General features: G+C 38.3%; 22 protein-coding genes, 11 long non-coding RNA genes and 8 pseudogenes across 68 annotated transcripts in view; 20 read left to right on the forward strand and 21 right to left on the reverse strand.

The window, feature by feature from the left end:
* The window catches only part of LOC309496482 (dynein axonemal intermediate chain 7-like), a 9,773-nt pseudogene extending 7,340 nt beyond the window's left edge, over positions 1-2,433 (reverse strand). Inside the window, exons 1-4 of the transcript XR_014211782.1 lie at positions 2,373-2,433; positions 1,530-1,621; positions 1,279-1,383; positions 1,055-1,192 (exon numbers count right to left, since the gene is read on the reverse strand). The product of XR_014211782.1 is annotated as a dynein axonemal intermediate chain 7-like (transcript). The remainder of the gene's footprint in view (positions 1-1,054; positions 1,193-1,278; positions 1,384-1,529; positions 1,622-2,372) is intronic.
* Positions 2,434-28,170: 25,737 nt separating this feature from the next.
* On the reverse strand, positions 28,171-32,306 carry LOC309496483 (dynein axonemal intermediate chain 7-like; annotated as a pseudogene). Its single transcript has 9 exons — positions 32,246-32,306; positions 31,403-31,494; positions 31,152-31,280; positions 30,928-31,065; positions 29,615-29,749; positions 29,425-29,528; positions 29,069-29,350; positions 28,871-28,979; positions 28,171-28,427 (listed from the first exon to the last, which is right to left on the reverse strand). The product of its transcript is annotated as a dynein axonemal intermediate chain 7-like (transcript).
* Positions 32,307-37,656: 5,350 nt separating this feature from the next.
* LOC309496484 lies at positions 37,657-61,687 on the reverse strand (annotated as a pseudogene). The gene is made up of 21 exons: positions 61,681-61,687; positions 58,646-58,737; positions 58,395-58,499; positions 58,171-58,308; positions 55,388-55,451; positions 52,026-52,117; positions 51,775-51,879; positions 51,551-51,688; positions 46,632-46,719; positions 46,460-46,551; positions 46,209-46,313; positions 45,985-46,122; positions 41,061-41,148; positions 40,889-40,980; positions 40,638-40,766; positions 40,414-40,551; positions 39,101-39,235; positions 38,911-39,014; positions 38,555-38,836; positions 38,357-38,465; positions 37,657-37,913 (listed from the first exon to the last, which is right to left on the reverse strand). The product of its transcript is annotated as an uncharacterized misc_RNA (transcript).
* A 3,258-nt stretch (positions 61,688-64,945) lies between these two features.
* On the reverse strand, positions 64,946-77,843 carry LOC309496485 (dynein axonemal intermediate chain 7-like; annotated as a pseudogene). The gene is made up of 13 exons: positions 77,837-77,843; positions 74,802-74,893; positions 74,551-74,655; positions 74,327-74,464; positions 71,544-71,607; positions 68,178-68,269; positions 67,927-68,055; positions 67,703-67,840; positions 66,390-66,524; positions 66,200-66,303; positions 65,844-66,125; positions 65,646-65,754; positions 64,946-65,202 (listed from the first exon to the last, which is right to left on the reverse strand). The product of its transcript is annotated as a dynein axonemal intermediate chain 7-like (transcript).
* Positions 77,844-81,101: 3,258 nt separating this feature from the next.
* Positions 81,102-85,237, reverse strand: LOC309496486 (dynein axonemal intermediate chain 7-like; annotated as a pseudogene). Its single transcript has 9 exons — positions 85,177-85,237; positions 84,334-84,425; positions 84,083-84,211; positions 83,859-83,996; positions 82,546-82,680; positions 82,356-82,459; positions 82,000-82,281; positions 81,802-81,910; positions 81,102-81,358 (listed from the first exon to the last, which is right to left on the reverse strand). The product of its transcript is annotated as a dynein axonemal intermediate chain 7-like (transcript).
* A 3,100-nt stretch (positions 85,238-88,337) lies between these two features.
* Positions 88,338-90,504, reverse strand: LOC309496204 (putative inhibitor of apoptosis; annotated as a pseudogene). The gene has a single exon. The product of its transcript is annotated as a putative inhibitor of apoptosis (transcript).
* Positions 90,505-94,809: 4,305 nt separating this feature from the next.
* Positions 94,810-96,981, forward strand: LOC309496952 (putative inhibitor of apoptosis; annotated as a pseudogene). Its single transcript has one exon. The product of its transcript is annotated as a putative inhibitor of apoptosis (transcript).
* A 13,549-nt stretch (positions 96,982-110,530) lies between these two features.
* Positions 110,531-122,503, reverse strand: LOC309496487 (dynein axonemal intermediate chain 7-like; annotated as a pseudogene). The gene is made up of 13 exons: positions 122,497-122,503; positions 119,514-119,605; positions 119,263-119,367; positions 119,039-119,176; positions 113,948-114,035; positions 113,776-113,867; positions 113,525-113,653; positions 113,301-113,438; positions 111,988-112,122; positions 111,798-111,901; positions 111,442-111,723; positions 111,244-111,352; positions 110,531-110,787 (listed from the first exon to the last, which is right to left on the reverse strand). The product of its transcript is annotated as a dynein axonemal intermediate chain 7-like (transcript).
* Positions 122,504-135,473: 12,970 nt separating this feature from the next.
* On the reverse strand, positions 135,474-138,526 carry LOC309496488 (dynein axonemal intermediate chain 7-like; the record flags this gene model as incomplete). Its single annotated transcript, XM_082166471.1, has 6 exons — positions 135,474-136,330; positions 136,420-136,701; positions 136,776-136,879; positions 136,966-137,100; positions 138,279-138,384; positions 138,471-138,526. 5 exons carry the CDS (start codon positions 138,524-138,526, stop codon positions 136,500-136,502), a joined length of 603 nt encoding a protein of 200 aa, XP_082022597.1. The 3' UTR covers positions 135,474-136,330; positions 136,420-136,499.
* A 373-nt stretch (positions 138,527-138,899) lies between these two features.
* On the reverse strand, positions 138,900-153,474 carry LOC309496947 (dynein axonemal intermediate chain 7-like). 5 transcript variants are annotated; one of them, XM_082167147.1, is made up of 6 exons: positions 153,320-153,474; positions 152,551-152,620; positions 152,025-152,101; positions 148,162-148,325; positions 147,899-148,074; positions 147,204-147,802 (listed from the first exon to the last, which is right to left on the reverse strand). In XM_082167147.1, exons 2-6 carry the CDS (start codon positions 152,595-152,597, stop codon positions 147,772-147,774), a joined length of 495 nt encoding a protein of 164 aa, XP_082023273.1. In that variant the 5' UTR covers positions 152,598-152,620; positions 153,320-153,474; the 3' UTR covers positions 147,204-147,771. The 5 variants fall into 5 exon arrangements, 1 of the variants encoding a protein (XP_082023273.1); XR_014205285.1 differs by lacking the exons at positions 147,204-147,802; positions 147,899-148,074; positions 148,162-148,325 and adding an exon at positions 138,900-138,981 and having other exon boundaries at positions 152,024-152,101; positions 153,320-153,473; XR_014205286.1 differs by lacking the exons at positions 147,204-147,802; positions 147,899-148,074; positions 148,162-148,325 and adding an exon at positions 138,900-138,981 and having other exon boundaries at positions 151,610-152,101; positions 153,320-153,473.
* Positions 153,475-155,458: 1,984 nt separating this feature from the next.
* rassf8b (Ras association domain family member 8b) lies at positions 155,459-168,566 on the forward strand. Of its 3 annotated transcripts, XM_082168284.1 has the most exons (6): positions 155,460-155,718; positions 160,279-160,435; positions 162,775-162,961; positions 163,779-164,677; positions 165,807-165,936; positions 166,015-168,566. In XM_082168284.1, the coding sequence occupies exons 3-6, from the start codon at positions 162,850-162,852 to the stop codon at positions 166,134-166,136; spliced, it is 1,263 nt and encodes a 420-aa protein (XP_082024410.1). In that variant the 5' UTR covers positions 155,460-155,718; positions 160,279-160,435; positions 162,775-162,849; the 3' UTR covers positions 166,137-168,566. The 3 variants fall into 3 exon arrangements, with proteins under 3 accessions (XP_082024411.1, XP_082024410.1, XP_082024409.1); XM_082168285.1 differs by lacking the exon at positions 160,279-160,435 and having other exon boundaries at positions 155,459-155,718; positions 165,807-165,915; XM_082168283.1 differs by lacking the exon at positions 160,279-160,435.
* A 2,212-nt stretch (positions 168,567-170,778) lies between these two features.
* On the reverse strand, positions 170,779-180,341 carry ints13 (integrator complex subunit 13). The gene is made up of 17 exons (XM_082168220.1): positions 180,077-180,341; positions 179,132-179,377; positions 178,846-178,920; positions 178,539-178,741; positions 177,395-177,475; positions 177,216-177,306; positions 176,716-176,844; positions 174,811-174,895; positions 174,126-174,218; positions 173,962-174,051; positions 173,621-173,799; positions 173,121-173,285; positions 172,640-172,794; positions 172,139-172,369; positions 171,848-171,987; positions 171,121-171,256; positions 170,779-171,030 (listed from the first exon to the last, which is right to left on the reverse strand). The coding sequence occupies exons 2-17, from the start codon at positions 179,354-179,356 to the stop codon at positions 170,994-170,996; spliced, it is 2,115 nt and encodes a 704-aa protein (XP_082024346.1). The 5' UTR covers positions 179,357-179,377; positions 180,077-180,341; the 3' UTR covers positions 170,779-170,993.
* Positions 180,342-189,742: 9,401 nt separating this feature from the next.
* LOC309497888 (sialic acid-binding Ig-like lectin 13) lies at positions 189,743-196,200 on the forward strand. Of its 2 annotated transcripts, XM_082168299.1 has the most exons (7): positions 189,744-190,204; positions 191,222-191,572; positions 191,669-191,974; positions 192,981-193,271; positions 193,475-193,556; positions 193,661-193,715; positions 193,864-196,200. In XM_082168299.1, exons 1-7 carry the CDS (start codon positions 190,159-190,161, stop codon positions 193,948-193,950), a joined length of 1,218 nt encoding a protein of 405 aa, XP_082024425.1. In that variant the 5' UTR covers positions 189,744-190,158; the 3' UTR covers positions 193,951-196,200. The 2 variants fall into 2 exon arrangements, with proteins under 2 accessions (XP_082024424.1, XP_082024425.1); XM_082168298.1 differs by having other exon boundaries at positions 189,743-190,204; positions 193,661-196,200.
* Positions 196,201-197,762: 1,562 nt separating this feature from the next.
* On the forward strand, positions 197,763-218,912 carry LOC309496489 (hemicentin-1-like). The gene is made up of 16 exons (XM_082166472.1): positions 197,763-197,916; positions 201,224-201,293; positions 202,419-202,784; positions 202,890-203,195; positions 203,281-203,547; positions 205,958-206,224; positions 207,179-207,463; positions 207,638-207,722; positions 209,600-209,651; positions 209,806-210,130; positions 216,266-216,631; positions 216,750-217,055; positions 217,146-217,439; positions 217,527-217,611; positions 217,992-218,058; positions 218,411-218,912. Exons 2-16 carry the CDS (start codon positions 201,248-201,250, stop codon positions 218,645-218,647), a joined length of 3,354 nt encoding a protein of 1,117 aa, XP_082022598.1. The 5' UTR covers positions 197,763-197,916; positions 201,224-201,247; the 3' UTR covers positions 218,648-218,912.
* Positions 218,913-226,125: 7,213 nt separating this feature from the next.
* LOC309497890 (sialic acid-binding Ig-like lectin 7) lies at positions 226,126-246,252 on the forward strand. 2 transcript variants are annotated; one of them, XM_082168305.1, is made up of 7 exons: positions 226,126-226,355; positions 226,780-227,142; positions 227,260-227,565; positions 227,656-227,934; positions 228,504-228,591; positions 245,643-245,661; positions 245,753-246,252. In XM_082168305.1, exons 1-7 carry the CDS (start codon positions 226,310-226,312, stop codon positions 245,849-245,851), a joined length of 1,200 nt encoding a protein of 399 aa, XP_082024431.1. In that variant the 5' UTR covers positions 226,126-226,309; the 3' UTR covers positions 245,852-246,252. The 2 variants fall into 2 exon arrangements, with proteins under 2 accessions (XP_082024431.1, XP_082024432.1); XM_082168306.1 differs by lacking the exons at positions 245,643-245,661; positions 245,753-246,252 and adding an exon at positions 230,632-231,099 and having other exon boundaries at positions 228,504-228,595.
* Positions 230,209-231,099, forward strand: LOC309497930. The gene is made up of 2 exons (XR_014205763.1): positions 230,209-230,555; positions 230,647-231,099. It is a non-coding gene; the product is annotated as an uncharacterized lncRNA (long non-coding RNA).
* Positions 243,537-244,229, forward strand: LOC309497939. The gene is made up of 2 exons (XR_014205772.1): positions 243,537-243,950; positions 244,142-244,229. It is a non-coding gene; the product is annotated as an uncharacterized lncRNA (long non-coding RNA).
* A 2,274-nt stretch (positions 246,253-248,526) lies between the features above and the next one.
* On the forward strand, positions 248,527-254,486 carry LOC309497877 (sialic acid-binding Ig-like lectin 14). Of its 2 annotated transcripts, none has more exons than XM_082168264.1 (7): positions 248,527-248,804; positions 249,229-249,588; positions 249,702-250,007; positions 250,098-250,328; positions 250,953-251,040; positions 252,439-252,505; positions 252,671-254,486. In XM_082168264.1, exons 1-7 carry the CDS (start codon positions 248,759-248,761, stop codon positions 253,028-253,030), a joined length of 1,458 nt encoding a protein of 485 aa, XP_082024390.1. In that variant the 5' UTR covers positions 248,527-248,758; the 3' UTR covers positions 253,031-254,486. The 2 variants fall into 2 exon arrangements, with proteins under 2 accessions (XP_082024390.1, XP_082024389.1); XM_082168263.1 differs by having other exon boundaries at positions 248,529-248,804; positions 250,098-250,376.
* Positions 254,487-262,258: 7,772 nt separating this feature from the next.
* On the reverse strand, positions 262,259-264,008 carry LOC309497898 (fish-egg lectin-like). Its single transcript, XM_082168325.1, has 6 exons — positions 263,813-264,008; positions 263,615-263,676; positions 263,291-263,518; positions 262,968-263,176; positions 262,748-262,875; positions 262,259-262,623 (listed from the first exon to the last, which is right to left on the reverse strand). Exons 2-6 carry the CDS (start codon positions 263,670-263,672, stop codon positions 262,482-262,484), a joined length of 765 nt encoding a protein of 254 aa, XP_082024451.1. The 5' UTR covers positions 263,673-263,676; positions 263,813-264,008; the 3' UTR covers positions 262,259-262,481.
* Positions 264,009-274,058: 10,050 nt separating this feature from the next.
* Positions 274,059-275,685, forward strand: LOC309497832 (fish-egg lectin-like). The gene is made up of 6 exons (XM_082168157.1): positions 274,059-274,151; positions 274,287-274,348; positions 274,445-274,672; positions 274,788-275,008; positions 275,110-275,237; positions 275,352-275,685. Exons 2-6 carry the CDS (start codon positions 274,291-274,293, stop codon positions 275,491-275,493), a joined length of 777 nt encoding a protein of 258 aa, XP_082024283.1. The 5' UTR covers positions 274,059-274,151; positions 274,287-274,290; the 3' UTR covers positions 275,494-275,685.
* Positions 275,686-284,419: 8,734 nt separating this feature from the next.
* Positions 284,420-341,175, forward strand: LOC309497889 (sialic acid-binding Ig-like lectin 7). 5 transcript variants are annotated; one of them, XM_082168300.1, is made up of 8 exons: positions 284,420-284,583; positions 336,431-336,526; positions 336,869-337,225; positions 337,334-337,639; positions 337,730-338,005; positions 338,744-338,888; positions 339,917-339,935; positions 340,024-341,175. In XM_082168300.1, the coding sequence occupies exons 2-8, from the start codon at positions 336,481-336,483 to the stop codon at positions 340,120-340,122; spliced, it is 1,248 nt and encodes a 415-aa protein (XP_082024426.1). In that variant the 5' UTR covers positions 284,420-284,583; positions 336,431-336,480; the 3' UTR covers positions 340,123-341,175. The 5 variants fall into 5 exon arrangements, with proteins under 5 accessions (XP_082024426.1, XP_082024428.1, XP_082024429.1 ...); XM_082168302.1 differs by lacking the exon at positions 284,420-284,583 and having other exon boundaries at positions 336,279-336,526; positions 338,744-338,763; positions 338,800-338,888; XM_082168303.1 differs by lacking the exon at positions 284,420-284,583 and having other exon boundaries at positions 336,279-336,526; positions 338,744-338,758; positions 338,813-338,888.
* Positions 301,390-305,751, reverse strand: LOC309497874 (uncharacterized protein). Its single transcript, XM_082168256.1, has 2 exons — positions 302,986-305,751; positions 301,390-302,677 (listed from the first exon to the last, which is right to left on the reverse strand). The coding sequence occupies exon 1, from the start codon at positions 305,632-305,634 to the stop codon at positions 304,036-304,038; it is 1,599 nt and encodes a 532-aa protein (XP_082024382.1). The 5' UTR covers positions 305,635-305,751; the 3' UTR covers positions 301,390-302,677; positions 302,986-304,035.
* On the reverse strand, positions 309,692-311,665 carry LOC309497914. Its single transcript, XR_014205747.1, has 2 exons — positions 310,818-311,665; positions 309,692-310,739 (listed from the first exon to the last, which is right to left on the reverse strand). It is a non-coding gene; the product is annotated as an uncharacterized lncRNA (long non-coding RNA).
* Positions 323,477-328,292, forward strand: LOC309497895 (uncharacterized protein). The gene is made up of 7 exons (XM_082168321.1): positions 323,477-323,792; positions 324,134-324,494; positions 324,609-324,914; positions 325,005-325,283; positions 325,856-325,943; positions 326,985-327,003; positions 327,157-328,292. The coding sequence occupies exons 2-7, from the start codon at positions 324,371-324,373 to the stop codon at positions 327,256-327,258; spliced, it is 918 nt and encodes a 305-aa protein (XP_082024447.1). The 5' UTR covers positions 323,477-323,792; positions 324,134-324,370; the 3' UTR covers positions 327,259-328,292.
* Positions 331,425-333,093, forward strand: LOC309496357 (uncharacterized protein; the record flags this gene model as incomplete). Its single annotated transcript, XM_082166351.1, has 2 exons — positions 331,425-332,188; positions 332,286-333,093. The coding sequence occupies 2 exons, from the start codon at positions 331,425-331,427 to the stop codon at positions 332,731-332,733; spliced, it is 1,212 nt and encodes a 403-aa protein (XP_082022477.1). The 3' UTR covers positions 332,734-333,093.
* Positions 341,176-343,086: 1,911 nt separating the features above from the next.
* LOC309497876 (uncharacterized protein) lies at positions 343,087-349,722 on the forward strand. 5 transcript variants are annotated; one of them, XM_082168260.1, is made up of 9 exons: positions 343,089-343,356; positions 343,549-343,644; positions 343,986-344,342; positions 344,451-344,756; positions 344,847-345,122; positions 345,886-345,900; positions 345,937-346,012; positions 347,652-347,718; positions 347,885-349,722. In XM_082168260.1, the coding sequence occupies exons 2-9, from the start codon at positions 343,599-343,601 to the stop codon at positions 348,242-348,244; spliced, it is 1,503 nt and encodes a 500-aa protein (XP_082024386.1). In that variant the 5' UTR covers positions 343,089-343,356; positions 343,549-343,598; the 3' UTR covers positions 348,245-349,722. The 5 variants fall into 5 exon arrangements, with proteins under 5 accessions (XP_082024388.1, XP_082024386.1, XP_082024384.1 ...); XM_082168258.1 differs by having other exon boundaries at positions 343,092-343,356; positions 345,886-346,012; XM_082168262.1 differs by lacking the exon at positions 343,986-344,342 and having other exon boundaries at positions 343,087-343,356; positions 345,886-346,012.
* A 5,014-nt stretch (positions 349,723-354,736) lies between these two features.
* Positions 354,737-387,990, reverse strand: LOC309497938. The gene is made up of 2 exons (XR_014205771.1): positions 387,688-387,990; positions 354,737-355,979 (listed from the first exon to the last, which is right to left on the reverse strand). It is a non-coding gene; the product is annotated as an uncharacterized lncRNA (long non-coding RNA).
* Positions 361,644-363,469, reverse strand: LOC309496358 (uncharacterized protein; the record flags this gene model as incomplete). The annotated part of the gene is made up of 3 exons (XM_082166352.1): positions 361,644-362,245; positions 362,642-363,382; positions 363,448-363,469. 3 exons carry the CDS (start codon positions 363,467-363,469, stop codon positions 361,644-361,646), a joined length of 1,365 nt encoding a protein of 454 aa, XP_082022478.1.
* On the reverse strand, positions 364,918-371,662 carry LOC309497319. The gene is made up of 4 exons (XR_014205491.1): positions 371,251-371,662; positions 367,745-367,829; positions 365,540-365,598; positions 364,918-365,286 (listed from the first exon to the last, which is right to left on the reverse strand). It is a non-coding gene; the product is annotated as an uncharacterized lncRNA (long non-coding RNA).
* Positions 375,945-377,861, reverse strand: LOC309497794. Its single transcript, XR_014205714.1, has 3 exons — positions 377,355-377,861; positions 376,436-376,469; positions 375,945-376,187 (listed from the first exon to the last, which is right to left on the reverse strand). It is a non-coding gene; the product is annotated as an uncharacterized lncRNA (long non-coding RNA).
* A 35,994-nt stretch (positions 387,991-423,984) lies between the features above and the next one.
* LOC309498031 (fish-egg lectin-like) lies at positions 423,985-425,620 on the reverse strand. The gene is made up of 6 exons (XM_082168510.1): positions 425,512-425,620; positions 425,314-425,375; positions 424,990-425,217; positions 424,665-424,873; positions 424,445-424,572; positions 423,985-424,320 (listed from the first exon to the last, which is right to left on the reverse strand). Exons 2-6 carry the CDS (start codon positions 425,369-425,371, stop codon positions 424,179-424,181), a joined length of 765 nt encoding a protein of 254 aa, XP_082024636.1. The 5' UTR covers positions 425,372-425,375; positions 425,512-425,620; the 3' UTR covers positions 423,985-424,178.
* Positions 425,621-434,216: 8,596 nt separating this feature from the next.
* On the forward strand, positions 434,217-435,849 carry LOC309497941 (fish-egg lectin-like). The gene is made up of 6 exons (XM_082168338.1): positions 434,217-434,314; positions 434,445-434,506; positions 434,603-434,830; positions 434,944-435,164; positions 435,266-435,393; positions 435,508-435,849. Exons 2-6 carry the CDS (start codon positions 434,449-434,451, stop codon positions 435,647-435,649), a joined length of 777 nt encoding a protein of 258 aa, XP_082024464.1. The 5' UTR covers positions 434,217-434,314; positions 434,445-434,448; the 3' UTR covers positions 435,650-435,849.
* Positions 435,850-437,687: 1,838 nt separating this feature from the next.
* Positions 437,688-752,984, forward strand: nav3 (neuron navigator 3). 6 transcript variants are annotated; one of them, XM_082168169.1, is made up of 42 exons: positions 437,688-437,911; positions 507,185-507,619; positions 647,186-647,303; positions 647,912-647,964; positions 659,052-659,124; positions 665,110-665,293; positions 672,878-672,946; positions 676,920-677,068; positions 682,468-683,491; positions 686,903-687,015; positions 695,644-695,752; positions 704,256-704,624; positions 706,104-706,235; positions 720,628-720,748; positions 720,974-721,250; positions 721,845-722,574; positions 725,149-725,583; positions 725,764-725,805; positions 726,949-727,100; positions 727,234-727,422; positions 727,614-727,666; positions 729,129-729,149; positions 729,520-729,543; positions 730,100-730,123; positions 730,337-730,414; positions 734,872-734,955; positions 735,825-735,936; positions 736,675-736,796; positions 739,195-739,218; positions 739,663-739,838; positions 741,477-741,630; positions 742,606-742,792; positions 744,166-744,263; positions 744,374-744,469; positions 744,546-744,714; positions 744,814-745,049; positions 745,664-745,818; positions 746,349-746,420; positions 746,611-746,807; positions 746,888-747,006; positions 747,093-747,296; positions 749,905-752,984. In XM_082168169.1, the coding sequence occupies exons 2-42, from the start codon at positions 507,548-507,550 to the stop codon at positions 750,022-750,024; spliced, it is 6,936 nt and encodes a 2,311-aa protein (XP_082024295.1). In that variant the 5' UTR covers positions 437,688-437,911; positions 507,185-507,547; the 3' UTR covers positions 750,025-752,984. The 6 variants fall into 6 exon arrangements, with proteins under 6 accessions (XP_082024295.1, XP_082024293.1, XP_082024292.1 ...); XM_082168165.1 differs by lacking the exons at positions 437,688-437,911; positions 507,185-507,619 and adding an exon at positions 597,926-598,515; XM_082168170.1 differs by lacking the exons at positions 437,688-437,911; positions 507,185-507,619 and adding an exon at positions 605,384-607,743.
* Positions 472,394-631,029, forward strand: LOC309496359 (uncharacterized protein; the record flags this gene model as incomplete). Its single annotated transcript, XM_082166353.1, has 2 exons — positions 472,394-472,526; positions 624,070-631,029. The coding sequence occupies exon 2, from the start codon at positions 625,012-625,014 to the stop codon at positions 631,027-631,029; it is 6,018 nt and encodes a 2,005-aa protein (XP_082022479.1). The 5' UTR covers positions 472,394-472,526; positions 624,070-625,011.
* LOC309497912 lies at positions 677,075-682,371 on the forward strand. Its single transcript, XR_014205745.1, has 2 exons — positions 677,075-680,605; positions 680,640-682,371. It is a non-coding gene; the product is annotated as an uncharacterized lncRNA (long non-coding RNA).
* Positions 747,306-749,740, forward strand: LOC309497936. Its single transcript, XR_014205769.1, has 2 exons — positions 747,306-748,415; positions 748,550-749,740. It is a non-coding gene; the product is annotated as an uncharacterized lncRNA (long non-coding RNA).
* A 28,769-nt stretch (positions 752,985-781,753) lies between the features above and the next one.
* On the forward strand, positions 781,754-974,751 carry syt1a (synaptotagmin Ia). Of its 5 annotated transcripts, none has more exons than XM_082168286.1 (11): positions 781,754-782,020; positions 852,845-852,900; positions 883,816-883,902; positions 937,512-937,700; positions 953,872-954,044; positions 957,843-957,968; positions 961,594-961,761; positions 962,598-962,765; positions 964,511-964,628; positions 970,538-970,671; positions 972,014-974,751. In XM_082168286.1, exons 4-11 carry the CDS (start codon positions 937,538-937,540, stop codon positions 972,221-972,223), a joined length of 1,260 nt encoding a protein of 419 aa, XP_082024412.1. In that variant the 5' UTR covers positions 781,754-782,020; positions 852,845-852,900; positions 883,816-883,902; positions 937,512-937,537; the 3' UTR covers positions 972,224-974,751. The 5 variants fall into 5 exon arrangements, with proteins under 5 accessions (XP_082024412.1, XP_082024413.1, XP_082024414.1 ...); XM_082168287.1 differs by having other exon boundaries at positions 852,845-852,896; XM_082168290.1 differs by having other exon boundaries at positions 781,757-782,020; positions 957,852-957,968.
* An 8,576-nt stretch (positions 974,752-983,327) lies between these two features.
* Positions 983,328-1,047,945, reverse strand: pawr (PRKC, apoptosis, WT1, regulator). Of its 2 annotated transcripts, none has more exons than XM_082168319.1 (6): positions 1,047,183-1,047,943; positions 1,005,535-1,005,663; positions 998,465-998,493; positions 993,609-993,699; positions 991,086-991,190; positions 983,328-984,460 (listed from the first exon to the last, which is right to left on the reverse strand). In XM_082168319.1, exons 1-6 carry the CDS (start codon positions 1,047,663-1,047,665, stop codon positions 984,374-984,376), a joined length of 924 nt encoding a protein of 307 aa, XP_082024445.1. In that variant the 5' UTR covers positions 1,047,666-1,047,943; the 3' UTR covers positions 983,328-984,373. The 2 variants fall into 2 exon arrangements, with proteins under 2 accessions (XP_082024445.1, XP_082024446.1); XM_082168320.1 differs by lacking the exon at positions 983,328-984,460 and adding an exon at positions 984,467-986,385 and having other exon boundaries at positions 1,047,183-1,047,945.
* LOC309497917 lies at positions 994,568-994,959 on the reverse strand. The gene is made up of 2 exons (XR_014205750.1): positions 994,843-994,959; positions 994,568-994,772 (listed from the first exon to the last, which is right to left on the reverse strand). It is a non-coding gene; the product is annotated as an uncharacterized lncRNA (long non-coding RNA).
* A 5,435-nt stretch (positions 1,047,946-1,053,380) lies between the features above and the next one.
* Positions 1,053,381-1,059,367, forward strand: LOC309497937. The gene is made up of 2 exons (XR_014205770.1): positions 1,053,381-1,054,250; positions 1,054,330-1,059,367. It is a non-coding gene; the product is annotated as an uncharacterized lncRNA (long non-coding RNA).
* On the reverse strand, positions 1,058,937-1,063,563 carry LOC309497933. The gene is made up of 2 exons (XR_014205766.1): positions 1,062,686-1,063,563; positions 1,058,937-1,060,660 (listed from the first exon to the last, which is right to left on the reverse strand). It is a non-coding gene; the product is annotated as an uncharacterized lncRNA (long non-coding RNA).
* Between the last annotated feature and the right edge of the window lie 2,009 nt (positions 1,063,564-1,065,572).

Consider the following 1,065,572-nt stretch of genomic DNA (forward strand, 5'->3'; position numbering starts at 1 on the left):
CCAAGGTTACTGTTGGTAATACACTAAGACGTCATGGTTTGAAATCATGCATGGCACGGAAGGTTCCCCTGCTTAAACCAGCACATGTCAAGGCCCGTCTTAAGTTTGCCAATGACCATTTGGATGATCCAGAGGAGTCATGGGAGAAAGTCATGTGGTCAGATGAGACCAAAATAGAACTTTTTGGTCATAATTCCACTAAACGTGTTTGGAGGAAGAAGAATGATGAGTACCATCCCAAGAACACCATCCCTACTGTGAAGCATGGAGGTGGTAGCATCATGCTTTGGGGGTGTTTTTCTGCACATGGGACAGGGCGACTGCACTGTATTAAGGAGAGGATGACCGGGGCCATGTATTGCGAGATTTTGGGGAACAACCTCCTTCCCTCAGTTAGAGCATTGAAGATGGGTCGAGGCTGGGTCTTCCAACATGACAATGACCCGCAGCACACAGCCAGGATAACCAAGGAGTGGCTCTGTAAGAAGCATATCAAGGTTCTGGCGTGGCCTAGCCAGTCTCCAGACCTAAACCCAATAGAGAATCTTTGGAGGGAGCTTTTTCAGCGACAGCCCAGAAACCTGACTGATCTAGAGAAGATCTGTGTGGAGGAGTGGGCCAAAATCCCTCCTGCAGTGTGTGCAAACCTGGTGAAAAACTACAGGAAACGTTTGACCTCTGTAATTGCAAACAAAGGCTACTGTACCAAATATTAACATTGATTTTCTCAGGTGTTCAAATACTTATTTGCAGCTGTATCATACAAATAAATAGTTAAAAAATAATACATTGTGATTTCTGGATTTTTTTTTTTAGATTATGTCTCTCACAGTGGACATGAACCTACGATGACAATTTCAGACCCCTCCATGATTTCTAAGTGGGAGAACTTGCAAAATAGCAGGGTATTCAAATACTTATTTTCCTCACTGTATGTGTCAAATGTAATACTAAAATGATCAATAATAGTGATCTTTGACTTACCAGGATCACCTTAGTCATCAATAATGGACTTGAAAACATGAAAACAACAGATCCAGAGAGCTGGTCTCACCTGAAGAGCCAGAGCACAGTTTTTCATGACCTGCTGGATTTGGGTTTCAGAGTCTTCTCTCCACAAACTGATGAAGGAGTTGATTTCCGGCTGCACAGCTGGATCCGGACTGCCGTCGCAACGCATGTAACGCTCCCACTGGAAAAGACCAGAGAACAAATCATCCTGTAACACACTTATAGTGGCCTCAGAATTACCCTGAGATAAAGCTACACGAGTCTTACCTTAGCTTTGTTCCTGCATTCTGATTCCCACGTGGTGACTGCAGAGTGATTCTCATCTAGAATGTGCCGCAGTTCATTCAGCTCGTCCTCTCTGCGCTCTCTGTCCTGTGGACATTGACAGGCGTCAATCAATCATTACATCCAAACTTGTCACACACAATCCATCAGTACAGACAGCTGCATATGCACTAAAGCCTGCAGGTAAATGTATGCAACACAACTGTGAATGTTCAAATGAAAGTTCATCAAACCTTTAACTCAAGTAGCTGTTGTTTCTCTTGTTCTATTCGCTCCCTCTCCAGCCTTTCATTCTCCTCACGTTCAGCAATGAGACGAGCTTCTTCTACAGGACAAAACGCAGTATACAGATTTGTTATCAAAAAACTCATTTAAAATTAAATTACTTTAATACTGCAGATATACCTTCCTCTCTCAATCTTTGTTCATCTGCCTCTCTCTGCAATCTCTCCCTCTCAGCCTTGCTGATGTTTCCTTTTTTCTTTTTTGCAGACTGGATGCAAAAGATGCAAGTTATTTATGCTGTCTAAAATGAGCAAATTATTTCTTTCCTTTTTAATGAAACATTTTTTGAGCTTAAAGTTTATAGCTGCAATTATAGTTCTACAAAACTCTACAATTTCTAATAAAACTAAATTGTAAGTGAAGAGATGTTTTTATACAGACTTTATATTACTGACAAAATTGGTATTTTATTTTTAAGAATAAACCTACAAGCCTACCTGAAGAAAAAAAAAAAAGTAAATTAAATAAAACTAATTTGAGGTTGAAAGCTGTTATAATTTTTTTTTATTATTATTTTAAAAAACCACATACTTTTCCATCCTTTGGTGGATAAATGGATTAAGGGGAAAACATCACAGACAAAAATTCAAAGGTAAGTATAAAATCAGACAGGCATTGCTAACATATATCAAGATGCTAAGTTTACATTTTGTCTCGGGACTTTCGCTTTTTATGTTTCCATAAGCAGCCATTATTAATTTACTGAACATAGACTTTATAACACATATGTGCTTATGTTTTGTTGCTTTAACATTTTTCTTTCTTAGAAACATCGGGAAACCTTGACTCACCATGTTGAAAAGCTCTCGGGTAGCAGGCAGGAAGGCAGGCTGGCGGGCGTCTGGTCACCATGACAACGGCGCACGCGCGATAGAAAACAATCACTATTAAAAAAAAAAAAAAATTGGTCAAGAACTTATAAACAGCCCAAATTTCCATCTTGTTTGGTAAAACTTTAAGTAGAGACAGTAAACAAAAAGAAATGCATATTGTAAAGGAAATCAATAGTATTTACAATAAACATCTGATAAATGAAGATGATAAGCAAAAATTAACGACGCTGCATTCCTCACTGGACAGCATTCATGTTAATAAAGCTAAAGGGGCTTATATCCGTTCTCGGGCAAAATGGATGGAGGAAGGAGAAAAGAGCACAGCATATTTCTGTCGTCTAGAGAGGAGAAGGCAGGAACGAAATGCTGTAAAAACGCTGATAATTGACAACCAAGAATGTACCGACCTTGATAAGATCTCCAGAGCAGTTTTTCAGTTTTATAGTAATTTATATTCCTCTTCTTATTCGCAGGTCGATGCTGAAGCTTTCTTTAATAAAATCTCTGAACAGATCCCTAAAATTGATGATTGTTTTAAGAATATCTGTGATGCTGAAATTAAAATGGAAGAGGTGGAAAAAGCCCTTAACTGTCTAAAACTGGATAAATCTCCAGGCTCAGACGGTTTAACAAGCAACTTTTACAAGCATTTCTGGGATAACCTAAAAGATCTCTTATTAAATATGCTAAAAGAAATATGTAATAGGCTACATTCATTTTACCAACAACAATGAAGCAAGGAATTATCACCCTAATTCCAAAACCTGGCAAAAACTCAAAGATAATTGACAATCTACGTCCCATAACTCTTCTTAATAACGATTACAAACTCTTGACTCATATTTTTGCAAACAGACTTAGAGTGGGGATCGAGGACATCGTGTCAGACACACAATCAGGCTTCATCAGAGGACGTTCAATACATCATAATATACGACTTATACTTGACTTACTTGACTATAATTACCTAATAGAAGACAAGAGCCTAATTCTTTTTCTGGACTTTTTTAAAGCTTTTGACTCGATTGAACACAGATTTATGTTTCGGACATTAGAGCTCTTAGGATTTGGTGAACAGATTAATTTACAAAGATACAAATAGCACAGTCCTTCTGCCGCAAGGAACTTCCCCAAGATTCCCGATTCAAAAAGGTATTAAACAGGGATGTCCTATATCCCCACTGTCATTTATTATTGCAGCCGAGATGTTATCCATTCTTATTAAAAATTCAGAATTTAAAAAACGAACAATATTTGATCAACATCTGACAATAAGCCAGCTTGCTGATGATACAGCCATATTTATGGAAAATAGCGACCAACTCCCAAAAATCCTTGAAACAATAGGTTTCTTTTCAAAAGCGTCTGGGCTAAAATTGAATCTCAATAAATGTGAACTTCTACCTATTCATGATTGTAATCTCTCAGTTATTCATTCCATCCCTGTGAAAACAACAGTTAAGTATCTAGGCATACAAATTACAAAGGACGTGAATCAATTAACCAAACTTAATATCTGGGGGAACTTGGAAAAATGTAAAGCTCATTACTTACAAAAACTGAAACCATCTCTCGTTTCATCTACCCAGCCCAATCATTGTCAGTTCCCAAGGAAGCAATCAAAGCGATAAACCAAGCAAACTTTAACTACATCTGGAAAGGTAAAACGCATTATATAAAAAAGAGTACAATGATTAGAAACTATGAAGAAGGCGGGGTTAGGGCAATTGATTTTGAATGTATTGATGGTAGCCTACAATCAAAACCAACTGGTTAAAACAATTTCTAAATAAAAAAACACAAATTTGGTTTCACATTCCCAACAATATCTTTATGAAACTTGGTGGCATCAAATTTCTCCTTAGTTGTGATTATGACCTCAAGAAACTTCCCTATAAAATCTCTTCATTTCATTAATTTCACATTTTCTTTCGTTGATATCATGCATGGGAGTGCAAAATTAAGGGTGTTTGCATCTAGGGCAAATAAAAACCTCACTGTATAATATAGTATAAGACCTCATCTAAAAGTAGTATGTTTTGATCATGAAGAGACAGAGAAATCACTAAGTGTTACTTAACTCACCTCTCATTGTGAAGGTCTGTGCCCTTCTAAGGACATTTTTTTCTTTTTTGAAACACCATGAGGAACCTTTCCAGATTCTTTAAATTCATACAAGGTTTTAAACATTTCCTTATCTATAGATTGACAGCCAAAATGACAAATTCAACAAAGATGGGTAGGTTTATTTACATGAATTGTGGTTAAGACTCGTTATTCTAAAACATCACCATAACTAATTGGATGATGAATGCTTCGCAAACTATATGTAATGAACCAATTATTTATTGGCCAAAGCTGTACAATATAGTAAATTGCACCGAAATAGAGATCAGAAAAGAAGTTTCTCAGGTGTGGTGGGATATATAATTAAAAAGTATTCTCATTTAAAGAATATAATACATATCATTTTTATAATATAAAACATTATGCATAAAGTTATCTACCTATCCTAAATACATATACATACATAAAATTGATCAACAAAAACATTTGCCTCAACATATTTCTGTGTAAAAATTATTGAGTTTTTTAAAGCATTCACTCATTAACTCGAAATTACTTTTATAGTAAGATACAGTGTCTTAAAATGACATATTTTATTCATATTCAGCTGTAAAAACAAGAATGTTAGACAAGAGAAAAACATGGGATCAATGACAAAATTAATACAGCAGGACTAAAAAAGATTTACTATATTATTCAAATATGTATTTATGAATATACCTTTCCTTAATATTTCGGTATGCCTTCTACACCAGTGTGTTTTTGTGTTCACTTGTTTACACAAAGATTAAGAATGATAACATTACTAAACTGATAAGATGTAGGCCTAATTTTTATGATTAGCCTAATGGTTAGTCATTATTATCAATTAATTTGACCAACGTTCTAAAGCATTGCTAGAGAAAACAACTGTTAATGCATCTGAAGCTTAACATTTATGATAACCTTTGATAAAGTAAAGGTTGTGTATCAAAAATATTTCCAGTTGAGTGTAAAGCAACATCCAAAGCATGCAACATGCAACTCCAAGTTCGTATGTTGCCTTGAGCTATATCAGCCTATAATTTAAAGGCTATTTTAATAATATGCAGACAACTTTGGGAGACAGAATAAAGACACAAGAATATATTTGTAAATATTTATTTGAACAGCAATCACACACCTTTTAAAATCCCAATCTCAGTCATTCATGAGAAACGAACAGTTCTATCAAATGTAAGCGACAACTAATCTGGGAAAACTTGGAGAAATATACCTTTATTGTAGGTCTTGCAACGCTTACAGGATCAGGTAATAGTTCAGGTAAACTCAGAGTACTGAAACACATGCTACAAAACGATGTATTATTTATAAAATATATACGAGTAGTTTAAGATTATCTTCGTTCAATTTTATTACCTGTTTGAAATAAATAATCCATAAAACAAAACGCGTTCTGAGGTGTTCACGCTAATCATTTCTGTTCCACTCGCTTGTATTTGTCGCCCCGCCCACGCTATGGTCTCGTGAATATTCATGATAGCTCCACCCATTGGAACCAAATATTTCAGGAACTGAATATAATTGTAACACCGGGACAAGTGGATTTTTTGAAGGGACAAGTAAAAAAGAATTTTACTTGCCTGACCGGACAAGTAGCCTGATTAAACGTCAGTAACAAAACAAAAAAATAACTAGGGAATCACTAAAATGAGAGAATGATTCTGATTGTATTATATTTATTGTAAGTTGCGATCGATAGTGGATGAGTATTACTGACGGTGGTTGCGCTGTTGAGGCTCGCGCAGCCTCTCGAGGAGAAATCCAAACAAATGAAAACTCAGTTTAAACTCAGTTAACAACATAGCCTACTGCCAGTGCCAAAATTCAAAATGTTTTTTAATTGTTTTAACAGATATGATACAGTTTAGCAACCTCACACGACGAGTGCTGTTTTCTTGAGTAGGCTACCATCACGACTGAAAATGTGACATTGCTTTTGATACAACAGATCAATAAACAGTTCAAATTAAGTCACTTACATTTTAGACACAATATTGACTGTTTTTGTTCTGTTTCAGCAGCAAAAATAGTTCCAAACAAAGATCACAGCAGAACCGTAACGCATCTCACAGCAACACTTGACCGTGTTTTATTACTGAATGATTCAGCGTTGTGTATGAATTGGCCAGTCAAAGATTCAATGACCCATTCATAAACATCGGTCTCATTCTTGAATGAATCAGTTGTTTGAACGAATCGTTTGAATGAATGACTCAATGACTCGCTCATTAAGACAGTCGCCTGCCGCCTCCTACTGGCGGTTTACTTTCATGTTTAAAAGTATCATTCTTTCCAAAATTTCTTATTTGTATATTCAAAAATATTTAAAACGATATCATATTCATAACAATATGTAATGCAGTTGTACATTTTCAGTGTAAATTATTTAATTTCATCAGCCCTACCTAGGGTAACAACAGCCCTATATTATCTTATTAGGCTATTCTAATTTAATCTATTGATCAAATTTAAAACTAAATATGAAGCATACATTTAAAAAGATTTTAATAAGACCCTTTATAGGTGCAGATATGACAATATGCAGATTTAAATACATCAGAGTTGATTGAACACAGATGAGGATGTTTCTTCAGAATAAATTATATTTACAGCACACACACACACACACCAAAAAAATTCCGGACAAGCAACTTTTTTACTCGGACAAGTGAATGACAGATTTGCTTGTCCAGAGGACAAGCACATGAAAAGGCTTAATGTCGAGCCCTGTGAGTCGGAGTTGATAGCAATGACAAAGTGCCAAGGTTATTATTCACCTTATTAGGGCTAAGGGCTATGGTTAGGATAACTCAAGGGCTAGGGTTAAGATAAGGACAACTGAAACTCAACTCGACACTACAAAAAAAAAACATAACAATGACAATACTTAATGATCACAATTAAACATTAGTGTACCTAATATGTATGATGGGTGTGACAGTGTCACACTTATACCTTATAGTAAGTAGTAAGTGGTCCTTTGCATTAAATTTAATTGTCATGTCTGATAATATTAAATGCATTGCATTTGGCCCATTAATATGTTATTATTATAATTCTGATGTGCATATTTTTTATATTATACAGGAGCTTTAAAAAAAAAAAAAAATCAAATATGGAACAATCCAATTTATAGTTTAAAGCATTGGTGGTATTTTACAAATGATCATAGTTAACTAAAACAAATTATACATTTTGTTTTTGTTATAATGAGAGATAGAGGACCAAAAAGCGAGATTCACAATAATTCAGTCTTTAATGGAAATGAGAAGCGAATCACTGAATCAAACATAAATCTTCTCAGGTAAAAACAGAAAACTTCGCTTTGTAGAAATCAACGTAAACTGCAGGCAGCAGATAATACTGGAACTCAGGATGCGCATCAGGGCGTCAGGCGAAGTTGGACTCCGAGTGGAGACTGTAGTGAGAGGCGAAGTCCGCCGAGAGAGAAGGTACCGTAGACTGGATACCGCGTCTGTTCAGGAACTCAGCGTCTGAATTGGCAGGGCAGAGTTCAGTGAGCCAGCAAGAGAATGGATGAGTTCTTCCAACATGACAATGACCCGCAGCACACAGCCAGGATAACCAAGGAGTGGCTCTGTAAGAAGCATATCAAGGTTCTGGCGTGGCCTAGCCAGTCTCCAGACCTAAACCCAATAGAGAATCTTTGGAGGGAGCTTTTTCAGCGACAGCCCAGAAACCTGACTGATCTAGAGAAGATCTGTGTGGAGGAGTGGGCCAAAATCCCTCCTGCAGTGTGTGCAAACCTGGTGAAAAACTACAGGAAACGTTTGACCTCTGTAATTGCAAACAAAGGCTACTGTACCAAATATTAACATTGATTTTCTCAGGTGTTCAAATACTTATTTGCAGCTGTATCATACAAATAAATAGTTAAAAAATAATACATTGTGATTTCTGGATTTTTTTTTTTAGATTATGTCTCTCACAGTGGACATGAACCTACGATGACAATTTCAGACCCCTCCATGATTTCTAAGTGGGAGAACTTGCAAAATAGCAGGGTATTCAAATACTTATTTTCCTCACTGTATGTGTCAAATGTAATACTAAAATGATCAATAATAGTGATCTTTGACTTACCAGGATCACCTTAGTCATCAATAATGGACTTGAAAACATGAAAACAACAGATCCAGAGAGCTGGTCTCACCTGAAGAGCCAGAGCACAGTTTTTCATGACCTGCTGGATTTGGGTTTCAGAGTCTTCTCTCCACAAACTGATGAAGGAGTTGATTTCCGGCTGCACAGCTGGATCCGGACTGCCGTCGCAACGCATGTAACGCTCCCACTGGAAAAGACCAGAGAACAAATCATCCTGTAACACACTTATAGTGGCCTCAGAATTACCCTGAGATAAAGCTACACGAGTCTTACCTTAGCTTTGTTCCTGCATTCTGATTCCCACGTGGTGACTGCAGAGTGATTCTCATCTAGAATGTGCCGCAGTTCATTCAGCTCGTCCTCTCTGCGCTCTCTGTCCTGTGGACATTGACAGGCGTCAATCAATCATTACATCCAAACTTGTCACACACAATCCATCAGTACAGACAGCTGCATATGCACTAAAGCCTGCAGGTAAATGTATGCAACACAACTGTGAATGTTCAAATGAAAGTTCATCAAACCTTTAACTCAAGTAGCTGTTGTTTCTCTTGTTCTATTCGCTCCCTCTCCAGCCTTTCATTCTCCTCACGTTCAGCAATGAGACGAGCTTCTTCTACAGGACAAAACGCAGTATACAGATTTGTTATCAAAAAACTCATTTAAAATTAAATTACTTTAATACTGCAGATATACCTTCCTCTCTCAATCTTTGTTCATCTGCCTCTCTCTGCAATCTCTCCCTCTCAGCCTTGCTGATGTTTCCTTTTTTCTTTTTTGCAGACTGGATGCAAAAGATGCAAGTTATTTATGCTGTCTAAAATGAGCAAATTATTTCTTTCCTTTTTAATGAAACATTTTTTGAGCTTAAAGTTTATAGCTGCAATTATAGTTCTACAAAACTCTACAATTTCTAATAAAACTAAATTGTAAGTGAAGAGATGTTTTTATACAGACTTTATATTACTGACAAAATTGGTATTTTATTTTTAAGAATAAACCTACAAGCCTACCTGAAAAAAAAAAAAAAAAGTAAATTAAATAAAACTAATTTGAGGTTGAAAGCTGTTATAATTTTTTTTTATTATTATTTTAAAAAAACACATACTTTTCCATTCTTTGGTGGATAAATGGATTAAGGGGAAAACATCACAGACAAAAATTCAAAGGTAAGTATAAAATCAGACAGGCATTGCTAACATATATCAAGATGCTAAGTTTACATTTTGTCTCGGGACTTTCGCTTTTTATGTTTCCATAAGCAGCCATTATTAATTTACTGAACATAGACTTTATAACACATATGTGCTTATGTTTTGTTGCTTTAACATTTTTCTTTCTTAGAAACATCGGGAAACCTTGACTCACCATGTTGAAAAGCTCTCGGGTAGCAGGCAGGAAGGCAGGCTGGCGGGCGTCTGGTCACCATGACAACGGCGCACGCGCGATAGAAAACAATCACTATTAAAAAAAAAAAAAAATTGGTCAAGAACTTATAAACAGCCCAAATTTCCATCTTGTTTGGTAAAACTTTAAGTAGAGACAGTAAACAAAAAGAAATGCATATTGTAAAGGAAATCAATAGTATTTACAATAAACATCTGATAAATGAAGATGATAAGCAAAAATTAACGACGCTGCATTCCTCACTGGACAGCATTCATGTTAATAAAGCTAAAGGGGCTTATATCCGTTCTCGGGCAAAATGGATGGAGGAAGGAGAAAAGAGCACAGCATATTTCTGTCGTCTAGAGAGGAGAAGGCAGGAACGAAATGCTGTAAAAACGCTGATAATTGACAACCAAGAATGTACCGACCTTGATAAGATCTCCAGAGCAGTTTTTCAGTTTTATAGTAATTTATATTCCTCTTCTTATTCGCAGGTCGATGCTGAAGCTTTCTTTAATAAAATCTCTGAACAGATCCCTAAAATTGATGATTGTTTTAAGAATATCTGTGATGCTGAAATTAAAATGGAAGAGGTGGAAAAAGCCCTTAACTGTCTAAAACTGGATAAATCTCCAGGCTCAGACGGTTTAACAAGCAACTTTTACAAGCATTTCTGGGATAACCTAAAAGATCTCTTATTAAATATGCTAAAAGAAATATGTAATAGGCTACATTCATTTTACCAACAACAATGAAGCAAGGAATTATCACCCTAATTCCAAAACCTGGCAAAAACTCAAAGATAATTGACAATCTACGTCCCATAACTCTTCTTAATAACGATTACAAACTCTTGACTCATATTTTTGCAAACAGACTTAGAGTGGGGATCGAGGACATGGTGTCAGACACACAATCAGGCTTCATCAGAGGACGTTCAATACATCATAATATACGACTTATACTTGACTTACTGGACTATAATTACCTAATAGAAGACAAGAGCCTAATTCTTTTTCTGGACTTTTTTAAAGCTTTTGACTCGATTGAACACAGATTTATGTTTCGGACATTAGAGCTCTTAGGATTTGGTGAACAATTTATAAACATAGTCAGATTAATTTACAAAGATACAAATAGCACAGTCCTTCTGCCGCAAGGAACTTCCCCAAGATTCCCGATTCAAAAAGGTATTAAACAGGGATGTCCTATATCCCCACTGTCATTTATTATTGCAGCCGAGATGTTATCCATTCTTATTAAAAATTCAGAATTTAAAAAACGAACAATATTTGATCAACATCTGACAATAAGCCAGCTTGCTGATGATACAGCCATATTTATGGAAAATAGCGACCAACTCCCAAAAATCCTTGAAACAATAGGTTTCTTTTCAAAAGCGTCTGGGCTAAAATTGAATCTCAATAAATGTGAACTTCTACCTATTCATGATTGTAATCTCTCAGTTATTCATTCCATCCCTGTGAAAACAACAGTTAAGTATCTAGGCATACAAATTACAAAGGACGTGAATCAATTAACCAAACTTAATATCTGGGGGAACTTGGAAAAATGTAAAGCTCATTACTTACAAAAACTGAAACCATCTCTCGTTTCATCTACCCAGCCCAATCATTGTCAGTTCCCAAGGAAGCAATCAAAGCGATAAACCAAGCAAACTTTAACTACATCTGGAAAGGTAAAACGCATTATATAAAAAAGAGTACAATGATTAGAAACTATGAAGAAGGCGGGGTTAGGGCAATTGATTTTGAATGTATTGATGGTAGCCTACAATCAAAACCAACTGGTTAAAACAATTTCTAAATAAAAAAACACAAATTTGGTTTCACATTCCCAACAATATCTTTATGAAACTTGGTGGCATCAAATTTCTCCTTAGTTGTGATTATGACCTCAAGAAACTTCCCTATAAAATCTCTTCATTTCATTAATTTCACATTTTCTTTCGTTGATATCATGCATGGGAGTGCAAAATTAAGGGTGTTTGCATCTAGGGCAAATAAAAACCTCACTGTATAATATAGTATAAGACCTCATCTAAAAGTAGTATGTTTTGATCATGAAGAGACAGAGAAATCACTAAGTGTTACTTAACTCACCTCTCATTGTGAAGGTCTGTGCCCTTCTAAGGACATTTTTTTTCTTTTTTCTTTTTTGAAACACCATGAGGAACCTTTCCAGATTCTTTAAATTCATACAAGGTTTTAAACATTTCCTTATCTATAGATTGACAGCCAAAATGACAAATTCAACAAAGATGGGTAGGTTTATTTACATGAATTGTGGTTAAGACTCGTTATTCTAAAACATCACCATAACTAATTGGATGATGAATGCTTCGCAAACTATATGTAATGAACCAATTATTTATTGGCCAAAGCTGTACAATATAGTAAATTGCACCGAAATAGAGATCAGAAAAGAAGTTTCTCAGGTGTGGTGGGATATGGACATATAATTAAAAAGTATTCTCATTTAAAGAATATAATACATATCATTTTTATAATATAAAACATTATGCATAAAGTTATCTACCTATCCTAAATACATATACATGGAGGGGTCTGAAATTGTCATCGTAGGTGCATGTCCACTGTGAGAGACATAATCAAAAAAAAATAATCCAGAAATCACAATATATGATTTTTTTACTATTTATTTGTATGATACAGCTGAAAATAAGTATTTGAACACCTGTCTATCAGCTAGAATTCTGACCCTCAAAGACCTGTTAGTCTGCCTTTAAAATGTCCACCTCCAATCCATTTATTATCCTAAATTAGATGCACCTGTTTGAGGTCGTTAGCTGCATAAAGACACCTGTCCACCCCATACAATCAGTAAGAATCCAACTACTAACATGGCCAAGACCAAAGAGCTGTCCAAAGACACTAGAGACAAAATTGTACACCTCCACAAGGCTGGAAAGGGCTACGGGGAAATTGCCAAGCAGCTTGGTGACAAAAGGTCCACTGTTGGAGCAATCATTAGAAAATGGAAGAAGCTAAACATGACTGTCAATCTCCCTCGGACTGGGGCTCCATGCAAGATCTCACCTCGTGGGGTCTCAATGATCCTAAGAAAGGTGAGAAATCAGCCCAGAACTACACGGGAGGAGCTGGTCAATGACCTGAAAAGAGCAGGGACCACCGTTTCCAAGGTTACTGTTGGTAATACACTAAGACGTCATGGTTTGAAATCATGCATGGCACGGAAGGTTCCCCTGCTTAAACCAGCACATGTCAAGGCCCGTCTTAAGTTTGCCAATGACCATTTGGATGATCCAGAGGAGTCATGGGAGAAAGTCATGTGGTCAGATGAGACCAAAATAGAACTTTTTGGTCATAATTCCACTAAACGTGTTTGGAGGAAGAAGAATGATGAGTACCATCCCAAGAACACCATCCCTACTGTGAAGCATGGAGGTGGTAGCATCATGCTTTGGGGGTGTTTTTCTGCACATGGGACAGGGCGACTGCACTGTATTAAGGAGAGGATGACCGGGGCCATGTATTGCGAGATTTTGGGGAACAACCTCCTTCCCTCAGTTAGAGCATTGAAGATGGGTCGAGGCTGGGTCTTCCAACATGACAATGACCCGCAGCACACAGCCAGGATAACCAAGGAGTGGCTCTGTAAGAAGCATATCAAGGTTCTGGCGTGGCCTAGCCAGTCTCCAGACCTAAACCCAATAGAGAATCTTTGGAGGGAGCTTTTTCAGCGACAGCCCAGAAACCTGACTGATCTAGAGAAGATCTGTGTGGAGGAGTGGGCCAAAATCCCTCCTGCAGTGTGTGCAAACCTGGTGAAAAACTACAGGAAACGTTTGACCTCTGTAATTGCAAACAAAGGCTACTGTACCAAATATTAACATTGATTTTCTCAGGTGTTCAAATACTTATTTGCAGCTGTATCATACAAATAAATAGTTAAAAAATAATACATTGTGATTTCTGGATTTTTTTTTTTAGATTATGTCTCTCACAGTGGACATGAACCTACGATGACAATTTCAGACCCCTCCATGATTTCTAAGTGGGAGAACTTGCAAAATAGCAGGGTATTCAAATACTTATTTTCCTCACTGTATGTGTCAAATGTAATACTAAAATGATCAATAATAGTGATCTTTGACTTACCAGGATCACCTTAGTCATCAATAATGGACTTGAAAACATGAAAACAACAGATCCAGAGAGCTGGTCTCACCTGAAGAGCCAGAGCACAGTTTTTCATGACCTGCTGGATTTGGGTTTCAGAGTCTTCTCTCCACAAACTGATGAAGGAGTTGATTTCCGGCTGCACAGCTGGATCCGGACTGCCGTCGCAACGCATGTAACGCTCCCACTGGAAAAGACCAGAGAACAAATCACCCTGTAACACACTTATAGTGGCCTCAGAATTACCCTGAGATAAAGCTACACGAGTCTTACCTTAGCTTTGTTCCTGCATTCTGATTCCCACGTGGTGACTGCAGAGTGATTCTCATCTAGAATGTGCCGCAGTTCATTCAGCTCGTCCTCTCTGCGCTCTCTGTCCTGTGGACATTGACAGGCGTCAATCAATCATTACATCCAAACTTGTCACACACAATCCATCAGTACAGACAGCTGCATATGCACTAAAGCCTGCAGGTAAATGTATGCAACACAACTGTGAATGTTCAAATGAAAGTTCATCAAACCTTTAACTCAAGTAGCTGTTGTTTCTCTTGTTCTATTCGCTCCCTCTCCAGCCTTTCATTCTCCTCACGTTCAGCAATGAGACGAGCTTCTTCTACAGGACAAAACGCAGTATACAGATTTGTTATCAAAAAACTCATTTAAAATTAAATTACTTTAATACTGCAGATATACCTTCCTCTCTCAATCTTTGTTCATCTGCCTCTCTCTGCAATCTCTCCCTCTCAGCCTTGCTGATGTTTCCTTTTTTCTTTTTTGCAGACTGGATGCAAAAGATGCAAGTTATTTATGCTGTCTAAAATGAGCAAATTATTTCTTTCCTTTTTAATGAAACATTTTTTGAGCTTAAAGTTTATAGCTGCAATTATAGTTCTACAAAACTCTACAATTTCTAATAAAACTAAATTGTAAGTGAAGAGATGTTTTTATACAGACTTTATATTACTGACAAAATTGGTATTTTATTTTTAAGAATAAACCTACAAGCCTACCTGAAGAAAAAAAAAAAGTAAATTAAATAAAACTAATTTGAGGTTGAAAGCTGTTATAATTTTTTTTTTATTATTATTTTAAAAAACCACATACTTTTCCATCCTTTGGTGGATAAATGGATTAAGGGGAAAACATCACAGACAAAAATTCAAAGGTAAGTATAAAATCAGACAGGCATTGCTAACATATATCAAGATGCTAAGTTTACATTTTGTCTCGGGACTTTCGCTTTTTATGTTTCCATAAGCAGCCATTATTAATTTACTGAACATAGACTTTATAACACATATGTGCTTATGTTTTGTTGCTTTAACATTTTTCTTTCTTAGAAACATCGGGAAACCTTGACTCACCATGTTGAAAAGCTCTCGGGTAGCAGGCAGGAAGGCAGGCTGGCGGGCGTCTGGTCACCATGACAACGGCGCACGCGCGATAGAAAACAATCACTATTAAAAAAAAAAAAAAATTGGTCAAGAACTTATAAACAGCCCAAATTTCCATCTTGTTTGGTAAAACTTTAAGTAGAGACAGTAAACAAAAAGAAATGCATATTGTAAAGGAAATCAATAGTATTTACAATAAACATCTGATAAATGAAGATGATAAGCAAAAATTAACGACGCTGCATTCCTCACTGGACAGCATTCATGTTAATAAAGCTAAAGGGGCTTATATCCGTTCTCGGGCAAAATGGATGGAGGAAGGAGAAAAGAGCACAGCATATTTCTGTCGTCTAGAGAGGAGAAGGCAGGAACGAAATGCTGTAAAAACGCTGATAATTGACAACCAAGAATGTACCGACCTTGATAAGATCTCCAGAGCAGTTTTTCAGTTTTATAGTAATTTATATTCCTCTTCTTATTCGCAGGTCGATGCTGAAGCTTTCTTTAATAAAATCTCTGAACAGATCCCTAAAATTGATGATTGTTTTAAGAATATCTGTGATGCTGAAATTAAAATGGAAGAGGTGGAAAAAGCCCTTAACTGTCTAAAACTGGATAAATCTCCAGGCTCAGACGGTTTAACAAGCAACTTTTACAAGCATTTCTGGGATAACCTAAAAGATCTCTTATTAAATATGCTAAAAGAAATATGTAATAGGCTACATTCATTTTACCAACAACAATGAAGCAAGGAATTATCACCCTAATTCCAAAACCTGGCAAAAACTCAAAGATAATTGACAATCTACGTCCCATAACTCTTCTTAATAACGATTACAAACTCTTGACTCATATTTTTGCAAACAGACTTAGAGTGGGGATCGAGGACATCGTGTCAGACACACAATCAGGCGTCATCAGAGGACGTTCAATACATCATAATATACGACTTATACTTGACTTACTTGACTATAATTACCTAATAGAAGACAAGAGCCTAATTCTTTTTCTGGACCTTTTTAAAGCTTTTGACTCGATTGAACACAGATTTATGTTTCGGACATTAGAGCTCTTAGGATTTGGTGAACAATTTATAAACATAGTCAGATTAATTTACAAAGATACAAATAGCACAGTCCTTCTGCCGCAAGGAACTTCCCCAAGATTCCCGATTCAAAAAGGTATTAAACAGGGATGTCCTATATCCCCACTGTCATTTATTATTGCAGCCGAGATGTTATCCATTCTTATTAAAAATTCAGAATTTAAAAAACGAACAATATTTGATCAACATCTGACAATAAGCCAGCTTGCTGATGATACAGCCATATTTATGGAAAATAGCGACCAACTCCCAAAAATCCTTGAAACAATAGGTTTCTTTTCAAAAGCGTCTGGGCTAAAATTGAATCTCAATAAATGTGAACTTATACCTATTCATGATTGTAATCTCTCAGTTATTCATTCCATCCCTGTGAAAACAACAGTTAAGTATCTAGGCATACAAATTACAAAGGACGTGAATCAATTAACCAAACTTAATATCTGGGGGAACTTGGAAAAATGTAAAGCTCATTACTTACAAAAACTGAAACCATCTCTCGTTTCATCTACCCAGCCCAATCATTGTCAGTTCCCAAGGAAGCAATCAAAGCGATAAACCAAGCAAACTTTAACTACATCTGGAAAGGTAAAACGCATTATATAAAAAAGAGTAGGCTACAATGATTAGAAACTATGAAGAAGGCGGGGTTAGGGCAATTGATTTTGAATGTATTGATGGTTTTTTGAAGGAGTAACACCGCACTCACGAACAACAAGGTGCCAGACAAACAAAACTGAAGATCTCAAAAATAAATAAAACTGTCTGCACACTTGAATCCTTTCAGCAAATTGAATAGCCAAGCTTTCGGTCAAACGACCATCCTCAGGGCATGTATTGATGGTAGCCTACATAGCAAGGTCCAACTAAAGTAATGTTATACTCAGTTTGTGCAGTTTGTCGTTTTGAATGTACCATTCCAGAGGTAAGTGCACCTAATTGTAATAAAACAGAGACAAAACTCTAGCAAATTGATTCATTTAATTTTGTTTTTTATTTGACACTGCCAAATTTCACATTTTCTTTCGTTGATATCATGCAAGGGAGTGCAAAATTAAGGGTGTTTGCATCTAGGGCAAATAAAAACCTCACTGTATAATATAGTATAAGACCTCATCTAAAAGTAGTATGTTTTGATCATGAAGAGACAGAGAAATCACTAAGTGTTACTTAACTCACCTCTCATTGTGAAGGTCTGTGCCCTTCTAAGGACATTTTTTTTCTTTTTTCTTTTTTGAAACACCATGAGGAACCTTTCCAGATTCTTTAAATTCATACAAGGTTTTAAACATTTCCTTATCTATAGATTGACAGCCAAAATGACAAATTCAACAAAGATGGGTAGGTTTATTTACATGAATTGTGGTTAAGACTCGTTATTCTAAAACATCACCATAACTAATTGGATGATGAATGCTTCGCAAACTATATGTAATGAACCAATTATTTATTGGCCAAAGCTGTACAATATAGTAAATTGCACCGAAATAGAGATCAGAAAAGAAGTTTCTCAGGTGTGGTGGGATATGGACATATAATTAAAAAGTATTCTCATTTAAAGAATATAATACATATCATTTTTATAATATAAAACATTATGCATAAAGTTATCTACCTATCCTAAATACATATACATGGAGGGGTCTGAAATTGTCATCGTAGGTGCATGTCCACTGTGAGAGACATAATCAAAAAAAAAAATCCAGAAATCACAATATATGATTTTTTTACTATTTATTTGTATGATACAGCTGAAAATAAGTATTTGAACACCTGTCTATCAGCTAGAATTCTGACCCTCAAAGACCTGTTAGTCTGCCTTTAAAATGTCCACCTCCAATCCATTTATTATCCTAAATTAGATGCACCTGTTTGAGGTCGTTAGCTGCATAAAGACACCTGTCCACCCCATACAATCAGTAAGAATCCAACTACTAACATGGCCAAGACCAAAGAGCTGTCCAAAGACACTAGAGACAAAATTGTACACCTCCACAAGGCTGGAAAGGGCTACGGGGAAATTGCCAAGCAGCTTGGTGACAAAAGGTCCACTGTTGGAGCAATCATTAGAAAATGGAAGAAGCTAAACATGACTGTCAATCTCCCTCGGACTGGGGCTCCATGCAAGATCTCACCTCGTGGGGTCTCAATGATCCTAAGAAAGGTGAGAAATCAGCCCAGAACTACACGGGAGGAGCTGGTCAATGACCTGAAAAGAGCAGGGACCACCGTTTCCAAGGTTACTGTTGGTAATACACTAAGACGTCATGGTTTGAAATCATGCATGGCACGGAAGGTTCCCCTGCTTAAACCAGCACATGTCAAGGCCCGTCTTAAGTTTGCCAATGACCATTTGGATGATCCAGAGGAGTCATGGGAGAAAGTCATGTGGTCAGATGAGACCAAAATAGAACTTTTTGGTCATAATTCCACTAAACGTGTTTGGAGGAAGAAGAATGATGAGTACCATCCCAAGAACACCATCCCTACTGTGAAGCATGGAGGTGGTAGCATCATGCTTTGGGGGTGTTTTTCTGCACATGGGACAGGGCGACTGCACTGTATTAAGGAGAGGATGACCGGGGCCATGTATTGCGAGATTTTGGGGAACAACCTCCTTCCCTCAGTTAGAGCATTGAAGATGGGTCGAGGCTGGGTCTTCCAACATGACAATGACCCGCAGCACACAGCCAGGATAACCAAGGAGTGGCTCTGTAAGAAGCATATCAAGGTTCTGGCGTGGCCTAGCCAGTCTCCAGACCTAAACCCAATAGAGAATCTTTGGAGGGAGCTTTTTCAGCGACAGCCCAGAAACCTGACTGATCTAGAGAAGATCTGTGTGGAGGAGTGGGCCAAAATCCCTCCTGCAGTGTGTGCAAACCTGGTGAAAAACTACAGGAAACGTTTGACCTCTGTAATTGCAAACAAAGGCTACTGTACCAAATATTAACATTGATTTTCTCAGGTGTTCAAATACTTATTTGCAGCTGTATCATACAAATAAATAGTTAAAAAATAATACATTGTGATTTCTGGATTTTTTTTTTAGATTATGTCTCTCACAGTGGACATGAACCTACGATGACAATTTCAGACCCCTCCATGATTTCTAAGTGGGAGAACTTGCAAAATAGCAGGGTATTCAAATACTTATTTTCCTCACTGTATGTGTCAAATGTAATACTAAAATGATCAATAATAGTGATCTTTGACTTACCAGGATCACCTTAGTCATCAATAATGGACTTGAAAACATGAAAACAACAGATCCAGAGAGCTGGTCTCACCTGAAGAGCCAGAGCACAGTTTTTCATGACCTGCTGGATTTGGGTTTCAGAGTCTTCTCTCCACAAACTGATGAAGGAGTTGATTTCCGGCTGCACAGCTGGATCCGGACTGCCGTCGCAACGCATGTAACGCTCCCACTGGAAAAGACCAGAGAACAAATCACCCTGTAACACACTTATAGTGGCCTCAGAATTACCCTGAGATAAAGCTACACGAGTCTTACCTTAGCTTTGTTCCTGCATTCTGATTCCCACGTGGTGACTGCAGAGTGATTCTCATCTAGAATGTGCCGCAGTTCATTCAGCTCGTCCTCTCTGCGCTCTCTGTCCTGTGGACATTGACAGGCGTCAATCAATCATTACATCCAAACTTGTCACACACAATCCATCAGTACAGACAGCTGCATATGCACTAAAGCCTGCAGGTAAATGTATGCAACACAACTGTGAATGTTCAAATGAAAGTTCATCAAACCTTTAACTCAAGTAGCTGTTGTTTCTCTTGTTCTATTCGCTCCCTCTCCAGCCTTTCATTCTCCTCACGTTCAGCAATGAGACGAGCTTCTTCTACAGGACAAAACGCAGTATACAGATTTGTTATCAAAAAACTCATTTAAAATTAAATTACTTTAATACTGCAGATATACCTTCCTCTCTCAATCTTTGTTCATCTGCCTCTCTCTGCAATCTCTCCCTCTCAGCCTTGCTGATGTTTCCTTTTTTCTTTTTTGCAGACTGGATGCAAAAGATGCAAGTTATTTATGCTGTCTAAAATGAGCAAATTATTTCTTTCCTTTTTAATGAAACATTTTTTGAGCTTAAAGTTTATAGCTGCAATTATAGTTCTACAAAACTCTACAATTTCTAATAAAACTAAATTGTAAGTGAAGAGATGTTTTTATACAGACTTTATATTACTGACAAAATTGGTATTTTATTTTTAAGAATAAACCTACAAGCCTACCTGAAGAAAAAAAAAAAAGTAAATTAAATAAAACTAATTTGAGGTTGAAAGCTGTTATAATTTTTTTTTATTATTATTTTAAAAAACCACATACTTTTCCATCCTTTGGTGGATAAATGGATTAAGGGGAAAACATCACAGACAAAAATTCAAAGGTAAGTATAAAATCAGACAGGCATTGCTAACATATATCAAGATGCTAAGTTTACATTTTGTCTCGGGACTTTCGCTTTTTATGTTTCCATAAGCAGCCATTATTAATTTACTGAACATAGACTTTATAACACATATGTGCTTATGTTTTGTTGCTTTAACATTTTTCTTTCTTAGAAACATCGGGAAACCTTGACTCACCATGTTGAAAAGCTCTCGGGTAGCAGGCAGGAAGGCAGGCTGGCGGGCGTCTGGTCACCATGACAACGGCGCACGCGCGATAGAAAACAATCACTATTAAAAAAAAAAAAAATTGGTCAAGAACTTATAAACAGCCCAAATTTCCATCTTGTTTGGTAAAACTTTAAGTAGAGACAGTAAACAAAAAGAAATGCATATTGTAAAGGAAATCAATAGTATTTACAATAAACATCTGATAAATGAAGATGATAAGCAAAAATTAACGACGCTGCATTCCTCACTGGACAGCATTCATGTTAATAAAGCTAAAGGGGCTTATATCCGTTCTCGGGCAAAATGGATGGAGGAAGGAGAAAAGAGCACAGCATATTTCTGTCGTCTAGAGAGGAGAAGGCAGGAACGAAATGCTGTAAAAACGCTGATAATTGACAACCAAGAATGTACCGACCTTGATAAGATCTCCAGAGCAGTTTTTCAGTTTTATAGTAATTTATATTCCTCTTCTTATTCGCAGGTCGATGCTGAAGCTTTCTTTAATAAAATCTCTGAACAGATCCCTAAAATTGATGATTGTTTTAAGAATATCTGTGATGCTGAAATTAAAATGGAAGAGGTGGAAAAAGCCCTTAACTGTCTAAAACTGGATAAATCTCCAGGCTCAGACGGTTTAACAAGCAACTTTTACAAGCATTTCTGGGATAACCTAAAAGATCTCTTATTAAATATGCTAAAAGAAATATGTAATAGGCTACATTCATTTTACCAACAACAATGAAGCAAGGAATTATCACCCTAATTCCAAAACCTGGCAAAAACTCAAAGATAATTGACAATCTACGTCCCATAACTCTTCTTAATAACGATTACAAACTCTTGACTCATATTTTTGCAAACAGACTTAGAGTGGGGATCGAGGACATCGTGTCAGACACACAATCAGGCTTCATCAGAGGACGTTCAATACATCATAATATACGACTTATACTTGACTTACTGGACTATAATTACCTAATAGAAGACAAGAGCCTAATTCTTTTTCTGGACTTTTTTAAAGCTTTTGACTCGATTGAACACAGATTTATGTTTCGGACATTAGAGCTCTTAGGATTTGGTGAACAATTTATAAACATAGTCAGATTAATTTACAAAGATACAAATAGCACAGTCCTTCTGCCGCAAGGAACTTCCCCAAGATTCCCGATTCAAAAAGGTATTAAACAGGGATGTCCTATATCCCCACTGTCATTTATTATTGCAGCCGAGATGTTATCCATTCTTATTAAAAATTCAGAATTTAAAAAACGAACAATATTTGATCAACATCTGACAATAAGCCAGCTTGCTGATGATACAGCCATATTTATGGAAAATAGCGACCAACTCCCAAAAATCCTTGAAACAATAGGTTTCTTTTCAAAAGCGTCTGGGCTAAAATTGAATCTCAATAAATGTGAACTTCTACCCAGGGCTGGACTGGGACAAAAAATCGGCCCGGGCATTTTGGCCCAGACTGGCCCACTATATGATCATAAACACAACCCATCTTTGCACGCCCTTAATTATATGCATACCAACTCCTATTCCTTAAAACCACTAATGCCATGTCATGAGTGAGTATAGGAACGAGTGAAAATTTGACATTTATTAATTAATACAGTTGAACTATACTCCACAGTGATGAATCCTAAAACAAGCTATAAGCTGCAATGGCATAGCAATACCAGTGTTTCTCACAGGATTTTTGGTAAAACTTTGGTGGGTGGACCTTGGTTCTTCTAGGGAGGTCCAGGGGCATGCCCCCACGTGAGAAAATTTTGTGCATTTTAATGTTAAATTCATCAATCTGGTGCACTTTGAGAGTTCAAAATTAAAATCTCCAACCCATATTCAGTGTGCAAATTAAACGAAAAATTCAAACCTCTTTTAGTTACAGTGTCTATTTACATTACACCTACTACATAATAATAGTTATAATATTAATCCAATGACAGTAATAGCCATATTTTGTAAAACAAATGCACTAAAAAATAAAGGAAACTTTCATAATTAGTTTTGGACCAATTTCTATACTTGAAAGAGATAAGCACATGATCTTTTATTTTGACGCAAACTGCATCAAGCTTTTATTTTGGCGGAAAACATGGTTTACAAACGCCTCTCATTAAATTTCTAGTGAATTGCGGTAATCGTCTTTATATACTGTCTATGTAATCAATCGTCAACTATGCAATGTGGAAATAATCTGTAACTGGGTTATGGGTTCCTACACTCGATCATGACATAGCTTAAATAAGTGTTTTGAAAGTAGTTCTGCTTACCGCAGGCTCTACACTTTCTCATCTCTCTCCTGATCCTCCTCACTATCATCATCATCACAGGAGCTGATGAAGGGCAGAAAAACATATATTTTGACACATTTTACAGTGTCTGCTTTAAGGGCCTGGTTAAATTTTTTCACGCTATTTCTCTGCACAATCCTTGCGTTTCTTCTCCATCTCGCAGACTACTTTGACAGATACAACTGAAACTGCTGCACGCGCGCTCACTAGTTTAAAGTTGTGATTGGGCCAGCCCAGTGTCAATCAAGAAAAGAACCAATGGGCCGCTGATCTACGTGTTTCATGGGCTGGTCTGTCAGAAAAAATAAAAATAACACTGACTTTTTTTGACCACTGCATTACACCGGCACAAACCCAGCGCCGCCAATTAAGCAAAACAAAACAAAACGAATGGGCCGCCGATGTACACATTTTATGGGCCGTTAAAAAAAATAAAAAATAGAAAAATAATAAAAATTATGTATGAGTATGAGATGTATCGGCCCAAAAAGCACGTCGGCCCACCGGGCAAATGCCCGGTATGCCCGATGGCCAGTCCAGCCCTGCTTCTACCTATTCATGATTGTAATCTCTCAGTTATTCATTCCATCCCTGTGAAAACAACAGTTAAGTATCTAGGCATACAAATTACAAAGGACGTGAATCAATTAACCAAACTTAATATCTGGGGGAACTTGGAAAAATGTAAAGCTCATTACTTACAAAAACTGAAACCATCTCTCGTTTCATCTACCCAGCCCAATCATTGTCAGTTCCCAAGGAAGCAATCAAAGCGATAAACCAAGCAAACTTTAACTACATCTGGAAAGGTAAAACGCATTATATAAAAAAGAGTACAATGATTAGAAACTATGAAGAAGGCGGGGTTAGGGCAATTGATTTTGAATGTATTGATGGTAGCCTACAATCAAAACCAACTGGTTAAAACAATTTCTAAATAAAAAAACACAAATTTGGTTTCACATTCCCAACAATATCTTTATGAAACTTGGTGGCATCAAATTTCTCCTTAGTTGTGATTATGACCTCAAGAAACTTCCCTATAAAATCTCTTCATTTCATTAATTTCACATTTTCTTTCGTTGATATCATGCATGGGAGTGCAAAATTAAGGGTGTTTGCATCTAGGGCAAATAAAAACCTCACTGTATAATATAGTATAAGACCTCATCTAAAAGTAGTATGTTTTGATCATGAAGAGACAGAGAAATCACTAAGTGTTACTTAACTCACCTCTCATTGTGAAGGTCTGTGCCCTTCTAAGGACATTTTTTTTCTTTTTTCTTTTTTGAAACACCATGAGGAACCTTTCCAGATTCTTTAAATTCATACAAGGTTTTAAACATTTCCTTATCTATAGATTGACAGCCAAAATGACAAATTCAACAAAGATGGGTAGGTTTATTTACATGAATTGTGGTTAAGACTCGTTATTCTAAAACATCACCATAACTAATTGGATGATGAATGCTTCGCAAACTATATGTAATGAACCAATTATTTATTGGCCAAAGCTGTACAATATAGTAAATTGCACCGAAATAGAGATCAGAAAAGAAGTTTCTCAGGTGTGGTGGGATATGGACATATAATTAAAAAGTATTCTCATTTAAAGAATATAATACATATCATTTTTATAATATAAAACATTATGCATAAAGTTATCTACCTATCCTAAATACATATACATACATAAAATTGATCAACAAAAACATTTGCCTCAACATATTTCTGTGTAAAAATTATTGAGTTTTTTAAAGCATTCACTCATTAACTCGAAATTACTTTTATAGTAAGATACAGTGTCTTAAAATGACATATTTTATTCATATTCAGCTGTAAAAACAAGAATGTTAGACAAGAGAAAAACATGGGATCAAGGACAAAATTAATACAGCAGGACTAAAAAAGATTTACTATATTATTCAAATATGTATTTATGAATATACCTTTCCTTAATATTTCGGTATGCCTTCTACACCAGTGTGTTTTTGTGTTCACTTGTTTACACAAAGATTAAGAATGATAACATTACTAAACTGATAAGATGTAGGCCTAATTTTTATGATTAGCCTAATGGTTAGTCATTATTATCAATTAATTTGACCAACGTTCTAAAGCATTGCTAGAGAAAACAACTGTTAATGCATCTGAAGCTTAACATTTATGATAACCTTTGATAAAGTAAAGGTTGTGTATCAAAAATATTTCCAGTTGAGTGTAAAGCAACATCCAAAGCATGCAACATGCAACTCCAAGTTCGTATGTTGCCTTGAGCTATATCAGCCTATAATTTAAAGGCTATTTTAATAATATGCAGACAACTTTGGGAGACAGAATAAAGACACAAGAATATATTTGTAAATATTTATTTGAACAGCAATCACACACCTTTTAAAATCCCAATCTCAGTCATTCATGAGAAACGAACAGTTCTATCAAATGTAAGCGACAACTAATCTGGGAAAACTTGGAGAAATATACCTTTATTGTAGGTCTTGCAACGCTTACAGGATCAGGTAATAGTTCAGGTAAACTCAGAGTACTGAAACACATGCTACAAAACGATGTATTATTTATAAAATATATACGAGTAGTTTAAGATTATCTTCGTTCAACTTTATTACCTGTTTGAAATAAATAATCCATAAAACAAAATGCGTTCTGAGGTGTTCACGCTAATCATTTCTGTTCCACTCGCTTGTATTTGTCGCCCCGCCCACGCTATGGTCTCGTGAATATTCATGATAGCTCCACCCATTGGAACCAAATATTTCAGGAACTGAATATAATTGTAACACCGGGACAAGTGGATTTTTTGAAGGGACAAGTAAAAAAGAATTTTACTTGCCTGACCGGACAAGTAGCCTGATTAAACGTCAGTAACAAAACAAAAAAATTACTAGGGAATCACTAAAATGAGAGAATGATTCTGATTGTATTATATTTATTGTAAGTTGCGATCGATAGTGGATGAGCAATACTGACGGTGGTTGCGCTGTTGAGGCTCGCGCAGCCTCTCGAGGAGAAATCCAAACAAATGAAAACTCAGTTTAAACTCAGTTAACAACATAGCCTACTGCCAGTGCCAAAATTCAAAATGTTTTTTAATTGTTTTAACAGATATGATACAGTTTAGCAACCTCACACGACGAGTGCTGTTTTCTTGAGTAGGCTACCATCACGACTGAAAATGTGACATTGCTTTTGATACAACAGATCAATAAACAGTTCAAATTAAGTCACTTACATTTTAGACACAATATTGACTGTTTTTGTTCTGTTTCAGCAGCAAAAATAGTTCCAAACAAAGATCACAGCAGAACCGTAACGCATCTCACAGCAACACTTGACCGTGTTTTATTACTGAATGATTCAGCGTTGTGTATGAATTGGCCGAGTCAAAGATTCAATGACCCATTCATAAACATCGGTCTCATTCTTGAATGAATCAGTTGTTTGAACGAATCGTTTGAATGAATGACTCAATGACTCGCTCATTAAGACAGTCGCCTGCCGCCTCCTACTGGCGGTTTACTTTCATGTTTAAAAGTATCATTCTTTCCAAAATGTCTTATTTGTATATTCAAAAATATTTAAAACGATATCATATTCATAACAATATGTAATGCAGTTGTACATTTTCAGTGTAAATTATTTAATTTCATCAGCCCTACCTAGGGTAACAACAGCCCTATATTATCTTATTAGGCTATTCTAATTTAATCTATTGATCAAATTTAAAACTAAATATGAAGCATACATTTAAAAAGATTTTAATAAGACCCTTTATAGGTGCAGATATGACAATATGCAGATTTAAATACATCAGAGTTGATTGAACACAGATGAGGATGTTTCTTCAGAATAAATTATATTTACAGCACACACACACACACACACCAAAAAAATTCCGGACAAGCAACTTTTTTACTCGGACAAGTGAATGACAGATTTGCTTGTCCAGAGGACAAGCACATGAAAAGGCTTAATGTCGAGCCCTGTGAGTCGGAGTTGATAGCAATGACAAAGTGCCAAGGTTATTATTCACCTTATTAGGGCTAAGGGCTATGGTTAGGATAACTCAAGGGCTAGGGTTAAGATAAGGACAACTGAAACTCAACACTACAAAAAAAAAAACATAACAATGACAATACTTAATGATCACAATTAAACATTAGTGTACCTAATATGTATGATGGGTGTGACAGTGTCACACTTATACCTTATAGTAAGTAGTAAGTGGTCCTTTGCATTAAATTTAATTGTCATGTCTGATAATATTAAATGCATTGCATTTGGCCCATTAATATGTTATTATTATAATTCTGATGTGCATATTTTTTATATTATACAGGAGCTTTAAATAAAAAAAAAATCAAATATGGAACAATCCAATTTATAGTTTAAAGCATTGGTGGTATTTTACAAATGATCATAGTTAACTAAAACAAATTATACATTTTGTTTTTGTTATAATGAGAGATAGAGGACCAAAAAGCGAGATTCACAATAATTCAGTCTTTAATGGAAATGAGAAGCGAATCACTGAATCAAACATAAATCTTCTCAGGTAAAAACAGAAAACTTCGCTTTGTAGAAATCAACGTAAACTGCAGGCAGCAGATAATACTGGAACTCAGGATGCGCATCAGGGCGTCAGGCGAAGTTGGACTCCGAGTGGAGACTGTAGTGAGAGGCGAAGTCCGCCGAGAGAGAAGGTACCGTAGACTGGATACCGCGTCTGTTCAGGAACTCAGCGTCTGAATTGGCAGGGCAGAGTTCAGTGAGCCAGCAAGAGAATGGATGAGTATACTGACTTCGAGGAGAGGCTTCCACACGAACCACACAGGACACATCAGGACTCGATTCGTTTTGGCAAGAAAGGTAAGAGAAGCGACTTCAGCATTAGATAGCTTGGAATAAACTGACAAAGGGGCAGAGAAAGAGAGGGTTAGAAATAGCAGGAAACATCAGGAGGGAAGGAGAAACAGGTGAGATGATAGAGTGGAGATTAAGGGTAAATGGGAACAGCTGGGACTGATGAGAACGGGGTGATGGTGTAGTGTGAGATGTGGCCACAAGAGGGAGACAGAGAATGAAGGAACCTGGATCATGACAGTTTTTACGTGATAAAGATTTCATCCTCATATAAAGAAATGAGGAAAATCAGGAAGTGAAAGACGATAAATGGAAGGAACCAAACCAGCTTCTAAACTTGTAGCGATTCCCTCCATCTGACTTTCTCCTTCCTCTAACAGCTTGATTGAAGAGCTCTTCCTCCCCTCCTTAGATGAGATCACACTCACAGCACTCTGACACATGGACACACATTAATATTGTCAGCGACAGAATCCACTAGAAAACAAGTACATAGTGTGCACATGATCAAAGCCTCACTCACCCTCTTCCTGCTCTCTGATCTGACTGAACGGCTCTCTTCCTCCACCTGCTTTGAGCTTTCTCCCTCATCTCCCTCTCCCTCTATCTTCCCATCTTGCACCTCTGCAGCACTCTCAGATGGCCCTCCATCATGGATCTCCTTCTCTGGACCTGTTCACGCTCGCTGTGGTGGGACAGGTGGTCGTAGCGTGTGTGAAGGATCCGAACAGCGATGTCACTCACAGCCAGAGGCTTCGGCAGCTCGAAACCCAGACCCACCTCCTCGAACCGGTAACCTTTAAACCTGGAAACATGGATTGTCAAGTATTTCCTTTATCCTACAATAGTGCCTAAATTTCACCATGAAGACTGACAAACCTTGGATTTTTGTTGAGGTTGGCCCACAGACAAAGAGTAATATTGTCGTCCTGGACTACAGTCTGCATGTTGCCACTCTCAATGTCAGAACTAGAATTTGCAAACTGGACGGGAAGCAAAACACATATTATGTCCAATATGTGTTGAAATAGAAGTAAGCTGCATGGGAAGATCTTAGAAGAACTCCCACCTTAAGTAGCTCCTCAGTGGCCTGTTTGAGTTTGGAGAGGTTGATACTCTGTAGACAAAGGACTGTTTCGTGATACTGTTGAGCAGTGCTTGGCTCAGGACCCTCACTCAAGAGGAAGTCCAGTTCGTCTATCAACTGTCCAAGAGAAACTGTTTTAGATTTTCTGAAGAAAACATGCCTGTGCAAACTCACCACCATGATGTACAATGTTGCCAGGGCACTGCTATGCGGTTGATAGTGTGGTTAAGTTAGTTGCTTCTTGGCGCGAACCATTGTGATCTCTAGATACCCATGTTTCTATGTACAGTAAAGGCCAAAGAATGATAACTATAAAGATTGCTATAGCGCTAACAAGAATCCACACCAATGGACAATAACATTCTCTTTTTTTTTTTAAGGGGCCATTCACACATAACAAGTTTTTGCATTCCACTGGGCTGCTTTTTCATTGTTTTTCTATGCAAACATGCTCTGGATAGACATGTTTGATTGTTCCATTCGACTCTCATGTCTCTCGCTCATGACGCTACATTCTAAAAAATGTGACGCTTAAGTTAAAGTAAGTTTTAAAAAACTTGTGTATAGACCTTTCATTTATTTCATTCCACTGCTATGGAACTCCAGACAGTTCAAATACAACACCGTTTGTACATTGTTTCTGCATTTCTTTTTTTATGTAAACAACACGCAAGCAATGAATGCATCATCAACATGTTGTGTACTACATGTTAAAATTTGTACTGCCTGGTGTTCTTGTGTATTTGTGTGAGTTCTTGTTTTTAATATTTATAACAGGATAGGCTATAGAGTGCTGTTTTCCTGAATATCAGCACAATTGCGAAATGTGATAGCCTATTGATTTCATACAACAGTTCAATAAACAAGAAGTTAATGTTAGGTGACTTTTATTTGAGTCTTAGAACATTGTCTGTTTTTGCTCTGAATACTAAATGAATTTTGTTACGTGTTTTTAATCAATTGTTTGACTGAATGACGGGGGGCCTCCAACTGTTTCTTTGAAATGGGCCTCCGAATTGCAAAGGCCACCTCTGCATCCTTGTTGTGAACGGCCCTTACGTCTGACATTTCATCAGCTTTTTTATCATTCCCCAGAAGGAAATAAAACATTGGATCCTTAACAATTAACATGATTTGAGGTATTACTCATGACCCTAGCACAGAGGTATGAGTTATGTGTCAAATGTAATACTAAAATGATCAATAATAGTGATCTTTGACTCACCAGGATCACCTTAGTCATCAATAATGGACTTGAAAACATGAAAACAACAGATCCAGAGAGCTGGTCTCACCTGAAGAGCCAGAGCACAGTTTTTCATGACCTGCTGGATTTGGGTTTCAGAGTCTTCTCTCCACAAACTGATGAAGGAGTTGATTTCCGGCTGCACAGCTGGATCCGGACTGCCGTCGCAACGCATGTAACGCTCCCACTGGAAAAGACCAGAGAACAAATCATCCTGTAACACACTTATAGTGGCCTCAGAATTACCCTGAGATAAAGCTACACGAGTCTTACCTTAGCTTTGTTCCTGCATTCTGATTCCCACGTGGTGACTGCAGAGTGATTCTCATCTAGAATGTGCCGCAGTTCATTCAGCTCGTCCTCTCTGCGCTCTCTGTCCTGTGGACATTGACAGGCGTCAATCAATCATTACATCCAAACTTGTCACACACAATCCATCAGTACAGACAGCTGCATATGCACTAAAGCCTGCAGGTAAATGTATGCAACACAACTGTGAATGTTCAAATGAAAGTTCATCAAACCTTTAACTCAAGTAGCTGTTGTTTCTCTTGTTCTATTCGCTCCCTCTCCAGCCTTTCATTCTCCTCACGTTCAGCAATGAGACGAGCTTCTTCTACAGGACAAAACGCAGTATACAGATTTGTTATCAAAAAACTCATTTAAAATTAAATTACTTTAATACTGCAGATATACCTTCCTCTCTCAATCTTTGTTCATCTGCCTCTCTCTGCAATCTCTCCCTCTCAGCCTTGCTGATGTTTCCTTTTTTCTTTTTTGCAGACTGGATGCAAAAGATGCAAGTTATTTATGCTGTCTAAAATGAGCAAATTATTTCTTTCCTTTTTAATGAAACATTTTTTGAGCTTAAAGTTTATAGCTGCAATTATAGTTCTACAAAACTCTACAATTTCTAATAAAACTAAATTGTAAGTGAAGAGATGTTTTTATACAGACTTTATATTACTGACAAAATTGGTATTTTATTTTTAAGAATAAACCTACAAGCCTACCTGAAAAAAAAAAAAAAGTAAATTAAATAAAACTAATTTGAGGTTGAAAGCTGTTATAATTTTTTATTTTTTTTTATTTTAAAAAACCACATACTTTTCCATCCTTTGGTGGATAAATGGATTAAGGGGAAAACATCACAGACAAAAATTCAAAGGTAAGTATAAAATCAGACAGGCATTGCTAACATATATCAAGATGCTAAGTTTACATTTTGTCTCGGGACTTTCGCTTTTTATGTTTCCATAAGCAGCCATTATTAATTTACTGAACATAGACTTTATAACACATATGTGCTTATGTTTTGTTGCTTTAACATTTTTCTTTCTTAGAAACATCGGGAAACCTTGACTCACCATGTTGAAAAGCTCTCGGGTAGCAGGCAGGAAGGCAGGCTGGCGGGCGTCTGGTCACCATGACAACGGCGCACGCGCGATAGAAAACAATCACTATTAAAAAAAAAAAAAAATTGGTCAAGAACTTATAAACAGCCCAAATTTCCATCTTGTTTGGTAAAACTTTAAGTAGAGACAGTAAACAAAAAGAAATGCATATTGTAAAGGAAATCAATAGTATTTACAATAAACATCTGATAAATGAAGATGATAAGCAAAAATTAACGACGCTGCATTCCTCACTGGACAGCATTCATGTTAATAAAGCTAAAGGGGCTTATATCCGTTCTCGGGCAAAATGGATGGAGGAAGGAGAAAAGAGCACAGCATATTTCTGTCGTCTAGAGAGGAGAAGGCAGGAACGAAATGCTGTAAAAACGCTGATAATTGACAACCAAGAATGTACCGACCTTGATAAGATCTCCAGAGCAGTTTTTCAGTTTTATAGTAATTTATATTCCTCTTCTTATTCGCAGGTCGATGCTGAAGCTTTCTTTAATAAAATCTCTGAACAGATCCCTAAAATTGATGATTGTTTTAAGAATATCTGTGATGCTGAAATTAAAATGGAAGAGGTGGAAAAAGCCCTTAACTGTCTAAAACTGGATAAATCTCCAGGCTCAGACGGTTTAACAAGCAACTTTTACAAGCATTTCTGGGATAACCTAAAAGATCTCTTATTAAATATGCTAAAAGAAATATGTAATAGGCTACATTCATTTTACCAACAACAATGAAGCAAGGAATTATCACCCTAATTCCAAAACCTGGCAAAAACTCAAAGATAATTGACAATCTACGTCCCATAACTCTTCTTAATAACGATTACAAACTCTTGACTCATATTTTTGCAAACAGACTTAGAGTGGGGATCGAGGACATCGTGTCAGACACACAATCAGGCTTCATCAGAGGACGTTCAATACATCATAATATACGACTTATACTTGACTTACTGGACTATAATTACCTAATAGAAGACAAGAGCCTAATTCTTTTTCTGGACTTTTTTAAAGCTTTTGACTCGATTGAACACAGATTTATGTTTCGGACATTAGAGCTCTTAGGATTTGGTGAACAATTTATAAACATAGTCAGATTAATTTACAAAGATACAAATAGCACAGTCCTTCTGCCGCAAGGAACTTCCCCAAGATTCCCGATTCAAAAAGGTATTAAACAGGGATGTCCTATATCCCCACTGTCATTTATTATTGCAGCCGAGATGTTATCCATTCTTATTAAAAATTCAGAATTTAAAAAACGAACAATATTTGATCAACATCTGACAATAAGCCAGCTTGCTGATGATACAGCCATATTTATGGAAAATAGCGACCAACTCCCAAAAATCCTTGAAACAATAGGTTTCTTTTCAAAAGCGTCTGGGCTAAAATTGAATCTCAATAAATGTGAACTTCTACCTATTCATGATTGTAATCTCTCAGTTATTCATTCCATCCCTGTGAAAACAACAGTTAAGTATCTAGGCATACAAATTACAAAGGACGTGAATCAATTAACCAAACTTAATATCTGGGGGAACTTGGAAAAATGTAAAGCTCATTACTTACAAAAACTGAAACCATCTCTCGTTTCATCTACCCAGCCCAATCATTGTCAGTTCCCAAGGAAGCAATCAAAGCGATAAACCAAGCAAACTTTAACTACATCTGGAAAGGTAAAACGCATTATATAAAAAAGAGTACAATGATTAGAAACTATGAAGAAGGCGGGGTTAGGGCAATTGATTTTGAATGTATTGATGGTAGCCTACAATCAAAACCAACTGGTTAAAACAATTTCTAAATAAAAAAACACAAATTTGGTTTCACATTCCCAACAATATCTTTATGAAACTTGGTGGCATCAAATTTCTCCTTAGTTGTGATTATGACCTCAAGAAACTTCCCTATAAAATCTCTTCATTTCATTAATTTCACATTTTCTTTCGTTGATATCATGCATGGGAGTGCAAAATTAAGGGTGTTTGCATCTAGGGCAAATAAAAACCTCACTGTATAATATAGTATAAGACCTCATCTAAAAGTAGTATGTTTTGATCATGAAGAGACAGAGAAATCACTAAGTGTTACTTAACTCACCTCTCATTGTGAAGGTCTGTGCCCTTCTAAGGACATTTTTTTTCTTTTTTCTTTTTTGAAACACCATGAGGAACCTTTCCAGATTCTTTAAATTCATACAAGGTTTTAAACATTTCCTTATCTATAGATTGACAGCCAAAATGACAAATTCAACAAAGATGGGTAGGTTTATTTACATGAATTGTGGTTAAGACTCGTTATTCTAAAACATCACCATAACTAATTGGATGATGAATGCTTCGCAAACTATATGTAATGAACCAATTATTTATTGGCCAAAGCTGTACAATATAGTAAATTGCACCGAAATAGAGATCAGAAAAGAAGTTTCTCAGGTGTGGTGGGATATGGACATATAATTAAAAAGTATTCTCATTTAAAGAATATAATACATATCATTTTTATAATATAAAACATTATGCATAAAGTTATCTACCTATCCTAAATACATATACATACATAAAATTGATCAACAAAAACATTTGCCTCAACATATTTCTGTGTAAAAATTATTGAGTTTTTTAAAGCATTCACTCATTAACTCGAAATTACTTTTATAGTAAGATACAGTGTCTTAAAATGACATATTTTATTCATATTCAGCTGTAAAAACAAGAATGTTAGACAAGAGAAAAACATGGGATCAAGGACAAAATTAATACAGCAGGACTAAAAAAGATTTACTATATTATTCAAATATGTATTTATGAATATACCTTTCCTTAATATTTCGGTATGCCTTCTACACCAGTGTGTTTTTGTGTTCACTTGTTTACACAAAGATTAAGAATGATAACATTACTAAACTGATAAGATGTAGGCCTAATTTTTATGATTAGCCTAATGGTTAGTCATTATTATCAATTAATTTGACCAACGTTCTAAAGCATTGCTAGAGAAAACAACTGTTAATGCATCTGAAGCTTAACATTTATGATAACCTTTGATAAAGTAAAGGTTGTGTATCAAAAATATTTCCAGTTGAGTGTAAAGCAACATCCAAAGCATGCAACATGCAACTCCAAGTTCGTATGTTGCCTTGAGCTATATCAGCCTATAATTTAAAGGCTATTTTAATAATATGCAGACAACTTTGGGAGACAGAATAAAGACACAAGAATATATTTGTAAATATTTATTTGAACAGCAATCACACACCTTTTAAAATCCCAATCTCAGTCATTCATGAGAAACGAACAGTTCTATCAAATGTAAGCGACAACTAATCTGGGAAAACTTGGAGAAATATACCTTTATTGTAGGTCTTGCAACGCTTACAGGATCAGGTAATAGTTCAGGTAAACTCAGAGTACTGAAACACATGCTACAAAACGATGTATTATTTATAAAATATATACGAGTAGTTTAAGATTATCTTCGTTCAACTTTATTACCTGTTTGAAATAAATAATCCATAAAACAAAATGCGTTCTGAGGTGTTCACGCTAATCATTTCTGTTCCACTCGCTTGTATTTGTCGCCCCGCCCACGCTATGGTCTCGTGAATATTCATGATAGCTCCACCCATTGGAACCAAATATTTCAGGAACTGAATATAATTGTAACACCGGGACAAGTGGATTTTTTGAAGGGACAAGTAAAAAAGAATTTTACTTGCCTGACCGGACAAGTAGCCTGATTAAACGTCAGTAACAAAACAAAAAAATTACTAGGGAATCACTAAAATGAGAGAATGATTCTGATTGTATTATATTTATTGTAAGTTGCGATCGATAGTGGATGAGTAATACTGACGGTGGTTGCGCTGTTGAGGCTCGCGCAGCCTCTCGAGGAGAAATCCAAACAAATGAAAACTCAGTTTAAACTCAGTTAACAACATAGCCTACTGCCAGTGCCAAAATTCAAAATGTTTTTTAATTGTTTTAACAGATATGATACAGTTTAGCAACCTCACACGACGAGTGCTGTTTTCTTGAGTAGGCTACCATCACGACTGAAAATGTGACATTGCTTTTGATACAACAGATCAATAAACAGTTCAAATTAAGTCACTTACATTTTAGACACAATATTGACTGTTTTTGTTCTGTTTCAGCAGCAAAAATAGTTCCAAACAAAGATCACAGCAGAACCGTAACGCATCTCACAGCAACACTTGACCGTGTTTTATTACTGAATGATTCAGCGTTGTGTATGAATTGGCCGAGTCAAAGATTCAATGACCCATTCATAAACATCGGTCTCATTCTTGAATGAATCAGTTGTTTGAACGAATCGTTTGAATGAATGACTCAATGACTCGCTCATTAAGACAGTCGCCTGCCGCCTCCTACTGGCGGTTTACTTTCATGTTTAAAAGTATCATTCTTTCCAAAATGTCTTATTTGTATATTCAAAAATATTTAAAACGATATCATATTCATAACAATATGTAATGCAGTTGTACATTTTCAGTGTAAATTATTTAATTTCATCAGCCCTACCTAGGGTAACAACAGCCCTATATTATCTTATTAGGCTATTCTAATTTAATCTATTGATCAAATTTAAAACTAAATATGAAGCATACATTTAAAAAGATTTTAATAAGACCCTTTATAGGTGCAGATATGACAATATGCAGATTTAAATACATCAGAGTTGATTGAACACAGATGAGGATGTTTCTTCAGAATAAATTATATTTACAGCACACACACACACCAAAAAAATTCCGGACAAGCAACTTTTTTACTCGGACAAGTGAATGACAGATTTGCTTGTCCAGAGGACAAGCACATGAAAAGGCTTAATGTCGAGCCCTGTGAGTCGGAGTTGATAGCAATGACAAAGTGCCAAGGTTATTATTCACCTTATTAGGGCTAAGGGCTATGGTTAGGATAACTCAAGGGCTAGGGTTAAGATAAGGACAACTGAAACTCAACACTACAAAAAAAAAAACATAACAATGACAATACTTAATGATCACAATTAAACATTAGTGTACCTAATATGTATGATGGGTGTGACAGTGTCACACTTATACCTTATAGTAAGTAGTAAGTGGTCCTTTGCATTAAATTTAATTGTCATGTCTGATAATATTAAATGCATTGCATTTGGCCCATTAATATGTTATTATTATAATTCTGATGTGCATATTTTTTATATTATACAGGAGCTTTAAATAAAAAAAAAATCAAATATGGAACAATCCAATTTATAGTTTAAAGCATTGGTGGTATTTTACAAATGATCATAGTTAACTAAAACAAATTATACATTTTGTTTTTGTTATAATGAGAGATAGAGGACCAAAAAGCGAGATTCACAATAATTCAGTCTTTAATGGAAATGAGAAGCGAATCACTGAATCAAACATAAATCTTCTCAGGTAAAAACAGAAAACTTCGCTTTGTAGAAATCAACGTAAACTGCAGGCAGCAGATAATACTGGAACTCAGGATGCGCATCAGGGCGTCAGGCGAAGTTGGACTCCGAGTGGAGACTGTAGTGAGAGGCGAAGTCCGCCGAGAGAGAAGGTACCGTAGACTGGATACCGCGTCTGTTCAGGAACTCAGCGTCTGAATTGGCAGGGCAGAGTTCAGTGAGCCAGCAAGAGAATGGATGAGTATACTGACTTCGAGGAGAGGCTTCCACACGAACCACACAGGACACATCAGGACTCGATTCGTTTTGGCAAGAAAGGTAAGAGAAGCGACTTCAGCATTAGATAGCTTGGAATAAACTGACAAAGGGGCAGAGAAAGAGAGGGTTAGAAATAGCAGGAAACATCAGGAGGGAAGGAGAAACAGGTGAGATGATAGAGTGGAGATTAAGGGTAAATGGGAACAGCTGGGACTGATGAGAACGGGGTGATGGTGTAGTGTGAGATGTGGCCACAAGAGGGAGACAGAGAATGAAGGAACCTGGATCATGACAGTTTTTACGTGATAAAGATTTCATCCTCATATAAAGAAATGAGGAAAATCAGGAAGTGAAAGACGATAAATGGAAGGAACCAAACCAGCTTCTAAACTTGTAGCGATTCCCTCCATCTGACTTTCTCCTTCCTCTAACAGCTTGATTGAAGAGCTCTTCCTCCCCTCCTTAGATGAGATCACACTCACAGCACTCTGACACATGGACACACATTAATATTGTCAGCGACAGAATCCACTAGAAAACAAGTACATAGTGTGCACATGATCAAAGCCTCACTCACCCTCTTCCTGCTCTCTGATCTGACTGAACGGCTCTCTTCCTCCACCTGCTTTGAGCTTTCTCCCTCATCTCCCTCTCCCTCTATCTTCCCATCTTGCACCTCTGCAGCACTCTCAGATGGCCCTCCATCATGGATCTCCTTCTCTGGACCTGTTCACGCTCGCTGTGGTGGGACAGGTGGTCGTAGCGTGTGTGAAGGATCCGAACAGCGATGTCACTCACAGCCAGAGGCTTCGGCAGCTCGAAACCCAGACCCACCTCCTCGAACCGGTAACCTTTAAACCTGGAAACATGGATTGTCAAGTATTTCCTTTATCCTACAATAGTGCCTAAATTTCACCATGAAGACTGACAAACCTTGGATTTTTGTTGAGGTTGGCCCACAGACAAAGAGTAATATTGTCGTCCTGGACTACAGTCTGCATGTTGCCACTCTCAATGTCAGAACTAGAATTTGCAAACTGGACGGGAAGCAAAACACATATTATGTCCAATATGTGTTGAAATAGAAGTAAGCTGCATGGGAAGATCTTAGAAGAACTCCCACCTTAAGTAGCTCCTCAGTGGCCTGTTTGAGTTTGGAGAGGTTGATACTCTGTAGACAAAGGACTGTTTCGTGATACTGTTGAGCAGTGCTTGGCTCAGGACCCTCACTCAAGAGGAAGTCCAGTTCGTCTATCAACTGTCCAAGAGAAACTGTTTTAGATTTTCTGAAGAAAACATGCCTGTGCAAACTCACCACCATGATGTACAATGTTGCCAGGGCACTGCTATGCGGTTGATAGTGTGGTTAAGTTAGTTGCTTCTTGGCGCGAACCATTGTGATCTCTAGATACCCATGTTTCTATGTACAGTAAAGGCCAAAGAATGATAACTATAAAGATTGCTATAGCGCTAACAAGAATCCACACCAATGGACAATAACATTCTCTTTTTTTTTTTAAGGGGCCATTCACACATAACAAGTTTTTGCATTCCACTGGGCTGCTTTTTCATTGTTTTTCTATGCAAACATGCTCTGGATAGACATGTTTGATTGTTCCATTCGACTCTCATGTCTCTCGCTCATGACGCTACATTCTAAAAAATGTGACGCTTAAGTTAAAGTAAGTTTTAAAAAACTTGTGTATAGACCTTTCATTTATTTCATTCCACTGCTATGGAACTCCAGACAGTTCAAATACAACACCGTTTGTACATTGTTTCTGCATTTCTTTTTTTATGTAAACAACACGCAAGCAATGAATGCATCATCAACATGTTGTGTACTACATGTTAAAATTTGTACTGCCTGGTGTTCTTGTGTATTTGTGTGAGTTCTTGTTTTTAATATTTATAACAGGATAGGCTATAGAGTGCTGTTTTCCTGAATATCAGCACAATTGCGAAATGTGATAGCCTATTGATTTCATACAACAGTTCAATAAACAAGAAGTTAATGTTAGGTGACTTTTATTTGAGTCTTAGAACATTGTCTGTTTTTGCTCTGAATACTAAATGAATTTTGTTACGTGTTTTTAATCAATTGTTTGACTGAATGACGGGGGGCCTCCAACTGTTTCTTTGAAATGGGCCTCCGAATTGCAAAGGCCACCTCTGCATCCTTGTTGTGAACGGCCCTTACGTCTGACATTTCATCAGCTTTTTTATCATTCCCCAGAAGGAAATAAAACATTGGATCCTTAACAATTAACATGATTTGAGGTATTACTCATGACCCTAGCACAGAGGTATGAGTTATGTGTCAAATGTAATACTAAAATGATCAATAATAGTGATCTTTGACTCACCAGGATCACCTTAGTCATCAATAATGGACTTGAAAACATGAAAACAACAGATCCAGAGAGCTGGTCTCACCTGAAGAGCCAGAGCACAGTTTTTCATGACCTGCTGGATTTGGGTTTCAGAGTCTTCTCTCCACAAACTGATGAAGGAGTTGATTTCCGGCTGCACAGCTGGATCCGGACTGCCGTCGCAACGCATGTAACGCTCCCACTGGAAAAGACCAGAGAACAAATCATCCTGTAACACACTTATAGTGGCCTCAGAATTACCCTGAGATAAAGCTACACGAGTCTTACCTTAGCTTTGTTCCTGCATTCTGATTCCCACGTGGTGACTGCAGAGTGATTCTCATCTAGAATGTGCCGCAGTTCATTCAGCTCGTCCTCTCTGCGCTCTCTGTCCTGTGGACATTGACAGGCGTCAATCAATCATTACATCCAAACTTGTCACACACAATCCATCAGTACAGACAGCTGCATATGCACTAAAGCCTGCAGGTAAATGTATGCAACACAACTGTGAATGTTCAAATGAAAGTTCATCAAACCTTTAACTCAAGTAGCTGTTGTTTCTCTTGTTCTATTCGCTCCCTCTCCAGCCTTTCATTCTCCTCACGTTCAGCAATGAGACGAGCTTCTTCTACAGGACAAAACGCAGTATACAGATTTGTTATCAAAAAACTCATTTAAAATTAAATTACTTTAATACTGCAGATATACCTTCCTCTCTCAATCTTTGTTCATCTGCCTCTCTCTGCAATCTCTCCCTCTCAGCCTTGCTGATGTTTCCTTTTTTCTTTTTTGCAGACTGGATGCAAAAGATGCAAGTTATTTATGCTGTCTAAAATGAGCAAATTATTTCTTTCCTTTTTAATGAAACATTTTTTGAGCTTAAAGTTTATAGCTGCAATTATAGTTCTACAAAACTCTACAATTTCTAATAAAACTAAATTGTAAGTGAAGAGATGTTTTTATACAGACTTTATATTACTGACAAAATTGGTATTTTATTTTTAAGAATAAACCTACAAGCCTACCTGAAAAAAAAAAAAAAGTAAATTAAATAAAACTAATTTGAGGTTGAAAGCTGTTATAATTTTTTATTTTTTTTTATTTTAAAAAACCACATACTTTTCCATCCTTTGGTGGATAAATGGATTAAGGGGAAAACATCACAGACAAAAATTCAAAGGTAAGTATAAAATCAGACAGGCATTGCTAACATATATCAAGATGCTAAGTTTACATTTTGTCTCGGGACTTTCGCTTTTTATGTTTCCATAAGCAGCCATTATTAATTTACTGAACATAGACTTTATAACACATATGTGCTTATGTTTTGTTGCTTTAACATTTTTCTTTCTTAGAAACATCGGGAAACCTTGACTCACCATGTTGAAAAGCTCTCGGGTAGCAGGCAGGAAGGCAGGCTGGCGGGCGTCTGGTCACCATGACAACGGCGCACGCGCGATAGAAAACAATCACTATTAAAAAAAAAAAAAAATTGGTCAAGAACTTATAAACAGCCCAAATTTCCATCTTGTTTGGTAAAACTTTAAGTAGAGACAGTAAACAAAAAGAAATGCATATTGTAAAGGAAATCAATAGTATTTACAATAAACATCTGATAAATGAAGATGATAAGCAAAAATTAACGACGCTGCATTCCTCACTGGACAGCATTCATGTTAATAAAGCTAAAGGGGCTTATATCCGTTCTCGGGCAAAATGGATGGAGGAAGGAGAAAAGAGCACAGCATATTTCTGTCGTCTAGAGAGGAGAAGGCAGGAACGAAATGCTGTAAAAACGCTGATAATTGACAACCAAGAATGTACCGACCTTGATAAGATCTCCAGAGCAGTTTTTCAGTTTTATAGTAATTTATATTCCTCTTCTTATTCGCAGGTCGATGCTGAAGCTTTCTTTAATAAAATCTCTGAACAGATCCCTAAAATTGATGATTGTTTTAAGAATATCTGTGATGCTGAAATTAAAATGGAAGAGGTGGAAAAAGCCCTTAACTGTCTAAAACTGGATAAATCTCCAGGCTCAGACGGTTTAACAAGCAACTTTTACAAGCATTTCTGGGATAACCTAAAAGATCTCTTATTAAATATGCTAAAAGAAATATGTAATAGGCTACATTCATTTTACCAACAACAATGAAGCAAGGAATTATCACCCTAATTCCAAAACCTGGCAAAAACTCAAAGATAATTGACAATCTACGTCCCATAACTCTTCTTAATAACGATTACAAACTCTTGACTCATATTTTTGCAAACAGACTTAGAGTGGGGATCGAGGACATCGTGTCAGACACACAATCAGGCTTCATCAGAGGACGTTCAATACATCATAATATACGACTTATACTTGACTTACTTGACTATAATTACCTAATAGAAGACAAGAGCCTAATTCTTTTTCTGGACCTTTTTAAAGCTTTTGACTCGATTGAACACAGATTTATGTTTCGGACATTAGAGCTCTTAGGATTTGGTGAACAATTTATAAACATAGTCAGATTAATTTACAAAGATACAAATAGCACAGTCCTTCTGCCGCAAGGAACTTCCCCAAGATTCCCGATTCAAAAAGGTATTAAACAGGGATGTCCTATATCCCCACTGTCATTTATTATTGCAGCCGAGATGTTATCCATTCTTATTAAAAATTCAGAATTTAAAAAACGAACAATATTTGATCAACATCTGACAATAAGCCAGCTTGCTGATGATACAGCCATATTTATGGAAAATAGCGACCAACTCCCAAAAATCCTTGAAACAATAGGTTTCTTTTCAAAAGCGTCTGGGCTAAAATTGAATCTCAATAAATGTGAACTTATACCTATTCATGATTGTAATCTCTCAGTTATTCATTCCATCCCTGTGAAAACAACAGTTAAGTATCTAGGCATACAAATTACAAAGGACGTGAATCAATTAACCAAACTTAATATCTGGGGGAACTTGGAAAAATGTAAAGCTCATTACTTACAAAAACTGAAACCATCTCTCGTTTCATCTACCCAGCCCAATCATTGTCAGTTCCCAAGGAAGCAATCAAAGCGATAAACCAAGCAAACTTTAACTACATCTGGAAAGGTAAAACGCATTATATAAAAAAGAGTACAATGATTAGAAACTATGAAGAAGGCGGGGTTAGGGCAATTGATTTTGAATGTATTGATGGTAGCCTACAATCAAAACCAACTGGTTAAAACAATTTCTAAATAAAAAAACACAAATTTGGTTTCACATTCCCAACAATATCTTTATGAAACTTGGTGGCATCAAATTTCTCCTTAGTTGTGATTATGACCTCAAGAAACTTCCCTATAAAATCTCTTCATTTCATTAATTTCACATTTTCTTTCGTTGATATCATGCATGGGAGTGCAAAATTAAGGGTGTTTGCATCTAGGGCAAATAAAAACCTCACTGTATAATATAGTATAAGACCTCATCTAAAAGTAGTATGTTTTGATCATGAAGAGACAGAGAAATCACTAAGTGTTACTTAACTCACCTCTCATTGTGAAGGTCTGTGCCCTTCTAAGGACATTTTTTTTCTTTTTTCTTTTTTGAAACACCATGAGGAACCTTTCCAGATTCTTTAAATTCATACAAGGTTTTAAACATTTCCTTATCTATAGATTGACAGCCAAAATGACAAATTCAACAAAGATGGGTAGGTTTATTTACATGAATTGTGGTTAAGACTCGTTATTCTAAAACATCACCATAACTAATTGGATGATGAATGCTTCGCAAACTATATGTAATGAACCAATTATTTATTGGCCAAAGCTGTACAATATAGTAAATTGCACCGAAATAGAGATCAGAAAAGAAGTTTCTCAGGTGTGGTGGGATATGGACATATAATTAAAAAGTATTCTCATTTAAAGAATATAATACATATCATTTTTATAATATAAAACATTATGCATAAAGTTATCTACCTATCCTAAATACATATACATGGAGGGGTCTGAAATTGTCATCGTAGGTGCATGTCCACTGTGAGAGACATAATCAAAAAAAAAAATCCAGAAATCACAATATATGATTTTTTTACTATTTATTTGTATGATACAGCTGAAAATAAGTATTTGAACACCTGTCTATCAGCTAGAATTCTGACCCTCAAAGACCTGTTAGTCTGCCTTTAAAATGTCCACCTCCAATCCATTTATTATCCTAAATTAGATGCACCTGTTTGAGGTCGTTAGCTGCATAAAGACACCTGTCCACCCCATACAATCAGTAAGAATCCAACTACTAACATGGCCAAGACCAAAGAGCTGTCCAAAGACACTAGAGACAAAATTGTACACCTCCACAAGGCTGGAAAGGGCTACGGGGAAATTGCCAAGCAGCTTGGTGACAAAAGGTCCACTGTTGGAGCAATCATTAGAAAATGGAAGAAGCTAAACATGACTGTCAATCTCCCTCGGACTGGGGCTCCATGCAAGATCTCACCTCGTGGGGTCTCAATGATCCTAAGAAAGGTGAGAAATCAGCCCAGAACTACACGGGAGGAGCTGGTCAATGACCTGAAAAGAGCAGGGACCACCGTTTCCAAGGTTACTGTTGGTAATACACTAAGACGTCATGGTTTGAAATCATGCATGGCACGGAAGGTTCCCCTGCTTAAACCAGCACATGTCAAGGCCCGTCTTAAGTTTGCCAATGACCATTTGGATGATCCAGAGGAGTCATGGGAGAAAGTCATGTGGTCAGATGAGACCAAAATAGAACTTTTTGGTCATAATTCCACTAAACGTGTTTGGAGGAAGAAGAATGATGAGTACCATCCCAAGAACACCATCCCTACTGTGAAGCATGGAGGTGGTAGCATCATGCTTTGGGGGTGTTTTTCTGCACATGGGACAGGGCGACTGCACTGTATTAAGGAGAGGATGACCGGGGCCATGTATTGCGAGATTTTGGGGAACAACCTCCTTCCCTCAGTTAGAGCATTGAAGATGGGTCGAGGCTGGGTCTTCCAACATGACAATGACCCGCAGCACACAGCCAGGATAACCAAGGAGTGGCTCTGTAAGAAGCATATCAAGGTTCTGGCGTGGCCTAGCCAGTCTCCAGACCTAAACCCAATAGAGAATCTTTGGAGGGAGCTTTTTCAGCGACAGCCCAGAAACCTGACTGATCTAGAGAAGATCTGTGTGGAGGAGTGGGCCAAAATCCCTCCTGCAGTGTGTGCAAACCTGGTGAAAAACTACAGGAAACGTTTGACCTCTGTAATTGCAAACAAAGGCTACTGTACCAAATATTAACATTGATTTTCTCAGGTGTTCAAATACTTATTTGCAGCTGTATCATACAAATAAATAGTTAAAAAATAATACATTGTGATTTCTGGATTTTTTTTTTTAGATTATGTCTCTCACAGTGGACATGAACCTACGATGACAATTTCAGACCCCTCCATGATTTCTAAGTGGGAGAACTTGCAAAATAGCAGGGTATTCAAATACTTATTTTCCTCACTGTATGTGTCAAATGTAATACTAAAATGATCAATAATAGTGATCTTTGACTTACCAGGATCACCTTAGTCATCAATAATGGACTTGAAAACATGAAAACAACAGATCCAGAGAGCTGGTCTCACCTGAAGAGCCAGAGCACAGTTTTTCATGACCTGCTGGATTTGGGTTTCAGAGTCTTCTCTCCACAAACTGATGAAGGAGTTGATTTCCGGCTGCACAGCTGGATCCGGACTGCCGTCGCAACGCATGTAACGCTCCCACTGGAAAAGACCAGAGAACAAATCATCCTGTAACACACTTATAGTGGCCTCAGAATTACCCTGAGATAAAGCTACACGAGTCTTACCTTAGCTTTGTTCCTGCATTCTGATTCCCACGTGGTGACTGCAGAGTGATTCTCATCTAGAATGTGCCGCAGTTCATTCAGCTCGTCCTCTCTGCGCTCTCTGTCCTGTGGACATTGACAGGCGTCAATCAATCATTACATCCAAACTTGTCACACACAATCCATCAGTACAGACAGCTGCATATGCACTAAAGCCTGCAGGTAAATGTATGCAACACAACTGTGAATGTTCAAATGAAAGTTCATCAAACCTTTAACTCAAGTAGCTGTTGTTTCTCTTGTTCTATTCGCTCCCTCTCCAGCCTTTCATTCTCCTCACGTTCAGCAATGAGACGAGCTTCTTCTACAGGACAAAACGCAGTATACAGATTTGTTATCAAAAAACTCATTTAAAATTAAATTACTTTAATACTGCAGATATACCTTCCTCTCTCAATCTTTGTTCATCTGCCTCTCTCTGCAATCTCTCCCTCTCAGCCTTGCTGATGTTTCCTTTTTTCTTTTTTGCAGACTGGATGCAAAAGATGCAAGTTATTTATGCTGTCTAAAATGAGCAAATTATTTCTTTCCTTTTTAATGAAACATTTTTTGAGCTTAAAGTTTATAGCTGCAATTATAGTTCTACAAAACTCTACAATTTCTAATAAAACTAAATTGTAAGTGAAGAGATGTTTTTATACAGACTTTATATTACTGACAAAATTGGTATTTTATTTTTAAGAATAAACCTACAAGCCTACCTGAAAAAAAAAAAAAAAAGTAAATTAAATAAAACTAATTTGAGGTTGAAAGCTGTTATAATTTTTTTTTATTATTATTTTAAAAAAACACATACTTTTCCATTCTTTGGTGGATAAATGGATTAAGGGGAAAACATCACAGACAAAAATTCAAAGGTAAGTATAAAATCAGACAGGCATTGCTAACATATATCAAGATGCTAAGTTTACATTTTGTCTCGGGACTTTCGCTTTTTATGTTTCCATAAGCAGCCATTATTAATTTACTGAACATAGACTTTATAACACATATGTGCTTATGTTTTGTTGCTTTAACATTTTTCTTTCTTAGAAACATCGGGAAACCTTGACTCACCATGTTGAAAAGCTCTCGGGTAGCAGGCAGGAAGGCAGGCTGGCGGGCGTCTGGTCACCATGACAACGGCGCACGCGCGATAGAAAACAATCACTATTAAAAAAAAAAAAAAATTGGTCAAGAACTTATAAACAGCCCAAATTTCCATCTTGTTTGGTAAAACTTTAAGTAGAGACAGTAAACAAAAAGAAATGCATATTGTAAAGGAAATCAATAGTATTTACAATAAACATCTGATAAATGAAGATGATAAGCAAAAATTAACGACGCTGCATTCCTCACTGGACAGCATTCATGTTAATAAAGCTAAAGGGGCTTATATCCGTTCTCGGGCAAAATGGATGGAGGAAGGAGAAAAGAGCACAGCATATTTCTGTCGTCTAGAGAGGAGAAGGCAGGAACGAAATGCTGTAAAAACGCTGATAATTGACAACCAAGAATGTACTGACCTTGATAAGATCTCCAGAGCAGTTTTTCAGTTTTATAGTAATTTATATTCCTCTTCTTATTCGCAGGTCGATGCTGAAGCTTTCTTTAATAAAATCTCTGAACAGATCCCTAAAATTGATGATTGTTTTAAGAATATCTGTGATGCTGAAATTAAAATGGAAGAGGTGGAAAAAGCCCTTAACTGTCTAAAACTGGATAAATCTCCAGGCTCAGACGGTTTAACAAGCAACTTTTACAAGCATTTCTGGGATAACCTAAAAGATCTCTTATTAAATATGCTAAAAGAAATATGTAATAGGCTACATTCATTTTACCAACAACAATGAAGCAAGGAATTATCACCCTAATTCCAAAACCTGGCAAAAACTCAAAGATAATTGACAATCTACGTCCCATAACTCTTCTTAATAACGATTACAAACTCTTGACTCATATTTTTGCAAACAGACTTAGAGTGGGGATCGAGGACATCGTGTCAGACACACAATCAGGCTTCATCAGAGGACGTTCAATACATCATAATATACGACTTATACTTGACTTACTTGACTATAATTACCTAATAGAAGACAAGAGCCTAATTCTTTTTCTGGACTTTTTTTAAAGCTTTTGACTCGATTGAACACAGATTTATGTTTCGGACATTAGAGCTCTTAGGATTTGGTGAACAATTTATAAACATAGTCAGATTAATTTACAAAGATACAAATAGCACAGTCCTTCTGCCGCAAGGAACTTCCCCAAGATTCCCGATTCAAAAAGGTATTAAACAGGGATGTCCTATATCCCCACTGTCATTTATTATTGCAGCCGAGATGTTATCCATTCTTATTAAAAATTCAGAATTTAAAAAACGAACAATATTTGATCAACATCTGACAATAAGCCAGCTTGCTGATGATACAGCCATATTTATGGAAAATAGCGACCAACTCCCAAAAATCCTTGAAACAATAGGTTTCTTTTCAAAAGCGTCTGGGCTAAAATTGAATCTCAATAAATGTGAACTTCTACCTATTCATGATTGTAATCTCTCAGTTATTCATTCCATCCCTGTGAAAACAACAGTTAAGTATCTAGGCATACAAATTACAAAGGACGTGAATCAATTAACCAAACTTAATATCTGGGGGAACTTGGAAAAATGTAAAGCTCATTACTTACAAAAACTGAAACCATCTCTCGTTTCATCTACCCAGCCCAATCATTGTCAGTTCCCAAGGAAGCAATCAAAGCGATAAACCAAGCAAACTTTAACTACATCTGGAAAGGTAAAACGCATTATATAAAAAAGAGTACAATGATTAGAAACTATGAAGAAGGCGGGGTTAGGGCAATTGATTTTGAATGTATTGATGGTAGCCTACAATCAAAACCAACTGGTTAAAACAATTTCTAAATAAAAAAACACAAATTTGGTTTCACATTCCCAACAATATCTTTATGAAACTTGGTGGCATCAAATTTCTCCTTAGTTGTGATTATGACCTCAAGAAACTTCCCTATAAAATCTCTTCATTTCATTAATTTCACATTTTCTTTCGTTGATATCATGCATGGGAGTGCAAAATTAAGGGTGTTTGCATCTAGGGCAAATAAAAACCTCACTGTATAATATAGTATAAGACCTCATCTAAAAGTAGTATGTTTTGATCATGAAGAGACAGAGAAATCACTAAGTGTTACTTAACTCACCTCTCATTGTGAAGGTCTGTGCCCTTCTAAGGACATTTTTTTCTTTTTTGAAACACCATGAGGAACCTTTCCAGATTCTTTAAATTCATACAAGGTTTTAAACATTTCCTTATCTATAGATTGACAGCCAAAATGACAAATTCAACAAAGATGGGTAGGTTTATTTACATGAATTGTGGTTAAGACTCGTTATTCTAAAACATCACCATAACTAATTGGATGATGAATGCTTCGCAAACTATATGTAATGAACCAATTATTTATTGGCCAAAGCTGTACAATATAGTAAATTGCACCGAAATAGAGATCAGAAAAGAAGTTTCTCAGGTGTGGTGGGATATGGACATATAATTAAAAAGTATTCTCATTTAAAGAATATAATACATATCATTTTTATAATATAAAACATTATGCATAAAGTTATCTACCTATCCTAAATACATATACATGGAGGGGTCTGAAATTGTCATCGTAGGTGCATGTCCACTGTGAGAGACATAATCAAAAAAAAATAATCCAGAAATCACAATATATGATTTTTTTACTATTTATTTGTATGATACAGCTGAAAATAAGTATTTGAACACCTGTCTATCAGCTAGAATTCTGACCCTCAAAGACCTGTTAGTCTGCCTTTAAAATGTCCACCTCCAATCCATTTATTATCCTAAATTAGATGCACCTGTTTGAGGTCGTTAGCTGCATAAAGACACCTGTCCACCCCATACAATCAGTAAGAATCCAACTACTAACATGGCCAAGACCAAAGAGCTGTCCAAAGACACTAGAGACAAAATTGTACACCTCCACAAGGCTGGAAAGGGCTACGGGGAAATTGCCAAGCAGCTTGGTGACAAAAGGTCCACTGTTGGAGCAATCATTAGAAAATGGAAGAAGCTAAACATGACTGTCAATCTCCCTCGGACTGGGGCTCCATGCAAGATCTCACCTCGTGGGGTCTCAATGATCCTAAGAAAGGTGAGAAATCAGCCCAGAACTACACGGGAGGAGCTGGTTAATGACCTGAAAAGAGCAGGGACCACCGTTTCCAAGGTTACTGTTGGTAATACACTAAGACGTCATGGTTTGAAATCATGCATGGCACGGAAGGTTCCCCTGCTTAAACCAGCACATGTCAAGGCCCGTCTTAAGTTTGCCAATGACCATTTGGATGATCCAGAGGAGTCATGGGAGAAAGTCATGTGGTCAGATGAGACCAAAATAGAACTTTTTGGTCATAATTCCACTAAACGTGTTTGGAGGAAGAAGAATGATGAGTACCATCCCAAGAACACCATCCCTACTGTGAAGCATGGAGGTGGTAGCATCATGCTTTGGGGGTGTTTTTCTGCACATGGGACAGGGCGACTGCACTGTATTAAGGAGAGGATGACCGGGGCCATGTATTGCGAGATTTTGGGGAACAACCTCCTTCCCTCAGTTAGAGCATTGAAGATGGGTCGAGGCTGGGTCTTCCAACATGACAATGACCCGCAGCACACAGCCAGGATAACCAAGGAGTGGCTCTGTAAGAAGCATATCAAGGTTCTGGCGTGGCCTAGCCAGTCTCCAGACCTAAACCCAATAGAGAATCTTTGGAGGGAGCTTTTTCAGCGACAGCCCAGAAACCTGACTGATCTAGAGAAGATCTGTGTGGAGGAGTGGGCCAAAATCCCTCCTGCAGTGTGTGCAAACCTGGTGAAAAACTACAGGAAACGTTTGACCTCTGTAATTGCAAACAAAGGCTACTGTACCAAATATTAACATTGATTTTCTCAGGTGTTCAAATACTTATTTGCAGCTGTATCATACAAATAAATAGTTAAAAAATAATACATTGTGATTTCTGGATTTTTTTTTTTAGATTATGTCTCTCACAGTGGACATGAACCTACGATGACAATTTCAGACCCCTCCATGATTTCTAAGTGGGAGAACTTGCAAAATAGCAGGGTATTCAAATACTTATTTTCCTCACTGTATGTGTCAAATGTAATACTAAAATGATCAATAATAGTGATCTTTGACTTACCAGGATCACCTTAGTCATCAATAATGGACTTGAAAACATGAAAACAACAGATCCAGAGAGCCGGTCTCACCTGAAGAGCCAGAGCACAGTTTTTCATGACCTGCTGGATTTGGGTTTCAGAGTCTTCTCTCCACAAACTGATGAAGGAGTTGATTTCCGGCTGCACAGCTGGATCCGGACTGCCGTCGCAACGCATGTAACGCTCCCACTGGAAAAGACCAGAGAACAAATCATCCTGTAACACACTTATAGTGGCCTCAGAATTACCCTGAGATAAAGCTACACGAGTCTTACCTTAGCTTTGTTCCTGCATTCTGATTCCCACGTGGTGACTGCAGAGTGATTCTCATCTAGAATGTGCCGCAGTTCATTCAGCTCGTCCTCTCTGCGCTCTCTGTCCTGTGGACATTGACAGGCGTCAATCAATCATTACATCCAAACTTGTCACACACAATCCATCAGTACAGACAGCTGCATATGCACTAAAGCCTGCAGGTAAATGTATGCAACACAACTGTGAATGTTCAAATGAAAGTTCATCAAACCTTTAACTCAAGTAGCTGTTGTTTCTCTTGTTCTATTCGCTCCCTCTCCAGCCTTTCATTCTCCTCACGTTCAGCAATGAGACGAGCTTCTTCTACAGGACAAAACGCAGTATACAGATTTGTTATCAAAAAACTCATTTAAAATTAAATTACTTTAATACTGCAGATATACCTTCCTCTCTCAATCTTTGTTCATCTGCCTCTCTCTGCAATCTCTCCCTCTCAGCCTTGCTGATGCTTCCTTTTTTCTTTTTTGCAGACTGGATGCAAAAGATGCAAGTTATTTATGCTGTCTAAAATGAGCAAATTATTTCTTTCCTTTTTAATGAAACATTTTTTGAGCTTAAAGTTTATAGCTGCAATTATAGTTCTACAAAACTCTACAATTTCTAATAAAACTAAATTGTAAGTGAAGAGATGTTTTTATACAGACTTTATATTACTGACAAAATTGGTATTTTATTTTTAAGAATAAACCTACAAGCCTACCTGAAAAAAAAAAAAAGTAAATTAAATAAAACTAATTTGAGGTTGAAAGCTGTTATAATTTTTTTTTATTATTATTTTAAAAAACCACATACTTTTCCATCCTTTGGTGGATAAATGGATTAAGGGGAAAACATCACAGACAAAAATTCAAAGGTAAGTATAAAATCAGACAGGCATTGCTAACATATATCAAGATGCTAAGTTTACATTTTGTCTCGGGACTTTCGCTTTTTATGTTTCCATAAGCAGCCATTATTAATTTACTGAACATAGACTTTATAACACATATGTGCTTATGTTTTGTTGCTTTAACATTTTTCTTTCTTAGAAACATCGGGAAACCTTGACTCACCATGTTGAAAAGCTCTTGGGTAGCAGGCAGGAAGGCAGGCTGGCGGGCGTCTGGTCACCATGACAACGGCGCACGCGCGATAGAAAACAATCACTATTAAAAAAAAAAAAAAATTGGTCAAGAACTTATAAACAGCCCAAATTTCCATCTTGTTTGGTAAAACTTTAAGGAGAGACAGTAAACAAAAAGAAATGCATATTGTAAAGGAAATCAATAGTATTTACAATAAACATCTGATAAATGAAGATGATAAGCAAAAATTAACGACGCTGCATTCCTCACTGGACAGCATTCATGTTAATAAAGCTAAAGGGGCTTATATCCGTTCTCGGGCAAAATGGATGGAGGAAGGAGAAAAGAGCACAGCATATTTCTGTCGTCTAGAGAGGAGAAGGCAGGAACGAAATGCTGTAAAAACGCTGATAATTGACAACCAAGAATGTACCGACCTTGATAAGATCTCCAGAGCAGTTTTTCAGTTTTATAGTAATTTATATTCCTCTTCTTATTCGCAGGTCGATGCTGAAGCTTTCTTTAATAAAATCTCTGAACAGATCCCTAAAATTGATGATTGTTTTAAGAATATCTGTGATGCTGAAATTAAAATGGAAGAGGTGGAAAAAGCCCTTAACTGTCTAAAACTGGATAAATCTCCAGGCTCAGACGGTTTAACAAGCAACTTTTACAAGCATTTCTGGGATAACCTAAAAGATCTCTTATTAAATATGCTAAAAGAAATATGTAATAGGCTACATTCATTTTACCAACAACAATGAAGCAAGGAATTATCACCCTAATTCCAAAACCTGGCAAAAACTCAAAGATAATTGACAATCTACGTCCCATAACTCTTCTTAATAACGATTACAAACTCTTGACTCATATTTTTGCAAACAGACTTAGAGTGGGGATCGAGGACATCGTGTCAGACACACAATCAGGCTTCATCAGAGGACGTTCAATACATCATAATATACGACTTATACTTGACTTACTTGACTATAATTACCTAATAGAAGACAAGAGCCTAATTCTTTTTCTGGACTTTTTTAAAGCTTTTGACTCGATTGAACACAGATTTATGTTTCGGACATTAGAGCTCTTAGGATTTGGTGAACAATTTATAAACATAGTCAGATTAATTTACAAAGATACAAATAGCACAGTCCTTCTGCCGCAAGGAACTTCCCCAAGATTCCCGATTCAAAAAGGTATTAAACAGGGATGTCCTATATCCCCACTGTCATTTATTATTGCAGCCGAGATGTTATCCATTCTTATTAAAAATTCAGAATTTAAAAAACGAACAATATTTGATCAACATCTGACAATAAGCCAGCTTGCTGATGATACAGCCATATTTATGGAAAATAGCGACCAACTCCCAAAAATCCTTGAAACAATAGGTTTCTTTTCAAAAGCGTCTGGGCTAAAATTGAATCTCAATAAATGTGAACTTCTACCTATTCATGATTGTAATCTCTCAGTTATTCATTCCATCCCTGTGAAAACAACAGTTAAGTATCTAGGCATACAAATTACAAAGGACGTGAATCAATTAACCAAACTTAATATCTGGGGGAACTTGGAAAAATGTAAAGCTCATTACTTACAAAAACTGAAACCATCTCTCGTTTCATCTACCCAGCCCAATCATTGTCAGTTCCCAAGGAAGCAATCAAAGCGATAAACCAAGCAAACTTTAACTACATCTGGAAAGGTAAAACGCATTATATAAAAAAGAGTACAATGATTAGAAACTATGAAGAAGGCGGGGTTAGGGCAATTGATTTTGAATGTATTGATGGCAGAGGCGGACAGAGTACACAGCTTAATTACTTGAGTAAAAGTACAGATACCCCTTGCTAAATTTTACTCAAGTACAAGTAAAAGTACTACAGTCAGATGTCTACTTAAGTAAAAGTACTAAAGTACTTGTTTTTAAAAGTACTTGAGTACAAGAGTACATTTTCTAAATATTGCATTACTACTGCCACAGTGCTTACATACATTGGTAAACACAGCAAACACTTGAAGCGAAAACTATCATTAACTTGTTCAGAAAATTGAAATAGTCTGGCGAGGTGGGGCACAGGTTGGCACATTTCCGGGATGTGATATTTTTTTTCCCAGGATGGTAGGGGAAGACTCATGAATATTCATTAGGGAAGTCATCCCTGATTGGTCTGATGACCTAACCCCACCCCTAAACCTACCCGTCACTGGGGGTCTTATGACCTCCCTAACCCCACCCCTAAACCTACCCGTCACTGGGGGTCTTATGACCTCCATAACCCCGCCCCTAAACCTACCCGTCACTGGGGGTCTTATGACCTCCATAACCCCGCCCCTAAACCTACCCGTCACTGGGGTTAAGACCAATCAGGGATGACTTCCCTAATGAATATTCATCAGTCTTCCCCTACCATCTTGAAAAAAAAAAAATATCGCTCCCGGGATGGACCTGCTGCGTCTTCATCCATTGTTTCGTCCATGGTTTCGTCTCTTATCTAAATCTGACCATGGAGTTGACTTTGGCGGAAAGCTGAAGGTGATTGCTGATAGGCTGTCCCAATCAGTGGCGCCTGCACAATCCAATCACATTTGAGAGGGAAACAACAAATTGAGGGTTTCCGAGATGTTTCTTTTTTCCTTTTTTTTTAGAAGAAGTAACGGGTACTCACAGTTATGGATAGAAATGTAGTGGAGTAAAGAGTACAATATTTGCCTTTCAAATGTACTTGAGTAAAGTCATGAGTACTCCCCAAAAATGATACTCGAGTAAAGTACAGATCCCTCAAAACTGTACTTAAGTACTGTACTCAAGTAAATGTACTCCGTTACTGTCCGGCTCTGATTGATGGTAGCCTACAATCAAAACCAACTGGTTAAAACAATTTCTAAATAAAAAAACACAAATTTGGTTTCACATTCCCAACAATATCTTTATGAAACTTGGTGGCATCAAATTTCTCCTTAGTTGTGATTATGACCTCAAGAAACTTCCCTATAAAATCTCTTCATTTCATTAATTTCACATTTTCTTTCGTTGATATCATGCATGGGAGTGCAAAATTAAGGGTGTTTGCATCTAGGGCAAATAAAAACCTCACTGTATAATATAGTATAAGACCTCATCTAAAAGTAGTATGTTTTGATCATGAAGAGACAGAGAAATCACTAAGTGTTACTTAACTCACCTCTCATTGTGAAGGTCTGTGCCCTTCTAAGGACATTTTTTTCTTTTTTGAAACACCATGAGGAACCTTTCCAGATTCTTTAAATTCATACAAGGTTTTAAACATTTCCTTATCTATAGATTGACAGCCAAAATGACAAATTCAACAAAGATGGGTATAGGTTTATTTACATGAATTGTGGTTAAGACTCGTTATTCTAAAACATCACCATAACTAATTGGATGATGAATGCTTCGCAAACTATATGTAATGAACCAATTATTTATTGGCCAAAGCTGTACAATATAGTAAATTGCACCGAAATAGAGATCAGAAAAGAAGTTTCTCAGGTGTGGTGGGATATGGACATATAATTAAAAAGTATTCTCATTTAAAGAATATAATACATATCATTTTTATAATATAAAACATTATGCATAAAGTTATCTACCTATCCTAAATACATATACATGGAGGGGTCTGAAATTGTCATCGTAGGTGCATGTCCACTGTGAGAGACATAATCCAAAAAAAATAATCCAGAAATCACAATATATGATTTTTTTACTATTTATTTGTATGATACAGCTGAAAATAAGTATTTGAACACCTGTCTATCAGCTAGAATTCTGACCCTCAAAGACCTGTTAGTCTGCCTTTAAAATGTCCACCTCCAATCCATTTATTATCCTAAATTAGATGCACCTGTTTGAGGTCGTTAGCTGCATAAAGACACCTGTCCACCCCATACAATCAGTAAGAATCCAACTACTAACATGGCCAAGACCAAAGAGCTGTCCAAAGACACTAGAGACAAAATTGTACACCTCCACAAGGCTGGAAAGGGCTACGGGGAAATTGCCAAGCAGCTTGGTGACAAAAGGTCCACTGTTGGAGCAATCATTAGAAAATGGAAGAAGCTAAACATGACTGTCAATCTCCCTCGGACTGGGGCTCCATGCAAGATCTCACCTCGTGGGGTCTCAATGATCCTAAGAAAGGTGAGAAATCAGCCCAGAACTACACGGGAGGAGCTGGTCAATGACCTGAAAAGAGCAGGGACCCCCGTTTCCAAGGTTACTGTTGGTAATACACTAAGACGTCATGGTTTGAAATCATGCATGGCACGGAAGGTTCCCCTGCTTAAACCAGCACATGTCAAGGCCCGTCTTAAGTTTGCCAATGACCATTTGGATGATCCAGAGGAGTCATGGGAGAAAGTCATGTGGTCAGATGAGACCAAAATAGAACTTTTTGGTCATAATTCCACTAAACGTGTTTGGAGGAAGAAGAATGATGAGTACCATCCCAAGAACACCATCCCTACTGTGAAGCATGGAGGTGGTAGCATCATGCTTTGGGGGTGTTTTTCTGCACATGGGACAGGGCGACTGCACTGTATTAAGGAGAGGATGACCGGGGCCATGTATTGCGAGATTTTGGGGAACAACCTCCTTCCCTCAGTTAGAGCATTGAAGATGGGTCGAGGCTGGGTCTTCCAACATGACAATGACCCGCAGCACACAGCCAGGATAACCAAGGAGTGGCTCTGTAAGAAGCATATCAAGGTTCTGGCGTGGCCTAGCCAGTCTCCAGACCTAAACCCAATAGAGAATCTTTGGAGGGAGCTTTTTCAGCGACAGCCCAGAAACCTGACTGATCTAGAGAAGATCTGTGTGGAGGAGTGGGCCAAAATCCCTCCTGCAGTGTGTGCAAACCTGGTGAAAAACTACAGGAAACGTTTGACCTCTGTAATTGCAAACAAAGGCTACTGTACCAAATATTAACATTGATTTTCTCAGGTGTTCAAATACTTATTTGCAGCTGTATCATACAAATAAATAGTTAAAAAATAATACATTGTGATTTCTGGATTTTTTTTTTTAGATTATGTCTCTCACAGTGGACATGAACCTACGATGACAATTTCAGACCCCTCCATGATTTCTAAGTGGGAGAACTTGCAAAATAGCAGGGTATTCAAATACTTATTTTCCTCACTGTATGTGTCAAATGTAATACTAAAATGATCAATAATAGTGATCTTTGACTTACCAGGATCACCTTAGTCATCAATAATGGACTTGAAAACATGAAAACAACAGATCCAGAGAGCTGGTCTCACCTGAAGAGCCAGAGCACAGTTTTTCATGACCTGCTGGATTTGGGTTTCAGAGTCTTCTCTCCACAAACTGATGAAGGAGTTGATTTCCGGCTGCACAGCTGGATCCGGACTGCCGTCGCAACGCATGTAACGCTCCCACTGGAAAAGACCAGAGAACAAATCACCCTGTAACACACTTATAGTGGCCTCAGAATTACCCTGAGATAAAGCTACACGAGTCTTACCTTAGCTTTGTTCCTGCATTCTGATTCCCACGTGGTGACTGCAGAGTGATTCTCATCTAGAATGTGCCGCAGTTCATTCAGCTCGTCCTCTCTGCGCTCTCTGTCCTGTGGACATTGACTGGCGTCAATCAATCATTACATCCAAACTTGTCACACACAATCCATCAGTACAGACAGCTGCATATGCACTAAAGCCTGCAGGTAAATGTATGCAACACAACTGTGAATGTTCAAATGAAAGTTCATCAAACCTTTAACTCAAGTAGCTGTTGTTTCTCTTGTTCTATTCGCTCCCTCTCCAGCCTTTCATTCTCCTCACGTTCAGCAATGAGACGAGCTTCTTCTACAGGACAAAACGCAGTATACAGATTTGTTATCAAAAAACTCATTTAAAATTAAATTACTTTAATACTGCAGATATACCTTCCTCTCTCAATCTTTGTTCATCTGCCTCTCTCTGCAATCTCTCCCTCTCAGCCTTGCTGATGTTTCCTTTTTTCTTTTTTGCAGACTGGATGCAAAAGATGCAAGTTATTTATGCTGTCTAAAATGAGCAAATTATTTCTTTCCTTTTTAATGAAACATTTTTTGAGCTTAAAGTTTATAGCTGCAATTATAGTTCTACAAAACTCTACAATTTCTAATAAAACTAAATTGTAAGTGAAGAGATGTTTTTATACAGACTTTATATTACTGACAAAATTGGTATTTTATTTTTAAGAATAAACCTACAAGCCTACCTGAAAAAAAAAAAAAAAAGTAAATTAAATAAAACTAATTTGAGGTTGAAAGCTGTTATAATTTTTTTTTATTATTATTTTTAAAAAACACATACTTTTCCATCCTTTGGTGGATAAATGGATTAAGGGGAAAACATCACAGACAAAAATTCAAAGGTAAGTATAAAATCAGACAGGCATTGCTAACATATATCAAGATGCTAAGTTTACATTTTGTCTCGGGACTTTCGCTTTTTATGTTTCCATAAGCAGCCATTATTAATTTACTGAACATAGACTTTATAACACATATGTGCTTATGTTTTGTTGCTTTAACATTTTTCTTTCTTAGAAACATCGGGAAACCTTGACTCACCATGTTGAAAAGCTCTCGGGTAGCAGGCAGGAAGGCAGGCTGGCGGGTGTCTGGTCACCATGACAACGGCGCACGCGCGATAGAAAACAATCACTATTAAAAAAAAAAAAAAATTGGTCAAGAACTTATAAACAGCCCAAATTTCCATCTTGTTTGGTAAAACTTTAAGTAGAGACAGTAAACAAAAAGAAATGCATATTGTAAAGGAAATCAATAGTATTTACAATAAACATCTGATAAATGAAGATGATAAGCAAAAATTAACGACGCTGCATTCCTCACTGGACAGCATTCATGTTAATAAAGCTAAAGGGGCTTATATCCGTTCTCGGGCAAAATGGATGGAGGAAGGAGAAAAGAGCACAGCATATTTCTGTCGTCTAGAGAGGAGAAGGCAGGAACGAAATGCTGTAAAAACGCTGATAATTGACAACCAAGAATGTACCGACCTTGATAAGATCTCCAGAGCAGTTTTTCAGTTTTATAGTAATTTATATTCCTCTTCTTATTCGCAGGTCGATGCTGAAGCTTTCTTTAATAAAATCTCTGAACAGATCCCTAAAATTGATGATTGTTTTAAGAATATCTGTGATGCTGAAATTAAAATGGAAGAGGTGGAAAAAGCCCTTAACTGTCTAAAACTGGATAAATCTCCAGGCTCAGACGGTTTAACAAGCAACTTTTACAAGCATTTCTGGGATAACCTAAAAGATCTCTTATTAAATATGCTAAAAGAAATATGTAATAGGCTACATTCATTTTACCAACAACAATGAAGCAAGGAATTATCACCCTAATTCCAAAACCTGGCAAAAACTCAAAGATAATTGACAATCTACGTCCCATAACTCTTCTTAATAACGATTACAAACTCTTGACTCATATTTTTGCAAACAGACTTAGAGTGGGGATCGAGGACATCGTGTCAGACACACAATCAGGCTTCATCAGAGGACGTTCAATACATCATAATATACGACTTATACTTGACTTACTTGACTATAATTACCTAATAGAAGACAAGAGCCTAATTCTTTTTCTGGACTTTTTTTAAAGCTTTTGACTCGATTGAACACAGATTTATGTTTCGGACATTAGAGCTCTTAGGATTTGGTGAACAATTTATAAACATAGTCAGATTAATTTACAAAGATACAAATAGCACAGTCCTTCTGCCGCAAGGAACTTCCCCAAGATTCCCGATTCAAAAAGGTATTAAACAGGGATGTCCTATATCCCCACTGTCATTTATTATTGCAGCCGAGATGTTATCCATTCTTATTAAAAATTCAGAATTTAAAAAACGAACAATATTTGATCAACATCTGACAATAAGCCAGCTTGCTGATGATACAGCCATATTTATGGAAAATAGCGACCAACTCCCAAAAATCCTTGAAACAATAGGTTTCTTTTCAAAAGCGTCTGGGCTAAAATTGAATCTCAATAAATGTGAACTTCTACCTATTCATGATTGTAATCTCTCAGTTATTCATTCCATCCCTGTGAAAACAACAGTTAAGTATCTAGGCATACAAATTACAAAGGACGTGAATCAATTAACCAAACTTAATATCTGGGGGAACTTGGAAAAATGTAAAGCTCATCTCAACTCTTGGTCTCAGAGAGATCTATCTATTATCGGGCGAACATTACTTACAAAAACTGAAACCATCTCTCGTTTCATCTACCCAGCCCAATCATTGTCAGTTCCCAAGGAAGCAATCAAAGCGATAAACCAAGCAAACTTTAACTACATCTGGAAAGGTAAAACGCATTATATAAAAAAGAGTACAATGATTAGAAACTATGAAGAAGGCGGGGTTAGGGCAATTGATTTTGAATGTATTGATGGTAGCCTACAATCAAAACCAACTGGTTAAAACAATTTCTAAATAAAAAAACACAAATTTGGTTTCACATTCCCAACAATATCTTTATGAAACTTGGTGGCATCAAATTTCTCCTTAGTTGTGATTATGACCTCAAGAAACTTCCCTATAAAATCTCTTCATTTCATTAATTTCACATTTTCTTTCGTTGATATCATGCATGGGAGTGCAAAATTAAGGGTGTTTGCATCTAGGGCAAATAAAAACCTCACTGTATAATATAGTATAAGACCTCATCTAAAAGTAGTATGTTTTGATCATGAAGAGACAGAGAAATCACTAAGTGTTACTTAACTCACCTCTCATTGTGAAGGTCTGTGCCCTTCTAAGGACATTTTTTTCTTTTTTGAAACACCATGAGGAACCTTTCCAGATTCTTTAAATTCATACAAGGTTTTAAACATTTCCTTATCTATAGATTGACAGCCAAAATGACAAATTCAACAAAGATGGGTAGGTTTATTTACATGAATTGTGGTTAAGACTCGTTATTCTAAAACATCACCATAACTAATTGGATGATGAATGCTTCGCAAACTATATGTAATGAACCAATTATTTATTGGCCAAAGCTGTACAATATAGTAAATTGCACCGAAATAGAGATCAGAAAAGAAGTTTCTCAGGTGTGGTGGGATATGGACATATAATTAAAAAGTATTCTCATTTAAAGAATATAATACATATCATTTTTATAATATAAAACATTATGCATAAAGTTATCTACCTATCCTAAATACATATACATACATAAAATTGATCAACAAAAACATTTGCCTCAACATATTTCTGTGTAAAAATTATTGAGTTTTTTAAAGCATTCACTCATTAACTCGAAATTACTTTTATAGTAAGATACAGTGTCTTAAAATGACATATTTTATTCATATTCAGCTGTAAAAACAAGAATGTTAGACAAGAGAAAAACATGGGATCAAGGACAAAATTAATACAGCAGGACTAAAAAAGATTTACTATATTATTCAAATATGTATTTATGAATATACCTTTCCTTAATATTTCGGTATGCCTTCTACACCAGTGTGTTTTTGTGTTCACTTGTTTACACAAAGATTAAGAATGATAACATTACTAAACTGATAAGATGTAGGCCTAATTTTTATGATTAGCCTAATGGTTAGTCATTATTATCAATTAATTTGACCAACGTTCTAAAGCATTGCTAGAGAAAACAACTGTTAATGCATCTGAAGCTTAACATTTATGATAACCTTTGATAAAGTAAAGGTTGTGTATCAAAAATATTTCCAGTTGAGTGTAAAGCAACATCCAAAGCATGCAACATGCAACTCCAAGTTCGTATGTTGCCTTGAGCTATATCAGCCTATAATTTAAAGGCTATTTTAATAATATGCAGACAACTTTGGGAGACAGAATAAAGACACAAGAATATATTTGTAAATATTTATTTGAACAGCAATCACACACCTTTTAAAATCCCAATCTCAGTCATTCATGAGAAACGAACAGTTCTATCAAATGTAAGCGACAACTAATCTGGGAAAACTTGGAGAAATATACCTTTATTGTAGGTCTTGCAACGCTTACAGGATCAGGTAATAGTTCAGGTAAACTCAGAGTACTGAAACACATGCTACAAAACGATGTATTATTTATAAAATATATACGAGTAGTTTAAGATTATCTTCGTTCAACTTTATTACCTGTTTGAAATAAATAATCCATAAAACAAAACGCGTTCTGAGGTGTTCACGCTAATCATTTCTGTTCCACTCGCTTGTATTTGTCGCCCCGCCCACGCTATGGTCTCGTGAATATTCATGATAGCTCCACCCATTGGAACCAAATATTTCAGGAACTGAATATAATTGTAACACCGGGACAAGTGGATTTTTTGAAGGGACAAGTAAAAAAGAATTTTACTTGCCTGACCGGACAAGTAGCCTGATTAAACGTCAGTAACAAAACAAAAAAATAACTAGGGAATCACTAAAATGAGAGAATGATTCTGATTGTATTATATTTATTGTAAGTTGCGATCGATAGTGGATGAGTATTACTGACGGTGGTTGCGCTGTTGAGGCTCGCGCAGCCTCTCGAGGAGAAATCCAAACAAATGAAAACTCAGTTTAAACTCAGTTAACAACATAGCCTACTGCCAGTGCCAAAATTCAAAATGTTTTTTAATTGTTTTAACAGATATGATACAGTTTAGCAACCTCACACGACGAGTGCTGTTTTCTTGAGTAGGCTACCATCACGACTGAAAATGTGACATTGCTTTTGATACAACAGATCAATAAACAGTTCAAATTAAGTCACTTACATTTTAGACACAATATTGACTGTTTTTGTTCTGTTTCAGCAGCAAAAATAGTTCCAAACAAAGATCACAGCAGAACCGTAACGCATCTCACAGCAACACTTGACCGTGTTTTATTACTGAATGATTCAGCGTTGTGTATGAATTGGCCGAGTCAAAGATTCAATGACCCATTCATAAACATCGGTCTCATTCTTGAATGAATCAGTTGTTTGAACGAATCGTTTGAATGAATGACTCAATGACTCGCTCATTAAGACAGTCGCCTGCCGCCTCCTACTGGCGGTTTACTTTCATGTTTAAAAGTATCATTCTTTCCAAAATGTCTTATTTGTATATTCAAAAATATTTAAAACGATATCATATTCATAACAATATGTAATGCAGTTGTACATTTTCAGTGTAAATTATTTAATTTCATCAGCCCTACCTAGGGTAACAACAGCCCTATATTATCTTATTAGGCTATTCTAATTTAATCTATTGATCAAATTTAAAACTAAATATGAAGCATACATTTAAAAAGATTTTAATAAGACCCTTTATAGGTGCAGATATGACAATATGCAGATTTAAATACATCAGAGTTGATTGAACACAGATGAGGATGTTTCTTCAGAATAAATTATATTTACAGCACACACACACACACACACCAAAAAAATTCCGGACAAGCAACTTTTTTACTCGGACAAGTGAATGACAGATTTGCTTGTCCAGAGGACAAGCACATGAAAAGGCTTAATGTCGAGCCCTGTGAGTCGGAGTTGATAGCAATGACAAAGTGCCAAGGTTATTATTCACCTTATTAGGGCTAAGGGCTATGGTTAGGATAACTCAAGGGCTAGGGTTAAGATAAGGACAACTGAAACTCAACACTACAAAAAAAAAAACATAACAATGACAATACTTAATGATCACAATTAAACATTAGTGTACCTAATATGTATGATGGGTGTGACAGTGTCACACTTATACCTTATAGTAAGTAGTAAGTGGTCCTTTGCATTAAATTTAATTGTCATGTCTGATAATATTAAATGCATTGCATTTGGCCCATTAATATGTTATTATTATAATTCTGATGTGCATATTTTTTATATTATACAGGAGCTTTAAATAAAAAAAAAATCAAATATGGAACAATCCAATTTATAGTTTAAAGCATTGGTGGTATTTTACAAATGATCATAGTTAACTAAAACAAATTATACATTTTGTTTTTGTTATAATGAGAGATAGAGGACCAAAAAGCGAGATTCACAATAATTCAGTCTTTAATGGAAATGAGAAGCGAATCACTGAATCAAACATAAATCTTCTCAGGTAAAAACAGAAAACTTCGCTTTGTAGAAATCAACGTAAACTGCAGGCAGCAGATAATACTGGAACTCAGGATGCGCATCAGGGCGTCAGGCGAAGTTGGACTCCGAGTGGAGACTGTAGTGAGAGGCGAAGTCCGCCGAGAGAGAAGGTACCGTAGACTGGATACCGCGTCTGTTCAGGAACTCAGCGTCTGAATTGGCAGGGCAGAGTTCAGTGAGCCAGCAAGAGAATGGATGAGTATACTGACTTCGAGGAGAGGCTTCCACACGAACCACACAGGACACATCAGGACTCGATTCGTTTTGGCAAGAAAGGTAAGAGAAGCGACTTCAGCATTAGATAGCTTGGAATAAACTGACAAAGGGGCAGAGAAAGAGAGGGTTAGAAATAGCAGGAAACATCAGGAGGGAAGGAGAAACAGGTGAGATGATAGAGTGGAGATTAAGGGTAAATGGGAACAGCTGGGACTGATGAGAACGGGGTGATGGTGTAGTGTGAGATGTGGCCACAAGAGGGAGACAGAGAATGAAGGAACCTGGATCATGACAGTTTTTACGTGATAAAGATTTCATCCTCATATAAAGAAATGAGGAAAATCAGGAAGTGAAAGACGATAAATGGAAGGAACCAAACCAGCTTCTAAACTTGTAGCGATTCCCTCCATCTGACTTTCTCCTTCCTCTAACAGCTTGATTGAAGAGCTCTTCCTCCCCTCCTTAGATGAGATCACACTCACAGCACTCTGACACATGGACACACATTAATATTGTCAGCGACAGAATCCACTAGAAAACAAGTACATAGTGTGCACATGATCAAAGCCTCACTCACCCTCTTCCTGCTCTCTGATCTGACTGAACGGCTCTCTTCCTCCACCTGCTTTGAGCTTTCTCCCTCATCTCCCTCTCCCTCTATCTTCCCATCTTGCACCTCTGCAGCACTCTCAGATGGCCCTCCATCATGGATCTCCTTCTCTGGACCTGTTCACGCTCGCTGTGGTGGGACAGGTGGTCGTAGCGTGTGTGAAGGATCCGAACAGCGATGTCACTCACAGCCAGAGGCTTCGGCAGCTCGAAACCCAGACCCACCTCCTCGAACCGGTAACCTTTAAACCTGGAAACATGGATTGTCAAGTATTTCCTTTATCCTACAATAGTGCCTAAATTTCACCATGAAGACTGACAAACCTTGGATTTTTGTTGAGGTTGGCCCACAGACAAAGAGTAATATTGTCGTCCTGGACTACAGTCTGCATGTTGCCACTCTCAATGTCAGAACTAGAATTTGCAAACTGGACGGGAAGCAAAACACATATTATGTCCAATATGTGTTGAAATAGAAGTAAGCTGCATGGGAAGATCTTAGAAGAACTCCCACCTTAAGTAGCTCCTCAGTGGCCTGTTTGAGTTTGGAGAGGTTGATACTCTGTAGACAAAGGACTGTTTCGTGATACTGTTGAGCAGTGCTTGGCTCAGGACCCTCACTCAAGAGGAAGTCCAGTTCGTCTATCAACTGTCCAAGAGAAACTGTTTTAGATTTTCTGAAGAAAACATGCCTGTGCAAACTCACCACCATGATGTACAATGTTGCCAGGGCACTGCTATGCGGTTGATAGTGTGGTTAAGTTAGTTGCTTCTTGGCGCGAACCATTGTGATCTCTAGATACCCATGTTTCTATGTACAGTAAAGGCCAAAGAATGATAACTATAAAGATTGCTATAGCGCTAACAAGAATCCACACCAATGGACAATAACATTCTCTTTTTTTTTTTAAGGGGCCATTCACACATAACAAGTTTTTGCATTCCACTGGGCTGCTTTTTCATTGTTTTTCTATGCAAACATGCTCTGGATAGACATGTTTGATTGTTCCATTCGACTCTCATGTCTCTCGCTCATGACGCTACATTCTAAAAAATGTGACGCTTAAGTTAAAGTAAGTTTTAAAAAACTTGTGTATAGACCTTTCATTTATTTCATTCCACTGCTATGGAACTCCAGACAGTTCAAATACAACACCGTTTGTACATTGTTTCTGCATTTCTTTTTTTATGTAAACAACACGCAAGCAATGAATGCATCATCAACATGTTGTGTACTACATGTTAAAATTTGTACTGCCTGGTGTTCTTGTGTATTTGTGTGAGTTCTTGTTTTTAATATTTATAACAGGATAGGCTATAGAGTGCTGTTTTCCTGAATATCAGCACAATTGCGAAATGTGATAGCCTATTGATTTCATACAACAGTTCAATAAACAAGAAGTTAATGTTAGGTGACTTTTATTTGAGTCTTAGAACATTGTCTGTTTTTGCTCTGAATACTAAATGAATTTTGTTACGTGTTTTTAATCAATTGTTTGACTGAATGACGGGGGGCCTCCAACTGTTTCTTTGAAATGGGCCTCCGAATTGCAAAGGCCACCTCTGCATCCTTGTTGTGAACGGCCCTTACGTCTGACATTTCATCAGCTTTTTTATCATTCCCCAGAAGGAAATAAAACATTGGATCCTTAACAATTAACATGATTTGAGGTATTACTCATGACCCTAGCACAGAGGTATGAGTTATGTGTCAAATGTAATACTAAAATGATCAATAATAGTGATCTTTGACTCACCAGGATCACCTTAGTCATCAATAATGGACTTGAAAACATGAAAACAACAGATCCAGAGAGCTGGTCTCACCTGAAGAGCCAGAGCACAGTTTTTCATGACCTGCTGGATTTGGGTTTCAGAGTCTTCTCTCCACAAACTGATGAAGGAGTTGATTTCCGGCTGCACAGCTGGATCCGGACTGCCGTCGCAACGCATGTAACGCTCCCACTGGAAAAGACCAGAGAACAAATCATCCTGTAACACACTTATAGTGGCCTCAGAATTACCCTGAGATAAAGCTACACGAGTCTTACCTTAGCTTTGTTCCTGCATTCTGATTCCCACGTGGTGACTGCAGAGTGATTCTCATCTAGAATGTGCCGCAGTTCATTCAGCTCGTCCTCTCTGCGCTCTCTGTCCTGTGGACATTGACAGGCGTCAATCAATCATTACATCCAAACTTGTCACACACAATCCATCAGTACAGACAGCTGCATATGCACTAAAGCCTGCAGGTAAATGTATGCAACACAACTGTGAATGTTCAAATGAAAGTTCATCAAACCTTTAACTCAAGTAGCTGTTGTTTCTCTTGTTCTATTCGCTCCCTCTCCAGCCTTTCATTCTCCTCACGTTCAGCAATGAGACGAGCTTCTTCTACAGGACAAAACGCAGTATACAGATTTGTTATCAAAAAACTCATTTAAAATTAAATTACTTTAATACTGCAGATATACCTTCCTCTCTCAATCTTTGTTCATCTGCCTCTCTCTGCAATCTCTCCCTCTCAGCCTTGCTGATGTTTCCTTTTTTCTTTTTTGCAGACTGGATGCAAAAGATGCAAGTTATTTATGCTGTCTAAAATGAGCAAATTATTTCTTTCCTTTTTAATGAAACATTTTTTGAGCTTAAAGTTTATAGCTGCAATTATAGTTCTACAAAACTCTACAATTTCTAATAAAACTAAATTGTAAGTGAAGAGATGTTTTTATACAGACTTTATATTACTGACAAAATTGGTATTTTATTTTTAAGAATAAACCTACAAGCCTACCTGAAAAAAAAAAAAAAAAGTAAATTAAATAAAACTAATTTGAGGTTGAAAGCTGTTATAATTTTTTTTTATTATTATTTTAAAAAAACACATACTTTTCCATTCTTTGGTGGATAAATGGATTAAGGGGAAAACATCACAGACAAAAATTCAAAGGTAAGTATAAAATCAGACAGGCATTGCTAACATATATCAAGATGCTAAGTTTACATTTTGTCTCGGGACTTTCGCTTTTTATGTTTCCATAAGCAGCCATTATTAATTTACTGAACATAGACTTTATAACACATATGTGCTTATGTTTTGTTGCTTTAACATTTTTCTTTCTTAGAAACATCGGGAAACCTTGACTCACCATGTTGAAAAGCTCTCGGGTAGCAGGCAGGAAGGCAGGCTGGCGGGCGTCTGGTCACCATGACAACGGCGCACGCGCGATAGAAAACAATCACTATTAAAAAAAAAAAAAAATTGGTCAAGAACTTATAAACAGCCCAAATTTCCATCTTGTTTGGTAAAACTTTAAGTAGAGACAGTAAACAAAAAGAAATGCATATTGTAAAGGAAATCAATAGTATTTACAATAAACATCTGATAAATGAAGATGATAAGCAAAAATTAACGACGCTGCATTCCTCACTGGACAGCATTCATGTTAATAAAGCTAAAGGGGCTTATATCCGTTCTCGGGCAAAATGGATGGAGGAAGGAGAAAAGAGCACAGCATATTTCTGTCGTCTAGAGAGGAGAAGGCAGGAACGAAATGCTGTAAAAACGCTGATAATTGACAACCAAGAATGTACTGACCTTGATAAGATCTCCAGAGCAGTTTTTCAGTTTTATAGTAATTTATATTCCTCTTCTTATTCGCAGGTCGATGCTGAAGCTTTCTTTAATAAAATCTCTGAACAGATCCCTAAAATTGATGATTGTTTTAAGAATATCTGTGATGCTGAAATTAAAATGGAAGAGGTGGAAAAAGCCCTTAACTGTCTAAAACTGGATAAATCTCCAGGCTCAGACGGTTTAACAAGCAACTTTTACAAGCATTTCTGGGATAACCTAAAAGATCTCTTATTAAATATGCTAAAAGAAATATGTAATAGGCTACATTCATTTTACCAACAACAATGAAGCAAGGAATTATCACCCTAATTCCAAAACCTGGCAAAAACTCAAAGATAATTGACAATCTACGTCCCATAACTCTTCTTAATAACGATTACAAACTCTTGACTCATATTTTTGCAAACAGACTTAGAGTGGGGATCGAGGACATCGTGTCAGACACACAATCAGGCTTCATCAGAGGACGTTCAATACATCATAATATACGACTTATACTTGACTTACTTGACTATAATTACCTAATAGAAGACAAGAGCCTAATTCTTTTTCTGGACTTTTTTTAAAGCTTTTGACTCGATTGAACACAGATTTATGTTTCGGACATTAGAGCTCTTAGGATTTGGTGAACAATTTATAAACATAGTCAGATTAATTTACAAAGATACAAATAGCACAGTCCTTCTGCCGCAAGGAACTTCCCCAAGATTCCCGATTCAAAAAGGTATTAAACAGGGATGTCCTATATCCCCACTGTCATTTATTATTGCAGCCGAGATGTTATCCATTCTTATTAAAAATTCAGAATTTAAAAAACGAACAATATTTGATCAACATCTGACAATAAGCCAGCTTGCTGATGATACAGCCATATTTATGGAAAATAGCGACCAACTCCCAAAAATCCTTGAAACAATAGGTTTCTTTTCAAAAGCGTCTGGGCTAAAATTGAATCTCAATAAATGTGAACTTCTACCTATTCATGATTGTAATCTCTCAGTTATTCATTCCATCCCTGTGAAAACAACAGTTAAGTATCTAGGCATACAAATTACAAAGGACGTGAATCAATTAACCAAACTTAATATCTGGGGGAACTTGGAAAAATGTAAAGCTCATTACTTACAAAAACTGAAACCATCTCTCGTTTCATCTACCCAGCCCAATCATTGTCAGTTCCCAAGGAAGCAATCAAAGCGATAAACCAAGCAAACTTTAACTACATCTGGAAAGGTAAAACGCATTATATAAAAAAGAGTACAATGATTAGAAACTATGAAGAAGGCGGGGTTAGGGCAATTGATTTTGAATGTATTGATGGCAGAGGCGGACAGAGTACACAGCTTAATTACTTGAGTAAAAGTACAGATACCCCTTGCTAAATTTTACTCAAGTACAAGTAAAAGTACTACAGTCAGATGTCTACTTAAGTAAAAGTACTAAAGTACTTGTTTTTAAAAGTACTTGAGTACAAGAGTACATTTTCTAAATATTGCATTACTACTGCCACAGTGCTTACATACATTGGTAAACACAGCAAACACTTGAAGCGAAAACTATCATTAACTTGTTCAGAAAATTGAAATAGTCTGGCGAGGTGGGGCACAGGTTGGCACATTTCCGGGATGTGATATTTTTTTTCCCAGGATGGTAGGGGAAGACTCATGAATATTCATTAGGGAAGTCATCCCTGATTGGTCTGATGACCTAACCCCACCCCTAAACCTACCCGTCACTGGGGGTCTTATGACCTCCCTAACCCCACCCCTAAACCTACCCGTCACTGGGGGTCTTATGACCTCCATAACCCCGCCCCTAAACCTACCCGTCACTGGGGGTCTTATGACCTCCATAACCCCGCCCCTAAACCTACCCGTCACTGGGGTTAAGACCAATCAGGGATGACTTCCCTAATGAATATTCATCAGTCTTCCCCTACCATCTTGAAAAAAAAAAAATATCGCTCCCGGGATGGACCTGCTGCGTCTTCATCCATTGTTTCGTCCATGGTTTCGTCTCTTATCTAAATCTGACCATGGAGTTGACTTTGGCGGAAAGCTGAAGGTGATTGCTGATAGGCTGTCCCAATCAGTGGCGCCTGCACAATCCAATCACATTTGAGAGGGAAACAACAAATTGAGGGTTTCCGAGATGTTTCTTTTTTCCTTTTTTTTTAGAAGAAGTAACGGGTACTCACAGTTATGGATAGAAATGTAGTGGAGTAAAGAGTACAATATTTGCCTTTCAAATGTACTTGAGTAAAGTCATGAGTACTCCCCAAAAATGATACTCGAGTAAAGTACAGATCCCTCAAAACTGTACTTAAGTACTGTACTCAAGTAAATGTACTCCGTTACTGTCCGGCTCTGATTGATGGTAGCCTACAATCAAAACCAACTGGTTAAAACAATTTCTAAATAAAAAAACACAAATTTGGTTTCACATTCCCAACAATATCTTTATGAAACTTGGTGGCATCAAATTTCTCCTTAGTTGTGATTATGACCTCAAGAAACTTCCCTATAAAATCTCTTCATTTCATTAATTTCACATTTTCTTTCGTTGATATCATGCATGGGAGTGCAAAATTAAGGGTGTTTGCATCTAGGGCAAATAAAAACCTCACTGTATAATATAGTATAAGACCTCATCTAAAAGTAGTATGTTTTGATCATGAAGAGACAGAGAAATCACTAAGTGTTACTTAACTCACCTCTCATTGTGAAGGTCTGTGCCCTTCTAAGGACATTTTTTTCTTTTTTGAAACACCATGAGGAACCTTTCCAGATTCTTTAAATTCATACAAGGTTTTAAACATTTCCTTATCTATAGATTGACAGCCAAAATGACAAATTCAACAAAGATGGGTATAGGTTTATTTACATGAATTGTGGTTAAGACTCGTTATTCTAAAACATCACCATAACTAATTGGATGATGAATGCTTCGCAAACTATATGTAATGAACCAATTATTTATTGGCCAAAGCTGTACAATATAGTAAATTGCACCGAAATAGAGATCAGAAAAGAAGTTTCTCAGGTGTGGTGGGATATGGACATATAATTAAAAAGTATTCTCATTTAAAGAATATAATACATATCATTTTTATAATATAAAACATTATGCATAAAGTTATCTACCTATCCTAAATACATATACATGGAGGGGTCTGAAATTGTCATCGTAGGTGCATGTCCACTGTGAGAGACATAATCCAAAAAAAATAATCCAGAAATCACAATATATGATTTTTTTACTATTTATTTGTATGATACAGCTGAAAATAAGTATTTGAACACCTGTCTATCAGCTAGAATTCTGACCCTCAAAGACCTGTTAGTCTGCCTTTAAAATGTCCACCTCCAATCCATTTATTATCCTAAATTAGATGCACCTGTTTGAGGTCGTTAGCTGCATAAAGACACCTGTCCACCCCATACAATCAGTAAGAATCCAACTACTAACATGGCCAAGACCAAAGAGCTGTCCAAAGACACTAGAGACAAAATTGTACACCTCCACAAGGCTGGAAAGGGCTACGGGGAAATTGCCAAGCAGCTTGGTGACAAAAGGTCCACTGTTGGAGCAATCATTAGAAAATGGAAGAAGCTAAACATGACTGTCAATCTCCCTCGGACTGGGGCTCCATGCAAGATCTCACCTCGTGGGGTCTCAATGATCCTAAGAAAGGTGAGAAATCAGCCCAGAACTACACGGGAGGAGCTGGTCAATGACCTGAAAAGAGCAGGGACCCCCGTTTCCAAGGTTACTGTTGGTAATACACTAAGACGTCATGGTTTGAAATCATGCATGGCACGGAAGGTTCCCCTGCTTAAACCAGCACATGTCAAGGCCCGTCTTAAGTTTGCCAATGACCATTTGGATGATCCAGAGGAGTCATGGGAGAAAGTCATGTGGTCAGATGAGACCAAAATAGAACTTTTTGGTCATAATTCCACTAAACGTGTTTGGAGGAAGAAGAATGATGAGTACCATCCCAAGAACACCATCCCTACTGTGAAGCATGGAGGTGGTAGCATCATGCTTTGGGGGTGTTTTTCTGCACATGGGACAGGGCGACTGCACTGTATTAAGGAGAGGATGACCGGGGCCATGTATTGCGAGATTTTGGGGAACAACCTCCTTCCCTCAGTTAGAGCATTGAAGATGGGTCGAGGCTGGGTCTTCCAACATGACAATGACCCGCAGCACACAGCCAGGATAACCAAGGAGTGGCTCTGTAAGAAGCATATCAAGGTTCTGGCGTGGCCTAGCCAGTCTCCAGACCTAAACCCAATAGAGAATCTTTGGAGGGAGCTTTTTCAGCGACAGCCCAGAAACCTGACTGATCTAGAGAAGATCTGTGTGGAGGAGTGGGCCAAAATCCCTCCTGCAGTGTGTGCAAACCTGGTGAAAAACTACAGGAAACGTTTGACCTCTGTAATTGCAAACAAAGGCTACTGTACCAAATATTAACATTGATTTTCTCAGGTGTTCAAATACTTATTTGCAGCTGTATCATACAAATAAATAGTTAAAAAATAATACATTGTGATTTCTGGATTTTTTTTTTTAGATTATGTCTCTCACAGTGGACATGAACCTACGATGACAATTTCAGACCCCTCCATGATTTCTAAGTGGGAGAACTTGCAAAATAGCAGGGTATTCAAATACTTATTTTCCTCACTGTATGTGTCAAATGTAATACTAAAATGATCAATAATAGTGATCTTTGACTTACCAGGATCACCTTAGTCATCAATAATGGACTTGAAAACATGAAAACAACAGATCCAGAGAGCTGGTCTCACCTGAAGAGCCAGAGCACAGTTTTTCATGACCTGCTGGATTTGGGTTTCAGAGTCTTCTCTCCACAAACTGATGAAGGAGTTGATTTCCGGCTGCACAGCTGGATCCGGACTGCCGTCGCAACGCATGTAACGCTCCCACTGGAAAAGACCAGAGAACAAATCACCCTGTAACACACTTATAGTGGCCTCAGAATTACCCTGAGATAAAGCTACACGAGTCTTACCTTAGCTTTGTTCCTGCATTCTGATTCCCACGTGGTGACTGCAGAGTGATTCTCATCTAGAATGTGCCGCAGTTCATTCAGCTCGTCCTCTCTGCGCTCTCTGTCCTGTGGACATTGACTGGCGTCAATCAATCATTACATCCAAACTTGTCACACACAATCCATCAGTACAGACAGCTGCATATGCACTAAAGCCTGCAGGTAAATGTATGCAACACAACTGTGAATGTTCAAATGAAAGTTCATCAAACCTTTAACTCAAGTAGCTGTTGTTTCTCTTGTTCTATTCGCTCCCTCTCCAGCCTTTCATTCTCCTCACGTTCAGCAATGAGACGAGCTTCTTCTACAGGACAAAACGCAGTATACAGATTTGTTATCAAAAAACTCATTTAAAATTAAATTACTTTAATACTGCAGATATACCTTCCTCTCTCAATCTTTGTTCATCTGCCTCTCTCTGCAATCTCTCCCTCTCAGCCTTGCTGATGTTTCCTTTTTTCTTTTTTGCAGACTGGATGCAAAAGATGCAAGTTATTTATGCTGTCTAAAATGAGCAAATTATTTCTTTCCTTTTTAATGAAACATTTTTTGAGCTTAAAGTTTATAGCTGCAATTATAGTTCTACAAAACTCTACAATTTCTAATAAAACTAAATTGTAAGTGAAGAGATGTTTTTATACAGACTTTATATTACTGACAAAATTGGTATTTTATTTTTAAGAATAAACCTACAAGCCTACCTGAAAAAAAAAAAAAAAAGTAAATTAAATAAAACTAATTTGAGGTTGAAAGCTGTTATAATTTTTTTTTATTATTATTTTTAAAAAACACATACTTTTCCATCCTTTGGTGGATAAATGGATTAAGGGGAAAACATCACAGACAAAAATTCAAAGGTAAGTATAAAATCAGACAGGCATTGCTAACATATATCAAGATGCTAAGTTTACATTTTGTCTCGGGACTTTCGCTTTTTATGTTTCCATAAGCAGCCATTATTAATTTACTGAACATAGACTTTATAACACATATGTGCTTATGTTTTGTTGCTTTAACATTTTTCTTTCTTAGAAACATCGGGAAACCTTGACTCACCATGTTGAAAAGCTCTCGGGTAGCAGGCAGGAAGGCAGGCTGGCGGGTGTCTGGTCACCATGACAACGGCGCACGCGCGATAGAAAACAATCACTATTAAAAAAAAAAAAAAATTGGTCAAGAACTTATAAACAGCCCAAATTTCCATCTTGTTTGGTAAAACTTTAAGTAGAGACAGTAAACAAAAAGAAATGCATATTGTAAAGGAAATCAATAGTATTTACAATAAACATCTGATAAATGAAGATGATAAGCAAAAATTAACGACGCTGCATTCCTCACTGGACAGCATTCATGTTAATAAAGCTAAAGGGGCTTATATCCGTTCTCGGGCAAAATGGATGGAGGAAGGAGAAAAGAGCACAGCATATTTCTGTCGTCTAGAGAGGAGAAGGCAGGAACGAAATGCTGTAAAAACGCTGATAATTGACAACCAAGAATGTACCGACCTTGATAAGATCTCCAGAGCAGTTTTTCAGTTTTATAGTAATTTATATTCCTCTTCTTATTCGCAGGTCGATGCTGAAGCTTTCTTTAATAAAATCTCTGAACAGATCCCTAAAATTGATGATTGTTTTAAGAATATCTGTGATGCTGAAATTAAAATGGAAGAGGTGGAAAAAGCCCTTAACTGTCTAAAACTGGATAAATCTCCAGGCTCAGACGGTTTAACAAGCAACTTTTACAAGCATTTCTGGGATAACCTAAAAGATCTCTTATTAAATATGCTAAAAGAAATATGTAATAGGCTACATTCATTTTACCAACAACAATGAAGCAAGGAATTATCACCCTAATTCCAAAACCTGGCAAAAACTCAAAGATAATTGACAATCTACGTCCCATAACTCTTCTTAATAACGATTACAAACTCTTGACTCATATTTTTGCAAACAGACTTAGAGTGGGGATCGAGGACATCGTGTCAGACACACAATCAGGCTTCATCAGAGGACGTTCAATACATCATAATATACGACTTATACTTGACTTACTTGACTATAATTACCTAATAGAAGACAAGAGCCTAATTCTTTTTCTGGACTTTTTTTAAAGCTTTTGACTCGATTGAACACAGATTTATGTTTCGGACATTAGAGCTCTTAGGATTTGGTGAACAATTTATAAACATAGTCAGATTAATTTACAAAGATACAAATAGCACAGTCCTTCTGCCGCAAGGAACTTCCCCAAGATTCCCGATTCAAAAAGGTATTAAACAGGGATGTCCTATATCCCCACTGTCATTTATTATTGCAGCCGAGATGTTATCCATTCTTATTAAAAATTCAGAATTTAAAAAACGAACAATATTTGATCAACATCTGACAATAAGCCAGCTTGCTGATGATACAGCCATATTTATGGAAAATAGCGACCAACTCCCAAAAATCCTTGAAACAATAGGTTTCTTTTCAAAAGCGTCTGGGCTAAAATTGAATCTCAATAAATGTGAACTTCTACCTATTCATGATTGTAATCTCTCAGTTATTCATTCCATCCCTGTGAAAACAACAGTTAAGTATCTAGGCATACAAATTACAAAGGACGTGAATCAATTAACCAAACTTAATATCTGGGGGAACTTGGAAAAATGTAAAGCTCATCTCAACTCTTGGTCTCAGAGAGATCTATCTATTATCGGGCGAACATTACTTACAAAAACTGAAACCATCTCTCGTTTCATCTACCCAGCCCAATCATTGTCAGTTCCCAAGGAAGCAATCAAAGCGATAAACCAAGCAAACTTTAACTACATCTGGAAAGGTAAAACGCATTATATAAAAAAGAGTACAATGATTAGAAACTATGAAGAAGGCGGGGTTAGGGCAATTGATTTTGAATGTATTGATGGTAGCCTACAATCAAAACCAACTGGTTAAAACAATTTCTAAATAAAAAAACACAAATTTGGTTTCACATTCCCAACAATATCTTTATGAAACTTGGTGGCATCAAATTTCTCCTTAGTTGTGATTATGACCTCAAGAAACTTCCCTATAAAATCTCTTCATTTCATTAATTTCACATTTTCTTTCGTTGATATCATGCATGGGAGTGCAAAATTAAGGGTGTTTGCATCTAGGGCAAATAAAAACCTCACTGTATAATATAGTATAAGACCTCATCTAAAAGTAGTATGTTTTGATCATGAAGAGACAGAGAAATCACTAAGTGTTACTTAACTCACCTCTCATTGTGAAGGTCTGTGCCCTTCTAAGGACATTTTTTTCTTTTTTGAAACACCATGAGGAACCTTTCCAGATTCTTTAAATTCATACAAGGTTTTAAACATTTCCTTATCTATAGATTGACAGCCAAAATGACAAATTCAACAAAGATGGGTAGGTTTATTTACATGAATTGTGGTTAAGACTCGTTATTCTAAAACATCACCATAACTAATTGGATGATGAATGCTTCGCAAACTATATGTAATGAACCAATTATTTATTGGCCAAAGCTGTACAATATAGTAAATTGCACCGAAATAGAGATCAGAAAAGAAGTTTCTCAGGTGTGGTGGGATATGGACATATAATTAAAAAGTATTCTCATTTAAAGAATATAATACATATCATTTTTATAATATAAAACATTATGCATAAAGTTATCTACCTATCCTAAATACATATACATACATAAAATTGATCAACAAAAACATTTGCCTCAACATATTTCTGTGTAAAAATTATTGAGTTTTTTAAAGCATTCACTCATTAACTCGAAATTACTTTTATAGTAAGATACAGTGTCTTAAAATGACATATTTTATTCATATTCAGCTGTAAAAACAAGAATGTTAGACAAGAGAAAAACATGGGATCAAGGACAAAATTAATACAGCAGGACTAAAAAAGATTTACTATATTATTCAAATATGTATTTATGAATATACCTTTCCTTAATATTTCGGTATGCCTTCTACACCAGTGTGTTTTTGTGTTCACTTGTTTACACAAAGATTAAGAATGATAACATTACTAAACTGATAAGATGTAGGCCTAATTTTTATGATTAGCCTAATGGTTAGTCATTATTATCAATTAATTTGACCAACGTTCTAAAGCATTGCTAGAGAAAACAACTGTTAATGCATCTGAAGCTTAACATTTATGATAACCTTTGATAAAGTAAAGGTTGTGTATCAAAAATATTTCCAGTTGAGTGTAAAGCAACATCCAAAGCATGCAACATGCAACTCCAAGTTCGTATGTTGCCTTGAGCTATATCAGCCTATAATTTAAAGGCTATTTTAATAATATGCAGACAACTTTGGGAGACAGAATAAAGACACAAGAATATATTTGTAAATATTTATTTGAACAGCAATCACACACCTTTTAAAATCCCAATCTCAGTCATTCATGAGAAACGAACAGTTCTATCAAATGTAAGCGACAACTAATCTGGGAAAACTTGGAGAAATATACCTTTATTGTAGGTCTTGCAACGCTTACAGGATCAGGTAATAGTTCAGGTAAACTCAGAGTACTGAAACACATGCTACAAAACGATGTATTATTTATAAAATATATACGAGTAGTTTAAGATTATCTTCGTTCAACTTTATTACCTGTTTGAAATAAATAATCCATAAAACAAAACGCGTTCTGAGGTGTTCACGCTAATCATTTCTGTTCCACTCGCTTGTATTTGTCGCCCCGCCCACGCTATGGTCTCGTGAATATTCATGATAGCTCCACCCATTGGAACCAAATATTTCAGGAACTGAATATAATTGTAACACCGGGACAAGTGGATTTTTTGAAGGGACAAGTAAAAAAGAATTTTACTTGCCTGACCGGACAAGTAGCCTGATTAAACGTCAGTAACAAAACAAAAAAATAACTAGGGAATCACTAAAATGAGAGAATGATTCTGATTGTATTATATTTATTGTAAGTTGCGATCGATAGTGGATGAGTATTACTGACGGTGGTTGCGCTGTTGAGGCTCGCGCAGCCTCTCGAGGAGAAATCCAAACAAATGAAAACTCAGTTTAAACTCAGTTAACAACATAGCCTACTGCCAGTGCCAAAATTCAAAATGTTTTTTAATTGTTTTAACAGATATGATACAGTTTAGCAACCTCACACGACGAGTGCTGTTTTCTTGAGTAGGCTACCATCACGACTGAAAATGTGACATTGCTTTTGATACAACAGATCAATAAACAGTTCAAATTAAGTCACTTACATTTTAGACACAATATTGACTGTTTTTGTTCTGTTTCAGCAGCAAAAATAGTTCCAAACAAAGATCACAGCAGAACCGTAACGCATCTCACAGCAACACTTGACCGTGTTTTATTACTGAATGATTCAGCGTTGTGTATGAATTGGCCGAGTCAAAGATTCAATGACCCATTCATAAACATCGGTCTCATTCTTGAATGAATCAGTTGTTTGAACGAATCGTTTGAATGAATGACTCAATGACTCGCTCATTAAGACAGTCGCCTGCCGCCTCCTACTGGCGGTTTACTTTCATGTTTAAAAGTATCATTCTTTCCAAAATGTCTTATTTGTATATTCAAAAATATTTAAAACGATATCATATTCATAACAATATGTAATGCAGTTGTACATTTTCAGTGTAAATTATTTAATTTCATCAGCCCTACCTAGGGTAACAACAGCCCTATATTATCTTATTAGGCTATTCTAATTTAATCTATTGATCAAATTTAAAACTAAATATGAAGCATACATTTAAAAAGATTTTAATAAGACCCTTTATAGGTGCAGATATGACAATATGCAGATTTAAATACATCAGAGTTGATTGAACACAGATGAGGATGTTTCTTCAGAATAAATTATATTTACAGCACACACACACACACACACCAAAAAAATTCCGGACAAGCAACTTTTTTACTCGGACAAGTGAATGACAGATTTGCTTGTCCAGAGGACAAGCACATGAAAAGGCTTAATGTCGAGCCCTGTGAGTCGGAGTTGATAGCAATGACAAAGTGCCAAGGTTATTATTCACCTTATTAGGGCTAAGGGCTATGGTTAGGATAACTCAAGGGCTAGGGTTAAGATAAGGACAACTGAAACTCAACACTACAAAAAAAAAAACATAACAATGACAATACTTAATGATCACAATTAAACATTAGTGTACCTAATATGTATGATGGGTGTGACAGTGTCACACTTATACCTTATAGTAAGTAGTAAGTGGTCCTTTGCATTAAATTTAATTGTCATGTCTGATAATATTAAATGCATTGCATTTGGCCCATTAATATGTTATTATTATAATTCTGATGTGCATATTTTTTATATTATACAGGAGCTTTAAATAAAAAAAAAATCAAATATGGAACAATCCAATTTATAGTTTAAAGCATTGGTGGTATTTTACAAATGATCATAGTTAACTAAAACAAATTATACATTTTGTTTTTGTTATAATGAGAGATAGAGGACCAAAAAGCGAGATTCACAATAATTCAGTCTTTAATGGAAATGAGAAGCGAATCACTGAATCAAACATAAATCTTCTCAGGTAAAAACAGAAAACTTCGCTTTGTAGAAATCAACGTAAACTGCAGGCAGCAGATAATACTGGAACTCAGGATGCGCATCAGGGCGTCAGGCGAAGTTGGACTCCGAGTGGAGACTGTAGTGAGAGGCGAAGTCCGCCGAGAGAGAAGGTACCGTAGACTGGATACCGCGTCTGTTCAGGAACTCAGCGTCTGAATTGGCAGGGCAGAGTTCAGTGAGCCAGCAAGAGAATGGATGAGTATACTGACTTCGAGGAGAGGCTTCCACACGAACCACACAGGACACATCAGGACTCGATTCGTTTTGGCAAGAAAGGTAAGAGAAGCGACTTCAGCATTAGATAGCTTGGAATAAACTGACAAAGGGGCAGAGAAAGAGAGGGTTAGAAATAGCAGGAAACATCAGGAGGGAAGGAGAAACAGGTGAGATGATAGAGTGGAGATTAAGGGTAAATGGGAACAGCTGGGACTGATGAGAACGGGGTGATGGTGTAGTGTGAGATGTGGCCACAAGAGGGAGACAGAGAATGAAGGAACCTGGATCATGACAGTTTTTACGTGATAAAGATTTCATCCTCATATAAAGAAATGAGGAAAATCAGGAAGTGAAAGACGATAAATGGAAGGAACCAAACCAGCTTCTAAACTTGTAGCGATTCCCTCCATCTGACTTTCTCCTTCCTCTAACAGCTTGATTGAAGAGCTCTTCCTCCCCTCCTTAGATGAGATCACACTCACAGCACTCTGACACATGGACACACATTAATATTGTCAGCGACAGAATCCACTAGAAAACAAGTACATAGTGTGCACATGATCAAAGCCTCACTCACCCTCTTCCTGCTCTCTGATCTGACTGAACGGCTCTCTTCCTCCACCTGCTTTGAGCTTTCTCCCTCATCTCCCTCTCCCTCTATCTTCCCATCTTGCACCTCTGCAGCACTCTCAGATGGCCCTCCATCATGGATCTCCTTCTCTGGACCTGTTCACGCTCGCTGTGGTGGGACAGGTGGTCGTAGCGTGTGTGAAGGATCCGAACAGCGATGTCACTCACAGCCAGAGGCTTCGGCAGCTCGAAACCCAGACCCACCTCCTCGAACCGGTAACCTTTAAACCTGGAAACATGGATTGTCAAGTATTTCCTTTATCCTACAATAGTGCCTAAATTTCACCATGAAGACTGACAAACCTTGGATTTTTGTTGAGGTTGGCCCACAGACAAAGAGTAATATTGTCGTCCTGGACTACAGTCTGCATGTTGCCACTCTCAATGTCAGAACTAGAATTTGCAAACTGGACGGGAAGCAAAACACATATTATGTCCAATATGTGTTGAAATAGAAGTAAGCTGCATGGGAAGATCTTAGAAGAACTCCCACCTTAAGTAGCTCCTCAGTGGCCTGTTTGAGTTTGGAGAGGTTGATACTCTGTAGACAAAGGACTGTTTCGTGATACTGTTGAGCAGTGCTTGGCTCAGGACCCTCACTCAAGAGGAAGTCCAGTTCGTCTATCAACTGTCCAAGAGAAACTGTTTTAGATTTTCTGAAGAAAACATGCCTGTGCAAACTCACCACCATGATGTACAATGTTGCCAGGGCACTGCTATGCGGTTGATAGTGTGGTTAAGTTAGTTGCTTCTTGGCGCGAACCATTGTGATCTCTAGATACCCATGTTTCTATGTACAGTAAAGGCCAAAGAATGATAACTATAAAGATTGCTATAGCGCTAACAAGAATCCACACCAATGGACAATAACATTCTCTTTTTTTTTTTAAGGGGCCATTCACACATAACAAGTTTTTGCATTCCACTGGGCTGCTTTTTCATTGTTTTTCTATGCAAACATGCTCTGGATAGACATGTTTGATTGTTCCATTCGACTCTCATGTCTCTCGCTCATGACGCTACATTCTAAAAAATGTGACGCTTAAGTTAAAGTAAGTTTTAAAAAACTTGTGTATAGACCTTTCATTTATTTCATTCCACTGCTATGGAACTCCAGACAGTTCAAATACAACACCGTTTGTACATTGTTTCTGCATTTCTTTTTTTATGTAAACAACACGCAAGCAATGAATGCATCATCAACATGTTGTGTACTACATGTTAAAATTTGTACTGCCTGGTGTTCTTGTGTATTTGTGTGAGTTCTTGTTTTTAATATTTATAACAGGATAGGCTATAGAGTGCTGTTTTCCTGAATATCAGCACAATTGCGAAATGTGATAGCCTATTGATTTCATACAACAGTTCAATAAACAAGAAGTTAATGTTAGGTGACTTTTATTTGAGTCTTAGAACATTGTCTGTTTTTGCTCTGAATACTAAATGAATTTTGTTACGTGTTTTTAATCAATTGTTTGACTGAATGACGGGGGGCCTCCAACTGTTTCTTTGAAATGGGCCTCCGAATTGCAAAGGCCACCTCTGCATCCTTGTTGTGAACGGCCCTTACGTCTGACATTTCATCAGCTTTTTTATCATTCCCCAGAAGGAAATAAAACATTGGATCCTTAACAATTAACATGATTTGAGGTATTACTCATGACCCTAGCACAGAGGTATGAGTTATGTGTCAAATGTAATACTAAAATGATCAATAATAGTGATCTTTGACTCACCAGGATCACCTTAGTCATCAATAATGGACTTGAAAACATGAAAACAACAGATCCAGAGAGCTGGTCTCACCTGAAGAGCCAGAGCACAGTTTTTCATGACCTGCTGGATTTGGGTTTCAGAGTCTTCTCTCCACAAACTGATGAAGGAGTTGATTTCCGGCTGCACAGCTGGATCCGGACTGCCGTCGCAACGCATGTAACGCTCCCACTGGAAAAGACCAGAGAACAAATCATCCTGTAACACACTTATAGTGGCCTCAGAATTACCCTGAGATAAAGCTACACGAGTCTTACCTTAGCTTTGTTCCTGCATTCTGATTCCCACGTGGTGACTGCAGAGTGATTCTCATCTAGAATGTGCCGCAGTTCATTCAGCTCGTCCTCTCTGCGCTCTCTGTCCTGTGGACATTGACAGGCGTCAATCAATCATTACATCCAAACTTGTCACACACAATCCATCAGTACAGACAGCTGCATATGCACTAAAGCCTGCAGGTAAATGTATGCAACACAACTGTGAATGTTCAAATGAAAGTTCATCAAACCTTTAACTCAAGTAGCTGTTGTTTCTCTTGTTCTATTCGCTCCCTCTCCAGCCTTTCATTCTCCTCACGTTCAGCAATGAGACGAGCTTCTTCTACAGGACAAAACGCAGTATACAGATTTGTTATCAAAAAACTCATTTAAAATTAAATTACTTTAATACTGCAGATATACCTTCCTCTCTCAATCTTTGTTCATCTGCCTCTCTCTGCAATCTCTCCCTCTCAGCCTTGCTGATGTTTCCTTTTTTCTTTTTTGCAGACTGGATGCAAAAGATGCAAGTTATTTATGCTGTCTAAAATGAGCAAATTATTTCTTTCCTTTTTAATGAAACATTTTTTGAGCTTAAAGTTTATAGCTGCAATTATAGTTCTACAAAACTCTACAATTTCTAATAAAACTAAATTGTAAGTGAAGAGATGTTTTTATACAGACTTTATATTACTGACAAAATTGGTATTTTATTTTTAAGAATAAACCTACAAGCCTACCTGAAGAAAAAAAAAAAAGTAAATTAAATAAAACTAATTTGAGGTTGAAAGCTGTTATAATTTTTTTTTATTATTATTTTAAAAAACCACATACTTTTCCATCCTTTGGTGGATAAATGGATTAAGGGGAAAACATCACAGACAAAAATTCAAAGGTAAGTATAAAATCAGACAGGCATTGCTAACATATATCAAGATGCTAAGTTTACATTTTGTCTCGGGACTTTCGCTTTTTATGTTTCCATAAGCAGCCATTATTAATTTACTGAACATAGACTTTATAACACATATGTGCTTATGTTTTGTTGCTTTAACATTTTTCTTTCTTAGAAACATCGGGAAACCTTGACTCACCATGTTGAAAAGCTCTCGGGTAGCAGGCAGGAAGGCAGGCTGGCGGGCGTCTGGTCACCATGACAACGGCGCACGCGCGATAGAAAACAATCACTATTAAAAAAAAAAAAAAATTGGTCAAGAACTTATAAACAGCCCAAATTTCCATCTTGTTTGGTAAAACTTTAAGTAGAGACAGTAAACAAAAAGAAATGCATATTGTAAAGGAAATCAATAGTATTTACAATAAACATCTGATAAATGAAGATGATAAGCAAAAATTAACGACGCTGCATTCCTCACTGGACAGCATTCATGTTAATAAAGCTAAAGGGGCTTATATCCGTTCTCGGGCAAAATGGATGGAGGAAGGAGAAAAGAGCACAGCATATTTCTGAGTAGTTGATATGACGGACCACCTGTCAAAAATTGATTGATTGACAGGTGCCACGCCCCTTCCGGTGACAGGTCCCGCCCCTTCCGGTGACATGTCCCGCCCCTTCCGGTGTCCCGCCCCTTCCGGTGACAGGTGTCCCGCCCCTTTTGACTTTTGATTGACAGTTTGACAGCTAGTTTTGACTTTTGATTGACAGGTTGACAGTTAGTATGACTTTTGATCATGTTTTGACAGCTAGTTTTGACTTTTGATTGACAGTTTGACAGCTTTTGATCATGTGGTTATTGACAGCTAGTTTTGACTTTTGATGTCTTTTGAAGGCTTTTGAAGCCTTTTGATATTGACAGAAAGTGTTATAACAATATGTGATGGTATCTGACAGCTAGTTTGATGCCTTTTGAACATGACAGTTAGTGTTTTTGAAGCCTTTTGATCGTTTGAAGACACTGTGATTAAATAATACGTCATGGCTATATGACAGCTAGTTTTAATTGTTTGAAGCCTATTGAAGCCTTTTGAACATGACAGTTAGTGTCTGTGAGTGTGTGTGTGTTTTTGAAGTTGGTATCACACACACACGATCCTCCCTACATATTCCTGAGCGTATCCGGGCTGTACTGTGAAACTGATAAGGGGAAAACTGTGTAAGTTTATCTCACACAAATGTTGAAAAACCATTCAGTTCTTTTAAAAGAATATAAATGAAATGTTTATAAAGATCTTACTAAAACCTCACTCAAAAAGTTTAAATAAAATGGAGTCACAAAAACAATTGCAATCAGTTAAATGTTTATAGAGTTAAAAAAAACAACAACAAAAAAAACATATAGGTTATGAAACAATCAGTTAAATGTTTAGAGAGTTGAAGAAAAAAACATATAGCTTATGAAACAACGCAATAAAATAAACGGGTTCACGAAAATAAAAAAATAAAAAATCATCTCACATGTTTAGATAACTAAAGCGCCTCTCCAGCACAGCCCCGGCCTGAGTGGTGCGCGCGCCCTCCGCATTCTGACATCCCCCTCCTTCTGCTCCTCCACATTCCAGAGCACAGTGATAGTGAGAAACAGAGATTTTATAAAATAATGTATATTTCACACAAATAATATAATATACAATAATATAAAATATCATCTTACATAAAACATTCTGTTCTTTAAAAGAATATAAATGATTATAAATAATATAAAATAAAGATCTTACTAAAACCTCACACAAAAAGTTGAAATAAATGTAGAACTATCCAGTTTAAATAAAATGGATTCACAAAAAATTGCAATGAGTTAAATGTTTATAGAGTTGAAGAAAAAAACAAAACAAAAACAACATAGGCCTACATGTTATGAAACAATCAGTTAAATGTTTAGAGAGTTGAAGAAAAAACATACAGCTTATGAAACAACGCAATAAATGAAACGGGTTCACAAAAATAAAAAAATATCTTTATTAGAAATCAGGGCCCTCTGGCCTCTTTACACCAGCGTTTGACCTGCGGAGCTTTCAAAAAGCACCAGCCAAAGGGTGTGTGTGTGTGTGTGTGTGTGTGTGTGTGTGTGTGTGTGTGTGTGTGTGTGTGTGTGTGTGTCAGAGAGTCACACAAATTCAGTGATCAGGATATCAGGTGCTGAGTTTATAAGAAGTATAATCTTAAAAGTTTAAATTATATCTTTTAAAAATACAAGATTGTTTAAATGAAATCTTTAAAGTTTGAATAAATACACATCTTCTATTTATCTTTTAGAAGATTACTGTAATGATTTTGTTTAACGGTTATTAAACAATGTCTGTTCAAAAACTGTACTTAGTCGTCTTAAATCTCATTTATATGAAAAGATTTTGTCCGTGTGGAGTTTCAATTTTGATGGCTTTCCATAGCCATGATGATTTTTGTACCGTAACTGCATATTCGATCATGTACACCTAAACACGCTGATCTTTCTCAATTTATTTCAAAGTATAATCTTAAAAGTTTAAATGAAATCTTTAAAGTTTGAATAAATACACATCTTCTATTTATCTTTTAGAAGATTACTGTGACCTAAAGTATTATTGTTATTAATTAAACAATGTCTGTTCAAAAACTTTAGATGGTTGAAAAACCGTACTTAGTCGTCTTAAATCTCATTTCAATTCAATCATTCAATGAAACATTTCAAGATTCAATCAGCATTTTTTGTCCATGCGGAGTTTCAATTTTTGTGGCTTTCCACAGCCATAATTGATTTGTGTACCTTAACTGCATATTCTATCATCCCTTACACCTAAACACGCTGATCTTTTTGAATTTATTTCTAAGCATAATCGTAAAAGTTTAAATATGATCTTTTAAAAATGAAAGATTGTTTTAGTTTGAAGTTTAAATTTCTTAACTTTCTTGCTTGAAAAAATCTTTAAAGTTTGAATACATTCATATCTTCTATTTATCTTTTAGAAGATTACTGTAATGATTTTGTTTAAATTGAACCTAAGGTATAATTGTTATTAAACAATGTCTGTTCAAAAACTTTAGATGGTTGAAAAACTGTACTTAGTCGTCTTAAATCTCATTTATATGTAAAGATTCAATCATAATTTTTTGTCCATGCGGGGTTTCAATTTTTATGGCTTTCCATAGCCACAATGATTTTTGTACCGTAACTGCATATTCTATCCCTTACACCTAAACACGACCATCACAGAAAACTACATTTTCAAAAATGTAAAAAAAAAGTTTTAGCTAAATAAATATATAAATAAAAACACCTTACATTTCCAGAGAGGTGAAGTACTTCTTTATGCAACGATAAAAAACAATCCAAAAAGCAAATAGTTTAAGTTGTCAAACAAAACACCCCCAGATCCTTCAGAGATAAACTACAGTGTGAACTGAAGCTTCAGGATATAGGGTAACAGACCAGATGAGTCTCGGGGGACAATGTCACAGTAAATCTAGTCCGCGTTCCAGAGTACATCCAGAGTTTTATACTAAATTCATTTAAAAGCATAACCTTAAAAGTTTAAATTAGATATTTATATATGTCAATAAAAGTTTTATTAAAATCATATCTTCTATTTATCTTCTTAGAAGACTTATGTATTATTTTTACTAAACAGCGTCTGTTCAAAAACTTTAGATGGTTGAAAAACTGTACTTAGGCGTCTTAGATCTTATTTATACAAAAATATTTCAAACAGTATTTTGTCCATACAACATGTTGTCAAAGTTTGTCACAATGTTTTGTTGTTGCGTTATTTTTAAGAAATCCGAGGACTCTACGTTGCTCTTATTTAGACTAAGTTGTATCATCAAGTTAAATGTAAATTTGCAAATCCAAATGATAGGAAAACTTTATGATAGGAAAGTACGGACAGCGCCTTTGACCAAGCCTCTACATATGGGGCACTTGCGTAGAGAAGGCGCACATTCTTTGCACACAACTAGGTGACCACAGGGGATGAAGACAATGTTCACTTCCTTATCCATGCAAACTTTGCATGTGCGCTCCTCTTGAAGTCTTCTTAACTGTTCCTCCATAGGCAAGTCTGAAAGATCTTGACTCGGTGATGCAGCTTCATTTGTCTGGGCCATCAGTTCTCTCAGCAGGCAGACATCATTCTTCTTGATCCAGTTGCGGAAGACCTCTGCTGCTGCATTTCCTTTCGACAGGACTAACTCAATGAGCTGCCCTGTCTGCTGCTTGACTGTAGTGTAGTTACGAATAATGTCATACTCTTAATGTCTGGTCCATTAAGCACTGCACACTTTTTAGCCGCTGTGACACGGCAAGATGATGTTTCTTAAGAAAAGTAAGAAACTTACTTTCTCGCTCCTCCTCTCTCTTCTCATCTTCCGCACGTAGTAAATCAGACACCAATTCTTGAACGGTTTTGTAATTTTCTCCACTTGCGAGAATTTTGCTTTGAACGGTTTGCTTCACCACAGGATTGTTCATCATCACTGCATCTTCTCCAGGACCCAGGTGTACAGCAGCTGGATCAACAAATTCTCTTGAGTCGCTGTCTCCATTAGTCAATAGCTGTTCAAATAGTCTTGGAAATCTTGCTTGAATCTGATGAACAAACTCTTGGCCCTTTTCTTGCAACAGGTATTCACATCTTGGAAACCACTTAGCATGTTCTCTCCATGGATCATCACCAGACTCCCAACATCTGAGTCCACCATCACAACAAAAGCACTTCACGTCATCATTACGACCAACATAGTAAAAACCAGCCTTAGCCAATTGGTCTGGTCGAACAGTTATTCTTGAGGGCCAGTTGACAAATGTGAGCAACCTTTCTTCACACTGTTGCATTGCCGATCCATTGGAAAGGCCGCCACCAGATAAAGGTACATTATCTGCACGGTCACCTTGAACAAAGCGGCAGTTGGGGTAATGCCTCTGGTGCTCTGATGCTGCCCGATCTCCCGGTTCCCAGTTGCTAAGCTGGCCTCCACAACTGAAGCAAGCCACTCTGTCGCCCTGGCCAACGTAGTAGAAACCACTTTTGGCCAGCTCAGCTGGAGCTAATGTAGCAAGAGTCCAATTCTGAAAGGTGTCAAGGCGTTCCAGTTCCCGACGCATGCCAGGATTGTGACAAGTCGGAGGTCGCTGGTGAGACATATCCTCAACTCCACGGGAGGAAATGGGGCTGGAGAGGGCCAGGTTGCTGAATGCCGTGTTTAAGTAACCCACCTGCTCCTCCATTTGGCTTGAAAAAGATGCCGTGGCGGTTGATGTTACGGCTGTCGCAGGGTTGGAAAGCTGTAAGATGGCTACGTTGCGAAGCGGGGGAAAAGGCAGAGTGAGAGGACGACAGGAGGTTTGCTGTGGCGGGTAAAAATGTGACCACAGGGTGTGTCCACTCAAGCCCTTCTCTCTGCTGGACATCCCATGACTAGTGTCTAGTCGTCCATGACAGAACACATAATCTTATTAAACTTATTAAATACCCTCTATGATGCAGGAACCGATGCTAAAAACAAAATCAAACACCACAATTTCAAAAATTTAAAAATCACCACACAATTTCAGGTATTCACATCTTGGAAATGGTTGCCACCTCGGGAATACAGTCATTTAAATGCAGAAATCAAATATTTAAATATTTAATCTTTTAAATCATGTAGTATTTTTAATTATTCTAAATATTATTATTCTAAATATTATCATGTATACTATTATAATACTATTATTATGAGCTCAGACATTTTTTAACCAGATTTTTTTTTATTTCAACATTATACTTTCGAGTATACATTGAAGTAGTGAAGAAAATGATAGATCGGCAGTACATAAAGTAAAACGACGTTTACAGATGGTCTAACCAGAATAGAAAATCTCTGCAGGCTATCATGTTTTGCTCTAGGGTATAGTTGACCAGACTTGCAACTATTTCACCAACGTCAGTTTTTGCATTTTTTGACACCAGTGACATGCAGAGATCTGTTACAAAAGTCCATATAGCGAGTATCTCTGTGATTTCGAATTCGTCACAACATTCACGCAGCACATCCAGAACTTGTTTGAGGATTACGCCGTTCGGCTCTTTGCCGTTAAAAAACATGGGTGTTACATCAGGCCATGGCTTTGTCAAGCCTCTTACGACATCCATTTCATTTTTGAGATGTGTCACACGTTTGGTATCCTGCGCACAATCGTTTTTCATACCACACGCAGCATCGATGATCCTGTGCATCAAGCCAACCATCTGACCTCTAAAATGATCTTTAAACATAGAGTCTAGCGTAGCTCTTAAAGAACACTCTTTGCCCGTGGCGCACTCACACGCCGGATGATACTTGTTCTCCATCCGTTTTTGCGTCGCCATTTTTTCAACTTTTCGAATAGTCCACTATTCGATGATGAAAGATGCTTTTCGTTCCTGGAATGTTCCTGGAATCTCCTGAGCGAGTCCTTGCGGCACAGTCGTCCAGGGTTTGTGCGTTAATGCTCGGAAGTTTGTGTTTTGGGGTCAGAAGCGTAGTTTACGTCAGGTTCAGGCAAACAGGACTTTCAACTTTTTCCTTCAACCTTTGATCAATGAGATGATGTAGTAGCACAGCAGTCCGAGGCTAGTAGAGCTAGAAGTAGAGCTAGAGTGTGCAATGTCCTGAAATATTTATCAGGACAACGATTGGGGTCCGCCCCCTCGCCCCACTGGAGGGGTTGAATAGGGTGTCGTCATCAGGAAAGCCATAAATAACTATGTAAATTATAGTCACGATGCAACAGAAGTAGCGTCATGGAGAAGTTATGCATATGCCACCAGAGAGAAGTTTATTATCTTCACTCATTCCAGTTACAAAATCTGATTAAACACTGTATTCAGTTGGCTTTAAGTTAATTTTACCGACTATGAAGATATTAAAGTTCATAGACCTTTAGCGCATTCAAATGTATTGAGTTAAAATCAATATCGCATTAAACACATCATTACTGTGTTTAATAACTTCAATAGTTATCAAGCACCAGCTGATTTAAGTTTTTCTTCAAACAAAAGTAATTTTCTGATAAATCATCGTACACCTACATGTGTGTTTTGTTGAATGCACAGATTTTGAGGGTCGCTTATAGAAAGATGCGTCCTTGTCTTTGTTTCGCGGTATTTTTAAAAACATAGAACCAGAGAACAGAGAACCTTGTGCGGAATTCTATATCCGCATAAAGGGTTAAAATATAAAATATACATTTTAGCGCTATTTAAAAACTAGGACGGTATAATAATAATATAATGTAAATGTCTCACGTGAAGATGATGGTTTAAACCATCATTTTATCAAATCAAGCCAATTCATGTGAATACTGTCGTATATGAACAAAGAGAAGACCTAGAGTTCACTAACACTACAGCTACAGTAACAGTAGGAAACTGCACAGCGCATTATATAAATATAATAATAGTTAGATGATTTATCTAACCATTGAAATTTACGATATATTAAAACATTCGGAATTATGCCGAATAAAAAGAAGATCATAAAAAACAGAACAATTATTAAGACATAAAACACAACGGCTGTTTTCTGGATCGGGCCTAAAAGACAGATGCCTAAAACTCAAAGTATTGGTGGGTACAGAATAAAAAAATGAATCAACCCTCCTTTCACATAAAAATACCATGTATCAACTGTGATTCATTAGCTTAACTGTCGCTAGTTATTATTCTCGGCCTCATCAAAGTTTCACCGGACCATACCGACTCTGAAACAAGACCAAATATTAACGCGTAACATTTATTTGCATTTCTTCTGAAACACCCTGTTTTGAAATTGTTTAAAAAATTTTAACATCACTAGCGTAACACTTATCGTATTGCCGGGTGTGATTGTAATGTTTTGTATGGCGTTTTCTTTACACCTTCCCCCGGATATCGGTTTCCTACTGTTACTGTAGCTGTAGTGTTAGTGAACTCTAGGTCTTCTCTTTGTTCATATACGACAGTATTCACATGAATTGGCTTGATTTGATAAAATGATGGTTTAAACCATCATCTTCACGTGAGACATTTACATTATATTATTATTATACCGTCCTAGTTTTTAAATAGCGCTAAAATGTATATTTTATATTTTAACCCTTTATGCGGATATAGAATTCCGCACAAGGTTCTCTGTTCTCTGGTTCTATGTTTTTAAAAATACCGCGAAACAAAGACAAGGACGCATCTTTCTATAAGCGACCCTCAAAATCTGTGCATACAACAAAACACACATGTAGGTGTACGATGATTTATCAGAAAATTACTTTTGTTTGAAGAAAAACTTAAATCAGCTGGTGCTTGATAACTATTGAAGTTATTAAACACAGTAATGATGTGTTTAATGCGATATTGATTTTAACTCAATACATTTGAATGCGCTAAAGGTCTATGAACTTTAATATCTTCATAGTCGGTAAAATTAACTTAAAGCCAACTGAATACAGTGTTTAATCAGATTTTGTAACTGGAATGAGTGAAGATAATAAACTTCTCTCTGGTGGCATATGCATAACTTCTCCATGATGCTACTTCTGTTGCATCGTGACTATAATTTACATAGTTATTTATGGCTTTCCTGATGACGACACCCTATTCAACCCCTCCAGTGGGGCGAGGGGGCGGACCCCAATCGTTGTCCTGATAAATATTTCAGGACATTGCACACTCTAGCTCTACTTCTAGCTCTACTAGCCTCGGACTGCTGTGCTACTACATCATCTCATTGATCAAAGGTTGAAGGAAAAAGTTGAAAGTCCTGTTTGCCTGAACCTGACGTAAACTACGCTTCTGACCCCAAAACACAAACTTCCGAGCATTAACGCACAAACCCTGGACGACTGTGCCGCAAGGACTCGCTCAGGAGATTCCAGGAACATTCCAGGAACGAAAAGCATCTTTCATCATCGAATAGTGGACTATTCGAAAAGTTGAAAAAATGGCGACGCAAAAACGGATGGAGAACAAGTATCATCCGGCGTGTGAGTGCGCCACGGGCAAAGAGTGTTCTTTAAGAGCTACGCTAGACTCTATGTTTAAAGATCATTTTAGAGGTCAGATGGTTGGCTTGATGCACAGGATCATCGATGCTGCGTGTGGTATGAAAAACGATTGTGCGCAGGATACCAAACGTGTGACACATCTCAAAAATGAAATGGATGTCGTAAGAGGCTTGACAAAGCCATGGCCTGATGTAACACCCATGTTTTTTAACGGCAAAGAGCCGAACGGCGTAATCCTCAAACAAGTTCTGGATGTGCTGCGTGAATGTTGTGACGAATTCGAAATCACAGAGATACTCGCTATATGGACTTTTGTAACAGATCTCTGCATGTCACTGGTGTCAAAAAATGCAAAAACTGACGTTGGTGAAATAGTTGCAAGTCTGGTCAACTATACCCTAGAGCAAAACATGATAGCCTGCAGAGATTTTCTATTCTGGTTAGACCATCTGTAAACGTCGTTTTACTTTATGTACTGCCGATCTATCATTTTCTTCACTACTTCAATGTATACTCGAAAGTATAATGTTGAAATAAAAAAAAATCTGGTTAAAAAATGTCTGAGCTCATAATAATAGTATTATAATAGTATACATGATAATATTTAGAATAATAATATTTAGAATAATTAAAAATACTACATGATTTAAAAGATTAAATATTTAAATATTTGATTTCTGCATTTAAATGACTGTATTCCCGAGGTGGCAACCATTTCCAAGATGTGAATACCTGAAATTGTGTGGTGATTTTTAAATTTTTGAAATTGTGGTGTTTGATTTTGTTTTTAGCATCGGTTCCTGCATCATAGAGGGTATTTAATAAGTTTAATAAGATTATGTGTTCTGTCATGGACGACTAGACACTAGTCATGGGATGTCCAGCAGAGAGAAGGGCTTGAGTGGACACACCCTGTGGTCACATTTTTACCCGCCACAGCAAACCTCCTGTCGTCCTCTCACTCTGCCTTTTCCCCCGCTTCGCAACGTAGCCATCTTACAGCTTTCCAACCCTGCGACAGCCGTAACATCAACCGCCACGGCATCTTTTTCAAGCCAAATGGAGGAGCAGGTGGGTTACTTAAACACGGCATTCAGCAACCTGGCCCTCTCCAGCCCCATTTCCTCCCGTGGAGTTGAGGATATGTCTCACCAGCGACCTCCGACTTGTCACAATCCTGGCATGCGTCGGGAACTGGAACGCCTTGACACCTTTCAGAATTGGACTCTTGCTACATTAGCTCCAGCTGAGCTGGCCAAAAGTGGTTTCTACTACGTTGGCCAGGGCGACAGAGTGGCTTGCTTCAGTTGTGGAGGCCAGCTTAGCAACTGGGAACCGGGAGATCGGGCAGCATCAGAGCACCAGAGGCATTACCCCAACTGCCGCTTTGTTCAAGGTGACCGTGCAGATAATGTACCTTTATCTGGTGGCGGCCTTTCCAATGGATCGGCAATGCAACAGTGTGAAGAAAGGTTGCTCACATTTGTCAACTGGCCCTCAAGAATAACTGTTCGACCAGACCAATTGGCTAAGGCTGGTTTTTACTATGTTGGTCGTAATGATGACGTGAAGTGCTTTTGTTGTGATGGTGGACTCAGATGTTGGGAGTCTGGTGATGATCCATGGAGAGAACATGCTAAGTGGTTTCCAAGATGTGAATACCTGTTGCAAGAAAAGGGCCAAGAGTTTGTTCATCAGATTCAAGCAAGATTTCCAAGACTATTTGAACAGCTATTGACTAATGGAGACAGCGACTCAAGAGAATTTGTTGATCCAGCTGCTGTACACCTGGGTCCTGGAGAAGATGCAGTGATGATGAACAATCCTGTGGTGAAGCAAACCGTTCAAAGCAAAATTCTCGCAAGTGGAGAAAATTACAAAACCGTTCAAGAATTGGTGTCTGATTTACTACGTGCGGAAGATGAGAAGAGAGAGGAGGAGCGAGAAAGTAAGTTTCTTACTTTTCTTAAGAAACATCATCTTGCCGTGTCACAGCGGCTAAAAAGTGTGCAGTGCTTAATGGACCAGACATTAAGAGTATGACATTATTCGTAACTACACTACAGTCAAGCAGCAGACAGGGCAGCTCATTGAGTTAGTCCTGTCGAAAGGAAATGCAGCAGCAGAGGTCTTCCGCAACTGGATCAAGAAGAATGATGTCTGCCTGCTGAGAGAACTGATGGCCCAGACAAATGAAGCTGCATCACCGAGTCAAGATCTTTCAGACTTGCCTATGGAGGAACAGTTAAGAAGACTTCAAGAGGAGCGCACATGCAAAGTTTGCATGGATAAGGAAGTGAACATTGTCTTCATCCCCTGTGGTCACCTAGTTGTGTGCAAAGAATGTGCGCCTTCTCTACGCAAGTGCCCCATATGTAGAGGCTTGGTCAAAGGCGCTGTCCGTACTTTCCTATCATAAAGTTTTCCTATCATTTGGATTTGCAAATTTACATTTAACTTGATGATACAACTTAGTCTAAATAAGAGCAACGTAGAGTCCTCGGATTTCTTAAAAATAACGCAACAACAAAACATTGTGACAAACTTTGACAACATGTTGTATGGACAAAATACTGTTTGAAATATTTTTGTATAAATAAGATCTAAGACGCCTAAGTACAGTTTTTCAACCATCTAAAGTTTTTGAACAGACGCTGTTTAGTAAAAATAATACATAAGTCTTCTAAGAAGATAAATAGAAGATATGATTTTAATAAAACTTTTATTGACATATATAAATATCTAATTTAAACTTTTAAGGTTATGCTTTTAAATGAATTTAGTATAAAACTCTGGATGTACTCTGGAACGCGGACTAGATTTACTGTGACATTGTCCCCGAGACTCATCTGGTCTGTTACCCTATATCCTGAAGCTTCAGTTCACACTGTAGTTTATCTCTGAAGGATCTGGGGGTGTTTTGTTTGACAACTTAAACTATTTGCTTTTTGGATTGTTTTTTATCGTTGCATAAAGAAGTACTTCACCTCTCTGGAAATGTAAGGTGTTTTTATTTATATATTTATTTAGCTAAAACTTTTTTTTTACATTTTTGAAAATGTAGTTTTCTGTGATGGTCGTGTTTAGGTGTAAGGGATAGAATATGCAGTTACGGTACAAAAATCATTGTGGCTATGGAAAGCCATAAAAATTGAAACCCCGCATGGACAAAAAATTATGATTGAATCTTTACATATAAATGAGATTTAAGACGACTAAGTACAGTTTTTCAACCATCTAAAGTTTTTGAACAGACATTGTTTAATAACAATTATACCTTAGGTTCAATTTAAACAAAATCATTACAGTAATCTTCTAAAAGATAAATAGAAGATATGAATGTATTCAAACTTTAAAGATTTTTTCAAGCAAGAAAGTTAAGAAATTTAAACTTCAAACTAAAACAATCTTTCATTTTTAAAAGATCATATTTAAACTTTTACGATTATGCTTAGAAATAAATTCAAAAAGATCAGCGTGTTTAGGTGTAAGGGATGATAGAATATGCAGTTAAGGTACACAAATCAATTATGGCTGTGGAAAGCCACAAAAATTGAAACTCCGCATGGACAAAAAATGCTGATTGAATCTTGAAATGTTTCATTGAATGATTGAATTGAAATGAGATTTAAGACGACTAAGTACGGTTTTTCAACCATCTAAAGTTTTTGAACAGACATTGTTTAATTAATAACAATAATACTTTAGGTCACAGTAATCTTCTAAAAGATAAATAGAAGATGTGTATTTATTCAAACTTTAAAGATTTCATTTAAACTTTTAAGATTATACTTTGAAATAAATTGAGAAAGATCAGCGTGTTTAGGTGTACATGATCGAATATGCAGTTACGGTACAAAAATCATCATGGCTATGGAAAGCCATCAAAATTGAAACTCCACACGGACAAAATCTTTTCATATAAATGAGATTTAAGACGACTAAGTACAGTTTTTGAACAGACATTGTTTAATAACCGTTAAACAAAATCATTACAGTAATCTTCTAAAAGATAAATAGAAGATGTGTATTTATTCAAACTTTAAAGATTTCATTTAAACAATCTTGTATTTTTAAAAGATATAATTTAAACTTTTAAGATTATACTTCTTATAAACTCAGCACCTGATATCCTGATCACTGAATTTGTGTGACTCTCTGACACACACACACACACACACACACACACACACACACACACACACACACACACACACACACACACCCTTTGGCTGGTGCTTTTTGAAAGCTCCGCAGGTCAAACGCTGGTGTAAAGAGGCCAGAGGGCCCTGATTTCTAATAAAGATATTTTTTTATTTTTGTGAACCCGTTTCATTTATTGCGTTGTTTCATAAGCTGTATGTTTTTTCTTCAACTCTCTAAACATTTAACTGATTGTTTCATAACATGTAGGCCTATGTTGTTTTTGTTTTGTTTTTTTCTTCAACTCTATAAACATTTAACTCATTGCAATTTTTTGTGAATCCATTTTATTTAAACTGGATAGTTCTACATTTATTTCAACTTTTTGTGTGAGGTTTTAGTAAGATCTTTATTTTATATTATTTATAATCATTTATATTCTTTTAAAGAACAGAATGTTTTATGTAAGATGATATTTTATATTATTGTATATTATATTATTTGTGTGAAATATACATTATTTTATAAAATCTCTGTTTCTCACTATCACTGTGCTCTGGAATGTGGAGGAGCAGAAGGAGGGGGATGTCAGAATGCGGAGGGCGCGCGCACCACTCAGGCCGGGGCTGTGCTGGAGAGGCGCTTTAGTTATCTAAACATGTGAGATGATTTTTTATTTTTTTATTTTCGTGAACCCGTTTATTTTATTGCGTTGTTTCATAAGCTATATGTTTTTTTCTTCAACTCTCTAAACATTTAACTGATTGTTTCATAACCTATATGTTTTTTTTGTTGTTGTTTTTTTTAACTCTATAAACATTTAACTGATTGCAATTGTTTTTGTGACTCCATTTTATTTAAACTTTTTGAGTGAGGTTTTAGTAAGATCTTTATAAACATTTCATTTATATTCTTTTAAAAGAACTGAATGGTTTTTCAACATTTGTGTGAGATAAACTTACACAGTTTTCCCCTTATCAGTTTCACAGTACAGCCCGGATACGCTCAGGAATATGTAGGGAGGATCGTGTGTGTGTGATACCAACTTCAAAAACACACACACACTCACAGACACTAACTGTCATGTTCAAAAGGCTTCAATAGGCTTCAAACAATTAAAACTAGCTGTCATATAGCCATGACGTATTATTTAATCACAGTGTCTTCAAACGATCAAAAGGCTTCAAAAACACTAACTGTCATGTTCAAAAGGCATCAAACTAGCTGTCAGATACCATCACATATTGTTATAACACTTTCTGTCAATATCAAAAGGCTTCAAAAGCCTTCAAAAGACATCAAAAGTCAAAACTAGCTGTCAATAACCACATGATCAAAAGCTGTCAAACTGTCAATCAAAAGTCAAAACTAGCTGTCAAAACATGATCAAAAGTCATACTAACTGTCAACCTGTCAATCAAAAGTCAAAACTAGCTGTCAAACTGTCAATCAAAAGTCAAAAGGGGCGGGACACCTGTCACCGGAAGGGGCGGGACACCGGAAGGGGCGGGACATGTCACCGGAAGGGGCGGGACCTGTCACCGGAAGGGGCGTGGCACCTGTCAATCAATCATTTTTTGACAGGTGGTCCGTCATATCAACTACTTTTCTGTCGTCTAGAGAGGAGAAGGCAGGAACGAAATGCTGTAAAAACGCTGATAATTGACAACCAAGAATGTACCGACCTTGATAAGATCTCCAGAGCAGTTTTTCAGTTTTATAGTAATTTATATTCCTCTTCTTATTCGCAGGTCGATGCTGAAGCTTTCTTTAATAAAATCTCTGAACAGATCCCTAAAATTGATGATTGTTTTAAGAATATCTGTGATGCTGAAATTAAAATGGAAGAGGTGGAAAAAGCCCTTAACTGTCTAAAACTGGATAAATCTCCAGGCTCAGACGGTTTAACAAGCAACTTTTACAAGCATTTCTGGGATAACCTAAAAGATCTCTTATTAAATATGCTAAAAGAAATATGTAATAGGCTACATTCATTTTACCAACAACAATGAAGCAAGGAATTATCACCCTAATTCCAAAACCTGGCAAAAACTCAAAGATAATTGACAATCTACGTCCCATAACTCTTCTTAATAACGATTACAAACTCTTGACTCATATTTTTGCAAACAGACTTAGAGTGGGGATCGAGGACATCGTGTCAGACACACAATCAGGCGTCATCAGAGGACGTTCAATACATCATAATATACGACTTATACTTGACTTACTTGACTATAATTACCTAATAGAAGACAAGAGCCTAATTCTTTTTCTGGACCTTTTTAAAGCTTTTGACTCGATTGAACACAGATTTATGTTTCGGACATTAGAGCTCTTAGGATTTGGTGAACAATTTATAAACATAGTCAGATTAATTTACAAAGATACAAATAGCACAGTCCTTCTGCCGCAAGGAACTTCCCCAAGATTCCCGATTCAAAAAGGTATTAAACAGGGATGTCCTATATCCCCACTGTCATTTATTATTGCAGCCGAGATGTTATCCATTCTTATTAAAAATTCAGAATTTAAAAAACGAACAATATTTGATCAACATCTGACAATAAGCCAGCTTGCTGATGATACAGCCATATTTATGGAAAATAGCGACCAACTCCCAAAAATCCTTGAAACAATAGGTTTCTTTTCAAAAGCGTCTGGGCTAAAATTGAATCTCAATAAATGTGAACTTATACCTATTCATGATTGTAATCTCTCAGTTATTCATTCCATCCCTGTGAAAACAACAGTTAAGTATCTAGGCATACAAATTACAAAGGACGTGAATCAATTAACCAAACTTAATATCTGGGGGAACTTGGAAAAATGTAAAGCTCATTACTTACAAAAACTGAAACCATCTCTCGTTTCATCTACCCAGCCCAATCATTGTCAGTTCCCAAGGAAGCAATCAAAGCGATAAACCAAGCAAACTTTAACTACATCTGGAAAGGTAAAACGCATTATATAAAAAAGAGTAGGCTACAATGATTAGAAACTATGAAGAAGGCGGGGTTAGGGCAATTGATTTTGAATGTATTGATGGTTTTTTGAAGGAGTAACACCGCACTCACGAACAACAAGGTGCCAGACAAACAAAACTGAAGATCTCAAAAATAAATAAAACTGTCTGCACACTTGAATCCTTTCAGCAAATTGAATAGCCAAGCTTTCGGTCAAACGACCATCCTCAGGGCATGTATTGATGGTAGCCTACATAGCAAGGTCCAACTAAAGTAATGTTATACTCAGTTTGTGCAGTTTGTCGTTTTGAATGTACCATTCCAGAGGTAAGTGCACCTAATTGTAATAAAACAGAGACAAAACTCTAGCAAATTGATTCATTTAATTTTGTTTTTTATTTGACACTGCCAAATTTCACATTTTCTTTCGTTGATATCATGCAAGGGAGTGCAAAATTAAGGGTGTTTGCATCTAGGGCAAATAAAAACCTCACTGTATAATATAGTATAAGACCTCATCTAAAAGTAGTATGTTTTGATCATGAAGAGACAGAGAAATCACTAAGTGTTACTTAACTCACCTCTCATTGTGAAGGTCTGTGCCCTTCTAAGGACATTTTTTTTCTTTTTTCTTTTTTGAAACACCATGAGGAACCTTTCCAGATTCTTTAAATTCATACAAGGTTTTAAACATTTCCTTATCTATAGATTGACAGCCAAAATGACAAATTCAACAAAGATGGGTAGGTTTATTTACATGAATTGTGGTTAAGACTCGTTATTCTAAAACATCACCATAACTAATTGGATGATGAATGCTTCGCAAACTATATGTAATGAACCAATTATTTATTGGCCAAAGCTGTACAATATAGTAAATTGCACCGAAATAGAGATCAGAAAAGAAGTTTCTCAGGTGTGGTGGGATATGGACATATAATTAAAAAGTATTCTCATTTAAAGAATATAATACATATCATTTTTATAATATAAAACATTATGCATAAAGTTATCTACCTATCCTAAATACATATACATGGAGGGGTCTGAAATTGTCATCGTAGGTGCATGTCCACTGTGAGAGACATAATCAAAAAAAAAAATCCAGAAATCACAATATATGATTTTTTTACTATTTATTTGTATGATACAGCTGAAAATAAGTATTTGAACACCTGTCTATCAGCTAGAATTCTGACCCTCAAAGACCTGTTAGTCTGCCTTTAAAATGTCCACCTCCAATCCATTTATTATCCTAAATTAGATGCACCTGTTTGAGGTCGTTAGCTGCATAAAGACACCTGTCCACCCCATACAATCAGTAAGAATCCAACTACTAACATGGCCAAGACCAAAGAGCTGTCCAAAGACACTAGAGACAAAATTGTACACCTCCACAAGGCTGGAAAGGGCTACGGGGAAATTGCCAAGCAGCTTGGTGACAAAAGGTCCACTGTTGGAGCAATCATTAGAAAATGGAAGAAGCTAAACATGACTGTCAATCTCCCTCGGACTGGGGCTCCATGCAAGATCTCACCTCGTGGGGTCTCAATGATCCTAAGAAAGGTGAGAAATCAGCCCAGAACTACACGGGAGGAGCTGGTCAATGACCTGAAAAGAGCAGGGACCACCGTTTCCAAGGTTACTGTTGGTAATACACTAAGACGTCATGGTTTGAAATCATGCATGGCACGGAAGGTTCCCCTGCTTAAACCAGCACATGTCAAGGCCCGTCTTAAGTTTGCCAATGACCATTTGGATGATCCAGAGGAGTCATGGGAGAAAGTCATGTGGTCAGATGAGACCAAAATAGAACTTTTTGGTCATAATTCCACTAAACGTGTTTGGAGGAAGAAGAATGATGAGTACCATCCCAAGAACACCATCCCTACTGTGAAGCATGGAGGTGGTAGCATCATGCTTTGGGGGTGTTTTTCTGCACATGGGACAGGGCGACTGCACTGTATTAAGGAGAGGATGACCGGGGCCATGTATTGCGAGATTTTGGGGAACAACCTCCTTCCCTCAGTTAGAGCATTGAAGATGGGTCGAGGCTGGGTCTTCCAACATGACAATGACCCGCAGCACACAGCCAGGATAACCAAGGAGTGGCTCTGTAAGAAGCATATCAAGGTTCTGGCGTGGCCTAGCCAGTCTCCAGACCTAAACCCAATAGAGAATCTTTGGAGGGAGCTTTTTCAGCGACAGCCCAGAAACCTGACTGATCTAGAGAAGATCTGTGTGGAGGAGTGGGCCAAAATCCCTCCTGCAGTGTGTGCAAACCTGGTGAAAAACTACAGGAAACGTTTGACCTCTGTAATTGCAAACAAAGGCTACTGTACCAAATATTAACATTGATTTTCTCAGGTGTTCAAATACTTATTTGCAGCTGTATCATACAAATAAATAGTTAAAAAATAATACATTGTGATTTCTGGATTTTTTTTTTTAGATTATGTCTCTCACAGTGGACATGAACCTACGATGACAATTTCAGACCCCTCCATGATTTCTAAGTGGGAGAACTTGCAAAATAGCAGGGTATTCAAATACTTATTTTCCTCACTGTATGTGTCAAATGTAATACTAAAATGTTCAATAATAGTGATCTTTGACTTACCAGGATCACCTTAGTCATCAATAATGGACTTGAAAACATGAAAACAACAGATCCAGAGAGCTGGTCTCACCTGAAGAGCCAGAGCACAGTTTTTCATGACCTGCTGGATTTGGGTTTCAGAGTCTTCTCTCCACAAACTGATGAAGGAGTTGATTTCCGGCTGCACAGCTGGATCCGGACTGCCGTCGCAACGCATGTAACGCTCCCACTGGAAAAGACCAGAGAACAAATCATCCTGTAACACACTTATAGTGGCCTCAGAATTACCCTGAGATAAAGCTACACGAGTCTTACCTTAGCTTTGTTCCTGCATTCTGATTCCCACGTGGTGACTGCAGAGTGATTCTCATCTAGAATGTGCCGCAGTTCATTCAGCTCGTCCTCTCTGCGCTCTCTGTCCTGTGGACATTGACAGGCGTCAATCAATCATTACATCCAAACTTGTCACACACAATCCATCAGTACAGACAGCTGCATATGCACTAAAGCCTGCAGGTAAATGTATGCAACACAACTGTGAATGTTCAAATGAAAGTTCATCAAACCTTTAACTCAAGTAGCTGTTGTTTCTCTTGTTCTATTCGCTCCCTCTCCAGCCTTTCATTCTCCTCACGTTCAGCAATGAGACGAGCTTCTTCTACAGGACAAAACGCAGTATACAGATTTGTTATCAAAAAACTCATTTAAAATTAAATTACTTTAATACTGCAGATATACCTTCCTCTCTCAATCTTTGTTCATCTGCCTCTCTCTGCAATCTCTCCCTCTCAGCCTTGCTGATGTTTCCTTTTTTCTTTTTTGCAGACTGGATGCAAAAGATGCAAGTTATTTATGCTGTCTAAAATGAGCAAATTATTTCTTTCCTTTTTAATGAAACATTTTTTGAGCTTAAAGTTTATAGCTGCAATTATAGTTCTACAAAACTCTACAATTTCTAATAAAACTAAATTGTAAGTGAAGAGATGTTTTTATACAGACTTTATATTACTGACAAAATTGGTATTTTATTTTTAAGAATAAACCTACAAGCCTACCTGAAGAAAAAAAAAAAAGTAAATTAAATAAAACTAATTTGAGGTTGAAAGCTGTTATAATTTTTTTTTTTTATTATTTTAAAAAACCACATACTTTTCCATCCTTTGGTGGATAAATGGATTAAGGGGAAAACATCACAGACAAAAATTCAAAGGTAAGTATAAAATCAGACAGGCATTGCTAACATATATCAAGATGCTAAGTTTACATTTTGTCTCGGGACTTTCGCTTTTTATGTTTCCATAAGCAGCCATTATTAATTTACTGAACATAGACTTTATAACACATATGTGCTTATGTTTTGTTGCTTTAACATTTTTCTTTCTTAGAAACATCGGGAAACCTTGACTCACCATGTTGAAAAGCTCTCGGGTAGCAGGCAGGAAGGCAGGCTGGCGGGCGTCTGGTCACCATGACAACGGCGCACGCGCGATAGAAAACAATCACTATTAAAAAAAAAAAAAAATTGGTCAAGAACTTATAAACAGCCCAAATTTCCATCTTGTTTGGTAAAACTTTAAGTAGAGACAGTAAACAAAAAGAAATGCATATTGTAAAGGAAATCAATAGTATTTACAATAAACATCTGATAAATGAAGATGATAAGCAAAAATTAACGACGCTGCATTCCTCACTGGACAGCATTCATGTTAATAAAGCTAAAGGGGCTTATATCCGTTCTCGGGCAAAATGGATGGAGGAAGGAGAAAAGAGCACAGCATATTTCTGTCGTCTAGAGAGGAGAAGGCAGGAACGAAATGCTGTAAAAACGCTGATAATTGACAACCAAGAATGTACCGACCTTGATAAGATCTCCAGAGCAGTTTTTCAGTTTTATAGTAATTTATATTCCTCTTCTTATTCGCAGGTCGATGCTGAAGCTTTCTTTAATAAAATCTCTGAACAGATCCCTAAAATTGATGATTGTTTTAAGAATATCTGTGATGCTGAAATTAAAATGGAAGAGGTGGAAAAAGCCCTTAACTGTCTAAAACTGGATAAATCTCCAGGCTCAGACGGTTTAACAAGCAACTTTTACAAGCATTTCTGGGATAACCTAAAAGATCTCTTATTAAATATGCTAAAAGAAATATGTAATAGGCTACATTCATTTTACCAACAACAATGAAGCAAGGAATTATCACCCTAATTCCAAAACCTGGCAAAAACTCAAAGATAATTGACAATCTACGTCCCATAACTCTTCTTAATAACGATTACAAACTCTTGACTCATATTTTTGCAAACAGACTTAGAGTGGGGATCGAGGACATCGTGTCAGACACACAATCAGGCTTCATCAGAGGACGTTCAATACATCATAATATACGACTTATACTTGACTTACTTGACTATAATTACCTAATAGAAGACAAGAGCCTAATTCTTTTTCTGGACTTTTTTAAAGCTTTTGACTCGATTGAACACAGATTTATGTTTCGGACATTAGAGCTCTTAGGATTTGGTGAACAGATTAATTTACAAAGATACAAATAGCACAGTCCTTCTGCCGCAAGGAACTTCCCCAAGATTCCCGATTCAAAAAGGTATTAAACAGGGATGTCCTATATCCCCACTGTCATTTATTATTGCAGCCGAGATGTTATCCATTCTTATTAAAAATTCAGAATTTAAAAAACGAACAATATTTGATCAACATCTGACAATAAGCCAGCTTGCTGATGATACAGCCATATTTATGGAAAATAGCGACCAACTCCCAAAAATCCTTGAAACAATAGGTTTCTTTTCAAAAGCGTCTGGGCTAAAATTGAATCTCAATAAATGTGAACTTCTACCTATTCATGATTGTAATCTCTCAGTTATTCATTCCATCCCTGTGAAAACAACAGTTAAGTATCTAGGCATACAAATTACAAAGGACGTGAATTAATTAACCAAACTTAATATCTGGGGGAACTTGGAAAAATGTAAAGCTCATTACAAAAACTGAAACCATCTCTCGTTTCATCTACCCAGCCCAATCATTGTCAGTTCCCAAGGAAGCAATCAAAGCGATAAACCAAGCAAACTTTAACTACATCTGGAAAGGTAAAACGCATTATATAAAAAAGAGTACAATGATTAGAAACTATGAAGAAGGCGGGGTTAGGGCAATTGATTTTGAATGTATTGATGGTAGCCTACAATCAAAACCAACTGGTTAAAACAATTTCTAAATAAAAAAACACAAATTTGGTTTCACATTCCCAACAATATCTTTATGAAACTTGGTGGCATCAAATTTCTCCTTAGTTGTGATTATGACCTCAAGAAACTTCCCTATAAAATCTCTTCATTTCATTAATTTCACATTTTCTTTCGTTGATATCATGCATGGGAGTGCAAAATTAAGGGTGTTTGCATCTAGGGCAAATAAAAACCTCACTGTATAATATAGTATAAGACCTCATCTAAAAGTAGTATGTTTTGATCATGAAGAGACAGAGAAATCACTAAGTGTTACTTAACTCACCTCTCATTGTGAAGGTCTGTGCCCTTCTAAGGACATTTTTTTTCTTTTTTCTTTTTTGAAACACCATGAGGAACCTTTCCAGATTCTTTAAATTCATACAAGGTTTTAAACATTTCCTTATCTATAGATTGACAGCCAAAATGACAAATTCAACAAAGATGGGTAGGTTTATTTACATGAATTGTGGTTAAGACTCGTTATTCTAAAACATCACCATAACTAATTGGATGATGAATGCTTCGCAAACTATATGTAATGAACCAATTATTTATTGGCCAAAGCTGTACAATATAGTAAATTGCACCGAAATAGAGATCAGAAAAGAAGTTTCTCAGGTGTGGTGGGATATGGACATATAATTAAAAAGTATTCTCATTTAAAGAATATAATACATATCATTTTTATAATATAAAACATTATGCATAAAGTTATCTACCTATCCTAAATACATATACATACATAAAATTGATCAACAAAAACATTTGCCTCAACATATTTCTGTGTAAAAATTATTGAGTTTTTTAAAGCATTCACTCATTAACTCGAAATTACTTTTATAGTAAGATACAGTGTCTTAAAATGACATATTTTATTCATATTCAGCTGTAAAAACAAGAATGTTAGACAAGAGAAAAACATGGGATCAAGGACAAAATTAATACAGCAGGACTAAAAAAGATTTACTATATTATTCAAATATGTATTTATGAATATACCTTTCCTTAATATTTCGGTATGCCTTCTACACCAGTGTGTTTTTGTGTTCACTTGTTTACACAAAGATTAAGAATGATAACATTACTAAACTGATAAGATGTAGGCCTAATTTTTATGATTAGCCTAATGGTTAGTCATTATTATCAATTAATTTGACCAACGTTCTAAAGCATTGCTAGAGAAAACAACTGTTAATGCATCTGAAGCTTAACATTTATGATAACCTTTGATAAAGTAAAGGTTGTGTATCAAAAATATTTCCAGTTGAGTGTAAAGCAACATCCAAAGCATGCAACATGCAACTCCAAGTTCGTATGTTGCCTTGAGCTATATCAGCCTATAATTTAAAGGCTATTTTAATAATATGCAGACAACTTTGGGAGACAGAATAAAGACACAAGAATATATTTGTAAATATTTATTTGAACAGCAATCACACACCTTTTAAAATCCCAATCTCAGTCATTCATGAGAAACGAACAGTTCTATCAAATGTAAGCGACAACTAATCTGGGAAAACTTGGAGAAATATACCTTTATTGTAGGTCTTGCAACGCTTACAGGATCAGGTAATAGTTCAGGTAAACTCAGAGTACTGAAACACATGCTACAAAACGATGTATTATTTATAAAATATATACGAGTAGTTTAAGATTATCTTCGTTCAACTTTATTACCTGTTTGAAATAAATAATCCATAAAACAAAACGCGTTCTGAGGTGTTCACGCTAATCATTTCTGTTCCACTCGCTTGTATTTGTCGCCCCGCCCACGCTATGGTCTCGTGAATATTCATGATAGCTCCACCCATTGGAACCAAATATTTCAGGAACTGAATATAATTGTAACACCGGGACAAGTGGATTTTTTGAAGGGACAAGTAAAAAAGAATTTTACTTGCCTGACCGGACAAGTAGCCTGATTAAACGTCAGTAACAAAACAAAAAAATAACTAGGGAATCACTAAAATGAGAGAATGATTCTGATTGTATTATATTTATTGTAAGTTGCGATCGATAGTGGATGAGTATTACTGACGGTGGTTGCGCTGTTGAGGCTCGCGCAGCCTCTCGAGGAGAAATCCAAACAAATGAAAACTCAGTTTAAACTCAGTTAACAACATAGCCTACTGCCAGTGCCAAAATTCAAAATGTTTTTTAATTGTTTTAACAGATATGATACAGTTTAGCAACCTCACACGACGAGTGCTGTTTTCTTGAGTAGGCTACCATCACGACTGAAAATGTGACATTGCTTTTGATACAACAGATCAATAAACAGTTCAAATTAAGTCACTTACATTTTAGACACAATATTGACTGTTTTTGTTCTGTTTCAGCAGCAAAAATAGTTCCAAACAAAGATCACAGCAGAACCGTAACGCATCTCACAGCAACACTTGACCGTGTTTTATTACTGAATGATTCAGCGTTGTGTATGAATTGGCCGAGTCAAAGATTCAATGACCCATTCATAAACATCGGTCTCATTCTTGAATGAATCAGTTGTTTGAACGAATCGTTTGAATGAATGACTCAATGACTCGCTCATTAAGACAGTCGCCTGCCGCCTCCTACTGGCGGTTTACTTTCATGTTTAAAAGTATCATTCTTTCCAAAATGTCTTATTTGTATATTCAAAAATATTTAAAACGATATCATATTCATAACAATATGTAATGCAGTTGTACATTTTCAGTGTAAATTATTTAATTTCATCAGCCCTACCTAGGGTAACAACAGCCCTATATTATCTTATTAGGCTATTCTAATTTAATCTATTGATCAAATTTAAAACTAAATATGAAGCATACATTTAAAAAGATTTTAATAAGACCCTTTATAGGTGCAGATATGACAATATGCAGATTTAAATACATCAGAGTTGATTGAACACAGATGAGGATGTTTCTTCAGAATAAATTATATTTACAGCACACACACACACACACACCAAAAAAATTCCGGACAAGCAACTTTTTTACTCGGACAAGTGAATGACAGATTTGCTTGTCCAGAGGACAAGCACATGAAAAGGCTTAATGTCGAGCCCTGTGAGTCGGAGTTGATAGCAATGACAAAGTGCCAAGGTTATTATTCACCTTATTAGGGCTAAGGGCTATGGTTAGGATAACTCAAGGGCTAGGGTTAAGATAAGGACAACTGAAACTCAACACTACAAAAAAAAAAACATAACAATGACAATACTTAATGATCACAATTAAACATTAGTGTACCTAATATGTATGATGGGTGTGACAGTGTCACACTTATACCTTATAGTAAGTAGTAAGTGGTCCTTTGCATTAAATTTAATTGTCATGTCTGATAATATTAAATGCATTGCATTTGGCCCATTAATATGTTATTATTATAATTCTGATGTGCATATTTTTTATATTATACAGGAGCTTTAAATAAAAAAAAAATCAAATATGGAACAATCCAATTTATAGTTTAAAGCATTGGTGGTATTTTACAAATGATCATAGTTAACTAAAACAAATTATACATTTTGTTTTTGTTATAATGAGAGATAGAGGACCAAAAAGCGAGATTCACAATAATTCAGTCTTTAATGGAAATGAGAAGCGAATCACTGAATCAAACATAAATCTTCTCAGGTAAAAACAGAAAACTTCGCTTTGTAGAAATCAACGTAAACTGCAGGCAGCAGATAATACTGGAACTCAGGATGCGCATCAGGGCGTCAGGCGAAGTTGGACTCCGAGTGGAGACTGTAGTGAGAGGCGAAGTCCGCCGAGAGAGAAGGTACCGTAGACTGGATACCGCGTCTGTTCAGGAACTCAGCGTCTGAATTGGCAGGGCAGAGTTCAGTGAGCCAGCAAGAGAATGGATGAGTATACTGACTTCGAGGAGAGGCTTCCACACGAACCACACAGGACACGACAGGACAGGACATCAGGACTCGATTCGTTTTGGCAAGAAAGGTAAGAGAAGCGACTTCAGCATTAGATAGCTTGGAATAAACTGACAAAGGGGCAGAGAAAGAGAGGGTTAGAAATAGCAGGAAACATCAGGAGGGAAGGAGAAACAGGTGAGATGATAGAGTGGAGATTAAGGGTAAATGGGAACAGCTGGGACTGATGAGAACGGGGTGATGGTGTAGTGTGAGATGTGGCCACAAGAGGGAGACAGAGAATGAAGGAACCTGGATCATGACAGTTTTTACGTGATAAAGATTTCATCCTCATATAAAGAAATGAGGAAAATCAGGAAGTGAAAGACGATAAATGGAAGGAACCAAACCAGCTTCTAAACTTGTAGCGATTCCCTCCATCTGACTTTCTCCTTCCTCTAACAGCTTGATTGAAGAGCTCTTCCTCCCCTCCTTAGATGAGATCACACTCACAGCACTCTGACACATGGACACACATTAATATTGTCAGCGACAGAATCCACTAGAAAACAAGTACATAGTGTGCACATGATCAAAGCCTCACTCACCCTCTTCCTGCTCTCTGATCTGACTGAACGGCTCTCTTCCTCCACCTGCTTTGAGCTTTCTCCCTCATCTCCCTCTCCCTCTATCTTCCCATCTTGCACCTCTGCAGCACTCTCAGATGGCCCTCCATCATGGATCTCCTTCTCTGGACCTGTTCACGCTTGCTGTGGTGGGACAGGTGGTCGTAGCGTGTGTGAAGGATCCGAACAGCGATGTCACTCACAGCCAGAGGCTTCGGCAGCTCGAAACCCAGACCCACCTCCTCGAACCGGTAACCTTTAAACCTGGAAACATGGATTGTCAAGTATTTCCTTTATCCTACAATAGTGCCTAAATTTCACCATGAAGACTGACAAACCTTGGATTTTTGTTGAGGTTGGCCCACAGACAAAGAGTAATATTGTCGTCCTGGACTACAGTCTGCATGTTGCCACTCTCAATGTCAGAACTAGAATTTGCAAACTGGACGGGAAGCAAAACACATATTATGTCCAATATGTGTTGAAATAGAAGTAAGCTGCATGGGAAGATCTTAGAAGAACTCCCACCTTAAGTAGCTCCTCAGTGGCCTGTTTGAGTTTGGAGAGGTTGATACTCTGTAGACAAAGGACTGTTTCGTGATACTGTTGAGCAGTGCTTGGCTCAGGACCCTCACTCAAGAGGAAGTCCAGTTCGTCTATCAACTGTCCAAGAGAAACTGTTTTAGATTTTCTGAAGAAAACATGCCTGTGCAAACTCACCACCATGATGTACAATGTTGCCAGGGCACTGCTATGCGGTTGATAGTGTGGTTAAGTTAGTTGCTTCTTGGCGCGAACCATTGTGATCTCTAGATACCCATGTTTCTATGTACAGTAAAGGCCAAAGAATGATAACTATAAAGATTGCTATAGCGCTAACAAGAATCCACACCAATGGACAATAACATTCTCTTTTTTTTTTTAAGGGGCCATTCACACATAACAAGTTTTTGCATTCCACTGGGCTGCTTTTTCATTGTTTTTCTATGCAAACATGCTCTGGATAGACATGTTTGATTGTTCCATTCGACTCTCATGTCTCTCGCTCATGACGCTACATTCTAAAAAATGTGACGCTTAAGTTAAAGTAAGTTTTAAAAAACTTGTGTATAGACCTTTCATTTATTTCATTCCACTGCTATGGAAATCCAGACAGTTCAAATACAACACCGTTTGTACATTGTTTCTGCATTTCTTTTTTTATGTAAACAACACGCAAGCAATGAATGCATCATCAACATGTTGTGTACTACATGTTAAAATTTGTACTGCCTGGTGTTCTTGTGTATTTGTGTGAGTTCTTGTTTTTAATATTTATAACAGGATAGGCTATAGAGTGCTGTTTTCCTGAATATCAGCACAATTGCGAAATGTGATAGCCTATTGATTTCATACAACAGTTCAATAAACAAGAAGTTAATGTTAGGTGACTTTTATTTGAGTCTTAGAACATTGTCTGTTTTTGCTCTGAATACTAAATGAATTTTGTTACGTGTTTTTAATCAATTGTTTGACTGAATGACGGGGGGCCTCCAACTGTTTCTTTGAAATGGGCCTCCGAATTGCAAAGGCCACCTCTGCATCCTTGTTGTGAACGGCCCTTACGTCTGACATTTCATCAGCTTTTTTATCATTCCCCAGAAGGAAATAAAACATTGGATCCTTAACAATTAACATGATTTGAGGTATTACTCATGACCCTAGCACAGAGGTATGAGTTATGTGTCAAATGTAATACTAAAATGATCAATAATAGTGATCTTTGACTCACCAGGATCACCTTAGTCATCAATAATGGACTTGAAAACATGAAAACAACAGATCCAGAGAGCTGGTCTCACCTGAAGAGCCAGAGCACAGTTTTTCATGACCTGCTGGATTTGGGTTTCAGAGTCTTCTCTCCACAAACTGATGAAGGAGTTGATTTCCGGCTGCACAGCTGGATCCGGACTGCCGTCGCAACGCATGTAACGCTCCCACTGGAAAAGACCAGAGAACAAATCATCCTGTAACACACTTATAGTGGCCTCAGAATTACCCTGAGATAAAGCTACACGAGTCTTACCTTAGCTTTGTTCCTGCATTCTGATTCCCACGTGGTGACTGCAGAGTGATTCTCATCTAGAATGTGCCGCAGTTCATTCAGCTCGTCCTCTCTGCGCTCTCTGTCCTGTGGACATTGACAGGCGTCAATCAATCATTACATCCAAACTTGTCACACACAATCCATCAGTACAGACAGCTGCATATGCACTAAAGCCTGCAGGTAAATGTATGCAACACAACTGTGAATGTTCAAATGAAAGTTCATCAAACCTTTAACTCAAGTAGCTGTTGTTTCTCTTGTTCTATTCGCTCCCTCTCCAGCCTTTCATTCTCCTCACGTTCAGCAATGAGACGAGCTTCTTCTACAGGACAAAACGCAGTATACAGATTTGTTATCAAAAAACTCATTTAAAATTAAATTACTTTAATACTGCAGATATACCTTCCTCTCTCAATCTTTGTTCATCTGCCTCTCTCTGCAATCTCTCCCTCTCAGCCTTGCTGATGTTTCCTTTTTTCTTTTTTGCAGACTGGATGCAAAAGATGCAAGTTATTTATGCTGTCTAAAATGAGCAAATTATTTCTTTCCTTTTTAATGAAACATTTTTTGAGCTTAAAGTTTATAGCTGCAATTATAGTTCTACAAAACTCTACAATTTCTAATAAAACTAAATTGTAAGTGAAGAGATGTTTTTATACAGACTTTATATTACTGACAAAATTGGTATTTTATTTTTAAGAATAAACCTACAAGCCTACCTGAAAAAAAAAAAAAAGTAAATTAAATAAAACTAATTTGAGGTTGAAAGCTGTTATAATTTTTTATTTTTTTTTATTTTAAAAAACCACATACTTTTCCATCCTTTGGTGGATAAATGGATTAAGGGGAAAACATCACAGACAAAAATTCAAAGGTAAGTATAAAATCAGACAGGCATTGCTAACATATATCAAGATGCTAAGTTTACATTTTGTCTCGGGACTTTCGCTTTTTATGTTTCCATAAGCAGCCATTATTAATTTACTGAACATAGACTTTATAACACATATGTGCTTATGTTTTGTTGCTTTAACATTTTTCTTTCTTAGAAACATCGGGAAACCTTGACTCACCATGTTGAAAAGCTCTCGGGTAGCAGGCAGGAAGGCAGGCTGGCGGGCGTCTGGTCACCATGACAACGGCGCACGCGCGATAGAAAACAATCACTATTAAAAAAAAAAAAAAATTGGTCAAGAACTTATAAACAGCCCAAATTTCCATCTTGTTTGGTAAAACTTTAAGTAGAGACAGTAAACAAAAAGAAATGCATATTGTAAAGGAAATCAATAGTATTTACAATAAACATCTGATAAATGAAGATGATAAGCAAAAATTAACGACGCTGCATTCCTCACTGGACAGCATTCATGTTAATAAAGCTAAAGGGGCTTATATCCGTTCTCGGGCAAAATGGATGGAGGAAGGAGAAAAGAGCACAGCATATTTCTGTCGTCTAGAGAGGAGAAGGCAGGAACGAAATGCTGTAAAAACGCTGATAATTGACAACCAAGAATGTACCGACCTTGATAAGATCTCCAGAGCAGTTTTTCAGTTTTATAGTAATTTATATTCCTCTTCTTATTCGCAGGTCGATGCTGAAGCTTTCTTTAATAAAATCTCTGAACAGATCCCTAAAATTGATGATTGTTTTAAGAATATCTGTGATGCTGAAATTAAAATGGAAGAGGTGGAAAAAGCCCTTAACAGTCTAAAACTGGATAAATCTCCAGGCTCAGACGGTTTAACAAGCAACTTTTACAAGCATTTCTGGGATAACCTAAAAGATCTCTTATTAAATATGCTAAAAGAAATATGTAATAGGCTACATTCATTTTACCAACAACAATGAAGCAAGGAATTATCACCCTAATTCCAAAACCTGGCAAAAACTCAAAGATAATTGACAATCTACGTCCCATAACTCTTCTTAATAACGATTACAAACTCTTGACTCATATTTTTGCAAACAGACTTAGAGTGGGGATCGAGGACATCGTGTCAGACACACAATCAGGCGTCATCAGAGGACGTTCAATACATCATAATATACGACTTATACTTGACTTACTGGACTATAATTACCTAATAGAAGACAAGAGCCTAATTCTTTTTCTGGACCTTTTTAAAGCTTTTGACTCGATTGAACACAGATTTATGTTTCGGACATTAGAGCTCTTAGGATTTGGTGAACAATTTATAAACATAGTCAGATTAATTTACAAAGATACAAATAGCACAGTCCTTCTGCCGCAAGGAACTTCCCCAAGATTCCCGATTCAAAAAGGTATTAAACAGGGATGTCCTATATCCCCACTGTCATTTATTATTGCAGCCGAGATGTTATCCATTCTTATTAAAAATTCAGAATTTAAAAAACGAACAATATTTGATCAACATCTGACAATAAGCCAGCTTGCTGATGATACAGCCATATTTATGGAAAATAGCGACCAACTCCCAAAAATCCTTGAAACAATAGGTTTCTTTTCAAAAGCGTCTGGGCTAAAATTGAATCTCAATAAATGTGAACTTATACCTATTCATGATTGTAATCTCTCAGTTATTCATTCCATCCCTGTGAAAACAACAGTTAAGTATCTAGGCATACAAATTACAAAGGACGTGAATCAATTAACCAAACTTAATATCTGGGGGAACTTGGAAAAATGTAAAGCTCATTACTTACAAAAACTGAAACCATCTCTCGTTTCATCTACCCAGCCCAATCATTGTCAGTTCCCAAGGAAGCAATCAAAGCGATAAACCAAGCAAACTTTAACTACATCTGGAAAGGTAAAACGCATTATATAAAAAAGAGTAGGCTACAATGATTAGAAACTATGAAGAAGGCGGGGTTAGGGCAATTGATTTTGAATGTATTGATGGTTTTTTGAAGGAGTAACACCGCACTCACGAACAACAAGGTGCCAGACAAACAAAACTGAAGATCTCAAAAATAAATAAAACTGTCTGCACACTTGAATCCTTTCAGCAAATTGAATAGCCAAGCTTTCGGTCAAACGACCATCCTCAGGGCATGTATTGATGGTAGCCTACATAGCAAGGTCCAACTAAAGTAATGTTATACTCAGTTTGTGCAGTTTGTCGTTTTGAATGTACCATTCCAGAGGTAAGTGCACCTAATTGTAATAAAACAGAGACAAAACTCTAGCAAATTGATTCATTTAATTTTGTTTTTTATTTGACACTGCCAAATTTCACATTTTCTTTCGTTGATATCATGCAAGGGAGTGCAAAATTAAGGGTGTTTGCATCTAGGGCAAATAAAAACCTCACTGTATAATATAGTATAAGACCTCATCTAAAAGTAGTATGTTTTGATCATGAAGAGACAGAGAAATCACTAAGTGTTACTTAACTCACCTCTCATTGTGAAGGTCTGTGCCCTTCTAAGGACATTTTTTTTCTTTTTTCTTTTTTGAAACACCATGAGGAACCTTTCCAGATTCTTTAAATTCATACAAGGTTTTAAACATTTCCTTATCTATAGATTGACAGCCAAAATGACAAATTCAACAAAGATGGGTAGGTTTATTTACATGAATTGTGGTTAAGACTCGTTATTCTAAAACATCACCATAACTAATTGGATGATGAATGCTTCGCAAACTATATGTAATGAACCAATTATTTATTGGCCAAAGCTGTACAATATAGTAAATTGCACCGAAATAGAGATCAGAAAAGAAGTTTCTCAGGTGTGGTGGGATATGGACATATAATTAAAAAGTATTCTCATTTAAAGAATATAATACATATCATTTTTATAATATAAAACATTATGCATAAAGTTATCTACCTATCCTAAATACATATACATGGAGGGGTCTGAAATTGTCATCGTAGGTGCATGTCCACTGTGAGAGACATAATCAAAAAAAAAAATCCAGAAATCACAATATATGATTTTTTTACTATTTATTTGTATGATACAGCTGAAAATAAGTATTTGAACACCTGTCTATCAGCTAGAATTCTGACCCTCAAAGACCTGTTAGTCTGCCTTTAAAATGTCCACCTCCAATCCATTTATTATCCTAAATTAGATGCACCTGTTTGAGGTCGTTAGCTGCATAAAGACACCTGTCCACCCCATACAATCAGTAAGAATCCAACTACTAACATGGCCAAGACCAAAGAGCTGTCCAAAGACACTAGAGACAAAATTGTACACCTCCACAAGGCTGGAAAGGGCTACGGGGAAATTGCCAAGCAGCTTGGTGACAAAAGGTCCACTGTTGGAGCAATCATTAGAAAATGGAAGAAGCTAAACATGACTGTCAATCTCCCTCGGACTGGGGCTCCATGCAAGATCTCACCTCGTGGGGTCTCAATGATCCTAAGAAAGGTGAGAAATCAGCCCAGAACTACACGGGAGGAGCTGGTCAATGACCTGAAAAGAGCAGGGACCACCGTTTCCAAGGTTACTGTTGGTAATACACTAAGACGTCATGGTTTGAAATCATGCATGGCACGGAAGGTTCCCCTGCTTAAACCAGCACATGTCAAGGCCCGTCTTAAGTTTGCCAATGACCATTTGGATGATCCAGAGGAGTCATGGGAGAAAGTCATGTGGTCAGATGAGACCAAAATAGAACTTTTTGGTCATAATTCCACTAAACGTGTTTGGAGGAAGAAGAATGATGAGTACCATCCCAAGAACACCATCCCTACTGTGAAGCATGGAGGTGGTAGCATCATGCTTTGGGGGTGTTTTTCTGCACATGGGACAGGGCGACTGCACTGTATTAAGGAGAGGATGACCGGGGCCATGTATTGCGAGATTTTGGGGAACAACCTCCTTCCCTCAGTTAGAGCATTGAAGATGGGTCGAGGCTGGGTCTTCCAACATGACAATGACCCGCAGCACACAGCCAGGATAACCAAGGAGTGGCTCTGTAAGAAGCATATCAAGGTTCTGGCGTGGCCTAGCCAGTCTCCAGACCTAAACCCAATAGAGAATCTTTAGAGGGAGCTTTTTCAGCGACAGCCCAGAAACCTGACTGATCTAGAGAAGATCTGTGTGGAGGAGTGGGCCAAAATCCCTCCTGCAGTGTGTGCAAACCTGGTGAAAAACTACAGGAAACGTTTGACCTCTGTAATTGCAAACAAAGGCTACTGTACCAAATATTAACATTGATTTTCTCAGGTGTTAAAATACTTATTTGCAGCTGTATCATACAAATAAATAGTTAAAAAATAATACATTGTGATTTCTGGATTTTTTTTTTTAGATTATGTCTCTCACAGTGGACATGAACCTACGATGACAATTTCAGACCCCTCCATGATTTCTAAGTGGGAGAACTTGCAAAATAGCAGGGTATTCAAATACTTATTTTCCTCACTGTATGTGTCAAATGTAATACTAAAATGTTCAATAATAGTGATCTTTGACTTACCAGGATCACCTTAGTCATCAATAATGGACTTGAAAACATGAAAACAACAGATCCAGAGAGCTGGTCTCACCTGAAGAGCCAGAGCACAGTTTTTCATGACCTGCTGGATTTGGGTTTCAGAGTCTTCTCTCCACAAACTGATGAAGGAGTTGATTTCCGGCTGCACAGCTGGATCCGGACTGCCGTCGCAACGCATGTAACGCTCCCACTGGAAAAGACCAGAGAACAAATCATCCTGTAACACACTTATAGTGGCCTCAGAATTACCCTGAGATAAAGCTACACGAGTCTTACCTTAGCTTTGTTCCTGCATTCTGATTCCCACGTGGTGACTGCAGAGTGATTCTCATCTAGAATGTGCCGCAGTTCATTCAGCTCGTCCTCTCTGCGCTCTCTGTCCTGTGGACATTGACAGGCGTCAATCAATCATTACATCCAAACTTGTCACACACAATCCATCAGTACAGACAGCTGCATATGCACTAAAGCCTGCAGGTAAATGTATGCAACACAACTGTGAATGTTCAAATGAAAGTTCATCAAACCTTTAACTCAAGTAGCTGTTGTTTCTCTTGTTCTATTCGCTCCCTCTCCAGCCTTTCATTCTCCTCACGTTCAGCAATGAGACGAGCTTCTTCTACAGGACAAAACGCAGTATACAGATTTGTTATCAAAAAACTCATTTAAAATTAAATTACTTTAATACTGCAGATATACCTTCCTCTCTCAATCTTTGTTCATCTGCCTCTCTCTGCAATCTCTCCCTCTCAGCCTTGCTGATGTTTCCTTTTTTCTTTTTTGCAGACTGGATGCAAAAGATGCAAGTTATTTATGCTGTCTAAAATGAGCAAATTATTTCTTTCCTTTTTAATGAAACATTTTTTGAGCTTAAAGTTTATAGCTGCAATTATAGTTCTACAAAACTCTACAATTTCTAATAAAACTAAATTGTAAGTGAAGAGATGTTTTTATACAGACTTTATATTACTGACAAAATTGGTATTTTATTTTTAAGAATAAACCTACAAGCCTACCTGAAGAAAAAAAAAAAAGTAAATTAAATAAAACTAATTTGAGGTTGAAAGCTGTTATAATTTTTTTTTATTATTATTTTAAAAAACCACATACTTTTCCATCCTTTGGTGGATAAATGGATTAAGGGGAAAACATCACAGACAAAAATTCAAAGGTAAGTATAAAATCAGACAGGCATTGCTAACATATATCAAGATGCTAAGTTTACATTTTGTCTCGGGACTTTCGCTTTTTATGTTTCCATAAGCAGCCATTATTAATTTACTGAACATAGACTTTATAACACATATGTGCTTATGTTTTGTTGCTTTAACATTTTTCTTTCTTAGAAACATCGGGAAACCTTGACTCACCATGTTGAAAAGCTCTCGGGTAGCAGGCAGGAAGGCAGGCTGGCGGGCGTCTGGTCACCATGACAACGGCGCACGCGCGATAGAAAACAATCACTATTAAAAAAAAAAAAAAATTGGTCAAGAACTTATAAACAGCCCAAATTTCCATCTTGTTTGGTAAAACTTTAAGTAGAGACAGTAAACAAAAAGAAATGCATATTGTAAAGGAAATCAATAGTATTTACAATAAACATCTGATAAATGAAGATGATAAGCAAAAATTAACGACGCTGCATTCCTCACTGGACAGCATTCATGTTAATAAAGCTAAAGGGGCTTATATCCGTTCTCGGGCAAAATGGATGGAGGAAGGAGAAAAGAGCACAGCATATTTCTGTCGTCTAGAGAGGAGAAGGCAGGAACGAAATGCTGTAAAAACGCTGATAATTGACAACCAAGAATGTACCGACCTTGATAAGATCTCCAGAGCAGTTTTTCAGTTTTATAGTAATTTATATTCCTCTTCTTATTCGCAGGTCGATGCTGAAGCTTTCTTTAATAAAATCTCTGAACAGATCCCTAAAATTGATGATTGTTTTAAGAATATCTGTGATGCTGAAATTAAAATGGAAGAGGTGGAAAAAGCCCTTAACTGTCTAAAACTGGATAAATCTCCAGGCTCAGACGGTTTAACAAGCAACTTTTACAAGCATTTCTGGGATAACCTAAAAGATCTCTTATTAAATATGCTAAAAGAAATATGTAATAGGCTACATTCATTTTACCAACAACAATGAAGCAAGGAATTATCACCCTAATTCCAAAACCTGGCAAAAACTCAAAGATAATTGACAATCTACGTCCCATAACTCTTCTTAATAACGATTACAAACTCTTGACTCATATTTTTGCAAACAGACTTAGAGTGGGGATCGAGGACATCGTGTCAGACACACAATCAGGCTTCATCAGAGGACGTTCAATACATCATAATATACGACTTATACTTGACTTACTTGACTATAATTACCTAATAGAAGACAAGAGCCTAATTCTTTTTCTGGACTTTTTTAAAGCTTTTGACTCGATTGAACACAGATTTATGTTTCGGACATTAGAGCTCTTAGGATTTGGTGAACAATTTATAAACATAGTCAGATTAATTTACAAAGATACAAATAGCACAGTCCTTCTGCCGCAAGGAACTTCCCCAAGATTCCCGATTCAAAAAGGTATTAAACAGGGATGTCCTATATCCCCACTGTCATTTATTATTGCAGCCGAGATGTTATCCATTCTTATTAAAAATTCAGAATTTAAAAAACGAACAATATTTGATCAACATCTGACAATAAGCCAGCTTGCTGATGATACAGCCATATTTATGGAAAATAGCGACCAACTCCCAAAAATCCTTGAAACAATAGGTTTCTTTTCAAAAGCGTCTGGGCTAAAATTGAATCTCAATAAATGTGAACTTCTACCTATTCATGATTGTAATCTCTCAGTTATTCATTCCATCCCTGTGAAAACAACAGTTAAGTATCTAGGCATACAAATTACAAAGGACGTGAATTAATTAACCAAACTTAATATCTGGGGGAACTTGGAAAAATGTAAAGCTCATTACAAAAACTGAAACCATCTCTCGTTTCATCTACCCAGCCCAATCATTGTCAGTTCCCAAGGAAGCAATCAAAGCGATAAACCAAGCAAACTTTAACTACATCTGGAAAGGTAAAACGCATTATATAAAAAAGAGTACAATGATTAGAAACTATGAAGAAGGCGGGGTTAGGGCAATTGATTTTGAATGTATTGATGGTAGCCTACAATCAAAACCAACTGGTTAAAACAATTTCTAAATAAAAAAACACAAATTTGGTTTCACATTCCCAACAATATCTTTATGAAACTTGGTGGCATCAAATTTCTCCTTAGTTGTGATTATGACCTCAAGAAACTTCCCTATAAAATCTCTTCATTTCATTAATTTCACATTTTCTTTCGTTGATATCATGCATGGGAGTGCAAAATTAAGGGTGTTTGCATCTAGGGCAAATAAAAACCTCACTGTATAATATAGTATAAGACCTCATCTAAAAGTAGTATGTTTTGATCATGAAGAGACAGAGAAATCACTAAGTGTTACTTAACTCACCTCTCATTGTGAAGGTCTGTGCCCTTCTAAGGACATTTTTTTTCTTTTTTCTTTTTTGAAACACCATGAGGAACCTTTCCAGATTCTTTAAATTCATACAAGGTTTTAAACATTTCCTTATCTATAGATTGACAGCCAAAATGACAAATTCAACAAAGATGGGTAGGTTTATTTACATGAATTGTGGTTAAGACTCGTTATTCTAAAACATCACCATAACTAATTGGATGATGAATGCTTCGCAAACTATATGTAATGAACCAATTATTTATTGGCCAAAGCTGTACAATATAGTAAATTGCACCGAAATAGAGATCAGAAAAGAAGTTTCTCAGGTGTGGTGGGATATGGACATATAATTAAAAAGTATTCTCATTTAAAGAATATAATACATATCATTTTTATAATATAAAACATTATGCATAAAGTTATCTACCTATCCTAAATACATATACATGGAGGGGTCTGAAATTGTCATCGTAGGTGCATGTCCACTGTGAGAGACATAATCAAAAAAAAAAAAATCCAGAAATCACAATATATGATTTTTTTACTATTTATTTGTATGATACAGCTGAAAATAAGTATTTGAACACCTGTCTATCAGCTAGAATTCTGACCCTCAAAGACCTGTTAGTCTGCCTTTAAAATGTCCACCTCCAATCCATTTATTATCCTAAATTAGATGCACCTGTTTGAGGTCGTTAGCTGCATAAAGACACCTGTCCACCCCATACAATCAGTAAGAATCCAACTACTAACATGGCCAAGACCAAAGAGCTGTCCAAAGACACTAGAGACAAAATTGTACACCTCCACAAGGCTGGAAAGGGCTACGGGGAAATTGCCAAGCAGCTTGGTGACAAAAGGTCCACTGTTGGAGCAATCATTAGAAAATGGAAGAAGCTAAACATGACTGTCAATCTCCCTCGGACTGGGGCTCCATGCAAGATCTCACCTCGTGGGGTCTCAATGATCCTAAGAAAGGTGAGAAATCAGCCCAGAACTACACGGGAGGAGCTGGTCAATGACCTGAAAAGAGCAGGGACCACCGTTTCCAAGGTTACTGTTGGTAATACACTAAGACGTCATGGTTTGAAATCATGCATGGCACGGAAGGTTCCCCTGCTTAAACCAGCACATGTCAAGGCCCGTCTTAAGTTTGCCAATGACCATTTGGATGATCCAGAGGAGTCATGGGAGAAAGTCATGTGGTCAGATGAGACCAAAATAGAACTTTTTGGTCATAATTCCACTAAACGTGTTTGGAGGAAGAAGAATGATGAGTACCATCCCAAGAACACCATCCCTACTGTGAAGCATGGAGGTGGTAGCATCATGCTTTGGGGGTGTTTTTCTGCACATGGGACAGGGCGACTGCACTGTATTAAGGAGAGGATGACCGGGGCCATGTATTGCGAGATTTTGGGGAACAACCTCCTTCCCTCAGTTAGAGCATTGAAGATGGGTCGAGGCTGGGTCTTCCAACATGACAATGACCCGCAGCACACAGCCAGGATAACCAAGGAGTGGCTCTGTAAGAAGCATATCAAGGTTCTGGCGTGGCCTAGCCAGTCTCCAGACCTAAACCCAATAGAGAATCTTTGGAGGGAGCTTTTTCAGCGACAGCCCAGAAACCTGACTGATCTAGAGAAGATCTGTGTGGAGGAGTGGGCCAAAATCCCTCCTGCAGTGTGTGCAAACCTGGTGAAAAACTACAGGAAACGTTTGACCTCTGTAATTGCAAACAAAGGCTACTGTACCAAATATTAACATTGATTTTCTCAGGTGTTCAAATACTTATTTGCAGCTGTATCATACAAATAAATAGTTAAAAAATAATACATTGTGATTTCTGGATTTTTTTTTTTAGATTATGTCTCTCACAGTGGACATGAACCTACGATGACAATTTCAGACCCCTCCATGATTTCTAAGTGGGAGAACTTGCAAAATAGCAGGGTATTCAAATACTTATTTTCCTCACTGTATGTGTCAAATGTAATACTAAAATGTTCAATAATAGTGATCTTTGACTTACCAGGATCACCTTAGTCATCAATAATGGACTTGAAAACATGAAAACAACAGATCCAGAGAGCTGGTCTCACCTGAAGAGCCAGAGCACAGTTTTTCATGACCTGCTGGATTTGGGTTTCAGAGTCTTCTCTCCACAAACTGATGAAGGAGTTGATTTCCGGCTGCACAGCTGGATCCGGACTGCCGTCGCAACGCATGTAACGCTCCCACTGGAAAAGACCAGAGAACAAATCATCCTGTAACACACTTATAGTGGCCTCAGAATTACCCTGAGATAAAGCTACACGAGTCTTACCTTAGCTTTGTTCCTGCATTCTGATTCCCACGTGGTGACTGCAGAGTGATTCTCATCTAGAATGTGCCGCAGTTCATTCAGCTCGTCCTCTCTGCGCTCTCTGTCCTGTGGACATTGACAGGCGTCAATCAATCATTACATCCAAACTTGTCACACACAATCCATCAGTACAGACAGCTGCATATGCACTAAAGCCTGCAGGTAAATGTATGCAACACAACTGTGAATGTTCAAATGAAAGTTCATCAAACCTTTAACTCAAGTAGCTGTTGTTTCTCTTGTTCTATTCGCTCCCTCTCCAGCCTTTCATTCTCCTCACGTTCAGCAATGAGACGAGCTTCTTCTACAGGACAAAACGCAGTATACAGATTTGTTATCAAAAAACTCATTTAAAATTAAATTACTTTAATACTGCAGATATACCTTCCTCTCTCAATCTTTGTTCATCTGCCTCTCTCTGCAATCTCTCCCTCTCAGCCTTGCTGATGTTTCCTTTTTTCTTTTTTGCAGACTGGATGCAAAAGATGCAAGTTATTTATGCTGTCTAAAATGAGCAAATTATTTCTTTCCTTTTTAATGAAACATTTTTTGAGCTTAAAGTTTATAGCTGCAATTATAGTTCTACAAAACTCTACAATTTCTAATAAAACTAAATTGTAAGTGAAGAGATGTTTTTATACAGACTTTATATTACTGACAAAATTGGTATTTTATTTTTAAGAATAAACCTACAAGCCTACCTGAAAAAAAAAAAAAAGTAAATTAAATAAAACTAATTTGAGGTTGAAAGCTGTTATAATTTTTTTTTTTTTTTTTATTATTTTAAAAAACCACATACTTTTCCATCCTTTGGTGGATAAATGGATTAAGGGGAAAACATCACAGACAAAAATTCAAAGGTAAGTATAAAATCAGACAGGCATTGCTAACATATATCAAGATGCTAAGTTTACATTTTGTCTCGGGACTTTCGCTTTTTATGTTTCCATAAGCAGCCATTATTAATTTACTGAACATAGACTTTATAACACATATGTGCTTATGTTTTGTTGCTTTAACATTTTTCTTTCTTAGAAACATCGGGAAACCTTGACTCACCATGTTGAAAAGCTCTCGGGTAGCAGGCAGGAAGGCAGGCTGGCGGGCGTCTGGTCACCATGACAACGGCGCACGCGCGATAGAAAACAATCACTATTAAAAAAAAAAAAAAATTGGTCAAGAACTTATAAACAGCCCAAATTTCCATCTTGTTTGGTAAAACTTTAAGTAGAGACAGTAAACAAAAAGAAATGCATATTGTAAAGGAAATCAATAGTATTTACAATAAACATCTGATAAATGAAGACAGGGCTGGACTGGGACAAAAAATCGGCCCGGGCATTTTGGCCCAGACTGGCCCACTATATGATCATAAACACAACCCATCTTTGCACGCCCTTAATTATATGCATACCAACTCCTATTCCTTAAAACCACTAATGCCATGTCATGAGTGAGTATAGGAACGAGTGAAAATTTGACATTTATTAATTAATACAGTTGAACTATACTCCACAGTGATGAATCCTAAAACAAGCTATAAGCTGCAATGGCATAGCAATACCAGTGTTTCTCACAGGATTTTTGGTAAAACTTTGGTGGGTGGACCTTGGTTCTTCTAGGGAGGTCCAGGGGCATGCCCCCACGTGAGAAAATTTTGTGCATTTTAATGTTAAATTCATCAATCTGGTGCACTTTGAGAGTTCAAAATTAAAATCTCCAACCCATATTCAGTGTGCAAATTAAACGAAAAATTCAAACCTCTTTTAGTTACAGTGTCTATTTACATTACACCTACTACATAATAATAGTTATAATATTAATCCAATGACAGTAATAGCCATATTTTGTAAAACAAATGCACTAAAAAATAAAGGAAACTTTCATAATTAGTTTTGGACCAATTTCTATACTTGAAAGAGATAAGCACATGATCTTTTATTTTGACGCAAACTGCATCAAGCTTTTATTTTGGCGGAAAACATGGTTTACAAACGCCTCTCATTAAATTTCTAGTGAATTGCGGTAATCGTCTTTATATACTGTCTATGTAATCAATCGTCAACTATGCAATGTGGAAATAATCTGTAACTGGGTTATGGGTTCCTACACTCGATCATGACATAGCTTAAATAAGTGTTTTGAAAGTAGTTCTGCTTACCGCAGGCTCTACACTTTCTCATCTCTCTCCTGATCCTCCTCACTATCATCATCATCACAGGAGCTGATGAAGGGCAGAAAAACATATATTTTGACACATTTTACAGTGTCTGCTTTAAGGGCCTGGTTAAATTTTTTCACGCTATTTCTCTGCACAATCCTTGCGTTTCTTCTCCATCTCGCAGACTACTTTGACAGATACAACTGAAACTGCTGCACGCGCGCTCACTAGTTTAAAGTTGTGATTGGGCCAGCCCAGTGTCAATCAAGAAAAGAACCAATGGGCCGCTGATCTACGTGTTTCATGGGCTGGTCTGTCAGAAAAAATAAAAATAACACTGACTTTTTTTGACCACTGCATTACACCGGCACAAACCCAGCGCCGCCAATTAAGCAAAACAAAACAAAACGAATGGGCCGCCGATGTACACATTTTATGGGCCGTTAAAAAAAATAAAAAATAGAAAAATAATAAAAATTATGTATGAGTATGAGATGTATCGGCCCAAAAAGCACGTCGGCCCACCGGGCAAATGCCCGGTATGCCCGATGGCCAGTCCAGCCCTGAATGAAGATGATAAGCAAAAATTAACGACGCTGCATTCCTCACTGGACAGCATTCATGTTAATAAAGCTAAAGGGGCTTATATCCGTTCTCGGGCAAAATGGATGGAGGAAGGAGAAAAGAGCACAGCATATTTCTGTCGTCTAGAGAGGAGAAGGCAGGAACGAAATGCTGTAAAAACGCTGATAATTGACAACCAAGAATGTACTGACCTTGATAAGATCTCCAGAGCAGTTTTTCAGTTTTATAGTAATTTATATTCCTCTTCTTATTCGCAGGTCGATGCTGAAGCTTTCTTTAATAAAATCTCTGAACAGATCCCTAAAATTGATGATTGTTTTAAGAATATCTGTGATGCTGAAATTAAAATGGAAGAGGTGGAAAAAGCCCTTAACTGTCTAAAACTGGATAAATCTCCAGGCTCAGACGGTTTAACAAGCAACTTTTACAAGCATTTCTGGGATAACCTAAAAGATCTCTTATTAAATATGCTAAAAGAAATATGTAATAGGCTACATTCATTTTACCAACAACAATGAAGCAAGGAATTATCACCCTAATTCCAAAACCTGGCAAAAACTCAAAGATAATTGACAATCTACGTCCCATAACTCTTCTTAATAACGATTACAAACTCTTGACTCATATTTTTGCAAACAGACTTAGAGTGGGGATCGAGGACATCGTGTCAGACACACAATCAGGCTTCATCAGAGGACGTTCAATACATCATAATATACGACTTATACTTGACTTACTTGACTATAATTACCTAATAGAAGACAAGAGCCTAATTCTTTTTCTGGACCTTTTTAAAGCTTTTGACTCGATTGAACACAGATTTATGTTTCGGACATTAGAGCTCTTAGGATTTGGTGAACAATTTATAAACATAGTCAGATTAATTTACAAAGATACAAATAGCACAGTCCTTCTGCCGCAAGGAACTTCCCCAAGATTCCCGATTCAAAAAGGTATTAAACAGGGATGTCCTATATCCCCACTGTCATTTATTATTGCAGCCGAGATGTTATCCATTCTTATTAAAAATTCAGAATTTAAAAAACGAACAATATTTGATCAACATCTGACAATAAGCCAGCTTGCTGATGATACAGCCATATTTATGGAAAATAGCGACCAACTCCCAAAAATCCTTGAAACAATAGGTTTCTTTTCAAAAGCGTCTGGGCTAAAATTGAATCTCAATAAATGTGAACTTCTACCTATTCATGATTGTAATCTCTCAGTTATTCATTCCATCCCTGTGAAAACAACAGTTAAGTATCTAGGCATACAAATTACAAAGGACGTGAATCAATTAACCAAACTTAATATCTGGGGGAACTTGGAAAAATGTAAAGCTCATTACTTACAAAAACTGAAACCATCTCTCGTTTCATCTACCCAGCCCAATCATTGTCAGTTCCCAAGGAAGCAATCAAAGCGATAAACCAAGCAAACTTTAACTACATCTGGAAAGGTAAAACGCATTATATAAAAAAGAGTACAATGATTAGAAACTATGAAGAAGGCGGGGTTAGGGCAATTGATTTTGAATGTATTGATGGTAGCCTACAATCAAAACCAACTGGTTAAAACAATTTCTAAATAAAAAAACACAAATTTGGTTTCACATTCCCAACAATATCTTTATGAAACTTGGTGGCATCAAATTTCTCCTTAGTTGTGATTATGACCTCAAGAAACTTCCCTATAAAATCTCTTCATTTCATTAATTTCACATTTTCTTTCGTTGATATCATGCATGGGAGTGCAAAATTAAGGGTGTTTGCATCTAGGGCAAATAAAAACCTCACTGTATAATATAGTATAAGACCTCATCTAAAAGTAGTATGTTTTGATCATGAAGAGACAGAGAAATCACTAAGTGTTACTTAACTCACCTCTCATTGTGAAGGTCTGTGCCCTTCTAAGGACATTTTTTTTCTTTTTTCTTTTTTGAAACACCATGAGGAACCTTTCCAGATTCTTTAAATTCATACAAGGTTTTAAACATTTCCTTATCTATAGATTGACAGCCAAAATGACAAATTCAACAAAGATGGGTATAGGTTTATTTACATGAATTGTGGTTAAGACTCGTTATTCTAAAACATCACCATAACTAATTGGATGATGAATGCTTCGCAAACTATATGTAATGAACCAATTATTTATTGGCCAAAGCTGTACAATATAGTAAATTGCACCGAAATAGAGATCAGAAAAGAAGTTTCTCAGGTGTGGTGGGATATGGACATATAATTAAAAAGTATTCTCATTTAAAGAATATAATACATATCATTTTTATAATATAAAACATTATGCATAAAGTTATCTACCTATCCTAAATACATATACATACATAAAATTGATCAACAAAAACATTTGCCTCAACATATTTCTGTGTAAAAATTATTGAGTTTTTTAAAGCATTCACTCATTAACTCGAAATTACTTTTATAGTAAGATACAGTGTCTTAAAATGACATATTTTATTCATATTCAGCTGTAAAAACAAGAATGTTAGACAAGAGAAAAACATGGGATCAAGGACAAAATTAATACAGCAGGACTAAAAAAGATTTACTATATTATTCAAATATGTATTTATGAATATACCTTTCCTTAATATTTCGGTATGCCTTCTACACCAGTGTGTTTTTGTGTTCACTTGTTTACACAAAGATTAAGAATGATAACATTACTAAACTGATAAGATGTAGGCCTAATTTTTATGATTAGCCTAATGGTTAGTCATTATTATCAATTAATTTGACCAACGTTCTAAAGCATTGTTAGAGAAAACAACTGTTAATGCATCTGAAGCTTAACATTTATGATAACCTTTGATAAAGTAAAGGTTGTGTATCAAAAATATTTCCAGTTGAGTGTAAAGCAACATCCAAAGCATGCAACATGCAACTCCAAGTTCGTATATTGCCTTGAGCTATATCAGCCTATAATTTAAAGGCTATTTTAATAATATGCAGACAACTTTGGGAGACAGAATAAAGACACAAGAATATATTTGTAAATATTTATTTGAACAGCAATCACACACCTTTTAAAATCCCAATCTCAGTCATTCATGAGAAACGAACAGTTCTATCAAATGTAAGCGACAACTAATCTGGGAAAACTTGGAGAAATATACCTTTATTGTAGGTCTTGCAACGCTTACAGGATCAGGTAGTTCAGGTAAACTCAGAGTACTGAAACACATGCTACAAAACGATGTATTATTTATAAAATATATACGAGTAGTTTAAGATTATCTTCGTTCAACTTTATTACCTGTTTGAAATAAATAATCCATAAAACAAAACGCGTTCTGAGGTGTTCACGCTTATCATTTCTGTTCCACTCGCTTGTATTTGTCGCCCCGCCCACGCTATGGTCTCGTGAATATTCATGATAGCTCCACCCATTGGAACCAAATATTTCAGGAACTGAATATAATTGTAACACCGGGACAAGTGGATTTTTTGAAGGGACAAGTAAAAAAGAATTTTACTTGCCTGACCGGACAAGTAGCCTGATTAAACGTCAGTAACAAAACAAAAAAATAACTAGGGAATCACTAAAATGAGAGAATGATTCTGATTGTATTATATTTATTGGAAGTTGCGATCGATAGTGGATGAGTATTACTGACGGTGGTTGCGCTGTTGAGGCTCGCGCAGCCTCTCGAGGAGAAATCCAAACAAATGAAAACTCAGTTTAAACTCAGTTAACAACATAGCCTACTGCCAGTGCCAAAATTCAAAATGTTTTTTAATTGTTTTAACAGATATGATACAGTTTAGCAACCTCACACGACGAGTGCTGTTTTCTTGAGTAGGCTACCATCACGACTGAAAATGTGACATTGCTTTTGATACAACAGATCAATAAACAGTTCAAATTAAGTCACTTACATTTTAGACACAATATTGACTGTTTTTGTTCTGTTTCAGCAGCAAAAATAGTTCCAAACAAAGATCACAGCAGAACCGTAACGCATCTCACAGCAACACTTGAGCGTGTTTTATTACTGAATGATTCAGCGTTGTGTATGAATTGGCCGAGTCAAAGATTCAATGACCCATTCATAAACATCGGTCTCATTCTTGAATGAATCAGTTGTTTGAACGAATCGTTTGAATGAATGACTCAATGACTCGCTCATTAAGACAGTCGCCTGCCGCCTCCTACTGGCGGTTTACTTTCATGTTTAAAAGTATCATTCTTTCCAAAATTTCTTATTTGTATATTCAAAAATATTTAAAACGATATCATATTCATAACAATATGTAATGCAGTTGTACATTTTCAGTGTAAATTATTTAATTTCATCAGCCCTACCTAGGGTAACAACAGCCCTATATTATCTTATTAGGCTATTCTAATTTAATCTATTGATCAAATTTAAAACTAAATATGAAGCATACATTTAAAAAGATTTTAATAAGACCCTTTATAGGTGCAGATATGACAATATGCAGATTTAAATACATCAGAGTTGATTGAACACAGATGAGGATGTTTCTTCAGAATAAATTATATTTACAGCACACACACACACACACACACCAAAAAAATTCCGGACAAGCAACTTTTTTACTCGGACAAGTGAATGACAGATTTGCTTGTCCAGAGGACAAGCACATGAAAAGGCTTAATGTCGAGCCCTGTGAGTCGGAGTTGATAGCAATGACAAAGTGCCAAGGTTATTATTCACCTTATTAGGGCTAAGGGCTATGGTTAGGATAACTCAAGGGCTAGGGTTAAGATAAGGACAACTGAAACTCAACTCGACACTACAAAAAAAAAAACATAACAATGACAATACTTAATGATCACAATTAAACATTAGTGTACCTAATATGTATGATGGGTGTGACAGTGTCACACTTATACCTTATAGTAAGTAGTAAGTGGTCCTTTGCATTAAATTTAATTGTCATGTCTGACATGCACTAAAAGCCTGTTACTGGACTAAGTTATCTTGTGAGTCTAATATTGCGCTAATACTGTCAAATACAGACAATGTTTACATAAACAAAGTTGGTTATGTCTAAAGTGAAAGCAAACAGAGAAAATTAATTAAAATCTGCTTGTCATATATATATGCGTGTATATTAGACGCGTCGCGTGCAGTTCTTACAGAGACAGTAGCCCTAATAATAAACATGCTGCCGCTTGTTCTTAAAGAGATAGTTCACCCAAAACCAAACAGTTGCTGGTCCCCATTGACATACATAGTAGGAAAAAAATATACTATGGAAGTCACAGGGGTACATCAACTGTTTGGTTACTGACATTCTTTCAAATAACGTTTATTTTCAACAGAAGAAAGAAACTTATTCAGGTTTAAAACAACTTAAGAGAGTAAATTATGACTTTTTGGGGGGAGAACTATGCCGTTAATGTTAATAAAACAACAAAACACACAGAGGAAATCATTCACTGCTCTTGACTGAGAACTTTAAGTCTGTTGTGTTTTATTTTCATATTTGTCCATTTAATTACTTTCTTCAATTCTACTGTTAAATACACCTATAGCTGAAAAAATAAAGCACTGTTTATTTCATTTGTATATTAAGTTGTGTATGTGTAATATGTATCTCTGTTCTTAATTTTTAATAACAAAGAAAATAGTGACAAAGATTTTAGCTTCGCCACTTTGACCTAAATGTCTGCCATTCTTTTTTATTTTATATTTTGTTACCTATATTTTGTTATAAGGCTTTGTTTTTAAAATAGGGACATTAGTTTGGCTGTAATGCTCAATCACATGCAAAATAGTAAAACCAACATGAAAAAGAATCATGATAAAATCGTGATTTTTTCTGAAAAACAAAACAAAAATTGTGATATTATTGCCATATCGCCCACCCCAGGTGTAAAAAAGTGCCTAGATGTGCTTAGATGCTAAAAATGTGTTATTATTGATCATTATATCACACTACAATTAAACATAATGAAACATTCATTTGAATTGAAATTGTTTTATTAGCTTAGCTAATATTATTTATTAGCTTTTTCTAGAGATTGCAGTCATGCATGACATGGTGAAAAATGACTTGAAATAATACTGAAAATAGGTTAAGATGAATGTTAAAGGTGTGCCCCCTAAAAGCACAAGTGGCCCCTGCCTGCCCCATACCCCCCCCCCCCCCCCCCCGTCGGAGAAGTCTCACTCCGAGCTAAACTGAAAAGTTGGCAACCCTGTAATAGGGTGATATCAGCTAAATTGGGCCACTTTTTGGTAAATCGTTTGGGACAATAATACAATACCATATATGTCTTTTCCATGTGTTTTTATGATTAATAATGACTGTTTTTGATAATTTTGTGCTAAAATTATGTAATAAAATATAATTATTTATGCCCTACAGTTCTTGAAACATTAGCTGTGCCAACTGTTTTTGCATGAGCAGTTTCAGGTAAAATGGGCAGCAGTTTCAGGTAAAATGGGCCAGTCAAACTACAAAGGGAAATATTTATTTACAATCAAATTTAATTTTAAAACACAATTGCTTATACAGCCACATAACATTTAAACTGTATTAAACAAACATATTAATATTGTGCTATTAAAAAAAAAACATTTTGGGTGCAAAGTCAAACCCATATTCAAATTGCAATTGCAATTAAACAAAGTCATTTTGGAACAGCATAGATCAGTGAACTGATGTGTGTGTGTGTGTGTGTGTGTGTGTATGTGTGTGTGTGTGTGTGTGTGTGTGTGTGTGTGTGTGTGTGTGTGTGTGTGAACACATTTAGAACAAAATGTACAAATAAAAAAAAATCTCATTCAAAATTGATAATTGGTGTGTGTGTGTGTGTGTGTGAACACATTTAGAACAAAATGTACAAAATCTCATTCAAAATTGATAATTGGTGTGTGTGTGTGTGTGTGTGTGTGTGTGTGTGTGTGTGAGAGAATGTGACATGCACTACATTTATACATTTTTATAAATAATATAGCCTATTATCAATTTAAATATATAAAAAAATGTGTGTAATAAAACATTTACACACACACACACACACACACACACACACACACACACACACACACACACACACACACACACACACACACACACACACACACACACACACACGTGTTTGTGAGTGACAGAGATAATGGCCCATTTTAGCTGAAACCATGTAGCCCATTTTACCTTAGTGGGTTAAGGTAAATTGGGCTACCAAGAAAATCATCTCCTTATCAAAAAATATGTTCAGATACCAAACTAACAACATTATTTCTGATTGATGCCATCAAGACAGATATTATGCATATTTTTTTATGTGCATGTTTTTTTTATTTATAGATTTATCATCCTTATAATAGTTTAGTCACATTTGGTATGCCAGACTACTTACCATGCAACTTTCTGGTGCAGTCTTGATTAGAATGATTGCCCTGCCCACCATATCAACCATAAACCAATCAAATCACCTGTTACTTGTTAAGCACAGTTATGACAACAGTTTGAAATCCTTTGCAGTCATTGGCTCTAAATTCCAGAGGGGCTGGGACTCACAAACCTTAAATTGCCCATTTTACCTGATGGCCCATTTTACCTGATATCACCCTACCTTATAGTAAGTAGTAAGTGGTCCTTTGCATTAAATTTAATTGTCAGGTCTGATAATATTAAATGCATTGCATTTGGCCCATTAATATGTTATTATTATAATTCTGATGTGCATATTTTTTATATTATACAGGAGCTTTAAATAAAAAAAATCAAATATGGAACAATCCAATTTATAGTTTAAAGCATTGGTGGTATTTTACAAATGATCATAGTTAACTAAAACAAATTATACATTTTGTTTTTGTTATAATGAGAGATAGAGGACCAAAAAGCGAGATTCACAATAATTCAGTCTTTAATGGAAATGAGAAGCGAATCACTGAATCAAACATAAATCTTCTCAGGTAAAAACAGAAAACTTCGCTTTGTAGAAATCAACGTAAACTGCAGGCAGCAGATAATACTGGAACTCAGGATGCGCATCAGGGCGTCAGGCGAAGTTGGACTCCGAGTGGAGACTGTAGTGAGAGGCGAAGTCCGCCGAGAGAGAAGGTACCGTAGACTGGATACCGCGTCTGTTCAGGAACTCAGCGTCTGAATTGGCAGGGCAGAGTTCAGTGAGCCAGCAAGAGAATGGATGAGTATACTGACTTCGAGGAGAGGCTTCCACACGAACCACACAGGACAGGACAGGACAGGACAGGACAGGACAGGACAGGACAGGACAGGACAGGACATCAGGACTCGATTCGTTTTGGCAAGAAAGGTAAGAGAAGCGACTTCAGCATTAGATAGCTTGGAATAAACTGACAAAGGGGCAGAGAAAGAGAGGGTTAGAAATAGCAGGAAACATCAGGAGGGAAGGAGAAACAGGTGAGATGATAGAGTGGAGATTAAGGGTAAATGGGAACAGCTGGGACTGATGAGAACGGGGTGATGGTGTAGTGTGAGATGTGGCCACAAGAGGGAGACAGAGAATGAAGGAACCTGGATCATGACAGTTTTTACGTGATAAAGATTTCATCCTCATATAAAGAAATGAGGAAAATCAGGAAGTGAAAGACGATAAATGGAAGGAACCAAACCAGCTTCTAAACTTGTAGCGATTCCCTCCATCTGACTTTCTCCTTCCTCTAACAGCTTGATTGAAGAGCTCTTCCTCCCCTCCTTAGATGAGATCACACTCACAGCACTCTGACACATGGACACACATTAATATTGTCAGCGACAGAATCCACTAGAAAACAAGTACATAGTGTGCACATGATCAAAGCCTCACTCACCCTCTTCCTGCTCTCTGATCTGACTGAACGGCTCTCTTCCTCCACCTGCTTTGAGCTTTCTCCCTCATCTCCCTCTCCCTCTATCTTCCCATCTTGCACCTCTGCAGCACTCTCAGATGGCCCTCCATCATGGATCTCCTTCTCTGGACCTGTTCACGCTCGCTGTGGTGGGACAGGTGGTCGTAGCGTGTGTGAAGGATCCGAACAGCGATGTCACTCACAGCCAGAGGCTTCGGCAGCTCGAAACCCAGACCCACCTCCTCGAACCGGTAACCTTTAAACCTGGAAACATGGATTGTCAAGTATTTCCTTTATCCTACAATAGTGCCTAAATTTCACCATGAAGACTGACAAACCTTGGATTTTTGTTGAGGTTGGCCCACAGACAAAGAGTAATATTGTCGTCCTGGACTACAGTCTGCATGTTGCCACTCTCAATGTCAGAACTAGAATTTGCAAACTGGACGGGAAGCAAAACACATATTATGTCCAATATGTGTTGAAATAGAAGTAAGCTGCATGGGAAGATCTTAGAAGAACTCCCACCTTAAGTAGCTCCTCAGTGGCCTGGTTGAGTTTGGAGAGGTTGATACTCTGTAGACAAAGGACTGTTTCGTGATACTGTTGAGCAGTGCTTGGCTCAGGACCCTCACTCAAGAGGAAGTCCAGTTCGTCTATCAACTGTCCAAGAGAAACTGTTTTAGATTTTCTGAAGAAAACATGCCTGTGCAAACTCACCACCATGATGTACAATGTTGCCAGGGCACTGCTATGCGGTTGATAGTGTGGTTAAGTTAGTTGCTTCTTGGCGCGAACCATTGTGATCTCTAGATACCCATGTTTCTATGTACAGTAAAGGCCAAAGAATGATAACTATAAAGATTGCTATAGCGCTAACAAGAATCCACACCAATGGACAATAACATTCTCTTTTTTTTTTTAAGGGGCCATTCACACATAACAAGTTTTTGCATTCCACTGGGCTGCTTTTTCATTGTTTTTCTATGCAAACATGCTCTGGATAGACATGTTTGATTGTTCCATTCGACTCTCATGTCTCTCGCTCATGACGCTACATTCTAAAAAATGTGACGCTTAAGTTAAAGTAAGTTTTAAAAAACTTGTGTATAGACCTTTCATTTATTTCATTCCACTGCTATGGAACTCCAGACAGTTCAAATACAACACCGTTTGTACATTGTTTCTGCATTTCTTTTTTTATGTAAACAACACGCAAGCAATGAATGCATCATCAACATGTTGTGTACTACATGTTAAAATTTGTACTGCCTGGTGTTCTTGTGTATTTGTGTGAGTTCTTGTTTTTAATATTTATAACAGGATAGGCTATAGAGTGCTGTTTTCCTGAATATCAGCACAATTGCGAAATGTGATAGCCTATTGATTTCATACAACAGTTCAATAAACAAGAAGTTAATGTTAGGTGACTTTTATTTGAGTCTTAGAACATTGTCTGTTTTTGCTCTGAATACTAAATGAATTTTGTTACGTGTTTTTAATCAATTGTTTGACTGAATGACGGGGGGCCTCCAACTGTTTCTTTGAAATGGGCCTCCGAATTGCAAAGGCCACCTCTGCATCCTTGTTGTGAACGGCCCTTACGTCTGACATTTCATCAGCTTTTTTATCATTCCCTAGAAGGAAATAAAACATTGGATCCTTAACAATTAACATGATTTGAGGTATTACTCATGACCCTAGCACAGAGGTATGAGTTATGTGTCAAATGTAATACTAAAATGATCAATAATAGTGATCTTTGACTCACCAGGATCACCTTAGTCATCAATAATGGACTTGAAAACATGAAAACAACAGATCCAGAGAGCTGGTCTCACCTGAAGAGCCAGAGCACAGTTTTTCATGACCTGCTGGATTGAAGGAGTTGATTTCCGGCTGCACAGCTGGATCCAGACTGCCGTCGCAACGCATGTAACGCTCCCACTGGAAAAGACCAGAGAACAAATCATCCTGTAACACACTTATAGTGGCCTCAGAATTACCCTGAGATAAAGCTACACGAGTCTTACCTTAGCTTTGTTCCTGCATTCTGATTCCCACGTGGTGACTGCAGAGTGATTCTCATCTAGAATGTGCCGCAGTTCATTCAGCTCGTCCTCTCTGCGCTCTCTGTCCTGTGGACATTGACAGGCGTCAATCAATCATTACATCCAAACTTGTCACACACAATCCATCAGTACAGACAGCTGCATATGCACTAAAGCCTGCAGGTAAATGTATGCAACACAACTGTGAATGTTCAAATGAAAGTTCATCAAACCTTTAACTCAAGTAGCTGTTGTTTCTCTTGTTCTATTCGCTCCCTCTCCAGCCTTTCATTCTCCTCACGTTCAGCAATGAGACGAGCTTCATCTACAGGACAAAACGCAGTATACAGATTTGTTATCAAAAAAATCATTTAAAATTAAATTACTTTAATACTGCAGATATACCTTCCTCTCTCAATCTTTGTTCATCTGCCTCTCTCTGCAATCTCTCCCTCTCAGCCTTGCTGATGTTTCCTTTTTTCTTTTTTGCAGACTGGATGCAAAAGATGCAAGTTATTTATGCTGTCTAAAATGAGCAAATTATTTCTTTCCTTTTTAATGAAACATTTTTTGAGCTTAAAGTTTATAGCTGCAATTATAGTTCTACAAAACTCTACAATTTCTAATAAAACTAAATTGTAAGTGAAGAGATGTTTTTATACAGACTTTATATTACTGACAAAATTGGTATTTTATTTTTAAGAATAAACCTACAAGCCTACCTGAAAAAAAAAAAAAGTAAATTAAATAAAACTAATTTGAGATTGAAAGCTGTTATAATTTTTTTTTTTTATTATTTAAAAAACCCACATACTTTTCCATCCTTTGGTGGATAAATGGATTAAGGGGAAAACATCACAGACAAAAATTCAAAGGTAAGTATAAAATCAGACAGGCATTGCTAACATATTATATCAAGATGCTAAGTTTACATTTTGTCTCGGGACTTTCGCTTTTTATGTTTCCATAAGCAGCCATTATTAATTTACTGAACATAGACTTTATAACACATATGTGCTTATGTTTTGTTGCTTTAACATTTTTCTTTCTTAGAAACATCGGGAAACCTTGACTCACCATGTTGAAAAGCTCTCGGGTAGCAGGCAGGAAGGTATGAGGCGCCGGACTGGACAAAAGAGAAGCGAACTGCGCGAGCGAGCGACAATGCTCGAGAGAGACCGAAAGTGCGCGAGAGAGACCGAGTGTGTCTGCGCGCTTGAGCGAAAGTGCGCGAGAGAGACCGAGTGTGTCTGCGCGCGCGAGCGAAAGTGCGCGAGAGAGACCGAGTGTGTCTGCGCGCGCGAGCGAAAGTGCGCGAGAGAGACCGAGTAGTGTCTGCGCGCGAGAGAGACCGAGTGTGTCTGCGCGCGCGAGCGAAAGTGCGCGAGAGAGACCGAGTGTGTCTGCGCGCGCGAGCGAAAGTGCGCGAGAGAGACCGAGTAGTGTCTGCGCGCGAGAGAGACCGAGTGTGTCTGCGCGCGAGAGAGACCGAGTGTAATATAATATAAAATAAAAACAAGAATTAAATTATTACCACTGAATTAGCAGGATGTAGCTTATACTTTCTTTCTCTCTTAACAGACTGTTGTCTTCAATTCATATTATTATTCAATAAACCAAACCCCAGTGTTACCCGTCCCTAAATAGAACCACAAAACTGGCAAATTACTGATAAATTACACAATTAAAAGAGACAACTTCTTTCAAAATATCGATTCAGTGACCATGACTTGGATAAAGACTTGGAAATGGAGAACGGACGACATAAACTCCAAGAAAGAGAACAGAGACTATGCAGACTGTGATTTGAATCAGATAGAAGATGGAAAAACTTTTTTGTCTGTCCCAAGTAGCCTACTACAAGGGAATATTTTTTCTACAATTTGCAGCACTGAATTTGTCATTCTTTAGCCTACTCTAAGTGACTCAGAGAAACATTACTATTTTGCTCGAAAAAAAAAATGTATTTTATATTGTAATTATTTTTTATATGCATTGTATTTATAATTAATATTAGGAAAGACTAGAGATAGTATCTTCTGTTATAATTATTATTATTGCAATTAATATGACCTATTACATTTACATTTACATTTATGCATTTGGCAGACGCTTTTATCCAAAGCGACTTACATTGCATTATCCTATACATTTATACATAGGCATGTGCAATCCCCTGGGATCGAACCCACAACCTTGCGTTGTTAACGCAATGCTCTTACCACTGAGCTACAGGAAAGCTATTATTATTTAAATAATATCAAATAAGCCCCCCAATGATATTATTATAAATTAGCATTGGTCTCTTAAACATATGTATTTAAGCACGAAAAAGTAAATTATGAGTTAGAATATCAACAGGTGATACAGTACGTGAGCAAAGGCACTAAGTTTCAGGTAAAATGGGCCAATATAAAAAAAATAGAACAACACAGGTAATTTCGGCTGAAATCATTTTATTTTTAACAGTAAATTGACACTGCTATCTTAAGTCTGATAAAGCAAATGTATTTCATTACGCTAAATAGAAAGTTTAACGAATATTTTATTAAAAAATACAATTCAAACTTAACTGATCATAATCATAGTGTTTATGTACACTGGTGTATTTTGTGTGCATGTGTGTATGCTTGTCAAATAATGTCAAACATTTTGTTAAAGATGATAACATCTCAGAAAAAGAAAGAAAAAAACACTTTATTTCCTGTAGCTACATATCAGACCAATTAGATGTTTTGCTGCATTCTTATCAAAGGGAGTCTTTGCAGATATACCATCTAGATGCCATTATCCTCTCCACAGCTCTCGTGGTACTGATCTCGATCTCGGTGAATAACATCCAGTCATTGTTATTTGACGCTTAAGAAACGTAAAACCTGGTTGTGGTACAGTGTTCATTAACTATATAGGTTATGAAATCTTACTATTACTGCCTGAATTCAATCTTATTAAATCGTATATGAAAGTTTTTGCTCGAATAATTTATATTTATTAAATAGTTCAAAGCAAGACGTGTGTAGGCAGCCTACTGATTATTGCTGTCCATTAATCTAACGTCCATGCCTCTTATATAATAATTATATATTACTTTGTACCAATTAGCCTACTAAACTAATGCTCGGACACACTCGGTCTCTCTCGCGCGCAGACACTACTCTATGGGAAGCCAAACAAACCAAAAGTGGGACGAGACAGCGGGGGTTTACAGAGCTCGCGCCGCGCTGACATGTCATCTGCGCGGTTCAATGGTCCGAGCCGCGCGGCCGATTCGTCAGCGCAGCGCGGACGTGTTTCCCAGCGACACCCAATGGGCAGCGCGGCGCGAACGATCCTCACCAGCGCTGCGCTGACCAATTTAAACAGCGCAGCGCAAACCATACATGCAAATAAATGTACAATAAAGAAACCCCTCCTTCCTTACAAAAAATCGATTCTCTGCTGAAATTTTTGAGTTTTTCCCTACAGAAGACAAAGAAGAATGACAAGATGAAATGCATACATTTCTTATGTTTATTATCTTTAATAGTGTTAATAAAGAGTAGTGTTGTGTGTCAATACTTTGAAGAACTGCACATATGTATAGAGGCTACGGAAAGAGCTGTATAAAGCAGAAACTTCAATGACTTTCAATATCGTAGTCGTCTTGAGGAGCACGCCAACCTTCTGGTAATTATATATCGGACAGTTTACATGTTCAGGTAATGTATTTTATTATTGTAGTAAGTTTTGCATTCAGCCATCATTATTTTGTAGACTTTAAGCTTTTTATGTCTGAATTCCATAATTAAAACGATCATTTGTTAATTTTGAATACAATGTTAAAACTAAAGATCGATTTTATATATATATTGTGTGTGTGTGTGTGTGTGTGTATTCAGGTTGATTGGGAGGGACACTTTTTCCAATTAATCTAAATAAAAAGCTTAAAGTCTACAAATGATGGCTGAATGCAAAACTTACTACAATAATAAAATACATTACCTGAACATGTAAACTGTCCGATATGATTACCAGAAGGTTTGCGTGCTCCTCAATAGGACTACGATATTGAAAGTCATTGAAGTTACCAAACATCTGGGATGCGTGCGCATCGTGGTTGCAGAAAGACCCGTTTAACAGCTGATCATTACACGGATACGGTTAAGAATAATACTAATAGCTCGATTTAAAACATTTTTTATATATATTTGAGTTTATATTTAATTTTCGGAATGTTCTCCGCGTATTTTTTGACCACTTTTGGTCCCGACATGCGCAGTAGAACCTGTGACGCCGTGTGACGTAGGGTGATAATTCCCCTATACATATGTGCAGTTCTTCAAAGTATCGACGCACAACATTACTCTTTACTAACACTATTAAAGATAATAAACATAAGAAATGTATGCATTTCATCTTGTCCTTCTTCTTTGTCTTCTGTAGGGAAAAACTCCTAAATTTAAGCAGAGAACCAATTTTTTTGTATGGAAGGAGAAGTTTCTTTGTTGTACATTTATTTGCATGTATGGTTTGCGCTGCGCTGTTTAAATTGGTCAGAGCAGCGCTGGTGAGGATTGTTCGCGCCGCGCTGCCCATTGGGTGTCGCTAGGAAACACGTCCGCGCTGCGCTGACGAATCGGCCGCGCGGCTCGGACCATTGAACCGCGCAGATGACATGTCAGCGCGGCGCGAGCTCTGTAAACCCCCGCTGTCTCGTCCCACTTTTGGTTTGTTTGGCTTCCCATACTACTCGGTCTCTCTCGCGCGCAGACACTACTCGGTCTCTCTCGCGCACTTTCGCTCGCGCGCGCAGACACACTCGGTCTCTCTCGCGCACTTTCGCTCGCGCGCGCAGACACACTCGGTCTCTCTCGCGCACTTTCGGTCTCTCTCGAGCATTGTCGCTCGCTCGCGCAGTTCGCTTCTCTTTTGTCCAGTCCGGCGCCTCATAGGAAGGCAGGCTGGCGGGCGTCTGGTCACCATGACAACGGCGCACGCGCGATAGAAAACAATCACTATTAAAAAAAAAAAAAAATTGGTCAAGAACTTATAAACAGCCCAAATTTCCATCTTGTTTGGTAAAACTTTAAGTAGAGACAGTAAACAAAAAGAAATGCATATTGTAAAGGAAATCAATAGTATTTACAATAAACATCTGATAAATGAAGATGATAAGCAAAAATTAACGACGCTGCATTCCTCACTGGACAGCATTCATGTTAATAAAGCTAAAGGGGCTTATATCCGTTCTCGGGCAAAATGGATGGAGGAAGGAGAAAAGAGCACAGCATATTTCTGTCGTCTAGAGAGGAGAAGGCAGGAACGAAATGCTGTAAAAACGCTGATAATTGACAACCAAGAATGTACCGACCTTGATAAGATCTCCAGAGCAGTTTTTCAGTTTTATAGTAATTTATATTCCTCTTCTTATTCGCAGGTCGATGCTGAAGCTTTCTTTAATAAAATCTCTGAACAGATCCCTAAAATTGATGATTGTTTTAAGAATATCTGTGATGCTGAAATTAAAATGGAAGAGGTGGAAAAAGCCCTTAACTGTCTAAAACTGGATAAATCTCCAGGCTCAGACGGTTTAACAAGCAACTTTTACAAGCATTTCTGGGATAACCTAAAAGATCTCTTATTAAATATGCTAAAAGAAATATGTAATAGGCTACATTCATTTTACCAACAACAATGAAGCAAGGAATTATCACCCTAATTCCAAAACCTGGCAAAAACTCAAAGATAATTGACAATCTACGTCCCATAACTCTTCTTAATAACGATTACAAACTCTTGACTCATATTTTTGCAAACAGACTTAGAGTGGGGATCGAGGACATCGTGTCAGACACACAATCAGGCTTCATCAGAGGACGTTCAATACATCATAATATACGACTTATACTTGACTTACTTGACTATAATTACCTAATAGAAGACAAGAGCCTAATTCTTTTTCTGGACCTTTTTAAAGCTTTTGACTCGATTGAACACAGATTTATGTTTCGGACATTAGAGCTCTTAGGATTTGGTGAACAATTTATAAACATAGTCAGATTAATTTACAAAGATACAAATAGCACAGTCCTTCTGCCGCAAGGAACTTCCCCAAGATTCCCGATTCAAAAAGGTATTAAACAGGGATGTCCTATATCCCCACTGTCATTTATTATTGCAGCCGAGATGTTATCCATTCTTATTAAAAATTCAGAATTTAAAAAACGAACAATATTTGATCAACATCTGACAATAAGCCAGCTTGCTGATGATACAGCCATATTTATGGAAAATAGCGACCAACTCCCAAAAATCCTTGAAACAATAGGTTTCTTTTCAAAAGCGTCTGGGCTAAAATTGAATCTCAATAAATGTGAACTTCTACCTATTCATGATTGTAATCTCTCAGTTATTCATTCCATCCCTGTGAAAACAACAGTTAAGTATCTAGGCATACAAATTACAAAGGACGTGAATCAATTAACCAAACTTAATATCTGGGGGAACTTGGAAAAATGTAAAGCTCATTACTTACAAAAACTGAAACCATCTCTCGTTTCATCTACCCAGCCCAATCATTGTCAGTTCCCAAGGAAGCAATCAAAGCGATAAACCAAGCAAACTTTAACTACATCTGGAAAGGTAAAACGCATTATATAAAAAAGAGTACAATGATTAGAAACTATGAAGAAGGCGGGGTTAGGGCAATTGATTTTGAATGTATTGATGGTAGCCTACAATCAAAACCAACTGGTTAAAACAATTTCTAAATAAAAAAACACAAATTTGGTTTCACATTCCCAACAATATCTTTATGAAACTTGGTGGCATCAAATTTCTCCTTAGTTGTGATTATGACCTCAAGAAACTTCCCTATAAAATCTCTTCATTTCATTATCAAACTCTGTTTTATTGGAAAATGATATACAAACATAATTTTAGTCCCCACAATATCCCAATATGGAACTGCAGGTATATTTTACATAATCGTAAATCTCTGTTTATACAAAACTGGTTAGATAAAGGCATTTGGTCTGTTTCTCATTTACTAGACTGTAATGGTAACTTACTCTCATTCGAGGATTTTTGTGCTAAATTTAATATTATAGACAAACAGCAATATAAAAAAGTTTTTAATGCAATACCTAAGCAAATTCTTTTAATGATATCTCACCGGCATCGAGACTGTTCGACTCCAAAGCTTCCTTCGCTTTTGGTACAAGGAAGTAATATGTTCGAATGTAAAATAAGTAACCTCGATATTAGACAAATATTTGACAAAGAACTGTACCCGTTCTCTAGATCTTACAATTCAATCTCCAGGTTTTTATCCAAAAAAGACGCTGAATGTTTAAGATCCTTTTTCTTTAAATTTCCAATTATGCCAAAAGTTAAGGAAGTACACTACAAGGTTCTAAATGGAATCTATCCATCTTCTGAGTTTCTTTCTAATAGATTTGGTTTTGACTGTAAGAACTGTGTGTTTTGTACCAATAACACAGAAACCACAGATCACATGTTCTATGATTGTATTTACATCAATGCCCTCTGGAGTGATTTATTCCATTGGTTGTCCAAATATCTGCCTGTTCCTGTTTTAAAGAAAGAAAATGTTTTATATGGTTTTATTGTCTATCATAATATGTTGATCAACTCCATAGTAATACTTGGAAAATTCTTCATACATAAGAACAGATTTATGAAATCCATTCCCAAATTTTTTGCTTTTCACAAAGAATTGTAGGCTACTGTTACTTTTTATCTCTGAAACACATGAAAGGAAAGAATGCTGTGAAACTCTGTACAACGATAGATGATCTCGAAATGCTAAAAAATCCCTAGCTCTCTCTGTTTTTTTTTCTTTTTCTGTTTTTTCTTCCCACTATGTTAATCTATCTCTATCTCTTGTAATTCTCTCGCTTCTCTTAAGCGTCTTTTGTGTTTGACTCTGTCCGCAAGCCATCTTAAACTGTCATGTTCAAATGGTAATGTTTATAATTGTTATGTCTGTACTGGAAAGATTTCAATAAAAAATAAAAAATAAAAAAAAACCTTATAAACAGCCATTAAAAGTGTAACGTTACTCAACGTCCTGATACAGTAGTCCAATAGAGTTTTGTTAATTTTGCAAAAAATAAGCTTGTATGAAAGCTTGTCAATATTGTCATCTCCTGGGCACATTTAATTATTTGACTTTAGCAGTAGTATTGTCTTCTTCACACAAGATGGCGCACAAGATGAGTCCGTCGTCTTCGTTTTTTAAAGCACAAAAGACTTTTTGAATCTTCTTCTCTACATGGATGGTATTAATGCTACACTATGTTTGCTACGCTACTTTGTGATTAGGCAAGCTAATTTACTATTGATAACAAATGCTGTTTCTCGTGTTCAATCAACTGCCCTCATTTTGTCACCCAGCAAGTAAAGAGACCACATCTCCTCAGCCACTGGCACCGCTTCCAGCTGTTCACACGCCTACCAGAGTCAAAAGGTTAGAGGTCAGAGGTACTGCCTGCTTAAAAAGAACATATACAGTAGTTCAATAGGGCTTCAGTCTATTTATAGGTGTGTATGACATACCTGAAGAACAAGGTGCTCTTGTCCGCATTGTGTGTTCCAGCGGCTCCAGGAAAAAGCCACAGCTGAGGACATTAGGGCCATCTGTTCATACAATGTGTGCTCTATTAATGGGTCCTAAAAAGCTGCAAAAAAGGCAAAAAGTATGTATCGAAAACAATATGGCCTTTAAAAATGAAGGCTAAATTAAATGTCTCAATGACAGGATGCTTTTTTTCTGTTGTCTATTGATATATTCAAAAATACATAAAAAATGTAATTCATACATTTTGTGTCATGTAACATCTGTGACAAGCATGTATTTTAATAAAACTATTTTGCTTCTTGTTAATATTTGAAACACTTTGTCCTCCAAATCAAATTCAAGTAGTAGAATCAACATATGCAGATACGGGTAGGGGACATTTTTTAAAAAGTTTAAATATATGATGAAAATAAAAAAATTTCATAAATGAAATCAACATAAATACTTAGAGTACATTTCTAAGAATTTGGCACACGTTTTTATATATCTTGGATATGTTTGAACAGGGCCTCTCTTGCCTTGATGGTGATGCTGACTTCAGTAAAAGCTCCAGTGATTGTGAACAATGCTGAGTCTTGGCCCAGAGGCCTCAGCTCCCATGACTGGAAAGGCATATTAGCGTAAGACTCTTGCAGTAATGTGAAGGCATAGAATGCATTCATCTGAAAGGAGATGCTGCGGGTCTCTGCGTCATAATTTGTCTCAGAGATGCAGTCCGTCCGCCAGTGTTGGCCTGCAGAAAACGGTAACCAATAACAAGCATGAGGTAAAATACTGTACTAAGATATGAATGTATACAATATCAAATCTATTGTTGCATATACTGTACGTGTGGTGTGAATTGCGTGCCACTTGTGGACCCTCCAGAAATATGATGGAGTCAGGCAGAGTGACAGTGACCTCTACAGGCAATGAGACAACAGTGCTACTGTGTTCATCCAGCCTCACTGAGGTAGAGCTCTGCTCTGTGGGATAGGGGAACACCTGGAGACCGGTCTCTAACAACTATGAGGAAGCACAACAGCAAATTATTATTAATGCAAATTACTTTGATCTCTTGCAGAGTGTCCCTGATTACATCCCAAGATGTACCTCTCTCATTTCCCAGCCCTTCACTATATGAGACTGGGGTGGTAGATGGAAGACATCAAAGTAGAAGACTCCGCCCAAGGGTGTGAACTGTTGCAGATCCACTATATGTATGTCAGTACTGTCAAGTACCAGTTCAGCTTGTGATGGGTTGGAGTCATTTTGATCTAGAGACAATTTAATACAGATTAGTTTAATAACGCACTGTAATCTTTAGCAGATCTCAAAATTAAATTCCATCATCATTGTTTGTTATAATGTTGTCGTGATGCCTAAATTAACTTGCAGTATGTTTTTCTTTTTATTTAATTAAAAGTAGTAGCCTATAGCATTTTGACCAACAATTTATTGCATATCATCCTAACGTCAAAATAATTTGACATTTTTATTGGCAAAAATGTTAATACCCAAGTACAAGTAAGCTGTTTTTTTAGGTGCCATGCAAAGCATAGTTAAATAATATTAATAATTAGAAAAAAACATAATTTGCCACTTAATACAGTTCTGTAGTGTAACTCTGGGCATTTTATGCAAAGCAACATAGCAACTATAAGATGTACATATTAATATAGATCTCAACTCGAACTCACGCAGTCACGTGCAGTTCATGCTTTTGTGAGGTAGACTATGATGTAACATCAGGGTGTCCGCGCGGTAGTAAAAATAATTTACTCAAATTAAGGCCCTTGAAAGGTAGTAAAAGGTAACAAATGCAATTTGACTTGGTAGTACATTTTTCATCACCACCTCAACATATGAGTTTCCATTTTTTGCTTAATATTTGTGTCTCCATATTTTAACTTCATCTAGCATAATTTAAAAAATATATACGGTGCTAACAGGACCTGACGGGCTCGACATTAACGCTTGTCCGCTTGTCCGGTGTTACTATATATTCAGTTCCTGAAATATTTGGTTCCAATGGGTGGAGCTATCATGAATATTCACGAGACCATAGCGTGGGCGGGGCGACAAATACAAGCGAGTGGAACAGAAATGATTAGCGTGAACACCTCAGAACGCGTCCTAAACTACTCCTAACTATTCGTTTCTGAGATTAAGCTTTTTAAATGTCTATTATTGTATGTTTAAATAAATATTTACAGATATATTCTTGTGTTTTGATTTTGTCTCCCAAAGTTGTCTGTAGGCTATTGAAATAGCTTTTATATGATATAGCTCAAGACAACATACGAACTTGGAGTTGCATGTTGTTGGAAGCTTTGGATGTTGCTTTACACTCAACTGAAAATCTTTTTGATGCACAACTGTCAAAGGTTATCATAAATGTTAGGCTTCAGTTGCTTTAACAGTTGTTTTCTCTAGCAATGCTTTAAAACATTGGTCAAATTAAGTGATAATTATTTCAATTGTATTGATGTATACATAGCAAGGTCCAACTAAAGTAATGTTATACTCAGTTTGTGCAATTTGTCGTTTTGAATGTACCATTCCAGAGGTAAGTGCACCTAATTGTAATAAAACAGAGACAAAACTCTAGCAAATTGATTCATTTAATTTTGTTTTTTATTTGACACTGCCAAATTTCACATTTTCTTTCGTTGATATCATGCATGGGAGTGCAAAATTAAGGGTGTTTGCATCTAGGGCAAATAAAAACCTCACTGTATAATATAGTATAAGACCTCATCTAAAAGTAGTATGTTTTGATCATGAAGAGACAGAGAAATCACTAAGTGTTACTTAACTCACCTCTCATTGTGAAGGTCTGTGCCCTTCTAAGGACATTTTTTTCTTTTTTCTTTTTTGAAACACCATGAGGAACCTTTCCAGATTCTTTAAATTCATACAAGGTTTTAAACATTTCCTTATCTATAGATTGACAGCCAAAATGACAAATTCAACAAAGATGGGTAGGTTTATTTACATGAATTGTGGTTAAGACTCGTTATTCTAAAACATCACCATAACTAATTGGATGATGAATGCTTCGCAAACTATATGTTGAGTCCGTGACTCAATACTAAAACGTCTAGATTACTTTAACATTTATATACTCGAGCAAAATCCCTGTTTATTACGTTGAATATGTAGGACAGGTGAAACAGGTAATCAGCGGCTCCCTCTTGTGGTCAGTAAGTGTAACAGCAGCATTAATACACGAGAGACGCCGCCAATAAACTCCACGAGGAGAGTCGTCGGTGAGAAGACACAAATGTGTGATTTTATATATATTAAAACAAATCTATGATTCTGTCAGGGTGTCGAGCAGAAGATAAACATGGAATCTAGCAGATAATTGACTCAGATCAGCTCTCAAACGGTGAGGTAAAATGTCCGATGTGTTGAACTGAAAGTCACATGGCCGAAATTACAAACACAAATAAAAAACGGGACAAAAGGTCTTCCAAGACTCTTTTTGAGTTGATTGTTTATGTGTAAAGTTGGTGCATTTTCCCATTTTCATTTAAACTGATAGTTTTTGTTCACTTTTAAACAATGATTCCGTGTTGTTTGTTAAATTGACAGTCATATTTGCAGTAAACTGCTCCCCTTGTGGACATGAAGTGTATCTGCAATAATAAATGACAACGCCAGTGTTGAAGAGGCCGAAGGAATTTTGAGGAATGAAGAGGAGCGCATTCTCTCTCTCTCTCTCTATTATTAACAGAGTATAAACAGAAAATTATTGTATAATGATTAAATCTAATGTTTTCTGAACATGATGAAAGAATACATGGTCCCCCAGATTATGTAAAATATTGGTTCAAATCCCAAAATTGTTAAAGTTTCTATTTAAAAGGGAAAAAAAGTCACTATGCCATGTCAAGATCAGTGGTTCAAAATACAATCACTTTCAGCTAATTTTTGTTTCATCATGTCCAATAAAAGGCCTATAAAAAACATAATTTAACACCTCAAATTCAGTGGTTCAGTAGATAAGGTGTTGCATTTACATAATTGATTCCTGAGTTCAAATCCCACGCTTGCTTACATTAAATTATCTCACGCATTGCATTATATCCAACAAAGTTGCTCAAACACCAGCACTTGTTGTGAAAGCCACAGTGGTGCAAGTGGCTAAACACACGTTGTTTATGAACAAGGCTGCGCTAGAGGCTCAGGTTCAAATCCCTCTTTGGCTTATATTAAATCTCAAGTATTGCATTATAACCAACAAAGTGGCCCAAACACCAGTGGATGATGTAAAAGCCACAGTGGCGCAAGTGGCTAGTTGTGAACAAGGCTGTGCTAGATGCTTGGGTTCAAATCCCACTATTGCTTACATTAAGACTCACATATTGCATTATATCCAACAAATCGGCCCAATCACCAGTTCTTGTTGTGAAGTCACAGTGGCGCAAGTGGCTAAACACACGTTAGTTGTGAACAAGGCTGCGCTAGAAACTTAGGTTCAAATCCCACCTCTGTGTGCTGGGAAACAATCACTATGCCACACTTTAATCTGACTCCTTTATTAGAAACTCACAGGCCACATACAGGTGAAGAGTGAAATTTAAGTTCCCTCACAGAGACAGACAAGAGATCTGTGGCTCACAGATAAGAGCGCTGCCTCATGGTTTCAGAGGTTGCTGGTTCGATCCCAGCCAGATGTCTGCGATATGAATGAGTGGTGTGTGTGTGAAGGGCGTGCCCAAAGAAGGGGGATACCGGTGAGGTCGCCCCCTGAACTTCCAGCACAACATCCAACAGTGGTTATGCTTTTGGCCAGACAGGAAAAAATAAAAAGTTAGCTGTATAAATATTCTCATTTTCCATCCCTTCCCCACCTACTTAGGTTACCAACATTTTCTTTTTAAAAAGGCAACCCCTTTAAAAACAAAATGATGGTAACCTACACATTTACTACTCAACAAAACACATAAGATGATATAAACATTACCCTGTGCATGAGCAGATCTCCATCATTACAGTGAATGTCTGTCCCAGAACTCTGTATGGTCGAAACACATCCTTTATTCTGCAGATGAAAGACATAAACAAAGACTTTACTTCATACCATATGAACTTTATAAACTTCATATGAATCTGCTTTTTAGATTCATTTGCAAGGCAATGCAACAACAACAGGAAAAAAAAACCAAGTCAGTGACAAACAGTCATAAAAGATTTGACTGCTTTCATAAATGATTTGTTGTCTAATAACTCGTATTTTAAGAACTAGCATGCGGGAGACTAAGGTGAGGTCTCCCCCTGACCTTCCAGCACAACGTCCAACAGCGGTTATGCTTTTGGACAGAGAGGAAAAAAGAAAAATTAGTTGTATAAAATGTTTCCTTTTCCATCCCTTCCCCACCTACTTAGGTTACCATCATTTTCTTTTTAAAGATGCAACCCCTTCAAAAACAAAATGCTGGCAACCTACACATTTACTAGCCAACAAAACACATTACATGATAAAAGCATTACCTGTGCATGAGAAGATCTACACCATTACAGTGAATGTCTGTCCACATGACCCAAAACGCTACGGTCCATTCTGTAGAGAAAAGACAGGACAAGACAAGAGATAAATATACACACAAGTAATTAATATTGTATATAATTTTCAATTGTAGAATAGAACTATAAATCTCCATTTACAAATGTTTCACCAAAACAACACACAATTTACATTTCAAAAAGTTTGCTGTGTGAAAGAAGATGAAACTTAAAATAGATCTATTATGGCTAATAAAAGAGATTATATATCTTAAAGACAGACATTTAAAAATGCTGCTTTGGAGAGTATGACATCTTGTAGTGTGACTGCTTGCAGTATCTTTTCAAAGCAGAAGCCAAGTGTGTAAATGTGCCAGAGACCAATTTGAATCGCAGCATATTTATTTTACTGCTGCAAATATGTCCTCTGTTATACACTTATACATCTGAAGATGACATTAAAATTACTCTGTGCCATAATCATTCATCTTGTATCATACATACAGCTAGAAGAAGGAAAACCATGAAGTAGCAGGAGAACATCAGAGCTTAACACAACACCAAATGACTCTTTTAACAAATATAAATATATGACACTACTACATCAACAGTGATTAAAGGATTTTTCTACTTTGTACCTTATATAAGTATAAATAAAAGAAGCTAGTGGCGTCAGTTCATACAAAGCATCATTCACTTAACGCATGCTAGTTATTTGACAAGAGCTTTGCGCTTTCTGTGGAAAGAGCCTGCTTACGTTAAAAGTCTAGAAACTGAAGCCACAGAGCTCTCATCTGCAAGAGCTGTACATGCATGAAAACTTTGTTAAAACTATTCAAACGTGTTGTGGAGAGTGTTTACATGCGTCACGTCGCCAAGGAGCAAAAAGGTGTCATGCTGAAAGTGAAGTCCGCTTTCGCCCCTAGTGAAGCGGATGGCAAACTGCACTTCAGAATCCACCAGAAGAGTTATTTAGTCTTTCTCTCGTTACTGTAAAATATAGATTATCATTTTTTATATCAGTTTGTGTTGGTGTCTTCAGTAGGAGTCTTCTCTCAATGCCTAAGTGTGCCTGATTAATACCGTTTTGGTCACGTGTGACCTGTTATTTTTCCTCATCGCCTGTGTAGAACCAATCACAATCGTGATTATACAGTCTATGGTTTTTGTATGATTTAAGTATGATAGAGCATTGAGAAACACATTGATAGCAGACAAATATAACTCAACATCATGCAATAAGAACCCAGATGCAGTTACATTCTCACATCTGGCTAATATTTTCAGTCCATTTGCTGCTGCACCTCATTTTTAAGTTATGTTGTTCAATAACCTCGCAGAGCACTTGTGTCAAGGGAAGGGAGGAGACAGGTCAGCAGCAGGTCTCTATATTAGAAACAGATTTGCAGGCCGTGTTATCCCACACAACACTGAGTAATAGATCACAGATTTCTGGGTGGATAATCTCATCGTGGGCTGGGCAGATTTCACATGCAGCACAGCAGATAAACAGACCTCATCCAGGCATTTAGTGCTCAGACTAATCCACAGTTTTGAGCTTTATGACAATCTTTTCACGTGGACATGTTTACAATGCTCTCTGTTCAGAGTGGTCAAATAATTTTTCTCCCTTTCAAGGTAAAATCTAACATAAAGCAGATTGAAGTGCTTTTACGCTGCAATATGTTGTATTTGTATTCTTCCTCATCAAAACCAATTACAAACAGTGCACACTGTAAGTTGTAACACATTCCCCAATAACATATAGGCTACAAAGTAATGAGCTACAGTACAGCTCGATGCAGCACAGTAATGTGTTTGCTGACAAACATGCTTATTATAATGAGATAACCTATTATTATTAAATGAGTTAAGAGCACAGTAGAAAATCAGCTTTTGCTCTGTTGGTGTTACTTAACATGTCATATGGCACCATTCTGGTAATTTATAGTAGGGGAGACCGGGGTAATCATAACGGGGCAAAAGAAATGCCAGAGCAATGACTATCCGCACATGCTCAGTAGAGTCATGTCTCTGCTGGAGGAAAATGTTTCTTTATTAAACCTCATCAATTAAAAACAGGCGTTATGATTGTTAAATGCCAACACAATAAATATAAGCAGCAGAAACTGACTATAAATTAAATTGATATAATCAATTACATTTGTATTATGTTTTATCATTTTTAGATATTTGTATTATAGCATGTATGTGTGTGTCTATATATATATGTATATATATATATATATAGGCTATATATGTGTATATATATATATGCCCCCCCCCACACACACAACGTTTTAATGATTTGAAATTAAAATGATCAATATTTTATCTAAATTGCTGACATGAACGACTTTTCACCAACAATGCCATCAAGATTATATCATTGCTGTACAGTCAGAAGGAATTGTAATTATGAAATAGAAATGGCATGAGAATTTATTAGTTTCTTAATCTTTTTCATGTTTTAAAAGTCAAGGGACAGGCTATTTAGATATTATCTAGAACAAACAGATACATTTATTAATTTAAATGCATAATTAAAATAATAAAAGTAGGCTATTAAACTAAATGAACATTATATACTGCTTAATGGGTAATTAATGCACATCAAACATGTACAAGTGGAAGTGATTCATTCATATAATGTTAAATGCACTTATTAATATTATTATAGGCTATCAGTTGGTTAATGACTTAATGACAGATGTGAAAGCGTTAACAATTCTACAGACTGAATCTACAGACTTCGCCAAATAACCCCTTAATGTGCAGTAGCTAGTGTGTGAGTGTGAACGAGCACACTTGTTCTGTGCGGGCTGTGCAGCTTTAAAGTGCTCGCTCCATGATGCCTTGCGGTGTCCCGCTCGCTCGCTCGCGCTCACTGTATTTACTCGCGTGAGAGAGAGAGAGAGAGAGAGAGAGAGAGATCTGCTGCTGCTGATGTAACGGGCCACACTGTATGAACTTCAGCGAGCGGACCGTCCGAACGGACCTGAACCGGACCGCATATACTGACATCAAATGAAGAGAGTGTTTGCGATACATTAAAGGAAAAGCTAGATAATCTGATTAAATCTCGGTTCTTCTTTGGGGAAGCGAAACGGACCCGGGCTGAGGATTGGGGCTGCCCGGGACTGCAGACACACGCAGGTACGCAAATTATTTTATATAAACGTCTCTGCACCGTGTTTTGGATCGTCGGGGAAGCCCGAGAGAGGGGCGACATGTATTGTATGTGTTTTCATGGGGACCTTTAAATAGTTGTGACGGGAGTGGGACGCGTTAGCTACATGAACGCGCAGGAGAACAGACGCATGACACGAGACTGTGTGCAGTCAATGTCAGGTCTTTTATCACCAGCCCCAGATCTACATATGCGTTTTAACGAGTTAAATGACAGTATGATGGTGAGTGTTGTCCATCAGATCAGCAGCAGGCCTGCAGCCCCTCCTAAACTTACAAAACACACATCACTGCATCCCATAAACACTAATTACGACTCTTCAGTCGTGGCTTTATATTAACTTTCATTAATGAGTCATCATTATTAGACATTATAAAGAGGGTGAGAGCTGTCACAATGACTATCTCTGATCATCTAACGTTATAGGTTTTGAATCAACATATTTTGAAGCTGTTTAATGGTATAGGGTCCATTATCTTACCCCATATAGTGTATTATTTACATATACATTATTTACATATATGCACAAGTCATGTGCGCCTTTACAGAATTTTCTTTTCACTGGAGTAAAATTGCAACTAGCCACAGCCTCACTGGTAATGTTGATCAAATTCAGTAATTATGATGGTGTTAAATATTTTAATTCAAGTTTAATGACATTTCTAATTATTGAAATGTGTGATCTGTTCAATGGAGTTTACCCATAGCTGAATATTCTGTCATCATTTATTAATCATTATCCATCTTATTTTAAGTTGCAAAGAAAGCTATTTTAAGTTAAAGTTAAAGACTTGTGATTCCGCTATATGTAAACAACAAAGAATAACGAAGTGCAGTAAACAGTACAACTATATGTGCAACAAACCAGTGCGTTTACGATTATGATAATACATTAAAATAAAACAAATAAAAATACTAGTTTGCCACGTTAAGCAGCTTACCAGACAGTTTTTGTACAGCTAAAACAACTAGAAGCGTCTGACTTTAAAATGGCCGCACACATTATGTTAAAAAATATTATGTAGTAAATGATGACAGAATTTTCATTTTTAGTTATACTTTCTCTTTAAGCCTATGTGATGTTGCTTAATGATTTATTACTTGAAGTTATGAATGTGATCAAACTATGATCGCAAACAACTAAGGATCCAACACCTTCGAAGTTATATACACACTGTCATACAAACTGTAAAGTTATATGCACTCTTATTAATAGATAGGAATGTTTTTGTTAAGGTGGCTTGATTACATAAACCGACTATCAGAACTTGCACAAAAATATGCAGTAGAGGCCAAACTGTTGCCTTTGTGATTAAGGTAATGCACTTTTCAGCAGGTTTGAATTTCTGTTCAAGTTTTCTACATGTCCACTCTTGCTAAAATGGACTAAAAGTATGATAAATTCACCTGCCAAACTTGTGCGTAACCAATTGTGGATGCCTTCCTATTAAAACAGTTGTCTGTTAGGGAAAAAGGGACCACAATCCCAATGCACCATAATGTCACGTCTGATGATCTTTAACAAATTCAAATGAGCTTTACAGATAACCAAGTGAATATTTAATGTCTATGTTTTAATCATTTTAATCATAAGTTGACTTTTTTTTTTTGGTATGAACTAATGTACCACTCCTTCAGATGCAGCAGGCAGCGCAAGACCCATCAAAAATAGACCAGATGGAGTCATCTAAGTATAGACACAGGATATTATGCAAACATTGGATTTGTATGTGCATTTTTCATTTTTCGGACACCACCTTCCTCTGTCTCACTCACTCGTAGATCTGTTTACACATGCCTCATTCATAGAACTGACTCACTCACAACCAATTACACATCCCTCTCCCTCTTATTATACACAGTCTTGTATGACAACAGCTGGCTCATTAAACACCCACTGATCAGATCTGCTGATCGTGGATTGTTGTACACGAGAGTGCTAAATAACTCCAGCGCACGTCCTACCAGAGGAAGAGAGAAGAAGCGAAGGAAAGCTGAGGAAAGCAGAAGGCGGAGTAACATTACAGAGGTAGTGAGATGGAACTGTGCTGAAAGATGTACATGTAATATCATGAATAAATGCATGGCGATGCAGATAAGGATCTCGAGTAGGCTGCAGAAGGCTGTTCTACTCTTTTGAAGAGTTAGGAAGACCTGCACCCACAGATTTCCACAAAATTGGAGCATCCTTTTGAGGTTTTACATGTTTTTTGTTAAATATGTGTGGCAAAAATGTTTGTTCTGTGGTCTCAGGAACTTTTGGTAATTAATATATCCCTGCTTTTGTATTTTTGCTGGTTTCTAATACGAGTGTGTCACAGGTCACAGACAGTTCACTTCCCTCTTCTGAACCCATACTGACCAACTCAAGGAAATGAAGGGATTTATCTGTTGTGCAAGAGAAAAACAATGACAGAGAAACAGAAAATCGCCTTTTGTTCTCTGGTTTCTTTGTTTTGTTAATGGCACTTTGCATTCATTTACCATTATTTATTTTTACTACTAATTAGTGGGGCTTGCTAATGCATCGCTGTTATTATTAGAGAGTTAGTTGTTTTTCCAAACCCTTAACCTTAAAGTCAAAAGCATACTTCGGCTTTTTAGCGTAAGCTATATGGGTATGCAGTGCATGTGATTCAAATCATCAGCATAGTATGCAAGTATTGTATGCTATTAGCATAGTTATTATGCTATTAGCTACTCTGTTCAGCTCGCATATTTTGGCAGCCTTTATTTCTTGCACTCCTTTGTCCGAAAAGTGGCAACACTGCCACGGCTGTTGTTTCACAGTCAAAAAAAAGAAAACAGATGAGATTGGGCAGCAACAAACTAGACCACAACAACAATAGACACCCGCAAGTTTAAACAAAGACATTTTATGTGTCATTTTTATATGCCACTTCTAAAGAGAAATAGCGATGGATGAAATCTTCTAGTGTGCACGTGTCGAGCGCTGGCGTTCATGCATGCTATCAAATGGAGTATACTGTGAAAGGTTAGGCTTTTGGCTGTATGCATAGGGTAGTATTTACATCAAAACTGAATTATAATTTGATCTTGGTATTAAACATCAGCATTTGTCCTAAAGATGTGTGCTGCAAGTAACACCTCCGATTGTGTTGAGGAGATTTGTGCTATTGCTTATCTTAGTGATCAGACTGGTGTAAGATTAAAAGATAAATTATCACAGATTTGCATTTGGGAAGGACTTCAGTCATATCTAGGGGTCAGATACAGACTTAAAGGTAGACTTAAAGGGAACACCCTAGAAACTGCATAAAAACAAATGAAAAACCACTCCAAATGCCTTCGCAACCATATAGTAGTGCATTGACAACTACAACAACACCCTGGCATTATGGTGCGCTAAACAATGCTGGGTTGTTTCAACCCATGTTTGGGTCAAATATGGACAAACCCAACCATTGGTTTAAATTTTAAAATTAAATGTTTAAACCCAATGGTTGGGTTTGTCCATATTTGATCCAAACATGAGTTTTGACCCAAACAGCATTTTTTTAGAGTGTGGTGTTTATAGGCAAGCATTCAGAAATATAAAGATCTAATTTTGACACATTGTTTGTCCATTGCCCATGCAATGGCAAAGTGCAGTGACTCTCAAAACATTTGAAGAAAACATCTCTCAGAGTTTTCTTGCTCAAACATATCTCATATTATTTACCAATGAATGACAAAGGAGAGCTGAAACAAGATTGAACTCTCTCTTGCCTAAAAGCAGAATTTTAATTTTGTTTAAATATCGCTAATTAAACGTTGTGTTGAACAGCATGCGGGGTATATATATGTCCAACACCCCTTCCCCCACATTGTTTGTGAAAGATCCACTTGTATGTATTCACCTCAGACTAAAGTTACTTAGAGTTAATGAATCTTACTAAGGGTTTCTTCTAATCCTTAACATAGGCTGTACTGACAAACAATTTTATTTTGAATGGTTTAAATTCAGTGTCAGTTCGTGACTCATTGGTGCGTTGTTCAGCTGTGAACCCCTGACAGGACAAAGTTATACAGTGGGACACGGGACAAAAGTTAAAATAAAGAGATTGTTCCTTAATTGCTGCTGTTTGTTAGTTCCCAGGCCGGTCACAGCCGGCCATGTGAGAGATTCACAAAACTGCAAAAGCATCACCATGGAGATGGATTGTTTGTGTCCAGTCATGCTGTGAGGCCTGCAGGGGTGGGCGTCTCTCCAGCAGACCTTTGTGTTTGCCTGGACCCTTGTTAGAGAACACACCGGCCCTGAGAAGGTGTTCATGTGCTGTCTATAAAACTCCAAGAATCACAGCAACTGAAATACTAGACAGCGGAACAAGCTTTCATCTCAAATGACATCTTTTAGAAATGTTTTGCTGATTAAAGGACTGACACCAAATTATACAACAGAAAAGCATATTAAAAGGACTGTACTGCCAACCCTCACAGCTTCGTTTTCATTTGTGACCGCTTAAGTATGACAGCTACCCTGGCTAGTTTTATAAACATTTGACTTACTGTATGTTCAACAGAATTAGTAAAGCAAGAATGGATGAACAACATTGACCTGACAGAGCATGCGAGAACGCATGCTGGGACCGTTACACCCGATGGGTTACTGTTGGATCTAGCCATGTGTGCCGTACTGATCTGTGTTTATGGACGTCAGACATGTGAGTCGACTGGAATGTGAGTTTAGATGCATTACGTCTCCTTTAGCGGCTGTCTTGGCTGCACCTTACAGTGAAGGCCCCACCAAATCCTTGAGTTTGTTAAATTTAGCCCCAGGTCATGAAGCCGAAGCTAGTCTGGCGCAGATGCCTGCATCACTCATGTCTATACAGTTAAACTCAAATTCGGGCAGCTGACACATAATACTGTTGGGGGTAGGGCTTTAACACAGTGGTTAAAACATGCATGGAAACAACACCACATAACTGTATGCTGCTTTGATAAACTGGTAGGACTGAACTTTGTATTAACAAGCTCATGAGAGATTTCTGAAGCAGAAGTGAATGATTACGTTACGTACCTTCTTGGCCCGATGTCCCTACCCATGAGAGACTGATTAAGATATTATGTCAGAGTATCAAAATGCACACCAGAACAGAATTAAAACTAGAGTAGACTAGATGTGAGTAGTGCTTGCCCATGCTAAGATGTTGTGGGTGGTTGCTAAGAAGTTTTTTAAGTTCTTTTAAGTGCATTTTAGGGTGGTTGCTAGGGTGTTCCTTGTGGTTGCTATAGGTGGTTGCTTACTGGGCCAAGTCAAAAGAGCCCTACCCTCTAAGTGTCTATGATATTATTCCTTGAATCCCTCATTGAATTTGGATTTATTTTGTCGTTGTTGTTGCTACTTTCTAAATTCATCGTATTCATTTTATTGTGAACGATTCATCTATGCATATCCTTAATTTTTTTGAGCAGGTAATGTTTAATAAAATTTAAATGCAAACAATAAATACCATTTTGTGGCTCTTTAATGTGTCGTGACAGATCGCTGAAGCACATGAACCAGTCATCTCTTCCTACTAGCTATAGCACGAAATAAACATGAATGAACATTAGAAGGTATGTTGTTTCAACCGCGGAAAGACGTCAATACACACCATTCATGCCCACAGACGTTTATCTACTAACTCTTCTGTCTGGTTTGTTTGTGGGACACAATGGCATATTCTGCATTATGATTGGTCAGATCGCCTGTCAATCAAACTCCAGGTGAAGGGGGAATTGTCATAACTTGATCTTTCGGTGAAACGACAGACTTCTCTGTGGTGACGTATGCAGAACTTCACCAATCATTCAATTCTCTGAAACCCCTCATCTTACAATCGACTGCAAGCTCACGTTCAGATCTGCCTCCATTTAATAAAAAAAATATTTTTAGATAATCGTATGTAGGGACTATTTACAAGCCGGAATTTAATACTTGGGGTTAGGGTTTGCTGCAACTGTATTTCTGTAGTGATGACGTACTGATCGCACTATGCAGGCATGGGTATCCATCATAGATATCAGCTGGGTGTGAGATGGCATATCAAGATTTTGTTCACTGCACTTCAGCAGAGACCACTTCAGATTTCAGCCGACCAAACACTCTCAGAGACAGACAGAATGAGAGACAAACAGAGGACGTTCTCTCTTCACAACACACACACTGAAAGACTTATTACCTGTCAAGGGTATACAGCTCATCTCACTTATCCTTTATGAGTGTGTCTCATGGGAGTGGGCACCATCTATAGTGTTCACACAGGCCTGTTTGGACCAGTTCTTCAGCTTGAGCGGTTCACAGCTAAATAAATCACTCTCATCACTCAGTGCTACTGCCACAGAAGAGGAAATGCATCAGTTTAGAGTATGCTTTCCTTACCAATGATTTGCAGTAAACAAAAAGAAAAAAGAACAAATCTGAATCAGGAAGTTTTAAGCATACTCTATATTATCTATGGTGTTTGTGTTAAAATATGCTTTGTTTTAATTTATCTTTTAATGCAGTAGTCTTAAACTCAAATTACCTAGTTATGAGTGTTCTACATTGGGGACATTTGAATTCCTTTTTTTTTTTTTACTATCAATTTTAACTGTAAACAATATTGATGTGTATAATTAAATTGATACAAATGATCTCTTTACTCTTATCAGTAATCAATGAAAATTAAATTTACTGAAGTCAGACGGGCAAAATAAATTGGAGTAGCATTGCAGTGAATAAAAAATAAAAATGAGATGTCCCATCAACTAGCCACACACTGTAACTGGCTCTTACAGTGTAGATCTCTCTCGTGTAACAATCCTTAAGAGAATAACAGGATAGCATTAAAGGCCAAACCACAATATAGTAAGAGAAAATTGATTTGCAAGCTGGATTTAAGGATAATTACAGATGAGAGCTTGACACTGTATATTAAAGAACCAAGTGTCATTGTTATTGAAGATGGTTCCAATGACAGAGTGGGAGTATTTATGGTTGAATAATTTCTTAAATAAGTGGAATTACCACAAACATTTATTTTGTCTCACAGGCAGTGATAAGAGCAGCATGCAGACCAGAGAGCTTGTAACGGGTGTCTACAGAAGTGAGGAATGACATCATCCAGATGAGAGGCATGGAGCTGAAGGTGTGGGTGGATGGAGTGCAGCGCATCGTCTGTGGTGTCACCGAGGTCACCACATGTCAAGAGGTTGTGATCGCTTTGGCCCAAGCAATAGGTGAGACACTAAATCTGATTGTGAATAACTTGTAAATGTACCACAATGGCACCATTTTTAAAATAACTTATTTTCCATGTTTTGTATGTTCCCTTCCATGTTCCTTTTGTTCCTCCTTTCCTCAGGACACAACATAACACTCACTATGGTTGTCTCCTTGACAACAAGCCCTCATTGAGATCAGAGATTGAAGGAGTGAAATGCAGTATTGTCCCTTCTAGTCTCAGAGCTCGACCCTATCACCCTAAACTGGAAAAAAATGGAGACTGTGTCTTATTCCATTATTTCATGAATAAGTGCAATGTCTGTTTCACTGTGACGCCTGGTCTTTAGTGAATGTCGGATGAATTTCCTTTGGAAGTTACATCTTTGTGTCACCATGTTTTTAGAGCTTTAGAGCTTCTCTGTTTAGCCATACACAGTTTGATTAAAGTTAAAGTGTGCAATTTTTTGTATGTTAAAATACCTTCTTCTTTCCCAGCTTGATATACAACTATATGTAAGCCATTCATAGGCTGATTTCCCCAGAGTGTAAAGGCTGTGGCTCTGCTAACAAACAATGCTGAGTATGTTTGAACATCCTCATTAAGCCTAGCCCTGCAACACAGGCTCAACAAATTGCCAGTAGGGGAAATTTGGGAAACTTGTTTGAATACAATAATTATTTTTGCAATTCATAGTGGTGATGCTACTGGTGCAGAAATTATGCACTTCATCTTGAACTGAAAATAGTTACAGTTGGCAGTACAGAGCAAATGACAGATGTTTTAATAAGTATTCTAAAAATCATTGATAATGTAAAAGTTTTGTATTGCAGGGCGGACTGGTCGCTATACGCTGATTGAAAAATGGCGTGAGACAGAGAGGCACCTGGCACCCCATGAGAATCCTGTGGTTTCTCTGAATAAGTGGGGTCAGTACGCTAGTGATGTGCAGTTGGTGCTTCAACGTACAGGCCCTTCTCTGAGCGAGCGCCCCACCTCGGACACCTCTGCGAGAGCCCCTGAGCGCAGCCTATATCGCCAAAGTCTCCCTCCCATGGCAAAGCTCCGGCCCACAGCCAACGATCGTTCCCTCAAACGCCGTGAACCAAAACGCAAGTCCCTCACTTTCACAGGTGGTGCCAAGGGGTTGCGTGACATCTTCGGGAAGAGTCGTGAGGGTGAGACCAAGCAAAGAACGGTGAACACAATCCGCAGCAGCACACCGGCACCTACGCAGGAGCTGTCCCTTCTGGTGCAGTTGCAGAAAGATAAACTGCGCGTCCTCGAGCAGAAACTGCAACGCTGTGAGACTGAGTTGCAGCAGCAATTGACGGAGGAAGAAGAAGAGGAGCTGGTTGAACTAGAGCAGCAGGTTCGCAGGAATGAGGCGGAGATGAAGGAGCATGAATTCTGGGAGAATGAGCTGCAGATTGAGCAGGACAACGAGAGGCAACTGCGTGCGCAGCTGCAGGAACTGCGCAGCCGTGTACAAGAGTGCGAGGAGCAGCTGGGAGAGTACCTGGCTCGTATTCAGTGCATGGAGGCAGGGCTGGAGGCAGAGCGCCTACAACAAGAGCTGATGGAAACGCGAATAGCAGACGAAATGGAGGTACAGTCGCGACTGGACAAGGCCCGTGCCGAGCTGGACATGCAGGTGCAGCAGGCTGCAAGACTGGAGAGCAACTGCAGAGCTGTGGAGCTCTCACTTGGGCAGTCAAACATTAGGCTACAGGTGAGATCACCTAAAGGAATATAACAATTCACTTACACTAATATTGCTGACTTTCTGACCAAGGTTTTGACTTGGTCTGAGGTTTGAGGTTGCACTCACACTAGAGCTTTTGGGGTGGACGGAGTCCATTTTTTCATCAGCAAGGTTAATTTGGTTGGTGTGAAAGTGTCCAAACTCAGGTGCACAACAGAAAACCAAATTCAAAGTATGCAGGTATGGTTCGCAGTTGGTATGAAATACATTTTTCCTAAATCGCAGAAGTGAATTGCTTTTAATGAATTGGGGAGCATTCAAAGATGAAATAGTCGATTTCTCTCTCAAAGATGGTCATATCTCAGGGGTGCCTAGTCCTACTGCTGGAGGACCACTATCCTGAAGAGTTTAGCTCAAATCCTAACCAGTTAATCAAGGTCTTCAGGATCACTAGAGACTCTCAGGCAAGTGTGTTGGGGTAGGTTGGAGCTAAACTCTGCAGGTCAGTGGCCCTCCAGGAGCAGGATAGGACACCTCTATCATAGCTGCTTGTCTCCTTGGTGAGCAGTTCGCAGTCTTTGCATTTCTTGCAGTGCATCAGTGGCAGATAATCTCAAGTGCTGTTCTGAGATAGGTTTTGGTAGTTAATCCAAAGTACTCGTACCAAATGTGAGTTTGCCTCGGAGGCAAAATACTAATGAATAGCAAAACAATCATGACCAGTACTTTGTTTCATGCAGTAGAAGCAGTGAGCTCCAGCTGCTTTGTTTTAGACTCTTTGGCCTTAAGTTCCAACAATGCGACTAATCGGCTTTGCAGAATGTTTGGGACCCGGGTGGGGGTGGAGGGTAGTGGTCACAGATGTTATGTAAAAGATCTTTGCCAGAGCTTACAGATGAAGTGAAGGAGTAGAATGTGTTCCGGTACGGTTTGCATTCAAATGTAATGTTACATAACACAGATACACTTGTATTTAGAGCACTAAATTCTCTCTGGACTATCTTGTTAACAAATGAGATGGATGTCTTTTGGAGCACACTCTTTTGGCCTCCCTCTTTTTTTAAAAGTGTGAACATGGTAAGGTATAAGGGAAAAAATTTGATTTGATTGTCTATTTTAGATGTTAGATTCTTTAACTTTTAATTGTTTGATTTAGGAGAGAGAGCAGGAGCTGGAACAGTTAACTAAGGAGCTAAGGCAGGTAAACCTTCAACAGTTTATTCAACAGACTGGCACCAAAGTAACAGTTCTACCAGCAGACCCTGGTGAGGAGGAAGCTAACACAGGTACAAACACATAAATACTCTGTTCTTTTCTTGATTTATGTTAATCAAATGTAACCTCTCTTTGTTTTGTCTCTGTAGAGTCCGAAAATCAGTCTGGATCTCTGAAGCGGCTTGGATCAGCCCGACAACTTCCCGCTGACCTACGAGTTCTGCAGAGCCCCCTGAACACGACCTTTAACCCTGAAGGCATCTATGTCTGATTTTGCACCGGCATCAACATCTAAATGCTGTCCATTTCCCACATGACTCCACATCACTCCGAGACCATGATTCAGAGTCTTCGGCGAGATCACACTCCTTGGAAATATAGAGGTGTCTGTTGTTCACTCTACAGAAAATATGCAGTGAGCTTGTTCACGGTGAAGATTCCTTCCTCTTGATGGCTGTTTGACTAATCCAACCCAATCAGTGCTTTCTCCAAATCCTATAAAGACAACTCCAGCTGAATGTATGCTCACTTTCACTGGACTCAAAACACAGTAAGGCTTTGAACATGTATTGAACAAGGCAACTACTAAACTCATACAGAAAAAGAGACCGAATACATGCTGCCTCAGCCTAAGTTCAATCCATTGACCTTTTGGTACAAGTTAGAAAATGCAGCATCATGATGTCTTTCATTTCTAGAATGTTTCTGAATCTCCAGGTAAACCTCACACTCAATGCGATATGCAAGCAGACGGAATTTTAGGGAGATGCAAAGAGATCGTTGAGGATGATAAATTATGCAGTTTATGTTTTATGGCTCATAGTCGTGATGAAAGCTCATAGAAAGGGGTGGGGTTTTGCCTTAGTTTGCACTTTATTGGCCAAAACATCTGCTGTGGAATTTTACCGAAATCTTACAAGCTGAAGAATCATTTTCTGCGTTTGATCGCACTAATCAGGAAAACAGGTGCATGCGATATTTTAAAATAGTGTGAAAGTGAGGAAGAGAGGTGTTTTTGCATGAAAGCAGCTTGTGACAGGTGAACTTTGTTACCTTTTAAAATGAAGAAACCTGATTTTGTGCTGAACTGCTTAGTTGAAAAAAGTAGCCTTTTAAATAATGCAAGTACAGAACAATGTAGTTACGGTACGCACAAGTTATTCTAATGACTGGTCTAGATCAATGTGTTCTGCCAGTGAACCTTTTTGGCCAATGAATGCATTTTATTTTGTTTATTTCTGCAAGTTATTTTTTTATTTAGCTGATCTCACTAAAATGCTATCCACATACTAGCAAAGATCACACTAGTTGCATATATTTTAAACTAAACTGTGTTTTACTAGTTTTCAGAACTATATTTTATTTCAGATTAAACCAAAGTGTTCTGGAATTCATGAATGTAGAGATTTGTAATTGAGCAAAGGGATGCAGCTCCAAAATATTTTGTTGATGACTATTATTTTTTTGTGAATGTTTTAACTGTAGTTGCACCTGCTACCCTTAAAAACACATTCACAGAGATGCAGAATGACTACATTTATTTTTACATTTATTGTGGACATAAGCAAAGAGCTCTTGATAGTGTGGATAAGGAATTGCTCATTTAGATTTGCTGCAGTTGCTCCTGGATTTGTTTAGATATTTTTGTAAACTAACTGAACTGATTTTATTTGTTTGTTTTTTTTTCTTCCCAAAAAAAAAAAACACTTTTGGCAAAAGTTAACATTTTAACATGATCTTCATGGATGACTAAATCGTTGTATCTCTTTGTAAAAAAAAAAGGCAGGTTTGGTTTAGCCTTGCACATCATGTTGAGGTATCTATACATTCAAAACAAAATCCATCTGCTTCTACATTTGGATATTTTATTTTTTGGAGTAGTTGTGTGTTGATTTCACACAGAACTGGTGCTCAGATGATCTACAAAAGAGCATTCGGTTGTCTGAATGCTGCATGACTTTAAGAACTAAGTCATCTCTGTGTGACGAGGGGAATGTTTGAGACGCATGCCTTTCTTAAAAAAGTGTAAATAACATATAGCAACATATCAATAAGTAGCAAAGATGACTATTTTTAACATGGATGAAAAAAAATCGCACAACACTCTCTTAACAGCTAAAATAAACTCTTTTTTATTTTTAGCATTGTTAGGCTGCATGCACTGACGTTCAGTTTTAAGCTTGTGTGAGAGGCCTGAGGATCCACCTATGGCACTTAATACAGGTATAATACTCAACGGGTTGTATTAAGGTGTAACATGGACTGTGCTAAATGCCCGTTTAAATATCTGTGCAATTGTGACAGGCTTGAGGTTTGGGACTGATGTGTGTGCATTAGAAATTAACAGTGTGTATTCTGTCACCTGCTGCTATACACACAGGTGTGACTAAAACAACATTAAGCTCAGCTGATAGTTTAGAATTAGATCAAATGGCATCATGGATTGATATCTCTCTCTGGATCACAAGTTTTGACCTTTAATGCAGTACCAAAATCCCTTTGGGCTACAAACTTCTATCCAGCTCTATTTTTAACAAATTATATTAATTAAACTACTTCATTCTTGAGAAGTGTCAAATGCCTGGAACACACATTGAAATGATTTATGGTGACCATGTTTATCAAGCAGCATAAACCATTTATGCCATCAGTGGAAAAGGTGCAGTAACATTGTAAAATGCTAAATAAATTTAGAATAGAGCATTGCTGTTTATTGTGTCCTTTTCTGGTTGCAGTTAACAACCTAGAACTTGTGGTATTTGTATGTGTGCGATTAGCGAAATTATTACACAGCAGGTCAATCGCGGTAATCTGTGGTCAGATATTTTTGTATAATAACCACAAAACTGACCATTGTCCCAGGCAACCAGTTTTCATAGTCGCGATGTAACGGAAGTAGCGACAGATCCTTTCTTCCCTATTGTATATCTGAGTGAAGTGGATTATTAAAAAGAAAAAGAATTGGGTGGGGACTTTGTTGGGGGTTCTGTCCATTGGTTGTTTATTGGATTGAGGCAAATGAAAGCAAGGGGCAGGGTTTGAGCAGACTAAATGATTGTAGATATCCGGCATACATCACAAGAGAAAAGTTTCACTGAAGGTCAAGTTTTTTTGACCTGGTAATTTATTAAAATATCACTAGACATATGCTGTCTTCATCCACTCTTTAACCAATGGATAGAAGTAAGTCCCAGCTGTAATTTTTTTTATTTTCCAATAATCTGTTTCACTCAGATGTACGTCACAATACGGAAGAAAAGATATGTTGCTACTTCTATTACGTCGTGACTTTAAGAATCTGAGGAACAGATTTTTTTTTTACGTTTACCATTCAGAAATTCAGCCTGGCAACAGTTACAAAAAGTGTCCACAAAGCTGGTCCTAAAAATATCAGAACAATCCCAGTCTCAGCTTAATGAGGGGGTCCAGCTGGTTAAAGACCTGACTAAGTTCAAACACCTTGATTTCCCTGTTGGCTTCTTCCCAACAGAAGTCTAAGCTGCAGACACTGTGAATGCAAAGAGTGTCATGGGGTAGTTATTTTGCCCTGTTAGAAGGATTTCACTCAAATCCAATGACTGCAGGCTTCTTCAGTGCAGAGGTGGAAAGTTCTGCTGAGAAAAGGAGCACTGCATGCCGAGAACCAAACCCCACACAAACAATTACTTTCACCTCTACTCGATATGTGCGCATAGAGTATGACAGCAAGCATTAGTATCACATATATCAACACTCAATGCCTCATCCTCACTGGAGTCGGAAAACTTGACACTAACTTCCTTCGTCCTTGGCTAGATTCCTGTTTCAGTGCATTACTGAGTCAAAACGCATCAAGGCTTACACATCCAGTAAACACACTTTTGGAGCCTTTTTTAAAATACGCATGAGCTAGGCTTTTGACTATCGGCATAAAGACATTATAAAGAGTGGGCTGTCTGACCAACACAAAGTAGGTGAGAGGTGATCCAACAAGTGTATTCATTCATGGAAAAATACAGTTGTTGACATAACTGCAAACAAAGTTGTTCCCAACCATATCTTGTTTTGTTGCTACTATTTTTTTTTAACTAGGCTACTTGCTCAGACAAAAATACTGCATTCTGGCAATAATAAGACTTTTTGCACAGCAGATAGCAAATCAAACTGGCAGTCTGCAGCATTTCTTGCACTTACAATTTGTATCACACTGTCTTGTGAGCAGGCCACCTAAGGCTAGACTCCATTTAGGCCCTGTCCGAAGTGTTGCCCTTGAGGAGTCATAGCTGGATGTCAATGGCCCTGTCCCAAATGGCACCCTTAGCCCTTGTGGTCTTCCTCAAAGTCCAGATTTTGTGACGTAATGCCGCTTTGACTGCCGAGTAGAACGGTGGAAGTGCACAAAGAGGGCACTGTGAGCGCCCTTCTGAAACCTAAAAAGACAAATGTGACACCGTATGGTTTTGTGGACTTAAGGGACACATGCTTGCTCACGGGGGCCAATGTGAGTCTGCAAGAAAACAATGGCAAATGAAGTGTGTCATTTGGGACAAGGTTATGAACTCCACGAGACCATAGGTGCCCTATTTGTCATTTTAGAATTCCAAGGGTGCTCAAGAGTGCCTCCATGTGGCCAAATGATCTTTTGGCAGTATTTCACAGAAATGTCCACTTGGATGAGGACCACTGGGACAGAGGGTGCCATTTAGGACAGGACTTATCTTGATAAAGCTAACACAAATCTAGATAAAGGGTTTTGTGTATTTTTCTCATTTGTTTACTGATTCGCCATCTCTTGACATTTCCAGAGGTAGGTAGTTGTTTCTTCTGAACACCCATGAAACACACAGGAAGGTAAATGAACCAGGATGAAGACAATTTGCAGCAAACAAAGTAAATTTACATCTACACACACATAATACAAACATGGACTAACACTGTTTACAAGTTTCTTTATTCTGTTTCAGAATCTTTGTACAAACTAAAGCATATAAAAAGTGTGTCCTTTATAAAACATTGCCTTGCTCTTCTTTGTCGGGCACAAAACCAGCATCCAGGGAAAAACATCATTTGATATCATGCCAAAGGTCACATCACATCCTCTCAACAAATCAATGATCCTGCAGAGATGAGAAGAGGCGTGTTCCACACATCATCTGGTGGTTTTTCCATTCTCATGAACATCCATCCTAATAAAGAAAACACAGCGAGTAAACACAAAATGACTGATTAATGTGATCACAGGGTACACAGTGAGACAAACAATGAGGTCAACACACCCATTTTCTTCTTTCAGATGTTGATAAAGTTCAGCCTTGTTATTCACTGAACTCAATCTTCCTGCAAACTCCTGATGCTTCCTGGAGTTGGCTTGAGTTATTCTGTTGGTCCAAAGGGTGAGTAGAGACACAGGACCTGCAAAACAAGAGACCATATTTGACAGCTGTTTCTAGATCTGATTGGCTGCTGTACCTCATGTTGCCACATTCTGACTTGCCTTTTCATTCACTTTGGATGATGATCTTTCTGACTTGGCTTGTAGCTTCTAATTCTGACCATAAAACTGATGCTGAGCACGTACAAGTAACTCGACTGTGCTGATGTAGCTGGTGCTTTCTTCGCTAGTTTTTTCATTAAAGATTGATCATTAAAAACATCATGTAGGTCCACACACAATGGTCCATTAAAGTGTGTATGTATATTTCTAGTAGCAGAACATCTCACATTCCCCAAGAGTATCTTGTAAAGCTAGGTTTATGGCTTTTAAATTGAAAGTTGCAATGCATTCTTGAGCATTTGAGATTCACCAAAAGTCATACATTCTTGTTCACTATGATATTTAATTCTTAAAAGGATTTAAAAAATCTATAATCCAATGTGATTAATTTAATCAATAATAATACATTTAATATTTATGTTTTAATTTAATATTATTATTAATAAATGTTTTTTTTTAAATACACAACAGAGGATTGATTACCAAAAAAACTAAACATAAAAGTGAACCTTTAGATTTCTCCGGAGGCTGCTGCTCCTCTGTAGCTAAACGTGGTTTCTTGTTCAGGGGCTCCGGGGAGTCCGGTGAATCTTTGATGATTTCACATTCGCTCTGTTCGTCCTTCTCTCGCTCCATTACCCCCTTCAGCCTGGAGGAGAAAAAGGACATACAGTATACATCAGAAACACACATATCAGGAGATTAATGAAAAAAGCAAAATCCCCTGTCATCAATCTACAAGTAGCTGCGGTTTGACAGATGTTAATGTGAACGTCAGCATCTTGTTCATTAACACTAACCTCTCAGAGTCTGTAGTCCAGCCCTTCTCCTCTGTGTCCTTGCCATTTTTCTCAGTTTTGTCCTCTTTGTCCTCTCTCTTCCTTCCCCTTTTTTTCCTTTCCTCCTCCTCAGGTGGTTTGCTCCGACAAGCACTGATACAATCCAGCACACGTTGGTGCCGCTCACTGGTGCCCACATGAGTCTTTACTAACGTCTCCAACTCATTCCACATGATCCGATACTGCTCATCACTATATACATAAAACATCAGCATCAACATACATAGTAAACATGTATTCACTAATATGACTTTGAAAGTTTATGCACACACACATGCTGTGTCAAAATCAAGTGAGCTGTCTATTTAGGCAGCATTGTTGCTAAAATAAATGAAAATCTCCATTTCAGTTAACATGCTTAGAAGGCAGCTGACTATGTAGGTAGTAGATAGCAAGGCAGCCCACTAGGTTTTGGAACAGCCACACAACAAGACAAATCGAAACCTGATTTGATATTCTAACCGTTTGGGACCTTTGCCTCTGGAGCCCACGGTTGAAATGGGCAAAGGGTCACTCTTCCTCTCCATATCAACAAGATTATAGACGGTCTTCTGACAGGTAAGCACATCTTCATCTGTTAGAGTGTCCTTCACTATGAGGTTAGCTAATGGTACCACCTGGAATATACACACAAAGATGACCACAATACCCAAGAAAACACACACACAGATCATGCACAAAATATGCATGGCAAAAACTGTCCATAAATTCTTCAAAACAGGATTTGCTTATCAATCTTTTTGACTTGAAGGCCCCCCACTGTCCAACACAAGATTCAAAGCCCCCCTACATAACATAATATTAACAGAACTATATAAAAATAGTTTTTTTTTATGAATCCGTCATGCTGAGGCCCCCTTGGAAGTTTGCGGAGGCCTCCTAGTGGGCCCCTGCCCCCTGGTTGAGAACCACTGATTTAGATGATTTAGATGTTGTCCCTCACCGCCTGCATGTTGAAGATGGTGGTCTGGGAGATGATCATTGGCCAGTATCGTGTGTGTCGTTCTAGTTGAGATTTGGCTCTCTCCACTGGAGCTCTGCCTGCTGCATCTACCATTGAGTCCGGGAATGGAGTCAGACGATTCTCACGCATAAACTCACCGAAGTCCTGAATAGAGATATTAACAAGATTTACTCGGCTGCCACATGCAGGACATTTTTGAAACAATTTTCCCTCAAATTTGTTGGCAACACTCAGTTGCAAATTTGATTCATCTGTGGCTGTTGTGAACCGCAAAACACTTCATCACTACTAATGTATCTCTATGACAATGTTGAAGCTTCTGCCATTTTAGTTTTTAGTTTATAAAGCAAGTTGTAATTACAAATTTGACAAAGACATACATGTTTTTTACAGGTTGGAAACACGTAATTATGGTTATCACTACATTATGTGAACACAGCACAAGTCAGTAGGTCAAAGACAGTGCATGTTGAGCTTACAGTGATGCGGTAGTCGGTCACTCGGCCACCGCAGCCCTCGCTGATGGAGGGCGGGTCCTCCAATGTTGAGCGTGTGCTGTTCAGGACATGCAGAAAGATTTCTCCTCCATGGCTGCTCAACATGTGACTGATGACCTTAGACCCTGACTTGCGGGGCTGCTCTAGTAGCACAGATCGACCTGGGAAGACCCAAGACAAAAGGAAAATATACAATAAAGCATGTACTTCCACAGTTTCATATCCCAGCCTCTCTCCTTCTTTTACCAAAAATATTAATGAGTGAAACTATATTCAATAAGAAAATAAATGCATGGTGGGGCAGAGAGATTGTGCACACACACCGTTCAACAGGAAGTTGGTGAGGCAGGAAGATGGCCGGCTGTTAACGTCCACTGGAGAAATACGATACGCCCCTGTGCAGTAATGCAGTTCTGCAAAAAGAAAGAAAAATCATGAATTTGTCATGTGGCAGAAAGAAGAAAACATTTCACAGAGTTCCACTCACCTACACTGTTGGTGCGTGGAGTGCACCATTTGAGTGTGACAGTTTCTTTCAGCCCACTGTCTCTACTGGTGCTGCCGGCCATGTGCAAATCACCTACACATGAGATAAACACAAAAATGAGTAACATTCTGCTCAATTTATCCTTTTCTTTCCCACATAACAATATCAGATTTAGAACATGAATTTTCTTTTAAAATGAACTATCCCTTTAATTAAATCATTGATTACCCGTACATTATATTCTAATAATATATATTCTAATAATATAAATATTTTCAAATAAAATCTCATAAACATTGATAAAAATGTTTTTACTTGATACAATTTGAAATTGTAAAGACTTTCTCAATATTTAATTAATAAAAAGTGTTAAGTATAGTAATAACTGTAAAATAAATGTATAACTTTGAAATGTCTTTATATTCACTCATTGATTAGAGGTTAATCATCAGATACGATATGTTTATTGTTGAAAATATAATGCATGATTGTTTTATAAGCTTATGTTCCACGGGCCAAAACTGACCCGGAACGTGATAATTGTTTTTTTGGGGGGGTTTTTGCATTCTGTTTTTAATGCGTTATAAAAGTTGATAACAGATGCTGTGGTCTAATGTCCAAATGATTTATGCGGTGAAATGTAGGCTGTGTTGGATTTTTTTATGCAAAGGACTGATTTACTCACCACTCTTAATAAATTCCATATGTGCATCACGATGGTGCAGAAGCTCAACGTCGTAATTTGCTGAAGTGTTAGCATGTTGCTCCTCCTTCTCACACATGTACATACACACACAAATACACATACGCATCAGCAGCTGGGCCTCTACACTACTAACACATCACAATCTACTGCTGCTTTCATGTTTGAAGAGCACAGATTATAAAATAACTGTGCCCTCACAGATATGATGTCCACAAAGGCCTCGGAGTCTCCCAGCTGGTTCATATGCTGTGGAGATCAGAGACTGTAAGCAACAAATAGAGCTTACACACATTAAGAACAGGAGAAGAGAGGAGAAGGACTGGGAGAACAGAGACGGGTGGACTCCATGGAGCAGGACGTTTCATCCCTGGGGTCACTGGCCTCAAACACACATCTTAAAACTACTGTGTGTTTCTGCAGGGACCTGCAGCTTTTAAAAACACAAGCGACCAGAACAAGAAAACACACTTCACATCCGGCCACACCCAGCTAGGGCAAAATACATCACCCAGAAAGAAGAGAGAGATAGAGATAGCAAAAGCAAAAGAGAAATACCCCCGATAGAGAATAAGTCTGGGGGCTGAAAGGGGATCTAGAGGGTCAATTGTTCATCCAGCTGGGTGCTAATCTACACTCTTTGGAGAGCATGGATGTGTGGAATTATTCCTTTAGAATTCTGTTAAAGTCAACATGAAATGGCTTTCGCAACCCATTTAACTTCCCTGATGTGATACATTTTAAACGTGAAACTTATTGTTCAAAAAGGGTGTGGGACCTGTTTTATCCATTAAGAATTGACTGGATCATAAAAAATGGATATCAATCATTGTGTTTCAAACAAGTTGGTTCTGTTCAGGGTTTCAAAAACTCTTATAAATCAGCCAGAATGGTTAAAGCATTAATCTGATTCACTTACTGAATCGCAAATAATTCAAAACAGTCTGTGTAAACACTTTTTTGCAAGAATGATATTATATGTACCTTAGATTTCTGTTCAAATCTAAAATGATTTGGGGACAGAAAGCTGAGAGCAATCAAAAATTAAAAATAAATTAAAAAAAGAAATTAAATTAAATTAAAAAAAAACTTTATTTCTTCCTTTAAAGTACTAAATTCTTAATGGAACCATTAAGAAGAATCAGAATCAGAATTGTTAAATATGACTTTTATTTCTTGATGTAGCCACATAAAAACACTTTTTTCTTTAAAAAATAAAATAAAAATAAAAAATCTTATTTACATTAAATTACAACACTGACTACTGACAAGATTTTAGAAAATCTTCATTACCTACAAGAGTAGCCAAAAGTGATGCAAAATCAATTCAAAAGTAATTTCAAGGCAGAATATTATTCAAACAAAGTGTAAACATTTCTTTTTTTTTAATAATAACGTGCATAATAAGACCAGGAATGTGCATTAGAAAACTGAATAAGGTACATTTTGATTTCATGTTGACTTTATGCATTCAATAAATTAATGAATAATATTTCATATGTCATTTTAAAAACTACTTTCCTTAATAGGCCTTATATTTTTTTACACTGTAAACAACAGTATTATCCAAATGTATTAGTTGTGCTTAGGAAAATGTTAAAATTAGTAAAGCCCAATTCAATGTAGCATGTAAATGTATCTTTGAAGCTCCCATTAATAATCAGAGATTAGCAAGAGCTGGATGAGGGGGTGGGGTTTTGATCTGGATAAGTAATAGTAGCTCTTGTAAAGTACTGACCTGCTCACAGACATTTAATGTAGGCTAGCAAAACAAACAATAAACCATGAAAACAGCAGCTGTGTAAGCAACCGATATAGTGCAAACAAGTGATGAAGAGAGAAAGAGAGAGACAGGCAGAGAGGAGACTGTTTGACAGTCAGTCTGACCTTCATTGGGATGTTTGTGATGGTGGTTGAGGCCAAATCAAAGTGCTGCTGAACCAGCACATTCAGTTTGCAGGCTAGATAGCGTCCAGCTCGCACACTGTGAACCTCACTGCTCAACACTGATGAGAGCTGCACACACAGAGAAGACAAAGAGACATTACTACACAATAGTGACAACAAATTTGCAGTATAGTTCTTTTTAATACTGAACCTGAATAATTACACATAATGGCAAGCGAAGTTTGAAAGCATGAAAGCAGAATGCTTTAAAAGTAGAGCTGGGAATCAAAAACTGGTACTTTTTTAGAATAGTTTTGTCAGATTTTTTAAAAATACTTCTTTGTTTCATAAAAGTTATAATGTTGTCAACAATAATAGAGCTGGTTCATTTGATTCAAGGCTCAGAACTCTCTATAGATGATTTTTTAAATTTATTATCTCATTATGTAAATCCCAATGGAAATTAATTTGCATTTAGCAATAATGCAGAGAGATGCTACCTCTTTCTTTTGCCGATCTGAGACCAGAGTGTCATCACCCTGAGGGTAGATGTGGACCAGCACAAGCTCACACTGCTGAATCGGCATCAGTCTGCACAGTAAAAAAATATGTAACAGTAAGAATACAAGCCTGCTAATTGTGTGAGACTAAAAGTGACTCCAGAGGTATCAGAACTGACCTGTCAGAGCCAGCTGCCAGTTTATTCTGCTCTTGAATGGTTTCCAGCACACAGTCCTCTAGCATTCTGACATGAGTGTCACTAAGAGGGAGAGACAGATATATATACACATCCTATCATTGAAAAGTTTGGAGTCGTAAGACCTCTCATGTTTTAGAAAGAAGTCACTTATTTTCTGAAAAATGCAGTAAAAACAGTGATACTGTGGAAATGTTTTACATTTTAAAATAATAGTTTTCCATTTTAAAATACATTAAAAAGTAATTTATTCCTGTGATGACAAAAGTCCATATGCATACATAAACATATTATACATATTTATGCAGATAATTTTTTTTTTATTTAATGAATGGAAAGAACAGCATTTATTTGAAACTGGTAAGGGGTAATAAATGTGTAACGAATCATTAACGAATTATCATCTTTTATTGTAAAATTTAACAACAATTTATCAATCTTTTAAACAACTGATAAGATAGTATTCAAACTACATTTTTATAAAAATCACCTGTCAAGTTTATAAGTAATTAAATCAACAAGTTAAACGATGTTCACTTACCCGGCAAAGTTTTTCAATTGGATTGGCATTTATTTTCTTTAGCATGAAGTGTGACGTATTTCACTCAGTTCTCCAATCATTCCGATTCATTTTCAGCGATTATAGAACAAATGTATACTCGCGTGTGTTATGTACTACGTACGTTATCGCCTCTGACAGACAGCATGTTGAAGCTGCTCAGGTCATCATTTTCTCCGTTCTTGTAAAGCGATGACACATTCAAAACATCCGGTAGTGTGGCCAGGAAATGCATGAACTCGCTGGACCTCTACTACTGTGTATTGTACACGTTATTTTTGTGATAGACATTGATGTTGTGATATTCAAATGATGTGGATTTGAAAACAGATGGATCGTAAGGTAATAAGTATTTATTTCTTAGCCGGCAAGTACTCAGTGAAATTTATTGACTTTTACCAGGAAAGGAGTGGTTGTTTTTATTGTCTCTTATAAAAAAATAAAAACACTTTTATTTAAACCCATGAAAATGCAGATCATGTTGTAAATAATAGTAAATCGCTTTTTAAAAACTATTGTTCTACCCCCTAGCAGATTTTGACTAATATATACAGGTATAGTGCTTACCTTTTGGCATTGGTGAGACAGATAATGCGCCCCCTATTGGCCACTCTGTCAGCCGTGTCCATCAGAGCAGTACGAGCCTCATGCTGATATTCTGTAATCTTACACAGTGATTCTACTGCCGCCACTAGCCCATGCAGGACACTGCAGCATTCAGGATCCTGACGAGGGTTTGGAGGCCCAACAGCTGCCAAGGCAGCCATCAGCTGACAAACAGCATGGATATACACTTAACACTAATTCAACACAATGCTCTGGTACAATAAGTGTGCTTGATGTGGACCTGCAGAGTGACAGATGTGCATTTTACCTCCTGTGTGCTCTGATCTTGCTGCTTCCAGCTGTTCAAGATGTGAACCTCAGAATCGCTCACAATGTAGTTCACCTGAGAGACATTAAAGGAATAGTTGAAACAGGAATGTAATTCTGTCATTATTTACTTAACCACAATTAATTCCTAATTTATATCCTACTTTATTCCACCGTAGAACATAAAAAGAGCATTTTTGAAGAATTTTCACACAGCTCTTTTCCATACAAAACAGTTAATTCATAGCAACTATACCTATAAACAGCGCCAGTTTCCATACACTCACCAGTTTCTTGGTGGGATAAATGTCATATAGGATTCGACAGTACTCCATGGAGCACTCAATTGCACACGTCCAGAGAGATTTGGAGACTGGAGCCAGAGGAATCACGCCCTGTGAACGGCTTTTGGTCAGCATGTCACATTCAATCAGTTGCCGGCTGGACTCTGCCATGTACGGGCAGTGATCGACCACAAAGGCCGTCTTGTGTGAAACTGAGAACATCCTCATCCTGGTCCTGCAGCACAGAGACTGTAAAAAATAAAATAGGCACTTGAAATATATGGATTTATGGCAAGAGAAGCCAACCCTACTCCTGGAGAGTCACTGTCCTGCAGAGTTTAGCTCTAACCCTAGTCAAAGACACATTAGCATCCTAATGATTACTGTAAAATTACAGGCTGGTGTGTTGGAGTAGAGTTGAAACTGAAGTTTGCAGGAGCAGGACTAACGTTACCCTTGTTATATGGCTTCATGTTTTCATCTTCATGAGAGGTATGAATAAATTAAAGGTATATATATGTGTGTGTGTGTATATATATATATATATATATATATATATAGAGAGAGAGAGAGAGAGAGAGAGAGAGAGAGAGAGAGAGAGAGAGATCAAATATAGTAAATAAGTATAACCGAAGTATATTTATATATATATATATATATATATATATATATAACAATAGCTAACATATTACCTTATGCAACACCTTATGAAACTAAGCATTAATGTTCAGTATATACAGTAAAAAAAACAGTATTAATGTAAATAAACCTGTCAACAGAGTACACAAACAACTAACGTTAGCTAAACATAGGTTGGCAATAGACATGTCTTTCTGAAAAGAAAATGTCATTACCGTTACAAAAGAAATCTCTTAAGTAATACAATGTTGTCGAGGTTTATTTAATTGATGATAATTATGTAAACAATAATAGTTATTATTTTATCACCTTGTGTGTCACAGAAACGCAGCTAGCTTTAGCTTGCTAGCATCGCCTGCTAGTTTTCCATCGATGGAAAATGCGCAATTAATAAAACCACTCGCATAGAAAATGATGGTATATAATTGAATTGATAAAAAATAAATAAACAAACACAAATGACAAATCGATTACATGTAAAAGGGAACCAGAAGAATTAGCAAACGGCCCGACAGAAGAAAAATAAAAGCGCAAGGGACATAATACGCCGTTACTCACATCCGTCCGTCAGTGAAATTCCGCCCTGGCTGTAAGCTCAAATGAAACGGTCCTGGTGCAAAGTGGCATCATGGGGACGTGACTGACACGTTAATTTCAGTCTAAGTATTAAAAATATTTGAATGTTAAATTATTGAGCTATTATAAAGAAGTAATTCATACGCAGCCCATAAGCAGAAATATTGAAACGTTGGACTCGAGACGCTACACAAATCATGCTGTCAGTGTCATGGAAAGACCAAAGCCGTTAAATATAGTTCATGAAATAATATTTCAATAAAATAAATAATAATAAAATTTCAACGGCTCTGGGAAAGAATAACAAAGCGAGTCCAATTGGCCTTTTTCACACGTAACCGGTGTTGTGGCAAAAACAATAATTAAACAATCATCATCACTGCATAAGAGACACCAAGAATCAAATTGTATTTTAAAATATATTTATTCTCTTCCATGAGGCTTAGTCACAAAATCACAGCAGCTACCCCGTGACGTGAGCAAGACCTGACACCCAGCCCAGGAAATAGAGCATCACAGTCCCGCCCACAGCCCGAGAGCGCTTCGGTGCCGGAAGTAAATTTCCCATTCATTTCTCCCATTGACGTTTTCGAAAATCCGTATCTAAAGAGTTTTAGAGCATGTCTGAGGATAACCAGCTACGGCTGAACTCATAGGCATACAACATATCATTTCGAGTGAAAAAACGGCGAGAAAATCCAAAAAAAGTCAAAGGTACAAGACTGTGTACATATTTTCATTTCCGAGCGAAGGAACTACTCATCCCATAAACCACCGCGCCTCACTGAAGTCGACTGAAGCCACAACCGCGAAAGAGCCTTTAGAGCGACTTTAAAATCTGACGACAGCCACGCGAACTTTTTCTTGTGCCGTTTATAGCAGTTCTTTCAGTAGTAATTGTGTAAATAGACTGGAAAGCATGGCTGGTGGTCCGCGGCTCACGGGTGCAGATCTGGCAGTCCGCGCGGCGTTCTGCTCATCAGTTTCAGCGGCCCACGGGCAGGTTGCTGACAAATGCCTCAACAATTTCCCACTTGTGATCCATGCTCATTTTATTCATGAAGTTATAGTTCATCCTTAATTTTAATAACATTTAATGTATTTTCTTAATAACAACAAGTGAAAATTAAAAAGTGAAGGTCAGCAAACCAGAAAGTGCATCATATTCAGTTTATTAACTTGCCATAAATTATTACACAAATGTTCAGTAAATGCATGAAGAGCTCTCTATGGCTCTGGGTATGCCTAAGCTAAATATTGTTTTGACAGTGGCATCATAAAATGCTTGATATGACTCATACCATATATGAAGACTCCTCGGTTCAAATGTCACATCAGTGATACAGTGCAAAAAAACGCAACAGTTTTTTTTTTTTTTTCTATTTATCTTGAGTCTTCACGAACTTTCGCGGGGTTTACACGAGCTCCACCAATCAGATGCATCACTGTGGGATTGTGGGATTGTTTAGGATTGTGGGTAATGAAGTACTTCTCCAAGACATCGCGAATAAAAGGCATTTATCTCAAAACAAGGTTAGTGCCCCATGAACTTTTGGCGGTTATATGAGCATATACAATCGCTTAGTACAGCCGTAGCTGGTTTTAAGTCTACCATGGATGGTTACGTTTTTATGGCTTATACCCCAACTGTCAATGGAGAAATTGTATTGAATTTTTACTTCCGGCACCGGCTGTGGGCGGGACTGTGATGCTCTATTCCCTTCTTATACTCCTTCTTCAAGGTCTTTTCTCTGTTTCCACTCACCCAGCGTGGCTAGGCTACATCACATTTAGAATAGAATGACCCCTCTAACCCCCCTTGGCTAAATTATCTTCCATACCTAAAGAGTTAAAGGTTCTTAACCATTTGTCTTACTGTGTGTGTCTTGCTTAGGGGGAGACCGGGGACAGTTGCAACAGGGGATGGTTGCAACATGTCATTTTTCTCCAATCAGAAACAAGCTAGAGTGATGACACTCATACTGCACATGCACAGTTAGACCCTCCCCCCACCAAGAAGACAGTAGACATATTCAACTTCTGCTGCTGCATTTATTGAACAAAACTTGTTTTGGAGGTATGAAAGTAAATTTTTTCATGAGATATATTTTTGTCATACTGTCCTGAAATTTTGTATGAATTAATCAAAACTTACTTCGTTTGAATTATTGTTTTGTTGACTTCTAAGTGACATGGTTAGCATGTGTCAAAGTCAGTGTGTCTAGCAGGCATGTGATGTTCTGTCATGGCTGATAGGGTTGGGAACGGTTGCAACATGTTATAAATTGCATGTTTAATAAAAGTTTGTTGCATTGCAAATTGTTAAATTCTTCCTGCCTGACACTGAAATATGGAGAGATTGAATAGCATCTGTAACACCTGCACACTGAATCTATAGGCCTATGTTCTACACATGAACAAACAAAACTCAATAACTGTTATTTGATAAATATGACTAAATAAATAAATATTAGGCTACAATAATATTATTGAAATAAATAATACTATAATATTATAGTAGGCCTAAAACAGTTCATATTTTCAGAATTCTTTGCTCATTGAGACAAAAAGCTTAAGTTAATTAATGAAATTTAAGGTATTTTTAACATGTTGCAACCGTCCCTGGGTTGTGTTGCAACTGTCCCCTGGGTTGGGGTCAGTTGCAACATCTGACTTCTTCCATTCAAATAAATACTGTGAACGATATGTCATATATAATCATCTTTAAATGGTATGGGTAATTAGCAGACAGATGCAAGTTTAATATATACAAATTTGGTTGGTCTAGTCCAAATAGTCTCTGAGTAATTGAGAGAAATGCAAAAAGTGTTGCAACTGTCCCCGGTCTCCCCATACGTCAGGTGCACAAACATACATAAATTACAGATGAGAAACAATGCTTAAAACAATGTCTAAGAAAGTTAATGAAAAAAAGTAAAATATAAATGTTTCTACAACACCGGAAACTAGATGTTTGTTGTTCATTGTGCGTAATAATACTTTGCATAGATTGCAAGATGTTTATTGTTGGGTACTGCCACTGCTGAGTAAAATGGAAAGATAATAAGTCAATAGCAGTGAGCTACTTGTTTTCTTCACACAGCACAGCTCATTCAGTAGGCTATACAGTCAGTTACAGCAGATCACTTGTACTCTTTATAAATCAATATTCAGAGGGTTTCTCCAACTTGTGTCTGCCTTTTCTGGTAAGTATTTTAATATCCCATAGCCTACCTAGGACCTAATCTTTAGTTTTGATATTATATTAGATTACTTTATTCTGTACACTTCAAGATAAAGCAGCTGTTCTTAGTAATTTATTCCTTAATTGAGTTTATAAGAAGCAATACAGTTCAGCAAGTAATGGATTCATTTTGACTTGTTTTATTCTTGTGTTTTCATTCTCTTAATAATTTATGATTTATTGAAACTTCAGACCAGATCCATAAATGGACTTAAGACACAGTATCTTGAAGTTCAAAATGTTTATACATGTAAACAAATACAGACCTGAGTCACTTTCAGAACAACTGCTTTTTCTTTCTTGAGAAAGCATAACCTTCAGGGCTATTCAATTAGCTTCATTCGAGGGCCAGATTATTAAATCGAAATGTTGAGGAGGGCCGGTGGGTTTAGCTTATTTATTGAAACATTATTTATTACTTATTGAAACATAACAGTATCAATGAATAAGCTATAGTAAACCTAAAAAAGTATTGTATTTACTTGGAAATGTGGTAGCCAGCAGTATGCAGATTAATTCTTTAATAAATAACTTATTTACAGCTATGTACAAAAATATGAATTATACAAGATCTATTGGTAAGAATTATTTTATTTATAATTATTGTAGGCTTAAATGAAAATATTCTGACAGTGAGATTTGATAACCACAGGTAAAACCATGCATGGCTACTCACTCACTACCACTGTATAACAAAATGCCTAAACACAGGTAAAAACTAGCCTATACACAAAATGAATTGTATATTCCTCTACGCACCTAATTAATCTACTGCAATATAAATTACTATAAGATAGTATTCAATATAAATATTCCACATTTATTCCCAAACCATAGTAAATTACTACAGTACATTCATGGTAAATGTTTGTAAAGGTGGGGATTATTCATTCACAGTTCCATGCTGGTGGAATGCTCTCCCCACCCTCATCCGGAATGCAGAATCCATGGCAACATTCAAAAGACAACTGAAAATTAAAGCTGCAAGCAGCGATGAAAGGGCCCTCGCACCCGTGCCATCGTCACTCGTTGGCTTTAGGAAGACAGAGCATGGTTGGGCAATGTGCATTTAAGGAGGTATACAGTATATAGTAGTTGCTAGCATGTTTAGTATGTTTTTAGCATGCTTAGTACACAATAGGTATGTGGTTAGTACTGCATTACTGTGTTAACCAGTTCAGTTTCTGTTGGCAGTAGGTGGGGTTATATATCTGAATATTGCTTTGTAGATGTGTTCAGTGCAGGACTTTTATCAAGTATGTGAAGTTTGGGGCAGATTGGATATTGTATGTTTGAGTTACAGCAAATTCATATTTAATTGTAGTAATAGTATGGTTTAGTACTTATAGTGTTTACTAGTATGTTTTAGCATGTTTCTAGTATGTTGGTAGGATGTTAAGCACCTACTGGCATTTTTTTTTATATGTTATTAGGAGTCCACAACAGTGTTTAACATGTCACTTCCTGTTGCCAGCAGGTGGCGCATTGACTGTAACTGAATATGAGCATTGTCATGTGTTCAAGACAGAACGCTTATCAAAAGTGTGAAGTTTGGCGCAGATTGGACATTGCCTTCTTGAGTAACAACAACATCCTGTTTCATTATATTAGCATGCTTTAGCACTTAGCTTAGTATTGCTAGCATGTTTTAACATGTTTCTAGCATGTTTAGAAGTCAATGGTATTTTTAACATGTTGCTAGAACGGCATCAACGTGTTAAACATGACACTTCCTGTTACCAGTAGGTGGCACTATTACTATAACTGAATATTCTCATGTAGATGTGTTCAGGCCATGACTCTTATCAAACGTGTGAAGTTTGGGGCAGACTGGACATTCCGTGCCTGTGTTACAGCAAATTCCTATTTAATTGCAGTATTAGCATGCTTTAGCACTAAGCTAAGTGTTTGCTAGCATTTTTTAACATGTTTCTAGTATGTTGTTAGCATGTTTAGCACATGCTGGAACTTTTTTATATGTTATTAGGAGTCCACAACAGTGTTTAACATGTCACTTCCTGTTGCCAGCAGGTGGCGCTATGACTGTAACTGAATATGAGCATGGTCATGTGTTCAGGACAGAACGCTTATCAAAAGAGTGAAGTTTGGCGCAGATTGGACATTGCCTTCTTGAGTAACAACAACATCCTGTTTCATTGAATTAACATGCTTTAGCACTTAGCTAAGTTTTGCTAGCATGTTTTAACATGTTTCTAGCATGTTTAGAAGTCAATGGCATTTTTAACATGTTGCTAGAACGGCATCAACGTGTTAAACATGACACTTCCTGTTACCAGTAGGTGGCGCTATTACTATAACTGAATATTCTCATGTAGATGTGTTCAGGCCATGACTCTTATCAAACGTGTGACGTTTGGGGCAGACTGGACATTCCGTGCCTGTGTTTCAGCAAATTCCTATTTAATTGCAGTATTAGCATGCTTAAGCACTAAGCTAAGTGTTTGCTAGCATGTTTTAACATGTTTCTAGTATGTTGTTAGCATGTTTAGCACATGCTGGAACTTTTTTATATGTTATTAGGAGTCCACAACAGTGTTTAACATGTCACTTCCTGTTGCCAGCAGGTGGCGCTATGACTGTAACTGAATATGAGCATGGTCATGTGTCCAGGACAGAACGCTTATCAAAAGTGTGAAGTTTGGCGCAGATTGGACATTGCCTTCTTGAGTAACAACAACATCCTGTTTCATTGAATTAGCATGCTTTAGCACTTAGCTAAGTATTGCTAGCATGTTTTAACATGTTTCTAGCATGTTTAGAAGTCAATGGCATTTTTAACATGTTGCTAGAATGGCATCAACGTGTTAAACATGACACTTCCTGTTACCAGTAGGTGGCGCTATTACTATAACTGAATATTCTCATGTAGATGTGTTCAGGACAGAACGATTATCAAAAGTGTGAAGTTTGGGGCAGATTGGACATTCCATGCCTGAGTTACAGCAAATTCCTATTTAATTGCAAAAATAGCATGCTTTAGCACTTAGCTAAGAGTTTGCTAGCATGTTTTAGCATGCTTCTAGTATGTTGTTAGCATGTTTAGCACTTGCTGGCACTTTTTTATATGTTATTAGGAGTCCATAACAGTGTTAAACATGTCACTTCCTGTTGCCAGCAGGTGGCGCTATGACTATAACTGAATATGAGCATGGTCATGTGTTCAGGACAGAACGCTTATCAAACGTGTGAAGTTCGGGGCAGATTGGACATTCCATGCCTGAGTTACAGCAACTTCCTGTTTCATGGCGAAACATCGAAATTTGTCAGGCCGCCGAGGACCCGCCCTTCGACGAAAACTCAAGATCTTCGCAATTTAACGTCGCAAAGGCCTTAAGATTACACTCACCAAATTTGAAGATGATCAGATTAAAACTGTAGGAGGAGTTCGTTAAAGTACGAGGCATGAAAATGGCAAAAACTGCACAAAAATCTGAGAGGAAGTTCAAAATGGCTGACTTCCTGTTGTGTTTAGGGCTATGCTCCAAGAGACTTTTTTGTAGGTATTAGGTGATTACATGTATGTACCGAATTTCGTGCACGTACGTGGAACGTTGCGGGAGGCGCACTCCGTTGAACTTTTATAGGTGGCGCTATCGAGCCATTTTGCCCCGTCCAATTCTGAAACCTATATCAGATGTAAATTTTCGCCAGTTCTGACGCGTGTGCAAAGTTTTGTGAGTTTTCGAGCATGTTTAGGCCCTCAAAAATGCAATTAAATGCGGAGAAGAATAATAATAATAAACAGAGCAATTCCAAGAGGGTCCTCACACCATCGGTGCTCGGGCCCTAACCAGGCGCGGAGTTTGCGGGGGGGCAGGGGGAGCATTGCCCCCCCTGGTGAAACGGGTAATTGCATTTTTTCACAAAAATTTTTTTTTTTTTAAATTGCATTGTTTTAAAAAAAAGATATATTATAAATATTTTAAATAACACAAAACAACTAAATGGTGGTAGGTAATACATCTGATTTCATATAGGCCTACTGCTTTAGTAAAAAAAAAAAAAATTCGGGGCTCTGGGTCATGTGACTTCACATCGAAAGCGACATTACGACCAAGCTCTCACCCCTATGCTCTCACCTGAGACCATTATCGACGCATATGCAGGACGCAAAAAACGAAAATTAATGTTGCACTGGACAATGTAGGTCTGTAAGTTTTATTTCTCTGCCAAATAACTGCTTAAGCTGGAGAAACTCAACACACTGTTTTCAATATGCTGTTCAATATGTTTCAAAAGTGGAGAGTATTGTGTTCATTTTTCCCTCTCAAAATGTTTTAAATGTTTCATGAAGTACAACAAAATGCGAAATATAACTTGTTTTTTAATCACTCTCATTGCCACAATGTGTTTTGAAAAAAGGAAAGAAAAACCTTAAAAATCTTTTCGTTTTGGTTGAAGATAATATTTTAACAGTGCAAAAGTGGTCCACATTTCATTGATCCTAATTGTGTCCGAGCGAAGATGCGATGCGAAGTCAAGTGGCGAAGTTCTACCTGTTTACAAATATGATTGTATTGTTATACTGTTTTTTCTTGGGTTAAAAATAAATATGTGTTTATTTAGCATTTTGTCCATACAGTATGTGCTAGTGCTGAGTTCCCCAATTGATAGGCCATGCAGGTCCCTATGGAAGTTTGTTTCCGCCACAAAATAAAACATATTAAAAGATAATTGCGACTTTTTATCTCACAATTGCGACATCTCGCAATTCTGACTTTATTTCTCAGAGATATAAAGTCAGAATTGCGTGAAATAAAGTCGCAATTGCGTGTTATAAAGTCAGAATTCTGACTTTTTTTTCTCGCAATTGCGACTTTATATCACGCAATTCTGACTTTATAACACGCAATTGCGACTTTATTTCACACAATTCTGACTTTATATCTCTGAGAAATAAAGTCAGAATTGCGAGATGTCGCAATTGTGAGATAAAACACTTTTTTTTATTTTTATTTTTATTTTTTTTACCTCAGAATAGTTTATATCTCACAATTCTGACTTTATAACACGCAATTGCGACTTTATATCACGCAATTCTGACTTTATATCTCCCAATTGCGACTTTATATCACGCAATTCTAACTTTATATCTCCCATTTTGCAACTTTATAGGGGTCGCAATTATTATTATTTATTTATTATTCAGTGGCGGAAACAAGCTTCTATAGGTCCCAGCTGCTACAAATTTTTATTTTTATTTTTTTTATTTTTTTTGCCCCCCCTGGCTCGAATGTCAAACTCCGCCTATGCTGAAAACCCTTATCCTCATAAAAAAATTAAAAAAAAACCTTTCCTTTTCCTTTATATCCTAACTTTTCCCTTATGTCCTCGCTTATGCTACTCTGAACAATGACTGAACCTCGTATTTTGAGCACTTCTTGCGTTTTTTTTTTTTTTTTTTTGCCTCTTCACGATGACTCGCTTAATTTAGTCCTAATTTGTAAGTCGCTTTGGACAAAAGCGTCTGCTAAATGTAAAATGTAAATGTAATGAAATGATTAGGGGATTTAAAGTAGGCTATTCTAACTTCGTTCATGGCACAATGTTTCTGCTGTTTACCTCGTCAGTCATGTTGAGGCTGTTTCATCTGATTTAAAACTAGTTAAATCATCGAGTGATTTGTGGTTTGTAACAGAGGTGTGTCGAATTGAACCACTTCTCACTGGATGTCGCAATGCTGTTTAATAAGTGTCCAGAACCGGTAGTAAACGCAACTCCTTTAAGCTTGCGTTCCGTTATCCACTGGGCGGTGCTGCGCAGTTCAAATAAGTAAACTAAACTGCGAGTTGAACTGAGACTAAACTGAAAACAGCGCTATTTGCTCTATATTTGTTGTTACTGACCGAGAAACCGCTTCAGATGATTCAGTGACAGAGCGGTCCGAACGAATCTGAATCATTTCAGACCATTATGTAAGCGCATTTGGCCAATTCATAGAAAGGAAATAATTGAACCAAAGATCGAACAAAAGATTCGCACCATTCACAAATGATTGGTATCGCCATGGTTCAGTCGACAGAAATACGGGACACACATAATAACTGCTGAAAAATTCGGACAGAAAACGTTTCTCAGGTTAGTCGGAGCGCTCATGGTACGCACAGTGCGTATAGTCTGACGTACAGCTGCACGCACGCGCCACTACGGTCACTCGCATATCTAGCCAAATGAACCCACACCGCCAGGAAAAGAGGTGGAGGGAGGTTGGGTGCCTTTGGGCCAGATGGAGATGATTGGCCGTATGTGGACCGCTGGCCGCCAATTGAATAGCCCGGCCTTACACTGTTTCCTCACAGAGTCAGTGCAACCAATCCAAATGTCCATTAAGAGTCCAGATTTAACTGCTTACTGCTTAACAGAACTTATACTGTACAAAACAGACGGTTTGCTCCAGATGATTTAGAAATTATGCAGAAGACTTTTGGTTTATCATTCCAGAATGGCAATTTTGAATGTATGTTTATATAATTTCTGTGATGTATCATTTTTGTGATGTGTATCTGTATGTTTGGCCTCCACTTAGGTTTAACCTTCTTTTAATGGCAAGATGGGTGTTGCTGAGAAAGTCTGTGTTTTTGTCTTTGTCTTACAAGGTATGTGAATCTCTTCACCTTCACCAATGTCTTTAATGAGACATTTGTAAGATGAAGTGAACCGCTAAAATATTTATCATGAATGTGTATTTTATATCATGAGTGTATTTTAGTCTGTTGTAGGTCTAAATGGTTTAATTGCAGAGTTGTTAAGTATTTAAGTAATAGTACTTCATTACTGTATTATATTATTATTTATAAAACCGAATGCTTGTATGATTACTCAATTATGTTTACAAGAAAAACATAGGCTACTACTTATTACTCCATTACAATTTCATGTAGACTTAATAGTACAACATACATATGTCAGACATTATGATCTTTCCCCAATGATTAAACCAAAAAAAACTTTTTTTTAAAACAGCCAATTAATTTTATTTTAGAGCAAGTAGTGTTTTCTTTACAAAGTTTTTGCAAAAAAAAATTTAAATTAACAACATCTCTAGTCCTACTTGTTTTCAAAAGTCCATTTAAAAATCTAAGAATTTTTTTACTTAATATTTAAGTACAAATAAGTGTGTATACTTTTTTACTTTCATTATTTTGGCTTGGTATTGGCTTGACTTATAATTGAGTAAAAAAAATTACATTATCTGTACTTTAACTTTAGTACAGTTTCACAGTATTAATAGAGGTCTGTTAGCAGTGTTACATGTAACAAGTTACAAAGTATCTGCTTACCTTTGTTAGACATTATTTTAGAAATATTTTAATACCAGCTGTATACTGAAGCACTAAATTCTAAAAAGTGCTAATGTAAATGTATATAAACTTGCGGATCAAATATGCTGGATTTTATTTTAAATCAAATATTCTGACTTTTTGCCATGTTACAATTTTGATGTTGATTCAGTCAGTACTAAAGCATCTATCGTCATCAATCCACAGTCTGTTTATTGATTTTCTCCTCTGCTATTAATGCAATAAAATGTTCATTTTAACTGAAATGTAAATTAGGCCTATTTGTTAACTGAAATGTATAGTTAATAAAGGGTTTGTGTTTTGTGTTATTAGGTGTTTGCTGTAGAGATTTCAGCATCAGTCTGCCAGAGAAGATTGAAGCTCTCAGTGGATCCTGTGTGATTATAAAGTGCACATTTGAGATTGAGGATAAATATGACAAATACCTCACTGAGAGTGCTGCTATAGGAGTTTGGCTCAAAGATGGAAATAATGTGTTTAACTCTAGAATTCCCAATTCTAATCACTTTAAAGTGGAAATAACTGGAAAACTACATGAGAAGAACTGCACTACTATCTTTTATAATGTTAGTTCAAATCATACTGGTAAATATTACTTCAGGATTGAGAGTGGTGATCTGAAATACACCTACAGAGACAACCCCTCCACTGTAAATGTCATTGGTGAGTAATTTGAGCCCTTTATTTATAAATTAATGTGTTAAATGATTTTTTGTCATGCTATCATTGTTTTATTCTTGTATTTGTTCTGTATTTCAGAGTCTCCCCCCAAACCCACAGTGAAGCTGTATAAGGATCAGGATCAGGAGGTGTTGGAGGGGAGATCTGTGAGTCTGCGCTGCTCTGCTGAGACTCTCTGCTCCTCTCCTCCACCAACTCTCACATGGAGCTTCACTCCCAGAATCCCCCTCAGTGAGAGCAGCAGACAACAGGAGCTCCTCATCTCTGATCTGAACTTCACTGCTACTCACCGTCACCACAGAGTCACTTTCACCTGCACTATAACCTACCAGCTACAGGACAAGAACAAAACAGCACAGGACAACATCACATTACATGTTCAGTGTAAGTGATGCTTTATATCAGTTTTGACTTGGTAATCATATTATTGTAATTTGTATTGTGTATTCCATCATTAACTTTCTATGGAACACAAAAAAAGTTATTTAGCAGAATGCCCTGGCTGTTTTTTTTCATGCAACAGCATTGAACTGGGGCTGTTCAGTTAAAATAGCCAAAAAATTCACATTAGATATATGGTCACATTTGAGGTTTTTGTTTCTTTGTTTGTTACAATTTTTTTACTGTTCGTGAATCGTTATTTATTTGCACTTATCCAGAAGTCAATGAATAACGCAAAATTATAAGATTTTAAATAGAGTATACAAGTCCTTATTTTTTTTCCTTCTTGGAGCGTGTCAGCCCCAGTTACTATTCACTTTTATCTGGAAAAGTGCAGCCTGGACATTCTGCTTCTTTTTCTGTTACATGGGGGAAAATCAAGTGAGTTTGGAATGACTATTTTAATGTCTGTTTAACTTGCTGATTTGCTTTACATTCATTAAAGTTAAAGGTTAAAGGTGTAAGATAAAAGGTCACACCGACTAGCATAGAACATGCTTCAACTAAAGTGCTAATGAATGTAAAGCATAATTTCACAATTTTCTTCTCATCTCATCTTGTTTCAATGACACACAAAATGCAACATCATTCTGAGTTGCCATTTGCACAACATAGCATTTCATGCAAGCATATATGGCATTAATTCAAAAGCAATTAAATACCATCTTTGAACAGGTAAAAAGCGATATCATAATCTAAAACATCTAAAATGAACAAATAAAACCTTTATTAGTACTCCAGTATCAAGTTAAATCTACTATAGAGCCAGGAACAAATACAAACAAAAACAAATCTCAGCTAGTGTCTGAATGTGAACTGTAAGCCAGGAAAATTAGTCAGTAATATGTAAGCCATCTTCAGTGACTGTATGTGAACTGCAATAGAAAAGTTACTAAGAAAAGGTTCCAGTTTTCCTGCTCAGACTTTTCTTGATCTTTCTCTCTATTAGATGCTCCTAAAATCTCCACTTCCTCGAGCTGTGACAGTGTAACTGTGTATTTCTGTGAGGTTGATGGGAATCCCTCTCCTAAACTGGAGTGGCATCTGTCTGGACGTCCTGTCAGTAACTCTTCAAACACGTTCATCAGTGAAGAGCGATTGAACAGCACAGGCTTGAGGAGCTCCATCACTCTACATCAGTCACTCTCACACACATCCACTCTGCAGTGTGTCGGTAACAACACTCATGGCACTGCAAGTCAACTGTTTCAACTGAATCTCTTCTCTCAAGAGGCTTCATGTAAATAAATATAAATCAGCTATCCAGTTAATCTATTTAGATTGTTAATATGGCAATGAATCACCTAGCCTTTTCATTGCATTTTAATGATTCAATAGTTATTGAAGTGGTTATTCAGATGTGTTTGGTTATTTGCTTGATATCAGAACAGTTGTTCTCTGGAATTAAGAATTTTCATTAACTGTCTTTTGTTGTTTTAATAGGGTTCAACATATACTCCTTCCTGATTGGTGGTGTTGTTGGGGCAGTTATGGTGATATTATGTGTTACTATGCTGCTTTACAAGTGAGTAAGACCATGTGATTGCGTGGAGTGATATCAGACTGATAGTAAGGGTTGTGATGAATGAGGTACAAGTAGTTATATATTTTTATTTATGGATTATTTAGATGGATCTGCAGGACACAGAAGGGAGATAAAACAGGACTTGCTCGGACGGATGGGGTACGTTACAATATATCAAACACACACATGCTGTTAATTCTCGTACATATCAACATCACAAACATCAAAACACTTTTACATACAGTTACTCTCTCCACCAGTTTCTTGTTACAAGCTTTCCACTGATCATTCATTGTTCATCCATTAGGATGTTTCACTGGACAATGGTGGAGAGCCTTTTTATATCAATAATGTCATGTCATCTGCTGGAGCCGTCACACTGGGATCTTCCTAGGGATTTTAGCTCACTAGCTTTAAATATCAACATCTGCACATACAATGGCATGAGAACGTTGAAGATCTTGATAAAGAAGTTTATTGCAGCATAGCAGTGACAAAGTACATGCAGCACTTTGGGTTCAGCGGAGTCGGAATGAAGCCTGAACAATACAGGCTTTAACCTTTTATACTGTTTCTAGACTAGTCTTCCCTCTCATCATGTAAACAAGGTTTCATTTAAAAAATGTAAATTAAGGACAACAATTGAAGTAATAACCTTCCATTCCCACATCACTGATGTTGGTACAAGTGTGATTTCCAAAGGGGTCGGGTGATAGGATTATACTCAGAAAGACACCACTAACATCAACCACAAAGTATCACAATGCTTTTGTCTCCTCTTTCGGTTCATGCCTATATCATTTATATTATCATCTGCTATTTTAAAATGAATCTCACTTTGTTTATTATTTTGTTACCTAATTCAATCAATATACACCATGCACATATACTGTCCAAAGACTCTGTAGTGTAGTGTATTTAGAAATATATTCTGCTAAATTATCCTCGCATAATTTTTTTGTTGTTTAATGATGAATCCTTTCAAATTTGTTTAAAATATTGTCTATTTTTGTTTTGTTTTTGCATTTGTGTGTTTTGAATGCTGTAACATTCTGCAACAATGAAGCATTTTTATAATAGATGATGTAAATCAAAAGTTTATTCTTGCTATTCATATTCAGGCATAAGTGTTGAATAGTCTTTATGGACAAGAAAGTCTCATCAACATCATATAAACATTATTATATTCAGGATTTATATCAGAGGCATTCATATGCAAGATAAAAAACATTTTTTTTTTTTACTTGCACAATTGTAAAGCTTCAATTTGTAAATGCAAATTTTTTTTGCTAAGTTTTACAGTCTCAGATTTACCCAGTAATGACTAAACTCTTTCCTGTTCTGCACTGACACCATCAACCTCCACCTATAACATTACAGACCACAATGATTTGAGTGTTATCGGCATAGATCTCATACTGTGGTTTCATTACTTCCATGTAGCCCACTGCTATCTGAACTCACACATGTAATACAAGAACACTCCACCTTTCTGTTGACACCTGTTTTGCATTATGGTTATAATATAACAGCATTGGCTTTGTTCTCAAAGATAGTTAATGTTTACTTATCTTTGCAAATTTAATAGGGTGATAACGTATTCGATCTCTGACCAGGTTCTGCATAAAGAACAAAGAATACACACTTTTAAGGAAGTCACAACAAAAAGTTGGAGCTTCCTAAAATGTATATGGGGTAGACAGGGTAGTGTTGTGTAACACAGGGTCAGTTTTAACATTGTCAGTTTGACAAGTCAGAAAAGAGCTGTGGTGATGCCATCAATATCATACACTCGCATCGCCTTATTGAGCTCACACGAGAAGTGGCATGTTACTGTGAGCAACACTGTACATTTTATATAAAACATTGATTTTCAGGAAGGAAAGTTAAAATGTTTTTAATCAAGATTTATTTAAAAAAAAAAAGTGCCTAGCAATCAATTTATTGTAGATACAGTTATTTGACTTTTATAATCTAAAGTAGCTATTTCTGTAGTTTAATTTGATGCTTTTAAAAAGCAGACTTAGTATTTATCTATTTCGGGTCCTAATTAGGCGACGATGAGCTCATGAACAACTGTGTCGTGCTACTTGTTTTTACTCTTGTACTTTTTAAAAATGTTTGATTTTAAAACTCTGATATCATGTTTTTATGTGTATAAATTATGTGTGAATATTCCTAATCTGCCTGACTGTGCTATCTCTCTATGGGAATTTATAACAAGTAGGCCTACTTTTGGTGTCTTGTTCATATTTATTTTCATATAAAAGCAACAGAAATGAGTACATTCAGTTTATTAGCAATACCCTGCATGAGGCGATATCCGCCTTCGATCTTGCAGGTGTCTGATCCACTGGAAGAGAGAGCTATGAAGGTAATGTGATGCCATAAAGAATCACATGTGCAGGGTAAGATTTGTGAAAGTGTACATAAAATTGCAAGCATGAATTAAATTTGCATGCACAAGAGAAGATTTGTAAAGGTGTAAATCGCCTTTCAAGTGCAAGGAAAAAATATTTGCAGCATTTTACTGTTATTCGTAAGTGTAATTCATGTATTGTGAAGCTGCAGCTTCATGCTAACGCAAAATAAATATGATCTGTATTCTTCTGACTTTCATTTTTCCGCGCTTACACTTTTGCCATGTTTTTTTCGCACAAATACGGCCAAAAGCATTGCAGGCCTGTGAACAGAAATTTGCAAGTGGAAACAACAGTCAGGAACAGCTTAACAGATTGATCGCGTAAAACCAACCTTTGTGTATAAAAATAAACTGTTGTAACAGCTTCTGGTTGTAAAACCACCGAGATTTAAATTCAAGAAGAAATGGGATAACCCTTCACAGGTGAGAATGTGTTGGTTTGTGTTATAATTAGTTATAATAATTTTCTATGGTACTTTTTAATGTTTTAATTTTACTAATGGTAACTTTTTAATGTTAGTGTTAGCTGACACCTTCATTGTGAAAGTTTAGCAAAGAACTTACTCTCGAATGTTCACGGACCAGCTTTGACTGTTCCAATATGGCGGACCGCTTACATAGCGGCCCCTAAAAACAACAGCTAATGAGGCATCTATGTATTTATCCTTGGGTGTGCATTACTTTCTAATAATTCAATGGCCCATCGTCCATTATTCCTTACATGGTTCACTGAACAAGCATGAAAAACTTTTTTTTTTTTAAAACATGTAAATGGTTTAAACTTTTTTCAGTGATGATCTGTAGGCCTACAGCTTTTTGGATTTTACAAAATTATCTTTAAAATACACTATCCTGAAAAAGGGACGTTTTGTTCAATGCTATAATAGTATACAATATTACAATTCCTGCAATAGCCTACTGGAGGCTGCAGTTCCAGGACTGCCATCCTAGGACTGCATTTCTAGGACCCTTATCTTTTTTTTTTTTTTTTGTGACAATGCCACCTAGCCAATAGGCTACTTCAACAGAGAAACCTGAATTAAAAATAAAACACCGCACCCATGGAATTGGAAATGATTACATTTTTATTATCTGTCCACCTTATTTTTAACACAAGTCAGCCTGTCAGGCATCAGTTATTTTAGCCGTGCAAAAACAGTTAATTGTGGTTATTGACGTTGTAAACTGGTAACGTTATTTGTTTTCATATTATTTTAATTTATCATACTGATAAACACATTAGTTTGTTGTGCAAACAGTTCGATTACACGCCAGATGAGAATGATCACGCCGGACTTCGGCTAATGAAAAGGAAGTCTCGTAGGCTACACATAAAATATCTTGCTTCCGAGTTGAAAAAGAAGTTCTTTCTAGCAAAACTGACTTTAAAACTAGAATATAGCCTAAGCCTATTGAAACAAATTAGGTTATAGCCTATTTCAGGGTTGCAGTTGTGTTTAGGGTTAGGAGTTGGTTAGGACAATAATCAGTCAAATTTTAATAATTAAACAACTAAATCATTCCTGAAAATGTATACAAATACATAATTGAACATAATTGTGCTCTAAAATAGTATACAAACAAACAAAAAGTCCTATATGACTGCGGTCCTGAAACTTGCATAAAAAAACATTAGGAAGTCAAATTGTGCTAAAAAAAAATGCAACGTAGGCTACATGACAGGTTGAGCATATTCCAACCCAGTCTCACTCACGAAATTTAATCTTGATTCGTGTTCGTGAACACGAATTTCTCCTTTTTTTCGAGTCTACATAAATCTTGCCGTCATGGAATGTTTGCTGTTCAATATGTTTGCATTAGGCTTACCGCACTGTGCTATCTTCCGCAGCTTCCAGTCAGTAGCTTCACAACAGTGAATTTGTTCTCTTTAATACCAATATTCAGAGGATTTCTCAAACTTTTTATCAGCCTTTTCGGGTAAGTAGTTTAATATCAGTTAGGCTAATATTTTCAGGTGTGTTGATTCTGATGTTTCAGATTATTTTATTCTGTATGCAAAATTCAGCAGGCAGTCGGTTAGAACTGAGATGACTCTTAATTGAACAGACGTACCAAGTGTCTAGGCCTATAGGTTCTTATTTTACTGAAGAACTTTTTTGAGTATAGGTACATGTGTGGTTCTGTAACAAATTGAACACAAGAGAAATAAACATATGGATGCATACATTGGGACACAGCTGAAATGTGTATTGTGACCGCCCGTTTAGAATGAGGCTGACAAACTTTTTCACCTACGGTGAAATGTTCGGTTCACTTAGTTTTATCGTGGCCACAATATATAAACTTATTAGAACGTGATAATATGTCGTGGCCACGAGATATTAATTTGTGGAAACATCATTACCTCGTGGAAATGTGATATGTCGTGGCCACAAGGTCATGGTAATCATCATGTCGTAGGCTAGGCTACTGAAGATCCTATGTTGAGGGAATTACATTTTTCTTGTGGCCACGAGTGCACGGGCTTACCTGGGCTGAAGCCCAGGGGCCTCCCATGTTCAGGTTCATGATGAGCTTAATGGTCATATTGTTTTAACTTGTCAGATTTTGTCGCTGTATGTCGCTAGTCGCTTGTGGACGTTGGTAGTGCTGTCGCTCTAATGTTATTGTTATGGTGCGTTCACACCAAACGCGAATAGCGCGTCAGGCGCGAGTGATTTCAATGTTAAGTCAATGCAAAGACGCGTTTACGCACGTCTAGAGGTCCCGCGGCGCGGTGCGTGTCCACTACAGCGGCAAAAGTCCGCTCAGTGCCGCTGGCAACGCTGTAACGTCTCCGCTTTGGGGTGTGTCTGTTGCAAGTGTGTTTAATCTAAGTTTTTTTCAACACACGGACAGTATAATCATCAGCGATGCACGCGATTACATTTAGAAATAGACAAGCTTTGTTTCCAAATGTACCAAGCAATGATCCTTTCAATTTTATAAACTTTTATAAACCCAGCCAATATAATCACAATTAAACACATCCAAAATAAAATCTTTAACATGTATATAACAACTGCAAAGCGTCTAATTTGTAAACAAAATGATTTACGCACTAAATCCAGCATAAACTCACTGAGACTGTCGACAGTTTCTTTTCCATGCATCATTTTATTATATCCATGTTTGTGGTTACTGGTTAGTTACAGTAAACCATATAAAACAGTGAAATCGCCCTCGAACTCTTCGGTCTTGCATGCACTGCACTCGAGACGGTGACGGGAGCTGAGCTCCACTGAAAGGCTTCTTTCCTATTGGTTGTCGCTCGCGAAAATCGCTTCTCATTTGCATAAAGTTGAAATTTAGTTGCTGTGTGTGGTTGTTAAATAAAGTGTCTTGTGTGTATGTGCTAAGTGAAATGTTAATAACAATGTTAAAATTGAAAACAATATAAAAAAACTCACTGTTGTAGGTCTCGAAAGAAATGAATGCATTCTGTGATGTAGATTACCTAGATATTACTCTTTTTTTAAATGAGACTCTATAAATCGAGGGGTGGGGGGCCTACAAAACCTCTCAGCCCCGGGGCCTTACATTAGGTTAAGGCGGCTCTGGGGATAGTTCACCCCAAAATGAAAATGATCCCATAATTTACTCACCCTCAAGCCATCCTAGGTGTATATGACTTCTTTCAGCCAAACACAATCAGAGTTATGTATAAAATATCCTGGCTCTTCCAATTCCTTTATAATTTTTCCAATTCCAAAATCAATTTTTTAATTGATTTTGACACTTCCTTTTGAAGTGAAGCAATGTGTTTTTGTAAGAAAAATATCCATATATAGGCTATATTTATAAACATCCAAGTATAATAACTGGCTTGCAAGCTGGCTGTCTGTATGCAAGTTCCAGCTGAAGAGTGACCTCTGACCTGACCCCAAAGCTGTTGTCCCTTGAATATGTTGATATGAAGATAAAGATATGATTTCTTCATCTTTATCAAAATTCTTTATTCACAAGCAAAAATGGCTCCTTTATGTTTTCCTCTTTATCTTGCTGAATTTAACTCTTATTGATCCATTAGACTTTATACAACAAAAACGTTTTAATGCATTATGACGATTTATTCAAAGATAGTATTTAATCTTATTATTGTGCTTTTCTTTTCTTTTCTGTGTAATTCTATATTTTGATGTTCACAAATCAATGATATTTGTTTTCTGTTTTTGTCCTTATGATTGTCCATTGTAAGAGAGACAACCATGCTTCTTTTCCCTGATCTTGTATGTAGCTATAAGTAAAAAAAAAAAACAGTCCTAAAGTAAAATCTTTATTGGCATGATCATTTACAGTATTTACAAAACATATACTTTAAGTATCATAATATACTAAATGTTACTTAGGTAAAGAGATATGAAAAGATATAGAGAAAAATGAAGCAAATGCATATCAATGAAAAAATATGTAACCAATAGAAATTATAATTAATATATAAATATTAAATAAAAAAGAAACAATCAATGAATGGATTTAAAAGACTGAATGTGGGATGGAATTGATAAAATTGTGTTATTGATGTAGGCCTATATTATTGTATGTTCTTACATTTTTTTTAGCATTAATTCATAATAACAAACTTCATTTGAATGCTGCTGTCTCTGCTTAATTTTTTTGTCATTCTTAATTGAAAAAATATTAAATGATTAAAAATATCCATTTCTCATAATCCCAGGTTGCTATGTCATGCAGGTTTGTTTACACATTAAACTCGTCGTTTCCTCATAGGATCTCGAGGCCACGCACCACAACATAAGGATATCGTTACCTTGACAGAATGATCTCGAGGTCAGGACATATTATCACGTTCCCACGACAAAACTGTGAACCGGTGTCCCTACAGGTGTAGGAAACATACACAACTGCTTCTATAAGCACTCATTTGTGTAATAGTACAATTTACTTTATCTGAGATATATCCTTTTTGTGACAACTTTCCAATATCACTCACAACTAGCCACGATGAAGCAATGATGTGGTCAGAACAACCTTTTTTGCTTGAGAAATCATAACATAAAACAGTTTTTGTGTTCTTTGTGCAATCAGTCCCATAGAGACCACCATCAAGTAAAGTTTAACTGCTTTTACTTCAGTTTTTTTAATACAGATTATTTGCTTCAGATGATTCATGATATATGAGAAAAATTATTTGTTTGCCAAAATTTTTTACAGAATAACAATTTTGAAATTATGTTGTTTGTATCATTTTTGTGATGAATGTGTATTTTTTGCCTTTACTTAGGTTTAACCTTCTTTTAATGGCAAGATGGGTGTTGCTGAGAAAGTCTGTGTTTTTGTCTTTCTCTTACAAGGTATGTGAATCTTTACCTTCACCAATGTCTTTAATGAGACATTTGTAAGATGAAGTAAACAGCTAAAATGTTTATCATGATGAATTTTTTTTTATATATGATCAGTGTATTTTAATCTGTTGTGTATAGGTCTAAATGGTTTAAACGGGTGTAAATGTAGAAACGGTACTAAAGTTAAAGATTCTGTGTATTTTTAATAACTCAATTAAAAGTCTTAAGTACCTAGCAAATAAATAAATAATAATTGAGTGAAAAGTAAAAAGTAAAAAAAATTCTAGGTTTATTAAACTTACAAGTAAAAAGTATAGCCTACCTTTCTTAGATTTTCAATTGACTTTTGAAAACAATTAAGAGACAGTATAGAGATTTTTTTATTTTTGATGCAAATACTTCATTGGCTGTTTAAAAGAAAACTAAAACTTATGTGAGCATGATTGATTGGCTTGTTAGTGACATTAAAATAAAGAATAACAGATTTTATTTTTTAAATCATTGTGGAAAGATTTAAGTCATGATGACTGACATAATGTACTTTGTACTTTTAAGTCTACATGAAACTGTAATGGAGTAAAAAGTATTGCGTATTTCTTGTAAATTTCTTGAGTAATCGCAAGTATTCGGTCTTAACAGAACCGCTATAGTATAAATAATCATAAGTACAGTAGTGCTTCTCAAATACTTTTCAACTATGCAATTAATAGAGGTCTGTTGTGTTACATGTAACATGATGCAAAGTAACAATCTGATTACCTTATTTTAATACAAGCTGTATACTAAAGACCAAATTCATAGATGTAAAATAAAGAAAGTTAAACATCAAATATGTTACATTTTATTTAAAATAAAGTAGTCTGACTTTTTGCCATGTTATTATTCTGATGTTGATTCAGTCACTAAAGCATCTATCGTCATCAATCCACACAGGCTTTTAATTGGTTTTCTCCTCTGCTTTTAATGCAATATAAATATAAATATTTATTTTATTTTATTTGTTTTACTGAAATGTAAATTAGGTCTATTTGTAAACTGAAATGTATAGTCAATAAAGGGTTTGTGTTTATGGCTAGAAATGTGCTTGTACATTTTTTTGTGTGCTTTAACAGTTTGTGTTGTGTGTGTTATTAGGTGTTTGCTGTAGATATTTCAGAATCAGTCTGCCAGAGAAGATTGAAGCTCTCAGTGGATCCTGTGTGATCATAAAGTGCACATTTGAGATTGAGGATAAATATGACATAGACCTCACTGAGAGTGCTGCTATAGGATTTTGGCTCAAAGATGGAACTAATGTGAATGACCATCAAGTGTTTAACTCTAGAGTTCACAGTTCTAATCACTTTAAAGGAGAAATAACTGGAAAACTACATGAGAAGAACTTCACCACTATCTTTTACAATGTTAGTTCAAATCATAATGGTAAATATTACTTCAGGATTGAGAGTGGTAATCTGAAATACACCTACAGAGAAAACCCCTCCACTGTAAATGTCATTGGTGAGTGATTTGAGCCCTTTATTTATAAATGAATCTGTTAAATGATTTTTTAGTTTTTTTGTCATGCTTTCATTGTTTCATTCTTGTATTTGTTCTGTATTTCAGAGTCTCCCCCCAAACCCACAGTGAAGCTGTATAAGGATCAGGATCAGGAGGTGTTGGAGGGGAGATCTGTGAGTCTGCGCTGCTCTGCTGAGACTCTCTGCTCCTCTCCTCCACCAACTCTCACATGGAGCTTCACTCCCAGAATCCCCCTCAGTGAGAGCAGCAGACAACAGGAGCTCCTCATCTCTGATCTGAACTTCACTGCTACTCACCGTCACCACAGAGTCACTTTCACCTGCACTATAACCTACCAGCTACAGGACAAGAACAAAACAGCACAGGACAACATCACATTACATGTTCAGTGTAAGTGATGCTTTGTATCAGTTTTGACTTGGTAATCATATTATTGTAAATTGTATTGTGTGGCAATGTATTTGTTTCCCCTCAGATCCCCCTAAAAACACATCAGTTTCTGTGCTTCCGTCTGGCTCGGTGTTGGAGGGCAGTTCTGTGACTCTGACCTGCAGGAGTGATGCAAATCCAGCAGAGCTGAACTACACCTGGTCTAGAAAGAGTGAAAGAGAGTTGAAGCAGCTGCAGACTGGAGACACTCTTACCTTCAACAGGACCGACCCGACACAGAGAGGCTGGTACAACTGTAAAGCTCAGAACAAACACGGCTACAATGAGTCATCAGTGATGCTGGACATTCAGTGTGAGTAATAAAGGAATAGAGAGAACCTTTCAACCAATAATAAAAATGTATTCCATCATTAACTATGTTTTCACAAAAAAGTTATTTAGCAGAATGCCCTGGCTGTTTTTTTCATACAACAGCAGTGAACTGGGGCTGTCAAGTTAAAAAAGACAAAAAAAATACATTAGACATAGGTCACATTTGAGGTGTTTGTTTCTTTGTTCGTTACCATTTTTTAATGTTCATGAATCGTTATTTATTTGCACTTATCCAGAAGTCAACGAATAACGCAAAGTTATACGATTTTAAAGGTGAACTAAGTAACTTTTTTACCTTAACCGAACAGCTTCGGAGTCATTGGAATAGTTATTTGACTTTTTGAGGTTTGAATGGTGGTCGTCTTGCACCCCCCAAGCGCCTGTGAGCCGAAAAAACACCCTTGCAACTTTGGGCCGGCGGGCTGTAACGAATTGCTTTACGGCACTGCACACATACACTATCTAAACATTATGCTAGCCTTCTGTGTATCATACATACCTCAGTGGACATGGCTCTCGCCGGGTTCTTTGAAAACAAATGCACATGACCAGCAGGAGAAGATGGGAGGGGGGAGAGACGCCAATGAGTTTTGATGACAGTGTTGTCAAATATCTATTCCGAAGCTGTAGGGGGAACTCTATTCGGTTGTTAAGTCGTGACGTAACCAATACTCTTTCCGGGTCCAAAGTCCAGGTCCTCTCTACCTACCTACCGCTTTCGCTAGTGTTTTGGTTATTATTGAGTGTTTTTACAATGCCGCAGTGCTGTGTCCCGTGTCGGGAGCTAACTCACTTCAACCTCGTAAATCTTCTTTTTCATTGATGCCTGGACTCTACCCTTAATTATGCCACCTGAGTGATGAGCTACACTAACCACTCTGTTGGTGTTAAAGGAATTTAAACCCTTTTTGACCGCCAAGGGTGCCTCACTAAGAAGGACGTGATCGTAAATAAATGTACAGGTTCCACCGTTGTTATTTCTGGACGAGAGGAGCGCTTGGACCCAAAACGTCACGCGTGACGTCAGACTTAACAATCGGATTGAGAAACCCGCGAGCAAAAAGCGAGAAAACAGCGAAGAAATCGGCAAAGCTGCATAGTGCTGCTTTAAATAGAGTGTACAAGTCCTTATTTTTTCCTTATTGGAGCTTGTCAGCGCCAGTTCCTATTCACTTTTATTTGGAAAAGTGCAGCCTGGAGATTCTGCTTCTTTTTCTGTTACATGGGGGAAAATCAAATGAGTTTGGAATAACTATTTTAATGTCTGTTTTATTTGCTGATTTGCTTTACATTCATTAGCACTTTAGTTGAAGCATATTCTATGCTAGTCGGTGACGTGTGACCTTTTATCGTACACCTTTAACCCTATGATTATTCAGATAGGGTAAGGTTAGTCAAATTTAGCCTAATCCATAAAGAACTCAGCCGCCAGGAGGTTGAAGTCCTTCAGGAATGACGTAGAAGACTCCCTTGTGGTTGTTCTTTTTTTGAGGCTCAGTTCGTAGTTATAAATAAAGTCTCACAGAAGGCAATCATAACAATCAAAATGCTTATTTTATTGGTTTCAATACAAAGCAGTTTAATATGAAATAAAACTTAAAATCAGCTTAAACTAAAAAGCTCTATAATCTAGCCTTTAACCAGCAATATTGGAGATGCTGTCAAGCGCCCCTTGTTAGGGTATCAGGCATACTTCACGCTTAATGCAGGCAGCATCTGAGGAGGCCTTTTACTCCTCAGACTTTTATGCTACTTTTTAGGAAATTCCACTTCCATATTTGTCATGAATTGATCAATGTCTTGTATGATCCATTCTTCCTGCTGTTGGAGTATCAGTCTCTGTGACTCGGTCTCAATCCTCTGGATGTCCTTCCTCTGTCTCTTACGCTGTTGTCTTCTAGCACTCTTCCTCTTCTTCACTGAAGTGTTCGTCTGCTCTCTTCACCCCTGTTTGTCTTCTCATGAACTTTTTGTGGTTGGTTACTAACAGTTCGTGTTCTATAACTTTCACAATTTTCTTCTCATCTAATCTTGTTTCAATGACACATAAAATGCCACAACATTCTGAGTCACTGGCTGCACAACATAGCATTTCATGCAAGCATATATGGCATTCATTCAAAAGCAAATAAATACCATCTTTGAACAGGTAAGTAGCAATATCATAATCTAAAACATCTAAAATGAATAAATAAAACCTTTATTAGTACTCCAATGTCAAGTTAAATCTACTATAGAGCCAGGAACAAATACAAACAAAAACAAATCTCAACTAGTGTCTGAATGTGAACTGTAAGCCATAAAATTAGTCAGTAATATGTAAGCCATCTTCAGTGTCTATCATATTATTGTAAATTGTATTGTGTGGCAATGTATTTGTTTCCCCTCAGATCCCCCTAAAAACACATCAGTTTCTGTGCTTCCGTCTGGCTCGGTGTTGGAGGGCAGTTCTGTGACTCTGACCTGCAGCAGTGATGCAAATCCAGCAGTGCTGAACTACACCTGGTCTAGAAAGAGTGAAAGAGAGTTGAAGCAGCTGCAGACTGGAGACACTCTTACCTTCAACAGGACCGACCCGACACAGAGAGGCTGGTACCACTGTAGAGCTCAGAACAAACACGGCTACAATGAGTCATCAGTGATGCTGGACATTCAGTGTGAGTAATAAAGAAATAGAGAGAACCTTTCAACCAATAATAAAAAATTATTCCATCATTAACTATGTTTTCTATGGAACACAAAAAAAGTTATTTAGCAGAATTCCCTAGCTGTTTTTTTTCATACAACCGCAGTGAACTGGAGCTGTCAAGTTTGGAGATGTTTGTTCTTTGTTTGTAAAAAAAAAATTTTATGTTCGTGAATCGTTATTTATTTGCACTTATCCAGAAGTCAATGAATAACGCAAAGTTATAAGATTTTAAATAGAGTGTACGAGTCCTTTTTTTTTTCCTTATTGGAGCTTGTCAGCCCCAGTTACTATTCACTTTTATTTGGAAAAAAGTGCAGCCTGGATATTCTGCTTCTTTTTCTGTTACATGTAGGAAAATCAAATGAGTTTGGAATGACTATTTTAATGTCTGTTTAACTTGCTGATTTGCTCTACATTCATTAAAGTTAAAGGTGTAAGATAAAAGGTCACACTGACTAGCATAGAATATGCTTCAACTAAAGTGCTAATGAATGTAAAGCACAATTAAAAAAAAAAAATTCTCATCTCATCTTGTTTCAATGACACACAAAATGCAACATCATTCTGAGTTGCCGTTTGCACAACATAGCATTTCATGCAAGCATATATGGCATTAATTCAAAAGCAATTAAATTCCATCTTTGAACAGGTAAAAAGCAATATCATAATCTAAAACATCTAAAATGAACAAATAAAACCTTTATTAGTACTCCAGTGTCAAGTTAAATCTACTATAGAGCCAGGAACAAATACAAACAAAAACAAATCTCAGCTAGTGTCTGAATGTGAACTGTAAGCCAGGAAAAATAGTCAGTAATATGTAAGCCATCTTCAGTGATTGTATGTGAACTGCAATAGAAAAGTTACTAAGAAAAGGTTCCAGTTTTCCTGCTCAGACTTTCTTGATCTTTCTCTCTATTAGATGCTCCTAAAATCTCCACTTCCTCGAGCTGTGACAGTGTAACTGTGTATTTCTGTGAGGTTGATGGGAATCCCTCTCCTGAACTGGAGTGGCATCTGTCTGGACGTCCTGTCACGAACTCTTCAAACACGTTCATCAGTGAAGAGCGATTGAACAGCACAGGCTTGAGGAGCTCCATCACTCTACATCAGTCACTCTCACACACATCCACTCTGCAGTGTGTCGGTAACAACACTCATGGCACTGCAAGAAAACAACTGAATCCCTTCTCTCAAGAGGCTTCATGTAAATTTCAACTTTAATCTATTTCAGTCATTGATATGGCAATAAATGAGCTATAGCCTGCTGCTTTTTTTAATGAATGGAATTATTCAGATACATTGTGTTAAATATTTGTTTGATATCAATACAGTTGCTCTTTGGAATAAAGAAAGTTTCCATGAACTGTCACTTTAATAGTGTTTAACGTTTACGCCGTCCTGGTTGGATTCGTTGCTGGGGCTACATTTATGGCCATCTTATGGGTCACAACACTGTTGTACAAGTAAGTAAACTTTATGATGCCTGATGTAAACACGATAGTATGATCTTTCCCATAAGGATAAAAAAACACAAATGTGATCTCTTTAATGTCACAATTGTTTCTCTTAGACAGCAATGAAATAAATTAAATAAAATTAGAAACACAAGAGGGGGTGAGATGGATTAAAACCCCTCTTGTGTTTCTAATTTTATTTCATCTACAGAATTTTAAGGGGAACATCTGAGCCAAATTTGATACTTAATTGAGTTCTACATAACATTATATTTAATTTAAAGGGATGGTTAACCCAAAAATGAAAATTCAGTCGTTCCAAATCCGTAATACTTTGGTTCATCTTCGGAACACAAATGAAGATCTTTTTGATCTGACAGCTACGCAACTGACACTTTGACGCTTCAAAAAGCTCATAAAGAGATCGTAAAACTAATACATATGAATTGAGGTTTAGTCCAAATATTCTGAAGAGACTTGATTGCTTTATATGATGAACAGATTTAATTTAGGCTTTTAATCACATAAACATCAATCAACGGAAGCTCAAGCATGTTCACTTGATGTGTGAAAACCAGTGAGGTTCATTCTCGTGTTACGCAGCACGTTTGAGCTTCCACAAGAACCAATGAGGTTCATTCTCGTTTTACGCAGCATGTTTGAGCTTCCGCAAAGAACCAATGAGGTTCATTCTCATTTTATGCAGCATGTTTGAGCTTCCGCAAAGAACCAATGAGGTTAATTTTCATGTTACACAGCATGTTTGAGCTTCTGCAAGAACCAATGAGGTTCATTCTCGTGTTACGCAGCACGTTTGAGTTTCCACAAGAACCAATGAGGTTCATTCTCATGTTACGCAGCATGTTTGAGCTTCCACAAGAACCAATGAGGTTCATTCTCGTGTTACGCAGCACGTTTGAGTTTCCACAAGAACCAATGAGGTTCATTCTCATGTTACGCAGCACGTTTGAGCTTCCACAAGAACCAATGAGGTTCATTCTCGTGTTGTGCAGCATGTTTGAGCTTCAGCAAAGAACCAATAAGGTTCAATCTCGTGTTATGCAGCACGTTTGAGCTTCCACAAGAACCAATGAGGTTCATTCTCGTGTTGCGCAGCACGTTTGAGCTTCCACGAAGAACCAATGAGGTTCAATCTCGTGTTATGCAGCATGTTTGAGCTTCCGTAAGAACCAATGAGGTTCAGTCTCGTGTTACGTAGCACTTTTGAGATTCTGCAAGAGGTTTGTTCTAGCACGTCAAGCAGGTTCGGTTGTTTATATGTTAATAAAAGCCCAAATTGAATCTGTTCATCATATAAACTTATCATCATATACCAGGGGGTGGTAGTGGCGCAATGGATAAGACACATGCCTTTGGTGTGAGAGACCCGGGTTCGAATCCACTGTGAGACACCAATGTGTCCCTGAGCAAGACACTTAACCCCTAGTTGCTCCAGAGGCGTGCGACCTCTGACATATATAGCAATTGTAAGTCGCTTTGGATAAAAGCGTCAGCTAAATGAATAAATGTAAATAAATGTAAATGTAATATAAAGCAATCAAGTCTCTTCAGAAAATGTCAACTAAACCGCTCAATTCATATGGATTAGTTTTACGATCTGTTTATGAGCTTTTTGAAGCGTCAAAGTGGTAGTTGCATATAGCTGCCAATGGAGGGACAGAAAGGTCTCAGATTTCATCAAAAAGATTCCGAAGATGATAGAAAGTCTTACGGGTTTGGAACGACACGAGCGTGAGTAATTACATTTTTGGGTGACCTTTCCCTTTAAGTGTCCAGAGCTATAAAAGAGCAACCTCCGAACAATAAAAATGTCTAATGAATGTGGTGCAAGCAGTTATGTTTTTAATTATGGATTATTTCTGTAGATGCTGCAGGACTCAAAGGGGAGATAAAACTGGAGTCATTCAGACTGATGTGGTATGTTACAGTATATCAAACACACATTCTATTCATTCTCAAACATGTCAAACTCATGTACGACCAGAACACTTTTACGTACAGTAACTCTCTCCAAGTTTATTTTTCATAAAAGCTCTCTACTAATGATTCTCCATCTTTGTTCATCCACTAGGCTGATTCAGTGGACAGTGGGGAAGAGCCTTTTTATGTCAATAAAGTTATGTTATCAGCTGAAGCCCCCACAATAAATCATCCAGAAACTCTACATTATTCCACCATTAACTTTAACAACACCAAACCAGAGTCAAAAGACATTAGAGGCATCTCTTTGCTTACTGAGGACTATGCTGTGGTCCGATTTTGCGGTCGAAACGTAGCAGATAGCGAGGCAAAGATCAGAGAAGTGTCGTCAATGCCACATGATGATACCATTTACCAAGTTCCTCACAAAGCAAGACGGAGTGCAGATATGGACGTAAAGCAAGGTGAATCTATCTAAGAAAGCATCAAATACAATATTTATAAACACGTAAATTCTTAATTCATTCAAAAATGGATTTTAGAGCACATGGAAGCCACACTTATATATATATATATTTTGTCATTGCATTAGACAACAAATGATTAATCACATTTTGATGGTGTCAATGAGATTTTAAGTGGGTGTTTAAAGTAATTTCCTAATTAAGTTCACTGTGCTGTCATATCAGAGTAACCACTGGTGTGGTTCATTACATTTACTATGAAAATTTTCCACTAACATTGGACAATCACAAAGTGTCACAATATTTTTGTATTCATTTTGTGTGTATTGATATATCATTTAAAACCTCCACAAACTTATTTTTGGGAATTAAAAATCATGTGTTTGTGCAGTCTTTCTTTAAATTATTTATTATTATTTTGTTATATAAGTTAGTCATGTTACACTTTACATAAATCTTTAAGTGTCTAAACACTTTGTGGGGCACTGCATATTTACAATGTGCAGATTATTTCCAAATAAATGTTGTTGTTTACTGTACACTGGCACCCTTTCAAATGGGTCTTGAATATTCTGTCTACTTTTATTTTGGTTTGCATTTGCATATTTGATTGAGAGCTGCAACATTCTGCAATAATAAAGTATGTTTTATAGACATTTGAAAGTTTATTCTTTTACAAGATCACAAACATTCTTGTAGATACAGCTTTCAGGTTTTATGCAAGATAAAAACAAAATAAATAAGTGTTTTTTTAAATTGCACAATTGTAAGGCTTCAATTTGTAAACGTATTTTTTCCCTTATGTTTCTCTGACATATACTGTAGGATTTAACTGCCAAAAATGCCTTTTTGCCATTTTATTTTAATGACCAGTACAATTTAGAAGCCTATATACCAACTTACACCTATAGCATTCCCAATATGATTATGTGATTGTGACTTTCAGTAAAAAAAAAAGTTCAGTTGCATCCGTGCCTAATGTCTCTGTCATGTTGCTCATTATTTTTTATAAATGTATTTGCAGACCCAATGAGTCACTGAGTCCATTCATATATATGACTCAAGCTCGTTGAATGTCCTTAATGAAAATAACATTGCTCTACACTCATAGATCATATTCAGTTCCATTACGACCATGTCAAACTCCTTATCTCATGTGACACAAGAAAACGGCACCTTTCTGTTGACACCTGTTTTGCATTATGGTTATACTATAACAGCATTGGCTTTATTCTCAAAGATGCATTAATCTTTCTTTGTTTATATTTGCAAATTTAAATGGGTGATAATGTGAACCCTGACCAAGTTTTGCATAAAAATTTAACCTGATCCCCCCAAAGGAAGTCACAAGGTATAGACCTATTCTTTATATACTGTATGTTTCAAAAGCATTTACCGGTACACACAACCTTTTAGTAGCCACAAAAGTTAGCCAACATTAAAGTTAGTGAAAGTGTGCTAAATAGATGCTGAGAAGCAGATAATATGTGTGTTTTATATTATAAAGTATATAGTAGTATTAGTAGTATAGTAGTTTTATATATTATACAGTATATAATACTGTGCAAAAGTCCAAGGCACCTTATTTTCACCCCCAAAAAAGGTTTTAAGCCAGTTATTTATATATTTTGCTGTAGTGTGTCAGTAGGAAATATCAGTTTAAGTTTTCAAACATTTCTTTTTCCATTAATTGTAATAATCGAGTAAGATTTTTTTATGCACAAGGAGTCTGACAACAGCCGGTGCTCCACAAAGAGATCTCATTGAGATTACATGAAGAAACAGAAAAAACTGAGGCAACGTCTCCAAGACGCATGAAGAAACCTACCTGCTTTCTCGTTGTCTTGTGTTGATGTTGCACACGGCTGGTGTTTTCATCGGCATTCATCTGGATGACATATGTTTTTAGAGTGTTTGCTCATCTGCAATAGTTCTATAGGACGTTTCCTGTCAGATGTCAAATAGACTTTTAGAAAATGTCTTTAAGATGTTTAGATACATATTTAGAATGTATTTAAAACTGACATCTTAAAGACGTCTATCAGATGTTAGTAAACAGCAGATGCTTTCCAGTTTAAGTGATCTTTAACAGACATCTTGCAGACGTACGTGTGCTATCTCTCAGGTGTTCCTGTCTTGTTTTGAGCGCATTGCTTGCGATTGTGTTGGCTGGCCATGTGCTCTTGTTTTTGTTTTTACTGTGAACATGGCTTGTCATGTCTGTTTCTTTGCTCCATGTGCTCCTCTGTCTATTGTCTTCTTAACTCTTTAACATTTGTGAGAAACGCTTCCCCGCCATTCCCTGCACGCTCTTAACCCGATTATGCATAATAAGCCCACAATGCACTTGATCATGTAAATGCTTTAACCCATTTTGCTCTATCAGAGTAAGGTCATAAATGGCTTAAGCATAAACAGATCGCCACAGCTAGATTTTTGCCCCTTATGCCGATTTCGCCCAGCATGTGAATGCGTTAACCTGCTTTCTGTAGACTTATTGAAGTGCGCATGTGTTATTATGTGACAGGAACATGGATTTAAGCACATCCAGAGAGAGAGTTTTGCAGTAAGGGAGGAGGAAATTTATATTGAAAACTCAGATGCTTTCTTGACCCCAAAAAGTTATAATAGTGCTCTCATCTCGTGAAGCAGATAAAGAAGTGGTTCAGTCAAAATGCTGCATCTGTAACTGCATGAGAGGGTAATATATGAGCTGTAAGTTTCCTGTTGAAATGTTGCAATGCTCTTCTTCTGTTTTTAATGCTTTATTTACATCACAACTGACATAACAAATGAAATACTTTGAGTCAGATACACAAATGATTATGTTTTGACGTCACTACCGGGTAATAACCTGATTTATTAATAAAGTCTTGTAAATGTGGTTTACTTGCATTATGGGGTTATTGGTTTGCATGTAAATCTGGACAAAAGGTTATTTTGAGTAAGCTGATTTTTTTGTGAGTTATCAGATCTGTTGAAAATGTGGTTTCTGTTCATGTGTGCCAAGACATTTTAGAAATCCCGACCGGACAATGTTTTACGGCCATGTCCAGGATATAGTATGTGTGGTCACCCACCCAATAGACATACAGTTAGGGTGAAATTAAGTAACTTAAACAGAGATTTTGGCCATTTTGCCCATCTCTAAGTCATTCATTCCCTGTGTGACTGGCAAAGGCTTGCGTTTCGATATGGGTGTGTGCAGTTTACCTTATTCAACAAAACATTCAAGTATCGTCAAGTTCCTGTGACATTGTTCCATGTTTTTTTTTTGTATGTATTGTATGCAAGTATGTAACTTGTAGAAATGTCTCTCAGCAGGAAATAGTTTGCCTAAAATGGAGAAGCACTGCAAGTCCACAGTGTTGCTTAAAGTGGAGCAAGACTTTTCTGCATGTGACGCAACACCTATGTTTTGCATTGTAAACGTAGCATTAAATGGACCTAGATATGTAAATTCTTTCACCATTTACCATGTTTGTTCTTCCTTCTTTGAAACAGAAAAGGTAAAAGGTATTTTTTTTTTATGAATATCCTGGTCACTCTTTTCATTATGAAATAATAGTAATGATAATAAACAAATGATCCCTCTCACCATCCCTCCTGAATTCAACAGTGTACTTTGAAATACACAAAGTAAAACCTATTAGGTAAACTTTCGACATATTAAAATGTCCAATTTAATAGGAATGTTACGTTTTAAAATGTTAAAATATTTTGTTCTGTGAAAAAAAAAGGTATGTTCATGATGTTACAGGAACTAGACTGATGTAATGAAAAGGGAAGTTCTGATGCCAGTCAGTATGTTGGCACTGTTCTGTTCATACAACACGGTTTCTATACTACTACTACTACTACTACTACTGAGTCAAATTGACAAACTCTGTAGATGCATGAGTGTGTGTTTTTCTTTCTATCATTGGATTTCAAAAAAGGATGGATATCTGGACAGCAGAGACAATTCTTCTTCTCAGTTTTCTGTTGAAAGGTTTGTCTACCTGTTCTTTCCCTTGAGTAAACAAAAATCATTATTTCTTTACTGGTCAACAGGCCTTATTGTGAAAGTAATTAGAGTGTGGAGTAGTAAGCCTTATTTTTTTTATTAGTTTAAGTTTAAATTTGTTGTCTCCATTAAAGTTGCCACATAGATGCCTGTATGATTCTCATCTATGGTACACGGAAGAAGAAAAATGTAATCATAGGCTGCTGGGTCACAGCAGCTATAAAACTGTTACACTCCAGTCTGGCCCTCGAGGTCCACTTTCCTGCAAGGTTTAGCTCTGATCAAACTCACCTGACTGTGACTTTCCAGTAATCTTGAACACCTTGATTATCTTTTTCATGTGTGTTTGATTAGGGTTGGAGCTAAACTCTGCAGAAAATTGACCCTCAAGTGGAACCCCTGCTATAATCTATGTCATTTGTTGAACAGTTTTATTCTTACCTCATCAGCTCCTTGAATCAATGATGGTTTGTTGAAACCTGCCAACTGACAGTCCCACCTGGCTGGAACAGGTACTGTTCAACAGCAGGCTACCTGTATAAATAGTGAAACCGGTGACCTATAGAGAAATTTGAAGGTCACGGTTCAATTTGGGTATTATAAATATAACTGTTTCTGAAATAATGAGGGGTAACATATTGCAGAATGAAATCATTCAGAAAAAGAGGCAGGACTGTAGGAATCGGGGGGTCATCACCTATTTTTCTGGAAGTAGTCTGAGGTTGTTTAAAAGCTGGTGGTGGACAAGATTCACCCTGAGGTACTGAATGTACTGGATAGTCGAGCAGTCACCCCTGTTCAACATTGCATGGGAATCAGAGCCAGGCCCTTGCGATTGGCAGATGGGTGTATTTTTTTTTATATATTTTTTTTTATAATTCTTATTTTTTTTAAAAGGGGACTGGAGGATTTGTTCCAATTATCGAGCAATCACACTCGAAATAAACCAATATCCCAGAGTATTACTCCAGTAACTCCAACAGTTCACTGAACTGAGACATGTTTTGCTGAGAGAACTGATGAGCACGAGCAGCTGATACTGAGTCAACAGGTCAACTATATCATGAGTCAACTATATCATGTACTACGCGTGTACTACCAAACGAACAGGTACAGCCAGCCACGGTCGCTTTGGCCAGGTGGTATTTATATCATAGGGGGCGGGACCTTTAGATTCTGGAGCTTTTGATTGGTCAGAAGATGTGAAGAGAAGCTGAAGTCCGTGTCATAAAAATCCGTCATCCAAGTTAACGGAAGTGAGTGACTGTAAGTTTTGAATGCTTATATCTCCTAAATGCAAATTTGTACCAAAATAAACAACAGCTTATTCATAACATTAGGGCTAACATATTCATACTAAGAGCTAAAAAACTTACATTTTGATTTCAAGGGGCCTTTAAGTCAGTCAGTCTTGTTCCCAGTCAGTGCTGGACTCCCTTAGCCTCTCTGATTCTGTTTGTGATATTCATTCATGGGTTTCATCCGGTCCCTTTCCACAGGTGTATAAAATCAAGCACCTAGATTATGAATGCAGACTGCATTGTGCTTGATTAATACACCTGTGGAAAGGGACCGGATGAAATCCATGAATAGGCAGTATCTCAAGGTGCAAGCTGAGGGGTGGAGAGTGTCCACCTTTAGGGCCATAGGGTGGCTTTTAATTGAGTTATTAAAAATACACAGAATCTGTACTTTAACTTTATACAGTTTCTCACTACACTATATTTACACCCCTGTTTAGGTCTGAGGACTGTTGTGTTAGATGTTACATGATGCAAAGTAACAATCTGATTACCTTACTTAAATACAAGCTGTATACTAAAGACCAAATTCATATGTAAAAATAAAGAAAGCTGAACATCAAATATGTTACATTTTATTTAAAATCAAGTATTCTGACTTTTTGCCATATTATTATTCTGGTGTTGATTCAGTCACTAAAGCATCTATCGTCATCAATCCACACAGGCTTTTTATTGATTTTCTCCTCTGCTTTTAATGCAATATAATAAAAATAATAATAATTGTAGGTCTATTTGTAAACTGAAAAGCCTAGTCAATAAAGGGTTTGTGTTTATGGCTGGAAATGTGCTTGTACATTTATTTGTGTGCTTTAACAGTTTGTGTTGTGTGTGTTGTAGGTGTTTGCTGTAGAGATTTCAGCATCAGTCTGCCAGAGAAGATTGAAGCTCTCAGTGGATCCTGTGTGATTATAAAGTGTACATTTGAGATTGAGGATAAATATGACATAGACCTCAATGAGAGTGATGCTATAGGAGTTTGGCTCAAAGATGGACATAATGTGGATAACCATCAAGTGTTTAACTCCAGAGTTCCCAATTCTAATCACTTTAAAGGGGCAATAACTGGAAAACTACGTGAGAAGAACTGCACCACCATCTTTTATAATGTTAGTTCAAATCATAATGGTAAATATTACTTCAGGATTGAGAGTGCTGTTCTGAAATACACCTACACAGACAACACACCCATTGTAAATGTCATTGGTGAGTGATTTTTATTTTTATATTTTTATATAAATGGATGCGTTAAATTAATATTTTAAATGTATTTGTCATGCCATTATTGTCAGTGTACTTAATCTTGTATTTGTGTGTATTTCAGAGTCTCCCCCCAAACCCACAGTGAAGCTATATAAGGATCAGGATCAGGAGGTGTTGGAGGGGAGCTCTGTGAGTCTGCGCTGCTCTGCTGAGACTCTCTGCTCCTCTCCTCCACCAACTCTCACATGGAGCTTCACTCCCAGAATCCCCCTCAGTGAGAGCAGCAGACAACAGGAGCTCCTCATCTCTGATCTGAACTTCACTGCTACTCACCGTCACCACAGAGTCACTTTCACCTGCACTATAACCTACCAGCTACAGGACAAGAACAAAACAGCACAGGACAACATCACATTACATGTTCAGTGTAGGATGTTTTTGTGGCATCAGTTCTTTTCTCCTCCATAAGACGCCCATAAATCTATATGTATGATATCATTCTCTTTTTCATTTTCAGATGCCCCTAAAATCTCTCCCTCCTCCAGCTGTAACGGAACTGATGTAACTGTGTGTTTCTGTGAGGTTGATGGGAATCCCTCTCCTGAACTGGAGTGGCATCTGTCTGGACGTCCTGTCAGTAACTCTTCAAACACATTCATCAATGAAGAGCGATTGAACAGCACAGGCTTGAGGAGCTCCATCACTCTACATCAGTCACTCTCACACACATCCACTCTGCAGTGTGTCGGTAACAACACTCATGGCACTGCGAGTAAACCGTTTAAACGTAATCTCTTCCCTCCAGAAAGAGGTAAACTCAAATACACACTAACATAAGTCACAATAAAATTGTCTGCCAAATGCATATATAATTTTTTTTTTTTTTTTTGCTCACAAGATGCACATCTTTTCTCCATCTCAATTGGAGTTGCTTTTGGGGGTTCCCTGATGATGATGTTGTGTATCATTATATATTCTGCACGGTGCGTACAAAATATTTGTTAGGTATCATGCTCTCTGGAATACTTGATTCTGATTGGTTAATCTCCTAATATTTGGCATCATCAACATCAATGTTGTAAATTAGTCAGTTCATCTGGATAACTAAAATTGCCACTACATCTTTCACACTACATACTTATGTGCTAGTTTCATTAAAACACAACTAGTGCAATCTTGCATCTCAGTTATGTAGTAAAAATTACATAAAACCAAGATAATACAAACTACATGTTGAGGTCCTGCTCGACCAGCTGGGGTTTCTTTTGGGACAGTGACCCCCAGTACATTTGCACAATGCAAGTCATAAATTTGAATCCAGGCTGTGACTAGTTTTTTTTAATCAAGGAAAAATGTTTTTCAGGAGAGAAAACAGCAGATCCTCACAGACAAAACAAGAAGTTACTACTGGAATCATTATGACTGATAGGGTGAGTACTACCAACAAAACATACTATTCATTAAAATATGGCACCTTAACACACAACAGTGCTGGTAAATATTCCATCATTTTAAACGTTCACTCAAAAAATAAAATTTTGTCAAATTATTCAGTCATGTGATTTCAAGCCCTTATTTCACTTCTTCTGTATTGCTCTTTTATATATAATGCAAGTGAAGGACTGGGGCTATCGAACTCCAAAATAACAAAAAGCACCATAGAAGAATTATAAAAGTGGTTGATGGAACTTGTGCATTACACTCCAAGAACTTATCTTTATTTTAAAGGCAGAATACACCACAGCAATTCACCCCAAATTCCATACTGCATTCATCTTCTAGGCTATTCAACAAGAGGGCGAGAGTGAGTCTGTTTATGCCAATAATTTCATGCTGTCACCTGCTGAAGATGCCACACTGAATCGTCAAGAATCCCTGCATTACGCCTCCATTGACTTCAGAAACATCCAACCAGAGTCGGAAGAAATCAGGGGTATCTCCTCGTTGACCACTGACTATGCTGTTATCCATTATTCTGGTGAAGTGGGGGAGACAAAAGACTCTGTGGGAGGTGATTGACCCAACAGCAACATCTCAGCTTTGAAGTCCCAGAAAGATTGAACTGTACCAGACACGGGGACAAATATCAGAAGATACATATGAAGAAACTTCACCCATCCTAAGACTGTTCACACAACCAAGTTTGTCATAAGTATATTTTTGCATAAATTCCTGTATCATTTTCCTTGAAAGTATACAAGGTGTTTCACTGTGTCAGAGCTTCCACAAACTCAAAGAAACGTCTAATAAACAAAAATGATAATAAAAGTGTGCTTAGATTAGAGATATATAGGGTCGGCTCAGTTTAACCAATGATACATTTTACTGGCATATGTGTTTCCTCACACGTTTTTTGTCATTTGTGTCTGTGGCACAAGCTTGCATCGACCTACAGGTGGATGTTCATCATTATGTAAAAGGATGGATATCCGGACAGCAGAGAAAATAACTCTACTTATTTTTCTCACCTTCCAGGAGGGGGGGAGTACTACTGTTACAATCTCCAGTCACAATCCTCAATCACAAGTCCAGTCACTACAGAACTACATTTCCCAGCATCACTTCTGGTTCCCACCTGCACTCAGTCAGCCATCACAACACCTGCCACTGATTATTACCTCAACACACACACACACACACACACACACACACACACACACACACACACACACACACACACACACACACACACACACACACACACACACACACACACACCTTGCATACCCACATTGTCTGGTTTCGTTGGACACTAGCATGTGTTTACTTATCTGTTGACTACCTTACTGTGATATTTGCCAGTTACAATTCTGTCTTTGATTATATTCAGTCTCCAGTAGGGATGGGTAAATGAAGCCTCATGAAGCACTGAGACTTTCCCTTGATTGTTCTGGGAAAAGATTCGAAGCATCATGAGTGTCGAAAACAGCGCCATGTTGTGGCAGGTCAAATTTATAGCAGCCATATACCTGAGTGAGCAGCGCCGTTGTTTTATCTATCTATTAGTATTAAGCACAAATAAAAGCCTGACAATGCTAAATGTTCAGTTTTCTGATAATACAATTCACATATTAAAGTGAGGCAATAAATTAATTGTAACAATTATATTAATACTAATTATAAAAATACCAAAAGAGTTGCTTGATGCAAGTAAATGGTGGTCTAATTATTTTATGGTTTCTATGCTGTTTATATGGCAGTATATATGAGCATGTAACATAGGCTATAGGCTTATATATATATATAAGTTAGTAAATGGACTTAAACTTCCAAAAACCTGTAGAGTAGTGGTCTGGGTTCAAACATTTCGACACGCAAAGTGAAGCATTCACGTGACTGGAAAGAAAGTGAGGGTTCATTTTTCGTTGATCACGTGTTTCTCTGAAAACAATACCGCTCTGGGACGGAGCTTCATGAGAAATTGCACTGTGTATTCGATACGCGCTTTGAAGCTTCATATGTAACATCAGTAGTCTCCAGCCATCCAGTTTGTACCAGTCTGCACCTAACGATGAGAACTGCTATTCACAGCTAAGTGTTTGCTGCTATTTATGAACTCAGTCAATCACCTGTTTGCATCGTTAGTTTCCTGCAAATAAACACCCTTTGTGGAAGTTGCCTTGGTGCTGTGTTTTTCTGTTTTCTGACAACTGTCCAGCTAATATTACTACAAAAACCAGCTTTTCTTGGTTCTGTGAAACATGGCAAAACCAATGTTAATCTCGTATAAAGCAGAAACATATTATCGGATAATAATAAAGCTTCACTCCCAGAATCCCCCTCAGTGAGAGCAGCAGACAACAGGAGCTCCTCATCTCTGATCTGAACTTCACTGCTACTCACCGTCACCACAGAGTCACTTTCACCTGCACTATACCAGCTACAGGACAAGAACAAAACAGCACAGGACAACATCACATTACATGTTCAGTGTAGGATGTTTTTATGGCATCAGTTCTTTTCTCCTCCATAAGACGTCCATAAATCTATATGTATGATATCATTTTCTTTTTCATTTTCAGATGCCCCTAAAATCTCTCCCTCCTCCAGCTGTAACGGAACTGATGTAACTGTGTGTTTCTGTGAGGTTGATGGGAATCCCTCTCCTGAACTGGAGTGGCATCTGTCTGGACGTCCTGTCAGTAACTCTTCAAACACGTTCATCAGTGAAGAGCGATTGAACAGCACAGGCTTGAGGAGCTCCATCACTCTACATCAGTCACTCTCACACACATCCACTCTGCAGTGTGTCGGTAACAACACTCATGGCACTGCAAGAAAACTGCTTCTATCTGTTGCACGTGAGTTTTTAGTTCTGTGATTCATCCCATAACACAAATATGGCCCTGTCCCAAATGGCACACATGTGCAATTGTTGTCTTAACTTACAATGGCCACTGCATGTGCATGTCCGTTAAGTCCACAAGACTGTATATGGTATCCCATTAGTTATTTTCGGTATCAGAAGGGTGCTTGCGAGCGCCCCTTTTGCAGACGATATGTGCCCTCGATGTGCATTTTTGCTGTGTCTGCAAGCTCGCGAGCAGCAGATCTCTTCTGGAAAGTTAAAGCGGCATTACGTCATGAAAGTCGCAGAGGGCTTAGGTTTCCATTTGGGACAGGGCCTATCTCTACCCATCCCACCCATTCTCCATACTGCTTATCCCCTCTAGGATTGTGGGAAATTGAGGATCTTTCAACTGATGATTAGTAAATGAAAAAAGTCATAACAGTATCAGTCATTAATGCTAATGCTAATCTCTCACTTTTCATATCGTTCCTATGCTCCTGCCATCATTGTTATTTTGTTGTTTAAAGATTAAAATATGACTCTCTATCCCTTGTTGAATTGAATCAGTGGATCATCAGTGGTTTTCCAAACACTCCTTTATTCTTCTTTAGGTTTGAATGTTTCCTCTGTGATGATTGGAGTTGCTGTTGCGGCTGTGCTGGTCATTATGTTCTGTGCCATTACATTTATCTGTGTACGGTAGGTGAACGACACATATAAGGTATTAAGAACCGTAGCAGAACAACCATAATTAATTACTTAGAGAGAAGAAAAGATAAGGATCACAGAATAGACTCGACATATGATAATGAGCTGATGGATTTTGTTTTACATAAACTCACTCATGCTTTTGACATATGGTGCAGATGAAAGTGATTTATCCAATTTGTGGAGAGAAATATTTAAACACAACTTTATTCCAAGAACAATTTTCCAATTGAGAAACAGAAAAACAAATTATTCCAAAAGTTTACATCTAATGACTCTAAAAATGGAATGTGACAATGAAGTAAAATATAATAACATGTTGCCTTATTTTATTTTGGTTCAAATTAAAAAGCCTTTTAAAAAACAAACAAAATTATTTAGTTGTTTTACCACTCATTTTGGGCACTTTCTGCTCCTCAAAAATATCAAAATGTATTTTAATTTAGAAATGATAAACATAGAAGTTCACCATAGAAGTGATGTATTCAAATCATGGTATGTATGAATTACATTTTTACATAGGCCTAATGTATGTTTGAACAAATGAATAGATCTAAGCAAAAGAAAATGTATGAATGTTATTTGCATTATATAACAAAATATCAAACCAAGAGGCATTTATAAAAAAAATAAAAAAAAATAAAAATAGGACAAGCAAAACATTTCACAAAAATAAATAAATTAGCATTTAAATGATTAAAATATATATGGAATTCAAAATGAACATGAAACATATTTTGACACTACACTTAGTGGTTATCACTATTGTGAAAAACAACACTATGGTTACTTTACACATCCACTTAAAAAACGTAACACCAGTATGTTTGAACAAATCAATAGATCTTAGCAAAAGAAAATGTTTAAATGTTATTTGCATTATATAACAAAATATCAAACCAAGAGGCATTTATTAAAAATAAATAAAAATAAATAGGACAAGCAAAATATTTCACAAAAATAAATAAATTAGCATTTAAAATGAACACGAAACATATTTTGACACTCCACTTAGTGGTTATCACTATTGTGAAAAACAACACTATGGTTACTTTACACATCCACTAAAAACCACTTAACAGCAGTTGAGCACATATAATAAATAGAAAGTTAGTTCTGAGAAAAGCTCTTACATCGTTTGTTTGCAGATGCCACTTGCTTTGTCACTTTGTATCTGCATTGCAAAGGATACTCAGACATTTTTATGTGTGACTAAGTGGTCCAAAAAATGTTGGGGGTCACTGCACAAGTTTATTCACTTGCCAGTCACATCTGGCTTTTGATTTTGCTCTCTGTAAAGCTAGTATGTAACTGATATTAAAAATCAACACGTTTTCAGAAAAGAAAATATTAAACTTCTGGCAGTCGACTTCAGTTCCAGTTTTGCTTAGTTCATTTTAAAAATGTATATTGCATCAGGATTTGAAATCGGCCCCCCATAATTACTATAAAATTACACCACTAGACCATCATGGCTCACAGTCTTGTAGGAAGAGAATCAGAACTGTCACTGTTGCCCAATCAAAGGGGGAAGAAAGGTGCAGGACGCCCCCGAAAAAGTCGTTTAAACAGTAAGAATGCGTTTCTTTGTAGAGAGATAATATAATGGACTAAATGTTAGTAACCCAATATCTTTTCTTTTCAGGTTGTCCTTCAAGCTGAAGGTGAGTCTTCTTTGTTATAAGGCCTAAATAGTAAGACATGATATAGGATGATGATGATGATGATGATGATGATGATGATGATGTTTGAGAGTGTTTTTGTTTTTAGGCTCAGAATGAGGCAGCAGACACATATGCTTCTCTTCAACTCTCAGCTCCACCCTCTGAATATGAGACTTTGAACATTAAGAGAGGAGACGCACAATAAACAACAAATACACATTTATCTCCTCCTTTGTTTTCTTCACTAAGTTGTTTTTTCATGAGTTATGCAATGAATGTATTTCCACATGAAATACTCGTATAAAAACAACTAATTTCACATGGATCCTATGTCTGATACATTACAAAAGCATGAAGACCAATCCTCACTGGCAACAAAAATGCATGTTTTTGTCATATTTTATGGAAATCTGTTTAGTTGTTTGAAATAAACATATGTTTCATTCACATTACACATTTGCAATTTGTTTGTCAGGAAAAAAAGGTTTAGATGGCTTGATTTGACAGATGATGTGTCCCAGTTTCACTACCTATCTGTGCTGTAAAAGTATGTACTCTTTTTTTTTTTTTTTTTTTTTACAAAATAAAATAAATTAAAGTTGGCCCACTTTATATTAGGTGTCTTTGACTACTATGTACTAACATTTACATAATTGTTTTTATAATGCACTTATTATGTACATGCATGTTTTTACATTGTACCTCATTTTAAAAAAAATACCTGCATAAAATACTTTATTAAATTTTTTTTAATAAAGTTGCATTTAATAATGTCCAGAAGTATCTCTTTTGCTACTATGCTATTTGTATCTTTATTAAAGTTCACAATGTTAATATATAACATAAAATCAATATTTATTTATTATTAATAACTCAACCCCATTTCATGTATCTAACCATCTTTCTCACACATATACACCATGTTTAAATATCTTTTTATTCGTGTTTGTAGTTCTGAACCAAATTCTCATCCAAAGTGCAATTGTTTGTGTGCAATATTAGCCGTTAGACTGTGCATGGATCACACTTCTCCCGGGAATAGAAGACCATCCAGGTTTGTTTGGTATACTATGATTTGAGACAGACTTATTCTAATCTCACATACTATTTAAGAAAAGGAGAAATTATAAATGTTTTTAAATGTGCATGTACTCTAGTTTAGTTTTTATTTAATCTAATATGTCATTTGTGTCTTTTTGTGGACTATTATATGGACTGTCTGATAAAAAAATTGAATTGTCTTCTACAATCAGCTGTACTTTCAGGATTTTATATGCATAAATATAAAATTAAATATAATTTGGTATATTTTCTATATCAAATTAACTAACATGAACTAACAATGAGCAATATATGTTTAAAACCTTCATCAATCTTTGTTAATGTAATAAATAGACTTATTGATCGTTCATATTAGCTCACAGTGCATTAACAAATGTTGACAAATTCAACTTTGGACTAAAAATGTATTAGTAAATGTTGAAATTACCATTGACTAAGATTAATAAATGCTGAAGCAGTCGTGTTAACCAACGTATTAACTTATGTTAACATATGAAACCTTATTGTAAAGCCTTAGGTAAGTTTTTATTTCAAGTAAATCTGTATTTTTTGTTTGTTTTTTGTTTTGTGTAGAATAATGACTTGTATGTCTATTTTTGTACTCTTCTTCTGGTTTTTGATAGTCTATACTGCAGTATTTTTCCCCATGATTCAGGCTTCTGCTTTCTGTTATTAAAGATGATAACCATAAATAAATGCTTTTAAGAAGTGAAGTCAAAAGTCCATATATGGAGAAATATCACAGCACAGTGTTGCATTTTCTCATCTGAGCAACAAATTCTAAATACATCTAAAAATTGAAATGCTGAAAGAATGATATTTTGTAGCAAACCGTCACATGATCACTCTCAGAAAAAAAGGTACGAAAGCTGTCACTGGGGCTGTACCTTTTCAAAAGGTACACTTTTGTTCCTTTTAGGTACTAATATGTACCATTAAGGTACCAATATGCACCCTTTAGGTACAAAAATGTACCTTTTAAAAAGGTACAGCCCCAGTGACAGCTTTCGTACCTTTTTTTCTGAGAGTCCATGTTCAGTCAGCGGTGTGGGTGAATTCTGTCAGTAAATCACCGGTGGGGGTTCAGAGCAGTGATGTAGCGCAGATCTTGGGGGAAGTTGTACAGTAAGTTGTATGGCAGCAAGTAGAGACAGTATGAATTCCAATCAGCAGTGATCATCTCTATATGTCCCACTGACTCCAAACAGTATGTTCAGAACTGAACATTTTTCTTAGATTATTGAATTCACCAATGCACTTTTTCACCACAGCTTTATTTGGAAAACATCGCAAGAAGATCCCCAGTCCTGTCTTGATGCCACATATACGCTTATGTAATAATATTAGACAGTATTTAGGGAATTCAGGAATGGCTTACTTTAGTTGTTTCTGCATATTAAGTTGGGATAGTAGAAAGAATGTAAACGGACAGTTCATTTCTATATTTCAAGTGATTTTAAAAGGCTGCTGCTGATGAGCTAATAAGGAAATGCAGATTTACATTACCACTTAAAAAAAAAATTATGCTCTTATATGAATTCTGAGCAGGAAACTGATGGAACTGTCACATTTTTGTTTTAATACTGGAAATGACTGAATATGTCTTAAAGTTCAAAGCCCTTTAGTATGATCAGTTTACTAAATTATTGATATGATTTTCCACTTTGTAAAAGGAAGGTACTATTTAATGTTGCTCTGTCTGTGAACAGGATGTATGTTGATGATGATAGAGGGAGTTGTTCACTAGCAGTCAGTCAGTTTATAATGTTCACACAGCACAGTTTCACACAGTCTCAAGTCATCAGCAGACGCCACAATACAGAACTTGGTTTCCTTCTAAAAACAAATTTTTCTTATCTCTGGCAAGTCTTGAACTACATATCATATTTTTGTCGCGTTTGTGCAGATTTACAAGTGTGTGTTTCCTCACTGGACTGAGCGTCTGTTAATGAAGAGATGAACAAGGCAGAGAAAATCATTATTTTCTCTTTTCTGCTACAAGGTGTGGTTTCCTTTCTCTTCACATCTAGTTTTTAAACGACTAAAGTGTGATGCGAATGAGAGCATGAATTGTGCTAAACTATTATTCTGTCTATGTGTGGTGCTTCAGATAGTTTACTTACAGACAATTAAAAACATTTATACAATGTTGAAAAACAGCTCTTTTCTCAAGACTACTTGAAAAGAAGATTATTACTATTTAAATTAAATCGCAGTGGAATATTTTGTTTCACTGTTGCTTCTGTTCTGCTTCTGTTTATACTTTTAACAATGACCCTGTAAAGTAAATGAATGTTTTGTAATCGAAAAAAAATATTAATTTAGTTTTTAGCATTTTGTATAACAGAAATGTGTTTGTCTGTCTGAATGTTTCAGTGATTGTTTCTGCTGGTGTCTGAATGATTTTCATCATGTGTGTGTTGTAGGTGTTTGCTGTAGAAATTTCAGCATCAGTCTGCCAGAGAAGATTGAAGCTCTCAGTGGATCCTGTGTGATTATAAAGTGTACATTTGAGATTGAGGATAAACATGACAAAGACCTCACTGAGAGTGCTGCTATAGGAGTGTGGTCCAAAGATGGACATGCTGCAAATCATATAGTGTTTAACTCCAGCGATCCCAAACATGATCACTTTAAAGGGGAAATAACTGGAAAACTACACGAGAAGAACTGCACTACTATATTTTATAATGTTAGTTCAAATCAAGATGGTAGATATTACTTCAAGATTGAGAGTGGTAATCTGAAATACACCTACAAAGACAACACACCCATTGTAAATGTCATTGGTGAGTGATTTGAGTTTTTTTTTATTAATAAATGAATGTGTTAGATGAATATTTTAAATGTATTTGTCATGCCATTATTGTAAGTGTACGTAATCTTGTATTTGTTCTGTTTTTCAGAGTCTCCCCCCAAACCCACAGTGAAGCTGTTTAAGGATCAGGATCAGGAGGTGTTGGAGGGGAGCTCTGTGAGTCTGCGCTGCTCTGCTGAGACTCTCTGCTCCTCTCCTCCACCAACTCTCACATGGAGCTTCACTCCCAGAATCCCCCTCAGTGAGAGCAGCAGACAACAGGAGCTCCTCATCTCTGATCTGAACTTCATTGCTACTCACCGTCACCACAGAGTCACTTTCACCTGCACTATAACCTACCAGCTACAGGACAAGAACAAAACAGCACAGGACAACATCACATTACATGTTCAGTGTAGGATGTTTTTATGGCATCAGTTCTTTTCTCCTCTATAAGACGCCCATAAATCTATACGTATGATATCATTCTCTTTTACTTTTTCAGATGCCCCTAAAATCTCTCCCTCCTCCAGCTGTAACGGAACTGATGTAACTGTGTGTTTCTGTGAGGTTGATGGGAATCCCTCTCCTGAACTGGAGTGGCATCTGTCTGGACGTCCTGTCAGTAACTCTTCAAACACGTTCATCAGTGAAGAGCGATTGAACAGCACAGGCTTGAGGAGCTCCATCACTCTACATCAGTCACTCTCACACACATCCACTCTGCAGTGTGTCGGTAACAACACTCATGGCACTGCAAGAAAACTGCTTCTATCTGTTGCACGTGAGTTTCAGTTCAGTGATTCTTCCCATAAACACAAATATGGCCCTGTGTGGCACACTTCACGTGCACTTGTGGTCTTGTGAGGATGTAGGGGGTCCCACTTGTTATTTTAGGTTTCAGAAGGGTGCTTGCGAGCGCCCCTTTGCAGACGATATGCGCCCTCGATGTGCACTTTTGCTGTGTCTGCAAGCTCGCGAGCAGCAGATCTCTTCTGGAAAGTTAAAGCGGCATTACGTCATGAAAGTGTGGACTGAAGAAAATCGCAGAGGGCTTAGGTTTCCATTTGGGACAGGGCCTATCTCTACCCATCCCACCCATTATCCATACTACTTATCCTCTGTAGGATTGTGGGAAATTGAGGGTCTTTCAACTGATGATTAGTAAATGAAAAAAGTCATAACCGTATCAGTCATTAATGCTAATGCTAATCTCTCACTTTTCATATCGTTCCTATGCTCCTGCCATCATTGTTATCTTGTTTAAAGATTACGATATGACTCGCTTTTCCTTGTTAAATTGAATCAGTGGATCATCAGTGAATTTCTAAACACTCCTTTATTCTTCTTTAGGTTTGAATGTTTCCTCTGTGATGATTGGAGTTGCTGTTGCGGCTGCGCTGGTCATTATGTTCTGTGCCATTACATTTATCTGTGTACGGTAGGTGAACGACACATATAAGGTATTAAGAACCATAGCAGAACAACTATAATAAATTACGGTAACACTTTATGTCGATAGTCCACTTTAAACATTCTATTAACTATGAGTAACTTTGCAACTACATGTCAACTAACTGTCATTAGAGTATTAGTAGACTGCTTAATATTTGCTAACACTTTATTGTGATGGTCCCCCAACAGATATTCTATTGACTATAAGTAACTTGGCAACTACAATTCAACTTTTTCTACTAACCCGAACCCTAACACCTAACCATAACCTAACAGTCTACTACAGTCTATTAATACTCAGCCGAGAGTAAGTTGACATGTAGTTGGTAAGTTACTTATAGTTAGTAGAATGTCTAAAGTGGACTATCGAAATAAAGTGGAACCTAAATTACTTAGAGAGAAGAAAAGATAAGGATCACAGAACAGACTCAACATATGATAATGAGCTGATGGATTTTGTTTTATATAAACTCACTCACAATGTTGCAGATGAAAGTGATTTATTCAGTTATGGGGAAATAAACATTTAAATACAACTTTATTCCAAGAACAATAGCACCTATTGAGAAATAGAAAAACAAATTATACCAAAAGTTTACATCTAATAACTCCAAAAATGGAATGTGACAATGAAGTAAAATATAATAACATGTTGCCTTATTTTATTTTGGTTCAAATTAAAAAGCCTTTTAAAAAACAAACAAAATTATTTAGTTGTTTTACCACTCATTTTGGGCACTTTCTGCTCCTCAAAAATATCAAAATGTATTTTAATTTAGAAATTATAAACATAGAAGTTCACCATAGAAGTGATGTATTCAAATCATGGTATGTATGAATTACATTTTTACATAGGCCTAATGTATGTTTGAACAAATTAAGAGATCTAAGTAAAAGAAAATGTATGAATGTTATTTGCATTATATAACAAAATATCAAACCAAGAGGCAAAAAAAAAATAGGACAAGCAAAACATTTCACAAAAATAAATAAATTAGCATTTAAATGATTCAAATATATATGGAATTCAAAATGAACATGAAACATATTTTGACACTACACTTAGTGGTTATCACTATTGTGAAAAACAACACTATGGTTACTTTACACATCCACTTAAAAAACGTAACACCAGTATGTTTGAACAAATCAATAGATCTTAGCAAAAGAAAATGTTTAAATGTTATTTGCATTATATAACAAAATATCAAACCAAGAGGCATTTATTAAAAATAAATAAAAATAAATAGGACAAGCAAAATATTTCACAAAAATAAATAAATTAGCATTTAAAATGAACACGAAACATATTTTGACACTCCACTTAGTGGTTATCACTATTGTGAAAAACAACACTATGGTTACTTTACACATCCACTAAAAACCACTTAACAGCAGTTGAGCACATATAATAAATAGAAAGTTAGTTCTGAGAAAAGCTCTTACATCGTTTGTTGCTTTGTCACTTTGTATCTGCATTGCAAAGGATACTCAGACATTTTTAAGTGTGACTAAGTGGTCCAAAAAATGCACAAGTTTATTCACTTGCCAGTCACATCTGGCTTTTGATTTTGCTCTCTGTAAAGCTAGTATGTAACTGATATTAAAAATCAACACGTTTTCAGAAAAGAAAATATTAAACCTCTGGCAGTCGACTTCAGTTCCAGTTTTGCTTAGTTCGTTTTAAAAATGTATATTGCATCAGGATTTGAAATCGGCCCCCCATAATTACTATAAAATTACACCACTAGACCATCATGGCTCACAGTCTTGTAGGAAGAGAATCAGAACTGTCACTGTTGCCCAATCAAAGGGGGAAGAAAGGTGCAGGACGCCCCCGAAAAAGTCGTTTAAACAGTAAGAATGCGTTTCTTTGTAGAGAGATAATATAATGGACTAAACGTTAGTAACCCAATATCCTTTCTTTTCAGGTTGTCCTTCAAGCTGAAGGTGAGTCTTCTTTGTTATAAGGCCTAAATAGTAAGACATGATATAGGATGATGATGATGATGATGATGTTTGAGAGTGTTTTTGTTTTTAGGCTCAGAATGAGGCAGCAGACACATATGCTTCTCTTCAACTCTCAGCTCCACCCTCTGAATATGAGACTTTGAACATTAAGAGAGGAGACGCACAATAAACAACAAATACACATTTATCTCCTCCTTTGTTTTCTTCACTAAGTTGTTTTTTCATGAGTTATGCAATGAATGTATTTCCACATGAAATACTCGTATAAAAACAACTAATTTCACATGGATCCTATGTCTGATACATTACAAAAGCATGAAGACCAATCCTCACTGGCAACAAATATGTATGTTTTTGTCATATTTTATGGAAATCTGTTTAGTTGTTTGAAATAAACATATGTTTCATACACATTACACATTTGCAATTTGTTTGTCAGGAAAAAAAAGCTTTAGATGGCTTGATTTGATAGATGATGTGTCCCAGTTTCACTACCTATCTGTGCTGTAAAAGTATGTACCTTTTTTTTTTTTTACAAAATAAAATAAAGTTGGCCCACTTTATATTAGGTGTCTTTGTACTAACATTTCTTTTTTTCTTTTTTTATACAATGCACTTATTATGTACATGCATGTTTTTACATTGTACTTCATTTAAAATAATACCTGCAAAAAAATACTTTATTAAATTTTTTTTGTATAAAGATGCATTTAATAGTTAATCTCCAGAAGTATCTCTTTTGCTACTATGCTATTTGTATCTTTATTAAAGTTCACAATGTTAATATATAACATTAAATAAATATTTATTTATTATTAATAACTCAAGCCCATTTCATGTATCTAACCATCTGTCTCACACATATACACCATGTTTAAATATCTCACACAGTACAGTTTCACACAGTCTCAAGTCATCAGCAGACGCCACAATACAGAACTTGGTTTCCTTCTAAAAACGATTTTTTCTTATCTCTTGCAAATCTTAAACTCTTCTTCTTTTTTAGATGTTTTTTCAGATGTTTTCAGTGTTGTTCTGTTTATTGAGCTGCTGGACACTTACAATAATTATCATATTTTTGTCGCGTTTGTGCAGATTTATTAGTGTGTGTTTCCTCACTGGACTGAGTGTCTGTTAATGAAGAGATGAACAAGGCAGAGAAAATCATTCTTTTCTCTTTTCTGCTACAAGGTGTGGTTTCTTTTCTCTTCACATCTAGTTCTCTTACGAGAGGTTCTCTCGTACTGCGTAATATCTTACGCTATGGGGGAAATCTCTTTTCCGCGAGATACTGAAGCCAAAAATTATCCTTAATTTTGGAATAATGTAAAACGCGTTGCGGCAGCATGCAGACATAGGCGAAACAGCTCGCGCGCCTATTAGCTGCTCTGCGGCAACTGCAGCAACCTATCGAAAGGCCCCGTCGTGACGTCAGCTCCAATGAGGGCGCTTCGCACCCACTGCGTCACGTCCCGCCGAAACTTGCGTGGCCTTGGGCTATAAATATAGCTCGAGAGGCTGGTATAGCTGATTTTCATCTCTTCAGCGGAGCTCACGCATCGCTGGATCCAGAGAGAAGAAGCCGCGCCGTCGAAAAAGCCTTTTCAGCGGGACGAGCCTTGCATCAAAGCCGCTGGCCGAGCCGCCTTCTGCCGCCGTTCCTGCCGCGCTATCCGGCACACTATATCCTTTACAATACTAGTGTGTGATCGCCGCCGCGACACACACTCTCTCTCTCTAAAAGAGCTCGAGCGTCTTTCTTAAGATGTCTCGCACCTTCTGTGGCTCGTGCCAAGCCCCACTCAGCGACGGGGACCGCCATGTCATCTGCGTTTCCTGCCTGGGTGAAGGACATGCAGCTCTCGCTCTCGCTGACGGCTGATGCCCTCACTGCGAGCTACTGCCTATGGCGACTCTGAGGACTCGCCTGGCATTCGCCGTAAAAAGCGCCGTAAAAAGCGCCGTGCTCAGCGGGTCCCGGAGCCTCCTCCAACCGTTATAAGCTCGCCGGTTCGCCCGCCAGCTTCACCGCCCACTTCACCTGAGTCTATCACTCCCGGACAACGGCCGCCGTCTGCCGCCGCTTCCGTTGTGGATGACACTGAAGAAGTGGCGATTGTAGAGGAGGACAGCTGCTCTATCCTGGCGTCGGGCAGTGAGGATTGGTCGAGCTCTGTGGATCTCGCCCCCTCTGCTCGCGAGTCTTCCGGGAAAAGAGCGAGCATTGAAGCGGAGCTAACGCGCCTGCTCACACAGGCCGTGCAGAGCCTCGGCCTCGAGTGGTCGATGCCCGCGGAGCCTGCGCACAACCGGCTGGATGGTTGTTTCCTGCTAGGAGACCGCGTTTCGCCACCTTCTAGACCCGCGCCGTTTCTTCCTGAGCTTCATGAAGAACTCGCAAAGTCCTGGTATGCCCCCTTCTCAGCCAGGGTGCGTACCTCTGCCTCAGCAGCATTCTCCGTGGTGGACGGTGCTAAAAACAGAGGATACCGTTCTCTTCCTCTGGTGGAAGAAGCGGTAGCTACCCATCTTTGCCCGCCCTCTGCTGGACGGCGTGCAAAGACGGCGCTTCCGTCTAAAGCCTGCCGCACTACTTCAGCCATGCACAGCCACGCTTACACCGCCGCTGGACAGGCTGCATCTGCGTTGCACACAATGGCTACATTGCAGATCTTCCAAGCCAACCTTCTCCGAAAGCTGGATGAGGAAGGGCCGGAAGCTATCAGCGTGCCGGATTTAAGAAGCGCTACGGATCTTGCACTCTGCGCCACTAAATCCCCTGCACAGGCCATAGGGCGGAACATGGCCTCTCTCACCGTTGCTGAGAGACACTTATGGTTGACGCTCTCTGAGATGCCGGACTCGGAGCGCGCTGCGTTCCTCGACGCCCCCATCTCTCCTGCCGGTCTCTTTGGATCTTCCGTCAAAGATTTCGCGGACAGATTCGCTGAGGTGCAGAAAACGTCACAAGCCATGAAGCATTTCCTGCCGAAGCGCGCTAGCTCTGCAACAGGTCGCTCTAAACAGCCGTCTGCTCGAAGCTCCCAGCCGCAGCCGCAGCCCACCGCCGCCGCTTCACAGCGTCGACAGGCTCGAGACTCGAGACCACGCTCTCACTCTGCCGGCCGCCGCCCCCCACGTGGGCCCCGGCAGAAGGTTGAGATAAAGCCCGAGGCTTCAAAGTCTTCCTAGCCCGCCTAGGTAAACGACGGTGTTCAAGTCTTGCTGCGGCCAGACTTCCACCAAAACTTCTCGCTCGTTCAGAAAATGCGACTGTTCCAGTGTATTATGCAGTAAACAAGCCGGTACCACGGCCCGCTTGCCTTTTTACGGCGACCCAGATGAATCTCTCAAAGAGTGTTTTTCCTGGTATTCCGGCCACGGCCGATGGTGTTATGAGTGTAGTAAAAATGCCCACTTGCCCAGTGCCCATTCCTACACACAGACACAGCCCGCCCCACAGGGCTCACGCACATAAAATCGACTCATGTCGGTTGTGCATTAAATGTAGTGAACGTGCCCACGATCCAGTGCCCACAAACACTACACACTGCATATCTTTCGGTTTCTGTAAAAACTAAACCAACACACATACAGTCAGCTCAGGCCGACGGTGTTTTCAGTGCAGTAAATGTGCCCGCGGTTATACGCCCACATTCACTCACAGACATGACAAGCCCCACGGGGTCCCCCCCGCTCGTTCTCCCTTAGCTATCCGCCCAAGGAGAGTCGAGCGCGGACATGCTGCCCGCTGTGATCAGCGCGCCCCCCGCCTCGAACGCTGCAGATGCGGCGTCTATGTTACAGCATACCGAAGCTCTACCGCCGCCACTATGTCACGGCCAGAGCCCAGATCTCATTCAACCCCTAGCTATTCGTGCGAATGCATGGGCAAAGCTCCCCGGGGTATCAGAATGGGTGCTGAACATTATAGAAAGAGGCTATTCGCTTTAGTTCGCTCGACGCCCCCGCAGTTACGCGGCGCGAATCGAAACCATGGTGGAAAAGGAAGCAGCACATCTACTTCAAGCCGAGATTGCGAAACTGTTGAGCAAAGGGGCCATAGAGCCTTTATCTTTATGCCCTCATATGCTTTCTATTCTGAATTTATCATTGAGTTCTGGAATCGTTCATCCAGAATTGAAAATAGCTGCCATTACAGTACTCTACGAGACGGCTCTATTCCTCGAAATGGTCTGTGTTCTCTGGCTGGTGCACAGCCCGTGGCATATCACCCCCAGATTGTGGGGTGACGGAGGTTCTTTCCTTCCTACAAGAGCTACTGGACAAGGGCAGGACCCCATCCACGCTCAAAGTTTACGTGGTGGCTATAGCAGCGTTTACTGAACCAACGCTTGGCCAGTCACTTGGAAGGAACGATCTGGTCATTCGCTTCCTTAGACGATCTAAGAGGCTAAACCCTCCCAGACCTCCCTCAGTTCCCATATGGGACCTTTCCACGGTCTTGGAGGCCATGAAAGATGCCCCATTCGAGCCAATCCAATCAGTGGATATCAAACACTTGTCTTTCAAGACAGTATTTCTTCTGGCTCTCACTTCAGTGAAGCGTATTGGGGACTTGCAAGCGCTCTCAGTGAGCACGACATGTATGGAGTTTGGGCCAAATGACTCGAAAGTCATACTCAAACCAAGTCACGGGTACTTTGCTAAAACCCTCAACACACCGTTCAGGTCTCAGGTGATTTCCCTGTCAGCCCTGCCAGTCTCTAACGAGGAGAAGGACGCCAGCCTCCTTTGCCCGGTCAGGGCATTAAGGGCTTATGTGTCTCGCTCATCTGTCTTCAAACAGACAGAGCAGCTCTTTGTCTCGTTCTACGGACGTTCTAAGGGACTAGCCGTGTCGAAACAGAGCCTATCCAGATGGATAGTCGATGCTATAGCGCTGGCTTACGCCTCTAAGGGCCTGCAGTGCCCGCTAGGTGTTAGAGCGCACTCCACAAGTGGCATGGCCTCATCGTGGGCTTGGTCTAGTGGGATTGCCTTACAAGATATATGTATGGCGGCAGGCTGGGCCTCCCCGTCTACATTTATAAGGTTTTATAACCTAGAGGTTCCCGCTTTACAGGGTAAGCTGCTTTCGGTCTGATAAATCGGTATTGTCTGCCCCGATGTTTTCGGCCCAGAATACTGAAACTGCTTGAGCAACGCTCGCTGATCGATCGTGCAGCTCTATGGGCAGTATGTAAGACCCATTATATTCACCAGACTAGGCCGAGTTTCGCCCTGGCTGTGTGTGAAACACGATCTATATAATTGCTCCTTATAGGATGCTATTTATTATAGGAATGATGCTATTCTAGCCCCTCTTCCTGGACTCTCTGTGAGTCCCATGATGATCATGTGGTATATGGGCCCCGGGCACCTGCCCTTGGGACTTTGGTACTGGATCTCAGCACTTTGGTACTGGATCTCAGGACCTATCTATATGAGGATATATGTGCATATATGAAACCTATATGCAGTTTATATGCACATATATGCTGCATATATACAGCATATATGCACATATATGATAATATATATGCTGCATATATGCGTATATATGCCACATATAGGCAAAATTGAGGTGCATATATGTGCATATACAGGCCATATAGGTCTCCTGTATTGCTTCTTTATATATACATATAAGCCCTATATGTACATACAAGATATGTCTCCTATAGCTCATGGCAGGATGGTCATTTTGTAGCTCATATCTCACTTTGGCAACTGTCATACATGATGCCTAGCTCAGATAGGCACATCTATCAATTCGAAGCTCACGGAGCTGAGATCAAAAAGATTAAAAAAAATAATAATTCTGTTCAGTTTTTTGTCTTATTTTTGTTCTTGTACTATTTGATTGTTCTTAAGTAAATAAATAATGTAAATTTCTACATTTTGGGGTTTTATTTATGTTGCCTACACTGTAAAAAAAAGTGTAATTTTACAGGTAATGGTCTGTATTTTTTTTACAGAATTTTACCGTTTTGTCATTATAGTGAATGCCTGTTATTTTACAGATATTTGCTGTAATTTAAAGGTCCACTATTAAATTTACAGGTAATTGCTTGTATTTTGGTTTTACATCAATTTTACGTTTTTTAAGGAACTTGTCTGTATTTTTACAAAGTAATATTTTACAGATTTTTTTCTGTGAAATTAGAAAACAAAGAAAAGAAGGTATAACTGCAGAAATCTGCATCTATTCAATATGTTGTCCTTACAGATTATTAAGTATGTGGGGGTTAAAGTGAGTTTTTTTTAAGGTTAAATAATAGTATTTGTACATACAGCCTACCCTACATAGGCTACAGTAGACCTGTATTGAATTCTTTTTAGGCTATAGTCTTTTAATCTTGTCTTGCAAATAGATGCTCATTTTGATCATTATTTCATTGTCTTATTCTCCCATAATTTCATGTATATTTTATTAATATTTTTCCAAATCTCCGTTGCTGCACATTCAGGGCTTTGTGTGTGTGTGTGTGTGTGTGTGTGTGCGCGCGCGCATGCGATGACGCAGATTCAAATTCGCCGCCATTACGTTTCCGCTGTTTAGTCCCGCCCACAACGGTCAGCTGATCAGTCGACTTTGGATCTGTATCAAGTGCAAGTGGGAGATTTGAATTCAGTCTACTCTCCTGAAGTGGATTGTGAGATTAACAGGGGTTCAATATGACACCTCATAATTCAAAGCAATCGTGTTCGTCGAGAGCAGCCGTGAGCAGGAGCCCTAGCTGTTGTCAGTTTGGATTCTTCGGAAATAGCACCCTTTTCAGTGAGCCTGGTTCGTCACAGCGGACATCATGCAACCGATCACCGGCTGAGGTAAGAGTCTGCATGTGAACGATATTTTATATTACATTTGTGTTAAGTTTACGTTACAGTTTTCAAGCTAACGTTAGCATTTTAAATGATGAGCTGGAGGCAAAACACTGAAAATGTAGCATGCATCTTTACATTTTCCATCTGTTTTAAGAAAGATCAGTTGAACCCACACCTCAAAAAAGACCTAAAACAAGCTTTCGTAGACTTGTTATACACAAAGTCCGTTTAATTGTGTATAAAATCTTTGTTAATACGCGATAGTATCTGTCAGTAAATCAATCTCTTAAATGGCGGGACATTTTGAAACACTGTAGTGTCTGGAAGCTGAAAACTCTTCTCTTAAAAAATAGTAACCACGTTTTTGGCGGATTTTTATTACCATTTTTAATAACCACAGTTATACAACAAATAGGCCTAACGTTACCAAGGTTTTTTTTTTTTTTGGTTAAACCATAGTTAATTTTCATAACTGTACGTTCACACCGCCGCCGACTTGAGCTTCCAAAGTTACCGGAAGTCATTCATTTTCAATGGAAGCTGGCTTCTCTCAGCTGCAAGGAGCGTCAAATCCATCGGCGTCGCGTTTTGAGCGTCAATCTGAAAGTTGAAAGTATCTCAACTTTATGGTAATGAGCTATGACGCGGTTCAGCGGCAAGCAGCGGCCAGAGCAGAGCCATAGAGAGAGAGAGTGGCGACACTCCCATAGACCTCCGTTGTAAATAATGGCGGCGCTTTTAACCGCCTACTTCCGGGATATGAAGATCGGAATAGTTCCAAACACTGTATAAAAGAAGTATCTTTCAAAATTATACACAGAATATATCCGGCAAAAAAGACGTTAGAAAGATTTAAGATTGATATTGAGTATTCATGTAATTTCTGTGGCTCAAATGAAGAAACTATTGAACATCTGTTTTATCATTGTGTGTTTACTAAAATGTTCTGGATGAATGTACAAAATTTTATTGAAAGGAAAACAGGACAGTCATTATATTTGCAGGAGAAGGACGTTCTTCTTTACTTTGAGGACATTCATTTGGAAAAGGACTTGATTTTCTTTGTACAACTTGTTTTATTTTTAGGAAAATTTCACATTCATAAAAGAAAATGGACTGACAGCAAGCCATTATTTAACCTATTTCTACAAGAGCTATCTCATTACAGCACCACCATCAATGATCTTAAACAGTCAAAGGCTTTAAAAACAAATTCTATTCTAGAAAAATTTCTATGCAACTAATGTGTTTTTTGTATACTCTTTGTAACCTTATTTATTTTAATGTGTGTACCCCTGGCAAACAGTTTTGTTCTGTAGATATTTGTTAATAAAAAAATAAAAATAAAAAAAAAATAAAAAAAAAGTTCCAAACACTGTCATTTGGGCGTTGGACACCATTCACTGCGCGTCGAGTTGTTCCAGAGTTAAGTTGCCGAAATATCGACCTCTTTTGAATTATCAACTGTCTATATTGTATCAGAGGCCCTTTGCGATGCTTATACTGGTCTTCATTTGTACATGCACAGCGTAATTATTTATATTTTATGTTGGTTGTTTCAACCAATTTTCAAGCACTGCCTGCTAGCTAACGTTAGTTAGCTAGCGCGACTTCGTCAGCTAAGAGTTCGGTAATGAATCGCTACCACCTTTATAGCAACTTTTATTTAATTTAATTTTTTGGGATATACTAACTTTTCTTTATGTTATTATTGTCTTGAGTGAAGCGGCTTGTGAGAACAATGCTGGACCTTTAGGATTGTTATGGCCATCACCAGTCCTGTCTGTTTCATGGATCACCTGCCCCTGGTTTTTGTTTTTCTTGTTCACACACACAAGCACACATTTGTGTTGTCTGTCATTGTTTAATAAAAAATATTTTATTTGAAAACCTTCATTTGTATCAGCCATGCTTAAATTCGTTTTTAATCTGTTATAGTTTTGATAATGTGTATGGCCTTAATCTTAAAATAATATTCTTAGTCTTAACATGATCATGTTTCACGTTGTGGTCCTGGGGGATGGCCACTTTCATCAGAAGAAGTGAGCTAGCTTCTAAGCGAATTCTGAACGGACCGCCACGGCAGACCTCTTTGCGTGATCACGAAGGTAGGCTAATGGCTGAATCAAAATTTATAAGCAAAATCACGGGAATCAATAGCCTAATACAGCCCAGTTGTGCTAAAATAAATATCATGAGACGTCCATCATCAGATGAATGATATGGAAAAGTTAAGTTAGAGCCGCTAAAGCCAGTGCTACTACCCATGCGAACATGAACACTAAGCTTTTCCCTCCAAAAATATAGCTTAAAACTTATCTCCAAATGCAAAACTGACATTAACAAAATGCAATAATGCAATAACAGTTGAAAAAGTACTTGGGTGTGTGTTTTATTTTATATTTACCGTTCAATAATGCAATCGCTGCTGTCTGTCCCATAGAAGAACATGACAGCCAGCGTACGTTTTGGAACTATTGGGGCTTACATGAACCACGTGACAGCCATAGCGGCGACATCAAAGAGTGTCGCAACTCTCTCTCTCTATGGCTCTGGGCCAGAGCATATGGCTCTGGCAGCGGCAAACGCCAGCAACCAATCGGAATATAGACGTCCTTCGCGCTGGCTGATTCCGGAGAAACATACGATGTAAACTTTCGTTCCTACCAAAACATTAGTTCCGAGAAAATGGAGGAGAAACTGATAATCGTTGTTGCTGGGTTTCCTATCATTTATGATATGACGTTATTTTCATATAGGGACCAGTTACAAAAGAGAGAGAGCCCCGGCCGCGCGCGCGCACTCACCTTCACCGTCTTCAAACATTACGTCTTGCTCTCTCTCCCTCGCGCATATTAATCAAAATATTTTTTTCCCCGACCAAATCGGTAATAAAAATGCTGTCATTATAAAAGGTTCCTAGTATCAATGTATTGCTTGTTTTTTTTCCTGTTTACATTTCATGGTGTGACACAGACTTCAGAGCGGCCAAAGCGTCAACAAGCTTCCCCGTACTTTTTTGACAAGCGTCCTTGACTGGGCGGCCAGAGCTTCTTTGCAGCTCAAGTCGGCGGCGGTGTGAACGTACAGTAAGGGTTAACGTGGCTATCAAGACCGTTAAGAAAACGAATTCAGTAATACTGTACTTGTTGATGATACAGGAAAACACATGAGGCTAGAATATGAACACCACATGATAAATTGCATATTCTGGCTGCATGCTTGCCAACACGTCAGTTGAGGTTTTGCATTGTCCCAGTGGAACATATTCTGATATGTGCAAATGTAATACTGAGTTGTAAAAAATAAAATAAAAATATATATATATATATATATATTTGTGATTTCAGGTCAAGTGGAAAGCAGAATGATCATGGCAAACAAGGTATGGGAAGAAGTAATTTAAAATATTGTAATGGCCGAGTCTTCTGATTCCATATGATTGCACTAAAAGTGGCAGAAAATTTAATTTGTTTTATACTATATTTTCCCATGTGAATATTCATTTGATCCTTGTGAGGCCACTGGAGCTGCACAAGGTTTGGTTTTGCTTCAGTAAGACCACGATTGTGTTAGATTCCACCCATCTATTATTATTATTTTTTTGTATTGTAACTAGGCTCTGTCATTTAGAAACATGGGTTTTCCTATCACTTATAATGACATATATCTCTACCTTTCATTCCAGCCAGAGGATCTGACGGTTGCTGCTCGCATCTCAGCCTACCTGATGGAAAATTCTTGCTGGATGAATGACCTTCACCTTCAATTCAACTTACATTTGACTTACCAAGACAAAACTGCTTATGGTTTCACTTTCAGCCAAACCATGCGATCCTGCTGATTTGCCTTATACAACACCAGAAAGATTCGGCCCTTCCTGTCGGAGCCACACAACTCCTTGTCTAAGCTCTTGTTCTATCCAGACTGGACTATTGTAATGCTCTCCTGGCAGGCCTTCCTGCATCAGTCAAACCTCTGCAACTGATCCAGATGCTGCAGCAAGACCTAAACTCACTGCTTCAGATCTATGTGTCTCCAGAAGCTTGTGTTCTGCAAGTGAACAGCGCCTTGTGGTGCCATCATCCCAAAGAGACACAAAACCACTTTCACTGACCTTTACCTGGACTGTTCCCTGCTGGTGGGATGACCTGCCCAACTTAACACATTTTCAAGAAACTGCTAAAGATCCATCTTTTCATAAACACTTGACACAATAATACTAAATCTTTGTTTTAATAATAAATAAATAAACTTGTGTACTGTGCTAATACTAACTGGGACTTGTCACTGCACTTGTTGCTTCTATTGTTCTCTTAATTTTTAAGTCACTTTGGATAAAATGTAATTGTAAATGTGTAAAATAAGTTATATTAGAGTATAAAGGCATACAGCAATTGTCTTTTAATGTAGATATTTTTACATGTTCTAAATTATATACTAAGATTGTATTTCCTATCATTCACATATCTTGATGTTCAGTGTTTGTTTAATGAGTAATACTGTAAATGTGCAGGTATTTTGTACTTATACGTTTAATTAATTTAACAGAAATTGACTGTACATTTGCTATTATTAAGTACTTAATTAGAGATTGGTCAAAGTTGTGAAATTGGAAATGCCTTAACTGTAAATATACAAAATTTGAATTTATGTACTTAATGCATTTTTATACATAACTTCATAGTTATTATACACAGAAAAACTATATATTAAAAGATAATTACTGTAGATAGACAGCATTATTATAAAATAACTTTATAAAACCCTAAATTTACAGTTTAACTTGAAAGTTAAATGTTTTTTTTAAATGTAATTTGACATCATTTATCCGTTTTTCCACGGTTTAATAAGCCATTATCAACAGTAATGTACTGTAATTTAATAAATTTTGACTGTAAAGTCAATTCTGTATTTTCACGGTTTTTGCCTGTAATTTTGTGAAATGGTTATTTGCTGTAATTTAACGGAATCCGTCTGGAAACTTTGCTGCCAGAGATTTACCGTTTGTATACGGGATTTTTTTTTTTTTTTTTTTTTACAGTGTAGGCCTAGTAGCTATGGATTTTTATAATTTTACTAATATATAGTAGGTAAACATATAGGTGCATATATATGTGAACATATAGGTGAGCATATATAGGTGAACATGTAGGTGCATGTATGTACATATAATATAGGAAAACGGGCAATTTTATATATGTCACATATATTAAAAACTTATATCAAAACATATATGTTTATATAGGTTCTTTCCATGTGGGAAATATTACTTCAGGATTGAGAGTGGTAATCTGAAATACAGCTACACAGACAACACCACTGTAAATGTCATTGGTGAGTGATTTGAGTCTTTTATTAATAAATGAATGTGTTGGATGAATATTTTAAATGCATTTGTCATGCCATTATTGTCAGTATACTTAATCTTGTGTGTATTTCAGAGTCTCCCCCCAAACCCACAGTGAAGCTGTATAAGGATCAGGATCAGGAGGTGTTGGAGGGGAGATCTGTGAGTCTGCGCTGCTCTGCTGAGACTCTGCTCCTCTCCTCCACCAACTCTCACATGGAGCTTCACTCCCAGAATCCCCCTCAGTGAGAGCAGCAGACAACAGGAGCTCCTCATCTCTGATCTGAACTTCACTGCTACTCACCGTCACCACAGAGTCACTTTCACCTGCACTATAACCTACCAGCTACAGGACAAGAACAAAACAGCACAGGACAACATCACATTACATGTTCAGTGTAGGATGTTTTTATGGCATCAGTTCTTTTCTCCTCCATAAGACGCCCATAAATCTATACGTATGATATCATTCTCTTTTTCATTTTCAGATGCCCCTAAAATCTCTCCCTCCTCCAGCTGTAACAGAACTGATGTAACTGTGTGTTTCTGTGAGGTTGATGGGAATCCCTCTCCTGAACTGGAGTGGTATCTGTCTGGACGTCCTGTCAGTAACTCTTCAAACACGTTCATCAGTGAAGAGCGATTGAACAGCACAGGCTTGAGGAGCTCCATCACTCTACATCAGTCACTCTCACACACATCCACTCTGCAGTGTGTCGGTAACAACACTCATGGCACTGCAAGAAAACTGCTTCTATCTGTTGCACGTGAGTTTTTAGTTATGTGATTCATCCCATAGAACACAAATATGGCCCTGTCCCAAATGACACACATGTGCACTTGTTGTCTTAACTTATAATGGCCACTGCATGTGCATGTCCGTTAAGTCCACAAGACTGCATATAGTGTCCCATTTGTTATTTTAGGTTTCAGAAGGGTGCTTGCGAGCGCCCCTTTGCAGACGATATGCGCCCTCGATGTGCACTTTTGCTGTGTCTGCAAGCTCGCGAGCAGCAGATCTCTTCTGGAAAGTTAAAGCGGCATTACGTCATGAAAGTGTGGACTGAAGAAAATCGCAGAGGGCTTAGGTTTCCATTTGGGACAGGGCCTATCTCTACCCATCCCACCCATTCTCCATACTGCTTATCCTCTGTAGGATTGTGGGAAATTGAGGATCTTTCAACTGATGATTAGTAAATGAAAAAGTCGTAACCGTATCAGTCATTAATGCTAATGCTAATCTCTCACTTTTCATATCGTTCCTATGCTCCTGCCATCATTGTTATTTTTTTGTTTAAAGATTAAAATATGACTCTATATCCCTTATTGAATTGAATCAGTGGATCATCAGTGGTTTTCTAAACACTCCTTTTTTCTTCTTTAGGTTTGAATGTTTCCTCTGTGATGACTGGAGTTGCTGTTGCGGCTGTTCTGGTCATTATGTTCTGTGCCATTACATTTATCTGTGTACGGTAGGTGAACGACACATATAAGGTATTAAGAACCGTAGCAGAACAACCATAATAAATTACTTAGAGAGAAGAAAAGATAAGGATCATAGAATAGACTCAACATATGATAATGAGCTGATGGATTTTGTTTTATATAAACTCACTCATGCTTTTGACATATGGTGCAGATGAAAGTGATTTATCCAGTTTTGTGGAGAGAAATATTTAAACACAACTTTATTCCAAGAACAATATTAAATTGTAAATGTGTTAAATTGTGAAATAGAAAAATAAATGAAGGGGGTGGGGGTTAAAGTGAGTTTTTTGAAGTATGAAGACAATGAAGTAAAATATAATAACATGTTGCCTTATTTTATTTTGGTTAAAATTAAAAAGCCTTTTAAAAAAACAAACAAAATTATTTAGTTGTTTTACCACTCATTTTGGGCACTTTCTGCTCCTCAAAAATATCAAAATGTATTGTAATTTAGAAATTATAAACATAGAAGTTCACCATAGAAGTGATGTATTCAAATCATGGTATGTATGAATTACATTTTTACATAGGCCTAATGTATGTTTGAACAAATTAAGAGATCTAAGCAAAAGAAAATGTATGAATGTTATTTGCATTATATAACAAAATATCAAACCAAGAGGCATTTATAAAAAAAATAGGACAAGCAAAACATTTCACAAAAATAAATAAATTAGCATTTAAATGATTCAAATATATATGGAATTCAAAATGAACACTAAACATATTTTGACACTACACTTAGTGGTTATCACTATTGTGAAAAACAACACTATGGTTACTTTACACATCCACTAAAAACCACTTAACAGCAGTTGAGCACAAATAATAAATAGAAAGTTAGTTCTGAGAAAAGCTCTTACATCGTTTGTTTGCAGATGCCACTTGCTTTGTCACTTTGTATCTGCATTGCAAAGGACACTCAGACATTTTTATGTGTGACTAATTGTCCAAAAAATGTTGGGGGTCACTGCACAAGTTTATTCACTTGCCAGTCACATCTGGCTTTTGATTTTGCTCTCTGTAAAGCTAGTATGTAACTGATATTAAAAATCAACACGTTTTCAGAAAAGAAAATATTAAACTTCTGGCAGTCGACTTCAGTTCCAGTTTTGCTTAGTTCGTTTAAAAAATGTATATTGCAATAAATATGATAAAAATTGACCTTCACCTTCACCTTATGGCCCCCCATAATTACTATAAAATTACACCACTAGACCATCATGGCTCACAGTCTTGTAGGAAGAGAATCAGAGCTGTCACTGTTGCCCAATCAAAGGGGGAAGAAAGGTGCAGGACGCCCCCGAAAAAGTCGTTTAAACAGTAAGAATGCATTTCTTTGTAGAGAGATAATATAATGGACTAAACGTTAGTAACCCAATATCCTTTCTTTTCAGGTTGTCCGCCAAGCTGAAGGTGAGTCTTCTTTGTTATAAGGCCGAAATAGTAAGACATGATATAGGATGATGATGATGATGATGATGTTTGAGAGTGTTTTTGTTTTTAGGCTCAGAATGAGGCAGCAGACACATATGCTTCTCTTCAACTATCAGCTCCACCCTCTGAATATGAGACTTTGAACATTAAGAGAGGAGACGCACAATAAACAACAAATACACATTTATCTCCTCCTTTGTTTTCTTCACTAAGTTGTTTTTCATGAGTTATGCAATGAATGTATTTCCACATGAAATACTCGTATAAAAACAACTCATTTCACATGGATCCTATGTCTGATACATTACAAAAGCATGAAGACCAATCCTCACTGGCAACAAATATGTATGTTTTTGTCATATTTTATGGAAATCTGTTTAGTTGTTTGAAATAAACATATGTTTCATACACATTACACATTTGCAATTTGTTTGTCAGGAAAAAAAAGCTTTAGATGGCTTGATTTGACAGATGATGTGTCCCAGTTTCACTACCTATCTGTGCTATAAAAGTATGTACTCTTTTTTTTCTTTTTTCTTTTTTTTTTTACAAAATAAAATAAATTAAAGTTGGCCCACTTTATATTAGGTGTCTTTAACTACTATGTACTAACATTTAAATAATTTTTTTTATACAATGCACTTATTATGTACGTGCATGTTTTTACATTGTACTTCGTTTAAAAAAATACCTGCGTAAAGTACTTTATTTACATTTTTTTGTATAAAGATGCATTTAATAGTTAATGTCCAGAAGTATCTATTTTGCTACTATGCTATTTGTATCTTTATTAAAGTTCACAATGTTAATATATAACATTAAATAAATATTTATTTATTATTAATAAACAACCCCATTTCATGTATCTAACCATCTGTCTCACACATATACACCATGTTTAAATATCTTTTTATTCGTGTTTGTAGTTCTGAACCAAATTCTCATCCAAAGTGCAATTGTTTGTGTGCAATATTAGCCGTTAGACTGTGCACGGATCACACTTCTCCCGGGAATAGAAGACCATCCGGGTATGTTTTGTATACTATGATTTGAGACAGACTTATACTAATCACACATAAGAAAAGGAGAAATTATAAATGTTTTTAAATGTGCATGTACTCTAGTTTAGTTTTTATTTAATCTAATATGTCATTTGTGTCTTTTTGTGGACTATTATATGGACTGTCTGATAAAAAAAATTGAATTGTCTTCTTCAATCAGCTGTACTTTCAGGATTTTATATGCATAAATATAAAATTAAATATAATTTGGTATATTTTCTATATCAAATGAACTAACATGAACTAATAATGAGCAATATATGTTTAAAACCTTTATCAATCTTTGTTAATGTCATAAATAGACTTATTGATCGTTCATATTAGCTCACAGTGCATTAACAAATGTTGACAAATTCAACTTTGGACTAAAAATGTATTAGTAAGTGTTGAAATTACCATTGACTAAGATTAATAAATGCTGAAGCAGTCGTGGTAACAAACTTATTAACTCATGTTAACAAATGAAACCTTATTGTAAAGCCTTAGGTAAGTTTTTATTTCAAGTAAATCTGTATTTTTTGTTTGTTTTTTGTTTTGTGTAGAATAATGACTTGTATGTCTATTTTTGTACTCTTCTTCTGGTTTTTGATAGTCTACTGCTGCAGTATTTTTCCCCATGATTAAGGCTTCTACTTTCTGTTATTAAAGATGATAACCGTAAATAAATGCTTTTAAGAAGTGAAGTCAAAAGTCCATATATGGAGAAATATCACAGCACAGTGTTGCATTTTCTCATCTGAGCAACAAATTCTAAATACATCTAAAAATTGAAATGCTGAAAGAATGATATTTTGTAGCAAACCGTCGCATGATCACTCTCAGAAAAAAAGGTATGAAAGCTGTCACTGGGGCTGTACCTTTTCAAAAGGTACACTTTTGTTCCTTTTAGGTACTAATTTGTCCCTTTTAGGTACTAATATGTACCATTAAGGTACCAATATGCACCCTTTAGGTACAACAATGTACCTTTTAAAATGGTGACAGCTGACGTACCTTTTTTTTCTGAGAGTCCATGTTCAGTCAGCGGTGTGGGTGAATTCTGTCAGTAAATCACCGGTGGGGGTTCAGAGCAGTGATGTAGCGCAGATCTTGGGGGAAGTTGTACAGTAAGTTGTATGGCAGCAAGTAGAGACAGTATGAATTCCAATCAGCAGTGAGCATCTCTATATGTCCTACTGACTCCAAACAGTATGTTCAGAACTGAAAATTTTTCTTAGATTATTGAATTCACCAATGCACTTTTTCACCACAGCTTTATTTGGAAAACATCGCAAGAAGATCCCCAGTCCTGTCTTGATGCCACATATATGCTTATGTAAAAATATTAGACAGTATTTAGGGAATTCAGGAATGGCTTACTTTAGTTGTTTCTGCATATTAAGTTGGGATGGTAGAAAGAATGTAAACGGACAGTTCATTTCTATATTTCAAATGATTTCAAAAGGCTGCTGCTGATGAGCTAATAAGGAAATGCAGATTTATATTACCACTTAAAAAAAATATGCTCTTATATGAATTCTGAGCAGGAAACTGATGGAACTGTCACATTTATGTTTTAATACTGGAAATGACTGAATATGTCTTAAAGTTCAAAGTCTGAAGTATGATCAGTTTACTAAATTATTGATATGATCTTCCACTTTGTAAAAGGAAGGTACTATTTAATGTTGCTCTGTCTGTGAACAGGATGTATGTTGATGATGATAGAGGGAGTTGTTCACTAGCAGTCAGTCAGTTTATAATGTTCACACAGCACAGTTTCACACAGTCTCAAGTCATCGGCAGACGCCACAATACAGAACTTGGTTTCCTTCTAAAAACACATTTTTCTTATCTCTGGCAAATCTTGAACTCTTCTTCTTTTTTAGATGTTTTTTCAGATGTTTTCAGTGTTGTTCTGTTTATTGAGCTGCTGGACACTTACAATAAGTTCATACATATCATATTTTTGTCGCGTTTGTGCAGATTTACATGTGTGTGTTTCCTCACTGGACTGAGCGTCTGTTAATGAAGAGATGAACAAGGCAGAGAAAATCATTCTTTTCTCTTTTCTGCTACAAGGTGTGGTTTCTTTTCTCTTCACATCTAGTTTTAAATGACTAAAGTGTGATGCGAATGAGAGCATGAATTGTGCTAAACTATTATTCTGTCTGTGTGTGGTGCTTCAGATAGTTTACTATCACAGACAATTAAAAACATTTATACAATGTTGAAAAACAGCTCTTTTCTCAAGACTACTTAAAAAGAAGATATTACTATTTAAATTAAATTGCAGTGGAATATTTTGTTTCACTGTTGCTTCTGTTCTGCTTATGTTTATACTTTTAACAATGACCATGTAAAGTAAATGAATGTTTTGTAATGGAAAAAAAATATTAATTTAGTTTTTAGCATTTTGTATAACAGAAATGTGTTCGTTTGCCTGAATTTTTCAGTGTTTGTTTCTGCTGGTGTCTGAATGATTTTCATCATGTGTGTGTTGTAGGTGTTTTCTGTAGAAATTTCAGCATCAGTCTGCCAGAGAAGATTGAAGCTCTCAGTGGATCCTGTGTGATCATAAAGTGCGCATTTGAGATTCAGGAATCATTTGACAAAAACCTCACTGAGAGTGCTGCTATAGGAGTGTGGTCCAAAGATGGACATACAAATCATACAGTGTTTAACTCCAGCGATCCCAAACATGATCGATTTAAAGGGAATATAACTGGAAAACTACACGAGAAGAACTGCACTACTATTTTTTATAATGTTAGTTCAAATCATACTGGTACATATTACTTCAGGATTGAGAGTGGTAATCTGAAATACAGCTACACAGACAACACATCCACTGTAAATGTCATTGGTGAGTGATTTGAGTCTTTAATTAATAAATGAATGTGTTAGATGAATATTTTAAATGCATTTGTCATGCCATTATTGTCAGTATACTTAATCTTGTATTTGTGTGTATTTCAGAGTCTCCCCCCAAACCCACAGTCAAGCTGTATAAGGATCAGGATCAGGAGGTGTTGGAGGGGAGCTCTGTGAGTCTGCGCTGCTCTGCTGAGACTCTCTGCTCCTCTCCTCCACCAACTCTCACATGGAGCTTCACTCCCAGAATCCCCCTCAGTGAGAGCAGCAGACAACAGGAGCTCCTCATCTCTGATCTGAACTTCATTGCTACTCACCGTCACCACAGAGTCACTTTCACCTGCACTATAACCTACCAGCTACAGGACAAGAACAAAACAGCACAGGACAACATCACATTACATGTTCAGTGTAGGATGTTTTTATGGCATCAGTTCTTTTCTCCTCCATAAGACGCCCATAAATCTTTATGTATGATATCATTCTCTTTTTCTTTTTCAGATGCCCCTAAAATCTCTCCCTCCTCCAGCTGTAACGGAACTGATGTAACTGTGTGTTTCTGTGAGGTTGATGGGAATCCCTCTCCTGAACTGGAGTGGCATCTGTCTGGACGTCCTGTCAGTAACTCTTCAAACACGTCCATCAGTGAAGAGCGATTGAACAGCACAGGCTTGAGGAGCTCCATCACTCTACATCAGTCACTCTCACACACATCCACTCTGCAGTGTGTCGGTAACAACACTCATGGCACTGCAAGAAAACTGCTTCTATCTGTTGCACGTGAGTTTTTAGTTCTGTGATTCTTCCCATAAACACAAATATGGCCCTTTCCCAAGTGGCACACGTGCACTTGTTGTCTTGTGAGAATGTAGGGGGTCCCATTTGTTATTTTAGGTTTCAGAAGGGTGCTTGCGAGCGCCCCTTTGCAGACGATATGCGCCCTCGATGTGCACTTTTGCTGTGTCTGCAAGCTCGCGAGCAGCAGATCTCTTCTGGAAAGTTAAAGCGGCATTACGTCATGAAAGTGTGGACTGAAGAAAATCGCAGAGGGCTTAGGTTTCCATTTGGGACAGGGCCTATCTCTACCCATCCCACCCATTATCCATACTACTTATCCTCTGTAGGATTGTGATTGTGGGAAATTGAGGATCTTTCAACTGATGATTAGTAAATGAAAAAAGTCATAACCGTATCAGTCATTAATGCTAATGCTAATCTCTCACTTTTCATATCGTTCCTATGCTCCTGCCATCATTGTTATCTTGTTTAAAGATTACGATATGACTCGCTTTTCCTTGTTAAATTGAATCAGTGGATCATCAGTGAATTTCTAAACACTCCTTTATTCTTCTTTAGGTTTGAATGTTTCCTCTGTGATGACTGGAGTTGCTGTTGCGGCTGCGCTGGTCATTATGTTCTGTGCCATTACATTTATCTGTGTACGGTAGGTGAACGACACATATAAGGTATTAAGAACCGTAGCAGAACAACCATAATAAATTACGGTAACACTTTATGTCGATAGTCCACTTTAAACATTCTATTAACTATGAGTAACTTTGCAACTACATGTCAACTATCTGTCATTAGAGTATTAGTAGACTGTCTGCTTAATATTTGCTAACACTTTATTGTGATGGTCCCCCAACAGATATTCTATTGACTATAAGTAACTTGGCAACTACAATTCAACTTATTCTACTAACCCGAACCCTAACACTTAACCATAACCTAACAGTCTACTGACAGTCTACTACAGTCTATTAATACTCTAATGAGAGTATGTTGACATGTAGTTGGTAAGTTACTTATAGTTAGTAGAATGTCTAAAGTGGACTATCGAAATAAAGTGGAACCTAAATTACTTAGAGATAAGATAAGGATCACAGAACAGACTCAACATATGATAATGAGCTGATGGATTTTGTTTTATATAAACTCACTCACTTTTCTGACATATGTTGCAGATGAAAGTGATTTATTCAGTTATGGGGAGATAAACATTTAAATACAACTTTATTCCAAGAACAATAGCACCTATTGATAAATAAAAAAAATATACCAAAAGTTTACATCTAATGACTCCAAAAATATAATGTGACCATCAAGTAAAAAGTAATAACATGTTTCCTTACAGGTTTAGAACTTAATTGTGAGCCTTTTTTCTTTTTTTAAGTAAAACACTTTTTTTACTTATTAATGAAGAGTTTTGCCACTCATTTTGGGCACTTTCTGTTCCTCAAAAATATGTATTTTAATTTAGATAATGTTATAATGTTCATCATAGATGTTATGTATTCAAATATGTATGAAGTGCATTTTTACATAATGTATGTTTGAACAAATTAATAGATCTAAGGAAAAAAAGTATGAATGTTATTGCATTATATAACACAATGTAGGCATTTGTTAAAAATAAAATAGTAAAAGTAAAACATTTCACAAACATTAGCAAAATTAACATTAAAAATGATTAAAAACAGATATACAATTCACAATAAACACACAAAAAATATTTTGACACTATACTTATCAAATTTACTAATATGATGAACATATTACACAATGGTTACTTTACACATCACCTAAAAAACACTTAGTTTTGAGAAAAAGCTCTTACATCATTTGTTTGCAGATGCCACTTGCTTTGTCGTTTTGTACCTGCAATATAATGGACATTCAGACATTTTTAAGTGTGACAAAGGTACTAAATACTTTTTGGGGGTCACTGCAATGCACAAGTTGATTTTATTATAAAAGCCAGTCCTGTCTGGCTTATGGTTTTGCTATCTGTGATGCTAGTATATAACTGATATTATAAACATGAACACATTCTTTTCAGAAAAAAGGGTATGAAACTTGAGGAGACTAGAAGAGAAGGTGCTACAAGAAGCATTTCGACCAGTGACGTGAGTTACAAATGACACAAAAAAATCACACAAACAATTTATTCACTACAAAAAAAAACTGACGTTGTAAACAAACGTAAACTTATTACCAACCTAATAAAGTACACAAACTGCTGAACAATTTACAGACACAGTAGAGCTGATTCAACTCTGTCAATGTTTTAGGCCGTTCCACATGAGAATGAAGCGGAGTCTGTTTATGCCAATGATGTCGTGATGTCTTCTGCTGGAACTGCCACAGAAAATCCAGAATCCTTAATTTACTCCTCCATTGACTTTACACCTGAGTCACGAGAGTTCGGGAGTGCCTCCTCACTTCATGCTGACTACACTTCGGGCCAACATTGTTCTGTAGGAATGGCAAATGCAGAGAGCTCAATAGTTGAGTCTTCAAGAGCAATAGAGGCTCAGGTGATTGTGGGAGCAGATGTGGCCACTAAACAAACCGAGTCAAAGGAATCCGAGAAAGAGCCGTTTGCAGACTCCTCTCAGCTTTACGCAGTGGTTAAACGTCGTAAACCATAGAGAACGGGAGATTTTGCCATTTGTTTTCTCCTAAATATTTCTGATATATGATAACAATATACATTTTTGACATCAAGCCTCATTATTTCTAACATATGACACAACTTTAGATGTTGCTGATGGGTTGTGAAAAGTGGAAAACCAAAAAGCGAACGGATGACTGTTAAAGCCAGTGGAGTGTAGATTGACTTCAGGAGGGGCACAAAGATAAAAAGAGCACTGTAAATATTGTACAAGTAGTTCTTATACAGCTTTTTCATTTATTGTATTCAGTAAATATTCTCCCCAATTTTTCCGTTATTTTATGTTTTTAAATGGTTAAACCATGGTATTATTTGAAGTGCCTTGGAGTTGCCATGGAAATAGGAATGTGATTCATTCTATCATATCTATGATTCTGCTTTCGAGGCAGCAAGTTAATAGTCCGGATAAGAGCCACTTCTGATTTAATGAGTAACATAATCGGTCTTAGATTTTCATTCAGCCCTTTTGAGTCTACACATAACACTGATGGGGGCCAGGAAGGAATTGAGTTTGAAATCTTAGATTGAACATATTTGAAAACTTATACGGATGACTTTTTAAAAATTATTTACATTCATTTTACATTCCCACAAGAAAGTGGACTTACACAAAATAAAGAAAACAAAGGATCTATCAATTTCTTTGATTGTTTTCATATATATTTGTATAGATTGTCAATCGTTGTACATTTCCTAAGCCTTTTGACTTTCTTTGTTTGTTTCTAAAGCTTCAAATTCTTCTCTAATGTCCACAAATGCATAATAGGATCTTAGGGTTCTTAAAGGGATAGTTTACCCAATAATGAACATTTTGTCCTTAATTACTCACCTTCATGTCGTTTGATGTCTTTATGCCTTTCTGGAGTTTGAAGTTGCATTGGCTGTTAAAGGAGGGACAGAAATCTCTCAGATTTAATTAAAAAGATCTTCATTTGTGTTAGAAGGATGAAATTCTGACGGGTTTGGGACCACATGAAGATGAGCAATTAATGACAGAATTTTCATTTTCATATCCCTTTAATAGCAACGTGTGAGTGTGTAGCAGCAACCATACATTTTGTTTTATTTTCTTTGTTTTTGCTCATTTATTCATTTATAATCATACTGTATAATCTTTTAATTATTCCATTTAATCATTATAATCATTATTATGTGTCATTTAACAATGTAATCATTTTTATTATATTGCTTTTTATTTTACTTATTTTACTTGCTCTTGTAGTGGTTGTTACTGTTGTTTAATCTCATTATTTTGCGATTTCTTCACAAAAATATTTGTCACTTCCTGTAATTCTAGTTGCTTTTGAATTGGTAAAATAACACTTGTTGAACTTGTGCTGGGTAGACGAAGTAGGAATGAAGTTCAGAGTCCTACTGAGCATTGAAACATAAAGGCCTATGCAAAGATTATTCAATAAACTGCTCTTTTTTTAGCAATACTTCGTCTTCTGCTTTCTGTTATTTCACGGCTTCCAGTGTCTGTCTTTTTGACTGATCTGATGAACAGAGTTATGATGTCAAAATTGCGTGACAAACTTGCAATTGTGAGAAATAAAGTCAGAATTGAGAGATATAAACTTGCAATTCTAACTTTTTTCTTGCAATTGCGAGTTTATATCACACAATTCTGACTTAAATTCCAATCGGAAGTGAGCATCCCTATGCCCTACTCACTTCAAAGGGCAGAACATAACCATAAATAATTAAATTACTTCCTTGAAGTGACCATTACATGTTCCCTTCGCTAATGAACCAGTGGAAGGGCCCTTCGTGAAGGGATTCAGTTGTTCACTTTCGTTTGGAATGCTCCAATAATGCTCCTTTGGAATTCACTGTATAATATAAACTCACAATTGCGAGTAATAATGTCTGAGAAAAATAGTCAAAATTGCGAGTTTATATCATGAATTCTGAGAAAAAATTTCAGAATTGCGAGATGTAAACTCGCAATTATGAGAAAAAAAAAAATCACAATACCTTTTTACATTTTTTTATTCTGTGGCAGAAACAAGCTCCCATTCTTATGTAACGTAAACGACTCTGGGTCAATGCGAATTAGCTCAAGAATATAGGGAATTTGGGAAATATTACTAATCATAACTCATGGTCATAATTCATAAATCGCATATACATTACTTTATTAATTTTCGGAAATACCTCGTTCTGTAACTGGTCTCGTCATCAGTCATTCGTCCAGCGAATAAATGTAAGATTACCAGTTAAGAAGGAGTTTTCCTTGTTTACAAACTCCAAGAAAGTTTATCTTCTGGCCACGAACATAAAACTTCCTGAGTTTATGAATTAAAACTACTCAAGGTAGTCAATATCGAGCTTGTAGCTTAGATCTTTTGATTTCATTGACTTACAAGGTGGGTTTTCAAACACAGAGACAATTAAAAGTATAAATGGGTTTATTAATAAAATGGCACACACTAGAGATTATATGAGCTACAATATAAACGTACGTAAAAATGCAAACAGTAAAACACACAAACATTTAACCAAACCAAAAACATAAAACATAACGTGATAGAGAGAATAAAATTTAATGAAAAAGAAAGAAAGAAATAGAGAGAAGAGATAGAGGGTAACTTAATTCACAGACCTAAGAACTGGACACCTGAAATCAGCGTTTAGAGAGAGTTACGTTACTTGCAAGATTCTGTGCTCTTTCAGTGTGGTGCTGAAGAGTGCGCGTGTCCGGCTGGTTTGCGTCTAGCTTCGTCTTCTGGGTCGTTTCGCAAGACGATGTAAAGGCTCACTTGAATTTAACGTTACCGAGAAAGTTCAGATCATTTCCCTTGTGGCGGGGAAAGGCGAGTAGGAACTTAGTTGCAAAAGAACGGCAGCTTCTACATGACGCGGGCATGCGTCCCAGAGGACGAAGCCAAGGCCTGTCCCGCTGGTTGCGTTGGGAGGAGAAGCTGCGCGTGGAGGAAAAGGTCAGAGGAGAGGATGAGTTGAGAGTTGAGAGTTGAGAGAGAGCGTGTAACAGGCGAGTCCCGTCTTTTGAGGGAATCCCGTGTACGCCTCCTTTTGCGTGAAGGGCAAATCATCTGTCGAGATTTTTCGAGCGGGAAGATTCCTTTGTCCGGTTAGACACGCCCACTCGAATGAGTCATGATTGACTTTAACTTGAGAGGATTTTTCTCCAGACATATGAACTGTATAAAACAATGCGCATCACTGCATTCTGCTATCGGAATTCAACTCCGTTAGCTGGAGAGGATTACAGAGATATCAAAAATAGAATATAGACGTTGTAGCAATGCAAAGATACATTATTATGCATTAGTATAGGCATTTGCAGTTCTATTAATGTTACAATAGGACATATATGCTTCCCTATGGTTTACACACACCTCTTAACACAAAAAAGGGATATTTTTAGTACAGTTAAGAGTGACTTTATGGGTAAAAGTCCTTTTCTGTAGGGGGTTTCTGTTTCAAAGTCCAGAGTGTGTTTGTGTGTGTGCGTTGGAATGTTGCGCACCCGTGGTCTCCTTTGCATAGGGCTGGAGGAGCTTGGTGGTCAACTTTTATGACCTGCCAATGAGATCGGGTTACGGGATGCGATTCTACTGGGAGAACATTCTTCAAAAATACATTTCAGAGCCAAACACTCGAAGATCATAACTATATGATCAAAACAACATTAATCACACATGCATACAGGAAGTTCAGATACAAGTCTGAGTTACATACATTAAAGGATGTTAAGTTAAACACAAAGGATGTTTGTGTGTGTGTGTGTGTGTGTGTGTGTGTGTGTGTGTGTGTGTGTGTATGTGTGTGTGTGTGTGGGTGTTGGAATGTCATGAGGCTGTAAAGTCACAGGGAGTCCATGCTGAAATGGGGGTTTTAGAGGGGATTCTCCAAAACAGGGTTCCCTATGTGACTCAAATGTCCCTCTGGGGAGCCACAAAGATGCAATTTTGACCGCTCAAGCAGACTTGGAGGCGCCATGAACAAACTCGTTGTCTAAGGAGACAACGAAGGATGTGTTTGGAGATCAGGATTTACTAATTTGAACAGCATGTGACCCAGTGTTTCCCCTACAATGTATTAGGCTTTCAGCGCCGCTGCAAAATCTTCACATGATCAGTAATATCACGACATTCACTTACACTGTACACACCTAAAAACACTGAAACATGGCGACCGGCGGCGCTGCTAATGTGATGGCTCTGAATCCACTTGTTGACAAGGAAAGAGCAAATGGAAATATTTTTGATTAGGCTAATGTCACGTTGCCATAAGGGGCCGTTCACTTCACATTCACGTTCACATGCAAATATTTCAAATGTGGGCACGCGGCGCGCTCGTTTTCTCAGGCGCGCCTCTCTTCATGGTTCATGTGTGTGTGTGTGTGTGTGTGTGTGTGTGTGTGTGTGTGTGTGTGTGTGTGTGTGTCGGCGCACTGCGCTATCTGCTCAATGTTCCGCTCCGTCTTTGCGCTGCGCGTTCTGCTCCTTAACGGCCCAAACGCTCCAATCATGTTGGCTACCGATCACGCACTGGAAAAGCAAAATCCGCTCAAATAACGTGACATTTTTCAGTAGTAGACTTCTGTTTGCTGAGCTGGTATAGCCATGCTGGGCAAAATGGTAAAATGACCTGCTCTGATCACATGCTCTGGTAATAATAGCTTTGTATGACTATACTTTATTTTGATAATTAGTCAGTTGCATAGGACTGAATGAAGAATAATATATTGGTGTTTTATATTTTAATATAGGGCTATTTTCTGTCCAATTTGTGTGGACATTTTTCTTTTTTCCCCCTTTTTTGTGTGTTTAATTTAATTAGTGATTCTACATTTAAATATGGATGATTAAAAGTTTGGGGGAAATGCGATTAATTGCGATTAATCACAGCATTTTTATTACATTACCGTTTCTTACATTTGAGCCCCTGCCCCTGATGAACTCTTTGCACGTCCCTGGAGGTTAGTGAAGTAAAATAGGCTATGCAAGCTAGTCACCTTTTAAACTAATGAAAAGTTTCATTTGGATTTTAATGTTCAAAATGTCTACAGGATAAAATAAATGAAAGTACTGGTTACATGATGATGTATCTAAGTGCTAAAGTGTGTTAGTGCAGGTAAGGTGGAAAGAGTTTCATTTTTCCACTATCAATTTCTACCTTACAGCTGAAAATTAACACAAAAGAAAAACAAATAACAATAATCCTGTCCTAATCCTGTTTGTGACCAGTTCAAGGTACGTGCTGCAATAATCATGCCTTCTGTTGATGGTATGTCAAATTTGTATGTCTCAAAATGTCCATTTCTATCCACAAAACTTGCCAGAAATCATGGTTTAAGGGGTAATAATAATAAAAAAAAATCTTACAGGGGTGCATGCCCCCGGACCCCCGCGAGCGGCTTGGTAACAACCTCCGGCACGTAACAGCACCGCTGCTGGAAAAATTTATAGGGGAAACACTGTGACCGCATGTCATAGTCATTGTCGTTACACTTATGGTCTTATAACGTCCCTTGGAAAATAAACATGAATAAAATAAAAATTATTAAAATGTAATCTGACAAAAAATGTTATGCTTTCTTTTATGATGTTATTGAGGAGAATACAGACACAGCTTTGTGTGACATTAACACAAAATGAAGTATTGTGAGGACCTAAACTGAGTCAAGAAAGATCAGGAGCAGGTCGACACACACTAAAATTCTGCCAAAGTGGGCAGGTGTTGAATACAGCTTATGGAACAGGTGAGTAGGCCTACTGGAAAAATCAAACCTGAACAGAACGGAACAGAGGCTTGTTTGGTGTAATTTAAAAACACAAGAAAACATTTTCTCTGTAATTCTCTTAAAAGAATCTGCTTATTATTTGTATACTTTGTGACATAGCCCCAAAGCCAAGAGAGACTTACTGTGCGTTCACACCAAACGCGAATAGCGCGTCAAATTCGCGTCTACCGCGTCTAGTTGGACGCTTGAACATTTTGAATCCATCCACGCATCCAGAGCGAAACTGAGGCGAAATCCGCTTCTTGTGGGCGGGGGGTTAAGTGCTAGGCGGTTGTCTGTTTGTGTTGTAAATGGCTGATGTTGAACTTTTTCTTTCTTTTCACACAACACAGTCCAGACACGAACTATGTTCTTATACACTAAAATATATTGGTTGTCTTTACATACTTTACATGTTATATATAATCTGGATTTAGATATGGAATAAATAGCATTCAATGCAAAATGAATATGTCTCATATATTGAAATCAAGTTATTATGTGATAAAAGATTTACTTTGTTTTTACTTCACCACGTGACAGCAGCAAGCAGGCTCCTGATTGGTTAACGCGGCGCGAACTGACGCCAAAGTTCAGATTTTTCAACTCAGGCTTCACAAGATGCGAATTCGTGTCAAACGTGTGAATGCACAAAAAGCACCAAATAAAATCATTTGCGCGGCAGACGCTCAATTCGCGCTCAATTCGCGCTCAATTCGCGTCATTCGGGCGAACTGGACTTTTAACTGGACAGTTAACAGAAACTGTCTTTTATTTATCCAAGAACATAGGATGGCCAAAAAGAATCTAAACTAGAATTTAGGTTCTTCCCATTGTGGGGTGTCCTTGACAGCTGTGTTCCACCCATCTGCTTGAACACTAGCCCACCTTGAGGGCGAAAACAGAACAAAAAAAAAAGGCAAAGTTGGTAAAGCAGAGGTTACAAGTTTAACCATGTCTTTTTCTCTTCAGCCAGTCTCACTCTAGGTCTCCCTGTGCTTCTGCACCTCGTCCTGGGGGTGTCTGCATCCAGAACCATTCAACCCTGAGTGAAGCCAAGTTCCCAGATTTATAGTGACCTCCATTGTAGTAGAATTCTCTCCCCAGCAGGTAATATCTCTGTTTTTTTCAGGGCCCACCTAATGGCCAAAAAAAAAATCGTTCTCCACCGTATAATAATTATGTTTGTGTTTGAGTAACTTACGGCTGATAAAAGTAATAGGATGTTCTTCATTTCTCAGCTGTGAGAGGTCTGCTCCTATGCCCATTTCGGAGGCATCCAAACAACTCCTTACTTCTTCATGGATTGCTTTGGACCTCTGGGATGCGATAGGACTGTTCTGATAAGGCCCCAACTCTCTGATTCCTGGCCTGAGGGTGCTGCAAAAGCCTGAAGGGGCTGGTTTTTTTTGGCGCTTGGCTTTACTTTACTTTTAGGCCTTCCAGGGGGGTTTTGGTTGATTAGAGGCCAGTAACGCTCATACACTGGGCAGTCCCTACCAGGGCTGATGTAATTTATGTACAACTTATGTAATAAAAAAAATAATTGTAATGTTTTCACACCTGCCTCAATTAGTTCGGTTGAATCGCACTAGATTCGTTCGTGGTGAGAACATGATCCGACCTCGAACAGAACCAACTTCCAAAGAACTGCGCATTTTTGGACTAAACCAGTTGCCGTAGTCAGCTGTGCTGTGCATTATGGGATGAGGAGAAATGTTTGTTGACAGTTTGCACTTTAAGCGCAGCTCGTGGACAAACTTGGAGTTGTGAGGAGGTGCTGAGCCTGATTGAAATTATTAACATTATTTTTGAGCCGCATCCTCGCTTCATTCTCAAATATTATTGTTTGTCTAAAGTGGTGTACTTTATGATAAAATATGACCAAGGATACAATCAGCCCACGCAGTCGTCTCTAGTAAACAGCGGCGTATTTTCTGCCGGATTTCCCCCCTCTTTATTTACTTCCGCGAGTTCTGTTGGAATTTTCCTGAACGTTAATTCTGACCAAACGAAGTGCAGTTATGGGAATGCGTTCAAGACACATCTGGCCAACGAGTGATGTGGATGCTATCACGTAACCAAACGCACGTAACCGCACCCTTGGTCCGGACCAAATAAACCGAACTGCAGATGTGAAAGCACCCTTACTGTATTTGTTTAATTTTCATTCAATCCAGTCGCATTGACACGGGCTGTACAAGAACTTCTACCACAATATTTGATGTTTAAAGGAGAATTTTGGGTTAAGTTAAGCTCAACAGCATTTCTGCCATAAGGTTGATTACTACTACCCTGGAAATCCAGAGTTCTCGCAAGAGTACAAATTGAATTTGCTCTGCGAGTTACTCTGGCGTTGAGTAATGATGCTCATTAAATAAGCCCTTGTATCCGAGCTGCACCAATCACATCGGGTAATCTGAGATAGGCGGGCCAGAGGCGAGCTAAACAGATGACGACAGCGCTTAATTAAAACAACGATTAGTAAACGTTGCAAGATGGCTATGGATGAACACCAGTTGTTTGAAACGGCTTTGGCTGCTACAATGAACGAGTTAGACTTGGCTTTTTATCTAAAAGAGGAACAGAAAAGACGGCGCTCGAATCCTTCCTTTGCATGAAGGACGTTTTTGCTGTTTTGCCGACCGGATACGGCAAGAGTATAATCTACCAGTTAGCTCCGCTGGTAGCTAAGCATATGGGGCTTATTATTGTGATTGGTCGTAGTGTTATCCAATTGCGTGTAGTGAGAGTTTCAAATGCATGCTTGGTGCCGCCCCTCGAGCTGGGCGATTTTCATTTGTCGATGCCAGACCCTTAATCTTTCAGATTTGGGTCTGGATTTCCAGGCTAGATTACTACCAGAACTATAAAAAAGAAAAAAGAAAAGATTTGATGCTTGTGTCTCTTTTTCTTAAAAAGGGGGTTAAAAAAAGCAAAAACCTGGATCCCATGCTAATTTACTGTCAACTGATTCACATAAAACTTAACGCATGTCATTTTCAACACTCCACAGCATAAGCGAATACATGAGCAGTTTGTGACACAGGTGTTTATAATGAGCTGCTTCAGTACTGAGTTCTGATTAAAGCAGTTTCTTCAAGTAATTTGCAACTTTCTATCATCTCTAACATGGAAATATGATTGATTGCCTGGCAACCATCTCTGTCATCTCCAGCTGCATCACTCATCATCAAATCATAATGCACATTGTTTCAATTATATCCAATGTGCACAAAAATTGCCTGGTTTCAGTTTTTCAAAGCTTAAAAACTAAACATAAATTCTGAACAAAGCATGTCAGTAATGTGTATCAAGAAACGTGATCCCTACATAAAATGAAAACTCAATCAGATCAGACAACATTTCAAGGTTACCATTGTTGCAAAAAATGTTCCGTTCTTTCTGACAAGCTGAAGGATGAATTTAATACATTGCTCCATGACACATCACTTATTTCAAAATTGTTATTTATATTTTTCCAGTGATCAATTGATTAGGCTATAAAGAAAAAAACTGATTTTTTGTACAATTTCATTTAACCTTTATTGACACAATATGTCATTGCAAAACAAAACTTTACATGTCAAACTTTAATAAACATAAAACAAAACACAACTTTCATTGGCTAAACAACAAAGAATCATTGGTTTCCTCTGAGATGCATGATGGACATTCAAGTACATCTTCTGATGGATCCATCGCCACAGATGACCCACAGCCTCCCCAAATCGTAGGTCACATGTTTGTGGTTGTTGGGACAGACAACAATCCTTTGCCATCCTGTGCCAGCGGGATTTGATGGAGAGACTCCGACTCTATAAAAGATAAGTGATAAGATAATGGTTTCTAATAAATGAAAATCATTCTTGAATTTTACCTTTGCTCATATTTAACAGTTTTATTAAACAAAACAAGCTTTCAGTGCTATTTTCAGCTCACCTTTGCATCAAAGACCCCTGATAGTCAACACCATAGACGCTGCCGTCAGTTGCAACTTCGACCATAGACAGAGTTCCATTAACAGCATCCCAAAAAGCTGACCCACCACAGGAAGAACCCGTCACATTCTGAGAAACACAACAAGATGCAAACAACTCACTTGACTAAAACTGATTACTCCTCAGGCTTTTCCTTTTTGTTCAAACTCTTCCACTCTTACCCTTTTGAGGAGCACGTTCTCTTGAGAGTTCACCCCCCAACAGCTGTATGGGCCACAGCTGTAGTACTTCAGCCTTCCTGTGATTTGTGTCCAAGGAATAATTCCAGATGGCCCATTGCTGTTAACATCCTTATTAAAGCAGAAGATGTCGTCTATTGGAGTAACACCTGCAACAATCTCACTTCCAGCATCCACCTGCTTTAAACCTCCTGACAGTAAAAATAAAGAGATTGAAGGGAGAAGTCAGACAAAATATGGACAGATAAGAAAATCTGCATTCAGCATCTTGAGTTTAATTTTCATTATTATTATTATTATTTTACCTTGAATCTGCCTAAAGTTTCCGCTCAGAAACTTGAAGACGATGTTTGTTGGACTCACTCCTAACTGTCCAGCCGGTCCAACAGTAATGTGCTTCAGTGATGCATTTATTCTTGTAAAACTGTTTCCCAGAAATAGGAAAGCTTCATTGTCATTGTTGACTCCACCCACTAAGCCTAATCCAGCATCAATCTGCTTCAGGGTACCAGGAATCACTTCACACTCTAAAGCTATGGAAATATTTGGGTTGGATTCATTTGAATTATTCTGCAACTGTTAGTATCATGATATGATTCTGAATCCCCAAACACACATTCATCATTTACCTCGAGTATAAAGAATCTGGCAGCTGAAGAGTAGCAGGATGCACTGACAAGCTTTCATTGTGCTGCAACACAGAGTATTTGTCTCGTCATATACATACACAGAAATCAAATGTCCATGATGTTAAGTCTTCTTAAATTCTACATAACATAAACGAACAAATAAACCAGCATAATTATTTAGTTTGAAACGAAACCAACCTTTTCTTGATCTTAGACTTGTCAGCTGGTTTCAGCAGTCCTCTTCTCACAACCACAATGTTTGGAGATGCTGGTGAATGACTGCTAGGTTGGTTTTTATAGTTGTAGTTTGTTTCCTGATCAGGGAAGGGAAACTCCTGCTGTACAGAATTATGCAGTGGATCAAGATCTTCTGCTGGGCGGAGAAGAATTTGGGCAGAACTCTGATGTCACTTATGAACTTAGAATGTTCATTGACTGAATAGTTTTTGTCTCCACATGTGCACACATTTTCCCTCATGCTATTGTCACACTCCTCAGATTTAAAAAAGTGAAAGCATACAAAATTTTGTTACATAACTATTATGCAAATGAAACAGGTTAAGAAAATTCTTATGAAACAATTACAGAGAAAAACATTTCCTTATGTTTTAAAATAACACTAACAATGCTTCTGATAAGATCTGTTCAGCTTTGATTTTCCAGTACTCTCTCTCTCTCTTTGTCTGTGTGTGTGTGTGTGTGTGTGTGTGTGTGTGTGTGTGTGTGTGTGTGTGTGTGTGTGTGTGTGTGTGTGTGTGTGTGTGTTTTAAGGAAATCAATTATTATTTTATTCAGCAAGAATTAAACTGATCAAAAGTGACACTTTACACTGTAACATGCATCATAGTTTCAACAAAAATATTAAGCACCACAAATGTTTTCAAAATTCATGATAAGAAAAATCGTACCATCGTATCATGCCATTGTCATATTCCTATGATGCAATTGGAATTTTTTATGTGTTTGGTAAGAACATATTATACTTAATATTACCTGGTATGAGGTTGTTTAATATAAAAAGGAACATAAAGCTCACTTGAAACCTAACAATGACACGAAAACCTTGCCTTCTGCGGTAAAGTCACTCTGAAGTAGCGTAATAAAATTTCAAAGAATTGAAAGGAAATTACATAAGTGAATTTATAATAATAATAAGTGAACCAACACTAAGATGATGCACTTACAATAGATTTTTTGGGGGCAGAAATATGAAACTTATAATTGTATAAAAGCAATTAAATGAATCTTTTAAAGTTGAACATTTGGATATAACTACACAGAAAAGGTTAGTAAGTGATTTTTCCACAATAAAATCATGTTAACACACGTTGTTTACATCTTGTGGTTGTACTATTAAAATATTTAGGGATTGGACCCATTCGCTTCCATTGTAAATGCCTCATGATAGCCCCAGATCCCCACAAAAGTGAGTCATTATTGCACATAGTCTGTTATTGCATTAAGCCCAGGTGTTACAGCTTTATCTGTGTGTATGTTATGTGTGTTGTTTGCCTGTAAATATGAGTAAACATGATTTTACAAGAGCCACACAACACAAAAATTCCACTGAGCTTGTTTGGTGTCATATTTAAGAGTCTTTTATATGAGTAATGGACACGGCTTGACGGTTATGTTTTTAGTTGTGTAATTTCACTTTATTTGTTTCACGTGTTCACATGCTGCACGTTTTCATATTGTTTTGTGTAGTGTACACTTTTGAACAGTTTGCTGTAAGTCTGGAAGCTACTGATGGCAGTATGTTGGAGCCTTATAAAGTTAAGCTCAAAAATAGTCAAAGCACTGAAAACGTATTTTATTAATGAAGCCATCCGATATGGACAAAATAATATTTAATGTTAAAAAGATTGAATAAGAAATTATTTGATTACTGATCGATTACACAACAAGGTTTTGTACTGTAAAAAAAACAGATCTCACTCAAATTACAATTCTCCCGCTGTTTATTTTGCTGACATGTTGCAAAACATTGAGTTTGGAAAACAAATCTTTAATCTGTGTTGCACAAACGCTATACATAAATTACTATACAACATTAAAAATCATATTCTTTATGTAAATGAGATATTTTACAGTATCTAATATCTAAAAACCATGGCTCATGGCTGCATTTATTTGAAAAAAAAAAGCAATAAAGTGAAATATTATTACAGTTTAAAAGTGTTCCTATTTTAATTTGTTAAAATTTAATTTATTCTTGTGATGGAAAGGCTGAGTTTTCTCAGCCATTACTCCAGTCTTCACATGATCCTGCAGAAATCATTCTGATAAGTGGATTTTGTGCTCAGGAAACATTTCTTATTATGAATTTTGAAAACAGTTGAAAACAAATAAATGTAATGCTTGCTGAATAAAAGAATAATTGAGAGCGAGACAGAGACAGAGACACATGACACAGCCATGTGTGGGCAGTTGTGTAATGAACAGGTGAGTACTGGAAAAACAGACCAGATGAGAAGCGGGTTTAGTGTTATTTAAAAACAAGAAAACAACATGAACCTGTTACTTGAACAATACTTATGTAATGAACTAATTACCTGCATCCTTTCACATTCTTTTCAAATTCTTTCACATTCTTTTTTTTAGACAGTCTGCTGGCCCGTCATCAAGTACTTCGTTTCACTTTCCCTCAATCCAGTCGCACTGGCACAGGCTGTACAAGAACTAACCACAGAAACGAAAAGAAAACACAGGCTGTGTTTGAAATCGCCCCCTGAACCCTCCTTCACGATTCCCTACATTGCTCCACTAATATAGTCCACTTGAAGGAGTGAATGAAAACGAGTGAGGGAATTTGGACACTGAATGCACCGGAAGGGGTGCCACTTTTGCATAGTTTGTGCTTGCTGTTTAATAACCATTTGAAACTTAGCAAACAGTGAGCTCCAGTAGTAAGATGAAAAGATTGATCTTGAACTCTGTCATGGAAACTAGCATGTATAAACTTTAATTAAGCAATTTAATAATCAAGCAAAAAAGGAATTTATATGTCACGGTATACTGTGTTTTCATGGACTTTTAGTTTGTATTCATTAGTTCCTGTTTTCCTTTGTTTAGTTTTCCTGACACTCTTTAGTTGCTATGGCTATTTCAGATGTACATCGTCAATTATTATGTTTGCATTAGTACTCAAGTTCCTTTGGTTCCTCAGTTCTTTGTTGGTTTCTGTTTGTGTTTGGTACACCCTGTTACCCATGTAGGACTACGCTGTCTTGATGTTCTCATTAAATATCTTCATATTGGAACTTGACTAGTCTTCATCTTTGGGACTTTCATTACGTGAAAGAACAACCGACCGTTAAAATGAACTTAGCAGCAGAGTTTGCTACGTTGGCCAGGAGAGACCTCAATCTCTTGGACTATACCCATCAATTCTGCCACCTAGCCATTCATTCACCGTATGATAATGAAACCATCAAATCACTGTATTGATTAACTACCATCAAGTAGACCTCCCAGACATGCAGGGACTCAGCTGGAAGGATGCGATTCTGATATGTCTGGAGAGAGTCTACCCCTGATCTATACCACAGCCAGACCCAGAGCCCAGCCCACCATCACCCTGCACTGTGGAGATTTCGCCCGAGCCCCCCCGCAGACGGAGAGCGTCCGCCCGGCGTGAGGAAGCAGCCTGTGACGACAGCACCAACCACTGCCCCGAAGCCGATGCCCCAATGTGAGTCTGACCAGGGGTGTGAACTACTGTGGCAGGGGGAATGGATTTGGACACGGAGAACTGGTTAATAGACTGGGACACCGAGATACTGTCTCCCTCCCTGAATTAACTGTGCCTTCATCTGTGAAGTAACAACAGATAAGCAGTTCTGTCATCATACAAACCCTTTACAGATAAGGGTTTGGTCCAGATGATCAATCTTGATAAAACTGTTGACAGATACTTTTTGTTTATGTACAGTACATGTACACATGATTTTAAAGAAGAGCCACTTGACACAAAAATGCCACTGAACTTGTTTGGGTCTTAAAGAAGCAATGAACATGGCTTTATGATTATGTATTTAGTTGTGTAATTTCATTTTTCTTATTTCTTTCACGCATTTACATCACATGCTGCACGTTTTCATATTGTTTCGTGTAGAGTGTGCCAGGCAATGGCTGTTGAGGTGGCAGACACTTTTGAACAGTTTGTTGGAAGTCTGGAAGCTGACAATTCTCCTGCCGTTTATTTTGCTGACATGTTGTAAAACATTGAGTATGGAAAACAAATCTTTAATCTGTGGTGTGCAAACGCTATACATGAATGACTGTACATTAAAAATCATATTCTTAAGTAAGTTGGATACAGTAAATAATATCTAAAAACCCATAAGAACTAAAGAAGTTAGTTCTAGATTGATCTTGAACTCTGTCATGGAAACTAGCATGTATAAACTTTAATTAAGCAATTTAATAATCAAGCAAAAAAGGAATTTATACCTGTATGTGTCACGGTATACTGTGTTTTCATGGACTTTTAGTTTGTATTCATTAGTTCCTGTTTTCCTTTGTTTAGTTATCCTGACACTCTTTAGTTGCTATGGCTATTGATATGATTAGTTATTTCAGTTCAGCTGTATATTGTCAATTATTATGTTTGCATACTTAAGTTCCTTTGGTTCCTCAGTTCTTTGTTGGTTTCTGTTTGTGTTTGGTACACCCTGTTACCCATGTAGGACTACGCTGTCTTGATGTTCTCATTAAATATCTTCATATTGGAACTTGACTAGTCTTCATCTTTGAGACTTTCATTACGTGAAAGAACAACCGACCGTTAAAATGAACTTAGCAGCAGAGTTTGCTACGTTGGCCAGGAGAGACCTCAATCTCTTGGACTATACCCATCAATTCTTCCACCTAGCCATTCATTCACCGTATGATAATGAAACCATCAAATCACTGTATTGGATCAAGGTTAACTACAACCATCAAGTAGACCTCCCAGACATGCAAGGACTCAGCTGGAAGGATGCGATTCTGATATGTCTGGAGAGAGTCTACCCCTGATCTATACCACAGCCAGACCCAGAGCCCAGCCCACCATCACCCTGCACTGTGGAGATTTCGCCCGAGCCCCCCCGCAGACGGAGAGCGTCCGCCCGGCGTGAGGAAGCAGCCTGTGACGACAGCACCAACCACTGCCCCGAAGCCGATGCCCCAATGTGAGTCTGACCAGGGGTGTGAACTACTGTGGCAGGGGAATGGATTTGGACACGGAGAACTGGTTAATAGACTGGGACACTGAGATACTGTCTCCCTCCCTGAATTAACTGTGCCTTCATCTGTGAAGTAACAACAGATAAACAGTTCTGTCATCATACAAACCCTTTACAGATAAGGGTTTGGTCCAGATGATCAATCTTGATAAAACTGTTGACAGATACTTTTTGTTTATGTACAGTACATGTACACATGATTTTAAAGAAGAGCCAATTGACACAAAAATGCCACTGAACTTGTTTAGTGTTGTTGTTTTTTTTGTTGTTGTTGTTTTTTTTGAGTCTTAAAGAAGCATTTTAAATTAGCAATGAACATGGCTTTATGATTATGCATTTAGTTGTGTAATTTTCTTTCTTTCTTATTTCTTTCACGTATTTACCTCACATGCTGCACGTTTTCATATTGTTTCGTGTAGAGTGTGCCAGGCAATGGCTGTTGAGGTGGCAGACACTTTTGATCAGTTTGATGGAAGTCTGGAAACTGACAATTCTCCCGCCGTTTATTTTGCTGACATGTTGTAAAACATTGAGTATGGAAAACAAATCTTTAATCTGTGGTGCGCAAACGCTATACATGAATGACTGTACAACATTAAAAATCATATTCTTAAGTAACTTGGATGCAGTAAATGATATCTAAAAAGCTATTAGAACTAAACAACAATAAAAGTTTTTTCAGCAGCCATTACTTGATTTTTCTTAGTATGAATTTTGAAAACATTTGTGGTGCTTAATATTTTTGTCGAAACTATGATGCATGTTCCAATGTAAAGGTGTCACTTTTGATCAGTTTAATGCTTGATAAATAAAATATTAATTGATTTCCTTAAAACACACACACACACACACACACACAGAGAGAGAGAGAGAGAGAGAGAGAGAGAGAGAGAGAGAGAGAGAGAGAGTGAGTACTGGAAAAATCTAAGCTGAACAGACCATATCAGAAGCATTGTTAGTGTTATAAGGAAATGTTTTTCTCTGTAATTGTTGTTTCATAAGAATCTTCTTAACCTGTTTCATTTTCATAATAGTTATGTAATTAAATAATTACTTTCACTTTCTTAAATCTGAGGTAATCAGTTACATAAAGTGTAAGTTAAGAAATTCAGTTTAAGCAAGCAGAACTGGCAGATTTTTATTCTGTACTCATACATTTTTATTTATCTTAACTTGAAATATTTTATTAAGCTAATTCATACATTTAACTTAAAATGATCATGTTGCTGGTGTGAGTGAGGACTAAAGAGGAGCCGGAGGAAAGGAGGACCCCGATGAAACCGAATGGGTGGTGGGATGAGGCCCGGTGGAGCCGGAAGGACGGCACTCCCAGGAGGAGCCGAGGGAGCAAGCAACCATGGTGGAGCTGACCAATCGACGGGCCGAGGTGGAATAATGGGCTCAGAGGTCCAAGATGGAGCCAGTGGATCCAGAGACGGGGCCGAGGATCTGTCTGGAGTCGATAAATAAGGAGGGAGTGGGAGGCTAGGTGGGGCCATTAGCAATGAGGGAGACTTGGTCGACAAAACAGACACTGGGTGCTTCTCATTTCTTATTTGTGCATCCTCGTTTCCTTTCCTCGCGTCTCAGCTCCACGCCCTGTAGGATGCGAGGGAAGGCTGCAAGGAAAGAAAAGGAGGATGGAGGAATCGAATGTAACTTTTTTTATACATTGGAATACTTGATCACGCGAGCGTCACTTCACCGCATCATCAGCAGCGCTCAAAGGATCTGCCCTTATGTTGTTGAAGTTTGTTTATTTAAAGGGACTATGTGTAGCTTTTTAGGTATTTTATTATCTAAAATCAGTATTTTTATTCATAAATATGCCCTCAATGGTGTACAAATACCTATGCCAATGATCAGACTAATCCTCGTAAACGAAGAATTTATTATCTTTATATACATGGGACGGGTAAGTCCACGGAGGCTTCCATGTAGTTCCGCCATCTTGAAAAACTATAATAGCAGAGAGGGACAAAAAGTACTAGGCCAACGCGTTTCCACAACGCGTTTTCGTTCAGAACCAGCGTCACGTGACTGAAGCCAGCAGAAGCGGAGGAGCAGAGCAGTGAGAGGCGCTTGTCACTGCACCGGCAAGTTTAAAAGGCTGCACTGCACGGTTATTTATACACCGTTCATTCATACATATGCTGAGTCACAGGATAAGGAGTCCTCGTCGTCGAAAAAGTTCAAAATAGACCGTAAAAGGAAACGTGACCGGAGATTACAAAAACAAGGGTTAATGTCTGGATAGCTAACGCAGGAGAAAGCTTTCAAAAGAGACGCTGAAGTTTCCTGCTTTCTTCTCGACAGGTACAGTAAGTCAATGTTACGGCCTTAATTACAAGCTTTTTTTTCATTGCTTGGTTGTGTACTTTATCGCGAAGCAAAGAGGACATGGAGACTGACAGAATAGACAGAGCAGGTTACTTATGATATAAAAAAATCTCAGCTCTCAGATTCTGTCACTTTTATTACGAAATTCAAACAATATATAGGCCTACTGTTTTTGGCGCTTGTAAATGTGACGCGAGTCACGACGGATCCCTAGCGGCACGTGAACCGATCATCTCTAGCTAGTAAATAAACACAAATGAACAATGTTGAAAGATACAGTACAACTTACCGAAATGTATATTCCTCATACATTATATCGACCAATCAATCAAACAAATGGTAAACAGCTGGAGAACAATTATGTATGTCACAACATTTACCTCAGGAAAGCCATTTAATGACCATAATAAAGGCTAGCAGTTAGTTGGCTAGAAAAAAAGAGCTATAAAGAGTATTTTGCTAAATATGTGTACTATATTACATATTTATTATATTTGTATTTATATCATTAAATAAAGTTATTATAATAATAAAAAAAACGCATTATGTATCTTTCTGTATGTTTACAGCATTAGGTGAGTTGTTTTTTTCTTGAGAAAAATTAATGCCTATCTTGTGTAGATATCCCCCCCACCCCCCGCTCCTCCATAAATCTCACTCCAAGCAAAACTCAAAAGTTGGCAGCTATGTTATATAGACAGTAGAACATTTATAGTTAAAAGTTAAACAGACTCTTTGATGAATAGCAGCTATTGAGTAAAGTAACGATAGAGAAGGCTCTGATGATGATGATATCTAACAATGCACGTACTTCAAAAAATATAACGAGTAAAGAAGGCATTACTACTAATTACCATAGTTAATGTTTTTCACAGTCAGTAATTGATAACTAACAATCTTTTTTTCGTTGTTTCAAGTTTCAGTTTCACCAAGAAAAACTCGAAGTGCTATTATAAGACATCCTGTCATAGCTTTTTGGTACATAACAGCTACCGTAGATGCAACGCGCATTTGAAAAAGTGAGGCGCTGGAGAGCATTATTCATTTGAATGCAAAATACAATTTCACCACTAGATGGGAGAAATTCCTACACAGTGTCCCTTTAAGAAATTCATAATCAATAATAATAAAGCAAGATACCCTGTTGAAATATGTGAGATGTGTGGTTTATATAAACTGCAACGGTAAAGTATAAATTAAAATGATTGTGACCGATGTGAAGGGGGAGGAGAATTTATACATGCGTCACGTTTTAGTCGTTAAAACTCTTCCGCATAGGATACACCTGTGAATCCTCGCTCATGACTCCTTTGCAAGCCTCCTCACTCCTCGATCCTCGACTCCTCGCGGTGCAAATTAGAGAATTGAGATGTCCTTCAAGATGGCTGAGCTCGATCAGTTTCCGGGTCATAGGATGGAGGACGGAGGAGCGATGAGACGAGGAGGGATACTGAGAAGCACCCATGGTGCTGGGTTGGACAAGTGGCGATGAAGGAGACTTGCAGCTGAGCAGGACCCGTGGTGACGAAGGAGACCGGAGACTGGATGGGATCAACGGGGACTGGAGGTCCCAATCCTTTCCTCAAACTTGACTAAAACACCCTCTGGGACGGACGTTGTTGCCAGCTCTTGCTCTGGTCAGACTCCGTGATAAATTTGGGCTCACAATCTGGGTCTGCGGTGGGCTTTGACTCATAGTCCGTGGGAGTGGCGTGTGACTGGATGGGCTCTGGGTCAGGTGTGGATGCTGGGTGGTTGAGATCCTCCTTGTCCTACTGTAAAACAATTGCAGTTATTTTTCTTTAAATAAAAATAAATAAATAAAGCAAAAACATGGGTTACCATAAGGGATTTACAATGAAAATAAAAAGGGCCAAGTCGTAAACATTTATTTTAATAGTACAACCACAAGATGTAAACAAAAGGCGTTAACAAGATTTTAGTGTGAAGAAATACTTGCTAACCTTTTCTGTGAAAAGGGTAACACTTTACAATAAGGTCTAATTTGTTAACATTAGTTAATGTATTAACTAACATGAACTAACAATGAGAAATACATTTGTTACAGTATTTGTTAATCTTTGTTAATATTAGTTAATAAAAATACAATTGTTCATTGTTTTATCATGTTAGTTTACAGTACATTAACAAATGTTATCAAAAAGAACTTTTGATTTTAATAATGCATTAAACGTTTTAAGATTAAGAAAGATTAATAAATGCTGTAGAAGTATTGTTCATTCTTAGTTCATGTTAACTGAAGTAACCAATGAAACCCTAATGTAAAGTGTAATGTTATAATCAAATTTACAACTTCGTTGCCATGACAATACAACACCATACACTGCAAAAAAAAAAAAAGAAAAAAGATAATTATTGCTTTCAGATAAATATAAGCTTGATATTTCTTCTTTTAAATACCCTGAAGTCCGTTGTAAGTGCCTTCCCATTACCTTTTCTGATGCTTTTATGAATTCAGTTATGTAATTTCATTGCAATCCTTGTTAAATTGCATTACATTACTTCAGAATGACTTTAGAAGGTGAGGTTTTTATTTTCTTATTGGGTTTTAATTGAGGTTTACATTCAATTTATATTAAACAACCTTGTACCAGGTTTTAAGCATCACATGTTCTTCCCAAACATAAAAAAAAATCCAATTGCATCATAGGAATGTGACAATAGCATGAGGGCAAATGTGTGCACATGTGGAGACAAAAACTATTCAGTCAATGAACATTCTAAGTTCATAAGTGACATCAGAGTTCTGCCCAAATTCTTCTCCGCCCAGCAGAAGATCTTGATCCACTGCATAATTCTGTACAGCAGGAGTTTCCCTTCCCTGATCAGGAAACAAACTACAGCTATAAAAACCAACCTAGCAGTCATTCACCAGCATCTCCAAACATTGTGGTTGTGAGAAGAGGACTGCTGAAACCAGCTGACAAGTCTAAGATCAAGAAAAGGTTGGTTTCAAACAAAATAACTATGCTGGTTTGTTTATTTGTTCGTTTATGTTATGTAGAATTTAAGAAGACTTAACATCATGGACATTTGACTTCTGTTTATGTATATGACGAGACAAATACTCTGTGTTGCAGCACAATGAAAGCTTGTCAGTGCTTCCTGCTACTCTTCAGCTGCCAGATTCTTTATACTCGAGGTAAACGATGAATGTGTGTTTGGGGATTCAGAATCATATCCTGATACTAACAATTGCAGAATGATACAAATGAATCCAACCCAAATATTTCCATAGCTTTAGAGTGTGAAGTGATTCCTGGTACCCTGAAGCAGATTGATGCTGGATTAGGCTCGGTGGGTGGAGTCAACAATGACAGTGAAGTCTTCCTATTTTTGGGAAACAGTTTTACAAGAATAAATGCATCACTGAAGCACATTACTATTGGGCCGGCTGGACAGTTCGGAGTGAGTCCAGCAAACATCGTCTTCAAGTTTCAGAGTGGAATCTTCAGGCAGATTCAAGGTAAAAAAAAAAAAAAAGTAAAGAAAAAAGAAAATTAGCCTCAAAATGCTGAATGCAGATTATCTTATCTGTCCATATTTTGTCTGACTTTTCCTTTCAATCTCTTTATTTTAAGGAATATCAGGAGGTTTAAAGCAGGTGGATGCTGGAAGTGAGATTGTTGCAGGTGTTAATCCGATAGACGATGTCTTCTGCATTAACAAGGATACTAATAACAATGGGCCACCTGCAAATGCTGCTTGGACACAACTCTCAGGAGGAAGGCTGAAGTACTACAGCTGTGGCCCGTACAGCTGTTGGGGGGTGAACTTTACAGATAATGTCTTCCTCAAAAGGGTAAGAGCAAAATCCAGAGTGGAAGGGCTTGAACAACAAGAAAAATCATAAGTACACAGTATCAGACAAGTGAGTTGTTTGCATCTTGTTGTGTTTCTCAGAATGTGACGGGTTCTTCCTGTGGTGGGTCAGCTTTTTCGGAGATTGTTAATGGATCTTTGTCAATGGTCGAAGTAGCAACTGATGGCAGCGTCTATGGTGTCGACTCTCAGGGGTCTTTGATGCAAAGGTGAGCTGAAAATAGCACTGAAAGCATGTTTTAAGAAACCTTCTAAAATGAACAACAGTAAAATTGAATAATAATTTTTAGTTATTAGAAACCTCTCATTCTTATCTGTTTTAGAGTTGGAGTCTCTCCATCAAATCCCGCTGGCACAGGATGGCAAAGGATTGCTGCCTGTCCCTTTGGCCACAAACATGTGACCTACGATGTGGGGAGGCTGTGGGTCATCTGTATTGATGGATCCATCAGAAGATGTACTTGAATGTCCATCATGCATCTCAGAGGAACACAATGATCATTAAACGTAACCTGAAAATAAAGCTTTTTCTTTTCTTTTTTTTTTTCTGTTTAACTAATTAAAGTTGAATTTTGTTTTTATGCTCATTGAAGTTTAATGTATAGAGTTTTGTTGTGCATTGCTATATGTCAATAAAGTTTAAATGAAACTACACAAGAGTTGGACTGCTTTATACTCACCTTTTCTTCATAATCAACTGAAAATTAATTTTTTAAATGATTGTCATGAATCATGGAGAAATGCATCAGTTTGTCAGAAATAATTAAAAACTCTTTGCAACAATACACTTATCATTTTTGTCCTTTTGAGGGACTACATTTTTATGTGGATTAACCCCTGTATGTGCATTACTAACATATTTTATTTAGTATTTATGTTCAATTTTTAAGTTTTAAAAAACGTCAATCAAGCAATCTTAAACTCTTTTTGTCCATTGGGTATCAATGAAACCTGTTGCTTTATGATTGGATGATGAGTGATGCAGCTGGAGATGACAGAGATGGTTGTCAGGCAATCAATCACATAAAGGCTACTAGAAATGCGCCTCATTCACAACACACATGGTGAAGGTGGGAAGTTGCTAAATTACTCGGAAAAAAATGTGTATGTGTTTGCAGAGGCTCTAATTAGAGCTCAGTCACGAGGCATCTCATTATAAAAGCCTGTGTCACAAACTGTGCATGTGTTTGCTAATGATGTGGAGTTTTGGAAGTGACACAGGGTTTATTTGGATCAGGGATCTGTATGAATAAAGTTTCATGGCATATTTTTGTATTCCTGTGTGGGTTTAATTCTCAGACTAGTAGTAGCAACCAAATCATCATGGCAACGCAGAAATGCTGGCTGGATGAATTAAAAAGGAGAACGGCACAGCCTTGTGGTGCCACACAATATAACATCTTATGGATTTATATCAGACTGAATGTGGCCACTCACACACAGATCAAACTCTGGGAAAAGCTATTTCTAGCAAGATAGAAAAATTAGTTGTAATGCATATGCATTTGTGAAAACATAATTCAGACAACAACGATAGAACACCACATTACTCATCTTAGCAGTGTTAAATTTATTAGGCAAATGTGATAAACGTGTGCCCTCTATACAAAAAGTTTAGATTTTAGTAGGCTAAAGATGAAGTGAAGACTCATATGAAGTGTAGGCCTACATTCAAACACAATGAGAATGTATTTAACAAAAGTAACTGAGTTTTTGGAGGTTTAAATTCAATATGAAAAGGGTAAATTACAAACATTTATACTTAAATTTGTTACATTTATCTGAGAACTCACAGCGGGTGATTTCACAGTGTAGGTCATAATGCTAAAGGCTACGTTTGAAAGCCAGCATTGGAGGGACAGTGTTTTTGTTTTTAAAATAAATAAACAACATTAAGACAAATAAAACAAACAAAAAACACAAAAAAGTAATTAAAAAAAATTCAGTAGCCTACAATAAATGTGCAGCGGATCGAAGTGCTGCGAAGACGTCAGTTTTGCGCGGGAACCTTCAAACATGGATGCGTCATTTATAAACAAGTCTTTTGGCAGACGGTTTTAAGACCCCCGAGAGCCACTTAACGATTGTGGAAAGTCACTTGAAGATTCTGTGGCCCCAAAAGCAGCAAACTCTTTACTTTACCCGTAAATATATTATTCCGTAGCCTACTTTTTAATGAACAACATGGATAGATAGCTATGGCTGACTGTATATTATATATTTGACATATTATGTCGTCCGTTAGTAAACAACAAATCAAGTGAAAGATGTCTCGAGATGTGAGTTCACCTGGTCGAGACAAGATGGCGACCAAGACATACGTAGCCTATGTTGAAACGCTCTGAAGGGTTTGATTTTATCCTCTTTCTGTGAAGACTCTTCATGTGTTAAATCTTTCAAAAAACGAACTTGAAACTATAGTCTATAATACTGTAATAGCAAACTTAATTTTTTCTCTTGAAAAAAGTACTAAGAAGTTGCTGATCTAGATCCGTCACTGCGTGACTCACGACAAGCGATTAAAATGAGCGCCAAAGACAAACGAAATTCTTCCTCCCGCTCCTGACACTTCACTGAGCAGCCCTATGCCGAAGACAAACCGAGGTGAGCCTTCCCTATCTGAGTTGCAGGAAAATATCATCACGGCCCTCACCCTGAAAATTAATCAAAGAGCAGACTCACTCGAGAAAATTACCAACTCCAACACGATCGAGGAACTCAAAACATCCTTAAATCACCTTTACACGGAGATTCAAGATCTTAAGGAGGACAAAACCAAGCTGGGTGAGAAATTCACGCAACAACAAAAATCTCTCGTCAGTCTGGAAGAAAGAGTCGCCGATGCCGAACGTTACAAAAGACGTTGGTGCCTACGTCTACATGGCCTCTCTGAGCAACCAAACGAAGATGTAAAGGCAAAAGTTGTAGAAATTTGTAACGCTGTTGCCCCTGAGTCTTGCAAAAAAAGGTTTTGAAGTCATTGACATTGCTCACAGGCTTGGTAAACCGCAATCGGGTAGGATTCGTGCCATCATTGCTTTATTCACGTTACGGTCTGTGCGTGATGCCATTTGGAAGAATGCCAAAAACAACGAGTTCCTGAAACAACACAAGCTTCGCTTCGTGGAGGATCTGACCAAAGAGGAAAAAGACAGACGATCGCTTTTATGGCCACATGTGAAGAAAGCACGCGAAGATAACAGAAAAGCCTACTACTGTATGGGGCGTTCATTGAAGGCATTGAGATTAAACTGAATGCAGAAGGCCAAAAGACAAGCTGAACAGTAGCCTATTACGGTAACTGATCCTCAGACATCTGAGATGTATGACCACAAACGCATGCACGGTTGTTGTTTTTTTGTTCAAACTTAACAACGTTTTTTAGTTTATATATAATGTTCGTATATTGAGCTATAGTAAATTTGTTCTGCTTTTGAAATTGAGGATAAACCAAACCCTCCTCATACTTCTGTTATTTTTTCTCCTTTTGTAACTTGTTATATTATAACGGAGTTATCACTCATTTCACTTAATGTAAAGGGCATTCGAGATATTGTTAAAAGAAAAGCAATATTTTGTTTTGCAAAGAAATGAATGCAGATTTTATCTTTTTACAAGAATCCCACTCAAGTGTGGAAGATGTTTTATTTTGGAAGAATCAGTGGGGAGATGATCTCTGGTAAGCTCACAGAAACAACCATTCAGCTGGTGTAAGCACTTTGAAAGGCAACTTTAGAGGAACAATTATTTGTAACAAATGTGATGTTAAAGGGCATTGGGTAATTATAGTTGTTGAAACTAGCAGTAATTTGTTTATATTATGCAATATTTATGGTTACAACTCTTCTTCTTTAAATTGTGAATTGTTAGACACAATAGAAGAAAATGTCAATATTTTTTCAACAAAATTTCCAATGGCAAAGATAATTATTGGCGGAGATTTTAATATGGTTCATGATAATGTTCTAGATAGATTCTCCTCCAAAGTCTTTAATAAAAATAACATTCTCCAGAATTTTTGTAATAATTTAGCTCTCATTAACATTTGGAGATATAGACACCCCCTTGTTAGACAATTCACATGGAGCAATAAACAAATGACTTTGCAATGGCGAATTGACTTTTGGCTAATTTCCTTAGACTTGGAACAAAAAGTTTTACAAGCTGAAATTTCCCCAGCTATTCTTACTGATCACAAAGTTTTAACTTTAAGTATTAAATTTGAAGATATCCAGTGTAACTCTCGAAATGTAGGCTATTGGAAACTAAACAATTCACTTTTATACCATGCAGATTATGTGAAACAAATCCAATTATTAATAAATACATACTGGCAACAGGCAAATATTAAGAAGGAATATGGCAAGATATGGGAACTATTAAAATTTGAGATAAGAAAATGTAGTATTCAATTTGGAAAAAAATTGGCCGTGAAAAAAAGAACACGTATTCAAGATATAATTAAAGAGATTTCCAACTTAACTCAAACATCTACACACCCATCCAATAATGATGTTTTAGATAATTTGCAGAAAGAATTAGACCATATTTATCAAGAAAAAGCCAAAGGTGCTTTTGTAAGATCTAGAAGAAAATGGATGGAAGAAGGTGAAAGAAACAGTAAATATTTTTTTAACCTCGAGAAAAGGAATGCAGAAATGTGCCTATATTAGAAAATTAAAAATAAATGACTTTGTTACTGAAGACCTAGACACAATCTCTACATTTATTTCTAAATATTATACAGATATATATTCATTAGGAGAAGAAGACCAAGATAATTCAAAAAAACCATTAGAAATCCAAAATTGCTATCTTTAGAAAGTAGAATTGAATGTTCTGAAAACCTTTCTCTAAGTGAAATTGAGTTCTGTATAAAAACACTAAAAAACAACAAATCCCCTGGAAATGACGGCCTTTCATCAGAATTCTGTAAAGCTTTTATAAACGATATATCTAAATTCCTATTAGCAGTATATGAAGAGGCCATCAACAAAGGATCTTTACCTACATCACTTAGACAAAGCGTCATCACATTGATCCCTAAACCTCAAAAAGATAGACTATTATTAGAAAATTGGCGACCTATATCATTATTAAATAATGATTATACAATAATGGCAGCAGTTTTTGCAAAACGGATGAAAAATGCTTTAAATTAGATAATTGATTAAACTCAATGTGGTTTCATGAAAGGACGCCATATCTCCTCTAATATTCGTTTAGTTATTGATTTAGTAGAATATAACAATTTACTAAATGGTGACCCTTTAATACTCTTCTTAGATTTTAGAAAAGCTTTCGATACAGTTAGCCATAAATTTATATTTGATTCCTTAAAATATTTCATAAAAAGTGTAAAAACGATGTGCTATGGTAGTAATAGCTCTATTAAACTTATTAATGGGACATCTCCAACCCGATCTCACGGGAAAACGTACAAATTTTACAAAGTGGCATTCCTTTTTTCAGTTGTAGCTCAAGTGTTAAGCAATATGATAAACCAACACCCTTTTAAAGGGATTGAAATTCATGAAAGACAAATTAAAATATCGCAACTTGCTGATGACACGACAATCTTTCTTGGTGATAGTTCTGAGGTACCTTTGGCTCTAAACATGATTAATAGCTTTTCAAAATTCTCTGGATTGAATTTAAATTTATCTAAATGTGAGATCATACAACTTAAAAACAACAACCTATCTGTGTGTAATATTCCTGTTAAAAGTATGGTAACCTATTTGGGAATTAAAATTTCTAAAAGCACTGATGTAATGGTTAACTCCAATTTTTTGCCTGTTATTGAAAAAATACAAAAGAAATATAACTCATGGTTAGCAAGAGATCTTTCTATTCAAGGGAGAATTCTATTGAGTAAGGCAGAAGGTCTTTCGAGAGCAGCATATCTTTTCTCTTCACTTAGTGCCCCAAAGGATATATGCTCACAAATAGATAAATTACTCTTTAATTTTATCTGGAAAAACAAACCTCATAAAATTAAGAAAAGCGTTCTTGTTAATAAACTATCTGATGGTGGATTAAATGTTCTTAATTTTACTATTTTTAACCAAATTCTAAAAATAAATTGGCTTAAAAACTTTTAAAAAAAATCAAACAAGTATATTTAATATAGTCCCTTATTTTTTGTTCAAGAGACTTGGGGGATTAAACTTTTTGTTGCAGTGTCCTTATATGACCGGTAAACTTCCAATTGCTTTAGCTAACTATCATAAACAAACATTAATTTTCTGGTCCCTTTTGTACAAACACAATTTTTCTCCCAGTAGGTGTTTTATATGGAACAATAGTAATATCATTCATAACAAAAAAATCTTTGTACAATCTTTGTACAACATTTTAATTGTTAGCCAGCTAATTGACAAAAATGGGCAATTTTACACCTACCCTAATTTTATTTCAAAATATGGTTTATTTGTAAATGAAAAAGAATTTAACAAAGTAATTAAGGCTATTCCTAATGGCATACTAATATTAAACACATTTTCAGATGTAGATATCAATAATACATCTTTACAAAATCCTCAACTCTTTGTAAATGGTCTCTCTTTATTTGATAAAGGTTTTAATAACAACTTTATAAGAAACTCCTTTAATGTTGGATCCAGTCCTCCATGTAAATCAAAGTGGCTTAAACCTTATTGTATATCTTGGCGCAACATTTGGACTATGCCCTATAAGTTTATTATTTCTAATAAAGTCAAAGAAGCAATGTACAAAATTATTCATAGATGCTATCCTGTAAATGCAACCATTAGTAGATATATATATTCACGCTGTTTGTGATAAGTGCACTTTTTGTAACACATCACTTGAAGACATTGAACATTTATTTTTATATTGCCCTTTTTCTATTTCTTTTTGGACTGACTTTAAAAGATATGACAAAAAAATTGAACAGATGTCTTAATTTAGACCCTCATGACATTTTACTTTGTTTCCAAAACCCATTTTTTCTGAAAAACAAAATTATATAATTAATCTTTTTATAATTTTGGCGAAATTTTATATTCATAAGACAAGAATAACTCAAAAGAAACCCTCCTATATTGCCTTCTATAACACTGATCTAACAATATATTTAGAAACTCTTTCAAACATGAGATCACAAAATAAAAAGCTTATAAAAACAATACAAATATTAAAGCTTTTCAAATACATATAACTGCCCTGATATTTTATACTTATATTTTTGTATTTGTTCTTATGGTTTTTTTTTTTTTTTGGTTTTTTTTTTTTTGGTTAAATATTTTGAGCTGTATTGTCAATGCTTTGTAACCATTTTTTTTTATTTTTTTTTTGCATTGTACTGAAATGTTTTTGTATTTGAACTGACTAAATAAAAAAAATAAAAAAAAATAAAAAAAGTGTTCACCTTAGTAGTGAAAAACCCTCGTTTTTTATGGAGACAACAGCGCCGCGCGGTGGTTACGGGAAAAGTTACAGCGGCGAGGCGCGTTTGATTCTCCGGGGTTTGGCTCGTGAGCAGGGACGTGCACAGGGGGGTTGCTCAGGTTGCCCGGGCAACTGCCCATATGCCCTTCTCGACTCAAGTTGCCCTTCCGAAAAAAAAAAAAAAAAAAAAAAAATCGTACAATGGATGCAGAATTTCACGTAGGCCTAGATAAAAAATAAAAACAAAAATCGTAAAGCCTCATTCTCTTCCATTCGGGCACCGAAAGTGAAAGTCAGTAGGGGAAGGGCAAACTCTGCAGCGCTGCACGCGACCGGTGTAGCCATGGGTGTAGCACGCAATCCTGCTACAAATCATGCGTAGTTGGCCCAGTTACCATACGTACCATCAGAACTGAATACGAGCAAGAAGCACAACATAATGTACGGGAAGCCAAAAGGTTAAAAAAGGATTGTATTTTTTCCTGAAATTTAAGCGGTTTTTTTATTATTTATTTTTTAGAAGCGAGTTTTTCCCCATCTGTCAATTCAATCCAGATTATTTCTTTTCAAATTAAAAAAATAAAAATAAAATAAAAATAAACAATAATATGAGGAATTCTTTTTCTCATGTGTATTTTGGTGACATTTAACATATTGTTAATACATTTTGTATACTGTTACCAAAGTTGTATATCATAAACCTGTCATCTCTGACGTTTTGCAATCTTTATAAATAATAATAAGACCATAATATGAGGCATTGAGTTTGGACATAAACACCGTCAGATAAGGCAATTTGTATGGGCAAAATTCAACTGAATATATTCAGACATAATACAAAAACTATGAACAAGTGCAAGATTAATTCAATTCACAGAAATATTACTGGAGTGTGAGATAGGATATTGATAGGGATATTGATGTAGGGATTTTCATGACTCAAGTCATGTTTTATTTTTAGTAGTTAAGGTGATTGAGAGCTGTATTTCAGTTTTTTACTTCTTTGTGTATATATATTTTAATAAATACCCTGTTATTCTCAGTCCTTCATATAGAGGAGGGAGGGGGGGTCCCTTTTTTCAGGTCAGAGCAACTGCCCCTCAAAATTCCTGTGCACGTCCCTGCTCGTGAGAGCGGGTGGCTCGCGCTGACAGGTCCGCGAGAGGGACAGCCACACTCTCATTTCTCTTGCAATGAACAAATCAGTACAAACCCTTAAGCAACACTTTGCATTACAAATGCTTCCTACATGCCATATAATGCACATGCAAAAGTAGTGTTTTTCAACACCAAGCATTCACTGCATGTAAGATTTTATGCGAACATTTAGTTAAATGCATACTTTTATGATTTCAGTTCACTTAAGTGCTTCTGTGGTATAATAATGATTTAGTTTTTTTGCTGTGTAAATACATGTATGAATTATGTAGAAGCATGTGTTATACAACATCAAACATTTTGTACCAAGAATAATCGTATGCTTTTGGTTCACTGAAGCTCTCCTGCAATATGATACATTTCTCACAGTAAAATATTCAAATTAGTCTCTCAATTGTAAAGTCACAGAAACCTTCATGTAACAATGCAAGAATTATATGTAAGGCAATGCAGATTTACATTACCACTTTAAAAAAATGACGCTCTTATATGAATTCTGAGCAGGAAACTGATGGAACTGTCACATTTATGTTTTAATGCTGGAAATGACAGCAACTGAATATGTCTTAAAGTTCAAAGTCTGAAGTATGATCAGTTTACTAAATTATTGATATGATCTTCCACTTTGTAAAAGGAAGGTACTATTTAATGTTGCTCTGTCTGTGAACAGGATGTATGTTGATGATGATAGAGGGAGTTGTTCACTAGCAGTCAGTCAGTTTATTATGTTCACACAGCACAGTTTCACACAGTCTCAAGTCATCAGCAGACGCCACAATACAGAACTTGGTTTCCTTCTAAAAATGAATTTTTCTTATCTCTGGCAAGTCTTGGACTCTGTGTGAAAGTGTACTGTGTGAACATAATAAACTTTATTATGTTCACACAGTACACTTTCACACAGTCTCAAGTCATCAGCAGACACCTCAATACAGAACTTGGTTTCTTTCTGCATTTAGGAAAAACTAATTTTTCTTATCTCTGGCAAGTCTTGAATTCTTCTTCTTTTTTGATGTTTTCAGTGTTGTTCTGTTTACTGAGCTGCTGGACACTTACATATCCAGTTCATACATATCAGGGGGTTTTTTTCAGGAAAATTACAAAAATGATCAGTTTACATTCCTTAGTGGGGGTAAATATATGTTTTCTGTGAGTTTATTTTTATCGCGTTTGTGCAGATTTACAAGTGTGTGTTTCCTCACTGGACTGAGTGAAGAGATGAACAAGCAGAGGTGGAAGTAACGAATTACAACTACTCACGTTACTGTAATTAAGTAGTTTTTTTGGGTACTTGTACTTTTTTGAGTATATTTTTAAATCTGTAATTTTACTTGTACTCAAGTACATATTAAGCTAAGTAATCTACTTCGCTACTTGTAAAATCACATTTCGTTACTGAGTACAATTTGAATTGATATTCAAATCTTTGAATGGCATTTCGGTAGCCAATAAAAATATTCGATCGTAAACGGACCAATAAAACCACTGATATTTGGACTGAATGAAAGCCGCCGCAGTCGCAGCAGGTTTTGAAGAGCTGATCATGAAGGAGGCGAGGAGCTCAGAGTGATTAATGGCTGGACTGAAAGTTTGGAACAACAAACTACATAGTAGTATTGTCAAAATATCTATATTTTACCAGCTGCGCGTTCTCATTCTCTCATCTCAACGACAGCGAGTTTGACACACCCGCCTCCTCTCAGCGCGGGATTGCAGGTAACGTTAGGCCTATTACGCATAATTTTATTAATACCTGCAAGTTTCTATGGCATATTTTAATGGCAAATGTCACGAACAATATTATAACGCGAGGGCACATTCATGTAATCGCAGAAAACTGGACGCGAGCTCTCAAATATACGAACGAACTGGACTCGGATATTGAGTGTGCGCTCTCGGACTGTGTCATATCATGTGCAATCGCGAATCTCTCCAAGTGGTTCTCACTGCAGACTCAAATGACGTCCAGCTCCAATCTCTCCATGCTCTTGAATTAAACGCTGTCAAAAGTTATGAAAAATCTAGTCTTTTTGCAAATTAAATTCAGTTTGAATTGAAATCAAGCTTCCTTGTGCTGTGTGTGAGCTATTGCAACAGTTCACGTTACCCTATTGTAAAGACAAATACACTGAGTGAGTAAATATTAGATTATTGTAATGGTTATTGATCAATGTTTAAATATGTAAACAAAAGCCTAAATTAAAATCTCACCTTATAAAGTGGATGTGTCTCTTCAGAAGACTTGAATTAAACTTTTCCATTCAAATAGATCACTGTTACAATGAGTGTTGTGCTTTTCAATGCTTGAAAATAATGATTGCCTTGACAAAATGGATGGACAAAAATTTTGATATTAAAATATTTAGTATGTAGTAGTTTTCCCGATGGTATTAAAAATTATAGGCTAGGCCTACTGAATATTGACATATTTCAAGGTGTCATATTGAAGTTAGAAATTCCAGTATCCACTAATTAATGTCCTTTGACAATAAGGTAAAAACGTGTTAAAAGTAGCTATTTTCTACATAAATCTATGATTTTGTTGAATATTTTTATTGGTAATGCATTAACTATCGCCAGCTAAAAAGTAATTAGTAACTAGTACTCTGAGTCGTTTTTGAGAAGAGTAATTTGTACTTTTACTTAATTACTTTTTTGACACCAGTACTTTTACTTGTAATTGAGTATTATTTCAGCAATGTAACGGTACTTGTACTTGAGTACAAATTTTCGGTACTCTTTCCACCTCTGTGAACAAGGCAGAGAAAATCATTCTTTTCTCTTTTCTGCTACAAGGTGTGGTTTCCTTTCTCTTCACATCTAGTTTTTAAACGACTAAAGTGTGATGTGAATGAGAGCATGAATTGTGCTAAACTATTATTCTGTCTATGTGTGGTGCTTCAGATAGTTTACACACAGACAATTAAAAACATTTATACAATGTTGAAAAACAGCTCTTTACTCAAGACTACTTAAAAAGAAGATTATTACTATTTTTCTGGAAAGTTAAAGCGGCATTACGTCATGAAAGTGTGGACTGAAGAAAATCGCAGAGGGCTTAGGTTTCCATTTGGGACAGGGCCTATCTCTACCCATCCCACTCATTCTCCATACTACTTATCCTCTGTAGGATTGTGGGAAATTGAGGATCTTTCAACTGATGATTAGTAAATGAAAAATGTCGTAACAGTATCAGTCATTAATGCTAATGCTAATCTCTCACTTTTCATATCGTTCCTATGCTCCTGCCATCATTGTTATCTTGTTGTTTAAAGATTAAAATTTGACTCTCTATCCCTTGTTGAAATTGAATCAGTGGATCATCAGTGAATTTCTAAACACTCCTTTATTCTTTTTTAGGTTTGAATGTTTCCTCTGTGATGACTGGAGTTGCTGTTGCGGCTGCGCTGGTCATTATGTTCTGTGCCATTACATTTATCTGTGTACGGTAGGTGAACGACACATATAAGGTATTAAGAACCGTAGCAGAACAACCATAATAAATGACTTGAATGAATGAAGGATCACAGAATAGACTCATATGATAATGAGCTGATGGATTGTGTTTTATATTAACTCACTCATGCTTTTGACATATGGTGCAGATGAAAGTGATTTATCCAGTTTTGTGGAGAGAAATATTTAAACAACTTTATTCCAAGAACAATTTTCCAATTGAGAAATAGAAAAACTAATTATTCAAAAAGTTTACATCTAATGACTCCAAAAATGTAATGTGACAATGAAGTAAAATATAATAACCTGTTGAATAACCTTATTTTGAATAAATTAATATATAAAACTTAATATAACACTTCTACACTTTTTTGGGTTAAAATAAAAAAGCTTTAAATTTTGTTTAGTTGTTTTGCCACTCATTTTGGGCTCCTCAATAAAACAATGCAAAAGAAAATGTATAAATATTATTTGCATTATATAACAAAATATCAAACCAAGAGGCATTTATAAAAAATAAAAAAAATAGGACAAGCAAAATATTTCACAAAAATAAATAAATTAGCATTTAAAATGAACACGAAACATATTTTGACACTACACATAGTGGTTATCACTATTGTGAAAAACAACACTATGGTTACTTTACACATCCACTAAAAACCACTTAACAGCAGTTGAGCACATATAATAAATAGAAAGTTAGTTCTGAGAAAAGCTCTTACATCGTTTGTTTGCAGATGCCACTTGCTTTGTCACTTTGTATCTGCATTGCAATGGACTCTCAGACATTTTTAAGTGTGACTAAGTGGTCCAAAAAATGTTGGGGGTCACTGCACAAGTTTATTCACTTGCCAGTCACATCTGGCTTTTGATTTTGCTCTCTGTAAAGACTAAACGTTAGTAACCCAATATCTTTCCTTTTCAGGTTGTCCGCCAAGCTGAAGGTGAGTCTTCTTTGTTATAAGGACTAGATAGTAAGACATGATATAGGATGATGATGATGATGATGATGATGTTTGAGAGTGTTTTTGTTTTTAGGCTCAGAATGAGGCAGCAGACACATACAGTATGCTTCTCTTCAACTATCAGCTCCATCCTCTGAATATGAGACTTTGAACATTAAGAGAGGAGACGCACAATAAACAACAAATACACATTTTATCTCCTCCTTTGTTTTCATTGAGTTATGCAATGCATGCATTTCCACATGAAAGACATGGATCCGATGTCTGATACATTACAAAAGCCTGAAGACCAAGCCTCACTGGTAACAAATATGTATGTTTTTGTCACATTTTATGGAAATCTTATTTATTTATTTGAAGAAAAAAAAAATTACAAATAAAATAAAATATAAAAATACAATAAGTATTTTGCAACATACCGAAAGAAAAAAACAATATCTATAAAGTATTATAACAATTACAATATGTTCCAAAAGGAGCGTGATGAAGCAGAAGCTTATTATTTTCCCCACCCCTTATATAACTCTTAATAGTTCCAGTATATATATTTTTTATATATATATATATATATATGTATATATATAATTTTATATTCAAACATACCATAATTTTTAATACCAACCAAACTTTTACATTTTGCAGCAAACAACCCTTCACCCTATATTCACATATCCCAGTGCAATCAGTATTATAACCCACACTCACAATCACCTCTGTTCCTCTTCATATCCTTTTAATAAAGTGTTTTTATATAACTTTTTAAACTGTTTAATATTTGTACAATGTTTTAACACCTGCTCCAAACCGTTCCATAACCTCACCCCACAAATAGTGATGCACATACTTTTTAGAGTTGTTCTTATTATAAGCTTTTTAAAGTTTAATTCTTCTCTATAAGCTATACCCACCCTGCCTTTCCATATATTTTTGTAGTAAATTTCCCGGAAGTCGATTACTTCTTGTTTTGAACATGACTTATGCCGTCTTCAATTTAACCATATCAGTGAACTTCAATATGTGACTTTAAGAATAATAAATCTGTTTAGTTGTTTGAAATAAACATATCATACACATTTGCAATTTTCTTGTCAGAAAAAAAGGTTTAGATGGCTTGATTTGATAGATGCTCTGTCCCAGTTTCTCTACCTTATACTGTGCTGTAAAACGTACTCGGTTACCTAATGTAACCTCGGTTCTCTCTAGAAGAGGGAACGAGTATTGCGTAAGTAGCTTACGCATCGGGAAAGTCTTCTTTCTTCGAGATCTGAAGCCAAAAATTATCCTTAATTTTGTATTCATTGTCAACGCAGTGCGGCAGCCGGCAGACCTAGACAGGCTGTATAAGCGTGCTCATTGGCTGCTCGGCGGCAACTGCTTAAGCCTATCAGTGAGCACTCTGCAACGTGGCCACCAATGAGGCTTCGCGCCCTCCACACCCTTCTAACCGTCAGAATGGGTGTGGCCAGCGTGTATATAACCCGTGCTCACAGGCTAAAATCTGGTTTTCGCAGTCAGAAGCGCAAAAGCTCGTGGCGCGACACGGCAGGTTACGCAATGTCCCAAAATCCCTGAAGAGGGAACAAGCGTTGCGTCGAATTGACGCTATGGGGAACGCTTTGCGTGATGACGTCTTGAAGCACATGTAAAATCAGTCCAATGGTGTGGCGGAACGTCAGAGGCGGGTGACGTCACGTACCAGGAAGCTATAAAAGCCGGCCCGAAACAGAAAACGAAAGCTTCGTAGAGTCTGAAGTCGTGCTGACAGGCATGAAGGAGATATGGCAAGGTGACGCAACGCTCGTTCCCTCTTCAGGGAACCGAGGTTACAGTCGTAACCGAGGCGTTCCCTTTCAAGGGAACTCGCGTTGCGTCAAATTGACGCTATGGGGAACGTCTATACCAACGCCACCATAGCTACAAATGTCTGTCCTGTGTGAAATCAATTGCGCAGCACTAGGAAGACAATAACGAGTAGAACCTGACGAAGGTGTGCGGTGAGGACCAGCCTGCCGCAACACAAACGTCCTGTAAAGATACTCCTGATATAAGGGCCTTAGAGGCCGCCATACTCCTAGTAGAGTGCGACCGGACAGCCAAAGGAGAAGGCTGCCCAGCCGCCTCATAAGCAAGTGAGATAGCCTCAACCACCCACTTGCTCATCCTTTGCTTAGACACTGGGCCTCCTTTGTTAGGGGGCCCAAAGCGAACAAACAATTGATCACTCTTACGCCACAGGGCAGCTCTGTGGACATATGCGTCTGACGCCCGAACAGGGCAAAGCAAATTATTCGCCTCCTGGTCCGATTTCGAAAGGGAGGAGGACCTCCAAGTGCCACGAGGGAAACGAGATACCAAAGGGTCTTTCCCCACAGACATTCCACCCAAAGGAATGTGGTAAGCACCTATGGCCGCCACATAAACCTTTAAAGTGGACGGGGTTAGACCTGCAGTGAACCGGTCCTGCAGGAACTCCAGAACTGTACCAATTGGGCAGTTGACTGGATCCAACCGACGGTCACTACACAAAGAAGTGAATACTCTCCACTTCAGGGCATAAAGTTTCCTCGTGGAGGGAGCTCTGGACTGTAGAATGGTCTCAGCAACCTCAGTTGAGAGACCTGACTCTATGAGCTGGGCCCCCTCAGAAGCCAAGCCCACAGGTTCCACAGTTCTGGCGGGGGTGAAATATTGAGCCCCCTGCTTGGGACAGAAGGCCCCTCCTGACAGGAAGCTCCAGAGGATGCCCGTCGAGGAGGGACACAAGATCGGGAAACCATACTCTGCCCGGCAGCGCGGGGCTATAAGAAGCAGGCAAACCCGGTCCCTGCGAACTCTCTCCAGAACTCCCGGGAGCAGAGCCACTGGGGGAAAAGCGTACAGACGTAGCCTCGGCCACGTCTGTACCATATCATCCAGTCCCAGAGGAGCTGGATGCGTGAGGGAGACCAAAGTCCCTCCATATCAGCTCCACCACCTCGGGGTGGAGCTTCCATTCCCCGGGCCTCGGCCCCTGTCTCGACAGAGTGTCTGCTCCTATATTCTGAACCCCGGGGAGGTAGACTGCCCTGAGTGACAGCAACTTCCCCTGGGACCACAAGAGGATATGGCGTGCCAGATTGGATAATGGGCGCGAGCGCAAACCCCCTTGGTGGTTGATATAGGCGACTACCGACGTGTTGTCCGTATGTACTAACACATGGTGTCCCCTGAGACCTGTGATAAAGCTCCTCAGAGCCCGGAAGACAGCTAACATCTCTAGGCTATAGAATGCCAGGAACGATGATGGTCTTCCCACAGACCTTGAGATGAGCGACCCTCAGGATCGCTCCCCAACCCGTGAGGGAAGCATCCGTCGTTAGCAGTTTGCGACGACAAGGAGCTCCCAGCACTGGGCCCTGGGACAGGAACCAAGGTTTCTTCCACATAACCAAGGCACGTAGGCATCGCCGCGTGACCTTGATTGTGCGAAATGGGTTGCCCCTCGGGGAAAACCCTCTGGTCCTGAGCCACCACTGCAGGGGCCTCATGTGCAGTAGTCCAAAAGGTATCCCGTTGGAAGCTGCTGCCATGAGACCCAACAGTCTCTGGAACTGTTTGACAGTGAGTAGCTGGCCTAGCTTTACACTTTTCACAGCTGCAAGGATGGAATCTACACGTGGCGGTGACAGGCGCGCCTGCATCGACACTGAATCCCAGACCACGCCTAAAAAAGTGGTCCTCTGAAGTGGAGAAAGCACACTCTTCTTGGCGTTCAGCCGTAACCCCAGCTCTTTCATGTGGGCGAGAACAACATCTCGATGTTGAACCGCCAACTGATGCGACTGAGCTAAAATCAACCAATCGTCGATGTAGTTCATGATGCGAATACCCTGGAGGCGCCGAGGCGCCAGAGCTGCATCCACGCATTTGGTGAAAGTGCGGGGTGATAAAGCCAGGCCGAATGGAAGAACGTTGGTATGCATATTGGCATATACCAAGCATGGCATAAGCTATGGCATATACCAAGCATATTGGTATGCTTTGCAATGACAAGGACGGATGGAAATATGGAAATATGCGTCCTTGAGGTCTATCGTGACAAACCAGTCCTCGGACCTGATCTGTGACACGATTTGTCTCAATGTTAACATTTTGAACTTGAGCTGAATGAATGACTCGTTCAGAACTCGAAGATCTAAAATGGGACGCAATCCCCCGTCCTTCTTTGGAACTATGAAGTACCGGCTGTAAAACCCGGTTTCCCTGTCGGAGGGAGGTACATATTCTATGGCCCCTTTCTCTAACAGAGTGTTTACTTCCTGTTCCATAACCAGAACCTGCTCGGGGCCCACCACTGTGGGCAGGACCCCCATAAACCGAGTTGGGCGTTTCTAGAATTGTATCTGATACCCTTTTGCCACGGTCTGCAGGACCCAACGAGAAACATTTGACAGTAGCTTCCACGCTGTCAAAGATTCTACTAGAGGTACCAGCCTCTCGAGACTGGTTTCTGGATTGTGTTGCTGTTGAGTAGTCGGTTCGTCGCCCTGTAACTGCGCACCGGCAGGGAACGACCGAACAGACTGCTCTAGCACCCTCCTCAGAGGGGGCGGGAATCCCGAGGCCACTACGTTTCCGGGTGGACCTTGAGATATGTGCTCGCCGGAGACCGCTGCGCCCTGTAACACCGGAGGCGGCAGGGTTGGCAGAACGGTCCCCTGAGGGCACCGAAAAGAGACGGCACCGTATTTTTCTCCTGCTGTTGAGTAGTCGGTTCGTTGCCCTGTAACGGCGCACCGGCAGGGAACGACCGAACAGACTGCTCTAGCAACCTCCTCAGAGGGGGCGGGCATCCCGAGGCCACTACGTTTCCGGGTGGACCTTGAGATATGTGCTCGCTGGAGACCGCTGCGCCCTGTAACACCGGAGGCGGCAGGGTTGGCAGAACGGTCCCCTGAGGGCACCGAAGAGAGACGGGCACCGTGAAAAGAGGTGTTAACCGCTCTGCTTCGGGGGGACTACCCTCATTTGTCCTGAGCCCTCAGACATCAGGACTTTTTCCCAGCAGCCTTCTTGGCGGTAATAACGGTCCGCAGATCCGTTTTACCCCTCGAAGACTGCTGGGTTTGAGAGCGCCCTCCGTGTCCCCAAGCTTTTTGTGGGGGAGCACGGGAGGAAACGCTCTGTTTCTGAGTGGCACGGTGCTCAGCGCTCTTTTTAGATGAGTGAGGCTGCTCCCGCTCAGCAGCCTCAATGAAAGAACGGCGGGGGAGAAGTTTCTGAAGTGCAGCTGCTTGTTTTGAAGCTTCTTGTGATTTAGCTACAGCACTGTTAACTGCATCTCCAAATAACCCTTGAGTGGATACTGGTGCATCTAAAAGAACATGTTTTTCTTTGTCCTTTATGTCACTTAAGTTGAGCCACAGATGCCTCTCAGTGGCCACCAGGGCTGCCATAGAGCGGCCGATGGATTTAGCCGTCTCCTTGGTGGCCCTGAGAGACAGATCTGTGGCTCTACGCAGTTCAGACACCGTATCAGCACTAATACCCCCGCCATCCTCAGAATCACCCAATAACTCAGCCTGGTAAGCCTGCATTATGGACATAGTATGTAAACACGCTGCAGCTTGACCGGCGGCGGCATAAGCTTTGTAACGACTATGGCTCAATGGGTAAAAATTGACTTTTAATTTATATACTAATTAAAAGTGAAAACACTTTCTAAGTCCCACAGACTTGGCAAACTCTGTAACTGAACCCCCGTTTACGACTCGCTTCCCCCCTCTCGACAGTGTGAGCTTCAAAGACATTACTGACATTCCGATCTCAACAGAAAACCCGCTCTGAATCACACACACACCAAACCACTCTGAAACTCCTAAAATACAAGTTACACACACGCATGAATCATTATCAAAATGTTTTTATGTAGTTTTCTTGTCTATGGGTTGTGATGGGATAAATTGAGATATTTATGCACCTCTGCAGATGTAATGGACACGTGTGTTGATACATTTGAGATGTATCTGTTTCATTAACTGATATCAATGTCGGGAAAGATATCCTACGGATCGTACTGAGCTTCTTTATACAGAAATATAAACTATATTCCGCACAAATGTTTATATTTCTAGACATAATGTGGTATTAAAGTTTTAATGCATTTTTCTGGGTACGATCAGAAGAGGCGTTCCTTCACAAACAATGAAACGCTCCCGCCTCAGAACCGAAAGATTCCATTGGGTCCCGTCATCAAACAGGGCGTTACCCCGCGCTGCTTTAAAACCAAAACACAAGCAGACGCTCGCTCTCTGCTCTCACACGCTCTCACCCTCGTGACTCCGAACTCTGAACTCTGCACTCTCACCCCTCCCTGCACCACGAGCAGGGAGAGGGGACAGGGCCTTCATCCAAACGAACCGCGGATGTAGAAATCCAGTCTCGTCCTGTAACCAAGTTTTCTCGCCCTTCCCGCACCGGGAAGAGACTTCCGTACCTCTCGGTAATGTTACGATCAGTAAGTTTTTAAGAACTTCACGCGAAACGCAAGCCTACAAATCGATGAGACACGGTCCAGCCAAGATACGCACGTGGTCCCGAAGCCCAGCTTCACACAGACAAAGGAACAGAATCGCAAGTAACGTATAAAATGATCTCTCTCGAAGCAGCTTTCACAGTTGTCTCTTAAAAGGTTCTGTTTGTAAATTACCATACTTTCTCCCTAACTTTCTTCCTATTTTCATTCTGATCAAGTCATGTTTTATGTTTGTTTTGTTTAAACGTTCGTGGGTCTTGTGTAATTTTACGTACGTAGATTAGCCTATATTACTTCCTATATGCATATAATCCTTTGTGTGTCATTTTTGATTAAATAAATCTTTTATACTTTGACTGACTCTGTGTTACAATCCCACCAATGTAATTGTCAATGAAATTGCGATAAGATCTGGCTACTAGCTATATATTTTAATTCATAAACCCAGCAATTTGCATCCACGGCCAGGAGAGAATTTGTCTGAGGTTTGTCAATATAAATATTCCTTCTTAACTGGTATAATCAAAGCATTCGCTGGTCGAATGACTGATGAGAGACCAGTTATAGAACGAAATATTTTTGATAATTAGCAGGTAATGTAATAGCATATGTGAAATTTATGAATTATGACTATGAGTTATGATTTTAATATTTCCCCAAATTTCCTTACTGCTCGAGCTAATATTTCATATATGACCTAATTACGATTGTTACCAATAAACGCTACATCATGGTGGAGAATGCGGGCATTTCAAACTTTACTTGGTGGAAAAATTCAGTTTCAGTCATAAGTTTATTGATTTGTTGATTAAAAATTGTGCATGCATGTTTTTGAACTGTGAGAAAAGTCGTAAAGCGAACTCACCCAGCTGACCGAGGCACAAAGCCAGCTCAGCTTACAAATTAACATTGTCCACAAATGGCAAACATTTAGTCACTGTTAAATTGTATAAACTGCAGTATTAAAATTAAACGACTGTTAAGACAAAGAAAACTCTTAATTAGTACGTATAAATCTGATCAGTATTTAATTACCGCCGAATTAGGACGATGCTCTCCTCTTTCCGTGCGAGGCATAAATCTGATCTGGGCGAGTTTCCCCATTTCAGTCGCTAGGGCCCCCTTCTTAAATCGTTAGCAACGATTCTCTCCTGGTGAAACACTGAATTAGCTACTCAATGTGAAGCCACGCATGAAAATTCATATTAGTGAAATTTTGTGTGATGTGAGACTGCAATTACTAGCAGATGAAAAAATTCCTGCGCATTAAAAAAGCAGACGAGAAATTCCTGCTCGCATTAAGCAAACAGAAATTGCTGCCTATTAATTAGAAAGTAGACGATAATTCCTACTTGTAAACACTACAGATGATAATTCCTGTGTGTATTTGAACCGTTTCCTGTAAAATGTGTAATCGAAGACAGACGTTAAATTCCTGTAATTCACATTTGTGAAACGCGCGCAAAACGAGCCAGAATTTATTTGTGATTCTTAAAAGACATAGAAAGTCTGCAAGCCTCAGTTGCTGAATCACTACACTGACCAACACTAGAGGGCAGCCTTTAGGTGTGTGGCAGTTCTCAAAGTATACGCCCCCACGCTGACGTCATCTGAACAAGCACTTCCTCTTACTGTCAGCCTGCACGAGCGCAACAACGCCATCTCGTGGACGCTCTCAGATAAGACCTGCGTTTCCTCTAAAACTGCTTTCATTTCTAGACTGAATTTTTCTGAGCTCTCGAATGGGACATGCATTCAAAACCCCGAGTTTGTTATGCGGATGTTATTTGAGAGTTAGATAAATTCTCTCTTCTGTTTTTGACTGTCACATTTTGAGTTTAATTTGAAAAAGAAAATCAAATTAGAGCTTAAAATTTAATTCACTCAGTCCATTGAGAGCCCACCCAGGGGGGGAAGCACGCCACCTTGTGGTCCTCCTGGGTCGGATTATCATTTCTCCCCTCAAGTCTGCATTGAAGTGTCTCAACATTGTGGTTAACCATAACCATTTCTAATAACTTAAAGGTTATTGTAAGGATTGAAAAAAAAAATCATTCCGATTTTCAATTCAATTGTTTTGATAATTAGTATGGATACTTCACTGCTATCATTCTAATTTTCTTCCCTCTGTTATCTTTGGATCTCTTGCATGTTTATTTGAATTTTAATTTAAACTAGTTTGAATTTTAATTTAAATTGTGTCTGCTCAACCAGGTGGAAAGGAGTTACGCCCCCCCTGTGGTCCAAACCCACGTCAGAGGCCTGGTCCTTTCCTGCATCACAAGCCTGTGTTGTTATTCAAAATTTTATCTCACAGATAATCTTTTTTCTTTCTCCAATCTCCAAAAGGGGGAGGGTTTATTCTGATAATTACCACCAGTTATCATAATTCCCTCTCGTTTTTATCATAAGTAGTAAAACCTTTCGCCTTTGACTCCTGCATGCATATTTACTCAATGTGTTGAACCCAAAAAGCCTTAATTCACATTAAGCCTAACGTTCATCCCTGATTGTGTATATATTGGCAGCACCCTCTCAGTGCACTGCGGTGATTCGACAGTCACTTCAGGTAAACTAAATTTGATAAAACCCATCCACTTATTATAAACCACAGAATACTAGATATTCCCCTGGTCATATTTTAGGTGTTTGGCCTACTTTTCTCTCTTAGACACCCCCTCTTCCGAGATCCTGTCCCGATAACTCACGCCTGCTGGACCTATCAGGAACTCTAGCAGTGTTTAAGAGGCTTAGGCCTCTATTTTAAATAACGCTCCCCGTGTTATTGTTTACAACATTTCATTTGCAGATCAATTCACTTCCTTGTGTTGTGTTTACCTTTTTCCCTGCTCTCACCTTTATCTCTCTCTTTTCTGTGTGATTTGTTCCCTCATTTCACTTAGAGACAGAACCTTATAGAGAGACCCCCAGGAAAGCTGAATAATAGAGTGACGATCAAAGTTGGCATCGCCAGGCGACCACCAGGCTACCGCCTGCCAAAATTTCTATTGTGGGTCTAAAACGTACCCACGCAATTGGCTCCGCTAACTGTCAGCATCAGCTAGCCCAAATTCTCATAACGGCAGCGGCCCGTATGAGTCTAGCGCATTAACCTAAAAAGGCGAAAGGAGCAACGCCGACCTGCAGCAAAAGACAGCCACACTACGGCTTCAAGCCACAGCGGCCCGGAAGGACCTCGACGAAAGACTCCAACTGGCTGAAGCTCTCATAGAGAGAGCACATATTGAACTCAGAGACAAAGACTCTGAAATCAAGGCCTGTAAAACCCATTTACGAATGGCCCGAGCTGAACTCCATCAGCTTACTCAGCTAAGTCATGATCTCAGGTACGAACTTGACATTGCTCACAAAGAACTTGCACATTACACAGTACAAGCACTTCAGCAAAATAGTAGGGCCGACGTAGCGAGCCCACACAGTACATCTGCTGGAATAGGTGGCCGGTCGGAGAGACGGGCCAACACAGTACAAAGCAGTCCATAAGCTTATAACAGTGTGAAATAGTAGGGCCGGCAGAGCGAGCCCATACAGTACATAAGCGCTTATTAGGGTAAAAGAGCGACATAGTTGGTCTTTCATGAAGAGAATAGACCCCCGCGCCACAGGGTGGAATACGGGCGGCCAGCAGTGCGGGCCAACTCCGGTAAGCAGCGCGTAAAGGGGAATGAGAAACAGAGCGGTCCAGCCGGTCTGAGTATAAAACACTTCACCCTAATTATCATTCCAGAAATATCGTCAGCGTGTGAACGCAGTCTACACATGAGAAACTGGGCAGAGCATTCATGTCACTCATACTGACAGCAATTTTGCCTGTAAGGCGGGAACTTCCAGGTTATAAAACCTCACGAATGTTGATGGGGAGGCCCAGCCCGCCGCCATACAAATATCGTGGATAGAAATTCCGCTGGACCAGGCCCACGAAGAGGCCATGCCTCTAGTAGAGTGGGCTCTGATACCCAGAGGGCACTGCAGGTGTTTGGAGGCATAAGCTGCTGCAATCGCGTCCACTATCCACCTGGACAGGCTCTGTTTCGAGGCGGCGAGACCCCTGGTGCGTCCGCCGAAGGAAACAAAGAGCTGCTCTGAACGCCTGAAAGGGGCGGAGCGCGTGATGTATACTCTCAGCGCCCGGACAGGGCATAGGAGGATATCACTGTCCCCATTAACGGATGCTGGCAGAGCCGAGAGGGAAATTACTTGTGCCCTAAAAGGGGTTCCAATCGCTTTGGGGATGTAACCGTGTCTCGGTCTGAGAATGACTTTCGAGTCATTCGGTCCGAACTCAAGACATGCAGGGCTAACAGATAGCGCGTGCAAATCCCCCACACGTTTAACTGAAGACAGAGCTATCAGAAAAACGGTTTTAAGCGACAGGTACTTTAAATCCACGGATTCGAGCGGTTCAAAGGGAAAAGCCTTCAGGGCCTCCAGGACCAAGGACAGATCCCAAATAGGAACCGAGGGGGGCCGCGGGGGATTCATCCGTCTAGCTCCTCTGAGGAAACGGATAATGAGCTCGTTCCTTCCTATTGCCCGGCCGCGCGTCGTCTCAGCGAACGCTGCAACAGCCGCCACATACACTTTGAGCGTGGAAGGGGACCTGCCCTTTTCCAACAGCTCTTGTAGGAAGGAGAGCACCCGCGGGACCCCGCATGCGCGTGGATCCAAGCTCTTAGTAGCGCACCATTTAGAAAACACTGACCATTTAGACGCGTAGAGCCGTCTCGTAGAGGGAGCTCTAGACTGTGTGATCGTGTTCACGACCCCTTCTGGCAGGTCAACGGGTATCCGTTGATCACCCATGCATGCAAAGACCAACGCTCTGGATGGGGATGCCAGATCGATCCACCGGCTTGAGAGAGGAGATCCTTTCTCACCGGGATCGGCCATGGGGATGAGTGCGACAGCCTCACTAGCTCTGGGTACCAAGTTTGGTTCTCCCAGCGCGGGGCTATGAGAAGCACTGAGTGGTGCGTTTCCCTGATCCTCGAAATGACCTGTGGCAACAGGGAGATCGGAGGAAAAGCATACAGCGGGAGGCTGGGCCAGGTCTGGGACAGCGCGTCCTCGCTTTTCGAGAAAAATTTCGCTGTGTCGACAGGCGGGCCGTCATAGCCACAGAGTCCAGATCCAAACCCAGAAAAGAGGTTGATTGGCTGGGCACTAGCGAGCTCTTGGTCCAGTTGACCGTAAGCCCCAGGCTGTCCAAGTGGCTTAGAAGCACTGTTCTGTGGGCGATGAGTTCGGCCTCTGACTGTGCTAAAATCAGCCAATCGTCCAAGTAGTTCAGAATTCGCATTCCCCGACCCCTCAGGGGAGCGAGAGCCGTGTCCATGCACTTCGTAAATGTACGGGGTGCCAATGACAGGCCGAACGGCAGGACGGTGTACTGATATACCTGACCGTCGAAGGCGAATCTCAAGAATGGCCTGTGACGGGGTATTATCTGGATCTGAAAGTACACGTCTTTTAGATCGAGAGATATAAACCAGTCCCTCGGGCGAATCTGCGCGAGAATTTGTCTGGTTGTGCTCCAATTTGATAGAATATCTATTGGAAACAAGACAAAATACGTTGTTTGTTTTCCTAAGTTACAGACACCGTTGTTGGTGTCTGTTGTTTTTATTGAGTTAAAGACGGTGAGATTGAGTTCACTCAGTCTCTGTGTCTTTTGTTTTGCTAACAGAAACGTCTCCGGTTACTTTCGTAACCTCGGTTCCCTGAAAGGCAAGGAACGAGACATTACGGATGTCGTATATGGGAACTCCTCTCATCCTTCACTTCCGCTGAAATCTTATAGGCTAACGCCAGCAGAGCTGCCCAATTGACGCAAAATATGCAAATACTGAAACACCGTAGCAGTTATAATGCAAGTGCAGCGTCAATTCCCTTCAGAATCGAACAACGCTAAATAAATAGCGAACACGGCGGCGAGTGTATTGTCTCGTTCCTTGCCTTTCAGGGAACCGAGGTTACGAAAGTAACCGGAGACGTTCCCTATCAAGGCTACGGAACTCGACATTATGGATGTCGTATATGGGAACTGTATAGAATCCCGCCGTGGCAGCAAACTACTGAACAGACCCAATACAAACCTCGCCCCCAGAATGTAAGCGCCTGATAGGCCGAGATTGACAAATAGCGAACCTCTAACCTCCGATAGGTCCAAAGGGACCAATCACAAGTCTCACAAACACTACTGGAATTTGCATATCCCGAGCAGTATAAATGGGGGAAGGTTGCACTGTAGACCAACAGGGCAACAACAACAGAGAAAGCCAACGCATAGCGGTGACAATAGTACAAGAGGGCAAATCCAACTTGTAAAATCTGGCAAACGTGTTCTGAGAAGACCAGCCAGCCGCAAGATATAAATCCTGAATAGACATACCCTTAGTCCAAGCCCACGAGGAGGCAATCGCCCTAGTCGAATGGGCCTTGATGTTCAGGGGACATTCCTGTCCCAGGCAATCATAAGCCAAAACAATAGCATCCACGATCCAGTGAGCAAGCCTCTGTTTTGAGACCCCCCGTCCCTTGTTGCATCCACCAAAGCACACAAACAGCTGGTCCGATTGTCGAAACGCTGCCGAGCGAGAAATGTATTCTCGGAGCGCTCTGACTGGGCAAATAGCACTCTGAGCATCCGAACCCTGAGAGGTTGATGGCTCAGCGGACAGGGCAGGCAGAGAGACGATCTGCGCTCTGAACGGGGTATTGAGCGACTTAGGAACGTAACCCGGCCTCGGTCTGAGAGTAACATTACAGTTTCCCGGTCCAAAGCGAATACAATCTTCACTTACTGAGAAAGCCTGTACTCAGCCTGTACCCAACCCGCTTCGCCGAGGCGAGAGCGAGAAGCAGAGCCGTTTTAACCGATAGCTCCTTAATGGCAATCGAGGCTAGGGGCTCGAAAGGCGGTCGTGACAAAGCCTCCAAGACCAAAGCTAAATCCCACGGCGGCACAGAAGGCGGCCGTGCAGGGCACAATCTCCTAGCTCCCTTGAGGAACCGTGTCACCGACGTATGTCTACCGATAGACTGTCCGTCAACAGGGGGGTGAAACGCGGCAATAGCGGCCACATAAACCTTCAGAGTGGATGGTAGGCTCCCTTCATCCATCCTATACTGAAGGAAGCGTAGAATATCCGACACAGAACAGTCCGCTGGGTCTATACCGACATCCTGACACCATTTAGAGAACACACCCCACTTCAGAGCATACAGGCGCCTGGTGGACGGAGCTCACGCCTCCGCGATGGTATTCAAAACTCGCGAGTGCAGCGCGTCCCGCCCGCTCAGCGACCCTGTAGCGGCCACACATGGAGGCTCCACAGCGCGGGGCTGGGATGCCAGATCGTTCCGCCCGCCTGAGACAGAAGGTCCTTCCTGAGCGGAATCTCCCATGGCTGCCCTGCTAGTAACTCTACCAAATCCGCGAACCAGGGCTGATTCGGCCAGTTCGGGGCTACCAGAGTCACCGCCGCCTTCTCCTCCCTGATTTTGCACAACACCATGGGCAAAATTTTCACCGGAGGAAAGGCATAGAGACAGACTCTCGGCCATCGCGCAGTCAGCGCGTCCACCTCCCGGGGGGAACGGGACAGCGAGAAGAACATCTGACAGTGCGCGTTCTCGCTCGTTGCAAAGAGGTCGACCTCCGCCCTGCCGAAACGATTCCATATCAGCTGAACCGTCCCGGGGTGAAGCCTCCACTCCCCTTGGGGAATCCCGCTTCTCGAGAGCATATCCGCCCCGCGATTTAGAACACCGGGGATGTGCGCCGCTCTCACCGAGAGGAAAAACCGGTCCGCCCATAGCAGAAGGGATTCCGCCTGCCTGAATAGGGCTTTGGAATGTACACCGCCTTGGCGATTTATGTACGAGACCACGGAAGTGTTGTCGGTCCGAATCAACACATGCCGCTGCTCCAGCTGAGACCGGAAGGTTTTTAGAGCTAGAGAGACCGCTTCTAGTTCCAAGCGATTTATGTGCCACTCCATCTGCTTCTCTGACCACCGACCTGAGGCGGGCTTGCCCAAGCAGACCGCTCCCCATCCGGTGGATGAAGCGTCCGTCAGGACCTCCACTCGCCGCGTCACTAAGCCCATGGGGACACCTGAGCTGAAGAGATCTGGGTTCCTCCACGGGGCCAGGGCGCGGGCGCATCCGCTGGTGACCATAACGCGCCTGTGGCCAGAATACCACGCACTCGGGGGAACACGCGCTTTCAGCCAGAGTTGAAGCGGTCTCATATGCAGCAGCCCCAGATGACACACCGAAGAAGCCGCTGCCATCCGTCCCAGTAGCCTCTGAAACTCTTTCAGTGGGACGAGCCTGCCAGGTCTGAAGAGACCGAGAGAAGAACTCAGAGCCTCCGCTCGCTCGGGGGAGAGGCGCGCTCTCATTTTCACCGAATCCAAGCACACTCCCAAGAATGTTGTCGTCTGGCTCGGTGTGAGCACACTTTTTTGGACGTTCACCCTCAAACCGAGCATCTCCAAGTGTCGAAGGAGGGCATTCACGTGGCTGACCAGCGTTTCTCTCGACTGAGCGAGAACTAGCCAGTCGTCCAGATAGTTCAAGACGCGCATTCCGCTCGATCTGAGGGGTGAAAGTGCCGCGTCTACGCATTTTGAAAACGTTCGGGGGGCTAGGGCCAGTCCAAACGGAAGCACCGTATATTGGTACGCCGAATCCTCGAACGCAAACCTCAGGAATCGTCTGTGACGCTTCACTATCTGAATATGAAAGTAAGCGTCCTTTAAATCCACTGAAGCGAACCAATCCCCGGGGCGAATTTGCGCCAGGATTTGCTTCAGTGTTGTCATCCTGAAGGCGCGCTTGTGAAGCGCTCTGTTGACAGGTCTCAGATCCAGAATGGGGCGGAGACCCCCTCCCTTCTTCGGCACAACGAAGTAGCGGCTGTAGAACCCGCTGTCCCGCTCGCTCGGGGGAACTGGTTCTATAGCCTTCTTCTCGAGCAAGCTGCACACTTCCTGCCTCAGCACATGAGCGTTTTGGGGCAAAGTTAATTACTGAATTACGCCGCGGAAGCGGGGTGGTCTGCGTTTGAACTGAAGTGTGTACCCGCGCCGAATTATATTCAACACCCACGGCGAAATGCCCGGAATAGCTTCCCACGCTGCCTGAAAACGACTGAGCGTGGGCTGATCTAAACCTGCGGTCATCGCCGCTGCGGTCATGGCCGCTATGTGAGTGCTGGGGATAGTTATTGACCGTGACTCTGCGCTGCTCGAGGGCAGGGCGGGTAACACAGTGTGTGGTGCAAGAGGTGAAAAAAGCTCTGTTTGTGAAGTAGTGATTTGCTTTATTTTTGAAACAACATTCACAACATTTACATTCACAGAACAACTGCACGCGTCGCTCACAGAACTCTGAGGGACTAAGTGCACTAGAGCGCGCCGCTTGGACGCGGGGCCAGCCTGGCGCTTTTTCCTCCTCTTGCCCGAGCGGTCAGGACGACTGCTTGGGCCTGGCAGGGGACGCGGTGGGCTTTCTGCACGGGCTCCTCTGCGTCCTCCTGTTACCCGCCCCTGGCCACTGACCGCTGCGGCCTTTACGGGCATCCTGTCCCGAGCGGGGCGCTGCCTGTCTTCTGGCCGCAGCCTGGGGTTGGCGGCCTGAGGCTGAGGACGAACGAGAGCGCGGCTGCGGCGGCGACGGCGGCGGCGCCCTCCGAGGAATGACGTGGCTCATAGCCTTGGCCTTTTTCTGCGTCTCGGAGTAATGCTCGGTTACTTTCTCCATGGCGTCTCCGAACAGGACTGCAGGGGAAATGGGCGCATTCAGGAGCGTCTTCCTGTCGGCTTCTTGCACGTCCGACAGGGTGAGCCACAGATGCCTGTGGAGGACCACGAGGAAACCCATAGAACGGCCGATCGCCTGGGCCGAGCGCTTCGTGGCCAGGAGCGCGAGGTCCGTGGCCGAACGGAGATCCCGGATGGCGTCAGCGTCAATAGAGGCGGCGCCATCCAGAGACTTCAGCTGCTTTGCCTGGAGCACTTGGAGAAGGGCCATAGCATGCAGCGCGGATACCGCCTCCCCCGCGTCACCGAAGGCCTTGTTGGCCTGGTGGGCCGTAAATCTGCAGGCTCGGGACGGCAGGCTGAGGTCCGAGCCCAGGGCGGGAGCCGACGGGCAGAGATGAGTGGCGACGGTCTCCTCGACGGGGGGGATGCTGAGGTAGCCGTGGTCCCCCGCCTCGTCCACGGGGGCAAACATGGCCTGGGTGGAAGTGAGGGTGCGCGCCGATTGCGGGGCCGCCCACGACTTCACCACGTGCTCATGCACGTCGGGAAAAAACGGTGTTCCCCTTTTCGAAGCGGCCTGACGGCGGCTCGATTGTAGTAACCACGTATCCAATTTGCTCTTAGATGGTTCATCAGGAGCTTTCCAATCGAGGTCCAGCTCTTCGACGGCCTTCGAGAGGATACGGAAGAGCTCGTCCTGCAGGTCCGCAGGGGTGTCCTGCTCCGCGGCCGCCAGCGGTGCGGCCTGCTCTGCACCCCAGTCGTTCTCGGAGGCCGACAGCGACATGGAGTCGTCCCCCTCACTCACCCCGAAGGAAACGAAGTCAGCGACGTCGCGAGGGGGGTGAAAGGTGGGGTCGGGGAAGCTCACCGGGGAGCGAACCTCGACTCTGCGGTTGGGGGGGGCTACCAGCGGCTCAGAGGCGGCGGTAGGCCCAATCCCCGCTGCTGCACGAGCTTCCTCCCTCCTGGCTCTGAGGGCTCGAAGGGATAAGTCCGCGCAGAGGTCGCAGGACCCTCCGTCCCCGAGGGCTGACTCAGCATGGGCCAGCCCCAAGCACGCGATGCAGAACAGGTGCGTGCCGGTGGGGGCGATGGGGCCCGAGCATAGGTTGCAAGTAGTTGCCATCGGATGCAGGAGACAGTGCGAGTATCTCCGGCGCAACTTCAACGACGGCGAATATAAATCCAGAAGTTGTAGTATCAGCTTTCTAGCACATGATTTAAGCGTGAAGAGAGAGATTCTGAAGGGAATTGACGCTGCACTTGCATTATAACTGCAACGGTGTTTCAGTATTTGCATATTTTGCGTCAATTGGCCAGCTCTGCTGGCGTTAGCCTATAAGATTTCAGCGGAAGTGAAGGATGAGAGGAGTTCCCATTTACGACATCCGTAATGTCGAGTTCCGTAGCCTTGATAGGGAACTAACGTTTAGTGTACTTGCATAGGTAACGTTATTTCAAAAGTCTGAGTTTGTTTACAGACAGTTTAAATTAGCGTTAACGTTAAATCTGCGTGCAGCGTTGATGTAATGGTAATTATAATAATCTTACAATAACGGCGAAAACATAAACAAAAAAAACATTAATTACCATTCTGTAACATCCTTTTGCAAGCGCGTTTGAGGAGGTGGTTGGTTGTCTCCTGGCGTCGCCGATTCAGGGTCTGAGTCCGGTTCGAACATAAAACACCGGATAAAATTTCCCTCAGCAATGTCCATCATTACAGGTGTTTTATTTACCTTGTGAGCATCACCAAGCCAGTGCAGGCTACAGCATTCATGACCCTAGTTACCTGTGTTTGGGGTCACTCAGAAAACAACAGGCCAATCAGAAGAGAGACTCATGAATATTAATTAGATCAGCCAAAATCAACCTGCTGTTAGCAGAGCTCCTGAGAAAGGAACTGTAAAAATATATTGAGATGGTTTTTGGTACTTATACTGCAAATATATATTCTTAAGGACATGAAAACCTAAAATAAAACTCCAGAAAGGTGTACAGTATGGGACCTTTAAGGACACCTAATACAAAGTGTCACTGAAAAAATACCTGCACTACCACATCATTACTGTGTTCTTTTGCATAATTATGTGCATTCTGTCATTATAAACTGGCCTGTCAATTATATCCTCTTATACACATTCCACATTTTATCTAAAAACATTTACACTAAACAAATATTCCTATTGGAGAGAAAACAAGCACATTGTTCTGCAAGTCAAGGGTCTTTCATTCTAAGAAATCTGTTTGTTTTTTGTTTTTTATTGCATAAAGATGTATTTAATAGTTATTGTCCTGTTGTGCTATTTGTATCTTTATAATAGTTCACAATGTTAATATAACCCTTATGAAAAAAAAGTATACTTCAAGTTCATTTTATGAAGTATACTTGAGTAATGTTCAAGTATATTTTTAAGTATAGGGGAGCGCGGGGCACAACCTAACGCGGGGCTAGTTGTAACACGCTTGTTTTAAATACTTCCGCACATGCTTGGATGACGAAACTTTGTGTATTTACTAGTTGGAAATATTATAAGGAAACATGGAATTAGTTTCCATTGTTATGCTGATGACACTCAAATATATATTTCATCACGGCCGGATGAAAACGCTACATTTTCCAAATTGACAGAGTGTGTTAAAGATATAAAAGATTGGATGACGCGTAATTTTCTTTTATTAAATCCAGACAAGACAGAGGTAATACTTATCGGTTCAAAAAACCGCCCACAAAACCTCGCACAATACAACTTTAACATCATAGGATGTCCTGTTACTTTATCCTCTACAGTAAAAGACCTGGGTGTTATACTCGATTGCAACCTGTCTTTTGAAAATCATATTTCATATGTTACAAAAACAGCCTTTTTCCACCTTAGAAACATTGCTAAGCTACGTAATATGCTATCAGTTTCTGATGCAGAAAAGTTAGTTCATGCATTCATGACCTCGAGACTGGATTACTGTAATGCTTTATTAGCTGGTTGTCCTGCATCCTCAATAAACAAGCTACAGTTAGTCCAAAATGCCGCCGCTAGAGTTCTTACGAGATCAAGAAAATATGATCATATAACACCGATTTTATCATCACTGCATTGGTTACCTATAAAGTTCCGTATTAATTACAAGGTATTGCTACTGACTTATAAAGCCCTAAATGGCTTAGCTCCAGTCTATTTAACGGATCTTCTATCGCCCTATAATCCATCGCGCTCTTTAAGATCACTAAATTCAAGGCTTTTGGTCATACCTAGGATATCCAGAACCACCAAAGGAGGGAGAGCATTTTCACATTTGGCTCCAAAACTCTGGAATAGTCTTCCTGATACTGTTCGTTGCTCAGACTCGCTCTCCCAGTTTAAAACTAGATTAAAGTCGCATCTCTTCAGCCAGGCATTCATATAATCCTACAGTTCAAACTACAATCCGGCCTCTATCCAATGCCAGAGGAGAACTGGCCCCCGACTGAGCCTGGGTTCTCCCAAGGTTTTTTTTTCTCCATTAAGGCACCTGATGGAGTTTTAGGACACCATTAGGTCACTTGATGGAGTTTTTCGGTTCCTTGCCACTGTTGCCTTTGGCTTGCTCAGTTGGGGATATTTTGGGGATATTTAATTTAATTTTATCAATCAATAAATTCCTCTTGAAACAAACTTTGTTGTATTATTTTAATTTAATACTGTGAAGCTGCTTTGATGCAATCTGTATTGTGAAAAGCGCTATACAAATAAACTTGACTTGACTTGACTTGACTAGTTGCCATATCAACACTATATATATAAAAAAATTCCGCCAAAATTATTTATTTTTTTGGAAGATATCCATAGACATTTATTAAACCATAGCAAAAGTAAATTTCTTACTTAAGTTAATTTTTCATCTCTATTTTTTGTGTTTATTTAAAATAAGACAAATCTGATATTATTTTAATCTCCAAGATGTTATTTAACAGTTGAGATAGTTCTTTAATGCTTCGCTAACTATCAGAAGACACTAGCATGGTTTAAATCCCAGTTGTGCAGGCGGGGGCATGTTGTAACACTGCGTTACAATGAGCCCCTATTAGAAATATGCTATTATATTCTATACTTTTATTCATTTTATTGGGAAAACGTGAGAAAAAGGTGAATAAAGACTGAGAGTCAATGTTCAGAAATGACTCATTATTTATTTGTTTTGAACTATGTTGTATAGCTGTGTTTTCATGTGTTCGTAGTCAAAACTCAAAAATGTGTTTATATTTAATTATTAAAAATTGCCATTATTTTATATGAAAAAGTTTTTTAATTGTATTTTATTTAGAAAATATTTTAGTTTGTTTTGTATATATTTTTTATTAGATCAGATAACATTTTAAGCTGTCATATGTTATGTTACAATGTGCCCCACACATGTTACATTGTACCCCACCTATGGGGCATGTTGTCACATTTCACTTCCATTCTTTCGGGGTATGTCAAGAAAAAAGTATATACTGTATTAATAAAACAAAACCACATAATTGTACTAGACATGTGGGAAATTAATGTGGGAAAAAATAAATACTCTGAACCATAAGTAGATTTACACAAACTGAGAAAGTCAAAAAGCATTAGGTTGTGCCCCGCTCTCCCCTACTTTATGTAGTAAGTATACTAATGTCAATATGTACTAGTAGTAAACTTGTAAGTGTACTATTTTAATACCGCTTGGGACTAAATTGGCCCACTTGAAGTATATAAAAGTATATGTTTAAGTGTACTATAAGTGTAACAGTAGTAAACTTTAAGTGCACAACTAGTTCATAATTATGTTTCTCATTTGTACTGCAAGTGAACTTATGAGTATGGGCTGGAGTATACTAGTAGTTTACTATTTTAATACTTGTAGCAACTTTGAAGTATACTCTCAGTAAACTACTAGTTTAGTAGTTTTATACTACAAGTTTTATTTTAATGTACTCTCAGTAAACTACTAGTTAGTTTTATACTACAAGTTTTCTTTAAGTGAACTTAACATTATACTTATAGTTTACCATTTATATATTATTTTTACTCTTTTAGTGTACTCTCAGTAAACTACTAGTTTAGTACACTGTAAAAATAAAAGGTGCCTGGAGGAACCTTTTGGGGTTCTTCACTTTGCCACACCGGCGGAACCGTCTGTAGATCCTCTAGGCACCCTTTAAAAAGGGGCGGTTCTCTGAGGAACCACACAGGTTTCCTGAGGAACTCTTATATAAGGCACTGTGTGGAACCACTGTGGGTGCCTCCAGGAACCAAATTTCAATTTTATTTTATTTGTATTAAATTAATTTCATGTTGTTACTATGGTTACCACCATTAACTTCTATTATAATAAACAAACTGAACCAAATACAAAATAAGAATTGTTTATTACATATTTTAGATCCATTTTAATACATACACTTCCATGCACTTGAAAAAAAAAGCTAGTAATAGATTAATATCAATGAATACACACACACAAAAAAAATAGTATAATACATAAGTAACATGAATAATCAACCATGTGTATACAATAGGCTACACAAGAAAAGACATCTCAACAAAATGCATGGAAAACACATGTTCCATGTAATAAATCAATGTAAAAAATTACAATTTTGACTAATTAAAAATGTCCATCTTCACTTAATTTTAAAACATGTTTCAGTCCGCTTGTTAAGTCTGACGTCACTGTTTCCAAGTCCAAAAGCTCTATCAGATGCCAAAAACAAACAACAAACAGTGCTAATATACACTCATTGTGCTGTAATATTCCTGAAAATTAGGATCCTAACCTTTATCTCTATTCCGAAATCTCAGATGGTTAGTTATTCAGCTATTTTGAATCATAAAATGTTGAAGTCTGGGATGCCGTGAGACTGGAGACTGAAATGTACACTATGCCTTTTGAAAAGCTTAAATGTGTGACTTGAATCAACAGTTCCCATAAATGGTTGTTGAGTATTCTCAATATCTAGAAACAAGATAGAGAAAGTAGAAGTAGAGGCTTCGACCCGGAAACAGTATTCCTTATGTCACAGCAAGCAGAAAACATTTTCCATTTTAACAGAGTTAAGGTGCAGTAAAATGATCTGTTGTTCTGTGAATGTTCACTGGTGAATTCAGTCATTTCAATAAGAATCCACACGATCAGCAATTTTGTCTTTTTGCCTGTGTAATTTCACGAAATTCACAAATGTGATGCACCTTTACTCGCTGCAACATAAAATGCAATCAATTATAAAATCTTCACAAGGGACACGTGAGGTACTTAACGAGAAGTGAAAAGGTGCATCAGCTTCATTTTCTGTTTGCTTTTCCTCTTTTCTGGTGAATGGTCCAGGCACTTCAGTGATTTCCAGGTCTACAGGAGGATTTTTATTCTTGATCAAACTTGTATTTCAGCTTACCGAGATCCCTGCAAAGTTCAAAATTTACTGTTAGTAAGGTTATTAAAGTTATTAAATAATTTCCTCAGCCTTGTGACGTTCCAAACCTGTTTGACTTTCTGTCTGTGGAACCCGAAAGCAGATCTCAGGCATAATGCAACCCGTCACCATTCAATATCACTGCATGAAACACAAGCATACATTTTTTTTGTAATTCATTCAAACTATTCTTATGTACACTTGTCTAGTTCAATTCAATGCAACAATTTATGTAAAAAATAGTTAAGCTCCAAAAATGTCCCAGAAAAGATCCTAAAAATAGTCAATGAGTTCACAACTCATGTGTTATGGGTTGTGTTGTAAGTCTTCTGAAGTCATATAATAGCTTTTTCCTTTTTTTGTCGAAAAAGACTAAACTTTAAGTTATAATTCAGGGTTCAAATGTCTTATATTCAAATGCATATGATTAAGGTATAGCCTATAAAAAATGCATAGCATTATTAGCTCCAAACCTGTGATATAATTTTTCTGAGTAACATGAATGAGATTTGAGAGCATGAGGGAAGATTTTCAGAGAATAACTTATTAAAAAAGTACACAGTCAAACAGTACAATTTCACACAGAGAAAGTTCATAGTAATAAAGTACTTGCATGTGGTGTATAGGTAACTTACTGTAATTCAATGTTGCCTCTGAAATGTTCAGATTATTTTAGAAATGTACTGGTTGTTCTGGGGAAACAAAAGAACAAAGCTGATTATTCACAACATAATATTTATTGACCAGTAAATGGCTTTAAAATGGTATTTGAGAGAATGAGGGCACATGTAGTAAGTAAAGTTAGGCTAAACAAAAACAGACCAAACTATATTAACCTGCTTTTGTTATTCATAACAAACGCCAATGACGACAGCAGGAATCAGCTACATTAGTTAGGCTATCTCAGCAATTTGAAGACACAGTTTTACAGAATATTTTGAATTGAATTACTAAATCAATCTAAGACAATAAGTCAATAATTTCCATTTGTTCATTAACTTACGTTAGATCAACGTAGTTAGCATCGCAGCTAAAACCTTCATAACAGATAGCCTACTGTGCAATAAATATGGCGGCAAATCAATGCCAATAATAAACGAGCGCACAACTGATGCGGGCGCGCACGGTAAATGACATACGCGAGAGGATAACAGATCTACACGCGAAGAAACGGGAACTCGCGAGCTCATTCAAACCCTGCGCGCGCGCATGACATCATCTCTGCACGCAATACAAGCCCTCGCGTGCGCGCATGATCATTCCCCACGCGCTCGCGCTTGATCTGCTCTCGCCTGCTGCTTTTGCTCGCTCGAACACTTTTATTTTTGGCAGTCGAGGGGCGGGACTTACTGTTTTAATAACCTCAAATGTCATTGGTTACTTTTCCCCTTTTCCAGAAGTCAGTTGCGATTGGACGCCTGTCCAATGACTCGTAATTCACTTGACTTGAGACATGAGACATCACTTCATTTGTTTTATTTATTGTGTGTAATGTGATTTAATGCATTGTTAATATAGAATAGATTCTTACCAGATACTTTATTAACAGAAAGTCTTATTGCATTGTGTTGTTAAGAGATATTTAGGCTACAGACTATGACGCATTTCCATGGTTATTAGCATTGCAAATTGACCCAAATTTGTATACATTTTTACATTTTATATTTATAACACTGTGATTTGTGATATTGGCATTAAAATATCTAAAATAAATTGGAGAAAAATGGGAATGTAAAGTCATACAGGTGAAACTCGAAAAATTAGAATAAGTTCATGTGCAAAAGTTTATTTATTTCAGTAATTCAACTTACAAGGTGAAACTAATATATAGACTTGTTACATGCAAAGTGAGATATTTCAAGCCTTTATTTGTTATAATTTTGATGATTATGGCTTACAGTTTATGAAAACCTTTTCACAATATTCTAATTTTGAATTTGTTTCTATTTTTGAACTTTTGCACCATGTTCTAACTTTTCGAGTTTCACCTGTATTTGCTGTATATCACCACTACATTACCACTATACTCTCATTCACCACTATTTACGTTTACCCAACCAAAATTATATTGGTTCTGAGAACCTCAGAAATGTAAAACGTGTCCATTAAATAGTTGCAAATATAACAAGGGCTTTGGGTGAAAGATACAGGTACATTACTTGTTTATCAATATTCAAGAGTTGTTGTGTAAGCTTTTGTTATGTATTACTATTATGTCAATTTTGAGTGGTTTATTATATTTTCTATTAAATATAAAAGGGATTCTGGCTTCTCAAGTTAAGATACAGTACACAGCATAAATGATTACACCCCTCTGAAACCCAAACAAATTCAGATTTTTTTCTTTATCTAGGGCTTTTTTTTTTTTTTGAAGATATGTTATGTTCAGATGGGGTGTAATCATTTATACGGTGTACTGTACTTGCCTCATACTTTCTCTTATTAGGTTATTAGCTTACAAAAAGTTAGATGGTTAAGATCACTATATAATATTTTAATATCTAATTTGCTGGGTTTAATTTTGTTCCTCTATATTTTGTAGCAAATTCTGAAAAGGCATTTGTAAGCTAATTCATGCTGTGTACTGTATCTTAACTTTGAGAAGCCAGAACCCCTTTTGCATTTAATAGAAAACATAATTAACCACTTATATTACCTAAAAATTTATAAAAGATTTGGTCAATTTGCAATGCTAATAACCATGGAAATGCGTCATAGTCTGTAGCCTAAATATCTTTTAACGACACAATGCAATAAGACTTTCTGTTAATAAAGTATCTGGTAAGAATCTATTCTATATTAACAATGCATTAAATCACATTACACACAATAAATAAAACAAATGAAGTGATGCAAGGGCGAAATTGTCAATCACACATTGGGGGGGACAGCTGTGTACTTGGTACCTCTAGGGGGGTCCGGGGGCATGCTCCCCCGGAAGAAAATTTTGTACATTTTAAAGGTAAATTCATTAATCTGGTGCACTTTGAGTCACCCGAATCCACTGTTAAAAATAAATAATCCACCCGCAAACCGCCCGAACCTATGATATTCTCTGATTTAGATATCTGCATCTGATCATCACATTACAATTATTCAAATTCTTAGTGTTAAGCATGATAATATGGTAACATATCACACTGACATGCTGATTTAAAATGAACATTTATTTAAAATAAAAGTTCTTCTTTTGGCAAAATTATATTTCCTTAATAGCCTAAACAGAGGCTTTACTCCCTTCAAACTTAAAATTGTCAATTTTTCATTACATCACTGTTTGAAAACACTCAGAATAGTTTTTTGTACCTTTATAAAGGGCATTTTCCCCCCTAATTTTATTAACTGTATGCTCCATCTTTCATTTCAAATTCTTAAATTTGATAAATATATCCAATTAAAATAATAAGACACTAGGCTGTTACCAATCAAATTAAATAATTTACATTGAAAAATTATAACTGTATTAAATTAGATTATTTTAAATATTTTTATAACCGCAACAGAACCATCACGGTGGGGAAAGTGTATCTGACCATGTGACTGTCTGTCCGAGTTTTGTCGAGAGCCGGAGGCGGCACGAAATTTGACGGAGGCAGCCGCCTTATAATTCTTTATGCAGGAAAAACTCTGGCAATACCCATAAATGGAAACATAAATTTACAACTGTACTTCGGTTTCTCTGCGAGGACACCGCCGTCACCTGCCATATGAGATTTCACCATGTGAGACGACACCGCCGTCACCTGCTCTGTCAGATTTCGCGCTCCTAACTCTTCTTCTGTTTGGTTTTTCCTAACTCACTGACGGTGCACGAGCTACTAAAGGTATAGGGAAAACATGACATGGATTTCAGGAGAAATAGGTTTTGTTATTGTATAGTGTAAGGCCAGTCGAATGGATTTGGGAAATGGACCGGCCGGGATTTTATATTTTCGGAGCTGGAAAGAAAGACATATTTGCAATCACATCGATATTGCCCGCATAATCATACAGTATGATCAAATATTGGGGGGGACAAATTGTCCTTCTTTGAATATTGGGGGGGACGTGTCCCCCTGTCCCCCCATAGAATTACGCCTATGAAGTGATGTCTCATGTCTCAAGTCAAGTGAATTACGAGTCATTGGACAGGCGTCCAATCGCAACTGACTTCTGGAAAAGGGGAAAAGTAACCAATGACATTTGAGGTTATTAAAACAGTAAGTCCCGCCCCTCGACTGCCAAAAATAAAAGTGTTCGAGCGAGCAAAAGCAGCAGGCGAGAGCAGATCAAGCGCGAGCGCGTGGGGAATGATCATGCGCGCACGCGAGGGCTTGTATTGCGTGCAGAGATGATGTCATGCGCGCGCGCAGGGTTTGAATGAGCTCGCGAGTTCCCGTTTCTTCGCGTGTAGATCTGTTATCCTCTCGCGTATGTCATTTACCGCGCGCGCCCGCATCAGTTGTGTATGGCAAGCCAAGAGGCTCAGAAATACGCCATAGATAAATCGCGTTTAAAGCCAAACGCCGTAAAATACGGCGTTTTAAACCGTATTGGACGCCGTAAAATACGCCGTTTTAATTACAAACGCCGTAAAAGACGCGCGAAATACGTCAATGACGCCGTATTTGACGGCGTTTTAGTGTGCATGGAAAGCGCCGCTTTTTACGCCGTTCATCTCGCCATATGACGCCGTAAAAAACGCCGTTTTGGTTGCACAGAGCGCGCGCTATTTTACGGCGTTTTGCTTATAGTATAATGAGACACGCCCGCTGATTTCCACAGCCAGTAAGTTTGAACTGTTCTCTCCCAATCAATGATGAACTGAGTCAGACCAGACGAATTCAGCACAGATCATTTGTGGTAATCCAATTCGTATGCTCCCAAGGAATTATTAATTTTATGTATTAAAATAATCCAAGCTAAATAATAAACTGAAATTAAAGAAAATATTAAAGAACTTTCAAATCAATAAAGCAAAATGAATAGGATTTTCACATTTTAAAAGGGTGTCACACAGGGCTTAATTTGAGCCGGAACATGTGAACATGGGTGACACATGACTTGCGCGCTTGTTGTGCTAGTTGAGATTGCTGTTAGCCTCGATCGTTTCACTCAGGGGAAAAATGTCAAAAAGACAGCAAAGTTTGCTTAACTTTTTCAAATACGCTGGCCAGTCAGATCCCAAACAAGCAAAAATCGTTTCCGCTGATCAAGAATGTGGAGACCATGGTGGACACAGCAGTAGTATCGACATATCATCTCGTTATTTCGACATAATAAGGGGACATTCTAATCTGCAATAAGCCACATTAAGCGTTCTTATAATGGTTTTCTATGGGGGGAAAATACTTAACGTGTAATTGCGTTCTGGGCTCATCTGATTTTTTTTTTTTTTTTTGTACATAGCATAGCCCACATTGTTATGATTTTAGTATCATAATGATTAATAAATGCACGCACAATTATCCGTGAACTTGATTTGAACAAATGCATTTCAACTTGTGTGTGCAAAATTCAGTATTAAATGAATGTGCAGCAATTTGTACAAATAGAGAGTCTGTAGGCCTACTGTACTGTTGTAGCCATTAAATAAGCGCATTTAGTTTCATATTTGTTAAAATATTATATATAAATATATGTTATTTTTTTCCATTTATGTTGATTTATGAAAAGTGAACAGCACGAGTAAGATAGGATGCGCAATATGAGACATGGAGAGGTTCAGACATGATTTTGACCACTTCATTACGTTTTGTTTTGTAGAAAACCTTTCTTTAAAGTGAATTTCGTTTTGTATAAATTGTATCTTAATTTTAATAAATTGTTCATCAACCAATTGCGGACAATAGGTAATCATGGAGGCGCCCGCGCGGTCTCTTGCATTGCACGTTAACTGGAGCGCATCTCATCCTAACACTTAACGAAACTCAGTGTATGCCTCACACAGACATGAGAAATACATCAAATACACAAAGCTTGAAATGTCTTTAAACTAAATAATTCAAAAAAAAAAAAAAAAAAAAAAAAAAAAAAAAAAAAAAGGCTAGGCCTACTCTCTGATTATGTAATCCATTATGTGCATTTAGGTGCGTTCACTTTATGGCGATCGTCAACTTCATGTTTGCAGCAGACAGTCAGAAACACTAGTTTATTAATAAAAATCAATGCACACGTCACCGGATTTACAAATGCACATCTTGCTTGTTGCACGCACACATATTATGTCGAAATAACGAGATATTATGTTGATATACCATTATTATTAACAATAGCCTACATCTTTTTGAATATTTGATTGTGCTGAATGCTGAATGTTGCGCTTGTTCAATTTAATACAACTTTAATTGTGATCATTAAAATAATTGAATATTAAATATTTAGTGGCCAAGTTTTGCGCTGCTCCCCCTGATCTAGCACCCCCTCAGCACATGCATTCAAAATTCTCTGGCGCCGCCCCTGCAGTAGGCAGTGTAATTATTTTTTTTATTTTTTTTGTTCCGTTACCTCCAACCCCCGTTTTGAGTCGCCGGATACGCCCGAAATGAATCCAGTTTGTTGATGAAAAAATTATAATTCTCATTTCCGTTTAGTTTAAGTTTTTCAACTAATAGTTATATTTTCCTTTATTTCAGGTTTATTTCGATTAGCATTTAAATGTTTTTAATAGTTTTAGTTTTACTTTACTAACCCTGCCTGGGCAAAACATCAACAGAACTGTCAATTTTTCAACTCTTTCAAGCCACGAATTTTTACAAATATTCACGAATTATTGTGTACCTCATGGTCAATGCCGGTCTGGGACACAATATTAGGCCAATCACACTCATCCAGGCCAATTAACCTACAGCTATTGTTGCAAGCATAATTTACATTTCTTTTAAGAATAATGACTCAAATGTGGGAAAGAAATAACTAGGCTATGTTATTTTTATTTATTTATTTATTGTCATTTGCTGAGTTTGCTCCCCTTGCACCTTATGTTTTATCTTTTAAAATGACGGAAATTATTTCAAAATTCGTATTTTAAAAACGGCTTTACTCACTGAACTTCTATACCCACAAACGGTTGACTTTTCCCCCCAAGTCGTTTATTTCACTATGAACTGGACGATCGAAAGGGCAAAATATTTGAATCTTCATTTTACAAAAATATATTGGATATAACGAAATGTAATAATGCTATTTAATGAATATATAATCAATGTAATATGAATAAAACACGAATTTAATTAGCCTACAAAATCGGAACACTATTTAATTCTGGAAGGAGATAGTTTATAGACATACCAACAAACCTGCCACATTTTTTAGAAATAGCAAAAAATACATTCGTCTTATTTTTTTCAAATAGGCCTATTTAAAACACAAATTCATAGGGCATTCTATGGGTTATAATATTTTGTGTTATTCAGCACTTAGATGGAAATGTGCCGAGTTAAGCCAATACGACCTGGATTATTTTCCTTGTTTAATAACTCCTCATATATGAGCATAAGAATTGGATTAAATGATCCGTGCTGAATTCGTCTGGTCTGACTCAGTTCATCACTGATTGGGAGAGAACAGTTCAAACTTACTGGCTGTGGAAATCAGCGGGCGTGTCTCATTATACTATAAGCAGAACGCCGTAAAATAGCGCGCGCTCTGTGCAACCAAAACGGCGTTTTTTACGGCGTCATATGGCGAGATGAACGGCGTAAAAAGCGGCGCTTTCCTTGCACACTAAAACGCCGTCAAATACGGCGTCATTGACGTATTTCGCGCGTCTTTTACGGCGTTTGTAATTACAACGGCGTATTTTACGGCGTCCAATGCGGTTTAAAACGCCGTATTTTACGCCGTTTGGCTTTAAACGCGATTAATCTATGGCGTATTTCTGAGCCTCTTGGCTTGCCATAGTTGTGCGCTCGTTTATTATTGGCATTGATTTGCCGCCATAAATAAACGAGTGGTAAACACTGTAAAAAAGTAGTAATGTATAATCAATTTAGTTTATATATATGTGTGTTTGAATATATTATATAGTGAGTAGACTCTGTATTTATATTTATTTGGCGAGTTTACAAACCTTGTAACGGAGAGCCGATCAAACGGCGGAAGCTTTGATGAGAGGACGGAGCCGTTACCCGATGACGTCGATCAGCTGAGCTTTGTTGCGCGCGAGCAGCGCGAGGAACTGAAGCGACGACAGCAGAGGAATAGCAGCAGTTTCGTGACAGAATAAAACTTTTCTCCTCCTAGTTCTTCTTCTTCAAATAATAATTTATGAAGAAGTAGGTAAAAATTATTATTTTATTACTATTATTTATTCAATAATAATTAATGAATTCTTCTTATTAATATTATTATAATTTAGTGTTGTTGTTTAAGGTTTAAATTAATCAACAAAATAGGCCAATAGATACTAAATAAATGTAAGCTACCCAGGTGAAAAAGACGTAGGCTACTGTTAAATGTATTAAAAATGCATTAAAGTATATTTGTATTGTAGGCCTACTAAAAACACACTCAAGTACATTTTTAATAGTACGTCTTTTTTCACCTGGGTATGTAGGCTATACTGAATCAAACTTAAGTAGCCTATAATAATAATAGGATAATAATATTCTCATTCTGGCCTCACAGAACCATTGGGTTCCTCCAGATGCTGGCTTTAACATAAGAGATCTTCCAGGAACCACTTAAATGTTAAAAGATCTTCCAATAACCCTTTTATCGCATTCAAGTTCCTCTATTTTCCCCCAAAGCACTTCAAGGTCTTATGGTAATGAAAAGGTGACTCCAGAACCTCTGAACTAAATACAAAGTGCTTAAAGGATCCCATAAGTTCCAGCAAGAACCTCAAAGAATGTCAATGCTCCTCCAGTAACCCTACTATAGGAGAAAGAGCTTTGAGGCACTTAAATTACATTTTGAAGTTCCTTGAGTATCCGACAGGATATTTGAGGCTCCTTTAGTTTTTACAGTGTTTTATACTACAAGTTTTCTTTAAGTGAACTTAACATCATACTTATAGTTTACCATTTATATATTATTTTTACTCTTTTAGTGTACTCTCAGTAAACTACTAGTTTAGTAGTTTTATTCTACAAGTTTTATTTTAAAGCAGCACTCAGTAGCTTCGGGACTTCTTCGCTGTATTCTCGCTTTTTGCTCGCAGGTTTCTCTCTAGAGCTCCCCCCACAGCTTCGGAATAGATATTTGACAACACTGTCGTAAAAACTCGTTGGTGATTCTCAGACACCAGAGGCTATAGATCAACGACATCAAAGCAGATGGGACATTCTTTAAAACGTCTTCTTCATTCGGGTTCGAACAGCGTGAGGGAGCGCAATAATGACAGCATTTTAGCAGATTTCTTTTGGCCGTAAAGCAATTGTTTACATCGCGAGACCTGATATCACACGAGACTTCCTGACGCAGCGGCCGGCGGCCCGCCGGCTCAAAGTTGCAAGTGCGTATTTTCCGCTCACGGGCACCAGGGGGGTGCGAAACGACCACCATTTAACCCGAAACAAGTAATATAACCATTCCAATGACTCCGAAGCTGTTCAGTTAAGGTAAAAAAAGTTACTTACAGTAGTTCACCTTTAATGTACTCTCAGTAAACTACTAGTTTAGTAGTTTTATTCTACAAGTTTTCTTTAAGTGAACTTAACATTATACTTAGAGTTTACTATTTATATACAATTTTTGCAGTTGCAGTAGGCCTATACTACTATGTTCAAATGTTATTTTTTTTATACTTGAAAAATACCTTTAACTCTAATTTTAAAAACATTTTATTAGCTTCATGCATACTTTTTTTATCAACACTTGAATGTCGGTAAGTTTCATAAAGGCAACATTTTAAACAAAATAGTTGAGAAAATCACATTATTGTCAAAGACTACGCCTTGATCAGATCCAGAACGATGATCAAAACACAGGTGGAGTAGATCGAGTCCAACACCCCCAAAGCTTCACAGTCGTTTTCTCTTCATGGGTTAGGCCTACGCTTCATTTCATTTGGAAACATTAAGCAGTTTTGATTTACAAGCTGTTAAATGTTTGATATTACATTATTTTACATTTGAGTGAGCAATCTTCTATGGCCCTGTCCCAAATGGCGCACTTCATGCGGACTTTCGGTCTCGTGGACTTGAATTGCGCGTGCTCGCTGAGTCTACGAGTCCGTAGGCCGTCCCATTCAGCATTTTACCGCTCTGAAGTGTGCTCAGCAGCGCCCCCTTTGTACCCTTGAAGCGGTCTTCCACGAAGCCCGCATAGATGCAGGCTCCACGCACTTTAACTACCCAGGAATCCTTGCGAAAGGCCAATCAGACAACAGATGGGAGGAGATTTCACTCACGGATATTTGTTGACATGGCTGAGAAGAAAATATTACTGTTTTTATGACCTAAATGTACATTTTACCAGTTGTTACCTACAGTTTACAAACATTATGGTCATCGACCAGTGGTTGATGTCTCAAACATAATAATAGCGTGTTTAATAATACGATCGCATTATGATTAATTAAATAAATAGAACCGAATGGCAGGGCTTTACTGAGTCATATGTAAACATAGTATGAATATTGAAACCTGTAAATTGAAAAAAATATGTTTAAATTATGTTTTAAAATTGTAATCTTAGTTCAAATGGAACATTATGTATTATTATGTACAACTGTATACATCATTTAAATAAGCATGATTTATCTATTGTCTAATGCCCAGGTGATATGCATAATATCAAAATATAGAACTGTAAAATTAGGCTGTGTAGTGGACATGCAGATAAGACGTCGGAGCGCAAAAATGTGATTTCTCCTGTCCAACAACAACCAGACCGTTATTTCCGGCATGCCGAGCGAGTCTGTCCCAAAAATACCTCTCACTGCGCCCTCGTGGACTCGCGCCAAGGGCCCTATAGGTCTGCACTACATGACGTCACCAAAGTGTGGACTCTGAGGAAGTCCACAAGTCCGGAGTGTGCCATTTGGGACAGGGCCTATCACTTGTTTCAGCTTCTTCTTCTTCTGTGTTTTGATCCAGAGATTCTGTACTAGAAGATGTGTCATAGCGCCCCCTACCGTATACCAGTGAAAACATGGATAGCTGGAAAATTCAGTCAATGGTGGGGAAAAGTTAAATTAAAGTAAATATGTACACTACCAGTGGACTAGCCAACACAAAAATTCAGATACGCAGAATTAGAAACATATCTGTTTTATATCAATATTTTAATCAATATTTTCAAACAAAGTTTCATAAGACTGTATATGAAAAACGATGTAAAAAAAAGTATATTTAATAGGCTACTCGATCAAAAGAGTTAACACAACTACAAGCCAAGTATACTTTGAATAATTCAAATTTTAAGTATATCTCGATCAAAAGATTGAGTACAAGTATAATCGGCCAAATATACTTGGACTTTTCTCTCAGTATAAGTCAAGTACACTTAAGTGTAATTAAGTATATTTTTGAGAAGTATATAAAATGTAGACTGAAAGTATGCTTTCTTCTTTTTAGTTGAAAAGAAGTAGGCTATACTAATAGAACACTTGAATAAACTTATTTTCCATGCTTATTTTATTTACTCTATAAGCTATTCCACCCGAAAGTTTGTTACTATATAAAGCTGAACATGTTAGTTTATAAGACGGTGTGTAATATTATGTTTTTAAAAAAGTATTTAATAAGCTACTCAATCAAAATAGTAAACACAAGTACAAGCCAAGAATACTTAGAATACTTAATTATACTTTTAAGTATATCTCGATCAACAAGTATAGGCCAAATATACTTAGACTTTTCTGTCAGTATAAGTCAAGTATACTTAAGTGCAATTTGAAGTATATTTCTGAGAAGTACATAAAGTATATTTCTGAGAAGTATATAAAAAGTAGACTGAAAGTATACTTTCTTATTTTTAGTTTAAAAGAAGTATACTAATAGGACACTTGAATAAACTTCTTTTTCGTAAGGGAAGTCAAAAGTCCATACTGTATATGGAGAAATATCACAGCACAGTGTTGCATTTTCTCATCTGAGCAACAAATTCTAAATACATCTAAAAATTGAAATGCTGAAAGAATGATATTTTGTAGCAAACCGTCCATGTTCAGTCAGCGGTGTGGGTGAATTCTGTCAGTAAATCACCGGTGGGGGTTCAGAGCAGTGATGTAGCGCAGATCTTGGGGGAAGTTGTACAGTAAGTTGTATGGCAGCAAGTAGAGACAGTATGAATTCCAATCAGCAGTGAGCATCTCTATATGTCCCACTGACTCCAAACAGTATTGAATTCACCAATGCACTTTTTCACCACAACTTTATTTGGAAAATATCGCAAGAAGATCCCCAGTCCTGTCTTGATGCCACAGTATATATGCTTATGTAAAAATATATGACAGTTTTTAGGGAATTCAGTAATGGCTTACTTTAGTTGTTTCTGCATATTAAGTTGGGATAGTAGAAAGAATGTAAACGGACAGTTCATTTCTACATTTCAAGTGATTTATAAAGGCTGCTGCTGATGAGCTAATAAGGAAATGCAGATTCTATAAATACATTACCACTTAAAAAAATGTACGCTCTTATATGAATTCTGAGCAGGAAACTGATGGAACTGTCACATTTATGTTTTAAACCTGGAAATGACAGCAACTGAATATGTCTTAAAGTTCAAAGCCTGAAGTATGATCAGTTTACTAAATTATTGATATGATCTTCCACTTTGTAAAAGGAAGGTACTATTTAATGTTGCTCTGTCTGTGAACAGGATGTATGTTGATGATGATAGAGGGAGTTGTTCACTAGCAGTCAGTCAGTTTATTATGTTCACACAGCACAGTTTCACACAGTCTCAAGTCATCAGCAGACGCCACAATACAGAACTTGGTTTCCTTCTAAAAACTAATTTTTCTTATCTCTGGCAAGTCTTGAACTACATATCATATTTTTGTCGCGTTTGTGCAGATTTACAAGTGTGTGTTTCCTCACTGGACTGAGCGTCTGTTAATGAAGAGATGAACAAGGCAGAGAAAATCATTCTTTTCTCTTTTCTGCTACAAGGTGTGGTTTCTTTTCTCTTCACATCTAGTTTTTAAATGACTAAAGTGTGATGCGAATGAGAGCATGAATTGTGCTAAACTATTATTCTGTCTATGTGTGGTGCTTCAGATAGTTTACTTACAGACAATTAAAAACATTTATACAATTCTTCAATGCTTCTTTTCTGCTCATGTTTATACTTTTAACAATGACCCTGCAAAGCAAATTAATGATTTGTAATGGAAAAAAATATAAATTTAGTTTGTAGCATTTTGTATAACAGAAATGTGTTTGTCTGTCTGAATATTTCAGTGTTTGTTTCTGCTGGTGTCTGAATGATTTTCATCATGTGTGTGTTGTAGGTGTTTGCTGTAGAGATTTCAGCATCAGTCTGTCGGAGAAGATTGAAGATCTCAGTGGATCCTGTGTGATCATAAAGTGCACATTTGAGATTGATGATAAATATGACAAATACCTCACTGAGAGTGCTGCTATAGGACTGTGGCTCAAAGATGGAACTAATGTGAATGACCATCAAGTGTTTAACTCTAGTGTTCACAGTTCTAATCACTTTAAAGGGGAAATAACTGGAAAACTACATGAGAAGAACTACTATTTTTTATAATGTTAGTTCAAATCATAATGGTAAATATTACTTCAGGATTGAGAGTGGTAATCTGAAATACACCTACAAAGACAACACATCCACTTTAAATGTTATTGGTGAGTGATTTGAGTCCTTTTTTATTTAAATGAATGTGTTAGATTAATATTTTAAATATATTTGTCATGCCATTATTGTCAGTGTACTTAATCTTGTATTTGTGTGTATTTCAGAGTCTCCCCCCAAACCCACAGTGAAGCTGTATAAGGATCAGGATCAGGAGGTGTTGGAGAGGAGCTCTGTGAGTCTGCGCTGCTCTGCTGAGACTCTCTGCTCCTCTCCTCCACCAACTCTCACATGGAGCTTCACTCCCAGAATCCCCCTCAGTGAGAGCAGCAGACAACAGGAGCTCCTCATCTCTGATCTGAACTTCACTGCTACTCGCCGTCATCACAGAGTCACTTTCACCTGCACTATAACCTACCAGCTACAGGACAAGAACAAAACAGCACAGGACAACACCACATTACATGTTCAGTGTAGGATGTTTTTGTGGCATCAGTTCTTTTCTCCTCCATAAGACGCCCATAAACCTATATGTATGATATCATTCTCTTTTTCTTTTTCAGATGCCCCTAAAATCTCTCCCTCCTCCAGCTGTAAAGGAACTGATGTAACTGTGTGTTTCTGTGAGGTTGATGGGAATCCCTCTCCTGAACTGGAGTGGCATCTGTCTGGACGTCCTGTCAGTAACTCTTCAAACACGTTCATCAGTGAAGAGCGATTGAACAGCACAGGCTTGAGGAGCTCCATCACTCTACATCAGTCACTCTCACACACATCCACTCTGCAGTGTGTCGGCAACAACACTCATGGCACTGCAAGAAAACTGCTTCTATCTGTTGCACGTGAGTTTCAGTTCTGTGATTCATCCCATAGAACACAAAAATGGCCCTGTCCCAAGGGCACACGTGCACTTGTGGTCTTGTGAGAATGTAGGGGGTCCCATTTGTTATTTTAGGTTTCAGAAGGGTGCTTGCGAGCGCCCTTTTGCAGACGATATGCGCCCTCGATGTGCATTTTTGCTGTGTCTGCAAGCTCGCGAGCAGCAGATCTCTTCTGGAAAGTTAAAGCGGCATTACGTCATGAAAGTGTGGACTGAAGAAAATCGCAGAGGGCTTAGGTTTCCATTTGGGACAGGGCCTATCTCTACCCATCCCACCCATTCTCCATTCTACTTATCCTCTGTAGGATTGTGGGAAATTGAGGATCTTTCAACTGATGATTAGTAAATGAAAAATGTCGTAACAGTATCAGTCATTAATGCTAATGCTAATCTCTCACTTTTCATATCGTTCCTATGCTCCTGCCATCATTGTTATTTTGTTGTTTAAAGATTAAAATATGACTCACTTTTCCTTGTTGAATTGAATCAACGGATCATCAGTGGTTTTCTAAACACTCCTTTATTCTTCTTTAGGTTTGAATGTTTCCTCTGTGATGACTGGAGTTGCTGTTGCGGCTGTGCTGGTCATTATGTTCTGTGCCATTACATTTATCTGTGTACGGTAGGTGAACGACACATATAAGGTATTAAGAACCGTAGCAGAACAACCATAATAAATTACTTAGAGAGAATAAAAGATAAGGATCACAGAATAGACTCAGCATATGATAATGATCTGATGGATTGTGTTTTATATAAACTCACTCATGCTTTTGACATATGGTGCAGATGAAAGTGATTTATCCAGTTTTGTGGAGAGAAATATTTAAACAACTTTATTCCAAGAACAATTTTCCAATTGAGAAATAGAAAAACTAATTATTCCAAAAGTTTACATCTAATGACTCCAAAAATGTAATGTGACAATGAAGTAAAATATAATAACATGTTGCCTTATTTTGAATAAATTATTATATAAAACTTAATATAACACTTTTACACTTTTTTTGGTTAAAATAAAAAAGCCTTTACATTTTTTTTATTTATTTTTTTGTCACTCATTTTGGGCACTTTCTGCTCCTCAAAAAAATTTTCATCATAGAAGTGATGTATTCAAATCATGGTATGAATTCCATTTTTACATAGGCCTAATGTATGTTTGAACAAATCAATAGATCTTAGCAAAAGAAAATGTATAAATGTTATTTGCATTATAACAAAATATCAAACCAAGAGGCATTTATAAAAAATAAAAAAGAAATAGGACAAGCAAAATATTTCACAAAAATAAATAAATTTGCATTTAAAATGAACACGAAACATATTTTGACACTACACTTAGTGGTTATCACTATTGTGAAAAACAACACTATGGTTACTTTACACATCCACTAAAAACCACTTAACACCAGTTGAGCACAAATAATAAATAGAAAGTTAGTTCTGAGAAAAGCTCTTACATTGTTTGTTTGCAGATGCCACTTGCTTTGTCACTTTGTATCTGCATTGCAATGGACTCTCAGACATTTTTATGTGTGACTAAGTTGTCCAGAAAATGTTGGGGGTCACTGCACAAGTTTATTCACTTGCCAGTCACATCTTGCTTTTGATTTTGCTCTCTGTAAAGACTAAACGTTATTAACCCAATATCTTTCCTTTTCAGGTTGTCCGCCAAGCTGAAGGTGAGTCTTCTTTGTTATAAGGACTAGATAGTAAGACATGATATAGGATGATGATGATGATGATGATGATGATGATGATGATGATGATGATGATGATGATGATTGATGATGATGATTGATGATGATGATGTTTGAGAGTGTTTTTGTTTTTAGGCTCAGAATGAGGCAGCAGACACATATGCTTCTCTTCAACTCTCAGCTCCACCCTCTGAATATGAGACTTTGAACATTAAGAGAGGTGGTGACAAACAATAAACAACAAATACACATTTTATCTCCTCCTTTGTTTTCATTGAGTTATGCAATGCATGCATTTCCACATGAAAGACATGGATCCGATGTCTGATAGCCTACATTACAAAAGCCTGAAGACCAAGCCTCACTGGTAACAAATATGTATGTTTTTGTCACATTTTATGGAAATCTTATTTATTTATTTATAAAAAAAAAAATATATATATATATATATATAAAAATACAATAAGTATTTTGCAACATACCGAAAAGAAAAAAACAATATCTATAAAGTATTATAACAATTACAACATGTTCCAAAAGGAGCGGGATGAAGCAGAAGCTTATTATTTTTCCCACCCCTTATATAACTCTTAATAGTTCCAGTATATATTTTATATATATATATATATATAATTTTATATTCAAACATACCATAATTTTTAACACCAACCAAACTTTTACATTTTGCAGCAAACAACCCTTCACCCTATATTCACATATCCCAGTGCAATCAGTATTATAACCCACACTCACAATCACCTCTGTTCCTCTTCATATCCTTTTAATAAAGTGTTTTTATATAACTTTTTTAACTGTTTAATATTTGTACAATGTTTTAACACCTGCTCCAAACCATTCCATAACCTCACCCCACAAATAGTGATGCACATACTTTTCAGAGTTATAAGCTTTTTAAAGTTTAATTCTTCTCTATAAGCTATACCCACCCTGCCTTTCTATATATTTTTTTGGTGTTGTAAATGTCCCGGAAGTCGATTACTTCTTGTTTTGAACATGACTTATGCCGTCTTAAATCTAACCATATCAGTGAACTTCATATGTGACTTTAAGAATAATAAATCTGTTTAGTTGTTTGAAATAAACATATATTTCATACACATTACACATTTGCAATTAACTTGTCAGAAAAAAAGGTTTAGATGGCTTGATTTGATAGATGCTCTGTCCCAGTTTCTCTACCTTATACTGTGCTGTAAAAGTGTGTACTCTTTTTGTAACAAAATAAAATATATTAAAGTCGGCCCACTTTATATTAGGCCTTTGACTACTATGTACTAACATTTAAATGAATCTTTTGATACAATGCACTTATTGTGTACATGCATGTTTTTACATTGTACTTATTTAAAAAAATACCTGCATGTAAATACAGTTGTAATTATTCATTTCTGTAATTACATCAGTTACACTGTTGAACCTTCACTTACACATTAGCCCACCTTTAAACCTACCTATACCACCAAACCAATAGCAGTTTTGAAATACAACACAAACACTAAGTATTATACTTATTTTTTTAATGTAAGTATAGTAGTTAAAGGTCCCATATTGTCAAAACTGAAATTCCCTGGCTTTTTTCATGAAAACAGAGGTCTAGGGACTATGTACCTACTATAAGTTTCAAAACAGTCAATCCACAGACAAATTTACTCAACATAGACCCCGAAGCCGCCGCCAGGCGCCGCCATTCGCGCCATTTAGAATTTCAGCCGCCGCCAGCCAATAATTTTGTAAGCCAAATTGAGCCGCCATCTGATAAAGTTTGGCTGAGCCGGCTAGAATTATTTGCATCAAATAATAATTATATCACATAGAGACATACACACACGAAATATATAAACAATACACGAGATCTATTTTCCCACTGGATTCATAACAGCACAGTCTTGTGCTCGTTGCTACGATACACAGACTCACAGTGAATTGACGACCAATTAAAATTGCTCGTTTTCCGTACAGAAGAAGCGATGCATTTTTTTCTTGCACTAAGGTGAAATGGCGGAAAGAGGCAAGCAAGGTAATTTTGATCTCACTTCTCACATACTTTTCTAATTCCTACTTACTTTTTTTTTTTAACTTAGGCCTACCCAGACTTTTGTTAAATCTTCAGGGCACGGTTGCACAAACACCTGAATCAAAGATTGATGTTATGAACCAAATATTCTGGAACGGAGAGATTTATAGCACTGAACGTGATATTACTGCAGTAACAAACCACCGTTTCCACATTGCTAATTCACGACGTATGCTTCAGTGTACATTGAAGTGAAATGTGCAAAACTTTGTCCAAAATAATACTGATAACAGTGTGTGTTTATGAGACACGGCAGGCAAAAACATCGTTTTTTTTTTACTGGTCAATTTTGAGATTTGTCTTCAATAACATGTCTTCTTTCAGACTGAGGTGAAAAAAAAGTCTGAAATACACATTTAGGTCTTTATTTTACTACACTTCGTCTGTTTGCGTCTGTAGATTTCTCATAAATTCAACAAAAGTTTGCGTTCTTAATCAACATACTTCTCCGCGATCTCTGCCCTCTCATCACATGCACCGTTAAAGCTCTCTCTCTTCTGTACAATCCTGTTGGATCCAAATATGGTCATTTCCTTTTTATCAGCAACCAATCGTGAAAGTAAAAAGACTGAATTGCGCAATCTCATTGGCTGATGATAAATCTTTAAAGCCCGTTTTCTCAAAATGACCTTTCTGTCATGCTCCAAGTCCGAAATCTCCACTTCAGTAGCACCTATATACACCAAAACCTTCCAGTCTTGTACCTAGTTATATTATGAAGACATTTACAGAGGGATTTGTAAATATATTATTCCTAGCCTGATATATATAACATTTTATTCCAAAAAACATGGCGAAAATCATTTTTTATGGCTATTGACACAGTATATTCTGATTTACAGGATAACAAAAGTAGATATCCATAAATCCCTCTGTAATTTTTTTCCCATCTAATATGTGAACACAATGAAAAAAATATTTTTAACCTGGCTTTATCCAATACTCAGATTTCGTTTTTTTTAATATGCAAATTAGCACATTTAATTAGATATTGCCTAATTTGCATATTTAAACATTAAATTAAAGAAAACTTGTAATACATTTTTTTCTCATCTTAATGTAAGTAATCAACTGGGAAAGTTTCATGGTGATATCTGCTAGTTAACAATTTTACCCTATTCACCCGTAGTGTCTCGCCTTAACTATAAAGTTGAACAGCGAATTACTGTACATGTCATAAATATATGCATAACGTTACTCCGTGAAGTTTGACAAGTGTGCATTCTTACACAGCAGCAGGGACATTATTCACTAACGTTACAGTGGCTATTGAATGCGCCTAGCACTAGTATAGCTAATATTACCAAATAGCTCAAGTAGGCTAGTTCTAGTTCTAAATGTTCACTTTAGGTGTTTTGTGCAACCGTTCTTGTAAGTAAGAATGCCTTTTTGTCAGGACTAAAATGACATTTTGTCATTGTGTCAGGACTAGTGTTTTATGGATATTTTTGTTCTCTTTTAGGACGCGGAATTAACAAATATATCAGCACATCACGAACACATCTGCTTAAGGATTCTGGTGTGACATGGAGGCCTCACAGTGTTGATTCTGCTCGTAGCCTTCGTTCACATTTTTGGACATATATGGGCGATCTGTATATGAACAACAATCGCATTGATGACAAACTCTACTGCAAACTCTGCTTTGAAGCAGAAATGAAAAAAGAACATGGAATGCTGTCAAAAGTGTACAGCTTGGGAGAAAAAACATCAAGTGGAAACTTCCTTGCTCATGCCAAAGCTGCACACAAAGAGAGTACAATATTTCTCAAAGAACAATCAAGTAAACTGACTAACTGGATCCAAACTGTGCCGAAAGGAAGCCCAGCTACTTCACAGTTTGATGTTAATCGCGACATCGTGTTGTGGCTGTGCCAGGACCTGCTCCCTTTTGAATTAATAGAAAAGGAAGGTTTTCAAGCATTCAACAAGAAAAATATTCATCTCAATTTGCCAACCAGCAGAGCCCTTGCAACAACAGCCCTGGCAGATGTCTACATGGGTTTGAAGTCCAAAGTCAAAGAACAACTGGCAGACATTGTCAGTGGTACTATAATGTTAGATGGCTGGACTGATGCTCATCATCGATACCCATATGTTGGTGTGAGAATCTGCACTGTAGATGCGAACTGGAATTTCCTTCTGTTTACACTTTGTGTTAAACCTGTAGAAAATCACACATCAGAAAACCTTACAGTGTTTGTAAGGGAATTACTTGAAGAATTCCTTCCCAAAGATAAAAATGTGTTGCTCTTTGACACAACAGATGGGGCAGCGAATATGATTAAGTTGTCCCGGTTACTGGGCCATGAGAAGAGTAACATGCGTAGCACACTGTTTACACAACTTACTCATAACAGACACTCTTACCAAAATCCCTGAAGCACAAGTCTTAATTTCCCAATGCAAAGATATTGTCAGTGCACTGCACTTCAAGGCACATCTAATAGAGGAATTTGTGTTGGAGCAGAAAGAGGCAGACATATTTGCCAAGATTCAAGACCTGCAGGATGAAATTGATGCAGATTCCAATGATCCTATTGATGAAATGGATGATGCAGAGGATTGGCAGCTGGGAACTAAGAAATCAAAACAGGGCTCACAGACACACAAAACACTGAAGACCACAGTGCCAACACGTTGGAACAGTGTCCTCAACATGATCAGAAGCTTAGTCAGTATGGAGACAGAAGTCACTGAAATCCTGAAGAGGATAGGAAAGCCCTTGTTATGCCTCCTACCTGATGACATCAAGCTACTTTGTAACTTAGTTAGCTTTTTGGAAGACTTTGAGAAATTCACTCTCATTATAAGTGAAGTCAGTCCAAACCTGAGTGCCATACCACTAATCAGGGCTCGAATCAAGAAAATCTGTGCAGTGGCTCCCAGAGATCCACTACTAATGAAGAGAGTCAAAGAACGAATAGTGAAAAACATGGACAAACGAATCCCCATGTCAGATCTGGTTAGAGCCACCGCAGTGTTTGATCCAGCTGTCAGAGATATCACTATGACGAAAGATGAAAGCAGAGAGCTGCTGCAGAATCTCCATGAGAAACTGAACTCCTCCAGGTGACATTGATATTTCCGTGTACTTGCTAACCACTTACTTTTCTCATGGTTTTGATTTTAACAGCCATTTGCCTTATGCATATATTTCACTTTTCAGATTCAGTTCAACAGTGTTTGGGGTTGGAGATGAGAGGACAACTACTGATGGTGGTTCTGGAGGTCCTTCTGGTGGGAATGGTGACCACGATGGAGATGTGGGAGGAAGTGCGAAACGCCTGCGACTAGAATTATTAGCAGAGGCACAAGAAGATGCAGAAGCTCATTCTTCAAGTTCTATCCTTGACCAAGAGATAGATGCTTTTCTGGCAGTGAGAACAAGAGACCAAGGAGCTTTGGACTTTTGGCGAACCCATAGCAATACTTTCCCCACACTGTCCGCTATGGCCCGGTGCTACCTCTCCATTTCACCAGGTAGTGTGCCGGTGGAATGCATGTTTAGTTCCACTGGCCTACTGCTCAATGGCAAACGATCATCACTTGCTCCTTCAAGGTGTAATATGATAAGCTTCATCCATGATAATGCCAAGTTATTGTATACAACTTAGCCTACATACATTTAGCCTAAACACAACACATTGTAGGCTATTTGAAAATGTTTAGTAGCATACAGACTACAAAATAAATATGTACATACGTTGTGAAAGTAAAATCTGGTGTTTTCTTTATTACATTTTATTGCATTTTGTAGAAATATAGTGTAAGCCATGCATTGCTTGGAAATATTGAGATCTAGTAAATCAGTATAACATAGACATCTGTAGACATGAAGTGGCAGCTTCAGCCATTTGCAGCTATGAAAAGTTTGGCGGCTGCAGCAGCCATTTAGGTTTTGGCTGAGCCGGCTAGCCAGCCAATAACTTCATCAGCCAGCCATTATTCTCAAAACAAATGGCTTCGGGCTCTAACTCAACACAGCAATTTAGTTCAACCTTAACCGTCTGTTCTGCACATTTCACAAGTGACTGCTTCATCAATCAGGCACAGTTCAATGCCGTTTTTTTTTAAAGAAGCTAATGTTACTCATCAAAGATGCTGCAGTCCCTACATTTTTCGGTCTGACCTCAAATTCGCAACCCGTAAATAAACTTCTTACACATTTTATGTTATATTATGGAGCCAGCATAATCTGAAATTATAGTTTGTAAACGGATATGCAACACTATCGTGTTGCTAAATTGATGCTGACGTGCTGTTTTGTACAGTCTATGATTGCCACAAGCTTTGATAGAATATCTATTGGAAACAAGACAAAATACGTTGTTTGTTTTCTAAGTTTCTAAGTTACAGACACCGTTGTTGGTGTCTGTTGTTTTTATTGAGTTAAAGACGGTGAGATTGAGTTCACTCAGTCTCTGTGTCTTTTGTTTTGCTAACAGAAACTAACGTTTAGTGTACTTGCATAGGTAACGTTATTTCAAAAGTCTGAGTTTGTTTACAGACAGTTTAAATTAGCGTTAACGTTAAATCTGCGTGCAGCGTTGATGTAATGGTAATTATAATAATCTTACAATAACGGCGAAAACATAAACAAAAAAAACATTAATTACCATTCTGTAACATCCTTTTGCAAGCGCGTTTGAGGAGGTGGTTGGTTGTCTCCTGGCGTCGCCGATTCAGGGTCTGAGTCCGGTTCGAACATAAAACACCGGATAAAATTTCCCTCAGCAATGTCCATCATTACAGGTGTTTTATTTACCTTGTGAGCATCACCAAGCCAGTGCAGGCTACAGCATTCATGACCCTAGTTACCTGTGTTTGGGGTCACTCAGAAAACAACAGGCCAATCAGAAGAGAGACTCATGAATATTAATTAGACCAGCCAAAATCAACCTGCTGTTAGCAGAGCTCCTGAGAAAGGAACTGTAAAAATATATTGAGATGGTTTTTGGTACTTATACTGCAAATATATATTCTTAAGGACATGAAAACCTAAACTCCAGAAAGGTGTACAGTATGGGACCTTTAAAGGAGACATATCATGCTTTTAAATCGTTCCTTTTTACATATAAATCATACATTTGTGGTCTATATAAAACGGAACTGCAATGCTGCATTATTATAGCTCCACAGGCCCCTTTTCTACCCCTTTTCTGATGTGCGTCTGAGAGCAACTCGTTTTGGTGCGGTCTCTTTAAATGCAATTGAGACACTTCATACCCCGCCCCCTCTCCAGGTTGCAGAGGTGACACTCGGTTCAACTCCACCCCGTTCGGCCATTTTTGTAGTTTGATAGCAAAGATACGATTATCTAGCGGCACAGAAACTTTTTATTCACACGTTATTAACAAAATGTCAACAACGGAAGACTTGTCCATCCAGCCTTACATGTTCGAGCCAGAGTCGGAGCCGGAGCGAGATGAAAATGAAGACGACGAACCTGCAGAACAACGTCTTCATATGGATGGATGTATCGCAATGGTGTGTTACTGTATTTACACATGAAACTTTGGTCTTCCGACCTTTTACCACCGTGTCGATTTATTTTGATTAATATGTGCGAGGGAGAGAGAGCAAGACAGCGCCTAGTTTGGAGACGGTGAAGTCTTGTTTACACTTTCGCCTGGCTCCGAAGAGAGAGAGTGCGCGCGCGGATAATAAACACAGAAATAAAAATGGGCGGATTGCTGGAAATGTTGGGCCGGAAGTCGATGTCCTTATTTGGCAGTTCCGCTGCAAATACTGTGACGTAATAGTTGAAAAAACGTCATAGATGACAGAAAAATCTGAACCGGTTGAAAAATATTACCAAAACAGAATATAAAGATATCAACGAAGCACCTGAAGAGAATAATTTCAACTTTTCTGTACTTCTAAACACTCCAAATATACAACAAAATGCATTAAAGGGCTAAAAAAGTGGATTTAGCATGATATGTCCCCTTTAAGGACACCTAATACAAAGTGTCACTGAAAAAATACCTGCACTACCACATCATTACTGTGTTCTGTTGCATAGTTATGTGCATTCTGTCATTATAAACTGGCCTGTCAATCATATCCTCTTATATACATTCCACGTTTTATTTAAAAACATTTACACTAAACAAATATTCCTATTGGAGAGAAAACAAGCACATTGTTCTGCAAGTCAAGGGTCTTTCATTCTAAGAAATCTGTTTGTTTTTTGTTTTTTATTGCATAAAGATGTATTTAATAGTTATTGTCCAGAAGTATCTCTTTTGCTGTTGTGCTATTTGTATCTTTATAATAGTTCACAATGTTAATATAAGTCAAAAGTCCATATATGGAGAAATATCACAGCACAGTGTTGCATTTTCTCATCTGAGCAACAAATTCTAAATACATCTAAAAATTGAAATGCTGAAAGAATGATATTTTGTAGCAAACCGTCCATGTTCAGTCAGCGGTGTGGGTGAATTCTGTCAGTAAATCACCGGTGGGGGTTCAGAGCAGTGATGTAGCGCAGATCTTGGGGGAAGTTGTACAGTAAGTTGTATGGCAGCAAGTAGAGACAGTATGAATTCCAATCAGCAGTGAGCATCTCTATATGTCCCACTGACTCCAAACAGTATGTTCAGAACTGAAAATTTTTCTTAGATTATTGAATTCACCAATGCACTTTTTCACCACAGCTTTATTTGGAAAACATCGCAAGAAGATCCCCAGTCCTGTCTTGATGCCACAGTATATATGCTTATGTAAAAATATATGACAGTTTTTAGGGAATTCAGGAATGGTTTACTTTAGTTGTTTCTGCATATTAAGTTGGGATAGTAGAAAGAATGTAAACGGACAGTTCATGTCTATATTTCAAATGATTTCAAAAGGCTGCTGCTGATGAGCTAATAAGGAAATGCAGATTCTATAAATACATTACCACTTAAAAAAAAATGACGCTCTTATATGAATTCTGAGCAGGAAACTGATGGAACTGTCACATTTATGTTTTAATACTGGAAATGACAGCAACTGAATATGTCTTAAAGTTCAAAGCCTGAAGTATGATCAGTTTACTAAATTATTGATATGATCTTCCACTTTGTAAAAGGAAGGTACTATTTAATGTTGCTCTGTCTGTGAACAGGATGTATGTTGATGATGATAGAGGGAGTTGTTCACTAGCAGTCAGTCAGTTTATTATGTTCACACAGCACAGTTTCACACAGTCTCAAGTCATCGGCAGACGCCACAATACAGAACTTGGTTTCCTTCTAAAAACTAATTTTTCTTATCTCTGGCAAGTCTTGAACTACATATCATATTTTTGTCACGTTTGTGCAGATTTATAAGTGTGTGTTTCCTCACTGGACTGAGTGTCTGTTAATGAAGAGATGAACAAGGCAGAGAAAATCATTCTTTTCTCTTTTCTGCTACAAGGTGTGGTTTCCTTTCTCTTCACATCTAGTTTTTAAACAACTAAAGTGTGATGCGAATGAGAGCATGAATTGTGCTAAACTATTATTCTGTCTATGTGTGGTGCTTCAGATAGTTTACTCACAGACAATTAAGAACATTTATACAATTCTTCAATGCTTCTTTTCTGCTCATGTTTATACTTTTAACAATGACCCTGTAAAGCAAATTAATGTTTTGTGATGAAAAAAAAAATGTTATTTAGTTTTTAGCATTTTGTATAACAGAATTGTGTTTGTCTGTCTGAATGCTTCAGTGATTGTTTCTGCTGGTGTCTGAATGCTTTTCATCATGTGTGTGTTGTAGGTGTTTGCTGTAGAAATTTCAGCATCAGTCTGTCGGAGAAGATTAAAGCTCTCAGTGGATCCTGTGTGATTATAAAGTGTACATTTGAGATTGAGGATAAATATGACAAAGACCTCACTGAGAGTGCTGCTATAGGACTGTGGCTCAGAGATAAAGTAAATAAAGTAATGTTTAACTCCAGCGATCCCAAACATGATCACTTTAAAGGGGAAATAACTGGAAAACTACATGAGAAGAACTGCACTACTATTTTTTATAAAGTTAGTTCAAATCATAATGGCACATTTTACTTCAGGATTGAGAGTGGTAGTCTGCATTACAGCTACCTAAAAAACCAGTCCACTGTAAATGTCATTGGTGAGTGATTTGAGCCATTTTTTATATAGATGTTAAATTAATATTTTAAATGCATTTGTCATGCCATTATTGTCAGTGTACTTAATCTTGTATTTGTGTGTATTTCAGAGTCTCCCCCCAAACCCACAGTGAAGCTGTATAAGGATCAGGATCAGGAGGTGTTGGAGGGGAGCTCTGTGAGTCTGCGCTGCTCTGCTGAGACTCTCTGCTCCTCTCCTCCACCAACTCTCACATGGAGCTTCACTCCCAGAATCCCCCTCAGTGAGAGCAGCAGACAACAGGAGCTCCTCATCTCTGATCTGAACTTCAATGCTACTCGCCGTCACCACAGAGTCACTTTCACCTGCACTATAACCTACCAGCTACAGGACAAGAACAAAACAGCACAGGACAACATCACATTACATGTTCAGTGTAGGATGTTTTTGTGGCATCAGTTCTTTTCTCCTCTATAAGACGGCCATAAATCTATACGTATGATATCATTCTCTTTTTCTTTTTCAGATGCCCCTAAAATCTCTCCCTCCTCCAGCTGTAACAGAACTGATGTAACTGTGTGTTTCTGTGAGGTTGATGGGAATCCCTCTCCTGAACTGGAGTGGCATCTGTCTGGACGTCCTGTCAGTAACTCTTCAAACACATTCATCAATGAAGAGCGATTGAACAGCACAGGCTTGAGGAGCTCCATCACTCTAAATCAGTCACTCTCACACACATCCACTCTGCAGTGTGTCGGTAACAACACTCATGGCACTGCAAGAAAACTCCTATCTATTGCACGTGAGTTTCAGTTCAGTGATTCATCACATAGAACACAAATATGGCCCTGTCCCAAATGCCACACATGTGCACTTGTTGTCTTAACTTACAATGGCCACTGTCTGCATGTGCATGTCCGTTAAGTCCACAAGACTGTATATGGTGTCCCATTAGTTATTTTAGGTTTCAGAAGGGTGCCCGCGAGCGCCCCTCTTGCAGACGATATGCGCCCTCGATGTGCACTTTTGCTGTGTCTGCAAGCTCGCGAGCAGCAGACCTCTTCTGGAAAGTTAAAGCGGCATTACGTCATTAAAGCGTGGACTGAAGAAAATCGCAGAGGGCTTAGGTTTCCTTATCCTTTGTAGGATTGTGATTGTGGGAAATTGAGAATCTTTCAACTGATGATTAGTAAGTTGTAACAGTATCAGTCATTAATGCTAATCTCTCACTTTTCATATATGCTCCGGCCATCATTGTTATTTTGTTGTTTAAAGATTAAAATATGACTCTCTAGCCCAGGCATTCTCAACCCTGGTCCTGGAGGGCCACTGTCCTGCAGAGTTTAGGTCCAACCTTGATCAAACTCACCTGCCTGTAGCTTTCCAGTAATCCTGAAAGGCTTAATTAGCTTAATTAGCTGGCTCAGGTGTGTTTGATCAAGGTTGGACCTAAACTCTTGAGAATGCCTGCTCTAGCCCTTGTTGAATTGAATCAACGGATCATCAGTGGTTTTCTAAACACTCCTTTATTCTTCTTTAGGTTTGAATGTTTCCTCTGTGATGACTGGAGATGCTGTGATGACTGGAATGACTGGAATGACTGGAGTTGCTGTGATGATTGGAGTTGCTGTTGCGTCTGTGCTGGTCATCATTATGTTCTGTGCCATTACATTTATCTGTGTACGGTAGGTGAACGACACGTATTAAGAACCGTAGCAGAACAACCATAATAAATTACTTAGAGAGAAGAAAAGATAAGGATCACAGAATAGACTTAACATATGATAATGAGCTGATGGATTGTGTTTTATATAAACTCACTCATGCTTTTGACATATGGTGCAGATGAAAGTGATTTATCCAGTTTTGTGAAGAGAAATATTTAAACAAATTTATTCTAAGAACAATTTTCCAATTGAGAAATAGAAAAACAAATTATTCCAAAAGTTTACATCTAATGACTCCAAAAATGTAATGTGACAATGAAGTAAAATATAATAACATGTTGCCTTATTTTGAATAAATTATTATATAAAACTTAATATAACACTTTTACACTTTTTTTGGTTAAAATAAAAAAGCCTTTAATTATTTTATTTTTTTTGTCACTCATTTTGGGCACTTTCTGCTCCTCAAAAAAATTTTCATCATAGAAGTGATGTATTCAAATCATGGTATGAATTCCATTTTTACATAGGCCTAATGTATGTTTGAACAAACCAATAGATCTTAGCAAAAGAAAATGTATAAATGTTATTTGCATTATAACAAAATATCAAACCAAGAGGCATTTATTTAAAAAAAAAAATATAGGACAAGCAAAATATTTCACAAAAATAAATAAATTAGCATTTAAAATGAACACGAAACATATTTTGACACTACACTTAGTGGTTATCACTATTGTGAAAAACAACACTATGGTTACTTTACACATCCACTAAAAACCACTTAACAGCAGTTGAGCACAAATAATAAATAGAGAAGTTAGTTCTGAGAAAAGCTCTTACATCGTTTGTTTGCAGATGCCACTTGCTTTGTCACTTTGTATCTGCATTGCAAAGGACACTCAGACATTTTTATGTGTGACTAAGTTGTCCAAAAAATGTTGGGCGTCACTGCACAAGTTTATTCACTTGCCAGTCACATCTGGCTTTTGATTTTGGTCTCTGTAAAGATTAAACGTTATTAACCCAATATCTTTCCTTTTCAGGTTGTCCGCCAAGCTGAAGGTGAGTCTTCTTTGTTATAAGTACTAGATAGTAAGACATGATATAGGAGGATGATGATGATGATGTTTGAGAGTGTTTTTGTTTTTAGGCTCAGAATGAGGCAGCAGACACATATGCTTCTCTTCAACTCTCAGCTCCACCCTCTGAATATGAGACTTTGAACATTAAGAGAGGAGACGCACAATAAACAACAAATACACATTTTATCTCCTCCTTTGTTTTCTTCACTCAGTTCTTTCATGAGGTATGCAATGCATGCATATCCACATGAAAGACATGGATCCGATGTCTGATACATTACAAAAGCCTGAAGACCAAGCCTCACTGGCAACAAATATGTATGTTTTTGTCATATTTGATGGAATTTTTATTTATTTATTTATTTGGAACAACAACAAATATACAAATAAAATAAAATATAAAAATACAATAAGTATGCTGCAACATACCGAAAGAAAAAAACAATATCTATAAAGTATTATAACAATTACAATATGTTCCAAAAGGAGTGGGATGAAGCAGAAGCTTATTATTTTTCCCACCCCTTATATAACTCTTAATAGTTCCAGTATATATTTTATATATATATCATTTTTATATTCATAGCAAGATAACAAACATACCATAATTTTTAACACCAACCAAACTTTTACATTTTGCAGCAAACAACCCTTCACCCTATATTCACATATCTCAATGCAATCAGTATTATAACCCACACTCACAATCACCTCTGTTCCTCTTCATATCCTTTTAATAAAGTGTTTTTATATAACTTTTTAAACTGTTTAATATTTGTACAATGTTTTAACACCTGCTCCAAACCGTTCCATAACCTCACCCCACAAATAGTGATGCACATACTTTTCAGAGTTATAAGCTTTTTAAAGTTTAATTCTTCTCTATAAGCTATACCCACCCTGCCTTTCCATATATTTTTGTAGTAAATGTCCCGGAAGTCGATTACTTCTTGCTTTGAACATGACTTGTGCCGTCTTCAATTTAACCATATCAGTGAACTTCAATATGTGACTTTAAGAATAATAAATCTGTTTAGTTGTTTGAAATAAACATATATTTCATACACATTACACATTTGCAATTTGCTTGTCAGAAAAAAAGGTTTAGATGGCTTGATTTGATAGATGCTCTGTCCCAGTTTCTCTACCTTATACTGTGCTGTAAAAGTGTGTACTCTCTTTTGTAACAAAATAAAATAAATAAAAGTCGGCCCACTTTATATTAGGTCTTTGACTACTATGTACTAACATTTAAATGAATCTTTTGATACAATGCACTTATTGTACATGCATGTTTTTACATTGTACTTATTTTAATACATGTAAATACAGTTGTAATTATTCATTTCTGTAATTACATCAGTTACACTGTTGAACCTTCACTTACACATTAGCCCACCTTTAAACCTACCTATACCACCAAACCAATAGCAGTTTTGAAATACAACATAAACACTAAGTATATTATACTTATTTTTTTAATGTAAGTATAGTAGTTAAAGGTCCCATATTGTCAAAACTGAAATTCCCTGGCTTTTTTCATGAAAACAGAGGTCTAGGGACTATGTACCTACCATATAAGTTTCAAAACAGTCAATCCACAGACAAATGCACACAGCCTGCATAAAGTAGCTGTGCCTTTTCACGAGCCGTTGTGACTTCCGTAAAAATGTGACGTCAGAACTACTCAGTCACCGCCTTCAGTCACCAACCCGAGCACTGCCCACCAGAACATTGTTCTGCAAGTCAAGGGTCTTTCATTCCAAGAAATCTGTTTGTTTTTTGTTTTTTATTGCATAAAGATGTATTTAATAGTTACTGTCCAGAAGTATCTCTTTTGCTGTTGTGCTATTTGTATCTTTAATAATTCACAATGTTAATATAAGTCAAAAGTCCAAAAGTCAAGTCAAGTCAAGTCAAGTTTATTTGTATAGCGCTTTTCACAATACAGATTGTATCAAAGCAGCTTCACAGTATTAAATTAAAATAATACAACAAAGTTTGTTTCAAGAGGAATTTATTGATTGATAAAATTAAATTAAATATCCCCAAAATATCCCCAACTGAGCAAGCCAAAGGCAACAGTGGCAAGGAACCGAAAAACTCCATCAAGTGACCTAATGGTGTCCTAAAACTCCATCAGGTGACCTAATGGAGAAAAAAAAACCTTGGGAGAACCCAGGCTCAGTCGGGGGCCAGTTCTCCTCTGGCATTTATGAGCTAGAGGCCGGATTGTAGTTTGAACTGTAGGATTATATGAATGCCTGGCTGAAGAGATGCGACTTTAATCTAGTTTTAAACTGGGAGAGCGAGTCTGAGCAACGAACAGTATCAGGAAGACTATTCCAGAGTTTTGGAGCCAAATGTGAAAATGCTCTCCCTCCTTTGGTGGTTCTGGATATCCTAGGTATGACCAAAAGCCTTGAATTTAGTGATCTTAAAAGGAGAAATATCACAGCACAGTGTTGCATTTTCTCATCTGAGCAACAAATTCTAAATACATCTAAAAATTGAAATGCTGAAAGAATGATATTTTGTAGCAAACCGTCCATGTTCAGTCAGCGGTGTGGGTGAATTCTGTCAGTAAATCACCGGTGGGGGTTCAGAGCAGTGATGTAGCGCAGATCTTGGGGGAAGTTGTACAGTAAGTTGTATGGCAGCAAGTAGAGACAGTATGAATTCCAATCAGCAGTGAGCATCTCTATATGTCCCACTGACTCCAAACAGTATGTTCAGAACTGAAAATTTTTCTTAGATTATTGAATTCACCAATGCACTTTTTCACCACAGCTTTATTTGGAAAACATCGCAAGAAGATCCCCAGTCCTGTCTTGATGTCACAGTATATATGCTTATGTAAAAATATATGACAGTTTTTAGGGAATTCAGGAATGGCTTACTTTAGTTGTTTCTGCATATTAAGTTGGGATAGTAGAAAGAATGTAAACGGACAGTTCATGTCTATATTTCAAATGATTTATAAAGGCTGCTGCTGATGAGCTATAAGGAAATGCAGATTCTATAAATACATTACCACTTAAAAAAAAATGTACGCTCTTATATGAATTCTGAGCAGGAAACTGATGGAACTGTCACATTATGTTTTAATACTGGAAATGACAGCAACTGAATGTCTTAAAGTTCAAAGTCTGAAGTATGATCAGTTTACTAAATTATTGATATGATTTTCCACTTTGTAAAAGGAAGGTACTATTTAATGTTGCTCTGTCTGTGAACAGGATGTATGTTGATGATGATAGAGGGAGTTGTTCACTAGCAGTCAGTCAGTTTATTATGTTCACACAGCACAGTTTCACACAGTCTCAAGTCATCAGCAGACGCCACAATACAGAACTTGGTTTCTTTCTGCATTTAGGAAAAACACATTTTTCTTATCTCTGGCAAGTCTTGAAATCTTCTTCTTTTTTTTATGTTTTCAGTGTTGTTCTGTTTATTGAGCTGCTGGACACTTACAATGAGTTCATACATATCAGGGTTTTTTTTCAGGAAATTTACAAAAATGATCAGTTTACATTCCTTAGTGGGGGTAAATATATATTTTCTATGAGTTTATTTTTGTCACGTTTGTGCAGATTTATAAGTGTGTGTTTCCTCACTGGACTGAGTGTCTGTTAATGAAGAGATGAACAAGGCAGAGAAAATCATTCTTTTCTCTTTTCTGCTACAAGGTGTGGTTTCCTTTCTCTTCACATCTAGTTTTTAAACGACTAAAGTGTGATGCGAATGAGAGCATGAATTGTGCTAAACTATTATTCTGTCTATGTGTGGTGCTTCAGATAGTTTACTCACAGACAATTAAGAACATTTATACAATTCTTCAATGCTTCTTTTCTGCTCATGTTTATACTTTTAACAATGACCCTTAAAGCAAATTAATGTTTTGTGATGAAAAAAAATTTTTTATTTAGTTTTTAGCATTTTGTATAACAGAATTGTGTTTGTCTGTCTGAATGCTTCAGTGATTGTTTCTGCTGGTGTCTGAATGCTTTTCATCATGTGTGTGTTGTAGGTGTTTGCTGTAGAGATTTCAACATCAGTCTGCCAGAGAAGATTAAAGCTCTCAGTGGATCCTGTGTGATTATAAAGTGTACATTTGAGACTGAGGATAAATATGACAAAGACCTCACTGAGAGTGCTGCTATAGGACTGTGGCTCAGAGATAAAGTAAATAAAGTAATGTTTAACTCCAGCGATCCCAAACATGATCACTTTAAAGGGGAAATAACTGGAAAACTACATGAGAAGAACTGCACTACTATTTTTTATAAAGTTAGTTCAAATCATAATGGCACATTTTACTTCAGGATTGAGAGTGGTAGTCTGCATTACAGCTACCTAAAAAACCAGTCCACTGTAAATGTCATTGGTGAGTGATTTGAGCCATTTTTTATATAGATGTTAAATTAATATTTTAAATGCATTTGTCATGCCATTATTGTCAGTGTACTTAATCTTGTATTTGTGTGTATTTCAGAGTCTCCCCCCAAACCCACAGTGAAGCTGTATAAGGATCAGGATCAGGAGGTGTTGGAGGGGAGCTCTGTGAGTCTGCGCTGCTCTGCTGAGACTCTCTGCTCCTCTCCTCCACCAACTCTCACATGGAGCTTCACTCCCAGAATCCCCCTCAGTGAGAGCAGCAGACAACAGGAGCTCCTCATCTCTGATCTGAACTTCAATGCTACTCGCCGTCACCACAGAGTCACTTTCACCTGCACTATAACCTACCAGCTACAGGACAAGAACAAAACAGCACAGGACAACATCACATTACATGTTCAGTGTAGGATGTTTTTGTGGCATCAGTTCTTTTCTCCTCTATAAGACGGCCATAAATCTATACGTATGATATCATTCTCTTTTTCTTTTTCAGATGCCCCTAAAATCTCTCCCTCCTCCAGCTGTAACAGAACTAATTTAACTGTGTGTTTCTGTGAGGTTGATGGGAATCCCTCTCCTGAACTGGAGTGGCATCTGTCTGGACGTCCTGTCAGTAACTCTTCAAACACATTCATCAATGAAGAGCGATTGAACAGCACAGGCTTGAGGAGCTCCATCACTCTAAATCAGTCACTCTCACACACATCCACTCTGCAGTGTGTCGGTAACAACACTCATGGCACTGCAAGAAAACTCCTATCTATTGCACGTGAGTTTCAGTTCAGTGATTCATCACATAGAACACAAATATGGCCCTGTCCCAAATGCCACACATGTGCACTTGTTGTCTTAACTTACAATGGCCACTGTATGTGCATGTCCGTTAAGTCCACAAGACTGTATATGGTGTCCCATTAGTTATTTTAGGTTTCAGAAGGGTGCCCGCGAGCGCCCCTCTTGCAGACGATATGCGCCCTCGATGTGCACTTTTGCTGAGTCTGCAAGCTCGCGAGCAGCAGATCTCTTCTGGAAAGTTAAAGCGGCATTACGTCATTAAAGCGTGGACTGAAGAAAATCGCAGAGGGCTTAGGTTTCCTTATCCTTTGTAGGATTGTGATTGTGGGAAATTGAGAATCTTTCAACTGATGATTAGTAAGTTGTAACAGTATCAGTCATTAATGCTAATCTCTCACTTTTCATATATGCTCCGGCCATCATTGTTATTTTGTTGTTTAAAGATTAAAATATGACTCTCTAGCCCAGGCATTCTCAACCCTGGTCCTGGAGGGCCACTGTCCTGCAGAGTTTAGGTCCAACCTTGATCAAACTCACCTGCCTGTAGCTTTCCAGTAATCCTGAAAGGCTTAATTAGCTTAATTAGCTGGCTCAGGTGTGTTTGATCAAGGTTGGACCTAAACTCTGCAGGATAGTGGCCCTCCAGGACCAGGGTTGAGAATGCCTGCTCTAGCCCTTGTTGAATTGAATCAACGGATCATCAGTGGTTTTCTAAACACTCCTTTATTCTTCTTTAGGTTTGAATGTTTCCTCTGTGATGACTGGAGTTGCTGTGATGACTGGAGTTGCTGTGATGACTGGAGTTGCTGTTGCGTCTGTGCTGGTCATCATTATGTTCTGTGCCATTACATTTATCTGTGTACGGTAGGTGAACGACACATATTAGGTATTAAGAACCGTAGCAGAACAACCATAATAAATTACGGTAACACTTTATTTCGATAGTCCACTTTAAACCTTAACTATGATTAACTTTGCAACTACATGTCAACTAACTGTCATTAGAGTATTAGTAGACTGTCTGCTTAATATTTGCTAACACTTTATTGTGATGGTCCCCCAACAGATATTCTATCGACTATAAGTAACTTGGCAACTACAATTCAACTTATTCTACTAACCCGAACCCTATCACCTAACCATAACCTAACAGTCTACTGACAGTTTACTACAGTCTACTACAGTCTATTAATACTCTAATGAGAGTAAGTTGACATGTAGTTGCAAAGTTACTTATAGTTAGTAGAATGTCTAAAGTGGACTATCGAAATAAAGTGGAACCTAAATTACTTAGAGAGAAGAAAAGATAAGGATCACAGAACAGACTCAACATATGATAATGAGCTGATGGATTTTGTTTTATATAAACTCTCTCACTTTTCTGACATATGTTGCAGATGAAAGTGATTTATTCAGTTATGGGGAAATAAACATTTAAATACAACTTTATTCCAAGAATAATAGCACAATAGCACTATTGAGAAATAAAAAAAAGAAATTATACCAAAAGTTTACATCTAATGACTCCAAAAATGTAATGTGACCATCAAGTAAAACGTAATAACATGTTTCCTTACAGGAATAGGTAAGTTTAGAACTTAATTGTAAGCCTTTTTTTTATTTTTATTTTTTTTTAGAGTTTTGCCTCTCATTTTAGGCACTTTCTGTTCCTCAAAAATATGTATTTTAATTTAGAAATTACAAACATGTTCATCATAGAAGTGATGTATTCAAATATGTATGAAGTGCATTTTACATAATGTATGTTTGAACAAATGAATAGATCTAAGCAAAAAAAGTATGAATGTTATTGCATTATATAACACAATAGAGGCATTTGTTAAAAATAAAATAGTAAAAGTAAAACATTTCACAAACATTAGCAAAATTAACATTTAAATGATTAAAAACAGATATACAATTCACAATTTTTTATTCTGTGGCAGAAATAAGCTTCCATACTTATGATCTTATAACGTCCCTTGGCAAATAAACATGAATACATTTTCTGCTTTCTTTTATGGTGTTATTGAGGAGAATACAGACACAGCTTTGTGTGACATTAACACAAAATGAAGTATTGTGAGGACATAAACTGAGACAAGAAAGATCAGGAGCAGGTCGACATACACTAAAATTCACAAAAAATATTTTGACACTATACTTATTAAATTTACTAATATGATGAACATATTACACAATGGTTACCTTCACTCATCCACTAAAAAACACTTTGACCCAGGTCGGCTTGGAGAGGAAAGTTTTGAGAAAAGCTCTTACATCATTTGTTTGCAGATGCCACTTGCTTTGTCGTTTTGTACCTGCAATATAATGAACATTCAGACATTTTTAAGTGTGACAAAGGTACTAAATACTTTTTGGGGGTCACTGCACTGCACAAGTTGATTTTTTTTATAAAAGCCAATCCTGTCTGGCTTATGGTTTTGCTATCTGTGATGCTAGTGTATAACTGATATTATAAACATGAACACATTCTTTTCAGAAAAAAGGGTATGAAACTTGAGGAGACTAGAAGAGAAGGTGCTACAAGAAGCATTTCGACCAGTGACGTGAGTTACAAATGACACAAAAAAATCACACAAACGATTTATTCACTACAAAAAAAACTGACTTTGTAAACAAACGTAAACTTTTTACCAACCTAATAAAGTACACAAACTGCTGAACAATTTACACAGACACAGTAGAGCTGATTCAACCCTGTCAATGTTTTAGGCCGTTCCACATGAGAATGAAGCGGAGTCTGTTTATGCCAATGATGTCGTGATGTCTTCTGCTGGAACTGCCACAGAAAATCCAGACTCCTTCATTTACTCCTCCATTGACTTTACACCTGAGTCACGAGAGTTCGGGAGTGCCTCCTCACTTCATGCTGACTACACTTCGGGCCAACATTGTTCTGTAGGAATGGCAAATGCAGAGAGCTCAATAGTTGAGTCTTCAAGAGCAATAGAGGCTCAGGTGATTGTGGGAGCAGATGTGGTCCCTAAACAATCCGAGTCAAAGGAATCCGAGAAAGAGCCGTTTGCAGACTCCTCTCAGCTTTACGCAGTGGTTAAACGTCGTAAACCATAGAGAACGGGAGATTTTGCCATTTGTTTTCTCCTAAATATTTCTGATATATGTTAACAATATACATTTTTAATATTAACATTATTTCTAACATATGACACAACTTTAGATGTTGCTGATGGGTTGTGAAAAGTGGAAAACCAAAAAGCGAACGGATGACTGTTAAAGCCAGTGGAGTGTAGATTGACTTCAGGAGGGGCACAAAGATAAAAAGAGCACTGTAAATATTGTACAAGTAGTTCTTATACAGCTTTTTCATTTATTGTATTCAGTAAATTTTTCTCCCCAATTTTTGGTGCCCGGTACCAAATGGTTAAACCATGGTATTATTTGAAGTGCCTTGGAGTTGCCATGGAAATAGGAATGTGATTCATTCTATCATATCTATGATTCTGCTTTCGAGGCAGCAAGTTAATAGTCCGGATAAGAGCCACTTCTGATTTAATGAGTAACATAATCGGTCTTAGATTTTCATTCAGCCCTTTTGAGGCTACACATAACACTGATGGGGCCAGGAAGGAATTGAGTTTGAAATCTCAGATTGAACATATTTGAAAACTTATACGGATGACTTTTTAAAAATGATTTACATTCATTTTACATTCCCACAAGAAAGTGGACTTACACAAAATAAAGAAAACAAAGGATCTATCAATTTCTTTAATTGTTTTCATATATATTTGTATAGATTGTCAATTGTTGTACATTTCCTAAGCCTTTTGACTTTCTTTGTTGTGTTTACAACATTGCCAATTAAAGCTTCAAATTCTTCTCTAATGTCCACAAAATGCATAATAGGATATTAGGGTTCTTAAAGGGATAGTTCACCCAATAATGAACATTTTGTCCTTAATTACTCACCTTCATGTCGTTTTATGATGTCTTTATGCCTTTCTGGAGTTTGAAAGTGGTAGTTGCATAGGCTGTTAAAGGAGGGACAGAAATCTCTAGATTTCATTAAAAAAGATTTTCATTTGTGTTACAAAGATGAAATTCTGACGGGTTTGGCACGACATGAAGATGAGTAATTAATGACAGAATTTTCATTTTTGGGTGAACTATCCGTTTAATAGCAATGTGTGAGTGTGTAGCAACCATACATTTTGTTTTATTTTCTTTGTTTTTGCTCATTCATTTATAATCATACTGTATAATCTTTTAGTTATTCCATTTAATCATATAATCATTTATTACGTGTCATTTAACAATGTAATCATTTTTATTATATTGCTTTTCATTTGACTTATTTTACTTGCTCTTGTAGTGGTTGTTACTGTTGTTTAATCTTATAATTTTGAGGTTTCTTCACAAAAATATTTGTCACTTCCTGTAATTCTAGTTGCTTTTAAATTGGTAAAATAACACTTGTTGAACTTGTGCTGGGTAGACGAAGTAGGAATGAAGTTCAGAGTCCTACTGAGCATTGAAACATATAGGCCTACGCAAAGATTATTCAATAAAGTGCTATTTTTTAAGCAATACTTCGTCTCCTGCTTTCTGTTATTTCACAGTTTCCTCTGTCTGTCTTTTTGACTGATCTGATGAATAGAGTTATAATGTCAGAATTGTAAGATATAAATTCGCAATTGCGAGTTATAAAGTCAGAATTGCGTGACATAAACTTGCAATTGTGAGATATAAACTTGCAATTCTGACTTTTTTCTTGCAATTGCGAGTTTATATCATACAATTCTGACTTAAATTCCAATCGGAAGTGAGCATCCCTATGCCCTACTCACTTCGAAGGGAAGAACGTAACATTAAATAATTAAATTACTTAATTGAAGTGACCATTACATGTTCCCTTCGCGAACCGGTTGAAGGGCCCTTCGTGAAGGGATTCAGTTGTTCACTTTTGTTTGGAATGCTCCTACAAACAGCGTCCCCTTCCTGAAGTAACGGCGTCCCCTTCCTGAAGTGCCCTTCAAGGGAGCAAAAACGCTGTTTGGAATTCGCTGTATATTACATAATATAAACTCACAATTGCGAGTAATAATGTCTGAGAAAAATAGTCAGAATTGCGAGTTTATATCTCACAGTTCTGACATAACTCACAATTGTGAGTTTATATCATAAATTATGAGAAAAAAAGTCAGAATTGTGAGATGTAAACTCGCAATTGTGAGGGGAAAAAAAGTCGCAATACCTTTTTTTATTTTTTATTCTGTGGCAGAAATAAGCTTCCATACTTATGGTCTTATAATGTCCCTTGGCAAATAAACATGAATAAATTTTCTGCTTTCTTTTATGATGTTATTGAGGAGAATACAGACACAGCTTTGTGTGACATTAACACAAAATGAAGTATTGTGAGGACCTAAACTGAGACAAGAAAGATCAGGAGCAGGTCGACACACACTAAAATTCTGCCAAAGTGGGCAGGTGTTGAATATAGTTTGTGGAACAGGTGAGTACTGGAAAAATCAAACCTGAACAGAACGGAACAGAGGCTTGTTTGGTGTAATTTAAAAACACAAGAAAACATTTTCTCTGTAATTCTTGTTTTAAAAGAATCTGCTTATTATTTGTATACTTTGTGACATAGCCCCAAAGCCAAGAGAGACTTAGGCTGCAACAAAACGTTTCGGATGCATCCAAACAACTCAGTAATGTTCAAGTCTAACATCTTCCTTAATTCTTCATGGATTGCTTCTCTTTGGACGATAGGGCTTTTCTGATAAGACCCCCACTCTCTGATTCCTGGCCTGAGGTGCTGCAAAAGCCCGGAGGGGCTGGGGTATGGAGTCAATATAGGGCCATATATATCTGCAAAATAAAACAATGTTTTGCAAACAAAAAAAATGTTTTGCAAAAAAAAAAATGTTTTGCAAATAAAAATAAGAGTATTGAGAATTTGTTTTGCTTTTTTGCAAGTAAAAAAAAAATTATTGCAAAAGAAAAGTTAACCACTGAGAGAAAAAATAAAGTTTAGCAAAGTAAAACTTCAGCAGCATTGACTTTGCAACACATATTTCCCTTTGCGCCGCTCCTTTAAATCCGCGTTTCAGTCATCCGTGCCTCTGCGGCGCAAGCTTTCCTTTGCGCTTCATTTTTCTTTGCGCCTCGCTTTGTGTCCCTGATTTGACGTGGGGGGAGGGGTCAAGAGGTTGGGGTGTGTACAAGGGACGAAGGCGCGTCCCTCTCGTAACGTCATCAGCGCGAGCCCCAGACTATTATTGTCAATAATACATACCTATGATCCATCACCCGGGCTGCGTTCCAGTCCAAAATTGTCATGCCCTTCACTCGCTAACTTCCCTCCGTCTCGTTCACTCGGATGTACGTCATTGCGAGTGCTCACTACTGGCGGAAACTGCAATGGGCTGAAATGGAACGTCCTAAGCCCTTGATCACTTGGAATCAGCTGTGGAGTTGATTTATTATTTACATTTTGTTTCCCTTTAAGAATTTGTTTAATGCAGCATCCAAATGTTTATAGGTGTGTTTGGGTTGTTTTAAATTAAAAATATATATTATTAATATATCATAGAGTTGTCTGTTGTGGTGGTGATTAGATGAGATATGTGGTGACGTCACAATCGTACTGCATTGTGGGACATATAGGTGCCTGAAGTGTACATTGAAGCAGACTCGCTCCCTCGGTCAAAATCGAGGGAACGAGGGTCTGTCCATATAAACTTCCCTCGTCCACTTCACGAAGTGGAACGCACTTCAAAATGGCGGCAGGGATTCCCCCAAGGGGAAGTGCTTAGGGAAGTTCGCAAGTGCGTGTCTAAAAGTGGACTGGAACGCAGCCTCACATGTCTCTGCTCCGCCATTTCGATCGATCCAGTCGGTCTGGGGCTCGCGCTGATGACGTTACGAGAGGGACGCGCCTTCGTCCCTTGTACACACCCCAACCTCTTGACCCCTCCCCCCACGTCAAATCAGGGACACAAAGCGAGGCGCAAAGAAAAATGAAGCGCAAAGGAAAGCTTGCGCCGCAGAGGCACAGATGACTGAAACGCGGATTTAAAGGAGCGGCGCAAAGGGAAATATGTGTTGCAAAGTCAATGCTGCTGAAGTTTTACTTTGCTAAACTTTATTTTTTCTCTCAGTGGTTAACTTTTCTTTTGCAATAATTTTTTTTTTACTTGCAAAAAAGCAAAAAAAATTCTCAATACTCTTATTTTTATTTGCAAAACATATTTTTTTTTGCAAAACATATTTTTTGTTTGCAAAACATTGTTTTATTTTGCAGATATATATGGCCCTATATTGACTCCATACTGGGGTTTCTTGGCGCTTGGGTTTCTTGGCGCTTTGCTTTACTTGACTTTTAGGCCTTCCAGGGGGTTTAGAGGCCAGTAACGCTCATACACTGGGCAGTCCCTACCAGGGCTGATGTAATTTATATACAAATACGTGATCAAAAAAATAACAGTAATGTTTTGTTTTTTTACTTTTCTTTTAGACAGTCTGCAGTCATCAAGTACTTACTGTATTCGTTTATTTTTCACTCAATCCAGTCGCATTGACACGGGCTGTACAAGAACTGCTACCACAATATTTGATGTTTAAAGGAGAATTTGGGGTTAAGTTAAGCTCAACAGCATTTCTGCCATAATGTTGATAACTACTACCCTGGAAATCCAGAGTTCTCGCGAGAGCACAAATTTAATTTGCTCAGCGAGTTACTCTGGCGTTGAGTAATGATGCTCATTAAATATGCCCTTGTATCCAAGCTGCACCAATGACATCGGGTAATCTGACATAGGCGGGCCAGAGGCGAGCTAAACAGATGACGACAGCGTTGTGACGTCGAAGTCATTAGTAAACATTGCAAGATGGCTATGGATGAACACCAGTTGTTTGAAACGGCTTTGGCCGGTACAATGAACCAGTTAGACTTGGCTTTTTATCTAAAAGAGGAACAGAAGACGGCGCTCGAATCCTTCCTTTGCAAGAAGGACGTTTTTGCTGTTTTGCCGACTGGATACAGCAGCGCCGCTGGTAGCTAAGCATATGGGGCTTATTGTTGTGATTGCTCGTAGTGTTACACTGTAAAAAATAATTCCGTAAAAAAACGGATAATGTACTGGCAGAAAATTACCAGGACATTTTCCGTTAAATTCCGGACAGTTCCTTCACCAAACGGAAAATTCTGTATATTAACGGTACATTTTCTGTACTATTAACGGATAATCCTTATACAGAAATTTCTATATTTATAGAAATTTTATAGCATATATTTTGGTGGCAAATAATTCAAGAACGATATATACAAATTCAACATGGTTTATTTTTTATAAAAATTTTCATGTAAACATTCTTAAATACATTCATTGGGTAAATTGGGTATTTTATTGGGTAATATATATATATGACATAAATGAAACCATGTACAAAGCACCATTAAAAAGTGCTTGTATTGTGGAATACGTTTTTAGACATTAAACAAACAAGAGACAGAATTAAAAAAAGAAACATGAGAAGGTACTTGCACAATATTGGTGTTGCACCAAATAGCTCACAAAATTATTTGAAAAAATCTTCATAAACTGTGAAAGTCAAGAGTCAAAACATTTTTAAATGCAATACAATACAAAATACGATACAGAAAAAAAAAAAAAAAAAAAAAAAATGGAATACAAATACAGGTCTGCTGCTTTTATCATTAAAAATAGCTTTAGACAGTCAATAGTAGAGTGAAATGTTAGTGTTGATGCCATTTTTCTGTAAGAGTAACACCGTATTCCTTAAAGGGTTAGTTCATCCACAAATTTTAATTGTCATTAATTACTCACGCTCATGTTGTTCCATACCCCACAAGACTTCCATTCGTCTTCAGAACAAAAATTAAGATCTTTTTGAGGAAATCTGAGAGATTTCTGTCCCTCCATTTACATCTTACGCAACTACCAATTTCAAGGTTCAGAAAGGTATACAGACATAAATGTAATCCATGTGACTCCAGGGGTTTAACCTCAAATGTATGAAGTGGCACAAATGTTTTGTGTGAAGAAGAAAAAAGAATTACATTTTTTCTCACAAAATATAGATCGCTGCTGACCCAGCAGGGTGAGAACACAAGCCACTGAGATGCTCATGTGAATGTATAAAAAATTGTGACAAAAGACAATTTGGGTTTTTTTTCACACACAAAGCATTTGCATCGCTTTTTTGGGGGGTTAAACCAATGAAAAGACATAGATTACACTGTGTTCTAACTACACGCAACACACGATAAAGGGTATATTTTCCATGTCAATCAGAGTTTTTGTCCTAACAGTGACAAGTGACGATTCTATTTTAGAAACGGTTTCTATTTTTCAGCTGGAACACTACACAAAAACAACAACTGTCAACTCATTGTGAACAAACAGGTGTATTCTTTGACAAAGATCGTTTCAGTCACTCGGTTGTTTAAATGGTGTAATATTTATGAATTTGATTATTTACTTATCAATTTCATTGTGATTGCTGTGCACTTGCCAAGAGAACCTGCCCACACACTGTTCTGATTGGTTTTTTGGTTTTTAATTGATTTTGTCGCTTTACATGGTCACGATGCATTTGGTGTGGACAGAAAAACTGCTTGTTGCTAGAATCTTATCGCATTGCATTTGGTTAGGACACCGTGTTACTTTAATGATGTCTTTACTACCTTTCTGGAGCTTGAAAGTGGTAGTTGCGAAAGCTGTCAACAGAGGAAGAGAAAGCTCTCAGATTTAATTAAAAAGATCTTCATTTTTGTTCTGAAGATGAACTAAAGTCTTGCAGGTTTGGAACATCAGGAGGGTGAGTAATTAATGACATTATTTTCATTTTGGAGTGAACAACTTGCGTGAAAAACTTTCCTTCTTCGGTATGTTCAGTTAAAGGTCCATTAAGATATTTGACAAAAGCTTAAACTTTACATGGGTTTTCAGTTGTTCATACAGGAACTTCAGCAGTCTTGGAGGAATGTGTAGACGTTTGGTTTCCTTCATCTCAGCCTTTTCGACCTTCGTTCAGGATTTCTGCACAGGAAAGTTGGATATGAAGAAAAAAAATTATGTTTTTAGCTACACAAGAAATTAAATGAAGGAAATTTAACTACAAAGTATCATACAGACCAGGGGCCCGTTCTTCGTACGTTGCTTAAAACATCCGAGATCTAATGAGACATCCAAGATGATATCATCGTGGTAATCATGATCTGGCTAATTAGGTTCTTCGAACACACCTGCTGGATATGATTAATTTCGCTGGATTGAGTTAGTGAGATAATTGCGCGTTCATGCGCTGGTTGAAAAGGGGATATGTATCGATAGTAGAAACATTGATCAGCAACGCTGCTATTGGCTGCTCACCATGGCCAAAGAGCGCGCTCAGTTTTTCTCCTCAGCAGAGGAAGATAGTCGAAGTTTATTCGGAATTTTAATGTTTAATTAAAACGCCAGGGAACACCTCAAAGTCTGCAAAAGCCAGGAGAGAGGGCTGGCAAAAAGTAGCAGACAATTTAAATCCGTTAGAAGTGGCCATGTTAGATGTCTTTTATCACTTAATAGCCTATATATTTGTATTTTAATAATTGCATAATTACTTTGTTCATTGTAATGTCAGAGTCACCACACTAGAACATGGAAACAAATAAAAGTGAAGTACAAAAATATTCTACATAATGGTAATTTTTAGTTAGCCTATATTATAGTCTCTTTTATAAAAGGTACTGTTAAATAAATGGTTGTCTGTTTATAAAAGCAACCAAGAAAAAGGCTGAGAAAAAAAGAAGAAAAGATCTTAGTAGCCTACACTGTAAAATAAATTTTGCTGCATTAAATTAAGGCCGTATAGTCATTTCAACTGTTAAATCTTGAGTAATGATGAATTGCTTTGACTTGAAAATGAAAACTGATAAACTTATGTTAATGTAAAAATATTTTGCCATGAGTTATTGATCACATTTTTCCTGAGTGTAGTTCATTGTAATGGCATTGTGTTTTCCTCTTTTGTGCACTTTTACATAATACACCAACACATACACCAAGTGGTGGCTGAAATATGTGCAGTAAGTGGACATTTTCTAACTTTCCAAAGGAAAGAAAGTATAAGACTTTGTAATGTCCATTTGTTTCCATTGCACTGGACAGTGAATAAACCCTCTCAGATAACTGTCATATGGAGGAACTAGCCTACCTGCAAGTGCATAAATAACTTTACTTCATTTATACTTGTATGCTTTATGGCTGCAATATAAGTTGCAGGATTCCACATCTACAGAAAGGCCTACAGAAGAGTCTGCACAGACAGAGGAGACATAGGCCTACAGGTGGGCAGTGTATAGACAACTTTTCCTTTTTATTTGTTGCATGAGGCATGTGTCTAATATCTGATGTTGCAGGCACTTGACCACTGGCTTTTCTTTACGAAGAACAATTGAAATAAAACTCAAGGAACTAAGCATATTTGTATTTTATTAAACATTTAATGAAGGGTTTTTTGAAGCTTGATATTTAATTGTGGAACTTTCCTTACCACTTTCAAATAATGTGCATAAATGTGAATCTCTGAACATTCTTAAGTCATGCACAGATCCTGGCCATTTTGCTTTCACATTTGTGATATGGAAGATTTTAGTCAACTGCCTTTTTTTAATTTGATATAATATTACTAATCTGGAATATTAAGAATCACAATATGGGCTGCGCATTTACATTGTGAACCCCCTTTCTGTTCACATAATCCCCTTCATTGAGGCCTTGATGACTGTAATGAAGGTGGACTGGTTATTAAGTAGAATTGGTCATCGCCATGGTGTGTCGGTAAGAACACCGAGACAGGGAACCCATTTGAATGACTTTAATGTCCATCAAGTCCACTGGTTACATTGCAATAGTGTGTGTGGTCTAAACAAAGGAAAGAAGAAATAAATGACATAAATGAAGTGAGTCTAGGATAACATAACATTACCACATGTAAATTACCAGATAACATAACAGATGTAAAGCTGTACATGACACTGTAACACAATATACATAAATAATGTGAATCCTTAAACTTATTGGCTTTATGAACCAAATCTACATGTATATGCATACAGGTCAATATACATTAAAGTGTACATTTGACTGGTTCATCCTACATCTAATCTAACTAACATTTGTATTAGGCTGAAATATGCTACAATAGCATAAACAAGTTCACATAATGCAATACTGTTTACACAACACAGAGCCGCGGGTCTTTCGTGCATCTCTCTATCTTACATATAAACAACTCAGCGATTAATCTTGATCAGCAGCAACAGCAATATATGTAAGATGAATTAACACTTACTTTGAGTCATTGACGCACACAAATCTGGCAGGAATTGGGAACAAAAACAACACACGAACCATCTCTCAACGATAAGGCGAAACGAAACTAAAAAGTTATGCGCACGGTCATTTGACCAATGCTACGATGTGATTGGCTGTCCGTCAGCGTGATCGGGGCATGACAGCGTGATCGGGGCATGATCACTATGTCGGCTTATTAGTATATTTGTTGGATGGATAATATAGTTGTCCAGCAGATGGCACTGCTGACCTCCTCTTTAACAGCCGCCCCTACATTTGCTTTGCAAATGTACTTTCCATATTCTTTGTTAGTCTGTTGTAGGGTCATTATCTGGGATGGCAGGCAGTGTGATGAGACGAGAGACTGGTCGATGGTAGTGCTTGTTTTTTACCTCGATCTTTGCAGAGCGGACCCGGCCATCCGATCCAGGGTATGTGGTTATTACCTTGCCGACAGGCCACAGAGCACGAGGAAGTTGGTGGTCTATTACCATAACAACAGTCCCAGGTGTGAGGTTGCTGCAGTCACTCATCCATTTTTGACGTGGTTGCAGGGTGGGCAAGTAATTCTTAATAAAACTTGTCCAAAACTGATCTGCCAATACTTGTGAGTGCCGCCATCTTTTCCGACTAAGAATTTCAGATTCTGGGTAAATCACTTGTGGTAGTGATGCATCTGGCCGCCCCATCAACAGGTAGTTCGGGGTCACCGGGTCTGGATCCGCTACATCGGAAGAGACATACCCCAGTGGTTTTGCATTGAGTATAGCCTCGACCTCTATAAGGAATGTTCGGAGGACTTCCTCTGTAAGGATCTGAGACCCTACTATGGTACGTAGAGCAGTTTTAACTGAGCGAATTTCACGCTCCCACATACCTCCGAAATGTGGGGCATTTGGGGGGTTGTACCGGAACTGTATCTTCTGTTTTGCTAATTGGGTTTGGAGATGTGGACTCATGGATGTGAAAGCTGTCTGTAGCTCTTTATCACCTCCTCGAAAATTGGTGCCTTGATCCGCTAGGATTTCCGAAGGAGTTCCACGTCGAGCAACCATACGCCTAAGAGCCATCAGAAAGGAATCTGAATCCATGTTACTCAGTAGATCCAAGTGGACACAGCGGATAGTCATGCACTTAAAAATGATTCCCCACCTCTTTTCATTGCTCCTCCCTCGTTTTACCTGGAATGGGCCAAAGCAATCTACCCCTGTGGAAAAGAAGGCTGGTTTCAGTAGGCGGACTCTGGCGGGAGGAAGTTCTGCCATCTTTGGTATGTTAGGTTTGGCTCTCCACCTTTGGCATTCGACACAGGAATGTTGATGGCGCCTTATTGCTTCTCTCCCTCTGAGGATCCAGTAGCATCTTCGCATTTCTGCGAATATCCTTTCTGGACCAGAATGACAGAGTTTGGTATCGTATTGCTTAATGAGGAGGCGAGTTATAGGGTGTTTTGGGTCCAAGACTATGGGATGTATTGTACTGTAACTTAAGTGGGTAGCTTGACGTAGTCGTCCTCCTACACGGATGAGCGCAGTCGTTTTATCTAACTCTGGTGACAATGTGAACAGACGACTAGATGAAGGGATTGGCTTACCAGTTGTAAGAGCCTGGTATTCTGTTGGAAAACTGTCTAATTGGGCTTTCCGTAATAGGTCTGTTTCAGCCTGCTGGTACTCCAGTGATCTGGGGTCACCTGTTTTTCCCGTCGCCTCATGCAGGGATCTGGAGGTAGCTTCCAGGAGTTGCATCCAGGAGTCGCATCTGGCAGTGGTGTTACAGGATCAGTCAAAGTGAGGCCACAAAACTTTGCTTTACGAAGCTCAATAGGGTCCTCATTCAGTACAATGGGAGGATTTTCTGGCCATGATTCAGGTGGTAGGTAAAGGAAGTCAGGCCCCTTACTCCATCGATTAGGTTGGGATAATTCAAGCAAGGTTTTGCCACGTGTAATGTCATCTGCAGCGTTCCTCTCTGAATCTACATAGCGCCAACAATGACCTTCGGTAAGTTCTTGTATCTCAGTTACTCTGGTTCCTACAAAAACTTTGAATCTGCAGGACTCTGATTTCAGCCAGGTGAGTACTGTTGTTGAGTCACTCCACAAGAATGTGTTCCCGATTTCCAGTGAGAGCTCATTATGGAGTAGTTTGGCTAACTGTGCTCCAGTGAGGGCAGCGCATAGCTCAAGCCTGGGTATTGACTGTTGCCTTTTTGGAGATACTCTGGATCTGGCATGGACGAATGCCAGCTCAACTTGACCTTGCTGTTCAGTACGTAGGTATGCTACTGACCCATAGGCTGATTCAGAGGCGTCGCAGAAGATATGAAGTTCTCGTTCCACCTCTGGGACATCTAGTGTGGCTGACACATAACACCGGGGTATAGTGATTAGTGGTAGATGTTCCAGTTCTGCTTCCCATTTTTGCCAGGCCTGCAGCAGCTCAGAAGGAAGAAGGGGGTCGTCCCATTCCCGTTCTTTCTCCCATAATTGTCTCACTAGGATTTTGGCCCTGGTTGTGAAAGGTATTATGTAACCCAAGGGGTCGTACTGGCTGGCGAGGACCCGGTATATGTTTCTCATTGTTACCTCATGGTAGGATAGAGGACGGTGGCAGTAATGTAGGGTGTCTGGTACGCAATGCCAGTTTAATCCCAGGGTCATTTCTTGAGGGTCTGATTGACTGCGGGAAATCCACAACTCAGTGTTTTCTGATCTAGCCTCTTTGGGGAGATGACTAATCACGGAGGCCTCATTGCTCGCCCACTGACGGATTTCAAACCCACCTGAAACCAGTAAGGACCTTAATCCATCGATTAGCTCACGGGCTTCAACTGAGGATGGAGTGCTCTGTAAACAGTTGTCAACATAAAAACAGCGTTCAACTGATTGTCTTCTCTTATCACCCTGATGGCAATGGGTGAGAACGTGTTGCTGCAATGCAAATGTCGCACAACAGGGGCTACAGGTTGTGCCAAATGGAAGGACCTGCCATTCGTACACGTCCGGTGGGTTCCCAGGCTTTAGGTCCCGCCACAAGAACCTTAGAAGGGGTTTGTCTTTGGGGAGCAACCGGATCTGGTAGAACATCCCCTTTATGTCTCCACTGATGGCCACTCGATGTTCTCTGAAGCGGATTAACACTCTAAGGAGAGAGGGGCTCAGCGTAGGTCCAGGTAATAGCTGTTTGTTTAGATTGTCCCCATTAAAGGTGTACGAGCAGTTAAACACCACTCTATGTTTCCCATTGTGGGTCACAATATGGTGGGGCAGATACCATGATTCTGTAGACTGGGCTGCCTCTTGAGGTGGTATTTTAATGGCATAACCAGCTTTCTCCAGTTTTTGGATCTCTTCTTGATACTTGTTAGCCAATGGCAGGTCTTTAGCTAACCGACGTTCAGTGTTACGGAGGTGGCCCATCACAGCATCCTTTGGAGCATGTAACAGAGGCATGGTTTTAACTCTCAAAAGTGGAGTGGCGTATCGTTCAATTCCATCCACTTTCACTCGCACTGTCTGTGTCTCCAGCATATTCAATGCTTCTTGGTCTTGTTGTGACCTGATCACCATCTTTTCACTGCGATAAGGCAGGATGTCCATCTGCCATAACTTTTCAATTTGATGAAACAGTTCTACAGATGGGGAACAGTTAGATGTGAACAGACACTGTGAGACTGGGAGTTGATCCTGCAGATGCTTGGAGGGGCCCTGCAAGGTCCAGCCGAGACAAGTTCTTATAGCGGCTGGACCCCCAGGTGGGCCCAATCGCACTGGTTCAATTGGGGTTATGAGCTCAGTATGATCTGAACCAATAAGCAGTAGGGGACAAGCTTTGACCAGAGGTGGTATTGGTATCCCTCTGAGGTGTCTGTACCTTTCCTGCAGGGTATTCACCGGATAGTTGTATTCTGCTAGTCCAAATTGATCTGCTGTAAAGGCTCCATGGATGTTGAACTTTTTTCTTGGGTTACTTGGGGTGGATAAGCTGAAATTCACAGAAGTACCGTGCAATGTCCTGATGTCTTGATGCACCGTCCGTAAATTCAGTTGCTCTGGTCTGCCCTTTAAACCGAGGTGTTGTGCAGCCGAGTCGAGCAAAATGGTGCGCTCTGAGCCATCATCAAGTACAGCAAATGTGTCACCGTTTATTGTCTTTGATCCAGCCAACCATTTGCTCTTTGGTTAATGCTGTGAATGTGGTACATTGGCTAAGGTAATGTTCAGCACTGCAGTATGGACAGATGGCTTTGGGCTTGGTGGGTACTTTAAGATAAACTGCCTTGGGTTTGGTTATTGGTTCTATGACTTGTCTTTGTTCCACGCCATGCAATATGGTGGTGTGTTTACTTTGTCCACGAAATGCTACCCTTTGATCTCGCTTTGTGGCCCCTGTCTCGTCAGTTGGATCAAATTCCATACAGTTAGCTTCTAGCTGCAGCCAATCTGCAAATTCGAGGAGGGAGAACTTAGTCTTGTCTGGGTTTCTCTTGAGGTGATGCCTCCTGAATTGAGTTTGTTGTGAACGAGGAAGACGATTCAAAAGACGTTTCACATTTGACCCACTGTGCAGTTCTTCAATCCCGTCCCCCTTTAGGGCTTTGAGCATGCCGACTATTGCTTGGACTCTGAGGGAAAAGTCGTCGAATGCTCGTTCGTCACCGGCACGGATAGGCGGCAGGCTCTCCAAAGTCTCTATTTCCTTCAGTACGAACTGGTAGGGACGACCATACCTTATAAATACTGACTTATAAAGAGACCATACTGACTTATAAAGCCCTAAACGGCTTAGCTCCAGTCTATTTAACGGATCTTCTATCACCCTATAATCCATCGCGCTCTTTAAGATCACTAAATTCAAGGCTTTTGGTCATACCTAGGATATCCAGAACCACCAAAGGAGGGAGAGCATTTTCACATTTGGCTCCAAAACTCTGGAATAGTCTTCCTGATACTGTTCGTTGCTCAGACTCACTCTCCCAGTTTAAAACTAGATTAAAGTCGCATCTCTTCAGCCAGGCATTCATATAATCCCACAGTTCAAACTACAATCCGGCCTCTAGCTCATAAATGCCAGAGGAGAACTGGCCCCCGACTGAGCCTGGGTTCTCCCAAGGTTTTTTTTCTCCATTAGGTCACCGGCTTGCAGGGCGTTAGTGTAAGGCATGACTGACTCTGCATGTGCTAACACCAGTCTGTGACCATTAGGCACCTTCACATGCTTAAGAAGGATGGAGTACTTATAATGCTCTGGTAACTGTGGGTGAAGCAGGTTGTCCAGAGCGATCCTAAGTTCCACGTACTGAGCTCTGTCTTCTTTAATAAAATCTGGGAAGGTTGGGCCTTCTACTGTTGGAGCCCAGTATGATGAGGGATGGGAAGTGTAGGGTAGAGCCTCAGCCCTAAGCTGAGATGTTGTAACTGGGTACACAGTTCTTGGCATCGGCTCAGACTCTGAAGCAAACTGCCTGTGTACTGGAAAGGCCTCTGTGGCTGATACTTGATAGAAAGGAAGCTGGGTTGTCGGGCTCGGCCTCTGTTCAGGATGAGGAGGCAATGGTTTCATCCAGGGCTCTTCTCTGTTGTGCACCTGGGTTCTGATGGGGTCTGACGGAGAACTGCTGCATGGTGAGGCGTACTGGTGCGCCGACAGGGTAGTCTCTCTACTCACAGGAGGTGGTGACTGGAAAGGAGTGTCTCTGATTTGGGTTTTCCTCAATACTTGTGAAAGCTCCTCAAAGAAAGCAGGTTGGGGTTTGGCAGGCTGTGGCCAAGGATGACGATTCGAGCAGACATCATCAGGGCTAGCATCGGATCTCAACTGTCCCTTTTCCACTGATTTCAGGATCTGGGCTCTAGGTGTCTGATGTCGGGATGATGCTTGTGAGGAGTGAGCAGATGCTTGAGGAGTTCCAATAGTTCTGTTTGGCGCCTAGCAGTCTCGCTCTGCTGCTTAGTAATTTCCATTATTTGCAGCATAAAGTCCTCTGATGAACCAGCTGTTCCGAATGGCTGGTAAGAGGAGATGGGTGTTGAAGCCACAATTACCTTCTTTTTAGGTCTAACAGCCTGTCCTGATGGGTTCCCAGCATAGTCGACCACGTAGTCATCTAGGTAAACAGGCCTCTGAATTGCTCTTTGTGGACGGCGGGATGAGGCAGGAGCAGACTTTGACATCGCCGACTCTGGAGTTGCCAAGGTAATGACCTGGATCCGGCTCGAAGGACCAATTTTGTAATGAAGGTGGACTGGTTATTAAGTAGAATTGGTCATCGCCATGGTGTGTCGGTAAGAACACCGAGACAGGGAACCCATTTGAATGACTTTAATGTCCATCAAGTTCACTGGTTACATTGCAATAGTGTGTGTGGTCTAAACAAAGGAAAGAAGAAATAAATGACATAAATTAAGTGAGTCTAGGATAACATAACATTACCACATGTAAATTACCAGATAACATAACAGATGTGTAAAGCTGTACATGACACTGGAACACAATATACATAAATAATGTGAATCCTTAAACTTATTGGCTTTATGAACCAAATCTACATATGCATACAGGTCAATATACATTAAAGTGTACATTTGACTGGTTCATCCTACATCTAATCTAACTAACATTTGTATTAGGCTGAAATATGCTACAATAGCATAAACAAGTTCACATAATGCAATACTGTTTACACAACACAGAGCCGCGGGTCTTTCGTGCATCTCTCTATCTTACATATAAACAACTCAGCGATTAATCTTGATCAGCAGCAACAGCAATATATGTAAGATGAATTAACACTTACTTTGAGTCATTGACGCACACAAATCTGGCAGGAATTGGGAACAAAAACAACACACGAACCATCTCTCAACGATAAGGCGAAACGAAACTAAAAAGTTATGCGCACGGTCATTTGACCAATGCTACGATGTGATTGGCTGTCCGTCAGCGTGATCGGGGCATGACAGCGTGATCGGGGCATGATCACTATGTCGGCTTATTAGTATATTTGTTGGATGGATAATATAGTTGTCCAGCAGATGGCACTGCTGACCTCCTCTTTAACAATGACAGTCTATGGTCTAGCTATAGTCTATGGTACCAATCACGTTAATGAAGCCTGAGTGACACATACTGTAATCGGCATGGTCATGATTGCACGATCTTCATAAAAAAATTATGATAACCTAAAAAAACTGCTTTAAAAAAAACTGCTTTACAACATTGGGTCTTAAGTGGCTTGGAAATGCCACAAAAAAACCTAAAACTGTTTTTTAAACCTAAAAGCGCCAGGTAAACTCCGAATGACACGACAGACAGCACTTTCCATTAAGTTCTCCGCATCTCCAATAGTGTAAAGGAAAGAGCCTCGCAAATAATCTTAGGGCAATGCAAACAGTGAAGAACGGGCCCCTGGTTGAGGTTGAAAAACAATCGTACAGTATTTTAAGTTCGTTAAATTATCAACTGCCATCCCTAATTCTTTCAAATTCAAACACTGTATAAAATGCTAAGACTTCTGTTTCCAGTGGACTCCAATTGCATGTCATGTTAGCTTGTCTGCTCAACTATACCTTATAATATGTTTCATTATTTTCAATTATATAAACAGTAACACAACAACATGCTCTATAAAAAGTTCATTAAAAATGTGTTGCTTATCTTTATATGAACTCCAGGATAAGTGCCATTTTCTTCGGGTATTTTGTAGCTCACTGCCTCAATGGGGTAGGAGATGTGGTCAATAATAACTTATTGAATGACAGCAATCCTGAATGCCCATCACCTTAAACAAATAAGATATTACAAAATGAAAAACATTACACAATCACTTCAGAAAACCGCTCCAAAAATAGTTTAAATCTTCCCCATACAATGTTTTTCTACTGACCATATAAGCATAAAATATTTGAAGGTCGACCAACTTTCTCTATAAACATTTTTCCTCAGACTTTAAATTTAAATGTGTTTTGCCAATATTGAATACTCATAATGAAAAAAAAAAATATATATATATACTAATAAAACAAAATACAAACCAATAAGGAGCATGCAGGGTGGTGCTTGGGATGCACAGTAACGTTACATCAGCAAAGTCCTGTCAGTAGATAAGAAAACAACAGAAACACTATGAAACAAACTAATGACGAGGGACCTGGTAAAGAATGACTAACGTTACAGGCAGAAGTATAACAGCAGTCATGCTAAATGTAAATTAATCTTTCAAGGTCATTATTTGGGGTTTAAAGTCAAATAATATGTGTAGTGTGTGTATAATGTCTGTGTGTTGTCTAAAACAAAGACAAGACAATAAAAAGTCTAACGTAAACATAACATCAGAGCTCGAATTGAGTCAAGTCTTATGGGGGGTCCCCAAGTTTTTTTTGGGCGGGGGTTGGTTAGTCTCGCAATATACACTTTATACAAAATATACAGTATATTTGATCATAATATGCGTATATATACTATTTATTAAAAACGCTGGATAAAGAATTGTGTATATATATATAATTCTTCTTTTAAATTAGCCTACTTACTAAAGTAATATGGATTTAGAGGGTGAAAATTTCTAACCTCCCAAACTCAAAATTTTCTAGTGACTGATAACATCTAAATTTTGCAATTGGCCCAAGTGAAATTCTGTAAATAAAATTTTATAATTTACAGATTTTCACTTGGGCCAATTGAAAAATTTAGATGTTATCAGTCACTAGAAAATTTTGAGTTAGGGAGGTTAGAATTTTTTTACAGTGTACTTAGTATATATATATATATATAAACTCAGTCTCTTTTGCCACAACTGAAATGGAGAACTGAACATAACTATATATAATGTGTTACATAGAAATGTAGAAAACACGTTTCGGCCCAGATCCGGCCCACATCTGGCACTTGTGGAATGCGGATCTGACCCACATGCAGCGTGGAATGATGACAGTTGGGCGGCTCACTCCTGTTTGCCAGATCTGGGCCACAAGCAGGCCATAGCAATGCCACATGTCAGCCAAGAGCAAAGAAATAAACCAGAACTGGACCTTATCTGAGCCGCAAAACCTGTGTATATTAAATATGGAGTCATTTCAGCCTTAATAAGCCTGTTAACAAGCAGAATCACTGAAGGAAAGAAGAGAACAGAAAAAGAGTCGAGCAGAAACACAAGAACTACAACTGACTTCAGCCACAGTCTAAGATGAACTGAAGCGAAAAGGAGACATTAAATCTGTGAAGATCTCAGCAGAGGAGGATTAAACAACTCCACAAACAGCATCTTAGACTGTGGCTGAAGTCAGTTGTAGTTCTTGTGTTTCTGCTCGTCTCTTTGTCCTCTTCTTTCCTTCAGTGATTCTGCTTGTTAACAGGCTTATTAAGGCTGAAATGACTCTATATTTAATATCAGACTTTGTGGCTCAGATAACTAAGGTCCGTTTATCAATGACAGCCTTTAGATTTCGATTGTAAAACTAATTAAAATATAAACTAATGGTTTAAAAATGTGTTATTTGTTAAGTGACCATGGTATAAGCGGGTTAATGCCCTGCGAGGTGTCCATTGTCAGGTATTAATGGACTTCGGCGGAGGCAACCGTCCGACGCGCATTAATACCTGACAATGGACACCTCGTCGGGCATTAACCCTTACTTATCCATCTTCATCGAGATCTCTAGCACTCCTGTAGAACCAGGAGGACTATTAATAATGAAAAATTAGTAACTTAAGCCTAAGTGTTTCCAATTTATGCAAGGAATACAAAAGCCCCGGCATGGAGTGGACAGATATAAAGTAGAAAGATATACAGAGAGAAACAATTACCCCTCAAAAAAGTCAGTAAGAAGCTTTCTTTTCCCGACTGGGAGTGGAGGTTTATTTTTCTCCATTTTTTAAAAAGCTAAAATTAGCTTCACCGGAGCAGCGCCAAACAAACAATCCTGTCAGTCAACGATGTCATGCGCGCGCACAGCACTCTTTAGATGTGGGGCGGGGCGTTTACATTTTAAAGAGACAACTAGCTATAAACAAACTTAAAATAAATGATTGTAAATAATCAATTCACGAAATGTACTGTATCCATTGCATGCATTTAATCAGATTTGTCATTATTATTTTTACTAAAATAAAAATATCTGAGGGACCCCCCTAATTCTATTTTTTATTTCTTATGGGGGGTCCCTAATACCTTATGGGGGGTCCCGGATCCCCCCAGCCCCCCCTCAATTCGAGCACTGCATAACATTAACGTAACTTACCTCATTTGGCAGAAAATGTGGTGTTATATCCTTGATCCAGCTGTACTGCATCTTCACACAGTCTCTTCACGTTGTAGCTTCATGCCTTTTTTTAAATCAAGCAAGTCTTAAATGGCCTTTCCTTTTCTTGACGATTCATCTGGTAGCTTTTGTTTGAAGCCATTAAACAGCTACAAAAACACAAGTGCTAACGTTACTGCACTTTATACTGGTTAACGGGTGCGCTCGGCACGAAATAAACCGCATCACTGACAAAATAAAAGCCAATAAACCAGTTACAACGAGGACACTTCCACGAGTGTGAACTAAATCTTTCAATATGTGACGATATGCAAAAAAAAAAACCTGATAAACGCGACGGCTCCGACATTGCCTAACAAGCCGGGTGGCAACTAAATAACGTTACGTAAACAGCTTATTTGACATTTAGCAAAATATAATTTTCGGTTTTTACCACAGAAGTGTCAGAATGGCTTACAAACATCCGAAATCCGACTTTAAAATGCAACTTTCGCCGCTTCATCTGTGTGTGTAATGGCGCTTGCATCTCAAACTTTTCGCGCCGATCAGGTTCTAGTTCCCACAATGCAACGCGTAATTCAAAATACGGGTAAAAGTCCTGTAAAAGACAAATACGGAAAATTCATTCAAATTAATATGGTACATTGTACTAGCCTGGTAATACCAGACTCTGCTACTTCACTTTGCTTCGTATACAGAGTCTGGCATAGCATAATAGAGAAGTGTTTTCTCTCTCGCGGGGGGGCGCTTGTCTGAAGTTTAAAATCATTGGTTACCCGTAAGCCAATCACATAACGTTTGGTTATGGCGTGTGTTATGCGCATGCTCAGCCGCATCTAACTTCCACTGTAAACGCAAGTATGATGCAAAAACTAAACCATCGAGCGAAATACCGGAGTGAACATGGCTGTGAATGACTTTTGCAGATTATGTGAAGTAAATCTACGCATCCACGGTACAATCAGCGTCTACGTCACGGCTCTCAGCCCGCCCTCTGTTCGTTGATTGGCCCGGCTGTTTTCAGGCCGGTGGAAAACTGAAAGATAGGCTGCTATCTCAGACTGACTACAGGAGCGAAATGAAATTAGCGGAAGTAGGAAGTCTGACGTAGTCAGGCTAACATTGTACTGTATTTTTAAGGAATTTTTTTACAGTGTAGCTAACTCTACATCGGGTGCCATTAGCAAAAGCTACATACTAACTTACATACCTTCATAATCATGAATAAATGAGGAGGCGTAAAACTTAAATCCTTTATCTAACGGAGTACTCGGGGCTCTGGAAGTCCGTTTAGCAATACGATGTAGGCCTACATCTGAAATGGATAGAATGGGTAGCTCCTGTAAACACCGGCTATAAAAGGTCGCCATTCCTACGCTGTGTTTACCTCAGTAGCTGACGACCGGAAGTAGTTATATCTGTTTTGTAGAACCTGGAAGTATGTTGCGCATAACCTCTATTGTTTTGTTTAAAAGTACACATTTCAAGCTTTCTATAGAGATATATTTCTCAGGTCTGTGAGGCAAGTAGCTTATGAGACAAGCTCCAGTTCACACGCCGGCGTCTCCGTGTCCTGATTATAGTGCCTGCTATATTTTCTTATTTATTAAATCCAGGCAATTGGTTGATGAAACATTGATTAAAATTAAGATACAATTAATACAAAACGAAATTAACTTTAAAGAAAGGCTTTCTACAAAACCAAACTTAAAGAAGTGGTCAAAAAATCATGTCTGCCCACTCCATTTGTCTCTTGATCTTAATCATGCTTTTCCAGGGCTCTCAAGTGTCACGCATTCACCTTGAGACACACGCATTTCAACCAGTTCACACGCCACACCTTGTATTTCTCACGTCACACTGAGGAGTAAACTTGTCCCGCTATACAATTAATGGACGAGGTGCAGGCAAATGGAGGGAAGTTCAGCTGCTGTCTCGAACATACACATAATAAATACATAGACGCCCTATTGGCCGCTGGATCGTACGTCAACGGCGCCGCCATACTGCGGAGGGCAACTTTCCCATACCTCTCATAACGAGAATTGAGAAAAATTTCGTGTGCTGCTTGGGGCTTTACAAATCACCACATAATTGAAAACGGGTCTCAGGGAATTACCTTTCACAAGCAAAACTGAAAATTTGTTTCTGGTTGTATTTCATTTACTATTTTTATTTTCAGAGGAGAAAGGCCGCGAAATTTAAAAATACTACTGTTATTGTGTCACGACATGTAGTTTTAAGAGTTTTTCAGTCGACAATGTAGTTGTTTAAAGCTCAAATCTGTGGTTTATTTATAAAGATAGCGCCTATTTAAAAATGTTATCTGACGGTTTCGGAGTTGTGAGATCCAGCGATCACCGGGCGCTCAGCGCTCATGTACCCCGCCGAGAACAGCCTTACCTCGGCTAGTGCTTCTGACGTTCGCCGCTGGATCTGATGTCTTTAGTCTAGTGGTTAAACATGAGAATAATTAGTCTTGTGTATATCTAACAGGCGATCTTTGGTCTCATTATCCTATAATTTGTTCCTTGGCAAATCGTTTTGGCTGAGGGCAAAGTGAAGTTTCATAACTTTATATATTTAGGCTATTTAACTTTAACGTTGTAGCCTGCTGTATGTTTGACTGAATCGTTTACTTTATTTCTTGACTTCTAGGCTATAGCTTCTTATACCTTTAAAAAACTGAAATTTAACAAAAAGAGACAGGGTTGCGTCATTTTATTTTATATCAGCCTATGTAAGAATATTTTAAAATATATTAATTTACATTATTATTGTTATTATAATAATATACCATTCGCGATTATCAATCTATTATAGTTATGCTGTTAAATTATTGTACTATTCATAGTAACTATTTAACTTATTATTTTTTATTGTCTATATTCTGTAATTGATATTTCATATTCTATTGCTATTATTAAAGTATTATACATAAACTATATGCTTTTATCAATATATTATTATTATTATATTATAGTACTTATGATATAATATAATTATACTTTTCATTACTATTTTATTTGCTGTATACTGTCTGTTTATTTTATTGACTCAACTATTTACTAGCCTACTTCTCACTTTATCTTATATTTACTATTTGCATTGCACTGTAGTTGTACCATATCATATGTATTACCATAAAGGATCCATCAGTTATCTTTGTTATTGCTAAAATCGGGTCAATGACAGAGTATGCTTTTTCCACAATAAGAAAACTTTATTTAATTTAATGTGAAAATTAAATTATATCTCAGTATGGGGGTGTTCACAATTCTTATCCAAGAATAAAAAGCCAAATACATGACAAGCCTGAGCTTTGGATATTCCTTATTAAAAATATATATTTTTTTTATAAGTCTAACTATCGAGATTTTAAATAACTATAGGTGGAACTTTTTTGTACACCACATACAAACCACTGAAATCGGTTGATAAATGTAATTTTTAAAAAGTTTTTATCCAGAAAAACCGCAGCTCACCTGTTTACTTGCATTTGATTACAGCGCAGCGCAGTCTTGCTCTCCGCAAAATGGCGGACGCGTTGACCTATCGCAGCAACGTTCCAAAGCGGCCAATAGGGCGTCTATGTATTTATTATGGCTGTTTCTCAAAACCAAGAATGCAAAGAACGGACTTGTGTTCTTGGGGAGAACGCTCTTGCTAGTTGTTCTTGGAAGAATGAACTCACAAGGTGACGAGCACACAGAACGCTGCTGACAGTTTGAGACGATGTGTTCTTGCTGGTATTGCGCAATAATACCCCCGCACAGACGCCGTCTGCAGTACCCAAACATAACGCGATTTAAATAACGGTTTAAACGGGTTAAATAACGGGTTTAAATAACCCAAACATAACTCCTTCCTCGAACGCCGAAATGAATGCTGGGATATTTCTGCCGAATTTTTTATTTTCTTGCCAAAATGCAAACTTGTGTATTGGGACAGTACTTGGGCAGCGAATGATGACGTTTCACAAGTTCACAAGAACACAAGTACAGACAAGAACGCATATTGAGAAACGGCCTATGTCTATGGTCTCGAGTTATACAGAATTAAATGCCACCTATCTGCCAATCAGAAATTAGAATTAGTTGTTTCTGGGTCAATTACGTGTTCCCGCTGCAAGCACGTTCGTTACTAGGCAACACGCGCGCGCGCGCACACACACAAACACACGGAGGGGAAGTTGGAAGCGCAAGATCTGATGACTGCGGTTTGCGCAAGAACCTCTTCATTTTTGATTTTACGATTCCTGGACGAAATATCTTGCCTGTGATCAGCTGTGAGAGCTGATGTTGAGGAATATAGCCAAATTCGTGCTAAATTATTTCTGATGCAGTCAAAAACTCTCAAAATATTATAAAGGGGTCATCGGATGCAAAATTAGGCCTAAACATAAGAATGTCTCTCTCTTCACTGTCGAGATGGTCTCTTGATACAGCGTAAATGGATCACATTCACAAGTGTTCAAAACTTGCGTTTTATGCACATTTTTGTACAAATTTTGATTTCTTGAATTTTGATGGCCACACAGATTGGCACAATGAGGACTTCAGGCAACAGGAAAATGCGAAATGATGAGCCATGAGACAGATGCCAGAAGAGTCACCAACAGCAACAAGACAAGCAGGCATGAGTCTACAACAGATGCCAAGAAGTCACCAACAAGTAAGATGTGACAATCTATTTATTATAAGTTATAGGCTAGTTAAAGGTTTGTTAAAGGTACACTATGTAAAGTTTTTTTTCTCCGGAATTTGCAAAATGATAATGAGCAAGTACATCATGAATCCATCTTCCAAATCATGTTTTTGTCTTATCCTGAATTACTGTGATACACCTATAATAAGTAAGGCCGTGCACAGACATTTTGTTGGACACAGGTACATGCTCAGGTGGAAAAAAAATGCCACCCCTCTTATAATTACTTAATTACCGGTAATGTAATGTAAAAAATACATGAAAATTACGTTTTTACATACTGTAGTAGTTACATATTGTAGAACACCTTTAAATTACTTTCAATAATTATTTATATAAATAAATAAAGGAATAAGTAGCCTATGTCCTTGAAATTGGTAAATGAGCACAAGCAATGTTGCGCATTACTGACAGAAATAAATGGCTATTTATTATTACTATTATTGTACTTCTCTTATTTAGATTACAGTTGCAGCTGGAATAATGTTATGAAATTAGTGTTTTAAATGTAACATTTTAAGTGTAGAAAATATAAAATTATACTTTTCTGTACATAATTGGGTAAAACGGGGCTAAGTGTGCTTTTTATCACTCCCATAGTGTATGATTGTTGAACAAAAATATGTTGTTTATTGAACATTAAAGGATTAGTTAAAAAAAATTGCTGATAATTTACTCAAAATTAACCATGTCATCCAAGATATCCAAGTCTTTCTTTCTTCAGTCGAAAAGAAATTAAGGTTTTTGAGGAAAACATTCCAGGATTTATTATTATTATTATTTTTCTTTATTTTTCTTGACCTTTCCAACGTGATGACGTAATACGTGGTGCATCTCAGAGATGGTACAAGACGGGCATTTGTGGTTAAAAAGTATATATTTATTTATTTATTTTTATTTATTTTTTTAGAAAATGACCGATCGTTACGCTAGATAAGACCCTTATTTCTCGACTAGGATCGTGTAGAGACTTTGAAGCTGCATTGAGACGGACATTTGAACCTTCTTTGAACATTGGAATAGTTGCCATTGAAGTCCATTCTGTGTAGAAAAATCCTGGAATGTTTTCCTCAAAAACCTTAATTTATTTTCAACTGAAGAAAGAAAGACATGGATATCTTGGATGACATTGTGGTAAGTAAATTATCAGCAATTTTTTTGAAAGTGAACTAATCCTTTAATGGAGCAAAAGATTTTGTGTGAAAATAAATCAGAAAAGTGTTTGGTTTAAAAATCTTATAAATGTGAGGTGGCAAGTGCTGGCATAATCCTGTTTGTGGGGTAAGAGGCCCACCTTCATGGGGCAAAAGCACTTATCCAGTCAGAGACCAAAAGGGCAGGTGCTTGAACAACACTTGGGGTCTATACAGTTGGTAGTCAACCAGAATAATAACGGCGGCGGCAAATTGGGGATGTGTATTTGCTGCCCTTTACCGCTAAGTGGCGCTTTAATCACAGACTTTGAAAAGTGTCAGTTTATTCTCTCTATGACGTAATCTGCTGCGGCTCATTGAGAGCTGAGGTCGCAGATAAATTCAAGTTAAAGGACAATTCCGGTATTTAACACTTTGAGTCTATTTTGTAGCTTGTTTTGGATGAACAAGAGTGGTGGACAAAGAAATTTTGACAATGGTTCCTGTCTCGACTTTTTTACTATTTTAGAATTGCCCATGACCGCTTTAGAATGGGAGTCTATGGCCATGCACAAACATGTCCTTAAAACAACCCTTAATGTTCGTTTTCAAAACTGTTCAACTCACCGAGTGATTAGTGGTGTTCGTTGATGATTAAAAACAAATATATCGGCGCAATGTATGATTTCAATCCGTTTATTTTTCTATAGTGGAACTATTTTTTCAGATACCTCACAACCGCGTATAAACTTCCGCTCTTCGGCAACTTCCGTTGCTCTGCTCACGCTAGCCTTCTGAGAGACAGAGAACCGAGCGAAAACACCTAAAAGACTACAACCAAATGTAAACAGCCCCCTTTCCGTCTCCGGTTGCGCAGTAATATCAACGAGCAATGAGTCCTCCAACGGAAATCAATGGGATTTTACAAAATGCCAAATAAAACACGACAGAAACTGTATTACGCTACGCTACTTGTTTTGGAACATCAACGAACACCACTAACCACTCGGTGAGTTGCACAGTTTTGAAAACGAACGTTAAGGGTTGTTTTAAGGACATGTTTGTGCATGGCCATAGACTCCCATTCTAAAGCGGTCATGGGCAATTCTAAAATAGTAAAAAAGTCGAGACAGGAACCATTGTCAAAATTTCTTTGTCCACCACTCTTGTTCATCCAAAACAAACTACAAAATAGACTTAAAGTGTTAAATACCGGAATTGTCCTTTAAACATTGTACACTGTAAAAAAAAAAACTGTGAAAAAACAGTATTATTCCGGCAGCTGGGGCGCCAGAAAATTACCGTAAAATAACGGCAAAAAACAATCTCGTTAAAATACAGTAATTTTCCATAATTAAATAACAGATTATATCTTTAATATTACATAAAATCTTATGTAATTATTGGGATTTTTAACGTTTAAAAAAAGTCATATACACCTTTAAAACAATTAAATACTGTAAATTTAAGGTTTTATACAATTATTTTATATAATAATGCTGTCTATCTACAGTAATTTTCTTTTAATATAGTTTTTCTGTGTAAAATAACAATGAAATTATGTATAAAAAATGCACACAAGTACATAAATTCAAATACAAATGTTTGTAAATTTACAGTTTTTATTTTTATTTGTACCGATCCAATTTCACAACATCTCTAATTAAGTTCTTAATAATAGCAAATGTACAGTCAATTTCTTTTAAATTAACTAAATGTATGAGTACAGAATACCTGCATATTTACAGTATTAGTAATTGAACAAACACTAAACATCAAGATAAGTGATTGATAGGAAATAGATGCTTAGTATATAATTTAGAACATGTAAATATATCCACAATAAAAAGCAATTACCGTATACCTTTACAGTATAACTTATTTTAACATTTGCAATTACATTTTATCCAAAGTGACTAACCAATTAAGATAATAATTAAAGATAATAAAAAGCAACAAGTGCAGTGACAAGTCCCAGTTAGTCGCACAGTACACATAGCAAGGTTTTTTTTTTATTTTTTTTTTTTTACAAAGATATAGTATTATTGGGTGAAGTGTTTATGAAAAAGATGGATCTTTAGCAGTTTCTTGAAAATGTGTTGAGTTGCGCCGGTCATTCCACCACCAGGAAACAGTCCAGGTAAATGTCAGTGAAAGTGGTTTTGTGTCTCTTTGGGATGATGGCACCACAAGGCGCCGTTCACTTGCAGAACACATGCTTCTGGAGGACACATAGATCTGAAGCAGTGAGTTTAGGCATAGGGCTACCTTTAATGACAACTCTTGCTGCAGCATCTGGATCAGTTGCAGAGGTTTGACTGATACTGGAAGAACTGCCAGGAGAGCATTACAATAGCCCAGTCTGGATAGAACAAGAGAGTTGTGTAGCTCCGATAGGAAGGGCCTGATCCTCCTAATGATAAGGCAAATCAGCAGGATCACAGCAAGTATGTTTTGGCTGAAAGTTGAACCATAAGCAGTTCTGTCTTGGCAAGGCTGATTTGAAGGTGAAGGTCATTCATCCAGCAAGAATTTTCCATCAGGTAGGCTGAGATGCGAGCAGCAACCGTCAGATCATCTGGCTGGATTAAAAGGTAGAGATATGTTTCATTAAGATATTAGTGATAGGAAAAGTCATGTTTCTAAATGACAGAGCCTAGTTAAAAAAAGAAAGAAAGATGGGTGGAATCTAACACAATCGTAATCTTGCTGTAGCAAATCCAAACCTTGTGCATACTTTTAGTGCAATCATATGGAATCAGAAGACTGTTATGAACATATGGAATCAGAACCATTATGATTTTTATGTTTTAATGAATTCTTCCCATACCTTGTTTGCCATGATCATCTGCTTTCCACGTGACCTGAAATCACACACACAAGTTATTTTAAAACTCAGTATTAGATTTACACATGTCAGAATATGTTCCATTGGGACAATGCAAAAACTCAACTGACTATGATCTTGAAGCTGAGCTGGAAAGGCCAGCAGTAATATTTTGAGCTGCCATGTGATTTTAGCTAAGTTACATTTATAGAAAGTAACATTAAATGAATATGATTTACTGTGACCTAGACCTAGATACACCTAGGGGTTCATCATGTTGTATTCATATTCTAGTCTTCCTGTTCTAGGCTTTCCTGTATCATCAAGAAGTACGTTAAGTTACAGACAGTATTTCGATTTCTTAACGGTCTTAATAAAGTTAGTCATGTTGTTAACTATTACGAAATAAACAAAAGAAACACAGTAGGCCTATTTTTAGTAAAACTGTGGCTATTACAATGGTAAAAAAAAATCCGCTAAAAACGTGTTTACTACAATTTTACTATAATAAAATAAAGTTAAAAAAAAAGTTTACAAAAAAAAAAAAAAAAAAAATTTGAAAAATAAAGTTTTCAGCTTCCAGACATGGTTTCAAAATGTCCCGCCATTTAAGAGATTGGTTTAATGTTACTGACTATCATAACGAAGATTTTATACACAATTATGGACTTTAATATGAATAACAAGTCTACTAAAGATTGTTTTAGGTCTATAAGTTAACAAGTAAGTTAGAGTGGGTTCAACTGATCTTTCTTAACACAGATCGATAATTGAAAAGACCCATGCTGCATTTGTGTTTTGCCCTCGACGCCAGTTATGACTGAACATAATTTAAGAATGCTAACGTTAGCATGGAAACAGTCTAACCACTTAACACAAATGTAATATAAAATATCATTTACATGTAGTATTAGACTCTTACCTCAGCCGTTGATCGGTCGGGATGAGGTCTGCTGTGACGAACCAGGCTCACTGAAAAAGGGCGCGTTATTTCCGGACTGACTGACACCAGACTACAACTAATATGTGTTCAGCAGCGCTCCTGCTCACGGCTGCTTCTGTCGAATACGATTATAGCTCTGAATTCAAATCTCCCGCTTGCCCTTGACACAGATCGACGACAGAGACAGATTTGTAGCTAACCGTTGTGGGCTGGGCGGGACTAAGCAACGAAACGTAATGGCGGATAATTTGAATCTGCGCGCGGCCGCGCGCGCGGGCACACACACACACACACACACACACACACATTCAAACGCACACAAAGCCACGCAATGTGCAGCAACGCAGATTTGGAAAAACGATTCATAAAAGACATAAAATATAGGCCTAAATGAAATTTACGGGCAAATACAAATGATGATCAAAATGAACATCTATTTGCAAGACAAAATTAAAAGATTATAAATAATTAAATAGGCCTGCCTAATGTGTGGATAAAATCTTAAAACTCACTTTAACCCCCACATGCTTAATAATCTTTAAGGAAAACATGTTAAGTGACTGCTGATTTCTGCAGTTATACCTTATTTTCTTTGTTTTCTAATTCCACAGAAATAATCTGTAAAATATTACTTAATTTTTTATGTAAAATTACACATAACCCTATAAAATTACAGATAATTTCCTTTAAAAAACGTTAAATTAATGTAAAACCACAATAAAAGCAATTACCTGTAAATTTAATAGTGGATCTTTAAATTACAACAAATATCTGTAAAATAACAGGTATTCACTGTATAATGACAAAACGGCAAAATTCTGTAAAAAATACAGACAGTTTCCTGTAAATTTACAGTTTTTTTTTACAGTGTAGTTAAACTAATTCATAATCACAGTACTGAAAAGAAGTACAAATTTAGAACTGAAAAAAAAATAGGCTTCTATTATTGCATCAAATTTAAGCAAAGCAGGCCTAGGCACACGTTAACATTGTGTGTCCAGTTTTTCTGTCATTTAGAAAGGCTATGCATGTCAATAGGTTACTTGTCTTTTACTTCGTGTTATTTTAATTTGTTAGTAGATTTAATAACTGAAACATAACAGTGAAATAAATTAAAATAAATGATCGCAAAATTAAAACATTGTCAGGACTTTCTAACCGATGTTAGTCGGCAGCATTTGTGTTTTTGGATTAATTAAGAATTAAATAGGCTTACAGTAGGTTGTTATTATTTGCATAATTTTCTTTAATAAATAATGAAAACATTTCAACATAAACATTGCAATAGAAAAATGTCACATCAATGAGGCTTTGCGTAAGGATAAGACGTTAAGCTCATGCTCATGAGACAGCGTTCAGATGATAGCTGTGTGGTCAACGCTTCAACAAATGCGGTGCTTCAAGCGTTCTGAGTTTGAATCTCAGCTCTATCATATTCATGATTTTGTTTCTTGTTTAATATGCTATTTGTCAAAAATAAAAACTTCTGAAATGTTAATTTATTGATTCAAAACACTTTTCGGAGCATTGTTAGCCTATTCATTGTCTGTCCTTTTTATATATAGGCGTTTAGACATTGTAGCCTACATACTATAACTGATGTTAGCCGACAGCATTTATGTTTTACCGTTCTTGATGCTTAAATAGAACAGATTCAGTAGAAATAGAACAGAACAGAAGTCAAGCATTTTGTTTAATTAATAATGGCACATTACAACATAAATTTGCTACATTCAGTTGAGCCTCTGTTGCGCTGTAGCCTACAGAGGACAAAACCCGAAGGTGCTGTTGAAGGAGATTAGGCTATCAGCCGATCGCACTAGAAGATGAAGATGACGAGGCTCGTCTTTAATCTGCTAAATTATAGTTTTGTGAATCATTCACGAAATTGAGACGATTGACAGTGATACCAGGCCATAGCAACGGAAGAAAATTTTCAAAACAGATTTGTGACATTTTAAATTTGTATTGACAAAGAAATTGCAGCTTTGTTGTGTACAATTAAAACAGTACAAAATGAAAATAGTAGCCTACAAAGCAACATTTAAGAATGGGCGTTTCGCTGGATCTCTTTTTAGCAAGTTTCTTTTGTCTCCCTCACTGCGCGTGCCGGGTGTCTCTCGATATGAAATGTTTCAGGGTAGAAACACATCATACAGCTGATAATACTGTATTTCGCTGCGTGTCATCCACACCAATTACAAACAATAACTGTAAATAATTTTATTTAGCCTTTGTTGCTTCAAAGAAAAATAATGCTTTTTTTGAATTCACCCTACAATAAAACGAGGTTGATCGCGAATTAAAGAGCTCTGTGTCTGCTGCTCACTTGCATTCGTTTAGTTGGCATGAACTAATTTCGTCAACAGGTCGTGTTTAGACAAGGCCAGATTGTTGACAATCATTCACACTGCTCAAACATTCTAAAACTCTACAAAACCAGTTGAAACAACTGGATTGAACCCTTCAATTTATTTATTTATTTATGGAAAACCTATTTGGACACATCGAGAGATTTATCCTGAAAGGAATTTTGCCTTTGCCTGTTCTGTATCATAAGGCTGGCTATCTGACACTCTCCATATGAAAGACGGAACATTAACATCTGGCTATTGTCCTGCACCCCCACGATAACTGAACTGACCAAACCCTCCACAGGCTCTGAGAGGAGTCTGAGACAAAGAGAAGTCGCAGACATTAGCATTATTTAAATGTTGATAATGAAGGAATTAAATAATTTAAGCTACATGTAGTAATATTTCTGTCATATAAAGTGTATTAACTAAATATTTCATTATTTCAATAGGCTAATTGAAGAATTAAAACACTACTTCGGTTTAGGCCAGCTTTTTCCAAGCAAAACGAAACACAAACATCAAACTGCTGTTAAACTAAATAACATTTAGGCCTATAGAATAATTATGAACTTAAATTAAACAATATCGCAACATTTCGACAAAATTATTTGATCTATTTTTACATTTTAATTCAGGGCGATTTACTTTAAATTTTTTCACTCTTGAGATTTTCACTCTTGCCTTGTCCTTTCCTCATTGGGATGCGCTCATAGGCTACACATGATAAACATGTTTGAGCAGATCCTCTGTGCCTCTCGGTTTCATATGGATTACATAATCAGATAACATTCTTTAAATATTTTGACATTTGAAGCTTTAAAGCTTTATAGACATAGCCTATTTCTTATTGTGAATGAGCTGAGGCAAGTGGCTTTCAGTTCATTTTTGTGACGCGCAGTTCCCGGAGACAGAGACGACAGATAAACTTTTGTCATTAGCCTATTGTGAGTGTACATGAATAAAAGTTTATACACTGTAAAAATAAAAGGTGCCTGGAGGAACCTTTTGGGGTTCTTCACTTTGCCACACCGGCGGAACCCCGTCTGTAGATCCTCTAGGCACCCTTTAAAAAGGGACGGTTCTCTGAGGAACCACACAGGTTTCCTAAAGGAACTCTTATATTAGGCACTGTGTGGAACCACTTTGGGTGCCTCCAGGAACCAAATAAAAAAAAATTTTAACTTTAATTTCATGTTGTTACTATGGTTACCATTGACTTCTATTATAATAAACAAACTGAACCAAATACAAAATAAGAATTGTTTATTACATATTTTAGATCCATTTTAATACATACACTTCCATGCACTTGGGAAAAAAGGTAGTAATAGATTATTATCAGTGAATACACAATTTTTTTTTTATAATACATAAGAAACATGAATAATCAACCATGTATAAATAGGCTACACAAGAAAAGACATCTCAACAAAATGCATGGAAACGACATGTTCCATGTACTAAATCAATGTAAATTTTTAAATAAAAAATGTCCATCTTCACTTAAGGCGAGACACGGCAGGCAAAAACTTTTTTTTCACAGGTCAATTTTGAGATTTTGGGTTATTTGTCTTCAATAACATGTGTTCTTTCAGACTTGTGCTGAAAAAAGTCCAAAATACACATTTAGGTCTTTATTTTACTACACTTTGTCTGTTTGAGTGTTCAGATTTCACCTAAATTCATCAAAAGTTGGCGTTCTAAATCATCCCGCTGCTCCGCGATCGCTGTGTCTGGTGCACCATCATCACACACCGTTAGAAAGCTCTCTCTCTCCTTTTCAAAGCTGTCGGATCCAAATATGGTAATTTCCTGTCTATCAGCAACAAATCATGAAAGTAAAACAGGTGATTTAACTCGAAATGCGCAATCTCATTGGCTGATGCCAATTTCTGACAACGTGATTCGTTCAGAATCGTCACGTGATCGTCACATGATCGATCGCGCTCTGACATTTCCGGTTCTCAATCGACCAAGTGTTCTCTCGATAAACCACCACTTTCAATCCGATCGAAATTATTTGTAATAGAGCTGACACTTTGAGTTTGTAATGGGTTATGTTATGAAATATCTGTAGTGACTGGCTGCATGATATCGCTGTATTTTTACAGCCATGCGAGGCACAAATTAAAGCTTGGTGGGCCGCATGAGGCTTGCGAGCCGCGCAATGAGTAACCCCGACATAGTGCGTCGATGTGTTACGAACAAGCTGTAACATTTTGAACACATCTAAATGTAAGTCAAAAAGACACATCACATTTCAAAGCATTTGAAACCCACGAGCCAAATCCTGAAAACAGTCCCCTCAGTCAGCTGATGGTGAAGCTAACCAACCAGGCTCCCTTCAGCACTGGTTCAAAACAACTCAACAGAACAAAACTAACTATGAATCATTCAATCATATTTAGAACATTGGAGAAAGCAAACAAAGTAGACTAAATTGTTATTTGACAGAATATCTGCACACTGTCAGAGAACAAGAGACGGATCCTGACTAAATACTGGCTCAGTGACCACCAACTGGGTCAGACAGAGATGCACTTCCTCCTCCACTGGGAAAAAATATCTACACTAAGTGATTTACACCTTGGACAAATAGCCTTGGACAAAAAACTTCCCAAAGTTGAATCTGCCTGAGGGACTGTGATATACCGGTATTTAGTTTTTCCATTCCACCTGTGTGATGGACTGTTCATGTGTTGTTTTGGATGTTATGACTGTGAAAGTGAAAGTGAAAGTGACACGTGACGGCCAAGTATGGTAACCCATACTTGGAATTTGACCTCTGCATTTAACCCATCCAAGTTAATGCACACACATTAGGAGCAGAGTAGTGAGTAGTTAACACACACTGCAAACGTGGATACACACACCCAGAGCAGCGGGCAGCCTTGTGCGGCGCCCGGGGAGCGATTAGGGGTTAGGTGCCTTGCTCATGGGCACCTCAGTCATTTCCCACTGGTTCTGGAATCGAACCAGCAACCTTTGGGTCACCAGATCAACTCCCTAATCACTAGGCCATGACTCCCCCTCAAGAGATGGTTATGATCAGTGATGGATGAAGCAATAATGAGTTTTGGATGTTAAACAGTGTTATACATGGATTTTACTTGGACCTAAAGCATATTTTGTCTGTAATTCATGGCTTTCAACAGAAATGAGTGGAATTTTGCCATAAAAATCTTTAAAGGCCGTTTTCTCAAAATGAGTTTTTTCTCACACATTTTCCAGGAACCACTTAAATGTTAAAAGATCTTACAATAATCTTTTTAAAGAATTCTGGTTCCTTTAATTTCCCCCAAAGCACTTCGAGGTCTCAGGCCCCGATCACACCTAACGCGTTTTTCAGGTTCGAAAACGCGAGGCACACAGCACTGACGGCGCTGATCCACTTGTCCGTGCGACACTTCTGTCGCGCCGCGCTCCACTATATTCCTATGGGTGACGTCAAGCGACTTTGTCGCGCCCGCAAAGCATTCCGGGAAGGCGGCGCTTCATTTGAAAAAATGCTGCGCGTCAAAAAGCTGGCCGATGCCCATCTTTATGCAAATGAATTCCGTCAGACGCGACGCGTCTATCCAATAGAAGTAGAGCATATGGAGACGGAGGGAAGTCTCTCGCAGGTCCTCTGTTCTGATACGCTACATTTCCCGCTGGGTCAAAACCACGCCCATAGCGGTAAACCCCCATCAACGTACCAATGTGGGGAGGCGTCGCGACACCACGCGACAGTCGTGTCGGACAAGTGGATCAGCGCCGTTACCATCACACAGAATGAGCAGTGCGCTGCGTTTTTTATGTTGCTAGGCAACCACTGAAACAGCTGTCCTGTCAGTCAAGTAAACGTCAAATCTGCCATTTATTAACTTTATTTACTTTCTGTTAACATTGTGGTAGTGACGGTTCGTGAAGTCGTTAAGCTCCTGATAACCCGCGAGAGCACCATAAGTTCATCCTCCATCATCGCACTCTCCGGGCGTTCAAGCAACTGTAGCTTTCATCACTACAACGGAAGGCCCGCCTCTCCATTCATTCGATTGGACAGTGGAAAAAAACGCGATGACGCCGGGCGCTTTTTCCGCTCGGAGTTGCTTTTTTTTCAACTTCAAAAACGCGAGCCGCAGCAGGCGGTAAAACGCGAGGCGCAGCAGGTGCTTAAACAGCGCGCAGAACGCTCGCTGCCATAGGAAACCAATTGAAAATAGGCGCCTCTCACTGCCAAAAACGCGTCAGGTGTGATCGGCCCCTCATGGTAATGAAAAGGTGACTCCAGAACCTCTGAACTGAATAAAGGATCCCATAAGTTCCAGCAAGAACCGCAAAGATTGTCAATGCTCCACCAGTAACCCTACTATAGGAGAAAGAGCTTTGAGGCACCTAAATTACATTTTGAAGTTCCTTGAGTATCTGACAGGATATTTGAGGCACCTTTAGTTTTTACAGTGTGGTTCTGATTTCATTGTTTGTTGTTTAAACGTGCGTGTTGAATATCTTTATTTTATATATTTTATATGGTATATTGGTGAAGAATAGCATTGATTACTGAGGGGGATACAAATATTTCAGCAAAAGCAGGGATGTTTAGACCAAATGGAAATCCCCGTCCCCCTGGCAAATGGCACCTTGCTTACAACCATATTTTTTAAAACTCTTTCTGTATAGGGAACCCCATAAAGTTATTTTTTTTTTTCTGATTTTAAACAGAACTGCTTTTGAAATTAGATTGGAATTATTATACAAATTCAGTCATTCTGTTAGATAATAGCCTATTTGTTCCTTAGTGTAAAATGGAAATGCATGCTCATTTTATTTTATAGTAAATATAAGCAAAAACAAAACTATATGCTTTTTTTTTTTGAGTTTTAGAATTAGACAAGTAATACAAAAATTACAGTAGCCCATGTTTGTTCGGGATTTGACCCAGTGTCATCTAAATCATTGAAACCTAAGTTATACCACTCGACCACAAATTTACTAGAAAGCCCAGTAGTTCGGTTGTCTAGCAGTCAGTGTGTGTTTGCTAACACGAGAGAAAAGTGCTCTTCATTCGTCTCATTCCTCAATAGAATAGTGAAAATAATCAGCGTCATTGCACCTAATTTATTTTCACTGACTGCGAGGTATGCCTATAATGGTCTTTTGGTGTAGGCAATTTTTTTGTTTGTTTTTGTTTTTGCTGTCGCGCAGGTCCCCCGAGGAATAGGCAGAAGCCTATTTCAACTCCACCAAATCTTAGGTTGTTTCATAATTGTACAGCGAATGTCAATAACTCTTTTTTTATTTTTCATGTTTGTTGTAGGCTTATTTGGAAATTACCATAGTTGTAGTATTTCATCCTTACTGTTAATTGACATTAGCCCCACTTACATTTCAAAATGCGGCAATTGCTGCTTTTTTGCAAAATGTCCCTTTGCGCCACCTGGCGGTCATTTCGCGAATGACTTTGAAATGCGACTGGTTTAGTTTTGCCGCGGTGACTTTGCCGCGGCAGCTAGTGCGGTGGTATTAGGCATTCTGAATAACTACCTACTGTATGTGCACGTGCCTGATATAGGGCCCTATGAAATCCGTTTTATTTTTTCTCAAATTCCGTTTTATTTTTTTTCAAATTCCGTTTTTTGGGATTTATTTTCAGCCCTTTAGGATTTTTCGGATTTGCTTGTTTTCTTTTCACTTCTAAGCAGTATTGACCTTTAAAAATTCCGTTACACAAACTCACAATTCAGCTTTTTTATTTAAACTGTTAATATATTCAGCAAAGCACATTAAAAATTCTCAAAAATTCAGCCAAACCTTCAACAAATCTCTGGCCAAAAATAACAGTAACATGAAGGTAACAGTTACAAGGTAGGATTGATGAATATTAAATTAAAGATTAAATGCAGCCATGCTGCAGGGAGACAAACATTGAAACAACGATATGTGCATGACAGAAAGCCAACACAATGACATATTACAGCCTAAAAGTACAGTGTTAACCCATCATCATCAGTGACCATCCCACCCCCCTCCCAATGTAAGCAAAAAAAGATAAATTACTGACATTTACAAATACAATGCACATTAGCTTATTTTTTTATTATTTATAGTAAAATTCGGTCCGATTTCCCCGTGGTGTCTGTCGTTGCTATGCAACCGTGTACTGCGCTCTTCACAACAACAAAGAAGTTTAAATAGCTAATAGATTTCCACCACTGAGAAACGCTTGCTGTAGCTCTGCTACAAGATTTATTTACGGAGAAGAGAAAAACACCCGTAGTGTTTGTGGTGCACCCACATCCTTTATGTTGACTGAGCTTTCAATGTTGTTACGAAAGGGTGAAGTTGATATTTTGGTTCTCGTCACATGAACTGCGGTGCGCTTGCGGCATTCTGAAGAGTTGAGGTGTTTTCATCTCGCTGCGCCTGGAAAAAAATGAGCGCGTCGCTTCAATTATGAGCGTGCCTACCGGTGCCTACATTTGAAATGACGAACTTGAGCGCGCAAAAGACACGACATGTGAACGGCCCCTTGATGAGCTCGCTTCGACATTTTTTTTCCTTACGCGGAACGTAAGGACGTATAGTTACTAGGCAACATGTTTAACAATGCCATTTGGCCACGGTTTAGGTAGAGACCTTTCTACGTTTGTTGTTTTAAACTGAAAAAATGAGAAGGAAGTAAAAAAAAACTAAAAAAACGTTTATTTAATATGTCAACAAAATATATGCAAATTCTGTACGATTACGAGCGTATAAGAGAATTCCGTTTTCATGTGTAAATTCCGTGATTCCGTCCGCGTTTTCCGCATCACGGAAATCATAGGGCCCTACTGATAATAAGTAAGGGATAATGTACATCCAGCCGGAGGAGTTGTGGTGCTGAACTATGTGCGGGACAATTACCCAGCTAACAGGGAACGTTCCCATATCTTTCACTAACGTTATGTAAAAGTTATGTAAATGCTAGTAAAAACTTTCCTGAAATGTGACCCTGGACCACAAAACCAGTCACATGGGTAAATTTTTGGAAATTGAGCTTTATACGTCTTCTTAAAGCTGAATAAATAAGCTTTCCATTGATGTATGGTTTGTTAGGATATAACAATGTTTGGCCGAGAGATACAACTATTTGAACATCTGGAATCTGAGTGTGCAAAAATATTGAAACTTTGAGAAAATCGCCTTTAAAGTTGTCCATTTATGTTCGTATGGAGCTAATAATATGACAAAACGATTTGAATTTGAATTGTGTAAATTTGAATTATTTACAAGTGTAATCTAACAAATTTGAATTTTATGTGGTATTTTAAATAGTTCTTAATTTGATTTCTTTAAACAAATATTGACCATTTAAAATGTAACGAATTGAAATGTTTTTATGGCTGAATTTTTTAGACATGTATTTTCAAACAGCTATTTTTTTTGTTCTGAATTCTTAGACTGCAAATATTCAGTTTTAAAAAATACAGATTCAAGTTTTCAAGATGAAGAAAAAATTCAGAACTTCAAATTCAGTTTTCTAAAATTCAAACCGCGAAAAATTCAGATCTTACAGAAAGTATGTCACAGGTCATCCACAGGGAAGAGTAAAGGATCTCAGAAAAGTTGAACAGAGCATTTTAGCTGCACTGCAGTAGTTTTCTGCCGCAAACGTGGTGGTGGTTCAAGAGAATCCGTATATCTTTCGTTCAGTCGTTTTTTTATTTAATATTGAGAGTAGAAAAATGAGAAAACAGCTTGAGTATTAGATTTCTAATATTCTAGTAATAATAGTGCTCCGCTGCTGCAGTTGCACGGAGCTTACAAAACTTACCGCGTGTATTGCAACTAGGCTACATTTCATTTTCTCATCAAACAACTAGACTAACGAATGGCTCGACACAATAGAAGAGCCTAGACAGGGCTTTCTCTCTGTGTAGACCAGCAGTTGGTCTGAATTTGCTATAACCTATATTGTAGCCTATTTTCCGGACTGTACACTGTAAAAATAAAAGGTGCCTGGAGGAACCTTTTGGGGTTCTTCACTTTGCCACACCGGCGGAACCGTCTGTAGATCCTCTAGGCACCCTTTAAAAAGGGGTGGTTCTCTGAAGAACCACACAAGTTTCCTGAGGAACTCTTATATTAGGCACTGTGTGGAACCACTTTGGGTGCCTCCAGGAATTTTTTAATATTTAATTTCATGTTGTTTCTATGGTTACCTTTGACTTCTATTATAATAAACAAATTGAACAAAATACAAAATAAGAATTGTTTATTACATATTTTATATTCATTTTTATACATACACTTCCATGCACATGGGGAAAAAAGCTAACTATAGATTAATATCAATGAATACACAAAAAAATTGTATAATACATAAGCAACATGAATAATCAACCATGTATATTGTAATAGAAATTTTTATTCCAGCCAGCATAATACCATACATGGTGTGGAAATATTTACTCTAACCAGCTTAAAACCATACATGGTGTTAAAGAAACTGCAAGTTGCATATCATCTTCTTTCTTACTGCTGAAGAACGAGGTCAAAATGACATTTACAGAAAGGACAGTTTGTTCTTTCTAAATACAGATAAGCTCGCTTGCACTAAGAGCAAAGGTGTTGCATTGGAAAAGATATACTCAATTGTTTTTAATGACATATGTGTGTAAGTGTGTGCGCATAAAGGGGTGTTAGAATAAGTGTGATAGGTTTTCTGTATATAAGCTGGGCAAAAAGGAGAAGTCAGCGCGCTTCTCATATCAGACTCTGACTGATGTGTGAACGGCCTTTCTTGCAAGAAATAAAGATCTTTTTAACTTTTGAAATTTCCAGCTGTCTTCCAATTATTGTTTAAAGTCTAGAAAGAATTTCCACGACAATATACAATAGATAAACAAGAAAAGACATCTCAACAAAATGCATGGAAACACATATGTTCCACGAAATAAATCAATGTAAAAAAGATAAATTTTGACTAATTAAAAATGTCCATCATTACTTAACTTTAAAACATTTGTGTTTCAGTCCACTGGTAAGTCTGACATCACTGTTTCCAAGTCCAAAAGCTCTATCAGATGCCAAAAACAAACAAACAGTGCTAATATGCACTCATTGTGCTGTAATATTCCTGAAAATTATGATCCTAACATTTATCTCTATACCGAAATCTCAGATGGTTAGTTATTCAGCTATTTTGAATCATAAAATGTTGAAGTCTGGGATGCCGTTTGACTGGAGACTGTAATGTACACTATGGCTTTTGAAAAGCTTAAATGTGTGACTTGAATCAACAGTTCATAAATGGTTGTTGAGTATTCTCATGAAACAAGATAGAGGAAGTAGAAGTAGAGGCTTCGACCCGGAAAACAGTATTAAGGTGCAGTAAAATGATCTGTTGTTCTGTGAATGTTCACTGGTGAATTCCAGTCATTTCAATAAGAATCCACACGATCAGCAATTTTGTTTGTGGTCAAAAATGTCACTATGGGACCAAGTTGGTGTGACATTTACATTTACATTTATTCATTTAGCTGACGCTTCTATCCAAAGCGACTTACAATTGCTATATATGTCAGAGGTCGCACGCCTCTGGAGCAACTAGGGGTTAAGTGTCTTGCTCAGGGACACATTGGTGTCTCACAGTGGATTCGAACCCGGGTCTCTCACACCAAAGGCATGTGTCTTATCCATTGCGCCACTACCACTCAGGTGTGAGGTACTTAAAGAGTTAGAAAAGTGAAAAGGTACAGCAGATTCGTTTTCCGTTTGTTTTTCCTCTTTTCTGGTGGATGGTCCAAGCACTTCAGTGATTTCCAGGTCTACAGGAGGATTTTTATTCTTGTTCAAACTTGTATTTCAGCTTACCGAGATCCCTGCAAAGTACAAAATTAACTGTTAGTAAGGTTATTAAAGTGATAGTTGTGAACTTTAAATAATTTCCTCCGCCTTGTGACGTTCCAAACCTGTTTGACTTTCTGTCTGTGAACCCAAAAGCAGATCTCAGGCATAATGCAACCCCTGTGACCGTTCGCTTTCACTGCATGAAACACAAGCAGAAAAAAATGTTGTAAATCATTCATGAAACCATTCTTATGTACACTTGTCTAGTTCAAATCAATGCAACAATTTATGTAAAAATGATTAAGCTCCAAAAATGTCCCAGAAAAGATCCTAAAAATAATCAGTGAGTTCACAACTAATGTTATGGGTTGTGTTGTAAGTCTTTTGAAGCCATATAATAGCTTTTTCCTTTTTTTTTGTCGAAAAAGACTAAACTTGAAGTTATAATTCAGAGTTAAAATGTCTTATATTCAAATGCAAATGCTAATAATGCATAGCATTATTTGTGAACCAAACCTGTGATATTATTTTTCTGAGTAACATGAATGAGATTTGAGAGCATGAGGGAAGATTTTCAGAGAATAACTGATTAAAAAACACAAGTACACAGTCAAGCAATACAATTTCACACAGAGAAAGTTCATAGTAATAAAGTACTTGCATGTGAGCTGTTGGGTTCTGGGTAAAGCCTATACTGTTGGGTTCTGGGTAAAGCCTCTGCTGTTGGGTTCTGGGTAAAGCCTCTGCTATTGGGTTCTGGGTAAAGCCTATACTGTTGGGTTCTGGGTAAAGCCTATACTGTTGGGTTCTGGGTAAAGCCTATACTGTTGGGTTCTGAGTAAATCCTATACTGTTGGGTTCTGGGTAAAGCCTCTGCTGTTGGGTTCTGGGTAAAGCCTATACTGTTGGGTTCTGGGTAAAGCCTATACTGTTGGGTTCTGGGTAAAGCCTATACTGTTGGGTTCTGGGTAAATCTTATACTGTTGGGTTCTGGGTAAAGCCTCTGCTGTTGGGTTCTGGGTAAAGCCTATACTGTTGGGTTCTGGGTAAAGCCTATACTGTTGGGTTCTGGGTAAAACCTCTACTGTTGGGTTCTGGGTAAAGCCTATACTGTTGGGTTCTGGGTAAAGCCTATTCTGTTGGGTTCTGGGTAAAGCCTCTGCTGTTGGGTTCTGGGTAAAGCCTCTGCTATTGGGTTCTGGGTAAAGCCTATACTGTTGGGTTCTGGGTAAAGCCTATACTGTTGGGTTCTGGGTAAATCCTATACTGTTGGGTTCTGGGTAAAGCCTCTGCTGTTGGGTTCTGGGTAAAGCCTATACTGTTGGGTTCTGGGTAAAGCCTATACTGTTGGGTTCTGGGTAAAGCCTATACTGTTGGGTTCTGGGTAAATCCTATACTGTTGAGTTCTGGGTAAAGCCTCTGCTGTGTGGTTCTGGGTAAAGCCTATACTGTTGGGTTCTGGGTAAAGCCTATACTGTTGGGTTCTGGGTAAATCCTATATTGTTGGGTTCTGGGTAAAGCCTCTGCTGTTGGGTTCTGGGTAAAGCCTATACTGTTGGGTTCTGGGTAAAGCCTATACTGTTTGGTTCTGGGTAAAGCCTATACTGTTGGGTTGTGGGTAAAGCCTCTACTGTTGGGTTCTGGGTAAAGCCTATACTGTTGGGTTCTGGGTAAAGCCTATACTGTTGGGTTCTGGGTAAAGCCTCTGCTGTTGGGTTCTGGGTAAAGCCTCTGCTGTTGGGTTCTGGGTAAAGCCTATACTGTTGGGTTCTGGGTAAAGCCTCTGCTGTTGGGTTCTGGGTAAAGCCTATACTGTTGGGTTCTGGGTAAAGCCTCTGCTGTTGGGTTCTGGGTAAAGCCTCTGCTATTGGGTTCTGGGAAAAGCCTATACTGTTGGGTTCTGGGTAAAGCCTATACTGTTGGGTTCTGGGTAAATCCTATACTGTTGGGTTCTGGGTAAAGCCTCTACTGTTGGGTTCTGGGTAAAGCCTATACTGTTGGGTTCTGGGTAAAGCCTATACTGTTGGGTTCTGGGTAAAGCCTCTGCTGTTGGGTTCTGGGTAAATCCTATACTGTTGGGTTCTGGGTAAAGCCTCTGCTGTTGGGTTCTGGGTAAAGCCTATACTGTTGGGTTCTGGGTAAAGCCTATACTGTTGGGTTCTGGGTAAAGCCTATACTGTTGGGTTCTGGGTAAAGCCTATACTGTTAGGTTCTGGGTAAAGCCTCTGCTGTTGGGTTCTGGGTAAAGCCTATACTGTTGGGTTCTGGGTAAAGCCTATACTGTTGGGTTCTGGGTAAAGCCTCTGCTGTTGGGTTCTGCGTAAAGCCTCTGCTGTTGGGTTCTGGGTAAAGCCTCTGCTATTGGGTTCTGGGTAAAGCCTATACTGTTGGGTTCTGGGTAAAGCCTATACTGTTGGGTTCTGGGTAAAGCCTCTGCTGTTGGGTTCTGGGTAAAGCCTCTGCTGTTGGGTTCTGGGTAAAGCCTATACTGTTTGGTTTTGGGTAAAGCCTATACTGTTGGGTTCTGGGTAAAGCCTCTACTGTTGGGTTCTGGGTAAAGCCTATACTGTTGGGTTCTGGGTAAAGCCTCTGCTGTTGGGTTCTGGGTAAAGCCTATACTGTTGGGTTCTGGGTAAAGCCCAGTGATGGGAATAACAGCGTTATAAATAAACGGCGTTACTAACGGCGTTATTTTTTTCAGTAACGAGTAATCAAACTAATTACTGCTTCCTCCATTACAACGCCGTTACCGTTACTGGCAATAAAAATGCGGCGTTACTTTAATTGAGCTCACTGAAGAGGTTTTCATCCGAGTAGGCTCTCTCTCAGCCATAGGAGCTGCAAAGTTTTTTCTCTGGTGTGTGAGTGTTTATGAGGCGCGGGACTCGACAAAAGCGAGGCGAATGCCGCCAGCGTGCTCGACAGTGCGCGAGAGAGACCGAGTGTGTCCGAGAACGCGCTCGACAGTGCGCGAGAGAGACCGAGTGTGTCCGAGAACGCGCTCGACAGTGCGCGACAGAGACCGAATGTGTCCGAGCATAAATATTTTATTTATAAATAAATTACACATATCAGCATTTGAATAATCTCTGTAGCATATTGGTATCATATGCAATGTTTTAATTAGTTTATATAACATAAACTCCAAAATAACCTGCAGGGAATGTTCAAACATATTTGTTTGACGGTTGTGAGCACGTGCGGCAAACACGACTAGAATTTGGCTAAAATAACCTCTGATGATGACGTTCTCTGTAGGTTATAAAAATAAACCCCCAAAATATTATATTGTATTATTATTATTTATGTTGTTAATTGTTCAGTATTATATTGAGAGCACTTTTTGTTAAACTTACTAATTTGTGAGGAAGAAAAAACTTCAAGTAGGCTATACAGAATGTCTACCAGTTGTAAAGGTGTGTGAGTTTTATCATTTTAATTATATGCACTAGTGTATGTGTATGTATATTTTTATTAGGCTACTATTTATTTATTTTTGGTACATTTCTTAAGAAGCATAATTTATTTTTAGACTTATTTGTTGGCCAGTTGTGGTCTGTGCAATAAATATTAAAAGTTCTAAACCATTTATTGTTTTATTGTTGCACTATAGTAATGATAATATTTTAATATTTAAGTTAATAGGTGTCTCTCACATTGTCCCACAGCAACATTAAAATAGTGTAGATTAGTGTACAATGTTTTATAATAATAAGATGTTCTATTTAGTGTCAATTTCATTCATTTAACATTTCATATTGGGGGTATCCAAGAAATTTCTTATATTTAAACTTTTTTTTTAAGTAACGCAATAGTTACTTTCCCTGGTAATTAGTTACTTTTGTAATGATGTAATTCAGTTACTAACACAGTTACTTTTTGTGAGAAGTAACTAGTAACTATAACTCATTACTTTTTTTTAAGTAACTTACCCAACACTGGTAAAGCCTATACTGTTGGGTTCTGGGTAAAGCCTATACTGTTGGGTTCTGGGTAAAGCCTATACTGTTGGGTTCTGGGTAAAGCCTCTGCTGTTGGGTTCTGGGTAAAGCCTCTGCTATTGGGTTCTGGGTAAAGCCTATACTGTTGGGTTCTGGGTAAAGCCTATACTGTTGGGTTCTGGGTAAAGCCTATACTGTTGGGTTCTGGGTAAATCCTATACTGTTGGGTTCTGGGTAAAGCCTCTGCTGTTGGGTTCTGGGTAAAGCCTATACTGTTGGGTTCTGGGTAAAGCCTATACTGTTGGGTTCTGGGTAAAGCCTATACTGTTGGGTTCTGGGTAAATCCTATACTGTTGGGTTCTGGGTAAAGCCTCTGCTGTTGGGTTCTGGGTAAATCCTATACTGTTGGGTTCTGGGTAAAGCCTATACTGTTGGGTTCTGGGTAAATCCTATACTGTTGGGTTCTGGGTAAAGCCTCTACTGTTGGGTTCTGGGTAAAGCCTCTACTGTTGGGTTCTGGGTAAAGCCTATACTGTTGGGTTCTGGGTAAAGCCTCTGCTGTTGGGTTCTGGGTAAATCCTATACTGTTGGGTTCTGGGTAAAGCCTCTGCTGTTGGGTTCTGGGTAAAGCCTATACTGTTGGGTTCTGGGTAAAGCCTATACTGTTGGGTTCTGGGTAAATCCTATACTGTTGGGTTCTGGGTAAAGCCTCTGCTGTTGGGTTCTGGGTAAAGCCTATACTGTTGGGTTCTGGGTAAAGCCTATACTGTTGGGTTCTGGGTAAAGCCTATACTGTTGGGTTCTGGGTAAAGCCTATATTGTTGGGTTCTGGGTAAAGCCTATACTGTTGGGTTCTGGGTAAAGCCTCTGCTGTTGGGTTCTGGGTAAAGCCTCTGCTGTTGGGTTCTGGGTAAAGCCTATACTGTTGGGTTCTGGGTAAAGCCTATACTGTTGGGATCTGGGTAAAGCCTATACTGTTGGGTTCTGGGTAAAGCCTATACTGTTGGGTTCTGGGTAAAGCCTCTGCTGTTGGGTTCTGGGTAAAGCCTATACTGTTGGGTTCTGGGTAAAGCCTATACTGTTGGGTTCTGGGTAAAGCCTCTGCTGTTGGGTTCTGGGTAAATCCTATACTGTTGGGTTCTGGGTAAAGCCTCTGCTGTTGGGTTCTGGGTAAAGCCTATACTGTTGGGTTCTGGGTAAAGCCTATACTGTTGGGTTCTGGGTAAAGCCTATACTGTTGGGTTCTGGGTAAAGCCTATACTGTTGGGTTCTGGGTAAAGCCTATACTGTTGGGTTCTGGGTAAAGCCTCTGCTGTTGGGTTCTGGGTAAAGCCTCTGCTGTTGGGTTCTGGGTAAAGCCTATACTGTTGGGTTCTGGGTAAAGCCTATACTGTTGGGTTCTGGGTAAAGCCTATACTGTTGGGTTCTGGGTAAAGCCTATACTGTTGGGTTCTGGGTAAAGCCTCTGCTGTTGGGTTCTGGGTAAAGCCTATACTGTTGGGTTCTGGGTAAAGCCTATACTGTTGGGTTCTGGGTAAAGCCTCTGCTGTTGGGTTCTGGGTAAAGCCTCTGCTATTGGGTTCTGGGTAAAGCCTATACTGTTGGGTTCTGGGTAAAGCCTATACTGTTGGGTTCTGGGTAAAGCCTCTGCTGTTGGGTTCTGGGTAAAGCCTCTGCTGTTGGGTTCTGGGTAAAGCCTATACTGTTGGGTTCTGGGTAAAGCCTATACTGTTTGGTTTTGGGTAAAGCCTATACTGTTGGGTTCTGGGTAAAGCCTCTACTGTTGGGTTCTGGGTAAAGCCTATACTGTTGGGTTCTGGGTAAAGCCTCTGCTGTTGGGTTCTGGGTAAATTCTATACTGTTGGGTTCTGGGTAAAGCCCAGTGATGGGTATAACGGCGTTATAAATAAACGGCGTTACTAACGGCGTTATTTTTTTCAGTAACGAGTAATCAAACTAATTACTGCTTCCTCCATTACAACGCCGTTACCGTTACTGTCAATAAAAATGCGGCGTTACTTTAATTGAGCTCACTGAAGAGGTTTTCATCCGAGTAGGCTCTCTCTCAGCCATAGGAGCTGCAAAGTTTTTTCTCTGGTGTGTGAGTGTTTATGAGGCGCGGGACTCGACAAAAGCGAGGCGAATGCCGCCAGCGTGCTCAACAGTGCGCGAGAGAGACCGAGTGTGTCCGAGAACGCGCTCGACAGTGCGCGAGAGAGACCGAGTGTGTCCGAGAACGCGCTCGACAGTGCGCGACAGAGACCGAATGTGTCCGAGCATAAATATTTTATTTATAAATAAATTACACATATCAGCATTTGAATAATCTCTGTAGCATATTGGTATCATATGCAATGTTTTAATTAGTTTATATAACATAAACTCCAAAATTACCTGCAGGGAATGTTCAAACATATTTGTTTGACGGTTGTGAGCACGTGCGGCAAACACGACTAGAATTTGGCTAAAATAACCTCTGATGATGACGTTCTCTGTAGGTTATAAAAATAAACCCCCAAAATATTATATTGTATTATTATTATTTATGTTGATACATTGTTCAGTATTATATTGAGAGCACTTTTTGTTAAACTTACTAATTTGTGAGGAAGAAAAAACTTCAAGTAGGCTATACAGAATGTCTACCAGTTGTAAAGGTGTGTGAGTTTTATCATTTTAATTATATGCACTAGTGTATGTGTATGTATATTTTTATTAGGCTACTATTTATTTATTTTTGGTACATTTCTTAAGAAGCATAATTTATTTTTAGACTTATTTGTTGGCCAGTTGTGGTCTGTGCAATAAATATTAAAAGTTCTAAACCATTTATTGTTTTATTGTTGCACTATAGTAATGATAATATTTTAATATTTAAGTTAATAGGTGTTCTCACATTGTCCCACAGCAACATTAAAATAGTGTAGATTAGTGTACAATGTTTTATAATAATAAGATGTTCTATTTAGTGTCAATTTCATTCATTTAACATTTCATATTGGGGGTATCCAAGAAATTTCTTATATTTAAACTTTTTTTTTAAGTAACGCAATAGTTACTTTCCCTGGTAATTAGTTACTTTTGTAATGATGTAATTCAGTTACTAACGCAGTTACTTTTTGTGAGAAGTAACTAGTAACTATAACTCATTACTTTTTTTAAGTAACTTACCCAACACTGGTAAAGCCTATACTGTTGGGTTCTGGGTAAAGCCTATACTGTTGGGTTCTGGGTAAAGCCTATACTGTTGGGTTCTGGGTAAAGCCTCTGCTGTTGGGTTCTGGGTAAAGCCTCTGCTATTGGGTTCTGGGTAAAGCCTATACTGTTGGGTTCTGGGTAAAGCCTATACTGTTGGGTTCTGGGTAAAGCCTATACTGTTGGGTTCTGGGTAAATCCTATACTGTTGGGTTCTGGGTAAAGCCTCTGCTGTTGGGTTCTGGGTAAAGCCTATACTGTTGGGTTCTGGGTAAAGCCTATACTGTTGGGTTCTGGGTAAAGCCTATACTGTTGGGTTCTGGGTAAATCCTATACTGTTGGGTTCTGGGTAAAGCCTCTGCTGTTGGGTTCTGGGTAAATCCTATACTGTTGGGTTCTGGGTAAAGCCTATACTGTTGGGTTCTGGGTAAATCCTATACTGGTGGGTTCTGGGTAAAGCCTCTGCTGTTGGGTTCTGGGTAAAGCCTATACTGTTGGGTTCTGGGTAAAGCCTATACTGTTGGGTTCTGGGTACAGGGTGGCCGCGGGTCCTTAAAAAGTCTTAAAATGTCTTAAATAAAGTTTTCCTAATAAAAGGCCTTAAAAAGTCTTAAAATGTCTTAAATTCAGATTCGATAGGTCTTAAATATTTCTGGTCACGTTACCACTAAAATGTCTCCAGTCTGACGGACCTAATGTCCGTCAAATAACCAGTGAAGCATCGAATCGCGAGAATGATTCAGATTTTATTACATAAACAGCTATTGATAATGATAATGTAGGCTTTTTCTGGTAACGCTGTTGAGGCTCGCGCTGCTTGTCTCTGTGATAGATTTTATAGGAAGAAATCAAAACAAATGAGCATAACGGCACACATATAAAAAAAACTCCCAGAAGAAACATACTGAGGTAAAAATTCAAAATGTTGAGTTTTTTATTTATAACATGTGATATAGTTAAGTGACATAACATGACAGGAGCTATTTTGCTGAATATTCTCACGATTGCAAATGTTACATTGATTTTAGTTCAATAAACATGTAGTGACAGGGCTCGAATTTCGGCGCGATATTGCGCATAATTTTAATCATTCCCGCAGGTCTCCCACTTATAATGCGGGAAATTCCCGCAAACATTGAATCACTTTAGCATGTAGGTTGTATTGGTAAATGAATCCACACAGATTATAAAATCAAATCAGTCATTTTAAAACTGTCTGCGAGACGCAATTCCACAAACAGCGTGAGTGATTCAGCGGTGCTGCGTCTTCTCTCTCTCGTCTCAGGCGGCGATAATACACTCTTGTGTTTCGGGAGTCGGGATAGACGGAATTGTCACTTGCATAATCGGGCCAGCATTGCATCACGAGTAACTAAAGTTTACCATTTGCACGTCTTTTAAAGTTTTACCAGTTTAAACATTCACGCGATTTGAAACGATTCAGTACTTGCGCGCTGTCTGAGAGATGTTTCTCTGCACACATACATAGAGTAAAGCCGCCTCACACACAGCTCGTGGGTAACACAAGTTATTTTTCGTGGATTTTATCGCTTTAACAGTCAAAAACATGCGAAAATTATGTCAATTTCGGTCTTGGTGTGTATCCTCTAAACACAGTCGGTTATGTCTTAAATAAGTATTAATCGCACATGATCGTATGATGAACACAGGATCCGTGCACTAGCTCTTAAAGGGACAGCAGCCATATGTGTCTGTCATTCATTTGGTTGTCAAAACAACAAACCATAGCTTTCATTTTAAGGAATCAGGATCAATAGCCTATGTATTTAATTTAGTCAGGACTAAAATACTACCCAGTGTTATTTTACATTTGATTACTTTATTCAGTCTCTGTATTTCTGAATACTAGTGTTAGACCTAAGCAAACACTTCTCTCTTTATTTCTCTTTATTGGGATCTTTATTCTATGGTATTTATTTGTGCTACTTTTTTCAATTTAATTCAAAGATTGAAATCAAGCTTCCTTGTGTTGTGTAAATTCTTAAGAACAAAATTACCCCATTGTAAAAATGCAATGAGTGAGCATACATTTAGGTGAGATACATGTAATAAAAAAAAAAGTCTAAACTCAAATAAAAAATTCCCCCCCATAAGAATCACTTAAGAATCACCTACCCGTCACTGGGGTTAAGACCAATCAGGGATGACTATACGGACTATACAGGACTAAAAGACACACGTGTGGTCCGGATAACCGTATAGTTCCGTTAAATATTACATATACGCATGTAATATAATGTGTATTTCCATCACAGGTTTGGTCTTAAATTTCATTCAAAGTGGCCTTAAAGGGATAGTTCGCCCAAAAATGATATTTAAGCCATGATTTACTCACCCTCAAGCCGTTCGAGATGCATATGTCAATCTTTTTTCAGACGAACACATTTTCAGTTATTTTAGAAAATGTCTTAGATCTTTCAGTGGTTATAATGTGAGGCAATGGGGTCCAGCTGCTTCAAGTCCGAGAATGTGCATGCATCCTTCACAAAAATAATCCACCCGGCTCCAGGGGGATAAACGAAGGCCTTCCGAGGGTAATCCGTGCGGTTTTGTCGTAAAAATGTACATATTTAAAACTTTATAAACGAAAATAACTGGCTTCCGGTGGCGGTTGGTGCGCGTTCATGGAGATGGATGCTGGCGTATGACGTAGGACGTAGCGTAGGAAGCGTCGTGACGTAGAACGAACGTGACAGCGCAGCCAGAGAGCAGAGCAAAACAAAACTCTACGTTCGTTCTACGTCACGACGCTTCCTACGCTACGTCCTACGTCATACGCCAGCATCCATCTCCATGAACGCGCACCAACCGCCACCGGAAGCCAGTTATTTTCGTTTATAAAGTTTTAAATATGTACATTTTTACGACAAAACCGCACGGATTACCCTCGGAAGGCCTTCGTTTATCCCCCTGGAGCCGGGTGGATTATTTTTGTGAAGGATGCATGCACATTCTCGGACTTGAAGCAGCTGGACCCCATTGCCTCACATTATGAAGGTGAAGGTGGTAAGTTTATTCAAGAGTATGTTGTGGTTCACGGTGTCAAAGGCCTTTTTTAGGTCTATAAACACAGCTCCCACAACATTACCCTTGTCCAACTTACTCTTAATGTTCTCGGTAAGGTAGCAATTAGCCATTTCTGTAGAATACCCTGCTCTGAATCCAAACTGTTTAGAATTGATAAGTTTGTTACCTTCAAGATGTTCTACTAACTGTTCTATGATAATTTTCTCAAAAATTTTGGATAAAGCCGGCAGTATTGAGATTGGCCTATAGTTGCTTGCTTGATTCTTTGCACCAGCCTTGAAAATCGGTGTAATGATGGCTTGTTTCCAACTTAGTGGGAATTTACCCACTCTGATGGAAAGGTTTACAAGGTGGGTTACAGGTTTAATCAAGGCAGAGCAGTGAGTTGTAATAAAGGCAGTGTCCAACCCAAATACATCCTTTGCTTTAGATTTATTTAATTTATTAATACTTTCATGTACCTTTTCCTGACTAACCTCTTTAATTTGAAAAAGATCTGATTGGTCAGACTTTGTAGTCTGTGAAAGGGACTACAAGCCTATACTGTTGGGTTCTGGGTAAAGCCTATACTGTTGGGTTCTGGGTAAAGCCTCTGCTGTTGGGTTCTGGGTAAAGCCTATACTGTTGAGTTCTGGGTAAAGCCTATACTGTTGGGTTCTGGGTAAAGCCTCTGCTGTTGGGTTCTGGGTAAAGCCTCTGCTGTTGGGTTCTGGGTAAAGCCTCTGCTATTGGGTTCTGGGTAAAGCCTATACTGTTGGGTTCTGGGTAAAGCCTATACTGTTGGGTTCTGGGTAAAGCCTCTGCTGTTGGGTTCTGGGTAAAGCCTCTGCTGTTGGGTTCTGGGTAAAGCCTATACTGTTGGGTTCTGGGTAAAGCCTATACTGTTTGGTTTTGGGTAAAGCCATACTGTTGGGTTCTGGGTAAAGCCTCTACTGTTGGGTTCTGGGTAAAGCCTATACTGTTGGGTTCTGGGTAAAGCCTCTGCTGTTGGGTTCTGGGTAAAGCCCAGTGATGGGAATAACGGCGTTATAAATAAACGGCGTTATTTTTTTCAGTAACGAGTAATCAAACTAATTACTGCTTCCTCCATTACAACGCCGTTACCGTTACTGTCAATAAAAATGCGGCGTTACTTTAATTGAGCTCACTGAAGAGGTTTTCATCCGAGTAGGCTCTCTCTCAGCCATAGGAGCTGCAAAGTTTTTTCTCTGGTGTGTGAGTGTTTATGAGGCGCGGGACTCGACAAAAGCGAGGCGAATGCCGCCAGCGTGCTCGACAGTGCGCGAGAGAGACCGAGTGTGTCCGAGAACGCGCTCGACAGTGCGCGAGAGAGACCGAGTGTGTCCGAGCATAAATATTTTATTTATAAATAAATTACACATATCAGCATTTGAATAATCTCTGTAGCATATTGGTATCATATGCAATGTTTTAATTAGTTTATATAACATAAACTCCAAAATAACCTGCAGGGAATGTTCAAACATATTTGTTTGACGGTTGTGAGCACGTGCGGCAAACACGACTAGAATTTGGCTAAAATAACCTCTGATGATGACGTTCTCTGTAGGTTATAAAAATAAACCCCCAAAATATTATATTGTATTATTATTATTTATGTTGATACATTGTTCAGTATTATATTGAGAGCACTTTTTGTTAAACTTACTAATTTGTGAGGAAGAAAAAACTTCAAGTAGGCTATACAGAATGTCTACCAGTTGTAAAGGTGTGTGAGTTTTATTATTTTAATTATATGCACTAGTGTATGTGTATGTATATTTTTATTAGGCTACTATTTATTTATTTTTGGTACATTTCTTAAGAAGCATAATTTATTTTTAGACTTATTTGTTGGCCAGTTGTGGTCTGTGCAATAAATATTAAAAGTTCTAAACCATTTATTGTTTTATTGTTGCACTATAGTAATGATAATATTTTAATATTTAAGTTAATAGGTGTCTGTCACAGAACGCTCACTTACGCCACCCTCTGGTTTCATTCGCTCTCTCTCCCCTGAATATTAGTACTACATCTCCCAGCACTCCCTCCGTCATTATCACCTTCCATCCCTGCCTAGTTTCTCTGATCACCATTATCACTGTCACCTGATCATCATCATCTTCCCCTTTATCTGGACTGTGTCTTCCGCTGTTCTGTGCGAAGTCTTGTTTTGCTCTGCGGACATTTCCAAGCATACTCTCCCACTGCCGTGTATTCCTTAACCTTGATCTTTGCCTGTACTCTGGACTCTGTGATACTTTGCTGCCTGCCCCGACCTCTGCCTGTGTCTGACCTTGAGTATCGGATTGTCCCTTTGTTTACTGCTGTTCTCAGTGTATGTCTGCCTACCTGTATTTCCTACCCGTGTTAATAAAGTCTTGCAAATGGATCCCTCTGCCTCAGCCTCAGCATTACAGAAGACTTCGCCATCCCAAGATCCAGCAGACTTTCGTCACTTGGCCAACGAGGTCTCAGCGCAAGCTTCTGAGCTGGTCTCTCACCGTCAACAGCTGGTTAAATTGACTTCACTCACTGAAGAGCTTGTGAGGTCTGTGCAGACATTAACCCCGCAGGTTGCAGCCGCGAATCAGGCGCAGACAGCCGCTGCATCTGATCCTTCTCCGCCGGCTGTGAGTCCCTCTCCTAGTAATCCAAGAATGTCACTGCCTGAGAAGTTTGACGGATCACCAGCCACCTGTAAAGGATTTTTATTGCAATGTGAGATCTATTTCAGTCAGTCCCGAGAGCATCATACCGACCAGAGCCGGGTCTTTTTCGTATGCTCGCTTCTGACTGGAAGGGCGCTAGAATGGGCAACGGCAATGTGGACTGGAGGTCAGCTTTCCTCTTTCACCTATGATGTATTTAAGACTCGTTTCAGAGAGGTGTTTGAACATCCCGCGGAGGGAAAAGACCCGGGGGAACTGCTTCTGTCCTTACGCCAGGCTAATTCGTCGGCGGCGGATTACACGCTCACCTTCAGAACGCTCGCAGCACAAACGGGTTGGGGTGACGGACCGCTTAAACTCTTATACCGAAAAGGACTTAATGCGGATCTCCAGGGAGAGCTGGCTTGCCGTGATGATGGAAAAAGTCTCAATCAGATCATGGAGCTCGCCATTCGTTTGGACCATCTCATCCGGGCTCGTCGTTCATCTCACAGAACTAATCAATTCATGTTTCCCTCTGCCAGCACAGAACCTGAACCGATGCAGATCGGTGTCACGCACATCTCCATGGCCGAACGTGATAGGAGGAGACGTCTTAATTTGTGCATGTATTGTGCTCAACCAGGCCATCTGAGAGCCGCTTGTCCTGTGAGACCCCCCATGAGATCACCCCCGATGTCTACATCTTCTGAATCCACTACGGTGAGTCCCAAAACTCCTTCCTTTAATTCTCTCATCTTGAGGATTTCATTAATTTTGAATGGCGAGACTGTTGAGACGAGGGCTTTAATTGACTCTGGTGCTGCGGGGAATTTAATGGATCTTACGTTTGCACAAACTCATTTTTTGTCTCTTATTCCTTGTGAGTCTCGAGTGGCCATGACTGCGCTGGACGGGCGCCCCCTGGGGTCAGGAGAAGCACAGTACATTACACAACCCCTCACTCTCAATGTCGGACCACGGCACACGGAAAAAATTCAACTATACACAATCAACTCGCCTCATTACCCGGTGATTTTGGGATTTCCATGGCTAGAACGTCACAATCCACTCATTTCCTGGTCTGAGAGGAGGATTTCTCAATGGTCTCATTTCTGTCAGGAGAACTGCTTGCCTGCTGTCCAGAGTCCTGAAACGAGTCACGAATCTGTGAAAGAATCGGATCTTCAAGGATTACCAGTGATATACCATGATTTAGCCCTGGCTTTCAGCGAAAGTGAAGCTTCTCACTTACCTCCACATCGAGCAGGAGACTGTGCCATCGAACTCTTACCTGGGGCTGTTCCACCGCGCGGGAGAGTGTATCCTTTATCTCAGCCGGAGACTGAAGCTATGAAGACTTACATCGAGGAACAGCTCGCTAAGGGTTTCATCACTCCTTCCACCTCACCCGCTTCAGCGGGATTCTTTTTTGTTAAGAAGAAGGACGGGGGGCTTCGGCCGTGCATTGATTTCCGAGGTCTTAATGAGGTGACTGTCAAGTATCGATATCCTCTGCCGTTAGTCCCCGCTGCCTTGGAGATGCTTCGCACAGCCCGGTACTTTACGAAGCTGGATTTACGGAATGCATACAACCTCGTCCGTATTCGTGAGGGGGACGAGTGGAAGACAGCTTTCTCCACAACTTCAGGTCACTATGAGTACCGGGTTATGCCGTTCGGACTGTCCAATAGTCCTTCCGTATTCCAGGCATTCGTCAATGAGATCTTCCGAGACATGCTTAACCATACAGTTATTGTCTACATTGATGATATCCTGATTTATTCTGAGACTCTAGAGGCACACATCAGGGATGTTCGAGCTGTCCTTCAGCGCTTAATTGACAACCAACTCTATGCCAAGATTCAGAAGTGCGAATTTCATCAGACCCGAATCGCTTTCCTGGGCTACATTATCAACGCAGATGGAGTTTTCATGGATGACAGCAAAGTACAAGCCGTGCTGAACTGGCCCAAACCCACATCTATTAAGGAATTACAGCGCTTTCTGGGATTTGCGAATTTCTATCGCAGATTTATTCGTAATTTCAGTGTGATTGTGGTCCCTCTCACATCCCTTCTCCGGGGGGGGGGGGAGGCAATTCCGGTGGTCTCCTGAGTGCACTACGGCCTTTGAGCGGCTTAAGGCGAGTTTCACCACAGCGCCCATTCTGCATCACCCTGATCCGGAGAGGGAGTTTATCGTTGAAGTGGATGCTTCAAACACAGGAGTGGGTGCCATTCTCTCTCAACGTCACGGAAGTCCGGCCAAGATGTTTCCTTGCGCGTTCTTTTCCCGCAAACTCAATTCGGCTGAGCGAAATTATGATGTGGGTGACCGTGAGCTTCTGGCTATGAAGGCAGCTTTTGAGGAGTGGAGGCACTGGCTGGAGGGCGCGCGCCAACCTTTCATTGTACTCACTGACCACAAAAATCTAGAGTACATACGTTCTGCTAAGCGTCTGAATGCCCGTCAGGCGCGTTGGTCTCTGTTCTTCTCCAGATTTAACTTCAAGATCACTTACAGACCGGGATCCAAGAACGGGAAGGCAGATGCTTTGTCTCGTCAGTACGACAGTCCTAACGAGCTCGCCAGACCAGAATCTGTTTTACCATCCTCGCTCATTGTTGCACCCGTACAGTGGGATATAATCACCGAAATCACTGCTTCACAACAGGAACATCCTGCTCCGCCTGAATGCCCCGCGGACCGCCTCTTTGTTCCTCCCAATCTCCGTCACCGTGTCCTACAATGGGTTCACTGCACCCCCAGCGCAGGACATCCGGGAATCACTGCAACTCATCAGCTAGTTTCCAACAGATTCTGGTGGCCGTCTCTACAATCTGACATCGTAACTTTCATCCACCAATGTATCACATGCAACACTATTAAGTCCTCTCATCAAAAACCTGCCGGTCTTCTACAACCTTTACCAGTTCCTCAACGTCCCTGGTCACATGTTGCAGTGGATTTTATTACTGATTTACCACCCTCTCAGGGCTTCACCACCATACTCTCTGTAGTAGACCGGTTTTCTAAATCCTGCCGTTTCATACCTCTGGCTGGGTTGCCCACTGCTCTACAAACTGCTGAAGCTCTCCTGAATCATGTGTTCCGCCTCTTTGGGCTCCCTGAGGATATTGTCTCTGACCGCGGACCTCAGTTTACATCTCGAGTCTGGAGGGAACTTTGCTCTAAGTTGCACATTAATGTGGGTCTCACCTCTGGCTATCATCCCCAGTCCAATGGGCAGGTAGAGAGACTCAATCAGGATCTCGTTCGTTTTCTTCGTGCCTATTGTCACCAGAATCAGCATGACTGGAGTCGCTTCTTGGTCTGGGCGGAATATGCGCAGAATTCTTTGGTAAAACCTGCCACTGGTCTAACCCCGTTCCAATGTGTTTTAGGATTTCAACCCCCCCTATTCCCATGGGCAGGAGAGCCTTCCAATCTCCCCACAGTGGATTCTTGGTTACAGCGAAGTGAGGCTACCTGGGACTCAGCTCACGTTCACTTACGACGGGCCATTCGTCACTACCAGCAGCACGCAGATCAAAGGAGGCGTGCCGGGCCTCAATACAGACCTGGTCAATGGGTGTGGTTGTCCACTCGAGACCTCCGCCTAAAACTCCCCAGCAAGAAACTTTCCCCCCGATTCGTTGGTCCCTTCAAGATACTCCGTCAGATCACTCCTGTCTCGTTCCGTTTGGATCTTCCTGTTCATTACCGCATCTCACCCACTTTTCATGTCTCTCTTTTTAGACCCGCTACGGCTCCCAGGAGAGAGGTGGTCCAGGAGGAGATCGCTCCCGTACAGGCTCCCCCTATTGAGGTCGGCGGTGCAGAGGCTTACCGGGTGCGAGAGGTGCTGGACTCCAGACGCCGCGGCGGGTTATTACAATATCTCATTGACTGGGAGGGATACGGTCCTGAGGAACGCTCTTGGGTCAGAACTCAAGATATTCTAGATCCCACGTTACTCACAACTTTCCATCGTGACCATCCTGACAGGCCTGCACCAAGACCCCGTGGTAGACCCCGTCGCGGGTCAGACCCTCGCTTCCGGAGCCGCTCGCAGGGGGGGGGCTCTGTCACAGAACGCTCACTTACGCCACCCTCTGGTTTCATTCGCTCTCTCTCCCCTGAATATTAGTACTACATCTCCCAGCACTCCCTCCGTCATTATCACCTTCCATCCCTGCCTAGTTTCTCTGATCACCATTATCACTGTCACCTGATCATCATCATCTTCCCCTTTATCTGGACTGTGTCTTCCGCTGTTCTGTGCGAAGTCTTGTTTTGCTCTGCGGACATTTCCAAGCATACTCTCCCACTGCCGTGTATTCCTTAACCTTGATCTTTGCCTGTACTCTGGACTCTGTGATACTTTGCTGCCTGCCCCGACCTCTGCCTGTGTCTGACCTTGAGTATCGGATTGTCCCTTTGTTTACTGCTGTTCTCAGTGTATGTCTGCCTACCTGTATTTCCTACCCGTGTTAATAAAGTCTTGCAAATGGATCCCTCTGCCTCAGCCTCAGCATTACAGTGTCTCTCACATTGTCCCACAGCAACATTAAAATAGTGTAGATTAGTGTACAATGTTTTATAATAATAAGATGTTCTATTTAGTGTCAATTTCATTCATTTAACATTTCATATTGGGGGTTTTAGTAACGCAATAGTTACTTTCCCTGGTAATTAGTTACTTTTGTAATGATGTAATTCAGTTACTAACGCAGTTACTTTTTGTGAGAAGTAACTAGTAACTATAACTCATTATTTGTTTTTAAGTAACTTACCCAACACTGGTGAAGCCTATCCGATTGTTAAGTCTGACGTCACGCGTGACGTTTAGCCTTTTCCGGGTCCAAGCGCTCCTCTCGTCCAGAAATAACAATGGTGGAACCTGTACATTTATTTTACGATCACGTCCTTCTTAGTGAGGCACCCTTGGCGGTCAAAAAGGGTTTAAATTCCTTTAACACCAACAGAATGGTTAGTGTAGCTCATCACTCAGGTGGCATAATTAAGGGTAGAGTCCAGGCATCAATGAAAAAGAAGATTTACGAGGTTGAAGTGAGTTAGCTCGGGACACGGGACACAGCACTGCGGCATTGTAAAAACACTCAATAATAACCAAAACACTAGCGAAAGCGGTAGAGAGGACCTGGACTTTGGACCCGGAAAGAGAATTATCGGAGAGTGGTTACGTCACGACTTAACAACCGAATACTGTTGGGTTCTGGGTAAAGCCTATACTGTTGGGTTCTGGGTAAAGCCTATACTGTTGGGTTCTGGGTAAAGCCTCTGCTGTTGGGTTCTGGGTAAAGCCTCTGCTATTGGGTTCTGGGTAAAGCCTATACTGTTGGGTTCTGGGTAAAGCCTATACTGTTGGGTTCTGGGTAAAGCCTATACTGTTGGGTTCTGGGTAAAGCCTATACTGTTGGGTTCTGGGTAAAGCCTATACTGTTGGGTTCTGGGTAAATCCTATACTGTTGGATTCTGGGTAAAGCCTCTGCTGTTGGGTTCTGGGTAAAGCCTCTGCTGTTGGGTTCTGGGTAAAGCCTATACTGTTGGGTTCTGGGTAAAGCCTCTGCTGTTGGGTTCTGGGTAAAGCCTCTGCTGTTGGGTTCTGGGTAAAGCCTATACTGTTGGGTTCTGGGTAAAGCCTATACTGTTGGGTTCTGGGTAAAGCCTCTACTGTTGGGTTCTGGGTAAAGCCTACTGTTGGGTTCTCAGGGCTCTAGAGTGCGACCAAATTTTGTAAGGGTGCGAGTAAAATTTTTCCTAGGTCGCACCTGTGCACCTAATGTCCTCGCATCCACTGCCTCTCCACGAACTAAGCGTTTGTTCTCCTTTGACGGAACTCACACTCTTCTCTCACGCGGTGCCACAGCTCGCACAACACTACTGCCCTGCTTAATGAGTGATGACGGAGGACAGAATTAAACATTCAAACGTAGCCTGGTTACACTTAAGGTCTGTGATATTAGTCTGATTTTATTTTAGATTTCGGCTTCCAAATATTATAAAAAATAATATATTGAGGTAAAACCATTAAAAACTATAGCAGTCATTTCTCCCTAAAACTCAAACTTACAGACAGAATCAGCACGATCGGTGATTGTTGTAAAATGCAGTCTAGCTACTGTTGCGGGACACGTTAAATAATTAAAAGAGCAATTAAAGGCACAAAAATCTGCGCAAGAGATGCTGTTCACAAGGCGGCGCGCGCTCCGAAACAGACCGAGACAAGCAAATTATACTTTGGGTTTCATGTGCGCGTCTAAACGATCAAATATACAAAAGTATGTCAAAATGACCGTGTAACGGATGACAGACAGGATGTATATGCAACAACGCTCTTTATTGAAAACACTCAGTGGGTCAGAAACACAGCACAAAGACGATCGCCAACACAGCGGGACAGGTGGGCAGACACAAACGCTGATGGCGTGGTGACGCAGGGACCTCGGTGGGCAACAGGTGCTGGTGCGGTGATCCAGTGGTAATCCCTCGTGAGTGCAAGATGAATCCGTGAAGAGTGCAGGAATCCAGGAGAACACGACGAAGACAGGAAGATCCAAACAGCACGGGGAACACAGGAACAAGCACGGGAACACACCAGGAACAACCACAACGATCTGACAACATGAGACACCGGTTACTGAGCTTATAAAGGGACAGACAATTGAAACCAGCTGGCGCTACTGATCACTAATGATTAGTGACCACGCCCACAGACACACACACAAACACACAACAGCACGTTAGACGAGAGAGAGACAGCGAATTCATGAACCGTGACAGTACCCCCTCCCCTAGGAACTTCTCCTGGCGTTCCCCGACCGACTTACCTGTCGATTGTAATCATCGATAAGGGAGTGATCCAGAATGTCTCTAGCAGGAACCCAACTTCTCTCCTCCGGACCGTAACCTTCCCAGTCCACCAGGTACTGAAATCCGCGTCCCCTCCTTCTCGAGTCCAGAATACGGTTAACCGAATAAGTTGGTTCCCCATCTACGAGACGCGGCGGGGGGGGAACCGGGACTGGCGGATTAATGCGTGCCCAAAACACAGGTTTAATCTTTGACACATGAAAGGCGGGATGAATTCTCCTGTACGCAGGAGGAAGTTTGAGTCGGACTGCCACCGGACTAATGATCTTGGTGACAGGAAACGGGCCGATGAATTTAGGAGCAAGTTTATTAGAAACGGAGCGGAGAGGAATGTTCTTGGTTGAAAGCCACACTTTTTGACCAACGACGTATACGGGAGGCTTCGACCGGTGGCGATCGGCCTTAGCCTTGGTGCGCGCCCCCACTTGGAGAAGAGTCTCACGGGCTCTAGTCCAAGTGTGGCGACACCTCTGGACGAAGGCGTGAGCGGAGGGGACCGCGACTTCGGATTCCGTACTAGCAAAAACTGGTGGCTGGTACCCCAAACTACATTCAAACGGAGTAAGGCCCGTGGATGACACTGGTAATGAATTGTGGGCGTACTCCACCATAGGGAGTTGTTGGCTCCAGGAGGAAGGATTCTTGGAAACCAAACATCGCAACACTCTCTCCAGATCTTGGTTGGCTCTCTCCGTTTGACCATTGCTTTGGGGATGAAACCCCGAAGAGAGACTGACAGTCGCCCCCAGTAACTTACAAAATTCTTGCCAAAATTTGGACACAAATTGGGGTCCCCTGTCGGAAACCACGTCCGTCGGGAGGCCATGTAAGCGAAAGACGTGATCTACGACAGTTACTGCTGTCTCCTTGGCTGAGGGTAATTTGGGCAAGGGAATAAAATGAGCCGCCTTCGAGAACTGGTCCACGACGGTCAAAACGACCGTCTTGCCCTGCGAGGGCGGGAGGGCGGTAATAAAATCTAGCGCAATGTGGGACCAGGGTCTCGAAGGGACAGACAGCGGTTGGAGTAACCCATCCGGGGGTCGATTGGAGGTCTTACCAGTGGCACAAACCGAGCAAGCCAAAACAAAACTGCGGATTATCGCGAGCCATTAATGGCCACCAGAATCGTTGCTTCACCAAAAAACTGGTGCGATTGACTCCTGGATGACAAGCTATGCTGGAACAATGACCCCACTGAATGACGTCGGACCGACACTCCTCTGGCACAAACAAACGATTCGGTGGGCAATCGGGCGGAGGCGTTACCTCTTCTAAGGCCTTCAAGACCTTCGATTCGACCTCCCATCTGAGAGTGGAGACCACTAATGTCTCGGGTAAAATACACTCGGGAGTAGACGGGCGTTCGGATTGGTCAAAAATACGAGATAAGGAATCGGGTTTGATGTTCTTGGAACCCGGGCGGTACGAAAGAGAAAAGTCAAAACGTCCGAAAAAAAGTGCCCACCGAGCCTGCCTAGAGTTGAGTCTTTTGGCGGTTCTAATATATTCTAGGTTCTTATGATCGGTCCATACGATAAAAGGTACCCCTGACCCTTCTAACCAGTGACGCCACTCCTCCAGCGCTAACTTGACTGCCAACAATTCTCTATTACCAATGTCATAGTTACGTTCAGCAGGTGATAAACGATGAGAAAAAAACGCGCAAGGATGCATCTTGTCGTCTGTGGAAGAACGTTGGGAAAGAACTGCTCCTACCCCCACCTCTGACGCGTCGACCTCCACCACAAACTGACGGGATGGATCAGGGGCAACGAGGATGGGAGCCGAAACGAAGCGGCTCTTGAGTTTGGCGAATACAGCTTCCGCTGTATCGGACCACCTGAACGTCGTTCTGGGGGAGGTCAAGGCAGTCAGAGGCGCGGCTAGTTGGCTGAAGTTGCGAATAAAACGCCGATAAAAATTGGCAAACCCCAGAAACCTCTGTAGGGCCTTACGGGAATCTGGACTTGGCCAATCTATCACAGCCTTAACCTTGTCAGGATCCATACGCATTCCCTCAGACGAGACGATGTGCCCTAGAAAAGGAACAGACTGTGCATGGAAAACGCATTTCTCCGCCTTGACAAAAAGCCCATTCTCTAGCAACCTCTGAAGCACTCGTCTGACGTGCTGAACGTGTTCCTGGAGAGAAGATGAAAAAATCAATATGTCATCCAGGTAGACATATATGAACTGGTCAACCATATCTCTCAGCACGTCATTGACGAGTGCCTGGAAGACCGCTGGGGAGTTGGACAGCCCGAAGGGCATGACCAAGTATTCAAAGTGCCCCCTGGGGGTATTGAACGCGGTCTTCCATTCATCACCCTTCCTTATGCGAACCAAATGATAAGCGTTACGTAAATCCAATTTTGTGAAGATGGATGCTCCCTGTAACCGCTCGAAGGCAGAAGACATCAGCGGCAAAGGATAAGTATTCTTTACCGTGATGTTGTTCAACCCTCGGTAATCAATGCACGGTCGCAGAGATCCATCCTTCTTCCCCACAAAAAAGAACCCCGCCCCCGCTGGAGATGAGGAAGGTCTAATGAATTTGGATGCTAGAGAATCAGAAATATATTTCTCCATAGCCTCCCTTTCTGGAACAGAAAGTGAATATAACTTGCCTTTAGGCGGAGACTCACCTGGCACTAAGTCTATGGCACAGTCATAGGGACGATGAGGAGGGAGAGAAGCAGCACGAGACTTACTGAACACTTCTCTCAGGTCCTGGTACTCCCCGGGCACGTTAGACAAATTCACCGCCTCCTCCTGGAAAACAGACACAGGTACAGACGTACACGCAGACACAAGACATGACTCATGACATGTATTACTCCACATAGAAACAGAATTGTGACCCCAATCGACTCTGGGGTTATGTAATGTGAGCCAGGGATGTCCGAGTACGATGGGTGCGAGAGGTGAGTTCATAAGGTGGAAGGATATTGTCTCTGTGTGGTTACCAGAAGAGATGAGAGTGATAGGTTCGGTAATGTATGAAATGTCAGGAAGTGATTGTCCATTGAGAGCCTTGACAGAGATCTTGTACGGAAGGGAGGAAATCGGAATGCAAAGATGATGAGCCAGTTCTGAGTCCATAAAATTACCTTCTGCCCCCGAATCCAGTAAAGCCTTGGTGTCGTGTGTGTGGGTTGCCCACCTTAGTCTTACCGGAAGGAGAGTAGCTGATGATGGTGATGATGAGGTCTTCTTGGCGGAGATCCCACCCGATAGTAGCCTCGTTGTTACTACCGGGCTTGATCTTTTAACGGGCACGAGTGGATGAAGTGACCTGCCTTCCCGCAGTACAAACACAGTCCTTGGGACCTCCGCCGTTCTCTCTCCTCCCGGGAAAGCCGAGCTCTACCCACCTGCATGGGCTCGGGATCACATACGGGACTGACCGTGTCCAGGTTCTCAAGGCGCGGATTCTCCATACCGCGAAACGGGGGGTTCTGTTGGAAACGACCCATTCTGCTCAATCGAGCATCCACTCGCAACGCCAGCTCAATGAGTCCATTTAAACTGCGTGGAAGGTCCAGCATGTAGATTTCCCTCTGGACACGGTCAGCCAACCCATGCAGGAAATGATCCCACCGCGCCTCCTCGTTCCATCGGCACTCTGCAGCCAGGGTGCGGAACCGGATGGAATATTCCGACACCGAGCCGTTACCTTGGCGGAGATCGGCGAGTAGTCTGGCCGCCTCCCTACCCGCCACCGCACGATCGAAGACCCTCTTCATCTCCTCGGAGAGTGCCTGGAACGAGGCGCAGCATGGATCTTGATTCTCCCACACTGCCGTTCCCCAGAGAGCCGCCTTGCCGGACAACAGCGTCAGCACGAATGCCACCTTAGACCGTTCTTGACTGAACGTCAGTGGCTGTAAGGAAAAGTGCATGGAACATCGGGTCAAAAATGCTCTGCAAAACTCCGGTTCACCTGAATATCCCTCTGGCGTCGGTAATCTCGGTTCGCGCTGCTGGGACGGCTCTGGTGGATCGGGCTGAACGGGCAGTGTGGGCGGCGCAGTGGGAGCTCTTAGCTGTTGGAGTTGTTGGGTGAGCTCGGACACCTGCGTCACAAGCGCTTGGACCGCCCGACCTGTGTTGGCAATGCTCTCCTCCTGGGTGTCCATTTTCGCGATGCTTCGAGTCGCAAACTCGTCCCAACTCGTGGCGCCTGCTACATCCATGGTAGGTCAGATCGTTCTGTAACGGATGACAGACAGGATGTATATGCAACAACGCTCTTTATTGAAAACACTCAGTGGGTCAGAAACACAGCACAAAGACGATCGCCAACACAGCGGGACAGGTGGGCAGACACAAACGCTGATGGCGTGGTGACGCAGGGACCTCGGTGGGCAACAGGTGCTGGTGCGGTGATCCAGTGGTAATCCTTCGTGAGTGCAAGATGAATCCGTGAAGAGTGCAGGAATCCAGGAGAACACGACGAAGACAGGAAGATCCAAACAGCACGGGGAACACAGGAACAAGCACGGGAACACACCAGGAACAACCACAACGATCTGACAACATGAGACACCGGTTACTGAGCTTATAAAGGGACAGACAATTGAAACCAGCTGGCGCTACTGATCACTAATGATTAGTGACCACGCCCACAGACACACACACAAACACACAACAGCACGTTAGACGAGAGAGAGACAGCGAATTCATGAACCGTGACAGACCGGCTTGGAGATTCAGTAAAAACAGTCTATGTCTTAAATGGATGTAGTTCTGGAATAGTTGGGAGAATATGGTGCATCAGTAGCCTATTAGATAAAATATACAAAAGTATGTCAAAATGACCGGCTTGGAGATTCAGTAAAAACAGTCTATGTCTTAAATGTATGTAGTTCTGGAATAGTTGGGAGAATATGGTGCATCAGTAGCCTATTAGATCTGCACTCGGTCTTAAAGGGGCAGCAGTCTAATAAACATGCTGACGATTGCGCCATTACTGCGAATCAAACAACAAGAGAAAAATCACTCACAGCTCTTGAAAGAATAACTTCAGCTTTAATAAGCAGTAATCTATTTATGATAAATTATGTAGTGTTATTTTACATGTGATTACTTTATTAGATTTCTTTTTAGACCATACCTGATCAGTAATGTTAGTAGACCTTCCTGGAATTAAAGCACTGTGTAGGCCTATATAATGTGTATCTTTGTTTAATTGTTTATCTTTTGTTTATCTATTGTTTATCTTTGTTTAATATATATATTAAACAAAAAGAACCGATAAGAATACAGTTAAAGTACCGGATCGATAAGCAGTATCGGTAAGAGTAGGAATACCGTTAAAACCCGGTCAATGCTCCGACAACAGCCCAGACATGGAGCTACTTCAGCCACCAGTCTCCCCAGTCCCTGGTAAGATGCCAAGCCCTGGTCCTTCGTTGGAGATGGCATCCGACTCAGGGACGGAGGTAGAGCCTACCGCGCCTGAGCTAGAGACTCAAAATAGTTAGTTTGGCGATTTTTATTTTTATATACAGTATAATTGTGCTCCCCAAATTTTGTGCTGGTGCACCTAAATAAAAAAGTTAGGCGCACCAGTGCAACCAAGGCAAAAAGTTAGTCTGGAGCCCTGGTTCTGGGTAAAGCCTATACTGTTGGGTTCTGGGTAAAGCCTCCGCTGTTGGGTTCAAAATTTGGCGCACATGCGAGCAAATTTTGTAAGGGTGCCTAAATTTTACCTAGGTCGCACCTGTGCACCTAATGTCCTCGCATCCACTGCCTCTCCACGAACTAAGCGTTTGTTCTCCTTTGACGGAACTCACACTCTTCTCTCACGCGGTGCCACAGCTCGCACAACACTTTTTTAGAAGTTTAAAAGACGGAACACAGGACAACATTTTCACCCGAAGTGCCATAACTAAATAAAAAAATAAAATAAACCTTTGTTTATAACTAGGCTACTACAATAATAGCGTACATTTCACTTTTTTTATGAGGAGCGGTTTTTGTTTTATATGCTGCTACGAAGACACCCCAGAAGATGTGTCAAGTAGCCTATAGCTCCATCATTGTTCAAAGTAAAAAAAGATAATACTTTATGATGTAAGTTTTAATTTGTGTCACCACTGTATATCGTATTGAACCGAACCGTGAATTTTGTGAACCGTTACATGCCTAATATCATTATATTCAATTGTTATAATATTTTACAATATTACTGTTTGTTGTTGTATTTTTCAAAACTCGAAACGTGTGTGTGTGTGTGTGTGTTTGTGTGTGTGAGAGAGAGAGAGAGAGAGAGAGAGAGAGAGAGAGAATGGCTGCGTTCGAAACCGCATACTTCCCTACTATTTAGTATGGGAAAAAGAGTAGGCGAGCGAAAAAGTATGTACGAATCCAAAAGAGTAGGCGAGAATTACCTGGGTGACGTACTAATTATCGCGAGATTCGGACTTAAGTGCGTTCGAATATGCCTACTTTCCTACTATATAGGAGGCGAAAACAGTACGTGAAGGAAGCAGTACGTTCGAAACATCAGTATTCATAAAAGAGTAGGCGAGAAGTTCCCGGATGGCTTACTGCTTCCGGCCAGTGCTCAACCGATGGATACTCTATCCCAGGATAGAGTAGAGTTAAAATTGCATGTGTTGAACTACTGTAGAGTAAACTGTTGAATTGTTGAAGGTGTAAAGACGTTACACAGTATAGTATAGTTGTGATTTTGCTGTAAAAACACGTTTTATTATGTATAACATTAGCTAACAGGGGAGCTCCAGTAAGGACACTTACAGGGGTGTAGCCATCATTTCAAAAGTGAGGGGGACAGAATGTCAAGTGTAATACCAGTTTTTTTTTCTGACTTTTGTTGACAGGTTTTTGCTTAATTGGCTTAATATGCTATTTATTTTTAAAGCAATAAAACAGAAAGAAAGAACGATGTTCATTACTTTATATTGCACATGCAGGGTTTTTCCTGGCTCAAAACTAGGCGGAAGTGGTAAAATCCTGATCATGCATTTTAATAATAAGATAATTAAATTAGTATTTTTCATAGACTATCATATAGCCTACTGTGTTTGTGGGTGGAGCTCGGTACCCCTAGGGGGGTCCGGGGGCATGCCCCCCTGGAAGAAAATTTGTACATTTTAAAGATAAATGCATTAATCTGGTGCACTTTGAGTCACCCGAATCTGCTGTTAAAAATAAATAATCCACCCACCAACCGCCCAAACCTATGATATTTGATCATCACATTACAATTATTCAAACTACAATTATTACATCACTGTTGGAAAACATTCTTATCAGAATACGTTTTTTACCTTTATAAAGGGCATTTTTTCCTTAATTTTATTAAATGTAGCCTATGCTCCATCTTTCATTTCAAATTGAAACTTTGTTACCGTCAGTGTATAGGCTATCAATCGCCACTTAACATTAAATTAAATTAAATCAGAATCATCCTTGCATTATCTGTGATTCCCTATTTATTATTAATATAATACTATCTATCTATCTATCTGCCTGTCTGTCTTACTAAACTAAAACTTTCCAATTGAAAACCTTCAAACTTCAAGCTTTTAAAACTACTTCAAACTTTCTTGTTAGGCTTTTTCAAGATAACTTAAAGTTTGTCATCATGTACACGTTACAACGCTGCCTGATTCAAGCAGGCTGTTAATGCATGAAAATACAAATTCAGCATTAGGCTAACAATCACCATGTTTATAGCATGGGCGTGTCGTGATGCACAAGTGACTGATTACCATGGAAACGTGAAAGTCACGTATGTAGATACTAGACTTGACTCTTTGGATTTTAAATCTCGATGTAGGCTATACACACCCGCGAAAACCTCAGCTTGTTGTGGACACACTTGCCCTATGAAAAAGTGCGGGGGACGAATTTACATTTTATAAAAAGTGGGGGGGGGGGACACGTCCCCCGCGTAATCTACGCCCATGGACACGTAAGTTACTTCTCTAACGTGGATTTACATAAACCATATACTATACATCTTAAAGACGCTTATTTTAAATGTCTATTTACACCTGACAGGAACATCTTCAGTAGGCCTAAGTATTGCAGAAGAGCACATCACAACATGAAATACACATCTGAGTGATGAATGTGTGCTATTATGTAGAACAAATCTATAAAGTAACTAAACATAAGTTATCTATTTTATTTGTCCATTACTGTTGATAAATTGAGGAACATTTATGTTGGATAAAAAGGAAAGATGATGGCGGCATTTGTGAAAAAAAGCGTTTTTGTCTTCTAAATAATACTGAAATCAAATGACATTGTGCGGTTGAAATGACTGCTTTTGTGTTATGTTTGTGCATTTTTGTAGGATCTGAAATGTCAGCAGGCTGGTGTGAGCACTGAGGATGAGGAGCCCAGAGCTGAATCCTGGAGATGGTGCCATGGACGAGACCCTCCACCACTCCACCTGCCCTTACGAGACCCTCCCATCACTCCACCTGCCCTTCTGAGACCCTCCATCACTCCACCTGCCCTTCTGAGACCCTCCATCACTCCACCTGCCCTTACTGCCTCAGATTGTGAAGCACAACGCATCACGCAACAACCTCAGGCACGAAGGAACGGCTCACCTCTGGCGGTCAGCTGATTCATCAGAAAAAAGCCGCAGAATGGGAACCGCTGTGTTGAGATGGCAGAAGGATGTGGGGTTCAGCGCCTGTAGCCTACAAACATGATTGTAGTTTGAATAAAGCTTTGTTTCATGTGTTGACTTGTATGCATTTGTTTATTGTGTGATGGTGACTTTCATTCATTCTTTTACTAATTTATTTAAATTTGGCATTGTTGTCAGTAAATAAAATATAATTATTTAATGAATACTTTATTTAATTGTTTGAATGAAAATGTAGATATGTTTACTATATACACATCTAGAGTGTATTCATGCATAGCTATGTCTTATGACATACATTACATTTTGTTTGTTTTATTGAAATATATCATTTTCAGTAAAAAGTAATATAATTAAGTATTGGTCAGCATTTATCGTTGTTATTATTGTATGTTTTGGGGTGGGATGGCAATGCAATTCATTCTGGGGTAATATTAATTTTTTATATTAATGATACTTACATTTTTCGAGTATAAAATCAACAGTTTTCTCAAAAGGCAAATCTTCGCACAACTGCCCATCTCCTTTGTGCAGACATTACAAGCGCTGAGGAAAACCGTTCTAGGTAGGGCTGTCGAGTTACTGATGTTATGAGGTATATATATCAATCATGGGTTTGCATACATAATATGAGATTTTTTACACAGGAAAAAAGAACCTACAAGATTGAATATCTTAATATAAATTTTCTTAAATAATTCATTATAATACATTTAAAAAATGCATTTTTAAAAATATTTTTAGGCCTAGGCCTGAGGGATGAAACGAGAGTTAAATTCAACAAGAAAAAGAGGAAAACAAAGCAATAAGCCACTTTTGCTTGTGGATGAAAATGTTTGGATATAAAATAAAGAAATTAACAACATATTCAAGAGATGACAATTTTGGGATTTCGTAATAAAAATAAATAATATCGTTAAGGATATAAAGGTGGGTCACATTAGTAGGGTTAAATTTAAGAATTTAAATCAACCATAAATGTATTCACAAAATAAATGGGCAGCAGTTTCTTCAAAAAGACCACAACATGAGCAAGTTTAATCAATATCAAGATATTTACAGATATTATGATGAATTAAACGTGTCGTTCAAATCTTTTAAGTTGTTGCGCGTGTGATAACGCGTCGTAGGTCACATGACAACGTCAACATGGCAGATGTCCGGTTCGCATTCATACTCAACGAGATCTGGCTATAAAGTAGCCTACCTACTCTTTTAGCGCTCGTTAAGTAAGTATTGAAATTAAGTAGGCTACCTACTCATTGAGTATGTGGTTTCGAACGCAGCAAGTGAGTATGAGTTGCCTATATCAAACAAGTAGCCCTCTAGACTATTTTATCCCTCGGGGAGCCCTCACTCACAAAAAGGTTGGAGACCCCTGCTGTACACTTATACGTTCAAAAGTTTGGGGTCAGTTGGATTTTTAAATGTTTTTTGAAATAAGTCTCTTATGCTCACCCAGCCTGCATTTATTTGATCAACAGTATAAACAAACAACAACAGTATTGTGATATATTATTAGTAGTAGTATTGTGAAATCGCGCTTAAGAAGTCTCATTCCGAACACATCGCGATATTTGGCATCAGTTCACATGTGCCAGATGTTGGTAAAATACAAAATAGTATTTTTTATTTCAAATACGTATTTTAAATACATCATACTGCCCATCCCTGCTTGCCGGTGAGCATGTAGGGGGAGAGATACGATTTTCGATCAATCATCGAATATTATTTTTCTTGATATGCCAATCCTTAATATTTGGTGTTTTAAATGCCTGTTTGAGGTCTCTGTGAAAGTTTTAAAGCAGTCTTTTAAAGCAGTCTTTTAGTGCTTTCAGAGCGGTCTCGTTCGTACATTGTTTCTTCATAAATGCGAACACGAAAAATTTAATAAAATGAATAGGGTAGACTGTGTACAGTTGAGACACCTTAAATAACTTGCGTTCGCAGCAAGCACCAGTTGTGATTTTTGCTGTGCACATGCGTATTAGTGTCCTCTTTGATCGTGGGAAATTTGAACAACGGACGAATCTCCAATCCGAAGATATCGGAAACGTTTTTTTTTTTTTCTAAGGTAGGCTATGACGTTCACTTCACCATGCACAATGAATACCTTATTATCCTTATGTGACTGTTAAACGTAACTGGTATCACCACAAACGTTATTCTGTGCCCTAAAAACTGGTATATTTCATGGTATTGTGTCATGCAAGGTAATTGCAAAATCTAGAGAAATGTGCGAGGTGGCCAGCGGGGGAGACACAGGTGTATCATCAACTGTACCAGGCAAAGGCAAGTTTCAAATCAGTGCTTCTTCCGGGAGCGATATTTTTTTTCCCAGGATGGTTGGGGAAGACTCATGAATATTCATTAGGGAAGTCATCCCTGATTGGTCTGATGACCTAAACCTACCCGTCACTGGGGTCTATGCAGGGGGGCAGGGTTTCATATTATTTTGAAGTTTCCCCGGGGGCCGCCATTGGCTAGCGGACCATCACCTGCTGTTAGCATCCCATTGACTCCCATTCATTTTGGCGTCACTTTGACAGCGAATAACTTTACATCTGAGGCGTTTAAAGACTCCATTTGTCAATTATTTATTTCTTAAGAAACACGAAAATGTATAAAAGGCTCCATTACCTTGTATCTTACGTTATGGCCCCGTAGATGCAGTTTTTGTAAAAATGGGCTAACGATTGCGTCATAACACGCGACTCTCTGTCGCACAGTAGAGAGATTACCGTATGGACAGGAGGAGAAGCTCGCGGGCAATCGTGGGGACGTGGAGGCAAAATGACAAAGTAATTAGCCAGAATACTTTGCAAAAGTTTCTCCTGCTCCTAGCTCATGGACACCTCCTACTCACGCTCTCCGTCTCTGCAAGTTTCGGAAGGGAATGATTCAGATTTCTCTCGGCACAGTTACTAGAAGACAGACGGGTTGCTCACGTCACATCTACGTCGTCAAGCTCAGTGTGAGTCTGCGCAGTATGCTCGACCATCAGGAAGTTAGTGCTTCTAATTGACTTCACTTTTCTCCGTTGAATCCAATGGGGTCGCTGTGTCCAGTTTATATACTGTCTATGGGTCTATGTGATGACCTACCCCAACCCCGCCCCTAAACCTACCCGTCACTGGGGTTAAGACCAATCAGGGATGACTTCCCTAATGAATATTCATGAGTCTTCCCCAACCATCCTGGGAAAAATTTTTTTCGCCTCCCGCAATACCGCGAGACTAGCGCTAAATTAATCCCCTAGCTTAGCGCCATCTACTGTTTTAGAAGAGGAAGTTGCTCAACTGCATTTGTGAGAAAATCTGCCTGGACACATTTGTGAGAAAATCGAGCCTAGCCATAGACATCTAAAAAAAAAAAGCCAAGTGTCTCACAATCATAACAGACAGATATGCATTTGTATGCAGTAGATTTGGTATTTGTTCAAAGGTTACAAGCAATTTTTAGGATGGTTTATATTTATTTGTGAAATATTATCTAGGCTCATTTATTTATATTTGTAAAACACAATACATATTTGTTACTCCACTGCATTTTCGCTCAAATTGACCTTTGTACTTGCAAATTGCTTTCTGATTGTTTGCGAGTCGAGTTTCTTTGCAAAATGCTGGATTTGTTTGTTTAAATATACAAATGCGGAACGCCCAACGTTCGAACCGGAAAACAGGTATAAGCATTTCCGGTTTGCACTACCGAACGCATCTGCAGCAGTAGGTGATCTCTGAGGTAATTTATTTTTCGCTTTTTTAGAAAACAAATCTTATTTCTGTTTTAATTAAAATGTCACGAATGCTTAAGTATCAGAAAAAATGTTTTATAAAAAAAATAAAATGCAGTCTTCATTTGATTGTTTTAATCGTCTGCAAGCAAATATAAAAGGTTAAACTGCTATGATAGCATACAAGTCTAAACTAACTTACTGATAGTATATCCAATTGCTTGCAGTGAGATTTTCAAATGCATGCTTGGTGCCACCCCTGTAAACTTTAAGTACACAACTAGGTTTCTCATTTGAAATGCATCTGTACTACAAGTGAACGTATAAGTATACTAGTAGTTTACTATTTTAATACAAGTAGTAATTTTTTTAGTTTATGAAAGTACATACTGAAGTGTACTCTCAGTAAATTACTAGTTTAGTAGTTTATACTGCAATTATACTAAGTTTTCTTTAAGTGAACATAACAGTATACTACTATATTCAAATTTTATACTTGAAAAATACCTTTAACTGTATTTTAACTAATTTTAAAAACATTTTATTAGCTTCATGCATCCTTTTTTCAACACTTGAATGTCGGTAAGTTTCATAAAGAAAGGCAACATTTTAAACAAAAAAGTTGAGAAAAATCACATTTTTGTCAAAGACTACGCCTTGATCAGATTCAGAACGATAATCAAAACAGATGGAGTAGATCGAGTCCAACACCCCCAAAGCTTCACAGTCGTTTTCTCTTCATGGGTTCGACATTTCATTTGGTAACATTAAGCAGTTTTGATTTACATGCTGTTTAATGTTTGATGATCACGTTATTTTACATTTGAGTGAGCAATCTTCTATCACTTGTTTCAGCTTCTTCTTCTCCTGTGTTTTGATCCAGAGATTCTGTACTAGAAGATGTGTCATAGCGCCCCCTTCCGTATAAGAGTGGATGGCTGGAAAATTCAGTAAATGGTGGGGAAAGAGTAAAGTAGAATTAAAGTAAATTGGACTAGCCTACACAAAAATTCAGATACGCAGAATTAGAAACATATCTGTTTTATATCAATATTCTAATCAATATTTTCAAACAATGTAAGTTTTATAAGACTATATGAAAAACTATTTAAAAAAAAAAAGTATATTTAATAGGCTACTCGATCAAAAGAGTTAACACAACTACAAGCCAAGTATACTTTGAATACTTAATTATACTTTTAAGTATATCTCAATCAAAATATTGAATACAAGTACAGGCCAAATATACTTGGACTTTTCTCTCAGTATAAGTCAAGTGCACTTAAGTGTAATTTTAAGTATATTTCTGAGAAGTATATAAAGTATAGACTGAAAGTATACTTTCTTATTTTTAGTTGAAAAGAAGTATACTAATAGAATACTTGAATAAAACTTATTTTTCGTAAGGGCGAATACATGAATAGTTTGTGACACAGGTGTTTATAATGAGCTGCTTCAGTACTGAGTTCTGATTAAAGCAGTTTCTTCAAGTAATTTGCAACTTTCTATCATCTCTAACATGGAAATATGATTGATTGCCTGGCAACCATCTCTGTCATCTCCAGCTGCATCACTCATCATCAAATCATAATGCACATTGTTTCATTCATATCCAATGTGCACAAAAATTGCCTGGTTTCAGTTTTTCAAAGCTTAAAAACTAAACATAAATTCTGAACAAAGCATGTCAGTAATGTGTATCAAGAAACACAAATTAAACATTTTTAGCAATGCATCGAAATGCATCATCAGCCACAAGCATCAATTTGATGAACCACTTTCTGTCACGGAACACACTTGGGAAACAGAGAGATCCATGAACAGTATTTTTAATATCAGGGCAATCCAACTCATAGTCATCCATGCAAGGGTCAAAATCCATCATAGCAGTCCAAATACAAAAGAAACAAACAAGAGCAGACCAGAAACACAGAACAGAAGTGTTGTGACATATAATAACAACTCCGTGACAAACACTAAAACAGACAGGCTTATATACACAGGGAAATGACAATGCTAATGGGGAATAGGCTGAGTGCAATGATTAGTGACAAGGGACAGCTGAGTGCAATGAGGAAACAAGGATCGTGGGGAATGTAGTTCAGAATGTGACAGACACCGTGGGGAAGGAGGACATCTAGTGGTAACCAGGGAACACAAACCAGACACTGTGACACTTTCAATGCCGAAAAATGAAACACAAAATGAAAACTCAATCAACTTAGATCAGACAACATTTCAAGGTTACCATTGTTGCAAACAATTTTCAGTTCTTCCTGACAAGCTGAAGGATGAATTTAATACATATCTCCATGACAGTGATCTCCCCCCCCCCAGTGATCAATTGATTAGGCTATAAAGAAAAAACAGATTTTTTGTACAATTTAATTTAACCTTTATTGACACAATATGACATTGCAAAACAAAACTTTACATGTCAAACTTTAATAAACATAAAACAAAACACAACTTTCATTGGCTAAACAACAAAGAATCATTGGTTTCCTCTGAGATGCATGATGGACATTCAAGTACATCTTCTGATGGATCCATCGCCACAGATGACCCACAACCTCCCCAAATCGTAGGTCACATGTTTGTGGTTGTTGGGACAGACAACAATCCTTTGCCATCCTGTGCCAGCGGGATTTGATGGAGAGACTCCGACTCTATAAAAGATAAGTGATAAGATAATGGTTTCTAATAAATGAAAATCATTCTTGAATTTTACCTTTGCTCATATTTAACAGTTTTATTCAACAAAACAAGCGTTCAGTGCTATTTTCAGCTCACCTTTGCATCAAAGACCCCTGATAGTCAACACCATAGACGCTGCCGTCAGTTGCAACTTCGACCATAGACAGAGTTCCATTAACAACATCCCAAAAAGCTGACCCACCACAGGAAGAACCCGTCACATTCTGAGAAACACAACAAGATACAAACAACTCACTTGACTAAAACTGATTACTCCTCAGGCTTTTCCTTTTTGTTCAAACTCTTCCACTCTTACCCTTTTGAGGAGCACGTTCTCTTGAGAGTTCACCCCCCAACAGCTGTATGGGCCACAGCTGTAGTACTTCAGCCTTCCTGTGATTTGTGTCCAAGGAATAATTCCAGATGGCCCATTGCTGTTAACATCCTTATTAAAGCAGAAGATGTCGTCTATTGGAGTAACACCTGCAACAATCTCACTTCCAGCATCCACCTGCTTTAAACCTCCTGACAGTAAAAATAAAGAGATTGAAGGGAGAAGTCAGACAAAATATGGACAGATAAGAAAATCTGCATTCAGCATCTGCTTAATTTTCATTATTATTATTTATTTATTTATTAACCTTGAATCTGCCTGAAGTCTCCGCTCAGAAACTTGAAGACGATGTTTGTTGGACTCACTCCTAACTGTCCAGCCGGTCCAAAAGTAATGTGCTTCAGTGATGCATTTATTCTTGTAAAACTGTTTCCCAGAAATAGGAAAGCTTCATTGTCATTGTTGACTCCACCCACTAAGCCTAATCCAGCATCAATCTGCTTCAGGGTACCAGGAATCACTTCACACTCTAAAGCTATGGAAATATTTGGGTTGGATTCATTTGAATTATTCTGCAATTGTTAGTATCATGATATGATTCTGAATCCCCAAACACACATTCATCGTTTACCTCGAGTATAAAGAATCTGGCAGCTGAAGAGTAGCAGGATGCACTGACAAGCTTTCATTGTGCTGCAACACAGAGTATTTGTCTCGTCATATACATACACAGAAATCAAATGTCTATGATGTTAAGTCTTCTTAAATTCGACATAACATAAACGAACAAATAAACCAACATAATTATTTTGTTTGAAACGAAACCAACCTTTTCTTGATCTTAGACTTGTCAGCTGGTTTCAGCAGTCCTCTTCTCACAACTACAATGTTTGGAGATGCTGGTGAATGACTGCTAGGTTGGTTTTTATAGCTGTAGTTTGTTTCCTGATCAGGGAAGGGAAACTCCTGCTGTACAGAATTATGCAGTGGATAAAGATCTTCTGCTGGGCGGAGAAGAATTTGGGCAGAACTCTGATGTCACTTATGAACTTAGAATATTCATTGACTGAATAGTTTTTGTCTTCACACGTGCACACATATGCCCTCATGCCATTGTCACATTTCTATGATGCAGTTTGAATTTTTTATGTGTTTGGTAAGAACAAACGTATAAATATAATATAAATTATAAATATAGTATAAATTTATAATATAATTATAAAAGGAACATAAAGCTCACTTGAAACCTAACAATGACACGAAAACCTTGCCTTCTGCGGTAAAGTCACTCTGAAGTAGCGTAATAAAATTTCAAAGAATTGAAAGGAAATTACATAAGTGAATTTATAATAATAATAAGTGAACCATCACTAAGATGATGCACTTAAAATTGATTTTTTGGGGGGTATTTAAAAGCAGAAATATGAAACTTATAATTGTATAAAAGCAATTAAATTAATCTTTTAAAGTTGAACATTTGGATATAACTACACAGAAAAGGTTAGTAAGTGATTTTTCCACAATAAAATCATGTTAACACACATAGTTTACATCTTGTGGCTGTATATTTAGGGATTGGACCCATTCGCTTCCATTGTAAATGCCTCATGATAGCCCCAGATCCCCAAAAAAGTTAGTCATTATTGCACATAGTCTGTTATTGCATTAAGCCCAGGTGTTACAGCTTTATCTGTGTGTATGTTATGTGTGTTGTTTGCCTGTAAATATGAGTAAACATGATTTTACAAGAGCCACACAACACAAAAATTCCACTGAGCTTGTTTGGTGTCATATTTAAGAGTCTTTTATATGAGTAATGGACACGGCTTGACGGTTATGTTTTTAGTTGTGTAATTTCACTTTATTTGTTTCACGTGTTCACATGCTGCACGTTTTCATATTGTTTCGTGTAGTGTACACTTTTGAACAGTTTGCTGTAAGTCTGGAAGCTACTGATGGCAGTATGTTGGAGCCTTATAAAGTTAAGCTCAAAAATAGTCAAAGCACTGAAAACTTATTTTATTAATGAAGCCATCCGATATGGACAAAATAATATTTAATGTTGAAAAGATTGAATAAGAAATGATTCGATTACTGATCGATTACACAACAAGGTTTTGTACTGTAAAAAAACCAGATCTCACTCAAATGACAATTCTCCCGCTGTTTATTTTGCTGACATGTTGCAAAACATTGAGTTTGGAAAACAAATCTTTAATCTATGGTGCACAAACGCTGTACATAAATTATTACTATACAACATTAAATCATATTCTTATGTAACTTAGATGTTTTACAGTATCTAACATCTAAAAACTATTAGAAATATATAAAAAATAACTATAAAAGTTGACATATTGTTTTATGTGTCACTGATTCAATCTTAAATTAAATGGCAAACTATAAGATGAGAGAAAATGGGAAAAAATATGTTACACTATTCAAAGGTTTTATATAAGATTTTAAAATGTGTTTGAAAGAAGTCTCTCATGGCTGCATTTATTTGATCAAAAAAAAGTAATAAAAAATAGCAATAAAGTGAAATATTATTACAGTTTAAAAGTGTTCCTATTTTAATTTGTTAAAATTTTATTTATTCTTGTGATGGAAGGGCTGAGTTTTCTCAGCCATTACTCCAGTCTTCACATGATCCTGCAGAAATCATTCTGATAAGTTGATTTTGTGCTCAGGAAAAATTTCTTATTATGAATTTTGAAAACAGTTGTGGTTCTTAATATTTTTGTTGAAACCATGATTCATGCTACAATGTAAAAGTGTCACTTTTAATCAATTTAATGCTTGCTGAATAAAAGAATAATTGAGAGAGAGACAGGGACACATGACACAGCCATGTGTGGGCAGTTGTGTAATGAACAGGTGAGTACTGGAAAAACAGACCAGATGAGAAGCGGGTTTAGTGTTATTTAAAAACAAGGAAACAACATGAAAAACATGGGGGGAAAAATGTTACTTAAATACTTATGTAATGAACTAATTATCTGCATCCTTTCACATTCTTTTCAAATTCTTTCACATTCTTTTTTTTAGACAGTCTGCTGGCCCGTCATCAAGTACTTTGTTTCACTTTCCCTCAATCCAGTCGCACTGGCACAGGCTGTACAAGAACTAACCAAAGAAACGAAAAGAAAACACAGGCTGTGTTTGAAATCGCCCCCTGAACCCTCATTCACGATTCCCTACATTGCTCCACTAATATAGTCCACTTGAAGTGAAATACAGCTTGCTGTTTAATAACCACACTGTAAAAAAAAATGACATCCCCAAGTAAAAAATTTCTAGTGACTGATCACATCTAAATTTTTCAATTAGTCTGATGTATTATTTCTCATTGAGCCAATGTTAACAGACTATTGCAACAAGAATTGCACTTGGGCCAATTAAAAAATTTAGATGTGACCAGTCACTAGAAAATTTTGACTTGGAGAGGTTAGACATTTTTTACAGTGCATTTGAAACTTAGCAAACAGTGAGCTCCAGTAGTAAGAAGAAAATATTGATCTTGAACTCTGTCATGGAAACTAGCATGTATAAACTTTAATTAAGCAATTTAATAATCAAGCAAAAAAGGAATTTATACCTGGATGTGTCATGGTATACTGTGTTTTCATGGACTTTTAGTTTGTATTCATTAGTTCCTGTTTTCCTTTGTTTAGTTTTCCTGACACTCTTTAGTTGCTATGGCTATTGATATGATTAGTTATGTCAGTTCAGATGTACATCGTCAATTATTATGTTTGCATTAGTACTCAAGTTCCTTTGGTTCCTCAGTTCTTTGTTGGTTTCTGTTTGTGTTTGGTACACCCTGTTACCCATGTAGGACTACACTGTCTTGATGTTCTCATTAAATATCTTCATATTGGAACTTGACTAGTCTTCATCTTTGGGACTTTCATTACGTGACAGAACAACCGACCGTTAAAATGAACTTAGCAGCAGAGTTTGCTACTTTGGCCAGGAGAGACCTCAATCTCTTGGACTATACCCATCAATTCTGCCACCTAGCCATTCATTCACCGTATGATAATAAAACCATCAAATCACTGTATTGAATCAGGATTAACTACCATCAAGTAGACCTCCCAGACATGCAGGGACTCAGCTGGAAGGATGCGATTCTGATATGTCTGGAGAGAGTCTACCCCTGATCTATACCACAGCCAGACCCAGAGCCCAGCCCACCATCACCCTGCACTGTGGAGATTTCGCCCGAGCCCCCCCCCGCAGACGGAGAGCGTCCGCCCGGCGTGAGGAAGCAGCCTGTGACGACAGCGCCAACCACTGCCCCGAAGCCGATGCCCCAATGTGAGTCTGACCAGGGGTGTGAACTACTGTGGCAGGGGGAATGGATTTGGACACACGGAGAACTGGTTAATAGACTGGGACACCGAGATACTGTCTCCCTCCCTGAATTAACTGTGCCTTCATCTGTGAAGTAACAACAGATAAACAGTTCTGTCATCATACAAACCCTTTACAGATAAGGGTTTGGTCCAGATGATCAATCTTGATAAAACTGTTGACAGATACTTTTTGTTTATGTACAGTACATGACTACATGTACACATGATTTTAGAAGAGCCACTTGACACAAAAATGCCACTGAACTTGTTTGGGTCTTTAAGAAGCAATGACCATGGCTTTATGATTATGTATTTAGTTGTGTAATTTCATTATTCACGTATTTACTTCACATGCTGCACGTTTTCATATTGTTTCGTGTAGAGTGTGCCAGGCAATGGCTGTTGAGGTGGCAGACACTTTTGAACAGTTTGTTGGAAGTCTGGAAGCTGACAATTCTCCCGCTGTTTATTTTGGTGACATGTTGTAAAACATTGAGTATGGAAAACAAATCTTTAATCTGTGGTGCGCAAACGCTATACATGAATGACTGTACATTAAAAATCATATTCTTAAGTAAGTTGGATACAGTAAATAATATCTAAAAACCCATAAGAACTAAAGTTGAATTTTTCACAGCTGGGCCTCCTTCCGGCCTCTTCGGCCCAGCTGTGAGCGGGATTGTCGACCGATTTTCTGAGGTGCAGAAAACCACACAAGCCATGGAGCTTTTCCTGCCTCGACGCTCCAGCTCCGCCGCAGGCCGCTCTCAAAAACAGCCCCCTGCATGAAGCTCTACCCAGCAGCCCTCCCAGCCTCCGCCTTCGCAATGACGCCAAGGCGCTCGCCAGAGATCGCGCTCATCAAGCCGTCACGGGGACCCCGGCCTAGGATCGCGCTGAAACCTGAGCCCGCGAAGTCCTCCTAGCAGCCGCAGGGAGGAAAAGATGGTTGAGTCTCGCCGCGGCCGGACCGCCATCAAAGCTTCTCGCCCTGTCAGTTCCCTTGAAAGAGGCGACTGCAGATGTGTATTTTGCAGCCAACGAGCGCACTGTACAGCCTGCTCGCCTGCACCCAAACGCCGTTTTTACGGCGACCCAGAGAGATCTCATAAAGAGTGTAATTTCTGGTTATCCGGCTCACGCCGATGGTGTCTTGAGTGTAGAAAATGTGCCCGCTTCCCAGTGTTCACCCCTACACACAAGCACGGTTCCCCCTGTGTCACTCACTCTCGCAGAGCCCACTCTCATAAAGCTGGCATATGCCGCTCGAGTGTTAGATGTAGGAAATGTGCCCACGGTACAGTGCCCACACCTACTCACTGCCCGCTCTGCTACACAGTTATCACAGGGAACAAAACACATAAAGCCGACACACAACGGCTATGGTATAAACGTAAGTCCTGTGCCCGCTCGCAAGCGCTCACGCTTACTGACAAACACAAAACGCCCGGTGCTACACACGCGTCCCGGGCTTCTTTCCATGAAATGTTCCCCACCCAAGGTGACCGGGACATTACATACAGAAAGGCCAGCCGCCGCTCTCAGCGCGCCGCTGTATTCGAGCATCGAGAGCGCGCTCACTGCGCCGATACCTCAGACTCAGGTTCACGAGCCCACGCCGTGTGGAGACCGGAACCGAGAGGCCATTCTACCCCTAGCTATGCATGCAAAAGATTCCGGTATATCAATACACCGTCCTTCTGTTCGGCCTGTCTTTAGCACCCCGTACGTTCACGAAGTGCATGGACGCGGCTCAGAAGTCAGGGCATGCGAATATTGAACTATTTGTACGATTGGTTGATTCTAGCACAGTCAGAGATGGAATTAATATCTCACAGAACGTTGCTTCTCAGCCATCTGGAGAACTTGGGTCTTACGGTCAACTGGACCAAGAGCTCATTACTGCCCAGTCAGACAGCCTCTTTTTTGGGAATAGAACTGGACTCTGTGTCTATGACGGCCCGCTTGTCGACACAGCGCGTGCGCCGTGTTCGACACCTGGCCGCTTCATTCCAGACGGACAGCCTTGTTCCCCTGAAAACTTTTCAGAGAATGTTGGGCTGCATGGCCGCAGCAGTGCTTCAGCTGGGCTTGCTGCGTATGCGGGCGCTACAACGCTGGCTGAACGCACGGGTACCACACCGAGCTTGGGCTTCCGGCGGTCTGCGTATCAGGGTGATTTAGAGCTGCGTTTCAGCTCTGAAGCCTTGGATAGCGGCTGAATGGTACCAGTCGGGAGTGACAATGGGTGCTATCTCGTACCGAAAGGCTATCTCGACAGACGCCTCCAACCTAGGTTGGGGCGCCCTCTTCGAGGGCAGACCGGTCTTCGGCCAATGGTCAGACCGGGAAAAACGCCTTCACATAAACTGTCTGGAGATGTTAGCGGTCGAGAATGCTCTGAAGCATTTCCTCCCATACCGCCAGGGCGGTGTCAGATCCAGGAATCTCAATGCTCTGGCGGAACGCTTCCTCGTTTGGGCTCAGCACTCCCTGCTCTCGCTGAGAGCCACGCATGTGCCTGGTCACCTGAACGACGGTCCAGACAGACTGTCCAGGGACAACGTCCCCCCCCAGGGTAATGGTTCCTGCATTCTCAAACAGTCCAGCTGCTGTGGCGCCTTTTCGGCAAAGCGAACGTCGACCTATTCGCGTCAGAAGACAACGCTCATTGCCCAATGTTCTTCTCGAAGAACGAGGATGCGCTGGCCCAAACATGGCCCAGCTGCCCTCTGTACGCTTTTCCCCCGATCTCGCTGTTAACACAGGTAATCAGGAGAATCAGGGAGACTGGCCACTCGGTGCTCCTCATAGCCCCGCGATGGGAGAACCAAATTTGGTTCCCGGAGCTGATGCGGCTGACGGACTTAGCCCCATGGCCGATTCCGGTGAGAAGGGATCTCCTATCTCAAGCCGGTGGCTCGATTTGGCATCCTCAACCAGAGCGCTGGTCTCTGCATGCATGGATAATCAACGGATACCCGTTGTTCTGCCAGAAGTGGTCGTGAACACGATCACGCAGTCTAGAGCTCCCTCTACGAGAAGGCTCTACGCGTCTAAATGGTCTGTGTTTACTAGCTGGTGCACCGACAAAAACCTAGACCCACAAACCTGTGGAGTCTTGGGGGTGCTTTGTTTCCTTCAAGAGCTGTTGGATATGGGCAGAACCCCTTCCACGCTCAAAGTATACGTTGCGGCCATTGTGGCGTTCGCAGAGTCGACGCGCGGCCAGTCAATAGGAAGGAACGAGCTCGTCATCCGCTTCCTTAGAGGAGCTAGGAGGATGAATACCCCGCGGCCCCCGTCGGTTCCTATTTGGGATCTTTCTATAGTCCTGGAGGCCTTGAAAGCACATCCCTTCGAACCCCTGCAGACTGTGGATCTGAAATACCTTTCGCTCAAAACTGCTTTTCTGATAGCCCTGTCATCAGTCAAGCGTGTGGGTGACTTACATGCGTTATCCATTAACACTGCGTGTCTCGAGTTTGGACCTATATGACTCCAAAGTCATCCTCAAGCCAAGACACGGTTATGTCCCCAAAGTGCTTGGCACTTAACCTCCTCTGCTCTGTCAGGGCATTAAGGGTTTACGTCACGCGCTCTGCCGCCTTCAGGCGCTCGGAGCAGCTCTTCGTTTCGTTCGGTGGGCGCACCAAGGGCCTCGCCACCTCGAAACAGAGTCTGTCCAGATGGATAGTGGACGCTATCACGGCAGCATATGCGTCTAAAGACCTGCAGTGCCCTTTAGGCGTTAGGGCTCATTCCACTAGAGGCATGGCCTCTTCGTGGGCTTGGTCCAGCGGGATTTCTATTCATGACATTTGTATGGCGGCAGGCTGGGCCTCCCCCTCTACATTTGTTAGGTTTTATAACCTAGAAGTCCCTGCCCTGCAGGCTAGACTTTTGTCACTCTAACTTATGAGTATGTGCTGTTCAGATTCGTTCATGCGCAGGCTACTCTCACATTAATCCCAGCTCCCCTGGTTGAGCTGCACTATAAGGATTGATATTCTCTTCTCAGTATGGACCGGCTGTGCCGCTCCGTATTCCCTGCCACATGACACTGTGTGCTTATGTACATGTACTGGCCCGCTTAGTTGGCCGTCTATTCCCACTAATCTATGTTCTCCGGGCGTACCCCTGGGACTTTATGTGGTGGATGCTTGGCGCGCACGGCGTTGACAATGGGTTCCCGTAGCGTAAGCAACTTACGCAATACGAGAGAACCTCTCGTAAGAGAACGTACTCGGTTACTGACGTAACCTCGGTTCTCTCTAGAAGAGGTAACGAGTATTGCGTAACCTGCCGTGCTCGCGCCACGAGCTGATTTTATACGCTAAGCCACTCCCATTCTGGCGGGCTGTGACGCGTGAGGGCGCGACGTCACGCAGGGCTCAGTGGTAGGCTGCCCTGCACTAGATAGCCTGCTCTAGGTCTGCTAGCTGCTGCAACGCGTTGACAATAAATACAAAATTAAGGATAATTTTTTGGCTTCATATCTCAAGAAAAGATGACTTTACCCGTAACGTAAGCAACTTATGCAATACTCGTTCCCTCTTCTAGAGAGAACCGAGTACGATTTTTCTTATCATGAATTTTTAAAACATTTGTGGTGCTTAATATTTTTGTTGAAACTATGATGCATGTTACAATGTAAAAGTGTCACTTTTGATCAGTTTAATGCTTGCTGAATAAAATAATAATTTATTTCCTTAAAACACACACACACACACACACACACACACACACACACACACACACACACACACACACACACACACACACACACAGACATAGAGAGAGTACTGGAAAAATCAAAGCTGAACAGATCTTATCAGAAGTATTGTTAGTGTTATTGTAAAACATAAGGACATGTTTTTCTCTGTAATTGTTTCATAAGAATTTTCTTAACCTGTTTCATTTGCATAATAGTTATGTAACAAAATGTTGTATCCTTTCACTTTTTTAAATCTGAGGAATGTGACAATAGCATGAGGGCAAATGTGTGCACATGTGGAGACAAAAACTATTCAGTCAATGAACATTCTAAGTTCATAAGTGACATCAGAGTTCTGCCCAAATTCTTCTCCGCCCAGCAGAAGATCTTGATCCACTGCATAATTCTGTACAGCAGGAGTTTCCCTTCCCTGATCAGGAAACAAACTACAGCTATAAAAACCAACCTAGCAGTCATTCACCAGCATCTCCAAACATTGTGGTTGTGAGAAGAGGACTGCTGAAACCAGCTGACAAGTCTAAGATCAAGAAAAGGTTGGTTTCATTTTCATTTGGTTTCATTGCGCTGGTTTATTTGTTTGTTTATGTTATGTAGAATTTAAGAAGATCATGGACATTTGATTTCTGTGTATGTATATGACGAGACAAATACTCTGTGTTGCAGCACAATGAAAGCTTGTCAGTGCATCCTGCTACTCTTCAGCTGCCAGATTCTTTATACTCGAGGTAAACGATGAATGTGTGTTTGGGGATTCAGAATCATATCATGATACTAACAACTGCACAATAATTCAAATGAATCGAACCCAAATATTTCCATAGCTTTAGAGTGTGAAGTGATTCCTGGTACCCTGAAGCAGATTGATGCTGGATTAGGCTCAGTGGGTGGAGTCAACAATGACAATGAAGTCTTCCTATTTTTGGGAAACAATTTTACAAGAATAACTGCATCACTGAAGCACATTACTATTGGGCCGGCTGGACAGTTCGGAGTGAGTCCAGCAAACATAGTCTTCAAGTTTCAGAGCGGACTCTTCAGGCAGATTCAAGGTAAAAAATTTAAAAAAAAAAAAAAAAAAAAATTAGGCTCAAAATGCTGAATGCAGATTATCTTATCTCTCCATATTTTGTCTGACTTTTCCCTTCAATCTCTTTATTTTAAGGAATATCAGGAGGTTTAAAGCAGGTGGATGCTGGAAGTGAGATTGTTGCAGGTGTTAATCCGATAGACGATGTCTTCTGCATTAACAAGGATACTAATAGCAATGGGCCATCTGCAAATGCTGCTTGGACACAACTCTCAGGAGGAAGGCTGAAGTACTACAGCTGTGGCCCGTACAGCTGTTGGGGGGTGAACTTTACAGATAATGTCTTCCTCAAAAGGGTAAGAGTAAAATCCAGAGTGGAAGGGCTTGAACAACAAGAAAAATCCTAAGTACACAGTATCAGACAAGTGAGTTGTTTGCATCTTGTTGTGTTTCTCAGAATGTGACGGGTTCTTCCTGTGGTGGGTCAGCTTTTTCAGAGATTGTTAATGGATCTTTGTCAATGGTCGAAGTAGCAACTGATGGCAGCGTCTATGGTGTCGACTCTCAGGGATCTTTGATGCAAAGGTGAGCTGAAAATAGCACTGAAAGCTTGTTTTAAGAAACCTACTAAAATGAACAACAGTAAAATTTTATAATAATTTTTAGTTATTAGAAACCTCTCATTCTTATCTGTTTTAGAGTTGGAGTCTCTACATTAAATCCCGCTGGCACAGGATGGCAAAGGATTGCTGCCTGTCCCTTTGGCCACAAACATGTGACCTACGATGTGGGGAGGCTGTGGGTCATCTGTATTGATGGATCCATCAGAAGATGTACTTGAATGTCCATCATGCATCTCAGAGGAACACAATGATCATTAAACGTAGAAATCTGAAAATAAAGCTTGTTTTGTTTGTTTTTGTTTTTTTCTGTTTAACTAATTAAAGTTGAGTTTTGTTTTTATGCTCATTGAAGTTTAATGTATAGAGTTTTGTTGTGCATTGCTATATGTCAATAAAGTTTAAATGAAACTACACAAGAGTTGGACTGCTTCATTCTCACCTTTTCTTCATAATCAACTGAAATTTTTTTTTTTTTTTTATGATTGTCATGAATCATGGAGAAATGCATCAGTTTGTCAGAAATAATTAAAAACTCTTTGCAACAATACACTTCAAATTTTAGTCCTTTTGAGGGACTACATTTTTATGTGGATTAACCTCTGGATGTGCATTACTAACATATTTTATTTAGTAGGCCTATTTATGTTCAATATTTAAGTTTTAAAAAACGTCAATCAAGCAATCTTAAACTCTTTTTGCCCATTGGGTATCAATGAAACCTGTTGCTTTATGATTGGATGATGAGTGATGCAGCTGGAGATGACAGAGATGGTTGTCAGGCAATCAATCACATAAAGGCTACTAGAAATGCGCCTCATTCAGAACACACATGGTGAAGGTGGGAAGTTGCTAAATTACTCGGAAAAAAATGTGTATGTGTTTGCAGAGGCTCTAATTACAGCTCAGTCACGAGGCATCTCATTATAAAAGCCTGTGTCACAAACTGTGCATGTGTTTGCTAATGATGTGGAGTTTTGGAAGTGACACAGGGTTTATTTGGATCAGTTTAAATTAGTGTGGGATCTGTATGAATAAAGTTTCATGGCATATTTTTGAATTCCTGTGTGGGTTTTATTCTCAGACTAGTAGTAGCAACCAAATCATCATGGCAACGCAGAAATGCTGGCTGGATGAATTAAACAGGAGAACGGCACAGCCTTGTGGTGCCACACAATATAACATCTTATGGATTTATATCAGACTGAATGTGGCCACTCACACACAGATCAAACTCTGGGAAAAGCTATTTCCAGCAAGATAGAAAGGTAGGCTAAAATTAGTTGTAATGCATATGCATTTGTGAAAACAAATTCAGGCAACAACGATAGAACACCATATTACTCATCTTAGCAGTGTTAAATTTATTAGGCAAAAGTGATAAACGTGTGCCCTCTATACAAAAGGTTTAGATTTTAGTAGGCTAAAGATGAAGTGTAGACTTTTATGAAGTGTAGGCCTACATTCAAAGACAATGAGAATGTATTTAACAAAAGTAAAATAATCAAACTTGAGTGTTTGGAGGTTTAAATTCAATATGAAAAGGGTAAATTACAAACATTTATACTTAAATTTGTTACATTTATCAGAGATCGCAGTGGGTAATTTTCACAGTGTAGGTAGGCCTAGGTCATAATGCTAAAGGCTACATTTGAAAGCTAGCGTTGGAGGGACAGTGTTTTTGTTTTTAATATAAATAAACAACATTAAGACAAATAAAACAAACAAAAAACACAAAAAAGTTATTTTAAAAAAAGTACAGTAGGCCTACAATAAATGTGCAGCGGAAGTGCTGCGATGACGTCAGTTTTGCGCGGGGACCTTCAAACGTGTGGATGCGTCATAAACAAGTCTTTTGGCAGACGGTTTTAAGACCCCCGTGAGCCACTTAACGATTGTGGAAAGTCACTTGAAGATTCTGTGGCCCCAAAAGCAGCAAACTCTTTATTTTACCCGTAAATATATTATTCCGTAGCCTACTTTTTAATGAACAACATAGATAGATAGCAATGGCTGACTGTATATATGATATATGTCGTCCGTTAGTAAACAACAAATCAAGTGAGAGATGTCTCGAGATGTGACAACGCAGAAAGAGTTCACCTTAGTAGTCAAACCCTCGTTTTTTATGGAGACAACAGCGCCGCGCGGTGGTTACGGGAAAAGTTACAGCGGCGAGGCGCGTTTGTTTCTCCGGGGTTTGGCTCGTGAGAGCGGGTGGCTCGCGCTGACAGGTCCGCGAGAGGGACAGCCACACTCTCATTTCTCTTCACGGACTAAAACACCTGCCGGAGAGAGTCACTGGCCATTCGCAGCATCAGACCTGTACAGCATCTCCGTTTTTAATTAATCCTCCGTTGCCTACAGAGCTGTTGGTGAAGCAGGTGAGGCGGCTTTTGTGGAATTCGCTGCCTGTCTAAAAGGTGACGATGCGAAATAACGGGACTCGCAGACTTGCGGAGAGATTGTAAATCACTGGAAAGGTACGTAATGCTTCCTTTTATCCTATAAACTTATCTTATAAATAAAGTGCACTGAAGTAAATTAATTATACGTGTATGTCGCATTTCAACTGTTGCCAGTGCACGAGCCGTCATCAATAAAATAGAAGGTGGAGTAGACTGCTTTTATGGAACTCACAATGTTTTTTTGTATTGCTCTCTGACTGTTGATAAAGTGTTGGTGGTTGTTTCTCACAAGCATGAAGGATGCAACACAACATGCTCTGATGCTCCAGGCAGCGGAACATGCAGAAAATAAATGTAGTCTCATCAGTTAGAGCTGATCTTATGTGTTAATATCAAATACAAGCAAGAAACGATCATTTAGGACTCGACACATGCTTTTCTCTTGCGATGAACAAATCAGAGCAAACCCTTGAGCAACACTTTGCATTACAAATGCTTCCTACATGCTTTATAATGCACGTGCAAAAGTAGTGTTTTTCAACACCAAGCATTCACTGCATGTAAGATTTTATGCGAACATTTAGTTGAATGCATAGTTTTATGATTTCAGTTCACTTAAGTGCTTCTGTGGTATAATAATGATTTTTTTTTGCAGTGTAAATACATGTATGAATTATGTAGAAGCATGTTTTATTCAACATCAAACATTTTGTACCTAGAATAATCGTATGCTTTTGGTTCACTGAAGCTCTCCTGCAATATGATACATTTCTCACAGTAAAATATTCAAATGAGTCTCTCAATTGTAAAGTAACAATGCAAGAATTATAGGTAGGCTGTTTTGAAATAGTTTTAAATGAGTATATCACAACACATTGCTTAACATGTCATGTCACCTAAACAATTACAAAGCAATGCAAATGAACACTGTAAAGTGTGAACAAATCCTGCATGCGTGTGGCACATTTGATAGTTTTGGCTGCCATTAAAAAGCCCTGGGCTTTATAATGAGGGATCCGTGTCATCCTATCTGTAGTCTACGAATGGATTACGATTAAGGGGCTTATTTTCGACAGATACCATCCATGCAGTGAATGCTGTTGAATTACACGCATTTCAACTAATTGCCTTTTGCTCATTTCTTAATCGTCTCCTGATTTCACGGTCATGAAAAACAAGACATTTGATGTCGCGCTGCATGATTATGTTATTCACACACATGTTTGGTCCCAATCCAGTTCCTATTGCCAAAGCATCCTGTATCCTGCACTACAGTAAACGAACTCAAGTGCTGAATGTCACACGGGAGAATCGCTGTAACCCGGGCTTGCCGAAAGGAACCATGTAAAGACAGATGAATCAGTTCTCTGGGCGGATGGAGAGTTAATGAGATTTTCTCACACTTGTCACCACATGGTTTCTAATTTGAACCGGTGGCCACTTTCACTAGCGGCGCAGTGGACCCTGAAGGACTCTGCTTTTCTCCTCTTCTCTGCTCACAGATCATCCCTCAATCTCCTCAAGCCTTTCTCCTCCCATCTCCATCTGCAGATACTACCCTAGCTCCTTTTTCTCATTCTGTGTTTCCTTCGGCCATTCTTTATATTCCATTTTACATGTTTTCCCTCAGCTTATAGCACTCATTTTAAAGGTAAACTGCATAATTTCTCAACCAGTGATGATTTTGTGGTGGGGCTTTTTAAATAGCCAATTGGCTTAAGTTACGTAACATAGTCGCAAATTTGTGTAGGCTATATGTGAATATTTACTGCATTTAATGAAAAATGAGAGAACTTATTCACCTTTATATGATTCCTTTTGAAATTTGATGGACAACTTGGTTTTTGACAGTTAAAAAGTATGTGTTAAATGTATGAATGTGTAAATGAATATTTGGACATTCTACTGCACATCTGCCTTGTTGGCGTTGTCATGTGACTTACATCACATCCACACTTCGTAGTAGTTAAGTTGGTATATCCACACATGGGTGTGATTTTTTTTTTTTTTTTCTAGTAAGTTCAAAGTCTTTGATTGGACAAAAATATGTATAGTGTAACATGAGCCGTCAATATTTTTTTGTCCATTTTTGCAGAAGAGAAAGAAAGTGTGTTTAAATGTGCGTATCTTTTTACTTTCGGTTTCATTGTTATTTAGAAGCAATTTGGAAAAACCGCAGGAGAAAAACAATGCCACGGAGATGCTTGAGAAATGCTTTTTTGGGCATTGTGACAGAAGTTGAGAATAGAATGAGAGACTGAGATGGAGAGAAGGAGAAAGGTATGAGGAGAGAGAACAAGAAAGGCAGAGTTGATTTTTCACTTGGATCCGTTAAAGGCACACTATGCAAGATTTGTACCTGAATATAACAGCTTCGAAATCATTTAGATGGTAAACGAACTTGTAGTAGGGCGAATCATCCCGATAGCAATGTGGGGGGGACGCCGCTGGCAAAACCAGCAATGCAAGTTTGAGAGGTGGCGCCCTGCCAAATCTCGCGAGAATCATGACTTGCTTTACGGCACGACGTCACATACATCAACAACATACGAAGCAGCCTCTATGGAAGACTCTAGCACACGTTTCAGACGTGAATCATGGCAGAGTCGACGAAGAAAGTGCGGTAGAAAGAGTGCAGAGACGGCTCTGCGTGAGTGGTTACGACAGTAACGTTAAATACAAGTACTCCACAGCGACTCTAGGGGTCGCTGTTTGAGGAAAAACGGAAACTGCCTAGTGTGCCTTTAAAGGCAGAGCATGTTCTGACACTGATGGCTTGTGAAGCGACTCTCAAATGCCTGTGAATTAGGTTGTCATGACAAATAGGCATTCTTTCCTGCACTTGTCTGTAACTGCAGCCAACACTGTCTCTGAATGTTAGAAATAGAGGAAATAATGAAAAAAAAGATGTCGATAACAACTTCCTTTCTTTTTATCTCTGCTCTGCAGTCTCAATCCATCTTTACAACTGCAGTATTTTGGGTTGTTACTGTGGTTTTTAGACATCCAGGGATTTCTGGAGACTTGGAATGTGCTTGGAATATTACACCTATTGGCTCATGCCATTTAACCTTTTGAACACGTTTTAAACTTCTATATATATATTCCTATAATTGCTATAGGTTCCTTTTGAAATTTGATGGACAACTTGGTTTTTGACAGTTAAAAATTGTTATATGTATGAATGTGTATATGAATATTTGGACATTCTGCACATTATATTAGAGCTGCACGATTCTGGATACATTGTGAATCACTTTTTTTTTGTTTCTAACAGACACCACAATTCTCCCACGATTCTGAGCAGACAACTAAACAAAATAACATGTAATTTACCTGAGGTTCTGACAAAATGTTAATTGCTGAAGTCTATTTAAAATGATGAATTAATTAGAATAGAAAAATAAAATAAAAAATGTGGTTTGAATAAATGACTCACAAATACTTTGTGAACTAAATTGTTTAATTACTGGATGAATCGCCTTTTTAAATGAATCTCTTGACTGAATGATTGACAAATATATTTTTAACAGGTACTTGTCGCCACTTACTGGCATAACAATGTAATTTAAACAGTCGTTATTTGAAGGGCCAAGTTACTTTCAAAAGGTGATTTGCTCTATTTTGATGCTGCCATAGACTTCAGTGTTTATATCTAAAATATAAACATTTATCAGTACTTCTGTGATAATTTAAATATTTGTAACACAGAAATAACGATACTTGAACTGTTTGTGAAGCTGTTTCTTATGATAACTGCTCTCTCTGGGTCAGTGGTAACACAGATTTGATGTTTCGTTATGATTTTGTCAAAGGTTTAATGTACATTTAGAAATGAGACCAAGTGGGAGTTTAAATCGCAATCTTTTAACGATTAAGCGTGCACATAGCCTATATATAATATAATATATATATATATATATATATATATATATATATATATACATACATACATACATATATACATGTTTAAGTGGACTTGGCAACTGTGAAAAACCACAATATAGTCCATATTTGCTTTCCTTACTGCAGGTGTAGCGCTCATAAATTCCAGCAGGTCATGAGTGTGGAAAGCAAAGGACACCAGAGCAGACTAAGAACAGAGTGCTACAGTTGAGACAGCACATAGAGCTGAATGTTAAACTACAATGCCATTTCCTCTCATTCTCTACTCCCATCTGAATGCAAAGTCGCAGCGAAAAGACTGGGAAGCACATTTGAAAGATGCTCCAGTCGGATCCCTTAACACTCCTTCATTTCTGTCTGCAGGAAAATCATAAGATTTCTCCATGTTTTAATGAACTCATTAGGCTACTGCTGAAGCAGACACAATGGTTAGACATCATTTTCAAATATAATTTTTTTAATAGACTCACCACAGATGTTGTCTTCAAACAACTGTAAAAGAGGTCTTGCCTGTAAATCTAGAGCGCTGATGTAATAATCAAAACTCTGCATAATAGCCAATGACTTCCAATGACTCCCAATGCCCCTTCGTTCACTTTTCATTAAATATGTCAGCCATAAGTTCCTGAGGTTTTTATGTTTATCATCAAAGAGCTTCTACATCCAGTTTCATTTCAATTAGAGCTCGCTGTCCTGTTAGCTTTGACGCTGAAAGGCTTTAATTAACCAATGCCAAATAACATAGACAATCAGCCTGTCTTTCTTTATCGTAGAGGTGCAGCCAGAATCCAATCTACTCCATTTAGGTGTCAGTTTGAGCGTGTGTGTGTTTGTGGCACCAAGATTGTTCCTCGTATGTGTTTTTCTTTGTGTGCTATTAAGAGAGAATTAGACTTGGGCTTTTTCCACCTCACAGTGCTGAGTCTAGGGACCCGCACTGATTGTTATTTCTGCTTGTGTGTGTGAGTGAAAAGGAATTGGTGCGGACGGAGTCCAAGAAATGCTGAAGAAAAATAATTTCTTTCCTTCCCTAACAATCATTGTGGCATCCATTGTATCATAAAATTCTGCATGCAAAAGAGGCATGTTTTGTGTAATGGCTGTTTTGTGGGTTTCTCTGTCACTGGGTTCATTTACTTGGTGGGTTAAATACTCGATTTACAATGAGACTCATACTTTTTCAGTCTTAAAACCATGATAGCAATGCATTTTTAACTAGCTTTTGTGTTGTTGTCATAGCAGCAGTGAAGTTAGATTCCTCAAAGAGGGTTTTGGATCATTTGTTCAAAGGGATAAATGTAATTCGTTTCAAATTATCCTGCATTCAGTGGCGATGGCAGTTGAATTTGTGGGTTTTTTATCAAACATAAATCAGTGAATGGATTTTAGCAGAGGATTATCCCAGCAGGCCAAAAAGAGCATCTGCTCCCCTCCGACTCCCTCCTGATCTCTCTGTCTACATTTGCTCATTTGATTTGTTTCTGTCTACCATCTTAATGTCTTTAATATCACAACTATATTATTTTCTGCTTATGTTGAATACAGGGTAACCCGCAGTTTATTGGTTTATTAAACAAGATAATTGAGAAAACAGGCCTATGTTCAGAAAAGAGTTTGGAAAATGAGTCATTATCCGTCATATTCAGTAATGCTGTATCAATGGAGCGTAGTGTGAGGGTTTTCATTGTAAATTAAAGAGATACGCCATGCCATTGTGTGGTTTAAATGGATCAAATGATTTGAATGACAAAGTGCCCATTTGCTTGTCATTAATGTTAATGGTTTAAATACGTTAACAACATTAACACCAAGGCCTTCTTAATCAAACTCACGGCAGGGCAAATCATCTCTCCCTAGAAAAATCTTCTTTGAAAACTCACCTTAATTAGTAAAGCTCTGGGGAGCAATTTGCAAGTCAAAGGTAAATTGAAGATATCAAGCCTTTAACAATGCCCATATCATTCATCTTAGATATTATTACCATATCAGAAAATACAAAATAATTACAAAGGCTTCGTCTGAAATTGCATGCAACATTTGCTGAGGAACAGACGTCAAAACTATTATAAAAGTGCGTTCGAAGTCGAATGTGTGTATAAATGTAATTGGGACATATTACATTTGTCATGTTGTCATTGTCTACAACATCAGTTGTGTTGCTTCACTGTCACTTAACTTCTCTTCTGTGGCTTCATAGTAAAGTGTCCATTGGATGTGCAACTCAGGATATCTGTGGAGACAGTAAGTCAACTGGGTAATGTTTGCCTACAGTCCAAATTTCACAGGAAATCAATACTTTAATTTTTTTAGGAAGTAAGCATTAAAATGACAATGAAGACTCTTTTTTTTATATATATATTTAAAAAGAAAAATGCTGTTCTTTTTTAACTTTCTTTTCATTAAATAATTAGCATTTATAAACAGCAAAATAAACAGCTATTTTAAATGGTAATAATATTTCACAATATTATAGTTGTACTGCATTTCTGATCAAATAAATACATCCTTGGTGAGTATAAGATGCTTATTTCAAAAACATTGAAAAAATCTCACTGACCACAAACTAGTGAAGTTCTAGATTCAGTGAAAATACTTCTTTTCACCTGCACTAGTTTCTTCCTCGTGCTTGTCTAAACTTTGTGAAGCCTGTTTAAAAACTTGTTCTCAGGTCTATTTGTCCGCCAAAGAAGTAGACAAACTCTGGTGTCTGCTGTAAACACACAGAATCGATTTATCTGCTATAATTACAAACTATTTGCTTTCAAAACACAAGGGAAAGTTAGCACAAACCACAACAGGCGAAGACGCTGTGATCACGCACAGCAACATCTCTCTCTTTTTCCATCTTAGTGGGTCTCTGCCAATATCATTGCATGCCAACCCTTCAGAAGCCTCAAAGCTACAACTTGCTGGAGCATTAATTGGCCAATTACTCTAATAAACAATAATGGAGGACCTCCCCTGTTTCGTGATGTTCCGCTCTCATCTTTTGCTTTCTTTCATGTCTCTTCATCATTCCCTCTCATTTTCTGGGCATCCCAGCTCATGCAATCCTCGTTCTTGCAGTCAGTCTGATCTTCTGCCCCGTGGTTCCTCCTGCCATGGTTGGGGACTGACATGGCTACGTGTTTTTTACTTAAAGTGGGCGGTTGAAAGCAATGCTTTCCATTACAGTCTCCTCACCACAATTTTGATGCTCTGCAGATTCCCCCCCCCCCCCTTTTTTGTGTGAAACGCAGGAGATTCACCCACTGGATGGAGAGAGCAGACTGGAACATGCACGAACGGTCAGCTCATTGGCTTCATGGCTCACTTAGCGGTGCAAAACATCGCCTGCCTCCTTTTAGTATTTAACACTCAATTCGATGTGAATCTGAAAACATTTTACATCATCCTCCTACACACTTGCACACACGCAGCCTGACAAACCGAGTGTGGTGTAATGAATGTCATTAGTTTTGTGTGAGCTGCAGGCATGCAGAATTCATGAGAGGGCATTTATTTATGCCAGCATGGCAGGCGTGCGGATTATTGCAGGAGGTGGGGGAAAAAGGTGAGAGTGTGAATTTACCGAAGAGAAGGAGGTAGGCAAACATCCTGTCGCAGACCTAAAGCTCTTGGAACACATGACAGTTGGATAAAGGTCAACCTTTGAGCAAGCCCAGACTTTACCAGGGTTAATGCTTTCACTTTTATGGTGACCTCTGGGTTATTCCCTAATGATAGGATGAGGTTTGAGTGGGTGAATCTCTGTCAGGGTGGTCTACAGTGTGTTTGTGTCGATGTGTGGTTTCAGGGATGTTGTCCTGTCAGAAGCTGTCATATTTGAGAGAATGTCATTTTAATAGGATTCACTATAGCTGCACAATTGATCATTAAAAGATAGTGATCTCGATTCATACACCCATGCGATCTTATTCCTGAATGATAGTGATTCGGCTATGATGTCTTTAAACCTTTGAAAAATATGATTGCAGCGAACATTCAGATCTGCATTGGTGGTGCCGCTGAGCCAGAGAGAGCCGTTGAATAGGAATGAAACAGCTTCACAAACAGTCTTTTCAAGTACACTGTATCATCCTAGAAGTACTGGGATAAAAGTTTATAGTTCGGATACTGATGTCTATGGTAGTGATCAAAATAGAGCAAATCACCTTTTCAAATTAACTTGACACTTCAAATAAAGATTGTATCAGTTACATCGTTACACCAGTAAGTGGTGACCAAAAAAACATATTTGTCATTGAATTGTTCTTTCAAAAGGTTTGTTAAGGATTTATGAGTCATTCAATCATTCATTCAAACTGATTTAAAAAAAAGTTATTCAAATAATAATAATATAATATAATATAATTTTTTTTTTTATTTTTTTTTTATGGACTGCAGCAATTAACATTTTTTCAGAACCTCTAGTAAATTACATGTTATTTCTGTTTAGTTGTCTGGTAATAATCGTGATTGATTTGTGATCTCTCGTTCATAAAAAAAAAAAAAAAGAATTGAGCAGCTCTAGGATTCACATGATTGGAAATTTCATGTCAGGGCAAAAAAATTGCCCTCAAATTGATAAAGAGTGCATTTTATGGGAAGTATTACAACTTAAGTGCTGCTGGCAATGCTTTTTTTGCTATTGTCTTTGGTATAAAATGCAAGGCACATAGCTCCATATACGGACATTCTTTTCAGAAATGCTGGTGCTCAAAACGCGTGCTTTCCAGGAATTTCTTCAGTTTATTGCTGTTGTTGTGGCAGCCAGCAACAGCACAACCCTGCGCTCATTTAAATGTTTTAGTAATGTTCAAAAAGTTAATTACTCTTTTTACTCCAATTTAACAATGAGTTCCTATGGAAAACGGAAAAGGACAGCATATAAATGGATGTTAAAATCAATCATGGTGGTGCTTATCGTTTGCTTAGGAAAAAGGTAGATACAGCTAGAAATATTCAGTGAGGTTCAAAAGTCTGAGACTTCTAGTAAACATCTTTTGGCTTTTTTTTTCAGCTTTTACATTGCATATATCAATCAGCATAACAATCTTGAGTGAATACACAATTTGACAATTTGTTAGCTATTGGTGTGTACCACTTTGGCTGTTATGGCAGCTGTACTCATGCTGAACAAACTACACAAATTTGTGTAAAATCAAATGATAATTTTGTGCTTCAGTGGAAACATCTGACATCTGAAAGTTACATGATCAATGTAAAATATTCATTGCACATCATAGCATTGCTTTGTTTTAAATGTTTTAAAACTAGTTAAAACGTAGTTTCTTTGTAGTCGGTGGACAGCCGACTCCTAAAGTTTTTGATATTCTTCATACTCTGTGGTGGTCAGCTCACAGCAGTGACAGAAATATTTTTTTCCAATATGTTTCATTTGATTTTGACCTAATATGGGCATTTTTACCTTTAAAAGCCATTTTACTTAAACCAAATGATATGCATGCATCATCTTTTGTGTCAATTTCATAAATGTATAAAAATAAGACACAATAGGGCTGTTACCAATCAAATGAAGTCCGTATCAACAAAATTCATCTGTACGTGTTGCATGTCACAGTGGGAATGATTTAGATCATGGTTTACAATTAGAAGGTTGGTATCAGGTTTGTAAACCTGGAAATGCTGCCCAAAACAGGAAGATGCTTAAGTCATGCATCTTCTAACACTTCTCTGATTAGGTTGTTCCGGGAATGGCAGAGTTTTCCTGTGCCCAATTTGCCTGCTGCGGGAAGGCAGCGATGGCTCGGAAAATACTTTTCTGCTGCCTGTCACTCTTTCCCTCGCCCTGTTTTCACTCCCTGAGAGTGTGTGTGAGTGATCCATAGCCTTCATCTGGGATTGAAAAACAGCCAAGCAATTTGTCCCGACCTCTGTCATGTTTGCCCAGCCACAGTTGCTGTTGGCGGAGTAGTGGCAGGCCCAATCTGGGATAGGATGCGTTTAATGGTGGCTGCAAGGCGCCTGTTGTCATTTGGATGTGTGTTTATGCGTAGGTTTCAGGCCATTGTGGTACATTGATAGGGAACATGAGTAATTCGCCTCATTTCCATGGACTCATCCCCTCTCAGTACTGGAAAATGGGCGGTTGTTCTTGCCCTGGGGTTTGAGAGCATTAGAGTAGCTTGTGCTTCTGTAAGTGTGTAAAATAGCAGTAAATGTTCTCTATGTGTTCATTGAGCTTATTGGTAATAGCTGCTAATGCGCTACTGTAGACCCGTAAGAGAAAATATGAAGTGTCAAATCAAAGGCTGAGCTCTCTCTAGAAGACACCTGCTGCAGTGAACGATACACAAATATTGATGATCAACAATGATGACACAAAGCTGCAACATGAAGCTATCAGATGTTCAAACAGTTTTATAATGCATGGACTTTATTAACATTTCAGCACCTCTTCTTTGCGTGCACAGCATTGTTTGTGAATTAAACTGAGAATGCCTTATCCACCCATCCATCCATCCATCCATCCATCCACCCACCCATGTTAATGTGTCAGCTCTTATAAGCAGGATATAATGGATTTGACCTCAAACTGTGTTATTGGGAGGAAATTATGTTATTTAAGTTGAAATATTAATAGCAGCTACAGGGATCAAATAGTTCTTGTGAATTAAGCTTACTGCGAACTGAACATTTTAGTGCATGATTTCAGTAGATGTCTTTGAACTAAAATTGAATAATTTATTGCATGTTGTATCATCCCTACAAAAGTTATTACACATTACTCAAATACTATTATACTGTTAAGAAATTGTGTCAGGTAACCTAAATGTGCTTTTTGTGGTAACATCAAGTTTAAATGAAAAAAATATTCCAGATATTTAAAATTGAGCACTTATATGTCAATAATGCACGTGTTCTTTAGACCTCAAGCCATATGTTTTCTCACTCTGTTTAAAGAGTAATCTTCTGTAAAGTTATCAAAATGGGAAGTGGTCATGCCTTTATGTGAGTTTCCAATGAATAACATTTTCTTTGACCATCAATCCTGTTACAGCTGCCTCAAAGTGGCATAAAAACAGTCCCATGTCAGGACTCGGAAAAAGGGACGTCAGTAGAGCCAAAGCCACATGGTGTGTTATTATCTTCTGGTGTGCTTCCATTTATCTCCTCCCCATGTCATCTCTATCCTCTGGTTTTCTTTTATACAACATCTGCAGCCTATTGCATTACAATGACTCCCCAAGGATGACCTGACTACGGGGCATAAGCCTGTAGATTCGCTTTGGTCTTGTCATCATTCCGTAACCGTAATATATGATTTGCCGGTCTCTGATGTAAGACCTTGAGAGGCTCTGTGAATGTGTTGCTCCTTGATGTCATATTCGTTCCAGTCAATTACATCACCTACTGACTGGCTCATCCTCCTCATTCAGTGGTGTCTCCTTGAATCATCCAGTTGCATTGCACAGGTAGATACGTCACCGCTCCTTTAAGAGTGTCTTCATAGATCATCATAGTCTGTGATGCTTTCATCCACCTCAAGCCCCTAAAAAAGAAGGCCCTCGCTGATTCACCCCAGCACGAATAAACTCGCACACAGCCCTCGCTTCAAAGTTTAGGTCTGAACGCCTTTGATTCTGTCATGGGGAATGTAGGCCAATGGTATCAAGGTGCCCCCCCAGAGAGATGCTCACAGAGCACCACAGATAACATGAAACAAAACATCTAAAGTGTCCCAGCCGTAGTGGGGTGAGAGGTGTGTTGAATTTCACTGCAGAGAGAGAGCCTGTATTTTCTCTCTAATGTTCAGAGCTACTCAGGGAATCTTTTGGCAAGGTTATATAAAGGGATTTCAAAAGTAACGCATTGATTGGATTAATTTCACTGTTACTCTTCTAATTATTTAACAGCACGGAGAGTAAATTTAATATGAACTGTTATTAAAAAAAGTAAAATAGGCGACGTAGTCTATCTCTGCATTGTTTTATAAATTATTACGTTTATTTCGGAGTTACATTGAAATTCCTGAATTGGATGCTGGATTGTTATTTGAAGTTAAGGAAGTAGAATTAAAATGGAATGAAAAATCGACAGTTCTGTAAGTGTACCTGTAACCATATTGGTAAATATTAGATAGATAATATTAATAATAAATGTTTGAAATTACACCAGTAGTAATTTGTAGTTAATTTGTGTGTATTTCATGAATTATTATTCATATTTCAGTACATTCATCTTCCTGTCTTTCCATTTCAAATTATAATTATAACTTCATGTGGGTCATGGTCAATCCAATCGAAAATGTAACTCTTAAAAAGGGAGCAAATTATTATATTCCAAATGTTAGCCAATCCTATTTCATGTGTCTTTTTTGAATGGTTGTTCATGCCTCCTGGCCCATTGTCAGACACATTGCAATCAGGCTCAGCATGTTAGTAGTCTTTGCACGCAAGCACATAGGAGGTAAGGATACCTTAAGCTGCACTGCGTATCGCGTCTTCCATTAGCTGCGTCCAGCTGCTCTAAATACCTCTTTAAAGGATTTTCACCACTAGACGTCAGTTAATCACTGCCGGTGTTCTTGCGGCTCTCCGAAATCCATGTGGTTCATGGTTTCCCCTCCCTTATGCCCGCCGCTTCCCATCAGGCCTTGTGTTCTGGCAGTTCAGACTCTTTGATGCTTGAACAACAATAATATATGGTTAATGTCTCCCCCGTGACACCCAGCTGACAGATCCTGATGTTGTTGGAGAAAAAAAGAATGCACGGATATTACAACAGACACATAGAATCTAGGGGTGTGCACGAATATTCGATCTGTAATTATTATTCGAAAAATAAAATACTATTCGAATTTTACTATGTTGCTTTGCTGGTCATAAATGCAGTGAATCCATGATAAATCCCAAGCACTAACTCGCAGTTAGAATTAAATGCACTGGGTGGCGCTGTGGCGCGTGTTAAGTTGTTTGTATTTGATCACATAATGTCGTCGTCTGCCTCGCGAAGTTTGAAATTACTAGTTGAAAATTATGAAAATTATCTTACTAAATGATCTTTTTGGAAAATGGAATGGAATTACTTTTGATCAAATTAATTAATTAATCTGAGTTATAATATCATCACCACAATGAGAAATCACATGAAATCCAAACAGCAGTCGAATGAGGAAAGACAGCTGTCCATCACTGCATTTACGACTGCAGGTGCAGGTCCAATGCTGGACCCCGCGTGATCCGAGATGATAACTTATCTAATAGCAAAATGATTTTGAGACATATACTTCCTTTAAGTGTCGATGAGGGAGACAGGTTTAAGAACAGAAAACGCAAAGTGCTGTTAGAAACTAACACCGTTATCTTTGTGTCTCGTTTGTCAGCGCAGCGCGTTTTCTCACTCGAGCATAAATTGCTGGCAGTGCCCCTGCATGTGGATATAATTGTTTTTCTCAACATAAACGTGAAACAATATAAACACGTTTTATGAAAAAAAAAATCATATGCTGACTCGAGTGTGTGTACGTTGAGTCTGCTTTATTAGACGTTTTTTTCGTTTGCGCTGCTTGAGCTTAAATTTTTTGTTCTTTATATTTTTAGTTTACACATAGGCCAACTGTTTAATGTTTTCAACTAAAAGAAAACATATATTGTAAACTTGTTGTGTATATTGCCTAATCATAAGCTTTTTCAGAAATGGTGACAAAAACTATATAAAAAAAAAACTTATTTTTCGTTAAACGTCATTTAAATAAACGAATATTCAAATATTCTATTTTTATGAGCCTGAATATTCGAATGCAATATTTTTGAAATGTGCCCATCCCTAATAGAATCTGTGTTCTCTGATTGGACGGTTTACTTGGAGTGTTGCATAAATTATGCCCGTCAAACATCAAACATGGTGGTTCCAATGTTTTTAATGCTTTCAAGGGAAGTTTTCATTTCCCCTCGCCTGAGCCATGTTAGCTGTATAGACACTGTGTAATGTGTCTCGGTTATTTCTTTTGAAGCTTCATATAGATTCACACAATCTGCGGTTGCAAAGAACAGACACAAGATCCTCTGATAAAAGGCCAGCAATTTGTCCTACACACACCATGCCGGATTTGCATCTCATGTCTCTTTTTCTCTCGGTTTACTCTACAATGATTATCATCCCACACTTCTAATTCAGAGCCATATCCAGATGTATAGGGTTGTATTTACCCATGAGAGATCGGCATGAATAGTCAGTTCAGCATGATGCACTTCTGCCTAACATGTCAATGGAGAGCAAAGTCCCTTGAGTGTAAAAACAAGCTGTAAACGAGCATCGGAGGGGGTTTACTTTTTGATGTACCCCCATCTTCCACAACACCAGACATGTCTCACCAATAGCTGCCTCTGGCGACTTCTGATTCCTATTTGTGGATCTGACATACATTCAGTATCTTCGGCCTCTCCTGGGCTTTTGTCCTTAATGATAAAATTTTCTTTTTTTTTTCAGTATGATGCCTTTTGGATTTGAATTAGAACAATTGTTTATGATTATAGAAGTGAATCTATCTAACAATGCCTCATGCTTTCTCCAATAATTTCTTTCCCAAGCCATTATTTGTCTCCCCTCCCCCCTCCTTTTACTGTGCTCCATGAATTTGCAGTGCTAGTTTATCTTGGTTTAGATTTTTTGGGGATCGCTGCATTGAACAGGCCCTGTTGCTCACAATTCATTAAAAAAACCCAGTCAACCATATAGACAAGATTTGAGCTGAGCTGCCAGGGAGTGACAGGGCATATTGAGGATCCTGATTTTACTATGGGACAATTCACAATGTTTTTATTTTTTTCTTGCCTGTTGAAATGGATGAAAACCATCTATTACCCAAACACCCAAAAGTCCTCGCCTTTAACCTATTGGTTCACCAACCAAATCTCTGTTTTTGTCCCTGACTACAGCAGAGCTTATAATGTAACTCTTTTGAAAAAGCTTTGGCCTTCATTACCCGAACCATTAAGCCAATCTCGAAAGCTGCACCTTGCTGCAATAAATGTCAGGATGAAATTGGTGAGACCTTTTTGAGTTACTCCAAGAGTCGATGGCTTCAAACTAAATGCAGTCTGTCAGCCTAGACAAAGGTCATGGTTGAAAGGACAGCACTACACAATCAAATTCATTTTTGCACACTTTAATCACTTTAGTATTGGGTGAAGCGATTCCAAACACCCTTCAATTGGACCTAGGGGTCAAACACCTCTGCCTGACCTTACAGTGTGAATAAGGAAGTGGGATACAACATACATCTTGCAATAAATCACAATGAGGAGTATCCAGTTGGGGGATGGGGTAGTGCTGAGGGTCTAGGCTGATTGCCATGGCGACAACATAGATGGCTTGCTGATGTCTACTGCCAATCTACTGTAGCCACTGATTTATGCAGTGACACCGTGGCATAGATGGATGGGCAAATTACTGCCAAGTGCAACACGCAGAGGTGATGACTAGGGGTGAGCTCTGGTGAGTGTCATATGTCACGTCAGGTGTCTCCTGATTGTATAGGGGGATGGAGAAAGAATTTCAGATCTGCCAATAAAGAAATCGCTCTTCCCAGGTTGGTGCTTTGCTGGGATTTCAGGTTTGATTGGACAGGGGAAAGCACTAGGAGAGTGCAAGGCTCAGAGATTAGGTTCTGGAACATTATTTTCCCAGGGAATCAATAGCTCTCCCTGGTTGCACCCATATCATGTTGAATGTGTCACATGTTGGTGCCTCCAAGGCCAGTGGTTGAGATGATTGTGGGTAAATGCAGGTGATATATGTTTCTCTGACTCATTAACCCCCTCTTTTAATGCTACTTATTTGCATGCTACCAATGTCAATCAACATTTTGACTGTCTTTATCAAATCCATGCCATGCATTTAATTTCCTATGCACTCAAGACAGTCTTATTCTTGCAATTCACACGTTGTGTGTAGTAAGCATACAAAGTAAGTAAGACCTGCTAGGCCTGTGGTCACTATTTCTAACACACATTTTTATGCTTAGCAACTTGAAACAACATTAGGTTTGTGATTAGCCAGCATGAAACAATATTAGTTTTGTGATTTATGTTTGTATGGTTGTGTATGTTATGTAGAGAGAGAGAGAGTGAGTTAGGAAAAAGTGAAAAGAAATAGACAGGGAAAGGTAATGTCATGTCCTATTTTAGGTTTCCACTCCGTGAATCAATTGTTCGTTTGGGGATTTGAAGGAGATCAGCTCTTGGTCCTTAGAGTAAGGTCAATGCATCTGCCTTGCAAACACAATAGAGATTGGATTCCTGTAAATAAACAAACCAAAAATGAGAATTTTTTTATATTTGCACTGCTTGATTGTTGCAGAAAAGTACTAACCATTTAAACAGCACAATTTAGAATTATGTTGTTTTTGTTGTACCTTTTCAGTGCTACAGATCATTTGCTCCTTCTGTGAAGGGATGTCATGGAGTCATGTGTTTATCTTGGTATGTCCTCAAAAGAACAGCAAAGCAAACACACACCTTATGAGGTGCAAGTTAAAAGGAAAAAATAACTTCACACTCTCTTAAGCCCATTTATTACTAACGTTTCAGCACAACAAGTAGCCTTTGTCAAGGTAAAATTTCTTACAAGATGGAGAACAGTATAATTAACAGTTATACACTACACTGTAAAAAAATTCTAACCCTCCCAAATAAAAAATTTCAAATAAACGATAACATCTAAATTTTTCAATTGGCCCAAGTGAAATTATTGTTGCAATAGTCTGTTAACATTGGCTCAATGAGAAATAATACGTCAGACTAATTGAAAAATTTTGATGTTATCGGTCACTTGAAATTTTTGACTTGGGGATGTAATTTTTTTTTACAGTGTAGTAAACAAAAGTCTCTAGAAAAAAAAAAAAAATCTATATGAGAAAAAAAAAGATTAATACAAAAACAACAGCAATTAAATCTCAACATTTACAAACACAATCTCAAACGAACAAAAAAAAGTTTAAATCTAATATATATACCAAATTAGGTCATCCAATCACAAAAAACGAATCAAAATTTAAACCATGTGGTACCAAGGTTTTTCTTTTTTTTTTATCCAAAAGGCCTCTCGTTTCAGTAGAATTCGATCCAAATCACCACCTCTTCTTGGTGAGAGTATTCTCTCGATTCCTATTTAACATAATGTAGTAATAGGATGGTTAAACTCAGCAAAATGCACCGCAAGAGGATAATTCATATTTATGCATCTTATTGAACTGCGATGTTCAGCTTGGTAGCTTGTACTTGGTATGTCAGCATCAGTATTTCTGGTATGATTCAGGTTCACAATACACCATACACCGTCCGTCAATATACTATCTGCAGCGCAATCATAAATGTCTCTCAGTGAGTAGTCCAATTTAGTAGACAATTTTTAAGCCAAATCACTTAGTATCATATTGTTGGCAGGTCAAGGGTCTCTTTGCACGTAACCTAATGCTTTTTTACATTAGGTAACTTCAATACCCTGAAATTATGCATTCCAGTGTTGCTAATCATTCATTTGGCCAAATCTTTAACCAAGCTTACTCAACAGCAATCTATATCAGCATGTGCAGGCAGCTTTATCTGTCCTGCAATTCCAGCCTTCACACCCATTGGCCATCTTACAGTAGGATATTGACTGAGGACCCAAAAGAAATTCCATAATTGGTGGTCTCAGTGAGAATTGATTGTTTGCGGCTAGGACAGAAATTTCCGCCTGTCTATTTGTCTAGATGTATAACCCCAACGCATGCATCCATACATGGTAAGATGCGTATGGCCACACAAAACGTGGCACAAAAAAATTAAGGAACTGACCTCACACCCAGTTTTTACACACAACTTTCCTTTTGACCCAAGTCAAGCGGAAAACAGTGTCGACATGTCTGCCATTGCAAAAATAGCGTGCTAATTGGATTTTTGCATGTTCACATCTGGGAATAGTTGAAGCAGGTGAGAAAAAGCTTTTACATGTCACATGTCAACCCTGTTTGCCCCCCCCCCCCCCCCCCCCCCACTTGGCATCCTTTTATAACACCCCTCCAGGCAAATTGGCCAAAGTGTTTTCCATCAGACCGGGTCAGGGCTTATTCCTAATCTTGTCCAAGGAGGATAAAATGAAAGGTTAACCCTCCATAGACTCTTCACCGTTCTGGATCAATACAATGCTCACTGGATGAGTCTCTCGTATCAACCCTACCAAGTTAGATTGGCCATTGTGTTTCATCTTTTTTAATAGGTGCTTTGAGACCTATTTGAAACATCGACATGTCCAGCAGAGGGTCAAGTTAAGAAAGATACTTCTGTCAAGGACACTGTCCATTAATTCATTTGATGGAACTTAGATGGTTCAAGTATCGACAAGACATTTGTTTTGCCAGATAAGTTGGGCAGGATGAAGCTCCGGTCCAATTGTGAGTTTCTCTTTGTTTGCTTTAGCACTTTATTCATGGAATGAACCTGCTCAGATCCTTTGATCCATGTCTCAGAAGTCTTTGATGGCAGTAGAATCCCATTCATCTAACCTCTAAGACCTTAGGTAGTACACCAGCTTTCTGATGAGAGAGAAAGAGACTGTCGCTAGCACAGGGAGTCACTGAGGAAGCACAGACAGTCCCTGCAGAGGCTTATTATGGAGTGTCATTGTCAGGCCAGACCTTGATAAGAAGGAGCCGTTTTAATAAAATCTGCTGACTGGGACTTCTGGTTACTGTGGTGCCCTATAGGCACTTGGGAGAAATATTGTATTTCAATGTACTTTCTCTAAAAAAATAAATAAGCTTAAAACAGGAAATATTATTAAGAGAGCCCCTGTAGACCCTCATGACTATGTGTCAAGGTCAGTAAAGGTGCGAGCACAGTTGTTTGGGAAATATTTGTGAGCGAAATCTAGTCAGTTCAATAGGAATCCATGCATTCAGGATGTTTGTGTGAGGGTGAGAGATTTCCCCAATGCAGATATCATAAAGGGTTCAAGTTTGTCTGGCAGATTCACCACGTTTACCAACAGAAAGCGGCTTGTTTTGACAATAGACCTTTTATTCACAAATTTTGCTAATGTGACAGCATCTTAAATCTCTTAGAATATCAAATAATTTGACATTTTTATGACAAGGCAATGTTAGTTCAGTAAATGTCATGTGGTGCAAAAATGCAATAATATTTATGAATTAATAATTTATATTTGTAAAAACTCTTTTTGAAATGTATATATATATATATATATATATATAAAATAGATTAAAAGGATAGTTTACCCCCAAATGAAAATTTGCTGTTGTAGGTGTCTTTTTTTCTTCTTCAGTAGAACAGTAAAGAAGATTTTTAGCTGAAACTGTGGTCCTTGGTTATTCATATAATGGCTGCCGTCACTTTGATAGTCAAAAAACATATATAGGCAAAGCAAAATATATATATAATACCCGTGGCTCCTAATGATACATTAAGGTCTTATGAAACGAAACTATTGGTCTGTGCAAGAAATATTATTACTTGTGATCCACAATCTCGGCAAACGAGTGCGTTCACGGTAGTCTGGGGCGCGAGCTTCCTGTCGCAGTATTTGCGGGAGCAAACTTACACGTGAGGATGACGCTGTTTTTGTTTACAACAGAGAGAGAGGACGCGCGTGATTTGTTAATCAAAATGGTACTTACTTGCACTCATCCTGGATGCCACAACCTATATAAAAAATGTAAATCACGTTCTCTTGCGTGATCTCAATTGGGAATATTATTTTCACAGATTCCTAACGTTTGAGCTCCCGCACATACGTCATTATGCGACAGGAAGCTTGCGCTCCAGACTGTCGTGAATGCACTCAGGATCAGCACTGAACGATTAATCACACTTTACATGTAATCGCACTTAAATCGAGATGGCTTATCGCGATTTTAAAATCGCAAAGGCTGCGATTATTTTTTTAATGCGCATCTTGTCATTGATGTACGGCTCTGTAAACGCTGCTCCATCTGAAAGAGTCACTTATAACGTGCATTTGAAAAAACAACATGAATCAAACATCTTTCCAAAACATGAGAAGCATTTATGAACCTCTTGTCCAACAACAGACAACATTTAATAACATGCATTTACTCCAAACTCACTTCATAATGACAGTTGAGCATCCTTCTGTGAGATGATGTGCCTTCTTACACAGAATAAGGAAGTCGTGTATTTATAAGTCACGTTTAATCAAAGCGTTTCAATCTTCTGTTTATTCAGCTACAGCGATAGGGATTTCCTGGAATGATGTGCATTATTGTATTTCTGCGGCGGGGCATATTTATCGTGTTTGCATGATAGCGCCCTCTGGTGTTCAAATGGGGCAGTATTTTACGGTGGCCGAGAGAGCTCAACGCACTGCAACTGAAGAAAACACATGCAAATAGAAAAACACCTGCAAATTAAGAAAACATCTTCATCAGTTTCACAACACATGTTTGCTCCAAATACTCACAACACAACCAAATACAGAAACGCGCTGCAAAAGTTCACAACACAAACAAATACAGAAACGCGCTGCAAATAGAACAGAACACAACGGAAATGTTTCCGGGGAACCCAATAAGTGACGGCCCCGGCTGGGACGTGCTTACAGCTGTCTACTTTTATTATTATAATTTTCTTTTGCAAAACATACAGAGATGACACGTTTATGACATACAACTTTGTATACAATATACAAAATGCATTTACAATATGTTCAATGTCATAAGAATACTAAAAAGAACAATGAGCTGAAGACTAAAATAAATAAATAAATAAATAAATAAAGAGAGAGAAAAAGAACATGAGGGAAAGACATTAATCTATACATCAGTTACATTGTACACATTTTGTCATGTTATGTTAAAATAAGTTTCATAAGAAATGTTAGAATGCAGCTAGGGTCCAAATATGAGACAGCAAGTTTTAAAGTTGAGACACTCACACACAGATATAACACATATTTTAAAAACTTTGTTGTATAAAATGTATATTTATTTGCAACAGTTATGTTAACAGCAATAATACTATATTTCTGGTAAGAACAGCTATTCAGCTGATGGACACGCGCTGCGTTGTCTTGGGAACATCCCAGGTGAAAATAATGAGGAAAATATTACGTTGTCTTTCGTTGCTCCCTTCATCAACATAATGGCACACAAGTGCCCCGCTCCCTCTAAAGTGCCCAATTCAAGGGCTCTGCCGTCTGTCCTTTTAAGAGAGTAGGGCATAGGTAAAGCTCACGAGCAATAAGCACGTCCCAGCCGTCCGTCCGTCACTTATTGGGTTCCCCGGAAACATTTCTGTTGTGTTCTGTCCTATTTGCAGCGCGTTTCTGTATTTGTTTGTGTTGTGAACTTTTGCAGCGCGTTTCTGTATTTGGTTGTGTTGTGAACTTTTGCAGAGCGTTTCTGTATTTGGTTGTGTTGTGAGTATTTGGAGCACACATGTGTTGTAAAACTGATGAAGATGTTTTCTTAATTTGCGGGTGTTTTTTCTATTTGCATGTGTTTTCTTCAGTTGCAGCGCGTTGAGCTCTCTCGGCCACCGTAGTATTTACTACCAATCAGCCGCACTCCACTGACAAGCTGCGCATAAAATAATGGCTGCCTTTGCCAAATCGCGTGCGGTTTTCTTGCGATTAATCGTTCAGCCCTACTCAGGATTGTTTGCAAAGGGTGTGGATTACAGGTAATAATGTTGTAACCGTGAGTAAATTGAACATTTACACCCCTACCCCCGAGTGATTAAATGTATCCTTGTCCAGTTAGCTTTAACAAGAAATATGATGTATGTCATGTCAATGAATCAGTAGTTTTAGAGCTTTGCGTTTTCCTCCATTTGTAGTCTATGTACTCTGGGCCCTTCAACTGTGTTACTGCACAGCTAGCTTTAAAAGTTCATACCTGTTTAGTTTCTATAGGGAAGGACAGTGTCACATAGTAAAAGGGATACTCAGATATAGTGAAAACATCTTCCATTTAGCTCGTCTTTGGTGATTAAATCAAATCAATGTCTGTCTGTATAGTCTTCATCACATTAATCTGAAATTCATCTAACCTTACACATATTAAAGTTAAATTAATTTTCAGATTAATGTGATCTGTCTATCTATTCATTCCTCTGTCTAAGAAATTAATATCAGTTCTGTTTCTTTAGACTATTTATAGGCGTTCTTGGTTTTGCACATCTTTTCCACCAGCGCTGGCAGAGTGGAGGTTACTGCAAAGACAGATGTGAAAATGTCTGAATGTATCTATGACTGAATCTCGTAACCTCATTGTAGTTTAGTATAATGTAATAATCTGATGTTACTTGTAATATAGTCAAATTAATTCAATTATATTTGTACTTATGGAATGCTTATTGTATTTATATGGAATTATTAGCAACCGGCAAATAAATAGAATTATTTCAGCTATCTAGAAGCAATGTTAGAAAGGACCTCTAATAGACGCAATGGTTTATCATTCAAGAACCTTCACAACACTAATGAATCACATGTTTTGTCTATCATCTTGCATTGTTTTATATATCTAATTAATGGTATACTTATCTCAAGTCAGTATGGTTATTTTACTTGCCTTCTGAGAGACCTCACCTGTTATCATTACAGGTGATATGTAGTGAAATGTAGAAGACATATTGAAAGTTCAAGTTTAATGCCTCAGTGTTTGGTCAGAAGGTGCCATTTCTTTGCAAAGCACAACAATTCGTTTTTTTCAGTGGGGAAGAACTTCATTGGCTGTTGGCCCAGTGGTGGCGATCGAAACCGACTTCAGTGATAGTAAAGGTCTAGGGCCTAACTGGTCAGAAGAAATGTTTATTGACCATTGGCATCAGGATGGCTAGTTTTTAACAGGGCTCAGCTGGTGTGTAAAACAGGTCAAATGAAGCAAACTCACAAGAAACAAATCAATGCATTTCCTTACTTTCATCGAAACTCAATGTTGAAGCGAGAGAAATCATTGAGTGTTTTTTCTCATGCATGTTAACCAGAAATTGCAGTCTCTAAACATGCTAAGGAGTTCCCTACAAATCTGTGTAAAGTTGTTGAGGGCAGCTGGCTGGAGACAATTTGCTCTCTTTCCTGCTCCCTCCATTCTTCATGTGTGTCGTTTTGTCAGGTGGTGTTTATTTCTGTGGGTTTTTCTCTTCCTGTTGTGGATGCTGTTAGCGTGTGCCCTGTCTCCACACGCTAAAGTCATTCATCACTTACAGTACCTGCTTTGTATTTGGGTCTCCTGTTTTCCTTTTTTTTCTAGTTTGTATATGGGTCGCATTGTTTTGGGGCTCTCTGTCACTGATGTACTAAATGTCCCCTTAGGGACTGAAGACTTGAGTGAATTTTTAGATGTGAATTTACTTCTGACATTTCATTGGTATGCCAAAGCAGGGTGGGGACGCCGCTGGCAAAACCAGCAATGCAAGTTTGAGAGGTGGCGCCCCGACAAATCTCGCGAGAATCACGACTTGCTTTACGGCACGACGTCACATACATCAACAACACATGAAGCAGCCTCTATGGAAGACACTAGCACACATTTCAGACATGAAAAATATCAGAGTCGATGAAGAAAACGAAGAAAGCGCGGTCGGAAGAGTGCAGAGACGGCTCTGCGTGAGTTGTATTATACGACAGTAACGTTAAATACAAGTACTCCACAGCGACTCTAGGGGTCGCTGTTTGAGGAAGAACGGAAACTGTATAGTGTGCCTTTAAAAGTTATCACATTTTTAGTTCTAAATGACAGTGCTAATCTTTGGAGCAATAGCGTAGCAAATGTCCTTGAATGGTGCTCATTAAAAAGGGCCTAGGCCAAAGTGAATGGATCGTTCTGCAGCTGGCTTTCAGCAATGGATTTTTTTGTATTTATGTTGACGGACCTTTGAAATTGATTGTCTCCCATGCCAACAAGATGGAATGTCTGACTTCATAATTGATGAAGTTTGTCTGCCCTCTTCACAGAGTACTTCTAAAGATCTGCTACTGCAATTAGCATCTAATTTTTTTTTCTTTGTCTGCCACAATTTGCACAATCTCAGACCTGGAGCAACATGCAACCTCAGTAAAACTGCAGCATGAGGAAGAAAAAGTCAAGTCTGTCAGCATGTACTGATGTGAAGCTACCTCTACGATATATCAGTCCTGCTCCAGGCTGGAGAATAACTTCACACTCTCTTCTCTTCTACTTCTTCCTCTTGCTTCTTTTTGTTTTGGGCTTTTATAGCACATCCCCATTCACATGCCTGAAGCCTGTACGCACCCTTCCTCACTTTGTCAGGATGTTTCTTGGGTTGCCAAAGTTCCTTGTGTTTTTGAGAGAGAGAGAGAGAGAGAGAGAGAGAGAGAGAGAGAGAGAGAGAGAGAGAGAGAGGAAACTAGCTTTTAATAGTTCATGTTTATTTGTTGCTATTTATCATAGAATGATGAAATTGATGCATTTGTTTGTATTGATCAGAAATTGTTCTTTCATAGTTCAGTAGATTATCAGTTGTTTCATTTAATTATCAACTTTTCCTCAGATAGGCCTATCTCTCTTAAAAATCCATAACAAATGGACACAAATGAGACCACTATTGGTAAAAAGAATCATAGAATTTGATAATAATGTGATAGCTTTAAGAAATGTTAGAGTTTATATAAAAAAAAATCCCTGATTTTTGATAGCAAATTTGGGTATCTTTGCAAACATTTCATGGATGTCCCCTTTTCAGTCTCTTCAGAAATGACTAAACTTATTCATGAAAAATATTTGAGAAAAAAAAAGGGTATTGCATTTAGGAGAAGCAATTAAGAAAAAATTAAATAAAATAATGTATGCTGATTTTTCTGTCCTATGGGATGTTGTGCTAACCATGTTGTTTATCATGTATATTTGCAAAATTGAATATTAATGATATGTATTATTCTATTGTACGCTTACCAACACTACCCTTCAGTACAAACATGCCCAACACCAACCTGATATCTATTGTTGTTTCACAGGGCATTGAGGTCATGGATGTATTCTGTCCTGCTCCAACAAAAGGAAAATTACAATGATGTGACTGTTGATTGGCAGCGCACAATTATTTATTTGCTGTGGGTTGATGTATCTGGATGTTGTGCTGTGGGCAGTATGGTAAGGGTTTCACAGGCAGGACAGAAAGGCTTCTTCTTTTTTGTGTTTGTATACCATTTCTGTGGAAACATAAAAAATACATGAGTATTGGACAGAAAGGAAGAGGGCCAGTGGAAATGGATGTCTTTGAATACAGATGAATGTCGGACACTGATCATGTCCATTCAGTAAGCCTCCGGCTATGGTTCTCATAGAGCAACTCAGAAATTCACAGTGAAAGATTTCAAGCATCTCTGTCTTTCTCAGATGCCAGGATGTTGGGTCATTACCCTAGCTCATCATTAAAGGTACATGAGAAGCGAGAGGTCACATTTGATCCTCTTCGTGCTCAGCTCTGTGTAATCCATTGGTGGCTGGTTTCATCCACTGCATTAACATTTCACTCATTTTCCATGGATTTACACATATCCAGGTAGACTGTGGCAAGAATTTAGGTCAACAACAAATTATGGGGGTTTTTTGTGTCCCTGTTACACATCTTACATGTAATTACTATAATAACAGTTAAGTGTGTGTCATTACAAGCAACTAATCCTTAACCAAACCCTAACCCTAATTATATAGTAAGTACATGTTGTTAATTAATATTATTTAGTGCTTATTTGTGTAATTACACTGTAACAAGGACACTTAAAAATAAAGTGTAACTTTTTTTGGCTGTTGTTCAACTGGTCCATTGAAATTGATGCTGGTATTATCTGGTCTTTTTTGTTTCATTCTTAGATTTTTGCCACTTTTTAATCAAAATAGTGGAGAGAACATAGGAAAAGATGGGTAAAAAAAAGGGGAAATGGAATCGGGAAGCATCGCAAGGCAGATTCAAACTCACAAAACCACAGCACAATGTATATGTGTCAAAATGTGTGCGCAAACCGAGGCAGTGGCTCCAGTTTCATTAGTCTTAATTGGAAAACTGCTGTCCATGTCTGAGTTCAACACCTATGATAATGTCCAATTTGGCAATGAGATCACAGTTTCATCTACACAAACACTGTGTCAGTCACAGCTAGAGGTTATTTTTTATCTGATACCAGTCACTATCGTTTTCTATGCAACAAGCACCATGCAACAATGCCACTGTGTGCAAACAAAGCATTATCACAACGCCACATCACTGACACTGGCCTGTGATTGGAGCCTGTAGTGCCAGCTCCATGACTGGAGCCAGACATTCCCCAGTGTGTGTTGCTCTGATCTATGCAACTTTGGGACTACAGCAGTGATGTAATTGGATGCAGGGGGTCAAAGGACAACAAAAAGCTCAGATGCCAAGAGACTGTGTCTTGGGCCGGAATTCATTGCTGGAGTCATGGATTATATCATCCCTAAGGGATTTGAGAGCATCACGCATCAGAAGTTACACCTGGAAAAATCTGGTGCCGTGACCCGCATCTACAAACGTGCCTGTCACTCTTTCATGTTTTCTCTTTCTCCTCCTCTTTATTATTGTCTTCTTTATAACCTTGCTCTCCCAACTACCCAAACAATAAATCATTCCACCAGATGGAAATCGTACTGGGCCTCGGCAATGTCTTCATGTTAGGATAAATTGTGATAAATTAAGTGTTGTGTAAAAGCACAGATCATATTTATTCATGAAGCTTTCACACTGCATTCAATCCCTGTAAATGAGACTTCAAACAAATAAAGCTAAAGTCACACCACTGCCAAATGCAGAACAGAATAACGGAAGGACTCAAATGCCACAACAAGCCCAATTCTTTAGAGATTTATTTTTACCACAACCTTTGCATATCTCTTGAGTGTTTTTATATTGATAAATTGCTTTGCCTTTCAAATCAGTTAGTTTTTGCATTTGTATGCTTTCATCTTGACGCCGCATCTGGTTTGCCTGGTGGAATAAAGAGGCCGAAAGTTTGTGTTTGACCTTTTTTTTTATCATGAGGATTGTCATCCACCAGCTCTGTGGTCGTGTTAAGTGCCTGTAGGAGCACTGTGAGCACTCAGATCCAGACCAAGATTGGGGTTTTGGCTTTGTGCAGCGCCGCCAGTTGAAATGTCAAATCATATCCCATGAGGAATCATTTAATTTTGTGAGAGAGGCAGGAGCATATTTAGGACATGGTGTTTCCCAGGTACTATTTCAGGGGTTGTGATGAAAACTTGAGTGAGTTTGAGTGAGAAACTTAAAAAAAATCAATTGGAAGGCTGTTTATTTTTGTTTTAGATTGTTTTATTTTATTTCCTTGTACCATTTATGCATTTGCTTCCTTGGAAGTTCACGGTGGTACTGCAAGGGGTCTCCCAACTATTGTTTAATATAGTTTTTTTATGAAATAAAATAACTATTAAACAACATACAAAATTAAAAACACTTAACTTAAAGCTACATTTAAGAAGCTTGGTTTAAGCTAAATGTCCCATTTTTTTTTTTTTTTTTACATTAATATATCATTTTTATTATATTGAATAATAATAATTTGTACCAATAAAAAGTTTGTGGTTAATGAGTTTTTAATGTTTTTAAAATAAGTCTCTCTTATGCTCAAGGCTGGATTTATCTAATAGAAATACAGTAAATCTTTTTTTAAATCTAAAATGTAATTTATTTCTGTGATGGCAAAGCTGAATTTTCAACAGTCATTTCTCCACTCTTCAGCGTCACATGATCCTTCAGAAATCAGTCTAATATGCTGATTTGATTTAGTTCCAATTCTTATGTTTTATTTATTAATTTATTTAGATGCAAATGATTATTTAAATAAAGAGAATTATTGTCTACTTTAGCACTGATTTATGTATTATATAAAACATTTTGAGGTTGAACATTTTCAGGTCCTTGGCCAAACGGGTGTCCATCCTCTCTCATCCATGCACTGACTTCACCGCACATGGTGCTTTTGTGCCAGTGTCCTTCGCCATGCTCACCAACCTGTGCCTTAGTGTGCCACTCTCTCCCTGTTACCCTGGGCAACAAGCGCTGCCCATCCCTGTTTGACTCGAGCCCACCAGACTGTGTCTGGCAGCACGTGAAAGCCAGCCGTCTCTCATCCAGTTTGCGTATGTGAGTGTGTGTGTGTGTGTCTCCATCCCCTTCCCCCCTGCTTCATTGAGCGCGAGCGCTCGATCAAGGCTGTGCATGCACGAACAAGACAATGGGCTATAATCATACAGGCAAAGGCAATGAAATCATCCTGCAGTTCCCTACTGTCGTAGCCACTTCTATGCTTTCCCTCTCTATCAAACTCCCAGCAGTGCTTTAGCAAAGCAAGCCCTGCAGCCATTTTTCAAGATGGAGGTGATTTTGGCTGATTAATGGAGCACCCTTGTAATCAAATCTCACCACAGTGGCATTCCAATTATAGAGGGTCATCTTCTCGGGCTGCGGAAAACCTGGTTGATCCCACAATGGTTCACTCTGCGTGTTCAGGTTTGGATTTTGTAGGCATGACCTATGTTCCAGCCTCCACTGTGCCCTCCTTTCCTTTGAGCACATCCACTTTCTGGACGACAGGGATGAAACTCATTAACGCTGACTTCCTCTTGGCTTGAGTTTGCTCCTTACCTCTATCCATACAGTGCAGATCTGTCCCTTTCGTTTGTCATTTTACTATTTTTTGCTCTCAGACATTCAGTCCACTTATCTATTGCTCTTTCTTTCTTTTTTTTTACCTGATAGAAACGAATTGAGGTCAGCCGAGTCCACTTACAAAATAACAAGTGGCCTACATTTTCTTAAAAAAAAGAGCGTTCCTTCAAGATTTATCCTGATGACCTATATTGCTATATATTTAAATCTTACTTTTTAGTTGAGTTTCATTTTTTTGTTGTTTCACAGCATAAATAGCTACACAGGACATAAGTAATTGTTAAAGACCCCCTGTGGTGAAAATCAAGTTTGTAATGTTGTTTATATGTGATGTTTTCAATATGTGCAAAATTATAAGTCAACACCATTGCTGAGTATTTTCACCTTAAAACTGCAGTGAACCAAAGTCAGTTTCAAAAACACGGTTTGAAATAACTGGTGTTTCTTACATCACAAACTACCTTGTAACCAATCACGTCACTGTGCTGGCGGGCTTTAGCATATCATGAACTGCTGTGAGGCAGGGGAGTCTCAAGAGAAGTCAGGTTATCCTGGTATATTTTTCTGTTGAAATGAAAAATCTTTAGCGGTGAATTTTGTATATGATGTATATTACGATGTTATGATAAACTATATGCCTTTCTCCAGTTACGTTCTAAGTTGTTCAAAGCGTTTGTAAGGATACTGATTGTTAGAGGGCAGCTGTCTGACTCTGAGATGGTGAACAGGAACATGGTTTGTGTAACATTAGCAACACATTATTAGCTGTTTGATAACGTAGTCAAGCAAAAGACTAATCATATTAATTACTGTTATGTGTCCAACGTTGTAAAAACTGATACCATTATGCAACATTTACTACAGTAAAGTTGACCGAGTGGATCAGGTATTCTTAGCTGGTGTGAGTGGAGGTGGGGCTAATTTGCATATTCACGGATCCGCATATATAAAATGAAAATTGTCGAGTTACATTCAAGCTATTTTAAGGCATGAAGAATTCTTTTTCACAGGAAAAAACATTTAAATGTCATTTTGGTGATGAGTTCTTTAAGTGATTGATGATTACAGGGTGACTTTAAGTTTATTTTTGTTCTGAGGTGTGGGGTCTAAATTGTTTTGTTTTTGTTAATAATTACAATTATGCATTAAAATAATACGGTAAGAAATACACGTTTTTTATTGCATACATACGTACATACATAAGTAGTGTTGTGTTGTGTTTATTTTAGTTCCGAGGTGTGGGGTCGCCTCATGCCTGATCTTGCCTACGGCACCAAGCGAGCCCCACAAACATTACATTCTCTCCTGTCAGCCTATTGCTATTTGTCATTTGGGCTTAATCTACACTAACTTTGCATTTGTCGACTCCCCTTGTTAAACAATGATGACATTTGTGCTTATAGAAGCATTCTGAGAAAAACAAACAAGCAGTTTGCATCATGCATTTTCACATTACACACCCTGACCCAGGCTGAAACCCTCTACCAATTACACTGAGCTCTCTTCTCATCTCTGCAATCTCCAGAGCCCTTTGTTTTTTCATCTTAAAATAGCCAGGCTAAAAAACACAGCCCCCTGCTACTGCACCAAATTAAGCTGAGTTAAACCTTAGCCGATCCGCCCTCATATGCAACCGGCTCTAATTCATTGATTGGACGAACAGCTTGTAGTTGTGCCGGATACATTAGAATCGTGTTGGAGAGTGGTTTGCAAAATAGACAACTGGACTTCACCCTAATATAGTCTGTCTAGGCAACTCACCAGCAAAGAAGCGATTTGAAACATCGGCTGATAATTATTCTGCCAAATGCGTTATTATTAAGAAACTAATCCAAGTGAAGAAAAAGGCTTGCCTTCTGCTTTTTTCCAAACTGATGATTAAGTCTTCGAGAGGTGCTCAAGTATTTTAATAAGTCAATACACATTCCACAACCATTTCAACTGTGGTTTTGAATGCTGGGATTTTTAATGGTGTCCTTTGACTGAGTGTGGAATGTGGATCAATGGGTCTCTAAAATCTCTCAAGGCTTGCAGATCTTTTTTGAGTTACTGGAATGAATCAATCGCACCCATGCGCACATAAAAAACAAAAGGGTAATAAAGTAGTTGTTTGAAAGAAGTTGAATTACGTTCCCATCTCTTTTGTCAATATTGCTGTAACTTATCTTCAGCGTCATCGGCTTTGTGTTTCTACATATGAGGGGTGTTTTAGTGGTAGAGACCAAGGTCACTGGAGGAAAAGATAAATAAAGTAAATAAAATAAGTAAATATAGTGTTTAGTGTTGTCAAAAGTACTGACTTCAGTACTGAAATGTAAAAAATATGATGCTTTAAACGCTGTTGAGCGGAATCGTAAACACCTCGGAATGGCCATTATACTCATGTGCTCATCAAATATGTCTGTGATTGGCTACAATGATCAGCGCTTCATGTTATAAATATACATCAATAGCCGTGTTTCCATTACCCTTCAAATTGCGCAAATTGAAAATGCGAATTGAAATTGCGAATTGAAAATACGGCCAATGGAAACACATACATTTTGCAAAAACATTTTGTTACGCTCACATAAGGTGGTTTTTCAGGCAATTCGAAAAAGGAATATTTCGCAAAACTGCAATGGAAACAGTTTTTGTGCATTTACAGGTCAGCTGATGTAGATGGCGCGGCATGTTTTGAACAGAAGACAGAGTTCTTTATTAAATTCATAAAAGACAAAAGAATTGCAAGAATACTGGATTATAAACCTCAAAGAAATGCCACAATCAAGAGCTTGAAGCAGATAGGAGGGAGAAACGCCTCAAATGTGCCGCTCACAAGTATAAGGGGCTTTCCTTACCATAAATGCTTGGATAACACGCCTTTAATTTGACTTTTTTTGATACATTTTTTCAAATCACAAAAGTTTTGCGCAAATCTGTAATGGAAACCGGCCTATAGACGCTCTTCAGCGAGCGCTTACGCAGATACACACGGGAGCGTTTGAAAGTAGGCGTGTATCGGCGAATTGGTCCGCTGGCGCTGATAGATGCCTTCTTGTGCTTTCAAACGCTCCTGCTTTCTAAACACTTTGCCGTGCATTGATCATTGTAGCCATTCACAGACATATCCGATGAGCTCGAGAAGACAATGGCCAATCAGAGGTGTTTAAGATTCCGCTCAACAGCGCTCAAAGCGGCACATTTTTTTACATTTTCGACGACTTGGTACTGAAGTCAGTACTTTTGACAACACTAATAGTGCTGTCAGCATATTCCAGGAGTCACTTTGTCTTCATTATGTCATGTTTAGACATTAACGTTTTATTTTGGATGATTGGGCTGATGGACACATTTTGCAGTAAAACACCCTAATCACCTGTTAGGCTGATTTGTTTGGTAATAACAGAGATTGTCTCGTATGTCACAGAGACATGATGTTAGTTTGACTATTTGTTTCAGGCTAAGGCTGAACACGTTTGACTGGTCCTGATATCAACACCAGAGCTGCAGTGGGCTGGCTGTTTTCGATCCTCTGACCTGATAGGATCTATCAACAACTAGGCTAGCATCGATTTCTCTCGGGATGACCTGCCATATGGAGTTCAAAGGTTGAGCATTTGTTGAGCAAACATGACACAATTTGGTGCAAACTGACAGTTATCATGTATTTGAAATCTCATTCAGATAATTCGGAACAGGCGTCACCAAGGTTGGGCAAAAAAGTGCAAAGCAAAGAAATGCAATCAATGTAGAAAAATGAAACGATAATAGAGCATTCTGGGAAATTTAAGGATTCCTCCACCATTATATAAATTTACATAATTTGGTGTATACACCACAATTTAAAAGGTTGGGGTCAGCAAGATCTTTATTTTTTTTATTTTTATTTTTTTTATCGTCATTGTGTTTACCCTAAGCACGTTTACCCTCAATCACAGTACATTACCTTGGAGAGACTGCTAAAGGAATCTCTCTCTCTCTCTCTCCCTGTCTCTCTTGATTTCTCTATAAATCAGTCTCTTCATCTCTCCCCTGTCTTGCCTTTCACTTCTCACATCCCTCTCACTGAGACAGATGCACATAATCAACATGCAAAAGCTGATTAAGAAATCACTGTTATGTTGTTTTCCTTTAGTTCACCTTCCTTTCTCTTTTTCTTTTTCTTATTTGCAATTTCCTCTCAAGTTTCCTCTCTCTCGTTCACCTTTTCCTGTCTGCATACTCAGCACGACATTAAACTGAATAGTGCAGTTAATCGGCAGTAAATTACTTCTACCTCACAAAGGTTTAAGGAAGTTTTGTCAGGAATTACTTTTTCTCACTTTCTTTCCTCCCTGCTGAAATGTCTTGCTTTCCTCTCCACCCAGATGGTTCATGTACCATTCTGCTTCATTGAACTTCATTTTACCTGAGTAGACTTCATTCACTCTGCGTTCAGTCAGTTTCTTTTCAAAGCCTTGTGGGAATGTGAATTTCCTCTTCACAACTGACATCATCTAAACTGAGTTTGCGAGGACCCGTTATACCATAAATATAGTTAGATTTGGCTATCTAGAGTGGTTTTACTCCACTGAAATTTTTTAGAGCCACAGCCAAAGGGATATTTCTATTTGGTCTTTTCATTGATATTCAGCATTTTTGATTTGTCACACTAGAGTCTAAGGCCCAGTTATAACAAAAATAGACACATACAAAACTGAAGAAGATGGTTATATTACCCCTGTGGTAGAATGTGTTGTGTCAGACCAGATAGTTGATCTAATAAAATGCACAGTATAAAAACTCTACACACATTTTATGTGCAATAATTTTCTTATAAATGTGTTGGCAGTGCCGGGCGGAATGAGATTTCTCTGGAGAAAAATGCAAACAAGAGTCTATGGGCCCTATTTTAACGATCTGAAACGCAAGTGTCAAAGCGCAAAGCGCAAGTAACTTTGTGGGCGGGTCTCGGCGCTGTTGCTATTTTCCCGGCGGGATAAATGACTATTGCGCCAGGCGCAAATCTAAAATGGGTTGGTCTGAAGTAGCTTCATTATTCATAGGTGTGGTTTGGGCGTAACGTGAAATAAACCAATCAGAGCGTCATCTCACATTCCCTTTAAGAGCAAACGCGCTTTTTCCATAGCGGATTGCTATTGAAACGGCGGATTTGCCAGGCGCGCGCCAGGAGCGGTTCACAGCCAAGGAGAGCAACGCTCTCGTCACGGCCGTAAAAGAGAGAAGTTACATTGAAATGGAGAAACCCACCCAAATTAACTTCGGTTAAACAGGCGTATGATAATTTGGGTAAATGTGTAAGCTAGATGTATGCTTTTATAATAAATAGTCTATCTATCTATCTATCTATCTATCTATCTATCTATCTATCTATCTATCTATCTATCTATCTATCTATCTATCTATCTATCTATCTATCTATCTATCTATCTATCTATCTATCTATCTATCTATCTATCTATCTATCTATCTATCTATCGTAATAATGTATTCAAAAATGAAAACTGCTGCTTCTGTGTAGATGAGAGAATCAAAGTGTAGGCTATGTGCGTTGTGCACACGCTACATTGATTATGGCCAAGCATGCGCCCTTAAAATAGCATATGAATAACATGCGCAACGCGCCACTGACTTTAAACTATTTTTTCCTGGTTAGTGGCGCAATTGTTTTCTAAACCTGCAAAATAGCATGAATGAACGTTTGCGCCGGAACACGCCTCCTCTTTGCGCTGAACCGCCCCCGGGAGCGCAAGTGTATTTCCTAACTTACCGACGTGCTTCTGTGGAGGGAAAAGTCCGCTTTGCGCGGGTGCAAAATAGGAATGATACATGCGTCGGTGTACAAAGTCACTTGCGCTGGGTGCAAGATAGGGCCCTATGACTGATTTTGGATTTTTTTCTCTCCCCAAGAATGTATAAAAAAAACTCTAATATGGACTGTAATTTGAATTTATGTTCTGGGATCATTTGGACTGGGAGAGTCGGTCATGTATCATGAAAGTGATTTTCTGAGGGTCTCTTTGAGAGAAAATGACACTTAAAGGGATAGTTCACTTTGAAATTAATTTTTGGTATGTTTTAGCTTACCTCAAGGGCATCCAAGATGTAGGTGTCTTTTTTTCCGCAGTAGTTTCAATTTTGATATTTTTAGGTCAAACCGTTCTTGTCTGTCAGTCATATAATGCAGGTCTATGGTCACGGTCTCAAAACACAAGCACAGAGTCCAAATTAAAACAATTCCCCGTCGTCCAAATTAAACAATTCCCCATCGTAAGTACACATTGATGGCCTAAGACACGAAACGAGCGATTTGTGTGAGAAAACGAACAGTATTTATATCGTTTTTACCTCTTATACGCAGACATGTCCGAGTGATCTGATCTGACGTGTACGCAGACTGGTGCATAGATATATACACACTAGATGTCGCCTTGTCTACGGCAGTTCATTGGAACGAATGTCTTTAAGGCGACATCTAGTGTACATATCTATGCACCAGTCTGCGTACACGTCAGATCAGATCACTTCGACATGGCTGTGTATAAGAGGTAAAAACGATATAAATACTGTTCGTTTTCTCACACAAACCGCTCGTTTCGTGTCTTAGGCCATCAATGTGTACTTACGATGGGGAATTGTTTAATTTGGACTACGGGGAATTGTTTTAATTTGGACTCTGTGCTTGCTCTTTGAGACAGTGACCATCGACCTGCATTATATGACTGACAGACAAGAACGGTTTGACCTAAAAATATCAAAATTGAAACTACTGCGGAAAAAAAGACACCTACATCTTGGATGCCCTTGAGGTAAGCTAAAACAAACCAAAAATTAATTTCAAAGTGAACTATCCCTTTAAATATATATAACTTATATTCGCACTTATATACTTGGACTCATCTAATACATTCCATCTCACTGCTAATGATATTCGTTGTGTGGGTGAAGGACTGATCACATGCTGTTAATACATTATTAAATCACATATGTTCATGTAGCATAACTGAATCAGCATAGCAATAGCAATGCTAAGGTCTTGGTTTTGATCCCATGAAAAAGATATACTGGAAAAAAAATGCATCAGAGCACAGATTATCCATAGAAATATAGAAAATTGTCAATTTTTACCATAACAGTCCATTAACCTCCACGTTTGTGCTCACTGTTTTTATAAATGACGTTCGATCACTGTATCCAGGAACCATTATAGTGATGTTTAAAAAAGAGGTTCTGTCAGTTCTCACCTTGAGTCTATTACACATTGCATCAACCAGCTGTCAGTCTAGCCATCTCATGTGCTAAATGAAGGTCTCTAGCTTGGAATCAGCGATGTGCAATGTGAATGAAATGAGACAGGACCATTACACAGCATTGAAATGTTAAATTTGGGCATGAAAGACACTAGTAGTGCAAATGTGCAGATATACGTACACTTTATGTACACTGAGTGTATATACTGTATATAGTGTGTATATTCTTTATTTATTGACTAATTTTGTCAATAAAATTTGATTTGTAATGCCTGCACATACACATGTAGTCACATGTAGGTTCATGAACTGAGCATTGGTTTTTTTTGTTTGACCGTAAAGGGATTTTCCATATTGCTTGCTGTGGAAATGGAGTCATCAGTATGCATGGGAGGTGGAATTACCTCACCGCTGCGCTCATTTGCCATGACAGGTTGCATTATTTTTTTGCGGGGCCAAATTATCATAAATGGTTTTGTTTGCCTCTCTTTTTCCCAGGGCTGCCGTCCACCTGAGGAATTGATTGTGATATCTGGATTGTGATTATTGCTTGTGTTTATCTAACTGTCATTTATGGATGTATAGATTAAAACTCCCAATTTTCTTTACACAACCTAGATATTGATTTAGTGGATGAATAAATGTATAATGTGGAGCTTTTGCGCCGTGTTTATATTACACAAATTAAAGTAAATCTTTGTGTTAGATCAAAGATTATTCCATTTCTTGAAAATCGCTCCTTTTAGCTGTTCATTGGAAGCCAATTAACATCAGCGCGATGTGACGAAGCAAGCAATGAGCTCTCGTGTTCTTTGCCAGCTTGTCCATGTAATTAAAGCAAAGCCAGACTGCAGGGAGAAATTGATTTTTTTGTCTTTGTGTGCATGAAAGACAGTTCAAATAGAAAATGGACTGACATCCATAATGTCCACACTGACATTTCATATTTGTTTTCATATTTGTCTTCAGACATTACTCACTGATTATAGTGGTAAATAAACCTCTAGAGTAGAAATACCAGTTAAAAAGGCTGCAATTTGTTTAAAAATTGATATAAATCAAACAATAAATATTGAAATGGTTTGTTTATTTAACTTTTTGTTAAGAATATCATTGTTATATAATATTTAATATTTAATATTTGTATGATGATGTTCATAGTTTAAGATTAAAAGTCTGAGACAAGGCTCAGACTATAATATAAAAAATATATAATATAATATAATATAATAATGTTAAAATGACTTTATATAAACAAAATCTGCCAGTAAATAAAATAATTATAAAACATATATCAATCCCTGAGCATAAATCTTTACATCCTTACATAAATAAACTGTAGCTTACAAATCACACAAATACAAGGTTTTACGTTTTATAGTAAAACCCCGTGTGCTTAAATTTGAGGGATATTCCGGCCTGTTAAAATTTATGAACAAACAAATGGAAACCAATCAGCAGTTCGGAAATGCATTGATGTCATGCACATTTATTGGCATATGAATGGTGGCTGTGATTGGCTGCTTTCAAACACACATAGGCAGACTGGTTTGGGGTTGTGGTTTGGAGACTGAGAGAGTGAGACATGCTTTTGATGGCTGGACATTACAAAGGCTACAACGTACAAGGCTTCAGGCGCTAGCCTGTCAGATTGCATTCCGAGAATAATATGTGAATTGTGCCAGTGCTTTGCTGCTGCTCCTCTGATGGAAGAGAGCGAATGAATAGTATGAAGAAAAGACGAGGAAGGGACACCAAGTCAGCAAAATGTTAATATACTGTCTCATTATTGGCTAGAAATGCCACATGAAACAAAGCATCTTTGCACATTGTTGTAGTATTGTGCCTACCGATCTGTCATAATAAGAGTGTGATAAACATATATTTTATGGTCTCACTTGTTTTCCATCACTGATTTTCTCTTAATTGGCATTTTATGTTCATATGTTTAATATTTTTGGCAAATGTAAGACTGCTTTGGGCTAGTACTCTTAATTGTGGTTAACACATTCTAGCATATTTAAATCCATTCGGCATACTAGGTTACTGCATTCTGCACAGTATACAAATCCTGCATACTTTATTTTTTTTTTTAAATAGTAAGAGAAACTGCATGCATTATGCATCCATTAAAACAGTAATATGATAGAGTATCCATTTGCCAACCTAGAATTAAAAAACTTTAATTAATGAATTATTAATAGATTTGTTTATTTATTTAGGATTTAGCATTTTAATCCAATTTTAGGTTCATGTATTATTCTTGCAGTGTTATTTACTGTATATGCTGTCATAGTATTTATAAATATTTTGAATTAGGTTTTAGTTGTATATTTGCAGTATTTCTATTTAATTTTGATTTGTTTTGAGTTTTAGTATTGTAATACTTCACATAATTTTTTTATCAATTGATCACATTCACATTATTATATCAAATTATTTTATTTTAGTTACATACCACAACAATGTTTCTAATTTTCATTTAAGTTTTCTAAGTTAAGCATATCATGTCATATTTTATTTTATCTTTATTTTAATCAACAATAAAACGATAAAAAATAAATCATTTTAGCTAACAAAAAAAAAAACACTGCAATTTACAAATACTGCAAATAATGAGTACAAAAAAATGATACTTGATTGTGACTTTTATTACGTTTTATTTTTCTGACTAGTAATGAATGATTGAGTCAAGAACATTGCATTGTGGGATATAGTGTCTTGTGGATTGGATTAGATTAGATAATATATACTGAACAGTTTGGTAAATGTACTATAGTAAGCATAGTGTTCTATGCTTGCATACAATTTTCATTCACATATACAGTATACATACTGCAGAAATAGAAGGTAGTATGCTGTTCTAAACAAAGGGGAGGGAGAAAGAGAAATATAGAGAGCAGGATGAGCACGCTATCACCATAGGGTGCAGTAGGGCTTGATTTCGCTGTTTTGAATTACAGAGTGGGGTCTTTAATGGAAGAGTTTAATTTCTGAATCAAAGGTCAGCACTGTAATTTAGCCCCGTTAATAGGTGCCGGGGCAATGTAATTGGATCATTACAGCAGGAGATAATGATTGCTCGGCGGCCCATGTGACATTGAGCCCCACCTTACATGGCTGCAACCAACATCAAAAATGCTAACTTAATCAAAACAAGCACGGCAAGCAATACAAGCACCAGACTTTAGAAGATCAAGCCTTTAGTACATAATTACGATAATTACAGATAATTACTCTTAGCGTTGCTTGTTTTTGGGCTGGTTCTCACATCAGGTTGCTTTAGCGGCGCAATGCTTTGTTCAGATTTGAACCCATTTGTGGAAATAACTCAGAGAATGTGCTAACTATATTGATCCTTGAGTCTTTTAAATGCCATGATGCAGTGATAAGTCATCTACAATGTCATCCTTGCCAAACACATTCAGCAAAAACACACTAATAGCTTAAGCTGGTAGATGTGTTTTGGAATGAAGTATCTGCTTTCTTGCTGATCTTAGATTGTAAATTGCTTATTAAAGGTTGTCCAAGTGGATCCAAGCTGATCCAAGCTGATCACTGGTTAGTCCAGGCTGGTCCAAATTTGTTAATTTAGCCAGTCATTAGCTTGTCTAAGCTAGTCGTACAAAGCTGTTTATTAGCTTGTCTAAACTAGCCGTAAGCTGGTCCGAGCTGATCATTAGTTACCCAAGCTGGTCCAAACTGTTAGCTGGTAATTAGCTGGTCAAATCTAGTCATTAAATGGTCAAAGTTGGTAATTAGCTTTTTTTTTTTTTTACTAGCCATTATCTGGTCATTAGCTTGTCTATGCATTAGCTGGTCAAAGCTGATCATTAGTTACCCAAGTTGGCCCAAATTGTTTATTTAACTGGTCATTAGCTGGTAATTAGCTGGTAATTAGCTGGTCAAAGCCCAGCTAGTCATTAGCTGGTCAAAACTGGTCTTTAGCCGCTCCGATCTGATCATTAGTTAGTCCAAGCTGGTCCAAACTGTTTATTTAGCTTGTTATTAGCTGGTCAGATCTAGCCCTTAACTGGCTGATAATTAGTTTGTCTAAGCTGGTAATAAGCTTGTCTAACTTAGTCCTTAGCCAGTCGAAGCTGGTCTTTAGTTAGTCCAAGCTGGTCCAAACTGTTAATTTAGTCAGTCATTACCTGGTCAAAAACGAATCATTAGCTGGTCAAAACTGGTCATTATTAGGGCTGGGCAAAAAAATCGATTTTTCGATTAATCGTTTTTTAAAATGTGGTCGATTCAAAATCGATTCTCAAACGCCAAGAATCGATTTTTTTCCATCTTTATGTATTAGTTTTCCTCCACTGTTCATAGGCTTGCAAACTCGATTTTATAGCTAATGCTGTGAGATTTTATGGTAGTTTTATCTAAATCATAAAATAACCTCAATTAGTGCTGTACGTTTAATCATATCGCAATCGCTATGACAAGCCTATACGCAATTAGGCTATATGACCAAAATGCTGCCAAAATGCTGTCGTGACTGTGACAGAAAAACTTGCGATGATATCGTGCGTGCGCACAAGACAGCACAGAATAGAATTATCTTTCGCGCTTGAACGAAGAACACACACAATTATGCCAAAATGTATTTTTGTCGAGTATCTTTATAACATAAGAGCAGTCTTATGACGAACGTGAAGAGTTGTGCCTCGTGAGAGAATGAGTCCGCGTGTGAGTTCCGCGTCTCTGTCAACAGCGGCTGGTCTTAAAGGGACAGTACACTGTAGCCACTAATTATCTCTGTCATTTAAGTTAATCAAAGAACAAAGAGAACAGAGAAAAACACTCACTGCTCTTGAATAAAGAACTTTTGTAACTTTGATTAGTCAATATATAATTTATAATTAATACAACACAGACTGTTTGATAATTTTATTCAATTTCTGTATGGCCTAGCTGTTAGACAGGAAGGGCACATATTATATTATATGCAACGTTTTTATATGTGGGTTTATGTGAGGATTGTTAACCTGTTTGATCAAGACATGCGACTGTTCTGACTATTCATTGTATGCATTTGAAATATAGAGTTGGGTTCTGTTTTAATGTACCCAAGTGTACCTAAAATAAAAAGAGTTTAATATACAGGTTTGTAGCTCTTAATTTCTTTTTATTAATTAAACACTTGAAAACTTGTTCACTTTTTTTTCTTTTCTTTTTCTTTTTTTAATAAATATAGGATTTGTATTTAATATTCATTGAGTGAGTCGAATCTAAATTAATTTAGAATCGAAATTGGAAAAATCGAATCGAGAATCGAAATCGAAAATTGAATCGAGAATCGAAATCGAATCGAATTAGAGCTTGCGAATCGAAATCGAATCGAATTGTAACATCTGAATCGATACCCAGCCCTAGTCATTATCTGTTCCAATCTGATCATTAGTTAGTCCAAGCTGGTCCAAACTTTAGTCATTAGCTGGTCAGAAATAGTAAGGGATAGTTCACCCAAAAATGAAAATTATTTCATTCACTCACCCTCAAGTTGTTCCAAACCTGTAAACATGTCTTTGTTATGCTGAACACAAAAGAAGATATTTTGAAGAAAGTTTGTAACCAGGCCGCTTTGGGGCACTATTGACTTTCATAGTAGGAAAAAAAGAATACAATGGAAGTCAATGGTGCCCCAGAACAGTTTTTGGTCAAAACTGGCTTACCAGTCACCATGCCCCAAGGTGGATTTTCTAGCAGGGTATTTGCCATAGGTTTTGGCTGACTGTGCACTGAAAAAGGAAAGTGCATTATTGAGACAGGTTCTCTGTATCTTTCAATCAAGGGTGCCGAGTTCCGGCCGCTTTCATGTGGATTTGCGCTCCTGTCTGTGTTTACGTGCATGAGCTCCTACCTCTCGTGCCTGGAGGAGGGAAAGATCAGTTTTATTGGGGTCATCAGAGAGCATCTGCTCTACTCCACATCTCCTGAGAGACTCTGGTGATGATGTTATTCTTCTATTCTTAGAGATGAGCTCATGCGGTGTGTCAGCTCTGCACAAACGACTACTTCCATCACACTCCAAGCCATCGGCAGATCTATGAGTTGGCAAAGTAAAGTATGTATTCCATAAATGTTAAGTAGGTGTTTATCACGGGCCACTTTCACTCAAAGTGGCCCTTCGCTGTGTGGGCATAATCATATGTTCTATGAAGAACTCCTCTGCTTTAAAAAAACATATATAACTCAGTTCTTATAGTGAGGCAATGGAGGTGGCCTCTTCACATGGAAAATCTTCATAAATCCTCACGTTAGGGTTTGATTCATTAAAAGGTGCTACTACCAAGAAAAAAATTCTGAAACATGAGGTAATGCATGTCTTTCCCACCTGTGGAAACTAATCCAACTATAGTAGAATGGCTTGTGGGTATAGGATGAACTGATGAAGCATACACAATCTGAACAATCACCTCTAGTTTACTTTAATTAGGTCATTATGCTAAAGCTTGGATTTCCTGCTTATGTCTAGACATTACCAAATATCATAACATTCATGTCCATGGAAAAAGCACGGCTCACCTTGGGTGTAGTCATCCGGACTTTAAAGGCCTGCCTTGGCCTATTGAAGTTTATTGAATGGAGAGAACGATTTTTTTTTTGTTTTTTTTTTGCTTTTTATAAATAAGATGGCTGTTTTAGCTGAGATGCATGTTCAGTCTAGCGGTAAATTGCTTATCAAACTAAAAAGCACCCAAGATTGCATGCTCTTTTCTGATACGAGTCACAAAATATTGTAATGGAACATGAAGATTTGGAAAGTAGGACATCTTCCTGAATCAGTATGCTTTGTTGGTCGTGGAACAAAATTCCTGTCAAGCAATCATATCCGTAAGCCAAGTCAAACTCTACCATAATCCGTGAATGTACTATTTATTCATTTGCATATGATGTCTAATATGAACACTGAGCATCATATTGCTGCACTTGACCCACGCACAACACTGCACAGGAGAGTGTTTTTTATAATTGTATTATGATTTTTATTTGTTTTTATTTATAATAAATTGCAAAAAAAATATTATTAAAATGTTTTCAAGTCATATTCATTTATACATTTTTATATTTATTAAAAACTACTGAAAAGTGATGTACAATAATAGAAAAGTGTAAAAATGTAAAAGCTAAGAATACTAAAAATAAGCAAGCAATAAAAGTAATATAAAACATTATAAAAGCAATACTAAACAAACATAAATAAATAAATAAATGTTTGCTCTGCAACTCAACTATATGAGGTTTAAAGGGTTAGTTCACCCAAAAATGAAAATTCTGTCAGTAATTACTCACCGTCATGTTGTTCCAACCCCGTAAGACATTCGTTCATCTTCGGAACAGAAATTCAGATATTTTTGATGAAATCTGACGGCTGGATCACTTCTCCATAGGCTTCTAAGGGACTGAAACTTGCTGGCCCAGAAAAGTTATTAAAGAGATTGTTAATATAGTCCAAGTGACTACAGTGGCTCAATCTTAAGTATGTCAAGCGACGAGAATACTTTTTGTGCAAAAATAACGACTTTATTCCACTATTGTCTGATTTCAAAAAAATTGATGGCAAAATTTTGGTAGAAACCGTACAGCACCTTAAAACATCAACATGCGCTCTTGACACACTTCCCACATCTTTTTTCAAAAGTGTGTTAAACAGTTTAGAAGCAGATCTTCTAGAAGTGGTAAATGCCTCACTTCTCTCTGGGAGTTTTCCAAACTCCCTGAAAACTGCAGTTGTCAAGCCCCTCCTGAAAAAGAACAATCTGGATAAGACCATATTAAGCAACTATAGACCGATCTCGAATCTTCCTTTCATAGGCAAGATCATTGAAAAAGTTATCTTCAATCAGCTGAACAAATTCTTAAGCTCGAATGGATACTTTGATCATTTTCAATCTGGTTTCCGACCGCATCACAGCACAGAGACAGCGCTCATAAAGATAATAAACGATATTCGCTTAAATACTGATTCAGGCAAATTATCAGTGCTGGTACTACTCGACCTCAGTGCTGCATTTGACACTGTCGATCATAACATACTTCTTGACAGGCTGGAAAACTGGGTGGGGCTTTCTGGGATAGTCCTAAAATGGTTCAGGTCATACTTAGATGGGAGAGGTTATTATGTGAGTATAGGAGACCATAAGTCTGAGTGGACATCCATGACATGCGGAGTCCCTCAAGGCTCAATTCTTGCGACTTAGAGAAACTTGTGCATGCTTTCATCACCAGCAGGGTGGATTATTGTAATGGACTCCTCACTGGCCTTCCCAAAAAGACCATAAGACAGTTGCAGCTCATACAGAACGCTGCCGCCAGGATTCTGAGCAGAACCAGAAAATATGAACATATCACACCAGTCCTCAGGTCTTTACACTGGCTCCCAGTTAGATTTAGGATTGATTTCAAAGTATTATTACTGGTATATAAATCATTCAATGGCCTAGGACCTCAATACATTGCAGATATGCTCACTGAATATAAACCCAACAGATCACTCAGATCATTAGGATCATATCAGCTAGAAATACCAAGGGTTCACTCTAAGCATGGTGAGTCTGCTTTTAGCTATTATGCCAGCCGCAGCTGGAACCAGCTTCCAGAAGAGATCAGATGTGCTCCTACAGTGGTCACATTCAAATCCAGACTCAAAACACTTCTGTTTAGCTGTGCATTTACTGAATGAGCACTGTGCCGCTGTTCGTCCGACTGTACTGTATTGTTTTTCATTTTATTTTTCTAAACTGTTTTAATTATTCTTGTTTCTTTTTATTATTTTAATTTCTTCTATGTAAAGCACTTTGAATTGCCATTGTGTATGAAATGTGCTATATAAATAAACTTGCCTTGCCTTGCCTTGCCTATTCATTTCATTCTCTCTCTGTGCCTCGAGTTGGTTCACGTAGTGTTTTTGCGCAGCGCGTCTGTGTTACACGTCACCACGTAGGCTCACTATTGGCCGACGCTGGTCATGTGTGTAATGCCTGTGACGTACAACACTGACGTGCTGCGTAAAAACACTACGTGAACCAACTCGAGGCCCAGAGAGAAGGAAATGAATAGTGGAATAAAGTCGTTATTTTATTTTTATTTTTTTTCGCACAAAAAGTATTCTCGTCGCTTGATATACTTAAGATTGAGCCACTGTAGTCACTTGGACTATATTAACGATCTCTTTAATAACTTTTCTGGGCCAGCAAGTTTCGGTCCCTTAGAAGCCTATGGAGAAGTGATCCAGCTGTCAGATTTCATCAAAAATATCTTAATTTGTGTTCCGAAGATGAACGAATGTCTTACGGGGTTGGAACAACATGAGGGTGAGTAATAACTGACAGAATTTTCATTTTTGGGTGAACTAACCCTTTAAAATAACAATATTGGACAGCAGGGATGCTTTTGTTACATGTAAAACAATTTCACAATCTTTTAACTCTTTCCCCACCAAAGTTTTGTAATAAAGTTGCCAGCCACCGCCAGCATTTTTGATCATTTTCACAAAATCTTCATGGCCCCCAGAATATTTTGTTGTATAAATATCAATATATCAAAAGAAAGAACAAAGTCTCTGCTTTTAAACAAAACAACTGTTTTATTCTAGCTTAATGCATTGTTTTTTTATCAACACTTGAATGTGGTTACATTTTCATTAAAAAAAGTAGCATTTTGAGCAAAAAGCTGAAAAAAACGCATTCTTGTCAAAGACTACATCTAGATCAGATTCAGAACGATGATCAAAACATGGATGGAGTAGATCGAGTCCATCAACACCCCCAAAGCTTCACAGTCCTATAGCTTGTCCTGGGTCAACATTTCATTCAGTAACATAGGCAGTTTGGATTTATATGCTGTTTAATGTTGATGATCACGTTATTTTACATATGTACCTGCTTGCATGCTATCGCTTGTCTGTGCTTCTTCTTCACATGTCTTTTGATCAGGACATTCAGTACTCTTTCAGAAGATGTGTCATAGCACCCCCTACCGTAACAGTGAAAACACGGAAAGCTGTACATTTTCTTCAATTTCGGGAAAGCATTGTCTCATAAATGCAAGATATTTCCGTCAATGGCAGGAGAAGAGTGAAAAAATTATTTATTAAACAATGTGGGCTATAATACAATTCTCAGAATACTTTTTAAAAAGCCTATACAGTGGAAAGATCTGCCGTAGTAGTTTTCCCATGCTGCTTAAAGTGAACTGAAAGTTAATCTCATTTCTTGCTTTAGCACTTCTATCTGCAAATCTGTATATCGATTTCCTTTTGCTATATAAAAAAAGGAAAGTTTATTTTCTGCACACGAAGGTCAAACAAATCTCTGTACGTTGTTCACATGCCGCATGCAGGCAGAGTGATATCATCAGCGGCCAATGTGTTTCCATGCAGAAAGCATCATCAATATTAATGCACATGTCAGTATATATATACTGTGTATATATGTATGTATATATATATATATATATATATATATATATATATATATATATATATATATATATATATATATATATATATAAAAGAGGGTGCATTAACACCTTGACAGCACCAGTGACAATGTGCACCTACCCAAGAAGACCAAAATATATCTCCAGTTATCCTTTCACAACCTGTCAAATGCCTCAGCACAGAAATCCAGCAGTTGGTGCATAGATAGCTCAAAGAAGCGTGATCTGATCTCAGATCAGCTTTTGTTATTATGACTGTATCCTGAGATTATACAGTAGTCAATTCTCAACAAATTCCAAATCAGCTCTGCTAAGAAACTTAACCACCCACATAATGTCACTTTTTTTCTGAGTCAAGTATGTACAGTGTGTGAATGTGATTTGTAATGAATGGGATGCTAAATGCTCTGTTTCTTTTTGTGGCATTAACAGCTTTTGCACAGACTGCTCCTCATTTACAAACGCTCACTGGCACATTTGCAGCCCGACTCAAGTCTGGAACAGCAGAAAACTCTCTGCATAAAAAAACCTCTTGAAAGTACTTTTGTAATCCTCTGAACAGTATTTATTTGTTTATTTATATTTATTTTATTTATCTAATTTTGTATAAAAAAAAAAAAAATCTTTGTCAGAATTCATGTGGACTGATAAATAAAATGCCCAGTCAGTGCTGTCTATTGTGACCAAAGTCTTGGCTGAGATTTATATTAGACCGTCTGACATGAAAGACTGTTGATGTTTGCACAGTCTGCCTTGGCTTTTACTCAATACCTCACTCGTATTTTACAATGACGCACAGCGTGCATCTAGCTTTATAAAAATTACCTACATTTGGCAGGTGAACCCTTGTGCTTGTTTGCTTTCATAGAGCAAAGTGCTCTAGCAGCCATACATAGTCCACCACAGTTAAAGGGATAGTTCACTTTGAAATAAAATTTTGGTATGTTTTAGCTTACCTCAAGGGCATCCAAGATGTAGGCTAGGTGTCTTTTTTTCCGCAGTAGTTTCAATTTTGATATTGGTTTATCAGACGGCAGGGCTCCAGACTAACTTTTTTCACCTCCGTCCTGGAACCGTCCTGAAAATCAATTTGAACCGTCCTAAAGTGAATGTCAACCGTCCCAAAATAAACATGTTGTTTCTGCACTTTGTTATTATCATCTATAGTTGTTAGTTGTTGGTCACATAATAAAAACACCATTAAAATGTTTATGATATATATTATTATATTTATTTAGCTCCATTCAAAGTAGTTATCTGTAAACAGGTAAAAAAACAGATTTAATAAAAAATAACAGGAGTTAAATGCTTTTTTGTGTTAATGCAGAACAATTTTTTTTTTTTTTTTTTTTTACATTCGAAAATTAAGAGAAAAATACATACAGTTCAAAACGTTTTTGAGTTGGTTGAGTTGGTTGGATTAAACCAATAACAAATAAATACTGGTGGCTACATATCTCAGAAATATCATCATTCTTTATTCTTTCAAGCAGCAGACATATTTATTTGTATGAATTAAACATAATTAATCATTATTAAAGCTATTAACGAGCAGTGAATGCTTTTCTCTTTTTCTTTTGTTGCTTGATCAATATTAAGGACACAGACCGCATTAGGTTTATTACCCACTGTCACTTTAAGACATCGGATCATGTCCAATGACATGCAGATCCAGAATTGCACTGATGCACATCCGATACACTCACAACTGTTTAAGACATAACCGACATAGTTTACGTGAATACTGTCCAAAACGGACATTAAGACATAATATTTGTGTGTATTTGTCCATTCAGACACGAAAGAGAGCTCAATTCTGTACTCGCGCGCTGTATCTAGGCTAGGCGTCTATGTGAATGGCTGCACGCTTCGGGTCGGGTGTGTGCGCACAGAAAACCGTACCGAATAGAGCTCTTTTCTTGCGTCGTCTCTCTTATTCAGATCTATATGTCTGCTCTACTCATTCTCCCAGACGTTTACATTTTTTTACGTTTTATGAGACATGCAGCGCATGCGAACCCGTGTGCCGCTGGGTAGATCAGCACGTTACAGTACAATTGTGCGCATCTACCACTAACGCAGGACATCAGACTGGATCGCTTCCCAAATCGTCACTATCTAACATTTTTGTCTAGTTTTTATTCGTTGACGAAAATGTCAATAGATTTTCGTCATAGTTTTTGTCATTCAAAACTAGTTTTTATTTAGTTATCGTCTCGTTTTCGTCTGTGAAAATAAGCCATGTGATAGATGTACCGCGAAACAAGTCTCCGGGTGAGTAACCGGCCAGTGATAGTAACTATAGTAACAGCATGAGAAGACGCGCTCCGTTGTAGTCAGCACTTGGTCGGTTAATTTTGGCATTTTCTAAGTAAGTTACCCTAATAGGCTAGTAATAAATGAACACTTATACAAAAATGTCTTTCGTCCTGTAGGCGTCCTGGAGAATATTTCTGTTCGTCCTAAACACATTTTCTATCGTCCCCAGGACGATAGGACGCCGTTAGTCTCGAGCCCTGGACGGTTTCGTTCCAATGAACTGCAGTAGCCAAGGCGATATCTAGTGTGTATATCTATACCCGCCCGCGCCCTCAGATCATTTGGACGCGGCTGTGTTCAAGAGGTAACAACGATATAAATACTGTTCGTTTTCTCACTCAAACCACTCGTTTCGTGTCTTAGGCCATCAATGTGTACTTACGATGGGGAATTGTTTAATTTGGACAACGGGGAATTGTTTTAATTTGGACTCTGTGCATGCTCTTTGAGGTGGTGACCATAGACCTGCATTATTTGACTGACAGACAAGAACGGTTTGACCTAAAAATATCAAATTTGAAACTACTGCGGAAAAAAAGACACCTACATCTTGGATGCCCTTGAGGTAAGCTAAAACATACCAAAATTTTATTTCAAAGTGAACTATCCCTTTAATGTCTGAATGCCATTGCACATGCACACTTTTCGAGCAAAACATTTGCAGAAGTTTGACAAAGTAACCACTTTGTGGTAGTCAAATGCTCATGATCATAGTTAATGTGGTGAACTACACCTGTGGTCACTGATATCACACTGAAAATGAAAATGTGTTGTCTTTGGGAACAGCTCTGGGAAGAGCTGTACCATATATGAAAACAAACTTATGTCACCAGCACACTGTTATTTATTCAGTTCATATTCATGCTTATCACAACCTTCTGTGTCCATTAACCTCTTGTCTTTTTTATCTCCCAGAGACCTTTCTCTTGTGTAAGTCTGGCTTAAAAGGGTTCTCTGGTTCATAATTGCTGACCCCATTGCTGATCTTCCAATGTCCTTATGCCCAGTGTTCACAATATTTAACTTTAAAATGCCATTTGAGTTCCCCAACATACAATACAGACAGCATCCTCAAAGACGTTGAAAAAAAAAAAATCTTTTGGAAACAGCAACAACAAGAAATTAGCATGTAGATGGTCAACATATTGTACAGTTTTTTGGAGCTTAGAAAGATAACAAAAACATGAATATTTTTTTAAAGCAAATTGAAACTTCAAAATATATTTTTGTAATACAGCGTGAGACATCCCATGTAGTTTGTACTGGTATTTTTTCCCATTTGCATGAACATGTCATGCATTTTAAGAAATGCGACCATGCACAACAATTTAATTAACCTGCTTTTGCGACTGAATTCATCCATTATTGGAAGACGATTTGCATTTTTCTGCTCAAGGCGGATGTTAATTTTGGCTTTCAAGTAAGTATGCATATATTAACAGTACTGAGATGCGAAGCTTGTGATACTCATTCATTTTCAGAACAGTGTGTCCTTTACTTCATTTCAGAACCTAACGAACAGTAACACTGGCCATTGTTTTTAAAACCAGACACCTCTAACAAAAAAGTACCATCATTTTACCATGTTTATTTGGATATGGTACCATAGCTATGCCATAGTGTATAACAGAGTACTACGATATTGTATTATTTTCTAAAGTCTGGTTGGCTTAACACTAACAGATGGTTATTCGTCCGACATTCACCCTTGTTACAAATTAAGCCTTAGTATTTTAATATGTATAGCTGGTCTTGTCTGTTATCAATCTAGTATCAATTTGGTGTCTCGGTCACCCTCAATTAATTAAACACCTCTAGTTACACTTATGCGCATATACATTTAGGACTGTGGTCCTTGGGGAACTGGCCAATCTGATTCCAGTTTGCCGAGAATTGATCTTGCCAGATTGCCAAGGTGATGCCATATGGAATACATCAAAATGTGTCATTTCATGTGACAACGGCATGTATCCGCTCACGTTTTAGCCCTATAATTATACTCTTGTTGCTTGTCGTCAGTGGATTAAGTACACCCAGGGGACCCCTATGTCTCTTCGCTCCACCCCTCCTTCTCAAATCCAATCTCTCCTCCCCTTACCACCCATTGAGGCTGGTGCATGAATTCCCTATTTGGGGACTATTTATCATTGACATGTGAAAAGGCTGTTTGACCTTGTGGAACAACAGGGGTTTGTTCAAATTTAAGGACTCATTCAGCTTTATCCACATCATGCTAAAATAATGTCTTTGTTATGTTAAAAAAAATGTTTTCTGTTTGTGTCTGCCTTTGTGATTTTACACAATGAGGTCCAATTGAATGGCAACCACCTTTATGTCATGTACAAGCCTGTGGCTTCTGAGAGGATGAATTCAAAGATATTTCGAGAAATTTTCTGCTGTTTTTTTTCTCTCCATACCATGGAAGGAAATGATCACCATAATCATTTGGTTACCAGCATTCTTCAAAGTGTTCTATAGAAGAACAAAAAAAAGTCCTACAGGTTTGTAAGGACATGAAGGGGAGTAAATTGGGAGAACTTTTTTTTAATCACTTTAGCGTTCTTTTACACTGATGGTAATTGGAATCAGCACATCATGCCAAAGGTCTAATGGTGTTGTTTATTAAGCGAACGAGCAAAACGAGCTGTTTGTGGGGGGAAATGAGCAAGGCAAGTGCTTTTCCTCCGGAAGTTACTTCAACGGCATTCTCAATTATTCATAACGAGTAAATTCTTTTGATGTGACATCTATTAGCTCATTATATGTAGCATTATTTAATGTGTCTTACAAGGGAGAGATTTGCACAATAGCAATTGTTTCTTTTCAGTGCCTCTTTTACTTCTTTAAGGAACAAGACATGAAATGAAATGACAGCTTAAGTTTATGTAAGGCAATTTCCTTGTTACACCATTATTTAGCTAATTAACTGGGGGAAAAAAAAATTCCTCACATTCCAACTGATCTTTACAAATTCAGCCGCAGCTCTTAATTGGCTCCTGCAGGATATTGCCTGTTTCTGGCAGAGCATTGCTGCGGTGCATCTACAGGAAACTGGTAAGTGGATCCAGCCCACTGTCATTACCATCTAGGCGTGAAAGTCTCCACACTACAGTGCTACATTTCTATTTTCCCTTCCATTAACTAAAAGAGACACATCATTTGGATCCCGATTTCCATCTTTTTCAATGACGGATTCGATAAAGATGTGTGCCGCCACTTTGCATGGTTCGGTGTCATCCAGTGTCACTCACAGTAGGAGAGCTATTCCCCTCCAACATCCCATGCATTTATTCATCAAGAGACTTCCCAAATTCCCAGGCGGGAATAATGATCATGTAAAAAGGGGCCTGGTGTCTCTAGTGGCTTGCGTCTCGTCCAGAAAGGCATGAGTGTGATAAGTCCTTGTCCTTTGCATGTCTCTCATGCATATTTGATACTCGTATAACATTACGCCTTTAATTACTGCATCTCTGGCTTCGCCCAGCCAATGACGAAGAAATAAACTCCCCATTGGCCTCCCTGTTCCCCGTCTACCCAATTTCGCAAAGAGCCTTGCATACGGCTGAACATTCACTTAAGCGAGGCGCGAGAGTATAAATGCGCATTAAGGAAATCTGTTAACCCTGCTGGTGCCCAAGCGAAGAAGATGCCGGCATGTCATTCCACCAGACTTAAATCCCTCTCATACGACACGTTAATTTAATAACAACGATATGAGCCAAGCCGGATTCGAAAGCCTGTCAGCATGAAGGAAGCGCTGATATATACACTAGCAGTCATGCAATTGAACTTGGGCCTGATCTCATTCCCACTTCATCTTCATCTCTTGATACGTTCATCTCTCGGCCCTTGCGTTTCGAAAGATGATGTCTACTATGAGTAGTGGTGGGTTTCTAATGCCAGTCACGTCTCTGGTGACATCTGCCAGTATGGAACCCAGGACAAGGATTCTGAGAGATGGCAGGTTCCGTATTGGAGGGCAAATGTCTGTTTGATTATGGCCACCAGGGGAGATGGCTAATGATGGCTAATTAATATCAGTAGGCGTAACAGAAGACCCTGGCATCCAGAAACCTTGCTGTTTACAAAAGACGTTTCCCATGGTGCCTGGTTATTTATGCACTGCAGTAACTTTTCTTTTAAAAGAGTAGTTCACCAAAAAATGGCAATTCTGGCATTGTTTATTCACCCTCATGTAAATCCAAACCCATATACTGTTTTGAAATCAGTTTATAGTGACCAATTCTATCTGGAAAATGGAAATGTTTACTTACATTTACATTTACTTGCATATTTACTTACATTTAACTGAAACTGGATAGGAAGTTGGTAGTTCCATGAAACATTGTTTAATAAATGTTTAAGTATTTGAGCAAGATGATAAAAATAGATTTTTTATAGTGTTTTTTTTTTTATATTGAGATTTAGGAAATGTTCTCATATGTTGGATTTCCATTGAGGTGAAAAGTAGAGCTTTTGTTTAAGTTGAGGATGGGTACACTAGGAGAATGCTGAATGATGCTTTACTCAATGAGCAATGACTATTTAGCATGGTAACATGGCCTTTTTTATTGCTTAGCTAGAGTGTTAGTAGCAATAAAATATATGACACAGGAAGATCATGAATCACCAATACATTTACTTAACTGGGTCACTTAAAATAAATGTATTCCAGTATTTACATGGTTTATATATTAGATATTATAGTATATTCACATGAACAAAAATAATAATAATTCTGACAAATGTTATGAAGTAAACATGGGAAAAACAATATTGATTTAACTTAATTGATTCATGTGGAAACAATGCACCTGAACACGTACTCCTCTCTTGTCTTCTTGCATGTATCACTATCAAATGATGGCGCACATGTTTGAAAATATACCGAATGGAGAAATACATTTATAGTAAGAGATGCAGTGGACTGGATATTTTCAATTAATAATGCTTTTTTAAGCTCTTAAAAACCTCAGTGAACAACATTTATCCACAAATTATCCACAAAAGTCCTAACCATTTGAAAAAAGCTAATAACACTGCCAGGGCATCCTCCAATCCGATTTCCAAGCTTACTGCTCTATTGCTTCCATTGTGGCCTGCTTTAGATCACTGGTGTGTGAACGCACACTGTGGCGTGGCTATTTGTTCTGCCACATGCTAGCTCTTTAATAAAGCACTTGCTAATTTCACACCGTCCTTCTCTCTCGTTTATAAAACCTCATATCAGTATTAAGAAGCTAATAGGAAATTGCTGAAATCAATCCCTCTGCTGTTGCTGTTTTGAGTCCAATGGAAATTGGGATTGAAATGAAACCAAGAGCTGCAGTTCTCCTAGCAACAGGCTGTCTATGTCTGAGACCTTGTTGCAAATTGTCTGGAATTATAACGCTGCCTTTGTGCAATTCACATGTGAAGTGTGTTTAGCTTGCTTCTATTGGAGAAACTTGTTCTCTTCTGCCCTACAAGCCCTACTGAAAGTTTAAAATGGTACGAATTCCATGCTGGCCCAGTCTGGTATATGCTGCAATTACTGGTCTAGTTAGTGGAGCTGCGTGGTAATGCTGAAAAAAAGAAGAAGAAAAAAAAAAACGGACATGGACAACCAGCACACTGGCATCTGAAACCCAATATGCTGGTTAGCCAACAAAGCAGCAGATTTACACACCATTCAGAATTCAAGATTACAATTAAGAATAACTTTTAAATTACAATCCAATTCATGAATATGATTGAACAGGATGCAGAATTGCAATTTCTAGAATTTTGAATGAATGGACAGACTTTTGACAAGACAAGAGTCCAAGTGAGCCGTGAGTTTATCCATCAAATCTTCATTAATGACAGTGATAGATGGCAATAAATAGATATAGATAGATGGCTATAGATAAAGATAAAGATTAAGATGAATGGATAATGATGGTTGGATAGGTAGGTACATAGATAGGGAAATGGATAAATTGTGTAGTTAAATTGATCAATTAATATAGATAGATATGCATGGATGGAGATAGATATATAGATATATTTATTGATTTATTGATTGATTGACAGACAGACAGACAGACAGACAGCAATGTTGATTGTTTCAGCAAGAATTTCAGTCTGGTATTGATTTGCCTATATAAAAGTCATTTTACATTTGTTTTGTTACATTTAGACCTTGTTTGTTTATTTGTGGCCTTTAAAATTCAGTTTCACAGACAGCCTGTTAATCATAGTTTCTTTGTTCACATACTCCTTAATTTATTGAGCTCCTATCTTCTAATGCACCCCATCATTTCAGGAAAACATAATTTGCTAAAGCACTGAATGCTACTATAGAGGGGCGGAATACAAAAGAGAGCTCTCACTGAAGTTCAATAGTGACTCTATGATGCTCTCTATTTGGATAAGAGCAAGAAAACATCTGAATACCCTTTAAAACTCCTCATCAATTCTTATACAATGCTTTAAACACACCTCTAGGCTGTTCTTTACATGCCAAACGGTCTTCCGCTGTCTTTGCTGTCTCTTTAGTCCTGATGTTCTGGTGACGTGAGGAGGAATCACATGAACTCAACAAGTTGCAATGCTGCTAGTCAATCTAAACGCCTCCGTGTCTCTTCAGTGCTGTAAGTGCAGCTGTTTTTCCATGTTGTGTCTTTGCCTTGCGGGCCGAGGGGAATTATATCTGTTGGAGCGGAGTCATGCTGTTGTGGATTTAGTCAGCGATAGTCATCCATATGCCCACCTGAGACCCACCTGTCAGAAAGGACGTGATGGGGATAAGGGAGGAAGAAGCTGCTTGTCTCCTCTCATATGTTTGAATTAAGATCCTTGTCTGTTCTTGGAAAGAGGGGGAAAAGAACTTGCAGAGCTGCAGGTAATTGATTTTTGCCTATATGCTCTACAGCGCTCCTGAATCCATCTTGGTGGAAATATTAGTGATGGGAAGAAATACATGAGGGAATCATATGAAAAAAAGGTTATTTTGCTCAATGTAAGGACATCTTTACCATCTTTGATTTGAACTAAAATGTCTTAGTATGCATTGTGAAACCTTTTGAAATATAAAAACTCATTCATCAAACTACCCTCTCAAATCAGATTTTTTGCTCATAAATCATTTTCAGTTTCAGCAAGGGCAGGCTTTTGTTTATTCCTGGCAATAGGCTCAATTGTCTGTGTTTGTGTTAGGTGCTCGCAGAAATTTCATTGGGTCATTTTTCAAATCATATAACAGTCATGTTTGAGGAATTGCTGTGTTTTTGTTATTTTGCACCTTTTTGAAGATGACTGAAAAAACTCATACACTTGCTGTCAGAAAAAAGCTAGTATGACACTTCTGAAAGGCATGTTTTTCAGAGACAGCAGACCCAAAGCTGCTGTAAAGGTTTATTTATTTATTTATTTTTTACCTGACAGAAATCACTGAAGTTGGTGACTTTTCTCTGTGACAGCCCAAGGCTTTGTGAACGGCAAAAAAATAAGAAACCTGAGCTCAGCCTTCACACCCCCCAAAAAATAACATTGCATTTTAAAAGTTTTAAAGTCATTTTATGTAAATTCTCAACCATTCTATTTACATAAAATGTATTGTAAAATGTTTTATGTAAAAAAGGGTTATGATTAAAAAGCAGTCAAAAAAACTGGGTGTGCCTCTCTGTCATTTGTGTAATTGCATTGGCTGACATATCTTTAGAGGGCGGGGTTTTGAAAGAGTAGCCATGTGTTTAAAGTGATGAGGTAGTGGTCTCATTCAGTGGCTAAATCTGGTGGAAGTTGGCTTTAGATGGCTAACAAAACCACCATTGCGTTGTGATGTGATCAGTCATAGATCAATATTCTCAAGTATTAGCTTATCAGCTTCTGAGCTCAGATATTTTATTAAAGGCAGACAAAAAAAAAAGTAAAATGTTTAACTGTACAATAATGCTTTTTAACAAAAGCATTGTATTTATCAGAGCAGACAAAAAAAACAAAAAACAACAACAACAACCTGGAAACCATTGTGTAAATGAGCTGAAAATATAGATGACTTTCATGTTCGCTACGAGAGGATGTATTTGTGCCAGAACAGAAATCATTTTCTCCTAATGTATGTACATAGTAAATAACCCTGCACCGGTTTATTTTGATTCATGAGTCAATCAATGTAGCTGCGATCGGCTGTGGCTGCAGATGGTTGACGAGGTTCCGCGTTGTCTCCCTCAGTTCAGCATTTCTTTATTTATTTATGCCAGAAAGAGGGGGGAGAAAGTGATAAATAGAGAGAGAGAGAAGGGATCTGGAGTGAAATAGATTGTATATTTCTTATCAAAGCAGCGATCCACTCTGACATGGATGAGAGTACCAATGTCGAACTCCTTCTCTTTGTTCCATGCCACATGTGTGCGTACAAGGGTGTCTGGAGAGCATTTGATCGAGGGTGGATCCGTGTTTGGCACCACACTCCCAATGCTTCTGAGTAGGGAGGGGGAAGCTGTCGCGAGGAGTGTTTGATGTTCGTAGTTACGAGATTGTGTCTACGTTAGAATGTGTTTTAGGCATTTTTGTATTGTACGTCTTTGTGTCGGACATTCACCTGTGCGTTCAGCTGTGCACGTTTGCCGTAAGCCAATGTATGTGCGCTCACAATGTAGGTTTGTGTAATACAGAGATCTTGACCCCTAGGGACCAGCTTGTTCATTATTCTTCCTAAAAGAAGCATTAAAATTTCATCACTGCAACGCAATCTCCGCTTCTGCACACAGACCAAAGCATAGCTGGGATGCGGAAGGGGGTTGGGAAAGGAGAGGCTAAGCATCTCTCTCTCTCTCTCTCTTTTTCTCTCTCACTCCTGGATTGGTCGGAAACGTGGAGGGCGGCACACACCCTTAGATTGTGATGGAAGTGATCGAGTGGCCCTTTTCCTGTGCGGAGTGAGCTGTCTGTTCTCAGAGTCTGCTGCACACAGGCGGGGGCTCTAAAAGAGGGGTCAATGAGGAACAAGCGGATTTTCCACCACATTTAGGCATTATGGCACTTGTTGTAGTACTACCTGGCTCTCCATGTGGGCCTTGCCCACCTCCTGCAGGAAGGGATGCTGTAGACACGCTGGGGGATGGGAAGGTAAGATAGGTGCCTGATGTTTCTACATGAAACTCTACCTGTTGGTTTCTGCATGTGAGGTGAAAGCTAGGGCTGGGGATAATGAATATTCACTGTAAAAATTATTTAAAAATATTTTTGAATTATTGAATTACATTTAAGCAATATTGCAATTATTTTAATGAACTTTTAATACACTCAAAAAATGTTACGCCTTTTTTAAAATTTACGAAATTTAATTAATAGTAAAATTCGATCAAATTGAATGGAATAATCCTTACGTAATTTAATTGAATAAATTGAACAATCCTTAATCATTTATTCAATTGAAGTATGTAAGGATTATTCAAATCAATTTGATGGAATTTTACTATTAATTTAAATGCGTAAATCTTAAAAAAGGCGTAAATTTTTTTGAGAGTATCTTTTGCTATGTTATTTTCTAAAGACTATGTCTTTAAACTAGTTTTGTGAGCCTGTGTCAATGCTTGAGTCGCAATGAAAGTCGCAATGAAGTGAAGGTAGCGATATATCTTTTTTTTTTTTTTTTTTTATATTGTGATGGACATCCGAGTGTATAAAAATGTAGAGCAGGAACTTGGTTTTGTCCATTGGTTATTGATTGGATGGATGCAGATCTCAATGCGAGCTTGCTGCGGATTGTTAGAATGGGGCGGGGTTTAAGCTGGCAAAATGATTGGAGAAGTCCGGCATACGTCACCAAAGAGAAATCTGTTGTTTCATCGAATATTGAGCAACAGTTTAATTGAAATGTTGGTTTTTCTATACCATTTCAAATACATAAAAAAAAAAAAAAATTTTTTTTGCTAAATCGCCCATCCCCAGTCATGGCAGATTTATGATGCAGTGTTTTGTTTGTTATGTGTTTTGTAATATTGATAAATGAGGATATTAGACTGAAGTGTAGTCTGAATGACTTTAACTCCTGCTCTTCATGAACACATGTTCTACACAACATAAGGTGTGCATTGTGCGTTGTACTGTACATGTCGTGCCACTTTGTCTCCATAGAGGACCTTCTGAGAAAGTCAGAAAGCACAGCTGCCTGGCATCTGCCACTCCCTGCACATATGCTGCTTTGTTTCTAATGTCTTACCTAGACGTTCTTTTATCTCTGTCTTTCTGCTTCCCTCACTTTATTGTGGCGGCAGTAAGCAGCTGATGAATATCTCTCAGGTCAGTAATGCTTTGTGGTATGTTGGAACGTGTGGTCGAGCGGGCGATGATTGCAAGGTAATTCACCTGCGTGGGACACTGGATCTGCACCGTTCCATGATGGATCACCTCTGAGGATGGGGGGATAGATAGAGCGAGAGAGAGAGGGAGGGAGAGAGGAAAGGAGGGGTCCTGCTGGTAGCAGTATATCACAGTCAGGATAATAGAATTCTGCCGAGTTGACAGATCCACGCTCACCTAATATCCTACCTACAGCCTGCACAGATCAGGACTTCAGCCCAGATCACATGAGAACACTACTAATCCGCATGGCGACAACACTTTGCCTCTTATGGGTCAATGGCTCTGCTGTGGATTGAATCTGAGGTTGAGGATGATTAATAGTCAGTAACAGGTCTAATGAATACAAACTCCACCCCCATGCCTGCTGTTGCTCCAGCGGCTGCCTTCATATTCATGGAATGTACTTATGACTTCCATCTTGATAATGGCTAATCTGTCTAATCTACTCAGTTTCACAGATTACCCAGTTGCCCGTTTGATTAAACGAAACTGAAGTCTTGAATGTGTGCGGCAAAGCTTTCAAGCAGTCTGCATGACTTGAGACACTTCAAGCGGTTTCCTTTTGCCGTTGAGTGTGTAAAGTGTGGGATTGAGTTTGTTTACTCTGCTGTAGACTGATTTTTCGAACGCATTGAAGATTCTCAGTGCAGTTCACTCACGGTACTTTTTCAGGTAATCATCACCACAGGGCTTTTACAATGCACGGCATCCAGCTTTGATTGTGTTACATGTGCAATTTTCCCTCCCATTACCTTCCCAGGTATTTTGCGGTTTAGCAAGTGGCATCGCCTCGCCTACCCGTCTAATGAGTAAAATAAGAATATGGCTTCCGCAATCTGCACCCATAACATGCCTGCCTTCAGATCGCTGTTTATCTGTCATTTTGACGCGATTTGGTAAGGCTCACACTGTTCAATAAATACCCATGACCAGGAGAGAACGATGGGGGGTTGATGGGAAGAATGTGCATGTGTGTGTGTGTGTGTGCTCTCTGGTCACAGGCTGTTGCGCAGTGTATATATACCCCTGGGGCAAAGGATGTGTGTAGAAATGAGATTTGGACCCCATTATTGGACAGAAGAAGTTGTTTTATTATGGAGACCATGGAAACGAAGAGCATCTTAAATGCACCAAAAATTGAGCCGAGTGCACAGGGAGGCTGTATATCACACTGGCAATTACACCTCAGTGCTACGCCGTGTAATAAAAGTGATTTTAAGCAGACAGAGCGCATGAATAAGAGATGCTTATGGTGAAGAGGATATAAGGATGAAAATCACCACTGTTCCGTCTCACCTCTGACCTCACTGTCTGGACGGCTCCACAATCTATTCAAGTGGTGCTGTTTTTTGTAGCAAACCTCTTGCAGAACCGACCCACGTTTGTGCCGGCCCATTGGATATTTATAGGCTATATAACATAAACTGGAAAAAGGCTGGAGCTGCTGTGAAACGCCCAACACCCTTTGATTGGAAAACAGGCAAGAGAGAATACGAGAAAGCCCTCCATGGGATATAATCATTGCCCGCTCTACATGTTAACACTTTACGCTTAAAACTGAAATTTCATGTTATGATTTGTTCCCTGTTTATGTGGTTCTACCATTTTGCCATAATGGGATTTTACCGTAATCCTTCCGTAATCTCGCTAGATTACTCTGATCTCCAGATTATCTGCTCAGGAACTGAATGGGAAAGGCAGTTCTGTGGTTTGGTTTTAGTGTAATCTTAGTATAATTGGCTTCTAATTCGAAATCCATTGAAACGAATGAGTGAATAAAGGTGTTTTATGTCTAGCCGAGATTGCTCTGCCTTGAATAATGAGGCGGGGACTGTTGCTCAGAATATTTCTTGCTTCTGTTCTCTGAATGAGAAAGGGAGTGCCAGAATGGTGAAGAGAACAAAGAAACGAGTGCTGGCTTCATGTTTTCACACAAGAAAATGCATAAAAAGAAGGTAGAACAGTGCTCATAGGATTTCTAAAATGTGATATAGTAAGGGCAACCTTCATTAATTACATGTTAGCCTTTCTTTTTTTTTTTTTTTTTTAACAAGCACAATATACAGTAGGGCTTTCCACAACACATATAGATCCAAAGCAACTTGAATGTACAATGATTGTAACAAAAGTATTCAACAAGGTTTGTAACCAAACCTTGTAAGCAAGTTTTACAAACCTTTTTGTGGCCAATTTATAAAACTTAGAGGAAAAGCGTGCATCCTTCATCAATTTGATCATAAAATAATACATCTAAACATTTAAAGGAACACTCCACCGTTTTTTGAAATAGGGCTAATTCACTTTCTTTCCTACATTTAGATAGGTGGGCAAATGCATTTTTGTCTCAGTGCATGCATTGTTTTAGTTTGACAGGGTCGGCGCTAGCTTAGCTTAGCACAATGAATGGAATCCTTTGTTGCCAGCTAGCATGTCCTGAGTAAAAGTGATATAAAATTTTTTAAAAACCCACCTAATTACTTCTTGTGGCCTGCGTATTCACAACAAGTACAAATAGTGATGCAGATTAACACTAGGCGATTTCCTAGGCAGATATTGACTTATATATTAAGGACTATATTAGGGGGAAGCACAGGCGAAGCACTGCTACTTGGGTGTGATATCTCTGCGCCCAAGTAGCAGTGCTTCACCTGTGCTTCCCCCTAATATAGTCCCAAGTCAATATCTGCATAGGAAATCGTCTAGTGTTAATCTGCATCGCTATTTGTACTTGTTGTGAATACGCAGGCCACAAGAAGTAATTAGGTGGGTTTTTAAAAAATGTTATATCACTTTTACTCAGGACATGCTAGCTGGCAACAAAGGATTCCATTCATTATGCTAAGCTAAGCTAGCGCCGACCCTGTCAAACTAAAACAATGCATGCACTGAGACAAAAATGCATTTGCCCACCTATCTAAATGTAGGAAAGAAGGTGAATAAGCCCTATTTCAAAAAACGGTGGAGTGTTCCTTTAAGAAATTTCCTCTTCAACTTTTAAAACGGCAATAATACCATGTTTTTTGGCACTACCATGATGGTAATACCATGATATATTGTACCAACTGCAATTAAGTATTACATTCAATCCCAAAATTCCATGACGTATACATATGGTAATTGTACAATACCATGGTATTACCTTCTGATACCATTTAGAAAAGGTAGAGATATTCAGATATAATAAGAGCAGTACATAAGACTGAGAGGGATGCTTGGGTACCTGCATCACTTCCACCTACCTACCTCAACCTCTGTTACCGTGACAACAGGAAAACCAGGGTCATTCCGACGGCACCACACCAATCAACCCTGTCAGGGAATGACAAAATGTGTAGACTGCGTTCAGGACTCCAATGAACTATATCAAGGGAGGGATGTTTTCACACTATGAATGATATGAACAGAAGTGTTACTAATGTAACTGCGTAAGCTGGCACTGACCAGATTGTTTCCCGTGGTGGCCGCATATTGATGAATAGACGACTGTTTGTTTTATAATCCCTTTTGTATTGACCCTGCATGTTCCATCTCTCTCAAATTGTCTATTTCTGTTTGTTCGAGTATTCTTTTGAGCATGGAGTAGGATGGCCATGCAGGTATGTGGGCTAAAGTTTAAGACACTCCACTGTTTGCCTGAGGGCTCAGGGCTCGGTAAACAGAATTGTAAATTCAGCTGAGCCTTGAGGCTGCTTGGAAACTTTTGTAGTAAATGGGCACAGTTGGGACTCAAATTGAGACTGTTATGACAGTGTTGTCCAATTAAACTGCCCCACAAAATGTATTCAGTGGTACAGACATCTAAATTTAGCTTTTACCTGTGTAGGCACTATAATGTTGTATACATACGCATATAAATCTGTCATATAGCCTTGGGGCTGACATATTTTGTGCAATTTAAAGCAATAATTTACCTGAAAATTATTCTTTTACCTGAAATTTTGTTATGGTTTCTCTTAAACGTTATGTTGTTCCAAACCCATATGACTGACTTTCTAAAGGAGACGTTTGAGGAGATTAATGGGACACAGTGATGTTTTAGTATTATCTATATGCTATTATAGCTTTTATTCATATTTTGAAGTATCTTTTATTTTTTTCATTTTTTATTTTAGTTTAAGCAATGTTGCTATGTGCATTTGTCATTTTTTTATTAGTTGTTGTTTTAAATATTACTATTTAGGTTGAATTTATTTTTATTTTTAATTTTAGTTCCATTTTATTTATTTTTATTTACTTCCAGTTAATAATTTTAGTGCTTCAGTTTAAACTTATTTCAGTTATATGCCAAAGCAACATTTCTAATTTGTATTTAGTTTAAGTAAAATAATACTATAACACTTTACAATAAGCTCTCATTAGTTAACGCTAGTTAATGCATTATCTGACATTAACTAACAATTAGCAATACATTTGTGACATAATTTATCCATCTTTTTAGCTGCTTTTCCACTGTTGGGCCAAACAGTTCTATGAACTGTAAGGAATAGTTCCAGTTATATTTCCACTTGAGCTTGGTACGGCACGATTACAAACCATTTTCAGCCCGCAATTCTCAGTGCGGTTGGCTAACCGTGGATGCGTGGGGTGACGTCCCCACTCAGGATTTGTAACTTGTCTGTTGCCTGGCCTCCAGTTTTGATTCAGTCGCGAAGCTATTTTATTAATAAAAGTCGTGGGGCAGCATTTATACGTTTCTGTGCTCCTCAATGTTTCTGTGTAAGCAGCGCGATCTCAGAGTGACGGATGTGTGTGTGTGCTTCAATGAACACAGCGCATTAATATAGAACAGTGATTAAACTGACTTAGAACTACCTGTATATTGAACGGTTTTATTGCACACCTTCCAGCCAATGAGAATCGAGTATTCAGACAGACCATGGTATAAATAATATTTACAACAACATACAGCTTTTAACTACTACTTTTAACTACTTAAACCCTTCGGGGGGCTCTGCAAAGTTATCATCACTTTACTTCATTTACACTTGCTTGTCATTTTAAAGCTTAGAAGCTTGGCTTTATAGAGAATATAAGGAAAATGACCAACTCTTAAAAGGTGTTTTTCAATTTTCAAATATTGGAGGTGCTCCATTTTCATAGCGTGGAAAAATGACTCTACTTGAAAATGTAATCTGTAAAACCATCATACATAACAGATAGTCTTAAAAAAAGGTCTCAACTAAAAGCATATTTGTTTTAGTTAGAGACCACAATATACCAAGTTTTTGTATGAAAAATTGCCGTCAGCACACATGTAAACAGCATACACACTTAAAGGTTTGGCGCCGCATTTTGGTTTATAACTAATTAGTTAACCATTGTGGATCGCATATCTTCATTTAGATCAGGTGGTACACGACATAACACGATACGTAGATTGTGAGAAAATTCCCACGTAAAAACATAATATGCTGCTTGGCAAAAGCTATTAGCTAAAGCTAATCTATTTTCTTCAAATTTAAAAAATTGTATGAGAATATAGAAAATTAAATGAGACCATGAACTTAATGCCACCTTATGGTAAGTTATAAGCCCTTACTTTTAAGTTCAGGGTGTAATAAGGTTAATATTAATAAATGCTGAAATGAACATTAAAGAATATGTGCTAATAAGTATTTTTCATTGTTAGTTCATGTTAACTAATGTAGTTCACTAATGCTAACAAATGGAAACTTTTTGTAAAAGTGTACCAATAATATTTATATTTTATTTTATTTCAGCTTTATTTTAATTAAAATAAAATGTTTTAGTTTTAGTTAATGATAATAAACCTGATGGGACATGGGCTGTCAAGTAAAAAAAAAAATTGACAAAATGCACTAATGTACCTTGAAAGTGGTCCATACAACTTTGTTTGACAAACAGGCAGAGAGCTGTGAGACGAGTTCATGCCACATCAATATTTTTATAATATAACATTTTTGAAAGCATCAGCCAGAGCACTTTCAATCAATACTCATTTCATGTGAAAGGACTAAACAAATGAATGAATCTATCTGATCATGCTGCATTTGTTCTCAGTAATGCTGAGGCAAGCAGTTGGCACAGACACAAGCCAGTCTGACACGTTTATGTCGTATGAGGTTTTCAATAGCCCGTCCAGTTTTATTTAAAGCATGTTGCTTGGCATGTATTTAGAGTGATGTTTCAGCTCCTCCCGTTTATCTCTGAAATGTGCCTCGTTCACGGTCGCTCTCTCTGCAGATTTCCCTCTATAAACCGGGAACAGGGAATAAATCACTCTCGGGAAAGCAGTGAAATCAATTTATTGCTTGCGGAATAAAGCTCATCTTTTGTTTTTGCGAGTGCAGGGAGGACAGGTACGAAAGCTCGACTAGTAATTACACGTTTATTATGTTTTAATCATGCGTCTGTCTGGGGTTTCATTGCTGTCGGTTGATCCCTGATGGACACATGCCAGGTTGTGTGTATATGTGATTGTGTTCGTAAAGCTAGAGTGCAGACTTATCACGGTCTTTACCACTCCAGCACATCTGCAGTGCATGCTGTGTCGATTTTGAAACTAATTCAAGGGAAATTAGCATTTTTATAATACTTGATTTTCATTATTGTTATTATTTTTGATTACCCACTTAAAAGAAGTACAGAATAATACAAAGCTTTTTAATTGGCCTATGCGATGCCTGATGTATTATAGGATGCCCTCAGTTGGCTTTTTTTTTACTGCCACTGACCTCTGATCTGTTATGAGACAGTACAGGGGCATTTCTGTGCTGTGATCATATCTCCCAAAGGAAATCAGTGGAAGTCCACCATATACATTTACATCTTTACATAAAATTAAAGTGGCGACACAGGGGCTAAGCCAATGAATCATATTTTATTGAATATACGCTAGCTCACTGACTGTCAGTGAATGCTCAGTGAATAACAAATGTCCGGAAAAGAGCAGAGGAAAAGAGTTCAGCTCTTCAATAATCAGTTACTCTAGATAGCACACTGACTTCACAATAATAACTAGTATAGAAGTGCTACTAATATTCTGTGCTCATTGCACCCCATTCATGAAACTCAATCAGAACAAATTTGGGAATGATTTACACAGAAATTCATACTGTTTTTATTTCATGAGTCATCAGAAAGACTTTTTAGTAATTTTTTATCCATCCATCCATCCATCCATCCATCCATCCATCCATCCATCCATCCATCCATCCATCCATCCATCCATCCATCCATCCATCCATCCATCCATCCATCCATCCATCCATCCATCCATCCATCCATCCATCCATCCATCCATCCATCCATCCATCCATCCATCCATCCATCCATCCATCCATCCATCCATCCATCCATCCATCCATCCATCCATCCATCCATCCATCCATCCATCCATCCATCCATCCATCCATCCATCCATCCATCCATCCATCCATCCATCCATCCATCCATCCATCCATCCATCCATCCATCCATCCATCCATCCAGATGAATAATGGTATTGAATCAAACCTGCACCTGCCTGACCTATTTGAATTAGCACATTGTTATTCAGATGGCAAATGTGATTTCTTTCCACCCTATTGGTCTAATAACAGGCTTCTGTTCTCAAGTGTAGCGGATGTATATTAGAGACAGGGAGATAGTACACATATTCCTGCTTCATTTGCTTTATATTTTCGCCGCTTTTTCTAATCACTGGGACATACAATCTTATGGTCTAAATTCTGTAATTATTGTGCTTGGCTTCTCATTTAATGCTTCCAGCAACAGATAGGAAGCCAACTTATCCATTACAAGGCCACATACAGTATATTTTAGATATATCATATACATGAACCCAACATGGAAATGCTTTTTCTGAATTTGACAGTGAGCTGTGAACTGCGCATATAATATGTTTTGCTCTCGTAATAATTGCAATTGTTCTTCACCTCAAAACAACAACAATTTACCTGTCAAGCAGAGTGGAGTATTTCCATTATCATGAGTGCTTTGATCTATTCATTTTGACAGCTTGGTTGTGGGTTTTTATCTCGGATATCACATATGTATTTGAAAAATGACTTACTGCCCTTACTGACAGAGGTATTCAAGTAAATGCTGTAAAATCCACAGCCAAATCAAGAATAATTGTCAGAAACCATGGATATATGCAGAGTAAAGTGTGTCAGTCCTTTGCAGGAATGTTTCTTTTTGTGGTATTCAGTGGAACATAAGGGAAATTAAGAGTAATGAATAATGCAGGAGATGGTAGCACTCAGTTGTGCCTTCGAATGATGCTGTGTGTTTAGTGTCTTGTAAGGCAGATGCACCATGTAGATTTATGTGCATTTGTTGATTCAATCAAGCTATTGTTTTGCAAATCCTGAGAGACCCTGGTCCTATTTTTTTTTCTAAGAATTGTTCTCTGACAAATAACAATAGCATAATAATACTATCCCACTATGGATTCCTCATGATTGTTCTTTCTATCTGTGTTCAGGGCAGTCAGAGCTGACAAAAATGACTTCTTATTTTCCTTTTTGTATTCAAGTTTTGACAAAAACGACTGCTGCATGTTACGCTTTTGAATAAAGGAAAACAAGTCGACTACAACTGAAAAGCATTGGGGAAGTAAATCGGTTCAATTCTTATGAACTAGTTCAAAAATTTGATTCAGTCATGGCTAAAAATTTGATTTGATTAAGTGTGACTCTTGATGTAGTGGCAGGAAATCAATTTGAAGTAAAAACAAACAAACGCACGCACACACACAGACACACACACACACACACACACACACACACACACACACACACACACACACACACACACACACACACACACACACACAACCATACACATAAACACACATAAACACACGCACACAACTTGGCAAGATTCAGATGCAATAATTGTCTAGACCAAAAAAACGAAGAAAAAAAAAACACTTTTGGCCTTGGGAGGTTGGTTTTACACAAATAGCAAAGTCAGTGCATTCTGAGGTTAAAGAATTATTATAAATGAAACCCAAAACCTAGTATATCTCAATCCTAAAGATGAAAATTGGGAATCACGGGCCAAAGTGTCTATCCGTGTCATTTTACTTTATAGTGGTGTCCATGAACTTCTAACATCTTACAAGTCAAACACCCTTTGACGGGCCAATGTTTTGAAGTGTGCCAAAAGGGCAGACAAGGCCAACCATCGATCCTGTGGTAATTGCTCAGAGCTTGGTCTCTTCCCAGAATGCCTCTTACAACCTCAGCATGACTCAATCCTTCCTTTCTTTAGCTGTTTTCTGGAGAAGAAGGGTGAAAACAATCATGTGCCAAAGAACAAACGTGTGTTTATTCATATATGGAGAAGAACACTAGTAGCAAAACTCACTTTGATATGCAGATACACTGCCTCCCTACACTCGCTGCATGAAACAGCTCAAGGGATATTGACTTTCTAGTGAGTGTTAGCTATATCGGTGAAGAGACTTCACATTTGGAATGCTGGGATTGCAAAAGATGCTCTATAGAAGAGGGTGACATTATCATCATCCTTTTTGACATTTAAGTGCTACTCATTTTCTTATTAAGGTCAATGACATGACCCATTTTCAGTTCTTACACACAATGAGTTGAATAAATCTCTTTTATGATACATATGTTTTTTTTGTTTTTTTACATTTTTAAATACAAACCCAGCAACCAACACATGGAAATGCAGCAAAATAAAACAAAACAAACGTAAACAAAACTTTAAAAAGTAAAACAAATCAAAAACAAAACAAAACAAAACACAATAAAATGTAAAACAAAAAAATCTAAACACAAAACATAAAAGCAAAACAAAAACAAAAAGCAAAACAAAATTCAAAACAAAAAGCAACTCCCCAAAAACGTTTATGAATTTTTCATTCATGGTATTTGTAAAAATACTGTGCCATTTCTAATGGTATGAAATAATGTGGCAAATCTGTCTGTACTGTTTTACTTTTTTTTCTTCTTTTTTTTTTTTTTTTTACTGTTTACAACATTACTTGAACTGTTTATTTTACTGTATTGTCATTTGTTTTGTATCGATCACCTGAGTGCAGCTTTTCCCTTAGCTGTATGTATTTTGTATTTTTGGGAGTCACTATCATGTGTGTAGAACTGCTGGGTTGAAAACATTAAATAATGATAATGGTGACTTATATCAAGTATTGAAAACTACCAAGAGAACAAACCGTAGGCTATGTGTGACCCACTGAAAATTGATCTACACCACGCATCAGCAGGTCGTGATGCACTTAGTGCTGGTAGTGGGTCACATGAATGCTTTGTCGGGTTATTTCTGTTGACTAGTGTTTGGCCTTGCATTCAGCTCATAACTAACTAAAACATGCTGAGAAAGGATTATTGCAAGAGGTAAATCGGCATGCATGGGATTTCAACTTTTTGCAAAATATACAGATTGATAAAATGAATCATATTGCTTATGTGTCAATTGATTACTTTCTTCTTATCTGGATATCTGGAGTCTGATAATATGTGTTTGTTTTACAGATTTGAGGACCAAGGATGCAGCCCTGAGGTGGACTACCAGAACACACACACTGGGATCTACTGGCTGGAAATTACAAACTTCTGAATGGATGTTTTCACGTGCGGAGAGGATGCTGGTCTTTTCATCCTGCTGACGTGGTCTCTGTGAATTGGGGTGTATCTCCGTTCCTCTTCATTTTCCATCTCCAGTTCTTCCAGAAAGGCCCACCTCAGCCTGAGAGAAGATGTGACCCAGGCAAAGGAATAATCTGGCTGCCTGTAGCCCCCTCCCTTTCTTCCACACGTTTGGCTCGTAGCTCTTTTCTCTCTGTCTTTCTCTCTCTCGTTCGGTCTCTCTTGGAGATATTACCGCTCTCACCGGGGATGGATGTACCGCCTGAAACTAGCAAGCATGTAAAGAAGTCCACAAGTCAAAAGCTGGAGGATCAGAAAAAGGTAAGACGCGTGGTTCATTCCTACCACTTCCGCCGTCTTCCACTGGGCTGAAAGTTCATGACCATCAGCAGTGCAGAATGGATGAGATTCTCCACGCCAGTTTTCTTGCTGTGCTCAAAGCGGCTGTTGGTGTTTTTTGTATATCCTGTTGTTTATTTATAAGCAGATTTTTAGGTAGTTCTACGGGGGTGTAGGAATGACCTGAAAAGAGGAAGGAACACAATTATAACACAATTATGATCAGCTGTGCTCATGAATATTAATTATGTTCAGTAGGCCAAGAAGTCCTACCTAATTTGACTAAAATGGCAGATTTATGTACCTTAAAAAAACTGTTTAAAGTAAAAGTATTATTTTCCAGACAAGGAACAGTGTATACAAGTAGATATATAATAACTAGTTTTATTATATAACATAATATATTAATATATATTTATTATTTTTATTTGATATACTACTACTACTACTAATATTTTATTATATTTTATTTTTGTCATTCTTTTATTTAGAAAAAAAGCTGTAAAAATCTACATAAGTATGGGGAATTTCATATAAGATTATTAAATATTAATTATATTAAATATGAATAAATGATTACATATTTTGTCTTATTATTATATTGTAATTTCTCTCTCTCACACACACACACACACACACACACACACACACACACACACACACACACACACACACACACACACACACACACACACACACACACATATATACGTGGCTTTTTTATTTAGAAAAAGAATCAACATAAGCATGATGGAGAGATTTTATGTATTATTATTAATAATTTATTGATAAAATATTAATACATTATTCAATTTCATTTTACTCTATTATTATTTCTTTGATCATGTATTATTTTTCTTATTTTATTCATTAATTTCTGTGGGACTTTGCCATTTTTTTATTTAGAAAAAAGTTGACAATCAACTTAAGCATTGAAGAGGGGATGAAAGTTTGGTGGAAGGTACAATAAGAATTTTATATGTAATTTACTGGTGTTTGCACTGGTTAGCAGAACTGAAACACTTCATTGAGATTTGGAGAAGCACTGGGAACTTTGTTTAGTGCCTCGGGTCTGCTCTACATTCTACATCTAGGACACTGTCCTTCTGTCGCTCACACTGCAGGTGAGAGTGGAGCTCCTGCTCTAAAGTGTGATTAGTTTTTAACACTTCGCCTTTGGACATGAGAGAAGTGTGTGCGCTGTTTGAACTGGATGGAGTCCCGCTGACCTGATTCTGGCTAATGAGGTACCTATGATAAGCCATCTTCTGCCAGAGAGTCCCTAACCTGCAGAGGACACCCAGTAATCTATCAGGCCTGACACCTGCAGCTTCATTAGGAGCTGATGAAGTTAGGAACCAGACTTTATTGGGGTTTTATTTCTGTTTTAGACCCAACATCTATTGGGAGGTCCCATATTAGCTCTTTAATGATTCAAGCGGCAGAGCAGGGGCAAAGAAAGATGGATGCATATGTGTGTTGCAGGTGCAAGCTTCTGCTTACCTTTTGGAAAACTGTTTATTTATATCACAATTACAGTCAGTTTTATTCAACTTATTTCAAATGCAGTTTCAAAGACTTTAAAAGCAATTGTGGGAGTTCTTGGAATTGTTTATTGTGGCAGATTATGGAATTGGACAGCCCATTCTCATTAAGAAAACATCAATTAGATTTGACGTTGAGATTTACTGTACAGATTACATACATTTGTGTGATTTGTCATATACAGCACAAGAGCAAAATACTGTGCAAGTAGACAAATTGCAACATGCACAAGTTTGAAAAGAAATGAGCATGACTTAATAAAATGATAAGGGAAAAGAGTTGGTATGTGTAAATGTAACCAGTTACAGTTTCACGTTGAGACAAATTGCTAGTAACTAGAATAACTTACCTCTGCTAATGGAGCAGAGGTAAGTAAGGGGGGACAGTGACCGAGTTGGCTAGGCCCCCTCGTGCTGCCGACGCTGCTGGCCCGATTGGGCAAGTGACAGTTCCATCAACGGTCCCGAGCGTCCTTCACGCTGGCCCCGAGCCATCGGGGAGTCCTTATTATCATGCCCTTACAATATTAACCCGGTCACAACTGGTCTCAATAGACATAGAAAATTCCAAAAAAGCACAAGTATACAACAAAAGTGGCAAAACCACACTACACATACACTTGACAAGACACCGTAGAAATGAGCATAAATATACAACTTTATATACAAATGAAAAACAAATTTAATGTGAATACTGATCTAAGAAATCTTAACTGTGTGTGTGTGTGTGTGTGTGTGTGTGTGTATATATATACAGTATATATCTCGCATAACAATATGTTGATATAGTGACCGTTCCTCCTTCGTTTGTTTTAGTTGTGATTTAGACCCAGAGACCTTCTGGCTCTCACAAAACACTGACGTAAGTGGAAGAACAGAAGATACTGAAGAAGTTGCTTTTTTTCCTTCCATTTTCTCATTGAAGTGAATAAAAGCTTTGTGCGGACAGACGGCTTTGATCATCAGTTGCGGAGTACCCAATGTCCTCCTCATTCATCATAATCATACACTCTTACGCTAATGGAGAGAAGCAGGTAAAAAAAAAATCAATGTAAATATTAAGAGCTTGCTTGAATTAGACAGTTGGAGTATTGATGAAGAAGTGTCCTCTACAGCTTTCGACTGTTCATTTGAATTCTAGATTAAGATCGCCAGAGGTGTTTGCGCTCGAAACAGGGAAACACTGCATGCTAATGGACAATAAGTGCTGTTGAATATTCATGAGAGAGACTGACCATCAAGTGTGGTGCTAGAGGTTTAGCGACAGTTTCAAGAGATGTCCATGAGGAAAAAATAGGAGAATACAGGCATTTCGTTTTTGAAAGACTTGCGGGGTCATACCAGAGATGTTTGGCTGCAGAAACTTGAGTTCTTGAAGGTGGTTTCTCATCCAGACATGATTGTTGTCAGCCGACAGTACTTATGTATTTCGAAAGTACTTGAGAATATGGTTTTAGCATTGGATTGAGAAGGATTTGTAAGTACTTTGGGCTACACACAGTTATTAGCCTATCAGTTGAAAAAAATTATCTGGTCAAATGCTTAGATTTTAGTTACTTCAGTTACAAAATCTGTGCTGTTGTTTAGTGGATGTCATAGCAACATGTATATTTCTCCCAAAAATGAAAGTACTGTTATAATTTACCCTCAGGTTGTTCCAAACCCATGTGACTTTTTCTTTCATTGGATACAAGCTGAAACATTTTGAAGAATGTTGATGCTGCTCTTTTTCCATACATTGAATGTGAACACTGAGAGAGAACATCTACTTTTATGTACCGTGAAAAAAAGATTAATTAAAACATCATAGAACTTGCATTTGTGGAAAGTACAAGACTTGCAGGTTTCTCATTTGCTCGGCAAGTGCAAAATATTTTCATTATAAAAGCACAAGTGAATTGACCCAGTCAGTTATCTCAAGTATCAGTGGGGAAAGCATGTGCAGCTATAGTAACGCATGACATACGTCTCATGAATAATTTATGCGACACATTTTAACGCTAATGTCAGCATCAAAGAGATCCTTCTTACTGGCTTTCCTTACATCCTTACATGAGAAACCATCTCCAGTGAGCTGAGATAACTGCTTCTGACTGTGTCATCATTACTGGTTTTTCATGATGCTCCATCTTTTCATTGTGCATGAGTTATGTACTCTAGACTGTGTGATATCAGTAACATCTGGGCGATATATTAAATAGTTCTGGAGATTTAAAACTAAACAATGATTTATGTAATGATAACAATTAATATAAAGAAGTTTAAAGTTATATTACTCAGTTTTATCTGCTTTTGTTTGAGGTCTTGCACCATTTTGAACAATACAATGTCATGACTGATTCTGAATGCGCCCATGCATTAATTAACTAAAACACCCCATTGCTTTGCATATCTGCACAATCTGCTCATGTGCAGAACACTAACCACATTTGACCAGATGCATATTCCCCTTTTAAATTGGACCGAAGGGAAACCAAGTTCCTCATTTTCCTTCTGCCTCTAGCAACCTCCAGCAATACAGCCGGGCTGAATGGAGGAAACTGCTGCGTTTGGCAGATCTGCAGGGCTGTGTTCCCAGCAGAGTGCCCAACTGTACAGAATACAGCAAGCTTTATAATAAACGGCTGGATAAATGCACAATCACTTAAACACAGCATCGTGTCTCTTATAGGGGTTATTGTGTCTCCTGCTCCGATTATTAAAACCGTATGCGGTCCTGCCGCCTACTTTACTCTTATCAGCCCTTTCGGAGCACTAATTCTTGTGGCCCCTTTTGGGACGCGCCGACTACAATGAGCGATTTATATTACATTATGAATAGAGTCTGAGGGAGTGTGAGTATATGATATGGTTAATTGCTCCCATTTATCTTGTCTGGAGAAAGGTAGATTCTCTAGCATAGCCCACCTTCCAGCTGCCCGTTCCTGTGCATGCTGGGAAGATCTGATAGGTGGATATTTCTGCATATTGGAGCTTAGAGGCAGTGGTCCACATTCTGTCTCCGCTCACACCTGCTGCCCATTAGTTCAACTTGGCAGGGAGTTGCACGCAATTATCAAGGCCTCCCTGAGCTCTGCGACCAATCAGAAGGAGCTGTGGATTTGCTGACACTTGTCTGACAAATGCCTGCTGTGCGCCACCATTACCTAGCACTGTCATTGGCTGTGTTCAGAAGAGCATGTCACAATACTGCTCAAAGTTTTTGTAATATGCAGTATGTATATTGCGTGTTATGCGTATTTTCTCTATGCCTGGTATATTTGCCAAAATGTGCATGACTCACCAGAGCAGACAGCGAGGAATACAGTTACAATGATGCAATGTGCTTGACATGACCTTCCTTTTCCAGTATAATATATGAAGTCAAAGCAACATTGACTGCAATGTTGTGTCTTTTGTCTTTTTCTTGACTCGTTATTTATCATACTACCAACCACACTTTTTTTTTTTTTACTCAAAAAGTGGATTAAAAATGTAAAATGTTGATGATAACTGTATACCACTGGCTCTTTAAAAAGTCTACTAAAAGTCTAGGATTCATGATATATTAGTACCTTATTGGTTTCAGTCAATATTTGATATTTAATTGTTCATGCTTGTTTCCCCTAGACCTCCATATGAATAGGCTATATATATATATATATATATAATTTTTTTTTTTTTTTTTTTTTTTTTATATGGAGATTTTTGGGAAACAAGCATGAACAATATATAAACACTATGGGCCCTATCTTGCATTCAGCGCAATTGACTTTGTACACCGACGCATGTATAATTCCTATTTTGCACCCGCACACAGCGGACTTTTCCCTCCACAGACGCACGTCGGTAAACTAGGAAATGCATTTGCGCTCCCGGGGGCGGTTCAGCGAAAAGAGGAGGCATGTTCCGGCGCAAACGTTCCCTGGTGCTATTTTGCAGGTTTAGAAAACAATTCATGCGCATGTTATTCATATGCTATTTTAAGGGCGCATGCTTGGCCATAATCAATGTAGCGTGTGCAAAACGCGCATGTACTTTGCTTATCTCATCTACACACAGACGCAGCAGTTCTCATTTTTAGAAAACCATACATTATTACAAGGAAAAATATTAACACACGAGGGAAATCATTGTTGTGTCCATGAAGATGTGAAAAAATAGGCATAAATCTAGCTTACACATTTACCCAAATTTGTATACGCCTGTTTAACCGAAGCTAATTTGGGTGTGTTTCTCCCATCCCCATACAATGGCTGTTTTACAGCCCTGACGAGAACGTCGGTCTCCTCGGCTGTGAACCGCTCCTGGCGTGCGCCTGGCAAATCCGCCGTTATAATAGCAATCCACCATGGAACAAGCGCGCCTGCTCTTAAAGGGAATGTGAGATGTTGCTCTGATTGGTTTATTTCACGTTATGCCCAAACCACACCTATGAATAATGAAGCTACTTCAGACCAACCCATTTTAGATTTGCGTCGGGCGCAAGAGTCATTTATCCCGCCGGTATACTAGCAACAGCACCCAAGACCCGCCCACAAAGTTACTTGCGTTTCGCGCTTGATTCTTGCATTTAAGATCGTTAAAATAGGGCCCTATATTTTATACAACTGTGGCCATTTTACAATATTACAGTTTTTTCTGTACTTTTGATCAAATAAACGCAGGATTGATGAGCCTAAGAGCATAATGATTTTAAATCATCCTGTGACCCCCTAGTCTGTCTAGTACCCCTGTTTAAGAACCAATGCCCTATATATTTTTTCAAATTATACTTATGTACAATTGTGGGCAGTATACCATGTATTGTGCACTGCAGTAAGCAGTATGCTAGCATTCCATTTCACTGCAGAGGTCTTGTCACAGGACGTAAGTATAATCATTGTCTATGAGACCATTGCTGTGATGCTGCTGTACCTGCGTCGTTGGCAAATGTATGCTCTTAGCATTAATAAACTGGGTCTTTAGTAGATGTCGAATGAATAATTGAAGAGTCTAGTTTTAGTGTTTCACAGTCATAAAAATACATTGCTTCTCGTAACATTGCTGTAACCACTCTTGAAACAGGATATTGTTTTCCTTTGTAACAACTTTAAAAACTATTTCACCAGCCCTATTACACAGCTTGTCGCTTTTAATTTGCTTCTAGTCTTTTTAACAAGCCTGTTTTTTTTCTTTAAAGGTTAGCATGTAACACTGAATCTTTCCTTTTTATTCAGTTTTATTCAGCTGTAAACCCGTTTCCTGCTTCACTGCATGACAAACGTGTTTTATCTTGGGTTAAATAGTGATTTGGTGCTGTGTAACGTGAAGGACCTGCAGTCAGAGGCAGGTGTGTGATGGGTTTTGGGGTGTTTAATCTTCTTATCGTGAGCTGGCACACGGTCTAAAGGGCGGCGCAGAAGCAATGAACCCACTTGACCTCGGGCAACTGCTGCTGGCAAGAGCAACACTCCCCTATGTTGTGGCGCTAGCATGCTAATTCAAAAGAAGCCCCCTTTGCCACATTCCCCCCTGTGATGCAAGTCTGTTGCTGGTCTGGGTCTGAGCCGCTGGGGATTAGCTGGTCACACAAGTGCCATTGGCACCATCCCGAAGGGTCGGACTGTCTTGGTGTCACAATATGACTGAATCACCATAAAAATGTAACCCGCAGCTTACAGGAAACTGTGAAAATGTGAGAGGAGAAAGAAAACATTGGCCATTTTTCAACAAGAAAGAATCTGTCACTCAGAGTTGACTTTCAAAAGAAACATCACTGTTGCACACACGTCAGTTTGCTGTTGTCAACATTTGTCACTCTGTCTCACTCTCTGTCTGTTTCTCTCTCCTTCACATTTCTTAACCTTGGCAGTTGTTTGAGTGTTGAAAAGAAATAAGGTGTCAGTTTCTTTTTAGGACATCCGTTGGCACATTTGATGTTTGTCTTAAGTTATTATTTTACAGTTTTAAGGTGTATGACTATTTATATCTATATATTATATTTTTAATTATTTTGTTTGTGTTTAACAATAGTTAGACGTCCTAGAAATAATGTGGGGTCCCTTGATCATTTGACTCTAATTTATCTAATTTAATAGGATAACATTTATCGCTATACTTATGCGAGTCAAAATATTGTGCATCACTAATCAGAAGTAGCTGTTACCAAGAAATCAGACTTTGTGATTTTCTAGACACTAGACTATCATAAAGACTTTGGGGTGGGCTCTTTTGACTTGGGTCACACTTAGCATCATCCCACAACACCCTAGCATTCTAGTTCCTGTTGCACTCACATTTTCTTCATAAAATGTAAAAGTTTAGTTCTTTGTTTATTTATTTATTTCCTAAGCATTAATCCAGACCCAAGAAATGTCCTGACATGAACCTAGTCTTATTTGCTTTGACACAAAGCAAATTATAACACCATATTGTCACACATAGATCGGTTCTAGATTGAAATTCCGCCTGACTGGCTAATTGAGTTTCATATGTCACTGTTTTCTCCTCCCAGGGAGCTTTGTATTATGAAATACATCCCCCACTGCCCCATCTAACCAAATAATTCAAATAGCTTTCCTAAAGCTCCAGGAATCCTTGTCCTTTTTGCTTTACCCATGATGCCATTCTCTTTGGTTATTGGTTGCACTGTGGTGAGGAGATGAGATTGCTATCTCCTCCAGTTTGAATATCCCTCATTGATTGTGCCTATATTGAGATACAGCAACACTGCGCCTGTTAGAGGCCGGTCTTAAATCACAGGGAAGCATATGCGCTTACAGCGGGATTGGGAATTCAAATGGATCGCCAGAGCTGTATGGAAAGTACTGTATGTCAACCATAAACTTTCATAGCAGCCTTTCTCCAGCCATATCGACACTAACATGCTGATTTCCTGAAGTATAGGCATGTCAGAAAGGAAAACCGCAACCTAAGTCGGCAAAATGTGTCGTTGAAATAGAATACCATTACTTGACTAGTGAGGCGAAAGTGTAAGTGAGTTTCATTGTGGGCAGAGGAATATAAAAAAAAAGAACAATTTGTATCTAATGTTGCATCCAATATAAATGGTAATCATTTTGGGGGTTCAGACACGCACTCTCTCACGGTAATCAAAGTGCCGGAAAGCACACAGCTCTAAATCTAGTTTTAGGATGCCCTATCAGATATCAGAGCTGACAGTATTGGGGTAATCATAAGTCGGGCACTAATTCAACAAATCTTGTCATATTTCTTTTCCCACCTAATAGGAAAATTCATGGTTCAGTGACCCGTACAATGAGTTAAACTCTGAACACTGTGACTCACTGTATGCCACTTTATTAGAGCATATTATGCAGGTGTTGAGCACTCAAGAGGTGGTCGGTTTGATTTCAGACCTCAATACTCTCTTGGTTGATGATTCTTCATTTAGTTATGAACATTAAGTGCATGGAATTTGCATTCATATATACTTGATTAAGTCCTTCAATGTATTGCAATTGAACTCCGAGGGGTAATTCACTGAAAGACTGAATTGTGTATTTATATTATATATAAAATATGACATATATAATTATTTTATACTATACAACCCATTGTGTTGGTTTATTTATTATATGTTTTAAGTGTATAGAAAAAGATTGTATTGGGTAACTAGATATTCCACTCATATTCTAGATATTCAGCTCTTTTCCAGTTCACCCGTAACTCATTTTTATTCCTTCCGGGAGGAATGGATGGTCTAGTTAGTTATTAATATATTTGCTCTGACAACTCTGAGTCCCACACTGCATTGCAATGTAAACAAACATTCTTGCGCACATAGCGCTAATCACTTACTAACTGAGAATAGTAGTCATTATTAAAATGTCATTAAAGGGATAGTTCACCCAAAAATGAAATTATCCCATGATTTACTCACCCTGAAGCCATCCTAGGTATATATGACATTCTTCTTTCAGACGAATACAATTGGAGTTATATAAAAAAATGTCCTGGCTCTTCCAATCTTTATAATGAGAGTGAATGGCTGTTTGACTTTGAAAGTCCATTAAAGCGCATCTATTCATGATTAAAGTGCTCGACACGGATCTGCAGGGGTTAATAAAGGTTTTCTGAAGTGAAGCGATGTGTTCGTGTAGACGGCAGATGGCCATACGCATCGATTTACGCCAAAAGAGTAACACTTGGACGCACAACGTAATGACGGCTATTGACGCCTCTAGCCGTTCAAACAACCGCGTTCGTCATTACGTTGTGCGTTTTGACAGTATAAACATTTATAATGTTACAAAATAATGTTTTCAAATAAATGTTTTGAACTTTCTATTAATCAAAGAATCCTGAAAAAACAGCATCATGGTTTCCACAAAAATATTAATAAACTGTTTTCAACATTAATAATAATAGTAAGAAATGTATCTTGAGCAGCAAATTAACATATTAGAATGATTTCTGAAGGACCATGTGACACTGAAGAAGAACAATAATACAATATTTTTAAATAATGGATTTTCTCAGCAAACAGATCTCAAGTTTATAGTGTCTCAAGTAGAGTGTTTTTTTAAACTTTGAGAATAATTGCAAGTCTAGAATGTAGAAACACGGTTGCATGATTTGATATCTTCCCATCTGTTGCAGTCAGAATCCCTGGTCACGGGGGATTGTGCCTTGAGGATTGGTGTGTTTGTGCATAACCACAATTACACCTGTCACAGGTGACTCATGAGTTGTGGGGGCACTTTGCACCATGGGATATAGCGCAAGATAAGCTGGAGGGAAATTTGTGTGTGTCCTTATGGCACTATCTGACAGGAGTGACACTGACATTCTAGACTTGACATTCAGATCCATCGCGCCTGCCAAAATTGTTCACTCTTGCACATTTTAAACTTGCAAAATACACCAAGACTGATGTATTGTACCATTTAAAGCACTTTACCATCATCAGATGACACTAATATTATAGCAAAACCTTTAGTACAAGCAATACATTCAAATACACACCGTTTCGAAAGACACAAAACAATCTTTCAACTTCAGTGCCATACAGTGACTTTAAACTACAGTATGTAGCCCCCCCATCCCCATCCCCATCCCCACCCAAGAAAAAAAAAACAGACACCTTAATTCACCTCTGTTTAAAGGATGTCAGTTAGAAATGTAAACTTGGCGTCACTCTGAGTATCATTCCATTTCCATCAGGGTCTTCAGATACATTTAGCGGCGTCACATCAATAGTTATTAACCGCATAGCTGTGCTGCCACAGATGAGCATCCATTACTCTCATCGGCCCTTTTGACAGACACGGAATCAGGGTTTTTCACTCCTGTCCATAACCGTCCTACTTTACAATGGAATAAGCGCCAGGGCTGCAGGATCACAACAGAACCGTAACGGCTGATTTAGGGGCAAATCGTCTTTACTTGCAGTGAATGTCACTGTAACCGTCCGTCTCATACGCAGAGCACAAAGCTGTCAAGGTTTTATTCTTGACACACTCTCTATCTCTCTCTTCACTACTGGCGTCAGAGGAAAGATGCTTGTACTTGCACTACTTGTGTGGTGGTCATACGTGTTGAGGCTGACAGACTGTCAGGTGAAGAGTCATGTGTGTCTGGTTTGCCCTTCCAGTTGTAAAATAACACCCTCTCAACTGTCTCTTCACATAAATGAGCAATATGAGAAATAGTTTAATCAAAAATTAAAAATTGTCACAATCTACTCATCCTAATATAATTTAGGCCTAAGCCATATATCAAGACAATATTTGCAGTCAATAATGTAATATGGACTAGTTTTATTATACTTTATTGAGATGTAAGAACACAATATATTGGGATCCATATCGGCCAATATTAGTAATTTTAATTGATCTGTATCGGATATTTAATTGTGGCAATTTTTTTTGCCTTCAATTTTAGATTAAATTGAATGTCATCTAGCACTAACTTTAGATTAAAGATTCAAGTCAAGTCAAGTCATCTTCATTTATATAGCGCTTTTAACAATGTAGATTGTTCCAAAGCGGCTTTACATTGATAATAGGAAATTAAAGTAACAGAGATTGTTTTGGCTTTATAGCAGCCCTAGAATAAAGTTATTGTCCAGGTAAATTTGGTTTTGATTGATTCACTTCTATCGCAACGATCATTAGTTATTAACTTAGGCGCCACTTACACTACACCGTTTTAACAGAAAACTCTGAAGTTCTCTCTACGCCTTAATGTATAATACAGAATTTGTATCGCTTCCGCGTAGCCAGAATTATCCCGACAACGTAATTATCTTTATCTGTAGAGAGGTAAAGGGAGGGGAGGGAGGCCTTCACAGGGGAGAGACTAGTTGACACTTCAGGACTGCATTGTCGTCGCGTCCAGGCGCAGGTCCTTCATCAGATCTGGATACAGCCTGGATCCGGCGGACTGCGGTAAACCTCGGGATAAACAGAGAGACTAATATTAGCGTAGATGCCATTCTTTTTCTGATGTAACGAGTACATCAGGATTTATGGGAAGTGTTCCCGGTTTCGGCTAACACAGTCTCACCCCAAAACGTCACATACTGACGGGTCTTGACCATACGGCAACATACGACGAAAAGGGTACCCCTTTAACGTCCATGTGTGACGATTCGGGTTATGGGTAGGTTTAAAGGTATGCGTTAGGGTACCGCTAGGAGGCGCTGCTGGTGCGCTTATGTCATCGTCTCATATGGACGTTATAGGGGTACCCTTTTCGTCGTATGTTGACGTATGGTCAAGACCCGTCAGTATATGACGTTTTGGGGTGAGACCGGGCTGTTTCGGCTGATCTAAACTATGCAGCCTAACATTGAATTATAGAAGTCTATAATGTGTTATGTGTATCAAGTGCACTTAAAGCACAAATGGAGGTTCCACTTCTATTATAGGGACTTTCTTATCTCAACTATCCAACTTTCTCATCAACTAATCTAATAATTTATAGGGTTCTTTTTGGATTGTTTTGGAGCCTTTGTCTAAAGACAATTTTCTACCCCTATGGGGTACCCCTGACTTGAGAAAAGTACTCTTCTTCTTGTTAAGACATTATAAACTGGTGAAATGTTTTGTTTTGTTTTGTTTTGTTTTCCATAGTTCAAGATGTTTTGCACTCTAAGGCTGGTATGAGTAAGTAAATACTGTAATGTTGACCTCTTGTGGGATGTTTTTGCTGTGCGTGGGCAGCTTACCAGTGAACTGATCAGGGTTTCTGAAGAGATCAAACCAGTCCCTTTAAACTTACATCTCATCTTATATGGAGGTGTTTGCTAAATGTGTCTGAACTTAGTCATAAATATATCTTGAAGCCAAGCTGTTTCATAACTTTTATATTATACTAGGCTTGCTTGGTTGGCTTTCATAAAGGAAAAATAAAAGGTCATCATGACATGTCAGTGACATTTGAAACCATTAGTGAGAGAAACACAGTGGAACGGAGATATAGAGATCATCTTAATAAGGCAGCCTGGGTTTTGGGAGAGTAGCTGAGTTGTGGAAAACAAATGGCCCTGCGAATAAGACAGTGTTTCTCTTAGCCTGTGGTCACTGCACATTTTGGGTTTGCGGGAAGATCCTTCTAGGTCAACACTAACAACTTCTGGGTAAAGCCACATAATATCCATTTCCCCCATAATATCTCCAAATGGTTTTCAAGCTCTGAAGCAAACAAGTTTTAGTGTCTATGACGTTGACTTGTCATCCATGAGCTCATGAGTTACATAAGGCTGGCTGATCCCAGCTGACCAATATCATTTTTCAATTAAAACTGGATTTAAGTTGTCAAACATCAAATTATAGAAGGTTTGAATGATGAGAAAGTAGCTCCTGTGCACTCAAGAACTAGATCCTGGCACATCAGGAATTGGGTAAACTAACTGATTCCAGTAGAGTTTATTTTTATTTTTTTTAGCATGTTGCGAAGCTAAGCTACTGATGTGATGATCTAATTAGCGCAAAACATATAAGTATGTTGTACACACAAATAATGGGTGAAATATTTTGAATGCCCTAGAAAGGTAACAACTCTCCTCGCATTTACGGTTGATTCCAATAGAGTTTATTAGCATGTTGCTAAGCTCATAATATACAGATGAAATAAACAGTGCTTTATTTTTTTCAGCTACAGTAGCCTAGGTATATTTAACAGTAGCTGTCAAGTAAGAAATTGAATGAGCTATAAAAAATAAAACACTGCATAAACTTCACTGTATAAATTGTAGCCTACATTGATTCTTATTAAAGCTACTGTATTAAAGTTCTTCAATCAAGAGCAGTGAGTGATTTTCTTTTTGTCTTTTGTTGTTTTATTAACAGTAAAGGGATAGTTTCCCCCAAAATGAAAATGGTTTAAACCTGAATGAGTTTGTTTATTCCGTTGAAAATAAAATTTATTTTGAAGAATGGGGGGTTACCAAACAGTTGATGTTTCCCAATGACTTCCATAGTATGTTTTTTTTCTTACTATGGAAGTCAGCAACTGTTTGGTTACTAACTTTCTTCAAAATATCTTCTTTTGTGTTCAGCACAAGAGAGAAATGAATACAGGTTTGGAACAACATTAGAGTAAGTAAATAATGACAGAATTTAAATTTTTGGGTGAAAAATCCCTTTAAGGACAAGCGGCAGCATGTTTACTAATTGGCTATTGTCACTTTAAGACCTGCACACATCTAATATACAGACATACATTAAAATACTTGAATGTATCTATAAAAATAGTCCTACTAAATCAAACTTGGGGCTATTTTAAATGTATTAATGAATGCCTAACACATTGGTACTTGAAGGCAGCATTACTGCTATGCATTCTGTGATTGCTTAAAAGCATATATGATTCGCTGTATTTTGTCTTTGATTCCTTACAATGCTGCCTAGGTACTGTAGGCAACCTGCTATGATTGCAACAGAGCTATTGTATGACTAAAATTGTGATACCACATACAACATACCTGAAGGACAACCTCATTCAACACAGTATAGATTTCAGGGCACAGATATGCCAGTCAACGCTCTCTTGCCACCTTTGTTGTGCTGTGCACAGATACTGAGATGAGATGGCTGCTTTGCTGGTTTATTTACTGATTGCTGCTCACTCTTGCTACCACAATGGCTGATAGATTTGATAAAGACTGTTTACAAAGCAGAAAAGGACGGAGTTGGTAGCCACATATCATGTCTACATGCTCTTAGTGTTTGATTTAGTGGTGTACTCCAAACAAGGACAAGTTCTTCCAGTCAACTGAATCTTAATATACTATCGGCACAACAACAACTAAGTAGCAGAGCATCAAAATAATGGTTAGCTGTATAAGAACATTCTCTAGACATCCAAATAGTGCCATATTACTGTTATCCTACTGATTAGTCCTTTTTTAATATAATTTTTACTCTGTAGTAGCTGATGCTCATTAATGTTGTCATCCACAGTACAGACTTCATTACCACAGCACCTCATGCCCGGCTTAATCTCTTTTTTGACATTTTCATTCGCCACATGCAAAAGGTCAAATGGTTTGTTTAGATTTATTTATAGTGTGAGCTGCTTCTGTTGAGCCATTACATCACCTAAAACAACTAGTGAATTACTAAATCAACAGAGGGTAATTATTGCAGGTCCCTGCTGAAAAGAACAGCATCACTGACCTGCTACTGTAGGTCACAATTCATTGTCAGTAATAGTTGGTGCAGTCCTGTAAAACAGCTGCAGTTTAGGACTTGAGGTTGTGTGTCAGATGATTGTCACCTATATTTAGATGCATTTTGCTATGTAAAGGCCCGTTCACACCAAGGACTATAACTATAACGATACAGAGATGTCTTTAAGAATCATTCTAATTTGTAAAGAAAAGCAGAGTCCATACCACAACTATAATGATAACAGCACAGAGGAACAATATTGTTGGAATGATATCATTTCCAGTTGATAACAGCCAATCAGGATCCATCAGCCAACCAGAGCTCAAGCACTTAAAGCTAATATAGGTAAAGTTATTGTTATATTTATAGTTATCGTTCTTGGTGTGAACAGGCCTTAACACAAACTATGCCAGAATCAAACCAGCTTAAACCAGTTGGGTGTTTTCAGAAGGGTTTGATTGGAAAAGTTGCCCACATCCCCCATCACTGCTCTGCCCTCCTCCTCTTGCTATTCAAATAGCATTATGCTTCTATTAAGTTAGAAGTAAACCTCAGGCACTTCAGCATCTGGCTGTACCGTTGTAATTGCCCTCTAGCAAGAGATTTGCACTCTGACGGAGCCTGAGTCTGTGCTGCGGATGTCATCAGAGACAAGAAGAGTGTAATAATGGAGTGAATCCCACAGCACTGGAGAAATCAACCTCAGTATTGTCTTAATCAGCAGATCTAAACATTTATTTCAGTGATGGCAAAGCTGAACATTGAGCATTAAGTAATCCAGTCTTCAGTGTCTCCTGATCCTTCAGAAATCATTCTAATATGCTGATTTGGTGCTCAAAAATTATTTCTTATTAATCTTATAATGCTATATAGTTTTTCTGCTTAATATATTTGTGGAACCCGTGATGCATTTTTTTCAGGGTTCTTTGATGAATAGAAAGTTCAAAAGATCAACATTTATTGTTGTTACATTATAAAAGTTTTTTTTCTGTCACCATTGTTCAATTTAATGCATGCTTGCTGAATAAAAGTATTTATTTCTTCTAAAAAATCTCTATACTATATAAAATATGATACAGTTTTGTAAACTAAAAGTTTTAAATTAATACATTTTTTACATTTTATGTTTTTGTATAATTTTAATGTGTAAATCAATATTTTAATTTTTTGTATTTTTTTATGGGAGGAACTGCTTATATAGAGTCATAACACTATGGAAAGAAATCTGTGTTCCAAAGTTATTCCAGTCTGAATTTGGCCCGCAACAGTGCAGATACCAGAAAGTATCCAGGTCTTTCTCCGTTAGTCAGGTGCCATGGCACACTTTGGATTTTTCCATGGATGGAAAGCGTGCAACCTGGGGAGAAAAATATATCATCTTTTTCAAGTATAGCGAGAGGGGGAACATTTGAAGGACTGGCACGGATCCTAGAAAATCTTCCTAAGAATTTGCTTCAGGCAAGACATCATATAATCGCTGCAGGATTCTGGATGGAAGATGCGGTAATGACAATGCATCATGTCAAAGTAGTGTTTGTTTGTATCAAACAAGAATAAAGTACAGCCCCCCACTGTCATATGCTCTTTTTCCCCTCAGAAAGAAATCGATCGGGTAGGACATCTCTGAATAGGAGGAAATTGGCCTGATTGCTAGTTCCCAGTGTCTGTAGCCATGCATCATGGATACATGGACTCAAAATGAAGGGAAATATCAAACTCCCATTTAGACTGTTATTCAAATAAATGGCTTCTGTTTATTGATCTCTATACTCTACTTTTATTGTAGCAATTCATAAGAAACGCTCGATTCATGCGTCAACACATTAAAACCGTGATGAAGAAAAGATGAATCTGTTGATAAAAGCTTTTACTTAAATTGAATGTAGCCTTTCTATCACAGTGCTCACAATCTCCTCACATGGTTTTACCATCATGTGTCCAATGGATAAGTAACTGTTATACATCAATTCCTTTGCTAGATTAATTTGTTCTCTTCTCACAAATTATGTGGTTAGGAATGGAACTAGCTGTCCTTACAAAGTGGTACCATGTTACAGTAATGGTCAGATTGTAATACCATGTTATTTTGATATGTAGTATGTCCGTAGCGAACCGTGAATCTTGAACCTTGGCCCTCTCACCCCCTTCCCTCGTCGGGAAAAAAGTACTCAGCCTAGCTTACTGTGTCTTTTTCTGTAGTACTGCACAAGTTACCTTTGACATTACAAAGAATTGCATCATCACACAATCGGTGTGTCGTTTCAGTGGAATATGGTGACAACTGGCCACAAAGCCAATTTAATGTAAGCTGATGCATCATGACAGCACTCAGACCAAAGCACATTAGCTACACGTCTGCATGTTAATAATAAATCATATCATATCATATCATAAGCACAGCAGCCAATTAAATGTGTGTAACAGACCGTATTAAACTTATGATTTGGGAAAAAATTTACTATTATGCAGATACAGAAAATGTGCATGGTCGCTAAGTTTACATTTACAGACTAACTAATTCTGCAAAATAACTGTTTTCTTATCTGTTTTCTTAACATATAAAACAGTGGAAGTGGCGGCCAGAATAAAATCAGTCACATAACCTATTAGATTTTAATAACGTACCCAAACAGCAAACAGTTCCAGCAGTAAAGCTTTAGCTTCTTGATTGATGCTGTCATCCAAGGGTATCACTCATAATTGCTGGGGTTGAAATGCTTTAAAAAGCTTTGGCTTTCTGCACAAAATTAAGCTCTGGTGTAGGTTTTCCTTTGCGATTAAAGATCCCATTGTATGAACATTTTACTTTATGAGTTTTTTTTTACCTTAATATGAGTTTCCCTAGCCTGCCTATGGTCCCCCAGTGGCTAGACGTTTTGATGGGTGTAAACCAAGCCCTGGGTATTTTTGAGAAAATGAAAGCTCAGACAGGCGAATCTAGAAATCTTCCCCTTATGTTGTCATAAGGGGAACGGTTACCTCCCCTTTCTCTTCTTTGCCCCCAAAAAGAATTTGGCCCGCCCATGAGAAAATGAGCTGCGCGAGCGCGATATTGTTTTTTCCTCGAGAGACATCATCGCTTGCAACCGAGCGAAGCATGGCAGTTGCTCAGTGTTTGGATGTACAAATGAACACAAAAGTATTTTTTTAGTTCCTTCATCCGAGCCTCGGAAGAACCAGTGGGTTATGTGAATTTCTGATGTGTAATTGTTCAAGTTCAGACAGATAATCTTTCTCTCAGAGTCATTCAATACTGTTTATGCATCAGTAAATCAAGCCAGTGACTAAACGATCAACTTCACGTCATTTCTCTTAGTAGGATGAAAATAATCTTACTTAAACTGTGATTAATATATATACAGAAAGCGATCAAATAAAATCCCTTTCCAATCGCCCAAGCTGTCAATCACACAGCGCGAGTTTATCTGGACACTTGCCAAAACTCGTTATGAAATCAATGATGCTGTTACACTGCACAACGAAGCTCTTACTGTACTTACCTCATGTTTGTATTGGTGAAAGCTTTAATGAGAGTACAGAAACTGCGTTGCAATGATAAGATCTTCATTCACGCGATCAACATGCTGTTATCTGCTCAATGCTCATCACTGCAACCTTTTATGTGATGGGAATAGATCTAAATACTTAAAAAACTTCTCACTGTTCGTTAATCCCGATAGCTGTTATAGTAAAAACGTATAATAGCTGTAATAGTAAACGTTTTCGAGAGAGTTCCACATGTAATACGAGATATTTCATATGCAAGCATGTCGGCCAATCACAGCAGTGGGCGTTTACACTGAAGTCTCACAGCAGACTCGCCCCTTCAAACAGAGTGTTCAAATCAGAGGCTAAAATCAGGCTAGGAAATATGCCTTTTATTTCTTAATTATAACAACTTTTGATCTAAAAAAACATACTAACATTATAAGGGCACCCCAGGAAACATTCTAAAATAATAAAATAATCCATGCAAAGGGACCTTTAACTCCAGCTTTTCTTTAAAAGTTCATCTTGAAAACGAAGTGGATAATAAATTACCTCATTAATGTTGCTTGCGGTTTCCATAGCGAATAGCGTTAGCTATATTATCAGCGTTTTTTTCCCTCACAGCCCGCGGAACGTGTCACAAACTTAGTGATTACAACACCCTCCCGTTTAAAGGGACGATATGATTGGTCAATTTTACTAGATTATCTGAAATATTTAGTTGTTGAAATGTTGAGTTTACTTATTCATTAATTAATTAATTATTACCAAAAAATAAATATAGAATATATACAGCTCCTGTGATATTAAATGACTAATGTAATATTTTTCCACATATTACATAACCCTAGTTACCATATTCATCCTCATATGCAAGAACAGCCATTGTATTTGTGCAAGTCAAAAAAATAATAATGATGCCTTGGTATTTTTTAGTACTTTTTGTTAATGTGACAAAAATGTAATCCTTTGACAAGAATATCTTTGAGAGCATCATACAGTAATCATGTAACCTGTTTTCCTAAAACTTCGAAATCTTACAGCTAGTGCTGATACATATTATATAACTTTACTTGAGTTGGCTTACTCAGTACATGTTCTCACAGTCTTTTATTCATACTCATAGCGTCTCCAGCTGTCATCTCCCTCATTAGTTTGCTCTCTCCAGATGTATGCCGCGTTAGCATCTTGAAGACAGACAAGCCTAGTGGACTGAACCAGTGGGAAACAGTGAGCGTGTGTGAGTGGGAGAATGAATACAGACCCCAGTATCGTCTGAGCACACCTGCAACGTTCCTCATCAGAAACCAGCTGCGGCGGACTAATCCCCCCCCCCCCCCCCCCTTTAATCTCCCACAATTAGCAGACACTTCAATACACTGACATGCAGCGGCTGCCCTCACCAACCTCTCAACTCAAACACACATACATGACTCTGTTATGTTTTAATTAGGTCTGTTGGTTAAAAGCTGTAATCAAATGTATTGTTTGATAGCATTATTTACATGATTTTCTTTACATAAATTTATTATCACTTAATCTAATAGTCAATATGTGAATTGACGTAATTCATTTAAACTTGGTATATATATATGTATATGTTTCTGAAAACCTGAATACATTTATTATTTATTTACATGTAACACATAGTTTTGTCTTCAGATTATTTGCAATTTGAGCCTTTAGGTCTCTTATTGAGCTGTTTTTGAACAGAGGTGGTTCTTTATTGAAAGGTCATGCAGTCTACATGAAAATGAATTTAGTTAAATTTTTTTCATTTTATTAATCTTAGATAAACACACACTGTTGAGGACTCCTCCTGTTATTCAGAGTCATGAAGGAAAAGAAAGAGGCTCTGTGCTCAGATGACCAGATGTTTCTCCACTGCTGCCCTTCAAGTTCAAACTACTCAAACCAACAATAGTGTTGAAGTTCTTCTGTCAAATCTGCTGCAAATTCAGCTTTTTTTTGCATTGGGAAACTCCCCTCCTCTTAGGTCTATGAACTCAAGTAAGGCTTTATCTCAAATAAAAAAAAAAGTGTTTTACTCATTTTGACATTTTGACACACCTAAAGTTAGTTTAGTTAAGTTAGTTAAAGTTGTGCTGGATGTCTGAGGTCTTTAAAAAAAAGTTCCACCAACACCTATTCCCTGCTCATAACTGGAGCTCAAGCATGAAAGAAGTCTATTTTGGTGAAAGTTCAATTTTAGATTCTGTCGATAGGAGCCCGCGCGTCCATCCCTTACTTCACTGTTGCTGTGGCAACCTCTGCCCTGCTTTGTGAGCAGCAGCTATAAAGCAGTTATACTTTGTGGAGCGTGGAGGCTGGAGAAGACCTGTTGGGTGGAAAGTAAACTACAGGCATTCAGTAGATGATGAGAACTATTGACCACTCATGCATGAAGCCGTAAGCCGCCAGGGAAGTGTGGGAAGTTTCTTCAGAGAATATTGTAGGACACAACTTTTTTTGGTATACAGTGCAGTCTTTCATCTAATATTGTAAATGGTGTACGTACTAGTAAACAGTACACAATGGACAAGAGAAAACATCAGGGCCCGTATTCATAAAGAATCTTAATGCAAAGAGTAGCTCCTAGTGACAAAATTCTAAGAAAATTCTTAGAAATGTGGGCGTTTACTCTTAAAATTAAAGAAAAAATCCTAGTAAAGAAAAAAGTAATTCAGAAAGCATCTTAACCCTTAAAAGAGGTCTTAAGGTCAAAATTGTTAGGAGCACGGACGAGGACTTTTAAGAGGCTTAAGAGTTTCTTTAGCAGAGGAGAAAATGGCAGAAAGACGAAGAGGGAGAAGAAATGTGTTGAAGACAATGAATAACAGTGAGTTAATAGACGCTATAGATTAGATCGTGCAGGGATCATGTTTGTGACAGATCTTATTAGAGACACGCTAACATCTCCGAAACAGCACAGAAATGCCATAGCGCCAGAAATGAAAGTAATCACTACATTACGATATTTGGCAACTGGGAAAATTCCATGTTTGATACATTAAAACCAACATTCAAACCACCACTTAAATAGACATGCCAGCAATCAGTGTAATTGGAAAGAGTGGAACAATTTTGATCATTCTAAGCCAAACAAATACCTTATAGGAAATTAACAGCATGGTAAATAAAATAAAAAGGATTTATATACACATATATAATGTGTGTGTGTGTGTGTGTGTGAGAATGGTCAAATAGGAAAAATTACGCATGTAATTTCAAAGTGAAGGCTTAAGGGGGTAGAACACCGGACGCGCAGCTCGGCGGCGCGCAGCTCGGCGGCGCGCCGCGCAGCGCCACGTCTTTTAAATTCGAACACATTATTCTCTATGAGAGTACACACACTGGCGGCGCCTTTCGGCGTCTTTCGGCGCCATTTACATAGTTTTATATAAAATGTACATGTGTGTGTCTCAAATCGTAGTTAATGTATATACGGACTTCACCCTGTGCTGCAATATATATTTAGTTTTATATTTATTTACAGAAATCAGAAAATTGCTGATGTTATCGGATTTTCAGGTGACAGTTGTCCTAGACGTGGCGCGGCGCGGCGCTGAGCTGCGCGTCCGGTGTGCGGCCGCCTTTAGAATAGACCCTATACTTAAAAAAAAAAAAAAACATTTTCTTCTTGGACAACCAACCAATCACAGTCTTCAAAAGATTGTGTCATACATAGCAACGGGGTCAACCCCGCCTCCTTACTAAGATGAACGTTTTTGGCTTTTCCTTACTCAGAGTTGCTCTCAGATCGGTCCCGAATCGCTTTTAAGCTAAGACTCCTACGTAAAAGTTTTTAAGCTAAATTAAGAGTTTTCTTAGAGGATTCTTAGAATCTTTATGAATACGGGCCCAGGAAGTGAACCTCTTAGGGATAGTGTGTCACTTAACCGTTGGGCTTTGCTTGTTTCTTGACACGCTCGTCCCAGGGAGCTGATTTTCTCTTGTTATACTTGAAGTTCTTCAAGTGTTCGCAACATCATAGTAAACTTTTTGAACAACAGCTAACCCGCTGTGGCCCTCTGCACGTATACATTACCTCAAGATTCATTACGTAACATACAGAAGCTGGGATACATATGTAGGGCGACTGAATTGTCCCTGAAACCCAAACTGGGTCTGATGCTTGGTTTGTTTTTGTTGTTTTTATGTCACTTCAGCTTCAAATTAAGACAAGAAGCATCAAAAGTTACTGGGAAATGCAGGCAGCAACCTCAGAGGTCTGATTCCATCAGCGATGTGACAGCACAATTCTGCTACTTGTAATCTCTCTTTAATGTTCCAATGTCATTGTCTTTCTTCATTTTAATACAGATCTTGTAATTATATAATGATCAAACATCTTTGTGGGGTCTCAACAGTATCTTCAAATCTCTGGTTCATCTTGTCCTCATCTCAGTCCCTCAAAGGGGAATATCAGTTCTCTAACAAAGGCACAAAAGGAATTTGTTATGATTCTCTTTTCTTTCTTGGAAGAATTTGATAATGATGTCAATTTTCCAAGCTCATCCCAGGCTTTTTTTTTTTTCTTTCCTTTTCCCCCAGCAATCAATTTTCAGCGCGACTAATTGTGGATTAAACATCCGAACGCCTTACTTTCTCACTTCTGCCAGAGGGATGAAGAGAAAGCAAATGAGAATAATCATCTTGCTCATCTCTTGTCAACTCGTATGGTATTGCCATGGAATATTTGTGGCTGAGTGGTTTGGGGGGAGGGGGGGCAGGGGTTGTGTCTTCATGGCGGAGAGAACAGTCAAAAGCGAATGCTTAGCTTATGTAAACATGAGATGCCACACATATCCAGAGATGCAGTCGGCTCTGTCACACTGCCTGTGCATTACGGGTGCTGGAAGCGCAGAAGATATGTCATAATGTGTCATGACTGCAGTGCTTTGGAAGACAGGTGTGAAAACTCACTTTTCAAACTTGATGTGGCTACACGTGACATTTTATTTTGGAAACACATCTCTGTTGTATCCATCATTGACATGATGGAGATTTTCTCTGTGGGCTTGGCAAATAAATTGATGGGTATTTTTAAGACTAATCTTATATTTTGTCTGAAGGGCATACACTTCACCCAAAGTTTCACTCACCCAAAGGTCGTCCTTATTGTCTTCTTTTTTTTTAAGGTGCTCTCTGTACGTTTTTAATCGCTGGGTCTTCTTCACTTCACTTCTTGTATTAAATCCCATTTTCATGCATTATTGGTGATTCATTCTTATATTGTTATATTGTTTGGTTTTCTTGTTTTGTAAAGTAAATGTATTATTATTATTATTATTATTATTAGTCAATTGCATGACACCGCTGGTCAACATGGTGGTGCCAATTAAAGGACACTCATTCCATGTAGTTGTCCTGACCTGTAGATTCCATGTAGTCCATTCCTATGTTTCTAAAAATGACAATTTTTTTCCCCTTTTTATGTAAAACTTTTCTTAATTAGCAGAACACTGAATACACCTTTAAGCAACAACAACAAAAAATCTACAAAAATTGTTACCTAGCTTGTTTTTAATATTAAATTACATTCAAAGCTCTTGGTTGTAATTTCCCGAGGCATTGTAGATTCCCCTGTCCATCTGTTGAAAAATTTATTAATTCATACAAGAGAGCTCAAGGCATGGCAAACATCCTCATGTCCTCAGGTGCTTTTCTGAAATCCACAGTGCACCAGTTTAATGCAAAAAGCCTCCGAAAGCTCGGTCAGCTGTTCAGATATGCAGACAATGTTTTTAATGGCATTGAGCCACTTTAGCTGAAGCCTGAAACCTGGGGAAATTTGATAATTCTTGCTAATATGATTCAGTGAACACAGCGTGATATCAGATAATTCAATATGCAAATTGGCACATCCTAAAACACATAATAAACATTTCATTACTTCTTTTTGGATTCAAATTTGCAGCATTTACATGCTATTAAAATTTACAAAGCCCCAAAACCTACTCAAAAATGCACTTTGAATCTGATTTATTTTATTTGATGTTTAAAAGAGGAGATGTTCATTGTAAGATTATTGCTATTAATATAACAACTTTTTGTTTGCCTGCAGAAAAGGAAGGCAATGCCCTCTGTGATTACTTCTAATGACTTCAATATGAGCTAATAAACATCATATAAACATTCAGAGTAATGAGCAAAGTGTTGTCTTGCCCTGTGGTCCAATCACAGTCACTGATTACTTCCTACTCAACACCCTAACCAATTCCTAACTACGCCACATACTCAAGCCAAGCCAGATAATCTGCTTTTTTTTTATCCGGCCATCTTTAATTGGCTGTCAAGTTCATTTATGAACAAGCAGCCATGCAACTTTTCGCTGTAATTTTCTGCCTATTGCTTGCAAAGAAGACCCGTTCGCTACATATCCCCCCTGCTATGTGTAGAAATAAGGTTTAACTCATATTCAGCTTCAATCATTCAATACCAGCTCCTCTTCCTGTAGAGATGATACATGTGACACATTTCCCCTGATTCCAAAGACACACATGCTCATTCTTCCATCCAATTAACATCAACTGGCCTAGACTTCCTCTCAGCAGAGGCGCTGGGACCTGTTATCTCTCCTGCAGCCATTTCGCCACGGTTAGTCGTACAGCCAGCCTCCACGGTCTCTTTTAATACGTCCATATGCCACTTGCAGCGCATCATGAGAATGCGCCCACATAGCGTCGCATTGTTTCACCTTGGCAACAAGGAATATTTCAAGCCCACCTGCCAGAGTCACAAGGCCCGATGCCAGACTCAGGCAGATTTAATTAAAGAGACTCTAGAGCTCGTGAACACTGAAATAAGGGTCGTTACTATGGGTGCAGAGAGAGAGAGAGAGAGAGAGAGAGAGAGAGAGAGAGAGAGAGAGAGAGAGCAGGGAGGGATTCTGTTCTATTCTGGCTATTGTAGAGCTCTGGATGCAGGTTATAATTTCAGGACGCATGAACAATATGCTTGACACATAACAATCATTGTGGGATGCAGGTTTGAATCTGGCCAGAGAGAGATAGAGAGAGACAATCATCTGGGTCGAAATAACCACATTTGCTAAAATATAAAGAACAGGTCCTGTAGATGCTATAGATTGTTATAGATTGTTTTTTGGGGAAAATTTCAACTTCCTTGATCACACAGTTGCACAGGTTTAATGGGATAGTTTATCCTTTACTTCATTTCACGTTGTTCCAAACCTGTATGATATAGCAACACAAAAGAAAATGTTTTGTAGAAATGTCTGTTTTGTCAATACAATGAAAGTCAAAGGGGTCAATTTGGACATATGCCAATTATTAGTCTGTTTATATCCCACCAATTTCACAAGCTCACATTCAGATCTGCTTCTAAAGAATATAACCATGTCACCTCTCTACTTTTTTTTTTTAATATTTTGATAATCAGTTACACTAAGATGTAAGTCATAATATGAAAAAAAAAAAAAAGATCTGTCACTATTTGCGTTACATCGTAACTTTAAAATAGATTGTTAGATATAGCGCCCCCTAATAAATAAATAAGTAGTCAAATTATGAGAAGTAATACAATTGTTCGATATATAAGTCAGATAGTGTTCTTACAAGACAGCATGCTACAATTAGTTGTGTTTTTCTATATGGTACTGGATGTATTAGAAAAAAAAAAGAAAATTAGCTCATCAGTGTGGTGATTGGGATTTGGGACAATCTGAGTTTGGTTCATTATCCTTTATATATCCGTGATGTCCAAACTACAGAAAATCTAACTTTTAAAAAGAGATTGGGTGGAAAATCTGAGTCACGTAGAAAATCACCTTGGACATCATGAACCCAAGTAAATCCATCGCCAATAGGACACTTGAATCTTTGGTTCAGTTTTAAAAGTAAGGAGATTTCAGACAGTTTAGATGTCTGCCGCTTGGGAGTTAAGTTGTTGCTGCTCTGTCAAACAGATCATTTAGCATAACTTTCTGGTTTATTACCTTATAGCAGTGGCTAAGCAGGCTTTTCAAACTTTTCGATTAACTGACAGGTTAAGTTTCACAATAAACTGTCATCTTTGTACAGTATGATCGATCACCATATATGTACCCCATGGCTTAACCTCATATACTTCCTATAGGGTAGCCAATTTCTTATTAGATGTGCTGAGCATTAAACTGCCTGTACCAGACAAATGTAAGATGGGATTGAACAGGACAGGTAAGAGTAGAGTGTTTTGAAAACAAATATCCATGGAAGCAATCAACATCTTTGCTCTGATCTATATAAGAAAAGTCACAGGCAAGATCAGACCCTTGATTTATTTGCTGGCGCAAGGGGAAAGATCAAAAGTTTACTGCAGAAAATGGAAAAACACATTCTCTGTAGTTTCCCTCTGTTCTGATTTATCAAATGCTTTAGATATTTGAACATGCTCTGTTTATATTCATGAACTTGCTCTTGTATAGCTGCTGCAGTGCTTAAGTCAATTCAATTGGGATTTACAAATATGCATGACAACACAATTAATGCGCTTCATAATTAGGAGAATGTGAATATCACAGTTGCCTTTCATATTTATCCCAAGCACAGCCGTAAGTATGCTTACTGCATACTGTAGAATATATAGTGTAGTGGCTAACGCTTGAATATAGTAATAATAATAATATAATAATACATATAATAAATAATAGTTAATATTAATATTTGCATTTCTAATCCAGTTCTGTGGCAAAATATTCTGCATACTTCATACTTTCAAAAAAACTAATAAGTGGTATGCCCTTCCAAATATACATAATGATTCCACAGTATTACAGTGACTGTGCTGTTTGTCCGTTCATTGGTTCTGCTGAGTCACTTGTCAATCACATCAGTTCACTCAGGTTACAGTGGGCTGTTAGATACATTGCCGCCAGTTGTGAAATGCTAAATGGAGCTACTGCAGAGTTGCTGAGTGCTATCCGCCAACTGTGTTTTTCTCTCGAGATGACATGCACTGCTTCCTCCGACCTTTCCAGTCATCTTCATCATCTCCTTTACACGGACAATGTGGTGGCTTTCTGGCTAGACAACCATGTGGGGACCCACAGGGAGACAGAGGGATTGGAAAATGAGCGTGTTTGTCTCTCCATCTCTCACGATACGTTTCCATCTCATCATGATGTTTCTCGGTAGAGCCTGAAAGAAGAGACACATTACTCTGACAGAAAATAAGACAAAGAACAGCGGCTCCTCACTGCTAGATTTGGTGCCTCAGTTTTCTAATGTCTCAGTTTATTAGGCCAGAGACTTCCGCATAGGGTCCAGCACTGGCTGAATGACATTGGTACTCCAGTCATTTGTAAACTGGTCTGGCTGGCAAAAGTCCACAGGCGCCCGGTCTTTGAAGTGAAGAGACCCAGTGCAGATGACTCAAACATTCTGACATTCAAACTCTTACACCCCATCCTGTGTTATAGGAACAGCTCAGTGAGGGATGGTAATTTGCAGCAACAAAGTGAACAGAAATATTTTCCCAATTTTCTTCAGGAATTCACATATAAGATGGCATGAGTTTGCAAAGTTTAATGGGGTTCATCAAATCAGAGCTCAACAGTATTTTATTCTGCTTGCCCAGTTGGGTTAATAGTTAAAATTTCTACTTGCAAACATCACTGGTCCCATCACAAAAAAAAATCATTCTTTAATGAGCTGTTGATTTCTGGCAAGAAACCAGTGATAGAAACCATTGGGGGAATTCATTATACAAACGAGTAATGACAACATGCAGTGACCAATAGGAGTGCAGATAGGGATCCATCATGTTATAAAGTTGGATATGGTAGTCTCGTAGGAACACTTTCTAGCTACCAACTTTCAAGCTAGCAATTTCATCGCTGTGAACGCCCCTTAAGGCCTCGGTTCTGACTCGGTATCTTTGATCTGCATTATCCCAGAAATCATTATAAATGCACTATAATTAAGATGCTCAAGGGAGCCACTGGAAAGACTTGATGAATCAGATCTCTTAAATAATTTATGCTAAGGATTTCTCACATTAGCTCTCTTGATAGAATAAAGTTTAAGTTTGTAAACTTCAGTAAAGATTTCTGACCTTGCACTATTATAGAGGTGAGTGAACCAGAAGATTAAGTTCCTCTAGTTGTCATGATACACTGCCATAGTCTATAGAATAGCAGGGATAAATGAGGGCAGCTCTTTTGCCGTATCAGCTCTCCATGCAGGCTGCTGCTTCAACTTGTTTGATCAAAGGGAGGGAAAATTTATGAAGCCGGAGCTGGAAGGTCACGTTGCCACCCTTTTTGCCTTGTGCTGGTGTGTCAAACGTCCAAGCAAAAGTAGTGCTTTCACAAAACTAGCGGGTCCAGTCGGTGTAATTTCTCAGTTCCACACATTGCTGGAGATTTGATCACAGCCTTTTTGCTGGAAAGAAGCTTATGATTGACTACAGAGATAATTGAATTCGTCCTTTGAAAAATTACTTTTCTTGCTTTGTCGTTCTTCCCAAGGTCTGGAATTAAACTATATTAGCTTCCATAAGCTCACTGCACTGTACTTGCTGACTTGTATACTCTCAAGTTTGAGTTGAACTGTTGTTTTAATCTGGAATTTGACAGAATAAAATAAATTCTTGCGCTAATATTAAAATGGTCTTGAAGCTGTTATTCGCTTTCATGCTGATATTGACCAGATTACCTTGATAAATTAAACTTAGAGGTAATAGTTTATTTAATTTTTTTCAGTTGTGCGTGTCTGTCACAATGCTTCAATTGTTTCTGACTCAGCAGAGAGATGACAAGCCACAGGGAATGTTCTACATGTTGACAAGGGTGGAGAGGTCAAGTCATTTCAAATTTGCCATGACTAACCTTCCACAATGCAGCCGCTGGCCTGTACTTTGTTAACCAGGCAGGAAGACAATCGCTCCTGACCAGTCTCATGGAGCTGCATGAATCACTTCTCCTGTTGTGGGAGACACCTTCACCCCTGCAAAGGCTAAACTATGCATTTTGTGTCCATTGAAATTCATCAACATACATGTCTTCCCGGCAGCTTTCTCTTCTGGTGGCATTCACAATGATCAATGTCTGATCATGGCGGTGGATGCTGGTTCACCCTTAGGAAGTTTGTAATACCTGGAGATAGCTGTCTGTTAGCTTTCTCATTCATCTTAGTGACAGTTGCTCAGATGCCGCAAGACCCCCTGGACACATGTGACTTCAGTCTTTTTCCAACCATTTTTGCCTTTTTGCTGAACAGGGGGGCAGGTAAAGTTAGCCATTTATGGTCACAATTTCTGTTGTTACCAACATTGTGTAACTGGATTGTCTTCTGCAGTGCTGCCTTTGAAGTCATTTCATAATTGATGAACTTTACATTGTCAGTTATTTAACTGATTGGAATGAACACTGAACTAAACTGAGCTGAACAATGACACTGTTCTGTAGAGCTGCTTTAAAGCTGAATTGAACTGGTTTCATAATTGATGTTTTGCAATATTAACCCTGTTATTTTCCTGTTAATTACTGTGAAGCTGATTTGAAACAATCTGTATTGTATTGTGTACGCTATATAAATAAATATGACTTGACTTGACTTTCTGAAAACATTGTTCCAAGGAACATTTGCAAACAACATCGCAAAGTTGTATGGTTGAAACTACAGCTCTCAACCTCTGGTTAGAAGCATAGTTTCCTTTTAATATGACATGTGGACTTAAGTAGAAGCTAACATGCTGTACAATCCATATCTTTCGTTCCACAAATATATACAAATTTAATTATATATCTTAGTTTTTCAAGAGAATAAAAGTGTGCATGTGCGTACATTCTCTAAATCCTCAGGGGAAGCCTTGAGGTTATGCTTCAAGATTCGTATCAAACATCTGTAAATAAAGCAAAACGCAAAAACAAAAGTATTGAGTAGTTCTATGATACCATGTTTGTTATTTACAGTAATAATCTGACATTAAGTTGTTCTCAAACAGATTAATTAGCAGAATTTATTACACCACCACCTGCGTGACTTCATTAACGACAGTTCTACATTGTTGAACCAATGTAGTTCGAATGATGAATGATGAAAATGACTCCATACTCCGCATCATACTTTGGTAATTACAAGCAAGTTACGTTGTTGTACTGGAAACTCACTTCATAATGGTAACGATTGTCCACCAGCTATATCAACAGCAAACTAACAGCAACCAGCATAAACTGGCCTCAAACAGTATGTAAAACTAGCAAACCATAATATGAGTGAATCCCACACTCGTGAGATCTTCAGAATATGCATTCAGATTGGCACAAGTTCAGAGTTCGTGCCCTCATTAGTAGTGCATGGCAGCTCTTTCCGTGCTGCATGTAGCAGTTTTAGTCTTATCTGATCCGCTTCTCATAAGTGTCGGGGTGACCTGTAGCTGAACCGACCAAAATCAATACCCATAAATCCGACCTGGCCCATCTTCCTCTGAGTTTATTCACTCTAGTGTTGGTAGACTTCTTTTTTTTTTAGGTCTTTTTTCTTTCTGTAGTTCCAAGTCATCACACCCCCATACTTTTAGAGACCAGTTTAATATTGTAGCCGGGGGAATGAAGTTTTCTGAATTAGTCGTAATGCGGTAAAGAGAGGTTCGCCTGCGCTGTTCATTAGCAGTAGCGATGCTATCAAGGCTAAATGGGCCTCTGCTAATAGCATCATAATTAGCTTGTCACTTATGAAGAAAATTATAATAAATACTTGTTTGTCTTCCAGCTATGGATTTCTGAGATAAAGTTAATCAGCTGTGGTTTTGTGTGTTAGGTGTTGTTTATCTACGCCAAGGATCTGACCACATTGATTTAAGGTTCTCTCTGTTGCTTTATTACCTTATACAGGCTAATTTTATTTATTTATTAGATTTTTACCATTATTACATTGGACAATATAGAGAGACAGGAAATTATTGGGGACAGAGGGAGGAATGGGATCAGGACATGACACAGGTCAGGCAGGTTCCAGACTCCTTTTCAAATCTATCAGTCAATGCATGTTGTATAAGACAGTGCTCACAGTAGTGATATTTTAGTATCACTGAGATACTATTATATTTTTTATTAATATTTTGAATTAGTTTTAATTTTTAGATTTTCCATTTTCATTTTAGTTACATTTTAGTAAAATTTGTAGTAATTTTGTTGTATATTGTTTTATATATACAGTGTGTGTGTGTGTATATATATATATATATATATATATATATATATATATATATATATATATATATATATATAATACTGTATGTGTGTGTATATATATATATATATATATGTGTGTGTGTGTGTGTGTGTGTGTGTGTGTGTGTAGGTTATATATATATGTATAATTTTGCATTGAATATGTAAAATTTTAATTTCTGATCTTGCAAAAATATTTTTGACTTTTAATATTTATTATTTAATATTTAATATATTTAATATTAGCATTATCATATTTCCATTAACATACTATCATAAGATTACCTTTATTTTGATTATCCACTAAATTAAATATTTAAAAAATGAAGGGTACATTTATCTTATTTTCGTATCTTCACATGCTTCACATTATATTATTACACCTAATAATAATAACAATAACCTGCAACCTACATCAACCTACATCTCGCTTGTTATTCTTGTGTCAAAAACCTCTTTATTCCTTCCTAGTTCTTAAATAAACCGAAAACCGTCATATACACACTTGCACACATGCACAGACATGTATTTGTTGACTGTCACCTTGTGACTGTTGCAGATGTAGTATTGTCAATGACAGGCAGCAGGCGTCGGTGACTGGCAGAGCTCATCTGCAGAACAGTGGCAGCTGTTTTGCTCCGGTCCCAGACACGGACAAGCATGTCTCTGCACCGTCTCATCTGTCAGTACAACAGGAAATATGACAGGTAGAGCATGCGGTCGGCTCCAACTTATTCTCCTTTTCATCTTTTTCACACACCTGTCTGTCCAGCCTCGCCAGAATAATATGTAAGCTATTAAAGTATGCCCATAAAAGACCCTGGAAATTTAAAGAGATTTGCTTGGTTGTTGACAGGGTGAGATGGCCTTTGTGTCTTGGAGCTTTGTGAGGAATGAATGTGGTTGCCTTGTGGTTGTGTTCCTCTTTTTATCTGTACATGAAGGAGGTGGTGAGCTGTTGTGACAGGAGTGTTGCTCTGGCAGTCAGCGGGGCGGCTTGATGGTTTGATGCGGAGAGCAGGGCCAAAAGAGGAGGCTCTTCATTTTGTCTCGCCATGATGAGCCTCCTCCCTCCATCCACCCCCCTTTCTCTCTTTTTCTCGCTCTGGATTTTCTTTCTCACCTACTTTCTGTTCTCAGTAAGCCTCTGGCTGTGTTTTGTGCCACATTACCTCATTAAAACCTGCAGTAGACAATATGTTATTGGCGGTGCTTAATTTGTAAATTATGAGGTCCTGGAAAAATAACTGGTGACAGATCTGGCAGCTGGAGGTTGGGATCAGAAAAAAGTGTGCATTTCACTACCAGTTGACACCACAAATGAGCTTTGTTGATTATTGGTTGTTTATGGTTTGTGTATGGGCTTATTTCAGATGTGACTACACATATGATAAAAAATTTTTTATTTTTTTTATTGACACTAAATTATATTATTATTATTTAATTTTTCACGAGAAAGTGTTCAAAAGTTTGGAATCAGTATTTTATTTATTTTTTTAAAGAAATAATTACTTTTATTCGGCAAGAACACAGTTAAACTGATCAAAAAGTGACAGTAAATACACTTATAATGTTACAAAACATTTCTATTTCAAATAAATAATTTTCTAATTAAATTTATATTTATAAATATGATATGATATAATATGATAATAATAAGAAATGTTTTTTGATTGCTAATGATAGCTATAATGTTTACATGGTACTCTAAAGTACTTTAAAGAGTTAGCAGTGGTATTATCTTTATATTTTATGCAGTTTCCATGTCCAAAAACAGTACCTTGGTACTTTTTTTTAATAAGGTAATTATGTATTGTACTCAGAACTCTGTACTGTAGGCTCACACATAAATTACCATTCAGAGTGAATGAACTGACTGGAATGACAGTGAGATTGTCCTAGGGCACAGAACATAAATGATTCAGAAAGTGCTAATTGCCGACATGCTAATTTCTTATGAATCATTCAAATAAGTTGGCATATATCTTTTTGTAAGTGAGGGTATAATAGAGAGGTGAGAAGGATTTATTAGAGTTCATGCTTTTATTATGCTCTTCTTGATGTGCCTAAGTATATGAACTAATTGGCACTTATGGTTGTTGATTCTGGGTTATTAGCTGTCACAGCTACTGTATTTATATGCCTGGGATCAGTTGATTTTCAAGGCTTCAAACAATCCTTCAAATCTGTAATATTATGTAATCGTTCTTAGAGGAATTGCCTTCAGTACAGGGGTCTTACCGCAAGCCACTCTTGCAATGCAAGATTTATATTTCCCCATATTTGTGTTTAAAAGATGTTGTTGACGTATGTTTCACTGTTTGATTTAACGTGCCATTTCTGGCTCTCCCTCAAAGAAAACGCTCTGACTCATGTCATGTTATCCTAAATTTAAAAGAAAAAGCTTTTATGAAGCCTATTAAATGTCTGTAATGATGTGAAAAGTTGAAATCTTTTGCTGACATGTCAAAAATAAAACATTCACAAACACTCACATGACCCATATGGCGTCGTCATCATACAGGCCAGCCTAATGCAGTACATCCATTTAGACCTTGCTTTTCCCTCCTAATGGGGCTTCAATGGGCCTTTTCAGGAGGGCACGGCCCTGTAAATGACTGCAGCCTCGGCTATGGCCGTCCGGGGACTAGGGTAATAAATAAGCCCACATGGTGTTTAATAAAACAATATGAAAATATTGTCTTACACTTAATAGCCTTGTAGAAAGGAGGGAGGTATAAATCAAGCCATGGGCCGTACTGTAGCCTTACCTTTTCCAGTCCGCTCTCCTGGAACCCTGGGAGGCTGGTTTCTCCTCTGAAGTGTAAAACGAGCGGTTGTACCTCATCGTCCTCCTCCACTGCAAGCACAATGTCGCTCTCATTCTGACTTGTTGAACCCAAGTTCTTTCGGTGTCACCCGAAGATTTACCACGGGCCCTTACCTGGTCTCGGCTTTAGAAACTTGATAACTTGTCTCCTGGTGACACTGCATCAGTTTTCTATTTAAACATTTAGCATGGGGTCTTTTGAAGCACAGAGGTGGTTAAGGTTGTGTTTGGCGTCTGTCCATGCGGGATATGTTTCATGACTTGATGTGCTGGTGAAGAAAATGGGCTGTTTTAAAATGTTCACGTTTTGAAGGATTAAGCAAATAAACCTGTTTGAATGCAAACTTCAGATGTTGTGCCTCTCATGGAATCTAATAGAGTGAGGGTTTTCAAACTGGGTGTTGCAAGAGGGAGCTACAGGTTCCACAGAATATTTGAGGGAAAGAATTATAGGAATTATAAATCAACTAGTCGGAAATCATCAGATCAATTGCAATTTATTTCTTCGTTATTTTATCAGTAAGAAATAATAAATGCTCTTTTAAAACTGCAGACCTATATTTATAGTAAAAAGAAGAAAATAAAACACATTTGAATTCTCTTTAGGTTTATATATAACTATGAAGATAATTGTAGACTTGTAAGACTAAATGCACTAGCGTTTAAAAGTTTGGGATTAGTAATTCAAAAAAAAAATACTTTTTATTCATCAAGGATGTATGTAATTGTTTAAAAGTGACAGTAAAGACATGTGTAATGTAAAAAAAAAAAAGATTTTTTAATTTCAAATAAATGCTGTTGTCTTGAACTTTCTATTCATCGAAGAATCCTGAAAAAAGATATTACAGTTTCCACAAAAATATTACTGTAGCGGCGATTCAAAGTTTTGAAGGAGATAATCATTTTTGGAAGCCCTTGACATTTGCAGAATGTTGTTGTTGAAAATTTGTGATTCTAAAACTAAAAGCAATACCAGTCCATATCAGTGGATGGCACTTTAAATATATGCAGGCGTGTCTAATCTCAGGAAATATTTATATCCTAATTCTACCTGCATCTTGACACTTTTCCTAATCGTATTACAGTCGTGCTGTCAGGGCAACTGAAAGAAAGTCTAAGCCAAGGCAAACACCTGGTACAGTGCAAAATGCAGTTCCTCAACCCTGATTTTGTCTTTTTGGCCATATTCCAGATCATTTTATTGTGATGGACTCTACAGTGTGTCTCTGACGGTCTGCTCTGGAGTTGTTAGTTCTCACCTTTGACTGAACATCTGTTCTCTTGGCGCTTCAAGCACATTTATGGAAGTAGAATAATGTCAAATGTTTTTGAAATAAAAAGCCTGTTGAATTGCACTACTTGAAAAAAAATAGGCATTGCATTAACCATGCTTGCATTTTAATGCATTGTATTTTTAGTGCTTACATTTTTATGGGCTGAAATTCAAAATGGTTGAATATTTAAGCTGTGAATATTTCAATTAAAAACTTTTCAAACACCTTTTCATTATTAAAAATTCAATAATCCATATTCACCTTTCATATTTCACTTCCAAAATATTCAAACTGTTTAAAAATACAACCAATAATATTCAACAGGCAATTTTCGGTCCATTTTATTTCGCTTTGCAAATTCGCTTCCACAAATTCAGTGGTTCAAATTCGACAGTAAATTCAACATTGACGTCCAGGAACTGCAGGAAAAGCAGTAGATTGCCGAGCATACTCTCCATCTGCTGTTAGTCGACCTCACCAGCAGATGGTGCAAAAGCGCTTGTTGTTGACGAAGACATTCATTCATAAAATGAAAATGATTATCTGTGTCAGTATATGCGGAAAAGATGATAAACACACAAAAGCTGTGTTTATGTTTCATTCAATAACTTCATTGTTACTTTCCCTGTGTATTCTACATGTCATCAGCTTTCTCTACCATGAACAGGATTATAATCGGTTTCCCTCAATACCTCATACTAAAGGATTTCCCTTCCGTTGATACAGTGATATGAAAGACCAATCTTGCACCTTATTAGGGAAGTAGGCTGTAGGCTATTATATAGGCTACAGGCAAGAAGATGGACTCAGAATATGAACTTAACGCGCAAAGTTTCATGCTGAGCGTTGCGTGATATACTGGCATAAAATCAACACATACATATATAATAGTATGCATACGTGTATTGCATTAGCTTAAACTGTCACAGCACTTGCATATTGTCCTCCTATTGTTAGTTTAACTGTAAATCGCTTTGGATAAAAGCTTCTGCTAAATGACTAAATGTAAAAATTGGCTTGACATTGGACATTCGCACATTTAGGGACCGTCTCTAAAGTTGCATACAACATTGGCATACACGTTTCTAACTTCAATAGCAAACTTACATTTATTTGAATAAATATCAAAAATCCAAAGGGTGCGCATTATGCCTGACACTAAATGAACACTTTACAGTTGGTTTTATGACTGTAAGTCGTTCTATTCAAATGCTATCGGAGTTAGAAACGTGTATACCAAAGTCGTATACACTTTAGAGACGGTCCCTAAATGTGCGAATGTCCAACATCAAGCCATCTGTATGCCAATCTATCACTGGGAAACGCTCAGCATTAAGCTTTGCGCGTTATTCTGAGTCCATCTGCTTGCCTGCGAGTTTGGTCTTTTACATCACTGTAGTCCATTAAGCTACGTTATATGTCCAGCAGGGGAATCCTTAAGTATTGAGGGAAACCCTAATAGCCTGCATGCAGCACATCGCCACAATATAAAGTTAAGGCAACTAAACAACCAAGAGAAATATATGTCAACCTCAAAAATGTAACATTGGATCTGTATATCCGCATCGGGGAATAACATTATAATCTCGTTCACGGTAGAGAAAGATGCATGTAGGCTACACAGGAAAAGTAACCGTGAAGACACTGAATTTAACATAAAACAGCCGTCATAATAATCACAAATACACTTACATTGCTGTAAATTAGTTTTATGAATGAATGACTTGTTCTAACTGTTGCTGGTCTTCAACACGCGCTTTTGCACCATCTGATGGTGAGGTCGACTAACAGCAGATGGAGAGTATGCTCAGCAATCTACTGCTTTTCCTTGAGTTCCTGGACGTCAATGTTGAATTTACTGTCGAATTTGAACCACTGAATTTGTGGAAGCAAATTTGCAAAGCGAAATAAAATGGACCGAAAATTGCCTGTTGAATATTTTTGGTTGTATTTTTAAACAGTTTGAATATTTTGGAAGTGAAATATGAAAGGTGAATATGGATTATTGAATTTTTAATAATGAAAAGGTGTTTGAAATGTTTTTAATTGAAATATTCACAGCTTAAATATTCAACCATGTTGAATTTCAGCCCATAAAAATGTAAGCACTAAAAATACAATGCATTAAAATGCAAGCATGGTTAATGCAATGCCTATTTTTTTTCAAGTAGTGCAATTCAACAGGCTTTTTATTTCAAAAACATTTGACATTATTCTACTTCCATACACATTGCTCTAATGACCTTCTAGAACCACACTGAAACAGAAACTAATTTAAAGTCGTCTGTTATAGCAGTCAGAATATTCCCTTTGTTTTTCATATATGTTATAATAGATAATCAGTCTCGCACAACCAGAATTTTGACTGTTGGCATAAAGTCTGGTCCATTTTGCAGTTTATTCTGGCCTAAAGCCGCCCACTTAGACTTGGGTCAGCCTTAGGGCTGGGTATCGATTCAGATGTTACAATTCGATTCGATTTCGATTCGCAAGCTCTAATTCGATTCGATTTCGATTCTCGATTCGATTTTTCCAATTTTCGATTCTAAATTAATTTCGATTCGACTCACTCAATGAATATTAAATACAAATCCTATATTTATTAAAAAAAAGAAAAAGAAAAGAAAAAAAAGTGAACAAGTTTTCAAGTGTTTAATTAATAAAAAGAAATTAAGAGCTACAAACCTGTATATTAAACTCTTTTTATTTTAGGTACACTTGGGTACATTAAAACAGAACCCAACTCTATATTTCAAATGCATACAATGAATAGACAGGATTTTGATGCAAGATGAAAAATTGATGCTGAAAATTGGACAAGTCAGAACAGTCGCATGTCTTGATCAAACAGGTTAACAATCCTCACATAAACCCACATATAAAAACGTTGCATATAATATAATATGTGCCCTTCCTGTCTAACAGCTAGGCCATACAGAAATTGAATAAAATGATCAAACAGTCTGTGTTGCATTAATTATAAATTATATATTGACTAATCAAAGTTACAAAAGTTCTTTATTCAAGAGCAGTGAGTGTTTTTCTCTGTTCTCTTTGTTCTTTGATTAACTTAAATGACAGAGATAATTAGTGGCTACAGTGTACTGTCCCTTTAAGACCAGCCGCTGTTGACAGAGACGCGGAACTCACACGCGGACTCATTCTCTCACGAGGCACAACTCTTCACGTTCGTCATAAGACTGCTCTTATGTTATAAAGATACTCGACAAAAATACATTTTGGCATAATTGTGTGTGTTCTTCGTTCAAGCGCGAAAGATAATTCTATTCTGTGCTGTCTTGTGCGCACGCACGATATCATCGCAAGTTTTTCTGTCACAGTCACGACAGCATTTTGGTCATATAGCCTAATTGCGTATAGGCTTGTCATAGCGATTGCGATATGATTAAACGTGCAGCACTAATTGAGGATATTTTATGATTTAGATAAAACTACCATAAAATCTCACAGCATTAGCTATAAAATTGAGTTTGCAAGCCTATGAACAGTGGAGGAAAACTAATACATAAAGATGGAAAAAAATCGATTCTTGGCGTTTGAGAATCGATTTTGAATCGACCACATTTTAAAAAACGATTAATCGAAAAATCGATTTTTTTGCCCAGCCCTAGTCAGCCTGATACCTTATAAAAATGCATATGTTTCTAGGTGGACCGGTAAAAATGTGCATATTCAAGTTTTCTAGGAGCCAGCCAATGAAAAAAATGGAACTGTCAAACAGACTGCAGGTGCTGTCTAAGCCCAAGACTACTTGTGAGATTGCCTCACTGTTTGCATGTTAGCATGTTTCTAACCTACAGTGACATTTTAATGAATGGCTGAGCAAACTGTGCAACTTTGTGTTAAGAAGGGCATCCTCGCCAGATGAACTCATGCCCAATTTCAGCTCTCTGTCAGGAGAGATCCCAGATTGCAGCAGCTGAAGTGTGAGGCACCACGCCGGGCGGCGGTCTGTCGCTCCCACACCATGTACAGGCTCCACTGCAGTGGGAGTACCGACATTGTGGCGTCGGATTGAGCCTGAGAGGGATATACACGCAGGGATCCACCCCACAATGCAAACAAAACGGGTGAATATTTAGAATCGCCGGAAATACGCCATTTCAATTCTACAAATGCGTTTTCACAGTGGCTAGCGGGTAACCTCACATGTCAGTCGGTAAAGTAAAGTAGAGTGGAAGTGGTGTGGGCTCTGCCGTTTGGTTGAAGATGTCTGCGGGGTGCCCGCCAACCTCAGCCAAACCAGTACAGGCCTTTCCGCACCTCCGCTCCCAAATAATGACCCGGCTCGACAAACCAGAGCAAATCTCCCAGCACTGCTTGAGGTTTCCAAGCGAAGCAAATGGATTTTCGAGAAAGAAGGGCGTTTTATTTTCCTTCACCAACACTCAAATTACAGTTTCGTTGCAGATTCTAGCATCTAATTCAATGTTGTAGTATCATATAATACTGACAGCTTAAGTGCAGGGTGCCAGTCAAATTGACATGGAGGAAGCTCCACCAAAAGTGAGACCTAAGAACCAGACACAAGCTAAACGAATATAAAAGCTTTGGGACAGATTAAGTCTGAATCTAAAAATGCAGTTAAAATTGTTTGAGAAGATTCTGCAACATAGTTTCAGTGCAGTTACCTGCATCATAATTATAAAGTTGTGCTTTAAAAAGTAAATATTAAGATACAAATATGAATGGAATATGAAATAAAAAACAATAAAATTATTCTTAGCCTAAATAATATGATATTAATGTTTGTTTTTTTAAATCATCTTATTTTCATTGCTTTTGCTGAGTGCATGAAAGTTGTAAGAATAACGGCCATAAAGTGCTTCTAAGACCGCGTGTCCTCCAAAGCGTTTTTAGCCAGCTAAAAACACTAGGCGCTCTGCTGAAAACGCCTAGCTGTGGGCGCTTGAGAGTGTTTTGGCAGCGCAGCATTTTCTTTCAGTTGAGACGCTTTGCTTGCTATGATATGGAATATCTGCGGAAGTCTTACTTGTATCTCATTTCACAGATAGTTTGTTTCTGTGTTGTTTCTTTATAAAAAATACAATGTAAAGTATTTGCTCTGGCTCTTGTTTTAAATTATTTTGTTCTGTTATTATGCTTGTTGTTGTCATCTGTTGACATTGTACAAGCAGAATGTGACAGTGATGAGCGCTGCGTTTTACCTACAGACTGTAAATCTCAAAAAATAAATAAATAAAACTGTCTGCCAGTGATGTCACCCGTAGGTTTCTGAAGAGCATTTTTGAAGCCCAAAGTGGGTGGAGCCACCCGTCGCCATCTTGGCAACGCATCACTGCATGTCACTCCCGGATAACCGAAAATGGGTAAAGAGGATTAACTGAGGAGACGTGACGGCTAACAGACAACAGAAAAATGACAAGTAGTGACAGCAGCGGCAATCCACCTGTCACTCAAGTGGCCACGCCCTTAATTATGCATAACTTTAAGGTTTAATATAATTTAAACGGATGATTTATAAATATATTCATCCCCCTCACAGTTGTCATGAAGGGCAAAATTAGCTATATAAACCAAAACCACTTTTTATACCAGGCTGTAAACATATTTATTTCTGCTGTAAAGTTGGGCATATAAACATGGGGGGTAAATGGGATTGACTCTCTTTTGGAGTCTGTCTCTAGTGGCCAGTCGATGAATTGCAGTTTAAGTCTCTTCCGTGTTGGATTCAAGAGAGAGATTGGAAGGTTGCTGCTTGGTTTTACCCAAAGTTGAACATTCGTCTACTCTCGGCGACCGGTAAAAAACACAGAGCGCTCAGCGCTTCAGCGTGAAATAGACAGTCAGCACCTTGTTATGAATTTTGTTTATGTTCATGATTAAGAAGCTCTAGCGGTAGATTAAGATTATATCTAAAGTCTTGATAACACTTAAAAAAAAAGGGCCTTGATAATACTTCAGAAATATGTGTTATCATACTAGATGCTGTCCGTCCTTTGGCTTTGAGTTTGTACCACATCTCCGATCAGCCACTTTTGGTCTAATGTATCTGTAATGGCCCAAGACTAGAAATCTACTTGATGAACAGGGCTCAGGTTCTGTGCGCCGTTCAAAGCCACTTCATTACCTCCACTCTCCCTCTCTCGACCTCTTCATTACACCTGCAGTGAAGAAGCACTCAGATGGCTGCCTCTGCAGAGCTGTGTTTGGGATTCAGAAAGCTTCCTGACAGGACTAAGTGTTCAGACAGATGGAAACACAGAGGGCATGAAGCGGGGGTTTTTTCGTTCCATTTTGTCCCATTTTGTTTTATTCTGTTTTATTTTACTTTCTGCTGTTTTGTTTGGTTTTCTGCTGTTTTTTGCAACAGTGCTAACTTGGTGAAAAAGGCATATGCTATAATAAGACTGATTTGCATAGAAAGAAAACATAAAAAAACAAAACAATGACAATGGCTTAAATATGCAGCAGTGCTATTTCTATTCAGTTGGTATTTTGCTAAGCTGGATTGAATAATAAGCATGTTTAATGTATGTTCTAAAGTACTGTATAAAATTGTGGATGACTTGTTTAGTGTATTTACAAGATCAATTTCAATATATGATACCTCATACAAATGTCTTAAGACTGAGAAATGGTTTTCAGCATTTCTTCATAATCTTCTATGGCCGGCATGAGCACCATATCTCAGTGTTCAAGCCACAACACCGACAAAGCCTGTTGATTTTGAATTGTAGAAGAGTATTAGTTGTTTTAATGCTGAACGATGCTGGACAATTAAGAAAACATGATACTGGCTGTATTCTCTACTATAGGTGGGCTTACTTACACAAATCATGTAGTACATTACTATCAGACTGGAAAGGTTTCAAAATGATGAATAGATTGCATCCTGACAGATGGTCTGTGAAAGATTGACCTTTGTCTCTCTACTGTGACAGTAAAATAAAATTAGAAAGGAAGGTTGGAAACCAATATCTAGACCCCTAATATATAATTTAGAGCATATGCGTGTGGCTCTACCAAAGGTCAACCTGTTTATGACCTTCACTCAGCCCCTCAGCCCATTAAATCTCCTGTTAGAGACATAAGTCGGACCAAGCCTGTTCAATTAAGAATACATTTATGTGCTTAGCGAAAGATTTCTTACTAAATTGACACATGGATGAATCTCAGCATGTCCCAAACACATTATACATCAAAATTAAAAGAAAGAAAAGATTTATTGTAGTTTTAACACTAATGGTTCTTAAAATGATATTTTAATTGTTATACAATGCAGAAAATATTGATTATTATTATTATTATCATGGGTAAAATGCAGCCTGGGCATGTTCATGAGATTGATCCATGAAATAAATGACATTATCCTGATTTAACCACTAAAGGTGCACTGGTTTGTCAAAATACCTTTGTCAGCAACAGTGGGCTTTATTCACCATGGCTGCCTTTTATTTGTATACATGCGATCAGATCCCTGGGGAACATCAGACCTCTTGTAGAAACCTCACGTTAGTCCTGAGGGAATGAGATGTGTCAAGATTCACAGAGCTGTTCTGACATGGATAGACATATAGATGGACTTTATTGATCCCTTAGGGGAAATTCAGTAAAATAATGGACATCACTTTGTTTCTGCCTGCTTTAGTATTAGCCAGTGAGTCATGCGAACAGGAAAACAAGCCTAGTCACTCCTGACTGAAGAATTTCCACTGTAGAAAATGCAGATTTGCTTATGCTTATGAGAGCATTAGGGATGTTTTGAGCTCTGTGCATCAAGCACATGTTCTTAAATAATATACTGTACAACTAAGGGGAATTGTTATCCATCCATCCATCCATATTATTTTGTGGGTAGATGCATATATGAAAAATGTAATGGTTAATACCCAAGGGTTAAAGTGACATTTTGGAGGCAGGGGAACCATAAGAGATACATAATAAATAAATATAATATACATGTAGATTCATTGTGTAAAACGTTCCTATCGCTCTATATGAGCAAACGCTTAGGCCTAAGTTTGTTTTCATAAGCTGAAATTTGCACCTTACATTAAACATCCAAGTTGTCCATTTGACTTGTGCCAGCTTGGCAGGAGAAAGATTGATTTGGCTCTCTAAAATAAGCGAGTCAGTCGATGGCGAGAGTAAATAACTGCTGACTCTGAGGCCATTAGAGCCTGTCAGACTATCTGTCTGCTCACTGACTGCTGTCTGTCTGCGTGCACAGCAGTGCATTGCGATCGATATTTGAAAAGCTTGATCAGGAAAGATGGCTTGTTAGATGATTCCTTTCATAAAAACCGCCTTTCCTTTGAGGCTGTGTCTCTGCACACCACAATCTGAAGTGTCCAGAGAGAATCACTACCTCACGCTGTTACCCTGTAACAGACTGAACAGACTTAACACTGCCATCTATTGGACATACATGGTATGACAGGTTTGTCTGAGTTCAAGCAGTGCATATTGGCCTCTCTCCATTTTTCTGTCAATGTCTAGTGTTTCTTCCTCTCCGTAGATTTCCATCACAACCGGCATGGACCCGCAAACGGTGACGGTCAAACGGAAGTCGAGTTTTGCACACTTTTTACCAGCAGAAATGACAGTAAAAAGTAGGAGCCCTTTGGTTTGTGTAATGAGTGCAGTGAAGCTGTGCTGCTGGAAGCTCGGATGACTCCCCTGATTATGTGAAGGTCAATTGAGCGTGCTATTAGGAAGTGGAGGAGTTCTGAAGAATGGCGGCACCACAACCAAAGCGTTTCATCAAGAACAAAAGGTCACGCATTGTGTCAGCCAGGTGCTTATCATGAGACCTGTCTCCAACTGGGGATATTTGAAAGTTCACAGAAACTGATTGCATGAATATTTAGATTTTTAGTAGTGTGTGTGTGTGTGTGTGTGTGTGTGTGCATGTGTCTGTGTGTTCCAAACCCATGTGACTTACTTTCTCCTGAGGAACACAAAAGGAGATATTTTGCTAAATGTTCTGGCTGCTCTTTTGCATGCAACTACAATGAATGGGAAATTAAGCGTTCAAGATTCAAAATGATGCAAAAGTATTTTTAAGTATTAAAAAGTCTTACTAACAAAAACGTTCAACCTTTACCCTTACTTCTTACTTACGACTCAATTGCTATATTGCAATTTCATGTCTTAATTAGTTATAAGAAAATAGAATGAATCATTCAGACCAGCTTTGCAAACTGGACCAAAAGATTAATTGAAAAGATCCGACTCAAAAAAAGAATGATTTGTTTAGTGAATGACATGAGATTTTAAAGATTTGGAAGATTTGGAATATAGTGCACAAGTCATAAGAACTACATTTAAATGTTATTGTGCTTTTTTTTTTCTTTTTTTTTTTGCTTGACAATCCCAGTCCACATTTATTTGTAGTTCTTTGAAAATAGTAGCCAGCATTTTCTTCACAGATTCACCTTTTGTGTTAGACTTGTCAACTTAGAAATTTTACCTTTAAGCCTTATGTTTGTGCCCAGGTTTCTATTGGAAAATACCTCACAGCAACTACAGAAGATGAACTGAAATTACATCTCTTATCACCACAGCAATGATCAATTGCACACTACACTTTTGTTCTCATATCATCCACTATCTGTCTTTCTCTGTCATTTGAATGATGATGGATATGATATATAGAGCTACTCTCTATGTGGAATGCACTTCCATCTCTGTCCTAATCTTTCTTTGTTCACATTAGATGTGTTTGCTAGCAACCATCACTATTGCTCTTAGCATTAGGAGAATGTTCAAACCCCTAAGGATCATTTTTGATGTGCATAATTCATCCCACATCATCCTACAGATATTTAACAACGCCTCAACTACTTTTCTAAGACATCAGACTTTTTTTTTAAGAGAGAGAGAAAACTTTTTTATTCCAAAGATCATAGAGACAAGGGTAGGGTTATTTTGCCTCACAATGAGCCCCCAGACATAAATTAGGTAACATTTCAGTCTCTCTGTTCTTCATTTTCCATCATACAGTATATGTGGCTTATTTACATACTTATCAAGTTAATACAGCCTGAACTTTGATTTAAACAGTTGAGTTGAAGTGTTTTACACATAAAGTCACTGTGATTATACTTCCATAGGTTGTAGCTCACTGCATTATCAGCGAGATTAACAAACCATTGTTCATTCCACGAATTCAGCACAGTTATTGATGACTGAACACAGACCACCCATGTTTTCCTTCTGTTGCATCACTTATTGCATAACACTATCCATCTTTTGTTTGAAACTACACAGTTAGGTCATATAAACCAGCAGCAGAAAGTTTTTACTAGAGGTCAGATCTGGATAAGAGAAGATTACTGCTGATGATTCAGGATCCAGCCGGCTGAGCCGAACCTCAACGAATCGCTTCCAACGGCTTCGGAAGATCAGAGCAAAGCCCCAGCAGACAGCAACCTGTCGGAAAAATCACCCCGCCACTCTCTTCAATGCGAGTTGCAGGCCCGTCTGCGTTTTATTAATCTTATCTTTGACAGGCCTGACTTATTCAACAGGAATTTAGGAAAGAACTAAAAGAGAGGCCATTCATAGCCGCGACTGTTGTCTTTCTTGCAGTGTTTTCCTTCACGACCGTCTCGTCCTTAAAGGACAGGCGTGTGTCAGGAACGATCTTTCCATTGTCTGGTATTCTTTCATGGCATTTTCTTTTCTTTGTTTTCCTAAGCTTAGCGACTGTAAGAAAACACATGTCAAGCCGTGGGGCATTTCCTGCATGCACTCGCCTTTCGCTGGAAAGCAAACACCGTTCCCTCGTCGCCTTTCAATGGGGAGGCCGCTTTTCCTCCCTTCGCTCTCATCCCTCTTTTATTTATGAGCTCACCTCATCAGAAAGAAAGAGAGCTTCTGAATGAATGAGCCACTTTGTTCCGATGTGTAAAAGCATTGTACTCTTGGATTTTTTCTCTCATGCATACGCCGAGTCACCGTAAAGGCACTTTTCAGAGCAATGGAAGTTCACCTCACAAATCACTCACCACTTTTGGCTCTGAGGAGACCCGGTGGCAGAAACCCTCTTGGTCGCGGTCGGAGGAAGTACTTGAGTCCAACCTTCAATTACACACAGTAAATCTGATCAGAGCCTGGAGAGCGCAAGCAAGGCTGCCATCAATCAATCGTATCCCGAACCAGAGGCCAGGCTGACCCGATCTTCGAACCAAAGACGAGATTAATTATGAGTTTTCAATCCAGGCCGAGGGGCTGATCTGTCACTATTGCTGCAGTACAGTAGGAATTAAACCAGAGATTCTAGGATTTCAGTCTTAAAGGGGAATCAGACCCTTACCTGAATATGAGCTGATGTGTCTCAAAGCTGTATTTCTTGCCTTATGTGCGTTGATTCTTGCTGTGCTGACGTTTTTATTTCAAATAAATGGAATTAATATACACAGTTTTTAAAAAGATTTGAAGTTACCACTAAAATAACTCTATAACTAAAACTCTCACTTAAAATCGTCTGGTTTTCAAAATACCGAACCACTTAGCATTTATTTTAAAGGATACAAGCAAAAAAGTCATTTCTGACACACAATAAAAAAATAAAAAAAATACTGTGACAGTTCTTTTTTTTTTTTTTTACTATTGGCGAAAATAGCACTGCAAAATATCAACATTGTATTTACAACTAATAAAATTGTGATAGCAATCCGTCCAATTTGTCATATTTCTTTACACCTCCGTGGTATGGAAGGGTGACTTGAACTCAAAGAATATCCAATATTCCAATAACTTTGTAGCAACAGTAACTAATAAGGAACGCTTATTAACAAAATTAACTAGAATTTTTTTTTTTTCTATTATCAAAATTACATGCCATTTTAATCAGAGTAAAAAAAAAAAAAAATTATCAATGGTATACTGATTCAATTTAAAGGACATTTTCAACACGATGGTTGTCAAACACCAGCATTGCGTAATGAAGCACACCTGTGGTTGCTCTGCTTGGACACCTGTAGGAATGACATCTTACATCCAGCCTCCAATTTTGACAATTGACAGGAGCATGTAAACAACTTTACGATGATAACTGCAGGTCTCTAATAAAACAGATTGGCGGTTTTGCGAGGCTTTACGCTGTCAGTGACTCATACTACAGAAACCCGTGCTGCCAAATGCCATGACTTGTTTGCCCTGGAGGAGCTTGAGAGGTTTTCTGTGTGGCCGCACGTGTATGTGCGCATGCTGGCGATGTTCCCGTGTTTTCATCCTTATCGGCTTGGGTTTACATTTGATGTCACACTGATTTGATTTAACAAGATAACGGGGCATCAATAAACCTCAGCCTCCGCAGATTTTCAGAGCTAGATGGCAATTTGAAGAAAAAAAAGAAGAATGTCACGGAAGCGATGATAAGGGCGCCATCCAATGCTTATTTGTTTTGTCTAAATTGAATTAGTCATTCGTTAAGCTAGTGGGAGAGTTAATTGGATTTGAATTAATTGAAGAGGGGTAGGCTGAGAGAGGAGATGGTGTATTATTACCATATCAAGCTTTGAGAGGGAGATATGAAACATAGTGTTGTGAATGACGATATCTGGACGGATAGTTTCTGGATCTGCATGAGCAGATCTGTTTGTCAAAGCCATGATACTTAATGACACATTTATTCACTTATTTATTTTGTTTTGTTACACTTCAAGTATGAAGATTTCTGAGTGGATGTTGAAGAGGTGCAATTGTTCATTTATTTTTAGGGAGATTCAAGCGTGATTAAAGGGTTTGCAATTGATTTTTTTGAATAGCACACATAAAATGGCCCTTCAGCCTGACAGACGTTACTGAATTAGGTGTCCTGAGAAATCCTAAGGCATTTTAGGGGTGTAGCCCACACTTTTTAGCCAGTCAGAAACACTCTCTGCCTGTCAATACTTTCACACATTTGTGTTTGCTTAGTTTTGGAGTTTGGCAGGTGGTCAATGTTAGGAAACTGGCAGAAGTTAGCAAAGCGACTTATAGCACCTTGAAGGTTCATTTATGGGTTTGATGACTGCCGGTAATATGTTATTTTGTTTGAGAGACTTACTTTATTTTACTTTCCTGACACTGTTGTTCACCTGACTGAAGGTCATTTCTTGCCTACTTGTAGAAATCAATAGATTTTAATGACATTATTATCTAATGTTAACACAATTGTACACCCTAATTGTGAAGCATTACTTAAATCTTATGTGTGTGTGTGTGTGTGTTCTTGTTTATGAGCCATGTCTCATGGCTTAAAATCATACTTAACCGTGTTTTTTGACACATTTAGTTTACTGTGATGGGTAGGTTTATTGGGTAGGGTTAGGGTTGTGGATGCTGTATTGGTTTGACTCTCATGTCACTGCACCATTACCAGCAGAGGGAGCTATATCAAATGGACACAGCACTGGACCTTGCGTGTGGCCACACACGCATTCCTGTGGGGATACAGAATGGATTTACTTTCCAATAGGACATTAATCAATCGGCTTGATTTAATGACTGTTCTCACCTCATTCGAAACACTCGCACATAATTTTACAACCATCATTAATCACTACTTCAATTAATAGACAGCGCAACCTTTTTAAATGTCTGACAGTAATGAACTAATAAATTCAGCTTTCTTACACCTTTTATTTTTGAGATTATGATGCTTTGATAGAGTCAGCAGACAGAGAAAGCAGGGCGTTATGGGGAGAAAGAGGGGTTATTGATTGGGAATACTGCAAAAAAATTATATACTATAATATATCAAATAAATGCAAAAATAATTTTTTTCCTACATTCATTTTATATCTGATTTTGATCTATAATAATAACAATTTTATTTTATATTGGGTTTTTTTATGACAAAGGTCATTATTGTTTACCTTGTTCTTTCAGAAACAGAAGGTACGTTACATAGCCTCTGTCTCAGTGGCAGTGAGTGTGTGCTTTGGGAAGTGCAGTGATGAAGACTACGGAAATGAGGGTTTAGGAGCTAAGCATGAGACATGTAGCCCAGAGGCTGATGTCTCTGCCGGACCCAGTCAGCTCCGAGAATAGTAATTTAACCGTCTGTCTGCGAGATACAAGAGGAAGCTGCCTTCGTTATCTTATAGAACAGAAAGTTACATCTTGCAGAGTTAACACTAGAAACCTTGTCTTCATTGAGATGGTGATCTTTAGCTTTGCCTTTTATGGGGATGTAATTGACACTTTTTCCCCCTGTGGCATATATATTCTGTCACTTTATTTTGTATTAAAGCCCAAAAGCCTTGCGTGATTTCTGCTCGAGTTGGTTTTCGAGGCACCGGTGTGCTCATTTGAAGATTGCGCTCTTGATGGACAGTTTTATGAATGAAGGCGAGGGTGATTCTTAGTTAAACTGATATTTCAGCGTATTTTCTCTGAAAATACGAGCATACACCTACACGCTGACAGAAAGTGAGAGGAAAGAAACTGCTGGAGGCGCACGCTAAAACTCTCTCACGCTCTTTATATTTGAAGATGGTGCCAGCTTGTCAGGTCTAGTTAGTTTGACTGTTGACTGTTAATGCAACTTTCTAACAATCTGTCCTTCTGTTGTTCGGTCAGTCAGTCTGTCTCTCTAGCTGTCTGTCGTCCGTCTGTCCGTCCATCCATCCATCCTTATTGTGTGATATTACATAACTTAATCTCTACACTCAGTTTTGGGAGTTGTTTGCCTCAGGGTTTTGAATTTTCTCATTCTGTATATATGTGAACATATGTGTCTTTGCATGCAAGGAGGGAGTGCAAGTCTGTCTGTGAGTTATTCCTCCATATTTTGACAGGCATTATTTTAAAACTGGCGAGCCTGTTCTTCACAGCCCATCCTTCACAAAGATCAAGCTACAGGTTCCAACAAGATTACTTCTGTGGCACAAATAGCTTTCATTCAGTTCAATTCTTCTCTAGTTTCACCCCAAGAGAAGATCACAGTTGCAAGGTCTTGCTGATTCAATAATGATGAATAAATGAATGGAGCGTAGCCATACTGCATCATCCAACCTTGACAAATTTTGCTTTCTGTCAAAAGATTTCTTGTTTAAACGAGCAGTGTCTCAGGTTGCTTCATATGTGACCTTCTTAGAAACTTAAAAATGAAAAATCTGTCATCGTTTAATCAGCCTCATTTTGTTCCAAACCAGTTTGGTTTTCTTTCTTATCTAGAAAACAAAAGGAGATGTTTAGTAGATTCTCCCTTGTGCTGTTTTTCATACATATCATAATAATAGTCTATATGACCAGTTTGCTATATTCACACAGTAAATCTCATTTGTGCTACTGTGTATTCACTGTATGTTTTCATACATTTGAGAAAATAAATGATGGTTAGTAAATACCATCAGAATAAAAATTTTTGGCTAAAGTATTCTATGTTATTATTTTGTTATGAATATAGTTACATTACATATACATTTTTATAGCTTATTGAACCAAATTAGGTTTGGTTCACAAGCCTAATTCTTCACCATATTACCTTTGAAAGGCCTCTGTAGATTGTTAAATCAGTTAATTCTAACATATTACACAGTATTTGATAAGTACGTGTGTTTTAACACAGCAGTAGGATTGTTTTCTTTACTAACCCTCTTTTGTCCATGTTATACTGCAGTTAAATGACTATAATGCCCTAAATATGTAATTACACAAAAGAGACACGGTTCCAGAAAGCCTAAGTAATTGATGTAATGACGCGGCAGGCCAAGACATTTAGCCTTGTATGTGCAGCCATACAATTACAGTAATTACCCATTGGATCAGTATTGTGTAACCTGGCTAAACCAAGACACCTCTGGCCTGGCAAATTTGTGGCAGATGTTCTAGAGAGACTTGGAGAACTGCTGCTCTGGTCGTCTTATTTTCAACCATCTACACCTATCTGAACTCATGTTGTCCTGTTGATAACATCTGACACAAATGACCTATTTATGGCAGGGTGTTTATGCCGAGTAGCATGTTTCCTCTCATCTAACCTCCAAAACAACAAAAACAAGCACTCGGCGAAAGACTAACAGCAATTAGTTTTGTTGAGCGAAGAGGAAGCTGACCCCATACTCAGATAAATCATGCTGTTTGCCGTTTTTTCCGGGTGGTGTTTGGCAGCTCTTGATTTCCCCCAGGTGTCTGGAGTGAGGACCGTGACTGAGTCCACAAACATTAGCGCTTCCGATCTTTTTCCTGGTGCCTTTGCATGCTCAGTAGTACCAGATGGTCCATTTGAAGAACCCTTTGGATCTGCTGCCCATGCTTAACCGCTGCTACCACCCATTTCTATTAAACAGGACCGTAAAAATGACTAGCGGCCCTATGTATTGAGTCATGTTGGTTTTGGTGGTGGTGCATGTTTTTATAACGCAGGCAGAGCATTGCGTTCAGAGAGAGATAAAGGCTGCTTTCACACTAGAGCTTTTCGTTTCGTTCGGTCGGCGTGAAAGCACTTTTCCAAACTCAGGTGCACACCAGCAAACCGCAAACCAAGTGTGCAAACTGCCAAAGACAGCTAGTTCTTTAGTATCCACACCAGATTTCACATCTCACATTTGATGGAAACAGAATAATGAAATGGAATGTTCTGTGAAACACGATTTTGACACAGTGAGTGTGAACTGAAGTTGAAACAGCTTGAAACAGTAAGAGCTGATGAATACTTGTGTTTGGCCACAGCCATTATGCGCTCTGTTTCTCAGATGCTGGGCATTCTTGTGGTCAGAGAAAGGAAATGTCACCCGCAATGGACTGAACTGGTGGTCCTTGCTGTTAACGTACACTCACCGCTCTGGGGTCTACTCTCTCTTAGGTGGTCTGCAGAAGTAATGGATGTGGAATTACAGTACTATACAGTACCCATTATAAACACCATTGGGTAATTCTCAAATACTTGAATTATTTAAAGAATAGCAGAGTTAAAAGACAAAAGATGTATTGTGCGGAGTACGTTTTTAACTTTCCCACCTCTAGCGCCAGCTGTGGTTTGAGATCTCACCATGTTGAAAGTGCAGAACATGTAAGTTTCAGCTATTTCAAGTTTCAGCAACTTTTTTTAGTTAGGTCTACACAGTTCATCTATGAAAATCAAAACCAAATATGGTCATGTACAGTTATTAATTCACACGTAGTATTATTATTATTATTAATGCACTTTAACAGTATACTATTTTACTGGGCTTAAAAAAATACTGTAAATGAAAAGACTACAAAGAGATCTGAGTCCACATTAAAGTTTAAATAAAATGTGAATGCAGTGGAAAGGTTTTGTGTTGCTGTTGTTTTGATGTTTTGCTTTGTGTCCAAATATATTCCTGCATTTGATTATAAAACATGAACAATGATTATTAAAAATAGACTAATAACATTAGATTGATGGTCGCCTCACAGTTTGACCCTTCACAATCCTGACAGCGTTTCAATCTTCAGGCAACTGTGGGTGGGCAGATGAATAAAACATAAGCAGTGGTTGATTGAATCATCACCTGCATGGAGAAAGTGAATTATGCTTCTATTTCAAGATGATGATAACTCACTCCATGCCACCATGCCACGCAACCTCCGTGTGAAACAAAACACCAGGGCGGATATTTATCGGTGTCAGGTCAAGGGAAGATGACTCTGGGTGCTGAACGCTCAATGAAAGCTTATAGTTTAAATTGTCACAGCATGACAAAGGGATTCAGTTTGATTAAAGTAATTGGCGTACTGAATTCTGCAGGGCCTGTCTGTTGTGACCCTGAGATTATGGAGATCGCTGATCTGATAGAAGGGAAAAAAGGACCAAAATTGCTTGTCCCCAACATATTGAGTTTTGGATGCTGTATATACACTGCATAATGAATGTGAAATGACCAAAAATTACTATAAAAGTATAATAAAACTGATCCAAATGACTTGTGCTCTATAGTCTTCTGAAGCACTTTGTGAGGAACAGTTATCAAATCTTGATAGCTAATTCATGAGAAGTAGCATATTCGTGAACAAATTGTTATTTTGAATCTGATCATTTAAATTAATCATAGAAAACCGGTATGAAGGATTCATTCATTCACAATTTTAACTGATCTTTTCAACTCGCTTATCCACTTCTGGTCTGTTCCTCACACAAAGTTATTATATGACATCACCTGACTTGAATATAGTGTGCAAGTTGTATGGGCCATTTTTAGCTACTTTTGCCTCCTATTTGAAGCCTGAAAGCCCCAGTTCTCATTCATTCACCTTTATTGTATTAAAAAGTGGCCCAGATATTTTGTTCCATTGAAGGAAGAAAATCATAAATACAACATGATGGGTGAACAGAGCTGGTTTAGCCATTTACTTCCATATGGAGCAGATGTCTTTTTTTTTTGTCAATTTGATGCATATTTATTGTGGTATTTAGAAATAACCCAATCAAAAGGGGCATTTGGGGCTGATAATGATGTTGGACATCCTTCAATCACGTCTGTCTCCCTGTTCTTCGTTTATAGCTTCTTTCCCTTGTCCACTGATGTGAATCTGCTTTACAGAGCTGTAAAATACAAAGGCACGCACACATAAAGACTTCTTGACAAAATGCAGTTCCTCGCCCACACCGTATGTTGAGGATGTGTTAAATCTAGGCCAGCATCTGTGTGGTATCTGCCCATGATGAATGTATCCCATTGTTTGCAGTGGTATTCACTCTTAAACTGGCATTATCATTATATGGGAGTTCTACATGCACTCGCCCATGCGTCCTGCTGAAGTGTCTTTGCCAGTCGGGAAAGAAAGTTTTACAGCACCATTAGCGGTTTTGCCAGGATTGTGGTGTGTTATCTCTTTATAGCAGAGCGGAGGGACGGCGAGAGAAGGAATAGGATTGCTACAGGACCGTTGTTCGCTAACACAGCATGCAGGGACCGCAGCCAGCCTCACAGGGCTCAAAGCAAGGCACACTCTTTTGGATCTGCTGTACTCCATCACTGAGAGAGCGAGTGTACCCATATTTTCTCATATTTCTGTTGGCAGACGCCGTTAGCTCATTTACTCTAGTTTGTTTTGATGTCAAACAGAAATGGTTTTACACACTTTTGGAATCGTCTGCACTAATACACTCCACCGCAAAGCAATAAGAGAGAGAGAGAGAGAGAGAGAGAGAGAGAAGAAAACAATAAAGACAGAAGTAAAAAACATTGTTTGAAAAAAATAGATACGGTCAAATCTGTGCCATTCTATGGAGTGTACAGTATGTGCTTATGACAACATTAGAGCTGTTGTCACAGTCAGGGACGCAGGTTTGAATCCAGTTTATATGACATACCAAAATATAAATATTAGATGAAGACCTTAACCAAAATGAAAATTTGATTTGTTGTCTTGGCAAATAACTGAAATAAGATTAGGTTGAGGCACTAAAATGACTAACTGGGAATAACTAAAAACTAATAAAAACAAAAAACAAAAAAACAAAATAAATAAAGAGTGTGTATATATATATATATATATATATATATATATATATATATATATATATATATATATATATTAATAATAATAAATAAATAACAAAAAAGAGCCTTCCTGTTACTCAAATAGTATAGAGCGCTGCACTAGCAACGCCAAAGTCATGGTTCGATTCCCAGGGAAAGCAAAAACTGCCTCAATTTTTTTTGGTCAAACACTAAAGTAAATATACAACAGAATGTTCAAGCTGCTTTTCGTCAGATTATAAAAGTGAACTAGGACAGTTGCTTTCAAACTTCATTTAATTCATTGTGTTCAATTTAAAATGTTCAAATGCGATTCGTAGTCTGTTTACGAGGCACTCAAGAATCAAGAATGACATTGACTTTTAAACATAATTTGGTTGTAGACTGCAGTATGCACAAGTATGGCATTTGAGACAGGAGGAGGAGGGGAATATTTATAGGAAATAACTGGTTAAATTGTGTTCTTTGTCCTCACACAGATCTATCGAATGGCTTCATGGAAGAGAGAAAATAATTTGGCTCTCTAGCAATGAGCTCTCTGATTTTTTCTGGCCCTGTGCTTGAGTTGATAGTGTGTAATAGATAGCATTAGTGTGCTGTAGGCATGACCTATGCATTGCAATCAATGGAATAGTCATGTTCTTGATGTTTTCAACCACATATACATAATTCATATATGACTCACAGGGCCCAGATGACGAGGTATTACACCATATTCAATATCTCGGCTGACTCATCTCCATCCTAGAAATCTGTGCTGCACTGTAACCATGCTTGACTAATAATAGGGATGAGTCTATCAGACTCAGCTTGGACGCAGAACATCGGTTCTGTGGCGCCTTTTCAACACTTCTCAGAAAATGGACATTTCCATTCAATAACAATATGTTTAGCCAGCAGTTTTTTTTTTCTTTCATTTTTCTTTTTTCCCTCCAGCACAGTGCGGTCTTTTTATGGTTTTTAAAATGGATGGGAGTTTTCTTTGTGGCAGTTTCTACCGTGCATGCCAAAACCACAACAGATGCGCCACTCGCAGGCCACTTTGGCTGCTCATTAGAGATTGGCTGCTGTCTGTTAGCCCAGCTGAGAAGTTAGCATTAGCAGCAGCATGCGCCCAATGAGTCTACCCTGCTGGAAAATCCAACTTAATCTATTATCACCTTAGACCAGCTAATGAGCTGCTTAGATCAGGTTAGTTGCCATTGACTATCTTAACTAGCTGATGACCATCTTAGTCCAGTTAATGACCAGTTTAGATCAGTCAATGACCATCTTAGACCACTTAATTTGCAGTCTAGACTAGAACTGAAGATCTTTGCCCGAACCCGACGGGACCCGACGGGTTTGGTCGGGTTCGGTCTTAATTTCGATCATTTTACACGGGCTCGGGCCGGGATCGGGCTTGCGCTTGCTCTCCAGGTTGCGCGGTAAATGAGCGGTCAGGTGATGCGTTTCGATTAGCGCGAAAATTGATGCGGAGGAGGTGAAACGGAGGCTGGCCTCTGGCGATTATGTTTTGGTTGCACAGACAAAGGAAACAAAGTCTGAGGTGTGGAAAAATGTTGACCTTGTGCATAATGAGAACAATGAGACAGTGGGATTGTGAAATGCAAAAGATGCGACATTCTGTTAAAGTACGACAGCAAAACGACAGGGAATTCGTCGCTGAAAAGGCGTGTTGATCGAAGCTGTTCAACACCTGCCAGTGTCCAGGATCAACCTACAATCACATCGTTTGTTACAGCATCAGCGGTAATGTTGGCATTATTCTTTTATTAAATTTCAGCTGCTGTTCACCGTCGCGTTGAAGCCGGATTGTGGAGATAAGTGGCGAAGCAAATCCTGCTTCTTTATCTTAATTTCGTTATTGCCAAACACCCATCTTAATTTAGAATGTATCTTAATTTAATTCGTTAAGAAAGACTCCTATAAAGACGCTTTATTGGCGCGTTGGCCTTTTTATATTCGTTTTGGTGATTGTGGAGAGAGGCGGCCTCAAGCAAGTCCTGTTTTCGTTTGTCTTAGGCCTAATCTCAATTTTATGTAACTTTTCAGTTTATTTCGTTATTGCCAAATACATATCTTAGTTAAGAATGTATCTTGATTTAATTTGTTAAGAAAGACTCATTGTTATAGGCACGTAGGGCAGGCCTATTTATAGGCTAAGTGTATGCCTAGGCATATGCTGAGATGTTATGTTACAGAGGACTTATTTTATTTCTTTGTTCCTTCCAACTTCCAAGTGGCCTATACGTTAGTCATGAATAAATGATGTTAAAAATGTATAAATGAAATGACTTATTCTTGACTTGACTTTACTTGACAAAAGGCAAAAGAGCTGTGTGCGTGCGCACATTTGAATAATGTCGGGCTGTAAACGGATTCGGGCTTTTAAAAAGCTGTGAATCAAATTGTAATTGTCGGGCTCGGTCCTTGTCGGGCCTAACTTTTAAGGCCCGATTAAAGCTCTAGTCTAGACCAGCTAATGACTACCTTAGACAAGCTAATGACAATCTTAGAAGGGCCATCTTAGGCCAGGTAATAACCAGCGATTGACCATTTTAGACCATATTAGACCAGTTAATACTCAGCATAGATTAGCTAAGACCAGTTAATAAGCAAATTAGGCAAGCTAATGACTATTTAAGACCAGATAAAGAAAATCTTAGATTAGCTAGTTACCTTCTTAGACCAGTTTAGACCAGCTAATGAGTAGCCTACACCAGCTAATGACCGCCTTGGACCAGTTTAGATCAGCCATTGACCATCCTAAGCAACTGATGACCACCTTGAACCAGCTTAGACTAGCTAATGACTATCTTAGAACAGTTAATATCCAGGTAAAGATCAAGCAGAGACCATCTTAGACCAGTTAATGTGCAGCTTAGGCAAGCTAAGAGCCAGTGAACATTTCAGACCAGCTAGGACCAATTTAAAGGTAAAATCAGGTATCAGGTTCCAAAACACAGCTACCATCTCAAACTGGATTTTCCAGCAGGGTTATCAAGGCGATACCACAGGAAGTGTCTTAATCGCACATATTAAACACACAAAGATAACACAGTTGAGTGTAGTATTGAGTTGTGGGATAGACCTTTGATTGCACACCTGCAGGGTTGTGAAGCCCTGTATTTTGGGCTTTTTCAAGCCCTGAAAACACTTACAGGTCCCGCCAGGTCATTGCAAGGACAAAGGGAGGTTGTTTATTCTCCCTTATTGCCCGTTACTGAAACGCGAGTGAAAGTGCTTCTAAAAAGGTTGTGTTTCTTTTCTGCTTTGTGAAATCCTGGAGCAGCCCTGGTGCATTGATCTAAGTAAAAGTTGTGTGGTTTGGGGTGTATCGTCTGACCCTTTGCTCTGCTTCTGAATGCTATTATTACTGCGCTCTGATCCTAGATGCTGTTTGTACCATACATGCTCATTTAAATCACATTAGCAACTTTCCCAGGGAAACTTCACCAGCAGCTCAGAGCGTAAGTAAATACCTGACGTGCACACACTCACGCACACTTAAGTGGACACACACATGTGTGGCTTTGATGTACTACACAAACACTGCGGTGTGCCACTTTTCCCAAGCTGCACCTGCCAGACGTGCAGGGAAAAACTGTGAGATGGGGAACATGTCTTACTAACCTGATTGCATTGTCAAGAAATGCAATGATTAATGTGAGTGTAATGTCTGTAGCCGAGTCCTGTGGGATTGCGTGGTTCCACTGTCTGGCCATGGAAAGGTCTCGCTCATGAGCAAGACTGGCATGTCTTCACAGATCAAATGCCTATCATAAACATATATTTGTCATGTATGTTTTTTTTTTCAGTCTGTCTACTTCAAAATGTCATGTTTAATACGATGTGTTGTCACTGTTTAGTTTTTAGGCCTAATTAATTGTGAAATTTACTTGCAATGTTTCAGTGAAATTTTTTTTTAACACCTTTTCTTTCAGTGTAGCTTCATCATGCTGCAAGAAATGCACAAAGAAAAAGAAAAACAATGTTAAATCTTTAATGCATTAGATTGAGAGAAATCTATTGGAATCTTTAATATGCAGATAATATGCTTTGGCGAAACTCCAGTTTGTCTTTCCTGTGTACGACAGGGAAACTGTGTTGTTTTTGATGTAGTTTGTTTTGGCAGGACCTCCGTTTCCACCAGCTGTGGTGTGGAAGACCAAATCCGCCCGTGTTTCTGCTTTCAGTCACCCATCCCTCTATAGGCCGTCCCAGCTTCTACACCCAGATGGGTTATTGTCTATGATGGACGCTGTCGATAACGCCTGCCCTTTACTGCAGACACACAAACACATTACACTGCACCCAGATCTGCTCTGCACCCTGCTGCCGTGCCAATGTTTTGTAAATGAGGGTTGGTTTTGTTTTTGAAAATATGAAAAAGGCTCTGCCCGTTTATTTTTAGATCTGGCAGTGTTGTAAATCTTATGCGAGTAGTAAATTCAGATTACAGAGAGGCATTCATAGCTTATTTTTCGATTCTTTTGTGGAGTTTTTTTTTAGTACAGAAGAATCAGGGCTGTTTTAAATTTTCTTGAAGTTGTGCTCTGAAAAGTTCAGGATATTCTTTATCGAAAAGACAAAACTGTAAAAAAAAAACAATGCATCATATTTCATGTCTTGCAATAAACTTGATAAGGAAATGAATTTTGTCACTTTTAGATATGAAGTGATATAATGTGCATCTCACAGTGTGGATTTTTTTTTTTATATACAAGGGGAGGGGTTAAATAATAAAAATGGTCTGTGGTGATGAAAAGGAAAACTAACATCTTTCAAATCTTTAGTTTAAAACATATGTGACAAGTTCTTAGAAATGTACTCTTTGTTGGTTTTATACATTTTTGTAAAATAAATTGATGAAAAGTTGAAGAAAAATGAAGTAAAGTAATGCCAAGGGGTGTAACTATTAAAGTAAATAAAAAAGAACAAATAAAAGTATCAGTTTATATTGAATTTTATATTTCCTTTAAATCCTCATGATGTTTTTGTAGTTATACCATTTGAAATTGACCTTGACACAGTCAGAAGGGCCTGCATGGGACCTCGCTGTGACATCATTTCCTGTTTTACAGATTTACTATGAAATTACAAAAATACTTATAATGAAATATAATATATAATAATACTAGTAAAAGATTAAGCCAAATCATTTTTCCCCCTAGAATTTCAGCCTTTTAATTATAATTTTTCTTTGACATGATTTTTTTATTAATAATAATAATAACAACACTTCAAAGTCTTTGTAAAAAATGCAGCTATATATATATATATATATATATATATATATATATAGTTCTTTGTCATGACTCTTTCTCTCCCCGAGACATCATTAGCACTAATAAAGCCGGTGACATTTTACACCGGAAAATTCTGCTTCAAAAGTTCTATTGAGTGACGCAATCCGTGTAGTGATCTCTGTTGTTTATCTGGTCTCTGTTTTCTTTGGAGCGGCCGCACAGTGGCAGGAATTGGACGGGCTCTTCCAGAGACTTTGGGCTGGAAACACGTCTGAGTTCACCGTCCAGTTATTAACAGCAGATCTCAATCAATGCAAACACTGGGGCTTTAGTTTCACTAATTCAAGCCCATTTCCAATTGTCATGTGTGTCGGCTTGTCTTTAGTTGTGTAATTGTTTACATATGTGTGTGTCCATGAGCCGTCATCACGAAGTGGATTGTTGCTGAAAGTCTCTGGGAGGCGCTGGCAAAGGATAAGAGAGACAACAAGGCTGTGTAGGCATTTCACTTTATGATTTTGTTTATCACATCTGTAACCTCGCAATTTGTGGTATCTATGTTTGTGCTGCATATGGTATCGAAAGTCCTTCCTTGTGCATTGTTGGACGTTCAATTAAGCTGATCTGCATCGCTTTTGCTTGCAAACAACCTGCCACTCGGGATTCAAAAAGCCGTATATCAAATCCAGGTTATGAGGTGGAATTAAATACGGGCTGTTTTTATCGTCTGAAGCACGGACTAGATGCAATCCGTGACATTTCCTTCTTGACAGCGCTGCCCATTTGATGTATAGGGATGTCTGCGAGTGTGTGGTGTTTAATGGGATTTACAGGATGGGGGGGGGTTGCAGATGAAAGTCTGTCTTTTGAGATGAGGAACTCTGAGGGAGTTTGTGTGATAAAGGTTTCAAATTGTAGGGCAGAAATGTTCGCTTGTTCTTCTGTTTTGAAGTATGCGTGGGGCCTCATCAAAAATGGTAACAATATAAACTCTTGAATATTAAGCAAAACTCAACACTTTCAACCCTTCAGTGATTGCTCAAGCTACGCTCGGACTGTAGTCCAATAAAAGGACCTGTTTACTTACTCTGATCACACGCCAGAAACTTGTTAGAGGCCTACTTCTCTTTAAAATTGTGCCAGATTGTATCAGACAGGTTTTGTGTGTGCTTATGTACTATTTGCTCTCTGTCGTGTTTTATTTCTTTAAAATACAGCAATACAATACTATCACTCAGCTGCATTTATTTGATTTGAAATACAGTAAAAGCAGTAATATTGTGAAACATTATTACAATTAAAAATGGCTTTTCTGTTTTAAAATGTCATACACATAAATCTCTTCCTTTAACAAAAGTCTGTCATTTTTAAACTTGAGGTTAAAAAGAAATGACCCGTCATCTTTCTGCATGTGAATGAATTGGGCTGCATGGCTTGGTTTATGCTAATAGCTTTCTTATGGGGAGATGGTTACGGCCCTATTGATTTTCCTTCTAGCCGCCTGGCCTAGGATGAAAGAGCAGGTCCCCGGCAGGCGCTTACTATAGAGTGAGTGCTGAAAAGCAGCGGTGGGATAGCTGAAGTGCAGGGAGAGGATCCAAACCAACGTCCCCAGACCAGGCCCTCTTTACCTTGGGGTCTGCGGAGGCTGAGGGAAGCCTGGCCGGATCCCTCGTGAAATGGAGCCAAAGCCTAACCACCATTTGCTGTTGTTGGAGCAGCCATAGTCCTGGTTGGTTAGGTGAAGATAGTGTTTATTTTTCTGTGAAAGAGTGAACTGGCAGTATATTCTACATCCTGGCCATTGCTTCAACGGGTCATATCATGAGGAATCAAATTTTCCTTTGAGATAAAATAGCTTGATGTACTATGAAAACATACTGAAATTCAGAATCTTTTGAAAATAAAGTGCAAAAATGTCTCTTATGCAACTTTGTGACCTCACAGAGATTCAGTTACCACCCACTTTTACATGTTAGTGATACATATTGGGTGATTAGAAACCTGGTCTGCTCAGTCATGCTGAGGTAAAACAGTAGTGTTCGAGAAATTTTGCAAAACCTTCTGCAGTTCCTGACAATAGCAAAAAGCACCTTCTGCTTTGTAAATCCTTCTGAAGGTTCACTATGTTAAAAATTAGCACTTGAGGATTTTTTCTTTTCTTTCAAAGCCCCTGATCATTTCTGGCTGATCTTAAAGTTCTCATGAGCCGGAAGTTGCAACCGACTTTACTTCACTGTTGTAACGTATTTCCAAGTGAAACGGAATATTGAATAGTGGGCGGGATTTTATTTTAGCGCACCTCCTCTCTATCCCTCGCTTATAGCAGACTGACGCTTGGAGGGGAGTGGTTAAGGTCGGGGATATTCAACCCAAGCCGTCAAACTGACGTCTACAGACGTCTTAATAAAAGATTACCAAGACAAACCAAAAAAAAATCTTTGTATTAACTCGCACAGATTCATTGTTCACCACAAGACTAGTAATATGTGCGCTAACAAAGTAAATAGGGTCATTTTATGACGACTTTAATAGTTGTTGCCATAGATTGAATTGTTGCAAAGATGTTGTTATCAAAATTCTATTCTATTAAATAAAATGTAATGTAATGAAATATACTTAAAAAATAAAATAAAAATATTCCCTGAGGTCCACTTATGATGCTAGTAAAGTTTTTGTTTTGCTATGACCTTTAAGTTTGTAATAGACTGTAAGGAGGAAACTGCATTTCCATTTTGCTCTATGATGTCAATAGTATTGAACTTCCGAAAATCACTGTTTGGTCAACAGATGCTTGTGGTGTTATTTGGAAGTAGCATAACTGGAAATCTAACTCAAGATTGCGGGGAGATTTATGGAGCACAACTGCTTGTCTTTTACTTTGTAAACACTGTGATGTTTCTAAATTCATCTAACCACACATCTAAATAAGTTGATTTTTCAGATTCAGCCCATAATTGCATTGCTGAAAGTTGAGTTTGGAAACAGTGCACTATTCCAACCGATCTTTAGACCATCTGTGTTTGAAAGCGCTCAACAATGTGTGCAGTCTTAACACACACCCTCTCACTTTAAAATGCTCACTTGCCCGCACTGCAAATCGATTGATTTATTTTTACACTCGTGCCAAGCTTTTTTAGCTTGTTTTAGCTCAGCAGATGCTGAAAATGAAGCAGATATGGGGTCTTCCTATGCTGAGTGATATGGATCTGCCAAGAACAAATCCATTCATTTCAGGGGCTTTGGGTGAGTTATATTCATAATAACATCTAAAACAGATTCAGCAGTGAAGCATCTAAAGGAATACTTTGTCCATCCATTGTTCTTTGCCTTCCCTCTGGGCCCATTTAAACTGGGATATTGTTCTGTTTGGCTTCGTTTAAAGCTTAATTGGATTGTTACAAGGCCGGAATTGAATGATTTTACATACAGAGCAAGTCTATTACGTGCTGGCATGTAAACACAGTACACATTACGTATGACAAACGCGTATCCCCCGCGACCGGTCTGAAACGGTTAGATGCTTAACAGACGGAATAATGGGAAATGAGAAGGTAAACCCCACAGAGACAAAGATGAGGATATGATTTGAGTCTCTCCTGCAAGATTTGTTCTATTCTTTGGTGAATAACCACATTTTGACACATCTTATTTGCCTCATAAAATATATCACTCCCTGTTCTCACGTTCATCCTTCCAAAAGTGCAAGTAAAATGCGGTTTGGCACAGTCATTCTCAGTGTGAAGTCGTGGTGGTATATGAAAGAGATTACCCAGACAAGTTAAGCCAAAGCTTTCCATATGATTTCTGCTTTGTAGTATCCAGCTCTCCACAGACAGTAGAGCCGGAGCCATGGGCCACAGATGGTGCAGCCTGCATGTCTGGCCCTGTCAAACATGCCTCTCTTAATGCAGAATTATTAACGTTATGACACGCATACTGAAAACAGGTCATTTTAGATATGCACTTTAAGCAGTAACTGACATTTAGATCATGGCCATGCTCCATTTATGCCAACTTTCTTATTCTTTGTTATTTTTTAGATGTTTTTGACAGGTGTAGCCCTTTATATATATTTTTTTTTTAAGTCGGATGTCTATCCAAAAGAGGTTATAGGTCACAGTAGTACTGTTCCAAAACCAAGTGTGCTGTCCACATAGACAACATTTTAAGGCATCAAAGCATCCCCACTATATAAAGGCTCTTCCCAAAACAGGTATTGCATAATTATGTTGGCTTCTAAGGTACCTTTGCCCAAACTTTAAGAGTGCTTTGCATGTATTGCGCACAGAAAATTCAATTCCATTGCAATGCATTGCGACAAGTTTCGTTTTTTTTTTTTTTATAATTTAATTTTTTTAGAAAAAACATTCAAGATGGTGGACGAGTCAAGATAAATGTTGATTTTATTGTATTGTATTGTAAGTTCCAAATCTGAAATATATATATTTTAATATAGAGCACTATTAATCTACATTAATCTTCTCTATAATATTGTCTTTGTTTGGGCTCATGTCCTATCGTGTCCTTGTCAGAAGTTTTCCAATGTGTCTCTCTTCATGTCTGTACAAAGAAACTGTGAAGGCATGTAGAGCATAAGAGAGTTTGACAAGATGCTTCAGGACAGCATTTAATTGAATAATAAACACCGCTGGGACTGAGTGTATCCATGCATACAATGCTATTCTGTATACCCAGTTAAAGGGGTAGCTCACCAAAAATGAAAAACTTTATATTATTTACTCACCCTCATGTCGTTCCAAACCTGTATGACTTTCTTTCTTCTTCTTAACACAGAAGAAATGTTAAAGAAATGTCCAGCTTTTTAATGAATTGAAATTCAATGAGGTCCAAAACAACATTGGACCCCATTGACTTTCATTGTTTGGAGAAAAATAAGTTGTTTGGGTGAACTACCCCTTTAACTATATCATATCTCCCTTTGTATTCTTAGTTCTTCTCAATAATTATTTGAAGTCATTTAAACACAAAAGAACAATGCCTGGAACAACAGAGAGCATATTGAGATATTTGTTAGCCAGTGGAAAGATTTTACTGGTTTGGACTAAGCTTATGTTCAGGCTGTGTCAGAAACGGTTGGGGGTCTGGCTCACTACTGAGTGCCCATATCTGCGGCTTAGCATTCTTCATTCTGTCCAGTGCACCCTAAGCCCATACTTCCAGTCTGTTCTGGTTTAAACAGTCTGTCTACAGTGCTTCCCTCCAGTGCTATGCTAGCTCTAAGATACCGCTTCGCAATGTGATTGTATTGTGTTGAGACTTAATCTGTGTTCAAGAATCTGAGCGTCAGGCTGAATGCCACTGAATCAACTCAGTGATCGCAATTACAACACGGGACACCCCAGGGGACTGTGCTCGGTCAGAGACTGAGAAGTAAGATGGGGTCTTTGGAAGGGTGAAAAAAGGGAGAGAGACAGAGACAGGGATCGGGAGGGGGTGAAAGAGAAAGCGACAGATGGTGGAAGGAGAAATGCAGGAAAAGGATTGAGTGTCACTCTGCTGGTGGCTGGTTGAGTAAAGGCAGGAGGGGGGATCAGAGAAGGACAGGACCTGTAAAGCAGATCATAACCAGTCCGCTCTGTAATCTGCTCCAGTATCTGGCCTCTTCTCCATCTGTACCTCTGGACACATCTAGCAGGACATCTTTAAAGGGATCTCACAGTTCCAAACTGCTCTTTCAAGCTCGTCGGGCCTGCTAAAGCTGTCCAGACTTTTTGGAATTCAGAGGTCCTGTCCAGGATGAGGTGGTTGGAGACAGTACGATCGTTGTTTAAAGGGGGCAGTCGCAGTGCCCCAGTGACCCCCACCTCCAGCCCATGCATGCCCTCAAAGAAAGACCACTCGGCCAAGCAGGTAAGAGACTAGAAGGGACAGAGATCAGGCATAGATTTTTAATAGAAGTTTTTAGTGCTGGATTCATGTGATGCTTCATTTGGGAAATAATAATAAATAACAATTATAAATAAATAATAATAATTTAAATAAATTCAGATTTTTATTTTCGAAATAAACATATGTATATATTTTTAGCTCAGAATGCAACAAATTCATAAACTCATGATCAGTTTATGCAGTCATAGTTGCAATGCATTCTGATGATGATTGTTAGCGACCTTAATCCATGAAGCATCAGTCATTTTGTACAGAACATAAAGTCCTACTGTATGTGCGCATGTGAATGTATATGTGTGTTTTAATCGTAAGCGCTCTGTTTGGATTTGCTTTGTCTGGATTTCACGGCGTGCTTCAAATGCATTAAGTCCTGCAGGCTGGTTGATGACACATTTATTGTATGATAATATCTTTATGGCTTCCAGGCTTATCTCTGAGAAGCACCCATAAATTCTCAATCAGAAATTTAATACCCCTTTCCCTCAATGTCATACTTAACATTAAGAGCTTCATGCCAAAGTGCAGCCATACAGTATTGCAGCACATTATTATTATTATTATTAAAATTCATTTTTCATTTAACAATGCCCTGATCAGTCAAGGACCATCCATTTTTAGTTTCTGTGCCAATTATTTCATTTCATTATTTCATTTTATTTTTCATTTATTTTTTTATATATTTACTTGCCATTTGTATGTGTATTTTTTTTTTTTTTACTTTTTCATTCTTACTATTATTAATTTATATTAATAATTTAATATTTCAAATATTAATTTGTATTAATTTAGTTCTAAGAAATGATTAGACACTGTGTTTTCAGCCTTAACATATAGTATCAAACACATCTGAAAGACATCTGACGTGTAAAAAAGCAGATTTTTGTCTAGTGTTACAGGAATGTCAATTAGGCATCACATGTGGACATTGAAATGCGAGTTTGAGTGTTGAGATATGTGGGTGGTGAGGTTTGTGCCATGTTTGGACAATCTCACGGCAAATGAAGATCAGCCAGCACGTTAATTGACTGTGTTCTCCCAGACGAGGACTACAGGAACCGACTCGAGGTCTGACAAGGGCTTAGTGCCTGCCTGCATTAGTCTAATGACGGATAATGACAGCTCAACAACCCACCCAGCACAGGACCAGCACACCCACCATCAACGATTTATGACCTCTTACCGTCAAATCACCTTGATGTCTAAAAAACACTTCTGGGGAACAAAACCAAATTCAGTGATCGCTCATTATGTTTGGATGATATCCCAAGAGAAAAAGTTTGAGAAACTAAAGGAGGAGGAAAGAGTAGAAGAAAAGTTGTTGTTCTTGTGTCCTTTAATGTCTTGTAAAGGAACTAAAGGTGGCTCAGTCGATTCTGAATCGAGATGTGGACACAGCCTTGACAAGACTCAACACTCTTCTTTACTCTGACTTGAATGATCTGGTCTCGACTACAACACAAAAAAATGTTTCGTCTGTTATCGATCAACAGGTAGAGGACTGCACTTACAATACAAAGGTCATGGGTTCAATTCCCAGGTATAACGCACATTCCGAGAAAGCATATGTTTTGAATGTATTGCAAATCATTTTATAACAACTGTGATGAACTTTCTTTGTCAATATCTGTATTCTTATCACAGTCCATTTTTACTCAATCTCTCCCTCTACTCACTAACCTCGAAGGAATGAGTACTCTAGCCAGATTTTAACAACCATTATTTTATTTATTTTTCCTCTGTAACTACCACACTTGTCCATCACTGTCAACCACAACACTAGATTCAGTTTAGATTCTGCCAGAAAATGCTCTGCTCCATTTACTTATTCATGGGAGAAAACGCTGAGTCAGTGCTACTTTAAATCCTCTCATTATATGCCCAAGCTGAAGAGCGTACATCATAAAACGTTCCTGTTTACAGTAGTTTGGAGGAGTCGCATCGGAGTCGCATCGGACACATGCAGTCAATGATGCCTCTTGATCATTTGATTGCATTGTAGACCAGGTGTGAAGGTTAGTCCTGGGTTGGTTACAAGAAAGTTATGCTACCTGCTCACTCAGCATCTTTGAGATTTGGCGGCACTGCTGCTATTTGTTCAAGCACTTTCAGCTGCTGTTGGAATAATTACCCAAATCACCCAGAACTAATGTTAGCGGGCCTCTCACAGATAGGAGGGAGCAAAATAAACTCTACTCTCTTTGCATCTTGTTCAGCCGCTTTCTTTCTCTTGTTCACTCTCTCTTGTTCTAACATTCAACACATGGGAGGTCTGCTGCCAGACCTGAGACTAATCATGGGAGATCAATGCCAATGAGATGAATGGGAATTCTAATAGCTAGCCTTTGCTAACTGGATTTGAGGAAGATTTGGGTTGGTTTCAGTCAGTTACCACCTAAAAACATTCACACAAAAAGGAGTAAAGACCGATTTCACTTTGCTTTCAAGGCTATAATGGCTCCATGCTTCTAGGTCATTACCTCAGAGAGGAAATAAAAGACAGTGAGCTAACTTGTGTTTGGGTCTTTCAATTTGACACTACCAGTCTGGTCGGGTCAGGTCGGGTCGGGTTAAGTCACAGGGCCTCATTTATAGGCTGAATCCAGGCTTCAATTCAATGCCTGTGCAGACCTCTAACACACACAATGAGCCTCCACTTCCTCAGAATGCATTATGAGGAGTAAATGAGGGCTATTAACAACATTAACCTTTGACTTCAACTCTCTGCTCTTTTCCCTTTCCAGGCAAAAAGAGCCTGATGCTTATTTAGGCAAAAGCATCAGCCCCAAAATATCTGATTTTAGCTATTGTCCAATGACTGGAATACTTCATATTGTCGTGTTCCATGAAGTCTCGCATTTGTCAACCCTACATCTGCCTGGAGTTTAATGCACCCTGCAGTTTTTCATCCAGCCTCTGCAGAGCACAGCTTGACGTCTTGATGGTGCTGCCACGTCCATCTCTCTCTCCTCGCTTTCGTGTGGAGAAGCTCTCCAGGACGCTGGATGCTGACTAACAGCATGTGCGACTGCTTCGTCACACGTGTCAGTGGGTTGTTAGGATGCAGCTGCGTTTCTTTATCCGCTTCCTGGCTCATCTTTGTGTTTTCTTTTTGCAGCTCTTCTCCGCAGCTGCTGTGAGCTTGTGCGGATCTTTTCCAAGGAACAAATGAAGGGAAGAACTTCATCCCTCTCTTTCCGTCCTCAGTTCGGCGCTTCCCCTGTTTTCATGTAATCCTCCATGCGGCACATCCCAGATTAGCCAACCCACAGTGCCTTGCGACAAGGTCTCTAAATCTCATGCCTTCTCAATGGCTTGGAAAGACGCATCGGCTACTGAAAGAGTGAAAGAGGAAGAAAAAGTGAATGTTACGCAATGCATTGTTCTTGGGAAAGTTTCGTGTAATCACTCCAGTGTGCCGCTAAATAAAATTGTGTGGGTTTGAAGATGATTATGTGCAAGCTTTCCCAGCATGGCTGGTTTGTTTGAGTGGTCTGTGCCTGTTTCCCAAAAGTGGGCCAACCAGAGTATACGATATCGACCTCGGATGAACTGGTCTAGTGTGATGTGGACTCTGCCGCACAGATGCCCAGGTCTTCTCTTAAACCAGGATGCACCAACATTCTTCAAAACTGGCTATATTCTCGCGAGCGGGCTTAAACACTGTTCGAAATTGTAGGCCACCTTCCAAGGCCATAATCAGAGTGAAATCCGCACTCACAAGGGTCTCATTAAAAAGCACTTCATGAATGAATAGCTGCCGTGTGGCAGTGTGACTAGCTCTGACTCACTACTCCGTCAGAGCAAGTGGGATATTCCACATATTCTGAGGTTTCGATGGCATTCCTCCCTCTCTTCACTCCCTCCCTTTTCCTTTGATTTTAGTCCTTATTTTAACGTCCTGTGGCATTTTACAACTATATACTGCCAAAATATCCTAATTTGCCTGAGGCCTGGATATATATGTACTCGCATCAATCAAGTCGCCATAGTTCAGCTTAAAGATGTCTGCATTGGTTACTTGCAGCCAGGCATTTCCTGACTGTCGTATAGATAAATGAGCTTCATGATACAGTATTCTAGCAATACAGAATGAGGCATTTTGTTGACGGTATTCCAGTAATATGATAGGAAACACATTGATGAATGACAGACATTTATATTACCGTGTTGTAAGTTGATAGAGGAAAAGCAGCTGTAATGAAAGGAGTTACATGAATTTAATTGGAAATTATGAAATAGCATGGTTTCTTGAAATTTATTGGACGTCAGAGTTGGCCGCTCTTAGCATTTATTTTAAAGAGATGCAAACCATCATCTGTTATTTAGGTAATCATATCGTTGTGGTGCCAATTGCTACAAAGAAATCCTGCCAGCAATTGGGAAAATTCTATAAAAAATTATATTACAGTTCTTCCTAACTGTAACAATACTTGTGGTAAATAAAGAGTATTTCTTTCTTTATTCTATAAATATATATATATATATATATTAAAATTACACTAATGAAATGTTTCCAGACAAAAGTCAATTTTATTTATTTATTTACTTGCTTGCTTTTTTGGGCTTGAATGAAATGAGCAAGAGAGAGAGAGAGAGAGAGAGAGAGAAATTAATTCATATGATATGTTAGATTAAATATTTGCTTGATCATTGCACAGTAACAAAAGCAGTAAAAAAATAAATCACCAATTCAATAAATAAAGGCTTACACATAAATAAAAGTTGTCATAAATAAGCAGATTTACACCATTCTCTCTTCCTGTTCATAGTGTGACTCCTGTGGGACCGACACCTGTTATAGATATCAGCCAGTGCTGTCTCTGTCAACCTCTGTGTGTGAATATATGTTTATTTGGTTGTCTTTTGTCTGTACTAATGGGAATACGGAAAACAAGGCTTTGATTCACACAAGAAAACGCTCCGGTTACGTTATACGAGAATGTGTTTGTAATTATTTTGGCAGCGTGAGACTCAAGTGTCATTGTTGAAGAATACTGTGGTTTTAATCCGTGTTATGACAGCTCTTTTTACCATAGAGTATTAGCAATAGAGCGCAAGTTTTAAAGAACAGAGAAACTAAGCCATTCGCTTTACCAGCTCATTCTGATACTAAGGAAAACCTCTGTGGATATTATATGGCATCCATTATGAAGCTTACTTATACATAGGTGCTTTTTAGAACATGATCCCATTCATTAGCACTTCTGGAATGCGATTTTGTGTGTGTGTGTGTGTGTGTGTGTGTGTGTGTGTGTGTGTGTGTGTGTGTGTGTGTGTGTGTGTGTGTGTGTGTGTGTGTGTGTGTGTGTGTGTGTGTGTGTGTGTGTGTGTGTGTGTGTGTGTGTGTGTGTGTGTGTGTGTGTGTGTGTGTGTGTGTGTGTGTGTGTGTGTGTGTGTGTGTGTGTGTGTGTGTGTGTGTGTGTGTGTGTGTTTTCTGCCAGACATGCATTTTTACTTTTTTTCTAGTCACTCTCAGACCTTTTTCCCCATCATCCTTTTACCTGTTTACCATTACAACTGCTTTACATCAAGTTTGTGAGCTCTCATCTGTGTTTGAAGATGCAAAAAACACGTAGCTTTCTTAATTGTTTACCCGCACATTAGGCAGGCTATCGACAGATCAGACTCTTTGCTTATGCTTTGTGTCACAGCATGTGACGGTTTCCCCATTGGCATGTCTACTTAGCTTTTATAATCTCAAACGTACTGTCCTTAAACAAATGCTTGATGCAAAATGAAAATTGCCATACTCACTCACATTGTTCCAAATTCATACAACTTATGTTCTGCCGTTAAGCACAAAAAGAAAACATTTTGTATAATGTGAATACTTTCTTCCTCTTGACTGTCATATCTCATATTTTTAGGCTAAAAAAGCACCGCAAAAGTGTTTTATATAATGCATGCATCTTAAGTCTTATGAAGCCATGCAAAAGTTTTGCATGAAAGTGACTCAAATTTAAGTTGTTTTTCACTGAAAATTTAAATTAAAACCATTTAACATCAGTGACACCAAACTCCAATTGTTCTCAACTGTCACTTGTCCAATTCCATGTTTTGGAATAACATGAAGGTACGTAAATGACAAAATGTTTATTTTTTGGGTGAACGCTCAGAATGCTTTTTAATGCTTGGTTGCAGAAGAACTTCGTTTTTAATCAGCCTCTCTATCCATTCTTACTATGCATTCAAAGGGACAGGCTTACACAATGCTGCTGTGAGCAAAGTTGTCCACTGAGTTTTCTGCTATAGAAGTCTTCCCTTCAGATCTATAGCCCACACAGTCTCTGTTCATTTATATTGGATCAGCAGAGGTCTACAGGGGAAAGATCTTCTTCTTCTGCGAGCATGTCAGTGCCAGTTTTAGATATACTCTATAGTCCAACACAGACAGTCTTGTTTTTAGTGGTGGACTGCAGTGTTTTACAAGCAGACATAATGCCTTGAAGTTCAGTGCCTGGAATAGTCACAGGCTTTCGTGTTTAGAACAGTTGTTATCTGTATTTCTGCAGATACCCAGCTGTGTTTGGAGCCCCAAAATGATTAGATTAGAGTTTGTCTGGATACTGCAGTCTGATTCATGCCATGGAAGGGATAGCAGTATCATTCAAGCAAATTAGCAGTGTATCCGTCACGCTTTGACTCGATAACATACATGTAACCTGAGGTTGGATTTTGGTTGCAATGTAACACAATCCTTATGTGTTGACATTGCTCTAATTTTGCCCAATGAATTTCACAAAACCTGTCAAAACCATGTCCCAAATCACTCAAAAATCAACAGGAAAGAAATAAAAGAACTTATATAATTTTTATTTTATTTTTTTGTATTTTTATTTTAAAAAAATTTCCAATATATATATATAGTTTTTGTTGTAAAATCCGCTGTTGCAATTTGAAACAGAAACAAAAGATATTCTCTTAATTGAATGTACTATTTAATTTTTTTGTTAATATAAAGTATTTTATTTTATTTTAAACCAGCATCATTTAACAGCAGTAATATATTTATTTAGCATAATGATTTTTACGATAATACATGAGGTATAAATAATAGCAGTAGTCAGAATTGCACCTTCAACTTCACAATGTGTAATGTTAATGTTCTTGAAATAAACTTATTTTTTTTATTAAGTTTTTTGATATGACCCAGAGATGTTCTTGACAGGCTTCGTGAGATTACCTCATACACTGATCATCACGTCAGCCATGGGGACTACGAAATTTCTGCCACTAAAAGAGTTGCACCAGGATAACAGAGCCTTGGCTTAGCCCTGGAACCTCACGACCTCGGTCTGTTGTCCATGCCAGCTCACCACAACAGTTTGTCCATACGTCAGCCTTTAAGTGTACTCTGTTACCATAATTAGTAGGTGCAATCCCATTTGTGCAAACATTCAGTGGAGCATCTCGCTTGCATTTGCCAAAAGTGTTTCCCCCCTCTGCTATTAGCTGCCTGCCGAGTGTATTTCTCCATGCTCCCGTTCAGCGTCTCCAGTGGTATTACGCTGAGAGAAGCTCTTTCCCACTCACGAGGCCCGGCCAAGCCCGAGCTCCCCACTGACCTCATGTTTAAGTGGGTGTGCAGAGAATGTTGCTCTGGGTTAAAAGAAATAAAAAGAAGGAAAACTACAAACGACTGAGGAAAATCATTACGTGGATCTAATTATGGCTTCTGTCTCACCCTGCATTTACTGTTTTTGAGGTTTTCTGTAAGCCATATTTAGCTGATTTATACATTTATTCATGGCCTTTTTGTTGTTTGTGCATGTGTTAGTGTATTTGTGTTTTTCTGTCATTTGCACTTGGCTGTGTTGCAGCTTTTCTGTGGTGCATGAACATTTTTCAGTGCATCAATGTATCAATGAATGTCTTTCTTTTTCTACATAGAGAACATGCATTTGTTTATTTATTTGCAACATATCATTCTTTTTCTGAATGAAACTTATAGTATGTTTTTATTAGATTTTTTTCTGTTTATATATGTGTGCTGTGTATGGAGTGCTGAAAATGGTAAATCTGCAATCAAAGCATAACACTCAGGAGGATTTCTTTGAAATTAACATTCTGAGAGTAAAAAAAGAGAGAGATTTCTTGTGTATTTGTGGTAATTTCACAGCTCAGTGATCAGAGTATTTCCCAGAGAGCCTCCTGCCTTTGAATCTGAGATCTTACTGGCTGTTGAAAATCAAACTCAAGCACAGTCCCTCATGTGACTTGGTCCTAATTTAAGAACGTTTACCCTACAAGCTTTAGAGACACTGAAACACTATTATATGGATGCGCATATTTATTTGAGATTTCCATTGTAAAACCATTGCCATTTAAAGGTTCTCCATTTGATGCCATAACAAGTTCCACTCTAGGTAGGGGTTGGACGACTACTGATTTCTCCTAGTCGGTTACTTATCAAAACAATACCCAAGTTACTCAACTACTTGTGGTTTATGTTACTGTTTAAAAAATGACAAAATAACAGTTTGTGTTAACAAGTGTTTATCAGTTGACATCCCAATGTTTGCTACAATTACATCTCATACATGAATTGTAAAAACATTAAAACAATGGGTTACATTTTGTATAGGCAAAATAACACATTGTGACACATTAAAACCTTAACATCCGCATCTTCGACGTTGAGCAATATGTGCATACATATATTATTAATAAAAATAATTGTAATGGGTATTACAACATTAGCCTCCTCACATATTTTACTGGTCTTCAGCAGTTAAAGCACTAATGGATCTGTGCTCGCATCACTCATATCTTCACTCAACTGGTTCAAAATGTTTATAATAGAATAAGACAAATATCATGAAGTCAATTCGCTGTCATCATCATCCTGCCCCTAGTTTCAGCCTCAGATGTCATGCCCACCAACTGTTGGCTCAACGTCTGATGCATAAGGCACGTAAAATGGGAAATGCTTTGGGAGTTTTGAATTCATCATCTGATTGGTTGAATTCTACAGGATTTCCAGGAGACGTGTGTGTCGCGTTCTTTAATGGTCTGCCTGGAAATAAAGCCATATTGATGCCAAACCCCCTCATGGAAGAGGAAAGCTGATGTTTTTTCAACTGTGACAATTAGCGCTTATCAGGATAAACTTAAACACTGGATTTCAAAAGTATGTAAAGTTGCAGTAAACTTGCACAACGTTCTTAAATGAATAATTTATTAGATGCATGCTGGTCTGTTATTGTAGGGACATAGACTTTTTATTTTCATGCTTCTAAACATGCGGCACAAAGCAAACTGTGATTGGTTGCTTTACATGTCAGTCAGACGTCCTCTTGGGCAGTCCTTGGCCAATGAAACCTGCGATGGAGTCCAGACCTTCTGAAGGTCTGGCTATGTGAAGCTATCCTGCAACATACTCTCTTTGGTTTTTGTCATGGCTTGCATGTTTACGTTAAGTAAAACAATCGCATCGTTATGGTTGCGTTATGCGCGCTTGAGTGATCAGATGGCTTCCAACAGCGCCAACTAGTGGTTGAAGTAGTTGACTACCCGACTACTTTATGCAGGCTCTATTTCTAGGGAGGCCTTTACTCAGCCACAAGCTTCAGTGAGGCCAGGCGCTATTGTTGCCCAAAGGTGTTTAGTGGGGTTCAAGTCTAGGACCTTGCACTGGTAGGGGCACTGTAATTCTGGAACAGAAAATATACTTTATTTTACTAAAATTGTTTGGCTGTATACTTGATTTTATGCACCTGTTAGACATCAGTGTTGCTGAAATAGCCAAACCAAGTAATTAGACATGGGTGTTCACATATTTTTTGGCCATGTAATGTATACAGTTGATGCATTTTTTAGTGTTTACTGTATATACTGCTTGATATCTTATAGTGTATTAAGGTAAGATATCTGGGCTTGATGGATACCGCTACCTTTATAGCACTATTGCACCCTTGAGCAAGTTGCTGCTGGGAGACTGCTACCTGTGATAATTTCCTAATCAAAAGATCCAACAGGAATGCTAATGGAATATCTGTCATAATATTTATTCCTGAAAGAGATCAATTAAGAATTTTATAATTGTATTTTCCCCCAGGAAATCCAGTAGGATCTGTGGTGTAAAATGAAGAGAGAAGTCAGTGAGTGTGGTGCCAAACCTTGGGGAGGCATTTATTACCAACAAATAGATGAGCGAACGTCAAAAAAAAAGGGAATGAACTGTTCATGAGAAGGGATGCACTGTTTTAAAAATTCTGGCCAATGCCAATTTGCCACTCTTTATTTTGACTGGCCAATTACCCATCAAAGGCAGATATCAAAATATCAATATTTTTTTGTGGAAATAATAAGTACGCAAATGAACACCCTAAAAACTATGAAAGACGCATTGATTTTTAGATCTCTAAATATTACATTTAGCAGTGTTATTAATCTATATTCATGCGGATATGCTTACAAGAATTTAATTGGTCAGATGTCAAATGATACATTTTTATACACCTGTTTTTGACAGTCCTCTCGTTAATTCAGTCCAGAGCACAGGTGTGTGTCATCACAATGTGATTTTAACAACTATATGAATTCATTCTTGCAGCATCATTTGGTCAGAAGGTCCTGGTTTGGCTCAATTTTAGCTTGAACAGTAAGCTAGCTGTGTCTCTTTTTGTCTATTATGTTTTGTGTCTGCTAGCTTGATATGTGCCATGGCAGCATTTGTTTTGGTGGAAAATCATATCACAGCAGAGCAGACTCATTATACTCACAGAGCGAGTCCAATGAAGGATTCGCAACGTTTTGACATAGCCTGTAAATACTTAACAGAATGCAGGTTTGCAGGCTTTTGTGAAGAATTTTCTTGTGAAGAACTTTTGCAGTTTTTATCAAGAACAAAGCATGACGTCTCTGTCTTTGTATAAACAGGTACAATAGCAAGGGACACAACTGATTGGCCTGGGTCGCTGAGTGGAGAATATTTCTGGAGCCACCGTATCAGTAAAGCCAAACATGTGAAGCGAGTTCTACCACATTCTTTCCAGATAAGTAAGAAAAGCCCAAAAGTGGGACTAATTACTTACCGGGCTTTTGTTGAGGCCAAGAAAATGAAACCAGGAACATTCTGGTTTGTCTTAAAACGACAGGAGGTTGATGAGCCGATGCAGGAAGAGAAAACCCTGAATCTGCGGGAACGCCGTGGTGTGTTTGCGAAATTATCTGACTCGATCAATCACTGTGCGTCTAGACCTGCAGACAGTCTAATTTTCCTCATTGGATGAAAGCACTTTACAAATTGCATGCTGGACCGAATATTCTGTGATGTTGAGATAATGCATTCATCGGCTCTTTTGAAGACACAGACAAAACTGATTGTTCTCCTCCAGCCAATCTTTTTTAGTATCAATCACCTCGCATAGAGTTTCGAAGCGCATTAATGTAAACAAACAGCAGGAAAGCTCTGCATAATAAGAAAATGTAAGCAGTTGTGTGGAAAAACTGAACAGACTTACGAATGTGATGTCAAACCATTTGCATGATTCAATCTCCTTCAGAAAGCTTCTTTAAATATTGAAATATTCCTTTAACTGGGAGATTGTTTGGAATGATACAGTCCCACTGAGATGTGATTGTCCTCTAGGTTCCTCTACATTTAAAAGAAGCTTTCAATGAAGCTATTCAAATAAGCTTCATTTCTACTTTTAAATCCTACTTTTAAAATTTGGCACTTTCAGCCCTTATGTTTGAGAAAATGGCTACGGTTCCCCTTCAGTTTTTCACTAGGGGCCGTGCTGCACACGTACACTCAGGATTAGACGGCCCTCATCCTCTCTCAGGCCTTTTATAGGTCTCTCCCCACGCGCCAGTGCCCACCCATAAATTATGAAGTGTTGGGTCATTCATAAGGCAGACATGGCACAGATTAGCACTGCTGTTTATGCTCTGGCAATGCCATGCCCTGTTCCCCGCTCAGGCCCTTAATTGGGCACCACGCGCTCTGGCTTCCTGCCGGTTCCAGCTTCCCATTTGGTTTTCGTCAGCAGCCCTTAATGAAGAGAAATGAAGTGAGTGCTTTCACCTCTCAGCACCACACTACTTAGCCACATGGTCCCTGAACTTTAACTCAGAGTCTCTCAGGCCACAGCTTGGCCATGGCAAATCCATCTTAGAAACTGTTACAGGGCCCCTGTAACAACAGCAACATGGTGGCCACATTCTCAAAACTGGGTGCAATTGGAAATATTGCTTCTAATGGCTTTATCTGTTTGACACGTTCAAGCAGATTTTGATTAATTACCTTTGGACCCCTTAATCCAAAACACTGTGTTGTTGTTGCCTTTTGGAGGCAGGTCAAGGTCTGATAATATTGTCACAACAGTTTACATCCTGTTAATCTCGCCCGTGAGTTTGGGGGTAGCCCAGGCAAAAGAGTTTGTTCAAGTGAACAAGTACATGTGTAAGGGGAGATTGGGAGTGGGAACTCAAGACAACCTGAATATGTTGACGGAGGTGGGATTGTCGTGCCAAACCTAACACATCGCTGGACGCTGTTCCAGAGGCCGGACCTGCTTCCTGGCCAAACACAATACATCCAGTATTAGAAAACACAGCATCTCATGTAATCATGTCCTGGAGGCCACACGGTTCCAAGAGTTAAGCAAACAGGCTCTGAAATTCTCTGCTTAAACTATTAGATTCATGACATTTGGCAAGCAGAAGCCAGATGTTATTGGCTATGAGATTAGTAGATTGTAGACCTGGATATTGATTATTATATTTACATATTTCTGTGATAGCAAAGGACCACTTTGTATCCCAACAGTCATTGGGAGTCATTCAGAATCAGAACTGAGTTGAAAATGGCTTTGCAACAGTGTTATTGTTAAATTAAAATAAAATGAAATAAAATGGGATATGAATATTTACCTAGTTCTGGAATGAAACTCTAGATGGGGCAAGGCTGATAAGTCTTTGACTCATTTGGTAGCAATCACATCATTATCTACATGGCACAGCTGATTGCATCAGCGTCCAATGAACTGCGGCTCAACATTCAAACAAATACTGGGGTGTTTCTGTTAGCAGTATGCAGCATGCTTTCAAAAATCCTCCACCTTCCCCAGCTCCTCCTGTATAGATCTGCTACAGGGGTTAAATCATGTACGTTACATGACAGCAGCAGTAGGATATCTGTAATGTATTGGCAGTAGCAAATCTCTGTACTTGCTCTGCAGCAGCAGTGTAGACCAAATACATTAACATTGCCATATCCATTACCATGTCAATCTCGATTACCATACCAATCTTCTTTTGAGAGTTGTCATGACAGAATTAGTGAAAACAGCTTACATAAAAAAAAAAAAAAGAACTTAAATGACAATAAGAAATGTTTAGTTGACAACTAACTGAAATACATTTTTTAGTTGAAGTGCTAAAAAAAAAAAAAATATAGAAGAATTTTATATAAAGCACTTGGCAAAATTACTCAAGCTTAAATTAATTTTAAAATGAAAACTGATAATCTAAAAATAAAGTACTGAAATAATATATACATAATACAAACATTTTAGTTTTACAAGGTCACAAAAAGGATTAAAAACTGGCAATTCAAAATGTAATGTAAAGCAAGTACAATTAAAATTAATTGAAAATGTATGTAACTAATGTTTAGCTGGAATAGGAAAGATTTTGAACGGGGCTTCACAAAGCCTTGTTTAAGTTAAGTTTTGAAAAAAAGTTTAAAAAGTGTGCCTCACAGGTAGAATTCCCAGAATGCACCTGTGTGCACCCATCTTTTTCTTTAAACTCTTTAGCATGGTCAATACAATTTAGATTCACACTCATAACTGAAAGAGGGCCAGTTCTTCCATTCAGAATTTTGCCCAACCATGTTATGTAGCGTGTGTTTTCGGCCTAACTTTCTTTGTAATATCAAGCATAAGCTAAGTCACGCTAAAGTGTCTTTCCAAAGAAGTTCCCTAATCTTTGTGAATCTGATGTTTGAATATCTTTAGTGGAGAAGATTTCTTCAAAGCAGTGAACTGTGTGCGTGGGTGATTAGTAATAGAGCATAATGCATCTGATGTAAATACAGTATTTCGTAGCTAATGAGTCAGAATCCATTAGAGGGGCCTTTCTTCTTGCATCGCGGCCACTTGGGCATTTTAAGTTTTTAGAGGAAGGCGCGGATTGAGACTCTCATAGCTGATGATAACACAGAGCAGAGGCCCTTCGTAAACACACTGCTGTAGATGAAAGAGCCGTGCTCTTCACTCAAGCACACGCAAGGCTCTGATCTGTGTAAATTGTGTGGGCAAAGCCCCATTAAGCTTTTAGCATGCTAACATACATAGGCCAAAGCGGTGACTCCAAAACCTCTAACCCCCATTTAACAACACCTATCTGTTAATGAGGGACAGAGTGAAGAGGGATCATTTACTCTGCAGTTAAATGTCAGCGCTTCCATCCCATATAGGGGTATTTACACGGATTATACACAGCCATGCTCATGTTGTATGCAATTGTCTTATGATGCTGCCAACCTGAGACTGTTTGTATCACAGCTTTTGGGGGTGATGATTGTATGATGATCCTGTTGCGCTGCAGGTAAACAGCTTCACTGTAAAAAAATTCTAACCGCTCCAAGTCAAAATTTTCTAGTGACTGGTCACATCTAAATGTTTTAATTGGCCCAAGTGTAATTCTTGTTGCAATAGTCTGTTAACATTGGCTCAATGAGAAATAATACGTCAGACTAATTGAAAAATTTAGATGTGACCAGTCACTAGAAATGTTTGACTTGGGGATGTAATTTTTTTTTTACAGTGTTCCCGAATTCGTTGAAGACAAACAGGAAGCTGCGTGATATGTTTGTCAAATGGGAAAAACTCTTTCTGCTAATTCTGACCACAAACTGCCTATATTTAGACAGAACAATGGCCGACTGATTGACATGAATTAAGGATGCACAAGCACTGAAATTATGATACTGATAAGCCGATTATTATTTTTATGTTGTAGACAATTATAACCAATAAATTGCCGCTATTATACATATATACTTGTTTTTTTGTTTTGTTTTTAAGGTAAAAAACGAAAAGTTTTTTTTTTTTTTAAAGGGCTCTAGTACACACTGAAAACAAAAGTAAATAGTTGCGTGAGCATAAAATGGACATTCAAACATAATTATCACAACATATACTAACTAGAATTTGACATTTAAATAAATCATTAAAATAGGGGATTGGCCCCTGTTTGGCCAAAGTAAATATATTTTAAAAATATTATTATTATTTTTTTTATATATACAATTATTGAAATATGTAAAATTAATTGAAATGAAAATTAATACTATTTAATATAATATTCATTTTATGTTAAGGATGCACAGTATATTGGTAACCCCAGATTCCTTTTTCTGGTGCTAGTATTCTGAAATTGGATATAAACCGAGTATACGAGTATGATGAAGTATATTTCAAGATTTGAAAATATAGTGTCTCAAACAAACCTTTGGATGTTTCGAAGATTTAATGCCACACATTGTTTATGATAGTTAGCTAGTAGTCTAGTTTTTAAACCTTAAGCCATGGTGTTCACCAGCAAGATTTTAGCTGCTACAGATGGTCGACCAGCAATGTACATTATGGTTAAACTTGATGTTAGTTAATCCTGTCAGAAACACCAGCATCAAACGCACATCACACGGTTCATAAATGTCTGTGGGTGTGCCGTCTGAGACCTGAAGCGGTCAGTGTGTGCAGACTGGGCTCAAAAACCGCAAACTCATCAAGACGAAGCCTCCAGACGAGCCAAACACCCCAGCGTAGAGCAGTGAGTGTTTGTAATGTAATGAGCTGGAAGAGAGTTAGCACACACCACATGGGAGGCCTCCAGTAATGACCTAGTGTCTCCACATCTGGAGCTGCTGAGCTGAGGCCTGCGCAAGGAACTGATAGTGGAGTACCACCACAGGAGCGCAGGCTTGTATTCCGAGCCTTTAATCAGAATCTCTCTCTCTAGGAGCACTGCTCCAGTGTTATGAGCGATCTGTAATGAGCAGGAGATGCAGCCACAGGTGACAGCACTGTATGTTTATCGCATGGAGAAACTGTGGGACTGAGTGCTATTTACAAGGCGCACATGCTGATATCCACCCCAAACACTATAATGAAGCTGGGGGAGAGGAGGGCCATTCTAGTATTAAAGAATGTTTAAAATAAGAACAGATGCAAAAGACCTGTTTACATAGGGATAGATTGTGCCGTAAACACAACTTGGAGGGATCAACATTTTATAGAGATGTCATCAGAGATGTATCAGGGGCCACTTGTTTTTTGTAGCTTTCCCCCCCTTACAGCTCATTAATAAAGTTGAACTTTTACATACATTTTTACAGATGTGTATGTAAATGACATCTTGTTCTGAATCCTAGATTGGCGTTATGGTCTGAAACGAACTTTGAGATATTTTGAGAGTATATCACACATTCACACACACACTTTTTAATTTTACAAGTGTTTGTGATTTTTTTTTTTTTTATTATGTACTGAAATCTTCTTATTGATTTTTATTTTATTTTGTTAAATTATTATTATTATTATTATTATTATTGTTGTTGTTACATATGTGATTATTTGTCCATTATTCTTTTTTTTTCTTTTCTTTTTTTGTGAGATCCGCAGATTTAAAAAAAGAAATATAAAATATACTTAATGACTCAGTGCTGAAAGATCTCACCTTTTTTATTACTATATGAGGTTAGGTTTAGCTGCTTTTTGTCTGCCACCCATCCTTGGCTTTGGTGAATGCTTTTACCCTGTAAGGCATTGGATGGCCGTGACTCCATGCTGTTTGTTAAAGGCAACTAGTGCCAGGATAAGCCACCTTGGAATGCAGGCTGGTGTGTTAGTGTTGATGTGAAAAGACTACTCGCTGATGAGCCAGCTGTGTGTGTGGATGTAATCTGTTAGGGTTTGATATTGAGCCTCAAAGAAGCAATGCAGGAACCTGGTCTGGTCAGGTTCAATTATGTATATAGCTTTGATTAGAGCTGCCCAGCTTAATGTAAGTAATGTTTATTTCTAATAAAAAAAAGAAGTTGAAGCTGCTGTGTGAATATTGGTTATGATTATGAAGCTTAAACATTGTAATTCATAATGCACTTGTGATTTGTGTCTGTGTGTGTGTGTGTGTGTGTGTGTGTGTGTGTGTGTGTGTGTGTGTGTGTGTGTGTGTGTGGCCTGGTAAACCCTGTATTATTGGGACAAAATGTCCCCACAAAGTTGCAATATCCAAAATCCTTCTCCTTGTGGGGACAATTTTTGGTCCCCATAAGGAAAACAGCTTATAAGTATTATACTGTACTTTACGGGTCGTACTCAATTTGTACAGTTGTAGCAGTTTTGTTCAAAGCCTTCGTATGTCAATACAGGTGTCCCGCAGGGCTCAGTATTGGGTCTTCTTTTATTTATTATTTATCTTTTACCCCTACTCGGCTGCTCGAATCATCTGCAGAACTGCCCTAGCTGAACACATTACTCCCATATTACTAAACTTGCACTGGCGGTTAAATATCGTATTAATTTTTAAATTCTTCTTCTTACTTACAAGGCACTCAACAATCTTGCTCCTTCATACTTATCTGACCTTCTTCATTGGTGGTGGTTGAGGAGATTCCCCCCTTCCATATGTGAGGCGCTTTGAGGACCCTGAAAAGCGCTATATAAATGTAACAAATTATTATTAATTACACTCCTTCTCGGACTTTAAGATCATCTTTTTCACTCACATTTGTTCTCCCTCGAACTCGCACTACTTCCATGGGGTCCCGGGCCTTTAGTCATGCAGCTCCTTATTTATGGAACCTGCTGCCACAGGATGTGCGAAACAGTGGAAGTTTAAATCTCGCCTTAAAGGAACACTCCACCGTTTTTTGAAATAGGGCTTATTCACCTTCTTTCCTACATTTAGATAGGTGGGCAAATGCATTTTTGTCTCAGTGCATGCATTGTTTTAGTTTGACAGGGTCGGCGCTAGCTTAGCTTAGCATAATGAATGGAATCCTTTGTTGCCAGCTAGCATGTCCTGAGTAAAAGTGATATAAAAAAAAAAAAAACCCACCTAATTACTTCTTGTGGCCTGCGTATTCACAACAAGTACAGATAGCGATGCAGATTAACACTAGACGATTTCCTATGCAGATATTGACTTGGGACTATATTAGGGGGAAGCACAGGTGAAGCACTGCTACGCAGAGAGCACTGCTACGCAGAGATATCACGCCCAAGTAGCAGTGCTTCGCCTGTGCTTCCCCCTAATATAGTCCTTAATATATAAGTCAATATCTGCCTAGGAAATCGCCTAGTGTTAATCTGCATCACTATTTGTACTTGTTGTGAATACGCAGGCCACAAGAAGTAATTAGGTGGGTTTTTAAAAATTATTATATCACTTTTACTCAGGACATGCTAGCTGGCAACAAAGGATTCCATTCATTGTGCTAAGCTAAGCTAGCGCCGACCTTGTCAAACTAAAACAATGCATGCACTGAGACAAAAATGCATTTGCCCACCTATCTAAATGTAGGAAAGAAAGTGAATAAGCCCTATTTCAAAAAACGGTGGAGTGTTCCTTTAAGACCCATCTTTTTCGGGAGGCTTTTATATGATTACTTTTACATTTTAGTACTGGGATCCAGGCTGTAATAATGAGTATTTTTTTATTGTTTTATTGTGTTTGTAAGGTGTCCTTGAGTGTCATGTAAGGTGCCTATAAATAAAATGTAAAATAATATAATAATAATAAAGTCATACTAAGTGATTTTTGGAAAATGTAAAAATGCAGAAAGTTTTGTGTGATGTGTAGGTTTAGGGGTAGGGTGGGTGTAATGGGATAGAATATACAGTTTGTACAGTATAAAAATCAATATGTTTATTGTCCCCATAAAACATGAAAACACAACGCGTTTGTGTGTGTGTGTGTATGTGTGTGTGTGTGTGTGAGTGTGTGTGTGTGTGTGTGTGTGTGTGAGAGAATCTAATTTCCACAATGTCTGGCGTGCACATTTTTGGACCCAATAGTTCCTCAGTCAGTTTTGCAGTGGACTGGACCTTAACAGTTTGTCTGTGTTTGTTATTCTAACCTTGGCTACATAACTGCTGACTCCTGGGCAGCTGAGTGTTCATTGATCTACTATTGTGCTTGTCTATGTTAGTATTATTCTGCTGGGATATTTAGTTGGGACTGAGCCCTGTGTTGTGGTGGCCTCTTCCTCTGGTTCGGGCTGATGGCTGACCTCCCTTTCATGTTATTTTTAGGCCACAATAGGCACAGTTATACTTACTGTACATCCCTCTCTCTTGCTTATTGTTCTGGTGGGTAAGTGTGCATTGATTCCCTGCTTGAGTTCAATCAAAACCAGCTGCAAAATGTTTCAAAAGAGACCAAATCTTGCACCAAAAATAAAGAAAGAGATGGAGTGAGCAAGACATGAGGGAAGACCATAGTTAATATCTAAAAATATTGTACAGAAAATAGCTTTTTTTTTATGGCAGTTTTGTGTCAGGAATGAGTGTTGCGCAAGTGCAGTAGCCTATACTCAGAGCATGACTTTCCCCCCCTTATATTACCTTATATAGTCTTATGTTCAATCATTAAATATATATATATATATATATATATATATATATATATATATATATATATATATATATATATATATATATATATATATATATAAAGATTATATTAAAATGCAGTTTATACCTACAATGACCTGAAACCACCTCATCTATGATGATCATGTTTTCAGATTCAAATTCAATTTGCCATTTAATGGTAAAAAAGAAAAGAAAAATCAGGCTGATACAACTTTTTTGAAATCAAAATGAAGGGGGAAAAACGCCTTTTTAAAAGAATGACATTTTTGGAATGATTGCGCCAAAGTAGTTTGGTACAATCTTTTATAATTTTTTCTTAGGAATGCTTTGATGCGTAAAAACTTGAAAAGATAAGTGTCTCAAACAAACCTTTGGATGTTTCAAAGATTTAATGCCACACATTGTTTATGATAGTTAGCTAGTAGTCTAGATGCTTTTACTGCGTATACAAGTAAAATGTTTGTCTTGATTTTATTTTCTCTTTAAAATGTACAAATAAAATAGAATAAAACAAAATATACATTTTAAGTTTTGTTGAAGAAAGTATAAAAGTGTTTCAAAACTACATGAAACCAACATAAACTTGCCACATGTTTTAAACTTTTTTTTTTCTTTCTATAATAGACAATTTTAGATGTCATTGACACTTGTGCCTGATTATTTAGTAAGTTATGAGGTTTAATTGTTATTGAAGTTGACCACTAAGTAGGAAAGTGGCAGCACTGTTTTGGGGGGAAAGTAGAAGATTTCCTGCTGGGATTAGGATGCGGCTTTAATTCAATGTAGTGTTGTTTCCACCCACTCTTTTTTTGGGATGTGGCCAAGCCACCCGCTCCAAACATGTTCTCCGGGCAGCTGGAATTTCTTTGACGTTTTTGCTAAATGTGTGTTTATAAGTTTGGCTGTTTGAAAAGGGATAGTTCACATTCCATTTGTTCCGACCCCTTTGAATCCGAAATGGAGCACAATTGCTCCCACTAAAATGAATTGTTTCAATCTGTTTCACTACTCGTCTCCATCACGGTGGCCTCAAGGGATCAAGACTTCAATATGAAAAAGAAACGGTGACTAATCGAATGGAAGTTCTTCCATCACCTCCAACCCTGCCATGTCCTGATAATCTCTGATTCACTCCAGACTAGAAGTCTTTGCAAGGATTATCATGGTAGGAGAACCTTGAAAAGCACTCTTCTGATGCTAATGATGAAAAATGAATACCATCATAGTGCCACATAAAGCTTATCTCTCAAGCCTGTAGCCCATCAGGCAGAGAGTGAGAGCCCATGGAGGGCGTCAAAGGTTGACTGGGGAGTAGGAATCCATGACTCCAGCACCCTGTGTGTGTGTGTTTTCTTTTCCATGCCATCCTATTTGCAGAGCTGAGATAAGCATGTGCTTGTGGTGGGGACCAGGTGCGTGACTATCTGTCTCTCAAGGGATTTGTATTGACAGGGGAGGGTCCAGAGGGGATGTAAGAGGGTCAACCCATCGCTCGTTCTCTTTTTCAGTCTTTCATTCTGCCCATCTCTCCCCCCTGCTTGTTTTCACAGGGAGTGCAGGCCACTCTCTGACGTCAGGTTCCATGCATGGATGTTCCATTTTATCAGGAACCACTGCTTTGGTTCTGCCTGGTATTCCTTTTTCTGTAACCGGTGGGATTTGTTTTTGGAGAAACACAACATTTAGATTCATGGATGAATGGTGGTGACTAGGAGCTCGTCAGCTTGAAATGTCCCAATGCACGCTTTGGTTCATTAATGCTGAACCCTTGCTTTTATCAGTCAGAGAGAAAAGAGAGTATCTCAACAAACATACATACATCTGTAGCAGCAGATTTCCTTCCAGGCTCTTTCGTGGAAAGCAGCAAGTTGACTTAATCACATGTTATAATGTTTGGCCTGGAGGATTGAGTCTTGAGATGCAGAGTTCCTATTTCCTCTCTTGGGCTGTGGCTTTTGGGTCTTCCATAATTCTCCCCCAACCCAAATTTCTTGAGGTTTCTCCCTCAGCCCACTCTTTTCCCCAGTTCTGTTGGAATGCCCTTTTTCCCTGCCACAAGATACTCCACTGTGGCTTTGGAGGCCACCTAGAATGGAGCAACTCTGCTGAGCCCACATTCAGAAATAAAGATTGAGGCTGTAAATGTAGCTCTTATCAGGGCTCTTTGCCTCTATCTATCGAGTATTGCCCGATCTTAAAAGACACATTGTTTGTTGTTGGAATTATGGCACTTCTGAGGAACAGGCCACAGTTGTCAACTGTGCCTCGCTAGACAAGCCTGAGGAAGTGAACTCTATCATTACCATCATCACCCTGCGGCATCAACAACAATATTGCTGTCATTCCCATCAACATCCTCATCATGTTTTATGATCTTTGTCCCCGCTCAACCAGCCCGCTAAGAGTATGGGCCCTCATGTGGAGAAAAGCGGTCAGATGGCTAAACAGCACACTAGCCATGACCCACCAAGCTCCGATGGAACTGAACCCGGAGGTTGCTCTGCTCCTGTTGACTTTGGCTTTTCTAAGGCAGTTAGCGGCAAACTTTCAGCTCCGATTTATCGCAGTGCATTCCGAAAACAGGTAACTGGAAGCCCATCGTTCAGCAGTGCTTCACCAGAGCAGCTTGATGAACTCTGTGAGGGAGACAAGAAAATCAAATTCGGGCTTCACTGCTCAAGTAGGAACACACGCGGAAATGTTTTTTTGAATCTGACCTTCTGCCTGGAGCGTTCAGTTACATGTGATCCACTGAGCACCTGGAATCCTAGAGAGGAAATCAGAGCAGTTTCTTTCAATATATAATTGTATATAATTTTCTTACATTGAAGGTGTAGTTATCATTCATTGCTTTGCAGTATTGGTGGATTGCATTGTAAAGTATGTTGTTAATGAAGGAGGAACATGGAAAAAAAGGTGTTCACCATCTCATTAAATGCACTTGATTCTAAATATACCAAACAGACAAGAATATAGGCTTAGTTGTGTGAGCATTGAGTCAATCCCATGAGGTATTAAATAAACTGTAGGTGCTCAGGATAGGCTTAGGAACTGGACGTTGCTGTGTTAAAGTGTTCCGATGTGGTGGAAATCCTTGCTGTTCCTCCACACATCCCTGCTTTTAAACTGAACCAGATGGGCTCTTTCCATATAAAACTTTCACTCTCTTTTAAGTCTCACACCAGGCTAACGGCTGTTAAAAACCATGGTACATGTCATATTTTGCCCATTTAATAAAGTCTTTAATACATCAAGGGCTGCTCAGTTTCACACCACAGTTGAAAATTCATGTATACAGGCACTTTGCCAGGTACAAAACGACAGATTGTTTAGTGATCATGGGCAATGATTCGTTGTCCTCTGTTAGTGGGAAATGAATCGTATCTCCTGGGCTAAACACAAGAAAATTCCCTGATTATTTGTTTGACATGAATTAGCAGGGAGGAAAGTCAGTGCTGTCAGCATTGCTGTCATGTTCTTCTCTCCACCAGTTCCTAAATGCTATGCAAAAAGTCTAACACACAGTCCACTGTCTCCAAGCCTTCCTGTCTTTCTGACCCTTTACCAACTATTTCTATAAACTGGGTGGGGATAATAGATGAGATGAGAGTGAAAGTAAAGTTGACAGCACAAAAAAAAGAAAAAAGAAAGAAAGAGAGAGACAGTGAATTGCAGTTTGGCAGCTCAATCCAGGGAACTAGACAAACAACTTAAGTGTGGATTGTTTCCGGGATAAAAGAGAGTAGACCTTTTCTAACATCTGTTTGTGTTGGCTGTCACATATATACAGACTTACTTTTACTCCAAACAACCCCAAATGTTTCCACTGTCTTTCGAGTGTTCTTTTTGCACTCATTCTTTCATCACAGCATTCAGTTGTTCCAGCTGCAGCCAGTGTGAGGTGTCTATGTCCACCGATCTGAGCTGGGTTACGGAGAGACTGTTTTGACAGTTGCAGTCGGAGTGTGACGCGCTGCTGTGGAATGTTCTTCAAATGACAGAGGAGGAACCAGAGAGTTAGATCAGTCGGTGTGTGCATGTGTGTATGTAAGAGAGATACACAGTCAGATCTGGGTAAGCAGGCAGTGAGAAGAGCAGAGTGGTGGCTACCTTCCCGGGAAGTTCACGCCCCCGAGAGCTGTTTGGTTTTGTAGTGGCGCTTTGTCAGTAAGGGAAGAGGAGGAGTGGAAGAGAGAAAGGAGGAGGGGAGAATGTGTAGTGGAGGAGCCTTCTCAGTTACTGAGAGCAGCACACGCTGTCGGCAACAGAATGAGCGTGTCCACGCTCTCACCCGCTAGCAGCACTCTTTAGGAGACCATACACCCCCCTCCCACCTCTTATAGCCCCTGCCAGACATCAAGAGCAGACACAGGGCTCTTGTCTCTCTCTCTCTCCCTTGTGTGAGAAAACCACGAGAGACAACTCCTCCACTTTTTTCCCCCTCCTTATTTCTCTGTTCGACTTGCACTCTGAGGGACTATGCCAGTAGTTGGCGTTGCATCGAAACTCCGGCAGCCAGCTGTGGGGTCCAAACCCATCCACACTGCACTGCCCATCCTGAACCCAGGGAGAAGCAGCATGGCACATGGACTGGCACCCAGGAGCTCGGAGCTCAGGGTCACAGAATCTTCTATGCTGTCCTGTCAGCTGTCATTCAAGACGGAGATCCATGATAGGAGGTCAACCTTGGTCCCAGCTCCAGCCGCAACTTTGGCACGTAGCAGCAGACAGGCAGAAGAGAGCAAGATATGCAAGGTCAGTGAGACAGATGATGACATGTAATCCAGGCATTCATCCGTGTGTACCATGTTTGGGTTGGTCTTTAGACCAGGTACTGGTTCACTCTACAGGTGACTCGCATGTTGCTCTAGGAGAAAGCTGGTTACAGTTCTTGTTTGATTGATGTGGAATTATAATTCAATGTGTGTTTGGAAATAGATCAGCCAGATTCCTGGCAGACTATTGCATAATTTTAGCAGGTGCCATAGATCTGTCATGTCTGGACATTTGTATTCTACATGCTGGAAATTATGCAGTAGTACATATGTATGAATTCAGATGCTTTACATACATAAATTGAATTAATTATATGGTTTGTTTATTTTATATATTAAAATGAATAGTTCACCCAGAAATGAAAAAGTCAGACAACTTTGATGAAACGATGTAAAGAAATGATGACAACATTTTAATTTTGGCTGAACTATCCCTTTAATATCTGAAGGAAAACTCACACTTTGCTGAATCATGCACACTGTTTGAGCATGGCTGTTTGTTTATCATTACAAACCATGTCTCTCATGTTGCTAATACTTTCCGTTTACGAACGAGCTGTTGTAGTTTTGCTGAGGCCATTAAGATCTCTATCTGTGAAATGAAGCATGGGGGCAGTTTTAGGGGGTGTTTTGCGGGGGAGACTCGGCCACCTGAGGAAACTCTTGTGTGAAACAGAGCGGGGCAGCACACTAACTCCCTATCCCCCACGTGGGGTGCTCCATTACAGATATATGGCTGGTGTTTTCCCCTTGCTCTTTTCTCAGGCTTCACGATATTAAAAAGGCAAAGATCAAATTGCTAGCGAATGATAGACATGTATGGATTCCCATGAACTCTTACCCATTCAAAAGAAAAGCATGCCAATATTTCTGAAAGCAATTTTCATACATTTGGCTGGAAACCGAAGCAGAGACAGAAGGAAGGTGGGGCACTATGAAGGATGTGAGAGTCTTTCAAAATCCCCGCCAAGCAGATTCATTTGAGGTTTTGCTAGTCCCGCCTGTCACAATTGAAAAAAGTCAACTTTAGGTAAAAAACAAAACAAAAAAACCTTCCTGTTTAGTAAGCTCATCTTGACCATTGTCTCACTTGTGACTTCCTTAGATTTACCTCCTCCCTATTCAGATCCGAAAAGGCTGTTTTCTTGTAACTTGAAGGAAGTGCGTGCTCACTTCAAAGCAGGGTCGTGGTTGACTGCTCAGGGTTTCTGGTGCAGCGGTTGTGAGCATGTTTGGGGTTGCTGGAGGGCAGTGGGGCCAAGAAAGAGGGGAAGTGTGTTGTATTATTAACTCCGTGCTCCATGACAAACTCAAGTGTCATGCCCTTTAGTGCGAAAAATAAAATAAAATCACCAGCCTTGTCTCTTCACTTTAGTTTGCTGTTAAAAATGCAGCAGGAATGTTAAGACTAATCATAAAACTCAACTGAGCAAGCACTATTTTACAATATTATTAAGAAATGTCATGTAATGTAATATGACTGGCTTTTTAATACCTTCCTATCTCCTTAACTTAAGAAATGTCCCACCTGTCCCTTTCTGACTGGTCACAAGGGAACAATTAGTACTAATGTGGGCTTGTCCACTCAGGTCTTGCAGCTCACTTTGAATGGGATGAAGAGCCTGAGGCAGTACTTGCTTTCTCCTGACAGTCTAGTTTTGGTGGGGCTAGTGAAGATGTCTAAGTTCATAATGTAGTGGCATGTCAGTGCATTCAGCACAGGTGGATTGGTTTATACCCACATGCCTGTTTGGACATGTTTGTAGTCGTTCCCACAGAGGGCAGCACATTCACCTTGTTTGGTGTTGAGACAGTCTCTATGCGGCTGCAGATTGATTTGAATCATGTGTCTGGACAGCAAACTCATGTCAAACTTTGCATTTGAGGACATCAGTCTACCGCACAGCTGGCGGTGTTGTGATCTGCTTGTGCTATTTATCAAGTTTCCAAACAAACAGGAGCTCCACAGAGCAAGATTTAAAGTAAACCCATGGAACAACTTAACGGTTAATGTGAGAACAGATGGCGAGCGTGCTGTAGAAGCTCTTTTGGACACCTTAAGAGCAGTCATCCAAGGGAGCCTGCGTAGTTTACAGTATGCAAGGGCCTTATCTCATGACAGTGTTAGAGACTGTAAAAAAAAAAAGATGGTTATGCAAGTATCATTCCAGCCACTTTCTCCACAGAGTTCTCAATGCAGTTTCCCATGGTAAATAGAGGAAATATGTGGTTGGTCTGGTTGGTGAACTGATTATAGCTTACGCTGTACACTTTATACACCTGAGACCAAGGGCAGTGAGGAGGTGTGTTTGAGAATGTGTGTCTGTGGCAGGCTTGATGAGAGAGATAATATGTGAGAAAAATATGAACAAAAAGAAGGAAACAACAGGGTATTTGAATTAAATCTGTGTCTTGGAAACTGGAAGAATATGGAAATGTTTATTAATTTAGACCTAATTTTATGAACTCTTACACAACTAGTAGATGAGAAATCAGAACAGTTTTCTAATTCAGCTAGATTTTTTCTGCATTAAAGAGCACTTACTTAACTGACTTGAAAATGGAATGACTCCATAGGGTGTTGTTCACTGTTATACAAGACTGAAATTGGGACATAAAGACTTAAAAGTATGAATTCTCTTCTTGTTCAGAGTAAACATATTTTTATAGTGTTTAGATCATCAGATAAAACAGTTGTTGATATAAATCCAAAATAATGATCCAGCAATGTTTTGTTGAGATGAATCCATCTGTTATATTTTATTACTCATATTTATTGCATGATTTATTGTCCCAAACAGCTTTTTGTAAATCCTCCTCTGAAGTGCTTGGCTTTGAATGCAGATGGACTGGGGGAGATAGTCTTCCATACTGCATGAGGTTTGTCTGATATGTTGTTCTAGCATCCAGTGTAGAATTATGACAGCAAAACCCTGTTCTCAGAAGGACACATGTTTTCCACCCTGTGCAAATCTTCCATTTGCTTTGCCATCTTACATTTTTATTTTATGTGTTTTCTTGTGCTCTATGAGTCTTTTATATTAAAGTTATGTGAAATCCCCCAAATGCTCCTTACTGTCAAAACTGGATTGTCAACAACAGGATGTAATGCAGGTTCTATATTTACTCATTTGTTGTCCAATGAAAAGCAGCCTCCCTTAAACTCAGACCTCTCCATTGCTGTATAACTTTTTAGTAGCTTATAATATAGAAATTTTCATACATTTGGCTGGAAACCGAAGCAGAGACAGAAGGAAGGCGGGGCACTATGAAGGATGTGAGAGTCTTTAAAAATCCCCGCCAAGCAGATTCATTTGAGGTTTTGCTAGTCTTGTCTGTCACAATTGAAAAAAGTAAAGCATGGGTGTGGGTGCTCGAGGGCTTGACGACATAACAAGTGAAGCCACCGCTCCATCTGATTTCAATATGCAAACGTTACTTAATGAATCAGTGTTTTTATATCTGAACTCCCCGTACATTCTTACAATGCAAACATCCTAATCATGTAAATGGTTATTTATTTAATGTCGGGAAAATTCCCTGATTATTAAGTGTCATGTATAAGCCTACTGCAAATGTCAAAGTGGTCATTTTCATTTTCAAAGTATATGCATACAACTTAATTCACCTTGTTACGTAATTGTTCTGTGTTAGAAATATTGTGTTTTAATACCGTAACTTAATTAAAATGATTCGCACCCAAAGGCAGGAACGTAAATCGGCGCCTATGCTTTCTGTCTTCTTTGGAACACAAAGGAAAATAATTTGAAGAATATTCCACCTGTTTTTGTCCATATACAATAAAAGACACAAGAGTCCAAAACAACTTTATATAGATGAACAAACTCTTTAATTTCACTCATTTTTACAGCGATGTGAAATGTGGATTATATATTCACGTTATCATTAGCTGTGTTAAGGCTCTTGTCATCTCAGGGCATCCCGTTACATATGGGCACAGACACATACTCATGTATATTAATCCTCTTCATTCTTACTGAGTTCAGCAGTGTGGTCCAATAGCGAGGTTCCCCAGAGCTCTGTACTTGTCCCATTTAAAATTTGTATGTGTGAGATTAAGAAGTCAGGGAATGTAAACAGGCCACTGGTGGCTCACAGTGTGTTAGATGGGGAAGGGAGGGGAATGTTGAGAGTGCAAGGGGACAGTGCCAGCGTTTCCCAGCAGCAGAGGTGCTGTCGGTGGTGAAACACTGAGGCTTGAGGTCGGCGGGTGGGGTGTTTCTTCTCTCTGTGCATGTCATAGCCATGGGTGGTCTGGCGTGCTGCACTCCTTATCTGGAAGAGTGCAGGACACTGAAGACAAGTGATGATGCTCCCCCTTAGACAAGCAGAGATGGGGGCTCAGATCCATTATACAGCCCAACTCGAATGGAAACATACTATCCAAAAGCTCTCTAAAGAGTTGTGACTTGTAAAAACCTACATAATCTAATAATTCACTCATATTTTTTCCCCCAGTGTGCCTACTCAAGGGTTGAGTGATGATGATGTTTATTCAGATAAAATCAGGCATAATCTCGGCACACTGTTCAGTTTATTTCTTGAGGCCTTTACTGTTTGCCGCAACTCATTTCTTTTTTTAATAAAATAAATCTGATTCTGACTCCCATGAACAAGGACTGGTTTACTGTTATGTTCTGTTTATTATACAAGTGCACGGGTAAAAGAGAGTGTGCTGCACGAGTAACTGACATGCACAGAAGTGTTTATTGACTTTATTGACTTGCACAACCAATACAACATCTACCCAAACATTTTTTTGTATTCTGCAATTATATGCAATTAAGATTGAAAAAGAAGAATCTTTAAAACTTCAAAAAAGATGCAAGTGCACCATAAAAGTATCATGAACGTGGTCTATTTGTAAGTCTTCTGAAGCTGATCGAAAGACTGATTGAAGACTGAAAAAAAAATAGTTATTGTGCATCACTTTTGTGTTATTTATTTACTTTTTTTGTTGTGGTATGAAAGCTTTACTCCAATCCACTGTAATTCCATGGAAAAGAACAACTAGCTCATTATTAAGCATTTCTCCTTCTGTGTTCTACTGAAGAAAGAAACAACATAAGGGTGAGTAAGTAATGAAAGAAAATTCATTACATTTTTTTTGTAAACTTTTTCTGTAAGTGTTTTGATTTTGCATTATGGAGTTTGTATTCAAAACAACCGTGCAGGTTTATATTTAACGTCTCTGGAAGCCAAATCAGCCTTTAGTTAAAACAGGAAGAAAAACTGGTGAGAAAAACAGCGCGCAACCTAAAGGACAGATCTTGCCAGGCATCCTGTTTTTTTTGTGTGTGTGTGTTTTGGTTTTTTACAGGGGTGAGCCATCCAGAGACCAAAAACACTCTGTGCACGCAGCTCTATTCGAAAGAAAAAATTACGTCTAATAACATTTAACGATCTGGCATGTATCATTTTGTTTCCCTCTGTTCACCAGTATCATTAAGTGGCCGAGCACTTCTGCCACATCTGAATCTCTTGAATGGTATTTATTGATGCAGCGCTTGTAGAGCAGCAGAAAAGTTTCTTACCGCTTTGCACAGTACAGCCTGTGGACGGAAGTTACCCACATGCTTTCATACTACTTCTCACACACATCAGGCCATATCCACAAACACAGTACCTCCAGGCATTGTGCTAGTTCAAAGGTATGGCCAATAAATGATCAGAGAGAGGGAGACAAACTGTACACTGCCACTTCTATGTTGTTTAATGACATAAAAGAACAAAAAGAATGGAGCAACTAGAGCCGGCAAATTTACACACATTTAACCAGTTTTATAACCTAACATAGCCTTCTGTAGATCAGTGGTCTCAACCAGGGGGCTTGGGTCCACTTGTGGGCCTCAAGATGACTTCAAATTATTTTAAATAAGAAGAAACAAGCGTTTAAATAAGCTAAACAACAACAACAAAATCTAGATATTTTAATTCACCCCTTCAACAACATTAACTTTTTTTTTGTTGTCTTTTCTAAACAACCTGTGTCTTGGAAAACCTGGATGTAGGAGGTAGCTAAAGTTATAAAATTACATTGGAATTTTGAGTAAATACTGAGTATTTTTCTTCCTTATAATGTAAATAACAAACAACTGAAAAAGTCATGGGTCCTTCAAATATTGTTGTGGACAATGGGTATTCTTGGTGTCAAAAATGTTAAGAATAACTTCTTTAGATTTCTATGGTTTTGATTGAAAGCTAATAATAATTTATACAAACTAATGCATTTAATGCATAATTCTAACTTTAAAAACATGATTTTGTCAGATTATATTATATTATATCAAACGTATGAACACGCACTCAAGTGATTCATGTCTGATATTAGTCTACTACCTTTCACTTACTTTTCCCAATTCCAGTCTTCTAGTTTAAAGTTTCTGTTCTTTCACTCCCTTTCCTTCATTGCTCCAATCAGCCGCATTTGTCATTTGTTACATAAACTTTGACAGCTTTCCCACCTCTCTCACTTTATTTAATGCGCTCACTTATTCTTTTACTTTCTCTCATTTTCCTGGAGAATTCACTTCATTCCAGACCTGCTCTCCTTTACTCATTCTCACAATATGTGCTTTTCTTTCTCTCTCTCTCTCTCTCTCTCTCTCTCTCTCTCTCTCTCTCTCTCTCTCTCTCTCTCTCTCTCTCTCTCTCTCTCTCTCTCTCTCTCTCACTGACATTGTGCTGATAGAGGGATGGAGGCAGTGCACACACCTGGCACTGTCTGTATAACTGGCTCCGATTACACGCCACGAGCCCAGTGCCGCACACAGAGGTCACACACACACACACACACACACACACACACACACACACACACACACACACACACACACACACACACACACACACATACACACACTTTCTCTTGGCTTGACACAAAGGAGGAACATCTGTGAAACCAAAGCATGGGGCTCATTAGCAATCAGCAGGGACCGGGACAGAGCGGACATCCCAGCATGCCATTAATACACACCAGGAAAAGAGAGGAGGGATGCGCAAAGCTACATATTTTTATAATCTACTAGTCGTCAGATTGTCTGAACAACTTGACTAGTAATTCTAAGGAAACCCTGTTTAATAATGCTAGTGCGAGTTCAAACAACTAACAATAATTAGGGGAGCTCATCCCTAGAGGAGAGGAGAGGTAAACAGAAAGAGTTCAGTTAGTGCCCTTCTGTGAGTCAGACTGCGTGATAACATCGTGACCCGCTACAGAATCATTGGATTTTCTGCACCCTGGGCAAAAGTCCAAAGCCCTTCAGTAGTGTTTGTGCACTGACATGCGTGAATGTTTAGAGGTTATTGGACACCTCAGGAATCTTTTGCTGGCTACTGTGAAAGGATTTTTCTTATCGACGATGCCACATGCATCTTCAAGTATTACAGGATCCCAGAAACCCCCTTGCAGTCTGACTCAATCTTTAATACACTACCGTTCAAAAGTTTGGGTCAGAAGTTTTTTTATTTATTTTTTTATTATAGTTTTAAACTCTTTTTTTTACTTTTTAAAAAGCTTTTATTCATCAAGCATTCGGTAAATTGATCGCACGTGACTCTATAAAGACTTTTACATTGTTACAAATGATTTCTGTTTGTAATATTAGTGAAAAATTAAGGACAAATATTAAGCAGCACAACCGTTTTCAAGGTTGATAATAGTCAAAATAAAATCTTGAGCAACAAATCTGAAGGATCATGTGACACTGAAGACTAGAGTAATTCAGCTTTTCCATTACAGGAATAAATTACATTTTGAAATATATTAAAGTAGAAAACAGTTAATAATTGTAATAGTGTTTCACATACTGTTTTTACTGTTTTTGATCAAGTAAATGCAGCTTTTGTGAGCATAACAGACTTCTTTCATGAACATGAAAAAATCACGTACACCCTCAAATGTGGTACAAAAGTACAAATACTGAAGTGGCACAAATTAATGTTGTACTGATGCAGAACTGCCAAACGTTTTACGAAGTACTTAGGAACATTGAAGCAGTTTGAGGTGATAATTTTGTTGTGAGAAAGTTTTAAAGTTTCAATGCCTTCTACAGTGGTTTGCCCCAGTACTGCATTAGGTTAAATGATTAAATCTGTGTTTTCCCCTGATGATCGCAGCAAATGAACTGTGAAGTACACAGACTCTGAACTCACTGTGTATGTGCGTGTGTGTGTGTCCTGTTACACCAGCCAACAGCCAGTTAAAAAAAAGTTGTGCCAGCAGTAAAGCATTAGATCAGATAAGCAATTTTCAGAGATGGCTCAGATTCAGTTGCTCATTTGTTGTAACTCGGCACAAATGTTTTAAAATTTTATTTTTGCATTTCCGTTTTGTAATGCGCGTGGCACTGAAATTGCTTGTAGTTATATATATATTTACCTTTATATGTGTACCTTTTGAATATTTATGCTTGTATCCCACCTCACCAACTTGCCCATGCAGACCAGAGGTTAAGTATTTCCCATCATTCAAAGGGTGTTAATATTATTTTGGGAAGGTGTTAAGCTCCTCATAAGTGGTGTTTAAAACAGAAGTGCAGCCTTATTGACAACAAAACTGTTCATGTCAAGACCAGGGTGACCAGACATAAAGGGGTCTGGCTTATTACCACAAACTTTGACCCCCTCCCCCTCCCCCCCCCCTCCCCCCCTCCTCCTCTCTCTCACCACACAAACTCCTCTCTGTGCCTCCTTGACAAATAGCAGAGCCTCCTAATCTCATAATTATGGTGTAATCTCCTTAATAGCATAATGCTCCTAAACTTTACTGAGTATATATATATATATATATATATAGAGAGAGAGAGAGAGAGAGAGAGAGAGAGAAATAGAGAACAAACAGTTCTCCTCCAATTGGTTCATGCATGCTTTTGGTCAGCCATTAACGCAGTGGTTGATGTTTGATGGGCCTTGAGTATCCCAAAAAAATGTGCTAACAAATATTCTCTCATAATGATCCAGTGAGGAGGGGAGGTTATGCTTCAGTGAACGGTCCATTACTGCGGTTATGACAGTGGTACAGGGGTCCGTTGTATCTCACTGAGGTCATGTGATAGCACACTCACCATTACAGATGGTGACTCAAGTCATTCGCAAGCTCGTTATCTCTTTCCCTCCACTGCTGTCATCCCGGTGTCGATTAGTTTGTGTACCTCAACACACACTTCCACTTGAAGCTGTCTGAGAGGTATGTTAGTTCATGTCTGTGGTATTATTTCAGAACTTCATAATGTCCTTTTTTAAGTGCTTCAAAATCACATTCTCTTAAGCTCTTAGACCATTGTGGTGTGTGTATTGCCTTCTGCCCATTTATCTGGCTAGTTCTGGAGAATTTTTGCAGTTATTCTATTCATTTAAAAGGCTGGGGGAAAAAACACCTTTGTATGTGCAGGCATGTGTAAATCTGTACATTGTGCAATATGGGTACCTCTGACCTTTTAAAGGCCTGGGTCACCTGACATAATTTTCTCATGTCATTCCAAACCTGAAGAAAGCAATCATACACGTTTGGTTTGGAAGAGTGAGCAGCATTCATTTTATTTATTGGGGTTTATTTCATTTAATTCATACATTTTCATATTTTCATTTCAGTTTCAGTTTTAAGGATTTTATTATGTGCTTTTGTTTATTTTATTTTTTATTTCTGTTTAGCTTTAATTTATTTTTATTCAGTTTTAGTCATTTTAGTACACCAGCATCTACAACACACCACACAATGCTGGTCTTTTCAGAAGGGTTAGTTCAGTTGAATTGCACACTTTGTTGCACACTGAAGTGGTCATGTGTGTTTGGCTTACACCCCCGCTCACCTTGAAAGAAGATGTGCATAAAGAAGACTTACTGCATTGGAAGCAGATGGAAGCACCTACTGCAGATTTTTAGAGCTTTAATAAGCCCACATCTGCCTGCTTCCTCTCTCTCTTGCTCATGCTTTATTGTGACTTCATAAAGGAACAACTGAGAGAGGAAAGGTAAGGATGGAGGTGCTGGGTAAGGGAGTAGAGGAAAAGGGATGAGTAGTTAGCTTTCATGGATCATAGCCCCTCTTTCTGTGTAGTCTAAGTAAGCCAATATTGCAGTAATCTGGAGTAAATCCGGTTTAATTAAGCTACAGAGGTTTAAGGGGCAGCGTTAGATTAGAAGCACATTGTACATGGTGGGAGTGTGCCATGCTCTCTGTCCTTTGATCTCATACATACACACACATATGCCACACATACACCCATAGAACTGGCACAGTCTCCAAGTGGGCCGTTCCGCTGGTGCGTATAGCCCAAGCACGTTCTGATATTCATTTTCCCAGGTTGACAGGAGCTATTAGTCATGCGGAGGATGGCTATGTTACATCGCTACAGGCTAAAGAGCACCACATTGAGAAAACGCTGTGCTATGTATCTCTCTATGTACTTCAAAACCGCAACAGCCCTGGAACTACTTGCCAACAATTTTTGCTTTTCTGTTAAATTGTTCGTAGGTGTGGCAGCATGTGACATCTCTTATATTCTGGGCAAAAGATGTTCCATGCACTTGCTGCCTTAGGGGCAAACGCCTGTTTTGCTGAGAGTTGCATAAAAACAGGATGCTGGAGTGCAGCACTACAGATGTGCAGAAAGATCGGGCGAGGTGAAGAGAAGAGAGGGAGGGAGACGGGGAAGGGAAGATAAAGATATTTTTTGCACCAACTCATCAAAAAGGTGACTTTTGGGTAAATGAGTGTCCTATCTCATGGCTGGAGGTTCAAGGTTTCTTTTTTGCATGACCGTTATGCATTATAGGGCTCAACAGTAACTGTGAGAAATAGTCTGAGAGTTTTGGGCCTTTGCTGTGTTGCCAATGAAAAGGTCATCCATTTGTGTATGCCATAAAAAAAAAAATCTCTACACTGATTTGTAGCTGTGCACCTGCATCTACAGTAGATGTGTGTATACAATTTTTTACATTTCTTAAAACTAAAATTCATTACATTTATAAAATTACATTTTTTTAGACCACTTTTGTGGTGAGGCTAGTGAAAATGATGGCAGGGCAAGTTACTATTGAAACTGCTAGCCTGACCAGGCAAGCAGAAATAATAATAATAGAACAAAATCTTATTAAACCCTGCATTAGTTTAAAAAGAAAGGTCAGACAGAATTTGTGCCCTTTTTTGCATTTATTTTGGACTTAAAAACTGTGTAATTCTGGAATGGATGTGGTAAAAGGAGTTGAGGGGGTTATATTGCTAGCTAAATGCATGATCACATTACCAAAAATAAACAAACATGGAAAGATCAAACGAGGAGTCAAATTGTGTTCACGGAATTCCATTTAATTCCATTTGATTTGATGCAGGCCTAGTGATTAGTCAACCAGTTGAATGTGTATCCCTGGTGGTCCAATCAAATTGTTCCCACGTAAATAGAAACGGAGTATGATGGCAAACATTTAAACTTGGACCTGAGGAGTATCGTTTTTTGCACAATATTTTACTGTGGGTAGTCATAGTTTTTTTTTATTTTTTTTATTTTTTTTATTACCTGGCAGACAGAGGAGCTACAGGCGTGCCAGGCTTGCCCTGATCCTTCATTGTTTATGTGCATGTTGAGAGTGTGTTTGTGGGTCGGAGCTTGTTTTCTCAGGTTTATATTCTGAAGTAGCACTTGGCTGCGGGCTGAAAGCAGTTACACTTTAATAGGCCAGTTGTTTACTCTTTTCTGCAGACCACTCTGGATGCACTCTAGTTTAGATCCCTCCTCCTTGCTGGCAGGTACGCTTTGAGCCGTAAAGTTAATGTTGTATCGTGCCCACCACATCTTACTAACTGATTTTAACAATCTGCCCAAAAAAGTGCATGTCTTTTATAATAGCTGTAGGTAATGCAAGCAAGCTTGAGAAATAGACCCACCTCTGTTTTAGGTCTACCACCATTCCGACTTATTCAACACCACAGGGTGACAAACACCGTGAACTCACTGACTCAGAAAAGACGCTGTATTCACATGGGTTGCATGAATAGATTTTGGGCCCATAAGCTTTCCGTTGCACCCTGAAAGGAATAGATTAAAAAGAGACAGGGGGTCCGGTGGGGGAGTGTGAGTGGTGGGAAGAAGGGATGAAAGAAGAGGTGTGCTTGCCAAAAGCTGGACCTTTTTACGTCTGGCCAAGAGGCAGCATGAATGCCACATGCACCTGATCTTTCATCTCCTCTTGCTCATAGGAAATGGAGAGCAGATTGGGCTTTGGTTTACGTGATGCTCTTGATTGAGGACAAAGAGGAAAAGTTGTTATTGCGGTTAGCCATTGCGTGATCTACAATATAGAGGTCTGGCTTTGATGGGACTCAACCGTACCCTGTAATGGTGACCAGAGAACCCATTGAACCCAGGACAGGCGTAACGATAGCTAAGCCTTCTGTCGAGACCTTAAGAAGGGCAATGCTGGTAGAGAGAGAGAGTCTTAACCCTGGCAGACAGCTCCTTAAGGAATGTTTGGATTGGACCACATCTGCACTGAGGGGTACACCGCTTACACTATGCGGAACATAGGCTTATGCAGAATGGTGAAGCTATCGGGCCGCTTTAAGCCAGGATTGCATTTGTGGTCTCTCCAACATGATCCCCTGCTGATAGCTCGAACAGGACTTCCATTCCCACTACTGTAAAGACTATAATTTACAAAATTTGTTCAACTATTTGTTGTACTTGTTGATGGTCAGTGACATGTACAATTATGTCCGTCTCTCTCGTACGGCTGGCATCCGTTTCATAAGGGCCTGGCTCTTGGTAGGAAGAGTTTGGCCACTGCTCTATTTGTCCTTGCTGAAAATTGCACAAGAACTGTCCCAGAGGTTGTGAGTAATTGATGAGTACATATGTTTTGGGGTTTTGCTCTTTAGATTCTATGTTTCACTCTCTCTACACTACCCTCTCGCTTGGTCAGTGGAGACTCTGTCTTTTTTCACAACTTTTGGCTTGGAATGTAAACCTCCTCCTCAGGCTTTGAGCCTATAGATTATATGACATGACCATTTAAGGGTTATTCCTAAGCTGTCCAGTTCTTCAGCAGTTAAGCGCCATCTTTATAAAGGTCACCTGCTGATTGCCGTTGGTTTATCTATGACTGAGCAGGTCTCTGAAGTCTATTGCTCCACAGTGGTCCATAATGAATCATTTAACAACAGTGTTGGGCTTCCTCAGAAAAAAAGTTACATTTGTGTCGGATGTTTTTGATTTGATCTCTCATACAGGCTGTCTGGCCCAAGCCTAATGTCTGGATTTTCTAAGCACTTGGTGTAGTTAAACTCAGGGGTGGTCTGCTTTAAGGGTTCACATCGAGCCAAGGCTGATTGTACACAAAAAGGTCAGATGCTGGAGGAAGCTCTGTGTATTTCCTACATGTCAGACTCATAACTGCGAGAATATAGTGTAATAGCTGCACCTGGCTTAAACACAAAAACTAATCAGTGCTAAGTAGTTCATCCAATTTGTAAAACCAGCATCACAGACTCTCTTGCATCTGCATGTAACGTGTTTACAAAGAGAATGCAGATACATGTGTGGCTGTCTCAACGAAGGTCAACAAATATCTGTCCTCAAGTCGTCCTGGGAAGTTCCTACTAATGAGATTGGATGTTGTAAATAACCCCCCCCAAAAAATATTTTTCTTGGAACACAATGAATGCTTTGAGCAATTGCACATTTTTTGCCTTTTTGTTTTACCTACCAACAATCACAGCACGGGTTTTCATGCAACTGCTACAAAATGTGGTGCTAAATATGTGAATTGGGTATATAATTGATGCTTTATGCATTTGACCATGTAGATTGGTCTCTTAAGGCCGTTGCCTAAAAAAAAAGACATTTTAAAATGATTAACAGTTATCAAAAGGCATTCAAAATGAATTGTGCAGTTAGCATTCATAATTTAGAAACAATATTATGTCTGGGATGGACATTCACATTGATTATTGTGACATTGTTATGTCATTCACATTCACAAACTTTGTATACGATTGTTTTGACGACTTGATGGCAGCACTTGTCTGTGCCATCAATACACAGGACCTTTGTGAAAGCATTCACCACTCTGTTTTCTATAGTGAATCAAGGCTCTGTTGAGCTTAAAGTTGATTTACACAGTTTTGCAATATATATATATATATATATATATATATATATATATACCCGAGACCAACAATGGCTAAATGTCTTGCATGCAGACACTATTATAAAATCCACCTGTTTTTTTTTTTTTATGTTGGCTTCCAGCGGTGTAGCACTCGGTACCATGTGCATTCAAGCGAATATGTCGTAGTCTGTATTTACACAGCTGCAAGAGGACAGGAGCAAGTCAGGTGAAGGCCCTGGCCTCATGCTGGCCCAGCAGGATCCTCTGTGAGCAAACGTTCACAACTCGGGCCATGATTCAGAGACACTGTCTGCCTCTGCAACCACTGCTTTCACTCCAAACATCGTCCTTCCTGTCTGGAGAAGAGTGATAGGGCAAAGTCTACACACACTGACTTAGATATACATCTTCAGAATCATACTCATACAAACACTAAGGAGAGAATCTTCAAAGTGACCTACTAGAGGTGTGTTGGTTAAACAGTGAAGCAGGGTCTCGCTGGTTGCTGCCGGTGGTGTGGTTCAAGACTTTGTGAAAAACTGGATGGCTTCTCAAGGGTGACTGCTGTAACCTTATACTGTTGTGCTTGGCAGCATTTCCTCAGACTCACCGATATGTGTCTGCCCTATTTGGACAGTCTCTGAGCACAGGGCCCCTCAGGTGGGAACTCTTAATGTGTGTGAGAGAGAAATAAGAAGCAGAAAAGCAAGACAGACATTCTCTAGCTTTTTGTCCAACTCCTGTTCTCTAGCAAAAAAAAAAAAAAGATGCCAATCCAAAGATTCACAAATTGATTTTGTCCCCAAGAGCTCTCTGAGAGTTTGGCTGTGGGGTCAACATATATCACTAAGCCTGGTTATTCACTTTTCCAGCATGATAACAGAACAGCCCATGTCTCCACTTTCTCCTGTTCCTCCTGAGACAGTCTGAGAGCTATTTTTGCCCTTTGAATCTATAATTAAATCTCTAGATAGTTAGATAGCGGACAGCCCTTACTGCATGGGTGGAAAGAGTCCTGGCCAAGACTGTGACTGATGAATCTATCCTCTCATTGACAAGTTTTACCTGTAATTACAGTCATCATCTCCCTGTTAAGCCTGTCATGACAATGAAAACCGCTCTGCTAGATCATTGGAGTTAATAGGATTTGAGAGCAACATATATAGTAGTTTTCTTGCAAGCATTCTACACACAGTAATGACCCTCTGGCCAGAGAAGAAGTTTTCAAAGTTTGTTCTTAATTACTCTTGTAGCCTCAAGTACCCTAGCTATGATCTCCAGCCATTATTTACAGATTGCCCAAGGTTACTAATATTCATCGAGCTTCACATATGAGTTTATTAATTGGGGATGTGATAGAGAGAGAGAATGTGATAAAGATGCAAATGGCAGGTCTGCTTGTTTAAAACCAAGCCAAGAGTTTAAAACTCTGCCCAAGTGTCCCTGTAAAGTCGTTTTCCCCATGTGTTAAAGTAAAAGCAAAATCTGATCTGTAGTCAGAAAAAAACTTTGTTGTGAGCTTGGAGTGTCTTAGCATAGTACAGCTTATTAGAGCTACTGAATTCAGTGCTGTTGTGTTTATTATTAGTTGTTAGTGTCCTGGATAATAACTATGCCGTGGACCAATGTCTTTTTTTTTCTTTTTTTTGACCTCTTCTGCCTCAGAATTATTTGCTGACATTCCTTCTAATCTCCAGCTCAGGGTCTCTTGGCAGGTCTGCAATTTTCAAATATTTTGAAAGTGTCTTATGCCACCTTGATGCCTTACTTGGAGAATGAAGTGGTGCAGATGTATGTATGCATTAATGGGTCAAATAAAGAACATGGACATCACAGTCCTGTAGAGTAGGGTACATCCAGATGCCAGCACAGGTGCTTAGCCATGGATATGCGCTCGATAAGAATGCACCAATATCCATTCAGGTCGCTGATGATAAGATACAAGGCTTTGATCTTATTGCTCAAGGCTGGACAAATACAGATAGTCCTATATTCACAATCATAGACAAGCAGGCAAATCAACTAACTCATGCAGCTTGCTTGACACAAGCACTTCCTTGGTACGGTCGTTGACATTCCCACATTGAGAGCCGGTTTGATGATAGTTATGCAATATCATCTGGCAGAGAGAGTGTGAGAGAGGGTAGGAAAGTTATTAGCCAACTCTTCTTTAAAACTGCTGTGATTGCATTCATGCTTTCTCTGTCCTCATTCCCACAACCCACTGTCTCACAGGAAACCATGAATCTACACAAAGTCTCAGAGGAAACACAGATCCAAATGCGCGAAAAGTTTGTTTTCTTGAATTAGCGTTGCAATAAAGTGTTTAGTATCATGTTTTACTGCTAAACTGAAGATGGTTCCTGTTGCTACTGGCTTAACTCGATTGGCCTGTACAACTTGTAAAAAATCTAAAGAACACACATTCCCAGAGAGTAGGACGCACATAAACTGCACTGTATGTATTATGCTTTTATGAAATTTGACTTCAAAGACTCTGTGTCAGCTTTGATGAAACACAAACTGCTGTCTCAGTCAAGCGTCTGGGTGATCTTGCTTTCTCGTTTTTCTCTGTTGTATCTGCCGGTGTACACTTACAGATGGATGGCAGGGTCATCCGGAGCCCTGTGTGATCTGACACTGTGGGAGAGATACTTTGATGCCACCTTCACCTTCCCACAGCTTCCAGACAACAGTCTTCCAGTCTTTGCTTGTCCTATTAAAAGAGCATAATATATTGCCTGAAAGATAAAACAGTGCTAGTGTCTCCAGACCTGCATATTCATGTGCTTGCCAGTTTTTGTATGTGGGCCCTCTTAACAAAACTTATGTTACCATATGTAACCATCCCATATTTAGTTTGTTGTAATGCTGGAACAGACCACTTGCTGGAAAACCAGGTCATAAGTTGGTCCAGGTGGGTTCTGGCACATGGTAGGTAGTTGCTGGTCCAAACTGGTCTACCAGATTAAATCAGCTTTATGAAGTTGGTCTATTAGATTAAAACCAGGTGTACCACCTCAAGTTGGGTTTCATTAGATTTCCCACATGGTATATGTACATTTAATGCCAATTGAGAGTATATTGTACATATATCTCCCCTCAGATAAATTTTTTTTTTAAAGCCACCTGCACTCTTTTAAGGCTCTACACACAAAAAAGCCATCAATACCTGTCTGAAAAACCTGTGTGTTTGAAGTCTTATTCTTCACCTCAGCTGGAACTGATACAAATGAGCATCTCTGTTTATCTCCATCACTCCAGATAGGCAGCGATAAGCTGGAAGCCGATTAAAGACATAATAAAACCATAACCATAAGGCCGTAAAAGTGCTTTCCTTCAGATCAGTCGCTTCTGATGGGAGGAAACGATCAGCACCTGTTTGGACCAGATCCAGATTATTGTTTTCCCTGAGCTGTTGTTTATAATGGGGGCAGTACAGACTCCCGTGACCGCTCTTGTTTTTGCTTTCATGTCTCTCATGTTGTGTAAGAGGTTTACACTTGCTGGAAATCAGCCAGAAACATGAAGAGTGAGAGTATGACTGAAACTTTGAACTGCTAAGTGTTGTCCTTTGTCTTTCAAGTGTTTGTTAGTGGTACTTTCCCTTCTGATCCACCACCTGTATGCACTGTTTCTCAAACTTGTGGGAGGATTTGTCAAAAACTATGTGAAAATATTCTTGGATTTGGAGGTAGTCAGGCTCTTAATGTATTATACAGTAGACCAGGGATTTCTCTTCAGTTTATCTATATCTTTGAGTTTCTCAATACTGTTGGGCTCCTTAGAGGCAGAGGAGGAGGAAGAGGAGTGGGAGGAAGGGTAGTTAGTTTTGGGGTCAGCTGAGGGAGCTGACCGAGGTCATGTGAACGGCGAAGAGGGAAGGATCCAAGAGGATTCTTTTTGGAAGATTGTCCGAGAGGATTCTTTTTGGAAAAACATCCCTCAGACTGTTACTGTGGTTTTGAATAGTTCGGAGAGTTTTAGTGCGCCATTAGCTTGCTGTCTACCTGAGTGGAACATGGCCAAACTGGCCTGTAATCATGTGGTTTTGGCTTGCGGTCCACTGATTAATTCACTTGATCCACTTGGATTAGCAAGTAGTGTGACTTTGCAACTAAGGCACTAGAGAATAGTTTATGAGTGTGACTATATGTGTGTCTCTATGTGCTTTGTGTATGTTCGGAAAAGCATACTACTAATTTTATTTATGTACTGTTTAGTGCATTGTGTTTGCATTCTAATTGTATGTAGAACACACTAAAATGTATACTGTATCCCATTTGCCATGTTGACCTTTTTTTAACCATGATCTTTTTCTTGACTCCGTTTTCATTCAGACTGCTAAAAGATATAGATATATGTAGTAAATAGTAACATGTACTCTAGTATTCCATTCTTATCATTAGGAAAGGACCAAAAAGGACAACAACAACAAGGCCCAATCAAACATCCATCCACAAGCATCTTATTAACAGATCTCAGTTCTCTCAGAGGAGCACCTGATGCACGGCTCATCAGGAACAAATCCCCATCAACTCCCACTCACTCCCTCATTTCCTCCTGATAAACAGATTCAAGACTCTTTCTCTCTCTCTTATCTTCTGATACACAGCACTGATGCTGTTCGCTCATCAGGAAGGAAGTTCACTCCTCTGTTACCGTAGCGACCACGTGCGTAAAGCCCTAGTAATCTAGTGACACACTGAGCTGATTGTATCTGCGGCTCTGAATTCAATTAGCCATTGCTGCTGCAATAAGATAACCTGCTCTATCATTGCTTAAGAAAACAGAGAGCTGCTGTCTTAGACTGCATTGGTTATACTGTTTAAGAGTCAAGATGACTGATAAGACACTCAGTTGCAATTGCCACCAATGGAGATTGTGTCTTACTACAGCAGTAAAACTCTATTTGTCCATGTTGTTGTGTTTCGATAAAAATCTTGACCTGTTATTACTAATTAAACTCTGTTAAGACCTTTAGTTGCGGAAATGAACCTGCTAGATCAGAGCAGTTTTGGTCTAATGTCATTTCCTCAGCAGGAGACTGATATCCTGTCCATGTTAACATCTTCTGACTTCACTCTGCTTCCTCCACACATTGCAGACCCTCCTGATTGTCTTCACATGCTCATTCACTGCCATTTGTTCTCCGTTACACTCCCAGTGAGTTGCATCCCCTCATTATTTATATATATATATATATATATATATATATGCAAACTTGGGTTAAGGGACCCCCAGGATAGTGCTTGGGGGTCCACAGAAAATTTGGTAAGAACAAAAGGGCTTTTAAACACATTATTACTGTTTCATTTTTCTTCATTCTTTTAAAAGATTGTTTGGGAATTATGAGATGTATTGTGATCATTTTATTCTATTGACAACCCTCATTTTCAGCAGTAAGAAATGCTACATTGTGTATACCGCATAAATTATGTATAAATCACAATATAAATACTTCATACATTTTCAGTTCATCTGTTTTTTTCATAGTTCTATGTAAAAATTGTTTGGGGGAAAATTATATAAATAATGATATAATAATATTTTTAAATATTAATTAAATATGTAATAATATGCTTTGGTTTCAGTACAATGGCACTATAAAAGCTAATTATTTGTGCTTAAGGAAGAGGGTCCCTCAAAAAGGAATCATCCATTTTGGGGGTCCTTAGCATCAAAAAAAAAAAAAAAAATCCTTTGTGTAAAAGATAATGGCAGTGAAGGAATGGAGATTGATGAAGTTTTGATAGGTCACATTCCAGATATATTAGAGTTGAAATAAAGAAGATAAAGTTAGAGCAGAGGTTGTTTGGTGGTCCTATCTTAAATCGTTTGCATGTGCTGATTGTGGGAGCACAGACATGGTGGTTCACCTCTCACTGTCCACAACTGCTGATAAATGATGTGAAGGTTCATGATACAAACTCTTAGATCTTCTAACTTAATCCATCCAACGAGAGACCGCGAGTGAAAGTTTAACAGGTATCTGCCTGCTGAGACCATATTTAACCTATGAGGTGCTTCTGCAGCTCACCGAAGTAGCAGGTCTTAGACGGTGAGGGAGATGAATGAATGCAGAAGTCAAACAGAGGAGATAAGGCTAATATTTACAATGAGAGCCCAGCCCAAGGCCGCATACCTGCCATGCTCATCTGACCTCAGGGGGCGTGTAGGGGGGTTTGGGATTCTGAGGAAAAGAGACAGGAGATCATTACTGCCTCAGAGGCACTGGGGATATTTAGCAGAGCTCCATACAGACACACAAAGTTGAATGTGTGTCAGTTGTATTGCTGATATGAACAATGTGAGGAGCAGTGCAGTCTTAATCTAAAGTACTTAATCACTGAATAAACTTTAGTTTTTAGTTGTTTTTTGTCTCCTCTCATGTAATTCAATCATTGTGCATTTTCACTTTTGACCTTTTTTTTGTCTTATTTTGGAGAAAAAAAAGGCAGACAGGAAAATTAGCATTTTAGATTGAAACAGATCCCTCTTCCTAGACAAATTTTTTATAAATTTTTTTACTGTATATGGTTCTTAAATTTGATATGAATTTGATGTCATCACAATATGATGACGGCCTTGCAAGTGCACTTCCTTCCTGTGAAAGGTAGCTATATAGCTGCCTATATATGAATAGGTATAGCTATTCATATATAAGTACAATTTATACAGTGAAATAAATGTATTTATTTATTTCCATGTGGACCTCGAGCACCCTCTTGCATTCCCCAGTAAAACCCCTACTTTAAAAAAAAAAATTGTAACCAGATGGTTTTCTAAAGACCTATATATTTAAATTATAATATTAAAAGTTAAAGAGGTTCATTTTGTTGGTGCTCTTTGGAAACTGGTAATAGTACCATAAAAGATGAGGATTCATTTTAATTTATGGTGCTCAAAAAAGCCACAGGCCATGTCCTGAGTAGAATCTGATAGTGATATTGTGTTCTGACTGGGCTTTTTGTCCATGTTTTCTTGCACACATGATCACAGAGGAAATCGGGCATGGCACTTGTGAAGAATTACACGGAGAGTTTCCCAGCGCGGATGACTCTGCTCTGCTTCTGCGTTCAGGGCACATTTAAAACAATGCAGCAGGTGCAGAGTCTTCTATGAGCCGTGAGGTGCGAAATATCAAGTTTGTGTGGGAGAACTGTGGGTCTGTATGGAGCTACAGCACTTTTATCAGGTGCGCTAATATGTAGAATAGGAATGACAAATGCTTTGCCCATGTGTGATATGTCATATTATGAAAGAAACAGAGTTTTGTCAGCACTGGGCAGTGTGTGTGAGTGTATGTGTGTGTGTTTCAGGGGTAAGATGGGTTTGTGGTGACAAGGGCATTACCCCTACGGCAGCAAAATATCACTTTTCTGCCCATTGGGAAGAATTACCGACATGAACCACAGAAACCAGCAGTCGGGTTTGAGTTACAGGCAGCAGATTTAAAGGTCTTTTCTGAGCAGGCTGTATCATTTACAAAGCATTCCCCAGGACTGCATTTTTATCGGTCAGTATGACTCATGAGTTGGGCCAGAGAGCAGATTTTCACAGAGCCACTGTTAATGCGTGTTGTTTAGAGATTTTTTTTTTTAAAGTCTGTGCCAGTTTACATCGCCAGAGATGAACGTTTTTGGTTTTGTGGTAATTAGTGGTTTCTCTCTCTCAGAAAATCATCACGCTCTTAAAAAGTTTCTTTTATTTGCCGTTTCGTGTTCAAAGAGGCCAGAGTTAGAGTCTGATGAATGACTTTAAAGCGACCAAAATACATATGTTAGAAAAACCTCCAACAGAGCTGCCTAAAAGCAGTACATGACCCAGTGAAAAAGGGGGGAAAATGATAAAAGCGTGAGAAAAGAAACTAAAAAAGAATGAACGAAAAGAACAAACAAACTAAAGTCATTTTGTTTGTTTAACGTTGCTGCTGTGTTGAGGATGGTTTTTGTGGGTGTTGTTATGTGATTCTAAATAAATTTTAGTAGGGTGTTCTGGATGGTAGCGAGGTGGTTAATCACTAGTCCAAACAGTCTTTAGTCTCATCCCTAAATATGGCTCAGTTCAGTGGGACTTTTTTACCCTTTTTATTGTCTACCAAGCGAAAAATGAAAGTTTGATTACGTAGGAAAGTAATTGAAGTTTAATAGTAGTGATGCACTGAATGTTTTTTTTTTTTAAACTGAAATAACACTCATTTAGTTAAAAACTCAAGCTGAAAATAAAGGTTCGGTAATTGGGTAATTCTGAGGTGATAAATTAAAGGTGCAGTATGCGATCTCCCAGAATTGTTGTTGAACACACTGTTGATATTTGTGCTAACAAGGATGCTTAACACCGCATTCTCTTATCTAGTGTCACTAACTGGCCTCCGTTACACACACAATGCAAGACTGGATGTCTATTTATCATAGCAGAAGCAAAGCAAAATAATGCTTTACGAAAAATGAAGCAAAGATGATGAACGGACGACAAGGAAGCACAAAAAAAGGACATACAGTACACAAGAGTAAGCAAGAGTTGGTTGTTAGTCACCAGCAGTTCAGCAGCGACAGACAATGACACTAAAAACTGTCCTGGAAAGCTTTTATAATATTGACGTGAGTCATAAAGCTCTTGCCTGATCATTTTCCAGTGATATTCCTCTGAGATTTTCTCTTTTGTATTGTCTGTCATCTCTCTTTCAACAGTCTTTCTTCAAATCTCCCTCTTGCTCACTCTCTCTCCTCCACCATCATACTCCCCCTGCTGATTGGCAACACGTTTGTTGTGGTGCTCGGTTCGACAACTTTTCAACAGACTTTTTGAAAAATCGCTTACTGCACCTTTAAGGGGCTGTTTACATGACATGCATATTACGTGTTTAGTCTATAGGCAAATGTATTCTCCTGTATGAGCATGTTAGATGTAATGGCCATTGGCCAGTGAATCCAGACAGACACTTCTAAACTACACAGACACCGCCTGCCTCTCTGTCCTCCTTCTCTGTCTCTCACTCTCTCTCTCACACACACTCTTTGTCCTTAGGCTTCTATCAGAGCTAATGGATGTATTTCTCAAGAGCCTTTGTTTGATGACTCCAGTGATGCCCCAGTTTTCAAATTGCGAGCGACCGTCACTTTCCACGGCTATTTAGATGGGATAGACGTGCAGTCAGACTTGCCACAAAAGATGCTCTGCAGCATCGCTCCATCATTCCAGCTTCATTTATATCAAACAGACATTTACAGGCTATTAGCCTGCGCCACCATATCACTAGGATATTTACTGGTGCATCCGGAGCAAATCGGTAATAAAGTAATCATACAAAATCACACGGGCCGCTCGCCTGCTGCGTCAGTGCCTGCCGCTATGTGAGAACTTAATAGGAAGGGAAAGGCGATCTCTCCCTCTAAAGCTCGTGCCCCGCCGCCGACATATTGAGATGCTAAATCAAAAACACGCTTTGCTTCTTCTTCTTTGCAAAGAAAGAAAGAAGAAAGAAACGCAGGAAGGGCTAGCTGGAAAATCGATTGCTGCTGTGGCTCACGTTTCCAGTCGTATCGGAGAGAGAGAGAGAGAGAGAGTGAAAGAGAGAGAGAAAGAGAGAAAGCAGTCTGGGATGAGACGGCTTTTATATCATATTATGTCACCAGACGACTCAGCACCTGATTCTCTCATCAGCTTACCAGACAAACCCCCTCCCTCCTAATGCTCTTTCCCATTTTTTTTCTTTCTCTCTGTTAGATGGGAGAGTACACATGCTGGCCTAGTGCCCTGAATAGCACACTATATAGTGAATAAAGAAGTTTATGGTTTATTTTTATTGTGTACAAACCATATCAAGTTTTGAGTTCAGTATATAACATAATTATATGTTATAAAAAATTAAGCTCAGTGAACCGCATTTTTGGCATAAATACCACAAACAATTAATTTGCATTCGATCTGGGTTACAGTGAGACACTTACAATGAAAGTGAATGGGGCCAATTCACAAACTTTAGAATACTCTCTCTTTAAATATTAAGAAAAAAGAAAAAGAAAACAGTGTAACTCTAACAAAACTGTTGATTTATTTGATTTAAACAGCTTTGTAGCTTAAATAATACACTAGTTTTTATGATACACTAATTAATGTACAGTAAGTGCTTTTAGAAAAGTTCACTTCACATTTCTGCGTTTAAAATCTGCAAAAATTGGTCCGACACTAAAAAGGTTGAAGGATTTACTTTAAAACAATTTTTACTCAGAAATTGCTTGTAAATTTCACAAAGAATTACAAAGAAAATATGCCAAACAACTGTAAATGTGACCGCACCTTTATAATATGTGCCAGTTGTTGTTTTTTTGTTGTTTGCCTATCACACTTCAGAAGATCTCCCCTGCCTTGACCTGGCCGCAGTCTCACCTGTGTTCTCAGTAATGGAGTGAGATGAGACTGTCTTCATGAATTTGATATTTAAATTGGAGTAGACGGTAAAGTAATAATACTGAGATGTAGACTTTCATCTCTCTCTGGCATTTTTTTCCACATTCATTTTATAGTCTCTTTTGTTTCCATGGTGATGCAGTGTGTCGGCACAGTGAGGTTAAGGACAGTTGCACTGCCTCATTTTCTGTCACTCACTGTCATTCTTTCATTCAGCTCATTGTCCAACGTCATCATTCAAATACGGGTCAGGTTCACATTTACGAAAGAATCAAGAAGCTGTGCTCTTCATGAAGGACGTGTGTGTGTGTGTGTGTGTGTGTGTGTGTGTGTGTGTGTGTGTGTGTGTGTGTGTGTGTGTGTGTGTGTGTGTGTGTGTGTGTGTGTGTGTGTGTGTGTGTGTGTGTGTGTGTGGTGGGCTTGTGTTCGAAAATTATGCACATAGTGAACATCCAGACGCACATGCTGAGCAGCTAAATGCACTGACGGACGGAAATTGTCAGAATTTTTTTATTGATTCATCTATTCTTTTGTTCATTTATTCATTTGTTTTACAAATGAAATTGATACATTCATTAATTAGTCTGATTGTCCATTCGTTTGTTTATTTAATCATTTGTTTATCAGTTTGTTTGTTACACTCATTCATTCATTTCCTCAGTCATTGATTCATTTGTTTGTTCATTCATGAGTTGGTTTGTTAGTCCGTTCGTCGGTTCGTTCGTTCGTTCGTTCACGAGTTAGATTGTTCATTCATTTATTCATTCATTCATTTATTTATGAGTTGGTTTGTTAGTCCATTCATTCATTCATTAGTTTGTCTGTTTGTTCACTCATTCATTCATTCACGAGTTGGTCTGTTAGTCAGTTCATTCATTCATGAGTTGGTTTGTTAGTCCGTTCATTCATTCATTCATTCATTCATTCATTCATTCATTCAAGAGTTGGTCTGTTAGTTCACTCATTCATTCATTCCTGAGTTAGTCTATAGGAGCCAAAACACTGTACATATTATTTGGGATATGGAATAACCTTATATTTGATTTATAAGGGTTATATTACTACATTAATAGCTTATTGCTAATAGTAGTCAAACATAACTTTATTAAAAGATTATTATTTCTCAGTTATGTTTCTTAGTAATGTTAAGGAGGTTTACAGAAAACGATCATTGATATAATTTGAATTATAAATGCTGTTTTTGTGATTTGGAAACAATGAAAACCATTTTCTGTTTAGCTCAGGGTTTAGGTTGAATTTAGGGCTACCGCCCCTTTAAGAGAATTGTGCTGGGTTTCCCGCAATACCGTTGAAGCGTCATAACTGACTTTGGACGCTCGGAGCCAGCGGTGAACTAGGACCTGAGCGATATAGTTTTCTTACCGTAGCCTATGGACGTTACATTGTCTTAGAAATATCAGACAGCATTAGTTTTGGTTTAAGAAACATTTATTTTATTACTCCTGTAAAAAGATTTCACTGTGGGACCTGAATAAACGGTCATTTTTTGTTATCCTTTGACATTGGAGTCCAGTGGAGCTTTCTTTTTGCCCTGATACAACGTTCTACGGCACGAGTAACTAACTTTCGCAAGGGATTGGACTGCTGGCCCTGACATAGTAAGAAAACTGTGCTCTAAAAAAAAAAAGGATTCAAGAATCACAAACTGCTGGAGCTCTGTAAGGAAGGAAAAAAAGCAGATTGGTGGGCAGTGAGTACTGAAGAAAAGAGAATGTGGATGCTATTTGTGCCTTTTCTGTTGAGTGGAGACGTCAAAATTTAACATGCTTGTTGCTAATTAGCTAAGTTGGTGCAACTTTAGCTACTATTTGTAGCAAGTGCTGACAGCCTCTTGTGAGAGTGATTGAGAAACGTCTTCACCAGGCAAATAGGCAAATTGATTTTTTGGTTCTCTCTGTAACTTAAATTCATCAAGATGAGCCAAGCAGACTATTCAACACCACAACCTGAACCTACTGAAGCTAGACAGGTTAAAGTCACAGCCAAGGCTTATGAAGAAAAAATCCGTCATGCCATTAATAAAAGGAAAAACAAGCTAGGTCAGCTAACCAGCAAAATGAATCAGATAACTCAGTCAATGGATGAAGTTGACGACAGTAACCTGCCAGCTGTAGAGAAAATGTTATCAGTAGAGTTCAATAAACTGTTTGGAGAGTTTTGTGAACTAAATACATCAGTCAAAGTGTTACTGGATGAAACATCAGAAATGAATGCAGATCAGGAAGGATGGTTTAAGCCGAAGGCCGATATGTTTTATAACTTTGCTACTAAGGCTGAGAAATGGATAAAAGAGGTGTATCAGCGCATAGCCGAGGCTAAAAAGACAAATGAGGAGATTTCTCCTGAAGATAGTGCATCAGTGGCTATTGCTTCGAGAAAGTTAAGGAAAGGGTCTAAAGCACCATCCTCAGTACATTCCAAAGCATCCTCTGCATCAGCGGCCCGTCTGAAGGCTGAATTAGAGAGAGCTGAGCTACAAGCTCGAGCTTTCACTCTAAAACAAAAACAACTACTTGATGAACAGGAAGCTAAGATAAAAGCTGAGAGAGAGGAGTTGCAAATGCAGATCGCGCTTGCCGCCTCCGATGCTAAGTGCAGAGTACTAGAGGAGTTTGAAGGTATCAAAGCCTGGTCTAGAGTTAGCCAGCAAGATGGTATGAACTCTTACATAGAGAAAGCAAAGCACACGGTACCCCAAGCTCCTAGGCAAGCTACGACTACTCCCAAAGCAGAAGTCAGAATAGAACCTGCTCGCAGAGGTAGCCATGGAGCCCCTACTAGGGATGTGAGGACGGAACAGGAGACTTTGCTACAAGAATCTTCGCCATTATCCATTATTGACTTCCTAATGAAACAACAGAACCTCGCTACCCTGCCACCTCAGAAGATTCCAATATTCAAGGGGGACCCTATGGAATACAGGCTATTCATCAGGGCCTTTGAACATGGAGTAGAGGATAAGACGGATAGTGACAGGGACCGGCTGTACTACATGGAGCAGTACACGGACGGGCAGCCGAGAGAGCTTATACGAAGTTGTTTTCACATGGAACCGCAAACTGGCTATCGTGAAGCCAAGAGGCTCTTAAAGGAGCACTTTGGTAATGGATATAAGATTTCAGTGGCGTACATCGACAAAGCACTGGCCTGGCCGACAATCAAGTCAGATGACGGAGAAGCACTTCACTCCTTTGGCCTTTACCTCACAGGATGCCTCAACGCAATGTCGGATGTGGAGTACATGCAAGAGCTTGACAGTGTGTCCAATATGCGAGCTATCGCTGCCAAGCTTCCATACAAGCAGAGGGAGAGGTGGAGAAGCAAAGCATGTGCTCTCCTAGAGAAGGAGCAACGCAGCGCTAAGTTCAGGGACCTTGTCGGCTTTGTGATTCAGCAAGCGGAAGAAGCCCTACACCCACTCTTCGGCGACATTACTGATGGAAACAAGAGCCATGTAAGGGCTCACAAGACTGAGAAATCAGCCAGAATGAGTGGTGCTCAGAGAAGCTTCACTACTGCAGCCACAGCAGTCAAGAATCCGGCAGAGACAAAATTAAAGCCCAAGGGAGAATCACTGTGTGCTTTCTCGACCCCTTGTCTCTTCTGCCAAGGAGAACAGCACACCTTGGAACACTGCAAAAGGATGAAAAGGTCTCTTCACAAGGAGAAGATCGACTTTCTTAAGAGTAAAGGATTATGCTTCAGTTGCCTGAAACAAGGACACATGAGCAAGGCCTGCGATGGGAAGATGGCCTGCCAGGTGTGCCAGCTTACTCACCCGACAGTTCTCCATAAGAAGAATAAGGATGCTACTGATGAAGCAAGGCAGAAGGAGCCATTGACTGACACGTCCAAAAACACAAAGCACAAGGTGGAACGAGCAGATGGAGAATCCAGTTCAGTAGTAAGTGGATGCATCAATGCAGAGATGAGGACCTGCAAAGCTACTGGGGCCGGCAATGTTAATAGTGTTCTGGCGATCGTTCCAGTACATGTCAAGGCCAAGAAAGGTAATAAGATTGTGACTACTTATGCGTTCCTCGACCCAGGCAGCAATGTCACCTTCTGCACAGAGAAGTTAATGGCCTCACTCAATGTCACAGGGAGGAAAACAAGTATTCTGCTGAAGACCATGGGAGGCGAGCGGCTGGTGAGCAGCCAAGTGGTGTCTGGACTGGAAGTCAGCGGCATGGATGGCAACAGCTTCCTGGAGCTGCCCAACATCTATTCTCAGAGGGTGATCCCGGCACGTGAACAGAACATCCCTCTGCAGGAGGAAGTAGACAAGTGGCCTCATCTCAGTCAAGTGAAGATCCCAAAGATTCAGGCAGAGGTAGATCTTCTCATCGGGACTGACGTACCCAAGGCCATGGAGCCGTGGCAGGTGGTACCCAGCGTGGAAGATGGGCCATACGCGGTAAAAACACGACTGGGCTGGATTGTCAATGGTCCTCTCCGTGGAGTCAACAGCCATGACACGACTAGTGGACTCATACAGGTCACTTCCAATCGCATATCAGTGGCTACGCTAGATGAGCGGTGGAACCATCAACAGTTCAAGATCGACTTTCCAGAGTGTCAAAACGACAGTGTAGAGATGTCAAGGGAAGACATCCAGTTTCTGGAAATGGTCTCGCAGTCAGCAAAACTCATAGAAGGTCACTACAGCATCGGTTTACCACTGAGGAACACAGTTTTCAAGATGCCGAACAACAGGAAAGTAGCTGAACAGCGAGTTCTCAACTTAAAGAAGAAGTTCATAAAGAATCCTCAGTTTCATGCTGAATACTCTGCATTTGTAGAAGACTGGATCGTGAAGGATTACGCTGTCAAGGTTCCCAATGAAGAGATCAGCCGTAGCGATGGAAAGGTGTGGTACTTGCCACATCATGGCGTATATCATGCTAAAAAGTTGAAGATCCGAGTGGTGTTCGATTGTGGGGCGTCCTTCCAAGGCACCACATTGAATGATCAGCTCCTACAGGGGCCGGATCTGACGAGTACTCTGCTTGGTGTCATCACAAGGTTTCGGCAAGAGGTTGTGGCTGTCATGGCAGATGTGGAAGCCATGTTCCACCAGGTACGGGTGCCGGCTGAAGATGCTGACCTTCTGCGGTTTCTCTGGTGGCCCTCTGGTGACATCAGACAAGACATCGCAGAGTACCGAATGAGGGTGCACATATTCGGTGCCACCTCATCTCCGAGTTGTGCCACGTTTGCCCTACAGAAGTGTGCACACGACAGCAGAGGTCAGTACAATGCTGCAAGTGTTGACACAGTACTACGCAACTTCTATGTTGATGACTGCCTCAAGTCTGTCTGCTCAGAAGAGGAAGCAGTATCTATGTACAGCGACTTGAGGGCCATCCTTCATTCAGGAGGATTCCGCCTTACGAAGTGGGTGAGCAACAGCAGAGCCGTGCTGTCTGCAATCCCTGTGGAGGAGAGAGCTGAAGAACTAAGAGACCTCAATCTTGACTTGGATATGCTACCTGTCGAACGAGCATTGGGGGTCCGATGGTGTATTGAGAGCGACAACTTCAAATTTAGGATCATCATCCAAGAGAGGCCATCCACAAGAAGAGGCATTCTCTCCGTAGTTGGCTCTATCTACGACCCGCTGGGTATTCTAGCACCGGTGGTCTTGACAGCAAAGCTAATCCTCCAGGAGCTCTGCCGACTCAAGCTGGGATGGGACGATGAAATTCCAGAGCACCTCGCTAAAAAATGGAACAGCTGGTTGGAGGATCTTCACTTGCTGAAGGATTTTGGAGTGTCTAGATGCTTCAAGCCCAGGGACTTTGGCAAGGTAATATTCAATCAGCTGCATCACTTTGCAGATGCTAGCCAAGAAGGCTACGGAACGGTGAGTTACTTGCTGCAGGAGAACGAAGAAAACAAGCTTCACGTTGCCTTCGTCATGGCAAAGGCCAGGGTGGCACCCCTCAAGCCCCTCACCATCCCACGCATGGAACTAGCGGCAGCTACCATGGCAGCGCGCATGGACAAAGCCCTGAGGTCAGAAATGGAACTCCACTTGGACGAATCTGTGTTCTGGTCAGACAGCACCACGGTGCTCAAGTACATCGGAAATAGAACCAGCCGATTTCGCACCTTCGTCGCTAATCGAGTGGAAATGATTTTGAAGCTGTCAGAAGTAAGACAGTGGCGACATGTAAATACAGCCAAGAATCCTGCTGACATTGCGTCAAGAGGACTCGACGTGAGATCCTTCCTGCGCAATGAGTCATGGATAAAGGGGCCGGACTTTCTCACAAAGCCAGAGGAGGAATGGCCACAGAACCCAGACAACCATGGGGACCTAACCTCAGAGGACCCAGAGGTAAGGAAAGCCATGGTCAACACTACTGCAGTCGAGGAGCAGTTGGACACAGTGCAGCGGTTCCTTGAGTATTACTCCTCCTGGAATCGTCTGAAGAAGGCAGTCAGCTGGATGCTGAAGCTGAGAAACACGCTGCTGACTCTGTGTCGTAAGAGGGAAGAGATGAATGCGTCACTTCCACAGTCTGAGGTCCAGAAAAAGATGAAGATCTTCAAGGAAAGCCTTCCAAAGACCAACCTCACTGTGGAGAACCTCAAGGAAGCGGAGCTTGAGATCATTCGTTTCTGTCAGCGGCGAAAGTACTCTGAGGAGATCTCTATACTTCGGAAAGGTGAAGACGTTAAGATGAGCAGTCACATCTACAAGCTCAAACCCAAACTACAGGAGGGGATCCTTAGAGTAGGAGGAAGACTCAGCAGATCAGTGATGCCTGAAGAGGTGAAACACCCTGCCATCCTACCTAAGGACTTCCATGTGACGGAGCTTATACTCAGAGATATACATGAGTGCGTGGGTCACAGTGGTCGCAACCATGTACTGTCCAAGTTGCGACTGAAGTATTGGGTTCCTGGTGCTCACTCAGCTATAAGAAGAGTCCTATCAAGGTGTGTGACATGTCGACGCTCGCATGGTGCAGCTGGACAACAGCAGATGGCAGATTTGCCCCAGGACAGGGTACTTCCAGATGAACCCCCTTTCACCTACACTGGAGTTGACTACTTCGGTCCGTTCGAAGTCAAACGGGGCAGAAGCTTAGTAAAGAGGTGGGGCGTTATCTTCACCTGCCTGGCTATCCGTGCTGTCCATCTGGAGATGGCATCATCGTTGGACACGGACTCATTCATTGACGCTCTTCGTCGATTTCTAGCGAGACGAGGCCAAGTGAAAACCCTCCGTTCAGATAATGGGACTAATTTTGTGGGGGCGGAGAAGGAGCTAAAGAGAGCTATGGAGGAATGGAATGTCTCTAAGATTGAAAGCAGTCTGCGTCAGAGGGGCATCCAGTGGATTTTCAACCCCCCGACTGGTTCCCACCATGGCGGCGTCTGGGAACGGATGATTCGGTCGGTCAGGAAGATCCTCAGTAGCACTGTAAGACTTCAAACTCTGGATGAGGAAGGCCTGCACACCGTCTTGTGTGAGGCAGAAGCCATCATCAACAGTCGACCTATAACCAAAGCCTCTAATGACCCATCAGACCTGGAAGCACTTACCCCCAATCACCTCTTGCTTCTTCAATCAAAGCCTTCTCTGCCACCAGGCCTCTTTATGAAGGAGGATGTCTACGCCCGCAGGAGGTGGAAACAGGTCCAGTATATAGCCGACATATTCTGGAAGCGATGGACAAGAGAATACCTCCCGCAGTTACAGGAAAGGCAGAAGTGGACTCGTGCTTCCCGGAACTTCGCTGAGGGGGACATCGTCTTGATCGTCGATGATTCTGCGCCCCGCAACTCCTGGGTCCTTGGTAAGATCATCGAGGTGGTTCCAGACGCGCACAGGCTCGTGCGCCGGGTCCGCATCAAGACGAAGACAACCACATTAGATAGACCCATTACCAAGGTCTGTCTTCTCCAAGAAGCTGTATGAGGCGGTACTGAAGACAGCTACAGAGACACTCGACAGTTATTTGTTATTAGTTTAAGTTTGTTGGCTCCTTGTTGTTTTGTAAAGTAATTGTTTCTGAAATAAGAAAAAATTAGGGGCCGGAATATAGGAGCCAAAACACTGTACATATTATTTGGGATATGGAATAACCTTATATTTGATTTATAAGGGTTATATTACTACATTAATAGCTTATTGCTAATAGTAGTCAAACATAACTTTATTAAAAGATTATTATTTCTCAGTTATGTTTCTTAGTAATGTTAAGGAGGTTTACAGAAAACGATCATTGATATAATTTGAATTATAAATGCTGTTTTTGTGATTTGGAAACAATGAAAACCATTTTCTGTTTAGCTCAGGGTTTAGGTTGAATTTAGGGCTACCGCCCCTTTAAGAGAATTGTGCTGGGTTTCCCGCAATACCGTTGAAGCGTCATAACTGACTTTGGACGCTCGGAGCCAGCGGTGAACTAGGACCTGAGCGATATAGTTTTCTTACCGTAGCCTATGGACGTTACATTGTCTTAGAAATATCAGACAGCATTAGTTTTGGTTTAAGAAACATTTATTTTATTACTCCTGTAAAAAGATTTCACTGTGGGACCTGAATAAACGGTCATTTTTTGTTATCCTTTGACATTGGAGTCCAGTGGAGCTTTCTTTTTGCCCTGATACAACGTTCTACGGCACGAGTAACTAACTTTCGCAAGGGATTGGACTGCTGGCCCTGACATAGTCTGTTAGTTCATTCATTCATTCATTCATGAGTTGGTCTGTTAGTTCATTCATTCATTCATGAGTTGGTCTGTTAGTTTACTCATTCATTCATTCCTGAGTTGGTCTGTTAGTTCATTCATTCATTCATTCATGAGTTGGTCTGTTAGTTCACTCATTTATTAATTCTTGAGTTGATATGTTAGTCCATTCATTCGTCCATTCATGAGTTGGTTTGTTAGTTCACTCATTTATTAATTCTTGAGTTGATATGTTAGTCCATTCATTCGTTCATTCATGAGTTGGTTTGTTAGTCAATTCATTCATTCATTCATTCATTCATTCGTGAGTTGGTTTGTTAGTCCGTTCATTAATTCATGAGTTAGTTTGTTAGTCCAATTATTCATTCATGAGTTGGTCTGTTAGTCCAGTCATTCGTTCATTCATGAGTTGGTTTGTTATTCCATTCATTCATTCATTCATGAGTTGGTTTGTTAGTCCGTTCATTCATTTATGAGTTAGTTTGTTAGTCTGTTCATTAATTTATGAGTTAGTTTGCTAGTCCAATTACTCATTCATGAGTTGGTCTTTTAAACCATTCATTCATTCATGAGTTGGTTTGTTAGTCCTTTCATTCATTCATGCTCATGTTGTCTGTGCATTCCTGTAGATCTGGCAGTGACAAATTCTGTGAGATCTGGAGTGACAGATATTTGGACCCAAATGTCATGATGAAAATCCAGTCTTTTTTCCTCTCTCTTTAATGTATTCAGCATTCAGGCATATATCAAGTTAAAGATCATTAATCAAGCCCATAACTGAAAAATGACTAATAGTTAATCAACATGCTTGTGTATTCCATGTACTCAACAGGACTCATTCGAAAAATGTGTTTATTTAGTTTCAGCCACGTGGTCAGGAAAGCTGGAATATTATTTAAGCTTTTCATTCAGCTGTGACGGCCTACGATTCTCAGAGTTTAACTCCAGAGGAGAGTTTTGGGTCAGTGCAAGGGCTACAAAGGGCCACTGAGAAGTTCTCAACACCCGACCAGCTGAACTGACAAGCCATTACTGTTGTAATTTTAGATCTTAGTTTTTTTTTTTCGCTGGGACTGCAGAGTTGACTGCGGGTCTAGACCGACAGCAAATAGAGAAGGCCAAAGATTAAGAGCGGATATAGTGTCTTCAGATCCAAACGCTGGAGGGCTCAGGATGAGTGTGTGTGTGTATGTGTGTTCAAGACAAAGTGAATTGTCTTTAATCTGCCAATATATCATACAACTTGGACAACTCTCCTTCACCTTCAACCTTTCCAGATTAGAGAAAGAAGTGTGTAGGTGTGTGTATGGGGCCTTTTAGCAACAGGCCATTAACTAATATCAATGGTGTGGCCATTGTATCCTATCTACTAAGTGTGTGTGTGTGTGTGTGTGTGTGTGTGTGTGTGTGTGTGTGTGTGTGTGTGTGTGTGTGTGTGTGTGTGTGTGTGTGTGTGTGTGTGTGTGTGTGTGTGTGTGTGTGTCGCCCAGGGCATGACTACTGCAGTTCACTCTGGAAGAAATATAATAATTTGAAAAGTTAGTAGACCTTTAGGATGGGGGGAGCAAGAAAAAGACAGAAAGAGCTGTTGCCAGGGTTCTTTTAAAAGTACTGATGTGATTTGTGATGCTCGATTTTTTTAGCCAGATAAGGGGGGCTCTTGCCATCTCAATTTCCCCACCTGCCAAATGCAGAAAGAAGGAAAAGAAGAATGATTTTGGGGGGGATTTCCCCCCCTCGGGTTTCATCTTCTGACAGCCCTCTCCTTAGATAGTACACATCTCCAAAGTCATTGCTCTGTGAGCCACATCATATTAGAGGTCTGAAGTAGTTGCTGTGTGTTTTAGTGTCTTGGGGCAAATTGTATTTCTAAGACACAGTTGAACAATAGAGACAGAGGAAGAAAAAGTGATGGGGGAAAGTCACAGACAAGCAAAGTGAGCAAAACTTTAACTTTAACTTAAACTCACCGAATCTGTGACATGCTGTTGATTACCACAAAAAAACAAAAAAAAAACTTTTTTGACTCATCTCTTAGAAAGTCCTGTGTGCGGTAAAGCACAATTGCAATGGAAGTCTATGAAGCAAGCCATTGCACTGCAGGATACCACTAGAACATTGAATGAGTTAGCTATTTTTCATACATTTGCATACATTTTACAATACATTTTCTATTAATTTATTTATACTTTTTTGTGGTAATCAAAAGCATGACTCAGAAGCTGTCAATAGTCCTTGTTTTGAACATTCATTTCAAGTGACTCAGAATCTTCTTTTCCCTCTAGCAGCTAGTTTGGCCTTTATAAACGTCCTTGAAGTGATCATAAGACTGGGTTTCCCTCTTCCCGTTCCCCTGACAGGTGTGCACTCATGTGCCTGTGTGTTTCCCCTCTCCTTTCCTGGGCTGATATTGTTATTATAGCTGTGCTGAGTGAAGGAGTGGAAGGCTGAGCCATGTGCCAACTAGAGCAAAAGCTTTGAGTTGAGCGGAGGAGGAAATTTCATGCAGGAAAGCTGGTGAAGCAGTTCTCAAGGCATTTTCAAAAAGCATCCCAGGGAAATCCTGAACGACTCGAGCAGGGCTCGAGAAATCTGACCTCTGATAGTCACATGACTCAGATAGCGGGAAGTGTGGTTGAACCTGAATGAGTCAGCACTGATTAAAGGCAGAGGAAAAACCTAAAATAAAGCAAACACATAAAAAATCAGTAGCTGTCACTTACCAGTGATGAATCACGGCATGTCAGACATGAGTAACACACACACTCATTCACTGGCAGATGTTTCAGACATCCAAAAAAGAAGCTTTTACTGTAAATGGCATCATTATGGATTACATAAATTAAATTGATGTGACACAGTCGACTAAAACTTAATGTCTACCAGCCACTGATTTAGAGTCTTAGTGCCGACTCATACTATCCATCAACACACATACAAAATCGGTCTGGCTTCTGTCCTTTGTATGTGGAGTAATGTTGTCCTTGATGACAACATTAGCTGTTCAGTCATGACGTCAGTTTTTAGTCCGACCCGGAAGGCTAATCCGCCTTGGGTTCCCTCAGGAATATCTAATGGGTTTTAGAATAGCTGGTTTCTTTGTAGAAACTGGTGTTTTAAAGCCATTTAAAAGCCTTGTTTTGAAACCATTGCGTAATTTAAAACTGTACGTTTCTACATAAGGACTACAATAGGTGTCTGATTTATCATGCACATAAACTGACATCTTTCTGGTAGGTGTAGTTCTTTTGTAGCATCTTGTTAGCAACTTATGCTTGCAGTGGTTTCAAAACATGGCTTTTAAATGGTCTACATGCGATTCATCAAGCATATAAACTGACAACTTCCAGGTAGATGTACTGTAGTCCTTATGTAGAAACTTGTTAGAAAGTGGGGTTTTAAAATCCATGTTTAGGCAGTGACAGTGTGCCATTTATGTTATAAGACAAATCTACCTTTAAGTTACATTAAAGTTTTTCAGTTGGATGTGTTTTTTTATTGAAACAGGAAGTTTGGGACAGGGAATATTGATATTTTAATCCCGGAGAGCATTTTCTTGTATAAAAATCTGTGTAATGTAAGAAGAATTAATCAATATCTTCATCCCTTTTTTTCTGAAAGAGAGAGATGGTAATTTTTAATTGTGCTAAAAGTACATTTTGTCAGCAAGTACAATAGCATCTGAATGATCTCAAAACTGATGCACATGGACTTCAAGCCACAAAACTCTAATTTTGAGTTAATTGGGTCTTTAATCACAGACCTTTGACCACAAACTGAACAGCTCTGTAACAAAGTGTGTGTGTGTGTGTGTGGACTGGAGGTCAGGGCAAATCCAAACTCAAACCCACTCTCGCTGTCAGTATGAATGATGACATAACCCACGGCTCTGATAGGCGGTCGTTCTGACGTGATGAAAGCGTGTTTTATTGGTTCATAGTGTCTGAAGCGCAGAGATATACATACGGCAAGGCTTCTGTCTCAAATTGTAGCCATTATTCTTTGTGTTTGCTTTCACTCTCCAATGACTCATAATTGAATGAAAATGACTCAGCATATTTTGGTTTCCTGCTTGTTAAATTCCGGTGAGGCTAAAATTCCAAGCTTTTTCTCCCTCCGTAAGATGCATCACAGGATTGAGTGAAAACGGGGCCCTCTAGTGGGAGCTGCCGGTAGTGGGTTTCAAGCAGACAGTCAGGCTCCAAGCAGTCCGGGTGAAGATGCAAATCAAAAAGCCATTAGAGAAAGCCAGTGAGTTAAATCACATTTGTGAAGGTTGCACAGATTGATTTACATAGAGAGTAAACGTGTCTCCTGAATTCAAAGTAACCATAATCCCACTCTCTGTGTCCATGGAACATGAGGACGTCAAGTGCTCAAATGACCAGCCAAATCACCAGACTCATAATTATTGATTATTAAACCAATTAAAGTTAAGTCAATGTGAAGGGAATGTCAGACTGCAGCAAATTCCTTGTAGATGAAAAAAAGCCCCATCTGTATTAAATATTAGTTTAGTGCCACGTCAAAACCAAAGATGAGCTCTGGGTTTGACACTTATCATGTGGCATCCCTCTTGCATCATGGTTATATGAAAATCAGGAGGTTTTGGGTACAGAAATACACATGGTAACTACATTACCTATAATTCCTCACATCCAAACATTATTGGTTAACGGCAGATGGGATGCAGTTCAGTTAACTGGCAGCGGACTTTGACTTTTTCAAGGCTTCATTTTATGAAAGTACTAGTGCATTAAATCTAATCAGTAACCTTTCCATGTTTCTACAAGTGGTTTAACTGCAAGGGAATGTGTGTGTGGAAGAGGGAAAAAAAGTCAAATATATAAAAAACAGAGTGATATCATATATTTCACCATACACAAGGTCTCAGGTTCATGCCAGCGTTGAGTGTGCTGTTGTTTTGGTGTGTGTCACTGCTTCTCCCCAGGCTTTGACTCACCTTTCACTCACGGGTGAGCATGAGGCCAGACTTAATTGAACACTAGCAGGAAGCGTGACTAATTACCCACAGGAAGAAGCAATGCTGCAATCGCTGCTCTTCCAAATGCAATACATTCTCACTGATACCCACTTATGGGATGTCAAGTCAGACTACTGATACTGGAACACGAGTGTGTGCTGACTCACCCGGACCGGACCCCCTCCTCCGCTTTTCCACAGTCATCCTGCATTAACAAAGGATGGCTTGTACAGTTTTTTCATTTATTTGTTAAATACAGAGAAAAGCCTATTATCCTACTGGCATTTTTGATGCCAGATAATGATAATGTTAATGAGATGCAAATCTAGGTCTCCGTTTTAAATTCTAGTGAGCTATCTAAATAGGCAGCTGCCGCCTAGTTCGCAACAGCAAATGGACCTTATAAGTGACTTATTTGGAATGCTCTACGGACCACACAAAATCATGTGAAGCACAAGGAGGCATGACTCAAAATTGATTGAAAAGCCCCATCTGTATCAAATATTAGTTTAGCACCACATCAAATCCAAAGATGAGCTTAAACATAAACATAAATACACATGGTAATTACATTACCGATAGTTCCTCACATCCTAACATTATTGGTTTATGATATCAGGGCAGATGGGATGCAGTTCAGTTAGGCAGCAGCCTTCTAAGTTCGCAACAGCAATGAGACCTTATAAGTGACTGATTTAGAACGCTCTATAGACCACACAAATCGCAAGGAGACGCGACTCAAAATTGATTCCAACAGAGTTTGACAAAAGCATGTTGCTTAACTAATACTGTACTCCAAGAAGCCTAAAACTCATTTTTAATAAAAAAAAAGATTAACAATAGTACTGAATGAAATATACACTACTGTTCAATAGTTTAGGGTCGGTAAGATTTAAAATAATAATAATAATGTCTCAAATGCTCAGCAAGGCTGTATTATTTGATTTAAAATACAGTAAAAACACTAAGGTTGTGAAATATTATTATAATTTGAAAATCTGTTTTGAAAAACATAATTAATTCATGTGATGGCAAAGCTAAATTTTCAGCATCATTACTCCAGTGTTCAAAGTCGCTCATTTTTGATCAATTTTTTGCATCCTTATTGAATAAAACCAGGCAGCATAATGTTGCATCCTACTTTTTGGCCTTTAAAAACAGCCTTCATGTTGGGAGCATTTATATGAAATCTTAAATATTGTCTAGGTAGGCAGCTCACTCGTATTTTGGAACACAGCTAATGTCGCTACCCCATCCTCCTACACATCAGTCGCTAGTTGCAGTCTAGCTGGTGCACAGTAACGAGTTGATGGAGGCTAATTACACGTTTGCTATTTACTTTTCTAAACTGGGTAATTTACTTAGTGAAGGTGGCTCTTACAGGTCTACTGCTAATTATAGAGACATGCTGAGAGACAGGAATAGCTTTGTGTCGCTAAGAGACAAAGGGGTTGCTAGTAGAGCTGAGATGCTATTTCTTAGGCCAGATCCAGCAAAGCTACACATATACATGCAGATGAATAGTGTTTAGTCAGATACAATAGTGAGTTTAGATGTCTCACACCTCAAAGTTTTGAGTAACACTTTCAATTAACTGTGTACAAATGCAGTGCCAATGTGTTGTTTACTTTCTATGCATTGATAATGCATAATGATACACCTTAATACATTCTATGTTATCCTAAATACTTGTAACCACAGTTATGAGATACTTATTGATTAGTAATTTGACTTCTAAAGAGTATAAGGCATTAAATCACATACTCAACACCACATTTGAGTGTTAAAATGCAGTGTACTCTTTGAATGTAAAAATACAAGTATTATAATGTATTACCTTGCAGCTACAATTATTCATGACAAGATAAACCTGATTACAATGTCTCCTGTAATGCATTATGAATACATGTAATGCATTATATATAGACTACAGGCATCATAGAAGTGTTACTGAGTGTTGCTGCATCTCAGTGCTGCATTCCACCTTGAGACGACAGAATTATTTAAAGGTTTAGATGGTTAAGCTCTATTTCACACCAGATCCCAATGGATATAATATTCGAATGTAGTACTCATTATTCCTTTCTGCTGAATCAAATGTGCTTACTAATTAGATGACAAATATTTCTCTGGAAGCGCTGGCTGTTTTAGTAATGACATGTTTTGAAATGGGGCAGGCCGGGGGAGATTCCTCTCTTCAACAACAGTGGGAGTAAGCGTGACCACATTGTAGGTCATAATAAGAAATATCTCGCTGTGTTTATTATGATTTCTGTGGTAACTGGTTGAATGGCGGAGAGCTGTCACTCAAACTCAGCCAAGGTCAGTTTTGTCATGGAGACTTTTGACTTGCGACCTCAAATCTGGTCCTCATTGCCCTTTGTTATGGTCAAGATCCACCACTTAGGCAGGAAGAGACATATAAAGCAACCAACCACTGTTTAAGTTTTTGTTCATGACTCTTGAAGTTGCGTAGAACCAGCTCATCACATTCGGTCAAATCCACTTTTGTCATTTGTGTGAGCAGTATTCATCAGAGAGTCAGTGAATAGACTGTGGATGGCCTAGGAACATTGTGTCCTTCACTGTTTGTGCTCTAGAAATGCAGAACTCCCTTCAGCTTCCTGTAACTCCTGAAAGTCACTTCAAGAATACGGCTTATGTACTTTCTTCCCACATGTTTCTATCCCCAGTTTTTTTCATCTCTGTATCTTTTTGTCCCTTCTTCTGGCTTTCTCTGTCTTCACTTCAGCTGATTGACAACTGCAAGAGAATTTAAGAGACTTGCTCCCCTGCGGTGAGGTCCTTCATATCTTCGTTCCAGCTCTCATCAAACGAGAACTCTTTGTTGGCATATGTCTGTGTAACAACGAAAACTTTCCAATTCCAATTCCTATTATTCTCAAAGTTGATTCTCATTGGATTTGCATTTTGACAATACAACCTTGTTACGTATTTTATTACTGTATAATAAAAATAAATAATTTCTGTATTAATTTACATTCTTTCATATTTTTCCCTGTAATACAGCAATCTATATTTTTCTGCATTGTAATTTAATACTTATTTAGTAAGTTAGTTAGCTCTTGCCATCTAGGACGCACCTGATGTTTTATAGACAAACTACATGCATATGCATATGAGGAAAGGTATTTTATGCTTGGCAGAAGTTCCAGCCATTAACAAGTGGCAGGGTTACAAATGTGTTTGCTTTTACAACGTGTTGCATTATTTTCCACTTAAAGAGGCATTTCCCCCGTGCAGTGCTCAAAGGAGAAGAGTTTGGCTGTAGCTGTGAGTGTTTGTGGACCTTTAATGAAGTGACCATGGGGCTGACAGGTGCTATTATTGGGAACATTAAGTGAGATGAAGGGCTACTGGCTCCCTTGGACAAGATAATGATGTTTGTACTGGAAAGTAGAAAACCAGGAACTGTTTAAAGTTGCTTTGAGGAGAAAGTGAACAAGGTTTGGCACAGTGATATCTTCCAGATGTGTGCAATGGTGCAGTTTGGTTCATGCTGTAGATATATCTCAAAGTGTCTACGTAGACAACCATTTTGCATATATCATTTGAAATGGTTGTCTATGTTAAGTAGGCAGAATGTTTGTAGTATATTCCAACATAGGCTCAAAACTGCTTTCCTCATGTAAGCACCCATTCTCAGTGAATTACCGCTAAGCCTTGGCTCCAACAGGAAACCTTTCATTGTTGATTACAAACAACAAAGGGACGTTTTACCATTATGTAACCTTGTTTCGCACGCATCATCATCGTCCATTGATTTTTACGGTATTCAACACTCTGGAGAATATTCTTGCGAAGATGCTTTAATTACTAAACGCTGGAGCAGGGAATTCTCTGTTGTCTGTGCACTTTAGTATGTTAGCTGCTCTGTGGGGATTCTCAAGGGAAACTAGACTAAATGAGTCTCTGTGCCGCTCATGAAGATTCTGATGTACGATCAACCCTCAGACAAACACAATTAACTCAATTGGCAGCTACTGACACAGATTAATTCAGGTCACTTAATGAACCTGGTTGTCTGTTGTGTGGGTCTTCTATCAAGAGCCCATAAATGGCAAACCTGTTATCTTCCTCCATGCTGCTATTTATCTGATATACAATTAGGAGGAAGTGTATTTAGCCAGTGTATTTTTTTATAAAATTTCATCAATGGGCCAATGAGAATGTGGTCTGAAAGAGTGGGTAGGGCTCGCACCTTATTAATTTCACCGTCCCTTACACTATGAGGTCTCAACATGAAGAGCATCTCCAAATGTCAGCTGTGTGCCAAGTCAACAATGATAATGTCATGCCATGTGAGAGGAAGGGACCTTTGTCGTCTCGCTGGGTTCAACTGTGTGTGGGTGTCCTGGCTGAGAGGAGCATTTAGGAGGCACATCTTTCAATGGGACGAGGAGCAGCCAAGGGCCAGCGCGCACACAGGAAACTAGTACTGACAGCCCAACTGCCTGCACTTCCTGTCAAAGCGCACAGTGGCGTCTCATCCTTGCAGAAACGACAAACACTCTTGCCCTTCTCTGCCGAGGGTTTTGTCTGGGAGTGATGTTTGATTTACACATACACAACTGTACACACAATAAAACCCTAGTCCCCATCCTCTTCCAATCTCCCCTGAGCCAAATGAAGGAATCACAGCCATATGTCAGCAGCCTGCGCTCCCATTCATGTGGGGGAACGCCGTGCCTGAGAATGAATGGAAAACTACCATGAAATCAATGGAGAAACTGCATTAAACTCAAGTGTCATACAGACTGACAGCTGGTGTGTTATGGGTAAACAGCGGTGAGCTGTGTTTGCTGCCGCCTCAGCCCTGATTCAGCAAAGTCTTGTTCATCGCTCAGTTACAATGTCATAAGATGATTCCCTTTCCTCGAGGTGTCTCTCTATCCCTGAGTACTGCAAACTCATTCTGTACGCTCTCTCTGCAGCCTGCCCTACCTTTATTTGATTTTTATGCTATTTATGTGATTTAAAACATTCAAACACTCATGACATTCCAAACCTATTATGATTTTTTTTCTGTCAGATATTTTTTTTTAAAAATCACAATATTTTTTGTCTATAATGAAAGTCATTGGGGTGCAATGTTATTTTGGACTCCATTGACTTTGATTCTTCATTTGAAACTTCTTTAAAAACATTGTTTAAGTTTTTTTTAGTGGTAGTTTAACTTGTCTCGCACTGTTGTGCGTTGTGTATTAGTAATTAACAACATGTACTTACTATATAATTAGGGTTAGGGTTTGGTTTAGTCTTAGTTGCATGTAATTATGCATAATTGTCTGTTATTTCTACACTAAGTACATGTAACATATATATATAACAAGGACACTGTAAAATAAAGTGCAACTGCTTCTTTTGACTTACCAACCACTTAGAACACCATAGGAATGACAAAAAAAGCTCTAAAGCTCTTAGCAACAGTATAGAAATACCATATAGACCACTCAGAAAACCCAGTTTTACTCAAGCAAGCACAATCACATTTTCTTGAGAAAATGTAAAGTTGTAGTCTGATTTTACACTGTATTTGTATTGTAAACCTGCTGTTTAACAACTTCCTGATTTTTTTTTTAGCTCTATCCCTTTTCCTTGATATTGTTTTTAGTTATTTTAATGAATTCCTCTAATAAGATATATAAAGGTTTACAGTCCCATACAGTCATATAACTCAATTTACAGCATTACACAATAGCCCTTAAGTGTTTCAGGGCCGTTAAATATTCCATATGCTTACAGAGCCCCTCATTTTTATTAAATAATATATTTACATTCCTTTTCCACTCAGTCCTGTGATTCATAATCTAAACTTCATCTAAAAGCATTCAAATAAACACCAAATACGGTCTCTGGATCATCCGCAAGGCAGTGAACTCACAGACCCCTCTGGCTTATGCATGACAGCCTTTCCCAGCAGCTGACTCCCCCTATTGGCCGAGTACTGTAACTGCAGGCTTCCAGTACCTGCGCAGTTATAGGCACTGCAGACTGTAGAGAGAGCCGAACGCTGCCGTTTATCAGCGGGACACTGAGGACGGGGACAACCTGGGCTCAGATACTCTTAAGAGGTACACACACTTCACTCGAGCTTAACTCTGGCAGGCTGAAACAACAGGGACTGTTGACTGCTTCTTAGAGTCAGAGACAAAGCCTGGGGATTTGTGTTTTTGTTTGATGGATGTGTGTGTCTGGACGCATGTATGTGTGCACTGGCAACCTACTTGCGAGAGGAGGAGGCTGCTCTCATGAATGACGGCTGTATGAGTGTGTGTGTGTGTGTGTGTGTGTGTGTGTGTGTGTGTCTGTTTAATGCTGTGTGAATGCTGAGGGTGGCATAGTTGGGTTTTACAGCGGAGTGATGCATTAGCCAAACAAGCGCTTGCTCATTAATAGAGACAAAACCACAGTGTCAGAGCTGTTGGGATGAATTGAAAAGAATGGGTCGCGGGAAAAGAAACCGTGACGCATGACAAATAGCTGTGAGTGAAGTCGAGGGGTGCTAGGGCACTAGATTAATGCTGTTCAGATGAGATCCAGCAAACATCTGGGGACTGAAGAGCACCGGGACTGACTTTTGGATGTGTTTGTGTTCATGTGAGCTTCTGCCGGTCTCACAGTGGGAAACATCAGCAAGTTCTCCCCCTGAAATAACGGGACGGGAAACTGTTTAACCTTGGCTCGATGTACTTCCCTCCATGAAACTATCAGATTGAAAGACTGCTTTACAACCAGTTTCCTTCTGCCATAACAGTCGCTTATTTACAGCTGCAGACCGGCCCATTTCCCCCTCCCTTGTGCCTGAGTGTTAATGGCAGCATTGATTAAAGCATTTACAGTGTGCTGCTGGTTATCATATGCAGAAGAGATTCCAGCTTCTCCTCGATATATTGTACGTTGCCTATGCTGATAAAAATGTTAATGGTGGTTTTCAGATCAATCAATCTGTTTGCAAATGACTGTGGTAATGGTCCTCTCAGGGAGATTTCATCTGTATCCACTTCTATCCTCATTAATAGGACACAGGGAGACTCCTTTAGTCTTATTTTAATGAGAACCTCCTCTTACTGTACCTGTCAGCTTTTTATTTTTAATTTTCTGTTCTTTTTGCTCATTTTTTTAAGCGCCAATCTAAAGCTGAAGTGTGTAATCTCTTTGACGTTAAAATATATACTCTTAGTCTTATCCCAGCTTAATGTACAGAGACAACTGTGAGTAAAGCAATTTCCCTGAAGAGTGGAAACACTGTGTCTGTAGTGTTTTCAAAACATTGCTTTGTTTGTTTTCACATGTATAATTTTGCCAGGTGTTAGCATAATTTTAACCCTAGGTCATTAACCCCAGCTTTAATAGTCCCAAAGGTACACTATATAGAGTGAAGGGTTCTGAGGGAAAGGGTAAAAGTATTGAACAATCAACAACCAAAAGGTTTTTGGTTGTTATCTTGTTCCAGTTGGGTAATGCTGCCCAATCCTGTTCCTGGATGTCTACCTACCTGTAGAGTTCAGATCCAACCCTGATTCAACACACCTGTCTGTATTTATCAAGTGCTCCTAAAGATCTCAATAAGCTGGATCAGTTGTGTTTGCCAGCTGAACTTTGCAGAACAATTAGATCTCCAGGGGCCGGTTGCACCAGCTGTGCTTAAGTTACAACTTAGCCTAGTTTTGATATAAATGTACCAAAAATAAAGTACAGTTACAACATACACACCGAAAAAAGAAAGAAAAAAAAATCACATTGCACCATTAAACTTAGTTGATGCGCAACTCTACTTATAAACAACATTTTTACGGAAACCTCCAATCAGGAGTAGCTAACGGTTGGAATAAAAACTACATCAATATGCTCTTGTTTTACCTGACAGACTCCAATTCTTTAGACATATATGATAATGCTGACATTTTCACACACTTACATTTTAAGAGAGAGAACATTATGTGAATAAATTACTTAGTTAGCGACTCTTCGATATGAACAAAGTACAGAGTTAGTTACAAACTAGCTAGTAGTTACTAAGCCCCTGACTTTCAATGTTCCAATTTAAGAAAGAATTGCTGGTGCAACTCAGGAATATGATTGGGCACCCCTGGCCTATACTACTGTAACTACAACAAAAAGCATGGTGACCATTCAAATGTTGCTGTGTAGTCTGACTTGAAATAGCATTAAAAAACTTTATCATTCAATCAGCATTGCCATTGATTAGTCACATGGCATTTACAGCTCAGGTGATTGGCTAACCGATAACTTTATCAAGGATGTTTGATCATTGTGTGCAATTTTAAATGTGAAATGTCCACTAGTCTCTTGCTTTTTCTGTTGTTTTTGCTCTCTCACACTGTCTCCCGCTTTTTCTTTCTCTATGTCGTTTTGTTCTCTCATCTTACTTTCTCTTACCATGTCTCTCTCTGCTTTCTTTGTTGATCCTTGGGCGCTGGAGGCAATAAGAGGAAGACAGAATGATTTTTCTTTCCTTCCTTTCAAAGGTCCAGATGGACAATTTCTGCCCGTCGAGCCCATGAACAACTGTGGCACTGTGGCATCCCTAATTCTCTCTGCCCTCTGTTAGGCAGGGAAAATGGGAACGGGGTTGTGCTGCAGAGAATCAGAGAATCTCTCTTATACTCCACTTCTTTTTCTGACCTTTCAACCACTGCGTCAGTTTACCTCACGAACTCATGTTAAGCCACCGATATCTGTCTTCCTCCTACATCATGGACCACTAGGATGAACTAAAACATCAATATCATAGCCAAACCAAAGCAGAATTCGCTTGGCTTACTAGATGCTGCAGAAATGTGTATATTTTTTGCTGTTTTCTCTGCCATGACTAGAGGTGTTGGCATGTGCGGTAGTGTAGCTCTTTGTTTACTCAACTCTCGGAGGTGACTGTGGTTTGGAGTGGTGAGCTTTTGCATTGTGTTGTGTTTAAGTAGGATGGTGAGTAAAGTGTTCTTCATCACCCTGTTCTCGTTAACGACTCCTCTTCATGTGCTGAAACCACAACAGACGAAACCTTTGAACTGTGGCATCTTTGAGTGGAATGCTCCCTTTTGCCTGGCAAAGCCAGAAATGTTTCATTGGTTACTGTGTTTGAGGTGGCGAGAGAGTGTGGCTGATGTTTTTTTTATTTTTTTATGAGGCATTATAATATGGTCTAAAATGAAATGTGAATCTATGTGAATGAAAATTCCTTTGAAATTTTACTGGGTGCGTGGGAGTAAATTACTTTTACCACTTGAAAAATCTTTCAGTGCGTCATTCATAACTTAAACATGAAGCATGGTGCAGATTATGGGGGTGTGGGGAGGTCTGACCACCCTAATTGAGGCTCGAACTGTCTAAAGGAAGCCAAAACAAAAGGTTTATAGCAACAGTAGGATGTTTGACCATTTTCCGCCAGGACCAAAATCAAATGGCACATTGAAAAAACAGATATGATACATGCTGTTTGGTTGATCTGAAAAAGTTGAACCTATCTGATACTCACTGTATAATTCACATACTGAAATCAAACATTACAAACAAAAGCCCCATACAGGCAACTCTATTAGTGAGAGGATGTGAGCTCTAAGAGTGTACCTTGCCACTGGAGTGCTTTTACTTAGGTGGGAAATGGAAAACCACTTGCCTTTTGTGCAATGATATCTAATCCTAACATCACAACGAAAGAGCAGAGCTCTAAGATTTGCGACATGAGTATTTTTAGGGGCCCTAGAACAGACCCCTGAGGAGCACCATATCCAAGGAATCTTTTAGACATATTACTGAGTCACTAGGGGGTTGCATTTGCTCGAACAGACCCGGTATATTATGCAATAAATAAGGACTTTCTATTTAGTGTTCCCTATATGCTGTTTTAACTTTTTTTTTTCTTCTGTTTCACTACTGGTACTGTTCTGAAACTGTTATGTAAAAACGTTCATGAACCAGGACTTAATTTAAAAGACTTTAATGATGGTTTATGCGCTCAAGATGCGATGACACCAGCCTTTAGAGAAGAATTAACATTTTGAAAAGTTAATTTGTTGTAAGTAGCTACCCGTTATCTGTGTAATCCACATCTGATTAAACGGATCAGCTGTGTCACAATGTCATGCTAGGGCTGGATTCTATCCAGTAGAAAATCCAAATAAGCTGTTACAAGTGCTGAAGCCTCATTGATAGTTTTGATTCATTTGAACTCAACTTGTCCATACTAAAGATGGTTGTGTTTTTCTCAATCTCATCTCTTATAGTAACACGTTTTACCTGCTTAGGTCCTCTTGGATATAAATCTTCATTAATCTGTATTCTAGAAGGTTTTTTTCTCTCTTTTTTTATTCATCCATCTTCTGTTACTTATCAAACAAAATTTTCATTCCCTATAGATCTACACTGATTGGGCGAATCATTATTTGGCCAAGTCCGGTTGTCCAAGGCTTATTAAGGACCTGACTCAGGACATACCCGATGGAGTTCTGCTGGCAGAAATCATCCAGATAATAGGTGAGAGCATGCACACACAGATACACAGTGCAGGCTAATAAATCTTCACAGCTCATTTGAGTGATAAAATTATTTGTGTAAAACATAACTACTTACAGTGTTTCATCTTTAAGTTATTCTGCTCACGTTAAACTGGATTAGAAGCCGTAGAAAATCAGCAGCATGAGAATTGAATTCTATTTCTGCACTATTAAAGCATGTGTCTCCCATGTGTTCACTTTAGTGAGCCCAGAGTGGTTTGCGTTGTGTGCATGTGTGTCAGTCTGTCTTTTTTATTTTTCCTTCTTTCTTCACCCCCATCCCATTTTCCCCTCCTCTGGGCTGTCCTGAAACGTTAATATGAACCTCCAGCATACAATGGCAGATCTTATGTCACAAACTCGCAACCAACAGCTGATGAATTAACAGCCGTTCATTTTCTCAGCATTTTCTCCCACACTTCGAACATACATATGCCCATTCAATCACAAATTCTCACAAACTGCAAAGGCAAACTTTCTTGCCTCATGACGGTAACCCGTGGATGGATAGGCCAGAGGTTATGGTATGCTTTTTTGTTGTGTACCAGTGTGCTGCAGAGGTTTAATCAAGCAATATCTCTTTTGCAGCTAATGAAAAGGTAGAAGATATTAACATCTGCCCCAAGACTCACTCTCAAATGGTAAGTGTCTTTTTTCATCTATAATGCTTTAATATTCATTGCTTCATTGGTTAAATTAGTATTTACTACTAATTTAGTATTAACCTGACATATTAAGTTTTTTTTTTTTTTTTTTACATTAGCAGCTATACATAATTCTTACAGAACTTTTGATCAGAAGGTGAAAATACTTGAAATTTGTTTAGTAGACAAACATAAATTGTATCTACGTATAAGTTTAAACAATTACATGAACTGAAACTGATAGTAAAGGAAACAAGTGTCCAGTATTACATGCAAACTTCTTCAGTAGTATTTACAAATCATGCTAGAATGCTTTTCATGAAGTTGGTTGAGAGAATGCTTGTTTAAATTTTTTTAGATCTTCACGTAATTCACATACTTTCCTATATGTTATTACATAGTTATGATGACATAACTGTTCTATATTATTATAAAATGTGTCCAAACCTTTGACTGGTAGAGCATATTTTGTTAAATTTTTTTTATTTTTTTATTGTCACAACAGTATTATATAGCTATTTTGTCATTTCATTTATATGATAAACAGCGCATGTCACTATAAAATAAATGAAATTTGCTTCTCTCACAAAACCATGAAGATCAATTATTATTTTGTTCCATTGGTCGACCAAATGATAATGTTTTTGCTGATTTTGCATTTTGCAAACTAATGATTCTTTGTTGTTATACATGTAAGTAAGATCTTCTATGCTTATGTTGTGTTTCTGCTGTGGCACATTGCAGTGATTAAACTCTTGCTAAGCTGTAATACAGTAAAGGCTTTAATGGCCTCACAGGTCTTTTCTGCAGTAGAATAGACCGACCGGGCCCTGGGCTATAACTCTCTGCATGTCAATGAGTATAGCAGAGAATGCTAGGATAGTTGCTGTGGACTTTTCCTAACAACTCCCATGTAGGTATGCTTGTCAAATTGGAAGAGCACAAAAACTGCAGTAAAAGATTTAGTTTTAAGTTCAAGGCTGAGTGTTTTGGGGAGTTGTAGGAGGTTTCATTCAATGGCCATTGATCTTGCACCTGCGGCCAGCATGTGTGTGCACACATATGTAGAGGTTTTACACTGAGGAAGCGTGCCTGTTTATAAAACTGTTTACGGGAAGTTGAGGTTATAGAGGAATCTGACATACACATACTGTATCACAGCCAAGCTTCACAAGAGTAACCTATCAGCTCATTGTTGCAGATTGCTGGGCGACTTGTCTGTAATTGCTAAGGTTTTTGTCAGTGTTTGATTGATAGGAACAGGTTATTGTGCTAAAAACAGCATGCCTTTTTTATAAATGGGATGCTGGTGTACAGGGTTCTTAACTATCTTAAACGAGAAGTGAATGAAATGAAAATGTTGTTTTTGTCTATGCAGTGAAAGTCAATTTGGCCACATGTCAGTAATATCAAACCTCATTGTTGCTTATCATGATGTTAAGTCATGTGTGATGCATACATTCAAAGTAAGGCACACAATTGCCTGGTTTCTCCCAAGGTTTTTTTTTCTTCATTCTGTCACCTGATGGAGTTTTGGTTCCTTGTCACTGTCGCCTTTGGCTTTTGGGTTGCTTAGTTGGGGACCCTTAATATTCAACAATATTATTGATCTTCCTGCATTGACCCCATTATATGAGAGCTGAATTGAGCTGGACAATGAAATCACTGTTTTCTCCAGAGCGACTATAGATATATATATAAATTAACTAAATTAATAACTTTTTTTTTACAACCAAAATGAACCATCACTGAACATCAGCTGGACTATGACACTATTTTCTTCTAGATCTGTACAGCCGAAACAAACTTATTTGCATTATTTTCCTGTTATAACTGTAAAGCTTCTTTGAAAAAATGTATATTGTAAAAAGCGCCATATAAATAAAGGTGAATTTAATTGACTGATTGAATCTGGAAGGAAAGAAAGCAAGATAACTGAGAAAAAAAGGAGATATAGTCCTCAGATGCCACGTCTGTAATTCATTAGCAAAAAATCTGGCATTAATTCAATCTCAAATGCATGATATCATTAACAAGCGTGGTTGAATGTCAAATTTGTGACAATACGATTTAGGGAAAAAGTTGTGACTAGTTGATTTCTTCAACGATGCACCATATTATGGTAGTTATGCAGCGAGTAACGTCGTTGTATGGGAAACTAGCATTTTTTGCTGGTTCACCATCAAAAATCCATGCTGGTTTAAGATGGTCTTTTCTGGGAGTTGTGTAGGACGGGGTCATTTATGTGTGTTAAATGAGAGGATAAGAAATATCCTGCCCTCAGCCTGGTTAACGTATTCAGGAATAAGTCAGGAAGCTAATCTATTGTGCCCCTTTTCCTGTATTTGTTACTGTGTGGCAGTTAATATTAAACAGTAAATCATGTCAAGCCTCATTGCTCAGGGAGTCGGCAATCTGCCATTGAGGAATAATCAATTATAACTATCATTCAGAAAGGAAATTCCTTATCGATTAGGATTAGATAGCCCTCCATGCATTTTCCGCTATGAACCAATAAAACTTTACAACTTTGGCATTAGCAAAAAAAACACAAAAAAAAACACTTGCTCGTGTCCATTAAAAGCACCTGTTAAAAGTGACTCAGCTTCAGTTAAATGAGTGTACTGTTGGGTGCTTTCCAGGCAATGAAGATGGTTGCTAAATTACATGCGTAATAAACTCTCTCTCATTGATCTGATTGGTCTCTCGGGGCTTAATTAAACTGGCATGAAGAGAGGCAGATAAATCGTCGCCTACAGGCTGTCTGTTCATTCACTGACCCGTATGGAAACGTTTGTCTTTTGAACCGCAATTGCACAAGAAGCTAAAAAGGTAGGACCCACTTAGGACCCACTTTTCTCATAAGGAATGGCTATGATCCCAAGGCTGGTATTCGGATTAGTCTGGAATTCTGAACATGTTGGTACACCAAATGAGCCCTCTCTGCCATTCGCAGCGTAGTCAGTGAGAGACAGCTATTTCGGGAGGTTGTGCATCAGAATGGGAGTTCCCCTGTACACAAGCGTATCCCATTAGCCTTGCTTTCTTAGCAGATTCAGGGATTGCAACATTATTTTGAAACCATCCCCGAAGCATGTACACAAATTATTTTGCATAAACAGATCCCAAAGATCATCAGAGGCAACATATTGGAAAATTCAAAATTTAAAATTTGATATGCAGTTTTGTGATCTCATTTAGTATAAACATTAAGATATCACTGAGGAGACTGTTGACTTCTTAGTGGATGTTTTGTGGCTGACGGGTGCTTCATCAAATCCCTGTTTGCACCTCTTTCCTCTCCTATCAGGCATTGTTGGGACAAATTCAGTCTGACAGTGTTGTCTCATCCCTAAAACTGGAAACCACAGGAACTGTGCATGCAGAGCGCGCCTTTGAACACAACCAGACGCCCTCCAGCTCAGAAAAAGACAGAAAGAAATCCAAACAGTGCCATAAAAAGCCATTCAACTGAAAGTGTTGCATTACTAATCTATATAATAAAAAAAATTCAATAATAAACCACATTGCACTTCAAAAGGCTACAGATGACTAGGCACACAATTGGACTGCAATTCCCAGAATGCACCAAATAAACTTCAAGTCTGTCTATACACATATGAGTTGCTGTCAGTGTCTCTTGCAGGTTTGATTTTGTGGCCATCAGGAGAGGCTGAGTGATTGGTTACCTCTCCAGGTCTTGTGGGAGGACCAGTGCAGTTAAGTGTGTTAGGGCTTGTAAAGTGGCTGCATCATCTGGGCTCCATCTGTTAGCTGACAGCTGAGAGATTCGCTCCTCGCTGCGTACGCAGACATCAGCATATCCCTCTGATGGCACACCGCATTCATCTTTATATGATTAATACAGCATCTACCCAACTGGTCGTTAGAGAGACCTCAGATGCTCAGCTGGTTTACCCTTCTGGATGTCAGCTCGTCCACATGTCAGGATCAATGAACCATTTATTGAGGATGAACTTTGGGTTTTTACAGAGTTTGTTTGGTTAGTTAGAAAATGTGTTCGTCAAGAGGATGGACTGTATGACTTAATCGAGTTAGTTTAGTTAGTTAATTAGTGAGTTAGTTCCTCGAGAATACGTTTTGGAACTTTATTGCGTTAGTTTGTAGTTAGTACTGTAAGTTAGTTCATCAAAAGGATGGGCTTTTGGTGTTGACTGTTTTAGTTTTGTTAGTATGTTAGTTCATCGTGAAGCATGGCAATGGGTCTTGATTGAGTTGGTTTTGTTGTTTAGTAAGTAGATCATTGAGAGGGTGGACTTTGGGTCTTGATTAAGTTTGATTAGTTTGTCAGTTCATCAAGAGGATGGTCTTTTGGAATTGATAAAAATGTGTTTGGTTAGTTAGTAAGTTAGTTTAGAGGGTGGCCTTTGGATCTTGGTTGAGTTCATTTGGTTTGTTAATGAGTTAATACACTTTGGAAGTTTTTTTTAGGTAGTTTGGTTAGCGAGTTAGTTCATCAAAAGAATGGGCTAGCCTTTTGGTGTTGATTTTAGTTATTCTGGTTCACGAGTTCACACGTACATGAAATTGAATGTAGTATTTATGCGTATTTGGCTTGCTGTCCAGGGGAGGGCTCCGAGCTCGGAATTTTGCCCGAACCCAGAGTACTCCCCCCTATACTGGGGTAGACCCAGCCGAGTGTGAGGTGATGGGGTGGTGGAGGGATGCTGAGAAACTTGTCGTGAGACAGAAGGTGAGGAAAAGCTTTATTTATACCGGCTTCCTCTTGAGCTGATTGGTTGATTACCTGAACGTCCTCCTCCCAAACTTTGTTACATAAAACTTAATTTAGTGAGGTAGTTCATTGAGAAGCATGACAATGGGTCTTGATTGACTTGGTTTGGTTATTTAGAGTTAGTTATTTGGAGAGTTAGTGAGTTATTAAGATGGTCTTGATTAATTCAGTTTGGTTGGTGAGTTGGTTTATTAAGAGGCTGGACATTGGGTCTTGATTGAGATAGTTTGGTTAGTGAATAACTAAGAAGTGGTCTCTGAGCAGAACACGTTTAAAGTAACTCACAAATGAGTATTATTTTGTATTTGAAATGGGTATATATTTCTATTTTGTTGTTCTTGTTAGCATAGCATAGTGTACTGTAGTATTAATATTTTTTTGGACCATTTAAGAAAAAATAGCTTTGGTTTATTTAAGATGGATTTTTTCTGCAGACTTGTTTTTTGTGTCTTGCAGGTGGTGGTTACATATCAGTCATTCAGGTCAACTCTCACTCTCTTTCTCTGCTTAGCCTGCTCAGAGGGGTTGAGAAATTTGTTAATGACTGAGTGCCTCTTGCACAGAATCATAGGACATTTCTCACCTTGTCTTTTCGTGTGTTTAACGCCACATACTGTAGTGACACTCTACGTTCACTTTTGATTTGTGACGTTAAGCGTTTGACATTAGTGATGACCTTTCCACTTGGGCTTGTAGACATAACACAAATGGTTCTGAATGTGTCCTGTCAGAAATGTTTACTGCCACTGGACTGTGATTGTGCTTTGACCTCTGCTATGTGAGGATCTGTTTTTTTTACTTTTGACAGGGAGTCATTTTAGTAATTATAAAGATTTCAATCCGCTTAGAAATTACCTTGAGGTTGGCGGGCCCTGATGTCTTTTTCCTTCCTCAGACATGTTTGACATGCTTTCAAAATCTAATTTCCCTGTCCTGTTGTAATCATGTCTTCGAAGACATTTTCACAGTTATGAATAAAGGAAATGTTCATTCATTATGGCGACAACAAACATATTTGACAGACATTTTAATGGACCTCCAAATATCCGGTCTCCCAGAGTGAAAAACAGAGAGTCTAATCCTCTGATTACATCTCATTGAATGCTTTTCTGCTCGGCAACAATAAGCTTAATAATTCTACACAGAGGAAACTATGGAAGTAAGCCTGTTAAATCCCAGAGCAATTTGTAGAAATCTACAAAGATCAAACATAAAACAGACTGTGAAGAGGATAACTACAGCAAAGAGGTTTCCGGTGGTAACATGAAAGAACCGGTTGTGTGACATGACTAAAAGAGCACATTTGTAAACTAAAACATTCAAATATACATGAGCATTTATGAGATGATTTAGGATTTATTAATTTATGAGATGATGGCCTTAAATTTATAGAAATTCTGTCACCCTCATGTCATTCCAAACACAATATAACCTTCTTATGTTAAACACAAAAGGAGAGAAAAAATAAGACTGTGGTTGCTCCTTTCTATGCATTTACAATGAAAGCGTACTAGAGCTTTCAAAATGAAAAAAAGTATCATTAAAGTAAACAGCTTGTGCGCTGTCCCAAGTCATCTAAAATTGAAGTCATTATTTACTGTAAACCTTGACATTTTCTCTATTGTGTGTTCTCCAATCTTTTCTATTATTTAGTTGTTCCAGTTCACATTTTTTATGAATCAAATTGATCTCTTATTTATTGAGTTATTTCTTGAGTAATACTGTATCTCTCACTGACAAAACAACAAACCATGGACTTGGAAATATAGTGCCCACGTCACATGGACCAATTTTATGATATTTTCTGGTGCTTTTGGGTCATTTTTTGAAGTTTCAAGGAAGAAAATAAATGGTGGACCTGCAGTATGAAATCTTGGCATTCTCAGATGTTTTGAGAGAGCAGACTCTTCAAAGCACATGTTGCAGGCAGTCTATCCTGCTGGTGCCGTACCTCCACCAGTCTTGTGCAGGGCAGCGGCTGCAGCCTGATCCATTTAGCTGCTAATTAGATAGAGGAGGCCACAGGAATTTAACGGCTGTCTTCATTGGCTGGTATCATAATGGCTCAGCTACGGTTGTTTGTCTCAATGCCACTGGGCACAGAGAATTGCATGCTGAAGTTGGCACTGAGATGGTTTTAACAAATAGACCTGCCAAGCATTACCATAACACTATTAGAGCAGACATAACTGTCATATTGCATGAATTAAAACAATTAATAAAAGTTATTAATAAAAGTCCCGAAGAGCAAAGTGAAAAAAAGTAGCACTAAATTATTTTCACTTGGTTTGTAATTTCAATTATACACAGGCTTAATGGCAAATCTTTAGTATAATTTGTTGTGATATTATGTAGGGGGAATGGGACTAGTTGTCACACTTTTTACTCCAGTACATACATTTTTAAGGGGGATTTTCCTAGTCAATTTTTCACCTTAGCTATTGTTGTTTGTATTAAGAGACAGTTTATTTAACACACTTTATGGTGTAAGTTGTCACAACAGGAACCTGCCATTTAACAGCTTCATCAGCAAAACTTATAGTAAACTTATTATAAGAATAAAGAAAGAGAGAGAAAAAAAATGTGTATGGAAAAAATAGAGCAGTTGTTTGGCCGAAATATTTTTAATTAATTGCATACATTTATGACATTTAAAACACAACTTGTGACAACTTGCCCCAAATGGAAATTTGTGAAAAATACTGAGAATACTGTTCAACTATTTGGTTAAAATCCACTTTCATTATATGGAGAATGAAGGGGGGAAACTTTTACTTAAAAACTGTTTTCTTTTTTAAATGAGTTTGGAAGGCAGAATTCCCTTTAAATTGAAACTGAATATTACCTTGAAATATAAACTTTTGAAGGCTTTTGAACTATTATACCAATGTACAAACCCACTGTTAGAGAATTTTTTATTTTATTTTTTTTTATAAAAAATTAAACGTCCCTGTTTGACAATTAGCCCAATTGTGTTCTATTGCACAGGCTTTTTTTTGGTGTGTGTTTAAAAAAAAAAAAAATGTATTGTACCTATGGGCAGCTCATCAAATTCATGTGTATGTGGTCACTATGATCAGAGGAAATTAAATGGTACAAAACGACTGCAGCTGTCTCCCTGGAAAAAACAGAAGTGCCGGAGAAAACAGCATTTATCTGTTCTCTTTGCTCTGAGTGGTTTTTAAGTGAAAGCCCTTTAATAGAGGCTAAAGACCATTTGTATTTCATGGTAGTGTTGGAGCAGCAACACTTTCCAAAGCCAGCGCTCACCCCACGGTTATCTGATATGCTTGGAGTCGGTCCCCGCGCAGCTAGCTTGGGCCCCTCAGCATCTGGATCCACACAGCCAGACCCGAGTGCAAACATTTACTCTGCATTAAAGCCTCGCTCTGATAAGTGTGTTGTATAGATTAAACATGATCAGATTTATGACGGTTGCAGCTCGCAGAGACAGTAAACTTAAACAGCTCGCCGTTGTCATTTCGAGCAAGGGATGTAAGCCGACTCGTGGTAATTTTCCATCCCGTTTGCATCCGTGTCAGCCCTGAAAAGTGCTTGCTTATAAATTTCTCAATATTATTTTGTGAAAATATACCTCATCAAAACATTCTCCTCCCTAATTGCGTTTAATGGCATATCTGGTGCTGGAAAATGTCTGTTTATGTCGGAAAAACAGATGATCTGACTTTCCCGGAGAGTTGTTAAAATCCCACATGGTTTGAAAAACCGCTCGGCAAGCGGAGGTTCGGCATCTAAATCTGGCGAGAGCTCTGCTCGCCATTAGCGTATAGAATCACGGTTTCTGTATGTGTACATCACTGTAGGCTGAAAGACAGACTAAAAATAAACAGAGGGATGGGTTGATGGGACTGCTATTAAAAGGAGGGTGGAATTTCCAACCGTACTTATGGGATTATATCCGTAACGGACACCAAACTTGATGATCTTCTCGCTTTTAGAGCGCAAACCCCATCCATATGTCTGTTCGCGCACGTCTGTCAATCAACAGCATCCGCTCGCGCTTTTGGTGACGGCAAGAAATGTTCAGTCCATTGCTGAGACATTATGAGCTATCATATATCGTAAACACTCCAAAAAAGCATTAAACGATGCGGTTGAAATACCAGGCAAGCGTTTAGCGTTTGACCGCATTAGTGTTAAGTACGTTTCATCTTCGTTGAGAATGTCTGAATCAGTTTTTGGTCAGGACTTGCAGTCGGGTGCCCATGTGCGCGGGTGCCGTCGTCTGAATGAGACTGCAATGAAAAACAGCCCATCTCTGGTGCACCACACATGTTCTGCACTGTGTTGCCATTAGAAGAGGTTTATGAGAGGAGATAATCAAAGCGCATTAGGCTCCTTGTGTGTGTGGCTGTGTGTGGGATGTGTGTCATATGAAAAACAGGCTACTTGCCATCGGGACAGATGTAAGAAGAAACAAGATGCTGTCGATACGGATCGCATTAACAATTGCTCATTCATTCGTCATTCTGTGTGTTTGCGAGTGTGTGTGGGAGTTAATACTGTATGTGATCTGTGTGGATCTTTCTGGCTCCATGCTGGACGCTGTGGGGCACTGAGGTCAGAGGATGGATGGATGGAGTTGCGTGAAAGACTGTAAATCTGTGACAGCTGTGAGAATGACATTAAATCGTGTTCATTACGGCCTTCACAGCAGAACTACAGCATTTTAGTAAATAATGCCAGTTATTGGTGCCTGTATGAACTGTAGATATACACTCCGCCAGTTGAGTCTTCTTATTAAACCTTATTTCAGAAGAAACACTCTTAAGGGTAATTTTTTTTAGATATAAGGACTCGCTACTTGAAAAAATGCGAGACAAAATATGAGTGACATGAAACTAGCAGGTAATTAGGTGACTGAGACAACATTATAGTGTTCATTATCTTGTACACACACACGCAAACACACACACACACACACACACACACACACACACACACACACACACACACACACACACACACACACACACACACACACACAAATCTTTAACCATAAAATGCTGTGATTGACCAATTAGAATAGTGTTCCAGAGCCGTGTGATAAGGTCAGATTTTTTAATGAAAGCACTGTATTAATTCATTTGTTCGATTTCTGTTCACTCTGAATGCTTGAATTTAATTTGAACATGCTTAATGAAACACACACACATTACCTAACAGTAATATTATGATGTGACAGGAGTAACAGTTTTGAGTTTTTTTGCATTTTTGTATTTTTCTTAAGTTCTCAGTATCGTATTAGTTTTTATCTGTATTGCAGTATTTATTTTCAACCAAATAAGTTGAATTAATTATACAATTTAATAATTTGATATAACCGTTAAATATTCTTTTTATTATTTATGTGATCTACTTAGATTGTTTTAGTTCTTTATGTATCAGCATGACATATAAACACTTTCTATATAACACAGTCATCTAAAGTGAAAACTGAGGATTCTTTACAATACCCTCCTAAACAGCATTAAAAATAGTAATAAAAATTGTGGAAATCACCACTAGAGTGACATTTCCTTGTGAGACTGTGTATTATAGACCGCATTAATAAATGTGCACAAGGGCAACCCCTCAGGGTCTCATGTACTGTATGAGCTGAGTCAACTGTCTTCGCTTCTGTCACAAGGGTCCAGCACACAGCACAATGCATTCCACATAGTATTGAGCTTGTCGCATAATAATATAGTGCGGTCTGGCCCATTGACTATATCTGACCCTACTGTACGACTTCTCCAGCATTCTGCCCTATACTAGTGCAAAATATGCAAGCCATTTGTATCGCATGGCCAAAGTCCCTTTGTGCACCCATGAGTGGAGGCGCCATCATAATACCACACTTTCATTCAAGTGCTGTATTATTACAGCCCGCAACGTCATGCCTGGTCCGTCTGTCAGCATGTGTGTAGGTGTGACACACTGCCGTCCCAGAGTCACACTCCGGGTCCGACCCACAAAGGTTAGCCAGGGGTCATGACACTGTCTGACTCCCGACAATAGAGCCTTTGTGGGAATAAATCCGTGGACGTGTCCCCGCACAACATCGACATGCGCGCGTCAGCTACACGGACACCAGTTGAGCTGTCATACATACTGAAGTATGCTATTACTGAAGGCGACCTTCAGAAGAAACCATCGCTGTCAAAGGCTTTGTTGAACTTTTAATACTGAAAAGAATGTGTGTGAGGTTCAATAGCCGCCTCTCTGACACCACTGGTCACTCACATTAACCGTCCACATCCTCAGTGTAATGACCATGTGCTGGTGAGTTTGCTCTATGGCTAATCTCTTTGTTTTTGTCTTTCAGATTGAGAATGTGGAGGCTTGTCTGAATTTCTTAGGGGCCAGAGGAGTCAGTGTTCAAGGGCTCTCTGCTGAAGGTAAGACCCCTCTGTCTGCTTGAAACTAAATAACAACTGTTAAATTCCTTCATATACACAAATAGGCCTGCTATTCTTATGCTTGGTGGTGTTTGCATCAGTATTATTGCTAAATTACTGCTTATAGAATTAATGGCTTTTCATTATCACCAACATTAAGTTTTACATTTTAAACATAATATACTGCATATTCAGGTTATGAAGTTTAATGATACCTCAAATTGTGTGGCTAGTTTACATTTATAAACAATCACATGAACAGATTTTGCAGTACAAAGGATAAAATGGGTGAAAATCCCACAGATTTGTATTGAAATAGGGGCCCAAGACATATCCAATGACTAGAATATCATAAAGAAGTGGTTCTCAACCATGGGGTAACTATATTACAAATAAATCTATAAAATGTTATAAAATTACTGTGAAATGTATATATATATATATATATATATATATATATATATATATATATATATATATATATATATATATTTACACACACACACACACACACACACACACACATACATGTGTGTGTGTGTGTATATATATATATATATATATATATATATATACATACATATATATATATATACATACATATATACATATACATATACATATATATATATATATATATATATATATATATATATATATATATATATATATATATATATATATATATATAATAAATTGTGGGGGAAACATATTTCTCTATTGTCACTGAGACTTTTTAAAATTGAGCTTATAAATTACCAATCAGGAACCACCCAGGCAAACATAGCAACACCCTGACATAGTGGCGTGGTGTAATAATAATTATTTTTAGCATTTCATGTAATTCTGTATGCATACACAGTTAAGTATCACATCATTGTTATAGCTACATTGGTGGTAGAGTGTTTGAGCCCATAGATACTAGTTGATATTTGAACCTTATTTTAAGATAATTTTAGGTTTTTTAGAACGGCTGCACTGACAGACCACAAAGATCCTTGATATTATTTTTCAGTCTGAGCTCAAGTGTACTAAATTCTGTGTGGAATGATATCATTAACCTAAAGCAGCTTGGATACTGTATTCACTGTCCCGCTAAATTCAGCACCATGAGTGCACAGGGTCCATAAATATACAGTGTATAGGGTTTCTCAAGCTTTCATCACACACTCATCACACACCTCGAGTGAGTGAGTGATGGAGGGTGTGTGTGAGTGAGTGAGTGAGTGAGTGAGTGAGTGAGTGAGTGAGTGAGTGAGTGAGTGAGTGAGTGAGTGAGTGAGTGAGTGAGTGAGTGAGTGAGCTTGTGAACGTGTGTGTGTGAGAGAGAGTGAGTGAGTGTGAATGAGTGAGTGAGTGTGAATGAGTGAGTGTGTGCAATGTGCATATGTGTGTGAGTGAGCGAGTGAGTGAGTGAGTGAGTGAGTGAGTGAGTGTGTGTGTGTGTGTGTGTGTGTGTGTGTGTGTGTGTGTGTGTGTGTGTGTGTGTGTGTGTGTGTGTGTGTGTGTGTGTGTGTGTGTGTGTGTGTGTGTGTGTGTGTGTGTGTGTGTGTGTGTGTGTGTGTGTGTGTGTGTGTGTGTGTGAGAGTGAGTGAGTGAGTGAGTGAGTGAGTGAGTGAGTGAGTGAGTGAGTGAGTGAGTGAGTGAGTGAGTGAGTGAGTGAGTGAGTGAGTGAGTGAGTGAGTGAGTGAGTGAGTGAGTGAGTGAGTGAGTGAGTGAGTGAGTGAGTGAGTGAGTGAGTGAGTGAGTGAGTGAGTGAGTGAGTGAGTGAGTGAGTGAGCGAGTGAGTGAGCGAGTGAGTGAGTGAGCGAGTGAGCGAGCGAATGAGTGAGTGAGTGTGTTGAGCATCTTTCCTAAAGCTGTGAGTAGTTGTCTTAATTAAATTAGCTAAGGTTTCAGAGTTTGGGTTTTGAAGGCTTGCATACGCTTGTGTTTAGTATTTTATGAGGCATGCCGACTCGAGACCTTTATAAAAGAAGTTGTTTTTTTGTTTGATGTGCTTGACTGTGTAGGAGTTTTCCAAGGAAAATAAATGTAATAATGTCTCAACCACAGACACTATGTCATATATATAGTATTTCTCTTTTTCTGTCAGTATTGAATTTATTTATTTTTGAATGTATTAAATTATTTCTCCTAGACAACGAGATTAAATTCAGAGCGAATTAGATTTCACTCCTCCTGAAGTATCCTCAATTTATTAAATAAAATGCATTCGGTTATGCTATTTAGTTTAATAGCACTATACTGCAAGTCATTCCAAAAAAAAGAGTACAATTTTGTTTAGCAAGTTTAAATATATAAATTAAAAAGTATTTAAAAACATACAATTAAAAATACCATCATTATTATTAGTATTATTGCCATTGTAGTCTGCATTCACAGTCTAATTAATAATTAATTAATTAATACGTGTCTATGAATTCCCACAACACATGACTTATTTACCTCAAAATGATAGAAAACTGTAATTTTAAGATGGAACCTCTTTTTTTGAAAAGGAAGTAACAACATTCAGGTTTTCAGACACGCCGAGACTCATTGCATTCTATTAGCACTTAATGTCATTCTTTGTCTGACAGAATGTTTAATGTACCTGTACTTTAAAACAAATCACCATTCCAAATTTAAAAAGGCACTAGTTTAATAGAATACCACTCTAACTGTATGTGTACAGTTGTCACATTTGTTTCTATTTCCATCTCTTCGAGGAATTTTAAGAGAAACATCTGAGACAAAGTTGACACTTAAATGAAACCCAACCTCATTCGCTGTGAAAGTGCATCATCTGTGCAATAAAATTGTCCTCAGGGAAAGTTTCCTCTCGACCCCTGCTGAGTGTTATCCTAGCCCTCTTTCCCCAGAACAGTCCAATAATGAGAGGTGCAAGCTCACAATATCCCTTTTCCTGCTGCACTGGCCATGACTCTCTGTTCATGGTGTGTAGGGTATCAGAACGCACAGTGGGATTCCGGTTTTAAGTGCTTTAAGTGCGGGGCACACCATGACCTGAGCTTTGATCTCATTGGCTGTGAGGATCTGGTGAAAAGTTGCAGTTCGTTAAAGAGCAGGTTAGTCCTAAAGACTTCTCATAGGGTCAAAGGGGCCACCTTCTCCGGTGACCTGACCGTGAAACCCACCATGACAAGAAACACACACGTGTATTAAGACACTCGCGCAACTGACGTCAGCGTAACTGAAGAGGCGCTTCCTCTGAGCTGTTTAATCCCTCTGCTCAAATCAAAAATCCTCACAAGTCATACAAAAGAGATCAAGCATGACCTTCTGAGGTATTCAAATTGAAAGACACTCATTAAAATGTAAAATACAGGAAGCCTGTTTTCATAGAAATCACTTTTCCTAATCTCAGCTGGGCTAAAGGTATAGTTCACTCAAAATGAGAATTCTCATCATTTATTCACCCTCACGTGGTTGCAAACCTGTAATGACTTTCTTTCTTCTGTGAAACACAGAAATAGAGGCATGGGGGCTGTTAAACTCCAGAAATGACCAAACTACACAACTGTTTTCAATATTGATACTAATATGAATAATAAAAATAACGTTGCTTGAGCACCAAATCAGAATGATTTCTGAAAGATCTCTTGACAGTGCAGACTGGTGTAATGACTGATGATAATTCAGATTTTCTATCGCATTTTAAAATATATTAAACTGTAATTTTTGTTAAATTGTAATGTTTCACAATATTACTGTTTTACTGTAAATTAATTCAGCCTTGGTGATGAAATATCTTGCCGACTCCAAACTTTTGAACGGTAGTGTATGTACATCCAATCCACTTTGTAATTCTGTACAAAGTATTACATGTTTACTGGTACTTTTGGCTAGGAAATGATAGAACGCTACTGTATACAGAGGAAGTGGTCAAGGTCACATCACTGTAAATAGATAATGTATTCACACTTCCCTGTCCTCGCTTCCCTTAATGAACCCGGCTGAACAGATACGCCTCTGACCTTGTGCGGCTAGTGACAGACAGAGCCTGATGACTCCACATTTAAACTTCTGCTTAAAGTGTGTTCATTAGCATACAACTTTTACTTCAAGTTTCCAATGTACATCCTAGCTCACTGGTATTTGTTTACATGGTTTGGGGCAGTACTGTCATGAACAAATAAAATTTGATTAGTTGATATAAAGATTCTGAAAGAGAATATTCTGATTCTGTATGTATTTCAATAAAAATAAGAGTTTTTTGGGGGGTGGGGGACAATTAAAATATATTTTACAGTAAATCTCAGTTTACATCTTGATTTTTTTATTTTTTTATAGCATTTTATTGATTTATTTTAAATTATTTAAAATCAACCTGTGGTTGAGAACCATTTCTTTATTATATTTTAGTCATTAGATATGTCTTGGGCCCCTATTTCCATGCAAATCTATGGGCTTTTCACCCATTTTATCATTTGTAATGCAAAATCTGTTCATATGGTTGCTTAGAAATGTAAACTAGCCACACAATTTTAAGTATCATTAATCTTCATAGATTGAATATGCAGTATGTTATGTGTAAAATGTATTACTTTAAGGGATAGTTCACCCAAAAAGGAAATTCTGTCACCATCACCCTCAAGTTATTCCAAATCTGAATGAATTTCTTTCTTCTGCTGAACACAAAAGAATATATTTTGAAAAATGTCGGTAACCAAACACTTGATGGGCCCCATTGACTTTCCCCATACTATGGAAGTCAATGGGGCCCATCAACTGTAGTAAATGTCATAATTTACTATGATTTTACAGTACTAGTGATACCAGTAACTATGTTATTTTCTATAGTGAAATCCTTATGGTAACATCCCATAAGCGATGTTCAATTCACTGGTGTTCGTGGAAATCGTTAATGGCCTAATGTGAATCAATGTAGCCCCCTGGATGAAATCTAAATGCTCTCCATATGCTATTGCACAAAGCATAATACTAATTCCCTCCATTAATGCAAACATACAAAATGCATTTACAAATTAGCCTGCTAGTTTTTCATTTTCCGCACTGACCTGAAGTGCAACGACACCAAATAGTGCCAAATTTCTGTCAGTGCCTAACCCAGAGAGTATGTTCAATGGAAACATACCATCTAAGTGCTTTATTATGTAGAATACAAATTACAGCACCGCATGGTCCCAAATTGAACCGGGAGAAGATTGATAACCCCAAACATCGCTGACAGGCAGAACAAACAGGCGGGCTGTCAGAAATAAACCGGATTCTTCTCTTTAGCGCTGCCTCAGCACTGCCATCCTTCAGTCGCTTTCTGCACCAACCATTAGCAGTGTGTGACTATGAATGAAGACCATTTCATAAATGGGCACAAGAGAGAAAAGCGTCTCTGGCAGGCAGAGCGCAGACAATCGATGATTTTGCCTTCATCTTCAGTCCTTTATCTCTGTGATCAGAGCAACGCCATGCTAGCACTTATTCAAACTCACATTCTCAATTTGGAAAAAGTTCAAAATTCCTCGTAGCACACCTCACAGCGCTAATGTGCATAGCATAATTGCATTTGGGCTTCTAAACTCCATCCGGCACTTCAACGTTTTGCTTATTGAATCAGTATCTTCCTTGTAAAAGGTCTCAATTAAAAGTCAGATCCAGTCGTTACAGCGACTGTTTACAAATGTTAGCATCTAATATATGACGCACAAGACTCCAGACGGTCAAATGACAATGCTAAACTTGGATCCTCCAGACAGTTGTATATTGTCATGCTGTGTATTACTTCCTCATTCAGAGAACAGAACTCATCTCCCCATATTCTCAACTGATTGTAAACTCTACTCGAACTTCCTTATAATGAGGCTAGCTACCATATGACTCAACGGCCGTTTCTTCTGAGTTGATCCTGTACTAAAAACATGATGCATTTAAGGTTTGGGCGCATCAATGGAATGCAGTCGTTCGCAGGATTAAAGAGCTCTTCTTGTGGTACTTTCTAAATCTGGTGTGTTTGATCTTCAGAGGTGTGTAATGGGAATCTGAAGAGCATCCTGGGTTTGTTCTTCATCCTGTCCCGCTACAAGCAGCAACAGCAGCACCAGCAGCAGTACCTGCAGTCATTGGTGGAGCTTCAACAGCACGTCACGCATCAGAGCACAGGGGCGGCGCCAGCGAGCCAGCACAAAACACAAGACATGCAGTCCAGGTAGGACACGTCTGATGAGACCTTTCTCTGCTGGCCTTAGTTGAATTCTATGTTCATTGACCTTGTGAGACTTATATTGTACTTTCTTAACGTCTAACGGGAGTACATTTTTTTTACAACCCATGTTTTCTGGAGCTTATTCTGAAGATGTTTTGCAAGGTATTTTCTGTGTTTCGTCTACTTAACTATCAACATAAAGGTACAAATAATTACCAAAACAGCTCACTGTTGTTCAAATAAAATTAAATATGGCTTCTACTGTAACTAAGATAGTTTATACACTGGAAGCATACAATGTGTTAGATCGCTAGATCAAAACCAGTTGAGTTCTTCTGAATTTTTTTTTGTTGTAATTTATAAATATCACATGTATTATTTTTAGTATAAAGTAAATTGATATATTATCATATAATACAATGCAATTTAATACATATGCAGTTATATAATATAATATAATATAATATAATATAATATAATATAATATAATATAATATAATATAATATAATATAATATACAATTCAAATGAAATGAAATATAATAATATAAAATGTTGACTTTTTCACTAAAGACACTTGGATTGTAACCATTATGTATACAAGCCAGGAATCACCTAGATACACACACACACACACACACACACACACACACACACATATGTATATATACACATTTACACTACCGTTCAAAAGTTTGGGGTCAGTACGATTTTTAATGTTTTTAAAAGAAGTATCTTCTGCTCACCAAGGCTGCATTTATTTGATTAAAAATACAAACAAAAACAGTAATATTGTGAAATATTATTCCTATTTAAAACAGCTGTTTTCTATGTGAATATACAGTAAAGAGTAATTTATTCCTGTGATCAAAGCTGAATTTTCAGCATCATTACTCTTCAGTCTTCAGTGTCACATGATCCTTCAGAAATCATTCTAATATGATGATTTGATGCTCAAGAAACATTTATGATTATTATCAATGTTGAAAACAGTTATTTACATTTTTATTTCATGATGCTATGATGAATAGAAAGTTCAAAAGAACAGCATTTATCTGAAATCTAAAGCTTTTGTAACATTAAACACTACCGTTCAAAAGTTTGGGGTCAGTAAGAATTTAAATTTTATTTTTGGGGGAAATAAATAAAATAGATCAATACTTTTATTCATCAAGGATGAGTTAAACTGATCACAAGTTACAGTAAAGACATTTATAATGTTAGAAAATATTCTGTTTTAAATAAATGCTGTTCTTTTGAACTTTCTATTCATCAAAGAATTGTGAAAAAAAATTGTACAAAACTGTTTTCAACATTGATAATAATAATGAATGTTTCTTGAGCATCAAATCATCATATTAGAATGTGACACTGTAGACTGGAGTAATGATGCTGAAAATTCAGCTTTGATCACAGAAACAAATTACAGTTTAAAATATATTAAAATAGAAAACAGTCATTTTAAATTGTCATAATATTTCACAATATTACTGTTTTTGTTTTTTGTGTATTGTTTTTTATCAAATAAATGCAGCCTTGGTGAGCAGAAAAACATTTTAAAAATCGTACTGACCCCAAACTTTTGAACGGTAGTGTATATATATATCATATGTAAACAAGTCATATGTACAAGTCATATGTATACACTATTTGAACTGAAATTTAAAATGGTTAGTAACTAGTTACAGTTAAACAAAATAATAGAACTGTGTATGTGTGTGTGAGTGAGTGTGAGTGTGTGTTTGCGTGAGTGTGCGTGTGCGTGTGTCTGTGTTTGTGCATATGTGTATTTGTGCTTATGTGCGTGTGCGTGTGTGTGGGTAAAAAAGGAAGGCCATAACTGTGATGTAAATAGATGAGTAATCTTAGCAGCAGCTACGGAGAGGAGATGCTGCACATGAGTGGCGTTACACAGCCTGGTTCACGTTACCTGGCCCAGAATGCATTTGTGTGTGTGTGTGGGGGGGACAGGCAGAAAAGCACGAGTGTGCGTTTTGTAGTGCTTCTCTGTGCTGTCAGCATTCACAAGTGCAAAGAGAAGAGGGAGAGAGAGAGGAAGAGAGTGAGAGAAAGACAACAGCTGCCCCTCATTCTTGTCCGAGGCCTGTGGGATCTCTCTCAACTCAGATCCAGCAGTGACAGGTGTTCAGAGGGCATTGGACTGCCAGCCTGAAACACACACACACACAGCTTTAGCATTCCACACACACCAAATGACATCAGTGAGCAGAATTGGGCCAGGAGGGCTGTAGATTGGCCGTACTCCTTGAGGATGTTGTAAACACAGTCTCCTCAGATAACTATCACAGTTCTGTCCAGACAGTCTGGTAAAAAGGAAGCTATTGTATTGCGTTTAGGAAATGTTTCTTCAAACGTTTACTGGCTTGGGGTTACAGGTGTTAAAATGGGTGGCTGGCTGATTTTGTGTGTGTGTGTGTGTGTGTGTGTGTGTGTGTGTGTGTGTGTGTGTGTGTGTGTGTGTGTGTGTGTGTGTGTGTGTGTGTGTGTGTGTGTGTGTGTGTGTGTGTGTGTGTGTGTGTGTGTGTGTGTGTGTGTGTGTGTGTGTGTGTGTGTGTGTGTGTGTGTGTGTGTGTGTGTGTGTGTGTGTGTGTGTGTGTGTGTGTGTGTGTGTGTTGTATCGGTCACAGGGGTCTTGGTGATTCATCAACTCTGGTCTTTGGCCAACAGCACAGAAACACTTAAAAAGACTCCTGGGAGTTTCTTAAAGCATTTTAGCTTACTGGCAGAAGCGTATCACATACTCAGTGAATAAACTCATTATGTTTAATTCAATGGGTAAACGGTCTTCCATACACTGACCTGAGCAAGCGCCATTCGTCAAGTTGCTGGTGCTAAATTATTTTTCTGTTCATACTTACATTTTCTGCTTAACAAGACATTTTATTTAGAAGCCAGTCAGAAGATATTTCATGTTATATACAGTACAGCAAATTGTGGAGCAATTAAATTTCAGTTACTCAGCACTATATTTACTCCCATTTCTGATCATTTCTTTTTTAAATGATATAATAAAATATAATTAATTACATTATATTACACTGTCAGTGTAAATGCTTATAAAATCCCAATTTAAGTTTTTAGTGGCTTCATTTTGTGTGCATCTTTACTCTATATTGCATTGTATTGCTAAAAGTTAACAACATTATATTTTAGCTGATATATGCATTAAAAAAATAATGATGACTCATCTTGCACTCAGCGGCATACCTGAATTTTTAACCAATCAATTGTTTTCTAGAATAAGTATGCCTTCTCTTAACCATACTTGCTATGTTCCAGCAAAAGCATCATGGTTAAACTAAAGTTAAATCATGACTTAAACTAAAGAATAATGACTATTTACCAAAAAGAACAAACCCTTCGATAAGTTCAGCCCCAACTTCCTGTTTCAATAGGAAATACATCAGCACAGGAAAGAACTGCAATGAGGCTAATACCTGTACATAGATTTACACACAGTAACTTTTATCACTTTTTACTGGTAAGGACATTATATAAAATTCTGTTGCTGTTGCTTTAAAAAGCGAAATTGACTTTTAACACTTTTGACACCAAGTCAGCTGGATATCGGTTTTGTTTTAAAGATTTAAATACCATAATGCAACACTGTCTGAGATCCCTGGGAATGAGGGGGGAGCTTTTTATAATGCACTCTGGCTGGTTTTACTCACAGGCACTGCTCCCATTTACAGTTTTAGAGATCCAGGCTTTCTATAGCCAACACCTGCTGGAGTGTTGGTCAGAGAGAGAGAGAGAGAGAGACAGAGAGAGAGAGAGGGGGGGATAGCTGGACATTGCGGTGCCTTTAGGTCTGGGGAAGATATGGGGGGTGAAGTGTCATCCCTCCCTCTCAGCGCACCATGTCCCGAGATGAACAACTCGACTCGGTTGTCTCATGCTCACGATTGCCTGCCCCCAGCTCACGGGACAGGAAGAGCCGACTGTCCTATGGGAGAAAGTCTGACAGCAATAGGTACAGTAGAATTGATCGTGTCACGGATCTGGGTTACAGAGGTCCTTTGACTGGAAGCAACATGGTTGTTGTTAACTTTGTGGTAGTTTATTAATCGTTTATGGTGCAAGTTTTTGGACTGTCCTGTTCTGTGTATTCAGGCTATTGTGTCCCTCCAGATCTAATAATTATTCTGGGTCTACAGTGTGACATTTTATATTTAGGTGTTTAGTTCCTTTTTTGGAAGTTGTCTGTTCTGCTTTGAAAAATGAGATGTTTCTCTCTCGGGAGGTAAGTTGAAACTCATTTTATGGGTTGTTGCACTTCTATCAGTTTAAAACTTTTCTGCAGGTTGGTCATTCTTTGCTTCTTGTCTTTTGCTGTTGAAAGTCATCTAGTATTATTGCATTAGAACTTGTAAAGTACTGCTAGTTAAGAGTTTTTATTTTAAAGGTAGGATTGTCAAAATATTACCTAAAACATTACATAACATCTCAAACTTAATCTAAATTAATTATCAAACTATATGTTAAAATGCAATGGGGGTATTTATCAGAATAGACATTGAGTAGTTTGTTACAATGCAAATGTTACATCTGCAGTTGTTCTATGTTGTTTGATACATTTTTACTGTCAGTTGGTAAGTTTTGATTTATAATGTATCCTTTTGTAATGTGTCTTTTGTTTTTCTGGTCGATACGGCGGTTGTCTTGAAGTATTGTAGCAACACAAAAAGTGGTCACCGTTGCTTATATGACTGGAAACTGCACAACATTTAAGATTTTTCATATGCATCCTTATCATTTTGATGCTTTTACATTTGAGTAGGTAGGCTAATCTTGAGATTTATTGATTCCCATTAGACAAACTATAGTGAATGGTTTTGTAATCCTCACTAAACCTAATAGTTTTGATTCAATTTAAGATTTTCAGAATAGTGACCTTGGCGGATTTGGTCTGTGTTTGATTTCTCACTGTGAAGTGTGTATAAATGGCCCACGGCAAAAGATTTATCCTTGAGACTGTCAGACTCACCACTGTCGTACTTTCATACTGCTTGGCTGAACGCTTTTAGGAGTGAAGGAAAAAGAAAGAAAGAAGGTTGTAGAGCAACTGCCCCAGCTGAGTTCCTCTTTGAGCTGGAGGAGAAACGGTGGGCCTCATTAATCATGTGGACATGATCACATTCTCAAGAGAGAGAGAGTGAACGAGAGAGTGAAAGACAGTGTTAGTGTCTCACTGGAGCTGTCTTTGGTTACAATGCTTGTTAACCTGCTGTCTTGCCTCCTTCTTTTACTGTCTTCCTCTCGTTCTCTCAGTCTGGTGAAGTCTTTGTTGCTCCTCAGGGTTTTACCTGTGGTAGACTCAAGCCAGCTTCTTGTCACGCACTCGCCGTAGAAACATTCATGGTGGTCATAATGATCTCTTTCTGAGCAGACCCTCCCACATTCTCAGTCACTTTGGGCAACTTTTGGAAGAATGGAATAGAAAGTCCTTTTTTTGTTGTTGCTCTGAATAGATATAGTTAATATCCAACAAGATATCCAACAGGATAAAGCTGGTCTATATGGGTGTGACATGACACAATCAGAACATATTTAATTTTGTGGAACAGGTTTTTGAACCAATTATATTTCACTGTGGGCAGGGTTGCCTATCACGGAACACTAAAGAAACATAAATCAAATGACTGAACACTTGTTACGTTAAGTTAAGTTCTGGTCTAAATTGGTCATTCATGATCCAAGATGGTGTAGATGGTTGATCAGCTCTATCACCACCTGGTTTTGACCTTGTAAACTATTCTGATTGGTGTTGGTAAACTACTTTTGACCAGCAACAAACCATATTGATGACCTTTTGCTGATGGCAAATGGTGATAGCAACTAGATGCTGTTTAGATAGACGTCTTCTTACTGTAACTGTTGAACCGTTGTGAACTGGACATTCCCTCTTTCTCATGCTCTCTCATCTTTCAACTTTCAGCAATTTTCATCCATCCATTGACATTCTCGTTCCATCACGCAGCGCTCACAAACCTGCTAAACGCAAAAACATGTCAAGGCACATTTACCGCTTAGACACAGCATATACAAACATATACAAACAAAAATGCACACCCAAAACGAACAAAAGCAGTGTCAGTCAGCTGTCAGGGGATAGAAAGAGAGAGAGATTTGAGACCTACACAGCCAACTGTTCTGTGTTTTGTGTTTGGCCTGAGGTGTTTGGGTTTTGTTTTAAATGTGTGTGTTGTAAGTACAACTCCTACTGGCAGGACCTCCATCTATCATTTATTCCATCTGACAATGTATTCCTTCATCCAAAGGGTCTTCTCTGTCCTTATAGAGATCATTTCAGTTATATTTATTATTATACTTACAGTATTATTAACTTATTACAGTTTTCATTATAGTATGTACACTACTGTTATAAAGTTCGGTCAGAGTTGGTAAGATTTTTTTAATGTTTTTGAAAGAATGTTATGCTCTCAAAGGCTGTATTTATTTGTTCAAAAATAGTCAAAGCAGTAATATTGTGAAATATTATTATAATTTAAAATGACTGTTTCTATGTTGATATATTTAAAAAATATATATATATATTTCTGTGATGGCAAAGCTACATTTTCAGATTTGTCTTCATTGTTACATAATCCTTCAGAATTCATTCTAATATGCTTGATTTGTTGCTCAAGAAACATTTATTATTATTACTATCACAGTTGAAAACAGTTGTGCTGCTTAATATTTTTTTCTTGAAACCGTTTTTTCTTTGAGGAATAGAAAGTTCAAAAGAACAAGTAAAAGTACATGTAAAGTGTAAAAGTCTTTACTGTCACTTTCGATCAAATCTACTGCATTTCTCCTAAATAAAACTATTGACTTCCTCTATTCAAAATCAGGATCAGAAAGAGCTTTATTGCCAAGGAATTTACCTTGGTGTTAATGCTTCCAGTTAAAATCTTACTTACCCAAAACTTTTAAACGGTGTATATTCATGTATTATTTATACACACAGTTAAAGTGTTCCTGGAAGAGGTATGTTTTTGTGTGAGAAAGTGAGTGTGTGAAGTTTTTTGTTGTTGTTGTTGTTGTTGTTTTTGTGACTGGACCCACAGGAATAACATCTCTGTCATGTGGGATTACTTTCTTTGAGTTATATGTTGTTATCGAGGTCATTCTCAATGGATCAGTGATTCAGCACTACGAAGAATAAAGCTCTTACTGTATTCACACACACGCATAGTTTAAGGTACAGGTTTATAAAGAGTGTGATTTGGCTTTTAACTTTAGATCTACAGCATGCAATGGCGACTAGAACCGTAGGACGGTTGGAGGAAGTACGCATACTTGTGGTCGGAGACGAGTGACATGTCATGTGAATCTGAATAGGCGCACACAGAGGCCATGCTGTTTGCGTTTGCACGTGAGCGCCCAGCCCTGATTGTGGCTCGCTAAGTGCCGCCCTTATTGCATTAGAGAGAAAGATGCCACAGTTTGAAAAAACAAAAATTCAATCCAATCATTAACCTCATTCCTTTCTCTCTCTCTCTCTCCCTCCCTCTTTTTCTCTCCCGTTTCTCTCTCGTTCTCTCCCACTACCTCTTTACAGTCTCACCGCACGATATACAAGTCCACCAGGTCACAGTGGAATAGCAGCCCCTCAGAAGAAAAACACAAGGTAGAGTCTTTACAGTATCTGCCTGCTCTCGCTCTGTTCTGACACCTGAAACTCTCCGCAGACCTTCAGGCTAGAGACTGGGAAAGCCGATCCACTGATGTTCAAAGCTGTAGCAACAGATCATGGTGATGGAATTGGTGGATGATATATACGCATGCTGGTTCTTCAACTGTAGTCTAGATTTTTTTAATAAAATCTTTCTGTTGCTTTTCTACGGGTTTTGAGCTGAATTTCTTGGTTTAGCTGAGGTGAGCGGATGCAGAACGTCCTGGATCATCCCTAGATCTTGAACGCTGTTTATCTCTGACCACTTTAGCCGGAGGTTTTTTGTAGTTTGAAGCTTCGGCAGCAGTTGTCTGGCCCTGAAAGCATTTGCTTCATCTCAGAGCTGATGGGAAGCTGAGTGCTGGCGAAGCATTTCAAGCAGCCCCTGGCCAAACTATGTGAGATATGTGATGGACACTATGTGTGATATAGTGCTTACTCCACTGACAGCCTGATGGCTAAGGTTCAGCTGATGGCATTATTTGCTCAAAGACAATATGTGCCTGCAGGGAAAGGGACTGGAATGGAGACGCTGCAGTTCTCTTTGACTTATATGAGGTCTGGGATCTTCTCTCAAAGCACTGATTTAAAATGTTTCCTGAAGCAACTCTTTTTCATACTGGACTCTGCCCTCGTCCTAAGTTCAAATGTACTGTATATTTTATTGTATAAACTTTTAAATAGTCTGTAAGGATGTAGAGGGCTGTTCACGGCTAATGTTATCAGTGGGCTACATTACTGGCAAAAGCTTTTGAAAATCTGATCAGATATGAGATTTATTGGTGGTTGTAAGTGAGAACGCCTTGTAAAATGCACTGAAAAAAATATCAAATATCTCCAAAGAGAAAAAAAATATATAAATATCTTTATATAAATATATATAAAATGATGAATTGTGTGTGTGTGTGTGTATATATATTATAATGATCGATATAAGTATCTCTAAGTACACACTTTCTCCTGTTTGTGTCTTTAGTTTAGAGAGATAAACTAATTGATTAATTAAACAGGATTATTGTGTAGTAATTTGGGTTAGAGAGACAAATTTAATAACCTATGATCCTGTTTTTTTTAAAAAGGGGAAACCAGAATAGATAATAGAGCATAAATTAGCTGTCCGCTAGAATCCAAAACTTCCACCTCAATCTTAAGTGCTTCAATCGGAAAGATTACGATTCACCGGAGATGACAGAAGCAGTCTTATTTGATCCTGAAACATCCTGCTCTAAATTTTAATAGGCATAATTTGAAAGATTTTATCTTCCATAAGGCCTTTTATGTATGCAGGACACAGTTTGTAAAAGATGTGACATTTGAATAAAATTCCGTTATTATTTAGCAGTGCAGATAACCCCTTCAAACGCTCACGGTTTTCATCTGAGCCCCATTGACACTTTAATTGTTACCCTAAAATAAGCAGGAGCAGATCCAGAGACCTGATCTTCCAGCTGACCATTCTAGCTTCAGGAATAGATTTTTCAATATCAGCCACTAAAAGCAGAATATGCCATTTCTTTAGCATAATTTAACAACCCCCATCCCACATAAAAAATATAATATTTCAAACAAGTTTCCCTGCTTCCCTGCCATTGGTCAAACAATCAGATAGTCCTTCCTCAACTTGGTTGAGCCAGTGTGTGGCTGTGTTGGCTTGTTTTGGGATGCTTAAAAAGAGTAATGCTTTAAAAATACCTCCGTTTTTTTTTTCCCAGAGCCTATGAATGTCATATTTGTCAGGATAGGATAAAGTATTTTAGCACATGCAGAAAAAAATTATGCACCACAGCTTTAATTCAGGTCTATTTTAGCAACGTTCTCTATCTTCAAATGCCTGGTAAGCACCAAATGTATCCTCTACTGGCATATTTGTGCTTGTGTATGTATACATGATACATATTTATGCAAATCATAGTCTAAGGAACATTTCAAGACCAAATTAGAGACCCAAATGTCTTATAAATGCTGATGTCAGATGTTGTCTGCATCTCTGAACCAGGGCGAACTGAATCTGCTCACTCTTGATGTGTTTGCTTTGCAAATTCAGGGGAAAAATCTGCAGATTTCAACATGATAAAATGCGTTACGCTCAGATACGGGTTGTATTGATAGCTGAAAGCATGATCAAATTAGTCAACATATTTATTAAACAAACACATGAGGGCTGATGTGAATCTACTGAGCTCTCAATAGACATCAATTCCATGTGGGCCTGTTATAGCGAAGACTTCTAAAACTCTTTCGTTCAAATGCTTATCTCAATTCAGACAATACTCTCCACCCCAATTTTCAAAGAAATAACCTCTTTGCGAAATAACTTGAGATATGCTTTTTCAGAGTCACTTTTCACACTTGTGTATTATCATAGCTGGCAATGGTGGCCTGCATAACAGGTTAATAGGGAAAAGCAGAAGTTCCTGATGGGAAATGAGCAAGTGATGAAGCAGTGTCATTAGAAGCTTGATGAGACATGCACCTCATCTGCCTGAATCATTGGTTTCCAATCCATCATTTCTGAGAAAGCTATTTTCTCTGATTCTTTATAATAATACCTTTCAAACATATTTGATCAGCGATGAACTTCAAATAATGATGGAAATTTAAAATGCTTTTATTAGTTTATCAATTTGGTTTGTTAAAATCAATTGCCTTTTGCCGTAATCAGATTTGAGTAACGTCGAACATTTCTGTTTGGTGAGAAATGAATCGGCTCTAAATATATATTTGTCAATGTCAAAGTCCCTGTAAATTCCAAGCCTTTTCTGTTCTCACACGACATGTTTATGAGATGTTGTTAGGCTGATGTGCCACGGGATTGTGTTTCCAAATTAAAAACTACCACTCGTGAGTCATTAACAAGCTTTGTGCAGGAGTAAATCATCAATAATGTGGATACAGCACAGGGCAATGCAAAGAAAAAAACACACATACACACTCCAGGCTAGTTTCATTGCAGATTTTAGAGCAATTAAGAGCTGTTTATTATGCTGGCATATTGAGGAATGAGCCGTTTTATTCCTAAATGGCATTAATTTATTGTCTCAAAAGGCATTACCAGAGCTCTATGTTATTAGAGCTTATATACAGTTGGAAATATATGTCTACCCTCCATTGGAAGTAAACCTTCACAATATTTGAATGGAATGCATGTACAGTATATGGGTTTACTTGCCTATAGTTTAAGAAACAACTGTCCTTAGAAGGGAGCAATGTAAAATGTTTATCTATCTATCTATCTATCTATCTATCTATCTATCTATCTATCTATCTATCTATCTATCTATCTATCTATCTATCTATCTATCTATCTATCTATCTATCTATCTATCTTTATAAAACGGATAGTTCCGGTCCTTGATTCTGATTGGTTGAGCCGCGTTCGAAGCCTAAATTCACTGTAAATAACGGCTTTGCGGGGCTTGTTGCTTTATCTATCTATCTATCTATCTATCTATCTATCTATCTATCTATCTATCTATCTATCTATCTATCTATCTATCTATCTATCTATCTATCTATCTATCTAGCTACCTATCTGTCTATCTGTCTGTCTGAGTTTTAGACCATCGAAGTGAGGACAAAGAGAGTAAAGTGGGGACATTTTGGACGGTCCTCACTTTCTGAGAGCCCTTTAAAGGCCTGTTTGAGGGTCAAGACTTGGTTTTAGAGATCAGGTTATAATTATGTTAAGGGTAGGTTTAGGGTAAGGGTTTGGGTTAGGCAGTTAGTTGTAATGGTAGGGTTAGGGCAAGAAGATATAGATTGAATTGTGTCAATGAATGTCCTCACGAAGATAGATGTACAAGAATGTGTGTGTGTGTGTGCGTACGTGGGTGTGTGTGTGTCTGTCTGTCATAGTTATATATAATCTCATACAGCTCATATCCAGTGATTGAAGACCAAACTAATGTGTTAGTGTTGTGTGTTACAGGTTACCAGGTCCCTCCAGAGTCCCCGCTGCAGGCAGCGGCAGTAGCAGCAGTAAAGCCCACGGCTCCTCAAACCTGAACCGAAGGAGCCAGAGCTTCAACAGTATTGACAAGAGCAAACCACTGCAGTATGCTAGCGGCAACGACAGAGGTGAGTAATTTACAGACTTTACATTCTCTATCTTAATATGAAAATCAAGGTTTCTGCATGTCACTAACATGAAACAGCAGCAGCTATATCATGTTATCCACTAGATGGTGCCACTATCTAAGAAACAATAGAGCTGTGGGACCGGGCAAGATGCTCTAAGCTGGTTCCCCCGGTAAAAAAATGCATTTCTTATTACATTTTCATAATGATGTAAATAAATCTGCTGAAAAACACATTTCCTGAGGAAAACTTCGGGACCTGAAGTATAATATTGCACTGCGGTTCCTTTGTGGTGTGTTATTCACATCTGAAAAGGTGATCTGCCCTAGGCATTCACTGTCCTCCTCCTACATATTTAGAGATGACGTTAATGTTATATTTTTGCTTCTTCCACATAACCAGCCTATTCAGGGTTCACTTCAGATTTCATCTTCCTGTCAGAGCCGAACCATCATTCAAAGCCGACTTCATAAAACCACACGGCCATTCAGCCACCAGTGTGTAAATCTCCACAGGCTAGTTGGTTACTTCATAAATCTGCGCTAGACCTGATGGAGTGTGTCGATTGAAGTCGGGTTGGGAGTTCAAAGACGTGTGACCTGTATTTCGCCCCTACTTCACCCCTCACAGCAAGGATCCATGGCGATCGGTGAACAAAACGCAACTGATTTCCCTCGCAGACTGTTTTTTTTGGCTGTGCTGCCCGATTAGATTTATACTGGACTTTACTGGTCCTTGTTCACCGTTAGCACAGATGCTGGTGTTCCCAGACACTGGGTACGGAGAGGGCGAGACGGCACACACAAAGCCAGACAGAGGGTCTCACATGGCAGACGGAGCTTTGATGAATCAAAGAGTCCTAATAGGCGACGTCTCTCTTGAAACCCATGGCTGCCCTTTTCCATCGGGCCTAACATTACTCAAAACCTTGATTTACAGGGCTACTGTGCTAATACCTCCACAGATGAGAAAAGCAAACTCCCATCTGCCCTTTTTCCCTCATCTTCCCTTTTCTTCTGTCTTAAGCGTCTGCTGCACTGGAGGAACCATGGGAGGGGCTGGTAGGGAGAGAATGAGCTCTGTTCCAAAAACTAGTGAGCTGCCTACCTAGCATTTTAGGACACCATAGGTGCACTGTTGACACGAAAGCTGTTCCAAACAATAGGCAGAAAAATTATGCTACCTTTTTAGACTTAATATTTAGGCCAAATTGTAAAGGTATGGTCACATTAATGAAACAAGGTCCATCGTGGATTGTCAATAGTGTAGCGATATATAAAGCAGTTCACACAGCTTTATTTTGGTCAATGTGGTGAATCCATGTGTCCAACTTGAACCAGTTGGGGAAATCTTTCACAATGGCTATTTTACCTGTGAAAATCTGTCATAAAACGGTAAATATGGCTGCACCTTCATAGGGGAGGATATCCCAGAATGCATTTTGCCAAACGAGAAGCTGAAAAAGCGGCAGGAATTGTCTGGTACTTATATGAATTGGAAAAATCGTAACTGTAGTCACACTATACAGTTAAAAGAGACAACAAATTGTGTTTTAGCTGGACCAGTCTGACAAAAATTTTTAACTTTCATTATTTAATGACACCATTGTTGTGTAATTCTGTTCCTGATTTGAAATGTGTTGTTAAAGCATAATTTCAAACAACAGTTACTTAGATTTCGGTCCCCATTCAAATAGATCAGGAATTTCCAAACTATTTTGTCCCCTTAGTAGGCTACCCCATTAGATTTTAAATCATGTTTCAATAATTGAACAACACATTGCATGTTCACGGTTCGGTGAAGCTTTGTAAGGGTTACATGAGATGCAGGTAAACTAAATGTGTTTTTTTAGTTAGTGTTTTCATGTTTTCATAAAAAAAAAAATATATTTTAAATGTACATTTTTATGATTTAATTCATTATGAATTAATTAAAAGCTTTTCGGCTCACAAACCCCTGCAGTTCCCTCACGTACCCCCAGGGGTTCACAAACATTAGCTGCGGAACCCTGAAATTAAATATAATATATATATATTATATAATATTGGTAAAATATAAATAGATCAAGAAATGGCCAGAAATAGCTTGCGTATGTTATGTATCTATTATGCATATTGTATAAACTTTGTTAGCTTAGCAACATGCAATCAATTAAAGGTTGTATCAGCGATTGTGGTTGACGTCACTTCTGTTTGTGTTTGAAGCGAGATCCCAAACAAACCAAGTTACCTCGCCCCTCCCTCCCGTTTCGTGCGATCATGCACGCGCATTTCTTAAAGCGACAGACACACGATATTCAGATCGACGTTCTACCTCAATGATGGCTCATTCTGCTGAGTAAGTCATTATAGTTGTTTTGTAACATAATTTTATAACCAAGTAAATATAATAGCCGTTACTTGCACATTCAATATTGTGTATTCTAAAATAGGCTAATGCAGAGAATGTTTTTTTTGTTTTTTTTTACTTTGTATGCATGAACATTATGTTATCAACTACATAGCTCGCTTCCAGCTTTGCTCCCAGCTAACAGAATTGTCATTTGAAATATAAATGGTTACTAGCAAGGTGTCATAACGTTGCCTATTATCATTTATTTACCTAGTACAGTTCTGTAGCAGCTACTCACCTGTCCAGAAGAAACAGTGCAACCTCGGCGTCCGATTTAAAAATGTTCAGTTCTCTCCACCTTTCAAAAGCCTTCCCGATAACTAATTGTGTCTTGGAATAAACACGATGGTATTCCCTCGTCCTAATCCTCCTCCTCCTCATGGGGATTGACTCAGCCATGTTCAATTTCTCTTGTTCGTTGATAGACGCTGGCTTCATCTTCGGCTCCGACTTCGCGTGCAGCAGTGCACGAGCGCAAAACCTCATAACACCCACCCCCTGTCGGTGATTGGTTGGAACACTATTTATTTTGTGGTTGGTGAAACCAATTGTTTTTGTGTGCGGATCTCAGAGCCGAGGCTGCCTACAGAGACGCGTTTTTTGACGGCCTGCTTATGGGGCGGGCAGCTAGCGGATCGTTAGGAAAGATGAATGTGATCATTTATGTTTGGGCCTTTTTTGGGCCTGAAATCGCTGATACAACCTTTAAGATGTGAGATGAGTTTTATTTGCACTCTAATGCTGCCTACATAGTGTTCCAAATCAGGCACTTATGACGGTTGGGATGCTGCCTTTGCAGCCCTTTAGGCAGCTCGCTAGGTTCTGGAACAGAGCTAGCATGTAGTCTTTCATTTTATGGCAGGCTTGAATACAAATTTCATAATCCGGAGTTTGACCTTTAACTGATTTAATCCTTAACCTCAAAATCTGTCAGCACCCAGTGCTACCGTCACCTGCGTGTCTTAGCACAAAGCCTCTCTGTGGATGCAAATCTCACACTGTTTATAAACCCTATGCCAAGTTAGTAGGCACAAACACTTGCATGTTAAGTAGTCTTGACTCTTGTATAACAAAGCTAATTTCTCCTTTCACACTGGCTGCAGGAGTGAATCAGCACGTTTAGCTCATGTCCACTTTGAAATCATTGTTATTTAGTACACTCAATGAACTTCTGGCATAGCTTCATACAATAGCACCTGTGACGGTGGAGATATATCAGAACTGGACAGAAGAGATAACAAAGAAAGCCAGAGGCAAAGGAAATGGCTAATGTGATCCATTCTGGATTAGACAGTAGTGAATTAAGTATTTTTATTACAGAGGTGCTGTCAGTACACCTGTTAATATGTTTGTTTTGGAATGTGTATTGTATCCTACCAGAATTCCCAGACCAAAGTGGAATTTCACTTTCAACATATAAAGTGGTGTGGCGAAAAGACGGGTAGCTATGGTAACCACGTTTCGATGGTCTGGTGTGTGTGTGTACGTGCGAGAGAGAGGCTGTTATTTAAGCTGCTGTTATCTCCAAAGACGGGGTTAATTTAGCTGACACATGCACTGAAGCCCGATCCACACAACGCTCATTCATAGTCCAATCACTGTTCCTTCTACATGATTTTCAATGGAACCAATTGAAGTCCCATCTCTTCCTCTCTTCCTTTATGTTTAGAATTTTGCAGCTTGAGACTTTGATATATCTGGATGCAAATCAAAGTTAGGGACAGCCTGAGTTACTGTGAGATTAAGCAGATTTACTTGCAGTTTGTTGTGTTATAAGTCAGCTGAAGCATTGGTGTATTACTGATCTTTTTTAATTCACAGAAACTCATTAAAATGACATTTTATTTTCATGTATAATCCATTGAAGTTCAGTGAAAGCAATCTGATTTATAAACACTTGAACGAATTTCACAAAATGAAATAAAAAACAAGTTTTATTTTGCATTAAAAAAGTTTTTTTTTTTCTTTTTTTCATTCTTATATTATTTTATCATAATATAATTCTAATAATATTACTTCTATATATATATATATAAATTTTTTTTCCCCAGTATTACGGTGATTCGAATATGTGAAGAAATTACTTTTCAACAAAATTTATGTTATTTTATTTCTTTTTATTACATTTTTTGTACAAATGACCCAAGTGAAAAAATATGCCTTTGTCTGGTTGCATGAGATTCACTCTTAAAATGTAAAACATATTCTTACAAAGAAGTACTTGAGTACATTGATAGAATCAGATGGTAAAACCATGGTAATTTGGTATCTATGTTGGTACTGCATGATTATGATTACTGTATTCATATAGGTGCTAAAAAGAATGTCATTCATCATAGATAAAGAAGAAAAAAACAGCATGGTAATAGAATGGTACTTTTTTTGCCAGTAATGTACAATCGACAGAAATCTAGCCAAAGTAATCTGATTTATATACACTTACATTGTAAAGCATTTTGAGTCTGTGCCCTGAGTTTTGCAATGGGAAGTTGTCATTATTGGACTGATAGTCAGTGCATTTTAAAACGATGTTACATTTGTGCAATGTCATGATCTAAAAGGCTTGACATATGTAGATCTGTGGACATGATGTATTTGTATTGGATTAGTTTATATATATATAATTCTGTGAGCCATGTTGATTCTCTGCAAAACATCACTGCATTTACAAAGAACAAGAGAGTGTCTGGCAACAACAAAGTATTTGAAATCCCACAAAATCAATTTAGGAGCCAATTTTCTGCCTGAGTGCATCGCAGCATTGCTTAGGACTTTTAGTATGCGGTGGTTGCAGAGTAAAGATTTGGTTGGAGCACTATCTATTCCTCACGTGTTTTCTTTTCCCACAATCCCTTTCCTCTTATGTTAATATTTGATTATTGCCGCAGTCATCTTTTTTTCTTTTTTTTTTTTTCAGTTTTCACAACACAAACTTCGTATTGCTTCTAGGGTGTAGTTTTATCAGTCTAACAGATGTGTCCACTGTGTGGTCTATTTCTCTGGCACAGAGTCGGTGAAGGGCATCCCTCTGCCAGGCAGCATGAACGGCAGTGGCTCGGTGCCCTCAAGCACCAGCGGGCAGCAGCTGGCCTCTGCCATCCCCTCTCCCACAGCTGGAAAGTCCTGGCGCAGCAAATCCATGAACATAAAGCACAGTGCCACCTCGTCCATGCTGGCCACCAAGCCGCCTAGCCCAACCGCTTCCCCGACTCCTCCCTTATCATCTGATCGCCTCCGGCCCCCAATCACAGATGCCTCCAAATCAGCCCCCGGCAACCAGCGCTCCATGTTGGAGAAGTTCCGGCTCATCAACCCTCGCTCCGCATCCAGAACCTCGCCCTCGGTGGCCGAAATGGCTCTTCAGGAGGAGGACGACTTGTCGGAGTTTGGAGATGAGGGGACCTGCAGTCCCACACCACCCTGTGGGATCTCGAAACAGCAGGGGAAGACCCCTGCATCCTCCTTTGCACCCCCAAACAAGACCAACAACTGCAAGAGCCACAACAATAAGTCCTTGCCGCAGCCCAAAGACAAAGAGGAGAAGAACAAGACAAAGAGCAAAGCCAGCACACCACCCAAAGAGGAGCCAGTATTAGTGGAGCCCTCTAAGAAAGGCTCAAAGATCGCCAGCTTCATCCCCAAAGGGAGCAAAACATCTGCAGCCTCTGTGAAGAAAGAAAGTGCAATCCCCGCGTCCAGCGGCATCCCCAAGCCTGGTCTGAAGACTCCGGCGGCGACCGCCAAGCCTGCTGCAACTCAGCCTAGTGTACCTTCAACTAGTGTACCTGCTACAAGTGAGAAGACCAAACATAGTAAAGGCAGTCAGTCTATATATATGCAGAAATCTTTGGGAGGTTTGGAGAATCGTAAGACCAGCATGGTGTCATCAACCAGTACCTCAGCACTTTCTGGATCCGTCACTTCAGGGCTGGGTGGTGGAGGAGCTCTAGGAGGCAATGGAGTAGTTCAACTTCCCCAGCAGCAGCAATACAACCATCCCAACACAGCAACCGTCGCCCCCTTCATGTATCGGTGAGTGATTCTCAAACACAGTTGGACATGATTGTTGTATTTTCAAATGTCTTGCTTTGCAAATTGTGAATGATAGTTGCCAAAGTTACGGGTACCTGCTTCATGATTAAGGATCTGGATCTGTCCTGTTCAGTCACAGAAGAGTCCACCTCTGTTACATTTACCATTATACCCCTAGCAAATTAATTAAGAGCAGGTGGGCTTTGCTTGTGATCAGTGTACTTTGACTCTTTGGATAAAATTAGACAGAAATCCCTCAGTAGGAAAAACAGATGCCAACTGGTCATTTTTCATGTCCTCTATGTCCTCATCATAGACCCTGCTGGCTTCTAGTCCTGGCAGGGCTACTGGGGTCTATATATCCAATGACGCTTAGAGACATTAAAGTGTAAGGCTCAGATAAACAGACAGATCTGGGTTCCTTGGTTCTATTCTGGGTTGTAAAATCATTATCATTATCCATGAGACAGCAGGACCATGTCTCTGTAATTACCCTCAATAGACAGGCAAAGATGAAACCCTCATCCCCAGGAGGTCCAGAATAATTACCTCATCTTTTACTCAGTCTGCACACTGATAACCAGTTGTGTGGCTTTTGCCAAATGTAACAGGTACTATTCGTAATCACTAGTTGTTCACAAGATACACCATAAACTATATACAAAGTACAGCAAAATTATTTTGTTTAGATGTGGAAAGTCAAATCTGCATGAAAGATCTTAATGTAGAGTTGGCCTGGTGGGAAGTGCACATGTTCCGACATGTTGCACAGTGGTTTTTCTGTGCAGGCAACCCGGGTTTTAGTCATTTTCAAATCAATCATTTCTTCACTCTCCTGTCAGAGTAAAGGCAGAAAGATATCTGGAGGATGTCTTGTTAAATCTGACTGTGGGGGGTGATGTTAACAGGATGGATCTCTTTTTATTATAGATTGTCTAGACAAGAGTCCTGTATTGACCAGATGGGGTGAGACCCCTCTCACACACATAGGTTACAGAGCAACATAAAGCATCATTAATTACAGCCAAATAAATGTTGAACTATTCATCTATATATACAGTTTATCAAACCAGCTTTTAAACCCACAAACACACACCCACTGATCATCTGTCCATTGCATCACATATCCAATCACGCAAAGCTTTGTTCGAAAAAACAGTGGGTAAACGTCTCATCTCGACAGTATTAATAGCCCGAGTGGGAACCGCTGAGACGTTTGCCAGACCGCCTCGTTTGAGGGGCGTGGCTTCCCTCAGTCCTCACCAAGAGACCGGTGACATCACAAATGATGACTAATGAGGGTGAATAGGGTAGAGTGGAGGAAGAGGAAGTGGGAACAGAAAAGAGAATATGTGATTGATGGGCAGAGGGCATTCATAACAGTTTGAGTCAGCTTGTTAAAAAGACAAAGAGAGTGTTAATGGTCCTATGACATGGAAGACTGACATGGAAGACAAAGATGAGAGTGTTAAAAGCGAGAGAGGAAGAGTTTTGTCCTTGAACGATTGTGTATGTTCAGTAACGTTTAATCCTTCTCTTGATAAAGAGCTCTCAAACCTGATGACCCCCGTCTGACATGCCTGCACAAACTGAACCTTTAGAGCTCAACGTCTCTCATAAAAACACACTCACCACCTTACCGGCCTGCCACAGGTTCATTATTCACAGGAAGATGATGGCGTTTTCTTAAAGCTGTGTTTGGCATTCTCAGTGTCGTCTCATAAGGATTATAACCTAAAGACTTAATGGAATTTTAAACTGAAGCCTTTATCGCACTCCACCACCGCAGATCTTCCTCTCGAGAGCTTTGCTTGGCACTGTAAAACCTGCAGGGCTGCGACAGCACTCAATGGTGCTGCAAGATGGTACACTGCATTTTGAATGGGTCCACATGGTGAGCATGCTCTTAAAAATGACACTTACATAGGGTCAAACTTTTTGACATGTTTGGCAAAGGTGGGTGAGTTGATGAAGTTGCATTACCAGCCTCAAAACTGTATTTTTGTGTAAATGTAAATATTTATACACTAGTGTTCAAAATAAGCAGGTTGGTAAGATTTATATATGTTTTTGAAAGAAGTCTCTCAACAAAGCAACATTTATTTGATTAAAAATATTTTTTCCACTGGCATGGAGAACAGTGCCTTATTGCCTCTCTTCCCATCAAACCTCTAAGCTTCAGTGGTGTTGCATGAAAACTATATTAAAACGATGAAATGATGTGTCTGATGCCCATGAAATCTCTGTATGTGTCCTTACCCGACCTTCTGTTGAAACTGTCTGTTCATTCAGTTCACCTACCTGACAGTTTAAGCCCTCTTCCTTTCTGCATCATTTGCTTATTTGCATTCTCAGGCAGAGTTTGTGTGTATGTGGGTGAGTGTTTGTTGTCTCAGGTAACACAGGAACACGTGGTGAAACTAACAGTGTGACATGCCACTGAAATATTTGGCTGGTGAATTGGATGTGTGTGAGAGAGAGAGAGAGAGAGAGAGAGAGAGAGAGAGAGAGAGAAGGGAATGTTTATCAGGGCGAGTGCAGGTATCCTGGGACAACTTTGTTGTAGATGTGGTTGTTATGCATATATACATTCATAGAGTTTCTCCCTGACTGTTTCAACTGTTCCAGTCTGAACAGCGTCGTATGTGCATGTGTTTGTCAGGTTTTGTTAGATTTTGGGGTACCAGGTCACCCCACAATGACCGTCAAACCTAAGAAAAATTCTAAATTCTAAATCGCAGAAAAATTAGAATATTACATGAAATAAAAATAAAAAAAGGATTTTAAATACAGAAATGTCGGCCCCCTGAAAAGTATAATCATGCATATGTATATAGTTATATATACTAAATATATTAGTTTCACCTTTTAATTTGAATTACTGAAATACATGAACTTTTGCACAATATTCAAATTTTTCGAGTTTCACCTGTATATGTATATTAATGGTATTTAGTATTTGGTGTTAATGATATTTTATTATTTAATAATATATTATTTAATTGTCATTGTTATTATTAATGGCAGGGTATTATCGTTACATACCTAAAACTAAAACCATTTTTAAAAAGTCATTGCTTGACATAAAATAAATATTAACATAAAAAAAATAATAACTTCTTATATTTCAGATAGTTGCCAAGGCAACATTGATCATTTTTGTTTAGTTTAAAATTAAATTGAAGAAAATAAAAGACTAATAAAAAGGACTAAAACTTGAACTAAAATGAAAATGAAAACAGAAATATTGACCAAAACATTTGCCACTTTTTCATTAAACCAGTGGTTTTATCTTGCAACTGGTGGTTTCCATTCATTGTTAGGATGATATGCAGGCAAACTAAAAATATGATCTTCTCTGTGTAAAAATATTAATAATTCATATGCAATTTTTCCTTTTGCTTCACTCAGGACGTATTCAGAGAATGACTGCACTACCGTGGTCCCCACTGAACCGTGTCTCAGTCCCACAAAAGACCTGGTCTACAGCAAGACCGCCAAACAGTGCCTGGAGGAGATCTCAGGTAAGGATGAGTGTCGCCACATGTGCACATACACACCTACACACAGTCAAACACACTCAAACACACTCAACACACCCAACACACACACACTCACACAGGCACAGATTCTCTCTGCAGGCCTCTAGTTCCATGTTGCTATCGCAGCAAGAAAAAGGTCAGATATGACAGGTGGACAAAGGCCGGCCTTGTTTGGGAGGCCAAGCAGCAGAATGTGTTTATTTGCGCTTCTGTGTATTTCTCCATGTGTGGGACTATGATGTGACAGCTGATAGCTGAAGATAGGTGCCTGTGGCTCAGGCTCTGCTCACACACACATTTTAACAGCCAGTCTGTGAGAAATAAATGCAAATTGTGCCCAAATGCTGCATTTACCTGCACTGCAGTTACTGGAAATGGAGGGTGCACTATGACATACGTTCCTAGTTGTTCATTTCCCGTGTGAATATTTATCACAGCCACTGTTGTTATAGCTCTCTGCAAACGCTTGGGTTTATTTCATTAATTCTGTACGAGATGAGATTTAATCGGTTTGCGATCTGGCCGCATGTGTGCATCCCTGAGGTTCCCTGTTGTGATTTTAATACATTTTGTTCGTAATTAACCATCTAAAAAAGCTTAAAACAAAAAATCTTTTCTCAAACCAACCCACTCTTCTTTAATGAGATATAAATTAGTGCTCCAGCTTGCACAAAAATGCCTGGAATGTCAAATTAAAGTGAATAAACTGCAAACGACCACATAAGCACAAAGCGGTCAGTCGTTGTATGTTTATAAGAATGCAGGCCTGCTGTGGTCATTTTGAAGGTGAGGGACATTGTTGTTTGCAAATGGATCTTGAAGCAGCAATAACATTATGACTCATGGTCAGACAATGACTGGATGTTTTGCCCTGCATTGGGAGAGTTTGGGACAGTTTATGGCTGATGAGACTTAGGAAAGCATAAAATTGTTATTGTACCCTGAGCTGTTGAAAACAAATGAAGGAAATAAATACAAATTCTAAATGGTACAGCTAGATTGTAAATCCAAAGTATATACAATAACTTAAGATGATTAGACTTTTATCTCAGATCCATGTCTCAAACTGTGCTCTGATTTGCCAAAATGCTAAAATCTAAAGTCTGAATTTTTGTTATGAACTCCAATGTTTCGCTTTTATTTTATTGCTCTATATTCCTACTGTATGCACAGGATGATACTTTTAAACAGAAATTAGAACTCCATAAAATTCTCTTAAGCTATGTAAGGGGAGCATGTGAGAAAAAAAGAAGAAGCATTTTAGACACTTAGTCTACAGGCTTTTTGTACAGGCTACATCTGGGCATGCTTGAAATGCTGTGGTTTGTCCAGTGATGCGTCAGGGAAACCCTCACATGGACTACTTATAGATGTGAACCTCAGAACTCACTTCCTGTTAAAGTGCATTGTGGGTTCCACCCTGTTGTAAAAAATTGTTTTACTCCATGCAAGGACAAGAACATAATCTATGCAATCACCTGCTTTGTTTTTGCACATTTAGATGTCTGGTTGGTTTGGTGGTATGCAGATAGTTGCTAAAGTTTATACCACTGTTTGATTAAAAAAAGAAAGAAGAAAAAAATAACTTCCTTACATTTGTTGAATTATCCGGAATCTAGTTATGATAACTATCTCTGCTGGTTAATTCTGAAACATCAGGCAAGCACTTTTGTTAATATAGTTTGTCGGAGTCCATAAACGGATTTAAAAAAATAAAATAATTTTATATATATACATTGATAATATAATATCATATATAATAATACAGACAATTGTCTATATGAAATATTTAACTCATATATTTATTATTATATTATGTTATCTATCAGTCATCATTATAAAATCATGCTAGTCATTTTTTGATGATGATTTACATTTTTTAATGCATAATTTGTTTATGAAAGATATTCATTTTAATGTTAAAATCTAGCTTTTTATTTTTGGGGTCCCTGAGTCAGACCTATAAAGGTTGAAAATCTCTGTTTTGGGATATATTATGGTCTTAGTTCAGTTTTGTATGATTTCCTTTCCTTTTCCAGTTGAGCTGTGTGCTGCAGCATTTCCAAATGCATCATCTTAACGCCCTTCGCCAGTATGAAGGGAGAGAAATCACAGTGTTACAAGCCAGTTTTGTCTTGCGCTATTCCCACAACACACACACACACACACACACACACACACACACACACAAATACCTGTACTGACTCGGTAGCTAACAGCAACAGGAAACCAGCCATCATTGCTGCAAAGAGAAACACAGAGAGAGGAAAGGAGGAGATAGATAAAGAGAATGAAGCAGCTCACAGCATGTTAAAAGGAGCAGGCGGACCCTGAGCTCGCACCTCATAGCGCACACACATACTCAGTCTCTGCTCCTGTCCCTTGGAGCGAGCCACATGCGCTCACTCCAGCCGGTAATTAATAGACAGAGTGTGTGAAGAGTCCTCGTTGCTGGGAGAGAAACAGGAAGAGAGGGAAACGCCGCGAAGGATATGTATCACAATTTAACCGTAATCTGGTGCAGATCTGCTTCCCGCGAGCCTCTGTGCTGCATTGAAGGAAAGAAGTGATAGAAGAGGAAGAGAGGAGGAAGACAAGGAGGAGTGTGCTCTCTGCACGTGCACCTGGATGCTGGTTATTGGCTGCGGCGAGCGAGCGTGTGTGTGGGCAGGATGATATTTGAAGCTCCCTGGTGCAAGGGGCAGTTTTGCGACTGAGCTTGTGTGCCAGCTGCCACCTGAGGCACGCAGATCATGTGAGGAGGAACAAACTTCGAGATAAGGTAGAAAAAGTGCGAGGGATCCTAAAGAACGTGTGAAAATATGAAGCGGGGAGCTGACTTTTCTGTGTTCCAGGGCGGCAGCCCACCTCGCAAGTCACCGCAGTCTCTCCCAGACAATCTAAACCTCCGCAAGCAGCGTTCTCTCGGCAACCTCGTGCTGCTTAGTGATGGGGAGCAGAGGGTTTACACCTTTGAGCTGGACGAACCGCCATGCCCACCTTCATCAGCATCCGGGATGTCGTCTTCATCACCCTCGCCCCAACACGGCCGATCCAGCGCTCGTAGACACCCCGAAAGCAGCACCCGAGCTCGGTCGCTCTCGCTGTCCCTCACCAAGATGCTCTCCCAGTCCGAACACTCCCTTATACCTGTGCCCTGGGGTCGGAAGTCCAGCCGGATGGCACCTGCGCATCAGCTCCAGCGGCCGGAGTTGGTGGATAAAGCGGGCAGCAGTAGAAGATCAGATGAAGACACCCGGGCAGGTCCAGCGGGCACTGGGGGAGACTGGGAGCTTGAGAGTGCAAGAGACGAGCAGGCACAGCTGGATAAAGAGGTTATACTCACTATGCTGGGAGACCTGGAGCAGGTTTTAAACCCGCAGACACGCCGTAAGTGCCATGCCGTATAGCTACACAGAGTCACTCAAACTCATCAGTAACATACTGTAACAGTCTTTGTGCCTTGCTTGTGAGTTGCTGTGGTAATGGTCATATTTATCCCTGTACTCCGGGTCGAGCGTGTGTGTGACTGCATTAGAAACGGTTCTTGGGGATGTCAGGGTGAATTATGGGTCTCTGATTGTGCTATAGGAGAACATTTAGAAGCCACATTCACCTGCCGGCTGTGGAAGCATTGCCATGCTGTCTGCTGCTCTGATCAATAGCTCTATTTACCCTCCCGTCTGTGTGATCCATGCTTTTATTCCTCACCCATCTAATATTAACTGCCAACCACGGGGCTGTTTGTTCGCAAGCCCACCACCTCATCTTATTGAAGTAATTCAGTTCCCTGTAGTTCAGTGTGATCGCAGCATTCTTTCACACAGCATTTGAGTTAACTGAGGAAATGTTTTAGAGGGGCTATTTCTTACTTGTTTTAGTGGTCACTGTTACTAGTGCTAATTCTTAAAGGGATTGTTCACATCAAATGACAAATTCTGTCTGAAAATCATTTACTTGATGTCATTCCAAACCTATGAGCATTTCTTTCTTCTGTGAAACAAAAACAAATTATATTTTGAGAAACATTCTGTGCTTTTTTGGCCGTACATTAAAAGTCAGTAGAGTCCAATGTTGTTTAGACCCCAACAGTCTTCAAAATATCTTCAAAAGAGTGAAATGCATAAAATGAGTAAATTATGAATTTTCAGTTTATTGGTTAACTATCCCTTCTAAGTAAGGGATTTGTTCAAATCTCTAAGCCTAAGTAATAAACTCCAGCATAACTCAGTCTACACAGTTTTTTTTTTTTTTTACGGACAATAGTACCTCAAAAAATGTGTGTGTGTATGTGTATATATATATGTATGTGTGTATATATATATATATATGTATATATATGTATATGTGTGTATATATATATATATATATATATATATATATATATATATATATATATATATATATATATATATATATATACATATATATATGAAGAGTTCAGATGCAAAAGCCTCTAAATGCCATCTGAAATTTTCTTCTAGAATGATCATTTTTATCAAGCTCTTATATTTAAATTCGATAATTTCACTTAAATGGCAATAAAGATTACCTATTAATTGTAATTTAAGTGAAATTACTGAACTTAAATATACAAGCTTGATAAAAATGATCATTCTAGAAGAAAATTTCAGATGGCATTTAGAGGCTTTTGCATCTGAACTCTTCATATATATATATATGTATATGTATATATATGTATATATATATATATATATATATATATATATATGTGTATATATATATATATATGTGTGTGTATATATATATACACATACATATATATATATACATACATATATATATATATATATATATATATATATATGTGTATATATATATATATATATACAGTATATATGTATATATATGTATATATATATATGTGTGTGTGTGTATATATATATATATATATATATATATATATATATGTGTGTGTGGTAATGGTCATATTTATCCCTGTACTCGGGGTCAGATTGCTTACGAAAGTAATAGCGCACCTTACATAAACAATTTGAGTTTTTCATGTGAGTTAGTGTTTTGAAAACATTATCCATATTAAACCATCATTTAAAGACAAAGCATTATGAAATCATTTACTTACTGTTTGCAAAGTCTCCATTACCCCGCTGACAAAACAAAATGCCCCTAACAAATATATAATCCTTCAACGCGATCCGGGACACCTTTAAAATACACCATCCAGTTGTTTCCGACGTTAAGATACTTCTGAAGTCTGTACAGAGACACAAATCAGCTGTTTAAACTGGACGCGTCAAATCCAACGTTCTTTCACTTTTCCATTTGTCCTGTCGACAGACTCAAGTGCATTGAGCATGTCCGAAACTAAACGCACATCTGTATCTAGTATAGACAACATCAGTGATTATAATGGGTTCTATTTGCTTTTGACGCGACACAACGCTCACATCCAGTGCAGGGAAATGTGAGCAGTTAAGCGACTGAAAACCAGTAGGTGGGGCCTATGGTGCGATGATGTATAACTATTTGTCGATGTCTTGCTCTGGAGGCAGTCATATGCAAATGTGTTTTCCTGTGTGACATCACAAGTCACTCGATTTCACAACAAGCTGTTTTTAGAGCTTGAATAAATAAATTCTTTGTTTATAATGAGGTTATTTTAAGCTGTGAAACTTGCAGGATGTTTTAATGGTACAAAGACCTCTTACTGTATATGAAAGAATGATGTCATGGTCCCTTTAAGCAGGTTTTTGCCACTGTACCTTTAATACTACAGTATAATTGGCTAAACTCTTTGCTATTAGGGCACAGAAATCTGCTGTGTCACCCTTTTTGCCTTGAAATGAGTGATACGGTACAACACAGCTCTGAATTATGCAAAACACAAGCAGGACAATGCAATCTGCAAAGATTCCAGTTTGTAGCTGTAGACTCTGAGGTTAGCTTTCACACTGGCACAATGAGGTTAAATCAAAGCAAATTCTCAGCTAACATCTGATCAGACAGAGCCAGCGGTGTGTCCTCACACCCTCCTTTGCTGCTGACAGGCTCAAATGGTGCTTACAGAAATGTGTCTGCTCGCCCAGAGGGCAACAAGTGCAGTTATACCACCCAGAGCCCTCTTGATCATCAAATACCCGAGTCAGAAGCTCTTGCATTGTTTGTTCATTTTCAGGATTCACATACATTGAGAATGCACCGTGCACCTGCTATATGTGTGTGGGTTTTAAATTGCCCTTTGCTCTATATGTGAGGTAGTGCAGGAAAGAGAAATGACTTTATTTGCCTTACGCAGGTTGGCTGAATGGTCCATTACAATGCTATAAAATAAGCATTCTGGGTAATAGAGGGCCTGATATATTCACAGTGACTCTGTATGTGCTCCAGAGCTATGCCTCTCTGGGCTGTAGGGATCAGGATGGTTCACTAGTTTAATTAGTGAGGTTTAGTGTTCTGGTTTTTTTTTTTCTGTTTAGTTGTTTGAGAGTTAATATTTTATGTGGTGTGCTTTAAAGGGATGAACTTTGAGATACACCCTTTCAAAGAGGATTTTAGCATGGTACTGTGACTAAAAATGTCAACACGGTAATCTGTCTCAGAACCGTTGCATCTCTCAAAGTCATTCTCTCTACATAATTGCCGCCATAGTCATCTTTTGTAACGAATCAAACTGTCAGCTATAGTTTTGAACAAAGTTACAGATATTTTTGGAATGTTGATCTATGTACACATTAAAACAGATGTCTTGCAGTGTTTTGCACTGTGAACTTTTAATTTTTAAGATGCCATATCTAAAACAGTTTGACTTTTTAAAATGCATCTCAAAATGCATCTTTTTCGTTTATGAAAATATGTTGGTTTGCACGCATTGTCAGATCTTTACAACCCAGAATGTTACATCCATATAAATCTCGTCAGTTATTTCCCGTGGCAGAATATGCATATTTTCATATTGCTCTGAGTTTGCACTCTGGCTCTGTATTAATGATCAGTCATGACACTGACCCTCATACGTGGTTGTGCTTCTCATCATGTCTTCAATCCTCTCGGACAGAACTTCCACTCAGATGACTTTTGAGTCAGGCTCACTTACTGTACATGATTGCTTCTGTTTGTCAGATGGTTTGCCTTCCAAACAATATTGATTAGACAACATCTGTGTATAGAGTCCAGCTCTCTAAGCAGCAGCACAGACATGCTGAAACAAAATATGCGGTGGCATTTAATAACACAGTTCACCTGGAAGTGTTTGACAAGTGAGAAGGGCTGTTGAAAATAGTTCTTGGTGTAAATCATGGTTCACATAGGAAATCACCTTTTATATTTCTTGTCTTTTGCGAAATACTTTTCCAGACACTGTGAAAGTAATACAGTACAATCAGTTTTGATTTAAAGCTCATTTTAAATGCCCATGTCTGCAACTTCAACACATGAGCAACACACTTAAGATCAGTGCACTATATACTGTATGATAGCAGATGTTTTATTATTATTTAGTGATATAAGTTTTATTATTATTAATTAGTGTTTCATATCATAGCTCATGCAGTTGACACAGTATTTTACAGTCAGGGTGTGATAAAGCCAGACGTGACTGGATCAAATAAGCAGGTCTCTGATGTGATGTGGGAGTCATGCAGACCTGCTGTTAAACCTCTTACTGCCATCATCAGCTTGTATGAGTGTCTATTTGAGTGTCTTTGTTTAATGAGTTTAATGCAGTGGGAAAAAAGCACTTAACTGAACCTCTGCAGATCCAGATCCAGAGTCTGAGTTCTAGTGGTGTTGTGACCATGAACAAATTAAAAATATTTCAAGTTTTCTTTCTTGTAAAGTGCATGAATGCCTTTGATGTCTTTTCCTGGCTTCATAATGATGTTTTTGCAATTTAACATTGATTGATTTATTATTATAAAATGTAGCATGATAAACATCATGTCCAGCAGTTGGGAAAATAGAGAAAAAAGATAGATATGCTTTGTTGACATTAGTGGGGAAAACGTTATTTTTAAACAGTCTCGCTGGAGTCTCTTAGTAGATTTTTAAATGAATCGGTTGAGTGAATAATTCAATGACACATTCACAACACACAAAAAGACACTCCTTGGACGATAACAATAATGCTGTTACCTGCAGAAAAGGTTCACTGAATGTATCATTCACTGAATAAATCATTTAAACCACTGAGACAATTTAAAATGTACACCTCTATTGAGTTCCTACCGAATTTTCTTCACTTCTGTCCAGAAAATGAGGATGAAAATATGTGCAGTTAAATGACTCGGTCTGTTCGAATTTGACAGATTTCTGCTTTATAGGCAAATCATGCTCCAGCCAAACTTTGAGCCTGGCTTAGGGGTTAAGAAGTGGTGTCATAGCGCATGGATTACTCTGTGCTCCGCGAAAAAGTGATGACCGTGAAATCTGTCCCTTTATCCCATCAGCTGCACAGCAAGCTGTAACTTCAGCATCTAAGTTGACATGCAAGAGCAGACAGCCTCCTCTCACTAACCGCTGGCCACAGCATGTTTGACTGGTTCATATGCCGAATCTGTTTTGCCTTCCAGACTATTTACTAGCAAGCGTCTGTAACAGGGTAACCAATGTTTTATTTTCTTTGTCCACCAGGGGAGGATCCAGAGGCTAGACGGATGCGTACAGTGAAGAACATCGCCGATCTGAGACAGAATCTCGAAGAAACCATGTCCAGTTTACGTGGGACGCAGATAAGCCACAGGTGAGTGTTAGTTCATCATTAGTTAGTTCATCATTCAAAATATTGTTGGTGAAGCTGGTGGACCAGTATGGTCTTACTTGGGAAGCTTTTTGCAATGAGCCTTATCCATTAAGAGATATATATATATATATCAGTTGAGTAAAACATAATAAAAGTAAGTTCATTAGTTCCAAAAAGTGACAGCTGCACTTTTGAAAAACTGGGACTCTTTTGCCAATTTAATTTCTTTAAAGATAGAGCTCAGCTTGGCACTCACAAACAATGCAAACCCTCACTGTGCCAACATCTTTGCTAACAAAGACGCTCACCAATCTCATTGTGAAATGAAAAATGCTCTCTATTTTTGACGAGATAATCATTTATTAAAACCATATTGCGTGTAAGACCCAAATTCCCAAACACCCAATTACTGAAGAAAATACTTAAGCGTAACCACATTTGTCCGGCTCTGGGATGGCCTATTTCTGCGACTCTCTCTTTATCTCACTCACAATGTGAACGTAATTTCACAGGAAAGTGGTTCAGAGGCAGCGCTCTGACATGACAGATGGTGTTGGCCCTTTCTCTCTTTCCCTCATGGGGAGCATCTTCTTTGGAAATCAATGTTTGGCCTTTTTGTTTTTTTTCACAGCACATTGCTTCTCAAAGGAGCCAAAAAGGCGTTAGACACTTCCTCACACTCCCTCACCGTAAGCCTAACCAGTAAAGAGCCCATGAATCAAAAAACTCCAACCTTTCTTTGTATGGAGTTCATAATGGTCAGATGTATATGTTGTTGATGCACGGCTGTCAGGCTGTGTACTCGATGAATGAAGATGAGGAAAAAACGATTAATCACTGTGACAAAATGAACAGAGTAATTCAGGGCAAGACAACAGACTTTATAGAAACAACAGACTTGCAAAGATGGAAAGATAGCGATCCAGCTAATTGTAGGGAAGAGCTCCATTTTCTCCATTGTGACATCGTTCGGTCGTCAGGAATTTGACCTGCCGTTTTCTGAGACGTTGACCCACTATGTGGATTCCATCAAACATCATACATCTCGCAGGAGCTTTTGAAATTGACTTCCATTCATCTCTAAACACACAGTACCATATGATTGGTATACAGTCTGTAAGAGTATAGAGTACCCATGTTCTTTCAGAAACTCCTGCACACACGTATTCACTGCAGTGCTGGGAACGCCACAAAGTTCTATTGATCTGAACCTGTGTTTGTGTTTGGAAGGTTCTCAGACCTTAAATATTGCATTGATTGGTGTTAAAAGAAAATCCTCAGTATATGAGTTTGGGATTTTCAAGGTCAATACAGCATCTCAAAGAAAATGAAAATCCCATCCAGACTTCATGGGGATTTATTTGATGGAAACTCATTATAAATACTATACAAGATACTGTAAAGGCAGATTAAGTCTGCGCACTATGTGAAAAAATGATCCCAGATTTTCATTGTAGTCTCAGACCTTTAGGCACCACTGTTAATGCAATGCAATAATAACAAATAAGATGTAGGCTACATAAAACTGCTGAAATTATTTGATTGCCTATTTTACACAGTGTTTGCCTAAAATTCACAAAAAATATGTGCACTATGAATTGATAAAAAATGTCAAAAGATTTCAGAACAGCTCCTGTTAATTAGCAAGCGTGCGTGATTATACTTCCTGATGTAAGAGGATGTTGAAATAAGCTCTAGCACTTGTCTCACCGGTAGCTTTTATAATTGTGTTTCCATTTCATCAGGCCATTTGATTTCTTGCCGCTCGTTCAAGGTATAGCAGAGGAGGATGGCAGACTCAGAATAATGCTGCAGTCTTACCCTTTCCCAGTAGCGGTAGCATGTTGCTAAGAGACGGGGGTTGTCGAGAAGACGAGACATCAGGAATATATATAGAGGAACTGTCAGCTGTCATGAGGAGTGACATCAGAGAGGAAGATAAATGCTGGTGACTTGGCCAGAGGGTGATTCGGGAGATCAATAGATTAGACAGAGCAACCTGCCGAAATGTGCTGCATCCAGTGACGTTTACTAACTCAAGATTCATGATTTATGTTCTTAGCGAGCCATAAACCTCAGCTCATACATTTCTTGTTGGCTTGGATTTGTAGACGAAAAGGGAAGTCATTGTTTCTTAGTTGGTCTGGGTTCTTTGTTCAACACTATTGGGAGTAGTACACGTGTACCGTACTGCAGGGACGCTCAAATTACACAGTTCAGCAGCCACTTTTAGAAAATACTGGGTGACCAGAGGGCAGTGAATAAAATGACTTTAAAATGACCAAAAAGCCTGTCACTGCACACCAGTCAGTGATGATGATGGTATTTCCATATTCTTATGTTTTGCTTCTTGATTATGGGAATACTTTACAATAAAATGTTATTAATTAACATTAGGTGTGATGAACTAACAATGAACAATACTTTGACAGCATGTATTATTTTTTTATATATATATATTTTGAATTATATAAATCAGTGTTATTTTAGAATTATTTATATACTATTATAGTAGTTATAAATATCAATTATTTTCAATTAGCATTATTTTAAAGGGGACCTATTATGCAAAATTCGAATATAAATGTGTGTTGGCAGTGTGTACACAACCACCTTATCATGGTACAAATATTTTTTTAATACCCATAAATCATATAGCCTGGAAATCCAGACCTAAATCTAAAAGATTAATGGTCTGGTGTCAGTCAATGAAAATCAGCCAGCTCGAGGGGCGGCACTGAGCATGCATTTGAAAATCTCACAGCACGCAATTGGATAACACTACGACCAATCACAAGTTACAATAAACCCCATACGCTTAGCTACCTGCGGAGCTAACTGGTAGATTAGACTCTTCTGGTCGGCAAAACAGCAAAAACACCCTTCTTGCAAAGGAACGATTCGAGCGCCGTCTTCTGTTTCTCTTTTGGGAAAAAGCCAAGTCTAACTCGTTCATTGTAGCGGCCAAAGCCGTTTCAAACCACTGCTATTTATCCATAGGCATCTTGCAATGTTTACTGATGACTTCGACGTCACAGCGCTGTCGTCATCTGTTTAGCTCGCCTCTGGCCCGCCTATATCAGATAACCCGATGTGATTGGTGCAGCTCAGATCGAGGGGCATATTTAATGAGCTCCATTGCTCGACACCAGAGTAACTCGCTGAGCAAATTCAACTTGTGCTCTCGCGAGAACTCTGGTTTACCAGGGTATAAATCATAAGCAGTGTATTAGAATAAGCCATTTGCAGTTTCTATGCAATGTGACGTCACATTGTTTAGGCCCCGCCCACGACTGCTGATGGACTCTGCCCTATACGCTGATTTCACGCAGCCGCCATTTTGAAATCGAAAGTGAGGCTCCGGTGGGAAGAACCCCGGAAGTAAAGATAAACAACAATGCCTTGGATTACCAACCTGAAGCTGCTGCCGCGATTTACACTATTGGATGTTAATATCCAATATAGGATATGTATATAGTTCATTCCTGCTTCTTTTTTTACATTCTGAATTATATATAAAAAATATATTTTATTTATAAATGAATTTCACTGTATATAGTCTAAAGTATGAAAGAAATGTTGGTAAATTTTTAGAATTGACACAACATCATTAAACACAACAATACGCCATCACATTCACGAGCCTCGCTTTCGATTTCAAAATAACGGCTGCGTGAAATCAGCGTATTAGCATAGACCCTGCCCTGAGTGAGATGTACACAGTCCGCCATGTTTATCTCCTCGCCAGAGCATTTAACAGCAGTATTCATGTAAGATATGTATTCTTATTAAAGCTACTGAAGTTATTCAGTCAAGAGCAGTGAGTGATTTTCTGTTTTTCTTTTGTTGCTTGATTCATATTAATAGCATATATAACACTAGGTACTGTATATTACGCTGCTTTCACTTTAATACACAGATCTAAAATACACATGCATTTTATTTACTTGCTGTTTACGTTTACAGACGTAACGGACTGTGTTTATGTGAGCTTTGTGTGTATTTGAGAGTTTAAGCACAATAAGACGTGAAAGAGAACTTACGGGACACGCCGTCTGGCAGCTTTCTGTGCGCGTGCTTCGGATGTGAGCGTTCAGAATAGCATTTATCAGAAGTTTAGACTGATATGGCTTTAAAACGCATGCAGATAATAAACTTTCATGATGATAAAGAACTGCAATGTCACGTGAGAGTGACCGCGATAGAGATGATAATCAAAAACAAAGAGATTTTTTAGTTTTTGGCAGAGTATCCGAGGCACGAGCTGTAAAGCCTCTGCCCTCTTCTGAAAGCAGGGTGGGGAGCAGAATCTTATTTGCATTTAAAGAGACATGCACGAAAACAACATGTTTTCCCCCCAATTTTTTTAATTTTTAGTTATTTTAGTACTTCAGCTTACACTTATTTATTTCATTTTTTAAGTTTATAAATATTTAGAATTTATTTTATTTCAGCTTTATTTCGATTACCCAAAATTATTTTTAATAGTTTTAGTTGATGAAGACAATGTCAATAAACAATATTATAAAGTACCACAGTAATTACACAAGAAATATGAACTGCAAAACTTGAAGTATCCCTGCCCTCCTGTGTAAATCCATCTAATCCATTTTTTTGGTCAGTACTACCAAGTCAAGGCCCTCTTCTGTTTTTTTTTTTGCTTGTGTATTTGTACATACATGCTTCTCATTTGTATTTGTCTTGTCCACAGATTTGCACCATTTTTATAAACATCAACAACCCAATAAACCGACCTAATGTGTTCTGACTGTGAAATTCAATATTACTGTTCAAATACGTACGTGTTTGTTTCCTATCTATACAAAAACATCGGTCAGCCATGAGTGTGACCATCCCTGGCTTGGTATCCACCCTTCATTACTGCTGAGTCACATCTCTCTGGTGTATTTAATAACAAGAGCGTCCACACGCTTAATGCTGGTTTCAGATATACCACAGCACAACAGAATAACACTAGGCGGGAACGCTGTTTCTGTAAATTAGACCCTTGGATTTTTCAATACAAATCAATACATGTATCTTTGATCTACTAATACTACTGTAGTTTGCTTTTTCACAGTACATGAAAGTGTATCTCTTTCGAAGGATGTTGTTAACCAGCTTACATGCTGGCTAACCACTAATGAGATTCGTTCTGAATGGACTTTGATGGAGAGGATATTAATATGCCGGTGCTGTAGTCATGACAACGTCGCCTTGGCGCTGATGACTTATTTGTTAAGTGACACTCGTTTTTGACCCCCTGCTGTTGTCCCTTCATGCGAATAACTGACTGTCATTTTATTGGGGATTTTTTGGGTATATGCTTGTAGACATTGTTTAAACAAGCTATTTCATATTCATGAATCTGTATATTTAATGATATTTATGTGTAATCTAAAATTTAATAGAACCTGAAAATGTACCCTAGAAATTGAAATGATGTCCGTAATGTGATTGTCTCACCACTAGAGAGAGCTGTTGCAGGACAGTCTTCTTGTATGACGGGTGTGTCATTATGGGCGTCTGCATTTGAGCATTTGTCCATATGTTGTTTTCTCACTCGTTCCCGCATCAACAAGCTTGTGAACGTGTGGAGACACCTATACACACATCAGTTCACACATTTATATTCACACAATCAAAGACATACATGGAGCACTTAGCAAAGGTCAGGAGGTCAGACTGAAGTTTTGCTCGCGGTAACACGCTTGTTGATGGGCTGATGCTAGTTGAAGTGAAAGATGAGAATAGCTTCCATTTTATGGAGAGCAGAAATCAAGCACAACAACATTGGCAATCTTTCTGCTTCAGCTGGGTCCTTCACACCACGCTGAACACTCACAACCTACAGATAGAAGACCTGCTGTGGAGAGAGAATCTATCTATCTATCTATCTATCTGCTATATTCATGTAGGTTATAAATTTAAAAATCAGTACAATATAGTGTTTTTCCAAAAACTACTAAATTCATAGCCATTTTTATTTTAGTTTGTTTTGGAATCGCTGAAATAAAAACTAACGATTGGTAAAACTGGAAATAAACTAAAATAATTTACTAATACCACATATATTATTAGCTATTTGTTTTTGTTTAATATCAGTTTTCCAAATAATACTAGTAATTGCTGTATTTAGCAAAAAAAATAAAATAAATGTTTTAGCCTTCATTAAAGGGACATTGTGTAGGAATTTCTCCCATCTAGTGGTGAAATTGTATTTTGCATTCTAACGAATAATGCTCTCCAGCGCCTCACTTTTTCAAATGCGCGTTGCATCTACGGTAGCCGTTATGTACCTAAAAGCTATGACAGGATGTCTTATAATAGCACTTCGAGTTTTTCTTCGGGTGAACATGTTTGTTATTTAAAACAAACTGAAACTTGAAACAACGAAAAAAAGAATGTTACAGTATGAACTACTGACTGTCAAAAACATTAACTATGGTAATTTGTAGTAATGCCTTCTTTACTCGTTATATTTTTTGAAGTATGTGCATTGTTAGATATCATCATCATCAGAGCCTTCTCTAACGTTACTTTACTCAATAGCTGCTATTCATCAAAGAGTCTGTTTAACTTTTAACTATAAATGTTCGACTGTCTATATAATAAAGTACACAACCAAGCAATGAAAAAAAAGCTTGTAATTAAGACTGTAACATTGACTTACCTGTCGAGAAGAAAGCAGGAAACTTCAGGGTCTCTTTTGAAAGCTTTCTCCTGCATTAGCTATCCTGACAGTAACCCTTGTTTTTGTAATCTCCGGTCACGTTTTCCTTTTACGATCTATTTTGGACTTTTTCGACGACGAGGACTCCTTATCCTGTGACTCATATGTATGTATGAATGAACGGTGTATAAATAACCGTGCAGTGCAGCCTTTTAAACTTGCCGGTGCAGTGACAAGCGCCTCTCACTGCTCTGCTCCTCCGCTTCTGCTGGCTTCAGTCACGTGACGCTGGCTCTAAACGAAACGCGTTGTGGAAACGCGTTGGCCTAGTACTTTTTGTCCCTCTCTGCTATTATAGTTTTTCAAGATGGCGGAACTACATGGAAGCCTCCGTGGACTTACCCGTCCCATGTATATAAAGATAATAAATTCTTCGTTTACGAGGATTAGTCTGAACATTGGCATAGGTATTTGTACACCATTGAGGGCATATTTATGAATAAAAATATAGATTTTAGATAATAAAATACCTAAAAAGCTACACATTGTCCCTTTAATGATACACTGCCATGTTTTTTTTTTTTTTTTTTTTTTTTCTTTTGGTTTATAGAAATTACATACCATAGTAAGACCCTTTTTACCCTTTTTATTTACACATTTACTGTACAGTACAATGTAGTTTTGGGTTTTAAAGATGTACCATGGTCACCTTGGAGTTCCATAAAAATACCACTTTACACAATATGAATATGATAATGGAGGATCAACGTCAATGCAGAATGGTATTACTATCTGATAACAATGGTACTACCACAGGGTAGACTCAAAATATGAAAGTATTGGAAACATTAAAGGTGAAGTGTAATTTATTCACCTTTGTGGAGCCAAACTGAATTGGAATCTGTGGATTGGAGCTTTCTTCTGTGTTTTGGAGAAGAACACTATCCATTAGCATTTCTGTTTACCTCAATGGCATTTGCTCTCCAAGTATTTACTACAATTTAAAGGTTTGGGGTCACTCAGACTTAAAAAAAAATCAATACTTTTACTCATAAGGATGCATTAAATTGATGAAAAGTGGCAGTAAAGACATTTATAATGTTGCAAAAGATTTCTATTTCAAATAAATGCTGTTCTTTTTTTAACCTTCTATTTATTGAAGAATCCTGAAAAAAAAAGCATGGTTTCCACAATAACAACCGTTGATAATATTAAGAAATGCAGCAAATCATCATATTAGAATGATTTCTGAAGGATCATGTGACACCGAACACAGGAAAATTCAGCTTTGCCATCACAGGAATAAATAACATTTTTAAATATATTAAAATAGAAAACTATTCTTTTAAATCATAATATTATTTACATTTCTTTTATCAAATAAATCTGGCTGAGTGTGCAAAAGAGACTTCTTTAAAAAACATAAAAAATCTTACCAACCCTAAACTTTTGACCATGAGTGTAATTTGAAATCTGCCATCTTTCCTCATAGGCACAATAGTTGTGGAGCAAATCATCTTAGTTGTCAAACACATCTGTGTAAGTCAGCCAGTTTGAAAGTTTTTTGCACCATGCCAATATTCAAGAGAGTAGGTGGATATTTTAAACTCCAAACTTTACTTTAGAAACAGTGCTGCATTGCAGGGTACAGATTGGTCCTCAAACTGTCAAGCAAACTCCTCACCTTGGCACAGGTGTTAGATATTTACGCCTTTAAATGGCCTGTCAGCTGTTTCAGAAGTAGGATATTGATCTAATTACCCAAATCTGTCTGCAGTCCCCAAAATCGCTCCTCTAATCTGCTTCTCTTCCTCATTTTTTTCTTTGTAGTACCCTTGAGACAACATTCGACACCACTGTAACTACAGAAGTGAACGGTCGTGGCCTCCCCGCCCTCTCGAGCCGCTCTTCCCCCATGTCTTGGCGTCTCGCCCAAGGGTCCAATCCTCGTCTTCAGGCCGGCGATGCTCCTAGCTTCACCCCGCCCAGATCCAGTGCTGGCACCACTGGTCGCTATGGTGACTCATCGAGGTTGTTATACACTGCCCCCCTGAGGAGAGCGGCAGCCTCAGGGGTTCGAGGGTCAGAGCCGGGGGAGAAAGGTGGGGTTTCTGAGGCGGGACCAGAGGTGGACGTGACCGGATACGGGAGCGATGGGGACATACTCGCCAAGAATGTACATGCAGACGATATCAGTGGGTAAGAAACTATGAAATTAGAAACCATATTGGATAATAAACCATGAAGAAACAGCATCTTTTTGGGGGTGTTTTTCAAGAAATAAATGCTTAATTGGTACTCTGCAAGGATAAAAGTGACAGTAAAGACATTTAATGTTATTTGATTTATGTTTCAAATAAATGCTATTCTTTATAATCATCAAAAAATCATGACAAATTTAGTTTTTTTTCTAAATACATAAACTAAACAATGATATTCTCATAGTTTAAGCAGACCAGTCAAACAATCGATCACTTTTTCTGTTGCTGTATGCAGTATTCATAAACAGAAGGCTGTTTAAAAAAAATATGATCGATTTATAACATTGATGTTCATTCCATCAAAGCAGAGAGGGAGTACAGCTGTTTCTCAATATCCTTATATGGGTGAGAAACACTCATACACCATCATATGTCTCTGTTTGGAGGAATAGCTCAGGGTCACATATACATCACTGTGTGATGCACTATTGCTTTTGCCCTTGCTGTCTCTATGCTTATGAATAGACGGAGAGAGAAAAATAACACTAGAAATGAAGTCTATAAGAGACTGACTCACACGGGAACCAAAGTATGTACCTGAACCTGAAGAAACCCGCATTAAAGTAATGCATTTAGGGATACTAAACACATTGAAGCTCAAACCTGCAGGCAGTGCATCTGCTTAAAACAGCAATTAGCTGAAGTATTACACTTATTATCGGAACGCTAATGTTTTGTACTCTCTAATCTGTGGCATGTTTTTAATTCACTGATTCTCATCAAATAGTTACATACTGTAAGTAAAAATGATGCTCACATAGATGCACAACGCATTGTTATTGTTTATATACTATTATAATATTTATGAATACTTTTATTTTATTTTTATTAATTGTTTTCATTTGTTTAGTTTAGATTAGTTACATTTTTTGTAATAGTGTCATGTTAATTAATAATAAAATATTTGTTATTTGTATAGCATATTTGTATATATATATATATATATATATATATATATATATAGATAGATAGATAGATAGATAGATAGATAGATAGATAGATAGATAGATAGATAGATAGATAGATAAAAGGCCTAAAATTAAATTTCCCCTAAAATTTCATTTCTGTGAATAAATTATACAGTATTTATTCTTACATTCCGTGGAACAGAGACATTTTGAAGAATGTTAATGCTGCTCTTTTCCATATAATGAAAGCTGATGTCAAGCAGCCATCAAGCTTCAGAAATGACAACAAAAGTAGTTCATAATGCTCATGTATTGTGTTCAAAGTCTTTAGCTCTCAAATATCATTTGTGCTACTGCATAAACTTGCAAGAACCAATAGCATAACTCTAACAAACATGGTCAAATCTAGCAACAAAGTTGAGTAAATGATAAAAAGTGAACCTCACTTATATTAACCCCCAAAGGCTCACAGATAATAGTTCACTGTGCATTGTTGTTTAACCATTAAGGTATCACACAGACGGAGGTCTTTACTCTCGGAATGTCGACCTTTACTCTCGAAATGTCGGTCGCCCACCTGAGATGACGCCAGCTCGAGAGGTTGTTCAAAAAGGAGTCAAAGAGATGCAAGGGGAAGACAGGTAAGACTTCCTGTTATGAATCAAACAAATAGTAATCATTCATCAATAAAAAAAAATCCTGATTGATTACAGGAAGTGTTTGTAGATATTTCCTGTAATATCTTAAATGTGTACATTCACAAAACTAGCTGTACTGTGTGATTCAGCATTAGAGATAGTGGATTTCCACACATTTAAGGTCTCTGACAGACTATGAAGCAGCCAAGTGCTGACCGGTTGAGGGGAAAGCTCATTTAAGAAAGTAAGAAGTTTTGGCAAGATGTAAATGAACGTGTGACATTTTCCGTAACTCTGGAAAATTGGCAAAATGTTAGAAAATGGAGTTCATTACATTGCTGGTCTCCTTCACCGTGTCATTTGATAATAGGACCCATAAAAATGTTTTAGCAGAAGCTCTAATCCAAGTGATTTATATGAATGTAACTCTTTGAGGACTTTAGCAGAGTTCAGATCAGGTGATGAATGAGATTCAGCGATTGACGGACCTGATACCACTTTTCTTTGATCAATGAGCTGCTTCCTGCCTTTATCTGTGCTGGATGAGAGCAGATATTAATGACTGGGAGTGATTCTAACTGATGAGGTCCAGACAGTATCATAGCGGCCTGCCAATCACATCAAAACCTACATCTTGTCTGCCGTCAAGCAGATTTAAATTATTTCAGCCTTTTTATTATTATATAATGTGTAATAGTAATAATAAAAAAGGTTTTAAAAAATATATATATAAAAAAAAAAAATATATATATACAGTATATATACTGTATATATATATATATTTATATATATATATATATATATATATATATATATATATATATATATATATATATATATATATATTGTAAGGGATAATCCATGGCTAGCTGTGTATGAAACGATTTTAATGCACGACGTGGAGGCAAAGAACCACCATATAGTGCATTAAAATTGTTTAATGCACAGCTAGCCATTAATTATCCTGCTTATACCATGGTCATTTGCCTGCACTGACAAGTTAAAGCTGTTATTATTGTTTGCTGCGCAATTTTTTACTGGAAGGATAACTGATATTTCCATCAGTTACTGCTCGTTAGATCTACTATTCTCCCAACTTTGAATCAGACAGAGATAAATTAGCGTGGTAACATTACATTTATTTTAATGAATTAATTATTGCATTTCTTTGAATTAATATTGATATTGAGAGAGAGAGAGAGAGAGAGAGAGACTCTCACACTCTGAAGCAGTGAGTTTATGGTCAGACACAAAGATAAAGTAGTGTGGTAACATTACATTTATTTTAATGAATTAATTATTGCATTTCTTTGAATTAATATTGATTGAGAGAGAGAGAGAGAGAGAGATGCGTGTGTGATTTATCTGTGTCTTCAGCATCTCTCTACTCTCATACTCTGAAGCTGTGAGTTTAATTACTTAAAAAACAGCAATGTTATCCCCTCTTTTGCTGAAAAATATAATGTAGTGATTCTGTATAGACTTTTATTAGCAAAAGTAGTGTGGCAGCATTGATACATTTCTGTGCTCCTGAATGTTTCTGTGTGTGCGCAGCGCAATCTCCGATCTCTGTGTGTGAGTGATCTCTGTGTGTGAGTGATGTATGTGTGTGTGCAGCACATTAAATATAGAACGGTGATTAAGCTGACTGGAACTACAGCCAATCAGAATCTTGTATTCTGACAGACCATGGTGTATATATACTGTATATATAGTTAAGTTTTGGATGGGCAACTCAAATTTTTGTAAATGAAGATATCAGAATAGTAGATCTCTTACAAGTCGTTTAGGGTTGTACATGTAAAGTCGTAATTAATTCTGAGAACTAAATAAAATATAGGTGTGCTAAACAATATGTTTACTTGTCCCTAGTAGTTCCTCAAAAGTGGTTCCTTCAATATATTTTCAATGCCCCGATGTAAACATTTTTTTATTTTTTTATTTTTTTTTTATTTACATACAGTACAATAGCCAGTATGGCCTGAGACTACAGTACCTGCTTCTTGGTTTGGAATTTTCTTGCCATTTGAGCTGTTTCCTTTCCTCATCAGTGTCAAGTGTTTTTCACAACCAAAAATTCAGTACAACGGCACAGTCTCGAGCCTCAGGGAGGCACTGTATTTTAGTCTTGCCTCCGGTAACAGTCAGTTATTCTGTGGATAAGGATCAGCTGTGCTGAAGGTCCCCAGACTGAACTTCGGTCCCCAGACTAATGAACCCTACCTGTCCAGAGGGGATGTGATTGAGAAAAATTGTCAGCTCAGGGCCCCTGCTACTCTGGATTGGCACTGGAAAAAGACTCTCTCTCTTTCTCTCCAAGTCATATAGCTTTCACTCTAGCAGCTCACATATTCTATTGCTCTGAATGATTACTGAATGTTTAGTAGTCAGTACCTGTGTGTTTTATGGTTAGTATTTCACCGACCCCTGATTCCCTGACCAATTACCAGCTCTAATTGGGAAGATAAACATGATCCCGGTGCGCTTGTTCTCTGTGAGATGTGATGTTATAGGGTGGAGAGAGCAGGAGGTTCCAGAGGGACTCATTACAGTTGCTGCTTAATGTCGTTCCAGTCCGTCTCTGACTCTCTCTTGCAATGCACTTAAAATCTACAGCTAAACCCATCACTCTGATTTTGGCTGCATAAATCTGAATAATAATGTTAATTATAATATATTGTAATGTAATGTGATAGGATAGATGATAAAGGGTCTGTTCAAATCCCTAACCTATAATCCTTAGCAACACTACTGATAAATTAAATGTATGCTGTTTTTAATATATCAGTAGTGTTGCTAAGGATTATGGGTTAGGGATTTGAACAGACCCTTTATCATCTATCCTATCAAATTACATTGCAATATATTATTTTATAGTAATTATGTTATGTTATGTTATGTTATGTTATGTTATGTTATGTTATGTTATGTTATGTTATGTTATGTTATGTTATGCTATGCTATGCTATGCTATGCTATGCTATGCTATGTTATGTTATGTTATGTTATGTTAAATTATCAACGAGCTTCGAGCATAGTTGCTCCACAACGGATCAAGTCCAGACCGATCTTCCCGACCTCAAATGTTGTGGGCAGGGCTAAATTCGGCTGGCATCCAGGCTAGCAATTTGCAATTTCTCCAGAATTTTAAGTTTGGGGTTTTCCCCAAACGTGAGCAGTGGATATTATTTTGCAATAGTAGCAACATTTAAAGGAGTTATATGTAAGTCTCGTTTCAGACTTGAACTAGCATCGCCCTACACGAGCATCAAGGCAAGACGTATGCAATTGATATTAGCAACTAATATCATTGCTTCACATGCTGGAAGCTCACTAACTTTCATCTGTTCGAATAAAAAAGCCAGTCAGTAGCGTGTTTGCGTATTGGCAGTGTGTAGTAGCGTAATTGGGGCTGTCATATGCTTTGAGCGGCCATCTGTGTGTAGTACCTCAAAGAGTGTGACTGCTGAGATTTGGGCATTTAAACAAAGCTCACTCCATCTCTCTCCTGCTGTGGCGTGTAGCTCAGTTTGAATCCCTCAGGCTGGGGAAAATTAGATTATTTCAATCTGCTGTTGCCCTTTTAAAACCCTGACTGCTGAATAAGCAGCGACGCAGCCCGGCCAACAGCAACACGTCTCCCGTATAATGGCAATAATTTTGCTTCGTAGAAATCCGGTCTGAAGTACAAAAGTGGGCTACTGCTGCTACTAAATCTTAATCTCACAGTGTTGTTTTTAGTAATCCTTTAATAATATTCATTAAAAAGACAAAAGATTGTGTTGACTTGCATGAAACTTTACTGTCATAAAGCCATTGCAGGCTGAATGTTGTGGGAATTTATTGCTTGTCTAACATAAAGTTATATACTGTACGTCTCATTGTGGTGATGTCTGAAAATCAGTTGCCATGCGATTAATCCAATGGTTGCTAAAAGTCTTTGGCTATAAATACACCCATCATGCAACATAGATGAGGCATGGCTAGCGGCAGCTCTGTGAGAAAGCAGGACCAGTACGACGGCGCGCAGACATGAATAAGTAAAACCCTTCACTTTCAGACTCAGAGAAAGAGGTTGGCTTCTTATGACAGCTTGCTCGGCATTTTTGTACTTGAAAGGAACGCTTTGGGGATTGGTTTGTGTTTATTCGTGAGAAGGGAGTGAGAGCAACGGGTTTGTGTCTGTTTGAAGGACTGATGCTAAAATGATCTGTGGTTTTGTTATTCTGTGGTAAACAGCGGGAGGATTTTGTAGTGATTTGATTTTACAGTCATTGACAAAGATTCCTATTAGACAGAAGAGGTTTTGTGACTGATTCAGTATTTGAAGACATGAGTCAGACTCCTGCGCCTTCATTCATCACAATGAAATGGAGTCATGGAGTTCTTTCAGGTTATAGATGATCACCTTACTATCTCATTTGGTGCAGGAAATCACTCACTAATTGAAATTCATTTGCTCGCTTCATATGGATGACTGTTCTTGCCCTGTTCCCAAAAGCTGCTTCTTTTACTCATTATTGATTCTTTACCATTAGATTAAAAAGTAAATGTTTTCTTTTATGTTTAAACCCCTCTTTTATTACAAAGAAACTATCAGATGATAGTTCAGTAACTGCTTTGATTCAGTTAGTCAGTCTTTTTGACTGATTCACTAGACAAAGCATCTCAAAAGATGATTTGTTCATGAATCGGACTGCACTGATTGTGCTAAATGCTTGTTTTTTTGTGTTTTCTTATGCAGAAAATGCATTGTTTGTTTACTGTCTTCTGTAAAATGTAATGGACTACTTGTACAACTATTTCCGCGTTCTTCTTATTACTACTCGTGAGTTTCCGGTAACAGCATTCAGCACACCTACATACAGTACAGACGGGTACTCACGAGAACGCAGATCATTACTGCGTTTTATGGCTGACACTTGATTAAAACAATTAATCATGTTCTCTGCGTGTTAACATGAATTATCTTGAACCTGCTGAGATGTTCCTATAAATATATTTTCTTTCCAGCTGTTAGTGGAGAATATATGATCAAATATAGTGAATATAGTGGATAATATATGGATAATATAGTGGATAAAATATATTTCTCCACTAACCTGCTGCAGTCCAGTGCTCGTATTCTCATCTTACTGATCATAGTTCATTACCGGTTTACATTATTTTTATTTATTTTTTTAAGTGATAAAAAGGATTGCAAATAAAAATGTTCCGTTGAGTTTGGAAAATTCTTAATGTCCAGATTTTTTAATCTTCTTGTGGACACTCATTCTGAGTGGCGTTTAGTCAACTAGGTACCTGGAGCACATTGAAGATAGACCTAACTGGAAAAAAGTTTTACTTTTTCAAAAACAAAAATGTGTCACAAAGCTCAGTGTCAGTAGTCCATTCTATCAAGCTGTAGATTAAGCCTGTTTTGATTCAAAAATTCATATTTTGAATTCCTTCAGAATCCAGCTGATGGATTAGCTCAAATAAGTTTTTCAAAACAAGGGTCAAAAACATGTATTTGTGTAGAAAATACATAAACTATATAAGGTGTGTTTAATTTTATGAAAGAGGTCAATTGCTGATTTAAAAAGTTGATAGGTGCTTTTGATACCCTTTTTCCGGGAGTATGTTTTTTCTCTGTATTTGAAGTCTCTAGTAACACTTTGCAATATCCGACAATATCCCATGTCATGACTCCCCGTACTCAGACCCCCTGCCAGCCTTCTGGGTTGTCTTTCCTTCCTGCTGTAGTCAAACCATCCATCAAAGTCCACCAAATCCACTATAATCTGACTCTAGACAGTTTGAGGTCAACCAACATGGTTTCTTTCCTCAATAGTAATAACATTTTGTTTACTCTTGAGTATTTTCTGACTAATCCATCCTCATTTGCGATATACAAAGATTGTTGGTGTGCCTATGTAAATCTCCTCTCTTCTAACTCCCCATGGATGTTAAATAGTAACTAAATAGAGAAAGCTGCTCAGATACTGATTTTGTTGTTCAGCACTTTTAACTTTTGAACTTCAAGCCACAAGCATTTACAGGAGAGTAGAGTAATTACTGTGTGTTCACCTGGGATAAACCCTGAAGAGTGCTGCCTCAGTATTTCAATATTCCTTTTTGTCCTTCATGTGTCTTTAATTCTAAGTTTCTGTAGTACTGTAAGACTTAAGGCTAAATGTAAAAGAATAGCAGATTCCACGCCACAATTATAACTGTAACGGCACAGAGAAGCAATATCGTTGGAATCACTTTGAGTATTTTCTTCCAGCTGATGAATGAAACATTCACAGCCAATCAAAATCCATCCTGCTTTAAAGAGCATAAACAAGCAGCAGACAACAACTTTAGTGCACTTATCATAAACAGTATGTTATCACGTGTTGGTTTGGACGCTAATATATTTATTGTTATAGTTATCTTTATAGTTATCGTTATTGATGTGAAATGGGTCTTTAAACTTGATGTGGACACATTAGCTCTACTTCAAAACTTAGTGAGTTGCCTATACCTAGACATCACTTTTAGGCAAAATTATGCCACCTTTTAAGATTTGTAATCCACTGTTTATTACAAACTTATATTTCATTTAAAACTGAAAAGCGTGAATACAAATTGTTCAGGATGTTTACAAATGGATTATTTCACCCAATATTTATGTGTACCATGTATTTTTTGTACTTCCTTATTTATAAGTCACTTTGGATAAATGTAGCTTCGCAACTCCACTGTAATCAATTGTGAGTCAATTCTACGTTGAAGTATACTGCCTTTGTACAGCGTTGGAAATTAGATATGAATCAGATATGGCAACTCTGACAAGGTCATTTTTAACACCATTAGATGTTTCTGATGTGCTGGTCCTGATCAATACAGGAGCATGGTTGAGGAGCCATTGCTGCTCCATCTATGCCAAAACAATTGGCATGTTTTTTCTAGAACAAATGATACAAGAATTAAGACATTCTTCCCCAGGTTGTAGAATGTCTGAGTTTTGGGGATTCATACTGACTTCTTCATGCAGACAGTGTGCATCTGTTCAGATAATGGATTTAATAGGGATACTCTGCTAGTGACAAACACTGCTCAAAGTCAGTAAGTAATTGAGTATTAGGATTGATCATTTCCCTGGGGATGTAAACAGAAACACTGTCCACATAAACAAACAAGAGGTTTCATTAGTGTCCAGGCAGAAAACCGGCCAACATTACTACATTATATAATGCCTAACTCAAGGGTTTTCAAACTTCTCGATGCCAAAGTTCCTAAATATGAAAATCCTCTTGCGAAGGACTCCTACAGTATAAAGTCAGCTATATACTCATTTATGCTGTGAAAAAAAAAAGTAGTAAGTGTGATATAAAAAAAAGCTTATAAATCAGACTAAGCGATGGTTTTTGTTATGACATTTCTGTGATGGGTAGGTTTAGGGTTAGCTGATAGAATATACAGTTTGTACAGTATAAAAATCATTTTGTCTATGGAATGTCTCCATAAAACATGGAAACCCAACGTGTGTGTGAGTGTGAGTGTTTGTGTGTCTGTGGTGATTCTCACAATCACCACACCCATTATGTTCATTAACTGTCCTATCCACACATTTTATGTCACACAATGAAGAATGCAGTTGAATGCCTCTGTGATTGTGGGTTTGTCTGTTTGAGAAATAGAGCCTCTACATCCCTCAGTGGTGCCAGTGTATTGATTTCCAGAAGTAAAGGGGTGTATCTGCAGCTCAGTTCTGCAGATTTCGGTGGCGGCTGGTTGTCGGTTTCCTCTGCAATGCAGAAGTCAAACACTTTTTTTTTTTTTTTCACTCAAGCCAGTGGAGTGACGTTTGACTGTCCCTGCTTTCATAAAAGATGGCATTGTCATACTCTGCCTCCACAAGGTCATTTTATTCAAACTGATTTGATTAAGCTGAACAAATACAACAGCTGAAGAACATTTCACTTTTTTATTTATTTTTACTTTGAATGACGCATATCGTTAAGGCCACTATGCATTTATTTAATCAAGAACATTAAGAATGTATTAATATGAGTCAGATATGTCTAGTTTCCAAAGGTTCAGCACATAAAGGTCATTGTGCATCATTTCCCTTGTGTTACCCAGCATGCAACTTCAAGTTTGACCCTGACTCTGACTTTGATTGGAGTCTGTGTCTTCTGGCAACGCCCCAGTTGGTTGAGGATGTCTGAAGCATTTCTCAGAGTGCATGATGGGCCCTGGGGAGGGGTGAGGTGTGGGGGGTGGGGTGGAGCTGTAAGAAGTGGCGAGATGTCGCTCTCTTCCCTCCAGCCCGTGTTTCGCAACCAAGCAGGTGGGTTGCATTCTTCCTCCATCTTCTTCCCCTCCTTTTTTTCTCTCTCCTCTGCTTTTTCTTCCTCCCCTGGAGCTACAGCATGACACGGGCAGCTTGCAGAAATCCAGACAGCATCAATCGCAGGGTGGTGAGTTAGTGTTCACCCTTTCGGCTCACTCGGGAGTCATCGGTCACTGGTTTTGGGACACACTTTGGTATGTTGGTGACTCTAACAGGCTGGTCACCGTTTGTTTTAATATACAGCTAAGGCTCTAGATATTAACTTTAGGTTAGTACAGAATACTTTGTTTTCATTACAAATGTATGTTGATAAGATTTACTGGGTTAAATTGGATAATTCTTGATGTTGTGTCTTTATATAAGTGTCAACATTCACAAACTGCTAATTGTTGTAAATTTTCCCTTTGGGAACCATTGGATAGCAGATTGTCTCTGTAAATGATTTTCTTTGCAATGAAAGTCATAAAAAGAATTTGCATGTTGTGGCCTTAAGACTTATTATGCTAATCTTTGAATTCTTGTACTTAAGTGTTTGGGTGAAGAAAAGAAGAAAATGAATGGCTGATGGCTACATGCTCTTAAAAAACTGCATTTGAATGGACTCAGTTGAGGTTGCTACATATAGGACTGTTATGCAACCATACAGACAATGGTTAATTTCCTCTGGAAATATGTTGCTTTGCCATAATTAAGCCACAGCATGAAACATATTTAACAGACCAATAGACACAGCTAGTGATAAAGAAATTGATTTGTTTTGATCCACGTAGAATGCAAAATCTGGCTTTGTTAAGTGTTATTGTTTCATGGTTCTTTCAACACTGAATATTTCATGAGAATATTACTGTATGCCTGAATGGACGTTTGCACTCAACATCGAGTGAAAGTCAAGCGAATGCCGCCACTCATATTGTGAGGCGTTTTTATTAAAAAACAACAATCCATGGCAGATATTCAGCCAACCAATCAAAGGTTCTAAAATCAACAGTCATGAAATACGTGTTACATATACAAGTGATTCAAGTGTAGGCGTTTTGACTAGTATTGCTGTCTTAAATGGACCGGTGTCTAAGGACATGGTCCGACCGTCAGTCACATCACAGATATGACAGCACAGAAAAGAATAAAATATTCAACCCATATGGGCAAGCTTTTAGGGCAGCTCTCTGGGGTCTTTATCCTGCTAGCAGGATTATTTCTGCATAAAACTATACTGAATCACAATGGAATCTTGTTGTATAGTCCCAATAAAGTATGCCATATTGTGGTAGTCTGCTGCCTCCTCCACAATTTAGTGCTTGATTTCATTTGTTAACGTGGACTAACTCTTAACAGGTAAAGAGACTTTTTTCATAGATATATTATGCATAGAGATAGTGGCCTGTATGTGGGACAGGACAGTGAAGTAAAGCACAGGGCAATGCTCAGAAAATTCGCTAGGTATCTACTAAGTCACAATTCAGTTTAAATAAGAATGATTGGAACTAACAACATGCGTGGCCCTGTAAAACAGCAGTGGTTAAGTAAGAAGTACTTGTCTCACTGTATGCAGAGAATGTAGCCGCCCTAACCAACTAACCTGCCTACTGTATATGGCCTATTCCAGGATCCGCCACTGTCTGTAGAGCATTGCATTTCTCAAGAATAATGTACCACCCACCCTAAGACTGTTCTGCTGAATTAACTGTGACAAATTTCAATCTAAAAAAACAAATGTTGAGCTAATTATTCCCTATTCATGAAAGCATTAATTGATATTTTTTGGTGAATCGCCTTTGTTTTGGTAAACAATCATTATAATTATTATGCATAAGAAGACAGCATTTGCTTCTAAGTGAAGAAAAAGGTATGCTGTTAAACAGTCAAATTGTTTAAATCTGACTTCAAAGTCATATAATCTCAAACTGCACTAGAGGGGAACTCATTCCCAGCTCATTCTTCCATCGACAATGTGCTTCAGTATATAAAATTTGTCACATTTCATTTCTCATGGTCAATTAACAGAAATATATATTTGAGACATGGTGCCCATGTTAATGGTATTAATACTCAAGATATTGAGTATATGAAACATTCAAACCCCAAAGGTTTTTAACACCAACACCCAAAATTAGATCGTGTATTTCCTACTTTCGGCATCCTGTGAAGTCACAAGAAGTGATGGTTTAGTCACCATTCTGGCTGTATACCAGTGACATTCCTGCTGAAATCACTCTCTCAAAGCAGTGGGCGCACTCAGCGGGGACATAGGTGTGTGGAAACAAGACTATCAAGGTGACCTTAACCAGTGAGCCCATGCCAAAAAGTGTCCAACTGGCAAAGGATGCCCAACTAAGATTGAGTACCACTGTTTCAGATGTTTACTGTTGCATTGTGGGAGGGCAAATGCACAGAAAGCAGGAAGCCCTAGAAATCTCTCAGGCAGGTAAGGTTTCAGCAGAGTGCATATTAGGGGAAATTGTCAACTGGCCTGGTTATTGATTTGTGTTGGTGGTCCACTTGCAGCTTCATTTCACATTCGTCTGAACTCAAGACTACCAGCACATCATAGCACCAACAAGTCAATAACTCTACCCAGGTGTTAAAGCATTAGCTGCTAATGTGTGTACATTCACTGGATACTGCAGTCATTTTACTCTTGAAAAGTGTCACTTAATGTGTAGTTTAGACAAGCACGACCATTGTTGATGTTATTGATAGATTTTAATATATCTCATGCTTGACATCACAATTTCAGTTAATTGTATCTGCTCCCATAAAGGTCCCATATTGTCAAAAATGAAATTTCCTGGCTTTTTTCATGAAAACAGAGGTCTAGGGGTTATGTAACTATACCATATAAGTTTCAAAACAGTCAATCCACAGACAAATGCACACAGCCTGCATAAAGTAGCTGTGCCTTTTCACAAGCCATTGTGACTTCCGTAAAAATGTGACGTCAGAACTACTCAGTCACAGAGTTTCTGTTTATAACATGTTTGCAGCGTTGAGCAATGTAGCCAATCACAGACATATGTGTTGATTTCTTGAACGCAATGGCCAATGAGATGCATTTAAGATAGAATCCACTCACCGCTCAAAACTGAGTTTTTGTTCAGTGGCAAATCCTCTGATTATAACAAACGAAGTGTTGACATTATGAAAGATTTATTGTGCAGTCAGCTTCATTGATAATAACGGAGCTTTGTGAGATCGCGATGAAGTGAGATATCAGCTTTTTAGGAATTATTACATAGTAGCCTATGCTTGCTTTTATGTTAAATTAACAGTGGTTTGTGAATGTTTATGATCTAATAACACTCTACCGCAATCGATCTACTTATACCGCAAATATATATTCTTAAGGACATGAAAACCTAAAATCAAACTTCAGAAAGTTATACAATATGAGACCTTTAAATGACAGAATCACATTTGTGATCATTATATATAGTAATTTCCTATAATAGTTCAATTATTAGAAGATGAATAGCACTTTGTGGATGAGATATATCTTGCATTGGTATGATTCTTGAGAAATTATTACTAATGGAGAAAGAGAATGGATACCAGAATGTTATCAGTTTTAATCACATAGCTAAATTCTTATTAAATTCACATTTCCCAATAAAAGTGCAATTTCTTCTTCTAATTTAATATTATAAAAGTGTTCAATAAAATGAAAATTGTTGCTGAGCAGAAGACAGAACATCATCAAACTGGACATAAAAAAAAAAAAAAAACTGTAATAAATTAAATTAAAAGTTGAAAAAGGAATAGTTCATCCAAAAATTAAATACCATTAATTAATCACCCTCGTGTCATTCCAAACCCATAAGTCTTTCGTTAAGCTTCAGAACACAAATTAAGATATTTTTTATGAAATCTCAGAGCTTTTTGTACTCTCCATAGACAGCTTCGCAACTACCACTTTGACGCTTTAAAAAGTTCATAAAGAGATTGTAAAACAAATCCATATGAATTGAGGAGTTTAGTCCAAATTTTCTGAAGAGACTTGATTGCTGAATATGATGAAAAGATTGAATTTAGGCTTTTATTCACGTATAAACATTGATCAGAAAAAACTTGAGCAGGAAGCTCAAAAGTGCTACGTAACACAAGAATGAACCTCATTGGTTCTTGTGGAAGCTCAAACATGCTGCGTAAAACAGGAGAATGAACCTCATTGGTTCTTGCACATCAATCAAGCAAGTTTGATCTTCTGTTTACCACAACTGATGTGTGAGTTGTTTAATGTTTATATGGGAATAAAAGTCTGTATTCAATCTGTTCATTATATAAAGCAATCGTGTCTCTTCAAAAAAAAATTGGACTAAACCACTCAATTCATATGTATTAGTTTTACGATCTCTTTATGAACTTTTTGAAGTGTCAGTTGCGTGGCTGTCAGATCATAAATATTTTCAACGAAAGGCTTAAGGGTTTGGAACGACACGAGGCTGAGTAAATGAAGACAGAATTTTCATTTTTGAGTGAACTATCCCTTTAAGTAGAAGGGGTGGCATCAGCAATATAATCTAAAGAAATAATTTTCTGCCAAGTATAGTTAATTTGTCTTACTGTTGGGTGTTTAATGTTGTGTAGCAGCTTGCTGTATTACTATAGAATTTCTGCAACTTTTTACAGTGGCTTCAAATGCTCATCCAATCAGACTTTAGAAAAGTTCTGTTGTGTAATAGACGTTGTGTCATCTATAATCTTTAATTTACATTATTGTATAACAGTATCAGATCTCAAGCTAAATGTGTCAAGTGCTCCTGGAGTTAAATAAGGGAGAAACAAGGATGTTGAAAAATCAATAATGATATTTTTAGTGTGATTGCGCACATACTCGCACCCACCGAGCCTATTTCTAATGCAAGAATCTTCAGAAACACCCACATGCTGGTGTTAAGAGCCCTGCGGGGTCTCTCACAATTATTATCCAGTCGCTTTCAGCCTCTCAAAGTTTTCTTTCCTTCTCGCTCTGCCCTGCATACATTATAAAAGTGAAGAGAGAATATGTACTAGCTCGTCAAACATTTCAAGAAGAAGACCAAATGTCCTGGACATGAACGTCTCCTGGGTAGACTTGAATATATTGAATTTTAGATGCCAATGTAGTTCTGCAAGCATTACTCAGAATCTTAGAATCGATATGAATAATTGAACTGCAGATATTGACATCAGTAAAGAGGTTTGAATATTTCAATCTCTTTTTATGTCAGATGTCTGTAAATGCCAGGATGTCTCTCTTTCTCTTGTCTAAATGGATTTCATGTCGGTATAGCTGTTAATTTAGTCTGTAGAGCCGAACAACAAATAGCCAACAGTCATCAGAGAGTTGAATACAATATATGATCAGATCTGAAGAGCTTATTAAATTTGAGGACATATGCGTCCACAAACATGATTAAACAGAGCTCGCTTAGCAACACAAGAGAAAGACAGTAGATGCTAAATATCAGTATACGATATATCTTGTGTAATAGACAGAAAATTAGTTTGCAAGCCTGTACAATTCTGCTTTGGCAGTAGTAATAACTTCATATGCATTCACACCTAGCTTTCCTCTTGGATTTTCAACTGGGTCAACAAAGTCGAGGGTGTCAAAGCTACTGTTTAATAACCTTTATTAATTAGACATGATCTGGAAAATTGAGAAGAATGATAACGTAAGGACTGTGGAGAAAAGAGAAATATTGTCAATAGTTAATGAGAATTGAAGTGGCAAGACACGGAGAACACTAATTAAGAGAAATAATATGAATAAGATGGTGACAGAGAGTCAACAATAATGGGCTTTGAAATATGAATGAAGGTGTGATGAATGTTTGGAAAGGTCTAATAAAAGACAAACTTTCTCTAAATATTTCCAGAAGATAAAACCTTGAAAAAAACAATCAAATGGGCCATCTCCACAAGGGAATTTCTTTTTTTCATAAATCAGATTAATAATGTCCTAATTCAATTTAAAAATGATACACTATTTCCTGTCACCAGGCACGATAAGTAAGGAAGCCCCCAAAGTTTTGGGTGTTTTTGTTTCTGCTTATAATTTTATTTTATTCTTTTCTCTTTCTGTCTCTACAGCTGGGATGACAGTAGTTCGGTCAGCAGTGGTTTGAGTGATACTTTAGATAACATCGGCACTGACGATCTGAATCCACCCACATATTCCGGCATCTCATCTCGCAAGAGCAAAGCAGCACAGGTGTGCATACGCTCTAGTCTTATGTATTTTTTTCTCCTCACACACACATTTTTATAAATAGCTTTATATCAGCAGTCTGTCAGTAGGCCACAGCAGATTGAACAGACTGAGAGTTTTGGACATTTTGCTTTGGCTAGTAAGAAAAGTTTGGCCATCTGTCAGACGGATTGCCAATGTGAGATTACTGTGTTTGCACTATATTTTGTGTGTCTGTGTGATTCACAGTCAAATAAAGATACGCACAGTCATACCGAGCAGGATGGTAGCAGCTGGGCTGGTGCTGAGGATCTGAAGAAGGTTGATGAAGAGATGGAGCCAGGTATGGACCCTTCCTGCAAGTGGAAGTCTTCATCCCCTTCCTCTTCATGTCAGGGTGAGGACGTTGGCCAGAAGACAGCTTTGCCCATGTCTCAAACAGGCTCCTGGAGGAGGGGCATGAGTGCCCAGGTTGGCATCACACCACCACGGACCAAAGGCTCATCCACCTCTCTCAAATCACCAGGTATCAAAATCTCATACAGTGGTACTTTGTAAATATGAAAAGATACGTGGAGCACCATTTGTGGTTTCACTGAGAGAGGCACTGTCAGAATCCTTTAGAAAACCTTTAGGTACCCTTTTCAAAAATGGAACCCACATTTTTCTGTAAGGAAGCATGAAAGATACAGATGCCTTTTTGGTTGTTACAAAACCAAGGGCATATCAGTCATACAGTGATATCTGTCAGTAGGGACATTTTATGCATGGTATTCAAAATAATTGCTTACTGTAGCTTCAAAGAGAAGGTATAATCAAAAAGAGATGAGGCTTTTTGACAACTTTGAGTCTTTGTCTTTTTCTTTATCTCAGCCAACTTTTGCAGCTGAAGCTCTTTTGGGACACTCAGCAGGAACACGTTATTTTGGCTTAGAGTACCTTATCTTTGCTGTTTGCTGAGTTGTGCAAAAAAAGGGCAGTTGGCTAGAACACAACAGCCATTGCGTTGCATTGGCGATGATGGATTGGGTTGTGAAATTATTTGTAAAAAACTAGCCAGCAGTATTGAATGATTGAGCAGGAGGTACTAGTGCCATAACAAACATCTTTGTGCTGACAGGTAAAACAGATGATGCCAAGGCATCTGAGAAGGGCAAGGCCCCATCTAAGAGCCCAAGCATCCAGCGCTCACCATCGGATGCAGGCAAGAGCAGCGGAGATGAAGGGAAGAAGCCACCCTCAGGCATCGGTCGTCCACCTACCACAAGCTCCTTCGGCTTTAAGAAGATTCCGGGTTCCGCCGGAGCCCTTATCACAGCCAGCGGGGCCACTCTGACCAGTGGTTCTGCGACTCTAGGCAAGGTACCAAAGTCTGCAGGCATTGGGAAGGGTGCAGGTATCGGCAATGAGCGGAAGACAAGTCTCGATGGTGCTCAACACCAGGATGATGCCGTTTTGTTAGGCTGTGGAGGCTCCAAGGTTCCACTCCAGTATCGCTCCCTACCTAGACCGGCAAAGTCATCTAGTGGGGGAAGCAGCGTGGTGGGCCGCAGCGGGCATCGTTCCAGCTCTAGCAGCATTGATTCTAATGTCAGCGGGAAGTCTGCGGGAGGTAGTGGAGGGGTGGTAGGAACCCCAACCAGCACAAAGAGAAGAGACCCCGGGAAAGTGGGGTCAGGACGCTCTAGTCCCATTACCATCAACCAAACGGATAAAGAGAAAGTGGCAGGGTCGGATCAAGAGGGAACGGGGTTGTCCACCTCCCCCAAATCCAGTCCCACTTCCACCCAATCGGGACTCAGACAGCCAGGCTCCAAATACCCAGACATTGCATCCCCCACATTCCGCAGGTAACCGACTTTCTTTCTGAATAAAATGACTGGGGTAATGGGAGGACAAGAAAAGTTAGACAAAGATGACACAAGGCAGACATAAGCAGAGATAAGACTAATATATGAAAGCAAAATAGGCAGTTAGCTTGAGACAAATGGACACAAGCAGACAGTAAGAAAGAACAATTGCTTTTTGTGGTTTGGCTCACTCCTGCGATGTCATGACCTCTTGGCCAGCATGGAGGAGCATTCCAGCATGTTTCCTCAGTAAGTATGTGAGATGGGCGTGAGCTGCTTTAGGCTGCGCTGCACTGCTAATTTGATCCACCAATGACTTTAGGCTTGCCTCAGAGATCCAGGAAATGTTGTGATGGATTACGGAGCTGATTGTTTGAGTCATAGCCATAGCTTTCTGTCTCACTCTTGTATTTCCCCCAGCCACCATTAGACGACCTAAAATCTTGTCAGCAGCCCACAAATGCTCTGATGAATAGAGAAGGATGTAATCTAAATCACTAGTTCTCAACTGGTTTTTATACAGAACCAGATTTCACAATGAACATCAAGGGATGACCTATGTAGTAGCAAAAGAAAGAAAACTGCCAAAAAAAATCGCAAGTTTATTAACCACAATAGTTTGGGTTTCTAAATGTCTCCTGAATCCTGATGGTTTCTTGACAAGCAGTGATATACCACACAAAACAAAATTGTGGTCAGAACAATCTATAGCCGCTTTTCCATCGTCGGGCTGAACGGTTCTAAGAATAGTAAGGAACGATTCCAGTTGTATTTCCACTTGAGCCTGGTACGGCCCAATTACAAACCGTTCTCGACCCGGAATTCCTGTGCTGGTAGAATGCGTGTATTGATGTCGCAACTCGGGATTGGTCACTTGTCTGTTGTCTGACTACCAGTTTCTCTGTAGCTGGCTAAGCATGCTATTTGAATGACGTAAACACAAATTAATAATACAATTATAAGAAATATCCGATCATCCTCCATAATGCAGTCACTATTTAAATGTGTATCGTCTGTAAAGTCTTGTGTTACCAAGGGAATGACTGACACATTCGTATTACATTCCAAAGAGCTCAGTTATCAGCCGTTTTCGTACCATAGCCTATATGAAACCAAAATTGCACGGAATTGATCGGTTAAGCAAAGAGAACGGTTTGGCCCGACGATAGAAAAGTAGCTTATGTCTGTTCTCTGCAGTATGTTAAGTTTGTATGTTTAATGTAGTCTGGCTCATATTTTCTTATCCGATTGTTAAGTCTGACGTCACGCGTGACGTTTAGCCTTTTCCGGGTCCAAGCGCTCCTCTCGTCCAGAAATAACAATGGTGGAACCTGTAAATTTATTTACGATCACGTCCTTCTTAGTGAGGCACCCTTGGCAGTCAAAAAGTGTTTAAATTCCTTTAACACCAACAGAGTGGTTAGTGTAGCTCATCACTTAGGTGGCATAATTAAGGGTAGAGTCCAGGCATCAATGAAAAAGAAGATTTACGAGGTTGAAGTGAGTTTGCTCGGGACACGGGACACAGCACTGCGGCATTGTAAAAACACTCAATAATAACCAAAACACTAGCGAAAGCGGTAGGTAGGTAGAGAGGACCTGGACTTTGGACCCGGAAAGAGTATTATCGGAGAGTGGTTACGTCACGACTTAACAACCGAATACTTTTTGTAGTTTGTTCATTGTTTTCGAGGATGGGGTCTTGTTATGAGACCTGCCCATATTTACTTACCAATTTGTTAGCTTATACTAAGAAACAGCCGTTTTTTGTTTTTGCTTTTTTGCCAAAACACTGTAAACTTTGATCGGACTCAACCTTCACATCAATAACAAAAGATGCGAGAAGCCTTTAAAAAGTTAAGCCTGTTTAATTTGCACAATTATACAGTTAGTTTGAATTAGTTTTTTTATGCATTTAGCATTTTGTCTCCCTGTTGTCTGTGAGTCTCATAACAGCCTGCGACCCATTTTTGAGAATTGAAATCACATTGCAGCTTTAGCAGTCTGTCTTAGCACCTCTCTCCCACATCAGAGGACAGTTGCACACTAGATGGATTAGGGTCAGATTGCCACCTGGTGGTTGTGGAATGTAAGTGCATATATGGAAACACTCCTCAGGGAGCATGATTTGCCATTCTGATCAGACTCAATTCAGAATTGATGAAAGCAGATGTGAGTGAGCGGATTTCCAGCACACTGATCTCTTTATTAATAGGCGTGTCCATTTAAAAACATGTCTACATGGTGTGCTGCTCTGCTCCATGAAGTTGAAGTGTAATAGCTGGATTTGCTTGCCTCAGGCTGTTATTGCTGGAGCCATACAGTGAGAACCATGGGCAGATCCACCACTGAAAGCATATTTGATTATATACAAGGAGTAGAAGCTGACCAATTAAGTTATGCTGGAAACTGTGTGATGATACTTTGTTTTTTAATGAGATTGCATGGTTACATCTACATTTCATGAAAGAGCAAATGTGTGTAAACTGTTTCTGAAATCAACTCAATTCATTGCGATAGTTTACATAAGCAAGGTTTACGAACAATTTGTTGTTTTGTTTTCACTTTGCCCAGGTTGTTTGGCAGCAAGACGAGCAGTAAACCAAGTTCCCCTGGCACCCCTGACTCTGGTAAATGCCCATCGGCACTGGGCAGTCCTCATGGCACACTGGCGCGGCAGGCCAGCCTGGATTCACCCTCCTCAGGAACAGGTAGTCTGGGCAGCATGGGTGGGCAAAGCGGAGGCAGCAGTCCGTTGTACGGCAAAACGCCCGACCTGGGCACTGACTCCCCCGCCTCTAGTCCGGCGTCAGGCCTCTCTCTGCCCTCTAACGCCCGGCCTTGGCCTCCGAACCTCAGCAGTTCCTCTGCGGGCAGTAAAGACACACTGAGCTGCCACAGTATGACCAGTTTACACACAAGCTCAGAGTCCATAGACCTGCCGCTCCCACATCACCATGGGCCAAAGGTCACCCGCACGGGCAGTGTCAAGTCCACCCTGTCTGAGGGGTAAGTGCAGATATCCATATGGTATTAATTAAATTACAAGATGACAATGTATTGCTTATTACATGATATGTTTAATGAAATAATGGAGCATTTGTTTGTTGTTGAAATCTGTGATCCGTGATATGATCAAACTACCTGTTTGTCGTAGATAACTCTCTTATTTTTCTTCTGTTTTAATAGCATGCCTCTTGACAGAAACACTCTCCCCAAAAAGGGATTAAGGTACTAATATAACCACCATCCATGTAATTGTCCTCACAAATATGTCTTTGTTTATGTTGTCACCTCCATCAAGTTACTAGCATTAATATTCTCATCAACTGCTTTTGAATTTGTCACTTACCCAGTACATGTGTGCGTCTATGTATAAGGTGTTTCCTAAAGCAATCATTACTATTATTACTCATACTCATATTACAGTTAGCGATTGAAAACCCCAACCCTAAATATTGAACTTTAGCACATCATCCTGTACAGTTTGTGCTAGTACAGACACGAATGATTCCTTAAATCATGTGGCTTTTTGATGAGAGCTGTTCAAATTACGAGTAATAGCTGCTAAAAATTCAGCTTTGCCATCACAGCAATCAATTACATTTTAAAATATTTAAAGACAGAAAACAATTATTTTAGAACACTTTAGCAACTGCATAGCAACACATAGACAATAATCCACAGCAATGGTAGTGTTGGCAAAATGGCTTGTCAAGCTGTGACTCACTGATTTGTTAAACACTCATTTATTAACACTTTTAGCAAGAGACAACCACAGAAAAAAGTAACATGCTCTTAAGAAGCAATTCAATTCAATATTCACAGAGATAAGCACAGCATTTACATGAAATCAGACTGTGTCCAAACCACTATAAAGAGCCATCAATGTGCAGTCAGGATGAAAGATAAACTGTGGAAATGCTACATGCGTGTGTGACCTTCTATTTGCAGTTAAATCGCAATGTGAGCAAATCATTTAGGCCACAATATGGTATTTTAATTCTAAAGGCTCAGGTAGGCAGTGATGTGTGCACTGAAGATAGTCCAGTCAGGAAGATCCACGTGATCTCCATTCGTCTCCATTCATCTCCATTCGTTTTATGGAAACCATCTTTGACGCATCCTAAGTCTGCCCACTGCCTAAAGCTATTACTGCAGAACAATGGATGTGAGACTGTGTGGGCTGTTATTATCTAGTTTTATTGTATAAATCATGTTAAGCCCTATCACAGCTGAAGATTTTGTGATTTTAGTTTAATAGACTCAATAATTGGAACAGTTGCATTTATTTAGAAATATAAAAATAATACTGCATTTTGGGAAAGTACATCCTTGTGGAATAGCTAAAACTGTCTATTTACCTCCAATCAGGTACCCTCCATCCTCCAGACAGACATCCCATGAGGAAGGAAAGGAATGGTTGCGTTCTCACTCCACTGGAGGTCTGCAGGACACAGGAAGTCCACTTTCACCACCGGGCACAACCAGCGCCAACGCTGGCAAATACCACTACTCAAACCTGCGTATGTCAACACATATCAGTAGATCTTACACTTTACAGTAGAACACAACTACAATTTCTGGATTTCTCATTACACCATAAACAGATATTGGGATAAATGATAATTTTGTGACATCATGACATTTGTGTTGCAGTGAGTCCCACCAGTATGTCACAGTATAATCTTCCCAGCACCAGTATGAGCCGCTCCAACAGTATTCCAGCACAGGATTCATTCGAGCTGTACGGGGAGGGTCACACTTTGGGCGGCAGTGCCACCTCGCTGGAGGAACGGCCACGCGGGATGAGTCGGTCCGGTTCTTTCCGAGACAGCACAGATGAAGGTTAGCATTGACGTTACTTCCTTTAAAAGAATTCATTTATTTATTTACATCCGTACCATTGATATGCCTTTTCTATATAGTTGTGCATGTTCCTGTATGTATGTATGCATGTCTGTTAGAAAACTTTTGGTTTCCTTTAGCATTAAAAACAGAAATATTTATATTGTTATGTTGCTCTGCTCTGTCTACAGTTCATGGTTCTTCTCTGTCTTTGGTCTCGAGCACATCATCTTTGTATTCTGCGGTGAGTGACGCTATAGTCTTCCTACGTAATCTTGTGATTGACTAATCAGTCAGATTTCAGTTTTGCAAAAGAAGTAGCAAGTCTTGCACCCAGTATTTTTTTTCTTTAAGTTTTACAAAAATAAATTATCAGTACTTAAAAAAAAAAAAATATATATATATATACAGTATATGGAACAGCTGGGCTAAAGGCACATTTTTTATTTTGATTATATCTATCTCGAGTTTTCTAAACATCTACGTTTCACTATGCAAGTGAAAATTTGTCTGATCCTTGACGCGATCGCATCAACGCAGAGTCAATTCTGTGCCAAGTTGATCTAATATAATAATAATGTTTTTTTTTTTTTTAAGTTATAGATTTATGTAGCAAATGCAAATCATTAAAATTACCAAATATATTTTGAGACAAAAGAATTATTGATTATTTATATTTCCATTCAAGTTGATTAAATCAACGGTTTTTCAAAAACTGAAGAATAAGTAAAATATTGGTATTTGAGGGCTAATGGTACAATATTTAATGTGACAAATAACTGGTGGACTTTTACAATTGTTGACATGACATGGTTAGATTTAAAAGGTCAAAATAATTGATTAAGCTGTTTATCCACTTTAGAGATAATCACCATATTTATAATGAAACATTTTCCAAAATGTTTGAGTTTTTACAGAGAGACTGTTTTATTCCACCAAAATAAAAGTTTAAGGGTTTAACTCTTGCAGGTGAAGAAATTTAAATAAAAGTTATATACAAAAATAATATACTTATTATTATAACTCTTAAAATGCACCATATTGATGCATAGAACTTTAAAATGTACAAACTTTTCTGACAGGGGACCATGTCCCTAGGGCACTCACCTAGAGGGAACGCAAAGATATATCTTTTTCTGCAATCTTACTACTGGAGTAGTGAAAAACCGATTTTCCTTACGGTGTGCTTTTAGCCCCATTGTACCCTATGATGATACAAACTGTATATTTTGTATAGTGTATTTTTTTTTATTGATTTTATCGCATGCTATTATTTATTTTAACTAATTTGTCCTTTCATTTTGCCTGTATACCTTTTAGTTTAATATTTTATATTTATTCTTCTTTTTTTGTCTATTTTAGAGCTGGGTTTCCTTTGAAAATATAATAGATAAACATTATATTCCTTGCCTGAGTCTCACTTTCTATAGTAAAAGTCATTTTAGATCACTCGTATTAACTGCTAGTCTCTGAATAACTGTAACATCATACATGCTGTTTCCATTTGCCTGAGCTTGACAAACTAATAACTTTAAAGAGTAATTTCTTTGAGAAGTCGTCAAAGTTGAATATGTAACCTCCACTATTCACCAAGGCTATAAGACTAATGACGAGATTTAGAGAGGTGGTAGACCCATCTCAGAGGCTCATGGTGGCTCAGTATTGTGACTTTGCCACTATTTGAACACACATTTTCTCACTTTCAGGTGCTGGCCTTTTTAGACAAGGTAATAATTTGTCATACAGAAAAGTCTGCTTGTATTCACTTCATATTTTTTGATAAATGCAAACCCTAACAGTCTAACGTTTTGCTTCAAATCAGCTGCTACTAACGGGTAACCATAAATCTGATCCAAATGGCAAAATTCTGATCTTTGGTTAATTTGTATGGCTTTGTGGTTTACCTTTAAGTGTTTGCAAAGAGCTGGTGTGGATTTTGGCTTCTTAATTATTTCTTCTTTTTGGATATAATAGGAAACACTGATTGTAGATTTTTATGAATGTAAAAAAAAAACAAAAAAAAAAAAACTATTGGGATGTTGATAATATTGTATTTGGGTTATTTTCATGTTCTTTAACTGTTGTTTTCTTCCACAGACAGAGGAGAAGGCCCACTCTGAGGTAAGAATGTCTTGTTCTTGTTATATTTGTAATTTTGGTAATATGTAAAAGCAATAAAAGGTCAAACAGTGATACACTTTCACAAAGTCCAAAATCAGTTGGGTCTTTGAATCGGACAACCACACCAATACATTTACCAACAACACACATATTTAAAAAATGAAAATTGAACGCTATGTTGCATCATTTTATGAGACACTCTTATGGTATCAATATCTGTTATTCACTTGTATTCACTGGCTCACATACAGTCATGGACAAACATCTTTAAAATTCACATCCATAATTTAACAGGTTTGATTTTATTTGGACTCTTGTTCGTTTGATCACTGATTTTCCTTTGATTTCACTTTATTTTGTGTTTGTGTGCCATTAATATTCTCTCTCCTGTTGTCATATTTGTCCAAGACTGCAGACTTCTATATATGATGTGTCATGTAATGCTTAACATGTAACGAACAGCTAAAAACTAATGTATTCCTGTCTCATGGTTATGGCTGCATTTTGTACGAACATGCAACATAGAGTTAATTGTACTTTTCTTTTCTCAATCAAGGGCCAAACAGTCCAAAATACAACGGTAATTTCCCATTTTACATACACTCTCTTCTGGTATAATACAAGAGAAAGCACTTCAAAGTCTTACATGCCAGAATGCTTACCTGAGGCCACTGACTGATATCTAGGTTCTTTTGTTACTGTTAAGCAAAGAGAATGAAAGCAGTTTATTCTCCAGTGTTTGAGTGCACAGCTCATTGAGGTTTGTAATGAGAAACCACTTATTTTCTTACAGCAAATCAGAAAACTGCGAAGAGAGCTGGACGCTTCTCAGGAGAAAGTGGCAACCCTGACCTCTCAGCTGGCGGCCAACGTGAGTTAGATGCTAAAACAAAGAAAGGCATCAAAATACATCTCATCTAGTGTTTTCAATTTAGTACACATAATAATGCCTGTGCTGCAGTAAAATGAAGAGGAATTCCAAGGTCCAAGAAGATTTAATAATATGTATTTTGAAATAACAGATTTTACAATATAATTAATATAATATAATATCATATAAGTATTATTATTTTATCATATTAAAATTATATAAGAAAAACTTTTAAACTGCACAGTAGTGGCTTCTAAAATATAAACTGTTAACAGTCAGCATGTTTGGGAATTTGCATTGAAAGCATCTCAAAATCCCAGATTCTGAGGTATTCTTTGATATTCTGAGGAGAAGGTTTAGTTTGTGTCCCTGCATTGTCAAACTAGGGCACATTGTTTCACATTGTCACATTAGATTTCTGTGTGAAGGCACTGCAAGAAGAGAGCAGAGTTTGGACCGGGCTGAACTCTATTCACTTTCCTGTCCCAGGAGTGATGAGGGCAGGTGTGATGAAGGGCTTTGCTCTCTGACAGTTTAGTGAGAAGTGTGACAGGGCATGAGACAGTTCCTGTCTCTTCACTCGACCTCCTCTGTGATTTGTGTTTGACAGGATTCGTGTATGGGAGAACGCCTGCGAACTAAATCTATTCAAGTCTTACAATACTTGAGTGGATTGAAATGTCTGCTCTCCAGTCGGATGTTTTTGAACTTCTCAGTGTCAGAACAACTTTTGAAAGTTGGTGTTCAGTTTTCAGGGATGAAAGAGAGCGTCTTTGTTTCTGTGGAATTATGATGCCCCACAGCAACACAGAAATGATATGAAGATTAAACTTCCTGAAATATTTCCTGATATCTGGACCCAAAAATTATTTGGACAATTACGACAATTGTCTGAATCCTATTACATTAGTTATCAAACCAGTATCACAGTGTCAAACCAAGTGCCATTTATTTTAAAATTAGCACAAGCTTTTAAGAAAAAAACCATTTGACACCAGTCTAAACTTACAATTACAATCAGAAAGTCTATAATGTTCAGTTAAGTGTAGGTTAAGTTTCCAAATTAGGGTATGAACCCTCAAAGTTTCTCTTGTTCTTCCATTCAAAACTTCCTGCCCACCCATTGGTTAATCCTTCAGTATCATGTGCATTTGTATTAGAGAGTCTGTGTAGTTTTGTATTAGGGTGTGAGAGAGCTTAAGGATGGCTGTGACTAACAGGGGTACTGCTTTAGCTAGTTCACTGTTTTGGCCACAACTGAACCGTTATCCGCGTAAAGAAAGGTCAAAGAGACAAGACCATTATGCTCAGATATTGTCATTACAGCAGCAAAACATCTGGATTTCATCACAACCACACCAGGTAAGGTGATAACACAAGATGTAGCTTTAGATATGTGGTTGCTTTATGTTGCTTAAACAGCTAATATGTGGCTTTCATTTGTATGCATATCATAGTTTAAAATCATTTGAATGTCAAAATGTCCACCTTGAGGTTTTAATAGGTGAGAGGTTGCTTGGTGGGATTCATGTGTCAGGCTCCTTTGTGTACGATTTGTGGAAATGCTGCCTGTTTCAGGTGTGCTTGACTGGGCTGAGGGACTCAGTGTGGACAGATTGTTGAAGGAATATAAATGGATGGACAAACAGGTCAGGGCAGGGCATGTCGTAAAAGTGTGTTTATAGAGGCACTCTCCCATTAGAGTCACTCAAGCATTTGGCATTGTGCCTCTGAGTATTCGCTTGGCTTCACTTCCTGGCAGGCATTTTAAATAGTATATGCCAAGAACCTTTTGAATACACCTCTTTTATAAAACACAGTGATATTTAACTTAAAATATTAGAATTTAAAATGTTTTTATTTTATTTATAACTATAGGACTACAGCTATCAGCTTAGGTCCTCGAACGGGTTGTTGGTCAGTTACAACAAATGATGTCCACAAATAATCTATTAGAACAGTTTCAGTCTGGATTTAGATCAGGACACAGCACCGAGACCGCTCTTGTCTGGGTCACGAATGACTTTCTCACTTCTACTGACACGGGTGCTTGTAGCATTTTAGTTTTGTTAGATATTAGTGCTGCTTTGGCACAGTATGCCATACCATCCTTCTTGAAAGGATGTGTGGGTGGCTAGGCATCTCTGGTGATGTGTTTTGAGTGGTTAAAATCTTATTTCACTGATCGTTTCCAGTATGTATGTTTGGTGAAAAATAAATCCAAACCAACTTTAATTCATCAGGGTGTCCCTCAGGGGTCTGTGTTAGGGCCCATGCATTCTGTCTTCTTATCTATTACCAGTGTGGATGCAAGACAACTTTCTCAATTATTCAAAAACTGAAATGCTGCTTGGTGGTTTGCCAACGGCTCTGCATAAATGGAATAATTTCAATTTGTTAACTGATTGCCGTTCAGTATCTCTATTGCTTCAAGTGTGCAACCTCGGTGGGTTTTTTCTTTCTTTCTTTCTTTCTTTTTTTGATGCGCAGTTCACATTCAATGCCCATATCAAAATTGTCTCGAAAACTGCTTTTTTACAACTCAGAGATATTTCCAGACTTAGACCTTCTCTTTCCTTGCCTGATGCAGAAAGGCTTAATCATGCCTTTATTATGTCTAGGCTTGATTATTGTAATGCACTTTATTCTGGTCTCCCTGATAAATCTATTAAGAAACTGCAATATATTTAGAATTCAGCCACCCAGCTCCTGACTCATACAACTTTTTGCCAGCATGTTTCCCCTGTACTTTATAAATTACATTGGCTTCCCATACAGGCACGCATCAATTTTAACCTTGTCACTCCTTATACGCCAACCCTTTCTCTGCTCTCTTCTGGTTCTTGTACTGTTCAGCAGCCTCCGAGCATTCTCTGTTTCAGCTCCACGGTTATGAAATGCTCTACCTTTGGTGATAAGAAATTCCCCCAAACTGGACTGTTCTGAGAAGTCTCTAAAGACTCATCTTTTCAAATCTGTGCTTTTTTAATGTAATTTAATTTAATTGTATTGTTTGTATTCTTTTTTTAAAATTACTGTTTATTATTATTACTCTGTCATAGTACTTTGAGTTTTAGAAAAGTATTATAAATAAAATAAAATAAAAATTATATTATTTCTAGGTTTATGCCAGCTCTGACTATCGTATGTATTGATGGTTTTTGTTCTGTCCCTTAGTTTTTAAAAACACTATGAGTCTAAGGTCAGATGTTAAACTGGGTCATTTATATGGCCAAAAGATGTTTTGGATGTATTAAATATATTTTGGATGTGCTTACGTTCGTTACTATCGTAACTTCGTTGTGTGAATATATATTCATTCACAGACTTCAGAAGTCTTTTCAGTGTAGCTGAGGTCAGGAGAGACGGCTCTTCCACCAAAGCCCTGGGCCTTATGTTCAGACAAGCCTTAGACATTGTGTTTCCTTTGAACTCCTTCTCTGGAGCTTAAACCTGAAACATGCTTCAAAGCCCTTGGTGACTGTTGAGGAGTTCACAGCACTGTTTAGCTTGCCTGTGCAGGATAGATCAGAGTTTCCCAGGAGGAATCCTCCAGAGGCTCAGACTGGGTGGATACAAGATAGCTGTTGATAGTTTTTCCAGCTCAGATGCCCAGAGTGTGCTGTAAGTTTTTATGCACAGAAAGATAAACTTAATAGATCTGAAAATCTATACTGTGGGTCTCACAGTGTACTTATATTTCTTTTACACCCACTGCATTCACATTATTGGCTTCATCGGTTTGTGTTGCCGAAAGCAAAGCAGGTTTTGTGTTGTATGAAAAACAAGCGTCAGCAAGGACGCATTAAATTGATCAAAAGTGACAGTAAAGACGTTTGTGATGTCACAAAAGATTTCTATTTCAAATAAATTCTGTTCTTTTTAACCTTTTATTCATCAAAGAATACAAAAAAAAATGTATGACGTTTACCCAAAAATATCAAGCAGCACAACAGTTTTCAACATTGATAATAATAAGAAGAACATTTTCTTGAGCATCAAATTAGCATATTAGAATGATTTCTGAAAGATCATGTAACACTGAAGACTGGAGTAATGATGCTGAAAATTCAGCTTTGCATCACAAGAATAAATTATATTTTAAAATATATTACGATAGAAAACTGTCATTTAAAAATATATAATATATATCAATATTACTGTTTTTACCATATTTGATCAAATAAATGCAGCCTTGGTGAATATAAAATCATATTTTTTATTTTTTTAAATACATTAACAAATCGTATTGACCCCCAAACTTTTGAACGTTAGCATACATATCATTAGCCTAACTATTATTTATCCATGTACCTCTGGATGTTCAGCGACTGAGCTTTGATAGCCTCGAACCCGGAGAAGTTAAATTTTTCGATTCTTTCTCAATTTCCCTGTGGATTTGGTAAAGTATCTTATTAGAACCCTGTGTTGAAATCTGCGTGTGTGTGTTTTGACAGGCACACCTGGTGGCTGCGTTTGAGAAGAGTCTGACGAACATGACCTGTCGCCTGCAGAGTCTAACAATGACAGCGGAGCAAAAGGTAGGAAAGGACAAACACACACACACAAATGTGAACAATAACTTAAATATTTGAATGTTTTCTGTGTTTGTTGAGACTTAATAGCATGTTCTACCAATCAAGAGATATTTGTACCGTTTTCTAGGGGGGGACTGAGTAGTCTAAGCAGTTCCACCCATCAATAAAACCATCCAGTCATCATGTAAATGTAACCTTCAGGTTAAAATGTGAAACTGCTTCCTTAATTTGCACAAAGCACCATCATCGACTTAATGAGTTCCTGCCTCTGTTAATCCCTCTTGAATAAACCATCAGAGATTACAGAGGGACGTCTTTGTTAAGATGGGACAATTTCAATTAAACCTGGAACCCTATCGTAAGCACTAGAATCTTGAGCTCTGGATCGACAGAGAGACCGTATTGTGATGGAATACGGGGCTGGAACACATGCTCGGTTCCTCGGATCAGCGGGGCGCTTATCTCCACATGTGCTTTTTTGGCAGGAAACATCTGATAGAGGAATAAGACAGCTGGTGGTACGAGAGGGAGTTTGTGCTTTGCCTACAAAAGAGTTTATGTAGGGTCAAAAACCGAAAGTGCCATGTGGCTCACTTCCTTTCTAGCGATTCAGATGTAATGCTGATTTGATATTTTAATTAGCAATGCTTGCTAGCATCACAATTATTTTTGTGCATATTTAGGGTTTGGGATTTAAACAAATCTCTGACCATAAGTGTTCAACTTTGGTGTGCAACTCTTGTCTGCATCATTTGAGCAACAGACATTAATCATAATCATGTGGCTTGTTCAGGGGAGGTGTGCTTTTACTTTTCTAAGCGATATGGGGAAATCAGTTGTGTTTATATTCAATGTAACTGTGTGTGTTGTAGGAGTCAGAGCTGGCGGAGTTGAGAGAGACCATTGAAGCATTGAAAACTCAGAACACAGATGCTCAGACGGCCATTCAAGTGGCCCTCAACGGCCCTGATCACGTTCATAAAGGTGCTGCTTGTGTAGCTACTTCAAAATCTTTCTGTTTCACAATTATTAAAGGACTATTTCAGGTTCAAGTTAAGGTGCAGTCACATTTACTGGTGAAATCCATTCATTTTAGTAAGAATCCTTGCAATCCTTGCATAGAGCTTGCAAAAGATTCCCCCACGCTGATTTCGCAATGATATCAAGTTGGTCACACAGCAAATTCGATGTGTTGACTAACAAAACACTACTTGGTTTGAAAGTGACTTCTATGTGAGCTGTGCATCATACCTTACACTATTGATGATAAACAATGAATCTTTTTTTGTCCACTAATTTTCACCGCATTTTTTGCTAATGTGACAGCACCTTTTAAACTCAATCGACAGCACTTGTCGTTTAATCGATTACCGCAAAAACTTCTTTTGTTTTTCTTTTTTTTTAAACATGATTTAAGAATGAAAAAAAACCCCACTTACTGACATTTTCTGTGTAAAGGTATATGTCATTTTACTTTTTACATTTTACATTTAACACCTAAAGCCCTAAAACAACCATAAAAATAACAATTTAAACAACTAAACAATAAATAATACACAGATTTCAGTTTTAACAGAAGAATACATGTAAGTGCTTTTGTAAAATGTTCTGCTTTTAAAATTGGCCCTATTCACTTCCATTGTAAGTTCCACTGTAACTCACGAATGTTTGTTATGTGATGATGACCGTTTGTGCGTGTGTGTATGTCTGTGTGTGTGGCAGATCTGAGGATCCGTCGACAGCACTCATCAGAAAGTATGTCCAGTATTAACAGTGCAGCCAGCCATTCCAGTATGGGTAGCGCTAAAGACGCAGACGACAAGAAGAAAAAGAAGAAAAGCTGGGTGAGTCATTGCACAAGGCTTCAGCATCACAGGCTTGTCCGCTTGTAGAATGATGACTACAACTGTGATGAAAGAGCACAGCATTTGAAAAAAAAAAGTTAAAGCAAGGAGAATATATATATATATATATATATATATATATATATATATATATATATATATATATATATGAAATGTATGAATCACTGCATTAGATGACAAAATATAAAAAATTGACGACTGCAGTCAATGTTTAAAGAGCTAAAAGAGCCGAGAACAGTTTGTAATCTTGCCGTACCGAACCAAGCTCAAGTGGAAATATAACCGTAACCGTTCCTTACTGTTCTTAGAACTGTTCGGCTTGACGGTTGCATAAATGGCTGCATAAATGGCTTCATCTTACATCTTAAAGTTTTATGTTTAGTATAGTACAAATTCGTTATATTTTACATTTGCATTTGGCTGACGCTTTTATTCAAAGCGACGATGTAATGAACATTTTCAATGTACATATTTACATTTTATTAGTTCTTGCTTTCCCTGGGAATCAAACTCATTACCTTTGCATTCTTAGCATCTAGATGGTAATGCCTTTTCCATATTTAGCAACTGTGAAACCTTGACTAACATTGTAAGAGGAAAGAAAGGTGTGTCTTTATCGTTTTCTATAATGCTTTTTTCAAATTCTTCTATGATAAAGGGATTTTTAGTTAGTCATCATTCTAGTAGTGGCATCCTCTCTAACTCGGTTTCTGCTTTGGGAACATCAAGAACACGTAGCACAAACATTTGTCATTTCACCCCCTTCCGGCTGTCTCGCCCTCTTTCACGCCCTCTCTCACACTTTCTCTGTCTTTCACTTCCTCACCACACCACCAGGGAAAGGATAGAGGAAACAAGGTGACTATAACACCCCCTCAAACTCTCCTGCATGCCCGTATGGAGGATCCGACATGCTCGTCCCATTTTTTCCCCTCAGTGGCCCTTCAAACCCCTAAACTTCCTCACCCTTCAGTTCTTGCCCTTTAAAAAAACATATCTTTATATCTTCTTTGAAGAATGCACTAATTAAGAACATCTCGCTCAGGTTGCAGACATTACCGGTGATATATTTATGGTATTAAGATGCAGTTTTGCATGTTTTACTCCTAGTCAGCTGTTCTAGTTCACTCGCAGCAATTTTACAGATTTATTATCTCCTAACGCTTGTGGGCTGTTGTTTATTCTCATTTAGGGTGTACATTAAGTCAAGAGCACTTGAGGTAAACAGCTGTTTGAGAAATAACATTGGCATTGTGTGCAGCAGTTATGGCAACTTTTCCTCGAGCTGCCCTGGACTCTTGTAATGAGAGCAGAGCTCAAACCGAGCTCATAAATACCAATCACCTCTTTATTTATGCGCCTATTAATTATTCATCAGCACAATTTGAGGCAGTGTGGTCTCTGGATTTAGACAGTCTGGAAACGCTGCTCAAAGATGAAAGACAGTGAGAAAGCAAACTAAAAAGAAAACGAGTGAGACGAGGGTTGCAAAATAATACATTCACAGCAGGGCTCAACAATAAGGATGCATTGTGAGAGAGAGTTGCGGGACAGTTTTGTTTTGCCTTCTATTAAATATAATTTAATACATATATAGAAAATGAAAATGCTTAAGGAAAATTATAAAAAAAATTCTAATATATATATATATATATAAATTCAATAATTTTTTGTCCAGTTTAACGCGTTAAAATATTTAATGCAATTAATGCAGCATCCATATTTTATGCCATCTTTTGGCTAGCGTATCATTTTATGCAAAAGCTTTTAAACCATTCAACCGCGACAAGACAAAAGAGAACTTTGTGTTGTTTCTTCATTAATTTGGAGATTAACCGTGAAATTATTACATTATAAAATATATTAAAACGCATAAAACTTGTTTTTAACTGCAATTAATCATGATTGATCACAGAAAAAATGTGTGATTAATCTAGTTATTTTAATTGATTGACAGCACTAATTATATATATATCTATATATATAATTTAATACATCATTTATATATAATACATATTATTTGTGTGTATATGTACAAAAAATGTAATGTTTAAAATCGCATTAAAAATACATATAAAATATACAAAAGTAATATGCTTGCTGTGAGTGCAGTAGCTGAATAAGTGCAAATAGTACCAGGTCAGAAAACAATGTCCTTATTGTTGAGTGCACTGATGTCAAAGGAAGTTGAAGAAATAGAGTTCCAGTCAAATGCTGTTATGTGGAATTAACTAGTTCCATGCTGACAGACACAGCCTCCATTCAGATCTATTCTAATCAAATGAACAATGAATAAATGATGCTGCTGTTCCTGAACATTCTGGTCCAGCAGTGAACGTTTCAGTCAATAGTAACAGTGAGTGTGTTTTATCCATAGGTGGCTGATTCCATCCCCGCCCAGGTTAGTGTTTTCACGTGCCACATCACTGCGGCCATTTGCCTCTGATAACCTCAAACAACCCCCCCTCCCTCCACCAACTGCCCCCCCTCCAAATCCTAGGTGTTTCCATAGAAATATGTGCATGCCACCAGCTTCCCCCAATCCCACTGACTGCCAGTACTGTATGTTTCTGCTGCTTTATTAGTTCTGCACAGTGAATTGCACAAGCAAGCTGGTATTTACCCTCTCAAAATGTTGCATTAACCTTATTTTTAACCTTTATCATAAGCTGACTGAAAATAACCATGTGATGTTTACCAGACTATTTGAATGTCTTACCTAATGATCTTTTAAGCATTATATAATGCAATAATATTTGTTGAATGAATGTTTCAGGCTACATTCAGAAAATGTGCCATGCATTTGGTTAGCACAGAAGACAATTTGTGGGGGTTTTTCTTACAGTTGCGGAGCTCCTTCAAGCAGGCCTTCAGCAAGAAAAAGACCAACAAGTCCCAATCATCTCACGATGAGTTTGAAGAGATGACTGACTCATCCCTTCCTTCTTCACCCAAACTACAACACACCAACAGACAGACCAGCCCCATCCAACCACTGCTCTCTTCACCGTCCACCACAGAGTGAGTACAGACACACATACAGTACATGCATATGCATCTCTATGAAATACAGTAGATGCTTAAACATGCACATATTTGTTATGTTTTAATGTCATTTGTTTCTATTTCAGTTACACTCTTGCATATAATGGGCCATAACACATTCAACACATTTATCACCAGTAACTTCCACTTGTTTTTCAGTGATTTTTTTTTTTTTTTTTTGCTCTCTTTTTTATTTTTATTTTTGATAATCTTACTTATATTTCATCCTTTCCCTTTATCATATCTGTATTCTGTCCTTGTTCCTCAATTTCATGTGTCTTCAGAAAGTGTTTTTGTGATAGCAAGTCCTCCCCCATTTGGATGCCAAAGAAAAAGTCAAACGGTCATGTGGTCTACAAGCACAGATCTCGGTAACGGGCACAGTGTGGCATGCTGGGAAGGATTGAGAGTGTGCAGTGACTAAAATCATTACAAAAGATCCCTTCCCCTATATTTCAGTTGCAAAACATTTCATTTGAGAAAAATATATAAAACATATATTTGAATTTAATTTGTAATGGGAGATGTACTCAAAAAAATTAACTTTTATTAAGGAGATTTTTGTAAAAACAAAACAAATAAAATAAAATAAACAAAGATTTCAATATATGCTAACAAAAAAAAGTCAAACTTGTCTATAATCGTTTAGGAATCAAATTATAGTTTACCTGAGTTATTTATTAAAATATTACTTACTATATGTCGCTTTAACTTCAATAATTTGCCTGTGCTTAAAGGCCCTTTCACACCAAGGATGATAAACTATAATGATAATGAAGATGATAATGATAACTTAAGTTTTAATAATCGTTCTAATTCTAAGAGAACAGAGAATTTTACACCACAACTATAACGATAACAACATAGAGGAACGATATTGTTGGAATCACTTTCATAACGATTTTTTTACAGCTTATGAATGATAAAAACAATGACAGCTAATCAGAATCCATCCTGCTTTAAAGAGCTTGAGCATTTAAAGCAGCAGATTACCTAACTGCAGTGAGCTTGTCATAAACAGAAAGATATTGTGCAGTGGTCTGGACACTAGTGAAGTTATCATTATAGTTATCATTATAGTTATTGTTCTTGGTTTGAACAAGCCTTAATAATAATGGACATGACGGATTCCCACTTCCTGTTTGTGTTGATCATGAGTGTGATCTCTAATGCCGCATTCCATTCAGCTCGAAATGTTGGAATTTCCTACTTAGATTTTTCTACGCAATTGAATTCCACTAAAAGTCTGACTTCTTACCAATTCACTACTCCAGTTTCACCAAGGTGTGGAGAAGTATGTCTGGCTAACATGGCGGTAACCAGGGAGCTTTACACAGTTAATGATGAACACTTGTGAACAATAGAATGCTACAAGAACGAATATCTCACGTCCAACTTTGAATGGAATGCAGCAAACGCCCCTCACAAATATAAAACACAAAGCCCAGTGTGTGAATTTGTGTGCATCAAAGTGTTTGTGCATATAAATATTCTGACCACATCTAATTCTCCAGGAGTGTGTTGTGCATTAAACCCGCCTGTGTTTTGTAGCTCTCAGTGATGTGTAACAGTGTTGTGACCCACCTCCTCCCTGTACGGTGTGTGTTTGTGCAGACTGTGTGAATGTACAGAGGCCGAGGCCGAGATTATCCTACAGCTGAAGAACGAACTGAGAGAGAAGGAGCTGAAGCTGACTGATATCAGACTGGAGGCGTTAAGCTCCGCCCACCACCTTGACCAGATACGAGAAGCCATGAATCGCATGCAGGTACACACACACACACACACACACACATACGCGCACACACACACACACACACATACGCACACGTATGCATGCTGACTCACTCTGGGCCCTGCAACATTATATCAGTGTCTTGTGAATTCGAATCCAGTGTCTTAGTGCAATTCAGTGATCTATGTATTATATTAAAATATTAGAGTATTATATTAAAATGTCATTTATGCTTGTGATGGCAAAGCTGAATGTTTAGCAGCAATTACTCCAGTCTTCAGAGTCACATGATCCTTCAGTAATTATCCTAATATGCTGATTTGGTGCTCAAGAAACCATTTTTATAACTATCAATGTTGAAAACAGTTGTGCTGTGTACCCTAAACTTTTGAACAATATTGTATAAAAAAAAATAATAAAAAAAAAATATATATATCAAAGTACTCACACAGAACACTCATGGCAGAAGTTTAAAGAATCCCACAAAGTTGATTTGTTTAAGGAACTCTTTGCCAGCAAACACTTATGCTGCATAAAACATTTGGACTGAATCATTTAAAGTCTGAAACAAGGTGATTGAATGACTAAGATCAAAGTAACTGTTGATAAAAGGGCCAAATTGCTCTAATTCCAAGATAAAACAACCAGACTGTGTTGTTCATACTCTTGAAGTATCTGTCTGAGCTTTTCCTTATAGCACTGGTTTGCTGAGCATGGCACACAAGTCTAATCTAAAGATTAACAAAATCTTTAAACTAACTTCTCACAGTCATTAAAAGCCTTAGAAACAGTTTAGAAACTTAGACAACAAAGAGCAAGTCCTAATCTTCTTAGTATGTCTCAAAAGCGTATTTCAGTTTTTGAAGTGTGTGGGAAAGTTCCTTTTTTTTCTTCTAGTCACATAATAGTATGGGTTGACTGCGTACTGTATATATGTCCAGTTAGAGAAATGTAGTTTTATTGTAGCTATCATTGTAGTTTTGAAATGACCTGTTTTTTTATGTGCAGAATGAGATTGAGCTGCTGAAGGCGGAGAATGACAGACTCAAGTCCAGTGGCAACACCACACCTGCGGCCACACCTGCTAAAACAGCCCGTCCACCTTCAGAAACCTCCAGCACGTCCTCCTCGTCCTCACGCCAATCTCTGGGGCTGTCGCTGAACAACCTCAACATCACAGACACCATTATGTCAGGTCAGGCTATGCTTCATAATTTGAACGTGGAGTTATTTGGGTCTAACCATGTTTATTTCCAGTATGCACCATCAAAATGACGCTTTAGCCATTGTTACCTTGTTTTGGGGATTGTGAAAAGTATTTGGATTGTCTTCAGATGTTAATATGTTATAAAAGTAGCTAGCATGACAATATGATGACATTTATGTATTACATAAATTAGTTTGATTGCTGTTCTCAACTCATATACTGTAGTGTACATATACTCAGGTTCGTTTTTATAGCTCATTAACTGAAAAGGAAATCCTACAATATTGTTCCTCTGTTTTGTTATCGTTATAGTTGTGGTGTGGACTATTGTTTTAGAGTTTGAGAGAGTTTGAGAACAGTCATTTAGAACTGCAATTTCTTAAGACAAATACAACCAAATCACAACACAACCTGTCAAAAAATATCATCGAAAATATCCAAACCTTTTCTGGAATCCTGGTATTGATTATTTGTATGGCTCAATGTTTTGATGATACATGGATAGACTGTGTTAAATTGGTGTTTCCTTGTGAGACTTGGTGCTATTTGGGATTTGAGGTCACAATTAAAACCGTTGCAAGCAAACTTGATACATATAATCATCTCGCCAACAGTGTCCGGAAAGTTATTTTTCAATCGGATGATTTCGTTTTCCACCAGTGTGTTCAGCTCATGGACTGCAGTGTAGATTTGCATATGTCTGTGTTATTGATGATTCTAGTGTGGCGTTAATGAAAACTCTGGCATGGGAAAGACTATTTCACAGCTGTGCGGGAAGAGAAAGAACGCAGCGAAGAGTGAAATGGCCTCTTTTCTGTAAGGGAGGATTTGAACAGTGTGCCTGTGGCCACGTTTTGGGGTGGGGTGGCGTGGACTCGCTTGCTCTCCGGCTAATTAAAAGTAGCGACTTCCTTCTCTCTCAGGACTTTGGGCTGTTTAATTGATGAAGAGATGTGTGGAGGAGCACTAGAGCGTGGGTGGACGTGTGGTGGAAGGAACGTTATCACTCCTCTGCAGAACCTCGTGCAGGATGAATACAAAGCGCCCCCCTTCTGCCCATTCACCAAGCTCCGTACAAGGCCCATCAAAGCCGCACTCCTCCACTAACAGCCCTCTTCCTTTATTTAAATCCCTGTTAAAACCAAACAGCTCAGCCCCGCAGACAACAAAGCTTAAAGCGGTCGGCGTTTAACTACAGTCAAAACTACACTTTAGTGTCTCTGTTTGCCGAATTTGTCAGCGCTGAAAAGGTTCTTCTCCCCCAGATTCCAATGACTCATTTGGCGATAAGTCTTTTGAGTTGTTCAGGCTTTGATATTTTTGTCATGCAGTGAGTTTGAAGTTCGTGTTTGTGTGCACAGATATTCTGCTGGATGATGGCTATGAGGGCAACCTACGCAAAGAGGGCAGGAGCGTCCGTATAGTGGTCATGATCAAGAGCGACTTCAACAAGACCAAGGTATAGAGTGATTTGAACTATCCTGTTTTAATTTCAGAAGCTGTTTTGAAATGAAACTACTAATAAACAATACCTCATGAGCATCATTTCATATCCTCTCGTCATCTAAGGCAATGCAGAAGAAAGTGTATCTGATTGGCTCCATTGGCGTCAGTGGAAAGACCAAGTGGGACGTGTTGGATGGTGTAATACGACGCTTGTTTAAGGTGCCAGTTTAGCCTTTTGGAAATATATTTCAGTTCCAATATTTCTGATCTAACAGATTAATTTTCTTGCATTAAGGAGTATGTGTTCCGTGTGGACCCGTTGACCAGTCTGGGCCTGAATTCGGATAGTATAGTGTGCTACAGGATGGGGGATGTGGTCCGATCTCATGCTTCTGAGGTGCCTGAACTGTTGCCCTGTGGATATCTGGTGGGCGACAACAACGTCATCACTGTCACCCTCAAAGGTGAGGAACCTAAAAAGGTTCTTGTAGGGTCCTAAAAGAGGTCAAATGTGCAGCAAAGATTTGAAGTAAGTCAAATGTCTTTGTGTTTATGTACTGTAGGTGTGAAGGAGGGCAGTATTGATGACTTGGTGTTTGATACATTGATCCCTAAACCCATCATTCAACGCTATTTGAACCTGCTGATGGAGCACCGTAGAATAATTTTGTCCGGTCCGAGTGGAACTGGCAAATCTTACCTAGCCACTAAACTGGCTTACTTCATCATCTCCAAGACTGGTCGAGAGGTAACCGACACTAATTTGGCGAGCTTCAACGTGGACCAGAAATCCAGCAAGGTATGTATTTCCATTTTGGGAGGCATTCATTTTAAATGGTTCCTATTATGCCCTATACAAAGTCTTGATTTTGTTTTGGGGGTATACTAGAATAGGTTTTCATGCTTGATTGTGCAAAAAACAAATTATTTTTTTTACATATTTTACATTACTGCAGCTCCTCTCTTCCCAGTGTGACTCAAATGCCCATTTAGTTCCTGTTTCAAGAAGCCCCTCCTTCTGAAATAGAAAATATGCTCTGATTGGTCAGCTGGCCCAGTATGTTTTGGTTGGCGAACCGCTTAGAGCGTGTTACGGAAATGTCATGCCCCTGACCATAATGGTAAAATGGTAATTGCGCCGTCTCTCAGGAGAAGCTTTTGTGCGTATTCGGCATTGTACTCATTTAGGTTCACAAGATCCGGAAGAAGTGTGATGTAGTGAAAAATTGCTAACATATAATCCCACACTAAACTCATGCCATTTGTCTATAGTTGCCAATATGCTCAAAATAAAAAAGTTAGAAATGTTTCGAAAGCGCCACAGACTTGCACATTTTGGGGAAATCAACCTGTGAATGACTTTGATTGTTACCTTTTAAAGTAATGACAAAGCTTTGTGTTTGCTCAAACCAGGATCTTCGGCAGTACCTCTCTAGCCTGGCCGAGCAGTGCAACACAGAGGAGTGTGAGATCGAGCTCCCCACCGTAGTTATTCTGGATAACCTCCATCATATTGGCTCCCTCAGTGACATCTTCAATGGATTCCTCAACTGCAAATACCACAAATGGTGATGATTCCTATTGTTACCCCAAACTTTTAAAATATATTTATTTAGCTTTTAAGCAATAAAATACAAGAGATCATCAATATTGTAAGTATACACTACCCCCCCAAATTTTTTTTTAAGAAATTAATACTTTTGTTCAGCAAGAACACATTAAATTGATCAAAAATGAAAGTAAAGACATTTATAATGTTACAAAATATTTCTGTTTTTTTTTAAATGCTGTTCCTTTTAACTTTTTGTTCAACAAAGAATCTGATTTCAACTGTTGTCAGCATTAATAATAAGAAGAAATGTTTCTTGAGTACCAAATCAGCCTTTTAGAATGATTTCTGAAGGATCACAATACTTCACAATATTACTGTAAATACTGTTTCCTATATGTATTTTAGCTGTATTGACCAATCAGCATTTCTTACTGGCACTGTCTATTTTATACCACAGTTTGACACCCATTATAGTGGATTTTCCTTGGGTATCTGAAACTGAGCAGATGAATTGCATCTAATTATGTGCATCTGTCCCTTCCACAGCCCGTATGTCATAGGAACTATGAACCAGGGTGTGTCCTCATCTCCAAACTTGGAGTTGCATCACAACTTCAGGTACTGTGTTCAATGTCAATGTAGCAGATGGTTTTGAACAAGACAAACAGCATCTGATGATTGTTATTCTAGCTTTTCTCCACATGGGGGCCATAAGTGATCATATTTTACATTTGTCACTTGCACACATACAGTACACAAATCTTTCCAGTCATGTTCTCAGTGTAATATCCGACCATCAACCCCTCAGGTGGGTGCTGTGTGCCAACCACACTGAGCCGGTGAAGGGCTTCCTGGGCCGATTCCTGAAAAGAAAATTGATTGAAACTGAGATTGATAAGAACATGCGCAGCAACGACCTCATCAAAATCATCGACTGGATCCCCAAAACCTGGCAACACCTCAATTCCTTCTTAGAGGCTCACAGCTCCTCAGACGTCACTATCGGTAATAAACACAACACACAAGCCAATTAACATATTTGATTTGGTTGTTTGCCCAGAGATGTTAAATCATGTTGCTTCCAGGTCCTCGACTGTTCCTGTCCTGTCCAATGGATGCGGACGGCTCACGTGTGTGGTTTACTGACCTGTGGAACTATTCTCTAGTGCCATATCTACTGGAAGCAGTACGAGAAGGACTGCAGGTACACATTTAACCACACACGCTCATGTATTATGGGTATTTCTTACAATTTATACCTAAAACCTTTTTTTTTGTTTATCACTCCAGCTGTATGGTAAGAGGGCGGCATGGGAGGACCCTTCCAAATGGGTGATTGACACCTACCCTTGGAGCTCGGCCTCCCTGCAGCATGAAGGCCAGTCTCTGCTGCAGCTGCGGCCCGAGGACGTGGGCTATGATGGCTACACTTCCTCTAAAGACGGAGCCACCTCCAAACAAGTATCTCAGAGTGACACAGAGGGAGACCCACTGGTAAAGATAGCTTCATAAAACACAGTTCATTTTGATATGCACTACCGTTCAAAAGTTTGGAGTCGGATTAAACATACAGTAATATTACTATTCTAACTTAATTTAATAATTCATTCCTGTGATGGCAAAGCTACATTTTCAGAAGCCATTACTCAAAGTCTGCAGTGTCACATGATCCTTCAGAACTTATTTTAAAAAAAATGTAATACCCCCCCATCAAAGTTCTTTGAAAATAGAAAGTTCATAAGAACAGCATTTATTTGAAATGAAAATCTTTTGACAGGTTATAAATGTCTTTACTGTCACTTTTGATCAATTTAATGCATCCTTGCTGAATAATGTTTTTGTTTTTTTAAACATACTCCAAACTTTTGAATGGTATTGTATACTGTAAGTTATAAGATAATAAGAACTACAGTACTAAATCACTAGTCATGCAAAATAACTAGGTATTTTTCTAGACTAGGAACTGCCCAAGAGCAGCAAGGTGAAACATGGGCAATATTTGAGTAGGGGGAAATGAATGCAGATTTTTCAGGCTACCATTTATATGTGTATTTGTAAGGATAGCTGACATGTATCCATATGTTTACACATTCAAAAAGGAGAACTGAAAAATTCTGCATAGAAATTATAACGTTTACAGTGCAATCTAGATCAAATGCTCACATATATTTCCAAAATGTCCATGAATAATAAAGACTTGGTAAATGAAGCTGCTTTGATACAATCTGTATTGTGAAAAGCGCTATACAAATAAACTTGACTTGACTTGACTTAAATATAAAGTCACAAAATCCTTGTCCTTGTGGGGAATTATTTTTGGTCCCCATGAGGAAACAAGCTTATAAATCATAAAGAATTAGTTTTTTTGAAAATGTAAAAATGCAGAAAGTTTTGTGTGATGTGCAGGTTTAGGGGTAGGGTTAGTGTAAGGGGACAGAATATACAGTTTGTACAGTATAAAAAAACATTACGCCTATGAAGAGTCCCCACAAAGATAGTAAACCAGACATGTGTGTGACAAAAAGTGAGAGAATTAAAACAAAACAGCTCTCTCCCACCCTCCTGTGGACATAACTGTAATGCAAGAGTCTGAATGAGCAATACGAAATAAACGTCCTCTAGGTGGCAGCACTTAGTACATGCAATGTGACCGACTGTGTTCATGAATCAGGACACATGGGCAGAACAAAAGTCTTTGTAAATAATACATAAAACCATTTGTATGTAACTTATTGCATTCAGTTCAGCTGAGAATGGCTTTAGGAACACTTATACACAGAAATTTGTTCTGTTCGTATTTCATAAATAAAGCCCATCTCAAAAAGCCATTTTACACATATTTATTAGTGCTAATTTCATTGTCATAATATTATAATAATGACTGTGGTTCCCTGAGGTCAAAAGTTAAACAAATGCACAAATTTTGCACTGTCTCATCTTGCTGTCTCCTCTCATTTCTTTTTTTTTTTTTCTGAGAACAGACGTTCAGAGATTATAAGGTGACAGAACTGCTGTTGTTTGTTTAAATATCAGTGATTAGTTTGATCTAGTTCAGTCTGATAACGCTTGTGTTTATAGATTTAAGGATTTTAATGTTGTAGTGTTTCTCTCTATTGTGTCTATGTGAATGATGAGGTACAAACGTTTCCTTCTATCTGTGTTTGTTCCAATATCTGTCTGTTCAACTAGTGTTACAGTGGTCATTGATGTCAAATGAGTGTTGTGTAAACACCATTAGTTTCGTGCTTCGTGGCTGTGTTTTTGAACATCACTAGTGTGTTTGTGTGAGTTCATTACAACTGTAGTAGTGTGTTTGTTTGTTTGTTTGTTTGTTTGTTCAGCACAGACCAGTGTTGGGGAATGATACATTTCAAAGTAACATGGTAAACTATTGCATGTGCCCTAATCAAAAGGACTTATTTCAAAAACATTCCGTGTTACTTTTGTGTGTAAATTAAAGGTGCCGTCATATTTACCATTGTTCGGCGAATTTTCGCGAGCGAAATCCAGTCGCATCAGCGCAAGCGAGATTCCATTGCATGAGGGCAAACATTTCCCTCACAGATTTCGCAACCCGTTCAAGTTGATCAGGCAAATTCGCCACGATGACTAACAGAACACTGCTTGGTTTGAAAGTGACTTCTGTTTGAGCTGAGCTTCATTTATCGCTATACTATTGGCAATAAACAATGGAGCTTTTTGTCTGCGAAATTTTGCGAATGTGACACACCTTAACGTCTCAACAACTTTTGTGATACTGTTAGTCACTGCCTGACACCGTTTCTTTCAGAACAGTAAAACTATTCTTGGCTATTTTTTTTTTTATATAGTTTGCAACATTAATTACATTGTTTACAACAATCTAGTGATCTAGAACATGAATACATTTAAATTGTATTTGTCAGTAAATAAATACGGAAGTATACTTGGATAATGGTGGGAGAAAAAAAACAAATTACGAACTTGTTACTCTTGAAAAGTAACTTAATTACATCAATTTGTTACTTGTAACATGTTACCCTGGCACTGACTGTTACACAGCGATATTGAGGAACATCTTCCGCATCGCAAATATATGTGTTTGTCCTTCTCTGTCCATTAGATGAATATGCTGATGAGGCTACAGGAAGCTGCAAACTACTCCAGTGCCCAGAGCTGTGACAGCGACAGCGCCAGTCACCACGACGACCTGCTGGACTCCTCATTGGAGTCTGCCCTCTAAGCCCCGCCCTATTCGAAGAGGAAGTCTTCTGGTTGGTTTAAAAAGCAAAGGGCCCACAGGACTTGTGCTAATGAGACAGGCTTATGAAACGCCCGACGCCTCCGGTGGAGTGTCCAGTATGCAGCGAATGAAAAGGTGCTGGTGGCACACACGACACTGGGTTAAAGTGTGTGTGCTTACTTAATTATTAAAAAAACAACTGGAATTTGAATTTGTTGGAGGCGATTCGTAAGTTAAACATGTTTACAGAGGCAAGTGTTTAGTTGAAATTCACTGAGGTTTAAAAACCTAAAGGGCAACATTCTGAATTCTGACCTCAGTCAACAAAACTGGTGCTGCTGTGGTGCCAGAACCAACATGTGGTTTACACTCATCTCGCCGGCACCATTCATGAAACGCCTCTAGCCAACAAGCACAAAACGTGCAACGTGTCATTACCGCTACTGTGAAATCATTCGCAAAAGTCCACCACTCGTTTCACTGCCAAGCGTATAGTGACCTGCAGCACTCCTGCACCACAGACCTCTTTCGTTCGAGTCCACGGCCGTGTGCGTAGTTGTTTTCTCCTCACCGCAGATACGAGGCAACTGCTTGTAGGAGAGTGTACCAGCTTTGTGAAAATTACCAGAAAATGGTGCTGTCTCGCTGCCTTAAATGTGCTGAGCTCTGAAGACATTTAAATGTGGTGCCGCTGTCCTTTTTCGCAGAAACGATGGCTTAGGACAGAACCGATCAACCATTTTCCTAAAAATGCCACGTCCACATATTTTATTTTTGTTACAATTAGTGTTTTAGTGCAAAACATGCCATTATAAAACGGTCCAAATGTATAAAAGTAAAAAAGATCTTTATGTAATCCCAGTTGAGCTGGGATCACTTGAATCGAGAGCACAAATCCGACGCGTCGCTTCGCTAGCATGCCGTTTTTTCTTTGCTATATGTGTGTACGTGCACGCCGGAAACGTTTTTTCGCTCCCGCGCGCCAGTGTTCGTGTAGTCGAGGTTCATTCATCCTTTACTTTGGTTTGCTATGTGGGTTTTGCACAGTTGAAAAGGTGATTGTAAATACATCCAAGTCTTGCACAGCCTCTTAAAGATGCACTCTGCCCGCTCGGTATTGCGTTTCTGCTCTTCTTGTCTAGCATTACGCTCTCGTGATTTACTGAGAAAAAGAAAAAAAAAGCAAACCAGCAACCTGTCCAAACCTTATATGTCTTGTAATAACTGGTTATTATACAGAACTCTAAACTGTACAGTGAGAGGTGAAGTGTTTTTCAATTTCAGAAAACTTTAGTGTCAGTTTACTGTTCAAGGGCGCAAAATCATCCAAAGCGATTCCCTGTTTTATCTTTGCAATGCATCAAGCATTTCTAACTTGCATCACACTGTTACAGTTCCTGTCTTGCAGCTTTCAGATACACTGGCCCCTTTGGACGTAAGCCACGCTTAAAGACCCCATGAATGTTTTCTGACAACCAAAAGTTATTGCAGAATCTGACTGCCGAAAATAGCTGATGTTTTCATTCTAAAGAGCATTTGATTGGACAGAAATGTTTATACGCCCTTAAATGCAGGATAAGCCATTAATATTTATAGTCCATTATGATTGCAATATGTTTAAAAGAGAAATACTGTAAATTCTAAATGTGTATATCTGCATAAAGTTTGTTTTCTTTAAGGAGTACAAGAGCATATAAATGACCTCAAAACTAGCCGACATAGACAAAAGCCACAAAACGCTTAATTTTGAATTCAGTGGACTTTTAAAAATGCGTGAATGTCATTGCACTAGATAAAAAAATCACACAACGTGCATATATTTTGGAAATAACGGTTATTTTAAGGTGTCCTTGTTACAGTGTAATAATACAATTAAGAACTGAGTAATATTAATTGACAACATGTACTTACTATAGGGTTAGGGTTTGGTTTAGGGCTTGTTGCTTGTAGTTATGCATAATTTACTGTTATTACTATAGTAAGTACATGTGTCATGTAACAAGGACACTATAAAATAAAGTGTTGTCCAAAAAATATCAGGATACGTTCCAGTTGTCGAACTACACCTGTGGTTACTCTGCTAGGACTTCAGTGTGGCTCAGTGTGACAGTGTGAAAAAAAAATCATTGCAAAAAATGGTTGAAGATCTAGCATAATTTATTATGAAGATGCAAGTCTAATTCAATGGCATTCATACATAAAAGTGTGACTAAAGTGTCTGAATAAATCACTTACGACTTCCCAGAAATGTTACTGTGAAAGACTTTTCACTTTCCAGAGTTTGCACATGTTTACAGTAACTGAATCTGTTAGCTTGATGTACATGGTCAGGAGTTACAAGGTGTTTCATACGAGGTGCTATAGGAGAACCATTGAAAAGCTTTACGTCTTATTTGATCAGGCCTTTACCACATCCAGCTTCACCTTCTGACTCAAACTAAGTAACTCATTCTCACTGCCAGGCTTTAACCTTTGATTCTTTCTGATCTACCTTTTTGTTGATTCAGGAAATGGCTTATTTTTGATTCCTCAGCACTACAGTGGTGCTACAGTATGTATGTAACCTCCAAACTCTGTGACTCTGTGCCTGATGCTTTGCTTGTCAACCATTGTTCAGTGTAAAAGTACTCAACAGAAACATTTATAAGAAGTGCAGTAAAGGTTTCAAACTGCCTAATGCTCCCTAACCTCAAACACAAATAGTGATTGTCCATGGTACATCGGAAATATTCTTTTAATTTTCTTCGTGTTATGGCAAACACATCTCTCGGTGAGCGCATAACATTGAACTACTTTGAAAATGTTTCTTTTCAGGTGGAACATTTGTTGGTAGATGTTTTATATTTTGTACATTTGTAAGTAACATATCATGTAAATAGAAAGAGACCACAAATTTAATTCATCTGGGGGATTTTGTAGTCTTTGTAAAGCCCTAATAAATGGTATTTGGTGTCACCTGACCATTGAGTGTCGATTCATTATTTATATATTTATCAAATAAATTATTTTATAATTATGTTTTGTCTTATATGTATAAGTCATATATTTTGTCTGTTGCAAAGTACAATTTGAAATTCAGTTCAGTTTGATCAATAAATGATTGACTCATGAACCTCGTTGTGCCCTCTTGTGGTTCTGGAAGCAATAGCAGTCCACAGTACTTTTCAATACATCTTTATACTTGTGATCAAGTCTCAGGGTGTCAGATTTGTAATAACTCTACTGCACGCATTAAGTAAGCAATATTTACCTGATTTACCTTTTCTTGCATAAAAAACAAATACACTATTAGGTAGGGGTTTGTTTCTTTTGGCAGCAAAACTGGGCTACAATGGTTTTAATTTGAAATACATTTTTAAAATATACAGTATATAGGCTACAAAATGTTGCTTCTAGCTGAATACTAAAAAAATACTAAATAAATTATATTACATTTTATACTGCTTAAAAGCTTAAATCTGATTGGTTGACAATGCCATATGCCCAGTTGTTTTTGTTTTTTTTATCACATAGCAATAAAGTAGTTCCCATTCTGCATTATCATGTATCACTTTGCCAAATTATTTTGAGTTATTTTAAAATGCCGGCTATAAAATGTAATAAAGATTTCACCGCAAAAACACACATCTACCACAAGCTGAAGGGTGATGTTTACAGAATTTAATTAAAAAGGCCATTTTCTAGCTAAAAAGTATGAACTATCAATCAGACAACAGAAGACAAGTAGGAGAAGTTTTGATAATGTTGGGTTTAATGAATTTGGAGGCCTTAGAAATTAATGTATCAAAAATGATATACACTGAACAAAATTATAAACACGACACTTTTATTTTTTGCCCCCATTTTTCATGAGCTGAACTCAAAGATCTCAGACTTTTTCTATGTACACAAAAGGCCTATTTCTCTCAAATATTGTTCACAAATCTGTCTAAATCTGTGTTAGTGAGCACTTCTGCTTTGCCGAGATAATCCATCCACCTCACAGGTGTGGCATATCAAGATGCTGATTAGACAGCATGATTATTGCACAGGTGTGCCTTAGGCTGGCCAAAATAAAAGGCCACTCTAAAATGTGCAGTTTTATCACACAGCACAATGCCACAGATGTCGCAAGTTTTGAGGGAGTGTGCAATTGGCATGCTGACTGCAGAAATGTCCACCAGAGCTGTTGTCCGTGAATTGAATGTTCATTTCTCTATCATAAGCCGTCTCCAAAGGCGTTTCAGAGAATTTGGCAGTACATCCAACCGGCCTCACAACCGCAGACCACGTGTAACCACACCAGCCCAGGACCTCTACATCCAGCATCTTCACCTCCAAGATCGTCTGAGACCAGCCACCCGGACAGCTGCTGCAACAATCAGTTTGCATAACCAAAGAATTTCTGCACAAACTGTCAGAAACCGTCTCAGGGAAGCTCATCTGCATGCTCGTCGTCCTCATCAGGGTCTCGACCTGACTGCAGTTCGTCGTCGTAACCGAATTGAGTGGGCAAATGCTCACATTCGATGGTGTCTGGCACTTTGGAGAGGTGTTCTCTTCACGGATGAATCCCGGTTTTCACTGTACAGGGCAGATGGCAGACAGCGTGTATGGCGTTGTGTCGGTGAGCGGTTTGCTGATGTCAACATTGTGGATCGAGTGGCCCATGGTGGCGGTGGGGTTATGGTATGGGCAGGCGTATGTTATGGACAACAAACACAGGTGCATTTTATTGATACCGTGATGAGATCCTGAGGCCCATTGTTGTGCCATTCATCCACGACCATCACCTCATGTTGCAGCATGATAATGCACGGCCCCATGTTGCAAGGATCTGTACACAATTCCTGGAAGCTGAAAACATCCCAGTTCTTGCATGGCCAGCATACTCACCGGACATGTCACCCATTAAGCATGTTTGTGATGCTCTGGATCGGCGTATACGACAGCGTGTTCCAGGTCCTGACAATATCCAGCAACTTCGCACAGCCATTGAAGAGGCGTGGACCAGCATTCCACAGGCCACAATCAACAACCTGATTCACTCCATGCGAATGAGATGTGTTGCACTGCGTGAGGCAAATGATGGTCACACCAGATACTGACTGGTTTTCGGAACCAGTTCCCCACCCCCCATTTTAGAGTGGCCTTTTATTGTGGCCAGCCTAAGGCACACCTGTGCAATAATCATGCTGTCTAATCAGCATCTTGATATGCCACACCTGTGAGGTGGATGGATTATCTCGGCAAAGGAGAAGTGCTCAGTAACACAGATTTAGACAGATTTGTGAACAATATTTGAGAGAAATAGGCCTTTTGTGTACATAGAAAAAGTCTTAGATCTTTGAGTTCAGCTCATGAAAAATGGGGGCAAAAACAAAAGTGTTGCGTTTATAATTTTGTTCAGGCTAGAAAGCAGGGGTTCTCAACTCTGGCTCTCAAGGTCTTTTTCCTGCAGAGTTTAGGATGCTGCTCTCACTGTAGCCTGTAGCACAATGACATACTGGAATAAACACAATATACTGGATATATGATTTATTCCCCAAACTCCACCCCGCAGCCAATTATAAAGATTTCATTACTAAGTTAATCACAGTCCTGATTGCCTACTCACTGCTACAACAAATACTAACCCCTTTAACCCCCTTGGTTTGGGACAAAAAAATATCTCTATGTATTGGGTTTAATCCAGTATATCATTGTGCTACAGACTGCAGTGAGGAAATCTTGCACTGCGTCTGAAACTGAATACTTCCATACTATAGTATGCGAAAAACATACACCACAGTAGAGTAGTGTGAAAAGTATCCGGATGACCTACTACTTATGCCGAGATTCTGGCTGCATACGAAATCGCATACTTCCCTATAGGTGAAAAACAGTGACAAAAGAAGTATGTCTGAAATTCACAGTTGCCTACTCATAAAAGAGTACACGGATGACCTACTTCTTCCCAGGGAGATTCTGAAGTGTACATATGATGGACACTTTACTATCCCATGAGGCCTCAGGAGAGGATTTGTGAATGCCAGTGGCGCGACGCAACATGGCGAATGTTGTACGTCTAGATTACATTCATACTATAAAACCTATTTTTTTAGCGATTGTGAAGTAGCCCAATTACTTATTCAAAATAAGTGCCAACTCAAAAGATTGATTTCGGTCAGATGGACACTTTCTATCCATGAGGCCATGGGAGAGGATTTTTTTATGGCAGTGAAGCAACTGCAACTGATGCTTGTAGGTCACATGACAGTTACAACATGGCAGATGTAGTATGTCCTAATTTAATTAATTCTACATATATTCATAGAAGATACTTTTGAAATACTTGAAGTAAGTTCACATTCAAATGTGGTTATACTCAGACAGTTATGCGATTTCGGACGCACCTGTGCAAGCTAATCAAGGTCTTCAGGATTACAAGAAAGCTGTGTAAGTTTGATCAAGGTTGAAGCTAAATGGACCTTGAGGGCCAAAGTTGAGAACCCCTGCTTTAGGGTTAACTACTTGCATAAGTATGAGTTTAACTTCTTTTGCATGAGTAAATGCCCTGAACGTACTCTTCTCCTGACAATAATACAAACAGACTAGTAGATAAAATGTCTTATTGAGGAAGCAAGACCCCGCTTGATTCCATTTCAGGACAGTATACACTGATGGAAAAAGTCATGGAAAATGTAAGTGTGTAACTGTGTAGTGCTGATTGATGCTCTCCGATCTTTTCCCAGCATCACTCTGAGCTTCAATCTCTCTGGGCTTTCACTTGTCAGATAAATAAATGGCTTATCAGTGTCTAATTTCATAATAGCTGATTATTGATCTGCATGAGTTGGCAGTGTAATTGAAATGAGGCTGGAACATTGTGTCTCAGAGTGCTGGGAAAAGAGACGACCTCACAGTGAATCATTCTCTCTGGTTCACAAAAGACGTCAGTAGATTCATGCCCTCCGGCGGATGAGGAATTTTCAGTAGATTAAAACTCTCTCCATGTTGATGGCATAAGCTGATTTGATTAGTTAGAACATCTTACCTGCTTGCTTCAAATAGACTACACAGAAAATGTTGAATGTTGAAATGTTGAAAATGCTGAAAAACAACATTTATTTTTGAATAAAAAGTAATTCCATCAGCAAAACACCTGTTTTCAGTTAGGCAATTTCCTGGTATCAAATTGGTACTGGAAATAAGCTACAGGGGGAAAAAAGTTTATGTATAAGGAATAATTAAAGGTATAGTGGAGGATTTTCCCGAATTTTAGAAAAGAACCGCCCTCTCCACTTTTTGAAAAAATGCACATGCGCAACACTCTACCTACTCCCGAGAGGGAACGCCTATTAAACGCTAGCATCGCTAATCATAGCTTACATTAACTTTTACTAGCAGTGATTTTAAATGGATTTCTCCAAATAGCATGCCAAACTTTACCTGTCGAGTAGAAACTTCGCGACTGAGGCATCAGTGGGAAGCCCAACCTGTGCTTTTAGCGCACACCAGCGTGTGAAATATTCTCCCAAAAACACTCTGGTCTTGTTTCTTTCTTCAGAGGCCTTTCTCTTCTTGCCATACAATTCGTAGACACTTTTTCTCTTGCGACCCTCAGACATTTTGAAAAAAACCCTGTGAGAACGGCGAGCTTCAATGAATGGCTGAAACCGTAGCTCACCACACATTTACACCTGAAAGTGCGCATGCGCAGAAAGCGAAAACTACCTAGGGACGAGCACGTATGACGGCCTAACGTAAACATATCACCAGAATGATTGACAATTAGGAGGACCAATAGTCTTGATGATCCACCCGGAAAAAGAAAATCCTCCACTATATACCTTTAACCTACAAACCACCCTGTAAAGTCATCATGATCAAAATTGACAATTCATATTTTTTAATGTAAAATTAGAATTTATTTTTATTTATCCATGCACATTAATCAACTTCCCCTTCTCTTCTCTTCTCTTCTCTTCTCTTCTCTTCTCTTCTCTTCTCTTCTCTTCTCTTCTCTTCTCTTCTCTTCTCTTCTCTTCTCTTCTCTTCTCTTCTCTTCTCTTCTCTTCTCTTCTCTTCTCTTCTCTTCTCTTCTCTTCTCTCTTCTCTTCTCTTCTCTTCTCTTCTCTTCACGTGTTTACTGGTGCAAGGGCGGTACAATTTATCGTGTTTGAGAAGCCGTATAACTCAGATACACAGTATGTCACAATACTGATACAAATATGCTAGATTTGGCAAATCATTTTCACCACAGTCAGACAAAAAATCCTGCTGTGATAAAATAACAGTATTATTCATTTCATGTATTAGCTAAGCTAAGAATAGGTATAGGAGTTTACATAAGGTTGTGAAAGCACAGTTATTTAAAATGATTGGATTTGGGACTATAAAATACTAAAATATAGGAAGAGACCTTTCAATACGAAGACAAAACTAGGGACACAGCCGATTATTACAAAGTGTATTTTTAATCCATTACGTAATTTAAATAAAAATGTCCTGTTATTTCTGAACACCAGGACATAGTAGTAAGGTTTGCTTAAAAATACATAGGCCTATTTATATTTCTGTTTTTCTTCATTCATAGAACTTCATAGTGCTTCCAGTGATCATCTCTGATCGAACTAGACAAGCTCTTTTACTTGCACATAAAGTTTTGAGTCTCAAGAGTCGAACTCCATGCAAAAAAAAATAACAATTATAATAATAAAAAAGCTCACGATCACGACTTTCCTGTGTGTTGAGCTAATCAAATGCTAAATAATTCAAGAACATTTTAAATCCCTCATTTCCAGTGGGCTGTGGGATGGGGAGGTCAGTTGCTCATAATTATAATGTACAAAGACCCATGAGATCATCTAAAATGAACAACAACATGCAGTGCTTTCATGAAAACGACAAATAAAAAAATAAAATAACAACTTTTCAGAAATAATAAAAAGTGCCTTTGTGTGGTATAATGAGGTAAATTATAGCTTGAGCGGTCGGTGGAAATTACCGGGTGTCAGCCATTTCAGTGAGTTTCTCTAAAACACCCACATTAATTATATCAGCTTCCCATCAGTCAAGCTTTTATCAGGTAGTAGGTGTCTGAGAATCCTGCTTTTTGAATACAATGTTTCAATAGAAATAGATTTTTGTGGCTTGCTTTTGTGAAAAGGCTATTTAAAATGAGTAGTCTCTACTTACATAAGTGAGGGCAGTAAGAGGTTTATTTTATTGTTTCACAGTTTTATTTTTTTCATCATTTTATATTTAATGTATAAGTGAATTTTTATGTTATAAAATGAATTTTCAACAGCCATTGCAGTCTTCAATGTCACATGATCCTTCAGAAATAATTTGCTCCTCAAGAAAAAATTCGTATGGAAACCGTAATATAATGTTTCTTCAGGTCAGGATACTTTGATGAATAGAAAGTGATAAAGAATTTACTTGAAATAGAAATCTTTTGAAACTTTTTGAAAGTCTTTAGTGTCACTTTTGATCAATTGAATGCATCCAGGCTGAATAAAAGTTTTAATAAAAAATTTAACAAACTTACTGACTGTAGTGTACATTAAAATGCATATATTTAAAGGTTATTTTCTCAAAATCAGTTTTTTTCTCAAGCACTGTGCCAGAAATCTCCATTTCATCAGCACTTTCATAGGCTACACCACATCCACTAATATATATATATATATATATATATATATATATATATATATATATATATATGAAGAGTTCAGATGCAAAAGCCTCTAAGTGCCATCTGAAATTTTCTTCTAGAATGATCATTTTTATCAAGCTTGTATATTTAAGTTCAGTAAATTCACTTAAATGGCAATGAAAATGACCTATTAATTGTCATTTAAGTGAAATGACTGAACTTAAATAGACAAGCTTGATAAAAATGATCATTCTAGAAGAAAATTTCAGATGGCACTTAGAGGCTTTTGCATCTGAACTCTTCATATATATATATATATATATATATATATTTAAAGTAGGCCTACTGTTATAATCATATAGGCTTCAATAAACATTTTCAGGTAAAACATAAATGAACAATTCAACTAATTATAAAATAGGCTAAATAAATATTAGAATCACAACTACTTCACCGTTGTCCGATTCGCGATTGAATCACTCTTGGGAGTCGGTTCCTTTTAATAAATCGGTCAAAGGATATAGCAAAACGGTCTGAATCGATTCGCGATTCTGTATGTCTCATTCTGACAGTGACAGCCCGCTCACGCGTTTAATCTTTTTGAGCGGCTTCTCTCACTCATTAAAACACTAACAAAAGATTTTAGAAGACAGAAAACACGAAGAGCGCTGGACATTCACCTACAATCCATTGAAACCAAGCCTGCAAAAGCGTCCCATGTTTGCTGGCTATGAAGAAAGCATTTATGAGGTTCAACACCTGCACGTGCAGCTTGTGAACGACTCACCTCAGGTAAACAAGTAAGTTACATTAAAACGCTGTAAATGGCAGAAACTTTTTTCACTTCGTTGTGCCGTGGTAGTAACTTACCATGGTATTCTTCGAAGTACCAAAGTCACATAAATACTAGGCCTACTGTACAGGAATATATTGGTAATTGTAGTATAGGCTAAATGACAGCTAAAGGGAATTTTCGCAACATTTTATTGCACAAATTTAACTTACCACTCATAGAATGCTTAGAATGCTCACCTCGCATTATCTAGCAATTGGTTATCTGTCATCTCTCACGAGTATGTGTGTAAAAAAATACTGCAGTTAATAGCCTACGTACTGTAATCAGTTTAAGTTTTTAACTTGTTCACAGTGGCATTAAACATACCGAAATTGGCCAACTATGTATGTCTAGCTCTTTACATAGACCAACAATTACAAATAATTGATGTAATTGCATTGACACATTTATTTTTCATTGGCCGATTCAAAGTTGGTGTGAAATTGCAAAAAACATGACATGACAAAGCATACAATTACCAAATTTGTCTGCACTGACTGGTTATGGGTAACTTCAAAAGGTAATGTTCCCCAACACTGGCCATCACATTAAATTATATTTCTTAATATTAGTGCTTTATACATAATTATACCAGCTAGAAAACAAATATATAACCAGTGAGTACCACGTGCTTGTGAATCCTCCAAATCATCAGCACCCATTGCCAAAACAAACCCATGAGAATCTTCACGCAATACCTTGTAGCCTTATTGACTAAAGGCTTAACGGATTCTCCGTATCAATCATGCTCTCTTGCCTGTAAGCCGGTGTCTTAGCTTACCGATCATCTCTCCTCCATGTTTGGACAATGAGATGTGCTGGAGAGATGAGCCGAATGGCCTCCCACCCCATACTTATCTGCTTGTGCCTCTGCTCCATTTCCAGCACACAGAATAAACTATTAGAGCCTGGAACCTGCACAGGGTGCAGTGCTGAAAAGGAAGATGAATTAGCAAGTCTAAGTGTGCGCAGAGAGAGTGAGAGATGATCGACTGGAGGTCTGGCTTAGGTCACCTTCATAGATTAAAGGGGATGAGAGTCACCTGGGCCCATATGGAACATAAATCTCAGAGTGAGAGCGCTGATGTGGTATCAGCTCCCCGCTGTCCATAAGATCAGCATTTCAGATTTCTGCATTTACACAAATTTACATGCAAAGTCACTTTTATTTCTCCCAACTCTAATGCCAAAAAGTACAATGGCATGGTAATACAGTGCTTTTGGGTTTGTATTGTAACCTAAAGGTCACCTTAAACAGTGCTTTTTTATTTTTTTTTTTACTTGGTAGCAAACACAGGCAACGCATGGAGGGTTCAGCACAGTTTGCTCTCCAATCATACATCCTCTTCATTGGAAGAATTAGCAATCAAGAGAAAATCACGGAGGAATTCATGTCATATAATCATCATTTGAGATAATTGCACGTAGGCTAGTGTAAATGCAGTGACATGTCTATGTACACGCAAAAACTTCATGACCTGCAAAGTGTTCAAACGGGCAGTTAGGTTAGTCAAGGTTTCTTGCAGCAAAAACATGAATAATGTAGTTCTGCCTTACCATGTTAAAAGGAACACGCTGACTTTTTGGGACTTTAGCTTATCCACCGTATCCCCCAGGGTTAGATAAGTCCATACCCTTCTCATCTCCATGCGTGCCGTAACTCTGACGCACCCACCGCTAGGCGCTAGCCTAGCTTAGCACAAAGACTGGAGGTAAACGGCTCCAGCTAGCATACTGCTCCCAATAAGTGACAAAATAACGCCAACATTTTCCTATTTACATGTTGTGATTTGTATAGTCATAGCGTGTACAAATAACAAGGTCATTTTGTTGTTGGTGTTATTTTGTCACTTATTGGGAGCAGTATGCTAGCTGGAGCCGTTTACCTCCAGTCTTTGTGCTAAGCTAGGCTAGCGGTGGGTGCGTCAGACTGAGTTACGGCACGCACGGAGATGAAAATGGTATGTACGGACTTTTCTAACTCTGGGGGATACGGTGAATAAGCTAAAGTCACAAAAAGTCGGCGTGTTCCTTTAAGCCTATGCAGCTACCTTTTGCTACCATCTGTAATACTTCTGTATGCAAATGCATCTGCCATGCACCTTTTTAAATACAGTTTTGTCTCTCTTTGGGCACCTGGAAGTGTCAGACTAAATGACACTCAATTATAGTCAAAAACAGAGGCGTCCAACCTCTGCACAACCACCCGAGGCTTATCTGAACAGCTGCACACAAATACATCTTAAGGTTCTGTAGTCTCACTATTTATTATTATACATTTTTTGGAAAGTGATTTTATTTGTTTATTTATTTTTCATTTAATGTTTTTTTTTAATTAGCATTGGAATAGGACTTTGAGAAGGGTAAGAAAAATGGTAATTTACAGTAGTAATGACTTTTCACAAAAAGCTAAGAAATTGGGGAAACTGTAATTGACCTGTGCTTTCCTGACCTTTCTGCTCAGTCTCTCTCATAAATATTGCATTTGTGTTACATCAAAATGGTCATATTTAGTTTTTTTTCTTTGAGGTCCACTTATAAAGCTGCTGAAGGTTTTTGTGGCAACAACAGTCATAATTTAGTTCTTTAATAACCATTTTCCACCTGGTTTCTGACTCTTAGGATTAAATGGCAATGACACTTTGCATGTGAAGTGATCAACAGCACCTTGGTCTGCTCACAGATGATCAGGGATCTTGTTCAGCCACTCATTTCTAGCGTCGGGATCCTTCAAGCAGGTGCTGCACATATCCAGGAACAGCTCAAGGTTTGGTGGCCTTTCCTATGCTTTTCTCTAATATTGTTTAGTTTTTCTGGGGTTTATTAGGAATAGTAGTATCTATCCTTATCTATATTCCCACCTCACCATGACTGAGTTGAAAATCTTTCTTTTTTTCACAATTGTCACAATATGGAAGTAAAGAACTATGAAGAGTTCAGATGCAAAAGCCTCTAAGTGCCATCTGAAATTTTCTTCTAGAATGATAATTTTTATAAAGCTTGTATATTTAAGTGAAGTAATTTCACTTAAATGACAATTAATAGGTAATTTGCATGCCATTTAAGTGAAATTATTAAACTTAAATATATGAGCTTGATAAAAATGATCATTCTAGAAGAAAATTTCAGATGGCACTTAGAGGCTTTTGCATCTGAACTCTTCATATATATATATATATATATTTTTTTTTTAAAGGGACAATGCACATTAATCAACATTGATTGATGGCAAAATCCACAAGTCCATAAAACATATAAAAACACATTCCAACAAGCATAACCATAATCAAAGCATATTAATACAAACACAGAATGACTTTAGATATAAGGAGACAAACACAAGGCACTACTCCAAATTATGAAAACATAATTGATTATCCAATAACCACTGTTTTATGGATGCAGAAAAAGAAGTAAAAGATGTAATATTTCTTAATTTTGTTGGTATAGTATTTATTTATTTATGTAATATATAGTATTCATTAAGGGTGTCACGATTTCGATTTTAAATCGAAATCGATCGAAATTAATGCTCAATCTCGATTATCGAATAAAAAAATGGAATCGTCGATGTTGCCACGCCCCATATGTCACGTCAGCTCGGCTTGCCTGTAATAGGTAAAACTCCTTTTCTCGAGAATATTGAAGCCTTTATTTTAAAACGCATTGCAGCTGCACAGCGAGAGCATCATAGCTCGTCTGAGCGAGCTGATTGGCTGTGCTGCGGCAACTGCACGAACCTATGGCGAGTAGGAGCGCTTGGCGCGCCCTGCCAATCTCGAGCGCGCCAATTTGGACGCGGCTGAAGTGTATAAATTCAGAGAAAACTCGCCAAAGTACTTTAGGTTTAAATCGACTGAAGCGAAGTACCTGATATGAGCGAAATAGCACGGCAAGGCAACGCAGTACTCGTTCCCTTATCTCTAAGGGAACCGAGGTTACGCAAGTAACCAAGTACGTTCCCTTACGAGAACGTTCTCTTGTACTGCGTTGCAAACGCTGTGTGAACCCAATTTAAAACGCCGTGCTATTCGCCTGTGACTGCTCTGAGGAGTCCAGGGAGCCCCGGGACTATAATAGGTAATAAGTTATATTGTTTAAGTTTCCAATTGACTGAAGATGTAAGTTATTGTTACATTATGTTGTTAATAAACGTTTTAAATTTGACAATGTGTGTGGTACATTGCGAACAAAGGCATAAAAGTCTAAAAATGGCATAGCTTGTGCTTTCAAAAAAAAAAAAAAAATGTAATCGAGAATCGAATCGAACCGTGACTTTAGAATCGAAAATGTAATCGAATCGAGGATTTGGAGAATCGTGACACCCTTAGTATTCATATATTTAGTTAAAATTGTACTATGATTATATAAACTAGACCTTTTATCCAAAAATTTCCAAAGCCTGCTTATAGAGTCTTTCGATTGATGGTAATGTAGTTCTCCCTGTCTGCGTCCAAGTGGTAAGGCAATAATTCATATGTGAAAAGATCATGGCATTAACATATAACTTTGAAGCCTCAGTAGTTAAATTATTTCTAATGTGTCTAAAATTGACCAGATTAAATTACATTTTATTCCCAACTTTTTTCACTTGTTTTTTTAATTTAAGTTGTGAATCTATTATTATGCCTTAAATACTTGTACTCATGGACTACTGATAATTTTATTCCTGATACTATGACATCCGAATCTGACTCTCTATTTGCAGACTTTGATAAAAAATTACATACAGTTTTACTAACATTGAGATGTAAACATGAATTTTTTAACCAATTAGAGACATTGACCATTGCAGCTGATAATTGTTCTGGAGCGTGCTTTTTGCTTTTAGCATGCACATATATAACCGTATCATCAGCATACATCTGACAGTTAACAGTAGATGCAGAATTTAATTGCAAATTTGTCTTTTTGTGGATTGACTGCTTGAATAATGATAGGCTACATATAGAGAAACTGCATAGATCCTGATCTTTCATTTGGCGCTAATCAAATATTTTCAGTTTTGCACATGCAACGTATTCAAAATGCAACATGCAAACTCACCAACATCACTTTGTTCATTCTTGAAGAAGTGTGAAAACCTTTGTTTGTTTCTTTTGTACAATGAACTGATTCACTGTTTAACTGCCAACTAGTGGGGGTACCAAATAATGTACAGCAGGTCTGTGAGGTACCTTTGCTTTTTCCTACCTTGTACTGTAAGATAGTTGTGAAGAAGAGTTGTGATAGTTTAAAGATCATCAGGATTAATGTAATTGAATAATGTCATGAAATAAAATAGAGGCATTGAGCATCAGGAAGAGAATGTAATGGGAAAATCATAAATTGATCTGTCCATTCAAGCATGCCTCATGCCCAGTCCTTTTCATATAACTGGACAGTTGCTTCTGAAATGTCGATTTGCGGATGCAAAAGAGCTGTGTCTAGTTTAGACATTACATTTGTCTTTAACAGGCAAACGATAACATAAGAATAAATAAATAAAATGAAGAAACAAACAAATGCAAGTATGCTCATAGCCACAACTGTCCAGTCAGTGTATCAACAACACTGTTAAGAGTGTGTGAAGAAATGTCAAAGCATAAAATGGAGAATTGTGTCTCCATAAATATGCAATAATCTTCATAGCCAGAATCAATTCAGGATACTTCATTTAGAGAAAATTAGGAGGAAACAAGGCATGAGAGTGGACACAAGTCAAGTCAAGTCAAGTCAAGTCACCTTCATTTATATAGCGCTTTTAACAATATAGATTGTTTCAAAGCAGCTTTACAGTGATAATAGGAAATTAAAGGAACAGAGATTGTTTTGGCTCTACAGCAGCTCTACAATAAAATTATTGTCCAGCTAAAGTTAGTTTTGATTGGTTCATTTCCGTTGCAAAGATCATTAGTTATTAACTTAGGGGCCGTTAACACGACACCGTTCTAACAGAAAACCGCTCCGGCCCGCTCATTTGCACAACAACAGTGTTTGGTGGCTCGAGAACGCAAACCTTGAAATAGGTCCCAAGGTGCAAGCCTTGACATTTTTTGAAAAAACAACATGTTAGCAGTCCAAAAATGTCAAGAGCACAGTAACCCAGATACAACTCTCTAAAAGGTGCATGAAAGAGCTTTGAAAAGAGCATAAAAGTTAGAAAAAATTATAATTTGCAATCGAATGCAATAAATGCTCTATCCATAGTGTTTGATTTGTCAGTCATATTGTGGTATTTTTTGGAATATTTTACCAGTGGATGTTACCTGAAGGTAATTAAACATTTAATGTGACTGGTGAAGCAGATTCAATTCTAAAATCTATTTTATCCATATACATCCAACACATAGGGCTTGAATTATGAACTATGTTCTGGAGAGACAATCTTGTTTATGGACACTGTTCTGCATGTGGCACTGTCGGATTGGAGTTGAGCCCGCCAACCTGTAACACACAGATTGGTCTACAACTGGCTAACAAGAACATTTATTTCCAGGCTGCAGGCTACCTGAAGGTCACTGTTAAGGCAAAATTGAATCAAAAGCACATTACAAATGATGCTCTGCTCAAGCCCAATCAGGATAATGTTCCCTTGGTGCGTTGTTCTCTGCTGATTATGGGAGTGCACTTGTGTTTTTCTCACTTTTTCTGACTGGAAGTGTGCGAGTGGCCTAGGAAAGTAGAGATAAACATATTGAGATATATATGCGAATGTTGAAAACAAACGTGTGTGTGTATAAAAGGAATATTTCTTGAGCAGCAAATCAGCACATTTGAATGATTTCTATAGAATTAAAATGATACTTTTTAATATACTTATTAAAAATTATAATTACATTATTTCAATATTGTTGTTTTGACTGTTTTATCAAACAAATTTAGCCTTGGTGAGCATAAGATACTTTTTTCATAAAAATCAAGCGTAGCGTTATTTCTGGGAGGTCACGTCAGTCAAGCTCGCATCAGTTGACTCTCAGCTGATCCACGTCTACCTATAGGAATATGATACCTATCACAGCATCCATCCAGTTTAGTTTAGGTAAACTGTGCAGTTTAGTTTAGTAGGGTTTTTTTTGCGATAAAAGAAAGAAAACTGTCAAAGCATTTATGTCTTAGACAGCATATTAAGCAATGTGAGATTGTACAGGTAAATGCACTCACAAATGTGCAAAACATCTGAAAGATTTTGCAGCCACATTGTAACATTGATTACATTTGATCAAGTCGCACATCTATCTTATATAAACTGAATAAGCAGTGTCATTATTGGAGAACAGTATTTTAGCATGGAAGTTAGAATAAGCATCACACAATCAGTTTATACCAAGACGTCTGTTAAGTGTGCAATAATTACATTTGATTATCTGTAAAACCCAGTGCAGTAACATTTAAGGTAAATCACTGCATCATCTTGGACCTTTAATTTGAACAATCACACCAGCTTCACAATCGCATTTAAACACAATGAACGTGTCTGTTTGAGTCAACAGATCGATGAGATAATAGATGCCTGTGACCTAAGACAGGGCTTTGCATCCTTTAAAGAGTTCAGCAAAGGCTTTTGTTTATCTTTGTGAATGATTTAGAGACATACAGAATATCAATTCATAACGCTTAAGTGTTTGAGGGAACTAGACCTTATCAGAACGGCTCATGGGGTGATTGTTTTCTCCCATTGATCCCTGCAAATGGTGGCTGTCGTGTTAAGAACTCTTCCAAATACCCATGTAATCAATTGCTCAGAATTGGTCTCGTTCTGTGTGTGTGTCATGTGTTTAGGTGAGTCATCCATGTGCAAAGAAAACATTTTTTACTGACTGCCTTATGCTTTGCATTTTGCATGAAAAAAAAAAATGTTGGCCTTGATCTGTCTCATATGTCTTTTGAAAATGGCATGGTTGAGGGTGAACAATAGCCGTGGAGTCGAGCTAGTTTTTATCTCTGTCTTGTGGGTGGAATAAATGAGTGGTTTTCAAATGGTGAGTGATGTCCCAAAGATGCTCTCATAGGGTCAAACACAGAAAAAAATTAATAACTATTGCAACCAATAAAATGCAAGTAACACCCATTTGAACACCCAAGGTTACAATAGCAAATTAAATTGTCTTATGTGTCATCTTAACTTTCTGAAAGGAAGTTAGCCTAGATTTCTTCTCATATCATTTGTTGTTGATGCCAAAGGCTGTCCAATCAGACTGTTATTTTGTTCAAATTCTTTTGTGACTTGGTTAAGCTAGTAAAATTAGACAGATGCCAACATGGACAAGTTACTTGACACACCACGAGCAAACCAACTATGCAAGGTACAAAACTATGACTATGTTTTGTCTTGATGAACCAAACATTATACCATCTGATTTATTCCAAATTCCTTATTGGTTTGCAGTTGAAATACTTTTTCTCTAGAACAAATGCTTGAATATTTGATTTCTCCATGGAAGTGTTCCTGGTTTTGTGTTTATCACATTGATTGTTTTTTCATTAAATACTTATATTAAGAAAATACTTACATATTAAGAAAATAAATTAAGTCAGTTATATACCGTTATCAGCATATGATGAAGTAGATTCATCTCTCATCATGTCTGAGAGAATGTGTGTGGTTAATGCAGCATCAGATGCCAAAAGCTTGGTCAGTTTTTACTTTCACTTTCTGTATTGTGTAATTGACTGGGGTTTGAGACTTCTTCACCGATATAACTCCCACTCAAAGTTTGCGCATTACTTGTGTCGAATCCACTGGCTCGCCTTCATTGTTTAAAACTAAAATATTTCCAATATTATATATATTACATTGCGAAGTGACATTTATCATCTTTATCACCAACTCCATCTTTGCTCGCAAAATGATGGACAACCATTCACATTTCTTGCGTCATTTCCTGTTGGAATAAAAGTAAATAATTAAATATATAAACAAGTAAATTAATGATCAAATAAATTAGTAAATATTTTTTAAAAAGCCCACCCCTCACCCATTGACGATAATATTGTGTATCGGCGATGTCACACACTGACAATAGGACGATTTAACTATAAGGAGTATCGCCCAACAATTTGCTCTATGTTGGTTTTGTGAAGTTTCTCAAGAATAACTCTATAATACTTCTGAGATGCCACTGTAGCAAATTGCCAGTGTAAGAGGTTGCCAGAAACTTCCATTTTAATGACAAGCGTGAACAAATCTGTGAGATTAACCGTTGGAGCATTTACAAGGCTAGTACGTCTACTGTCAAACAGTTCGAGTTAAGCACTTCACAAGTTCTGAAGGATCTGACATGATTTGTCACAGGCTTAAGCTCGTTTAATAGTAAGTCTGTAAAGTTGTAATTCATGATTATCTATGCTGCGGAAATTGGACAGATGCTGAAACAAAAGAGCTGCTCTCAGATTACTGGAACTGTTAGAGATTCTCTTACCATCTTAATATATTTCCAGCTAGAGCTGCACGATTCTGGATAAATTGAGAATCACAAATTTTTTTTAAATAGTGATTCCCACGATTCTGGATAAACAACTAAACAAAATAAGGTATTTATTTGAGGTCCTGACAAAATGTTAATAGCTGCAGTCTATTAAAAAAATATTTATGATGAATGATTCAATGACTCAACCATAAATACGTCACTTGTTTCATTACTGGGGGAATCAGCGTATTTGATCAAATTTCTTGAATGAATGATTCAATTACAAACTAATTTTTTTACAGTCACTTGTCGCCACCTACTGGCGTAATGGTGTAATCGATACAATCTATATTTGAAGTGTCAAGTTACTTTCAAAAGGTGGTTTTCTCTATTTTGATCACTACTGTAGACATCATTGTTTATATCCAAAATATTTAAACGGTGACTGCAAATTCAGTTCACATTCACGTTTCCTAATTTTGCATGCACAACATGTGACAATTCAAATGCTTAAAAATATAACGCATATTCCAAAGATGCTGCTCTTAGATACTGATTAATCACACGTCTTAGGCTAAATCATCAATTGCAATTATTCAGGACATCACAGAGTTTTAAAACAGAAATCCATTGCAAGTGTGGGAGCTGATGTGGTATAATTACAACTGAACTTGTTTGGTTTCATGTCAGAAAAGTGGCAGCTGGTTCATACATGATGCATAAAGATGCTGCTAGAGGCCCTGATTGAGTTTTGTAGGGTTTTTTTTTCCCCTTCTTTTTTTGCCACTGCTGTCTTGGTTTTGATTGGCTGGATCTTGTGATCAGCTGTGTGATAATGATGGTTGCACTATGGCAGGGAGGCCTGATGGGGATCATTGCACCCCCCCACCCCCAGGGTGTGCTCATTTCCATGTAGATTCATAAAAGCTTGTTTCTCCTCTGCTTGTCTGTCCTTTCCTCATGTTGTTCAGCCCTGGCCTTGTCAACGGGCTCTGACTGGCAGGCAAGCTGATGGACGCCCACGCACTTTCTGCAATCTAACTTAGCCCGCAGAACGAATCAGACACATTGAAGTCACAGTACATGGGTCCCTCCTTCTCACTCTCATCTTTCCTTTCCTCACTCACTCTCTCATTATTTTTTTCTATTTATCTCTTTCCCTTGAAGGAATGGTTAAATGAAATGACACTTTCTTTATGTCATTTTGGAGCTTGGCTGCCCCACTCCTCATTCACACATTAAAAAGAGCTGCCGATGTTATCCCAAATTTCTTCTTTTGTGTTCCAAGTAAGAAAGTAATTTGAGTTTGAGAATGACAACAAGGTGAGTAAATTATGATACTTTTTTAGACAAACAATTCCTTTAACATTTCAGATTTCTCCATCGTTTCTCGCCCTCTGTCTCTCTTCCCTATTCAGAGGCAAAGTGACAGGGTAGTGGCTGAATGTCACGCCATCCATCAGGCACTGACAGGACTGTGGCCAAGCCTCAGGTGAGGAACGCCACTGATCTGTAAACCGTCGATTGAGAGACACACGTGGGCCCCGGTGGCGAATAGGGGGCTCCCCGCATGACTCACTCTTATGCAGACAGAGAGAAGCGTATCATTACATTCACTGGCGAATGATTGATCTGACAGATTACGGAGGTGTTAGCCTGGTTATATGAATAAACCTAAAGTCTCACTCATGGAATCGCTTGTTTAAAGGGATACTTTACCGTTTTTTCATATTAAACTATGTTATTCCCTTAACTAAGACGAGTTGATACATACCTCTCTCGTCTCAGTGCGTGCACTAAATCCCTCTGTCTTGCGGCGAAACTTTGTTAGCCCAGTTCATTTAATATGGGCCAAGCAGAGAAGCTACCAAACACCTCCACGTTTTCCCTATTTAAATACAGTGTGACACAAAACAAAACGTTGCGCTTTTCTAAGCGTGTAAAATGGATAACTATTTTGTATGGCGGAATACCATAGCAAGTGCTTGTAAGCACTTCGACTTGGCGCAGTAATATCTTCACTAGAGGGAGCGGGGGCCGGTGAGAGGATTTTTCACGAGTGAAGATATTACTGCGCCAAGTCGAAGTGCTTACAAGCACTTGCTATGGTATTCCGCCATACAAAATAGTTTTTACACGCTTAGAAAAGCGCAACGTTTTGTTTTGTGTCACCGTCCTAGGTCGAGTTACACTTCGCGAGTAACTGTATTTAAATAGGGAAAACGTGGAGGTGTTTGGTAGCTTCTCTGCTTGGCCCATATTAAATGAACTGGGCTAACAAAGTTTCGCCGCAAGACAGAGGGATTTAGTGCACGCACTGAGACGAGAGAGGTATGTATCAACTCGTCTTAGTTAAGGGAATAACATAGTTTAATATGAAAAAACGGTAAAGTATCCCTTTAAAACTTCTGAATCCTAGATGTTAGTTTGACAGTTAGTCTGTGTTGGATTCTGCTCTTCTACCTATAATCCGTTGCTGTTTTCTGTCTCACTGGGTTTCATTTGGTAACCGAGGGTGCAGATATTTGTTTGTCAAAGCTGGGATAAGTCAAACCACACACATACACTCACACATATTAATCAGGAGTGTAACGGTACACAAAAATTATGGTTCGGTATTTATCTCGGTTTTGAAGTCACGGTTCAGTATGTTTTCGGTACAGCAGGGGGAAAAACAAACAGTTTCTTTTATTAAACAGTGGTTTACTGATCAATATTTATTTACAGTGGTCTGTCAATATTGCTGCAGCCGGCAGCAACATACACTGCAATTTATGGTGCTGTTATAATGGGGGGAAGAGATTTGAAGTGCTTACACTTCTGGATGCAAAATATGTTAGCAAAATATTGTGTTAATAATGTTATAACTATTGTGCCCCCATTCTAATCCACTTTGCCAGTACTTACTCATCGAGATCTGTGAAGTTAAGCATAGACTCACTTGCTCTCAGAATAATCCTTTATGTGAAGTGGAAATATTTGCATGAATTTGTAACATTTATAGGTAAGTATACAACTGTAATATGCAAGTTGTTTACTGAGGAAAGCGCATCTTAAATGCATTAAATGCGCATCTGAAAGTAGGGCAAGCCATGTAGGTTTTATGATTTAGTTTGAAGCGCTTAATGTAAAGCATGTCTCAAGTTTAAGACAACTTGGATTGTGAGAGCTTATCCGGCAGTAGTTTGCTCTGTGTCCTTTGTAAAAAAATAAAAAATTGTGTTGTCTGTTTTCATTTTTTTCTGGATTCTGCATTTTCAGAAAACAAATGAGGACATGAAACTTTAAAAATTTTAATGAATCTTTTTAAATGTAATAAAATTAACTTTTAACAATTCCTTTCTTTTTTTGGCAAACAAAGTGATGAACAACAGAGGATAACTGTTTACATTTAATTAAAATGAGGATGAAAAATTGTGTGATTATTAGATGTACATTCTTCTGTTAAAGTTCTTCAAATTAAACTTGTTGTAGGTTGTAGTGAAGGTTGTAGTGAAGACATGTGAAGTGTCCTCTTATAGTGAGATGGCAGATGCTGATAACACAACCAGTATTTGTAGGATACAAAAATGTGCCGCGCAAAAATGTGCAGACAAGCAGATCAAACAGACTTCATATTTAAAAATCAGCCTTTTTGGAGTTTATTATTCACAGACACTAGTCCATATTGTGATTTAATTAACTCTTTCCCCACCATTGACAGAATTTTCCGTCATTTATGAGACAATGCGTTTTGTCGTCATTGACGTCAATCCATGTTTTCACTGTTATAGGGGTGCTATTACGCATCTTCTGAAAGAGTACAGAATTTCCAGATCAAAACGAGAAAGAAGCAAAACATACGATAAAAGCATTTCACATTTGTAGTCTTTGACAAAAATGCGATTTTCTCTGCATTTTGTTCAAATTGTTGTTTTTTTATGAAATTTACCACCATTTAAATGCTGATAAAAAGAATGCATGAAGTTAGAATAAATGTTTGTTTTGTTTTTTTAAAGCAGATGCTCTGTACTTTCTTTTGATTTGTTCAGATATTCATTCAAGAAAATATTTTGGGGGCCATGACAATTTTGTGAAAATTATCAGAAATTGGCAGACAAAAAAAAAAAAAAAAAAAAAAAAAATCTCGCTGGGAAAGAGTTAAAGGTGCTCTAAGTGATGCTGGGAGTGTTGACATTCGAATTGTTGTCAAACAAAACGGAGGCTAGCTAGACCCTCCCTCCTCCTCATCCCGTCTCCTACCTCCTCCCCTCCCTTCCGGCATAAAGGAAAGTCAAAGTAGTCACTAAAAACAAAGTTAAGTTTTACTGATACTTCATTCAATGTGTAATGTCACCAAGTTAGATAAATGCTTTTATATATTGCAGAACAGAATGCAGAAAAAGAGAAACATTGTCTTAAAATCGTTTCGCCACCTGAGGTTATAACTATAACTCCCATACAAGGACGCAATAATAGCAAGATAACGTTAGCTTCGCGTTTCCCAGTGAGCATAAACAACGGCGGCGGCGTAAACAAATTTTGTCAAAGTTGTCAATAGCCTATAAATGAACATTCAAATCCATAACAAACCATGGGTGAAAACAATCATTCACACAAATTGTCGCCCTACTGTGAATTTGCTTGACCATTTACAATAGAGATTGATCGCTAGCTGCTAGAAACATATATGTTGTATTCACCAAAGTTAACGCTGACTGCATAGTTCTAGCTAATTACATCCTTGTGTTGGTTTGGCGAACATGAACGTCAGTTTAGAAAGACAAATGGATTTACCTGTTGTGCAAAAACAGAGCAACTGAATGTCGGATTGGAAGCCCTTCTGCCGGCGGAGTTCTCGCCACATTTCGAGGGTTTTTCCGATGTAAATTCGGGACTTCGCGCGTTCCTTATCCTTGTCCCTCTTCTTTGCAATTTGTTCATCGGAACGTCGTCTCTTTAGTCGCGTGTCGGCCATAATTCAAACTTCCCTCTTCATGCCTCTCTCTCCTCCACACACCCCCTTCATGTGCACGCGCACTAACCCCCCAAACCCCACCCTCCAATACTTCTTGTCGGTGATTGGCTGGAGCACTGTTTGATGTGTTTCGTGGTGCGGGTGAGCCCAGTTTGTTTTTGTTGCCGTTTGTGGAGCCTGTGGTGTCTACAGAGACCACGTTTTTTTACAGTGTGTTCAGGGGACAGGCAGCTAGCGGATAGTGAGGAGATGTTTGCTGTATGTGACAAAAAATGTTTTGGCCTAAAAAACGCGTTGCATCACTTAGAGCACCTTTAAGTATACAGCCCTACTTTAAGTTTATTCATCCGTGGCAATCCACGTTATACTGTAAATTCCACTTTAATGACTGGATTGCACGATTCTTCTATCATGATTCTGTCTTTCATCAACTTTATAATAGGACATAGATCCCTATAAACACACACACACACACACACATGAATGGAATATTAGGAATGGACACATTTGAGGTTCAGGTTTTATTAGTGCTTACAGCTGAAGGCTTTGGAAACCTCAGATGTTGGAGAACTGATTGGCTACTGATGGCTACAAAAAAAAAAACAGTCCTGTGCACTTTTCATTCCCCAGCAGACCAAGGCGCAATCTAGTGCTGCAGATGGTCGAAGTCTCTCCATTAATCTTTTATTAGTATGTAATTATTTTTTGCCGCTGCATAATTAATAACGTCACTTTGATTTCTATAGTCACGGTGTGCGATTACAGAGAGCGCGTGAACGCAACATTCTTCACAGTGATGTCAGCGAGTTGTTGTATGACAGCCATCCGTGTCATTGAGACTGACATTTGACCAATGTTGGGCCAGTGATTGATTGGAATTCTCGGGGTGAGGTTCAAGTTACTGAAGCCAGCAATGGGTCAACAGCACGCTTGATACAAATCTTCTAATCCCACAGGGAGAACGCCCAGGTACTTGGTACTGTTAACACTGGGCCAATGTTAGGCCTTGGTTTGCTTGGATGGTTGGGCAGAGGCCAGGCTTCTGCTGACTGAGGGCTATTTCTGAAGGACACTGGGGAGGGTACAGCTGGTGTCCCTGCTGTTTAGCGTGTAAACCAGCCAGCCTGCTGAAACAAAGCCAATCGGCTGCTACTGAGAAACCGTCTGTCCTCAATGGAATCAAACCCATCTCTTGTTCTTCTTTCACCTCTGTTGTGTGCTGTCATCCGCAGTTACTGTCTATACATGTTACAGTACAAAAGATGGAAAAGATTATGCTTTCTTGGTTCTGGAACAACATTCTTATTAGCCATTCAGATTTTAGGTTTAGATTTGCCGACATGCTCCTGGATCAGCATGTTTTTGCTGGTCCTGGAGAAACATTCCTGAACTATCCCTTACTCCAACCCTAGCCATTAAACAAAGTTTAAATCAGAAGGAAATAATAGCTTTATAAGAATGTTATTGCTCTAAATTCTAACCGAGGAACATTTTTTAACTTCACGGTTAATCTGGTCTTGATGAATGTTGTTGTCCTACTTGACTGAATTGTGTTGTAATACATACAAGAATGAGCCTTAAGCTTCAAACTAAATTAGGTAAAAGTATGGATTCTGGGTAAAAAAAAATAAATAAAAAAAAATCCGATCTTAAGATTGATGTTATGCTTTGTGAATATGAGTTTACAGTCTGTGTTCAATGTGACGCAATAAGAAAGACCACAAAATAATACCAATCATATTTTTTCTATCGGGTTCAATTGGTATACCAATTCATGAACAAACAACCCTTATGAAACTGATCTTATTAGTGAATCAAAAACAAACAGCACAACCAGTCGGTTGTAGTCGATTCCCAAAATGAATGAACAAATTACTCTTATGAAACTGTTATCAATTGCCAGCTTTAGATGGAATAAATATAAAGATTAAGTTATTTATCATAACAGACACACTGTCGGTCACTCACTGAACCAAATCCTGGTCACATTATATGGAAAGGAGCTCACTTCTTTTCTCATAAATCCTCCAATTTGCTGAAATGCATGTAAGGGATCAGAACCTAAAAAATACTGCTGACATTATTGCAGTGTATACTGGTGCAGTCACAGCCACCTGCAGCACACTGCATACCAATTCAAAATAAACCATGATGACTGTAATTGATATTCCAGTCAGATTAAGTGTACATTAAATTGCATACGAACTGCATCAATAATGCATGATCTTCTGTTTCTATTACTTTTAAAGATGCATAGTATCTGGACACAAAATCCACGTGTTTTCTTAAAGCGCCCCTATTATGCTTTTTCAAATGTTACCTTTCATGCAATGTGTAATGTATCTGTCTGTGAATGTAAACAAATCTCAAAAATGCAATCAGTTGTGGCCCACTGTGGTGGCAGCGTATCACTGAGAAACGTCCTACTCAAGCCGTCCTTGCGATGGAGGTTCGGGTTGAATAACTAGTTCTTCCAGTGTTTCATCATTGGACTCGCGCTCGGATTGATATGGTCAAATCTAGGGCTGGGTATTGACACAAATTTCACAATTCGATTTCGATTCACAAGCTTGCAATTCGATTTGATTACGATTACGATTCGATTCGATTCAATATTGATTATTTTGGATATCAGGTACAATACATGGCAATTTTCAAATCTCTTAACAAATCTCTTAACTAATGCTGTAAACTATGGGAGTCAGTTGTAGCCTACTAGGCTTTATTAGCCTACTATAATATTGAAGGTGAACTGATTTGTATAAAAACTTAAATTACACTTTTATTTATTTTTATAATAATAAAGTTATATGAAATGTACATTTTTAAATGGTGGCTGTCATAAAAACTTGCTAGATTTATTCAAACATGCATTAAATATTGAAGAACATAAAAAATTATCATGAATATGTAATATGGTGCATATATTTAGCAAAATGCTCCTCTCTAGAGTAAATTTTTCTAGTTGACTGACGAGTTTATGGTCACTGGATATGGTTTTTTTGAGGTAAATGTGACGTTACATAACATTGTTTACAAGCCGTTTTAATGTCATCTTTCCACTGTTGAAACACTGATTGAGTGATTCCATGTGACATGATACGGATTTCGATAAGTTGTACTCTATCTTTTACCACACTTTCAGATGCTCATTCATGTTTATTTCGCGCTGTAACTGGTATTATTAAGGCGGAAGAGAAGATAATGTGTGCGCTGCTGCTTCTCTAGAGTTGAGCTGCCCCAGAGCGATCTCACGCCACAGCGCCAACACGGTATTTATGTTTTTGAATTTCGTAAGAAAATGGACGTAATTTGAAATCTGACACTTTGTTTCATATCAATAGTAACAAAGCACAAAGATTATTGCGATTTATTACATGGCATGGTTGAATTCTAATGTAGAAAGCGGTCTGTTATTTCTTTATAACAGACCGCTGCTAAGTATAACACACCGTTGCCATGAAAAACAGAGCGCTGCTATGGACACAGGATTCTAACCGTAGAGACGGAACGGACTTCTTTAGCGGAAGCAATACAATCATTTTTAAATCAATCAACTCCTTTTTAAATCAAAATTGTGTCAAATTATTGATTTATTTGGTAGGTAGCCATGTAATCCGCTTCGCGTCGGGGTCCTGATCAGCCTGCCGGGGTTGTATTCGCTATAACAACCGCCTTGCTCTACATTATCCCTTACTTTGCGCTACAATGTTCCATTCATTCATCAACTGAAAACAGGATGACTAATCGATTCTTGGGATTTAAGAATCGATATTGGTTCGTAAAAATGAGAATCGATTAAAATCGAGAAATCTATATTTTTTACCTAGCCCTAGTAAAATCAACGCCATCATTACTGTCTTTACAGTGTGTACAATCACTGAGCTTTAGGAAGCCTCCGGAGCTGAAGTTCAGTTATGATAATGGGCATTTATTTTCCGACATGCACTGTAAGCGGTAGACTAATCATTACAGACTGGGCCATCTGACCAATCCGAGCAGAGATTGGAAAGGAGGGATTCAGAGACACTGAATCATCAGACGAGTCATTTGAGGATCATTGAAAAATGTGGTGATGTGCAATGTAAATTAATATAGAAAATAAAAGTGTTTTTTGACCTTTTACGCATGTAAACCTGCTGTGGGAGACCTCCAAAACAAAATTAGGAACCTTTAAAACAGGGGCACAAAAAAAAAAAAAAAGATTTCTGCTTGCTTTACAGGATTAGGGTTGTGTGAGTTTGAGTCAGGTTATCTCAAGCTAAGAGTTGGTATGCAGACTTGGCAGTGACTTTGTACTTTGCTGGTCACTCTTTGATAAGACCATTTGCAGAACAGCAAACAGAGGCATCTCTCAAGAGACTGCGGCAGGTACAGTCACAGCAGAATGCAGACGGACAAAAACATTCAACATTTAGTTATTCATATGGTGTTGTAAGGTTACCATTAGGCCATGAAGTACCCATATAATTAATCTTCCATCCTGACCACTCCCGAGACTCCCTGTCTCGTTAAATTCAATGTTTCCATGGTGATTTACCAGGATACATAGAGAATCAACATGTCACGTCAGTTTACAGCCTTTCGTTTCTAGCTTCGATTTCTAGGAGCAAAGAAATAAAGGACATAATTGCATTTGTACGAAATGTCAGAAAAAAAATACTTGTTCAAATTAGCGGTGTGCACGAATATTTGAAATCTGTAATTATTATTCGAAAAATAAAAAACTATATTCGAATTTTACTTTGCTTTGCTGATCCGAGATAACTTATCAGATAGCAAAATGATATTGAGATATATGCTTCCTTTAAGTTTCGTTGAGGGAGACAGGTTTAAGAACAGAAAACGCAAAGTGCTGTTAGAAACTTCGCGTAGCACACCGTTATCTTTGTCTCTGCAACGTCTGTCAGCTCAGCGCGTTTTCTCACTCGAGCATGTGGATATTGTTTTTCTCAACATGAACGTGAAACAGTATAAACACAACAACAATATGCTGACTCGAGTGTACGTTCTGTACGATTATTGGCTTTATAAAAATAAAAAATTGCGCTGCTTGAGCTCAAATGCGTTTGTTCTTTATAATATTTGTTTCCACATAATGTTTGTTTTCTACTAAAAGAAAACCTTAAGATATATCGTAAGCTTGTTGTGTACTGTATATTGCCTAATCGTAAGCTTGTTCAGAAATGGTGATTAAAAGTCTTTCTCGTTAAACGTAATTTAAATAAACGAATATTCGAATATTCAATTTTTATGAGAATATTCTAGTACAATATTTTCTAAAAATGCCCATCCCTAGTTCAAATTGCTCTATTTTTTATTCTTTACATGTGAGAGTAAGACAATGTCAATTTGGATATCATGTAAAGAGAAAGATCATCAGGTAAAGCATTAAAGGGTTAGTTCACCCAAAAATGAAAATTCTGTCAGTAATTACTCACCCTCATGTTGTTCCAACCCCGTAAGACTTTCGTTCATCTTCGGAATACAAATTAAGATATTTTTTATTAAATCTGATATCCTCCATAGGCTTCTATGTTATTGAAACTTGCCGGCCCAGAAAGTTAGTAAAGACAATGATTAATATAGTCCAAGTGACTACAGTGGCTCAACCATAAGTTTATCAAGCGAAGAGAATACTTTTTGTGCACAAAAACAAAAATAACGACTGTTCAACTATTCATTTTCTTCTGTGTTGGCCTCTGAGTGAGTTCACGTAGTGTCAGAGCGCAACTCTTCTGTGTTGTACGTCAGCATGTAGGCTCACTATTGGCCTACGCTGGTCATGTGTGTGATGCGTGTCACGTCGATGGCACTCAACAAAAACAGATTTGTGCATATTAATAGATGCTGTACAGTTATCCAAATACAGCTCTATAAAGGCTATAGTTTAATTTTTATTGTAGTAGTTCAGAAAGTCTGTATGATTTCAAATAAAGTAAGAGAGTTTCCTCTAAAATGGCATGTTTCTTGAAATTGAGATTTGGATTACACATCAGTATATGCTGTTTACCTTTTTTATTATTAAGGTAATTATTAAAGTTTCACATTAAAAACCTCGTCAAGTCAAACGGTTATTTAAAGGCAGCTTTATAACTTTTGGACTGTTCAATTAACAATTGATTTTTGCATTCCACCACATCTTGCAAGCACGAGCAGTCTGACATTTAATTTTCAACAAAAGAGATGAGTCATTTACCCTTCTTACTTTTTATATCTTTGTTCTTATGCAACAAGATGGCCTTTATAAGTGGAGGCATTGCACTGTGAAATTGTCAAACTCTGAGCACAGAAACAGTGAGGTCCACAAAAGAGACATCAGGCGATCCATTGGGAACCATTATTAGCTATGTCCGCCATCCAGATCCAGGCCATTTCGAAATTAATGAACATCAGACAGAATAATAGCCACTCTACAAGCAACTCTCTTCAAGATGGGAGGTCACTTTACCCAGAATTCATCCCATTAATTAGCACCTTACTTTCCTAACAGTGAGCCAACCTTGCTATTGATGGAACTCTCTCTGGGGAAATCACAACCTCTACACCTAGATGTTCCTCTGAGACGTCTTTGTCTTCATGTGCGCATGAACGTCTACAAGTCACCATGCGGGGACTTGCTATGTACACCATCCAGCTTCCAACCCCATAAAGTACATGAACTCGTTCCCAGTAGGGTTTTGTAAACGTCTTTGTTCGTCCTTGCCCTGCCTCCAGCCTTTGCTTAGGATGTGTGAGGATGCTAATACTAGCTGAGAGGGTCATCTTAGTTGACTGTTGCCAGAACCATCGCCTGCTGACTGCATCATCAACCACGATAGCCAATCGCAGCCAAGGACTCAGTGATGCTCTGCCACTCTCACTGGAGGGATTCCGAAGGAAGTGCCTCGTGACGGTGCATGGTTAAACAGCCAGGAGTCTCTTTCTCTCTCCCTGCCTCTCTCTAATTCAGGACTGGATGCATACACATTCTGGCTTCAAACAGGGATAGCACATTGCCATGCACACTACTCCCTGCAGGCTCAGCAGAGAATAGCGACAACAGCAGCTCTCTCCCTCTCTCTCCCGCTCTCTCCACCTCTACCAGACAAGACTCCTCCTCTCCATCTCCCTGTGACTCCCTCTCTCCTGCATATGATCTGTACTTCACTTCCTCCCAGCTGAAGCAGGAGATAACAGCAAGCTACATACAGGTAGGCATTCATATTTCCCTCTCTGAAGTTGCAGGTGTTCGGATGTTGCTGGTTTGTTTCGTATTTGGTGCGATTCTGAAAGAGACCTATACTGGATCAGAGTAGAGCGTGCCATCATAATGCCCGCCCCTACAGCGTGGCGTTTGTTTTCGCGCCAACACTGGTTTTTGGCACCGTTTCCTTCCTTATTTCTGGCTGGCCAGGGAAGGTGGTAGTTTACTGGTTGGATGGTTCATGTGAGAAACCCATCATCTACTGCCACGCTTGGTTGAGATCTGCTTATCCAAGTAGGGGAGAATGATTTGTTTGTAGGTGGAGATCGGAGATGTGTTTTCTTACGTGTAGGTTTGTGTGTGGGAGTGTGTGTGCGGATGTACGGCTGAGGTTGGAAGGGAGGGGAGATGGAAGCTGAGAAGCTGTATTCATCCCAGGGAAACTAATCCCACCACAGTCCTCCGTATCTGATAAACACTCTCTTCGTCTTTTCTCCCTCTACCCTTCATGTGTGATGGGTTTATCTGTGTCAGTGGATAGTGGAGGAAATTATTCCAGAATGGCATATAATTCCCACAGTAAAAGAGGTTCTTTGAACCATTATTTGTTCTGCTCTGGGAGTCACGACTGCAAACGTATATTCAGAGACAGATGCTGTCTCCTTCAACCTATAGTAGCAGCCGAAGAGAAAGTAGGTTTGCTTTGCATTGTCCCTCATTCTGAATCACAAGATTGTTATCAAACCATACTTAAGCTTCCCTGTCAACTCAAGCTCTCCTTTTGTTTGCATTTGTTTGATTTTATAACACACTAAAATCTCGTATAGTTATGTTATCAAGGACTTGGGCCATTGTGGCTAGCTGTTGCCCACACCAACAAATAGGCCTGTCATTACCTCATATCTGTGTTGGGCAGATCAGCGGTTGCTATGCACGCCTAGTGAGAGCGAGGAGCAGGGATTGCTCGGCTGTAGCCTCAGGCTTTTCCAATTCAGCTGTGCAGATCCTCCTCTGGAATACATCAGTGCTTGAGGAGCTGCAGTAACACAGTTGCTAAGTGATAACATAGCTTGAAAAAAATTCATCAAAATTGACCACCACTCCACATTAATATGCATGTGCTGTGATTATCTCTGTGATTCTTATAAACTTCCATTATAAACAAACCATCACAGTTATATTTTCAGTTTACAGATATTTTGTTCACAAAGTTTTTGAACAAAGTTGGCTCTGGATTTGTTGAGTTCTTATACTCTCCGATTAATATAATAATATATAATAATGCACCAAATTTAGATTCTTTGGGTACATTCATTCAAAAAAATTGAGTCTTCAAGGAGTCTGCACACCAAATCTGAGATTATAAAAAAGTAAATAAAAATATGGTGGGCAGGAAACTTGTTACATTTATTTTGTTATTATTTATTAATTTATAATGCATTTATTAATTATTATAAAAAATAACGATCATGGACACAAATTATTACTCTGTATTACAACTTTTTATTTTGAGGTTTCCTTGTAATGACTCATAATGGTGGTAGTGATGCATAATTGTGAACATGAATTGGTCCACAAAGGAAGTTAGCTATGGCTATGACTCCCATCCCATCGATAATAATCTTTGTTCAAGAGAATCTGTTGGCTTGAGAAGTTCCTTTTTCCCTGTTTACTGACAACCACAGCAACACGGCACAAATATTGTACCTGTTGGGGCAATATGGGATAGCAGATGTTGGCCCAAATATGTCACGCCCCCTGTAGTTGCCAAGGGCAACGTTGTGCATTATCAGCCTTGTTAAATATCCATTAATGAGGTGAGATACAAGCCCGGTACTGCCGAAAGGTGGAGTTAACCATCCCTTGTACTGTCTCTTATGCTCAGCAGGGCATCTGTGGAAGTCTTTAATGTCAGCCTGTGAGATTAGGATCATTCACCTGGCTGATTTTTTTTTTTTGTCATTCGCTTACACCGTTCCCTTTTGTGTTGAAATTGAAGGTAGAGAAATAAATGCAAGCGCATGTGTACATATGTGTGCGTGCCTGCAGAGGCCAAAACACTGTTGTTAGGAGTAATAGCAGCCAGAAGATAAAAATAGCGGCTCTATTATGATTTGACCTTGGACAGCTGGCTGCTTGGCTGCAGATACCTGGGCGAGGGAAGTGTACGGATCACTGACATGCTCCATGAAGAGTCTGGGGCAGCCATGATAAATGTGTGTAATAACGGAGCGATATGTTATTGTTGCGTTACACCACAGCAAGCACGGACACTATCTAAAGGACACTCACTGTGGATTTAAGTAACTGGGACAGAATTAAAAACCAATAATATATTACAAACATGGAAAATTGAAGGTGAATCGCACCTTTTTTTATGCGATCGAACTTCCAGTGACAAGATCTAGACTATGAGGATGTTGTAATTTATATCCATTAGACTACTGGATTGAGCATTTTCAAGCTGGCAGTGTCTTTTTGTGACCCACACCAACAGTAAGGCAGTAATTCTTCACCCAGTGACTGAGATGGATAACAAAAAAAACAAGCCTGTGTTTGTACAGGCAAGCAGCAGGGGTCATACATATCACAAGCAACAAGGACTTGTGGGAAATGCTGGTGAATAAATATCGTTTTATGTATCCGAGAACAGGAACTCTCTCAAGGTCAGTAGAAGAGCGATGAGATTGTAGGGTTGACAAAGTGCTTTGCCCTAATATAATATAGACTTGTTTTAAAAGTCTTGTTTGAAATCTATGTATACACATTTAAAATGTCTATATACACATTTTATACTTTAAAAATTTGTATACACATATTTATTTTATTATTATTATTAGATTTTCTTTTAGGAACAAGCATTAACAGACATTTTAAAAAATATATTTTTTTTTACATACTTTTAATTGGTTCTTGATCTTGTATTATACAAAATATTAATTCTGTAATTGTAATTGTATTGCACAGTATGCAAAGTGTATGCAAAGTGGCATAGATTACAGCATATGAATATTCTTAAACGTTACATCCATAGTCCACCAGTAATATAAACGATCATGTAAATTCATAATATCAGCCAAAAACTTTTAAGATTTGTCTTACTAAGATTTGTCTTACTTTGTTAGTAATGTCTTACTAACAAAAATATTTTGATATTGCATAACATGGAAAATGTATCATAAATATTACTCATGTGAATGCTAAATAGCTGAATTCTGTTTTTATCTCTGTGTATTTCTGCTAGGGAAATACAGTAGATGCAATTGCCTTATTGGGGCTGCTCACTGTTCCACATATTGCTAAGCAACGGAGGAGAGGTCCTTAGAGAATGTAGCCAGCCTTCTGACTCCATAACACAGCCTTGGCACATGCACACATACACACACAGATGGTGGTGAGCAGATCTCTTTCCATAACGTTTGCTACGCCTGTGTTGCTATGGTGGTTACAAATGCACGTAGTTAGCGGAAGTGATGTAATGTCCTTCTCCCAAGAAAAAAAGCGAACCTATCGCGCCGGCATGATAGCCGACCTCAGGGGGTTGATCGGTGCACAAGGGGGCAATCAAGTGGCGAATCCTCACCTTGAGACCAAATGACTACAACACACAGTTGTTTTCTGTGGTGGATTTGACAATGGCACCCTTCCCAGTCTCCTTAGCATCTATATTATTTTACTAGGGCTGTCAACTGATTAAAAAGTGTCATCAAATTAATTACATTTATATGCTAATAAATTAAGCAAATTAATCACAATCACATAGAGAAAAGCTCCCAAATGACAATACATTCATAGATGTTACATTGTTGTCGTACACTGTAAACCCTAATAAGTTGAGTCTACTCAAATAATTTGAGGAAACTCATTCCCCCAATTTAATGGAGTAATGGTGCCTAACAAAATTTGTTTTATCAAGTTCACCAAATGTGGTTTTGCTGCCAAATAAATCAATTAAACATCTTATGATGCCAAAACATGGTATTGCAAGTTATGATAACTTGATTGCTTTTGTATTGACAACATTAGGGTTTACAGTGAAACCATTGAATATACATTATATAGACATAAGTCAGTATACATGTCCCATATAATTGAATAGAAGCCTATTACTGGCCTACAAACCTCAGCTTTTTTACACATTTGTGGTCTTTGTAAACATGCATTAGACAGATATATTGGACCGCTGCGTCATCTTGTGCAGTTTTATATAGTCTTTCTCTGGTTTTAAGACACGTGTCAAGTTTAAACTGAAAATGTGTCTTGTGACTCTATGGTCTGTTCCATTCTGAACACAAGAACACATTCTTTGACATCAACTCTATGCTCATTCTGTGCTGCCTAATTGCTCTATACAAACGCATTCAATTTAGAATCCCATTTTGTTATATGCTTATGGTCAAGCACCACCTTGCCTTTATCTGGATTTAGAGGGATATGGCCTTGATCGTAGTGGATCTACACTGATAATACTAGGATTACATGATCAATACAAACTTGATCAAAACAAAGAGGAAAAGCATTTTGGCTTTACAGAAATCCTCCTCAAGGTATTGCTTGTAGCTCGGCCACAAACGTAACATGGAAGTTATTCAAGTACGTTTTTTCTACACAATGTCATGTGATTGATGTAGTCAGATTGTCCCAGCCAATAGAGATTTACTCTATAATGCTGATGATTTTGATACAACGAAAAAGCAGAGCAGCACTCTATGTACAATTAGGTAATTTCCATTAACAAAATTTAACTAAATTAATTCAGAAAAAATGTTATTGCCGAATGTTAAAACATGTGACAAGAAGAGCTTTATAAATTCTCTTTCTGCATGGCTTGTCACACTTCAATTTAAGCCACAACAATTCAGCATGAATGTGCACTAGTGACAATTATGAATAATTGAATGCTTTCACAGAAGCATCAGCATTTCATTTGGGTAAAAACTGGACCTGGTGTCACCACGTCACCATCTTAATCCGTTTAATTCGCAAATATAGCTCAGAATATTTCTCGCCCCAAGATCTCAGATATTACATGTTTGGGAAAAATTGCGTGTGTTGGTAGTTAAAAGGATATTATTTTCCTTTCTCCCTTGAGAAAGTTCTCCCCACAACCTTTTTATATTCCGGCATTCATGCTACAAGAGGACATCCTTCAAGCAGTAACTGATTTTAGCACTCTATATTTCACATGTCAGACGTTATTACATATAAAGCCATAGCTAAATAGACGCCCAAGTCGTGCACTGTAGCACCACACTGACACCCCCTACTCCCACACCACTGCTTGAAGGTGTTAGGAATTAATTATTACTAAAGGGCAGACTCTGCCACAAAGGTGGACTGGAGGACATTTTGAATGTTTTATGAATCTAATAAGGGAGGAAAGACGAGAGCTAGAAAAAATACCACTGTGCTACAGTTTACCCTGCCGCTCATGTGGCATCAGGTGAAAATGACAGTATCCCATGATGCATTCCCTGACCACAGTTGAGTCTAGGAGCAGATGTGAATATTATGTGGTATTCTGTCTCCCAAAGCAAACTGCATGAAGCAAATGAAGAAATGTTGATATTTAGGTTAAGTAAAATAGTGTAAAATGTGTATTTATCTACGTTATCACACGAACAAAATGTATACCAAGCAATTATACTGATATAATTAAGACATTCTTCATTATGAGTTTGTCAAGACTGAGAGTAAATCAATGTAAAATTTTAAATTGTTAGTTCAGTGAAAACTTCAATAAACTGAAATATTTTGCGACTCTTTGGCTGAATCATTAAAAGAAATGGCTCATTTGTTTGTGAAATGGACTGTACTGTTAGCACTGCATGATTGTTTTTGAGCTCAGTCAGTGAAGACATGTTGTCTTACTATCTCATCACATTCTATTCAGAAGCTCACAACTCTAATACAATATCATTTATTTTGCAGTGGCGCAAGAGATTTAGAAAAATAGTGCAGGAAACACTAGAGTTAAACTCTCTCTTTAACTGTAATCAGAAACATGAGTCAAACAAAAACGTGTGCGTGGGTGCGTGTTATTGAAGGAGCCATAGTTTTCATAGTTGCTGACTAGTTATTGTGTTTGCCCTTATATTGAACAGATCCCACTGTCTTTTATTACAATGGTGGATCCCCCCAGGCTCCACATGGGCACTCTGATTGAGTTTGAGCACCTTGTGATGGGGAGAGAGAAAAATATATCTGGGGCCATAGTCACAATACATCTTAAGGCTAAAAGTAGCTCCTAATTTGCCGATTTAGGAAAAACTATTAAAAATAATGGGCGTGTCAGTACTAATTTTAGAACTCCTAAATTTTTTGCTCTAAGAGTATTTCAAAAAGTATTCTTGCGCTAGAACCAGCTCCTAAATCTGCAAATCTGCTCTGTCAAGAGCACTCCTAAGTCACTAAGACCAAACAAACAATCCTAAAATGGCTGTTGCCTGCAATCAGCCTCAGCAAACCACCCAGGCACTGTACACCATTGAGGCTCGGCGATAGAGTCTTGGGTGCTGCTGAGCCTTTTCTTCAAAAATGCAATAAATATTTAGATTTATTGATTTTAATCTGCAATGACATAACATAAAGGTTCATATATGTACAGGTAAAATGCATTGAATGATGGAGAATAAAACACTCAAGTTCTGACTCATGGACTTTTTCGATCCCTTCCCCCTTTCTTTCTTCCACTTCGCTTCCTGTCTACTCACTGTCCTATCATGATAAAAAGGCAAAAACTCAAAAAATTAATCTTTATTAATAAATAAATAAGAAAGTAATGTCCGATTACCTGTGGCAGTTGTTTTCACGAGTTCCCACTTACAAATGATCGAATAGAGTAAACGAGTAAAATAAGCGTATTTGGTGTGCTGTTTAATTTGTTTAAACTTGTTTAATTGGTGACAATTAGCCTACATTTTAAAATCTTTATTTGAATATGGCAACATTTTCATTTTAAAACCTTTATTTAATTATGGCAATATTTTTATTTTAAAATCTTTATTTGCATATGGCAACATGATTCATTCTACAATATTTATATGATTAAATCACTGACAGAGACTCCTCTACCATCAGCCAATCACTGTGTGCATAGTTAGTCAGCATGTTGACATCATCCATAGCAACGAGGTCAACCCCACCCTTGCTCTTAGCTTAAGACTTCTTTCTGTTCCTTAGTAAAAGTTGGTCTCAGCAGCTTTGTGAGTTGGTCTCAGCTCAGCTCAGCTTTTCTTTGAGTCTTAGAGGTTACCATGAATATGGTCTCAGCCATATGACCTCTATTTTTACTCTTCAGTCTTGAAGGAATATTTATTTATTTTTACTCTGCATATAACATAATATGATAACAATTCTGTATATCCATGTTGATTTTTGGGTGTTTTTGGACAGTTGGCCTTTATATAGAAAAAAGTGACACAATGATTTCTAGTGACATGATGATAATGATAAAAATGTCATTATTGGCTGAACTGTTGCTTGAAGTCTTAAATAGTTCTTATCATAACAGGAGCAAGGTGCGCACACTGGCCGCTTCTTTCTAAATCCCTGCCATGATCCTTCTCTCATGCAAACATCCTTGCTGTCGCTATGGCAACCAAGTCTACTGCCCGTCATAGCCCGTCTCCAAGAAGATTTACCATGCTTATTCCCTCTGTGTGCTGTTGGGCTTCTAGTGTAAAATACTGCACATGACTGTCCACATTTAACTCAAGAAAAGATTAAAAAGGGTTCGTATTCTAGATTCTTGCCCTGCCGCATGTCGCTGTCTCCTTTTTAACGTTTCATCTAAGCAGTCTGATTTTGCTTCCTGTGGTCAGTTGTGAAGTCAAGTCAGTGCTTTTTTTGACGGAAAACGAAATTGTTTGCAAGCTTGCTGCAACCCAATTGCTGGAATAATAATATGCTACAACAGGCCCAAGGCACAGCTCTTGCCGCGAAAAAGTCACATCAACAGACCTCACGCTCTGCTTCTCTCGGTTTCGTCTCCTCTTTGTTTGTCTCTTGCTCGTTTAAGCGGCTGACGAATTTGGGGATCCCCTGAAGGATGTACCGTTTGAAGCACTTGCGGTGCTGTCTGCACATGCTGTGTCGTGCCGAGACTAAAATGAGGCTTTCCCTAAAACATGTCCACCCAGCCCCATGTAAAAACACTCATTATCTACTCGCCTAACGGGCTGCACTCTCCAGCGGGAAGCCAGGCCAGTCCTATTATTGGCTAATGTAATGATTTATAAAAGAGAGGCAGGCACAAAGATTATCTAATGAAGAAAATACAAGACTGCGAGAGATTTATGCCACGCTGAACTCCACGCTACCCTTCCATGATTGAATCACACTCGACAATCTCAGATGAGTCTTCTCTATTTTCTGTATTGCAATGGCAATTTTGTAAATTAACTGTCATGATGGGGAGAGCTAAGATTGTTTCGTTACTTTTGTGTTTTTGATGTCTTATTTTCTATCAAATAAGCAACTTGAGGGTTTTAAGTAGTGTTTTTTTTTTTAGGTTAAATGCAACTTTAGATCTAGCGATAACATCTTTGTCTTGCCGTTGATTTAAAATAATTTTGACTTGTCCCTTAGTTTGTATACATGGATGAAAAACATGTTAACAGCACTTTTGATAGAAGCTTAGCAAACCTATAGAGTTTAAATGTAGAAATGTGAAGCTTCAGAAATAACTTTTCTAGGTGGAAACACTGTGCATTACTGACAAAATTCTGGTGGAGCTTGTCACATGTAATAGGTGCTTTATGGATAGTTAATTTTGCTTCCCTTCTATGTTCCTTTTTAGTATCCCAAGTGAAATGTTGGGAGTGTACTTCTTTTAAATGGTCATAGCGTGTTGAAAGATTGTGGTGATATAATCTCCTACAAACCCTGTAAAGTAAAAATCTGTTATTTTATGGGCCACACATAGAAATGTTGAAACCAGTGTTACAGCCTTTTTAAAATGTTTATTTGTTGCTGTGCATATTTGCCTGCTGGGGATTCATTTGTAAGTACATTACTGTGAAGCTGTTTCATTTTTATGACATGAGGAATGGTTAAAAATCATAGTCTTTGGTTTTTGACAGCTCACTGCATTGGTGAAAGAGCTTAAGTTGTAGGCTATTTGAGCATTTTGTTTAAAGCTGATGTTAGTGCAAGAAATGGAAATTCAATTCAAAGTCTATTTTCTAAATGCATCTTAATGATCTTATTGTGAACAATTAATCCATGCATAAGTTTATTTTTTATTTTTTTTCATAATTTTTTTTAACAGAATGTCATGACCGGAAGATTTTTTTTAGAAGAAACAACTATGTGACCTTCAATACAGATGGCGTGAGTAGGACACACTGTGACCTGACAGCCAAAGCTTTTCAGGAGACATATGTGACAAAGTCAAAGTAGACACAGCAGGAATATAGACACGGCAAAGTAGACACGACAGTAGACACGGTGGTTTGTTCCAAAGAGTTGTGTGCGTTTGTAGGATGGATGCATCATGAGATGCCAAAATGTGAGTAGATGGTCCTGCAATTTTGTCTTCCTTTACTTGAGTTTACTGAGGCATATGGCAAGAAAATTGAGAGTGGAAGAGAAAGGTTGATAGAGACAGCAAAAATAAGAGGTCAGGTTCTAATCTCAGCAGGACTGACTACTTTCTGTTCCTTGCTGTCCCTGCATGGGGTACATTGTCACACATACACACAAATACATGTACAGAGTCTTGTTTCTCAACAAACTGGGCACAACAGTACCTCTTACACTTTGCTTTGATGGCATCCACATGATAAAGACAATCACTTTTGGTAACCTTAATTAGTTATGCAGATTAGACAGTGATATACAGTACTGGCCAACTGAGTTACTGTTGAGCTGAGCTTAATGAAAAAGCTTGTTAATTACACATGCATGAATGCTACACCTGAAATCATTAATGACACTTATGCTCAGATGAATACAAGCCTTGCAACCAGAGATGATAAACATGGATCTAACCGATGTTTCAAGTTCATGTAATCCACATAAGGGGTGTTTAATGGCAAGATGGATTTGCTTTTGTCGGTAATGAAAGAACTTGCGTACGAGATGTGACGATGTGAAGATAAATTGTGAGGATGATGGGAGATTTGTCAGAAAGAATGGGGTAAGTGGTTGCTTATTTAACCTTAGTGTTGTAAATTATGGGATGTCACAAACGGGCTCCTCTTAAACTTTCTCAAAGAACTCCATTAACCCAAGTTGTGCATTCATCAGACCAGTCACTGAACTGATGCTCAAGGGAAATATCATCTGTCATGGCAGCACTTGTTCATTTAATTTCATATTGTGGAGGTTTCATTCGTGCTTTGTGCCAGCAGTTCTTGCCAAATGCTTATCTACCTCAGCCGTCAACCTCTGAGAACATAAGAGACCAAGATCGATCTTCTACAGCATTAAAGATGACGGATAGACAGTCCAACAAATGTGATTATACTATATCAGTTCTATTTGCCAAAACTACATCAATAACTCGCTCCGACTTGAGAACAGGTTATCGCTATAAGAAGTAATAGGTATGTGAACGTGAGAAGAGTTTGAGAGAGACTGCATCTATGATAAATGTAGGGCGAGACGTATACACCAGGACACGGTGTCCCATGGTCTCAGGTGATAAGCACTGTGTTAAAGGAGCAGGAATTTCAATTTGTTTCCATTTAGCTGTCTCGTCAAGGACAGCTTCAATGTCATGAGAAACCCACCACACAGATTACCAGACTTTTCAATCAATAACCTTGCATGTCCTGTCTGCACATGCCCACCTGCCACATGTTAAGACATATGATGCCTTTTAAAAGCAAAGCTGACCTCACTTCATGCGTTTTCTCTGATCGGATAGCTATTCGATCGTGAAAAGACCAGGTGTTAATGCCCTCCGAAACGCTTTCGAGATGGATTTAAATCCGATCGCTCAAACCACTTTCAGGACGTGGTCTGAGACACATTCCAGAAGAAACTGGACAAGAGTAAATGTATCTGGTTGTTGAAATTACTTATGTAGATTTTACTCCACCCAAAATGTAAAAAAATAAACGTGTGAGAGCGTGTTATAGGCTATATGACATGTTATAGCCGGATATGATTGCGCTACCGCAACACGCATTGCCGCAGATGAATTGATTGGAATTGAAGATCGGATTTATAGTCGCTTTGCGGAGACACATTTATGTGGGAAAGTGTAAATGGAACCGTTTTAACAAATCAGATAGCTATCCGATCCGTAAAAACGCATGAAGACTAGGTGTAAACAGGTGCTTGGATGCAATCTAAAAATCAGTTGTCAATCACCTTTAGTTGTCCATGCTGATGTTAACTTACGCTGTCAGATAAAAAAAGAACAAATTTTTTGTATACTGAATGCTCCTCTTTCAGTTAAGCAATTATTGGAAACACTCAATGTAGGCAGGATGCTGCAGTGAAGGACTGCTGCCACTAGATACTGCTCCTACCTGGCAACTGGAATTCTCCATTCTCATGACACACAGGTTGGCACCCGACAGTCAGGCGACTCAGGATACAAGCACTGCATTCTGAGGGGCTGAAGGAAATCATTGTTTTGCAGGAGGTACATGTAGCTTTGAATTACCATTAAATTGATTATCTGGGCAATTTAAAGCTGTGATACAGAGGAAAAATATGATTATGACTGATCATAAAAAAACAACAAAAAAACTATTATACCTTCCATTTTAGTGGATTTCAACTTTGCCCACTGACTCCAAATCGCCTCAGGTTGGGCAGCTGCTGTAATGTGTTTCTCTTTGGCTGATGTCAAAGATTTTCTAAAGTCTGGTGGTGTAACACAAGGTGCTGTACAACCTTCTGCATGTTGATCATAGATGCTTGAAGTATTACTGACAAAACATCCCCCACCAGTTTCAGTAAGCTAGCATTCATATAGTTTTGTGTAGCCAGACTTTTGACTGTGCCATAAAGTCTGGTCCATTTTGCAGCTTATTCTGGCCAAAAGCGCCCACTTAGACCGGAGGAGAGTGTTTAATAAACATGTAAAATGCTGCAATTTTTTTTTAAAAATTTTTATGTGATGTTAATGTGTAGTTTATTTGAAATAGTTTATACCACATACAGCTCTGGAAAATTAAGTGTTTGCCTTCACAAAGATGAATCTGCCCGATTCCAGCCTTACCCCCAGATCATCACCGATCCTCCAACAAATTTCACAGTGGGTGCGAAACACTGTGGCTTGAAGGCCTCTCCAGGTCTAACCATTAGATGACCAGGTGTTGGACAAAGCTGAAAATTGATGATCTGGGGGTGCTTCAGCAAGGCTGCAATCGGGCAGATTTGTCTTTGTGAAGGACGCATGAATCAAGCCACGTACAAGGTTGTCCTGGAAGAAAACTTGCTTCCTCCTGCTCTGACAATGTTCCCCAACTCTGAGGATTGTTTTTTCCAGCAGGACAATGCTCCATGCCACACAGCAAGGTCAATCAAGGTGTGGATGGAGGACCACCAAATCAAGACCCTGTCATGGCCAGCCCAATCTCCAGATCTGAACCCCATTGAAAACCTCTGGAATGTGATCAAGAGAAAGATGGATGGTCACAAGCCATCAAACAAAGCCGAGCTGCATGAATTTTTGCACCAGGAGAGGCATACAGTCACCCAACATCAATGTGAAAGACTGGTGGAGAGCATGCCAAGACGCATGAAAGCTGTGATTGAAAATCAGGGTTATTCCACCAAATACTGATTTCTGAACTCTTCCTAAGTTAAAACATTAGTATTGTGTTGTTTAAAAATGAATATGAACTTATTTTCTTTCCATAATTCAAGGTCTGACAACACTGCATTTCTGACAAAACCAGAGAAACTGATAATTCTTCAGTGGTCTCTTAATTTTTTACCAGAGCTGTATATGAATGATGTGAAGGCAATGAATGTAAATAATTTTGCTGCAGTCTCTAGAAATGGTTGTACAGGAAATATCGAAAAATAACTATCTATTGCACACACAATCACTAATGTTCAAACATTTGGAGTCAGTAAGGACATTAATACTCATTAATAATAATATTTTACAATATTGCTGTTGTTACTGTATTTGGTGAACAGAAGAGACTTATTTCAAAAACACTTTAAAAAAGTAATTTATTTTCTGTCAGCCAATCAGATTAAAGCTTGCAAGATGGAGGAAGTACCTTCATGTTTTTGAGTAATATGCATCAGACAGACTGTGAGCGGAAGTACTTAAAGCAAGAGCTCAGAGTATGAGCAGTAGACTATCTCTCTTCAGTTAGTGCTTTGTTTCTTCTTTCCCTCAGTATGACAGTTGGGCTCAGGTTTGACCTCGGTGTGTTGTCTCACTATATTCTGTCTCGGTCTCCTTCCTGTCTCCATTTCTCTGTATCCTACTGTCTTTAGTTGTTATACAGTATAATAAGTTTCCTTCCCCATTTCTTCCTTTTTCCACCTACACCAAAATGCACCTCTCTGATCCCTACACTATGTAGGCCCTCCTTGCACATAGCCATCGGCATGTTATGGAGCCTTTGTCTTTCATCTAATTTACAGGGATGCCCACAAAACAAATGGATGAGTTAAGGGAGGGGATGTTGTCAGACCGGAGACATTGCTTCACTCATTTATCATCCCTTCTTGTTGCTGTCTGTTGCAATAGTATCGTAGGTAATGCCAGAATTTTTCAGCAAACATCATTTGACGTTTATTTGATAAAGTGTGTTTGTTCCAGCTGTTGTTAGATCTGAGCCCGGGGACAGAGTGGAGACAAACGTTTGGTAACTGCCATCCATGCAGCGAATGTCTCGAGGCCTGGAGCTGTGGCTTGAGACAGGCAGAGTCTCAAAAAGCAAATCTCATATTTTCCAAAAACAGTGTTCAGAATTGTAATCTGATGTTGCTGTATTTTTAAAAACATTATAAAACTGATTATTCTGAACCAGCAAGTTACTAGATTGCTTAGCAACCATAACCAGGCAACCTTTAATAACTATATTACTTGCAGATAGAATGTTTATTTTGTTTGTAATAACAATGAATGTAGCTATTCATTATGAAATTAGTATTGCTTTAGCCTGACTACGTCAGACTTCATACTTCCGCTCAATTTCAGTTCGCTTCAGTCTGAGATAGCGACCTGTCTATCAGTTTTCCTCCGGCCTGAAAACAGCCGGCCAATCAACGAACAGAGGGTGGGCTGAGAGCCGTGAAGTAGACGCTGATTGTACTAGGGATGGCAAAAACTAAAAAATTTCTTGACCGACCACCGAGCCTCATTAGCCGGTTGAAACCGGTTAACCAATTAGTTTTTAAATAGGCTACGCTATATTTCGAGCCGCGCCTGCAATTTCGCAACTCTGTCGCATCTCTCTGCCGCTCTGCCTCCCCGCTCACACACACACTGCGCCGCCCTTCCACTCACGTCACTTTTTTTAAATCCCCTACAGCGCGAAACATGAGTCCCGCAAACGCGGCGCCGAGGAGCTTGTATGTAATCGGAGGACAAATGGCTCCTTAGTTTCGAAATGGTTTGGGTACAAGGTGATCGTGTTGAAAATAAAGGCGTTTGTCTAGCGTTAGAAGCTCATTTGAAACATTGCCGCGGCTAATTTAAAGCTGCCGTCGGCAAAAACATTTTTTATCATATTCACTGAAACCGACACTATGCTCCGAAAGAACAACATAAATCAGCCGGTAAAAAAAACAAACAAAAAACGCACTTCTACCTCTACCTGGAGCCTGTTATTTGTTTTGCAAAAATCCACCGCTCCCGGTTCCTCTGGTCCAATCAGCGCAGGGCTGTGTGAGATCTTACTGTCAATCAAAGTTCGTGCACGCCACAGAGCCCCCCTCCCCTCTCGCGCACGTTACAATATCACATGCACACGGCTGAAGTTCGCAGGTGTGTTGGATTATAGTACGAAGCTTAATTTTGGAGAGAAAATCTACTAACAAGCTTCCAATTCCTCGGTTATTGCTATCTATGGGTAGATTAGCCAGGGCAGCCTACCTCCGAGTCCATGGTGTTGATCGATGCTGAAGAGACGGGCGCGTTCACAGAAAATCAGGTACACACGCACTGACGAGCACTGACAGGAGGGGCATGAAAGTTGTAAACATTAAACATTTTGGCTAAGTCCCTCAATCTGCCAGACTTGCCGACTGCAAAATGACAGGTCCGAAGAGACGCTGCTTTAGGTAGTGCTAACAATAATAAAGAGATGACTAGCGTTTCGTCCAATGTCTATAATAGCCTAATTTAGAGATCACTTTTTTTTTAACCGACTACCGACAATTTTGATCGGTTAACGTTGATACGGTCAACCATCGGTCAAACGGTCATCGGTTAACATCCCTACATTGTACCGTGGATGCGTAGATTTACTTCACATAATCTGCAAAAGTCGTTCACAGCCATGTTCACTCCGGTATTTCGCTCGATGGTTTTGCTTTCGCATCATACATGTGTTTACAGTGGAAGTTAGATGCGGCTGAGCCGGCGCATAACACACGTCATAACCAAACGTTATGTGATTGGCTTATGGGTAACCAATGATTTTAAACTTCAGACAAGCGCCCCCCCCCCCCCCCCCCCCCCCCCCGTGAGAAAGAAAACACTTTTCAATTATGCCATGCCAGACTCTGTCTACGAAGCAAAGCGAAGTAGCAGAGTTTGGTATTACCAGGCTAGTATTGCTTAGTATTATTTCAAATTGCTGTTGCTGTCATTTTATAAAAGCAATAAGTCACTTTGGATTGTGTGTATTACAGTGATTTTTGTACCATTGTTTGGCTTTGTGTTGTGCCTAAGAAGAACTCCCCTTGCCTCTGGTAAAATCACATGCATTACATTTCTTTGTTTGGCAAGGCCTATTACAGAGAGATTATGACCAAACATTTTCAATCTATTCTGTTTATACAGGTGGCGGACAAGAAATGTAGGGAGCTGAATTTAAACTTGCGTTGTCCACATGGGTTCAAAGAACGCGTCAATGCTTTAACTTGGATTTTTCATTCATAACAGCAGAAATAACTAAAATACTCTTCAAATAAGAGCCATCATTCCGAAACTATAAAGGGTCTACTTTTGTGTACATTCACAGTGTGCTTTTGTAAAATAACGAAAACAAACTGTACACTTTCATCCGTCTCTGTCTTTGTGAGCGCATCAGAAAGATGAACCGAAACTCAGCGTGCACTTGCTGTACAGACATGAGAAACATGTCTGTAGAAAACGTATTCAAATTCAAATAAAATACAAATATTCTCTGATTATGTAATCCATTATGAAACCAAGGAGAGGTACAGTGCATTAATGATCCGAGTATGTGCGTTAACAACTATACCATAGCTCCAAATTAATAAAGAAGCCAATAAAATTATAATACATCATATTTGGATCGGTTAATTCGAATATTCAGATTATTTCCCTAATTGTTTAGATTTGTATTATTTGTTAACTTTAGTTCATTCATGTTTATATTGATGTTTAATGTTACATTTTACATTTAAATTGACTGCAACAGACTCATAGAGTACAAAAAACACTTACGATAAAGAGCTTGACTTGAGAACAGTCAAAACAAAAAGTCAAACCAAAACACAAAACATCTAAAGTAGAAGATCAAAGATCAAGCTCATCAAGCTAGTCTAGAGAAGTGTATTGCTTCAGAATCCATCCCAGACACACACTAAAGCCCCTTCAACTTAGACATGGGTTAAGATAAAACTTTTAACACATTGCTTTTTCCCCGCATTACATGTGGTGTCATGCTGACAGTGTCAGAAGGTGGCGTGTGAATGGTGTCAGGGGTGGAGGTGGCACTAGGAGGTGTCTGTTCTTAATCATTGAGGTTTGACGTCAGTCTGGGGGTAATGAACACTGAGCGGTGACAGGGTGGTGCTAGTTACACCATCATCCTATTAATTTCCTCTAAAACACCCTGACTCTGTTCATGAAGTGCTGAAATGTCAATCACTCATCACAGAAACCTAATTGTGTCATATAACTATTGCAGTAAAGTTAAAAATACTTATGTACCTGACCATAAGATGATTAAAATGTATTTCCAAAAGAGGCCACTCATATCAGACCCAACCCGTGTTTGGGGCACTCGTCTTGGACCGAACTCGTTTTGGACCTGAACCCGATTGGGTCGGACCTCGGGTTTTTGGATCCAAGTGGACTCGTGAAGACCTCTAGTAGGAAGCTCTCACAGCTGTTTGTAGATCTACAGTATCCTTGTCATAGAGGTCACACTATGGAAGTACGATTCAGCACCTGCATGCCTCGTGGACAGCTCCCGTTGAAATAGACAGTCAGATCATGTTACAAACTAATGAGAGGGAAAATATTCAAGTCATAGACCATTCATGATGATATGAATGGCACAAAAATAAAATATAAAGTCAAACTCAATTAACAATGCATTTTTCTGGAACAAATATAGCTGCAATAGCATATTTAGACTCATTTGCATATATAATGACACCTACGTTTCTATTTGCATTAATTTAAGTGTTGTTATCGTTATCTAAAACAACCTATAAACATTGTTTTCTGTAATTGAAATAAAGCTAAAATAAAAAATAAATATTAGAAAATAAATTTAAACTTAAACAAAATAAAATTAGAAATGTTGCCTTGGCAAATAACTGAAATAAGTTGAAGTACTTAAATGACTAAAACTATAATAAAAATAAATTAAAGCTAAATAGAAATATTTAACATAAAAATAAAAACAACAAAAGCTTTAACAACCTTAAACTAAAACCAACATTTAAAAGTTAAACATTAAAATAAATAAAATCTAATTTAAAAGGAATAAATACTATAATAGTATATACATAATACTTTAGCATAAGCTCACATCTAAAGCAATTTATAATAGTGGAGGCAACATTATTAACAATATTGCAAAATGAAGAGTAAGCAATTAGTAAAAAAAAAAAAAAAGAAAAAAGAAAAGCAAAACAGATCTATACTTTTTCTTCAGTTCAAGACCAGTAGCAACAGTATAATTCTGATGTCATTTTCTAATAAGATAATCTGACAGCATAAGCATATGTTTATTTTTTGTGCATGTTTGCATCTGTGCCTTTTTCTGCGTGAATCATTACAACCCTCATTTTGCACGGAAAAACAGTCCTGCAAGCGGCCCACACGCCAGCTTATGCATAGATCAAACACAGACACACCTGTTCCAACAATCTGTCAGTTTACACGTGTTCTTTGTGCTTTGAGACACAAACCGCTTGGGGGTGGTGGTTTGGGGAGGCGTCAGTGGTGTTGAATATCATGAGGCAATTATTGATAGATTTCAAGTCATTGGATCACTTCATGTTTACAGGTCATACAAAAATCTTAAACCCCTTTGTGCAGTTCAATACTGGATCAGTAACACTTAATTAGCTTTACTACAGAGTTTCTTTTCTGCTCTAACTTCCACAGTCCTCCTTGACTGTGCTAAAGTGAGTGTCCGAAGGTAAACAGATCCATTAGAGTAGATGTCAAACCACTCGCCTGCTCTTGTATTGCCGGCTATCTGTCTCTTATGTCACTGACACAAAGAGAGAGGCAATAAACTGTGTAGCAACTTGATGGCTGTTCAGTCAATAATGGCTCTTTCAGCTCTTCATCCACTAAGCAAGGAAAAGCTCTCTGTTTCACACCACCATCCTTTTTTTAATGACGGCAGCCGTTCAAAGCAACTCAAGCTATTCAGACTTCACTTGACTTCATTTGACCATGGATGGCGGCGTTGTGTGGTGTTGCTCGTCCTGTTCTTCCATTTAAATGAAGTGCCTGATGGATGTACAATCTGTTTTTATTCTAATAACTTCTGAGATTTTTGCATCTCTTTGATCCTTGCCACATTGTGATTTCTGTATTCTAATAAGCATGCAGTCACACAGAAGCTAAAATCAAGAGAGGCACATTTAAATAAGGTTCAAAAGGAAAGGAAACCACTCATACCCAAGATTCACCATAGCATTGTGATTTCACTTCTGACTGAATGATTTTTTTTTCCACTATTTTTGACCTCAGTAAAAGGCAGTGCCATTACTCACAGAATACAGAGCTGCCAGAAATGTCAGAATTTACATCAAAGAGACATGGAGTCAACAAATGTGACTGTGTGTGTGTGTGTGTGTATAAAGTGATACCTCAGAGACCTTTTTTTCCCTGCCTTCACTTCCTCATGTCTAAAGGCAGGATGTGCATATTTATGCAGCCACTGTCATGGCTGATGGATTTATAAAGCCTATTGCTTTCTAAAACAATGGCTCACCAGCAAATCCAGCAATCAGCTTTAGGATGTTCTTTGTAATTGATATTAAACACTGGCTGTGTTCCAAAACCTTGTGAGCTTTCTTGACTGTTTACATAGACAGCTACCTTCAAATGATGTCTCCAAACTGAAATGGAATCATAAAGAATGAAACGCTTTTCATATTATGCCCAGAGCTTTTAATAACTTTTTCATGTATTCTTCGGATGTTCATGCCTACTCTACAAGGCGCTGCAAAGATTTTTATCTTCCTTTCTGTAGAACTACAGCTAATCAATCTACACTGAAATACAGAGGGCCTTCCCTCTGGAATCATTTAGACCCTGCTTTAAAGACTAAAACCACTCTAAACTCTTTCAAAAGAGAGCTGAAAATAATGTTAGCATGTAAATAAGTTGATCTTGTTAATTTGTTATATTAAAATGATTGATGTATTGATATTAAATTGTCTTGCTTTATCATGTAATTTTATGTCCATTTAATGAGATTTTGGGGAGGTGGTTTTATAAGACCTTATGGTCTTCTCACTCTCTCCCGCACAGTATTTTTGTTTTCTTCTTTTATGGATTTGTAAAGTTGTATTTTAAATGTTATATGTGCAAATAAACTTTCAACTTTCAACGCTTAGGGTAGGCAATAAAATAGCTTATAAATTGGTGAACTTGTCGCAGTGCATTCTGGGATTGCATTATGCATAAAGAAAACAGGTTATACTGCTTTAGAATTGACTGCCTACTGTTTGGAACAGCCATTGCATAATATGTTTAAATTGCTGTCTAGGCAGTGTTTCCCCTACCATTGCAAAATATATATATATATATATTAAAAAAATAATGGACGTGCGAGCTCCATGTAGTAACTTTACGCGGCTATGTTTTTCATGATATAGCTGTTCAGTACACTTGAAATCCAGTCGCGATAGACTAGTGTGTGAATATTAAACCGCAAAAATACTATTTAAATATGAATCCTACATGTTCTGTGTGAATGAATGGTGCAGACGACGCGCAGTTTCATTTACCACACACAAACACACACACACACACACACACACACGCTGAAGCACATGTGACGCTCAAGCTGTTTTTTTTGCCTATGAGGACACGGATGCATGAACTTCCTCTCCAGACTCTTGATCCGCTCTGAAAGTCACTTCGTCAGCATTTAACCGCTTCATTTGAGAAAAACTATCGTCATGTCAAAAACACAGAAACTCAAAGGTCTTCACGGCAACCCGTCAAAATAAAAGTTTGGTTTAAGTTGACAGAAATATATTACTGTTGTGCAGTAGAATTTAGATGTGTCTCAATGTAATAATAATACTAACACTAATAAAAACAACACCAAATTTGTGTTAAAAAAAACCAAAAACATTTCATATAATTATTTTTAAATATTGTATAAATTTAATAATTGTTTATAATAAAAGTTTCATGATTTCAATTAATTAGACATGATTTTTGATTACTAAAAAGTGTACACCACGTATCTGTAACAAATCTCCTCATATCCTGATAGCAATCAGGATAGCAGCCTTTTCAACCAGACATCATACGTCATCAGCGCGTTCAGAGACATCAGGCAAATATTTGTTGACAACGATGGGCAGTGAAAGGGAATGATTGACAGCTAATATTAACCAACCTAAAATCAGATTTAAAGTTAAGAGCGTAAATACAGAGTTTAATTGGTTATGTTAGTGGTTCTCAACGGGGGCGTTCAGAGAAGGGCGTTGGAAGCAAGATTTTTGAAAGGGGGGCGTTCAGGTGTTAATGGTTAATGTGAATCGTTAATGTTCACGAGTTTAAATATATAACGCAAATTTCTGTTAATTTACTTTTATTAATTTTAAGCATTTAGTAATTTATTTGTAATAAACACTTTAAGTGGGCTATTTAAAAAGTGTTAGGACTATGTATGTATATGTTAAATTATGTTGTAAAACATATGCGCAGTGTGATGTCATATTGTGTGTGCACACGCGTCTATGGTGCGCGTGAAAGAATACGTCAGCAGCGCTAAACGAAAACATTCGTCCGCAGCCGCTCCACTCCTGACCGCAAGTCCACCGTCAGCGTTGTAGGTAGGCACTAGGCAGGTTTTTTGTGTTCATTTCTATTGCATTACGATTGAAAGCAGTATCAATAATTTGCAGTCAAGTTCAGGTGTGTGTATATGCTGTTTAAATTAGTGTTCTCACCGATACGCTTGTTGTGATTCTTCTTCCAGTTTAATGCGACATAGCCTAAGCTATGTATCGTTACTTTTGCAACGACTCTATAATTTTTCCAGTCATAGACCAGCGCTGGATTGTTGTCAGACTAGAATAGTCTGAATAGACTAGAATCACGCAGCGGAGGAATGGAAAGTTGACAAGCCATTAAAAAGTATTGACTTAAGAAACACTTATATTTTTTTCAAATATTTTCAATAAATCATGTTCCCATTCAGTCCGGCGACGAATTTTTTATTTAAACTTAAATTCTATTTATAAGGTAAAACTTTTACATTTTTAGGCATTAACTAATTCCAATCCCTAATGCCAAAATGTTTTCTTTGTTCACCAAGTAATTTACTGGTCAGGCATTATTGTTAACTCGCAAGACAGTAAGGAGAAAATGACAATTTGATAGATAATTTCAATATATTCTGCAATCACATTTTGGTAATGTATTCATTCCGCCATCACATCTGAGCGCGAAACACTGCTTGGGTAGTTTCAAGATATAAAAATAATTAATAATACAATAATAATTTAATTGTTCATATGTGTTTATTCTTGTTAGAAGATTTTTTTTTTTTACTGATTATGAACACAAATTAATCACGACAAATCAAATTAATTGTAATTGTATTAATTATACCATTGATGAAAACAAGATGATACCAAGGTATTTTAGGCCTACAATTCTAACATAATTTTTCATGAAAAATCATGATTGTATTTTTTTTTTTTTTTTTAAGTAAGGTTAATATAAGCAGCTTCTTGCAATACTCTCCTAAATGCGTAATAAAACCTAAGTGCAAACATATTACCACTTTAATGACCGTCCTTTATTTTTCAGTGCATTTGTTTTACAATATATGGCTATTACTGTCATGGGACTAATATTATAACTATTATTATGTAGCAGTGTAATGTAGACAGACACAACTAAAAGAGGTTTGAATTTTGCACACAGAAAATGGGTTGGAGCTTTTAATTTTGAACTCTCAAAGTGCACCAAGATTGATGAATTTAACATTAAAATGCACACACAAAATTTGCCATGCGCCTGAACCCCCCTAGAAGGCCCGAGGTCCACCCACCACAGATTTACCAAAAATCCTGTGAGAAACACTGGTATTGCTATGCCAATGCAGTTTGTAGCTTGTTTTTTGGATTAATCACTGGAGTATAGTTCGCTTGTATTAATAAATGACAATTTTGTACTTATTTCATCTGTTAACTCTCACTCGTTCCTGCTCGCTCATTAGTTTTCGGTGGGGGGCGGTCAGGGACCTGGATATTGGATAGGGTGCCCTGGCCCAAGAAAGGTTGAGAACCACTGGGTTATGTGATAGAACAGTGGACCGGCCGTTGTACATACTTGGCAGTAATTAGCAAACATTTTGTAGAGAAATGACATCAGGTTGCACCTCAACAACTATTTGCACTCGCACAAATGCTCCCAAATATATTTTGAGGTCGCACAGATTAAATTTCAGGAGCATATGCAACCACAATGGTTGCAATTTCAAGCCTCGACATAGGACGGCTAGAGGGTTAGTAAATTATAGAAACATTTTCGTTTTTGGGTGAAATATTCATTTAAGATAGTAGCTTGCACATTCATTGTTGGCATCTCATAAGGCTTTGGAATGGAACTGTGTGCTAGCATTACCAAACACCCAAATGTGCTTTTGCTGTGTCAAAAACTGATCTTTTTTTGTAGTATATCATTCAGCATACCTTCACAGGCACCATGGGGCAAATCATTGAATTCTTGACTAATAGATTGTAGCACGGTGCATCAATAGGTGTCCATATTTTTTGTATTGTCTGAGTGTGTTTGTGCATATATCCGGTGTCAGGCTTATCAATTTGGAGTGAGCTTTGTCCGTTGAGCTGGAGGGAATGACCTTTCACAACGCGCTACATGCAGATTAGCATGCTTTGCTCTGCCACTGAGAATCATTTGCACATTGTAATAAACCACAGGCTTGCCTTTGAAAATTAATTAAACTTACAAATCTGAAAGCCCTAAAGTGAACAGAGACCAAAGCTGAAACTGTCCACCCAAAATCTCTTTGTTTCCCCAAATAAAACACAGAGGTTAATTTGCATATCTGTTGTTGTTGTGGAGCTGCCAGAGAGCAGTCACATTGGTCTCAACGTGCTCGTTCAAAACGCTGAACAATGGCGTGAACAGACAAAAACGACAATATGCTATGAAATGCGGACAAAGCATTCGTTTTGGAGGACGTTTGAGGCAAGGCGGTTGTGTAACTTTAACATGCCGTAAAATGATGTTCTCTGGAGTCTCCAACCTTCAGGTGAAAGAACAAGTCTGCAATTCATTAAACCTTAAAATATGAAGTCACAGCCATTTAATGGCACTTTGCACCTTTAGCCTTCATGATTTGAATGTGTTCTGCATAAATAATTCATAATTCCTCAGTAATGGCAATGCGCCAGAGTTGTAGTAACCCCTGATAGTGTAATGGACTGAGGTTTCCAATTAATACTGTGGCTTTACCCCCAGCCACCTTAATGACTTAGCCCAGACTTCACAGAACACACTAGACCTCCCATTTTCAGGCTAGGGTGCCATTTAAGTCCCAATAATGAGTCTCCTCTGAACATGAAAGGAAACCAGATTTTGCATTCACCCGCTTAAGTGTGGAGTCCACCACAACTACATCTCACATTATTATGCACAAGACTTCAAGCTCTTCATTAGCAATTCTCCTGAGTCAATACATCTATGTAGTATAGGAAATAACATCACAACATTTATTTCCATCACCTATCAATTGTTGGTCAAGATCTTGTATTGACAATGCAAGAGTCCAGCACTCTGTAAAGTCTCCTCCATCACATCCCAAAGACTTTCATTGAATTAACAGTCTAGACTCAGAGGTGCCAATTCATGTGTGAACATGATTCTTCATGCTCCCTCCCAACCATTCTTTGAGCCTGACATTGTCATTGAATCTTGACATTGTCATCCTGGAATATGGCCGTGATGTGTCTTCCTACATGGTTGTTTAAGAAATGAAAAGCTACAGCCAAACATATAACATGATACACACATAATAATCACTGCAATAATTATTCAATCATAGACTCTTAAGCATTTGCCTATTTAAATCCAAACAGTGACATTTGTTGGCCGGGCAGTGTATATGTTGCTTTCTTTTTGAATAGCTGTCAATGGAGAAAGATGCTTTTTGCATCCAGATGGTGGACCGTGCTAACAAGCGAAACTTTGACCCCTTTGTCCACCCAGATGCTGGTGTCAAATTGTCCCTTTCGGCCTCTATTTAGTCTGCACAGCAAAGACTGTGAAAATAGAATGCATCCTGAAAACAAATGTATTATTTATTGTTATTTATTATTTTGTGATTGTAAAATAATTTTCCAAATTCACAAAGACAAGTGCTGCCAAATTGGAAAAGACGAGGGAAAGTGCATTAGCGGCGGACAATCCTCAATTTTGTGGTGAGTCGTAGTTAAAAGCATGTTTTTGTTTCCATTTTCTATTGATGAGACAATGTCAGAGAAGCCACTGACTGTCCCATGCTGGCCTTTCATCTTCTTTCAGACAAGTCTGAGTGCACTAACAATGCTCCGAGATCACAGGACCCTAAAACAGTGTGTGAAATATCCCGCTGATATCAAATTCTTTAGTTCTTTGTGTTAAACTTCAAAAGGTTCCACTTTGCAGTACAAAAATTACAAGCTGCCTACACGGTCAAAGCAACCAAAATTAGCAAACATACTTTTAATAATCTTTTTCATTACAGCGCTCATTTTCCATTCGGGATTGCATTTAAATGCCTGTTTTAATTTGAGACATCGTGTAACTCAAATATTATTTCAGCACATAATTAAACATGCACACCACAAACCAATTCAGATCAGCAATTGTGATCCAATTGTACAATTATCTTTCACTTGTGCTGTAAAAAATGCTCTGTTCATATTGTCATGGGAGGCTCAACAGATTATGTGTTTATGTTTATATTGATAATAGGCTACTTTTGATTAGCCAAGACACTCTCTCACATTGGTCTGGAGCCATCAGACCATCCTTGTTGTTGATCCCTGGGCAGTTAGGGTAGATGTTAGAAAGAAGTGATTTAAAAATGGAGCTGTGTGATGATAAATTCTCCAGCAGAGGGTTTAATGAGCAGTTTTATGTTCTCCGAATGGCTCCAGGAAGGCTTCTAATTGATGATTTGTTTAAGGACTGGTGTGTTGTTTATGGGGACAATGTGCTCCAGTAATATGGGATGATCTCATGGGCATGAGAGATTTAAGCTCTTCATGATTTGCAGGGCTGTCTCCTTGATCTAAAATGAACCAATCTTTTATATATTGGTGATACATTGCACCATTTCAGGTGACAAAAGGGAAAGATCTGATGTAAATCTCATGTAAGTCTCATTTTCTTTCTCTCATTTTTATCTCTTCGTTGGGTAAGGTATTATAAAAGTGCTTCAAAGTATATTGAGTACAGATGCCTCCTTAGGAAGGTTAAAAGCATTATTGATTTCGGTGAAAAAGAGCCACCTTTGGATCACCTTTGTGAATTATATACATCTTATTGGATCTTATTGGATCTTATGAAATATATGTGAATTATGCACAGCTACATGTTATACTATGAAGTGCCATTCGACTTTATATCTGCTTCTAGATGGTCTTGACAACACCCATCACAAATTAATTTCATAGTAACTGATCAGTACCACACTGACATCTATTTCCTCCACATTTATTAAAACATTAGATGTATTTAGGATTAATGTCAAATGCCTTCCACAAAATAATCCACTGGCATATGATGAAAGGAAATTAACCCTCTGAGGTCTGAGGGGTTTTTGGGGTCCTTGAGATGTTCTGACATGCCCTGACATTTGTGCTTTTGTCAGTTGCTTATAAACATATTAATGGCAAAGGTATAATTACACTCTATTTAGCACAAACAGGGCTACCATAATATGTGAGCAACATGCATGTACATGTTTGTATTTTTGAGAGAATAATGTTTATGCATGGTTATTGAAAAAACTAAAAACTAAAGTTTCTGAAATAAGGCCACAAAACACATACTGAATACGTGTCAATAAGACTTTTGACTAATTGATGTCTTTGCCTACAGTTTTTTCTTCAAAATGATGTGAAAATCATCCTGCCCTTATCATTCATAACACAATACATTGATTTAAATCTTGTAAAACACTTTTTGTTTGTAAAGGCAATATGCGCAAGGGGCGTCAACCATTCAACAGCATCATGCATATGTAGTGATTCACACCTCAGGAGACAATGGGGCCCGCATACTTAATGAGCCATTCATTCAGGTGTGTCACCTATAGCCACAAGAAAGAATGCAAGAGCAATATATATATAAACTGTAGGCAAAGACAATATATATATATATATATATATTCTACCAAATTGGTTCACAGTTGGAAGCATGTCAATTTTTTTTTTTTTTCACAAATTTTGCTTGCAAATTGTATAATATCCAAGGAAAACATGTCTATTAATTGTGCAGTTAATTCTCATACTGTATTTTCAGTTTTGGAATATGTATCCTCTCCCCAAATTTGTCAATAATAAAACACAATAAAAATTATTTAAAGAAAATGCTTATATTTACCTTTTAAAATTTGTTTACATCTACCTTGTAAATATATTTTTTTTTATTAAAAAGGTTACAATTACAACAACAATTGAAGTGTAATCTTTCTTTGTAAAAACTAAAGTATACATTTTATCATACATATTTCAAACTTCGAACATTGACAAAACATACTATATTTAACATATTAGCAAAAATTGGCAAACAAAAGCTTATTTGAGGTGGCAGATATTTTACAGTAAAAATGTGTAATCTATCCAAAACTAATCAACGAAATGTTGTCTTTCATATGTCTGTAACATAGGTCTTTCGTTTTTATTATAAGGAATATAAATGTTAATTTGCAGTTTAATACGTTGCTTATACAAATACATTTTATTTCAACATATTTCAATCGATTTTACTCAGTATAGCAAAATAGTTTGCTAAAAGCAGATCATTTATTCACACACAGAAACGCAATTCAAATTTAAACCGTCTTTTTGCGAGTTGTGGTAAACAGCGCATCTCTGCGTTCATTCATTCACACAGAAACGCGATTTACTTGAGAATGAAAAAAAAAACTTACTACATTATTCCATCCGTTGCTCCTCGAAATACCAGCACTTCTGAGGTAAGTTTTCCATTATTATTATTCCTCACAGCGCTGCGAGACAGTGTAGACGACTACACTTATCTGAATAAACTTGATGTGTTTTCTCGAGCTGATATGTGGGCGTTCACAGTTTGTATGGGATCGTCTCAGTCATTTGCGTTTGAATAGCGCGCGCTCTCCGTGGGCGTGGCCGATTATAACGTAATGAGATGAGATGAGCTCGACTGGAATCGCTCTCTTTTAATACAGATTTCACAAGATGAGGATATTTGTTTTTTATATAAATTACTTCATTTAAAAGACGAGAATTCAAGCTTCATGCCTGTGTCTTTGTATGCCTGTTTGACTGAGTATTCGCTCAGTTATTGTTCATTTTCGGACGCGTTTCAGAATGGACTTCACTGGCAGAGAGAAGGCAGAACTCGCTTCGTGTTTATTTTTCTTTATTTGGCAAAAAGCACAACACTTTGTTTTTATTGTGAGTATACACAAAAATAATACACATTTAACAGAATCGATTGATGTATGAAACTCCTATGGAAAATCAAAGTCAACAGAGTATTTATGAGTTTCTTTTACATTGATAAAAAAAAAGCGAGCTGGTATCGCCGGCGATACCGTAGACCTCAGGGGGTTAAAGGAATAATTAAGTTGTTCAAACGGCTCATGATATTGGCATACAACCTTTGAGCTTAAAATTAGATGACATATTTCTAAATGAAAAAATTCTAGGTTGCATTCAGTAAAACTCAGGCCTGGCAAACCATGTAAATTAATGCTATAAAAATACAAATAAAAATGAATTCATTCATTCATTTATCATTTAATTTACATTTTAACCTATATTTTATGGGTTACTTTCAGTAAAACATATGAAGAGTTCAGATGCAGAAGAGTTCTGAAATTTTCTTCTAGAATGATCATTTTTATGAAGCTCGTATATTTAAGTTCAGTAATTTCACTTAAATGGCAATGATAATTACCTATGAATTGCCATTTAAGTGAAATTACTGAACTTAAATAAACAAGCTTGATAAAAATGATCATTCTAGAAGAAAATTTCAGATGGCACTTAGAGGTTTTTGCATCTGAACTCTTCATATACAGTACTGTGCAAAAGTCTTAGGCATGTTAATATCCCCCCACCCAAAAACATTTTTTTAAGTCAGTTATTTATATATTTTGCTGTAGTGTGTCAGTAGGAAATATCAGTTTACATTTCAAAACATTATTTTTGCCATTAATTGTAATAATCCAGTGAGATTTCTGTATGCACAAGGAGTCTGACAACAGCCAGGATGATCTGATCTCACCATCATCGAGTCCGTCTGTGATTACATGAAGAAACAGAAAAAACTGAGACAAACTAAATCCAGAAGAACTGCGGGAACGTCTCCAAGATGCTTGAAGAAACCTTTCTGCAAAGCTACAGTACTGTGAAAAGTACTGGCACTTGTGTTAAAATGCTGTAAAGTGAGAATGCTTTCAAAAATAAAATCACAAATTGAATTTATTTATGATTTAACTTCCATTAACTATTTCAAATCAATATATGGTGTAACGACCCTTTGCGTTTAAAACGGCTTTTGTCCAGGTACACTTGCGCATAGTTTTTCAGGTAGCTTTGCAGAAAGGTTTCTTCAAGCATCTTGGAGACGTTCCCGCAGTTCTTCTGGATTTTGACTGTCTCAGTTTTTTCTGTTTCTTCATGTAATCACAGACGGACTCGATGATGGTGAGATCAGATCATACCGGCTGTTGTCAGACTCCTTGTGCATAGAAATAGGTACAGTGTATATCAGCTCAAGCCACGTAAGAAGTAGGCTAAATAGCTACAAAGATGAAATGAAAACCAGGCGTTTAACCTCATTGTATGTCTGTGTGCATTTATGGGTTTGTGTGAGTTGTGTCAAAACCATCACTTTGATCTAAAACATAGTCTCAGTCAAAAAGCAGACACACACTAAATGCATAACAGAGCAACATTAGGGTTGCTAATATGTCCCAGTGTTTCCAATGAAGTAGCTCATTCTTCTGTGGAGTCTGCCGACCTTTGGCTAATAGGTCCTGATGAAAGTCAATGTACCAAGTGTCTTTCCCTGCACCACTCTGAGGACAAAATAAGCCAAGTTTTTTAATGGAAGTACAGCAGATATTGACTAATGAAACCAGGCCCGGTGTGGGGATATCTGGTGGGGAAGTATTAATATCTGTCTCCTTCCATAGGAGGTTATTTGTAGCGTAGGAATCTATTTGTAGTTTGCTGAAAGAAATCAATCCAAGTTGTATAGAATCAGAGCCTGTGCTTCATGCTAGTGTCTGATTCTTTAGACATGTTTGTACTTTATATATCTTCAACCACTCAAGAAAGCCACAAACCTTGCTATAGAATGAATATACAGTATATATATAATCGGAATTTAGCTTATGTTATTTTTCCAATGACATTTCCAATGTTACTGTGAGGTTTTATTGGGATAGGTAAAAGGCAAGACTCATGTCAGGACTGGGTTGTAGTAGCTGCAGTCCAGTGAAATCAGAATCTGAGTTAGCACATTTATTTTCAGCCGGTTTTACAAGGAAGCCGATTTAATGTGGATTTAGCAAGATTTACTGCTGCTAAGCTCCAAAAGAACACTCATAAAAAGTTTTGTTGGACAAATACACGAAAAGAGAGATGTATATTTGGAAATGCCAAAATAGGGAATAATGGGAATCGCATTGCAAAATATAAATTTATTTCACTTATTATATGGCTATCAAATAACAATACATGCACATGTAAAATGTGCTATCGGTTTAGAAAACAACTGTTCTAGCTTGCTAACATTTTTAGGTAATGTAAACATGTCTTCATCTGTTTTAAAGTCACTCACGATAAAAAATAATTAGCAAAAGATGTTTTCTATTGTACTGTGACAAACTGTACATCAGAGTGAAATTGATTATTGAAAAAGAAAAAAAATATATAGGACAGAGTCTTGATTCTGTGCATTGTTGTTTGGATATTGAGATTTGGGTGTTGCACCCAAAAAAATAAACGCAAACTTGAAGGAATAAGCGGATTAAATGATTGGACAAATCCTGCATACTTCACCAGAGAGAAGTCTGTCGTTTTCTCCAGAATATCATGTTATGACACCTTGATTAAAAATTCTGAAGCCCCAAAAAAAACAACAAAAAAAACAAATGGATGAATCGTGCATTTACAAAATAGATGTAGGGGAATTTCATGCTGACTTTAAGTTCTTTCATCCAGATCTTTGTAGCTCTTAACAGTTTGTTGTTGTTCTAAGCAATGCTTTCTTTTGTTGATTTAATTGGGGGACTGAGGATTATTATTTTATTACAGTCGGCAGTCATAGTAACTGTTTTGTGTCACAAGATGGGGCCAATTAGCTTTTCCAACCTGGGCTGTTAGGAAGAGAGAGAGGGTACGGAGTGATATGAGATAGATTTAAGTAGCCACTGGTATGTTGCCATGGTCAACAGTGAAAATTCCAGTTTAGTTGTCATAATACGGAAATATCTGACCACAGAATGCCACAAACAATCAGAATCAAGCGTTCAGAGAAATGTTATCCTACAAAAAAAGGATTTTATTTAAAGGGATAGTTCACCCAAAAACGAAAATAGCCCATGATTTACTCACCCTCAAGTCATCCTTGGTTTATATTACATTCTTCATTCAGACAAATACAATCGGAGTTATATTAAAAAATGTCCTGGCTCTTCCAAGCTTTATAATGGCAGTGAATGGCCGTATATTTTTTTATGTCCATCAAAGTCCATCCATCCATGATAAAAGTGCTCCATATGGTTCCGGGGGGCCTAAAGGCCTTCTGAAGCAAAGTGATGCGTTCGAGTAAAAAAAATTCTATAATTAAAACTTTATCGACTAAAATAACTAGCTTCCGGCAGACGGCCGTACGCAAGTCGACTTACGTCAAAAGAGTAACACTTGACGCAATGTATGATGTAGGATGTAGGAGTAGTGTAAGCTTTGACACCTCTCGCGGTTCAAACAAACAGGGTACGTCATTACGTTGTGCATCAAGGTCAAGTGTTACTCTTTCGCCATAAATTGATGCGTACGTGTTTATGTGCCGGACTGCCATTATAAAGCTTGGAAGAGCCAGGACATTTTTAATATAACTCCGATTGTATTCGTCTGAAAGAAGAATGTCATATACACATAGGATGGCTTGAGGGTGAGTAAATCATGGGGTAATTTTCATTTTTGGGTGAACTATCCCTTTAATGTACACTGTATCTAAAGTGCTCATCCAAGCTAACACATCTTTCCTGACTGCTTCATCATGTCTTCTGTTCCCTCAGAGGGCACAATTGCTGGAAACACCATCTGACCAACTGCAGGTGTTCAGGACTGTCCATTTGCATCTTAGCAGGGTTAGGTGCCGCCCCACCTGCCCTGAACAATTGCACTGTGATGCCCAAATAATCATGCAGAGTTAATGAACAACATTACCTGGAACCTAACAACATCTCCACTGGTAACCGATTCAGTGCACTGCTTTGTTGCCTGATCAGACACAAACTGGCCGTGTGTGTCTGATCAGGCAACAAAGCAGGGCACATTACATGTTTGTACACTGTAATGGGACTGTGGTTTTGAATTTTAAGACGCTTTAAAGAGTGCAAGCCTCGTACTTGACGTTTTACTGGTAAATCATGTGGCTTAGAATAGTGCTTGTAACAATAAGTGTGCTCCGGGTCATGTTCCGATCTGCCCTTTTCTGTTCTCTATGGTGACATAAACTGAAAATGACACACACTGCTCTGGGAAGGTGAGGGAGAAAGTGGCCAGGGTACACGCACACACGTCAACAACAAACTCAAGTCCATATGCTCATTCTCTGTGAAACTGCTAGATGCACACTGCTGACTTTTTGATTTCCCCTGGTAGATAGAACACTTTGGAGTTTTGAACCAAATTCCTAATTACTTAATTAAAAGCATGACGTGAAGTCAGTAATACACTTTTACCAAATACACCTAAGACACTAATTCCTGAAGAATTATAGCACTGGTGCAAGACATATAGTGATTTAATGCTTATACTTTTTCACGAACCACTTTTAGCAAGAAATGCATGCCACCTAGTGTATGTAATGTGATCCCTTAAAGTCCCTCTGTTGTCAATAATGTTATCCCTTAAACTCATCTTTGATCTCCAAAATGACGTTTAAATATTCATGCCTTAAAATAGCTTGAATGTACCGTTCTACACTCTTGCTTCATTTAGTATATTTTACAACTTAACGGTTGTAAATGTTACACAATGGCAAGTGGAAATAATGGTTTAATTCGGCCATATATGTTTGAACCAGAAACTGATTCAGAAGAAGCAGAAGAGTGAATTATACAGGGTCGTCTACAAAGTCGATGTATTTGAATGTTTATGCTTGATAACGTTATCAAACAGCTAATAATGTGTTGCACATCAATAATGTTACACAAATCATGTTCACATTCGCCATCTCAGTCTACCTTCTAGAAATCAGTATCCTTAGAAACGCTTTGAACAACTTAGAACATCAGTGGAGAAAGGCATTATAGTTCATCAAAACATCGTAATAAACATCATATACATAATTCACCCGCTATATCGCTAAATGTACTCGGTTTTTCAAAAGAAAAATATACCGGGATAACCTGGCTTCTCTTGAGAGTCCCCTGCTTCAGAGCACAGTAATAATATGATAAAGACCGACCGCATGTCGAAGGTATTGGTTATAATGGATTGGCCTTGGATTCCATCCATCCATCCGTCCGTCCGTCCGTATACACACTTTAGCACTTAAATCTTACCAACCATGGGCTGACCACCCATGAGACCAGCACTTTTGATTCTAAACTATCAAGTCTTCCTCTCTGTGAATCTGGTACTGGCTGTGTTGTGAGCCGGGAAAGGTCAAAGCATCCTCCTTTCAGACCTCCTCCAAGTATACTGCTGTAATCTCTGTCCTTGTGCCAAACCTCCCACTGCCCTCCAGTCTGTCCCCACACCACACACACATCTTATCCTCTGGCAGGCCCCTCATCTGTCCCTTTCCTTCTGTTTCATCTCAATTCTTTCCACCTTTCTATCATATTCAGTTTGCCCTTTATTAATTTCACACTTTAAACTAATCCTAACGGCCCCTCAAATTACAATGGAGCGTGACTGGCCGCATTGGGCCAAATCAAGTTGATTATTTATTCCCTGGGCGGTGCTTGAGAAATGGCCCTCAGGCTCGTCAATTATTTTTCTTTGTCCCTCCTTGGCTGATGTTAGGAGCTTTATCATCTTTATCATCACAAGCAAATCATTTGTAGTAAAATCTAACTAAAATCAGCATCTTGTAGTTGATTGTAGTTGATTTACAGATTTTCTTGCAGGTGAGAATTAATTCCCAGTAGGCGTGGTAATATTGAGATAGAGAGAATATCCAGACTGGAACAAGCCTATGGACTTACATATTTGCACAATTTAAAACACAGTATTGCATTAAACAATCAGTTGTCAAAATAGTCATTAAATCCCGAGTTAAACTTTAAAACACTGTGTAGTCTTCACTGTATTAATTATATATACATTGATTCTTATTAAAACTACTAAAGTTATTAAGTCAAGAGCAGTGAGTGATTTTGTCTTTGTCTTTTGTTTATTATTGACACAAAAAGCAGCAGGTATTTGCATTAGGCTTTAAGACTGAATATATGGTTATACTACAATGACATGCATACGATTTATTTTCCAACTGTTTATTTGCTTAAGAGATAACGGACATTTTGACCTATTTTGGTGTATATTTGACTGTTTAGGCATGCGCCTGAAACCCCAAGTATACTTTGCTTGTCGGTGTTTCTACTTCGTCTTGCAGCACACACACAGAAAGCACGCGAGGATCAGTCTTTTTCTCAGTTTAATGCCCTTTTAATAATCCTTTTTAAAATAAAGCATGCCACACAGTAGACTGCATTTTTATGACAGTATTTTTACTGATTTATACGTTAAGTTTAGGCTTTTAAGGAGGGGCGAAAATACACCACTTTAAAGGAAAGCAATGGCATGCGCCACAATGATCAATTGATCTTGATTATTACTGTACGTTTTCATAATCGTTGGAAGCCAAAATAGAAACCGAAACTAACATTTTATTAATTTGAATAGTTTTTCAAATCCGTCACCGCACATGAAAGACACATGATAGAGACGCATGATATAACAGCACAGCCATCTAGTAGGCAGTCATTGCTCTATTTTAACAATATTACAAGGACATAAAAGATCATAATCTCTACGATTCACTTGAAAAGTAGATTATGGACGTCATCAAGATCAATCACGATATAAAATCGTCAGATCGCCTACTCCTAATTAGTAATACCGGGTAGAGGAAATGGTTTTTCACTCTTCAATTCACAGACCATCTAATGCATATTTCTCTCAAAATGGAAAGCACCTGCCAAAATCATAAGCTCCAAACACAAATGTAAAAGTTTTGGCCAGAATAAGTTGCAAAGTGGACCAGAAGCTGTCGATGTTCAATAGTCTACTCGAGAATAAGATTGGACTATCTTGGTCCAAAACCTGTTTCAAAACCTGCTTGACCACCACAGGCTGTATAATCCAGTGTTTCCAGAATATATCAGCTGTTTTGTGACGGTTTTATCTAACTCTTCAAAAGTTAATAGAATGGCAGCAAATTCAGTGCAGTCATTCCAAACCAACTCTAAAAAATCGAACATTTCCAGGCTTCGACTTGTCATTAGACATGTAAGTGGCACAAAGTTATTTATATTTAGGTGTGTCTGCACTCCTGTATTTTGTCGTCGTGCCGGAGCTGTTTTTCTGGGTCAGAGAGAGACTGTGAAAGTGAGAGACGCACGCAGGCAGATCTTACAGGATGCATCTCCTTCACAGAGGGGAAGCGGGCTTATTCAGTTGGCACCTCTTCCTCCTCCTCCTCCTCCTCCTCCTCCTCTTCCTCCTCCTCTTCCTCTCTGGCTAAATATAAATGTGACTGGCTGTCAGCAGGGGCTGTGGCTGTCGCTTTTTGTGGAGATATTGGTCGACCTTGGGGAGCTACCAGTTCAAATAGCTCACTAAAACAGTATAGGGCACGGGTAGTGCTGGTAATGAGAGAGAGACAGCATGTGTGAAAGAGACCATGTGCTGCATAATACAATGTGATTTTTCTTGCTTTCTCCTGTCACTCACAGGTGCATAATTGCTGTGGGCTTTGAATAATGCAGACAGAAGCTTGTAGGTAACATTGCGACTTTAGAAAGAGTTATGATATTCTATATTGTTATAGACTGTCTGCATTGTCTTGCTTTTAATGTTAAGCATTTTATTTGATTTTTATAAGCATTTTTATAATGTTTTTGTTTTTTGTTTGGTTTGGTTTCCACATTTACAGCTGCAATTCTGTTTTAAAAATTTGTAGTAAATGTTTCCTAAAAATAGTAATTGTTACTATTTATTGCACTTTATATATATTTTTTAACTTTTAATAAGTAAAATAAAAAAGTATTATTGTATGAGTTTCTTCTGTTGAAACCAAAAGATATTTTAAAGAACGTTGGCATCCAGGAAGTTGACGCTAACCATTGACTTCCATAGCATGTTTTTTCTTCCTACTGTGGAAGTCAATGGCTACCATCAACTGTTCGATTACCAACATTCTTTAAAATATCTTCTTTTGTTTCCAATAGAAGAATGAAACTCATTCAGGTTTAGAACAACTTGAGGATGAGTAAGTGATGACAAACTTTTCATTTTTGGGGAAACTCTACCTTTAAGCCCATGCTATGTGAGCAACACTTGTCGGAAAAAGCATACAACTTAACAGCTGTGTCTAATGAAAAGAAGAACTGACAACATTAGAGACCACCCCTCACCCCTTATTTCCACCAGCCTTGCAGTGTTGTTTGAGGACAGAGTCCCTGTCTTTCCTAGATGATCAGATGGAGCAGACGTAGAATACTGAAGCCTCATGGGTGCGGAGGCTGGCGGCTGTGCTGCAGCCTGGGGTCTTCGCTTTGTCACCCTTATCAATCATTCTAGCTCCTCTGCCGATGCCTCACTGGTCATTGTTTTAACCTTGAGCATTTTTTTCCATATTGTCTTCATCGCCGCTATCAATCACACACTGCACTTTCTCACTTTCTTGACTTATTCAGGCAAACAAAAGGAAATTCCTTTTTTGATTTTTTTCCTTTTCTGCCCTTTACCCTCTAGTTGTCATGTCATTACATACTTTAAATAATTTATGTGTTTGAGCATTTGGCCACCGCTGCTCAAATTGGGCTCCAGTTGAGAGGGAGGTGGTGTACTAAAACACACTGTGTTTAAAGCACTTTAGTTTGTAGTTATTGTTCCAAATTTGAGGAAACGACTTTCAAGAGCTCTGTGAAGAGCGCTGCGGTGGAGGTGGGCGGCTGCAAACATCATGGTTCAACATTTCTTCGTTTTGTTCCTGCCCTCAGCCGTGCCTGGGTTACATTCTGTCCCAGTGAAAAAAGACAGATCCCCAAAGGGGACGTAAAGGTCAGGGGAAGATGAACCCAGCAGCGGTGACCCTCTGTCACTCCCTATTTTCCTGAGAAGTGCAGCAGAAGCAGCAGTAGGCAGCATTAGCGCTTAAAGATGGAAACCCTCAGGACAGCACTTCAATGAGGTATTGATCTCAAGACTTGATGAAAACAAAATTTTCCATTATACTGAAAAATTACAAAGGAGACTTAAGCTACAAAAAAACATTTTTGATTAAAAAACACTGAATCAACCCGAACTGTGACAACCTGCTGACCTTGATATTTAACGTTTTTTGTGTTTTTTTTCTGATCTACCGGTGCAATCAGTATGAGTATCTTCAGTAATCGACCGTTTGTTTGTCTACAGCTGCAAAACCTTGCCCTGGATTGAATGAGAACATCAAGCAGTGGCCAATCAGATAGCATGATGGTAATGATGCAAGATAACAGACTTTCAAGGCTGCAAACCCTTCACCATTTAGGCTTGATGAGGCAATCATGACTTCTTATTGACCTTACTATTGAGTGATCGTCTCAAGGGGCAAACTGTCAGACAGTGGTCTCCGGGATTTTTTAAGGAGCATTTGCCATTTGGACTGCTATTAGCTGAAAACGCCTCAAAAGAACACTTCAATTGACCATTCAGGTTAAGACTTAACTAATCAAACTGAAGCTCAATGAAACTCATTTTAAAATGAATTGGGGTGCGAGACTGGGTAAATGCTCATGAAATAGTGATGTTTTTCATGAATAATTAATAAAGAGCTTTATCTGGGGTTTACTTAAGGCCTTGCTGAGCAGTTGAGCTTGAGGTACAGGAACTCAATACACTTTGCAGTTGCTTTGTTTTCTAAGCACTGCAGACTTCAAATCCAATTGGTGTGCTGCGTCAATCAAACAGTGGAGAAGAACACGAAAAAGCAACATGTGCTAACAAAATACTTTGTAACTTAGACAAATTTGTGTTTTTGTATAGATATATACATCTGAATGCAGTATATTGTTTTTAATATCTCTCTGCTCTCTTTTGTTTTATAACTGTGTGTGTGTGTGTGTGTGTGTGTGTGTGTGTGTGTGTGTGTGTGTGTGTGTGTGTGTGTGTGTGTGTGTGTGTGTGTGTGTTTATGTGACGTTATTATAGCATGAATCGTAATTTTTAGCATTCCAACATTGTTAGGTGCAAAAAACTGAATTATACTGTATACGATGCATTCATCATCCAATTTCATATGTGCCATTAAAAATTTATCTATCCATGTTTGCACTCATTTTTGGTATACTTAATTTTGAAGAAAGAAAATTACAGGCTGCAGAGATAAAATATGTATGTAAACAATAAGTTATTTTGAATATTTTATTTTCTCATTATATATATATATATATATATATATATTTATTTCAAGAATTCAACTTAACAGGTGAAACTAATATATTATATAGACTCATTACATGCAAAGTGAGATATTTCAAGCCTTTATTTGTTATAATGTTGATGATTATGGCTTACAGCTTATGAAACCCACGAAATCTAAATCCCAGAAAATTAGAATATTACATGAAATCACACAGTAATTACACAGTAATACCATGGTCATTGAACCAGGTTTTGGTTCTTTTGGCAGTGTGGGCAGGTGCAAATCCTGCTGGAAAATGAAGGAAGCATGAAGTGCTCTGAAAATGTCCTGGTAGACGGCTGCGTTGACTCTGGATTTAATAAAGCACAGTGGACCAAAGTCCTCTTTTCTGATGAGAGCAAATTTTGCATCTCATTTGGAAACCAAGGTCCCAGAGTCTGGAGGAAGAATGGAGAGGCACACAATCCAAGATGCTTGAAGTCCAGTGTGAAGTTTCCACAGTCTGTGTTGGTTTGGGGAGCCATGCCATCGGCTGGTGTTGGTCCACTGTGCTGTCCACTCAACGCAGCCGTCTACCAGGACATTTTCAGAGCACTTCATGCTTCCTTCATTTTCCAGCAGGATTTGTACCTGCCCACACTGCCAAAAGAACCAAAACCTGGTTCAATGACCATGGTATTACTGTGTAATTACTGTGTGAATTCATGTAATATACTAATTTTCTGGGATTTTGATTTTGTGGGTTTCATAAGCTGTAAGCCATAATCATCAAATTTATAACAAATAAAGGCTTGACATATCTCACTTTGCATGTAATGAGTCTATATAATATATTAGTTTCACCTGTTAAGTTGAATTCTTGAAATAAATCAACTTTTTGATGATGTTCTAATTTTATGACCAGCACCTGTATGTACAGTATGTATGTATGTATGTATATATATATATTCAAAAGAGCGTATTGTTTTACATACACATTTGATCATAGATAGATAGATAGATAGATAGATAGATAGATAGAATAATTTGATTGAAGATAAGTCTTTGTTTTGTCTGGATCTGTCTAACTTTCATATTGAAAGGAACGCCTGCTGTGCCGTCTTGTTTCAGAACCTTTCTGTGTCAGTGGATACACACACTTTAACACACACATATTCCCATCACAGGAGTGAGCCATACTGACATGGAAGGCACAGACTAGTTTACACAACACAAAGAGCTTTACATAACCAACATCCCCGTTGCGACTAGAGCACCAATCCATGTGAAAGTGAAATTGAGAGAGCCTTAATGTGCAGTGGACAAGATACTGACTGCGCAATATTCACACAATCCAAATGTCATAATGAAATCAGTCTTCTAGACATCCAGAGATGGTGCTGCCTATGGAGTGTGAAATTCTCTAGCAGCTGGGAAACCGATCTAATCACACAAACATATTTGATACCTTCCGCTCAAAAGATTAGACATAACTTTACAGTATAAAACCTGCGTCGGCTCCCGGACAGTGATAAAAATATCGAAATGCCTTCCATTTATGGCTGATTACATTTTCATTAGGCTGTAATGAGCAATCAGTATGTGATTTTCCTGAAGAGGGCTCCATCGCACAACACTAATTACAGCATCTAAACTCCAGACGTGCAAATAGGATACGATTGGTTCAGACTCACTTGGATTTGCCTGAGCTCAAAAACCCAGGATCTTTTGTTTACCAAGCATTTATAATGAATGTAATGTGGCATTCGGAAATTACAGCGTTCATTTTGCCTTTGCCAATAGACATTAAATCCAAATTATAGCTGGAAATTGAGCACCGTCAAATGAAAGGATTGTCTGACATTGGTTTCGTGCACAGGATACAGCCAATCAAACTCAGCGGAATCACATGATTGTGTATTGTATAAATCATCATCTAATAAGCTGACATGCTTTGTCACTTTTGATCAGTAACGTGTCACTTTTGTTAAATTTAATGTATCCTTGCTGAATAATAGTATTAACTGACCTCTTAAAAGTACTTTTAACTCAGAAGTACTGACCCCAAATGTCTGGACGGGATGTAAAGTTGCTAAGTGTTCATTCATAATAGTAGTATCTGTACTGCCTTGAAATAATTATAATGTTTTATTGCAGTAATTTTTACTAATATATTACCACAACACTTAAACATTTTAACAAAACACCCACCTGCATTACAGTAATGAGAATGTAGTGAGGAAAACGTTGTCATTAAAATGTCACAATCCAAAAATAATGGTCCGAATGGTTATATCTTTTTTAATTTTTTATTATTATTTTGGTATTAAATATGACCTAGCCATATTTTAATGAGACTCTTAAAGAGCAGTGGTCTTTAACCCTCTGGGGACCAAGCTGTTTTTGTGGCCCTTGAGATGTTCTGACATGCTCTGACATTTGTGCTTTTTTCAGTTATTTATAAACATGTTAATGGCAAAGGTGTAAATTCACTCTATATAGCACAAACAGGCCTACCATAATATGCGAGCAACATGTATGTAGATGTTTGTATTTTTAAGAGAATAATGTTTATGCGTGGTTATTTAAAAAAATAAAAATGAAAGTTGCTGAAATAAGACCACAAAACTCATACAAAATATGTGCCCACAAGACTTTTGACTAATGGATGTTTTCTCTTGGAGTTCTAGCTTCAAAATTATGTGAAAATAGTCTTGCTTTATCGTTCACAAAAAAAAAATACATTGATTTAAATGGTGTAAAACAGGTTTTGCTTGGAAAGCCAATATGCGAGGGGGAGGAGTAGTTTACACCTTAGTCCCACCCACTCTGCATAATGACTCTGCATAATTAGCCATTCATTCAGGTGTGACACTGACTGAGCCACAATGCAAAGACAAAATATATATTTTGAAGAAGACTTATATTGACCATTTAAGATTTTGCTTACATCTATCTTGTAAATATGTTTTGCTATTTTATTAAAAAGGTTACAATTACAACAATAATTACAATTTCAGCAATATTTCTGCAAAAAAGTACTCTTTCTTTGTAAAAAAAAAAAAAAAAAGATTATAGGCCTACATTTTATCATATGTATTCATTAGTTTGAATATAGCCAACATTGGAACATCTTAGTCTATGACTTTATTTTTGACAAAATAGTATTTTATATATATTCAGAAAAGCTTATTTGATGTGACAGTATATTCTACAGTAAAAACTGTACCCAAATCTAGTCAACAAAATGTTGTCTTTCATACTTCGCCTGACTGTAACGCAGTAACTGTAACTGTAAAAGCAGTTTATTCTTTCACACACAGACGCCCGATTCATATTTAGGCTAAACACTCTTTACAAATAGACGCGCGATTCATATTATAGAAACGCGATTCATCTTTTTGTTTACATAAGCCTACAACGTTATTCCATAACGTTATTCCACATTAACACTTGAGAAAGGATAACTTAGCCTACCTCACTCCTCAGCGGGATCTGCTCCTCATATCAGCACGGAAAATTTTCTCCATAAGGTAGGCTATATTATGCCTCTTTGTTTACAGCTGATGTGGGGGCGTTTCACAGACTGAAATGGTTCTCAGAATTTGCGTTTGAATAGCACGCGCTCTCCGGGGAGTGGTCACATTACTTTTGAATGGCTCGTAATGAGCTCGACTGGAGTCGCTCTCTTTTTATACAGATTACAGAAGCTGATAATATTTGTTTTTTATATAAATTACTTCATTTAAAAGCTGCGATCTCAAGCTTTATGCCCGTGGGTCTGTTTGCCTGTTTGACTGAATTTTCGCGGAGTTATAGATAATTTTCGAACGCGTTTCAAATGGGAGTTTACTGACAGAGAGAAGGCAGAAATAGCATCATGTTAGTTTTTCTTTATTTGTCAAAAAGCAAAACACTTTATTTGTATTGTGAGTATACAGAAAAAAAATAGAAACTGAACAGGATCGATTGATGTATTACACGAAAATGAAAGATCAAAATTAACAGAGCATTTTGTGTTTATTTTTCATTGCTAAAAAAAAAAACGAGCAAAACGCGTGGGCGCGTTTTTGGTCCCCAGAGGGTTAATAGTCCATTTTCATTTGAGCTCAAACTACTTCTTTTTTACATCAACAATGGTTGTTAATGGTTTTTAATGGTTTAATGACAATATAAGCATCTTAAAGTATATATGTTAATATGGTATTATGTGCGTGTTATTTCATTCATTCTTTCAGACCAGACATCAATCAGTTTTATACAATTTGTAACAGTGTTCCTGCTCTGGCTCTTTCCACCAAGGGGTCCTTGGTTTAAGTAGGAATAGACGAATGTCTCAGTAATCAGAGTACTGAAATAAACAGCTTGCTTTTGTTCCTGTGATTCATTGAAACGTGATCCCTTTTGAATCGGTTAAACACAAGCTTATTTACAGCAGATCTGAGGAAGCCAGTTAAATGCAGCCCCTTCGCTTTATTACGTAGAAACGAGGTCTGACCGGGAGCACTCCATTACCCGAGGTATCTTTGTAAACATACTGCCAACCCCCAGCTGGGACGCAGCAAGCACTTCCATTAAAACCACTATCTCATGAAAGCAGTGATGGTAGGGACCTGGGGACGAAGAATGGAGATCTACTTCCTCTTCTCCTCAAACATCACTTGTTTTTGGGGTCTCAAAAGGCAGGAAACGCATATCCTCGCCTCCTTTTGCTTGTTTGCTCCGCTCTCTGGAGAAATTCTGTCTGAACGGCCAAGGATGACGATAACAAATGCTCTTGCTGAGGCAAAACAATATAATGTGTTCTGGGTATTTATCTCATTAGTCAACTCACACAAGAGCGACTACAAGCCCAAATGAAATGGCCAAACGGCAGGCAACGCTGTGATATTGAGTTAGCATGCTAATGCTAATCCCTTCATGATGTTTGCGCTGGTGAGAACTGTAGTGTGAGCGGCGTAAGTGCTGGAGGGTAATGAGGAGATAATTATCCGCGGGCCCCATGGGACCCCTGCAATACAGACCCTGCTGAGGACCGTCTGCGTTATGAAAAGCATCCGTGTGCTAAGGTCAACCTGGTGCAATGAGTGTATACATGCCCTTTAAGGTGTTCATGTTTCACTGAACACCTCAGCTAATTCACTAAAGTGAAAAAAAATCAGCACTTAAAAGAGTATTACCTGACATTTACACATTACACATACTTACAATATTGCAAATACATTTCTTTGACCTCAAAGGTGGGCTACATAAACCTGTCATTATCTAGTCATAAGCAACAATAATGTTTAGTTTCAGTGATGTAAACCACTGAAGATAGTTCAGTTGAAGAATGAAGAAATTCAGTTGTTGAGAGACTGGGGCTAGTTGACACATGGCGAATGTAATTGTAAGAAGTCCAATGACAAAAAGGCTAGTTTTCTCCAGCAGGGGTTTTGTATGTGTACAATTTATTAATTTAACTTTTACTAAAATATACAATTAATTCATGATAACTGTTAATTAAATTAACATCAGTTCATTTTAGGGATGGAATGACGCATATACGTTTTTTGTTCATCCCTTGTCATGTTTCATACAAAACAAAACTCAACAGCAGATGCTAATGGCTAGTATGGCAGAAGTGCTTTGTGTTCATACAGTGTTTTGTTGTTTACAAGCGTGACAACCCCATTTTCATTTAAAGTCCTTGTTGGTTGTTTAACATATCTGATGGATGAACTCATGCCTCGATTGGACTCATTTATTTAATAACACCCTGTCAATTGTGCTAAAATTTCCCGGTGTTATGGACATCGCAATTTTTGATACTGCCGCTGAATACGGTTGTGAGTCCTGAAAATGCGCAGGCTTGTATTAAGTTTGTGTGTGTTTTATAATTATTTACCGTTTAACTTTTCCTGAAGAGTGTTAAACAGGCTTTTTAATGGCAAGTTCCAATTGTTTAACTTACCCCAACTGTAAAGATGGCCCACAATGTGTGTGTTTTGAGCCAGAACTATCACTTACTCTGAATATTTATATGTCCTATATAGCACATTTAGTGGTGTGATGACCCTATTGGGATTGCTCCGTTTATTATTTGTTTTATGATCATAATATAAGGCCTACATGCACATGTTAGGCCTTGCAAACTAATAGTTTGATTTTCTGACATTTACAAGCAGACATTTGACATTTTGCCATATACTGTATACCATAATTTTACAGCAAAGTTTCATGTTTAATTATAATAACTATAATTCCCAGCTATTCCATCTACTAGCAAAATTAACCTCCTGATAAACTAATAGATACATGTGTGATTTTTTTTAAATGATAATTTATTAATTTGAAAACAAATATTACATTGTAAATAAAACTACATTTTTAGTCATACATTTCAAATTATAAATGTAATTATTACATAATACATTTCATAATTTTACATTTATAATTTTTTTGAGTTGAGACCCATTACAAATTTTTACTATTGGCCCGACCAGGAAAGCAGAAAGAAATCCTTACTGTTTATTTAACCCTGTTCATATAGTGTGCCTCATTTGATCTATGGATTTTGTACCCAAGACATGGCCATACAGAAACTGATTTTCAGAAGTAAATCTACCCTCAGAAACATTCACTTGAGTAAAAAGTAATCCAGTCTCCTCTACAAATGGACTAATCTCATATTGTTTGACGACATAATGTTTTGTGGGGGACGAGACGTCTGCAAATAATACGAAATTAGTCCAACTGCAATGACGAAATTTCTCATTCTGAACATAGGTGTCTTATTATTGGAGAATAAAAGAAAAGCTAAGTTTTTGAAGCTATTAATTTCACCCAAGGCTTCAAATTGTTCCACCTCACATTTGCACCACATGATATTGTAGATTTGATTACAGGCAAATGGGGGTTGGAGGGAAAATCATTATTTCTTTTCTCGACATCCAAAAGGCAGTTTTTTTTGACAGCTGCCCAAGTGGTCTCCTAAACCATAGCCATGTTGTACTTCTGAATAGACGCTTGATTAAAATGTCAAACGTAATAGCCAGGAATGAGAGACAACACTTGTATAAGTGGGTGATCATTAGACCACCTTTAAGGGCTTGATTGCCTTTTTATTGTAAGGAAATAGGAAATTAAGCTGTGCGCCCAGATACATGCAGTTCAGTGTTACTGTAGATACCCTAATCAGCCAGAAACACAATTTGAGATGTATTTTACTGAAAATGATCACAGATTTCTCCTTGTAATGAAATTGGCTTTGCATTTCTTAACCTTTGATTAGAAACCAGGCTCTGCGAAAGGAAATTGAGAGAAGCTTTGTAATATTTTCAGGAGGCTGCAGATTAGGTTTCACACGTATACCATGAGATGAAGGTGAAAGGTCTTTCTCTGAGTGGCTGTAACTTATCTTCTAAAGATGGTGTGGACCATATCAGTGCCATAGTATTATTAGGGCTGCCCCCTAATAGTCAACTAAACGTTAGCAAAGTCCCTTTAAGACAAGTAATTTCACTCGGCGGCCATCTTTGAAACGTCTCTCGGGCATGCAAGTGCAGCTTCCATCTTTTTGAATGGGGAAACATCAAATTCTCCAAAATGTTTGCCAAGCTTACGATTAAATTTCATATTTAAAAAAATAATTTGAAACATGTTATTAGTAACTACTTCAAATAGCTGATCGCTCTAACGTTAACCTAGATAAATGTACGCTATTATAAGCCGTATACCCAGGTGTTTGTAATACCTCATTCAAATTTGTAAAGCGTTGAAACTCAGCATAGACTACTTGCCTCATAGACATGAGAAATATATCTATGAAACGTCTACTATACTCTATGATTATGTAATTTGTTAATCGTTTGAAAGGTGCATTTCTCTCCAAAGGCGCGTCCTCTATACTGTGTTAATTTGAGTCAGCATCGTCAACTTCATCTTTGCATCTGACACTGACTCAGAAAACACTAGTTTATTAAAAAATTATAAAAATATCTCCTTGCTGTTTTTTCTCGACACATTCACAATCATTATTTTTTGCTGGTCATTTGCGTCAAACTTTATGTGTGCGCTTGTGCGTGGAATGGGCCATGTATTATGCTTATATATATTAAAGGCTTATTATGGTTTCACTGTAAAAAAATTCTAACCTCTCCAAATCAAAATTTTCTAGTGACTGGTCACATCTAAATTTTTTAATTGGCCCAAGTCCAATTCTTGTTGCAATAGTCTGTTAACATTGGCTCAATGAGAAATAATACGTCAGACTAATTGAAAAATGTAGATGTTATCAGTCACTAGAAATTTTTGACTTGGGGATGTAATTTTTTTTTACAGTGTTAGTATGTAATATCAGATGATAAAACTGTAATAATTTGAATGATTATCATATTTATATGTCATGGTCTTTACATGGTTTTCTATACATGTTTTATGTTGCTTGTCCAAAAAACAGCATGTTATTGTAGTACCATGTCCCAAAAATGTTTTATATTAAATAAATAAAAGTATGGCAGTACCATGTTCATGTTTGTCAGATTCTAAGTCATAACTGAACTGACTTGTCAGTCAGTCATAGGTGATTTATTAACCTTTTTTGTTGCCTTGTGTGCATTTTGTGCTTTGCCATGTGAAAATGTTCTAAATGTATTCTTTTCATTAGAAAGTCCATTACCATCCACTTGTATGAACAATTTGTTGGGATGACAACTTTTGTTTGCAATTCTTATCTTTGCACCATGCAGTATTCAACTTCGTAATTACATTTCATCATTTTTGTTAAAAAATGAAAAAGATAATAGCCCATCTCAGATGTTGCTCTGGAAAGACGTTGTTAATCCTACCCAGTATTTTGAAGGAAATTGAATATAATCTAATTTTACCTGCAAAGCAAATAACCTCCCTGAAATAAAATTGTAATGGTTGATTATTTTATTTGCAGTTGGCATTTGGTGAGAATGTCTTCTGTGGTCCTTTCACCTTCAGATGTTGCCTCTGTGTGGACTGTGTTGGGATAAATAAATGTAGATGTTCTTCTTGGTCCTTTGTTGAATCTTGTTTGAGTGATGTTTTCCTGTACTTGACCTCATTCTTCACCTTATGTCTTGGCTGATCAGCCACTCTCTCACCAACAATGGTATGTCCTTCAAAATATCTCATCGTCAAAAGAGGTGTTTTTGTACTTGTATCAGTAATTCCTGTAATGCATAAAGTCTAACAATTGAATCAGTCTACATTAGATGGCTTTACTTTTAATTAAACACTTTTTTGTATGAAGTTTTATATATGTCTACAAAACAAATGTTAAATATTTAATTATAAGTCTGTCGATCAAAGGTTTAATCCAGCATACATGTGAACTCCTTACTGTTTAAAAAGCATCCCAAAATTCACCTCAGGAAGTTGAGAGAGTGTGCAGAGTGTTTTGATTTGTTTAAGATTTAAATCAATCCTTAATTCCCACATTTTCAATCATGCCACTTCATAGTTTTGGAACAAGAGCACAGATAAACACATCTCCACCCTGTCCCTCCTGCCTGCTGGCTCTAATGTAATCCCCCAGACCTCTGCATTGGTTACCTATAAAGTTCCGTATTAATTACAAGGTATTGCTACTGACTTATAAAGCCCTAAACGGCTTAGCTCCAGTCTATTTAACGGATCTTCTATCGCCCTATAATCCATCGCGCTCTTTGAGATCACTAAATTCAAGGCTTTTGGTCATACCTAGGATATCCAGAACCACCAAGGGAGGGAGAGCATTTTCACATTTGGCTCCAAAACTCTGGAATAGTCTTCCTGATACTGTTCGTTGCTCAGACTCGCTCTCCCAGTTTAAAACTAGATTAAAGTCGCATCTCTTCAGCCAGGCATTCATATAATCCTACAGTTCAAACTACAATCCGGCCTCTATCCAATGCCAGAGGAGAACTGGCCCCCGACTGAGCCTGGGTTCTCCCAAGGTTTTTTTTCTCCATTAAGGCACCTGATGGAGTTTTAGGACACCATTAGGTCACTTGATGGAGTTTTTCGGTTCCTTGCCACTGTTGCCTTTGGCTTGCTCAGTTGGGGATATTTTGGGGATATCTAATTTAATTTTATCAATCAATAAATTCCTCTTGAAACAAACTTTGTTGTATTATTTTAATTTAATACTGTGAAGCTGCTTTGATGCAATCTGTATTGTGAAAAGCGCTATACAAATAAACTTGACTTGACTTGACTTGACCTCTGGTGCCAGCTGCAGTCCTGAGTCTAGCCAGACCACTGTCACCCAAACCAGATTAACAGCTCTAATCTACAGGGCTTTCAGATGCTGCAGTCGCCATGCTCCACACTAAACCCACGTACGCATTTAACATCCAGCTAATCGTTCGGCCCAGGCCAAAGATAGACTTATAAATTAATAAGATTGAGCGCCTAATCCAGTGATGGATGTTTTGATCTGGCTGGTGTAATTCAAATCGCATTTGATGGAAAATCTTGCGTAAGTTCATGGAGCAGGAAAGTATTTTGGATTCTGAAACTATAGTTGCGGGCTGACGACGACTTAGAATCAACATGAAATTGTTGAAATGATTGTGAATGATTATTCATGCATGGTATCAAAATGTAGTAACTTGGTTTGCCTGAAGCGACTTTCATTTTCAGCTGACATCAACTGGAAACAACAGTGTGCAAAAAAGACAACTGTTTGAAAAGAAATAGATGGACAAACATTTTGAAGAGCACAAAGAAAGAATCCAACGAGTATTCTCAAATGCTGCAAGAGTGAAGTTTCAAGGGATCTCATTAAAGGGATTGTTCACAGAGAAGTGAAAAATCTGTCAACATTTATGTACCCTAATTCTAAACAGTACCAAATTAGGGTTCTTTGGCTTGTAACAATAGCAGAACCCTTTTTGGAACTAAATAGAACCCTTTTTATAAGGTTCCATAAAGAACCATGCTTTGAAAGTGCTATATAAAACGCCATATAAAAAATTGTGTTATAAATAACCTTTTCAACATTTATTTTCATTAATATTTGTATATTAGGATTAATATCACTATTATTTTTTATAAATTATTTATTAATAGGTTTTTTTTAGCCCTCTATCTGCCTGGTCTTATATCTTGTTGCCTCTATTTGGGTTTTACATAAAAAAACAGCATGTTGTGTCAATTAGATACTTTTATTTTTTATTGACATGGCATATTGTAGGAAAAATTACAGTGCTCTAACAACAGAGGTTAGCGGAATACATTAATCAATTACAATTGACATTGAACACGATATAGATGTAATGAAGACCAAGTTCCAGTGCAAAATCTTCACAATCCTCTATGATGTCTTTACGTCCTTCATTATGTGTGTATTCTGAGTGGCAGTTTCTCTCTGCAGATGATGAGGTACTCCTGGTAAGTGACAGCATCTGAAATAATTTATAATTTAGTTACATTGTTTCTCTTCCATTTGATTATGTAAAAACAATTATGTTCATGAATGCCAAAATTAGGCCTATAATAAAAAAAAATTGACAGAATGAGCCCTTTACCATGTTAAAAGGAAAAAGTGATATAAAGTCATGGTATAGCTTTAATGTTTTGTGGTATGTTTAGGCATAAAGTCATATAAATTTTTTTTTAAAAATCATACAATATGTATCATAAATTCCATATCTCTGTTACTTACTTTGTGGAGAAGAGAAGATGAGTATCCTTAACTGAACAGAGCTGCTCGCACTTACATGTTCTGTTAAACTAAAAAGAGAAAAATACATGATTGTTAGAAAATGATTGTAACAATTTTTAAAGTTATAATTTATAGACATTTTAAGAAAGAAATCATTTACCTGTTGAGAGTATGTTTACAGTCTGTGTAGTAACTGTGGTTGTAGCCAGTGTTGCCAGATTGGGACGGTGATTTCCAGCCCAAAAGCTCGCCAAAACCCGCCCACTACAAGAAAAAAACGCCCAAAATTTTACTGCCAAAATAATATGATATAATTTCATTACCATGTCATTCAAGGTTGATAAGCACAATTTGTATCTCCTTAAAACAAAATAACAATGATAAAATAAAATAAAAAAAATATTTTTTTCCCAGGAAAACAGATCAAAACGCAAGGAGACAATATTACTAAAATGTCCAGATGGACACTGTCAAAACGGCAATCAAGAAATGAACTGATGACTTTAACCCTCGGAAGTACACATTGCAGAACATAACGCAGAATTTAGCAGTAAAAACGGATTCATCGATTCAAACCTTTTTCAGCAGCTGTCAGGGTCGAGTATAGTGCAGTCTGGACGGTGTAAAAGTTGCCGATGTCTGGTAAGGTTAGGCTAGTGTGCACATGACCATGGACAGGAGTCGTCCCATATTTGATTTCATTTCAAGTCATTCAACTGTGCTCTCCCCTCTCAGAGTTATAGTCACCATCGATATCTCCCACCACATGTACGTTTTTAGAGTTGCTCACTATCTCACTCTTTACTGTGCAGATACAACTTACTGTTTAGTAGGCTATATCACTTTGGCATTAGCGATCACTTGAATATACGGAATATACAGCTACAACTTATCGCGCTCATTCGCATCTGCCTGCTGATCGCTGATTGGCTAAAAGTGTGTGCTCGTCGGTGATGTCAACACCAACGCCAGCTGACTCTGCATGGGCGTGTGTGTACAGTAATGTCATGATGACTGATTTTATGGACTACATGCACACTTCAGTTTCGTTTTTTAACCAATTAGACTTTAAAATGTAGATGTTTGAAAACCGCCGAACTGACCCCAAACCAGCCCAAATTTTGTCCACCCGCCCAAACCCTTTTTTACCCGCACAATCAAACTCAAAACCGCCCAATTGGGCGGGAACCCGCCCAATCTGGCAACACTGGTTGTAGCTGAGCTCCAGAAAATCAGTAGCCTAATGAGGAGGCTTTGACAGTTATAGATTTGAAAAACAAAAAGGCGGGAATAAAGAACCCTTGGCTCTTGCACACTGAGTCCGAAATTATCGCATGTGTTTTTTCGCTTTCGTGATTCGGTGGCTCTGAATTGTCAAAACACCATTCAAAATGCTTGCTACGGATGCGAAAAACGCCGAAAATCGAACCTGATTCGATTTTTCTTTTGACGGACGAAAATTTCGGATGCGAATTTCGGACTCAGTGTGCAAGGGCCTAAACTCTAAGGGTGTACTCACACTAGCCAGTTTGAACCGTGCCCGAGTGCGTTTGACCACCAAAGCGCGGTTCGTTTGACTAGTGTGAGTGCTCCGAACCGTGCCCGGGCGCGGCTCGATTAGCCGGCCCTGGCCCGCTTGGAAGAGGTGGGCCAGAGCACGGTTCAGTTGGACTCGGGCGTGGTTCGCATGCAGTGTGAGCGCTAACCGTGCTGGACTCCATTGTGTTCAGTGAGAGCGCCGCTCTTCCTGTTTATCCCGAAACCGTCGCACCATAATGAAGTAAGCGTGCTCCGGCACGAATGCTGAAACCCTATGTGAGTGCAGGCCAGAGGGGGAGTGGGGAGGGGGGACAATCGTACTCGGGCCCGGTTCATGGCAACCGTGCCTAGTGTGAGTACACCCTAAGACAAAGAACCATTTCAGCATATAAATGTTTCTTCAGGACGATACGGTACTAAATAGAACTGTTACTACGTGTAAAGAACCTTAAAATAACCATAATTGTTTAGAGTGTAGTTTCAAATCCATATAACTTTCTTCTTATGTAAAACACAAAAAGTGAGTCTTGAAAGAATATCTTGTCCATTCTTTTAAATATAATAAGAGTAAATGACAACTGCATTGTCAAGCTCTAAATTCAGACTGATCCAGCTCTGAAGTTCAACTCTGTGACCAGGTTGCAATGGTTAACGGCACACTGGAGGGGAAATTATCAGTGAAGAATAACTTACATTTTGTCTGTTCCTCACACAACGTTATCTTTCTCCATTTGTGTTATGGTGCGGTCACATTTACTTTTGTTCCACACATTTTGATAGTGAGAGAGTCATTTCAGTAGGAATCCATGCAATCTGCAATTTCATGTGACGGTGAAAGATTTCCTCATGCTGATTTCACATCTGCTTCAAGCTGGTCATGTAGATTTGCCACATTGACCAACAGAATGCTGCTTGGTTTTACATGCATCATTACACTATTGGACCTTTTTTCCCAGCTAAATTTCTCCTCATTTTTGGTGTCACCAGAAATCATATGGGTTTGAAACAACAGGGTGAATAATGGAAGCATTTTAATTTTGAGTCAATTTTGCTTTTAAAAATGCCACCTAACAGTGTAACTAATAGTAGGATTTGTGAGTAACTAGCCTCTTACAAATATCAGACTTATTTTTTTGCACCTCCAACACTGCCAGTTTCGAACCAATATTGAAGAACAGGTCTGTTCTGAACAGTTTATGCCTATTCACAATGTTCTTAAGAGTTTAATTTGGTAAAGGAGAACTACAAAGCGTATGGCACTCCTCTAGACTACTTGCAACTCTCTGATATCTCTCTGAATTCATGAGCGCACACAGGGTAAAGTACATGCTAAATAGCAGGGTTGGGTGCATATTACAGAAATTTAATGCGCTTCAGCGGGGTGCAGCCTTTCGCATTGAAAGCATCGTGCTTCTCCATTTCAATCGCATTGTAGTTCTTTCACATTGTCTTCTGCTAAGCGTACCTCTTATTCCATTTGCATCTATCAGGCCATCTCTAATATGTCTCACCCTCTCGCTTTAGAGAGAGGCAGTCTGTGCTAGCCAACTGTAAAAATGCATTTCTTTCCATGCTAAAATGATAGGAACTGTGCGGACTACCAAACAGTAACAGATCAAATCACAATGCAGAAGTGTTTAATATATTGCAACATAAAATCTAGCAATCACTTCTAGCTGCTGTTAATGTAATCCAGTTTTTGTGTTATCACGAGGTATCTTGTGGTGTTTAACTGGGCACTTGAAGCAAGACAGCCACAGCGAAAATATGAATATTCTCATCCTGTCTTATCCATTTCATTTTCTGTGGAGGAGTTGTTGAGAGTAACACTGTGGAGACTGTATAACAACAATGGGCGAGTACATTATTTAGGATAAAACCACAAAATCCTCAATAAATTGCATATAGATGCCGCATTAGATGCATTTAGGAAGATATATTCGGTTCAATAGCATGTAAAGTAGCTCAGATTGTATTTTTAGTTGAAATAACGATGCAAAAAAATTGTGCCTGCATCCTATTCCTCGCATACTACACAGAATTAGACATCGGCTTTAATGAGGGTTTCCTAGCAACCGCTGAAGCATCTCTTTTACACAAAGTTAGCATCTCAAGGCATTTAAAAAATGAGTAGTGCCCAGTGTATTTTTTCTCTCTTCCCTCTTACCTTTTCATCTGCCATCTGTCACCATTCAGAAATAATCATCTCTCGCCATCCAAAAGGCAGCTATCACTCTGTAAACACGAGCGCAGTGCATTTTTTTAATCATCATTTGCATGTTAACTGTAATCATCCAGTTAGGAATCTATCCAGTTTGCTTCTCATTCATTTTACATATCAAGTCACATGAACACACATCTAGCTTCAGCTTAAGTGTATTTTATTTAATGTAAAATATTTGCATTGGGTTCAGAAATAGTGTCTTGTGTTGATGTCTTCAATACAGACAGTGTTTCTAATTTTGCATGATCTAAGACAGGGTTCTCGCTTAAATCCACAAGGCCAGGACAACATTTCTGATTTTCCAGTCTTGACTACATTTTAATCATTGTCCACATTGATTGATTGATTGATTGATTGATTGATTTGATTGATTAAACCCAATGACCCCAATGCTGTATGCATAAAAATAATGGTAATTTAGATTAGGGCTTGTGGATTGAAAAGCCTTCTAACTGTATCGTCGTGGTTCTGTGTTTTTTCTGTTTTCCGTGTCAGTAATCTTGAGAATGTCAGCGCTGTTTCATGTTTCGCGTGGCTTGCGGTTCAAACGAGCACCTCTGTTTCGTTCAGCTTTTGGTGCGTTTGCCATTTAATGTTTCTCATACATAACAGAAATGGCAGTGCTTATCGGTGTAACAGTCTGCAACATGCATGTGCAGCATTATTTGCATAGTGCATAAACGTTATTTCGAACACTTACCGAACTTCTTATTTTATTGAGGAAAATGATATGGTAATAATTATCGTTTTATCACCCAGCCCTAATTAACCCAATACATTTCATTCAAATTATTTTATCACATGGATAGATGTAGATGTTTCTTCCTTCTTTTCTATCACAAAGTAGGCTGGCTTTTTTTTTATTTATTTTTTTTAAGTGACTAAAACTGCAATGTTTTATATCTGAGGTCTGAGACCCCAAACATGTTTTTCACATTTGTAATAAAGGATATTTGGAATTTGAAGGAAACATCATAAAATAACTTAATATAATATAATATAACATTGTTTTAGCCATTAAAGGGGAATTGATTTACCTATTTTATGATGGTTACACTCAGAATAAATAAAACACATTTTTCTGTTTAGAATGAGCAACCAAAGTTTTAGTATCTGAATTTAATGGGTAAAAAAGCCTTTTCACAACTGTTTCACAACTATAATTATACACTTTGCAGTTCTATCCCTTCATTCTGCTCCTCTTATGATAATGTCCATCTGAATGAGATTTCCAAAGAGAGACACAAGGACAGAAATGAACCCAATTGGTCTCAATTGAGTACAGTGCGAGAAGGGCCGCCGCACTCATTGCCGTGCACCTGAAGAAGCCAAATAATGCATTTTGATTGCATGATTAAAGCGGCGGCTGATTCTGAGTGCTGTCATTCTGTCTTAATGGGCTTTCCGAGAGGACTGCGTACAGATTTATATCAATAATAGGCATAGAGCTCATCAGGAGGATGGCAGCTATAGTGTTAATGGTACTTCAGGAGACAGAGGCAGTACGGTGGATATCAGGGGTCCTTGGACAAACAGCAGAAGAACTGGAGTTAGTGTTGGGAACTATTTTGTTGATGAGGCTCAAGCAAAGCTCTTACAAGAGCTCGAAAGTAGATTACGCATAGTAGATTAGCGAGTGCCACTAGTTTGGGATTAGGAGCACCGGTTTAACCATATTAGGAAAAGTAAGGATGGATGCTGAAGAGTTAAACTAGACTATGTGGTGCATTTCAGTAAGTAGGTGAAAGTAGGTTATGAGGTAATAAATAATGTGCAAATGCAAATTAGTTTATAGCAAACCAGGACACTAGAAGGAAAAGCTATATTACTTTCTGTGCATTTAATCAAAGGATCAGCAGTGTGTGGGCTTTTCTAGTCACTCTAATACTGTGTTTCTGAACGTTCAACAGTCTTATGAGTTACTCCCCAAGGCTTTTACAATACTGATCTATCCTTCCTAGCCAGGTAGCTAACATATTTTCACACAGATGTTTTCCCTCCTTAATTATAGTTATCTATATTTATTTTCAGCCATTGGGTGACAGCAGTCTGGACTATAAAGTAATGCATGGTTTGTAATTGCAGGCGGGTACTGTGATTTTTCTGCGCTGTGGACTGTGCGCTATCTTCTATGATAGCTACCTGCAGGAAGAACAGCTGTGCTTCTGCTGCTTCACTGCTAGTTTGTCAGCCAGGCTTAGAATGTGCTGATCAATCAAACCAAACCCCACACACCCTATTCCTCAGGTCTTGCAGTCTAAAAAGCAGATCTGTTGAGACACTCAAGAGGTGGGCAAGTTACAGTTAATAGTTTTCATGGTGGATATTTGGGGACCTACTTAAAGATTACATTTTTATTCCAACCAGTAGCCATGAACCATGTTTTGTGACTTACCTTTGATGATTAGAGGCAGGTGAAATTTAATGGAAGAGAGATTTTGATTCTTGAGAATTTATTTATTTATTTAAAAAAAATGTGGACAACAATTTGGATATGCATGTATGGACAAGCTGATGTCATCAACATGGTGGTCCATTTTCCTGTGGACAGCAGCATACTAACAAAGATTAATCTTGAAGCAAATAGACAAGTAGACCGAAAGCTTTATTACTGTGCCTATTTTTCTTTTTTATAAAGGTAAAAGAGTAATTTCTGTTATTATTTTTTCAAGTCTGTATTGAGCAGAAATGTCACCCTTCACCTTTAATTATTCTTGGTAGTCTTACCGAGGACAATTCGCCCATTATGCTTAAGAAAAAGGCTTCCATTATCTTTAATCTACCTTGAGTAGTTTTGTCCTCCTCTTTTTTTTCTGTTGACAAAAGCAACACTGCATGGGTTGGGAAAATAACAAACAATCATTTAAGAGCCTAACATGTTTCTCACTCCTCTGATCAAGCCAAATCCTCATAGATAAAAGCATCCTGCATTTTTTTTTCCAGCTGATTTTTCTTTTTCGTTTGGAACTTTCACATTACAACATTATAGTTTTCATATTTACACATTTACATTATATCAGTTTTGGTAAACTTAATGTCATGTATGATGACTAGGGGTGTAACGGTTCATAAAATTCACGGTTCGGTTCGATACGATACACTTGTGTCACGGTTCGGTACGGTTCGGTTCGGTACGTTTTCATACAGCAAAAAATAAATAAATGCCAGAGAAATTTCCTTGAATTATTTTTTTGTTTTATTATTATTTTATTTAATGAAACTAACATCATAAAGTATGTTTTTTTTTATTTATATTTTTTTTGTTGCTTTTTTTACTGAGCAATAATGGAGCTCTATTTACTCTCTAATTTACTCTTCTTATGAGCATATAAAACAAAACAGCTCCTTGGACAAAATGAAATGTAATATTGTAGTAGTAGGCTAGTTATAAACAAAGGTTTATTTTAGTTCAGATTAACATTTGAGGGCAGCAATTGTATTCATAATGTCAAAATAAAACCGACGTAATGTTACTTGAAAGCCCACTATTCCTGACAAACTTCCATACCTTGCAGTTAGTGTTACTACAGAAAATCCATTCCACGGTGAATGTTGCTGATTCTGTGGACACCGGCCAGTTCATTCATGGCACGATGTTTCTTCCTGGTTTCCACGTCAGCGCTGTTTGATCCGTTAATAACAGAGAAATGTGCATGTTTCTCACTAGATCTCGCAGCGATGTTATTACTTCAGTGGCGAATTCAAAAAGCATTTGAAATTCAAATGCTTTCTTTACTGGTCTAGATCTCTTAGCACTGTGTGGTGTTGCTTGATCAGGCTCGCGCATAGGGCTCGCGAGTCCCGCTTCACAGGTCAAAACTGATAAACGGTCCACACAAACACAATAAGAGTTGCTCAGTTTCGTTCCTTACATTGCATTTGCCAGTTGATGTTGTGGTCGCGCCAGCCTCTATGAGCGCGCTTGCCACCCGCGACGCGCCTTCATTTGAAATAACTACATTTTGGTTGGCAGAAAAAAATGGTCCAACGAACCGTTCGGTACGTAATGCGTACCGAAAACCGAACCGAAAGCCTCGTACCGAACGGTTCGATACGAATACGCGTATCGTTACACCCCTAATGATGACGCAAATATTTTTTTAGGTGAACTATCCCTTTAAGACTAGCTAATCTAGTTTAAAAACAAATTGGAGATTTTAGATTAGATATGTATGTGTTGATCGACCAAAATTCAAGAAGCTTTAAATCAACCTAGAAAGTTCCTGCTGGTAAATGATAACGCTTTTTCAAAGTGATTTGCATGTGTTCACTGGTGCTGGATTCTGCAGGTAGGCGTCAGAGCCAGGCGTTTTTTTTGCTGTGAAATGTCACACAATTGATATGTATGACAAAGCGAGCGTTCCAGATGGCATGCCTTGCCATCAGAGCAGACCGCTGGCTTGTTTTTCTCCTTCATCTGTAGCTGCATGATTATCACTGCATTTTGATGATGTGCGAGAGCGATACTGAGTGACAGCTATGGCTCCTCATCCACAACCAGATCAAAACTGACAGCTAGCTTCTGTGGGACGGTCCCTTCCTCCTCCATGTATCTGAGGACACACAGCCTGGGAAAAAAAAGGAGGAAGGGCGACACAGAAAAAGTGTCTGCATTTAATTATGCCACCGGCTTCAATAGACTGTAAACTCGAATTGATGTGTTGAATTTAATCTTCGCCCAAGCGTCCGTGCCTCACTTTGGTATTTAATAAACGTGACTTTTCATGTTAGCCCCTTTCAGATTTTTCCTTGCCTGGCAAACAAACAAAAAGGTGTTTAAAAGGGCTGAATTAATTGTGCTGTTTATGTACTGACCAACCATTTTAATTGCAGAAAGATATTAGTGCTGTCAATATAGTTTTAATATATTTTTATATTATAATCATTTCACAGTGAATCTCCAAATTAATGTAGAAACAACATAAAGGCAGTATATTTCAAATATTTGTTTAATGGCATTTATGAAAGAAGGCCATTTCACCGATACCAATACTGCTACTGCCATTTCCTTTCCAATTATTCACATAATATAATAAATAATGAATTGCATAATTTAATTGTTATTAATAATAATTTAATTAATAAGATTTATATATTGTCAGTTTCCTTTTCATGCTGAAACAGTTTAGTTGCACTTGGTCATATCTGTTGCAGTACCAATCTGTATTTAGTGAGCAGGCTGTTCATTTACATGTTTATTCAGAAGCCATCTTGCATGTTCCCTCACACACAAACTACGATTGCACATCTTTCCATGTGAAATACCTCACACTTGATTCATACTGCCAGTTTTTCCTGTTCTTTATTTTGGTCAGTCAACACTCTGAACAAATTTCCAAGTGCTTGGCGATGTTAAAATCGTACAATATATACCATGTTATTGGTGTCAGACATTGTAGTCTAATCAAACTTTGCTTTGTCAGGGACACCAATATCCCAACAAATTCTCCCTTTAAACTCAGGTTGAACGGTCCCAAGCTCAAGCATCATAATTGGATGTAAACTTTCAGGCTGCCGGTGTGAACAAACTGCAAGATGAAATTCAGAAGATGAGGCCTGAGATTTCCATATTAATAAAAGTCACACAGGCTGGTTTTTTTTATGTTTTCATCTGAGCGCCGGATATTATGCCAGTGTTCCTGCTGCCAACCGCTCCAGCAATCCATTGTTCAGCCCATTACTTCTATTTCCACTTTTATTGAATAGATTGTGATCACATCTTATTTAGGAATGCATTTAGGGTTTGCTCATTTACCGTCTGTTTGTGTTGCATAACATGCAAGGCAGTGGAGCTTTTAATGGAAATGAGGCTGGCTATCTCCAAAAAGCGGGTTGCTTGAGAGATGGGAGATTATGTTGGCCTCCATTTTGTTTTTAGGTAGACTATCCTGAATATAAAATACAAGATGTGGGCACTAAGTACCTGCATAATTAACTCATTCAGCTAATATATTTCAATGGATGATTCATTTGCCGTCCTTGTTCCAGTTTAGAGCACAGCTTTCTATGTAAGATGCATATTAATATAGGCAATTTTATCCAAGAAGCTGCGCGCTTTGAGCATCTCAATGTCCTCTCAATTGCACGGCCCCTTGTTGTGCTTTCTTTAACCAAATGAAGTCAGACCAGTCAGGTCTCCCACTGTGGCTCCGTCTCCTCCCAGCCTGTGCCACTTTGAAGTCTGGAGTAATTAGCCGCTGCCTGTGAAGTAGCATCGCTAACTGTGATGTGCAAACTCCATTTTCACTGATAATGATCTAGGAAATGTTCCAGCACATTTGTTATCAAATGCATTGAAACTCATGACCAGAGTCTTTGCGAAAAGGCATTCCAACTAGCCTCAGAAAGTCACTGTAGTGAATTCCACTTTGACGGTTTAATACTTTTATTCAGCAAGGACACATTAAACTGATCAAAGGGTTACAGTAAAGATTTGTACATTGTTCAGAATTGTACATTTTTCTATTTCAAATAAATGCTTTTGAATGAATGAATTTTATTCATCAAAGAATCTTGAAAAAAAAAAGTTTCTACAAAATATATTAAGCGGCGAAAATGTTTCCAACATTGATAATAATAAATGTTTCTTGAGCAGCAAATCAGCATATAAGTATGATTTCTGAAGGATCATGTGACACTGAAGACTGGAGTAATGATGCTGAAAATTCAGCTTTGCATCACAGGAATAAATTACATTTTAAAATACATTAAAACAGTTGTTGTTAAATTTCAACCAATGACAAGACACATAGCAGGATCACATGACAAACAGGGAATCACATGACAAGACACAGAAACATGACAATGACAAGAACAAGAAACAAAACCCAAAACGTGACAGGTTTGCTGATATTTGGTTGCCTTTGCAGGTTGGCGGTTTATGGCAGAGGAAATATGGTTGAAGTCTAGCAGAAATCGCTTACAATTCCTTCAAATCTAAATTGCTTGGCACTAAACACTCACCTCTACATTTCTTCTTTGCTCACTGCCAGTAAGTCATTCACGAAGGTCATAGTCCGATTGATTTCTGAGAGGTGGGTGGCAACATGCCAGATAAAACAGAACATTTCCATTTTCACTTCTTTTTTCGCTGTGTTATGTAGAGTTCTTTTTTTTTCATCTTGAAGGGTTAATTGATGACTGTCCTTAAAATATTTAACAGTACAGTATACAGCAATGTTCTCTAAGAAGATTCAAGACAGTCACAATCTCGATTCCAGCACTATTGAAACAATGAACTTGTTGATATTTTCTGATCGTTTATCATTAGGTTAAATATGTCTTTTGAAGTCTAATAAAGAAAGGTCATGTTTACTTTCTCAAGAAACCTTGGATCATTAATCAGGGTCCCCAAGTGAGCCTTTTTCAACTATCTATTATTAGAGCACACAAGGCAGGACATCTCAGTTGAACAGTTCTGGCTCATCTCAGTGCTTAATGAGAGCCGAATAGACATAGACCACTGGTATTCTAGTGATTTTCCGAATGAAATAATCTCCTCTAGTCATATCCCAGTTCAATAAAACATAAAGCATGTTAAAAAAAATCCAGCCTCACTGGTACAGAAGTAAAATCATAGGTATGGTCATTTATAAAGAGCTTCAGAGAAGCCAAGGATCCTTCTCTGACATTTAATTAGGATCATGAAAGGTGGAAGAGCATTTTGAGAGGGGTACGTGAAGGTTGTGTACTGTACTTTATATAGCTCAAATGAATCTAAATGCAAGAGACTACAATAACCCACATCACTGACAGTACTACTAGATCATTTCAGAGCTGATTATTCACATAGCTGCATGTCCAAAAACAGCGTAAGTAACTAGCAAACAAGTTTTGAGACAGCTTGCTAGTTGTATGTTCACTGGTTTGTTCACTTCAATAAGGGTGAATCTCACAAACCTGTTAAGAACTTGTTTGAGTCATATCTAAAAAGATAATGAAGTCTATTCTAAGACCATTGTAATTAATTTAGACTTGATTCTTGTTGTTGTAATGTAAAATAAGTGCATGCATAAAACAATCTTGTAAACTGTAAGTGTGAGTTCAATATCTCACGTTTGTGAGCTGATATCTCACAATTGACACTCGGAATTGATATGTATCTTTGTCTCACAATATTGATATTGTTTTATGGATGGATATTTTTTATTCTAAAATGTATCTCACAGTCGGAAATGCTCAGATATAGAGTTACCATTTAGAATTATGGAAACATCAGTACACATATGTACACATTACAGTAATGAGAATTGTATGCTTAAATGTCACAGAAATGATGCCAAAATAATATGGCCTGCGCATGTATCTGTGAGATTCAATCATGCATGTTTACTCGGAACGGGTAGAATCTTCATATTCTGACAAAATGTTTGAGCATGAGATAAAAAAATTGTCCTGCACAGATCAAAATCTGTTTCTTCAACAATACCATGTGTCAAGTGCTCTCTTAGTATGATTTATGAAGAGTAAACAACAACCCCTGCTGTCTTTATAAGGAATGCGTTGTTGTCTCAGAGCCTCAAATGAGCCTAAAGCCTGTGAATCCACCTCTCTCTCAGACAGCACCTGATTGTGTTGGCCCATTTAACCGTCCGACCAGCTCCCCTGATACTTATTTCAAAATCATGTTGAAGCCAGACTCATTTTAGCCATTTTCCAGGGAGACTCGAGCGTGTGAGCTCAAATTGCAGCTTGTTACATTTAGGCAATGTTGATTCTTCTAATTGCCGTCTGTCTGGCTCTCGTCTCTGTGCTGGCCTGTACCAGAAAGTTCTCTCCAGTCGACAATGCCCCTCTGAATCATGTGCATTATCAGAGATGCAGTTGCACCTGTGTTTAACATTAACTGCTTTGGAGGCCTTCGCAATCAGTGGTTCTGCTGCATTGCTACAATGATGTACATCACACCTCTGCCCAGATTATGTTGTCGTTTTTGGCCTCTGCAGTCAGCTGGGAGGTACCAGCCAGTGGGACCACAATTATATTGCTATATCTGGCGTTCACACTCTCTCTCCTTCTCTCCACAGCTCTTTGCGTGACAACTGAGCGCATTGGGGAATTTAATTAGGCTTGGTGCAAAAGCTGTGCCATTGAAGAGTTGTTTCATAATGAACAGTTTGCTTTGAATGTCGAAAACTGTGTTGTTTGCATTGCATGTGTGGTAATATGTGATTTTGGAGAAGTGTATTTCACTGCTCCATTTTGAAGCCATGCAGTCTCTTTGCTCCCATGGGATTATATTACTGAACCGTAGAGTTTTGCCGAGTTTTGCAGAATCAATGAGCAGAGCATTAGTGATTTTAGTGAACTCCCAACTATTACCATAAAGCTTGGTATATTGCCTGATGTAGATTAATTTACTAAAAAAGTTTCTTAGTGGCCAAAAAATGGCCTTGCTTTTAAAAATAAATAAAGTATAGTATATGTGGTGAGAAGCAGGGCGGGGCTTAGAGCCATGGGAGTGGAGAGAGGCCAGTGAAGCGAATGTTAATGAGCGACACTTGCACGACACAATAGTCTCGAGTCCCTCAGAGGAGCTCCGGAAGGATAAAAGGAGTGATGACAGTGGAAAACAAGAGAGGACCACGCCTGGGACATTTTAAGTTGTTGTTTTGTTGTCTGTGAGGGGCTGCTGTTTTACTATTACTTTGTTATTTGTTTATTTTGTGGTTAAAGTTTATGTTGTTAGTTTGCCGGTTCCCACCTCCTTCCCTGATCAGCAAACTCTAGATGGAGCAGGCTGATGGTGCTGCAACGTGCTGACAATTACATTAACTACACGGCACAAGCTGATTTGTTCCTGTTGAATCTGCAACCAATGAATTTGCTGCTCAACATTTAAACAGTTGGTCAGTGGCCCTGTCCCAAATGGCGCACTTCATGCGGACTTTCGGTCTCGTGGACTTGAATTGCGCGTGCTCGCTGAGTCTACGAGTCCGTAGGCCGTCCCATTCAGCATTTTACCGCTCTGAAGTGTGCTCAGCAGCGCCCCCTTTGTACCCTTGAAGCGGTCTTCCACGAAGCCCGCATAGATGCAGGCTCCACGCACTTTAACTACCCAGGAATCCTTGCGAAAGGCCAATCAGACAACAGATGGGAGGAGATTTCACTCACGGATAATTGTTGACATGGCTGAGAAGAAAATATTACTGTTTTTATGACCTAAATGTACATTTTACCAGTTGTTACCTACAGTTTATACAAACATTATGGTCATCGAGCAGTGGTTGATGTCTCAAACATAATAATAGCGTGTTTAATAATACGATCGCATTATGATTAATTAAATAAATAGAACCGAATGGCAGGGCTTTACTGAGTCATATGTAAACATAGTATGAATATTGAAACCTGTAAATTGAAAAAAATATGTTTAAATTATGTTTTAAAATTGTAATCTTAGTTCAAATGGAACATTATGTATTATTATGTACAACTGTATACATCATTTAAATAAGCATGATTTATCTATTGTCTAATGCCCAGGTGATATGCATAATATCAAAATATAGAACTGTAAAATTAGGCTGTGTAGTGGACATGCAGATAAGACGTCGGAGCGCAAAAATGTGATTTCTCCTGTCCAACAACAACCAGACCGTTATTTACGGCATGCCGAGCGAGTCTGTCCCAAAAATACCTCTCAATGCGCCCTCGTGGACTCGCGCCAAGGGCCCTATAGGTCTGCACTACATGACGTCACCAAAGTGTGGACTCTGAGGAAGTCCACAAGTCCGGAGTGTGCCATTTGGGACAGGGCCAGTGTTTGCTGTAGCAGTTCATCTGAAACCCTTCACCTTCCCCAGCTCCACCTGTATAGATCTGCTTTTGGTAAATCCATATATGCTATTTGTGCAGCAGCATGTCTCACTTGCTCACAGCAATATGTCTGTGCATGTTTTGGCAGTTGTAAGTTTATTCCGTCAAGACCAAATACATGAACATTGTCATGTCTATTACCATGATAAACTTTTCAGAGAGTTTTATCACAGTTGAAAACAGTTGTGGCTGCTTGATTTTCTCAAGTCTCTTTGAAGAATAGGAAGTTTTAAAAAATATGTTAACAATGTAAAAGTCTTTACTGTCACCTTTGCTCAAATGAATACATCCCTGCTGAAAAAAGTTTTTAAAAAATGTCTGCAAACTTTTGCAAGTTCTATGTGACAACTCATGAACCGTCACAGTTTTGCAATGTATGTGATATGTCATGCCCTTCTGTGCTTGGCTGTGCAATTGATGCTTGCTATATTTATGGTAATTGTTAAGAAAATTCTTCCACACACACTTCCTCCAAGTACATTTTTACAAACTGGCACAATTAAGAACATTTAAAATGAGTATTTTTTTCTGCATAAGGGGAATATATATTTTTTGTCTTATTATATCTTCTGTTTTGCCTTTCATGTTCCCGCTAGACTATTTCTTCCTTTTTTTAAAGGGTCCAATTACACAGCCTCAGTAGCTGCCCTGTGCTGTCAGAGTTACAGGAAGCAGGGGTAAATGGCCTATCAAAACCTTCAATTAGCTCTGTGGCCTTTTACTGAAGACAACTCTTATTGGAGGAAAAGACATGATAGGGGAAAAACCCAAAGCCAATAACTGCATTAACCTTCATCGTCAACCTTTGTACAAGTCAAGATGATGCCCTTTTAAGTTCACTTATGTCATTTTAGAACATGTAACCTCACTGAAGTTCCTGCTATTTTTTATGACAGTGATATGGAACTTTTAGTGACTTTAAGTGTAAAAGTTTTTGAAAACTTTTGGGCCTAGAGAATGTGGGGTTAATGTGGCATCTAACACAATCATTTGTAATGCAGTGCTTTTTCTGTGCAGAAAAACACATTTAAAATGCACAACCCTTTTAATTATTCATGATCTTTATTCTCTTATAAATTTCCCTCAACTACCGAGTCCCAAACCAGCTTGTCTCTATAGCTATGAGCAGACATGGCTTCTGGGTTATTTTGTGGGCTTTAAGATAAGATGAGAAGAATTTATGGATTATGCATGAAGTACAGTCTGTGTTTAAGCGAAAGCAGTCGTCAGCAAGAGCTTTGATCAGTTCTTAAAACCTTTTTAATTGCACTGCTGTCTTTTATTTATTTATTTAGTCTGATCAGTTTTATTTATTTTATTATTGTCTATGGGTCTGTGGCGTGATGCTCATAATTGTTGTCCAATCTGTTCATTTATTATATATATATATATATATATATATATACATTAATACATACATTCATAAAAAATACATGCATAAAAAAGTAAAAAGTGTCATGGTGGTACAACTGTGAAAAAATAAATAAATACATTAAAGTCAAGTCACCTTTATTTATATAGCACTTTATACAATACAGATTGTTTCAAAGCATCTTCACAGTAATAAACAGGAACAGGATAACAGGATCTATGATGCTAACTTCATCAAATATGAGACTAATTCAAATTCTGCTGTAAAGCAGCTATAAAAAGACAATAGTGTCGTTATTCAGCTCGAGTCAATACTATTCAGTGAAATAAGTGTTGATATTGCTAAATTCATCAATTATAAAACAAATTCAATTCAGCTATAAAGCATCTCTTCGGTTCAGCTATTGAATGCAAGTCATACATCATTTCTATATTCATTTCGTTATTTTGGTTTTGGGAGAGGCAAACATGTCAGGGTGACACAACCGACCTGAAAAATTGCCTTATTAAACAAATTGAATTCTTGAAAAGAAAACATGAAACAGATTTGCATCTTAATCCTGTATTATTATTTCTTAGAGAGAATAAAATTGCTTCACAGCTTTTTCATATTTTAACGTTTGCCTGCAAAATCATAGTCAAGATTTTATTTCAAAATCAATTTCTGAGAACTTGGTACCTGTGTTTTAATCTAGATTTTTATGTTTCTTAAAAAACATAAACATTTTAGATGTTTCTTTGATCTTCATGTTTCTAAATGAAACCACAGTGTAACTTTTTGTTGCATCCAAAACTATGCCATGATAAAAGGAGTTTCACATTGCGTAATTGTCATTAGTTTGAAAAGTGGGCCTCTTATGTTGGAGGACCATTTTGAAAAGCCTGAACTTTTAGAGAGCGATCTTGTATTTAAATGATGTGGTGGGCTGAAAGTAATGCAGAATAAAATTATGGTCATGAAACTGCTTTTTAACAGGTGGCCTCCCATCTGTCCAATGTGCTTTTTACCGCTTTCTCTAATGAGCACTAGGTCACCTTGGCGCACAGATCCTTCATAAATTAAAGACTGTCTCTCCAATAAAAATTGGAATATGTGGCTATTCAGTCTAAGCTTCCACAGTACGGCCATTGATTGGTTTTCTTGTTCTTCAGTTATACACTAAGGTTGGGTAAAATCAACAGAGGCTTCAATGTTAAATGTTGTGGCTTAGTCATTACCCTTTACTTACTGTAGCTGCCTTCACCATGCATTTGAGCTTTAAAAGCATTGGCTTTTGGCCTTTGTGAGGCAAATTTGAAGTTGAGTCATAAGAGCAGATCACGCAGTGTATCAGCGAGGGGTGGTGGATACGAAATGTCAAAGAAAGAAAGTCCTTGATGCAGAAAGTGTGGTATTGTCGTCACTCTCTGTAGCAAATTAGACACTTCATCACAATGATGAGGTTGTTTCTTTTAGTAGGAAATCATGACTTAAGACTAAATAATAACTCTATATGCAATGAACTTAGGTGTTATTAAAACTCATTTATTTCAGCAAAAATTTAAGAAGAAAAAAACAATGCATAAAACACTTTTGTGATTAAGCTTGCAAATCTAAATCACACAAATTTAGACATTTTGCAGAAAAGTGTCATTCTCCTTTTTTCCTCTCTCCTGAAAGACCTATGTAGATACATTTTGATGCTTTGAAGTTCAGTGGTAGCCTCTGGTAATGTATTTAATTTGTACTTTAGAGACATTCAGTTTTACTAGATTACATTGATTAAAAGTTTTTAAATGAACCATTTTTGAAGTGAAATACATCCCAGACAGTATATTCATCACTATTAAGCAAGGCTGTGATATTTTAATTATTTATTTATTTCTATTAGATAGTTTATTGCTACATATTCGGGCCACAAGTTATCTTTTTCACCTCTTCGCATTATCAAAACAAAAGATACATGTGCATGATCTTACACCAATTATGCTTATAACCTAACAAATAAATGGCAATGGCTTAAACAGTGTTCTTATTATGCATCACCGCATAACCAACGCACTGTGAGGATAATAAAAGATTACATAGCTTACTCCTCCTCATTGAAAATTGTCTAAAAACATTTAGGTCGATTACAATGAGTTATAGGCCTATAATTCAAATTATTAACAGTCTATAATATTTCCGAACACTGCAATACTTAGTCAAAACAGCTTTATTTCAAAAACAGTTTGTTTAACATGGACATTGTTTAACAAATTGAAGGGGCACGGTAGCTACATCGCAGGTGGCTTGGAAGACGTGGGTAATATATGGTTTATCCATTTTGCAACACAAACTGGAGGTAAGCAACAGTAATTTGTAGCTAGTTTGATAGCTACAGAAATTAAGATCTCACTCTTTAAATTTTTTTCTTGCTGTAGATGAAACGGTTAAACTACTGTTTTCACGCAGGCGCAGTGAGGGTAAAGAACACTGAGTTTAGGGCAATCGGTTCGTAGCTTTGCTTCAACTGTGCGACGAGGAGCACAATCAGAATTCGGCTCAAAATCGGACGAAAATCATACAGTGAATGCCCGCCTAAGAAATATTGAGGTGAAAATTGTCTGTTCAAGAAGGGCATTGATAGACTTGGCAAGCGTGCAGCTTTGCTTTATTAATTGAATACTCCAGTAGGTGGTCAGCGGTGTATGATAAATCATACTAAATGGGGGTAAATTGTCTAGAATTAGTGTCTGCGTGTTTATCACTTGAGTCTCAAAATGCTTTCTGAAAGATAAATAATGAAGAGTGGCGTCAACTGCAACTGGGGACAAATAAAATGTAATCGTAATAGAGAAAGAGAGAGCAATGAAAAGAGAATGAATGTTGTGTGTGTGTGAGAGAGAGAGAGAGAGAGAGAGAGAGAGAGAAAGGAAAAGATAATGAATGTTGAGTGTGTGTGTGAGAGAGAGAGAGAGAGAGAGAGAGAGAGAGAGTAGGGGAATCTAGGGGTTTAATACACTTCGAGCACTGCAGTCATGTTAATTATGCAATTATTGTAAAATATTGTGTAAGAAATTTCACATTATAGCACATTTAGATCAGGCAAATTTATTTATCAAGTTTAAATTGTTTTAGTTTATATGTCTAGGCCTATGTGGTGTTTTTAATATGCTTTAAGAAAAACCATATGAAAATTCATCAGTTAACACCATTGCTAAGTATTTTCTCCTTAAAACTGCAGTGAACCATAACAAGTAACCAATCTTGTCAACGTGCGGTCTGGGGCTTTCCTCCACTGACTTTCTATGATGTTCAAAGCATTTCTAAGGATGATGATTTTTAGATGGTGAACAGGAACATGGTTCATGTAACATTAGCAACACATTATTAGCTGTTTGATAACCTAGTCAAGACAAAGGCTAATCATATCAATTACTATTTTGTGTCCGACGTAGAGAGCGATACATAAAACGCATTACCATTCTGATGCATCTTATTATATTCCTTCTCTTTATATCCTATATTATCTTTATCTTTATATCGTTTTTTTCTTTTAAAACTATACATTTAATGTGTCCTTATTAGAGGCCACCTAGTTTAAATCTTTTCTTAAGCTTTGCCAACATTTGTCCAAATGTATTTGTCCAAATGTGTCCCACATATAAATAAACAGATACTTACATTTTAAGATTTAAATGTAGCATTTCACATATATTTACATGCAAATGTTTCTGCTTGTGTTATCTCTATAGATAAAGTTGTTTTCTAATTTAATAAAAGTATATATAAATACCTTTTATACGTTTAAATACATTTATTTATACGCACATTTAAATATGGATACTATATAACTATACATATTATAAAATGAATAATGCATTAAAGTTTGATATCTGTGTATGTGGCCTGTGTTATAGGTTGGTTTTAACTAAGCTTTTCTTTTACCTTTCCTTGAATATTTTAGACCATAAGACTGTGCACTTTATAATTAACAGAATATTAAATTGCCATTAACTCTCCAGAGCTCAAACCTACTTCTCCTTCATATTTAATTTAAGGTGACTTCCTAGGCACAGGTCTTCACGTGGACATTCAGACATTGTAATTCAATTCTACAATGAACAGTCTGTTTTATTTAGAACTGTGCTAATTAATGAACATTAGACCGGCACACTGTACAGCTCTGCCTTCAGGCTACTTTAAAGCTGTTATTCAAAACATCTTTAATTTAATAGTCATTCATTTCTGTTGGGAATTATTTTCTGCCTTATGTCACTGAAAATGCATTGTTGTATATACTAGTACTAATGTACTTACTTGCTGAGAGTTTGAGTCAATTGAGATGACTGTCAAAACTAGCCCGTTTTACTTGAATTTCCACCTGTATAGTTTGATAAACCTCTAGGTCCGTAGTTGTGCCTTGGCCTGCTTTGCAACCTGATCATTTCCTGTTTTTCTATACACATTAAAGCAAATGGCAGCCTCCTTTGGGTTCATTGCTTGACACCCTCAAGACTTTATGCGCTGCCTCGAGGCTGAGATGATAATGTGTGGTGTGGAGATGGCCATCTCTGAGCCAGTGTTGTGCTAATGTGATCTTTTCTCCTCTCCTTCCAGTGAACACAAAGGAAAAACCGGAGAAGAAAAGGAAGATACGGCTGTGGTTTCTGTAGGTACTGTGCTTTTTGTTCTTGAGAATCTTATCAGCAGTAGTATAGTTTTGTTCATGTCACACTACAATTTTAAAGATAAACAGTGCAATTGTATTGTAGATCTTTTAGAAACTGCTGTTACCCTGGGAATTTAAGATAAAGCTATACGTATAACTTAATCTATAAAATTTCATCTGATATCATCAATCACAGTGCAGAATTCAAAGTGCTTATAGCATGGTATCTCTCTCTCTTTTTTTCTCAACACTGTAGACACTTTTATGTGTGAATTTACACTATATTACTTGCAACAAGTTGCCATACTATGCAGTTTATAGTTGTAGCTGTACTATTTATTTTCAGTAAATAATTTACTGTGATTAAAACAAAGCTGCTGCGCACAGGCTATTTAACTATTTCCCCGCCAGCATTGTTGATTATTTTCACAAAAGTTTCTGTTAAATACAGTCCATCCATCTTTCTAATGGCATCATCTTGATTTCCAACTGATTCATCTAAGTGTCTGACTCCAGTTTACAATCAGAGGTGTTAGGGATGACTGAAGCAACTAGTAATTAATGCTTCCTCTGCTACTTTGCTGAGTTGTGTGTGTCCTTCGCTCTCTCATGATGAATGGAGCTGCTGGACCCTGTCCCAGCTGTCATCTGTGATTGATGCACTGTGCTTGTCTTCGTCCAGGTTTCTTGCGCTCGGTACCTCCCTTTCCCCATCCGATCTTCAGCCTCATCCTATTAGCCACAGTATTAATCACCACCAGTGCTGCTAATTGCTTTGTAATCCCACCCCTGAGCCATACAATGTGTAGAGAGAAGTCACCTCTGAATCTCATCACTTTCCCCGTCGTATCCGTATCTCTGTCTCTGCCATGCTTGTTTTTGATAGCAGTGTATTACCCACGATTCCCGTCCTGCCCTAATCCTCTCCCAATTTCCTCGACAGATAATCTAACGAGTCACTCGCCATAAAACTTCAACGCTGCACCCATGCTGATGTAAGAGACAAAGGGCTTGGCCGGATTTGTCAGGAAGGCCATTTGGAGGATAGGATGCAAGCTGAGGTTGACCTCATGTACTAAGACTAAGCCATTTTGCTCTTTCCTAAGAGTAAAATCTCAATCGGATTTTAGTTTATTCCGTACTGTTAATTAGTCTGGGTAAGGATTTTTCAATACGTGCCTAAGGGCCCACCCACACTGCACGTTTTAGGGGTCTGACTAATCTAACACACCCAATTTAGTTCATAGAGTCAAGAGGACCTCCATAGAGTGACTAATGAGCTGAACAAGGTGTGCTGAATATTGGCAATGTCCGAAATGTGTGGGTTGGAGCTTGAGAAACCCTGGTCTAGGTCACTGAAGCATTTTCATAGAATCTGAGGGGGTATTTGACGTTCACGCTCCATTCCAGATGTGGCTTTGGGTAACTGTACCGTCATGAGAGAAGACACAGTGCATTGAGCATGGAAATGGAGGATTATGGCGAATAACCTCAGGCTTGAGCGATTGGCTCAACCAGGCAACCCCGCGGTCACGCTTTGATATTTTTATTTATTGCCTCCCTCAGCGATAGATGACATATTTCTCTTTCTGAGAGACAGCAAGCATAAATTCTCTACAAAGCGAAGGCACCTCGTTGGCCGCTCCTTGACGACGGGATAGATTGACAAGCCACTCAAGCGGCCCTCACTAATCAGAACTCCCATGCGGAGAGCAAAGCCCCAGGAAACTCATTTAAAGTTGTCGGACATATTGATATGCAAAGCACATCAACGTCAATAGAGAACAATCTAGAGAAATATGAGAAAAATGAATCCATCTGTAAAAATAATCAACACACACTCAGCCTGTCTTTCATCTGTCTATAGCCAGGCATCCGATTACGGATCAAAATAATTGGGTGATGTGAGGTCCAATAATGGAGGGGAAGACCATTCTGGGGATATTTGGATATTTGGAGCTTTTACAGTGCTGTTAGCAGGCTACGTCTCGCCCTCAGTGCTATAACAAGGTGTACATCATCCCTCTCTGGAGTGCATTAGGGGCACTTTATGCAGGCTTTTAGTACCCCCATTCCGCAAGCAACTCTCTTCCCTCTTTTTACCCTCGCTCCCTCTCTTTTGCCACACTTTAAACAGCATATTACCTTCGCTAGCCCGTCTCCCTCATTTTCTCGACAGATAAGGCTTCTTTTTTTCAGGCCTGTTCCTAACAGCACAGGCTATGCCCAATGTTCCTCTTTTAATCCATCACATTATACTATTTCATTTCTTCTCTAATTCGTTAATCAGCGAAGCGCCCAAGCTGATATGACCACAGTTATACCAGAAGCAATTTCACATCTCCGGTTCGTCTCTCGATTTCTGCCTGGTGAATTCTCAGATTGTTCCTTTAATAACCTTGTCATGGATGTATCACAGCTTTTGGCACATGACTCACATTAATGCGTCGGTCCATTAAGAGGAAATTAAGGGACTGAGTTTTGCATAGGACTGTCTTATCAATAGCTGACAGATGAACATGTCAGAGAGACATGCCAAGGGGTATATGGATGCAGCAGTGCATGCTGGATAGGTAATCCTGTTGTGTGACCTCTAATAAGAAATGAGACGTGAAATGCTGCAACTAGAAGTGGAATTCTTAACAGGAAAACGTGTTAGATGTTTATGATGTCTTAACTAGTAGAAAGATGACAAACTAAATAATAGTGTACTATGAAGCATGGTTTATACCCAAAAAGTTAAAAGGGGATTTGGTAAGTCTTCCACAAATGGCAGATTGCCTGATGGTTTTAGACACCATCTGGAGTTTCTAGTGCACTCTACACCTAAGATAACAAAGGTGGTCAGCCTACCGACGGAATTGTGTGAGTAACAAACTTGTTTAGTGAATCCTATAACACATTACTATTGCACACGACTATTACAGACATATCACTGTGCCACACTAACCTACATATACTGTACACCGCAACACAATAATATAATGAAATAATAATAATATTTGTAATAATATATTCTATAAAATGTTATATTTATTATGGAAAGTAATGTAATGAAAGTAAAGTGTGGCACAAAGTTAATTGTGGACCCTGCTTGAACAGAGATCTATTCTGTGGTTTAATTATTCTCATCCCATTTTCTTTTTATGCCTGATCTCATGTTATTGTACAATAGAGCAGTGATGATGTTAGTGTCAGGGACACATTTTACATCCATTTATAATTAGAACAGGAACCTAACATGGCTGTTCAGACAGATGCTAACAGTATCACTTTCATGCCAATTTCTCCATGGTAACAGAGCCATGTGACACAGTTATTCCGCCGCCTGTCAGTGAAGTGGAGCCAGCACGGGGGCTTAGAGAATGTCCAAAGGTCTCACGTTCACTCAGTCATGCCACTGACTGCAGGTCAGGTGATCTCCTGCCTTTACATGCTCTTTTTGCTCCGTTTCTATTGGGTTAAAGGGAAAGGCTAATGGCAGAGTGGACATTTTTAGATCCACCCCATGAGCTGCTAGGCAAGTTCATCCATATGTCTCCTCTACAATATAATGTTTACTGGAGAGAGACCAACTGAGGCTTTGGGAAGCTTGGCATTAGATGACACACACATACTCACACCCACCACTCTCAGTCATTAGGATTTCCCATGATTCTCTGTCAGTGCTGTTTAAAGGAAACAGGGGAAAGCAGTGGTCACAAATTTCAGCTAGACCTCTGAAAGAGAAAAACAAACACTGCAAATTACCCATGGGAAAGCAAGAGTCCACTACAATCTGCTAGACATCAGGACGATGTACTCTACTGCATGCCCACAAATAAGTATTCTCAGGCCAAATAAAGGTGAGTGGCACCTTGACTATCAGCATATGAAAGCTCCTCCATTCAAAAACAAGATGGGATGAAATTTATCCTGAGCCACACACGCAATGGCATTTTGCCACTTAAACGAAATTAAGACTAATAGGGCAGGCTTTTCACATTCCTTCAATTATAGAATGCCCACTGGTGCTGATTATTTAGACAGGGTGGATAAATCAAAAAAGCGCATATACTTTGATTCCAATTAGAATTGGTGAGCTGGAGTCGGCAGTAATGGTTATTTTAGGAGCCTTAAAGTCCCCATGAAATCAAGATTTAAGTTTTTGACTTTTAGTATGAATATTTAGCCTAAGTGTGCTCCAAAACAATGACAAAATTCGCATTTAGAAGATATATCCATTCAAAACTCACTCTCTTACTTCTGCCAATATGGATCAACGATTTTGATGACTTCACTCTGCACTTTAGCTTCTCATCAGATTTTCTGTCCAATCAAATGCTCTATAGAATCTAAAGCATCCCCCTATAGAATCCCTGCACTATAAATAGACGCTGAAGCGGTGGCTGAAATCGTCACTTGTTCATACATTTTCTATTTTCTATATTGTGAATGGAACATAATGCACTATATAAGGGATAGGGAATGATTCAGAGAGTGTAAATATGCTTTCCATTCGGCGAATTAGGTCTGGTTTCTTAATTTCGCACGAACCGGTCCAGATACACGATAGCACAGAGTGGATCAAATGCGTGAGTTGCTGCAGACCACAAAACATATCGGACCCATTTGAATTCTTCACAGAATGCTCTATATTAAAGCGACATTAGAAGGATAAACAGTTAGACAGACTCGGCATTAGAAACAGCACTGATGAGTAGAAGAGATAACACCGAAGCCATACACCAACATAAATTACACACATTTCAAACTACACATTCTTAGCATGATTATGTTCACTGTTTTGCTTTAGTAACATTTTCATATTAAATCTATAAATGGAATCTATTACACTCTGGCTGTCATAAGCTGTCAAATGCTTATTTGCCGAGCTCAATGGCTCTGGCCAAGCTGTGATATAAATGAAACGGTATTGGCTATTTGAAAAAAGGTGAGGAGCTACTCAATATGTCCAGCCCCGTCTTCCTGTTTCAGTGGAAATTACATGAACACACTGAATAATGCTGTGCATTTAAAGGCATTTCAGTAGGCCTTTAAGACCTCACCCACCTAACTCTGCTTCTAGCTGCAAGTTGTTTTCATCCTCTCCAATGCTCTGTGGCTGCTCCACTGTGACTTGGTCACAATGAATGCCAACCAGCCCCCGGGGCTTTGAAGTCAGATGCTTGCATTGATCTCTAGAGCTGTCCATCATCTCAGCGGCACTGCAGAGTGCTGTCCATTCCAAACATACCTGAATCTCAGAAGATTCTATTTTTCTGTTCAATGAAATTGAAGCCATACAGAAGGGCACTGCATACTAACACGCAACATATTTATGCAAGCTGTCTATGTCAATGATTGTCTCTGCTGTGAGTCAACACAGCTTGCATTTAGATGGATACAGAAATATGTTGCTCTGGATATGTTTTGCATGCAACTCATCTACTGATAAGTTTGGGCTGCAGCTAGTATCATTGAACTGGCAAATTAAAGGTTTTGATTGCTGTTAATTTTATGCCAACTTTTTGGTTGGCTTATTAATGCATTACTTGTACAATGCTACAATATTTTATGAAATGGCCAGCTGGTGCCTCCCATAACAGAATTTTAAGTAATGACCTTTTCCCGATAATCTAACGCTAATGTTTTTTTCCAATAAACATTTCAAAACATTTAAGTATTTTTATATTTTTCAGTGAACAAAGACAATTAGCTAGAAGTCAAATACGTGAGAAATTGCAAATTGTGCAGTTGTGTATCGTAAATTGTAAAAAAAAAATCCCTCCCCTAAACCTAACCATCAATGGGGTGTAATTAGATCATACATAGATGCACTAATGAGATTGTGAGAATTCATACAAATTAGCCATCAATTCGTAAAGTCAGACTGTGTTGGATATGATGTCATTTTTGAGAAATAAAGTTGCAATTGTGGGATATTAAGTCGCAATTACAAAAATGAATTTAATATACATTTCAAATTATGACATAAAATTGTGTAGATTATAAAATCAATTACAATAAATTAAGTATTGTATTTATCTAGGTGGAAATGGGTTTCAATAAATTACACTTATATTCAAACTGCACTCATATTCATGGCTTATATTAAAAATACATTCTTTAATTTTGCTTCTCAAATTAATTTATCTTGTTTTAACGATGTTTCGATATTTTACTGATTAACAGGACAAAGATTTTAATTAAGAATATGATTTTTTGAACCTAAAATGTTTGGACATAACCTATCTTGAGATGTCTATGTATTGGTCTGCTCTCTTATGTAATGCATATGTGACCCTGGACCACAAAACCAGTCACATGGGTAATTTTGTTTAAATTGAGATTTAGCTGAATAAATAAGCTTTCCATTGATGTATGGTTTGTTAGGATAGGACAATATTTGGCCGGGATACAACTATTTGAAAATCTGGAATCTGAGGGTGCAAAAAAATCGAAACATTGAGAAAATCGCCTTCAAAGTTGTCCAGTTATGTTCGCGATTGTGCTGCATCCATTCACAAAAATAAATGTTTTATATATTTACAGTTGGAAATTTACAAAATATCTTAATGGAACATGATCTTTACCTAATATCCTAATGATTTTTGGCATAAAAGAAAAATCGATCATTTTGACCCATACAATGTATTGTTGGCTATTGCCACAAATATACCTGTGCGACTTCTGACTGGTTTTGTGATCCAAGTTCACATATGATCTCTCACCGTTTCAGTTTCAAAGAGGCTTACCACTATTTTCACTTCTGTTACACCTGCAAAGTCGTAGCTCTCATTTTCTCCAAGGCAGGTGCAGAAAGCATTCAAGAGCAAAGAGCGTTCAAGACCAACCCACGCAGTGAGCTGACCTACAGTATGCCTATCGCAACCTAATAATTTTATCCACGGTAGCACAGCAGAAATGTTTCGGGATGTTGCATTAGAGGGATCAAAGCGAGAGTATCTTAATCTGTTCTCGAACTGTATGAAATATCTAGGGCAGGTTTTTTTTTTTGTGCTAAGATCATCCGCCGGTGAGTCATACACATCATCGCTGGCTCCAGGCACTTCCAAAGAAGCACCACATTAATGCAAAGTAACATTTGGTTAGTGTAAAATATTCTAAATCACATAAGAGAGACGCAAAAATAACTGGATTTGTGCAGATGGAAGGGTTGCTGCATGCATCGCTCACAGTGTTTGTGTGAGTATGTGTGAAAAAGCAGCATATACTCATTTTGAGTTGTAACTGTCATCTAAATCCTTTTCCCACCTTTTAACATGCAGTGTAGGTGGTGTGCTTGAGGATTAGGTCTAGCCTTTAATATGTATTTTGGAAGCGCACAAGCTGTAGAATTACTTCTCGTACTGTATGGGGATCAAACCAACTATCGAAACCTCCTAAATTAATAACTTTAATGCATAGGTGGAACTGAGAAATGAACAGCCCTAGTGATACAATACAACACAAGCAAGCACAGACAAACCCTTCCGTCACAACATCCAATACACAGTAAATGTCACCATATGGAGGGTTACATTTCTATAGTTGAAGCAATCCATCTCACTTACTCATACATGTTGCATGCACTTTCCATTCTTCAGTTTAGTTGGACCAATGGTACCTCAGAGCATGAGAATTGCTAACTTCCTGCTTGTAAAAGTGTAATAGAATGGCAACAAAGATCAACAGTCAAATTCTGGAAGTAAAAATTCCATTCGTTTTCTTCATAGGGTAATTGATTTTTTAACAATAACTTATTGACCTTTTAAGACAAACCTACTATGAGTCGCAATGTTGTTAATGAAAGTTATTAGTATTAATTTGGTTAAGTATTATTTATACAGTTCTGAGCTGTTAAACAAAGTACTGTAAACAGTATAATAAAAACGATTATAGCATTTGCTTTTCTATTATTAATAATAGAAAGCCAAATGCTCTAATACTTTATCGTTTACCGTTAACATTCAGCAAATAAGCATTTATAACATTTAAATGAGTCTTTGAACATCTGATAAACATTTAATTTCATAAACCTTTCAAACTTTTGCGAACCCAGCTGTGAGATCTTCTGAAGGCTGCATAAAAAGCATAGCTTTGAAATCCTTGATCTCAAACTATTCTGCACTATATCCAGTTGGCCGCTAAGTTGTATTTATGTCATACTTTAGCAAAATTAATGCGACGTGTTCTTTATTTGAAAAAAAAAATGTATTCCCAGTGCACACGTCTATTATCAGATCACTGAGTGCACTGTTGGTTACAATGTTTACTTAGAAGATATATATTTATTTATATAAAAAAAAAAAAAAAAAATTCTGAAAAAAACTTTCATAGGATTACAGAAGCAAGAAGTTGCAATCGAAAGTATTAATCTTTATTTTACAGATTTTTTTTTATCCAGTTCAAATACTTTTGTCATATTCATTATTAATTTCTAATTTAGTAAATATTATGTAAAATAAATTAAAATAAATAAAAATACATTTTATTTCCGCTGTTTTTATTGGGTGTGTTTTTACTATGTTAAATAGTCTGATATCAAATGTTTATCTGCTTTATATTGTCCATATCTATATTTATATTTATATTATATATATTATATATATTTATATTTATATATAAAAACAATATTGGTCGACCACTAAATGTAATGCTTGTAAGGAGAAATCAGGTAGAAATATTTCATATCCGACTAATTGGAATGCAGCATGAGATAACATCTACTTAGTTCAGGTGGCAGCCATTTTGTATTCTCAAAAGGCAGTTGATATAGCATAAAATTGATGCAGCACAGGCTTTTGTTCCTTTTTCATCGTAAGCAAGGCAACTCAAACAGACGTGTCAGACTGAAGTTACTGTGCACTGACGGCTCTGCTAATTACATACAAATTGTGTGTTCAGCAAACTTAATCGGGCAGAGAAATATTTAAACAGTGCATGGGGTGAACTCAATCATACAGTAATGCCTCTTAAACCCACTCTTTGTAATCAGAGCTGGGCAATTCCAGAAAAAAAAAAAATGTATGTTGACTGGAATGAAGGAATGCCACTCTTAACCCAGCTTTTCAACATGGTCCTTTAAATGTTGTACAATACAAGAATGAACTTCTTATTCTACATGCGCATGTACACATTTATCCAATACTAATGTACATTTTAGCATAATAATAATGACTCTCTCTACCAGTAATTTAGAGTAAACATGAAATCACAATTTACCCTATTTAGTTTATTACATGTACTTTGTCTTTATTGTTCATGATTCATCAGTGCATGTTATTCCAGAGGGGGGAAAAAAAAAACTTATGTAACTCTAAAATGGCTTTTAGCTGACATCATCTAGGCCTTGTGGAGTATTGGTTAATGTTAATCCTCAATTGAGAAGCTAATTTTTTAGGCCACTGTTACAGGTAATGCAGTCTTTTCAAAAATCTTGCCAATAGTAAATGTTGTAGTTTAATTCTGTTTTTTGGTCTGGTTATTGTTTTGCATGCAAAATGGTTTTGTGAATATGAACATTTTTACATGAATGTTTGTGAAAACATTGTGAAAACGTGATTTTCAAAGGCTGTCTCTGCTATATGTGGGACAAAAGCAGCAAATAGGATCTCTATGGAAAGGGAAGAGGGATTCTTCTCAGGTTGGCCTACAGTAGCCTGAGCCAAAATGCCCAGATGCTTTTTAAATGCCGCTTTGGCTCACAGTCTGCTGTAAATTGAACATGTGAGCATAATTCTGAAAGTCTGTTTGTTGTGTTCAAACACAGACAGTCCTTCTGCTATCCTTCCTTATCTGTGCACATTCCTGAGATCAGACTTTCATAGCTGCCCACCTGCCCTGCCCAGTCTTGACTCTGAAAAAAAAGAGGTTAAAGTGAGGCACATACAATGGTAAATAGGGCCAATGTGTTTGAGGGTGTGAAAAAATGTGAAGTTTACAGTTTTAGAAAAAAACAATACTTTTGTTAAAATCTCTTGGATATAACTAGAGATGCACCGATCGACTGGCCAGGGACCGGACTCAGCCGATTTTCCGCATACTCTGCCCGGACCGGTGACCGGCCGGTCAGTCTCACGTCGTTCCGATTCTGAGACGGTCCATTTTGTTGCCAGCGTAATTTGCATATGCATCCCTTTCAGACGCAAAATTTATGGGAGGAGAGTATTTAAATGAATCATGCAAGGTGATTTACTAAGATTTGCACTGGTCAATTTACTGGTATTTGCACAATAATTTTTCTGCCCAAAAAGCATGTCTTAAACCAGACGCTAATTTGCGCTGCTTTTGGTAGATTGTGTTGGTCATTATGGAAATGATACGTGTGCTTCTGTGTTCTTTAATTTGCATGTCATCAGTAGATCACGTGCAGAACTTTCCACTTCCATCAGCGCTTTTTTGGAATTGCGCTCTCACGCTAATTTGCCCTGTTTAGTAAAATCTGGCCCCAAAGTAATTACGAGGAAAATGATGTCATTCATGGCCATGGATGACCAGCCATTCTCCATAGTTGAGGACAGAGGCTGCAGAAATATCCGCATCTCTAAAAAAAGAGGGACAAGTAGAAATTTAGTGCTGTCAATTGAGCTTAAATTGTATTGAGGCAGGAATATTCTTTTAGGGGGGATTGGGGTCATTCCGAGGGCAGTCATACAAAAAGCTAACTTACAAAGAAAGATAGTACCTACAAAAAGGCAACAGTCAGGTCACATTCAGTAAAATTTTTACAGTGCTGGATGTGTCTCAACTGATTTCTCGTTTCAAACAGCTGTCAAGGTTATCAAAAATTGCAGGCCCCATGTGTGTTGTCTTGTCTTTTGTTCTTTGTGTATCTGCTCCCTGTACCGATTTATGCCTTGTTTCCTAAATGACCTTAAAATAACCTCGACATGTCTCTTGGGATCGTACAGCTTAAGAGCTAGGCTCCCTTGAAAAGGCCATTCACAAGTCTGTGGGACTGAATCTACTGCAATTATGTCTCCAGTGGCCGTTTGCAGCATTTTTGTCACAGTTTTCTTTGAATCAATACCATGTTTTAGCCAGCATCAAAACAAAAACTACATTTCATCATTTTGGCAAAGAAAAAAAAGGCTTTTTGAAGAGCACCTGCTGAGATGAGTGTGACACGGTAAAGCAAGACGCTAGAAGCTGAGGAAGAGAGAACTAATGTAAGAGTTTCTCCAAGATCCGCAGACAGTTATGTAAGTACCCACAACCTATCAAAGACAGAGAATCCCTTAAGAAGAACCAGAGTCTGAGATGAGAAGGGAGGTCTCAAACACCTCCAAGTCAGATAGGGAACTTCACACGAAAGCTGCAGATGAGTACAGCTGTTATACAAGTGATCCAGGCCTCTCAAACCTAAGCTGTAGCAGCCTTGAAGGAAGAAAATGGACATTGATAAGTGATTATGATAGCGAAGCAATTCAAGAATATTACCATGGACATATGGAAATCATGATCCCCTGATGTCATACTTGATAAGCAGACATGCCCCTTCCAATTACTTCATAAACCTGTGAGGAACCAATTTGGCCTGTCCATACATTGATTTGCTCTGTGCACTGGAGCGTAGTGCAGGTAACAGCCATATTGTATACTCCCTTCATATTTAGAGCTAAACGTCATCATTAGCTCCGAGTTATTAGAGCGGACCTAAAGGAGGTTGCTAAGAAACAAAAAAGCAACTTCAGAATGTGCAGTTATTTCTGATTTCCACGTCACAGCTTTTCACACCTCGGAAGAACAATGGCGGAGAATTTGGAGAGGAGACAAGGAGAAGATAATGTGTGATGTTGCTATGGAGTCTTGAATGGAATCACAGTATACTACCATTACCAAATTGAGATGGACAGCACATAAACAAACACTCACTACTGTGTTTAAAACGAGAGAACGGAAAGCTTTTAAATCTGACACTTTATGATGCCCTACACGATTTCAGTATCTGCTAAATTTTGTGCCCTCTGTTGCTTTCACTCTTTCACATCCCCCCTCTCCATTCTCCATATCTCCTTTGCTCTGTTCCTCTTCCTCTCCCAAAGCGAGTAGCATATTGGAAATGTCAACCCCTTTCTGCTTTGGCCTTTTGCCTTGGGGCACATTACAATGTCCAGGTCACACCATCTCCCCAGAGAGGCTGAATAAAGCATTCTAGCATGATTTTATTCTCAGTGAGAGCCAGCTGGAATAGAGAGAGAGAGAGAGAGATGGGGGAAAGAGAGAGAGAGAGATAGAATGTTCTAGAGATTGACATTATGCCGACAACAGCCAGAAAGACATCTACCTTGGGTGGGGTAGTTACTACATTTACATTTTTACATTCGTGCATTTGGTAGATGCTTTTATCCATGATATTGCTGTGGCTAGCACAATTATCTAGTAGATAATCATGGTTTCGAATGATCTGGGATATTATAATACATACTAGTCTCAGACGGCACTCCCAGACAGACACTGTCTGGCAAATAAACCTTCAATAAACTTTTGAAGGCTTTTTAAACTTTTATTTTCTGAGCTTTCAAACAAGGCATTGTCCACATTTGAATTTGAATTTGAATTTGAATTGAATTTGGCGCTTCAAGCCAACATTCAAAGTTTGTCTTGACAATTTCAAAATGGCAGTTATACAAATGATTTGGAATTACAATTCATTTTAATTCTACTTCCTTACATTCCAATTTGAATTACATTTCTGCATTCTGTTTGCTACCTCAATTCAAATTCATTACACTTTGAGAAAATTATTTGGAATTATTTGGAATTAAGTGCTTGACTGCCAGAAATTGCAGACATATTTTTCATTATTATTTTGTAGTCCTGTACAGCTAGTAGAGGAACCACACCCCATTTTATGTTTTGTTGTTTTGTCTATTATTGTGGTACCAAAATAAATACATACATGCGTACATACATTTCATACATGCAAACAAACAAACCTACATACATAAACAAACAAAAACAGTAGTTGACCACTTTATTTTGGTCAGATTATCGCTTCCTTGGAAGTGGATGGTTTTTGCCCAAAATAAGCTAAAAAGTGTACAAGACTTAAAGGTAGGGTATAGCAATTTGTTTTATAAACACTTTTTGTTATACTGTTTTAAACTCTCTTCACATCCTGATATCAATCAATAATAGAAGTGGTCTAAATATTAAAACATGTACATATACTATGTCTTCTGTGTAAGTCTCAGGACTAAAACATTTTTGTGCAATGATACGATGTCCTACCTGCCTGTCAACATATGTATTTCCTTATCTCCACGCATCCTGCTCACTCAGACATCACACTTCATCAGCGTGATGTAGACACAGTCACTGGGTGCTGTAAACAAACAGCATTCATCTTTTACAGTTCCTCCTGAAACAAAACAATGAGCTTAGGCTGTGTTCACGCCATGTAGTAACCATTATTACAAAGGCAACCCATGCCCCGTGCTGTTCACGTCCTCAGACTCTATGTCAACACTATCATCTCCAAAATTAATCTGCAGCAGTCAGGTGGTTGTTTACGTTCATTATTATTGTAATGTTATGTGCTTTAAGACATGAGGTAATTTAATGCCGTCTCTCATCGATATGCAAACTCTGCTATGTGTTTTGAAGGAGGTGTGGCTTTGGAGATGCTCTGAAGGGAGGGTGGGATCTCATGCTTTCAAAGCTAGCTTGCTATTGCTAGCCACTTTGAAATTGCCTACCCAACCTTTAATGCTTATAATCAGGAGTTTGGGTGCGAGGCTAGGTAGATACAAAATCCAAAACATCTTCACCTTGAATACAGTAACATTACAGCTAAGTGCTAATAATCAGTTACTCTAAACATATACGGTTGCAGGTTCTGTATTCAGCAAAAACTGGTAGGGCCTGCTGAGCTGAATGTTCCTTGCCAAAGGGCAGGCTATCAGCAGGAAATAAACAAGCCAAGTACATCTTTTCATAAGCTCTCTCTGGATATATGGTCATACCCTTCAGTGGGGGACAAGACTTGACCACTTCCCCCCAGTTACTGGGTTTTACTACATTGTGCCCTGTGCCGTGTTTTACGTTCACCTTTGCTACCTCACAGTGTGCAGCGAGCTCCTGTGTCTTTTCTACTCAAAGCCCATGGTGCAATCAACACAAACTGCCTTCCCCAGGCCCCAATTGGTAAGACAACATGCAGGCCCACCTGTAAAGGCCCGCATTTAGAGATGAAAAGAGGACAGGCATCTGCAGGGCATCCACTCTCTGTAATGACCGCCAGCAAAAGGATGCACATGAAAGTCTGAGTCACTCGCCCAGGCCCCTGAGCGAAGCTTTTACTGAGCCTAGGCTTGCTTTGATCCCTCCCTTGGAGAGGCCAGGAGGAAAATCGCATTAAAAAGGTGAGGGTGGAAATCTGATTGGCTTTGTGTAAAAATCTGTAATGCCAAGCCTCCATTTTGTTGCTGTCGCACATTGTGTAGGCTTGATGAAGCCCAATGCTGCTGGTGCTGAGAGAGTGCCAGCACACAATGCCTGTATGGTGAAGTGCACAACATTCAATAGAAGTCAACTTGACCTCATGACAACTGGGTGCTGTTTCGTTTGTGACGAGGTGTTCATTTGACTTGAAAATATGTCACTTCTGAAAGTTGATTTGTGTTACTTCTGATTTTTGTGATGGGAAATGAAGGAAAGATTTTTTTTTTTTCTCTGAAATGGGTGGGAGGATCATATGTAGTGTTCATACTACAACTCATATAAAAGGATGGCACCAAGCATTTTGTTTGCATATGACTACAGTATTATGGGGATAGTTTACCCAAAAATCTAAATATGGTCATTTACTCGCCACATATACTGGTCAAACTTTAAATATAATGGAAGTAAATCAGTGTTGTTACTGTTAACTAAAACTATTTTGAAATAAAATATAAATATTAGACAAAAATCTTTCGGTTTGTAGACAACCTACATGAACCACTGAGCCACTGCCGCCGCTATATTATAGCTTAACATGAGAAACAGACCAATGTTTATTATTCAATGTTTATGGTCATTATTCATTGATAATTTTCCACTCCATTGAGCTGTTAAAGGGATAGTTCACTTTGAAATTCATTTTTGGTATGTTTTAGCTTACCTCAAGGGCATCCAAGATGTAGGTGTCTTTTTTTCCGCGGTAGTTTCAATTTTGATATTTTTAGGTCAAACCGTTCTTGTCTGTCAGTCATATAATGCAAGTCTATGGTCACGGTCTCAAAACACAAGCACAGAGTCCAAATTAAAACAATTCCCCGTCGTCCAAATTAAACAATTCCCCATCGTAAGTACACATTGATGGCCTGAGACACGAAACGAGCGGTTTGTGTGAGAAAACGAACAGTATTTATATAGTTTTTTAGCTCTTATACGCAGCCACGTCCAAGTGATCTGAGGGCGCTCGCGCATCCTGGTGTGTGACGTGTACGCAGACTGGTGCATAGATATATACACTAGATGTCGCTTTGTCTACGGCAGTTCATTGGAACGAATGTCTTTAAGGTGACATCTAGTGTATATATCTATGCACCAGTCTGCGTACACGTCAGATCAGATCACTCGGACATGTCTGCGTATAAGAGGTAAAAACGATATAAATACTGTTCGTTTTCTCACACAAACCGCTCGTTTCGTGTCTCAGGCCATCAATGTGTACTTACGATGGGGAATTGTTTAATTTGGACGACGGGGAATTGTTTTAATTTGGACTCTGTGCTTGTGTTTTGAGACCGTGACCATGGACCTGCATTATATGACTGACAGACAAGAACGGTTTGACCTAAAAATATCAAAATTGAAACTACCTCGGAAAAAAAGACACCTACATCTTGGATGCCCTTGAGGTAAGCTAAAACATACCAAAAATGAATTTCAAAGTGAACTATCCCTTTAATCATTGAGCCAGTGAGTCTGAAGATTTGGTTCAGTCTTATTTGTAAACTGATCATTCAGACTGTCTTCTCTTTAAATATTCAAAAAATGTTTATGATGCTTTTATAGTGCTATGATTTATTTATTTATTTCATTTTAGAGCTTCACAGTCCCAGTCCTGATTCATGTTCATTATATTAAAAGAGTGGCCAGGACTCTTAATAAAAATAAATAAATAAAAATAAAATAAAATAAAAAATGCACCTTTTCTGTTTGAACGATGTGATACTGAGTAAAAAATGACAAAATTGTATTTCTTTGAGCAAACTTTTCCGCTAATAATGTAGAGAGGCACCTTACATCCTCTGAGGTTGCCATTTGGTGGTAATTTCTATTGGTTTAACCATATCAGTAAGATTTAGTGTAGTCAAGGCTATTGTTCTGATATTGCTGGTCAACGGCGCTAATGAACAGGTGATAAAGATCAAAGTGGTGTGTTCAGCTCTTGTCTTCCTGTCATAGCGTTTGATGATGCCGATGCTGACGCTCCTTGTACTTTGTCACAAGGTTACAAGAGAAGGAGCAGAGGCATGTATGGATAGTACACCAAATAAATTATTTCCTTTCTCCTGTGAGCCATATTCAAGACCCCATCCTCACTCCTGTTCTCCTCCAATCAGGCAGTGAGGTGTAAAACTGGCACTGCTAGCTCCCAGCTAAGAGATGCCACTCATGCTATGCACGGGCAGTATGGGCCCATCCTTATCGTCGCTATGGATACCTCCTTACTTCCCTAGTTGGAAAGGCTTGCCCACAGAAATGCACGAATGAAATCTAGTAGAAACACTAGACTTTGCATGCACAACTCGATATTATGCGCTCTCACGCACATCTGTTTGACATCTGTGCTAAACCAAGAAGACCCCTTATGAATAGTAGACCACTTTAAAGTTGCCTTTGAGATGTTTTCAGACTCAAATCCCATCCTTACTCCAGCTGTTTGTTACTTCCACAATCTGTGAAAACCTTATTACTCTTCCACATAAATTCTACACATGTCCTGGCACTTTTTTGTTTATTTATTAAACATTTTGGATGATTTGGATGATCGGTCTAGTTTTGGTGCATCATGAGCTGAAACTCTAATCTTTAGCAAATCTCAGAATTAATATTCATATTTCACACTTTACATTATCATGCTGTGATTTACGATTTAACGATTTAAAACGTTTGGTTTTAATTTTTTGTGTTTTATTTTTTATTTATGTAGGCAAAATAGAATATAATTTATTATTGTTGTTATTATTAAATAATTATCAGTATTGGACAGAATTTTTATAGCAGTGCATCCCATGTAGGCATATACAGTATGGACATGGCAATTACACTTGAATCCGCACTAACACAATTGGACAGAGATCATAACGACATTCAAAATTTTCAGCATGAGCGCAGTTTGCTCGCATATATTAACAAAGTTTAGTCCATATTGAAATGTTACCCGTGTTCTAGCTGACCTGAGTAGAAATTGCAACATTGTAACAATTTAGACCCTATTTAGGAACAATGTCTGAGAGCGCGCTTAGTGAGGATCCATCTTGCAGCAGGAGAATGAGAATGCAACTTTGTCCTTTCCAGACATAATAGCTGAATGCAAACTCTAAAAAGCTGGAGAAATGAATAAAAAAACAAACAAAAAAACAGGATGTGACTTCATTGCTAACACCGGCAATGAATCATCCTCTGAATAGCCTTGTAGTCGGACCCATATCCAACTGATTTTTCAAACAAAAGTTTGTTGTATTATTCTCAAGGTGCTTCATTTCGTGCCAAATTGATCTCTGTCAGCAATTTATGCACAGTGACTTGGTGATGCCATCAAATTTTATAGTGTTAATATGGCGTACCGCTCCTCATTTTGTAAACGAGGAGCGCTTGTGAATTGGCTATGAAATTGGCCATGCAGCTGAGGCTATTTCTTCCCAAACCCATGGATAATGATCACTTAAGATGAAACTAGTGAGAAAAACATTGTTGGCAGCCCACTCCTACTGCACATCATTTACATATCTTTTATGAAAGGACATAACTGAAGATAAGTTGGTAATCTTGAACTAAACATCTCTACCATTCAGAAAGTTCCATTTTACTGCTGCTTTCCGATGGTCGTTCTCTCATTTTCTGTCTCACTTTCCCTTTATTTATCATCTCTTTCTCTGAAAATGGAGTTCGGAGTCCATAGTTCTGTCACACTTGATCAGCATTCAAGCTTTATTTTCCCAGCCATCGACATCCATATTCATACTCATCAGCCGTGGGACAAGCGCTCTAGGAAAATTCATGTATATGGTAGAATAACAATCACTTTACTTCACATCACCCTTACAGCAGGGTCCAAAACTCAGCTTGAACGGGGAGGGAGGTGATGAGAATCTGCCATTCTTGGACATGACAGAGCCCACTGTCAGGCGGCTCAGACGTAGTGGAGCTGAAATCTTGTCTCCCCAAACAACAACACCCCTCGTATTCCTCGTTGTGTGTAATGATGCCCTTTGCCAGGAGACTAATCCACCAGAGATGATTTGACACATCCTGTTTAATCTCCTTTGTACTACCTGGCAAGTCCCAGGAAATTTTTTGATTTAGATACAATGTGGCTGTTTCAGTGACAAAATGGTTGCCCGGTGGAGCCAGTTTGGCATGGGAGGTAGATTTGGTGAGTCCAGGCTTTCGGTCGAGGGATGTAGGCACCCATCTCGAATGGATTTGTTCCTGCAAAGCTATTGGCAATAACAATGGGAGTCATGCAGAGGGTTGGAGCAACTACTTCCCTGATGTGCCTCCTGCCAGGTGGTTTGGAGATGGCTGTTACCCAGACCTCCTCTGGCTGGTTTCAGGAGACCTGTCTACACTATGCCCTTGTATTTAAAGTGAAGTGTCTCATTTTTTAACCACTAGTGGCACTAAATGGAATTGCAAAAATAATGACAAATTTTCACGAATCCTCATAATTTGCACAAAGCGTGAAATGTTACTGAGACTCTTTTAAACCCAGAGGATTTTCTTCCATTCCATTTTAGGAGCGTATTCGTGGTCATTTATTTTATTTCCATACCAGATACGATTTTTATCCCAAGTCAACCTTAAAATCTCATCTTTTATGGTGGAACTTCATGATGGATCTAGGTTTTGTCGTCTCAATCTGTCTTTTTGTAAATGCTCTGTGGTGTCTTACCGTATGTTTTAGTAAAAGTTAAAGAATCAAAGTTTTATTGGGTTTTCAACAGTGGCTCAAATAATTCAATGACATTTTTGTTCTTCTGGTATACCATTGATTCTGGAATGTGCTGTCTGGATCTACTTTCCTGATTTATAAATCTATTTCCCCTTAACAATTTCTCAATCACATCAACTGCATTTTTGATTTGTACTTCTGACCCTTTAATGCATGTCTTGTCTCTTTTTGAAATTATTGATTTAATATTGGTTATCTTTTCTGAATTTTGTCATAAAGGATTGTCTAGCTTTGTTTCCTACAAATATCATTTTCTTAACAAAATTCCTTATATAATTGTTTAATTTTTCTGTTAAAATCCTTGATGCAAAATACATTTCTGTGAAAATTAACACTGCATAAGATATCGAGATTTGTTTTTAGAGAATGTATCATTGATATGGATGCATTTTGTCTTTCTGCACTTTTTCCCCCTTATTGTCAAGTGTGAACAAGTTAAAAACAAGTTTAAAAAAAAAGTAATTGCAATAAGAATAAATACTTCAGGACAATATTTCCAGGACACAATCTATGATAAGTCTTAACATCTTATTCAGTGCAGCAATCTTGTTTTAAGGATTTGTAGATGTATTATTGGAAAACAAACAAACAAAAAAAGCCATTCAAAACTCATTAAGAAATGTTTTTTTGCAAAGTTACACTGTATTCATGTCGTGGCTTTGATGCTCAGGTGGAATTATTGGATTTAGAATTTTTCTTAAGCTCGTTGTCTATGCTTTCCCCTGTTTCCCACACATTTACACTCTTTTCTTTAACATACTATATTATCAAATGCAAGACCTTTTGTTTTATGTATTAACTTTTTATATATGTAAGTAACATTGGAAGTTCCCAAAGGTTAATGACAAAGATTATTACCAAATTGTGATAAAAGCCAGGCATGTCTCTCTCATATTATGCCCTTCTAGACTTATTGTTTGTGAGAGTTTTCTAAACACCGCTCATTCATTTGGATGTTGTCCATTTACAAGCCTCCGCCAGTACTCTCTTTCAGGAAAGCATTCATTTGTCCCTAATGGATGTGGCTGATTAATAAATCAGTGACACGTTTCAGCTGGTCATGTAACCCTTGAAGAAACGTACCCAGTGCACCATTTTCTTTGCACTTTATTTTCTCTTTTCCCATCCCAATCCCTTCATTTTGTGAAGAGAGTGCTCTTTACCAGTAATCCCCATGATCAGACCGATGGTTGTGCTCGCATTGTGATCGGCCATGTCTGAAGTTCTTTGCATCTCATTCGGTTGAGAATGAGTCATTTATAAAGTACCTTAAGTAAGGGGTAAGCATCACTTGTCTTTATCAAGGTAAATCTTGTTTACACTGTTGGCACTAGCAGTAGAGGACAGAGCCCTTCTTGAGAATAAGCCCTTCTCGGCTGCCTTGGAAATACTGCAATGCCAAAGGTAATTCTTTGAAAAAGAGGGTTTGAATGGATGGCCTTAAGTCCACTTTCTTGAAGCTGATGAAGCGCAGGGCATGAGTTCTCATGAAAAGACACAATTTGAGGCAGATTATTTATATATTTCATCTTATGGGAAAGGCTGTGATGCACAAGGACAAAGCTATTGAAGGGACAGATTGGATGAGAATAATATCTACAGGATGAATCATTTTCACATCAAGGTTTTTCATGATGTTTTAACAATACCGGTTATATGAACTTAAAGCACTGGCTTGTTTTTCATTCATGTCTGCCTTAAAATCTCAAACACAAATACAGAAATCTGCAATGAAAAATAACACTTTTTTTAATCAGTACTTTAATTACTTAATTTTTTACTCTCCCGTTTTTTTTTTTTTTAAGCATGATTTAGTGAGATTTATTCTTAAAACAAGAACAAAAGTATATATTTAATGTAATCTTAATGTAAGTTTTTTTTTTAAACAAACTGGTAAATATTCTTGACAATATCTTATAGAGTTGAGCTTCTTAAGTAAATGTGTATATAAAATAAAAAAGACAAAGTACTATTGATACTAGTATGTAGTGCTAGAACAAACAAACAAAATGCAAATTCTTTTTTGTTGGTTTTGTTTTTAAAACTATGCTAATTTGTTTCAGGGCACTACAGTATATACTAGAAGTATTCTTCCTCTACAGGCACACTTATCAAATATGTGTAGCATACTTATAAATGAGATAGAGAATTTGTCTTCTTCCAAAGCAGGGCATCTTTTAGTTGATTACCAAAGACAATCCTGTCTTATTAGTCGTAAACATGGAATAGATTCCGGAGCTGTGCCACGAGGTTGCGATTTAACACAAACGTTTCAGTTTATAATTACTCACTCCGGGAGCTGCTATTACAGCAGAGAGGCAGAGGATGGCAAATGTGTCACGTCGGGATAAGTAATCCAGGCACGCCGCTGAAATCGCTTCTTAACTGGGTGCGGCATGTCTTTCCCTCAGACTTATGATTCTAGCACAGCGGCACGTCAAAGAAGGAAGGGTGGGGGGCGGCCTTGAGGAGAAAACAGATTTAAAAAGTCATAGAAAAAGAAGAGGAATGGATAGACTCAACTGGCAAGAATAAAAGGCATCTCACTGTTCTTATTTGTCATCCATTCCTCCATCAAACCACTCACTAGGCTCCCCTCAGTCGATTTATATAGCACTGTGGCCCTGACGCTCACACACACACTCTCACACACTGTTTTAAATGAAAGGCCACAGTGAGCACAGTGTATGACTTGTGAATGTCATTCTTAGAAGCCAGAAAACCTGGTCTCTGGGGAGTGGCAGTGGGGAGACATGGGAAGGGTTGTTGTTGGCTGACAGACAGTGCCTGAAGAGTAACTTAAATCGCCGAATGAGAGCAACTCGATGGAAATCAGCAGGGTGGAGTAACACATTCGCTCAAATGAGCTGCTTTCGTCTTCCAATATCAGACGATCAAATAGCTGGAGATGAATGTTGGAGACAACGCAAGAAAAAAAGAAGAAAAGAAGATAAGTCACCAATCCATTTATTGCCGTCTGTTGTGCTGTGCTCTGCCCAAGTTATCCCTAACGGCGCATGTTTACATATTGCGACGTCACCGTTGAGGTTACCTCCGTATAATGAGCCGAGGCAGATGGTCGGCTGTAGTCTCCCTCCAGCTGAGGAGGTCTCACGCTTTGGACACAGGCTTTGGAGGTTTGGGGGGAGGGATGGTTCCCAATCATTTCGGAGGCTGTTAGCCAGCTATTCTGCTGTGATTGCAGCATGATGTGCCAAAGCTAGTGCACACTGCTCGTCTGACAATCACACTCCCATCATCTCTGACAACCTGCTCTGCTTCACTCCAGGGTGAAAGCTGCCCAAGCCGTTTCTAAACATAATGATCTGTTTCTTTTAGCAAATATCGCCAGCTGTATTTCAGCATTTTGGGATGAGTTTTCGCCCAATGAGTGCAAACTCTGAGGCAGATTACACTTGTACGTTTTGAATATCCTTATTAATAGAGAAATATGTCGCCGTTATTTGCACAGACATGTTGGTTGCAATTTCAAAAATTATATTTTGATAATAGTCCACTCTAAGAGATCAGGTTTGTAGTAATAGTAGTAGTAGTGTAACTTGCTCATTTTGACTAAAATGTATAGTCGTGCCTTCACTGTTTAGTGAGGTCATTGTATGTTCCGAGAAAACTGAAGTTATATGGTCAGTGTCGGTCACAGTGCCTTTTAAATGCTGTTTTTGATTTGGCTCTATATTATGCTTTTTCAATTATTACCATTCATGCGGTGTTTGTGAATGTAAAAGGTCTGCAAAGTTTCAAAGGTTAAAGTGCACAACAAATAAAGGGATTGTCTCCTTAATAAAAGCGATTCTGAACTGCTGAAACGAGTCATCAGCAATTCCAGTCTCACTTCCTGTTACATACCCATGTAACAATAGCCGCGTTTCCACTGTCGGGCCAGGGCCGGGCTAGGGCTAACAGCGAGCCGAGCCGGGCCAGTGGCCTCGGGCCTCAAGCACCGGGCTTGCGTTTCCACTGCCGGGCCATTAGCCCTGCAGCGCTGCCCTAAACCCCGCCCTTAACACGCCTTCCTGGATCAAACGTCATACAACCTCACCCATTTCAGCGGGAATTATGATGTTCATTCAGGCAGGAAGTTAGAAAACTTAGATTTTAAGAAGATAGCATGTATTAACTCACCGTCCGCGGCTGCCATAGTGTCCCGTCTTGTCTCTCCACTAACAGATGGACGGTGACCCAGCACACCGTCCATCAAGTCGAACCATGGAAAGTTCCTTCTCTGGGCACCGCTTTGTCCATTGTGCGTTTTAATCGCCTTGTACTGCGCCCACAACTTTTTTATTTTTTCCCGAACTTGAAGCGTTGTTCACTGAATGCTTAGCTTAGCAAGTTCAGCAACGATGTATTTTATAACGTCCTCGTTTCTGCACAGAGGAAGCTCCCGAAAAAAAAGTTGCTTTATTTTATGATAGTCCGGTATAAAGAGACGAGACGTGGGCTACTGACAGATAAAATAAAAACATGACTGTGATAGCCTTTATGATTGGTCGGATTTCTTCAAGCGTATGTTTTTTTACTATGCGTATCTTCAAGCGTTTACTATGTTTACTATGGTAACGGTTAGCGCGCATAGTCTTTTGCATCACAAACACAAGGCATTCAAACATGAACGCGAGTTAAATTATTTTAAAAGTCTTTAATGCTGACAGAATTATCCGGCGCTGCCGTCTCTCGACTCAGGTAAACTCCGCCTCTGTTCGTAACCACTCCTCTAGCCCGAGCTGGCCCGCTCTGGCCCAAGGTATTCGACGGGCCAGAAATCCTGGCCGTTGGCCCCGAGTAAGCCCCGATCAAGCCCCGGAAGTGACAGTGGAAACGCGACTGGCCCTGGCACGCACTAGCACGGCCCGGCCCTGGCCCGACAGTGGAAACGCGGCTAATGTAACAAATTCTGCTCTTCATTGGCTGCCTTCAAACAATGTCTACTTTGACTCTCGTTGTAGCTGAGGCATGGAAGAGATGTCGAGAAGACGCTGTTTTCAGTGCTGCACATACACTTTGCATGCACTTCAAAAAGATGAGGACTCGTGCTGGAATTGATACGGAAAAACCAACAGATTTTGTTTGTGTCACTGCGTATCAAGCGTTGAGAAAGCCTCTAAAGCTGAAATTCACATGGTAATAGGCGTTTCGGTTCTGACATGCCCTGTAAGAGGTGAACTAATTACAATAAACTGGGCTGTCTGACCAATCAGAGCAGAGTAGGCTCTCAGAAAAGAGGGGTTTAGAGAGATTGGATCTTCGAATGCGACCGGATCTAGGCATGTGCAGGGTAGCCCTTCTATAGCTAACAGGAACGGTGCCTCTCTTTGAAGGAACCGTTTACTCTTTGAGAAATTAGGTGATGTGCTATTTATATTATGAGAAAATTAAAGTGTTTTTTGATCTTGGATGCATGGTGGTGATGAATTCCTTTAGAGTATGATTTTATGATTCTAATCTGGCCAAAAATTATTTTGTATTTTAATACCAAATTGAAGCTCTATGTCAGTGGATTTATTTTTGCAGCAGAAACACATTTGTTTGCATTTTGTCTAGTGGTTACACTAGAATCGATAGCGAGCTGTGGAAAATCGATATAATGGAGTGTGAGGAGAGAACATTGCTGCTGTCCCTTTTTTCAACACTGATGACAACATAAAACATTACAAATAAATTCTAGCACCAGATCTCCACTCGTTTTAACGGATGCAGTGAAACTGCTGCTGGACAATTGTTCGTGCTACTTCTCTTTTAGACACATCTCTGCAGTGAGCCATTTCATAAATTGTTGGGGACAAAATTGGCCTTGGCTAAAAGTGGCAGGACCATTCTAAATGACACCTACGAGTGTAACATTATAATACCCTTAAAAATGAAAACTTAATTATGTCTCGTTTTGGGGTCTCTATCTTGGGAAATAGTATAGGATGTATCTATATACTACATGGGCCTACATGCACACCAACAGACATAACTGGGTCTTGGGTGTCTTTCTGGATAATCATCAAATGGATGCCTGTCACAGTTGGCAGTGGCAAGTCACATGGGTCAGCAGGCTCTACCACTCAAAGCTCAAACTGCATTATAATCGCAATATCTCTGCTGTCATATACACAACTGCTCCTACACAGCTTTGAATCAAAGGCCAAAGAGTTGTTGTCTCCATCTCCTTTGCTTGTTGTTACATATCGGGACGTGAAAGCAATTAAAAGACATGGATTGAGTTTAATCCCCTTTCCTCTGTTCTGAATCACATGGATATGAAATATGTCACAGTGCCATCTGCAGCGGTTGCTCTGGGTGGCCTCATGATAGTGTGTAAACGCATTCTGGCTGCTTGTAGGCTAACATAACTCAAGACAAGCTTCAGTTATATTACAGTCATTGACCTTTCAAAGGAATGCTGTGCACAGGCATGTAATGAGAAATGCTAAGCTGAGGTAAGTGCAGATGATAGAACAAAAACAGAGCATGTAAATCACACTGTTACTTTCGACAGGAAAAAGAAAGAAGAGAATGTGAGTGCATTAGCCTGTGCAAAACTCACTGCTGTGATGCTAGGTTGTAGGGTGTTACTGTGAAGTTGCTATGCGTTTTTTGGGATGGTTGCTAAGGTTGTTACTTACTAGTGAAGTCCAAAGAACTTTATGATATTATGCCTTGGATCCCTTTGTCAATGTTAGTCTGAGGGTATTTTTCGAGATCACAAAAGCCACACTATCTGAGCCGATTAAAGTAAATTAACAACATCATTTTATTTTCCGCTATTCATATCTAGACAAGAAATCACGTTTTAGGTTTTGAAAACCCTTAAGGTGCAGTTTAATTTTTGCTGGCGAAATCCATTCATTTCACTAGGAATCCCCGTGATGATTTGATGTAAGGTTTCCCCAAACAACAATGGGTTCAAGTTGGTCACCGTGATTCGCTACATTGACCAACAGAAATCTGCTTGAGTTGAAAGTGACTTCAGTGTGAGCTGGGCTTCATACATTGCTACACTATTGACAACGGACAATGAACCTTTCTTGGTCGTGAAATGTAGCCAAAATTAACTTAATGTGACCATACTGTTAATCCTATAAGTATGAGCAATAGTAGCTTTAGCAATAACTTTAACTTACAAAACACAAGCTAAAAAAGCTATTAAAAAAAGTCAAAATGTGCTAAGTTTACTGTTAAGAAATAAAAATGAACAGGAAATATCAGCCATGTAAAGCGTAATAATGTGATTAACATTTGAAATTGCAAAATATCCAACACTGCATATTGCCGGCCATTAAATGATTTGGTAATGAAACAGCTGAAAAACAAATGTACATAGATACATAGCAAACAAAATACATAGTGTCGTTTTTGCAAACAAAACTACTTCACATAGACTAAATGAAATAGTGTAGTTAGACTAGATCTGAAAATATTCAAAAGACTAAAATGTAAGAGTAAATAGAAGGCTGACATAAACCACATGACAATATGTTGCCAAATTTAACATTGACATTTCATTCTCATTTTAATGCGACCCCATTTTCGGCAAGAACTGCAAAGAACGTGAATGAGGACACGACAGCTTCCCAAACAGAAACAATGAAGTAGAGCTGAACTGAAGGAATGAAAGAAAGAGGGATGAAGAGAGAAGCTAGTTATGAAAGGAAACTATAAGAGACAGGGATGTTGAATGACAAGTCATTCTTTCATGGCCACAAACATAAAAAAAACTGTTGAAACTAATTAACTGGTGAGGTAGACAGCAGACAAATGGGCTTCAGGGACCGTCATTGTGTCACTTGTGTCGTTTGTTTCAAGAGCTTGTCGGTAGGAGCTGTCAGATTGCTAGCGCTTCATTGATTGGTGGGCAGGGAGGCTGGGCATTCTCATGCTTACAGCCTCTGCATTATACAGATGATTTACACACCGAAGCAGCTGTTCGTTCTGGCAGCGGTTCAGACCTCACATAAGTAGTTTCAAAGCAACTCTAATGGACTCAAAGCTGGAACACGACCACAGCCAGCCAACCGAGACAAGTGATACAGAAAGCACTCCGCGAAGTGTGGGTCAACATCAGAGACATTCATTCTTTTTCTAATTATGTGTTGATCTTCAGCAGTTTACATAAAGGTTTTTTTTTTTTTTTTTTTTACCAGTTACCAGTTCATGTCGTATAAGGGAACCATGCTCTCTACCTTGTTGACAAATCTCCAAAACGGAAAGGCAAATTCACTAAACAATTTTACTTAAACAGTTCATAAGCTCTTACCAAGAAAACACCATTTGAGGAGTGACCTTGTCAGGTTAAGCAGGGATTGTGTAAGATTGTGCAAGTAAATACACTCAATAACTATATGTTTCCATCACCCTGTTTTTATGTGCATTTTGAAGTATCGCATCAGAAACGATTAATGGAAACGGCAAATTTCGCAAAAAGAGTTGCGAATAATGAGAGATGGAAACGCATTTGCCGAATAAATTCTGACGTAGCAAACATTAAACCCACATGACTAATCAGCTGTTTCTGCTGATGGTGTTTTATTTACTTTTGGTTACTAGGTACCAATACTACCGTCATCCGCTCAAACAACTTGATTGAAATGCAAATAATTCGCACTCTAATAATTGTTTTTTTGCACACTTTGAAAACGTTCGCTTCACATTTTGAAGTTTGATGGAAATCCAGTTATTGTTAGTCGCACACAGGCTTTCTTTGTATGCAAATTGTAATGTTTTATTCGAACAATGTTTGTCTGAAGCAATTAACCTTGTACTGTTAATGTCCTTGTTATTTATTTAAAACATTTAGTTTATTTATAAATATTTAATATTTAAATACTGTTTAAAGTCAACATTTATTATGAAAGAATTTATGAAAGAAATCAATACAGCAAGGATGCATTCAATTTATTCAAAAGTTGCAATAAAGACATTTAGAGCGTTACAGGAATAAACAACAAAAAAATATTAAAATGTGTTAAAATTGTGTTTACTGTATTTTTGATCAAATAAATGCAGCCTTGGTGAGCTAAAGAGACTTCTTTCTGAAACATTATAAATCTTTCCCACCACAGACATTTAAATTGTAGTGTATTTATTTAAAAACTTTTATTTGTTTCTGTACATTTTCTGATCATGACAGCAGCTTCAAATGTGTCTGAATCATGCAGGAGTGATGCTGTGCAGTTTCAGTAAAATATGCCATGTCATGGAAATCTGCTGCATCCGTCACGATCTAGCACTCAGAACCAATTCACAGGATGGATTTGCACTGGCATTGTTTGTGCTGTCATCTGATTAGCATAATGTCTTTGGTGAATCGGCACTTAAACCATGCAGACAGTGTGCAAGTAAACTGTAACACCGGGTGCGCTTCCTTCTTCATGATTTCCCCCATTTATGTTGATACAAGGAAATAATTTAGTAGACCTTGGGATTTTTGTCCCAGTGCCAGCAAGGTATAATTTATTCGACTGATAAAATGCCAGGCTTTTGTTGTCTTTTTTTCCATATGTGATTGTCTTTCCATGCATTGCCTTTCCGCACCTGCCAGTCTAAAGTAATAGCTTTTAATCTGTGCATCAAAGCCTGGATAAAGAGCCTCTAAGGAGAGAGGGGATATGGATGAGAAACTCTTGTTTCTTCCCCCTCCCTCCATGGCTTTCTCTTTCTCATAGCTTTTACTGCTGTTTGCACGCCATGTTATCAATAACTGGGCTTCACCACTGACAAAGACAAATCACTTTTTTATTTTCACATTAAAGAAAGACGAAAACGATCTAGTCTGTGTGAGCTTGCCCATTTGATTACTTTAAATAGTTACCTCAACAATCTGTTCTGCTTGGCAGCAACATGCTGCCCGTTGAATAGCACAGTTCGTCCTATATTCAAATAGCTTTAATCAAATGTGTGCGCTCTGAAAATAATTAGCTGTTTGCTTTCTGTAGAATCATCTGTGTCATCTTAAAGACATAGTTCGTCCATAAATGAAAATTCTGTTATTATTAACATCTTCATGTTGTCCCGTATTTATTTATTTAGTGCACAAAAGAACAATTTTGAAGAATCGCTATAGCTACACTAATTTCAATACAACAATAGATCATAAAGACTTTGGCTAAAAACACCAAACAAGCACCATAATTGTGGTCTATACTATATTCAAAGTCTTCTGAGGTCATGTGATAGCTTCGTGTGAGAAACAAACCCAAATTCATTAATTATTCGCTACTAAAGTTATTATTCACTGATAATCTTCCCCTCCAGTGAGCTGTTAACTAACGATCTGCTGCTACTGAATCATTGAATTGATTAGTGAACTGGATCAGTCTGATTCATGAACAGATTTAGTCAGATCTGTGAACCAGATCTACAAATTCAATGAAAAGACCATCCATTAATCATCAAATGACAATGGTTTCTCATATATCATAAGAGAATGTGACTTGCTATTTGCAATATGCAGATGCACAAATGACTTTTGAGAGCTACAGTGGAGGGGACGACTTTCAATCACTGCTTCCGAATATGGTGATTTCCCTACTAGATACTATGTGAAAAACAGTATGCCAAAAGAGTAGCATGTCCCAAATCATATTCAAAAGACAGTAGATGAAAAATGTCTGGATGATCTAATACTTTCACACAGATTCTACTTTACTAGGAGTTACAGTATGAATGGCAGTGATTTCATGCAATCAGCGCTGTGAGTTACACGATAAAGCCATGGCAGATGTTGTACATCCGGTTTTCATTCTTACTATTCACATTCATACTATATAGAACTTACTTTTTAATGGTACTGAACTACTTTACCAAATGTAGTACCTGCTCAGACAGAATGGGATTTCAAATGCAGCTAATGACTTAAATTTCAGTCTGTTCCTCACCCACATCTATCATATGACTTCCTTGCAATATAATGCACAAATCATATAGACTACCTCTGTGTGTTTTTTTAGGTTTAGAAAGACATGAGAGTGAGTATATAACTATCCCAGAGTCCTTCTTGAGGGTGAAGTGTTGTTACTCCATCCTTATTCACCTGCTCTATAGGCAGCATTTTTCAGCCTATGCCCCAGTGACAGGAAGCACCTGTGGTGCGGAGATCTTAGAATGCTCTTTATCTCAGTTCCACAGCACATTACACAATTCAAGCAGCCCGCAAATGAACACGCTGGACGTCAGCTGTGAAACCGACCTGTCGATACCGAACTCGTCTTCCCCACTGAGAGAGTGAGATTACCCAGCTGATTGGAAAATCAACAGGAGGAAATGACACTGGCTTTATGGGTTATTTCTTAATGCTTGCATTTGAGTCTATTGATTGTGCCATAAGAACATTTTCCTGTTTCCTCCTTGCACAGTATGTTGCACAGGTTAAGCAAGATTTAAGCTGTATTGTGTCTAAAGTTTAAAATATATATTGATTTGTCCTAATTCGATAAATTTTCTTATTGCATTAGTTATTTGACCAAGAAACATTAACAATTAGTGGAAAGTAGGCTTGTTAAGTAGTTTTTGAGATTATAGTCTTAGGAAATGTTAATTGACTTCCTTTAAAGACGGTTTTCAGGATTCTTTTTTTTTTTTTTTTTTTTTTTGATTGGGACAGTGCATTTTAATGAACATAATGGGTACATGCATGTAAAAATGCCGGATTTTAGCCAAAGGGCTAATTTCCATCCGTAGTCCAGTTCTCTTTATGTTAAGACATAAATATTATTATACAATATTCGTTTTTGTTGACCTCTCCTCTTTCGTTTGCAGATTAGAAGAACGCTGCTCCCTGTGACTGACTTTGGTGAGAGAGAAAGTCTGAGGCCAGCTTCAGCAGCAAGCTACCTTGAGTTAAAGGTTAGTCTTTGTCCCGTGGCTTCAAAGACTAGACGTACACACACAGAGATACGCATGCATCCGTTTGGTTTCATTAGAAATGCCAGGGGGCTGGAGAGGTTCCCTGTCCATTCACAGCCAAACACCTGCACGGCTTTCATCCCCTATCTGTCCACTCAGCCTTTATCACCTGCCACCCAGCCAACCACAGCACACACACACACACACACACGGCATCTAAACAAGCCATACACACCAGACATGCCTCACGCACTGCTAATTCGCACAGCCACATGGCACACACCAGTCAGAATACCACACAAAACTTCTGTGCACAGCTCCACACAGCATGCGTTCACCCAACACATCCTGCTGAAAAGACCATCTTAGACCAGAATGAATTTTCACAGCGTCCTAACCAAGCGTGATGTAGCAATGCGGCAAACAATACCATTTCTTCTATGTTAACCAAAACCAACAATTCTGAACGTTTTGGGGCTGAAACTGAACAATGAACAATCTAATTTTATTATTTTTATTATTTTTAAATAATATATGTATATATATATAATGTTATAATCATATTTAGATGTTTTGGTATGTTTTTTTTTTGTTTTTTTTTGTTTTTTGCCATTTTTAACTGAGCTTAAAATTCGGACAAAATACTTTAAGCTTTCCTGTTGCCCAAACAGTAGAGCGTTGACGCTTGCAACGCCAAGGTCCTGGGTTCGATTCCCAGGGAAAGCAAGAACTGATAAGAATGTAAATGTGTACCTTGAAATGCTATGTGAGTCGCTTTGGATAAAAGCGTCTGCCAAATGTAAAATGTTAGGTTTGCAAGGAACATAATAAAACGTCCAACTAATTATGACTAAAGTCATAATAGCTTATGTACTTATCAAATATCATGGAAGTCATTAAAACCTGACCTGACTGCTTAGGACACATAGCCATGCTCTTGACCAGCAGAACTCAATTGCACAAGGTAATCTTGGTGGTTAAGCTAGTCAAGCAGCGTCCCCTATACATAGTCTGATGAATGGTCTTTTTAGCAGGGCACACACTAAGACCTCCACCTGGTTCAAATACCTCATTTCGAGTCACTGAGGAAATCAATACATGCTCCAAATAAAACAAAAACAGTGTGCTCTACCTCTGACAATCTGTCATTCTCATTCAATATGTCAAATGCAAAGGCTGCAACCCAATTTCAAAGCAGACTATTTGCTCTCATGTGGGAGGTGCTGGAGTAAAAAAAGGATTGTGTTACTTAGCTATCTGTTTCCCCTTCATGGGTTAAAGAGTTTGACTAATGCAATATTGATTTCGCTCTCTGGATAGAGAAGACACAAACACAGCTTATTGAAATATGGATAGTCAAGCCGCCAAGAAAATATTAAAAGACCTCAGGCGGAGGGGGACGTCAACATTAAGCTGGATTTTACCCTTCAGCAGCAGAAAAAGTTTAAAAGTTTAAACTCTTTGTATTGATAAAGGATAAAGAAAGGATTTCAGCATTTTTTTAAAGCTGTTTAATGTCAACATTTATGTGGTTCTCTGTTCTTTTCATTGCATTTTAGTAAACAATGTGTTGTCCTTCAAAGTTTTGAACTGAGTAGGTAGAAAAGCCCACACATTCTGCAAGGACACTGTGAGACTGTATACACTATGTGAGGTCAGACCATTCACATGTTTAAAGAAGAACGTTAAAAGAACTGCAAACACACATATACTGTATATTGATTATTGTGGATTTTAACTGTGCAAATAATTAGTTAACGATGTTATACTTGTGTAAACCTGCAGGTTAAAGGCTCCGGTTGTGATTAGTAACAATATAATCATGCAAGCTTAGCATCTTTTGTTAGCATCAGGCCTGGTAATGGAAGCTGAGTTGCCATTTGGGGAGGCATTTTGTTTGATTCAGACCTTGTTAAAATGCTATTTTGTTTTGAGCGCAAGTGGTTGTGCACCTTCAGGCAAGTGCGGAAGGACTCAGAGAGTGTTCTCAGAGCAGGATTGGCGCGAACAGTCCAATTTTTCATCGTTATTGGTCATGACATATCCAAAGTGGCAGAGCGTGGGCTTGAAGGTGAACGGTGGATGCTTCAGCTGGGCAGGGAACTCTCACGCCACCACATTTGTCCCTGCAGGGTCTTCTACACAGCCGTGACGACAACAACACAATTCAATTGGCTATTACAGCCAATGAGGTTAAAAACAAGAGCTCACAGTTGTTCTTACACATATCTCATACTTTCTTTTTGCATCGTCAACCTAAACTGGTCTTGGTAGCAGTATAGCATTAAGTTAGAAGCCAAGGTTGTGCATCATTCAATTGAATGCATTGTAACCCTTGTGAAAAAGAAACACACTTCTATAGTATGCTTTACACTTATTATAATAAAAATCATTTGAAATGGACTTAAATTAAATTTTGACAGTGAATAGTTGAGGGAGAATCCTGAACCGGCTCTTGTATCTATACTCTTGTGTTTGGTATTGGTGTTATCTACACAGCTTTTCTTCTCCATGACAAGCGTGTGTCAGAAAAGTTGCGCAGCACTTTGTGTTTCCTGAAGAAACTGGGGTAGCCTATATCTACTGTTTTAAAAGCGCCACCCTCTGTTACAGAGTGAATTATTTTCTTTTAGCCTGTTAACCAACTTTTTCGTGCCTTACCATCGTATTGACCTGCTATGTATATTAGGAAAGTAAATGGAGTCCATTTTGATTTCATCTGGACTTCAGCAAAAAGCAAGTGTTATTGATCCTTCCACAATGACCCACTTACATGTTTAAGCACGTTTTTCCATTATGAAGGTTTCCGCACACAACTGCTGTGTTTTACAAGGAATCTATCGATGTCCCATTGCTGTAGGACAGGGCAATTCGTTTAGGCATCATGATATATTACCAAGGCCCGGCTGTGTTGTTGGGTCATTAGTTTACTTAATACTGGATCCCAGGGAGTGCTAAAATCCTGTGTTCTCTCACACATGCATCACCTGCTGCGCTCGCATGTGTGCTTCCAGCCACCATTTTGCCTTTTCTTTTGCAAAGGCCTCTGAGAAAGAGGAAAACCAATATATGCTATGATGACTTAAGCCTATAGGAGAAGACTTTAACCTGGCAGCTCTCATCATTTCGGACTGGCAGGCAATTAAGGATGTGACATGCATTTTAATATTACTGTATGAGAACAGATTCCAACACCTAGTTCCCTGTTTTGGAAACACCACTTTATGGAAGTTACTGAAAGTGAATGAATATTTCTCATGTTAAAATCACAAACTTTCAACACTTATGAGAATCATCTGTCCCATTGGCCAGCTAAATGTTGACTTAAAGCAAAAGTGCAAACAGTTAATTTTTAAATGCACTCAAAAATGAAAATTCAGTTTTCATTTACTGAACCAATTCCAAATCTTTCCCTCTTATGTAACTCTCAAAAAGTATATTTGCATATGTGCATGTTTCAGAATTTGTCCTTTTTTCCCACGCAGAAAAAAGTCAAATCATATATGGCATGCAATTGCATAAATTACATTCTTCATTTTTAGGTGAACTGTCCCTTTGAGAGAATGTAGTAAAGAGTTGATACCAATTCAAGTAAACTTATGACACATAATAGTCAAACTAAGTTTATTACATTACACTACCGTTCAAAAGTTTGGGGTCGATTAAGATTTTTAATAAGTACTTTTATTAGCAAGGAGACATTAAATTGATCCAAAATTACATTAAATACATTTATAATGTTACTAAATAAAATATTTATGTTTCTATTTATTTATTAAAAAAATGCACACAACTTTCAAAATGTATGATAATAAGATTTTTGTTGTATGTTGACCAAATCTACATATTAGAATTATAAATGAGGGATCATGTGAAACTGATGACTTTGCCAGATTGAAATTGTGAATAAAGAATAAATTACAGGAATAAACTACATTTTAAAATAGAGAAGTTGTTTTAAATGATAATAATATTTCACAGTTTTCCTTTTTTTTACTGTATCTTAGTGAGCATAAGAGACTCTCTATATTACAGACACCAAACTTTTAAATGTTAGTGTATATTTTCCCCAATCTTCCTAGGTTATACTAACTGTAATGTCTTCGGATTTATTACTGTGTAAGATGCACTCTTTTCTCTCTCCCTTCTCTCTCGTGCTTGCTCTCTCCGTTGCTCCAGGTTCTATCACTTGCCTCTGTCACTCTCAGCCCTTCTCTTTCTTCCCTCAACACTCTCTCTTCCTGTTTCATCGTAGTCCAAGACTTTCAATATGAGCATGTGTGTTTGTTTTGACCCAACTGAATGTGTGTTTCAGAGCCATTGTTTCTAGAGGCCTTCATCCACAAACACTTGAATGGACGTCACTCATCATGATAATTTAATTATCAGACTCTTGACAAACGCATTTAATGAGTGCTCTCCAAAGCCGACCTGATCCTCGGCCCAATCCACAGCGGTGAGCTTGCCGTAGAGACCATAAACATAGTCTCACCTGTCCAGACGGAGTATTTTTTATGCCAGTTTCTGCTTGATAATTAGGTCAATGACGTGACTTTTTAAAAAAATGTCCAGATCTTTTAATATATAAAAAATGCAATTCATAGCTGTAATGACTTATATATACATCTTCTATGATTAAGGTTATATTAAAAATTTCTGAATTTACATGCATTTTGATATTTTTTGGGGGGGCAAAAGTCATTCGGTTCAACAAACAAAAACAAAAGAAGAAAGAAGAAAAAATAAAAACCTGCAAACCCTCATAACTGCGTGTTACGGTTAATAAATATCTTCCAATGTCATGTGCTGCAACTCCCTAAAAACGTATGAAAACAACATAAATTTTAAAAAAACATTTTGAAGAACTACGTTTTAAACGTTTTTTTCATATTTTTTTATGTGGATGCTTATTTTATATTTACCTATATAGGGCCCTATTTTAACGATCTGAAACGCAAGTGTCAAGCGCAAAGCGCAAGTAACTTTGTGGGCGGGTCTTGGGCGCTGTTGCTATTTTCCCGGCGGGATAAATGACTCTTGCGCCAGGCGCAAATCTAAAATGGGTTCGTCTGAAGTAGCTTCATTATTCATAGGTGTGGTTTGGGCGTAACGTGAAATAAACCAATCAGAGCGTCATCTCACATTCCCTTTAAGAGCAGACGCGCTTTTTCCATAGTGGATTGCTATTGTAACGGCGGATTTGCCAGGCGCGCGCCAGGAGCGATTCACAGCCAAGGAGAGCTAGGAGAGCCGTCACGGCCGTAAAAGAGAGAAGTTACATTGAAATGGAGAAACCCACCCAAATTAACTTCGGTTAAACAGGCGTATGATAATTTGGGTAAATGTGTAAGCTAGATGTATGCTTTTATAATAAATTGGCTATCTATCTATCTATCTATCTATCTATCTATCTATCTATCTATCTATCTATCTATCTATCTATCTATCTATCTATCTATCTATCTATCTATCTACCGTATTTTCCAGACTATAAGTCGCACTTTTTTTCATAGTTTGGCTGGTCCTGCGACTTATATTCAGGTGCGACTTATATATCAAAATTAATTCAGACTGAGATGAACCAAGAGAAAACATTACCGTCTACAGCCGCGAGAGGGCGCTCTAGTTGGCGGAGTTGTTCAAAAGCGACACCAAGGATGAAGAAAATGATTTGGAATGAGATTGCGGGAGCTTGGTGAACTTGTTTACTGGTAACTTGCTTGTTGGACTCGCTGGCTTATGTTAATTTAGCCTATTCAGCCTCCCAGGTATATGTTCTTTATGCTATTGTGTAGCTGAATAACTGTTAGTGTTGCGTTAACATACCGGACACCTATTCAGCCTGTTGTTCTGTGTAGTTGAATAACTTGCCTTTCCAGATTAAATGTCTGTTCTTGGTCTTGGATTTTGTGAAATAAATTTCTAAATAAATGCGACTTATAGTCCAGTGCGACTTATATATGTTTTTTTCCTCTTCATGACGCATTTTTTGACTGATGCGACTTATACTCCGAAGCGACTTATAGTCCGGAAAATACGGTATCTATCTATCTATCTATCTATCTATCTATCTATCTATCTATCTATCTATCTATCTATCTATCTATCTATCTATCTATCTATCTATCTATCGTAATAATGTATGATTTGCAAAAATGAAAACTGCTGCTTCTGTGTAGATGAGAGAATCAAAGTGCGCGTTGTGCACACGCTACATTGATTATGGCCAAGCATGCGCCCTTAAAATGGCATATGAATAACATGCGCAACGCGCCACTGACTTTAAAAAAAAATTTCCTGGTTAGTGGCGCAATTGTTTTCCAAACCATCAAAATAGCATGAAGGAACGTTTGCGCCGGAACACGCCTCCTCTTTGCGCTGAACCGCCCCCGAGAGCGCAAGTGTATTTCCTCACTTACCGACGTGCTTCTGTGGAGGGAAAAGCGCGCTTTGCGCGGGTGCAAAATAGGAATGATACATGCGTCGGTGTACAAAGTCAATTGCGCTGGGTGCAAGATAGGGCCCATTGTGTTTAAAATGGCACTATATGTGAGTGTACTGTATTTAAATGAGAGCTTTTGTTTGCAGTACGATTGTGGAGTTCCCCTCAGTCTGAGGTCGTTGGGTCAAACTGGGGCTATGAAAAAGTCTTAATTACTCACCCTGAGTGGAATGGCCAATGAGGCGTCTCTTGTAGACTGTTAAATCACAGCAGCTCACTCCAACTCTCTGATGCCTCCATTAAATTGATCCCAGTGGGACCGACTTCCTCAGTCTTCCTCACTAATGTGGAGAGCACAGGTGTTTATCAGATGCTGGAGGATAAAGGAATCCTACTACATCTTGCATCTTTGAAGAACTATGCTTTCATCTACAAGTATTGGCTTTGTGTTGGAATAAATCCTGAACAGCAAAACGTACTTTTTATATACTAAAATTACTAAAATTCAAACTGGTTTACTCTGGCCTTGTTGACAGGCATTAAACCAGGATGGGCAAAGGCAAAATAACAGCATCTCCAGCCTGCCCAGTCTGACTATATCTGCATTAATTAAGTAAAGGAGCCAAGGATTGGAAGTGTGGAGTATGATTACAATGGACGTCCTGGACGTCCCCTCTCTCACACTTCATTACCATCCCAACATCTGCAGCGTGTCCTCCTCTCCTGTCAGAAACAATGGCCTCCACAGGTGTCAGGAGGAGAAGAGAGGGGGTGTGCGCACATGTTTGTGTGTTTGCATCTAGTTTGGTAGCGTTCGGCGGGAACAACTCTGAAATGAACACCTGTGTTCACCGAAGAAAACATGGAGGGTGCTGAGGCATCCAAAGAAAGACAGAAAGAGACAGTGAGGAAATGATGAAAATAAAGCTGTTTCGCTGGAGTCTGGCAGGTTGATGCTCCTGGCAAACGGGAAGCATAATTAAACTATCAGATGTAATTAAGAGAGGGTTCTCTGCCTAAAATGCATTTAAATCTCCTGCAAAATCTCAGCTGGTGTAAATACCATCATATGTATTCACATACAACGAACGCATTTAGCCCAGCACACATTTTCTTTTTTGGTCCAGACCAAAATAACCAAGTGAAGCAAACAAGTGCAAACACCTAAGCAAACCAGGTCCGGACCAAAAGAACCAAGAAAACCAAACCACAAGTGTTAACTCAGGCTAAATGTATTTCATGTGACACTCAAAGGTTTTAGAAAACTAATGAAGAGGTGAATATCAATTTTATTCTCTGCACTTGCAACAAAATGCAAAAGTGCATCTCTCAAAGGCCTCTATTCAGTAGCAGTGGGCTAATGGGTGTATTGTGCAACTCTGAGAGTGTATACTGTATGCAAGTTGATAACAGGCAAGCAATCACATTAATGTTGCTCATTGGGTGCATCGAGTTCTCACAGCTTTAAGTACCCTTGACCTTTTGTTGGGCTGAGTGTCCTCTCTTGCTCAGGAGACATGCTTTGATCAAGGCCTCTATGCATTCTTTATTCATCTTGGTCTTTCTCTAGTTGGAGACATATTTTCAGGGTTGTTTTATTTTTCAACAGGGCCATGCTGTGGTTGTACATTCAAGGAGGAGAAAGGTTCTGTCCAAGGTTGGAGGATATTGTAATGTTCAGGGGCTTGAGTTGAGGAGATGAGTGGCATTTCAGTGTTAATGGTACTCTGAAAGGGAGCACTGACTGACCGTTATAACATATATGTTATATGCTCTAGCCAGATACATACAATGACAATGTTAACTCTTTCCCAGCCAGTGTTTTAAAAATAAAAAAAGGCCCCAAGAATATTTTGTTGTATGAATATCTTAACAAGCTATATATCAAAAGGAAGAACAGATCCTCTGCTTTTAAACAAAAAAAAAAAAGTTTTATTCTAGCTTCATACATTCTTTTTAAGTTTCATAAAAAGCAAAAGGCTGAGAAATTAATATTCATGAGCTAAGCTGATGTGGGGTTTCTGTTTAGTTTTCCTTGGCTGAATCCGAAATCGCCCACTATACCCTCAAATAGGGCATTATTTGAGGGGACAGCCATTTGTAGTGGTGTCCGAAACCATAGTAGACGTTATTGATTGAACTCATTCAATCTCACATTGCACTGCAATAACGAGCGTATAGCCGATGTACGCTCAATGGCTGTCTGAATTCACTCTCTCGATTTCATTCACACCTTCAAGTGAACTGTATTAGAGGACTTAACATTGGAAATAGTGATTTAGGGTTTAGCGGAAAATTTCAGATTCAGCCCTTGTGTTTGGTTTTCATTTGGCTCCTCAGTTCATGGTTCCGTGTCCTTTTAGTTTGTGTGGTTGCCTATTATATGTGTCTCTGAAGATTTGTGATTAAAGACTGTTCTTTTGGTTATCCCTTTTCGTCGTGCGCTTATTACAACCACCGACCGTTAGAGCTGATAAGGTTTATAATATACCCTGCTCACTTTTCAGATTGCTTTTGCACCCCTGGATGTATAAAAGTCTAAAAAAAGTTTTGGATTATGAAGAATTTTTACCAATAGAAAGTTTTGCCAAAAATTTGATTTGTTGCAATGGAACATTGACTAAAGCCTTTTGTTCATGTTTGCAACGAGCTTGCAGACTCAATAATGTTTTGTTTGAAATAGGTAGTGTTTGTTTTCCCTTTCACATTATCTGTTTCTTTTCTTTCTTGCTTTCTTTTTCTCACGTTTTCAAATATGAGGAAAGTCAGTGAGTTGGCTCTCAATTGTGGTTAGCAGGTGCAAGTGAGCTCTTTGTTCCTGGTTTACCTCATTAATGTGGCAGCTGAGAGCTCCATTCTTAATTTATTTTTTCTGTGCTAAAGCAGACCCTCCTCTGCCACTAGCACATCTGCGATTATTGTATTAAGTACTCTTCTCTAGACCATGTTTTCAAATCTGTCCGCCTTGGACCTGACAACCAACTTTGGAAATGAGCTGATGCCCTAGTAGCTCTCCATGATCCTGTACAAATTTGCATTTACATCAAATTTTTTAACAAGCAACTTTTAACAAAAGTATAGGGATGGAATCAGATAGTAATGCTATGTTACTGAATATGTATGGCCGATATTGATTACGATATACAGGTGGCCGATGTAATGTGGATTCATATATAATAAAAATTCCATGACAGCAAATGAGATGTAAATACAATTTTGAAACTTAATTTAATTGATAACTTTTACACAATATTTACCCAGAAATCCCCCCCCCAAAAAAAAAAAAAACTGAAATTGAATCTATTGGTCTTTCACTAATACAAGCTACAATCAATAATAAAAAAGCATCATATTATTATGAAACCATATCCATGATTTGATTGATTGATCGTTCCATCCATCCATCCATCACCACAGATTAAGTCTTTACTTTACAAAATAAATATACAAAAAATTATCTGGCCGTTTAAAAATCCCATTATGCTTGCAGAACATTATAGCCATGGCTGGTATTTATTGTATACAGGCATTGCTATGGTAACAGTTGCACCCATGGGAATTGAGGTATTATGCCTTAAAAGAGAAGAGACGCTCAGTCAGTTAGCCTCCCAAGAACCATCTAACCTGAGATCACAGATTGGGGTGTGGGATCTTGTTCAAAGGTTATTCATTCTGTTAATTTTGAGCCATCGTCCCCAAGAGGGCAGTATTATGCTCCATTTAAACTGCATAGTGATCAGCCTTGACTGATTATGCAACAGTATCCATCCTGATTCTTACCAGCAACTGATATGTGCGATTTGATAATGTTCCTCTATTGTTTTACTCCTTGAGCAATCCATCATTTTCAGTGCCAGATCTCCGTGATTGCTGTGAGAGGGGTGTGTGCGCTTGCCGTGCACATTCAAGCGTCACAGGGAGTGCACATGCATGTAGTATTCTGTGAACTGGAGAGATATGGCAGATGGCTTTGGCCAAACACATAGGTGAAAATGTAGAATAATCCCACACTCCTTCCACCTTGGATCAATAAGCTTACATTTATGTGGCAAGCATACGCACAGGTCACTGTCATTCTCACCTCTCTTCTAGCACCAGTTGGCTGACTCTCAATTTTCTCTGTCAAGGAGCTGAATATAAACCATCTACCTGCAGAGAACTGTGAGATCCAATACACATCTGTTTAAATAAAAAAAGACAGCGAGAGACACGTCCCCCTCTAAAGGTTTGCTGTTTGGAGCAGACGGCTTAACAAGGGTAATCATTAAGCTTTGAGTCTGTTTGCGCTAGGTTTGATTTCCTGCCTGGCTAGCTGTGTAAGCACACACACTTCCTGTTCCATCAATATCATCCCACACACAACATCATACACATTTAAGGAGATATTTCGAGATGGATATCTTAAAAGGATGCTGCATTAGCATCGCATTGTATGATGTTGAAGGATGGTTTCACATGCACTGATTCCAGATTCCTTATCCATTAAAACAAAATCATTCAAACTACTCAGTCTTGGATTATCTTTGTTTCCTTAAAGATCAGTGGGCCAGATTTACTTAACAGGGCAAATTAGCGTGAGACCGCAATCCCATAAAAGCGCAAGCCAGCTCATTTACATTATGACCAACTCATTCTACCAAGAGCAGCGCAAAGAAGCGTTATCTGATCCCAAGTGTGTATTTCTGTTTCTGAACAGGTTTCCCCAAACACTGGTCGGAAAAACATATAACATATACATATGCAAACATTATATATATAGTGCTGGTCAGAATTATTTGCCCCCATCAAAGATGGCTGTAAAAAAAAAAAAATCTGCATTGTTAATCCTTTTGATATTTTGTTAAATTTAATTGAAGTAAAATAATTGAAAGTGGGTGGAAAATCACATTATGAAAAAAATTTAAATTTCTCCAAAATACATTGGGAACAATTATTTGCCCCCTTTTATTAAATACTTTTTGCAACCTCCTTTTTTCCAAGATAACAGTCTTCTCCTATAATGCCTGATGAGTTTGGAGAACACCTGACAAGAGATTAGAGACCATTCCTCCATACAGAATCTCTCCAGATCCTTCAGATTCCCAGATCCATGTTGGCGCTTCTTGTCTTTAGTTCAGCCCACTCATTTTCTATAGGGTTCAGGTCTGGGGAACACAGCCATTGCAGATGCTTGCTTTTGTGCTCAGTGACCCTTTTTTTTATTTTATTTTTTTTATCCAAACATGGCCCGGTATAAGATTTCTAGCAGAGGTTGTCAGGTTTAGATTTTTTATCTGTTGGTATTTGATCGAATCCATGATGCCATGTATCTGAAGATGTCCAGGACCTCTGGCAGAAAATTAGGCCCAAAGCATTAAAGAAACAGCAGAGTATTTCATTTTACACATGGGGTACTTTTTTTTTATCCCTGTGTGCACCAAACCCATCTTAAAGCTGCAGTAGGTAACTTTTGTAAAAATGTATTTTTTTACATATTTGTTAAAACTGTCATTATGTCCTGACAGTAGAATATGAGACAGATAATCTGGCTCCTCTGGCTCCTCCCAGTGGTCCTATTGCCATTTGCAGAAATACACCGCTCCCGGTCAGAAACAACCAATCAGAGCCAGGAGGAATATCTTAGCAGTGTCAATCAAGCTCGTGTACGCGCTGATCACACCCCTCTCTTGCACAGCGCGTACCGTCGTTCAAAATCAAGATTGCCGGTGTGCCGCAGCTGTGCTAATGGCGGACAAACAACCAAAACTGCCAATTTCTCGAGAGGACAATTCCAATTTCACGTCATACAACAAAGACGGGTAAACGGAAAAAGACAGATGACCTCTTCTCCCCGCCCGTTGACTCGTCGAAGTCGCTGTGGGTGTGAATTCCTCGTCGGAGCCCATTGACTCAGTGTCAAAACTCTAGCCGCATAACATACAGATAAAATGTCACGCACTGTGCAAAGCAACAATTGAAACCTGCTAATTCACTGGCTTGTCGTGTTGCCGAAATAATGTACTAGCAAACCTTATTTAGCATTACATATCGCTAGAATAATTACTTACATACTGTAACGTTAGTTACAAAGCTATGATAAAGCTATTTATAACTTATAGAAAGAGTGCAACGTTATACATTACATGTATTGCAAAATACGTAATGATTTGAGGACCAAGTTTGTAGTCAAAGTATGGGCAGGCCATAGTCAATGTAAAGCATATTGTTGATGTTTCGTCCCTACCAGTGAATGTGCCATAACTGTTTATTCGCCGTCATCAGTGGCCCTGTTTACTAGCCTGCACGTTCACAGCAGACTCTGTTGTGAGGGAGGAGCTGTGGAGGGAGGGCTGTAGCGCAGCAGAGAGCAAGGGGGAGTGACCTGTAAGTTGTGCTTGTTCAAATTTTCAGGCTAAGTCTGTATATATATATATATATATATATATATATATATATATATATATATATATATATATATATATATATATATCTTGCCCAGAAACAACTTTTCTTTTTTGTTGACATAATTTATGGCACTAGCTACTGGATAATGTTAACTAAATAGCCACATTTTGGCACTGTTTTACCAAAATTAAATTCTGATCTGATATATTACGACCACTTATCACAATTCCTAATGGATTTTGTTCCGTCTCACATGTATTCTTTTTGGATATCATATTTCCTTCATATATGTTACATAATAGTTTTAAAAGGAATGACAATTCTCATTTCAGTTCAACATAGAAAAAAACAAGGGTTGTGGAACAGGTTATAGGATAATATTTCGGGTGGTAAGAGTGTACATGAAAAGCAAAACCTGACCAGTATCTGTGTGCGTTCAGAAACTGAGTGGATGTCATTAATGGCCAACAGCTTATTCTATTGCTGAGAGGCTTTTGCTAATGTAAACTGTCAGATAGAACATACTGCTGCCTGAAGCACACACGTACAAAGGAAAAATGAACCGTCACAGCATGAGAGCAGTATTAGACGGAGTGTGAAAAAGAGAGGGGAAGAGAATGAGGTCAAGAGGGAGAGAGAAACAAAGAGAGAGAGGCAGAGATTGATATGGCACAAAGGGATATGGCACATGAATTCTCAGTATTCCATGCATCGGACCTGAGTGCTCTGAAGTGTGTAGCGCGAGCGAAGCAGAAGTCCATTCAACCTGCACTAAGTCTACTCTTCCTTTTCCCAGTTTGCGTACTGAGCCAGCGATGAGTGTTCCTCATAGAAGGGCATGACCTTGACGACAATTCAAACCAGTCTCTTCCAACATCTCCATTTGGTAATGCCAAAAAGCGCAATGCCTAAAACAGCACCTAAAATCAACACCACAAATGTACAAATCAGCTGATTTAGAAAATGTCTATGTTTAAAAACTCATTATCATGAATGTTGTTCCAAATTGGTTTATCAGCAAGCTGAGCTCAAGCTGTGTTTATTACAGTGGCTTTTTGAGCCCCTTTAGGCCACCGCTCCGCCCCCACTCCCCTCACAGGCCGAGCATCTGGACCAGGGGAGGGGCCAGGCAGCTGCTCCGGGCTCACTGTTCATTTGCATACAGTTTCTTTGGGAATGCCCTTGACTGACTCCTCAAGGGGACGTGGGCTGCATCTACACTACACAGAGAGAGAGAGAGCAGTAAAAAGAGCAAGAAGGAATTGCAGCCCTAAGAGGTGTTCACACAGGATGTGTTCTTCTGTTTAAAACAGTGCACGGATTGCATTTATGGGCATATTGTATACGTAAATATGATTATTCTGCTGCCAGATTCTGTAGTGATCTGCTGCACTAAAAATTGAAGATCAAAAAAGCAGTGAGTGCCTTAAAGGCAGAGTATGTGAGCGGAGCGGTGTGATTTTTGAATGGAGTGTTGAGCAGATTTTTTAAAAGCGCTCCACTACCGCTCCATCACCAGTACAATTCATGCCAACGGCTCATTATAGAACTGCATTTTAAGTAAGGATTCACACGTTAAACACATTTAGCTAGCATGATACAGATGGATCACTCAAATCAGAATTGTTGAAGGTTATGATGACGCCGATGGACATGAGTGGCTGCAGGAGGTTATAATTCTCAAGCCTACAGAATATGATCGGGCAACACGATCTCATTAAAGTGCGTATCTATAGCACAAATTTTATTTCTCATGCCATTTATACACCAATTGCAAATGATACGCACTAAACCCCTTGGTTAGGATTAGGGGTGTGGAGTGCTATGCAAATAAAACCATTTTTGGCGTATAAATGATACGAGAAATAAAATTTGTGCTATAGATACGCACTTTCATGAGATCGGACTGGATCGGGTGAAAGCTCATTTTAAACAGGTAACACTTATTCACAAACGCAATCGCTGTCTCACTAATGCATTGCATTCAAACAAATGTAATCTTACAGTGCTGTCTGTATTTGATTTCGAATGAGCAGAAATCTGTAAGAAATGTAGCGACCCGTAGATAAAATAACTGATGAAAACGTAGTTATTTTCTTATTTCCAAACAAAATGTGCACTGCAAAAAGCAGCAATGATATTTATGTTTTAATGCTGATAACCATGCAATAAGCTTAGCATGTCATAGGAAAAGTTTGCACACTATCCAATAAACTACATTGAAACTATTCTCCTAATGTATCTCCTCATATATATATGAACTTTTGTGAGATTTACAACATACTTAAATACTTAAATAATGAACCCGGCGCGGAGCTGGAGTGGAGTGATTATTAAATGCTTGGAGCGCGGAGGGAAAATTGTTGCCGCTCCTCTCCACTCACAAAAATTTAAATTAGCCCATGATTTACTCACCCTGAAGCCATCCTAGGTGTATATGACATTCTTCTTTCTTGAACTTGACACACAACGTAATGACGAACGCGGTTGCCCAGCCCTGTTTGTTTGAACCGCGAGAGGTGTCAAAGCTTACACTACTGCTACATCCTACATCATACATGGCGTCAAGTGTTACTCTTTTGGCGTAAGTCGACTTGTGTACGGCCGTCTGCCAGAAGCGAGTTATTTTAGTCGATAAAGTTTTAAATATGGATATTTTTCTTACACGAACGCATCGCTTCGCTTCAGAAGGCCTTTATTAACCCCCCGGAACCATGTGAAGCACTTTTATCATGGATGAATGCGCTTGATTGACTTCCAAAAATATACCCATTGACTCCCATTATAAAGCTTGGAAGAGCCAGGACATTTTTAATATAACTTCTATTGTATTCGTCTGAAAGAAGAATGTCATATACACCTAGGATGGCTTCAAGGTGAGTAAATTAATGAGCTAATTTCCATTGGACGTTGTGACATTTTTACGCACAATTTAAAATTACTGAATATTAAATAATAAAATATTTTAATTCAAATGGCTTTTATTTCCATTATGACTACTAGATCTCACTCACATGCGATATAATGATGTCAATAATGTAGCATATCATCAATAATAATAATAATATTTACATTTAAATCATGTGACTGTCAGTGACCCCATCAAAACACCTGTGATGCATTTTTGAGACATGCAGTGTATACTGCACTGTATTCAGTTAATAACAAGCTGGTACTCCTTTCCAAATATAACCTTAGTCACGTCAAAGATATGCTCATCCATGTTTGTGGAAGACAAAAGCAGAGGAAGAGCATGTTTGTTGAGTAAAGAAACATAATGTATGTACAAGTGAGAGCTTGTGTCACAGTGAATGAGAGAGTGCCTGGAGAGAGAGAGAAAGAGAGAGAGAGTGTGCGCATGTGTGATGAGAGAGAATGACAGTGTGTGTGAAAGAAAGAGATAGGAAAAGGGAGGGTGTTGGGGGTAGGTGGGCGGGAAGACGAGTAGGAAGGCTGAGAGAGAGAGAGAGAGAGAGAGAGAGAGAGATTCAGTGTGCGTGTCAGAGCCGTGTGTAAGAGAGGGAGAGAGAGAGAGAGCGCGTGTACACAGGGCATCCGTATTTCTGCAGGACAAACGGAGGTGTTTTCACTCAATTCAATTTCAACCTCTACCTCCTGCTCTACCTGCCATCCAGCTCTGAACAAAAACCCAGGAGTGACTACTGACCGCCAGGTAGGGACACTTGACTGTACTGAGAGCAGTGTTTGTGTTAGTTACTTACAGTATAACATCTGTAGCTAAGTGTACTTGAACTGCTTCAGGAGATTCTAGTTCAAAGGATATGATGCTTTGGGTTTTAAAGTCTTGAAATGGATTAGATAACAAGATCTGACTCCGCTTATATGATGAGAAAACTACACTTCGTGCCTATGTGCATGCATATGTGTTGTGGTTATATGCTCAGCCATGTGAAAGCATTTGTATTTCATTATCGAGTGAAAACAGTTCTCAATAGCACTCAGTAGAGTGTGAGACACTGCTTCCTACCTCCAGTGCATCGTGACGACCGATTCCAGGAGGAATAACTTCTGTAGCTTCCTGCCGTCTACTGCCGCTCTTACTAATTCTACACCGGTGACGAGGAGGTCATCTCCAAACATCTCTCTCACCTGTTTTCTTTGAAAACTGTCAGATTGATGGCAGCAAGAGGGTCTTTTCAGGCACGACTGTTGTTTACAAAGCGCATTTAAGAGGACGGATTGCTTTCTCTAAAACAGTAGACATGGGCAGGCAGAGAAACAGGGATTGTCTGTCACTACAGTGGTGAAATTATGTGTATGGGCTTTGTGATTGTATCCTACACACCCCTTCCCCCACATGCCCACACATAGCTTTCATCTCATATCATATTTTTCCCAGTAGAGTTTGCAGCCCCTGTTGTATGGAGTGATCAAACCTCAAGGCGCTATCACCTCCCGTACAATAATTTTCCCCCACCCTTCACTCTCTCAGTGATGTCAAACTACATCTAATTGACAGATCTCTTCCGGTTTCACCATTTTCAGCCACTCTGTTCAAGTTAAAGCCCCGTTCCTCCATTAGCTCTTGATCTAAGAATGGAACAAAGGGGCTGCTGGATTGCGGTTAACATGCACAGTTGTTCCCTCATTTCGAAACATGAAAGAGGGGAAGAATGGCTTATTGCGGAGCTTCAAACAACTTCTCCATTTGGGTATCCTGCCTGGCATGATCCTCAAAAGCCACTGCATGCCATCCACCTCTTTTTTTTAAATGGATCTTTTCTTAATCAAAGCAAACTGCACTCTAGTTCCTTTTCTTTTTCCCCAGAAGGCTGTTTTACATCAGTTTATTTCACATTGCTTTTGAATGTTAATTTGTACCTTTAAGGTGGTACAAAAGATGTTACGGACATTTGTTTATTTATGGCTGGTGGCTTGTCCACCTCGACTTGAACTTAAACTGCCACCCCTCTTGTTTGGTTTAGTACCATGGAGACTGGTTTGAATTGAGTCCATTGTCAATAAGTGCAGAAATAAACAATCCGTGTGTGTGTGTGTGTGTGTGTGTGTGTGTGTGTATCTAGCTGTGGCGCCAGATCTCACACAGCATCAATAGTTAATGAGTGAAGCTGGCAAAAGCTCTATTGATATGTCTGTTTTTGTTTTCCTAACAGCTGTGTAATTTATATGAGCTTTATTTGACAGAAGGTGGAAAAAAAGAACTATAGACATGGAGGAGGACAGTATTGAGATTAGGGGTTGACCTGTATGTGCCGGTCCCTCGTAAAATATGCTGTTACAAAGTCAAAGTCATGCAGAGAGAAAACCCACATGCTTTTGTGTGGAAGACCTAACTGAAACTAAACTAGGTGTAAATGGCATGTGAGAGGTTGCTTGTTAGTGTGCATATGCAGTGTGGTGACAAGTGTGAGTCTGTATGACTGTTTCCCCTATTTTTTTGGACGGTATTTGAGCTAGTCAACGCTTTACTTGCTGTTAGCGGGATGTTTTTTTTTTTTTTCCCTCTCCTCACGACCTCACTAACTGCGCCTTGTGATTGGTCGTCTCTCTCACACTCCACGGGAAGAAATGACAGAGTGGAATTAAGGTCACATGATCAGCGATGTGGGATTCTGTATTTACAATCTTCTCTTTTTAATCTCCCCTATAGACTCTCTCTCTCTCTTTCTCTATCTCTCTCTTGCTGCAGATTTGGATTATCTAGCGGATTTATCCTGCTGTCAAAAATTAGCTGTATGATTGTCTGCTTAGTGTACACATTTACCAAGCAGCTGGTTCAAGCCATAAATCCTAATAAAAATAAATAAATAGAGAGAGAAAAAAATACATATCTGCAGATGGCTATATTGGAGCACAACACTGTGTGTAGTCGTAACCATGTGTACACTGTACAGCTATGAAAGCTAAGAAATGTATGATAGTTACAGATATTATTATTCCCCCCCCCCCTACTGTCTTAATGCTCCAATCCAAAAGGTGTTCACACAGGGCTTGCTTTAACATGCAAAGCAGCAAGAGTGAACAGCTAGTGAATGAACCTAGTCATAAAAAAATCACAAAGGACGGAGTGTAGTTTTCCCATTGAAATTGTTATTACACAATCCAAAACCAACCTGAAAGAATGCTAATAAGAGTTATCTATTTATCAAAAAAGATCATGTAACTGAAAACTGATATCTTTAACTTGTCTTAACACAGTGCTTGCGGCGTAAGACAATGGCCACAGATGTTAGTCTGACACTTGTGTAAATATTTTTTTTATTTTTTTTATTCACCAGATGAAATGCAAGAAATGCCCTCTTAGGTGCTAAGGAGACTGTTGACAGCTCTGAGCAAATGAGCTTTGTAGCCACCCACAGAGAGTGCGCTTTTCCATACTCTTCAACACGACACACAGCTTTCAGCACTTCTTGCTTTTGGACAGCGCCACCTGCCTCAAAGCTTTCAGCACCGGACAGCAACAAACTTCCAGGCTTTACGCAAGGGGTTTGCTTTCAGAATCGCTATTTTAAGGACAGCGACAATGTCACTATACAAGTTCCTCTACATTTACCGTTTGCTATTTCCATACCAGAAATTAATAGGGAGAAATATGCCCTCCAAAATTGGGTGCAAATATGACACTCTGTGATTTTCCCTTTGTAGTTAGTGGTACTTTCTTAGGCATCATCGTTTATTTTCTTTATTGATCAAAGCTTAAATAAAATATAAATTTATATAAAAAATAAATATCTTAAAAAAATTTATGTTTGTTCTATTTTAAAGAAAATAGATATCAGCTGTCTAATGATTCAGACTGAGAATTTGTAAATAAATTGAATAAAGATGAAGTTTTTAACATCAACAGATGATACAAGTTATGCCTTAAGTGCCCTAAAATGCTGAAATTGCAAAGAAATTGAAAAATGACATTGAATTTTGGTTAGCAACAGCATGTTACATGCTCATCTTATTTTCAGATGAATGAGCTATAATGTACTTTTCTTCCTCATTAGTATGCTATTGTAAAGTATGGGTCCTTTAAGTATTACATAACGCAGTGACGGCTGATGTTGACTCATGCAGCCATTCTATAGACTCAGCTGCTTTCTTGAAATTACTGTGGCGCCCATGTAGTGCATATGTGTTCAACATGTTAGCTATATCTGGTTGGTCACGCATATCTGTGGGACATGCTAAATAATGAAATGCTCTTGTGTAAGTTAAAATTGTCGCACAGAGAGCTAAAGTTGTATCTTTTGAGACAACATGCTGTATTTCATGGTCAGAATCGATGTTATTAATCCAGCCTTGACCATACTGAATATGATGTATTACTCACCAATCTTCTGACAATTCACCCTATTGATTTTAATACCTAATTCTTTTTGGTACATTGTGAATACGTGTTCGACATGAAAGCCAAGCAATAACGTAGATCAGTGATTCAGATTTATTGTACAGTTAAAAGTTTCCACCAATTCAGAGATGATTTGTGCAGTAATGTAATGCATATTGGGCTTCAATCATTTGATAATGTAATGTTGTGGAGCTTAACTCACATTCACGTAATTGTTCGATTTGATCTACACAGCTTCAATGTGACAAACAGAGGCAGATGACACAAGCTGACCTTGAATATGTCTGACCCCTCAAAAGCTGGTTCGTTCTTGAGGGAAGCGCTGCTAAAAGCTGCAGTGCTGAACTGAACCAATAAATATGACATGTGAAGACGCACGTCCACAGTCTCCCACACGTGCAGCCAACACATGCAGTTGCATGCAAACAGTCAACCCACCCTGCTGATGTCTCGTAATGATAATCACAGGTCAAAAGCTGTTTGCTTGTAGACGGATAGCAGGGCAATAATCTGGTCGCTCTCTAAAACCAACCCTTGTAAGCCTGTCACCTAATTGAGACAGCATGGTGTTGCGGACCGTGGTCATTTGCATGTGGACATTAGCATAATTGAATAGGCATGAGTTAAGTGCGTTTCAGTAGGCTGTTAATAACATGGCCCCCGCACCGCCAGATAAATTAGTTTCTGTTATTTCTCCTCCTTGCCGCCGTGAAGAGAACGTAACCATCCGTTTGCTCTCAGTCCCCCTCATCTGTCTTTTCCTTCCTTTTCTCCTTCCCTCTGTCCACTGTCGATGAGTTGAGGTCAGTTTTCTCTCCCCCTGAGGGTGTCTAATACTGTATATTCTGTCTACAATCCACCGGATCATTTTGAGCTCACTTACTCAAGGAGCTCTGCAGGACTTGACCAGTGCAGTCGACTGTGAAGATTCAAAGACGGAAAAGGCACTGGGTTATATCTGAAACAATCGGCTTAATTATTTTAGCACTTGAGAATGTCTCTCCAAAGGTCCAGGTGCATGTTCACTGGGTTTGTTCCACAGGTGGAGCAACCAATGCGTCTAACAGATGAGACCAAAAGCAAAGAACAGCAAAATGTTGGAAGGATTTTTTTTTTTTTTTTAGCTGTTGTTTTTTGCAATGGAGCGTGTAAACGGGGCACTGCCGGATTCTGTGAGCACGAGAAATGCTTGCTCTATTTACTTCCTCTTCACTCCTATTCCCGTTTAAACGGCCAGTAATATTTCATCTTCAGTTCTCCAACCAATCAGATGAGCTTTCTTACTGCTCTTCCTCCTGCACTTACCTAAGAATTTTAAGTAACTTTTTTTCATTATAGGGTGCTTTTGTACTAGTAAAACACTAGGCATTATTTCACAATAAACATTTTGGCTAGTATTCTGTATTATTACAGATAACAATACAGGGCAATAAAAAAAAAAAAATATATATATATATATATATATATATATATATATATATATATATTAGAGGTGGGCATAGATTAATTTTTTTAATCTAGATTAATCTAGATTAATTTTGAAATTAATCTAGATTAATCTAGATTAAAATGGCTCATTTGAATTCTGCCGAAGGCATTCAGAATATGTGTGCTACCCAAATAATGACTATAAAAGTAAGTCTTTGAGAACGGGTTTCTCAAGCCAGGTGGCGCATTAGACCAGGGGCTCATCTCCTGTTTCCAAAATGCATCATAAACTGCTTGAGAAAGCTGTTCTACTCATAGACTGTAAAAGGTTACTACTGTACCGTTACCGTCCATAGGCAACATTAGGTAGGCCTATGTTATTATCAACTACTATAGGCTATCAATTAGGGATGGGCGATATGGCCTAAAATCTATATTGTGATATACATTGCAGCCTCTTGCGAAAACGATATACAGTATATTATAATAAAACCATTTCAGAACAGATTACACAGACCCATGCTAAACAACTGCTAAATGTATTTTTTTTTAAAGGGTGTATGTAGTTTTGAGAACATATATTGTGCAAAACTGTAAGTATACAACATAATTTTGCAGATAAATAAAATTTAAGTACACTAGCTGCAGAGACTTAAGTAGGTCTAATGTTTATTATGGCTTGGAGCTTATAAAACCCCAAATTTAAAATTAGAATATTGTCTAACTGATGTCTTTTCAGTTAAAAAGAAACACAACAACGATTCTTAAAATCGAGATTATGTGCTACACCACTAAGATATATTGGAATGGGAATAATACGCGCGCGCTGGTATTCAGTGATATCATGTTTCGTTTTGAATTTGAGGTGGTCGAACGGATTAGTCGTGTGTTAACTTACCGAACTGTTACCCCACACACTCTGTATATAGTTTGCTGCTGCTCGTCTGACGGCAGTTGCACCGATCTTTTTCACCAGCTTTCACTTTCAGCCGTGTTTACTTAAGATGACGACGAATATGCGTTGCAGCCGGGTTTAGATTGCGTCATCATAGCTTGTGTAGTATAGAGCCATCTCCCAACCCAACTTGGAGAATAGATTAACGGCGATATTTTTTTTTATCGCGCGATAAGAGTCTCGCGTTAACGCAGCACGTTAACGCCGATAACGGCCCACCACTAATATATATATATATATATATATATATATATATATACACACAGTATGTATATATATATTAATAAAAGATTGAATATAAAAATATTATTATTATTATTATTTAAGCTTGTGTAAAATGTCTTCACTTTTTGTAATCTGCTCAAATAATGATATTTATTTGAAAATAGCATATTTGCATATTTAATGCATTGTGGTATACAGTATCTCAAACAGTGTGCTCCATGTAGGTCATCCAGGTATTCACATTTTGTGAACAGTAATTATACGTACTACATGCTCATTGAAACATAGCCTATGTTCCATGTCAGTATTTAAAAAAAAAAATTCTACATAAGAGTAGTTTATGCAAGCCCTATTACCATACTGTATGTGTCCAGAGTAATTTTTGTGCTACTGTATTTGCTCTAATTTATCACCTGCACACAATAGCGGCTTATGCATTCAAGACATGTTGTCCTTTCTATATTAGTAATCATACATTTTTAGGAATGTTATGCATTGTTATTTAATTCATATATAGTAGAGAGATTATATACAGTAAGCCACATCCATAAAAGATGCTGTGCATCCTCCTCTCACCTGAATTACGTGTTGACTTCCTTATGGGTCAGTGAGCTAAATCACTTCATTCTGCACAGTTGACATGTACTTCCCGACCTCTAAATAACCCTAATGACCTTCCGATTGTAAGATCTCTAATCTCTTACACCCTCCAGTCTCCACTAGCTTTTATAGCTGTGCGTTTACAATGGCTCAGTAGCTGCATGTCAAATAAGTCACTGTGCCTTAATTAAAGGCAAGGGAGTGCTTTCTTAAGAGCCCAGTGATGGATTGAAATCTTACGAGTCATGACTGTATTGATGAGAGGAAAGTAGCCCTTCTTATCTCTAAATGTTCTCCTTTTTCTTCCTCCGTTTGCGAGCACGCTCCTGCTTGCCGGCATTGACATGTTCGCTGGGGAGAAAGATTATGCGGGAGTGGATAGTAATTACGGCTCTAAGCCAGCCATTTGTGAGGCCTTATCAGTCAAATGATCGCGGTGTGGATCACATTAAAACACAAAGGCTGTGGCATGTCCTAAATGCATTTTTCCATGACCTGTTATTCCATCTTACCCTTTGTTGGCAGAACGTTTACTTCCGTATCCCCCTTGACCAGTAAGGAAATTTAGGCATTAGAGGTATGGGTACGTTTCGCAATATATATATTTTTGCTGGCAATTTAACAATGGCAATTTTGCTGGTACTTTATCGTATTGGATTATTAACCATTTTTATTTGATTACCATAATTTACCATTTTATCTTGATGGATGCAAACATACGGTTATTAAAAGCTGATTCACATTATATAATATGCATTTCTTAGCACATTATAGAAATCATATGACCCCATTCAAAGCCATAAAAAATAAATCAGTAAAGTACAACTTTATGTTTCCACAGAGAGTTATTTTTTTACATGTTATATATCTGAATGTGGCTTGTTCACAAAGTTGTGATGTAGGATATCGTTTTCTGCTTGGTGTTTTACCATTGACAAATAGAGAGCTGTTTAGGTCTCCTTCTGCTTACATGGTCTACAATCATATGAAGTGACTTGTGTTTTGATGTATGTAAAGGTTATAACCTTGTAGAAGCTGGAAATAAAGAAATAGTTAAAAATTCGGTCACCCTCATGTTGCTCCAATCGACGGGGGTGAGTAAATGACATACATTTCAGCTTTTTACCTCTCTAAAGACCTTGACTCTGGATTCCGAGTCTTGAGCTGAGCAGAGAAATGAGTAAATTAGGGGAAAAAACACATCCTGCGGCAACATCACATCTCTCTCTCTCTTTCCATCTCATCATGATTAACGGCAGCAGATAAATTTCATGCATTATTCATCCACTCTGCCACCTTCACCTGCAGAGTGGAGGCTGATTTTCAGGTGCCTCTTTGTTCCTAAAAAACTTTAGCCACAATGACAGTTTGATAAAATCACTTCCCTCAGGGCCAGTGTTCTCACTCATTTAGCTCTTAACTGGCAGGCCGAGTCACTCCTAAAGTTTGTGGATCTGCCCGCGAGCTCCTTTCCATCTGGAGAGATAAAAATATCAAAATCAAAAGCATGCCTTAACTTCAACACAGAATGCTATATTTACCATTTGAATATTTACCTACGTTAATCCATATTCACAAGTAACTTTATATCATCTTAATGGTATATATCACAATATAGTAATTTTTTGCTGCAAAATCTACAAAAATTGGTTAATATATTACATAACAATGTTTTTATGCTTATTTGGATGTCAAGTTAAAAGTTTGGCAAATAAAAAGTACTTCATTTTATTAATTTTATATTTTTATTTTGGAAATGATGGGTGTAAAATAAAATATATCATTTTTCATAACAAATTTATGTAACTATAAATGTTATTATATATTAAATAGTTACTATAAAAACTATTTATGTTATGTAACACTGGAGTTGAAGGTGAAGTGTGTCATTTTTTAAAATAATGACACTGAATAATAACTGTTTGCTATTGTTTTTTTTTAGAGCTGCTTTACAGCAGAATCGAGTTCTGTTTGCATCATCGAATCATTATTTACCTGTTATCACTGTATATATAAATAAAAGTGATTTACCTGTTATCGCTGTATATATAAATAAAAGTGATTTACCTGTTATCGCTGTATATATAAATAAAGGTGACTTGACTTTGTCACCAAATTAGAATTACAATTTTTTTTAAGCTTTTTTCTTTCTGCTGTTGGTCAGACACAAAATATAGTCCCACACTGTCCCAGATTTATTTATTTCTATTTTTGTGACAATTCATTATGTACTGTACACCAACTTAAATCAATTACTGGATTACATTTGATTAACTTTGTCCCTTGTTAATCTAACAATTCATACTTTACAAATTCATTCTGTACTCAGAACAGTTTTGTTTAAACTAGAGCCTGCATTCACCACAGCTCATAGCATTGGGTCTTGGCGTGGCTTAGCTGTCAGTGTAAATCATTCACTAGCCCACTGAGATGATAAAGCCCTGGGAGAAATGAATTACCCAGGATGCACCGGGTGTGCCAGGCACAGACAGGATGAGAGAGTGGCTAACCCACCTACCCATTCCGCAATCTCTGGATTGGGCTAGTGCAAGCCAGTCACTGGCAGTAGTGCGGTCAAAAATAGTGGAAATGCGAGGGGTGACTATGGCATGACTATAATAAATGCCATGAAAAACCTTGAGATGAAGCGGCACAGATGAGGGACCAGTCTTACCTTTTAATGGAGCCCTTGACAAAAATTTGCATTAGTGCTGCAGGCGACCCATTCTGTGTACTGTGCATAATGCAGTCTATTGGGGACATGCACACACACATATACACACACATGCATGACTGCACTCATAACAGTCACAGAACTCAGCCATTTAGCCAAGCACACTGCAGATGCATTACAGATAGGGTCGATCTTGGCATTTTCGATTTCCAAACAGCAAAACGCACTATAATATAGGGATAGAACATGATCTATGTTTGAACATGCAGCACAACAAATAAATAAAACAAATTCCGTTTCTAAATTACAGCGACTAAACCATATCATCTTGCCCAGCTTTTTTAAAATGTGTGTTCTCTGTTTTGTGTGCCAATCCATTCATCACAACACCATCACAAAAACTCTAAGGATGTGAAAGACATTCCTATTGGGCTTAGTGAGAGAATGACCAGACTGAGGGGACAAGTAGGGTGAGACGTAGCCTGCGCCACATGGCCATTTCTGCTGTCATTCCACCATCGCCAATGGTTGCAATGACATGCCAGAATACTGTTCGAAGCGCCAAATCAGAGCTAATCTGGAGGTTGAGGACAATGGCCACCCAGGCTTACATTGTGTGAGGGAGCTTTTAGCAATTTCCTGGCAGGAATGTATTTTTGGGTTAGAAAGCAGCAGTCTGCATAACTAAACAAAAGTTCAGTCTTACATGGACAATTCCTTTTTTGAAAAAGAAAGGACATAATAACACTAGTAATTATTGATCATTATAATTCATCAAGTCATTTCACCAAGTTATATAGTTTATTAGCCTAACTGTTTTATGGTAAGCTGCGTAGCAACTAGCTATTTAAAGTTCAGAAACAGGTTTGTGTATATTAGCTACTCATTGGATGCTTATCTAATTAGAATTTAGGAGTCAGAACTATCAGTTTTATAAAGGCAACAGTTTACGATATGGTTCAGTTTGTTAACATTAATAAACATATTACATATTAAATTAAATTACATATCAATAATGCTAATTCATGAAAATACTATCTTTTATTTACTGATTTATTACTAAATTATTCATTTATAATATATTTTCTTATGTAAATTTATGCAATTATTTATGTAGAAATGCACTTTAATCAAAATTTACAACTGCTGTAAAAGTATTGCTCTTTATACCTTAAAGTTAATTACATACTTTAGTTCTTCATACCTGTTACCTATTTAGTTCATGATAACTACAGTTACTAAAGTTAACAAATTCAACCTTATTGTAAAGCGCTGCGTTTATAATTCCCCCGATAGCACTTTTGTACTGCAGAAGCACTAAACAAAGACACTGACAATAAAATCCCTATGAGCTCATATTTACCTCTGTAGCACAGTCATCACTGTTTGGTCACATGTGTGTGTTTATGGCCACTGAAGCATGCTGGGAGAGCTGGCAGAAGGGGATGGAAGGGGGAAGTGACCCCATGTCACGTTTCACTGCACACAATGCAGGGTGGACTGGGAGTATTGGAATGCCCAATCAGCAGAGAGGAACTAATAAATATGAGTCACCGCCAGGGCTTTGTGTGCACTCCAGCAGTCCAAACAGAATGAACCCAAGGTTATAATGTGGAAGAACAACAGATTAAGGTCGTTTTATTTATTTGGTTATGGCTGTTTTTGGATATAGATCTCTTCAACAAATATTATTTCTATTTACTAATGTATATGGTACTTTCTGACTTGACAACCCCGGTTGCAGAGCTTGCTTTTTTGGAATGTGTGTGTAAGTGAGAAAGCTTCAGCTAGCTACAAGCTCCAGAATTTGGTAATAGCCTCTATCAAATAGGAAATCGACAGAAAATGGCCTGAAATTGTAGGTAAAGCAATTTATCTCAAATAATATCACCACATAATATCACATGGATGTCCCCAGCACCCTTTGAAGCTCCACTAGAGAACTCATCTCAAATTCTCAGCTACAATGATTTGGTGGGTGGGGAGATGGATGGATGGATGGATGGATGGATGGATGGATGGATGGATGGGTAGGTAGGCAGATAGACAGACAAAAATAAACAAAATAGATTAAATGTTCAGTGTGTCAAGCACACTTCCATAGCCGTTCTTCTCTTCTCAGTTTGGGGTGGGGAGGACTGTCAGACAGCTCTGCCACTGGCTTATCTCCTCTCGCAATGTTTACAGATCTTGTTTTTCTGTGTGAACGATTCGCCACTTTAGAAGCCCAACTTTGAGCTTCTCTTTAGCAAAGTGTCACTCTTTTATCTGCTTCAATCTAGGCCATGCCTGGGGAGTCCATAATAAATGTGTTTACTGAACGTGTCACATACAGAATTATGCCTGTGCATACATTATTCCTATGGTCTCTACACCAAGATCGGTTGTTGCTATGGCAACAACAATCCCTTGTACGTGGTTGTGGTAACCAGTTACTAGTTCATTCTTGGAATTAAATATCGATTCACCTTCAAATTTCACTCTTGACACACGAGAGGAAAAGATGCACTTTGTAGTTCAGCTGACCTATAAAGGCAGAGCTGCTTCAAGTTTATTTATAGACTTGTGGTGGGTGGGGGGGATGTCATTCAGATAGACGTGACTGCACTGATGTAAAAAATCTATAAAAAGAGTCTGATTCCTCTTCCAGTTCTCCACCTAGATGGTTAAAGAGATTATTTCAAAGACAAGCTCAATTTCCAGCATTCACGTCTTGAAGGAAGAAGGATGTACTCTAAGAATGAATTAGATCATGTCTTGTTTGAGGAAACGCATGAGCTACATAATCTAATCTACTGTTGCTGCAGTTTCCTCCACAGAATGATTTGATGGCAGCAAACATGCCCTCTAAAACACAACTTCATTGGAAGTGTTTGGCTTGCCATGTGCCATTACGCAGCAGGGGAGCTGTGTCCTTGCCATATTACGAGCACTGAAACATTCTTTTTTTCAGCAACATCCTGTCTCTTCTCTGTAGAAATAAGCAGACCAGGGTGGAGCTGCACCCTTCTGGCTATAATCATAGCATTTTCTCCTGTTTTGTTCTGTCCGTCTGACGTGAAATTACGACGTTATTGGTTTTTAGAATCTCTTTTAGCTGAAAATGCATGCTGATTTTGTACAGAGAGGGGGAAAGACGTTTCCAGCATATCCATGTAGCCTGTATCTGCCAGAGTATCTGCCACATCCATCTTCAGGGCTTTATGACAACTAACGATCCCCACATCCAGAACTAGACAAATGGTCTTATTAATTGGAAAGAGCCATTCAAAATAGGATCATGTCAAGCATAGCAAATACCAACTTGTATACAAGAGATCACAATGTATTCCACTCACCTCCGAGATATTGTCACATGCTGCTGGGTGCACGGAAGTTACGGATTACAGTTTATAAAGTTTTAATTATGAATATTTTTCTTACAAAAATGCATCGCTTCACTTCAGAAGGCATAACCCCCTGGGGCCGTATGGATTACTTTTATGATGAAATTTACTCACCCTCAAGCCTAGGATGGCTTGAGGGTGAGTAAATTATAAGATCATTTTCATTTTGGGGTGAAAAATGAAAACACAATCTCATAAGTGACTAATTTGTATAGGCAGTCAAAAAAAAAAAAAAAAAAGCTTATTTAGTGTAAAATGCATGGGAAACTCGATTCAGTAGATATAGTTATAGTTATCCTCGGTGTGAATGGGCCTTTACGCTGATAAGAATAAAAATACAGAACATGCACAATTTTAATTAGACTGAACTTTTTTGGTCAACACTTTTCTGTATTGAATAAATTACATTGAAGATTGTCTTTTTATGCAAAGGATGCATGTAAGGATGCTATAGAATCTGGAATACATCATATTCATGCTGCATACCTTTTCAGAGCAGCCTTCGTATTGGCACTGTACCTATTATGCCTTAAAATGCTCCCTACATAGGCACATCACTAGGTTTTAGAACACAGCCGTAGAGTTTTGTATTTATTCCCTGCCGTAATCATAGCTAAAAGAAGTCCCGTGACACTACCTCAAACAGTTCCTTAACTAGCACAGCTAGTACACATGTAAAACAAGCTTCAGGCTATAGTTTGTTTACTTAACATTCAGTGTGATTGTTCTAGTCTAGTAAATAAACAATAAGAGAGTAAAAAGGGAAAGAGAGAGATGAGCGAGGCACAGAGTGTTCTCCCTGCTGGGAAATTAGTGTCCATGTGCATAATTATGGGATTAACTAGATGAGGAGTGATTACTTTCTATTTTGTGTATGAGAGTCAAACAGCATTGTGTGCACTAGAAAACATCCCCTCCCGCATTGACCATCTGCAAACAGCCTCCATTTCAAATTCGATTAAACCAGTAAACACTCTGGTTTGTCTCCCAAGAGCAAACAGACTATGTAACTGAAGAGAAATTGTAGAGGTCATACCTCAGGTTGGCCTAAAGGGTTGAAGGTCAGGGATATTTACTGTACTGTTTTGATTCGTTTAAAGAGATTCACGTGATTCACAAAATCTAATGTTTTAGGGATTTTTCACCCACAAAATGAACATTGTGTCATCGTTTACTCATCGGCATGTCGTTCTGAATTAATTTTATTTTTTGTCTGTGGGGCAATTTTTCAAGAAAATCCTAGTCACTCTTATCAGTATAATTAAAGCGACTCTATTCCAAGTGTTCTGAAAACATAGCTTTGTCTAATAAAATCTCATGTGGCTTATGTGCATAAATATTAAAATTATTGGTCATTGTATGCTTTTATTGTACGTAAATGAGCAGCTTGGACATTCAGCAAAAAAAATTTTTTTGTTTTTTAATAGACTATTCATTTACATATGTATGCGTGGTGAGACTTGTAATATTATTTTTGTTTTCTCTTTGATGGTTATTTAGTGTGCCGGTTGCCATTTAAGTCACTTTAAGAAGCTTGCATGAGAAGTTCCACTTTGACCTCTCAAAGTGTTTATCTCACTCAGGTGCTGCAGCATGCTGGCACGTAGGTCGCCCGCCCTTGGTAACAGCTGTGAAATATACAGCTCATTTCAGCTACGCCGTTGTTTCCTTTTTCTTTTTCGCTGAGCTTGTCCGGGGCCTTCAGGGCAGGCAGCTTTTCACAGTGTGTTTATGCAGCCTGTCAGCACCTGAGATCCGCTGAGCTGGCTGCTTCAGGCGCTCACTCCTCACAACCCAGCAACGGTCAGTCTCAGCCAGCCGGACCAGAAGGTTGCAACAAGGTCATGACAAAAGTCTTAGCGTGGGCTTCGGAAGTAAGATTTCTATTTACATAGACTACAGATTAGCGATGGTGACATACTGTATAGCAGGACTCACAGAACAAATCGTGGAATCCGAACGACGCGGTCAAGCTGCGGGTTTGCGGATCCAGATCGGCACGGCTGGTGGACTTTACAGTGGCATGAGTGAAAGATGCAACGTGTCACAGTGTGACACAGATGCACGCTGATGGAAGTGAGACTGACAAGCTTGCAGGCGCATAGGGACTTGAAATGGCAGATTGCTCCTTGTTGCGAAAGGTCTATTTTTGGGGCCATGCCGACACCCACTCTGAGGGTGACGAATGCAGCTGAATACATTCACACCTTATGGAATTCATTGAATTGTACAAGGCTTTGAACTCGGGCTATTTCATTAAAGGTGCTGAATGTAACCTTTTCACTCTACTAAAGCATACAAATACCATAATATGTTTGCAGATATATAGAAAACATGCTAAGTTCACATACTCGTTTCTCTGGAAAACACTTCTACAGCCAGTTATTTTACTTTGAAAATGTGCGTTCCGTGTTGGAAGTCTCCTCGGCTTTCATTGTTAATTGCGCTCGTTTCTGTTGCATGTCCTTAAACTGGCAACCCGCGTGAGCATCGAGTCTGAGGAGGAAGTGGCGGGGGAAACAACAATCGCCGATATTTTGAATTTTGACTGCAGTACCTATTTCGACCACTAGTTGTCATTCTTACAGACTGCACCTTTAACTATATACACAGATCTGGATATCTGTAATTCATTGAAGTGTCAAAAATATGGAATCAGTCCACCCGTTAAGTTTTTCTAGCACATTTACATGCCATTCAACAAGGCTGCTAAAACTGTTGTCCGCACAGTCAGGAGTAGACAGCTTTGTTCTAGCCTTCCGTCCCCCGTTGCTCGGAAACGATTCCGTAAATACTTCTTCCGCTCAGCGCTCTTCAAAAGACCCTGGACAGCACAGGGCTTAAAAAATCCTGCACCAAGTGTGTTGGGAGAGATGCTCATCTCTAGTCCCATGTTTACTGCTCCCGTGGTGAGCGGCTGGAGGCGATACCCTCCCGGCAATACTTGCTTATTAGCATGCAGATTTAGGCCAGCCTCTCCTGATAACACTTCTGGAGCTATTGAGTTGATTTTTCAATTTTGCACTGCTTATACCCTGCTTCCCTGCCCATAATAAAAATTTCCATCTTGACTATCACCACAAGTGCGTGCGAAAAAGCCGCATCGCTAATAACTACCTTTCTCTGAGCTACACCCTCTCTGACAAAGGTATGCAATCACATCTTGTTCTTGTCTAGCATTGATTGCACGACATCGCTTGAGCTTCCAGTTGTTCTGTCATACAGTATATTTACTGTCATAAAGTAAATTGCAACAGAAGCGAAGCAAGTGCAGTTTGCTTGAGCAGCAAATAATCCTCTCTAAACATATTTAAAGACTGTGTTAACTGGTTTGAGTGACAAAAATGCCAGGTTTGACATTTGTATTCAGAAAGGCAATTATGCTCTAAAAGGACTTCTCAGTCCTTTTTATTTTCATGAACATTATAAGTTCTTCAGGTGTTCTTCACAATCACATGTCTTGGATGATGATCCCATTTCTAGATGCTGGCGTCTCCAGCAAGACATTCTTAGTCAACCAGTATGACCAGAAAGAACATGCTAGTCAACTTGTCTAACCAGCCTGAACCAACAAAGGCCCAATGCTGGTCTAATCAGTGTAAGACTGCAAAAGTAATATATAGTGTATGACTAAATTAAAGTGTTTATTTATCAATTTCATTGGTCATGAAGGAGAACAGCAAATAATTTTTTTTTATTTAAAAGCAGTCATTTGCAATTAGTCTGATCTGTGGAGGAAGCATATACTGACTGAAGGAGCCATTTTATAGCATGGCTGATTTCTCTCTCAACTCCCTCTCGGACTGACTAACAGCTTGTTCAGTCAAGGGTTATCAGCTGCAGATGGTTTCAGACAATAAACATGATCAAATACGGGGGCGGTTTCGCCGAGGCGCCCTGGCTAAAACATGGTTTTGACGCTCTCTGGTCTCTATACATCCCTTTTCATTTGGTTTATTCATTCATCTTTCCACCTTTCTCCTTTATCAACTAATTTTCTGTCTGCTTTTTCTGTCTTCTGGATTATCATTATATAATTTGTTCTATTCACTACAGGACATCAAGAGCTTGCACAGATCAAACACATTAACACATAAAAACTGAAAGAATGAACTTTGAATCTGCATTTTTTTAGTCTATTACCTGCTTTTCCACTCAAGGTATCTTCTAAAGCGAAGACCTTTCAGTGCAAACCACAATTTGTTTAATGTGACAATGCCATAAAGGAGCAATGGAGAGACCTTCAGCGCAAGGGCATGAATTCTGTTCTCATAACTCATCATCTTTGAAAATAGTTCATTTAATTTGTAGAGTCTGAACTGACTATAAATAGTTAAAGGACTAGTTCAGTCAGATCTAAATCTAATGTTGTTCCAAATGACATTGGTTCTAAAATGTCACAATTTAAATGAATAACAACTTTTAACTTTCTGTCTGTTCCTCACACATTGCTATCATATGACTTCAGAAGACTTGGAATATAGTGTAAAAATCGCGTGGACCATCTTTATCATACTTTTGTGGTGCCTTTTTGTAATTTTACATTTCTTTTTATGGAAAAGTGTACCAAAGAGATCTTCTAAACTTTGACTTTGCTGAAGTAAGTCATTATTGGTTTGAAACGACACAAGGGTAAGTGAATAATGACAAAAAACTTTATATAACAAACTAACTGTATAACTAATTATACATGTACTATACATCAGCCTTTTTAAAATGGAAGTTGTCAGTTATTCAAGGAGTTTAAGGAGCAAACCGTAGGGAGCCAAATAAGTGGTTATCCACTTACTTCTTTAGCCTTTATCCATTGAACACATTTACAGTGATTTATTGTGTTTACCCCAACCAATCAGCATAGAGAATAGCTTGTCTAATTGTGGTGGACCATAGTCCATAGCTTAATTCTCTCAAAGGCTGCAGTTCTCCAAACCTCAATGGCCTCACAAATGATTAAGCCGTTTTGGCTCTACTGTGAGAATTTGCTGATTCTGTACAAAAAACACATCACCCAGTTAGTCAGTGCTAATTGTGGTATTCAATATGCATTAATTCATGTAATGCAGTACAAAACATGCTTTGTCAGTTCACCACAAAGCGGGGGGTGGGGGGAAATCCATCGTTGTCTAAATATTGTCTACTAAATTGTGTTCAGATTGGATTTTTTTACTGTGAAATCAGTTCCTGATTGTCCTGCTTTGGAGAACTATGTGTTAATTCAAGTTATGTTGCCCATGCATCAGCAGTAGAATGCTTATACTGTCCATTGGTTGCAGATGCATTGAAAAAGTATCTAGTTTTGTTCCATTTGGCTAATGATCATATGGAAGCAAGGATCTACTTCAACCACGATGCATTCTGATTGAAAGCCACTCGTGAAAAAGGAGGCATCTGATGAGGTCAATTGCAAACCTTTTCGTGCAGCAATTTCCACAACACAAGGTTGAAACGTGCACCCCTTCAACCCCCTCGACTGACTTCCACTCCACCTCCTCCATCTTCATTTTTCTCTTTGTTTCATTTCGACCTACCCGCAGGATATCTTTCAGACAGTATCAAAAACTCATTCACCCTGCCTAAGCAAGACTGATGTGCAGCCTTTACAGTTTTTGGCCAAATTTCCCAGTTCGTTCTCTAGGAGTCCATTTGTTTATCTAGCTTGTATTGCTCTATATAGATTCTATCAGAATCGTCTACCATGAAATTACGGTCATCCTCAGTCAGAGACTGCAACCATGCATAAGGATTTAAAAATTCATGTTGCTGTAGTCTTGATGTAATTCTCAGCTCCATCATTTGAACATGAAAATAAAATGCAGTGCCCCAAAAGAGCCAACATTTCAAATAAGAAAAATCAAAGAATTGCTGTTCACTTTGACTATAGAGGACGAAAAGTACATTGTATGATATGGGGTGTCGCTGAATGGGGTGGATCTCTTTCATTTGAAGATGACAAGATTATTACTTCATGCAAAGATGATTCTGCTGCTTCAAAAGTCTCAGCTGCTCTCAGCACTGACCCTTTAAAAGGAGTACAACATTTTCAGCTTAATAAAATCGTATTGTTCTTTTCTACTATTGCAGTAGTTCTACTATGGGATGAATACCTGGAATTTCAATTGATATATTAATAAATCCATTGGAGTTTTTTGGCTGCTTTTAGGCTTTATAATGACTTCCATTGAAACATGCCCGTTGTAAAGGAGAGATGCCTTGTATAATTCAGCCCTTCTTAAAGCAAGTATAAAGAAGCTTTGATGAGGTCACCATCCAAATTGCTCCATCTTGTTATAAAAGTGGTACCGAATAGGTCATTGAATTTGTCACGCATCTTGCGTTTCAAAACAAGATCTAAAATGCTGTATCCACAGTGGAGGATGACACGATACAGGTGCAGTGTCAGTTATGATGTCCTAAAAAGCCATCAGAGAAATCTTTTGGCATAAAGAGACAGAGGCTGTGGCATAAACCCATATATCTATCATCCCCCTGTCTCATTCACCCAGCTCAGACAGAGTTTCCTAATGGTGCAATTTCAGATATGCCTCTGGCAAACCCTCTCTTTCGTTCTCATCACCCTCTACTCCCTCCCTCCCTCCCTCCCTCCCTCCCTCCCTTCCATACTTACTCCATGCAATCCCTGGACAGGGCAGGATGGAGGCCCCATGGTGAGTACGGTCGGGTGGCTTGACGGGAAGCGCCGGCCTTATGGTGCTACTGATGCTAATGGCCTGTTTAGAATAGCTGACACAAAGAAAAAGAACAGAGAGAGAAGAGATAAATGCTAAAGTAATTCGGCAGCAACTTCAAAGATACATTCCAGCTGTAGAGTCAAACCTTCCTGATTGCAAAACAGGCCTAACATGGGCGTTAGGCCAGAAAATGAAATGGCCTGTTAACCAGAACCTGTGACATTGCCAAACTTATCCTGATGCAAGTATGTAGACTCAGACTTTTTGCATTAGCTCACAGATGTGTTTGTAAAAACAGAACATTTATAAAATAATATTGAATATTTAATACATTTGTACAATTTATAATATATACACAATTATGTAGTCAGATTGTAATGTTTTTTTTTTAGTCTTTTAAAGTCTTTTAAAGATTATTGACCCCAAACCTTTGAACGGTAATGTACATATAATTATTTTTGTAGTACATGAAATTTGTAGTACATAAGACTGTTTTTAATCTGTTCACTGAAAAGATTCATTCTGATTTGTTCATTGACTCTTTCTGTAGGTTACTGTAGGTTCATTCAGTTTGTCTCTTTCACATTCACTACAGTAGCCTTTATATATATATATAAACTTGGCAGTTTGTTGAGTCTCATCAGGCTTAAGTCAGGTAGCAGACCTCATATCTGCATAAATCACTAGAAAGAGAGATATCTCAGTGTTCTGGGAAAGGCACTAATAGCCACTTCTGGAAATGGCTTACTTTGAACCAAGCGAAAGTACATTAACATTGTCAATGGCTAGTTTGATACCAGACTTGCACATAATGCTGGTGTTTACTCAAATGGATGTGTCCAAAGGTAAAATTAGGTCAGATTGATTGTGTAGGAAATAATGACATGGTGGTTGAGTAAATATTTTCTTCATGCCGCAGCACAAAGACTCTAGGATTCAGTAACAGCGATATCTTTCCTCCACAGCAAATACACCCTAAGAGGTCGGAACAAACTCATTTTGGCTCAGTCTGTCTGTCTTTCGCTGTCTACTCAGTTACTCCCATTTCCAAAATATCACTCAGCCATGCTTAATTAATTAACAGGCTCATTTAAATTTCCCACTGTCTAACTGCTGCATGTGCAGACATTTAGAGAAATCAGCGCGGAAGAGAGGCCGTGCCGACGGTGCTTATAAAGGATCGGCTAAGCCTGCCGCCTTACTATTCATTTGTTGGGAATTAGCAGATGGCTTTATTTGACGGACCAGCCATCCGAAACACTTAACACTTGTTTTGCCTGGTGACGACGCTACTGTGGGGAACCATTTGGAGTTTTCACACCTGAGTATGGAGCTGGATTTAACTCATTTTGCACTTTTAAAGGTTACACTGTGTCTGTCCACATGATCCTACGGCAAGAAGTGTTAAGACTCACCTTAGTTATCTCTCAGATCTGACTCCAGGTGGCGCTCTCACTTCCTCACTCTCTCTTTACTTGTGCCTCCCATTCACTGGGCTGATGTCCCAGTCATTGAGCTGTTAAGAGAGGTGGGGATCGATAGGAATTACATTTCTCCTGCCATTTTTGGCATTGTAATTGGAGACGAGCCAGACGAGGTTATTTTTGTGGAGTCGATTGATAGGACCTTTTAGACACTGAAGCATCAAGACACCCTCCGCTTTTGACAATCCAGTTGCTACTATTACCAGTACCATCTCAACAAACCTATTCAGAAAGAGAGCAAGGGGGAAAAAAAGAGAGAGGAAGAGTGAGAGATGTTTCCAATGTTTTTTACACAAAAATCCTTTACAAAAACGCTTCAACAAGATCAATATTCCCACTCCCAGCATTAGTCAAATGACATCTAAAATAGCTTTTGAAAAGAGGCTAGATATCAGCACACATAAACTCTTTCAAATGCAAATCAGCTTTTAGTATGCTGTTGGGACATCTTTTAATATTTATATGTGACTCAGTAGTTTCAGTAGTTCATTCGCCATATAAGTGTTGAGGTGTACATGTGCACTTTATGTTGCTTAGTATTGTTCACTAACAAAAAAGCATCACAAGTATTACGTTGATATTACATGTTCTTAATGTTATACCAAGATAATAACACTCTTTGGTTTGTATTTTTGTTCTTACAGTGGGATATTTTCCCCCTTTTTGAACAAAAATTATTTTTACAATTGTAACAAAAATAAGAACACTGCCAAAAACCTAGGAATTATTATTCCTAACAATTTCCTGTTTGATGATATTATTATAAACATATCCAAATAGATAGTTACAGTAATGTAATTGATGCCACTGTCTATCAAAATTACTGAACTTTTATTTTCAATTCCTTGGAAAAATTGGTGTTTGTAATGAGCAGTCTAAAACTCTGAACTAACAAAAAGGATGTTTATAGTTAGACACTCTCTGACAGGTTTGTTAGTGTCAATCGTAGCTTTGCCTGTGCAGTTGTAAATGACTGTAATGATTCTTGACTTGAGCAATGAAAACAGTCTTCACTTGATGAGCTTGACAGCTCTTGCTCTCTCTCTCTTTCCTCAATCTACTTATGATCATTATTCTAATTAGCTTTGATGAGTAAAACGTCAGTGCAGAACAGATTCTTCTGCCTCACGACCTGCTCAACCCTCAAGTCCTCGGGATCTGACTTATACTTCTGAATCTTGCATCTCATAAGTTTACATGCTGCCTTCAGAATCTGTACAAGAATTTGCATTAAAAATAAATCAAAAATCATAAAAAAATATATATATAAAATCCTCTCATTTTTATTATATAAAAAAATCATATTTAAATTTAAAAAAAGAATACATATCTATCATAATCTTAAGAGATGTGTAAACTAGAGATCATAATTGCAATTTACCATTTACTTATTTTCCCCAATTGTTTGTTTTTACAATTTAAACAAAAATGTAAAATAGATAAATATCTGATAGATTCTGAAGAGGTGTGAAAACTTAAGCACAACTGTACACAAGCTTCAGTATTATTTTTTTCCACTCTCCACTAGCACAGTTAGCCCTTCACAGAATGAGAGAGAGAGATGTTACAGCTTGTTGAGACATGCGGGGAGTGAGAAGTGGAAACATCAGTCAGACTGTCCTGTGACTGTCAATTCACATCAAAGAGGAGAATGCTGAACACTAGAACCACTGCACTGTAGATTACCTGTCACAATTCAACCATCTCACGCACATACACACCATCACCAGAACCCCTTTCCATCACACTTCCTCTTCTTTCATCCTCACCTCTCTATCTTCGTCTATCACTTCCTCGTTCTGCTAGCGTGTGAAAAACATACCAGAATTTACTTTATTCCCAAATAGAAAGCCACACTAATGTGCTTGTGCGTATAGACCAACTATTGCTGGTTAGTGCAGTTTGGTGTTGATCTAGCTGAATAGTCATGCTGTTTTAATAACACTTAATTTTTTGGGTCCAAGTCTTTTTGGTTAAGCTAGTCAAGAAGCTTCTTTTCGGCTGAGTGGTTCAAGTGTTTCATTACAGTAAATAATTCAGAGATAGTAAACTGATTTTCAGACTTTAAGTATACAGTTTGCTGATGACAAGAAAGTACAATTAGTACGGTAGTATTTGGACAAAGCACGTTATAAATTACACAGACCCCCTTGTTGGAGTTTGTTTTCTATTATGTATAAGAGAGAATGTATCTAAATAACTGCCTTAATGTAAATTAAACCCCATTCACAACTAATTTTACTTGCATAATGGGACTATTTTATTATTATTTGGGAGCATTATTTCATTCATTGCTAATTAGTTGAAAGGATAGTTGTGGGGCAAGTTATTATATTTTGATGAAAGATCAAAGACATAATTTGCACTGATTATGCGCAAGAAGATCATAAATATGTATTAAGAAAGTAAATGGTGTCAATTAATGTTTAGGAGTTACATTTTAATATGCAAATTGGCATGCATGGTCGGTCGTTGTAGTTCAGATTTTATTGATGATTTGAAATGTTACTTAAATCAAATCATGGCACACATTTTTTGAGTTTTAATTCTCCCAAAAATTAATCATTTTCAAATTCTAGAAGATAGGAGCTGTGCATGACTAAAACGACTGCCCATTTGCACCAAGTGAATTGGCTGACATAAAAAAATAATAATAAATCAAATACAAAACCAAAGTCTTAATCCTAAATCCTCACCTCTGGGCTGTAAATGTAATACTGAATGAAAAGGTACAGGGAAGCAGTCTGGGTTGAACCATTCTGCTATTCTTCTAAATTAATCAAGGGGAAAACCTGAGGAGGTTTGGATTAGGCCAAAGCCTTCTGAGATTAGAAGAGACTCTCAGACTGCCTGTGGAAGTATGTAAATCACAAAACCAGTGCATTCATAGTGTTGCCAGCAGCGGTGGATTCATCTTTTTCATAGAGCCACTCCACAGGATAAAATCCTAAAATGTAGAGTGTTACGTAACGCTGAAAAACATTCAAATTCACACTCTCAGGACAAACAGCCCTTGCAAGAACATACTGACTGCTTGTGTGAGCGTGTGTGTGAAGTGCCAGCTGCAAAATACCCTCTTTATCTACAAAAAAAATGAAAGACTCGCCAACGTGGGAGTCATGGAGAGAGCAGAATGAGTTGTTAAGAGCTGCATCTGTGGAAGAAGCACAGTGCAAATTAATGGATAGATGGCGTACCACAAATCTCAGGGGAACCATGAGGCGGGACCCTGTCTATAAGTAGTGATGTCATTTATGAGTGTTTTATCAGCCCACAGAGTTTTGAGCCAGTTATATTATGGTCAAATTTGCCAATATAAAGTGGTTTCTTTCTAGAGCCGATGTCTTGTACAACAGTGTAGACGGACTTGTGGCGGTGGAGGGTCAGGTGTCCTGTGCACTGAGAGTTTAGCCGATCCCATTCTTTCCTTTTCAGTTAGAGAGGTGTACAGGGATCTTACAGACACTGTAAATCACAGGTGAGAAGGGCAGAGAGAGGGAGAGAAAGAGAGAGGTCGAGCCCTTGATCCAAAAGCAATCTGCTAGCATGCACTGCATCACATCTGACACCCACCTATAAAGAATAAGAAGAGAAGTAATAGGGTATACCAATCAATTCTTTTTCCTTTCTTTCTTTCTTTCTTTCTTTCTTTCTTTCTTTCTTTCTTTCTTTCTTTCTTTCTTTCTTTCTTTCTTTCTTTCTTTCTATCTCATACACACACACACACACACACACACACACACACACAAACACGTTGGGTTTTCATGTTTTATGGGGACTTTCCATAGATATAATGATTTTAATACTGTACAAACTGTATATTCTATCCCGTAACCCTAACCCTACCCATAAACACAACCCTCACAGAAAACTTTATGCATTTTTACATTTTCAAAAACATCTTTTTATATGATTTATAAGCTGTTTTCCTTCCTTTCCAAAAAGATGTCCCCACAAGGTCAAAAATGACTGGTATTACTGTCTTTGTGGGGACATTTACCAGGGCCACACAAACACACACACACACACTGGGTTTCAATGTTTTATGGGTACATTCCATAGACATAATGATTATAATGTACAAACCGTATAGTATCCCCTACTATCCATTAACCTAGGATTTATAAGCTGTTTTCCTCATGGGGACCAGAACATTTACATTGTGTCCCCATAACATGGGATTTACCAGAACCACACATACACACAAACACACCAGTAACCTGGCTGCAAATGTAATCATATTGTTGCTGTTGTTTAATCACCCCTCTGCCCTTGTATGACATAATGAGCTGTTTAGCGCTTGCTCGAACACACATTAAGGCTTTTATACAGTCCGTATTCATCAAACCCGTGATGAAGAATTGAACTGAGAATGCTTAAATTCTAATTAATTTTGAATGGAGATTGCAAACAGTGAATAATTGAAGTTTAAAAATGGACCTTTAAGGGAAATAAAGTTAGAATGGAATGGAAAAATATACATTTACATTAACATTTTCTTTAGATATAAATAACCATAAACATGATGGTGTTGGAGGGCCAGGTGTCCCTGAACACTGAACAATATGTGAATATGAGGTATTTGCAGATATATTCATTATAATTTATATTATTTAATAAATTAACTTTTGCCTACTTGTGTTTTAATAATTTAACTTCCATTTTATATATCAGTGTAAAAGAACAGTTCATTTCACAAAATGCTCTTGCTCCAAAGTAAAGGAGTGTTTTGACAGTTGAACTTAACAAATCATGATTTTCATTTAATTTGCATCAAAAGGCATAATTGGTCAAAGCAGTTTGGAAAACTTGTGTTGCAAAACAAAAACATCCTGTGTTGAATATTTGTATTCAGTAATGTATTCGTCCTGCTCTAGTTCAAATTCAAATTGTAGTCAGGTCAATTAATAGTCTATTACAACTCAAATTACAGTTTCCTAAATTTAATCCTAAATTTAAAGTATAAAGTTTATGGAAAATAAAGTTCCTAAGGCTGAAATGATCTATCTATGTTTAGCGATTCATGCTGAATTAATTGCAGGAAATTATGGATGAGAAGTAGAACAAAAAAAAAATTGATTTAATATCAGTAATAAATTATGTGAAGTCATATCCTTCTTTTCTGTGATGTACTACGCGTTTTCTGGAAGTTAACAGTACAACATAAGCTATTGCTTTTTTCTTTCTTTTTTTCAAGTCAATTCAAACTCCAGCATTTTTACATTTTGCCTTTGTTTTTAAGAAATGTACTGTTAAAGTGGTTGCATCTATTTGTCTTTGTATTGTAGATTTATATGTATCTATATTCATAACACTTATATAAGTGTACCACACAAAAATACCACACAGGCAGAGTGGTATCCCATCATGCTCTGCTTCATCTTGTCACTTCTGATCTTTCTGAGCGAGCTTTTTTCCTCTAACCCCAAGGGTCCTGGCCTCTCCTGTCCCATTCCCCCCTTCACTGTCTGCTGTCGTTTTTTCCTCACTCTATTTCTCTGTCCTCCTTCCTGTTATTTGAAAGATATCCTTTTTTAACCCCTATTGTCTGTGTCTGTTCACCTTAATGTTGTAAAATGGCAGCAGACATAGTACAAAATGGAGAGCTGTGTGTTTCACATGGTGGACAGATAAGATACAGATCTATATAAAAGTTTATAGAATTTTCTCTTGCTTTTTTTTTTTTTTTTTTTTTTTGTCATTTGTGGGGGGGGGCACAGTCAGAATTTTTTTAAATGTAACTTAAAGCTGAGCAGTTAGACCTTACTCATATGATATTCAAATCAGAAATGAGATCTCTATAATATCTCGAAAGTTTCAGAAAGACACCAAGCCCCCCGATGGATCTCCTTAAGAGACGTCACTCTCTTTCCCTTTATACCACTAAACGTGTGTGTGTGTTTACATGGGAGAGGCTCAGGGCTCCAATTACTCCAAAACAAGGAAAATACATGATGAAATAAACAACAGACATCCTGGCCTGTGGCCATTGCCTACACTGGATGACTAATAGCATTTAATGACGGATTGTTTGACTGGTGTCATGTTAATGAATACATGATTGGAGCTTTTTAGTCACAAATAAGTCGGGGTGTTAAAAAACACAGTTGGTCTGAACTTGAGGCTCGATGGGGATGAAAGTTGTGCGATGAGAGACAACAGCTGGCTTCCTGCTCTTAAGAATACACTCATATGCCAAAAAGAAAAAAAAAAACTGTCTGTATTACTCTCATCGCTTCTTGCTTCCCAAATGCACCCTTTTTCCACAGCTGATCTGCCCCGCCTGAGCCAAACGTCCATTATTTACACTTGTTCTGGGTTTAAATGAGAGCAGCTGGGAGCTGATGAGTGAGCAATGCCCTGAGGGTTCCTAGCACACGTAGTTTTTTATTTTATTTATTTAATTTTTTCTGCCCAAGCTGATGTGATTCTGCATTCGCAGTCTCAAGTCCTTTATCCAGGGTAGTTTATAAGCAACAAAGGGGAATTTAGGAGTTTTTCATCATCCTTCGCAGAAGCGAGAGGTAATTGAAAAAGGGGGGATTTTGTGCATGGGCTAAATAGAGAAGCAGTGGCCCTGCAGCAAAGCGAGGTTAATAACTTTTCCACTTTCATTACCCTAGAGATGGACTGCAGGGGACTTAAACATAGTCCATGGACACCGGAGAACTCTACTTCTCTTATCTTACTCTCAATTCTCTCTCTTTCACTCACCTGTGTGCATATAAATGCCAACACACACACAGTGCCTATACTCAACAGTCAGCCTGGTTTTCTTCTTGGTTTGGCCTGGTGGTGTGATTGTAGATAGATAGACAGACAGACAATAACAGTATGGTTTTTTCTTTTTTTCTTTTCCAGCATGCCCCACATCTGTGTATCAGCTTTAGCTGTGGTTGACTCTTTAGCCTTAATGTCGCCGTGTCCCTTATCAGAATGAATGCCTCCTGAAGGTTAATTACTACAATTCCCCCATTGGCCAGTTTTGCTGGAAAAGAAGTGAATTATACATTCATATTGTACATTTTGCCCTTGACATTCCAGTTTGTTCCTTATGGCCTAATTATTCCACTGACTGCTAGTTCATGAAAATGTACATTCACTTTAGAATTGAAACAATTTCTTTATGGTATTCCTTCAACCAATCGCTTAAACCAAACACTTAAACTGTAGTATAAAAGTACAGAAATATTCTCATGCAGATTATCTACATTCCACCTTGCAGCATGTACTAAAAATCCATTAGTATGCACTTTGCATATTCATATATTTCCTGTACTGTTTCTTTATAGATAACACTTGTTTTGATCATAAAATTAAATGGCATTTACTTTAGTGGCTTTAATTAGTATTTGTCTGATAAGCGTCATGCAATTCAATAAAGTGCTCTTAATTGTTTGACGCAACATCAGTGAACTATTTATTTGCTTTCACACAGCTTTTAATTGTGTTAAGTTCTCTTTTTTATTTCTTTTTTATATAACTGCATTGTTAGTTCTCCCTTTGAATCAAATATCTTGCTATGATTATTGCTTTATACTCACGGGAAAGCAATTTGAACATCTTGGTGAACATTATCTTTAAATGAGACACAACATTTAGAATTTCGACGTCAAAACTAGATTAAAACTTACCTGTGAAAACACAAGAATTGGTCCGTACCTACAGTGTTTGATTTGTCTGTCACAAACTAACTTGTGTGTAACTTTTGTTTGTTGCCACCTTCATGGTCTGTCTTAATTTTTTTCATCTTTTTTAATGTTTTGATGATAAATACTATTGTATCCCAGCTTATAAAGATACAATTATAAACAGAAAAACCTGTGTGAAAACGTCAATAATTTTTTAATTATGCTAGGCGATGTTAGTTGGTGCCGAAATTACACACTTTAGCTTTAAAGCGTCATGCAGTTATTTTTGATATTTCAGTAGTTTCCTTCATGAGAAAGTGTTTTGTTCAGCTAAGATAAAAAAAGGTGCTCTAAAGGATTAAACACAAAAGAAAATCTAATGGAGAATCAACTAAGCTTAATGTCAATATGTATTTAGAGTGAGTCATTATATAGTCAAATTCAGCTACCAATAACCACAGAAAACATGATTGTTGTTGTTGCCACTGAGAGGTCGAAGCTGCTCATCCGTGTTCACGCCTGTAGCATCCAATCTCTGCCAGTTTATGTGTTATCAGTGTTTTTCATCTCTCCTCCTCCTCTTCCTTTCTCTTTCTCATCTCATTGATTTGTAATATTGATCCGAACCATAGCATTCAGCCAGACATTTTTTTCCTTTTAGTGTTTTTAATAAGACTCAGCCGAATGTGTCCTTTTTCTTTGTTATTTTCTACTTCCTCTGCTTCTGACCTGTTGTTTGACAAAACAATTACACACCATTAGCCTCTTCCCACTCAAGCTTTTTCCAGAGTCATTACAACTGAGATATGCACCTCACTGCTAGCTCAAATAACGATTTGGTTTGAACTTTTCCTTTGTTGTCAACTCACTTTTTACAGTCGACTACAACCACATGCATTATTCATGCAAGCACAACATTAGAATGAGACATGGTTGTGCATGTTAAGTTGCAGATTTTTGCATATTCATAAATGTGAGAGATCAACTTGTCTGTTTATCTGTCGATAAAGTACTTTTAGACATCATGGTAATACTATGGTCTCATGCTTTATGATTATGGTTATCATTCTCTTCTATAGTATATCAAAGTACTATGCTATTATCTCAATTCATTGCAGTTAAATTCAGTGTACAATACATATTTTGTCAATACAACATACGTACTATGGTACTCTGATAAAAATGGTGTCATACAGTCACATCACACAGAAAAATCATCACAGCAAAACCATCAAATAGAGAAATCGAGATCAGGCGGTGACCACCTCACTTGCTCCCTCATATATACGAATACTCATTCACACATACATACAGAACAGAAAGCATTCAGCTTCCCCTTTTCATTTTTTCTTGCATTTTACACCTTCAAATGTAACACTTTTTTCTCCCTTCAATAACACAGTAAATTGAACACATCTATAAATAAAATAATATGTGTTCAAGAACATTTATTCCCCCACAAATACCAATTTACTTTTCTCAACACCCTCATTTAGATTACATTTTACCTGTTTTCCAATGCTAATTTGCTCTGCCAAATTAGTGACACTCTAGTTTTTAGGTATTTTTTTCCACCTTGCTTTTTGCCAACAACTTTGTCTCCAGGTGTGTTAGTTCTTAATATTCAACATTATTTGACACATTAAATATAAAATACATAGAAAAATCATTTGGCAATGTACTACAGTGATTTTAATACTAATAAGGAGTGTTCCTAGGATTTAGCGAAGCAATGTTGCTAATATACAATGGTAAATAATCCCTTTTGTTATTAATAATTTTATATTAGTTTCATCAACAATTTACAACTTTGAATGTGGTTCATCGAATCAGAGTAATAACTCTGCATTTAAAAGGCTATTAAATTTGAATTGGACTTTGCATGACAGCAGAACAATATGTAGTCAACTAGATGAATACTTTGTTACTGTACACATTTATACATACACATAAGCACCTTAACGAATTTGTAGACGTTCGCATGACAACTTCTTGAAACAAAATCACTGCCATCCACACCATTTCACACCCAGTGCTGAGAGACTGGTGCATCTGCAAGTATTTGTCAGAAATGACTCAAACACATAATCAAACTTGTGAAGACACATTACGCACATGTTGATTCGTCATTGAGCTTCAGTGCATCAGTGAATATGAAATGTCTTCTCTCGGTTGCAACTCCACACTGACGTTCCTTGATTGCATTATGCATGCATTTGTTTTTTAATATGCAATAAACATGTCACAGGGCTATATCGCTGGTGACAAATGGAAGTCAACTTCAGTTAAGTGGAAGTAATTGATGATTACATGCTTGATTAAGCCTCAACTTTAAACCAGAACATATAGACGACCAAGATCAAAGTCCAAAGCAAATTATGGTCATTGTGATTCAAGACGTGCGTTTGCGCCACTATTTTTAATTTCTGCACGATGAAAGCGTAATGTCATGGGCCCAAACATCCTCACTTGCCCTCAATCACTCGAAAACATGACTAGCATTTATTGCCTGGGTGGTTATGGGCTGAACCGTAACTTTGACATAGTTTGAAGTGCCTCTAACCACAGTTCAGAAAATACAACATTCTGGGGCCCTCAAAAATGAGCAATGGAAGAGTCCAACCATAGTAGAAGCAACTCAGCGTATATAAAAGCGTATATAAACGCTCTGATGTGGAGCTGTAGTTTTGCTCTGGCAGCAGTGGAGGTTTTGGTAGAGGAGCGCAACCCAGTTGGGAAAAATGGAAGGATGAGGCAGAAAGCAAGGAAAGGAGGGAGAGAAGCATGGTTTGATGTGCAGAGCACCGGAGCGAGTGCAATGAAAGCCATGCTGTGCCATCTGGCAGAGTGGTAATTGGGTAAGGATTTTTCACCTGCTCAGTGCCACGGCCCACACTGGGCTGGGTAAAGAAAGTATGGTGCATCCTGGATGCATATTATGCAGTCAGTGTAGTTTATAGAATGTACTTGCAAGTGCCTCAGTCTAAGCACTCAGATTGATGGATCCAAACTGCAAAAAAAAAAATTGCAGGTTTTTAAGTTTTGGCAGGTTAGTGGCATAATTCTTTTTTTTTTTTTTTTTTTTTTTTTTTTTTTTTCACACATGCACACGATATTCATACCATATGATAGAACTCTTCATTCTGAACAACTTTGCCTCTAGGACCACTGCTATCAATCAATTAGTTTTTTTAAATATTGGAGATTATTTGAAAAACCTCAACCTTGGTAAAACCATGGCAGGACAATTCTCTGGACTATAGTTAAATAAATATAAAAGAAATGTTGAACTTTAGCATTTGGATAGCTATAGGGTCATTTAGAAAACGGGCGTGGCCAAGTGTACCCAACAGCCTATCACTCCTAAACGAAAACTCAGAACTTCGTGAAATTGGGTGAGCACATGTGACATATGATTCTAAAGAAGCATGCAAAAACTGTAGAGATCGGGTTATAGGTGGTGCTATAACTGTTAAAAAGGTGTAAAATGCTGTGTTTCTATGGCAAATAACAAAATGGCCTTTTTCGTGTCTGATTTGCATAGAACTTCACGAAATTAGGTAAGGAAATGTCACATACAGTATGATTCTAAAGAAGCATGCAAACTTTTATGGAGATCGGATCATAAGTGATGCTATAACAGTTAAAAAGGTTTCAAAAACACTATATTTCTATGTTAAATTACCTTAAATTGCAGAAAACGTACTATATAATATGTAATATCTTACAATCATAGACTGTAAAAAAGCTTACAATCTGCTTAAAGCCTTAAAGGTTTACAAGCCCTTGAACCCCTCACAGCTATATTTTATTCTGTGTTAACTGTACAGCTGTGGATTTATTTTATTTTATTCCCACAGTGGTACTAACTATTTCAGATAAACACAACTCAAAATGGCACGTAAGAACAAACACATTAAAAAAACTATAGCCGCAGAGATATATTTCAGCTAGGGGATCATATTTGGGCGTCCTTAGCATCAGACGTCTGTGTTTGTCTAGAATAAGATGCAAAGTAGATCATGTTTTATGCAAAGGTCTGGCAATTTGAGACTATGGTTAGTCCAGCACTCCCAAGGTTTGATTTAATCACTGAATGGCAGCATCTGACAGCTTACATGTTTTGGTTGAATAAAAGGTTAGATGTTCTTCAGCCACTATGTTAAAATAATTTAATTTTAGAGTTCCTCTGAGCGTGCATATCAGTAAAAAGACTATGATTTCAATCAATCATTCATCTCAAAGGCACACTACACAAAATCTCCAAACTCAAGAACTCCTCCTGCTATTAAAGCTCTGAAACTTAATAGAGACATGTGATCCTTGCAAGGCCCACTGGGCACATTCACTTGATTTACACAAAGTTGCCGTCTTATAGGCATGTCTCTTGCATCCAGCTGTTTTAGCTCTTAAAATGTGCAACTTTCTTTTGCCTGTGTGATACAAATAGTAATGGCCTAATGGACATTCTTGCACTGCCTCTATCCATTTGTGAGTAATTATGGCTTTTTGTGTAGGTTTATAATGGACTCCTCTGACTCACTGTGTGAAGCAGTCTAGCTTCACAGGTGTGCGGCAGCGCTATTCATACGTGCGACATACACACACACACACACACACAAAAGCACACAAAATCCATCTTTTTTCCCATCCTCCTCCACCTTCCCAAAGTTCAGCTCGGCTGCCAGCTCAACTGCCACCCACATCATATCAGGAGAGTGACACGGCGCTCCAAAAAACACGCATGGCCTTTCGACTGTCAGCAGAAGCTCCTGTCAAGCTTTGTGATCGAGAAACCTTCCTCTGCAAGGAACCAATCCACCCAACCAATCTTCTACAATTTTTTTTTTTTTTTCACTTACACGTTACATGAGCAAATTTGCAGTGTGGAAGTTTGAGAATACTAGTTGCTTGTCCACGTAGCATGCCTTGTGTTAACCAGACTAGCCAAGACTTGACATGTAGCTTTTTAAAGACCTGTTCCTGATCAGTCTTCCATTTTAGACTCATAGCAACTAGATATCCAACTATAAAAATCCTATAAAAACTAATTTTGAACAATTGAGATGTGTAACTAAGGAAAGCCATAGCTAGCGAGTGCCACAGCTGTTGAACCCTGTGCTTTTCACACACCATTGTGTCAGCAGACCACACAGCTGCTGCTGTGTACATATGTAAACACTTCCCCATAGTGTCTACAGCTCAGTTAGGATGTGTTGAAGTCATTAGCATCAGTTTGTGCTCAGCAGCATACAGGCTTGACCAGCTGTTGGTCAACATCTACTGTATATCCCTTACCACAAAAATTTACTGTGGCTGTAGCACGTTGCATTGATGCTAATGCTAATGTTAATACCATGCTAGTTTGTATATAAATATTTATAAAATATGTTGTTTATTTTAATTATTTATAAATTTTTGCAAGTAACATCCACAGTGCTAGCATTTCATTATAGTAGAGTACTGATGTTTTACTAGTGTTCATTTTTAAACGGTTAATTTTTGAGGGCTGGTAAAAGTGTGCAATGAACTGTATACTGTACGTATACAGTATATACACTGAGCCAAAACATAATGACCAGTCACAGGTGAAGTGAATATTACACATATTAACAAAATATTACATATTAAGGTCTGGGTAGATTAGATGGGCAAGCAAACAATCAGTTCTCATGTTGGATGCAGGAGAAATTAACAGGAATACATTTCTTAGCGACTTTGATAAGGGCCAAATTAATTATTATGGCAAGGCGACTGGGTTAGAGTATCTCTGAAACGGCAAGGCTTGTGGGTTGCTCCTAGTGAGCAGTGGTGAGAATTTACCAATAGTGGTCCGAGGAGGGGCAAACCGTATATATATATATATATATATATATATATATATATATATATATATATAGCCTAGGTTATTTTCATTGCCATTTAAGTGAAATTGCTGAACCTAAATATACGAGTTTGATAAAAATGATCATTCTAGAAGAAAATTTCAAATGGCACTTTTGCATCTGAACTCTTCATATATATATATATATATATATATATATATATATATATATATATTGTAATCAGGCAATATTAGACAATTTTAGACCTGTTTTTTAATGTAAATCAGCCAATAAGGGATATTTCATTGTGCATGCTAAATCTACCTTATTTTTACATTTATCATCATCATCAAACACTCACTTATAGGTCAAGTTTAAAAAAATTGGCTCTGGTAAATGTAATCTACAGTGAATCTGAAAATGAATGTACATTTTTTATACTATATATTATAACTTTGTGATGCCTGTGTTCACTCAGCATTAAGTGTCTTAATGTATTTAGACTAAATTATGTATTTGGATCCAAATGTATTTAGGACCATTTAGCATTAATTTGCCATGGCACAGTATTTTACATGGTAGTCCAAGGTACTTTAAAGAATGTGTACCATGGTATCATGTTCTGATACTTTTTGATTTCTTTATTGTTAGTGATAGCTCAGCGTCACTGGTATAGAAAATTGCACTCAGCCCATACAAAATGTCTTTCCAGAAAGAGAATAAGCACATATTAGAGTACCTTCAAACCTGCAAAACATTGTGATTATCCGACTCTGTAAGAGATCAAATTTACAATTATTTTGTCAAACCAAACACAAACCAAATTCTGAAATATTTTTGAAGCATTTTATGAAATTGTGTTTCAATTTTGCAATTGAATGCTCTTTCAAGCTAAAAGAAAACCCAACACACATTTCGTATAATCTGTAAGCTATCAATCCTGCTGTCACCATAGTGACATTAGCACAGCAATGACAACCTGTCAAATGCAACAGCTCCAGCAGTTTCCTCTTTCCAGGCAATCACCTGTCGAGAAAGGAGGAGAGCCATCCCACCCAATAGAAAGTCTAATTAAACTTGCTGCAAGTTCACTCTAACTCCTCTAAACTTTGAGGTTTCGTACCTGCTGCATTCATTCGATCTATTATTATTCCATCTGAGTGATTGACTATGGCAGTAATTACAGAGCAGGTACAATGGCAGCGACACCGGCTGTGCGGGAGTGGGCGGATCTTGCGTGCCCTGTGGCTAGAAGAGAAGGCGGCTCATAGTCTGCTCACTGTTCATCAGCACGTACCACGACCTACCGCTGGCCCTCAGGACCTCCTGGGGTCATGTTGGTACCGACAAGAGAGATGCCATACTGACTGCACATGAACTGGTGAGGCAGAGAGAGTCTGTAGGCAAGTGAGTGAGTAAATGAACAGAGGACTGAGTAAACGCAAGCGAAAGATTAGGATGGATGGATGGGAGGATGTTTAAACAGCTAAACACACCTCACAAGCGCATTTGTTCAGAGCATGCTGCAGTCGAAGGCTTCCCATAGTCACACCTCATTCTCCACCTTCCTCGCACACTAGATTAGACACTCGCACACTGGAGTTTTCATCTTTCTAATTCTCACTCCATCTCTCACATCCTGACCTGTTATCTGCCTTCTATCTATATCCCCATTAGCGGAGTTGTGAACAACCCAGTGTTTTTGAGCAAATCTTTTAAGTGAACAACTTGAGTTCACTTTGATGGTCTGATTTTCCCTTGTAAAGTGTGTGACTGCTTTGGTGACTTCAAAAAACTTGAGAAAATTTCCTTTGTGGCCTGTGAAGGAGTATTTTTTGTGAACGAATATGCCCCTACACTCAACAGAATGAACTGGACTAATTAATGACTAAACAAAAAGGGACATGTTGTACATGTTGTCTGCATGTCTTTGCAAAAAAAGTCAGTGTTTTGAGTCTTTCCTTTTTAACTATGTTTGGCTGATTAGCTTCAACAGTAAACCCCTACTGGTAGATGTCGTAAATACACCATTATTCTAGAAAAAGCATGCTTCTCCTGACATGCTTAGGGCCTATTCACACGGAACACAAAATCGTGACAGCCGTTTTTTCTGAATAGGGTCAAAAGACTAGACGCTGCAAAAACACACATCTATCTAGCTTATGTTTACTTAGAAAAGCAATGAAAAAGTAGCACGGTGGAATGTGAAAATGTGCTCTATGTGAACAACTGCTAACAGTTAAGTGAATGATTCAATGACTCACTCATAATAGTTAGACACTCATTGTTGCCACTTATTTGTCCAATGCTGCAACCTACAGAAATGTTCACTGGAATGAATCTGAATGAGCCTTTGTTTAACAAAATGAATAAAAATTCCCACTATTGTCCTGCAGCTGTTTTACATAAATGTATCATGCCATATTTGTAGATACCTACAAATCCATGTGGTATACATTATCCAACAGATAAAGATATTGGAAGAATTGTGAATGTGCAACTGGTATTTCCTTTTGAAATATTCCAGATAGTATGAGTAACCCTCTCTCATCTTTTCATATTTAGCTTCTGCCTGGCTGCCACTTCCAGCGATGAGTCGAAGGGAGGCTCTGGTGGGGAACCCTGCGCCCAGCGCAGCACCTGAGGTATTGGGCAACAGCACAGAGGCAGCAGGGCCCGGTCCCCGAGAGACCAAAGATGAGATGTTCTCCAAAGTCAAAGACAAGTTCATGAATGAACTGCACAAAATCCCACGTGAGTAAACCGTTTTTTTTTTTTCTTCTTCTTCTTTTCACAACGCTCAAAGGTCTTTACTTGGTTATATTTCAGCTTCAGTGTGCTGTGTTCGTTTTACATAATTTTGCATAAAAAACATTTTTTGAATGGGATTGATTGAGTCTCAGCATTGGTTGCATTGGCAAGTTCTGTCAGATCCATTTTGTATTATTTTCTTTCAAATTTTTAAACTTCCATTGTTTAGCCAGTGCTGAAAAATAATGAGCTTGAGAAACAGGCGGCCAGCAAACATGTTCCTTCTCATTCTAATTGTAAATAAGCAAGTAAATGAGTTTTGTTATTTGCATGCCTTTGTTTGTCTAAGTGCCCTGTGCCTCGGTCCCCAACACACCACAGCTCTCACTGTGAATCATGGAGCTAAATTCAGGCATCGTACCAAACCATCAACCAATTCACTGTATGCTCCTTCATATTTTCAAGTAAACATGCTGAAAAGTCTGTAGCTGTTTGTGTGTGTGTGTTTCTTTAGCTAGGTGCTTTTATGTCCCAGAGATTTTATTTGTCCCTATTATATACTGGATATCAAGGTCACATTATAACTGTCCTGGACTGGAATATGTTGCCATTTGAGATCACCAATAAACTATAAACACACACCTGACTAAAGCACTTTCAAACAAGATTGTTATTAGTTCATTAACTAATACAAATTAAAACAGGGGTTTGCGAAAGAAGTTGGGATTTTTTTTCTTTTACATAATTTATTTACAATTGACAACCTGCCCACCACTGAATAGTGCTAAAGTAACTCATGTATCTAGCGGAGGTGATGGCAGAATTATTTAAAGCTACATAAAGTACTAGGGCTGGGGAAAAATGATTGATTTTAATCAATTCTCATTTTTCCTAACCAATATTGATTCTTAAATCCCAAGAATCGATTAGTCTATCCTGTTTTTAATTGATGAAGGAACGGAACATTGTAGCACGCCTCCCATCCAATAAATCACAATAATCTTTGTGCTTTATTACTTTTGATATGAAACAAAGTCTCAGATTTCAAATTACATCCATTTTATTACGAAAACCATTTTGGCGCTGTTTAATGTGGCGAGACAGATCGCAGTAGCACCTCAGTTCAAGCAAAGCGGCAGCACGGACCGCACGTGAACTGGTCATCTCCTCTGCTTTAATACCAGTTTCAGCAACAAATAAACATGAATGAACATCTGAAGGTATGTTAAAAGATACAGTACAACTTACCGAAATCCGTATCATGTCACGATCACAGTGCTCAATCAGTGTTTCAACCGCGGAAAGACGTCAATAAAACAGCCTGTAAACAATGTCAAGTAACGTCAGATTTACCTCAGGAATAAACTTGTTAGTCAGCTAGAAAATAAACTCTAGAGAGGAGCATTTTGATAAAATATGCACCACATAACATATTCATTATAATTTTTTATATTCTTCAACATTTAATCCATGTTTGAATAAATCCGTCAAGTTTTTTGACAGCCACCATTTAAATGTTTATATTTAAAAAAACGAATTGGAGTAGAAATATAATTATGTAGTTGTAAAATTAGTCTTATAACTTTAATATTATAAAAAATCTTCCTTGAGTGTAATTTATGTGTTTGTATACAAATCAGGTGAGAGATTTTTGCACATGTGCTGTATCTAAAATAATCGATATTGAATCGAATGGAAATCTAATCGAATTGCATGCTTGTGAATCGAAATCGAATCCAATCATGAAATTTGTGTCAATACCCAGCCCTATAAATTACGCCATGTCTAACAAAACACCGTTGCGCAGACCTGAGATATATTCGAGTCATCTCCTACCCCTACAGTACCTTACTATAGGTGTCTGGTCATTTTGCCAATCTCTCTTTCTCTCATACTCGATTTCACACATACAACTTCTCGCTCTCACTTTCACTCACACGCTCACACACGTACACTTTCACTTCCACCCTTGCTTTCGCACTTGGAGACACATTCACCACATTAATTATCACTTTGCCTTCCTGCAGACAACTGTAAAATAAAGGGTTGCCGCATTTGACTCAGACAGATATGCCCCTTCTGAGATCCAGCCAGAAAAAGACACTCCATTACAGTGTCTTAAATTACTGTTTTAGCCGCCTCCCTCCATCACACACATGTCTCCGTGCCAACCGGTGCCTGGGTTGATGAATGCCTTGGGAGAAGGGTGCTGTATTGACCGAGGCATCCAGGAACCCTGACGGACCTGCATTAGTGATGAATGGGCGAGTCCAGATGCAGAATACTTGAGCAGTTCTTCTCCAATTTAATCCACTGCATTGAATATGTGCAGGTGCCGCCTGTAAAAGTAAGATGCATGGACCTGTCACAATCCGCCATCTAGCGTGGCAAAAACAGAGGAACACAGGCAGATGCTGTGTAGTGATGAAAAAGATATACTTCACTCTAACCCTTCTGCCTTTCTGTCATAGCGCAATGTAGGCAAAATATGAAGACGAATACTGTTTAAGATCTATTTCCATGCCACAACTAAGAGCGTATTGGGCACTTTTGGCTCTTTTAAAAGTAAGCTTCCTTAAACACACTTTTCATTCACAAGTTTAGTGGTTCGTGGGTGGGTCGTGTACAGTCAGCAGATTGTTATGCAAAGAAACCTCTTCAGGGTGATACAAGAGCCACTGCGAAATTATCCCGCTTATTATGTGACTACTTGTCACATAAGTAGCAATTGAACACAAAATAGTAATTTGACATATTTTATTACCTCAAGATTACTTGCAGTACCTGCTTTAGACCGCTAGATGTTGTGATTGAAGAATCAAAATTGAGTATTGCAGGGAGCCGTGTTAAATATAACTGAATGATGCATGGTTTTGCACTAAGCTTGAAAGATTCACTAAGTTTGAGTGAAAGGACTGCCAGTGGCAGGCAAACGTAAAGACGATGAATCTACTTTAAACGTCACAACTGCCAAAACAATGTGTCTACACTACATGCGAGCGGTGCGACAAACTTCTCACCCTCTGATTCACCAGTACAGTACATCACAGTGGGTGATGAAGAGAGACCACAGTGTGTTGTGTGCCTCAAAACATTAGCTTCAGACAGTATGAAGCCGAACAACGTAAGTCTTCACATCACGAACACAAAGAGGAGACCATTGACATTGAGAAGTTGTAGTACCTACTGTATTAATTACGATGTGTCAGATATATCCTATATAGGGGTGTCACGATTCTCCAAATCCTCGATTCGATTAAATTTTCGATTCTAAGGTCACGGTTTGATTCGATTCTCGAATTAAATGTTTTTTTTTTTAAAGCACAGGTTGCTATGCCATTTTTAGACTACACTTTTATGCAATATAATATCTGACCTTTTTTCACAATGTACCACACTACATTGCCAAATTTAAAACATTTATTAACAACATAATGTAACAGTCACTTATATCTTCAGTCAAATGGAAACTTAAGCAAAATAACCTGCCATCTAGTTTCTCTTTTGTAACTGCAGTCTTCTTCACAGAAGGTGACATTCAAGTTCACAACAAAACAAACAAACAGTTGTTGGTTTAACAGATAAATCTATGTTTTTGTGGTGCCTGCGGAGATGCCCTGCCATGTTAGACGTGCTGCCATTGGAAGAATATGGTACACGCACATAGCAGAGCTTGCAAACTGTGGCTTTTTTGAAGCGCGAACGTTGTCAACATAACTCACTGGAAATCCAAAATACCTCCACACCGGCGACTTCAGTGAAAGAGGAGGGGGTTCAAGTTCTGTTGATGGGTCTCCTGCATCTGCAGTTGCCATGCTATCTTTTGACTGGCTGTAGCTAAGTTAGAGGAGGTTGACTCGCAGCACTTCAACACGCGTGTTTTTTTCCACTTGGCAAATCGACCGGACGTGACATGGGGGCGTGGCAGACACCCTTAATCCTATAGAATTTTGCAAGCAAGGTCATGTCTGAGACTGTCAGTCTCAGTGGGGTGCATGTAGGTGGGAGCTTGATAGTTTGGATAGCCAGACCTTCAGACTGACAGCAGAAGGTCTGGACTCCATTGCAGCTTTCATTGGCCAAGAAGTGCCCAAAGTTGATAAAACACTCAATTACCTCCTGATACTTCAGACCGAGGGTAAATGTAAATGAACAGGCAATTTGTTTTTGTCCAATTTGTTCGAAGTCTCAGATGGTGACACATATTCAAAAAGGTTTATCCATAACCTGTGATTACTAACATTCCCTCTACCCTCACGGTCACACAACATCACATCCGTTCTACGGCACCCGTCACAAACGGTCCTGCGTGTAGAATCACTCCGACAGGTAGCTCTCAGTACGCCACACTCGCTTTGTCATGGCTCTCTTCGAAAACATACAGGCCTTGAGTCCTGTTGACAGGTTCAACAGTTTGAACCCGACCATCTTGGCTCGAAAATGTCTGGACTGCTGCGGTTACACAGCTTTGTTGACTCGAAGCAACAAAAGAAAATGACTTTAACACAACAGCTCGGGTTATTCTCCCAACGCTCCGCTGCTCAAGCTCAAGGCGTCTGTTTTCGATGATAATTAACCTCACCGCACAGAGACAGTTTGAGACATTATTCAGCTCTGCCACAATTACTATGAATAATGAACACACTCCGTCCAGCCTCTGAAACACTCTTGCACACTGGGTACCCTGATGCCCAACACAATGCCCCTTTCATCCATCTCAGCAAATTTTTGAGATGTTCTATCAAACACCACAATTAATGTTGTTTTCTTTCTTGTTAAAATGCAAACTTAACTGGGAGCATTTGCTTTGAACATTAACTAAATGTTAAATTAATGGGGTCACATTTTATAAATTGCCATTATTATAAGCCATTTACATGTATTTGCATTTTATTTTTATCATAATCATGAAAAGCTTTGTCTGTCCTGTGATTTTTGTTTTACGTTGTATACTGAGTGTCTCCGTTTCAAACCCTAGTGTGCTGCCCTAGGTGTCTACCATCTACATAGGCAGCTATTGTAAACCTATTGTAAATAAAAAAAATCTTTAAAAAAAGTGAATTTAAAAAGTTAAATGTAATCTCAGCATGTTGTTAGTGTGTGTGTGTGTGTATATATATATATATATATATATATATATATATATATATATATATATATATATATATAACACCTTGTAATAATCTGTAACTGGCACAAAATACAGTATATAAACAAAGTTTTAATTAAATGAAACCATTTTCTAGTTACTTTTTAAAGATGCTTGTCTGTACTAAATTAAAAAGTAATTTTTTAAATCAACATTTCCCTCAATTCATTCCAATGTATTATAAGATTGAGTGTATGTCAAGAATGTCAATACATTTACATAACATTTATGCATTTTACAAATGCTTTTATCCAAACCTACTTACAGTTCATGTTTAACGTATACATGTTATTAGTATGTAAGTATTTCCTTGGAATTCATGACCTTGGCAGCTCTACTGTCATGTTCTACTAGTTGAACTACAGAAATGCTAAGACATGACAAGTTTTGAGACTTCAATATATGTTTGTGAAGTGTGATGTTTAGCGGGATTGTGTTGTTTGCCAGTATGTAGAAAGCCTCAGTCATAGTCAGCAACAGGAGGCGAACTGGAGCAGGGTGCCAAACACATCTTCAGCCAACAGCCTGACAGATGGAGCAGTTAGTCCTCCCATTCTGCTGACCTTTGACCTAATCCTATCTCCCTTTCTTCCCCTCTCCCTGCTGCCCCCAAGACCGCCCAAGAGGACATCTGAAGGTTACCAGGCTTGTCAACCCTGCTCCTTTGAAATTGAATTATGTAAACAAACAAAAATAAAACCCCAGCCTCTCCGTCTGCCTGCTTCACATTATAAAGCCTTTTGGAGGAAGAGATAATCTCATTTAAAACAAGTTAAAACTGCATTACAGTAGTAAACAAACATATGAGAAAAGACACATTTTGTCCCTGCAGTGTAGGAGAAGCTAAGAGACATTAAAGACATTGATAATATTACAAAAGATTTATGTTTCAAATAAATGCTTTCCATTAATCAAATAACCCTGAAAAAAATTTATCATAGTTCCTGCAAACATTTTAAGCAGCACAACTGTTTTCAACACTGATAATAATAATAAATGTTTCTGAGCAGCAAATCAGCATATTATACTGATTTCTGAAGGATCAGGGTGACAGTGAAGTAATGATGCTGAACATTTAGCTTTGCCATCACAGGAATAAATTACATTTTAAAATATATTCAAATAGAAAAAAGTTATTTTAAATTGTAATAATATTTTACAATATTACTGTTTTTGCTGTATTTTTACTGTAAATAAATTCAGCAAAAAAGACATCTGTCAAAACTTTAAAAAAAATATTGTTGACCCCAACATTTTTAATGGTAGAGTGCAAATGAGTGAATAGAGGGAGTGTTCACTTACAATGCACAATACAATGTGACAAAAACCAGCAACGTAGCATTACACCAATACAAAAAGTAGCTTGTTACCATTTTGAAAAGAGGTGAGCTACTGTCTTCCTATATACTGAAACCTGTAGTAAAGTTTGTTTCTTTCAGTTAGTTATTCCCCTGTCTCGCACATTTCCTTGACAAATGAGATGACAGACATCCGATTAGCATTCAGCGGATGAGAAAGGACAAATGAGATAGAGAATGAGGGTTTGGGTTAAGAGTTTGTTTGTTGTCCCTCATAGCTGTCGTCCCTGATATTTTGAGCACCACAATCAATGTTATGATCAGTTTTCAGTCAGAGTCTGATCATTGGTGTCACTCACCATCCGAACGCATCATATGTCACAGACCAAATAATGGCAACGTCTGTAATAACAAAAGATAATATCTGATCTGAATGCTGTTGGCAGAGGATATGAGAGGGTGGATATTAATCTCGCAATATCACATGAACTGTTATCACACTTGTCTGTCTTTTTCCCTTCAAATATTTTCTTATGTGAGTCTCGTGGTTTGTTTGGGAGGGACATTAAATCATACGGAATGGCTCGACTGTTCAGTGAAGTTTCTCTTTCATGCGATATTCAGTTCAAATGAGAAAATTTTACATTTGTCTTCACCATTTTTTGGCCTCTGCCAACCACAACAAACAAAAAAAATGTGCAGTCAGTTATCCTAATGTGGCTAGCGGCCACTCACCTGCTTTTTAGAAAATCAGTCACGACTACTAGGTGAATATACATTATCTAATTAATATTCATGAGCCAAGCTCCCTTTTCAGATTGTTCCTTCGCCTATAAACTTTACTAAATGGATATTGAAATTACCGCCCATCTGCTGGACTGTAACGTAACCACATGGCATAATAAATCACTTCCAAGTAATTTTCCTTAATGCAGAGAATATATTTGGAAGTGCAACAGGGTTGTCTTTCTCTCATGCTGTATAACATGCTCTAGTACCAGGGTTAATTGACCAATGGCGTGCTGTCAAAACACATTAGTTTGGGTTGCCAGTGTGTGCTGTATTACACCGATGGATCATTTTCCCTCCGCTTGGCCCCGTGCGCTCACTAGCGCTCGCAATCATGACGCACTCTCAATCAAATCACGCCTGTTAAGACATCGAGTTTCTCATTCCGATTTGGCGTGTTAACAAGTGTAAGAGTGGGTAACTCGCCCCGCGGCATGCCGCCTGGGGATAGATCATGTTACTGTTAGCTTCGCGTTAACAGGCAACACAACCTCGCTGGTCAGAGATGCTCACATTACATTCTGATCAGACAAACAGCGGGATAATGAGCCCCGGGCTGCCCAAAGAGAATCCCAGCATGGTGCCACTACTGCTGATGACCAGTTTACTTTTAGGGTTGTAATCTGTAGATTGTGAGAGCTGGACTAATTATTAATGTAATGTTTTTATTGCTAATAGGTCTTGACTACCCTACATGTCTACTCTACATTTCACATTATAGTCAAAAAGGGGAAAAAAGGGGAGAAAAATAATATATTTTCCCCCTTTTTTTAGGACTATTTAGTTAGTTTTTTCAGGTCAAATATGAAATGGAAATGTTCTTGAGAGGTTTCGTGATATTCACCCTGTAGCTTTGCATACAGACTATTTAGTGTTTTTTTGGTAACACTTTACAATAAGGTTCGTTAGTTAACATTAGTTAACTACATTAGTTAAAATGAACTAATAATGAACTGATCGGTTTCGTAACAAAAGGGTTTCTCCAGGGTGGGTTGTTAGCCCTCCGCAGGATAGTCGGTTGGTGGGGCTGCCACCTCACAGCGTACCGATATGCTGGGGTCTTTGTTTGTCTGGAACCTCAATGTCTTCGGATGCTTTCGACCTTCCCCGGAAAAGCCTTGGATATCGGAGAGGACACTCAACATCATCGACTGGCGGCGTGAGGCCCGGCTCCGAGGTGACCTGACGGAGTATCAGCGACTGAACCGCCAGCGCAATGTGGCTATAGCCGAGGATAGGGAGAAGTTCTGGCAAGCAGAAGCTAAACACCTAGAGTCCGCGGCCAATAACAACAATATGAGCCGTGTCTTCAGTCTGCTGCGCCAAGCCCGTAATGGCCCACGCATCAAGACAGCCCTGGTGAAAGATTCTGATGGCAACCTTATAGCAACTGAAGCAAACTGCCTCGAACGCTGGAAAGAGCACTTCAGCCTCCTCCTGCAGCACGGTACCTCCCCGGCTGATCCCGCCATCTCATCGGCCACTAACGCTGCAGCCCCTAGTGCTGTCTGCAGTACAGACCCTGTCACGCCTGAGGAAGTCGGGGGGGTGGTGGTGGCGCAATGGATAAGACACATGCCTTTGGTGTGAGAGACCCGGGTTCGAATCCACTGTGAGACACCAATGTATCCCTGAGCAAGACACTTAACCCCTAGTTGCTCCAGAGGCGTGCGACCTCTGACATATATAGCAATTGTAAGTCGCTTTGGATAAAAGCGTCAGCTAAATGAATAAATGTAAGTCAGAGCCGCTCTGGAAAAACTTAACAACAGGAAAGCCCCCGGCATCTGTGCAATAACTGCTGAGATGCTAAAATCAGGCGGTGAAAGCATCGTCGAGTGGCTTACCCACATATTCAATGAGGTGTGGGAGACAGAGAGGCTTCCCAGCGACTGGACCAGAGGAGTCATCTTGCCCTTCTGGAAACGTAAGGGTGACAGGCTAGTCTGCAGCAACCACGGAGGCATTACCCTTCTCTCCATCCCCGGCAAGCTCTTTACCAGGATCTTGCTCACTCGTGCTCTCCCAGCCATCAGAAGCAGCCGCCGTCCCCAGCAGGCTGGCTTCATGCCTAACCGCTCCACAACAGACCAAATCTCCGCCGTTTGCTTGCTGATAGAAAAGACCTATGAATTCCGTAAAGATCGCCATCTTTACATCGGGTTCATAGATCTGAAGGCTGCCTTTGACACCGTTTGCCACACTTCACTGTGGAGTATTCTACATGCCCTTGGAGCACCACCCAAGATTGTTGCCCTGTTCAAGCTGCTTTATAGCAACGCTCAGAGCTGTGTCCGCATCAACGGCAGAGACTCAGACTGGTTTCCCATCTCCAGTGGCGTTCGCCAGGGCTGCGTGGCTGCTCCTGACCTCTTCAACTGCATCATTGACCATCTGATGTCCAGGGTTTGTGAGCGGGTCCCCGGAGTGTCCTTCGGCAGTTACCACCTGACTGACCTGGAGTATGCTGACGACACCATCCTGCTCAGCACGTCCTACAGCCAGCTGAGAGACACTCTGGGTATATACAGTGAAGAGGCTGAGAAGCTTGGCCTTCAGGTGAGCTGGACGAAAACCAAGTTCATGTATGTCGGTGACAGACCGCATCCACCTTCCCTGCGGCTTGGCATTAACATTGTAGAGCCTGTCAAGAACTTTGTGTATCTAGGATCCATAGTGACAGACAACGGGGACCTAAAACCAGAGATTACCCGCAGAAGAGCCCTGGCTGCGTCAGCCCTGCAGTCCCTCTGGAAACCACTCTGGCGGCACCAGACCATCTCACGCAAGACGAAGCTCCGGATTTACAACTCAGCAGTACTCTCCATCCTGCTTTATGGCTCGGAGACTTGGCCCTTAAATAAGACACTGGCTGCAAGATTAGATGGCTTCGATAGCAGGGCTCTCAGAACCATCGAGAACATCAGGTGGCCCCAGCGGGTTTCCAATCAAGTGCTTAGAGCCCGCACGTGCCAGCCCAGAGCATCCTGCCTGGCTGCGCAACGTCGCACCCGCTGGTTCGGCCATGTCCTCAGGCTCCCTCCTGACCATCCGACGAGAGCCATTCTCCAGTTTGATCCCAGGGCCGCAGGCTGGAGACGACCACGAGGTAGACCCCGGACCCGATGGCTTGACGTCCTTGCGGGCGACCTCCAACCATGAGTTGCTGTGGAGGATGCAGAGCAGCTGGCACAAGACCGTCAGCACTGGAAACAACTGGTTCATCTGGTCGGCTCTACGCACAGGGATGGGACGCCTCCCTACCCATCGCAGGAGCCAAAATAATATAATAATAATAAAATAATGAACTGCACGTATACAGCATTTAATAATCTTTGTTAATGTTAATTTCAACATTTACTAATACTTTATTAAAATCTTGTTAACATTATTTAATGCAATGTGAACTAACAATTAACAGCTGTTTTTTTATTAACTAACGTTAACAAAGATGAATAAATACAGTAACAAATGGATTAATCATGGTTAGTTCATGTTAGTTAATACATTAACTAATGTTAACTAATGAACCTTATTGTAAAGTGTTACCGTTTTTTTTTTTTTTTTTAGGTCAAATATGAAATGAAAATGTTCTTGAGTTTTTTCGTGAAATTCACCCTGTAGCTTTGCATAAGTAATGTCTTGTTTAATACATAGTTATAATGCGGTAGCCCATCTATCGCAGTCCTGCACTGCAAAAATGTGATAAGATTCTTCTGTAAATCTAAGATGCCAATCTCAGAGTCATTATTGTGTCGACTCCCTGGCATGGCTTCCTAAAGCAGCTTGGTGAGATTTTTGTGTGAGCCCAGTTTGATAAGTCTGATGCTGTATTCTTTTGTCATGGAAAAGGTGGAGAGCAAATGAGTGCACTCAAGATCTTATTCACATACCCAATTGGATAAGGTCGGGCCGGAAGGACTCTTGGCGTCCTTGAAAGCAGTAGCGAGATGGCAGACTTTCTTTGGCATCCACCTCCAGTCGTGTCATTGTTCTAAGCTGTATTTGGTTTTGGATTGTGCACCACAGCGGTGCTGAATTGGAATAATGTTCCTCTCTGATTGGCTGTGCAGTCACAGAGTCCAGCTACAAAACCTCATTTTGTGCTCCCTGTTGAGAGTTTGTGTGTGCATGTGCACGGCGGAACGAAAGATAGCTGCTGGAAGTTGAAGAGCACATGCCTGCTCTGCAATCCCAAAGGACAATAGACACTTACACAATTGAGTTAATTAGAAAATGTTTCTATTGCTTTCTGGGTCTCGGGTTCTTTTAATTAAGAAACACAAAAGTGTCTTTCAGAATAGGACATTTGCTTGATGAAGAAGATAAGCACTCTGGTTTATTGCATTGGATGGCGAAACATTAGACTTATTTGCATCTATTAGTGCTCAACCAATGCAATTTCACTTCTAAACAACTAAGCTTGATATGAGAAGTATTATTTATTTTTTCTCTATCGTGATAAAAGTAATCTAATTGCTACAGCAGACTGTGTGATTAAAAATACAGCTAATGTACTCATAGCAGTCAATTTACTCAAACTCAAGCTGTGCTTGTTGTATTAAACATAATTTTTTCATAAGCTTTCATTATAAAAGTGTCAGAATTGCTCAGTGTCTGCTGTTGCACTAAATGGTTCTCATCATCGACCTTTACAGACCTTTAATATCTGCTTGCCGCTGTCATGTGGGATTATGTCCCTTTGCAGTATCCTGTGGCACTTGGAACCAAGAGGTTTTTCATCTTATTTTCATAGTATCCTCTTCTAGATAATCAAAATTTCCAGTTACATATGAATCATGTTTAATTGTATGATTATAAAATATAGCATGACTATAAAATATTTGTACTGTATCCACGGGCACAGCCATTTGTAAATTTAATGACTTCCGGTGTCATCCGCTTCTAGTTATTTTAGCTGTGCAAATCAGCTCAATATGCTTTTTGATACTGCAAACTGGGACTGTATTTCTTATAATATTATTTTAATTTATAATCGTATACTGGTTTGTAGTGCAAAAATGTTTACTGCTTACTGCACTTTTTTATTCTTCAAGTTAATAGTTAATACTGAATCAAAATCTTGCACATTTACATAAAAAAGCTTACTTGGGTTGCAAAATAAGGTGAATATAATTCAGCAATATGGTCATATACATAGTTAAACGTACACAACATAATATATAATGATCTAATTATCTAAGTCAGAATTTCACATTTTCAAACTTCAACAAACAAAATTTACTGTGTACATTCTTTCAGTCAATAGAATCTCTTTGAGGGAACTTTATATTTCTTTGACTCATATAAATTTCAGTAGTGTAAGTGTAAACCAAAAGATGAGGCAAATGGGTGGTGATCAAGAGGGGGAGAAGAACATTAATATATTCTCCTCAAAGCATGTGTAACCAATAGTACCTAGATTGTACATTAGGATACTTTAATATCTCTATGAAGTTCACCACCATTCATTTCAGTTTATAAGCTGTCAGATGAGACCAAACATGGCATAGTTACATATTAGAACACACTAGTAAATATACAGAATGTAGTTGAAAGCATATGTTCTGTGAAGCAAATGGTACAGACGTGTCATTGAGGTCCAAACGACTGGAGTGTCCCAACAGTCCTCAATCAGCATACTGATTAAATCCCTTGCACTAGATAGGTATTAGCATACTGTGATGATGAAAGCCATTGTGCCACGTTTAATTCACATATAAAAGGATTTCTGAAGTTTAGGGCAGTAAAGAGTTCTACCCATATTCGCTCAGCCCTACAGTAGCTTAAAAGTGAACGTTTTTTTTTTAATTAATTGTGTACATCTCGACATTGTGTTACATCATGCATTTATCTTTGCAAAATCTGTGACTTGTGGACTGACAGATTTCCCAAGTTGAAAGTCCAGTTTCACATAGCATTCAATAGGATACTGAATGAAACGCAGCAATATAATCTTCAATGAGACCGCTGTCGAGACACGTCTAATAATGATAGTTCTCCAAGAGAACTGATGAGCACTGGCTGGTCTGAACTCAGGACGGCTCAATGCTTTGTGCAGCTTGAGTCCCATGTGGCAGGGGTTGTGCTAGAGGAGGCATAGAAATGAAAGGGGCTCTTTATTCCCCTAGTGGGCTGATATTCAGGCTAGTGGTGGAGAAAAGAGTGTGGGCCGGAGAGCAGGTTATAACAGGTATGAATCAGGGGTCTGATGCTAGACAAGCATGGGTCTGATGCTAGATAGGATCAATTATGGTCTAAGCCACAAGCTTTTAAAGAAAATGGGGAGTGGCCTTTAAGATGGATGACACGTTCTCCTCTGTTTGAAAAGGATTGAAATGACAGGGCTTTGGAAAAAGCTTTTTGAAAGCCTGATGAGAGTTTTTGTTGTGTGTTTTTTTCTTTCTTTTCTTCATATGGTCTTTTTTTTTTCTTTTCAAGTTTCACACCATGCCAAAATATTATGTTAAATGAGCTAAACACATTTACTCAGCTGTTCGAGATATTGAACCAGTCAATGCTTTTAAAGTAGTAATATTTTGGTGCATCTGAAATAAGTGTGCTAAAGCATTTGAGAGAAACACACTAGGGATCCCAGTTATTTGCTCTTAATTTTGAATGAACCATCTGGGAAGGTACCAGATGTCTGTCCATAAGCTAAAACCAATTTGTTTTTTGTTTTGTTTTGTTTTGTCTTGCTTTGTTATCATAAATTAATATGCTGAAGAAGTCCAGTGAATGATATTATGCTAGGAAGGAAAGACAAAGGAAAAAAGAGGAGGATTGTCACCTCCATTACCCCACAGCGAAGTCGAGGCCGTGGGCTGATGATCCCAAAGTTACTTTAGACTATCACTCACTGTTTTTCCTCAGATGAGAGTGCTTATCGATTTTGTCAACAGCCAATTGATTTTTCTTTCTCTCTCTCTCTCTCGCACTCTTTATCTTCCCTGTTTTCTCTCTTTTTGGACCTGGCTTTGGGAAATGTGTCCTGTGGTAGCAAGTCTAACCCTCCTAGGAGACAGAGATGCAGCCTTCATTTGAATGTTTCTCTACTGCCAAATCAAACATAAAGTCTTCACACCACGATAAGAGAAACAAAAGATGTTTCAAATTGAGGACGTTTAAGAAAAAGAAAAAAGAAAAGCTGTCAGGATATTGGACATGTTCTAAATGCCACCTGTTGTGGCTGGAATTTCATTTGAAATATAAAATGGATGAATCTTATGAAAAACAGATTAGATTTTACCCAATATTACAAAGAAAAAAGAAACACGTCAAATCAATTCAATTATATCTCTTATTAAAATAATAATAAATGATATTATATGAAGCCTATTTTAGATATCCACTATGATTTGATTGTGACATTAATTTTAGGGCAGTGAAGCACATCCAACCCCATACTTTCCATGAGAATAGATAATATGGTTTTTAAGTAATTCTCATTAACACATAGCAAAAAAAAATTTAAATAAATAACTTTCTTTCTTTCTTTATTTCTTTCAATTTTGAGGTGAAATATGACCTTGTCCGGTTTCTTGAGATGTGCCATTTCATGTTTGAGTGCTTATATGTTTCCCAAATTATGCATACAAGATGTCATTTGTTCACTGGATCCTGGCATTATTTATACAGTCCTTGACTCTGCATTGTCCCAGAGCAAATCAAGCACATTCAAATCTGGAGTGGAAAAATCATCGTCTTTTCTGAAGAAATCTGCTTCCCTGAAAGTTGCCATTTGGTTGCCAGGTGTTTGATGTGTTGTGCGCAAAAGACGTAATTACTGTACGAGTCTCTGAATGCTGGATTCTTCTACCACATCTGTCTACCAATTATTCCCAGCAAATGTCGGTTTGGGGAGGAACCTTCTATTGAGTCTAGGAAACTGACATTCTTGTATCTGGTGCTCGTGCTCTGTTGACGCATGCAGTTTTAGCCCTGCTGTATAGAGGCGTCGCTCTTTCTCTTGGCAGGAGGCTGTTAATCTTGTCGAAAAGCTGAGAAGCTCGATTGTCCTCCCCTGACAGCGCTCGCTGGAGTTCGGAGCTGTGTTTATAAAGTCATGACCAGAAGAGGAAATACTATTTTAGGTTACAACACTATGCTGTATGGATGTAAATTGCTCACAAATATTTTTATAGCACTTATATTTTTTAAGTTTTTAGTGCAACTTGGTCAGTGTCATACATTTTTGTTCATTAAGTCCAAATCTTATTAAACATTTTCAGAATATTTTTGTTCTGTTTATTTAGTTCCATGCTGTCCTTGACAATCAAATAAATCCTGTGCTGAGGGTGATTGCTTTAAGAATGCCAAGCTCAAAATGTCTTCCAAGAGTGATCAAATGGCAAGTTGTGAATGCCAACAGCTCCTGTTTTCAGCTAAATTGGCTGATTACTCTCACTAGAGCGTTGCAACATCTCTGTCTGAGCGAAGATCGTTAATCCCGTGCGACCGGCAGACATGAAGGTCTCTTGCAATTGATCAAAGAGTGTCAACCAACACACTGAAACTTTTCCCTTCTAGCCTGTTCCGTTTCTTTGTTGCTCTGGGATGATAGTGAACCGTAAAGCAACATGGCTATTTGGAACTATACGTCAGCTCAGTCCGGTCACAGAACAGCTATTTTCAGTCATGCTAGTGCAGCTTTTATTTACATAAATGGGGAAAGTTTAATAGAGAAATAGTTCACCTCAAATTTCAAAATTATTGTCTTTAGAAACCCATATGGCTTTTCTGTGTAACAGAAAATGAGAAACTTAATAGAATGTCCTGGCTGCTCTTTTCCATACAGTGAATGTAATATTTTAAACTCAGATTTGAATAACAACTTCCATTTTGGTCTGTTCCTACAAAAAAAAAACCTATTGTATAGCTCCAGAAGATTTGAAATGTAGTGAATGTGGATGTTTTCTCTGTGTTTTTGTCTGCACAGTGCCATCATGGGCCATCGTCGCCATCGCATTCGTTGCTGTTGTACTAGTTGTTTCCTGCTGCTTCTGCATCTGCAAAAAGTGGATATTCAAGAAGAAGAACAAGAAAAAGGGCAAAGACAAGGGCAAGAATGCCATCAACATGAAGGACGTCACAGACGGTGTCAAAACCGAGGTAAAAACAATTTGTTACTATTTTTGGATTAGCCTTATTCTTTAGTGCTCAGCAGTTGCATGAAATAATTATTTTCTCAAGTATTATTTTATTAATGTACAATGCTAATTAAGAATATTCATAAGACAACTCAATCTAGATCGAGTCATCTGTTGATGATGTTGTTTCACAGCTGAATTTAATTGCAGGACTGCAAACCTGGGCATGTTAACGGTTCATTAAAGTATTGAGTTTTCCTTGCATTTAACTTAATTCACAGTCTTTGTAGTGCTGCATATGGTTAACTGTGCTATGAAGTGGTATCAACCCAGAGAAATGACAGTAGATAAGGAAAAAAATAGGAGAAAGAACATTAATGCAGCTCGCTTTTTCCCACACACAAATTATATGGAACACTTTAACCCTAGTTAGCATGTTAATTGTATTAGCAAGCTCGCAATAGTACACTTCTAACAGAATAATTGACAAAGTCAGCTTAATTCACGGTGTAAGGACACTGGCTTTGAGACCATGCCAAGACCACTCAGATCCCAAATTAGAGACATTGATTTTCGAGCACAAAGCACAGTGAAGAGGAACAGACACAGATAATTAACAACACTCTTTAAAAACCCAGTGTGCCATTCCAGAATGTCACAGTTTATCAGCGTCAAACCAAATGCGAACACTTGTTGGTGAAAAGCAGATATACAATAGCTGCTATATGATGTTTACAAACCTACTTTGTGTATTAGTACATTCAAAATGGGTGTTTCAAAAAAATAACTGCAGCCATTGAAATACATATACAGTAATCAATATTTTAAAACATAACCCTGCTGAATAAAACAACTTAAACCAGCCTAAGGTGGTTAGGCTTGTATCTTTGATGGTTTAGACAGGTTAGACAACCAGCTAAACCAGCTAAGACAAAACAAACCAACTTAAGCTGATTTAACCTGTTGTTTTTAGCAGGGAAACACCCATATATAGTTTCTAATACCTGTGCTAATTGGCTAAATATTAATGGTCAATGAATCTTCACTCTTATTTAACCAATTAGCACAGGTATTTGAATGATACACACTAATCCAGAGCAATATGGCAGAGTACAATGTCCTGCACAACATACATATTTTATTGCCAGCAGAAGGAGCTTTGAGCTTCTCAGCAGTCATTTCTCCTGGTGTGCCCAGAATCATGTGGTCACCTTTGTGTGTGGTTGTTTTAATTTGTGTCTCTTCCTTCCATGTCCTCCTTATCTATGTTTTGTCTGATGACTTTACGGGATTGCCACTGGCGGTAGGTTCCCAATTGCTGTTGGATCTTCTATAGCCTGCTGTAATGACTTTTAATAGCCTCTTGATAACAGGTTTACTCTAGTAGAGTAACATATATGTAACTATGCACACAGTACATGTATATCTACAATATATATGTGTGTAAGTCTACATATACACATATATATGAAGAGAAAAAATGCACTTGGGTACGCTTCAGCAAGGTTGAACCACATTGATTTCTCAGTGTAAACATGCTTCTCATTTGATGTCCAAAAAAGCAACTGGAAATTGCTTGAGTGAAATTACCAATTTAAAAAAAAAGTGAAATGGCTGAGAGAACTGTCAAAGTACGGATTGCTAAACTGCTAGTGATCCGTTCGGCTTGTTTGACTGCCCTTGGCCAAATTATCAGTACTCATCTGGTCCACTTGAACCTAAAATTGAAAAATGTCCTGAAGGAGAACAGCACCCACCTCATTAGCAGGACAAATTTGTTCAAGAAGCAATTTTCAGACACGATGACCAGACTGATCTTTAATTGGCTGACATGTTTTTGAAACATCATCTTTGCCAGTCAGATGGAAAGGGTATCAATAAAGGACACTCACAGCTGCAAAAATACCAACTAGTGTTAATCATTTTACAGTTCCAAAAATAATAATTTAAGGGGATGAAATATTTCTTCATTTGCTTACCTTCATGTTGTTCAAAAGCTGTCTGATTTCCTTTTTTACCCTGGAACAGAAAAGGAGATGTTTAGCAGAATGTCCTAGCTGCTGTTTTCCCTTCAATGGAAGTGAATGGTGACCACATAATATGTCAAGCAAGATTTTTGCTGTTTTTTGTTGTTGTTGTTGTTTTTTTGTTGTTGTTTTTTTGTTTTTGTTTTTTTTTGGCTAACTACTGTAGCTTTTAATCCCTATACGCTTTAATTATACGGAAAAGAACATGTCACATGTCCTGCTAAACTTCTCCTTTTGTGTTCGGCTTTCATATGGGTTTGGAGCAACAAATGAGGGAGAATAAATTATTTCTGAATGAGCTATGCCTTTAAATTTAACAAGCACCTCGAAAAGCTTGTTGAATTGAAGCGCACAAGTGCTTGTGAGACTAGTCTGGTCCTCAGAAGGAGATAAGACAGTAAAGAAATCAATTTTGTTCAGCCTTCTGCTTTCACACTTGTAACCCAACAACTAATAAGACAGGCCCTGTACACAATATGATCCCTCCCACCAACACCTTCTGCTGGCATGATGCTTACAGCTTCCATGAGCGTGGTGGTTATCACCAATAACTAAGGGTCATGACAACGCCACTGTGTGTTGAAGATCACGTCACAGAGAATGAGGGTCACTATACGAGCACTCTTCTTGAGAACGTGAATGCCCTGCATGCTTTACCGATGAGCAAAAGTGCCCTTTCAGAAGGCAACTATTTCACAGTGAATGAACTGAAAGCTGAGTTTGCCTCAACAATCGCATGCTTTCCAGCGACAACAAAGCTCACTTGACTTTCCCTTAACACAGCGTCTTAGACTCAGGCTAGCTAGGGAGCTACTGCCACACCATCCACAACATTTCCCCACTGATTTGTTGATGCCAGAGATTGTTCTGCCTGAAATAACATAAAGGTCAATGAATTGTACAATGTATTTCTTAAGAACATCTGTCTGCTCATCTTGCTTAGGGTTGGGCGGTATGACAGAGTAATTTTGTATCAAAGTATTGGTATACACGATATACATTTTTTTTTTTTTTTGCCTTTTTTGGGGGGGTTTTAAATATTATATAACCATCAATGTTTTTCAATTATTTTACTTATTTATTTATTATGGATGCATAATGAATTAATTATTAAGAAGATTGCGATTAATTAGAAGATTAAATGTATATAAGATTATTAATAACAAATTAATTATTAGTCTGGAATCTAAGTGAACATAACTGTGCCATAATATAATATACACAAACTCAGTATTATATTTCTCAGTGTACATACAAATTCAAGCACAATATACTAATATTTAATATAACATTAATGATAATAATAATAATTCTTAATGCAATAATAAGCCACTTTATGGACTTAATCTTTCATGTTAAAGGGACAAATGCCCTCCAGTCCTCCATGAAGAGTCTGAAGGGTAAAACGTCATAAACATGATTGGATGAGCCAAGTTCGAAGCCATTGTAAAATAGCGATATACATTACTATATGCGTTGTCGATATATTTTCATACCCCCCAGCCCTAGCCTTGCCCCTCCCACCAACCTAAACTGCTTGCACTCATTCATCTTCTTGCAACTCTTTCCACGACTTTCCATAGGAGAGAAAGGGGTTCACAGCCCAAGTCTAGTGCATCACTGAGCATGTCATGGTCTTAATTGCTGTGGTGTTTTAGTGCTTGCTCCCCCCCTACTAGAGGTGCGGTTGAAGAGCAGGCTGGTCCAGGGCTGGCCCGGCGCTCTGGCGAGGGCAATCGGGCTGCGCCAGCGTTGGGCCGACAGGACTGACTGTTAGTGGGTGTCTCCTTCAGGCCTTGAAGGATGAGGATGATGCAGAAACAGGGCTGACGGATACAGAGAAAGAGGCAGAGCCTAAGGAAGAAGAGAAACTTGGCAAATTACAGTACTCCATGGATTACAATTTCACAGAGAATACGGTAAGGGGCCGTCTCCGAATCATCGTCACTGTGTGTGGTGTTTAGTGAGGTCTTCTTCGTAAGTACAGCGTGTTTGTCCGTCAAAATGTAGCGAGCTCCATTCAAATAATGCCCATTCCTCTAAGGTTATTCAGTGTCACTCTAACATAATTGAATACTCACTATAAGGTGTGTGTTTAAAAAAAATACACACTGAAAACACAAAGATAGAGTGAACTTCGACAATATGAATCACTTTTCAGAGTAATTTTTATAGCTGTGCTCTATTATTAAGTGCTATCTCTGAAAGCCAGAAGAATTCAGACTTAGCACTTAAGAAATAATGCCCATCATCCTGTAAACTCACCAAATGCTGTGAATGTCAAGGGCACATCACAGCAGTTAGATTTGTGTTTGAATCGGCTTTCTTCCACACTGACTGAATGAGAGTGCTGGCTTGTCTTCAACTCTGAGGCTAAGCCGAAATTCACTGGGCGCCTCTTACAGGCTGTTGAGCTTGAAAGCTAAGTGACTTCCAGAATGAATGTGCTTCCTTTTGTCAGATCCTGGCTGACAGATAATTGAAGCTGTGCATATAGTCTTACACAGAGACCGAGCAGAAAAAAGCTACAAACATGAAAAGAGCCAGATTATCCACCATCACATACTCACAAATTACAGCTTTTCATTGTATGGTGTCAATGTAGTTGTGAAATGACAAAATGACTGCAAATGACTGGTAATGCATTCATTTTATGGCATAACAGTTTTAAGAACAAGAATGACATGTTTAAGATACTGCATTTGTTCTATTCTTTTGGCATATAACAAAAATATTACAAATAGCTGGTAAATTCAGGTCACCTGATGGAGTTTTAGGACACCATTAGGTCACTTGATGGAGTTTTTCGGTTCCTTGCCACTGTTGCCTTTGGCTTGCTCAGTTGGGGATATTTTGGGGATATTTAATTTAATTTTATCAATCAACAAATTCCTCTTGAAACAAACTTTGTTGTATTATTTTAATTTAATACTGTGAAGCTGCTTTGATACAATCTGTATTGTGAAAAGCGCTATACAAATAAACTTGACTTGACTTGACTTAAATTCTACTAAAGCCTTCATATGAGGGATAAGAATATGAGTATAAAATGTAGCATGCACACAAAGGAGCAAATTCACTAAACAAGTGCAGAAGATGCAGAGAAATCCACATCAGCCTGACCCAGATTCAACCCATAGACCCACACACTCCACTAGACAGACGCACTTGCATGTATCTCCACCCTCCATGCCAGCAGGAAATCTGCGTGCTTCTTTCCTGTCTGGCTTTAAATCAAGCCGAGTATCGCTTCAGGCAGACTCAGAGGTCTGGGAGATATTTCAGCAACTCTTGCCCTTTCCAAAGGGGAAAGGTTCCAGGGAGCTCAACTAAACTCTGGGTTTGTTTAAAGGTAATCTGAACCTTTAGCCAGAGAGTAAAAATAAAAATGACAAAATATGGCAGTCACAAAAGCCACACAACACAATATCTCAGAATTCAGGGCGGCTCCTTGGGGAGACGGAGAGACAGGGTGCAGATAAGGGTGATGTTGCTAATGAGGATAGAAAGCGAGATGTGGATTGAACTGTGAATACATACACGTTCACTGAGGTGAATCATTGCCATCACGGCCTGTTTTCTAATGAATATCAGGTATTTTAAGGACAGAAACCCCTCACTGTTTGTGCCAAATAACAAACACCCCTAAAAAAAACTTTTTTCTTTTGAAAACCATTAATTTAAGATGACAGCTCACAGCCTTCAGATGAGAGATTGTGAGTACTGAACCCACTGAGTTGAAGTCATACGGCTGAATCTTCCTCCAGCATGTCCTGCATCAATCTGATTCTTCAAACTGTGTGAAGTTTTCATAGCCTGCAGAGCGATTGAAGGTTATTATGGCCAAAGTCTCATCAGGACTAAATATTCCTTCACCCCCCATCTATGTCCAATCCACCCAGAGACAGATCCACCCTGACTCATACTGCTACAGTTGTTCACAGCTATTCAATCTAACTCACAGCTAGGAGCTTCTTACAAAAGACTTCTCATTTAGACTTAGAAATGTCATCTGTTATCGTGTCGCAAACTTCCAGTGAGACTGACAGTGACGCCACTTAAAGATGCATTGCGAAATGGGGCTAAAGGTGCGGTCACATTAAGTATAATTTTGTGAGCACGAATTATACATTGTCTGTTGTCAACAGGTATTGATTGCCCTGGTATTGATTTTTTACATGTTGCATCTGTTAGTCATTTAATCTATGTATCGATCCATATCAATGTATTGTTACAATATGCTCTACCAGTTTAGCTACAGGATCTCCTCATTGCAATATGATCAAGTATCTTGAAAGAAGTGTTAAAATTGGCTTATGTTAAAGGTGTTTTCTAGGGTGAACTTGACCTTTACAGATAATTGGAAATTACAAGTTATTTCTTAACTTGATGTTGAGTTTTCCATTGCAAACCTGTCCAAATCTAACTCTGGGCTCAAACTTCCAAGAAATGTTCTCCTGTCTAGTAGTAGGAAATATACAATTATGCTGCATCAACATATATTGAAATTTTAACTCTCCAGTCCTTGCAACGTTAATGGTCATATTTCAGCGTGACCAAAAATAGCGAACTGTTGGTAAAAAGGAGTTAAAAAGGGCTCTTATTTTGTCAATCACTTTCACCAATGCTCTATGGAGTCAGTGATTATGGGGGCAATGGACATTATTTGTGGAGCATTTTCTACCTTGCAACCAATTCCTTCAAAATAAAGATATTTCTTTTGCTGTTTGTGTCTGTGTTCAAACTGTTTGTGGTGGGTGTTTTTTTCTTGAAGTCAGAACACTTTTTTTTCATCCAAGATGACAATATGAAGCAATAAAGCTGTCCAGACCTGAAACCCATCACCATTTAATAGCAAAAAAATCAAACATTACTACAGCCTGACAGGATTTTAAAATCTTTATAGCTCCTTTGTCAAAAGTACAATCACAGGGTTCTCTGATGGCCACCATCTAAACCATCCTTTCTGTGGCAGCACAAGCGGAATTTGAGAGAGAGAGAGAGATCTTTGCCCGAGTGCCTGTGTAGACATAGAGAAGGGGGGGTTTATGGGAAGCTGATGGGAACTTGATTGACTGACTCTAGGACCCATGAGGGTATGCAGGGGATATGGTGACTGGCAGGTCAATCAGGACCTCAGCCCAGCCAGCCGGCCTATCAATTATCAGAGCTGATGGGGAGATAGGATCAGGAGGCCCACACTTGACATGGCCTGACCCCATCACCTCCTTAATGCTGGGACTGTTTAAATAGTAATGCAGGCCAGGCCTGAAGTACACACCTCAGCATCATAGCTATAACTGACCTCTCGGTGGCGTTTCATATTATTAAGCAGATATTCCCAAGGCTCACAAGTTAAAAGAGCAACAACTGTCTTTATATGAATCTGATCCTTACAACATTTACAATGAACACCAGTACTTTTACGTGACATAACAGAGGTATCTACAGAATGGTGGTGGGATGATGGTTCAGACAAACACCATGCTCCTCTTCAAGGTCTTAATCATGTTCACTTAAACTTTGACTTTTGACCCCTCATAGCTCTTAGTGGGGATTATCCAAGCAGCAGAATTGCCTGCCATGGATATGGGTGGTACTTCTGACCCCTATGTGAAGGTCTACCTTCTTCCAGACAAGAAGAAGAAATTTGAGACAAAGGTCCACCGGAAAACGCTGAATCCTGTTTTCAATGAGCAATTCACATTTAAGGTAGGTCACAAACACTTAACTTAATCAAACGTTGCTGAATGCTCACATAACAAGCAATTTGCCATTGGATCTATGTGTTCACATTCTACTCATACAATAGATCAAGTTATTTCTGATTACTTTATCTGGTCTATTAACAAGACATGAGGCATTGGAGTAATTACACGCAGACGTGAGGATGGACTCCTGCAGGTGTCTGTCATCCAGAAAGGAGCATAATTTCTATTTTGAATGTTCAGTAGAGCTTTCCGATTCGTTTTTATGAGACGTCATGCAGCTAGAAAATCATTTTTGTGTAATTACCGCAGTCAGACCTCTAAATTTCTAATAAATTGCTAAGTGAAGTGTTGAATTCTTTTTAAAAAATCTATATAACTGAGCCAACCAAAGGGGTAGAGGACTGTTTACCTGTTTTTTCCTCGTTTAGCCTAGCACAATTTCAACTGATATGGTACCTTGAGAATGAGAAATGAACCACACGCCAACATCGAGAGACATGTAATCACAAGTGCCTTCATTATTGAAATGAAGACACTGGAGAGCTGGTGTGTGTGATAGCGTCAAGGACAAAATAGCAACCCTTGGGTCTTATCTCTTTCCCGGCCAATCAAGCAGTTTGTCGCCATGTTGGAACAAGTCCTTCGGGATAATGAGTTTTGTCTGAAAAACAGCTCAATTGGAGGCAATCAAGAATCAAATCTCTCTCTCTCTCTCTCTCTCTCTCTCTCTCTGTCTTTGTCTGGCACACCTGCAATTGTCCTTTAGTTTCATTCCAACATCTTGGTGGTAGACGGGTAGGTATGCAAGCAATTATTTTCACCGTTTATATCCTACAGGTTCCCTACACTGAGCTTGGAGGTAAAACACTGATGATGACAGTATATGACTTTGACCGCTTCTCCAAACACGACGCCATTGGAGACGTGAAGGTGCCTATGAATAAAGTCGACTTTAGTCATGTGACTGAGGAGTGGAGGGACCTTGTGAGCGCTGAGAAAGAAGAGGTAACACGCATGGGTGGAAATTACCTATTCCCTGGTAATGTGATTAAATATTATGTTATGAGTGAATATTCAATTTTTATTGCCTGACCTTCTTAAGCGTAGAAATTTTGCCAATTCAGTTGTTCACTACTAGTAATTTTTCCCAGTGACTTAAAATTGTAATCCATTCACACAAAATATTAAATCATATCTATTCACATTGATTTGTTCACTGACTGGTTAAGTTTACATTGTTATACCACTTGGTAGCAACTACTAAGTGACTGCGTACATTTTTTTAATTTTTTTTGTTTTTCTATACATGTGATCTCAACATGGCAGTCCCCATGTGGAGATCCATGTCGTGTAATATAATACAACATAATTTGTATTACTTAAATGTAGCAATATAAATGTAATATCTTATATATTTAAAATAAAAATGTACAAGATTTGGTAAAAAGACTGGAACGTTTAAACAATTATACTCCCAGTGCTTTTCTTTAACACATGCACCAAATAAATTTGAAATGTTCCCAAATGTTAACTCATATATTTTAAAGGTTGTACACAACAAGAGTAAATATAATTTAGCAGGAGCTGCATGGAAATTCACTTACTGTAAAGGTGCAAGACTTGAGGGCTATCTATCTTCAATGGAAATGTCAGTTAATCAGCTGGGCCGTGCCGTTGTTTTATTAATAAAAAAGTGTGACTTTGCAAGCAGTGGTTGGGGAGATTCAATTTTCATGGTAAATGTCATGGAATATAGCATTTAAGCTGTGGTTTCTATGGAAACCTTGTTTTTGTGTCACGGTTCCTTGGTGTAAAGGTTAATTATGATGCTGTCAAAAGCCTGCTAAGGGCAGAGAGTTGAAGGCTATCTACATACGTTGAAGGTTGCTCTTTGAGTTTGTGCTGCTGTAACACTCCATGTCCGATGAGCTAGCAAAGCACTTCAAGCAACGCTTGAGAAAGCTGGAGCGTATTGACTTTTACCAAAGGATCTCTAGAGTGGTGTCCTGAGGATGTCACTTTAAGTGTCAGTAAAAAATAAAATGAAAATCAACTGCAAAAGACCGTAGCTTTTTGCAATTCCATTCAGTTCAGTCCTCTTTGCTCTTTTTCCCCCCTACGCAATTCCTGGCTTCCTTAAAAAAATTGTTCCATGTAAATAATTGGGTGTTTCAGTCAAACAGCAGTCGATTCAACATATTTACCTTGTAGGGTTCATTTAATTAAGCAGTCAAATGTTTTTTTGTTTTGTTCTGATGACCTTTTAATTGACAGAAAATTGATTGTGTGGAAAATGGCATCAGCCAGTCGAAAGTAAAGTGATGTAACCTTTTACCCCTTCCTGCTGTTTTCTATATGTCACATATGTTTGCGCCCATGTTTATGAGAATGGCTCCGGAAATATTAATGGAATGTGTATTGTACATGTAAATGTATTTTCAATGTGTTTACCCCTGCAACTACATTTGTGGAAAGCGAATCTGACTGAAAGACTTCAAACGCTGTGCTCCTCATTTCAATTTCTCTTATCAATCATGTTGTGTGAGAGAAAGTCTAAAAGTGTTTGTGTAAAGAGGAATATTTCACGCCTCTTGTGTGCTAGCTAAATTACTTTAGTTGAAGGTGTTTGGTTCTCGGCTTTTCTTCTTAAGCACTTTTTTTTGTTAGAGAATTCAATCAGTGAATAAATTTGAACTGGTTTTCAGGTTCACAATGATGTCCCTGATTGAACTTTTCTCTACCACTCGCAGCAAGAGAAGCTGGGTGACATCTGTTTCTCTCTGCGGTATGTGCCCACTGCTGGCAAACTGACCGTGGTCGTTCTGGAGGCCAAGAACCTGAAGAAGATGGATGTCGGTGGCCTGTCAGGTGAGTCCAGTTACTGGCTTGTGCCATTGTGTGACAGTTTAGGACTGTCTCTCTTGTTGCCAGCTGTCATGATAAACCATACACTGTGAAACCAAAATGGATCCTATTTGTAAAGCCTGACATATGAAATAATAGTCAGAAACTTCATTTTCTTTAACCAAAGACAAATCTAAAGGGAAAATAAAATTAGTATCATATTGGTTGCATCAGGCTTGAATATAGGATGCATATAGTATTATAGGCCTATAGGAGAATATGGAGCTCGAGGAGAAAAAAAAAAAACACCTCAATTTTATTTAGTTAATGTAAATCAATGAGATTTAGCAGACTACTCACACAAAATGCATATAAATATTAGTTGTCACTCTATATCTCAAACTAATAGTACGATTATACTTATTGTGGGGGCAAAACATATAATGCAACATACATGTGCTATATGTTTTTAACATGATTTCATTAAAACATGATTTATCTAAAAAAAAAATTTATGGATAATCAAGTAAACCTAAGTTGCTTCAGTCCAGTGCGTGTTCATCTTGAAATATTACCAACAATGTAAATGTTATTCTTACGTTTGGACATTTTTGGACAATTACTTGCAAATATAAGCCCTATTACTTGCTAAACAAGTATACATTATCAATCAGACGACATGTGGTAGATTGTGTACGACAGGCTTTTCAGCAAAGTTTTAATCATGTTGATAATCTAGAGGCCTTCGAAATTTGTGTAACAAATGATACAGTGAGCTTTTCAAGGTAAAGACATGCTGCTGATTTTATAGTGCACATTATCATAAAGACATAAAATGTTTTTCTTAATTGTTCTTTAAAATATAATCACTTTCTTCTTATAAGACCATGCAGAAAATTATTCAAATATTATTACAGTAATAGCCTAACATCTTTGCATTTAATCAGATTCCCGCTTTACATAATTTCCAGCTGAATACACTAAGACAGACGCGTTATGGAAGTTAAATGCATCGGGAATGCTCCTTTCATGTTGTCCTTAACACGGTTTCATTTTCTCGTAGCTGTCTGTATGTAAATGCGAAGTCACTTTTAGTATATCTTTCACTTTTAAAATCATGTAATGCATACGCAGTCATTCACAGCTACAAATTCCAAGGGTGTCGAAATGTGGCTTGAAATGATCCGACACTTCTCAAACCTGCGGCTGTACAGAGAGCCGCGCTTTATCAGCTGAAGTAATATTCGGCTCTGGTGAATACATGAATACATTTTCGCTGAGTAAATTTACAGCTCGGCATTCAGAAATCAGTCCTCATCTGTGCTGTTACCACTTATGAAAAACGGCCTCTGCCTCGTCCATCTATCCTTCCCCACCCTCTCGCCTCTAGTAGCAGGACATCAGTTCCAGACCCACTGCTGGGAGCCAAGAGACCCGGCATTTACTTCTCATCGCTCAGCTATAAGCAGCGGAGCTGAGAACAAACTTTCTCACTCTCCCCGGTCCATTAGCAATCCAGATTAAAGCCGGCTATAAACTGTCGGTCACGTTTCATAAGGTACTCCAGCGCTCTGATGAAATTAACACTGTTAACAGTTCTATTTATGGGTTTGTGTTTGGAGGACTATAGGTTTCACAATGTGATAACTATAACCCCCAAACCTCCTATCGCGTTACATCGTTGTGCTTGGTGAATTGGCCGCTTGCCAGATCGATCAAATCCTGTGCGAAAATTGTGCAGTTAAGGGTGCTTTCACTGTCAATTACTGGGATTTTGCCAGACTCCGACGGTTTGCATTTGAAATAAACATTTTTGACAAAGCGCTCTGTGTTCCCACTGATTGTACTAGAAAAACATTTCTGTCCCAGCATTCTCTCTCTCTCTCTCTGTTTTTCTTCTCGTTCCAAGTTCGTGAAAATGGCTCATATTTAATTGTTGTTATGGGGGAGTCATTCTCCCAAAGGAATCACTGGAGAGCATGTCCAAAGAGCCGTCACATGATTAGAAACAATAGGCCCACATGGATCATGCCAATAATTAGTGACTGTTTCCATTGTGATTCAGCTACAGGGAGGACAACTCATCAGAACACTATAATTTATCCCTTTCTCCTTTCAAATCCTGTTTACTCTGCCTAATCACACAAGACGTGGTTGTTGCAGCTAAAATAAATGTAATTTGAATTAATTCACAAGAGCACTGCTTACCAATCTCTGTACTTTTCTTCGATGTGCTTTTAGGTCGATATTTCTGGTTTAGTATTTGTATTTGCATATATGTACAAATTTGCATTTATTTTCAATGCATTTGGGAGATGCTCGCATTGCATTCAGATTATGCAGTTTATCGGTTCATGCACTCTTGACTTTGGTGTTGCTGATACCATGTTGTATTGCTTGAGCTCTTGGTACAATTTCAAAGTCTCAGAAAGCAAATGGACACTTAAACCCCACTTAAAAATGTAGGAATGCCAATGAACTAAAATAAGATAGCAAAATATCAAGTGACATTTATTTTGAAGAAACACACCCATTCCTAAACGCGCACGTGTAAGCTTAAGGGGAACCGACTTTTTACATTCTTTTTTTTTTTTTACGTAATTGTTTTGTTTTTTACGTACATCTTTTTACGAATTTTTACCCCAAAAAATTATCGTTTGATTGCATATTCCACTTGTTTTGATATTTTGTTTCTAATATGCAGTGTATTATTACTAGTAGACATTATTATAGTATTTATTTACTGTTAGTATTTATTCATTTTCATTTTAGTTTAAGTTAAAGTCATTTTGTTATGTGCTTTTGTCATTTGTATCATATATATATATATATATATATATATATATATATATATATATACAGTATATGTATATAATATAATATTGTCTGTGTATATATATATACACACACAGTATCTCACAAAAGTGAGTACACCCCTCACATTTTTGTAAATATTTTATTATATCTTTTCATGGGACAACACTGAAGAAATTACACTTTGCTACAATGTAAAGTAGTGTACAGCTTGTATGTACACATATTAAGTGTGGCTTAAGTTTCCAGATACTTTTTCATATACTATTCATAGTCATGTTTATGTATTTGAGCAAAATAGTGGTTAAAATCACCACCAAATTGGCTATTAATAGCATTTCTATAGTTGTGGGTCATTGCAGTACATGCCGTCCACCACTAGGAGACACCTATGAGTCTGTAGTCCATATGGGTCTGCATGCCTACAGTATGTGCCGGAGCCAATGAAAACATACCACATCAGAAACAAGGGCCAGTTTTATTTTCACTTGGATTTTCAGTATCCTATTTAGATGAGCTTCTCAAGTGACTATATGAACCATAAACAGAAGTCACTACAAGCACTGCCAACTCCTTGAACCACAAACTTCTAGCTTGGCTTCTGTGTGAGTGTAGACTACCACAGATTTCCCAAACAACCTCAAACCTCAGGCACTCTGTTGCCAAGCAACTGGGAAAAAGCACCACCGTTAATAGTGTTATAGGTCCGGAGAAGTGCTGTTTAAGTTCAACATCATAAATAGACATGCTACGTGTTTTTCACCATTTTAAAAGCGGATGGAGCGAGCAGCCAGAGCTCTTCAGATCGTGCAGTGTTAGTGTAAGTTCAACAGGAGGTGCTGTGCTGCTCTATTATGAGAAATATCTCGCATAATCTGAATTAAATGCATCAGTGTTCAGAGTGTGAAGCTCCATGGATGAATCAGGGAAATATGAAAGGATACTTTTTCATTGTATCATGGGTAATACGATAGAAATCCATTTAAAAGAGATTTTGTGCCATTTAGAGGCATAAATACCATACAAAAGCTCTGTAAGTGCGGTACAACATTTGCAACCTATGCAATCACTTCATATCAATTAATTATTAACACAGTTTGCAGTCACAAAAACAGTATTTGCATTATATTATTATATAATATGCAAGAATTGAAAAAAGTCTATGCACATGATTAGTTCAACTCTCGGCATGGCAGCAAACCTGAATAATAAATATCCTAATCCATAGTACATGGATGAACAGGTTCATTTTAGTGCTACCATAATTCCATAAATTTAAAATCTTGATTTAAAAATATATGTACACTACCGTAATAAGCTTTTAGTACGATTTTTCCATGTTGCTCACTCTTTTATGATCACCAAAGCTGTATTTATTGGATAAAAAAATACTCCAAAAACCAGTAATATTGTGAAATATTATTACAATTCAAAATAACATTCTATTTTAATATATTTTAAAATGTAATTTATTCCTGTGAATTTTTAGCACTCACCAGTCTTCACTCTTCAGTGTCACATGATCCTTCAGAAATCAGTATAATATGCTGATTTGCTGCTCAATAAATCTTTTTTTTTTTATTATCGATGTAAAATTATTAAACTCAATTTAATGTATCCATGCTAAATAAAAGTATTTATATATTTTTGAAAATCTTACTGACCCCAAACTTTTGAATGGTATTATATATTGTATGAAAAATGACAATGACAAAGTTATAAAGAGTGAAGGAGATGGGGAGAAAGTATTTCACTGTTAAAACATCTTCTAATATACTGGAATACGTGTGATTCATGTTGCTTAAAATGTATTTCGATTAACATGTATCCTAATACTATATACAGTATGCATAATGGTCATCCTTACACACCCTCACCTTATGAGATGTAAGATCTACACTTCCAAAAACCGCATGCCCCAGATTTTGTGCTGCCCTGCTCCTAATATGGTATGGGTATGGAGTTCAGCACGCCTTCGAAGTCTCTCTCTCTCTCTCTCTCTCTGTATGGAATGTGCTACTCTAATTTTTTTCACAGAGATAGAGTATTTGGAATAGTTGAAAAATGGGATTGGAAATGCCAGAGATGTTTTGAAATTCCTGATATATAAGAGTGTCAGGTAGAGAAGGGGTGAAATGAAATTACATGTTGGACAAAAAGTAATTCTGAAACATAGTTAAATCTGTCAAGATCAACCATTACTCACCTTAATAACTGCTGCTATATCCTTTTTTTATTGTAAGGCTCAGAAAGGCATACGATGTCACCGCTCTTTACAGACGCAGAATAATATAAAATACACACATTTGCTCCCCTTTTCAAAATGGAAGGTGTATAGGCGTAAAATCAGATATTTTGGTGATATTTCATCCCTAACTTGTTTTGTGAGGTTTCAATCAAAAAGCCATTCCAAGAAAGGTGAGTACGAATCAGTAGTGGGTGAGGTAAACAGATGAAGAGAGATGCATGATGGGGACAGAATATAGATGCTGGAAATGATAGTGTTTTGAGGCACAGGCAGAGATTGATGTGCCTGAATGGCAGTAATGTCAAAGGGAAGAGACTGGAGGGCACACAGCTGCCATGTGTAAATAAAAGCTTGGACTATCCTAACACATACCATAGAGATCTGCTCTGTGGCGGAGCTTCAGTAGAGGCTGCAGATGTCGTGTGTCAGCGTGCACAGAAACACAGAAAAGATATATATAGTGATTTAAGTTAAAGACCAATAGATGGACACCTCTTAATATCATCTGGCGGAGTATTCCGGTGGGTAGTAGCTTTCACAGTCCAAAAGCAGAATGATGAAAGGGGAAAAAAAATAAGAACATATAGAATAAAAGATAAATGAATAAATTAATATTTACAGAAACTAGGAGTGGCAATAAATCAAAATAATTGAAATTAAAGTAAATCAATTATTTTATTAAAAAAACTGATTGTTCTTTATGGTTTCCACTTTTTATGACCAGGTGTAGAAATCACACTTTTAAAATTCCCTCATATATCTAGGTTTTCCAAGATAAGTCTTGGAATCTATCCTTAATAAGTTGGAGGACAAAAAAAAGTGAGTAAAAAAAGAATGTCTCATGCTATGTCCTGTTCCTGTGTGTTTTCAGATCCCTACGTCAAGATCCACCTGATGCAGAACGGCAAGCGGCTGAAGAAAAAGAAGACGACAATCAAAAAGAACACCCTTAACCCTTACTACAATGAGTCTTTCAGTTTCGAAGTGCCATTCGAACAAATCCAGGTAATGAAATTTGTCTTTGTTGCTTGTACTGAAACTGAGCTCTCATATGGCAACGGCTAATCCGATGCAAATTCCCAATTTAATCGTTGTCGAGAACTAATTGTACGAACCCTGTGTCGAAAACACAGCCGAAAAGAAACTTGTGAAATGCGATAAGGCTCGGCATGAGGCTTTTAAAAAAAATGTAGTTGCTAATTAGTTGGAGAATAAAATGGGTTCGATGCTTGCTAGTGCAACAAGAGTAAAATTGCTTCAAATTGATTCAGCATTTCACAGTTTAGATGATAAATGTTATGCTTTGAGCTGCTTTGAATTCAAAGTGTGTCTGGGGGTCTGTTAACCAGAGAGGCCTTCCTCCCTCCCCATTCTCACCAAGCAGCAGACGTTTCTAAAAGCTGCTACCCCGAACTAACAGTTCCTCGCTCATTGTACATCCCTCGATATTTCATTATATGGCAAATTAGCTCTGGCTCCGAGAACAATGGTCCCAGGCCTGTTCTCACCGGTCAGTGAAATCCAAGCAGAGAGGTGGATCGAAGGATAATCAGGGCTCTGAGGACGCTAATTCATATCGGCTGCTCGCATTTTGTGCACAGGCGGATCAAGCTCCAAGTAAGCAAGCTAAGAGCGAGCCATTGACCCCGAACTCACACCGTTCAGTTGTGTGCTCGCAGTCAATTTACCGAGTTGTCCGGACCTCTCTGGTAGCACCCGCTGGCCTTTCTTTGGTATCTGCCGCCATGCTCTTCAAAGACTCACTCTGCTGCAGAGTAACAGGCCCTTGAATAGACTGTCACACTGAGATAATTGTGGTGGAATTCAATGGCATCAACTATTGCACCACTATGTGTATTTTCAGTCATTGTTATACAATGTTATTCAAGCCCAGCAACAGTAATGTTTTTTTTTAAAGAAATTAATACTTTTATTCTGCAGGGATGCATTAAATTGATCAAAAGTGAGAGTAAAAACTTTTAGAATGTCACAAAAGATTCCCATTTCAAATACATTTTGTTCTTTTGAATTGTCTATTCATCAAAGATCCCTGAAATGAAAAAAGTCGAAATTTTCACGAAAATATTAAGCAGCACAACCGTTTCCAACATCACAGGAATAAATAATATATACTGCATGTGCTTGTTTAAGCTCTGCCCTGCTCTGCCAAGGCATATTTAAATAAACTCCTTGCCACCCTTTCTTTTTGAAATGAATTTTATTCAAAGATATTTTTGTGTGCATTTTCATTTGATCAGAAGAAGTGATGGAGGAACTGGCATATGTTCAAACAAAGTGAAAGTCTTGCGTTACGTCTATAATTGTGTGTCTCTAATTTCTATTACAGAAAGTTCAAGTTGTTATAACTGTTCTGGACTATGACAAGATTGGCAAGAACGATGCCATCGGCAAAGTGTTTGTGGGCTTGAACAGCTCAGGCACCGAGCTCCGTCACTGGTCAGATATGCTGGCCAACCCGAGGAGACCCATCGCGCAGTGGCACGTGCTCAAGCCGGAGGAGGAAGTGGATGCCCAGCTGGCAGCTCAGAAAAAATAGAGCAGCCCAAGCCCCGCCCCCTTCCCCACAACCCCACAACCCCACCCGTGTAGTGCTCTTTACCCAGTGTGTGTAGATACCTCAGTGATATAAGGATCCATGCACCCTCACTTCTAATTTCGTGTCTAAGAAAACCGCCTTCTCGGACCACCCCCTTGAGATGTTGTGTTGTTACGTCAGTTTCGACCCCCTCCCTTCCTTCCTTCCTTCCGTCGATAAACTTTTCTCTGTCCTTTATTGTTTCACCTCCATCCACGACCTTAAAGTCCCCGACCAAATGCCCCCTTCTTTTAAGCAATATGATCTGTATAGATAGCGCATGACTGGAGGAATTTATTATACCACAGGTGTATATATCAGTATGCAGATGAAAATGATTTCTAGTTTATGTGTTTGTATGTTGTTACCCGTTTCCTAATCTGTGTATACCTTGATGTTTTTAATAAGATGTTCTATTTTAAATTATGTAAATGCAGACATAGAAGAGCCAATATTATAAATAACGGGATTTATGAATTTTACCTTATTGCATTCCACTAAAATATACGATATATCTCTATATAAATATTTACGAGCTAAAGATTTCCAACCTGCAAGACGCTAGTGGAGGTACACTCACTTCGTAAAGGACGGTTTGCGCTTCATGTTTACTTCAAAAAAAAAAAAAAAAAAGCATACAGATGTACACGTTAAAGACACACAGAACACCAAGGCCATTAACTAATATGGTTTCATGGTATAAATGTAATATGCTGCTGGCAATTATACAAGCACATGATTGCGTAAGAACTTTTTGTACTAATTTATCAAACTGAGGACCTGTACGCTTTGCTTAAACCTATATAACGGAAGGAATTCTTCTTACTTGACGAAAACCAATCAGCCTTTTCTTTTGATTTCTAATACGGTGATGCTGTTAACTTTTAGTAGAACGGGTCCCCTGTTTGCTTCTTTCTTGTTTTCGGATTCTTAGATTCCTGGATCTGATTTGGCACCTTCACGAAAACTGGAAATTAACAATTAATGGGACAGTCTCAAGCTGTAGCCATTGTTTCCTTGAAGCTTGATTTTGTGAATCACTTGCTTTCTTGTCGTTGGACTCGTTTCGTTGACGAATTTGTGGTTCAGCCTCAAAAAAATGAAACCAAGAGTTTTGACTCTAGCTTTAAGACAACTATTTTTTAGATTAAGTCAGCGTCTGAATATTTTTGGTAACTGCATGATTTTTTTTACAATCTTTGCTAAAGGCCGGGTTACGGGGGGATTTATTTACACCGGGGCGTCTGTTTCAAGAGACTCCCTTGCCTTCAATCAAAAGGTAATCAAACTTTGAGGGACGGCAACTTTCAAAGCGGTCGGTCCCGACTAGTCGATGATGAGGAGATGCGAGCTTTTAAACACTGCCATTGTTTTTGGGGGGGTACGAGGCGTACCTGACTCCTCCCTCCACGCACACTCCGCTCGGATAGTGGTCGTAGCTTCGGTTCATCGGGGAACAATGTATTTTGGCCGCAACGGTGCCCTAAACAGCAGTTTTTGCTTTATGTTGCCTTCTGACAGTGACAATAGTTAGCCATGCTTAACTGCCAATCCCTTCCCCTGTGGCTACTGTTTTGCACTGTACCGTCTCTGAACGGACTCACGGTCAGCTCGCACGGTCCGTTCATTTAAAAGCGGACCGGCCGCAGGCCGGTTTGGACGCCATGAGCATTAGCGAATCCTTAACAATAACCGTAAAAGTTAATGGTCTGTACAGGTGATAACATTACATTCTAATGTCCTTTACTACGGGTCTAACAAGAGGACGAGTAGACGTTTAGTCCATTAAAACCATGAGTTATCTTGGAGGAACCTCTCACGTACACTAGATGCTAGCTTCAGGAGGAGTTTCTAAGTGTTTGCAATGTTATTGTGTAGGTGATAGCACTATTACTTAAAAATAAAAGGAGGAAAAAAAGCTGTTTGTCATTCCATAGGAGTCTCTAGTAGGGACTGAGTTGTGTATCACTGTGACTGCGGTGTGTGCTTAGCGTTGTAGTTTTCAGTAGGTAGCGGCCATCTTGTACTATAGTGATGTTGTGCTACCATCCCCCTATCACACGACGAGAGTACGAAAGAGGGCGCGCCAGCGAGAAGGCGAGAAATCGTCAGTTTCTAATAACCGTTGCCGTCCGAGCGCGCAAGCAGGTCAATTCACACAGCATTTTGTTGAGCACTGTGCAATACTTGTATGTTCATTCCCTTAGTCTTTAAAGGGGCGGTATCACTTGATAGGGGTTAAAAAAAGACAAAAAAACACAACCCTATTCAGTGGGGCGACGCATCCATCGACCGTAGTCTGGTTAGGTCACAGCACACGTGTGTAGTTTGGAGCTCAACATCTGTAAACTTGTTAAGGATTCCTCCGTTTTTCCTGTTGAGTTTTCCTGCACACAGATTTAACCATCCAAACATTTGGGTAAACGTATATAGGATGTACCCCCAAGTATGAGATTATCTATCTATCTATCTGTCTCTATATATATATATAAATAAATATATATATAGGCTATATATAAAACCCTTCCCTTTCAGAATAGGTGTATATATTTTTATATTTGTCCTGATATCATTTCCTCATTATTGAGATCACCTGGATATAAGAGAATTGTATCAATCTTGTTATCTGTTGTACTATTAATATGATTGGCTGTACCATTCTGTTATCGCTGTTATGATTACACTCATGACTATTACCTGGTTATTGTTCCTTTAGTGCCCTATTGAAGACCATTTTATATTTATTATGGAACTCAGAATGTACAGTATGGACTGTGTGTTTTGTTTCTACTTTTTATCGTGGGACCAAGTATAGTTGGCACTTTCATTTCAATGTTGCAATAAATATTGATTCATGTGTTTTATTCATAGCTGAATATGATTTCTTACCCTGTCGGAGAGATCGAACCTATAGAGAAGATCTCCAGAACGTGTAATTGCAACTATAAGTAGGCCTACAATTATTCCTCGACTACTCCTATGTTAACTGATGTACTCTCATTATCTACGATATCTTAATACAAGAGGCTTGTTTATAAAACAAGGATAAAATGCCGTTTTTAGAGTCACGAATTGAATACTACACTCGCTTCGTATGGCAAAAGGGTGTTATCGCACTATCAGGGGTCTGCACGTTAGGTGTAGAGCCGGACGTACAGTAGAAGACAGCATTGCTCGTTGCACCTCAGAGGTTTGTAAAGTAGTCTGAATAAGCCATTTCTAGTCCTGCAAAGCAACGCTATCTTTTACTAAAGCCTACCAAAGCACGCAAACAGCTCCGACGACTTGAAAAAGAAAAACAAACAAAGCCCTATCGCTTAGCGTACGACGTACAGTACAGCACATGCATACAACCCTCTGATACTCTGCTACAACGAAAAGCCACCTTTCAAGAAAAAGCTGTGTAAAGAATTAGAATCTGATGCTGTAGGGAGATCCTAGTTGCCTTTGTGTATATCAACTGCCTGCTTGAGTATTTTTGTGTGTGGAAATTTTCTCTGTAATCTTGTAGAACTGTTCGGGGTGTTTTTTCCTGCCATACTGCTCGCCCCAGCGGCGAGCCGACAGTTATATTGCTGTGTATACCTTCATTTTTGATGAGGTGTTTTACAATTTCGTTTCATTTTGTGTAGTGATTCACTCTGTGGAGTTTCTGACTGTTGTTATATAACTTCATATACACAAATGTTCAATAAAACTGTTTTATTTCCTGTTGATACAGAACCTTCTCAGGAGCTCTTTTGTTTTTGTAAATGACATTCATTTGAATCTTCAAACTGCAACTGATGAAATGAATGTACTCATTGTTTCCACCAAAATAGTATCATTTTGTTGTTCTTTGTCAAATAAAATGTAGTAGAACAAACAAATAAATGTAATGAAGCAAAACAATCTAGTTCCACAAAGAGCCCATGCATGTGTAATAATGAATGATCAGGGTTCCCAGTCATGGAAATTATATTGACCTTTTTCCAATTATATTGAATGTCCAGCTCTAAAATATTGACTAAATCAACTAGAAATTGCTGTAGAAAGTGTGATTTCTATCAAATTAATTATTTAAAAAAAAAATCCTTATCCAGCAATCGTGAATGTCATTGGAAATCACTTGCCAAAACTGTGTTTGCCATAGTCATTGTAGGTGTTTTTTGGTGTTGTTTTTTTTTTAAAGAAATGCCGCAGTATTTTCTGCAGCTGAGAAATAATAAATGATGTTAAATTTGACAGCGGAGGCTGGAGGTTATCCTGTCGATAAATGCCCCATGACCTTCTCGGTGAGGTCAACTTTTGGAGCCCTAGAGGTCAGATATGGAAAAGGAGATTTGGTTTCTGCGCACATTATACATTATATATTCTCCATAAATAGTAAGACTAGTATAGTAGCATTCTCTCTGGATTTAACACAAACGCCAGTAGGCGATATATGGATTCTAGATTCTAACACTGATTCTAACCACTATTGAAATGTCTGAATCTTGAGGGTCAAGTGTGAAATATCAAAAGGTAAAACAACATTTTCTGTCTTTAGTTCAATATCATCTTCCATTTCAGGCTTACTGAGTGCGAAGCCCACAGAGATATCCTCTGAGCGGATTGGGGCTTGGGAGTGAGCGCACGGAAGCGCTGATAATGAAATATGGGCTCCTTGAAGAACAAGATAAGAGCGGGGGTCTCGGGGCTATCAGCGCCACACGATCAAATGCATTTCGGTATACATGACTTTGACCATCTCGCACCATTACGTACACATTACTCAGCTGCCGGCCGCTTCATCTGTGAGTAGATCTTCAAGGTCTGCTTAAGAGCAATGAATACGAGATGAGACCGGTGTCTGTGCGCCTTCTCACAGTCAAACTCAAGCATGAGTGCAGAATTTAGTCATGATCTGAGGTTACGAATCCTTCCAGTGAAAAACCTCATCTTACTTTCCTGAATCTGTTGCTTAGCTGAGATACAACACAAAAACATTTATGAAGTGTTGAGTAAACATAATTTGGTTTATGCAATTGCTACAATAACACATAGTGTGTCAAGTTTATTATCAGGTCCTTAAAACAATAATGAAGTGGCATGACAAGAACATCTGGTTGTGACTCCATAAAAACAAAAAAGGCATTTCCCGTTCATTTCAGAGGCAGTTGTTTTTGTTTTTACCTGTATGTTCAAAACAGCCCACAACGTGAAATAATATTCAATATGAAAGTGAATGTGATTCTCACCCAGGGGGCCTTAAGGCTTAAAATGATTTAAAATAAAGAGAAAACAAGCATTAAGTTAAGCTAAAATTATTAGATTTCTTATTTTAATTGACCCGCTAACAACTAAATCTTATTACTCTGTTAGATCCACGTCAGAATTGTCAAATCCGACCCCGGACACCAGATCTGTTTATACCGAGGGGAAAACAATGGAAAATGGTATAATTACACCATATAAAACAAAGAAAAGAAAATACAACAAAGTAAAATAAAACACACACACAGAGAGAGAGAGAGACAGACAGAGAGAGAGAGAGAGAGAGAGCACGCGCTATTGAGAATCCTTAGATCCTTCAAGTGCATGGGAATTTTTACATTTTATGAATAGGCGCCTATACATTTTTTGAGGTTGGTTATGCCAAGCTCTAAAATATTTTATCATGTAGAAATTGTAGGCTATGTCAAATTCAAAAGTAGACCTAATTTCCCATCATACTCATCTATAAAATCACAAACAACTGGAAAAGCCATGGGGCCTTTGAATATTGTTGTGGACAATGGCTATAATACGGAAAGTCGAGCCTGTCGTGCGTCTGTTTCGGCCAACAGAGGGCGCTGCTCGCTAATTGCAGCTTAAACTCGTAATATGCGTCTTCCTCTACTCATTACGTGCTCGCCCTAATTATTGAGAACGAGAGTGTCTGTCATCAACGCGTCATCAGCTTCAAAGTAAGACACAAAATAACATATAAAGTCCCAAATGCATAAACTTACACAAACTGCGACTGGCTGCTTTTCGTCGCTTTTTATACAGGTGAACTGAGAGAGCGCGCGCAGGTTAATACGTCACACGCACTGTAAATGCGCTAGGATTGTGTGCGTCTACACTCAAAACCCTCCTCGAGCCCCATGTCTTCTGTTCCATCCCGTTTTTTGAACATAAGTCTGTGTGCGCCTTGATGTGAAATGAGGCCGTAGTGCGAGGTGTGATTAGTCAGATGTGGCTTGGTAAACTTTAGTGAAGTAAAGTCAGTTAGCCTAATAAATGGTTCATAAATAAATGTGTCCTCCTCATCATAGTAAAAGGTCTTTTTAGACGTTCCTTTCAAGAAATTGCAGCATACAGTAGCCAGATAGAAGTATATTCGGGGTTATTTAGACTAAAAATATGTTATGAATATTAACATAATGTGAGGGCTTCCGTTGTTAAATGGCTTTTTATTTTATTTTATTTTTATTAATCATTGGTAATAACATTGGACACTCCAATTATACAGTGATGATTGCAATGATATATTTAAGAAATCTGGTTAAATTGTCAATAAGTTTGATTTATGTTCAACCCAGAGTTGCCAAGTTCTGGACACTTTTGAACTGATGCTGTGGATTGATATGTTTGTAATTTAGTTATTTTTCCAGAGGATTGAGGGTTTGAAATATAGAGCACACGATTGTTTGAGACTTGACTAACCAACTAACAGTAAGTCGGTCAGTCTGTGAGGATGAGTGGTGTGAGGGCCAAATATTCTCACTGATATAGTAAAATATAATGATAACCAACTTCTAAAGACGTGTAAAGATATGTAGTAAAAAATTCTCATAAATTGGCCAAATAATGTTTATATTTTAATGTAATAATAATGATGTGCATGTTTCTTGTCAGGCTAAGACAAAGAAAACATTATTAACCTGAAATATGAAATGTCCTCACTAATTTAGTCAGTGAAACGTGTGTGTGTGTGTGTGTGTGTGTGTGTGTGTGTGTGTGTGGGTGACTGGGGAAATGATGGTCATGGACATGATGTGTGTAAATATGACTACAGACGATAGCAATCTGGTTGTTAAGTGTGTTGTTACGCATCACAGTTCCCAGTCCTTCAGTTCCCGAAAGCAAACAACAAACAGTGCTTATGGTGGGATACAGTACTACTGAAAAATCTTGCCTTAGTTGACATCTTTTCTGAATCATTCAAATATTTGATACTGTAGTGTAAACCTAGAGTTGTTAAAGGGTTAGTTCACCAAAAAAGGAAAATTCTGTCAGTAATTACTCACCCTCATGTTGTTCCAACCCCGTAATTTTTGTTCAGATTTTCGTTCATCTTCGGAACCGGCATCTTCGTTCATCTTCGGAACCTGGGCCGGCAGATGCAATTACCTTGAAGCCTCTGGAGGAGTGAGCCAGCTCTCAGATTTCATCAAAAATATCTTAATTTGTGTTCCGAAGATGAATGAAAGACTTACGGGGTTGGAACAACATGAGGGTGAGTAATTACTGACAGAATTTTCATTTTTGGGTGAACTATCCCTTTAAAGCTTAAATGAAAAGTTTGCTAGACCTGAATAGTGTTCATAAACGGCTGTTGAGGCAGCATTCTAGAGGCATGGACCTGGAAACAGTATTTATGGCAAAGATGATATGTGTTTCACAACAAAGCAGATAGGGAATTGTGACTGCTGCTCTATATGATGCTGACCATGACCCATGACTGTTGGTCACCCCTTTCCAAATCAGTGGCAGTAAGAACTTCATCTTATAACAATTTACAGCTGCATGCGTGGAGAAAATGCCTTCATAAAAGTAGTGTAATTAGAAAATGTAAACTTGGTGGAGTAGCTGTGCCACCACATTTATGTAAGGGTCCATCATATGCAGCTGTCTGCGATTGTGAGATGCATATCAGAAAAGTGACTTTTTTATTATTCACAAGCAACATTTTTACAGCAATTTTATACATGTCTAAAAATTCATACATAATCATACATATTGTGCATGTAGTGTATAAAACCATGTACATTTATTAAATGTAGCTGTGGGGTAAAATGTGCCAGTGATGAGAAATTGATAGGAAATATTACTGATTATTAAAATTTACATTAAACCATTTTGAAGTGACTCTTTCTGCAGGTTACATCATAACCAAATGTACAGTGTATGCTGTTACTTACATTTATATAATGGGTCTACTAAATATTGAGAGCAAATCTGTGGCATAGGGCTGGTTTTGACCGCAGAACCAGAATCCCACCTGTCTCGATGGTGTTCTTCTCCAGCTCCCAATTTTTCAAGAGATTTTGTTCTGTAGATCTTAATTCTGAAGATGTGAGAAGATATTTTTTGGTCTGTATAGCATAACTAGGATTTGAGCAACCAGAGTGGAGTGTGAATTCAGAACTGTACTGTCAAACATGAAGCATCTTAACCCCTAATTTCCACCAACTGCGGAACGGCTGCGGATCCGCTCCGGAACGACGGCGGAGTCAATAGGTTTCTATTAAAGTCAATGTGTGTATTTTCACTGACTGCGGAACGGCTGCGTTCCGACTCCGGCGATCCACAGCCCTCCGGAGCAGATACGCAGAGCTTCTATTTTTGCCAGATAGCTCCGCAGCAATTCAGCACTTATATCGCGCGATCATACGTGAATTCGCGAGATCTCGTGGGTCCTCGTGACTTCAGCTGTCAGTCATGGCCGCAGCCGTTCCGCAACAAATCCGGACCTGGTGGGTATTGAAGGACGGCGGAGCACGGAGCCGATCCGCAGCCGTTCCGCATTTGGTGGAAATCCGGGGTAAGAGTCCTCAGTAGGGTGAGATGTCAGGTTTGTTCAGTAGCCGGTGTTGCTCTGACGAGTCAGTTTGTGGCTTTTGTAAATTCACTGCTGTTTGTCTCTGTAGCGTCTCGTGTTGCTCCGTGACTAGATGATCCTGTCTAATAGTTAGGTGGCCCATAGTTACTCCTGATACTAATCATCCTAAAAATCCTACACAAATACATGCGAATTGTTCCTTTTGTGAATGGCAGTTCTCTGTCAGCAGGTGTGTAGCAGGAGCTGGGACCTGATTTGGTTCTATTTAAGTCATTTCACAACGGCAACAGACGTTTTGTCAGGTTTTGTTGGATCAGTCTTTACATCTGTTGGCGTCCGTTGTCGTTGGTCGGCGGCGGCTCTCGTTGGCCGGGTTGTGGAATGTCTGAGATGTGACTTACTGTAATCTGGTGATTGTCGGCGCCATGGGAATTGGCCTTTTAAATGACTTTGAATTTTTTGGTGAACACAGCCTTTTCTGCCGCAGCTTCAATTAAAGTACCCCTATTATGCTATTTTAAAGGTTCCTAATTTTGTTATGGAGGTCTCCGACAACAGGTTTAACACATAAACACATCTGTTCAGCACAAAAGTAAACACTGAAATATTTACAAGTAATCCAAGTGTGTGAACGATCATAAGTTTATTTTTCAACTTCTATCAGTCATGTGACCATGAGGGTCTGCTGTTCACAAAGTATGCTAGTGTTTAGAGTGTTATAACAGAAAATCAATTTGGTGATACCTGAAATGAATAATGAATCAATTAAAATCAATTTAATTTAATTCCATCAAATTTGAATGGCTCTTAACGAGGGCGTAGGATTCCCCCTGCCAGTTTGAACGCTGCTTTATTGAAATTGATTTTAAATAACAGGATCACGATGCAGTGAATTTAACGTGAGCTTCCATCATCTTTATGACCAGGGTCTGTTTACATCAGTACTTAAGCAACAAATAGTTGTAGAGTTGTAGTAAAGGTGGAGGAATGTTAAAAGTTCAGTAAACGGATGCGTTTGCGTCTCCACTCTTCCCAGAAGAATCCACATGGCTCTTTCTCCATAAAAATGCTAATCCAGACGCACGTCTGTCCTGGAGCAGCAAAGTGGGGGAGATGAAGCAATTACTAAAGCATTAGCGCGATAGCAGACGTTCCTCTTGGGGTGAGGGCTCTAATGACCACAGAGGCGTCGCTTTATTAATATGCAGGAGTCCCTGCATCCTCTAGATAGCAAAGCCTTCTGCTCGGTAGCCTCTGATTGGTTTTATGAATGCCTCACGATTTCCCGCTGCGCCAATCTGGGCCTGTTCTATTCACAGAGGACTGAAATCACACAGCGGGAGACGATGGGTGAATGTTGTAAAAAGTGTCAAGATGATGTCAGGATCAAAGTTTAGCCAAAAATCAAGATAAAGCAATTCTACTTTGCATACAGTAAACAAAACAAAAACTTGTGACAGAGGTGATTCTCAAATTTCATGCAATTTAAAAGGATAGTTTACCCAAAAATGAAAATGGTCATTATTTAATCATGTTGTTCCAATTATGACTTGCTTTGTTTCCGTGGAACAAAAAATTCTTATATTTTGAGTAATGTTTGTTTCTTTTGTATGTTTTTGTCCATACAATGCAAGTCAATGGTCAACAAAATTGTTTGGTTACCAAGATTCTTCAAAATATCTAAGACAGTAAGGGTGTGTTCACACCTTGTAGTTGGATCAAAAAAAGGAAACGATGCACGCGGTCCTGGTTTGCTTGGAGTTCACACTGTCAAGTTTTTTAAGACTAAACCTAAAGGAATTGTAATGGGTAAATTGTCAACGTAAATCCTATGACTAGAAAACCCAGAAATGCTTGAGCATTCTGTCCTTTTTAGGATGGCTGCTTGTGACTCGTCCTGTTTTTGGTTTGTTTTCTATGTCTTTGGTCCATGTTGCGTTCATATTTCAGTCCAACAGCACTAGAGTCCTTTTGGAAGCAGACCAAGACCCACCTTTTTAAAGGGTCTCAGTCTGCGTGCTTGGTGCACACCAGGGTTCGGATGGAAGCGTTCACACTTACTCAAAACGAACCGCACAAACAGAGCAATCGCACCAGTTTATTTGAATCAAACCAAACATGCCATGTGTGAACACACCCGACATGAAGGCCAGTAAATGACGTCAGAAGAGGTATAGATTTTATAATGCCGTCCATTTGGTTATAAATAAATATGGTTAGAAATACAAACATTGCATAAGGCAGAATTTGATTAATAAAAAAGGAATTTGCATGAAAGATTTTTATGCAAACTTTTATTCAATCTTCTGTACATGCATTACGTAAAGCAATGGGAAACAGATATCTTCCACCCCTATAGTAAAAAAAACAAAAGATACCCCCTTAAATCACTTTGCACAATACATGTCATTAGCACTGTAGATTAGCTCAATATAGATAAGAACCCCAAAATGGTGAGCAAACAATTGCAGTTTATAAATGTCATATCGCAGCCTTTACGGGCTACAAGAGGCCCCACAAACACGCTTAACGTCTCCAAACGGGTCTGATTAATTGAAAACGTGCAGCAGCAGCCTAGGCTACGAGTCACGCTAACCGTACATGATGAAAAGCTACAGCTATTGATACCACGAGTTTAAACCACATGTAAACATTTGAACAGCGTGTAAAATGATCAGACAATAACATATAATATTCATTACAGCATTTGCAAGCTTCAAGCCAGAGACCTATTCATAGCGTCACGCTCAAGGCCGAAGCGCCGAAAAGAAAAACGGGAAGGTCGCAGACGTGACGGAGTTGCACCAAGTACCGCCAACCGCCAGCGGTTACCCAGTTTAAAACGAGGCCACAAGTTGAGATGCAGGCTACTGTCTCAACAGGCACTTTTTGGGACTCATTTACATGGGGTAATAGAATTTTTGGACAAAGGTAATTGTAATAGAAAAGGAATTTGGTGCCACACCACGTACATTCAAACGCATTTCCTCTTTTCGTTGTCTTGCATAAGCCTCAAAAGGACAGTCAGAGTAGCCAATGTACACGCACATTTACATTAAATAGAGGGCAAGTTCTTCCGGTAGAAGAGGGAGGCCTCGAATAACACGGCGTCGGTGGCTCGGTTCCACATCCGGAGGTCCAGGTTCTCAAAGCCTCCCCACGCACGCATTGTCTTCCAGAGAGCGACAACAAGACAGACAGACACGTAAGACCAGAGCAGAGCACATAAAGGACAGAGGCGGCGGCGGGGTTTTTCAACCAATCCCTCCGGCCGCCACAGCGAGACGCAGACTCCATTTCAGCCGTCCTCGGGTCACCGGGTTCTACCTGGTGAGTTGGCCGACCACTTTGAGCAAGGTCTTATTTTCCTGTTTTAGCTGCTCGTTCTCGTCTTCAATATCATCCAGATCCTGAAAAGGTTAGAAATGTAGAGAGAGGATTACTTTATTTTCCATCACAAAAGAAAGGAAGCTATGATAGCAGGCCATTTTTTCAAAGCGTAACACGCCATCTAATAATGCTGTTCTCAAGAAACACAAGGGAGACGTGATCCTGGATGGATTGTAATAGAGTTGGTTGTTGTTAGGGTGTCCCAAACAATATGGTATTTGTAGTCTAAGAACATATAAAACCGAAATATGTGATAAAATTCTTATCAGTATTAAGATACTGTTAAATGTTTAGAAGATGCTCTTTAATATGGAATTAAATGTGTCAGTGCCTTTGCTGGAGGTGTTAGGAGGATGCGTTTGCTGGTTCAATACGCAAGTGTTTTTACAAAACAACTGCTGTAAATCGGTGAGGTAAAGGTCATTTGTGCTTCACAATCTTTGTAGGCAATGGCATTTTCCCCTTGTACTGTACACTATTTCAAGTAGGAGGTTTAAATTTAGCCAAATTCCCATGAATTTAAATTAAAATGAATAATCAATTAATCATTTACCTTATACTGCAAGATGCATGTATTGCAGTGGCATGCAGATATCGGCATGATGGTGTGTTTATGCCACTCAAAAAAACAGTTGTTTTATTTACTCAAAATAAAAGGCTATTAGGATTGAAAAATGAATCGGTGTGATTTGTGATAGTGTGCTAAAATGATCATAAATATGTAAGTTGTAATTGAGGACGGGCCATTGAATTATTAGAAAAAGAATGCACACCTGAGGTGTTAATGTGGCCAAGATGAAAAGCAGGTTCTATTATTATCAATGTTTCTATTATTATACTTGATCTATAGATAAAGATGGTTTCGCATAAAACAGCTTTATCTTGCTGGACTTTATTGCTGTACCTTAATCATGTTACTCTCTACCGGGTGTCTGTTAGATCAAAACACTGGAGTAGAAAGCGCTATAATTGTTCTTCACGCGCATAGTAATTGAAATTTAAGAATGTCAAAGAAAAGGCGCAATAAACTATTGCATAGATAGATACTGTATAATACACTACGCATCATTATGTCTTTCCTTTGTGCTTTGAACTTTTCAATGCGGACTCGAAGCGCTGTGCGCTGTGAGCCTTTCATATTATAATACTTCTGCGCAATGAAAGGTTATTAATAGCCTTTCTTGTTCTGTCCTATCTATCATATGTTGCTGCCTCATTAAACAGCTGCGCTATACATTTAAAAGATGTCTTCATTTTATTTGTAACGTTTTACCAGATTTAGTGCTACACTTATTGTCTCTTATTTGTTCCCCACTAAATAATGTTTTTTTTCACTAAATGTTCCGATTTTATACAATTATTGTGCACTCGTGATTTTTCAAGAGTAACTTTTACTGCAGAATTATCCACTAATTTAGTTTATAGTAGCTTTTTTGTCATAGATTATGATCATATACTTTTTTGATTTGTTGTTTTTCTTTATAATGAAGTTGTCTGTATTTAGTAGATTGTGTTTAACACACAAACTAGTGATTATCAGTTCAACACACTGAGTTATAGAAATTGTACTTGATTTAAAAAGAAACTGCGCTGGTATCGGATCGGTATCGGTCGATACTCTGAATTTTTGGTATGGGATCGGTTCTGAAAAAATGGTATCGGTGCATCCCTAGATTATGTGTGTGAATGACCTCAGTCTCTCAACAGTGTTAGGCAGCAGTCTACTAATAGCAAAGCTGTAAGTTGAACTGCTTCAATAAAAGCGATGTTAGCAGGATTAATAATCACAAATGTGACATCAGCACAATTGTGCAGTTGCAATTAAACAAGCTGTGGCCTTGTCAAAAGATCTGACAAGAAAGCGACAACTTTAATTTACAGTTTCCTTGGTCAGTAACGTTGACGGACAGTCAGTGGAATGACTTGCGCCACACTTTTTGGAGATCTGAAGTAAAAAGAAAGGGTGAAAAGGTGTTAAACTGGAGAAATATGTACACGACTATGGAAAGTTGCAGTTGTTCTGATTTGAAAAATCAAATACAGAATACAGTGATTATTTTTTTACAAGGAAATATGTAATGGCTTGTACACTCTGGGACAAAGTAAATAATAACATGTTTGCGTACAGAGTGCGGTTGAATTATTTCCTCTGTCGTTGTAAATGCTATTCTGGCTGAGACACGGAGTAGACTAGTCAATTACATGCAAGCCGTGAAGATTTCAGCATAGGTTGCACTGTAAAGCGGAGTTCATCAGCCAAATCAATGGCAGGCTTGTGAAAGGTGAAAATAGTGGCAGTCATTAAGTCCATGCACATGTGTGTAATGGAGGTATAGTGTTTTTTGTTGTTTGTTTAGTTGTGTAGCGGTGCGGTAGGGATGGCTGGATGAAGCTGAGCTATAATGGCAGTATCCAGGGCCGTTAGTGGCAGTTTGGCAGTGTCAGGAGAGAACAATTCTCTTGGTGTCTTTTGTTGTTGAGTGGCGTAAAGAGGAATTTGTCTTTTTCATTGGAGTCTGTTTAAGTGTGAGTGACCTTTTCACATCTGTTCCTGGAAGCTTTGTTTGCAGTGTATTTATGTGCGTATGCATTTATTTGTTCCTATTTATTTATATTGACTCTTGTTAGCATATGTACCTTACAGTGAAGGGACAAGACAGACACATCAGGCAAACCTTTGAGCGGTCTAGCAACGACACAACAGACTGTATTTGTTGGCGCTGTCGAAGCTGTTTGTGTTGGAATCAAATGAGAGAACAGACTGCAATCTAAGACAAAGACAACAGCTCTGACATAAAAGGGTCAGAACCACCTACTGGGTTTGTTCCCTGCTGTAGGACTAAAAGTAGAGTGGCTTTCTAACGATGAGCTGGCCCATGATGGAGAGGTAAGGATATTGAACTGGACTACTGGATGACTGGAATTTGGGATTGTTGAAAAGTGGGGAATAGTCATAAGAACGAATCAATAGACAGGATACATTTTGTTTTGTTTTTTGATGCATGTGTACTAGTGAATAAGGTAAATCATTGTGCAATCACATGTAGTAATAGTGTTTAATGCACAGCTGTGATGCAATGAAAATGAGTCTGGCAGTTTGTTGATGTGTATTATGAAAAAGATTCTATAGTCAAGTATAAGAGCAGAACCCTGTGTGTGAGAGAGTGAGAGAGAAACTCCCCTCAAATAAGGGAGAGAAATATGAGGCAAAAACAAGGCAACACTTCTTATTCTGAGTGACACTTTATTAGAGTTATCATGAATAAAGCAGTACAGTAACAGTTCCTGGGGGCCTCGAGTGACACACCCAGGGCAGCGGATAGGGCTGCATAGAAACGAGCTGAATGAGTGACAGGTGTGGGGCGAGAAGCATTGGTGTAGGTCGTAACGTATAGCTGTCTGCTATTGGTTGACGAGGCGTCAGGCAGGTGTGGGACAAGGAGCAAAGAAGTATTAGAGGTGCAGCATTCATGTAGCGGCAGCCATCGTGCTCATCCCTCGTCGTGTGAAGACCGGCTCGTGTAAAGACCTGCGACTCTACCTGCGCGACTCAACGGAGGTGGACGGAAGGGAACAACCCTTCTTCTTTAAAGCTACACACATGAATACTCAGCAGGTATGGGACACAACTATTTGAGGACTAAGCTTGGGGACACTCTGAATAAATGACTACCATAAATGCTTGTGGACAATCTTCCTAACATGCTTCCAGCTACAACAATTCCTTGTGCTCTTTCATAACACAACCAGGCGACCATAGTCAGGATGGCCAAACTTGCCTCCGCGCCACACATGCCTAGAACTTTCTGTAGTATGCCTACTAACACTGGGATTATCCCCTCCAGGTGTGTTTGATTGTGGTTGGCACTAACCCCAGGTTTGGACACTCCTGCCATATACAGAAAGCTACACATCACATTACTCAACAAACATGACCAATTCTTGCTTTATTACTACTCTACATAGCATTCATTTCTTACATTATTTATCCATTCCTCACTCCATCACATTATCATAACCATACATACACTAAAACACTATACAAACAACCACCAGCTATATTTGCTTTGAGAAATGGTACCACAATAACACATCACACTTCACCTGAATGAATTTACACAAAAGCATCTTAATTCAACTTCACTTTAAGTAACTAACTCTTTACCAGCTACTTTACACATCACCACAAACAAGCCATTCAACATTTCATTCTTCCTAATTCACACATAACACAGCACAGCAAAAACACAATATAAATATGTATTACCACTTTAAAGACACTGACTACTACCATATAGGCCTACATCGTAGACAACCCACAGAAACAAAAAGAAAATCAGACAAACAACCTCAAACTATACGTACAATGTCGCCTCACATCATCAAACACACCTTAAAACACACCTTAACTCCCAAAGACACCTGATGTCAACATGACACAACTGATTTTGTTGTTTTTTCCACCCACCAACACACACACTATACAATTCGTATTCAAGGGCAGAAGCCAATGCTTTCACAGTTTCATGCCATCGGGCACATTAAGAGACCAAATGCTGACACCGCACTGTGAAAGCACAATGGAAAACCATGACTCAGAGATTATTACAATCTTTCAGCCCTGCATTAATACAGACACTGGAAATGGCACACCTTTGCTTACAAGCTTCTATAATTAAGTAGCATCACCGTTACAGCTATTGCACACACATTTCAAGTATAAAGATGACCTTTCATAAACTTGCACATCAACCTTTAATGCGTTTGTGATGGAAAAACTGTTAATGACAGTGTCGTGTTAAACTATCTGTGAAATTACATTACTAAACCTTGACCTCGTTTGCCACGAGAAGGACCTTCCTAACGCTACGTCTTGCTACTTGATAGGCGCTATGTGCTCGTAAATACAAGTGTTCGCTTAGCCTGCGCCCGACGCATGTTCAAGGAGTCCGTCCAGTTTCAGCCTCATATCTATTCCCACAGGACACCGTGACCCCATAATGTTCATCAAATTTCCAATCTGGCCCAATGCAGTGGCAGCCGCTTCACATTAAACAATAACAGCATGAAACACACTGACACCATTTCTTACCCTAAAGCAAATGATCATACTAATCTTCCCCTAAGCCACAAAGCACCTTTACGATATAGAGCTGATTGCTGCGAGATGGCGACGTGGTCGTTTGCTAATAGTTTCTCTTTCATTGCCGTTCTGCGTGAAACGCGGCTGTATGGGGACAGAAAACAAGCTTGACGCAATGCAAAACACCTGCAAACTCAACAACAGAGGAGACGTCCCAGTGCTGCCAGGTGCCTTAGTATATACCGTGACAAGTTAGCAGATATGTCCATTAGCAGAGTAAACAAGTGCAAGTGCTAACTTCTTAATGGGACACTCTGTGTGACAAACGTTTATGCCACATGACAACTTTTTAAATCTCACATCAGCACAACAGTGCTGTCAATTTTAGGATAAAAAAAACAAAGATATATATTTTTGCTTTACTATTTTTTCTTTTAACATTACCACTTTAGATGATACATTCAATAAATATGTTAACTTGCTTTCAATCGCACTGAGGGAACGAAATGAACTTGGCTACTTCGGTAGGTTATAGTGTTTGATGTTTTGTGCAAATCTTCAGGTTCAAACAAACTGAAGGCACAAGGACAGCCGACACAGTGCTGGCCTACGTCACTGTTTTAGAAACAAATCAAAATGTGTTTGGACCTTTTCAAAACTATTTGCTGCTTTAAAAACCTAGGTTAAATGGTGAGCTTTCACTTTATTGCAATCTGTATACCTACCAATACATAGTCAAAGACAGTGAGGTTGTCCTGTACTACTTCTAACTGACATGCCATATTTGGGGCCGTTCATTTTAAAATTCTACACATTGGAGGATTGCATTCCCAAAGGGCCCAACGCAGCTGAGAGCAGGTGTGGGAATGATGATACTGATGTGTATGCGGGAAGCAGGACAAAGAAATGACCCATGGAACTCTGGATAAAATGTTAGAAGATACATAATGTTATTCGTCTATTGCGCAACAAAAAGTTTTGATTTTATTTTGGTTGTCTGCAATTGCAAGGGAAAGTGCCTTTCTTTTGCCTACTGCAACAAATGCAACCAGGTGAAGCATTGTGTGTGTGTGTGTGGGAATTGCAAGAAAATGCCTATGACACCTGAGCAACACCGAGTCATATCGAAAAAGCACTGAAAAATACACATACATCTCTACCTGGGGGATTTTGCTGGCAGGGGGTGGGCCAAAATGTAAAAGCTGCAGCCGGGAGCAGAAAGAAATAAAACTTATTTTTAGCAGGAACGAAACTTCGATTCCACGCGTACCTCTACAATGCACCGTTATTTTAATAGCTACTTTTTAACTAATACCCATGTAAAGGTCATATAGCTTGAAATATTTCAATTCATCAACTTCCAGGTGTACTGAGTGACAGCTGGCCTATTTTAGGTTAAGCCCAAAGCAAAATGCTCTAGGAGCACACATGCAATCAGCCTATAAATTGTCATTTACTCAAACACAAATGAAATGCTTATGTGGTTATCGGACAGAAAATGAAAATTATTAGGACAGATAGCGCCACCTCTGGCCACGTGCGCATGTTATGAGGCTTCTCACCCTGTTTAGCAGGTCGATCTCCTCCTTCAGCTTAATGATCAGCTCGTCCTTGTCTTGATGGGCTTTCAGCAGGCGACCGTTCTCCTGTCTCTCCAAGGACAGCTCCTGTGAACACACAATTCTGTCAGATCCAAAGCCTTGTGTGCATCTCACAGTGTGTCAACACGGCATGGTGACAGACTGCCCTGGACTTCTTTGGACAGTTTTTATTTTATTTTATTTTATTTTTTTACTTTAAATCAAGGTGTCTTGCATCCAAAACTTCTCATTTTCTTTAAAATCATCCCAATTTTTATCATTTTATCTGACTAACAATTAACACCATGTGTGACTGGTTGCTGAATACCTGATATGTAAATATGAGTGATTGTCATTATTGTGCTTATCTCCAAATTATTTCCTATAAATGGACAATATTTTTATTTAGATTTATTTTTCAAAAGTAATGCTTCACATTATTATTATTATTATTATTAATAATAATAATAATATGGTAAAACTTTACAGTAAGGTTTACAGTAGTACTATTGTAGTACAATAGTAAATGTATTAACTAACATGAACTAACCATGAGAAATACATTTGTTACTGTATTTCTTAATCTTTGTTAACGTTAGCTAATAAAAATCCAGCTGTTCATGTTGGTTAACTAATGTTAACAAATACAACTTTTGATTTTAATAATCTATTAGTAAAGGTTGAAATTAACATTCATTAAGATTAATAAATGGTGTAGAAGTGCAGTTCATTATTACTTCATGTTAACTAATGTAGTTAACTAATGTTACCAAATGAAACCTTATGGTAAAGTGTTACCATTATTATTATTATTATTATTAAAGGGGTCATAAACTGATTTTTTTTAATATAATGTTCTCTGAGTTCCACTTAATATTTTATCAAGATTTTAACATCCAAAAACATAATTTAGAAGTAATTGGCTATTTTTTACCCTGTTTTGGACCCTCTATTTAATACGCTCAGTTTTGATAAGCGTGCCGCATTCAAGACAGGGAACTTGGGACGTAAATGCCAACTGCTATGATTGGGTAACAGTTTTGCTTATTATTATAATTTTCCACATCACTGCCATTACACTTGTAGAATTGTCATAATTTTCTTACATTGTCAATTGCAGTGTTGTGTTGTAATATAAAACGTGTTGTAATGACAGAAGATGTCGCTCACCGAAGCTTTTATTCAAGATGACAGCGAATGGCTTAGATCAAAACAATAACAAAAGCAGCATTCTAGTGCTTTCTTCCGTATGAACCCTGCAACGCTACAAGTATAAATACTCAGTAGGTATTGCTGTCGGACCAAATATTGTCAGCAGTGCATCATCTTTTCTTTTCGGTCTCTGGAAAGCCTGTGCCAAACGGTGTCTTGTTGAAAAGAATTCCAAGTAAAATAAAGCGAACAAACGAATTGACACAATCTGAGACTGTAATCAAAGTCAATGCAAAGACTGTGTTTTTCCACAATTTGCCACTGCACAATGTCTTGTAATCCTCAGAGGCATTTTGTTGCTGGAGTAATCCTGTGTTTGCATCTCTGGTATCTACTATTACATGACATGCGTGAATCTGTGGGCGGGGCTAAAGAGGAAATGATGTTGAAGTATGATTTCTCAATTCATGACCCCTTTAAACATAAATGAGTATGTAGTGTCGGTTTTGTGTGCAGTATAGATAGACATATTGCATTTCATTCTTTACAATTTTGTCACATCGAGCACAGTTAGAATATGCACTTTTATTCAAAACAGAAAATGCAATTCTGTTGCCAATGTCAATGCCAATGTCTCATCCTCCGTCGGATCTAGATGTAAGCGCACCTGAACATATGTTCCTACATCCTCTCAAAGACATTCATATTTATGACTGTTTGACGAATGACAATAAAACAGCACCTCTCGTGTAGGGCCTACGCATGTCTGGGTGACTACAGACATTCCTCTCACGATCGTGTTGTCTTAATGCGCTGATCTCAAGGTCTCGAGGAAAAATCTGAAGCCAATTAAATTGAAGGTTATTACAGAGCTGTCGTGCTGAGAAATATATGTGAAACCACTGCAAGATAAGGTGCTAAAAAAAATCAAGTCTCACTGGCTTTGGATATTGACCCCATGCTGAAAGGAAAATTTAATATCACTGTGAACAGTATGTGACCATGAGTTCGAGTGGGTTCCAGGTTTGAAAGTATGGTGACATTTGAGAGTGAGCTGCACAGAGTTCGGTCACGTGACGTTTCATAAAAACGGTGCGGACGGAGATGTCTTCCAGAGAAAGGTCAGGACTGCGCCGTGAGAACTTACGCACCAGCGATTTAGGATCGACCCAAAGATAGCAGAAAGACTTCTTAAACCCACTGAAATGTTGAAAAAATGTTTTACACTACATGTGTAGTTTAAGGCAAACATTTTGCTTCAAGGATACAAACAAAGTCTTTGAGAAAAAGACTGTGAAAACCTGTAGGTGAAACATGCCGTTCCATCTTAACGGTGGACGTACACAAACGTACCCTCTCTAGCTCCTCTAGCCTTCTTTCCAGGGCTGTGGGCGCGGCGCCGCTGCCTTCCCGTCCGTGTCGATGGCGATGTCTGTCTTCGTCACTGGACACACAAAAACACAATTTTCAATGCAAATGGTAATTGTTTTAGCTCCAACATCTAAATGAATACATCTTTCTTTTGAACATGCCAAGTACGGTACAAAACAAACTAAAAGGGGTCGTGCTTATTGACGCTGAAATAGCATTTTGGAACAGTGTGCCCGGTTCGTGACTCGCTGCCAATGGTACCGTACGCCTCTAATGGAAGCTCTTCTTAAAAGCTTAAATAAATAAAAAAAACAGGTGCGCACCTTTTCATTCAACGGTCTGGTTACAAAAGATGCCTTGCTGAAACATCTTTTCACACATTTTTTTCTCTTTTTAAATGAGACTTCAACCTTTTTCTAACATAATGGCTTGGAAAGTGCGTCATTTATTTCGTAGGAGCGGAAATAAGAAAACTGAAGCAGTAAATTATCAGAGTATGAAAAGCCTTTTTATGGCACAGTAGAAGGCATTAGAGCAATGCTCTTTCATTAGTGAGGAGAACAGACCTGCTTCTTACAGGACTGAGCCTTGGGACACTGCTGTGCAGCTAGTCAAAGAAAAGGGAGAAACAAATAAAAAAAGAATATCTGTCGGTTTTTTCATTTGTTTCCACTTCAGCATCTCTCTCTCTCTCTACCAAGGCCAGACACTCCGGGAATTTTCATGTGGAACTTATTTTAACCAGGTTCATTTAAATAATTACATATGTGGAAACCTTAGAGAGAATTCCTTTGTAATATTTTACTCTTTCGGCTGATAACCTCACCGGGAATCAAATTATTGGGCCATCTTTTTGTTTCAGAGTGTTCTGATTGAGGGCTGCCTGTACATTCCACAAAAGCAGGAGGAAAAGAAACTGGCAAGTGTAGGAAACTCGGTAGTATCTTTAGCAGGATTCTTTATTGAGACAGTGATGCATTGTAGTTTAAAAACATTTTAGGAGGCAGTGCTCAGAAATGGAGACAAACACCTTGGTGACCACCTTACTCAAAGCATGCAAATTAAGTATCCAGGTATAGGAACCCCAGACTCCAGAGGGTCACCGGTCCTAATCCAATCAGAAGAACTATTCAAAGAATGGGACATCTGGCTCATTTCACTTACAATATAGAGAACAGGAACTGGCAGAAAACTCTTGTTTGAAACTTTGTTTAACAGAATCATTCATCTGATATCATCTTAACCTTAAATGATAAATACAATGTACTTAGTTTTCATGTGTCATGTCAGGACATAGGATCTTAACATAGATCTTAAACAATTCTTACATTTGTAATCCCAAATTGCACTTTTTGCAATAAACAATGTTTTCGTGCAGCTTTACAGATTGGAATACTATATTGTGATATTTATCAATTATTGTGGAAAAAAATACTTATTTTGTGGTACAAGTCCATAATTAGTTTCTCTAGTCCTTAAGTCGTAATTACGTGTGGAATAAAATAGTCAAGAGAAGCGCATTATGGGTAATTAACGATTTGACTGTGTTTAATGTAACACATTAACCCCATCCTGATCCAATCAAATCTACATTAATAAAACCGTGTCCGTCCAACATCGTTTGGAAAGACAAAACATGTTTCTTTGTTTTACTAGATGAGTCGCGAATGCAGTTGTTTTGAAGCAAGCGTTCAGATCTGCGGCCAATCCCAAGTTAATAAAGGACAGAGCCCTGCTTAAGAGAACCTGTCATTATACATTTCAAACACTTACATTTCACAGCTACAAGGAAACCGAATTCAAAAATGTCTTTGAAATTGCTGTGAAATCAGCTGTGAAAGTGACAAACGCAACACTGGCCCTACAGAAATATCCCGCTCTGATTGGAACTAGCTTCAATCGCCTCACCTCCGTCTTCTAAAGCCTCACTTCAACATCAAACTCGCAGACGGGCTGAAGGGGGCTCTGGCCCCCGTAATATTAACATTCACTGAGGTCTGATTGGGCCATCGTCGTTCAGGCACTGAAAGATCATTTGCCGGATCAAATATTCGCCAGTTATTTTCTTTTGACGGACGGTCGTTCCAATCCTCCAGCTAATGAGGAGGTACGGTCAAGTGCTTCATACTGTATAATGAGGATATTCAGGTCAAACGTACAGAATGAAGCCGATACTTATGAACCAAAATTGTTTATTTAATACAAGCATAATCACTATTATTAATATTATTGCTATAATATTATTATTCTTAGGGTTACAACTTACAGATTTGAACAAACCCCTAAGAGTAATTCCTCCAGCAATTTTTGTGAGTATTTTGCATTACTTTTAAGCAATCAAACTCTGCTAACACATGATAATAATGGACCTGCGCCATGTCTAGAGACCAGAATATCACGTTTTCAGGTAGGCTCTTTTCATTTTATTTCTTCTTCATGACAAAGAAACCACCTTACAACCACCTAGAACACCCCAGCAACCACAAAGTAATGTCCTGGCCACAAGCTAGCTTAGTGGTGACAAGTTATTTTCTTCTGAAGATGTAAAACTGTACTTTCAAAACTGCAATTGGGCCTGACATATCATACAAAGATGACACAGCTGTTATTCAACACTGAAGATAACAAAAAAAGTAGAACAATAATAATAGAGGAAACCCTAAACGAAAAGGTCCAGTAATGCGTCCAGATAAGGTGTGTGATGTATTTTGCCGTGCCTCTATCAGTGTAGGGTAGTCTGAATCTGATAGACTCTGAGAACAGAGCAGATGTCCAATCTGAATGTTCATGTCCTGGGAATGTAACAGCCACTCTGTTGCATTAGTCCCCTGTGGAGAGGAAACGGGAGGAGGCAGAGGTAATGATCTGCTCCTGGAAAACCAGCAGGGGTAGGTGTGTGTGTGTGTGTGTGTGTGTGTGTGTGTGTGTGTGTGTGTGTGTGTGTGTGTGTGTGTGTGTGTGTGTGTGTGTGTGTGTGTGTGTGTGTGTGTGTGTGTGTGTGTGTGTGTGTGTGAGTGAGTGAGTGAGTGAGTGAGTGAGTGAGTGAGTGAGTGAGTGAAAGAGAGAGAGAGGGGTACAGAAGTCAACACTAAATATGTTAATATATTAACATAACATATATGGCCATACTAGCTGGCAGCAGTTTAATTCATTCTGAAAACATTTCTATAGAACTGTGTCCATTCCTCAAGAATAAACTTTTGGTTAATACTGAACTAGCCTAATTGAACTAATACTGAAGACGTATTTGCCTTGTCTCTGAAACATTAAATATGGCAGTGGGACTGTAATTTAATGTGATGGTTAGCCTTCTCCTCTTATTCTGATTCACTGTGAGTGTGTATGTAGCGGTCTCAGCTGCTTGTTCTGCCACCCACCTGTCGTGCCGGCTGCGGCAGAGCCCTGGGTGTTCGAGTGCGAGTGTCGGGGCAGAAAGATGGGCGGCTAATCAAACGGCCAGACTGAGCCTCAGATGGGCTTTTGTCTGCATCACCCTGGAACCAGTGTGCAAAATGTACGAGTCCAAACGATTATAAACTGGGAGGTCTGATTCATTTAGTAAATCAGTTAGTTCATTTAAATGAACTAGCTCAACTAATTGGAATTGACTGAATTGAATTGATTACTTTATTATCCCCTTGGGGAAATTTTGTTTCTTGTGTTTCAACATGCGTACATACAAAGACCAACAATATACAAATATATACATTTAAAAAAAAAATTTATAATAAAAAGAAAACACCCCCATAAAAATAAAAATGAAATAAAATAATCATCACTGAGACCCGCTCAGTAAACACCAACACTACCTTTCATTTAACAATTTTACTGCTTGTGGCAGGAAGGATTTTTTCCCCCTATTTTTAAAAATTGCTGGCATCCTAAATTGGATGGCTTTTTCACTCAAAAGTCTCCAGAAGTCAACATTTAAACAAGATTTGAACATATTTTCTGTGAAGGTTGCAGAGGTGTTCTGACCGGTCATTAGCATGCTGCTACGCCATTGCTACTATACCTGGGTGGTTGTTTTTCCGTTGCTACCAGTCCAAGTTATGAGAGCCCACCCAAATCTCTATAATATTCTGCTTTTTAGATTATACAGTGAGGATGCAATTATGGCAAATTAAATCCCATTTCATGGAATTACTTCTAAACTTTTCCCTTACAGTTGAGTGAATTTCTAACCTTTTTATGTAATGCTTCAAAACATTATTTTAAAGGAATCGGTTTAAAAAACTATTTGTTTATGAATTTAACCTCAATTGCTGTAAACCGTATCAAAAATTGAATGTGACACTTGGAAATGTTTAAGAAAAATAGCCATTGTTAAGGCAGGAAGCGTTTACGTGAGAGGTGACAAGTGGATATTTCTTTTTTCAAACTTGATCAGTGTTTGGTTTGGGGTGAATCATAGGAAAAAACTTAGGGTCTACAAGTTTTAACTTCCTGGAACTTTTCTCTTAAATTTGTCTGATCAGCTTCATACAAACAGTCCACTTATATCATTCAAGTGGAAACAAATTCAGTCCTAACGTTGCTGCCGACTGAGAGAACGAAAGCTCCTGGCAGTCTCACAATGGCTCTGAAAATGAGTCCAGTTAAGCCATGCTGTCACAGGCTTTAAATCCCTTTCTTCTGACAAGACACACTTTTTTCAGCAGTTTCGCTAAGGCAAATTTTTAAGCCAGGAGAATTTTTGTACATCTGACAGAAGCCACCAGATGAGTGAAGCTGCGGTCAACGACTACTGTTTAATCCCTTCGATCTGCCTCTGTGCAACGCAATGCTGAAACAACACATTTCACCCACTGACAGATATTGGATGCAGTCAGACTCACCTCTTATGACTTCTGGATCTCGGAGTATCCTGAAAAAAAAAAAAAGAGGCAAAAGAATGAGAAAAACTGAAAAGAGACAGACAGACCTAAATACAGATACATTCACAAACACAAACCCACACACAAAAGCCTCCCAATAGCTTCTTTTGGCCTTTGAATGGTATGACTCTATTCATACGCCACTTTCTGAGGTACAAGAAAAATTTATCAAAAAACAATAAATCCAGGCAGCGCTGAACGTTTCAGTTGTGTTTTCTGCAAAGAAGCGCATCAAAACAAGTTCCATCACTGTGACGGCCTACAGGTTATCATTCTCAAACTCTCACTAAATGCTGCTATCTACCTCATACCTAACACTTACAGACCAGTATGTTCCAGGAACACATAATTCTGTTTATTATGTCCAGCACAATTTATGTTGTTTTACAATATAAAAATAATAATTCTCAATAGTGTTCACAGTATCGACCCAATATCATTCTTTCTCAAATATCTCATTCATTATTATTTTTATTATCTGTGTTTAAATGCATGTTAATTTTTTCTATCCACAATGTTTACATTTTACTTATTCCTCTTATTGCCTCACAGCCTCTCGAAATTTTGTTTGGCTGAAGCAATATGTCAACAATCTAAATCCACACCATCACAATATTACTATCTCTGTAAACCCACAGAGCAAAAATAGGAATAGCAAATAGCAAAAAATTTCACACAAAAAAAAAAAAAACATACTTAAGAATCAAAAGCCTTTTTGAATGTTCTTGCTTTTAATGCAGGTGGTTGTTGGCCTGTCCTTGTTGAGAAATTAAATATTCAAGCAAAACCTGCGCTTTTGAACTTATTTTTGCACTTATTTTTCAAGCCCTCTCCTTCCAATCACCTGATATATTCTTTTTTCATGAGCTTATCATCAAAATCAAGTTCCATCCTACATTGTTATTATATTTTCACTGAGAAATACATATTATAGAAGTAAAATTGCTTGTGAACACTTGCCTTATATGCGTCCTTATGACTTTAAAGAGCATAATGGTGATTTGGTGGAAAGAGATTGAGAGCAAGTGCTAAATTATTTAATATAACTACTGTTTGCATTGCTGGAGCCCTTAACCTTAAAAAATATAGACATTTTGGACATCAGAGCCCAAAGAAACAGAACAGAAAGTGTGTAAGCATGAAGACAGAGAGTGTGTGAGAAACCGAGATGGAGAAAGCAAATATATTCATTGTATTCAGCCCAGTTTCTCTTCTGCTAAATTGCATATTGCTTAAAAAGGAATTCATAGCTGTTTGCGATCTGACGGGCTTTGTGATTTTGACACCCAATTTAAAAGGTAAGATCTCAGAAGTCCAGTGTAAAAAAGTCCAGCACAGACCTGCTCTGGCATTCTGGAGGTGTGCTCGTTTGCCCTAAATCTTTCCTGCTTTATGCGATAAACATTTAAATCCTGCCAGAGATAAGCAGCAATGCCTGTCGTCCATACACTATTCATATTTACCTATTTAGGCTTCGTAAGATTAAATACGAATGCTGAAAGCCTCGAGCTTGCCATGCAAAAAACCAAAGGGTGAGAATTTCAGCTGTTGGGCAGCAATTTAAAGGAAACTGCATTCAATCACACTATGTAAATTCTGCTTTTCTCCATAACGTTTTTAGCAGGCGCTTTTGTCAGGTGAAAATTACACTGCCACAATCTCATCTCTCTTAATGTTGGGGTCACTGAGTGACGCATGGGAAATCCCTCCCAGCACATCCAATGTCTTCACACTAGAAGTGCTAATTAAAAATGTAAATCAGCACTAACACTTTAAAACTCAGAATTAACCCCATATTATCACACAAAAGCTGTATTAAACCCTAATGAGTTGTATATTTAGAGGTCTTTTCATATGATCTAATATCCTTTATATTGTCAAGCAAGGACGTTGTCTCAAACCCTAGTGAGTTTCCCACACTTTCACCATTTGATTTGATTGTTCAAATGCACCTATGATACTCTCTTACAATTACAGGCAGGTGAAACATTTCAATCCAGCATCCAAATGTGCCCATGTTGGCCAAAATTGTACACGATTGTGCCTATGAAACTTAGCATTTTTGGTCATTTAGAGATTATTCACATACAAAATTGTTTTGCATAACTGGCATGTTTGAATATTTGAGTGTAGCATTGATGCATAGGCAGCATTTTGGGGCATTGCAGGCATTGGTAAATGTGGCTGTGATACCTAGATAGTGTTTTGAACATCACACTAAAAATGCTGTCTATGTAGATAGCTCACTAGGTCTTGAGACAAATCTGAATCATTTTGAACCTTTTTGGCCATTGATAGGTAGGGAACACGCTAGGTTTTGAGGCCCAACTTCAAAATATCATACAGCACAGTTTAATTTTCCAGCAATGCATTAGAGACCCTGGCGCCACACTGGTGCGAGATGATCCTGTGGAATGTACCGTACGGTTCTGCGAGTTCTAGCGGTTCTCCAGTATCTGAGTATGTTTTCCTTGTATGGCAGAAGAGAAAAAAGGTAAAGCGTGCCTTAAGCAGAAGCAGATGGAGGCCTTGAGTTGATCAGGACTTGATTAGAGAGAGAAGAGGCAAAATAACACACATGCGCACGCGCGCACACACACAGCACCAGAAGGGAAATGCTTGTCCCAGCATAAAAATATCAAGGAATTATACTCATAAAGCTACAATCTTTTAATTTACTGCATCCCTAAATAACCAGCGGCCTTGAACAGACTGTACAGAGAAAATTCAGAGACTCATCATGTGCATCCAACACTGTAATGGGTGAACCTGACAGCTGTAAGGCATCGTACTAATGTTGTAGAAAGCTCGTAGATTGTGACCATGTCTAGTGGGAGGTCAGAGAGAAGAGAAATATGACGTGGAATTCCACAAAAGCCATTCCAAGCAACTGATAAATGCAGCAGGAAAAAAGCAGCACATTTTTGAGAAGCACTACACTCGCATCTCTGAAGGGATGCGTAAATCTGCCATCTGCTCTAGCTATGGTGCCTATAAAAAATAAAAAAAACAGGGACATAATGTTACCTTTGTCATTTCTCATAAAATAAGGGATTTTCTGGATGCTGCTGTAATTATGCAATACCACACAAGCAATTTATTTATTTATTTATTTATTTATTTGAATGGGACAATGCATACGAATGAACATAGCTTTTCAGCGACGTACATATGCCAAAGTTAGCCCCCAGGCTATTTTACATTTGTAGTCCCAAGTGAGGTCATCAACAATACCTAGTGACACAGCTAAACAACTAATTTAAACATGATTCGACTTAATTTAAAAAGACACTACAATTAACAACCACATATAAAAAAAATGCCGCAACTAGCAGACAGGGCATCTAATATGGCATACTCATATGACGAACACACACATATACACATACACAATAAAGTGCTACTCAAAGTGCATTAAGTGCATTATCAATTTCTTAAAGTGCTATTAGATGCTGCAAAGTGCTGGAAAATTGTGCTTCGTCTGTAGGCACAGGGGCTCAGAGAGTACCGACATTCACTACAACAACACAACTGACCTTATGGGAGTGATTACTTAAAGCTACAATATGTGCGATTTTTGTAATAAAATATCCAAAAATCACTTGCACAGTGTGATATATCTCCTGCAGTTGTGTACTTACAATATCCCAAAAGTTCCCAAACATTTTTAGTGTAAGAGAAATTCCAATTGTAAAAAATGGCTCATCCATGTTCACTTGTCGCCTGTCAATGACGTAATATCCACGTTGTCCCTGGTTTCCGCTCGTACTGCCATAGTATCCATGGCGACAGACGTGGACAACTGCGTTACGTCTAGCGGCACGCTCACGCTGTTGTTGTTTCGTTCAAACATTATGGACCATGGCAAGCAGACTTTGGGACAAAAGGAGAACTTAAACGAGGATCAATATCAGCGTGGCGTTTTTGAGATCCCGAGAGCTCCACGTCCGTGACAAACTTCGACTTGACAGACACCACTCTTGCATGTACTTTATTAGACAGGTGAGCAAATGTACATAAAACTAATCAATGTTATATAGCTCAACATGATGAAGTGTTAGAATATGATCAGTATGTTATTCTGATGTTGACCTAGCTTACTGCTAGTCTCATACAGACAAACTAACACATAGAATAACATTATGGGCCCTATCTTGCACCCAGCACAATTGACTTTATACACCGACCGACGCATGTATCATTCCTATTTTGCACCCGCGCAAAGCGCGCTTTTCCCTCCACAGAAGCACGTCGCTAAACTAGGGAATGAACTTGCGCTCCCTGGGCGGTTCAGCGCAAAAAAGGAGGCGTGTTCCGGCGCAAACGTTCCTTCATGCTATTTTGATGGTTTACATTTACATTTACATTTATGCATTTGGCAGACGCTTTTATCCACAAGCTTTTGTATCAGGTTATGTTGAAACAATATAGGCCAATATAATAGTAGAAGACAAGAAAATAATGAAATTACAAGTGGAAACGTATACAAATGTAAAGAAGTTATACAGTTGACAAAAACTGGCGTTAACAGAAAGGAAAAATGTTTAACCTATCTGCAGATGCAAATAGGGTTAGTAATAATAATAATAATCTTCTTTTTTTGTGTGTGTTTTTATCAAAATAAAGTTAACTTTGGCCACATGTATGTAGCCTTGTATTTAATGGAGAAAACAAATCATGGAAGTGTAAAATGAACGATGGTCAATGTCAAAGACGAGCACTATTTAAATAAATTATTGTTTTGCTTATGTTTTGCTTTTGGATGATCATTCATATTTTGTAAGTTGGAGATCACTGGCTGGTATGGGAAAAGAACAAACAAAACTCCATGCACTAGCCTCTTTGGACGCGTAGTATCCGACTTACATGTTCTGTAACGACAACTTTGTACACTAATTATAACGGTAATATTAATTGTGGTAAAAATATGATGTATTTGGGTTGTCAGTCATTTATCTGTCGTAAGGTCAATTATGGGTGCAGGTCAAAGCTATTTGCAAGTACACTGTAAAATCTATACAAAATCTCTTTTATTTAGTATGTCACTTTTGGCCAATCAAATTAGAGGACGAGAACTGACTATTGTATAATATGCTACATAGAAAGTGGACCGTGTCCGATACAACAGAGGCCAACATCTGGAGAACTGTGGGTTGGCGTACGCTGCTGAACATGACCAGGATCACCAGAAACACATGTAACTACTCGCATTCTCACAGCTCCGGCAGTAGTTTCTTTATTTAAACATAATTATGAATCTAACTGAAGCACATTTCAATGGCTTTTCAGAGAAGCACTTTTCACAATGCCTTCAGTCGCAAACAATTGCTCACTAAAAGTCCTTTCATATTTTGCAATAATAGGTTCGAAATTCTAACTGAATATACAGTAGCGATCCTTTACAGGGAAAAGTAATGCAAGATGATATGCACCCAGACACACAATGCCAATGTGATTACGGTTTCAGAAATCTCGAGCAAATAGTTTCCTTTATGCATTCAGCAACCTGAAGCTACATGGAATCAACCACCCAACAGGAGGAAATTAGATATAACACAACAATGCGTAATTTAGAAAACTATGTAATCAATTTCCCAGAGCTCTACTGATGGCAGACTGACAGTTAGCCATCCCCATCCTTTAGTGAGCCACTAAAATGACAAATGGAGGCAGAATTTTCAGTGAAAAATGGCTTGAAGTTTGGTCTTTTCTTCACTCAAAGCCATCATTACACTAATAAGATTTGGAATAAAATGCACCAGTTCTATGGGCTACTTCTATGATGCTTTTTTCACCCCCTGGTCACTATATAGGCCCATTTAATGGGCAAAAAGCAGCATGAACATTCTTTTAAACATCTCATTTTGTGTTTGGCCATACAGATTTAAAACAATGAGGGTGATTAAATACATTGAATACATTTTCAAGACTGAAAAAACATTATGCACAAAAAGCTCATGTACATTAGTAATTAATGAATATTGTAAATATAATAATGTTAAAATTCATTAACATGTTTTTTTTCCCCATAATCAAAATTCAAGAGAAAAAAAAATCTTAAATATTACTAAAGGTTTTAATTTCTTATATATTGCCTACACACACTACTATTCAAAAGATTTGGATCTGTATGATTTAAAAAATAATAATAATCATTTTTGAAAGAAGTCTCTTATGCGAAATATTATTACAATTTCAAATAATTATTTTCTATGTTAATATATTTGTAAGTATAATTTATTCATGTGATGTCAAAGCAGAATTTTCAGCATCATTACTCCAGTCTTCAGTGTCACATGATCCTTCAGAAATCATTCTAATATGCTGATTTGGAGCTCAAGAAACATTTATTATTATCAATGCTGAAAACGGTTGTGCTGCTTAATATTTTTGTGGAAACTATAATGCAATTTTTTCAATTCTTTGAGTATAAAAAAGAACAGCATTTTCTTCAAATACTTTTCTTTTAAATAAATGCCCACTGTCAAAAAATCTTACTGAAAAGTAGTGTATATATTATAATAATGAATGTGTTTTATTTTTTTATGTTTTTCAAAACAATTCAAGGGAGAAAAAAAAACATATTGATATGTATTCATAGTTAATATAGTAAATTTACACTGCCTTTTTTGTGAGAGGTATTTTATTACTGTGTTGTGTTTTATTTCTCTTTTCTTAGGAAATGTAATTTTGTTAGGCACTTTTTGTGGCCTACGCTCACCCCTGAAGTTCGGTTTTAAAACTCTAAAATAAAAAATATGATGCCGTTGTGATCCTGTTCGTCACGTTTCCTCTCTAGACAGGTCATAACACAAAGTAAATAGAAGACAAACCTCTGTCATGTCTAGTGTCAAGAGATATTATCTCTTCTCATAATGTGGCCTGAGGCTCCATAAGCTTGGGCTGTTCTGCTTTCTGTTCGTCACTTGATTGTGTTTGTTTCTTTGGTCAACACTGCCTCTGTAAGGCAGAACGGTGACGGCACTCCAAACACCCTCTAGAGGCAGGACTATCCTCTCACACACTCTCACCTGTATCAAGTGGGCCTCTCCGGGGTCAGAGATCAGCGACTCGTTCTGGACCGTGTTGAGCTGTGTAAGACTTCCGTCCGTCTTCCCCTCCTTCTCTTCTCCGTCATCATCATCAAGCTCATCCAAGCTCTGCAGAGAAAATTTCAGGCTCAGTCAGTTTAGTTTGTTCAGATTGTTTGGGATTTGTGGATTATTTTCACATGACGAGAGAGTCTAATTGTGTTCAACACACACACACACACACACACACACACACACACACACACACACACACAGGAAGTGTACCAAACAGCCTTTGTGGTATGAGTCTAGGGGATTTTTGGAAAGTGGAATGTCCCATTGCACACTAAGAACAGAAAGTTTTGCATATCTTAAAACAGACTTTAAAACATGTCAATAAACACGGTAATTTTGAGAATACTAACAATCTGAGCTATTTATGAATGATAACGCCCACCGCCATATGTGACAAAAGTGACGGAGAGAGAGAAACCGGTTTTCTGGCTGCAAGTAAAAACCAGTCTTTCCAGTTTACGAAGGAGGAGGAAGAGTGAAGGTGGAGCCCAGCACAGGACTAAGAGGCTAAAAATAGCCTTACAAAACTAAACTGGAATGTAATAATTTACACAAGCTTTCCGGCCAGCCGGTTTTATCAACACTTACTGGGGATGGGCCAAACTCTGAAACCTCTCATAGGCATTAGCATACACAAATGAATACACAAACTATGACTTAGACACACACTCATACACACACACTTTCCCACTCCCCAGGGATCAGTAAACACACTTCATCAGCCCCCGCTGCACCCTTAAAGAGGTCACTTCTGCACTCCGCTGCCCGTTAGCCAAAATCAGGCATTTCCCTGCCTAATGACAATCATTTATGTCAATTAAGACAGCTTAGAAACTTGAGGGCAAATTAGTGTCACAACAGTAAAATGACTATAAAGAGATTTTCAAAGGAACCCATTATTGTACAAATACTGTCTGTAACTATACAAACACTCACACCTTTTGAAAACAGTAAAAAAAAAGAAAATAGACCTATAAACACTGTAGAGATCATCTATTTAGGGTCTAGCTTGAAACTACCAGTTTATAGAGTTTTATTATCACTCAGGAAGCGTAGAAAGGCACTCATTTAAAGAGGTCATGTCAGAAGAAATACATTTGTTTATTTTCTTTTGGAAAAAGATTATTATTAACAATGTGCCTGGTCATTGAAAAAGGTCAATTTACATATTCTTAAAAGGTATAGCAGCAGAAAAAAAAGACCTATTTTATTCTAAGGGTCAGGAAGAGGTGAAAAGGTTATTCGACCATTCAATTCAATTATTCGAATTGAAATAAAATATAAATAAAACACAAAAATGTATATGAAATATAAAAACTGTAAAAAATTATTTAAAATAATATAAATATAAAAGTTTGTAATAATAATAATTATGAAGAACATTGCATAAGGCTGAACAGGGACACTGAGGGTCTGTGGCTCCATAGAAGAGAGTCTGGAGATCAAGTGGTGGAAAAACAGAGAAAACAAATGCTGCAAATTCCTTGCCCTTCCTGTTTATAAAGCAAATGAGAAACTAATTTCGCTTGACATAAACGTACATGTATTTACTCGAGTAAACAGGTTAGATCATTAAACCTTTAACCTCTGTGTGTTTGCCGTGAGGGAGAGGGGTTTCATTTAAAACACTCCATCTGTGCTCATCCTCTGCTTTATTAGGAATGCATGTGCAAGTGGAAATTTTGTCTCTCGCCTGCTGAAAAAAAAAAGATCCCCGATCTATCATGTTAATACCCCTTTCCTGGCAGAGGGAATGCACAACATGTCTGCCTCAGAACTGCAGCCTATCCCACCGTCTTAACTTTCAGACTACTTGCACTTTTTTTTTTTTTTTTTTTTGTGGATGGAAAAGAGAGGAGCCCTAAATTTAATCAGACAGCCAAAGCTGATCTACATGAAACTATGTATAATGTATATTTCCTCAAATATATCATAGGATCTTTTACATTCCTAGTGACTCAACAATATGCACAATTACGAGAGATTGTGCTTTGCTTCTTTATAAAATGGTTTAATATAAGACAAATAATAATATGATTTTCAAGTTGAGATCATCTACATTCTAGTGAACAAAAAAAAAAAAATGGACTTAGAAAATATGTACATTTAAAATGTACAATACTTCCCTTTTTGGGAAAACAATCTAAAATTAATAATGTCTCATCTTATGTATTTTAGCTCCACTGGAACACTGTATTGACCAATCAACATCAAGAAACATAATGCATTTTTATAACTTGCATATTATACACTACCTTTCTGCATATTATTTAGCCTAATCCACTTAATTCATTACGTTTTGTGCATGATGATTACATTTTGGAACTCTCTTTAAAATATTCAACAAGAAAAGTGAGAAAATCTTATAAAGCTCTGTGTGTGTGTTTGTGTGTTTTGACTGGTGTTATATTCAGGCCAGTTATGCAGTAGATTAATGGAGAGTCGAGCTGAGGGGCTCTGGATGCTCTTCCCTCCTGATGTCCTCGGCAGACTGGATTTAATGACTGTGGATTAATCAAGTATTGCATGCCCTGGCTACACAGGTTCATTAGGATGATGTATTACACCCATGGAAGGTGAAAAGTGTGTGTTTGAGTGTGTGCGCGACGAAGTCAGCTGTCCTTTAATCATCACAAATCCACAGTCTCGTGGTGTGACTTAATGACTTAACCCAAAATCCCAAGATTATTCCGGGCACAGCTAAAAGCCATTTTATTTCATAAGCGCATACATTAGAATAAAATTTGGAGGGCTGTGGAGACATATTTGGTTTAAGTGTCAAACAGAGTTATGAGTATTAGTATTTCCTTCCACATTAATACAACACAAACCGATATGGGAAGTGATAATGGTGATTCCTTGATAGCCACTCTGTTTCAACCTGAGGCACCTCATAAGTACAATCATAAGATTTGAAGAAGTCATTTCTTTCAAAAAACAACAACAACAACAACGTATTGACTGCAAACCTTTGGACGGTAGCATATATAGATATAGCTTTCGCATCAGGAGCATGCTTACAATGCCAAATGCTGCCTACTGAGGCCAAAAGATCCACCTGCAAATGTTGCGCAAGTATTTGAATGAGATTTGTGATGGCAACCTTGCCTATCTCTCTCCTGCACCGGACAAGAGATTAACCTCACCTGGTGAACACATTTTAACGGCTTAGTCGAGTGCTCAAAATTGTGCACGCACGCACAACTGCCTGGGAAAATAGGAGGACACGTTCCCTGGTTATTAAATGTAATCATAAATAATTTTCTGCCGGCCCAGCAGCCATGGGCAGCACAGCTCACCATATTTTTACATATTATAAACACAAAAGCATGTGAGTTTCTCATTGAACTGAAGTGTCTGTGCAGGTTGTCTGTTCCCCAAAGAAATAGTTATTTTCATTTCATTTTAACACAGAGATTGTAGGGAAAGAGGTGTGAAACATTTAGATTGGGGACTTTTGCTACACTTTGATTTGAAGGCACAAGGCGAAACTTTAACATATCAATTCCGGCGGCTTACGAAAGCTGAAAAATTCTGCCTCCGCAGGGAGCGTACGGAGGTAGGAAGGCAATAATGCACGTCCAAATCCAATGATCGTGTTACATCCTGTCTACTGAGATACCTTCATCTGATCGTTTTTGAAGGCAGCACAGATGTGTCCATTGCTGCCTATATATCCCACTATTCCTCTGCTTGTGTTTCAGTGACGGTTGAACTGAAGGACAAAAATGACATCTAAAAGTTGTGTCTGGTAGTCAGTTTGTGTGTAAATGTAGGGTTTTTTGCCCAATTTTTTCAACTTTTCCCTTAATTTCTAGCAAGAAATTAGTAAGGTAATGAAATAATCGCTTGGTTATCATCAAAGCTCTCTTTAATGTGTAGCAGTTATGCTGGAAGAGGAAGTGTGTCCAAAATTGGGAGGTACCTTAGAAAGTCAATGGCTAATAGGACAACAAGGCACCTGCCTAAAGCTTTTGGACACAGCCGATGTGTTTAAGATAAACATATTTAAAATATATTTAAAGTAATAGCTCATCCGATAATTAAGATTCCATCATCATATATTTTAATGTTGTTCCAAACCCACTTTTTTAGCCTGTTTGTCACACAAAACTATTCATGGCTTTAGAGAACAATAAACCTCTCAAGTCATAAAGAATTTTTATACAGATTTTTTGTCTTTCTGTCTGTCCTACTTCTTTTATATTTATTAGGCATTTTTTAAACACAAGCAGAACAAATGTTATGCAAACCCTTCTTAAATATGTCTGCAATCAGTTCAATTGGACAATAGACCTTATTCACAGCAGTGCCATCTTTTTTTTTTATATATATATAATTATGTTTATTGAATTTTTCTTATACAAATATAACAAGACATCAACCCCCACCATGTATCTCTTCAATGGGCTGTACTGTTATTTAATGTGTTTTTGGATTGTTCTGCTCATGAAACACTGGAATATCTTTCCAAGAAATTTCAATTGACAAAAAACTCCCGACAATATAAGCTGTGGAAAATTGTAAATTGAAAATCTAGGAGCTTTATACAGCTTTTTACAGTGGATGCCATTGGAAACACGGCAAGACTATCCCTCACAGCCTCACTTTCTTACCTGTAATGGCGCTGCTCTGAAAAAGGTCTATTAACGCATGAACTGAACTGAACTTGAACAGAAATTGTTTGTTTCTATGAAAAAGACCAGCGTAAACAAATATGCACTGTCTAGAATTGTATGTTTTCTGTTTTTGTTCATTTCTGGCTGAACTATTCCATTAAGCTTCTATGAATGAACATCTTCATTAGAGGTACTTAGAGTTTAGGATATTTTTAAAGCTGCTGAAGACCTCAGCCTCTGTAAGTTTTTGCCAAGACATTTTGTTTCAACAAGTCACCACAAAGACAAATCTTCACCTCATGACTTGCGTGTGGCCAAACCGCACAGTGTGTTCTCAGACAGTAAGAGCATTCCATCCAACAGCGATTCAAGCATGTATAACCAGACCCACATTTGATAACACACACGGCAGGATTGACTCCATCAGTCAGACTTAAAAATAATAAAAACAATAGGAGGACACAGTCAGGACATCAGACTTAATCCACTGCTTGGTCCATGCCAGTTCTGAGGGAGCCGACAAGCTGTTTTTGAACATTCCAGGAGAGTTGCTTTTAGTGCAACCACAACGGTCCGCAGGGTGTATTATGAGGTTTTGAAGGAATGTTTGTGAGAGCTTAGAAAGCATTCACAGCTTTGCACCGTCTCTCCTAAAATGGTAGCCTTTTTTTCCTGAAACAACATACTTCCAGCAAAACACTGAAGCCTTTCCTGGTTAGTCCATAAATCTTGTTTCTGAGAGAATTGTGAGCAGATTTGCAGTCTGTAAAGTTATTTCCGTCTAGCCACCTCTATGTTTAGTGTGTGTCATTAAATCACACATTTATTTCACATACAGTCCCAGTACGTTAGGTCTGAAGACATGAATTAAAGGGTTAGTTCTCCAAAGCACAAAAAATATAAATAATTTACTCATCCTTGTGTAATTTCAAATGTGATTTTTTTTTTTTTTTTTTTTTTTGGAACAAGAAGTGTTTTTATGTTCATACAATGTAGGTCAGTGGGGTCCCCAGTGTTGTTTCGGACCCCATTAACTTCAAAACATAATGCAAAATATGTTTGCATTGTTTTTAATGTTCATGTTCCAAAGAACAGAAAAAAGTCTTTGGATCAACATAAGGTTGAGTAAATGACGACAATAAGAGAATTTTATTGGAGAATAAAAAAAGAAATAAAACAATTGAGTATACAGATGGTATTCCAAAATAACCTTTCAGGACTTAATCTAAAAAAGGTTATCAATGCCACCAAAATCTACAATTTGCAGTCTGTTCAATAGGGAATCACATAAAAACAAGGGTTCGCACTTTCAGGGAACTTGTAAATGGTTTTTTTATTGAGGTTATATTGGCTGCATAAAAACAAACATATCATCTAAGGCAATTTCAGAGTTACAGTTCTCTCTGCTGTCCGTCCGGTTATTCAAAGAGTGGGCATTTTGTGGTTATTCAAAGAGTGGGCACAGCCCATCCACAGACTGATGCAATAATTTGAAAGCCTGAACTGAATTTCAAGACTCTAGCTTCAAAACGTTACATGGACGTGGTAGCCTAAATTCAACTCAAGTCACTCAAAAGGAGACAATAAGTAATCTGATTTTATCACTGTGACTCTACATTTTAATTTAATATATATATATATATATATATATATATATATATATATATATATATATATATATATATATATATATATATATATATATCATGTCAAACTTCAGAAATGTCCTATCATTTGTACAATCTGATCCAGATTGTGATGTGACACACAAAAGGTTATTTTAAAACAATTTATTTTGCTGTCTAACCTTTAAAGTAGTAGATCATCCAAAAATTATTAAGCAAAGGAGCTCAAAAAGAGTTTAGCAGAATGTCCAATGTTCTTTTGCACACAATGAAAGCAAATGGTGACCACAACTGTTCTCGGACCCAATCCACTTGCATTATAATGGAAAAGAGCAGCTTGGACAATATTCTAAATACCTCCTGTTATGTTCATCAGAAGAAAGAATGTCATGCAGATATGGAACAACAAGAGGTTGAGTCAATGATTTAATTCTGGTCTTTAAGGCTTTAACATCTTTTTTAAACATCAGAAAACCGCTTTGCAGCAGCCAATAAAAATAATGCAAAATATTATGAAAGCAGGAAATTCGCTGATCACAAGCTCTACTCAGTAATTTTCCAGTCATACGGAGAATTGGCTAATTACATGCCTCCATTTCCTCATGCCTAATGGCTGCTTGATATTTTGCTATATTTGTCACATAGAAGATGCACATTACATGGATGATGAAACAACCAGGGCTCTGAAGTAAACCTGAGACTCATGCATGCAACAGAATATTCAGTGAACTAAAAAGCCACGGAAGGCTCAGAATTGCTGTGACAAAGCGTTTAACTACATATCACATTTATTTACGATCAAGAATAAACAACTGCTTGAACAAACACAGCTCAAATGCTCATTATCATTACGAAGTAAGAGTCTCCATGACTGTTGGAAGCAGTAGATATCATTGCAAATTCCTTACAGCACCCTTCCCACGACTTTAAGTGCATAGTTATGGTCAACGACAGCTCATTCTGAATCAGCTGGTTTCTCGACCCTCCTCTGGGACTAAAAGAGGGCATTTGGTGTTAAATAACCCTTGTAGGGACTACTGACCAGATGAGACTGACTATCTTGCAATATTTATCCAGACACAAGTTCTCCTGATGTGGGGGTAAACAAAGCAAGACTGCATTTCCATTACCAACTTCGCTGTTTATTCTCTCCCGTGTTTGACTAGGGAGGAGAGTGTTCAGTCACTACAAACAGAATAGAGCTCCAACAGTGTTCAGTCTCTGAAATATGTGTCTTGAAGCAGTATGAAAGACTACTTAAAAGCAGGGATATTTTGTGTAGTTTATGGGCATCTAATTCAATGCTCTGATTAATAAGCCAATGAATAGCTTTAAAGCAAAATAAGTTTAACATCTGCTTTTCCATATTGCAGCAACAAAAAAAAAAAGATCAATATCTTCAACCAGTGAACTGAAGCCAAGGTAGGAAGGATGGTGGTAGGTAGTGGTTCAACAGATCACAAAACTCACGGTTCAGATCATATTACGGTTTGAGTCTTGGTGAGAACTCAAGATAGAGAACGGAACTATTTTACGAGGTGGCCTTTTTGAATTAATTTGTATGATTTGATTTGTATGATTTGATTCGCACAAAAATGTAAGATTTTTAGAAAAAAACAAACAAGAAGGCCCACCCCTGGGCAAGCTGTGCAGGGTTTATGCTAGCAACAGGAAGGAGAACTGCTGTTTAGTCGATCGCCATGACCTCTTATCTTCGTTTCACCCTTTAGATGACAAATACTCTTTGCCACTGTGTTATGGTTTCAGGCTTTTCATTTCCAGTTCTTGAGTTCTAAACAGGTCTTCTCTTCTGGTTTCAGTAGCTGCCAGTAGTTCTGCTTCACACTGAGCACAGCAGCATGTTCTTCCTCCATAAGCACACACTTCAGTCACGCTCAGAGACCAGACCTCGCTGCAGTGAGAGGGCAGAGTACATGCTAGCAGTGAGTCATCTAGCCCCCTCTTGTCCTCCACATTCTTTCAATTACTTTCCCTCCCCTCCCTTTTTTGGAAATTTTTTCCTGTTCCTTCACTTGGTCTATTCTCTTCTTGAGTCTAATGAGCCTGACACTCAGCAGGTTTAGAGAACTGCTGACTCATGGTCCAACGGCGACCTGATAAGTGATAGGACGGGTGAACATGTAATCCTATGATTTAATGGGCTATTGAGAGCCCAGAGAGAGTTAACCACTTTTTGTATTCATGCTAGTTTCATATGATTTTGAAAAAGTTTTGTACCATTTTCAATAGAAGTTCAAGAGAAAACTTTAAAAACGTAATGCAGCGTAACCACCAAACACATTTTCCATACATCTTGAATACATGCGAGTATTCAATCATCCTAGTCACTTAAAAAAAAAACATTTGCCGCACTGACCTTGACGCACAGTAATGAGTGTCTGTAGGGATTCAAAAATACCGCAAAAACATTAATATTGAAAAAATATTTTCTATTTTAATATTTTTTTATTTTAATTTATTGCTGTGATGGCAAGCTGAAGCCATTCTTCTGTCTTCTCTCACATTATCCTTCAGAAATCATTCTAATATGCTGATTTGGTGCTTAAGAAACATTTACTTTCTTTGAACCATAACTTTGAACCATAACTTTTCAACAGTAGTGCAAGAATTTGCTAAGTTGTCTTTAACTTTGTTTTAGATCATAGTCCCTTAAAAGCCTGTCTAAAACTTCCTTTGCAAGTACCTTTATTCACACAAAAATCTGCCAATTTACTTACTGACTGACTGACTGACTGACTGGGAGGCAATGTAGCAAGTATTCAGACACTTCCTAAATGGGATCTAATGTCAACCTGACCTACCCTGCTAAATGCACATCAAGCTACACAATAACACTGATGGCAAACACAAGTGTGTCTCATTCAGCCTGCCGAGTTGCTTGTAGTGTTCTTGGTCTTGGCTTTACTGCTTTCCCAGAAATCCAGAGAAAATCCCAACCCATCAGGCTGAACAGTAGGTCATTGTGTCAGTAGTGGCTTGCGATGACAAAGGCCCAACAATGAGGTAGAGATGTCTTGGCAGGGACACCAAAGCCAGTAAGACCTTACGATGCTTAAGGAAGAGAAAACCATCTGTTCACGCTTTCATTGATTGAGTTTATCTCACCGAAAGAGACATCCATTCCCGGAGCCAATTGCATTCAGGCTCGTCTCCTTTGTGAAGCGCTCACAGGTTTCTTGGCTGCTGGTGCTGGGTTTCTTGGCTTTGGAACGCGGGTGTATTCAGAGAAGCTCAGCGCTGGGACTGTTCGGGTTTCATAGAGCTATCAAAAGAGTCACAGAAACCCTGCGATGCTGCAGCCGGTTACTGTGGGAGAATGAGCGGTTACCTTGCACTGCAAGCAGTGTTGAGTTAGAGTGTCCGGCTTTCAGCCTTACAATGCCCATTTTGTCAACTACATAACTCACATCTGACACCAAAAAAAGCTGTATATATACAACACTTTCTTATGCTTACAAAGGATTAATGGGATATTTGACAAAGATGATGCCAAAAATGTTGTAACAAGTCTGGATGGCAAACTTGAGGGTTTGAAGGTTTGGAATTTTTGGTCACACAGTGTCAGGTCTATCACCCTTCTTTCTACGCTCGGTTGAGGAATGTACAATTCAGAAATGATAATTTCAGAGCATAAACCACTTTCTAACTGGGCAGACAAGGTGTTAAAGCAGCCACATTCCTCTGGCAACAAACTGAGACATCCTGCTCTGAAATATGACGTTAATCTATTCCAGTACAGAGCATTTCATTACCCCTGAACAACAGAAGGCTGCAATCAAATTTTGTTATGTAACTTCAAACCCCGGGATAAACGATTTCCAATGTTTTTTGATTTGACAAAGTTTAAACATTAAACTAAACTTTTTTTCATTTGCAGGCCACCCTCGAGCTTGCAAATGGATCTGACTGGCACAAATTCCATGTGCCTTTAGTTTGTTTGATTTAGTATCACTATACTATGCAAGCTGATAAACAAGGTTGGAATTTTGAAACCAAGAATAAAATTTCAGTAGCTTCTCAACTTTTTTAATTAGAGAAAATCTACTGAGTGCACCTTTAATTGAGGTGCTTTCACTCATGTATTTTGGACATATCCCAAACCCTGTGTGTGCATAGTACAGCCATTGTCTTGAGACCCATGTCACTGTGATTGACAGTCCATACAATAACAAAGCCCTCATGCACATCCAGCTCACCCTTTCTCTTTTCATTTCCTCTTTACTTCTGGAATCTGAAGAATAACAGAAGCTGAGAATCCAGGAACATACAGCAGAGAGAAAACAAAGAGCTTTCAAATCAAAAGGCCAGATTAGCTTTGATGTTTATTTATTTAAGAAGCAACCCAAAGCCTCAAATTCCTTCAAGCTAGCTAATGAAAGGAGAACAGAGCAGAACTCAATCCCACTTTGGGATTTGATGGATTACAGGCCCAAGAGCAGCATGGTGACCTAAAGCTCCTTCGGGAATCAGAGGGGTGCATGTAACATCACCAACACTGAGTATGCTTTGGCTCTTCATGTGCTTGTCGTGGACTGGTTGGGAAAGAGGAGCAGTAGACGCTACAAAAATATATCATGTTTCCTCTCCCAGCAACCAGAAATGATAGTTTGCTGCAGAGTTTACATCTGTGTGGTGAGGAGTCAACCGCTTGCAGGGACGACAGTGGGCTGAGGAGAGCAGCCAAACCGTGTAGTCTACGAAACCTCTGCCGATGAGAGTACACAGTAGCGTTGCAGACATCAGACCGTGGTGGTGGGGCTGGGGGAACGCCAATATGAGCGTTTGGATTTTGGATTTGTGAGGCCTGTTATTGCAGAACCGCTGGCAAGTAGCTCTGAAACAGATTGTACGGCAATGAAACGCCATTGACCTCTCGCGGAGCTTAAACCTGAAATGCAGAAATGATAAAACCAGCAAAAACCACCCTCGGACCTCACAGGAACATTATATCCAGACAAATTATCTCTGGGAAACAAATTACCTTTACTGATTCCTAAAAGAAATGCATGTAATGTGACTAAGAGATGATAATCAGAGGGTTTGGATTTCCAGACTGAGCCACCAAGCAAAAAGCATTCTGCAATATTACTGCAAAAAAAAATTCAGTTGTACTCAACATTGTGGATGCGTCCTACTTTCTCAGGGCAATGAAACATTTATGAAGCTAGCTTTCAGTAGGGTGGCAACTAAAGTAACAATTTAGAAGATTTTCAAGAATTTTAAGTCATCAAAAAAAAATTTCCAAATGTGTTCAGCATACGTAATCAATCATAATTTTTAAAGCCACAAGAAACTACACACTTATGTTTCATATAAAGTGCTTTGGATATCTTGAGACATACACTCATTCCGTCATTTTTCAAATCGCTTTCTCTGTAAAATAACATCACTAATGAAGATTATGTGAACCACAGCACAAATCCACCAATTTTAAATTGCTTTTATTGCACCGGTGTGTAGATTTAACTCACAAAATTACATTACTCATGATTAGGTTATATTTATATATATATATATATATATATATATATAAAAATCAGTTTTGTAAGATTTTGTTTGTTATATTATTTTATTTTTCTTGAGCCAAAGTTAGTTGTTAAACTATAACAAACACAAACGAGCGACTCAGAAGGCTGTTCCAAGGCAGCTGGGTCCTCGGCGGACCCTATTCGGTGGCCCCACTGAGGGATGTAATGAGCAAAAAGAAAGTGTTCCTTCAATCCACAGGCGCACGATATAACAACCTCAAAGAGATGAAATAAGTGGCAAATCAAGAGATAGAGAGTACTTTGATTTACGCCATGCGGACTCTCTTCATTACCTAAATAAATGTGTAAGACAAGATTCAATACTGGAGGCAGACGAGCATGCAGCTAAGAAACTGATTAGTGTTTAAAAGAGAAACTGGTTTAAAAGTCTGTTCAAAACAGAAGTTAATCGCTTCAGCTTGTTAGAGAATAATAGCGCCTAATTAAATTCATATTACTCTGCAGATATTAAAAGCTATTTGATGGCTTTAAACCTATTTGCTTACAGCAAGAGGATTCAGAACGGTAGAATCCCTTTGCAGTGATGCTTTAAAGCGTATGAAATGCATTGCTCCCAGATCAAAGCTTTAAACGGTCCCTTCTTTCAACCAGTGAGGCTTGCAAATAAATTTTCAGAATGTGGCACATAAATATGCATAATTAATAATAGAATCCCAAATAATTTCAGCGGCAAAGCAAATTGGATACTCATTGTCATTTATTGGAAAAAGACAGAAAGGCCTACTATAACTCTATGGTTAAGAGATGCTTTACAATGGAAAAGATAACCTATATTCTTAAGGGTAAAGAAGACAAATTTAAGAGGGTCTGGAGTCCCTTTTTATTTATTGAACATGGGGATATTAACAATATAAAAGAGGAGGAACAAAATGCTTAATTAGGTACTATATTCATATGAAAATATATTTTAATGTGCACTATAGTAACCCTAATTTATTGCTTATATTAGTGGTTATTATTGACTGCAATGTATTGTTAACTCTGACTCCCAAAGAACATACTGTATTACCCAATGTTGGTTTGCGCTATTGCGCTTTTCATGTAATATGAGCCCTGGTGTTTGTTTGCTTTTGTAATTTAATTTAAAAAAACTAATTGGATGCCCATCTTTATTGAAATCATCAGTAACTGGTGGGCTGATGGGTGCCAGTGTTCTTCTCTTTCTCCAAAACAGGCTGTAAATCACCAGATATTCAAATCCTGTTTACACTTGTACAGTCTCTTCAAAGTTCTACATTAGACACTGTAAATCCGGAGAAGCTATCCAATAGATTTCATATCTGGATATGGGAAAATAAGAATTAAACCGTTAATTCCCAGGATATAAGCATTGAAAGCTTTTGAAACCAGGTGTGGGTTGTCTTGTGAAACATAAGCATGCTGTCAGCCGTGATACGGCTCTGAAAAAACACAGTCTGTGAGTCACCACCCATCGCGTGGGGCGGCAGCAGAAGAGGAGGATGATGGGTAAACAGAGTGCGGGGTGAAGTGAGGAGACCGTGACCTCGCAGCGAGGCTGTCTCCGCCACAAACATTTATGAATATTGCGTAACTTTCTTTCACTGGTTTGGCAGATCGACTTCTGCTGGGAGAGCGGTGTGACTCTCTGAGCATATGTTTGGACGCGAATCAAAGACTCAATATTCCGACATGAGGTGCATCAGTGAGGCATGAAAAACCCTTGATGTGCACAATGGAGAATTTCTTTTAATTATGCCAGTGGAGATTTCTAAAATGCTTCAATCTGGCACAGTGAGCGCGGTCTAAACACAAGAGACAACAACAAACTAGTTTCTCAGTACCACCAAGATTCATTGTTCCATTTGTCTTTTTGATAACAATTCTCTCTTTTCGTCTATAAGAATCAACATTAAATTGAACGATTTCTCAAAGAAAGAACCAAAAACAAATAAATTTTCCTCCAAATCAGAGAAAGAAGCAAAGCAAATCAATAAACATAATATACACCTTCAAATTCGTTCTGTATGACTGCAATTCCGTTGTGCTGGGGTGTGATCCTTACTTATTATTCACCAAAAAACCTCTAAAAACTGTGTTATGCAATTAAATGGCCACTTGTAGCCTCAGGTCAAACATGTCCTCAAAAAAAGCAATAAAAAAAACCTAGACAAACTGAAACAATTACCGAATTACATCATCCTCTTTCTCGCTGCAGTAAAAAAATAAAAAATAAAGAAAAAGATGAATAAAGGAGCATTTGTTTGTTGAGTCTCAAGTAATCACTTTGACCTTTTGGTCATTTTTGGTCATTTCAAAATGTTTAAAAGTTATTTAGTGCTGTTGGCTAAGATGTTTACTCATGGTCATACTTGGGCTAGTGCTTAATCGTTGGTAAGTGCTTTGCTTAACCATTCCATTCCGGGCCGATCTGGCCCAGCCAGTAGGGATATGGTTTCATCTTCCATTGTGAAGCTGATAACTGAGCTCTTTGGAATGTAATACAAATGCGTGAGTCGTTGCCGTATGATATGTAAATAGCAACTTTTTAATCTACTTCCAGTTTGTAATTGTGCCATGCCGAACCAAGCTCATAGAAGTATTACATGAACCATTCCTTACTGTTCTTAGAACCGTTTGGCCCAACGATGAAAAAGTGTCTTAATAGTGTGTGTCCATTGTTCCATCCATACATTGTTTTAATCTACTCGTATCACATTCAAAATACATTTTTATGGACGTACTGGATTTTATTTGGTGGCGTGATGAACATCGCAATGCCGGGTTTGCCTACGATGCCGTTGCGTTCTTGGCGCCGTCTGGATGAGCAGACTGCACAGCGAGTTTTGTTGACAGAGTTTAAAAAGAGTTTGAAAGAGAAAACTTCAGAATAATGTCACAGAGTTCATGCATGAAGTTTTATGAACAACACACGGCATCTGTGTACGTTTTTCTATTTTTATTCAGATATCTTCGGTTTCTGAAATTGTGTTGCATCACTGTTGCAGCTGCAAACTAAAAACAACTCTGAACACCTTAGAAAAGTACATGATAGCAAAACCTCTAGAGAAGCAGCACTGTGACAGTGAGATTTGCATGTGCAAGCACCGTTTACACTGTTTTCAGAAAATGTCAAAATATAGTTATATTTTGCTATTTGAACAGAAACTCGAAAATCTAAATTCAATTGACTTTTCAGAACATCTACTGTATATAATATACATTTGGGGGGGTCCATTATTGAAGTTCACTCTTCAGAACAAGTATGTCAAACCAGCCGCAAAACAAGACAGTTCAAACAGCAAATATCTCCTTATACAAGGACATAAATATTTGAAACTGCTTCACTAGAAAACACATATCACCAGCAATGATCACTAAAGGAATTCACTGACAACATTCAGAGCTTGCAATTCCAAGTGCCAATCATATAAACATATTAACTATCATCAATATTCATTAAACTCTTTCAGCAGAAGACAAAGACTGAGAACAGTCTATAAAAGACAAACAAAAAACGAGAAATGGAAGTGTCTTCATTTTGTTCATAAACAGACAGCACAGAAAACAATTACTTTAAAAAGCACTTGAGCATGAGGGTTGTGTCGAACTAAAGAAGAAAAATGTGTGTTTGAAAGATAAGTGACAAATGAACAAAAAAGGAGAGTATTTTCTTTGTAGTCTGTATTATAATTATGATGTCCATAAATACATTTATAGAGCAAATCTCTCCTCTTTTGGATACAGACTGTGCATAATCTGTTACAGACAGACTTATTTTACATATAAGAGCTATTTTTAAATAATAAATTATTTTGAAACAAGGGATGCTTGATTTTAAAATCAATAATCTATAAATTGATTAATAACAAATATACAGTAAAACGCGCATGTAAGACTCCAATCTCCAATTTATATAAATATAGATCTGAAGAGCAAGTATTTATGTTTACATTTGAATAAATTCAGTCTACTGTATTTAATGTATTTAGGTGAATATATTAAACATTTTTATTTATTTTTTACCATTAATTATCAAGTCTACATAAAGGTTTTAGAAACAAAACTGTTTGATAAAATGTATTTCTACTTTGAATGTAAATAAAATAGGCTACCAACAACAACAGCATGTAGTGTATATACACACTACTGTTCAAAAGTTTGGGGACAGTAAGATATTTATTTGTTTTATGTTTTTTCCTTAGAAGACTTATTTTTGCCAAGGCTGCATTTATCTGGTCAACAATACAGTGAAATTGTGAAATTTATTATGATTTAAAACAATTATTTTTTATTGTATTACACTTTAAAATGTAATTTATTCCTCTGGTGGCAAGCCTACATTTTCAGCATCACTACTCCAGTCTTCAGTGTCATATGATCCTTCTGAAATTATAATATACTGATTTAATGGCCATTTATTATTGTTGTTAATGCTAAAACCATGTTGGTCTGCCTAATATTTTTGTGGAAACCATGTAATGCTTTTTTTCATCAGAGTTCATTGATGAATGTTCAAAAGAACAACAATTATTTAAATAAATGTTTGTAACATTACAAATGAATGTTAAACTTTTGAACAGTTTAATGTGTATTTACTGTATACACAGTCACAGAGAGAGGTCAGTGTACCTGCATGCTATCCCGTTGAGCACCGACATGATTGTCAGTTGTGATTATACAGGGAGATTGATGGAATGTCGCTGTGCTTGCCATTTACTTTACCACAGTAGCATTGTGCCTGCAGTGAATGCAACTGTTACTTATCGAAAAATGCATTAACATGTATAAACAAAGCCAAAAACTAAATTAAGGGTGTGCTTGTGATGCCATGGCTGGTGTGTTTGTGTAATATGAATGGTTGGGTTGTGCTGATTTTTCTTAAGACAATTGAAAAGCTTAAGCATTTAAATTATTAACAACAATTAAACATTCTGAATAATAATTATCGTCCCTATTTAAAATTTGCAAAAAACGTATGATTTACGCATGTGCCTGTGTGTTAAACAGATGACCACCCATTTTGAATTTGGTGTAATTCAAACCACCAATTGTTTGGCTTGGATGACAGAATTAAAGATGTACCAAGATTAAATATTCATCTCTTAGTGTGAGTGTGTATTTTACCAGCCAGATAAATGCCACACTTTCCACAAAAACCCTCCGAAGGCATTGAAAAAGCAAACAGCCTAAACAGTCGGGGTGAGGTTGGAGCCCATTGTTTTAGAGAGAGAGAGAGAGAGAGAGAGAGAGAGAGAGAGAGAGAGAGAGAGAGAGAGAGAGAGAGAGAGAGAGAGAGAGAGAGAGAGAATTAGACGTCAGTGATTAATGCATTCCACAGCTCTGCTCTCCTGCAGCATAAAATAATGTTACAGACAGCAGGACGGCCTACGAACTCAAAATAAAAACTCAAACATGTCCACACAACCTATAGATGTAAACACTGATGCGTTTAATCATAACTTCACCTTCTAATACACATACAACTACTTTTACACATTTACAATCCTTAAAATCCCACAAGAACATTCACAAAGGCAGTCGGCTGATGATGTCACTCTTCATTTGCATATAAATGAGGGAATGGAATGCTGATCTCTATCTACAGCCTAGCAGTGGCCTATTAAAGTGGACTGGAGAGATTTCCTCAAACCCATCAGACCTGCTGACACACACACACACACACACACAGTGAGGGCTTGCTCAGTAAATTAGTAAAATAGCTGTGCTAGCTGATCAGCATTACTGAGACCCTTAACCTCTCTGTGGCACCAGAACAAGTTTTAAAGCAGCAGGGTTTAGCTTCGATGGACTGTTTGTCATGTTATTACATGGTCTTCGCTTATGAATATTAAGTAGGAAAATGTGACATTCCTGAAACAATATTAAAAAAAAAATCGTAATCCTACTGAGATTTTATCTACTTTCTACTACTTGTCAAAGGTTTCAGTTTTCTTTGATTTATTTCATTTAATAATTTATATATTTTTTATTAGGCATATGTTATTTTATTTATTTTACTTATTAATTAATTAAATTAATTTTGTTTATGCAAGGGTCAAACATGCTGCGTAACACGAGAATGAACCTTATTGGTTCTTGTGGAAGCTCAAACATGCTGTGTAACACACGAGAATGAACCTGATTGGTTCTTGCGGAAGCTCAAACATGCTGTGTAACACGAGAATGAACCTGATTGGTTCTTGCGGAAGCTCAAACATGCTGTGTAACACGAGAATGAACCTGATTGGTTCTTGTGGAAGCTCAAACATGCTGTGTAACACGAGAATGAACCTGATTGGTTCTTGCGGAAGCTCAAACATGCTGTGTAACACGAGAATGAACCTGATTGGTTCTTGCGGAAGCTCAAACATGCTGTGTACCACACGAGAATGAACCTGATTGGTTCTTGCGGAAGCTCAAACATGCTGTGTAACACACGAGAATGAACCCGATTGGTTCTTGCGGAAGCTCAAACATGCTGTGTAACACGAGAATGAACCTCATTGGTTCTTGCGGAAGCTCAAACATGCTGTGTAACACACGAGAATGAACCCGATTGGTTCTTGCGGAAGCTCAAACATGCTGTTTAACACGAGAATGAACCTCATTGGTTCTTGCGGAAGCTCAAACATGCTGTGTAACACACGAGAATGAACCTCATTGGTTCTTGTGGAAGCTTAAACGTGCTGTGTAACACACGAGAATTAACCTGATTGGTTCTTGCGGAAGCTCAAATGTGCTGCGTAACTCACAAGAATGAACCTCATTGGTTCTTGTGAAAGCTCAAGTGTGCTGCTTAACACACGAGAATGAACCTCATTGGTTCTCACACGTCAAGCAAGCATGTTTGAGAGCTTCCGTTTACAACAACTGATTTGTGCGTTGATGAATGCTTATATGTGAATAAAAGCCTAAATTCAATCTATTCATCATGTAAACCATTAGTGTCTCTTCAGAAAATCTGGACTGAATCACTATTAAAATCTCATTAAAAAGATCTTCATTTGTGTTTCGAAGATGAACGAAAGTCTTACATGTCTGGAACGACATGAGGGTGAGTAAATGATGACATCATTTTCATTTTTGGGTGAACTATCCCTTTAATGTGCAATAAAAATGCCAGAGAAAAAAAATGAAAAGAAAAAAAATAGAGACCAAAAGAAAAAGAGCGAAAAATAGACAGAATGTCTATAGGCCAAGTAATATGTTTGTTTTTCATGAGAAACCCATCACTGTGACTGGCCAGTTCTCCCTTAGGCCACGGGAACCCAGCTTTCTGAAACAATAACCCTGGTTGAGCTACTGCAGGATGGCTGTTGGCATTCCCACGTCCGCAGCCTGCCACCCAGATACAGCTCATCCAGCATAATGGATTGATAGGTTGCACCTTGGGGAGTAAGACCTCCATTTAGAAGTTAAGGTAAATATTCTGACAGTTCTGAAGGAGATGTTCTGCTCCACAGGACATGGATGATAGCTATAAATCATGGATTCTGGTGGGTTTGGCAGAGCTGCTTCTGGGTAAGCTCTGCCTTAGCTACTAATAAAAGGAGTTTAGCACTGAATGAAGAAAACCAGTTGAAGACCAGGGTTGTGGGGTAACTAAAAACTAGGCCACCGTACTTCCATGACCCATAACAACCATTCAGCCTTTATTAAAGAATGTCTGTTTTTAAAGGGATAGTTCACCCAAAAATGAAAATTCTCTCATCATTTACTTACCCTCATGTCATTCCGAACCTGTAGGACTTTCTTTCCTTTGCAGAACACAGAAGATATTTTGAAGAATGTTGGGAATATTGGTAACCCATTGTATAAAAAAAAAAAAAAAAAAAAGAGAGACATTCATCAAAATAACTTTTTTTAGATTCTACAGAAGAAAGTCATACAGGTTTGGAATGGTATGAGGTTGAGTAAATGATGACAGAAGATTCATTTTTGGGTGAGCACTCTCTTTAATAGCGTAAAACTATTTATTGTCACAGGTTTACTTCCGAAACAAGCACTAGTTGAGCACTTGAGCATATGAACACTGTTCAACAAAAGCACATCTTCTCAGGTTACACCACCACAAGTTACAGTTGAACGATAACAGCATTAACATTTAATGGGAAAGCAATCTGGGTATTTTTGTCAAAGCTGTACTTGAGGGAATGCGAGCAGGGAGAAAGTAGGCAAGCAGATCAAGTTAAAGTTTTAGTGAGAGGGGCCGCTCACCAAGATATCAATCGCCTGGAAACATGTTCGTCAGATTATTATAACTAAGGCAATGTACGCAGAGAGCCGATTTAATTAACAGATAAGGCTAGAGTGCTAAGGGTTAACAAATATATCTGCACGCTCCTGAGATAAAAAGCATCAATATTTATACAAACATGACCTTGTCTATGTGGCCACCCACATATCAAACATCCCTCTTAAGTCTAATTACATACATCAAGTCTAGATTAAAATGAAAAAGAGCATTGCGCCTGTGATAAAGCCTGTGAAATGATTTGGTCAAAAGAGGTCATCATCACCAAATATACATAGAATATTCTAGTTAATCGTTCAGACCTAATTCTAGTCTCTAGATATGGCTTCCTCTGTCAATATATAAGTTTGTGGGATATTTTTCACCCATTTTATCATCTGTCTGCCAAAATCAGTAAATCTAATTGCTTAGAAAAGTAATAAAACACATCACCTCAACAAGTCACATGATTTCCGGTCTCTGGTCCATTGAACCACATGAGCAGTACAAACAACACATGAGACTTTAATACTTAGGGTTAGAGGTTTACCCAAATCCCTAACATTAAGAATGAGCAATAATAATAGCCATACTTGCCTTAGCAAACACCAATAATTAAGAAAACACAATGCGTATAACCCATTTGGAAAGCATTTCTTTAAGCTCTCCACAGGGAGTGGTGTCGTCTTTACCAGGACTGCAAAATTAAATGTGACTCCAGAGTAATGTTAGCTCGCTTTGAGACATTCTTGTTTCCGCTTTGCCAACTCATGCAGAGCACATGCACAGACATGCTACGAAAAAAGAAAATTAAGGGCAACTTCCAACATGCAGGTCAATGCTTAAACAGTAATTACGAGAGAGAGAGAGAGAGAGAGAGAGAGAGAGAGAGAGAGAGAGAGAGAAAGCGCGAGAGAGAGAGAGCGAGAGAGAGAGCGAGAGAGAGAGAAAGCGCGCGAGAGAGAGAGAAAGCGCGCGAGAGAGAGCGAGAGAGAGAGAAAGCGCGAGAGAGAGAAAGCGCGAGAGAGAGAGAGAGAGAGAGAGCGAGAGAGAGAGAAAGCGCGAGAGAGCGAGAGAGAAAGCGCGCGAGAGAGAGCGAGAGAGAGAGCGAGAGAGAGAGAGCGCGCGAGAGAGAGAGAGCGAGAGAGAGAGAGAGCGAGAGAGAGAGAGAGAGAGAGAGAGCGAGAGAGAGAGAAAGCGCGAGAGAGCGAGAGAGAAAGCGCGCGAGAGAGAGCGAGAGAGAGAGCGAGAGAGAGAGAGCGCGCGAGAGAGAGCGAGAGAGAGAGAGCGCGCGAGAGAGAGAGAGCGAGAGAGAGAGAGAGCGAGAGAGAGAGAAAGCGCGAGAGAGCGAGAGAGAAAGCGCGCGAGAGAGAGCGAGAGAGAGAGCGAGAGAGAGAAAGCGCGCGAGAGAGAGCGAGAGAGAGAGCGAGAGAGAGAAAGCGCGAGAGAGAGAGCGAGAGAGAGAGAGAGAGAGAGAGAGAGAGAGAGAGAGAGAGAGAGCGAGAGAGAGAGAAAGCGCGAGAGAGCGAGAGAGAAAGCGCGCGAGAGAGAGCGAGAGAGAGAGCGAGAGAGAGAGAGCGCGCGAGAGAGAGAGAGAGAGAGAGGGAAAGTAGATAGGAGAGAGGGGCGTCAACATAGATGGAGAGACATCAGAGGAGAGATACAGAGAGAGCGTGAGCAATGGAGACATACACTGGGTGTGTGGGGTGTGATGGGAACTGAACTTTGCTCCAGGCATAAAGCAAACTCATTATTATCTGAAGAATTTTTACTAACTTTCCTTAGCGCTACTAACAAAGGCTGGGTTCAGATTCTTCACAGTGATAGAGGATGCGTTTCGTTAGGTGACGCACAAAATTCTCAATTTGACAAAAACAAGTCTGTGAAGGACAGAAGTTGAATATGTCATGACTCATGCATATCATATCTAACAGTCCTGTTTTGAGTCTACTGGAAATTTAAAAAAATACATATTTTAACTTTTTCCAAAATGAAGAACCTACAACCATTATTGACATTTTCAAATTTTCACCAAGTCTGCCACACAATAGCATGTCAAATGTGTTTTTCAAAAATACTGTGTACTAGGGTTGTGAAACGATTAATCACATCCAAAATATACGTTTGTGTTTACATAATATATGTGTGTATAATTATTTTGTATAAAATACGCATACATGCATGTATATTTAAGAAAAATTTGTTATTTAGGCCTATATATAAATATATATACACAGTAGGCCTACATGCAAATATTTCTTAAATGTATGTGTATTTATATATACAAAATAATTATACACAGTACACACACATACTGTATATTATTTAAACACAAACTTATTTTGGATGCAATTAATTGCAATTAATCGTTTCACAGCCATAGTTTGTACCATTAATGTATTTCAAATGAATGATTGACACCCAGGTACATAACAGTACAAATGCATTATCAACAGAGTGCAATAGAGAAATGCACTATAAACATTTTGTCAAATAAACAAGCCACCTATAGGAACACAAAAGTGAGACAACCTTTCAATGTTCTGTCAAATGAACAATAAACACTCCGGAAAACAACAGTACCAAGTATTTTTATAATTTGTTGACAACTAATCGTGTGTATGTTACCATGCTAGTATACATTACAATGAACAATGGGATATTTGAACATCAAATGCACATTACACAACTTCTTCAGCTGAACAATAGTAGTGTAACACTAACGATACACTCATGTCACAATTTGCTACAATACACAATACTAAACTCTATACGATACTACTATACTTTTAAGGCAAGATATATGTTTTTTATTATTATTATTACTTTTAAGACATATGGTAAAAGGTTTACAAAATGTACTGTTGATTAAAAGCTACATAAGGGGGAAACACAGGGCAATGGTGACACCAGTCCAGAATAGAAATATTCAAGATTCTTAAACTGAAGATACAGAATTATGTTAGACGTATGCTTACAATCTGTCACTGACTACATATATTTAAAATAATGATTGAATATTGAATCATCATATATTTAAATAGAGAGGACGAACAAAAATCTTATAGGCTGTAAATGACGGTGAGAAAATGACAAAAATAAAACGTTTGGGTGAACTATACCTTCTAAACACAGTAAGCTGAGTCTTGGATAAAAGTAACTCTATATCGATTCGCAATTAATTAATATCGTCACATTTTTATATTCAGGTGTATCGATATAACAATACATTGTTACACCCCTAGTGAACAATGCAGAGGCCAACTGTAAGTCTGATTTATGTCAGAAGTCACTCCTGACACAGAGTACGAAGTGTGGTTGCGGAGGAAAAATACTGGTGTGTGCATGGGGATTGGGAGAAAGAAATTATATTTTACTTCTGTAAAATATAAATATCTCAACATAAAAGTTACTAAAAAAAAATATTTTTATGTAATTTATATTTGTATTAATCATGTCACATCATGCCACAACAGCTTGAGGCGGTCTACACTGAATGTGTCAAAACAAAACTGCCAAAATTTCTGTTGTCAGAGTAAGCACAAGCATGTGAAGTACGTCAGAAATAGAACAGTGCATTAGTTTACTGTCAGAGTTGCACTGCACCACTTCTAGTGTAGACAGTATCACACTGATTACAATGGGCTCTGTTCGTTTCCGTCATGTCACACTGCTCACGTCCAGTGTAGACAATGTTATTCATCTGGAACAATCAAAAATAAAGGATTGGATTGGATATTCTCAATGTTTTACAATTGTAGGTGGAAACAACAACCTTCCTTTTGCCTGCTGCGACAAATGCAACAAGGTGAAGTCTGAAGCATCGTGTGTGTGTGTGTGTGTGTGTGTGTGTGTGTGTGTGTGTGTGTGTGTGTGTGTGTGTGTGTGTGTGTGTGTGTGTGTGTGTGTGTGTGTGTGTGTGTGTGTGTGTGTGTGTGTGTGTGTGTGTGTGTGTGTGTGTGTGTGTGTGTGGAGGGATTGGAAAAAATAGCCTATAGTTTCAAAGCAAGACATAGACTTATGGGAGAGAGACTGAAAATCTGCATTAATCTGTGCATGCTTTTATAGATGGAAGCGAGACAAGATGTGCAATTTTCAGGTGAGAGCAGGACAAAAAATACATAAAAGTTTTTACAGGAGCAGACGGTAGCAAGAGAGGATGGGACTAAAGGCACCGATGTACTCACAACAAAGTTCTTTTTCGTTTTTTTCTTTAGGGTAAAAAGTTGTTCTAAATATTTGAGCAGCAATATAAGTTTTGAAGTTCAGAAGTTTTGAACTTCTGAAACGAACACAAAATAACTTTGTTTTGACCTGATTTTGTTCGAAATGACATCATATCAGTTCGTTCTTCGATTTCGCTTGAAGTATATCAGGGCCTTTAATCATCCATACCGTGCAGACCTCTAGTGTTTATTGCAGGCTGAAACTGAGCGACAGTCGTACTATCTACATATGTTAGTCCAAGAAATGGGCAATTTCAGTCTGATTATGTGTTTTGGTACAGTTGAAATAAGACTTTTAAATTGCACGTAAACAGTATATTCTGTCTATTCTGTCCTCACATCAGAAGCAATTTAGAAAAGCACACTTGTACTCTTCAAGTTTCTACTAAGTATTACAGCAGACAGGGGTTAAAGTCCTCTGGTCAACTAGTAAAACCTGCTGTAGGATGATGCGCCATGCGTGAATAGAGGACTCTGTAAAAGTGTTTTTCCTCGAAAAAAATCTAGCATGTGGCGAACAGGTTGTGCTACACTCAGTGCTCTCATTTTAGAGATTCAAAACGAGGATAATGTAGAACCTCTCCACGTCTGTCAGTAGAGCTAGCATCAACGGACAGAGGAAAAAAAAAGTCGGACAATACACCTGCATACCAGGCAAGCCAAAGAGCATTCCACGTGCTTTCTCAGATTCAGGCCAGTGTTAATCAGCGGTTTGGGCTGGGACCGTTGGAGCATGCTTGGCCCTCCCCACCGAGGGCCTCTGTGTATGGAGCCCATTGTGTTCCAACATTAACAGACACAGAAGCATGAGTCACCTTCAAATCGTGTCTGGGTATTAGCAACCCCATCCAATCAGAGCGCTGGGAGAGGTGAAGACCGAGCACCTCCACGGCAATGTGCGCAATGCAACTCCTCGTCGGCATGGTAACGCTTAGAGGGGCATACCTGAGGTGAAGCCTAACTGTGGTCTCATGGACGGGATTCTGCGTGTCTAGCAAAAATGCAGCTGGTCTTCCTTTGGTTGCAGTGAGTAATTAACGCCCACTGGTTACATTAACGTGCTCACATTTGTATCCTAGTTAAGCACATACTCCCAGGCTATCATTGGCCAACAACTTCTTTGTGCTTACCAAACCTTAAAAAAGATGACAGAAAACAGTCAAAACATAATTATGAATGAATCACACGCAAGGCGCATAATTATTTTCCAGTCAGATTGTTGGCAATAGCTAGAAGAAAGTTAAAACAAAGGTATTAGCAAATCTCTGTTATGACATTAGCCATTGCTATCATAATAAACAGAGACTGGTAATGTAAATAGGCCCAAGTCATCTCTCCAGTAATAAAACATCAAATTTTTCCATTAGCAGATAAACTAAAGACAGTAACTTCATTAGAGGAAGTATATAAGGTCATCTGGCTAGCATCTGACAAAAGTAAATAGCGAGAGTGAATGTAATATTGCTGTTGTCTGTCGCATACCCTGAAGTCTGGTGCTTTAGTTGTCATTGGCTCTTTCCCAGTTGAGGGGATAAATGTCTGGGTCTCTCATTCTCTGTTCTCCTCTCTCATTTGGACATAAACCACATAGCCAGTCTGTGTTTACTAGACAGTTTTACTGTTCCAAAACATAGTGAATTGCCTACTGCTTACATAGGCAGATGCCTTCAAAGGTACTAACCTAACTATCATGAAACTTGTAATTGACCATTTTGCAACACTACATAAGAGTGACACAGAAGTGGCTCAAAATTGATTTCAATAGAGTCTGACTTTAGCATGTTGCTAAGCTAAATAGGAAGTATTATAAGTATAAAACTAAATAGCACACACAAATATTACAATGAACAAAACGGTTAAATTTACTTTCAATTACTACAGTTTTGTTCATTGACACTTTCAGTATTGAACTTACATTTATTTTTTCACTGAGCTTGTCAAAGTGAAACATGCATTCTTCTTCGTAGGATGATCACTAGGTTATGGAAAAGGTGTTATATTTTTAAAGGCACAATGCAATGGAAGCACATCCAAGTGAAACAGATTATCAAAAAATAAAAAAATAATGTAGTGTGGTGGAGACTTGGTTCAATCCAGTCGTTGTTGACTGAATAGAGGCAGGTTTCCATTTCAAGCCGACTTTGAGCAGCAATGACAAACTAACTGGTCTACAGATAACCAAATGTAGGCATGTTTGTTTCTCATTGGGGGTGAAACAAGAACGGTGACAGAGAATTTGAAAGACTACAATTAGGATAAGCAGACAAGAATAAACAGTTTGTCTGAAGGTTAAACAAGTCCAAACTCCAACAGCAGAGTCAACAAAGAGAGGTTGAGGAGAGGAGGATGGGGAGAAAAATGAAAAGCTGAAAGAAGAATGCAAAAGAAAGCCTTCAGGATCAATACGGACATAATGAAAATTCAAGATGAATATCCAGGGTTGTGTGATGGTTATGGATCAGTTAGAGCCTGACTTTCACTACAGAAAGGACAGCTAGGGCCAGCTCACAGAATACTTGACAAAAAAATAAATAAGCTACTTAAAAAAAAAGAAGAAAAAAAAAAGAAGAAAAGCTGGAAATTCAAAACCACTGAAGGCCTATTGTCCAAGATGGAAATATCAGGCAAAGATCAATAGACTTAAAGTTTAAAGGGAGGTTGGAGTTCTTTCACTGTTGGAGTTCTGAGGAAAAGGGGAATTTCCAAACTTTAATCTTATTGTTAATTACCAAGCAGGATACAAAACTCTCTCTCTGGGTAACAACAACAATCTGGAATATCAAACCTGTCAATCATCAGAGCAACATGACAATCAAATGTAGATCACTCACTGCATATCTATGGAAGTAGAATAATGTCAAATGTTTTTGAAATAAAAAGCCTGTTGAATTGCACTACTTGGAAAAAAAATAGGCATTGCATTAACCATGCTTGCATTTTAATGCATTGTATTTTTAGTGCTTACATTTTTATGGGCTGAAATTCAACATGGTTGAATATTTAAGCTGTGAATATTTCAATTAAAAACATTTCAAACACCTTTTCATTATTAAAAATTCAATAATCCATATTCACCTTTCATATTTCACTTCCAAAATATTCAAACTGTTTAAAAATACAACCAATAATATTCAACAGCCAATTTTCGGTCCATTTTATTTCGCTTTGCAAATTCACTTCCACAAATTCAGTGGTTCAAATTCAACAGTAAATTCAACATTGACGTCCAGGAACTGCAGGAAAAGCAGTAGATTGCCGAGCATACTCTCCATCTGCTGTTAGTCTACCTCACCAGCAGATGGTGCAAAAGCGCGTGTTGAAGACCAGCAACAGTTAGAACAAGTCATTCATTCATAAAACTCATTTACAGCAATGTAAGTGTATTTGTGATTATTATGACGGCTGTATTATGTTAAATTCAGTGTCTTCACGGTTACTTTACCTGTGTAGCCTACATGCATCTTTCTCTACCGTGAACGAGATTATCATGTTATTCCCCGATGCGGATATACAGATCCAATGTTAAATTTTTTAGGTTGACATATATTTCTCTTGGTTGTTTAGTTGCCTTAACTTTATATTGTGGCGATGTGCTGCATGCAGGCTATTAGGGTTTCCCTCAATACTTAAGGATTCCCCTGCTGGACATATACAACGCTTAACGTAGCTTAATGGACTACAGTGATGTAAAAGACCAAACTCGCAGGCAAGCAGATGGACTCAGAATAACGCGCAAAGCTTAATGCTGAGCGTTTCCCAGTGATAGATTGGCATACAGATGGCTTGATGTTGGACATTCGCACATTTAGGGACCGTCTCTAAAGTGTATACGACTTTGGTATACACGTTTCTAACTCCGATAGCATTTGAATAGAACGACTTACAGTCATAAAACCAACTGTAAAGTGTTCATTTAGTGTCAGGCATAGTGCGCACCCTTTGGATTTTTGATATTTATTCAAATAAATTTAAGTTTGCTATTGAAGTTAGAAACGTGTATGCCAATGTTGTATGCAACTTTAGAGACGGTCCCTAAATGTGCGAATGTCCAATGTCAAGCCAATTTTTACATTTAGTCATTTAGCAGAAGCTTTTATCCAAAGTGATTTACAGTTAAACTAACAATAGGAGGACAATATGCAAGTGCTGTGACAGTTTAAGCTAATGCAATACACGTATGCATACTATATATATATGTATGTGTTGATTTTATGCCAGTATATCACGAAACGCTCAGCATGAAACTTTGCGCGTTAAGTTCATATTCTGAGTCCATCTTCTTGCCTGTAGCCTATATAATAGCCTACTTCCCAAATAAGGTGCAAGATTGGTCTTTCATATCACTGTATCAACGGAAGGGAAATCCTTGAGTATGAGGTATTGAGGGAAACCGATTATAATCCTGTTCATGGTAGAGAAAGCTGATGACATGTAGAATACACAGGGAAAGTAACAATGAAGTTATTGAATGAAACATAAACACAGCTTTTGTGTGTTTATCATCTTTTCCGCATATACTGACACAGATAATCATTTTCATTTTATGGATAAATGTCTTCGTCAACAACAAGCGCTTTTGCACCATCTGATGGTGAGGTCGACTAACAGCAGATGGAGAGTATGCTCGGCAATCTACTGCTTTTCCTGCAGTTCCTGGACGTCAATGTTGAATTTACTGTCGAATTTGAACCACTGAATTTGCGGAAGCGAATTTGCAAAGCGAAATAAAATGGACCGAAAATTGCCTGTTGAATATTATTGGTTGTATTTTTAAACAGTTTGAATATTTTGGAAGTGAAATATGAAAGGTGAATATGGATTATTGAATTTTTAATAATGAAAAGGTGTTTGAAATGTTTTTAATTGAAATATTCACAGCTTAAATATTCAACCATGTTGAATTTCAGCCCATAAAAATGTAAGCACTAAAAATACAATGCATTAAAATGCAAGCATGGTTAATGCAATGCCTATTTTTTTTCAAGTAGTGCAATTCAACAGGCTTTTTATTTAAAAAACATTTGACATTATTCTACTTCCATACATATCTGACCCTGTTATCCCAATCAATGATAGTTCATTCAAATAAAAGGACACAACAGGTCATAAAAGGACACTAAAAATTATAACACAATAACCCACAAATTAGCCACAAATTCTACAAACATGTAGAATTCATACTGATGGTGAATACTACCATGGAATGTTGTCCAGGCCCCAAGTCAGTTGAGTATGCATTTTTTAAGAGGGTCTAGAAAGAAACACGTTAGAGTCAACTTGATAAGGCCTTCACAACCCATTGTACTTCTGTGTAGTTTTTTAAAGTATTTTATTAGCTAAAATCAATGTCTTCATTCATAAATATGTCCTCATTGGTGTAAAATTACCTCTGCCAATGATCTGACTTATCCTCGTAAGCGAAGAATTTCTTATCTTTATTTACAATGGAAGGGTAAGTCCAAGGAGGCTTCCATGTCATTCCGCCATTTTGAAAAACGTTTTCGTTCAGAGCCAGCGTTATGTGTCTGAAGCCAGCTGAAACGGACAAGGAGAGTGAGAGGCGCTTGTCACTGCCCCGGCAAATTTGAAAGGCTGCACTGCACGGTACTTCACAATGCAGGATCATACTTATGCCGAGCCACAGGAGAAGGAATCCTCGTCGCCAAAAAAGCTACACATTTTATTTAAAAGGAAATGTGACCGGCGAATTCAAAAAACGAGGGTAAATATCGGGATAGCTTTTCCCAGGTGGAAAGAGCTAATGAAGGAGAAAGACTTTGAAGTTGCCTGCTTTCTTCTCGACAGGTAAGTCAATGTTATGGTCTAAATTACAAGCTTTTTTTCATTGCTTGGTTGTGTAATTCATTATATAGGCAGCATAACAGTAGAGCATGTATAGTTAAACTCGATGAAGTGCTATTGGAAGACATGTTGTCATAGCTTATTGGTACATAACGGCTACCGTAGTTGCAACACGCATTTGAAAAAGTGAGGCACTAGAGAGCACTAGGCCTATTAGTTTGAATGCAAAATACAATTTCACCGCTAGATGGGAGAAATTCCTACACAGTGTACCTTTAAAGGGTTAGTTCACCCAAAAATGAAAATTATGTTCACGACTCCGCAGTGACGCTACTGACGTGTTATCTGGTGCGCCCGAGCTTCATTTACAGTCTGAGGGAGACGCACGCTCGTGAACGCGGATTGACAACAGACCTGGAAGAGAATACAATGCTGAATAAAGTCGTAGTTTTTGTTATTTTTGGACCAAAATGTATTTTCGATGATTCAAAAAATTCGAACTAACCCACTGATGTCACATGGACTACTTTGATGATGTCTTTATTACCTTTCTGGACATGGACAGTATACCGTACATACATTTTCAATGGAGGGACAGAAAGCTCTCGGACTAAATCTAAAATATCTTAAACTGTGTTCCGAAGATGAACGGAGGTCTTACGGGCTTGGAACGACATGAGGGTGAGTCATTAATGACAATTTTCATTTTTGGGTGAACTAACCCTTTAATATGACATTTTAGAGAGATAAAGTAACGATGTAGGGAATTGGAAATGAATTGGATCATGAAAAAGAGACGTTATATAGCAGGACTGCACCAAGTGGTTGAAATTTAAAAGCCACTGGTGATGTACACCAATGGAGTACTACATTGGAGATGTAATTGGATTTTTTTTTTTTTAAATGTATAAAGACAAACTTTTTCTTTGAAATAACAAGAACCATGGAATTGCACAAGAGAACAGGAACACGTATAAAAAAAAATATAAATGGGGCCTTTCTGATTTCATGAGGACTTCATGAGAAGGCCTACCACAAACGTCAAATAAATTTTAGTTTTGATAATGCATTGCCTAGGTAAGGACTTCATCACACTGTCAACACAATCCTGCAGGCAAGAAGTTACCTGTCACAATTACGACCATAAACAGCGCTCAGCCCTGGGCGTGTGAACATTATAAACATTCCTGCACCTGATCCCACAGCTGTTTGGTTGACAACATGCCGTTTCTAAAACATCATTTTTAATCTGCAATATAAATGTAATCACTGATATTCCAGCCAATGACGTAAAGCTGCCACATCACCCTAAACGCATCCCCTGCTGCAAAGGAAAACTAATGGTTGGTAAGAAAGGCTCTGCTCCTGTTTGTTATCTTTGGAACCTCCTCTGACTCACGCTTCTGGAAGGCCTGAAGATTAGCAGGTGTTGACTAGGGATCTGACCCCCCTAACCTCTCACGTCAACTGTGGTCTAGAGGTTAAAAGGCAAGGCCCATACAAGGCCACAAAACAAGACCTTGTGGGCGTCAAGGTGAAAGGCATATTCAAGCAGTTGCCCAATCACACAGTGAGGTCTGATAAAGGTGAATGCCACAAGCACAGAAAAATACCCACACCAGCTGAAGAACAATTCACATGAGTGAGTTGAGAAAAAGCCAAGCAAGCAGAACCAAGGCCAGGAGCAGGACATTAAGAGAACATTGATGCTGCCTTCATGTCTTATGGTAAATGAGTTTGTACAATAATTCCTTAGTCAGAAATTGGACATTGGTATTTATGACTACGAAACTTTGATATCACTTTGATACCCGATTTTTCGAGTTGGGCGGGCCATAAACATTAAACATTCTGGAGGAGAAAACCATTGCTGTAGTGACTTTCAAGTTTTATTTGTTTATCCCATAACATCTTCATTGCTCTCTTGCCATTACAGTGATGTATATTTATGAATATATATATATATAACAACTTGATGCATATCGTGTGTATTTTCCACAGTGAAAAAAAAAAAAGCATTTATTTGATAGAAAATCCAGAATCATCAGCAAGCTGACAGACCCTATAGATAGTGAGGTGAATGTTTACAATGGCGTGGGTAACGTTTGTGTGGTTACCAATAAATAGGATGCTACATTTTATTCAAAATCCACTTGATATTTTGGCTTTAATAACATTCCCCCCCCAATTTTTGGTTAGAGATAAATCCATGGGCTTTCGGTGGCACGTTTTTATTTGATGTTCAGAGTTTTGCCAGTTACATTCCAAAGCATCTCTGCTATTCGTTTTTTGATGTGTCCATAGATACTCCTCCTCTGAGCAGATCCCTGGGATTCTATTTGACTTTGAGGTACATTGAGGTACGAGGTATGGGAGAAGTTGTGGACTTTTGAAATGATTCACATTCTTTAAGGCCTTTGCTCAAACATATCATAACAGTTAACAAGCAGAGTCAAGACACAAATGCGACTTTAATGAAGGAAAATCAACTTAAATCCTTAATCAAGTTCAGGAATGCATACACTGATGAAAGGTCATGTTTCTTGATTGCTCTGCACATTTCTACATTATTCAAGGCTGTTACTCAGTAATGTGACTCAAAACAAGAACACGGATAAATGTTACGTTTAATTTTAATGCCCCACTAGCATTCAGGTGTCATAGCTTGGCAACAATGCAAACTTTTATTTGAGATCAAAGTCTGAGGTGTAACCATAGAGATGTGGCATGAAACAGCATACTGGAGAGCCTTGGGTACTGACAAGAATCTTGGAATGGTGCATGTCTTTGCAAAACTCTGTGCACTGTGTTTTGGGAACTCAATGAATTGATATGCAATTGCTAAGGTGTTTTAAGAAGATTTTAACGTGTTGCTATGCAGTTGCTTGAGTGTTTTGGGTGGTTTCTAGGGTGCAGCACTATCATTGTGCAAGAAATAAAACAATAATTAAAAATATGTTATGCATATCATTAAAGGATGCTTAAACATATTGGTAGTAACAACACACACAAATCGCTCTAAACAGCACATATTCCTCAACAATCCTCATTTGAAATATAATTTTTCTCCATAGCAGTGTGGGACGTGTTGCATACCAAAGTTTACCAATAATGGTTCGTTTTTGCCTTTAAGGACACTGCATGAATACCAAAAGCACTTATCAAAAGATAGGAAATATAATCTAATAATGACTCCACTTTACATTGTTTTCTGTGTTTGTGCCTTTTGCTTCTATAATAAACAAGTATCTTGCATCGTGAAACTGATTTGAGATCTTGAAATACCAACCCATCAGCATGCTTTACACCACATGACATAAAGAGAAAACAGACACAGTGAGAGCTGAGAGATGGAGGGAAAGGATCAAAGGATGAAAGTAAAAAAGAAAGAAAGCAAAAAGCGAGCAGGTTTGTCTTGTTGTGCAATGGTGAATGTAAGTAGACAGGCTAATGCCTAATCACGCAGAGTGGCCTGGTTTTACCATTGACTCATACCGAGCGCCCTGCTGAAAGGAATGTTCACAAACAACTAATGGCCAAATCCACTCTGTTTTATAATCATTGTTTCTGCTCACACACAATCAAAGCTAACAGCCAGTCGTGTAAATAATCATTGTGTGACAAAATGTGAGCCGATATCATTAAAAACACGCTGGCACCTCTTTCCAAGGGTTCTGCATTTTTTTGTAAAATACATAAATAAAACTTTCCACATTGCTTACTGGCCAATGTGTTTGCGATCCCTGTTGAATATGAATGACAAAATGAAAGTTTTTTTCAGTTAGTCTACTCCCCAGCACTGTATAAGTAGCTACGCTACTAACCTAACTAGTTTTTCAGTAGCCTGACAGTATAGCCTAGCTCAGCTGTTTTCAAAATAGTCCAGCTATTTCCAGAAACAAACATCTTTTTCCAAAGCATTGCGGTGTAGTGTGACATGTCAAATGTGCATTGTAATCAAACACACTCTCCATGTACTATGTAACATTGCCAACTTCAATTCATTGATTTGAATTGCTTCATTCAAAAAAAAAAAAAAAGACTAAACAATTATGGTTCTATTTAGTTGTATTTAGTGTAAATTGATCTTTGTAAAAAAAAAGATTAGTTCTGTCAACCTGAGATCCCTATACTAGAGCTGTCAAATTGATTAATCATGATTAATCGCATCTTAGATAAAAGTATGTTTGTATAATATGTGTGTGTTTGTGTGTGTGTATATATACATATATATATAAAATTGTATACAAAATTGTATGTTAGATGTGATTAATGGTGATTAATCAATTTGACAGCACTATCCAATACATTTATATTTAAATTTTTTGTCATTATATATTTATATTTTCTAACAATAAATATAAAGCACAGTATACCATCCAAAATTTGGGCTTGGTAAGATTATTTTATGTTTTTCAAAGATGTCACTTATGCCCATCAATGCTACATTTATTTTATAAAAAAAATTGAATTTTGAATTTTCAGCATCATTAAGTCTTCAGTGTCACAAGATCCTTCTGAAATCATTCTAATATGCTGATTTGCGGCTCAAAAAAAACTTATCATCAATGTTGAAAACAGCTGCTTGACATTTGTGTGAAAACCATGATACTTTTTTTTTTTTTATGATTCTTCGATCAACTGAAAGTTTTGCCCCCTTTCATTTATTTGGCTACTTTTTGTTAGAAGCTTGAAGCATAGCTAACTGCTATATAAAACCCAATTATGCACGACATGACAAGATTTGAACGAACATTTTCAACATAATTTAAATTAATTAATTAGTGTCTTCTCATCCATATTAGATAATTAGTAAACTTGAAGAGCAGTACTTCAGTCCAATCACACTTCAGTGTGGACAGGATTTCCTAGTTCAACGCTGAAGAAGAAGAAACCAACCAACCAACCAACCAACAAAATGTCCCTGATGGGAGGGGGGGGGGGCTTATCTCAGTAGAGTTTATACAACTAACTATTTCCTCTTTTGAACTCTGTCCTGATACCAAAGGCTTCAAATATTGAACCAAGAAGCAACCGATCTTGAACACAGACATATTAGATAAGAGTGGGGCCACACAGAGGGAGTCGGGTCATTTAGTCCATTATCTATGTGTTGGCTGGTGCACGTTAATAAGTGACGACTCAGTCTGGAGTAATGCGTCACTGTGACGCTGACAAATCTCTGAGATATTTCTCAAGCAAACAAAAAGACAAAATCTAAACACACAAAGTGGAAGGGGCTATTTATAGAGTTCATACATACACACTATCTACACCAATGAGGAAGAGTGATGAACGCACGACTGTCACAATCAACCGGCTACCTAATTCATGTGCACACACCGTGACCGTTCTGTTTCTAAGAGATGAATCCAAACGCAAAAGGTGGCGCTGTCCTCTTATTGGCACCATTACCACATGCGACTGAATTGATTGTGGCTCATAACTGTGGAAAATGACAATGTCAGTCATGCATCATAAACAAGGAAGAGCATAAATTCTGAACTGAAAGGGAGTCCGTCTGACTCTGCGTCACGCTTGAAAAGACCGGACAGCTAAATAAGACGGAGCAGAATGTAATCTGAGGAGATTGGTGACCGTTCAGAGGGCCAGTACAGGGAGTCTTGGTCTCAACGCATTCCAGCTCTTCGATTATGTGTGCTGATTTGGTCCGACAGTTAAATGGATGTAGTACATCATCCTTTGACTGTTAAGCAGTACATTAAAGGGCTGACATCTAAGGGATCTTCCCAGAGCCTATGGCTCGTAGCAGGACCCTGAGTGTAAAGTGAGACCCTACCCTACCTTGTTTTATCGTGATGTTCAAATTTTCAAATTTTCCCTTCCAGTTCTCATAATTCCCACTTAGGCCACATCCACACAAAGCCAGAGCTTTCCCTATCCGATATTTTTTTTTCCCGTTCAAAAAATTAATTCCGTAAACACAGCGTCGTCTCAAGAAATATCTGCGTACACACGAAACCACTGAAACCGACTCAAAACGATGTAGTATACATGCCAGACCAGTATGTGACGCTGTAATTCTGCCACAGACATAGATTAAAAACGGAGAAGAAGACTTAAAGCATGCGCATAAACCTTGCGCGCTGTATACTATGGCTGTATACAACAATAATATTAGGCACAGTAGCTTCTTTTTTTCTTTTCTTTTTTAATCAAGAACTTTGTTGAACAATATGAAAAACCATAAATGTAGTTGCTGTGACTTAACGGTGTCTGACTAGTTGACACTTGGTGTGATGACATCATCGTTTCACAAAATGTACGGATTGGCCGTACACACGAAAACGCAAGGGCGGCGTTTTCAGATTTATCCACCTTGGGACCCGGTTTCAAAAAATAGCGGTTTCAGTCTCCGAAAACGCCGGATCCGTGTGGACGAAACGCCAATACGATAAAAAATGTATACGTATACAGCGAAACGCGTCTCCGTGTGGACGGGCTCTTAATGGCATTACTACAGTGGCTCAGTAGTGCATAACACAACGAAATATAAAAAGCAAACATTCAATTCAAAATCACCTACGTGCATTATAGCTGCATATTTATACTCTAGAATGCTTTGACGCGTCACTACCACAGCACATCCATAAGGGAACGTCTGCCAATTCCTCAAAGTTGTTAAAACTAATTAAAATTACTTTTAACATTCAAAAACAGACAAAAAAAAAAAAAAAGCTTGATTGTATTGCTAAGACTGACTTACTACAGGTGACTTTTTTTCAATACCTCCCTTCATGTATTTACAGTAAACAATTTTAGGAAATTTAGGAAATTTCTGTAATATAATAAAAGTTTTTTTTTCTTTTTCTTCTTTTATCATGTTTCAAAGGTTGTAGTTCCTAATAACAAGACTGGCTTACTACAGTTGAAATTGTGCCAATAGCTCCCTGTATGCACAGTACACAATTCGTTTTTTATTTCAAAAAAACAAACCTAAGGCCTACTCTAATTCACCTAAAGGTTTTTTTTTTTTTTTTTTATGTCCCAAAGCTTGTGGTAGGTTCCTAGTGACCAGACTGACTTATTACAGGTGAAATTGTGCCAAATACCTTCATGTAATTCTGCAATTCACCAAATGCTTTTTATTTTTATTTATCAAATTATATTATAATAAATTATACATTTTAACCACTTGGTGGAATTGCCAGAAGTTCCCTTAGGGATCATGCGCTTTGGAAGCGGGTCAAAGCATTCTCAAGTATAAATATATGCAGCTGTAATTCACATAGGTGATTTTGAAGTAATATTTTATGTTGATATACAATGGTTACGTAGTATTAAAACTAATTGTGGTGTTGATATATTTTTTAGACTGCTGACTCTAGAACAGTGGCATGGAAAACTAACTTTATCGCGCTCCAAGAGCCTTCTAGTGGTCGGGAGCGTTTCCTTTGTGTTTTGGCTTTATTTCATAGTGTTGTGGCTTATTTCCGTTGTATTGTACATTGTCCTTGTGTTGTGGCTCATTTCCGTTGTGTTGTGGATTAATTTCGTTGTGGATTCTTTTCTTTGTGTTGTGAACTTATGTTTGCTTTTTAAGTTTCGTTGTGTTGTGCACTACTGGGCCACCGTACATTACACCCTTGGAGGAGGACTCAGGAATGCAGTGAAGTCTCTACCACAAATATCAGCAGTAACAAAAAAAATGCAGGAATTTCCTTTGTTGAAAGGATTAGCAGGAATACTCCACTATGCTTGGTATATAGCCTGGAATGTTCTAAAAACAAAAGCAGAAAGAGTGAAGGACCAAGCTAATAACTGGTTGCTTACCTTGCTTACCCATGACTGAATCTCAAAGGTATTTGTAGTGTTGATGTGACCTTGTTTGGAAAAATTAGTGACAGTAAAACATGCCGCCCCATGCTTGTTTAGGCGGCAATGTCTCATTCCAGGCAGTGGACCATTGCCAACAAAGGCAAATATAAGCTGTTAAACCAAATTGTTATGTTTGACATTATACAACGACAGTTAACCAAGGTGCCAATCTTTTGACATTTAACAACAGGTCATCGACCACTAACAAATAAGTAGATCAACAACCGCAGGTTTAAAACACAGAGAACCACAAGTTGTAAAAGAAAATTGTGCTCTAACAGAAGTATTTCAATTTCATCTAGTCTTGATTTGCTCGTACGAGAACCTCGCTTGGTTAACCAGACCCTACGGATCACTAGAAGCAGAAGATAAGGAACGTTAAGGACTGTTTTTCATCCACTTGACTGCTGCCAGAGCCAAACATTTGCCAGTTAGTCCAGGTTTCCTGTTCAAATGTCAGATACAGCAAGTTCCCCAAAGGCCTCACAATTTAAACACTTGGTATGATCTCTTTCAACGTTGCCATATCTAGTCCAGCTTTAGGTGCTCAGAGGTGAAAAACGACTCATTGCCACCAGCAACTCCTTCAGCAAGAAACAATCATAAATATTTATTTCTCAGGAGTGAATTCCATTCAATTGGGACACAATATTAAATCATCCCCCCACTGATGGTCAATATAATCCAGGTTCATTTCCAGCTCTCCTGCACAAAATCCAGCATAAAGAGTTTCCATGGCCCATAAAGAAGAGATTGTCATTGTTTATGCTGGATTTGGAATTTGAAATGGAAAACCGCCAAGAAGACCGGACATGGAGGCTTTTATCTACAAACGGGTCGTGAGGAGTTTGAGACTCGGCCAGATGTCAAACAATAGCATTTGCGTTTATTAGAGCTGCGCTGGCCCAAACACATTGAAATTAAAACAAACTTCTCAGTTACCCCAGCAAAAAAACACACATAGCAAAAGAACATTTATCAAATGTTCTGGCTGATGATATGAACTTTCAGATCTGTAATACTAAACAAACATGTTATGGATTAAAGTTACGGTTGGATATACACGGCTGAATCCGCTTCAAGGTTTCTGCGAAGGATTGCTCATGAATTACTCATGAATTACTTGGAGTCGGAGTTCCAGGCAGCCTTTATACGGGTTAACGGCCCCCCATAACAATGACAGTGGGAAACAAAGTTTAGGTTTCAGGGAGAAAGCTGGGAGGCTCCACAAGTGTCTGATAACTCACAGCAAGCTGCTAAACGCACACGGTCGAACAATGAGCCCTATCAATTTGAAGCCACGGCAGGAAGTACAGGGAAACAACCTCCAGAAAATCCTGCATATCTTTTCTCAAAGCTGTTCAGGGAAGAATCGCAAGTGCATTTCCACAAAACTAAGCAGACACTGGACATGCTTGATATGTCCAAGAGGTGTGAGACATATGGCTGGACACCATACCAAGCATAAATAATAGTTTCAGGTGATGGGACTCTGGTTGAATGGGTTTAGACAGCTTGTCATGGCCATTAACTGCCTTCACACTTACACACTAGATAAAGCGCTCAAACTGCATGACATGCTCCCTCGCTTATGCTCACTTCTACCCCAGAGAATAAAAAGAAAGTGTAAAAATGATAAATAATTTACCCAGCTTCACACACATTCTTGCAGTAACAACCCCAGCAAGACCATGGTGCATGAGTGTGTATACTTAAACACTCATCTCTCAAATACACCCTAACATTAAGTCTTGGCCTGTGCCCACTTCCCAAACTACTTTACCTTGGCACAGTGCAAGAGGCTAATGACAGGATGTCTTCAGCCAAAGCAGACATACTGGTCAGCCTCCAACAGTAACTATCCGCCGTGGGGCAGTGGAGCTGGGTGGCATGCAGACATTCGCAGCTCTATGTACACCAATGGCACAATGCGCTAACAAGCCTCCCTTTGCTTATGTGTGGGAATGTGATGGATTGAAAGGGGAGAAACTTATGAGACAGAATGTTTTGGAGGAATTGTTATGGTGAACTGATCAGATGACGAAGTGTCTTAAACTAGAGGAACAGTCGTACCATGTTCTCCCTACATTGCATGATGTAGAATGTTACTCTGCAACCCACAGAATCATGAAATGGAGAAAATATGTATAATATGATCTCAATCTGTTAGTAATCAGACTCATTGGCTTCTAGTCTTGATTTATGTGAGTGTTGCTTAGAGGAGAACATGTTTTGAGCGGATATTTCACATACATTACATAAGGCAGACGGACAAGCTAAGCGATGGAGCGACATTTAACGATGGCTTTTAGATTACAGCTTTTTCTACTTAAGTTAACTTGGCTAGAGTTGTGTTTATATAAGGAAATGTGGTTGCAAAAAATCCAGTTTTGGACAGATGGACCAACAGATCACTTACAAACGAGGTGTCATAGTATTACCATGTTTTTGGAGGATGATAAAAGTAAAGTAGTTAACTCAAAGTTTTCTAGTCACATGGTATGGCTTGGATAAGTTTTACATAGCAAATGTAGCCTAGTTGAAATAATGGCAACACATAGTAACGGATGTAAGGGATTTTTGTACAGTGGTACCATGGTAAACACTGTACTTGTCTTCTTTAACATATGGATACTGTCCTAGTAAATATGGTTCCAAATAGGGTGACAGTTCACTTACAGTCAGAAATGTATCCTGTATTACGTTTTGTTTTGTTTTTTAAATGGTGCCAAAGGCAATACCATGTTTTTTGGAAACTAGCATGATGGTAATACTAGGGTTTTCTTTGAAGTACATGTAAATGCACAGCATTATGTAAATCTTTCAGTATCGTGGACAAGTAACCATTACAATGGTTTTATGGACATGGGTCCATGATAATAATATTGTTTTTGTTTTTTTACTTAGGCTAATTTACAAAACCTGTCTAACATGATGTCTACATAAATAAATGCCAACTTAAAAAAAATAAACCAACAGATCACTTGCAAAAAAAGTATGATGGTATTGCTACCTTTTTTTCGTACAATAAAATGCTTTTCTAATTTAGTTACAAAACATATTTAGGATACTATTTATAAATATGGTTCCAACTCAGTATATGGGCCAAAAGATCACTTACACAAAAATATCACGGTATGGTGGTACTTTTACCACTTAATATGTTTATTTGACACAGCCATTGATAATTTCATGGGGTTTCTTTGAAACTAGCAGGGTAGTAACACCATAGCATTCTTTAAAGTACATACATGGCATATTAATATGCCAATCCTTCAGTATCATGGTATACATCAAAGTATCATGGCCAAGTAACCAGTACCCTGGTTTTATAGAAATTATACCATGGTAATACCATGTTTTTAAACTTAATCAGCTAAAAAGCTGGCTACATGAATAAATGTGGTTGCAACTTGCTTGTCTACTTTAGTTACAAAACATATTCAGGATACTGTCTATATGGTTGTAACTCCAACATGGTTTTATAACATTGGTGCCATGGTAATATCATGTTTTTAATACTTAATTTAGATGCTGTCTATACATAAATGTGGTTGAAATAAAGCCAACTCAGTAGAAATACCATGCCATTATCATGTGTTTTTTGGAAGCATAGGCTACTTATAGTAGGCCTACCCTCTGATACCATATTGCTGCTGCTACCTGGAAGAAATGGTTAACTTTAAAAGTGAACTCACCTCAGTGGACGGTATGCTGACAACACCTGTTGATCTCCTCTTCTCTCTTAACTTCCTTTTCTCGATCTGTCCTTTGCCCTTTCTGGCGCTGGGTCCTGAGCTCTTCTTCTCTTTGCTCTTGCTGTGTGTGGGACTCTCCTTATCGCTGTCATCCACACCAGCGGGGCTCGAGCTCTCCGCCTGCGGGACTGCGCTCACTTTCTCCGGCGTCTTCTTCAAACTTCCCCCTTGGGGCTCGGGTGACTTTGCCTCGTCCTCCGGCCGCTTCAAAGCGGATAAAGAGGAGGACCGGGCCACCGGATAGGAGGACGGAGGGGAGACGCAGTTGACCGAGCTGCCGTTGTTGTTTAACTCAGTAACGTTAGTTCTCCCGGTGGCGGCGGCGATATCTCCAAGCATCTTTGCTCTCATCTTCTCGCGCTTTGCTTTCCATTCCTCCAGAAAGTCCGTTGCGCTGGTAGATTTAAATCCTCCCGTTGCCATGATTTCCTTTTGAGAATGTCTCGTGCGACCCAAATCACTTTGTAAACACACTATACAAATATTGCTGTTCAGATCCGCCACATTCCTCAGAAGTGTTTAGAGATTGTTTTAAAATAAGTGTACTTTTAAAGTTGACCCAAACTGTGATGAACTCACTTTAAAACATTCAAAAACTGTCAAGTAAGTGCTGTCTCTTAAGAAAGTACCCGGTAAAGCTCACCTGCGCGCGCATGCACATTCGTCAGAAGTTCAGGTGGACTGATCGTTGGAACGAACTGGATTAGTTACAGCACGCGCACTCCAGCGCTGAGTCCTGCCCCTCTCCCGAAGAGTTTCCGAGCAGTCACGAAAATGCCCGGAAATAGCCGAAGGGAAATTATAGGGACTTGTCATTACTATTGGGACATTTAGCATTCATTTTCATATTTTTAATTTACTTCATTAAAAATACTAGTAGGGTAAGATGAAGTATAAACCCACCTCATTTTTTTCTCTTGACAATAGACGGGACACAATCTAATGTCGACACTTTTGGATGAATGGCTATGCTATTTTTACTTTTCTCTTTTAATCTGAATATCAGCATTTGCTTAATTTAGTCAGTTTAAATTATATAATTCTGTGTCTCTGGAAAATAGTGATTATATTATGTTGAATATCTGTTAATGAGGGATGTGTAGAGACATTATTGTTTTTTGATTTGTGGAGTAAAAGGCCCCCTCAGAATTTTTTATTTAATACTTTTTGACATTCATGGGTTTATTGTTCAATAATTCCGAATTAGATGCATTTCAGGCACGCATTTGGTTTACATTAAAATAAACAGAGTAAAATAATTGAATTTGATTTCATAGTGTTGTTGTCATGATATATCGTCATTTAAAATATGGACAATTAAATATGCAAATATTCTTATGCCTGCATATAAGTCAAAGAATAAAATTCCCTTTCAGATGAATCTCTTTTACTGGTATTCTGCAAAACACTAAATTGACAAAACACAATTTTGAATAGAATAGTTGATTTAGTCTTTTACATGAATGACATTTAAAATATATATATAAGAATGATATCAAAAGTAATTTATACATTTTGTACAATTTTACCTGCAGGGCTTCTTGCCCTATAGGGGGCCAACTTACCCTAGTAGTGCTATGACAAGTAATTTAGCAAAAGTTTTTATTCCCTTTAATATCACATTGAATGCACATTGTTATTTGGGGGGGGGGGGGGGGGGGGGGGTCTTTTTTTCCCCTTTTTCCTTTTAAAGACAGAAAGACAGATGTTGTTCTGCGTGTAATGATGAGACACACTGGTTGATGAGAATGGCCTGTTCTCTCCACACAGGTCCCGAGAGAGCATGAGTCACTGTTCTACAGAGCTCGAGTGTTTGTGACCTGAAGACTTTCAGAGATGAAGGAACTCAATGTCTTGAGGTGCATATAATCATCTCTGCATACAGCCTGTCTATCATCAAATTGTTTATAAACTGACATATCATAATTTTCGACACATACTTATACATCAGAGATTGTCTAACATTGCCACTAAGTGGATACTGCTGTTCAAAATGAATGCATTATGATAGTAAAGAAATAAAACCAAAAACCATTCCTTGTTCTTGTGTAATGTTGTGAGGGGGGCATGTTGTGTAACATTTGTAAGCTATTGTCTTGTTTATTTATCATGTCCCTAGTAAGTTCCTGTCATCTTTATTTGCATGAAACATGGGAGTATGAGAAGCTTATTGTATTCTCTGTTCATAAAGGGAAAAATTTACATCATCCATACAATGGCGTTCAAAAGTTTGAGGTCAGGTCAAAAGTGACAGTAAAGACATTTACATGGTTACAATAGATTTCTATTTCAAATAAATGCTGTTGAACTTTCTATTCATCAAAGAATCCTGAAAAAAATGATCATTCTAGAATATACAGTATATATATAACAATATATATATATATATACATATAACAATATAACAATATATATATATATACATATAACAATATAACAATATAACAATATATATATATATACATATAACAATATATAGGCTATATATATATATATATATATATATATATATATATATATATATATATATATATATATATATATATATATAGTTTCTTGAGCAGCAAATCAGCATTATTTCTGAATGATCATGTGACACTGAAGACTAGTAATGATGCTGGAAATTCAGCTTTGCCATCACAGGAATAAATTACATTTTAAAATATATTAAAATAGAAAACATTTTAAATTGTAACAATATTTCACAATATTACTGTTTTACTTTATTTGATAGTAAGAGACATTTAAAAAAAATTCTAAACTCTATTTTGTGACCCAACTGTGGAAAGTCCTTTTGATTCCTAAAGAAATGCATTCCATCAGGATTTAGGTACTCTCCACGGGCCATATTTAAGGGAACTCAAGACTAAAAGTCAGTCGTTGTTTATTTTTGCAGAAAATGGCTTGATGAGTAAGCGGTGCTGAGTCACTATACACTCATACCTTACATCTTATACAATCTAAACATCACTGAGTAAAAACCAAGGAATTTTGTCCTTGAATTTGCAAAGAATTCTTTTAAAACAGCTGGTGAATGTTTTAGTTCTCTGAAGGTTTACATAGAGATTTTATGGCTGAATTACTCCTAAAGCCCACAGAGCCATAGGAAATAGCTTTTCATTTAAGATCTTTCTTTTCTGTGCACACTGACAGAGATAATTGGGAGAAATCTGTAGGGGAAACAATAAGGTGCCTGGTCTATAAATATCCTGTGATGTACAGGCTGAGGTCCCGCTAATGCATTTTTAGAATGTTTCTGTGTGCTTTGGGGAAACTCAAATCACTCGCAGCGCAAACACTCATCTGTCACTCACTCCTTTGGCACAAACTTCCCTTTTAAGAAAGTTCCACTTGGCATACCTAAAATGCATTTGGTAAAGGAGCAGATAAGTGGAGAGTTACTCCCACTTTGAGAATTAAATTTAGTTTGCTTTCTTATCAGTCAAGGTCTTTTTTAAAAAGCTGTCTGATATGTTTGCTTCACTGCGGGCGAGAATGTGCTGTCTATCTGAAAGAGCTCTTTTAGGAGATATTGAAGTCACACCTTCAGTGACGATCTTTCAACTGGCTCATCCCTAAATGGATCCCGCAGTGAAAAGAAAAAATGAGAAATGAGAACAAATTTGGAACTGGTTCATTGTCAATTGTACCATATTTGTGATACTTTTAACCCATTTATTCCATTATTTTAGACTAGAAATAATGACTTTGCTGTCTGTTAAACATCAGAATGACAGACATTGTTCTGTGCCCTGACATGAGTTCATTTCAATTTCAACTGAAAATCACACAGGATTAATATAACAATGAAAAGTTATACGCTTACAGAAATCTGCTGTTACTTCAGGGTCATTTTAATATATTTCTGCCTTGTTGTAAATGGAACCACAACTGCCATTAATGGAATTATTGAGGTCAATTCTGGAAACAAGACTTCATATAGTTAAGCTCTGTTGTATTACAGTTCCTAATACTTATAAGGAGAAAAAAAAAGAAGAAGAAGAAGAAAAAAAGAAAGGTACAGTGGCTCTTTTTGGACATTTAAGTTAAAAAATAAATGATTCTTGGTTTGATATTTTGTTATATACTCCTAATAGTGTCCAAATACATGTTGAGGCCACTGTATGTCGTTTTTTAATATGAAAAAATGAACAAAGCATGAGATTATTTGCATCAGTGTATATTGTTGGACATTGACCAATCACACAATAAATGTTGCTTGTCCTGCAGAGTCGCATGATACAATTAATTCGAAACAGCATTTTTATGATTCTTTTACAGTTTTTTATAATAATAAAAATAGATTTTGAGGGAATATCTGTACTTTTAAATAATAATTTGTCACATCGCACTATTAAAAAAGGTGAAAACCCTCCGAGTTGTAAAAAAAAAAATTGCTGCGATTATTTATCACAACTTAAAATCCAACATTGTTTCAACTTTAAAAAGTATGTGTTCATGCTTGACTTAAAATATTAAGTTTAGTTAACTTTAGTTAAGTTGGATATTTAAGTTGTCTCAACAAATTTTAAGTTGTTATAACTAAATCGCAGCCACATTTTTTACAGTGTACTTCATATTTCTTTTCATCAGAATGTAAATGTTACACTGTAAAAAATAAGTTGCTGCCTTACATTTTTAAGTACAATCAACTTGTACATGAAAGGAATGTTTAAAGTCAGCGTCAACCGGAAGTTGCAAACGACTTTTCTCCAGTGCTGTGACGTATTTCCCAGTGAAAAGGAATATTGAACAGAGGGCAGGGTTTTACTCTAGCGCTCCTCCTCTCCATCTCTCGCTCATTACAGACTAACGGTTTGAGGGGAGTGGTTAAGCGTTTCCCAAACCAAGCCGTCAAACCTACGTCATCAGAGAAGGGATGCCATTCCAGACCGGAAGTAACTTTTCAGACTTTGATTAAAGATTACGACGGCAAACTATTTTTTTCTGTGTTTTAACTTGCACGGATTGTTCACCACAAGACTAGTAATATGCGCTAACAAAGTAAATAGGGTCAATTTTGATTTCAGTTGGACTTTAAGTCCTTTCAACTTAAATTACTTTGTTGAAGTTGAATCTTATAACTTATTTAAAAAAAATCAAGTTAAAGCAGTTAAAGCAATGTTAAAACATGTCATAATTTATTGATCATATCACAGTGTAGCTTTTTTATAGTTCATTGTCTTAATGATCATTGCAACTTCTGGTCATTGTGGCTCCCAACAACCTTGAAATCATTACAAAGCACAGGCCTGGCCAATGGCCATAACTTCCCCTGTCGGTCCTATAAAAGTGGACCATAACCATGCCATCTGTGCGCTGCCATCTGCTGAGATGGGTGAGGGATGACAAAATGGGTCATTACAATTGTTCCGTGTGCCACCCATATTTAACCGGTCAGGGGTGCGTTTCCCGAAGCCAACGATGGTCACAAGTTCCGTCATTACCAGTTGAACCGAACTTGCGACCTAATGATGCTTTTGGGAAACGCACCCCAGGTTCATTTCTATGAGTTAATTTGAGTTAGCAGCACTAGGAGTAACTTTATGTCCCCAAACATCTCAGATGTCCCTTAATTGGTATGTTAAACTATTTTGGCATGGGAATGATTTCAGTTAAAAAGTACCAGCTGTACTCATTTATTCACTTAATGTCAAATATTAAGACAATACTTTTGATGAGTTTCTTGATGTGCCAATACGCTATTATGATCTTCTGGGGGGGGACAATGTGATATTAGTCATGAACTGAAATGATTAAATGCTTCAGGCAAAACAATAACCGTCATCTTGCACAATACAAAACTCCACCCACTGTATAGTGACATGTAAGTACATCTTCACATGCTTGTGTTTCTGAAGAAAGACATTTAATGTCACAATCAGAACTTGGCAGTGCAAATGAAGAAGATTAAATAAATATTCAGTTTCAGTATTTGTGGCATAACGTTGATTACCACACACACAAATATACAAAAATAAAAATAAATCTGTGAAATTGTAAAGTTTGTTAAAAGCACATTAATTCTGTAAAAAAAAAAAAAAGTATGTATTAGTTTAGATATGAATTTGTTCCTGTCATTTTTAAAAAAAAATGGGATTTTAGGTTGTACTGTCATGGCAACACAGAAAATATACACTAAAAGTAATAGTCAAATCATATTGTCATGCATTTGTTTTTGTGTATTGAAGTAGCAAGTATTTTAACGTTTACAGACTTGCCCCGTTTACTTCCATTGTAAGTGCCTCCCTTTTTTAAAGGAGGGACAAGTCTTATTATTTTAGTAATCAGCATTACGCCTCTAATGTTCCTTTACAGGAATGTTCATGCTGTATATCCCACAGAAAATAATTTTGCACTTTTACAATGTAAGTCTACGAGGCAACACATTGCAGGGATGACTTTAAAATACTCAGTTTCGATAGTATGGCTACAAGAGAAAGACATTCTGAACGGTTTAAAGCACTGATGTTAATTCTGTACAAAATAGTTTTATTTTGAGCTGTAGAGTTGTCTAAATTGTTCTTTAAGGCACATGAACTTTGTCTATAATCTGGTTGTGAATGGATTTACTCTGTAAAGTTCCTTTTGGCTATCCCTCCGAAGTTACAAGGTTAAACGTTACATGGTCATGACACGAGTTTAATGATGGCCCAGACAAAGTAAGTGAGGGATTCACACTAGTTTACACATATTGTTTAAGATAAGTGGCGATACTTTCAAAACACTGTTTATTGTAAAGGTGTCATGAACTGAGAAATCAATTTTTCATGGTCTATTGACATATGAGGGCATTGTATTATAAAATATCTTGTAAGTTTCAGAACTCAAAACTTCCTCGTTAGTCCAAAAGCAGCTTTAATTGAAACAAAGCTCCCAAAACGACTCGTTTCGGATTTTGTCACATTATGACGTCATAGTGCGACAAAAGACCGAGTCTACAGAAGATCACTGTCTACTTCTACATCATTGCCTCTTTAGCCCCGCCCACAGATTCGCGCGTATGATGTAGTAGTAAGTACGAGAGAGACGAACACAGGAAAAAATCATAAAGATTCCTCTGAGGATTACAAGACATTTTTTAGAGCCAAAACAGTCTTTCCATTGCCTCTGTGATTATAATATTAGGAAGTGTGAATGAACTTTATATTAAAGGAAGTTCCAGTGTCAGTAAGACACTTCATTTGTTCGCTTCATTTTACTGTGGATTCATTTTTAAACAAGACACCGTTCAACACAGAGACTGAAAATAAAAGACAATGCAACTACATTGGATCTGACAGTAATGCCGCAACACATGTGTGAGTAACAATGTTTTTACCATGTGTCACTATTACTTTGTCTGTTATGGATCATTTGATATGTACTCACTTTACTAAAAATGATGAACGATTAATATAAGAACAACAGTGCAACGTAATTCGTTAACATGAAACACCGTAAGTTATCCTGTCAACTATAACTGCGGTAAATTCAAATTCTTAAACTTTATTTGCCACAACCAAGACTTATAAAGCATATGTATACACATAAATGTTTCACAGTTGGCAAATTTTTCAACTATGTAACAAGATAAACACCTTTTGGTAGCATCTTCGTTTCAACATTAATGTGATAAAATACAATACTACCTCACAAATACATAAGGAATAAATATAAATAAAGATTATTAACTACCAAGCTGTCCAGACTGGAGAACCCTTGTTATTTGAGGTGAAGGTTAGTTGTGATTCGGGATCAGACTCCCACTCAAACATCGAATTTTTCAAAACAATTCCACACGTTTAATATGTGAAACTGTTACCCAATCATAGCAGTGGGCGTTTACTTCCAAGTCTTGAATGTCGTAAAAGTCAAAGAGATAGCCTATTACTTCTAAACTAGGATGTTTTATATGTTAAAATCTTCCTAACATTATAAGTGGGCCTCAGAGAACATTATACAATAAAAAAAAATAATGCCGTTCATGAGCCCTTTAATGTTTATCCTGTGCAGTGTCTTGCCTCATAGACCTCCATTGAAAGTGCATTAATGTAAACACAATTCTGCTTGTATTTACACACTAAGGGATGAGAGAAAATCATTTTCTGAGGTAATTGACAGCGTGCCACGGATCCAGGAGAACAAGAGATGAGCCTTGACTGACTCCGGAGGCCTTTCTCTGGGTCTGCGCCAGATATTCACAGCCTGGAACTGGAGGTTCCTCACGTCTTTCAGGCCACTGCAGAGAATTCAGTTTTAGCAAGCTAGATGTGTAGAACGTAAAGCAGGCAGTGAGGTCATCTGGGGAATAAATCCTCAAATATCCTAAAGATCTTCAGTTTTGGTCTCATTACAGGGAAATATACCCGTACAGCTCTGGGGAATGCGGATTCGAGTGACTGAACATACCGCCTGACTATCCACATTCCGGGACGTAAAAGTCACATGAAAGCCCCTGAATAAGTTTAGCTATAGTCAAATAATCTCATGGAAATTTATAATGATCATTAGGTAAATTCCAAAAGTCACAAATATATTACACATTAGGCACTAACTACAAACACAACCATTTACTGAAAGAGGAAACACACACACACAGCACTAACTAAACATTATGGTTACATGCCGTTGAAGTGATTGTGCTCATATTCCCATATTTTATTGGATAGATTTTATTTTATTTATGTACATTGTTCAGCATTTTGTTGTTGCATTTAAAAACACAACTGCAAAATAAAAAAAATAAAAAATGAAAAACATTAAATAAATACATACATGCATACATAAAATAAAGACCAGTGGAAATATGGTGGCCCGTCTTTTATGTGATCTGCAGTTCAGTTCAATTACACTCATTTTCCTCTCGTTTATGGTAAAATCCTGACAATCCCATAAAGCATATCAATCCCATCATATTTAGAACCAGGGTTATTGACTAAAGCTAAACCTAAACTAAAACCATTTTAAAAAAGTGTTACTTGAAATAAATTTTAACTTAAATAACTGAAACTTATTTTAAGTTTCAAATTTTCCTTTAGTTTAAGTATAAAATAAATAAAAGAATACAAACATATAGACATAAAAAAAGAAAGAAAAATACACACCAAAAAATGACTGCACCTTATTACAAAATTCTACATGAAAATATAAAAATAAAAACAAATTCAAAATATTAATAAAAACTATAGACCTAAGTATATCAATGATATCCTGATAAACAACACTGATAGGATATCTCTTTTTAACATTTGAACACTACAATGAACAATTTATTCTCAATAACATCATTATTAAAAAGATTTTAAGAAACTGTCTGGTTTTACTTCACATATGAAGAGCATTTCTGTTTAGACATCAATTCCACATCTCCTGATATTAATAAAAGATACGAAAACTATAGAAAGTAGTAGTTGTCAGGGATTCACAAGACCTACAGGAATGACATCATCTTTCCACAGACACTCACCTGACAGTAACAGTTCACAGTAGGATTTTTATTTATTTATTTATTTCTGCAAAAACTGATAATGGCCAAGAAGAAAAGAGCAAGTGACCAAATGGCAGCAGCAGAGAGGCAAGATTTGTGATGTTTCTCATTTGTAGGTCATTTTAAATAAAACCATCTGCTAAATGAATAGACATGTAAAGCATGGTGATGTATAGCTATATAGATGTAAGTCAGAAATAAAAGTATAAAGAACCCCGGGGAAAGAAACGGTGCTTTTGCAGTGTTAACCCTGCATTGCGGAGCCAAACTTGTACAGTGTGAAACGAAGCAGTGTGAGAATGTTACCGACAACCAATCGCGTGCCTCATATTCACGTGCTTTGTAGGCTACAGTCACACAAACACTGCGTTGTATAAACAACAGTTTCAGAGTTTGAGGAGGATAATGTCAAATGGTGACGGAAAACGCGTCAGCTGGAGTTAATAAGAGTTTTATTCTTGCCTTTATAGTCAGAGAAGTCCATTCAGGAGAAAATTAATACATTCAGCAGGCAGCGCAATGCTAGAGATTTTATGTAAATAGGTCACGTGCTGCTTTCGTCCAATCAATGACACTGATAACGCAAATATGCGAATAAGAACGTTAACGCAGTATGAGTAAATAAATAATGAATTAAGAAATGATTCCGTCATAAATACAGAAATAAAATATGCAGGAATAGTATGATAGTGATCTGTACCAAACAGCAATATTTCCCCTTATTATAAGAGCATGGTTGATTGATTAATATATTCATGGTTATAGGCCTAGGCCTACTTTATTACAATACCTGCTTAACTACATGATATGGTTTGAGGGATACATTTTTCCCCTTCTGAATTCAATCAAGCAATAACAAGCTCACATTTACTTTTCCCGCAGCCTTGTGTACTTGTATATGATTCGTTAAATCACAACTCATGTAAAGTGTGAAATATGTTGCAACTGATCTACAAATCACCAAAACCGAAAGCACTGAATCTATTTGTTTCTATAATTGCCAGGGTTTAGTGTTTTTTTATCCTGCTTTTAAACCGGGAAACACTCCAACTGATATTTTTTCCACATTAGTTTTGGTCAAGAATCCCATTAGACCAGAGCTTTGAGGTAGAAACAGAAGAATGAAGCGGACTCAAATGGGAAAAATACAGAAAAGGGAAAAAGTTCCATTGCATGACTATGTGCAATTACTGCCCGTTCAGCCTCTTCTCCTCAAAGCATTATGGCATTATTTGAGCTCTTCATGCCACAATCAGAGCCAAGCACATTTATCAATGCAGTCTTGAAGTCTGGAACTGACTTTGATATTGCAGTATTGAGAGAAATGCTAAAAGTAATTGAAGGGACAATTCAAACAAAACTGAATGTCATTTACACATGGTTGCACTTGCATTGAAGAATGTTAAACTTAAAAAAAAAAAAAGGAGAAAACCCTTTAATTTGAGATGTTTCATTTTTATCTGGCTTTATCTTTGGACAAAATGCCTTTGCATGAGAATGTTGGATCACTCCAAGCCTCAGAGGAAGCAGCAAACAAAACATACTAGAAGGGTTCAACAGATAAATGTAAGTCTTATGTAAGATCCAACAATGAAGCAACACTTTTCCTGCATTTCCTGTTAATTCCGAGCTCAGTCAGGCGCCATCTAGTGTCTCTGAAACTGCTGTTCATTCCAGTTGCAATAAATTCTATTTCTCCTTCAAATGGACTTTGATTACATGAGCTAATATTCAACAGGTGGAAAAAGTTGATAATTCAAAGAAACTGAAAGGTTTATGATTAAGATCCATGAACCATTAAGTTTGATTGAATAATTATATATTATATTATAAATGATCAAACACACATCTTGGTTTACAGATTATGCAAGTGAATAATTGACTTGTTCATGGACCCTACATTCTGTGTCTTGTGTCTTTGAATTAATAGCTACCTATTAATAGTTCATATATCTGTGTATGGTCTTTTTTTGTTATGTCATCCGATTATTATTGAATAAAAAAATAATGGTCAATTCAATTTGTCTTATTCACCATTCAAGTAGTTTGAGTATTAATAGGGGAAATATCAATATTCAACAACAATAATCCAACTAGATATTTGTAAAAATTGGACTACGCTAAAAGATTATTTCAAAAATCTCGCTTTTTTTTTTTTTGTCAAAGCAACAATGTGAGATGTGGAACTAACATTAAGGGGAAATAAACAGGACAACAACGGCAAAGAGATTTTTACAATGTACAAGTTTATTTTAATTAACTCTCAGTGGTTGGTAGTCACAGCACAGCTTGCACGGATGAAGCCACACATCTATTTTACAAGATGATGGGAAATTTAAAAAGGAAAGAAAACAAAAACAAAAATTAAAAACCTAAACCAAAGAGGAGACAGCTGACAAGTCCAACTACAGCGACATTTTTTTTCCCGACTACAGTATTTTAAGTACAAGGCCACTGAAATGCATAAAACGTGTTTCCGATGCATGGACTTCATCTGATGCGGTGGCAAAAGTTCGCTAAACCAGACAGCAAGACTCCTGACATGGCATTGACAGTGCATGTAGACATTGTAAAAAGGACTGGGTTAGCGATATCTAGGATCTTTTTAGTGACAACACCTTGGCTAATACTACAGCTTAAAAAAAAAAAAAGGAAATGGGGGAGGAAAAAAAGTAAAATTGAAAAAAACAAAAATTGAACAGCACTCTTCCAAAGATACTGAATAAAATGTGTGAAATGTAGTGAAGCAATTATATTATTATCTCACAATTTTACGTGAACACTTAAAACTGAGAAGAAAAACACCTTCCCCTTGAAGGGGGCGGCTCTATTGTTATTCAATGACTTTTTTTTTTACTATAAAAGAAGAAGGAAATAGTTAAAACACACTTTGTCCTCTGGAGTTGGTATATTTCAATAGTAACAGACAGGGAACCATAAACGCATGCCATGTGCTGGTCTCAAACAATACATACAGGTATATACAACTTCACTCAGTACCTGCTAAAACAACGTGAGGAGTACAGGATATAAACCAACGACTACACTACAAACTCAAAGAAACGAGAGAAAGAAGTCAGGGGGGAGAGGAAGGAAACTGGGGTGAGCCACGAAAGTGGGGAGGAAGTGAACATTTACTAGTGACTGACTCATTCTTAAAGCATTTGTATAGGAAAGAAATGCATATATTGCACATAAGTGAAAGCTTCGATTTCACAAGGTCCACCTAATCGGTAAAGCCAGGGGTCCCGTCGTCTCTTTTCAAAAAGAGAGGAGGAAGTGTGCGGAGCGTGCGCCAGCATCGTGGAATGCTGGGAAGTCTTCTGCTGAGAGACAGTGCCTCTGAGGACGAGGCGGGACTTCTAGCGCAATGTGGAGGGGGGGATGAGGACAGGAAGAGGAAATGGAAGGAGAGAGCTGCACATTGCATGACGCATCTATACAGGAAGAAAGATTAAAGAGCGGAGCAAAAAAAATAATAATTAAAACAACAAAAAAAAAGATAGATCACAAAACAAAAAAAGTGTGGCACAAATAAAATCAGGTGTTCTGTGACAGCCAAGAGAAATTTGATGCAAGTGACGTATGTACAACTAAGGCTTATTGGTTAAATAGTTTTTCGAGGCTTTCCCCGCCCGCAAAGTGTTCGATGCCGTTCTCTCGTCTAACGCTTTTCCTTAGTTCTGTAAACGCAGTGGTTCTGTGTGAGTGGTGAGGTGGGCGTTCGGTGGAGCGGAGAAGCGAGGGAAAGCTGGGGACTGAGAAACGGAAGGGGAGACGGAGCCTTCTTGTCGCCGTTGTCTCTTATTAACATCTAGATGTGCAATACCGTTACTGCCGGAGGATGTGGGGAGGGTCTTTTCTATTTGGAAAGCTTGCTTATGACTCGGATCAGCGCTCCGTTCTCGTCCTTTAGTCTCTGGTTGTCTGCTTTCAAGTCTGGTAGCGTCTGGAAGAGAAAACAGGAGAAGGGAGGGTTAGATTCACAGACAAGAACCAGTGTTTTGTAGTTGACGCGTGTCTCTAGACGCTGACAGTTTATTTTTTTTTGCCCTTCCTTCCTTCAAACAGCAATTACTATCCAACACAACCCCCCTTTCCACCGATATGGTGATGGTGCCTGATCTGGAATCGGAAACAAATAGGCTCAGGAATGGCTTCTAAACCTGCTGGTCTAGAACCAATAATGACACTATAATGTCAATTGCAGGAAAGGTGATCATTCTCTCAGTATTTTCTTTTTCTGACGATATGCAAAACGTATCTTAAAATGTTGTAGGTCATATGGTGAGAAAAAAGTAACCAAACAGCCACTGTAGCCAAGTGCACTCAAAATGATTGACGCATAAATTATAATACAGTAATCATATAAGCTAAATTATGATGATTAATAAGGAGATTTTATGTTTGTAATAAATTTTACATATATTACATGTATATATATATATATATATATATATATATATATATATATATATATATATGTATATATATATATATATATACACATGTAATATATGTGTGTGTGTGTGTATATACATATATGTGTGTGTTTATAGCTATGCGTATTGTGTGTTTTATTAGTGCATTAAAATAAAAATTCTGATATAATTCATATTTATACACATACATACACTCGCAAACGTATATGTGTATATAATAATATATATATACACACATATACATGTGTGTGTCTGTGTGTGTGTGTGTGTATATATATATGAATTATATCTGAATTTTATTTTAATGCACTAATAAAACACACATAATACGCATAGCTATAAACACACACATATATATGTATACACACACACACACACACACACACATATACATATATATATATATATATATATAAAAACATACATATATACACACACCAATCCCATGCAGTGATGTAAATGAATAACTGAATCAGAGCTTTGAATTGATTCACTGAATAGGACCATTTGAATCGATCCACAAAGATCAAACTTGCCAACTGTAAAGAGTTTTAATGTAAATGTAACTGCCAAATAAAAAACACTTTCTATTTGAGAAATCATTGCAATATCAACTTTTTTTTTTCAAAAGCATTACATATATACACATTTTAGAGAAGTCTGCAGATTCATCTGCACCAGAACCAGCACCATTTTGGTTGAAAAGGGACCGTAGACTTCCGCACACAAACCAACAAGCACACTGCAGTTCAATGGGAAACTGTAGCCATGCACTCTCAGATAGATGGTAAAGATGAGGACAGTGCTCAGGCCAGGCGGTCCTCTCTCTCTCTCTATCTCCCTCTACACACACACAGAGTTCCTTTGTGTGTTCTCAACTGAACGGGATAAATAAAGGAGCTGGAATACAAGAGCGGCTCAAAGTGTCTGTATAAACCACAACACTGAGTGCTACTTGATACCCAGCCCGCTTCAGTCTTCAGGTTTCAGTGTTGAAATGGAGATCTTTAACTGAGATTTCACCCTCACTGTCCTTATTGAGCATAAACCGCATAGATGGACAGGTGGACTTTCTTGACCGCAGAATGAAAAGTCAGACAAACTACTCTACTAACTGGACACTGAAAGTCACATGTCTGTAACAATCTGAGGATGAGTAAATGTAATATTTCACAAAAAAAGATGTTCTGTAAACAAGAAAGGAAATGCAAGGACAGAAATTGATCTGTTTTCCAGGAACACAAAGAAACAACTTCCTTGTGATAAACTTGCCATTTACAATTACATTTTAACAGTGTAATGACACCTCCCGAGAGAGAGATTTACAGTCTCTGAGTACTGCAGTTATAGACTGGAAAATGCATTAAAACAGTCCATAAAAGCTGAGTGCTGAAATAAGTCACAAAACAGAACTGAACAAAAGAAACCGACCTTAAAACCTAGACAAAAGTATAGGCAAAAAAAGTTCCTCATTCTGTATAACACTGCATAGATTATGAAAGAGAAGCTCCAAATATAATTTAAGAATTTACCAAGGACAATCTGTGGATTAAAATGCATGAGTTTCCAGAAGCCATGCAATCTAGATTAGCCTCAGGCAGAGCATATATGGCAGTTCAGCTCCAGGATCAAAATATCTGGGATTGAGGGAAAAGGAATGGTCTCCAAAGTATAAAAAAAGACAAGAAAAAGAAAAAAAGCAGAGAAACAGTTTCACAAAAACCAGTCAAGCACCTCATGCAAGATGCCAGAGTCATCCAAAGGAACTGCACTTCACAGCAACACATTCGAGGGTAGTGGCAAAAAAAGAAGAAAATAAATAAAAAACAAAACGGGACAATTTATCACTAAAAACTGTTTATAAATAGCCGGAACTGTGCGATGGATATGAGCTGCATTTAATGAAATTATTTATTTTAATATCAACCATACAATAGATGTCATTGTCATTCATGAAGATATGTTATTTTAAATGAAGAAAAAAATTTAATAATTCCGATTAAAGCAAAAAGTCATTTTGTAAAATGGCATTCATAAACTGTAATACAAACAAAAACAAAACAAAAATTATATATATAATATTACTTAGTCATTTTTATTTCATATTTTATAACAAATTTAAACATGCCATTTGTAAAATAATATTTATAATTAGGCAGAACTTACATAAACTTTACATAAACTATTATGTAATTTTGTAATGAATGACTTTTTCCCCCCTCATTTCTAAAGCACATACCAAAACAGTACTTTATAGCAATTTATTAGCAATAACTGTATGGTGTCAAAAAAATAAATAAGAATAAAACAAAATAAGAAACAAAAAAGAAAAAAAAGCCCCAAAAACCTCCCCTTTAGGAAAAGCAGAGAGCACTGAGGGAGGCGGAGCATCAGCTCAGACACAGGCTGGCACCTGCCTTTATATGGGCGTGGGCGGAGCTTGAATGGAGCATGAGGAGGGGTGTAAGAGGAGGTGGGGGCGGGTCTACAGGTCTGCGGCGGGCAGGAGGCTGCAGCCCTGCGAGAGTTTGGAGAGCACGCGGGACAGCGCCCTGTTCTCTGCCTGCAAACGCTCGTTATACTGGCGCAGAGACTGCACCTGCTTTACCTGAGGAAGGTTCTACGAGAGGAGAAATACAGACAGAGAAAGAGATAGAGGAGATGACAGACATCAGACAAAAATAAACGCGGAAAAACGCAAACTAAAGTAAACAGTACAAAAAGCGACAAAATATGGGATCACAGAACTAATAAAAAAAACAAAAGACACGTGTGCACGCACACACATAGCTATCTATAAATGGGGACATTTGATCTATAAATCTATTTTTTAAATAAAGATTATTATAAACACTATGGGTTTTTGCTTCTCAACCAGGATGTAGGGACTGACTAAAAGAGGGACCGACTTAAAAGAGGGACCTTAAGCTTAAATTATATGAAAAGACAAAATCAAAAGTTAAGTTAGCTGACATAATATTACTTTTAATTCGTTTCCAAAAAAAAAAGGTTTTCATGGTCTTCTGCACAAAAAAAAAAAGGTTAATATACAATATAGATCAATTTAGTAATGAGGACCTTCCCAGATGTGCCCAAAATAGATTTTGTCCAATTTAGCACAATTCTGGGGGAAATTTCCCCTTAAAGTACAGTTAGATACACACATACTTAAGTGGGGTTTCAATGGGGAATGCTAAAATACTGAAATCTACAGAAATTCATCATGTCACAGAAAGATTAAAACCAAGGCCCGGAAACTTCTCTCTCACATAATTTAAGATTTTTAAATTCTGCCTACCCTTCCACACACACAAACACAGAATAGAGACATTAGAATAGAGAGAACATGCGCAATATTTACAGTACGGCTGAAACAGCGAAACTGAGCTGCAACTTGATATGAAGCAGATAAATCGAACAGAGTGAAACAACAAATCTCAATTCTCACACAATCACATAAACGAGCTGTAAATCCCTCATAAAAAAGGAAGAAATCAACGTTTTGTAGCTTTTAGTCTATGTCTGTTAGTTTTGAGGTCATCTATCCACCTTTTTCCTGAGCAAACGATGAGCTAACTTCCGTTTGTATGCTGTCCTGTTCCGTTCTCCATAGGAACCCATTGTTAAAACGGAGTAAAAAAAAAAAAAAAATGAATTAAACAAACTTTTTGAACATTACTAATAATTAAAATGAGGGTTAAGCTGTGCTGTTGCCACAACAACAGCAATAAACTGAAGAAATTCCTGGAAAGTATGTTTGGAGCACCAGCAAATCTGAAAAGAATGTCCGTATATGGCGCCATATGCCTTGCATTTTATGCCCAAAGACTGACAAGAGAAAACGAGCATGGCTTGCAGCACTTGAGTTAAAATACTCCCCATTATAGGTATATGTGCACTCTCAACAATTTAAGGACAAACCCCCCCAAACTTCACCCAATACGGGAGCTGTATGTAGGATATGAGCATCCATCTGTTTTCAATGTAGCCAGCTTCATGTCATCTACACACTCATTAAACTTTGACGGGTGAGGCACTGAGAAAAGGACGTCATTGCGGACACTGTAAAGTGATGGTACTATGGAGCCATGTGCTTTTTTTAAAACCATTTTCATAGGTTTACATTACATAATCAGCTTGGGAAAACATGGTAATTTGGATGGCGGATCATTCCGCTATGAGTCGAGCGAGGAACAAGGTGGATATGCTAGTGTACGCATAAGTCTTAAGTTCTCTTATCAAGAACGACAGCATGTCGTAATTACCATCATTTCGAGATGACAACACATGACGTTCTACTCGGAGCTCTTCATGTCCTTGGACTGGGAATTATGCATTTCTATGACAACACTATCAACGGATAAATGAATCTGCGGCGGTCAGGTGGTACAAGTAGGAGCTCTCAGAAGATTCCCAGCT

The sequence above is a fragment of the Leuciscus leuciscus genome (assembly GCF_965113295.1).
Source record: "Leuciscus leuciscus genome assembly, chromosome: 4".
NCBI lineage: Eukaryota > Metazoa > Chordata > Actinopteri > Cypriniformes > Leuciscidae > Leuciscus > Leuciscus leuciscus.

Coding starts and splice junctions, on each gene's coding strand:
- LOC309496947 (XM_082167147.1), bottom strand. CDS start 152,597: ATGTGGACAGACATTCACTGTAATGGTGTAGATCTTCTCATGCACAG. Junction 148,326..152,024: donor GGAGATCTGCTCATGCACAG/GGTAATGTTTAT, acceptor AATTGTCTCTAG/ATCAAAATGACTCCAACCCA. Junction 148,075..148,161: donor AGGGCTGGGAAATGAGAGAG/GTACATCTTGGG, acceptor GCTTCCTCATAG/TTGTTAGAGACCGGTCTCCA.
- rassf8b (XM_082168284.1), top strand. CDS start 162,850: ATGAGAGGCATGGAGCTGAAGGTGTGGGTGGATGGAGTGCAGCGCATC. Junction 164,678..165,806: donor AGTCAAACATTAGGCTACAG/GTGAGATCACCT, acceptor TGTTTGATTTAG/GAGAGAGAGCAGGAGCTGGA. Junction 165,937..166,014: donor TGAGGAGGAAGCTAACACAG/GTACAAACACAT, acceptor TTGTCTCTGTAG/AGTCCGAAAATCAGTCTGGA.
- ints13 (XM_082168220.1), bottom strand. CDS start 179,356: ATGAGGATGTTCTCAGTTTCACACAAGACGGCCTTTGTGGTCGATCAC. Junction 178,921..179,131: donor TTTATCCCACCAAGAAACTG/GTGAGTGTATGG, acceptor AATGTCTCTCAG/GTGAACTACATTGTGAGCGA. Junction 174,052..174,125: donor TCCACGCACCAACAGTGTAG/GTGAGTGGAACT, acceptor TTCTTTTTGCAG/AACTGCATTACTGCACAGGG.
- LOC309497888 (XM_082168298.1), top strand. CDS start 190,159: ATGGGTGTTGCTGAGAAAGTCTGTGTTTTTGTCTTTGTCTTACAAG. Junction 191,573..191,668: donor CTCCACTGTAAATGTCATTG/GTGAGTAATTTG, acceptor TCTGTATTTCAG/AGTCTCCCCCCAAACCCACA. Junction 191,975..192,980: donor CATCACATTACATGTTCAGT/GTAAGTGATGCT, acceptor TCTCTCTATTAG/ATGCTCCTAAAATCTCCACT.
- LOC309496489 (XM_082166472.1), top strand. CDS start 201,248: ATGGGTGTTGCTGAGAAAGTCTGTGTTTTTGTCTTTCTCTTACAAG. Junction 202,785..202,889: donor CTCCACTGTAAATGTCATTG/GTGAGTGATTTG, acceptor TCTGTATTTCAG/AGTCTCCCCCCAAACCCACA. Junction 217,612..217,991: donor ATCATTATATATTCTGCACG/GTGCGTACAAAA, acceptor AATGTTTTTCAG/GAGAGAAAACAGCAGATCCT.
- LOC309497890 (XM_082168305.1), top strand. CDS start 226,310: ATGAACAAGGCAGAGAAAATCATTATTTTCTCTTTTCTGCTACAAG. Junction 227,143..227,259: donor ACCCATTGTAAATGTCATTG/GTGAGTGATTTG, acceptor TCTGTTTTTCAG/AGTCTCCCCCCAAACCCACA. Junction 227,566..227,655: donor CATCACATTACATGTTCAGT/GTAGGATGTTTT, acceptor TTACTTTTTCAG/ATGCCCCTAAAATCTCTCCC.
- LOC309497877 (XM_082168263.1), top strand. CDS start 248,759: ATGAACAAGGCAGAGAAAATCATTCTTTTCTCTTTTCTGCTACAAG. Junction 248,805..249,228: donor TTTCTCTTTTCTGCTACAAG/GTGTGGTTTCTT, acceptor TGTGTGTTGTAG/GTGTTTTCTGTAGAAATTTC. Junction 250,008..250,097: donor CATCACATTACATGTTCAGT/GTAGGATGTTTT, acceptor TTTCTTTTTCAG/ATGCCCCTAAAATCTCTCCC.
- LOC309497898 (XM_082168325.1), bottom strand. CDS start 263,672: ATGAAAGCTTGTCAGTGCATCCTGCTACTCTTCAGCTGCCAGATTCTT. Junction 263,177..263,290: donor AAACTTTAGGCAGATTCAAG/GTAAAATAATAA, acceptor TTTTACTGTCAG/GAGGTTTAAAGCAGGTGGAT. Junction 262,624..262,747: donor CAGGGGTCTTTGATGCAAAG/GTGAGCTGAAAA, acceptor TATCTTTTATAG/AGTCGGAGTCTCTCCATCAA.
- LOC309497832 (XM_082168157.1), top strand. CDS start 274,291: ATGAAAGCTTGTCAGTGCTTCCTGCTACTCTTCAGCTGCCAGATTCTT. Junction 274,673..274,787: donor AATCTTCAGGCAGATTCAAG/GTAAAAAAAAAA, acceptor CTTTATTTTAAG/GAATATCAGGAGGTTTAAAG. Junction 275,238..275,351: donor CAGGGGTCTTTGATGCAAAG/GTGAGCTGAAAA, acceptor TATCTGTTTTAG/AGTTGGAGTCTCTCCATCAA.
- LOC309497874 (XM_082168256.1), bottom strand. CDS start 305,634: ATGCAAATACTGAAACACCGTTGCAGTTATAATGCAAGTGCAGCGTCA.
- LOC309497895 (XM_082168321.1), top strand. CDS start 324,371: ATGAGAAGAACTACTATTTTTTATAATGTTAGTTCAAATCATAATGGT. Junction 324,915..325,004: donor CACCACATTACATGTTCAGT/GTAGGATGTTTT, acceptor TTTCTTTTTCAG/ATGCCCCTAAAATCTCTCCC. Junction 325,284..325,855: donor ACTGCTTCTATCTGTTGCAC/GTGAGTTTCAGT, acceptor ATTCTTCTTTAG/GTTTGAATGTTTCCTCTGTG.
- LOC309497889 (XM_082168300.1), top strand. CDS start 336,481: ATGAACAAGGCAGAGAAAATCATTCTTTTCTCTTTTCTGCTACAAG. Junction 336,527..336,868: donor TTTCTCTTTTCTGCTACAAG/GTGTGGTTTCCT, acceptor TGTGTGTTGTAG/GTGTTTGCTGTAGAAATTTC. Junction 337,640..337,729: donor CATCACATTACATGTTCAGT/GTAGGATGTTTT, acceptor TTTCTTTTTCAG/ATGCCCCTAAAATCTCTCCC.
- LOC309497876 (XM_082168259.1), top strand. CDS start 343,599: ATGAACAAGGCAGAGAAAATCATTCTTTTCTCTTTTCTGCTACAAG. Junction 343,645..343,985: donor TTTCTCTTTTCTGCTACAAG/GTGTGGTTTCCT, acceptor TGTGTGTTGTAG/GTGTTTGCTGTAGAGATTTC. Junction 344,343..344,450: donor GTCCACTGTAAATGTCATTG/GTGAGTGATTTG, acceptor TGTGTATTTCAG/AGTCTCCCCCCAAACCCACA.
- LOC309498031 (XM_082168510.1), bottom strand. CDS start 425,371: ATGAAAGCTTGTCAGTGCATCCTGCTACTCTTCAGCTGCCAGATTCTT. Junction 424,874..424,989: donor AGACTTCAGGCAGATTCAAG/GTTAATAAATAA, acceptor TTTTACTGTCAG/GAGGTTTAAAGCAGGTGGAT. Junction 424,573..424,664: donor AGAACGTGCTCCTCAAAAGG/GTAAGAGTGGAA, acceptor TGTGTTTCTCAG/AATGTGACGGGTTCTTCCTG.
- LOC309497941 (XM_082168338.1), top strand. CDS start 434,449: ATGAAAGCTTGTCAGTGCATCCTGCTACTCTTCAGCTGCCAGATTCTT. Junction 434,831..434,943: donor ACTCTTCAGGCAGATTCAAG/GTAAAAAATTTA, acceptor CTTTATTTTAAG/GAATATCAGGAGGTTTAAAG. Junction 435,394..435,507: donor CAGGGATCTTTGATGCAAAG/GTGAGCTGAAAA, acceptor TATCTGTTTTAG/AGTTGGAGTCTCTACATTAA.
- nav3 (XM_082168165.1), top strand. CDS start 598,240: ATGCCAGTAGTTGGCGTTGCATCGAAACTCCGGCAGCCAGCTGTGGGG. Junction 647,965..659,051: donor CCAAGACTCACTCTCAAATG/GTAAGTGTCTTT, acceptor TTTGTCTTTCAG/ATTGAGAATGTGGAGGCTTG. Junction 687,016..695,643: donor GTGCCTGGAGGAGATCTCAG/GTAAGGATGAGT, acceptor TTTGTCCACCAG/GGGAGGATCCAGAGGCTAGA.
- syt1a (XM_082168286.1), top strand. CDS start 937,538: ATGAGTCGAAGGGAGGCTCTGGTGGGGAACCCTGCGCCCAGCGCAGCA. Junction 954,045..957,842: donor CAGACGGTGTCAAAACCGAG/GTAAAAACAATT, acceptor TGTCTCCTTCAG/GCCTTGAAGGATGAGGATGA. Junction 957,969..961,593: donor ACAATTTCACAGAGAATACG/GTAAGGGGCCGT, acceptor GACCCCTCATAG/CTCTTAGTGGGGATTATCCA.
- pawr (XM_082168319.1), bottom strand. CDS start 1,047,665: ATGGCAACGGGAGGATTTAAATCTACCAGCGCAACGGACTTTCTGGAG. Junction 1,005,664..1,047,182: donor TCAGCATACCGTCCACTGAG/GTGAGTTCACTT, acceptor TTTTCTCTGCAG/AGCTTGGATGAGCTTGATGA. Junction 993,700..998,464: donor AGATCCAGAAGTCATAAGAG/GTGAGTCTGACT, acceptor TTGTGTGTCCAG/TGACGAAGACAGACATCGCC.